This window comes from Puma concolor, chromosome A2 (genome assembly GCF_028749965.1).
Source record: "Puma concolor isolate L17-30 chromosome A2, mPumCon1.1.hap2, whole genome shotgun sequence".
In the NCBI taxonomy this organism is placed as follows: domain Eukaryota; kingdom Metazoa; phylum Chordata; class Mammalia; order Carnivora; family Felidae; genus Puma; species Puma concolor.
The window spans coordinates 29,231,594-30,201,598 of record NC_141668.1 but is presented as its reverse complement, the minus strand read 5'-3'; the positions used below and the strand labels follow the sequence as shown (position 1 = coordinate 30,201,598).

General features: G+C 38.5%; 7 protein-coding genes, 2 non-coding genes and 1 pseudogene across 28 annotated transcripts; 2 read left to right on the top strand and 8 right to left on the bottom strand.

The window, feature by feature from the left end:
• Nucleotides 1-80,964: 80,964 nt before the first annotated feature.
• On the bottom strand, nucleotides 80,965-81,567 carry LOC112866396 (transcription factor BTF3 pseudogene; annotated as a pseudogene).
• A 36,175-nt stretch (nucleotides 81,568-117,742) lies between these two features.
• Nucleotides 117,743-126,241, bottom strand: FEZF1 (FEZ family zinc finger 1). Of its 2 annotated transcripts, XM_086691378.1 has the most exons (6): nucleotides 126,138-126,241; nucleotides 124,967-125,102; nucleotides 119,894-120,767; nucleotides 119,495-119,629; nucleotides 119,159-119,291; nucleotides 117,743-118,731 (listed from the first exon to the last, which is right to left on the bottom strand). In XM_086691378.1, the coding sequence occupies exons 3-6, from the start codon at nucleotides 120,692-120,694 to the stop codon at nucleotides 118,373-118,375; spliced, it is 1,428 nt and encodes a 475-aa protein (XP_086547504.1). In that variant the 5' UTR covers nucleotides 120,695-120,767; nucleotides 124,967-125,102; nucleotides 126,138-126,241; the 3' UTR covers nucleotides 117,743-118,372. The 2 variants fall into 2 exon arrangements, with proteins under 2 accessions (XP_086547504.1, XP_025785686.1); XM_025929901.2 differs by lacking the exons at nucleotides 124,967-125,102; nucleotides 126,138-126,241 and adding an exon at nucleotides 123,305-123,478.
• LOC147583086 (uncharacterized) lies at nucleotides 121,199-125,945 on the top strand. The gene is made up of 3 exons (XM_086691394.1): nucleotides 121,199-121,595; nucleotides 122,285-122,458; nucleotides 125,616-125,945. Exons 1-2 carry the CDS (start codon nucleotides 121,368-121,370, stop codon nucleotides 122,423-122,425), a joined length of 369 nt encoding a protein of 122 aa, XP_086547520.1. The 5' UTR covers nucleotides 121,199-121,367; the 3' UTR covers nucleotides 122,426-122,458; nucleotides 125,616-125,945.
• A 9,574-nt stretch (nucleotides 126,242-135,815) lies between the features above and the next one.
• CADPS2 (calcium dependent secretion activator 2) lies at nucleotides 135,816-689,766 on the bottom strand. Of its 15 annotated transcripts, none has more exons than XM_086691260.1 (30): nucleotides 689,057-689,764; nucleotides 565,169-565,282; nucleotides 497,440-497,772; nucleotides 463,758-463,838; nucleotides 457,251-457,487; nucleotides 451,631-451,752; nucleotides 406,447-406,558; nucleotides 381,549-381,688; nucleotides 330,970-331,036; nucleotides 299,955-300,063; nucleotides 298,746-298,955; nucleotides 291,647-291,783; nucleotides 289,166-289,353; nucleotides 266,328-266,429; nucleotides 259,140-259,203; nucleotides 256,045-256,168; nucleotides 254,005-254,025; nucleotides 232,383-232,486; nucleotides 217,569-217,725; nucleotides 202,751-202,892; nucleotides 202,506-202,625; nucleotides 196,929-197,084; nucleotides 195,399-195,546; nucleotides 194,677-194,691; nucleotides 187,803-187,877; nucleotides 176,326-176,409; nucleotides 176,195-176,227; nucleotides 162,129-162,236; nucleotides 142,364-142,468; nucleotides 135,816-136,723 (listed from the first exon to the last, which is right to left on the bottom strand). In XM_086691260.1, the coding sequence occupies exons 1-30, from the start codon at nucleotides 689,393-689,395 to the stop codon at nucleotides 136,553-136,555; spliced, it is 3,918 nt and encodes a 1,305-aa protein (XP_086547386.1). In that variant the 5' UTR covers nucleotides 689,396-689,764; the 3' UTR covers nucleotides 135,816-136,552. The 15 variants fall into 15 exon arrangements, with proteins under 15 accessions (XP_086547386.1, XP_086547394.1, XP_086547429.1 ...); XM_086691268.1 differs by having other exon boundaries at nucleotides 298,755-298,955; XM_086691303.1 differs by lacking the exon at nucleotides 142,364-142,468 and having other exon boundaries at nucleotides 689,057-689,765.
• Nucleotides 214,566-214,695, bottom strand: LOC112867099 (small Cajal body-specific RNA 20). Its single transcript, XR_003224161.1, has one exon.
• On the top strand, nucleotides 408,590-408,691 carry LOC112867081 (U6 spliceosomal RNA). The gene has a single exon (XR_003224150.1). It is a non-coding gene; the product is annotated as a U6 spliceosomal RNA (small nuclear RNA).
• Nucleotides 520,453-522,054, bottom strand: RNF133 (ring finger protein 133). The gene has a single exon (XM_025929581.2). The coding sequence runs from the start codon at nucleotides 521,633-521,635 to the stop codon at nucleotides 520,499-520,501; it is 1,137 nt and encodes a 378-aa protein (XP_025785366.1). The 5' UTR covers nucleotides 521,636-522,054; the 3' UTR covers nucleotides 520,453-520,498.
• Nucleotides 524,599-526,348, bottom strand: RNF148 (ring finger protein 148). Its single transcript, XM_025929582.2, has one exon. It carries the CDS (start codon nucleotides 525,668-525,670, stop codon nucleotides 524,741-524,743), a length of 930 nt encoding a protein of 309 aa, XP_025785367.1. The 5' UTR covers nucleotides 525,671-526,348; the 3' UTR covers nucleotides 524,599-524,740.
• An 83,344-nt stretch (nucleotides 689,767-773,110) lies between the features above and the next one.
• On the bottom strand, nucleotides 773,111-773,941 carry TAS2R16 (taste 2 receptor member 16). Its single transcript, XM_025929316.2, is given in 3 exon segments — nucleotides 773,111-773,323; nucleotides 773,326-773,593; nucleotides 773,595-773,941. Coding segments are annotated over 3 exon segments (828 nt in total).
• A 50,841-nt stretch (nucleotides 773,942-824,782) lies between these two features.
• SLC13A1 (solute carrier family 13 member 1) lies at nucleotides 824,783-968,002 on the bottom strand. 5 transcript variants are annotated; one of them, XM_086691208.1, is made up of 16 exons: nucleotides 967,853-968,002; nucleotides 944,418-944,546; nucleotides 934,868-935,004; nucleotides 932,114-932,301; nucleotides 931,445-931,502; nucleotides 931,315-931,363; nucleotides 901,623-901,774; nucleotides 888,002-888,121; nucleotides 883,090-883,188; nucleotides 882,571-882,672; nucleotides 879,143-879,249; nucleotides 876,059-876,168; nucleotides 873,050-873,211; nucleotides 871,481-871,618; nucleotides 869,292-869,457; nucleotides 824,783-826,931 (listed from the first exon to the last, which is right to left on the bottom strand). In XM_086691208.1, exons 1-15 carry the CDS (start codon nucleotides 967,949-967,951, stop codon nucleotides 869,320-869,322), a joined length of 1,788 nt encoding a protein of 595 aa, XP_086547334.1. In that variant the 5' UTR covers nucleotides 967,952-968,002; the 3' UTR covers nucleotides 824,783-826,931; nucleotides 869,292-869,319. The 5 variants fall into 5 exon arrangements, with proteins under 5 accessions (XP_086547334.1, XP_086547342.1, XP_086547346.1 ...); XM_086691216.1 differs by lacking the exon at nucleotides 824,783-826,931 and adding an exon at nucleotides 852,637-852,766; XM_086691220.1 differs by lacking the exon at nucleotides 824,783-826,931 and adding an exon at nucleotides 868,258-869,194.
• Between the last annotated feature and the right edge of the window lie 2,003 nt (nucleotides 968,003-970,005).

Below are 970,005 nucleotides of genomic sequence, written 5' to 3'. Positions count from 1 at the left end.
ATGTGTGTAGGTGTACCTCACTGGGTCCTGAGTTTGCTGCCCATCATTTCCCGCTTGGTAACAGTTATTAGAAGTCTACTAGGGCTTACAAATTTTCTGTTACATATCTTGCATTTTATAAATTGGCTGTGAATTGTATGCTATAATAATATAAGCAAATTTGGGGAATGCAAGTTTTGGAGTCTATCTCCCCAACAAATGATGGATCTAATCAAGGAAGAAAACTCAGTGCTCTTCTCTCTGCCTTATTTGAATGAAAGTCTCAAGAAAGAAGGTGTCTTGAAGCACTGAGAAAAGACTGGAGAAAGGAGGGAGGAGGTAATTAAAGCAAAAATAAAACACAGGCCTAGTTTTTCTGGAGTATTTCTAAGTGTAATTGAGCTGGAGAAAACCAGCAGGCCAGGTAGAGGTAGGAGAGTCAGGACCTTTCATACAAGCCCCAGTCTGGGTCAGGTACTGAATAAAACCAATCTTTTACCATTGTCATCACACCATAAAGATAGGAAGGAGAAAATTAAAAAACAAAAACAAAACATAAAATTTGGGTTTGTGCAGAATAAGAAGTAGCATCTAAGAAAAATAATCTCAGCATAGGCAAGGTCATGGCAGAAAGAAAAAAATCAGGTGAAGAAAGTACCCCTGACATTGAACTGACACTCATGATAATTGCCAGTTATATAGTTCCTCACAAAAATGTAATAGAACTTGAAAAGCACAGAAAAAGAACACCAGAGGAGGATGTTCCTGTTGGACGGTGTAATGTTGGCACTGCCCATGATAGTAGGTACAGGCCTTTCTGTCACTAGCACTTTCTGTCACTTATTGAAGGAGCCTAACCCTCTAAAACAAAACAAAGGCAAAAGACAAGAATGTGTGAAATAACCAGAGTGCTGCCTGGGCCAATACACATAGGCTAGCTGCAAATGTTTGTCAGCTGTTTTGTAAATGGGGTTTAAGTAAACACTTCCCCTACCCTAAGAAGCTAAATGCCCACAATGTCAAAGATGTGTCAAGACAAACACCACATCAATGTATAAACTCCTAGGAGTCAGAGACTCTGCGCTCTGTGTCTTTGGAATCGTCCAGTGTCTACTGCTCACCCTACACACACTGAGGCCTGAGGCATCCATGCAGTTATGTGGAAGAAACAGATTTGGACCACAGGTAACACAGGGAAATGACAAGAACAAAATGAGGGAGAGTGGAAAAACCAGGATGAAGGATGAAGTGAGCGGAGGGGGCCAGGCCTACAGCAGGAAAGGCAAAATGTATTCACTGCATGTGAGTCCAGTGCGACAGAAACAAGAAGCTGCCAGCAAGAACAGAAAAGTATTTCAAAAAGGGAAAAGGAGTCAAAGGTTTTGTAAAAAAAAAAAAAAAAAGAAACCCAAATCTTAGAATACATCTGTTGAATTTTAAGAAAGGAATTAGTTCAAGAAACCTTTCACAGCTAGCAACAACGTCAGCTCCTTAATACCTCTCTTCCTTGGGCATGAGGCTGCCCTTGCCCGCTTCCACCCTCAGCCCCTTCTCTCAGCCCCAGCCTCCTCCTGGCTGCTGTGAAAGCACCACGGTTTGGCTTCTGGAGGTCTGGCTGTGCTATCTGCTGAGCGACAACAGTGAGATACCTTCTCGACGGAAAGCAAGGGAACTGTGTCCCTAAGCACCTGAGTTCAGTGGCCTTTGTACTGAGTTGAATGGTGTCTCCCCAAAATTCATGTCTACCTAGAACCTCAGACTGTGACCTTGTTTAGAAATACAGTCTTTGCAGGTAAAATTAAGGTAAGAATCAAGATGACATCATGCTGGATTCAGGTGGGCTCTAAATCCATTGAAAATGTCATTCTAGGGGCGCCTGGGTGGCGCAGTCGGTTAAGCGTCCGACTTCAGCCAGGTCACGATCTCGCGGTCCGTGAGTTTGAGCCCCGCGTCAGGCTCTGAGCTGATGGCTCGGAGCCTGGAGCCTGTTTCCGATTCTGTGTCTCCCTCTCTCTCTGCCCCTCCCCCGTTCATGCTCTGTCTCTCTCTGTCCCAAAAATAAATAAACGTTGGAAAAAAAAAAAAAAAGAAAAAAGAAAATGTCATTCTAAGAGACAGAAAATAAAACACATGACAGCACAGGGAAGAGGGCCGTGCGAAGACAGAAGCAAAGATTGGAGTCATGCTGCCCCAAGCCAGAGAACCCCAAAGCACCAGGTACTGGAAGAAGCAAGAAAGAATTTTCTCTCTCTCCCCTTAGAGCCTACAGAGGGAGCATGACCACGCCAACACCTTGAGATTAGACTTCTGGTCTCCAGGATTGTGAAACAATAAAGTTCCGTGTTTCTAAACCACCCAGTTTGTGGCACTTTGTTATGGCAGCCCTGGGAAACCAATGTGCTCTCAAATCACCAAAGAGCCAGGCTGCCTTCCAATGTCTGGGTGATCGGGCATGTACCGTTATCTGAAGACACAAAACAAAATAAAATCATACAATGAACAAAGAAGGTGAAAGTAACTGCATAAGCAGGAGTTTGAGGTCAAGATCACTTTGTTGGATTGATCTTTGACAGCTTGTTTGCTCTAAAAGTCTAGAAAAACAGAAGCTAAGCTGGGGCCTCATGGTGAGCTCTATAAACAATTTGAAATACAGGTACACTGAGGCTGTTTGATCCTACTTTTAAAAGACTTATGCCTAAGGATTTTGGAGAAGCAGCTTTATACCTACAATTTCTACAGACCCATTTAGCAAGAGCATCTCACTTATAATAAACTGTGAAAAGAAAAGTGGTGGAAACAACTTGCTTTAAATCATTGTCATTCTTGACAAGTTGTCTGTAACTTATGCTCCCTCATTAGGTAGGCTGAAGAAAGCTTATCAGAGAACTGGTGAATACTATCTTGAAGATAGCATCATTGTTATTATACATGGTACACTAGACACAATAACCCCCAGAATGCGAGAAAAAAGTCAGAAAAGGATCACCCTCAGGTGAAACAGGTGAACAGCAACAAAATGGAGGGGAAAGTGGCCAAATTTAGAAATTGTTTCTAAATGAACTGCTGAAGGACTAAGATATTTCCCAGCTCTTCTTCAGGAGACCCTGTTGTCTTCTCACAAGGACCTCTATGAGATACAATAATATAAATGAACCATAATTTAATTTTTTGCTTTCTGCCTGAAGGAATGATATGGTAACAAGAGTAGTGAAATTTATGGAATCTAAGAAAAAGTAAACAGGGTCTTGAAAGAGTGTCCTTTGGCCAAACCAGCAGAGTGTCTATGTCCCTACGCTAGAAACACAGGGACAGATCCAGACACTGAGGAGCCTGGAGGAATTTTTTTTTTTTAAGTAAGATCTACCCCCAACATGGGGCTTGAATTCACAACCCCAAGATCAAGAGTCACATGCTCTTCCAGCTGAGCCAGCCGGGCACCGCTGGGGGAACTTTTTAATAAAAAAGGCAAAATTGTGAATTCAAAATGAGTACAGAAGTATTTATTTATACAAAGAAAAGAGAGGTGCCTGTGTGGCTCACTTCGTTAAGCGTCCGACTCTGACCTCAGCTCAGGTCTTGCTCTCAGGGTCATGGGTTCAAGCCCTGCATTAGGCTCCATGCTGGGCATGGAGCCTATAAAAAAAAAAATTCACAGTGAATTATTAGAGGCTTGCCAATTCAGGTCTCATTCTTCTGAAATCTCTTTAAGCAATTAACCAAAAATGTGTCCATAGGAAGTCTTCCGGTTGCAATTCTGGCTTCGCCTGCTATGTAAAACACTCTGCAGCTCCCAGCCGCTCCCAGCATTCACAGGGCTCTTGTAAGGGAGGAGCCAAAGCTGAAGGGTATTTTTTTACTTTCTATTACATCTACCTCCATAGAGAAGGTTGCATCCAGTTGTAACACAGACTTCCCTGCATAGGAGAGGATGCACTGTCAAGCAGTGACATGTACCTCTAATTGCAAATTAGTAATAAACTGATATTTTGGCTTTCAATCTCTTTTGAGTTCAATCTGCATGAGTCACTTCCTAAGAACAAAAAGTGCTGACGACAATGAGAGAGGTTGAATTTGGGGGCCCTAGCTAATAATATACTGAGACTCACTAGTTGACCAGCCAGCCACACTATATTTTTGACATTTTCAACAAGTGCCACCTGATTCTAAGCCCATATATCCACTTAGCAAGAAACACTCAACTCTTGCCCTTCCCAGACACACACACACCCCTCACAAGATACAGCTCACTCCATTTTTAAAAGACCAATTATGATCTCAGGTTAGGATAAATTCTATATCTAATATGTTCTTGGCCTTGACTGTACATCAGAATCACAAGTAAGAAAAATGTTCTAATAGTGATACATAAAATATTTATTTATTTAGTTAGTTAGTTATTTTGAAAGAGCGCGCAAGAGCATGAGCAGGTAAGGGGCAGAGGAAGGGGGAAAGAAATAATCTTTTTTTAAAAATGTTTATTTATTTAGTTTTGAGAGAGTGAGAGTGCAAGCGGGGGCAGGGGGACAGAGAGAATGGGAGAGAGAGAATCCCAAGAAGTCTCCATGCTGTTAGCTCAGAGCCCGATGTGGGGCTTAATCTCACAACCATGAGATCATGACCTGCACTGAAATCAAGAGTCAGACGCTTAACCCACTGAGCAAACCAAGTGCCCCACAAAATAGGTTTTTAAAAAAGAAGAACAATCAATGCCATTGTATCAAGAGATAAATTAGGGTCTTAGTTAAAAAGAATCACATCTTAAAAAAAAAAAAAAAGAATCACATCTTGTTTCCCTAGGACAAGGCCATAGCAGTGCTATTCATGAAATGGAGTGATGGATGAGGGGATGTACTTTTTAGAAAAAGAGTTAAGTTTCATGCGTAATTTATTTCATATACTGCGGTATATGTCTAGATACAGGTGTCTAATCACTGTGTACTGAAATTACATTCATGCATATCTTTACCTTCTGGTAGATCGTCAGCCCCATGAAATCAGATAATGTACCTTATTCACTTTTATATTCTTGGTGTCCAGCTCAGAGCCTACAATACAGAAGGAGCTCAATAAATATTTTATGAATGAATGAGCAAATAAACATACCTGTGAAGGAAATTAACTAGTGTTTGATAATCTGTTTAGGAACTGAATCATCTACACTGAAGCTTTTTTGTCCATTTTCCAACTCCCAAAGAAAGACAAGAACTCTGGTACCTGAAGCCCTGATGTCTGGGAATTCTGATTCTCTCATTCTATTTGGCCATCAGATTCTCCCAAGGACTATCTTCTCTTGGATTCTTCACTCCCTTACTGCACATGCCCATAAATTCATATCACCACTCCTTGCAATTATTCTGTAGTGCTGATTGCTCATCTAGAATACTAACTGTTATATCCCCATATTCTCTATTTTCTGTGTTCCGTCTTCCAAGCTGCATTTCCCTTACCACTTGTAGCTGCATCCCAATGCCAATGGCTGTCCTCACCTGATCCCTCACAATTTGTCCTTCCTTCTATGATGTATCAGTCCATGTACTAGCAGGAAAGAAATGGTAAGCACAAATGCTGGAACTGAGAGTTTAATGAAAGTATTATTTAAAGAGATATGGAGAAAGCTAAGGGGAGCAAAAAGCTTGGGGAAATACCCAGGGACCAGCAATAGAGGGAAATCATTACTACTCCAGAAGTTAAGAGGCAAGAATAGTGAATGTTGCTTCCAGAGACTGAAAACAGTATGGAGCCATCAAAGAGGAATTGCTGATAGAAGCTGTATCCATAGAATAGAGCCTCTGCCAAATCTGTGATCAAGAAAAGGTGGGAGAGGGGAAATACATACTCTAACCTCTTTCTCCTCCCATCTTCCAATACCCCATGGCTGCCTTCCTTTGACCAAACTGATCTAGAAGCCAAAGGACAAAAGAACCTTGATAATGGAATCCATAGAGGTCAGTGTCCTAGAGCACAAAAGGTGAAGGGCATGGTATGGATCAAGATATGGGTGGAGAGAAGCAAACAGAGAATAACCAACACAGTCTATCTCCCTTTTGCATCCACCCTTGACCTTTTAGTGGATGAAGAACTTCTGGTCCCAGCATGGAGAAACACAAACTGTCATCAGCCGCAGTATTGTTGTTGAGTGATGTCAGCTCTTTCATACTTCCTATTGGAACCTAAATTGTAATGTTAGCCACCATTAGCGCTCTTATTAAAATGGAAGAGGGAAAAGGGGGAAATAATTAATTAAAACTAGCTTCTACTGTGCTCTGAAGCCAGTCACAAGACCTAAATTGACAATAATAGCTTCCCTGTTTTATCACTCATTCCCTTACCCACTACCAGTATCTTGGCAGTACAGAATTCTTTTAATTTCAGTATAGTTGACAAAGAATGTTAAATTGGTTTTAAGTGTACAACATAGTGATTCAACTTCTGTATATGTTGGGGCTCCTGGGTGGCTCAGTCGGTTAAGTGTCTGACTTCGGCTCAGGTCACGATCTCACAGTTCATGAGTTCAAGCCCCACGTCGGGCTCTGTGCTGACAGCTCAGAGCCTGGAGCCTGCTTTGAATTCTGTGTCTTCCTCTCTCTCTGCTCCTCCCCTGCTCATGCTCTGTCTCTCTCTGTCTCAAAAATAAAAACATTTAAAACAAAACCTTCTGTATATGTTATCCCATGTTCACCACAAGTGTAGCTATCATCTGTCACTGTATGATGCTATTACAATATCATTGACTGTATCCTCTATGCTATAACTTTTATTCCCATGACTTATTCATTCCTTAACTGGAAGCCTATGTCTCCCACTCCCCTTCCCCCATTTTGCCCACCTCCCCCTCTTCTCTGGCAACCATCAGTTTGTTCTCTATATTTATAGGTCTAATTCTGCGTTTTTGTTTGGTTGGTCATTTGTTTTTTTGTTTTTTGTTTTTGTTTGTTTTTTGTTTTAGATTCTACACATGAGTGAAATCATAGGGTATTTATCTTTCTCTGTCTGACTTATCTCACTTAGCGTAATACACTCTAAGTCCATCCATGTTGTTGCAAACGGCATGATCTCATTTTTTAAGCTGTATAATATTCCTGTGTGTGTGTGTGTGTGTGTGTGTGCGCTTGTGTGTGTGTGTACATACCTGTCAGAATGGCTGAAATAAAAAACATAAGAAATAACAAGTGTTGGAGAGGATGTGGCAAACAAAAGAACCCTCAAGCACTATTGATGGGAATGAACAGAATTCTTCATCTACCAAGTTGCCCAAACATTCTTTCCTCCAAAATACGAGTCCTTGATATTTTTGACTTTATTAAGCTATTGCGGTTTTCATTAATTAGTGCTTTGAGCTGGGAATTGTAGATTTTACATATATCCCTTGTGTACCCCCTCCAGAGCAGCCAGAAGTGTCCAATCTATTTCACAATTTACCTCATGGTTGCTGCAGCAACAAAGTGCCACACTATTTGATCTCTCGCGATTTAATCCTCTCCCTGTATTCCATCACAAGCTATCTCCTATGATAATTTGAGTAATGTGTTGTTAATGTGTGATACACTATATCCCATTTTGCCCCCACAAAGGAATGTATTCATACACTCAAATATGTGAGCATTGTAATCCTAGAATGCTGTTTTTGGGACCTGCCTCCCGAGGTCACTTCTCAAAAGAATATTAGCCAGAGTCTCAACAGAAACATAATTCACTCAAAGAGTCACTTGGCCTCTTTTTCTTCCCATATCACAGACTTTATCCAACCCAAATCAACAAGAAACCTTAGAGTAAACTCTGGGGGTGCCATCCATAAAAATCACAGAACAAGTGAGCCTCCTGGGGCACAGAGCAAGTCAGAGAAACCTGGAGAATGGGTGTGATGGAGCAGTCAGATAATGACCACATATTTTTTTAAGTAAGTTGTTTTTTTTAAGTTATAATTCCTGAATTATAAAATTTAAGGTTGAGAAGACTTCAATCTTCTTTACTGAGGAAAAAAATCTGTATTTGTCTCTTAAAAGCAATTAATATGAAAGACTATATGAACATGTGTATGGAAGATGCTCTCTGCTCTAGAAGCCTGAGACCCCACTATCTAAATCCACTTTTTTTTTTTAATTTTTTAAGTTTATTTATTTATTTTGAGAGAGAGACAGAGATAGGGAGACAGGGAAGGGCAAGAGAGAGAGGGAGAGAGAATCCTAAGCAGGCTCTGTGCTGTCAGCACAGAGTCCGATGTGGGGCTCAAACCCATGGACCGTGAGTGAGATCATGACTTGAGCTGAAACCAAGAGTCAGATGCTTAACTGACTGAGCCACGCGGGCGCCCCTAAATTCACTTCTTAATGGGGAGATTACTCAACAAATGCCAACATGACTTATAATTATTTCACTTTGATTATATTTTCCTTTTGAGGTTTAATGAATTTGAATATTTTGCTGGTGAAATTTTGTTAAAATGGAATTTATCAGTTTTAGAATATAATTTATTACAAATTATATTTGCTATAATTACAACTAGAAATATTCCTTCAACAATACTATACATGTTTGCCAATGTTATTTAGGGCAAACAAAATTACCACCAGAGCAAATGTGAGCATTTTTAAATTTCTCATCACCTGGTGGGGATGGCTTTATTCTCACCCAGTTATATCCATTTCATGGAGCCAAAAACCGATTTGAGGAAGAAGGAGCAAAACGTTTCATTTCCTGCACCTCCTTATCTCGGCCTCTCACCAGCAACACTCCATAACTTTCCCTTTTGGGTGAAGGAGCGGAAGTAAGAAAGAGGTGGGTTGTGTTCAGGCCGCTTCTATTGTGGTTATTATTAGCTCAGTAAATGAAGAGATGAAACTGGAGAAGCAATTGTCTTTTGCCCTACTTCATTATGATCACCAAATTTGTCCATGGCCTGTTTCACTGAAGCTTGACCATTAATATTTATACCACTTTATGGCTTGTGCCATGAACACATTTTACTGTTATTATTGATGATGTATTAGCTTGCTTGCTAGCATTTCCATAACAAAATATCATAGACTGCGTGACTTAAACAGAAATGTATTTGCTTACAATTCTAGAGGCTACAAGTCCAAGATCACAATGTCAACAGATCTGATTTCTTCTGAGGCCCCACTCCTTGACTTGTAGATGGGCAACTTCTCACCATATTCCCACATGGCCTTTCTTTGGTGCATGTACATCCCTGGTGTCTGTATGTACTAATCTCCTCTTTTTATAAGGCCACCAGTTACACCAGATTAGGTCTCACCTAATGGCCTCATTTTAACATAATCATCTCTTTTTTTTTATGTTTATTTATTTATTTATTTACTTTGAGAGACAAAGAGAGATAGTGGGGGGTGGGGGGCAGAGAGAGAGGAAGAGAGAGAATCCCAAGCAGGTTCTGAATTGTTGGCACAGAGCCCAATGTGGGGCTTGATTCCATAAACCATGAGATCATGACCTGAGCTGAAATCAAGAGTCAGACACTCAACCAATGGAGCCACCCAGGTGCCCCTTAACTTAATCACCTTTTCAAGGGTTCTATCTCTGAAAACATATCTGAGGTACTGGAGGTTAGGGCTTCAACATATGAATTTTGAAGAGACACAATTCAACCCATAATGGATATGTTTATACTGCAACATCAGCCTTGCACTGTGTACAAACCATATTCCTGCTTCTCTGTCAATGCCAGGCTAATGTTCACCTCCTTTTCTTTACTCCTTGGGTTGACTGACATGCAGTTCTTATTATGAAAGCATGTGATGAAGCAGCCTAGTGACAGACAATAACTTTTTTTTTTTAATTTTTTTTCAACGTTTTTTATTTATTTTTGGGACAGAGAGAGACAGAGCATGAACGGGGGAGGGGCAGAGAGAGAGGGAGACACAGAATCGGAAACAGGCTCCAGGCTCTGAGCCATCAGCCCAGAGCCTGACGCGGGGCTCGAACTCACGGACCGCGAGATCGTGACCTGGCTGAAGTCGGAAGCTTAACCGACTGCGCCACCCAGGCGCCCCAGACAATAACTTTTTAAGACTCTCTTGAGATCTATTGATACCTATCAGGAATCACTTAGTCATAAAAACATTGGCTCGGGGCTAGAATATGACTGTATAAATAGGAGAGAATCCTGGGGAGCACATGCTGGAGTAGTGAAGAATGAAAAAGGTACTAAGAGAGTATGATGTGAACCCAAAAGGAGCCAACACAAGGGAAAGTTTGATACAAGAAGAATAAGGGAGTATCTGAAGAAATTTCCAAACCAAAGCACAGGCAGTTGAAGACACTCTTCAATTCTCATGACCGCCAGCATGGCTGTGCCTGGAGCACTTCAAAAGCAGAAGAAGAATGTGTAGTCATGAAAAGGAGCTCATATTGATGAGACAAGTAGTATAGTGGCAGAATCAACAGAACTTTGAAGGTGCCTGGAAACCAAGGGGAGACAGGGAGAGAAACAGCAGAATTGAAAACAATTAAGTCGGAGGACAGTGCCTAATACAGTAAGTAGAGGTTAAGAATTGTATTAGAAAATCCAAATACAATGTTCCAGCAAGATAACCTACCTGACAATATACAGTAGGAACTGGGAAATTCAAGACTAGAGTTAGAACACTTAAGGCTAGAGATAAGGATTTGGCATGTATATGCACAGATAACACAAACCAGGAGCTGGTGAGGATACTGAGAGCAAAGAAAAAGAAGAGAGCTGAGGACATGAACTCTCTGGAACCCTTCTAGACTGGACTATGATTCCATTTATATGTCATTCTTGAAAAGACAACGTTATAGCAACAGAGGAGAAATCATTAGTTGCCAGGGTTAAGGATGGGAGCAAGACGTTATTGGCCTGAGGGAGTCTTATGGACAATAGAACTGTTCTGTATCTTGACTGTATGGGGGTTAGAGTTTAAGAATTTATACATGTGTTAAAATTCATGGAGCCGTTCTCAAAAAAGGGTAAATTTTACTCTATGTTCACTTTAAAAATAAAGTACTGGTTATAAAAAGTTTTCATTTTGATTTTTTTTTTCTTCCCAATCAGATGAAAGACCCATTGGCCTTATTTCACTTGCTGACAAACTTCTCAAAAGACTATTGAACACTAGAACTTCCCAAACTGGTTTACTCAGGGAAAGAGTTCCAGAGAAATTAACAGCTTTGATGGGAAAAAACTTTCTCAACTCAGTCAAACGAGTTTCTTTTTTGTTATGACAAAATATTTCCTAGATTCTTCAATATGTTATTGTTTATTGTGAAGCTCTGAGAGAATAATTTATGACACATTACCCAAGTTTCTTTTTTTAAGTTTTTTAATTTATTATTTTAATGTTTATTTATTTTTGAGAGAGAGAGAGAGAGCAGGGGAGGAGCAGAGAGAGAGGGAGACTGAGAATCCGAAGCAAGTTCCGGGCTGTCAGCGCAGTCTGACATAGGCCCCGAGCCCATGAACCATGAGATCATGACCTGAGCCAAAGTCATTTGCTCAACCGACTGACCAGGCTTCTGTGACTACAAGATCTATGGTTGTTGGTGTATTAACATATCCCTTAAGTATCCGTTGTCTTAGCTAAATCTGCTATAGCAAAATACCATAGGCTAGGTGATCTATACGGCCGAAATTTATTTCTCATAGCTTTGGGGCCTAGGGAATCCAAATTCAAGGTGCCAGCAGATTCAGTGGTAGAATCAATAGAACTTTGTTGTGTTTTCATTTTGCTACTCAGGAGTGGGATTGTGAGATTTATGGGAGGCTTAACTTTATAAGTAACTGCCACTCTGTTTTCCAGAAATGGCTCTGTCATGTTTTAGCACCACCAGGAGGCCAGAAGAGTTACAGTTATTCTGTATCCTCACCTGTACTCAGTACGTTCAGTCATCTTAATTTTAGGCAGTCTAATATACATATATATAATGACATTAAAAATGTGGTTTTGTGTTTTCCAAATGGCTAATGATGTTGAATAGCTTTTCATATGCTTATTTGCTTATTGGTCTTTCATATAACCCCTTTGGTGATCTGTCTTTTCAAGTATTTTGCACATTTTTAATTGGATTGTTTTCTTTCTCTTCAGTTTTGTGAGATTTTATATATTCTGGATGTAAGATCTTTGTAGAGTATCTGGATTGCAAATATTTTCTTTTTGTAACTTTTTATTTTTATTTTTTACTCCCTGTTCAGGGTTTTCCACAGAAAGAAAGGTTTTAATTTTAATGAAACCTGATTTTATTATTTTTTTATGAACTCTGCTTTTGCTCCCTTACCCAAGAACTTTTTGTTTAACCCCATAAAAATTTTCCTAGGATTACTTTAAAAAATTTTATGGTTTTAAGTTTTACGTTTAGATTATGAGCAATTTTAAAATTAATTGTTGCATAAGATGTGAAGTTATGTCAATGTTCTTTTTTTTTTTTCTAGTGCTTGTCTAATTGCTGCAGCATGATTTGTTTAAAAGGCTACCCTTTCTCCCTACACCTGGGTAGCTCAGTCAGTTAAGTGTCCGACTTCGGTGAGAACTGTTATGTTCTCACGGTTCATGGGTTTGGGCCCCACATCAGGCTCTGTGCTGACAGCTCAGAGCCTGGAGCCTGCTTCAGACTCTGTGCCTCCCTCTCTCTCTCTCTCAGAGCCCCTCTCCTGCTCATGCTCTCTTTCACAAAAATCAATATCATTAAAAAAAATTTTTTTAATAAATAAAAGACTACCCTTTCTCTATTGAATTGCCTTTGCATCTTTGTCAAAAGTAAATCAATGTTTAATAGCTCTATTTCTGGACTATCTATTCTATCCCATTGATGTATGTGTCTCTTTGCCAATACCACACAATCTCGATTGTTCTGGCTTTATAGTAAACTTAAAATCAAGTTTAATAGTTCCTCTAACTTTATTCCTCCTTTTAAAAGTGTTTCGGCTATCCTAATTCTCTGCCCTTCACATATAAATGTTTATATAAAAAAAATCCTGTTGTGATTTTCATTTGAATTGCATTAAATCTGTAGATCAATTTGGGAAGAATTAATATCCTCATTATGAAATCCTTTAATTTGTGAGCATTTATTTAGGTCCTCTTTGATCTCTTTCCTCAAAATTTGCACTTTTTAGCATACAAATCTTGTACATTTTTTTGTTTAGCTTCATACCTAAGTACTTAAGGTTCTAGAGTTTTTAAAACGTATTTTTTTTTTTAATTTTTTTTTCAACATTTTTTTATTTATTTTTGGGATAGAGAGAGACAGAGCATGAACGGGGGAAGGGCAGAGAGAGAGGGAGACACAGAATCGGAAACAGGCTCCAGGCTCCGAGCCATCAGCCCAGAGCCTGACGCGGGGCTCGAACTCACGGACCGCGAGATCGTGACCTGGCTGAAGCCGGACGCTTAACCGACTGCGCCACCCAGGCGCCCCCTAAAACGTATTTTTTAATGTTAGTTTCAACTGCTATTCTTAATATATAGAAATAAAAGATATTTTTGTTGTTCTTATATCCAGTTTTCAACCATCAAACATATTTTACAGAACTCAAGAAGAGGTGAACATTCTATTATGTTAACCCAGATATTTACCATTTCTATTGCTGTTCCACCATTCCTGATATGTTTCCTTCTGGTATCATCTTCCTTTTGGCTGAAAAATGTACCTTAGCAATTATTTTAGAGCAAGTTTACTGGCAACAAAGTCTGTTAGTCCTCCCTCACCTGAGAATGTTTGACTACTCTAAGATACCTCATATAAGTAGACTCAATGTATTTGTCCTTCTGTGACTAGCTTATTTCACTTAGCATAATGTCTACAATGTCCATCCTTGTAATTTATGGTAGAATTTGTGATAGAATTTCCTTCTTTTAAGGCTGAATAATATTGCCCTGTGTGTGTGTGTGTGTGTGTGTGTGTGTGTGCGCCTGACATTTTCTTTACCCATTCATTGATGGAGATTTAGGTTGTTTCCATCTCTTGGCTATTACAAATAATGCTATAATATGCATGACAGTCCCAATATCCCTTTGAAATTCTCTTTTCAATTATTTTGGATAAATGCCCAGAAATGGGATTGCTGGATCATTCTGGTAGTACTGCTTATTATTTTTTGAGGAACCTCCACACTGTTTTCCATAGAAGTTCCCTATTTTACATGTATTATTTTTTGAGAAACCTGAACACTGTTTTGCATAGAAGATCCATTATTTTACATTTCCATCAACAGTGTAGAAGAGTTCCTATTTCTTCACATCCTCTCACTTACTTTTTTTACTTGGAGTTTTGTTTTTTATAATGGTCATTCTAACAGGTAGGGTGATATGATATCTCATTATGGCTTTGATTTGTATTTCTCTGATAATTAGTGATGTTGAACATCTTTTCATGTACCTGTTGACCATTGTTATCTCTTCCTTGGAGAAATGTCTCTTCAAGTAGTTTGCCCATTTTTAAACTGTTATTTGCTTATTTGCTTTTGAGTTATATATTCCTTATATTTGGATACTAACCTCTTAACAGATATATGGTTTGCAAATATTTTCTCCCTTTCCATAGTTTTCTTTTCACTCAGTTTCCTTCTTGCGTAGAAGCTTTTTAGTTTGATGTAGTCCCATATATATATTTTTTTCTTTTGTTGTCTGTGATTTTGACATCATATCCAAGAAACATTACCAAGTGCAGTGTTACAACACTTTTTCTCTATTTTCTTTTAGAAGTTTTATAGTTTCAGATCTTACATTTAAGTCTTTAAGTCATTTAGGGTTGACTTTTTTGTTTGGTGTAAGATAAGGGTCCAGTTTCATTTTTTTGCACGTGTGTATCCAGCTTTCCCAACACTATTTGTTGAAGAAACTATTCTTTACCTTTTGTGTAGTCTTTGCATCTTTTTCAAAGAGGATTTGACCACATAAGTGTGGGTTTATTTCTATGCTCTCTATTATGTTCCACTAATGTATATGTCAGTCTTTATGCCAGTACCATACCTTTTTGATTACTGTAGCATTGTAATATGTTTGAAAGTCAGGAAATGTGAGGCCTCTAGTTTTATTCTTCTTTCTCAAGATTATTTGGTTATTTGGAGTCTTTTGTCATTCCATATGAATTTCATTATTTTTTTTCTATTTCTATAAAAATATGATTTTTTTCTATTTCTATAAAAATAATAATAAAAATAGGATTTTGATACAAATTGTATTTAATCTGTAAAGTGCTTACAGTAGTATGGAAATTTTAACAATAGTTAGTCTTGGAACACTTCTGAACCCCTTTTGTGAGGCCAGCATTACCCTGATGTTAAAGCTGGACAAAGACACTACAAGAAAATTACAGGCCAATAGCTCTTATGACTATTGATGCAACAAAATGCTAGCAATCTGAACCTAACAATACATTAAAAGGATCAGACACCATGATCAAATGGGATTTTTATGAGGAGTGCAAACATGGTTCAACACTGGAAACCAAACTGATACATCACATTTACAGAACAGAGGGTAAAAATTACATGGATCATCTCAATAGATGTAAAAAAGGTATTTGAAAAATTGAACACTCTTTCATGATAAAAACACTCAACAAACTAGGAATGGAAGGAAATTACATCAACATAGTAAAGGCCAAATATGAAAAGTCCACAGCTAACATCCTTCTCAATGGTGAGAAATTGAAAGATTTTCCTCTAAGATCAGGAATAAGATAAGGATGTCCACTCTTATTCAAGACTGAATGGAAGTCCTAGCCAGAGTAATTAGGCAAGAAAAAGAAATAAAAGACATCCAAATCAGAAAGGAGGAAATAAAATTATCTCTGTTCACAGATGACATGATCTTATATGTAGAAACCCCTCAAGGTTTCATTTTAAAAATTGTTAGAACTAATATATAAATTTAGCAGTTTCAGGATACAAAATCAACCTGCAAATATGTATACACTAACAGTGAACGATCCAAAAAAGGAAATTTAAAAAGCAATACTATTTACAGTAGTATCAAAAAGACTAAAACATTTAGAAAAAAACTTAAGGAAGTGAAAGATTTGTTCCCTGAAAACTACAAAGCATTGATGAAAGAAACTTTCAAAGACACAAAGAAATGGAAATGACATCTTGTGTTCACTGATCAGTTTCACTCCAAGCACAGTGCCTGTCCTTGTCCCTCTTTTGTCCCAACTTAGTATATCATTAGCATATCATTACAAAATATCATTTTTTTAACCATTTATTGCACCCACGATTTTCTGTCCCTCCCTGTTCTCCAGTTCTGAAAATCACTGACTACTAGAATTGCTATTTAAGAATAAAGGGTTGCATACTGCTGCTGGAAGTGGCTAAGAGGAATAAGAAAAGGAACCTAATACCCTTTTATCTTCATCCTGTGATATGGAGGGCTGAAATGGTCTCCAACTGAGATACTGTAAAATATAAATGTAGTTTCATCAAAGCCAGAATTTCGAGCAGAAAAAATAACATGTCTATTTGGAATATTTCAAAATTTGTTGACAACAGAATTATCGAGAAAGAAGACGGTTGTTAGTATCAAGGAAATGTAAGTCTGGGCAGAACTCACACACAAAAAAATAGGTTGAACTGGATAGCGGTGAAAAAAATGATTAAAGGTAATTGGATGGTTTTCAGTGGTATTTTAGTTCCTATAGCTTAATCTTCCTCCCTTCTGAGGTGGCCTGATGGAGAGAATATATTATAAAAATCAATAGCTAAGCAAAAATTTATTGTCAATTTTATTAACACCTTGGATCTCAATGGTAAATAAGAATAAGAAGATACAGTTTAAGTTCAAACTTAAAGGGAGATCTACTCTCATGAGTACTGGAAGGGAGGGAAGGACAGTTGGAGGGAGGGATGATATGCAAAGCATTCACCTAATTCACTAACCCAACCAGCCACATGAATGAGAAGAGCAGGCCTACGTCATTTACCCAGACTTCTGCTTGTTGTGAAGAAGTTATCCAATTTATCCAATTTGCATTTAAATCCAAGAGCATGTCAGAGGACAAGAGACTGTGTCGCCAAAAGGCACTGATGTAGCACTATCACTCAGACTCCAATGAATCAGGTTTGCAACTCCTCCTCTTATGGAGAGGAGTGAGGATGGGGTGAAAAAAAGAGGAAGGCCAGAGGAACTCCCTTCAAAATTCCTCTGTAGTATGAATTTGGGTTGGTCCACAAGTCTCTTGCATATGAACAGACGCAGAAACTCAGGAAAGAAGGGGAAATGTTTCCCCTCTTCCACAGTAGTTAACGAACCCAAAGATTTCCATAGGAACACTGGTGTAGGAAGAGCACCTAGTACAAGTTGAGTTTTAGGTTCATTTTAAACATTAAGGAAATAGAATTAGTTATAGGGTTGTAGTGTTTTTTAAGTGAAAACAAGGTCAGCTGACATGATTTTCATGGAAACTCGTAAATTATGGAACAATGAAAATGGCAACCAGATGTTCACTGCAATTTATTCTTGAATGTTGGCAATGAAAGTTTCCACACCTTACTTCATGAGTTCATACAAACTTCCCAAATCATGAGATGCTGTTCTTTATTTGTCCCTCAGTTTTATATCCCAAATTTTAAACAACTTCTTCACTTCAAGAGAGAGTGACAGAAATTCCTTGTGGACCAGAACAAATTAATTAATCTCTTTATTCTCATAAAGATCTAGCATAGTGGCTGACACATATTAGATACTCAATAAATGTTTATTCATTTAATTAAAGGAAGAAGTGAACAGCAATGTGCAGGAACCAACTGGAACTGGATGTTACTGATGGTTAAATATTTGGAAATACTGAGAACCAGTCATTGTTAGCTTAAAAGTCACCATGATTGGAGTATATACACCATGGAAATCAGCAAACACTATGAAATCAGGGCTTGCTTGCTTATTTATTTAAGTGTTTGTTTGTTTGTTTGTTTGTTTGTTTGTTTTGAGAGCTGATTTATCAGAACACCACTGCCCACCCCTGTCACCATATCTTTCTTCCTGGTGATTTAAACCCAAGTTTATTAACTTCAGACAGATGGAAATATAGCCACATAATGTCTGCTCTATTTTGCATTATCAGGTATTTTTTGTTTGATCACATCTTAAGAAAGGTTGAAATCTGGATTTGTTAAGAGATCTTAATATGGATTTAGAGATAAATGTATGTATATGCTTTTTTCTCCTCAGTTTTAAGTACATATTCATGTACTTTTTTTTTTTTTATTTTTTTTTTCAACGTTTATTTATTTTTGGGACAGAGAGAGACAGAGCATGAACGGGCGAGGGGCAGAGAGAGAGGGAGACACAGAATCGGAAACAGGCTCCAGGCTCTGAGCCATCAGCCCAGAGCCTGACGCGGGGCTCGAACTCACGGACCGCGAGATCGTGACCTGGTTGAAGTCGGACGCTTAACCGACTGCGCCACCCAGGCGCCCCTTCATGTACTTTTTTAAAATCCTAATATTTAAAAGTTAGCATTGGTCAAGGGAACCCAAGGCAAAAGCTAAACAAACTCTGGCAAACTAAAAGAATTGATAAAATGACAAATACACATAAAGATTCACTGACATGAAGTGGAAAACAGTGAAACAATTCCCTCCCATGCAGTAGCAGCCTGTTTTGTGCCTTGAACAAAAGGAACAAAAATTAATCCTTCACACACTTTTACTAACATTTCAAAGCCAAGGTCCAAATATATTGAATACTGCCACTTACAAGCATTACTGTGGCTCTTACAAAACATCACTCTGACTAAACTCTATCTACAAAAAAAAAAAAAGAAGAGTATTACGTGCTGCACCCTAATGCACAATGTTTCAAAAGCATTATTCAGGCTTCTGGTATTTATCTTAAAAGACTCCTTTTTTCAATTCAATGAGTAAATGCAGTCAAATAGATTGATTTTTGAAAGATCACTAGTTTCAAAACCTTGGAAATTTTTATTGCCTTCCTGATATTGAAAGTCTTTGTTTTTTCAAAAACCTAGCCCAGGCAGAGAATGATGAACATTTAGAATAAAACTTCTCATAACTTAGCTACTCATAGGCATTGACCTTTATTATTCTTAGATACATAGCAGTAGAAGTGAATGACTCTATTTATACTCTTATTATATGATGTGCTACTTCATATAACAATGAATTTCCCATTCCTCAGGGGTAAAACAATGGATCGCTCTGAGCAATCCAATGTAATTCCTTCTATAAATTCAACCTGGAGAAATCACTGAAGACTAATAGAAATATATGAAATAAATAGCCCAAGATAAGTAAATGGGTCTGTAAGACTTATCCGATCCAAAATTGTAAAATTCTGGATAATCTTCTCCACTCCTACCTCCTCCTTCTCTATTCCCTCTCCAGGCACAGATTTATCTAAAGTGAATGAAGCTTTTTTATTTTAGCCATTCTGACAGGTGTAAGGTGATATCTCATTGTGATTTTGATTTATATTTCCCCAATGATGAATGATGTTGAGCATATTTTCATGTGTCAGTTGGCCATCTGGATGTCTTCTTTGGAGAATGGCTAAAATAAAAAAGACAAGAAGAAACAAGTGTTGGTGAAAATGTGGAAGAAAGTAACCCTCATATACTGTTGGTGGGAATGCAAATTGGTATAGTCACTATCGAAAACAGTATAGAGTTTCCCTCAAAAATTAAAAATTGAAATAACAGCCCAGAACTAAACTCACAATTATATGGCCAATTAATCTTCAACAAAGGATGAAAGAATATGCAATGGGAAAAAGACAGTCTCTTCAACAAATAGTGTGGGAAAATTGGCAGCTACGTGCAAAAGAATGAAAATGGACCACTTTTTTACACCATACACAAAAATAAGCTCAAAATGGATTAAGAACTTAAATGTAAGACTTGAAACCATAGAAATCCTAGAAGAGAGCACAGACAGTCATTTCTCTGACATTGGGTATAGCAACAATTGTCTAGATAGGTCCCCCAAGACAAGGGAAACAAAAGCAAAAATAATCTATTGGGACTACATCAAAATAAAAAGCTTCTAAACAAAGCAAAGGAAACAGTCATCAACACTAGAAGGTTACCTACTGAATGGGAGAGGTTATTTGTAAATGACATATCTGATAAAGGGTTATTATCCAAAATATATAAAAAACTGATTTAACTCAGCACCAAAAACACAAATAATTCAATTAAAAAATGGGCAGAAGACATGAACAAACATTTCTCTAAAGAAGATATACTATATTGCACACCTGAAACTAATATGGTACTATAGTTAACTATATTAAAATTTTTTAAAGTTTGGGGCACTTGGGTGGCTCATTTGGTTGAGCGTGACGACTTTGGCTCAGAGCATATGTCACGGTTCATGAGTTCAAGCCCCACATCAGGTTCTCTGCTGTTAGCACAGAGGAAGCTTTGAATCCTCTGTCTCCCCCTCTCTTCCCCTCCCCTACTTGCTCTCTCTCTCAAAAATAAATAATTTTTTTAAGTTTTAAACAAAATTAGTGGAAAAAATAATCAAACAATAAATAAAAATAGAAATAAAAATACTATATTATCTAATAATTCCACCATTCAGTACTTACCCAAAGAAAACAAAACCATTAATTCAGAAAGATACATGCATCCCTATGTTTATTGCAGCACTATTTACAATAGCCAAGATACGGAAGCAATTTAAATGTCTGCTGATAGACAAATGGATATGGAAGATGGGGGGAGATACACATATATAGTGAAATATATATGGAATGGAATAGGAGGGGTATATATATAGATATATATATGAGAGAGATAATTATAGATATATAATGAATATTACACAGCCATAAAAAATGATGAGATCATGCCATTTGCAACAACATGGATGAACTTAGAAGGTATAATATTAAGTGAAATAAGTCATACTGAGAAAAACAAATGCCACATGACTTCACTCATATGGAACTTAAAAAACCAAATGAATAAACAAACGAAAAGCAGAATCAGACCTATAAACACAGAGAACAAACTGCTAATTGCCAGAGGGGTGGGGGAATGGGCCAAAGGACTGAAGGGGAGTGGGAAATACAGGCTTTCAGTTATGGATGAATAAGTCATGGAAATAAGAGGTACAGCCTAGGGAATATAGTGGATGATATTGTAATAGCGATGTATGGGGATAGGATAGTAACTACGCTTGTGGTAAACATAGCCATAATGTATAAACTCATCTAATTACTATATTGTACACCTGAAACTAATGTGACATCGTGTGCCAACTATATTCAAACAAAAAATAAATAAATAAATGAAGTAAATGAAGCTTAAGCCTCAGGGTCCCTCTCTTACATCGACCATCTTCAAAGTCTGGGAACATTCCTGTGATGATCAAGGTTTTTTGACAACTTGGCTAGGCTACAATCCCCAGTAATTCAATGAAACACTAAGCTAGGTGTTGCTGTGAAGATATTCTATAGATGTGATTAAAGTCCATAATCAGTTGACTTTAAGTAGGCTTGATTTTATCAGTTTAAAGGCCTTAAGAGCCAAGCTGAGACATTCCTGAAGCAGAAATTTTAGGGGCGCCTGGGTGGCTCAGTTGGCTAAGCGTCAGACTTTGCTCAGGTCATGCTCTTACCACTCGTGAGTTTGAGCCCTGCATTGGGCTCTCTGTGGTCAGCACAGAGCCCACTTTAGTTCCTGTCTCCCTCTTTCTCTGCCCCTCCCCAGCTCATGCTTTCTCTATATAAATAAAAACATCAAAAAAATTAAAGGAAAATTTACCTCTACAGCAGTTTCTGTCATGCCCAAAAGTTTCAACCTGCCCTGAAGATTTCAGACTACCACAACTGTATAAATTGATTCTTGGCAATCACTCTCTTGCTATATATCCCCTACTAGTTCTGTTTCTATGGCTGAACCCTGATTGCTACAGGCTTTAGTGTGTGTGTATGTTTTTTTTAAACACAAAAGTAAGATATATTAATTACAATGAATCACAACAATGATCTCTTTCCACTCTGACTTGCCCCCTACCACACTGGTGGAGTGGTGTTGCAGTGGCCACAGGCATTTGGGGGATCTTGCTAAGGGGAAACTGAGCTGGAGATATATTTAGTTTGAGTTTAGCCAATATATTTATGATGCAGTCACTTCCATGAATAGTTACACCTAGCTATCTGCAACATGGGAACACCTTCCTAAAGATATTCCTAAAATGTTAATGTGCAAATACATCTGGAGTCCGACAGAAAAAGTGTAGAGCCAGAGGTCAAATCAGGGTATGAACATGTGCCACAGCATCTAGGACCAGATATATGTGGATAGCAGAGAGTTAGAAAGGTTGAAATGTGTGGAGCCAGAAGCCAGTGAGTGGAAAAATCCTTCCAACAGTGAGACATGTAAAATGTAAGCAAAGGAGATGATTCCCAATGACATCTTATGTAAATGGAAGCTCCCTGCCATGAAGAACATATTCAATAATACATTTATGTACCATCATAAACACACTGCATAGTTTTTTCTTTTTTCATGCCAAGTACTTAAAATAAAATTTATTACAATCTATGATTATAGAGTACAAACTTATAGCAGTATTCCAGATGTCACTTGCTTTATGCCTCTCAACAGTCAAGGAAAAACAAATTTCAATTAACCATGTTAGACAAAATACTGAACTGTCTTTCCATTCTCTTTATACCAAATGTCATTTCACATGAAGTGATTAAAAAGTAAGAAATATAGACCAAACAAGTATGAGCAAAGTGTGTCAGATAGCTTTTCTTGATTTTTCTTGATTTTGTGATTTTGTAGCATTTATCACCTTTTCAAAAATGTGTAAGATGTGATTTCTTTTCTCATTCTAAATAAATATTCACTTTGTATCTAATTGTGCATTTATAATTTTGTATTATTTTGCTTAAAGAGGGCCTCTCCAACTGTATAAGCCTCAGACCTTGCAAAACCAGGACCTGCCCAATCCACTTCTGTGTCTGTCATTTGTCTATTTTGGTGTCTTTCAACATTTCAGCCACTTTATTGTGCTACTTAGAGCTTCCCACTGAGAACATGCCTTTGCCTCCTTAATTCCCATTTCCTTTCCTTCCCCAAACAGGAGGGAGTTGCCAATATTCATGCCACTGTCAGAACTCTCTTGGTGACAAAAAGTATAGGACTGGAATTGTAGAAAAGAGGGTTATAAAGGAGAGCCATGCAGTCAGGTGGTCAAGCATTGGATAAAGTGTCTGGACTCAACCACGTGAAAGAAAGGCTTTTCCATACTTGAGATTTCTACAATTATAAGAGCCTGTTCTTTTTTTTTTCTTTAACTAAAAAAAATTTTTTTTTGTTTATTTATTTTTAAGAGAGACAGAGTGTGAGAGGGGGAGGGGCAGAGAGACAGAGGAAGACACAGAATCTGAAGCAGGCTCCAGGCTCTGAGCTGTCAGAACAGAGCCCAAAGCGGGGCTTGAGCTCACAAACTGTGAGATCATGACCTGAGCCAAAGTTGGTCGCTTAACCGACTGAGCCACCCAGGCGCCCGGAACCTGTTATTTATTCAAATATGCATTCGCTTAGGGTTCTCTTCTCTGTTAGAGACTATAAAATAGTTTGAGCTAAAGGCTTAAAAATAAATGTGCTTCAAAGTATGCTATACTAACAAAACATGGAAAACAGCTCACGTTAGATAAAGAGATGTGTTCTTAATGCAGAATTGTGAGATTCTTCTAAGAATAAATTTACTTTGAGTAAATGGCACCTGGGTAGAAGGACACAAAAGCATTAAAATTGATAGTAGTGAGCTTCACTTAAAAAAAAAGGTGGGGGGCACTCCTGGATGGCTCAGTCGGTTGCACATCAGACTCTTGATTTTGGCTCAGGTCATGATCCCAAGGTTGTGGGATAGAGCTCTGCATAGGGCTCTGTGCTGAGCTTGGAGCCTGCTTGAGATTCTCTCTCTCTCTCTCTCTCTCTCTCTCCAAAAATAAAACAAATCTTTTTTTAAAAAGTAACCAAAAAAAGCAGAAAACATTCTATGTAAAACTCTGAAATGATATATTCTCTACCTTTGTTTTTTAAGTATGATCTTAGGGAAAATAGTGTAGTAATTAACATATTATAGTAATGAGAAAAATCTAACCTGTTCCAGTATGATGGGACGGATCCTCACACAACAGTTCACTCCCATTCAGCATAATATTTAGGTGATATTGCCTTGCTGTGATGGTTCATTCAAGGGAATAGTGGATCTGAATGTGACACTATATGTACCACTGAGTGGCTGCTCTGAGGAAAAAACCAGGACTGATAATCTTGAGAATTAGGAAGTGCAAGGCTCACGATGAAGGCCAGAACAGCTCCAGTAGGAGAGAAAGGGAAAAGTCAGGAAAGAAATTGTAAAAGGTTAATAATACGTAAAGGTAGAACTGTCCCATGTGTACCTCCTAACTCTCCATATGTACCTGCTATGATCAGGTCATTGTACCAGACACATGAGGAGTTACAAAGAAAGCAGAACCTGACCTGAGTAAGAGGAACAATATATAACCTTCAAATATCACTAAGCTAAGTATGTGCATAGTTTGGGGAATGGCAGTGTGCCAAGGAATTTCAACACATTTTATGCCCAGCACTCAGGAAGTCAAATCTGGAACGACACCAAAATGTTCAGTTTTTCAGAATGAATCTTATCTCCCTTTTCTGCCCTTCCCTAACTGATTTTTTTAATCATCTGCTATGCATTATTGTTGTGTCTATGGGAAAACTCTGCCTTCTAAAGAAACAGACTGTATCTTTTTCACATTTCCTGATACCATGGCTTGCATAGTAACAATGGCAAAGATGGCTAAGAACTGTATTTCCCAAGTCCCCTTGCACCTGCATGTGGCCATGTGACTAGTTCTCACTCACCAATGAATTGTGAGTGGAACAGTCTTGCTTGATGCCAAGGCTTTTAAGAGGCACATGCACCTTCTCTACCTTCACCAGCTAGATTCCCAAGACTACAAGTCCCTGGGACGGTGATGTCACAAAATGGAAGGAGTCTGGCTTCCTGACTCATTGTATGGGTGAGAGCCAACTAAGAATATCTTCCTCAAATTATTACGGTACCAAGAAATAAATGCCTATCATGTAAAAAGTAGACATGTCTGGGTATTCTTGTTCTGAAGCCAAGCAATCTAATACAGTGCCTTACATAAATGCATCTACTACAAATGTATTGAATTAAAAGTGACAGGCTAAGACAAGTATTTAAGCCTCTGCATGGAATCCCATACACATCCTATTTCGTGCTTTGTAGTTATTTAAGGGGAAGAGGACGATGATGGAATGCGTGACTTGTACATTAAGACCAAGGTGAAAATACCAGGTAGGAAAAGATGCAATGCCTGAGTTAATTAATCACATGAGGTGGACAGTTGTAGTTTCGCCATCTGACATCCATTCCCCATTCTTCCAGGAATAGCACCTGTATTTGTCAAGCCCAGCTTTTCCTGCCCTCAGTCCAGGAGCTTAAGATGAGGTTCTATTTTGGGGCGCCTGGGTGGCTCAGTCAGATAAGCAACAGACTCTTGATCTCAGCTCAGGTCATGATCTCATGGTTTGTGAGTTCCAGTCCCACGTTGGGCTCTGCACTGACAGTGCGGAGCCTCTTTGGAATTCTCTCTCCTTCTCTCTCTGTTCCTACCCCACTGTGGTCTCTCTCTCTCTCTCTCTCTCTCTCTCTCTCAAAATAAATATATCAACTTAAAAAAAAAGATGAGGCTCTATTTCAAGCTCCACAGATTTCAGTGTGACTCATACCAAACCTATTAGAATACCAAGGTCCTTTTGTCATAGTGACTGGTTCAGGAATGTACATGAACCCAATTAGTACAACTTCATCTCAGCAACTATAAAAGTTGGTTCAGGGATAGGTGTGTGACACAAGTTTGCCCATTTTTCATGAATTCATGGAATTACGCAGACGTTATCAGGAAGAGAGGTCCCTGGCCTCTTCTGGGTGACAATATGAAGTTGCAGCTGCTGCAGCCATCTCACTCTGGCAAGATGAGAGCCCATCTGAAAATGACATTGACCTGTAGAACAGAACAATGCCAAGGGACAGAGATAGATCATTTCCAGACTCTAAAGCCATATGGATCTGAAACTAGCACTACCCCTGTACATTTCTCTTATAATAGACAAATGCCTCTTTGCTTAAGATTGGATTGCGTTTTCTGTCCCAATCCAATGGGATAACCAATAAATGGTTATATCCATTTATCAGTCGTTGGACATTTAGGTCCTTTCCATAATTTGGCTATTGTTGAAAGCACTGCTATAAACATTGGGGTACATGTGCCGCTATGAATCAGTGCTCCTGTATCCTTTGGATAAATTCCTAGTAGTGCTACTGCTGGGTCATAGGGTAATTCTGTTTTTAATTTTTTGAGGAACCTCCACACTGTTGTCCTCATGATTATAAAAGCTCTGACGTATCATAGAAGGTTTGGTGGTATAAGCAATATACCCCGCCACATCTGAATGCAGCTAGTAGTTGTGTCAGACCCCTCTGATAGGCATTCAAAGGGCTAGGCTGGAGAACAGGGTACTGGAATATGTGGTGCTTAAAAATGAAGGTCTAGGGCTATGCCAGCGTTTTATTCTTCACTCCCATATGATTTCCATTAATTGTCCATCTCTAAACCATCACATATATTTAGACCAGAATTCCTTGAAGTATCTTTTTAAAACTTTGCATTTTAATTGCTCTTAACAAACAAGCTGAATCAAAACAATGTGTTAGTCACGCACGTAAAACTTCTCCACAACGCTCCAGCCCCTGCTTTCTTACCTTCTTGCCACCAATATGCTTTTCCCATATAGAAATTCTGGAGTTACACCAGCTAAAAGCTAGTTCCAAACTTTTGCTCAGTAGAAAAACCCAATGGCAGAGCCAAAGTGGCTCTTCAGAATCTGGAGGTAAGACCTAAGATTTGTAGTGATATTGGTACTAAGTGCTGAGAACCAAGAGTTGGTAGCATGATAAGGAAGACAGGGTTAGTGAGAGGAAATGAATGGGATGCTGTCTGAATTGCTTTGGAGACAGTCACTAATGAGAATAACCAGGCTTTCATGCGATCTTTGTGACATGTCTCATTTGTTGCCTCGATCCATTTAAAATACCTAGAAAGTGACCAAAACTGGCCAAAACTGGGGCTTGGATCATTCATTTGAAGTTCTAAAGACAGAGTGGCCAACCTCAATTCATATCAACAATGCCAAACCAAACACCCAAACTTTTCACAAGTTTGTTTCTCTGCCTCCCTATGTCCTATACTGAAACCCCATATGAGCATTAACAGGCAGTATAGTCCTGACTTAGGACTGTATTCCAACTACCATCCCATATTCTCATAGATTAGTTTCAGATAATCTATTAAGAAAGGTCAGGAAAGAGACTTGCTCTAGCTACAGTGTAGGGAGTCACAAGTTCATATTCCATTTATGCCTCCAATAATTCTATTTGGTTCCTTTGCATTAGATGTTACAAGATAATGAATACTTCCATAGCAACAAAAGTGTGACAATAAACTGTTACCTTGACTTTCACATTTACAAAGAAAAATCCCTCAATGGCAACCAAACCAGAAGTCTCAGTAATGAATGTGCAATAATGGCTACAAGGTGAACAGTTTTTCTATTCCATTTTCTTTGCAACATCATTGATTGATTCTCTTGGAAAGGAATTTAGATTACATTAGATTTAGATTTTATTAGATTACCTTTTTTTTCAGTTGTATAGCTTATCACTAGCAATTAAAATATGCAGTTGCTTTCTAACAGAATAGGTGACATCTGAGAGGTTTATTACATTCTGATACAAAATGATTTACAAATGCAATTTTATTTTAAAACTTCCATCCTTTCTGTCTTTCTGGTTACAATTGTCAAAGTATTCCAAAAGCAGAAAGTATGTACATAACTGAAAAAGAAGTACAACACATTTCAAGTATAGTAAAGGCTTTACAGGCTAAACTTAAAGGATGCTGTTGCTGTACCTTTTTATTTATTTATTTATTTATTTATTTATTTATTTATTTATTGTTAACCCATCACCTTTCTTCTTTGCACAACATGCTTTATGGACAACCTCCCCTACACTGTGTGAAACCAGAAAACACTTTGTAATGAATTACAATTAAGGAAAGGCTATACCTATCAGCCACAAGGGAACTGAGTTCCAGCACCTAGAACTTACGTTCTGGCAATGTTGAGGATTCAAAGCTTCCAGCATTCAGCAACTGTCTTCGTCAGGGTTAGACTAGACCCCCATATAGAATTATAGGCATGTGCAAGAGAATCCCTGAAAATCCAGAGCTTCAGTGAACTCAGTGTAAGTCCTAAAACTACAGATCCCTAAGCATTTACCCTAAATGTTTCTATACTGGCTTTACTGGGTATAACTTAAAAAGTGGACATTTCATTTTTCAGGACCTTGTGATTATGGTTTTAGAGGGCCAATAAATAGCACTCCTGTCTTTTTTACCCCAGTAGATGCAAAACTCTGACAGAGATGAAAGCATGAACTTTATTAATGATAAAATTATGGGAATGAAGCTTAAATGATCAGCGTCAATAAATTTCCTAATACACTGCCACCATATTGAGCTTATGCTTAAGGGATATTCAGTGAATTCATTGTACTGGGGGTTGAGATTGGCACCTGGCCACGTTGAGCTCCTCATGACACTGACTCAACAGGCAAAAGAGGGGTAACTGTATGGTGGGGGGGCTGCTTGACTTTGAGTGAAAAGGGGGAAATTAAGGTTGCCAGTACACAATGAGAGAAATGAGGAGTTTGGAAAACAGGAGATCCTGTGGGACACTTCTTAATACTATCATGTCATATGAGTAAAGTCCATGGAAAACTACATCAATTTAAGTAGACCTACTAATGGCTCAGACCCTTCAAGGATGAGAATTAGGGTCACATCACCAGGCAAAGAATCACAATCGGTAGAGGTAAATTCTCAGAGCAAAGGAAATATGGAATGGGTAGTAGAAGAAGGTGGTTATAAATATTAGCTACATCCACGGGACCTGTTGCAGAAATCAGGAATTTAATAGTTATCAGTGTTTTTACTTAGCTTTATGTGGCTATTTTTGTTTTCTTACCTCCGTTAACCCTTATTATCTAATGTAAGATATGTTATTAGTAGTTAGCTAACTCTTTAACAGGATATCAAAGGGGGAATGTGAGTCAGCTAGGAGAAGAATGGACACCCAAAAACAAACAAACAAACAAACAAGAGACTTATAACCTCTCCTCGGGAAAGGGTTAGCATATTTTTCAGTTCTATGTGATACAGTTGTAGCAAGTGGAAGTGTGACTTTCTTATTGTCATAATGTGAGATTACATATGGTTTAAGGAAATGTGCATGGATGCCAGTTCAACAGGGAATGGACAATGGTGGTTTGTCAATTCGACTAGGTTGAACTACACTTTTTTAGTTTTTTATTTTCAGGTAAGTTTTTTATTAGGGTGGGTCAGAGTAGATTCTTGTGAAAGAGGTAGAAGCATAATGATATATGTACATAACTAGAGATATCTATAAGGATATCCATAAACATTTATGTAGATATTTCTAAATATTTCTACATATAGACACAGACAGAGACTTTCCCATTCTGACTACCTGAGCTGTGGACTTCAAGATCCAGTATCAGATATGATGACAATAGTTTTATAGAGAGTGCTCAACCAGCTCCCACAATTGCTCTATAAGGTCAATCCCGGTAACAAATATTTTTAGATATAGATACAGATATCATAGTGGTTCTGTTTCTCTAACTGAATGAATCCTAATAAAATATATTTCAAAGATGAAACCAACAGAATTTGCTAAACATGTTGAATTTAGTACAAGAGAAAAGAGGGATCAAGAATGACTTCAAGTATTCTCCCATAATTGTATTTCTGTGGTATTGGTTGTGATCTCTCCTCTTTTCTATGTGATTTTATCTATTTGGGTCCTCTCTCTTTTCTTTTTGAGAGGTCTGGCTACGGGCTTATCAATTTTGTTTATTCCTTCAAAAAACCAGCTCTTAGTTCCATTGATCTGTTCAACTGTTTTTTGGATTCTAAAGCATTTATTTCTGCCCTAAGAAGGAGAGATACTTCCTCAGACAAACAAAAACTAAAGGAGTTTGTGACCACTAAACCAGACCTACAAGAGATCCTAAGGGGGACTCTGTGAGTGGAAAGCAGCAAAGATTACAAAGGACCAAAGAACATCACCACAAACTTGAAATCTATAGATAATACATTGGCACTAAATTCATATCTTTCAATAATCACTCTGAAAGTAAATGGACTAAATGCCCCAATCAAATGGCATAGGGTATCAGAAGGGATAAAAAACAAGATCCATCTATATGCTGCCTACAAGAGACTCATTTTAGACCTGAAGACACCTGCAGATTGAAAGTGAGGGAATGGAGAACCATCTATCACACTGTTCTCCAGACTGGCTGCACTGGTTTGCATTTCCACCAACTGATGAATGGATAAAGAAGATGTGAGATATATATAATGGAATACTACTCAGTGGTAAAAAAAAGAATGAGATCTTGCCATTTGCAACAACATGGATGAGACTACAGTGTATTATGCTAAGTGAAATAAGTCAGCTAGAAAAATGATTTCACTATGAATCACTATGAATTCACTATGAATCACTATATGATTTCACTAATATGTGGAATTTGAGAAACTCAGCAGATGAACATAGGTGAAGGGAAGGAAAAATAAGATAAAAACAGAGGGAGGCAAACCATAAGAGACTCTTAAATACAGAGAACAGACTGAGGGTTGCTGGAGGGGAGGCGGGTGGGGAGGTGGGTTAAATGGGTGATAGGCATTAAGGAGGGCACTTTCAGAATGGGTACTGGGTGTCATATGTAAGAGATGAATCACTGGGTTCTACTCCTGAAGCCATGACTACACTGTATGTTAACTAACTTGAATTTAAATTTTAAAAAATGATTTAAAAAGTTTTTTAAAAAAGACTGACTTCAAGGTTTTTAACCTGAGAGACTGGAAGAATGGAGCTGCCATTCACTGTGAAGGAGAAGGCTGAGACTGAACAGCTCTAAGGGACAGAGTCAATAGCATGTTTATAGCAATGCTGTATTTGAAATGCCTACCAGACATCTAGATGGAGGTGTTAAGTAAGCACTTAGTCTGAAGTCCAGGTGAGAGGGCTTGACTGAAAGATAAAAATTTGAGAGTCATCCCGAATTTAAGTACTTAAAATTTAAGTACATTTTATGGTACTTTAAGTATCTTAAGTTCCATAGTTAGCACTGAAATTGTAGAAATGGATGAAGTCACCTAGGGAGTGAATGTAGAAAGAGGAGAAAAGTGATCTGAGACTGGAAAACAGAAGAGGGAAAAGAGTTGGAAAAATGAAGAGGATCCATCAAAGGAGACTAAGAAGAAGCAACCAATGATGTGGCCCAATTGTCAAATGCTTCTGATAGATCGAGGTAGATGAGGACTTAAATACACCACTGGATTTAGCAATGAAGAGGTCATTTCTCACTTTATTTGGAACAAAGTGATAGGAATGGAAGCCTAACTAGAGCAGATTCATGAGGAACGGGAGGAGAGGAACTGGAGACTGAAAAGGCAGTCTACTTTTCTGCGAAAATTTGCTGTTAAGGGGAGCAGAGAAATGGTGGGAGCCAGTGGGAGGTAGGGGGTCAGGCAAACATTTTTTAAGGTGAGAAATATTACAGTACATGCATATGCTAATGTGAATGGACAAGTAGATCAATACAAATTAACAACTGAAGAGGGAGGGGAGAATTTACTAGAGCAATGCCCTCGGGAAGGTGAGAAGAAACGGAATCCAGGGCACAAGTGGAGAAAGTGGCCACAGACTGGAACTTAAACTGTTCATCTCCTTTAAGTGGAGAGAAGAGAGTGATGTGGATTTTGGTACAAGGTATAGATGCTTTAGTAGATTAGGTAGTTGAATCTTGTGCAAGTTCTTTGCTAATAACTTCTATTTTCTCAGCAAAAAAAGAATAAGGATCATTAGCTGATCCTGTGGTTTGGGCTGGGAAGTGTCAGAAGTGTAATGCGAGAAGAGAAGAATGAAGAATTCATCTCGGAGAGTAGGAGTGGGACAGGACTGGAAAACTGTGGTAGAGTCACTGGGAGACACCTGAGCTTAGTAGACATGAATGTAAGGACAAAGTTTATATCAAGCTTCTGCACTATCCACAGAAGACCAGCATACAGTTCCTTTCTGCACAAGCAGATCTCAAAAGAAGAGAATGTGAAGCGGCACAGCCAAGCATATGCAGCTTCTCCAAAACTCACCAGCCAGAGAAGTCAATCTTCTCAGAGGGAGAAGAAAGTAAAGGGGCAAGGAGAAGCTAGAAGTGTCCTACTTGTAGACTTTGCCTCTTTGGGAGGAGAATGGAAATTCCCTTCCTTCAAAGAAAACATGAGTCAGTGGTAGATGGTCCCCTAACCTGCAGCAGTATTTAACAGTACACCAGTGAGATACACATTCTGCACACTGTGTTAAGGGATTTCCTTCAGACATTTCTTAAAGAATCTGGCCAGTTTTATGCAAATACTCACTAGATCTCCCTGTTGGAATTCATTTTAATTACCATAACAGGAAAAAAAACGAAACAAAACAAAACAAACTTTGGCCCCCAAGGTGGAAATCTGGAGCACAGGGAAATATAGACTCTAGTAGGTATTTGGCCAACAATTTCCTGGCTAAACTGGATTGCATCCAGATTCTGAGGTTCCCAGTACAACTGGATTTGTAGCAGTCCAGGATAGCTGGTACATAAAAGTATAAGGAAGATGTGAATGGTAAAAAGAATTCCTTTAGGAGGCTATAGAACTTCCAGCCCAACCCAGAATAATCTATGTGTTGGCAACAGAAGAGAAAGGTTATGTTTTCTGAACAGTCCTTCCATCTTATTAATAAAAGTGTCTCTCTCTGAAACATTCAAATGACAAAAGAAAATTTTAACCATTTAACTGTAATCAAGTTATTTAAAGCTTCCTAACAATTGCAAAGGTTAGGAAATTGTATGTAAACAAAAGTCCATAAAATGGTAGTCAATTTTATTGCTGACACTACTCAGCATTCTATTTGAAGTTGGGGGAAATCTGAAATTTTAATGAACTGTTCATGTGAGAGGGTTAAATCTACAATATAATTGTAGTTTTCTTATCCCAGGAACTGTTCATTGAATCTACCAGAATAGCTCTATAAATTCAAGTAGAAGGGTCAGTATGTAGACTGGCAAAAAAAAAAAAAAAAAAATCATGAAACTCTTTTCCATCTGTAACAGAGATTTTCAGCCCTGCCTGCAATTAGAATCTCTTCAGAAACTTTTAAAAAACACAGAGGCCTGAGACCCACTCCAGATTAACTGCAGCATAACCAAATGGTGGCGGGGGGCAGAGGAAAAGGCTCAGAAGAGTTTTTAAAGGCCCCTTGGGTGATCCTGATGTACACCAAGGTCTAGAACAATGGTTCTCAATCTTTATGCAGTTAGAATCACCTGGGGAGAGAGGGAAGATGGCGGCGTAGGAGGACGCTGGGCTCACCGCGCGTCCTGCTGATCACTTAGATTCCACCTACACCTGCCTAAATAACCCAGAAAACCGCCAGAGGATTAGCAGAACGGAGTCGCCGGAGCCAAGCGCAGACGAGAGGCCCACGGAAGAGGGTAGGAAGGGCGGCGAGGCGGTGCGCGCTCCACGGACTGGCGGGAGGGAGCCGGGGCGGAGGGGCGGCTCGCCGGCCAAGCAGAGCCCCCGAGTCTGGCTTGCAAAAAGCGGAGGGGCCTGACGGACTGTGTTCCGACAGCAAGCGCGACTTAGCGTCTGGGAGGTCATAAGTTAACAGCTCTGCTCAGAAAGCGGGAAGGCTGGAGGACAAAGGGAAGGAGAGCTGCTGAGCCCCCGGACGACAGAGCTCAGTTTGGTGGGGAACAAAGGCGCTCACCAGCGCCATCTCCCCCGCCCATCCCCCAGCCAAAATCCCAAAGAGAACCAGTTCCTGCCAGGGAACTTGCTCGCTCCTCACAAACACCCAACTCTGCGCTTCTGCGGAGCCAAACCTCCGGCAGCGGATCTGACTCCCTCCTGCTGCCACAGGGCCCCTCCTGAAGTGGATCACCTAAGGAGAAGCAAGCTAAGCCTGCCCCTCCTGCCCCTGTGCACCTTGCCTACCCACCCCAGCTAAGACGCCAGATCCCCAGCATCACAAGCCTGGCAGTGTGCAAGTAGGCCAGACAGGCCACCCCACCCCACAGTGAATCCCGCCCCTAGGAGAGGGGAAGAGAAGGCACGCACCAGTCTGACTGTGGCCCCAGCGGTGGGCTGGGGGCAGACATCAGGTCTGACTGTGGCTCCGCCCAGCAACTCCAGTTATACACCACAGCACAGGGGAAGTGCCCTGCAGGTCCTCACCACGCCAGGGACTATCCAAAATGACCAAGCGGAAGAATTCCCCTCAGAAGAATCTCCAGGAAATAACAACAGCTAATGAGCTGATCAAAAAGGATTTAAATAATATAACAGAAAGTGAATTTAGAATAATAGTCATAAAATTAATCGCTGGGCTTGAAAACAGTATAGCTGACAGCAGAGAATCTCTTGCTACAGAGATCAAGGGACTAAGGAACAGTCACGAGGAGCTGAAAAACGCTTTAAACGAAATGCATAACAAAATGGAAACCACCACGGCTCGGATTGAAGAGGCAGAGGAGAGAATAGGTGAACTAGAAGATAAAGTTATGGAAAAAGAGGAAGCTGAGAAAAAGAGAGATAAAAAAATCCAGGAGTATGAGGGGAAAATTAGAGAACTAAGTGATACACTAAAAAGAAATAATATACGCATAATTGGTATCCCAGAGGAGGAAGAGAGAGGGAAAGGTGTTGAAGGGGTACTTGAAGAAATCATAGCTGAGAACTTCCCTGAAGTGGGGAAGGAAAAAGGCATTGAAATCCAAGAGGCACAGAGAACTCCCTTCAGACGTAACTTGAATCGATCTTCTGCACGACATATCATAGTGAAACTGGCAAAATACAAGGATAAAGAGAAAATTCTGAAAGCAGCAAGGGGTAAACGTGCCCTCACATATAAAGGGAGACCTATAAGACTCGTGACTGATCTCTCTTTTGAAACTTGGCAGGCCAGAAAGAATCGGCACGAGATTTTCAGTGTGCTAGACAGAAAAAATATGCAGCCGAGAATCCTTTATCCAGCAAGTCTGTCATTTAGAATAGAAGGAGAGATAAAGGTCTTCCCAAACAAACAAAAACTGAAGGAATTTGTCACCACTAAACCAGCCCTACAAGAGATCCTAAGGGGGACCCTGTGAGATAAAGTACCAGAGACATCACTACAAGCATAAAACCTACAGACATCACAATGACTCTAAACCCATATCTTTCTATAATAACACTGAATGTAAATGGATTAAATGCGCCAACCAAAAGACATAGGGTATCAGAATGGATAAAAAAACAAGACCCATCTATTTGCTGTCTACAAGAGACTCATTTTAGACCTGAGGACACCTTTAGATTGAGAGTGAGGGGATGGAGATCTATTTATCATGCTACTGGAAGCCAAAAGAAAGCTGGAGTAGCCATCCTTATATCAGACAAACTAGACTTTAAATTAAAGGCTGTAACAAGAGATGAAGAAGGACATTATATAATAGTGACAGGGTCTATCCATCAGGAGGAGCTAACAATTATAAATGTGTATGCGCCGAATACCGGAGCGCCCAAATATATAAAACAATTACTCATAAACATAAGCAACCTTATTGAGAAGAATGTGGTAATTACAGGGGACTTTAACACCCCACTTACAGAAATGGATAGATCATCTAGACACACGGTCAATAAAGAAACAAGGGCCCTGAATGAGACATTGGATCAGATGGACTTGACAGATATATTTAGAACTCTGCATCCCAAAGCAACAGAATATACTTTCTTCTCGAGTGCACATGGAACATTCTCCAAGATAGATCATATACTGGGTCACAAAACAGCCCTTCATAAGTTTACAAGAATTGAAATCATACCATGCATACTTTCAGACCACAATGCTATGAAGCTTGAAATCAACCAGAGAAAAAAGTCTGGAAAACCTCCAAAAGCATGGAGGTTAAAGAACACCCTACTAACGAATGAGTGGGTCACCCAGGCAATTAGAGAAGAAATTAAAAAATATATGGAAACAAACGAAAATGAAAATACAACAATCCAAACGCTTTGGGACGCAGCAAAGGCAGTCCTGAGAGGAAAATACATTGCAATCCAGGCCTATCTCAAGAAACAAGAAAAATCCCAAATACAAAATCTAACAGCACACCTAAAGGAAATAGAAGCAGAACAGCAAAGGCAGCCTAAACCCAGCAGAAGAAGAGAAATAATAAAGATCAGAGCAGAAATAAACAATATAGAATCTAAAAAAACTGTAGAGCAGATCAATGAAACCAAGAGTTGGTTTTTTGAAAAAATAAACAAAATTGACAAACCTCTAGCCAGGCTTCTCAAAAAGAAAAGGGAGATGACCCAAATAGATAAAATCATGAATGAAAATGGAATTATTACAACCAATCCCTCAGAGATACAAACAATTATCAGGGAATACTATGAAAAATTATATGCCAACAAATTGGACAACCTGGAAGAAATGGACAAATTCCTGAACACCCACACTCTTCCAAAACTCAATCAGGAGGAAATAGAAAGCTTGAACAGACCCATAACCAGCGAAGAAATTGAATCGGTTATCAAAAATCTCCCAACAAATAAGAGTCCAGGACCAGATGGCTTCCCAGGGGAGTTCTACCAGACGTTTAAAGCAGAGATAATACCTATCCTTCTCAAGCTATTCCAAGAAATAGAAAGGGAAGGAAAACTTCCAGACTCATTCTATGAAGCCAGTATTACTTTGATTCCCAAACCAGACAGAGACCCAGTAAAAAAAGAGAACTACAGGCCAATATCCCTGATGAATATGGATGCAAAAATTCTCAATAAGATACTAGCAAATCGAATTCAACGGCATATAAAAAGAATTATTCACCATGATCAAGTGGGATTCATTCCTGGGATGCAGGGCTGGTTCAACATTCGCCAATCAATCAACGTGATACATCACATTAACAAAAAAAAAGAGAAAAACCATATGATCCTGTCAATCGATGCAGAAAAGGCCTTTGACAAAATCCAGCACCCTTTCTTAATAAAAACTCTTGAGAAAGTCGGGATAGAAGGAACATACTTAAAGATCATAAAAGCCATTTATGAAAAGCCCACAGCTAACATCATCCTCAACGGGGAAAAACTGAGAGCTTTTTCCCTGAGATCAGGAACACGACAGGGATGCCCACTCTCACCGCTGTTGTTTAACATAGTGCTGGAAGTTCTAGTATCAGCAATCAGACGACAAAAGGAAATCAAAGGCGTCAAAATTGGCAAAGATGAAGTCAAGCTTTCGCTCTTTGCAGATGACATGATATTATACATGGAAAATCCGATAGACTCCACCAAAAGTCTGCTAGAACTGATACATGAATTCAGCAAAGTTGCAGGATACAAAATCAATGTACAGAAATCAGTTGCATTCTTATACACTAACAATGAAGCAACAGAAAGACAAATAAAGAAACTGATCCCATTCACAATTGCACCAAGAAGCATAAAATACCTAGGAATAAATCTAACCAAAGATGTAAAGGATCTGTATGCTGAAAACTATAGAAAGCTTATGAAGGTAATTGAAGAAGATTTAAAGAAATGGAAAGACATTCCCTGCTCATAGATTGGAAGAATAAATATTATCAAAATGTCAATACTACCCAAAGCTATCTACACATTCAATGCAATCCCAATCAAAATTGCACCAGCATTCTTCTCGAAACTAGAACAAGCAATCCTAAAATTCATATGGAACCACAAAAGGCCCCGAATAGCCAAAGTAATTTTGAAGAAGAAGACCAAAGCAGGAGGCATCACAATCCCAGACTTTAGCCTCTACTACAAAGCTGTCATCATCAAGACAGCATGGTATTGGCACAAAAACAGACACATAGACCAATGGAATAGAATAGAAACCCCAGAACTAGACCCACAAACGTATGGCCAACTCATCTTTGACAAAGCAGGAAAGAACATCCAATGGAAAAAAGACAGTCTCTTTAACAAATGGTGCTGGGAGAACTGGACAGCAACATGCAGAAGGTTGAAACTAGACCACTTTCTCACACCATTCACAAAAATAAACTCAAAATGGATAAAGGACCTGAATGTGAGACAGGAAACCATCAAAACCTTAGAGGAGAAAGCAGGAAAAGACCTCTCTGACCTCAGCCGTAGCAATCTCTTACTCGACACATCCCCAAAGGCAAGGGAATTAAAAGCAAAAGTGAATTACTGGGACCTTATGAAGATTAAAAGCTTCTGCACAGCAAAGGAAACAACCAACAAAACTAAAAGGCAACCAACGGAATGGGAAAAGATATTTGCAAATGACATATCGGACAAAGGGCTAGTATCCAAAATCTATAAAGAGCTCACCAAACTCCACACCCAAAAAGCAAATAACCCAGTGAAGAAATGGGCAGAAAACATGAATAGACACTTCTCTAAAGAAGACATCCGGATGGCCAACAGGCACATGAAAAGATGTTCAGCGTCGCTCCTTATCAGGGAAATACAAATCAAAACCACACTCAGATATCACCTCACGCCAGTCAGAGTGGCCAAAATGAACAAAACAGGAGACTATAGATGCTGGAGAGGATGTGGAGAAATGGGAACCCTCTTGCACTGTTGGTGGGAATGCAAATTGGTGCAGCCGCTCTGGAAAGCAGTGTGGAGGTTCCTCAGAAAATTAAAAATAGACCTACCCCATGACCCAGCAATAGCACTGCTAGGAATTTATCCAAGGGACACAGGAGTACTGATGCATAGGGGCACTTGTACCCCAATGTTCATAGCAGCACTCTCAACAATAGCCAAATTATGGAAAGAGCCTAAATGTCCATCAACTGATGAATGAATAAAGAAATTGTGGTTTATATACACAATGGAGTACTACGTGGCAATGAGAAAAAATGAAATATGGCCTTTTGTAGCAACGTGGATGGAACTGGAGAGTGTGATGCTAAGTGAAATAAGCCATAAGATACCATATGGTTTCACTCTTATGTGGATCCTGAGAAACTTAACAGGAACCCATGGGGGAGGGGAAGGAAAAAAAAAAAAAAAAAAGAGGTTAGAGTGGGAGAGAGCCAAAGCATAAGAGACTGTTGAGAACTGAGAGCAAACTGAGGGTTGATGGGGGGTGGGAGGGAGGAGAGGGTGGGTGATGGGTATTGAGGAGGGCACCTTTTGGGATGAGCACTGGGTGTTGTATGGAAACCAATTTGACAATAAATTTCATATATAAAAAAAAAAAAAAAAAAAAAAGAATCACCTGGGGAGGTCTTGAAATTTGTTGATGGCCAAAGCACACCTTGGACCAATTAGATAAGAACCTCAATTGCTTGATTCAGACATCAGTAATTTTAAAGGTCCCCAAGTGATGACAACATGCAACAAAGGTTGAGAACCACTGCTTTTGAACCATCGGTCTAATGGGACCGATTGCATTGGTTTACTTTCCTTCGTAATTTTGGTATAAATAAATTAATGTATATATGTATATTTCATTAATAGAAGAATATATTGATAGTGCTTTTGTACCAGATATTCTACTGGGAGCAGTACTTTCTATAAAAAAGAGACAGGAATTTATGAGACACAGTAAGACTTGAACCATACAACCAGTCCTGAGAACTCTCCTCTGCCCATTTGCCTCCTATGTCTTTAAAGATGGAGAAGTGCAGAGAAAACTATGGATGAGAAGAGGAACAGGGCAGTCATCAGGGACCATTAGATGGAAGCTGCATATTTAAGGTCACAAGTAGAAGAAGCCTGGGTCTTGGATGATAGTAGATTTCTCAGGACAGCTCCACAGTCCTAAATCACCTACTCAGGCTTTAACATGGAAGAGAGCTTACCTCTATCTTATTTAAACACTGTTATTACTGGGCATCTTTCTTTTTTTATTATTATTATTATTATTTTTTATTTATATATGAAATTTATTGTCAAATTGGTTTCCATACAACACCCAGTGCTCATCCCAAAAGGTGCCCTCCTCAATACCCATCACCCACCCTCTCCTCCCTCCCACCCCCCATCAACCCTTAGTTTGTTCTCAGTTCTCAACAGTCTCTTATGCTTTGGCTCTCTCCCACTCTAACCTCTTTTTTTTTTTTTTCCTTCCCCTCCCCCATGGGTTCCTGTTAAGTTTCTCAGGATCCACATAAGAGTGAAACCATATGGTATCTGTCTTTCTCTGTATGGCTTATTTCACTTAGCATCACACTCTCCAGTTCCATCCACGTTGCTACAAAAGGCCATATTTCATTTTTTCTCATTGACTGGGCATCTTTCAACAGCCAAACCTATATCCTAACTAATACAGGTCTTGACCAGGTAGTCTTGCTATAAAGGTATATCTCATATTCAAAAAAAGTGTTCTTAATGCATATGGTTGAATAACAACCAAATGACCAAAAACTTCCTGATACTTCAACAAAATGCATCTTGTGAGCACGCAGACAGTCTCCTACACAATGGAAATTTTCACTTTTAATTTTGGCACCTTGGGTGACATGCCTCATATTTTGCTTGTGAATGAGTTTTAAAAGTTCTGGGGTGCCTGGGTGGCGCAGTCGGTTAAGCGTCCGACTTCAGCCAGGTCACGATCTCGCGGTCCGTGGGTTCGAGCCCCGCGTCGGGCTCTGGGCTGATGGCTCAGAGCCTGGAGCCTGTTTCCGATTCTGTGTCTCCCTCTCTCTCTGCCCCTCCCCCGTTCATGCTCTGTCTCTCTCTGTCCCAAAAATAAATAAACATTGAAAAAAAAAAAAAAAAAAGTTCAGACTTTTGCAGGGCTCTTGTATGTTGAAGAAAACATTAAAAAAAATTTTTTTCAAACATGTAAATGTAAAAATGTTATCTAACAAAGTGTAATATAAAAATCTTCTTTTATAATCTAATTCAGTCAATGCTGAAGTACAATATGTTATATTAATTTGTATCTTAAACATATAAATTTTCCAGCTGTCAGCCATCAAGTAGGTAACATATTCCTATTTCATAAATGAAACAAGTCCAAAACATCTGTCCCCAGTCTCTCAATTCCATGTTTTATTTCTATATTACATTATCTCACATTGAAGTTAAATGTAATTCAAAATTTATACTATTTCTCTTTTGTGATTATGAATATCTCTGTGAATTACAGGGTATAATAATGAACCAGTTACCGTTTCAATTTGCAATTTTCCTCACAAATGAGCTTATGCTGCAATTTTCAATTTTGCCACTGGATGGCACCAAACTTTACCTTTTAAAATCCATTTCCAATTGCAATTGAGACTGGTGCACAGCAGTTAATATTTAAATTATATGAGTTAATCAAGAACTAAACACTTCAATCAGGTAAAATCACATCCTGATCCCCCAATTCAGTGCTGAAAACCAATGGTATCACTGTATGTTCATAACTGAAAAAACAAATTATGTGTATAATAAATGAACATTTCAATTCAAAAGTGCTGATTCAAAGTAAATTCTGTATAACAACACTAATGAATATCTAAACTAGAAATTAGATTAATCCAGAGGAAAACTGTTCAACTACATAAGTCACAATAAACTAATTCACGGTACAAAGGCACAGAAAGCAACGCAAATATGCTCCAGCTTTGTGAATTCAGGTTAGACAATATGTAAAGCTTATGACCACATATTTTCTTTTCTTTTTTTCTTTTTAAAATTTTTTAAGTTTATTTATTTATTTTGAGACAGACAGCGTGAGTGGGGGAGGGGCATAGAGAGAGGGAGACAGAGAATCCCAAGCAGGCTCCACACTGTCAGCACAGAGCCCAATGCGGTGCTTAAACCCATGAAACCATGAGATCATGATTGGAGCTGAAACCAAGAGTGGGATGCTTAACCAACTGAGCCACCCAGGTGCCCCGATAACTACTTATTTTCTCAAACAATCTGCTCTGAGAGTTCACTCCAACGGTTTGTGCCCTTGATAGGTTTTATCTGTCTTGCTGTGCCCTGGGAAGTCATCTTTTGATTTCCCCATCAAAGCAGTCTTCTCTTAAAGGGAATAAACCTTCAACATGTTCTTGCCTCATCCTTCCTCTTTCCTCTGGTGGTAATTTACACATTCAATCCAAAATTGTATTTTAATCATTTCACAATATATACAATATATATTATATATACACAATATATATCAAATTGTCACATTCTGCACCTTAAATTTCCACAATGTTATATGTCTATTATATCTGAATAAAACCAGTAGTAAAAAGTTGTACTTTATACAGAGGTTGGTTATATATGCATTGTAACCAGCCCTCTTATGGACTATGAAGAAAAAATGATGCACAGAAGGAAGAAAACCGGAAAAGGATAGTGCATGGGAGGCAAGAGAAAAGTCCTTTTGGACAGTTCCTTCCTCCCAGTTGTTGAGACTGGAAATACATGAATTATCCTTGACTCCTCTCTTTTTCTCACACTGTAGATCCAATCCACTAGGCTCTATTTCTCTGCCTTCAGGACTACTATGCTCTGAATGTTTGTGTCCCCCTAAAATTCGTATGTTGAAATCCTAATGATCAATGTGATGATATTAGGATGTGGGGCCTTTGGGAGGTGTTTAAGTCATGGGGGTGGAGCTCTCGAATGGGATTAGTGCTTAAAAATAAAAAAAATTAAAAAAATATTATATATATATGCAATCTCTACACCCAACATGGGGCTCGAACTCACAACCCCAAGATCAAGAGTCACCCGCTCCAACAACTGAGCCAGCCAGGTGCCCCGGGATTACTACTTTCATAAAAAGACCCCACAGAGCTCGCTGGCCCTCTCTGCCATGTGAGGATGCAACAAGAAGTCTGCAAGCCAGAAGAGGGCCTCATCAGAACCCAAACGTGTTGGCACTATGATCTTGGACTTCCAGCCTCCAGAACTGCGAAAATTAAATTCTGCTGTTTCTAAGCCACTCAGTGTGTGGTACTTTGTTATAGCAGCCCAAAGGACCATGACAAGGACCCGGTCACGTCACTCTATTCCTTCCCCTATAACCCTGCTCCAAGCCACTACCATTTCTTGCCTCAGTTAATTCAACAGCCTCATAACCAATCTCCCTGCCACCATCTTCCCTCCCTACAGTCCACTGTCAACACAGCTACCAGTGATCCTGCTAAATGTGAAATATCACTCTGCTGCTCAAAATCCTCCATTGGCTTTTTCTTCCTCATTGATTGGGAAGGTTGTGATTTTCAAGATGAATCTTTGTATTTCCTAATAGCAAAAATTTACCTTCCTAAAGCAAACCTGGAAAACGAGTCAAGTGGCTTTCAGCACAGTTCCTTCCTTAAAGCGTCCGTCTTTCCTATTGTAGTAAAACCAACATCAGCGATGGCGACGGTAATGACAACAGCTGACATACATTGAGCAGGTATAAATATGCCCAGGCTCCATGGTCTGTGGCCAATACCTTGCCAAATGTTCTCAGCATCATTTGAGATAGGTGTTATCATTCTCCCCTTTTACAGAAAAGAATACTGAGTGCCTAGTAACTGCCAAGAGCAGTAAGCAATAGGACCATGTCTGAAAATTAGATCAGCCTATTCTTTACGCCCTTAGTCTCACGGTGCCCTCTTGTGTTGTCACAGGGAGGCCAGAGACCACATGGCTGGTCTGTGTCTGTGTTTCAGATTCCCTCATTTCTTCCACTTCACTTGGATCAGAACTTCCCCATTTTGTGCCGCAGCTCTGGGCTGGAAAATTTTTTTAGCTGATCTCAAGGACAAAAACGTACTTGGTTTATGGATTCCAATGTCCATTTTTAAACACATTTATATGTGTTTGATGTAATTGTCTTGATGTAAACATGTAATGTCTTGAAGCAAAAGAGTGGCCCTGGTGCTGGACTCTGTGGCAGAGGGAGATAGGTTGGGCAGGCAGAGGTTCCCAGTACCCAAAAGATATTCCTTTGTAGGAAGCAGTGTTGGGGGAGGCAGCAGAAGAAAGCCCCTTCTGCAGGCGATTCCCACCACAGGACACTTCCTGTTATTACCTAAATGTTGCTCACGTGATCTTAGTCCTTACATCAAAACGAATTCTCGGGGCGCCTGGGTGGCGCAGTCGGTTAAGCGTCCAGCTTCAGCCAGGTCACGATCTCGCGGTCTGTGAGTTCGAGCCGCCCCGCATCGGGCTCTGGGCTGATGGCTCGGAGCCTGGAGCCTGTTTCCGATTCTGTGTCTCCCTCTCTCTCTGCCCCTCCCCCGTTCATGCTCTGTCTCTCTCTGTCCCAAAAATAAAATAAAAACGTTGAAGAAAAAAAAAAAACGAATTCTCTCCATATTTTTTATTAATTCCATTTCACTACTCTCCTCCGACCAAGGAAATATGCTGGAAATAGGAAATATGCTGAAACTGTAGGATACATAATACACACTAGTTATAGGAATAAAAGTTCCCCTATATTAAATCTTTGGTTCCATTATCTTTGAGGATCAATGGAACCCCAATCTTTAAGAGTCTCATGCTCTACTGACTGAGCTAGCTGGGTAAATGGAACCCCAATCTTTAAAGGGTATTTTTTTTAATTGTACCAATGCCTATAATGTACTCTCAAAACCGCTCCCCTGCTTGTATGAACCAGACTTGGAACAGTTATACCTGGGAAGAGAAATGGACCTTCAGATTTCTCAAGGACTGATTATTTATGTTGCTTTGTAAGTTTCCTTGCATGTTTTTTACATATGTATTATATTTCTATATTGGTTAGAACTGTTAGTTGAAAATAACAGAAAGACACCTCAAACTGTTTTCTAACCAAAAAGGTAACTAGGAAGTTCAAGGGATGAACATACAGAGCTGAATTCAGGTGCCCTAACTCTGGCATCAGCTTTGGTCTCTCCTTCTGCTGTTTTTCAACTCAGCAAACTTTTGTACTGGCTTCCTTCTTGGGCGTGTGGTCATTGTTGCTGTTGTTTTGGCTTTTTTGGTGAGGTTTGATTTGGTTTGGTTTGGGTTTGGGTTTTGGTTAATTATGGCCCACGGACAGCTTCAGACTCAAATTTTCCTAGGGTAACAATCTGTAGAAAGAGTTTCTTTTCCCAACAGCCCCAGCAAAAGTCTCAAGAGTTTCAGAGTTTATTGAGCTGATATGGGTCCATGCTCAGACTTGAAGCAATCATGGTAGTTGGGAAGTGGTCATCTCTAAAAGGCCAGGTCTGTGACATAGATGCCTAACTCTGGAGAAACCCCAACCCAATACAGAAATTGAGAGTAAGATGGTCAAATCATGAAACGGTGAGAAAAGGTGCTGGACAGGAAGAAAAGGACAAGAAAAGATGTTCTAAACTCTACAATGTCTGTGTCTTCACCAGGCTACAAACTTATCAAAAGTAAGGACTATATCTGATAATTATTTGTATTCCCCAGAAAGTACCCAAAATAGTACTCTACATAGAAGTTCATGAATAAATGTTTACTTACAAATGTCCTAGCTACCTGGACTTCATGGGTTAAAAGGGGCCTTTATCTAGATCAAAAGATATGTTTCTCTCCCTAAATAAATTACTGCTTAAATTCCACTAATATCTATGTAGCAAAGAACATGCTCAAGGCACTATATGTAGTGCAATATTACTTATTATTTCATGTAATAATTAGTAAGTATTAATGCATAAGTATTATTTCTTTTTCAGAATAAGGAAATTGAGCTTCTGAGAGGTTATTTGCTTAAAGTCTCCCAGTTAATAAATGGAGAAACTTGGAGACGTTTTTGATTCTAATATCAAATTATTTCCACTAGACTAGAAGTAGACATTTAAATGCCAGAGAAGTATATGGACAGGAAGTTGTATTAAAAAGCTGAAATGGAATTCCTTTAGGAGAGACATGTAATCATATATCTATGGTATAGACCAATCTTTAAGTCAGACCAATCTGACTTAGTGCTGACCTCCTTCTCTATTTATGATACCTTCATGGCTTCCAGAAGCATTTGAGTTGGGGCTCTGCATAGGACCATAATGGCCTCCTTTCTCTAAGAAGTCATTCACACTCCATAGCCTTACATCCGTTTCATTGCCTTGTTTAAAAAGTACAATATTTATATACTTTTGAAAATTACATCTAGGGGCGCCTGGGTGGCTCAGTCAGTTGAGCATCTGACTCTTGGTTTCGGCTCAGGACATGATCCGGGAACTGAGCTGATGGCGCAGAGCCTGCTCGGGACTCTCTCTTTCTCTCTGCCTTCTCTCTCCTCTCTCAAAAATAAATAAATAAACATTTAAAAAAAGAAAGCTACATCTAAATTATACAGTACTGGTAGAGTAAAAGAAAAATAGAACACAATGGAGGGTACAAAAACACACAAATCTATATGATAAAATGGCATTCTAACCAATAGGAAAGGATTGGCCATTCAGTAAGTGGTGTTATCACAAGTGGCTATTCATTTGGGGGAAAAATTAGATTCTGTTTACACGACACATAAAAGTAAATTCTAAAAGAAATGAAGTGCCAAAAGAAAATATATTTAATATATTTATATATATATATAAATATATATATAATATATGTAATATATGTAATATATATAATATTTAATATATTTATATTTAATATATTTTAACCAATATAATTTGGTTTTGGGGAAAGTCTTTATAATAAGCAAATCATGAAAGTCAGAGCAATGAAAAAAAAATTGAAATATTTGGCCAAATAAAATTAAGACCTTCCATGTGATGGATGGCATCAAAAGCCTATAATAAACTATGGTGGGCAAAGAGTGCCTGTAAAACTGATGAAATTAGAATCAACTATGTGGAAGGTGCCAATGTCAGTTTCCTGGTTTTGACAGTGTATTATAATTATGCAAGATGTCACCATTGGTAGAAGCTGGGTGAAGAGCTCCTGGTATTCTCCTATGAACTTTGTGTGCGTTTGTGGCAACTTTCTGTGTATCTGTATATAATGGTTAAATTTATGGGTCACCTTGACTGGGACATGGAATGCTCAGGTTAAACATTATTTCTGGGTGTGTCTGTAAGTGTGTTTCTTGATGAGATATGCATTTGAAGTAGTGGGTTCAGTAGACTGTCCTCCTTAATGTGACTGGGCATCATCTAATCCATGGAGGGATTGAATAAGAAGAAAGGTGGCAAAAAGGGGAATCCACTCTCTCGGCCTGACTGGTTGAACTGGAACATCAGTATTCTCCTGTCCTTGGATCAGGACTTACACCATTGCCTGTCCGGTTCTTGGAAGTATTACCACTGGCTTTCCTGGGTTTCTAGCTTACAGACAGCAGTTCATGGGACTTCTCAGCCTCCACTATCATATATATATTTATATCTTCCTCCTGGGTCTCTCTGGAGAACCCTAATATGCTGCAATTATGTTAAAGTAAAAAGTTTAAAAAATATATAAACATGTGTGTGAAGTGAACAATTTTAAAATTGTGTTTAATTGTAGGAAATGATAAATATATGAGTATCTGTAGAGAAGATAAGCAAATAAACTTAATATTTCCATGGAACAGCACTGTCAAGAAAAGCCAGGTTCTGAAGCCAACAAAACTGTGCTGGAGCCCTGGCTCCATAATCTTTGTATGCCTCAGTTTCTTATCTATAAAATGGACCTCATAATACCTACCACACTGAGGCTGTCGTGAGAATTAAATGAACTAATAATGTCTACAGAGCACTAAGCCCAGTTGCTGGCAAATAGTAAGGATACTTACTATTAGTACATAGTAACTACATAGTAGTTACAATTAGTAGTAACTTAGTAACTTACTTAGTAGTACATTAGTAACTACATAGTAGTTACAATTAAAATTATAGTCATTCGTGTTTAAATATATTTTATAAGTACCAATACCTTCATAATATTGGATTTTTGTCATAGTTCTAAATCTGGTACAAGTATAAAACATGTTACAAGAGCTATTTTCAACTCACTTTTTTACTAGAAAATAATTTATGAAATCCTTACAGGAGACCATTGGAGCTTTAATTTTCTTCACCCTCTACTTCTCAGCACGCTGGAAAGTATATTATGCTATTGGCTATTTGGTCTTGAAATTTTGTTCACACTATCCTCGGGAAGTGTTGCCAAGGTGCACAGATGAAAATCAGAATTATGAATCTTTCTTATCCAAATCTCACTGCTAACTCCAGCTCTGATGGCTGGTCATATTAAAGACTAAAGTGAGTCATTATGATGTGACCTTTAAATTGCACAATCTTTTTATTTAAAAAGCATGATTTATTCAAATGGCAGCAGAGAGCCCAGATCCCACAGTTACTTACAGTGTTTTCTAATACAGGCAATTTTCTGTCCTGGAGATAAAACATGAATGGACCAGATATTGAAATGACTAATGAAATGATTGTGACAGACATCTAGATAAAAGATTAAAAGATAAGGACACAATTAAATGTCACTGACCAATCTCATTATCATTAGAACATCAGATTTTCTGGAACATTGTTTTCACAATCAAGTATTGAAAATTGGGTGAAAATGATCACCATTGGATGAAAGCAAACATAAGGAAAATTCAGGCTTAATATTCTTCATATAAGTCAATCAGTTCATTCCAAACTTTTACTATGAAATGTTTTTTAATTCAAATTTGTGTGTATTTACATTTTCATTTACAACTTCAGATGGGTCATGCAAAAAAATGAGTAAAGTTTAAATGTAAGTAGCTGTCAAACAATACATTCTAGTTAATTGGGAGACAGAATTGTATAAGCTATTGTCAGGAACATCAGGGATTCTAACTAAAATGATTAATTCCATGATATATGAATAAAGGTCTCATTTGCCCGGAGACCCTCAGTCTGCAGCAAGTAGTCGGGATTAAGCTTTTTTTTTTTTTTTTAATAAAATGAAGAATTTGAAGGCTCTAACTTCTAATATTGATTATTCTAGCAACCAGGTATTTGAAATTTTCCAAATATAATTTGTGAAAATTCTTAAAACTCCAAAGAAAATCTGGTTTGCCCAAACTGACCAGCATGTTATGGTTTTATTAAGGATCCAACTCTGGCCTCAATTTGATTTGCACAGCACTTATGGTTAAGCTGTCCTGGGGACTGCTCCCAAAGCCCAATTGAGTATCTCTGGACATGGACTACTTCTATTACTTCTTAAGATTGGTCAGGAGTCTTCTTACTGTGAGTGATGGAACTTTACTCAAACCAACTTAAAAAATAAAACAAAAGGAAATCTATGGGCTCATATACTCATTTGTTCCATTAGAAACTGATGTTTACATAACACTCAACCCATTTACCCATTCTTACCCCTTTAACCCATAAGATGTGACAAATTAGCTCATTATTATTTACTATTTATTCACTAGTATTTACATTATTCTTTAAACATATAAAACAGCTGTAGTTGTTGTATTAAGCAACTATCTTGGCCAAGGAAGATTAAAAAGATCTAAAGTAACTGACCTAGCTCAGTCATTTGCTCAACTTAAACTAATTATGATGACCCAGATCTGTAATTTGGGACATTCTGATAGGCTATGTCCAAATTCTGTGCTCAAATCTTATGCTCTCCCAGATGAAGGGCGAAGGGGTACTAAACAGACCTAAAAAAGTGTCCAACTTTAAAAAATTTAGTATTTATTGGCTATTTAAAACATGCCAGGCACTATAATTATAATGAATATAATTACTATAGTTATACCTACTCATACAAATATTTGTATATATAATAGGATAAATACATAATATATTAAATATAATGTAATAAAAATAATGCAATGCTTATTTATTTATATATCAATTATTAGATGTATTTATAAATATATAATTGTATATAACTTTGTATGTAAACATTATAACTTCATATTGTGTAACTTTATATATAATTATATAATAATATAAATAGGAGTATCATGCATATATAATGATGCTTATATACATTTACATAAAAATTATAATTATAATTAATATAATACATAAGCATTGTATCTGTAGGGTTGTTTCTCATCCTTACATCACCCCTAAGAATTAGATGTTACTCTTAATTTACAGACAAGAACACTGAGGATTCAAGGGTTGTTAAGTAACTTCTCCAAAGTCTCCAAGCTAGTGAGTAGAGGCATGGAGACCTGAGCCTAGGCAGTCTGAGTCCCTCCTGACTGTCACACTGTGCTGCTGGCAGGACAGTCACAGCCCTCTTTATCTTCGGGTGTCTCCTTATCTAGTAAATATCTGCAATCCCTTTGGTCTTCAAATATTTGGTCTTCACTTCTTTCCTATGAACTGCAAGGTCATTTTGACAGTCTGATCTATTACTCAGGACAGCATGGCAAAGAGAGAGGGCTCACTTTACACAAGTGAGAAAACCAAAACACAAAGATACCTAGTAAAGATTGGACAGCTCTGTCCTTTAAGCAGAAAGCAACCTGGAACTCAGAGCTCACACAGGGATGAAGAAAAGAAAGGGGATCCCAACAGCAAGTCCTAGTTAAGGCTGAAGCAGTCAAAGGTAAGAGGGCAAACTGGTTTTCACTTTCTGATATAACTATTTGCCTAGCACACACATTCAGGGATAGGATAAGAACACTTACACCCTAGTTCACACTGATATCAGTAATATTGCTCAGAATCTGCAAAGCAAATCAGCTTTACTCTTCTTTTTAAGTTATCCGAGCTCCCCAAATTCATGACTACTGAAAATGGAACCAACATACTGATGACAGCCGGCCTTCTGTGAATCAAAGAGAAGCTCAGGGCAGCATAAACAGCACTAGAAGAGAATAAATACAATCAGAAGTTCCTTGTTCTCAGTCTTTGATCATAACGTGATGAAACAGTCCCTAAAATGACATGCAAAGGGATTACACTAAATTCTTACTGAAACTTTCCTTTCACTGTTTCCTTTATTAACCAATTCTGAATTGGTATTCCAGAGATGGTAGTATATTTTATTAAAAGCTTATATAGAAGCATAAATATTATCCAAGGTATAAGCACAGTAAGGTGATAAATGACTTCTCCAGAAGTGCATGCAAATTAAATTAACATTGGAAGTGAAGTTCTTCTTTTTCAAAAGAATCCCACACAATCTACTGCTTTCCCCCCTGTTGAGAGTGCTAATTTATTTTTTCTTAACTAGAAAACCAGGAGAAGATCTCTCTTAAGACTGGGTTTTCTGTTTATTAATTTCTTTCATTGATTCTAAGACACTGTAACAACAACAGTGCATCAATGGCTACAGTATTTTCAAGCTATTTAATCTAATGTCAGACAATATGTTTCATAGTGGAAAGAGAATCCCTTTGGAGTGGTCTGCAGTTTGCCTCCTTATATAAGGCATCAAAAGACAAACAGTAGCAAGTATTTATCGCTGCTTCAGAAACCCAGGGATTGGATGGAATTCTTCAGTCAACAACAGATACAGAGAGATTAATATTAACTTTCCAAGGATTTTATTTGTAAAGCAATTCATGCAAACATGTTCAGGTAAAATATTTAGTATTAACGGTGGTTGTTTATGACTTTTCCTTCTGTTCACAGGAGCTAGAAAGCGCAGGAAATTAAAAAAAAAAATCCAGCACCTCTCTGCTTGTCAAATGTAATTTATATTATAGCTAGTAAGTGAAGACACTGGGTTAAATAACTTATCTATGTCTCCAGGCCCAAGACTCCAACTTGAAAACTGCTTCTGTTCTAAAAACCTGTAGCTTTAAATATTGTCAGGGTAGGATAGCATAAACTATTAGTTGTATGATATTGGCCAAAAACTTAGTTTCTCTGAGTTAATTATTCATATATAAAATGGACCCAATTTCTAACTTATAGCATTATTGTGAAGATTTAATGAACGCAAAATATTTAGTACACCTCCTGGTGAACAATAGATGCTGGATATAAAATAGCCCACAAAGGCCAGTGTGAACCATTTAAAAAATTGAAAACAAATATTAAATATGTTAGTATCCCAAGTGTTTTCAAGAATATACAGGTTGTTTTCTCAAGTTAACTTCTTACTGAAGTATAAATACATATAGTAAAGTACACAAGCAATAAATGAATTGCTCAATAAACATTTAAAATATAAACAGACCCAAGTAATCAAACTGAAGAAATAGAACATTACCAGAATTTCAAAAGCCCACTCCTTTGTACTTTCTCCCTGTCACTATCCCCTTCTCAAAGGTAATCAGTATTCTGACTTGTGACACCATAGATTAGTTTTGCCCATTCTTAAACTTTCCATAAATGGAATATACAGAATGTACTCTTGTGTCTGACTTCTTACCTTTCAGCATTATTTCTTGAGATTTATCTATGTTGCTGTGATGTCACAGTATCTCATTTTCATTGCTCTATTGTATGACTATACCACAAGTTATCTTTCCAATCTAGCGTTGATGGATTCTCGGAGCTATTACCGGACAGTGCTACTATGAAGATTCTCTGTACATGCTTTTTAGTGCATATATGTATACATGTCATTGGGAGTGGAAGTGCTAGGTCCCTTACGTGTAATTTCAGTAGATATTGCCAAACTGTTTTCCAAAGAGGTTACATCAATTTACACCCCAGCAGCAGCATATAAGAATTCCACATGTTCACAAACACTTGGGATTGCCAGTCTTTTTTATTTTAGCCATTGTGTCAGGGGTGTACCGATACTTATTTAATTTTAATTTTAATTTCCCGGCACTGTAATGAAGTTGAGCACTTCTTTATTGGAAATCCTCTTTTGTGAAATACTTATTCAAGTTCTTTGCCCAATTATCTAGTGGTTTGTCATTTTCTTACTGATTTGTAGGTGCTTTTTTTTTTATTCTAGATATGTCTTTAATCAGATATATAGGTGCAAAATTTTTCTTTCCCTCTAATTTCTTTCTTTCCCTTTACTTTTAATTTCTTAATGGCTTTATTTGATGAATTAAAGTTCTTGTTTTTACTTTGGTCCAATTTATCTATCTTTTCCTTTTCAGTTACAAGACACATGAGTAACAAATTGCATTAAAACAAACAACAGATTCAGAAAACTGAAGTCTTCAGATATTGAAATTGATATACAATATAAAATTACTAGGTGGGAAATACGTTAAAATACAAAATATAATTTTTTTTAATGAGAAAAACAATTCTTTAAAACTTGCAACTGCCAGAGGGGAAGCGGTGGGCAGATGGGCCAAACAGGTGGAGGGGACTCAGATGTACAAACTTCCAGTTACGATACAAATGAATCATGAGGATGAAAAGTACAGCACAGGAATATACTTAATTACACTGTAATAACTTTGTATACTGGTAGATGGTAATTACACTTACCATGATGAGCACTGGATAATGTACAGAATTGTCAAATCACCATGTACTACACCTGAAACTAATATAACACTATATGTCAAGTATAGTAAAAAATAATTAAAATATAACAAAATAGCTTAAAAAATGAGATATCCGAGATGATTTAAAAACTTTTATTATTTTTATTAGAAATTAGGTGCACAGAACTGGCTTAATCATAACCCTTGAATCATGACACACTAGAATCATTTGCCAAGAACTGCCTTTTTAAATTTTATTCTATTTAAAAAATATAATGAACACTTGGAAATTCAACATCTAACCTGAGAACTAACTTACATTTATTGCTACTGCTACGATTACTAATAACACCTTAGTGACTATGTTAACAGCATATGAAACACAGTTGAAAGCACATTGAAGAACCAAAGAAGAGAGCTCAAGAATTAACATAATGCAACACAAAGAGACAGGAATATGACAAATATGAAAGAAATTTAAGAGATAAAATGTTCAAATAAGATGGTCTAATTGGAATCTAAGAAAAGACAAGAGGGAAGATGGAGAAAAGGGAAAATATGAAGAGGTAATGACTAACAATTTTCCAGAACTGATAAAAGATACCAAGTCTCACATTTTAAATATATCAAAACCAAAACAGAATATATAAAAATTCACACCTATAAATACTGTAACAAAATTGGAGAAGAAGGTGGAAGCAAATATTTTCAATTTAAAACTTTACATTTTAAGTATTTTTTAAATTTACGTTTGAGAGAGACAGAGAGAGACAGAGTGTGAGCTAGGGAGGGGCAGACAGAGAGGGAGACAGAATCTGAAGCAGACTCCAGGCTCTGAGCTGTCAGCACAGAGCCCAACATGGGACTTGAACTCATGAACCATGAGATCACGACCTAAGCCGAAGCTGGACACTTAACCAACTGAGCCACCCAGGTGCTCCAAACTTTACATTTTAAAACAGCTGGAAAGCAAGGACTGATGCATAAACCAACAACCACTATGTGAGCATCCATAATTGTTAGAGAACGGTAAAATCATGTATTGAGCTCACTGAGAAAAAACCTAGAATTTTGGAACCATCAAAATTATATTTTAGGAACAAGAATGTTCTTAAATACCTGTCTGGGCTTAGTGTCATCTTTGAGGGAAGATACAGAAAACTGAGCACCTAGTGATAGAGATCTACTAAGGAACTTCCTAAAGATGTGCTTCAGGAAGAAGCAAAACAGGTCCAGAAAAGGTTTGAATACAAAAAGGAACAAAAGTTAAAAAATAAAAAGTAACTGTAGATAAAGCTACAGAAATGTTGATCAGAATTAAGATGTGCTAAGATCATTGTCTGGGATAGGGGTTAGGAATAAATTTTGGACTTTGTTAAATATAAATGGTAAAATTTCAAGAAAAACAGCCAGTAGAATAAAATAGGGTGTATAACTTCCAACTAATAGGGGAAAAAAGTGTGTAATGAGAAAAAACAAAATAAACAGAAAAGGAAGAAAAAAAGAAAGTAAATCAAATATGAAGCACAAAATAGTAGGTATCAGTAAAAGATTTCAGTACTATACCAGGGGAAAAAAAAATTAGCCAAAGACAGTTGGGATAGGTATTTTAATATCAAACAGAATATATGATTTTTTTTTAAAGATCACTGTATAAAGATGAAAAGTTCCATTAGTCAAGGCAGCTTAAAAATTTTAACTTTGTATACATCTAGTAAAATATCTTCAAAATAAGCAAGAAAAAAGATCATTAAAAGCACAATGAGGAATGGATAAATCACCTTCATGGGGGAGATATCAATATAGCTCTCTCTATTATTAAAAGGCTAGCAGACAAAAAAGATTTGAGCAATAAGCTAGATGTATATGGAATACTCCATCTAAAAAGATAAAAAAATACACATTCTTGTCCAGCACATAAGAAACAAAAAACTGACTGCAAGCCATAAAGTAGACTCAAGAAACTTAACTGAATTGGTATTATTCAGACCACAACTCAACAAATATTGGAAATTAATAACAACAACAACAACAACAAAAAGTTATAACCACAAGGGAAATTTAAAACCACAATTCTAAATAACTTCTGGGGTCAAATATTTTATTATGAGCACTGAATCTACTCAAATATACAACTAAAACAAACAACTATGAAAGTACGATTACAGAAAATAAGGCCTTTAAATTTTGGCACTTATAACAAGTAAAAATTTGGACAGGAAATGGGAATAAAAATAAACTTTATACTTTTAGCAGTTTTCTTAGTAAATAAAAAATATTCCTATTTTGATAAATCAAGATTTAACAATATAAAAATGTTTTTAAACACTACCAAACTATTGAAAGTGACTGAAAATAAGAATGTAACTAACAATATTTGGAAGGTGGAGGATAAGGAAAGAGCTAAATAAAAGTGTAAATTGCTAATTTTCTTATTTCCTTCTGCAAGGAATAGTATTGTCTGAAATTGTTAAGTTTATTTATTTATGATTTATTGTATCTTAGAGAGGGTGTGTGAATGGAGGAGAGGGGCAAGGGGAGAGAGAAGGAGAATCTTGAGCAGGACTGAGTCCCACAACCTTGGGATCATCACCTGAGTCAAATCAAGAGTCAATGTTCAATTTATTGAGCCACCTAGGCACCCCAAAGTTGTTATATTTAAAGCTAAAGGATCAGGGGGCCTCGGCGGCTCAGTAGGTTTAGTGTTTGACTCTTGATTGCAGCTCAGGTAATGATTCCTGGGTTGTGCAATTGAGCCCTGTGTCAGGCTCCGTGCTGAGCGTGGAGCCTGCTGAAGATTCTCTCTCTCTGTCTCTCTGTCTCTCTGTCTCTCACTCACTCCCTCTACCCTCCTCCCCAACTTGCACACACTCTCTCTAAAATAAAAAAAGTAAATAAATAAAATGAAATAGATTTCAAAAATAAAGATAGAAGATCAAGTATAATATAAAGTTATAAATGTAAGTAGAATTTTAAAAATAGATAATAATTGTCCAAATTATTCAAAGAAAAACATGAATACATCAGAAAAAAACCCATTCAACAACAGAATGCGTTAACAACTTAACATAAAATAACAAAATATATAAATAAATAAAACCCAATATATTTGTTCTATCAATAAATACAGCATAAATTCATCTGCTAAGAGGAAGAATTCATATTTCATACTTTTTAAAATTATGTATTATTTATTTATTTATTTATTTTTATAAACGTTTATTTATTTTTGGGACAGAGAGAGACAGAGCATGAACGGGGGAGGGGCAGAGAGAGAGGGAGACACAGAATTGGAAACAGGCTCCAGGCTCCGAGCCATCAGCCCAGAGCCTGACGCGGGGCTCGAACTCACGGACCGCGAGATTGTGACCTGGCTGAAGTCGGACGCTTAACCGACTGCGCCACCCAGGCGCCCCAAATTATGTATTATTTATAAGAAATACATTGAAAATAATGTGATTCAGAAGAAGTTTTAAAATGAGAATATATAAAAAATGGTTACACAAAGCTAAATAAAGTAAAGCAGGAATTAAAATATACTGTTTTGACAATGAACTATTCAAAAGAGAAATTAAGAAAACAATTCCATTTATAAAACATCAACAACAATAAAACAGGAATAAATGTAAACAAGGGGGTGAAAAATCTATATATTCAAAACTATGACACAGATGAAAGAAACTAAAGACACAAGTAAATGGAATGATATTCCATGTTCATGGATTGCTATTGTTAAAATGCTCACGCTACCCAAAGCAATCTACAGATTCAATGCAATCTATCAAAATTCCAATGGCATTTTTCACAGAAATAGTAAAAATAATCCTAAAATGTATATGGAACCACAATACTCCAAATGGCCAAAGCAATCTTGCGAAAGAAGAATAAACCTGGAGTCGTCACATTTCCTGATTTCAAACTATATTACAAAGCTATAGGAATCAAAACATTATAGTATTGAGACTTCCAAGGAGACGGCAGAGTAGAACCCTAAGCTCACTTCCTCCCATGGATACAACTAGATAACACTCACATTAGTACAAATAACACAGAAAACAACCTGATGACTGGCAGAACAAACTCTGCAACTAAATGTAGATAAGAAGTTACACTGAAGAGAGGCACCTGGGTGGCTCAGATGGTTAAGCATCCTACTTCCGCTCAGGTCATGATCTCCTGGTTCCTGAATTTGAGCCCTGCATCGGGCTCTGTGCTGACAGCTCAGAGCCTGGAGCCTATTTCAGATTCTGTATCTCCCTCTCCCTGCCCCTCCCCCACTCATTCTCTTCCTCTCTCTCAAAAAAAATAAACATTTTAAAAAAATTAAGAAGTTACACTGAAGAGAGTAGGAGGGCAGAGACACAGGGAGGGAGACAAGTGTGTGGAGAAGGGAGAAGAACAGGCTATCCTATTGGAAAGCCTGCATAAGAGGACAAATCTCCGTAACATTTGGCTTTGAAAACCAGAGAGGCAGAATTTCATGAGCTCTTACAACCAGCAGGATGTAAACCCTGGAACTTTAAAAAATCAGTAGGCACATGTGGGGAATAAGTTTAGTAAATCCCCGAGCTTGCACCAATGGGTTAATAAGGCTTAGAGTGGAAAGTGGCCACAGGACAAAAGGGCCCCAGAGTAGAACAAAAGTGTAGAGCAGGAAGCTGCTTCCACAGGATGAAAGCATCCAAGAATAGTAAACAGGTAAATGGGGCAAAAGACCACCACAAAAGGGTGAAATTGCCTGGGGCTAATTAGCAAAAAAAAAAGTGCCTTGTTGACCCTGAGGTAGCATACTATCTTATCCCCTAGGCAAGTTAAGATAAACAGATATGGCACCTTGTGCCTGCCATAAACTGCCATAAACTGCTTGGTGCCGGGATTTTGTTTTGTATTGACCCAAACCTTGAACACCACATATCTTCAAAACCCCCTTTCTCTCACACACTTGAGTTAATGATCACTGTTTCATTGTCTCTTTCTGCACATCCGTCATGTTTGTAAGCCTTCTGATGCTAAGAAATACAGAGCAAGGACCCTAACTCAGGGCTCTTGTCTCCTCCAGAACATTAGCCTCTCTCATATTCAATTCTGTGTCCACTCTCTTGCTGGAAAAGAGACAACTCCAGACTGCAAAGTCTGCAACAGACACAACTCTGGGAGAGCTGGGAGGGTGATAGAAAACTGACTCCTCACCCTGAAAGAGACAACACAATAAATAGCCCATGGAGATACAGCACTGAAGCAGAAGTTTGAAAATACACCTGGGCATATGGCAGGGAGTTATTTACTACTCTCCGAGTTCCTTGAGGGACTTCTCCAGGAACAAAGGAACTGACAGGTGTCATTTCCCTACCCAGCCCCCCCGCATAAACACACAGCCACCTACTGGAAACCAAGCCTGCACCAGCATTTCCTGCCTAACTTGCTTACACTATGCCCTGCCCCCTCCTGCTGGGCCTGTCTCAATCTCAGTGCTATGTGTCCCCCCCTCCCTCAGAAGACAGGTGAAAACCTTGCCAACACTACGTCTCCCTACTCTGAGTTTTGCAGGGCCTCAGTCCAGCAGCATTGGTGGCCAGTACCTCCCAAGGAGGATGTGTGCACCTTGTTAAAACTGCAAGCCCTACCCACAACCATTTTGCAAGGTGGCCCTGGTGGCTGCACATCCCCTATGGAAGAGGACCAGGACCACCTTGTTAAAAGTGTGCATCCTCCCCACTACTTGCAAGAATAAGACACATAGCTGAATTTCCTAACACACAGAAACAGACACAGATAGTTAAACAAAATGAGGAGACAGAGGAATATATCCCAAATGAAAGAACAGGACAAAATAACAGCAGGAAACCTGTGAAACAGAGATGAGTAATATGCCTGATAGAGAATTTAAAGCAATGATCATAAAGAATTTAAAGTAATGATCATAAAGTATAATCATAAAGTAATGATCATAAAGATCATAATGGTCTCAAGATGTGGACCTGAGAAAAGAGTGGAGGACATTAGTGAAATTCTTAACAAAGAGATTAAAAAGAACAAATCAGAGATGAAGAACACAATAATTGAAATAAAAAATACACTAGATGTAATAAATAGCAGGCTAGAAGATACAGATCTAATTAGCAACCTGGAGGACAGAGTTATGGAAAGTAATCAAGCTGAGCAGGTGAGAAAAAACAAATATGCAAAATGAGAATATATTTAGGAAACACAGTGACTTCATCAAGCGTAATAAAAATCTCATTATAGGGATCCTAGAAGAAGAGAGAAAGCGGGAAGAAAATTTATTGAATAAACAGTAACTGAAAACTTCCCAAATCTGGGGAAGGAAACAGAAATTCAGATCCAGGAGGCACAGAGATCCCTCAACAAAATCAACCCAATGAGGTCCACATCAAGACACATAGTAATCAAGATGCCAAAAAGTAGTGAGTGATAAAGAATTTTTAAAGCAGTGGGAGAAATAAGTTACATACAAGGGAAACCCCATAAGGATATCAGCAGATTTCTCAGCAGAAACTTTGCAGGGTAGAAGAGAGTGACATGATATATTCAAAGTGTTGAAAGGAAAAAAATCTGCAGCTGAGAATACTCTATCCAGCAAGACTGTCATTACGAATATAAGGAGACAGAGGATCTCTTTTGCATTGTTGGTGGGAATGCAAGCTGGTGCAGCCACTCTGGAAAACAGTATGGAGGTTCCTCAAAAAACTAAAAATAGAACTATCCTACGACCCAGCAATTGCACTACTAGGCATTTATCCATGGGATACAGGTGTGCTGTTTCAAAGGGACACATACACCCCCATGTTTATAGCAGCACTATCAACAATAGCCAAAGTATGGAAACAGCCCAAATGTCCACTGATGGATAAATGGATACAGAAGAGATGGTATATATATATACAATAGAGTATTACTTGGCAATCAAATAGAAGGAAATCTTACCATTTGCAATTATGTGAATGGAACTGGAGGGTATTATGCTAAGTGAAATTAGTCAGAGAAAGACAAAAATCATATGACTTCATTCATATGAGGACTTTAAGACACAAAACAGGTGAACATAAGGGAAGGGAAACAAAAATAATATAAAAACAGGGAGGGGGATAAAACAGAAGAGACTCATAAATATGGAGAACAAACTGAGGGTTGCTGGAGGGGTTGTGGGAGGGGGGATGGGCTAAATGAGTAAGGGGCACTAAGGAATCTACTCCTGAAATCATTGTTGCACTATATGCTAACTAATTGGGATGTAAATTTAAAAAAATAAAAAATTAAATTAAAAAAAAGAATATAAGGAGAGATAAAGAGTTTTCAAAACAAAAGTTAAAGACGTTAATGACCACTAAACCAGCCCTATAAGAAATGATAAAGGGGACTCTCTGAGTGGAAAGGGAAGACCATAAGCAAAGGTAAGAAAAGCAGGAAGCACAAAAGCAGTGCTTATTTTTAAATAAGTTAAAAATATATGTTAAAGATCAATCAAAAATTTTAAAAAACTGTAAAGTATGATACCATACACCTAAAACATGGGGAAGAGAGGAATAAATAGGTTCAAACTTAAGTGACCATCAGCTTAACATAGACTGCTATATACAGAAGATGTAGTATATAAACCTAATGGTAACCACAAATAAAAAAACAGTAATAAATATGCAAAAAAATAAAGGAATCCTAGTATATCACTAAAGAAAGCCAACCTATGGTGAGAGAAGAGAGCAATGGAAGAAAGGAAAAGAGAAGATCCACAAAAACAGAAAACAGTGGTACCTGGGTGGCTCAGTTGGTTAAGCATCTGACTCTTGATTTCAGGTCAGGTCATGATCTATGGTTCGTGAGTTTGAGCCCCACATCAGACTCTGCTTTTGATAGTGCGGAGCCTGCTTGGGATTCTCTCTCTCTCTCTCTCTCTCTCTCTCTCTCTCTCTCTGCCACCCACCTTGTGTATTCATTTTCTCTCTCAAAATAAATAAATAAACATTGAAAAACACAAAACAAACAAAATTGCAGTAAATACATACCTATCAGTAATTACTTGGAATGTAAATGGACTAAATGCTCCAACCAAAGACACAAAGTGACAGAATGGACCAAAAAAAACCAAGACCCATCTATATGCTACCTTCAAGAGACTCACCTCAGACCTAAAGACACATGCAGATTAAAAGTGAGAGGATGGTGGGGCGCTTGGGTGGCTCAGTCGGTCGAGTGGCCGACTTCGGCTCAGGTCATGATCTCACAGTCCGTGAGTTCGAGCCCTGCATCGGGCTCTGTGCTGACAGCTCAGAGCCTGGAGCCTGCTTCTGATTCTATGTCTCCCTCTCTCTCTGCCCCTCCCCTGCTCATGCTCTGTCTCTCTCTGTCTCAAAAAAATAAATGAAGACATTAAAAAAATTTTTTTTAAGTGAGAGGATGATGAAATATTTATCACCCAGACAGATGTGAAAAAAGAGCCATGGTAGCAATACTTACAATAGACAAGATAGACTTTAAAAGAGACTGTAACAAGACAAAGAAGGATGCTATGTAATCTGTAAGAGGCAAATCAACAAGAAGACATAAGAATTGTAAATATCCATGCACACAACATGGGAGGACTCAAATACATAAAACAGTTAGTAACAGATGCACCTTTGGTGGCTCAGTCAGCTAAGCATCTGATTCTTAATTTGGCTCAGGTCATGATCTCACAGTTCGTGAGTTCAAGCCCCATGTCAGGCTCTGTGCAGAGACAGTGTGGCTCATGACCCTGAGATCAAGAGTCGCATGCTCTACCAACTAAGTCAGGCAGGCACCCCAGAAACAGTGGCTTTGAATGACACTCTAGATGAGATGGATTTCATGGACATATTTCAAACATTCCATCCTAAAACAGCAGAATACACATTCATTTCAAGTACACATGGAACATTCTCTAGAATAGATTACATATTAGGCCACAAAACAAGTCTCAACATAATAAAATAAAATAAAATAAAATAAAATAAAATAAAATAAAATAAAGTCATACCACACATCTTTTCTGACCATGCTATGAAACTAGAAATCAACCACAAGAGAAAATTTGGAAAGAGCACAAATACATGAAGGTTAAAAAACATGGTATAAACAATGAATCGGCCAACTAAGAAATCAAAAAAAAAAAAACAAAAATTCCAGGAAAACAAATGAAAATGAAAACACAATGGCCCCAAATCTTTGAGATGCAGCAAAAATGGTTCTCAGAAGGAAATTTATAGCAATCCAGGCCTACCTCAAAAGCAACATAAATCTCAAATAAACAGCTTAACCTTATGCCTAAATGAGCTAGAAAAAGAAAAACAAACAATACCAAAACTCAGTAGAAGGAAGGAAATAATAAGATTGAAGCAGAAATAAACAAAACAGAAACTAAAAAAACAACAGGACAGATCAATGAAACCAATAGCTGGTTCTTTGAAAAGATCAACAAAATTGATAAACCTCTAGCCAGACTCATAAAAAGAGAGGCAGGTGAGGGAGGGAGGGAAAGAGGACTCAAATAAACAAAATCAGAAATGAAAGAGGAACAATAAAAACCAATGCCACAGAAATACAAAAAACTTTAAGAGAATATTATGAAAAATTATATGCCAACAAACTGGACAACCTAGATGAAATGGATACGTTCCTAGAAACATAACCTACCAAAACTGAAGCAGGAAGAAATAGAAAACTTGAACAGACTGATTACCAACAGTGAAACTGAATCAGTAACCAAAAATTCCCAACAAACAGAAGTCCAGGACCAGGTGAACAGGTGAATTCTACCAAACATTAAAGAAGAATTAGTATCTATTCCTCTCAAATTTTTCCAAAAAATAGAAAGGGAAGGAACCTTCCAAATTCATTCTATACCCCTATCCCAAAGATAGATACAGGCACAGCACAAAAAAAGGACTACAGACCAATATCTCTGATGAACACAGATGCAAAAATTCTCACCAAAATATTAGCAAACCATTTCCAACAATGCATTAAAAAAATCATTCACCACAATCAAATGGAATTTATTCCTGGGGTGCAAAGGTGGTTCCATATTTGCAAATCAACCAGCATGATATATCACATCAATAAGAGATAGGATAAAAACCATATGACCATTTCAATAGATGCAGAAAAAGCATCTGACAGAGTACAACATCCATTCATGACAAAAACTGTCAACAGAATAGGTTTAGAGGGAACATATCTCAATATAATAAAAATGTGATATGAAAAATCCACGGCTAACATCATACTCAATGGTGAAAAACGGAGAGCTTTTCCCCTAAAGTCAGAAACGAGACAAGGATGTCCACTCTCACTACTTTTATTCAACATAGTACTGAAAGTCCTAGCCATAGCACTCAGACAAAAGAGAGGAATAAAAGGCATCCAAATTGTCAAGTAGGAGATAAAACTTTCACTACTTGCAAATGGCATGATCCTACATATAGAAAACCATATAGATTCCACCAAAAAACTGCTAGAACTGATAAATGAATTCAGTAAGGTTGCAGTTTTCAAAATCAATGTACAGAAATCCACTGCATTTCTATACACTAACAATGAAGCAGCAGAAACATAACTTAAGAAAACAGTCCCATTTACAATTGCACCAAAAATAAGACACTTAAAAATAAACCTAACCAAAAAGGTGAAAGACTTGTACTTGGAAAACTATAAAACACTGATGAAAGAAATTGAAGATGACACAAATACATGGAAAGATAGTCTATGCTCATGGATTGGAAGAACGAATATTGTTAAAATGTCTACACTACACAAAGCAATCTATAGATTTAATGAAATCCCATCAAAATGACGTTTTTCACAGAACGAGAACAATCCAAAAAATTGTGCGGAACCACAAAAGACCCTAAATAGGCAAAGTAACCTTGAAAAAAGAAAATCAAAAGTGGAGGTATCACAATTTCAGACTTCAAGTTCTATTGAAAACTGTAATAATCAATCAATCAAGCAATAAAGAAAGAAAGAAAGAAAGAAAGAAAGAAAGAAAGAAAGAAAGAAAGAAAAGAAAAAAACTGTAATAATCAAAACAGTATGGTACTGGCACAAAAATAGACATACAGATCATAGGAACAGAATAGACAGCCTGTAAATAAACCCACAATTATATGGTCAATTAATCTATGGCATAAGAGGCAAGAATATACGATGAGAAAAAGTCTCTTCAACAAAATGGTGTTGGCAAAATTACACAGCTACATGCAAAGGAATTAAACTGTACCACTTTCTTAAACCACACAGAAAAATAAACTTAAAATAAGTTGGGGACTTAAATATGATACCTGAAACCATAAAAAACCTACACTAAGAGAGTACAGGCAGTAATTCCTTTGACATTGGCCATGGCAACATTTTTCTAGATATGTCTCCTAGGCAAGGGAAACAAAAGCAAAAATAAACTATTGGGACTACATCAAAATAAAAACTTCAGCACAGCAAAGGAAACAACACATAAAACTAAAAGTCAACCTACTTAATGGGAGAAGATATTTGCAATGATATATCCAATAAAGTGTTAGTATCCAAAATATATAAAGAACTAATATAACTCAACACCAAATAACCAAATAATCCAATTTAAAAATGGGCAGAAGACAGGAACAGAAATTTCTCCAAAAAACACATACATATGGCCAAGAGACACATGAAAAGATGTTCACCATCACTCATCACCAGGGAAATGCAAATCAAAACCACATTAGATATCACCTCACACCTGTCAGAATGAATGGTTAAGATCAAAAACACAAGAAACAACAAGTATCAGTAAGGATGTGGAAAAAAAAGGAACTCTCATTCACTGTTGGTGGGAATGCAATCTCTAGATGGATAGATAGATAGATAGATAGATAGATATTCCAATACACATGCATAATGGAATATATACAAAATAATACTGCATTATATATTACAAATATTCCATTATAATACATTAATATATATTAATGTATATATTATATAATATATCATAATTACATTAAAATTAATGTATACACACATTAATATATATTATATATTTTTATAATAATATGTATGTGTACATATGTATACATATATGTGTACATATGTATACATAATACATATATATATATATATATATATATATATATATATATATATAATGGAACATATCTGGCCATGAAAAATAATGAAATCTTGCCATTTTTGGCAACATGGATGGAGCTAGAGAGTATAATGCAAAGTGAAATAAGCCAGTCAGAGAAAGACAAATACTATATGATTCCACTCATGTGTGAAATTAAACAAAACAAATGAAGAACAACAAAAAAAGGTACAAACCAGAGTCTTAACTACAGAGAACAAATGGATGGTTATCTGAGAGGAGGTGAATGGGAGGATGAGTGAAATTTGTGAAGGGGATTCAGAGTGCACTCTCATGATGAGCACTGAGTGATATATGGAAGTGTTGAATCACTATATTGTACACCTGAAACTAATATAACACTGTATGGTAACTACACTGGAATTAAAATTTTTTAATTTGTATATTGGCTATAAACCATTTATTTTTAGTAGACATAGAAATAAGAAAATTCATGCACAAATGTTATCATTAATATTTGAAATAATTTTTCCTTGGAATGTATACTTTTATAAGTAATTTGTCAAAGAAATAAATTTACCCAAGTTCTAATATCTTAAAAAAAAAGGTATGGTATTGGCATAAAGGCATGTAGATCAATGGAGCAGTATAGAGAGCAAAGAAATAAACCCATGCTTGTATGGTCAATTCATTTTCAACAAAGGAGCCAAGAATATACAATGGGGAATGATAGTCTCTTCAGTAAACAGTGTTGGGAAAACTGGATAGCCACCTGCAAAAAAATGAAACTGGACTCCTATCTTACACTATACACAAAAATCAACTCAAAATTTTTCCAAAGAAAACATATAAATGAGTGGCAGGTACATGAAAAAGTGCTCAGCATTACTAAACATCAGAGAAATGCAAATCAAAACCACAATGAGATACTGCCTCATATTTGTTAGGCTGGCTATTATCAAAAAGACAGAGATAACAAATGCTGGTGTGGATGTGGACAAAAGGGAAGCTGTGTGGAGTGTTGGTGGGAACACAAACTGGTATAGCCACTATGGAATATGGTATGGAGGTTCCTCAAGAAATTAAAAATAGAACTACCATGTAATTTAGCAATCCCACTTCTGGGTATATATCCAAAGGACACAAAAACATTTTCTCTAAGACATATCTGTACTTCTACGTTCATTGCATCATTATTCACAATAGCCAAGGTGTGGAAACAACCTAAGTGCCCATTAACGGATGAATGGATCGAACAAACGTGGTATATGGATGCCTGGGTGGCTCAGTCAGTCATGCGTCCAACTCTTGATTTAGGCCCTGGTCATGATCTCACAGTTTGAGCCCTGCTTCAGGCTCTGTGCTGACAGTGGGGAGCCCGCTTGGGATTCTCTGTCTCCCTCTCTGCCCCTCCCTCTCAAAAATAAATAAATAAACATTAAAAAATAATGTGGTATATACATATATAAAGGAATATTATTCAACCTTAAAAAAAAAGAAGCAAATGCTTTCATTTGCAAAAACATGGATGAAACTGGAGGACATAATGCTAAGTGAAATGAGCCCTACAGAGAAAACAAATACTGCATGGCATAACTAATATATGAAATCTAAAAAAAAAGAAGAAAAAAAAAAGTCAAACTCCTAACACACAGAATAGAAAAGTGATTGCCAGGGGCTAGGGCATAAGGGAAATAAGTAGAGGCTGGTAAAGGGGTATAAACTTTAAATTATAAGATAAATGACTGAGGATCTAATGTATACCATGGTAACCATAGGTTGGTAATGCTGTTTTGTATAACTGAAATTTGCTTAGCGGTGTCTGGGTGGCTCAGTTGGTTCATGAGTTTAAGTCCCCTTCAGGCTCTGTGCTGACAGCTGGAGCCTGGAGCCTGCTTCGGATCTGTGTCTCCCTCTCCCTCTGCTCCTCCCCAACTTATGCGTGCATACGCGTTCCCAATCTCTCTCTCTCTCTCTCTCTCTCTCTCTCAAAAATAAACACACATTAAAAATTTTTTTAAAGAAATCTGCTTAAAGACCAGAATTTAAATGCTCTTACCAAAAAAAAAGGCAATTATGTAATGTGATGGATGTGTTAATTAATCTATTCACAATGTACATATGTCAGATCATCATGTTGTACACGTCATGTCTTACAATTTTATTTGTCAATTATATCTCTATAAAATTGAAAAAAAAAACAATCTGTTTGGCATAAACAGTAACTGTAGTTCTCATTTACTGAATGCTATGTGCCAGGAGTGTTTTTAACATAACACATCCAATTCTAAAAGCAACCCTCTGAGGCTTCATAGCTCCATTTTACAGATGAAAGAACTGAGGCACAAAGAGATTAAATAATTTATTTAAAGTCACATAATGTCTTTGGAGGATCCAGGATTCCAGCCCAGGTTTTCTAGCTCTGGAGTCTGAGGTCCTGCCTGTACTATGCTGTCTTTACAGTCCAATAAAAGAAATATTTAAAATATGTATTTTTATATGCATAGAACATTTTCAAGAAAGATACACAAGAAATTGGCAAAATAGTAGTTTCCTTTAGGAAGAGTGTCTCAGAATGAAGAAATGTTTACTTTTTATTTCAATCTCTCTATTTTTGTTGTTGATTTATTTGAGGAAGAGTTAAAGATTGTTCCTCATGTAACATTGGATATATACAAAACTATGTAACGGAACTATGTAATGGAATATTTTGAAGCATAATAAAATGAATTCCTGTGAATTACACATCTTAGAATATTACCAATACTACACATTACCAATACATCAAGAATTCAGTTCTACTGTAACTTTCTAATCATGTGAATCTGGTACTTTATTTTTTTTTATTAAAAAGTTCACCTGGAGGTATTTGGATGGCACAACTACACCACTTTTGTATTCTTTATGAATTTCTAAATATTTTTTAAGAAATTAAAAGATAAAGTGGAGCGGTGGATTAGAATGTTACCTTCTCAAAAAAGTAAGAGCTCTGAGTCCCAGTTACACAGGGGGATATGAGAGCATGATAAACCTTGCAATGCCCAGGTTAAACCCCTATGTTCCTCACTGGAGACAATGTGAGACACCAGTGAAATATCCATTGTAAGTTCATCTAACAGGTTATTTTATAACCTCTCAAAGGGCAAGTGGATTTCAGAGGGAAAATAGCAATTTTAGGCAAGTACTTTGCTTAAAAAAATAAGTGTATGGGGGCGCCTGGGTGGCGCAGTCGGTTAAGCGTCCGACTTCAGCCAGGTCACGATCTCGCGGTCCGTGAGTTCGAGCCCCGCGTCAGGCTCTGGGCTGATGGCTCAGAGCCTGGAGCCTGTTTCTGATTCTGTGTCTCCCTCTCTCTCTGCCTCTCCCCCGTTCATGCTCTGTCTCTCTCTGTCCCAAAAATAAATAAATGTTGAAAAAAAAATTAAAAAAAAAAAAAATAAGTGTATGAAAAAAATTACCCATGTCTAGAGACTCTTATCACTATTAACAATAACATGAGAACTTGTCTCCACAGGTACTATCCGCTTTTGTCAATCTACTCTTTGTCTTTGCCAACATCACTTTTGCTTTAAAAGAAGAAGAAGAAGAAGAAGAAGAAGAAGAAGAAGAAGAAGAAGAAGAAAAGAAAAAAGTGCCTAAAAACCTTGGAACCCAACGATCTTTCCTACACGAGTCTAGGATGAACAAGCCCGTATTGTTCAACAGTTCTATAATAAGGTTAAGGACCTTTAATAATAATGTCAGCACATTGATGATATTGTCAAAAGCTTTATTCTAATTCTGAACACACAGGCAGAATAAGCTGTTTATTGGTGCTTTTAGGTGTTCTTTTAAAAGACTTTAAAAACCTGGTACCATATGAAATCTTTAGCACTTAATGGAGACGTTTCAATTCTTGAGAAAGCTACTTACATGAAATAATGTTTTTCATTAACAAATTGAGCCCCAACAAAATTTTTCAAATAAATTCAAGTTTCTTAGAAATACATTTTATATAATACATTCTTTTCAAGTGATAGTTTACTTCTTTCACTACAAACTATTGAAATGACAATTCAGGAAATTGGATGTGAAGATGCTATTTGAAACACTACAAACATAAAAAACATATCCTTCAGCATAATCTTGGCATTGCTGGCACAGATGTGATTTCAGCAGAAGGATCTTAAAAGTATAAGCCAACAACAAGCCATGTTTCTAGAATAATGTATACATTTTTACATTCATTTTAGAATACATTTTAAATACATATAGGAGCCACTTGAAATAATGTATCATTCTACTTCCAAACAGTTACCACTGTTATTATTTATATTATTGCTACTGTTCTTTGAATACAATTTATTGATGGTCTAGTAGATGTCAAGAATCTACTAGATGCCTTGGGGCGCCTGGGTGGCTCAGTCGGTTTGAGCGCCCGATTTTGGCTCAGGTCATGATCTCACAGCTTGTGAGTTCGAGCCCCGCGTTGGGCTCTGTGCTGATGGCTCAGAGCCTGGAGCCTGCTTCGGATTCTGTGTCTCCCTCTTTCTCTGCCCCTAACCCACTCTCATTCTGTCTCTGTCTCTCTCAAAAATAAATAAACATAAAAAAAAGAAAAAAAGAATCTACTAGATGCCTTATCTAATCTACACAATTCCATAATTCTTTGATGAGGAAATGAAAGGTGACTCAAGGTCCCACTGCAGGAAAATGGCAGCAATAGCCTATAACCTGAGCTCGACCACCTTAAAAGTCTCTCTTTAATGACCAATGCATCCTCCCATGTTTCTGTATATAAACCATAGTTTTCCATCTGGGTTGGAAATCAGCATTCACTGTAATTTTAAATTAAATTTTTAAATTTAAATTAATTTTACATTGGCACTTAAAAAACTGGGGCAGCTAATCAATCTGTAATAAACTGGCATTTTTATTCCTTACCACTGAACTCTCCATCAGTCTTCCTTCCTCTCCTCATACAACATTTTAAATCCACCTATCCACACAACTTTATGATCAAACCAAGTGCTATGAAATACATTAGGGATGACCCAGAAAGCAAGATAAGAGACTGATACCTTCAGCAATTTGAAAGGTGATAGAAAACATTATCTGTGGCATAGGCCAGCTTGAGACATAGGCTCAGATAGTGACTCAAGAGCAAGACTCTTTGACATTTTAGGAGTCTTTGATAAATGCTACCTTGTGTCATAGATTGGAAGCTGACTCTGAAACAGTGATTGGCCTGCAGAAGGTTTCTAGGAAGTGCCCCTGGGGAAGGGAGGGATCAGAAGCAAGATGGGGCAAAGGGAGAAGGTAGGCTGGGATGCAGTCCCAATGAAGGCCCATCTGACCCTACAGGCAGCTCTGCAGCTGGGATGGCCCTTCAGCAATATCCAAGTTGAGGCAAAGGTGCTAGGAAACTATGCCTACTGATTGCTCGGTTTTCGAGGCTGCTCTAGAAGGAAGCCAGATCTTGGGAGAGGTAGTTTTCTTCAGCTGAAGACATGCCAAAAAGGTGTTACAGCTGCACACCATCTTACAACAGTATCTTCAGCAGCTGAAAGGGGTCAGAGCCACACATCACAGGTTCACCACATGTTATGGGTCGAATTGTATCTCCCAAAATCCGTATGTTGAACCCCTATTCTCTAGGACCTCAGAATGTGAACTTATTTGGAAATACAGTCACTGCAAAGTAGTTAGTTTGTGACTTAAGATGAGGTCACACTGGAATAGAGTGGGCCCTTAATCCAATCTGACTCACAAGGGGGAATTCGGAGAGATGCACACTGGGAAAACAAGTTCTCACTCAAGACCCACAAACCCACATATAACTCAGTGGTTCAACCCAGATGCAGACCCATACACAGATGCACAGGGAAGATGTAGAAGTCATAAAGCACCTTTCTCAGAACAGCAGCTTCTTCTGACTTATAGGAATCCGTTAGCTTTCTGAAGAGAACAAAAACTGCTTCTGATGAGAGCTCCTAGGGTCAGACTGCAAGGCTCTGACCTGCCTTTTCACCACATGTTTTAATCATTTAGATGGACACTGATGTCATGTTAAACCTTGAGGAGAACAGACCTTGGAGGAAGTTACTTTTGTGTAACAGAACCAATATCCAAAAAGATTAAACAATAAGATAAACCTAAATGATGAAATACGTCACAGAAATATGTAGTATCATGTCCTCTGTTAAAAATAAGTGCATTTATTTATTTTTTAATGTTTATTTTTGAGAAAGAGAGAGAGAGACAGAGCATGAGCGGGGGAAGGGCAGAGAAAGAGGGAGACAGAATCTGAAGCAGGCTCCAGGCTCTGAGCTGTCAGCACAGAGCCCCGACACAGGGCTTGAACTCACAAACCATGAGATCATGACCTGAGCTGAAGTCGGATGCTTAACCGACTGAGCTGCCCAGGCAACCCAAAAATAAGTTTAAATACAGGACGAGAAATAAATATACATCAAAAATGACTTGTAGGTTTTCATGGACCATAAGCTCATTTCGGTCAACTATAAAGAGACTGGCCAGGGGCTAATGAGATAGCAGTCTTTGTCAATGAAGTCCAAGACGAAAGCAGAGATTGTCCAGCTCTCCTCCAAGCTGGTCAGACCACACCTAGGGTGTTCAATTCAGGTATCACATTCCCCAGGGCTCCTGCCAAACCAAAGTCTACTCAGAAGAAATTAGCAGGATGATCAATGACCCATGTCATTTCACGTTCAGAAGAAAATGGAAGAAACTGGGAAGAATTCACCATAAAACAAACAGGAAACAAAGGTTGAAAACCTACTGTAGACAAGAGATTAAGTTTGCTCTGATGGGTCCTGAGAAGCAGGGCTTTCTGAGACACCAATCACTGTTAGTTGAAGAGGAACTTAGGAACCATTAGAGCTCTGCAGAGAAACAGAGAGAGAGCAATGAGCTCCCCGAAGTTTGTTCCAGGTGTGTCTCACCCCCTTGCCAGGCATAGCAGAGAAAATACGTACATCAGATAGAGAATATGCCTTCTGTGAACCAACGTTCTGTGATTCACCCAACACCTCAGCGCATACTTCCCACCTGTTCACCAGCCCCTTTGCACTTTGTATTTCAATCTTCTACCTTCCAGTGCCTGCCAGGCAGGTGCTTACTAATTGTTAGCAATTATTACCTTATACACACTCTTCCTTCTCTGTCCTAGGTCTCTAACCTCTTCTGTCAACTTCTATGGGCTTTTTACTCCTCTCTTTCCACCCCCCCAACAATATAGGCACTCGTAGCCTTAGCTAAGTTGCTGCTGGGAAGCTGTGAGTATAGGGAGGAAACTCAAAATACGGTGAAGCCTGTCCCCTCTTATTCTTCCATCTGAGCAATTCCCCCACTGCATCTTATAAAAACAGGAAGAGTAAAGACAGTTTCCAAAGGCCCATTTCTTGAACTAAACCATGTGATAATGCTGGTAAGATAACACTGTACAAGGGAAGCAGTGAGGAAAACCATGCACAAGTCTCTCCGTCTGCTGAACATCATCTTTTCACTCATGCTGCTGGTGATAACACTTCTCCAGTGGCTTAGTGTATCAACAACCTTCTAAACCAACCACATAAGTGTGGGCCACCAGCGCCCAAATTAATTAGCATTGTGAAATCATTACTGTGCTAGTCCGTGCAAACCCTTTTATATCCCCACCTTTATCCCACCATCCCTAAAAGATATAAAACATGGGCTCAGAAGAGCTTGCCCTATGATACTGCTATCATTATGAACACAAGTGTATTGGGAACAACAACAACAAAAGGTTTCTTTAAGAGAAAATACAAGTAACAGCATTAACTAAGTTACTGCCATCAGAAACTAAAACTCCCCATGCTGTCAGTATCTCCCTCTCCTGGATGTCCTTCATATCCAGATTTTTCTGGTCCCACCTGGATTTGCTCCCCGCCAACTACAGCACCATTTCTTTCAAGCCCTCAGCTGGGTTCTTGGTTCCTTAGATTGCTTGAAACCCAACATTTATTTTCCAGAGCCTTAATAAGGTTTCTTTCTTTGCGGTGATACCATACGCCCTACCCTATGCTCACCACACGTTCCCATGCTAGGTATTTAGGTGGGGAGGGGGAGATGGAAGAGAAAAGTTGCTAGGCAATCACCAGTCACCTTTGGCAATAATTTTGCAGTTCACAGATCCCACACCACCACCACCACCACCACCACCACCACCACCACCATCACCATAAGAATAGTTTGTCCAACTCATACCACATTATCCACTGGTGACGTGCCACATTTGAACTTCTTGTTTACAATCTATTAATTGCAAAACAGCCCAATTCTACTTCTAACTTGCCCTGGCTTGTAAGCAGGTCATCTTCTGCTACTACCTCAGTAGAGAGAATGACTCAAAGGGAGAGGCCAAAAGAACCTTTTATTCCAATTCACTGTGGTTCATTAAGACAACCTTAGGAGTGATGAACTGACCTTTCAGTTACCTACAAATTCTAAGCCTATAGAAAATTAGAATAAACCAAATCTTTGGATGGTGCCGGACTCCAGGAAGCAGAGGCAAGTCCTTTTCCCAGAGGATTCTGATCTGAATGCAGTTAGAAGCTGCTTTTTCTGTGACCTGTTGAAGATTATCTTGAAACAATTTAAATAAAGTTTCCCCAAAAAATCCAATAATGCTGTACTAATTTTAACTGACAAGTCTAGGTATTTGACTTTTTTTTTTTAATTTTTTTTTCAACGTTTTTATTTATTTTTGGGACAGAGAGAGACAGAGCATGAACAGGGGAGGGGCAGAGAGAGAGGGAGACACAGAATCGGAAACAGGCTCCAGGCTCCGAGCCATCAGCCCAGAGCCTGACGCGGGGCTCGAACTCACGGACCGCAAGATCGTGACCTGGCTGAAGTCGGATGCTCAACCGACTGCGCCACCCAGGCGCCCCTAAGACTTTTAAATGTTAAGTAGTTAACTTATTCAAACTCCAAAAGGTAGGTCCTTAATAACATTTCAATAATAGGAAAACCTAGCAGACCACAAATGTCTCTCGATTAAGAAATGTGTAATATGAGGGAAATTATGCATGTATATGTATGTATGTGTTGTGTATATTAAAAGTAGGACCCATGGGGCCCATTTTATGTTAACTGGAAAAATAAACACAAAATCAGGGATGGAGTTAAGCTTAAAACCCCAAATGTTAATTTCTTATCACCTTCCAAGCAAATGCTTTATGTATCTTAAAATATAGCCATCATTCTTTTTCTTTTGATAATTCCTATCTAACAGATAACAGGATAAAGGGGCAAATGTTTAAATGTGCCATAAAACTTAAACTATTGTAGATATATTTTTTTCTTTAAAACTGAGGAAGGTAAAGTCAAACAAATTAAAAAAAAAAAAAAAACAACTGAGACCGAGTGAGTCCTCTTCAGGATACCAAAGACAAACACCAGGCTGTTTTAATGATATAAGTTTTATCGAAAATATAAGGACAATCACTGGTTTGGCTGATATTTCTTGAATGGAATTTTTTTATCAAATACACACCCTGGTTTGCTGCAAAGTAGATATATCTTAGACTTTCTGAATTTCTCTTCTTTTTACTGGGACTACTTTCTAATACCTTTTGAACTGCATATTTGTTACTTCCGGCACCATGGTACACAGCACGGGGAGGCAATATATGCCTAGTTTCTAGCCACTATTTTCCATGCAGTGTAAAAACCGACATCTAAAACAAGTACTTGCTTTTCTGAATATAACGACAACTTCAATTCTGCAGTCCAATTAGGTAAGTCACAGTGCTTGATATAAATTCTCCCTCTGCTAGATCTAATTGGTAACAATTAAATTTCACCAGTAGGTCTATTCCACATTATTTTAAAATGTACCATCCCAACTTAGCCACAGGTAATAGACACTGTTCTGAAAAGGACTCTCGAAGGTAAAGCTACTTTGCAATTACAGGACAGCGTGAAACTTCCATCTGTCTGCCCTTCTGTATTCAACAACCACAGTCCTTGGGTTTCAGCCAGCTAACAAAAGACAATATACTGCCATCCTTCTTATTAGATTATGCTGTTGACAGTATGATAATCCATGTGTGTGAGCAAGGCTGAAAAGAAGGTGAGTGAACGGAATTGTCTTTCTTCACAGCAAGCCTGTGAAAAACGCCATTTGGATTTTGGCAAAAGACACTGCCCTAAGAACATCCCTGGTTGTAGTTCTGTGTCTGCACTGTTCAGACTGTATCATCAAAACACCTGCTTGATCTGTTTGTTCTTTGCCCCCACTCCTACCCCATGTTGTCAGCTTATTGAAGGCAGGAAATCCAGTGTGTATTTCTCTGAGATCCCTGGGGAACCTGTGATCTTCTCTGAACAGTAGGGAATCAATGAGGACTTGTTTAGCTAATTTGTTTGCCACTCCTGTTTGCCAACAGTTCACAGTTACACCACATCACTTGATATACTGCTTCAGTGAATCCCTTATAGGGTCTTATAACAGTGTCACAGAATGGAAAAGCACAGGAGACAAAGGATACTAATACCTGGATTTGGGCCTCAGTTTGCTGCTAACTTAGGTGAAATGGGAGATGCTTTGAAAAATTCCCTTCGTTGGGCTTTCAGACTCCTTGACATCCTCCCACAGATAATCTTTAATGTCACCTTTTTAGTAAAGTCTTTTCTAACTACCCTAGTTAAAATTATAACCACTACCAGCTCCAATCCAGCAGCTCTCTCCCCTGTTCTTGTTTTATTTTTCTCCATAGCACTTAATACCATCTCACACATTAACTTATTTACTGACTGCCTCCCCTCACTAGAATGTAAGCTCCATAAAAGCTTTTGTCTCTTTTAACCAAAGTACCTCCACCAGGAACAATGCATGGATGATTGCGGATGCTCATTAAATATTTGTTAATAAGCAATATACAACTACCATTCCACCCATGGGAAGGAGATGGAATTAACAGATTGGAACTAGACTAGGGTCCATGGCTTTAAGATTTGTGGGCTTCTTTCCCAGAAGATAGACTACATAATGCAACAAAGAAAAAGAATAAATGACATTTGCAAATTTCCTACTATAAGTCCCTCTTTGTTTAGAAATTATGCAAACCCAGTCTTTGTGTTTCTTCTGGAGAATAGGAAGAAACTTACCCTCTAGTGTCCTGTTTAGTAGCAATTATCAAGAGAAAATGAGTGATGAGTAGATTCCAAGTTACCTAAAGCATTTGCTGGAATTTGGCACCCCAAAGAAAATTTTAAAAAGGGGGTCATAATATCTCCTTTGGGAGATAGTACTTCAATATAGAAGAGATTTACTTGGAAGTTTCAAGAACCTCTCTGTTCATGGTCCATTCCCAATAAGGAGAGGGTAATGAGAACTCATGGCCCAGAATTCTTCAATAACTGAAGAATCCTACCTTCAGGCAAAGGACTGGAAGCAACAATGAAACATCTCAGTATTGATCAGTTTTCTATCTAGCAGGGCATAAATGGATTGAAAAGATCATTAGCATGTTCTGTCTCTTGGTGTCCTTCAATTTTCCATTTTATTGTCACTCGAAAGAGTTACAGAATAATGTAGCCTAGAGAGAAGTGCCGTGAGAAAGAGCCTTTCTGGCAAGTATATATGATATTAATTATTCTAATCCTTCCCCAAAGGCTCAGAACCCCAGATACCTGGGTAACAGTAAACTGGGGAGAGGAAATACACAGTTTTATTTCTTGTTTTTGTTTTATTTTAGGACTCTTGGACAAACAGTCTAAGTTGAAATTGATACCCAGGGACTTGACGTGCCATTAGAGCCTAATTGTTATAGTGAAAGCATATAGGAACGAAATAATAAATGGTTTTCTGGCCTAGATTTGATTCTGGGTAGATCCACTGGATCCAGTTAATTCATAGAGTCATCCAATGGTCATTTTTCTGGGCCATGAATGAATATACTTAGTGGTTGGCAGAATTAACACATTAATTCCTTGACATGTGGGATAAGAGATGTTGCAGTGAAGGAAACCAAATGGAAGCTTCTGAATCTTGCCTTACCTTACCTGAGATAGTGAATAAATGAGAGAATTCCACTTCCAGTTAGAATATATACAGTAATGAGACTATTACTCCAACACTACTGCCAACAAGCTAAAAAAGCTTAAAAAAAAAACAACCAAAAACCTAAATCATGGCTTTATTTAACTGATGAGAGGGCTTAGGACACAAACCAAAGTAAACTAAAAACTAAAAACTAAAACCAAACTAAAAACCAGAAAATGATGAGATGCTTCTACTTCTGGCAGAGCACTGGGAAGAGGAGGGATACAGCCTTGACAATGGAAAGGGGAAACCAACCAGACATTTAATAAGCCTCTGAGAGCAGAACATGTGGATTGGAATCCCAAGGAGTCCCCAGCCAAGAGCAAGTCTGCATCTACCTTAGTCTAACATTTCCCGTAAGTTTTCACCAAGTACACAAGGATTATATACCAAAGATCGGTTACAATGTGGCAGAACCGAACAAAAAAACAAAAAACACTGGCTGAAGCACTCTTCAGGAACACTAAAAGCTGGCAACTAGGCTATGGAGCACAAAGACTCCAGAATCTGGGCAGAGCCCAGATTCCAAGCACTGACGAATGAAAAGTTCTGATACTGCCAAAAAAACAAAAACAAAAACAAAACAACCCCACACAAAATTCAAACCAGAGGTGAACTGAATTTAACTAAAGCTACAACAAAGTCCAGATTCAGTTCAAAGTCCAGATACGATAGTCTTCGTGTCCTATACTGGTGACCTGCCAGAAGAAGGATCGCCATATTATCTACTTCAGTCTCTACTATTCTCTTACACATAATATTGGGCCATATAATCAAACAATATAGGATATAAGAAGAAGCAAGAGAATCTGGTTCATGACCAAGAGAGGAAAACCATGAAGCAGACTCTCTCTTTCTCTATATAGCTATCTCTATATCTCAGACTGTAAAATATCCCATAATTAAAAGATAGTGATTTTAAAGTAATTATGAACATTAAAAGAAATACTGGAGGGGCGCCTGGGTGGCGCAGTCGGTTAAGCGTCCGACTTCAGCCAGGTCACGATCTCGCGGTCCGTGAGTTCGAGCCCCGCGTCGGGCTCTGGGCTGATGGCTCGGAGCCTGGAGCCTGTTTCCGATTCTGTGTCTCCCTCTCTCTCTGCCCCTCCCCCGTTCATGCTCTGTCTCTCTCTGTCCCAAAAATAAATAAAAAACGTTGAAAAAAAATTAAAAAAAAAAAAAGAAAGAAATACTGGAAAAGATAGACAAAATGTGAAAACAGATGGAGAATTTTAGAAGAGAGATGAAAATCATACACAAAGTTAAAAGAAATTACTATAAAAGAAAAATATGGTATCAAAATTAAGAATTCAAGCAATAGGCTTAACAGCACATTGGATACGGCAGAGGAAAAATAAGTAAACTTAAAGAGAAGTAATAAAAATTACTCAAATTGAAATATAAAGGGAAAAAGGAATGAAAAATGAAACAGAACATCTTCAATTTCTGAGACAAATATTCAAGAGTCTGGTACACATATACATGGAATGCCAGAAGTAAGGGAGTAAGAAAATGGAACAAAAGAAATATTCAAAGAGATAATGCAATTTCCCCCAAAGCGATAAAAATACGTCATCCCATGAATACAAAAGTTTCAGTGAACCACAAGTGGAAAAACACACACACACACACACTTATGTGCAACATAGCCAAACTTCTGAAAAACAAAGGTAGGAAAAGATCTCAAAAAGCAGAAAGGAGATAAAACACATTATATACCGAGGAAAACTGGCATCACTTCTCATCAGAAACAATAAGAAAGCTAATGGAAAAGGCCAAAAGAGCATGGAAAAATATTTTAAAGTGCTGTAAGAAAAAGGAAAAGCCAACCTAAAATCCCATATCCAGCAAATTATTCTTCGAAAATGAAGATGAGATAAAGACATTCTCATTAGCAACCTGAAAGATTTTGTCTCCAGGAGAGCTAGCTGTACAAGAAACACTAAAAGAATTTCAGACTGAAGAAAAATGCTATCAAATACTGGCTATGAGGAAAGGAAAAAAAGCACCAAAATATGTATACTTTAAAAATGTAAAAGATTATTTAAAAGATTATTGATTATGAAAAAGAAAAACAAGTAACATTGGTAATAGAGTCTATAGCATATACAGAAGTAAAATATATAAGAATAAGAGAACAGAAGTCAGGAAAAGGAATAAAAATACTTGCATTGTATTTTAAGGTTATTATACTCCTCATGAGGTAATAGACTATTATTTGAAGATGTTTTGTGACAAAATATATATCATAATCTCTAGAGAAAACACTAAAGTCAAATGAGATACAGCTAAAAATACAATAGAGGAGATAAACTAGGGTCCTAAAACATTACTTCATCAAAAATAAGATAACAGTAGGGGATAAAAGAAAACAAAATGCAGATGGTAAAATTAGAAGAGGAAAGTAGACAAATCCACAATTATAGTTGGAGATTTTAACAGGTTTCTCTCAGTAACTGGTAGAAAAATTAAGCTTCTCCCCAATCACTAAGGATATATAATATTTGAATGACACTACCAACCAACTTCACTTAATTAACATTGAGGAAAAAATCACAATTAAAATTTCATAATACACATTCTTTTCAAATGCATAAGGACCATTTGCCAGTATTTAAAGTCCGTATTTAAAGTACTTAAGGGGCACCTGGCTGGCTCAGTCAGAGGATGCAACTCTTGATCTCGGGGTTGAGTTCAAGCCCCTCATTGGGTGTAGAGATTACTTAAAAATAAAATCTTAAAAAAAAAAAAAATTAAAAATTAAGCATTTAAAATGTCAATATTTGAATGTCAGCATTTAAAATCATAAATGTATAACAAAGTATGTTCTCTAACCATGGTGGCTTTAGATCAGAAATCAATAAAAATTAAGGCATCTAGAAAATCCCTAATATTTGTAAATTAAGTAACACACTTCTAAATAAACCATGAGTCAAAAAGAAAAAATTATAATGCTAGAAAATATTTTGTACTGGAAGGTCATTAAAAGGTTGTAGTATATTAGCATATCAAAATTTGCAAGACACAGCAAAAAGTAGTGCTTCAAGAAAAAATTTATTGGTCTAGATATTTACATTAGAACAAAAAAACATAAAGTCAATTATCTAAGCTTCCACCTTAAAACTTATTTTTCTTTTTTTACTAGGCAAAGAACTTTATTAATCTTGTTTCAAACTTTACTCCCAGGCTTCTCCAGCTTAATTTAGCTGCAAAATGAATTGTGTATAAGCAAAAACTGAAAAGAGCTGCAGTGTCCAAGGGCTTGGGCTTAAAAATATTAGAGACCTAGATTTTATCAGATCCATGAACAAAATTTTTAGAAAGCAGTCATAATATAAAATAGCAGCTCCCAGTAACTGCTTCAAGTTTTTTCTTCTTCAGAAGTTGGCTCGATCCAGTCTGCTTCATTCTTAGAAGCTTCATCAAAATTCTCCACAAAATCTGGAACTTCATCATCATCCTCCTCTCCAGTAGCAAGTGGTTCCTTTCCATCCACAGATTGTTTGGGCAGAGCTTCAGCCAGCCTTCTTAAACTCGTCAGACTGTCTGCACCAAGTTGGTTTAAGATACTGGGTAGCATTTCTGTCAGCTGCTTTGTCTCAGCATGGCCTGTTCGCTCCCAGGGATGCCTGAACTTTAGGGTTGTTAAAATGGATCACTGTTCCTTGGTTTGTGAACATACTCACTTCTTCAATACCAGAGATATTGTTTACTCCTCACTTCTTTAAGGAGAACTGAAGTTTTTTATCATCTGCTGTAGCTGTTCTATGAACCACCTTCTTCTTTCGGGGAGCACTTCCTTTCCCACCAATGCGCACTTGTGCTTGCAGTTTGGTGAGTTTCTCCTGGTTCGTGATAGTTTCTTTCATCTTGTTGGGGCGGAAATGGGACCGCGCGCAGGAGACTAGGGTTGGCGCTCAAGCGGTCTCGGGTGGACCAGCTGAGATTACGCGCACACACGTGGGGACGCAAGATGGCCTAAAACCTTATTTTTTAAGTAGAGTAAATTAAGTCCAAAATAAAGAAAGAAAACAATAAAAAGGATGGAAATCAGTACGATAGCAAATAGACAACAGAAAAAAATCAACAAAATGTTTTAAAAGTTTAATTGACTTTATAATCCTCTAGTAAAGACTTATCAAAAAAAAAATAGAAGGCACAAATTACTAATAGCCTTCTGAAGGCTGAAATGGGGACCCTTCTGAAGATGAAATGGGGACATCACTACAGATGCTACAAATATTAAAAAGATAATAAGTGGATATTTTGAACAAGTTCATGCCAATGAATTTGATGGATAAAGGAAATGAACAAATTCCTTGAAAAATACAACTTTTTAAAGTGGACAGGAAAAAAATTAGAAAATCAAATAGCTTTCTATCTATTAAAGAAAGTGTATTTCCAACTAAAATCTTGTAACAAAAATAACTGCGGGCCCAGATAGCACTACCAGTGAATTCTGTTAAACATTTAAGGAAGAAATAATTCTAATCTCACACAAACCATTTTAGAATGAAATCTTGCCATTTGCAACTGCATGGATGGAACTGGAGGGTATTATGCTAAGTGAAATGAGTCAGTCAGAGAAAGACAAAAATCATGACTTCACTCATATGAGGACTTTAAGACACAAAACAGATGAACATAAGGGAAGGGAAACAAAAATAATATAAAACCAGGGAGGGGGACAAAACACAAGAGACTAATAAATATGGAGAACAAACTGAGGGTTACTGGAGGGGTCTTGGGAGGGGGGGATGGGCTAAATGGGTAAGGGGCACTAAGGAATCTACTGCTGAAATCATTGTTGCACTATATGCTAACTAATTTGGATGTAAATTTAAAAAATAAAAAAAAAAATTAAAGAAAAAAAGAAAATGTAAGAGGAGGGAATTCTTCCCAAATCAATTTAAGAAATTAGACCTGAAAAGACACAAACAAGACATGAAAGATTCAGAATAATCTTCTTTAGGAACACAGGAACAAAATAATCTTAACAAAACATGAGCAAATCAAACTCAGCAGAATATATACTATATAAGATAATACAACATGATCAAATGGGGTTTAATCCAAAAATTCAAGGTTGGCTTAACATTTCTACATCAATCTATGTAATTCACCCAATTAATTAACAGCATAAGGAGAGGAATCATTATTATTTTAATAGATGGAGGAAAAGTATTTGACATCTTAATAGAAAAAATGTATTCATCATAAAAACTTAGCAAACTAGGAAGAGAAGAAAACTTCTTTCTGATAAAGTGAATCCTTGGAAAACTATAGCTAACATTATACATAATGGCAAAACACTGAACTCTTTTTCATTAACACTGGAAATAATGCAAACGTGTCTGCTGTCACTTATTCCATTCAACATTATAATGCAAGTCCCAGCTAAAGTAATAAAGCAAGAAAAAAAGAAAGAAAAAAGAAATATTAGGAAGTATAACCCTTGATTGCTACACTCCAACTACATGCAAACATACATAGAAAACCCAAATGAATCTTCAAAAACACTTATAAAATAACTAATAAAATAAAACCTAAATAAATAACATTAGTAATAAAACTACTAATCCTAATGAATTTTTAAGGTGATCGAATACAAGATCAGTATGCAAAAATCAAAGTATGCAAAAACTGTAATCCAAAACACTTTAAAATTACATTTAAAAATGTTTTAAGATAAGTTTATAATTCAATAGCAAACATCATACAATTAAGAATAAATCCAACAAAGGGCGTGTAATACATCTACCTTGAAAACTACAAAGCACTGCTGAAAGAAACTAAAGAAGACATAAACTAATGAAAAGATATATGTCATTCATGAATTAAAAGACTCAATATTGTATTTCCTGTCTCTCCAAATGCCATGCAATCCCAGTCAAAATTCCAGTAAGGATTTTCATAGAAATTTATAAGCTTATTCTAAAACTTATATAAAAATGCAAAGCACTTAGAATATCCAAAGCAATATTGAAAAAGAAGGACAAAGTAAAATATTTGCATTGATTTAATGATTTTACAGCTAAAATAATTAAGACAATGTTGTTGGCCCAAGCATAGAATAGACCAACACACATATGGTCAACTGAGGGGGAAAAGAAAAGTTTTTTTTTTTCCCTAACAAATGATTCTGGAACTGGATAAACATGTGGAAAAAATGGACCTCTGCCTCCATGCAACCATACACAAAATTTAGTTTGAGATGTATCATAGGCTAAATGTAGAAGCTAGATTCATAAAGCTTTTAGCAGAAAATATAAGTACATGTCTTCGTGACTTTGAGGTAAGAAAAGGTTTCTCAAATCACAAAAAACATTAACCACAAAAGAATAAATTCTGCTCATCAAAGACACCTGAAAAAATGAACAGCCAAAACAAACAAACAAAAGAACAAACAGCCTCTTATATATGGAGAACTAGTGGCTGCCAGAGGGGAGGTGGGTGGGGGAATGGGTGAAATAGGAGAAAGGGAATTAAAAGATACAAACTTCCAGTTACAGAATAAATAAATCATGAACATGAAGAGTACAGCATAGGAAACATAGTCAATAATATTATAATAACACTGTATGGTGTCAGATGATGACTATACTAATGGGTGGTAAGCACTGAATAATGTATAGAATTATCAGGTCACTATGTTGTACCTGAAATGAATATAACATTATATGTAAACTATACTTCAATTAAAAAAAATGAAAAGTTGAGGCACCTGGCTGGCTCAGTCAGAAGAGCGTGTGACTCTCGATATTGGGGTTGTAGTTCGAGACCCACGTTGGGTGTAGAGATTACTTAAATAAATAAAATTTAAAAAAAAAAAAGAAAAGAAAAGTCAACCCCTGGGGAAAATATTCACAGTATATCCTTAAGAAAGAACCTATAGCTGGAATATACTTTTAAAAACTACTACAAATCAATTATTAAAAAAAATTTTAACGGGCAAAAGGGTTAAAGAGACAGTAAGAGAAGACCAGGTATAGCCAACATCATGTGAAAAGGTGCTCAAAATCATTAATCAGGAAAATGCAAACTAAAACCACAAGGAAGTGGTTGAAGTGAATGAAACCACCATTTCACACCTCTTAGAGCGACTTAAGCCAAAACTATGCTAGTTCCCCGTGTTGATGAGGATCTCTACCTCATATATTGCCAGTGGGAGTGAAAAATTAGTATAACCTTTTTGGGGAACACTTTACAAAGTTTCTTAAAAAGATAAACATCTCCTCTATAACCCAACAATTCAACTCCTAAAAATTTACTCATGATAATTGAAAATATATGTTCACACACACACACGAAAAAACTTGACATGAGTGTTAATAGCAGTTTTACTCTTAACAGCCATAACTAGAAAATAATTCAAGTATCTATTAATAGGAGAATGTATAAATGAATTATGACATATGTGTTTACTGGAATACTACTCAATCTTAAAAGGAACAAACAAGTGATACCATGAACAATATGAATGAATCTGAAAATAGTATGGTGAGAGAAAGAAGCCAAAAACAAAACAAAACAAAAATCATACTGTATGATTCCATTTATATAAAACCCTAGAAAAGCCAAATATAATATACAAGCAGAAAGTGGATCAATGCCTGCCTGGGGTCAGGGCTGAGAAAGCAGGTAAAATTAACCTGAAAATGGTATATGAAAACATTTTTGGATGTAAAAATGTTTTCTATTTTGACTGTGTTAGGTTACATAGTTGCACACAACTGTCAAATTTCACTGGACGACATACACTTAAGATTTTATTGTAAGGAATTATACTTCAGTGAAAACCAACCAACCACATTAATTAATTAATTAATTAATTGCATATATCTTGCTCTTGAAAAAGGATAGAGATTTACAGCACCCTTAGAAATCTAAAGGTTGCAAGGGTGGAAGTGTTCACCACATTTTCATTTGATTCTCCTGTATGGTCCTTATAATAGTGATGGTTCCTGAAGAACGACAGTAGATATTTTCAAGTTCAATTCAACAGTAGTCCCAATTGCAATTAAGGTGCTAGATATGAAATATTTTCTAGAGCAGATTAACATGATTCCAGATACATGATATGTAGCTATTCATCTGGCAAATGCTTTCTTTTCCATCTCTCTCAAGGAAGACCAGAAACAATTCACATCCATGTAAGATGGACAGCAGTATACATTTAGAGTCTTCTCTGAAGGTTATATTATTCCTGCTCTCTGTCACAATATAGTCCAAAAAGGCCTAGACCATCTGGATGTTGACATTTAGCATGACATAACATTGGCCCACTATACCAATGGCATCATGTAAATTGGATCAGTTGAGCAAACACAGCTAGTATGTTGGAGACTTTCAGTAGATTTCTGTTTTGTTTTATTTTGTTTAGGATTTCAGTGGTCTGAGGTACACCAGGATTATCACACATGAGGCTCTGGAGACAACACATTTTATACTTGCAAATACTACTCCAACCTATTTACTGAGTGACATGGGAGATTGACAGCTTGTAATGAGATCCAGACATGCAAAGGACTCTATGGCTGTAGCACACGTTAGCCCTGGCTGTATAATCTAACAGACCCTAGAGGAATCTGTGATGAGAAGAGATGTTGTAGGGGGTTATGGCAAGTTCTCATAGGAGAGTTATAACATTAGACACCTAAAGTTCTGGAGTAAGGCCATGGCATCTGCAGCAGAGAACTGGCTATAGTAACACAGAAGTGGTACATCGGAGATGAGTCATAAGCAAGACCAGAGGGCACAAATAACTGCATGAGCTGATGATCCAGATTCCTATCACATCCATTATTATTGCAAGTATGCCTCCCCCTCTGCTCACACCTATCGCAAATACTACCTTAGACCCATAGTCCAGAGGTGAGAAAAGGCCATGCTGAGTTCAAGCCAAAAATTGGCTGCAATTGCACTATATCCTGACTTGGGGGGCAGAGAGGTATCATCAGGAAAATCCTCCCCAAAGGCAGTCTTGGATGTGGATTTCCCCTGGAGAAGGGGAGTTCAAAGGCTCAGGCCCCTTGCCTCAGTTGGAGACATTTCTTCAGAACTCTCCCAGCTATTTAGTACACTGTGGGATCAGCTGGGGCTTCTCTTATGACTGCATCACAATTCAACTTCTCCTTCTGCCCAATCCTGCTTCCTTCACATGATTACAGATGTTTTTCCCAAGAGCACATCAGACCAATCTCCAATTCAATCTGCTTCCCAGGAAACCCAACTTGCAACAATTAATACAAAGAATCAGTATAATAAGTTAGGATTAAAAGTTCTGCATTTATAGTTTTGGGGATGCATGGAGGAATATTAGTTCTGCTGGGAAATTCAAGTTATCCATTTTGACACTTAGGTTTTTCAGCTCTGGTGGAGACCTACCTATACCTTGAGCTCCACTACAGATCTGGTGGTGTTCATAGGAGTGTCATACCACTACCTGAAAGCAGAGGGCGCTTTTGCCTGAAACATGTACCAACAAATTATTTTTCTGCAGCAAGGGGAGAGTATCTCCCAAGAGTCTAATACTTGCTGGTGGAATTGAGAAATCTTCACAGGTATGTGTATGTATGTGTATATATATATATACACACACGTGTGTGTATATATATATATATATACACATACACGTGTGTGTATATATATACACGTGTGTGTATATATATACATATACACGTGTGTGTATATATATACATATACACGTGTGTATATATATATACATATACACGTGTGTGTATATATACATACACGTGTGTGTGTGTGTATATATATATATATATATATGAGGATTTTGTGTAAAAAGAGAAGAAATAAAGACAAAAATTTAATGTTTTTAAAGGAGCAGTTGAGAAAAAAAAGGTGACATCCATAGATGAATTTCCAGAAGTGGATTAGGTTTTTTTGTGTTGCTCCGAGTTAACACATTATTTTTTTTTTTTATTTTTTTTTCCAACGTTTATTTATTTTTGGGACAGAGAGAGACAGAGCATGAACGGGGGAGGGGCAGAGAGAGAGGGAGACACAGAATCGGAAACAGGCTCCAGGCTCCGAGCCATCAGGCCAGAGCCCGACGCGGGGCTCGAACTCGCGGACCGCGAGATCGTGACCTGGCTGAAGTCGGACGCTTAACCGACTGCGCCACCCAGGCGCCCCAACACATTATTTTTAAAATGGCAAAGGAAGTCAATAAACAAAATGAATGAACATTGCTACATATGGTAATATGGGTGAATATATGAATTCATATATATATATATGTATATATTAATTATTCTTCTTGTCTTTAAATACATATATGTTTATATATAATATATACATACATATATGTATATACACATATATGTATGTGTATATACATATACATACATATATATGTATATAATAATATGTATACATATATACATATATATGTTATATATGTATATACATACAATAATATGTATACATATATACATATATATGTATGTGTATATACATATACACATACATATATATGTATATAATAATAATAATAATAATATATACATATATAAACATATATGTATTTAAAAGCAAGAAGAATAATTAATAACCAATTCCGGGAGAAAGAAATATACTGTATAGGAACAGCCATGCTTCGAATGCTACTCAAAGGAGAAATATTCCTTTCCCCTTTTCCTTTGTCAGATTTTTAAAACTGGACCTCAGGTGCACAGAATTGCTTTAATCATAATCCTAAATCCATAACAGCCTTCCATTATTTATACATAAAAAGTTCTCCTTTATTTGTTGTTCATTTGTTGGTTTGTTGGTTTTAAAAACAAACAATTATGAAATCATCACCCAACAAAAATTAAAATGATGATGATAACTGAAATCCACATGAGATCCTTGCCCATCCTATCTCCCTGTCTCTCACCTTGAAACCTGAGTTCATTGTTACCTTGCTTTCCTTTGCATACAATTATATTAGGTTTATCTGTATTTATTAATAGCATATACTTTTGGTTTGGTTGTTTTTAAACTTATAAAAAGGGCATCTCTATACACTTTTAGTATGTTATATTTCACAATAAAAAGGGCTATTTAAAGGTATCATGCAGGATGTAATCTCTGGGGACTTTTCACTTAAAATTATATTCTTAACATTCACCCATATTACCATATGTAGCAATGTTAATTCATTTTGTTTACTGACTTCCTTTTCCATTTTAAAGATAATGTGTTAACTCAGAGCAACACACACACAAAAAAAAAACCTAATCCATTCCTGGAAATTCATCTATAGACGTCACCTTTTTTTCTCATCTGCTCCTTTAAAAACATTAAACTTTTGTTTTTTATTTCCTTTCTTTTTCCACAATATCCTCATTTATTTTACTCAGTATCTCGTACATGCCTTGCTTTTTCTTTTTCCAACATAGTTTCAAGGAACCCTGGAATCTGTTCTTTAGTCTCAGAAGGAAGGGTGCTTGTTTTTCTAAAAAACCAGAATAGAGAAATTTAAAATGCCTTTTATATAATGCCACATTTGAATATGCCCTGTGCCTACACATAAACCTTGTTCTTGTGGGTCCCTTAAGCCCACCTGAGGCCTTATACCAGTTGAGCTGTTTGTAAAGATTCATTTGGTTGGGCATAAAGAAATCTCCTGTGGTATTGAAAACACATCCCCAGAGAATAAAGGACCAAGCTGTTGGGCATAATGAAAATCAAGTATTAAACCTAAGCCACACTGGCACTTCACACACCTGGAACAACAGCCTGATGCTTTGGAGACACAATGGCAGAAAACGAATCTCATGTGTATTCCAGATGGTTCTGAAGGATCACAGACAAAAAGCGTTGGTCCCCACCCCCTTCTCAGAGCAACTCCAATTAAAATTTCCTCCTAGTCTCCACTAAACACTCAAAGTTAATAAACCCCGAGGATGTGACAGGTTATCCTTGTCTCCTGACCAGTGGTGTGCATGTGAAGTCATCTTGAAGAAGAAATTACAAACACCCAAACTACAAGGTTACATGAACTTCTTTTTTGTGGATGTAATGACCAACAGAAAACACAGGTTTCCACCCAGAGATGAATGCAGATGGGAATTTAAAATGATCTGAGCTCCACAGCGCTGGAGGCCGGCTGGGAGAAAGAAGTCCCCTGCTCAAACGGGTGGCAGCAGTGGACAGTGCAGCCACATTTCTGCAGATACGGAAAGAATACAGTTCCACCATTCACAGCAGCTTTTAAAAGAGCAAATATTTTCTATTCATTCTAAAGAAAATTATGTTTGTGAGACTAGAAAATTGTGTGGATGCAAATTCTCCAACCTGGTAATTATCTCTGATCCATTTCAATAAGCAAAGGTTTGGAGGAATTATTCACATATGAATCATTTTCACTGCTTTTTATTTGCAGAATAGATTGGAACTGTATGAATAAGAGACCTTCAACTCCTATTAACATTTTTGCATGCAATTGAGGCTCTCCAGAAATTAAAAGACAAACATTGGTAAATCAATAAAAGAAAACATTATTTTACTTCACCTTGGGCTCAGCCACCCACTGCCTATCTTCTCTCCATCCTTGGAAATTTTTCTTTTCAGCTGACCCAGCCAGAATGTAGACAGGTGGTGAGGAGGTGGGAATGGGCACTGCAGCTGAAGGGAGCTGCTTGAGCAAAGGTGAGACTACATGGAGAGGGAAAAAAAAACAAAAACAAAGTGACTCCTTTAGCTGGATTGAAGGGTTCATGTGGGGAAGTGGTTGGCTGTAGAGGAGGAGGCTGTTTGTGGATGGATTTGAATGTCAGGATAATTGGAAGCCACAGAGGCCACTGGGGTGAATAAGTAAGAGGGAATGTGTGTGTGGGGGGAGGGGGGGATGGGTGCCAGCCAAGGACTTAGGCTAACAAGGGAGAGGCTGTAAATGCCAGTAAGTAGATCACTGCAGTAAAAACCAAAGAACTGATGTCAGACCAACCACCAGAGTTACTTCATAACTCCACCACCTTGGGCAAGTTACTTACCTTGTCTAAGTTAAAACCACTTCCTCTCTAAAATGGGGATGATATTAACAAGTCCTAATTCATGGGATGGTTGAGAGAATTAAAAAATCACCTATAGAAAGTATTGGACATCTTGGAAGATTCAGTATACATAGCAGAAACTATCATTGTTATCTTCATTATCATAATTATCATTTCAGGAAAATTAATTCTCTATATGAGATGAGTAGAAATATCCATCCTCTGTTGCACATGGCTATGATAGAAAGAACCCAATTATCAGCAATTATATAAAGTGACAGTTTTTATTTTGAGTAACCTTAAGAATGTGCCTTTCTTGGAATAAGCTATTACAAATTCCTTATTTAAGATGTCCTTAGGGCAAAGTGAATTTTATCTCTTTAAATTACAAAGAATAAACACAGGTGAACTTCAACTTAAGTTTCTCTGTAAATTTTCTGTGGGAAAGAAATTGGCCCAAGTTTAGAAAAAAGAGCTAACTCACACGTTAAAGACAAGTCTGTGCAGAGAATATACAGTAATGGCTGCACCAGCCGGGAATCACCTCCCTCAGGGAGGAGCAAGGTAGCTACAGATTGTAGCAGATGGGGATTATGTTTTCTTTGTTTGGCTTTCTCGGTCTGAGGCACAAGAACACGATGGAACACAATTGCAGAATTAGGCAATTCCATACCCACCTAGTGCCTCCAGTTTTCTTTCTGTTGAAGGAATGAGGAAATTCAAAGGAACAGCCATGCTCATTTTCTAAATAAGCTACTTAAAAGTTGAGATTTATGTGACTTATTTTAGTAGGTGGTTGTGTGAGGCAGAGGAAAGCTTATTGACATAAGGATGGGATGACTCAGATCAGATCCCAGCTCCTTACTTAGGGAGAGATAGACTGTGTTCCACCTCATTTATCAGAAAAGGAGAGGGCTTGAATTATATGATCAAAAGTTTCTTCCAGGTCTCAAATTCTGATACTACATTAGCCACATTTTATACAGCAGTGTCTCCTAACTCCTCCAAGCCAGATATGGTTTTTCCCTCCATTGAAAACCTGTAGGATTTCCCCCTCTTTTAGAACACTTGATATGCTCCACCTTGGATTCTATACTTAAGTATGTGCTCATCTCTTTATTTCCCTCTAATTGACTATAAGATCCTTTAAGGGAGGAGATTTTTTAACTCATATTTACATAATCCAACAATGTATAGAAAGAATTAAACACCACAGCCAAGTGGGATTTATTCCAAATGTCCAAATCTGGTTCAACATTCCAAAATCAATTAGTTTGGGGCACCTGGGTGGCTCAGTTGGTTAACCATCCGACTGCCCCTCAGGTCATGATCTCACGGTTCGTGAGTTCAAGCCCCACGCTGGGCTCTGTGCTGACAGCTTGGAGCCTGGGGCCTGTTTCGGATTCTGTGTCTCCATCTATCTCTCTGACCCTCCCCCGTTCATGCTCTCTCTCTGTCCCCAAAATAAATAAACATCAAAAAAAAATTTTTTTAAAACAAAAATCAATTAGTTTAATCCACCATATCAGTAGCCTAAAGAAGAAAAGTCACATGAACATATCAATTGATGCAGAAAAAGCATCAATTTTCTGCTTTAGGAAGAAAGCAGAAACACCATTAGTGATAAAAACTCTCAGCAAACCAGGAAGACAGGAGAAATGTCTCAACTTGATAAATAACATATACATATACATGATTTAAATAGAATTTTTAAACAAAGTTAAAAAAATAACATTTACAAAAAATCTACAGCTACCATCAAATTGACTGGTGAGAGACTGGACCCTTTCCTCCCAAGATTGGAAACAAGACAAAGATGTTCTCTTTACTCCTATTCAACATTATACCAGAAATCTTAGCTAATGCACTAAGACAAGAAAAATAAATAGAAAGATTTACAGATTTGAAAGGAAGAAATAAAAATATTTTTAGTGATAGATGGCATGATAGTGTATAGAGAAATCCCCAACAAAGAACTTCTGGAACTAATAAGCTTATATAGCATGTTCATAGGATATAATGTCAATGTGAAAAGGAAGACTGTGTTTTTATACACCAGTAATGAACATTTGTAACCTGAAAATGTTTCTTAATACTATTTATAATAACACCAAAATATGATATACTCTGGTATAAATCTAGCATAATATATGCAGAACCCATGTGTGGAAAACTATAAAACATCAATGAAAGAAATCTAAAGAAATGGAGAGGCAGTGTGTACCCATGGATTAGAAACCAGTGAGTTTTTGCCAGAGGTTCAAGGGGAGAGGGGCTGAACAGATGAGGCATAGATTTGGGGGTGGGGGTGAAATAATTCTGTATGGTGCAGCAGTGGTGGATTTATGATATTATATGTTTGCCAAAGCCCTTGGAACTTTACAGCACAAGGAGTAAAGTTTAATGTGTGCAAAATTTTTAAAAAGTTACTTAGAAGTTCTTAGAATCCCAGGAAGGAAGGCAGACTGGGACAAGATCTAACTGTATTACAAATATGTAAAACAACCTCACTGGGAGGGATGAGATAAATGTTGCTTATCTAAGTCACGTTGCAAAATAAATGGACAATGTCAGACAAAATGAATTGTCCACAAGCATGATATTCTAGCTGATGAAGCTTTTCCCCATAGGTGTACAGGTTACCAATTCAGAAACCACTCTATGTGAACAAATAAGTAAATGGATAGTGGACGGTAGGAATGAGATTTCTCACTCTTTGAGTGGGAGATTAAAAATAAGAAAGAGAGGAGAGCTAGAATGATCCATGTATTACTTGAGTGAAGTCTGAGACAGCAATATGAACTCATGTTTAGGTTCATATAGATACATAGACATATTTGTGTGTGTATATGTTTATATATATGTATATATATGTATACATGTATGTATATATGTATGTATGTATATACATAGGGGTGTGTGTGTGTGTGTGTGTGTGTGTGTGTATAGCCAATTTTTTATCCACCTCTGAGAAGCTGCTTATTTCTCAAAAGCATTGGTAGTGTCCTTCATTGACTATGAGTCTGAGTCTTTTTTTCCCCAGCCTTTACTGAAGTATGGTTGACAAAATTGTATACATTCAGGTTGTACAATGTAATGTTTTCATAAACATATACGTGCATATATATATATATATATATACACACACACACACACATATGCCAGTTATTATACACATGTATATATCCCTGCTCTGACAGCTCTGAGGGCCTGGAAGCAATGAATGCCCAGTAGCAAAGAGCATACCTAGTGACCAAATCTTGATTTCTACTATCATTCTCCAATAAAAAGAACCAGGGATTCTTGGAAAAACAGTGAAATCTATGACTCGGACAGTAAATTTATAAGATGAGCCTGGAACATCTTCTAGTGCCAGCATGTAAAGAAGCACTCAAACACACACACACACACACATGCACACGCACACGCACACGCACATGCCCTGACAGTGATGGGGTTATGTCAAAGGGACATAGGAGCCAACTGAAAAAGATCTCAGTTGCCAAAGCTGGAATAATTGGAGCAAAAAAATAAACTAGAATCGTATTATAACTCAAAGTATAAAGTGAACATCTATGAGTCAACACTGATATACATAAATGCTTAAAAAGATAAATAAATAAATAAATGGAGAAAAGGCAAATCTCCCGTGCAGAAGAATTCCAAATAATTTATGTAGAAGCTCTGCCTTCAGGGAGGTAGAACTCCCCACCTGAGGTTGAAACCAGTTATATACAGTTTTGTGATTTTCTCCAGTAGCACATTAGCAACCTGTGTACAGTAAGAAAGCAAGCAGGTACATGAATTGATTCAAGACTGGAGCTTAAGGTGAGGCTTGCAGTAAAATTAGAAGATTAGGATGCTGAAAATACTGGCAAGGAAGTGGCTGACATCACGTGCTGTGAAGTGTAGGCTAACTAGGGAAGGAGGCAAGACCCTGGAGTGGCAGTGATCTAGATGAAAAAGAATAAAGAGGTCTCAGAGAAGTGTATTGAAGAGAGGTTAGCAATGGCATTCATGAATGGCTTGAAAGATGACAATTACTTTGTATAAGAGCAAAATTGACCAGGGAGACCTGCATTTTGAGTGTGGCAGGGGATTCAGGGATGAGAAGGCAGCAGGATCAAATGGTTTTAAGTCTCAGATTTTAAGCAGCTCACTGGAAGCCTTGAAGGGTGTCAGCAACTGTATTCTCCCTAACCGAGCATATTGCCTTGGCTGTTGAATGTCACAAATGAAAGGGTAGTAAGAAACTATCTGGCTGCTTTTGAAAGGCTGAAATTGGAGACTGCCATTTTTTATCCACCTCTGAGAAGCTGCTTATTTCTCAAAAGCATTGGTAGTGTCCTTCATTGACTATGAGTCTGAGTCTTTTTTTTTCTCCGGCCTGTACTGAAGTATGGTTGACAAAATTGTATACATTTAGGTTGTACAATGTAATGTTTTGATAAACATACACATTGTGAAATGGTTACCACAATCAAGCTAATTGACATATCCATCACCTCATATAGTTACTCTTTTTTGTGTGTGGTGAGAAAACTTGAGATCTACTCTCTTACCAAATTTCAAGTATGCAATACATTATGATTAACTATGATCACCATGCTGTACCTTATGTTTCCAGAAGGTACTCATCTTATAATTGAAAGTCTGTACCCTTTGATCAATATCCCTCCTTTTTCCCCATCCCTTTGCCCCTAGTAACCACCATTCTCTTCTCTGCTAATGTGAATTCAACTTTATCCTTCAGATTCCACATATAAATGACACCATTCAATATTTGTGTTTCTGTTTCTGGCTTATTTCACTTAGCATAAGGTCCTCTAGCTTCATCCATGTCGTTACAAATGATAGGATTTCCCTCTTTTGGGGGGGGAGGGCTGAATAATACTCCATTGCATGCATATATATATATATATATATATATATATATATATATATAGCATCTTCTTTATCCATTCATCATCTGCTGATGGACACTAGGTTGTTTCCATATCTTGGCTATTATGAATAATGTTCCAGCGAACATAGGAGTGCAGATATCTCTTTGAGATAGTGATTTCATTTCCTTTGGATATACACCCAGAAGTGAAACTGCTGGGTCATTAGTTCTATTAATTCTATTTCTAACTTTTTGTGGCACCTCCATACTGGCTACACCAATTTAAATTGCCATCAGTAGTGCAGAAGGTTTCCTTTTCTCCACATCCTTCCAGCAATTGTCTTTTTGGAGTCTTTCACTTTCAGGAGTGAGGTGCATCCAGGCCCCAAAGAAGCAAAGGCAGGAAATTGTGTCCCTTGAAAAAATCAGTAGTACCCACCTAAATGCAAATTCAAGATATATCTTCTAAAACATTCTCAGAACATTCTACCATGGGCCTGGTTCTTTTGCCACTTTGGAATTTGAGCTTCTTTGATGGGAGCTTCATACCAGACTCTGTGTTAAATGCATGGATGGATGAATAGATGGATGGATGGATGGATGGATGGATGGATGGATGGATAGATAGATGAATGGGTGGATAAACATGGATAAATGTTACCTGTGCTTTAAGGACCCTCCTGAATACTATCTCTTCATTGAAGTTCTCTTTGATTTCCCCAAATGAAAAACAACCTCTCCCTTACTTATAAGACTTATGGAAAAAGTTTTTGTCTTACCTATTCACAGAAGTATCTCCATTTTGTTATAGGCACTCAATAATATTCAATTAAATAAGCCTTTGATTAAACTTCTTTCACAGAATAGGTCAAGGTATATGTTCAATTTTAGTCTATTCTACAAATATTAAGCTAAAATTTCTATAAAGGCAAAATTCACATTTTCTCTAATTTTTATTTACCACAGTAGTAAATGTTCAACTAGTATATATGAAATAAAGGTATTAAGAATGACACACTTGTCCAACTTTTCCCCAAGAGCTTCAGATCAATGTCCTATAATATTGCTCTAGAATTTCCTGGTATTATTTAGGAGTCTGATCTCAGTCAGGTATAAATTTGGAAGAAGTATTTCTGAGCACTTCAGGCCACAGAAGTGATCGCTGTTAAATGAGAACAAAGCAGATTTGACACTTCCTAAATAAGAGAAGTGTGCACTGAAAGAGGGTTTGAGATCATTGCTAATCATGAGGGAGACTAGTTAAGGAGCACAGTCCAAAGCAGAAGTCAATGCTGACTAGACTCACAGTAGGGGAATTTCAGATCACTAATTTTTCAACCACAACTACCAATTCCAAATGCCAATAATGAGGAACCAAATAAGAATTTTTAAGTGGGGCCTAGCCACAGGACTTAGTGATAGATGGCATGATAGAAGGGCCATCCAAAGCCCTTCTCTATATTTATGCTAGGAATTTATCCTGTACTGTACTATTTTAATTGAATTGACTCTACTGACATTTATTAATTAGATAGAAGACTAATACTACACAAAATATTACCCTTGACTATACCTCTTCAAGGTTTCTTGATTTTGTGACCTGCCCAATGCAGTACCTACCATCATCATATATTGTTGCTTCCTCTGCTCTAGCCCCAAGGTTGAATGCCACCAATGCTATTGTCCAAGTGGGTTCTTGGCAGCAGCCAATCAAGGAAAAGGAAGCAAGAAGCCTAGACAAAGAACTGCAGAGCTCATGAGAGACTGGTGCTTAGTGAAGGCGAGGCAGAAGGCAGAGACTCCAACAGAAACCAAGAGAACAGCAAACCCCAAATCCATGCAAATATGCAGAAACCAGGAGACTGACAGGAATTGGAATGTGCTGGAAACTAGAAACAAGCATGCAGATGGAAAGAGCTAGCCACACAAAAAAGAAACATGACAGGGAAGAACGTGCTGCTCCTGACTTGATTCTTCACTAACTCAGGAGAACATCAGTCCTAGTAAGACTGGCCAAATGGACTATGGCAAAAGATTGCAGATCACTGCTGGTTTGGGAGGAAAGTCAGAGGCAAGAGTCCCACCCTCTGGCAGAGGCTGCCCTCAGGAAACTTCGGCAAGACCAGCAAGCCCCAAAAAGCTGGAAGTTCTACTGAAAATGAGACTTCAAAAAATGGACAAAGGACATAAGGAGACAAGGTACTGATGACACAAATATGTAAGTGGTTAATGAACATGCAGAAACTATTCAAGCTCATTATCAATAAAAGGACATCAAAATGCTTTTTATTCTGTCACTTTAGTTCTAACCTTTATGAGGATGGTACTTGATGCTGGATAGGGTGCTGGTGAGAGCATGAGGGGAAACACCTCTGAAAAGCAGTTCAGTTATCATATATATATAATATATATATATATATTATATATTATATATTATATATATATATTATATATATATATAATACAGAATACATGCATTCGCTCATTAATTCCACAGTTTTTATTGTGTGCCCTGTGATAGGTACTAAAGTCAGCACTATCCATTAACCTTTCCATTAGAAGCTTATAGTGTAGTGGGGAATAGAGAAATTAATCAAATAATCACAGAAATGTATCACTTCACTCTGCAATAAGTGCTATTAGGAAAAATTATAAGAAGCTATGAAACTTATAAGGGAGTTGTTGATGTAGCCTTAGTGAATCAGGAAAAACTTCATTCCTCAAGGAATTGATATTTTAACTTGAGATTCAAAAAGTCGAATGTGAGGAGGTGACTTCCTGCAGAGAAAAGTGACTGTTAAATCAGAACAAATAGCAAACAGCATAAGCAGAAGCCCTGATGTGGGAAGGGCTTTGCTATGTCATCTCATTTCTCTTCACATTGAAGAAGCTAAGAGAAAGTGTGGGAATTATGGAGTAAATGACAGAGGATGTGGCAAAAGATTTAGGCATGATTATTCCGCCTTTGACTTGGTGAAGAAATTTGTTAAGAATAACCCAAAAAAATTGTTTTGGGGACTTCCAGAATATCTACATCTATATATCTATATCTAAATCAGGATAAAAGTGTTCTAAAGTTATATTTTAGTAATGATTGCACAACTCTGTGGGCTTACTTTTAAAAATTAGGTTATACACTTTTTTTTAAGTTGTTGGGTTTTTTGTTTTTTGTTTTTGAGAGACAGAGCACCCAAATGGGGTAGAGGCAGAGAGAGAAGAGAGAATCCCAAGCAAGCTGAACTGTCAGCGTGGAGCCCAACGTGAAGCTCTATCTCATGAATCATGAGATCATGACCTGAGCCAAAATCAAGATGTGGATGCTTAACCCATGTAGCCACCCAGGCACCCTAGGTTGTACACTTTAAATGGGTGTTTTGTCTGATACATAAATTATACTTCAATAAAACTGTTTAAAAATTTTCTGTGGGCTTTTACTGATCTTTTTTTCGTGTTTTAAATTTATGGAAAGGAAATTATTTTAAAACAAGTTACAGGACTCTCAAACCCATTAAGTTCATTTCCAAACTTCAGGGTCATGCTGGGTGGTAGGTATGCAAAATAAAGACTTGTTTTCTCTCCCTTATCCAGTAACAACTTGCTACAAGGTGAGGATGTACAGCCTCCCAAACTAACAGTATGGTCAACTTACTGTCCTACTTGGCTACAGTTTATCCTGGAAAAAGTTCGTCAATGAGCAAAGTTACATCACACAATGTTATATATTATAGAATAACCTGAGGTTTGGGATGTTGTGGTGGTGGTGGTGGTGGTGGTGGTGGTGGTGGTTTCTTATGGTTGAGGTATTTGGTTACAACTGCTTTGAAATTTCTCCAGGATAAACTCATTGCAGCTCTGCCCTACAAAGGAAAAACCAAAACCAAAACCAAAACAAAACAAACGAACAAAAAAGCCCGTAGATTTCAATGATTCATTGTTGGTAAGAGCAAAGTCAGAATTACATCTTCCAGGAATCTTGGCCCTATACTATATAAAGGTATCCCTCAGACCTCCTGTATACGACTGTAGTATAGCAATGTATTCTGGCACATAACCTAACCTGATTCCTCAATTTTCATAATGGGATTTTGATTCAATCTCCCATCTCTGTTGATTTTTAAAACATTGCTTATTGATTACCTAGCAATTTATATCCCAGATTATATTACCTTAACTCACTGGTGATGCCCCAAAAATTTTAAATCTCCATTAGAGGAAACCCAACATTCATGAAAAAGTACCTGAAATACAGTCTGACTATACCCATAGAATCTCTATTGTTAGGGGAAAAAAATGAAGAACTGAATTCCTGACCCAAACTGCTAGGCCCGTCGGTGGTTGTTTTTGTTAAGTTTTACTTTCATAGCTCACCAGTGGCCCAGGCTAAGCAAATCTATATGACACAATTTTTCAAAGTTTACTGTATGGAAATCTTTGAGGATGAAATTCGTTCCATCCTGTCAGTGTCTTCTCTAGGAAGACCCGGTGTAAAGATTTCTGCTGCGTCTCACTCCTAGTACAGTTTTATTTCTTTGCAGCAAATCTTTGTACAGTCAATCACACCACTGATGATTTCTCCCTTTTCATGTTTGCTTTTTGAAAGCGTAAAACACAATTTGTGTCTCAGTGCCAGTAAACTGACAAGATCTGCCAACACAGTTTCATGTCCTAAATCCAGTCCAGGCTTGATTTCATCTTTCCTGCCTTCATTTTCTCACCTGTTAACTTTAGACTTTATTTTCTTATTGTATTTATATGTTCTAGTAATCTATTTTAAATTCCTCCTGAAGCAAAGAAAATCATTTTTAGTGCCCCTACTGAAATTTTTTCAGAAAAAAAAAATCTGAAGGCATTTCAGGTAGCCAAGTAGGAAAAAATATTGTATTTCATTACAGAGGTCCTCCTTTAAATGCTACTCTTCAACCTACACGACCAGCCTGCATAGAATGTCGCCATGGGGGAAGAAAGAAAGGATGTTCTGTAGCTCATTTTTGAAGACTTTGTAATGAGTCTTGAAACTATAATCTGGGGAAGCTCAGGAGGATGACTACAGAGAACACCAAGCACCATTCTCTGAAAGGTCAGTGTAGTATTTCTGGCCAGAATTCTTTGTTCTGAGATATTAGCACCAGGCTCCATGGCTGTGCTGCTGTCTAGTATCCAGTAGCAAGGGAGTCTGTGGCATCATCCTGGGCAGGATCACGGCTATTCCCTCCTTCTGTTTCTGAGTTCCGTTTAAAGCTTTGGGATCCAAACTGTAAGCAACTGTGTCTGTGAAACAATTTCCATTCAATAAATTCCTTTTTTTTTCAGATATACAAATCCAGTTTTTGGATTGTCCTCAGAAATCCTAATTAGTACACAGGGTCACTATTTCTTAAGGGGACAGGCCCCACTTTCTGATTCAAATGTAAATACTATGATGATGATACCTGGCAAGGGATCCCAACCTTGAGATATGCTCTGACGAAGGAGGGAAAAACAAAGAAACAACAGAATTTATTTTCTGTCAGAAGATGCTAAAGGACACAAATGCCATACTACCTCTTTATTTTTTAGGATGCTTTTCGCTCCAAATAACAGAGATCACAACTCAAAATGGCTTCAACAATGGAAGATCTCAGGCAGATTCAAGCATTACGAAACCTGAGGCTTCGACCATTTTTGAGGATCTCTTCAAGCAAAAAAAATGTCCAGTTATAAATTCAATACTGCTAGGCCACTCTCCAGGTCTCAGAAACCCCTGGGCACAAGAAACACCTTGATTTTTAAGCTTTATGTTAAATCTGCCTCCAAAAATGATTTCTACCTCCCCTCACCAAAAGTCCGGAAGTAAATTTGAAATAGGTAATTAATTCAGTAGCTTGATGAAGTCATTAAAGTGCAGGTTCCCTGCAGATTTATGCTCTGCCATCTCCAGCATGTTATTTTCAAGTTATCTTCCTTCATATTACAAGATGGCTGCTAAAGTTCTAGGCAACAAATAAAAACACTAAAATATCCAGAAGACACTGGCCATTCCAATAAGGCAAGTAAAAAGAAATAAAAGGCAAAAGGATAGGAAAGAAAGAACTGTTTTTATTGGCAGATTATGATACTACTCAGATATTACTCAGAAAACTCAATGGAATCTACTAAACAACTACACAAGTTAATAAATTTAGCAAGGTCACAGGATATGAGGTGAATGTACAAAACTCCACTGTGTTTTTATAAACTACAAGGAAACAATTAAAAAAGTAAATTTAGGGGCGCCTGGGTGGCGCAGTCGGTTAAGCGTCCGACTTCAGCCAGGTCACGATCTCGCGGTCCGTGAGTTCGAGCCCCGCGTCGGGCTCTGGGCTGATGGCTCGGAGCCTGGAGCCTGTTTCCGATTCTGTGTCTCCCTCTCTCTCTGCCCCTCCCCCGTTCATGATCTGTCTCTCTCTGTCCCAAAAATAAACAAACATTGAAAAAAAAAATTAAAAAAAAAAAAAAGTAAATTTAGAAATAATTAAATCTATAATAGGACCAAAAAAAGCATGAAATATTTAGGCATAAATTCAACAAAATATGTAAAACCTCTACACTGAAAACTATAAAACATTTCCCAGAGAAACTAGATAATTTATAAATAAAGAGATAAACCATATTCATGGATCGGGGAAAACTTGGCATTTTTAATATGTCAATTCACAGTGCATGAGTTTGATCCCCGTGTGGCCTCCACGCTAATGGCACAGAGCCTGTTTGGGATTCTGGCTCCTTCCCTCTCTGCCCTTCCCCAACTTGCTCTCTAGCTCTTTCTCAAAATAAATAAAAATAAACTTAAAAAATAATAATAAATACTTACTATAAAGCTACAATAATCAAGATAATATACTATTAGAATAAAGATAATTTTTTAAATCAATGGAATAGCATGCTAATTCCAGCTATAGACTGTCAATTATATGGTTATCTTATTCTCAACAAAGGCACCAAAGAAATCCAATGGGAAAAAGAAAGGTTTTGACAAATAGTTCTGGGAAAACTAAATATGCATACGGAAAAGAAATGATCCTCAACCCCTGCTCCATATCTACTCTAAAATTAAATCAAGATGGATTCTAGACCTCAACATAAAAGCTAAAACCATAATACTTTTAAAGAAAAACAGAAGAAAACATTTGTGACTTTGAGGTAAGAATACATTTCTTAGAGAGGATGAATAAAAGAAAATAGACTGATAAATTTCATCAAAATTAAAAACTGCTTATCAAAAGTCATTAAGAAAGTGGATATGGAGGCTATAGACTTGCAGCTGTAGAGAAACATTTGCGAAATGTATTTCTGATAAAAGACTGGTATGTAGGATAAATAAATAACTCCTACAACTTAATGATCTAAAGGTGAGCAACCCAATTAAACAAACAGATAAAACATTTTAATAAGTATTTCATTTAAAAGAATGAATAGCTAATAGGCACATGAAAAAGTGCTCAACATCATTGGTCATCAAGGAAATGAGATACCACTATACAACCACCACAATGCTAAATGTGGAGTACCTGGAACTTGGATATATTTTTTGTTGAGTGTAAAATTTTACAATCACATTGGAAAGCTTTCTTACAAAATTAAAACACTTTCCCTTTGACCCAACAATCCCACTTCTAGGTGGTTACTCAAGAGAAATAAAAATAGGCTTCTGAAAAGACTGTATAAAAGGTTTATAGCAACTTTACTCAGAATAGTCAAAAATTGGAAAAATCCCAGATGTCCACTAGTAGAAGAATGCACAAACGGTGGTATATTCATACAATGCAATATTACTACTTAATTTAAAAAGGAAGAAATCACTGATACATGCAACAATGTGGATAAATCTCAAAAGCCCAATCAATGCTGACTGAAAAGAGTTTTACACAGAAGAGTACATATTGTATGATTCTATTTATATAAAATTGTAGAATAGGCAACATTAATCTATGATAGGAAAAAAAAAAACCAGAATAGGTGCTTCTTGGGGCAAGAGGTAAGGATTGACTTAGAAGGAGAATAAGGATGGGGCGCCTGGGTGGCGCAGTTGGTTAAGCATCCAACTTCAGCCAGGTCACGATCTCGCGGTCCGTGAGTTCGAGCCCCGCGTCGGGCTCTGGGCTGATGGCTCAGAGCCTGGAGCCTGTTTCCGATTCTGTGTCTCCCTCTCTCTCTGCCCCTCGCCCGTTCATGCTCTGTCTCTCTCTGTCCCAAAAATAAATAAACGTTGAAAAAAAAATTTTTTTTTAAAAAAAAGAAGGAGAATAAGGAAACTTTCTAGAGTAAGAACAACGTTCTGTATGTTGGGGGCGATTTGGGTTACACAGTGTATGCATTTATCACTTAAGATTTTTACATTTCATTTGCAAATTTTACTTCAAAAGAAAAAAATTGTAAACATATAGTGAACTCTACTTAATATTATACGTGATGAAGTATCTAGTGAGAAGAGCATTGACATCTGTAATTTGCTCTGAAGTGCATTAAGAAACAAGATGGATCAATGGAATTATAGATGGATAGATATGGGATAAATCAAACATAGTAATATATTAATAGTAGAATCCAGGTGATAAATATATACCTTTACTATAAAAATCTTTCATCTTTGCTAAAGAATTTTTTATAATAAAAAGCTAGGAAAAACCAGCCAGAAGAAAAAGGATTGTTTTGTTCTTCTGAATCTTTTTTTATGAATAATAAAAGTTTTCCCCCAAATAATTTTCAGAATAATTTCCCTCGTTTCTCATTGGCAGAAGCAATCAGATGTTCACTCTCAGGGGCGTGTTGTAACTAGCTCATATTGGCTTGCGAGAGTCAATTGTTAAATTTTCGGGAATTTTATGAGCCCGGTGATTTGAATCAGTCACAGTGGGAGTATTTACACCAGAGATATTGTTGATTGCTACAAATCAGGACTTTTTTTGAGAGCCAGTTGTTAAATATTTACCAATACCCCACTGCTCATTTTCAACAGCCCCCCGACAAGGGTAAAAAACACAACGATAGGCACAAATTAAGCAAAATTTACCTGAGTTACAAGTCAAAATGTGAACACCTGAACCAAATCAGGTCTCTTCCAGCGCGAAGAAAGGAAAGTGATTAGGAGATAGGCTAGCAACAGTGTCTGCCACACATATATACTGATTCACAATTCAAAAGAGTATGTAGTAAAAGGATATACCGTAGTCCCCCCCTCTTATCCTCAGGGGATAGGATTCAAGACCCTCCAGTGGATGCCCAAAACTGCAGATGGTATTAAACACGATATATACTATGTTTTTTCCTATATATACACACCTATGATAACATTTAATTCATAAATTAGGCAAAGTGTTTAACAACTAGTAAAATAAAACAATTTTAACAACAGACTATAATGAAAGTTGTGTGAATGTTGTCTCTCTCTCTCTCTCTCTCTCTCTCTCTCTCTCTCTCTCTCTCTCTCTCTCCCTAAGCATTTTATTGGGCTGTACTCACCCTTCTTGTGATGATGAGACACGGTACGTGATAAGATGAAGGGACGTGAATCACGTAGCATCTTGACGTAAGGTTAGGCTACTATTGACCTTCTGCAGATTCGTCAGGAGGATCATCCGCTTCCGCACTGCCTTGGACAAAACTGCCTATAGCAAAACTGCGGGTGAGGGGGAGGGTTATTATAGGTAGAATCTTCCCTCCCCCGACCACCCCTTGCCTCAGACCCTCAACTTTCCCACCCTTCCAGCTACCAGTTCTCAGACTGGGTAACCAAAGTTACCAGTTTCTTGCATATCCTCCTAGGAATGTTACGTTCTCGTACAAGCAGAAGACATTTTTCTCTCTCTCACACAATGATAGCATACTGCTACACTGCTATAAAACCTTGGTTTGGTTTTATTTAGTTGGTTAAAACTATATTGAAGGGGGGCCTGGCTGGCTCAGTCAAAAGAGCATGTGACTCTTGATCTCTGGGTCATGGGTTTGAGCCCCACATGGGTGTAGAGATTATTTAAATAAATAAAGCTAAAAAAAAAAAAAAAACTATCCTAGTGTGCCTGGGCAGCTCAGTTAAGTGTCAGACTCTTGATTTTGGCTCAGATTATGATCTCACTCGTGGGTTCGAGCCCCATATCAGGCTCCACACTGACAATGCAGAGCTTGCCTAAGATTCTGTCTCTCCCTCTAGCTCTCTGGCTCTCCCCTACTCAAGCCCCCAGGCACACATTCTGTCTCTCAAAAGAAATAAATGTTAGAAAACAAAACAAAACAAACAAACAGAAAAACTATCTTAAAGACAATTCTACCCACATTCGGTATTTAAGGACTTGTATTTTCTTCTGGTTTAGTGGTTTAGTTGTATACTAGAGGTTCCAAAATACAGTATTTTTTCTAAACTTTTTTTTTATTAAGTGTTAATCAGAAAATAATAGCTAGAAAATCTGTTAGGAATCATCATAACAAACATCTGTATACACACAATCTATTTTGAAGTTTTTTTAATTAATTAATTTATTCTTGAAAGGGAGAAGGAGATAGAGAAAGAGAGCGAGACGCAGAGAGGGAGAGAGAGAATCCCAAGCAGGCTCTGTACTGACAGGCCAGAGCTGGAACCCAAAAACCTTGGGATCATGACCTGAGACAAAGTCCAGAGCCCAACTCTCAGCCAACTGAGACACCCAGGCACCCCTACACACAGTTTGTTTTAACAAAAAGACCATAAATATTATCACTGATGCCTCCTGTGTATCCCATCTCATTCGCTTATTTCCTGCTCATGGGTAACCATTATTCTAAATTTTTTATTCTTCGTTTCTGGGTTTTATTGGTAATTTTGCCACAGACGGTTTTAAGATGTTTTTAATGGATTCACATAGAGTACATCCTTAAGTAACCTGCATATTTACTCAAATTATCTTCCTGAGATTTGTCCCATGTTTTTGCATGTAATCGTAATCCATTTATTTTCACTCCTGTATACTACTCCATTGTATAAGCATACCGCTATTTATTTCTTTTCCTGTTAATAGACATTTGGGTGGTTCCCAATTTTTTATAACTATAACGGTGCAAATATGAGGTCTTCTACCTTGTACCTATATGTCCCGTGTACAAGAAGCTCTTTAAGTTATACAGCTAATGGAGGAGTTTCTAGGTGACAGGGAAAGTGTATAGACAAATTTGCTTGATAATGCCCACGTTTTCTAAAACGATTTCTAAAACCATTATGAGTTCCTTTCCTATCGAGGGCAGAGGGCATATAGTTGTTGTGGATGCTCTAGGTGTTCACCACTCTTGGTATTGTAAAAACTTGGTCTAATTGGTTAAGTATGAAAATGGATCTCACTGGGGTGATAATTTGCATTATGATGATCACTAAGAGGATGAGGCATCTTTTCACATGTATATGAACATTTTTGGTTTCCTCCTTTGTAATTCCTTGTCAGTTTTTTGCCTGTTTTTCTATTAGTTTTGTTTTGTCATTTCTTTTTAATGTACAAATTTCTTTATATATGCGGATACTATTAGTCAATTACGTGTGTTGAATGTTTTAGCCATTTTACTCATTGCAAATACTTTCTGTAAACTCACTGCATATTCACAGTGAGTGAATTTTCTTGCTATAATATTTCTTGCTCTGAAAACTTCATGTGGCATGAAGGTAAATGAGGAATTTAGAGAATCCACGGATGGAAGTTCTGGCCAAAAAAAAAAAACCCAAAAAACAAAACCAAAAAAACACCTGTGTACAAAAAAGACAAATATATATACATGATAAATGTCTACTCCAACAAAGACAACATGCTATCCTCCGTGAGGAAGGAGTCCAATGTGATCAGTGTACCACCAGGTAGTCAGCTGGTCCCATAATACCATACCAAAGGCTCTGCATTAGATCTTACTATTAGTAAGGATGTCATTCACCCATGAAAGCCACATCAATCTTAATGACAGGGAAGTCCATTGAGCCCACACATAATTTTCACCCTTGTCACCAAGGCCACCTTGTTTATGAACCCACTGGGCGAGTATGGGATGACTGGGGAAAGAGAACAGGTAATCTTGTCCACCTGATAAAATTACATTTCATCACAGGTGTTGATTGTCGCAACCATGTAAGCTAGAAATATCCTGATGTTGGGCCATACAGAAAGGTCCATTCACATATTTGTTTTTCCAGATCTCGTCTTCATAAATTTTCCAATCATGTTCCTTCTGGGTGAACAATTAGCTACTGATTAAGAACATATGTATATCTATACTTCTTGCCATCTCTCCTTCAAATGGGCAATCAGATATGTTACTCAAAAATTCTTTCCCAAGGGCGTATTTCCCTTACTTGTCTTTGAAATTGTCCTCTATTTGGGATTATAATGTTCCAGGTTTCACTTCTGACTGGTGTCAGCATATCATGTGGAGCAATCTTTAAACTAGGCTCATGTTCTTCTCTCAATTATTATAAAGAACACCACGCAGAAGACCATAAATATGGGTTAAAACAGAAGTGACACAAAAGCCTGAGGCATCTCCTCTTGCAACTTACTTATGCCTTTAGAATGTAATGGGGCCCAACTTCAAGTCTACCACTTTCTCTTGGTAAAGGAATCATGCTTCATAAACTCAACTCTGTGACATGGTGGACCAGAGACACCCAGTTTCACATTAGGAATACTAGGTTTTAAAGCTATTTGACATCCATTGTCAGGCACCAAATCTCCTCCAGGGCTCGGTATAAGTCAAAAGTTTTTTTCTGAAATAGAGCGTTAAGTATTTGAAAAAAGAAGATACTTCTTTGCTTTAAAACCCAAGGATATGCTCAGACATTCTCCTACTGAGTTTTGAAAGAGTATTCATTCAGCATTCTGATCTGCCACTGACATTTACAACACTATTGAATTTGTTGCACAGCTCTTTGAACTGTAGCCGTACCATTTCTGAAGACTTATTTTGCTCTTGACCCCACTCAAAACTTTTAGCCTTTCAGGCCCCTCAGTAAGTCAGTCCCAGGAGCAAGGTCAGCCGTGTTTGTTACAGCATAATCAAAACCACCATGTGTTGTGACACTTATCTTAAAGATAGGCAGTGTGAGATGAGATGCAGCAATATTTTCACTTTGGAGGTGCTATCTCAACACACCCCAGACCTCCAGACCCCTCAAACATCGCTAAAATGACACTCTCCTGAATTTTCATTTGGTTTATCTCTAAACTTCTGACACACTTGTGCCTTACCAAGGCCTCTAATAGACTTGCAATTCCCTGCTAAACAAAGCCAGTCAGCATGATATAATCAGTACAGTGGATCGACATGACTTCCTGAGGGACAGCAAGACTCAAGTTTCTAGCAGTTCAGGTTGTGCAGAAAGCATGAGAAATCACATAACTCAGAGGTAAGACAAAGTGTATTGCTGTCCTTTCCAAGTGAAAACAAGTGGCTTCAGGCAGTCTTTACTCCTCAATACAGAGGAAAGGAGCATTCAGCAGATGGACAACAGTATGCCTGCCCAGGGCGCATGTTCACGCACTCGAGAAGAGAGACCATAGACGGACGGCAGCTGTAATTAGAACCAGCCCCTGATTCAGTTTCATAATTCAAGTGTCATTCTCCAAGATCACCTTACCTTAGGCACAAGCCAAACAGGTGTTATACAAACAATTATATTCTTTATCTTTTATATAAAAGATACTAATTAGTTTGAGGCTAATACTTAAAACTGCCTGGAAGATATCTAGAAGGACTAAGTATGGGTTTTGAAACTAAGAAAAATCATTTGTCTCTTTAAAAAGCCTAGATTTTAAGACTTGTCTCATCATAGATAAGACTTATCTCACCATAAAAGTCAACTCTGACACTCAAAGTAGAACGGTAACCTTTTTTTTTCTAGAATTTGTATTTTCTTTTATTCTCTAATACTAGTCTCTTGCCAAAAAAGACTGCCTTATAGACAAAGAAGGATCCAGATGGTGGTAAAAATGCTCCCATTGAAATCACTTCCTTAGGAAAACCTTTTCAAATATCTACCTCTCTCACTCCAAGACTTCATTAAATCTTCTTTGAGAGGTGCTCAGTTCTTTTCCACTGTACTTTTCATACTTTTAATTTTTTTTAGTTATTTCTAATTATATATATGGTTTCTCATATTTTAAGCTCACTCTATAAAATGTTTGTGCTTAATTGAACAGCAATAAATATGCATGTATACTGTATAAATATGTGCCACAATTGGGGCGCCTGGGTGGCGCAGTCGGTTAAGCGTCCGACTTCAGCCAGGTCACGATCTCGCGGTCCGTGAGTTCGAGCCCCGCGTCGGACTCTGGGCTGATGGCTCAGAGCCTGGAGCCTGTTTCCGATTCTGTGTCTCCCTCTCTCTCTGCCCCTCCCCCGTTCATGCTCTGTCTCTCTCTGTCCCAAAAATAAATAAACGTTGGAAAAAAAAAAATATGTGCCACAATGCACCAAGGATTATGCAATATTTTCTGCCAATTTGTCTGAGATTAAGGATAGTCCTGACTTCTGATCCACTTATATTAATTTTCTAACATTTTTATATAAATGATCATATAAATGAAAGACTACATTTCCTCAAAGCTAAAAATATCCAACCACCCAAATCACGTGGTATTCCATTTTCTACTTTTAGCGATGTAGTCTCTTAAACTTTACAAAGCAAGGTACAAAGAAGTGAGTCCAAACAGAAAGGAACCATCTCGCTGGATGGAGAAATCCAGACTGTGGGATTGCTGAAGTGGCTGCAAATTGTAGGATAGCTTACGGGAGAGGCATGAATTGTATGGGGGGGGGGGTCCAGAAGTATGAATGGGGTCCCCATGAGTCTTTGGTGGAATATTAAACTCTATATGCATAGGGAGAAATTATATGAAGCCTGGCAGAGAATAACTGGGGACTCTGAGCTAAACAGATATTTTAGAGTTTGCCAATGCTGGGAGATATTGGAATTCTGACCAGCAAGGGTGGGAAGACTTGCCGAATACAAATCATTCAGCAGAGACCCCAGAAAAGCTATATCTTAACTATGCCACTACAGACTGTGCTAACACAACCTAAATCCAATCTCCAACAGGATCACACTGATTCTCCAGCAAATTAACTGCCTGCTTTAAAAGATACTTATCACTATTTAAAGGATATGAAAACAATGATACAGTATCTCATATTACATATCTAGCATAGAATAAAAAAATTAATAGACATAGAAAGAAGCAAAAAAAATGTGACATGATCTGGAGAATAAGCAATAGAAACATATCCCAAGATGACAGAGATGTTGGCATTAGCAGGCAAGGACTTTGAAACAACTATTATAAAAGTCTTCAATAATTCAAGGGAAATTATCAGATATAATGAGCAAATAGATGGGGAATCTCAGTCAAAAGGAAAGGATACTTTAAGGGGCACCTGTGTGGTTCAGTCAGTTAAGTGTTCAATTTAGGTTCAGGTCATGATCTCACAGTTCATGAGTTTGAACCCCACCTTGGGTTCTCTGCTGTCAGTGCAGAACCTGCTTTGGATCCTCTGTCTGCCCCCCTCTCTCTCTGCCCCTCCCCCACTCATTGTCTCCTTCTCTCTCAAAATAAGTAAATAAATAAACTTTTAAAAAAGAAAAGGATACTATAAAAGAAGAATAAATGGATATTCTAGAACTGAAAATATAATATCTGAAATAAAATTTTCACTGAATGAGCCCACTAGCATATTGGACACTGTGGGAGAAAAATGGATACCGTGGGCCACAAGGTATTCATGTGGACCATGAATCAGTACCCAAATGAACAGGTCAAATGAAAAAACCGAACTGACCCCATCAGAACCTATCTGAGGAATTAGAGCCTCTAAGTCAGTTTCTCAATTTTGGCACTATCAACATCTTGGGCCAGGTACTTCTTTGTTGTAGGGAACTGTCCTATGCGTTTTTAGGATATTTAGTAGCACCCCTGGCTTCTACTCAGTAGATGCCCATTGTATTCCCTTCACAGTTATGAAAACTGCGATGTCTCCAGACATTGCCAAATGCCCTCAGGGAGAAAACTCCCCCCCCCCCCCCCGCCTTTGAAACCATAGCCCTGGCATGAAGCAAATGAAGAAACATAGCTGGATTTCAGGCTACCCCAAAGATGACTCTTGTGTCTGAATACATAAGCACTCTGTTCACACTTAAAATAACATAAACTCACTGCTGACTTCTATTTCCATTGCTAGAATATAAATTCCAGGAAGATAACATAATAATCGTCTTATATCCTATTGCATAACCAGCAGCTAGGCCGATGCCCCTTGTACTTTGAATGAATCGATGAAATGGTGAATGAACACTGAGTTTGAGTTCTGCTTTTCTTAGGACCCGGAGTGACTATACAATGCTGAGGTGGTTTCCCTTTTATGTATTGCCTTTCTTCCTCACTACCTGAAATCGCCTAACCAATGGAAGTTTCCTATTGTCATCTGTTCTCAACTCTGTCTCCTCAGGAAAGTAACAGATTCACTGGTTCTCTTCCTTTACATCATAAACTGACAATCACTAGAATTTTTATGTGTCTTAAAGTCCATCTCCCCGCTTCAAATCCTTCTACGTATCTTATTTTACCTTAACTTTTAAACATTTCTACAAAACATTTAAAGCTGTGTATTGTAATGGTAGTAGTCCTGGAATCAGACTAAAATGAACAATGTAAAAAATACAATTAATGTTTTTAAGGTGACAGGATTCTGAGTCTTCATTGGGAAACTGTTTTGTGACACGATGCAACTAAATATGAAAGATACTTAAACACTGTTTATGTGAAATTGCAAATTTAATCAAAAGTTTTCAAGATATATATTATAATCTTGTTTACCATCGCCCAGCTTCAACAATTATAAATTCATGGCCGAACTTGTTGATCTGCACCTAAGTCCACTTCCCTTCTTCTGTATTATTTTTAAGCATGTCCTGGACATATTATCACTTCACCCTTAGAGAGTTGAATGCATAGCTCTAAAAACACTGTTTTTTAAACAAAACCAAAATAATTTTTTCCACATCTTAAGGAGTCAACATAATTCCTTAATTTCATTAAACACCCAGTCAGCATTGAAATTTCCAGTAGTTTAAGGTGTCATACTGACTTTTATTTGTAAGGTTCATTTGATGCAGCTGGGATTTAAATGAGAGCCATACATAACAAATGTTTATTTTGTTTTTCCAATCTCTTTTAACTGATAGGTTTTCTTGTTATCCCTGACCTGGCCCCCTCCTTCCTCCTGTTTCTCCTCTTCCTCTTCCTATTATTATTTTTTTTAATTTTTTAATGTCTATTTTTGAGAGAGAGAGAACAGAGCCCGCGTGGGGGAGGGGCAGAGAGAGAAGGAGACACAGAACCTGAAGCAGGCTCCAGGCTCCGAGCTGTCAGCACAGAGCCCCAAGTGGGGCTCAAACCCAGGAACCACCACCACAGGATTATGACTTGAGTTGAAGTCAGCCGCTTAACTGACTGAGCCCCCGAGGAGTCCCTCCCTCACTATTATTTGTTGAAGAAACTAGGTTCTTTGTCCTGTAGAGGTTTGTTCCAAAGTCTGTGGCTGAAATTTTAAAGATACAGCTCTCATCCAGAGATTTGTGTAAAAAAAATGTTGTGGAATGTCGCACCTATCCTCCAGATTTGGTTTACATTTAACTGAAAAATTACATTTCTGTGGTGGGTTATCAAAAGACATCACCATATTTGTTACTGTCATCAGAGGGCTCTGTATCAGAAAGGTATGAACTTTTAGATTTTTTACACACAAAAAGTCTATATTATGGTTATCAAGAAGGACACAGTTAAATCAAACTGGAGATCTGTTCTTCACTTTGTATAGATTTCTAGCTCCAGTTAGGAACTGATACATGATGCTTTCTCTCCCCACTCTCTCCTTTGTACCCTTGAGCAACATTTGTTTGACAGCAAAATATTAGCCCTGGAGACTTGTATTGACAGAATTTTATTTCATCTTCATTTAGTAACTTAATCTCCATAAGACCAATAGCAGTATGATTTCATCTGATACCAACGTCACCTCAAACTTGAACAGAAAAGTACATGGGTTTTTGGAATAACTTTGTGCCCATTCAAGTGCATGATGGATTCTGACTTTTGCTTAAAGTTCATTGTGAGCAACATATCACAATAGAAGCAGAAAAATATAACAGAGGCAGGTTTTCCTACCAAGGTCATTTAAACACCAGGCCTCCTCCTCTTCTCTATTGCCTGGAGTGAGGGACCCTACTCTGGCTTGAACTGGCAATTGCTTCAACACTAAGAGTACACAAATGACCAGTGTGTTAATGTATCTTTACAATATTTGTTTTTAGTTGGTATGCCCTGGAGCTGGAATGAACATATGCTTTGATTTCTAGAAACAATGAAATTCATAACAAAGTATGTTCTCCTTACAAATATGGTTTTTTGGTTTTTAATTAACCTAGTGGAAGTATATAATTTCTTGTGTGAAAGTAATCTGGGGTTTGGCAAACATAGCAAAAAGGCAATGTTTTATCTGGTTCAAATTTTTTTTTTCAGGACCAGTCAACAACTTCATATTCTTACCCATTGAAGTTCAGTCGTCTTTAATTTTCATGCTTTTAAACATGCGCTGTTTAGGGGCGCCTGGGTGGCTCAGTTGCTTGAGCGTCCACTTCAGCTCAGGTCATGATCTCCGGTCTGTGAGTTCGAGCCCCGCGTCGGGCTCTGTGCTGACAGCTCTGAGCATGGAGCTTGCTTCGGATTCTGTGTCTCCCTCTCTCTCTGTCCCTTCCCTGCTCACGCTCTCTCTCTCTCAAAAGTAAATAAACATTAAAAAAAATTTAAATATACAGTTTGGTAACAGAGTAAGTTATGATCTCTTAAAACCATAAACAAAGTATAACAAAAATCTACCCATTACAGGGGTTTACAAGTGATGACGAAAATATTTTTGTTTCTTCACCGATTTTGAATTTGAAGTAATTTATATTTTATATTGTCTATTTTAGGATGAGTATTTTACAAAGACAAAACATACCCATTATAGTTATAATTCAGTCAATGCTTTGAGTTGTATTATGATTTCTGACATTGCTAACTACTACTAATAAAAGAAGCATCTATCAAACAGGGTGCACAGATTCTGGGAATCATGACTCCATTGCATTTTTTGATTCATTTCTTTCACATTTGTAAAGGATCAAAGTTCTACACAAAATTCATAAACCTTCAAACTTCACTAACAAGTAACTTCTTTCATGAGGCCCCTAAATAATGCTTTTGTTTACTAGTGAAAAATGGACACTTTAGTTCTAATCTTGCACAATAACTCGTTCTCCAACTAAAATTTTGAAAGTCTGAACAAATTATATGCTTTGGGAAGATATTTTTGGAAATCAGGATTTGCATTCTGTGTTAAAACTGGTAGGAATTAACTACTTACATTATTCGTTTTGTACTATATTCTGATTTCCAAAACTGACCAAACAACTGAGTTTGCTGGTAAAAAGAAGGTGGACTGGGATAAGCCAATTTGCGATTCATACTTTTATGGTACGCGTTTCATGAATGAACATAAACATTTATGTAAGCACATACAGACATACACAGGTTGAACAGTTAGGGGAAGAACACCTTTTAATATTTGTCAGAGGGGGTAGAATTGTAAAGTCTTCCATCAACTATTAGCTAAGTATCCCTCTTCATCAATTTTTACCTGCCCCTCCCACTTAATCTCTAAACTCATCCTATCTTTAAGGAGATTGTCCTTGATGTTTAGTAAGCTCTACCAGCTGTGTCATAAATCAAAGTTCATCCATAATTCGCCTCCAGACAAGTAGTCCTCTTGAGTGCTTATTTTAGAGAATTTCCTTCTGGCTTCGCCTACTTAATCACCACCGCTTCAGGCTACTCAAACCTGTGAGCAGATAGACAACGTTTCCTTTTGCCTGCCTTCTCTGGAACCATTGTACCTCCCCAAATTAGACCTATACAGTCATTCCAGATTACAGTAACAGACACCCCCCCCACTCCACACACACACACACACACACACACACACATTCTCTCTCTCTCTCTCTCTCTCTCTCTCTCTCTCTCTCTCCCTCTCTCATTCTCCCACCCCCCAACCTAATTTTTCCTTCCAGAGATGTCTATTTTTAATATAAGTCAAAGCACACTGGCATGGGTTAGAGGGTGGGGATACTACCACATAGAAGTACTTTCTCCCTGCAAGTATTTTATGGTTTAGTAATTTTCCTCAACATTGTTCAACTTGTTTTTCACCAGTAAAATCGTGTCACGTTGAAAGAACTACTTCCCGGGGTTTTGAGAGTAAGTTCAAATACTTACTGAGAATAAGTTCACGAAGCAAAGGCCATTTTCTGCCCTTTAAAATGACCCCTGACCTCATTATGTTTACTCAAAGAGAACAAATGCTTTCAAGATGCGCCGAAACCACCTCCAAAAGGTAGTTACTTCTAAACTATGAGACATTTCCTGAAACTCCCTCTATGGCGTGGGCAACTGTGAAAACGATTGCAGCTAGCGCCTGGGACAAGATTTTTCAGTCGGCCTCTACATTATTTAGGGAGCGACCACAATTCCACCTGCCGCGTAGATTCAGAAACCACCCAACTCTACGGGATTCCAAACCTCTCCATCTCTTTCTGAGGCAACCCCAACATGGATCTGGGCGCAGCAAAGGATAAGATGGGGTGTGGGGAGGCCAGGAAAAGAAAAACGTGGGGATTCCATCTAATGATTGCTGGGCCGGGACTTAAAAAACTCCCAGTGCGCGAGGGCGGTGGGATGCCGAAGGGCGTGCGTCTTTGGGTAAGAGCAGAGGGGAGGCTGGACCCCATGTCTGCACTTGGAATCAGTAATTCCCCGTTCTCGGAACCCTCGGGTGCAACTCCGCGCCACGCGTCTGGAGCTCCCCGAACCCGAAAGGGGCCCCGAGGGGACTGGGTGAGGGTGTCCAGCGGGGCCCGCTCACCTGCTCGCCCGCGGTCCTCTCCGGGGCTGTCGTCTCCCTGCCCTTTGGACCGCAGAGGAGCCCCTCGGGTCGAGGGCTCACCGCGCCCGCGTCAATCCTTCCCGGCCTTGAAATGCAGATTCTGGTTGCCAAGGAAATCGCCGCCTTGCCCCCGCGGTGCCCCCGGCCCAGGTTCGTTCTTCGTCCCGCCTCTGGCTGAAGGCGCCACTTTGCCAGGAGCGCCACAAAGACATGCAAAAGTGAGGCGGCACAGCACATTTTTAAACTCGTTCCCCGCGCCTCTCTCATGCAACCATCGGGGCGCTCCAAGAGCTAGTGAGGCAGCGCTGCCCCAGGCGCGGGAAGAGAATCTAGGCTTCTCTGGAGCCTGTGCCCGCGGTGTGGATCTGCGGTGGGTTGTTCGCCACCGCCAGGACTGCAGACAGCGCCAGGCCGAGGGGAGGGGCCGAGACGCACCCTGCGGGCGGGCAGGGGTGCCGGGACCGCGGTGGCGAGGCGGGGACCCCTGCGGCCCGCTGTCCACTGCATCTCTCCCCGGATGTGGTCCCGCTGCGGTGGGGTGGCTGTGCTGCTCTGCGAGTTTGTCTGGCAGCTTCTACTGAGCAGCTAATAGTATAACAACCCGGCTTTGATAAATCTGAACTAATTACCCCTCTTAATTAAAGTCTTTAGCAGTTGTTTCACTGTTTTGGCAAGAAAACAGGAGAGACTTGCAGTTAGAAAACACCAGAGCCCGAGCTCACAGTGGAGCTGCTGATTAACACTTGAAGCATTTCAAGGACCTGGCACCCGACACAGTTTGGTTTTCATCCATGTTCCCTCCTTGATTGGAAGTATATTCGTCTATAAACATATATACACATAAAAACACGGAGGATCTTTTTGCCAGCTGTGTACAAGTGCCTGTGTGCATTCAGGATGCAAACAATAGATACCTTTCTGTATGGTATTGTCCTGATGCTCGTTTGGGATGTATATTACACACATTTCCTAGATACGTTGTTTCCATTTAACCAGCACTTCAAACAGATCAGATGGCCCAGGACAAAGACGTTTGTTAGAAAACTTCACATCTTCTGCCTCTGAACTTTGTCAAATTTCATTGCTTTGGGCCGAAGTTGTAACTGTGTAGAGACTATATTATTTTGTTCTTGGTGAATTTCTCAGAACAAACATTAGGAGGTACTAACCCAGGGTTGAACTTTCAAAGAATGTGGAAGGATGAGGGGGGTCAGAATAGTGATCTCTAGCTGAATAATATGAACGGAGCCCTTACATTTGTTGATTAAATAAGCATGTTCCAAGTATTTATTTCCAACAGTCAATGAATCAATTTTCACGTGCAAGAATCAAAACCAAAATTCAAATTCATCCATAATGAACCACCTTTTTCTAGTGTGTGTGTGTGTGTGTGTGCGCGCGCTCACGACTGTGAAATGTGCCTTTACAGGCACACACATCTATGCGTGTATATATAACATACACACAGTGTTTTGTTACCTCAGGGAAAGAGGAAATGATAAACAATCGGCAGGCATCTTGAGACCGCAGAATAACACAATGGAAATATATACAATAATAAAATTAAAATGGTGCAGCATTCCCGGGTAGGATAATACAGATCTCAATAAATACAGCAGAATTTTGTTTAAAAAAAATCAGAAAACAAAACCCCCAATTTCTCATAATCGTTAGTGCGTATATAGGATATAATACACAGAACCATTTAGCAGGTGCATGCAAGAGGCTAAAGGCGGGGTAAATGCAGAGGCTTCTGGTAGGCGCTAACGTGGGGCCCAACACGCCCTGGGGTCTGCAGACGAGCTTGGGTCTGCAGGACCAGCTCTATTCCCCCGCTGCCTCGGTAGTGGGGCCCGAATGCGGCTGGGAAGGGACTTTGGCCTTGATCACTGGTGGGCCGGGTGGAGCCCGGGCTGCAGGGGACCAGGGGGCGGCAGCGGCGGCGGCAGCGGCGGCAGGGTAGCAGGCGGCATCTGCTGTAGAGGGGGCGACGGGTCCGTGCCGGGCTCCCCAGCGGACGTGCGGGCCAGCCCCAGGCTGCTGTCGTGTAGCTTGCGGACGTGCTTCTTGAGGTCAAAGTTCCTGCAGAAGCCTTTGCCACACGTGGGGCACGTGAACGGCTTCTTGTCGTTGTGAGTGTGCATGTGGAAGGTGAGGTTGTAAACCTGGTGGAAAGCCTTGTTGCAGATACTGCACTTGAACTGCTTCTCCCCGCTGTGGGTCAACTTGTGGTTTTTGTAATTCCCTGAAACAGACAGATGACAGGGACGTGGGTCTAAGTTGAGAGCTTGAAAAGAGAGGAGTGGACTATTGCAAAGCGAGAGGAAGAGCTGCCACAGCTCGGACAGCAGGTGCGGGCTGCGCCGGGCACCGGCACTTCTCTCCCCACGTTTACTTGTAAATATCAGCAATGAGGCCATCCCCTCCACATTTTAAAACATATTTATTAACCCAGTTATATAAAACGAGAACAAGCCGCTCGGAAATACCCCTCAGTGTATAAACCATGTCTTTCTCTATTACTGATCAGATGCAAGGGCAGGAGGTTGGAATGGCAACAGATGCACCAGTAACTAGGTGCACTTTAAAAATCATTTTTCCAAAATACCCGGAAAAGATTGGAACTTTCAGTAAGACTACTGGTGAAAGGCAACGCCTCCTGCGTTCTATACCTTTTTGATGAAATCCTTTGCCACAGAATTCACACACAAACGGTTTGTAGCCTGCGTGTATTCGGGTATGCGTGTTTAAAGTGGAACTTCTATTAAATGCTTTGCCACACTGGTTACATTTGTGAGGTTTTTCCTAAGGGGAAGGGAAGAAAAGCAGAGAAGTTAAGGTATTTTGTGGAGTCCTGCAAACTCAAAAACACAGTAATGCTGTCTCCCGTGTTTTTAGGCAGAACAAATGCAAAAACATGGCATTTCCTCCTGTCCAGCTAGCACATTTTAAACCTTATGCTAAACAGCCAGGGTTTAGCGGCTATTTTTCTACCAACCGTTCCGCACCTGGGTGTGAATGATCTTGTGCCTGCACAGGGTGCTGGCTTGCCGGAAGCCCTTTCCACACACTTTGCAAACGAAGGGTCTGGCTCCTGTGTGCACTGGCATGTGACGGGTTAAGTTATAGTGTGCGTTAAAGACCTTAAAGTTAAACACATGGAGAACAGGTTAGCCCAACAAGTACTTTGAAATTAAGCGCGGCAGAGCAGGGGGAGGGAGGAAATAACCTTATAGAAAATGTATACAAATAATTACAAAAATAAAATGAAATTTGAAAGGAAGGAAGGAGGGAAGGAAAGAAGGAGGAAAGGAGGGAAGGAAAGAAGGAGGAAAGGAGGAAGGAAGGAAGGAAGGAAGGAAGGAAGGAAGGAAGGAAGGAAGACCTCCCTCCTGCATAGTACTTGCCTTTCCACACACTTCGCAAGTGAAAACTTTGGGCTTGGTATTAGGAGAGCCTCGGCTGAAGTCAGAGGTTTTGAACGCGATTTTTTCCGACAGAAGCTGGGCGCTTTCTTTCATATAATGCTGCAGTTGAGCCTGGGACAAGTCTTTGAAAGCTACTCCCGAGGGGTACTTCTCCACCGCCGGGACCACCAGTTTATTTCTTTCAGCTAAATACGTTTTTGGCTGAGGATGCAGAGGGGAACTGAGGAAGTAGGAGGCCACCGGGTGGATGTTAACGCCGGCTGCCGGGTGGCAGGGGCCGTCACCTCGATTCAGGTAGCACAGGGCTCCCATGGCGTGGAAGGAAGAATGGTTGACCACACGGGGCCTTACCAGCTTGTACTGCTGCAGCGGCAGCGCGTCCCGGGCCAGGTCGCCCTTGAGACTCAGCGCGCAGTTGAGCAGATCGCTGCAGCTGAACGCGGGCGCTGCGGGCGCCGCCGCGGGTGCCGCCGGAGCCTCCAGACTCGCCTTCCGCGGCTCCGAGCCCGTCATTCCAGCCTTGGAGCTCGTATCGTACGCCACAGGCACGAAGGGGATCATGCAAGGGATCGACGAGTTAAGATGCAAAGAGTGCTTGGGGTCCCCCTTGGGCACGGCTCCCTGAAGGAAGTGGGGGACGGGCAGGGCCTTGGGCTCTGGGGTGCGCGCCATGATTCGTTCGATGGAGAAAGCCAAGGGTTTGGAGGTGCTCATCATGTTGCCCCGGGCCGGAGCAGTAGCTAACATTTTGGCAGTCGCGTTGTGGCAGCTACTGTCCATCTCTGAGTCGCCAGCGTCCGTCAGCCGGGGCCAGGCTGCGCCGTCGTTGCCTTGTTCCCTGCTTGTCACAGACCTGCGGAGAGGAGGACGGGCACCATCACCACCAGCAGCCTCCTCCTCCTCCTCCCCAGCATCACCAGCCGAACCTGCCTGCCCAGCCCAATGGACTCCTGCCAGCCCATCGCAGAGTTCTTGGCGCACCAATGACTCGAGGACAATCACTACTTATTTCTATCAATAGAAAGTGTTGTGTCAATAACGCAGCCAAGATCTCGCCAATCGTTAACTTCCAAGAGGAGAAGGTAAACTAGATAATTGCTCAATTCGCTTCCAACAGTCAACAGGAAAACTTTTTTTTTCTCCGCAGTCAGTGACTACTTTTCATTGGTGAGTGAAGTTCCCCCGCCCAAAAGAGGCGGGGGCGCTCTTCGCCGCGCGGCACGCCCTCCCCTCTGCGCACAGTCTTTCGGGCGCACACCTCGCCGTCCTCCCCCGCCCCTTTGCTTTTTCCTCTGTCTTTTTAATTCTCAATCTGCTTAACCAGGCTTTAAAGGCCAAGCAAATCTGAGATCAATTTTCTCGTTTAGCTCTAAGTGACATCATCTAAAATCATTGTGCAAAGGCTAAATAAGGAAACGGAGTCTAATTCAGGGGCAAACGCCCGGCTATATTTATGAAACGCCAGGCTCCAGAAAGCCACGGCCGGGAAACCGACAGCAGCGAAATCCGAGCTTTCTCTGCACGGTTCCGCCGGGCCGACACCGGGCCCAGGTCAAAGCCACGCCGCCTCCTCCGCAGCCCTCTTTCTAGGGCTCCTCTGGGGCCCGGGGCTGAGGACTCCTGGCATCCCGGAGTCTCTGCGGCCCGAGCCGAATCTGGACCACTTGGAAGACGCCAGCAGGTAACTGGCCTCACAAAACGTCCCTGAGAATTAAAGGCCTTGGGAGGCTTGTTATGTATTTGTGGTTTTGTAAATGTGGTACCTTGACAGAAGTTTGGGAAAGCCGCACTCCATCCACAAAGTTGAGAAGGAGTTGCAAGGAATAGGCGGGTATCACACGACAAGAAACCTCGGCTACGGCCCGACCCCACCCCCGATATACACGAACACACACGCGCGCGCTTTTATACGTTTCAACTGAGAACCCAGAAAAAATATTTATGTTTAGTACCTGCTCTCAGAGCTCTCTCGGAGCATTTTAGATACTGAAAGTTAAGCAGAGAACGGAAACAACCTATGATTCCACTCCCAGCCCTCCATGTCCCTACTGCTGGAGTCCCCACCACTTGTCAAAGCAGCGCAGGAGGCAGCCTGGGTGCGTGTGCTCACCGCGCGGCGGCGAGCACCGGGACCTGCGGGCACGCGAGCGCGCGCAGACCTAGTCCCTGCAACGCCCCAATATGCCGGCGCCCTCGGGTCTGGCGCCTCTGTCAAAACTCGGCGAGGAGCGGTAGAGCGTAAGGGGTGTTCCTGGAAGGCTCCGGTGGCTGCTCCTCCGTGCTGCGCGGGTTCCCGCCGCCTAGGCAGGCGCGGCCCGGAGCGCGCCGACCACTGCAGCGCTCACGCTCCTGGTTGCTCCCCTTTGCAAGCCTGCGATCCCGCAGAGCTTAGCCGTGGGACTAGCAACTGCGCGGCGAGAGATCGGCGGCCGCGAGCCCGAGCCACGAAGTGGAGGAAGAGCGCAAACGCGCCAGTTCAGAACCCTGCGGCCCGCAAGCCCCTGGGAGTGACCACCCGCTGCAGCCCAGGGTGTCATCTACCTGGTGAGTTACCCTCAGTGAGTGCGTGTAGAACGGGTGGTGACGGGTGGGTGTGGGTGACTTCTTGCAAGAGGCCTGGAAAGGGTCAGCAGTGGGAGCCTGGATGCAGACTATATAACCTGGGATTGTTGAGCCTCTGAGCAGTGTCACCCCAAAATGAGAAGTTGGACCCCAAACGGAGGAAATTTGCCTCAAAATAATCCCGCCTCCCTACCACAATGCTCAGCACAGGCCACTCACTCTGGCTTTTCGTGAGGGTCTGCCCCGCCCCGGCCGTGCGAGCCGAGAGGGGTGGACACTGCAGAGAGCCAGGGCTGGGGACGCGCGCCTTGTGTCCAGCGGCGGAGCAGAGCAGCGGGATGGGTGGTGGGGACACGCAATTGCTAAGGATGGGGGGGAGGAGACGTGAGTCCTATTGGAAGTTGGAGGCAGCCAAAAGGCTAAATGGGGAGAAAGTCTGGATGCGACCGGCCTTAACAACTAGGCCTGGGAAATGCCTCCTTTCGGGTCTCGGGGTGGCTTCGGGCTGGGAGGCTGCAGCCGTACACAGGTGCAGGGTGAGGCGAGCTTAGGGCTCTAGAGCCGAGTCCAGAGAGAGGCGCCTTCGCAGCGGACTTGGGCCCGGGCTCAGTCACCCAGGGTGCACCCAAGCTGGAAATTTCCTTTCCTTTTGCTGTTGGGGCTTCAGACCCTGTCTCCTCTTCTTCCCTGCTCAGACAAAGAGCTCGGGGACGGCTTTGCTAGGGGAAAGGCGGGGTGGGGGTGGGGGCGGTGGCGTCCCACGACAGATGGGTCGCCGTTAAGACTTTAATTGCTGCCTTTTGGGGCAGGTCAGGTTTCCTTTCCTACCTGCCACTTCCCAACATCGAAAAATCCCCCTCACGCTGCACCCCTCCAACATAGGGCCAGGTTTGAAGGAAAAGGCAAAGAAGCACGAAACAGCCTGTCTCTGGAAAGCTTCGGAGCGCCCAGCTGACTGGTACACCTCATCCGCTTCCGGAGCGTTACCTGCCTTCTGGACTGAATGCTACCAGTTTGTTTTACGTTCGTCGCGTGTCCCTGCGCACTCCCCTCTCCCCCTCCCCCACTCCCTCCTCCTTAACGGCCAGAGTCCTGTTTTTGACCTCGGTACGTTTCTCCTTCGGTGGACACCGAACTAACAAGGAGAATTATTGGCTAAGGGGTATACTTATTTGTATAGTTAATATTTCCACTGTTTGCTTTTCACTGGTCTTTTCGGGATTTGCCTTTTTGACAAGTGTTTGAAAGTAAGGTGTCATGCCAGTTAACACAAATATTGCAAAGTAGCAATTATGCCCTCCCTTTAAAACATCAGACCTGAGTTTGCTAATCCTAAAGACTGAAGAGGTGCTTTTATGAAATCAAGGTCTTGATATTCCAACATTGGTTAATGAGTATCTTCTATTCAAAACCTAACTTAAAGCTCTCACTTAAAAAAATATATCTCTATTCAGTTAGAACTGCCGTAAACAAAATGCAAAATGCATTTAGGAGGGGCTTCCATCGTCTTGTCAAATCTGTCCAGTACTTTGGGTTTTCTTCCCCACATTTGAAAGATAACAAAACAAAAAAGAAAAGAAAAGCAGAGCATATTTGGCAAATTCAGAAGCTTCTAAAACTGTTCATCACTTAAAAATTGTTTATTAAAAGAATGCAAGACAGCCTTGTTCGTTTCATTAATGGCAAATAGAAACAGTTATAGTTTCTTTGGACTTTCTTTGAGACTCTTCCAATCCCCTTTTTGGTCAGAGCCAGTGATTTAAGTGTCCCACTCCTTCCCAATCACAGAAAGCCAGTATTTAAATCCTTGTGGAAGGGGAGTATCAAGTGTGTGGTTTATCCCGCCTGAGATGTACTGAGGGAAGCAGAGCAGTCCTTGATGTGAAGAGACCTGATAAACTTTTAAGACCTCCTGAGAAAATACGAAAAATTTCTACTCTTCTAAAATAATTTCAAGTTCTTTTTTTTTTTTTTTTTTTTTTTGCCTCGGGAGCCCAATTTTTATTTCAGTGCTTCCTAAACTTTGTTCTTGATTGTTCAAGAACTTGCATAATTTTCACAGGTTTTTAAATTTACACTCCTATCACAAGCAAATGCAGTTTTTGGTCAAGACTATTGCAATCTGAAATAAAAGGCAATATAATGGAGCCATTGATTATAATCCACAGTCTTTCCCCTCTTCTTCTTTAATAAGCCACAAAGTACTGTTGAGTTTTTAAAAAGGAACACATGGATTAGAAACTATTATAACTTATCCAACCTTCTGCCAAGTGCATGAATTCATCTCTGCTCATGTTTTTAGGATTTTCAGGCCTCTCCAACATCCATGGCCCCTGCCTCATCATCAGAAGTAACAGCCTGCTTTCCCTTTGCTTCTTAGTAGCTACTATGAGCTCAATGGAAGAGACTAGATTATTATTCCGACCACCCTGCCTCCCCAGGCACTAGGACCCATCCACAAGTCTTCCTGTTTAATAAATAGCAACCTACCTGCCTTCTGGAGGAGGAAAAACATTCCTAAATTCTTCTACAGTTTTACTCAGTCTTTATGTCTGACTTGTCTTTTGTTACTTCCTGTAATGTGTGATGGAGGTGGAGCGTTGGAGTAGGCCCCAAAGAGGGGGATCTGCAAGGTTCAAAGGAAGAGTCTTGTTGAGTACCTCAGATTAAGTTAATGAATACACAGTGGGAACTAACTTTCCAGCACATCAACAAACACAAGAGCTACGAGTTCCGATTTGAGGCTACTAGTGTGCTTTTAGTTTGGCAGCAAATAAAGAATTTTTGCTAATTTTGTAAAGCGTGTGAAGGGCAGTGTCCTCGGTTGGTTGTGAAGGAGGGGTCAGTTCACTCACCGAGCTCTCCTTTCTTCTGGGGGAGGGGAGGACGATTGTGGTTTGTTGTTTAGACCTTTGTTGTTACTATTTATTTCTTTTTATTGGGAGTCTGGGTTCAACCTAGTGGAATTATTGTCCTCAAAACAGCATTTACATATTAAATCGGTTTGTAAAAGTAAAGGAAGAGCCCCAAAGGTGAGAGCTATTAATGAGCCGGCAAGCATTACAGACAAGGATCACCTGCCGCGGGTTTGTTTCTGCCCCTCCACTAATGCTCGGGTTTTTCTCTCCCGTTCCCACAGGCCTGTGAGGTGTGTTCCCTACACACTGCGACTCAGAGCTGGACTTGGGGGAAAAAGAAGTTCAGAAACAAGCAACCCAATGTTTCCAACTCATTCGACAAGCTGCCTACAAGTCTAACTACAAAAGTCAGACAAGTTTTGCTTGCAATTTACAAGGTAGTTCTGGAAGCCTGGGAAGTGAACAATTAGAAGAGGACGCCCCAAACACGCTCTTTTGTTCTGCACTGATCGCTGGTTGTGCAACTGGCTGATTATAGCTTTTCAGCAGCAGTCCCCAGATAATTTTTACGAGTCATTTTTGTGGTCAAAATAAAACCTACATTCGACACCGCCCGATTCTTTCCTTGATACTACCCACGAGGTTTAGAGCAGTTGTGATGTTCTTAGCAAACTTTCTGATTTCCCATGAAATAAATGTCTATAATAGAAAATCAAATAATACAGAGCAGAGAAGGAGCTTAGAGAAATGGAGAAGCAACAGAAGTAAATGAAAATCCGAGAGCCTTTTATCAACGTAGTTACCTCCCGGACCCCGGCCGTCGGTGGCTCCCGGCCGGGAGCGCCCCGCGCCGACCCGCTGCCCTCGGCCGCCTGGGCGTCCATAACGGCGGCGACCTCGGCGCCCCCCGGCCTCACTCACGATTCGTTTGCCGGAGCAGAGCCATTTAAAAAGAAGCCCGAAGTGAAACCGAAAAGCTGACACTCCCTGGCTGGGATCTCCACTTATTAGTTCTTGCTCACGAGTCCCGAACGGTTAAAAATGACGTCGGCAAGGCCAGGGGCGACCGGGCTCTGTGACCCTGCCTTGGAGGGGCCGGCTAGGGAGGCTGGAGCAGCTTAGAGGGGACTGGGAGCCGGGGCGCTACTCCCACCGCCCGCCGCCAGCCAGACCTCCCCGCCCGCCCCCCGCGCGCTGCGCGTCCGGCTGGGCTCCCGCGCCCCCCACCCCCCCTGCCCGCGCCGCGCGGTCGTCGCTTGGGTCCCTCTGACCTCCGGCCTCGGGGCCTCCACCACACCTTCGCGCCCCGCGCTCCTTTGGGGGCGCGATCTCGCTCCTCCCTCTCCCCGCCGCACCCCCGCGGATCCAGCGACGGCTCCGTCCCTCCCCTCCCCACCCCCAAGGCTGGTGGGAGATGGGGGCAGTCACCAAAGGGTTTCGGGCGGGGGTGCCGGATCGGGTTTAGAGACCAAGTAACAGATGGCGGAGAACTCCCGTTTGAAAAGTTTCCGAACAGAACAGTCGCTAATAGACTTGCTTTGACGACTCCGGGTGTAACCGAAGGGTCATTTAATCTAGATGTCAAGAGAAAGAAAACAGGCCTGACGCCGTGGCACGCCCAAGAGGGAACCGGAGCATCTTTTTATAAGTTTTGCCTGTCACTTTCAGTTTCCCGGAAAACACTTCCTTCAGCCACTTTTAAACGGGGTGGTGGGGGCACCTGTGAGCTCTCCTCCGAAAACCTTTCGTGTCCATTGCGCTCTGTTTCAGTGCCCCAGCTGCCTTCGGAGCCGTTCGGCTTGGGCTGCCAATTGTTGGGTGTCTCCTGACGGTCTCGGGGAAAGCGAGGGAGTTTTCTAACTCGATTCTTCGGTGGAAGAGTTTGCTTCTGCCTTCCCCTTTGGGCCCCACCTTCCAACCTGAACTTTCATTCCGGTTCCTGAGCTCCCCCTGCCAAGCCCTTCTTCCTTGCTAAAGGAGGAGAGGGCATGACTGTGCACGGAGCACAATACCCCCACAGCCACCTCCAGCTACTTTCACAATCCCTGAAGGACGGAGGGGGGACGCTCAGCCACTGGCCGGGGCCCCCTCTCTTGGTGGAGGTGGCGTTCTTCTGCGACACCCGCCCCCACCACCTTAGGCCTCTCTCAGACCTGATCCTGTAGGCATTGCACATGTTTCAAAAGTTGCACTGTGAATCCCAGGCTTTAAGGAATCTCTCCAACTTTTACGATGTTAAGTAAAATTACTGCCGTCTTAGTTTGAATTAGTTTGGAGGTCTTTTTTTCTTTTTCTCTTCCCTCTGTGTCCTCTTTGAGTTGTTAACTCTTTGACTTTCGCTGACAGTGGGTCCGCCCTCATAGCTTCCAATTAGACTCACAGGGGACGAGGGTACTGGAAAGAGCGCGAAGCGTTCAGCGCCCCGCGTCAGTGCTGACGCTGGCAACAGGGGAACAGCATCCCGCGGCCCCCGGCGACCTCGTGGGGCCGGCCGGCTGCTGTCACGAACGTGTCTGCCGAGGCTCCTGGGGCCTGGGTGTCAGCCCTGAGCCTCTGCCGGCCCGCGGGGTCGACGGTGGGGAGAGAAGCTGGGTCTAGGTAAAAAAAAAAAAAAAAAAAAAACAAAAACAAAAAAACACACACACACACACAACACAAAACAAACAAACAAAAAAAACAACGGAAGGATAAGAAGGCTGTGCATCATTCAAAGACTGAATGGGGTCGGTTCCCGCTGCCTGTGGAGGGGGAAGAAACCCCTCCTCTACCTAACCCTGTGATTCACAGCTTCTCATAAATTTACATAATACAAAGGCGTAGATGTAAACCTAAAGGACAAAAATAATAATTCCACAGCACATATTCCATTTTCGCACCGTGGGCCTGGAAAAGTTCCCGGTGTTGGCACATGAGCTGATTTCCAAAGCTTTATACTCATGACGGAGAATAACTGAACTTTCACACCACTGTTGAAAGAAGAGGCGGAGAGGGAGAAAAAAGGGAAAGAAGGAGAAATTGGCTTTAATGACACTGATTTAGAGTTCTTACGGAAAGCAAAACAATTTTAAAAATTAAGAGCATATGCTGCGTTCAAAAGGCAGCAGGCATGATAATAATTGGGGTTCCTAACTTTCCAAAGGATCTCTTCCCCTTTTATTTAGCAGATATCGACGTTTTATTTGAAGAGGAAAATCAACCTTTAATATTAGCAGAACATTCCAATTTATTATTTCTCTAGATAAGTGAAGGCCCCAACACTTACTGACAGAATGCCTTCTCTGTCGAGAGGGCTCCAACCGGCCGATTCACACGTGAGATGGAAAAGGGAAAAGGCAGCAGCTACGAAGTACACGTGATTGCTGTCTTTGCCTTTCTAGGATTCGTGTTTCTTCTTTCTTTTCTGAATTTGAACTTGGATACCACTAGTAAATTCCAAATCCGGAGCCCTACTTGAAACATTTTCCTAACGATTCATCCTAATGATGTGGAATCAAATGCGGGACAGGGGCAAATCCAGCCGCAAGATCTGTGGGACCCCAGCGTCCTCTTATGTTAGCCACGATGGCCGCACTGGTGTTAGTGGCCTTTGGTCTCGCGCTCCGCCTCTGCCAATGCGCCTTGCGTCCAGCCACGAGTGGGCATTGGAGCCCTTCCCTCATTGTTTAGACGTGGGAGTGGTGGTAACTGGAAATCACAAACGGGAAAGACCGTTTTCCCCCTCCTCCTTCTGCATCTTTCCGTTCTTCCAGCTTCTCTTACCTCTGCAAAACCCGTATGCAAAACTAGCCATTATAATCCCCTTTCCTTCATGTTCCTTACTATCCTTCCATTTTTTTTTTCATGTTTATTTACTTATTTTGAGAAAGAGGCAGAGCACGAGCAGGGGAGGGGCAGACAGAGAGGGAGAGAGAATCCCAACCAGGCTCTGCGCTGTCAGTACAGAGCCTGATGCTGGGCTTGAACCCACCAATATCTAGATCATGACCTGAGCCAAAGTCGGATACTTAAGGGACTGAGCCACTCAGGCACCCCTCCCCCCTTACTATCATTTTAAAGCTGGATTCTTCAATTGTCCATTGAAATGGACAACAACCTTTCCCCCTTTCTAAGACAGTTTTTCGTATGTACTTCTATCACCAATTTGTCCCACACATTTTGAGGGCCGGATTAAATGATGCCAGTTTCCTGCCTTGCTTTGGCCTCCTAAAGCAGAGTGCCTTCATCTGGGGAAGGCCACACAGCTAGTGGACCCCTTGTTAACCACAACAGATGGTGGCAGTTACCCTTTGCCTTGGATTGTTTTTCTGTGAAATGGGACTAAATCAAAGCCTATTTCATTCTTGGGAGGCTTGGAGACTGAAAAGAGATTTTAAAATAAAACCACTTTACATATGAAAAGCTATCTATCACCTTGTTAAAAAGTTAGGCTACAAACTTTTCCAAAATATTTTTCAGAAAATCTGTATTTAAAAAACACCCCTTCGGCTCAACGATCTGATTTCTGGTTAAATACATGGACATGTTAAAATGCACGTAAAGAATCACATGTGCTAAATTATTTTTCACAGCCTTGAGGATTTTCCTTATCCTTGGGGGCCTGCTCTCCCACATTCAGTCCTAAGGTCTCCAGGGGACACTTTCTTCTGTAGAATGATGAATTAACCTTTCACAAAAGCTTTTCAAAAATCCCAGTTTGATTAAAGCAGATTTCATCTGTTTAGAAGCACTTATGCATTTCTAAAATTAATCAACTTTTTGATAGACTATCCTAATTATATGAAAGAATACACCCAGCAATCACACAATATAACAACAACAAAAAAGCCTGGGCAGTTTGAACAAATGACAACAAATGAGATTCTTTAATACAGCAACTTTGAAGTGTGTTTTAAAAAATTATTACCCGACTCTGGGGGGGGGGGGTGGGCTGTCAATGCTCTCTCTTGCCACAATCAGCTGCTACCCCTATCTTTCCACGTTTCACTTTCCAGTTTTTGAAGTACAGTCCTGCTGGGTTCTGACCTTTTACTATATAACCCCTCTTTAATGAAACTTTTTCTACCTCCCTAGCAGTATCTCCTTCCAAAGTTACAATTCGTTGTGCTTCCTTGGCATTTTAGAGAAATGCCCTAAAAAGTTTCAGCATTTAAATGTTTCTTTCCACCAATCACATCCATGAGAGGTGTTACTTGTTGGTTGGCTGTTAGCAAGGAAGCAGTGTTAAGAGGCAAGTCAGAATTGATTTGAAGCAGAAAAGATTTGACACCCCACTTAATTTTTTCAAAGGTACAAATTGTGTGTAGGGGACCCAGAAACAAGTCTGTGTCTGAGCCCAGGAAAGGGTAACTCCTCGGCCTGATGATTCTTGAATTCAAAATAAACTCTTCACTTCCTCTCTGACTTGAGAACCACTGATCCTAGGGATGGCCAAAGATTTTATTTTATTGATTTTTAAAAAATATCTTTTAGTGTTTTATTTATTTTTGAGAGAGAGAGCACACCCAAGCAGGGGAGAGTGGGGGGGGGGAGGGGTAGATACAGGATCCCAAGCTGGCTCTGTGCTGAGAGCAGCAAGTCCAATGTGGGGCTCTGACTCAAGAACCACAAGATCATGACTTGAGCCGGAGTCAGGTGCTCAACCAACTGAGCCACCTAGGCGCCTCGGGATGGAAAAAGATTTAAACGAATATGTCTAGAATATGTTTATTTACTAAATTTTATATAAAAAAATTTTTTAAGTTTATTCTGAGAGAGAGAGAGAAAATGAGAGTGAGCAGGGGAGGAGCAGGAAGAGAGGGAGAGAGAGAATCCCAAACAGGTTCGGTGCTCTCAGCTGGGACCCTGCTTCCGGGGCTGGATCCCACAAACCTTACATTCATGACCTGAGTTGAAATCAACCCTCCCCACTCCTCCCGCCCTTTAACAGACTGAGCCAGCCAGGTGGCCCTATTTGCTAAATTTTAACAATCACCCACAAATAAGCACATAAATACAGTCACTTTTGATGTAAAGTTATGAAGTCCTGGGAGTTAAAGGCATCTGTGGCATTCTGCTTCCTCTATCTGGAGCCCAATAGCTGCAGGCAGGCTACCTTACAGGAATGATGAAGGTGGGGAACATCCCTCCAGTTATAAAAGTAGCTCTAGTCCCAGCCCAAAGCAGGGGGAGTATCTTCCCCTTTGCTAAGTGGTGAGTGTCTTCGTCTCCAAGGCCGCCCGCCGAGTGCCTGGCCCCAGCATCACCAGGGCACGTGTCTCCTTCGCCACGGACACGCTGGGATGAGCCCCTGGGGCTTGCCCTCGGCCCACGCTGGGCCTCCCAGTTATTGGCGTTTTCACGACAGCCTACAAGGGCTGGCAGTTCCGCACTCTGGGCCAGGACTCGGTGCTGACTGTTGCCCTCAGTGTCAGCCCTTTTCGCTCGCTGGGGCGGTTTGCGGCCTCCTCTGCTTCTCTCTCCGTTCCGCTTCGAATTTTCCAAGCGCTTACTGTGCGCGCATCTCTGGTCTGAGACGCAGGACGCCATTCTAGGCCTCCTTAAACTTTGGAAAACATGAATGAACACCAATTTGCCCCTTAAATTCTCTTGCACTTAGAACCTACTGGGCAGAGGCCGAGGTCTGAGATTCCTCACTTGTGGTCTAGCACCCCGGGATCACACCTGTCTAGTTTCTGAGCCTCTGACCAACTCCATCCCCCAAAGGCACGTCTCCAGCTGCCTCCCCTCCCTCCGGCCGCTCCGGGGGCTGCTCGAGGCGAAGCCGGCCCTTTCTGGAGACCCGACAAGGTTTGCCCCTCCCCGTCTTCTCCTCTCCTCCCACTAGGCTGGCCCTATATATAACCCCGGAACCCTCCAGTCCACTGACACGCCGGGGGCGAGGCTGAAGATCCGCTGAGCTGGCTGTGATGCAGAAGGACCCTGAAACCACCGCGGGGACAATGGCTGGAGAATGGTGGTGCGCATTGGCAGAGGCAGGACTGCCACGATTTCTTTTGAATCCATTCCTCACAAAGAACTAGTTAGTATTGGCCACAACTTATTACCTGTCTCTAATTCTTACAACCACCTGCCTTATTAAGTCCTCATTTTACAGTGAGGTTCAGTGACTTGCCCAAGGACACAGAGCTCAGACGCGGGGAAGAGGCGTAGCTGTTAGCACTCAAAAGACTCAAACCCGGGTTTCTCTGGCCCCAAGGCGTTGCTTACTACGATCTCCAAGCGGTGTCCTGTGCACCTGTTTCTTGGTATTAAATCAGGGGTCTTCATTTGGGAACCACATCGAATTCTTCTTCTCTTCTCGGCACTACACTCTCACACTCCACTGCCTATTCCCTTAAAACAATCACATCTTGCACACGGACAAAGGGCGCGACTGACTGTCGGTCGTGACTTCTGGAACGCAGGCTCAGCGCTTTGCGCTCAGTCTCTATCCGCTTCTACTCCTCTAAGTATCTTTCTTCAGTGTCACAGAGAAGAGCAGATTAAGGCATCTCTGCACCCCATCCTTCAGTCAACGCTGGGGGAAAGCCTCACCCTTGGAAGGGGACGGGGGAGCAACTGCCAGCCGCGCGCTTCGGGCACTGCGGGGTCTCAGCTCCTCTTCGCCTCCGCCCGGCTGCCCAGGCCCCTGGGCTCGACTCCGTCTGCAGCAAAGTACTGGAGCCAACTCAGACGTCCGCTTTCCCCGAAGGTTCCTGCCCGTCCAGCGAGCAGAGTTTGAAGGGGGAAAGGAGACCCGCTCTCCACCGCGCTCGCCGCATAGCACTGGGGCAGGGGGATGAGTTAGGAGGACCCCAAGTAAAGATAGGACGAACACCGTCTTCCCGAACTCCCACAGACCAGGCCTCCAATTCCGCGCAAAACTAACGGGGGTGGGATGGGTCGAGGGCAGTCGGTGGGGGCTGGGCCTCGCGGCGAAGGCAGAGGCGCAGAGCGCGCGGGGGCCGATCTGCTTGCTCTTTGGGCGAGTGTTTACCCCGCCACCAGCGGCGCGTGAACATCTCTCAGGAACATCGATCTATCACCTCCCTTTAGGGACCCGGACCGGGAAATTTCCATTTTCTGTTTGGGGAGTAAAAAATAAAAGCGACCAGGCTCATGCTCGAATTTCCACGCTCAGGTCTTTCTACCAGACGCCAGGCGGGAGGGGATGGGAAGGCAGGCTCTGAGCTCCGGCTCGCGGGGATCCTGCCGACCGCCAGCGCGCTCGTCCCGCACGCCGGGCGTCGACCCCGCGTCTCCGCGCGTTTGCAGGGAGCGGGCAGGGAGGGTTGGGGGCTAGCGACTCTCGGACTGCAGGAGGTCGCAGCAGGGAGGGGCTCCATGAGCAGCGATGGCCGAGTGACCTCCTTCCCACCAAGCGCACCTTCCCGGAGCTCAGGGACCCGAAGTCTTCGCGGGCGAAGGAGGGCGGCGCTAGGCCAGGCCGGGCTATGACCGTGGTGGGCGGGGTGGGTGCCCCGAGACACTTTGCACGGGCGCTTACTGCAAAAGTAGCAGGAAGTCCTTTCTGCAGAGCGAGGGACAATGAACAAGAACTAAGGGGAATTCAGGTGGAAAAACCCGTGAATGCAAGAACGACCCACAGCTGGAGCTGAGAGGTTTACGTTAAGCTCTGTGTGGTTCTTTCCCTTTCCGGGAAAAGGCATTATTATTTTTTTCTCCATGCGTTCGGAGAAACTTTCCTTTTAGACGTGTTATTTAACAGATCCATTCCAGCTGGATATTGGACTGCATTAGTTATTTTCTCCTGCAACACTCACCAAACTGCCCCCAAAACGCACTTTTTGGCCCTTGCCCAAAACCATTTAGGAGGATAGGACTATTTCTTTGAGTTAAAAATGATTTTCACTTCAAAAATTTTGTTAAAACTTGTTCGTCTTTCAATTAAATTCCTTTAAATGAAATAATACTTTTTAAAAAAATAGTAACACTTGGCTTCCTTTAATAGACAGATGCTTGGGTATTCACCCTAACAGTTACACACACCGATGAACAATTATTAAGTCGTCTCGAGCAATTTGCAGTTATGTTGGAGAGAATTTCTGGGCAAAAACCCAAAAGTGGTATTTCATTCTCTTTCAGTTACTTTATAGATTTCTCTTCTACGCCTCTTTGTGGCTAAAAGGTTAGTCCACATAGTCATCATAAACTTCTGAGCATCCCCACTACCTGCCTTTGGCTCTGCTGTTCTCCCTGTGGAAGCCACTGAAGGTTGGAGTGGGGAGTAGAGGTTTTAGAAATCTCCTGAGTACAGAAGGGAAGGCGCAGAGAACCTGCAAATCTAGAGAGAAGCTACAAGAGGCTGACCAGCCAAGAGAGCCAGCAGGCAGGTGAACTAGATCAGCAGGAAGATCCGCCTGGCCCTAAGGGCTTTCCCCTGCATTTCTGAATTGGATCAGCTAGATATTTCCTTTCATAGGGCTGGAGGGGGGGGCGAAGGGATCAGTCATCCATCATTCATACTTCAGGGCAATATGGGCCAATTACTTAGAGATGAGCTGAATCAAAGACACAGACATTTAGAAGAAAACAAGGGTGGGTAATTTGCAAGTAGCCAGCCATTTGAGCTGTGCGGCAGCAACCGTGGAGAGGGTACCACCGAGGAGTTTAGGGTGGCACAACTGGACACGTAGGGGCCCAAAGAGAGGCTGATACTGGATGTGAAGGTGAAGAGAGGGAAAGAGAACATTTCAGGAAAAACTGACTTTCCACAACACCGAGTTGGTAGAGTTAGTTTCTAATCCAGGAAAGGGGAAGACATCTACTTTCAAGTTTGTCCTGTATCGTAGGGTGTCTTACCCCCAGGACCCAGATTTGAGCCCAAACCAGTAGTATATGATAACTGAATTAAATGGATTTTTGTGGGCTAGTCCAGCTACTGAGACACCATTAATAACAACACAGGAGAATGAATTTGGAGGTCTAAGAAGTCGGTTTCACTTCCAAAATTCCAGAACTACAGTTTACATAAATTCAGGGATACCTCTGCTTATTCTGCATTAACTTACCTCATTTAAAGATTATTTATGAATGGATGTAGTAGCACAATATGAATTTTAGGAAAAAATACAAAATTAAAACTCACAGAGAAATTACAAAGTTATAACACTATTATTTTTCAAAATTATAGCAAGAAAATATTTTGGAAGAAGATATAATAGTTAACTAACCTGTCAATTGCTAGTTAAATTACCAGCATTCCTAGTATTACTCTTTATTAGTTAACACTGCTAACGTTAACACGTATGAGTATGTAGTCAACATTACCTTTGCTATGGAAATAGACTGTCGGAGTAACTTACTCTTTTAACAAATGTGTGTGCCTTCTAGGTGCAAAAGCACTGTTGATATCTTTTACTCATTTGATTGTAAACAAACAAAAACACAAAAACACAGAGACAAATTGTTGGGGCTTTCATAATACTGCAAATATTTTTTTTTACTGCATTTAATTTACACAAGTCTAATAAATACAGGAGTGGTTTCGACCAAAGAGATTTTTATTGCCTGCAAGCTGTTACACTTAGAAGTAGGAGAATATGGTATGTTGAAGGCAGCACATTTACTACCTTACACTTTGGGATTTTTTCTTACGCTTGAAAGAAGGAATGTTCAGAATAAAACAAGACACAAGCTGATGGATAATCTAGTCTATATTTGGGTTTGGCAGTCCTTGAAGCCTGCAGATGAACTCAGAATACTAAGAACAGAGGTTAAAGTTTTTACACACATCACAACAATGGCAAATTAACTACAAAAAAAAAAAAAAAAAACAAAACCCTCACACATAAATGATAAACTATTAAATACACACCACTTTAACAAGGGCACGATAGAGCTGGCACAGTGATCCAAGTAGCTTCTTCTCACAATGTCACATTATGAGAAATACATATCTCATTTCACACACAGGACACTACTTTGATGTAATTACAGACGGAAAAGTCAAATCTTCCAAAAAAACCAAAAAGTTATGTTCCAATCACAAAGCCAAAGCTCATTTAGGTCAAACTACACAAAAGAGACTCATCTTTAAAAATCCCCCCAAACCAAGAAACTTGCCATTTTCCCCTTTAACTCTGCTTCCAGGTTCACGCTTTACAATGCGGAGTGAAATACAAGCATTTTTTATTTGGTCCAAACAATCAATGTAATTACAAGGACAGGGTACAAAATAATGTCAAGGTCCTCCTTCCTCCCACAGAGCTGGGAGTTATTAGCCTTCTTCTTCATCACTGTCTTTCATGGTGATGCCCTGAAGTCCTCCTCCTTCCGAGACGGAGGCTGTAGCCTCCTCGACTGTTAAACGTCTGTGCAGAGTATCGTAGGTCTTACTGTTCAGTGTGCCTTCTAACACACCCTGAAGTCGGAAGTCCCTATAGGTTTTCTGGAAGAAGAAGAAAGACTTTGCTTAGATAGCTCACGAATTGTATGGATGGACGTCCGTATGTATCCTCAGTTAGCATTTCAACAATAATGTGGGACAATTCACTAATGGACTCAGATTGTAGTTGCCCATGTCAATCAACCTGTTGGTATATTTCTGGGGAGAAAAAGAAATGAGACCTCGGATCCTGCTTTTCAAAGTAGAATCACTCTGAATAGATCAAAATGTTCTGACAGATGACAAGTGAAAAATATTGCTAATGGCACAGACTTTGCTATTTGAATAGCTTGCGACAAGGTAAAATGATAGGCACTTATGTACATTTTTAAATGAAGGAATTCTTAGTTTTTCAGTTGACATGTCTTTCCTTTAATACTGAAAAACACATTTTATGCAATGTATTAGCTTTTGGGGGGAAGTGTGGAGGGAGATAATTAATCCTATTATCAGTAAAAGAAGTTTGCATTTTCAGCATTTGTGAATTACAACATTTATTTATATGTACCACCGGTTAAAAATTTGTGTACACCCAGAAGTCTGGATGAATTCTGCCCTTTCCTTTTGAAATTCCCTTGGAATGTGAAGTGTCAAAATTCTGGTAGAAAGCTTCCACAGGTGATAAATACAACATGTATTTATATTTTCTGTGAAAAGCCTATTATTTGATGTATTATATGTCAAAAATAGAACAAACGTCATGTTAATGTTTATAACATGAATCCTAAGAACAATGACAGGAACAACAGAATTCTGGGTTCTGTGGCACTTAGGATATGTCACCTAGAAAGCATCGCTTATTTCACTGATCCCCTTATGTGCAATTTTCCTCATATAAGATTTTTTTCTGAGACTAAACAGGACTGGAATTTTATTATTATTTTTTTTTAAATTGTGGGAAAAATCTAGAATTAGTTCAGTGTGGAAACAAAACACAAATGAAGATATCCCATTGTGTAGAGTCACTTCTAAGGCTGTTTTTAATGCTAAATATCTTTCCAGATTTTGTTTACTGTCCTGTGTTAGATTTAGAATATTAAACATTCAGATTTTAATGGACTGGACTCAAGTATCAGTATCAACATGCCACCATTGTTCTAAATGTTTCTAGTAGGTACTTTTGTTGTTGTCTGCTTTACACTTAATAGATGAAAAAAGTCAAGTAAGAAGGAATGTTGTACTTTCTGGCCCAATATTACAACTCCAATAGCTGGACATTAACATGAAGGCATGCTTGATTTCGTTCAACAGAATATATGGAAGGAAACTTTTAATATTCACACAGTTTCATTGAAGGTACTTATTCATATCAGGTAGGAAATGCTGATGAATAGCACCTTAATCCCCTTGATATACATACCTGGTTTACTAACAGATTTCGGGGAAGGAGCAAAATCATTACAAGGTTGTGGGGGCCATTGGTATTTTCACATTTTATTTTCCTGTCTTTTTTAATCTGATGTATGCCCCACAGTATCATTACAAGTTTCAGAAGTGATATGCCAAAAGCAAATATGGAGGGTGAATAATTTTTTTCTCATTTGGATCATTACTTGTTATAAATAAAATTCATATTTGAAAAGTCTACCACCTGTCCAAAAATAAACTGAACTGTGAGAAATGCTGTGCAGTATCAGAGGTATCTTAACAGCCCATAAAAATTTGATTCAGAGAGTGGTTTCTTAAATGATCAAAACTATTTTTACTTACATTTTAATATTTTAAGATACTTCCACCCCACTATCCTCATATTCTCTTTCTAAGGTGTTAATCTCATTATTACTAAGGTGGCACTCTCTTACACCAAAACCTCTGGTAATTTGCATCAAAACACATGGGAATGGCTCTGAAGGGTAAGTTTTATCCAGAAAATCTGGTAACTAATATACACAGTAGTATTACCCCAGAGATTTGTGTTCAAGACTGTAACTGTTTAATAGTTTGATTAAAACTATGTCAAGTACACAAATTACTCATGTACCTGACATGAAATATTGCATAATGCATCTGATATGAAATATTGTTCCGTTAACAATTATATGCTGAGTTTATAAGTCCTGCTTTTTTGTTTTATTAGAATTGACTTTTCTTAGACTTAGCTTAATTGTCAGTAAGTTGGCCAGGACAGATTTGTGTTGTAGATCTGCAGTCCTGAAGGCTTTCTAATTTATGTGTAATTAAGACTCTACTGCCTTATTTTATCACCAAGCAACAGGTAGTTAGGGGAGGTGCAGGACAGGTATCCTTGTGATCTCTCTCTCTTTCGAATTCATAAAATATTATTGGCCCTTGGACATCCTCTGTGGCTGGCAATGAAGGTCTGCTTAGTTCTTATTTAAGACAAGGGCCTGCCACGGGGTGCTGTTCACTTGTCTTCCTGTCTCCTAGTAAGAGCAGCTGATCTACGTTAACTGCTTTTAAATGTCATAGGGCCACTCGGGAGAACACAAATCCATCTGCCACTTTGATTGTTTGAGGATTCTGTTTCTCCCCCTCCTTCAATAAATCATTCCGATGTTAAAACTGCAAATAATTTCATAGCCCTAAACTCTCTGTGAATCTGTTAGTGGAATTTGTTTTTTTCTCAGCGAGTGACATGAATGAACTGATTAGTATCTAAGTGTCTTTGTGGGCCAAAGTTGGCTGTAATATACATCTTGGTGGCATCTGGGTCTCCAGTGGGCAGAGAAGAATGACTATGCCTGTAGAGTAAAAAAAAACCAAACAAATAGCAGTTTGGCTCCTTGGTAGAATGCACTACTCTGTAGTAACATGCTGGCTAGCACCGGGAGATGTGGACGGAAGGAAAGCCTACTCAGGGGCCTTCACAATTGTATACATGTGCTTTTATACTTATTATTATGTTTTATTTTAGAGAGAGAGAGCATGCAGGCATGCAAGTGGACAGGGGCGCGGCAGAGGGAGAGGGAGAGGGAGAGGGAGAGGGAGAGGGAGAGGGAGAGGGAGAGAGAATCTTAAGCAGGCTCCATGCTGTGGAGCCTGACATGGGACTCGATCTAATGACCGTAAGATCATGACCTGAGCCAAAAGCCAGAGTTGGACACTTAACCGACTGAGCCACCCAGGCACCCCTGTATACATGTGCTATTTAATAGCTTCTTAAATTCACTGAAAAATGAACATTACAAATATAACCATATAGGTTCTGAAGAATTATGAATCTATGTACGAAACTGGTTAAAGTCTGTTTATACTCAAAGTAGGAAACAATCAAAACATTAAATTATTAATTCATCCTGATTTTCTTTGTGAAAATAATAATTTTTAATTATTACATAAAGCTCTACAATTTGATTAAATGTATCAGCCAAAGAAAGCATTGGCTGAGTCTGGGGACCTGCTTGTGAAAAACAAAGCATGGAAAGTCGAATATATTCATGAAATTTATTTCCATATTTATCAGTCTTGACTGTTGGTAGCCATAATGAAGAATATGTTAAACTAAGATAAATTGATTGGTGTAGAGTACAATGGAAATGCCACCGCATAATTCGTGACATTATCATTTTATTCTGCTAAAATATTCATTGGTGTTTGATCTTTAATTGTAATGACATGTGTGAATATGAGAAGAGGAAGAACTTTGAAAGATGATGGGCTAATAAATAGATATTTTTACTCTAAAAACAAAGTAGAGAGCTTAACAATCCAGCCAAAAATGCCAATCAGGTGAATACGTAATTTCTGACATCTTGAATGCAATAGATGTTAACTTGAAAATATGACTGATTGTAAGGTAAGCAGCTAATCCCAGTATTAGTCACAGTACAGACTGCAACCTCAACATACACATATATGTAGAAGGTATACACAGATTCTGATTCTCTTTTATGAAAAACAAACTTCTTTGAAAGCTCTCCAAGTCACATTAATAGAACAAGAAAGAAACATTGCAGAATCGAAGGCAAATATGAACGTATTATTGTGCACTTTCGGTTTCTTTGTAAAACAAATAACACCTGGTAAGAAGTGTTCTGGACCAAAGTTATTTTTTCCATTGAAATGTCATGTTCAGAGGTATTAAAAATTAGTGGGCGGCTATAATTTTACTTGTTCTTTATGACTAATCATGATTGCTATTACTGTGACATTATAGGTCTGGTTCTATGTTCCGGTAGATTTGCCAATTTCTCACTTTAGAACAGAACTTTCCTATTTATGGGTCTTTCTAATTTGTGATAACCTGTGTGTCTATGGCACAAAATAATTTGTATTCTAATTAGACTACAGGAACCTAGAGAATGATGGAAAATATTTTAATGTGGTTAAAACTTAATGATGTAATGCAATAGTTCCTCTCAAACTTTAACATCGGAATCACCTGGAGGACTTGTTAATATATAAATTGCTGGGCCCCAGAATCAGAGTTTCTGACTCAGCAGGTCTGGGGTAGGGCCCAATAATGTGTATGCCTAATGAGTTCCCAGGTGATGCTGATATAAGTCAGAAATGACACTTTGAGAACTACTGTGTGTCGCATATGCACATACATACACATAAATATAAACATACATATTTGTGCCTATATACACACATACAAATATATATATACACATATATTGCATTTGACAAATGGCACTAAAATGGAAGGTCATCTTTTCAAAAGAACAGCTGATTCTCAATAGCTTAGAGTTATGTTTTTAGTCATTAAGTGGGATTTGTCTCAATTTTAGGAAAAAGTTACACTTGGAGGAAATTTTGTGTTTCCATTAGAATTACAGAGTGTGAAAAATCATGTTAAATAATTATAAATATTAATAAAATCACGTTAAGTAAATAAATATACTCAATAAATATAATACTTGTGTTATTACCTTTTCTTTTGAAGAGCAAAAGACAAAATGGCCTTAAGGGATGTGACACCTGTTGTTGGTTGGGATGTTCCCCAACACTCAAACTGATCATCTCTTACATGTCAGATGGGGCATGCTTCTAAAGAAGTTAGGCAGTGACAATGTTACTTTTGTGTCAGGATATGACAAAATAATGGACACTCTCCTTATGCTGTGGGCCAATACAATTCCAAAGCCCTCATGGAGCACCTGGGTGGCTCAGTTGGTTAAGCACCAACTCCTGATTTCAGTTCAGGTTATGATCTCATGGTTGGTGAGATCAAGCCCGGCTGTGGGCTCTATGCTGACAGTGTGGAGCCTGCTTGGGATTCTCTCTCCCTCTCTCTCTTCCCCTCCCCAGCTTGCACATGAGTACATGCATGTGCGCACGTTCAAAAAAAAAAAAAAGTCCTCATAATGATATGCGATCCTAATAAGCATGAAGCAAATGTATCAGGAGGAGAAAATATTTCTATACCTAAGAAAATGAAGATGAAATTACTGTGGACCTACTACAATCAGGTAAATGTGCCAGAGGCTTTGTGTACATTGTCTTAAAATTTCACCACTGATAAAATATCTTTTACTTATTAGTGCAGAAAAATTTACATTTACTTGATAATCTAACTGAAAATGGAAGTAAACAGTGGCATAGCACTGCTGAGAGTGATGTTTTTAAAGTACTTACATCCACTCAGGTGTGTCACATACAATTTTCTTGTATGTCAATATCTAGCCATTATTCTTTATAGCTTGGTGGGCAATTCACATCTCAACACATTTTGTTTACCTTCACAATCTTGATGAGCGTCTTCAGTTGGTAAATATGAAGCTGAAGGTCTAATCTATCAGCCAACCAGACACAAATGACTTTCATGGAACTGCTGTACCATTGCTGGAAAGAAGGATGGGGGCGGAGGGGAGGAGAACAGAAAAGAAAACAGCCTCTGCAGTATTCATGTAACAGATTCGGTAATGAGGGGGTAATGAAACACTCTGAAATGACCACAGATCAGCACTTGAAGTCAATAATGCTATAATTTCCTGTTAACAGAATTCTATGTTTTGCTAGAAAATCTGCTAAGTTGACCTAGGCTGTTCTCTACATGAATTAACATTAGTCTTTCAGCTGTAACATATTCAAGGGAAACCGTGTTTTTGCACTTGCAGGCCTAGAGGCCTGCTTTGTAATTGGTAGGTAACAACGGGCACTAAATACATGGTATGGGACTGAATGGACTCCCAAACAGCAGGAAAAAGTAGGTAAATTACTTACAAAGGGAAATTTCTAATTAGCCCGTATGTTATGTAAAAATCAAAGAGTAGATTTATGCCATGACGCATGCAGTCAATACCTAGAAATAACATTTTACAGAAGTGATGGTAAGACATCCTCAATCACACCTTTACCTAGTATCGTTAAGTATTTGCCAAGATGTTTTAAAACCACTGAAAATAAAGATGTGACGCCTGAGGAAGGAACGTTATTCAGGATGGAATTGTTGTGTCTATAAGAATAAAAAAGATGTCAGTTGACCAAATTATGAAAGGAAAGAACTGGTTTCATTTTACAAGTGTTTTTGGAGGGTTCACAGTTTTTCCTCTGTTTATTACCACTTTCTTGAGAGGGAAACTGAAATTCTTCTCCAACGTAATTTCCTGCTCCTGTATAATGTCTACGAGTATAGAAGAAGAAATTTGTTCCTGTTTTTTTGTTTTTGTTTTTGTGTTTTAAAGGCAATCTGCCATTAGTGGTGGCATTTTAAGGGATTCAGCACTACACGCTAGAACTAGGTTTAGGTAGTACTGGAAAATTAATAATGCTTCTCATTCAGATAACAGTAAGAAATCAATCTCAAAGCCCATTCAGCACTTAGGAAATAACAAGAGTTTCATGAGAAAAGGGATTTTGTGTCTTGTTTGTAAACACAAACATAGTGACACAATACATCATGTACGTGCGGTACATGTGTCTTAGGTATTCAAACACAGGAAAAAAATCATAAAAATATTTTTCTTCTGTATTAAAATGACAAATTCAATTTCTAAGAGTACCATCACATGTTACAAGTAAGTCTGAAATTCATCTGGACTCGTATTTATTAACCTTGTTCTGACAAAATTTGGTATAAGAAATGGTATTTTAAGCATAAATTAAACATGAATTAGTTTCACATTTCATTAGACTTATTTCTATTAATTTAATACACTGAACACACATGCATAAAATGAGATAAGGTAATTAAAATGAGTAACTGATTTACTAAATATTATATCACATGGATGAACGGAAGTTTCAGGTTTTTAAAATGTGAGATAGGCTAGGATCTAAAAAAAATATTATTCATGTACCCGACTGTGCTCTTTCCTAATGACTGCTTTCTTAATTTTCAGGACATTTTTGTAAAAGTATCAGAAATGAGATTTACAAAATAAGATACACTCCTAAATTCTTAAAAAAATAAACTGCTAATGAATTCAGTACTGCAGCTGACATATTAATTTCTACTGGTATTTAAATCCTATACTTCCTTATTTCAAATTATTTATAGCCTCAACCTCTTGAATTCTATTTTAATACACATAAACACTCCCAGGTATTGGTGATATTGAATATGAGTACACTAAATTAAGACCCTCACCTCCATACCACTCTCCAGATAATTTGAAAGCTAAAATGTAGTCACAATGGTTGTAACTCTTAAATTATAGTCCTTTTGCAAGAGATAATATATTTTTTTTGTTGGGGGAAACAAAAGATGATATATGGTCTAGCATAACATACTAGCTAATCTGTCAGACTATAAAGTTATTATATTTATTGTAAGTTGTATGAATTTGAGGGAAATGAAAATCCTTTCTTAAAATTACTCCCTATGCATCTTTAAGAAATCCTTACACAATTTAAAATTAATTTAACTCATTTTCCCATTACACATCAATGATACTTATGATTAAGTGATAATCAAAAGGGCATTTAATGTAACACAGAAATTTATTATTAATATAACTTCTTTAACACAATGCCAAAATTATAACTTTAGAGAAAAATAAGTTGGGAATCAAATGATCTGAAGTTAACTATAAAAAGAGAGAAAAAGAGAACCACTCTTAAGTAAAAAAAGCTTAAGCTACTTTACCATCATCTTAGCTTTAAAGGTAACCAAATTATAAGGAAAATTCTATACGAAAAATAATTCTATCAGCTACAAATGCCTATTTTTTGGTCTCCAAGTCAAGGCACTTTGAAGATTTTCAGCTAAAACAAACAAATAATAAAGAGAAAGCAGTACTTTTGCTCAGAGTTTATGTTGTTACTAAGAACAAGCTAACAACAAAAAACCCACTAGGACTGCTTCTTTCTTGTATGTGAGGAAATAGACACACGCGCGCGCGCACACATACACACACGCACGCGTACACGCACACACATGCACGCACTCCAAATAAATAAGCAAACAAACAAAACAACCAAACGGAAATCTCCAGCAGTTTCCTATTTCTGGTGCTGGAATTGATATGTTCCTCTCTGGGGTGCTGCAATATGGTAGGTCCCATTTTTATATCTTGACAAAAAAGTCAAAGGTAGCTTGGCTGCATCTTCCCCCACCCCAAACAAAACCAACCCCTTAACATTACGAAGAAAAAAAACATTCAAAAAGGGTGAATGTCCAGTAAAGTGTGAATGTTAGAAAATGTCCTTTCATTTTGGAAAAGTTAATTTTATAAAACAATTGGGTGGACGATTCACTTTTCCCTTCGGGGGACGACAAGGAAGGGGCGCTGCGGTCTGCACTGAAGTCATGGGTATGGCATTACTGCTTCTTTCTTTGCTTTGGTCTACTTAGGAATAAAGCAGTAAGTGTATATTCTACATTTTTCCTACATCAATCCATGACAGCAGCCTACCACTTTAACAAAAAAATACGTCTTTTTTTTTCTTTTTGTGGTTCATTCAACTCCTGTAAGGGCATGCATTACTCACTTCATTTTCTTGAGATATTTCTTTTAAAGCAAAAATAAAAGAAAAGGAAAGGCTAGGGTTGACTCTGTGAGACCCCTGTATTTATTCACACTTATTGTGCATGACTGTAGACTGGTAAATCATATTAGCAGCCCGTCTCCCCATCAAGCTGCTACTTGCTTTCCAGCCCTGGGAAGGTTCAACAAATCAACAGGAGCACGGAAAACAGAACATCAGTCTAATCTAGTGTTTAAGGTGAAGTTTTCAAACCCAATCTAAGAAGATCTTTAGAGCAAGCAACAAGCTGAAGGGCTCAGAAGGTGGTATTGACAATGAAAGATTGTTGAAATATTGAGAAGCGCAGCACTTGTGCATTTTTAATAACAAGAGGGTCAACAAGGACACAGCTCCCTCAGTGCCAGGAGTTGCCACTGACTATGGAAATTGCCACACCAGGGCTATAAATGCTTGCAGTTCATCAGCTTTCTTAAACAGTTCATCAGCTTTCTTAAACACCCTGAACCCCCTCAGTGGACCTTTAGTCTTGAATTAACAAACCAAAGCAATGAAAGAGGGTGCAGTCTGAATGGCTGGCATTGATCCCCAACTGTGTCAGCACTGCTACAGGCCCTGAAAAACTCTCTCCATTGTCAATAGAAATTGACAAACCTCCTCTCCTAAATAGTGCAGCTGAGCCGGGCGGGATCCACGCAGCTGTAAAGGGCTCTGCTCTTGGGGCCGGGGAGCACTAACAATGGAACAAGCATGAGCTCTTTGTCAGTCCCAGACTCGGCAATTTTCTAACAAGGATTAAAGTTGTTTCTCCGCGGTGCTGGTGAAAAGAGATTTAGCAACATACCGTGCTTTCTTCATGCAAGTTAAAGAGAAGTAGTTAAGGAATTTCATTATTCTGTTGACTAGTGGAAATATAAAACAAATATATTAAATATGCAAACTCCCTTTTCTGCCTAATTTATAACATTTTGGAGGATGATTCAATTAAATGTAACACTTATTGCCTGGAAACAAGCACTTCACATTTATTTTGGAAGTTTTATTTTCAAAAAGTCCAGCTGCTGGCCACCTGGAATGAGGTCTCAATACATACTAATGCACAATGCCTTTAGACCCTCTGTGGCTGATATTCCTAAATCTGAACCACAAGACCACATAGGGTGTATATATCACGGCTGCTTCGAGCAAATGATTTCTGTCAGAATGTGGCTTCTGATGATGATGGCAAGGCAAAAATAGCTGCTTTGCTAGGGAACAAATCTGTGATATATTTTCTGCTTAAATGTTTAGCTTTTTATTGATTATGAATTGGTACAACTAGTTGATATATTTTCATTCTTCTCCAGCTAGGCTCAGCTCAATAGGTGAACAACAGAAAAAAAAAAAAAAAAAAAAAAGAAAGAAAGCCAACAGTTTTTAGTGCACTAAGATATGGAACGGCTAAATTTCCAGTGTGTATGTATTTCTTCATTTATTTCAGGGGAAGCTGTCGGTTTTATAAGTGTTGAGTCAACAAGTTCAACCACAATACCATCTAGAAAATACCATTTTAGGAAATAGGTACCTTTTAAATGCCAAGTTGAATTGAATAAAATAACAAATGATATTTTTTAAATGCTGAAGGTTTTGATAAGTTGATAAATATAAGGCATTCTTTAGTATCATTTTGTAGCTTTGGAGAGCAACAAAATATTTAGAAACATTAATGCCCCACTAAATATAAATGCTTCACTGTACATTGAGTGTCTCTTTTGTGAACACTGAATCTATTTAACAGAACTAAATTCATGGCCAGTCACTTCCCATTTCTAAACACTAAAGTACACATTTTATATTTATGGTAAATTTGAAACAGTAACACCAACACTTCCCTCCTCTATATGAGGCATCCCACTGAAACGATGCTATGCGGTTCCACAAAACAGACCCCTGAAACACCAGCATCTATAAAGTTTTAAGTGCAGATTTTTTGTTGGCTTGGAATAGGAGCGAGGGCAACATTTTGGGAAAACTGAAACCAGTCTCTTATGGTTAAAAATACAGAAGTGTTCAACCCACCCCATACCTATCAAGCCTCCCAGCTAGACCCAGAACTATTCGTGGGGGAAAAATAGAGGCTTGGGTCTGAACGTGGAGGCGGAGGGCTGGCTGTCAACACAGCACACAGAAGCTGAGAGGGGACAAGGGCCAGCACCTTCTATGCTCTGTCTGCCTGACTGAGCTGGTCAGGGTTTCCTCTGTCTCAGTCTTCTCATCTGTAATATGAAGGGTAGAGTCTGTGAACCTGGCTTTTAAATAAGAAGATTCTGATGTTCTCCCAAAATACTATGATATTAGACTTGATCGTCAGAATAAAGGGCATGATTAGAACCAATACAGCCTGTGATTCTTGTAAAAAATGAACTGCAGGGAAAAGCCAAATTATCACACTTTTTCTTTCTACATGGTGCTAAAATACAGCTTTATTCTTCAAAAGAAAAAAAAATGCAAGCCTAGAACTCCAGAACTTTCTATCACCTGTTATTTTGTTTGTTATTAACTTACTCATTTTGGCCTTTTAACAAAGTGCAAATACATTATAAACAGGAAAAGTGTAATGAGGAGTGAATGAGATTTCTCAAGAACTGTGAGGTACGGTTACTCATTTCTATTCTTTTATGAATTCGGATTATAAAGCCATCTGATTTTTTAAGTTCTCCCTGGGAAATTTAACGCATCAGTTAAAATTTCATTTACTTCTGAGAACAACCTTAATGAGATGGCTGTTATTTTTCCTATTTTGCGTATGCGGAAACTGAGCTTACATAGGTAGGAAACTGAGTTTAGATTAAGCGTGTTACTTGGATTTATACAACAGGTATGCATGGCAAGGTTAGATTTATATCTTATCTATATGGATACATGATTCAGAGTGTGTACTCATGACTGCTAGGTTATTCCAGTCCCTTCTAGAAAACAGTCTGTTCTGTCAATAAAATCTCTGATTCTTTAAGGGCAGTTTGCTGCTTCCAGCAGACAACAAAGAAAACAACCTCTACCCTTCCTGGGGGTTCCTGATCGTTACTGTAATATAGGACTGTGAAGTAAACAGGAAATGCTTATTAATTGTTTCAAATAAGTCTACCACACTTCCTTGCAAGTGAATGCAAGCTGTGTTTCCAAAGACCAAAGATATGTTTAAACCTAATAATGTAATATGTAATGTAAATCAATTCTTTCAAGAACCACACTCCCTTAGGATAACCGACTAAGTGGTTCTTCTGCTATGCCTTTCCCACATGTCCCATTCTTAAGACTTTAAATAATCTCTGTGTCCAATGTGGTGCTTGAACTCACCACCTAGAGATCAAGAGTTGCAGGAGCTACTGACTGAGCCACGCAGGTGCCCCACACCATGCCACCCTATTCTTAAGATGTTTTAAGGTGCCATACACCTTAATGCTTAGGAATACTGGGAAGGGTTTTTTTCCCCCACTATAACAAAACAAGGCAATGTAGAAAAAAAGATCCTTGGTTTATTCATAAAGGGACTTGATCTATATATGCAGCTTTTTTCACGTGTTTTTTTTTATTATTTATTTATTTATTTATTTATTTAAATTTTTTCAACGTTTTTATTTATTTTTGGGACAGAGAGAGACAGAGCATGAACGGGGGAGGGGCAGAGAGAGAGGGAGACACAGAATCGGAAACAGGCTCCAGGCTCTGAGCCATCAGCCCAGAGCCTGACGCGGGGCTCGAACTCACGGACCGCGAGATCGTGACCTGGCTGAAGTCGGACGCTTAACCGACTGCACCACCCAGGCGCCCCTCATGTGTTTTTTTTTAAACAAAGAGCAGAGAAGCATTTGATTCATGTCATTTTTCTTCCATATTCAATAATAATCTGACATGCAGGGTGGTTTTCATTTTCTAGTCTATCAGGAAGTCTACAAGAGAGTTTATGAGCATTTTGATGCCTGTTAAGAAAATGTAAAAAGTGCTTATAACATGGAAAGATTGGCATAGAGTTGGTACCTAATAAATGTTTGTTGAATGCTGAAAAAACTTTCCTATTCTTGAAGTTCAATACTTTTCCCCCATACTATTTTTTTTTAATTTTGAGAGAGAAAGAGAGACAGAGAGTGCACACACAAGCAAGCAGGGGAAGGGCAGAGAGAGAGAGAGAGAGAGAGAGAGAGAGAGAGAGAGAGAGAGACAGAGGATCCCAAGCAGCCTCCACACTGTCGGCACAGAGCCCAATGCAAGGCTCAATTCCATGAACCATGAGATCATGACCTGAGCAGAAACCAAGAGTTGGACACTTAACCGAATGAGCCACTCAGGTGCCACCATATTTTTTTGTTTGTGTGTTTAAAAAAAAGGTAGGGGTGCCTGGCTAGCTCAGTCAGTAGAGCATCCAACTCTTGATCTCTGGGTCATGAGTTTGAGCCCCACATTGGGTGTAGAGATTACTTTAAAAAAACTGACAAAAAAATGTGTAAATACCAAGATATTTCTAGATGAATTAGATCTTCTTAAGTTACAAAATACAAGTTACATAACAGGATAAGTTCCATAAACTGGGAGTTGTACAAGCACGTTTCATTAATCAAAAATTCCCTTCATTCCAAAATGTCCTGGAAATAGTATTATCAAACTAGCCTATCTTTTCCCACACTACACAAAGAGCATTGACATCAATACTGTTCTTTATTCTTCATTATTATCAAGTAGGCAAGTGCCTCTGTAAGTTTATTCTGGGGCCCTTTTCCTGGTGTTAAAAAGATTCATTACAAAGTGAAAGTTTCAGATAATCAGCCCTTCCCTTCTCTCCTACTTCATGACAAATGATGGGATGCATGCTGGTTTGACTAATTTTTTGACTTAAATGACTAATCATTGGCTTGGCCAAACTCAGTAGTCAGTCCAGTTATATTGCTGTAGGTACCAGTTTGGGGCACATAGTCTCTGAATGGTTCATCTGGGCACTATGACCTTTTCATCTGGTTCAATGAGGCATTTTGGTACACAATTTTGGTCAGGATTGCATTTAAATTCATAATGTAGTATCTGAATAAAAATATGTATCAGACTCCTGGAAGGGCTTGTATTGGATGGCACAAGCTGGAGAGAAAAATCTAGGCCTGAGGATTAACTATTAGTAGGTCTTCCTGGAAACTGAAACTGAAGTTTCCTTACAGAAATGGGAGACCGTCATTTCAAAATGACTTTTGGAGAGTGCTGTAAGGACTGAACTCACTAGCTATCATCCTCCATGGCAGCTCCAGGAGTCTCCAACTCCTGGCTCACTCTCACAGGATCCATCCCTAGCAAATGGAAAGACCCAGTCCCCTGCTGCATGTTGGGGTTCTCTAAGTCTGGGATTTCTGGTCATGTCAGTCCGTCCGTCTGGACTTCTATCCCAAAGTATGCTTCCCCAGCCAGATCCACGTCAGCCTTTGAAACTCATTTCAACCATTACTTCTGCTAGGAAGCCAACACTATCTCCTAGGCAGAATTAGACGCTCTTACAGTTCCTGCTCCTAGAACTCTGTACCGACATCTATATAAATATTGCACCATGTGCTATACGTCTGTCTCAATGGGCTATGTGTAAATGCAAGGCAGCAACCAAATCTTATTTTTACTGCTATCTCCAGCCCTTCACAGACTGGCACACAGCATGCATTGCATACTTGTCGAAGGACTAGAATGCTTTAGAATACTTGGAGATATAAAGTGTTACATACGTAATAGTGAGAGTGAGGTTTTTAACAGAGAAAGGACAGAAGAGTATCAGAGCCAGTTTGTTGATTTGAATGGCATGTCTCATTGATAGAGAAGTAATTTAAGAGATGTGAAAGTTGTAGAAATCACCAAAAAGTAAATGGTGGCATTTAGCTAAAGAAACTTAACATAGGACTAAAACGGAGCTTTAAATGTGACCGTCTAATTTCACGTAAGTGATGAATTAAATAAAGGAGAAAGTACTGTAAACTAACAAACCCCTAGGTCTATGACATACACGAGTATCCACATACATAGTTTACAGACACCAGATCTAATAATACCATGTGTTCAGGTGTTGATGTGCTCGGCTCTGGGAGTCTGTCATGCAAGCAGGAAGCTGCCTCACCAGCATATGCCCTGGGGTACTGGGCCCCATTCCTACAGGTTATTGATGGCTGTGGAGCCTATCTGGAGGACGGCTGGCAGTGCTGCCTGTGCATTTTGACCACCAAGTGACATGTCCTGGGTGACTTCTCTACTTGCTGGTTTTGCACAAGAGCTCTTTTTTTTTTTTTTTTTTTTTTTTTTAAGGCAGAAAAGTATCACTGCTATGGCATTGTTGGTTTCAGTCTAAGGGAACGTGACAACTCTCCTGGGACCTGAAACAAGCCTGGCTTTTGAGCAAAGAACTCACGAAGGGTAAAGAGGAAGAGTGTGCCCTTATCTTGCAGTCATGGCCATGGCGTTTGATACTGCAAACAGTGGAGCTGTGTGGGGATGACCTTGCACCGGCCCTAATTTTTGGCAAGTTTCCAATCTTCCACTTGACACAGATAAATAAATGAATTTCTTGAATCACTATTATCTCTCTTGGAAGGGAATTAAATTTTAGTTTTCCATAATACATCCATATCAAAGAAAATATGTTAATGTTAATTCTGGAGATGAAAATGTCAAACATTTTAATGAGAAATTAACTTTTTCAAAAGGCCCATTTGATCAGAAGAATGTAAGCTTCTTTAAGACAGGGACTTGGTATATCCTGTTTAACGCTGCCACACAGCATGTGGCCTCTACAAAATAAATACTTGGGGGGGGGTGAATAAATGGTTAATAAGGGGAGTTTCAATTTCCTACTTTAATTAGAATCCCATCGTCACTGTGACAGAGATATCCATCTGTGTGGGATAAAACAATGCCAAATGGTTTTTTAATGTTTATTTTTGAGAGAGAGAGAGGCAGAGAGAGAGGGGCACAGATGATCCAAAGCGGGCTCTGTGCTGACAGCTTAGAGCCCAATGTGGGGCTCAAACTCACGTACTGTGAGATCATGACCTGAGCTGAAGTAGGATGCTGAACCGACTGAGCCACCCAGGCGCCCCCAGGCCAAACCTTTCGGTCCCAGTATTCACCACTATCGCATACACTATCCCATACACATGAAGTGAATGGGCGGTTTCCTCATGCATCCAACACATCAACTGAACGGACATTCTACATCAATAAACATACACATTATATGCGTATAGTATGGGCAGTCACTGAGGGGAAAGCCAACAAAAGGAGCTGTGGGGAGTATACAGAACCAAATTTCTGAGGATCTGCAGAGGAAAAGTATGGGGACGCTATATATTAGACTGCGTAAGTAGGAACGTGGCTTGAAAGAATCTTGTTCAACCACATTCAAACACTGCATCCCATTCCTGACTCAAAACCCTAAGCATGACAGAGAACGCTTAGAGAAGTTTCAAAGGACAACCCCGAAGATGATTAGAGGGCTAGGAAAGGGGCCTATGAAGAGAAGTTAAACAAACAGGGATTATTTATCCCGGAGTAGACAAGTATGACAAGTGCCTTAATAACAGTCTTCATATATAGGAAGGATTATTCCCTAGAGGATGCTGGCTACCTGCTTTTTCTCCACCAAGAGGAAAAGGGAAAGTGGGTTTAAAAACTAGCATGAAAGTTTAGGTGAGATGGGGTTAGAATTTTATTTCAAACAAAATATTTTGCTTGTATGAACACAGTAAAATTTAGATGGTCTCTTACTTAGGGCTGGGCCGTAATCAGGAAATTAAGTAAGGGCTCTCTCTAGGTGCTGGTAAGTACCTTTGGATATTATTCTTTTATAGAGTTTCCTTTCAATGCATTCAGTAAACACATCGAATAATGGTTTGCCACAACAACTCCTTCCTTACACAGATTTTTTTTTTTTTTTCCAGTTGGACTTAGTCAACGGTGGCTGGCAGTCTGGCTGGCTGTCACTGCTGTGTCCACTCATGAGAGGCACTGCCAGGGATGCAGGGAAGGCTTGCACAGGAGGGGGCTGACAGAGGAGGAGCTCAAAAAGCCACCACGGGAAGTGGCCTTAGGCCGTGTGACATTTGCTGATGAAGTTAGGTTGGAAGAGAAGGAGAGTAGTAGTTACCAGTTCTACGAAAACATTGCACTGGTCAACTGATAGAGACACTGGTCTCAGGGGAGTCCCGGGTATTTTCAGTAATAAGTCACTGGTGGCCAGTTGCAGTACAAGCATGTTAAATCACTGTGGAAACACCACGCTGTGCGTGGAGAAGCCACAATTTCCAGACTGTCTTCAATGTGGAAGCGGCATGAAATCAATACTAAATAACTTCTAAAATGCTCAATGTGCTGCTTGTGATCATTTCAACCATCTTTTAGAGCATCAGTCCAGGGAATATTCTAACTTCCTTCAGTGACCATTAAGTCGTTGTTATTGGCTTGGGTGAATGAATGCTAATGCACATTTACACATTTGGGGTTTAGAAAAATGTCTCCATGAAAATGAAAGTTTTGTCATCTTCCATTCATCGGAGACAATTTTACCCTCGCTAAGAGAGGTTACGTGATCAACAATTTTTTTTTCTTCCTATTCAAGCACAACCTCAGATCAGTTCACATGTGAGATTTTCTTTCTTTCTTTCTTTCTTTCTTTCTTTCTTTCTTTCTTTCTTTCTTTCTTTCTTTCTTTCTCTTTTTTTTAAATTCTGAGCACAATTAAAGGTGAGTTAAGGCTCTGGTGGAAATCTAAAGAGCATCGGCAAATCTGAGCACTGCTCAGCTTCTGAATTGCTTTTTCCACTTCTCAGTTCTTTTAAATGGTTTTCTATGGCAGGGACATTTTTCTTAATTAGTCACAGCTAATTAGTGTTCTGGCATAGACAAGCAATCAGAAATGTCAGAGCTGCGAGGCTACATCTCCCTAATCCTTTGATAATAATTTAGCCTCCTGGGAGGGCCCCAAGCTGCGGTAAGTAGTGACTGACAATAAGGCAAAATTAGGTGGGCAGCAGACCATTAGGATAGAAAAATAAAAAGCACTACCCAGTCCTGCTGAGCACCATCAGGCAACTAACTGCACTGCCAGATGAGGTGCCTGTTTAAGCCTGTGTTGTTAATTAGCTGATTCTACCAGACCTGCCACATATGTCCAGGTGCCTCATGCAAAGACGTCTATTTCTGGGAATGTGCCAAATGACCATTGTGTTTCACGATCACATTTCAGGAATATAAGGAAGAAGCCCACATATTTCTTGAAGATTCTTTTGAATTATCAAAGAAATAAGATCAACACGCTACAATACACTTTCTCGCGGAGTTTCTTTTAGGCAATTAGGCACGCGTATCTCAAGTTTCCCAGGTTTTAATTCACCCACAGCTTAGATTCAAATCAGGGCCTCTGGCGGCGCTTGGCTGCGTCTGGACTTGCCAGAGCTATTCCGGCACCCACCGTACATCAAAAAGTAGACTCTTCAATAAATTCTTATACTTACAAATAATAGCTTAACATTAAAATAAAGGTTATTAACAAAAACGAACCAGACAGCCGTAATTCGAGAGCAGAGGTTTTAAACAGAAACAAACTCTGAGGAAACAAACTGCTAAGGAGCAAGCTGTGGAGGGCGTTTACTGAGGCAGACAACATGCTCCGCAGAACACGTCTAACTAGGACTATCTTAAAAGAGGTCAAACAACTTCAGCGTGAGACCAAATACTGTAGGTAAAATGAAGCAGAAATATAGACAATTAAACACAAAAACCCAAACACCTGGGGAACGATGTATCAAAGCCACTAACAGTGTCAAAAGTAACACAGATAACAAGTGGAGATCAAACTTTTTATCTACCTTTAGGACGCAATGAGGTACTAAACCATGTTTAGTCTGTAGCACAACCACGTTTAGAAATACATTACCTCAAATAGCCTCGAGTCCATCATTGAACGTATTATCCAGCCTTTCCTATCGATGAAGGAACATAATGGCTTTGATATGACAGTGATACTAACCTTTAATTTTGATTGATGACAGGAAAATCATGGTTGGGCATAATGGTCCAACAGTTAATGTTTTATATTTGAATTCTTTTTATACAGAGGCAAAACCAAAGAGAACATCCTCTGTAATGGGAATCTAGACTGATTTATGTAGTTTATAGAACAACTTCCTAGTCATTTGAAAGTAAAACATTATTGAAAAGAAGAAAACTGCTCTTTTTAAATTAACATTCACATACTAGAGAATATATCTATAATATCTTAGAATTATAAGAAACGCAAGAAGACAAAGAAGTTTTCAGTCTTACTGGGCTGCAGCCTGCATTCCCAATAAAGAGGCTGATTGCACACACAAAGAAATTTATCCAAAGGAGTGAAAAAGTAGAGTCAGCTTTAAATACATATCATGGAGGGCATCACGGTTGGAAAGTTTCATCTAGCAGCCACTATTATCCAAGCTCTCTTGATTTCAACTATTGTGAAAATCAACATGATAATAAACTGAATCTTTAAGGAAGTTAAGAATAGTAGTGCTGATCTTACTGAGGATGAATAAATTCCAGAGTCACAAAGTTTGGGCACTGGTGTGAAACTGCATTCAAAAATTCTGAGCATTTCTGCCCTTTCTTATTTCAGAGTCAGAGACGAGAGCACAGAAATGGAAAATGACTTTTATTTTGAGAAATATAGTCTCTTGTCATAGGTTCAGTTTTTTTTTCCTTTGTATGTTATCGTATCTTAGGATGGCTACCGAATTCACATAGATAGTGTAGGTCAGTTTTACTTACAGTGTTTAATGTAGAGTCGCTTTACTGAAAAGAATTCTTTTCAAGGAAAAGTCCTGAGAAATTAATCCTTTATAAAAAACTATTTGGATGAATATAACTGATTAACTATCATTTAAAGAATTACTTTTAATTTTATAAGACATCACCACAATATTTAAAAAAAATCTCATTGAGATGAAACTCCTCAACAATTAAATATTTAATCAGTTTATAACACATGAGAACATTTAATCTGCATGATTTACCAATTAAATACTGCACCCTGATGTGTCTTCAGCAACATGAGAGCTGAAATGAAATTGTTTCAAAGGGACTCAAGAAGGGCAATGCCCAATAAATATACAAAAGATTTAGAGAGGTAGGTTGGGTTTAGTGTGCATCCTGGACAATAAAATGTATTTCAGTCAACCCCTAACTACCTCCAGGTTGTAATATTCTTGGACATTAGGAAAGGACCACAGCGCGTGCTCTTAGGCAATTACTGCACAGGTCAGTTTTGACTCTGGAAACACCACCACTGTCCAAACCAGAGTCTCGCGAGAACTACCCAGCCTCTCTCCTGACACACGGGAACCTGTGGCTAGCACTGCGTGTCCTGAAGCCTGAGTGTGTGGGAAGAAACATCACGGTAGACATTTAAAAATGGGTCTTAAGAATTAGAAGATCTTTGTCATACTTCTATATCAGGATTAGACAATTGTAGATGGTTTCGATTTGATAAAAACTTTAAAAAGGTTGCTGACAATGGTGTTTAATATGTAAGAAAAAAACACACTAGGGTAAGAGAGATTGCATAGAAAGCTGAAAAACCATTTGGCGCATCCATGACCTCTCTCACTACAGGAGAACTTTAAGATTTTTCTTACCCAGATAAGGCACATTTTTTCTAAATTGAAAATGTAAATTTAACATGGAGATTTTATTTTTTTATTTTTATTTTTTAGACAGAGAGAGACAGAGCATGAACGGGGGAGGGTCAGAGAGAGGGAGACGCAGAATCTGAAACAGGCTCCAGGCTCTGAGCCGTCAGCACAGAGCCCGACACGGGGCTCGAACTCACTGACCGCGAGATCATGACCTGAGCCGAAGTCGGCCACTTAACTGATTGAGCCACCCAGGCGCCCCTAACATGGAGATTTTAAACTCAGCATGTGTAACGATGACGGCTTGAGAGAAAGAGACAGTCTCTGTTTAAAATACTCTGGTCGCGGGACGCCTGGATGGCGCAGTCAGTTAAGCGTCCGACTTCAGCCAGGTCACGATCTCGCGGTCCGTGAGTTCGAGCCCCGCGTCGGGCTCTGGGCCGATGGCTCAGAGCCTGGAGCCTGTTTCCGATTCTGTGTCTCCCTCTCTCTCTGCCCCTCCCCCGTTCATGCTCTGTTTCTCTCTGTCCCACAAATAAATAAACGTTGAAAAAAAAAATTTTTAGAAAAAAAAAATAAATAAAATACTCTGGTCGCTCAGAAAGATTTTGCATGAATATGGAATGGATGAGTTCCAACTATTTTTCTAAAGGGGTTCAGAGCCCTGGTGGTAGATACACGGAATGTCATGGTACAGCTATTCTTTTATACAGAATCTCTTTTTTTCTTTATCTATTGCACTTGCTGTTGATTCTTGGGTGGGATACCTGCTTTCACTTGGCCATGACAAAACAAAACAAAACAAAAACCTTAAGAACTGCTACTCTGGGGTGCAAGGCTTAGCATCCAACCAATCCGGTAATTTTTGTCATCGCTGCTAACATAATTGAAACTAATTTAATTTCGTTGTTTTAAAATCTGGAAGATATTTCAGAAACCGTCTGGAGTTTTGGACCAATTTCTTCAGTTTGTATGTACTAACTATACTGAGTCTTAGGCAGGTGACATAACTTCTTGACACTCACTCTGACAATCAATGGCACAACCGTGGCTGGAACTCAGAGATCTGGATTCCTGGTCCAGGCCTCTCCCATGGTACTGTGTTACCATTTCAGGTTTTGTAAGTCTAAAGTATGGTGGAGATAGCATAGACTTTATGGTGGAGATAGCAGAGACTTTGAAACTGGAGAGACACAATTTCAAAGTCTGATTCAACAATTCACAAGTCACTTATCTTCTATGAGTGGGAGATTCCTTAACCTGAAAATCAGCACAAATGGAGATGATGGCATCTAGCTCAGCAGGTTAGAAATGATATAGGTAAAGCACGTAGCACATTTCCTGGTACATGGAGGTGCCCTGGGAATGCTAGTGATGACAGCTAGGGCCAGTATTATTATTTTGATAATTTGAGAAGATTAGGGATATACCTTAAAACAAACTCGGTTCCTTCTATTAGCAGCATGGATCTGCCATTGTTTATTTATACTTTTGAAAAATTATTTCTGTGTTATGCAGAAAATGTTTCAGAAGTTTACTTATGGACTGAAGTAGAATGTCTTGGTTCTTTGTCCTAATATCATCTCTTTTTGATCTTTCAAGGGTACATTTGGCTTTAATATTTTAAAATTTAATGTAAAAGTCTAACGGTCATCCTATATTTAGGGTCTTGAAGGTAATACAAATTTTAATCATTCCTGTCTTTAAGACTCTGAAGTTAAGGGAACAAAATCCCTTTCCATGGAGGCTAGAACAATAATGATTGCAGTGCAAGATGCTCAGGAAACCGGACCTTGGCTTATGGCTTCACGAGTCGTACATGGATGACCGTAGGAGGTACCGTTTTTGTTTGTAGATGCATGCAAAGCGATGGGCACAAATCTAGGGTAATGGTCATTATTTGGCCTTAGGCACTGGTACAGTTATGCAAATAGAACCCTAAAGTATTTCACCACAAATATCATGAGCCATTAAGATGCTTAATTGATCAAAACATTTCTGAGGCCAGAAATACAGGTAATTACTACTCTCAGGGAAAGTTTCACAGAACTTTCAATAGTCTTTTCTGTGAGCAGAGCATCATGCAGAAAAAGATTACTTAGTAAAACACACGAGTTCTTTTTTAAAGTGTCGGCATCGAAGGCAGGATGAAAGTATGTCTTCGCAATAACTGTTTTATATAAAAATATTGTGATTTGTGGGATTTCCAAAATGAAGCGAATCTCGTTTGGGTCAAAAGAATATCCTTCTTAAGGAGTGAAGTTATCACACTGAATGACCAGAAGCTGGATGCCCTATACCCTTACCCGGGTTGGTTAAACCACAAGTATTGATTCACTGCAGTGCGTGTGCACGTATGTGTATATGCACATTTTCCTCTGTGTCTGAAGTTAGGGGTCTCTGTCTCTTCCCCTCCCCTCTCCCCCCTTCTCCTCCCCCCACTCCTCTCCTCCCCTTTCCTCTCCTCTCCTTTCTTCCCTTCCCTCTCCTGTCCTTTCCTTCTATTTACTTCTTATTTTAATTGAAATAGCAAAAGTTTGTCGTGATGCCTGAATAAAATTGTTCTCTTCAATCTTTTATCTGTAATAGACTAAGGTTGCCAACAGTATTTATAGGGTCATTATTTTCAACTGTTTCTTGACATCTAACAATACTATTTTAAGTTCCAGCCAAGAGGATTTCCAATAATTATATAATGTCTCTCAGTAATGATCTGTTGCTTAAGATACACATTCTGTTTTACCTTTCAACACATACTTGATAACCTCTCATTTACTAACTATAATTGAGGCAAATTCAGTCTTGGCTAATTAGGGGCTCTTAGTACCCCTCATACATGTTATTCTTGATGACATATCAATAGAATTAGGGTCTACTTTTTATTTTTAATTACAGTAATAAAAATGTGCAATTTAAAAATATTAGAATGTTTAAGGACATTATAACTATTTCACAAGTAACAAGTCCACTGTTCTACTGGGGATATGCAAAATGACAAAACCTTCACAACCAAAACAGAACGGTTGCTTGTCAAGAGTTCTTTTCAGAAGCAAACTTACTGCTGTGTCAGACGCTTAGGTATCAAAGGAAAGTGTACATAACGAGGGCAATTAACCTAGACGTACTTTTACATTTTTTAAAGAAAGCTCTATGCCCAATGTGGGGCTTGAACTCATGACCCTAAGATCAAGAGTCATGTGTTCTACCGACGGAGCCAGCCAGGTGCCCCCTAAACTAGACATAATTTTAATGTTGGCCCTTTTAATGTTGACTCTACTTCAGTCAGCTCTGTTGGTTATTGTTGTCACACAACAATAAAGTCTTCAAATAAAGTTTGGTGAATGTGACAGAGACGAAGTAGGGAATATCTTTATAGCGAAAAAATTCTACCTCTGTTATGAACTGATGGCTGGCTTTGTAGTAAATAGGTCACCAAGACAAAAAGTTGAAGATGTTAAGAACACACACACACACACACACACACACACACACACACACACACACACAGACAGACACACCCCTACCTCCCTACCTATAGTGGCCTATTTCCAGATGATTCTATCTTTTCTCATCATAGAAAACATGCTTCAGATATACTAAGAATAAACACAAAGGAAATAACATCAATCCGATTTCCCTATTCTGTTCACCATTTGTGAAAATTACCACATAAGCAAAAAAGGTAAAAGAGAATTTGGAAGTAAAACATATGCTTGTAAATTCAGAGCAATACCAAATGGAAGCAGAAGTTGCTAATACGGTTCCAGTATTTTGTAAAAGAGCCAGCTGGATAGATGATAATTTTTCTACCCCTGCAGGGCATCAAAGCTTTTAGGAAATCATTCTTTTCACACATATTAACACTTAGCTTATTAAAACAGATGATACTTTTATTGTAAAACAGCCTGGGTAGAGGCTAGAAGCATAAAATATGAAAGAGGAGACTCATGTTGACCACCGGATCTGACAAACAGTGAACACTGACACAACAGACCATGAAGGAGATGATGACGTAGCAGGACCTTCTGTAACTGCCACAGCTGAAGTGTCACCGCGAAGCCCGTGAATTGCTGTTATGAAAACATTTGCGGCAACTTGCATAATTAAATGAAACTGCCAGAAAATCATTTCCAAAATGCAGGGGAGATGTACATAAATAAATACAGTTCAAAGCAAATATTCCATTTCAGCATCAGCATTGTGGTGAATTCTGGGAAGTTCCAACACAAGCAAAAGCACCATTTCCTTTGAATTGACTGTTAAATAATTACAAATGAATGACAACATTGTTATTGAAATGGATTGCTCTCTTAGTTTCCTTTACAGATACCAGATAAATGAAACTTAATGATCAAGCTCTCTAAAACCACACCCCCTACTTCTAGGAGTTGCCTTGTGGAAATGAAGACTTTTGTGCTGATAAAACGGCAGGGCGATACCGTTAGCATATGCCAGTGCTGTAAATCAAGGGAAAAGTGTTCAATAACAGTAGATTGGTGGTGGATATTTGGCTTTACTGAAGCTTATGTCTCTGTGCAACTAAGGAGCATGACGTTGACTCGCAAAACTTTACGAGGAGGGGCCAACTCCATGCCAGCATTATCCTGTTGAGGGAATGCACAAAGGCAAGCGGACCCATGCTGTACATAATGGTAAACTGGTTATCATCCTGCTCGTTAAAATTAACCTTAGAAGGTTTTTGAGACCTCCATTCTAACAGTGACACTTCCCACATACAAAAGAAGCCAATTAAGCTTTCTGTCAACAGTCAGAGAAATAAAACTATCAACTGTATTAGCCGCATAGAAGAAAGGGGATCAGAAAAGGAGTCTGCTTTGCAAACATATCATCAAAATGCAATTTTCCCTGCACATATTTCTATGATGCCAGGAAGCCTTGCGAGGGCAGTTACTTACATCAAACAGCTTTTCTATATACATTTCCTCATTGACCTTTTCTCGAAGAATATCCTGGTTTTGCCGAACAAACATGATATAGGTGTCTGCCAGATCCATTCCTGGTTTCTGTGGTAGGGGAAAAGCATGGGGAATAAAATATCAGGTCTCAATTGTGAAAACATTATTAAAACACAACCTTAAAAAGTAATTCACATATCATTTCAAAAATTACATTAGTAAATTATGCTCAAGACCAAAATCAACAATGAGCACCTTCAGTAAATTCTGTAATTAAAATAAATCAAAGTTTATTACTGGTGTCTGTAACTTGAGGTCACGGTTATTCATCATTATGAAAATGAGTAGCGACATGTGGCTGTAAACTACTAGGTATCTTTTTTCTTTAATGGCTATCTTGAACGGTTAATATGCCAAGCAGTATAAATGAATGATTTTTTTTTTAAGAAGTCCCCACTTGCAATAATCCTTTCCTAATTTCCAATACAATTTACTTGTCACTATCTCTGGCCGGTTTATTCATATATATTAAAAACAAAAATGTTAGTTTTCCTTGGATTGCCTGCCTCAACTACGATCAGTGCTCAAGGCATACAAGGTAAATTTTATTAGTTTGAATAAAATATTCTTAGGAAGATATTGGGCAAAAAATTTAATGGATTACAAAGTGAAATGTAAACCAAAATTTTGTGGATTATCCATTGCTTCTACTCACTCGTATTTATCTATCTCAAAGATTTATTTTATTTTAGAAATACAACAAGAATATCAACGAACCAGTCTCCTAAGAAGAGTCTAAAGTGTGATTCAGATAACTTTCTGAAGGTATACAACATCTGGTGTCTTGTGATGTTAGAGGAGATAGGGCAGTTAATATAATTCCTCCTTGTTACAAAGTCTACAAAATCAGTACTAGGAAGGGACAAAAATCTGAATGGCTTCCAGAGAGTTTTCCTTCTAGACTTATCTTTAGTTCTTTTTTGTGTTTCAAATAGCTAGACTAGTTAATAAAAATACTCATTTGAATGATCTATACTTGGGGTTGATTCATAATCTGTACTGAGGTATTCATTTGATTAGAATATGGCATTAAGGGGCACCTGGGAGGCTCAGTCAGTTGAGTGCCTGACTCTTAATTTCAGCTCAAGACACGATCCCAAGGTTGTGGGATCAAGCCCTCCTCCCCTCCTCCCACCCCCATGCTAAGCATGGAACCAACTTAAGATTCTCTCTCTCTCTCTGCCCCTCTCTCCTGCTCGTGCTCTCTTTCTAAAATAATAATAAAGAATATGGCATTAATAATAACAAAATGGTGGAACTGAGGCCCAAGTCCATTGGTCTTGTATCATTTCATATTCATAGAATGTACTTATAACCTCCATCATCAGACTCACTTTGCAAAGTAAATCTTGCAAGGAAACGAAGTGAAAGAGAATATCGTTCATTTAACGATTACTGCTGCAAGAAAAAAGCATAACTGAGTATCGTGGCAGCCCCTCTCCTTAAATGAAGGACAAAAATTTCTTACCACTTTTTTTTGGTGGGGGGAGGGCGCATATTTTATATACAATGATAAAATTGCCCATCTCTGCACCAGTGCACAGTATAGGCAATGAGCATATGTCACTAATAAAACTGAATTTGATTTTTTTGGTAACAAAGTTATTTCTGGGTAATGCGAGTTCCTTCTGGGTAAGGAAGCTCTTACTGCTCTTTTATTTAGCCTGAAGGGAAACATATGCCACATAAATTCAAGGATCCCTTCAAACATAACCCTAATATGACAAAGTTAGTTATTAGTTATAATATATATACTTAAATGTTTTCACTGTTCTTTCCTTCAAGAGCATCCATATACAATGTAGGGAATAGGTTTCAAACCCAAGGGAGGCAACTTATCAAATTCATTCCTTTACTATTTTTCTGCATAATTCTCTTGAGCCATGTTTGAAAGTTTAAATACAATGACATGGATAACCAAGAGAACCCTAGGTTGTTTCTTTTTCTTTCTTTCTTTCTTTTTTTTTTTTTTTTTTTTTGCAGCCAGGGGTGGGGAACTATATATCACTTTTTCCAGTGAAGAGGCAGGGTAATTTGTACAAAGATTACTACTATTAATACTTGAAGAGTGCTAACCCATAAGATAAGTACTTCTCTCCACGCTTCTCAAACTTTGTCAAAACATCAGAAATGACGACATCCAGGAAACATACTGCCACAGAATGAAAACAGCAACAGAACACTGGTCTACGTACAATGGATAGCATATAGAGAGTTAGCTCAGCATCTGAACCTCAGCCAGGTGCTTGGAAACAAAATACTATGACATATATAATACCAAGCAGTCGGGCACAGTTCAGCTAACCTGAGAGTTATAGAATATACAAACGAGAGGTTTGTTTTCTCCATCATTTCTTACCCTGCTCAACCCCATTTTTATTTCTACCTTTTGAAAGAAAAGTAGGCTTACAAGTTTTATCTAGTCAATCACTTGACCCATCAAGCTCACTGGAAACTAACTTGTAGCTAGGAAGACTGGAGAAGAGTGACTTTAAACACTTGCCATAGATTCTAAGGTCATTTTTTCTGTTTTTTTGATCCCTTTCAAGATAACATTGGACAAAATATAACACTGTCCAGGAGGAGTTTATCTTCTAACATCTGAAACTAACAAAACACTTTATAGTTTAAGCCTAAAAGAATTTTAAAAGCTGTTCCCTTTGGCAGACCCAACGGATATGATCCTGAAATCTGTAGGTTGAGACAGTTCTATAACTTTCTAAGGAAATAAAAATCTCTGATTGAAAGTGTGAAGTAAAGCTCATTTAAAAGTTTAATCCCTGGGGCGCCTGGGTGGCGCAGTCGGTTAAGCGTCCGACTTCAGCCAGGTCACGATCTCGCGGTCCGGGAGTTCGAGCCCCGCGTCGGGCTCTGGGCTGATGGCTCAGAGCCTGGAGCCTGTTTCCGATTCTGTGTCTCCCTCTCTCTCTGCCCCTCGCCCGTTCATGCTCTGTCTCTCTCTGTCCCAAAAATAAAAATAAACGTTAAAAAAAAAATAAAAATAAAAAAAAGTTTAATCCAACAAAACTAAGTGTTTTTGTATTTTGTTTTCTTTCTTTTTTTTTTTTTAATTATACTTTCTCCCCTTTTGGCAAATTAAGATCCACTTGCCTGGAAAACAAAACCTAGAATTCTTACATTTCTCATTAGCATTATTTCTTTATCTTTGAGCTGTTTACCTATTCTTGAAACTGTGACATATGGGAATTTCACACCTAGTGGGTATATTTTCATGTAGCGGTGGCATGAGACTATAATCATTAAAAGAATATACACAAGTAAGAGTAACTGCAACAGTTGGTGACATTTACCAATTAGAATTATGGTTCTTTATCCCTCCTTTAGTGTATGAAGGGTAATTATCTCTGATAAATTGCTGAAAAAGATGTAATTTTCCTTTTAAACAGTTTCTACTTACAGTACAAATGTGTTTGGATAGGAGACATTATCACTGGTTCAGTGCTCCTTTGTGCAAAGACTCTGTTTTATGGCAGTAAAATTTACATACTTTGGAAGTCACTACATCTAATTCCATTATTACACGTTATGCATCTAATTTCATCATTAGATGTTATCTTTTATTAGGAAATGAAGTTTTGTTAAAAAGTAAAAAAAAAAAAAAACCAACTGAACACACTCTGTTAAGGCTTCATTTTTTGGGGGGGTGTAAATGAATGGGAATGCATGTGACTGCTTGGCAGAGACAACAAATTGCTACACATATTGGTACAAGTGGGTGTCCACTAACCTTATCAAAGTAGAGGTCTATTAAACCTCAAAAACTGTGGATATGGATGAGGTTTTATCAAGAATATTGTAATCTAGAGATCTAAATTTATTATTTTTTATTTTTTTCATTTTTTTTTTAAATGTTTATTTTTGAGAGAGAGACAGAGCACTGGAGGCAGAGGGGCAGAGAGAGAAGGAGTCACAGAATCCGAAGCGGGCTGCAGGCTCTGAGCTGTCAGCACAGAGTCCGATGTGGGGCTCGAACTCACGGAGTGGAAGATCATGACCTGAGCTGAAGTCGGAGGCTTAACCAACTGAGCCACCCAGGCGCCCCTAGAGAGCTAAACTTAGAAATCTGTTCTATATTGATAATTATAGATTTCTTAACGAACATGAGAAAACAACAATTAAAACTAGGTAGCAAGCACGCTACGCATTATCTACCACTTAAACACTTTTTTGCCTTCCACCATTTACACCTCTGAGATCCTTGGTTCACTAAGCACTAACCTCTCCATCTTGTCTGTTAGGGCAGTAATCTCTAAATCAAAATAGGAATCCTGAATTCTAATTTGTTTCAAAAAAGAACAAAATTTGGCTAACAAAGTTAACACAAACATCACAAAATTCCCCCATGAGCATAAAGAAATCAGTGAGTGTGGAGGGAAATATAGTATGGTGAGGAGCGTGTCTCTGACATTGGCGGCATAAGTAACAGAATACACCAGTGAGTGAGTGAGTTTAAGTAAGGGTGCAGGCTCCAGCAAAATTTTTTTTTAAGCGTTAATCACTAGTTAACCTGGTGGGATGAAAATGCCGTTTAGAAAAGGAGAAAAAAAATTCCTTGTTAATTATACGCTGCAAATGCTCTTACTTCCTGCTGCTCTACCTAATCCCACAGGTGCAAGTCTTCACCCTCCCTATTCATGGGTAGGTGGGTGCAGTGCTGCCCCGGTCACTTTCCACAGCAACGGATTTAGATGCAGAAGAAGCCGCTTAACCTTCCATGGGAGGTTAACAATACACTATGCAAACACTTTCATGGTGTCTGTTTAACAAGGAGACAGATTTTTAAATATACTATTCTAGTCTCAAAGATTAACCAGAAGCTACAGTATAATTGACTTAATGTGAAAGTGCGCTTCTCATAACCTAAAAAAGCTTGCCTTGAAGAAACAATCAAGGGTGGGGCTGTGCTACCCTGATGGGTAAGAATCTGCATGCGTGGATCTTGTGAGGTTTGAAACAACTGAACACCTTCTCAGTGTGAAATTGTAGTAGGAGCAGTTTCTATGTCAGCTCTGGCATTTCAGATACAGAAATGGTCTGTAACTGATCATCAGGGAACACAGGACGTAATTCTACAAACACACAACTTATCCCAGCTATCGTTAACAATATATATCTTTCTTTCACTGTTCAACATATTTTTTCATTATTCTGACATTCATGCAGCCATTTCTACAGTGTTACATTTGAGTGAAAATGTTCTTAAAGTTAAGGTTTTCAAAAAGCATTTGGAGTAGGTTTAGTAAGTTATATGTTCTCAAATATTTTCAAAAATAGGTTTTGAGTATCGCTACGATGATTATGGTGTAAAAAATATATTTTACCAATTTTGTACAAAGTAGAATAATTATATTGTATCCACGTTGAAAAGCAAAAGGAAATAAACAGAACTAACCCTTCAAACTACGTTTATGCCATCTTAAATATCATATCAGCCCAGGAAGAGGAATAATTCATAAAAGGAGTGGGGGGGAAGAAATGTGAACGATGAAAATGTCACAATATGAAGTTTTCAAGATTTCTAATAGTAGTTTACCTAACTTTTTAAAACAATAAAACAATTTTCATTGTTCTTAGAAAACCCTCCAAACTGTTATTTTAAGCAGTGAAGCAGGCAGAGTCACCTTTCTCTCTGTTAAATTTAGCGGTATTCAAAATTCCATTAATTAACACTATTATACATTTTGACTCCAAATTGGGAAGTAGAAAATTCTGAACTAAAGATAATGGCACCCGCATCCATTTGAAAACGTCTTTTAGACATAGAATGTGCATGTTTTACGTATGTATGTTTCCTTTAGTCCCATATTTCTAAGACAGAGATGGTTCCATGTCTCCAGAGTTCTTGCTCTGGAAAAGAGTCTCCTGTCTGCTCCCTGTGAGTATAGTTGGTAAACAGCACGTTCCCAACACAATGCTATGAGAGTATATCAGAATCTGCTATTATTAATATTTGTGTAACTTCTGTAGTCATATTGTTTTCACTCTTCAGTTCATGTGAATGCTTCACACTATTTCTTCTACATTGTGATATATTATTCACAGGTCTAAGCATTTGTATGTACCAACATACAATATTGTTATTTGATATTTTGTTGTATTGTTGGGGGAAAATATCTTTCCAAAGAGGAGGTTATTTTAAGTATTAAAAGGAATACTGAATAATGGTTTAAAACATTAGCCTGAAACCCTCAAGGAAAAGAGGCAGGTTGACTTTAAACTGAGACTTATGGGCTCAATTTTAATCTTACTATGTCTTGCTCATTTGAGCCTATGGGCTTCTAGAATCTCTCCTGTTATTTCCGATCTGTAATAAAGATCACCAACATCTCAGAGTTCAGAGGAAGAGGTGCTGATACAGGACTACCAGACAAGAAAAGTGCCAATATAAGTAGCACCTAATTCCTTTATAATACTCTTATTTTCATGAGTAATGATTATAATGATGATGAAGGTCCTCAATCTCTCAGTTTGTAACAATGTTCACTAACCTTTCCCTTGTCTGCCTACAGTTGTTACGACGTCAACCACAGAAATGACACTAAGGACTCAAAGGCCTGAAATTAAAATGCTGTGGCTATCATTTCATTTAGCTTTTAAAATTTAGATTGACTGGAATTGATTTTCTCAGTCCCAATTTGGAACATTTCAGATTTTGGCTCAAAGGAGACCTGAGGATGTTAGAAGCTCAAAGCCAGAGGCAGTCCATGGATTTCCCTTATATGAGAAAAGCCAGCCAGAAAAAAACAAAACAAAAAACAAAGGAACAAAGATGAGAGAAGCAAAATGCTTATCTAGAAAGGGCAATAGGCACCCTCCTCTTCTCCTGGAATGGTGAGACTTTAATCTGGTTCTAGCGTGCATCTCTCCCTCCAGGTGAACATGCCCAGGGGGCAGGTGCTTCACTCTCTGGGTTCTGCCTGGCTCTCAATCGGACGTAAAACACTGATATTCAAGCTGCCTCATCTAAGAAATAAAAAAAATATCCGAAGCAAAGGAAGGAGGGAAAATGCCATGGTCGTTGAACTGACCAACTATAACTTTATTTTTAATTAACAAAAATCCTTATTCAACTTTTAACCAGCAGCAATGGGCACTAACAAACATTATTTTAAGTCATCTCTATGCCCAGTGTGGGGCTCAAGCTCACGACTCCAAGATCAAGAGTCCCATGCTCTACCTACTGAGTCCGCTAGGCAACTATACCTTTAAAAGTCACCAGTGATATACATGAAGTGTTTAATATTCTAAAATAAAAGGAAAATAAATGAAAAATGATCTTACTTGTTCACTGTGGAAGGGAGAAGATTTTTCTTTTGGAAAACAATCATGCTCTGAAGCAAGCAATGGGAACTGCAGAGTAGTGTATGAGAACAGGAAGCATCACTCCAGGTAGAAGCAATAACAATCCTATTTATTTCAGTAGTGCTTTACCTTTACAAAGAACTTTTATGTTAATATGTTCATCGAACCTCCTAAGAGCCGAATGAGGGAGACAGCACAGGAATTACCCATTATCCTCAGCGCGAAGGTGGGAAAATGGAAGCCCAGGCGTTGGACAGCTAGTAGGATGCAAAGGGTGGGATCTGAACTAAATCTTGGACTCCACAGCAAGTCTGGATATTATAGAGCTGAATTCAAGCCATACTTTGGGGAGGTGGAAGATTAGAAATCTTTGGCAAGTGTCATAAAGAAGAGAGAACATTTGAAAGAATTATTAATGAAGACAAGACAAAAAGAAACCATCTCCATTTCTCAGGACAGAAAACCAGGATCAGGCACCAGCACTGTGAAGCAGATCAATGAGGAGTTTCTCCTTTGCTTCCTCGTTGTTCATGGTCACAGTCATCCTTATCATGTCCCCCAGGTGTCTTTAGCTGTGTCACCTCACTGTGTAGCAGGGAGGTCATATGCAATGTGGGTGCAAATGGAAACAAGACAATTTTCAATAGGCATTGTGGACACACACACACATACAGACACACACCAACATGCTTCATAACTAATACAGCCTATAATTTAGTCATCTATAAAATGAGCGAGGATGTTATAAAAACTGGATGAGTCCTACTACAATGTTCTATCATTCTGTGACTTTTTAAAAAATGTTTATTTTGAGTGAGTGAGAGAGGGAGAGAGAGAGAGAGAGAGAGCATGGGCAGGGGAGGGGCAGAGGGAAAAGGGAGACTCCCAAGCAGACTCCATTGCTCAATGCAGGGTTCTATCTCATGACCATAAGATCCTAACCTGAGCCAAAATCAAGAACTGGATGCTCAAATGACTGAGCCATCCGGGTGCCCCTATCATTCTGTGAACTCTTAAGGTCTGTCCTATTCCAACCTTTCCAACAACAAAGCCCAAAAATGCCACCTAGAAGGTGATGATGAGAAAATGAAGAGCTAGGAAAAAAATATTGTGGAGAAAGGAACAATGCCTGTCATGATTGGCCTGGAGTTAGAGGATTTTTTGCAGGAAGACCACAGAGTATTTATGAAGAGTAAAGACTGTCAACATAATTTATCACAGTTGCTGTTGACCTCAATCAAGGGGCTGAGGTAGTATTTGTCAGGTTTCTCCATGATAAATCTATCCCCCACCCCTTCTCATACTGCATTCTTTAGAAGGAAGTCACTATACATGGCCTCAGGTTGTAGGGACTCATCCTGCCTCCTTGGGAGTCAAGTATCTATGTTAATTACTGGGAAGTCTTCTTAAGGGAGATTTATCTATCTCTGCATTTATTTGCTCAATCATTTAGTTGCATGAGTATGGACTAATGGATATTTATTTTATACTTTGGGTTATAATCTAATACTACCTAACTTATTTAGTTGCTCAAATTATCCTATCTCGGGCCCTTGGGAGCTCTTCAGGCTCCTCGTGTGTCTCTTTAGCACATCCTCTAATTGTGGGTTTTTTCTTTCCAACACTTCTTTTACTTTGTCACTGCAAGATGCTCCAGGCTCATCTGGTAGATTTGCTGCCCCAGTCCTAGCATCTGCCATTTCTCCAAAGAGTCCTGGTTCATTTTACTGCAGACTAGATACTAAGATCTGGGCACTCGGTGTGGTTGTTGCTACTGGGGTATCATTGCTTCTGGGTTCTCCCAGCTAACAAGCCAAGGAAATATATGTGTATATCTATATTTCTGCATGTACCCAGCACCGTATTAAGCTCAAGACAAGTTACACTGATGACTCCAACTCTAATCCATTACCACATGGATCATTCTAGCCTCTTCCTCTTGTCTCCAACCTCTCACTCCCCACAGTCAGAAACTTGGCTTTCACCAAATACCATCTCTTTACTTAACCATTCACTTCTAGTGCATAGGTGTAGGGGAAACAGTCTGTCAACTAGGCTACAATGCTTACGTACAGTTCCCTTTGCCTTTATTTTTACAGACTCTATTTCCAAAGTTACTCAAATCAGCACTTTTTCCTCCATCTTTTTCAATGAGATCACTCCACACATTTGCAATAGAATTAGATTTTTAAAAATACCAGTCTCCTGGGATCCCATGATATCCTAATTGTCCTTTTAAAAATTTACCTATGCTCAGGTTCAATCTTTGTGCCATAAAGTTAGGTTTTGACAAATACCTAGTATTATGTAACCATTATAGTATCACACAGAAGAGTTCCATTGCTCCTAAAAGTTTCCTGGGCTTCACCTACTCACTTCGCTGACCTTGAACTTATGGCAACCATTAATCTGCCTTATAATCTTTATAGTTTTGCTTTTACTATAAGGTGATATAAATAGAATCATATAGTGTGTAGCCTTCTCAGACTGGCTTCTTGCACTTGGCACTATGCCTTTAAGGTTCATCCATGTCTTTATGTGGCCTACCAGCCAATTTTTCTTCTTCTTTCTTTTCCTTCCTTCCTTCCTTCCTTCCTTCCTTCCTTCCTTCCTTCCTTCCTTCCTTCCTTCCTTCCTTTCTCTCTCTCTCTCTCTCTTTCTTTTGCTGGCTAGTATTCTAATTGCTGCCTTTGTCTATTGAAGGATATTTTGGTTGCTTACAATGTTTGGTGATTATGAATAAGGTTGCTATGAACATTCATGTGCAGGTTTTGGTGTGAATACATGTTTTCAAATCTGTTGGATAAATACCTAGAAGTGCAAACGGTGGGTTGCGGGTAAGACTCTTTAGCTTTGTAAGAAACTGTCTTCCAAAGTGGCCGGACCATACTACTTTTACAGCAGCAATGAATGACAGTCCCCGTGGTCTGAAAGCCCTGTCAGTATCTTGCCATTGTCAGCTTTTCTTAAATTTAAATTTTAGCCACACTAACGGGTGTGCAGTGGTATCACATTATTTTAGCGTGCATTTCCCTACCAATAAATGATGCTGAGCATCTTTTCATGTGCTTATTTGGTATCTGTAAGTCTTTGGTATAGTATCCATTCTGATCTTTTGCCATTTAAAAAATTTTTTTTATTGTTGAGAGTTCTTCGTACATTTTAGACACAAGTTATTTACCAAACGTGTGTCTCTGGCTTGTCTTTTCATTCTTTTAACTGTGCAGAACAGTTAATTATTAAGTCCAATGTACACTGTTTTTCTGTCATGGAGGTTTTGGTAGTGTACCTAAAACATCATCACCAAACCCAAGACCACATATATTTTCTCTTATGTTTTCTCAGTTTCATAATTTGCGTTTTACTGGTAGGTTTTTGGACAGTCTTGAGTTAGTTTTTGTGAAAGGTGAACCACTGTTCTTTGTTCTTGTGAGGTTCTTCTAAAAAGAATGCTTCAGGGAGGCATATTTGCTGGTGTTTTAAGCATAAAAAACAGTAACAGTCAACAGCAACTTACAGCTTTTGAAGTTAATATTCACAGGCATCAGTAATAATCTGCCAAGGCCAGACTATGTCTATGGTTTAGTATGCTCTGCTAGGAGGGGACAGTGTGGGGGGACAACTTGATTTAATAATGGTGCTGGTAAGCTGGAATTCATCTACAGTTGTAGCGGTTTTCATGCTCTGTCTGTTTCCCTATCTTTTTCATCCTGGACACTGAACGGCTTGTGGGCAGGCAGTGTATATTTTTATCATGTAAGCCCAGCACCTAGCATTTAGTGTTACATAAATATTTAATTAGTGAGTTCAGTGAAGAAACTGAGCTTGTGTAATATAGAAAGTAAGAATTTCCCAGACAGTATATCCCTTTGAATAGCCACCACACCCTTTGGGAAGAGGAGGCATGATTAATTATCATCAGATATTTGAAGGGCTATCATGCAGAAGAGGGATTAGAACCAAGGTAGAATTCATAGAGGTACAGAATTTCAACTCATTAAACGTGAGAGGAGGCTGCAATCACTGAAAAAATTAAGAGAGACTGAATGAATTTTTGTGAGGGATATTGGGGGAAGGGCTTTCGGCACCTAGAAGGAAAATGAATAAACCTCTTTCTGTATCTTTCAACTCTGAAGTTCTGCAAAGTCTAACAGATCTAGGGCAGGGTCAGGTTAAGAACTTCAGAAGCCCTAAGAACGAAAATAATTATTGTTTCCCGTTCCATTTATGATTCAAAATAAAAACAAAACTGTATTATAAAATATGTGCTAGGAATGCCAATGAATTTCATGTGTTCCTATGATTCCTTGTCTTTTTCTAAGATAGGAAATATAAACTATTGCCCTTAATTTTCCCAGCCTCTCTTTCGTGCTGTCACTTTGCAAGACCCTACATGTGATTATTTCTGCTTATTGCCCAGTGCTGATTTTCTGATTCTATGTACAAGACACGGAGTATGTCAAGACTTCTTTGGGAATCATTTGTAAGATTAAAACAGGCTTGTTACAAAGAAACCCCATGCAAAGGCAGGAAACTCCATGGCCTTTTCATTTAAAGTATCTGTTTATACTCTTTTAAAAATTTTTAAAAATGTTTATTTATATTTGAGAGAAAGAGAGAATGAGAGTGAGAGAGCGAGTATGCAAGCAGGGGAGGGGGAGAGAGAGAGAGGGAGACTTAGAGCCAAAGCAGGCTCCAGGTCTGAGTCACCCAGGGGCCCCACCATTTATACTCTTAACTACAGAGAACAAACTGATGGCTACCAGAGGGGAGGTGGGTGGGAGGATGGGGCACATAGGGGAATGGGGATTAAAGAGTACACTTATCACAATGAAAAAAAAATATAAAATGATACAAAAATCCATTTATAATAATTATAGCAGCAATAAATCTGGGGACTATCTAGTCCACAGTATAAAATGTGGTTCTGCATTTTAAAGATAAGAGCTATCTACTACTGGTATACAAAGCTTGCAAGGATTCAAACCACTAACATTCATAATGACAATCTAGATGTGGTGCTGCCCAAGCACAATCTTTTTTTTAAAAATTTTTATTTTTTTTTCAACGTTTATTTATTTTTGGGACAGAGAGAGACAGAGCATGAACGGGGGAGGGGCAGAGACAGAGGGAGACACAGAATCGGAAACAGGCTCCAGGCTCTGAGCCATCAGCCCAGAGCCTGACGCGGGGCTCGAACTCACGGACCGCGAGATCGTGACCTGGTTGAAGTCAGACGCTTAACCGACTGCGCCACCCAGGCGCCCCTTTTTTTTTTTAATTTTTTTTTCAACGTTTATTTATTTTTGGGACAGAGAGAGACAGAGCATGAACGGGGGAGGGGCAGAGAGAGAGGGAGACACAGAATCGGAAACAACCCCAAGCACAATCTTAAGCAAAGATGACTTCTATTCCGTTTCCATTTAGTTTTAATTTGTAAACTTTATTTCCGTTGTGTTCAAATTCTTTGAAAAGTGATACATATGCCAATATATATATCAAACAGAACATATTAGGCCTTGATCATATACGTGATAGTAGGATGAAGGCAAAAACTAATTTGTCAGGATTATCAACTTAAAAATGCTGCACTAACTTGATTATATTTATCATGTGAATTTTTTTTTTAATGTAGGCATCACACCCAGCATGGAGCCCAAAATGAGGTTTGAACTCACAATCCTGAGATCAAGACCCTGAGATGAGGTCAAGAATCAGACTCTTTACTGACTGAGTCACCAGGCACCCCTATCATGTGAATTTTCTAATTGTAGCTCATGGTATCTTAATCTTTGAACAGATTTATAGGTTACAAATTATTTCCCAAGAATTTTGTGAAAAACCAAATGTTAAAATAAGTGAAAACTGATTTATAATACTTTTGTGTTTAGAAAACTAGTTCTTTAACTGGTCCATCATTATTGTTACTTTGATTCCTATAAGAAACCTATTACAGTTTTTACATAAAGGGAAGAGAGAGTGAGCATTTTTCTACAAAAAGAATGAGGCACTTTCTATCCCATCTTAGAGTATGTAACTACCCTCTGCAACTGACATGTTCTCACAATGACTTGACCTCCAAAAGAGTTCCCAAGTTAAAATGGACAATATACACTGAAATAACCATGTCAAGCCTTGCCATGAAGGCTAGCACTTGCTTAAGGAAAATAAACTGCTCCCTTAGGAATTGGCACTTACTGTTTTGAAGATTTGAAATAAACCTGTGGGAAACCAAAATTATTTAAAAAAATTATATATGTGTGTGTATATATGTATACACACATGTAATACATGTAACACACATATACACAGTTTTCTGAGAGAGACAGAGACAGTGTGAGTTGGGGAGGGGCAGAGAGAGGGAGACAGAATCCCAAGCAGGCTCTCTACTGTCAGCATGGAGCCCGACCTGGGGCCTGAACCCACGAGACCATGAGGTCATAATCTGAGCCATGAAACCATGAGGTCATGACCTGATCCGAAACCAAGAGTCTGATGCTTAACTGACTGAGCCATCCAGGTGCCATATACATATATATATATATATATATATATATGCACACATATATATATACATATGTGTGTATATATACACACACATATATATATATACATATATATACATATATGTATGTATATATATATATATTTATTTTTTTAAAAACAAATGGAAAAATACTTACTGGAACATCAACATATTTTGCAGCTGCTTTCACCTTAAGTGGAAAAGAGATAATTATAAGAATTATTTTCTGAACTGTTAGATAAGTACTGTGACAACAGTCAAAAGACAGAAGAGAACTCAAATACTTACAGTGAATGACAGGATGGATGAAAAGAAAGTGCCTTCATCATATCTTGACAGCTTAGACAACACCCCTTCCAACACTGAAACAAACTGTAATTGTTTACAGTGAGTATCTAGAATATTTCAAAATAATAACAGGGCAAACAATCCCAAGACCAACTTCTCCCACGGCACAAAAATGCACATCGAAGCGGTGGTGTTGACTTGTTACATTTACTCTTTCATTTTGAAGATGGGCTCAAAGGTCCTTTTCCATTGCTGGAAATAATACACAAGGTTTGTTTTTGTTTTTTAACAACAAAGAATAACATGTAATAGCAGTCTGGTCACTATACATGTGAGATAACTTAAACCATTAATAAATAACTTGAAATTCCTTAGACTGTTCCTTAAAACAACTTTCAACTTCAATATAGATGTGTAGAAGCAATGACGGTGAAGTTTAATCAAATTCTTTTCTATTGTAAATCACTTGACCATTCCCCAACTTTTTCTATCTATAGAAGAGGATGAATAAAGACCAGATAACGAAAGACATTTGTAACCTCTGAGGCTCTTGTAACACTGCAATCAAGTCTGATATCAGTTAACAGGCATTAACCAAGCAGTTCTAATTGGGACATACAAGGATCAAACCTGCTTTCAGAAGCTTACAAAGCCGTTGGAGAGCTAGAACAGATAAACACACTGCAGGCAGCAAGGTAAAGAGTACTAGACTGAGCTTATATAGCCTGATTCCTATACTGACTACTCTGTGGGCTCAGGCCAACTACTGCATCAATCAGTTCCCCCATCAGTTAAAGTGTGTGTGTGTGTGTGTGTGTGTGTGTATGTGTGAAATTAAATTTGCCTGACAAGTGTTGTACATTTCTAAAATTTTATATTTCTATGAAGTGAAAAGACGTATATACCATAATATGATTAAAAATGTAGGAAATTACATTTCAGCGAGTGGCAACATTGAACTCTGGCAAGATGATAAAGAAATTAGTTAAGAATATACTGCCCTGCAACTTTCCTCTTTAGAACTAAAATAATATGCACTATTGACAAATTATAAACTCCCAAAGGGAAAATACTGACAAGGTTTTTTAAATACGAAAAGGGAAATTAACGAAGGCTGGTTTTTGTTCACATAGCAGCTTCTTCAACAAAGTGATAATAGTTCTAGGGACACAGCTTATTGGTCTCTGGTGACCAGAGAACTCACTGAGAGTGCACAGGAGATAATCTTTTCTCTATGGCTGGTCAATTACTGCAAAATAGTTTATGCAAAAGAAACAAAAACTTCCCTATAGGTTTCCCCATCACATCATGTGCGACATGATGTAAGAACACAGAAACAAAATCATGCAAACTGCTGACTAAAATTTTATTTTTAAAGAATGAAAATTATGTATGGTTCGTTAGTTATCCTAAGGGATACAGACAGCAAAAAACACAAAATTATAAATTGCTCACAACTACTAAAAGTCAATTTAGCACTTTCTTCCTGCCCATTAGGATTTCTTACCAGTCACAGTTGGCTAACTCAACTTGATGTGGTTTGCAAAGACCCAGAAGACCAATACTCCAGGGTTATGTCAAACCAGGGGAAGGGAATTCCAAACTTAATGGCCCTCTGTGGAAAATGCTTCATCTCTTCTAACTCCAATCTTGAGAGAGCCAGTGTGTGCCAGGTGATCTCATTTGCCATGAGGAGAGCAGAGCGACAATTGCTATGGTTACCGGACAACCTGAGCCAGTGAAGGCTCTAGCATGGCACCTGGTTCTTGGTACCCTCGAGTGGGTATACGTGGACACACATGGGTGGTGCTGAGGGACAAGGCAAGGTAGAGGCAAGACGCCTGTGGATGGATTTAGAAGATCTTAGTTCAAGTTGTAGCCACGCCAATCTCTGGCTACACGACAATAGTCAAGCCATGAGCTTCTCTAGCTTTAGACTCATCAGTCAGAGAGGGAAAGAAAACGGCAGCCATCATGTCCATCTTAGAAGGATCAGTGAAGATCATTTGAGATATTTTATGTGCAGGAACTGTAAAAACAGCAAAATACTAAAGAAATGCAAAGAACAAACTATCCATTATATAGGTCTAGAAATGTATAAGTCACAGGGTAATAGGCGTAGCCTTAGGATTGTTTGGGGATAAGGAGTAATAATGAGTTTGGTTACCAGTGAATGGGTCTAATTCAATTTAAAGATACCTACTGAGGCAGAACAGATTTGAAGCTGTAAATCAGACGACCTGCATTAAAACCCCATCTGCTTTAAGGTCGTTTGGCTGACAGCAGAGGAAGGAGGCTTTGAACATAGGTGGTCTGGCTCCAAAGCCCATGTTCATTACCAGTAGACAGTTGTAAGTATTAAATAAGTAATGTGCTCAGCATATAAGTATTCAATAAATGTCATTCTGTTATTATTGAGTACCTAATGTGCAAAATGCAGACAATAGGAGTCTCAGACCTTTCCTTTCAAGAACACACAAACTAGTGGAAGAGACAGGCAGAAAGTTTTAAGGTCCAGCAAAGATGGGCAAACAGTGTAACTGAAACAGGAGGGGGGAAAGCATGGCTTTTAACTGGAGGACGTTAGGTAAGCTTCATTTACAAGGTGGCACAGGAGCTGATCTCAGGAGGGCAGAAATGGAGGGTCAGATAAAATGACACTCAGGGAAGCCTACTGGTGGATGGTTTTAGGGCAAAAGGTTCCCCACTGCAGCATCTGGCAGCCTGTGTGCCTCACCATCTCTGGTGAGAACCGAGCCTGGGTTGTAACCGTGTAAATTCTACGTAAGGACCAGTTGGCTGTTGCATGCATTTCACAACATTCTTTGCCTCCATTTTAACAATAGCGGACAGTGTCTCCTTGAGTTCCTCTCTACCCCAAATAGTCCTTGGGGAGGCATAATACAGTGGGGACTTTTATGTGCTTACATGGCAGTGAACAGCATCTGCACCACCGGGATCAACCAGCCCAGCCATACAGTTCCTACAGGAAGGCTGTCTTTGTGAGATTTCTACGAGACATATGTGGTAGAAGAGCTGCCTTAGAAATCAAACTCTATTAAAATCAGGATTGACTAATAATGATATATTTTCCGTCTGGCTGTTAATTGCACAAAACAGCAAGATTCCAAAGAAATCCAGTTAAATGCTGGGTTTAGTTGCTGTGTCTTTAACCGCTTCCTGTGAACTTTCTCAGTACAGCTCAGGGAGTATATAAACACTTAGGGGTTTGCCTTGTGCTCTCTGTTCTCCTGAGGGTGTCGGGTTGGAATGAAACACTGTAATCTCTTTGTTTCCCTGCTCTTTATTGTAGATGCCATTTACTGGGTTTGTTTGAATAATATTTAACACCTAAAGTCTGTCTGGGTAATTACCAACTTTGCCTCACTAGCACACTCTCAAGGAAATTAAAGATGAAAAGCACTTTGAAATAACTAGTAGAATGAAACATGAAGTGTGCCACAAGGCATGTTGGTTTCAATTTCCTGTTGAATTTTAACAGGGTATAAGATTCATTTTCCCATGTGCACGGAAAGTAGACCACAAATTCTAAAAAGTTATTGGGAGGATTCCAGCTATAGATTGGTGGGTTCAAAACAAAGTTCTTGTTTTTTCAGCTATATTTCGTGAAATAAATAAGGGATATTCACATCATCTGCCCTGCAAATTGTAACATCTTCCACAGAGAAGAGATTCATCCAAGTAAGACTCATTGTGAAAAACTAAGTTCTTTCCTTTTCTTTTGGTGGTGGGGACGGGGGCGAGGGTTAGTGGTGCTGGAGATATCTATTAGCAGATGTTTTATGTTTATTTGGTAAGATCAGGACTAGCTAGTCTTGTTAAACATCCCCAGGGAACCAGAATACCACGGACTGGTTTCTTCCCCGAATCAGAATGTTAATGTTATGATACAATGCAATGGTCCCTCCCTCAGTCACTTTTCTCCAACTGTGAATCCATTTCTCTGAACATTTGTTCCAGTGGACTTCCAAAGGGTCTTTCCAGATTTTCCACATCTGTGTCAAGGATGGACAGTATTCGAGTGATGGCTTTGGCAGCATGTATACTAAAATCGGGATGACATAGAAAGATACAGCATGATATCCCTGAGCAAGGAGATCTAGTATTTGACGGCAAGTATTTATTTGTAACATACCTCATTCCACAAAATATCTAAGACAATTTCTAAAATGGCGCATTCAGCACACACTTCTCTCCTTTACCCTTGCCCCACAAATGGAGTGACCCATCAAATTTTGTATTTCCTCTCTCCTGATGGCTCCTAAGAAACCTTTCAGGCATATACTTGTTTTTGAACAGGTGTCTTCTGAATATATAGCCTTGATCTGAATGAGTAAATTTAATCAAATTAATCTTAGGTTGAGTTGGTGAGATACTTTAATTACAGAATCTAGGTAGTCAGGTTTGATGTATCCTCTGCTCATCTTATTATTAAGAGAAATTCAGGGAAAACATTCTAGGTTGTCAGAAAGAACAAGGGTGTGTACATATATATTTACACCGACACATTTATAGCTGTATGAACTCAGTGAGGCAGTGTATCTTCTTTCCCAAATCCCGTTTTGCAATAATTGAGGATTTAGGAAGTTGACTAGATTACTCTGCTCTTTTACTTCATACCCAGAATTTACTGAGCTCTGTTACCAGAGTGCATTATGGGAGTGGTCATTTTCTCATTCTTTGCTCTGTTAACCATTTCCCCCAAGCACTTCCTTCTCTCATCTCTCACAGGTTTTCTTCAGCATCCTCATATTACACACAATAAATTCCATTCTCATCTGCCTGCCCATGCCGGTCCCACAGCATGTATGCCTGTCAAAGGAGGGACACAGGCTGGTCAGTACAACCCAGACATAGAGGGCACACCAGAAGCCTGGGAGGTGGAGCACCCATTCTTTTCCTCTCTGCTCTTGCTGAATTCTGTGCAGGGTTGTGGGAAGGTGACGGGCCTAGGGACCATGAGGATCAAGTCCTGGCTCCACAGCTACCTACCATGGGAACCTGGGCCTCTGTTTCCTCACCTGTGAACAAGGGGACTGGACTCTGGGGCAAGCCCTGGTGATCAGGCTTGCCTTGGGAGATGGAGCCCCGTAAGTGGAGCTGTAGGCCTCCTTCCCTCTTCAATCAGAGCACCTTTGCTCTGATCAGTGTTGTACTTTAGGGGGCTACCCAACATACACTCGAGAACATTAAATGTGTCTTATAAACATTATAAAAATGTTTGAAAATCCCAGGCTAGAGGGTCTCAGGGTTCCAACTGTAGCACTGTGTGTCCTACGTGACCCTACCACCTGGGGAGAAAAGATGCGGGCCCCCAGAGACTTCTATAAAGAACTCTATATAAGGATTTTGTTTTAGACTGACAAAAGGCTATAGATAATATATTTTTTTGATCTAATACTCATGCTTTTTTGATGAGGAAATTAAGTTGTGTAGGAAGACCCAGATGGTAACATGAAGACACAGGAGCAGAGTTCAGATCTTCTGACTATCCCACAATTAAGGCAACTTAATTAATATAGGGTGGCAATAAATACAACATTTTTTGTTTCCTTTCCTTGGCAAGATTCAATGTTCCTGTCACTTTTTTTTTTCCCTCCCTAAAAACAATCTAAGTCCCTTTTTGGGTAGAAGCATCTTTCATTTCTCCATAGGGTCTCCAGTTATGCAAAATCTGCCTAAGAATAGTAGCCACTGACATAGAATCATTTCCAATGGTTGAAATCTTATAACCACATTTGGTTCCATACGCCTTCTCTGAATTCCAGACCCAACTATTATGTGAATGTCTCCTTGATCTCTCGTCCTTCAGATCTCTCAGAGGCAGCTCAGTCTCAACATGTCCAATACTGACATCATGGTCTTTCTCTCAAAATCCATTCCTCTTTCAGGCACCCTGCATTAGTCGATGGCCTCAACGTCCATCCTGTGCTTCAAGCCCTAAACCTAGGAACCATCCTTAGGGTTGGTTGGTTTTCCTTTCCCCAATACTAACCCTGGGTCTGCTATAACAGAATGCTCTGGACTGGGTGACTTATAAACAATGAACAATTTTTGCTCAGTTCTGGAGACTGAGATGTCCACAAACAAGGTGGAGGTATACTTGGTGTCTGTTAAAAATCCACTTCCTGGTTCAAAGATGATGTCTTTGGCTGTGTTTTTGTGTGGCAGAAGGGGCTACGGAACTCTGTGGGGTGTTTTGTTTTTTTCTTTTTTCTCTTTTTAAAATAAGGGCACTAATCCTGTTCATGAGACCTCTATCTTCATGACCTAATTACCTCCCAAAGGCCCCACCTCCTAATACCATCATCTTAGAGATTAAGTTTCAACATATGAATTTGGGTGGGGGGACACAAACATTCAGCCTACAGCACTCCTTAAGTGTCTTTGAATTAGTCCACCAGAGATCAAACATAACAGTCTCCATCCTACCCTCTCTGTAACCTATTTGCTACAGGTAATTCAATGAATCTTCCTATAGTGCAAATATGATTAATTCCTTACCCCTACTTGCTGCCTCCCCAACCCTTTGGTGGCTTCCCACTGTTCTTGGATGAAGACATTAGGATCCTCAGGTCTGAAGTTGGGCTTTTCATTACGATTCCACTCTGCCTCTTGGGCACAGAGTTGGGAATCATTAGTATATAAGGTCAGAAGTGTGAAAGTCAAAGAAATTTGTGAAGTGAGTTCAAAAGAAGACTAAAGATGGAAACTCAATAATACCAGCATTTAGGTGCTAGGTGGAGAAAGGACACAGAGAGGGAACACCAAGTTTTTTTTTCTAGGTATGTAAAATGTGCATGCAATTGGGACATGTACTGCTGAGTGCTACACGTGACTGAGAGCCCTAGCTCATTCTCAAGTCATTTGTGAAGATGTGTAGTATAAGAAAAGGATATGGAGGTGACTGAAGAGAGGAGGTAAAAAGAAGGGAGGATTCTAATTTATCCAAATGTAGCAAATAGATTTATCAATATGCACAGAATAATTAAAACTTGGGAAGAAACATTTGGAATACAACACAAGAATAATATTCATTATTCTATTCATCTACTTTATGTTGAATTAATTAACATGCTAGGATAAAGTAAAAATGTTTAGGACATGACTCTTGAAATTTGACAGGGTAAAGTAAAGATAGTTAATTTAGAAGTAACATATTTTAAGTTTTAGGGGGTTTTTGCTTTTCACTGATTTCCTGATCTGGAACCTGTAGGTACAATGGATTAGGAATCTGAAGCTCAGAAGTTTGATTCGGGACTCTCACTTATTATGTGTGTGGTCAATTCACTAAACTACTTTGAGGATTATGTTTCTATCTGTGAAATAGACTACCCATCCCATAGGTGTTTCACAGTAGGTATTTCATAAATGCCTCTTTTTTAAATGTTTACTTGTTTTTGAGAGAGAGAGTAAATGGAGGAGAGGTGGAGAGAGGAGGACAGAGGATCCAAAGTGGGCTCTGTGCTGACAGCAGGGAGCCTGATGTGAGGCTTGAACTCACGAACCATGCTCATGCTGAATAAAGACACTCCTTGGTGATAAAAAAAAAAAGGGGGGGGGGGCGCCTGGGTGGCTCAGTCGGTCAAGCATCCGACTTCGGCCCAGGTCATGATCTCACAGTTCGTGGGTTCAAGCCCCACATTGGGCTCTGTGCTGACAGCATAGAGCCTGGAGCCTGCTTCGGATTCTGTGTCTCCCTCTCTCTCTGCCCCTCCCCAGCTCATTCTCGCACTCTGTTTCTGTCAAAAATAAATGGACTTAAAAAAATTAAAAACAAAAAACCATGGTCACGAACCATGACCTGAGCTGAGGTCAGACACGGTTTTTTAAAAAAATTTTTTACGTTTATTTATTTTTGAGACAGAGACAGAGCATGAACGGGGGACGGTCAGAGAGAGGGAGACACAGAATCCGAAGCAGGCTCCAGGGTCCAAGTTGTCAGCACAGAGCCCGACGCGGGGCTCGAATTCACGGGCTGCGAGATCATAACCTGAGCCAAAGTTGGATGCTTAACCGACTGAGCCACCCAGGTGCCCCTGAAGTCAGATACTTGTTAAGGGACTGAGCCACCCAGGCATCCCCATAAATACCTCCTTTTAAAATATCATTTCTTCAGAGAAAACAAATGTGAACACACCATCTTAGAAGCTGTTTTGTTTTTAAACACTATACGGAAGTTTAAAGATCTTTCACAGGATAGCCTGGATAAGCGATTCATCAGAGCAGTGGTTCTCAAAGTCTGGCTCACTGAACCTCTATATCAAAATTACCACGGTGACTGGTTACACACATACATTCCTGCTCCTCTTCCCAAGTTTCTGACTCAGAATTGTTGGAAAGCAGGGCATGGAATCTACATTTTTTTTTTTATTTTTTTTTCAACGTTTATTTATTTTTGGGACAGAGAGAGACAGAGCATGAACGGGGGAGGGGCAGAGAGAGAGGGAGACACAGAATCGGAAAGAGGCTCCAGGCTCTGAGCCATCAGCCCAGAGCCTGACGCGGGGCTCGAACTCACGGACCGTGAGATGGTGACCTGGCTGAAGTCGGACGCTTAACCGACTGCGCCACCCAGGCGCCCCTGGAATCTACATTTTAACAAGATCTCAGGTAATTTTTTTTGGCACGCTAACATTTAAGAACTGTATTGCAGATTATCTGTGTTTGTTTAATGAAAGAAAAAACCCACCATTTACTGTCATCTCCTGTGGGAGCTTAAGATGGCTGGTTCAATCTGTCGAGCCAGTTTATTTTATAATTCTCAACCAAAGAATTGAAAATTATTAATAAGTACTGTTAGATTATAGGAGAAATGATCCATAGAAATGATCCATAGAAAAAGACTAACCTAGACCTGATATTAAACAATCAGTTTTTTACTTTGTCAGAAAAGCATGCAGAGCCCTGCCTGCCTTCTCTGTCACCCTCCCCCAGCACTGACCCCACCAATAGACTAGTTTCTTTCTCTGCCCTCCCCCTACCGCCCCCCCAAGAGAAAACTAGTCTCTTTTCCTACCCTCCCCCCACCACTTCCCACCAATGGAAAACCCAAACTAGTCTCTTTTCCTTGCTGCCTATTTAACCCTTTACCAACTGCTTGCTATCACACAATTTAAGTTTTTTTTGTAAGTTTTATTTATTTATTTATTTAGTTAGTGTGTGTGTGTGTGTGGGGGGGGGCAGAATCTCAAGGAGGTTCCGCGCTGTCAGCGCAGAGCCCACGTGGGGCTCGAACTCACTAAACCTTGAGATTGTGATCTGAACGGAAATCAAGAGTCAGATCCTCAACCAACTGAGCCACCCAGGCGCCCGACCAATTTAATGACTTCCATTATGACCCCTTCTCACAAAAGACAACTTCCACAGGAGAACTGTGAAGATGAGGCCATACCAGCCGAGTAAAATTTGCCCGGATGAGTCACAGACAACGAAGGTGCAACGTTAAGCACGTTTCACTTCAGTGGGCTGTCCGTGCAGGGCTGCACGTGGCTGAGGGGAGCACGTAGGCTCCTGGGAGAAGGGAAACCTTCCTATCCTTCCCTGGAGCTTTGTTCTCCAGGGGTTCACTTCTCCCACCACCTGCTGGATGGCTTCCCTGTTAACCTTTTCCCTTACTTATTGTTGGGGAGTGTGTGTTGTATGTGGAGGTATAGATAATTCTTGCGGTAGAAGAAGTCAGGAGACCAAGAACAAACTGGAGGGGTGGTGCTATTCTAAAGTCATCTTTGTGGCTACTTTCCATCTTAAGATTTGCTATGAAAGAATTTGGAAAATACAAACAAAACAAAACAAAACAAAACCTGAAGAAGACTCCTCTCCCCAAATCAAGTATAATCTCACCATTCAGAGAAGCTCTGTCAACATTTTGTCAACATCTTTTCTCTATGTGATGAGAATTTGTATCATACTTTATATTTCTAAAATACTAAGCTTTCATTTTCACTTAACAGTATATTATGAAACTTTTCCTTTATCATTAATAGTCTCTGAAAACATAGTTTCTTAATATAGATGTCCCATAATTTACTTCACCTTCCCTTACTGTTAGAGATTAAAGTTGTTTCCAATTTTTCATTAAATGTAATGTGACCATATCAATGTATATACATTTTGTGCATCTCTCTTCACAGAAAAAAGTGCAAAAATGATTATTAGGTGAAAGGGTATTAAAGTACTCCATACAGTTCCAAACTATCTCTACAAAGGTTGTAACAATTTATACTCCCATAGACAGGAAATATGAGTGTCCCAGCTCACCTTTTCTACAACCAAGTGTTAGCTTAAAAACGAGTTAGAAAAAATAGTGTATTTTTCTTCATTCTTTTAGGTTTATTTTCATTCATTCATTCATTCATTCATTCATTCATTCATTCATTCAGAGAGCAAGAGAGGGAGGAACAGAGAGAGAAGGAGAGAGTCCCAAGCAGACTCCACACTGTCAGTGCAGAGCCTGATGCAGGGCTTGAACTCACAAATAGTGAGATAATGACCTGAGCCAAAGTCAAGAGTCAGATGCTTAACTGACTGAGCTACCCAGGCACCCGAGTTTTTCTTCATTCTTTAAGTTATTAATGAGGTTTAACAATTTTAATGCTTATTGGGCATCACTCTATTTTCTAAGTAACATGTTCTTGGTTTATTAAGTTAAGGGTGTTTTTTCCTTTGCTCTTTGTACATTCTTCCAATTGTTCTATGAAGTCTGATTTGAGGTCCTTTGATCGAGCCTTGCAAGAGCAAGGGCTATATCTGCTCATGTGAATGTGCCCCTGGACCATGTCCATTCTGGCTCCTTACCCTCTTGAGTTCCGTTTTCTATGTCTTCCCCTTGCAGACCCAGATCTCAAGTGTCACTCGTGGAAGTCTGTTACACCTCAGTGGGGTTTTAATTCATCTAATCATTTGATGGAATACTCATTTATGCTTCATCTCCACTTACACAATTAAAGGCCAGAGCCTTTGTCAAAGGTGTTTGGAGCCTCACACTGGAAATCGTGGGAGCCTTCCCGGGAGTGGAGAACATCAGAGTCCAGGCGGCCAGCTTTCTCTGTCTGCCTGAGACCAGCCTAGAGCCTCAGCACTGTTGTCACAACAAACAGGCTCCATTCAAGGACTGGTGACGACTCAAATCAGTCAAACAGATAAGATAGATAGTAAGAGAACATGAATGTGAAATAATAGGTCTTACTGGAAGACGCGGTTATTTTTTGAAGGACAACAATTGCAAGAAAAGCCAAAAGGAATTGTAAACAAACAAACAAAAACATTAAAAGTTGTTGACAAAGAGTGTTCCTATTTGGTTCAGAACTTCTTAAAATCTGATCGGTTCTTGCATCTATTTTTAAAACTACTATTTCTCACTTAGGTATTTGAAACAAAACACAGACATTTCTACAACCTCTCAGCCAAATATATCTTTGACTTTGATTTAAAAAGGTGAGTAAATAATACATTACCTTTGAAACTAGCAGTGAAATGATTTCTTTTACACTGTTGTCAATCAACTCATCTATCTTCGAATGGTATTGTTGCTGGATGTTAAAAGACAAAGATGCGTTAGTTGATGTGGACACGAAACTTTTGTCATTAAGTCAGAAATGCTTTAAAGCTACTGGTTAGGACATATCGGATTTACTTAAAATGATCATTTTGAACACCAGAAGAACAAAACCTTGAAAACGATCCACCCAATCAACACTTTTTACACTGTGGTTTGAAAATTTTCCCATGTGCACTGTTGAGTTAAGCAGCTAATGGGGTTATTATATAGATGAATTGAGTTCTTATTCTTATTCAGGCAGAGGAATGTGAAGGGTACTTTTTGTCTTCTTCTCTATAATGAAGGTGGCCGTGTATTTTTCTAAAGGGTTGGCTTAGCTGAAGAAGCAAAAAGACTAGAAAAAGATTTAATTAATACAGCATTTCGTGTCTGACAACTCTCATTCATAAGTTATTTTAAATGTGCTCTAGAAATAAAATGAGCTCCCAATTGTTCCCCCTCAAAGGACCGTTTTTGTCAGTGCAGGGAGTAGCAGTTTATACAATTCTTACAATATGCTCAAGCAAGGGCAAAATTAAAATTTCATCAACAAAGGTGAATAGATGGTAACAAATTAATAGGCCATAAAAGGTATAATGGAACAGCACTCACTCCCCATAGTTTTATCGCTGTTTCCTCATGAGAAAGACGCCTTTAAGTAAATATAAAAAAGATGTATTTAAAATAAACCTGAAAGCCTCTTTTTTTTTTTTTTTTTTGCTTTCTTTAGAGAATACTAGAGAGTTGCATTCTTAAATTAGCAGGAGCTTCGGCTTCTGCAGTGTGTGAAGGCACATTCATTTAAACACTAATTCTTCCTTTAGAAGCATTTATCTGACAGCTGATTGTCCCCAATAGCCACTTCACAGAAAATGTGACTTGTAAAGACTAACCCTATCTTGATGGTTCAAGGCTTCTTGGAACAGCTAACATAATGCATAGAGTAAAAGTACTCAGGTCAGTATAAACATTAGACCAACTTAACAGCTGCTGGTTGAATGGTTTCCTAAGATGTAAGTTTTTGAAAGCTATTTTTTTCTTCTGAAAACATGTCTCAAAGTTTCCACACACAACAAAACATCAACTTAGTTCTGCTTTGGAATACATAGGAATGATTCTCCCCCAGTGGCTCTGCCAGTTACAAGTGGTTATCTACCAGCATAAATAATAAAGGAAGCATAATTTTGGAGCCCGTGAATTTCCTTTTCTGCATGTGTAAGTGGGTGTGTTGACAACTGGTCTAAAATTAACCACACACATATGAATATGGAGCTTTCCAGACATGTATTTCACCTAATGCAGGGAAATATTATGTGTCTGTCTGACTGAAAGCCGTACAGATTCCCCAACTTGTGCTCCCCAGAGACGACTGGAACAGTAACACAGAGGGTAGATTTCTCTTATAGTAGTGTTGATTCTTTTACTTTTAGAACATCTTGAAGAGAAGGAAAAGGAAAGGGGAGAAAATAAAGAAAAACAAAGTAGAAGAGAAAGAGCTTCAAGAATCTGGCTGGTAGTTGAGATGGCTGGGAAGCCCCCTACAGACACAGGTACAAAAAGGGTCCCCCAGCGAAGCTGGACAGCTGACCTGGTGTGAGGAGCTTATGCAAATGAGCCCTGCCCAGGCTCTCCCTCCCTGCTACTCTCTTTTCATATCCTTCTGTCTCCAAATTTGTATCTGTGCAGCAGGAGGAAGTGAAATACCAGACTGAGGTTCCTCTTTGGGGTAGAGTCCGAAAGGGATACAGGAGATGGGCTTTAAGCTTCTCACCTCCCTCTTCCCTGGAAAGAACATGTAGGGATCAAGGTGCCCAGACCTCTGAGCAGTTCCAAATTGTTAAATATATACTTGATATGTTTATGTTTGTTGCACATTTTATTATTCATTTTTAACATTTTAAAAAATTGTTTTTATTTATTTTTGAGACAGAGAGAGACAGAGCATGAGCATGGGAGGGGCAGAAAGAGAGGGAGGCACAGAATCCAAAGCAGGCTCCAGGCTCTGAGCTGTCAGCACAGAGCCTGACATGGGGCTTGAACTCACAGACTGTGAGATCATGACCTGAGCTGAAGTTGGACGCTTAACCAACTGAGCCACCCTGACACCCCCACATTTCACTTTTTAAAAATGATTTCTAAAAATGATTTTTAAGTAATCTCTATACCCAACCGGGGACTCGAACTTACAACACCAAGATTAAGAGCCGCATGTTCTACCAACTGGACCAGCCAGGTGCCTCTGTCATATATTTCACCCAAACAATTTTTTAGGGGCACCTGGGTGGTTCAGTTGGTTAAGCCTTCAACTTAACTCAGGTCATGATCTCAGAGTCCATGGGTTGGGCTGCATGCTGACAGCTCAGAGCCTGGAGCCTGCTTTAGATTCTGTCTCCCTCTCTCTCTGCCCTTCTCCGACTCATGCTCTGTCTCCCTCTGTCTCTGAAAAATGAATAAAACTTAAAAAAAATTTTTTTAAAGTTTAAGTGTTTATTTCTTTTGAGAGAGAGAGAGAAAGTATGAGCAGAGGAGGGGCAGAGAGAGAGGGGGAGAGAGAGAATCCCAAGCAGGCTTTGTGCTGGGCCCAGAGCGCAGAGCCCAATGCAGAGCTCTATCCCACCACTGGGAGATCATGACGAGCTGAAATCAAGAGTTGGATGCTTAAGAGACTGAGCCACTCAGGAGCCCCATATATTACATTTTTTTTTTAACTCAAAAGTAATCAGATGTCATCAGAAGGCTATTGGATATAAAAGTATAGAGTTTCTACATGTTAAACTTTTAGACTGGATCGATTTGGGCACATCTTAAAATCAAGAGATGAGCCACTAAGAAGGTTCCTTACACCCTTTTTATCAAAAGGCAGGGAAAGCCATGGACCCTAGGAGCCATCAAATTCTCCTATTATACACACCTTTAAATTGCTATTTTCTTTGACATCTTATCTAGCCAAGAGCAGTGAGAGAAGGAGGGAGTGAGGGAGGAGGAGAAGGCGAAAGAGAAACAAAAAATTAAAAAGGAAGAAAAGTATATTAAATGTACTACCCAAGGGGCAAACCCAAATAGCATAAGGTTTGTTAGGTTTTTATAACATGAGATTTTGCTATTGTAAATTTATCTGATTAGCTTGAACTTTCACTAATATTAAAACTTCCAGAATCTGCTCTAGTTGCACAATTGGTAGAGGTGGTCTGCATGAACTGGGCAGGTAGCCTCAGAATTCACATTATATATATATATATATATGTTCTGCAAAGAGAATAACCCACGTATGCCACATAGAGATAGAAGGTTAGCTGGAAAGAGTTATTCATCAGGGAATCCAGACAGCTTCCAAAGAGAAACACAAACAAAGCATACCAAGAGATCACAGATAAGAACAGAATTTATTTGCATAGACATTTACATTACCTAACCTAAAACTGGTAGATAGTTCATTTACATTAACAGACTGAATTAAAAAAAAAACATTGTTTTAAGTTTATTTGAGAGAAAGAGATAGAAAGAGAGAGAGAGATGTGTGCATGTGCATGCACCCATGCAAGTGGGGAAGGGCTGTAGAGAGAGGGAGAGAGAGAATCCCAGTGCAGAGCCCTTACACGGGGCTCAATCCCAAGAAGCGTGAGATCATGGCCTGAGCTGAAATCAAGAGTCAAGTGCTTAACCCACTGGGCCACCCAGGCACCCCAACAGACCGAATTTTTGATAAAAATCTGCAAATTTTTGGTCTGCAACAATAAAAACCTATAAAATTTCTATCAGAATATTTCAAGTTGGATCGCTAACCCTAACATACCGGGGTTCTGGCAAATTACAGCTCACTTCTTAGAATAATTCTCCCTACATCTGCCCTGAAAAATGAAGTGTATGTGCCCTGCTTCTCCAGCAGATGACTCTGACTTTAGATTAAAATTAACCTTTAAAGAATTCTTACTTCATGGAGCCCAGGGAATTCAGAGATCAGGCAAGAGTCTGAAATCCTGGTCTCCCTACACTTAGGTAAATATCATCATTTCACCTGACTGTTGTTAAGGTAAGCACACAAGAAATGAAGACTAATCAAATGCCAGTATGATCAGCATTCTTAAAAGATTTTGTCCTTCTCTTGGGAAGAATTTGAAAGGTATTGGATTGTTAGTTCTGGAAATGGAAACATTTTACTGTAGCTGAGAACAAATCCTGCACAAGTAGCCTCCATTAATGTGCTTTCATCCTCAATGGATGGGCCATCCGACACAGCGGCACTGAGGACTAAGACCCAGGCAGTTTATGGAGAGTGAAGATTTCTAAACACTTGGTGGTTTTGTGATCTCAACATCTGTCCCTCAGGAACTGGCCTCAGACTGCTGACTCATTATGCATAGCTGTCACATGAGTGGATCATTCGCTCACTAATGACTCCATTAAACACCATTCTGGGCTGCGGTTGAGCACGTTTGCATCATCGTGTGCCACGTGAGAAAACAGAATCCTCACTTAGGAGCACAGAAGGCACTGCCTTGTGGGAAAGGAGCTGAGAAGGTCTTATCTCAGCAGCGGCATATAACAAATTTACTGGGGACTTTGGCGAGGCAATTCCCTAAAAGTTAGAAAAATCTTTCTACTAGGTTTACCTATGTGTAAGTATATATTTCACAAGGTTCCAGATTGTGCAATAATTGAGTTTTTAATTTGCTGCTTACTACAGAATGGGGTCCACTGGTTCACCTATGCAGGTAATGTATTTGCTAATTTGCAACAATTCCAAAACTTATCTCAGGCACAGAGAGGGAAAGCCTGTGCAGTTATGTGGGTCTGTTTACTGGTGATTAAAAGCAAAGTATAAAATCCTTCTTCTGCACTGAAATTCTTGTTTACCACTTTTCATAGTTGCTAATGGGTTTTACACCTGCACATTTTGAACTATATTAATTGTGTGAAAGTTGTGGGGAACTAATTGTCTCTGGTGAGAAGGTACAGGTGCAAATATAATGAACAGTAGCAGATTACTCTTCAAAACCATCTACTTGTTAACATAAGACATCATTTGACAATGCAACAATGTTTTGTCATCTGCCTGTGTGCCTGTTTTTCCTTTTTTAGTACTGGAACAAGTTGTTTCTTACAGGGGAGGATTTTTAAAGTAGTGACAACATAACAGTCTGCTCATTCAACAAATATTACTAAGTGCCTATTATGTGTCAGGTACTGCTGTGTATGTTAAAATAAAAACAAATGGGTAAATCCAATATTAATGGGAAGAGGCAAGATGATTCTATGAACCTGATAAGAAATGGATGGGCTTATGAAGACTTAAGACAGTATACCATCAAAGGCTTACACCTGAGTACTGAAAAATGTGAAAAGGTAGAGATGAGCTGTTGATATCCAAGCCAGCTGCTTCCTCATTCAGATAATTAGAAATAATAAATTATTATAATAAATTATATAATATTATATAATAATATTAATACAGCTGTAAGGTTGTATGCTATGGTATTAGAAATGTATTTTTTCCTCTTGAATTACTTAAAGAATGAAATATGTGTGCATGCACATAAAGTATGGCCAAATAGTTAATGTCTATGTCTGGGATAAATAAGTATGAAATTCACCAATAGTGGGCCTTCTTATCCTTTTTCAGAGCTACATAAGCCCTTCTGCTTGGATGAGAATCGTTAACCTAGTAGACTCACCCTGAGCTGGACTCCCAGGTGGCAACTTTAAGACTTGTAAGATTTAACATACCCAGAGAGCACAAAAACACTGACTTATCAAAACATACATACATACATACATATATATATATACACATATATATATATATTTTACATATTTTTATTTTGTTTTATTTTTTAATGTTTTATTTATTTTTGACACAGAGACAGAGCATGAGCAGGGGAGGGGCAGAGAGAGAGGGAGACACAGAATCGGAAACGGGCTCCAGGCTCTGAGCTGTCAGCACAGAGCCCGACACGGGGCTCGAACTCACAGACTGCGAGATCATGACCTGAGCCGAAGTCAGACGCTCAACCGACTGAGCCACCCAGGCGCCCCTATTTTACATGTATTTATGTAATATCTAGTCAATTATCCAGGCATATAAGTTTTCAAATCATGTCCCTCTGAGGTTCTGGGTGGTAACTCAAGACAACCTTGTGTAGCGGGGAGGAGCTGAAAGGCTCCTGACACAAGTCTGCCTCTTACCTGCCTCTGATGATGGTTACTTCCCAGGCTATGAGTGGGAGGAAAGACTGTATCACTGGTGGGCATGTACCTTATTGAAATTCACAATCGGGTTCTTCTGCACGAAGCGACCTTAGGAATGGCCTCCCGGTCTTCAAATTTAGAGGTACCCTGACATGTACTTTATGTCATCCAAAGCCCCAAACTCCAAATTTTTCTAGGATTAGTGGAAGTACATACTACAGATACATGCACCTTGAAAATAGTTATAATCACTCTGCTTCTGAATTTTTTTAGAATTTTGTTTAAAGGAGGGTGAATTCATTTCATTTTAAATAATTTTATCCTTAAAAATCTAAAAGCAGTTTGTGTTTCTGCAGCCTAACAGGGAGGAAACATTCCCCGTGACATTATTTAAGGTATAAGTATGTGTACTTTAATGTGTTTCTGGGTATTGCTAAGTTATGGTGAGTCATTAGTGTTATACATGTATATAAAAACCATAAACAAGAAAATGGAATTAATTACGTTATTTTAACTTGAAAAGATGAAAATTTAAAAATGTACATTTACAAAAATAATAATTCAAATGAAAGTGTGTTTTAACAACAACAAAAAATCAGACTTACCCATTGACTACCAAACTGGATCATGCCATGGAGAAAAAAAAAAAAAAAAGATGATGAAGGAGAACATAGGGGAAGAGTAAAAAAATGATGAAAAGTAATTACAATGAGAAAAGAGGCAACAAAATGTCAACTTAAACAGATAATCTAAGAAAAATAGATCCATTTTCATCCAACTGCCACTCTCAACAAAAAGGTAAATAAGCTGTTTCTGAACACAGAACCAAACAAAACATGAATTGAAGTGAAACAATGGGATATTTATTAAAACAAAAAAAAAGCCTAATTTTTAAAGTACGTTTCTACCAGATCTTTAAAAAAATGGAAACTTTTGTATAAATAAAATATTTCATATGCTATTTCTGTGCCTTGTCTTTTGAATGCAAACTCAGGATACTCTAGATTTGTATAAACAAAGCAGGTAGCTTTCTAGCTTTCTTATTTGCTTGTGAAAAGTAAGGTTTATGTAAAAACACAACACCTAAGCTGTTAAAAGGTGTATCTGAAATTCAATGGCCACTTGTAAAATCTTAGGCAGTCTTCATATAAAAAAGAAGAAACTGACATGAAGAAAGGATAAAGGGCCTTCCATTATTATAGTAAAGAAAAGATCAAACACTTCTATTGGAGACCTTGGTCTTTTAATCTAATCAAACCAGAGACTTCTGGAAACAGCATCCAGTATCCCATGCTGCATATCCATATGTGACACTCAGTTCGCTTACCTCTTGTCCTCCATCCAGGGCACAAAGTTTGGCGCTTTGCTTTCTGGCATCGACTAAGACATTGAACATTGTACACACAGAAGCTGGAATGCGCAAGTCAGTTGTTTTGCTTGCCTTTTGCAGCTTGAGTTCAAATGCAGTTCTTGTTCTAGTTATTAAAACATGAATTCATAGTAAGTAATTCTGAACTATGTGTCACCTGTTCAGTAAAAGTGAAATCAACACTACAAGATGCTAATTTAAAACATGCAAATACAGAGTGTTGCATTGCTTGGGAGCTAGGGGATGGGAAGCTCTTCTTTCTCAGGTGTCTCACAGGAGAGATCACAGAGATATTTTATATTACACAGAGCTTTTGCAGTCATGCAGACAGTATCTCTACCCAAATGAAGCTATTTGTTACATCTAGTGTATAACTCTTAACGGAAAGACGTCTTAGTTTTACTTAACTGCCTGGATTAATTTCCAAGTATAAAAACCACTTACTTCTCTGCATTAAAGCAGAACAAATCCTCTGCATCAGAGTTTACCAAATAAAGAAACGTACAAGTCTGGAAAACTCTAAAACATCATAATGAATGTCATCACTTAGGTTTTCTTTCAAATACCCATAATTGTAGATAGCTGTTTGAAAGAAACTGTGGAACAGGCAATTTGGAATTTTATTTTTGCTAAAGTATCCAGAGAACCTCCATAAATTTGAGACATCAGAATCACATATGACAAACATGATTTTTTAAACATTAAATAATCTAATTCATGGCCTTGCCTTAGGAAGCCATTAAACCTTATTCTAAAGGCAGGATTGTTCTTCCTTTGAAGAATTCAGGATTATTCAATTGCTCCAACCAGTGTTTCTTCCAATATGCTGCCCACATTGTCCTTATATGTGTCATGAATAAGGGCAATGGGAAAAACAATGCTTGGCTAATGAGAGATACGATGCTGATTTTGTAGGAAATGTAAAAAAAAAAAAAAGAAAGAAAAAAAGAAAAAAAAGGAAGCACATTTGGAAGAATCCAAAGCCTCATAATTTATTTCTGGTTAAATTCTGGAGAATGTAAATGGATACTTGGAACTTATTTGATACTGATAGAGACTACCAGAAGACGGAAGAACCAATGGCACTGAGCATAATTTGAGTTTGCCAGGCCATTTCACAGCGTACATAGTGCATAATGCATAAAGTACTTAACAGACCTTTTCCGTATGTCTCCAGAAGTACTGCCTTGGGAATTTAAAGCACAGTATTCCCAGAGAGACAATAATAAGCACAACAGAAATGATTAATATAGTACGGATGCCACTGATGAGGGCAATGGTTAGGAGGCCTAAAAAAATGTTTCAGGTCAAGCCTGTCAGTTACAGGAGTCCCCAGAATTTAGGTCTGAGAACCTCATGTCCATTAAATTTTGTAATAGCAGTACATAACGAAACCTTCCCTTGTGACAATTATGTAACAGGTGCTTGGTGAAAAGTGCCACTTTGGCTGCTGGCATACTAAGCAGCGACTTGAAAACACAGGTCTACCTTTTGACACAGGCCTCTATCATATCACTGGCCATTAGTTTAAGTCTTTGCTCTAAGTGGTGGGCAAATTCTTGTTCTGGCCAGTGTAGATCAAAGACAAACATTTGCAGTGCATCAAGTTTCCAAAAAAGGTCTTCTGATGTTGCCGAGCCATTGCTAGAAGAAAAAGGAAACACAAAGAGCATCATCAATGGCCATGGTTAGCTATGAGATCAACAATACATTGTGATTTCCTTTCTGTATCAATAGCCATTAGTAAAAAAACAACAACAACAAAAAAAAAACAAAATAGCAGGTAAATTCCTTAATCATTGGTATTTTCTTTATTCAACCTTCTAAATCTCTTCCTTTTCACTTCTTCTTAATAAGGTAAGGCAAAACACCCAAAACAAAATAGAAATGAATCTAGTAGTAAAGTTTCATAGAAAGGGGTAGAATGGATAAGGGTACTTCACTAAGGAAAATAAATCAGATTGGACAGGGAAGAACATTTCAAATGCTTTTTACCAATCTTTAAGATAAAGATAAAATTCATAAATGTTTCCTCCTAGAAATTCCGAAAAGTATGTTTTACATAAGAAAACCCATATGACAGCAACTGGAATCTTTACTCTTCTGCTCATACCTATGTATGTGTCTTTGCCATCACAACGGCTTCTGTGTGTCTACAGACACGTATGTAGGGTACAAGATCCTTAAATTTCTCAATTATGGGTAAAGGTGAAACAGGAACTGCCGGTGGAATAACAGGCTGGGAAGGGAGGCAAATCTTATGCCCATTTTGAAATGCCTTTTGACTTTTCTCGCTCATAATTCAACCTAACAGTACGAGGTATCTATACAGTCTAACAGAGAAATGACATTCAGGGTGTTCTGTAGTGGAAACCAATTCACGTATTTCAGATTGTTCCATCCATCTAACTGTGGAGCGTAGATCTGCTCTGTGGTCACTGCTGTGGCAAAATTACTTAGAGGACTGAAGCTTCACCCCGTGTAGGAAAGTAATTCGTATCAAAGTACATATAACATTTGGGCAAAGGATAATAGTACTCCTTTCCATTATGCAAGTATATAGCCTAATAAGGAAACAGATGCTTTGAGAGTAAAATGCTCTTATGTTAAAACACACTGAGGGGCGCCTGGGTGGCGCAGTCGGTTAAGCGTCCGACTTCAGCCAGGTCATGATCTCGCGGTCCGTGAGTTCGAGCCCCGCGTCGGGCTCTGGGCTGAGGGCTCAGAGTCTGGAGCCTGTTTCCGATTCTGTGTCTCCCTCTCTCTCTGCCCCTCCCCCGTTCATGCTCTGTCTCTCTCTGTCCCAAAAATAAATAAACGTTGAAAAAAAAAAATTTAAAACACACTGAAACTTAAGAATTAAAGGAGAAAAAAGCCCCTGTGTGATTCATTTCTCCTCAGCTTTCCCATAAATGTTTCACATATACTAACCTAAAAGTTCTGTTTTGGGTGTGCAAAAGAAAATCAGAGAAATAAAATAATTTATCACAAAAGCACAGCAGAAAACTTTTATAAAAGTAAAATTCTTTTATATATATATTTTTTTATTATTATTTAAAAAAAAATTTTTTTTTTCAACGTTTATTTATTTTTGGGACAGAGAGAGACAGAGCATGAACGGGGGAGGGGCAGAGAGAGAGGGAGACACAGAATCAGAAACAGGCTCCAGGCTCTGAGCCATCAGCCCAGAGCCCGACGCGGGGCTCGAACTCACGGACCTCGAGATCGTGACCTGGCTGAAGTCGGACGCTTAACCGACTGCGCCACCCAGGCGCCCCTATATATATATTTTTTTTTTTTCAACGTTTATTTATTTTCGGGACAGAGAGAGACAGAGCATGAACGGGGGAGGGGCAGAGAGAGAGGGAGACACAGAATCGGAAACAGGCTCCAGGCTCCAAGCCACCAGCCCAGAGCCCGATGCGGGGCTCGAACTCACGGACCTCGAGATCGTGACCTGGCTGAAGTCGGACGCTTAACCGACTGCGCCACCCAGGCGCCCCTATATATTTTTAAACGTTTATTTATTTTTGAGAGAGAGACAGAGGGTGAGAGGGGGAAGGGCAGAGAGAGAGAGGGACACAGAATCCGAAGCAGGCTCCAGGCTCTGAGTGGTCAGCCCAGAACCTGATGTGGGGCTTAGACTCGTGAACTGTGAGATCAGGACCTGAGCCAAAGTTGGACACTTAATGGAGGGAGCCATGCAGGTGCCCCTATAAAAATAAAATTCTTTTAAATACCCACTTTGTTTGGATAAATATATCTTAATTAGTTGGCTTAAAAAAATCACCTCCTTCTCTGGCTGATTAAATGCTCATTTGCCTCCACCACCTGCACCTCAGCATCTTTCCTGCATTACCAGCCTACTTTGTGTTTCTTCTCCCAATCTGCCTGTAATTCCTCATGGTCTCCTTGCCTAGCCAACATATGCCCAGAGTTAATTCTCAAAGGGAGAATCGCAGCAAAGCCCTGATGCCACCTCTTTACTCAATATCTCTTCACACCTTAAATATCAGTGCCCCCAAACTACCATCAATCAAAAGAACCAGACAAACCATGTTGATGTCGATGTGAAAAATGTGAGAAAAAACACCATACTTATTTCTCCCTTTTGCCGTATATAGAATAAAAATAAGAGGAAAAAATGACCAGGCAAAATCCTCCTATATATCCATAGTATACAATGCGGTAAATTAGAGGACCTAGATTTTAAAAGTAATTGAATACAATTGGTTAAAGAAGCAAACCTACTACTTATCATTATTTATGTGGAGAAATATAAGTAGCTATTTGCAACATGAATGTATTCTTCACAGCATAACAAAACAACAAAACCACCATCAAGACAAACTCTGAAATAGTGAAGGTGGAATTCTATTGAAAATGGACTTTCTCATAACACATAACAAATCTTTACAGAGAGTATGGATATATGTACTGTTCTTTGATGCTATGGTAAGACTCTAGAATAATAAGTGTGCTTAATTGGGAATGTAATTACGGTAACAAGTGTTTGTTATACTTAGATAAAAAAATGTAAATAGGTTTTCTCTTGAGCTGGAATATATACCTTGCAATTTACTCAGAACTTTTTCATTTTAAAATTATTTCTAATCAGTCACCTATTCCGAAAGTATTATTAACAGATCAAAGAATTCAAATGTGAATAATGGATTCTGAGATAATTTCCTAAAACCACCAGTAGGGAACTTATCTTACTGCATCTACTTTTAGAGCTGAAAAAAACCCAGAAGGAAGATGGGGAGGAGAACCTTGTAAGGTGATACGTACATTAATAGATAAGGATGTACCTTTAAAGCCATAGTTGTGTTGTACTTTTAATTCCTTATATATATGAAATGGAACGATTCGGGCGGTATTTAATGCTTTATAACAAAAATTAAAAAAACTGGCACCTGGCCTGGCTCAGTCAGTGGAGCATGCAACTCTTAATCTTGGGGTCGTGGGTTCAAGTCCAACATTGGGAATAGAGATTACTTTAAAAAATAAAAATAAAATCTTTAACAACTCCCTCTTCCCCTCCCCCTGCAAATAAAAAAAAAAAAAAAACAACTAGTTGTGATTACATCATAACATTAATAAGTAATTCTGAGCACCCTGCTGAAGAGCCTAATGTTGATAATCCTAGCAGGAAAAGATAATAGTGACTAACTTGTATACCATATTTTTTTATTTATCCAGAATGATGAAAATATGAGCACTTTATTTACAAAGCCACAGTCTGTCCTGACTCGTGTCCTGAGGGTCATTTTAAAAAGGGGCTTCCAATAATGAGATTCAGGTTTCAGACATACCTCAAAGCTAATAAAATAATAATGACAAAAAAATCTAAATTTCACAAGGTAATGCCCACAATGGTGTTCTTGGTGAAAATCAAGGGGGAGGGAAACAGATGAGGGATGAGGAAGAAGAGGAGTGAAATTATAAAACAGTATTAAGAAGCACAAAAACACATCAACTTAGATTCATTATACTTCCTAGATAATTGCCAAGCACACACACACACCACTCTATACACCTTAAGTGCCCAAAGCATTTGCCTGATAAAGATTCACATGTAACCCAACATCCTAATAATTAGCACGGGCACAGTGACGATGTTTAACTTAGAGAAGTATTGCTAAGCTGTCTTGCAAGTTATTCTTCTCTTTCTTGGTCTTTCTTTTCTTGAACGTATGCAGCCTTGACTGGGAGCAGGTTTAACAGTGGTGGGAGGACTGTCACACAGGATGCTGGACAAGTTCTTAGCTAGTATATTCTCTGGAAGCCTGATACATAAATGAGAGGAGTGAGAGCTTGGTTGTCAGGCAGACCTCAATTCGAAGCTCACCTCTGTCACTGACTTACTGTGAGACCCCGGGCAGGTTCTGTTTCTTACCTTCTTTAGGACTTGGTTTCCTTAACTGTAAAACGGGGACAATGACATTTACCTCACAGGGTTGTTATAAGGCTTAAATGAGATAAAGGATTTGGCACTGTAACTGGGACATAATAAATGCTCAATAAATGGTAGCTATTTTTCTTCCTCTAGTATTATTCTTTCTAGCTGACTTCATGGGAGATCTTGGGCAAAACATGGACTATTATTGAGTTCATCTGTTGCCTATGAGGCTCATATTTTTGAAAACTATACAATCATGAATAATGATGACTGATGACAGTAATAATGACAATAAAATCATAATGTAGAATAGGAGTAGTTATTATGATTGAGAGCCTAGGGTGTGCCAGGAACTTTTCATAGTTTTCTCTCCCCTTTTTTCTTCTCACAAAAATGTCTTTAAATTACGTATCATAACCATTTCAGAGTTGAGGAAACTGAGGGTAGGAGAGAACTTAATGAATAACGAGCAAGGGTCTAAATTCAGTGCTGCTCAATTTCAAAGCCTGTGTCCTTTTCGTTTTAATGACCCTTAGTTACCAAATCTGCAATAGGTAGGCTTATCACAAGGTGGAGTTAATAAATACAGTTTTTAAAGATACACAGATTATTTAAAAATAACGGGTCACATCAACTGATATGTGAAAGGACAAAAGAAGAATTTGCTCATGTTAGGAAATAAAGGACAATCACTTCTCTGCAACCTACAATATTATTTCTTTAAAAGTGAGACTAAGAAAAAAGGATTATATTCTTGAAACTGTTCTTACAATGGTTTTCTACATGTGCAAGAGAACCTATGTGGGAAGTAACAAAGCTGGAGCCAACTAAGGTTCCTAGACATACTGGTACCACATTGATTGCCTGAACTCTATGATTTAGGCTGGAGTCTACAACCTGGGTTGCAAAATGACCTCGGACCAACAGATTACATACAGGCTACATCAATCCAATGAGTGTTACAAAAAAAAAGCAAAACTGCATCATTTATCATCGCTATGCTAAGCTTAGCTTAATAGCTTAAAAACTCAAACAAAACCAAAACATAGTGTCCCTCAACCAACGATGATAAATGCCATGCAATCTAAACACATGTGCACAGAACACAGCCCAGGCCATGCACTAGCTCACACACCACCAGGAAATAAGTGAGGAATACACACGTGGACTCATATAAAGAAGCCATCCACGAAGGAGTAGAAAAGCTAGGAATCTGTGGAAGATTAAGAGGCAGACTTGGAACTTTTGGAAGAGCTACATTGGGAAGACTGTTGGCGATATTCCTGTAAAGAAACAAACAACGTGGGAAGGGACCACCATAAGCAAGAACTACAGACGGCCACGTGTAAAGTCATAAGGTCAGGATTGAAGAGACAGATGTTCCATGGACACCAGGCAAGATACCCACTTGACAGGCTGCCACGTCTCTTGCTCGAAGCCTCTGTGAATTGACTGGGCAATGGAGGACTCCATGAGATCCACGTAGCGAACAACCAAGGGCACAAAGATCTCTTGCAAGTGTTTGTGAAATTTTCCATTACGTAAAAGTGCTGAAATAGTCAAGCAGAAATATGTTTGTCAGAGGGATCACATCAGGCATTTGGGAAACAGGGGTGAAAAAAACGTTTCCTGGAAGAGTCTGACACAGAAGAACTGACATAGATGATAATGGGTCTTGCTCCTCATATTGAATATATCATGAAAGCTAATCAAGAAGTATAATCAACCTCCTACGCATGGCTGTCAAAACTGCAAATAGATTATATCTCTATAAAATGTTCCTGGCAGGTGGTATGTTTTTACTTTCTAAGAGGTTTAACACATGAGGCATAGGACTACTTGCTAGAGATTCAAGGGAGCTGTTGGATACACTGAAGGTCTTGACACATGTAAATATAGTGATAAAGAGCGTTACAATCCCTGTGCTATACTGTGTATCACAAAGAGCTAAACCCATTTAATTCTAAGAGCTAAGCTTGATTACTTGTAAGAGATACACTTATTTAATTCACCAGGAGGGTGACTGTGGCCTTGGGAATGTCTAATCTGATTCATGAACTTTTCAGTTATTTGTGGATTTTCTTGTTACCCAATTTTCCACATGAGTCTTTGAAAACAGCATATCCCCTGCCTTTTCCAGGTGTCCATTTGTCTTTAATGAATTCTACTGTGGAACACCCTACTTAACAGCAGTTGTAGAGGTCTTAGAATTTGTGCTACTGGGACGGGACTGTTTAGTAAGTAGGTAGTAGGTAAGGTGCACCTCCCTATACCAGAAAGTGGATGCTTTCTATGCACAGGACATAATTTCATTAGAAGACGCTCAGTGCTATCTATACACTCTTTGTGTCCCACCCATCCACTTCCCTGACAAATTCATAGGTTGAAATCCTAACTTCCAATGTAATCGTATTAGGAGGTGGAGCCTTGAAGGGATGATTCGGTCATGAGGGCAGAGTCCTCATGAACAGGATTAGTACCCTCATAAAAGAGATCCCAGAGAAATCCTTCGACTCTTTTGCCATTGAGGACACAGCTCAAAGATGGCCATCTAGGAAGCAAGTTCTCACCGGACACTGAATCTGTGGGCACTCTGATCTTGGACTTTCCAGCCCCCAAAACTGTAAGAAATATATTTCTGTTGTTTATAAGCCACCCAATCTCTGGTACTCTGTTGTAACAGCCTGAATGGACTAAGACAGCCAGTATGTGTCTAAGTTGCACCATGAAAGAACAGAGAATCTATAGGAAAATACTAAGCAATGTTACGTAATATTCAATAAATAATTTGAAATTTTTTAGATGATGGTACATGTTTGTTTCTCAAGTGAACATATCTTAAACCCAGCTGTGATGTTTTTTTGACTCTCCAAGTGAAAACATATTCATTTCAAAATATACATCATGGTTGGCAAAGGTATTTCTGAAGAGATAGTCTTTTAATTGAGCCTAAATGACAGGGTGGCATTCACAGAAGATTTGGAGGGAAGATCTCCAGGTAGAGAGAAGAGCTGGTATGAAAGTTCTAGGCAGGGTATAAGTAGATGCACTTCTAGAAGGACGAGAAAGCCAGTGTGGCAGGAGTAGGGTGAGAGACAGGGAAAGAATAGTGCAAGGTGATGTCTAGATGGTAGGACGTGGGTCCACAGGGAAGCATCGTTATTTTTATTATTATTAAGCAGAGGAGTGACACGACAGAATGTGTCTGGCAGCTGTGTGGAAGATGGGAGTGGATGACCAAGGCGGGGGGGGGGGGGGGAGGGGGGAAGCAAAGAAGGTACCCAGTGCTCAGTGCTTCACTGCAATAGACCAGGTAAAGGGTGATGGTGATGATGAATGGGGACTGGGATTAGAGCAGCAGAGGTGAAAGATGGGGGAAAGTTCTTCAGGACTCCCATTCACTTCTATGGATCTGAATAGCTGTGTGTGCCTGTGTACAAAATCTAATAACTAGTAACTGTAATAGTAATGTCATATAAAATACTCCACTAAATATGCCAATTTCCCACATAAATCTTCCTCAGGGCAAAAATACCCCAAAAGCTCAATAGTGCTTTAAAACTTGGACAAAGTATGTGATGCTTACCATAGTGGCATGAATACTGCTTTAGCGGATTCTGAAATTTGTCAGAGGCTGGAAAACTACAGACATGTGAAAGTGGGGTTGGAAAAAATTCTAAATGCAGAGGAAAATACAACCCTGTTTTTTTTTTTTTTTTTTTCCTATTTCTAGTTAATTTGGTTTAGTATTTTTTGTGGTTAAGTAGGTTTTTTTTTTCTGGGTTATCTATATGCGAAAAGATTTCCTATTAAAGTGGGAATGATAATCATATTTAAAGATAAATGTCTTATTTAGGAGACTAATGTTATCTTAATGATGTTTTCATTAGCACACTGAAAAGAGCTTTATTTATTCCTAGAGATTCAATCAAAGAACTCAAGGTACTATAGATCATGTAATTCAGTTCCTTTTGCCAAATGTCACCTAAATAAGGATGTTGAACATTAAGGATGAAATATTCTTGCTCAAGCCACCTAAGTCACTGTGGTAAGCAAATTAAAAAATACACCCCTATCTGAATTTATTGGATCTCCAGTTAACAACTCTCCTTCTTCCTCCTCCTTGCCAGAATTTTTGGAGTGTCAAGCACAGTGCTAAGTCTTTTATATGCATTCTCTCATTTAATCACTACAAACACTCTATGATAGAAGCACTATCATTATTTTTTTTAGTCTTATCAATAAGGAAACTGAGGCACAGAGGATTTAGGGGGCATGTGGCAAAGCCATCTAGTCATTAAACAATAGAACAAGAGCCCTTAACCTCCATAGAGTATAATACTGCCACCTCTCAATTTACATAACCATAAACTATTATCTGTGTATGCATCCATTCATCATTCATCCAACCTACCAGCAGCCTATCAGCATCTTTTAAGACCTAGAAAAGTAGAGGTTATTTTAGGTAGAAAAATCTTGCAAATGACAAACACATTACTCCACATCTTAGATGAATTATGTTTTTAGAATTAGAATTTTGAAAAACTCAGTTACACTATGAATAAGTCAAGAGATTGAGCAGAACTATTACACTCAATGAAGTGAAAAATGAATGAACACTGAAAATATTCAATGTGCTTATAATACGCATCGGAAGCTGGACAATTTCACATTGCTATGTAGCTAGACTATAGCCTAACCTTTAATTTATGTGGGCTACTAATAAAAAATTGCAGGGACACCTGGGTGGCTCAGTCGGTTAAGTGTCTGACTTCGGCTCAGGTCTTGATCTCACAGTTGATGGGTTCCAGCCCTGCGTCGGGCTCTGTGCTGACCGCTCAGAGCCTGGAGCCTGCTTCAGATTCTGTGTCTCCCTCTCTCTCTCTCTGCCCCCTCCTCTGCTTGCACTCTGTCTCTCAAAAATAAATAAAAATGTAAAAAAAAAAAAAATGCAAAGAGCCACAGGCTCTACATCTCAGGTGCTGTTAAGCACTATCGTTATTTTTAACTAGTCTAAGACCAAAACACACACGCATCTATGAAATCATTACATCTACAAATGAGAATAACTCTACCTCATCAAGCCAAACGCTACTTTATTATGCGTTTAGAGATTAGGTATGTTGGTTATTAAGTCATGCTTAGTTTGTTAAAATGAAGCACATAGGAGAATCAATACTCAATGTTGTTATTAAATGTTATAATGATTCTAAGATTAAGTACCAGTTGACTCAAATGTATTTCTAGCAAGAGCTCTCTTTTTTAATACACTTGCTAAGCCCTGAATTCACCAACTTGTTAAATAAGCCTGTTTCTCTCGTATTCCCACCATGGGAGCGAGAGCAGAGACTGTCCACTAGATCACTATATCTGAAGCTGGTGACTACACTACCTGCTTGGCTTTTACTTTTTACATCCAAAGAGTAATCAAGACCTACGTACTTTGCATCCTTAATATCCATCTCAACACATCCCTCCCTCTCTTTATCGTCACTGCTGTTGCCCTGCTTCCTCCAGCCTTCTTATCTCCTGCCTTGCCTAGTGCAGTAATCTCTTTCCTGGTCTCCAGGATCCATATTTTCTCTTTGTCAATCAAATCTCAAGGAGAGGGGCTTGCAGATATATAAAACTAGTAATGTCCTTCCTAAAGACTGTAAACCTTTAGTGGATCATCAACAACAAACTCTAAAAGTCTTTGCATGACATGAAGGCCATCCATGCCATACCTTAAAACGACTTCTCTGGCTCATCTCTGTTGCCTGACCCTCATATTTGCTGTGGTCGAGCCGTAATGATTTGCATGGTCAGTTCAAGTCTATAATTAACTCCTCCAAACCTTTCTGGAAATGCTTTGCTCTGCTGTCCCCTTGCCCAGTTACTGGTTCCCCCCGTTTACTCACTACTTTGTACAGACTTCCACGGTGGTCCATATCATACTTCTGTACCTACTGCCATTTCTAATCTCCCCCACAAGGGTGCAGGGTACTTGAGGCAGGAACCATGTCTGTATTCTTAGTATCTAGCAAAGTGCATGGCTCCAAGCAATTGTTCAGATGTTTGTTGAGTGAATAATTACTTGGATACAACATTAAGATGACTACACTATTATTCAGGAAACTGTCTAAGAACTTATTGAAGCCTGTATATCTCTTCAAATTTTATATAGAATATATGGTATTAAATACTATTGGTATGAATATCCTATTTTTTTAATGTTTATTTATTTTTGAGAGAGAGTGAAAGCACCGGGGAGGTGCAAAGAGAGAGAGAGGGAAAGAGAGGCTCCAAAGCTGGCTCTGTGCTGCCAGCACAGAGCCTGATGTGGGGCTCAAACTCACAAACCGTGCGATCATGACCTGAGCTGAAATCAGAAGCTAAACCTGAGCTACTCACGTGTCCTTGAATATCTTATTTAAAATAGGGTAGTCCAGATGTCTAAGACCAGACTACTAAAAATTCTATTGGATATGAATGTGGCTATTTTATGTCTCTTATCTTAATGAATGTGGCAAGAGGAGTATTTTTTTCTGTTCAGTCATGACTCTTGGTAGCAAACTAACACATCCTGAGGATTAGGAGAAAAGGGAGGTTTTCTCTATTTCCTAAGACCTGTCACAAATGCTTACTTCTGGCCAAAAGTCTGCTCATGTTGCCTCAGGGTGTTCCTTTTTATTTTTTAAAAATCAAATTATAGACCCATTTTCCAAAGTCTTAGAAAACTGGCAATTGGCAGTATTATTTCTTTGGTAATTAGACTCAGGAAAGGTGGGGGGGGGGGCGCGTGGTGGAGAAGGGAGGGATGGAGAGAAGGAGGAAGAGAGAGAAGAAAAGAAATACAGAAAAAATGCAGAAGGAGCAAGAAAGAAAAGCGAAAGCTTCGGGTCAAAAAGCTTCGGGTAAATGCATGCTCTTTTTCTCACTTGCCCATATGCCAGTTTGCATTCCACTCCTATCAGACACCATCAAACGCCCTCTTACTATGGAGCCCCAGGCATCAGAATGAGTGCTTCTATCTTCTCCATACGGTTTAGTAAGCGTAGGCTGCGATTTGGGGCTGCCACCTGTCCAGATCAAGCCTCTGCAGGGCACCCCTTCCAACAGCTTATTCCAAGAGGCAACTCCTCAATGTGGCCTCCTCCAAGAATGCTTCTGACATTATATCCGAGGTGTGGAAGCAGAAAGGACTGCTTGGAAGGAGTCTAAAATAGTGGTTACGAGAATGTAAGTGGAGGACCCAGCATCTACTTTGTTAAATAATCATTTTCCCCTCAAAGATTCCATGTTTCCAAATACCACCTTGTCAGAAAATAATGAAGCATCAATGACATCTAGCTGAACAGTACAATTAGAAATGGCAAAAAGGAAGCAAAAGGCTTAAATAAAAGGTAAACTAGGGATGCGGATGTGCCCAATTATTTTGAGCATCCCAATAATTAATAAATTTATGTTGATTATTTACATACCAAAAAGAGTCTTACATTTACAAAAGTCCTTGTCATAGGCTTTTAATAGTAAGATTTCATCTAAGAATATAAACTATGATCCAATTAATAACAATTACTGAGATAGTAATCACTGGACAAGTGAAGAATAAGCAGATAAAAGAGTTCCTGTATTCTTTTTAGGGTAAAAATATGCTGGTGACTCCTGAGCCCATTTAATCCAATTTTATATTGTACCACCCCCTTCCAATTAGTCAGCATTAATGGATTACTAGGGTGAATGACTTCTCCTAAAATTCTAAATAGCCATTTGAGAAGGAAACTAGTAATTCATGACCAGCAAAATAAACAGCACTGACCACAATAAAAACAAGACTTTGCCATAAAACAACAATTATTCAAGGGACTACAAACTGTATGGATCCTGCACAGTGAAAACCCAGGAGACTAAGACATAAAATTAGTTGACAAATGTATACAATGAGGATCACTGAAATCTGAACAAGGGCTTCAGGAGAAAAGTCAGGAAGATTTCAGCCTAAAACAGAATGATGTACAAGGAAGAAAATACACACAGCGAAACAACAACAACAAAAAATCCCCTGAGATCTAGGAATAGACCAGCCAAGAATCTGGCACATTAAATAGGCACTACATAAATGTGTGTTTACTGAATAAATACCAATAAATATCCACTGCCTAAAGGAAACTCTGAGAGTGTCCCTTCGAAGTTTAAGTAGAATAGGAAACTCACTGGGTTTTATTTTCCTTTTAATTAAAAGCTTAATAAGTAAATCTATATAGTTTGGTAATATTTAATTTGTACAGTTACAAGCATAACAACCTCCTAAAACCACATCCAATTGTTCCTTTCCCCTTGGTGCACTTGTTAAAAATTATCTATCTACCTACCTACCTACGTATCTGCCTAACCTACCTACGGAGTGATAGCACTGGTGTTATGTTTCCTATATTTTGGACAGCAACCCCAAATCCAACAAATCCAAGTTTAAAACTATAATTAAAGATGCCATAGTACAGTACACATAATTGAGTTCTATTTCTACAATCTATTGCATTATAGTCAGTAAGGCATATATGTCCATATGCTCTACTAGATGACAAGATTTTCAAGGGCCAGGACTGTTTTTTAATCCAGGTTTCTGCAAAGTGACCGGGACTTGTAAATTTTAGGTATTCAGTACATGTTTGTTGCAGAATTAATTCAGGAAAAAACCCGATATAAACATTAACCAAGGCTTAGGGTAAACATAGACAACGAAGTCTCATGGTCCTGCTCTTCTCATGCTGTCTTTTATGAGATTAATAAAAAAATCCAAATGGTGGGGCGCCTGGGTGGCGCAGTCGGTTAAGCGTCCGACTTCAGCCAGGTCACGATCTTGCGGTCCGTGAGTTCGAGCCCCGCGTCAGGCTCTGGGCTGATAGCTCAGAGCCTGGAGCCTGTTTCCGATTCTGTGTCTCCCTCTCTCTCTGCCCCTCCCCCGTTCATGCTCTGTCTCTTTCTGTCCCAAAAATAAATAAACGTTGAAAAAAAAATTAAAAAAAAAAAATCCAAATGGAGAAGTCTGTAATTTTATTCCAGTTACATACAGCTTTCTGGCTGGGATTATGTTCCTCAATGCCTGCCCTAGGTGATGAAAACAATTGAGTTCGGCTGTAACGTGATCAACAACCCTCAAGTGTAGGCTTCTTGATGCTCATGGCCGTAGGGGTTACAGAGCTTTCTGCAAATCTACTGTGAGGGACACGTAGGCATTTTAGAGCAGGTTATTTTTTTTCAGGCATTAAGTTCTCATATATGAAAATATAAAAATCAGACTGAAAATTTTAGATGTCTACATGTGGTAAAGAATCTAGAGCAACACTGTGGAACTCAACTACAAAAAAAAAAGGCTAGTGACTGCTTGCTTTTACATTTATTTTACTCTACACACTGGCAGAACACATTCTGACATGTAATTTTGCATTCAGTCAACTCTGGAAACTGGAGTTAAATACATTTTTGCATTTTTGTGGTCATCTCATCGTTTGTAAAAGTGCCTATCTATAAAACTAGGCTGGCACACAGCCCTGTTGTCATCTAGAAGTCATATCCTTTCTGCATTGTGCCTCGTAGATGTATGTACAGATGTATCTATAAACACCAATTCGTGAATTTCAGATGCACGGCTCATTTAAGTGCTTGAGACAGGATAACACGCAGGTGTCAGCCCTCCATATTTCAAAGCTTGAAGATTAACCTAATATACAATATGGTGACCTAACCATTCTTCATTTGAAAGAAATCTGAAAAATAATCTCTGATACAGCCTAAGTGTGAGAATAACCCAGCGGGATTTCCACTTCTTCATTTCTTAATGAGTTTTTTGATAATGAGAGGTGACTTTGCCAGTCACTCTGGGCTCTATTATGGCTAATTTGACTCCACTTCACTCTCCTTGTTAATTATTAACACTAGCCTTTTTATCCTCATGAGACCACATTCCAATTTTTCCTTTTTCGATTTTTATGAGCCCATCTTTATGAAGGTGAAAGTCTTGGAGAATAGGTTTTCACTTAGTGCAGAGCCCGAACATTTATTATTCGTTTAGGCAGAGACGCTGTGACATTGATTATATAAGCACGGGTGTTCTTCAGGATGGCTTTAATGTGCTAGCAATGTGAAAAGGCTGTTAATTAAAGAAGAAGCACCGTGGTATTTTTCACTTGGGAATCAGTTCCCAAAAGAATGGTCATTTGCCACTTGCTAACATATCCACAGATTAAAAGGTGACTAGCTCTAAGGGTTTGCCTTTCAGTAGCGCTGAAAGAAATGATTTGTGCCATTTGCAGATGGCTTTCATTTGTCAGAAGCGGTCACTTGCCATATCTATTATCGACAGGACAATTGTGGCAGACAGCACGCAAGGGTAGAATCTATTTGTACTAGCGTTAGAGTCGCACAGCATCATTTAACTATCATGCTAATTGCTTCATTATGAAAACATTCATTTTCCCTCAACTTTAATACATCTCTTTCTCAAAATTGTTTCCTTAGATACCATTTAAAGTAATTACCCACCTAATTATCTCTTTAGTTGGGGCAGGGGGAGCGGATCAGGGTGGACGGAGGTAGGATGGAGGGACGAGCGGGAGCTCAGTCTTTTCTGGACAGAAATGAAGGAGCCGGAGTTTGTTTTCATCATCAGTCCTGCTCTGGGAATCAGTGGGTGAGTCTGTGAGGGGCGGGAGATTGGGGACAGTTGCTAAAATTATGGTGCAGCTGATACTCTTCCCTGGAGGAAAACTACATTTCATCTCCAAGGGTTCTTAAGGCTAAGACTTTCCCCAATCATGCCCAACTCTACGGAAAGACGCATGACCCCGACAGAATTTTTCTCCTCCTTACAACAGAAACTGAATCTGCTGTCTTGAATCTTTCCCCCAACTAATTAGTTCAGTCCCTGGCATTCTCATTGTGGACGTTTCATATCATACGTGATAGGACAACATATACCATTTATCTGATTCTGTACCCTTTGACCAACTCTCTTCCTCTGCCCCCACAACTCAAGGGCTTTATGAAAATTTTCTGAGGTGAAAACAAAACTTCATGGAATCTCCTGTCTTCCTTTAAAAAATTATATTATTTTGTAAATGCCCCAGAATCTGCTTTTGTTTGCACAGGCCAAGACGGAACTGGAGACCAAGGGGGCGGGCTCCTGCTCACCTCTGTCTGTGACTCCCATCGGCCAGCTCCTGCCTGGCCACATCACCTCTTAGGGATTTACTTTCCTAGGCTGGAAAATGGAGAGCTTTGTCTAAAATCCTGTCCCCTTTCCAAAAGATAAACACCTATTTTTAAAATATCCAAGCAGGGGCGCCTGGGTGGCTCAGTCGGTTGGGCAGCCGACTTCGGCTCAGGTCATGATCTCGCAGTCCGTGAGTTCGAGCCCCGCGTCGGGCTCTGTGCTGACCGCTCAGAGCCTGGAGCCTGTTTCGGATTCTGTGTCTCCCTCTCTCTCTGACCCTACCCTGTTCATGCTTTGTCTCTATCTGTCTCAAAAATAAATAAACGTTTAAAAAAAATATCCAAGCCTTAAGAAAGATGGGAAACAACCAGTGGGGACATATTGAATTATTCATTAAAAAAACGCAAAACAACTCGGCTACCAAGTTTTCAAGGCACAAATAAATGAAGTAAAATTTTTAACCCGTACCTCCACTACTTTGAGGTGTGTCAGTAATTTTTATTTTGGGAATGCCAACATAAGCATGCAACATTATTATAAGTCACAGCCATTTAAAATCTATAGTATATAATTAGTTGTGTACCACATGTGGGCTAACAGTAAGCACTGTTATTTAGCAAATTCTCTCCCGTTCCAAGACTGGACATTTCAGAGTGATCTGTTTCCTTTACTCCTGGTTAAAGTTGTAATTAATTATAATTTGGACTCTAACGTTAATTGGGTCAATGTGGAAAAAACTGTCATGCCATAGTACTGATGTAAGGCTCTTTGTTTCTAGGGGGGATTAAAAGGATAGAAGTTGTACGTTTTCCTACAGCTTTCCAAAAGGCCAATACAGGGGCAGCGGTAGGTTGATATTTTAACATTTGAACTGAGTTCACTAAATCGCCATCTGAATATTTCAGGAATTTAATAAAACAAACACGTAATTATTAACAATATTCTTCATTACTATCAAGAGTGAATTAATAGCAAAAAGAAAGTACACTTTACCAACTATCAAGATACTCAGTGGTCTTGGCTTTGGATAGTAACTTCTGAGTTTGAGAGGAAAGTGACTGCATTGTATTTCAATTCCCCAGACTCTACTGTGCTCCCAATACCAAAAGGAAATTATGGCACTGGGGAACTTTTCTATTTACCTCACTACATGGAGGAGCTGTTTTTCTCTGAAATAATTGATGTTTTCTCAAATCTGTTAATCACTGCAAAATCAAAGCCAAGATCTAGACTTACCTCAAAACTGATAGTGCTCAAAAGAGATCAGTAATAAATGCTTCCATGTTTTAGTTGAATAATTTACAACACAACATAAAACTATACTTTATGCATTTAATAGTAGCCAATGTTACAGAAACGGTTTAAAACGGGAAATTTTTAATTTAAAATTCAATTATTTTGAATTAAATATATGCAGGTCTGGCTAAAAATTAACTTTCTGCTATTCTCACTTTAGTGTTCCTTTTTATTTTTCTAGTTCTACAGAAAGTGGTTTATTGCTTTTAGAACAAAATAAGATGCTTTCAGAACTTTTGTTAGTGAAGAAAAACCGCTAGCACTTGAAAACTTTTCTAAAACATTATTTTGTCAGCTGATGGAAGTAGGCACTTCAACAGAGAAAACTCTCCCCCGTGCAACTGTGTGGAGCCCAAGCTGTCCAATTCGAGGCAGCTAATGGCTTAGAAGCGGGACTTGTATTTGCAACTGGCCTCCTGAGTGTCAGGTCTGATCTCCTTGCCTTGATGCCCGCGGTACTCTTTCTTCTCCGGCACCCACTCACGGCTCTTTCTCACCACCCTGCACCACGCAATCCCGTACGAGACCCTGTTTAGGTGTGTTTGTTAGGTGCTGCCTATGGATCAGGCAGGGGGCCAAGCTACTTTTGGGACAACACAGGCTAATATCAATCAGCTCATGAGAGTCTGGCAGTATCTAAGGAGAGCCAGAGGCCTCCTGCCCAGTGCTGCCACTTTAGACCCTCGTGTGTCTGTGGCCTGATATAGACCAAGTGGGAGCTCCCAGCAACTACAGATGTCTGAGGCAGGAAAATAAGGTTATTAGGTCATGACAGCCCCGACAATGATCCTTGAGAGCTGATCTTGGCCTCCAACCCTGGTTGAAGAGAAAAGGGACCCACACAGCCCCATGGGAGAGAGGCCCTTCGTTTTAGAGTTCTTTTTGATATAACTCTCATAAATTCACACCTGCAATTTAAGAACTCTTATTAAAAATAAATACTAGGGATGTCTGGGTGGCTCAGTCAGTTGAGGGTCCTACTCTTGACTTCGGCTCAGGTCATGCTCTCATGGTTCATGGGATTGAGCTCCATGGACTCTGTGGTGACAGCTTGGAGCCTGTTTGGGATTCTCTCTCTCCTCTCTCTGCCCCCAACCCCCCGCCCCCGCCCCACTCTCTGTCTCAAAATAAATACATAAGCTTAAAAAATAAATATTAAAAGAGGCCAACTCAGTGGAGTTTGCAGTTTAGGTCCCCTCCCCCAAATTTCTTAGAAACCTATATTTGTTTTCTCCATGCATAAATACTGATATGTTGAATAAGTTAAATGATTCACCACCTTTACTGTTTGACTATGAACATTAATAAATGCCTCATTTTTGAATGAACTTCCAAATAAATTTAAATATGGTCAATTCTTGACTTTTTCATACAAATGGAGAAAGCAATGCTCAAAATAAGCTTACAACTATTTATGTTCAGTTGGGGACTTAATGAATAATACATATATTTATTTTTGACAGCAGGTTTATTATCTTAAGATAATATGAAACCTGACTTATAATTTCTCAGCAGAAAATACATGATGCTAAGAGACTGGGAAAAGAAGAAGGTCATTCAAAGTCTGCTAGCTGGGAGGAGGGAACCAAAGTACAACTTAAAAGCTGGCTGGGATCACTTGCAGAATGAATGATTCACATACAGATAATGTGGGTTTAGCTACTTCTGAGAGTAGACATTGTGGTTAAATATGAATTAGGAAATGTAGCTTAGTTCTTTGGCTTTCTAGTAGGATATTTTGGAAATGAAATTGGATAGGAGAATGAAATTAGTTGAAAGAGTCGAGACTGAAATTTTCAGACTAATACCTATAATATTTATTTTGTGTCTACTATATGTGCACTATTATGGTGTTCAATCCTCACCACCAATGACACTGTATGTACTATTATTTTCCTTCCTTTATAGATGAAGAACCTAAAGTTCACAGGGGTCAAGCTACTGTCAAAGGTCAAGTTGCAAGTGGCAGAGACAGATGTGAATCTCTCTGGCATCACAGTCCATGTTAATAATTACTAAAAATCACACCTCTCTTACTATAACGGAGGTTCTTGACCTGCCATCCTAAATCTGATGTCTATGGGGAGTCTAATATTACACACAATTTCATATTAATGTGGATTTCCCCCTCCAGCAAAACAGTTAACAGTTTTATCAGAGACTGAAAAGGATGAACAACAAAGAAAGGTAAGATGTAACAGAGCAGAGTGAGGAACAAAACCGAAAGAGTAAGTTTTTTAGTTAAAAAAATTAAAAATGTTTGAGAGAGAGAGAGAGAGAAAGAGGGGACAAGGAACAGGGGAGGGGCAGAGAGGGAGGGATAGAGAATCCCAAGCAGGTTCCATGCTGTCAGTGCAGAGCCCGACCCAGGGCTCAAACTCATGAACTGTGAGATCATGACCTGAGCTGAAATCAAGAGTCGGACGCTTAACCGACCAAGCCACCTGGGTGCCCCAAGAGTAATTTTTTTTAAAAACAAAGATAAATGTAAAGACATGGATTTAGGTTTAAGCCTACAAGTACATAATAGTGATGTCCTGGAACGAGGGCAGTAAAAGGATCTGGAGTTTTAAGTTACATTAAGTTTGCAATGTATCACAGGGTGACTGAGTTCCTTGGCAAGTTAGAGCAGCATGAGCTGCACAAAGACAGGGCAGAGGGACAGCACCTCTCCTGGGGGTCTGGGTTACTCAGGCCACGTTGTGAGCACCGTGCTCTTCACAGCACCACACTCCAGAGCAATACTGAAACACGGACTGAGGTCTATGCAGAGGAAGGTGGTAAGAGTGGTAATGGGCACAGAAACACTATCATGCGAGAAAGGACTGAATGACGTAGCAATAATGGCTCAGAGAAGAAAACACACAATAGTACAAGGCTGTTACATCGATCACGTAGAACAAGTCAGAAGCAGAGGGGAGGGGGCGACAGAGATCAACTTGGTCTATAATGGGAAGAACAGGATAGAACAGGTAATTGGTGACCTGTGATCACTGCAAGTGTTGAAGCAAAGGCCGTCAGTAGTAACCAAACTTGGGTTTAAGGGTACTTTAAAAAGAATCATCATAAGAAAGGCCTAGGAATCTGTGTGTTAAGAAATGTCCCCATAAAGTTCTGATGTAAAACTAGGTTTGTTCTGGCTTCTAGAAGACCATGTACCAGAAAAGTTGTAGAAGTTGTTATTGCATTGGAAAGAAATGTCTCAATAGAGGACCTTTACAACCTCCTAAATTTCTAAGTACTGAGAGAGCAACCCATACCACACAGCAATATTACACCATCATTACGGAAGTGAATCCCTCTTAGGCAAACAAAACTGTCAGAATGCATATTAGTAGAAGCCTTAACATAGCATGATTCTTAGAATAATGGCACATTTCTAAGTTGTCTTTCAGAGATGCCAGTATTCTCAAGTGCTTTAGAAATGCTAACCTCTGAAGATTTTTTGATTCACAAGGTACAGCGAAGATGCCTATAATTATCAGTTCTTGATAAAAGCAGAAGGGTAGAAATAAGAGGAACTTCAGAGGCCAGTGGAGAAATCTGGGCATATTACTGGTTTCCCCCAGAACCCAGCTTGAAAAAGTCAGGGAGACTGAGAAAACATTAATGTTATCAATGTCAATCTTGTTCAGTGAATATGAGAGCTCTATAAATACACATTCACTCACACAACATTCTCTTCATCGACCTTCCCCTCCCCATTTCATATATGAAAGAAAACGCACGTGCTTACTGTCATTTCTGAGGAAATTATTAAGTAGTTGGAAAAGAGGAAAACTATCCCAGGAGTCTTGTGGTTGGGCCTCCAGTGCAGTATCCATATCCACTGTGAATAAAGCCCAAAATTTCTCTGCATGCTCTGCCAATAAATCAGGCCACCAGGCAAATGCCTATAAAAGGATAAATAAATAATGTAAAATTAGATTACTTCTTAGAAACACACACAAATACCCTGCCACCTGAAAACATGTCATTAAAAGTGAAATTGTAGAATGCTATAAAATAGGATATGTAACACATTTAAAAATAAGTCTACTCACAGAAAAAAGCGATAGTAGAAATACACAAAAACATTCATAAGTAGTTATACTTAAATTATGAAATAGATTTTTTGTTTTATATTTTCAAATGTTATATATTAAACGTGTATTTTTAAAGTGAAGTGATGTCATTTTGCATTTTAATTCTATTTTAGATTTCCTATTTCATTCAATGCCAAATTTGCTTATTTAAAATTTGTGCATAACATTTTTTCTCACATTTAAAAAATACTACTTTTTTATTTGTAGTACTTTAAAAAATAAATCTAGGGGCGCCTGGGTGGCGCAGTCGGTTAAGCGTCCGACTTCAGCCAGGTCACGATCTCGCGGTCCGTGAGTTCGAGCCCCGCGTCAGGCTCTGGGCTGATGGCTCAGAGCCTGGAGCCTGTTTCCGATTCTGTGTCTCCCTCTCTCTCTGCCCCTCCCCCGTTCATGCTCTGTCTCTCTCTGTCCCTAAAATAAATAAACGTTGAAAAAAAAAATTTAAAAAAAAAAATAAAAAATAAATCTAAGGTGTAAAGCTAAAATATACTTTCAAAGGGAGGGATTTCTTAACTCTGATGTTAATTAGGTGCTCCAATGGTCTTTGTCGTAACTAGTCTTCCATAGTCTCTCTGATGCCCAGCATTTTAATTTTGCAGGTCTTGGCATTGTATATATGACTATATATGTGAATATTTTAATTTCTGCCTCTGAATTAGACAGTAACACTACAAAGACAAGTCTGTATATGTTCTATTTATTATTTTATAGTCAGCTGGGCATTTTCTAGTGCCTTTTAGGTCATGGGAATATTCACTTTAAAAAAATCTGCTGTTTATCTGAGTGAAAATAATATTTACTTTCTAGAAAGTTCTTGAAAACCATGTGGTCTGACCATGGACCACAGCACCAAGACTGCCTGCCCATGGAATCCAGCAGCAGGCCCAATCTCCCATGGTCCCTACCAACCAGCCCACCAAGAATCTCTTAATGGGATGATTAGTGAAGGGTTTTCCCTGAGGAAGCCAGTCTGTAGAGACTACAAGAGATGGCTGCTTCTTCATACGTGCAGACACCAACACAAGTCTTTAAGGACCATGAAGAATCAAAGAAACATGATATCAACAAAAGAACAAAATAAAGATCCAGATCCTAAAGACATGGAGATTTGCAAAGTGCCTGAAAGAATACAAAGATATCATCTTAAAGAAGCTCAATGAGCTACGAGAGAACACAGATGAACAACTAAATAAATTCAGGAAAACATTAAAAAAATGAGAAGTTCAACAAAGAGACAGAAACCATAAGAACTAAACAAATATTTTAGAACTGAACAATGACTGAAAAATTCAACAGAGAGCTTCAACAGAGTTGATCAAGAAGAAAGAATCAAATCAATGAACTTGAAGACAAGTAATCTGAAGTTCTCCAGTCAGAGGAACAATAACAACAAAAGAATCAAACAAAGTGAAGAATGCCTACAGGATTTATGAGGTATCTTTGAATAAACCAGTGATAGATATTATGGGAGTCCCAAAGACAGGAGAGAAAGGGAAAGGGGCAGAAAGCCTTTTTAAAAGAAATGGTGGCTGCAGCACCTGGGTGGCTCAATCGGTTAAGTGTTCGACTTTGGCTCAAGTGATGATCTCAGTTTGTGGGTTCGAGCCCCATGTCAGGCTCTGCACTGACAGCTCAGAGCCCGGAGCCTGCTTCGGATTCTGTGTCTCCCTTTCTCTCTGCCCCTCCCCCACTTGCACTCTGTATCTCAAAAATAAATAAACATTTAAAAAAATTAAAAAAAAAAAGAAAAGAAAAGAAATAGTGGCTGAAAACCTCCCAAACCTGGGTAGGGAAATGGACATCCAGATTCATGAAACCTAAAGGACACCAAATTGCTTGACCTAAAAAAGTCCACACCAGGACACATTATAACTAAACTGTCAAAAGTCAAAGACAGAGAATTTTGAAAGCAGCAAGAGAAAAGTAATTCATCATATACACCCCCCACCACCTCACCAAAGCTATCAGATTTCTCAGCAGAAACCTTGGTGGCTTGGTGAGAGTGGTAAGATACATACAAATGCTAAAAACAAAACAAAACAAAAAAAAAACGCCAACCAAGAATACTCAGCAAACTTGTTCTTTAAAAATGAAGGACAAGACTTACCCAGACAAAAGCTGAAAAAGCTCATTACCACTAGACTTGCCTTTACAGATAAGTGCTAAAGGGCATTCTTCCAAATTGAAACAAAGGATGCTAAACATTAACACAAACATATATGAAAATATAGGGATGCCTGGGTAGTTGAACATCCTACTCTTGATTTCAGCTCAGGCCATGAACTTGTCATTTTGAGCTCAAGCCCTGCATTGGATTCTGCACTGATGGTGCGGAGCCTGCTTTGGATTCTCTCTCTCCCTCTCTTTCTCTACCCCTCCCCGGCTTGTGCTCTGTCTCTCAAGAAATAAATAAATAAATAAATAAATAAATAAATAAATATATATTGGAGCGTCTGAGTGGCTCGGTTGGTTAAGTGTCCCACTTTGGTTCAGGTCCTGATCTCACAGTTTGTGAGTTTGAGCCCCATGCCAGGCTCTGTGCTGACAGCTCAGAGCCTGGAACCTGCTTTAGATTCTGTGTCTCCCTCTCCCTCTGCCCCTCACTCACACACTGTCTCTCTCTGTCTCTTAAAAATGAATAAACATTAAACAACAACAACAACAACAAAAATATATGTGAAAATATAAATCTCACTGGTAAAGGTAAATACATAGACTAATAGTAATATAATACTATAATAGGGGTGAACAAATCACTTTTAATTCTACTATAAAATCTAAAAGAGAAAAGTATTTTTAAAAAAAATTTTTTTAATGTTTATTTTTGAGAGACAGAGAGAGAGAGAGACAGAGAGAGAGAGACAGAGCATGAGTGGGGGAGGTGCAGATAGGGTAACACAGAATCCGAAGCAGGCTCCAGGCTCTGAGCTGTCAGGGCAGAGCCTGACACGGGGCTTGAACCCACAAGCCGTGAGGTCATGATCTGGGCTGAAGTCAGACACTCAACCGACTGAGCCACCCAGGAACCCCAGGAAAGTATTTTTTTTAAAGAAAAAACCTCTGCAATTATTAGTTTATTAGTATCACCCAGGACTCAGATGTTCAGTATTTCTCCTGAAATTACACAAACAAATGCAAATTGAAAGAATCCAAGTCAAAATTATATAACAAAACAGCACTCCACCACAAAAGCCTGTAAAATTGCATACAAGAACACTATTTTAAAACACTGGCACTTTAAGAGAATGATAATCTCAAAAACCACAAAATTGCCAAGTTCTTCCCTAAACTGCTAAGTAGATAAATATGACTCTAATGAGTGAGTGTGGGTTTTATAAAGAAAAATCAAATCCAAATCAGATAACTCATACTGAAATACAAAGATTTAAGTGTCTACTTCCTTTAGGTCTATTTGATTTATATAAAGAAGCAAACTATGGTATAGATTTTAAATGTGCCATACATTTTAGAAGTTGGCCCGATGAATTAAAAATACCTTTAATGGAGCATCAAGCTTCCTAAGAAATCCTTATGTACATAAGTAGAAGGCATTTACAGTCAGCACTTTTTTTTCCCCCTAGAGCCTTTGCTAGATCTAATGTCAACAAAAATTTTAATATGGCAGTCTTGTATTTTAAGCTCACACTTTTGGGGATACATTCTCAGGTCTTCTTTAATGTGGGAACTACAAATTTAATACATAGTAAGGGGAGTTAAAGAACATAGAGTCCTCATGTAAACGATTAGAACATACTTTTCTCCTAGTCCTTCAAGGATAGACTATCAAAATGTTTGAGTCTATACTAATCCCATGCTTTGAAAAGACTGGTTACTCTGCTTTATAAATGTAACTGGGCTATGTGAAGTCTGATGTCAACTGATCAAGATGGTAAGTTTCAGTTACGGATAAAAACTGTCTGAATTCAACTTTTATTACCCTCCTCATGAGTATGAAGGGTGTTAACAAAAGGTTTTTACCATAAAAAAATTTTTAATAGTGACTATTACCAGAAAAATTTGTTAATGGATACACAGTATAGAAGAAGTTAATTCTCCCATCAATGGCATAACGTAGGTGTGTGTGAGTGGGGTAAGTAAAAGTGTAGTGTTTTAAATTTAAGTTGTTACCACTGTTAAAAGGTGTGGAGTCCAATTAAAAGGTAAATCCTTACCTAAGAATACTTACTTTAAGTATAAATGAATTAAACTCCCCAATCAAAAGACACAGACTGAATAAATGAATAAAAAAACGGGGCGCCTGGGTGGCTCAGTCGGTTGAGCGTCTGACTTCGGCTCAGGTCACGACCTCGCGGTATGTGAGTTCGAGCCCCACGTCGGGCTCTGTGCTGACTGCTCAGAGCCTGGAGCCTGTTTCAGATTCTGTGTCTCCCTCTCTCTCTGACCCTCCCCTGTTCATGCTCTGTCTCCCTCTGTCTCAAAAATAAATAAACGTTAAAAAAAAAATTTTTTTTTTTAAAAAGAGATCCAACTCTATGTTTATGAGACTTTAGATTTAAGGACACACATAGGCTGAACGTGAAGGTATTGTAAAAGATATTCCGTGCAAATGGTAACCAAAAGAGCAGGGGTGGTTATACTTACATTGAACAAACAGACTTTAAGTAAAAAACTGCCGTAAGAGAAAAAAAGTGGGTCACTATATAATGATTAAAGAGTCAATTTACTAACAAGAAAGAATAATTATAAATATATATGCACCCAAGCTCAGAGTACCTAAATATATAAAATAAACACTGACACTCTTAAGGGAGAAATAGAAAGCAATACAATTATATTCGGAGACTTTAAAGACTACACTTTCAATAATGAATAGATCTCTTCCACACAGAAAATTAATAAGGAAACAGCAGACTTGAATAACACTTTAGACCAAATGGACCTAAAAGAACATATAAAGAACATTCTACCCACCAGCCAGAGACTGCACATTCTTCTCAAGTACACACAGAACAATACCCAGGAGAGATCCCATACTAAGTCACAAAAAAATTCTTAACTTTTGAAATCACCCCAAGTATCTTTTCTTACAACAGTGGAAGGAGATCAGAAATCAGTAACAAAAGGAAGACAGAAAAATCACAAATATATGGAGATAAACAAGACACTCTTGAACAACCATTGGGTCAAACAAAAAATCATAAGGGAAATAGAAAATATATTGAGACAAACAAAAAATAAAAACACTATATACCAAAATTTATGGGATGCAGTAAAAGCAGTACTAAGAAGGAAGTTTACAGCAATAAACACCTATATTAAAAAAGTAGAAAGATCTCAAATAACAACCTCATGTCACACTTCAAGGAATTAGAAAAATAACTAAGTCTGAAGTTAGGAAAAAAACAAAATAATAAAGATTAGAGCTTAAATGAAATAGAAAATATGAAGTAATAGAAGATATCAATGATACTAAGTTAAATTTTTAAAAAGATAAACAATACCAAGAAAACTTTAGGCTAATAAAAAGACGATGCAAATAAAATCATAAATGAAAGAGAAGGCATTAAAACCAATGCCATGGGAATAAAAAAGATCAAAAGGGACTATTACCCAATGATATCTTGAATATTACACCAAAAGCACAGACAACAAAAGCAAAAATACATAAATAGGACTATATCAAACTAAAAAGCTGCTGCATGGCAAAGGAAACCATCAACAAAATGAAAAGGCAACTTATGGAACGGGAGAACATATTTGCAAAGAGTTTCTCTGATAAAGGGTTAATATCCAAAGTGTATAAAGAACGCTACAGCTCAATAGCATGAGAACCCAAATAATCTGATTAAAGGATGGGCGAAGACCTGAATGGACATTTCTCTGAAGAAGATTGACAAACAGCCAACAGCCATATGAAAAGGTCCTCAGCATCATTAATCATACTTTGATTTTCGAATGCAAATCAAAACTACAATGAGCTATCACCTCACACCTATCAGGATGGCTATTATTAAAAAAAAACACAAAAGATAAATTTTGTTGAAGATGTAGAGAAAGGAGAACTCTTGTATACTGTTGCTGAGAATGTAAATTGCTACTGCTATTATGATAAACAGTATGGAGATATCTCAACAAATTAAAAAAAGAAGTGCCACAGATCCAGTAATCCTATATCTGAGTATATCTAAAGGAATTGAAATCAGAATCTCAAAGAGATATCTGCATTGCCCTGTCCACTGAAGCATTATTCACAATAGCTAAGACATGGAAGCAATCTAAATGTCCACCAGCAGATGAATGGGTAAAGAAAATAGGGCATTGATATACAATGGAAATTCCTTTAAAAAGGAGGGAAATCATGCCATTTGCCACAACCTGGTTAAATCTAGAAGATCTTATGCTGAGTGAGATCTACGCTAGTCAAATCCTTAGAAGCAGAGTGTGGAGTGGTGGATTCAGACGCAGAACAGCTGGGCGGAGTGTGAATCAGGGATGCATTAGTGAAAGGTGCAAAGATTTCATTATACGAGATGAACAAGTCTTAGAGATCTACTGTGCAGTACAGTGCCTAGAGTTAACAGTGCTCTGTTACATACTCAACATTTTGCTTCGGGGCTAAATCTTGTGTTAAGTGCTCTTATCACACTCACACAAAAAAAATAATGTGGATTTGTCTGGCTACGGCATCTCAGTTCTGTTTTAATTTGCATTTCTCTAATAATGAATGGGTTTGAACATTTTTTCATATCCATAAGGGCTCTCTTTATACTGTTTTTAGTGAATTGTTTTTCAGGTCTTCCCCCCCTCCCCAGCCTAGAAAAAAAATTCTTTATTAAATAAAGTCTGTACTCAACGTGGAGCTTGAACTCACCACCCCAAGACCGAGAGCTGCATGCTCTATCTACTGAGCCAGCCAGGAGCCCCCTTTCTCCCCCTTTTAAAATTTACCTTTTGGTAGTGTGTTAACCAAATAGATACAAAATATTTACAACTCTGTGATACAGAAGTTTCCATTAGTTCCCAATTAGAATTAATCACTTAAAAAGGATTCATCATGGGGGTGCCTGGGTGGCTCAGTTGGTTAAGCCTCCAACCTCAGCTTAGGTCATGACCCCATGGTTCATGAGTTCGAGCCCCGTGCCAGGCTCTGTGCTGACAGCTCGGAGCCTGGAGCCTGCTTTGGGTTCTGTATCTCCTTTTCTCTCTACTCCTCCCATCTCTCTTTCTTTCTCAAAAATGAATAAACGTTAAAAAAAAAAAAAAAAAAAAAAGGATTCATCATGCTATAGCCAGAGAAGTCAACGTTTACTTTCAAGAACTTTCTAAGAACATGTGATACATGGTTGTAAAACTTCATTTAATTTCTTCAAATGTAAATTAGATTAAAACCACATTAAGTGTCAAACCACAAAACAAAATGGATTATAAAATATCAACCCATTGGGTATTTTCTTAAAAACTTGTATCACAAGATAATGTCCAATTTATTAATACAAGTATTATTTTAAATGTTTTATTTATTTTTGAGAGACATAGAGACAGAGTATGAGTGGGGGAGGGGCAGAGAGAGGGAGACACAGAATCTGAAGCAGGTTCCAGGCTCTGTCAGCACAGAGCCCAATGCGGGGCTCGAACTCACGAACCATGAGATCATGACCTGAGCCGAAGTCAGATGCTCAACTAACTGAGCCACCCAGGCGCCCCACAATTTATTAATACAAAACATCGCCATGTAATGAATTAATGGATGGCAAGTGTAAGAAAGCATTGCCTACAGGAAGAATACAAACAGATGTGAGAGTTAGGGACATTTAATGCCCAGCTTGGTGTTTAGGACTTGAACTTTGCTGCTACAAATATATAAACGTGAAAAACTGTTGGAAATGGTATGCTTTATGTCATGAGCTATTGCTCTTTCAAAATATTATCTTTGAATACTTCTTAACTATCTACTTAAGTGGGTATGTGACAGGGGCGCTTGCGTGGCTCAGTTAAACGTCCGACTTTGGCTCAGGTCATGATCTCATGGTTCGTGGGTTGGAGCCCCACATCTGGCTCTGTGCTGACAGCTCAGAGCCCGGAGCCTGTTTCAGATTCTGTGTCTCCCTCTCTCTCTGCCCCTCCCCCACTCACTCTCTGTCTCCCTCTGTCTCAGAAATAAACAAACATTAAAAAAAATGGGTATGTGACAAATAATATAAAAGTAAAAAATAAAACAGTGTCATTTCATTACATATGTCTTACTCCTATCTTTTAGAGCTACAGCAATGACTGACATAAGAGGAACTGGAGATTCCTGACTCTAGGTGCAGCAGGATAGAAACTCAAGCAAAAATGCGGTGCTGCAAAGAGGGACTTGTGGTCTTACTTGTAGTTCACAACCAGTACTTTCACAAAAGATTAAAATTTTTAATCTCAAAAGATTAAGAAAGTAACCATCATGTTATGTCAAGGATTGTTTCAAGGCTCAGAAAAATTTACAGAGCTCTTTTTAAAATGAACTTGGAAGACAAAGCCACGGTAGGGAATGAAATAAAATGGAACAGAATTTTATCTAAAAAAAAAAAAAAAGTAACTTCAGGATGGCAAGATTTTGCGATCAACTCACAATTTTCATTATTTTTACAGAAGTGTACTTCTGTGTCTCAAACTGTATTCCTGATGAATGTAAGCCAATCTGTGATGAACGCTTATTGTTCTCCTAAGATGACCAGAGAAAGCTTTAAGCAATCACAGTCTTTGAAAAGAAAAAGTAAGGGTCAAAGGCTGTTACCTTGAGAACAGGGTGGTTTCGACACCTACCCACTTACTTTTTTGCCATCCCCCTAGGTGGCAGTCATCCCACCGTGGACTGTAAGAAGAGAGGCTGTACGATGTCCTCCCTCAAGGACCACTTTACGGAGGATTGTGGAGGTTCCATGGCGTCAAGATCTCCACCAGGGAGGAGGAAACCCCACCCAGAAATGTAGCCATCTGAAGGGCACCAATCAAGTCATGATTACCTGGGTTACAGTTATCTTAGCATTAGAGCTAAGCCACTAATTTTTGTATATGAGATGACAGAGGCAGAAGGTAATGCTGAATTGTTTAAGAGGAAAATACAAAACTTGATTGTAATCCTTCAGCCATACCATTTCTACCAACATTCTAACAACAAAAAGATCTTATACAGTGAAAATGATGTATGTGACAAGGTGACAATACTTTGAAAGCTGTGTTTGTTTTCTAAGCATAGTTGAAAACAGTGCAGGTAAGAATGGACACTGAAACTAGAAGTGAGTACCAATCTTTTGCACTTAGTGGTGAGACTTGAGTGCTCATGGACAAATCAGTTCCCTCGGTGAATTTCCATTTCCTCTTCTGCAAATTGGCAATACTTCTCCTCACCTCCCTTATTTATTTTTTGAGAGAGAGAGAGAGAGAGACAGAGAGAGCGAGCGAGCACAAGCAAGCTTGGGAGGCACAGAGAGAGAGGGAGAGAGAGAATCCCAAGCAGGCTCCACACTCATCATGGAGCCTGATGTGGGGCTCGATCCCACAACCGTGAGATCATGACCTGAGCCAAAATCAAGAGTCAGATGTTTACTTGAGCCACCTAGGCGCCCCTATTATAAAGGCTTTTTATACATTATATTATTTGATCCTCAAAACAACCCTTCCAGAAGTAAATGGCATAATTATCCTTGCTTTCTATGTTAGCAAACACAGAGAGTTTACAGAACTTGCCCAAAGTCATACACTTCGTAGGTGTCAGGACAATAATTTGAATCTCAGTCAGCTGGAGTATAGAGACCAAGCTCTTACACATGTAGATGCTTCTTAATCAACAATACTTGTCCTCCTATCTGTAGGTCTATCATGTTGTGCAGATCAGACCACTGTTAATGTCTTCCGGTTTTTTCTTGCCAGAACATCTATTAATATTCCTTTATGTCTTTTCTAATTTATTTGAGGTCAGAAGCTTTTGATTAACTTTACCCTAAAAAATATAGTTAAAATTTATAATTTACAAAAAAAAAGATAACTACATAAATGAGCAAAAAACAGTGAATCTGATTTTGAAATGCACTATGTGCTCATTTTTTTTTCCTCAGGAAAAGATCAGTTTGCAATCCTGTATTTTATAGACAATCTTGAAAGCTCTGGAGACAAGTCTAGTGTCTGGAAGATCCCCCAGCCCCAACATACACATACACAGAGAACAATGTAACACTAAGGGGCCATATTCCAGAAACATGTACGCTCTTTTGAGGAACCAGTAGAATGGTCTAGAGGACGACACCTAAACCACTGTCAACCTAGCCATAGGTTTTTTATGGCTCTTTGGATTCAACAAAATCTCTCCCTCATTGGATTCATACATGAATATAAATATTGAAATAATCAAGAGAGAAAGCAAACTGAAAATATTTCAAAGCATATCTTAGGGGAAAGTACTTTTCAGAGGCAAGTACTACTCTTATTATTATATAGTATTATATATATTATATACACACAGTATTAAACATTACTAAATAATTAACAGACATTTTTGGTAGGCTATTGATGTTCATGGAATTCCATTTGAGAGTCACTGCAGCAAATGGAACTCTGTCTCTATAACTTTGCCATCTGAAAGCCACTTGCTGGTTATCTTCTTTCAAAATAAGGGACATTTGTTGGACCAGAGGCTAATCTAACCCAATAGTAAAACCACTCTAAAAAATGTTGGTTTATCTCACTGGCTATCGAGATACAAATACTACGTAATTAATACTAACTCAACGGTTGGGATTATTGTAGTTTAGTCAGTAGTCGGTAGGAAGCAGATCTCGTTCATGAACAAATAACCGTACTTTAAGATGCTCCTTGGATGTGCATGTTAGTGAGAAGAGTAGGGTCACACACAAAGCGGCAAAATAAATGGAGAAAAAAATCAAATACCCTCTCTCTTCACGTTAGAATCCATCCAGAAACATCATCTGGTTCAGATACTGATGTTCATATGAGTGAGTGTATGCACAAATACGTGTGTCCACCCTGAACTCCTTTCCTGTCCTGCCTCCGTTGCCGGAGGAAGAGCCTGGGACACAGCCAGCTGAAGCACAAGAAGAATCGCCGATGTGCAGTGAACTGAGAGCTATCTGTGCCACAAATACCAAATTACTGCCAACATCCTTTTTTCTTACAGTGTCCCTGATATGACGGACAATATTACATTTCGATGATTTCAGCGACCTTAAATCTAGATCCTGCTGTAATCATGAGCAACAAAGGAACAACCTGAGCTGTGCTTGCACTGATGATGTTTCTTCTCTCCTCCCATCTACTGATATTTTCAGTACTCCACTCCCTTAGGCAGAGTCCTAGGATCCACCAGACAGCCAGGAAAGGAAGAGAATGAATGGAAAGGGGCATCCCCAGGCTTGCACCATAATCATCCCCTCTGTATTGCCATCCCCGCTATGATGCCCGGTATGAAACTTGGCAGCAGACCAGGGTAAGACAACTATTCTGCCCCTCCAGTCAACGAGAAATAACAATGTGGTTCACTGCAAAGCACCCAGGTCTGCAGTCCCATCACTAACCACCTGTGCATTTCTGGCAAGTCGCTCAACCTTTCTGGGTCAGTTTTCTTATCAGTCAAATGGCACACGTGGAGACGGAGTGCTGGTGGGAGCCCAGGGCTTTCTCCTCAACATCTGGGTCCTCCCGGCATTGTCAAAGTGAGTGGCCTCTGGATGGACAGTTGACAGATCGGTTTGCCTACGTTTCTGGTCAGGCACAGTCTAGGCACTGGAATGTGGAGACAGCCTTAAAGATTTTCTGGAAAGGATCTTAAACTATCTTTTTAAAGAGAAAACAAGGTCAGAAATAAGGCCTCAAAAGAGAAGTGGAGAGGCCATCAGAGAGAAGGGAGGGCTGTTAAAAATGTGAAGAAGTGAAAACTGCTTGACTGGGAAATTGCTGATAGAAACCACCTCTTAGCCCTGAAACTAAATTGCCACTGTGATAGAGGTACAGTAAAGGTAAAAGAAGCCTACACAGGAGCCAATGGGAGGGCTCTGTGAGGCAGACACATTGACCTCCACCAAGGGAGCCAAGCAGGTGCTCGTGCGGAGTAAAGAGACTCCAATGTGAACACCCAGCAGAATAAAGATCAGTGCAGAGTGCAGTCTACTAACTTACTCTGGAAACGACGTTAGCATCAGACCAATTCTCTCCCCAATACTGTTCAAAGAAAAAGTTGCTCTGCTGGTTACAAAAAGAAAAAGGCGGGGTGGTGCCTGGCTGGCTCAGTCAGTAGGTCATGCAACTGCTGATCTCAGGGTTGTACATTTCAGTCCCACAATGGGTGTAGAGATTACTTAAAAGTAAAATAAAAATCTTTAAAAAAAAAAAAAAAGAAAGAAAGAAAAGAAAAAGGCAAAAAAAAAAAAAAGGATAAAACCAAATCATCAAAACCTTTTCAAAAACCTTACTTAGATGGCCAGCAGTAATTATGCACACAATTATTAAGACACATTTATAGAAACGATACAACCAAGATAAGTCCATTCAAAGAAATAATCTTTAATTGTAAGGAGGAGAAGTAACTTGGTGTTAAAGTAACTACGATCAAAGTGGGTTCTATCTAATCTTCACTAAAAGAGCTATTTATTCCATGCTAGAAAAACAGTGGGAACAGTTTTACTCACCTCTCTTCCCTGATGGATTCCAAGAATTTGGAAGCATTGGGTAATGGAAAAGGCCATAGTGTTACAAAGCATTTTAAAAAGAGGTCATTATAATAATTTTATACTTCAGCATATAGTAGAGTGATATTTATGAGCTTTAATTATCCATCTCGTCAACCATATTTTTGTGGATTACAAAATATTATTTACATTTTAATTATATTTGAATACATTACCTTTAACAAGCATTTAGTGACTGCGTGGAGTAGACAACACTTAATCATTGCATTTAAAAGACAGGAGAGTAATTATTTTCCTTATGAGTACAGGAAAATTAAATGTTATTTTTGTGAAATGTAGGGGAATATTAGATGTACCCATTTAGGTGAAATACACTGAAGCTGAATATCCAATCAGAAATATTTTTTAATTCAAAAATGTCTAACACTCTGATGCGAATGCCTTTTAACAAAAGACAAAGACATCACATATATATATCTCAGCATATCATCATTTTCATTGTAGCATAGCAGTAGTACTAGCCTAGAGAAGATCCTCATGGGGATTCATTTCACATTATTGAAGCAGCTGTTTCTTCAGTTTAAAATAAAATATCCATAACAAGTTCACACATGACAGATGTAAGGTAAAAACTAGATTCCATAGTGTGAGCTAAAAGCAGATGTTTTGAATGATCATATTTATAATCAGATACCATAAATCTTAGTTACCTATAGTAAGGTTTCCTGAATATTCTTTTTTAAGAATTTGCTTAAAATGTACTTCCTATAGTTTCTCGTATTTTTAAGAACTTGGCCTCATTACATATAAATGTTCTATAAAATCTTATGTATCTGGGCTTTTAAAAAACTCTTGCCCATTTCATGTGCTTCCTCAAGAATAAAAGCACTGTTAAGGCCCTGAAATTTATTATACTTACTTAAATCCATATATTTTCCAAACTGAATTCAAAGTCATAAAATTCTTTTTTTTTTAATTTTTAATTTTTAATGTTTATTTTTGAGAGACAGAGCAGGAAAGGAGGAGGGGCAGAGAGAGAGGAAGACACAGAATCTGAAGCAGGCTCCAGGCTATGAGCTGTCAGCACAGAGCCCGACGTGGAGCTCAAACTCACAAACTGTGAGATCATGACCTGAGCCGAAGTCAGAGGTTTAACCGACTGAGCCACCAAGGTGCCCCCTTTTGTTTTGTTTTTTTTTTAATACGCTCATGACTATTAAAAAGAGCAGCAGCTTTAAGTCTTAGAATAAGCAGTTGGCCCGGTGAAATACCACTCTACAGGGTGAATGTTAATACACAATTAAAACTTTTAACACTATAAAGAATGCAGGTTTAGTGAAAATTTAGAGAAAAGTTTGATGGTAAGAATAAAAGACTAATTATCAGTCATGTAGTTATCCATGTCTTCTACTTGATTTTGTTATAGTTTATCACTACTTTTCCTTTTGCATCTTGATTAATTTCCATTTCTAAACTAAAGCCATCCCAGCATGGGGGAGACGCAAGGAATCCGGCATCAGGAGATGGGTTTGTGTTCCAGCTCTGCTTCTGATTACCTGTACGTGTTTGGCAGATCCCATAAGTTCTCCCGTGTTCCTCACAGAGTGACTGTTGTCAGGAACAGATAATAAATTATATACATCTACTGTCCCTCTGTAACATACAGGAATTGGATACCCAGGAAATGCACATACATTCTCAGTTTTTCTTACAGGTAGATGGCTAGCTACCTATCAAAGTCTACGGGCAGGCCACTTCTTCAGTGCTATTCCCACTATGGCAAAGCATCACGTGCAGCTTTATAGGAGAGTTAAAGCAAGTCGTCACCTCTGCATGATGCTCTTCATTCTGCTGTAAGACTTCTATGCAGAGCTCTGCTAGGTGAAGGACCTCTTCCAGCTTTCTGGCAGGAGTTGCCTGGTTCATGGTCTCTATGTTAAAAAGAAATCGTGATAATGTTACCTTGAAAAGAAAAAGCCAAACATACTCCAATATGTAATGAGGAGATCAGGGTGTTGAAGTAGAATAGAAAGCATATTTTTGAGAAATAAGAGATGCAAAAAATACAAATAAATACATTCTTAAAAAAAAAACAAAAACAGCTCACCAGATTGTAGAAAATATTTCCCTCACAAAGCAATCACAGAACTGCAAGTGCTTTGCCATTTAATATATAAGAACAGGTGCATCAGCACATTAGATGCTCAACTTCTGCAACAAACAAGTTACTATTCTCCTCAAGGTCAGAAACACAAAGAGAGACGATACTATAGTCTTTTCCTTCTCTCTGTATTGTATTATCAATACAATACCATTCTCACCAGATGAGTTATTCCTGACATTAGCAAAAACCATGGTTTTTTGTTGCCATTTAAATTCTCAGCCTGAAATGTTTATAGTTTACATTGATCTTAAATTCAAGAAATATAAAGCCACCTAAAACAATTTGGACATCCTGCGATTAACTGATTCCTCCCCCTCCCCCGCCCCATCCTTCCATGTCTGCCATTATGCCACCCACTGCCCTCCTCCAACTGGAGAGGGGTGGGGAGGAGTTCTTTGAAGCTGAAGGTTCTCTCAGCATTAGGGAAACTGGTATAAAAAGGCAAGGCCACAATAAGATTCAGTACAGCTACCTGAAATTCAGCAACAGAGAAGGAAAAGCAGTTGATTTTAGAGCTACAACAAACTGGCAGAAATCAGCAGTGCCTCATATAATGAAACTGTTTCAAACTGAATGTGAAGAACAGAGTTTCGAACAAGCACACTGAAGATAAACACTGTCCTACGTTCATGGACTCTTTGTCCCAGTAAGGAGGTTGTAAAGAAGGGAAATAAAATTTTCAGGAAAAGGGCTTTTTCTTTTTAAAATGTTTATTTTGAAAGAGAGAGAGGGTGAGCACACGAGTGCACAAGGAGCAGGGGAGGGGCAGGGAGCAAGGGGAGAGAGAATCCCAAGCAGGCTCTGCACTGTCAGCATAGAGCCTGATGTGGGGGCTCTATCCCACAAACTGGGAGACCAAGACCTGAGCCAAAATCAAGAGTCTTACACTTAACTGCCTGAGCCACCCAGGCGCCCCGAGAAATGGCTTTTTTCTGCGGAACCTAAGGAGTTCTGATTTTTGGCAATGGATATTTTCCTTCAACTTCTTCCTAAAACTTTAGCCTTAAACTTGAAAGACACTCTTCCAATTGCTCTTATTTCCAAGGGCTGTACAATGAGGCAGTGAAACACTGCTTACGGCTGGTGCTTGCTCATTAAACATTTATTATAAGCGTACTACAGGTCACAGTGTGATAGATGTGGGGGTTTCCATCCCCCAACCCTGCACTCATTCTCCTAAACTTCCCTGCAGGATGGAAAGCCACCGCTTGTCTGTGACAGGGGTCAAGAGCAGAAAGCCAGTCTGCCAAACACCACATAATTGAGTGTCCCTACATGTTCTTAAGCTGTGAGGAGGAGGGGGTGTAAGCCATGTCCCTGATCTGTAACAACTCAGACTCCAAAATCACTACTGAAAAGGATCCTTAGACATCAACAATCCAATCTTCCACCTGTTTCACGATCACTTCAAAATCCTCAAAAGAGGGTGAAGTCAAGGAGATCATGGCTTTGCACAATGATCTCCTCCATTTGGGGGCAGCTCTAGCTACTACAGTCTGATGAGAAAGACAAGCTCCTTAAGAAAAGTTTGAAAACAACGCAGAGCAAACACAGCAGTAATGTAGATGTGAGAGCAGCCGAGAACAGGTGGGTTTGGAGGGAGGAATCAGCAGGAAGGTAAGCAGAACCTGAAGCAGGTCCTAAAGGAGTAACAAATGACCTGGTAGGTAGAGGACAGGTTTCTAGAAATGTCTCTATGACAGAGAGGTGCATTTCAGAGGAAGATAATGATTACAAATGTTACCATTTATTGAGAGTCAATTATGTGTCAGGCATATAGCGCCAGGCACTTTCCATGCATCACCACACTAATTTCCCTAACAGCTTTGTTTGGTTATTTCTTCATCTAACTTACAGATAAGGAAACAAGCCTGGAAGGATGAAGTGCAACAGCTAGCAAGTGGAAAAGGGGAGAACTGAACTTAATGTGGGCTCTTACCACTTCTGCTTTGCCCCTGCCTGGCTGGAGTGCAAACATGCAGGAGAATAATAGGTGATGAGTTTGGGCTCGGACTGTGGCAGGCTTTAAGTAAGATCATAAGTACACTGGATAACTATATCCTACGTATAACACAGCAAGCGTTGCTTTGCAAGGCTTCAGATTAAATTGATTTTAGGAAAATGTATTTGTGGTTGTGCAGAAAAAGGAAGGATTGGTGAGGCTGTGTGACCAGGATTCCAAGGGTCAGGTCTAGCAATATGGAGAACTATGGGAAGATGGTAAGAGGAGGGCGCAGGGATGCTTTGAAGAACAAATTTGCAAGCCCTTGAAAGTTACTAGAAATTGCAGGCCAGAGAGGAGAATGACTCTGAGGTTTGGAGACTGTGTGGCTCAGGAAATGAGGAATGCATGGTTGTAAAACCAGGGAATGGGTCTCCAATGGGGCGTCCTATATATTTTAGGACTGCCATATATGTATCAGTTAATGATTCTAAACTAAAAAGACAACTAAGCCATGTAAAATCTGCCCACACAGGGAGTTAAGACATCTGGATTCTCTGCCTAGAAAACCCCTACTCATCATTGAAGATAACAACTTTAATGTTGCCTTAAATGTGGGACCTTCTTAAAGTTCTAGGGCTGAATGAGTTACTCCTCCCTCCGAGTTCCCCTCTTAGGGGCTTATGAGTCTATGCCCAGATCCAAGTCAGAAACTAGATCTCATTATCTTGTACCCTCAATATTTTGAATAGGCTTTGGACCATCACAGATAACTAATGAAAGTTTATTGACGATGCAAGAATATACCTTTTTGGGAAAAACTGTGTTAAAAGTAAATACCCAAATCACTTAACTTTGTGTACGACTGCAAATTGCTCCTGTCACTAACATGACAAGGGTGACAGAATCGGCAAGTCCACCAATGAAATGTGGCTGCAGTTTGAGAATGCTCAAAAATCTGATGAATGCTGTATTCTTAAAGAAAGACATATTTGTAAAAGGGTTATCAAAATAATTTTTAATTCTCAAGAGCATATCACTTATATTCCTTAATTTTTTCATCTTTAGATTGAAGGTATTGAATTAAGTTGAGGATTCTCAACCCAAGGGATTTAGAGATTAGGAACAGGTTTTAGGGCACAGCCTTAAAATTATTTGCTAAGTTTTGGGTATGAAGGCATTGCGGGGAGAGAAGGATCATACCTTTCAGGTTCTCAAAGTGGTTCATAAACTAAACAAATGCTAAGAGTCACCAAATCCTATAATCTCTACAATTCCTTCTAACTAAGAAATTCTATGCTTCCTATAAACATAAATGTTGGGCTTTCTCTACATTGGATTGTGTTAAACATATTTCTATGTTTATATCATGTGTTTTTCATAAGGAAATAGAAAGGCAACAAAATTTATTATCACAAAAGAACTTACTTTCCTACCTTCTTTATTACATTATTTACTGAATCCTTACAACCATTCTGCAAGTTAGAAAATAATGGCCCCCATTTCCATATTAAGAGAGTCCTTGGAGGGGTTAAAGAAGGTGTCCAAGGTCATACAGGATACCGGCTGAGAATGGATTAAAATCTTACCTCTGATGTCAGGTAAGCGGCAATAACACAAGGACTGAATCCTTTTTAATTTTCAATTCTTTGAATAGGAATCACACACACCCTCGACTGACTGTATACGTTCAATAGAAGCTTCTGAAATGGCTGCAGGTTTGAAGAGTTTATTAAGTCACCATATCCTTAGCCACAAGTATGCAACAATGGAAAATAATCACAGAAAGAACCTGAAAACTTGTTTCTGTTTACAGGTGACTATGTCAAAACCAGCTTTTACATTTGACACTATCTTAAGTAAAAACTTGGAGAGTACCCTCCTTCTGAAACTTAAAAACAGTTTAAAACATTTTATTTTTTCCAGACTAAATTTACTGAGAAGAGCAGAACTTTGTACTTGAACATAATGGCCACTCTAATACTTTAAATAAATAGCATTTTTATCAAGTACACTGTATATACCATCTCTGGCTGTCACTCATTTGACTACAGCCAAGAAGTTTAATGCATGTCTATAGTCAGAACTCTATTAGATAACAAGGTTATCAATGGCTCCATTACAAATCTGAACACTGAATATTTGAGAATTCCTCCTCGAAATGTTCACTTTCTGTAACATCTTCACAGCATTACATATGTCTCTATATTCTTCAAGCTTCGCACCAAGCTGATGATTGTTGTAATACATTTCAAATAGTGTCATTTGAAACAAATATGCCCAAAGTAGCAAGGTTGCTTGATGACTTTTCAATGCACTGCTCTTGGGGACAAGCTTTCTTCATTTTGCACCACTTTTAATTTTCTACAGTTAACACTCCCTGACTGGTCAAAGCAATTCCTTTTCATTATAGCTCTGTACATTGAAGAAAATATCTCAGCAGAAAAAAGGTAAGGAGGTAGAGAAGACAGCTTGACTATTTTGCTTTAGCAGGCTTTAGGCTTTAATTCTGTTCCCTATTGCATACTCTTAGCATATTCTCCCCAGCTGCCTCCCTTCTAGCCGTTTCCTGTCAAAATCCTTAGTGGTGGACACACAGTGATGCTCAGAGTGAAGGTTGCAAGGGAACCTGGGGAGAAGACCAGTAAGATCATTTCAGTCCCCCCTTTCCCCCATATAGGATATGGAGAAATTTGTAAGGTATTTGACCTTAAGTCTTAACAGACTTATATCTATACTTGCAACCAAACAATAAAGATGGTGTTGGATAAAGGGACTATGGCAATAATGCTACCATAATACTTCTCTCCCTTGCATCTAGGTCATGATAACCAGCTAGAGTACGTCAAAAAGTAATTCCTATATACGAACTAAGATTTCTTGCCTGGTTCCTCAACATCCCCAGATTTTGTGACCCTGAATTTGAGTCAACATTTATTGCCTGGAAGGTAGTCTACTAACAACTAAGGGGATATGATGATGAACAAGGTAATATTTCAGGCTTCAAAGAAGTTATGTGTCTTTCTCTCTTGGCAGATTATATGGTATAGAGGATAGTTCTATACCATAGGTTTTTGGTCAATATGAGGAAGTTCTGCCATAAAGCTCTGATACAGAGGGAATTAAGTGGACTCAACATGCAAGAAAAGCATTATTATCTTGCAAGAAATATGATCAAAGATACGTCAATAGGAAGGCTTTAAGTTGCTCATAGGTAACATAAGGAGATCTTCAGAAATAAAAGCTTCTTTTAGTGAGTCTGTGAGGTCAGAAACTTTAGATCAGAGAAAGTCAGCAGCAGTCTAACTGCTTTACATATAGTGTAATCACGATTTCAGGAATGGAATTTAGGGATTCATCACTTATACGTAACACTTATATATAACAGTGCTCATCCCAACAAGTGTCCTCCTTAATGCCCATCGGCCATTTAGCCCATCCCCCTCCAGCAACCCTCAGTTTGTTCTCTGTATTTAGGAGTCTCTTATGGTTTGTCTCCTTGTTTTTATATTATTTTTGCTTCCCTCCCTTTATGTTCATCTGTTTTGTATCTTAAATTTCTCATATGAGTGAAATCATATATTTATCTTCCTCTGACTTATTTTGCTTAGAATATACTCAATTCCATCCATGTTGTTGCAAATGGCAAGATCTCATCACTTTTGATCGCTAATATTCCATTGTATATACATACCACATCTTCTTTAGGCATTCATCAGTCTATCAACATTTGGGCTCTTTCCATACTTCGGTTATTGTTGACACTGGGGTGCACGTGCCCTTTTGAAACAGCACTCCTGTATCCTTTGGATAAATACATCATAGTTGCAACTGCTGGGTCGTAGGGTAATCCGATTTTTAATTTTTTGAGGAACTTCCATACTGTTTTCCAGAGTGGCTGCACCAGTTTGCATTCCCACCAAGAGGGCAAGAGGGTTCCTCTTTGCATCCTTGCCAACATCTACTGTTGCCTGAGTTGTTAATTTTAGTCATTCTGACAGGTGTGAGGTAGTACATCATAGTAGTTCTGATTTGTATTTCCCTTGGCTCAAGGAATGTCTACTGACTCTAGTCTGTCCCTAATTGTAACCTTAACTCTTATTGGTGTTTATGTTCTCCCACTTTGCATGATCCAGACTGATGACTCAATTGGAAAGTCTAAAATTTATTGAGGTCTTCTGACCTATCCTCTGGCTCTAGCACAGCAACCTGTGGTGAGTGAGAGTGCCAGAGCCTAACACGACCAGGCTTCTTCGAGTCCTAATCCCAGCCAGATCTCCATGCTCATGGGATTTCTCATCCTGAGAGCGAAAGGTGGGTAAGAGAGCAAATTCTTCCTTATTAGGCAAAACTCCGTCTTGAAACCTGTCTGCCACTTTCAGAACTCGTGACTAGATGACTCTGGGGGGAACTCCTGAGTTAGCCACGTAGAGGAAACAGGGTAGAACATGCTAAGAAGACTGCCTCAGAATCTAGGGGAGAAGCAGTTTCTAAAACTAAACTCTACTTCCCCAACTCTTCAGGGCCAACCTGACTCAACCTTGCCCAGTATCTGACTCCCCAAGACGTGGTACTCTCAGCTAATGCAAGAGAATAGCATTAACATGGATCCCTTCCTGGATTGTCTGATGGCAACCTAAATGTTAGTACAGTTTTGAGAGTGCTGGAATACATCCATCGCTGCAATCGATGACTGGAATAGCTTCCGTATAGATCTGTGGTTCTCAGCTTCGGCATGCACCAGAACCTCCCGGAGAGCTTGTTAAACACGGATTCCCTGGCATCACCCTCTGAATTTCAGATTCCATAGATCTTGTTTGGGACCCAAGAATCTGCATTTCCTACAAGTTCCTAGGAGTTGCCAATGATGCCGCTTTGGGGAATGCACTTTGAGAACTACCAGTGTTTATGAAAAACAAACATATACCACGGTGACCCGTAGGAACTTCAGATTATTTCGTTTACCTGAAATCAAGCTACCTCTTTGTATAAATTTCATTTTAGGGAAAAAAAAAGGTGACTTTTTCTGTAGAATCTGAACACATCTTACTTTTCTGTCATGTTATTCAGTAGGATGGTGTACATATTTGAACAATTCCGTGTGAATGAAAATATCTGGAATGTTATGGCCTCCCTACAGCTGTTTAAAATCCCTGAGAGTACTAATACCATGGATGTTTGAAAACAATAGGTCTGTGGCCTAATTCCAAGAATCCCTTGGGTATTAACTTCCTTAATAACCCTGCCATTTAAAGCAACAGTTGCAGTTAATACCTCTGGAATTAACCATGCTAATGATACAGCACTTTGGAGTAATTGTTCTGTTGTGACAGTCACATTAGCTACTTTACCTGGATTATCTCTCCCCTCAGTAAATTCATTTTTAAGCCAATGGTCAACTCTGGATCAAAGGAGATTGGCCACTGGAGTATAGGCCCATAGCAGCCAGAATGGACCCAAACCGAACAAATGCAGAAGCCAAGAACAAGTGGAGATTCAGGGGTAATGGGCCATAAAAAGATACATATGTGAGGTAGACATCAGTGAGGTTTTGTGAGACTTTCTTCAGGAGGAATACGGCAACATAGTCTCCTCTTAAGATCTTAAAATAAGGGGTGATGGTGATGGAATCAGAGAAACATTAGTAGGCTTAAATTGTCACAGGCTTTTATAGTTATGTGATTTGTAAGAGTGGAGAAACACAGACACCTTGGCTTGATTTTATTAAAGTTGTCCTTTTAGGGGCGCCTGGGTGGCTCAGTCAGTTGAGCATCTGACTTCGGCTCAGGTCATGATCTCATGGTTGGTGAGTTTGAGCCCTGCATAGGTCTCTGTGCTGACAGCTCAGAACCTGGAGCCTACTTCGGATTTAAAAAAATAGAGCTTAAAAGTTTTAAAAAAATAGAGTTGTCTTTTTAACTATTGTGACGCTGGCTTTCAAGTTTGTGAAGAAGGAAGATCCAGGATCTCACAGGAAAAAAAAATATCTTCATAGGATTGCTGGCTGAGAGGACTATGAAGGCTTGACAGAGAAAAAAAACTTTCTGCAATGTTTATTTAACTCTGTTTAGCTCTGGTTAGAAATATGTTGCAGGATTTTAATGACAGCATAAAATTTTTCCATGGAGAATTCTGCCTAACTGTGTAACAGGGGTTTTCCTAAAGACTGGTCTTTGTATCTATCCCGTTATATAGCCTATACATCTATCATACATATATCTCACACACACTGATATATATTCAGCAGCTGAAACTGATAAATGGTCTCCTTGGTTTCAGTGCTCCTTATCCTCTCAACAGAATTCAGATTCAGAAATTGATCTCAGTTATAGTAACTGCCAGGCCAGTACTAAATTATCACATAATTAAGGGCTATAGCATCTTAAATTTCATGCCTAGTTCTTGTCTTCTAATTACATTTACTTAAAGTAGCGTTTTCTTGGTCATTTGTTACATTCACACGTCAAAGAAGTACCATCACACCTCCACTCTCCCATCCTCCTCCTGCCCCTTAAACTCTCTTTCATTCTCAGGGAGAAGGTCTGCCCGTGAACAGTCAGGCAAAGCAGGATCCCAGAGGTAGTGGTGATGACGGGCAATGAGGAGGGTGAAAAGTCAGGACTGCAGAGGCTGGCCAGTGGGAGGCAAGCTGAAGAAGGAAAGAGAACAGTATGAAAGATCTATTTTGAAAAGATTTGTAGCCTTGGGTACTAAGAAATGAGTCAAAGATCTTGATGTCTGTATGTATCTCTGTCTCCTTTGAGATATAAACAAGATGGGGTAGGGCAGCCAACTAATGCGTTAGTGGTGATATCTGATGCTTAGATTTGGAGAATGTCTCCTACTTGGACAAGTGTAAAGACCAGGTGTAGAGAGGTGGGTTGGGCTTGGTGATATCTTGAATGTTTCTACAATTTTAACATCCTGGGTCTGCCAGCCACTGTGAAAATGTGTGTAAACAAAATGCCTCTGGGGTATTTTTACAGGTTTATCCTTTTGAAATAAAAAAGGATCTGGCATTACAGACACTCATTAGGCCTTTTAATTTAGCTCTTGAAGCTATATGGCCACTTATAGGTCATATAGTTACGGCCGATAGGTAATAACCTCTGATTTCTAAAACTATTCACCTGTCCAGGCTCCGAGTACTTACAAACTCTATTGAGCTATCAAGAGGTGAAATCTGTCAGTTTGCATTACTCTGGTTTTGTCCAACTGGAAAAGACTTTTTAATACATCTAAACTACTCAGATTAACAAGGTGCTGCAGGAGCCACAGGGCTATATGTCACTTGGTTTACCTGTTGACACACGTTAGTAAATAAATGAAAAGGTCACCAATCAGTGGGTTTCAAACTATGGATTTAGAGAATGATAAATTCTACCAAATGGCTCATAAGAAAACTTGCTATTCCAAGGCTGCATTTATCTGTGCACCACATTCCATGTGAAAGTAAAAAAAAAAAATAAAACATGACACATTGTCAAGTGAGCTGAGTAAACTGACATCCTTTTTGAGACCTTTTAGGGAACAGGTGTTGAACACTTGTAATGAGATTTCCATGCATCTTTGGAGGAAGGAGAGAAGGCTTTAGCAAGAGCTGTTCAGAGTGTTAGAGATCATGGCTGAGGGAATAATTCCTGGTAAGGGGCACACTGAAGGAGACATTACATAAATGCTTGGTTTTTCTCAGGAGGTGCTTATGTTCTGGTTAAGAATTTCTACAGAAGGCAAATATTCATCAAAGAGAAGGTTTTGGGGGAAGATAATGTTTTTCCAGCTCGTGGGCAATCTGGGATATATTCAATTAAGTACTCTTGATGCATTATTTTGTGTAGCTCCCTTATATTATCTTCTGAATCTTTTCTCTCTTGCAACTGGGAATCAGTAGGATTCATGGAAGCTTTCAGGGCATCATTTCAGAGCGGTCAAGTATTTTTCTCAAGGATAGATGGTTAGCTGACAATTCTATGTAGAAAATGAAGGGGCGCCTGGGTGGCGCAGTCGGTTAAGCGTCCGACTTCGACCAGGTCACGATCTCGCGGTCCGTGAGTTCGAGCCCCGCGTCAGGCTCTGGGCTGATGGCTCAGAGCCTGGAGCCTGTTTCCGATTCTGTGTCTCCCTCTCTCTCTGCCCCTCCCCCGTTCATGCTCTGTCTCTCTCTGTCCCAAAAATAAATAAACGTTGAAAAAAAAAAATTAAAAAAAAAAAAGAGAAATACCAGGGAGCCTGGGTGGCTCAGTCAGTTAAGCGTCTAACTTTTGACTTTGGCTCAGGTTATGATCTCGTGGTTGTGAGATCAAGCCCCACGCTGGGCTTTGAGCTGATAGCTTGGGGCCTGCCTGCGATTCTCTCTTCCTCTCCCGACTCGTTCGCTCTCAAACTTTCAAAAAAATAAAGAGAAACACTAAATCCATAGCAGTAGACATTTTCTTCATTACATTGAGGTTTCTGATCTCTCTGGAGGCCATGCTTCCACCAGAAAGGGATTGTTTATTTTTTGTCCATTTAGTAAGCCCTTCTTTCTAGCATCATCTTCGAAACAGTCCATCCTTTCCCCACTGGTTTATGGTCCGTTTTATTATGGATGAAGCACAGCAGGCTCCCATCGGTACATGAGCCTGTAGACTCTTCTTCACAGGCTTTGGTGATAGTTTTGTAATCTTAGTGTCGGCCAAGGCAAGTCTCCATGCGTTTTATTTTAAGTTGACTTATTCAGTATCCTTTATTCTTCCACTTATATTTTCAATTTATCACGTTCTTAAAAAAAAAACCTCTGGAATTCCAACAGACACTGCAATTAATTTATACATTTGGGGGGAGAGTTTAAATATCATACTGTCAAGTCCTCTCTCTTAAGGGCAAGGACTATCTTACATCTATTTAGATCTCTCTTTATGACCTCTGAGTTTCAAAATTTTCTTTAGAGGTCTAGGAAGTTTTGCATGTTTTTGGCAAAGTTAATTCCTGGATGTTTGGTGGTTACTGTAAAAGATACTTTTGGTTAATATTTTCTAGGCAGTTAACTGATGGTGGTTAGTGGTTTCTAGGCAGTGGTTCTCTGACTGTGGTTTGCAGACCACCGCAGATCCCCAGGACCTTTCAGGGATCTGTGAGTGCAAAAGTATTTTCATAATAATACTGAAATGTTTTTGCCTTTTTGACTTAGTTAATCTTCACAGTGATGGTACAAAAGCAGTGGCAGGTAAAACTCTTGTTACCTTAGCATGAATCAAGGCTGTGGTGCTAAATTATAATCACTGGGTTCTTTACCCCCGTGCATGCAAGAAAAAAGCCAGTTTTACATACAAAAGTCCTTGATAAAACAGTAAAAAAAAAAAACCACCCATTTTATTGAATCTCTCCCCTTGAGTATACATTTTTAAATATCGTCTGTGACAAAATGAGAACTTGGTATTAGGCACATCTGCATACTGAAGCGTAATGATTGTCTAAAGTAAAAGTGTGTGCTTGTTTCAGTCTAGGCTGAACTGTTTTATTTTCAGAGAACCATTTTTTAGTTGAAAAGCCTACCGATGGACAAAAATATGGTTATTCAGACTTGGGGATATTTGGTAGACGTTTTCTGAAAAATTAAGTACCTGTCACTTAAATAGTATTTGTTGCTAATGATAAAATTAAAGCTTTCAAGGAAAATTAGAATTTTAGTAAGCCTGTATCTGTCATGCACTTGACAGCTTCCCAAGGCTTTGAGACTTTTCTGATGATATTAACAAGGGTGACTTTATTATACTTGTTAACACTAAGAGTATCTTAACTCAGTGGACCAAATGATTAGTACATGGTGTTAAAAAATCATGCATGGTGAAAAACGCATTCAAAGTACATGATGAACCAACTGGATTTAATAGCATGAAAAATTCATTGATAGGCTTTCAGATTCGACATTGCAATTAACCCATAAGAAATTATCACTTGCCAAGCTTTAGTATAACACAGAAGAAAACCCACAATTATCTAAAAAGTCTATTAAAATACTTTCCCCTTTTCCCACTGCAGATCAGTATATGTCGATTTTTAAAAAACATGTATCAACCAAAATAACATATTGTCATAGACTCAGTGTGAAGTGCCTATGAGAATCCAGCTGTCTTCTATGAAGACAGCCATTAAAGAGGTGTGCAAAAAATTTTTTATAAAGCTATTTATGTTGACAGGTAATGGGTTTGCTATTGCTATTTGTAAAGAGTAATATTTTATGAATTTCTCTATGTTTTTCTTCTAGTATGGTAAATACTGGTAAACAACCTATCTGAACAAAAGCTTTTTGGGATCTGAATTTTTAGAGTGTACTAAGTTTGTGAGACTAAATTATTCGAGAACTACTGGTGTAGAGAGAGGCTATGGATTTTAGCAGGCTGATTTTATAGCTGGCAACCTGGCTGAACACTTACATATAAAAGGTTCTATGTAGATCCTGTTGGATTTTCTAGGCAGATGGTCATTTCATCTGCAATGATGGTTTTATCTCCTCTTTCCATTCTTTGGATTTACTTTTTTCATTTCTTTCATGCTGTCCAAGACTCCCAGTGTTGTGACGATACTGGAAGTAACTATCACAAACCCTAGTGGGAATGCCTCTAACTTCCTTCATTATGTAAAACATTTGGTGTAGGTTTTTTTTCCATATGGGTTTTATAAAGCTAAGAAATTCCAAGATGCTCACAGTATAATTTTCCACATACTTTTTTTTTTTTTACGTCTCTTGAGGTAGGATTTTTGCTTTTAGTTTGTTTGCTAATGCTGAACTCCTTTTATATTTCTGGGATAAACCCCGTTGATTATTTTCCCAATAAACTGTTGGATTCTGTAGGCTTATACTTAGGGGTTTTGCATATATAGGCTCACAATGAAATGGGCCTGTAATAACGTTCTTTTGTTCTACTGCCTTTACCAGGTATGGAAATTAAGATTGTATTTGCCTCATGAAATGGACTGGACAGGATTCATTCATTTTCCACTTCACTGAACTTATTTTGGATAGGAGTTTTTCCTTAAAAATATGGTAGAACTCACCTCCAAAACCAACCAGGCTTAGGGATCTGGGAAAGGGAGGGTTTTCACAACCATTTCAATTACTTTAAAACTTAATAGCCTGAGTCTCATTTCTTGTCTTGACCACACCAATATAGGTTTTCAAGAAATGTAATCAATTTCATCTAGACTTTCAATTTTTGTCTTTGTTCATAATACTCTTCCATTATTTTCTATACCTCTTGTGTCTCTAGTTATTTTTCATATTATATTTACCTGAATTTTTTTCATAACCAGTCTGATGGAAGTCTATCTTACTCTTTCTATTCTCCACATCACTTTGCTTTCTTTTTACACTGTCTACATCTTCACCTTTCCTGCTGCTCTCACTAATCTCCCAGATGACAAGCTCTCCAGCTGTATTCATCCTGTATCCAATGTTTCTTACCATATTATTTTCATACCTAATGTTTCATATTCAATATTTCCAATTGGTTTCTGACTTCTTGTTCCTGCATATTTCTAGAATCTTCCAATATATCCTTGAGTATATTACGCTTAAGGTAAATTTTTGCTCCTAAGAATAGTAAGTTCTAGATGACACATATCATTTAGTTTACTGTCTTTTATAAGGGGCTGTAACTCCTCAGGAGTCCATTTTGACTTGAAAGCTCATGGTCATTGGAGAAACTCAGGATGGAATGATAGGCAGGTGCTTGCCTGTGTGTCCTTTGAGGACAGAGAAACTTAGGCTTTGGAGTAGAGGATCCCAGAATACAAGACCAATACTACTACTAATTTCCTTTTGCTACTAACCCATTAGGCAACTTCTAAGGACATGGATTCACTGTTAATCTGCTAGATTCAAAGCTGCAGTACTTGACCAAAAGTCTCCTTAGGTTGTAAACCACTAGGCTAGACGTTGGGATACAGAGGACTGAAGGCATGACTGCCTGAGAGTGGCTCAGCTCATTCCAGTTTTCAGCTCATGGCAGCACAGCTGGGCCCAGTTTTGATAAAGCCACAGATAACAGCCATCTGGCCTACTGCTACCAACTCCAAAGGCAAAAGGAACTGATGGTCTCAAGGCAACGACCCTTCACTCCCTCTCTGCTCAGCCATACTCCAGGCTAGAACTCTCCACAAGACAGACTGGGGACTGGCAACCAAACTCGTTGGAGCAGACAAGTGAAGTGAAGGTGACTGAAATGAATGTGAGCATAAGCTGCTCTTTGGATGGCAGATGGCAAGCAATGGAAGATCAGGGTAAAGCTGCTTTATTTATGGAGATACCATGGTTATAGATGGAAATGAAGTATGTAGAAGGAAGATGGGGGAACTAACCACAGGAGAAAGAAGAGAGATATGATGGAGTAAATTCCACCCAAAAAGAAGTAGGTGCAATTGAGATCAATATCACAGGTTGGATGAGTCTACCTTGAAGAGGAAGATACCTCATCCCTTGATGCTGGAGAACAGGAGACCTGGGTGGGTGGGGATGCCAAGAAGTTTATAGGTATAGAGCCTACAGAGCTGAGGATTACTATGCTTCCAAGGTGGAAAAGAAGGGACTGCCCTCGAATACCCTAAACTTAGCTGTCATTTAAACTGAAGATCAAATTCCTGTGATAGCCTGATTTGGAAAGAGAACATCAATCAAGATTGAGTCAAGCTTCACCTTGAATATGGGATTAGCTATGACCATCCCTGACTGAGACTCTCCTTATCCATTATAACTTCTACTACAAAAACAAAGAAGGAAATGGTGGATGACTCACGACAAAGACTGTGAATCAAGGACAGATGCCACTCCATTTGGTCACAGAACACCTCAGTGGAGGTGCGACGAATCATCCAGTGTTGGCAATATTAACTCCAACGTAAAGGGTGAGAAGTCATAACCAGAGGCAGCAGGACGGTACTGTCAGCAGTTGTTTTTTTTTTTTTTTTAATTTTTTTTTTTTCAACGTTTATTTATTTTTGGGACAGGGAGAGACAGAGCATGAACGGGGGAGGGTCAGAGAGAGAGGGAGACACAGAATCGGAAACAGGCTCCAGGCTCTGAGCCATCAGCCCAGAGCCTGATGCGGGGCTCGAACTCACAGACCGCGAGATCGTGACCTGGCTGAAGTCGGACGCTTAACCGACTGCGCCACCCAGGCGCCCCAGCAGTTGTTTTTAACAGAGTGACAGATACTAATGCTTCCTCACAATTAAACACAAACGAATCAAGAAGAATATTAATGAAATGCAGACAGAACCAATATCAGAGGAGAGAGTGCCAAGTGTCCTTAAGTGTCTCCATGGTTTGTCTGGAGTTGACAGAACCCTTGTCCTTTGGTCACTAAAGCTGTGGGTAGTACGTGCAGTGGTCCTGAGAGGGGTTCCAAGCATTACCATCATACTGTCACTGGTATACAGGGTGCTCCTTGTGTCCTCAGTTGACTTTTCTCTTAGTTGGTCACCTGAGTGTGCAGACAGCCACTGTACAACTGCACAGCACACTCTTCCTGTCTTAAGTCTGTCTTGAGCTGACTGAAGGTACATGCACAGCTGGAAAGCCCTGTCGGATGGAAGCCAAAGTCTTCATTTGCCTCTTCTTGTCAATAATCCCTGCAACTCCTGTTTGTCCCCCAAACATCTCTTGATTCATAGGAATTAATTTGTCAACACTGTCATGAGTTAACTAACTGGTGTGAACACAAATTATCCAGTGTGGGGCTGCTATCTTGTGAGGTTAGTGAGGTGGTGGGAAAAAAGCTGAAGCAAATAAACATATTACAAATCCTCATTCATTCCAAATTAGATGTAGAAATGGCCAAAGTAAATTCGTATTACTTACATAGTACTGAAAAGAGAATATGGTCATAATATTTTCTGGTATATATGACCTATAGAATGAGACTACTGGGGTAGCAAGGAAGTGGGTGTTAAAAACATTTAACTCAACATATTGATGGGAACATGTTGAAAAAATAATTTAAAATTAACATCCGATGCATATTAGATAATGGAATAAAAGTCACTTAGAGCTATCAGAAAAATTTATCTTCTCAGATAATTTAAAGAGTCCACTGATCATCTGAAAAATACTTTTTCTCTGTATATAGTACAAAAATAAATTTTAAGTTGGTCCCTATCCAGATGGCGTAGCTCAAGCAGCAAATGTTTACGCTACATACATAGTTTTATAAACTAAAAGCTCTTTATAGATTTAATTTTCTCAAACATTTTGAAGACAACAATAAGATATTCTCTTTTAGAGTCAGAAATTACATTTTTCAATTTGTTTGTAAGTCATCAGGTGACTCAGAAGCACAAATGATCATAAAGGTTTTCGTGCCAAAGTCCTACTATCCAAGCCACGCTAACAAAGGCTACAAAAAAATTCTTTAATTCTTCAACTTTGCTTTATAGTTTTTAAGGTGAGAATTGTTTCTTCTAATACACAAATCACTTCCTGCAGAGTACTGTCAATTCTTATGGGAATGCAAAATTTCAGGACTATTATTTAGAGATATCAGTAACCTGAATTCATCATAACATATAATATTCAAAATTTTTAAAATCAAATTTATAAGAAAATATAGCTTTTATGAGAGAAAATGGTTATGTTATCCTAGAAATATTAGTAAGAAATTATTCACTGACAAAAAAATATTATCATCAAGTATGCTTTTGATCTACTCAACTTCTACACACACATACACTTAAGAACGGATTTTATTTATTATTTATCGCTATACTCTTGACAGTGGAGCGCTAAATTAAAATGCCACCCAGATGGCAAACACATCCTAATGACGTAAGGCCTGCCAAAGTGCAACTTCTCTCAAAGAAAGCAAGCAGTGTGGCCCTCTGGGAAAGCATCTCTACCTGTTCAACCGAGACTTTGAAAATGAGAGCACTTGGGGGTTAGACCTGGGAACCTGGCAACCAAAGGGCCCAGACAGATCCTCAGTGCACAAAGCTCTTGCCTGTTCATTCCATGCTACCTTTTGTTTAGGGCACCTCCATGTTTTGAGATTCACAATAAGCCTAGCTACCAAGTCTATGCAAAAGATCTTAGGTCAAGGCAAGCTCTAATGAGCCGTCTCTCTCTTTTATCATAAGCCCTCATATGATACGTAGTTTTCAGGAGATAGCAGGGACTGTTACTAGACTGCTGTTCTTGTCTATAAGAAACTCCCTGAAGTAAGGAATTGATTCTCCTTTAAAAAGAGCTAGTTTGCATCAAAAAGGTATGTGATTTAAATTTAAAAAAAGACACAATTAGGAAGATGAAGTTGCAGTACCTTTTTGAACCCTAGACTATAAATACTGTAAAAATGATCTTATTGTTAAATGCACAGTAGTGATAAAATTAAATCGAGGAAGAGCACCAGTTGATTTTTGCAACCGTGTAGCTCTCAGATATTTCTTAAGATTAAAAAAAAATGCCTTGTAGAAATATTAAGTTCTCAAAATGAACTCTGTTCTCATGAAACAAATGCAAAGATATCCTAAGAAGGAAAGAAGACATTTAGAGAGAGGTCGTTTATTTCATTTATTACAAAGTTGTAAAATTCCTTTTTTCTGCAAATACGTGCTGCTGATGGAGAATGGGAAGAATTCCCAAGGATGGAAGAGAACTAGAAGTCCAACTGAGCATATGTTGAATTATGGAAACAACTGAAACAGGTTAGAATGCTAACTACTGTTAACGCCACTGTTCTCCATCACCTCTGGCTGCTGTGATCCAGGGTTAGTGTCCCACACCCATGGTAAGAGCATGGAATTCTGGTTTAATTTGTCCAATCTTGTTATTTAAAAAACCTTTTTTAATGTATGTTTATTTTTTAGAGAGAGAGCATAAGCGGGAGAGGGCAGAGAGGGGCAGAGAGAGCGGGAGACAGAGAAACTGAAGCAGGCTCCAGGCTCTGAGCTGTCACAGAGCCCGAGGCGAGGCTCTCACCCACTCATCACTTGCGAGATCATGACCTAAGCCAAATTTGGATGCTAAACTAACTGAGCCACCCAGGTGCCCCTCCAATCTTGTTATTTTTAAGTGGTTAGTTTTTGCTCTCATATTTCTGATTATTTAGTGATTGATCTGAATGACCTTTTGTAAGCCAGCTTGCCAGTTTATACATGTTCTCTCTGCTATAAATAGCTTGATCATTCTGTGCCATAAACTCATTCATTTATTCAACAAATATTTATTGAGTACCAAACATGTGCCAGGCACCTTTTTCAGGCACTGGAGATACAGCAGCTACTAAAATACGAAAGTCCTGCCCTGGTGGAGCTACCACTCTAGGACAAGAGTAGGATGAATGAACCATATCATGTGCTAGAATACAAGTGCTGCAGAGAAAAATAAAATAGGGGAGGGAAAAAGAGGCTACGTATGGGCTGGGCGGGGGGGCAAGGTTGCAAATTTTAATCCCTTTCAACACCTGACGCTGTGAGATATGTGAGCGTAAAAACAAAAAGCTTCGGATTTTGGAGTCAGTTCCTAGCCTTACCATGGGATCTGTGCTGTCAGATTAATTCCGCAGCCATAGTCACATGTGGTAAACAAGTACTTGAAATGGGGCGACAAAATGTGCTAGTAAAAATACACACCAGATTTCAAGGACTACATATGAAAAAATATTGTAAAATATCTCAATTTTCTATATTGAATATACTTTAAAGGAATATTTTAGATATATTGGGTTAAAAAACTATTATTAAAATTAATTTTCCATTTTTTACCTCTTTAATGCGATTACTAGAAAATTTTAAGTTATATCTACAGCTTCCATCATAATTCTATGAACCGCACCGCTCCAGACCTCCTTTCAAATGCCCATGCAGTTTAACTGAGTACAAACTTAACTACACAGGCTCACTAAGAAAAGGGAGGGAGAAAGACCAAGGAAAATAAAATGACAGTTTGAAAGGGAGACACTGTGTTCTAATCTCCTGCTTCCTAGTGGTCTCTGGATGTATGATTAGTGACTTCTCTGCTTCAGTTTCCTAAAAAAGCAGTAATAGAAATATTTATTGTAAAGGACGAATGGACACATGCAAAGTGCTTAAAACAGTTCCTACTAATGAGTGTTTGCTCTTACTATTAAGTAAATATCTATACTTTTGGAAAAAGTGACCCCTTGGCTCTTGCACTGTGCCTCAGAATCGGACAGCCCCAGAGGCAGGGCAACCAGTGGACAGAACACGCTCCATATCTGAGAGGCACGGGTACAAATCTCATGTCTGCTGAATTGAATAACAACAGCACACCTTTGTGAAAGTTACGGACTTTTTCTATAGTCTTGGTTACCTCTTCTATGAAATATCTGTTTTCTACAGTTGTTTTAGGAACTAATGAAGCAGAGTAAATAAAACAAAAACAAAAACAAAAACAAAACCTCTGAGGGAACTGTCAACAGATGACAAAATGAAGACCAATCTTGGGCAGAATTCAACTCTTGTCTACACGGTACAAACTAACTGAGGAAAATTATCATAATGCCCAAGAGAATACTGCTTGGAAGCATTTGAGCTCTTACACATGTAACTGACATTCTCACTTTGAGTCATTTACACCCCCAAGAACATTAGGTAACTCTCTTAAACTTGCTACCAAATGCAACCAAAGAAATAGAACTACATTTTTTTTTTTTAAAAACCTCTCTTTTATTATTTCACAACATTCTTCAACTGAGATTAACTATCCCTTCAATCCACTGAAATCATCTAGACTATACACTGATTTTTCTCTCTCTTCCATCTGGGCCTGCCTTTTTTTTTTTTTTTTTTTTTTTTTTTAAGATTTTTAAGTAATCTCTACACCCAAAGTAGGGCTCAAACTCACAACCCTGAGATCAAGAGTCACATGTTCCACCGACTGAGCCAGCCGGGTGCCCCTCTTAGAATTTAATTTTAAGGAAAGTATTTTTCCTAGCCTCATCAGCCTCTAGAGTTGAACAGTCCTATGGATGCCAGAAATGCGTGAAGGGAAGGCTTCTGTCTGGAAGTGAGGTACATGAGGGACAGCAACTTTCTCGTTCTCTCCTCTTTTTAATGGGAATGTATGCAACTCTACATGGTCCCTCCACTTCAACCTTCATGAAGACGTGCTGTGACTTCCTCATATTTCACAGGGGAAGGAGCATAGCCTTGGTAGGCTGGGGATCAGGACACCTGATGCAAGTCCCAGCTGGCTGATTTATTTACTCTGTGTCAGTGGGAAAGCCCTAACAACCCCAGACTTCCTGTGTGTCAACTATATAAAAACCTATTTTCACTACAGGAACACTGCAGTGGATGAAATGCCCTAAGAGATTTTGAAGAAGTTTGTTAAAGAGAACAGGACTGTTGCTATTACAATGGGCTGTCTTAAGAAGTGATGGTAGTCTCAAAAGTGCACTTTAGTGGTCATCGTGTTCCTTCCCCTTTCCTGGCTCAGAGTGTTTTGTTCCTCACACTTTCTGGGGTCAAATGCTGAAACAGAATGGAAAGAGTTAGGAAAACAGAAAGAGAACCCTTTAGTCGAAGACTTCAGTTAAAACCAGCCCAAACTTGTCTATAACACTGCATGTAGGCTTTAAACATGACAGGGAAACTCGGACTAGAAAGTTCCATGGGGCAAGAGCCCAGGGATGAACCTAACTAGCTAAGCTCTCCTCTCTCTCCAAAGTACCGAGAGCCTACTTGGGGCCAGTGGTGCAGGGCTGGGTGCCAGGATGCAACAGTAAACACAGTCCATAAAGACCCTGCCGGCAAGGGGCTAAAGAAGAGACAGACAAGATAAACAGATAACAGCACATAATTAAATTAATTACAACTGTGATAAGTGGCATAAGAGAAAAGTAAAAAAACCTTTAAAAATTCAGAGATCCGGAGAACACTTTCCTAGCAATTTCCTGAGACTAGGACTTCATAATCCCTGCTCATTCCTCTGATTAGCAACTTTCAAAGTTAAGAGCTTCTTACTTCTTATTTAATAGCATTTATGCTTTTCACTGTGTTATTTTTCAGCAGTGATAAAGGAGAGATGGTCCTCTTCTCTAGCTGTAAGAGCCCTCCAAATATTGGCTACAGCTTCCAAATAAGATTAATGTCCATGCTTAAAACATTAATACAGCCTCCAATTTTTGGCTTTGACTTCGTATAAAAAACGCTGCTGAACTTTAACAGAGATAAACGGCCTGTATTTTACCTACAGAGCATTAACAATAGTTCTCCCAAAATGAAAGTATTTTCAGTATCTTAATCAAAGTCATCTAATAGGAGCCCTGAAAAGCAGACAGCTATTCATCAATATCAAACATCACGCCACAATAGAAACAACAGCACGTGCATGCACAAACATCCATTACCTGCTTCCTTTTCTGCTGGGCCTAAAACATAAGAAAAGACAATTTAGGAAAAAAGCAGACTCTACCCATGTTGCTCACATAATGCAGAAAGTCAATTAAGCAAAGAAAAGTGGCCCACTTCCTATATCTAACTTAAATTTGATTTTGTTCTTGGTCTGATCCTGAGCATAAAGCAAAAAGCGCTTTATTTTTTGACATACACAAAAGGGGGTGGGAAGGAAGGGAGAAAATGAAATGCACAGACGTTTTCTCATATAATAAGCATGCATTTTGTTTTTCTGAAAATGGAGACTGCTCAGTAGTCCCACCTAGATTCCTAGGATCCATTTTCTAGAATATTCTCACAGTAGACTAGAAGTAAGAGACAGATGACTCCAGAAAGGAAAGAGCTATGAGAGCTCCCTGCTCACTGTTTATTTGGTCCCAGAATAGGATTTTCTCTAACACAGACTTGTTTTCATGTGTGATCCAGAGGAACAGCTATGTCTTTTGACCACCAGTGTTAACACGTTTGTCTAACTAATTAACAAAAGTTATCCATGGCTGGGACAATTTTATTTGTCCATGTTAAAATGGACTCTAGGACTAGAAAATAGAAATAACCTATGTTTTCGGTATTCTTGCACAATGGTCAAAAATACTAACTGGAATGGCCAGTTAAGAACAAAAGGATTCTCATAGGGTTTTTTTTTTTTTTTTTTTTGATTGAGTTTAAACACTTGAATAAAACAATACTGTGTTTATTCAAGTTGTGCACAAACTTTTTTCCCTTTACTAGATTTGAAAGGTTTTAATAGGTCTATTTTTATAATGATTCTTTCAACCCATGTTCACAACAATGTTCAAAACACGAAGATTGTTTGAATGAGTATTCATGATGTGAAAACCAATCTGTTTATCTTCTACTTTCCCCAAATGAGCTAATATTCATTGCTTTTGCTTTAACACAACATGATATCATAATTAATGATGTTAAACTGGTAACTAAGGAGGTTTCATGTTGTTACTCTCGTGATATAATATTGGTTGCTATAGTGATGGGATGGCTTTTTTGTTAATCACTCAGGAGGTTGGTTATTGCATGCTTGTTAGCTTGATCGGATTCGGAGAGAAAAAAAGGATATAACACAGCCAATTATAATCAATCTTTTTCATTGTACCACTTTTGATAAAACTATCTTCACATCAATAATTAACAAATTTATAATTCAGTACAATTTTATATTAAAAGTTACTAAAATTTTTCTAACAGAGGATTTGCCTTTATTTTTAGATATACGCATTTAACTTTGCAAACTTTTCCTAAGTGAATGCTACATGGATGACACAAGCCAGTTTTATGAATAACTGGAGCAAAAACTTTGAGGCCCTTTCTATCATTTTTAATCATATCAAAGGATTGTCCAATAAAGCCCATTTTTGTGTCTTTGCCACAAATTTCAATTTAGTTATTTCTAAGCATCTTAAACCTCAGTAATCTTAATGAGTGAAATCTGAAGGAAGAGGAAAAAAAAAGTGCAGTCCTCTCAAGAGATGTAATCATTCAAATGTGTTAATATATTGCAAGCAATGAGAAGTTGCAGGGAATTCTGTCAGTTCATTTTGGCCCTCATCATAATCAACAAGTTTCCTCCTTCTCTGAGCAACACTGTTGAACAGAAAATAAAATTATGTAATACTACACTATTACTGATCAGGAAAGAAGACACTACCTACAGTTGAAATGTTAGACATACTTACGGTAATGTCAAAAAATACAACCCATGAAAACACCTTTTGGTTCCCTGAAAACTCAAAATAAGAACAAAGGACAACTTAAGCACGAATCCTGGGTCTTTCATTCAAGCAGAGTCCCAGGAGGCATATTAAAGCAATGAATAGGAAAAAGCTCTTCAGTTCACCAGCTGAGATTTTAATGAGACATTTCCCTTTGCCACGGTACAGGTTTGTTCAGGAAAGGAAAGAACTTCTCACAGAAAATTCAGTTAATAGGCATTGTTGGCTCTCACTGCCACTTCGGCAATTGCTCACTGCACTGACCTTCTATTTTGGCATATTCTGTGAGTCTGGTGTAATTGATCAAGGCAGCTTTCTCGAGACATTTTCTGACCACTTTTTTCACCTCTTCTGCTGGTATGGGAGTGGCAATATCTTTCATTAAGACCTAAAGAGAGGAAGACAGGGAGAGATTGCATAAAACAGATACTAAAATCAAATTATACAAATTGTCCTATATCTATTACCAGGAAGGGGTCCTAGGTAACATTGAGGGAAAGTAATGAGTCGGCACATCACAACTGGGAACATAATCCTCCAATCTTGGCTCCTCCTGTCTAAGCCTCATTTATGCACATCAAAACCTCCCCTAGGCCAAACCACCATTCAGTGTGAGGACTGTCACTTTTCCTCCAGGGGCCCAGGACACCGTTAGAGCAGCTGTTTCAGATCAGGATTATAGTCCTTGGGACAAGCAATAAAGTTTCTCTTGCACATCCCTAATTTAAATGCTTTAAATCTTTTGAGCGATATATATGAAAACAGTAACAAAGTTCCATTAATAACAAGCACTGTTTTTGAGCTCTATAAAAATCAAGATCTCTAATTCTCACAAACTAATTCCTGTGATCTGCTGAGAGGGAAAAAAATCTTTTGTTTTAGTGAAATGAATGGCATTTCTGTGTTAAAACACACAGAAACTTTCTGAAATTAAAAAGAACAGATTATTTTCTGTTGAGTTCTTAACTGTATTTTTAGATTTTTTTTCCTTTATAAGTATTATTATTGGCAAGGCAAAAATGCAATCATATCCAGAATTCAAGATATTATGTATTTAAGCACTTTTATAATGACTCATTGATAATTTTCCTTAAAACTTTTTCAGTGATAAAATTGCTTACAGTCAGTTTTGATTATACCATTAGTCCAGATCTATTTTTCCATATATTTAATGCAGCTTTTCTGGTTTTGCTTATATTCAAATTATAAAATATATGGCAAAACGTGAGTATAAAGAAGACAAGAACAGTAAGTATTCTTACTATTCTATTAGTCTTTCACCTTAAAGAATCATCAAAAGAGCATGAAAACATCCATGCTTTATTACTTCATTCTCTTTTGATCAGCCTCGGCACGAAGGATTTTATAATCTCAAATTTATTCAACCACTTAAGCACTGGTGGTCTTTCACAACATATTTTAATTTTGTCAGGCAAGGTTTCCTTTTCAAAACAGCAAACTTTATCACTGAAAAACGTCCTTCCCATCAAATTCAATTATTCTTCATAGTTTCATATTAAAAATTTTTAACATATTTTACACGTATCTGGAACTTTAATTAGAACTACACATCAGAGTCTTTATAGGCAGAAAAACCCTTCAGCTCATAGTAAAAAAAAAAAAAAAAAAGCTTTAACGTGTACTATTATTTTTAATGTGATTATTAGTAAGATTTAAATTTAATATTAATTTTGTCCCACACGCAGAATGATGAACTTTACTATCAGGCCTTCCCCTGGTGGTACACTTTTAAATAATAGAGCTGCTGAAATTAGAATGTATATGGTCTGTTACAGAGACGAGTCCAGGAATGAAATTGGGTTATAGTTCATAGTATCCAGGAGCTGGGTATTTAATTTGGAATGGAAGGAACTGTATCCTCTTTCCTGGCAAAGGGCAATGTTAGGGCGCAAGTGCGAAAGAGAGACCCAGCTTGTCTCCTGTATCTTCTCCATTTCTTCCAAGGCATAATAAGTATGAAGAATTCACATGGAGATTTATTTTTTCTAAGATGTCAATAAATACAGAGACGTGAAAATGAAGAAGGGGCCCTCCCATTTCTGTCTCAGTTCAGCAAGAGACATGATTAGCGACTATAACTGGGAAAAAGGTCACTGTTCATCCCGCCGCCTGTCAGGGCGTGAGAGCATCTCTGCTATTACTAACTCTTCCATGATGGGGGGAGGATGGAGGCTCCACCGTGGAAACCGGAACACAGACAGGTTGTATTAGGTCCCCAGGATGGGATGCCATTCCAAAAGTAAAGCTCTCTGTAAAGATTTTATCTTTTCTATGATACCTTAATGAACTGGATGAAATGAATACTTTGAAAAGCCTAGGTTACATGCAGCTTTATTATAAAAGTTCAAATAAAACAGGTCACTACTATAATAATATTTCTATCACATGATGCACAGGGAACAATAAGACAGGGATATACAGCGGAAACCAATGTATAATCCAAAGATCTCATTACATTCATCAGTTCTAGCCCTCATCTTCCAAGTGCTCAAATCCGTGAAATCCCTTTTTGCTTTTAATAGAAGTGCTAATAAACAACCTAGAATTCATTTGGCAGGAAAGTGGGCAAGACCAAGTGTTTGAAGTCAATAAATCAGGACCAGAACATTCAAATCATGAGCTATAAATGATCCTTAGAAATTGTTTCTAATACCGATAAGGAAAAGGAATTGCCCACATTGCTTAACTGTTAGGATCCACCCAGCATATAGTTTTATAAATATATCAAAATGATTCTTCCCTTTCAAATTTAGTCTGCCACAAAAACAGGAGTGAAGAATGTATTTTCACTAGTAAGTTATTTTAGCGTGGATATGAAAGCCTTGTTTGCTATTTAGCTGAGGGAAAATGAATTTCTTCCATTTGTGTATTCATTTAAAGTAACATAAGTTGAAGTGAATTCTGAGATTTAGAATGAAAGGCATGATATGTTTGTAAATACTAAGTGATAAACTCTTATAGGTGTGACAAACATGACAGAAGTTCAAATAAGTCGGGGTGGAGGGTGGTAATAAAAGACAACAATCAAGTCTGAAAAACATAATTATACTTGACTAGAAAATCTCATGAGGGAAAGAAAGAGGTGGGGAAAATGGATACTACCAAGATGCCATCCACTCGGCACAGGATGGCCGGGGTGGGCTTCAGAAAGGTTTCGGACAGGAAGAAATAGTCAATAGAAGGAGTTGTAGTAAGAGCAGATGACAAAGTGATGAAATGTGACCAACAGCCTCAGGGAACACACTTGCGAGGAATGGGCTTATCTGCCTGGGTTAGTAACTAAAATACACAGCCACTAAGAGTGCAAATAGTGTTTACAAAGTAGTGTTCAAACATACCCTTTCGAGTAACGAAAGCGTAGCTTTTAGAGCACCCTCAGGTCGTCCAAAGGGAAAACAGTATCTTTAAAAACAAAAGGAGGAACAAAAAAAGTCACACATTTAATATCCAAGACTGCTAAATAATTCCCTCTTCTATTATTTGGCATTATTAAAGAACAGTGAAAGGTTGGTTAAAATAGCATCAGCCCATTTGGGAAAAACTTTAACAGCAGAAGTTTACCTAGTTCATGCTGTAAATTTCTTTAAACAGTAAGGCTGTCAACTGTGATGAAAAGGTTCTACACTTTTGACGATACGTGTTCAGAAAGGTCCTATTAAAGAGATAATTAAAACATATTCCCTAAACATTTCTTAAGGTTTGTTGTTATCAAGCCCTATCATCAACAAAATGACTTCGCCCATCTCCTCCTGTACCTGTGTGGCTTGAGATGGAAATACCACCCCCCTTCCCCACCAGTCATAACTTCTAGTACAAAAAATGGCTTTCAGCTCTCCCTTTTTGTCTTCTGTGCCGGTGGCACCTCCCCACATAAAACACATAAACCTTGGGGGGCTCTGCAGTTTGCCAGCAGAGTGGGTCATCCTCAGTCTTTCCAGTCCTGTGTATTCCTAATTCACCCCCACAACTGGAGGACAGGTTACATTAGCATTCTGAAATCAGGGTCAGAAGCTGGGGGAGTGAGTGGGCTCCTTGGAAGTTCGTTGACACATGGTGGTAACAGATTTATGGCTCTTTACACGGGAGTCCCTCTTCAGGTCACTTTCCACTTAAAGAGCAGAAAATGTCAGGGCCACTTCATCCTGCTGGAGCTCCTCGCTTTGTTGAATCAGTTCAGTAAAGCACCTCGCCCCCCCCCAACCACTGCCCCCCCCCCCCAAGATCAAGTGCTCCAGGCAGCTGAGCTGTCCACAGGCTGCCACTTGGATCTGTATTAGAAATCTTGACACTAGTAACTTGAAGTTTGTATATTTCCATGTCCTTTGCCATTATTCAGGGACTTGGTTAACACATCTTCTAAGATGTAACTCACTAAGAAATTACTGTTTTCACAAGGCAATTTGAACAGGTTTCCTTAAAAGCACGTATATTTTAAATTCAAATTATTTTACAGGAGTGAATTTTGAAGAGTGATTAAAGAGTGATTAAAGACTGATTTCTCACAAAGCAGTTGTTAAATTTATATTAGGGCTGGGTTTTAGTTTTATGAAACTTTTATTAGTTTCAGATAAATGCAAAAAAATGTCATAAATCCAGTCACTCAAATTTTTCTTCACAACAGTGTTTATCATTTCATTTACTGTCAAAAATTTCCTTCACTTACGCTTGCCTCGATGCATTCTCTCACTCCTCCCTCTGCTCCCGTGCACAAAAACCACCACCAATTTATTTTTGATAGTTTTGTTTCCTGGGCAGTGTTGCCTTTTAGAGCATTAGCAAATTAGCAAAGTAGCTTTCATCATTTTGTGTACCATAAACCTTAATCCATGTTTAAATAAAACACAAATTGGGTTCTTATAGTCCCCTCCCCCTGCTTAAATCTTTTCAGTGTATTTGCATAATCCACCCATTGTCTTTCCTATTGTTTATTTCCATTAACCTGTGGGTGACACATTTTATGAATGGAATGTTACTGATCCCCAGATTACATTTAGCATTTCAGGGCTCTGAGGTCCCACTGGGTATGTTCTGAATTAGCATTAGCTGCCCATGATGTGTAAATAATTCAGCACATTTACAGAGTACAAGTAATCCTGAATCAATAAAGTACAGAAAATAACTACACAGAAGCTTAATTAATCTTTACAAAATGAGTTTTAAAAGAAAGGAATAGTTTTGTTCTGCCTTTCAGGATAAATATTTTGGGTTTTTACCACTTTGATAGCTCTCTAATAGCAAAGCAAAGGGGAAAATACTCAATTATCAAATAAAATTCAACAAAGTTTAATATCTAATCTGAATAAATTAAAATCACCCTGATTCCTAACATAGTAAATTAATTACACAGATAAATGAATCTGCATAGACATGTCCCACAAATTGTTTCCTTTCCTTATCCATTTTAAAATACAGGATTTCTTTTTGTTAGAGTTATATACGCACATAGTCTGAAAGGAAACTTCTTTTAAAGACTTTTTATGAAAAAAAATTTCTTTATGTCATTTCCACCCCACTCCCCAAGTAAATTTCTTCAGAAACAAAAAGTTTTTAACTTTTAGCTACTTCTTTCAGTATTTAAAAGTTATATTCCTAACCTACATGCTAATATTTCTAATTCTTGATTTTTCAGTTTTAAATATGATTCTACTAACTTTCCACTATGGAAGTACTTAGTTTTTAATAGATTTAGAGGCATAAAGGATATATAATGAACTGCACATATTTAAAATATATAATTTGATAAGTTTTGACATATGTAAACACCTGTGAAACCATCACTACATTCAACTTAATATATATATTCATGACCCTCAAATGTTCCTTCCCCACCCACTGGGCCCAGGCAACCACTGATTTACTTTGTCATGTGGAATAATTTGTATTTTCTATAATTTTATGTAAGAGAAATCATAGCATGTACTTCTTTGCATGTAATTTCTCTCAATATATTTTTATGCTATCAACAGTTCATTCCTTTTTACTGCTCAGAAGTATTGCAATACATTGTTCATTCCTCGCTGATGGCCATCTGGCTTATTTTCATATTGTGTTTATTAGGAATAATGCTGGTATGTTAAGGTTTGAACACTCACATAAAAGTCTCTGTGTGGACATATGCTTTCATTTCTCTCGGGGGAGTATCTACAAGTGGAATGGCCTAGGACATAGGCTAGGTCCAGTTTCACAACCATGCCAACACCTTGGGGAGTAATTTTTAAATTTTAGCTATGCTAATGACAGTAGTACCTCATTGTATTTTAGTTTGTATTTCCCTGAAGAGTAATGATGTTGAGCATCTTTTCATATGCCTTTTCACCATATGTCTTTGGTGAAATATCATCATTTTTTATTGAGTTGTTTCATTTCCTACTAAGTTTTAAGAGTTATTTATATATTCTGGATAAAAAGTCTTTTGTGGGATACATAGTGTGCAAACAGTTTTTCCCATTCTGGAATGTATCTCTTATTCTCTCAATGTCTTTGGAAGATCAAAAGTTTTTAATGTTGTTGAAGTTTAAGGTAAAATTTTTCCATTTATGAATCGTGATTTTGGTGTTTAAGAATCTATGCTTAGTCTAAGGACAGACATTTTCTGTTTTCTAGATCTATCCATTTTAGGTTAACTTTTCAATCATGTATGAGGTATGGGTCCAGGTTAATATTTGTTGAAAAAAAGCATACTTTGTAAATTATCTTTATATATTTTTTGAAAATCCATTGACCATATGTGTATGAGTCTATTTCTGAACTGTCCATACCACACTACCTTGAATACTGATTTCTGAGCAAACATCCTTGCCTTTTGATCTTAGGTGAAAAACTTTCAATCTTTCACATTCAGTCTTCATATTAAGTATGAAGCTGTAGGTTTTCCATTAAAGCCCTTAACAGGTTGAACATAAGACATTTGGTAATAATTCTCTTAATAGTATGGTTTACTAATTCTATCTTGTGTTATTTCTACTTTTGGCTGTTTTTGCTCTCTTCATTGGTTATATTTTACTATTTTTTTTCATATGCCTAGAAATTTTTGACTGGACGCTAGACAGTGTTGTTTTACATTATTGGTGGCTCAATATTTTTGTATTCCTCTATTCTTGACCTTTGTTCTGGAATTCAATGAAATTACTTAAAAACAGTTTGATTTATTTGAATTTTGATTTTAATTCTCATCAGGAGAGATAAAAACAGGGCTAATTTTTTTTTCCATTACTGAGGCAAAGCCGTCTCAGTATTCTGATACTCATGACTTAGAAGATTTCCAATCTGGGTGGTAGAAACTGGTACTCCTCTTAGCTGTGTTAGCTTTAGGGATTATCCTCTGTAATTCTACCACAGAGAGAAAGGATTATTTGCCTGACTTTAAATAGTTTCCTTACATACTTGCTCAGATCAATAGTTAGTTGAAGACTCTAAGGGGACCCTCAGCAAATACCTGTAGGTCTCTTCTCTCTTTCTTTAGAACTCTGATCTGAGAATTCTGGCTGTCTTGTCCTTCCTGGACTCCCACCTCTGTCTCAAGTCAGGGTCCACTGAGATTCTCCTCCCTGGGCCATGGCCTGGAAACACTGTCCTCACGCTAAGCAGAGGCAATGAAAGGGCTTATTCATTTGTTTCTCATCTCTCAAGAATCACTTTTATTCACGGTCTTATATTTAATGTGTTGAAAAGCATTATTGCACATATTTTAGTCTTTAAATTTTTTTTTGTTTCGGATGACAGGATAAATATCATCCCACCTTAGACATATGTTATTATTTTTTTTTTTACTACTTTACCCAACTGTAAATGTAATTCCTGTCCTTCCTATCTTTCTAACACAGTTATACCATTTGGGGGTTAAATAGAGTATTTATATTATGTAATATCCTAGATAACTGAGACACAGTACTATGATTTCTTATGTGCCATCATTTTGTTTATATTTAATACCTGTCTTTATTTTTATTAATATTTTTTTGTTTATTTTGAAAGAGAGCATATGCACAAGAGTGCATGTGTGCACAGGGGAGGGTCAGAAGGAAAGGGAGAGGAAGAATCACAAGAATCTCTGCGCTGACAGCAGAGTCCAATGTGGGGCTCATCTCACAACTGTGAGATCATGACATGAACAGAGATCAAGAGTCAGATGCTCACCTGATTGAGTTACACAGGCGCCCCTAATTTCCTCTTTTTATAGACCTTATCTAATGTAATTCCAAATTCCAATATAACTAATATAATCTAATTAATATAACTCCAAACTCACTTCCAAATGGGTAAATTCTCTCTCAACATATTAAAACATCTTAGTATTTTGTCAATTTAATTTACTTGAAGAATTTTTCTGACCTGCTCATATCAGAACTGGCTGCTTTCAAAGCTCAGCCATCACTTGGGGTTTCTATTAACAATCACCATGAAGATTCCCTCCTCTGTAATGCCGATTTTCAGTTTCAGGGATCTTAATTATCCCTCCTTGTTTTTTCCTTTGTCTGGAATTTGTACTCTCCAGAAAGGGATTATGGGAAGCATATCTTTTTTTTTTTTTTTTTTTTTTTTTAAGTGGGCTCCATGCCCAACATGGAGCTTGAACTCATAACCCCTGAGATCAAGAGATACATGCTCTACTGGCTTTAGCAGTCAGTCACCTCAAGAAGCATATCTTTTAAGGTCCTAATGTCTGAAAATATTTTTCTACTACTACCCTTAAGACTGTTACTGGTATAGAATTCTAGGTTGAAAATAATCTTTCCTCAGAAATTTGAAGACAGTGATGCATTGTTTTCTGAATATCTGTATTGCTCCTCCCATCAGAATGAAAGTTGAAGAAAAGGAACTTTAACTTTGTTCTCTGCCTGACACACAATATGTACTCAATGTATGTTTATAGAACGAATCAATGTTGAGAAGTAATTCTGATTCTGGATTCTTTGTATTTCAGGATCTTCTCTTTTATCCCCAAGATGCTGGAAGTTCATGAAAATGTCCCTGATGAGTATCTATTCTAATCCATTGTGCTGGGTACTCAATGAGCTCTTTCACTGTGAACACTTATGTCTTTTACTTCTGTAAAATGTTTTTGAATAAATGTATTGACAATTTCCTACTTTCAGCCTTATGTTTCCAGAATTCCTCTTACTTATGGTGATGAAACTCCTGAGCAAATCCTTAATTTTTCTTATCTTTGTATTTCCATTTTCCTACCTGTCTCCTATTACTTTCTAGAAGGTTTCATTAACTTAATTTTTAATAGCGTGTATGTGTTTGTATTTGTTCCTTGAGGTTTATTCATTTTTTTTTCTTTTTAACAACATCCTGCTTTTGTTTTATAGTTGCCCTATCTTCTTAAACCTCTCCAACGACATCAATAACAGATTTTCATTGCCTTAGTCCCCACATTAATTTTACTTTCCCCATGTTTTCCCAATTGCTCTTTTCGTATTTACTTATTTTAGACTCTATTTTCCATATTAAATACTTTCCTCAAATGTCTGATGACCTTGGTTGTCTGATCATTTTCAAAAGTGTGGCAGTAAAAACCTGAATGGAAGCTATATGCACTTAAGGTGGGTATGTGTAGGCTATGGTCTTTGCTAAAGAAGAATCTGGCTGGGCTGTTCCAGTGGGAGTCTTTATTGTCCATGGCTTTAGGTCTTTTCTCTTGAGCTAGTCAGACTCACAGGGGAAGACTTATAATATGCCTAGAAGGTAATGGTTAAGTAACAGCTTTCTTGAACTATTACAGAAGTATATTAACCCAAGTTTTCAGTAATGATGAAATAATTTCAAGTCTGATCTCTGCAACAAGACAAGTATGTTGTAAGACACAACATACAATAGCACCTGGTAAAAATGATTGAAAAAAAAAGGGAACATATTGGCAAATTTCTGTTTTTAACCATGAGGTTCTGTTCAGCTAACTATAATCGGGGGGAAAAATATTAAGATTTTTGACCTTTCACTATGCAAATGTTTCTTAGTTTAAATGGTTAATTTTTTTGAGCAAGAAACTGTGCCAGGCAGTGGGACCCTTGTTCTCAGAAAATATAAATAAAAGGATAACTAATGGCTTAAAAAATGGGTGTTATAACTATGTGATAAACGACTAGTGAAAAGTACAGATGATATATGCTGAAAGACTTCAGTTTTTCAGTCTTTGCTGGAATGACTGAGAAAGGCTGCACTGTGAAGACAGGACATAAGAGGTTCCTTGCTTGGTGATTCTGAGAGAAGGGAAGGGACTAGTCACCAGAGCTGGGGAAAGAGGCTACTCAAGAATGAGAAATGCACACGTGAGAAATACGTTCCACACTGGACACTGAAGGGCGAAGGGGTCTACCTTAGTGAATGGTGGAAACTGAATGGTGGTGGGCTTAGAAACAGACCACAGACTGAGGAACGTGGATCTCACCTTGCAGGCATTGGAAAAGAAGCTACTGGTAGTTCTTGAGTAGCAGCAGAAAGACATGATAAACAGCTGTGGGGGATTGGAGTGTTGAATGAAGAAAGCAAATACTTAATATTAATGAATGGAATATATATACCTGAAATGGCTTATCTGATTTTCTAAAAGGGAAGAGAGTCTTTCTTTTATCTCCTCAAATCTCTCTTTTTCTTCCATTGAAACCGTTCCAATTCCATCAGGCCTGGAAAAAATCAAAATCAGTCATTTATATTGATAGAATGGTTATTATCATGTATTTTATATCTTTATATATATATACATACATACACACACACACACACACACATATATATATATATATATCTTTATTTATACACATATATTTTGAGAGAAAAGAAAGTGCAAGTGTGGGAGGGGCACAGAGAGAGGGAGAGAGAATACAACGTAGGCTCCATGCCATCAGTGCAGAGCTCAACACAGGGCTCAGTCTCATGAACCCTGAGATCATGAGCTGAGGTGAAACCAAGAGTTGGATGCTTATCCACCTGAGCCACCCATTGCCCTTGTGTGTGTGTGTGTGTGTGTGTATGTGTGTGTGTGTGTAATCTTTATATTTCTCTGAAGAATAGTTAAGAAAAATGTATACTGGTTCACAGTATACATATTACTTGCATCTATAATGGAAATTTATTTAAAGGAGGTATTTGTAGTTATTTGTTTCAGATTTTAACCTGGAATGAATGCAATCGAACTATTCTGTTTTAGACAGCCTTCAAGGTAAAGGAGTACAATAAATATTTTCCAGGTCTACAGAAAACAATGATTAGTCCTTGAGATGACAGTGAAAAGTGTTTTATAGTGGCATCAGATATTTGACAAATTGAATAAATATCCCCTGGATAGAAATATTATAAAAGCATACTGAACACAAACTAAAATAACTGCTCTTCTTCCAAATAAAAATTAAGCTAATGTGAAACTGGAGATTTAATTTTAATTGAAAAAACACAGAAATTCTGAATAGATGTAGTGGTTTATCGTACCATATTTTTGTTTATTTAAGTGTGTCAGCACACAAATTTTAACTTATTTAAAAATAAAAATAAATACTTGAATAAAAACATATAGAGAAGACAGACCATCTGTGTTTCAGGATTTTTGTGCTTAGCCAAATATCCCTATGGAATCAAGGCAAGATCTCATTAAAATTTTTAGAAGTAATTATGAAGACTAAACAGACATCTTCTTTTACTAAGATCAGGATTAAAAGTATAAGATATTTCTAATGAATAATGGATTTAGAATTTATACTATATAAGTTTAAGTCTGCTTGTGCAACAATCATCAAAAATTTTGAACATACGAATTTTAACTTAGTTAATGCAAAGAGAAAGATGTATTGATCTCATTCAAAAAGTGTATATTTCAACAAAATGAATCTTTTGGATTTGATAATTAACACTAATCATTTCTTCCTCAATTAGCTTATTTTTCTAAAGATTATATTTTAGTTACCAAAGACATATATTTATAATTTTAACTAATTTTTAATGTTTATGTATAAAATGGGTAGAAATGATTATGGAAATGCTTCATATAACTTTCCCATAAGGTTTTTATTTGGTTCCCCCACTCTTGTTTTACATATATGTATATGTATATGTATATGTATGTATGTGTGTGTGTGTGTGTGTATCTTTGATGCCTGCAACTAGTCAATTAGGATAAAAGCAATTAATTTTAAAGTTATACCTGAATCATTATGACAAAGACCTTTTATTGATATCAAGGCATCTCTTAAGTCTAAAAATTTCTTTTCCACTATAGAGTAAATAATTTGTTATTTCAGAAACTCACTGCTGCTAGAATTTATGCTGTGAAATTCTTATAATTATACTTCATCCTTAAATAGGGAAACATCAATTATTTAATTTCATAGAATAATACATTGCATCAGAATGTGAACTCCAGAAAAATATTCAAATATTTTTTCAAATATTTTTAGGAAGGAGAAAAGAAAGTCTGAGCTAGAAATTACAAAACAATGAACTTTGAGCTAACCCAATGTTTTATAATAATTTGTAATATTATAGGGGCACCTGGGTGGCTCTGTTGGTTAAGCATCCAACTTCAGCTCAGGTCATGATCTCACAGCTTGTGAGTTTGAGCCCCGCGTCGGGCTCTGTGCTGACAGCTCAGAGCCTGGAGCCTGCTTCAGATTCTGTGTCTCCCTCTTTCTCTCTCCCCTCCCCCGCTCATGCTCTGTCTCTCTCTTCTCAAAAACAAATAAAAACATTAAAAAAATTAAAAACAAATTTGTAATATTATAATCATTGGTAATAAAATGGATTTTTCACATAGCACTTCAGAATAAATGCCCACTGAGAAAACGATAACACAACCCAGACTTAAAAATAAGTACACTTAAAAATAAGTACAATAATGATCACAAAAGTTCAAGTGGAGAGTTCTATATCAATCATTAACCTGGGAATTTGAGCATTCAGATGAAAACTATAGCCACATTATGTTATTACACAGCACAAAAACTCATACCACGTTGTGGGTGGGTATTTCACCTATGCAAACTTTGATGAAAAAGGGCAAGGAACTTATCTTTAGTTTTCTGATGACTGATATGGTTCTTTGGCTTTGTTCTCTGGCAGACTCCACACAGTTATGTTAGAGTCAACCTTGCTTCAACTGTCAAAGGAGATTGTGATTCACAAGGATACAGCAACTCGTCCTGCCATATCAAACTTCACTTGGGCACCTCACCTACCTGACACAACGGAGCCAGGGGTTTAGGTGATGACAAGCAAGAAAGGTAAGTCAGGGGAACATCACTTGTGTGAACTTTCACTAAAATAAAGACTGTTATACACAGCGAAGGGCTGCCATTTTAGTGAGATTATCTCATTAGGTATAAATCTGACCAGTTAAACACAGGAGTTAGTATTTTGGACTTGTCCTTATTTACATGCCTTTAGTGCATATACGAGACTACGTACTGAATATTAGGTATATGGAATGGGCATCTATACCTAAGTGATGGTAACAAATAACTTAGCTGCAGTCATGCCTACAGGTAACAGCTCCTTCTAAAATTATTCTTCGTAATAAACACAAATATCTCTGTGTCATCAGATCTTCCTTGTCATGGTTGTTATCAAAACAAATATAGCAATTACCAGAAACAAAATTCTTAACGTGCCCCTGGTACTATGCTAGCTGTTTTATATGCATAACATAAGAGGCTCACAGCAATCCATTCTGCAGCCTCCAAGAGAGGAGGCTGCTGAGGGTCATGGGGGTGAGGTGACTTTCCCAAAGTCATACCGATTATAAGTGCAGAGGCCTGGACTTGAACCTAGGTCTCTTGCATTCCAAATCCAGGGCTCTTAGTGCCCACGTCTTATTCTCTTTCCCCGATATTTTCACAGAAAATAATAAAGAGGAAAAAAATCTGTGTTAAAAAATGGAAACTGTATCTGAGAAGCAATGTGGAATATTTCAAACATACTTACTTACATCAGACATTTTCTATATTACTCACATATGGCAGCAAGCTTAAAAATTGATAAAATTTAAAATACCTATAGGGCACCTGGGTCGCTCAGTCAGTTAAGCATCTGACTGCATTTTGGCTCAGGGCATGATCTCACAGTTCATCAGTTTGTGAAATCAAGGCCCAGGTGGGGCCCCCTGCACTTGGGATTCTCTCTCTCTCTCTGCCCCTCCCCTGCTCATGTGTGCTCTCTCTCAAAATAAATTATATTAAAAAAACAAAACAAAAACAAAAACAAAATACCTGCCACTGAATCAGTAATTCTATTAAAAAAATCTCAACAAAGTCAGTTCTGAAATTTGTACTTGTAGAAAGCAGCTTTAAGAGAAACTTAAAACAGTTATATATTATGAACATTCATCTAGTAGACCCAAGGTAATAGAAATTTAAAATAATAGCTTTACAAACTTAGCTTATAAATTAGTTTCTGTCAGTTATACCTTCAAAACATATCCTGGTATGGCTGCAGCCTCGTTGGTCTCCCTTTTCTAGTCTTTTCTATGTCAGAGTCTTGGCAACACACTAGGGTGAGCCTTTTGCAAGTATGAGTCATACTTTGTCATGCGAACAACTCGTTGCAAAAGCCCAAACCTTTATAATGCTCCGCAAGACCTGTTAGGACCCCCTCTCCCCACACTTAACACTCTGATCTTCTCTACCGCTCACAGCAGACCCCCCACCCCATGATCTCCTAGCTAGCCCTCAAACACAGAACACATGCCTCAGGGCCTTTGCATATGCTGCTCCCACTTTCCTAGTCACACATGGCTTGCTCACTCCCTTCTCATCTCAACCTAAAGGACCAGAATCAGTGAGGTTATCTCTAAACACCTGAGGTAAAGATGTAATCTCCCCTTCCCACAGGTCTCTTCTCCTTTAATATGCTTTACTGCTGCTCACTGTGCATACCGCCATCACCCCACACATGACAGACTTGTTTTTATTAACTGCCTCCTTTGTGCTGCAACCCTGGTACCCAGAACTGGCAGACTGATGTTCAATACAGAAGTGCTAAAGACATGAATAAGTGATACATAGAATATAAAAATACCAAGTACAGATTATAAAAATTCATGAATTAGTAATATCAAAAATATGATTGCTTATTAGTATTAGATTATTTGCAATGTTTTAAATCCTATCACAGTGGGTAAAACAGGAAATTTTTTGATGAACAAACAGAACAGGAATTAACTCTAATATTCTGGGTAAAAGAGTTCTAAAAAAAGTTAGCTATATTTACACTTAGCAGAACATTTTTAGTATTTACCTGTTATTTAATTATTAGTGAAATCATTTGCTTTAAATCTCAAAAACAGAATTTTTCCCCCCGAGATAATAAAAGTAAAATAAATAATGCCTCTTTGACACTGACATCTTTTCAGATGACGTTAAAATATGGTTATTGACAATTCTACAATAAAAAGCCAATTTTCTGATTCAAATGTTACTTGGAGCTTAATTCTATGACTGATAATTAAATATTAAAGCTGTTCCAATGACACAAAAAGACCTTCTCAGGTACCAAGATTTAAATCTTTCCTTTTTTTCTTGGGGCCTGCAGCTACTGAAGTCACATGATTTTAAGAAAACTGCTCCATGAAAGTTTAAGATATTAACAAATTATAAAACACAGTGTAATAGTAGGTGCATTTCTTTTAATTATAGACCCAAACAAGATATGACATAGAACTTCTTTCTGGCATTACATAATAAACAAATGAACACCAAATGTAGTTGGGTCTATGTTAATTGTACTTGATAGACTCTTTAAAAAAAAAAAAAGAATTCATGCAATGGAATCCTCTGACTGATGCTAAAGAGCCTCATCTTACATTTGCCTCGGGGTCACAGTCTGTTCTCTGAGAAAGAATCACACGCAGGCATATTCACACGTATAGACACACACACTACCTTTTCTGAAAAGCAGATTCCTCCAAAAATAGTTCCTATACATATTAAGGCCTTATACAAATTAATTTTATTAAATTCCTACATGAACTAAGAGATCTTACAATGGATTTTGTAACTTGTGCCATTCGTCAATCTGGATGATTAGGCATTTTAAAACAAATAGAATCCATTATATGTGCTGGACATCCTGTCATTACTAGCAACTCTTGGTGACAAGTACAAAATAAGCTCTAAATTGAGAAAGATTAAAAAAAGTTAATGTTTATTTATATTTCAGAGAGAGAGAGGGGGAGAGAGGGAGCCAGTGTGTGAGTGGGGGAGGGGCCGAGAGACGAGGAGACAGAATTCCAAGCAGGCTCCAGGCTCTGAGCTCTCAGCACAGAATCTAATGCAGGGCTCCAACTCACAAACTCTGAGATCACGACCTGAGCCAAAGTTGGATGCTTAACCGACTGAGCCACCCAGGCGCCCCTGAGAGGGATGTTTTTGAAAGACCACTCAGAACAAGAGAGAGAAACAGTATCATAACCCACCTTCTATCATCTCTGATGGCTTTTGGGGTAGTTCAGATAAGAAATTAGTTTCTGTGAAGGTAAGAATTATATTTCAAGAAAGATCTAAAAGGGAAAGTGTGAAAAAATGGGTTGCAGAGTCCGTCATCGGAGAAGAGCAAACATTAATGAGGCAATCTGCTTAAATATTTTAGTATAGTCTAACCTCATAGCTTCATTTCCCTTGAACAGTTAACAGTTCACACATTTTATGGTCCTTTTTTCCCAGTATAATACAGACTTTCAGAGGCCCATAAAGACTGATGAAAACTAATTTAAATATCTATTTCATCTGGCTCCTAACAGGTTTTAAAAAACGATGGTCCTAACACTCAAGGGTTTTTTGAACAATATAATTTATGAGACCTTGCCGGAGGCCCATGATGTAACCAAGGCATGTCAAGGCGTTTGCGAAGTCTCATAGTAAAGAAATCTGTTTAACTTTCACATCACTTTTCAACGTTTATTTATTTTTGGGACAGAGAGAGACAGAGCATGAATGGGGGAGGGGCAGAGAGAGAGGGAGACACAGAATCGGAAACAGGCTCCAGGCTCCGAGCCATTAGCCCAGAGCCCGACGCGGGGCTCGAACTCACGGACCGCGAGATCGTGACCTGGCTGAAGTCGGACGCTTAACCGACTGCGCCACCCAGGCGCCCCTCACATCACTTTTCAAAATTATTTGATCATGGGATCTCTCCACAATTCCCACTTCAAAAGACTCATTTAGTGCTGAGGAGTATTTGGTTATTTAATGAAAATTGTTAACATATTCATTCTATGGTTATTTTCTTAATCATTTTATCAGCCGGACAGACTCTAGATAGTTAAGGGATAAAAGTGTCCTTGGTTTTATAATCTCTAGAAGCCTGCATATTGCTTGGAAGAGAGTGCTCAGGAAGCTTGTGGGTTGAAGAAAGATATCAGGAGTGGGGCGCCTGGGTGGCGCAGTCGGTTAAGCGTCGACTTCAGCCAGGTCACGATCTCGCGGTCGGTGAGTTCGAGCCCTGCGTCGGGCTCTGGGCTGATGGCTCAGAGCCTGGAGCCTGTTTCCGATTCTGTGTCTCCCTCTCTCTCTGCCCCTCCCCCGTTCATGCTCTGTCTCTCTCTGTCCCCAAAATAAATAAACGTTGAAAAAAAAAAAAAAAAAAGAAAGATATCAGGAGTTACCATTGTAAAGAAAAGTCTGGTAAATACAGATTTCCTTCACCAACGCCTCCCCACCCCCACCCCCACCCCGCCCCCGCCCCAGTTCATCAAATAAGTTTGTCCTGGAAGTTTGGTGGCTTGCAGCAAAAGAGATTTTGTAAGCAATGACAGGGCAGATAGCAAAGCTCATGGTGTGTCTGAGTTTCTTAGAGGCTTCTTTTCACGTGCTGTCTCTTATGAGGAACGTAGGACCTCTTAGCTTCCTCTGGACAAAGTGAGAAGGGGAGAGACACCTGGAGAGTGGCCTTTCGGAATTGTCAACTGGGCCTGCAGCACAGCAGGTCAAAGTCACTTTGCACTTCGTGTAGTTCCCACCAATATCCATTTGTGAACAGAATAAAAAGGAGAGGAAGACCAGCACAAGAATGAGAAGTGACGGGAGAGGAGGCAGAAAACAACAATCTCTCAATTTTGTTCCCTAACCTAGAACACTTCTTAATTGTTTGAAACAAAATGATATCTCATTTGGATGATCATATATTGGTCACATAAATCAGTGTCATTTCCCCTGATTATTTTAAACATCCAGAAGAAATTAATTCAACCCCTACGTTCATTGTGACAGAAGCAGCACTTTCCATGAATTGCAAAAAAAATACTTTGCAAATGAAATTTACAACTCCTATTATCTTTTTAAACACTCCTCCCTCCTAATCCATTCCTTATTTGAATTTCCTACTGTGGTCTGTTTTCTTTGGGAGTTATTAAAAAAAAAAGATACTTATTCACAAAAAAGCAGTTATCCAACTCTATGAAGATATGTGATCTTGTGACTCAGTTTTTTGTGTTTAGTGATGAACAGGTCATAGACCATTATCAAGGTGTTTGATAACTGGGCTCTCCTGGAACCAAACTAAAATCATTACTGCATAGAACTCTAGAATTTAATAGAAATAAAATATCAAGGTGATTTTTAAATAAAAATAAAGAGTATTAACATTGGTAGTATTGATGGGTCATCTTTGACCCATACCTAATATTATTTAAAAAAAAAATTTTTTTTTTCAACGTTTATTTATTTTTGGGACAGAGAGAGACAGAGCATGAATGGGGGAGGGGCAGAGAGAGAGAGGGAGACACAGAATCGGAAACAGGCTCCAGGCTCTGAGCCATCAGCCCAGAGCCCAACGCGGGGCTCGAACCCACGGACCGCGAGATCGTGACCTGGCCGAGGTCGGACGCTCAACCGACTGCGCCACCCAGGCGCCCCTTTAATATTATTTAAAAAAAACCACAACATTTTAACTAAAGGTCTATATGTACATAACTTAGGAGAAGAATTCAGAAAACCAAAAAGACAAAATTTAAAATTTCTTTAAATGTCCCAATCATTTTGTAAATGTAATTCCAGTTTTTGTTCTATAAATCTATACATGCACTGCAAGTCTGATTTATAATTTGAATTTATTTATAATGAACTATAAACCTCTTCTCCTAATGTATGCTTAAAAATTTTGTTAGTTTTATTTATTTATTTTGAGAGAGACAGAGACAGCATGAGTGAGGAAGGGGCAGAGAGAGAAAGAGAGAATCCCAAGAAGGCTCCTCGCTGCCTGTGCAGAGCCCAGTGTGGACCTGAACTCACACAACTGTGAGATCACGACCTGAGCCTAAATCAGGAGTCGGACGCTTAACTGCCTGAGCCACCTGGGTGCCCCGCCATTTATGCTTTTTAATGTAAGTATGATATTTCATGTTATGGAAGTACCATAACTTACCCAGTATTCCATTAGAATTTAGACTTTTTCCTCTATTTCTTCCTACCATGTATACTACCATATATAGAGTAAACTTTTTTTTTAAGTTTATTTTGACAGCAAGAGAGAAAAAGCACGTGTGCATGCGCAGGGGAGGGGCAGATAGAGAATCCCAAGCAGGCTCCATATACTGTCAGTGTGAAGCCTGAGGCAGGGTTTGAACCCATGAACTGTGAGATCATGACCTGAGCCTACATCAAGACTCAAACGCTTAACAAACTGAGCCATCCTGGTGCCCCACACTTATATTCTTACATATACACAATCTTACACTATAATATTTTTAATCCATCTCTTATTACTTCTTTAGGGTAAATTCTTGAAAGTACATTGTTGGATAAGTGGTACTATGGATTGTACTGAATCCACCATGAATGAAAATCCATATGCTGAAGTCCCAGCCCCCAATGTTACTGTATTTATAGATGGCACTTTTAGGTGGTAATCAGGTTAAAAGAGGTCAGTCATAGGGGTGGGACACTAAACTGATAGGATGGGTGGCCTTCTAAGAAGAGAAAGAGTGGGATTTCTTATTCTCTGTTATATGAGGACATGGGGGGAAGGAAGTCATTTGCAAGTCAGGAAGAGAGCCTTCCCTAGAACCTGACCATGCTGGGCACCTTGATCTCTGACTTCCAATTTCCAAAATTGTGAGAAAATAAATTCCTAATGTTTAAGCCACCCAACTGATGGAGTTTTTTTTATGGCGGCCCAAGCTAAGACAATGTAATGATGTTTTCAGAAATTTGATACATACTACCAAATTGCTTTTTAAGAAAGTACTTATTTATGTTTGCTCCGTGACCCATGTGCATGAAATGATTCATTTCCCTGCAATCTCATCAACTGTTGTCTTTATCATTTGTTATAATCATTTTCTATTTTATACATAAAAAGAGTATTTTATTGTTTTAATCTATTAATTTCTGGGTGGCAAAATGATACAATCTTTCTGCTTTACACAGAATCTCTCCACAGGTCATAAAAATCACTGCATTTGGTTCATTCAGAATATTTAACTGTGAACTCTACTTACCAAGTGCCCCAACATTTCACTTATAAAATTTGTAAACAGATGGCCACTATCATTCATTTCCTGACTCAACAAATATTCATTGAGTACCTGCCTAGGTGCTGGGGAAAATATAACCAGAACAGAAATGTCTCCTGCCCCAACAGAGTTTATAGCAGGGAAAGGCATTAAAAGAAAAACCAGACAGTAATGTACAATTGCAATAAAGAAGGGCAAAGGTACAAAGCTTTGAGGTAGCATGGATTTTCAGGGAAGGAGTCAGGTTTGGAATGATTTTTCAGCTGAGATGTAACAGATAAGCAGCATTTAATCAGGTGGAACTAGAAGCAGAGGTTGTGGAGAGCGTTCCAACAGGTTCTCCATAGTCAAGATGTTCAAATTTTTTTTTCCAAAATGCAAATTTTATATGACTCTTCTGCTTCTAGTATAGTGGGTTGACTTGATACTCCAAAAGCCCCTTTTCCCTAAAAAACACCTAAACACTGCCAAAGTCATAACAAGCATACAGTAGTTAAATGTGCTGTACTTAGAAGAAAGTTAAAAAAAATTCTCCAAAGCCAGGAAAATGAAAAGGAACCAGAAACTGAAACCAAAGTGGGGGTGCATGTGAACAACAGGGCTGCCTTGGGGGGTAAATGCTGATACTAAGGAGGCTTCACAGCTATGTTCAAGAGAATGCACCATGGGGTCTGCAACCCCAGGGGCCACTGAACCGGAGATTCCTGCAAAAACTGGGCCCAGTACAAACAACTGGGCTGTACTATCAGTTAAAGGATGGGCCAGAAAGAATCCACATTCTTGTAAGGGGGAGGCAACAAGGAAACCTGTTTCCACAACATCTAAAGATTGAGTGAAAGAGTCTTTGCTGACAATATGAACCATATGCCCAACCTCATTAAACTGGGTACTACCTGCGCAATCAAGAAATCCCCAAGATGAGAAACTAAAGTAGCTCCAGTAGCACCTCAATCACCAAGTAAAAAGCAAGAGCACATCCTCTTTAAAAGAGAGTATTCTCAGGGGCGCCTGGGTGGCGCAGTCGGTTAAGCGTCCGACTTCAGCCAGGTCACGATCTCGTGGTCTGTGAGTTCGAGCCCCGCGTCAGGCTCTGGGCTGATGGCTCAGAGCCTGGAGCTTGTTTCCGATTCTGTGTCTCCCTCTCTCTGCCCCTCCCCCGTTCATGCTCTGTCTCTCTCTGTCCCAAAAATAAATAAACGTTGAAAAAAAATATTTTATGGTGCTGGGAGAACTGGACAGCAACATGCAGAAGGTTGAAACTAGACCACTTTCTCACACCATTCACAAAAATAAACTCAAAATGGATAAAGGACCTGAATGTGAGACAGGAAACCATCAAAACCTTAGAGGAGAAAGCAGGAAAAGACCTCTCTGACCTCAGCCGTAGCAATCTCTTACTCGACACATCCCCAAAGGCAAGGGAATTAAAAGCAAAAGTGAATCACTGGGACCTTATGAAGATAAAAAGCTTCTGCACAGCAAAGGAAACAACCAACAAAACTAAAAGGCAACCAACGGAATGGGAAAAGATATTTGCAAATGACATATCGGACAAAGGGCTAGTATCCAAAATCTATAAAGAGCTCACCAAACTCCACACCCGAAAAGCAAATAACCCAGTGAAGAAATGGGCAGAAAACATGAATAGACACTTCTCTAAAGAAGACATCCGGATGGCCAACAGGCACATGAAAAGATGTTCAGCGTCGCTCCTTATCAGGGAAATACAAATCAAAACCACACTCAGGTATCACCTCACGCCAGTCAGAGTGGCCAAAATGAACAAATCAGGAGACTATAGATGCTGGAGAGGATGTGGAGAAACGGGAACCCTCTTGCACTGTTGGTGGGAATGCAAATTGGTGCAGCCGCTCTGGAAAGCAGTGTGGAGGTTCCTCAGAAAATTAAAAATAGACCTACCCTATGACCCAGCAGTAGCACTGCTAGGAATTTATCCAAGGGACACAGGAGTACTGATGCATAGGGGCACTTGTACCCCAATGTTCATAGCAGCACTCTCAACAATAGCCAAATTATGGAAAGAGCCTAAATGTCCATCAACTGATGAATGGATAAAGAAATTGTGGTTTATATACACAATGGAATACTACGTGGCAATGAGAAAAAATGAAATATGGCCTTTTGTAGCAACGTGGATGGAACTGGAGAGTGTGATGCTAAGTGAAATAAGCCATACAGAGAAAGACAGATACCATATGGTTTCACTCTTATGTGGATCCTGAGAAACTTAACAGGAACCCATGGGGGAGGGGAAGGGAAAAAAAAAAAAAAAAGAGGTTAGAGTGGGAGAGAGCCAAAGCATAAGAGACTGTTGAGAACTGAGAACAAACTAAGGGTTGATGGGGGGTGGGAGGGAGGAGAGGGTGGGTGATGGGTATTGAGGAGGGCACCTTTTGGGATGAGCACTGGGTGTTGTATGGAAACCAATTTGACAATAAATTTCATATATAAATAAAAAAAAAAATTAAAAAAAAAAATAAATAAATAAATAAATAAAATAAAAGAGAGTATTCTCATTCTCAACCAGGCCTTGTAGAATTCTCACAAATTAATTTCAAATACATGTGCTTACTAAAAAAAAAAAAAAAAAAAAAAAGCTAGCTGAATAAGAAAACAGTGACCATGGCAAAAATGTCAGCAGAAACAAGATATAAACGCCTAGAAAATTTTAGTTATTAAAATTGATCAGAATATAAAATAATTATAAAGGTCTAAGGGGAAAAGGAGGGAGAGATAAAAACCAAGAATCAAATGAGAGAGGTTCAGAAATGATGAAATGGGGGTGCCAGAGTGGCTTAGTCAGCTGAGCGTCTGACTCTCGATTGCAGTTCAGGTCTTGATTTCACAGTAGTGCAATCAAGCCCCACATGGGCAGAGTGGAGCCTGATTAAGATTCTCTCCCTCCCTGGATCATGCATGCACGCACTCTCTCTCTCTCAAAACACAACAACAAAAAAACAAACAAAACAAAAATCAAATGGATTTTATTTATTTATTTATTATTATTTTTTTTTAATTTTTTTTTTCAACGTTTATTTATTTTTGGGACAGAGAGAGACAGAGCATGAACGGGCGAGGGGCAGAGAGAGAGGGAGACACAGAATCGGAAACAGGCTCCAGGCTCTGAGCCATCAGCCCAGAGCCCGACGCGGGGCTCGAACTCACGGACCGCGAGATCGTGACCTGGTTGAAGTCGGACGCTTAACCGACTGCGCCACCCAGGCGCCCCTCAAATGGATTTTAAAAAGAACCAAATAGAAATTTCCAGAACTAAAAAAAAAAATTGAAATTAACAATTCAATGAGTGGGTTAAAAAGTAGATATCCTCACTAAAGAGAGAATGAGATAGAGTAAGGGTTGGCAAAGTATAGTCTACCACTTGTTTTTATGAATAAAATTTTATTAGAACACAAACCACACCCATTCATTTACATATGACTCTTGGCTGTTTTTGCACTAAAACATACGCTTGAGCAATTGTGGCAGAGATCATATGGCCCACAAAGTCCAAAATATTTATTATGTTTACTATCTGGCCCTTTATAGAAAAACTTCGCCAAGTTCTTTGAAGATAGAACTGAAAGTATTACCCAGAATGCAACTGGATAAATAAGTAGAATATGTATTACAGACATTAAAACATACATAAGATAAATGCCTCATATATGGATATTTGAAATTTCAGAAAAGAGATTAGGGGAGAACCAACATTTAAAGAGATAACAATATTCCAGAACGATGGCAAACATGGATCTTCACACGCAAATCAAGGTAAATTCAAAGAAATCTGCACTTACTCAATATCAGGGTACATGGATCAGAAATCCACAGGAACCCCCACCAGTATACATGAAAAGAAATCTACATGTAGATATGCTATAGTGAACCCACAAAACACTAATGAACAAAATAATCTTGAAGGTATCCAGAGAGGAGAGACAAATCCACATCAAAAGAATGGCAATTAGATTGCCAACAGCTTTCTTTCTCATAACAAAGGAAGCCAGAAGAGAACCAAGTATTATCTTTCAAGTTTTGAGAGAAAGTAACGGTCAATGTAGAACTGTACACCTAGCAAAATTTTCTTTGAAAAAATGTAGAACACACACAGTTCCAAATAAAAATTCACTATCCATAAGTGCTCCATAATAGGAAATTCCAAAAAATATACTTCAGGAAAAAAGGAAAAAATTCTAAATCTAAGCAAGTGTTGAGTATAAAATAGAAAACAAATAAACAAGGATACAACTGAAATACCAGAGAATAAAAGCATAGAGAGTAAGGTCTCTCTACTCTTTAGAAGGAGAAGAAATGTGTTGATTAGCATAAAACTTAAAAAATTTTTAGCAACATGCTTGGTAAAATCTCAAATGTTGGAAAATGTAAGCTATTGAGGGGTAAAAGAAACAGAAGAAAAGAACCTGGATAAAACAATAGGGCAAGAAAGAAACAAAAAGCCTACAAACATGAACCAAAAAAAACAAAGGCCAAAATAAAATGGTAGAAATAAATTCATTTATATCAATACACATAATTGTAAATGGACTAAACTGATTAAAAAACAAATTGTCATACTGGAGAATTGAATCAGAATCTAGTTTGCTACTTATAAAATACACTAAAACACAAGAATACAGAAAGGCTAAAAGTATGAATAAACATATCAGACAAATACCAAAAGAAGGCTACATTAATAACCATTTAATAAACTTGAATGCAAAATACATTAGTTGTAAAAAGGGTCATTATTAAACAATGATAATAATTCCCATTCTCTAGGAGGATTTAACAATTTTAAACTTGAATGTACCTAATAAACAGCCTCAAAATATACAAAGCAAAAATTGGCATAAGCAGGAGAAAGAATCCACTATGGCAGCTACAGCTTTCCACTTACCAGATGGGGTTTCGAAAATGCAAGATGAGCTTGGAGCATGTTTTAGTACCTATCATAGGGAGTCAGTCTGAAAGAGCTCTCAATGGCTCAAGCTGGAACCATTTGAGGAACAAAATAAAGCAGTATCAGATTATAACCCAAAGTACAAAATAACTACATATGAATCCAGATTAATATAGATAAATGTTTGACTGAGTAAATAGAGAGAAGACAAATTTCCTTGCAGAAGAATTCCAAATAATATATCTAGTTGGTCCTCCCTCCAGGAAAGTGGCACTCTCCCACTGAGTGTGAGTTAGACTTAGTGACTTGCTTTCAAAAACTAGTGTTTAGAGAAAGCAAAATAATATCTTTGCAGTGGAGAATCCGGGCATGCACTACCTTTCCCAAGTGACCCTAGAGTGAAGATGACCAGTGATGTCTTGGGGTTATCAAGGACTTCCTGAGATGAGACAGTTTTTTATCTCTTTAAAATCCCATAACCTCAATCTAATCATGAAAATGTCCCACAAACCCAAACTGAGAGATATCTCACAAAACACTTGACCAGAACTCTCCCAAACGGTCAAGGTTGTGAAAAACCACAAAAAGATGGAGGAACTCCACAGATCAGAGGGGACATGACAACTAAATGCAACAGGGGTGGGTGGCATCCTGAGTTGGACCTTGGAACAGGAAAGAAAAAATAGGACACAAAAAAATGGGCTAGTAAAACCCAAGTAAGAACTACTGGTTAGGTAACTAACATGCCAATGTTGGTTTCTTAGTTTTGACAAATATACCACGTTATTATATGACGGTAACAGGGGAAACAAATATAGAAATTCCCTGCAACATCCTTGCAATTTTTCTGTAAATCTAAAATTATGTTTCTAAAAAGTTGGTTTTTTAAAAAAAATTAATGAAAAGGGAAAAGAGTAGTATAGTTCAACAAAGCCAAAATCTACTTCTTTGGAAGGACTAATAAAGTTTACAGAACTTCTGGCAAGATGGATTGAGGGGGAAAAGAGAAGATACAAATAAACAACATTATAATGTACAAAAAGTAGGCAGAGCAAAAAGTACAAAGAATGACTTGAACTTAGTATCAATGCATTTGAAAACTTCGATAAAATGCACTATTTCCTAGAAAACCATAACCTGACAAAACTCACTCAAAAAGATAGAAGGAAAGCCTGTATAGCTAACTACAAAATTAACTAATGTGATAGGTAAAAATCTTTCCATCTAGAAGTCTCAAAGCCATCTCAAAGATGGTTTTAAAGAGGAGTCACTGATAATTTTTAAACAGTAAGTCATTTGACGTCTATACAAAACAAGCTACAAAGTTCCCAAACTCACTGTATATGGCTATCTATGGTAACGTGAATATCACATCCCAATAAAAGCCGTATGAGAGAGGGAAAAAATAGGCCAATTTTGTGCATCAACATAGATCTAAAAACCCTAAACTGGCAAGAGTACTAGTAAATGGTATAGATGTGCACAGATAGTTGTGTTTGTTTTTATGTAACAGCATTACATATTATGTTCTTAAAAAAAAAAACTTTAGTATATTAGAAAGTTACATGAAAATCCAACTCAAGACCTCAAACTTTTCCACACCTAAGTCTAGATGCTAAAAAGGCGCTAAAGGCCCTGAGTTTTAAAAAAGCTGGTGTAGTTCTTGCTTACAAGAGCTAATTTACAAGGTAAATTAACCTGATTTACATTCTAACACGTATTAAAAAACCCTTTGCCTTGTCTCTTCCTTAATGATTTACCTTCAGTGGGCTCTTTTATGCATTATTTCAGAAAAATCTAGGAGCTGTGTGCTGCGAATGAATGGTGTGGAAGGAAAACAGGAAACTGATTAGGTGATTTTAATAACTATATTCTTCAGGTTGCATTCTGGGAGCTTACTTATTACCCTTGATGACTGGGTTCTTGACTCCTGCTTTTGGCGAGGTCTTTGCCACTGTCCCATTAGACCCACAATGTTTTCCAGAAACATGAGGTGGCAGCATTGATGTAATTATTCACAATGAACAGATGGGAAACTGAGGCTCAGACAGGACCAACTGATCAAAAGGAAATAGCTCATAAGTAGGAGAGCTGAAGACAGATGTTCTGTTTCAACATACTATGTCTTTCCACTCAACTGCTCACTTTCTGTTTTTGTCTGTGTTGTTTTGAAAGGCATACTTACCTTGCTCTAGTATTGAACTCAAGGCTGGGTGGGGATAGATGTTATTGCTAGGCAAGCCTGACTGAGACAGATCTGAGGTTATTCTATAGTTTCTGAGAGAATCAACAAAGAACCCTCAGAGTATATTTTAAAAGGCACTCATTGATCACTATCCCTTCCCCTTCTGTGCACATAGGATGAAATCTGTCCACCTGGACGCATTACATGAAGATGAACCTTGCTTATGGCATTTGATCTGGTTGCCCACCTGTCCCAGAAGTGAGTCTCCAGATTCACAACTGATGTGACATTTACACTTATTTTCTCTAAGTCACATATAAAAGACTAGAATTAAGAAATGGTAAGGAGGGGCGCCAGGGTGGCTCAGTCAGTTGGGCGACCGACTTTGGCTCAGGTCATGATCTTGCAGTCTGTGAGTTCGAGCCCCGCATCAGGCTCTGTGCTGACAGCTCGGAGCCTGGAGCCTGTTTCAGATTCTGTGTCTCTGTCTCTCTCTGACCCTCCCCCGTTCATGCTCTCTCTCTGTCTTAAAAATAAATAAACATTAAAAAAAAAAATTAAAAAAAAAAAAGAAATGGTAAGGAAAAAAAAGTGGCAAGGAAAAGTTTTGATGAGCCTATTTGATGCAATTATCTATGATTTTACTCAAACATGCACCACTGTCCCTAAAATTAAGAGACAGGAAGTTAAGGCACCATTTCTGAAGTGGTACATCAGAGGAAATGTTACCTGTGAAGATGGAGACATCATCATATAATAATATGGTTGATCCCATGAAGGCTGCCTACTACTCTGTGACGTAGTCTGGAGTCCACAAAAAATCGAGATTATTTTCAATATAAACTCTAGTCATGTTACAAACCCATCCCTACACTTGAAAGCGCATCTGAGCTGGCTTTTGTCAGACGTGCAGCAGCTCTAAGGCAGGCCCACTAAACTGTGGCCAAGCCAGTGAATACCCTGTATACATACCATATATTAAACTGACACATAAAAGCCATTTTGTGTTGCTGCTTTAGCTTCTCCACCCTCAGCGTAACAAGCAAAACCAAGATGCATAACCACACATATCAACCTAGAACTTTGCCCTATAATGCATAGTCTCTGAAAGTCTCTTTTCTCGTTCCTGTCAGTCCTTAGTGTCACGATCACTGAGTGGCTCTGTTATTCACAGACGTGCGGCTATCATCCTGCAGGAGGAATGTGTCTGTTTCTGTCCTTGACTCACTTTTTTCTTTCTTCCTTTCTTTTTCTCTCTCTTCCTCCATCTTAGTACCAGCCAGACCTTTTCTGTTTAACTCTATTCTTTTATTCCTGAAACACTCCGAGTGCTATTCAGAGAAGATGGGTCGGCACAGAGCACCTTGAGAGCTCAATGCTGTGTAATAGGATGTGCTCCCGGAAAAATTTCAGATCCAGACGGCACTGTTGTCCTTCACTTCAGTCAATGACAAAAGGCAATCTTTTTTCCTTTTGAATTTTTGACAGAGGTAGCTCAGGTAATGAGCAAAATGGAGCTCTGAATGTGTCTTGACAGATAAAAACGATCATAAAGAGAGACTATGGCAAATACTGTAGAAAAGTCCGACTTGACATTGATGGTATTTTTAACAAAAGTCTGTATAAATATCAGATACTGCAGACTCGGATAAGAGAAGCTTATTTTCATAAGGCGAGGTTGCTAAAACCTGAATATTCTATCAGCAAAGAAATGAAGATTATAATTACATATGCACTGAAATATTTCCACTTAGCATGAGATACCACAGCTCTACCTATTTATCACGTTTTTTTCTCCATACAGTTTACGTCCCTGTGGCTGGGTGGCAAAGGGAAAAAGCACTGTTAGAATAACAACTAATAAGTACTGATAATTACCCAGTATCTTCATATTAGCATTTCCCCTTTTACACATGAGAACTTGGGAGTTTCAGAAAGATTAAGTCATTTGCCCAAAATGGGTCAGTTTGCAGATTTCAGAGTTAGATTCAAGTAGTGATCTTTTGCCTCTTTTTATTCGTTCACTGTGATGGCATGGCATTTCTGAATGACATCATACCCGTCAGCTTATCTTAGATAATTTCTACCTCAAACTGAGGTTCAAATTTCCCTAAAACTGCATTTCTTCCTTTCTTTTTTAAGCTGCACGTGACCTAAATGTTGAATCCCAGACTGACCCGTATTTGTTTTATACCATGCAGAGATATCTGAAAATGTACACATTTTAACCCAGAAAATGGATTTATGTTAAGCATAACACAAGCATGAACATATAAGCACACCTTATATTATACTTTGCAGTGTACCATTATAAAGAAAACAATAGCTTTACAGAATAAAAGTAACTATGGCAACCTATAGATTCAAATCAGCCTGCCTCCAAGGTGGCAGTTCCCAGCTGCCTCAGTAACTTTCCATTAAAATGTGTCTCAAACATACACGTTTTGGGGAAGCATTAGCTGAATGTCCTACTTAAGGTTCTCAACTTAATTATCCCTTTCAGTGTTAATGATGAAAATAATCTGATTGTACCAAATTCTTTGGGTAGGTCTGTTTCAGTACAACCTTCTCAGCCGCTTGCATTTCGGAATCCTGCCTAACTAACATTGGGAGACGTATCTTTTGACATCCATTGGTCAGGAGGAGGTAAGACAGAGCCAGGAGCTAAGAAACAGTTTTAGTTTAAAAAAAACAAAACTGCTCATGTTGGCTATTGATTAGTGATCCTGACTGTCCCCTGTTGTTGCCACCCCGTTACCCTCCACCTCACCCCCACCAAAGTTTATGGAGTGTAGATGATTTAGTTTAGGGTAATGGGAAATGACTACAATCTGCAGTTTCCCCTTAATTCTCAAGTTAAGGTTGTGTTCCATAATTAGGTCCCAGATCCTGAGACCAGGATTGGTTTTCATTTACTGTGGAATGAGAATGGCAACAATGACAACTTCAACTCAGCAAATACTTACTGTGTGCCCACAATGTACAAGGCAGTGTGGTCTCCTCCTGCAGAGCACAACAGGTGAACGAGAGCTGGGTTTTGCCTTTAAAATATGACCTACTAGGATAGAAGCAGGTGAGTGTGGGCATGGATGCAGCATGTAGGTATGCAGGATAAAGTTCATAAGAAAACTACAGGCATAAGGTTTTTAGTGTTTAAGTTAACTGAAGCTTTCTTTGAGGAGCTTTATGATACAGGACGATTACAAATTTGGGAAACGACAAATAGGACATGATGAATAAATGAGTTGTCTGGGGTAAAGATTATATATGGAGGCATACTGGGAGAGAAGTCTGGGTAGATCAGACAAGAAATATGTAGAGAAAACCCTAACAATATAGATTGGAACTTATCTTTAATTTCCTAATCAAACAAGAATCACTGAAATTTTTTGTAAAGGAGTAGAATAAAAGTTAATCTGTAATTTTGAAGGTGATTGCTAGACTTTTGTAGGGAGGGCAAAAAGCAGCAGAGAGGGGTGCCTGGGTAGCTCTGTTGGTTAAGCGTCAGACTCTTGATTTCAACTCAGGTTGTGATCTCATGGTTTCTGAGATCAAGCCCCACATTGTGATCTGCATTGAGGGTGGAACCTAAGATTCTCCCTCCCTCTGCCCTTCTCCCTGGCTTGTGCTCTCTCTTAAAATAATTTTTTTAAAAAAAGCAGTAGAGATGGATGGGGCGCCTGGGTGGCTCAGTCGGTTGAGCCTCTGACCTCAGCTCAGGTCATGATCTCATGCTCTGTGAGTTAGGGTCCTGCGTCAGGCTCTGTGCTGACAGCTTGGAGCCTGGAGCCTGCTTTGGATTCTGTGTCTACCTCTCTCTCTCTCTGCCCCTCCCTTGCTCATGCTCTCTCTCTCAAAAATGAATAAACTTAAAAAAAAATTAAAAAAAAAGCAGTAGAGACATGTATAAAGATAAATAAGCAAGAAAAAAATGAAGGCTTGAATTAGGATAGTGCAATGAAAATGATAAAAAAGCGAACCTGAGGAGTGCTCAGTGTTGACACTGGCAACAGACTGGGTCTAGAAGGTACAAGCAAAAGATGAATGGAAAATGAATACGTCATTAATGGAAGTGATATTAACATAACTAGTGAAGTCATTCATTCACTCATCAAATGTTTACTGAGCACTTATTTCGTTACTCTTTGCCAGGTACCCTGCTAAGAGCTACAAGAGGTACAGAAGCTGGTCTAGTGAGATGACAGACTTATTTTATACACAGAGTTGAAAGTACCAGAACATTCAAGCCATCCATGGTCAATAGAGACCTATAGTTTAGAAGAGTCATTGGGATGGAGTTGTCTGTAAAAAGAGAGGTCGCTGTGGAAAGGGGCAAGATCACTGAAGTACAATTTTTCTGTGAAGTAGAAAAATTCTCAGAAAGAAGAGCAAGTTCAAGAACAGATGTGAGAAAAGAGCTATCCTGTACCTGGGAGTCTGGAGGAACAAAAATTATTAGCAAAGAGATGGTCAAAAATAAATAAGGGGAGAGCCGACATGAGGCGGTACGGCACCAGGGAGATAAGCAGCAGTTCAAGCAGCACAGACCCTGGGAAATTCAAGAGCATCATCTTTTCAGTGGGAGTAGCGAAGGTGAAGCCGGAGAAGAGGTTCCTGGATTAGGTCATTATGCAATCTATTTCAAGAAGCCTTGTTGGTAAGTGAGGAGCTAGAAGCCAGAAGCAGATGGGGGAATGGAGACAGAAGATTGGTTGGGGAGATAAAGAGAACAATGGAAAGGTAGCTTGACATAATAACAACACTTACGACAACATAAACTACCAGTTAACATTTTTTTTTTGACAAATCATGTGTCAGGAAGTGTTCTAAGTACCTGACACATACTAATGCACTTAATCCCTAGCCAATTCATGACTTCTGAGAAAGATGCTATGTTCTATCCTTCTCAAGGACAGGGAAACCCAGACACTTCACTAGATGATGAAGCTTACCCTACCTCACACTGTTAATTTGTATTCCTTTGAACTCAGCACTCTGACTTCAGAGTCCCTTGACCATCCTGTAATGCTGTGAGGCTAGCAAAAGCTTACACAGGTTTGTGGGAAGAAAGGAAATAGGAAGATGGAGAGATGGAATGATGGTTGAAACAAGCCAAAAGGGGGATGGGATAAGGGGTAACCCCTTTGTGGGAGGAACCCTAATAAGGTTCCCTGGAACAGGATGAAGAAAAGGTAGGGAATGAGACATGGAGAGATTTTAAGCTCAAAAGCACATAGCTGTGGGGTGCCTGTATTAGGTGATTTTTTTTTTTTTTTGTCCTTTTGGTAAAGCAAAAGGTGAGATCACTGGCTCAGGGTGCTAAAATGGGACACTTGCTCCTAAGGTACAGAACAGGAGCTAAGAGGAGACTCCCCATAAACCTCCTTATTTATCTTGCTTTATCAATGAAAACTTATTCCACAGCGGAAAGGCAAGGATGGACCATTAGGTATACACGGACCTATCAACAAGTTCTACCCAGACATACATATGCATCATGATGAACATACAGAAGACACTTCAGCTGTGCAGACCTGAGTGTGAGGTGGTACCTAAGAACTAAAAGGCAACTTCTAATCTCCTAGATATTCTCTTCCTTTCTCTTTCAAGTGGCTTCAATGGCAAAAAGAAACATAAAGTGCAGCCAACCTAAATCAACAGCATATTGATGTACATTTTTCCTTTGTGGGTTTTTTTCCCGTCTCTTGCAAGAAGTGCTTGCTATTTAAAATCTGTTACTAGGTGATAGTGGCAAAGCACATTTTTCTCTCTTCCCAAGTCAACCCTACATATATCACTGCGTGTTTGCAAGTAAAAATACCTGTTGCCATGCACGTGAGAGGCGCAGAATGCAAAGCTGTAATGGAGCAGGGTTGGGTCAATGACAGCACCGTTTTCTGAATGTTCCATCAGTTCTGTAAGGTAGCAGAGATGTCTGTGACAGCCTCTCACACCGTAACGGGCACAGTACTCATCTAACACAAAGACTTGGCCAGGGCTAAACCAACCCTGCAAAAGAAAAAAAAATTTTTTTTCTTTCTGTACTAGGATTTGCTTTTCTGTAGGCACTCTTAGACATTATAAGAAGAAGCTGCATCAAAGTGTCTTTTGATATATTTTTTTTATTAGTAGCATGTTGCATGTTATTTTCAGAAAGCTAATGTCAACAGTTTTGGACCTGATCTGGGACGCTGGTCACCTAACACCATTCTCTCTTTATTGCCACGGCAAGGCACGGGAAACCGGTTTTTCTCCACCGTCATTCAAAATTAACTAAATTTATTCACAGTATCTAAAATTGTCAGTCACGAAGAAAAACATTCTGACAAACTTCGATCCATGAATGAGTCAATTAAAAAGAGAACGGTAAATCAGACACCATAATCGAAACTGCCGAGTTGCCAGAAGCACTTTTATAAGAAAATCCTAGTTAAGTCTAGCAGCGGTAAACATATGCTATTTGGAAATTTACATTTTTGGGACATTGTACTCGTTCTGTTTGTCCTTCTGTGACCAATATAACAGAGTTAATGTTTTATAATAGTTTTTGGTGTTCTTGAAACGAGATGTGAAAGGTGTGTGTGTCTGTGCGCTTGTGTGTGTGTGTGTGTGTGTGTGTGTGTGTGAGCCAACTGAACCAGCAGGTAGTGTCTGCTTGGCCAATACTGGAGGGCAGGGTTAGGCAGAGTTGGTTCATAAAATGTTTTGATGGATTATATGAACTAAGAAATAAATGGTTTTAAAAGGGGGCAGGATAATGGCGCAAGAGAAGGAAAAGATTGGTGAGAAATGCAGAAAGCTAAGACAGCAAGAACACTAAGACGGAGAAAAACAAGCTCTCAAAAACTTACTGTGGTGATGGTACAGGCACCGAACTGGACATACAATATTATGCGCTCTCTGTAATATTAGAGCCATCGTGCCTGGTAGTTACTATGCTCTCCCTGTCACAGCCACATAAACTACAATGCAGCAACATTTAGTGAATTAATCGAGACACTGAAAGTCGATTGTCGGGCCATGATTTACATCCAGGGCCATCCATCCTGCCTCCAAACACCCTTTTCTCATCACACCATGCTCACTACCCTCTAGATGCAGTTGAAGACACACTGTAGTGCTCTCCTCAGACTCCTTATGACACGTGGGGTCATCCACTTAACCAAAACAACTTTTGTAATTCAGTACCTAACTCCACTGAGTGGAAATCCACAAGGGAAGCCCGTCACTGATGTCCACTGTGTGTGTGCTTGTCCCCGGAAAGGCACCATCAGGTCTTGTGATGATTTCACTCTCCATATAATTGTAAAGTTTGGGCTGGATCAGGTTTAAACCATGCACGTAGTGTACTTAATAATGAATGTACAAATGAATTATCAGGACAGTAAATTGTGATCACAGCAGTAAGTGGTTTTAATTCTTCCTGCCTATTCAAACATGTCCAATGAGCTTGGAGCACATCCTGTCTAAAATCTTACTTTAAAGAGACCGTAGCTTTATTGTAGGTAGCTGCCATACCATGTTCAACAGTCAAAAGACCATGTGGTGATGGAAACAGGCATATTCAGGCCGGACACATTTCAGAGCAATGGCCACTGATATAAATCCTTGGAAAGGTACGTGCAATTCCTAGGCTACAGTTTAATGCCCACATTCTGAGGGGTCAAGCATTCCTTCTATATGTAAACGGTACTTTATATGCCAAATTCTGCCTGGTTTCAACACATTGAGTAGCAGTTTAGCTACTTGATTTAGTTTTTTTTTAAGGAATTCAAATTATCTTTGGAAGGTTAAAGGAAACCAAAGCTTTCTTGTTACATGTTGCCCTGTCATATCATTTATCCCACTGTTTCTTTCCCCTGCCACTTAGGTTGTCTTTCTAGAAACAAGAGAGAAACGAAAGATATCAACATTTGGTGAGAATTTAAACCTTAAAATGTCTCTACAGGTGTTAGTAAATCCTATCCCAGAGGTGTGTGTGTGTGTGTTTTTTTTTTTTTTTTTTTTTTGGCCTTCATTAAAGCCTTTATTTTCATTCAGCCTTCTCCAGAGGGACTGATAAACCACAAGTCAGTGTCTGTTTGAGTCTATTCTCCTGTCTATTGAGTGGCACAGCAGTGGTCTTCAAGTGTATAATTTTCAAATTGGGAAGCAATCGATTGGAATCCTTTATCCCTAACTCCCAACTACAGTTATTAAAGGGGTCAGGAATAAAATGCCGCTTCATAACAAGTGTTTCTCACTTAAAAAAAAATCTTTCATTCTAACCCACAGGGAACTGGATGGACAGACTTGTACTCACCAAGCAAGAATAGGAATCATTCAGTCTGTGATCCAAAGTCTGCCTCTGGAGTAGTCTAAAAAGGAAGGCGTGGTCAAGCTTGCAAGGATTAGCAGAAATAAACTCATCCATACCATGTTTCTGAAAACGGTCTGCATCTGTAAATCCAGAAAAGCATGTATAATACATTTACTTCCCTGGCTTACTCATGGGCAAATACAGTTTTTGAACACCAAATGCATGCCTCATGATAACACATTATTTTCACTGCAAAAAATAGGATGCCAGGAATCCAGCATATTAACATAAATTGCAATTTTTCTGCAGCCTAGTGAAAAATGATCTGGAAAAATCTGCAGATCATTTGAAATGAGGAAATCCTACTTTCAATCAGAGCCTCTTCTAACATTCATCACAGAAATAATCTTATTTTCCAATTTTAAGAAAGTAGATACATTTTAAGTATGTGTTTAAAGAAGGAATTGACTGGAAAAGAACCCAGGTCTAGTCATAAAAAAATAGCAATGATGGCTAGAAGCTTGCTTTCCAAATGGCAAACTAGGATAGAAATGAACACACAGGCTTCTGCTGGATCACTTCCAGTCTTTTTTTTCTTTTTCTTTTCTTCTTTTTTTTTTTTTTTTTGAGCCTTTAATGGGACCAACCTTCATGTAGAAATGGCACTGAATGCTCTCAAGCTTCAAGTTTAAGAGATAGGAAAAAGGGAGCATCATGTTTGTGCAAATACGCAGACAAAGCATAACGTCCCAAATGGCACTTCAATCAAAGACCCAAATTTCTTGTTCTTTGCAGATTGCATCTTTCAACGCCTGCAGACCCTGCGGGTTTATCAAAAGGCAAGCTTTTAGGACTGCTTTCATTAATGGTATGTTTTGTCAAAGTCTTCAATGTGAATTATTTACTAAGTAGAGAGAAAAAAAAGACACACACCACCCAAAAGGAGTGCTGGGGTGTTACTACATTAGCTCGGTTAGAAATGTAGCACGCATCAGGCAAGCAATCAGTTATCAGGGTAAAAGTGGACTCTCCTGACAATGGTGGGGCCGAGGCTCCATTGTTCCTTAAAATTCATAGACAGATCTCATTCTGGTCATCACAAGAAGTAGAGTCCTAAATGTAAGCCAAATGTAATTTTTAAAACCTATATGGTACAATCCTAAAATTGTAAAGGAAGGAAGACAAAAGTTTATTGATTAAACGCAATTATAGAGTCAGGCTCATAATAAAACTCAATATTGATCTGTGGACATGATGCTAACATAATCAGTCACATTTAGATATTTAGCCCAGATCATATTGATCCTATGTCAAGTTCAACTTTCAGCCATATTTGTGGATGGAAGAACTATGTAATTCAAGCTGAAGGGTCTTCAGAATCACATTAAAAAAAAATCTCACATCAGTGCAGATGTGAATGCAGCAAGTTAGCAATGAATGGGTGTTCATCGATGATGTAACGTATTGGGTTGTGATGCATGGAGAAACTGCCATATGTATTCCCTTGCATTCACTAATTACTTAACTGAATGATTAAATGCATTACATGTGGTAAATTAGTATTAACTGGATGAACACCAAATGTTATTAAACTGCTCTTCCTGAATTGAGAAATGAGACAATCCAACTTCTCTTGTGCTTTATTTGTATGTATAATAGTCTTTCAAAATAAAGTTACATATATAATAATGCAAAAATAATATCAAATTAGTAGACAGCATATTGAAAAATGCAAGGTACATATATAATAAAACTGTTTTTGTGTTCTAAATAATCTCAGAATCTTCATTTCTCCGTTTGTTTGAGTGAAAAAAATCTTTTAGTAACATCTTTATGAAATTACTAGTTTTATAAAACATCTGAATTTTATTCATTATTTCTTTCAACGGAGAAGGTCATAACAAGAAGTTAAAAATAACACTCACTTAAGGCTTATCTGTTGAGAATAGGATATACAATAAATTTCACAGAAAATCCACAATTCTTTTACACTTCTACAAAATACATACATTACATACATAAATACATACAATACATTGTACATAATTCTCTTTTTGCTTCCACCCTTTATAGAGGTTTATAGAAGCAATTTTTTTTTCATTTTAAAGCAAAGTGTTTACAGTCTTTAAATAAAATCTACAAGGTCCTGAAAAATATGACTTATGGTTCATTTCTGCAATCAAATCGTATTTTTAAAAATGAATTTACTTTAAGAAGTATTTTCCTCATGAAATGTAACTCTAAACCACACATTTACCTATGTGTTAAGCCCTTCTGAATCACACACATGAATGAAAAATTACTTTGCCAACAATTGGCTTTCATGATAAAAATATTCCTAATGGCAGTTTAAGTCACAAAAATGGACTCCATATCGACAGTGATAAAATATTCAGGCCAACAAAATTCTATTAAAGAAAGAAACCCCACAATCTCGCTGGGGCTATATTTCCATGAAAGTGAAATGTATTCTTAGGGATTGCCCCATCTTCAAAATACAGGCTGCAAAGACCAAGCTGTTCTACTTTCTTTTTATACCTTATAAGCACAATTTGAAATACTTCATGCAAATATATTTCACGATGCACCACTGATTCATTAGTTTCTATAAATTCATGAAGAAATAAATTTTGAAAAAGCAACAGTTTTGATCTCTGTGAGAAATATTTCACTTTAAAACACCCACTCATGAACCAAAGTACAATAGGAAAACTATTGTTGAAATACTATCTAGTTTATTTCTGTACAAGAATATTTTCATGTAGTTTTCTCTTGGTGTAACATATCTACATTTACTCTTAGAAAATGCAGAGATATCATCTGGATATCAATTACATACCAAATGCAAAGCTTGGAGACCGGCTTTAAAACTGGGTTATACTCGATTATCTTCAATTAATGTTTATTATAACACAAAATTATGGTGACTAGTTTTAAATGAAAAATTATTCATGGCACTAATCAAATGTTCACCGATAAGGACAAATTTCAGTTCAGTTTGTCTTCTGAAATGGTGTAAGAAAATTATCAAAAGAAACCGACAAGATTTGAGCTTGAACAACGCACTGCAAAACTGTCACAAATTGTGATGATTAACCTATGGACTAACTACAGATGTGGGACATGGTAATTGAGGATACTGGTGGAGAGTTTCTATGGTAACAGTTGGCTATATGCGCCAGCGTCTTTAGGTGGTACTGTCCCCAGGTGTGGTAAAAGTGGATGGAATAAAACCCAAATTGAGAAAGATTATTATTTGCTATAGATGTATGGAATTATAGAGGCTTATTCAAACGGAACCTGAAAATTTAAATTTGTCATTAGGGTAACATCTGTTGGAAGTCCAGGGAAAAGAATGAGTAGGCTGACAGTACCAATTTAAACAGTTAACACTGACTTGAAAACAGCTAGCCTAGGAAACAACGCGAGGACTATTAGCAGGCTGGTAGGCCCCCCTGTGGTGTGTGGGAGGGGGCTCTTCGGTAGACACTGACCACAGCCGGCCCCTGTGTGCTCAAGAACGCAAACACGAGGATAGGCATTTGAAGTCAGAGTTCAGGATGTGAGGGGGAAAAAAGTTAACTGAAGGGGCACCTGGGTGGCTCAGTTGGTTAAGCGTCTGACTCCACCTCACGTCATGATCTCACAGTTTGTGAGTTCAAGCCCCGCGTCAGGCTCTGTGCCTGGAGCCCACTTCGAGTTCTGTGTCTCTCCTTCTCTCTCTGCCCCTCCCCTGCCCCTGCTCACACTGTGTCTTTCTCAAAAATAAACATTAAAAAATTTTTTTTAAAAAATCAACTGAAATGTTTCTTCTTTTGCAACTAATTCTAAGGATGGTGTGTGTGTGTGTGTGCGTGTGCGCGCACGCACGCATGTACACTCACTGCTCTTGGTGTTGAGAGAAATTAGAATATAAAACGGGAGAATAGGATGTGAGGGAGGGCAAATGTGACACTGCAGGGGAAGAGGCGGGCATCCCTTAGCATTCTGAGAACACTCTGGTGTTCAGACCTGGGACTCAGGTACCAAAAGGACTATGAAAAAGGTGTTGCTACCTAAGAGTGCATCACCTCCTCTGCAAAATCCTGAACTGAACTAAGCAGCATATGAATCTTTTCAAATACAATAACTTGATTTAAGACTGTCCTATGGTTAAGAGCTTGCTGGTACCTGCATTTGCTGATATCCACATCTGATTATACTTTCCTTTTAGGTCAAATTCTCAATGAGCTTGAAAATTCACATGAAGTTAAACATGGGACAGATAAGGACCACTTGTCTTTTTATAGCACCCACGGTAGCCACTAATAGGAAGTTCCAGGTTACAAAATTTTATGTAGATCTTGGTTAATATTTTTTGTTTTATGTACACATGTATTATGCTGAACACCAAAGAGAAATGTTGATACGTATATTAATTAGGAGTTTGTTCACACTTCTATTATCGATCCAAATAATTTCTTAGCTTGTTTTTGTTAAATTGATTAAAACCGGATGTATGAATTTACACATCTTGCTTTCTGCAACGAATAACAAATAAGGAGTATTTTCACAAGACAATTTTAATCAACACTTACAGACTAGAATCACAGGCAAGGTATTATTTGAAATAGTATGTTATAATATATATAATATATTCAATGTAAGATAAAACATACCTATGAAGTGTGAAATTCAACTTACTAGATTAATCAAGAAAATAAGCTCATAAAATTAAATGTAAGCTTATATTCCAATTTAAGATTTTTTTTAATCTGGCTTAAAATAAAAAGGTAAATTTTCTGGTTCTTTTTTGACATTATTGGAAATGAACTGTGTTGTACTGTATTGTGTTACATACATATTGTATTGCATTATATACATGAGAGAAAAATGAAAAACAGTTGCTTTGCATAGAAAAGGACAGTTTAATCAAAGACTGCCTGTCAGTCTGGCAGAAGGCAATGTACTACTATCTGAAGCAGAGAAACTGGATATCAAGCCGACTCTCTATCTGTTCAGTTTACTCTATTTTCTTAAAATTTCTAAATATCCTGAAAGCTAAAGAAACAGGGAAGTTGAATAGATTCACTTACTAGAAAAATCTATAAATACATACCTTTATTTATATCCTAAAATAAGGTTATCTTCAAATAAGTTAGACTATAAATTTATTATTTTTTTCTATCTCTAAACATTAAAAAATGTTTAGTTCTAAAAAAGGTTTAAGTTATAACATAAATACTTCAAAGATAATTCAGGAAATAGAGGAAATGGACTAGCAACTAGTCCCTTTAATTAAACTCATATACTGTGAATAATTTATTCTATTTATAAAACTGTGTTTAACATAGTGAAATACCATACACACAATTTAGTATTTTTCCACGTAACATTACTGAGTAGTGTTTTGCAGGCTGTTGTAATACCTTCGCAGCCATGACCTTTACGCCCATATGAATGGTAGATATTAGGTTGTTTCTACTTCTCTGTTGTGGCAAAAATATACGTTTTTGTTTCATAAATGGCAAAGTTAACCTAAATATTCTGGGTTTGCCTAGAAAGTAGGAGCCTGGCATTGTAAATAAGACCATGATATTCCTTCAACAATCACATTATTACAAAAATTTTAATACAATGAAGCAAAAAGAAAATCATGAAAACACTCACCTTTACCAGCTATAGGTCAGCAAAGGAGTGAAAAAGCATAATAAATAGATTAGGAGAATATTTATTTCTATAACTAGTCACTTTATTTTCATGTTATCTTCTTAGTTTCTATTAATGACTCTAAAAGTTGTTCTTCCAAGAGATGACCAAAAAAGAAGAAAAAGTAATGCTATGGAAGTCATGGAATGAAGAAAATACTAAGGGCTAACTACTCTCTGGAAAGTTAAATGGTTTCTCTGATAGAGGTAAAGATCAGTATTCTTTTTTATTTTAGTTTTTTAAAAAATAATTCATTGTCCTGTTAGCTAACATAAAGTGTATGTTATACATACGGTGTATATACATATGTATATTTACATAGATATATATTTGTTATATATATGTTATATATACAGTGTGTGTATATATATATATATACACACACACACACACAGACACACAGTGGTGTGTGTGTATATATGTGCCTGTGTATATATACTATATGTATACATATATGTATATATATTTATGTGTGTATATATACTATACATATGGTATAACACAAAGGTAATTGGAGTTGAGCTCATATTCCATCTTTAATTATTTGGTCTTATGTACTGTTAAGATGCCTAGATGTGATACTGAAGGGGGCTCAAAAAGAAAAGAGAGTAGTTATTTGATGTGGAGAACAAAATAACGCAAGTCAAGATGTTATTCTCCTGGAGAAGAACCTTAACAGTAAAGGGTGTTGAATGAAAAGTCAAAATTTGAATTTAAAGTCATACCAAAAAAAGTCTTATTACAGAAGAGACCAGAGAAGTTTTGCAAGTGTAACAAATTAGAATATCTGGGTTTAATGATTATTAAAGGTGTGTTTGAAAACGTTTCTGTAATTATTACATCATTCGTTATCACTTGTAGATTCAAATGAAGAATAAAATTCTTGATTTAAATTAGCATAAAAAGGATGACATGAATACTAAGGTATTTAGATAAAGAAAGTTGGCTTGATGACTCATTCTTTTTTGTCAATCTACAACAGAAAATAGCCCTCTTATTCTTCTGAGTTAAGAACAACCCTAGAAAGACGGTTCATGATTTTGGTATTCTGGAGTCCTATCAATGCCCATTTAATTTTGCAATACTTTTTCCATTTTTGTAAAACACATAAAAAAACGTTACAATTATAAGTATTAAAATAAATTTTCTTTTAGAAGTTTTGGAGAATTTTCTTATATGCCCTTGAGATGCCCAAATGTACCCCACTGCTTGGCAAATTTGTAACTGAAAACCCAGGCACCATTTATTCCAGATCCATATGAAAAATTAGAGAGCTGATTCTATGACTAATACAAACTATTTTTATTCAATTAGGAATTCGTTAATGATGTAAACTATGATACTGAACAAATTTGCCTCAGGCAATTTTATATATTATTAAGGTTATTAATTGATAATGAAATTATGTTTTAACAAAACTTACAAAGCTGAGCATCTGCATGGAGAGTCCCTCCTTTAGGATTCAGTTTCTGGGTTTGAATCGCAGGAATGGGTTTATATGATTGACCTGTGGCCCTATACATGGCCTGAACCCATAATATTCTATCCTGTTCATCATCACTGGCAAATATCACCGTGTCTCCTTCTTTAACCGCATTAAAGAACATCTGTCCACCCTGAAGGCCTGTGGAGAAAGAAAGACATCATTAAAAAAACTTACGTAGTTGGCAGAGTTTTAAGCTCATTCCCTAAATGGTCTCATAGAAAAGAATGAATTTGATATCAATAGCTCGATACTACTAAGAAAAGTTTAAATTTCCGTACTACTTTAAAAATTAAAAATAGCCTAGGGAAACAAATAGTTCATGGCACAGTAACATTATGTAAGCCATATAAACCTACTCCATAGAAATATATAGTGTATCCTGAAAGCTCAGGCCAGAGAAGAAAGTCTTCTTTTGGCACATTTCTAATGCTAGATGCAGGAGAAATATACGGTAATTTTAGCAGAAAAGGCAAAAATGATGCTTTTATCTGTATGGCATCTTATCCTCCGCAAAATTCTTTCACAGAGATGACATTTTTCATTTTTCACTGACCAATTAGTGAACATGATCACAGATTCCTACTTTTCATCTATGTGAAATTTTTAATCTCTGCATTTATTAAATCTATGTATTCCTTAATATTGCTTTATTAATTTCATTCATGGCCACATATTCATTAATTCATTCTCTTACCAATTTTAGACACCAAATGTCTACTACATACCTAGTATTAATATGGAGGTAAGGAGAGAAGTATAAGAATGTGCTATTGGGGAAAAAATTGATAGACTACATAAAAGTTCATTGGTCATTTCTTTCCCTATTTGTCTCTTGTAACTTTTTGCCTTCCACTAAAGTTTATGTAAGCAGTGTTGATATTGCTCACAGAATTTTTCCAATTATTGTAACTTTCACTATTGCATCCTTGTCCTAAAGACGACAGAAATGATGAGTTTAGCCTAAAGCTAAGTAGTCCGCAGAAAGGTAGAAGTCGAATCTCATGAAGTCTTGTCCAGGTACCTCAGTGAAATATGCACCCTATTCATTCAATGGAGCTTGAAACGTAGAACAGAGACAGGAGAGTTATGAGAATTTCATGAATACATAGCAGAGAAAGAGATTCGGCTTAGAATTACCTGGGTGGGGATCTGTATAATCCACAGTGTATCCTTCAAGCTGCATTAGTTCTTGTGGTTCAGACTTTTTTTCTCTATAACTGCACATAGCGAAGGTATACTGGCTAACCTGCACAAGAGAAGGTTTGCAGATTGCTAGCATTAAATCTCTTTTATTTTTTTTTTTCAATGTTTATTTATTTTTGGGACAGAGAGAGACAGAGCATGAACGGGGGAGGGGCAGAGAGAGAGGGAGACACAGAATCGGAAACAGGCTCCAGGCTCTGAGCCATCAGCCCAGAGCCTGACGCGGGGCTCGAACTCACGGACCGCGAGATCGTGACCTGGCTGAAGTCGGACGCTTAACCGACTGCGCCACCCAGGCGCCCCTCTCTTTTATTTTTTAATCAGAGGATTCTTTGCCAAATTTTAAAAATTCAATAGGTGTTAGCATTTTTCAAAACCTAACTCAGAAATGAAAGCACCTTTCCTCTGCCAGCTTGCAGTTAGGCCCTTCCATGCCTACGATAACATTTCCCAAGCCGATGATCTGCTGGCCAAGATTCTATGAGACATTAATAGAAGCATCATAAAAAAGTATTCATGTTAAAAATAAGTTTGAGAATCACTGGGTTAAATAAAGATAAACAGGCTTCTTCTACTGCATGTTTTGTGATGGCCTTTAGTAGGCTAACATACTTTGCGAATCTCTAAGAGTAAGATATAACAGAAGCATTCTCAAACGTGTATGATCATGTAACTACACTTTAAAATGTACTTATTTCCAGACTTCAAAAAAAAAAAAAAAAAAAAAGATTTCAGGGGCGCCTGGGTGGCTCAGTTGGTTACGCATCTGAATTCGGCTCAGGTCGTGATCATCTCACGGTTTGTGAGCTGGAGCCCTGCGTCATGCTCTCAGCTGTCAGCAGAGCCTGCTTCCAATCTTCTCTCCCCTTTTTTCTCTGCCCCTCACCTGCTTGTATGTGCACACAGACGTGTGCTCTCAAAATAAACAAACAAATAAATAAATAAATAAAAAGATTTCAATAAAAATTGGGAATCTACTGGCCCACCTAAGCAAACCCACAGGAAGGTCCAGGGTGGAATGAGTTTTTTGGCAGCCAGAGACTCAACACTGCCAAGATCACTCTGTGTCTCCATTCTACTTCTCTTTTGAAACTGGCTTCATTTTCTTGTGCTGTGGTCTCAGTGACCTAGAACCACAGTGGCCAACAGCTCTTCAGTCACCTCCCTGACTGTCCCACCTGGAGTCTTAAGGCCATATTTGGACCAATCACTACGGCTAAGGGGTAAAACTGACATTAGTCCAGTATGGGTCAAGAGCTTACATCTGTGGCAAAGAATGTCAAATGCTCCAATAGGTGGGCTCTGAGATGTTCCCCCCAAAAAGAGAGGGGAAGTGCTGTTCCCAGCAGGAGAAAAGAATGTTTGGTGGATTAACACTTAAACTGCAAAATATCGTAGAACACAGGATTCCATGGAAAACAGTTTGGGTAATGTGAATTATGCCCCCTTTCCACTTATAAACATAAATGAAAGTAAGAAAACACAAAAAATACCTCTCAATACACAAAAACTAAAGAGGGCTCGAGAGCTAATTATGGAAAAAAGTTACACAGACTATGCTAAAGTTAAGAAATTCTCCTCATTAAAGGACACCACAAAGAAAGTAAAAAGGAGGGGCACTTGGGTGGCTCAGTCGGTTAAGCGTCTGCCTTCAGCTCAGGTCATGATCTCGCGATTTGTGAGTTGGAGCCCTGCATCAGGCTCTGTGCTGACAGCTCAGAGCCTGGAGCCTGCTTTGGATTCTGTGTCTCTGGCTCTCTCTGCCCCTCCCCCACTTGTGCTCTGTCTCTATCAAAAATAAATAAAATGTTAAAAAAAAAAAAAGAAATAAAAAGGCAAAGCCATAAACTAAGATGTATGCAAAACATATATTCAGCAAAGAACTGCTACCTATCAATACGGGCTGACAGAGAAGAGCAACAACTGAGCATCACTAGGGAAGAGGCAATTCTGCTTCAAGACTGTAGCATCACCTCCTGAGTTTCCAGCCTGCTGGAAACTTCCTAGTAGGTAAGCCTCACTGTTTATTATGCAATCCCTTTGATCCAGCAAATCTTAGAACTTATTCTGAGTAAACAAATGGAAAATATTCAAAGATGCATGCGTGGTATGTTCACTGCAGTATTGAATGTAAGCAAAAACTGGAAAAACCAATAGCGGTTTGGTTAAATACACTACAACATGATCACACAGTACAATGCTATTCAGCCTTCAAAGCACTTACGACAGATTTTTTTTTTCCAAGACATATCTTTATTTCTAAGATATAGCATAAAAAGCAGGTGGAAAAACAAAAATGTAGAGTGTACTTTTTTGGATAAACGCTATACATACATATGAACAGGATACAGATGAAAATATTTATACTAATTACTGAAAAGTGCTATTATGGAGGTGCCTGGGTTACTCAGTCAGTTAAGCCTGATCTTAGCTCAGGTCCTGAAGCTCCACATTGGGCTCTGAGCTGGGTGTGAAGCCTACTTAAAAAAACAAAAAAACGTGTGTGTGTGTGTGTATACACATACACACATATGTACATATAAATGTACATATACACCCACACATATATATTTAAAGGTTTTTGTCTGGATACAGTCAACGTATATATATATGCGTGTGTGTGTGTGTATATATATATTCAAACCCATTTTTCTTTTCTCTTTCCACAAAGGTAATTATCATGCTGGATTTTGTGTTTATTATTCCCAGGCATGTTTTTACAACTTTTATTACATAAATTTTTAGGTTCCTAGACCCAGTTCCAACCTGGCTTATACATAGGCAGGGTGGTTTCCACACCAATAACAAGCAATGCTCTGGATACCAGTTGGGTATCCTACAATATGCTCAATTGTAACACTATACCAACACAGCACATAGAACTCAAATTCCATAGGTTAAGGGTTCAGTCCTACAAGACTGCTCCACCCCCACTCCCCCTCAGATGCCAGTCATAAACCCAGACTGTAACCTACAGATGGGAGGTTCTTACCACTCTCTTCCTTGTACTCCATTTTTTAAGTTTATTTATTTGCACGCGGGGGGGGGGGGGGTGGGGAAAGGAAGGGGGGTGCAGAGATAGAGGAAGAGAGAGAATCCCGAGCAGGTCCCATGCTGTCAGCACAGAGCCCAACTGCAGGGGCTCCAACTCACAAACCATGAGATCATGCCCGGAGTTTAAATCAAGAGTCAGAAGCTTAACTGACTGAGCCACCCAGATGCCCCTCTCTCCTTGTACTTCAGACACTAGTCCAAATTATTACCTGTATTTCTGACTGGCTACAGATCAGGGTTTCCCACAACCTCCTAAGTCTTCCATCTGTTCACCAACCTGAAAAGCTCTCTCAACCCCCTTATTTTGGTTTTTTACAGAGGCTTCATTATAGAGGCTTACTTGATTGGTTAAATCACTGGTCATTGGCAATTTATCCAGCCTCTAGCCTGCCTCCTCCCTGAGGTCTGGAAGGATGTGGGGGGTAGGTGGAAGTGAAAGTTCCAGTTCTAATCACACTGTTGATTCTCTAGGCAAACAGCCCCCATGCTTAGGTGGGCTCTAAAATCATCTCATAAACATAAGACAGCTTTACCACTCAGTAGAAAAGTACAAGGATTCTATGCTAGAATGGGGATAAAGACCAAGTATGTATTTATCACAAATCACAACTGCCACATAAGTAAATTGAGAAAATCAAGTACTTCTTCACACATTTTAACACTTTGTATGAATAAATCATTTACCTTTCTTCTGCAACTTTTCCCCCCAAAAGTTCAACATGATGTTTAGCCATCTTGATACCTACTCTGTTATCTGAACTGCCACACTCTACCCAATGTCTTAATGATGGCCTTCAGTACCTTCCACTTGTTGCCATTAAAAATAGTGCCACAACGGTCATTCTCGCACACGTGTTAGAGCTGCCTAAAGGGCTACATCAGGGAAGGGAATTGCTAGGCTGTAGGGCATGTGTATCTACATCCTCACTAGACATTGCAAAACTACTTTCCAGTGCATACATACACCAAGGGTCCAGGGGAGCTCCTGGTACTACATATCTTTGCTTAACTTGGTTTTTGAGTCTTTAATATTCTACCAACTTTGACGAATGGTACGTGGCGTGTCTCTATTCTCTGAATTTCTCTGAATTCTCATTACTAATACGGCTGCACATTTCCTATTTTTATTAGCCACTTGGGATTTCTTTTCTGTGGGTTACTTTATTAAACAAGTTTGCTCATTTCCTAATGTTATCAGTCATTCAAATCCTTTTCCCATAATCAGTTTTGCAAGAGATTTATTTACCTTTTTGAGCACCTTCAAGGAGTATCTTTGCATTTAGTTACTCCTCCCTCTTCTTTGTTTTCTATTTCTTAATTTCTGCTATCTTTATTATTTCTCCCTTCTTTTTTGGGAGGGCTTAATTTATTCTTTTATGAATGTTTTAATTCATCTACTTAGCTTACTCATTTTCAGTTGTTATTATATAGGTTCAATAAGCCTAAATGCATATATATCTAGGTTTATTCTAAGTTTACCTTAGCTTAATCTCACAAGTTATCATACAGCATTTTCCTTAGTTCAGTTCTAAATATTTCTCATTTCATTAGGTCTTTTTTACACATGAAATATTTACAAGTGTGCTCTCATATTTGGATGTGTGGTTACATTTTTCTTACTGAGTTTTAAAGTAATTCCATTGTGACCAGAATGATTCAGAATTTTAGTATTTTTTGAAACCTGCTCTGTTGCCTAGGGCATGACCAGTTTTTAAAAGAAGGCTTAAAAAGAAGGCACGCACCATCACTGAATTCAATTTCCTACTTTAGTAAAAACTTTTTGAGTCAGTTTTTATTTTAAAAATGTCTTTAATTCTACCCTATATATTTTTTAAAATTTTTTTAACGTTTATTTGTGAGACAGAGAGAGACAGAGCATGAACGGGGGAGGGTCAGAGAGAGGGAGACACAGAACCCAAAACAGGCTCCAGGCTCCGAGCTGTCAGCACAGGGCCCTACGCGGGGCTCGAACTCACGGACCGTGAGATCATGACCTGAGCCGGAGTCGGACGCTTTACTGACTGAGCCACCCAGGAGCCCCTACCCTATGAATGTTTAGTTGGTTATATAATATTCTAGGCTAATAATCTTTCAGCACTTTGAAGATATTCCATCATCAGAAACCTTACATAATCCACATTGAAAAGTTTGATGAGAGTCTGACTGTGGTCCCCTTGCAGTGAATTTGCCTTTTCTAATTTCTCCTAAATGTACTCTTTATCTTTGTTATCCTGTGTTTTAATTAAAAATTTTCTTTTAAAAGCAAACTCTACCCTCGATGGGCTCCAACTCACAACCCGGAGATCAAGGGGCCTCAAACTCATGACCCTGCATGCTCTACCAATGGAGCCAGCCAGTCCTGTTATCCTATAGTTTTACTGTGAAATTTTAGGGAGTTTTAATGTTTATCTTGGTTAATATTTGTAGTATTTCTTGTATCCGATAATTTGTGACTTTTATCAAATTTTAATCTCATTCATTATCTTTTCAAATGTTGACTCTATCTCATTTGCCCTTTACTCTTTCTTCAAATTCTATCACAAGTATCTTGGAACTGTAGATTCTTTCCTACCTTTTAACCTCTGCATACTTTATGCTTCTTCATTTCTCTATGCTGAGTAATTTCTTAAGATTATAATATTCTATCATTAATTACATCACTAATTTTCTCTTTAGATGTGTCTAACCTACTGTTTAACCTGTCCAATAAAGATATAATTTCAATGACTTTAAAATTTTTACTAGCTCCACATAGTCCTATTCCAAAACTGCTTGTTCATTTTTCATAGTGTGTTTTTTCTTATAGTTTTGAATCAGTTTATAAATTTCATCACCCTAAGTTTAATTATTTTGTAGTTTATACATATGATAGTTATTACTAAAATTCTTGGGTGTATAAATAAGTGGTTTATTGTTCTGTGATTTTAAATTATGAGCTCATATCCAACACCATTTTATCTGTGGATATTTTATAAAACCTACTTTAAAGGTTCATCTCTCCAAAAAGTTTTTTAAAAATGTCAGATGCCTCAGATATATCACCAATCCATAAGTACTTTTTATGTTTATTTCTTAACTTGAGCATTTCTCCCTTAAATTTGTATAAAATAAATTAGAACTTCAACATTCTCTGAGTACAGGCTAATAGTTATAAATTCTCAGGAGTCATTTTTACTCCATATTTAGAGCCAAATATAAATTTACTAGCCTGGGGGCAGTTTTTTTTTTTTTCTAGTCCACATTTCACAGTGATCTAGATCTTTTAAGTTCTTTATGAGAAGATCTCTTATCCAAATTCCCACTCTGAGTATGCCTCAGGGTATGTTTTCTTTGCGTGAACAGTAAAATCCCTACAAACCAACATCAACACCCTTGTGTGTCCAGCCCCAATACCGCTACAAAGTCAACTCACAAGCTTCACTCTTTGGTCCCTGGGGTTTTCCTTTCTTCTTGCAGTTCAGATATGCATGTAAAAAAGATGTGTATTATACCTTACCCAGCATTTCTAGGTGTTTTCCATAAAAGAATTCTTAGCATTACATTGAAGACTAGCCAAGACCCCAATTCAAATGCTTTTGCTAATCCTTCAATTCTAATTTTTTTAAAGAGATTCTGAATAATAGGTCTAGTTTTCATATATATGAGAAAAACTATTATATTCACCACATTCCAGGAAAAGAAGTTTGTTGATGGGGTTTGCATGTAAAATCAAAATATGTTCAAATTTATAAGGGAGACTGATAAGACCAGTGACAGACCTATCTACTAAAACTTGGCAGGCCAGAAAGGAATGGCAGGAAATCTTCAATGTGATGAACAGAAAAAACATGCAGCCGAGAATCCTTTATCCAACAAGTCTGTCATTCAGAATAGGAGAGATAAAGGTCTTCCCAAACAAAAACTGAAGGAATTCATCACCACTAAACCAGCCCTACAAGAGATCCTAAGGCGGATTCTGTGAGTGAAATGTTGCAGGGACCACAAAGTACCAGAGACATCACTACAGGCATGAAACCTACAGACATCACAATGAATCTAAACCCATATCTTTCTACAACACTGAATGTAAATGGACTAAATGCTCCAACCAAAAGACATAGGGTATCAGAAGGGATAAAAAAACAAGACCCATCTATTTGCTGTCTACAAGTGACTCATTTTAGACCTGAGGACACCTTCAGAATGAAAGTGAGGGGATGGAGAACTATCTACCATGCTACTGGAAGTCAAAAGAAAGCTGGAGTAGCCATACCTATATCAGACAAACTGGACTTTAAATTAAAGGTTGTAACAAGAGATGAAGAAGGGCATTATATAATAATTACAGGGTCTATCCATCAGGAAGAACTAACAATTATAAATGTCTACGCGCCAAATACAGGAGCTCTGAAATATATAAAACAATCACAAACATAAGCAACCTTACTGATAAGAATGTGGTAATTGCAGGGGACTTTAATACCCCACTTACAACAATGGATAGATCATCTAGACACATGGTCAATAAAGAAACAAGGGCCCTGAATGACACATTGGATCAGATGGACTTGACAGATATATTTAGAACTCTGCATCCCAAAGCAACAGAATATACTTTCTTCTTGAGTGCACATGGAACATTATCCAATATAGATCACATACTGGGTCACAAAACAGCCCTTCATAAGTATACAAGAATTGAGATCATACCATGCATACTTTCAGACCCATAATGCTATGAAGCTTGAAATCAACCACAGGAAAAAGTCTGGAAAACCTCCAAAGCATGGAGGTTAAAGAACACCCTACTAAAGAATGAATGGGTCAACCAGGCAATTAGAGAAGAAATTTAAAAATATATGGAAACAAACGAAAATGAAAATACAACAATCCCAATGCTTTGGGATGCAGTGAAGGCAGTCCTGAGAGGAAAATACATTGCAATCCAGGCCTATCTCAAGAAACAAGAAAAATCCCAGATACAAAATCTTAACAGCACACCTAAAGGAAACAGAAGCAGAACAGCAAAGACACCCCAAGCCCAGCAGAAGAAGAGAAATAATGAAGATCAGAGCAGAAATAAACAAAATAGAATCTAAAAAAACTGTAGAGCAGATCAATGAAACCAAGAGTTGGGTTTTTGAAAAAATAAACAAAGTTGATAAACCTCTAGCCAGGCTTCTCAAAAAGAAAAGGGAGATGACCCAAATAAAATTATGAATGAAAATGCAATTATTACAATCAATCCCTAAGAAATACAAGCAATTATCAGGGAATACTATGAAAAATTATATGCCAACAAACTGGGCAACCTGGAAGAAATGGACAAATTCCTAAGCACCCACACACTTCCAAACTCAATCAGGAGGAAATAGAAAGCTTGAACAGACCCATAACCAGTGAAGAAATTGAATCAGTTATCAAATATCCCAACAAATAAGAGTCCAGGACCAGATGGCTTCCCTGGGGAATTCTACCAGACATTTAAAGCAGAGTAATACCTATCCTTCTCAAGCTGTCCCAAAAAATAGAAAGGGAAGGAAAACTTCCAGATTCATTCTATGAAGCCAGCATTACTTTGATTCCTAAACCAGACAGAGACCCAGTAAAAAAAGAGAACTACAGGCCGATATCCCTGATGAATATGGATGCAAAAATTCTCAATAAGATACTAGCAAATCGAATTCAACAGCATATAATAAGAAATATTCACCATGATCAAGTGGGATTCATTCCTGGGATGCAGGGCTGATTCAACATTCGCAAATCAATGTGATACATCACATTAATAAAAGAAATGAAAAGAACCATATGATCCTGTCAATCGATGCAGAAAAAGCATTTGACAAAATTCAGCATCCTTTCTTAATAAAAACCTCGAGAAAGTCGGGATAGAAGGAACATGCTTAAACCTCATAAAAGCCATTTATAAAAAGCCCACGGCTAATATCATCATCAATGGGGAAAAACTGAGAGCTTTCCCCCCTGAGATCAGGAACATGACAGGGATGTCCACTCTCACCGTTGTTGTTTAACATAGTGTTGGAAGTTCTAGCATCAGCAGACAACAAAAGGAAATCAAAAGCATCCAAAATGGCAAAGATGAAGTCAAGCTTTCATGTTTTGCAGATGACATGATACTGTACGTGGAGAACCCAATAGACTCCACCAAAAGTCTACTAGAACTGATACATGAATTCAGCAAAGTTGCAGGATACAAAATCAATGTACAGAAATCGGTTGCATTCTTATACACTAATAATGAAGCAACAGAAAGACAAATAAAGAAACCGATCCCCTTCACAATTGCACCAAGAAGCATAAAATACCTAGGAATAAATCTAACCAAAGATGTACAAGATCTGTATGCTGAAAACTATAGAAAGCTTATGAAGGAAATTGAAGAAGATATAAAAAAATGGAAAAACATTCAGTGCTCATGGGTTAGAAGAATAAATATTGTTAAAATGTCAATACAATCCAAAGCTATCTACACATTCAATGCAATCCCAATCAAAATTGCACCAGCATTCTTCTCGAAGCTAGAACAAGCAATCCTAAAATTTGTACGGAACCACAAAAGACCCCCAATAGCCAAAATAATTTTGAAGAAGAAGACCAAAGCAGGAGGCATCACAATCCCAGACTTTAGCCTCTACTACAAAGCTGTCATCATCAAGGCAGCATGGTATTGGCACAAAAACAGACACATAGACCAATGGAAGAGAATAGAAACCCCAGAACTAGACCCACAAAAGTATGGCCAACTCATCTTGACAAAGCAGGAAAGAACATCCAATGGAAAAAAGACAGTCTCTTTAACAAATGGTGCTGGGAGAACTGGACAGCAACATGCAGAAGGATGAAACTAGACCACTTCTTACACCATTCACAAAAATAAACTCAAAATGGATAAAGGACCTGAATGTGAGACAGGAAACCATCAAAACCCTAGAGGAGAAAGCAGGAAAAGACCTCTCTGACCTCAGCCGCAGCAATTTCTTACTTGACACACCCCTAAAGGCAAGGGAATTAAAAGCAAAAATGAACTATTGGGACCTCATGAAGATAAAAAGCTTCTGCACTGCAAAGGAAACAATCAACAAAACTAAAAGGCAACCAACGGAATGGGAAAAGATATTTGCAAATGACATATCAAAGGGCTAGTACCCAAAATCTAAAAGAGCTCACCAAGCTCCACACCCAAAAAACAAATAATCCAGTGAAGAAATGGGCAGAAAACATGAATAGACACTTCTCTAAAGAAGACATCCAGATGGCCAACAGGCACATGAAAAGATGCTCAACATTGCTCCTCATCAGGGAACTACAAATCAAAACCACACTCAGATATCACCTCACGCCAGTCAGAGTGGCCAAAATGAACAAATCAGGAGACTGTAGATGCGGGCAAGAATGTGCAGAAACGGGAACCCTCTTGCACTGTTGGTGGGAATGCAGACTGGTGCAGCCACTCTGGAAAACAGTGTGGAGGTTCCTCAAAAAATTAAAAATAGACCTACCCTATGACCCAGCAATAGCATTGCTAGGAATTTACCCAAGGGATCGAGGAGTGCTGATGCATAGGGGCACTTGTACCCCAATGTTTATAGAAGCACTTTCAACAATAGCCAAATTATGGAAAAAGCCTAAATGTCCATCAACTGATGAATGGATAAAGAAATTGTGGTTTATGTACACAATGGAATACTACATGGCAATGAGAAGGAATGAAATATGGCCCTTTGTAGCAATGTGGATGGAACTGGAGAGTGTTATGCTAAGTGAAATAAGTCATACAGAGAAAGACAGATACCATATGTTTTCACTTTTATGTGGATCCTGAGAAAGTTACCAGAAGACAGTGGGGTGGGGAAGGAAGAAAAAAAGAGGTTAGAGAGGGAGGGAGCCAAAACATAAGGGACTCTTATAAACTGAGAACTGAGGGTTGATGGGGGGGGGGGGGTTGTTGGAGGGTGGGAGGAAGGAGAGGGTGGGTGATGGGTATTGAGAAGGGCACCTATTGGGATAAGCACTGGGTGTTGTATGGAAACCAGTTTGACAATAAATTTCGTATTAAAAAAAAAAAACTCAGATGTTCTTAACAGGAAGCATAAATAAAGCTGAAATACAAACTGTAAAAAAATGTTCAAGTTTGTCTTATAATTAAAATATAATTATTAGATTTCAGGGGACTACTACACAAAGTAATACTTCTGTGACCAATTGTTAACAAAACAGGAAATATATCGAGCCAATTATCCAAAAAGTTCCCCTTTTTATTCTTTCATTTGGAAGAATCATATAAACCTGGCTGAAAGAAAGTCTCCTGACACATCACCACACGAACAATCTGGAATCTGCTGGGAGAAAGATGACTAGCACAGAAAGGTCTGCCTTCTCTGCACGGCTTGCAAAAATATCTCCCACAAATATTAGTCGGAATTTATAGCTACCACTGCGTTTGGTACTCCAGACAGGCTCCCCAGCAAGACTTGTCCACTTTTATTCATTTCTCTACCTGAACTCCCAAGCAGGAATAGATCACCTCCACCTTTGAAATTGCATGATTTATATAGATTTCCTAATCTAGTAAGCCCTCCTCCTCCCTCTAGCACCCTTACAAACTTGTCCCCTTCACACCTAACTGCATTTACTTAGCTGTTGTCTCTTTGTGACTCACTGGCTCCCACAGTGCCTGGCATATCGTCCCTGCCTTTTAATTTCTCTGGAAAATTAAACTTATTTCAATTTAATAAAATTATTCAGCCAACGTTTGAAAATCTATTATCTTTGTTAGGACAGATCACATAGTTACCTTGTTTAAAAAAAATACTAATAGTCTAGCAGTCCAAATTACCCTACTTGTACTCTTTTTTAAAAAAATTTTTTTAACATCTATTAATTTTTGAGACAGAGAGAGAGCATGAATGGGGGAAGGTCAGAGAGAGAGAGGGAGACACAGAATCTGAAACAGGCTCCAGGCTCCAAGCTGTCAGCACAGAGCCCGACGCGGGCCCGAACCCACGGACCGCGAGATCATGACCCGAGCTGAAGTCGGACGCCCAACCAACTGAGCCACCCAGGCGCCCCCCCTACTTGTACTCTTAAATGAATCCTCCTCCACTTACCATTCAAGTAATATTAGATTTTTAAAAATGTCAAACACTGTACTTAAAATGTTCAGGAAACAATAAACATGAGGCTAAGTTCATTCTTTTATCCAACTAGGCTGTCTGAAGCACCCAGAGTGTGATGGACCCACTTTTAAGAGCCACGGAGGAACCAGGTCTTAGTCTTCCAGGTATACCAATAGCTATGATGTGATCACAGTCCTAAGAAACCCATTAAAATCACAAGATCACTAGGAAAAAAACAAAATGAAATATCAAAGAATAATTGAAAAACGGCAATTAGGGAGTGATTATATTAAAAAGAAATTCTTAACTTCCTCAAAAACATCTGATTCATGTGAGACCTTGCTATATTTTATGTTTTTACTATAAGAAAAAGGTAAAGCCGAAATATTATAAGCACTGCAAACTGAAAACTCATCAGGAAAAATGGTAAGATATGTATTATGTAATAGTATAGATGGGATTGGATTTCTCAGCATTGTAGGTTTACTTTCTGATAGTATTGTCCTAATATTCTACAAGATATTTAATCAGTAAATATTAATGAATAAAATACTGTTACATTTGATAGAATTATAGATTTCAGTTGGGTGGGGAGGATCTTAAGAACATTTGGAAACTAGAGACTATGATATCTAGAGGACTCAGGTCTCACTAAATCACTAATAATTAAAACCCAGAGTTAAGCTTCAATGAAAAGAAAAAATAAGATTATTCCATAGGACATACTAGTATTGGGGGATCAGGGTTCAGGGCCCTGGAGATAATGATCTCTACTCCAGAGTTCACAGAAGAGCAAACTGACTTTCCCAAGGTCACTCAGAAGGAAAATGTCATCTTGAGTCTAGAAACATAACTCTCCTCAGATACAGTTAGTACTCCTTGTAATATACCACCTTATTTTATAATTGGCATTCTAAAGCTTATCCTGTTTTCCCACATAAGCCAATTACCTCATATATTCTATGGTAACATTATCATTTAAGATAGCTATAAAATATACAGTTATATGTAAGAATCTATAATCAAAGACTACTAAGACTACTAAGGTTATGAGAGAGAAAGAAATTGAATAGCAAGTAATTTGAGGCATTATGCATTATTCTTTTATTATCTTCTTCAGGTACATATTCAATACCTCATTTGTTTCATTTGTTTTGCCTTTTATTTTACTTTTAATTGATTGTCAAGTTAGCTAACATACAGTGCAGTCTTGGCTTCAGGAGTAAATTCCCAAGATTCATCACTTACATACAACATCCAGTGCTCATCCCACCCCCCCCAACCTTTCACCCCCATTAACCCTAGTTTGTTCTCTGTATTTAAGAGTCTCCTATAGTTTGCTTCCTTCTCTGTTTATAACTTATTTTTCTTTCCCTTCCCCTATGGTCTTCTGTTAAATTTCTCAAGTGCCACATATGAGTGAAATCATATGAGATCTGTCTTTCTCTGACTGACTTACTTCACTTAGCATAACACCCTTTAGTTTCATCCACCTTATTACAAATGGAAAGATTTCTTTTTCATTGCCAAGTACTATTCCATTATATATATACATATACATATGTATAGTATAACATAATATAAATAAATATATGCGACATCTTCTTTATCCATTTATCAGTTGATGGACATTTGGGCTCTTTCCATAATTTGGCTATTGTTGATAGCGCTGCTATAAACATTGGGGTGCATATGCCCCTATGAATCAGCACTCCTGTATCCTCTGGATAAATTCCCAGAAGTGCTACTGCTGGGTTGTAGGGTAGTTCTATTTTTAATTTTTTGAGGAACCTCCACAGTTTTCCAGAGCAGCTGCACCAGTTTGCATTCCCACTAATAGTGCAAGAGGGTTCTCCTTTCTCCACATCCTTGCCAATATCTGTTGTTTCCTGAGTTGTTAATTTTAGCCACTCTGACAGGTGTGAGGTAGTATCTCAATATGGTTTTGATTTGTATTGCACTGATGATGAGCGATACTGAGCATCTCTTTATGCCTCTGTTTGTCATATGGATTTCTTTGGAAAAGTGTCAATTCATGTCTTTTGCCCATCTCTTCACTGGATTGTTTTTCAGGTATTGAGTTTGGTAAGTTCTTGATAGATTTTTGATACTAATCCTTTACCTGATATGTTATTTGCAAATATCTTTTCCCATTCTGTAGGTTGCCTTTTAGTTTTGTTGACTGTTTCCTTTGCTGTGCAGAAGCTTTTTATCTTGATGAGGTCATAATAGTTCATTTTTGCTTTTCTTTCCCTTGCCTCTTACGACATGTCAAGAAGTTGCTGCGGCTGAGGTCAAAGAGGTTGCTGCCTGTTTTCTCCTGTAGGATTTTGATGGTTTCTTGTCTCACATTTAGGTCTTTCATCCATTTTGGATTTATTTTTGTGTATGGTGTAAGAAAGTGGTCCAGTTTCATTCTTCTGCATGTCGCTGTCCATTTCTCCCCGCACCATTTGCTTAAGAGACTGTCTTTTTTCCTTTGGATACGCTTTCCTGCTTTGTCAAAGATTGGTTGGCCATACATCTGTCGGTTTATTTCTGGGTTCTCTATTCTATCCCATTGGTCTATGTGTCTGTTTTTGTGCCAATACCATGCTGTCTTGATGATTACAGCTTTGTAATATAGGCTAAAGTCTGGGATTGGAATGCCTTCAGCGTTAGTTTTCTTTTTCAACATTTCTTGGGCTATATATGGGGTCTTTTGCAGTTCCATACAAATTTTGGGTTTATTCTAGCTCTGTGAAGAATGCCGGTGCTATTTTGATTAGGATTGTATTTAATGTGTAAATTGCTTTGGGTAGTATTGACATTTTAACAACCATTATTTGTTTTATACTAATTGTTGATGATATCTTTAATGAATATAAAATTATAACCCTTTGATGTGTTTAATACTGCTCTTAAAGTTTCCTTGGTCTAAATATTGTCACGCTTTCTCTCTCTGTTCTTACTGTTTTTTTTTGTGGTGTATCCTGGAAAGCCACCATACATATGGATTTTGTTTTTTAATCCCATTCTGAGAATCTGACTCCTAAAACTTCTATTTACCACATGCCTATTGCTGTCTTCTGTTTTTTTTTTTTTTAATTTTTTTTTTTCAACGTTTATTTATTTTTGGGACAGAGAGAGACAGAGCATGAACGGGGGAGGGGCCGAGAGAGAGGGAGACACAGAATCGGAAACAGGCTCCAGGCTCCGAGCCATCAGCCCAGAGCCTGACGCGGGGCTCGAACTCATGGACCGTGAGATCGTGACCTGGCTGAAGTCGGACGCTTAACCGTCTGCGCCACCCAGGCGCCCCTGCTGTCTTCTGTTTTATGTTTACTAAAGTTTTCTAGGCATCCTAATTTGTAGACTTTAAAACTTTTCAAGGACAGAGTTGACCCCATATTTTCTCTATTGAAAATATAAACTAATTTCTGATTGTTTCTTACATAACTTGAGGAGTACAGCCTGTTTTTATTACTGCATTCATTAACTTTGAGTTTATGTTTCACATCTTGTTATAATTACTTCATACATCCACAACTTGTTCAGGAACAATCCTCATGTTTACAAGTGTTGGGCTCAAAGTATTTTATAACATTAATAGAGATTCAGCTATATTTTCTATCATTACTCTTTAATTCTTTTCTATTTTAAGTTTCCTATTCCCGAGAAACTATACTCCTTCATCTCAAATACCAGGAGCTCCTCTTTATATATTTTCAGGAAGGTGACTTACAGATCTTGGATGTATACCAAATTCTCAAGTCAATTTTCCATTAATTCTCTGTAGATCTAACTCTACTAATTTCTGTATTTGAGTGTAACACTCAACACACATTTTTAATTGAAAAAATGTTTTAGAAGAAATTGAAAATACCTTCTTCTCACTAAATTTCCTGAAATGTGGGAAGTCTGTACTTCTGCAGACTAATTTCTTTGAAATATCAGAAAATGTTCCTTTTATTTTTATTTTCACCATTGCTCTTATCACTACTTCTGTTTTATCTGTGCTCTCTTCCCATTTAGATAAGCAGATTTTGGTCATACTGAGTATTTGCTTTCTTTCCTTAGTATAGGTAGGTAGGGTTTTGACTTCACACTTTTGAAGCTTCTCTGGTCTTCCATATTACTGATTTCATCTATGTCGTGTTCATTCTGTACATTACCTAAAATGTGGACATCAACTTGTTTTTTGCCTTATTTTTTAGAGCTCTTTTATTAATCTCAGCCAACTCTCATTTTCACTTTTGAATAGTGTCCATGTTTCTTATAAATTAAACAAAATCAGTATATTTGATTTTAATATTACAGAATCCTTTGATAGGTCTCCATAGGTCTCCACACTACCCTGCCCCTTTCTCCATCCTGAAACAAACAGTGATCTTGCAAGGTCTGATTTCGGCAAATGACAGGAAATCCTCATTGATTCCCCTTCATCTCCTACTAGAGAACTGACAGGAGGATTTACCTCTTCAAACTCAAGCTGGAGAGAAGTAGAAATGAACAGCTCTCTCTAACCCAATTTTCATTTTCCAGCAGGCATTTATGTAGTGAGATGTGCATAGGAATTTTTCCAGCTGCAGTGCTGTGGTGCTCTACATTCAGAGGCAAAACAAAGTATTTGAAAATTAGATGGCTTTTGCATTTTTTGCTTTTGGCAAAGTTATGAAAGGAACTAATTTAGTTATAAGATGACAGAATATTAAAAATATTTTTTATGATATATCACTATGTGTTGGGGGAATCTAATTTAGGAACTTACACACACACACACACACACACCGGTTGAGAAACTGAGTGATGTGACAAAATCATTTCCATAAACCTAGCCGAGTTCATTCATGCTTATATCTCAAACACTATAAACAAGGAGTCAGTCTGAAACCTTTTCTCATTTTAGAAAAATACTCATTTACAGATAAATTGGGAAGGGAAGCCATATCCAGCTCATTAAGATGGGCATTTCCAATAAACTTTATGTTTAATAATTGTCCTTTAAATTTTGTCATATATTTATATGCTTTTATCAGTTTTCTGCTACTTATCATTGCAAATATACATCAACATAAAATAATTTTTAATACTGAAAGCCTTTTGTTTATAACAGTTTGCTTTCTCCTTTTCAAAGTCTTAATTTTATTCAGGTGAGGTAGTTTAACTAACTTGGTTTGTTCAAACAGAGGGAGAAGGGGAAATAAATCTGGGTGTTTAGTATATAAAGATGTAATGATGGGGGCACCTGGGTGGCTCAGTCAGTTGAGCATCTGACTCTTGATTTCAGCTCAGGTCATGATCTCATGGTCGTGGGATCAAGCCCAGCATCTGGCTCTGCACTGGGCATGGAGCCTGCCTGGGAGTCTCTCCTTCTGTACCTCCCCTGCTCATGCAATGTGCTTTCTTTCTCTCTCAAAACAAAATATTTAAAAAAGATGTAATGATGGAGCTATTTTTAGTGAAAGCCGCTTTTTGTCTTTCCCATGTTATTTTTTTGCATGTGTTGGCAATCTGTTCTCTGCTAAAGTTTGTTTATGTGGCATAAACAGAAATTTATTGTCTCCCTGTTCTGGAGGCGAGAAGTTTAAAATCAAGGTTGGTTCTTTCTGAGGGCTGTGAGGGACCATCTATCCTGGGTCTCTCCCATCACTTCTAGTGGTTTACTAGCAATTTTTGGCATATCTTAGTTTGTAGAACTATCATCTCCACCTCTGCTTTCACCTACCTGTGACGCTCTCCCTGTGTGCAGGACTACTCCCAAACACCTTCTTCTTTACGAGGACACCAGTCATCCTGGCTTAGAGCCCCCCCTCTTTTACACTATGACCTCATCCTAATTACAACACTATTTCCAACTAAGTCACATTCTAAGACACCAGTGGTTAGGACTTCACAGGAATTTTTTTTTAATTCCAATTTTGTAGGCTTTTTAATTGCAGAGAAGCATGATAGAGTGATCAGATAGGATTCTAAAACATAATATTTATTTCCCAAGAGTAAATTTCTGTTGGGAAAGAGCCACGGAAATAAGAACTCGAGGGAAAAAAGCTACTGATATTCAATTTTCCATGGTTACAGGTAGATATAGATTCACAACAGCATTTAGATTCTACTAGGCATGCTTACAATTGATAAACGGTTTTATGTTAGAAACTATATCCACTGCAACTAATTTATGGTGAAAAGTTATAATGATCTAGAAGTTGCACAAAATTATTTTAAGGGACAATATATTAACGCAACAGTTTGAAGACTAATGTGAATGTAATCTGGTCTTTTAGAAAGCTGTATTTTGTCCTTCTTTGGTATTTTTTACAGATCTGGGAGTTAGTGTTTCCTTGCCTACTAATCAGAATGGTAAATAACTGACTTTCGCTTCATGTGCATTTATAATTTTCATATCTTCTTCCATTCTTATGGGTATTTCACACTCTCTTATTCATTCAACAAATATTTACTGAGCATCTAGAGTGAATATTTCTAGTTCTTGAGGATTACAACAAATCCCCCAGCATCAGAATCAGAGAAAAAATTAGAAAAATGAAATCAATCTCACACAGAGAGAACGGAGAAGACTCAATCACAAATAAACAAAGAGATATCTAGAACAATTTTGAGTCGTGAATTGTCTCCAAAAAAAAAAAAAGCAGAGTAAAGAGAATGATAGTTAAAGGGGTATATATTTTTTTTTAATTTTTTTTTTTCAACGTTTATTTATTTTTGGGACAGAGAGAGACAGAGCATGAACGGGGGAGGGGCAGAGAGAGAGGGAGACACAGAATCGGAAACAGGCTCCAGGCTCTGAGCCATCAGCCCAGAGCCCGACGCGGGGCTCGAACTCACGGACCGCGAGATCGTGACCTGGCTGAAGTCGGACGCCAACCGACTGCGCCACCCAGGCGCCCCATTAAAGGGGTATATTTTTGATAATTTGGCCAGAAAAGAGCTCTCTAAAGATAATCATATTAAGGTACATTAAATTTGGATTGCCAACAGATTGTTCTACAAGTGTTCTGCAGGACGAGCAAACATTTCTAGTAAATTTTAACTTGTTAAAGGGTTGTTCTCTCTCTCTCTGTGCAGGACTGTGGGTGATCGTCTCCCATGCTCAGATGCTTGGGCTCAGGCCACAGTGTTTGGCAGAAATCAGTGATTTTTCAGAACACTGGAAGGTGCCCACAACTGGCACTGGTGTATTTTTGTCACTTCAAAGCATTTATGGATAGTCCTTTGCTTTTCCATACAAGAGTAAGCTTAGGAATGCTTTGCTTCATTCTAGGTCAGGCTGCCTGTAAATAAAGACTCTTTCTTCTGTTACCTTATTGCCAGTTATGTTAAGTACAGTATATTACAAGAGTTTATTAATACTGTACTGTAGTCAACATCGTGTGAGCTTATACAATGGCCCCCATGCAGAAAAAGTTGAAAAGAAAGGCAGTAAGATGATGATTATGGTGGATGTTAAGAAGGAAATCATCGAGAAGTGTGAGTGAGGTATGCAAGTGGCTGAAATTGCAAGATTTTATAAGAAGTCTAACATCTGCATATCATCTGCAGAGGAGAAGGAGATAAAGGCAGAGGGACCCCTCGCTTCAAAGAGATTAAGGAGGTGTGTAAAATGTGGCAAACTTTGTAGAAAAGTACAACCCCCAGAAGGCAGTAGCAGTGCGAGAATGATAAATCTGTTTAACAATGCAATGTCCCATATCTGCGAAATCCTTAAAAGGAGGCAAAAGCAAGTATCATTGGATAAGTTCCTTGTTAAATCTGCACTTAAAGAACAAGATTCCGTTGAGCCAATAGATAGAAGTGATTCCCTTAGTGATAGTGAAAGTTGTCCTACACAATAACCCTCCTCTCTCCTTTCCTTCACACCAGCCACAAGGGTGTTCAAAGGTAAGTGCAGGTTAATTTGTTTTTCTTTATATTGTGCATTTTATTGTTTTGTATTATATTACAGCATCATAATCATTTTTATGTGAATATTTGGGTTTGTGGAATGAATCATCTGAGTTTCCATTGTTTCTTAGGAGGAAATGCGCTTTGATATACAAGTGCTTTGGGTTACAAGCATGTTTCCGGAATGAATTGTGCTCTCAATCCAAGGTTTTACTGTATTTCAAATGGAAGTGAAGTCCCCTTCACAGGCCAGTTTAACACGAGTCTGTTATTGCAAAATGAAAGTCACACTTTCATTCCTCCTCAGTTACTTATTCTTTCCAACTCATCTTTGACATGACCTTGGGAAAATCATTTTAACTCTTCTATACCTCAGTCTGATTTTCTGTAAAAGCGACCACGATAATGCGTGCCACAGGGTTTCTCAGACAATCAGAGGTAACTGATGTGGAGCACTGGCACTGGCTTGCCTGTGGAGCAGCAGTCTCCCAACCAACCAAACCCAGCTGTCAGGAAACCATCTTCCTTCTCTCAACTCTCTTCCTTTGTGTATTCCAAGGATCATTTCACTGGGGGTTGGAGATGTGCTTCGTTGTTCTAACACAGGGGAGGCACCTGGCTGATTTGGGGACTGCACTGATTGTGAGGCCATATGCTTCTCTGCTGTGAATGATGGGAGGGCTGTTGGCTTTGCTGTCTCGGCTTGTTTCCCAGCCTCGCTTGGCTCCCTCCCTGTCTCCCTCCCTCTCTCCCCTAGGTTGTTTCTTTCCCATTAAGAACACAGTGGACAATGTTTAAAGTACTTGCTGAATGGATATGTAAATGAACAACAACCTGAGAAAGAGAAGATAGAGATGCCTATAAATGTAGTTTTAGCTAGTATCCCTTTTATTTCTAATGGATAGTATCGTGGCTATAGATTTTAATGTAGGTTTTTAAAATTATTCATCTTTTTAAAAAGGTTTCATCTCTAAAGATCTCTGAGACATATATCAAGTTCATGTGGTCATGCCTTAAAGAAACCAGACTTGGGGCGCCTGGGTGGCGCAGTCGGTTAAGCGTCCGACTTCAGCCAGGTCACGATCTCGCGGTCCGTGAGTTCGAGCCCCGCGTCAGGCTCTGGGCTGATGGCTCGGAGCCTGGAGCCTGTTTCCGATTCTGTGTCTCCCTCTCTCTCTGCCCCTCCCCCGTTCATGCTCTGTCTCTCTCTGTCCCAAAAATAAATAAACGTTGAAAAAAAAAATTAAAAAAAAAAAAAAAAAAAAAAAAAAAAAAAAAAAGAAACCAGACTAGGGGCACATGGGTTGCTCAGTCAGGTAAGCGTCCAACTTCAGATCATGATCTCACGGCTGGTAAGTTCAAGCCCCACGTCGGGCTCTGTGCTGACAACTCAGAGCCTGGAGACTGCTTTGGATTCTGTATCTCCCCCTGTCTCTGTCCCTCCCCTGCTCACACTTTGTCTTTCTCAATAATAAACCAACATTAAAAATAAAAATAAAGAACGTAGACTTGATATGTGTAACCCACCTAAAATGCTAAAAGTTTGCTTGCCATTTAAGATCTAGTCTTCAAAATTACCCAAAGGGCTTGTTTTATTACACGCAGTGTGAAAAGCTTAGATCAGTGCTCTTTCTTTATATAACTTGAAATACAGTTTCAGTTGCTATTCTAGGCTTTATTTCTAGTGTTGTACTTCTAGCTAGCTCTAAATAATTATTTAACATGATAGATATATAAAATTGGGAGAAGCACATTCAAGATCTTTAGAAATTCTAAAGCCTAAAAAACAAACCCCTCCACAACCTCAGGGGAATCACCTAATTTCTAAAGCCATGGGGATTTAAATGATAAGGTATTAAACATTTGTTTAATTTTACTTCGTACCTTTAATATTTTCACATCTCAAAAGTCACTCAAAAGACCCAGACTCTGTCACAGGTAACTGGGCCGAGGGTTTTAACGGAGAGTACAGATGGAACAGGAACACAACACCACAGACTGACAAAGCTACTGCTAAGAATGAGGAAACCTGACCCAGGAGACAACTGAACAAAGTACAGTTTGAATTTTGAATACATGGGCTCCAGAAGCAACTAACTATGAACACCATCCTTTTAAGTCACTGGCTCCTGGTTCTAGGTCCATAAAATCATGCGGCATTTTGAGCTTCTTTGGATTCCTTGACTAACCCCAAGAGCTTTTACTTTACCCATCTCTTTTGCAAAGTCATGTGAAATCGCATTCCTGAGGCAAACAAACCCTACAATGAGGCCGCAACGTATATGTTAGTGAATCCTTCTGAATGGTGGTAACACCTTGTAGCTACTGGCTTGCCAGCCAAGATCCAAATTAAGGGTCAAGGGGAGAAGCTGCCCTCTGAAAGAAGTGGCACTAATAGTCAAAACATGTGGCTAAAAGGAGCGATGGGACCAAGGGGGTCACCCTGCTCCCTGCACTCCCAAGCTAGAGATTTTGCAGCCTGCACTCTGCCCCATCACCACATGCCAGGGAATTAGATAAAAACAGGTGGTCTGACCTAGTATTTATTTTCACTGAAAAGCTTACTTGTACATTACTGAACAAAGCTCGTATAATATACTACACTGCAACTGAAAATCCTTTTGGTGGAAAGACACAGCAATGATAAACATTCATATACTTAACCCAATCCACTCTTAACTCCATAAAGAATGGATTTATTGAGAATTGGGGGATATAAGCAGACTTTAATCTGAGGACAGCATTAAATCAGGTTTTGGCATCATTACCTTTGACAGGGCACCTTAACTTAGGTGGCTGAGGTCCCACAAGGTAAAATCTGCATCTGCTCTGGGAATCCTCCCATTTCATTTTCAATTGCCAACCTGTTCAACACCTGTGTCCACATGTGCAAGGGCTAACTATGAGTTTTTAGAGACCACAGCATTCAGGTTCGCATGTTGTATTCCTACTGCAGAGATCATGTTAACAGCTGGCAGCTTAGCAACTGCCACCATCTAATTTCAGTAAAGATTAAGGCTTAAAAAATCCTTAGCTGGAAACGTTCTTGGCAGAGGCCAAAGGTGCTGCTAGAGTTATTTAAAAAAAAAAAAAAAAATCCTACAGCTTAATTTAATCAAGGAAAAGGAATATATCTTCTTCAAGACCATGATGGATTTGAGGGGAATATATATTTATTGCCTTGACCAAATGGCATAAAAGAGATTTAGCAATCAGTGTATAAACTAAAGAGGGGAAAGGCGGTCTTTTTACACTGCTGAGAGTGACACACATATATTAATTTAACATATAGTTTCTACTCACAGTAGACTATAAGAAATACAAGACCCTTATTTTCATGGAGCATATATTCTAGAAGGGGTAAAGAAATAATACAAAGACAATTTAAATAAAAAGATCATTCTGATTAGGAATATGCTCTGAAAAAATATAAAATAAGGTACTGGGACAGGGAGTGAGTTGAGAGGTACTTTTAGATTGGGTGAGCAGAAGAGGCCCATTTGAGATGACATCTGACCCGACCCTTGAAAGGATAGAATGAGCCAGACACGGAGAAATGAAAGCAATAGAATGTTCAGAATTTCTACAGAGATATTCATGAGTCGCCGAACAACCATAGATGGAAGAAAGGCAGGGGACTTAATTCAAGGCATATCTTCATAATCACACACTAAAAACTAAACCCATGTTACGTATTTATTTGAGATATGTTTGGAGAGGGAGGCTAGTGACAGTGAGGTGCAATACTACAATTCTTGGCACTGTAATTTATCTGGGGGCAGAACCTTGCAAGTTGAAGTGCTGCTCAGTGTGACCGGGAAAGACTCCCCGAAGACGAAGTTAGCGACAGATTCTGTAGCATCTTCCCCAGGTCGTGGTCGGGGTAATTCTAAGTGTAATGGGAAGCCACAGAACCATTTAAGCAGCGAGAAGCAGCAGAATCAGAGTTAAGCCTCAAATAGATTATTTGGCCAATGCAAGCAATAGGTTGTGAGGAGAATGGCGGTGAAGCAGCTGGGATAATGCTGTGGGAGTCTGTAGGAAGGGGACAGTGGTTTCGGCTAGTACAGCAACAGAGAAAACGGGGAGGACTGGAAGTAAGTGGGGCACTGTGTGGGCTGCAGATCAAACATGACACCTAGGTTTTGTCACGTATGCCCAAATGTAAGTCAATTTTACGGTCCACATAAAGGTCTGAGAAGAAGCCTAAGTTAAAGGACAGGCTATATTCACTTCAATCTTCACTGAGTCTTTACTACGTGGCAAGCACGCTGTACACGTATACGTAAAGATATACTGTACAGGCATATAAATATACACATAAGCTATACGTACACACAACATTTAAAAGTGGACACTTGTAAAGCCATTTTCAAAAAAAAAATAGCCCACCAATATTTAATGCTGACTTTACAACATCAGACAATCCTCATTCCTAGGTCCTTTGCGCTTTTTTGCAGGTATGAGCTATACAATAAGAGGAATCCGACATTTCCTTGGAATCTAAATAACAACAAACATTTTAAGGGAACACAGGGGCTATATAAAAGAGGCAGTTTTGCATTGAGATCACCACCTAACCCATATGAGGTTCTCCTTACTAAATCCAGCCTAATGTTCACTCCACCTTGTCTTTTATAATTTTAGCTCTTGAGATACAGGTAAACGATCACATAATAGTTCGTATTTTAGAACTATTTTGAAGAGTAAATGCATTGTTAGTTAATATCCAAGGGTAAATCATATAAAATGACTATTCTTTTTGCTACGGAAAACTCAATTGATCACAAAGCAAAAGTTATCTTAAAAAATAAAACCTAAGAAAAAATTTCTTATCCTCTAACATTTTGTTCCAAATAAGCCCCCAGGTCAATAGAATTTTCCATTTTCTTTCATATTACAGGTGTGCAATTTGAAAGACAAAATAACATATGCTACTTGACATATAAGGACTATTTATTAACTATAAAAAATAATAAATGAAAAAACAAGCTGAAGTTCTGGTGACTAAGTACTCATGAGTCATCTAAAGGTTTATAATCTTACTTTTTCTTATAGGTATCCAAGCCCTTTGGCCCAGTAATTTCATTTCTACAAGAATATGCCCACATACACACAAAACTTAATATATAAAAACTGTACATATGCTGCTTGTACCACTGCTCATTAAAAAAAGAGGAACTTAAATGTCCAGAAAAGGGGAACTGTTACCCTAACCCTAACCCTAAACCCTAACCCTGCCCACATACACACAAAACTTAATATATAAAAACTGTACATATGCTGCTTGTACCACTGCTCATTAAAAAAAGAGGAACTTAAATGTCCAGAAAAGGGGAACTGTTACATAGATTATGTTATCCGTACTATGGGATCCAATCATCTGGTCAAAAGAATAAAGTGGATTTTTATATACCAATATGGCAATTTGTAATATTTTGTAAAGGGGATCAAAACAATGCACACACAGTATATGGAATAATTCCATTAAGATAGGTGTGTGTGCGCACACACACACACACACACACACTGGTAGAAGTTTAGGAGGCCACTCTACTGGGGTCCCTGGGTGGCTCAGTCAGTGAAGCATCTGACTTCAGCTTAGGTCATGATTTCGGGCTTCATCGGTTCAAGCCCCGTGTCGGGCTCTGTGTCTACAGCTCAGAGCCTGGAGCCTGCTTCAGATTCTATGTCTCTCTCTCTCTCTCTCTCTGCCCCTCCCCCACTCACGCTCTGTCTGTCTCTCAAAAGTAAACATTAAAAAAAATTAAAGAAAAAAAAGGTCACTCTACTGGCAATGGTTACTTGGCAATGGTCCTCTAAAAAGGAGAATGGAATAATGTGGCAATGGTGGTAGGGGTGTTGTTGATAAAGGCACTTCATTTTCTCCATAAGTACTTTTGTATGATTTGATTTCATCCTACACTGTACGTGCCCTGGGTTTGTAAATTTTAATTTAAAACATAAAGCTAGAGAGCTACTATCCCATGATTTTCTGCATCTGTCAACAGTGTATTTGTCCACTTCATATTACTACAAGCCAACATAGCTGATGACCTCAGACTAAATCTAGACCATAGCGTTTCATCCAGTAGTGGCCTTCTCTGATATGTGACAGCAGCCTGCTGCAGTGGATTTCCATGTGTGCTGAAGATTTCAGATAGCCAGACACTAGGGCAGTCACTTCTTTAAAGTCTAAAGCAGATTTTGATGGCATCTCACTAAACAGAGTGCTTCTCGCATGTTTGTAGCATGTACAGATCACTCAGTGACATGGATGACTGTTTACATCCTGTGCCAACTCAGCTGATGTGCATGTAATTAACATTATGTCTTGATAGCCTGCTGTTGTTTGCAGAACTTCAAGTCATGATTCTGGCACACTGACAACAAGCAGTGAACACTTTGATACAGAGTCAACACAACACTGATGTCAGTTTCCAGTGATGTCACACAATAAGTGCCCTTCATGAGCACGACACTATGCTATCACTAGCCGTTTCTAGTAAAAGTGCTCTGTACCTCATGAAATGAATGATCCACAGAGATTATTCCTATATCTATTTGTCTTCACATCAACTGTACTTGTGTGCATCCATTTAATCATAGCACGATGACAGAGAAAATAAAAGTCTACTCTCTAGACTATATGTGGATTTGAATGCTTGACTCTATCACATACTAACTTTCCAATTCCAGGTAAATAACATAACCCCTTTGTGTATCAGTTGTATCTGTACAACAGGGATCATAACACCTATCCCTCAAACATACCTCATTCTGTGTTAAAAAGTGCATTGCATAAATGCCTGTTACTATTGCTTAATAAGTATTAGAATAAATACAGCAATACCTACAGTAGTAGGTGAGAGTGCTTCAGAAATATCTGGATTACAGAATATGCACTACATGGGGACAGTTATTTGAATAGGCATTAGCAGAACACAGAATTATGAAATAATTCCTTTTGATTAAACCTTAGAGAATTTTAAGACTATTAAATGGTTGGACTATAATGAACAAAAATGTATTAGTGTCATAAGTACTTCACAATAATGATATACTCCAAATCAAATAGTAAAACACTGAAGAAGTATAAGAAAAATGAGTAAGAAACATAAGTTTAATTTTGATAAGATTTCAAACATATTCTTCAAAATCAACTGTTCTTTCAGTTTGGCTTGAATCAACATTTACTTTCATTCATTCATTGAAAAAAAAAAGCAGCCTCTTAAGAAACATGAAAATCTATTTAACACAGTTATTATACTGACTTCAGAATCTAAATGGAGACCAAATCTTACTTACTTAGAATCTTACTTAGAAGCTAGAAAAGCACCCCATATTAACAAATAATTTATTTTCCCATTTTGGACTCTGCTTTAAATGTTGATGTGAAAGTCTTTTCACCTCAGCAGCCCCTCGAGTGTTCACTTTGAACAATGACTTTGCAGCTGGCCAAACCAGGCTAGTGATCAATTTTTATGAGTACAAATTCTTGAGCTGATGGCTGTATCTCCAGCTATATCACTCATATAATACACACTCACAAGTGGTGATGAGATTCACATTATCGCCAAAGCACCATCCTGCCGATGGCAGCAGCGGACACAGCAGGGGCACAGTGTCCTCCCTAGAAAAATGACTCCTTCACCTTTCAATAATGCAACCTGCAGGTATGAACCTACAGGCTGCATGCCAACAGAATGAGAGCTATCTTTAAAAATACTAATAAAAACTACCCAGTTCCTCCCAATGGGCCACTCTCACTGAATCTCCATACACATCCATCTTGATTTGGAAATGTGCGCATTCAATTTGTCTTCCCATTACGTTTGGAATTGAAAGGAAGATTCAATTGTATTTAAAACTCGAACAAGTTGCCAGTGTACTGGCATGTTTATTTCAATGCATGTGGGCATGGAATTCTCTGTATGAATGCATGTGTATACATATATTTGTGCAAAATTATAAGGCTTAAATAGGACTTCAGATTTTAAGAAGGTACCTCAGGTAGAATAAATCTGAATTCATTATTGTCTGGTGATGTTTTTTTTCTAAATTCCAATTATGGAGTATATGGCTTTAAATTAAATTTTAATTATGGGCTTAAATTTTGCCTTTGAAAATGTCAAACTTATTTTTGTTACTGAGCCAACTCTCTAGCTTCCCAAAGACACGGTTAATGTTCCTCAAATGATCTCAAAGTATTCTAATTCTTTCTTTCATTTCTAAACTCTTTTATAGGGTGATCAAAGTATACGTTTGTTCTGTAACTTTTGATTCTTGCGATCATATGCTAGAAAATACAGTATGCAGAAAAGGATTACCTAAAACTTTACCTGGCCAAAAGCATGAGGCAATCATCTGATCTCTCAAGACTGATCTAATAAATAATAAAGCCAATTTTCATATGATCAATATAACAGAAACTCTCTTAGCTTGTCACTTAACCAGATCTCCAAACTAATGAACATTCTCTGATTCATTCTTTAAAACATCCAGCAATTGCATTCTTTGGTATTTACCCAAAGGAATTGAAAAACTTATGTCTACACTGCCCAGGACTGTTTACAGCAACTTTAAACATAGTTGACAAAACTTACAAGCAACCAAGATGGCCTTCAATAGGTGAATGAATGAATAAACTATGATTCATCCAGACAATGTGTGTGTGTTTTTTTTAAGTCAGTTCCACACCCAGCATGGAACTCAATGTGGGGCTTGAAATTATAACCCAGAGATCACAAGTCGGATGCTAACCGACTGAGCCACCCAGTCACCCCCAGCCAATGGAATACGTAATGCTAAAAAGAAATGAGTTATCAAGCTATGTAAAGACATGGAGGAAATTGAAATTATTAAGTGAAATAAACCAATCTGAAAAGGCTACATGGGGTATGATTCCAATTATATGACATTCTAGAAAACGCAAAACTATGGAGACCATAAAGAGATCAGTGGTTGCCATGGGGGAGAGAAGGGATTCATGGGCAGAGAACATAGGATTATTAGCGCAGTGAAAATACTCTGTACGACATTTAATGGTGGATATATGTTATTATACATTTGTCCAAACACGTATAATATATAACACTAAGAGTGAACCATACTGTAAATAATGGACATTGGATGATTATGATGTGTCAATGTTGATTCATCCTTGGTAACAAATGTATCACATGATGTTGATAACGGGAGGCCACGGCATATGTGAAGACAGGGGATATATGGAAAATCTTTGTATCTTCTCTCAGTTTTGTTGTGAGCCTAAAACTGTTCTAAAAAATAAAGTTTTTTTTTAAAAAGGTAAAAATAAAAAACATAATAATAAGTAAAAGTTCATGGTAATTAAGAGTCAGCTAGGTTTGTGCCAGTCACATCAGCTATTAAAAATATGGAATTAAGATTCTACCTAAATGCACTGAGTATGACTATGAAAAAGCAGCTACTATGAAAAATCACTTGAGTGATTTAGAAAGATTTGATAAAGACAAGTCGCTAATGTAAACTTGTCACATTAGATGTGAGACATCTGTAAATAGCAATAAAATCAAATGTCCAGAAAGATCTGCATTAAAACTTCTTGGTAAATGCATTTAAATGCTTGTGCCAATTGAAAGAAATTAAACCTGGAAACCAAAGAAGACATCTTATGGGTATGGTTTTTGGAGGGCAGATCACTCAACTCCAAACAGGAGCCCCTTACTCAATCTATTTATATCAGGACTGCCAACGTATGCTGTGCACACATATGTGCATCTTTTGTTAAAGTAGCTGGCCAAATATTGGTTCTAATCACATGAGAAAACGCTACATTTTAACCAAATAGGCTGGCTATCTTCCACATAGATAAAACTAGTTTTGACTGAATTTTTACACTTTTCATGAAGTTACCATGCCATTGTGGCACATCCAAAAGCGGATAGATAACCTTACTTATGGAAGACAGAAAAATGACAGTTTTCCTTCCTTGGCATTTCACCATGTTATTCTGATCTAGTCCATTTAAATTTGCTTAATGTGTGGGTAAGAATCGACAAGAGTTTAGAGACTGTTTTACGTTAATACCACCAAGAACAATTTTTTCTATAGAACCACTGGGAACAAAATAGCTTGGATTCATCACAGAATGGAATGACTACTATTTAGAAAGTTATTCTTTAATGTAAATTTAATTTAATGAGTATATTCTAGGAGTAAAGGTTATCCATGATTAAAAACTAACAAAACAAGGAAGAGTCAGCCAGAACATATATTCCAATAATCCAATAATATTCAGAATCCTATTACAAACATATCTACCAGTCCTGGAAATTTAAAGCTACAGTTATGTGAATAAGTGATAAAAAAATGTCATATTTATGTAAAAATGGAAGCTTCTAAGTATTATGGTTTATCTATAAAATATCAGAATGATGCAGTGGTTCCCAAGGTGTGGTTTTGCAATCCTGGAGAACTTTAAGATCTTTTCAGGGAATCTGTGAGGTCAAAACTGTAATATTCAGACATCATCTGCATTTTCCACAGCTATTCTCTGTGTGTACAGTGGAATTTTCCAGAGGCTAAATTTCATCTGATATTACAACAGATTGAATGTAGAACCTGATATGAAAATATAGCTGCATTCTATTAAGCTAGACATTAAAGAGATGTGTGAAAACCTGGAATAATATTACTCATTTCCCTAAATTGTTTGGTTCAAAAGTTATTTTACATAAAAATGTTACTTGTGTGGGCATGTAAAGAAATTCACTACTTTTATTTTAAAATGAAATACTTAAAAGTTTCAGTTTTAATTTCTAACAGTGAATACCTATAGATATAACCCACCAAACGAAAGTTTGAGCACTGCTCTTAGACCGGTTGTGTAACAGGAAAAAAAACTTACTAACCTGAACAAGAACAAAGTAACGTTTTTTCCATCTTTTCCAGACCTTCTGTCCAAGGGCATACAAATACCTGGTAAGAAAAACAAGCAAAAGATATTTTAGATGAATGATGCTGTGGCTCTGTGCAATCATATTTCTTCCACAGGTATTCGTTCTGGAGACCAGCCTGCTAAAGGCAAAGTCTAGTTCATTTGAAAATGGAGAAAACATGTAGCTTCTGTGTTATAAAACGACTTGAGCTTATTCTAGGTTCTTGAAAGGGAATTGATTTATGGGGCTTATCAATTTGTCAGTTCTTACTACAAATTGAGCCGCGTTGGAGCCAGAAAGAATAATCAAAGAACCAGTGGGAATTTTATGCTTACGACACACTTCTTAGGATAGACAAAGACTACAAACTGGGGATTAGAAGACTCAGTGTTTCAGCTCTCAGATGACCATGGCTGAGAAGTGGGGCCCCAGAAGAAGTGGCTGTACAGTCAAGAACCTGAGTGAAGGGTCACTGTCCAGCTGGGTGACCCCAAGTTGTGCCAGCACCAATCTCAGTTTCTGCTTCTTCAACTATAAATGGCAAGACTGGCTTTGCTGATTTCTAAGGTCTCTGCCGGCCTCATAATTTGGAGGTTTAGCTGATTTACAGAAAGTATCTTGCTGCAAATTTTCCTAACTATGAAGTTCAGGTGAAGAGAACATGGTGTAATTAAACAAAAGCCCTGGCTGAAACTATGTTGAACTGTGCATTGCTATTAACAATGTGAATTGAAATGAATAAAGGAGTCAATCATTTGAGAATATTCTTACTGAATATATATAGATGTAAGCTTATCAAGTTTATCAAGGAGGAAAAAGAAGAAATTAAAAATTGCTCTAGTATAAGCATGTCATGGAGAGCTATTTAAAAATTATACCATGGGAAAAAAAAATTACACCTTGGAACGATATACACACTTACTACAAAAGTGGAAAATATCATTAGAGTTTGAAATATGATAAATACAGGCCTAGTTGTTAAATTAAAATAAGATTTTTCAATAGTTTATCATAATCCTTTTTTTTTCTGAAGTGAAGGTTCACCACTGTAAAGGCTATTCAAACTAAATTTATATACAATTCTGAGTGATAAAAAAGCACTACAGTTAATCACTTATTTGGGGGCTTAAAGTCTTGAGAGTTTCACAATTTTTAAAACTAAAATCTTAGCTTGAAATTTTAGTTTCTGTCGTATTAAAATAATTCTCTTTTGCACAGCAAAGCGTTTTTGCCCCCCTTTTAAATTTTTTTTCAACGTTTTTTAATTTATTTTTGGGACAGAGAGAGACAGAGCATGAACGGGGGAGGGGCAGAGAGAGAGGGAGACACAGAATCGGAAGCAGGCTCCAGGCTCTGAGCCATCAGCCCAGAGCCCGATGCAGGGCTTGAACTCACGGACCGCGAGATCGTGACCTGGCTGAAGTCGGACGCTTAACCGACTGTGCCACCCAGGCGCCCCTTGCCCCCCTTTTAAAAAGTGATGCAAGAAATGAATAGGCACTCTTTACTTTTTTTTCCCCTTCCCCCATCTGTCCCCACCCCAAGCCCAACAGCCTCTAGCAAACCACCAATGTGTTCTCTGTATCTATGAGCTTGATTTATTGGGTTCTAAATGTTCAGAATCAAAAACAAAAACAAGAAAAAAGATGCAGTTACTAAAAGTCAAACTAGAAACTAGACGTTTGCATTGGAAATCATCATCCATAACTGCCCAAATCAATTACGTATTTTGTGTCAAACCTATCCGCTATCTAGGTGAACTTCTACTCGGCTCTGACAATACCCCTGACACCATGCTGCCTGCACTTCTGGATATTCATTTAGTGACTGCCTGACAGAGACATCCACTGCTACCGTGCTCACCTGTTCACTATCACCACCTGAGGTCCCGTTAAAACCCTTTGCCCCACCTTTGCTCCAGGCTCTAATTTCTCTTCTGTGGTTCTGGTGATAGGTGCTTAGCTGCTCTCTTTCTGTCTTTTGTACGTAATTTCCTTCTCCTTGAAATGCACACACCCCAACTCCTATTACAGGGTTAACAGCAATGACCTCAGGAGCCAGACACTGTGGACACGACAGACGCCCTCTATAAAAGTGCACTGGCAAGATGTGCACCGAATAGCTGCTGAGGAGCCACAGAAGACATTGGGAATCACCTTTGCCTGTGACCACTGCCTGCTTCTCAGCTCCTTCAGCGTCTCACTCAGCATCTCAGTTAGTGAGAAGCAAACCATCAACACCACAAGCGAGTGTAAGTCTTGCTAAGGTGATACACAAGTAATACTACTACCAGCGGCAACATCACTCAAAATCCGGGCTCAACATACTGGGAATGACACTGTAGGATTTCTCTGAAGACAGCAGAGCAGTGGGTGGATACATACATGCGTATACTAGAAATTGGGAGATGTAAGGAACTGAATAAGAGATGATTTAAGAATGGAACCAAGGTAAGCATTTGGCCTCTGGGGTGTTTTGGGGGTGTTGCCCTGTACGAAGGAAATCAGTCAACTACCAACAGAAGTCACAAGTGATCACACATATCTAGAAAGTAGCTAAGCATGAGAGTTTTGCTCTCTGCATAAGAAAACAGATTACGTTCAACACAAGATAGACTGCATAAAGGCAACGTTATAAACGCTATGTAGCAAAATGACAGTTTCTGTCCTTCAGTTTTCACATTAGCCAGATAAAAATTTTATGAAATAAAGTGGACATGAATACATCAGAAAAGATAACTATACTGAATAAGAATGCATTAAACTTAACTTCAACCAACTTGAGGTTTTTTTTTTTTTACTCTAAGAATGATTTCTGGAGTTAGATGTCTAGTACTAGCTAGCTGCTTTCTCACTAGTAATAAAAGTAGATTCTGGACATAAGAGATATTTAACATTAAGGAAAGAATGAAGAACAAGACGTTCATCAATACTGTTTAAAAGAAAAAACTCAAAATCATCTAAGAATCAATGGTAAGGAATAAGTTGCCATGAAAAATAATGCCAAAAAATAATATGCAAAAATTATTACAATGCTAAGTTAAAAAAAAAAAAAAGCTGTCACATGAGCTTATAGTATATGCATGGGAAGAAAACCCAGAAAGATGAATCAAAATGTTAAGCCTGCAGTTAATATTGGGCTGGTGAGATTAAAGATGAAGTTCATTTTTTAAAGTAATCTCCACATCCAATGTGGGGCTCAAACTCACAACCTCAAAGTTAAGAGCTGCATGCTCTACCTCATGAGCCAGCCATGTGCTCCTTCATATTGTTTTCTAGGCCTTCACATTTCCACAATTTCTACACTGAGCATATCTTCCATATTTTTAAAGTAAGATTTATTGGTATAGTTTACATACAGTAAGGTTCATCCACTTTAGGTATATAATTTGGTGAGTGTCGACATAGCAATGTAACCACCGCCACCATGAACTAACAGAACATCTGCATCCCTCCAAACCTTCCTTGAGGCCTTTGTATAATCAGTCTCCTCCTCACATCCCCTAGCTCTGCAACCACAGATCAGATTTCTTTTTTTTTTTTTCAACGTTTATTTATTTTTGGGACAGAGAGAGACAGAGCATGAACAGGGGAGGGGCAGAGACAGAGGGAGACACAGAATCGGAAACAGGCTCCAGGCTCTGAGCCATCAGCCCAGAGCCTGACGCGGGGCCCGAACTCACGGACCGCGAGATCGTGACCTGGCTGAAGTCGGACGCTTAACCGACTGCGCCACCCAGGTGCCCCACAGATCAGATTTCTAACGTTACAGTTAGTGTTTTCCAGAATGTCATGTAAGTGGAAAAATACAGTACGCACCCTTTTGCGTCTGGTTTCTTTCAGTTGGTAAAAAGCTTTTGAGATTCACCCCTGTTGTCTATATCAGGAGTTCATTCTTTTCAGTGCTGAATTTATTACATTGTATGAATTTACTTCAACGTGTTTATCCATTTACCAGTTGGTGGACGTTTGGATTGCTCTCATTTTTCTAGCTATCATAAACAAAATTGCTATAAACACACATGTCCAGGTCTTTTGTGGGTCCATATTTTCATTCCTCTCAGGTAAATATCTAGGAGTGGGATTACGGGATTATATTTAAAGCGTGTGCTTAACTTTATATGAAACTGCCAAACTGGTTATCCAAAGTAGCTGCACAATTTTGTATTACCACCAGCAATATATGAGAGTACCTCTTATTTTATAATCAGAAAAAATTACTGTTCTGAGGGATTTGGGGCATATATTCATTATGGATCCATAAATTGTAATTCTGGTATGACAAAGTCAAATACAGTGACAAAGATCCTTCTCTTTGGTCTATAGCTATCTTGAGTACATTGGAGAACTCCTTCTATAAGCTTTATTTATTTATTTTTGAGACAGAGACAGAGCATGAACAGGGGAGGGTCAGAGAGAGAGGGAGACACATAATCTGAAGCAGGCCCCAGGCTCTGAGCTGTCAGCACAAAGCCCGGCGCAGGGCTTGAACTCACGGACTGTGAGATCATGACCTGAGCCGAAGTTAGACGCTTAACCAACTGAGCCACCCAGGCACCCCTATAAGCTTTAATAGTTCAATGGTTTTTCAGGTGTCAAGGCTATTCTCAAGTCTGTAGTTTGGTGGTCTTAGCTGCGCAAGAGTTGAATTGTGGAGAGAGTAAGGAAAAAATTAGCCCAAATCATTTGAATATTTGGTTATAATCAGATAATCCATTTTTAGAAACAGCTGTAAAAATTAATATGCATTCTCTCCTCACCTGTTTTGTTTTGTTTTTAATGTCGAGTGTTAGGCTACAAATTATCTCATTTATAGATTAAAAACCCAGGAAGCTTTATTTCAGATAAATATACTAAAGTTACATTTAACATGTTGTGCTCTAGTAGGCAGTTAAGATTCAGTTCATTACATTTACATAGTGATGTTTGAGTATTCTTAATTACTGAAAAATGAGTTACTCTATGTAGAAACTATACCCATAACGAATTTTTAAGGATTTTGTATACAACAGGTTGACTTGATTTAGAAAAGATGCTAGGGCACCTCAGGGTCATTATTAGGAATGTCAATTATAACTGCATAATTCTGTAAAGGAGAAGGGATCGTTGACAGGTCTAAATCTAGCAATAGTATTAAACACATCTTTGAAAGCTATTTACCTGTCATCCATTTCCGTTTCATAAAAATAGCTCAGAATGTAAAAAAAAAAGTCTATTATTAATATCTTTCTTTCTGAATTTTGAACGAATTGGTTTTTTACTGCCTTATAAAATCTACTTCTACCCCATAAACGTGTAGAGAGTCTCTTCCAGGAAGTATATTTGTCATTCTGGAGACAGACTACTTTGGCTAGCGTACTACAGGTCTGTTGGCGGGTGTGCTCAGCACTCGTATTCTCCCTGATTATTTTGTAACCTGCTGACTCATTAGCTTCCTCTCAATTGACTACGTAATTAACTCAAAAAGAAAGTTTTTTAAAGGGTATGTAAATCAGACCTGCCAAATACCACTCAAACTGGGAACACACATTTAACTGGGCTTTATTTGACAACTTATAAGGTTATCCAATAAAATATCATATATATGACAGCAGTAGTCTCTCATGCAGACTGTGAATTTTTTTCACCTTATTTTGAAGAGGTTTTAAAGAGAAAAGCTAGTTTTCTCTTTTGTCCTCCCATGGGGCTTTCAACATTATTCATTTTCATTAGCCTACAAAATTTGGTTTTAAACATTTTTACTCATCCTTGTTAAATTATTTCAGCTAAGTAACAAATGGACAGAAAATGAAGGAATACCTGTATCAGCCATTTTCATGGTCATGCCACATTCTCCAAGCCTGTATTAGAGTATGGCCTTCAGAAAAAAAAAAATTATCTAATCAAAATTCAATTTGATCCAAGAATGATCTGAATGGGAAAAAAGATTCTATTGTACATAACACATTTGAAAAGTACAGATTTCTATCCCTAATTTGTACTAAATGTAACATTTTTCCATTAAAATATTTCCAATGCAGCATAATACTCATGTAACTAGAGTATTTTGGATTACTTAGAGTAACTGCTCAGATACTATTTAATAGTGTTTGCTTTCATCAATACACCCAACTTAACGTATTAGGAAGTTGTTCCCTTTGAACAAAAAATTGCCTGATTAACTTTAAAATCTTCTCTTCTTACATGGGGATTAGGTAACAAAGAAATTAACAGCACTGGCACTAAGCTTGGATTTAACACACAAGAGTTAAAGCCTTGAAGCATTTGGTTTTATAAATCAGTATCAACACAGCAATAATCTTAAAGAATTAATCCCTCTTCTAGGGCTGCTTCTAATGGAGAGTACTATTTGTTCCAAAGAGACATAGCAATCATTGCTAGAAAATAAGGCACAGACCCACCTAAATGTGTATCAATGTTTCATTCGCCTAGGACTATTTTTTTTTTTTTTTTGGTGGTACTATTCTTGGTCATGCTCTATCCTCAAATATAAAAGAAATGTGACACTTTCAAGAGTTTTGACTGCATATTTAAAATACGATGTGGATACTGTCAGGGAAAACGTCACATGAAGAAAGAAAAGAAAATTAAAGAACTTTGGCAACAGCAAACCTCAAGTTAGTATCAACGAGGAAAACAGGGCATTATTTCTCATCTTCTCTGTCAATAACTATGTAGGGACCAAAAAAACCAACAGGGACCAAATCCCTGTCATGACTATGAGAGAATCTCAACACTAAAAACTGTACTATCTTTATGGAATCGCTACCATCCTTAAAAGAGTTATGTGATAACTTGATAAGACAAGGTGCTTTTAAAAGTTTTCATCTGTGGAGAAACAAAAGCAGAGCCTTTATGAAATCCATTAGAACGTTCTATGACAATAGGGATAAACACTTTTCTTCAGACATGTGCTGCCTATTAACAATATATATTATTACCAAGAAAATGACCTCAACCACAGACTGGAAAAAATGGAGTTTCCTAAAAACAAGCATCAAGCAAACAAAAATTGGCAACATGTTCATTTTTGCTGCATTTTCAAGGAGATATTTAGATTTCATTACATGTTTACATTGCAATGCTTGTAAAATAAAATTATTTTAAATGCTTGTTCTTACACAGTGCTCCTGTGAATGGTTTTTAATAGTAGATTCACATATATCATTCTGTGATGTGTCTTCCTTTAAGCCCAAAACCCCCCAAATTAGTTTTAATAATAACTTAAACCATTTTTCTGTAAATGGTATATATTCTCTGCTAATATATAATCACAAAAGTTAATGAAATTTCAGGAACTCATTTTTCGGTTAGTTTTTAAAATTGAGAGTTAACTCAACTTTGTAACACAGTGTGTCTGAGCTCCAATATATCCTATCCTATTCTAGTAAATAAACAGCTAAAATTCTCTATGTCATATCTGAAATGGAAAATGGGAGAACATAACCAATAACAATTATCCAAACACTCTAAAAACACTTTATAAGACCTAACTTAAAGACTGCTCAAAGCATCTTCAACACACAAAAATTCTCCAAACATATTACTAAATATTGTAGTTAAGTTTCAATTAGAGTGGTGGCATACAGTTCTAATAGAAAGGAGAATATGACAATTTATTTGCTCTGAGTCCATGCTGTGGGAGTTCATGGTTTCACTTTGTGATGAAAAATCATCACTAATGAATATTTGAAAAACATAATTGTGTACAGAATATGGGAATTATTCGGTGCTTGAAAAAAAGGACTATTTCTTTTGTCGGATCACTTGAGTCCAGCTTTTTATTCAAAGAAATGGAACAATCAATCTACATGTTGAATGATAAAGCCTTTCCTTCTACAAGGCTTCATTTTTCAAGGAAAAATACAGAAAGGGAAAAAAAATCAATATATAGAGTCGTTTAGTCCTGGAAAGGGCTTTCTTAAAGAGAAACCTCAGTCAAGGTTGAAAGAGCAATTAATGCAGGCTCAAAAATCTGGGCCATTCTGATAGAGTTCGGTTAACATGTGGCAGAAGTAATCATCCACTTGTGAAAATGATTTTCGGTTCATTCTCAAACACCTTTCAGACACTCATGATCCCATTTAACTGACAACAATACAGGCTATCTGTGGGCACCACTGCATCTGATGTGAAAACCAATGGGGACCAAATGCCCTCAGGCACTTTCAGTCATCCTGCGCGTTCCCTGTTCTCTGCTGCCTGGATAAAAAGAATCTTCCTTTCACTGCATTCTTTCTTTTATTTAACCCTGAAAGAGAAGCCTTTTTTGGGGGTGGGGGGTACTTTTGGCTAAGGATGAGAGAAAGAAACTGATTCAAGACAACAGTGTGACCTGGGCATTAAGAAACCGAGAAATAAATACCTTCCAACTGGCTTTTTACCTCCTGAATTCCTAAGGGAAAGAGTACATGAGGTTGGGGAGGCAAGGGAAGGTTCCCCACCAAACAAAACTACTTAACATTTTGAGAGAAATTATGAACAAAGAAAAATATGAAACCCCTACAGCTAAACAAGAAGTTGATATGTGTGTGCTGTATAAACAGACTTACAAAAAAGCAAACTTGAGTAAAATGTAGAGTTCTCCACTCCTTTTCTGGACCACGCTTTATAGAATTAGTAACATAAAACCAATCACCCCTCCTTTTCTTCCTAAGTCCCATCTTCTGGTAGTTTACTCTAAGCCTGAGTTAACTCTCAGCTTGTATCAGCATTATCAGAGTGTAACAGTCTAATGTATGAAAGCTGTCTTCTAAACACCGGTTTGCCATTGCCTACTACAGAACACGAACAGAGGCAGTCTGCCAACATGGGAAGACTGATACCCCAACCTCGGGTAAGACAGTAGGAACTCCAAACGACCATTTGTAAAAGAGGTCCAAAATAAAAAGCAATGCACAGTCACCCAGAAACAAACCAAACTGGGGAAATTATAACAGTAGCTCTTCGAAAAGTATGTTTAAATAACTACGCACAAGGCAAACCACCTAAATGAAACCGCACAGAGAAATCTATTTGAAAGGCAGTTTTTTTCTAGATTTATCTTTGATGACTGATCAGCAGTATTCTTTTATATCTCAACAGGAAAAGTAGTCTTAAAAACTTTTTTAATGGATCATGGTCTCACATATTTTACAAAGTTACACCAATATGTTAGAGTCTCATTCTAATATACTGTAACACAGAGGGCAGATTTTGTAAGCATGGTTTCTTCAGGTTTGTCCTCAGTTCAAACGTCCTTCAAAATAAGTAATACTTTTCTGCCTGTGCAGAAGCCTTACTGCTTTGTTAGGAGTTAAAGAAAATTAGCTTTCCAAGTTAATTATAAAATATCTCAGAAGGGGATAAGTGAAATTATGTCCAAATAATGTACTAAGCAACCTATTCCAACCAGGCTAACTTGCAGAGTCAAGACCATACCTCCATCTTCTGTGGAGGAGGGTACAGGCTGGGAAGATGTGAATCTGGGGGGTGGGGGTGGGTGGAGGGTCATCTACCACACGTTCCAAAAGGAAGGACACTCTGCACTTGGCAATAAAGCTCTAGGGCACCTACCAATTAAGATGAAATAATTCACTTAGACAATCCCAGATACTTTTGGGAGATCCATTAAACTCTCCTCTTCCTGAAAATGCAAACGATTTGGTAATAATGAAACAAAAGTTTTAGCAAGGGGTTTTTATGTAACAAACTGTATCTTATTGACTATTCCAAATATGTTCTCTTTTTCGACACAGTATTCCCAAAACAAAGCAAAAATAATCACTTTTAAACATTATATCCAATATAGGTAATGCTGAGTTAGCAGAAATTTTTAGGTCTCGGTTTTCTGTAAGTGGAGATATCTGTCCTACCTTCTTCATATTTATGATAAATTTGAGATGAAATATGCACAAAAAATGCCCATTTGTAAACTGTATACACTCTAAAAAGAAAATCATGGGGTGCCTAGGTACCTCAGTTGGTTAAGCGTCGGACTCTTGATTTCTGCTCAGGTCATGATCTCACAATTCGGGAGATGGAGACCCCCCCCCCCACCTCTCCCATGTCAGCAAGGAGTCTGCTTGGGATTCTCTCTCCCCCTCTCTGCCCCTCCCCTGCTTCAGTGTGTGTGCGCTCTCAAAATACATAAACTTAAAAAAAAAAACAAAAAAAAACAAAAGAAGTCAAGACTATCCTGTATGTCTATTTAAACTTGAACTTAAATTAAAAAAAAAGAAAATGAAAATCATTGAGAAGGTAATGTGAGATTCAGTGTTTTCCACTGTGTGTCTTGGGAACTGGATACAAAGAAGGATGATGCGAAAAAAAGAACAAACGTGGTGGGCAAATACATGTGAGAAATACTCAGTTAAAGAAAGCTGAAAGCATCCTGAATGAGAGGATGAGTAAGAGCTTATAGTAGACCTGGAAGAGACACTAAAAAGCAGGAGGGGAAGGGAGAAGAGCGGGTGTAGCGTCTCCAAAATTATAGAATCTTCTTCAGAAAGTATCTTGTAGGTGTAATGTTTTCCAGCATACACTTTGGGAAATCAGGCAGACTAGAATACTGATAATTAGTCTTTAAGTGATAAAATTATACAATTGAGTTTTCACATTCTGTTCGGAATTAACAAAAATCCTAATCATAATTAAAATATCTTCTTCACTTCTAACATCGTTTTCGTAGGAATCTGTCAACACTTACGTTTGGGGGATAAAAGGTTTTGTGTAAAATTTGGATCATAATCTCCATGGATTATATTTGATTTCTGAAAGATCACTTGCTCTGTAATGTTTCTCTCTGGTCTTAGTGAATAAGGACATTTTCGGAAGACTCTGAAATTTAGAAAGCTATATCCATCTTTAAAGTAACTTACCCTCATGTGAGTCATTTATTAATGCATTTGAATTCCTCCTGACACCCGGCGTGTTTCACAGATTCCCTGCCCTAATAGCGTTGTTCTACCCACACTGTCTCACCTGAATTTCAATTTTATGCCTTGTGACCAATCTTCTTTGTAGTCCAGCACAACTGTGTGGAGTTCTGGTTCAAGACTTCAGGGACTATCTCTCCCGTTCTGACGTTGTACCTTGGCCTCAGTGTCTTATCCCCTGCCCTCATTGTTTGGATAAGCAACCCAATACTCCAGGCCAAGGACCCAGCTTTGCTCTTGTGCATCCTTCTCTGATACCCTGCTTTGGCATCGGTGATGCCATCGGTGATGGCTCACATCTGCAAATACCCACTGCCTGTGCTGAGATCTGCACATACTTCCCTTGGTTTTGACACCATGTACTCGTCGGCACAGATACTCTGTTCTCGCTGTTCCTCTAATCAGTTCCACACACATCTAACATTTTTCATTAATTTCCCGCAATTTAAATTAATTTACTTCTTGAGTCTCACCTTTCTACTTTCTTCCCATCTCTCAGTTCAGCCACCACCCTTCCACACAAGCCCTCCCTGATATCCCTAATAAGGTCATATTCCTTTATTTCATGTGTTAGGCAAGACACGGACACTTCTACCGTAGCTCTGCCATGGCCTATGGAGAGACATATTGGATCAGTCTATTTCCAGCACAAGACCGTAAATCTGTGTAAGTCAAGGGCCACATCGGTCATGACTCACCACCCCATCCCAGCACTGGGCCTTTATATAGCAGATATTCCATAAGCATTTTTGGAATGACTAAATGGCTGTTTCTAGGTCTGTCATAAGGAATAATTATAATAAGAACATAAAGAAAATCAACCTTCAGCAAAAATTTATATAACATGTATCAAAGTAAAATAAAAAGCATTGGATAGACTTTGGATATTTCATAAAGTTCTTATTTTTAGACTTATTTAATCACAAGTAAGCAAATAGTTTTAGCAGAATGTTATCCTAATGTTTAACTTAACATGGAAAATCAAAACATAAAAGAAGCATAAATCAACTGCTATGAAAGCAGGCACAGAACTTTAGGAGTCCAGACCACCCACCACCCCATTATCCAAAAAAGGCACTCCTGAACTTTTGAAATGAGGCCTACACTCCACATCGGGCTTGAACTCACAAGCCTGAGATCAAGAGTCGCGTGCTATATTGACTGAGCCAGTCAGGGTCCCCTGAGACTCCTGAACTTTAGGCAAAACAGTTTGAACCACTGCTGGAAACAGCCTCAAGGTCATAGCATTACAGGGGCCTTTTAGTCAAAATGGAATAGAATACATTCTAGGTCTAAAGATCTCAAAGTTCCCCCAGATTCCTAACTCCACTAATACTCTTTTATTTTTTTTTTAATTTGCTGATATATGGACATTGTTGGAGTCTCTGAGAAGCCCCGATACTTTATACAGTATTTTTTCTCTTTTCTTTGCCTAAGTTCTCAACAAATTGGCTTCTGAGAATATAGTTAAGAGGCAAAAACATCACCTCATTCACCATTATTGTCTCCAGTCACAGACAGTGCTGAACAGGAGAGGCCTGTCCATGTCCAGAGGCATGAAGATGCTGCTTCTGACAGACTTATTCAGGGAGAAGCAGAGAACAGGCACTCCCCATGGACAACTCACCTTCAAAGGACAGAGTGGAAAGGGCTGATCTATGCATGCCCAGCTCCTGCTTTAAAGCTAACCACTCAGCTAAGACCAAAAACAGATAGGAGAGAAGCCAGGGGTATTACTGTCGTGGAGGTCCCGCCACATGGAAGCAAGCAAGTATCAGGGGTGTGCAATAAGTGTTTTGTCGAAACAGAGATGCAAAAGTGAAAATATTCAGAGAGAGAGGGAGGGAGGGAGGGGGAACAAAAATACAGAAACACATGCAACTTTTAAGTTCCTTTAACTTCTATGTGCCCAGCATGACTTTCTCTTTTTTCATGTATAAAATAGGAGCAGCAGTGTCTGCCTTGAGTATAAGAGACAGGGTCAGTGCAAAAACAGGGTGAAATGATGTATGTAAAAGGCCCTTTGAAACTATAAAGTGTAAACCTATAAAGCACAAGGTAAATCAAGGCATCATCGTCATCATTATAGTAGTTGTAGTAGAATATACTGAAAAATACTTCAGTCTAACTTTTTCGAAGGACTCTTCGGCAAGTGCGGGGGAGTGACCGTGAATTTTCCAACTTGTCCATTAAAAAAAACTTTCCAAGAGTGGGGCAAAAACCTGTTTTTCTAAAATCAAGAATAACAGTATATCGCACAGGTTACGACAAAACTAGTTTTTCTCATTCATCAGATACAAGTAATATTTCTGTAGCATACATGCATGTTTCCCAGTCACTAAATCCCTTAGGTTCTTAGGAAACTGTTACTTATCAACAAACAAACAAAATTCTAGAATACTATGAAAAAATGCACATTCACATCCAGTTTCTCTCTTACCTCCATCTATTTGGAGAATAACAAAATAAAGGCAATAGTATTAAGGGGGCCATGTACAATCAAGCTGGGATTCACTGGGTTAGGCTTGTAAAATGCTTCCTGTTCTCCTTTAATTTTAAAGCTTAAGAATTCCACTTATTTATTTGCCTATAAACTGTATTTATGAGACTTCTGCCTATGAATGCAAGATACAAAGAAAAATGAAATCAATACAGTTAAGAGAAGAAAACCTTTGACATTTACAAAACGTAGTCAGAATTTCAAGTTTCACATATTTTTGGTTAAAACTGACCTTAGTGATATCTTTGATCATTCATCTACTGCTAAGCATTAAAGTTTTTCTACATTAATTTGATAAAATGTCTTGAGAAGTTTGATATGTCCAAAATGAGCTACCACTTCACCTTCTTCTAACCTTTCTTCTTACACTTTTTTTTTTTTAAAAGAAAATGTCTTGAAGGTTACTTAATACTCCTTAAATAGTGCCACCTTTATTACCAAGTTCTCTACTCAAAGGAGAAAATAGGATTCTGTTTTCAGGGAATGCTTGCGCCACCTACTGGATAAATATATGACTACTTCCATCAAACAAAAACTAACTCTTCCAAAGATACTTTCCTTTAATATCCAACTTTGGAAGAAAATCCGGTCCTTCTCTTTCTTGTGTTTGAAGGCATGTGTCAGTAGGGGAAATTGGCACCTTTCCCCCCAAGGTTAATGTACATTGTTTGAAATGTACTCAAATACATGTCAGTTCATAACTCAGTAGTCCCTTCTTAATGGAATCATTCGAGAGTTATATATTCACAGGCAAAAGTGTACATGAAATAGAAAAATATAAATGCAGGAAATGAGATAACTATTTAACTAATTTATTTAAAAAACACCAGCACGTAATTTTAAAACAAATATAAGCAGAGGCTCTCCTCCACTTAGCCATCCAGCTAGAGCTAAAGATTAGAATTTTGTTCCATAAATTTGTAATATCAAGATTACTTCATAGAAAAGAATTACATCAATTCCAAAGATATATTTGAATTTTTCTTAATAGTTAAAACCACAATAATAAAACAGAATGCAAAAAAAAAACAGTACATGGAATACACTGACCTCTAAATATTTTTTCTATTCTTTTTACGTGGGAATCCTGTTCAAAGGTCTGTGTCATAATTACATCCTGGGGTTTGATTCAGTTGCTGGCACGTATGTATCTGCCTTTCAGTGGGGTGCATAAATTACTAGAAAGTTATTATAAATTACAGTGTAACTGTAATGGACAAGAATTCAAATAGCTTTCAACTTATCAGAGGGTTTTTTTCTGCCTTCCTTTGCTATACAAGTAGAGGAAAATAAGAAAACAAACTTACTTCAGAAATTAGGAGACATATCTTGGAGTCAAAGTTCTTTAGAGATATTTAATATTTACTTTGTATAGTTTAAGACATAAGACATAGGACATTAGCCAAAGTAGAAAGTATTACGAAAAGTGAAGATGAACAATCATGAGAATTTGTACAAGTCCGAGATTTTCAGACAGACAAGCATAGGTAAAATAAATGATCCTCAATCCTCAAATAAAAATATATTTATTAACTCTAAAAAGCACACAGAATTCTAATAAATACTAAAAGAATGTTCAGCAATAAAGTTTGAAAATTAAATATGGTTTCTTGTGAGACTTATTCTGCTAGCTCCTTTTGATGCTATCTGAAAGTAAAAAAACAAAGTCAAAAAAAAGTAAAATGGCAGACTATATTAGGATACGTTCTGTTATAGAATAATTTTATAATGATATGCTTCAAATAACTATTCCCAATGCATTTCATTCTTCTCTTTTCTCCTTTCCCTTCCCCCTCCCTCCTCCTTCCTTTTTAATGTTTATTTTTGTGAGGGAGAGAGGCAGAGAATAAGGGAGACAGAGAATCTGAAGCAGGTTCCAGGCTTTCCACGCAGAGCCCCACATGGGGCTCGAAGTCACGAACTGAACTGTGAGATCACCACCTGAGCTGAAGTCAAACACTTAGCTGACTGAGCTACCCAGATGCCCCTCATTGTTTTCATTATAACAGGTTACATTTTATCTTTAGAGATTTATTGAATTCCTGGCATTGTGCTTTTGTACTTTACATATATAATCTCAGTTAATACAACAATCCTATAAGGTAGGTATAGTTACTGCTATAAACTACAACAAATGTAGTTTATAACCAACTTCTGATAATACTACAAAAACTATGTAAAGAACTACCTTCAGTATTACTTACAAATTTTTACTGGATATTTTCAGTTGATTTTTGGCTTTGCTATAAGATTCATTTCGTAAGTAAATTATAAAGGAACAACCTCCAGTTGTTATACACATAAAACAATTGTGTTCATTGAAGAGGTTACCTTGTATATATGGAGAATGTGGTCTTTGAGATCAAGACCACTCATTGTATATTGGGTGAGAGGCATTGTGTCCCAGTTCCTGGCTTGGTTGTGAATGAGAAAGTGCTTACTTAGCCAGAAGACCATTCCCTGGGTTGCAGGTGTTAAATAGGAGTCTTCATTTGGAGCAAAGACTAAAAGCAAAACAGTAGGGTATCCTCAAAGGGTACCACCTAAGTCAGGTCAGCCTCTCGAGGAAGGAACACAGCTAGTGGAGGACAGTAGGTGAACTGTCAGAGGCCCTGAGAATGATGGCAAGCTTTCCAGGAAGCTTCTCATATTCCCTATGACTCCATCATTTGTTCTCCCTCAGCATAAAGACTTTTAGAAGTTCTACACCACTTTAATTGAACAAAGAGAAACAAAGAAGCAGTGCCTACAATGGAAGAGAAAGGAAAAGAGGTGGAGTTAGGGCATGTCTGAGGTCTAGCATAGTATGAAGGATGTGAGGGAATCCCTCCAGGAAGGGCAAACTCACAGTCCCAATGTTACCATCCAGTCACCCCTATCTCTGGAAGATCTTCCTACTGACTGTAGCAGAAGAAGTTTGGAGGTCTTCTCTTCGGTGCAGCAGTATTCCCTTCCAGTAGTTTCCACAAAATCTCAGGAAAATCTCTGCCAAAATACAGACTGCTGGGCCCTGAGGTAGAGTCACTAGATCAAGCCTGACCATCTGCATTTCTAGCAAGTGCTCAGGAGATGCTGGTGCTCCTGGTCCAGAGACCAGATCTGTTTTGAAACTTCAACAGAAACAAAAACCTCAGCCATACCTATATATTTTAAAATGTATTTTTACCTAAAAGTATATAATCAGTTAAGATTTCTTTACCCAAGCAATTTTTCTAAGTGAAATAAACCAAATAACTTTTTCTTTTAAATTTGATCATAGTGCCCCCAAGTGGATAAAAAAATACTAACAAGAAAGGAAAATGGACCGATTTTCACTGGGATGGGGGTTTATGCAAAACCTACCTTCGTATTTGCCAGAATGCCCAAACTGGCGCTTTGCCCAGCATACCTTCAGTACAGGTTAGCTGAATAAACACCCGCACGTATTTCAGAAAGACTTACCACTCTTGCCCTCAGTGTTTTACTTATACAACATTAATATTGGGCCAGATGATCCCCAAATCTTTTTTAGTTCTTTAATTTTATGTTGGCAGGAAGTAACCACAAATCTCATTTAGAAAAAAGTGTAATATAAAGAAACGACTAACAGGAAAACTATTATTGTTCTGTGCTCTCCATTCTTGCCATCACACAGTTCCTCGAAGTTGTGATAATTTAGGGCTTAGGAAAAAAAACAACAACAACGATTTGTACCTGGGGGATTGAATATAATGCAAGGTGGTTAAATGGGCTCCGGCTACATACCTGTCTCTCCAACGCAGGAGACTGGTCTGTGCCATATCCTAGAGGAAGTCTTGGGAAGAAAATGAACTTTCTTCCTAGATATGATATCTTTACATACACTCCATAGATGTTTACATATTATATTCTGTAATTCCTCTTAAAAACATATCAGCTTACACTTTCATTTTTTACTTCAAAGGGTATATATGGAATCACTAAACTGGGGGGCGTTAGCTACAAAAGGAAAACTGTTGATATGTCAAATTATTTAAAATAGAAAACAATGGCGAAAAAGACCAGATACTGACTAAATCGTTTTCTTAGTAACTTTCTTACATGCATGTATGTAATGCCTCCCTCCCTCCCATCTACCAGTATGCATGTATATGTGTATATGTATGGAAAAAATATATATATATATAAATTCATACACACACACCTCTTCTTTTTATCATTATCTTAATTTCAGAAAAGATTCTTCTATTTTAAACGTATGCCCAGGCTCTCCAATTTTTTTCATCACTCAAACCAACAAACTCATTCGACATGATACAAGGACTGAAGGGCAGAAACCCAGGTTCTGGTGGCAGCACATAATGACCCCGGTAAAAGCTGGAAGGGGGCTAATGAGTACATTTCTCTCTCTGCACTTCCCTTAAATTTCTTCCGCACACATGAAATATGGATCTCATACAAAATACCCAGAAAAGTCTCATGTTATTTCATGCCAATTAACAAACTGCTAACACGTCATGCTAATAAAAAAAGCAATTGACCTAAGTAGAAGGGCTAATTAAATGGAGTAAGATAATTAAACGATTCTCAATATGTAATCAAAAATTATGGCTGGAAGTGTTTCACAATGTTGTCTTTTTGTTTTCAAGTATCTGCCTATCGGCAAAATTCTAATCAGTGTATCCATATGCATAAAAGACAGATTCAGTGCAGATGTTAATTTGTTGCATGATAGAAATCAGGTGTTCAATTACAAATAATGGGGTGTATGAGAGAACGTCCAAGATTTCCATTTAGCTGAACACATGCATCTCAACCGACAAATGATTGCAAAGCATTCTTACTGGAATTAGCTACTAACGTACACCCAAGGCACATCACATTCAACTCCTTTATTATCCTCATTATAGAATATTCACATCTCCAGCCCTGTGTAGTCCCTAATTTGCCACTGATTTAGGAGTCTGAATATGTGATGCTCTAAATTCTATTTATTGAACTCTTTTAAAAGGATGATTGTGATTTTTATCTAAGCTCTAGAGCATTTTAACGCGAGGACTTTTGTTACCTAATCTTACACTTAAATCATCAAAACCATTTGCTTTTGTACTGAGATAAATTCCTTGAACTAGGATAATTCTAAGCTTTTAACATGTAAAAGCCTATTCCACCAAGCCCTCCCAACAGAGTACTTAAATGTTATTTTAGCAAAATACCTACACGGAGGGGATCAACTTACTTACTTGGCTAAAAGATGTTATACAGATTGGCTTCTTATATCATTTATGGCCAAGACACAGACTTAAAACATACTTATGAATTAAGGTATTCATCATGGCACGTCTAGAGACGGATGCAATTCAGAGGGTAAATATTAGACCAATGCTGGGTTATGTCCTAAATGAAGACCCTAATGTTTAGGATTTTCCAATTGGTTATTCAGTAGCCAATAGGGCCAGGCCTCTAAAACCTTAATATCAAATAACCAAAATGAGACAACTGAAAAGATCATTTAATTAGATGGTAGAGTAACAGCAGTGTCCATTAATGAGGACCTCATTATTTTAAAAGAACATATGAAGGTTTAAAAAAATATTTTAAAAATTCCTTTCATTCTTTTATCTCAATGAACTCAATTTAAAAATATGTAATTCCTTAAGGTCCCTTACTCATTAAAAAATAAGTGCTATTTCTGAGTATGTGGCAGCCAGCAAAGCCTTAAACATTATTCAAAGGTAAGAACAGAAAGAGATGATTTCTATAAACCAAGAGAGGCAAAATGGTGACCTTATGGGCCAAATCTGGCCTGCAGATGTGCTTTGAAAGCACCGCATTAAAAATATATAGTTTGAATTGCTTTTCATGTTCTCTTCATTCCCGTGATCCTGACTATTCCACTTTTCCTGACCTTATACTTAATTGACTTCATGCATTTATTTGATTTGCCTGGCCTTCCGCAGCATTTGACTCTTGTGAACTTGCAATGTAATCACTTCTGAGAAGTATTGTGTTATTAGGCAGTGCTGTCTAGTGGTTTAGGCACAAGCTCTAGAATCAGACAAACAGGTTTAAACCACAGTCACTTAACGAGTTATAGGACTCTGATCAAATTCCTTAACTTCCTTTGCCTCAGTAATCTCTCTGCAAATTGATGTAATAGTGACATCAGTATCAAATGATATATATAAATGCATCATATAAATCACATAAAACATCACATCAAATTGTAACATTATTTTGATGTCACATATTTTATAAGAAATAATATGCTTCATCTTGCTAATTAATAGTATAATAAATGTGAAGTCTAAAAGGGTAAAATTCTGGGGTGCCTTGGGTGGCTTAGCCAGTTAAGCATCCAGTACAATTTCACATCAGGTCATGATCTCGCGGTCATGAGATTGAGCCCTGTGTCGGGCTCAGCGCTGGGCATGGAGCCTGCTTAAGATCCTCCTCCTTCCTCTCCTTCTTCCCATGTGCATGCATGCATGCTCTCTCAAAATGAATAAATAAATAACGGATAAAGAACACTCTACGAGATAATGGATACATGTCCTATTTAAATAACTGCTTGCTGGGGCGCCTGGGTGGCGCAGTCGGTTGGGCATCCGACTTCGGCCAGGTCGCGATCTCGCGGTCCGTGGGTTCGAGCCCCGCGTCGGGCTCTGGGCTGGTGGCTCGGAGCCTGGAGCCTGTTTCTGATTCTGTGTCTCCCTCTCTCTCTGCCCCTCCCCTGTTCATGCTCTGTCTCTCTCTGTCCCAAAAATAAATGGACGTTGAAAAAAAAAAAATTAAAAAAAAAAATAAATAAATAAATAACTGCTTGCTGCTGTCAAGGACTCTTCCCAGTATGTTCACGAGACTTGTACAGAAAGGGCACAAGTTATTATTCACATTGACCACACATTCCTTTAAGAACTAATGAAGAATATAACTGCACCACTGATGAAGACACATATATTTAAAACTTTGACAAGAATCCCAAGGCAATTAGATCTTGTTTTAAAGAATACCGGTAAAATTGCAGGTTGATGGGATGCAATATTGAACCTAACATCACCAAAAGTGACTCACATGTTTTTTGGAGCCTTTATGGACCTTTTCAAAACTTTCACTATAAGTCTTACTCTTACTTTTCCAACCATACTTGAGGATGAGGGGATAATAAGACCTTAGAAGAAATTCCAGGTAGGAGGACGCTGGGCTCACCGCGTCCTGCAGATCACTTAGATTCCACCCCACCTGCCTAAATAACCCAGGAAACCACCAGAAGACTAGCAGAATGGATTCTCCAGAGCCAAGCGCAGATGAGAGGCCCAAGGAAGAGGGTAGGAAGGGCAGAGAGGCGGTGTGCGCTCCACAGATTGGCGGGAGAGAGCCGGGCGGAAGGGCAGCCGGCAGGCCAAGCAGAGCCCCTGAGTCTGGCTGGCAAAAGCAGAGGGGCTGGACGGAGAGTGCTCGGACAGCGAGCGGGACTTAACATCTGGAAGGTTATAAGCTAACAGCTCTGCACGGAGAACGGGAGGGCTGGAGGACAACGGGAGGGAGAGTTGTTGAGCCCTGGACAACAGAGCGCAGCTTGCAGCTTGGCGGGGAACAAAGGCGCTCACCAGCACCATCTCCCTCGCCCATCCCCCAGCCGAAACCACAAAGGGAACCAGCTCCTGGAACTTGCTTGTACCGCGCAAACACCCAACGCTGTGCTTCTGCGGATCCATCCCTCTGGCGGGTCTGACTCCCTCCCGGTGCCGCAGGGCCCCTCCCAAAGTGGATCTCTGAAGAAAAAGCGAGCTGAGCCTGCCCCTCCTGCCCCTGTGCACCTTGCCGATCCACCCCAGCTAATACACCATGATCCCCAGCACCACAAGCCTGTCAGTGTGCAAGTAGCCCAGATGGGCCACGCCACCCCACAGTGAATCCCGCCCCTAGGAGAGGGGAAGAGAAGGCACACACCAGTCTGACTGTGGCCCCAGCGGTGGGCTGGGGGCAGACATCAGGTCTGACTGCGGCCCCGCCCACCAACTCCAGTTATACACCACAGCACAGGGGAAGTGCCCTGCAGGTCTGCACCACTCAAGGGACTATCCAAAATGATGAAATCGAAGAATTCCCCTCAAAAGAATCTCCAGGAAATAGCGACAGCTAATGAACTTATCAAAAAGGATTTAAACAATATAACAAAGTGAATTTAGAATAGTAGTCATAAAATTAATCACTGGGCTTGAAAACAGTATAGAGGACAGCAGAGAATCTCTTGCTACAGAGATCAAGGGACTAAGGAACAGCCAGGAGGAGCTGAAAAATGCTATTAATGAGCTGCAAAATAAAATGGAGACGACCACAGCTCAGATTGAAGAGGCAGAGGAGAGAATAGGTGAACCAGAAGATAAAATTATGGAAAAAAAAGAAGCTGAGAAAAAGAGAGATAAAAAAATCCAGTAGTATGAGGGGAAAATTAGAGAACTAAGTGATGCACTAAAGAGAAATAATCTACTCATAATTGGTATTCCAGAAGAGGAAGAGAGAGGGAAAGGTGCTGAAGGGGTACTGAAGAAATCATAGCTGAGAACTTCCCTGATCTGGGGAAGGAAAAAGGCATTGAAATCCAAGAGGCACAGAGAACTCCCTTCAGACGTAACTTGAATCAATCTTCTGCATGACATATCATAGTGAAACTGGCAAAATACAAGGATAAAGAGAAAATTCTGCAAGCAGCTAGGGATAAATGTGCTCTAACATATAAAGGGAGACTGATAAGACTAGTGACGGATCTCTCTACTGAAATTTGGCAGGCCAGAACGGAATGGCAGGAAATCTTCAATGTGATCAACAGAAAAAATATGCAGCCGAGAATCCTTTATCCAGCAAGTCTGTCATTTAGAATAGAAGGAGAGATAAAGGTCTTCCCAAACAAACAAAAACTGAAGGAATTCGTCACCACTAAACAAGCCCTACAAGAGATCCTAAGGGGGATCCTGTGAGACAAAGTACCAGAGACATCACTACAAGCATGAAACCTACAGACATCACAATGACTCTAAACCCATATCTTTCTATAATAACACTGAATGTAAATGGACTAAATGCTCCAACCAAAAGACATAGGGTATCAGAATGGATAAAAAAACGAGACCCATCTATTTGCTGTCTACAAGAGACTCATTTTAGACCTGAGGACACTTTCAGATTGAAAGTGAGGGGATGGAGAACTATTTATCATGCCACAGGAAGTCAAAAGAAAGCTGGAGTAGCCATACTTATATCAGACAAACTAGACTTTAAATTGAAGGCTGTAACAAGAGATAAAGAAGGTCATTATATAATAATTACAGGGTCTATCCATCAGGAAGAACTAACAATTATAAATGTCTATGCGCCGAATACGGGAGCTCCGAAATACATAAAACAATTACTCACAAACATAAGCAACCTTATTGACAAGAATGTGGTAATTGCAGGGGACTTTAATACCCACTAACAACAATGGATAGATCATCTAGACACATGGTCAATAAAGAAACAAGGGCCCTGAATGACACATTGGATCAGATGGACTTGACAGATATATTTAGAACTCTGCATCCCAAAGCAACAGAATATACTTTCTTCTCGAGTGCACATGGAACATTCTCCAAGATAGATCACATGCTGGATCACAAAGCAGCCCTTCATAAGTACACAAGAATTGAGATCATACCATGCATACTTTCAGACCACAATGCTATGAAGCTTGAAATCAACCATAGGAAAAAGTCTGGAAAACCTCCAAAAGCATGGAGGTTAAAGAACACCCTACTGAAGAATGAATGGGTCAACCAGGCAATTAGAGAAGAAATTTAAAAATATATGGAAACAAACGAAAATGAAAATACAACAATCCCAATGCTTTGGGATGCAGCGAAGGCAGTCCTGAGAGGAAAATACATTGCAATCCAGGCTTTTCTCAAGAAACAAGAAAAATCCCCAATACAAAATCTAACAGCACACCTAAAGGAAATAGAAGCAGAACAGCAAAGACACCCCAAACCCAGCAGAAGAAGAGAAATAATAAAGATCAGAGCAGAAATAAACAATATAGAATCTAAAAAAACTGTAGAGTAGATCAATGAAACCAAGAGTTGGTTTTTTGAAAAAATAAACAAAGTTGATAAACCTCTAGCCAGGCTTCTCAAAAAGAAAAGGGAGATGACCCAAACAGATAAAATCATGAATGAAAATGGAATTATTACAACCAATCCATCAGAAATACAAGCAATTATCAGGGAATACTATGACAAATTATATGCCAACAAACTGGGCAACCTGGAAGAAATGGACAAATTTCTAAACACCCACACAGTTCCAAAACTCAATCAGGAGGAAATAGAAAGCTTGAACAGACCCATAACCAGTGAAGAAATTGAATCAGTTATCAAATATCCCAACAAATAAGAGTCCAGGACCAGATGGCTTCCCTGGGGAATTCTACCAGACATTTAAAGTGGAGATAATACCTATCCTTCTCAAGCTATTCCAAAAAATAGAAAGGGAAGGAAACCTTCCAGACTCATTCTATGAAGCTAGTATTACTTTGATTCCTAAACCAGACAGAGACCCAGTAAAAAAAGAGAACTACAGGCCAATATCCCTGATGAATATGGATGCAAAAATTCTCAATAAGACACTATCAAATCGAATTCAACAGCATATAAAAAGAATTATTCACCATGATCAAGTGGGATTCATTCCTGGGATGCAGGGCTGGTTCAACATTCGCAAATCAATCAATGTGATACATCACATTAATAAAAGAAAAGATAAGAAACATATGATCCTGTCAATCGATGCAGAAAAGGCATTTGACAAAATTCAGCATCCTTTCTTAATAAAAACCCTCGAGAAAGTCAGGATAGAAGGAACATACTTAAACCTCATAAAAGTCATTTATGAAAAGCCCACAGCTAATATCATCCTAAATGGGGAAAAACTGAGAGCTTACCCCCTGAGATCAGGAACACGACAGGGATGTCCACTCTCACTGCTGTTGTTTAATACAGTGTTGGAAGTGCTAGCATCAGCAATCAGACAACAAAAGGAAATCAAAGGCATCCAAACTGGCAAAGATGAAGTCAAGCTTTCACTTTTTGCAGATGACATATTATACATGGAAAATCCGATAGACTCCACCAAAAGGCTGCTAGAACTGATACATGAATTCAGCAAAGTTGCAGGATACAAAATCAATGGACAGAAATCAGTTGCATTCTTATACACTAATAATGAAGCAACAGAAAGACAAATAAAGAAACTGATCCCCTTCACAATTGCACCAAGAAGCATAAAATACCTAGGAATAAATCTAACCAAAGATGTACAAGATCTGTATGCTGAAAACTATAGAAAGCTTATGAAGGTAACTGAAGAAGATTTAAAGAAATGGAAAGACATTCCCTGCTCATGGATTGGAAGAATATTGTCAAAATGTCAATACTACCCAAAGCTATCTACACATTCAATGCAATCCCAATCAAAATTGCACCAGCATTCTTCTCGAAACTAGAACAAGCAATCCTAAAATTCATATGGAACCACAAAAGGCCCCGAATAGCCAAAGTAATTTTGAAGAAGAAGCCCAAAGCAGGAGGCATCACAATCCCAGACTTTAGCCTCTACTACAAAGCTGTCATCATCAAGACTGCATGGTATTGGCACAAAAACAGACACATAGACCAATGGAATAGAATAGAAACCCCAGAACTAGACCCACAAACGTATGGCCAACTAATCTTTGACAAAGCAGGAAAGAACATCCAATGGAAAAAAGACAGTCTCTTTAACAAATGGTGCTGGGAGAACTGGACAGCAACATGCAGAAGATTGAAACTAGACCACTTTCTCACACCATCCACAAAAATAAACTCAAAATGGATAAAGGACCTGAATGTGAGACAGGAAACCATCAAAACCCTAGAGGAGAAAGCAGGAAAAGACCTCTCTGACCTCAGCTGCAGCAATTTCTTACTTGACACATCCCCAAAGGCAAGGGAATTAAAAGCAAAAATGAACTACTGGGACCTCATGAAGATAAAAAGCTTCTGCACTGCAAAGGAAACAATCAACAAAACTAAAAGGCAACCAAAGGAATGGGAAAAGATATTTGCAAATGACATATCGGACAAAGGGCTAGTATCCAAAATCTAAAAGAGCTCACCAAGCTCCACACCCAAAAAACAAATAATCCAGTGAAGAAATGGGCAGAAAGCATGAAGAGACACTTCTCTAAAGAAGACATCCAGATGGCCAACAGGCACATGAAAAGATGCTCAACGTCGCTCCTCCTCAGGGAAATACAAATCAAAACCACACTCAGATATCACCTCACTCCAGTCAGAGTGGCCAAAATGAACACATCAGGAGACTATAGATGCTGGAGAGGATGTGGAGAAATGGGAACCCTCTTGCACTGTTGGTGGGAATGCAAACTGGTGCAGCTGCTCTGGAAAACAGTGTGGAGGTTCCTCAAAAAATTAAAAATAGACCTACCCTATGACCCAGCAGTAGCACTGCTAGGAATTTACCCAAGGGATACAGGAGTACTGATGCATAGGGGTACTTGTACCCCAATGTTATGGCAGCACTCTCAACAATAGCCAAATTGTGGAAAAAGCCTAAATGTCCGTCAACTGATGAATGGATAAAGAAATTGTGATTTATACACACAATGGAGTACTACGTGGCAACGAGAAAGAATGAAATATGGCCCTTTGTAGCAACGTGGATGGAATTGGAGAGTGTGATGCTAAGTGAAATAAGCCATACAGAGAGAGACAGATACCATATGTATTCACTCTTATGTGGATCCTGAGAAACTTAACAGAAACCCATGGGGAAGGAAAAAAAAAAAAAAAAGAGGTTAGAGTGGGAGAGAGCCAAAGCATAAGAGACTCTTAAAAACTGAGAACAAACTGAGGGTTGATGGGGGGTGGGAGGGAGGGGAGGGTAGGTGATGGGCATTGAAGAGGGCATCTTTTGGGATGAGCACTGGGTGTTATATGGAAACCAATTTGACAATAAATTTCATATATTAAAAAAATTAAAAAAATAAAATGTGTAATCAGCAGTTAACATCACTTCAAATATATAATCATAGAATTAAAAGGAGAAATTAACAAATAAAAAAAAAAAGAAGAAGAAATTCCAGACTACCTCTCACTATTGTGGAAAGGGAGAAAACCTGTAATAGGGCAACGTGCTCTCATAGAAATCATGTTTGTGATTGGGTTTCTCCAGACACAAATTTTGTCATAATATAATCTCTACAGAGTAAGACGTAAGACATAAGACAATGTTAAACATTTAAATATTTTCAAGAACCAAAGACAATGTCGTTTAGAGAGAAAATTATGAAACACTGTCTCATCAAAAAGAGAACATCAATAAGGGAATAGAAATTATTTTTAAAAATTCTGGAGTTTCAAAGTAAAAGCAATTAGAAACTCACTACAAGGACTCAATAGTGGGTTGAGCTGGCAGAAGAATCCATAGGCATTAAAATAGGTAACTGAGGTTACCCAATCTGAGGAACATAAGAAGATGGAGAGGGGAGGAAAAACAGAGCACCAAATGGCTGAGAGATCTGTGGAGTCCCATGCAGCAACTAACATACACATAACAGAAGTCTCAGAAGGAAAGCCAGAAATAGTATTTGAAGAAATAATGGCCAAAAACTTCCCAAATTTGATGAGAAATATTAGTTTACACACCAAGGAATTCAATAAACTCTGAGGAGAATAAACAAAGAGATCCGACAGATTCACTGTTCCCCCCAAAATCTGTGGCCTACAAATTAAAACCCATGGCACAAATGTTGAATATTTTACATCTGTGAAAAATTTTTTTGGCTAGATAAGAAAGAATTTGCTTGTAACATGATACGTGCTCTAGCCGTGTCACATAAAATATCTGTATCTATTCCAACTTTAAAACAAGAAAACATTTTCTTTCTTCCTTCATCCCACTGTTAGGTAGACATCATTTTCGAGGCCGACTACAGTTGTTAAACTTGTTCAGTATCTGTGTATGAATGCTATCAACTGTCTTCAACTTACAGATCATGAATTTGGTAATCCGTGTTCTTTGCCAATGCTGCAAATATTTAAATTTAAAATAACTTTAATAAAACATTGTATCTATGAATGTAAGGATGGTTTACCGTCAGAAAACCCACCAATGTAAATCACCATACAGATGGTTAAAGAAGAAAAATAGTACTACTAACGTGATAGGAGAAAGGGTTTGCACTTGATAAAGTTCAACCATGTTTGGTTTAAGAAATTTAGTAAAGCTGCATACCAAGAACATAAAGCAAATACGCCTAATGAAAGAAATTTCAGATATGGTGATGGTTAATATTATGGATCAACTTGCCTGAGCCCCGGGGGGTGCCCAGATATTTGCTGAAACATTATTTTGGGTGTTTCTTTGAGGATGTTTTTTGGATGAAATTAACATTTAAATTGGTAGCCCATCGACTGCTCTCTTGAAAGTGGGTGGACCTCATCTTAGTTGAAGGCCTGAATAGAACAAAAAGCTGACCCTCCCTCCAGTAAGACCCACTTCTCCTGATCCTCTTTCAAATAAAACATCAAGTCCTGCCTGATGGCCTTTAAACTGGGACATCGGTTCTACCTGGTTCTAAAGTAACTTGGGGCTTTCAGATCTTAGCTCTCTAGATTTTGGAACTGCCAGACTCCATAATCACATGAGCCAATCCCTTATGATATATGTAATACAAACACACATGTGTGTGTATCCTGCTGGTTCTGTTTTTCTGGACAATCCTGACTAATAGATTTAGCTCTAAGACTGGGAAAAAGCCAGTTTGCCCACTGCCACTTCTAACTAACACAACACTAGAGGCACTGGCCCATAGAATAAAAAAAAGAGAAAGGACACTAAATTAAGAAGAAAAAAATGGCTCCTTGCAGAGGACAGAAAAAGACAAGTGGTCAGATTAGCTTACTACAATCAATACTGTGCTTATACCACAAAAGCAAAGGTCGAAGGACGGATTGCCTTCCACATGCAATGTAGGAAAACTGGCTTTTTGAGAAAATTTGGAGGCCTTTCTCATACCATATTCCAAAGCAAGCTCTATATGGGTTAAAGACTTAAAAATTAAAGATAAATCTGTAAAACCAAACGAAGAAAATGAAAGATTATTTCCGGGATTTAGAGATGAAGGATACTTTTAAAACAACTCCAAAAGCACAAACACGTGGGAAAAAAAATTGATGGATTTGACTATTAAGCATTTCTGTTCAAGAAGGTTATCCAGAAGATTAAAGGTAAGAGGCTATCTGTCATAGCTGAAGCCAACAAAAGATTATCTAAAATCTCTCTGTCTAGCAGAATGAACAAGTGTGGCTATTTACATTTAAATTAACAAAAATTAATTAATAAAATAAAAATATTGGCTCCTAGCTACATTTCAAGTGTTCAAAAATCACATCATCCCCACACTGTGATAAGCCTGAAACACAATAATGAAAAAATACCAATACTCCAGAAAGAAATTTAGGAATTCAACTTAGCTTCATAGTGGTTTAACCTACTGGATAGTCCAGGTCCATATTTCCATCACTGAAGTTGTACTGGACAATGTTGATGGAGAGAAAGAACATTTTACAACAATGACAAATATTTTCAAGTGAACTGGCAGAGGAGAGGAACATATGAATCAGAAAAGAAGACTAACTAGTGGAAACACATAGGAAAAGATATTCAAGCTTATTAAATATAATCAAACACTATTTCACACTCATCAGAAAAAGCAAAAATTAGAAAGGTCTATATATGAATTTTGGGTATGGATACAGGGATGTAGGACTGTAAAGAAGAACAGATAATCTGGAAAGTAAACCTGGAATACTTGACGAAATTAAGTATGTGTATGTCTGATTCTTGGTTACATGTGGTGGACAAATTCTTACTAGGCCTACAAGTGGACAGAAACAAAGATCTATTTAATATCTATTAAGATGATGGACTGGAGACAATTCAGGTGTTCATCGTTAGAGGATTGCATAGGTAAAATGTAACAGATATTAGGGAATATAAGAAGGAATGACCTAGAAGAATATATAACAACGTACACAGGTCTTAACAACTTAATCTCGAACTTAAATACTTTATTCCTGAATTTTAAAAGTCCACTGAATCATGGCTACATTTGTAAGTTGCCACGTAGTGATAACAGAACAATTCATACATTATAATGTAACTATATGTTGACATCATTATTCATTAAAGGTTTTTCCCAAATTGTGATAAACACCAAAACAAAATATCAACATCTCATAAATCTCAAAAGGAATTCAGGAATTTAACTCGGTGTTATAGCAATTTAAAAACCATACTAAGTTTTATGATACTATGAACTCCATTCTTTCAAGTTCAATAATCTAATAAAAGTTAAATTGTACCAAATTAAAGAAACATTAAAAATTTTATGATTGTTAACCTTTCTTAACCACAGATCATTTTAACAAAGTCTGTTGTGGGTATGTTCTTGAATTTGGAACTAAATTTATATCTCAGCTCTTACAAATATTCAAACTAATTATTTCAGAATGAATGTAGAATGACACTTTAATTAGTAATGCGTCCCCTGGCAATTAAGATTCTCTTACTTGTCTCAGCAATTAAAATGGCAAGGCATATTATTAAGGTCTCATGATTCTTCATACCTCTTCCTGTCAATTACTATGAGAAACATTAGAGGGATGATCACAGCTATACTCTATTCACCGAGAATTTGGTAGCAGGATAAACACTTTTTCCTCCCTGCCTAGTAATTTTTCATTTCACGCATATTACCTATCAATCACTAATGCAATTTGTACTCTGTATCACAAAGTTCAATTTTTCATTTTTTATAACTTATTACAACCAATTGATCAAGTTGTGGGAATAATTTTAATTAAGAAATATTTTTTAACCCATTTATTCATGCTAGGACTTTAATGGTAGAACATTAAAGTGGTTGATGATAGCAGAAATATCAGTGCTGAAAAGGAGACATCTAAAACTACTCTAAATTGAATATGTTAATATGAAAATATATGCAAAAGTCATTAATGCTGCTGATAGGATCAGAGAGACAGACTTTTAATTTTTAAATGCCTAAATTTTTAAAGGATTATGAAGTAAACTTTTATCTCCTTTTTGATGTTTTTCTTACAGTTCATTTTTTTGTAATATATATTACTACTGTAATATGAAAATATCTTAAACTTACACGGTATAACATGTAACTTAACACTTTGATTCTCTCAGATATACTCAGTAAGTCGAAAGGTTAAACCTCTGAGTGAACAATGCATAGTTATCTGTAACCAAGTGCAAGTTTTGGAACTATAAACAAAGTGTCCACAGTTGCATGCTATTTAAGGTCAAGGAAAAGATTAAACATATGGGAAACTTGTTTTTCCTTTGCATAAAAAGATGTATTTGTGGGGTGCCTGGGTGGCTCAGTCAGTTAAATGACCAACTCGTGATTCCAGCTGAGGTCATGATCTCAGTCAGTGAGACTGAGCTGTGGGTTGAGCTCTGCACTGATAGCACAGAGCCTGCTTAGGATTCTTTTCCCCTCTGCCCCTTCCCCACTTGTACTCACTCTCTCTCAGAAATAAATAACTAAAAAAAAAAAAAAAAAAAAAAAAAAAAAAAAAAAAAACAAAAAAAAACAATTTGTGTCCAAAGCAAACAGTGGTATGGCAAAGCATGACAACCTTATCCATATTCTCTGCAGTATTTACAACTGAAACAGTATTGGTTTTGGTTTTGTTTTTTGTAGCCATCTTATTCATTTTATACTACTTTACTCATTTCAGGTCCAATCCTTACTTTTTAAATTGAGGTACAAATGACATAAAACTTTAGTTTTAGGTGTACAACATAATGATTCGATACTTGTGCATATTACGAAATAGTCATGGCAAGTCTGGTTAACAGCCATCACTACATAGAAATTGTTTTTTTCTTGTGATGAGAATTTTTAAGATCTACTCCCTTAGGTGTCGTTTAAATTTGCAACACAGTATTATTAACTACAGTTACCATGCTGTACATTCTACATTCCCATGACTTACTTTATAACTTGAAGTTTGTACCTTTGGATTCCCTTCACCTAGTCATTTTTTCTGCCTTGGTTATTATAGTCTCCATCAGCCTAGAAATCTGGATGACTCAGGTTTGATCAGCTTTCCTCCTCTATCACTTTTCACATTTCATGCAAAGAGCTGAGCCCTTTCATCCTTTTAAAATTTGTTTCGTTTAATAAACATTCATAAGCACAATTCTTACTACCATTACCTACTGGGACAATATTTTTCAGTCAACAGATATTATTCCCAAATACTCATATTCTTGTGCTTTCAGAGCAGAGTGACCAATGAAAATTATACTCAACCAAGCTAAACACTTGTGTGTGCATACTAATACCCACAAAGAATAAAAAGTTAATTTTTTTTTGTTTTTGAGAGAGAGAGAGAATATGCATGTGTGTGAGCAGAGAAGAGGGGCTGAGGGAGAGGCAGAAAATTTTAAACAGGCTCTCTATTTAGCGTGGAGCCCGACGTGGGGCTCCATCCCATGATGCCGGGATCATGACCTGAGCTAAAGAGTTCGAAGCTCAATTGACTGAGCCACCCAGGCACCACCGTCCCCGCCCCTCAAACTGCATATCTTTTAGAAGTGTTTTTGAATTCTGATATAAGGGCTTTTGGAAACAGCTTCAAACCACCAATTAAAATAGATTCTGTGAATCACTTATTTATATCTTGTCAACTGGAATGTCAAAGTCACAGAAGAAGCAATCATCTGTAAGACCATTACATTCTCTATATATTTTGCCAGCTTGTTTTCCATTTTACGGTTCTCTTCATCTTCTAAGTCTATACTGTTAGGTTAACAACTGTTCTAATTCAGTGGGAGAATTAGCTCCACTGTATCTAATGTATTTCTCCTGCTGATTAATGTTTCTTAAGTATCACTCTTTTTCTTAAAGTAAACTCTACTCCCAACATGGAGCGTTTGAACTCATGACCCTGAGCACAAGAGATGCATGCTCTGAGCCAGCCAAGCACCCAAAGAATTACTACTCTTATAACAAACTGCACCCATCCATTCTTTGGCTCAGAATCTGGCACATGGTTATCAATAAATCACTTGATGAAACCATGCCTGTATTAAGCATCGGGTCAAACAATGGTGACTAAGAAGCGCCAGTCTACAAGGTGTTAATCCCAACTGGAGAGAGTGTGAATGGTTATAATTCTATAACAGAACACTCTCAGGCTATCTATGAGCACAGATTCGGGATGCCCACATCAGTCTGAAGTGGAAACATGAGGTCAAGGAATTTTTATATTGCCTCTTAATTTGAAAGTACATAAAAATGAACCAGTTGTCAATACTTAATTTGTATCCACTATGTTCTGAAGTGTGTGGGCAAAGTAACAAAGGAAAAAGTATACCTTCCCTACCTTCAGGAGATAATACAGCTATACACATAAAATATATGAAAATCTAACTATCAAAAGAAGGTACTATGTGGTAAGAGCCAAAGATGGCAAAACAATCTCACATTCAACTGGAGGAAATTGCTACAACTGTTGTTAAAACTTGAAAAAGTTTAGCATTATCTTGTAAAGAGAACTTTTACATTCTCATCAATTCACTCTTAGGTACACACTAAAGAGAAAGAAAATATATGTACCAAGAGATAAACACAAGATGTTTATAGTAGCACTTCCTGAAGCAGCCAAAATCTGGAAACTACTTAAATGCCCATTATGATAAAGTGCATAAATCATAGTATATTTATAGAAAGGCATATTATACAGGAAAGATTACATACACTATTACATGTATAGATCAATATGGGATATTGCACGGGCCAAGGATTATGACTAATCCAACTCTGTGCATCTGATCTATAGAAGGAAAAAGTGAACAGGATTTAGTAGCAAGACAACAGTGCACAGTATCAGCCTTTGCAGTGTAACATATCATCCTCAACTTGGCACCTTAACACATCAAGCATTTATTATTTCTCATAAACCTATCATTCACTGAGCATTACTACTGATCTGATCACGGCTCTACATGACCCACTCCTTGACCTATGGTCAGCTACAAATTGGCTAGCCAGCTTTGTTTATTCTGTCTGGGCTCACTCATGTCTGAGACCTTGGCCAGAAAAACTGGGCTCATTCATTTCTGTTCCTCTGACAGTCAAACCCATAGGTCATCTCATGATGAAGGCAGAGAGCAAGAGAAGAAGTGAAAATGCACAGGTGCTTTTTCAAGCCTCTGCTTATGCCCAGTTTCTACTGTTCCAGGGGCCAAAGCAAGTCACATGGCTGAGCCCAACGTTGGAAGGAACAACATAGATACAGGACAAAGGATATAGTTTAGGAGGCACCTGGGTGGCTCAGTCAGTTAAGCATCAGACTCTTGATTACAGCTCAGGTTATGATCTCACAGTTCATGAGACCGAGCCACGCATCAGGCTCTGCACTGACAGCTCAAAGACTGTTTAGGATTCTCTCTCTCAAAATAATTAAACAAACTTTAAAAAAAAAAGATATAGAGAGTCCATATATTGGGTCCACTTTCACAATCAACCTACCATATGTACAAAGAATGAATTTTCTCAATAAGCATAGCTCTTCCAATAGAACAAAAGGCAGATTTGGCTGACTAAAGAGTTTTAAATAAGGAAGGTCGTAGGCAGACAGAATGAAAGCCCACTCTTCTGGTGCAAGTAAACCAGTGAAACGATGACCAGTTCCCTCAAAATCAGGGTGCGGGGAGGGACAAAGTTAGTTGGCAGTCAGCAGACCATCTGCTCATGAGAAAGACTATAGAGAAAACCAATTTTCTTGGCACATCTGTACTAATGTGAGAAAACAGATAACCTAGTACTGGACCAGTACCAGGTTAAGTCAAAGTGGAAGAAACAGGACTGAGTTAGTTAAAGCGTGTTTGGGTATATGAACAGACTGATTTGGCTGAAGCTGGGGGTTTGCCTGGAGCACTAAAAGGAGAAACAGAAACATCAGATAGGGCCAGATTTTTGAAGAATTTGAAGGCAAGGATATAGAATGTGAATCTCATCCCATTAGCAACAGAAAGCACTAGAACTTTTTTAGTAAAAATATAAATAGTACTCCTAAATTTCCTGATTGGTTTTGGAAAACAGGTGAATGCAGGAAGATCACTACAAAAATTATTAGAACAGGTGTTTTTGTCAGGGTAGAGATGGAATTGAGAGAAGGAATGGAAAGGGATTTTCTGTGGCAAATACTAAAGACAGCTAGGGATTAATTAATATCAGTGAACAGAAAGTAGTTAAAGATGAACCTAAAAATCCAACCGGCAAAAAGAAGCTTGCCAATTTCACAAAGGTGGAAATAGCTGATACTCAAATTTTCTGTTACCTTTCTGACTCGTCTACTGTTGTACCCTCTAGCCCACTGTCAAATTGAAAAAAAAATTTTCAAAAGTACTGATATATGAAATAAGCAAAGACAATAAAAGATACATTCATAAAGACAACACAGATTTTTTTAAATCATGAAAATAAGTTATTTTCTTCTGATTTGAATATTAATTTACTCCTAAGGATATACAAGATTCCAGGATGAGTGATTAGACATTTTAATACTCCTGAACTCTATGCTCTGTTCATGTAATTAACATGGGTATCAATTAAAGTTGTGATGATTCTTTTTTTTTTTTTTTTAAAGTAGGCTTCATAGCCAGCATGGAACCCAATGTAGGGCTTGAACTGATGATCCTGAGATCAAGACCTGAGCTGATATCAAGAATTGGATGCTTAACCAACTGAGCCACCCAGGTGGCTGGTGATGATTCTCTTTATAATCAAAACATCCATCCATCCACCCATGCAGCTGAAACAGATTCATTAGCTATCTTCCCCATCATCAACATAATGATTTTCGGGCATCTCAAATATGGTGTTGATAGAGAACTGTGGTTGTGAAGTTATATCCTGTCACCACTACCCATTTTGCTAAACTCTATGATCATAAAGAGAGGATTAGGAAGTATTCCTTATAACCAGATGGGATTTGTGAAAAAAATGCCAGGATTAAAATACACTGGCAGATGAGTTGGGACTACTTTTGAAGAGATTTGTTTCTGTATTTTCAGGTGCTGTTCTACCCATCCCTACTTTCCACTAACACCCATTTTCTTCCCTTTGGACCTCGTCATTACCCCCAACTCCCAATCTATTTTGCTCTCCTCGTCATGGGCTTCCAACAAGGCCAGCTTTACAGCAATAAATGTCGACCAGGTTCTTTTTAGGTATGGTCCTTCACTACTGCCAGGCTTCATCCTGTTTTCTAATTCATGTAATGTTCAGGCTCCTAAGTTCCTTCCTGTTTTGGACCCAAACCACACTCCAGCCCCTGCACAATCTTCACTCAGGTTGACAACAGGCAGAGTTCTTTTGCTCACTCCCTCCTCCCTTCTGCTCCCCTCCCCGGATATATCCATGACTCTTTCTGTCTCAGATGATCAAGGCACTGGCTTCTTTTTAATTTCTCTTTGTTCTTTGTCAGTTGTTGGGGAGAATATTTTCATGAAATGTTTTTTTTTGAGCCAATGTAAATGGAGAAGTGTTCATGAAATAGAAAAACAATAAACCCTGAAATAAATAGGACTTCAATCTGGAATTCCCATAGGATAAAGAAAGCAAAAGTTTTACTGATTCCACAAAGACAGCATAAACAATGCTCAAATCTAGTTTTCTTTTGGCCTTTAGTATCGGTTATACAGCATTCTTGTATACAAACACTGGGATATACTCCTACCCACAGGAAGTGTTGCTGAAACTCCTCCTACAGTTCCACCATGTATCAAAGAAATGGTCAAACCAGAAAATGTTGACAGATAATATCACAAATCTACTTCCTCCATCATAGGCAAAAAAATGATTAAAAAAGGAAGTCTCACTCTAGAGAATAATGACTTTGAACTTGAAGTTTTTTTAATTTTTTTTTTTTTTAACTTATTTTGAGAGAAAGAGAGAGAAGAGAGAATCCCAAGCAGGGATTCTCAAACTCATGAACGGTGCTCAAACTCATGAACGGTGAGCTCCCGACCTGAGCCAAGATCAACAGTCAGAAACTTAACCAACTGAGACACCCAGGCACCCCTTGAAGTGTTTTTGAACAATACATTTTCTTTTTATAATAGTCTTCAGACTTCTAGTCCTATAGAAATTGTAAATTTCTATAATTTCTATATTTCTAATTATTTTTTAATTTTTTTTTAACGTTTATTTATTTTTGAGACAGAGAGAGACTGAGCATGAATGGGGGAGGGTCAGAGAGAGGGAGACACAGAATCCGAAGCAGGCTCCAGGCTCCGAGCAGTCAGCACAGAGCCCGACGTGGGGCTTGAACTCATGGACCGCGAGATCATGACCTGAGCCGAAGTCGGCCGCTTAACCGACTGAGCCACCCAGGGGCCCCTATATTTCTAATTTTCTTTTGATAATAGTCTTATGTAAAAACCTATTGTAAATCCTCTGGGGAAATAATATTTTGAAGCATATTCCAACAAACTTACAGTGGTACCAATTAGATAATACTATAATTTGAAGTTTCTATCCCATCAATCCAACACTTATTTTGAATATAAAAGAACTGTGAACGTAAGTTCTGCATTCTGTTCTTTCTTTGGAAAAGAAAACATCCACTCAAGTATTTATTTAGCTTCTACTAAGCAATAGACAGTTTTCTTAAAAAACTAGGTTTAAAAATAGCAGTAAGGCCACGGAAATTTCCCTACTGAAATTAGATTTGGTTGGGAGGGCTACGTTAATAGCAAATCATCCAAACGGAAGTAACATTGTAGTAATGAGATAGTCAAACAACAGGCAGTAAATAGTATCAGGTAATGATAAGAGCTTAAGAAAGAATGAACCAGAGTGCCTGGGTGGCTATGTAGGTTGAGTGACCCACTCTTGATTTTGGTTCCGATCATATCACCTCATGGTTGGTGAGCTCAAGCCCTGTATAGGGCTCTGCACTGACAGCCAGGAGACTGCTTGGGATTCTCTCCCTCTCTCTGCACCTCTCCTGCTCGCATGATCTCTCAAAATAAACAAGAAAATAATGAAGCTAGTTAGAAGAGAAAGTTGGCAGTGAGGAAAGAAAGGCACTAGGCACTATTCTGTGTGGGGTGGGGAGGATGGGCCCCTGTGCAGAGATCACACCTGACCAAAGAACTGACAGGTGTGGGGGCAGAGGTCAGGGTAAAAGCATTCTTTAAGTGTCCACCACACTGCCAAAGGCATGTACCAGGAACCACTTGAGAACATTCATGAAGAATCCTTGGAACCCCAACCTCAATGATGCCAATCTTTCCCAGCAACTGTTTTCATAAAACATTAGCATATTTAATTATTCAACGACACGAAGGTCTTGGATGCTATTGTAACTACAAAACACAAGTCTTTGAATCGTTAAGTATTGAGTAAGCTTTTCTCAATCCCTCTTTAAATGAAGCATGTATACAACCAACTTAAAACACCCAACAAAATGAAAACTTTCATAGTATGTAAAAATTACTGTGAACAATAACTTACTGAAAAGTGGACAAATTTTAATACTTCCAAACCTAACAGGCTGCTTAAAGCTATAAAGGATCAACACTCACCTAAAGATTTAAGAAAATTAAAATCAGCAACTGCCCTAAACTTACAAAAGACATGACTAGTTGTTTAAAATATCATGCTTTGAAAGCATCTGCCATTTTAAAAATAAGTTAGACTGTAGTGGGCTAAAATAAAGGGAAAAGTTTTATCTTCTTCTCACTTGCTATGAAATAATCTCCAGATGTTTTTTTTTTTTTTTTTTTTTTGAGAACTTGAGCTTATCTGAGTGCTCTTACATAATATTTTCTATTTTTCTCCATGGACATACAGAAGACAAAACAAAGTTAACAGCAAAACGTACACATATGAACTACCACCACCACCTACGTCCATAATAACTGTCAAAAAAATTAAAGCAGAGGGCCCTAATGGGGGGACATAATTTTTATATTCTGAAGGAATTAAGATTTGCTATTTTCCCATATGTCTTTGGGCATCTTCTTCCAAATACAACCAAACTATGATGTTAAACTTAGGTTTTATTATACCTCATGGGACTACAATTTTTTAAAAATAATGTTTATTCTAGTAACAACTGTTACTAGGTGATCAAGCACTTACTGTGTAGCAGGCACTGTGCTACATGCTTTCTGAGTAGATCTCATTTCCTGCTGAGGACAATCCAACTTTATAGTTGAGAAAAGTGAGGCCATGAGAAGCTAGATATGACCAAGTTTGCATAAAAATGACAGGGCTCAAGTATGAACCCAGGTCTAACTCCAAAGCCTGTGTTCTTAACCCCCTGTACCCTGTGCCTCTTGTTTATGGAAATGTCCTTAAAGAGAATGATATGCCTTGAAAATCATTTACCTGTTTCTATTCTATCCCAGGAATACGAACTATTTCTATTTTACTTTCCTTAAGACACCTACTTTTAGGTTTAAAATAAAAAATTGAAAGAAATTTCAGAGCTCGAAGGAAACTAAAAGTTTTTTTTTTTTTTTTTTTTTTTTTTTTTTAACGAGCTCAATATGCTGCTTTAAAGATGAAGCTAAGGAGGCACATGACTAAAGACCCAGAGCAACCCGTAGGCAGAGCAGGCTAGAGCCTAGGTCACCCACAGGCCAGTCCCCTCTACTACTCAGTAGCAGCCCTAATGGATGCTTGAGAAGGAGCAAGAGAAAGTTGCCAGAGGTGCAGGTGAGATGGAAATGGTGCCCTTTTAATTAGTTCACTTAGTTGTGAATGGGATTTCTAAATGAAATTCCTTCAAAGACTTTATTAGGATCATATGGAGGAAAGACTGCTGCTCAAAAAGTTTCATCTTCCCTTTTAAGACCACCTTTCATCTTTAGAGCATCCTTTTGGGACAAGGCAGTAAAAAAAAAAAGGGGGGGGATGACAGCCTAGAGCTGATAAAGATGTGGTGTATATATACCATCCCCCCCACACAACAATGGAATATTACTTGGTGATCAAAAAGAATGAACTCTTGCCATTGCAACAACGTGGATGGAACTAGAATGTATTATGCTAAGCAAAATAAGTCAAAGAAAGACAAATACGTTTTTTAACTCATATGTGAAATTTAAGAAACAAAACAGATGAACATAGGGGAAGGGAAGGAAAAATAAGATAAAAACAAATGGAGACAAACCATAGGAGACTCTTAAATACAAAGAACAATCCAAGGGTTGCTGGTGGGGTATTGATTGGGTGGGGGGATGGGCTAAATGGGTGATGGGCATTAAGAAGGGCACTTTTTGGGATGAGCACTGGGTGTTATCTGTAAATGATGAATCACTAAATTTTATTCCTGAAATCATTATTAGACTATATATTAACTAACTTGGATTTAAATTTTTAAAAATTGGAAAGAAGTGAAGGATCCAGAATAAATAGGAAATAAAGAATGTTAACTGGAAAAAAAAAAAAAAAGAAAGAAAGAAAAAGGTGTTCTATGTATTCATCACCACTGAGACCCAAGGCCCAGATCATTCTATAGCAACATTCTAATAAAATGAGGGCTTAAAGTATTTAGCTGGTTGGTAATAAGATTTAATCCAAATGTTTCTCTACCATCCATTTCCTGACATGCAGTTCTGAGTAATATTCGTCCATGCATGACGATTGCAGGATGGGCAAGAAATACTTTAGTGAGTAGAACAATCTATTATACCCCACCGAAACTAACTTCAAGGATTGACCCTCCCCACCCTTATCAAGATCAAGTGATAGTCCATCTTCAACCGTAGATTGGAACAAATCCTAGCTAACATGTACTTCTCCAAAAGACTTGTTTTAATTATTATTATTTTAATGTTCGCTTTTTTATTGACAGACAGAGAGAGCATGAGCAGGGAGGGGCAGAGAGAGGAGACGATAGAATCTGAAGTAGGCTCCAGGCTCTGAGCTGTCAGCACAGAGCCCGACACGGGGCTCAAACTCACAAACCACGAGATCACAACCTGAGCTGAAGTCGGATGCTTAACGGATTGAGCCACCCAGGTGCCCCAGATTTTTTTTTTTTTAAAGGAATGGATTTTGAGAAGAAAAAATATGGGGCAGACAGGTAGGAAACAGAAAATACAAATGTAAGCTGTTTTGTTAATTGTTTTATTACCGCAATAAGTTCATACAGAGAATAACCCGTACAAAACATGATAAAGGTTCAAAGATGCAGGTGTTCCTATAGGCAAGGCTGAGGTTTCAGTCTCTGGTATTTGGAATTTAGGCTGCAGTCCTTGTTCTTGGATGGATCACTGGGTGTGTGACACAGACTGTGCTTTAAACCAAATTTGGCCCAGGAAGTAGACATTTCATGTGTCACCTAACTACCAAAGTTCCTCCCCACAACGCAGGGCCAGGTGGGATTGTACTTAGTATGGTCCACAAGGGTCTTCGCTATGTCCTATTTCTCCAGTGCTGAGTAACACTCCACCCAGTCCTATTCTGTCTTCTCTGATGTACCAGCATTTTTTATCATGGTGCTTTGGTTTTTGTTTTGTTTCATATTGTAAATATTTAAGATTTATTTTTCCTTCTTTTAATAAGTGTCTCAACCCAAACACATACCTTCTTTAGGGTTTTATCAATAGCTAAAACATTATGGGTATTACTGTGAGCTAGATAGCTACTTTTAAGTTTATTTATTTTGAGAGAGACAGAGAACACGGAGGTGGTGCAGAGAGAAATCTGAAGCAGGCTCTGTGCCAACAGCAGGGTGTCTGATGTGGGGCTTGAACTCACAAACTGTGAGATGATGACCTGAGCTAAAGTTGGACACTTAACCAACTAAGCCACCCAGGCACCCAAGCCAGCTACTCTTGAAAGCACATTATACACACTAAGATACTACTTCTCCATATATGAAAAACCCACAGCAATTATCATATGCAATGGTAAAAAATTGAAATCTTTTCCTCTCAGATCAGGAACAAGACAAGGATGTCCACTCTCACCACTTTTATTCAGCATAATACTGGAAGTCCTAGTCACGCCAAACAGACAAGAAATAAAAGGTATCCAAACTGGGAAGAAGTAAAAGTGTCACTATGTGCAGATGACGTGATACTATATGCAGTAAACCCTAGAGATTCAACCAAAAAACTACTAGAACTGGTAAATGAATTCAATAACATTGCAGGATACAAAACTATTATATAGAAATCTGTTGCATTTCTATACACAAATAATCAAGTAGCAGAAAGAGAAATTAAGAAAACAATCCCATTTACAACTGCATCAAAAAAAAAAAAAAGGCTAAAATGAACTTCACCAAGGAGACGAAACACTGGGACTCTGAAAACTATAAAGCACTGATGAAAGAAATGGAAGAGGACACCAACAAATGGAAAGCTATTCCATGCTCATGAATCAGAATATTGTGGAGACATCCATCCTACCCAATCTACAGATTCAACACGATCCCTGTCAAAATATCAACATCTTTCATAGAACTAGAACACTGGTATTTGTATGAAACCACAATAATCTGATTTAAAAATAGACCTGAATAAAAATTTTTCTAAAGAAGACATATGGAACATTTTCTAAAGATGACTTGAAAAGGTCCTGATGATCACTAATTATCAAGGAAACACAAATCAAAACCACAATGAGGTATCCTCTCACATCAGGATGGCTAGTATCAAAAAGAAATATCAAGTATTGGTGAGGATGGGGAGAAAAAGGAACCATCATAAACTGGTGATAGGAATATAAGTTGGTGCAGCCACTGTGGAAAAACGTATGGGGGTTCCTCAAAAAATTAAAAATAAAAACTCCATACAATTCAGTAATTCCACTACTGGGTATTTACCTAAAGAAAACAAAAACATTAATTTGAAAAGACATATGCACACTTTCTTTACCGCAGTTTTATAATAGCCAAGATATAAAAGCAACCCAAGTGTTGAGTAAAGATGTGGTATCTATATCCGATGGAGTATTATTCAGCCATAAAGAATGAGATCTTGCCATTTGCAACAACAAAGATGGGCCCAAGGGTATTAAGCTAACTGAATGAAGTCAGAGGAAGTCAAACACCATATCATTTCACTTACATGTGTTATCTAAAAAAATAAATGAAGAAAAAGAAAAAAAAACCCAGACTCTAAAAATACAAACTCTGGGAACTGATGGTTCCCAGAGGGGAAATGGATGAGAGGATCAGTGAAATAAACAGGATTAAGAGGTACAAACTTCTGGTTATTAAATAAATTCATGGCGATAAAAAGCACAGCATCACACAATATTGTAATAACGTTGTATGGGGACAGGTGATGAATACAGTTACCGTGATGAGCACTGAGTAACGTATAGAATTGTTAAAGCTATGTTGTACACCTGAAACCAATATAAGATTGTATGCTAATTACATTGCAATAAAAAAATAAAATGCTCCTCCTCTAAATAATTCTATGAGTTACGTTCTACCAACAATTTCATTTTGCAGATGAAGAAACTGAGGCAGAGAGAGGTTTTACAACTTTCCCAAGATGCCATAGCTATTGGTGGAGCCAGGATATGAAGAGAGGCAGTCTCCAGAGCACACGTTCCTAAGCCACACCAAGTCTTTAAATATTGGATGGTTGGTTAAGTGTCCAATTCCTGATTTTGGCTCAGGTCATGATCTCATGGTTCATGAGAACGAGCCCTGCATTGGGCTCTGGCCTGACAGCGTGGAGCCTGCTTGGATTTTTGCTCTCTCTCTCTGCCCCTCCCCCACTCATACATCCTCTCTCAAAATAAACTTAAAAAAAAGTAATAGGACAAACACTGGATGGACAGGAGTCTTTCAAGGCCATCTTAAGGAAATCTCTCAAATAAATTTCCCTAATAAATTAGTTTTACCAAATATCTGATTACCTACCTTGTGTGTGTGTGTGTGTGTGTGTGTGTGCGTGTGTTTATTTTTGAGAGACAGGGAGGGAGGAGAGGGGGAGAGAGAGGGAGACACAGAATCTAAAGCAGGCTCCAGGCTCCCAGCTGTCAGCATAGAGCCTGACCTGGGGCTTGAACTCATTGACCTTGAGATCATGATCTGAGCTGAAGTCAGACACTCAACCGACTGGGCCACCCAGGCACCCTAGTGATTATCTACTGTCAATTAAAAGAAAACCTGTTTGATCTTTAGTTTGATAATTGCATTCTTTCATCATAATAGTATAACTATATCACAAAAAAATCTATAAAATCAAGAAAATTTTACCCATAGTTGCATTATTCTATTTAGTATATTTAGTGTATTTCATTTCTAAATTTTTATATGCATCTGTTTTTTAACATTACTATCAGAGTATAAACAATTCTACGATGTGTATTTTCAAATTACTTTTCTACAAAAGCAGCCTGATGCTTCAGTCAGTCTCCATACTTCCTTATCATGAGAAGATTGACATGAATCCCCAAATGTCTTATCTTCTCAGGCTGTCCTCTGGGGAGCTGAAGGGACCATTCAAATGTTCTAGTCTGATGTCCCCTTTAGCAATTGATGAAACCAGGCCAGGACAGGTGCAGTGACTTATCCAAGTTAGTGACAGAACTGAGACCCAAACCCAGTGCCCTGGGCTCGACACCTGTACTTGTCGTATACAACTACTACCGCACTGCCCTCCACCTGCACTACCGTGCAGTCACGTATCTGAGGAATCAACCTAATGTCTGTAACTAATGTTCAAATTTTTCCTGACCTCCCACAATGCTCATTAACAAGCCCAAGAGCTTTAATTTATAAACTCGGTGATAATATTTTAAAATTTTTGAATGTGTGCAAATAGAAAAACTGTATAATAAAAGGCACCAATAAAGGAGATGGAACTGGTCTATTATAATTCTGTATGTTAACTGTTTATAAAATATTTTAAATTATTCCTAGTTTTCACTGTAATTTTTTAAGAAGTGCCCTAAATTCATTAGGATAACCTATGAGTATGGTCTGGCCTCACATGCTTTTAAGATGCTCAGATAGGACACTGAAGGATGCCTAAAAGCAAGAGAGCATAGTTATTTGATGCATGAAAAATAACTTAAAATGTCACTCCCTGGAGAAAAATCTCGAGAAAGCCACATTTAAGCTTAAAGTTAAAGGCAAACTAATTTATTTTTTTTCAATATATGAAATTTATTGTCAAATTGGTTTCCATACAACACCCAGTGCTCATCCCAAAAGGTGCCCATCACCCACCCTCCCCTCAATACCCATCACCCACCCTCCCCTCCCTCCCACCCCCATCAACCCTCAGTGGCAAACTAATTTATTACAGAAGAAATCCGAGAAGGTTTTGCAAAGGAGAAGTTAAAACATGTAGTTTAAGGATCATTAAAGCCATGCCTGAATATGTTTCTATGATTATTACATAACTAGTCATCAGTAAATTAAAATGAAAAATACAGTTAATGATTTAAATTAGCATGCAGAAAGGGACATGAATATAAGGTATCTGGAAAAACGAAGTTGCCTTGAGGGCTTATTCCTTTTATCATTCTACAACAGTTACATTCATGTTTATAAAGTACCACAGACAGTCTTCTCTTCTGAGAGCTGTATTTGGAAAAGGAATCAATCATTTATTAAGAACCTAGCAAATACTTTGTCAGAGGTTTTCGCAAGGCACTAAGAAGTAGGATTTCTATGAAATAAGAATAAGTCAGAATGAGGTAAATTCAAATTGGGAAGGCAAACAGACCTATATATAGGTTCAAATGTCAAAACATGGCTATTTTAGACAAGGACATGTAGGAAAATCATTCTAAAAGGTCAACTTAAAGTGAGAATCAATTTTCTTCCAGGGAAAAAACAGACGTGTCCTTTCTGTAAGGCCTGGACCCTGAGAGCAAATGCCATCTTGACAAAAGTTAAGATTTTTCCTCCCTTTGATCATCAGACTACCCCCTAAACTAATTGAAGATCATAAACCTTAAAATCATCAACAATCCAATTTTATTACAGCGCAGTCCGTTCACGTTAAGAGCAAATGCCACGTCTGACAGCCTAACACCGCAGTCCCTGAATGCAGGGCTGGCTGGCTCTGTGGGAAAGCAGGGGATAATAATCCTGCAGCCAGCTTGGTGTCGACACCGTTCTTGCCACTACAATCTCCACTCCTGTCTCTCCCTGGCAGCAAGAAACAGGCCCCAGGGCCTTTGAAACCTTTAAGATATTAATTAAACAGAGACTTATAAACGACAGTTACAAAATGTTTCAATACATCTATCTGATCAAGAAATGTTTAAAGAGCCAAGCATGACTCTGAACAGAGAGAAACAGATGTATAGGAGGACAGTGATCTGGCTAATATTTTGTCTTACAAGTCGTACCAGTTCTTAACTGTGACAAAACTCTCCTATGGTTAGACACTCATGAGGTTTTCATTCATTTTCACTATAAAAAAAAAACCAAAAACCAAAAAACATGTGCACGGAGACCTCGGATGGATAGAACCTGGTCTTATGCTTCTGCATATTTGTGGCAATTTAATTTTCTTCTTTTTCCTTTTCCATTGTAGGCTTAATTGTCATAATAAATCATTTGCTTTATCTCATTCCACTTTATTGTCTGACTGAAAAAAATAACCTTTGAATTAGGAAAATGTAATTCAGTAAAAAGAGGAATAGTATTTTCTGAGATTTAAGTTAATGCTGCGACTTAGCCACTAGGCTATGCTAAAGGATAGTCCATTTGTCCTAGAACACTTCTGTCTTCCAGCTACCCAGAAAAAGCAGGAAAACAACCGCAAAAAAAATGGATATGAATTATTTAACCATTCAAAACCTACCTGGTAATTCACTTAACAGATTTATATGAGTTTATATAATTAGTTTATAGGATATATTCCAAAAGAATAAATGAGCCCTTTTTAAACAATCAAATATATGTCATGTGGTTTGGTTTTAAAAGAATGAAATCATCTTTATTTTATCCAAATTAAATGTAATTTCATTTGCATACAGTTATTCCTACTTAAAAAAAAAACTATAATGTATAGTCACGGACTCATTAGTTATCAGAAAAATGAGCTTTAGAACAGATATATTTTTCTACTTAAAAAAAAGATTATTTAAAAATGCAACAGTTGAGAACCAAACACATTTATTTTAGGTCTTTTTCTTTTAAGTTTGTTTATTTTTGAGACAGAGAGCATGAGCAAGTTAAGGGCAGGGAGAGAGACAGAGACAGAGGATCTGAAACAGGTTCTGCACTGAGAGTGGAGAGTCAGATGTGGGGCTCGAATTCACGAATGGGGAGATCATGACCTGAGCTGAAGTTGGGTGCTTAACCAACTGAGCTGCCCAGGTGCCCGTTAGGTATTTTTCATTTTAAATTATACTCTGTTCTATGTAACGTGAGTTTAGAACTCTTTACTTTTCTTTTTTTTAAAAATTTTTTTTTTTCAACGTTTATTTTTTTTGGGACAGAGAGAGACAGAGCATGAACGGGGGAGGGGCAGAGAGAGAGGGAGACACAGAATCGGAAACAGGCTCCAGGCTCTGAGCCATCAGCCCAGAGCCCGACGCGGGGCTCGAACTCACGGACCGCGAGATCGTGACCTGGCTGAAGTCGGACGCTTAACCGACTGCGCCACCCAGGCGCCCCTAGAACTCTTTACTTTTCAACTTAGGAATGCAACCTACTGTAAATTTTTTCCTTAAAACTCTAAGGAGCACAATATTATTTTCATCATCATCATTATATTAATATCTGTCCTTGACTGCACATTGTGGGAGGCAGTGGATTCAAATGGGTCTAAGAAACTCACAGTGCAGTTGGGGCCACAAAAAATATAAAAAACATTGATAAAATATTTAGGGACCATACAGGTGCTCTACACATGTGATGAATATTCATCTATTTATATGTTCCAATAGTTCATATAAGAGATACCCGTATTATTTTTAAAAGCCAATAGGTTTTTATAACCAACAACCCAGAGTATTTCAAAGTCTAGTTCTCAAAAGTGCTCTGAAGATAAAAACCCATAACCCTCCCAATTTATTGTTTAATCCACTTGACAACTCTCTGTAAGAGAGGTTTGCTATATTTTAAAGATAAATTAATCTTTTTTTAACTTGACTTGTTTCTTTTTCAATTATTCATTATTCATGTGTTAATTATTCATTATGGGATGAACTATTGACAGAACACACTCCAGCCTCAAAGCAAAATGCTATTAATCTACTACTCATATCCTATTATTGCTTTGGCATATGATAGAGTACTTGGAAGAAAAAGGTTAGTGGACTTTCTCTTCTTAAATGTAATTAAGTTCAGTAAAATCCATTTATGAAACACTGCAGAAAAAGATGAATACAATTATAATATAGGTCAAATCATGTTTGCCCACATACACAGGGGTGATAGTCAAAATATTTGTGTGTCTCCACAGGCACTGAGGAACCCAATCAGGCACTTGTAATAAACACCTGTGCCTGCCCATGGGGATCACCTATTATAGCAGTGTTGAAAACTTTTAATTCTGATTGATCATTATTATGTCCAATACTGGTATTAGTTTTTAAGGAATTATTATGAAATATGTTGTCTTTAATTATGCTGAATAACATACCAACTAGGAGAACAGCATCACAGATATTTTCAGTTCTAGATTTCCTTCCTTTTACATACTATCAACTGCAGAGACCCCCGAATATCTAGTAATGTCTGTCACGATCATTTTAGATAATAATTGATGTGGATGGATCTAAAGCATTCCTCATCTGAATCCAAGGCGAGTTCTTGGGCTTTATGTATTAAATTGACAGACTAAGATATATTCTCTTTAGTGATGCCTTTCACCAGCAGTCTTGAACACAAGTCAACTCCAGACACATCCTGGGCGGCGGGGGGTCCTGATTTAGTCAAGGGCTCAGAGATAGGATATAAACCAGTTCTTCTCAAGGGCAAAGGAGTGATTAAAAAAAAAAAAAAGGAAAAAAAAAAACAACAAAATCAAGTCTTGGAAGGGGGCTGGATTGTCTCACCTGCCCTGGAGCATTCTAAGGGAAGAAATTGCCAAAGAAGAGAGCAGGGCTTTCTTTCCACACAAGTGAAAGGCTGCAGAATTTGCCATGTGCCTAACCTCATGTTTAATCTTGGTTCTTTGGACAATTTTAAGGCTCCAGGGGTATTCACCATGGTGCTGTACATTTGCAAATTAAGGACTCTGTTGGAATTATAATACATAGGTTCCAATTTCTTATGGTGCCATTCATCAAAAGAGACTGATGTAAAAACAGAAGAAATATTATGTCCAAATCTAGGCTCTACTAATCTCTAAGCACTTTATGGCAGCAGTATTCTAACTCTCTTGTCTCAACGCGCTCTATGCTAACTGTGCCCAACTTGTCTTCATTGGCTAACAGCCCTTCCAGAACTCTTGGCCATGAATATGCTAGGTCATGTGACTGGGATGCTCTTCCTCCTCATTGCCCACCTGAATTCACACTTCCAAGTTTTATCTTGAAAGTCAGGTGTCTTGTGGGATTTTCATGACTAACATCACTATTACAGCTACTTGTATATAAGTCTGAATCCCTGACTAGCCACTTTCCTTAGGCCTGAGATGGTACCTCACTGAGGTTTGCTCTGGGTGGAACAGAGCAAGTGCTCAATACATGCCTGCTAAATAAATCAATGGTGACCAGGGAGATGAATGAATGAGAAGAACTCTAAATATTAAATCCCAAGAATTCCATCTGCATTATGAGCTGAGTCATAGTTAGACTTTGGTTTGCAACACTACACTGAGATGCCACAATGTGAGCTACCCAACTTACGGTTTCCTTTCAAAGAGCCCACCCTCTGAGCTGTTTCTCCCATCAGGGAGACTCATTCTGACACTGCATACACTACCCATCCAAACTAAGGAGGCAATGTAGTCCTTAGCCCCGTGTTAGTCATCCAAAGAATCCTTATTTTGTTGACTCATCAGTGAACTCCACTACAGTGTTGGTGATTTGGCTCTAAAGCCAGACGATGACACCTCTCTGTATAGGAATGTACTTTCTTAGACTCATGTTGGCTGCTAATCTCAAAGGGAGCCACTTTAGCGACTGTTTCTCTCCTTTGTGAAGAAAAAGATCACATGCTTTCCTAATAGCTAACAACTCTGTGCTGTGATTTGACTGTAGCGAGCCCTACAGTGTTAATCTGAGAAAGACCGAGGTTTTTAAAAAACTCATTGTGTTCAAGAGTTCAGACTTATTACCTCACCAACTACAAGGGAAAAGGAACCCTGGAAGAGAGGACGACGGACTGTGACCCATGGTGGTCCGCAGGAGACAGGTCCTGCCCTCTGGCTTACTCTCCAGCATTGATTTAGTTTTTCACTCACATATTGGATGAACACTCATATCCCTCCCTGACAAACCTTTCACAGTGTCCTGGGTTATATGTGAACAACAGCTTTAATATATTTTAGGGGCGCCTGGGTGGCGCAGTCGGTTAAGCGTCCGACTTCAGCCAGGTCACGATCTCGCGGTCCGTGAGTTCGAGCCCCGCATCAGGCTCTGGGCTGATGGCTCAGAGCCTGGAGCCTGTTTCCGATTCTGTGTCTCCCTCTCTCTCTGCCCCTCCCCCGTTCATGCTCTGTCTCTCTCTGTCCCAAAAATAAATAAACGTTGAAAAAAAAATTTAATATATTTTATGTAAGTTTAGCTGTTGGAGAGCTGAATACTATGCTTGTTTTGACTATTATATTTTGAAGAGTAGTTCTTGGAAGTTATCTCCATCCATCACTGCTCCTCATTGACATGAGTGATACAGAATACCAGTGCAATCAATTATTAATATTATGTTAGCATGCACACAGTTATAATAACTAAATACACATACATTTAGCTGTAAACGTGTCTAGGAGTGTAAAAAATTAAGTTAACCTGTAAATGTCATTTTGGGGGGGAATTTTCATGATATACCTGTTCTGTCAGTAAACTGGCAAAAGTGATACATTGAAACGAGATCCAATAATTCAGGAGAAAAGCATCTTCAAGTACACACTCACCCACTATGTTTCATATGTGGTGGTTTATCCATTCGCACTGCTAATTTGATCTTTAAGTCAGAGTCCTGGCTATTTTTTGGAACTACCATTCGGTGCAACTCAGCTGACTTGGAGCTATTAGAAGTTGGGTATAATATCACCTATAAAAGACAAAAAAGAACACATTTAAGTGCATAATACAAGCTCCAAGGATTGAAACAGAAATCTTGTTTTCCTGTTTAAAAAGAAGGTATCATGCCCAAATGTGTCTAAACCACTTGACTCCCACCACAACAGATGGGTTTTCAATACAGCCTCATTTATCTTTTTGACAAATATGTGTTTTCATATTATCACATAACGAGTTTTCTTCCTGTGTCATTTCCTAATGAGGTAATAGCACAAAGGCTGCAGTTGAATTGACAGCTGAGAAATACTTATTAGACACCTATAATTTCAAGACTATTCTAAACTCAGGGCATGGAAGTTCAGAAGGAAATATTTTTTGAAATTACAGATAGCATGTTTAAAAAGTAAAACCAATTATTCTAGGCAGCAAAAATATACCTAATGTTTTAATATTTGCATTGTAAGACAGCATGAAAGGAAGTCAACACAATTAGAGATGGAAAAGACCGATTTCATAGCACATTTTCTGTCCTAGATCAACACCAGAGGACTTTTTCCTGATGTTTTCGTATCTATAAATACTATAAGGACTGACACAAAATAATTAAATTTTTAAATTTTTATTTATTTATTTTGAGAGAGAGAGAGAGAGAGAGACAGAGAGAGAGAGAGGGAAGGAGGGGAAGGAGGGGAAGGAGACCCTGGCACGTGCAAGCTGGGAAGGGAGAGAGAGGAGAGGAGAGGAGAGGGGAGGGGAGGATTCCAAGCAGGGTCTGTGCTGTCATTGCAGAGCCTGATGTGGCGCTCGATGCCACGAACCATGAGATCATGACAAGAGCTGAAATTAAGAGCCACATGCTTAACTGACGGAACCACCCAGGCGCCCTCACAAAGTAATTATTTTTAATAAAATTTCCAAGTGATTATTTTCTAATACCACAGCTTCACAGAGCTGACACAGGAGAGACAAGCTTACTCTTCATATCTTACATGCCGTATACAACCACACTTCATTTTATTGCATTTCATTTTATTGTGCTTCGCAGATACTGCGTTTTACAAATGGAAGGTCTATGGCAATCCTGTGCCGAGTTGGTCTGCTGGTGCCCTTTTTCCAATAGCATTCACTCACGTCACGTCTCTGTCAAGTTTCAGTAATTCTCATAATATTTTAAACTTTTACGTTGTATTTGTCAGTGACCTGTGATCAGCGAAGAACTGTGACGTTACTAATTTGATTGTTTGGGGCATCACAAACCACATCCACATAAGACAATGAACTTAACTGATAAATTTGTGTTTTTCTGAATGCTTTACCAACTGGTTATTCCACTGTATCTCACCCTCCCCTTGGGCCTTCCTATTCCTGGAGACACAACAATACTGAAATCAAGATAATAACCCTACAGTAGTTTCTAAATATGAAAGAAGGAGTCACACATCTCTCACTTTATTTACCTCTTTAAATTTTTATTTATTTTGAAAGTGAGAGAGAGAGAGAGAGAGAGAACGCGAGTGTGCACACCTGTGCAAGTGGCAGAGGGACAGAGAGGGAAAGGAGGAGAGAGAATCCTAGTCTGCACTGATAGCACAGAGCCCAATGTGGGGCTCGACCTCAAAAACCATGAGATCATGACCTGAACCATGAGATCATATCAAGAGTTGGATGCTCAACCGACTGAGCCACCCAGGTGCTCCACATGTCTCTCACTTTACATCAAAAGCTAGAAATCATTCAGTTTAGTGAGGACGGCATGACATAAGCCAAGAGAGGCTGAGGGCTCAGTCTCTTGGGCCCAACAGCCAAGCTGTCAGCAGAAAAGTTTTTGAGGGAAATTAAAACTGTACTCCAGTGAATACACAAATGATGATAAAGCAAAACACCCTTATTGCTGATATGGAGAAAGTTTTCACGATCTGGATAGAAGATCCAAGTTGCCACAACATTTCCTTAAGCCAAAGCTTAATCCAGGGCAAGGCCCTCTCTTCAATTCTAAGCAGGCTGAGAAAGGTGAGGAAGTTGCAGAAATGTAAAGCTAGCAGAGGTTGGTTCACGAGCTTTAAGGGAAGAAGCCATTTCTATAACATAAAGGTGCAAAGTAAAGCAGCTCGTGCTGATGTAGAAGCTGCAAGTTATCCAGAAGATCTAGCTAATAAAAGTGGCTACACTACACAACAGATTTTCAACGTCCAGGAAGGTGTCGTCTTAGACTTTCATAGAGAGGAGAAGCCAATTGCTGGGTTCAAAGCACCAAAGGGACAGGCTGGCTCTCTAGTTAGGGGCTAATGCAGCTGGTAACTTTAAATTGAAGCCAAAGCTCATGTACCATTCCAAAAATCCCAGGGCTGTTAAGAATTACACTAAATCTACTCTGCTTGAGCTCTGTAAATGGAATAACAAAGCCTTGATAACAGCACATCTGTGTACACCATGGTTTTGTGGCTATTTTAAGAGGACTGCTGAGAACTACTGCTCAGGAAAAAACATTCTTTCAAACTATTACTTCTTAATGACAATGCACCTGGTCACCCAAGAGCTCTTCTGGAGATAGACAATGAGATTAATGCTATTTCCACACTGGCTAACACAACATTCATTCTGTAGCCCAAGAGTCTAGGAGTGATTTTCACTCTGAAGTCTGATTTAAGAAATATTTTTTAAGGCTAAAGCTGCTCTAAATAACGATTACTTTGACAAATCTAGGCAAGGTAAATGGACAACCTTCTGAAAAGAAGTCACCATTTTTTTAAAGTTATTTATTTTGGGGGGGGGGGGGAGAACATGCACAAACAGGGGAAGGGCATAGAGAGAATCCCAAGCATGTTCCTCACTGTCAGTACAGAGTCCAACACGGGCCTCAATCCCACAACCCTGAAGACCTGAGCTGAAATCAAGAGTCAGATGCTTAACTGACTGAGCCACCCAGATGCCCCGGAGTCACCATTTTAGATGCCATTAAGGACATCTACGATTCACATGAAGAGGTCAAGGTAACAGTAGGAGTTTGGAAGAAGTTGATTGCAATTCTCCTGGATGATTCTGGAGAGTTTTAAGAGTTCAGTGGAGGAAGTGACTGCAGATGTGGTGTAAACAGCAAGAGAGCCAGAAGTGGAACCTGAAAATGTGACTAATTATTCCTTGAGACACAACAATATTGAAATTATGCCAATTACCCAGCAATGGCCTGTAAGTTTTTAAGCGAAATAAATCACAGTACAAATGGCTATCATCTCATCACACTTTAATAGGTAAGGAGGTACCTTTTATAGACGACTAAAGAAAGTGATTTCCTGACATGGAATCTATTCCTAATGAAGATGCTGTGAAGATTGTTGAATTGAAAATAAAGGATTTAGCATATTATCTAGACTTCATTGATAAAGCAATGGCAGAGTTCAAGAAGATTGACTAATTCTGAAAGAAATTCTGTGTGTAAAATGCTATCAAACAGCATCGCATGCTAGAGAAATTGTTCATGAAAGGAAAAGTCAACTGACATGGCAAACTTCATGTATCTTAAGAAATTACCAGGGTCACCCCACCCTGATCATTCAGAAATCATCAACATCAAGGCAGGATCCTTCACCAGAAAAAAGATTACAATTTGCTGAAAGCTCAGATGATGGTTAGCATTTTCAGTAGTAAGTGTTTTTTAATTAAGGTATATACTCTTTAAGTTTATGAGAGAGAGAGAGAGAGAGAGAGAGAGAGAGAGAGAGAGAGACACCTAGTGGAGGAGGGGCAGAGAGAGGGGGAGAGAGAATCCTAAGCAGGCTCCGTACTGTCAGCACAGAGCCCAACGCAGAGCTTGAACTCACAAACCGTGAGGATATGACCTGAGCTGAAGTTAAGAATCAGATGCTTAACAGACTGAGCCACCCAGGCACCCAAAGATATGTACTTTTTAAAGACACTGTTATTGCACTTATAATATATTACAGTATATTATAAATGTAACTTTCACATGCACTGAGAAAACAAAAAATTCAATTGACTCACTTTATGATATTCATTTTATTGCAGAACTCTGGAACCAAGTTCACAGTATCTCTGAGGCATGTCTGTATGTAAAATGATGTATTTCCCCCTTGTTAGTCAGAATATTATTTAGACACAGCTTATATCAAGGCCTTGATATTTTTAAATGGGAAGCCTATATCCTGAAGGATAAAGATATGAAATGTAGTGTAGGTGAGCCTGGGTGGCTAAGTCGGCTGGAGCGTCTGACTCTTGATTTTGGGTCATGGGATCGAGCCCCACACGTCAGGCTCCTGGCTGAGTGTGGAGCCTGCTTAAAAATCTCTGTCTCCCTTTATCCCTCTCCCCTGCTTGCACACGTGCTTTAAAACTTAAAAAAATGAAATGCAGTATATTATACTTTAAGCCATTCTTATTTTATACCAATGTGAGAAGTAAACAAACCTGAAGTTTCTATGTAAATGAAAGAATTATAAACATGCTCATGTGTTTAAAAGCAAAACATGGCAACTAAATTTGGCATGCTCTGGCAAAAAAAAGAAAAAAAAAGTCTTCATTTCTGTGGATAAGTGGAACTATTCACACAGAAATTTTCAAGCAAAGCTCTTTTTCTAAGAAAGACAACAGTCATAAAAGCTTCTTAAACTATTCTCAACTCCCAAGTTGTTAAATGTATCTACTATTTTGAGACTTTGCTCAAAGCCTATCCTAAAAGCCACAGTTGAGTTGAATCCAGCATATCTATACACTTGAGCATATAAAGGCACATCCAGGAACAGAGAAAATGGCATTTGTGATATCTTCAAAAACTGTATTATAGAATTAGTCCTCTGTGACTGCTAAAGTATCCAATGGAATATTTTACAGATTCTTTCTTAAATGAGTTTTAAAAAAAGTGATGAGGGGCGCCTGGGTGGCGCAGTCGGTTAAGCGTCCGACTTCAGCCAGGTCACGATCTCGCGGTCCGTGAGTTCGAGCCCCGCGTCAGGCTCTGGGCTGATGGCTCAGAGCCTGGAGCCTGTTTCGGATTCTGTGTCTCCCTCTCTCTCTGCCCCTCCCCCGTTCATGCTCTGTCTCTCTCTATCCCAAAAATAAATAAACGTTGAAAAAAAAAATTAAAAAAAAAAAAAAGTGATGATTTTTGGCTCAAACCAGTAGACAAAATAATGTTATTACTAACTTAGAGGATGATTCCAAAAATGAAACAAAGACTAAGAGTTGTAGATCTAACCTCTGAAGCTATAGCTTCCATTTCCCTAGCAATTCTGGAAAGCTTTTTCTCTTTCTCCCCACATCCCCCCCCCCCAATTTATTTTGGCATGAGCCACCTACATATACATACTTTATTCCTTTTTAATTCTTCCTTCTATGTTTACACAAAAACTGATGTTGTTCCAAACTCCAAAAGCCTTAAACAGGAAGAGATTATTTAAATGAAAACTTTTGACAGTTTCTCATTCTCTAAATGCTGATGACAGTTATCAAATAAGGTCCCAAAACAACTAACTGCATCTGATCCACAAATTAAGGATCATCTCACTGTTGAATACCATCATTTTTGCCACATTTTAGATTCCTAGTGAGTATTTCTAAGTGATATCAGTGGAAGGATTTACTACTTAAGTAAACATTTGAGGGCTCATTATATGGGGACACGAAAAGGTAAAAGAATATGGATGACTCAGATCCCTCACGGGGTTTACAGTTTCTTGTTATTGGAGCTAAGATCTGATGATAGAATACCGGATAATATCTGATCATATCACTTTCTCCTATTGCCCTTCTAACCCTAAGATGTGCAAAGGTTTCTCATTTTGTCAGTCTCTAGGTTTACTGTCATTTCTTTGGTGGCTCTGTTCTATCACATTTGAAGCCAATTCCTTGTGTTACATTTCCTCCTTTTGAAATACCTGAAATTGTTTGTCAGGAAGAGACACTGACATGTGTAACCAATGGAGATCCATACCTATGCTATCTGTTGTTTCTAAAGGGACTGTACTGGTGAATAAACCCTGAACTTAGTCTTAACAATGGCTGTAAAATCGTTTCCAGGTTCCCAAACTGCACAAGCATGAAGTGGTCACACTCCTCTACGTGATGTTGCCAAGGATGTTGACAGACAAGAGGCAGCTCCCAATGTGTAGAGCTCCAAGGGCCAAGGAGAGTAAGGGACAAAGGAGTTCTTTTTCAGATGCATAACGAGGGTCTAGTCAAGAGATCCTAAACACTGCCAGGACAGGGTATCTTCACAGTGCCTGCCAGGACAGGATCTCAGTACTGTCGACGGACAGATATTACTATGCATTTTCTACTTTACCTTTTTTCAGATGGGACACGTGTAGTTCTGTTCCTGTTCCACCGCTGTAGACTGGATTTGTGCTAGGGCAAGGTGGGGAGGGGAGGTGGAGGTAGTTAAACATGAACTTGAATTCATAGGTCACCAGGCTGCAAAGAGCCACAGCTGGGACTGATGGAGAAGCTGGACCGGAAGAGACTTTGGGGTGATGCCCTTGAGTTGAAGTGAATGTGTTCTGTATGTAGGAGGCAGGGTAACACAATCGTTCTCTTTGGCTATAGGGGCGAACTACAGCTGATCATCTGTTTACCAGGATTTGTGCTTTTACTAGCGTAGAGCTGCTGCCGGATGCAGCTAGTCAGCCAGAGGCTATGTTTTTGAGCTCCTCTTACATCGAAGTAGGGACATATGAAAGTTCTAGCTAATGGAATATGAAGAGAAGTGGTCAGTATCACTTTGGGGAAAAATTAAGATACATCCCTCTTTACTCATCTGCTAGCCAAATCCAGAGATGCCACTGCTCTAGGAAATGAGAGCCATAAAATGAGAGAAACTGGAGCCCTGAATCACCAGGTGGAGGACATCTACCCCATCTATCGGTAACGCCCACAGTAAAGTGCTCTGCAGGTGTTACTGTTTGGAACAAGTGAAATGTTTGTCACAGCATTTCATAGAATCCTAAGTAAAACATTAACAAAGTTTTGCTTCATGTATCTTCTTTCACAGGTAAGCACTTACAATTCTTAAGATAAGCAGTTCTACTTGAAAATGACCCGGTACAGGAGCACCTGGGTGCCTCACGGTTAAGCATCTGACTTTGGCTCAGGTCATGTTCTCATGGTCTCCTGGGTTTGAGCCTCAGGTCAGGCTCTGTGCTGACACCTTGGAGCCTGCTTTGAATTCTCTCCCTCCCTTCTTCCCTCCCTGCCCCTCCCCATCTCAGACCTCTCTCAAAAAAACAAACTTGGGGTGCCTAGGTGGCTCAGTCGGTTAAGCACCTGACTTCAGCTCAGATCATGATCTCACAGTTCACAACTTCGAGCCCCACATCAGGCTCTGTGCTGACAGCTCAGAGCCTGGAGCCTGCTTTGGATTCTGTGTCTCCCTCTTTCTCTGCTCTTCCACCTCCCTCCCTCTCTCTCAAAAATAAACATTAAAAAAATTAAAAAATAAAGTTAAATTATTAAAAAAAAGGATTTGGTACAATTAAAATATTTAACAGATATAAAGATTTATTAAGGATTCTGCTATATTCCAGGTTCACATCTAAATTAAACTATAGCTATGTACAAAATAGTTAGCTTCTTCTATTAAGCAAACTAGTCTATTCTTTGCCATCCATTTCTCTGAACCTTTCTATACACATTCCTGCTTCTTCTAGTTTATTTTTGTCACCAACACTTGAAATGTCTTGTCACTTAGCATGGCACACACATTTTATGATTCCTTACCTTAAATATAAAGCCAATGTATCTTCTTTATAATAAAATGTCAAAGTTACTTGCCATGTTTGCTGAGGTGTAAATGAAAAACACAATTTGTTTTACACTTTGTTTAAAATTCTGTCAAATTTAATACACAGGAAGAAAAAACTTAAGAATGAAGTGTAAATATACACATACACATAATGTTTAGAGTAATAGGAGTTCATAGGATCTCTGTTCTAACATATTTGTACAAGCTGACATCTCTACATTGCTTTCCTAATTAAAATACCTTAGTTAAAGCAAAGTCACGTACATTTATGCACATACCACATTAGTTGAACTCTGTGACCTATCCACTTAAAGCCTTCTAAACAATGTCAACAAGGTCTTAAAAATGTAAAAGCTAAGGGAAAAAATCTAGAAGAACTAGAGAGGGATAGATAGGCCCTGGGGCCAGATAAACAATTCACTGTTTTCCTATAAATATCTGTTAGCAGAGAGGAAGAAAAAAGAGCATATGACCACAATAATTGCATTTTAGTTTTAAAGTAAAATAGAGATACATACTTGGTACAATTCTAGCTCAAAGATGGGTGCAACCAGCAATTCTGGAAGGGATCAGGACAGACTGCATAGAGGAATTACTTCCATTTGGGAGTCTAAAAGAACACATTAAGAATTACAAGGCAAGACATGGGGAAGAAACTAAGACAAAGACATGAGGCTGTTGGAACTAAGCCAAAACAAAAACACGAATTCAAGAAGATACACATACCCGTATATCTCTTGCTGCATTATTTACAGTAACAAGCAACTCAAGTGTCCACTGATAGATGAAGATGGAATACAAGCATGGAATATTATGCAGCCATAAAAAAGGATGTTCCCATTTGAAAGATGGACGGACTTAAAAGGTATTAAGTGAAATAAGTTAGAACAAATGCCATATCATTTCACTTATATGTGGAAACTAAAAAATGGAGAAACAAAAAAAAAGCAGACTCTAAAATACAGAAAATTGGTGGTTGCTGAGGGGAGGTAGATGGGGGTATGAGCAAAATAACTGAAGGAGATTAAGAGGTACAAACTTCAAGTTATAAAATAAGTCACAGAGATAAAAAGTACAGCTTGGGGAATATAGTCAATAATACTGTTAAAAAAAAACAAAAACAAAAGGTAAGGGAGAATTCTGTGAAGACCTTTTGAGAATTAGGAAGACAACTACAGAATTGAGACCAGGGGCCAAGTACGCAGAAAAACCAGAAGGTGATACACTGCATTTAAGCTGGACAGTGTTTTAGGGAGTAGGAAATAGCCGTCAGTGTCAAATGACAATTGAGAGGTTAAGCACAGGAAAAACAGAAAGGGTATTGCTTGGTTTAACAGACAAATTACTCAAGATCTCAGCAAGTTATGTGAGGCCAGACTGCAATAGTTTCAAGAACAAAAATCTATTTGAGGAATAGGAAAAGACCTCACCTGACTCCTAAGTGATGTCAGGGCAAGTCAGGCAAGATCACTTCGGCTAGAAAAGCACCGCTGGCCAAGGCGGGGGGAATAAAGCCGGAAAGCATGAAGACGGTAAGGAAATGGGAAGCTTGTGCTGACAGATGAGACCAGAAAGGAAGACTAGGGATAGTCTGTGAAGGAGATGTTTTGCTAAGGAGTTTATAAGGTTATCCCATAACATGCATTTAGAAGATACTTTTAAGCCAGGGAAATTGTATATCCTGGAGTAAAGAATTAATACCCCTCTATCCATCTGTATGCATCCCAGATGCAGTCATGTAACTCAATGTGTGGTGAGGTATCCTAACATTCAACTAAGAGATGATTTGGCCTTGGAAATACACCTTTAAAAGACAGGAAGGTGGCAGTGAAAATGCTATTAGCTGGAATCATGTTTCAATTGTGATTAAACATCCTTTTTCTGAGGGGAGCTTCGGTGGCTCAGTCGGTTGAACATCTGACTCTTGATTTTGGCTCAGGTCATGATCTCACCATTGTAGGATTAGCCCTGTGTCCACCTCATGCTGGGCATGGCGACTGCTTGGGATTCTTTCTCTTCTCTTTCCCTTTGCATGCTCCCCCCTAAAAAATCCTTTATGTGGACAATCAGATGTCCTTGAGACACAGCTGTTTTAAGGACATGCGCAAGGGAACATCTCCTCAGATATGTAGAGTTGTCTTGATAAGAAACCTTGATTTTTGGGTTCAGTTGACATTTTTCTATCTTTCTCCTTCAAATGACAGAGATTTTATACATTAGCTAAGATTCACAATGACTATTCCTTGTGAACCTCTCAAGTACCTTCCTGAGAGTTATAACCTTGAGAGAAAGAATAACTGAATTTAGTTCATTTCAATCAATTTTTATTTAGCACATGTTAATAACTAGTATATATTTTCTCCAGTATCGGGGGCCTCTGTATTTTCAGTGCACGGAGAAGATAAATCGAAAGATTTTTCTGAGAGAAATCTACATCCTTCTTAGTAACACTTTCCTGTGTTTAATACACATGAGGTTGCTTTGTCTAAATTATTTTTCCTTCCATTTAATATCCCTGCTTCCTGTCCTACTTAGCTGAAACAAAGAACACCTGCTCATTCTCACTAACACAATGCTCTTTTGTATACTGAAAGATTACCATTAAGTCTTCTGTCAACCTTATTGTCCGTGGGCTAAATCCAGTTCCCTTTATTTTTAAAGTTGGAAAGAATCCTGGAATTTACAATATGGAACTGATCCAACTCCCGACCCCTTACCAAATGTGCACCTGACCTGACGGAACCACACAATTGCTTCCTTTTATATAGTGCTTTTCAAATAAGGCCTTTTTCGAAAAATCAATCAATAAATAAAACAGTACAAGAAATATTATCATCTTGATTAAACACTTTTCCCTGACATTAATTGTTAAAAGACAGAGATGAAAAACTTTATTATTTGCATGATGGGAGCTGGGAAAAGGGTACGGAAAAGATAAACCAAGGTGTCAAAATTCTTCAATCTTTTCTGAAATCCCGACTTAATAATGAACCATTACGTGAAGAATTTCTTCGAAGGCATTCAGCAGACTCTGCTCCCTGAAGGCAGAAGCTATGGTGTGGTAAAGTAGCTCATCAGCGCCTTACAGGTTAATTTCAGTCAGTATCTTCAATTAAACTCTTCCTCACCATGGTCCCCTAGCTTCAAATCTGGGGTAGATACTTACACCAAGCATTTTGGGTGGCTGACTGGATGGATGCATGCAGAGAGAAACCCAAAACAAAAATACAAGCCTAAAATGGATACTTCACTGAGGTGAAAAGAGAAAAAGGCTTGCCAACTAAAGTACTGCCAACCGTGGTAACAGAAAATGACCATAGTCAATGTCAGAATCTGTATGCCGTTTACTTGCCAGTCTGCAAAAAGTTAAGTAACTCTCCTTTTCCATTCCTGGACTGTGGTAGGTAGAGTAAGTTTCCCAAAGACGCCTACAACCTAATCCCCAGAATCTGTGAATATGCTCTCTTCTAAGGCAAAAGGGAACTGAAGTAGCAGATGGAATTGCAGATTGCCAACTGGCCAACCTTAAAATCAGAATATAACCCAGGTTATCCAGGTGGGCCTCACACAACTACAAGAGTTCCGAGGGGTGTTTCAGTGGCTCAGCTGGTTAAGCGTCCAACTCTTGGTCTTGGCTCAGGTCAAGATCTCACGGTTTGTGGGTTGGAGCCCTGGGTCTGGCTTTGTGCTGACAGCACAGAGCCTGCTTGGGATTCTCTGTCTCCCTCTCTCTGCCCCTCCCCCACTAGCTCACTTGCTCGCTCTCAAAATAAACAAACTTCAAAAAAAGAGTTCTTAGATATGGAAGAGGAAAGCAGAAAAGTGGGTGTTGGAGCCATGTGATGTGAGAAACATTCAAATTCAAATTAGCCAGTGATGGCTTTGGTATGGAAGGGGCCATGAGCCAAGAATACAGGCAGTCTCTAGAAACTGAAAAAGTAAAAATAAATTGCATTCTCCCTTAGATCCTCTGGAAAGAAACACAACTCTTCCAACATCTTGATTTTAGCTAACTGAGACTCATTTTGGACTTCTGACCTCCACAATAAATCTGTGTCTTTAATAATTTGTTAAAGTCCCAATTGAAACTAATACAGACAATAAAGGCTGAGATTTGATCATAAAAACACTAAATGCTGAGATTAAAAGAACACTAAATTTACCTTTTAAATTTCGTCTGCCAAGTGTGATTCAAAGATATTTTTACACACAGACTTCAATCAGTAGCTTCGTCTGATTACTTTAACGAGAGGTTTTTGTGTGTGATTATCTCTCACATACCTGAAGCATCCTGCTTGTATGAAATCTTTGGAAAAGTTTTTGTGTGTTAAAATTTTGACTTATCATATACATTTTTAAGTGCTTAACAATGAGGCTGATTATTTTGGTTACTACAATGAAGACCACCTGCATGTATTTCTAGCAAATTTCAAATTCTACACACCCACATGATCAAGAATCATTTCTTCCATTGCAAAGTCTTTCTTGAAGATTTTGAAGGAGGGACAGTCAAGGCTGTCACTGTATTTTTATGACGTGATTAAAGATACTGGCCTTTATTCATCTTCCTATATCATTTTTATTGCTTGTAAGGTATCGATTTCATACTTCTCCTTGGAAGAGCAATATATTCCATCACTGTTATATCTGTGTTTTTTAAGATTTAACTGGACAGAAAAGCGTCATTACTATTCTCGATCTATTCCCCTCAACCATAAATTATGAATAGCGGTAACCTTTATACTTCCCTAACCAATACAGTTCCTGTCAGAGGACACGGCATGAGTAGCTTTATCCCGTTTCTTTTTACTAGGCTGGTTGTAACAATGCCTGGCATTTATAAAGAACCTTTCAACTGAATGCCTCAAAGTGCTTTGTGAAATTTAAATTAATTCTCACATCACCCTTAAAGGATAGGCGTTACTCTGGTTATGTAAATAATTTGACACTGAAGTTAAATGGATACCTAAGAAAATTTCTTCAGGATAACAATGGACACTTACAGTGTTACCTCCCCCTCCTTAATCCAACAAATTATTCCCTTAATTATTTCACAAACGTTATAATAACTAATGTAGCTTTGTTCTCGCTGTGGTTATTAAATACTGTAAGGATTTTTAGAGCCAAGTCAATTTTATTTCTTAATCCAGAATATACGATAGTAGGATGGGAAGGAGGAAATTACAGACTGTCTAAACCTGGATTCAGCTGCATCCTTAAAATATATTTGATTCCCATTCAGTATATGGTAAGATGGAGGTATGTGGAAGATAAAGATTAGGGCAGAGAATGAGAAGTTGAGTGATCTGTCCACTTGTCCCCATGGCTACGATGACAAAGCCAATACCAGAATCCATGTCTTCTGGAAGCAGGTTTTAAATTTTCAGTTTCTGGTGCTCAAGAACCAATTTGAATCATGCACCTTTTACCTAAAGAATTTATTTTTGATTCAAACACTGCAGATAATAACTAGTAGGGAACAAAAGTACTTAGCTTTTTGGCATCAGTGCTAAAGACCATGATGATGAATATTCCTAAGTGGTTATGGATAGCAGCAAGATGCATAGGAACTTCTTTTCTTAATGCAGCAACTACAAGAAGAGGTTAGCAATGGATCTGAGGCTCTTCCAACTTGCTTATTCCATGTATTATAAGGAGAGAGCCTGACTACTAGAACACCTCACTCTTCTTATAGGATCCAAACCTTACATTATTCTGCAATTGTTGTTTATAACTTGAAGCTCAGGCATTCAAAGGGAGTCATCCTACTGTCTGCTATAATTTTGCATATGAGAAATAAAATGGAACCAGGCCAAGTTCAAGAGATTCATTTGTTCATTCATCTTCCCAACATTAGCTGCACATGTATTATAGATTAAATACTGTTAGATGTTGTTGAAATGACAGTATGTCCTTGGCCTCACCTTCAACAGGAAATGGAGATACACTATTGTAAGGTTCTTACACTACACTCAGTGCTATAATATCACTTGAAGTTAGGCTGTGATGATTTAAAGCAACACCTAGAATAACAGTTATTGATAAAAAATGGAACCACTGAATATACAATTAGTTGGGGTGCATGGGTGGCTCAGTCAGTTGAGCATCTGACTTTGGTTCAGGTCATGATCTCATGGTTCAGGAGTTCGAGCCCTACATTGGGCTTGCTGCTGTCAGCTCAGAGCCTGCCTTCAGATCCTCTGTCCCCCCCTCTGCCCCACTCATGCTCTCTCAAAAGTGAATAAATATGTTAAAAAATTGGTTAGTCTAAAGAGAAAAAAGGGAATAAAGGACATGAGACACAAAGAATACCTAAATGACAGATTTAAACTTAACCATATAAAAAATTGTAATAAAATATAGTTTAAATACTCTGATTAAAAGACTACCAGATTGACTAAAAAAAAGACCCAGTTATACATTGTTTAAATATATTTTATTTTTTTAAGTAATCTCTACACCTGATGTGGGGCTCGAGCTCACAATCCCAAGATCAAGAGTCACATGCTCCACTGAGCCTTAAATAAACATATTTTAAATGTAAAGAAGTAGATTAAAGGATGGAAAAATACATGATATGCTAACACTAGTTTTAAAAAACCTGGGATGGCTAAGATAAAGTAGATTTTATTTATTATTATTATTAGTAATAGTAATAGTAGGCTTCATGCCTAGTATGGAGACCAATGTAGGGCTTGAATTCATAACCCTGAGCTGAGATCAAGAATCAGATACTTAACTGACTTAGCCACCCAGGCACCCCTAAGATAAAGGAAATTTTAAAGCGAAGTATATTATGAGGGCTAAGGAAGGTCATTTCATAATGCCAAAGCAGTCAGTTAATTTAAAAATATATACAGATCCTTAATATTTTTGAACAGATCTTCAAGATAGAACAAAAAATGACAGATCCAGAATAATAGAGATTAGTATCAATCTGTCAGAAATTGTTTAAAAAAAAGTAAACAGAAAATCAGTAAGTACATGAAAGATCTGAGTAACCTGAACTATCTGACTTCTATGAAACACCCTATTAGACAATGGAAGAATACAGTCTTTACAAATGCACATGGAAATCCAACAGGTTGTGGGTGATAAACTAAGACTTAGTAAATTTTAAAAGGATCAAAGTTCTAGAAGTATATTCTCTAATTAATAGACTTCAATTAGAAATCAACAACAAAACTCTGAAAAACTCTAATATATATGGAAACTAAATAGCACATGCTTAATAACCTATGGTCAAAGGAAGAAATCAAAATAAAACCTAGTATTTTCAAAAGAACGAAAATGAAAAAAAGTAAGAATTTGTGGGATGCTATGAACGCAATAATTAGGGAATGTGTATTTATAGCACTAAATGTCTATTTTATTTTATTTTATTTATTTATTTTTTTTAAATTTTTTTTTTTCAACGTTTATTTATTTTTGGGACAGAGAGAGACAGAGCATGAACGGGGGAGGGGCAGAGAGAGAGGGAGACACAGAATCGGAAACAGGCTCCAGGCTCTGAGCCATCAGCCCAGAGCCCGACGCGGGGCTCGAACTCACGGACCGCAAGATCGTGACCTGGCTGAAGTCGGACGCTTAACCGACTGCGCCACCCAGGCACCCCTAAATGTCTATTTTAGAAAAAAGATTTTTCTCATATCAATGCCTTCAGCTTTTAATAAATAGAAAAAGTATAAATTAAACCCAAGGTAAATAAAAGAAATAATAAAGATCAGAGCCCAAATAAATATTAGAAGGAACTTTATCAATCTGATGAAGGGGATCTACCAAAAAAAAAAAAAAGTACAGCTAATATTATACTTAATGTTTAAAGACTAGATGCTTACCCCCTAAAACTGAGAAGAAGACAAGGAAGTCCGTTTTCACCATTTGTATTTAACACTGTAATTTAGGTTCTAGTAAGTACCATAAGGCAACAAAAATAAAAACTAGATTGGAAAGGAAAAACTGTATTTTTAGACAATACTGTCTATGGAGAAACAATCTACGAAATGTTACTGCAACTAGTGAGTTGAGTAACACTGCAGGATAGAAGATCAGTATAGAAAAGTCATCTGTATTTCAATATACTAGTAATACCTAGTTTAAAAAATTAAACAATGCCATTTAGAATAGCATCAAAAATATGAAATAGTCAAGTGACAGATCAGACAAAAGAAATGCAAGACCTGTACACTGAAAACTCTAAGACCTTGCTATGAGGAATGATGCAAGACCTAAAGAAAGAGATATATCACTGTATCCATGGGTCGAAAGACCCAATACTATCGATCAATTCCAAAATTGACCTACAGATTCAATGAAATTGTAGTCAAAATAACACTGAGTGTCTTCTTATAGAAAGCTACAACTTGATTTTAAAATCCATACGGCAAAGAACTATATTACAACAGACAAAACTGGGGAAATCAAAAACAAAAAGAACAAAGTTGAAGAACTATCAGTACTTGCTATGACACACTTATGAGAAAGCTAAAGTAATCAGAGCAGTACACTAGTGGCATTAAGACAGGAAAACAGACCAATGGAACAGACTAGAGAGTCTACAAATAGACCCACAGATACATATACAATTGATTTTCAACAAAAGTGCTAAGAAAAACCAGTGAAGAAAGTCTTTTCAATAAATGGTGCTAAAGGGGCACCTGGGTGACTCGGTCAGTTGAGCGTTTGACTCCTGATTTCAGCTTAGGTCATGATCCCAGTCATGGAATCAAGCCTCGTATCGAACTCCACACTGAGCGTGGAGCCTGCGTGAGATGCTCTCTCTCTCTCTGCCCCTCTCCCCCCTTGCACACGCACTCTCTAATAAACAAATGGTACTAGAACCAGATATTCATATAACAAAAAAGTGAACTTTGACCTATACATCGCTGTAGATATAAAAATTAACTTGGAATGGATCAAAGATCTAAACATAAAAATCTAAAACTAAAAAACTTTCAGAGGAGAATTCTGACCTTGCGCTAGGCAAAAATTTCTTAGACATAGTACCAAAAGCACAAGCCATAAAAACAAATTCACAAACTGAATTTCATTCATCAAAATTAAAAACTCCTGCTCTTTTAAATACACCATGAGCAGAATACAAAGACAAACAAAAGACTGGGAGAATATTTACAAATATATCTGATAAAGGAGGTATAAACAACTTATTATAGTCTTTCCAAACTCAAGAACAATAAACAGCCCAATTAAAAATTGGGGAAGCTATTTGAACAGATTCATCAAAGAAGATGTATGGGTCAAGAAGATGAATGTATATACCAAGAAGATGTGTGGAAGACAAGCATGAAAAAAAAATGTTCAACATGATCAGTATTAGTTGGTAGAGAAAAGAAAATTAAAACCATGAGGAAATAACACCATACTTCTTAGAAATAAGAGATAAGTACAGTGTGTATGGTTTCTAATATTCTGTCTGGGGGAGAGGCAGACCTTTATTACTATGGGAAAACTGAAACACCAACTTCTGCTAACATAATCACCCACATGGACCCACCATGGAGGATGCCTATTTAAACCTGTTCACCCGCTTGAATGTGAGTAGGTAAGAATATGCTTTCCTTTACCTCTACAGAGAAGATTTCAGCCAACTCCCTAGAGAAGGTCTGAGGCAGAGTCACTAACTGATGCATGTTATCAAAGGCGCTTTTCCTTCAAAGTCAGACTCTGAATGGTAAGTCTTCTCTTCACGCATGTGATTAATGAGCAGACATAATTAACTGCAGTTAGAAAAAACAGTTAGAAAAAATTTGCACCATCTATGAATCATCCATGGCCTTCCACCTGTCCGTGGTCCAGCTTGTCACTGGCACGGATCCTGAGACAGGACAGCAGAGTCCTGGGAGGGATGGCTATATGAAATGACTAAAGGAGGATGAGACCTTTTCTGCGAATTTTAGTTTCAGAGAAGCTACAGTGCTTGCTAAAACTACAAAAATTAAAGTCCACAGTATAGGGTGAGTTCAATTAGGCATATGAAATGCAAATGAGTCTCCGTTCCATTTTGCAGTATATGATATTAATTCGCCGGCCACAGCAGCAGGCATCCAGTGCTGGCAATTTCAATAAAACTGGATATTAAATTTCGCTTTCAAAGTGAAGAAAAATACGTATTATGATTTTGCTAGCAGCTTCTCTAATGCTTGATTCATATGTAGATGAATCAAATTCACATAATGCTGGAAACTTTTTTTTGGTCCAAATATAAATTTTGACGGTTTGAGTGAAGGAAAGGCCTAAAACGTTTTTTATGAATTTAACTGTATATTTATTTTTGAAAAATTAGGATAGTTATTTAAAACATCTGTAGTCTACTCCTAACTTATTACTGTGTATGTTGAAATCAAAGTTCTATGATGACTGGGTATAAAGCAGGCAATTAGACAAATGTTTAAAGTCTATGAGCTCTAAGGGCACCTGGGTGGCTCAGTTGGTTAAGTGGCTGACTTCAGCTCAGGTCACGATCTCATGGTCTGTGGGTTCGAGCCCCTGTCAGGCTCTGTGCTGACAGCTCAGAGCCTGGAGCTGCTAAGGATTCTGTCTCCCTCTTGCTTTCTGCCCCTTCCCTGCTCACACTCTTTCTTTCTCTGTCTCAAAAATGAATAAACATTGGGGCGCCTGGGTGGCGCAGTCGGTTGAGCGTCCGACTTCAGCCAGGTCACGATCTCGCGGTCCGTGAGTTCGAGCCCCGCGTCAGGCTCTGGGCTGATGGCTCAGAGCCTGGAGCCTGTTTCCGATTCTGTGTCTCCCTCTCTCTCTGCCCCTCCCCCGTTCATGCTCTGTCTCTCTCTGTCCCAAAAATAAATAAACGTTGAAAAAAAAAAAAATTTTTTTAAAAAAAAATGAATAAACATTAAAAAAATTGTTAAGTCTATGAGTTCTAACCAGTTATATATGGGATATCCAATTAAATATGCTAAGTTTGGCATTAATAATTAATGTGGCTGCTGAAACTTTTAGCATTAACGAAAAACTTACAGAATTCAATCAAAGCCACACAAATGAGAAAAAGTGAAGAGGATATACGCCAGAAAAACAAGAGAGGCAAGAAAAAGAATATTAGACTGATCAGTTAATTAGAGCTCCTAAGACAACTATTTCTTTACCTCCCAAGACGACAGACGGGTTAACATACCACTCAATTGCTTATTTCTCTTGTCAAGTTTCAAAAACAAATAAAAATTGTGCATATTCTGATCACTCTTGAGACAGATCTCCTTTGATGCTTCATAAAGCAAACAGAAGAAACGACGAAAAAGGCAAATATATAAGCTAATGTTTACTTGCTACATTAAGACATTACAAGCTGCTTGAAAGATAATAGTTCAATGTAATGGAGTAATCATTTCAGCAATTCTAATTTATCTTAATATTTAAAATGTATATGAAATTAACCACCAGCTGCTATTTCCTTATAGTATTTGTATTTGTAAAACAAACGTGACTGTCACTTTGAATTTATTGGGTATGAACATCTCCATGTTGAGAAATGTTAAATACAAGCAGATAGTCAAATAGAAAAAGTGAGAGAAATACATAAAATGAAACCTTAATTTCAAAAATATAACTACTCTAAAAATGTATATCTAAGAGATAATCAGACTGTTAGTCTTTTGCTATCTTAAAATATTTAATCAAATTAGAAGACGTTCTGGCTCCCCTGGAAAGGAAAATAGCTTCTCTGATTTGTGGGAGTCTCTATCCTCATGGGGGAAAAACGAGAATCCTTCTGTGGATACCGATGATGTGCTATCAAGACCATGAACTCAGCGCTTGAACAGACACTAACGAGGCTCTTTTTCTAACGGTTAGAATGCTTTGACAGAAACACTCCTAAAACTAAAAAGTTACTTGCGTGGAAACTTCAAATATTCATTTTGTACTAAAGAACACCATTCAGCAAGTTAAAAAGTTACCAAGGAGTACAAAAATTAATTCTGAACGGCTCAATGGAAACTCCGTTGTCCACAAATAGATGTCCTGGAAGCAATTTGGATTTTTATACGGCTATGTTAAGTAAGCCTTGCCTTTAAAGTTTTGGGGACAAAATCATCTTAATTTTTTTTTAATTTAGGCAGAGCTGACACATAATGTGACATTAGTTTTAGGGGTACAAACACAGTGATTCGTATACTTTTGGGTGCTTGATTGGTCAACTGTTTCCTTGCTAGAACAAGCCCATAATATGAAAAATTCCCTGTTCTGTCTCCAGGTATTCCCTAAGGCACCTGGTAGAGGGTTGGCCACCAATTCAGATGAAAAATCTCCATATGCCACCTCCATTTCTATAAATAAGTATTTGCACCTGCCATTTCCAAACGAAGTCTGCATGCCAAGTACTTTCCAAAGAACATAACCTTCAACTGGCCAATGCCTACTTAAATTTGAACTATCATTTTACAAAACTATATGCTAGAGAAGATTTTCTCTTATCCCTGGGCGTTACCAGTTCTCAACTCCGGCTGCTTAGTGACACTATTTGTACCAGTGCTTCTCAACCCTATGTACACACTGTTAGTTCCTGAGAGGTGCTTAAAATGCTCCTTCCTGGACTTACCCCCAACCAACCAAAAGATGAGTGTGGGCCTATAGCCTGAGTCTTTTCATGCACTTCCTAGGGGTTCTTTATGTGCACAGACAGTTGAGTGGCACTATGACATAGAAGAGTGCAGCCAGAGAGGAACATCTGGGTGGCTCAGTTAAGCTTCTGACTCTTGATTTTGACTCAGGTCACAATCTCATGATTTGTGACATCGAGCCCCACAGAGGGTTCCATGCTGACAGCATGCAGCAAGTTTGGGATTCTCTCTCCCTTCCTCCCTATCAAAACAAATAAACGTAAAAAGAAAGTGCCTCCAGAGATTACTGTAGGAAGATGCAAATTATGGCATAAAATATTATGAAATGCATAAAATAGCATTAGCTTAAATAACATTTGGTTCCTGCCTTAAGCCATGAAATTAAATGGGCCCATATTCATACCAAGATTTGTAAAATACTGCCAAATTTCCTCATCTTATCAGGTGTACTGTTTAATGATTTAGAATATAGGCTTTGGGATCAGAAAACCCAAGTTCAAATACTGACTCTTGCACTTGCTGAGAGGTCTTAATCAGATTCTCACTTTCTGTCTCAACATGGGACGAGACTACCATCCTCAAAGAGGATTAAATGGGGCAAAGAGTCTGATTTCGTTCTCTTGCATTCAAGTTTCATCTATGTTGTTGCATGAATTAATAGTTTATTTCTTTTTATCACTGAATAGCATTTCATTTTATGGATGTCCCACAGTTTATGTATCAGTTCCTCCATTGAAAGACATGTTAATGCTTCCAGTTTTTAGTGACTAGGAATAAAGCTGTTATCAACATTCACATACAGATACTAAGTAATAAACCTCAGGTAAATACCTAAGAGGGCAACCTCTGGGTAATATGGCATGTCTAGATTTCACTTAAAAACAAAAACAAAAACACTGGCAAATTGCATTCCCAAAGTAGCTGTACAATTTTGCATTTCTACCCAGCAGAGATCAAGTTTGTTGTTTTATATCCTTGTCAGCACTTGTTATTGTCAGCTTTCGTGTACGTTAGCCATTTTACCAACTGTACAGTGGTGGGGTCTCCTTGTGGTATCTATCTATTTTAGGGACTGTGCTGCTCATCTTTAAATTCAACCCAATTTTGCTACACAAAATTTTAATTAGAAAACTTCACTTTAAAACTAGGATCTCCAGGTATCGATTTGTAAAAATTTACACTGTAAATGTCAGATCATGTAAGGCTTTTTCCTTCAAATTAAAAAAAAAATAAAAAACCCAACTGTTTCTGCTTCCCAATATAAAAGTAGATAGCTATACCAGCAAACATTACTAGTAGCTCTACCAGCCAGAGATGATCACCAGTTTTTTTTATTATTATTATTTTAGAGAGTAAGAGAGAGTGTGATGGGGAGATGGGGCAAGGGCGAGGAAGAATCTTATGCAGGCTCCACACTCAGCACACAATCCCAACATGGGGCTTGATCCATCAACCCTGGGATCGTGACCTGAGCCGAAATCGAGTCGGACACTCAACCGACTGAGCCACCCAGGTGCCCTGATCACCGCCAGTTTCTTCTAATCGTGCATGCGTATGTACATGGACTCAGACTACAATACATCTGAAGACCCCAAGTTTAAAGCAGAAATGAATCGGATATGTTTGAGGAAAGGAAGAAAGCCAAGTCTGAAGGAAAGAGGACAGTAAGCAAGATGGCTCTAACAGGAGACTTAAAGGTCAGTTCATGTAGATCAGGGTTCTTCAACGTTGGGGTGTCTTGAAATTACCAGGAGGCCCGGTTAAAACACTGCGGCACACCACCTTCAGAGTTTTTGGTCCAGCAGATCTAGTGCAAGTCCTGAGAATCTGCATTTCTAACTCTTCCAGGTGCTGATATCGCTGATCCGGGGTCCCATCTTGAGAACCATCCTTGGACATGCTACACCATGATGAGGACTCTGATTTTTAATAAAAATTTTTTATGCTTATTTTTGAGAGAGAGTGAGAGCAGGGGAGGGGCAGAGAGAGAGGGAGACACAGAATCTGGAGCAAGCTCCAGGCTCTGCACTGTCAGCACAGAGCCCTATGTGGGGCTCGAACCCATGAGCTGTGAGATCATGACCTGATTCAAAGTCAGACACTTAACTGACCGAGACACCCAGGCTCCCCGAGGAGTCTGATTTTTGTTCCAAATAAATGAGAAGATACTCGAAGATTTTTAGGGCAGAATGATGTGATTTGTTTAGAATTTTAAATAGATCATAGTGGCTGAGGTGTGAAAGCTAGATCAGAGGGGACAACATGATAAATGGGAAAGTAGTAAGGAGACTATTAGCAGCAAGGAAGGATGGTGTCCTGAATTAGGGTAGAGGAGAAATTAAGATGTGGACGTATTCAGAATAAATTTAGGGAAAGCTGACAGAACTTGCAAATAGATGGAGCATTAAGGTGATGGAAGGAGAAACAAAGTATATGTCATGTCACGGACTTAAAAACTACCTCTATGGAAAACTTTATGGGGGTTGCTAATCATAAGTTCTATTTCAGAAATATTTAGTTCGAGATAACTGTTAAATGCAACTTAGAAATACTAAGTATGTGGATTGGATATACAAATCTGAAGCTCCGAGAAAGAAAAATTTTAACTTGGAAGTTATTGCCACATAAATGATATTTATAATCATGGAACCTACTCAGATCATTAGGGTAGTTCAATGGATCCTTAATGGATCCTTAAGGGTGATTTTGCACACCTCCCAGGGTGCAATGTCTGGACACATTTTTGACCATCTTGACTTAAGGCTGGGTGCAGTACTGGCATCTGACCAGAGGCCAGGGATGCTGCTAAATATAAAGTGTACAGAAAGGATTCTAACAACAAAGCACTTTCCTGCTCAAAATATCAATAGTGCTGAGGTTGAGAAACCCTTGTATGGAAAGAAAACCTGTCTTGTATGAAGAGGGCAAAGGAGCATGAGGCCTTTCTCAGATATACTAATAACTGGGAAGCATATCACTTCCATACCCAATTTAAAACCTGCTTAGGAGGGCACCTGCTGGGATGAGCACTGGGTGTTGTATGGAAACCAATTTGACAATAAATTTCATATATTGAAAAAAAATAACTCCAATAATACTTTTTTATTATTAAATAAATAAATAAATAAATAAATAATATCTAAAGAATTACCTTATAGCATTAGACTTAAAATGGCTGCTATTTGAGTGTGGAAAATAGTCATAAGGAAATAGGGTAAAATTAATAATAGTTTAAATGAAAAACCTGATTTATAAATCCATCGGATCATACGGAGTCTCCAAAGGTCTTCTATAAGATTATGCTACCTGTACATGTACCTTTGCTGAATGAGTTAAGCGCACAAATATGTAAGCACATGAATGAATGAATGGTACGGCCTAGCTCTTAGGTCTTAACAAATACACCTAACAAGGAAACAGAAGAGGAAACCTGGAATATGAATATAGATTCTCAATTTCTGGAGTGTGGGTACAGATTCACAAAATCCCTAGAAATGGGAAACTCTAATCAGGTAAAGGAGACACAAGAAGATACAGATTTGAAATGAATCAAAAGCCCAACTTTGGGGAAAAAAATTTTCAATATACCCAATGATCCTAGTATCCTTCAACATCCACCATCACATAAGCTGTCTGTCCATCATTACCAGAAATTTTCAGGTAAGATTTCTGAAGGCTTTAATCTCTGAAAAATACCTATGAGTTCAGTCTTCAGGTCTGGGTAAGAGAGATCCACATTAGAGAAGGTAACTTTATAGCCTACTCATTGTAGCACATGTACTTTATAAATGGGACTGCAGATAATCTTTCACACAGAGAGGTGTTAAGATCACAAATCCACCCTCATCTTAATGCACTGCCAGCAAGAGCTGAGTATAGTGGAAAGACCCTGGAATTGCGGATAAATATATTCTAGGTATGAAGTGAGTACAGGAAAAAAAAAAAATCTAGAGTTAAAAGATACGTGAAAAAGACCTACTCACAGGGAAAACACGAGAGATTGAGACAGAAATACCTTTAGATATTCTATAATTAGTCTAATCATAATGGACCTGAACAGATGGACTTTAAATATCAAGATGCTTCTTTCAACCCATAGACGGAAATGTTTAAATGACAATTACCTTTCACCCAAAAGAACAAGTTGCCCTGTGCCATAAACACCCAATGACCAATGCATGTGTAAGCAAAACGGGTCCCTGACTATGATCTTACATACAACCTTTATATACCCAAAGCCTATCACAGTATTTTCTATGCTATTGACAGTTGCCTTTAATAGATTAGAGCTATTAATCTGGGACAATGGAAAATTACAAGTAAGTTATTTTATTTAGGTTTTCAACAGTAAGTTCACACACTACATATTGGTCCACCTTAACTGTAAAGCACACAAAGCAACAATTGTGTGACCTCAAGCACACAGGACTGACCACAACTCACCCTTCCCAGTTCTTTATCTTCAAGGGCCAGGACCCCAGTGCTTTCCGTGAAGAGTTTTACTTTGACCACAGGCCGAGGATGGGTGGTGGTGAAATCACCTTGAGTTCCCCATCTGCAATTAAGGAACAAAGATTTTCTTTAAAATGCAGCATTAATTTTTTTTCCCCGACAGATGTATCTCCTTAGAAGGCCCATTAAGCAATGCAGAATCTTTTGTGCTCAATGAGATTTTTAGCTTTGCTTTTGTTTCTGACAGATGGCAGAGTCAAGGAGGAAAAATAACAGTAAGTTTTATAGCTTATCAGCTTATAATAATTCCAAAGCTGTTCCAAAAGTTAGCACATTAGAGTATATAACAGAGTGTGCAATAAGAATTTAGGTTAAGGTAAAGCATTATATACGGAGCTACTAAACTCTACTATTTTATTAATTCAAATACAAATTATAACCCAATTTTTACAGATGCCTGGAGGATATTGCTAAAAGTTTCTTTATATTAGAGGTAGTTTCACAGAAAACTATTTTTGGCATGCTAAAAACATTATCCCATAACTTCTTGGGAAGTCTTTACTAGATATTTTGTACTTTAAAAAGTGGAGGTAGGGGTGCCTGGGTGGCGCAGTCGGTTAAGCGTCTGACTTCAGCCAGGTCACGATCTCGCGGTCTGTGAGTTCGAGCCCTGCGTCGGGCTCTGGGCTGATGGCTCAGAGCCTGGAGCCTGTTTCCGATTCTGTGTCTCCCTCTCTCTCTGCCCCTCCCCCGTTCATGCTCTGTCTCTCTCTGTCCCAAAAAAATAAATAAACGTTAAAAAAAAAAAAGTGGAGGTAATTATCTCACATCTATTACTTTATGATTTTTAAAAGCTCCTGTCAAAAGGAAATAAATAAGCACTATAAAAATAGGAGTATTTTACAGTTAATTTCCCAATACACTCTCCTAGGAATGCAGTAAGTCTGTCGACATCTGGCTTTTCAAATCATCATAACAAAATAACATTTTTCTTGGCTTATCTTTTAATTAATAGCATCTCAGCTTTACCACACACCAGTTCATCCTAGTGTGCTTACAAACTCAACTGGCATACACCTGATATTAAAAAATCTTATCACTGTTTCTCATAACGCTAGGATCACAGGCACGAAATGCAGCACAGCATCAAGAAAATGCCATTGAGAAAAACACACTAAAGTGAGATTTAACACAATAAGGATTCCTGCTACAAAGAAATCACCATGTTAAAAATATTAATTTTCTCCTCTTATTTTAAAAAAATGAATTTACCATTTTCAAGGCATTATCTAAACTTTATTTTATAAACCATATTCAGAAAGTTTGGGAAATAAAAAAATGGAGGAAGTCTGATAAAAACTGAATAACTGATGTCTTCCTTCCCTACCACAACAGTGATAACACTGTAATATGTGTACAGTAAAGCAGAGGCCATTTCAGTGGCCGAAGAAACTAGTATGTAGCTATAATTTGTCCTCCTGAAATTAAAGTCGTATGTCAGAGGGAAAAGAGACATTCAGTTAGAATGGAAAAGCAGCTTAATTTTTATTTTAGACTTCTAGAAAGGGGTTAGCAAAGAATCTTTTTTGCCGTTTCATAGAATTAAGATGGTCTGAGATAAAGTAGAGCTAAATAAATAAAACTAAAAGTAAAAACAGATTCAGAACCAAAATAAGGGAGTAGAGAAGAATTCTCAATTTAGTGCGTAGGATCTTAAGACTTGAATAGTCAAGGCTATCCAGATGACAACTCTAGAGTAAATTCCCACGACATACTAGCCTTTACTTCGTGTCATGTGGTTCAATTTGGGAAACTAAACCCTTTGAGACATTTCCTTACAAGTGAAATCAAAGATCTGTAGTAACCATGTAGACACAGCCTAACAGTTTTACATAGAATCTGCTCATCTTTTAAACTAATTCTCTTCATAAAAATGCCTTTGTTATTTTCTTCCCTCTAATGTCAAAAGCCTTTGCAAGTGCTTACACTGTTTTCTATGATGGTATGTAACCCCCCATCTACTGCAATTCTCCAAAGCGAAAAGTACTGATGACCACATTAACCATCACTGGGAGACTGTGAATTTCATCTCTGACTCCCATCTCTCTGCCACTTTACATGAAGGAAAATGCACGCTCTCTTGGGCAGCACACATACCAAAACTGGAATGATACAGAGAAGAACAGCATGGCCCCTTTGCAAGGATGATACACCACAGGAAATGCACTGCCATTTCCACTGCTAGAGTAAGACAAACCACAATGCATATGTAAAGAACTGTGCTCACTCATGATCCCATGAACCTCCACAAAATTGCCTTGTACCTCAGATCCTTCATAAACAGAGATCTTCAACAACTCTTCATTGATGGGGTTCAGGACAGGCCACTCCAATATACGCCATGTTGGCATATTACCTTGAATTAAAGTTACTGAAGAAACAGGAGGTGCAACAAGGAAACTAAGACTCTTCCTTTGTCCCCCTGAAAGCAGGAAATAAATCTCCTACATGAAAGGTACCCTCCCCTACCCCCCAAACCGGAAGGCAGAAGACATCCTTATTACCAGAGACAGGAAATTTAGGGCCAAGGAAATTACATGAACAAACCTCATTACTTCTTTACTAACTTACTATCCCCAAAGCCCAAACTTCTTTTGACTTCAGTTCTTCACAAATTTATTGTTTGTCTAAGAGATCTAAAAGCTGCCTGCTTTGGTCACTTTGAGTTTCCTATTTCATATATGTACAAATTAAATTTGTTTTTCTATTTTTTTAATGTTACTTTATTTGACAGTGGGGGAGGGGCAAAGGAAGAGAGAGAGAGAAAGAGAGAGAGGAGGAGAGAGGGAGGGAAGGAAAGAGAGAGAGAGACAGACAGACAATAAATATCCCAAGCAGACTCCATGCCCAGCACAGAGTCTGACTTGGGGCTTGATCCCATGACCGTAAGATCAAAACCTGAGCCAAAACCACGAGTCAGACACTTAATTGGCCGAGTCACCCAGGCACCCCAGTTTTTGTTTTTCTTATGTCAATTATTAGACCAAAGAACCTACCAGAAAGGAAAAGTATCCCACCCCTATATCTTCAGTCTTTATTCAGTACACCTCTCTCATCTAATAAAAACAGTTTATTGTGTAAATTAGACATTAAGTATCTAAAGAGGAGATGCAGTTTAAAGAATAAAAAATCAGCATTCCCACTACCCCAGGTTACAATGGAGAATATACTGGTACATCAGGAAAGTCCTCTTTGTGCCCTGCCCTGATCACATCTTCCTCTCATCCCAACCCCACACCATAAGATTAGCTAGGATTCTGGGTTCTGTATTAGTAATTGTCTCGGCTTTCTTTTTAAAGGGAGGATCTTTAGCATTTTACCTCTAGAGGTGATCATTGCTCCAGGTGTCCTGTAATTGGTCTTTAATGGGTAAAGAAAATAATCTTCTTTTCCTAGTTCATTATATACCCACAAATAAATCGGAATATAGGTCTTTCATACACATATATCAGATATGGGATATACATCATGGTATATTACCTATGTCCTAGATTTTATATATATCCTCCTATGGATTTTTTTGAAGTTTATTTATTTTGGGAATGAGCAAGGGAGGGGCAGAGAGAGAGAGGAGGACAGAGGATCTGAAGCAGGTTCTATGCTGACAGCAGAGAGCGCAATGTGGGGCTCAAATTCACGAACTGTGAAATCATGACCTGAGCCAAAGTCAGAGGCTTAACTGACTGAGCCATCCGGGTAAAGAAATATATATATATATGTATGAAAGACCTATATTCCGATTTATTTGTGGGTATATAATGAACTAGGAAAAGAAGATTATTTTCTTTACCCATTAAATATCCGGGTAAAGATATATATATATATCATCTATATATATACACACACACTATATATCTATCATAAATCTAGACCACAGATCTTACCTATCTGTAATCCAGAAATGAATGTTCTATTAAACTTTTTCCTGTACCTCCTGAGATGGTAATTACAGTGGTTTATATGGATTTTTTTTTTTTTTTTTTGCTTTTCAGAGATAAACCTAATTTCCTATCTTAAAAAAAAACAACAACACAGATTTAGGATGCTGTAGTTTATGCTGTATAATTTTCATCAATGAAACCAGCCTGTAGATTTACATTCTTGTATTTTCCTGTTTTTCTTACACTAGTGTTACTGAAGCAGTTGAACACTGCCACATTTTTATTATCTGGAAGAGTTTGCAATAAATGAGAATTATCTGTTCTTGGAATTTATCCATTAAGATGTTTGGGTGCAGTGTTTCTTTTTGGTAATGAAGCATTTGATGCTGATTCTGTTTCTTCACAGGTTATAGTTATAAAACTATTCCAGTTTTCTATTTAAGCCACTTTGATATATTACTAGAAAAAGTTATTTCATCCACATGAAAGTATTTGCATGAGGGCACCTAAGTGGCTCAGTTACTTAAGCAGCCAACTTGATTTCGGCTCAGATCATGATCTCACAGTTGTGGGATCAAGCCCCAAGTCAGGGTCTGTGCTGGGCAGGGAATCTACTTGGGATTCTCTCTCTCTCTCTCTCTCTCTCTCTCTCACTGACCCTCCACCATGCATGCTCTAACCCCCCTTCTCAAAATAAATTTAAAATTCCTCTTATCTTTTGCATCTATGGCATCTGTAGTTAAGTATCTTTCCTCATTCCTCATCTTCTTTTTTTCCCCACTTTTAACTTTGACATAAGTTTGTCTTATTATTCTCTTCAAATTACTATTGCTGGACTTTGATGATCTCCTCCACTGCACGCTTGTTTTCTATTTCATTAAATTCCTCTTTTTTATTTTATCTTAACTTATCGGTGTTAAAAATGTAGAACTGTAGAATTAACTTGAATGCATGGCTCATTAATTTCAAGCCTTTATTTTGTTCTAAGCATTCAAGCTTAGCATTGTAAGCATTTCAGGCTATACATTTCCCTTAACCACCTTAAGTACAGCATCCCCCAAACTGACGTTATTTTTGTTATTATTTGGCTCTTTTCAGGTGTGTTCTAGAATTTGTAAATGCAGTTTTCCTTTTCCTAGATAAGCCCTATGCTTATTGCATTAGGTTAGCAAGGGATAATATAACTTACAGGATACTAATCTTCTGAAATAATTGAAACTAGCTTTTATATATTCCAAAATATGTAGGTAGGGGTGTGTGTGTTTAACTCTTCCATGAGTACTTGGAAATGCAAAGTATTTTCCACTGTGGGTACAATGTTGTATATGTGGACATTAGATCATGCTTGTTAACTGTGAAAATCTATTTTATCATTACTGATTTTTTGGTGTTCTTTATATAGCAAGGTAGAAGTATTATCCTCTCCCATCAACCTAGGGATTTTGACAATTTCCCTTTATCTTTTTGTCAACTTTTTGGTATCCTATTCGGTGATGTAAAAGATTTAATAGTAACCCTGGCCTTTTAATATGAAGTGTTTATCTTTTATAATTTGAAGGCCATGAATACTTTTCTACCATTATACTTGTGTAAAATTAGTGAACACTATGCCAGGAATGGTAATAAGTACAACACATGCTTAGAGAAGTCACATGAGGAACCTAATCAACACATGGCAAGTATAGATAGTAATTTATTAGAAAACAAAGAGCTAAGTTTTATAGGAAGCCACTAGTAATCCAGAACTTGGAACAATGCAGGATCTCCATTCTCAAAACCTATGCCAATGAGGGCAGGAAACAGGAATATCACAAGCCCTGGTAAAGCAATCTGCAAGAATGTTATCTACCTAACAAGGTCTGGGACCACCTGAGTCAAGGGCATGGAACATTATTGGTCAGCTCCTGTGAAATGAGAGAGCATTAAATAACATGCTTTCAGGGGGCGCCTGGGTGCGCAGTCGGTTAAGCGTCCGACTTCAGCCAGGTCACGATCTCGCGGTCCGGGAGTTCAAGCCCCGCGTCGGGCTCTGGGCTGATGACTCAGAGCCTGGAGCCTGTTTCCGATTCTGTGTCTCCCTCTCTCTCTGCCCCTCCCCCGTTCATGCTCTGTCTCTCTCTGTCCCAAAAATAAATAAACGTTGAAAAAAAAAAATTAAAAAAATAAATAAATAAATAAATAACATGCTTTCAGGCAGAGATAAGCAAAGGCACAAGGGGACTGGCGGATCCTAACTTCAACAGCCAGAGGACTAAGCTTTTATGATATTCAACAAAAATGTGCAAATATAAAGGGGTGCCTAAGTATACAGTAGCACTTAATAGCCCTCATAAATCCCAAATTCCAGAATACAAACAAACTAGCACCCCTTTGATAATTTTTTTAATGTTTATTTTTGAGAGAGAGACATAGCACGAGCGGGGTATGGGTAGAGGGAGCCAACCCAAAGCAGGCTCCAGGCTCCCAGCTGCCAGCAGAGAGGCTGACACGGGATTCAAACTCACCAACAGCGAGATCGTGACCTGAGCCAAAGTCAAATGCTCAACCGACTGAACCACCCAGGTGACCTGAGAATTTCTAAGAACTAACGTTAAAAGATATATACAGTTAGAAAATGCTTATGAATTCTACAATAAATGAATTAAAAACCAAAGTCCTCCTTCCTATACCCAACCCCCCAAAAGGGCAGGGGAAGGAAGGAAGATAATAGGTGAATATTTTCAACATTCACCAAGATGTTTCCTTGTTTTTTACTTAACTGGCATGTTTAAATACTTCCAGGAATTAATACCAGTTATTATCTTCCTACTATTTTCTCTGTATTCTGTGATAAAATAATACGTTTCCCTTGCTGTCAATTTGCTTTGACTCAAAATACACTGCCTTTTTCCACTTCTATGCATGTATTATTTATGAGGATTCAGACTTCCAGTGTAAATCTTCAAAAGAATAAAATATCTACAAAGCACCTGTACGGGGACAGCAGGACTTCCTGGCTAAGCAAACACAGGGCAGCTAACATACCAACTGAAGGAACTGATATTAATTATGTATTTGCTACTAAATTAAGTATCCTGGAAATTCACATGATGAGCCAAAATATATGTACATGTCTATTCATCTAGTAAAACTATTTCTAGGAATCTTCCCTAACAAAATAATCATGAGTACTGAAAAGACTAGCAGCAGAAACATATTCACTACAGCACCATGTATAACAGCAAAAGTAAGCATCTCAAATATCTAATATTTAAGGAAAATTATGTAAGTTAGTGGCACACAATGGAATATTTTGCGGCTACTTAAAATGATGGCTATGAAGGTGATATGGGGTGATATGAAGGTGATATGGTAATGTGGAAACGAAAACAATCTGGACCTCTTATTCTCTCAAAAACCATACCGAGTACTTCATATGTGCCAGACAATACTCTAGTGTCAACCAAAGTCTCCACTCTCTTGGAACTGATACTCTAATAGATCATAGATAACAAATAATTTGATTGTATACTGTAATATATACATAACATAGAACACCTCGCCCTGTGTTCTTAACAGCTGGATACTTCTCACGCGTCTTACAGCATCGAGAGAACTAGGTTTAAAATGGGACCTAAAAGGATTCTCAAAAAGTATTAGCGTATTTGTTTCAAAGTACGTTGAAAGTCATCAACACTGCAACAGTTATCAAAAATCATTCAAATCCCTTAATTCAAAATTCTTCTTGTGAACATATAATGCATACATGACGATAAAACTAAAAAGAAGACTCAATCCATGTTCCTTATCTATGACCAGCACTGATGAATAGGGTGTATGTAATTTGAAAAATTATTTCATCTATCCATGCCTCCATCCTTTTATCCATCCAGCTGTGGAGCTGGCATTGGGAAACGGTAGGCATTTAAAAAAAAAAAAATTAAGAAAACAGATCCTGTCCCTAGATGAGCTCAGACTGGTAGGGGAAAAAGACCTATAAACTCATAAATATAAATAATAAACCCAATCACACAGAATTGAACAAGCTTTCTAAACAGCACTTTTAAAAATTTCTTCTCAGATCAGGCACTTTCTCTTTATAGTCATCTAAATTTCTTTTATGACTTTCTTTTTTATTATCATTGTCCATTTATCTATTACATTAGGCTTTCTATCTAGGAGGCTTTCTTTTGATTTTAAAAAACTAACATAAAGAAAGGCATTTACTGTTTCTGATATATATGGCAAATTTGCCACAGCTGGTGATTTTCTATTTAACTCTTTCCAGGGTTTTTTTTTAAATGTATCCTTTTAAAATATTAGACAGTCAAGTTCTAGCAATGTGATTTATAGTACTGGATTTTGACATCCTAAAGAGTCTTTACTTAACCAAGGATGATATAAATATTAACCTTTATTTCTTCCACGTTTCCACTATTTAAACCTTCAAGTTGTCTAAAATTTAACAGTGATATTAAATGGTATTTTCCCTTAATTTCTCATCTATCCAATCTCACTTAGTTTAGAAATCAAATATACTTGTGGTATTATTATATCAACTGGGGTTTGATTTTGAACTTTGTCTTCAAGATAGACCTCCTGAGCTGGGCTATACTGTTTGAACTGTTGTGGCTTTATGAGATATTAGAATACCAGTTAGTACAAGAAGGAACTAGATATTTCCAACTTACTACATTTCTATTCAATAAAAAGAGTTCTCTCCATTTATTAAGATCTATTCTAATTTTTTTTGTAAAGTCTTAAATTTTTTCCTTCTTCCATGCAGGTAAGTCCTACACATTCTGTGTTAAAATTATTGCATAGTTTTTTAATTTTTCTTTTATGTTTATTTACTTTGTGAGAGGGAATGGGGGAGGAGCAAACAGAGAGGGAGTGAGAGAGAATCCCAGGCAGGCTCTGCAACTGCTGGCACAGAGCCTGATGTGGGGCTCGAGCCAACGAACCGTGAGCTCATGACATGAGCTGAAACCAAGCATCGGATACCTAACTGACTGAGCCACCCAGGGACCCCACTTTCATAGTATTTTATATTTTGGAATTCTAAGGAAACTGTGTCCTTTATGTTATCTGACAATTGCTGGTATACAAGAACGTTATGAACTCTTTTTATAAGTAACAGTTTTGCCTCACTTCCAATCCAGTGAAACCTTAAATGTTTTCATGACCAAATTACCATTAATCCTATTACAAAAACTGAGTTACTAAAATAATCGATTAACAATGACCTATAATTACAAAAACATCACTAATTTTCTAGCAGAAAACATGAAATCAGTATCTAACTAAAGGGGAAGAAGTTAAAGTCTTTTTTTTTTTTAAGTTTATTTATTTTTTATTTATTTTGAGAGACAGCACATGTGCATGCACAAGGTACAGGTAGAGAGAAGAGATAGAGAATCCTGAGCAGGCTCTGCTCGGTCACTGCAGAGCCTAATGCAGGGTTTGAAGCCATGATCTGTGAGATCATGACCTAGGCCGAAATCAACAGTCAGATTCTTAACTGACTGAACCACCCAGGCGCCCTGAAGTGAAAGTCTTTTAAAAATTATGCATAATCCTGGGGTGCCTGGGTGGCTCAGTTGGTTAAGCATCCAACTTCAGCTCAGGTTATGATCTCACACTCCATGAGTTCGAGCCCTGCGTCAGGCTCTGTGCTGACAGCTCAGAGCCTGGAGCCTGCTTCGGATTCTGTGTCTGCCTCTCTCTCTGCCCCTCCCCCGCTCATGCTGTCTCAGAAATAAAAACATTAAATTTTTTTTTAATTATGCATAATCCTTAAAATAACTGCAGCATGAAAAATATTAACAATCCAACTATAGATTTTAATTTTCATAACTTAGGCATTGTAAGATTAAAATGTCATGTTTATCCAAGATTACTTGTCTCAATCAAATTTAGGTTCATAACTTAAATATCCAAACATCAGATATTTGGTAGATATTGATTTAAACATTCACTTATGAAACAGAAAATCTTCCCAAGTTTTCTGCAATCAATTTCATATGGGTTTGAGGTCACTTTCTGTTGTCATGTAGGACATTTGCCCCCACAACTCCTACAGGATTGGATTCACCTAATAATAAACAGGATCACTTGGAGTTATTTTTAATATTCTTATTTGGTGACAACATAGATGAACACTCTTCACAAGTCTAAGAGCCACCAAGAGGGAATAGTGATGCTTGGGAATGGGATACAGGGAGTTGGTCAGAAAGCCCTAAACGTGTGTATCCTCAGGGCTGTCAGACGAAACCATCCGCAGCTGTTTGCCGTCCTGGGGTCAGGAGGCCAGGGAAACTTGCCTGGTTGACTCAGGGCACAGAGCTGTGTCCCTACTCATGCAGGGACATGCGGGTGAGCTTTAGTTTGCTTTACTTACATAAAAAAAGCTATATCTGCACCTCTGTGGGTATCTTTCTGTCAGTCAGTGTCCTGCTCACAATGACCACAGCAATACAGTCAAACTCTTCTGAAACAGATGTATATGTAAAACAGGTACATTAATAGGGCTTGTACAATATACAAAGTAAAGGCAGGACCTCACTATGATGAATATACCTGTTTTTAAGTGAAGAATTTAAAACTGAGGAGTTTAAAAAGAATCACTAAGAGCCTACTATATAAAGATTAAATAGAACACTGAAGGCATTTTAATAGTATTAAGCACTGAACAAATTCTTTTTTTTTTTAATTTTTTTAATGTTTATTTTTGAGACAGAGAGAGACAGAGCATGAGCAGGGGAGGGGCAGAGAGAGAGGGAGACACAGAATCTGAAACAGGCTCCAGGCTCTGAGCTATCAGCACAGAGCCTGACACGGGGCTGGAGTTCACGAACTGTGAGATCATGACCTGAGCCAAAGTCGGACGCTTAACCGACTGAGCCACCCAGGCGCCCCCTGAACAAATTCTTTTAAATACAGCATTTCTGATTATTAAGAGCAATTAAGACAGTTTCATGGAAAGCTCTAAGCAGAAGACACTTTTGGAAGGGCAGCTTTTGATATTTAAAAAGTTCAGCATTTCTACGTCATTTCCCAGGGCCCAAATGTATCAGTGTTATTACTGATGGACATAAGCCCAAGAAAAAGGGAAGAAGTGAAGGTAACTACATTTTCACAGAAATGTGGATGGCTGGTGTCATCCTTTTCCATTATCAAAGTATATGTAAGAGATGAAGGGACTTATCTGAAAACCCCAAGAGTGATTCCAAATGAGTTGCTGAAAATTCATGTCTGGACTTTAGCAAAAAGGCTGCAAATAAAGACACAGATTTGAGAATTCTTAACACAGAGGTGGATAGTAGAAACTCTAAGAATGAACAAAACCTATGAAGGGGTGTTCATTAAAAACTCCATGATGGTAGGAGTTGGTATCTTACAAATCCAGGCCTACATATGTTTCTATATCCGTGTATGTGTGTGCCTAAACACGTTTATTATCTTTCAATAAGTGGGATATTCAAATTGCTCTATAACTTGTGCTTTTATGTAACACTACATATTGAACATCTTCACCTATGAGTACATGGATTTTACACAATATTTTAAGACTCTAACACATTCCTCTTGTATAGTTGTACCATATTCACTCTTCTGACAGACTGTAGCATTCTTTCCAATTTCAACTATTCTAGAAATGTTGCAAAGACATCCTCATATATATTTAATTATTTTTACAGAAATACTGAAAAGAAGACCAAGGACAGACTTCTAAGACAGCCCAAGATTTTAAACTAATCTTAAATACAAAAGATTATACTAATTTAAAAAGTCGATTCATAAGAGATGTACCTATGTAAATAAAATTGAGCACAAAAGCCACATTATCCCAAAAGCCAAAATTTCAAAATAATTCAATGTAAAACAAAATCCAAGTTTGCTAGGATTTCAAAATTTCATTGTAAACATCCTTTCCCTTCAATTTTAATAATCTGTAGTAGAGATTAAATTTCTTACTTTAAAAATATATCGGGTATATTATTAAAAACATTTCCTATGCATTTAATTAAGTTGGGTGATCAATAGTGTTTATAAAAACTGTTTTACTTATTATCATTACTGTGGTTGACATACTTTAAATTTCAATTTCATATCAAATTTGAACCACACACAGGTTAGCAATACCTCCAAGGCAATATAGCTACGCCAACTAATGAAATCATGGCATGACCTTCTGGGTCAAGAAGATAACATTTACCATTACACTGGCATTTAAGACAAAATATTCTATCCTTTCAATAAAACCAAAGGAATTGTTCTGTACAGCTATACAAAGATAACCACCTCGATGAAATTAGCAACACAAATATAACATTGTTCTAAATAGTTTCATATAAAGATGTGTGAGGGGAGGGAAAAGATTAAAAAATATAAAATGGGGCACCTGGGTGGCTCTGTCAGTTAAGCATCTGACTTCAGCCCACCCAGGTCATGATCTCATCGCTGTGAGTTTGAGCCCCACATCATGCTCTGTGCTGACAGCTCAGAGCCTGGAGCCTGCTTCACATTCTGTGTATCTCTCTCTCTCTGCCCCTCCCTGGCTCGCGCTCTGTCTCTCTCTCTCCTTCAAAAATAAATAAACATTAAAAAAAAGGGAGGGGAGGGGAGGGGAGGGAAGAAAAAAACTTCAGAACCAGTACCAGGGCCCTTGCCCACAGCAGAGTACGGTCATGGAGAGACAGGGCTCCACAGTGCAGACCCCAGAGAACATTTCTGGGCTCAAAGACAAATTCCCACACACAAAGGGAGTCCGAGCAATCAACTTGCCTCTAATCTTATACTATGTCCCTCCTCAAACTGTGGAGGTGCAAATGAAGGCAATTCACATTAACACCCATAATGCCACAGCACGTAGGACCCAAATGTCATACGGACAGTGCACATCAAATGCTGTTGTTATTAGCAGCCATAGTAGACTATTCTAGTTTAACCGCACAAGCAAAATGATACCTACTTGAAGACCATGGATGGCCTGGAACATTAAAGTTTTAATCAACTTTATAAAACAGCAACACTAAAACCCAGGCACTAGAAGAAACTACAAAGAGAGAGACCTCCAGTGACAGCAAAACAGGACAAAAAAGAGAGAGAGGGGAAGAGAGAGAGGGTGGTAAGAAGGGCAGAGGGAGAAAAGAAGGGACGATTAACACAGGACCAACCTGGGATAAAGAGTTATAAACTGAGTTACTTTCAATCTTGATGTATTTTGCACATGATCTTTAATCTTTCTTTAAAAAAATATTTAGTCTAAAATGCTAACATGATGCAAATTTTAAGAGAAGGGCTAGAAAATACCCTTTAAAGTGACTAAGCTTTATCACTCAAAGCTTCTGGGATGATCTTTCAAAAACACTACATTAAAACTTTTCATTATGATGAAAAGACAATACAAAGTTCTCTTTTCAACACGGCAAAGAAGAAATCCTGCGATGAAGGCAGAAAAATATTTGGGGATAGCTTGGGTGGGTAATGATCACTGTTATAATGAGAAAAATCCCAGGGACTTCACCCTTCATTCTCTCTTAATGTGTCTGGAAATTTCCATTTCCCCTCAGAGAGACAGCTCCCATTTTGCTGCTCTAAAGATTGCTAAAGCCTCAAGAATAACAGAGTAAAATTATCCTCTAAAGTCCGTATTTCATTTATGAAGTATTCATGCCATTAAACCTCCATATCCAGAGTAATCATATTATACTTATACCATTTTCTTCTGGGAAAGTCTAGCAAGCATGTTAGCACAAAACCAGGTTTCAGAAAAAATAGAAGATATAATCCCTCACAAGCATTTTCCTTTCTCTTCCTCATAGCAGGGTAGTTCAAAGACATTAGCTTGAAGCATCTAATTTTAAATAGAACCATTTGTTATATCTTGCATTACAATTTTACTTGGTCAAGGCAGTACAAAAAAGTGTAACTTTTTATCAGAAACCAAGATTTTCAAGAACCTATGTATAGGAATACAAGCAAAATAACTGATCAGGTACATTAATTTAACTTTAATGCATAATGTGTTATACAACAAACCTCTAGAAAGATTTCAAAATAATAAAATGCAATGGTGTAGAAATGAGCACAACTCTACTGCACAAGCCAATAATTAATCACTACACATACTTATTAACGTATGTTCGCACTTGGGTTATACCCTTAACTTTGAAGTAACGTGAGAACATCAGCCTGGTTTGCTCCTGTGTTTTTTGTTTGTTTTTGACACAAAAATGTGAATGTGTTACATGAACTAGAAAAAAAGAAAACCTTTCAACTGTGAATCAGTGCATTATCCCTCAAAGATAAAATGCTATGGAAATGTAAAATACAAACTATTGTAATCATCATTAATCAATAGAGCAAATTGTTACTAGTAAACTGGAGTATCTGTTACTAGTCCTTGTTTTACCAGATCCATTCCAGTAATTCATCTCTAATTTGACAGAGCCTCAAAGGGGGCGGTGGGATGCTCTTGGAGGCCAGACATACGGGTGTGAAAATGCTCTGCTCTCTATTTTCTTAATTTGAACACCTTGGAATTGCCCAAGTCCTACAATGTCAGTGCTTCTATTCTTAAGGTTTCCATTTAAAAGCAAATGCTCCTGCAATGTTTCCAGCTTCTCCAAAGATAAAAGACTTCTTGGTCCTTAGAGCAGTAACATGGGGGCTTTAAAGAGAGAATACCAGACTGAAGTATCTACCCAGGTTTACTTCATTTCTCCTAGGAATGGTCCTCCTGGGGAGCTCCGTGCAGATAAAACTTTGTTTCTCTTTCCTAAATGACAGTTTCTTTGGGTGAAATAAAGACTTTTCAACTGCACAGGAGGAATCTGGGAGGAAAGAAGTTTCTGAATTATACAAATATCTGGAGATTTCCAGAGGGTAGAATTACTGAGGGGGTTGAGAAGATTGTAAAAGATTGTAAAAAGCATGAGGTGCTCAAAAAAGGCACTGTGCGGGGAGGAGACACAACCAGACAGTCCAGCCAGCAAAACAAGGGGACAGCTGAAACCAGCCCCTGGAGCATCAGGGGAGCACACAGTACAGAGGTGACCATGTTACGAGCAGCCTCAGGAGAAATCTGCTCAAGTAATCCCCACAAACTAAGTAATCACTGGGGCATTTGCTGCTCCTGGTTCCTAGGAGACCTATCCCCATATTATTCAGAAAACGAAATCCCCACTTGCAGATTTCTGATGGCCAGTGACTAATTTTGAGATAACCTTGGGACATAAATACAACACAGACATGCTTTTAAAGCTTAAAGACATTTACAGTGATATTTTGAGGAAAAAAATCTTGGTACTCATGAGGTAACAGAAGCCCTGTTAGGGTTAAGGAAACTTGAAATAACAGCATTTACTGTAATTCTTGTCCTCACTTCCTCACTCGTGTAATCTCTGAAATGATATGTAATAAGTACTCTGTATGTGCCCGTCATGCGGATGAATGTGAAAAATACAAAGATGAAGGAAAACAGATTCCAGCCCCTAAGGACTTGTACTTGGAGGAAACTGAGAAGCAGGAAATGTAATAAATATGAAAGCGCTGCGGAAAGCTGAAGAGTGACCTTCATTTTAATACTGGCGACTACCTGCATTACTTTTCTACCTTCATGATTTGTCTTAGCAACTACAGCTACATCTCTCACTGCAGCCACCATTACGGCCCAGGAAATAACCGGCATACATCACATGCTCAGGAGAGGAGACTGTGTACAGAGAGCATGGACTTTGGAATCTAAGAGGACTGGATTTGAATACTGGTTGCTCTGCCTGATATCAGAGTTAATTTAGGTATGCTATGGAATATTTTTTAAGGATCCATTCTCTTATCTAGAAAATAGGAATAGTAATAAGTCCCACCTGACGTAAGTATTCAGAAGAGTGAAATTAATAAGAAAATATCAGAATGCTTGGAAAATTAGAAGGCATAAAAAAATAAATGCTTCTTGTCTTTTCACTTGTGCACCCCATTTTCCTGATGTCAGGGCAGGGGTCCAGTGAGCAATTCCTGATTGCTTTCCCATTCCATCTTCTCTAAAGGGGAAGAAGCCCTCTGAGTGATCCTACAGTCTCTTTTCTGTGGAAAGCAGCAGCAAATATCAAGTACGGTAGAAGACATGTCCTGAAACACACCAGGTTTTAGTTGTATTACTGGGAATACAGCTTGTGTTGATAGCGGACTTTTAGGAATTCCCTCACTCTTAAACTAGCTCCAGCAAACATGGCAAGTACATGTTTTGGCTTTAATGTAGTCTTTAATCAGCTCATGTAAGGCACTGCTATTTTCACATTGTCATGGTACTCCAATCTTAAGGTAGGAAGAAGCATTTTGGAAAATGACGTGTCAAATATATTTGGAATTCCTAAAATATTTAATAACATCTTCACAGGTCTTTTTTGGAAGAAATTCTGAAACCCAAGAATTAAAAATTCCACTCCTTAATAGTATTTTGTAGTGGTACAAAGCTGGTGCTGATCTTGGTCAGTCTAAGAACTTCGTAGCTCAGGTGGGGCTTTAGTCGGTCTGTGGGTGGAAAGTCTAGAGGTGAATTTAAGCTCTTTTAAGACTTAAATTCATCAGGACACCTGGATGACTCAGTCCACTAAGCGTCTGAGTCTTGATTTCGGCTCAGGTCATGACCTCAAAGGTTCATAGGTTTCAGCCCTGCATCGGATTCCACACTGGCAATGTGAAGCCTGCTTGGGATTCCCTCCCACTACCGTCTGCCCCTTCCCACACATGTCCAAAATAAATAAATTAAGAAAAAAAAAAAGATTCAAGACTACCTGGCAGGTCTCTTCTCCCCCTTTTGGTTTGGTACTCACAGAGGGAGACGCTTGAGTTTTCTTATTTTTGTTTTTTTGTTTTTTCCTTTCCTAACTATGTCCTTGAGCTACCATGGTTACCAACAGTCTTATTTTTAGAAGGTGGAGATAATAAAAAAAAAATGCAAAGAATGGCTACATAGATGAGCTAAAATGATCAGAGTCGAGAAACAGGCCTAATCAAATAGGAGGGATGTGGTGTTACACACAGAGCACTACACAGCATGGAAAGAACAGATAATAACACAGACTGAGCATAATCCCAAAACATCAGCTAAGAATGGATAAATCAGAAAATGATAATCCAGGATAAAGAACACAGGTGAAGATGGTAAAGGTTACCAGAGAAGCAAGCTTTGATCTAGCCACAGCACTGGAGTAACTGATCATGAACCATTAACTAGCCTTCTGCTATGATGACAGGAAAAAACAAAACACAAAAACAACAACAAAAAACTGTTGTTTTACACATGAGCTATTTTTACAAATGGTTCTTTCCCACCAAAGTCCAGAGTATGAAACTAATTCCCTTTTCTCTAGAAAGATTCAGCAGTTCTGAGAAGCACTAAGAAGGTCAATGTTTAGAAATGAAAACAAAACCTCTTAAGTATACTCAGGTTTCTACCATAGAAGATGGGAGAAGACAAGGTAAAATTAACATTCTTAACCATAGCTCCCAACGCTGAGCATACCTGGTTATTCCTCAGCCTCATCTGAACCATTCTAACCCGCATTTGTGCCCATCCAGAAGGCTCTTGCCATAGGGCAGGACACTTGCCTGTTCCTTCAGGAGTAGTGCTGCTTCCTCATTGCTCCATTCCATTGTCTGGTAACTACTATGTGTCTTTCTGTTGAAAGACCAAGGGTTGCTTGCTCAGAAAGACTCCTTAACCATCGCCACCTGCTCCACTGTGCAGTCCTCCAAATAAGTTCCATTGTGTCATATTTGCATAGGGTTATATTCCTTTCCTTCAAAGCACTTACTCAGTTTGTAATTATATGATCCTAGGTGCTGAGCTGTTAATGCCTAGCTCCCCTGCTTTAGACAACAAATGCCATTTGCTACAGCCACGTCTGATTTTAGTCATCATTTCAACCCCAGTACCTGTGCAGCACTTAGCACAGAGCAGAGCTCAAAATTATTTGTTGATTTAATAAAGGACACTATATACTTTATTCTGGACAATCCTCAAAGGACTATGAGGAGAGCCACAGTATTTGGATGACCAAGTTTTCTTTCTTTTTTTTTATGTTGCGCGCGCGCACGAGAGAGAGAGAGAGAGAGAGAAAGTGGGAGAGAGACAGAGAGAGACAGAGAGACAGAGAGAGAGAGAGAGAGGGAGGGAGGGAGGGAGGGAGAGAGAGAATCCCAAGTATGCTCTGCACTGTCAGCTTGGAGCCCGATGTGTGGTTCGAACTCACAAACCTTAAGATCATGACTTGAACCAAAGTTGGCCATTTAACCAAATGAGCCACCCAGGTGCCCCTGGATTCAGGAATGGGGTTTCCTGAATCACTGCCACACTGGACAACTAAACAACACGCATGTACAACAGCTCTAGATCAGACTGTCAATGATACAAAAATATGAAAAATTTTCATATTTACGCAGGAACAGTTTTTCTGGACAATGCAACCGACTCAAGATGGCGGAGTGGGATAATCACCTGAATCTGAAAGCCACTTCGGTATTTTAAAATACGACGTGTGTAAAATAATATGGTCATTTTAGCCTATTTATAGTGGTGAAGATTCTAAAACAAGTGAGTATCTACATATTAGAACTGTCAGAGGTAATAAACACATGGACACACGTTAAGTGTGTTTACCTGAGACTACTACTGTTCATCTCTTACCCAATCTCTGAATCAGCAAATGGTGAAAAGGAGGAACTTTCTTTAGGCAAAAGTTGTTAATGAGTAACAGGTGTGTCTTAAGCTTTGCAGTGACTGAATTAAATCATTTTGTTGTATTTTTTCACTTGTCTGTTGGGATATACTTTCATTTATCCTACCATCATTGCACCTGTGTCCTGCTTAAGTAGAGAATTACAACAGAATACTTTGCAAGAAGTAACTGTTACATGACTACTTGAGTAGTAACCATAATTTTCTCTAGGAGGTAAATCTCCAATAGATCTTTTTATTCACCAAAGTCTTCCCTGACATAAAAAACTGAAAAACTGAGGCAAAGACTATTTGTACACATTGTTAAACTAAATACTTCAGTTGAGAAAGGTAGTTTACTTCCAATTTCCATTCTAATACCTCACAAACATTAAGTTCACCAAATATGTCTGATATGTTTGAACTTAAGAAGAATCACAGCATTTAACTGTGAACTTGTATTCCAATTTAATTAGGGAAGATACATTTGTCACGTTTTTCAATGGAAGCATACAGAACTTGTGGCAAAGCCAGACTTCACATCTTAACATTTGTTTTTAGAAGAGAATAATATAGTTTAGAAGACAAATTATCTGGGCCCTTGACCTCCAAAATCATGTGCTTACAAAATAGAGTTTAGATATTTAATTATTTTGCGATTACAACTTTCTTAATTACCTATAATGCATACATTTTTAGCTGTCACTTGTTAATCCTTACTTCCATATGCCAAAGAAGTAAGCAATGTGGGTGGAAAGTTTCTAAGTGAAAACAAGCACCGTTGTGTATTTGGCTAAATAAAATTTTTCTACCTTTGTTACAAAGATGTGTTTTTGAAAAATACCTTCATACGTAAAAAATTAGAGTATCATGATAACTTTAAGAAATGTTAAAATTCCAGCTCAAATTGAAGGGGTGTTTCCCCTAGATAATGCATGTGATTTATAGAGATTTTAATATATAGTGTTTTTGTCACCGTACCAATGTTCCAGATATGTGAGATGAGATGTTGATGTTACATTATTTGCAATTTGTGAAGGGATATGTGGGACACAGAGAGTGATCTGTACGATGTCACTTAGCAGGCTGTGTTTAACTGTGCAGTGGGTGGACATTAGGGTAACAATTGCTCTCAGCTGCTATTAAGTCCAGACTCACTTTTAACTTTTTTCTGCATGAACACTAGAAGACAAGTCAGTGTGTACCTAGTTTTATATGCATATCTAATTTTTGTTAATCAGTATTTCCCCTATATATGAATGTCATCAACGCTTAATAGATTCAAGAGAATACTATTGCCAGTTATTAAAGGTCAAATACTCCATCAAATAGAGGTCAGTCGCAGAGCCAGATGCTGAGGGTGCAATGCTGAATACGACCTGGGCTCTGCCTTCGGGAGGCGGACAGCTTTTGAGCAGCAGCAAATAGAGGCAACTATATTTGGGGGACAGAGCATACACACTGTTCAGGAAGCCTGTTGAGGAAAGTGAGGGCAGGGGGTTCAGGACGTCTACACAGAGGAGAGCCCCCCAAACCTACCTGAGGGTAGGCAGCTAGGTACAAATGAAAGGCAGGCAGTCCACATACAAGGAGAGATAGTGGTTCTCCCCAGAAATGGTTCCTCCTCCTGCTCAGGACATTTAAATACGTGTATGGGCAGAGGCTATGAAAGCTAAATTACCTATAATGCAGTTCCACTGATGAAAACCGCTCCCACAAAATGCAACCAAATGCCTGGAAACACTGTGACCAGCAAAAAGAGGTAGGGTGGAGAAGTAAGTGGAAGTCAGGTAAACGTAGAGTCTTTCATGCCAGACTTCTTCACGAAGGCAAAGGGAAGTCACTAAAAAATGTCAAGGGGAATGACATAATCTCACCTGTGTTTTAGCAACTGGACTGCAGTGGGGGCAACAAGGAAGGCCGGGAGACCAAATACAGGCTCCTGAAATCAAGTTAGCAAAGGCTGAACCCATGTGCTGACAATGAAGACGTGGAAAGGGAAACAGTTTCGTTGGGCATGGAGGAGGCATACCAGACAGGACTTTAGATGTGGGGACTGGAAAGAGGAAGAAGCGTGGAACACCCAAGCTTCTGGCTTAGGCGCCTCTGTAGATGGAGTGACCACACACTGAGACGGTAAACAGAAAGAAGGAGTGTTAAAAGTAAAAATAAGTGTTTCTGTTTTGAATGTGAATTTCAGGGTCTGTAAGATACCCAAATGAAGATCTCCAGACAGAAGGATACGCCATCCAGAACCAATCGGGTGAACTAAAAAGTGGATTCTGTGCTTTGCAGAATTGCTTTCAGCAACAGCCTTCTGAATCCGAAAGCAATTTTTCTTTGTATTCTATCACAAGGGTGGGCCCGCCGTGAAAGTTTCTTTCAGAAGAAACAACACCACACACAATATGAATTACTCACATATTAACGTAATGCAGAATAAATTGTTATCTGTCTCCTATCTAATAAAAGAGAGTGATTATATTCCACTGGGAAGCTCTTGCTCATCCACACCATATGGATAAATATTTCTACATCAGATGAATTATCCTCCTTGTAATATATCTTAATTTACATAAGTGGTGCTATAAAACTGAAAAATTTTGATCAATTTATAAGAATAGGACATTTGAGTAGTACATCTTTGGATTGGTTTTAAGAAAAAATGATTGTAAAATGGATGTACACTTTGCGTCCAGGCCATCACAGCTACATGATGGCAAGAAAGCAAACAACAGAAAATAGCTAAGTAAAGGAATTAGCCTCTTTGTGAACAGAAAGAGCAGCCCCATGGAGTCAAAGCAACAAAGCCAAGCTCAGCTTGGTGTAAACAAGCTTTGTCTTTTTAAAGATCCCACCAACTGAGGGAAAACAGCCAAAGGTCACTGGCGAGGTTGGGGACCTTCTCTGAAAAACTAAGCCATGAAACATTCAGATAGGCCCAAGAAAATATTAATGATGAAATTTTCATGTAATCAACCAATCTGTCTGATTATGGGAGAAACAGGGTCCATCTGTCAGTAAGTCTCATCACAAAAGTGACTAATCGCATTAAGTCCACAAACCTGTTCTGAGCCTTCCAGAAATAGTTGTGCAATTTTAATGAGTTTGCCACAGAATTCAAGTCCCTGAGTCTAAGCCATTTATAACTCTAGTCCCATTATAAGTAGGATGTGTGCTTAAGGGAGGAGCTCCGCATAAATATGTAAATCCACCAAAATCTAGCTATGGCATGAATTTGTTTGGAGCTGAATTAAAAAAAAAAAAAATGTATATCTGTTTTGGTCCTACATACCCCGGGTCCCGTTTACTAAAAGAACAGGCCTCCTTCTTAGCAGATAGTTCCACAGCCTTCTCTGGGAACCCAGCATTGTAGAGCAAACAGGAGAATGGGGTGACCTGAAACACTGGCCCCTATGTAAAATAAGTAATCAGATGCAAACATTTCCAATTTTTAAAGGGAAGCTACAGGAAAAGTTGTCTAGTGTTGACATGAATGTTGACCTTCAGCTACTGATTTTATTTTAAGAAAAACACAAGATGCTACTTTAGGAACACAGTTTTTAAATGTGGAACATGATAGGTTAAGTTTTTATATCCCGAAGATTATATTTGTTATACATTAATTCATGTTTTTCCTAGACATTTACCCTATTTAAATGTGAAGCAATACAGGGTATGAAAATAAGAAAAATGCAGAAGACTTTGTCTCTACCTCTTGGCAGAGCTATGTAAAATTTGTGTTTTTTTCACATGCAAATATTAAAATTTTTAAAGATTCTTATGAGAATTTGCCAAATTCAATATGATCCAAATGTTGCCATCTGCCAGCAAAGCTATATTATGGCAAAAAGAGGAAAATTAAACATGAGAACACAGCGAAAAGCTCAAAAACTTTGCTCCAGGTAAAATTTTGCTATTTTATAAAAGCCAAAAGATATCAAATCTTTGCCAACCAAATCCATCTTGCATTTTATATAATAAGGAAATCTGAGCCAAGGTAACAAAAGCATTACTTGTCTAAAAATTGACTAATGATTCACTTTTATTTCTTTTGCCAAATTTACCATCACTATGGCTTCTTTGGTGGTCTCTTAAGTCAATGAAATCTTTTCTGAGAAAAAAGAAATTTAAAAATAGGCTTGTCTCCCAAACTTTCAAAACTCTCTTTAAATAATGTGATGTCATTACCTGTCCAGCAGTATTTCTAGAGCCTACAGGTTTAATGGAAGCTATGGAAGATGTAGAAGTGTAAAAAATTAAAACTCACCAATATGCCCCCCCCCACCATTAAGTTTACAGAAGACATATTCTTTTCTTAAAACAAAACTTAAGAAAAAACAAAGTCATATATTCCAGTAATAGGGTTCCTATATTTAAAAAGTTCTTCAAATTTCATAGAGTAGGAACAACTACCATGAATAATGAGTCTTACTCTGCCAAAGTTCCCTGATAATTGTCAGTATGTTAGACGATGTATTTAATGTGTCCCCCCCTTCCTTCTAAACAAGCTTCAAAATTGTGATTTTTAAAAAAAATTATATAAATTTAAAAATAACTTATTATTCTTCATAAATTAGTAATGAAAAAAAATCTTAAAATAGGAAAGTCACCGTCTTGATACATTAATAAAAGTGCTTTGGTAGGGGAAGAAAAGGTCACTTCCATGGTTGGAGCAGAAATTTCCTCAACTAAATTGTGCAACCTATGGATAGACTATGTGGGATACAGAGAAGACTCAAAATCAGAAGCAAAAGAGGAGACATTACAACTGATGACACATAAATAAAATCATGTAAAAGACTACTACAAACAATTAATGCCAACAAACTGAACAGCCTAGAGGAAATGTGTAAGTTCTTAGAAACATACAATACTGATTCATGAAGAAATAAAATATCTGTTCACACCTATAATAAGGAGATTGAATGAGTAATAAAAAACCTGCCAACAAAGAAAAGCCCAGATCAGATGGCTTCACCGGTAAATTACACCACAATTTAAAAAAAGAATTACCAATCACTTCTCAAACTCTTCCAAAAAACTGAAGAGAACATTGTCAAATTCATTTTAAAAAGCTAGCATTATCCAGATACCAAAGCCAGACAAAGACCATTAAGAAAAACTGCAGGCCAGTATCTTTGACATATATAGATACAAAAGTCCTCCACAAAATACTGGCAAAATATAACCAACAAGGCCATTAAAAGGATCATACACCATGACCTAGTGAGTTTATTCCTGGGATGCAAAAAAAAAATGGTTCAGCATCTACAAATTAATGGGACACACCATAGTGAGAGAAGAATAAAAACCATATAATCATAACCACTGATGCAGAAAAAAGCATTTGACAAAATTCAACACCCTTCATGATAAAAATATCTGAAAAAATTAGGTATAAAAGGAATTTAACTCAGTATAATATAGGCCATATACAATAAGTCCACAGCTAACATCATACGCCATGGTGAAAACCAGAAAACCCTTCTTCTAAGATCAGAAACAAGGCAAGGGTACTCCACTCTTAGCATTTTATTCAATATAGTACTGGAAGTCCTAGGCAGAGCAATTAATAAAAAAAAAAATACAGAATTTCAAAAGCATACAAATTGGAACAGAAGAAATAAAATCATCTGTTTGCAGCTATTACTTTGTATGTAGAAAACACTAAAGATTCTACAACACAACTGTTAAAACTGCAAAACAAATTTAATAAATTTTCAGGATACGGGACACCTGGGTGGCTCAGTTGGTTAAGCATCCAACTTAGGCTCAGGTCATGATCTCATGGTTTGTGGGTTCAACCCCACCCCCCCATCAGGCTCTGGGCTGGAGCCTGCTTCGGATTCCGTGTCTCTCTCTTTCTCTGCCCCTTCCCCATTTGTACTCTGTCTCTCTCTCAAAAATAAATAACATTTAAAAAAATTTTTTAAATAAAAATAAATTTGCAGGATACAAAATCAATGTACAAAAATCAATTGCACTCCTATACACTAACAATGAGTAATCCACAGAAGAAATTAGGAAAACAATCCCATTTACAGTGGCATCAAAAAGAATATTTAGGAATAAACTAAGATGGTAACCTCTAGAATGAAAATTATATGAAATTGATGAAAGAACTTAATAAGTAAATAAATGGAAAGATACCCCATGTTCAATGGATTGGAAGATTTAATATTATTCAACTGTTCATACTACCCAAAGTGATGTATAAACTGAATATAATCCCTATCAAAATTCCACAGCATTTATAAAAAATAAAAAAAATCCTAAAAATCAAATGGAATCACTACATACCTTGAATATTCAAAGCAATTTTTTAATGAAATTTATTGTCAGATTGGTTTCCATATAACACCCAGTGCTCATCCCAAAAGATGCCCTCTTCAATGCCCATCACCTACCCTCCCCTCCCTCCCACACCCCATCAACCCTCAGTTTGTTCTCAGTTTGTTGTTTTTTTTTTAATTTTTTTTTTTTAACGTTTATTCATTTTAGACACAGAGAGAGACAGAGCATGAATGGGGGAAGGTCAGAGAGAGAGGGAGACACAGAAACTGAAACAGGCTCCAGGCTCTGAGCTTTCAGCACAGAGCCCGATGCGGGGCTCGAACTCATGGACTGCGAGATCATGACCTGAGCCGAAGTCGGTCGCCCAACCCACTGAGCCACCCAGGCGTCCCTGTTCTCAGTTTTTAAGAGTCTCTTATGTCAAAGCAATCTTAAGAAAGAAAAAGTTTAGGTATCACATTTCTTGATTTCAAATTACAAAGCTAAAGTAATTACATCAATAGGATACTGGCCTAAAAACATAGAGATCAATGAAACAGAACAGGGAGCCTGGACATACCGACACATCTACAATCAAATAATCTTTCACAAGAGTCCCAAGAACACACAATGGGAAAAAAAAGGTAATCTCTTTAACAAATAGGGCTGGGAAAACAGAACAGCTGCATGTAAAACAATCAAATTAGATCCTTACCTTACACCATATACAAAAATCAACTCAAAATAAATTAATGATTTAAATGTAAGATCTGAATCCTTAAAACTTCTAGAAGAAAACAGTAACATTTCGGGACATTGGTCTAAGTAATGATTTCTTGGATATGATGCTAAAAAAGCACAAGCCACAAAGCAAAAATAGCAAAGTGAAAGTATATCAGACAAAGCTCTGTACAGCCAAGGAAACAATCAACACAGTGAAAAAGCAACCTATGAAATGGGAGAAAATATTTGCCAGCCTTATATCCGATATTAATAATTTTGGTTAATATCCAAAGCATACAGAGAGAACAACTCAATAGCAAACACAAAAAAAAGCCAATTAGAAAATGGGAAAAGGACTTAAACAGACATATCTCTAAGCAAGATCCACAAATGACCAAAGGTACATGAAAAGTAATAATCAGGGAAATTAGTAATAATCAGGGAAACGCGAGGCAAAACTGCAGTGAGAGATCACGCACAGCTGTTAGGATGGCTATTAATCTAAAAAACGGGGAAGTGCTGGTGAGGATATGGAGAAACGGAAACCCTCAAAGCGCCATTGGTGGAAATACAAAATGGTACATTCAGTATGGACAACAGTATGGAGGTTCATCAAAAACTTAAAAAAAAAAATAGAATACCATACCATCCTACTTCTGGGTATATACCTAACAGAATTTTAAATCAGGATCTCAAAGAGACACCAGTACTCCCATGCTTGTTGCATCATTATTCCCCATAGTTAAGCTATGGAACAACCTCAATGCGTTATCAATGGATGAATGGATAAAGAAGATGTGGAAAATTATTCCACCTGGAAAAAAGAATGAAATCGTGCCATATGTGACAACAGGGATGAACCTCAAGGGCATTATACTAGGTAAAACTAGACAGTCACAAAAGGACAAAAAAAAAAAAAAAAAAAGCATGATTCCACTTACAGGAGCTATCGAAAATAGTCAAACTCCTGGAATCAGCAGTAAGGTGGTTGCCAGGGACTGCGGGGGAAGGGGACTTGAGGAGGTGCTGTTCAAGAAGTAAAAGGTTTCAGTTCTAGGAGATGAACAAAGTCTAGAGATCTAGTGAAAAACATTTTGCCCACAGTAAACAATACTATATTTTACACTTAAAAATTTAAGAAAGGAGATCCTATGTTGTGTCCTTACGACAATAACAAATTTCACCTGCAAATAATGTCCATTGTCATCCTATTACAACTACCGCAATTGTATTTCATAGTCACTTAACTGAAAAATTATTTATATAGTAATGCATATATACATAAATGTACACAATATAGATACTACTCCAAAATGAGTATTTTTGTCTAGGAAGGCATATATATAAGGATTCATCAGAATGAATATAAAAGTTTAAATACATTATAATATGTTGTATTAACATTTCACTGTATTTAAAAGTAAAAAAAAAAAAGTGCTTTAATAAAGAAAAGACCACGCTGAGATCAATCCAGGTGCAAACCTTCCCCCAGTTCAAGTGGTCTTGGAGCAGTCCTCAGATTTCCTGGACAGAGGAAAGCCAAAGGAAGCACCGTGCTCTCACGTGCAGAGGCCTCGCGGAGCATGGCACTCCTGACTCCTACTTACCTTGCATCTCAGTCACCGAGGCCCTTTAAACACTCTAACTTACAGAAACAACCTCCTGTATTCCCTTCTTACCCTGAGGGCCCACAAAGGATTCCAAGATATTTTTACAAACTGTTTCAGATTTCCCTATAGCTGATACAATCCCAGTTAATAAAGGGTTGCATTGAATTTAGGATTATGCTTTCTTTGGCTGATCCACACATCAATTGTAGTGGGAGCCTCCAGCTGCATTTCAATTCCACAGCTGCAATACAAGTCACAGTTGAGTGCCCCGCACATAATGTATTAACACGGTGCCAACATGGAAGACATGGCTACAAAGTTACTGTCAACAGTTGCAGAATGCTCTGATGCACAGTGCTAGCAATCCTTTGACAGCTGCATTTTACCAGAGAAGATATAAATCTTCAATGACATCAACTGAGAAACAAAACCAGTGCTGATAGTAAATATCTGACAACCAAAGAATGCGGTCCCTTCGTAACTGACACCAGACCATTATTCATATTGAAAACTGCCTACATTTGATTGAAAGTAACTCTCAAATCTTGAAAAGATGGTTATGGGGTTCTTACCAAATAAATATTACATGACAATAAAAAACACCAACCGAAAATCTCAGGCAGGACGGACTCCGGAGACACAAGCAAATTTCACTTCATCAAATAAATTTCTTTCATATTGTCAGAAGCACTCAATCCTTCATCAAGTGTGAGCCCCCTCCTGCTAATTCTCTGGACTTTCAAACAGGATGCTAAGAGAGCACATACACATGTTTTAAAGAAAGAAACATCAACAACTCCAGTGACAAGCACATGAAACAAAGGGTCAAAGAAAAAAATAGTACATGGGGAGAGGTAAAAGCAGAAGAACATGACTGAGTGTTCCCACCTGCATTATCTCAATTCACAATCCTTGATACAAGCATATTACCCCCATTTCACCAATCAGGACACACACTGAAAGAGATTTAACTAGCCATGATAACATGGCTCATCTGTGACAAATCTGGAGATTTATATTCTGGTCTCATTCTTTTCCTTAAAGCCATGTTGCCCTGATAAACGTCCACTATAATCACTGTGAAATTAACATTTTAAAAGTCTCGAAATCTGATTTAAAAACTCTACTTCCTGTTTAAAATATTTATTTTTGAGAGAGGGAGACAGCGTGTGAGAGGGGGAGAGGTAGAGAGAGAAGGGAACAAGATGCAAAGTAGGTTCTGCACTGACAGCAGTAAGCCTGACACGGGGCCCGAATCGACGAACCGTGAAATCATGACCTGAACTAAAGTCGGACGCTCAACTGACCGAGCCACCCAGGCACCCCTAAAATGTCTATCTCCTTAACTCTTACTTCCAATATAGGCCTTTCTATTTTTAATTATTATAATTCCCAGTCATTTCTGAAAATATGAACTTATTTACCACTTCACATTAAATATTCAATTAGGTTTCCTAAAATGTCTTCTCTACTTACTGATATCACCATTCTTTTTTTTTTTTTAAGTTTATTTTCAGACAGAGAAAAAGAGAGAGAGTGACTATGAGTGGGGGAGCGGCAGAGAGAGAGGGACAGAGAGAATCCCAAACAGGCTCTGCACAGTCAGTGCAAAGCCAGATGTGGGGCTCGATCATCATTCTTCTTCATCCACTGATTGTTCTAAGGGTCCTGGCAAATCGTTTGCAGGTGCTCCTCCTCCCCCCAGCTCCTCACAGCAGTCTTCGAAGTAGTGTCCCAAGGGAAGAGTAGTCCTATGTTGTACCACTAGACAGCGCTCTGGTCTGGGTGAAGATCTGTACCAGCAGCAGTGCGGGTGGGCCCCAGGGGTATCTCCTAGACCACCAAGCAGAATTCTCGATATAAGGACAGCAGAGACTAAGAACAAAGACATTCTTTTGACTGTATAAGTTTGCATCTAAAACACAACAACGTCTTCTGACCTAGGACTTAGTCTGGCTCTAATACAGGGCACACTGTAAAGAAGCAGCCTTCACATTTTCTCTCCCGTAATTCCTAAAAGAATTTTAAAAAAGTATACACCCATTTTCAATTTCATATCTAGAAATTTGAAATATACATTTAAAGGGCTGCAAAGGGTCTAATTCCTGGCACTGTAAACGTTGCCATTTAACAAAAATGTGATGTCATTCTTAAGTGGATTCAATGGAATCTATCATAGCAAGATAAGCCTACCACCACCCATTTTAAAAACATCTGCACACCTCTTTAATAGAATTGCAACATTTCATTTTACTTCAAGATCCCACTTTGATTCCCTTTATCCCCTCACAAATTTAGAATTTTATTCTACTGTAATATATTTTAACACTTGAACATGCTTTACTGAGGATCCTAATTATCTGTGCTAAATTATATATAATTTTTATTTTCTTTGATAAGGTCCTCTGTAAAGGCAGTATATATATTAATATGTATAATGGTGTGTCTATAAAGATACCTATTTATATAAAAATATATAGATTTATCTTCTTCAGAAACATACCTCAATATAAAAGCCATAGATGACATGCCCATGGCTAACTTCACACTCAACAGTGAAAAAACACAAAGCTTTTCCTCTAAGATCACAAACAAGGCAAGGGTACCCACTCTTTCCACTTACATTCAACAGAATATAGGAAGTCTAAGAGAGAGACCTAAGCCAGAAAGGAAGAAGTAAAATGGTCTCTGTAGAAAACATGATCTTACATATAGAAAGCCCTAAAGACTCCACCCCCTCCCCAAAACCTGTTAAAAGTAATGAATAAATTCAGGATATAGAAATCACCATACAAAAATCACTTGCATTTCCACATGCTAACAACAAACTCTGCATAAAGGGCATTAAAAAAAAAAAACAATCCCGGGGCACCTGGGTGGCGCAGTCGGTTAAGCGTCCGACTTCAGCCAGGTCACGATCTCACGGTCCGTGAGTTCGAGCCCTGCGTCGGGCTCTGGGCTGATGGCTCAGAGCCTGGAGCCTGTTTCCGATTCTGTGTCTCCCTCTCTCTCTGCCCCTCCCCCGTTCATGCTCTGTCTCTCTCTGTCCCAAAAATAAATAAAAAGCGTTGAAAAAAAAAATTAAAAAAAAAAAATCCCACTTACAACAGCGAGTACAATACATGAGAATAAATTTAACTGAAAAGGTGAACGATCTGAACACTGAAAACTCTAAGATGCTAATGAAAAGAACTGCAAAAAACACAAAGCTATCCCATGTTTGTTAATTGGAATAGTATTGTTAAAATGTCTATTCTACCCAAAGTGATCTACAGAGTTCAATGCAATCCCCATCAAATTTCCCATGGCATTTTTCAAAGAAGTGGAAATAAATCCTAAAATTAGTTTGGAATCACAAAAACCCTTGAATAGCTAACACAATCTTGAGAAAGAAGAACTAAACTGGAGGCATCGCACTTCCTGATTTCAAATAATATTACAAAGCTATAGGGGCGCCTGGGTGGCTCAGTCGGTTAAGCGTCCGACTTCAGCTCAGGTCACGATCTCGCGGTCCGTGAGCTCGAGCCCCGCGTCGGGCTCTGGGCTGATGGCTCAGAGCCTGGAGCCTGCTTCCGATTCTGTGTCTCCCTCTCTCTCTCTGCCGCTCCCCCATTCATGCTCTGTCTCTCTCTGTCCCAAAAATAAATAAACGTTAAAAAAAAATTAAAAAAAAATATTACAAAGCTATAGTCATCAAAACAATATAGTATGGTCATGAAAGAAGACACAGATCAAGGGAGCAGAATAGAGAGCCCAGAAATAAATCCATGCACATGCGTTCAACTGATTTTTATCAAAGGTACCAAGAACATACAATGGGAGAGAATGGTCTCTTCAATAAATGGTGCTGGGAAAACTGGATATCCGTGTTCATATAAAAAAAATAAACTCAAAATGGATTAAAGACTTAAACATAATCTCTGAGACCACAGAACTCCTGAAAGAAAATGAAGAAGAAAAGCATCCTGTTTTAGCAAGGAATTTTTGGACTACACCAAAAACACAGTCAACAAAAGCAAAAATCAAACTAAAAACTTTCTGCACAGCAAATAACAAACAAAAAGAAAAAGAAACTTTTGGAATATTTGCAAAGTATACATCTAATAAAGGATTAATCTAGAATATATAAGGAATTCCTACAACTCAGTAACAAAACTCAGATACCTATTAATGGGTAAAGGACCTGAACATTTTTTCAATGAAAACCTATAAACGGCCAATAGGTATATGAAAAGATGCTAAATATCACTCATCATTAGGGAAATGCGAATCAAAACCACAATGAGATATTACCTCACATCTACTAGGATGGCTATTATCAGAAAGTCAAAGATAACAAGTATTGATGAAGATGTGAAGAACATTTGCATTTTGGTGAGAACATAAACTGGTACAACTGTTTTATGGAAAACAGTGTGGAGATGCCTCAAAAAATTAAAAATAGAACTATCACATGATCCATCAATTGCACTTCTGAGTATATACCCAAAGGAAATAAAATCATTTTTTTAAAAGTTTATTTCTTTTTTTTTGGGGGGGGGGGGTGGTGGTGCAGGTAGAAACAGAATCCCAAGCAGGCTCTGCACAGTCAGCGTGGAGCCCTATGCAGGGCTCACACTCATGAACCAAGAGATCACGACTTGAGCCAAAATCAAGAGTCAGATGCCTAACCAACTGAGCCACCCAGGCACCCCCAAATCACTTTAAGTTTGTTTATTTTGAGAGAGAGTGGGCACGCACAAGCAGAGGAGAGGATCTCAACCAGGCTCCACACTGTCAGTTCAGAGCCCAACACGGGACTCAAACCCACCAATTGTGAGATCCTGACCTGAGCCAAAATCAAGAACTGGATGCTTAACAGACTGAGCCACCCAGATGCCCCTAAAAACCACTATTTTGAAGAGAGATCTGCACGCCTATGTTCACTCCAGTGTTCTTCAGAGTAACCAAGATATGGAAACAACCTAAGTGCTCATCAATAGCTGAATGGCTGAAGAAAACACGGTATATGCATACAATGGGGTATCATACAGCCTTAAAAAAGAGAGAAGTCCTGTCACTTGCAACAACATGTATGAACCTAGAGTGTAGTTTGCTAACTGAAATAAGCCATACACAGAAAAACAAATATTGCATGATCTCTTATACACAGAATCTAAAAAAAAAAAAAAAAAAAAAAAAGTCAAACTCCTAGTAATAGCACAAGAATGGTGGTTATCAGAAACTGTAGGGTGGAAGAAATGGGGAGATATTAATCAAAGGGTACAATGTGTCATATATAAGTTCTCAAGAACTAATCACAATATGGTGACTACAGTTTATAATGTACCGTATACTCGATATCTGCTAAAAGTAGATCTCAACTGATCTCATCACACATATAAAAGGTAACTATGGGATGTGAAATATGTTAATTAGTTTGATTATGATAATCATTTCATAACACATACCAAAACATCATGTTGTACACCTTAAATAGTTATTTGTCAAAAACCAAGTCAAGAATTAAACCAGGAAATAAAATTCCTTCTGAATTTAATTTTTATTACAATTACTAAATAATATTCAAATGATCCAATATATGACAAGTGATTAATACAAAAAATATTTTTTTTTTTAATTTTTTTTTTTCAACGTTTATTTATTTTTGGGACAGAGAGAGACAGAGCATGAACGGGGGAGGGGCAGAGAGAGAGGAAGACACAGAATCGGAAACAGGCTCCAGGCTCTGAGCCATCAGCCCAGAGCCTGACGTGGGGCTCGAACTCACGGACCACGAGATCGTGACCTGGCTGAAGTCGGACGCTTAACCGACTGCGCCACCCAGGCGCCCCGAAAAATATATTTTTTGATATATATCTCTTAATGAAATTGACAGTGTTTTTCCCCAATTAGTTGATGAATCTATCTAACCTATCTAAAGCAGTGGCCATTACTTAATTTAGATTGAGTTCAGTATCAATTTCAATTGATCCGCTCCCAGGTTTTTGTTTTCCTATTGTAGGCACTAAAAATAATTAGATAGACTTTATTATGGCAATTTCCATCAATTTGCTTATTTTTTATTTAAATGTCACCAACTACAGTGATTGATAAGCAAAAACTATTTTTCAATCATTTAGTAGTTCAAAATAAACCCTTCATCTTTGTTGAAAACAAAGAAATACAAGCCTCATAATCTACAGAAGGACTTATGACATCATTTGTCAATCACTTTCTCAAAACTAATCATAAATTTCCCTTTCGAATGGTGACCTAGAGGTTTTTCCACTCTAGGACAAAAATGACAGTAAGACTCAAGTTGGTCGAGAGATGTGCCTTTCCTTTGTAAAAGTCAAAGAAGAGAGCCAAGTTCCAGAAAGAACTTGCATAAAGCAGGCTATTTTCTAGAAAGAAGAGCTTTAGGAGTGAGTACGTGTGAACTAAGGAATCATATATTGATTCCATTAAAATCATACTTGTGCCTCCACATTCCTGTAGAAGTAGTCTTGTTTGCCCAGAGGGTCCCCCATCTCAGGATAGCAAGGGTAGCAAGAGTCGGAAGTGTCCTTAATTCCAGTCACCAGTAAGTACAAGCAAAAGCGCTGCTCTTTAAAATATGTTTTCCAAGGAATTTCTAGAAAAATGGGAGCTTGGGATGGGAGAACAAGGGCTGGATATGCTGATCACAAGCAGGTACTAGCTCAGATGTCATACCGGGAAACCTACCAGGAGACTCTATTTTTCATATTCTGAAGGGTAAACATTCAGATTACTGAGCACTATTTGGCCATATTACTGTGACTGGTGCTAAACAGAAACCAGGAGGTTTATGATATAGCCCCTTTCAAGAAGCTTCTACATCATGGGAGTCATCTGCAAAGGAAATTAAATGTAAGCAGGAAGAAGCTATGTGGGGGACATTATTAAGCTCAGGGGGAAGAGAAAGATGGCAGCTACATGATGCATCATTCTAGGGTTGCTGGCAGCATGGGCGTCTCCAATGAACTACCCTAGAGAAAAGTTAGGTGTGGACGTAGGCCATGACAGAAGCCATTTGCTAGAAGAGAGGACTACAAGAGCACCATACACAAAAACGATGTGCCCTTTTCACCTCTTCCCCTCCTCCCAACCTCAATCCTATTCAAAAGTGGCAGAAAAAGTATATGGGCAGGCAAAACAAGAATAGTGAAAAGAACTACAGTGTATTCCTCCCTCCTGCAGCTTTCTGGAGGAGCTGGAAGAAAAGGAACAAGTTTTGAAATGGCATAAGTTTTGACTGAAACCTGAAAATTCTAAGACCCGAACATGGTATTTAATACCTAACAACAACAAGAGCTATGCTTTCTGCCAAGATTTCTTCAAAGGATATGAAGGGAGATTCTAGTGTGTGTCTGAGAGTAATACTGGGATAAAAATTAAGTTGTTTGCTACTCACTCTCTGCCAAATTTAGCCCATCTGATACAGTGGTTACATAAGTTGAATGGAATAATAATGAAAACAACTACAAAAGGTTGCTCTGAAAAAAAAAAAAGTCACGGATTGTAAAAGGAAGTAATTTACAAGTTGTAAATCCATCACAGAGATGTTGGTAATCATAATTATATAAACTTTCTCCCAAGCTCTCTCATGGCCATTTTCCACTTTAACTCACAGGGCCTCTTGAGCCAGCATCTGGAACCTGAATCCATCGTGTTTTCCCTTTAATGCAGATGTCACTCATTACAAGGATTGCCAAATCAGCTTCCTTTACTTCCAAATAAATTCTCAATGAATGTAATTCCTGTATTTGGCCAAGGTTGGTCTCTTTAGGCTTCATTTTGTTCTGTACCAGTCGCATCAGCTCAGAGAAATGTTACTTCTGGTGAATTTATTTATGTAAGCTGAAGAAAGCTCATGTTTTTCAAGATGGAAATGAGAAAAGATGGGACTCACGCCATTCTAGTGTTTACCTTTAGGTTCATTAAAAACAGGCAAACTTTTTGACAGATCACATATCAATTTAGTATATTTGATCTCTGCTCTGCAAGAGTAGCAGGCTAATGAATTATATTTCAAAACCCTGACATTCCTAAATTAAGATGTAAACTACTGTTTTTAAAAAGCCTGGTTAGCTTCTTTTAGTTTCTATGCAGTCTGTACTTAATCTCTCACACACTTTTCCCAACCCCTTGATACAGATAAGTCTTCCATTTGTGGCTCTACTATTCCTTCCATAGTTTGACAGATTGTTACAATTCTGGTTCAGAATGTAGAGTTTCCAGAAATGGGTACTGGAGCCTAGATTTCTCATCATTTTCATGAGGTAGAAGAAAGTTTTGTCCTCATATCCATAAATATATTTCTCTAATAATGCACCTCATTAGTTTTTTTTTTTAATTGCTCCTTACCTTTGTATTACTTTCAGAGGGTTGGGAGCAGAGACCAATTAACTTTCAAATACCTTTAATAAAAGATATAGAGGTACCTTTAAAAACACTACGGCATAAAAGAGATACAGAAAGTATGGCAAAAACAAAACCACCCCTCCTCCCCCCGCCCCACAAAACCAGTGCTGCTTCCCTCTATGTCTTTTTTATTGTGGTAAAAACATGAAGCATGAGATCTGTCTTTTAAGTGCTTAAGTGTACAGTCCAGTATTGTTAACCGTAAGTCCAATATTAGACAGTAGGTCTCATACAATTATTCATGTTGCATAACTGAAACTTTGTATGTCTTAAAGAACAACTCCCCATTTCCCCCTCCTCCCAGTTCCTGGTTTATGTTTTTAACATATTTTTAAAGTTTATTTACTTTGAGGGGCATGGGGAGAGAATCACAAGCAGGCTCCATGCTGGCAGTGCAGAGCCCTATGCGGGGCTTGATCTCACAAATTGACATCATGAGCCAAAATCAAGCTGGAAGCTTAACTGGTGGAACCACCCAGGTACTTCTGGTTTGTTCCTAACAACTAATTTCCTTGCTTTTATTTTTCTGGTACTAAGATTTATCTTCACCCTCCACGGAAAATTATCAGCTTTTGTGTCTTAGGCAAAGATGGTCATTATTTATAGGCACAGTGTTACTGAGAGACTGGTGAGGACAACACAACCGACCCCTTCCCCTTTCAGTCTGTCATTCTTACCCTCTCTTTCCTTTGTTGGGGGGGGGGGTCATGAAGGGTATGGGCTAAAACTCAAATCACCAAGTGTCTGGAAATGGTAAAAAGCTACACAAGGGTAGCAACAGTGTTTATGGACCTCTATTCATAGAGAACAAAACCTTTCCTGGCTGAGAGACTATGAAAATCCATAAACAGTTTCTTTCATAACTGAAATACAGTTCACATACATTCTCTTCCCTCCATTATAAAATAAAAACTTTAACTCACTACTACTCTTTGTAAATCAAACTTGTCTCTAAACACACTTTTATCAGATCTCAGATTCTATTTTCTAAGTTATGCACCAATCTCACACACTGTTTCCGCCTAATTGCTGGCAGGAAATGTGAACTACAGGAATGAAATAGGCAATGACTAGAAATCTTGATTAAGTTTATTGGAAATATGGACTAAATAAGGCACTTTAATTAGTATCAGACAAAAGAATGAATTGATATCCAATACAGCAGAAACTGTTAAAGCAATAAAACAGAGAAAACGTGTCTGAGGCATGATTCGCTATAATGATGGAGGAGATGAATCTCTTTCCTGTTGTGCAAGGTGGGTTCAAGACAGAAGTTACCACACTGCTGAAAAGCCGCAGTTGGCCAGCTTCAGAAGACACATCTTTAAGGTAATCTGCCCCTGGGATACATGATAAATATAAATCATTTAATTCAATTTATAAGTTAACTACATGTTCATGAGGAAAGAGAAAAGCAGTATTTTAGCCAAATTTCCTTGCGGTCAGAGTAATAAAAAAGAGTACTGGAGGATTATTATAATATTTTCTAACTTCTAAGCATCTTAATTCACTTGAATTGTCCACTTACATGTTTCCTATTATCAGAATCTCGTTATGAATACATCATAAATTAAATGAGAAACACCTGGGGTGCCTGGTGTTGGCTCAGGCACCAGGCTGGCTCAGGCTCTTGGTTGGCTCAGACTTGGCTCAGGTCATCATCTTGCGGTTTGTGAGTTCGAGCCTCATGTTGGGTTCTGTGCTGACAGCTCAGAGCCTGGAGCCTGCTTTGGATTCTGTGTCTCTCTCTCTCTCTCTCTCTCTCTCTCTCTCTGCCCCTCCCCTGTTCACATGCACTCACTCGCGCATGTGCTCTCTCTCAAAAATAAACATTAAAAAAGTTTTTTTTTAATGAGAAACACCTCATGAAAACCTATTTGTGAAATAAGTTGTTAAAATAACTTTACTGATGATATAAAAGATAATTTATTTGATTGAATATTTGAGTATCAAATAAATTTTATAGAAATTATGCTACATGAAAAGGCCAGATATAAAAGACTACATACTGCATGATTTCATTTATATGCAATGTCTAGAGAAAAGAAAATTATAGCGCTGGAGGTAGATGAGTGGCTTCCTGGAACTGGCATTTGGAAAACTAAATATGGGCATGAGGGACTTTTCGAAGTGATGGATTTTAAAACTGAACTGAGAGTGGCACCAGCTGGTAGTGGTACAAGCACATAAATTTACTAAAAATCATCTACATGACAATGGAACAATTTTATGCTATGTGAAGTTTAGCTCAACAAAACTTTTTAAAAAGATTCTGTAAAAAGAAATAACATGGTATTCAGATTCTTAGGGCATCTGCGCTCCCTCAAGATTACATGGATTACTACTGTCATAGGGCTTATGTCCCCACCCCCACTTCTCATGTTGAGGCACTAATCCTCAGTATGATGGTGTTTGGAGTTTGGGCCTCTGGGAGGTAACCGAGTTTGAATAAGGTCATGGAGGTGATGATCGTTCTCTCCACTATGTGAGGGTACAGGCAGAACTCAGCCATTTGTAAACCAGGAAGAGAGCCCTCAGCAAGAACCCCGCCTTGCTGGTGCCCTGATCTCGGACTTGTAGTTCCACAATTGTGAGAAATAAAGGTTTGCTGTTTAAACCACGGATTCTACAGTATTTTCATTCTAGCAGCCCAACTGGAGAAGTGTGGTGCTGCTGTAACAAACAAATACTTAAATATGTGGAAGCAGCTTTGGAACTGGATCAAGGCTGGAAGAATTCTGAGGTGCATGCTGGAAGAAGCCAGTATTACAATGAAGGGACTCTAAAGGAAGTTCTGGTGAAGACTCAAAGCAACGAGAACTACAGAGGAAGCTTCTGTCTTCTTGGAGAATATATAACAAACAGAATGTTGGCAGAAAATATGGATGGTAAAAGCAATTTTGATGAGGTCTCAGTGGAAATGAGGAACAGGTTATTGGAAACCACAAGAAAGACGATCTTCATTACCAGAGGCAAAAACCTGGCTGAAGTGTGTTCATGTTCTAGTCTTTTGTGAAATGTAGAACCTTCCAGTCAGTGAACCTGGAGGTTTACCTGGGGAAATGTCTAAGCCGAGCGCTGATGAGCAGCTTGGTTCCTCCTGACCGCTTGTAGTAAAAAGCAACAGTGATCAATGGATTAAAGACAGAATTATTCTGCAAAAAGGTACCAGATCATAAAGAGTTTAAAGATTCTCAACCTGTTCATAAATAAAAATTAAAAGCAGGTATAGAAGAGAACACTAAAGGTGTGGTAGACTAACCATTTGATAAGGAGGTAAGTATAGGTATGAACCCTGAACCTCGTCAACCATCCCAGCAGGAACACCACTAAACTAAAGAAGATGGAAAGAAATGAAGGAAGGCTGTTGAACTCCTCAGCCCCTACACAGATGGACCATAGATTCATCTATGAACACATTCTAGTCTTCAAAGCAAGGGAGGAATGACTCCAGAAGTACTCAGAGATTATTAGGGCTGCCAATCCCAGCACAGGCCTTGAGTGCAACAAGCCTGTGGGGCAGGGCAGGTTGGGGGGGGGGGGGGGCACACAAAGGGCTATCCCCACCCTTGGTTTCAAAGGGTAAGACTTCTTCCCAGCAGGACCTTGTGGATGGGGCCGTCACTTTGGTTTCAATAGGCCAGATGGCAGGCACCAGAAGCTGCAGGGGCAAAACACCCATCACACAGGCGTGAGCACTGCCTAAGTGGTTCTACAAGGCAAAGCATAGAACGAAAGAAGAGTATTCTTGAGCCTTAAGGTCTAACGGAGTTTGTTTTGCTAGCTTTTAGATTTACTTGGGGCTTGTACTCACCCCTCTATTCCTGATTTCCCCATTTTTGAACGGGAAGATAGATTCTGTGCCTCTCCCACCACTGTTCTTGGGAAGCATATGACTTACTTGAATGTTTCACAGGTTCACAGCTGGAGGAATTTTGTCTCAGAATGAATCATAATTTGAGTTTCACTCAGATCTGATTTAGATGATATTTAGATGAGACTTTGGACTTTATGCTTCAGGACTGATGCTGGAATTAGTTAAATCCTTTGGGGCTGTCAGGATGGAATTAATGTATTTTGCAGGTGAAGATATGAATTTTGAGAGGCCGTAGGTGAAATGTGAAGGATTGAATGTGCACACCCAAAGTTCATACGTTTAAGCTCTAATCCCTAATGTGACAGTGTCTTAAGGTGGGGCCCTTGGGAGATAACTGGATTTGGAGGAGGTCATGAGGGACCCCCATGACGGAAATGGTACAGCTGTAAGAGGATAAAGAGATCAAAGAGCTCACTGTCTACTCTGTGATGATCTGGCAGGAAAGTGGCCTTCCGTTACCCAGAAAGAGGGCCCTCACTAAGAACCATGACCATGCCAGCACCTTGATCTTACACTTCCAGCATCCAAAACTGTGACAAATAATGTCTGGTGTTTAAGCCACCCAGTATACGGCATTTCTGCTACAGTAGCCTGAACTAAGACACACAGATTAAATAAACTAAAATAGCTGACATGAAAGAGCTTCCAACCAGTGAGTGGTGATATACTGTTGTGTTTCCAATGGGTTGAGAGTGACTTCAATTCCCTCAGTCGCTGGTGGGTGGAGGGGCAGGACAGCATCTGAGGCTTGTATCTTCTTGCAGCTAAGAAACTACTTCCACAATTTATCATACAAATAACACATGTCCCTGGCTCAAGGCTCCTTGATGAATGAAAATGAAGAAAACATATGGACATTTACGGCATGCTGATAAAGCAGTGCGCAGAAGGAAATTTATAGCTCTAAATGCCTAAATCAAGAAAGAAGACCTCAAAAACCTAACTTTCCACTTTAAGACACTATAAAAAGAGCCAACTAAACCTAAAAGAAAAAGGAGAAGGGAATAATGAAGATTATAATAGAAATTAATGCAAAAAAAAAAAGTATCAGTAAAGCAAAAGGTGGGTTTTTAAACATCAGAAAACATAAATTTTTAGCTAGATGGAGTAAGAAAAAGATAGGAGATTCCAATTACTAGAATCAGAAATGAAAGAGGGAATACTTTATGGAAATAAAAAAACATTATATAACATTATAAACATTATACTTTATGGAAAAATATAAATTAACTGTATGCCAGTAAATTAGATAACTTGAATGAAATGGCCAAATTACTGGAAAGATCCCAAATACCAAAAGTGACAAGGAACAGAGGATCTGAATGGATCTATAACAAATAAAAAGACTGAATTAGTAGAGAATTATCCATAAAGAACAGCCCAGCCCCAGACAGCTTCACTTGTAAATCCTACCAAACACTTAAAGAATACCAATTCTTCATACCTTTCCAAAAAAATTCAACAAAAATAAAAACAAAGAAATGAAACCAGAGACCACCTCCAAACTCATTCTATGAGGACAATATAAAATCAGATAAAGAATTCACAAAAAAGGATATTAGTAGACCACTCTTTCTTACATAGATGCAAAAATCCTTGACAAAACACCGGAGAAGTGAATCCAGTAACAAATAAAAAGAATTATACATCATGAGCAAGTGCAAATTATGCCAGGAATGCAAGGCTGGTTTGACACCTGAAAATTAAAGAATGTAATACACCATAACAACAGGATAAAAAGCAAAAATCCCTTATGATCATCTCAACAGATGCAGAGAAATTGTTTGACAAAACCCAACACCTTTTAACGATGAAAACACTTAACAAGCTATAAATAAAAAGGAACTTCCACAAGTTGGTTAATAGGCATCTACAAAAACCCCAGAGCTAGCATTGTACTTGGTGAAAGATAGAGGCTTTCCTACTAAAATCAGGAAGAATGCAAGGAGTTATACTCCTGCCAATTCTATCCAACACTGCACTGAAGGAGAGAGGGTAATTAGGTAAATAAATAGCATCCAGATCAGGTAGAAATACAATTATCACTATTTGCAAATGACATGATTTAAAAAAAAATTTTTTTTAACGTTTATTTTTGAGACAGAGAGAGACACAGCATGAATGGGGGAGGGTCAGAGAGAGAGGGAGACACAGGATCTGAAACAGGCTCCAGGCTCTAAGCCATCAGCACAGAGCCTGATGCAGGGCTTGAACTCATGAACCGCGAGATCATGACCTGAGCCGAAGTCGGATGCTTAACTGACTGAGCCACCCAGGCACCCCATGACATGATTTTATATAAAAGAAAATCTAATAAACCCAACAAAAAACCATTAGAATAAAGTACAGCAAGGGTGCAGCATAGAAGATTAACATCTAAAAAAAAATCAATTGTCTTTATATACTTAAATAATCCAAAAACAATTTCCTTTATAATAGGGTCAAAAATAATAAATTAAACCAAAGCAGTTTAAAATTTAAACTTTGGAAACTATAAACTATTGTTAAAAGAAACAAAAGATCTAAATAACTAGAAAGACATTCTACGTTCATGAACAGGAAGACTCAACACTGTTAAGATTGCAACACTCTCCAAATGGACCAGATTCTACACAATCTCTGTCAGAATCTCAGCTAGAGATACCTGCAAAATCTTTGCAGAAAATGACAAATTCATCCTAAAGGTCATATGGAAATACAGAATAGACAAAATAATCTCAAAAAAGAACATTACTGGATGCTTAAAACATCATACAAGGCAAAACCAAACAAAAACCCACTTCATACAAGGCAATGGTAATCAAAATAATGTGGTACTAGCATTAAGTACATCAACGAAATACAACTGAGATTCCCAAAATAAACCCATGTATCTATCTACGGTAAAGTGATTTTCAAAAAGGTACCAAGAACACTTAATAAGAATAGTTTCTTCAGCTGAAGAATTGGACAACTGAATTGTCAAATGAAACAAGTTGAACCCTTATATCATATTGTGAACAAAACTCAACTGAAAATACATCAATGACCTAAATGTCAAAGGAAAAACTATGGAAGTCTCAGGAGAAAACGTGGGGATAAGTCTCTGACTTTGGACACCAGATTCTTGGGTATGACACCAAAAGCACAAACAAGCATCAACAACAAAATAAACTGAATGATAGCAAAAGACAGTATCAAGGAAATAAAAATACAAATCCACATAATGGGAGAAAACATTTGCAATCATATATATAAGGATTTAACATTTAGAATATACCGGTAGCTCTTACAACTGAAAAGATAAACAGCCCAGTTAAAAAAGGAGCAAAAGACTTGAATAGACTTTCCTCTAAAGAAAATCAACAAACAGCTAATCAACAAATGAAAATATGCTCACAACTCATTAGGAGGGAAGGGTAAATGAAAGCAACATGAGATACCACTTTACCCCCACTAGAAGGACTGTGTGTGTATGTGACAAATAATAAATACTAGTGAGAATGTGAAGCAACTGAAACACATATACATTGCTGGTGGGAAAATAAAATGGTGCAATCACCGTGGGAAGCAGTTTAGTGGACCCTCAAAAATCTAAACACACAATTACTCTATAATCCAGCAATTCCACTCCTATGAATATACCTAAAACATTTGAAAACAGGAACTCAAACAGATATTTGTACAACTTTAGTTATAGCATTATTCATAGTTGCCAAAAGGTGGAAACAACCCTAGCGTCAAAAATCTAGGTGAAACAAAATGTGTTTACTTTAGACTATTATTTAGCCATAAAAAGGAATGAAGTTCTGACACACGCTGCAAGATGAAAGAACCTTGAAAACATTATGTTAAGGGAAAGAAGCCAGTCACAAAAAAGCACCTATTATATGATCCTATTTATATAAAATGCCTGGAATTGGCAAATCTAAAGAGAAAGAAAGTCACTTAGTTGCTCAGGACAGGGTAATCTAAGTTTGTTAGGAAAAGGGTATAGGGTTTCTTTTTGACGTGATGAGTATGTTCTAAAATTGCTGATGGTTGCATAATTCTGTGAATATACTAACATATACTAACATAGCTGTCCTTGAAAACAGAAAACAAACTTCTCCCTTGACTCCATATGCCTGGCCAAAACTGGCCCCAATCGACTTCCTTCTATCTCCACAGCCTTCTTTTAGGTTTAGAAAATCTCTTAAAAGAGTTGTTTACCCTCATTATTTTCACCTCATTGTCACAACTCAATGTAACTCAACTCTACTTGCCTGCAAGAGTAAATGCTACGACCTTAAATATTTGCTGTGACTAAGTCATAAAAATAAGTGCAACCAACTGAACTAGTAAGTTCTGACAATCTACCAGGTACTAGAAGATCAAATAGGACAAGATATCTTCCCCTTTCTCAAGGGAAAACAATACCAAATGAACAGATGAGAAACACATTGGTCTAAAAATTAAAATGAGCCAGAAGATATCTGCTTCATATTGGGTTATCTAAAAGATCTTCCCAGCAAGTGAAGTTTGTGTTAAGATTCTTAGTATCAAGGACCCAGCCGTACAAAGGTAAGAAAGCAGGCAGGCAGAGGGAAAAAGCAAGTGCAATGGTAACAGGCTGAGATGTTGAAGGAACTGCATGAAGTCCAGTAATTGACCAGGGAAACCGAGGGTCAAGGTGAGGTCCCAGAGGTAATGAGGGGCGGGCTAGGGGCAGACCTGTATGGCTTTTTGTAAGGCAGGGTGAGAAGCTGCAACTTGCTTCTTCCTCCATCTCATAATACTCTGTGCACATCTGTCCTGTTACATGTCAACTTGTGTCTCTACCTTAAACTGTGCCTGCCCTACAGAGAACGAAAGGTTTTATTTACCACTATCTAACCAGTGCCTAGCCAGGATCTGAACTGATGTCTCCTGTATGATTAGTCCCATCATCATGCTGTGATAAGACAAAAATCCTAAATCCTGAGGAAGGAAAAAACAATTCTTTTCTATAGTCAGCGTACAAATGAAAGCCAGGCAATTTTCACTCAAATTCCTCAGACTAGCCTGGTTATTTCTACCAGAGACTGTGATGTTTCCCAAGTTTCAGTCAGTTAAAAAGAACATCTTCCAAACTTAATTAAACTCATTTCCACAATCTGAAACGTAAAACTGCCAGCAGAAAACAGCTTTAGCTTCTCTGATTACTGTATGGTTGTCATTAACTGCCGAGTCTCTACCTCAAGCCTATTCCCTAAGTATTCTAAGACATTGTGCCAAATTGTAGCTACCTCAACATAAGTGTTATAATATATGGAAATGGAAAAGCTATTAAGTTACAATTCTAGAAACTGAAATAGGATCAAGCACTACCTTCTAAATAACATATAATGCATGTTTTCCTTTTAAATGACTTACCAACATTTAATTGCCTAATAATTAGCTTCTCATTTGCATGTTAGATTTTCTGTTCGTACTACACAGGGATTCTGCTACAGTTCTATTTACGGCATCCTTATCTAGAAAGGCATACAATAATTCTAGCACAGTTCAGACAAGCCTGGCCAAATAACAGTTTCAGAGTATAAAACCACACAATGCTGCAAATAAACAAACCGGGTTTCTTTGAAAGGGGAGAATTTTTTTTTTTTAAGTGCCTTACTGTGGCCTTGAGGCTTCAGCCTGGTCTGTCTGCAGTTTTTCTCCTCCTTCCACTTCCATTGTACAATAAACAATTCGATTGGGAGCAACAGACTTCAAACCTTGAACTTCCATGATGACAATCTAAAGATAAAAAAAATGTAAATGATACATCAAGTTGGCAGCCTTTAGCAATATACAGAGATAGCAGCATTGACTACAATTAGAATGACCAATTGAATAAATTATCTGGTAACACCAATGGTATTTTTTCTTCCTTAGAATCCACCTGTATTCGTGAAAGGTAAAGTAAATAACATTCTGAAGAATGTTCAATATTTCTGAATGTTCAATATTCTGAAGAATGTTCAAGATTTCTTCAATATTGGAGTTGAAGAATATTGAAGAAATTGAATAAATTTTGAAGAAATTGAAGAAATATTGGCTATTGAAGAAATCTCTCCTGCCAGCTATTACAGTAAGGTTAAATTCTCTAAATATAAGCCCTACTGAATTAATAAGTGAGGTATACACTCAGATCCTTAAAAAACGATGGCAAGTCTGCATCAGGTAAAGCAGAATGACCAATGAAATCTCAGTGAATGTGCTAAAACATGTACAGGTTGAGTTCCACATAAAGTGGAATACGATTTATGAGTGGTACACATCATCATAATACCAATTCACTGTTATGAATATATGACATCAGAATTTTCTATATTCACTTATTTTAGATGACTACTACTATTTATAGAAGAATATGCATTATAGCAGATGTATGTATTATGAAATATGGAAAATTTAACTTGCCAATGAACATCTTTCTACTAACTTCACAAGGAAAAAAAGGACTTCTTCATCCACTAAAAGTATGTGCTAATTTAAGGCAGTTTACTGGAAAAGGGTAGAAGGTGATATTATTTTATGCATCTATAAGTCCTGGAAAAAAGGGAAACAATTTTTTTTCAAGTGAGCCTTTTATACTCATATAAAAGGCTACTGATTTTAAAACACTGTAACCTAATGTTTTCACTGGGTATACACATAAAATATGATTATTGAATATTACATGCTATAGCTTTTTCAACCAAAACTTGCAACCCAAAAGTTTCCTCAGTTCTCAAATTGCATAAAATATATTCAATGGCATTTTCATAATATACATTCATGTCTTTACTGATCTCGTGTTGTATTTGTACAAACAAGATAAACAGCATTCATGCCAAGTAGCTACCAAAATATCCACTAAAAAATCATATATTGATCACTTAATGCATTATTAAATCATTACCCCTTTCATGAATTGTGATATGAATCTGGAGGCAAAAGGTCTCAAGCCATCTTAAAAAAACTATTTTTCCTTTCACTCTCCAGCACAACAGAAGGATTATGTTCATAAATACAAATGCCAAATTTGTTTTTCACAAAAAAATAGGAAACTAATCACTAAAAAAGGTCAAACTCTGAACCATTTTCCTCCTCAATCAAGACTTTTGTCATTTTATTGCAATGAAATGCATACCAAGTCACGAATAAAAATAAGGACTTAACTGAAAACAGACTAAGAACTAATAGATAACAGAATTATCTTTCACAGCTTCCCTAATACATTCAAGGAAGTTGAAGTAAAGCACTTCATCTTATTGATGTAAAGTAAGCAAAAGAAGGTATATATTCTTAATAAATCAGCTTCATTGTTAATCATTTTGAAACTCGTTAGAACTAAGCAGAAACTAAAACAAATGAGATCTGTAACCCTATCGATCAACAGCCAACTCCACATGGACTTACTACCATGACCCTAATGACTTCTTTTTTTGGTCATTTGTAAACTTTTTTTTTTCTTTTTTTAAGTTTATTTGAGAGGGAGCTCGAGCAGGAGAGAGCAGAGACAGAGGGAAAGAGAGAATTCCAAGCAGGCTCCTCACTGTCAGAATAGAGCCTGATGGAGGGGCTCATACTCACTAACTGTGAGATCATGATCTGAGCTAAAACACTTAAACGACTGAGCCACCCAGGTGCCCTGACCCCAATGACTTCTAAATAAAATTTTTGGAAGATGACTTAAAATATAGGAAGCAACAGAATCAGGTACACATGATAAATCTAGAAATGTTTTAGTTCCTATTTGGGAATAGGTTTATTTGCACTGCATCTCTTTCTACAGTGTGTTTAATAGTCAAAGTTCAAAAAAGAAGAAAGGGAGCATATGCTTAACACTATTTCTGTCACCTCTACTACAAGCTACTGTAAACAGGACCTCCTGAAGCATACGACTCAGGAAACTGTTTTCCGCTCTGCCAAACAATACTCCCATCTGTGCCGGGAAGGTTTTATTCTGCAGAACTGCCACTCTCAAAAGAAGGAACTTCTGTTTGGAATCCATACATATACACAAAACAACACAATTCTGCAGCTCTGGTTTCCAAAAGGAGAAAAAAAAAAAATACAGCTAGTCTCAATCATTAATGATAAAGACAGCCCAGAATCCCAAAAACCATCAACTAACCTAATTTTAGGTAACGGTTTCTACCAATTCCCTGCAAGACTTGACAATGCAACTAGAGAAAATAAAACTAGTCTAAATTTCATCTTCTCTTCCCCAATCTCTCCGTGACTGATATGATAAAGATAAAATATACAGAGTTATTCTAGAAGCAAAAAGAAGGGAGGCACGTACAAAATATAAAGCTTGGTAACATGCTTCTGAATTGTCCAGAGTTCTGTGGCATCAGGGTGTGGGCAGGTTTGAGAAAACAAAGCTGAGCAGTATATGGGGACCACATATACCAGAGAAAGAAGTCACAGGGTCTGCAAGCCGAAAACCAGTGAAAACCAAGTGTTCTCATGCCAGCGAAAACCATTCCTCTTCTCTTATGACATGCAGATGCCACTTCATAGATGAACATCTGTTGTCCTCCCCTGATTTGAATATTTAATTTCAGAATCCCATTGTATGGCTTACAGTTTTGTGGCTTAGCTGGTCTCTTGCTTTACTATTCTCTCTGAACTGAAGGCTTCACGAATGGAGAGACCTGAAAGTAATCATGTGTGGCCAACTGCTGCTTTTTGAACCACCAAAGTCCCCAACTCAATCAGTACTTATCAAGCCAGTTGTGTAGCAGGCAGTGTTTTAGGCTCGTGTGATGCCTCAGTAAACAAAAGACCTCAACTTCCCATAGCTTACACTGTAGTAGAATAAATCAGATAATGAATAATAAACATAATAACTGAATTATACAGTAGGTGGTTAAGAGCTGTGGCAAAAATTCAGCTTGAAAACAGAATAGGGTGGGGTGAGAGAAGAGAGCAGTCAGCAGCAATTTTCAGGAGGGTGATAAAATATGAGTTTTTCAAATCTGCACTTACCCTTTAGACCCAGACTTCAGTTCCTAGAAAAAACCTTTCTCACTAGACCAATTCTAAGCTTGACTGATGAAATGTGAGACCCTTAAAGTGGATTAACTACTTGCCTTTCAGAATTTTCTTAGGCTGAGAAGCAAGGCTTGGATAATGGGCCAGGGATAATTATGGAGTTTAGCTAGGCTGAGGTCAGAGGCCCTGGGGACGGAGGGGGACGTGTCTATTCTCTAAGGGGTCTACAGATACATACTGTGTATGTAGTTTGCACTGAATGTGATTTCATTTTGTTGTTGAACACACATCTCCTATTTATAATACTGGGGGCATCATGGAAAAGATCTGTATTATGCTAAGGAAGGAAAATATCTGCCTTTATACACATAGCAATAAAGAACATCAAAATAATTTTATAAATATACAAGCTTCTCAGACCACACAAAATGAAGTTTTAACTCCTATTCTCCCCCAATGCCATTTTACTGCTACATGCTCAGCCCTGTTTAAGACACTGGCGATGAAGCATAGAACAACGCATGGTTTCACACAGACACTAACTCACGAACATGATTTTGTTTTTAAGTAGGGAAAAAGTCCGTAAGAGCCAATTATTTACTATTGTTTACAGTTTTTTAAAGAATAGAGAAAAGAGATGACGTTCTGAACTGTTTCCAGTTCTGCGTGTTTATATAATGGCAGATTTATACATGACAAAAATAAGCTGCTTTACAAATTATAATAAACTCATTTTGTTTCATACAAAGCCTTAAAAAAAACTGGGCACTTTATATCTTGGTCAATAGGAAAACTGAGACAGGTATGCTAAGAAAATTCGACATGTAAGATACTGTGTATTTTCCCTTTAAATATCTCTTTAAGATATTGGAGAGATTGAGAAGAAACCCAGTAATGACAAGAGACTGAGAAGAAAGGCAACAATGGCACAATCATTAGGGAACCCCAGAACTGAGGCTTGAGTCAGAAGAAAACCTATCTCTACTCTGATAGTACATTTAATCTGTTAACCTACACAGAAATCATTAGCCTGGAAGTCAAGAAAGAGAGAGGCAGTTGGCTTATCCTGAAGCCTGAATTTACCTTAGAGTTGAACAGGTGGAGGAAAGAACAAAAAGCACACATTTTTCTGCCACAACCTAAGCGAGCCAAGAGTAAGAAGTATCAACAGGGAAATTTAAAACGGTACCTCCTAAGACTCCATGTACTTTTCTCTGTCAATCCACAAACTCAAATAGCAGTACTGGGTACCAGCAAAGTGACAATTTAACAATGCAAGGAAGGAGTTACAAGTTTTAATTTTTGAGAGAGCTATAAATTTAACCTTGATATTGTGTGTCTGTTTTACGTATAAATACATCAAAATATTACGTGGATTAGCTCAAATACACAGATTAGCAATGAAAAAATGTAATCATGAAAAACATCAAGTGGTTGTGGCAATAAGAGTCCGTATCAATAACTGGTTTCCAGTGAATTATATAAAAATGATGAAACTCTGAAGTCTCAGGAAACACATATTATTTATCTTTTTACAATGTATTTATTTTTGAGAAGGGGGGAGGGGGGAGAGAGGACACGCATGAGCAGGGAAGGGGCAGAGAGCGAAGGAGAGAATCCCAAGCAGGTTCAGCACTATCAGCACAGAGCCCATCACAGGGCTCAAGTGAGATCATGACCCGAGCCAAAATCAAGAGTCAGACACTGAAACTGAGCCACTCAGATGCGCCTCCAGGAGGACAATTTTAAATGTGTCACATCTGTTCCTGGTCCTTAAAATATTATCTATAACAAAAATGGACATCCTGGAAAGGAATAACTACTTATCATCTATATTCACCCAATATTGTGTTTCAAAGCTAGATGGTGTGAGTTGAGGCTAGAAAAACACAAGTGAGGTAGATTAAAAACAAAGCTAAACCAAAGCCTGAAAGCAATTCCCAAATCAGAGATTTAAATCATGTGTTTAAAGAGTGCTTTGGTGTTTAACTTTATCAATAAACGTACACCAGCCTAGTACACCAGCACAAGATGACTTCCCTCAAAACTCATTTTATTATTTAATCCTAAAACTGCTGTTAGGTTTAAAGAGCAATTTGCATTAATTTGCATTCACAACCTGATTGTCTAGCAAATGAAGAATAATGTAACTTCTTCAAAATATATTACACTGCTTTAAATTCAAAGAGTTACCACGAAGGTCAGCAGAAATTATTTTGCAGCCTCATTCAGGCTGTCAGAGGTGAGTATGGGATAAAGACACTTACCTCCAAGGTGAATGACAGCACTACGTCAGATTTTGACAGCTGAATCTCATTCTCATCTCCAATGTCCAAAAAGGCAGAATTCTGTGAACGTTTTAGTTTTTGTAGTTTAAATTCCGGACCACCTTTTGAAACTGGAAGACTCTCCAAATTGGCCATTAGCAAATTCACTGAAGATCGCAACTCTTCTATATACATATTCTCCATTTCTTTTGCTATGAATTTGGGGAAGTTTCTTTCCTTGAAAATAATTTTAAAATAACGTTACAAAAGACATATTTCAATTTTATCATAAAAGATCACATGATGTATATATTTGACTCTCAGAAATTATGATACTCAGTATAAATGCAGCTACCCAATACTTGAGTCTTCAGGCTTTAAAATCATGAGGCTTTGGCAATTTTGATTATGTATAAGAGTACCCTACTCATATCCCTTACTCAGAATCATTATGGTACAAGATGAATTACATTTTCAACATTAACTTTATTTTTGATAAGGTTTTGCTTAAGTAAAAACTGGAAACCTACATGAAAGAAACTTTAGTGTGTGTATCAATCTTAATTAGCCACTGGTAACTTTGAAATGCTTGGGGTAATTGGTCGGTAAGAAAAATGTTCAGTACAGGATGCCTTGCCTGTTGGGAAACAAACATTTTAAATCTCTCCCTTACCACAGATGTGTATTATTGAGAAGATATCCTTTTTATAAAATAAGCATTCAAATTAAAAAATCATGTGAAATAGCAATATGATATTTCTAGAATTTTCACATCTACATATAAAAGAATAATATCAACTTAGAAGAGTCATTTTCTTTTTGGTCACATGAGCACTGACATTTGATCCTTCTATCTCTGCCATCAGATTTTGGTTTCTTTCACTCGATGAAAAGGACATTCCAAGTATCAGTATTCCAAAAAATATTGACAGACATTGCCAAATTGCCCTTAGAGAAGATTATAGCCATTCATATTACTACAAACAGCAAAATGAGACTTCCTCCCGCTACTGGCTCTTCCTTAACCCTTGACAATTGGCATTAGCTCTTTCCTTAGAGGTAGAGAGTTTATAATGGTATCAAGTATGACATACCATATCCACCTACTGCACAAAACTGGCTGGGAATGAAAGCCTAAAGCAGCTACCTTTCAAACAGCTGCCTAATGCCCTAGAAAAGCAGTGCCTTCCTTACAGTTTCCCTTGGCATCATTCAAAGCCTAACCCAAGGAACCCTCATCTCTGAGATAACTGGAACACATCCAGAATGCTCCCATCAACCAGCACCTGACCTGTGACTCACGTGCCCTCGTTTGTTCATGGGATGGAAAGCGACACCTGGCACCACTTCACAAATCAGTCCCAGAGTCCCAGGCCACCTGTTTTTCTTTTCCCCCAGTACAACCTTCACGTATTTCTTTTAACATAATTTACATATAATCAATATTAAAATTGAATATTTATTATCACACAGTAATTAAATACCCACATTCAGAAGGAACGTTTGTAAGATTCTTAAATACCCTTTCAACATTCCTTTATAGTTTGAAGTGACACCCCAAAAACAGTCAGTTTGCAATCCCAGGAAAAACACAAAGCTAGTCAGGTACAGAATACCTTGGCTTCCTTTGGTGAAAAAGAAAAGTTTTGGAATGGTTTCTCAATGTATGTAAAGGAAAAACAAAATTACAAGCAAAATAAGCCATAAAAATAGATTTATAGATTGGTGCACTGACTTTAAAAGTTGTTATGAAAAGTCTCCAAAACTTAGAAATAAGGCAAAAGGGTGAGGGGGGGAAGGTCCTTTCAATGTCCTGTATGGATAAAGGACATCCAAGGGTCATCTGAGGAAATATACTAAGTTCAATTTACTGTTTATTGATGAAAAGTCTCAGGGGCGCCTGGGTGGCTCAGTCAGTTAAGCATCCAACTTTGGCTCAGGTCATGATCTCTCAATTTGTGGGTTCAAGCCCCACAGGAGGCTCTGTGCTGACAGCTCAGAGCCTGGAGCCTGCTCTGGATTCTGTTATCCTCGCTCTCTGCCCCTCCCCCACTAACATTCTGTCTCTCAAAAATGAACGTTAAAAAAAAAAAATTTAAAAAGTGAAATTACATGTTAACCTTACAGAATTTTGTCTGAAAAAGATACAAATAGTGTGTGTCTGGTGAATAAGAGAATCCAATGGTTATACTTTACAACTTTGTTGGAAATTAACCACGTTCAGATTTAATCCATGAATCTTATTTTAACCTTGGCTAAAACCACCTAGTTCTAGTATGTTCTTGAGGTTACTTCATCTATAACTAGTTGGCTTGTTCATTATGCTCTCAATGAAACCTTTATTGTGTGTTCATTGTATATGTGTAGGAGTCATGATTTTTGCCTTTTTAAAATTTTTGTTTTAGCAAAGCAAAAAGAAATACCTTCTTTGAAAGCCTGGATACACCAATTTTCTCTTGTCAAATTTTTAAGGTGTTATTTGATGGAAAACTTACCATCACCATATAAAAGATCCTACTCCTATTTAGCATTAAAAACAACACTTCACTCACTATCATTTTTTAAGGAGGAGACTGGCAGGAATCACCAAAAGTGACTGTTTTATCAGCATTTTCCAACTTTTCAAGAAATAGACTATACTCATTTTTTTTTTCCTCTCTGGGGGAAAAGATAGACAATCCTGCTTTAAAGCTCAGAGGCTTATTAATAGTATTTCATCAACTTTATTTAGCCCGCTTATGTTGCCTCTTTCTTGGAAACAAAATCAAGGGTACTTCAGGCAACTCTATATGTTAAATTTGATCTGTTAAATTAGAAAAGAATCAGAAATGGGTTATTCTCTAGTTTAACTGTGAGTTGCTCTTATAAACCATGGTTTAAAAGTCCTAATTTACTCGCTCATTAGCAGCCCTAACACATGAATATATGTGAAAATGTTTGCTCCATAAAAAAATTCTCAGTATTCAAATTTAGTCACTTTTTAAGTGCTCCTAACCTTCACTAGATGAAGCCTGGACCAGAGTAGTAGGTGGAAGATGGAGACATCTGTCAGATTCTAGAAATACTTTGAAGACAGATGCAAATGGGTTTTCTAATAAATTTGCCATGAAGCACGAGAAAAAGAAGGGAGTCAGAGATGATTCCAAGTTTTTTGGTGTAATCGAAAAGACACCACTGCCAAGAACTGGCCTAACCTGACCACTTAACAGGAGATTTTAAGCACCCTCCCTCCCTTCCAAACTCCTGACTCTACCTTGTCTTTATTTTCTAAACAGTAAATGATCACCCTCCATAATTCAGTTATATAGAACATATATTGCTTATTGTGGGGCTCTCTCAAATGCAAGCTCTGTTAGGGCATAGCAGATATATTTTTGTCTGGTTTTATCCCAAGACAACCACACATTTGTCTGGATGTATCCTAAGCACCTACAACATTGCATAGCTATTTTAGCAGGTGTTCAATAAACACTGAATTTACGGATGGAAAAATTCAGGCTCCAAAAAGTTAAACAAACTTGCCTAATGTTCTATATCTAGGAAATGACAATCATGGATTTGCCTACAGGTTTTTCTGGCTCAGTCCACACCTTTCCGACTACTTCCAAATTAGACCTTGGCTAAAGTATTAAGGTCAGTATTTCTATCCTTTCAAACAGATTTCTGCCCTAGGGCTTCCTTGTTATCGTATTGTGAAGTGTGGTAGGAGGGGTTACTGATTACCAATGATTAGCTAATGGACAACACTTCTGGATTTATCAGATTGAACAGGCAGTTGCACCCAAGAGAGCAAACTAGGTTCTGGAATCAAAGGACCAGGGTTTGAGCCCAGCCTCCAGCACATTATTTGTTATGTAACCTTGAGATCAATAATCTTCCCTAGATCTCAATCTCCTGGTCTATAAAACAGATTCATTGTATCATCTGCCATTGTGGGTTCATAGATTATAGATATACAATGCAACAAGGTCAGTAATTATAATTAGCGCCATGAATATTTTATGAAGATGGCTTATAATTGGTGCAATTAAAGTAGAAAGCAATTAAACATGTTCTATCTGCTATGTCAATATATTCACCAAAAGGCATTTTATTTTTGGTGGCATTTTTCCCCCTTCCAATCCCACTGGCTTCACATCCTTCTCCACACTTTATTTTTTAATGTTTATTTATTTTGAGAGAGAGAGAGAGAGAGAGATTATTTATTTATATATGTATTATTATTATTTGTTTATTTATTTTGAGAGAGAGAGATTATTATTAAAGAGAGAGAGAGATGAGGCACAGTGGGAGTGTGGGATGGGGGGGAGGGGGGAGAGAGTAAGAAAGAATCCCAAGCAGACATGGGGCTGATCTCAGAAACCATGAGATCTTGACCTGAGCTGTAATCAAGAATTGGACACTTGCTTAACCAACTGAGCCATCCAAGTGCCTGGCCCTTCTCCACACTTTTTAAAATGTATCAATGTTTGTGATGGCATCAGCAGGGTATCATCAAAGAGAACCCTCTGTAGGTGCATCACTGACCCTTCTCAAGTCCAGAGGTTATAAACCCACATCCTCCTCCCCAGACCTGGCCTTGAGAAAACACCAAGGCTCTTCTGTTTCATTACTCTCCAGAAATTCATTTAAACTTTATTCTAAAGCATCACATCTTTGGCCAGGCCCTTACAGAAGCAAATCCAACTCATGACAATGTGCGCAGTCTCAGGTACAATCTACATACACCTAGGCAATCTACAAATGCAGCTCTCAGCTCCAGGGTCCTTCCCCACAGGGTCTGGAAGATCTCTCTGGATTCTCTCCCAGCCTTGGGTCTTCTAGAAAAGCAAAGGTCTTTCCAGCCGGTTTCCAATTCAGCTGAGGGTTTTGGGGAAAGTATTTTCTTCTCTAAAGCTTCTAATCGTCTTAATCTAACTTGACTTCCAGGCTATGAATCTGACATTTTTATCTCTGCGATGATGCAGTGCCTCTCCAGATATCCAGACCATAGTAACAAGGCATGCTGCCCTATAGCCACTGCCCTTTGGATGAATATAACTCTCTAGCTCCCAACTCACACCATCCTATGTTTTCATTCATCTGCAGATACTTCCTCGTCTATCTCCGACTTGGTTCTCACAACTTACTCTCCTCTCTGCTACCCAAATTTCTCTCAATTTTCTCTACTTTTCTATTTATCTCCGATTTCTCAACAACTTCCCTACTTTTTAGTTTAACAGACTTTTAAATAAACACAGTATAAGTGTTCTTAAAACTTATACATTATTCACAAATATATTTGTCTTTGCAAAAACAAACGCATTTAAATTGTTAAAATCAGCACAGGATGTGTCTTCTCTAGTGCTGGAAAAGTTCACTATCTTAATTTGGGAGGTGGTCGCACAGTGTATATATATACATATATATATATATATGTGTGTATATATACACACACATTCACTGAGCTGTCAACTATCTGTATACTGTACACATTATACTTAAATTTTAAAGAAATGAGTAATATTCCCTCAATAGGGAGGAGTCATCCAAAAGATGGAGGGAGGGAAAGGAAGAGTCTACCACCAAATATTCAAAGTTTTGCTTAGCAGAAAAAAGGGAAAAAAATCATAGTCTCAGATCAAGAGCACTATAGCCTCAAGTCTATTGGTAAAGACTAAATTTTCCCTTACCACTAATAAATTAATGCATCAATTATACTAAAGAATGAGGCAGATAATGAAGTTCCATGATCTTTAAAGTCTTAAGAAGAAATTCAAGGTTTTTGTTTGAAATTTATTTCCATTACAGGGGTGCCTGGGTGGCTCAGGCAGTTGAGCAGCCGACTTCGGCTCAGGTCATGATCTTGTGGCTCACGAGTTCGAGCCCTGCGTCAGGCTCTGTGCTGACAGCTTAGAGCCTGGAGCCTGTTTTGGTTTCTGTGTCTCCCTCTCTCTCTGTCCCTAACCCACTCGCATTCTGTCTCTGTCTCTCTCAAAAATAAATAAACATCAAAAAAAAATTTTTTTTTAAGAAATTTATTCCTATTACAGAGAAACACAGTGATTGCACAAAATAAAACATTAAATACAGAGACTTTTTACAAGAAACTTCAAGCTGTATCTTTCATCCATTCAAATATTAGTTGACTCCACTATGTGCCAATCACCGTGAATACTTTAGAATATGTGATTTCACATATTTCACAGGGACAATATTTTACTCCCTGATTATATTTAGTGCAATATTAAAATTCTTTTAAATCTGTCAGTTTGAGAAAATCAGGCATGGCTTTAATCTACAAAAGTTACTGAACTTAAATATGTCCTATGTATAAGGAAGGATCTGTAAAATAGATAATATGCCCCATTCAGACAATATGCATTCAGATATTTAGGCTTAAGAAACATGCACACAGAGAAGAAAATGATAAAAATTATGCTGCATTTATCTATACAAAACTTTTTCAGCTCACAGAAATCTACACACAAAGAAGTGTGGCACAGTGTGTCAAAGTTAACCATTTACCTTTGCCATCTTCTCTGCCAGCTGCAAACGACCATCAAGTTCCCTTCTGATCTGAGCAGCTTGCTCATCTGCATTGTCCAGCTTTAAGACAGAAATTACACATATGTGATTACTTAACGGCAGTGACCTACAGTTTAAAGTGAAGATTTAAAGACTCGATTTTTGTTTTTAATAAATTCTCTCAGCTACCTATTGAGAACACAGAACAATGTTTAATTAGGTCAGCAGTCCAATTAAATTTCTTGGGCACCTTTCATTTTAGTTTTGTTCACAAAAAAATTATCCGATTGCTAAAAAAGTTATTCAGTTGCTATAAAAGTTATTCAATTGCTAAGAATCATAGCTCAGTTTACCAAATTCTAATCATAATCATTCTTTGCCCAACGTGTCCAGTAAGCTGTTTCCTTGAAGTTATATTAAATTGGTTAAATCGTTGTTAGGCTTATTCAGTCCATCCTTCTATCTTCTTGAAGGTCAGTTCCTAAGTAGTTCCAGATAGACGAGTCTCTTGTCTTGTTCTTTCAAATTTCCACAGTGTATTTCTGGATGGTGAGATACTGAGTAATGTTTTACTTCTTCGTCAGTTTTATAACAAGTTTGTGCATTAGTGCTAAACTATAAAAGTAGCATTTGATTGACTGATAGAACTTCCTACCCTTTAAGTTTTCATATTCTCCTCATTCTAGTTTTCAACGGACTTAGACTGCCAGGAAACCCTTCTACTCTTCACAGACTGGCACCACATTAGAATTCCATTCTCTTGTACTAAATTTGATTGAAAGCAAGAAAAGCACGTGGTCATTGTTTTTTAAAGATATTTACACAGAAAATTACTTTCACTTATCCAGTGAAATAATCCTTTTCTTATAGATTTTCTTTTAACTTTTCCTCATGATTCCCTTCTCCTGAATTATTCATAATCAATTTCTTTTATTAGTTCATTATAAAAACTGCTAAACTGCGAAGGTCCTATGAGCCATGCGCAGTGGGGGATGCACTGGGTGGGCTACAGATGTTTCTCCCAACTTTAATTCCTTCCCCTTTCTTACTTCCCTCATTAAGAAAACAGGACCACACAATACAACTGTATTATAGTAAAGGCCCACCTAAAGACTGCATTAGTATTGAGTACCACATTAAATGCCTAGGAAAATAGAGATGTATTCCATTTGCTGAAGAACTACAAATGGACCAGATTACATGCTTTAACACGGCCTTAAAAAAGAAAAAAATAATGCCTGAAAAAGAGGAGTGGGGGCAATGCAGCTCAACAGGATGGTGGTGTCGGGGCAAATATAAAGAGTCAAGAAAAGGGGAAGATGTTTCACTAAGAGGGCATCAAAAGTTTGGAGGTGAGATTAATAATCTTGGTAATGGGATGGGGGGGCAGGCAGGGGAAGATACATGGAAAATGGGGCTGGAGAGAGACCAGCTACTTCATAAACTACTATTCACAGCCACATTAGGGAGTCTGGAGTTGGTTCCTACAGCAATGAGAATTCACTGAGAGGTTTTAAACAGGATTTTGGAAAGATCACTCTGTTTCCGGCACTAACAACAGGTTAGAGGGACATAGGAAGTCTATTATTTATTCATTAGAAAGAGAGATCTGGGGTTACTTTCCAAAAAATATGTTTCCAAGTTCATTTAAAAAATCAAATTCTTTTAAAAGACAAGTTTAAAAATAGCCAAGATTTTCTTAAACTAAATTGTTGGTAGACAATTTTCCATGTCATCTCAAAACAAATACAGTTAATAGGAGGCAAAGTCAAACAGTTTCTCTTCACTGTGTCCAAAGTCAAAATAATCTACATTAAAAACTAACAAAACTGTTAAAGAATACGTGGTATGTCTGTTCTAGGTAATGGAAATCAAGGTCCTAAAAACAAAAATTATGTGTAAGAACTTGTAACTATAATACTTCAAATACGTTAAACTTCACACGGAAAATGTTCCGATTTTTGCTTAAATGCTAATCAGTATGTTTCCACAGAAAACTGAAATGAAATGATTACCTGCATGTAAAGAGTTCTAGTTCCACTAAGACACAGTATTTAACATCTTAAAATAAAAGGTCATAGTTCTCCTTCAAACTCAATCACAAAACACTATTTAACATCTTCAAATATTCTTATCTTCGTATTAACAGCCCCTAATTTTAAGTGGGATTATTTGACTTACTTCTGGGTTTTGCAAGAATGATCACTGCAAGAGCCAGTTTTCTGCTACTTCTAAAAAATATTAATACCTTAAGTGCTTTTTCTGAAACAACATAGGCAGACAAAAGCAGAGCGCTGCTGTACCAAACGACCTTTGAATAGCTTTCTCTTCCTTAATAAATTTTCAGAGACCGAACACTAATTTTTGTGACTACTGGTGTCATTTGGTGAAAATAGAACAGCATAATTCCAAACACATTAACAAGAGAGGAAAAGCTAATAAAAACAACCAATAAATTCTTATCTTTGTGTCATGTAATACTAAATACAATTGAAGGAAGTAGATCAGTTGGTTAGCTTTTTTTATTTTTACACATAAGAATGTTAATGTCCCATGCGTTTTGTTTTCTTCTGAGTATTGCCTTTGTTTTCAAATTCATTGAAAGCTTATGTAATTTTTTTTTTCAACATTTATTTTTGGGACAGAGAGAGACAGCATGAACGGGCGAGGGGCAGAGAGAGAGGGAGACACAGAATTGGAAACAGGCTCCAGGCTCTGAGCCATCAGCCCAGAGCCCGACGCGGGGCTCGAACTCACGGACCGCGAGATCGTGACCTGGCTGAAGTCGGATGCTTAACTGACTGCGCCACCCAGGCGCCCCGAAAGCTTATGTAATTTTTATAAATATTTTCTTAAAAGTTGACTTAATTGAAATTAGTTTCACATGTAGTTATAAGAAATAGATACACCCACTGCCCAGTTTCCCCCAATGGCACCATCATACAAAACTATTCTAGCACAACCAGGATATTGACTTTGATATAATCATCCATCTTATCCAGAGTTTCTCAGTTTTATGCTTATTCGTCTTAACCAATTATTTATCTAGATTCACAAGTTCACCACCGCCAGTCAAACACTAAGGAGTTTTAACATCATAAGTTGCCCTTTTATAACCAGACCCATTTCCCTCCAGGAAACCTGCAGTTGGTTTTAATAATAATGCACCTCGGGGCGCCTGGGTGGCGCAGTCGGTTAAGCATCCGACTTCAGCCAGGTCACGATCTCGCGGTCCGTGAGTTCGAGCCCCGCGTCAGGCTCTGGGCTGATGGCTCGGAGCCTGGAGCCTGTTTCCGATTCTGTGTCTCCCTCTCTCTCTGCCCCTTCCCCGTTCATGCTCTGTCTCTCTCTGTCCCAAAAATAAAATAAAAATGTTGGAAAAAAAAAAAAATTTAAAAAAAAAAATAAAAAAATAATAATGCACCTCTTTTCACAATGTCTAAAAATAAATTCTAAAAAGGCAAATGGGTTTTCTTTTACTTTCCATTATGAAATTGGACATGGCCTCTTATGAGGTTAACATTTGTCAACAGTAGATGGGGGGGGGGGGGTCTCAGACCTCTTAAATCTTCAAGTTCACCACCTGAGTTCTTTCCTCAAAGCATATGGCCCTACATAGCATCTACTCATTGACAACTCCCAAGCATGTATTTCTAGCTCCAATCCTTCATTAGAGTTTGACTTACATTTCCAGCTGCCTATTTACCATTTCTGTTTGCATGAAGAGAAGGCTCATTGCACTAGTAAGCCCAAAATGCAATCTTGATTTCTAGTAGCCTGTCCCAATCACTCCTTTGATGAATAATGCCGTGTCATACAAATGCTCAAGCCCAAAGCCTACGTGTCATCTTTAACCTTCCCCTTTGTCTCACGGCCCACATCCAATCCAACCTTGAGCCATGCAGGGTGAAACCTAGATCACATTGTTGAGGCAGACCAGAATTGAGGTACTCAAGAGTTCTTGGCCAGGACCACTTTTCTGGGGAGTGGAGTGTTTCCTTAGCCACTTCAAGTACATCTCCTCTCATCAGAACACTTGTACCTATGGTTATGGTGAACATAATTCTTTTCCTTTTCTGAACCCTCAAGAGAACATGGGTTTTTATACCACTCCCTCCACCCCCTTCTCAAAAAATAAAAATAGAAAAAAAGGAGAAGTCTGGTTAGGTGGTTTACAGATGTGGGACATCAGATTTTAAAATGCTGGGTAACAGGGGCACCTGGGTGGCTCAGTAGGTTAAGCGTCCAACTTCAGCTCAGGTCATGATCTCACGGTTCATGGGTTCGAGCCCTGTGCTAGGCTCTTTGCTGACAGCTCACAGTCTGGAGCCTGCTTCAGATTCCACGTCTCCCTCTCTCTTTGCCCCTTCCCCGCTGTGTGCGTGTGCATGCGCTCTCTCAAAAATAAACATTAAGAAAAATTAAAATAAAATAAAATGCTTGGTAACACCAGAGTACCTGGGTGGCTCAGTCGGTTGAGCATCCAACTCTTGATTATGGCTCAGGTCATGAGCTCACGGTTCTTAAGATTGAGCCCCACATTGGGCTGTGTCCTGAAAGCACAGAGCTTGCTTGGGATTCTTGCTCTCTCTCAAAACAAAGAAATGTTAAAATAATAAAAGAAAAAAATTAAATGCTGGGAAACACAGCTGTCTCTAATGCCTGATTTGGGGTATGAGATAAAATGGGGATATGCAGACTCTGGAATTCATGGTAGGGACTAGACATAAGTTTCATTCCACAAGGGCAACTTCATTTTTAAACTTCATTTTCTTTTAAATTCTTGATTTCAACACTTTTTGACAATAGATGACTTAACTCACAGGTGTCCTTTCCTGGCACAGAATATTTTCCCAGTCTTTTAAAGGGAGTTATTCAACCCTGACCATAACAGATGCCCAAATGTATCTTTATTCTCTGTAATGCCCCTAGTATCCACTACACAGAGCATTTTCAATTATTAATTGAAAATTATCAATTTCAATTATCAAGAGATGTTTCTGGAATGGCAAATATTTAGTACAGGAAATGTACTTTTATTTCCCTCCTATTCATTACACAGAAATTACTGTTTCCACATTCAGAATCCTCTGGCACAGAAGATTTTTCAGGTCTTTTAAAAAGGGTCAATCAACCCTGACCATAACAGGTGCCCAAATGTAGCCTTATTCCCTGCAATGCCTCTACTATCCACTATACAAAGCATTTTCCATGATTAATTGAAAATTAGCAATTTCGATACCATTTCAAAATCAATTACCATATTCAAAAATCAGTGACCACCCCAACGATGAAAATATTTCACTAGCTTAATATTTAATACAGAAAGTGAATTTTTATTTTCCTCTTGTTTTTACACAGGGATTATAATTTCCTTAATTAAAATTCTCTAGGCTAGGGAATTCTTAACCTGGACCTTTGGGGGTTCTGAATTACTCAAGTTGTGAGCAAAATTTTGTAGAGTTATGCATTTTTTTCCCCCTCAGGGAATGGCTTGACTTTCATACCTTACTCAAAGGGGTGGAAACTCCCTAACTCAAACAAAGTAAAGAACAATGCTGTAAGGACATCATCTTTCTAGAAGCTTCTATATCCTAGAAGAGGCTATATGGCTTTTAAAAAATAAACCATGGGAAATGGTCACCTCAGACCTACACATCATCAACCTTACTCTTACAGAGATTTGTTAAATCTTTGTAAAGGGATGCTAAGACACAGACTCTCAATAGTGTTGGCAATGGTCCACAGTTACTTTATCAACTCTATTTACCCTTTCCTACACCTACCATATAGCAACCACTACGAAAGCTCATCAGTACCTACAAAAGTAAGGGCCTTCCAGAAGTTCACACTTTATGTCGAAAACAGTAAAAACAGTACACGGAACAGAATATAATTGCCACAAGAAAGTTACTGATCAGGTGCTGTAAGAATTCAGTAATGAGAGAGTTGTGTTTCCTGGTTGATTAGTAACAGGATGGATTCGTGAAGATGGAAATAGTAAAAGGTGGAGGAGAAAATGCTGACCTGATGCAGCAGTCTATTTTGGTCTTGACTTACCAATCTCTAACCCTAGGCTGTCTTTGCCACATTCCCCTCATGTCCTTGGAAACAGTTCTGAAAAGAGATCTCAGGGATCAGCACATCTCCCTTTGCAGAAAGGCCTCAGGAGGACCCAAAGCCTATGTGGTGTCCAAGTCTAAAATTTTCACAAACTGTAATAAACAGCAATAAAATAACATTACCAAGTTCCATCTAACACCTTCATTTTACAACTTGTGATATTCTTTCAATGCTTTAAAAACTATAAATATCAAATATTTGAGTTCATTAAATTTGCTCATCTTTAAAAAAACGATCATTTATAAAAAGCACTTTTCACAGCGCTGTTTAGCATCATTACCCTCTCCTATCAATCTATTTTCTAGAACCAGGATAACTGTATTAACACTGTCAATCACTAAAAAGGGGAATAGCTGTTTTCCCATAATGATGCCTTTGTGTGTGCCAACCTTACTCAATTATGTCCTTTCTCCCACTGAAGAAATTAGTATTCTCTCCAACTCCATACTCCAATTATGGCATACCTCTTTTCAAATTATATTGTTATTTTCTTGCAATACTCATCTTTATCCTTTAGTATGAAAAATGCAAGGAGACTAGGATTTGTTATATAAACTTCATGTTTTCCCTAAGATTAATCCATATGCTGGTCCGCTGTATTTATATTATCTATAAATCCAGTGATTTATAGATAATACATCATGAGAAGTAAGCAGTACAAACCTAACACGGATTCCAAAAGAACACTTCAACACTTTATCACGTAATTTTCTAGTAGCCCAGTGTTTATTTGACACTATCAAATATACATGGATTTTGCAACAGGACCTAAAACCACTCATCAAAAAGCTTTAAGTGTTAATTTACTTCATCTATAAATTGTGTTAATTTTTGTTATTACTTGAACCACAGATTTATCATAAAGATAGCACCTAACTCTACCTACTACTTCTGTTTTCTGTGCTGCCTCCCCACCTCCTCATGCCTACACACACACACACACACACACACACACACACACACACAGGTTCTTGGCTATTCTAGATATCAGAGTATCTCCAGTTACTTCTCAAAACAGTATCATTAGTCAGTACATACCACTGGCCTTTCCCCTGAGTTTCAGCTCTCCAGGTGAAGGCAAGGCCTTTCCTTTTAGGCACCCACAAAGTCCTCAAACTAAAACTGAACCTGTTCTTGTGCTGTTTCGAAGGGGCACATGCCACCCCAATGTTTACAGCAGTGCTATCAACAATAGCCAAAGTATGGAAAGAGCCCAAAAGTTCATCAACAGATGAATAAAGAACATGACGTATATGTATACAATGCAGAATTACTCGTCAATCAAAAAGAATGAAATCTTGCCATTTCCAACAAATGGATGGAACTAGAGTGTATTATGCTAAACAAAATTAGAGAAAGACAAATATCATATGACTTCACTCATTATGTGGATTTTAAGATACAAAACAGATGAACATAAGGGAATGGAAGCAAAACTAATATAAAAACAAGGAAGGAGACAAAACATAAGAGACTCTTAAATACAGAGAACTGAGGGTTGCTGGAGGGGTTGTGGATGGAGAGATGGGCTAAATGGGTAAGGGGCATTAAGGAAGACACTTGTTGGGATGAACACTGGGTGTTATACATATGGGATGAATCAATGGAACTTATTCCTAAAATCATTACTGCATTGTATGCTAACTCGGATGTAAATTAAAAAAATAAGTAAAATTTCAAAAAAACAATCTGTTCTTTATCATCCACTCTTCAACATAGCTTTCTATTTCTACATAGAATTCCCACTACCCTTGATCACGCTACAGTCACAGAGGGAGGAAGAGAGATGAGGAAAGGAGAGAAAGGACTAAATAAATCAATATGAATAGAGAGAATGATACCCAAACACCTCAGCTTAGTATTAAGGTCCTCCCAAATTTTGTACCAATCTATATTTTTAAGCTCTTGGATAATTCCATTATCTATACAAGTCAGTTTGTTTAGTGTTTACTGAACATGTTACATTTTCCCAGTCATGCATTTTGCTTGTGTTTCTTTCTTCTGCCAGTGACACTTCTCTTACCTACCTTCACTGTCCTGATCAATCTTAAAATCTGAGATTACCTTACCAATCATTTAATAATAAAGCAGGTACTATCTCATGACATATCTTTCATAGTTTCCTATTATTGTTGAACTTCAGATATTTATGACCACTACCTCAGCCTGCAATGTATGCCTCTTGTCAGCCCAGCCTACCCAGAGGGGTAAAACAACTCCATCTCGAATAGGGGAACTCAAAGAACTAGTGTAAATTTTAATTCAAATACAAAGAATGTCCAAGACATTCCCTCCAAGCTGACCCATCTTCTGTGAATCAATCCCCCTGAAAAAACCAAAACCTCTTTCCTCCCTTTTTCTTGGTCACTGGGAATCAGCCAACAACATGGTAAACTCTCTTTGTAATGTCATACAACAAAAAGAATATAATCAGAAAATGAAGTTATTCCCATACTCTCAAAAGAGACACTTGCATATATGATGTTATGTATGATTCAGGTAACATCACATGTGCTAGAGGCAAAGCATTGAAAGAATTCCATTGTATCTATCGTATAGATTATGTATAAAAAACCTGACTCAGAAATAGCAGTTCTGCCATGGGTCCTTGTAGAACAGTTCTAAGAGTCTTAAAAATGCATTTCCCAGAAGGAAGAAAGAACATACTTATTTCAACATAATAAGCCCATAGCTAACAACATACTCAATGGTGAAATATTAAAAGCTTTTCCTCTAAGATGAGGAGTAACACAGGGGCACCTACCCTCAGTACTACTATTGAAGATAATACTAGAAGACCTAGCTAGAGCAACCTGGCAACAAAAAAGAAATAAAAGGTATCAGAACTGCAAAGAAGTAAAATGGTCTTTACTTGTAGAGAATAAGGTTTGATGTACAGAAAATCCTAGACTCAACCAAAAACCTATTAGATCTAATCAATGACTTTAGTAGTAATAGGATACAAAATTAACATAGAAAAACCAGTAGTGTTTCTATACAGTAACAATGAATTTTCTCAAAAAGAAATTTTAAAATGCCATTTACAATAGCATCAAAAACAAAATATTTAAGCATAAATTTTACTAAGGAGGTCAAAGATCTCTACTCTGAAAACTACAAGACATTGGTAAATAAAATTGAGGAAATCAAAGAAAACACATATAAATGGAAAGGTTTCCCATGTTCATAGCCTGGAAGACCCTATAAAGATTCCAATGGCATTTCTTTTTTATAGAAGTAGAAAAAATATGCCTAAAATTTACATGGAACCACAAAAAATCCTGAAAAGCCAAAGAAATCCTGAGAAAGAACAAAAGCAGGAGGCATCATACTTCCTAATTTCGACCTATACTATAAAGTTACAGTCGTCAAAAACAGTACGGCATGGACATGAAAACACACAAAGATGAATAGAACAGGTCCAGAGCCCAGAAATAAACCCAACAATGTATAATCAACTAATATTTGACAAAGGAGCCAAGAATGCTCAATGGAGAAAAGACAATCTCTTTAATCAATAATGCTGGGATAATTAGGTATTCATATGTAAGAGAATGAAACTGGACCCATATCTTCCACCCCTCACAATATTTAACAAATGGATTAAAGGCTTAAATATAAAACCTGAAACTGTGAAAATCCTAGAACAAAGGAATAAAGCTCCTTGACTGGGGTCTTGGTAATGATTTATTTGCTTTTATATACACTGAAAGCAAATGCAACAAAATCAAATATAAACAAGTATTAACTATAGGACGCTAAAAAGTTTCTGCTCAGCAAAAGAAACCAACAGTGAAAAGAAAACCCACGGAATAAAAAAATATTTTCAAACCATACATCTTAAAAGAAGTTAGTATCCAAAACACATAAAGAATTCATACAAATCAAAACAAAAACAAAACACCACAATTTAAAAAATGAGCAAAGGACCTGAATAGATATTTCTCCAAAGAAGATATATGAAAGACCAACAGGTACATGAAAATACACCTAACTTGATAAGTCACTAGGGAAATGCAAATGAAAACCACAAAAATGTCACCTTATGCCTGTTAGAACAGCCATCATCAAAATGACAAGAGATAACAAATGCTGGCGTGGATGTGGAGAAGAGGGAACCTGTGTGCACTGTTGGTGGGACTATAATTTGGTGCCGTCACTATGGAAAACAGTATGGAGGATTCTCACAAAATTAAAAATACAACAACCATATGGTCCAGCAATTCCACTTCTGGGAATATATCCAAAGGAAATGAAAACACAAGCTTGAAAAGATATCTGCACCATGTTCGTAGCAGCATTATTTACAATAGCCAAGACATGGAAACAACCTAAATGCCCATCGATGGATGAATGGATCAAGAAGTTGTAGTATATATATACAATGGAATATTATTCACCCATAAAGGAGAAGAAATCCTACCATTTGCAATAACATGTATCGAACCTGAAGGCATTATGCTGAGTAAGTCATAGAAAAGTAAATACTGTAGGATTGCTTGTGTGCAATCTAAAAAAATTTTTTTTCTAATTGAAAAAACAAAACTCAGAGATCAGAATTGTGGTCACCAAAGGCAGAGGGGGTTGGGAGGGAAGGAAACTGGAGGAAGGTGGTCAAAAAGCCCAAACTTCCAGTTATAACATAAATAAGCACTAAGGATATACTGTACAGCATGAGGAATATAGCTAGGACTGCTGCAGGATATATAGGAAAAGCTAAGAGTTATCATCACAAGGGAAAACAAAGTTCTGTTTTCTTTTTATTGTATCTATAGGAGAAGACAGAACTTGGTTAAACCTGTGTGGTAATCATTTCACAATATACGTGAACCAAACAATCATGCTGTACATTTTAAACTTATACAAAGACATAGGTCAATTATTTTTCAATAAAACTAAGAAAGATCACTTCCCAAACCACACTTTCATTTGAATGCTAAAGAAGTAGGGGAAAGATGAATGAGTTAATTACATATAAGATTACCCTATGTGAACTGAACTGTATTAAATAATGGATCAAAGTGTCCAAAAGCAAGAACATAAGAATTTAACCTCAAATCTAAAAACCATGAGACTTCAATAGCCTGAAGACAATGCATGCATATTCTCTAAAATGGTAGGTGGCAAAATTTGAAATATCATAGAATCTTCAGTATTTCATTTATACTAACATTTTATCTTCCAGACAAAAGTAACATGCTAATACTTTCAAGCAACTACTAACTATATTCACTTCAATAGTTGAGTGTACATTCACATTAATAATTAAATAATGCTGAAATTGAGAGAGTTTAAGTAACAGACACTAATCAAGGATATTAGAAAACTTTGTCCCAGTACATTAGAACTCCAGCTTCATCAAGATTAATAAGAACTAAATTTATACAGCACTTATGACATATAAGAAACTCTTCTATGTTTTTATAAACATGATGGCATTTAAGCCTCAAAGCAACCCTATGGGATAGGTGATAACTTTATCCCATTTTAGTGATGAAAAATCTGAAGCACAGACTGCTTTAAGCAATTATCCAGGGTCAAGGTCACAGAGTTAATAAGGGGCAGGGCAGTTTGAGTGCAGGGTTCAACTTAACTACCTCACACTCAATTTCCATTCTTTCTGTCATTCGCTCTATCCAGGAGTACCCACAATAGGAAGCACATTAAATATTGTCAAATTAATGATACAAAGATTCAATATCCCATGTTCAATGAAGTAGAAGAGGCATATATAAATATAATGCAAAGTAGAATATGGTAGGCTTTTGGGTAATGATAAGGAATTGTAAATTTCTCTTTTTTTTTGGGTCCTCTCCCAGTATTTAAGAAAAATGGGGACAGGAGCAGGGAAATCTTCATGCAAGTGGACCTTCTCTTGCGTCTTGAAGAATTAATATGGAATTTGAAGTGAAGAGAATATTAAGAGACAAAATTAAAATATAAGAAAATACAGGGAGCGATTCAATTTACATGGAACACAGGGTATGTAAAGATTTGTTACATGGGAAATAACATAAGCAAGGCACGTGGAGCCAGATTGAACACTGAGGTGGTGTTAGCTTCATTCTGTTGACAGAGAGGAGCCATTTTCTTTTTCTTTCCTATTCATAGTTGGGTTATGATGAGAAGGGGATGGTGCTCCAATAATACTAATCTGGCAACAAAAATACATTAAGGTTGGGAAGGGGAAGCAGTTAAATTACTGCCATGCTCCATATGCTGTGCTCATAAGTGAAGTCTGGAGCGAGGGCAATGACCATGGAAATAAGAGAGAGGACTCTTTAACAAACGGTGCTGGGAGAACTGGACAGCAACATGCAGAAGGATGAAACTAGACCACTTTCTTACACCATTCACAAAAACAAACTCAAAATGGATAAAGGACCTGAATGTGAGACAGGAAACCATCAAAACCCTAGAGGAGAAAGCAGGGAAAAACCTCTCTGACCTCAGCCACAGCAATTTCTTACTTGACACATCCCCAAAGCCAAGGGAATTAAAAGCAAAAATGAACTACTGGGACCTCATGAAGATAAAAAGCTTCTGCACTGCAAAGGAAACAATCAATAAAACTAAAAGGCAACCAACGGAATGGGAAAAGATATTTGCAAATGACATATCAAAGGGCTAGTATCCAAAATCTATAAAGAGCTCACCAAACTCCACACCCGAAAAATAATCCAGTGAAGAAATGGGCAGCAAACATGAATAGACACTTCTCTAAAGAAGGCATCCAGATGGCCAACAGGCACATGAAAAGATGCTCAACATCACTCCTCAACAGGGAAATACAAATCAAAACCACACTCAGATATCACCTCACGCCAGTCAGAGTGGCCAAAATGAACAAATCAGGAGACTATAGATGCTGGCGAGGATGTGGAGAAACAGGAACCCTCTTGCACTGTTGGTGGGAATGCAAACTGGTGCAGCTCCTCTGGAAAAGTGTGGAGGTTCCTCAAAAAATTAAAAATAGACCTACCCTATGACCCAGCAGTAGCACTGCTAGGAATTTACCCAAGGGATACAGGAGTACTGATGCACAGGGGCACTTGTACCCCAATGTTTATGGCAGCACTCTCTACAATAGCTAAATTATGGAAAGAGCCTAAATAAATGTCCATCCACTGACGAATGGGTAAAGAAATTGTGCTTTATATACACAATGGAATACTACTTGGCAATGAGAAAGAATAAAATATGGCCTTTTGTAGCAACGTGGATGGAACTGGAGAGTGTTATGCTAAGTGAAATAAGTCCTATAGAGAAGGACAGATTCCATGTGTTCACTTTTATGTGGATCCTGAGAAACTTAACAGAATACCATGGGGGAGGGGAAGGGAAAAAAATATGGTTAGAGAGGGAGGGAGCCAAAACATAAGAGACTCCTAAAAACTGAGAACTGAGGGTTTATGGGGGGTGGGAGGGTGGGGTGTGTGGGTGATGGGTATTGAGGAGGGCACCTGTTGGGATGAGCACTGGGTGTTGTATGGAAACCAATTTGATAATAAATTTCATAATAAAAAACAAATAAGAGAGATGATACAGCATTATGGAGAAAGCAGCAGTGCAGGTAATTGGGCTGGGAAGACATAGAAGGACCGATGGTTATGAGTCAGAAGGCTAACACAAATAAAAGAAGAATCGTGTTTGGGATGCGAACAAATGGCATTTTGAACCTGTTGTGTCTCAGGAGTCTCAGATTCATCAGTTTGCCCTGGGCTATAGTGAGACAGAATGGAGAGGGAGGAGCTGACCTACGTAAAAAGGGTAAAAAGGCACTAATACTCAAAATAAGCAAAACACAGTGAGTGGTGGTGGTGTTTTTATCACTGCAGTATTTTTCAGTGGATCTAACTCAATGCAACAAAAACAGTAGCATCTCATTTCTCAAAAATAGGGTAGTGAGCCTGTTTCTAATTTTCAAACACTATTGCTCTTAGTATCATACCATGTACAAAATGAGTTCACAAACCTCTGATGAGGATTCACAGACTGAGATGTAAGCCTTGTTAATCTGGAGACCTTCGCATCAGAATCAAGAAAACACTCATAAACAGAAAAGAACATCATTTTCAACATTTAACAATAACAGAGGCCTTTCTAGAAGTTTGTAATAAATAGCCAGAATCAATCACTGCCACCCATTACACAAGCAAAATCTTACTAAGATAATGATCAGTTGGCCCTGCTCTAATGTGATTAGGGTAAATGGAAATTTTTTATAGTCTAAAGCAAAGAGGATTTAGGATATTATGACCTTGATAATCAGCTAAAAAGCATTGAATATCAGCAGGTACTCTTTTGTGAGTATGTATCAATCCCTTTCCCTCAGCCTTTCAAATTTTTTTTAAGTGCATTATAAAAACCAAAAAGTTGCTCTAACCATCTACCAAAAGGAACAGGTGTTAAATTCTCTGGGCCACACATTTCTATAAATCCAAAAATAATAAACAAGAAGAAAGTCTGGTGCTATAAGCTTGGCACACAGTAAATTGCCAACAAATTTAATAAAACGATTCAATGCACTATATAGAAGGGATTTCTTGAATATGTAAATGTTTTATGTTACTGCCTAATCCCCTAAACAATTTACCGTTAATTCCATTTTCTTGCCTTCTTGGTTCCTCTCTTAATCCACTCCAAGACAGTCAAGAGTGACTTCTACCATGACAAATACAAGGGTCACTTCATTTTCCTCTTACCTGACCTCTGAGAAGCTTGTGGCATAAACATTCTCCTTCTCTGACGGGTATACTCTTGGCTTCCCTGATACCACATGCTATGGTTTCCCTCCTACTTCCCTGGCTATTCGCCTTTTGTGCAGCCTCTGAATCCTGATGTCCACAGGATTCTTTTCTGGGCCCTTTTACTTCTTGAGCTCCAGACTGTCCTAAAATGATCTCATAGTGGCCTCTGGCTTCAAATACTAACTTTATCTAAATGATTCCCAAATCTGTATCTCCAACCAGACCACTCACTGGCATTTCAGATTTGCACATCCATCTACCACCTGCCTTTTCCATGTGGACATTTAGTATTTTGTTTTCAGCATGTATAAAACAGAACTCCTCTGATTTCTCCCCCACACTTTCCCCTCCCCAAGATGTTGCTCCTTGAGAAGAGGGAACAGCATATATTGAAAGCCTAGAACAGTGCTGGACTAGAGTAGGTACTATGATGAAAGAAAACCCTAATCAAAGATGCCTCATCAGAGCATGGTTAACATAAACATTGAATCAGGTAAACATTAACAAATGGGAAGATAGCCATTAAAGCATAGGATCTTTCCTACAAAAAGAAAGGGAGAGGAATAGGCAGTCTTAATCAAAGTTCTAGAAAATGGTATGTCTTAAGTTATAGACCCAAGTTGACTCCTAGCTTCTGCCTGCATTCCCAGACTTCTTTGTCCCTTTCCTTGCAAACAGGTGTTCCAGTGTTCTGATTCAAGGCCAAATTCCCAAGTATGTGAGGAACCCAGCAGGACTGTGAAGCACAATACAGGGAATGGATCTAAGAGGATGTGACAACAGACTCCTAGGTCAAAGCCAGTAGTCTAGGAACTTCACAAGCAACAGAGAGATAAAACAGGACCACAGCAGGGCAAGGAGCAGAGCATGGAGATTACTTGAAGGATTAACACGTAGGTCCCTGACCCACTTCTGTTTTTTTGTTTTTTGAAATTTTTTTTAATCTTTATTTATTTTTGAGAGAGAGACAGCATGTGAGCAGGGGAGGAGCAGACAGAGAGACAGAGAGAGAGAGAGTCCGAAGCAGGCTCCAGGCTGTCAGCACAGAGCCTGACACGGGGCTCGAACTCACCAACTGTGAGATCATGACCCGAGCTGAAGTTGGACACTCAACAGACTGAGCCACCCAGGAGCCCCTACCCACTTCTGTTTTAATAATGCTGCAATATGCCCACAGGTTGGGTGAGGCACGATATTGACCACTGGCAATCTATTTTTTAGGCCACGGAGAAAAAGCTTTGCAGAATCCCACCTTGCTCCTGTCATTTCTTTTCTTCCAGCCTAGCTCTGGAAGAGCTAATAAATTCTAAGGTCTTCCAGCTAGCAGTTAAAGACCCTTAATATCCAAGTCCTTTTTAGCCTCATGTCCTCTACTCCAGCAATACACACAACATACCTTCCTAACAAATTCCAAGCCTTTTCACTCTCCTTGTGCCTTTGTAAATGTTATTTTCCACCTACCTGTCGGTCAAATTTCTATCCATCTTCTAAAATTCAGGAATTTGTGCCTTCTTAGAACCTTCATTAAAGCTACAAAGGAAAATAGGCTTTCCACACTGCCCAAACACTCCTCTTCCTGAGCACAATGGTAGACTGTTCTCAGACAGTTCTCAAGCTGTTTCTATGGTTTGAGCTCACCATGGCATTAAGTCCTCGATGGGCAGTCAGGCCAGGGGTCCCCAACCGTACTGCGCATCTTCATCAGCGTAATGTAGAAGGCTTTTTAAAACCAGACAGCGGGCCCCATTTCTGTGGTTTGTTTCACTTAGTCTGAGGTGGGGCCGAGGCATTGAGTGGTTTTTAAAGCTCCTTAGATCATTCTAATGCGCAGCCAGGATGGAGAACTAGAGAAAGCTGTGCCAATTAACCCATGTCAAATTAAAATACAGTCACACACATGCCCACGTTGTGCAGTATACATAGCCTCAGGATCACACTTTTTAACTATACCATTACGTTTTCTTTATAGATCTGTCCCCTGACCATATGCAGATACCTTGAAAAAATCAAATTCTGTCATTTTTGTATTCTCCCTGACATTTGTAGATACCTCATTTTAATTTCCATAGAATATTTTCATGAACAATCATGAAAAAGATACAATTGCTTATTATACTTGAAACAGCATATGCATATGATCCTTTTTTATGAAGAGTTAAGAACAGGTCTTGAAATATATTAGCAAAAATACACCTCCACCCTGGCTCAGCTATTACTACTACAAAGATGCCTGATCTCTGAAGATTTGTACTCTCTTATTTAAAAAATGGAAAAGTTAATATCTTAATTTGTAAAGGCTAGATCTGGGTAAAGAAAACCCTAAAATAAATGCAAGGAATATCTGAAGGTAGCCTATATTTGTTATCTAGTGAGATTTGGGAAAAAGCAAAGTAAAACATTTTTGGGAGAAATCTTATTTAGGCATATTCTTCTGTAGTTCTCTTACAGATGGGCCAAAGGTAAAAAAACAAAATAATGCACAGTTGAATGAAGCAAAACTTATTGATAAAACCTAAAATTTGGTTTAATATATTAGATATGTATTCACAATTAAAATTTTTAATTTTTAGAGAGAAAACTGATTTAATGTTAATCAGATATTCAATTTCATTGAAATGAAATCAGAGTCCTCTAATTTATATCATGACACCTTCATTTTATTTTATTTTTTTTCAACGTTTATTTATTTTTGGGACAGAGAGAGACAGAGCATGAACAGGGGAGGGGCAGAGAGAAAGAGGGAGACACAGAATCTGAAGCAGGCTCCAGGCTCTGAGCCATCAGCCCAGAGCCTGACGCGGGGCTCGAACTCACGGACTGCGAGATCGTGACCTGGCTGAAGTCGGACGCTTAACCGACTGCGCCACCCAGGCGCCCCATACACCTTCATTTTAAAAAGTGAACATGTACATAAATATTATGGCCATTCCAATTATAATTACAGAATTTGAAAAATCAGAGACTATAAAATCAACTCATTTTTAAAGTCTTAAGCTTCTTGAGGCATCCTAGAACATAACTGCCATTTAATGACATTTATTTCAACATTTTCCTCAAGCATTTTGAGGATTTGAAAGATACACCCTGCAAATGGTCATTTCTACAGCTTTATTTTCTAATTTTGAAAATGATTTTTGTTATCAAATGTAACTGCCTCTGTAGGGTGTGCTTTTATTTTTGCCAAAGCAGACAAATTATATTAAACAAGAAGTATTATCAAATCACACAGCACTAGTGGAGAAGAAAAGAGGGTAGTGGTGCAAGGCAGATACCAATTTCCTCGGAGTATTCACACTCCTCGCTCTTCCATTTGCCGTTGACATTCTGAATGCAGGTCTTCCAAGGCAAGACTCTCACAATGAGAGGAGCAAAGAACCTCGCAACTGCCTAGATTTGCCCATTTCCTTAAAACTCTTAAACCCAAGTGCTTCAACTCCAAAGCTAAAATCCCAGAGAAAAGGTATCATAGACCTGAATGCTACTTTCTAACCATTTGTGAATCATTCCCACTTATCCCTTAAAATTTACAACAGTTCTGTAGTATCACTTAGAGTTCTTGCAGTCTTCAGAATATAAGAGATCTGGGGCAGAGGAATATTTAGAGAGGAAGATTTCACTCAACTTTGCTTTGACCCTTGGATAATATGGATGAATCACTTTCTTCAGTTAATGTAATGGGATTATGCAAGATAATGAAGGTTGCCTTAGGCAGAAAAGATAGGATTTGGATAGCTGTAAAACTCCCTTACTAATTCTCTTAAAATACAAATAAAGAAGTAAAAGAACTAGTGTTGATTTAGTACTATGACCCCACCACACCGACTCTGGTCATCTAGGGTTGGATTGTTCTCCACAGTGTGCAACACCCCTACCTACATCGGCTAATGTCCTCTCAAACCACAGCCCCTCTCTTCCTTATACTCCAGCAGCAACAAAGACTTGCAGTTCCCCTTAATGCCATGCCTTTTTGGATACTCTACACTTACTCATCCTTCCTTGCATAATTCTTTTTTAGCAATTTATTCTGGTATCTTCATGACACTCCTCCAATACTGTATTTTTTTCAATCTCAAGAACACAGAGCCAGGAACTCACCACATCACTGCGGCATTTACAACAGGGCTTTGTCTTTTTTTTTTTTTTTTTTTTTTTTTATCTAGCTATAACTAGGTCTGGTCTCTGTGTTCCTATCATTCAATACAGTGCTTGACACATACCTTTTCACTACATATATTTCTAACATTGAATAGGGAAAGGGCTAACATTAGGCAGGGAAAGATCAGGGAACTTCAGGGAGGCAGAATGCGGCTGCAAGCGGGAGGCTGAAGAAGCAGTAGTGGCAGCAGAGTTTGGGGAAGAAGAGGAGAAGATAAACGTGTTCTGGACCCGCCTGGGCTAGTGCCACACATCAAGTCTCACAAACTTTCTGTAAAGGTCCCAATAAAAAGGGACAAAAATCCTTGGTGGCTATGCGGTCAGAACCCCTCTCACTCTTGAGAGCTTTATACTTGCCCTCGCTAAACTCTATCACTTTGCTCACTCTCTAGTGTCCGTGAGATTCATTCTTCGACTCCGCGAGACAAGAGCCAGCACCTCTCCTCCCCCGCATCACCCCCTAAACATGATAATGCAGACTATCGATTTGAACGTAATATATTATCCTGTCATATTTTAAAATAAACTTTAATAAGCCTACTTCTGTTCAAAGGAAGCTGATTACTAGTACCATTTCAATAACCACATTTTCGTTAAAAATACATGAAATGGGGTGTGTGGCTTCAGCTCAGGTCACACGATCTCACAGCGACTGGGGAGTTCAAGCCTCACGTTGGGCTCTGTGCTGACAGATCACAGCCTGGATGGAGCTTGCTTCAGATTCTGTGTCTCCCTCCTCTGCCCCTTCCCTGCTCACACTGTCTCTTAAAAATAAACATTAAAAGATTTTTTAATAAAATAGGTGACAAAATTCTTACTTGAGATTATAAAATATATACTTGTAATAACTGTTTTCTCTAAAAGTATAACTATATTTACCTGAAATTCACTATATTTCCTTAAAACTATTCTGAAATTAAACTTTCCACCAGCAGATGGTCCTTCAGACCTGTTACTTTACTGCACCTCTAATACTCTGATTCAAATAAATCATGGCTAACAAATTCAGATTCTCATACTGTTATGTTGCTCATTTTAGAATGAGCTCTTTTTTTTTTTCAACGTTTATTTATTTTGGGGACAGAGAGAGACCGAGCATGAACGGGGGAGGGGCAGAGAGAGAGGGAGACACAGAATCGGAAACAGGCTCCAGGCTCTGAGCCATCAGCCCAGAGCCTGACGCAGGGCTCGAACTCACGGACCGCGATATCGTGACCTGGCTGAAGTCGGACGCTTAACCGACTGCGCCACCCAGGCGCCCCAGAATGAGCTCTTTTTAATATCTGGTTCTGTAAATGTGCAATACACATGACTCTCAAGCCAAAGAATCCAAAGTGTGACATTTTTTAACATTTATTCATTTTTGAGGGAGAGCAAGTGAGGGAGGGGCAGAGAGAGAGGGTGACACAGAATCCGAAGCAGGCTCCAGGCTCTGAGCTGTCAGCACAGAGCCCAACGCAGGGCTCAAACTCACGAACCACGAGATCGTGACCTGAGCTGAAGGTGGATGTTTAACTGAACCATCCAGGAGCCCCTGACAGATAGCTTTAACAGCACAATAGCTAATCTATGAAATACATGGATTGTTCTTATTCTTTTCTATCTTTTGTTAACATGTAATAATTTTTCTTTCAATTATCCTTAGCTTTATCATTTAAATGCAGTGTCTCTCAGGTAGGCTCCCGTTGGCACCAGGCTGCAGTTCTGGCACCGTTCCCTTCACATTCCTGTTCTTTCTCAAGTCCCAGGGACAGACTGACTGTCACCATCATGCGCATCTTAACAGAACAGATCTCTATCCTGAGCTTCTGACCCTGAAGCAAGCACACATCTTTGAGATTTCCTAGGGAACCACTACCAGCAAAAACAAGGGACCAGCTAAGGGTAAACAAATACAGAAGAGTTACAGTTAGTAAGTTTTAAAGCCTTTTCTGAGATGCCAGAAAAAGTGGAATACATTTCCCTGACCTATACCTGGAGCCAGGTTCCCAGAGCTCAGCTGGCTTCAGGTCCTCTCTCCGCTCCCCCGAGCCCTGCTCCACTATTCCTCTTCTCAGACTACTCCTTTCCTTAGTAAAGGATGGACTATCATCTGTGTTTTCTATCACCTTTTCTTTTTTTTTTTTTTTTAATTTTTTTTTCAACGTTTATTTATTTTTGGGACAGAGAGAGACAGAGCATGAACGGGGGAGGGGCAGAGAGAGAGGGAGACACAGAATCGGAAACAGGCTCCAGGCTCTGAGCCATCAGCCCAGAGCCTGATGCGGGGCTCGAACTCACGGACCGCGAGATCGTGACCTGGCTGAAGTCGGACGCTTAACCGACTGCGCCACCCAGGCGCCCCTCACCTTTTCTTTTTAAACTTCTGTTGAAAGACAATGGAAGAACACAGAAGATCCATATGCCCTAGAGAAAGAAAAAAAAAAAAAATCTCACCTGTTTTCTTAACCCTCTATTTTCATAACTGTGTTGATTTCATAAAATGATTGTTACTCCAAAGTAAAGCTCTTCCTTTATGTAGGAGTATTAATTTGTTTTCAAGTCAATCAAAAAATAATCCAAAAGTATTTCAAACCCCAGAGCCAAAAAAAGGAATTGTAGTTTCACCTCGGATATGTGTAGAGAATGGAAGTCATCACTCCCATTCTTAAAATTACGAGCTGGATAAACTGAAAATCAAGGACTTTTTTTGGACTTCTCAGAGAACTATGGTTGCAGGGCAAACCACTATCCCAAAACCTAGAGACACAATCAAAACCAGAGAGGCACAACACAGAAAGCAGAAGTCTATGGAGGCCATAAAGCGTATGACTACTTACTTGGCTAGTAATCTGGACAAATCACTAAAAGCTGAGTGAAGAGAGTGAGAAAATCCCGGGGCTGCAGTCAGAGGGGACTGCCACAATCTACTGGCCTTTACTTCCAGTAACCCCACCAAGTTTTCATGGTAGGGATCTAAGAAAGATCCCCATGTGGACCTGGCAGGAAGAGGGGAAGAAAAGCCACTGTTAAACCTCCCAGATTCTTCTACCTAACAAAGAGGGATGGACTGTGCCAAAAGGAAACAGGGAAAAATTATCACAACTGGAGACAAAGGATACCCTCTGCAGCCTTCTGATGTCTTCTACAGGGTGGGGGCGCGGGGGGGGGGGGGGGAACACCTGAGGGAACAGGAGACACGGCTTCAAGGAAACAGACTGGGGATGCTTTAGGCAAGAAAAGGAATAGGCACATGTTGGGGAGGGAAGTGATACTCTTAGACAAGGGACAGAAGCATTTGTGAAGGCTACAGCCCTGAGACCTAGGCCCACCAAAAATCCAAGATTCAGTCAGACTGTAGAACAGTCCCTACTCCCCAACATCACTCCAGTGTCACAGCAGAGTACCACAGCTAACAGAGATGCAAGACAGACTGTTTCTGAACAGAAATACTTAGGGAAGTCTAAAGTCAAATCTTGTACCTATGGTTACAATGAACATTAAACACAGCCTAACTTCCAGTCAGATTACTGTAAACCCCCACGCTAAAGGAAAATATATCTCAGTTCTTATTATCTGATACAACAGGTCTGGCTTTCAACAAAAAAATACAAAGCATGCCAAAAAAGAAAAAGAAACACAGTCTGGAAAGACAAAGGAAGCATTCCAACTGGATTTAGGGGTGACAGAGATGTTACACTTTAAGAAAGTTTAACTATTGTTAATATGTTAAGGGCTCTAATGGAAAAAGTTAGAAACATTCAGGAATAGATGGGTAATGTAAACAAGGAGATGAGAACCCTCAAGAAAGACTCGAAAGGAAATGCTAGCAATCAAGAACATTAGCAGAAATGAACAGTGCCTTTGATGGGCTCATCAGTAGACCTGATGATTTTGAGAGAATCCCTGAACTTGAAGATAAGTCAACATAAATTTCCAAATCTCAAATGCAAAGAGAAAAAAACTCAAAAATTTTAAACACCCAACCAAACAAAACGAGTATCCAAAAACTGTGGAGAACAATATCAAAGAGGAGTGACAAACAGAACTAGAGTTCCAGAAGAAGGGGAGAATGGGACAGAAGGAAAATCTGAAGTAATCATGGCCGAGAATTTTCCAAATTTAATGACAAACACCAACCCACAGATCCAGAAAGCTCAGAGAATGCCAAGCAAGAGAAATATCATAAAGCCTATACTTAGGCATATCATATTCAAACTGTAGGAAACTAAGAAAAAAACACTCAAATCAGGAGAGCTTCAGACTTCTCATCAGAAAGCATGCAAGCAAGAAACTTGTGAAGTGAAACCTTTAGAATGTTGAAATAGAAAAAAGAACTAGCTGATAATCCTATATCCAATGAAATTATCCTTTAAACATGAAGGGAAAAAAAGACGTTCTCACACACAAAAACTGAAGGAACTCATCACCAATAGTCCTCCCTTACAAGAAATGTGAGAAGAAAGATAAGGAAAAAGACACCAGTCAGAAACTTGCGTCTGCATAAAGAAAGAGGGCCAGGAGAAGGAATGAATGAAGGTAAAAACGGATAATTTTTTTTAACTTTTTCTTATTTTCTTATTCTCAATACCCAAACGTTAGCTATTTAAAGCAATAATAGTAACAATGTGCTGGGTGATAATAACATCAAGGAAATGAAGGACAGAAAGGTCAGCGAAATAAATGACAGACATCCTAAGGGATAGTAAGCAGGAATTGGGAATTCTTTATCATGGGACAACTGTACTACACTTGAGGCCCTTATAATGCTATTTGAATGTAGACCTCCGAGTGTTTTGAAATGTAGGTTGTAAACTCTAGAGCAACCACTAACCAAGCCCTAAACAAGTTTTAAAAAAAAAGTACATCAAAAGAAAATCCCATAAAACGGAATCCCATGAAGCATTCAATTCAAATGAGAGAAGCAAAATGGGTGGGGAAGGGGACAAAGGACAAATTCAAGGAAGTGACACTTACAAATTGAGACTGTAGAATTTCAACAAACCAGATCATATTTTTTGCATCTATAATAGTTCCTTATTTTTTTTTTTAACGTTTATTCATTTTTGAGACAGAGAGAGAGCATAAATGGGGGAAGGTCAGAGAGAGAGGGAGACACAGAATCTGAAACAGGCTCCAGGCTCTGAGCTGTCAGCACAGAGCGCGACGCAGGGCTCGAACTCATGGATCGCCAGATCATGTCCTGAGCCGAAGTCGGACGCCGAGCCGAAGTCGGACGCCCAACCGACTGAGCCACCCAGGCGCCCCTATAATAGCTCCTTATTATTGAAATTTTAGTTAGCTAACATACAGTTCAATATTGATTTCAGGAGTAGAATCCAGTGATTCTTCACTTACATGTAACCCAGCGCTCATCACAAGTGCCCTACTTAGTATCCATCACCCATCTAGCCCATCCCCCACCCACCTCCCTCCATCAACCCTCAGTTTGTTCTCTATCCTTAAAGAGTCTCTTGTGGTTTCCCTCTCTTCTCTTTCCCCCTCCCATACATTCATCTGTTTCAAGTTCAACCTAAGTGAAATCATATGGTATTTGTCTTTCTCTGACCTATTTCGCTTAGCATAATACATTCTAGCTCCATCCACGTCACTGAAAATTGGCAAGATTTTGTTAATTTTTGAGAGGGAGAGGGAGGCATGTAAGGAGAGGGAGGGAGAGGGGAAGAGAGAAAGAGAGAGCACATAAGTGAACGCACACAAGCTGGGGAGGGGCAGAGAGAGGGAGACACAGAATCTGAAGCAGGCTCCAGGCTCTGAGCTGTCAGTGCAGAGCCAAAGGCAGGGCTAGAACTCATGAACTGAGTTCATGACCTAAGCTGAAGTTGGACACTCAAATAACTGAGCCAGCCAGGTGCCCCAAGATTTCATTCTTTTTGATGGCTGAATAATATTTCATTGCATGTGTTCATGCGTGCGTATGTCTACATCTTCTTTATCCATTCATCAGTCAATGGACATTTGGGCTCTCTCCATAGTTTAGCTCAGCTATTGCGGATAATGCTACTATAAACATTGGGGTGCATGTACCCCTTCGAATCTGTATTTTTGTGTCCTTTGGGTAAATACCTATCAGTGCTGGATCGTAGGGTAGATCTGTTTTTAACTTTTTAAGAAACCTCATATCGTTCTCCAGAGTGGCTGTACCACTTTGCATTCCCACAAACAATGCAAAATGCCCCCCCCCCCCCCTTTCTCCACATTCTTGCCAACACCTGATGTTTCCTGTGCTGTTAATTTTAGCCATTCTGACAGGGGTGAGGTGGTACTCCATCATGGGTTTGATTTCTATTTCCCTGATGAGTGATGATGAGCATCTTTTCATCTGTCTTTAGGCAATCTGGATGTCTTCTTTGTAAAAGTGTCTGTTCATGTCTTCTGTCCATTTCTTCTTAACTGGGTTGTTTTTTGGGTCCTCAGTTTAACAAGTTCTTTATAGATTTTGGACACTAACCCTCTATCAGATGTGTCATTTGCAAGTATCTTCACCCATTCTGTAGACTGCCTTTTAGTGGTGTATTGTTTCCTTCGCTGTACAGAAGCTTTTTATCTTGATGAAGTCCCAATAATTCACGTTTGCCTTTGTTTCCCTCGCCTTCGGTGACAGGTCTAGTAAGAAGCTGCTGCAGCTGAGATCAAAGAGGATGCTGCCTATGTTCTCCTTTAGGATTTTATGGTTTCCTGTCTCATATTTAGGTCTTTCATCCATTTTGAATTTATTTTTGTGCATAATGTAAGCAAGTGGTCCAGTTTCACTCTTCTGAATGTCGTTGTCCCCTTGCAATTGTACTAACAACAGGATACCTAGGAATAAACTAACCAAAGAGGTCAAAGACCTGTACCCTGAAAACTAAAACACCTATGAAAGAAACTGAAGAGGATACAAAGAAATGGAAGGGCATTCCATGCTCATGAACTATCTATACTACCCAAAGCAACCTACACATTTAATGCAATTCCTATCAAAATACCAACAGCATTTTTCACAGAGCTAGAACAAGCCTAAAATTTGTACGAGACCACAGAAGACCTCGAATGACCAAAGCAATCCTGAAAAAGAAAAAAAGTGGATTTCATGCTATATTACAAAATTGTAGTCATCAAGACAGTACGGTACTGGCACAAAAATAGACCTATAGATCAAAGGAACAGAATGGAAAACAAACTATATCACTTGAAACATGAACAGTCTAAACACATCCATTGAAAGACAATGTCTGACTGGATTAAAAGAGAAAAAGCCAAGAGGCAATTTTATGCTGTCTACAAAAAAACCCCACTTTAAGCATAAGGAATCAGATTGGCTAGCAGTAAACAGAGAAAGACACCAGGCTAACTCTAATCAAAAGAAAGCTGGAGTAGTCATATTAGTTTAAGACAAAGCAGACTTCAAAATAAGAAAATTATCAGAAATAGAGGGATTTTTATATAATTATAAAGGAATTACTTACATAAAAAGATACAACACTGTTATCATTTAAAAAAATAAACTGATAGGTTCACAGAAATTTTATGACTCTCTAACACCAGTATAAATTCCAATGCATTTGTAATAATTCATTTTAGAGGTCTATCTGCTCTATGAGATATTAGACTTCAACATATGGAGATACGGAGAATACTTTCTTTTGCTCAGCTTGGTTTCTCCCACACCTAACTCAATAAATATCTACCAAATATGTGATTATGGATTTCATTAAGTCACGCTCATCAATTTAACTGTACAAGTGGGCTACTGTTTCATTAAAAATACAAAGATCTTTTAAAACAGATTTTGGTCTTACGGTCATCCTCCACTATTATCAAATAACCATCCGGTTTGATAACAGTGAAAAACAATTATGAATGCATAAATTGTTCATAGTTAAGATGCTACATTGCTTTACTATTAACTGTCAATTTATTCATTTGAACTGATCCACAAGTTCGTAATGCAAATGATACACACAGAACACAGAAACTGAGATTTGTGAAAAGATGAAAAACGTGAATGTATGATTATAGCAGTACAACTCTTCATGAATGCATGAATTATAAAATGCTGAATTTTGTCAATGTGAATTGTATTTTAAAGCATAGTTAAATAATTTATACCACTAAAACAAGCAAACAAAATGCACATATGGGACTGAGAGGGAAGATGGCGGCGTAGGAGGACGCTGGGCTCACCGCGCGTCCTGCTGATCACTTAGATTCCACCTACACCTGCCTAAATAACCCAGAAAACCGCCAGAGGATTAGCAGAACGGAGTCGCCGGAGCCAAGCGCAGACGAGAGGCCCACGGAAGAGGGTAGGAAGGGTGGCGATGCGGTGCGCGCTCCACGGACTGGCGGGAGGGAGCCGGGGCGCAGGGGCGGCTCGCCGGCCAAGCAGAGCCCCCGAGTCTGGCTTGCAAAAAGCGGAGGGGCCTGACGGACTGTGTTCCGACAGCAAGCGCGACTTAGCGTCTGGGAGGTCATAAGCTAACAGCTCTGCTCAGAAAGCGGGAAGGCTGGAGGACAAAGGGAAGGAGAGCTGCTGAGCCCCCTGACGACAGAGCTCAGTTTGGTGGGGAACAAAGGCGCTCGCCAGCGCCATCTCCCCCGCCCATCCCCCAGCCAAAATCCCAAAGAGAACCAGTTCCTGCCAGGGAACTTGCTCGCTCCTCACAAACACCCAACTCTGCGCTTCTGCGGAGCCAAACCTCCGGCAGCGGATCTGACTCCCTCCTGCTGCCACAGGGCCCCTCCTGAAGTGGATCACCTAAGGAGAAGCAAGCTAAGCCTGCCCCTCCTGCCCCTGTGCACCTTGCCTACCCACCCCAGCTAAGACGCCAGATCCCCAGCATCACAAGCCTGGCAGTGTGCAAGCAGCCCAGACGGGCCACCCCACCCCACAGTGAATCCCGCCCCTAGGAGAGGGGAAGAGAAGGCACACATGAGTCTGACTGTGGACACAGCGGTGGGCTGGGGGCAGACATCAGGTCTGACTGTGGCTCCGCCCACCAACTCCAGTTATACACCACAGCACAGGGGAAGTGCCCTGCAGGTCCTCACCACGCCAGGGACTATCCAAAATGACCAAGCGGAAGAATTCCCCTCAGAAGAATCTCCAGGAAATAACAACAGCTAATGAGCTGATCAAAAAGGATTTAAATAATATAACAGAAAGTGAATTTAGAATAATAGTCATAAAATTAATCGCTGGGCTTGAAAACAGTAGAGCTGACAGCAGAGAATCTCTTGCTACAGAGATCAAGGGACTAAGGAACAGTCACGAGGAGCTGAAAAACGCTTTAAACGAAATGCATAACAAAATGCAAACCACCACAGCTCGGATTGAAGAGGCAGAGGAGAGAATAGGTGAACTAGAAGATAAAGTTATGGAAAAAGAGGAAGCTGAAAAAAAGAGATAAAAAAATCCAGGAGTATGAGGGGAAAATTAGAGAACTGAGTGATACACTAAAAAGAAATAATATACGCATAATTGGTATCCCAGAGGAGGAAGAGAGAGGGAAAGGTGCTGAAGGGGTACTTGAAGAAATAATACCTGGAACTTCCCTGAACTGGGGAAGGAAAAAGGCATTGAAATCCAAGAGGCACAGAGAACTCCCTTCAGACGTAACTTGAATCGATCTTCTGCACGACATATCATAGTGAAACTGGCAAAATACAAGGATAAAGAGAAAATTCTGAAAGCAGCAAGGGGTAAACGTGCCCTCACATATAAAGGGAGACCTATAAGACTCGTGACTGATCTCTCTTTTGAAACTTGGCAGGCCAGAAAGAATTGGCACGAGATTTTCAGTGTGCTAGACAGAAAAATTATGCAGCCGAAAATCCTTTATCCAGCAAGTCTGTCATTTAGAATAGAAGGAGAGATAAAGGTCTTCCCAAACAAACGAAAACTGAAGGAATTTGTCACCACTAAACCAGCCCTACAAGAGATCCTAAGGGGGACCCTGTGAGACAAAGTACCAGAGACATCACTACAAGCATAAAACATACAGACATCACAATGACTCTAAACCCACATCTTTCTATAATAACACTGAATGTAAATGGATTAAATGCGCCAACCAAAAGACATAGGGTATCAGAATGGATAAAAAAACAAGACCCATCTATTTGCTGTCTACAAGAGACTCATTTTAGACCTGAGGACACCTGTAGATTGAGAGTGAGGGGATGGACAACTATTTATCATGCTACTGGAAGCCAAAAGAAAGCTGGAGTAGCCATACTTATATCAGACAAACTAGACTTTAAATTAAAGGCTGTAACAAGAGATGAAGAAGGACATTATATAATAGTGACAGGGTCTATCCATCAGGAAGAGCTAACAATTATAAATGTCTATGCGCCGAATACCGGAGCGCCCAAATATATAAAACAATTACTCATAAACATAAGCAACCTTATTGATAAGAATGTGGTAATTGCAGGGGACTTTAACACCCCACTTACAGAAATGGATAGATCATCTAGACACACGGTCAATAAAGAAACAAGGGCCCTGAATGACACATTGGATCAGATGGACTTGACAGATATATTTAGAACTCTGCATCCCAAAGCAACAGAATATACTTTCTTCTCGAGTGCACATGGAACATTCTCCAAGATAGATCATATACTGGGTCACAAAACAGCCCTTCATAAGTTTACAACAATTGAAATCATACCATGCATACTTTCAGACCACAATGCTATGAAGCTTGAAATCAACCACAGAAAAAAGTCTGGAAAACCTCCAAAAACATGGAGGTTAAAGAACACCCTACTAACGAATGAGTGGGTCAACCAGGCAATTAGAGAAGAAATTAAAAAATATATGGAAACAAACGAAAATGAAAATACAACAATCCAAACGCTTTGGGACGCAGCGAAGGCAGTCCTGAGAGGAAAATACATTGCAATCCAGGCCTATCTCAAGAAACAAGAAAAATCCCAAATACAAAATCTAACAGCACACCTAAAGGAAATAGAAGCAGAACAGCAAAGGCAGCCTAAACCCAGCAGAAGAAGAGAAATAATAAAGATCAGAGCAGAAATAAACAATATAGAATCTAAAAAAACTGTAGAGCAGATCAACGAAACCAAGAGTTGGTTTTTTGAAAAAATAAACAAAATTGACAAACCTCTAGCCAGGCTTCTCAAAAAGAAAAGGGAGATGACCCAAATAGATAAAATCATGAATGAAAATGGAATTATTACAACCAATCCCTCAGAGATACAAACAATTATCAGGGAATACTATGAAAAATTATATGCCAACAAATTGGACAACCTGGAAGAAATGGACAAATTCCTGAACACCCACACTCTTCCAAAACTCAATCAGGAGGAAATAGAAAGCTTGAACAGACCCATAACCAGCGAAGAAATTGAATCGGTTATCAAAAATCTCCCAACAAATAAGAGTCCAGGACCAGATGGCTTCCCAGGGGAGTTCTACCAGACGTTTAAAGCAGAGATAATACCTATCCTTCTCAAGCTATTCCAAGAAATAGAAAGGGAAGGAAAACTTCCAGACTCATTCTATGAAGCTAGTATTACTTTGATTCCTAAACCAGACAGAGACCCAGTAAAAAAAGAGAACTACAGGCCAATATCCCTGATGAATATGGATGCAAAAATTCTCAATAAGATACTAGCAAATCGAATTCAACGGCATATAAAAAGAATTATTCACCATGATCAAGTGGGATTCATTCCTGGGATGCAGGGCTGGTTCAACATTCGCCAATCAATCAACGTGATACATCACATTAACAAAAAAAAAGAGAAGAACCATATGATCCTGTCAATCGATGCAGAAAAGGCCTTTGACAAAATCCAGCACCCTTTCTTAATAAAAACCCTTGAGAAAGTCGGGATAGAAGGAACATACTTAAAGATGATAAAAGCCATTTATGAAAAGCCCACAGCTAACATCATCCTCAACGGGGAAAAACTGAGAGCTTTTTCCCTGAGATCAGGAACACGACAGGGATGCCCACTCTCACCGCTGTTGTTTAACATAGTGCTGGAAGTTCTAGCATCAGCAATCAGACAACAACAGGAAATCAAAGGCATCAAAATTGGCAAAGATGAAGTCAAGCTTTCGCTTTTTGCAGATGACATGATATTATACATGGAAAATCCGATAGACTCCACCAAAAGTCTGCTAGAACTGATACATGAATTCAGCAAAGTTGCAGGATACAAAATCAATGTACAGAAATCAGTTGCATTCTTATACACTAACAATGAAGCAACAGAAAGACAAATAAAGAAACTGATCCCATTCACAATTGCACCAAGAAGCATAAAATACCTAGGAATAAATCTAACCAAAGATGTAAAGGATCTGTATGCTGAAAACTATAGAAAGCTTATGAAGGTAATTGAAGAAGATTTAAAGAAATGGAAAGACATTCCCTGCTCATGGATTGGAAGAATAAATATTGTCAAAATGTCAATACAATCCAAAGCTATCTACACATTCAACGCAATCCCAATCAAAATTGCACCAGCATTCTTCTCGAAACTAGAACAAGCAATCCTAAAATTCATATGGAACCACAAAAGGCCCCGAATAGCCAAAGTAATTTTGAAGAAGAAGACCAAAGCAGGAGGCATCACAATCCCAGACTTTAGCCTCTACTACAAAGCTGTCATCATCAAGACAGCATGGTATTGGCACCAAAACAGACACATAGACCAATGGAATAGAATAGAAACCCCAGAACTAGACCCACAAACGTATGGCCAACTCATCTTTGACAAAGCAGGAAAGAATATCCAATGGAAAAAAGACAGTCTCTTTAACAAATGGTGCTGGGAGAACTGGACAGCAACATGCAGAAGGTTGAAACTAGACCACTTGCTCACACCATTCACAAAAATAAACTCAAAATGGATAAAGGACCTGAATGTGAGACAGGAAACCATCAAAACCTTAGAGGAGAAAGCAGGAAAAGACCTCTCTGACCTCAGCCGTAGCAATCTCTTACTCGACACATCCCCAAAGGCAAGGGAATTAAAAGCAAAAGTGAATTACTGGGACCTTATGAAGATAAAAAGCTTCTGCACAGCAAAGGAAACAACCAACAAAACTAAAAGGCAACCAACGGAATGGGAAAAGATATTTGCAAATGACATATCGGACAAAGGGCTAGTATCCAAAATCTATAAAGAGCTCACCAAACTCCACACCCGAAAAGCAAATAACCCAGTGAAGAAATGAGCAGAAAACATGAATAGACACTTCTCTAAAGAAGACATCCGGATGGCCAACAGGCACATGAAAAGGTGTTCAGCATCGCTCCTTATCAGGGAAATACAAATCAAAACCACACTCAGATATCACCTCACGCCAGTCAGAGTGGCCAAAATGAACAAATCAGGAGACTATAGATGCTGGAGAGGATGTGGAGAAACGGGAACCCTCTTGCACTCTTGGTGGGAATGCAAATTGGTGCAGTCGCTCTGGAAAGCAGTGTGGAGGTTCCTCAGAAAATTAAAAATAGACCTACCCTATGACCCAGCAATAGCACTGCTGGGAATTTATCCAAGGGACACAGGAGTACTGATGCATAGGGGCACTTGTACCCCAATGTTCATAGCAGCACTCTCAACAATACCCAAATTATGGAAAGAGCCTAAATGTCCATCAACTGATGAATGGATAAAGAAATTGTGGTTTATATACACAATGGAGTACTACGTGGCAATGAGAAAAAATGAAATATGGCCTTTTGTAGCAACGTGGATGGAACTGGAGAGTGTGATGCTAAGTGAAATAAGCCATACAGAGAAAGACAGATACCATATGGTTTCACTCTTATGTGGATCCTGAGAAACTTAACAGGAACCCATGGGGGAGGGGAAGGAAAAAAAAAAAAAAGAGGTTAGAGTGGGAGAGAGCCAAAGCATAAGAGACTGTTGAGAACTGAGAGCAAACTGAGGGTTGATGGGGGGTGGGAGGGAGGAGAGGGTGGGTGATGGGTATTGAGGAGGGCACCTTTTGGGATGAGCATTGGGTGTTGTATGGAAACCAATTTGACAATAAATTTCATATATAAATAAAAAAAAAAAGCACATATGAAATGACTACATTATTAGACAAATCACAGGGTCCAAAGATGAAAGGTGCGGTATATATTTTATTCCATTTTTCCTATGTATGGTTACAAATAACATCTGAAGAGAAAAAATACTTTTAATTTGGTCATCTCTTAATTACATAGTTCAGCAATATCTTCATTTCTATCTGGATGGGTTAAAGAAAAAAGTTTGAAATTTCAATTACTTCCATAAAACTCAAAAGACCAGCATATCTTTATGAAAAAATTATTTTGCACTCAGGAATACCTGTTTATTTTAAATCGCCCAACTTATTCAGATAACAGATTATTTTCACTTTTGTACTTGGGGCATGCCCTATATATACCCAATAGGTGAAAATCTGATGTCCTCAAATAGGATGCATGGGAACAACTACTCACGGGATAAAAGGTTCTCCATCAAATGCATCTTTCAAAGTTTCTTTCAAATACCAACTACTCAATTTACTAAAATTCATTTCCACTCAACTCTTCAGCCAACTGATTATAAAACATACATTTTCACAGGTTTTTAAACATTTGATGTGCCTTCTGAGACAGGGGCAATAGGAAATATGGACCACTTACCTGACATGCATTATAAAGGAGTTGGTGTTCTAGTTTTTTAATACCCAGAATCTGCTGGAACATCTCATAGAGTTGTTCCTTGCTCAGAATCAGTTCAGACACAGCACTTAGGGCCATTCTGTTGGACTGTTTGCACAAGTCCTCTTCACCTCTGTAAATGGCATCATATTTGGCTATCCATGAACTGAGCACTGTCTCTTTGCTCAAGCCATCAATTTCTGGCAGACTCCGCACACGTTTTTCTATGTTTTTCTTAAACACCTCTCTGAAGTCATTAGCAGAACATCCTCCACTCTGAACCATTCTTGCCACTCGGTCACTCTTCAGAAAAACCTAGAAGACACAAAAAAGCAAACCAAAAAACCATTTATAACTGGGCAAGAACACTTGCTTTTAGCCATCTATTCAGAATGAGGACAAATATTCTACAATGATTAAAAATGTTTTGTAGCACATGGTAACTAATAACATAATGGAGGACCCAAATCTTCTAAAATGACGAAACGTTTATAAGAGGCAGTAATGAATGGTGAGAAATCTATAACATGAGCCAACCCGAACTACATGCACCTCTACTGGAAGGTCCTAGGCATCTCTGCAACTGAATTTTTTCAGAGTTAAGTAGGTAACTGGAGACATCAACTCAGCGTTTTTATCTGTACTTAAGGGTTTAGGCTAGGTTTTTAGCGGGGAGAGGAGTTCCAATTATTTGAGTCAGGATCTTAAGTCCAATAGTGTGGTAAGTCTAGTATCCAAATCAATACTTAGCATGTATAACTGTTAAACAAAACTGCCCCACAGCTGGGGGTTAGGGTATAACCTTCTACAACCCTGACTTGACTAGTCCACCAACTTCTCCCACATGTCTCATAGCTGGTAAAAATGCATGACAGAAAAGCAAATTCTCTAAGAAGCATCTAGCAGTCTGCTAATACCAGGTTAAGAAATAAAATACAAAGACAATGAGGGGGAGGGGGAGAGTGGGAGAGAGAGAGAGGGAGAGAGAGAAAAGGAGAGGAATGTTCATGAAACAGGAAGAAATGGATAATCAGGTCTTACTGTGCAACAACTCACACTTGGCCTTAAGCATCTCCTTTCTTCTAAGTTACAGACCCCAAAATGAGCAAATATCAGTCAAGATTCAAATACCGATTTTCTCATCAATAGTCCTAAGAATCCACTATGAATCAGGTAAGACTGATTTTATTCCTTCTTTTCCTATAATGACAAATTCTTCCCAAAGAGCATGTAGGATTATTCAGTGCAGTCCCAGGAGTTTCATCTGTGAAGCTTATGAAACAAAAATCCGTTAACTTTTACCCAAAGAACTGGCACCCCAAGTTATGAGCCCACTACTTAGACTAGGTAGGCTCTTGTCTGTCTGCATGTCAGTAAGCAGGACACACATTCCATATAAACTGACCTCACTAGTTCCATTCACTGTCACCTAACTCCAAACCTTTCTCCAACATTTTATTTTTCTCCTTTTAAAGTCATTCACACAAAATATGTATTCCTATCTTTGCTCACTGGCCAGAAGATTCCTGATTCTTCAAACATTTTGGTCGACTAATGTACTGAAATAGGGGTTGTAAACTCTGTATTGAGCAAACATTTAAGACCTACACACAACACTTCCTCTTTACCAGCTGTGGCTCAGTTATTACATAAAATACTCTTATTTTCTAGGTTTCTAAGCTGCAACTAATTCTTAAGTGACAGATGTAACAATAATGCATTTTACGCAGATCAATGAAAATGAAGACATTTAATGATGTACCTTGCCCAAGAATACCATTAACAACTTCGATACACATAGGAGTGCCTTCATCTCCTTTCTAATCTTCATCTAACTGCACAACTCTCACTAGGCACTAGAATTCAAGATAAATTACATTTATGTATTTTTTCTAACTCCTGTGATACAGGTATATTGTTAAATGGGGACATAGATAAGCTCAGTGGTCAAAGTAGTCAATTTATTGCTTTTCTGTGCTACCCTTCCAGTACCCTGCCTGTGTCAGCTAGCACCACTTTACAGGGTGTTGGAGGGACACTGGAGGAAGAGGGCTCTTCCTTCTGGTTCTCTTCTCATACCTGGAGGCATGTGGTACCAACCCCTGGACAGCTTCTCCCCAGGCCTGAGTGTGACTTCCCAGTGCACCACCCCCACTGGCAGATTTCCAGTGAGTTCTGCAGTGCAGCACCTCAGAAGGCAGACCCCCTCCCACCCCTGAGTCCCACTAGTGTGGTGCTTCAGTGAAATGTCTCTGCCATGCAGGACATGCCCCATCATCTCCAACGAGGACCGGGTCCCAGCCTTTGAGAGGCAGGGAGTAGAACCCTTCCCAGATTTGTTCCTTCCCCAGGTGCTGTGCCCCCATATTTTTCAGCTTTCCTTACCCATGGTAACCAATCTCTCATTGATTTAATTGTCCCTGCTCAATTGTGCGCTTTCTGTCTCCAGACTGCACCCTGATCTAGAAATACTGAAATGCTGTAAGTAACATTATTTCTATGGGAGATTATTTGGAGTTGAGACAAACAACTTTTAAAAATTTGGTAGCTGTGTGTATAGCTGGAAACAGCAAGATATTTTTAATGTGCAAAATAAATACCTTAGGACTGGCTTCAGAAGAGCTTTTAATTACTTGGTATTTGATACTTTAAGTTGGCAGGCATTTTATGTTTTCTCAACTTCTCCTGCCTAACACAGTGCTAAATTCTACCAAGGAACACGACAATGTTTTTGAAGCAAGGATAAGAAGGAGTCTCTGGAGTCTTAACTACCCTATAAAACCATAGGTGAAGCCATACTAACTCAGTCAAAATACGTGTTATTTATACATATTTACTAGATAACCACCTGTGAGGCATTTTGCTAAGTACTGAGGGGCCACAAGAGTGAATGGGCCAGAGACCCTGCCCTCAAAGCTCACACAACCAGAGAGAGACAGGATAAATAATCAAATAAAAGCAAGAACTGCAGCCTATGCAAGGGGGCAGGAGGTAGGGGGGAGAAAAGGAAAGGAACTCCATTGTCTGGGGACAAGGTTGAGGACAAAGAAGGCACAAAACAAAGACAGGAACCTGTAATTTGAATGACCTGTGGGTTAAAGGAGAAAAGGGAGAATAAAATACATTTCAGGAAAACAAAAGAAATAAAAGCATAAAGGCATAAGACAGCATGGTCTTCTGAGGGTAACGTCAGAATTTTCATACTGCAGAAGCATTAAATGTAAGGGTAAGGGGAGCCAAAGTTGTGCCAAGCAGACCAACGGAGCCCAGATGGCAAAATGCACTGTGCGCCAAGCAAGGGATCTGGGCTCTGAGGACAGAGAGCCAATGACGGCAGGGTGACCCAGGTATTGAAATGTTGACAAGCAGGAGTTATGCTAACCACTGGTAGCAGCATCAAAGACATGACGATAGAACAAAACAGAGATCAGGTAATCAGTTACCATACAAGTACAGTAGACCAGGTGAAAACAGGAAGGGCTTGATCTAGGGCAAAGGTCATTAACTAGAGAACTAGGGAGAGGCAAGAGGGAGTTAAAAGACAGAATTAACATGTGTTATGAATTATAGAATTTGGAAAGGCAGGAAAAGTTCTAGAGGGTGCCTGGATTCCATTAACCAAAAATAAAGAGTGAAAGAATACAGATGGAACAACGTGTGTGTGTGTGTGTGTGTGTGTGTGTGTGTGTAGTGTTTGTATATGGCGGTGGTGTCAGGAGGGGTCATGGATTATTTTAGTTTTGGCAGAAGTCAGCTTTGAAGACAAAGTAAACTAAAAACAAAAAGTGAAGAAAAAACTCTTAAATACCTACATTTAAACAGTTGGGAAAAGAACTGGATCCAAGAAAGGGGGCAGCATCAGAGAAGGAAAAGGCAAGATATGATCTATTTGCTATCATGGGGGGAGATCATCTCAAGAGAAAAAGAATTAAGTGCCACAAGAGAAGGCAACTAAATTTAGACTAGATTTTTTAATTAAGAAGAGTCTTTATCACCAGAGGTCACCTTTGACAGAGAAGAGTTCATGGCGAGAGAGGGAGCCAATGTGTAGGAGAGAAAGGGGGGACAAGTTGTAAAACTTAAGACAGCAAATATAAACTCTCCTTTTAGGAAGCACAAATAAAAAGGGAAACGAGAAAAGAGGGAGAAGCTGGACTGGGAAATTGCAGTTAGGCAATGAGGGAAACAAGTCAGTAAAGAGGCAGTTTAAGGTATGGATGACAGAAAATAATGATGGTCTGTCACTTCTGAGATCTGTTGACAGAAGACCATGGCATACTGTCCCTCTCTCCCAACATTTGCGCTGGGGAAGCAAGCTGCTAGGAGGCAAAGAAAGGAGGCCCTCAGTGAACTAGGTCACCAAGAACCACACCAATGTTCTGGACAGCAAATTCTTTAGTCCCAATTGAGCCATGAGATAATGGCCGTCTCAGCCGACAGCTGGATTGCAACTTCACGAGAGACCCCAGACAGAAACATCAGCTAAGCTACACCCTGATTCCTTACACTGGGGTATTGTGAAATGAAATGTACACATTTGTCACTTTAAGCTGCTAAATTTTAAGATGATTTGTTAGACAGTAAATATACCCACATGGGTTACTATATTAACTTCATTTGGGTCTTGGTTATATCACTTTCTGAGAAGAAGTGCCCCCTCAGCCCCCTTTTAATTTGCCATTCTCACCCTCATATCTTGCTCTAGTTTTCTTCTTAGTACAGAGCACCTTGTATGTATTTGTCTCCCCAAAAAGAAAGCAAACACCACTGGAGCAGATAGACACTTGGTTTTGTTTGCTGGTGAATCCAGGGCCTGATACAGAGCCTGTCCTTTAAGAGGAGCTCAATAAAGATTTGTTGAAAAAAGTACTATCTACGGACATTGAACACTCTAAAGCTAAAGAAGAGGATTACATAGGTATCCAGCTCACAGATTTCCTGAGATATGGATGTCTGTGTGAGAGGAGCCATGAAATGGATAAACACTAAAAAGCTGAAAGATGTGTGGTACAGTGGAAAGGAATGCATTCCAGAAGGCAAGAGAGATTTTGCATGAGGAAGGAAAAGCTGTGATCTGAAAGCAGAGGGAAGGGACAGCCCTCCCCTGATCCCAGGCATATGGAAAGGAAGACCTACCATGATACCATGGCTGCTTTTCCCTTCTGTGTCCTCCTCTGGGATCCCATGCTGACCAGTATCAGTTAGGTCTGGGGTAGTCCACTTTGCACATGCTCCCAATTCTGACACCATCACAAAGCGGGATCCACCAAACTCTTCAAATATCACTCAAGCTTCAGACATAGCTAATACCAACCAAAAGCTCTCCTTACACATGAAGTCTAGGGTGCCAGTGGGACAAGTCTCAAACAGAATGCATAACTTTCCCTATTGTTTGCTCCATCTGCTTCAGTGAACATCAGATACCTACTTCCTGCCTTGAGACCTGGAAACCATTCTCAAAACCTCCATCTCTTCCATGTTTATTTCCCTACAACTTGTCATTAAACCCTGCTGATCCCACCCCCTAAATTCCTCTCAAATCCTTCTTTTCCTCTTCCTGTGCCCACAAAAGTTGTTTATGCACCTCACTCTGTCTCAACTAGCTAAAAGCAAGTTCTTTTTGTTTGTTTTGAAAGCACACAAGTGAGCCCAAGTGGGGGAGGAGCAGAAGGAGGAGAATCCCAAGCAGACCCCACATTCAGTCCAGAGTCCAACACAAGGCTTGATCTTACAACCGTGAGATCATGACCTGACCTGAAATCAAGAGTCAGACGCTTCCCTGAGCCACCCAGGCACCCCAGAGTGCCTGGAACTGGCTTTACTACTTCCGTTTTCCTGAAAGCCACCCAAATGATTCTCATTTTCCCAACTTGTTCCCTTCACTGGCATCAAACTAGTATTTTTTTTTTACTCTGTTATTTCAATCCTCCTCCAGCTTACAAATTCTTCACTGCTCCAAACTACCACTCTGGCTTCATTACAAGGCATATTCTCTGTCTCTCTCGCTCGCTCAGTCTCCATGCTCCAGTCCCACTGGTCTCTCCAAAACTTCACACTGTCCATCTGACCATCATCTAATTATCTCTTAGTAATGCTTCAGATCCCCACACCATTAACCCTTTTTTTAATATGAAATTTATTGTCAAATTGGTTTCCATACAACACCCAGTGCTCATCCCAACAGATGCCCTCCTCAATGCCCATCACCCACCCTCCCCTCCCTCCCATTCCCCATCAACCCTCAGTATATTCTCAGATTTTAAGAGTCTCTTATGGTTTGGCTCCCTCCCTCTTTTTTCCCCCTTCCCCTCCCCCATGGTCTTCTGTTCAGTTTCTCAGGATCCACATAAGAGTGAAAACATATGGTATCTGTCCTTCTCTGTATGACTTATTTCACTTAGCATAACACTCTCCAGTTCCATCCGTGTTGCTGCAAATGGCAAGATTTCATTCTTTCTCATTGCCACGTAGTATTCCATTGTGTGTATAAACCACAATTTCTTTATCCATTCATCAGTTGATGGACATTTAGGCTCTTTCCATAATTTGGGTATTGTTGAGAGTGCTGCTATGAACATTGGGGTACAAGTGCCCCTATGCATCAGTACTCCTCAATCCCTTGGGTAAATTCCTAGCACTGCTATTGCTGGGTCATAGGGTAGGTCTATTTTTAATTTTTTGAGGAACCTCCACACTGTTTTCCAGAGTGGCTGCACCAGTCTGCATTCCCACCAAGAGTGCAAGAGGGTTCCCGTTTCTGCACATCCTCGCCAGCATCTATAGTCTCCTGATTTGTTCATTTTAGCCACTCTGACTGGCATGAGGTGGTATCTGAGTGTGGTTTTGATTTGTATTTCCCTGATGAGGAGTGACGTTGAGCATCTTTTCATGTGCCTGTTGGCCATCTGGATGCCTTCTTTAGAGAAGTGTCTATTCATGTTTTCTGCCCATTTCTTCACTGGATTATTTGTTTTTCGGGTGTGGAGTTTGGTGAGTTCTTTATAGATTTTGGATACTAGCCCTTTGATATGTCATTTGCAAATATCTTTTCCCATTACATTGGTTGCCTTTTAGTTCTGTTGATTGTTTCCTCTGCAGTGCAGAAGCTTTTTAACTTCATGAGGTCCCAATAGTTCACTTTTGCTTTTAATTCCCTTGCTTTTGGAGAGGTGTCAAGTAAGAAGTTGCTGTGGCTGAGGTCAGAGAGGTCTTTTCCTGCTTTCTCCTCTAGGGTCTTGATGGGTTTCCTGTCCATGAAAGACCCCGAATAGCCAAAGTAATATTGAAGACGACGACCAAAGCGTGAGGCACCACAATCCCAGACTTTAGCCTCTACTACAAAGCTGTAATCATCAAGACAGCAGGATATTGGCACAATTAACCCTTCCTTACTGATTCCTTCCCCAATCGCCTTGAATCAGCCCGATCTGGCAGTGTTTGCATGTAATCCTAGCACCTTTTTCCTTTACAGTACTTAGCACTTTGTCACTGTGATAATTCAGGGAAGGTTATATTGTCATCTTATTCTTTAACTCAGTAAAAAGTAAGTTCCAAAGCCAAAGATGGTGTCGTTCAGTACTGTATCTGTAGCACCTACCACCAGGCCAAGTACAGAGCATGCACTTAGAAAATATCCATGAAATGAATAAATGATGACGGTTTGGATGATTATTTCCCCATCCATGCACTTGCATAACTTAAATAACCACTAAGGTTTAGTAATTTTCAATTATATGCTTAACTTAAAATATGGAGCTTGTCCACATGAATGGGACAGAAAACCATCTCAGAATAAAGTATGAATAATGCCATAAAGGAGAGTAAAATTAGTTTTGTGAGAAAAATAAAACATTGTTTAAAATGTTTAAAACACTGTTTAGGGGCACCTGTTAAGCATCCGACTTCAGCTCAGGTCATGATCGCACAGCTTGTGAGTTCGAGCCCCGTGTCGGGCTCTGTGCTGACAGCTTGGAGCCTGGAGCTTGCTTTGGATTCTGTGCCTCCCTCTCTCTCTCTTTGCCCCAACTCACTTGCATTCTGTCTCTGTCTCTCTCAAAAATAAACATTAAAAAAAAAAAAAAAACTTTAAAAACACTGTTTAAAAACAATGTCTAGGGGCACCTGGGTGGCTCAGTCAGCTGAGCATCTGACTCTTGACTCTGGCTCAGGTCATGATCTCACAGTTCATGAGTTTGAGCCCTATGTTGGGCTCTAGGCTGACAGTAGAGCCTGCCTGGGATTCTCACTCTCCACCCCCTGCCCAGTTGGCGTGCACATGCATTCTCTCAAAATAAACTTTAGGGGCACATGGGTGGCTGAGTCAGTTAAGTGTCTGACTTTGGCTCAGGTCATGATCTCACAGTTCACGAGTTTGAGCCCTGTGCTGACAGCTCTCCGAGCCTGGAGCCCACTTCAAATTCTGTGTCTCCCTTTCTCTCTGCCCCACCCCTGCTCACACAGGCACTTGTGCGCACGCACGGTCTCAAAAAAAAAAAAAAAAAAAATAAGGAAATAAATAAAAAAAATAAAAAAGTGAATGACAAGCTACTGTAATCACAGATAGTTTTTAAAGATTTTTCAGATGTTATAAATTATGGAACAATGATGGATTTAGTCCCATTAGATATAAACTATCTTAATCTTCTAACCTTTCACAGTAACAATTGTCAAGTTAAAGGCAGGTAAAGGGTGGCCACATGAAGAGGCTGGTTCTAGGAACTGGCCTCTGAGCCTTGGGTGCACACACGCCAGCTTTCTGGTCAGAGCCCCAGGATCCTCCATAAAATTATGCCTGGGGTACATTGAATAGTGTGTCATTATTGGTGCTAAAGCAGTGATGGGAACTTGGTATATCAGCAAACCCACTGATGAGCAGAGATTCTGTCTCCCTAGAGCTCTTTACATATTATCTTCTTTTGTCCCCACAATCACCCTCCCTGGACCTTTATTATCTTTCTCTTTTACAGATTAAGTGTTCTAGACTGTGAAGTTAAGTGACTGGCCTAAGGCCACATATTGAGAGAAGAGACCAATGGAATCCAAAAGCAACATTCCTTTACTTACTCTTCTCACTTCCCCACTCCTATCAAGGGTTCACCCCTGATAGGCATATGTATTCTGATGGGTGCTGGTCAACACTATGGGAATTACCTATCAGTGACCTTTATGTGAAAATACCACTGAACACACCCTACCAATTCAGTGTGGGAGTCAGGTACCTCATATCAAACCAGAGCATACCGTGTAGTCACGTCTTCTCCACATTTTAACAAGTTACACCACGTATGGGGGCCCGCTGAGCACCACCAACGGCCACCCTTTCCATTCAGCTGCTCAGTTTATATACCAAAGAAGTCACTGAATACCTTCATGTCATGGAGAATAACAACTGAAATGTGATGACTACAATAGTAAGCTCTATCTGCAAAAGGTAAGTCTGCTCAGCTGTCCAAATAAAACTTCAAATACACTTTTCCACAGAAGCACTTATTGTTCAGCCATTGCTTTTGATCTGATCCATGCATCGCTTCTCTGATTCAGAAGGATCGTATAATGACAAGAAAAACATTATGTGCGTGCCAAATCATTGTGGCTATCTATGAGATGGTTCCTGGGAAAGCTGCCAGCAGGTGTCCAGCCAGGAAAAACATGGAGAAAGTACAAGAGCCCCACTTATAAGAGACGCCCTTTTCTCCTTAATGGCAACTACTTCTAATTCCCATAATGGAGGCTGTGCACAGAGAAACGGTGACTGTTTTTAAAACCTATTTTTCAGGTGTTATCAATTCATGTAGCTTAACAGTGATGAATTTCGTCCCACTATATATCAATTTCTAGTTTTCCAGTATCAACGCCAGCATCTATCAGGTCCCTTCACATGCCCAGAGCCAGTCAATAGGTTCCCTACTGGCTGTACTGTGCCAGTCTCTTCATCCATCTGGGTATCCCACAAGCCTCCTTTACAGTCTTCTCTTCTACCTGTCGGAAGAATGTATTTTCTTTTCTAATAAAGGGAACGCTTGTTTAGCACAGTCCTCTACAAGTTCCCTCCCACATACCTCACCCATTTCTCCCATAAGTATTTTATCAAAACATACTATCTACTGGGCAATGTGCTCAATGTTGGGAATGTACTACTGAGAAAAAGGCAAGAGTCTGCTGCCTTCACAGAGCTTACACTAGAGAAAACCAAACAAAATGATGGCAGCTAGGTGAAAATACTGGGAATTTCTGGAGCCACAAGAGTTTATAACAAGGTTCTGAACCTATTTGAGGTCACAGAAGATTCCCTGAGGTGGTGATTGGAGATATGAAAATGGAGAGGAATTTGATTGGAAAGAGGGGAGACCAAGGGATAGTAGATGGGGGAACACAACTGATCTAAGTGGGTTTGAAAAGGCTCCTTAGAATCAGTGAAGGGACAGGGCATCTAGTGAATGAGAAGAGGCTAGAGAGGAGGGACAGGCTTCCTAAGCCCTGGAAGGTACCTGGTCTTTATCCCAAGAGAACACAGAACGCCTTCCAAACATTTAAGTCCGGGAGTCACATGATTAAAAAAGCATTTTGAAAATAGCTAGAACACATTCTAGGGTTTTAGATATACTAACCTTCACATTACAAAGTACATGCTAGCCTCTACTTTAAAGGTGTAAAAAAGAAAAAGAAAAAAAAAATAAAGCAGAGGGGTAAAGAAACATGCCCCAGGTCACACATCCAGACTGCCGAAGGGTCAAAGTTGAAGCTCTGAGGGTCTCACTTGAGATCCCTCCTCATCCCCCACCCTATAATAAAATTTGGGGATCTATAAACTTATGGTTAATGAAACTGAGCTACAGAATTGGGTGGATGAAGAGAATTGGGAGGTATGGAATTTTCTCCTGTTACTGTCCACCTCCTCTGTGAAGCTTCCCACGGCCTTGATGCCGCCTCTTCATTGTGAGCCTTCTTAGGGCTTCCCCATCCTCTCTTAAGGAACGGAACCTAACCTGTTCTCACGCTGCAGCAAATTCTATACAGCAATCCCTGTATCTTTCCCCTGCTTAGACTATGAACTTCATTAGAGCTGTACCTTTAAAGCCTCTGTAGGATCTGGTATCATTCAACACTCAAATTTTAAAGGAAATCATGAGTCCTCATAGTAGCAAGGAATTTGGGAAAGTTACTGAATCCAAAAGATGGTTTTATGACCACCCTGGAATATAGTTTTCCCTAATTCATTGTAAAGAAATGTAGATTGCAAAGTAATTTTAGTAAAGCTACATTCACTCCAATATTTTGATAGAAATCACAGGTACAACAAGTCACTTACTTGTAATACAATGTTATTAACAGTAAATTGTGAATCAATTTTTTGTTGTGGTTAATGATCCTTCTTGACAAAAATAATAAAAAAGCTGTAGTTGACTTCGGGGGGTTTTCTTTTGTTTGTTTTTACTGATCCATGAATTCCAACAGTTTGGAAACTACTAATTTAACCAATCCCATTCCCTTATCAAATGTGAAAATATAACTTAACAATGATAGCAAACCATCTCTTATTTGAAAAATTGGGTGATACCTTTAAACCTCTATCCTTAAACTAGAAAGCAGGTATTCTCAAATGACCCTTTTGTTATAACTCACCTAAAGCCCTTAGAGCAAATCTGAACCCCTAAACTACTAAAGTCTTCTTGCACTGTCCTATAGTTCGATTGAGGGGAACTTATATCCAGATGAACATAAAGGTGATTGGAAAAATAACGAAGCTTTTTGGAAAAACATATACATGCTATTTCTATTGTCAACATTACAAATTTTTTATAAAGTTTTTCTTGTAATATCAACCAATAGCAGATCCTTCAGTTTTCTTTACAAGTATTTTTCAGCTTAAGAATGTCCTTTAAACTTCCTTAAACCAATGGCAAACTTTCCTTAACCCTGTAACTAGAGAGGCTGAAGCTGAAAAAAGTCACCAACCCACTCACTTTAAGTTCCATACACACGGAACCAAAATCATTGGGTACTAGCTGGGATTCCAATCTCCAGACTGGGATGGTTTAGGGTTCAAAGAAAAAAAAAACTCATGTTCGCAGTGGAAAAGCAAGCCATGACATAGAAAATGTGAATTTCTACAGTATTTTTCTTTTTTTTTTTTTTTTTTTAATTTTTTTTTTTTCAACGTTTATTTATTTTTTTGGGACAGAGAGAGAGACAGAGCATGAACGGGGGAGGGGCAGAGAGAGAGGGAGACACAGAATCGGAAACAGGCTCCAGGCTCCGAGCCATCAGCCCAGAGCCCGACGCGGGGCTCGAACCCACGGACCGCGAGATCGTGACCTGGCTGAAGTCGGACGCTTAACCGACTGCGCCACCCAGGCGCCCCTCTACAGTATTTTTCTACACAAACACAGAGTGAAAGAAGATGCCACCCTCTCTGCACCCATCTCCTCGCTCTTGTTTCAATGTTTCATGGTACCATAGAAACTGTTAAGTTTCTGGGTTGAGCTACTTTGTTCTGTTTTACAAAGATATCCCCCCCTCATGATTATGGTACAGAAAAAAAAAATACTAAACAGTGGATTACTTTTGGAGTCTCATAGTATCTAACGTTCAATAAATCCTTTATTGTATGGAACAAAGAACGTGCTCAGTCCTCTTCTTCTACAATAGTCCAGCATCAATTCTCTAATTCTGTTCACCTCATCCTCCATTTCTGTGTCACTCTCCTTTTGTCGGCTGGAAAATAATGTAACAAAAAGGGAATCAGCCCTGGGTGTTCCAGGTGTGACACAAGCTGAGAACATGCAACGTTCTGGGTCAGTTTCCTCACTGGTGGAATAGGGGTAACGGCCTTCTTCAATATGCTTTCTTTTATTATAGAATATAGTAATGTGTGAGTTTCATCAGTGTTCTGGGAAGTGTGATCCATGGACCAACGCCAACTCTCAAATTATCATCATCTGTCCATGAAACTTGCAGTGATGTGACAATGCCATGACATCCAAAAGCAGAGTTTTTTTTTTTTTTTTTTTAATTTTTTTTTCAACGTTTATTTATTTTTGGGACAGAGAGAGACAGAGCATGAACGGGGGAGGGGCAGAGAGAGAGGGAGACACAGAATCGGAAACAGGCTCCAGGCTCTGAGCCATCAGCCCAGAGCCTGATGCGGGGCTCGAACTCACAGACCGCGAGATCGTGACCTGGCTGAAGTCGGACGCTTAACCGACTGCGCCACCCAGGCCAAAAGCAGAGTTTTAAACAACATTTTGCTATGGAAGTGTCCAAACGTAAAAAAAAAAAAAGCTTTTGGTGGTCTGAAAAAATCACTCATTTAACCAATCTTCATTCCTTTATCAAATGTGAAGAGATCAGAAGCTAAAACTCCTAACAACAGCCTTTGTTCTGACATATACCCCCCAGCCTAGATTCTACAAATGACATTTTACTCTAGTGTTTCTTTCACATATCCATCCATCCCTTCATCAATCCAAATTACTTCTGTTATACATTTTCAGAGGAAATAAAACACATGGGTTTTATTTTACAAAATAATCCATGATGGATTGGAAAACAAATACTCGTTCCTCTGCTACAGATACAATATCTCAGGAAACTTTTGAGAAGACAGGTGATATACTAATGTTGACACCGAAATTGAGAAAGACCATTTCTAAAAACCAAAACATTTTTTTTTCTACAATACTATCAGGATACTAGAGAATGAGCTACTACCCTTTCATATTCTAGGTTTCTAAAACATGAATCTAAAGGATACCAAGTTATTTACTCTTGGTAAGCCAGGAGCCTACAGCAGAGAAATGAAGTTTCAAAATGAAAATGAAAAATATTTCTGGAAAGGAAGTCAATCTTCAAAGCAAACATTCTGCTATGGTAAAGAAAATGAACCCAAAACTCGTTGAACTACCATCTCTCTGGCATACAATTGTGCTCAGTAAATACTTGAATTTTTGTGGTTTATACCTTGCAGTTATTTGTTTTTCCACAAGATGGCTACTATGCATGAAATAACATTGTTGGTTTTTAATCCCAGAATTTGGCTTTCAGGATAGTAAGGGACTTCAAGGGTACAAATCCCAGAGTTCTTTCAAAACATGGATTCCCTCACCACCACCATTAAAATGATATCTAAACAACAACCATTTCCTTTAGGGAAGAGAAACTCTCCGCTGCCATAATCTGTCTAGGACAGGACCAAGGACAGGAAGGTTGTTTCCCGGTGGCAACACTTTCCTTACAGCTGTCATTCTCTCACAGACTTTTACCTCATGTCATCGCAGAGACAACCTCCGTTCTTCCAAAGGCCATTCCTCAAGCTTTTTAATGGCAGTTAACCCGGTCTTCAAGCTGTGAGGTTAAACGTTCTTCAGATGACAGGCCCCCTTACTAACCTGGTGGCTCTCCTCTGCACGTGCTGCCCTTTCCGTGCATGTGTTCTAGTGCATGGCACACATTCCTTCCGGGTCTTTGGTTCAGTTTTTGGTCTTCTTTGTGAAGTCTCCTCCAGTTTTATTTTTTATTACTATTATTTTTTTAATTTTGAGAGAGCACAAGTGTGAGCAGGGGAGAGTGGCAGAGGGTGAGAGAGACCATCTTAAGCAGACTCCACACTCAGCTCAATCTGACGTGGGGCTCAATCCCATGATCCTGGGATCATGAGCTGAGCCAGTATCAAGGATTGGACGCTCAATGGACTGAGCCACCCAGGCGCCTCAAAGCCTACTCCATTTAAAACTGCAACTCTGCTTCTGACAGTTCCCATCCTGTTTTCTGTCTGTTCTCCACAGCAATTAAAACTATTTAACATATTACATTTATCCTGCTATTACATGCTAGAAAGCAAGTTCCATCAGGGCAATGGGTTTTATATGGTTTATTCCTAGACTTCCAAGGCAATCAATATTTGTTGAATGAAATTATCAATGAATCTGCCATATGGGTAAGATGCTCACCCTTAACACAAAAAGGAGTAACTCCTGCTACAGAAGCAGTGGTTCTATTCACACAGAAGACGCCAAGCATTTTCAGGTAGCTGCATAGATGTATTTTCAGCTATGTATTTATGGACTCTAAACGGAGTCTCCCTCCAGTATTTGTGAGGCTGGTTCTCTGAACCCAAACCCAGGAATTTACCTAATTCCCTTCTGCATTTCATCGATGGTCCCGTTTTAGTGGGTTATTTTCAGACCTACTAAATAGATGATATTAGAAACAATCCTTACCCAGTGCATTGACTGCTTTAAGCTCTTTCTGTTGTTTTTTTTTTTTTTCCCCCTAACCTTCTACTTTGGAATTCCTAAATTGTCTATAATCTATTTTTTCACAAATCCCTTGGCAGTGTGATAGTGGCGGTAGAGAAACAAGAACTAGGAGAGGAAAGGAGTAAGCATTTATATGCACAAGTCCTACATAAATCTGTTAAGTTGGACCTGTGAAAAATGCCTACTAGGTCTCTTAATACAACAGTAACAACTATGATTTGTGTACTGCTTTAAGATTCACCATTATTTTCATGTATACTATTTCTATCTGATGACAACTATGTGATGCATCCTCTTCTGAAAATAAACTTCCTGAGACAGTAGAGATCCCTAAACTTCAATGTCCATCATAATCAGCTGGAAGACTCGTTGAAACAGGTATTGGCCCCCCTCCCCTCCTCCCCAACTTTTCTGGCTCCATAAAGGTCTAGTGGGGGCTGAGAACCTGCACTTCCAACAGGCTCAAGTGATGCTAACGGTACTGGCCTGAGGACTACTGTTCTGAGATGCTCTGCCTTGGGGGAAAGGATATGAATACAGGTCACCTGATGTATAAAAAAGCATGGTATTCTTTTCAATAGGCAACTGTGCTTATCCCTGAACATGCAAAATGGAGTGTTATCAATTATTAGGGCAATTGTAAAAATTATTTTTAACCCTTTCCAACTTCAAAGGAATAAAAGACTACATAAAACCCCCCAACTAATTGATTTTTTGTATGAGATCAACTCCAGAATCCATACTTTCTAAATGTAAGCAGACATTCCCCTTGAGCTCAACTTTCCCTTCTCAATTAGATACATTTTGCCCACAACCCTCAGCCACCCATGCTCTTGTATCCCTAAATCGTCCGGAGATTTCTCCAGTTATCACTTGCACCACCCTCTCACCAGCACTCCCAGTATCTTTTAGCTGGGAATTTTCTTCTAAGGCCCAATTCTTGAAGTCCTCAAAACAAGACTCCTCTTAAAAACTGGTTTTTCAAGCTAATTGTAGTGCTGTGGTAAAGGCCAAGAGCTGTGGAACCAGACCAAAGTCAAACACAGATGCTGCCACATAACAGCTGTTTAACTTTAGGCAAACTGCTTAGCCTCTGTGGGTCTAAGTTTTATCATCTAAAGAATGAGCATACCTCAGTTATTGTTAGGGTTAAATGAGTGTCTGCCTGATAAACGCATGGAATAGCATCCTGTCATGCAGAAACGGTTATTACCATCCTAACCACCACTTTTTGAGAGAAAAAGCCATATAGCACTTCCATGGGAATACCATAAAATCAAGGAATCCAAAACAGCAGTATTAAATTTTACATTAGTAAATTACCACTAATATACAAGTCAATGGTGGGTCGTTTTGTTAGTAAATCACAATTGACTACTCTGTACAGATCCTTTCTTTTGCTATGTTCTCATTTAAGTCCTACAGACCTATTATTTTCAGCTGTGTAGTGAACATTATTGTAAGTTATGTGGGCTCCTCAAATCCAGCACATTCAAAATGTGAACTCTTCTTCTACCCCAAAAGCTTGATTCACCTATTTTCTACTCTAATGAATAGGACCATTATCACCTAGTGCCCCAGACGGAAATCTAGGAGTCATCCTTGACCCTTCCTCTACTCCTGCTGACCCTAACCCTTCTATTCTTTATTCACGGTGTTGCTAAACTGAAGATGAAAGTTATGGGTATAAAGGCAAGTTCTGAAATCAGTACCAACTTGGTCATTAAAAAATCAGATCAAAAATACAAATCAGCAAATGAAATCAAAGCACATGTTATCTTGAAGGTGAATTCTCTTACTCAATTTCACCTATTATTGCTTTTGTTTACACTTTCTTTTTATCACTCCTAGATTCTTACAACAACCTTCAGAATTCCTGGTCTTCAAGTTCCTTAATCAAAATTCTACATGATACTAACTTCTTTAGAAAACACTGTTGTTAGGGGCGCCTGGGTGGCGCAGTCGGTTAAGCGTCCGACTTCAGCCAGGTCACGATCTCGTGGTCCGTGAGTTCAAGCCCCGCGTCGGGCTCTGGGCTGATGGCTCAGAGCCTGGAGCCTGCTTCCGATTCTGTGTCTCCCTCTCTCTCTGCCCCTCCCCTGTTCATGCTCTGTCTCTCTCTGTCCCAAAAATAAATAAACATTGAAAAAAATAAAGAAAAAAAAAAGAAAAAAAAAGAAAACACTGTTGTTAAAACATACTCTTAACTATAGAGAACTGAGGGTTGCTAGAGGTTTGGAGTCTGGGATGGGTTAAATGGATGATGGAGATTAAGGAAGGTACTTGTGATGAGTACTGGGTATTTTGAGTGATAAATCACTAAATTTTACACCTGAAATATTATACCATGTTAGCTGGAATTTAAATACTTGAAAAAGAAAAAAACAGATTAACAATCCATGATCTGAGGAGCCTAGGTGGCCCAGCTGATCACGGGGTTGTGGGAGGGAGCCCTGAGTAGGGCTCATGGCTGAGTGCAGAGCCTGCTTGGGATTCTCTCTACCCCTCTCGTGCACTCACTCTCTTAAAAAATAATAATAATCCATGATATATCAACATTCTTCAATTCTTACATGATTATTTTACTGCCTGAATTACCAACAATATATTTCTTTGGTGGGGGGAACCACACTGCTGCTCACATCCTTCCCTCCATTAAAATGTGCTTCTTCCCAAATGATAGAGAAGGAAATAACATTTGAAATGGAGCTAAGTGTTCTTGCTTCTCTAGCTGAAATCCATTCCTTCATATTCCCAGAAGCCTTTATCAATTGCTCTTCATGAAATATCACCCTTCATGACTTGCTAGATTTCCACCTCAATATTTTGAGTAAAGTGAAAACAAGTCAATAAGAAGTAAGCAGAAGGTGAAACAAGGAACTTGATTAACGTAAAGGCTCTCTGAAAGAGAGATGGTAGTGGTTCTATGGTAGTGGTTCTCGATCTTGTCTGTTTATTGCAATCAACTGGGTAACTAAAAAAAACTCTGAAGCCAGAGTCCAAAGCACAGGTGCTGGGTGCAGTCTGGACATGGAGAATTTTAAGAGCCTTCAACAGGATTCTGATGTGTAGCCAAGGTCAAGAAGCACTGCTCCATGAGAAACAAAAGAGGGACTTAAGAGAATAATTTTAAAATTTTTTTATATTTATTTTTGAGACAAAGTGAGCAAGCATGCACATGCACGAGCCAATAGGGGAGGGAGACACAGAATCTGAAGCAGGGCCCAGGCTCTGAGTGGTCAGCACAGAGCCCAATGCAGGGTTCGAACTCACAAACTCAGATCATGATGTGAGCCAAAGTAGGATGCTTAACCAACTGAGCCACCTAGGCACCCTGAGAATAAAGAATTTTTAAATTTTTTTCTACTGTTTATTTTTGAGACAGAGGGAGACAGCACGTGAGCGGGGAGGGGCAGAGAGAGAGGGAGACACAGAATCTGAAACAGGCTCCAGGCTCTGAGCTGTCAGCACAGAGCCTGATGCAGGGCTCAAACCCACAAACTGTGAGATCATGACCTAAGTTGAAGTTGGACGCTCAACCGAATGAGCCACCCAGGCGCCCTGAGAATAAAGAATTTTTAAACAGAACTAAGTATCTGGTAAAAATCAGTAGAGATGACTCAGACAACCAATGGTCCTGGAAAAAAGTTTAGAAGGCAAGGAATTCAGTGGCATGTGGCAGAACAAAACAAATGGCTGATAGTTGGTTCTAGGCTGCAGCTGGAAAAGAGATGGGCTGAAAAAGAATGGGTACAGGAAACCATAGAATGAGAACAAAACAAGCAAGGGGTGGAAAGGAAAAGTCAAGTGAATTCAAAGAGGTAATTCTGAAAAAGATGCTCTTAGTTGAGTCATTTTCAAAGATGACAGAAGCTGATGGCGGCGACAATGGTGTGTTGTAGAATTGGGAGATGAACACTACAGGTGTAGAGAAGTTTTGAAATCAGGATTACGCTGGTCGTCAACAATGAGGAAAGTTCATGTCAGCAGCTGAAGTCCTCAAGGAACTCTATCTCAGAGGTCTAAAATGACAGCACAACTATGAAGACTTATAGGCAGAATATCTACAAATAAGGCAGGTTTCTGTGGAGGGACTGTGATGAGGAGCTTTAACACCTGTGCACAGGGAGCAGCTAATCTCAAGTGCATTATTCCCTTCTTTTCTAAAAAAAAAAAGTACTTGCAGTTTATAAAAACAGGTATTTTTAAGATATTTCTTTTGGTAACTGCAGTAACTCATAATCCGTATTCTTCATCAGTAAGCACTAAACACTTAAAAATGCACCAAACACAAAGCCAAATAAATTCTAAAAGACGGAAACTGGTGCCCATAGTAAATGATGGAGTAAGAACATGGAGTCGCCATTACTCTTCACACAATAGCCAGGAGTGAATGTTTTTTTTCTTTTGTTTTTTTACATCAGTGCTTCTCCAAATTCTGATCCTTTCCTTGATTCTGTGTGCTACTTCAAAACCTGAAAGTCTGTAGAAGGAGAAAACATTAACTGTACACAAAACTTAAATACCATTGGAAACACCAGCTCTCAAGCTAAGCCTTTTAAAGTACACATACTATTGTAAATAGTATGGTTGGCCAACATTTCTCTACAGCACAACTACATTACAGTATTTCTATAGCAAGAGACAGGGATATGGTTTAGTGTGCCTTGTCATACAAGGAAATGTATAGATAAAATCACCTATTGCATCACCCAATCAGTGGTCAAGTTCAACCAAGTGGTTAAGGCCACTTTCGGTTTAGTAAATAATTAAACCTAATATATCCCAGTAATGAAGCAAAGAAGTTGCATTTTTATAAGGAACATCAAACCCCCCTATTAGAGGTGGGTGTGGGGAATCAACCACCAGGGAATGCAAAAGTATGTACGAAGAAACACAAGGGAAATGTATCATGACGCTGGCATTAGGAGCAAGACAGTTCCTATCATGGCCCCATGCCATTATGACAAAATACGTTTACCTCGCTAAGAGAAAAATAGGTAAAAATTTACTACAAACGAATAATACCTTAAATTTGACACAGCAGCCTCATTTCCAGGTTCTAGTTATTAAACTCAGCAAAAGTGGTTTAACTGATCTGTTTACAACATTCTAAAGACAAAAATTAAAACTGTTTTGTTCGGACATAAGAAAGAGAAAGCACTTAGTCCTCTACTTACTACATGGTAGACAACTCAGCAATGACAGCTTCCAAGCTCACTGACCTTTCCTTCCCCAACACAAATACAGGTTCTAACACCTTTTAAAGGGTATCCACTGAAAATTCTCAGATCAAGACAATAAGCCCACAGTGCATTAAATGTCCATCATTAATGAGACACTGAATTATGAAAGTAAATATATGTTAATTTTGTACACATGATAAGTCATGTTTACGCTTGACAGTGATGAACCAAAAGGAAAAACCAAGGAGGCACAGGAAGGACTGAAAGAGAACACAATGGCAGTTAGTGTGAAAAGCAAATTTAAATGCTAGGTCTATCGTGGAACATGTAACCCATATTTAATTTGCCAGGAGGACACACAGCTGTAATGATTCTAGAACCTAGGTTCGGGGGCTGCCAAGATGCATTCACTTCCATAGTTCCAATGATTCTCTTGGGCAACCAGTGGAAGTCACCCTTGCCACTCCATGAGCTGCTAGCCCTAGAGACTGAGATGCCAACAGTGGCCAGTCTGAGAAAGACAACTTATCCTGGATTTAGCAACAGATTCTAGTAGGAGTGGCTTTTAAATGATCTTCAGTCTCCTGTCTCTTTAAAGTGATCCTTGGTACCTCAAACAAATTTACTCTCCCAGGTAAAAGCAAAAAGATCTGCCAAACAGTGTTTCTGTGAAATCCTCCACAGTATCGGTGCTCCACAGTTCTTTCAAAGACCAGTTCCTTTGATTAACTGAATCAAACCTCTCCCCGGTTAGGTATAAGAGCCTGTGTAAAGGTGCCTGGGTGACTCAGTCGGTTAAGCATCCAGCTCTTGATTTCGGCTCAGATCATGATCTCAGACTCCTGAGATCAAGTCCTTCATCTGGCTCCATGCCCGGAATGGAGCCTGCCTAAGATTCTCCCTGCCCCTCCACCCCTCCCCCGATAGCACACTCACTCTCAAAAAGAAGCATGTGTGTACCAAGTTTCACCCCTCTACCTGGTCATCTTGGACACATTTTGCTGTGTTCCGATTCTCCCTGGCCTTCAATGATTGTTTCTCCCTCCTTTAAATAGTCTGACGTGGTGTTGCAGTTAGAATCAACTGTTGCCCTTCCACCGGCTTCTGAATTCCAGGGTTGTCAGCACTGAACTCAAGAAAGTTCCTAACAGGGGCGCCTGGGTGGCGCAGTCGGTTAAGCGTCCGACTTCAGCCAGGTCACGATCTCGCGGTCCGTGAGTTCGAGCCCCGCGTCAGGCTCTGGGCTGATGGCTCAGAGCCTGGAGCCTGTTTCCGATTCTGTGTCTCCCTCTCTCTCTGCCCCTCCCCCGTTCATGCTCTGTCTCTCTCTGTCCCCAAAATAAATACAAACGTTGAAAAAAAAAAAAAAAAAAATTAAAAAAAAAAAAAAAAGAAAGTTCCTAACAGATCTCTCTCCAGTGTTGCCAAGAACAAAAAACCCCACTCTCTTAGTGTTGCACAAGAACCAAAAACCCACTGTCAGGCCGGGAAGAGTTCAAAGCTCCTTGTTAGAACTATATATGTTAAGTTGAAATAATGGATTCTGAGCTGAGAATCAGTTTTCTATTTTGTCAAGGTGATTTAGGATGAAAACTGTCAGGACTAAGTTCCCCTTATTTTGTATGATTGGGATAAACTACCCAGGTTTTCATATTAATATATATTTATGTTACAGAAAAAAAATACTTATTACTCATCCTTTCACTCGAAACTATGAGTGTCCAGCATCCTGCTAGATCCTGAAAATACAGTGAACAAAATAAACACAAACGCTGTCGTAAGAACATCTACATTGTGATACTTACCTGAAAATAATCTAGCACGTTTTAAATCTTTAATGACAAAACATACTTAGTAAGCTGAAATACATAGGAAATGAATACACCCTAATAAACACCATAGGAATTCTTGACCATTTAAATCTTTCCACAAATCATGAACATGTAATACTTTTCAGCAATATTGGGCACTGAATTATTTGCTGTTCACTGAAAAGTGCTAGTGTTTTACTTTTAAAATTACTATCACCATGCATATGCAGAGCCCATCAAAATGTACTAACAGCTTGAAAAGAACTTCTTGCCAAGGGTGAGAGTAATAAAATTCTGGCCAGCAAAATTTTCATGCTAAGAATGAAAAACCACAGCACACATTGACTTCAAAAGTAGTATATTGTACTATAAATATATCAAAAATATTACTCTTTCTAGCACGTAAGATAATTTATCGTTCCCAAACAATTGATGGCTTCTGTATAAGGAACATGCGAATACATGAACAATTTTCTTATCAAAATGGAGCCCAGAATATGTACAAACATTTAGGGGGGAAAGTTCATTCTTGATTTTAACATGCATGTGTACAAAGAAATAGACATATCTACTCAATAGACATGGACAAAAAGTTACATTTAGCAAAGGCAAAAAGGTAAACAAAAAAAAATCCCGCTAGGCCCTTTTTCTGCTTGACAAACAATGCAGAAAGTTACCAAAGTAACAAGAGGACACAAAAACCACACTTCAAACAGACAAACTGCTTGTCAGTATTAGGACTTGAGTTGACAAACAGGTTTAATCCACTTGCTCAAAGGTCATGCTGTCAAGGTAAAGGATGAACATCTTCAACTACTGAAGTAGGCTGGCTGTCATTCTGAGGGGGCAGTGGCACCTCCCCCGCTTCCAAAGGGGTCACTTCGTCAGATCCTCTCACAGGAGGAAGTTCACTGTCTGTCTCTTCTTCATCAGGGGACAGGGCATCGGACAATTCATTTGACATGAGAACCTGCAAAGATTCTGTCCCATCTTCAACATCCACCTGAATACCCAAAGCTTTAAGAATGTCACGTTTGCACATGGGGCACGTCCCATGGGCCAGAATCCAGGGGTCAATGCAACTCTTGTGGAAAAAGTGTTTACAAGTGAGAATACGAACTGTATCGTTAGGCTTATAGAGTTCAAAGCAAACTACGCAGCTATCTCCATTTGGACTGATTTCCTCATCCCCCTCTTTCAGAACCCGAAGCTGCAGCTGGCCAAAGGCTTTCTTGAGATCAGTTGTTAACCGCTGCCATCTCCGGTTCTGAATCCTTGCTATCCAAAGTCTCCGAATACGATAAAAGATGAAATATGCTAAAGTAGCAGTTGTGACAATCACAAAAGAGACAAAATAGTGATTCACCCAGATGATGTGTTTCCTCCCCACCTCAACTATGACTGTAACGTGAACTCCCTTCTGAATTAAATGCAAAATCTCCACGCCCTTGAGGTTACCAATCATCACCACAACGATGTCTTCAAATGCCTGATGAGACATGGGAAAAACCTGATTGCCAGTTCCTGGAAAGTTGTAGATGATCACTCCGCCGGCTCCCTTCTCAATGGCCACCTTAATTTTCTGTGTGAAGGTACAACCACCTCGTTCAACAAGTGCAAGCCAGGTCTCTGAGTTCTTCAATCTGCTGAAACTGGTACTGGGATTACATGCATTTTGAGTTTTTCCATCAGGTGGCACGATAACTCCTGCCACTCTCTTCAAAGTGGAGCTTCTTCCAAACACTCCCGTTTCCCCCAACTCTGACAACATCCGATTCCCAACATGAAACGAGATGTTCATGTAAGCAGTCCAGACAGCACTGGCTCTGCAACAATTCTGACTAAGAAGCCAAAGAAAACTGAATTTCATAAGCCAGGAAGAGGCAGTTTTGTTTCTGTAAGCGCTAATCTTGAGTGGAGTCATCTTTCTCCCCACCTAGCGACTGAAGAACCAACCCAACAAAAAGATGTGGCTTCCACATCTGTGGGCAATCAGTCGAAAATAATAAAATGAGAAAAATCTTCAGGGTGAAAACAAGTTCCACGGTCTTCCGGCATGTTTTTGTAAGAAATTCTTAAAGAGGTCTTAGGAGGTTCAGATGTTTTATTAGAGAGAGGAAGAGAAACCCTTTAGATTGAAAAAGAAAAAAATCCCAGTCCCACTAATGTAACTCCAGATACTGTTTACAATTGGGTGATGTGATTATGACATAAAAGATAACACAGCCAATTAGATAAGAGCTTTGAATCTGCTGTCAACTTACTGACTTGAGAGTTTCAAATACTGTTATGGGTGATACCTAGGTTGTAAGATCAAGTCAATCCCTGAGCAACATATTAACAGGTATCACATTAAATCAGAAATATAAAATTCATACCACACACACACACACACACACACACACACACACACACACACACACACACACACCTGAAAGCATATGCAAGAAAGCCACAGCATTATCACTCTTCTTCACAAATCGAGAAAACATGCAACAAAATGGCAAGTTTAAAATAATTAGGAATTAGCATGAAGAACAATTATGTGGTAAAAGCAATGAGCGTTACTACCATTTCTCACTCACGTGATCACAATAGATTTTTTATTTATCACATAAAGCACTGTACTAAGTTTATTTAACAACTGCTTGCTCAGATTCGTTGGTTTGATTTGGTTTTGATTTTTAAAAGGAGGGTATCCTGTTAGATTACTTTAGCCTCGCTTGTCTCACTCTTACGTTGCCTATCCATAGGGATGACAGCAGTAAAGAACTTTAATCTCTTTTCTCTGCAGACACTGACATCTGTTACTGATCTAACAATATTTTGAGGGAAGAGAGGAAGAGTATAAGGGGAAACAATTCTGTTTAGCAGTCTTCTCATCATTCATTTTAAAAAGGCAACTATTGATTTTAATAAAACATCAAGGTCCCTCATTTAGATTAACACCAACAGCAGTGTTAAAGGTCACAGATGCTTTGAACAAAACATTTGCTAAAATCAAACATCCCTGATAGAAACTGCCCTTCCCCATCCCCACATACGCTATCAGTTCTGCCTATATTTTTGCTCCACTTCTATCACTGGCACAAAAGGACTTCATACCAAAGTGACTTGTGGACTAACAAACATGGACAGCCCCTGGTGTAGGGGCATACACTTTCATGAGGGTATCTCTCAGTGGTTCTTATCCACTGGCTAGGAAAGCAAGAATTTTTACCTTGAACACAAATGTCTGTCCTTACAACAAAGGATGCTGAGAGAAAGTTTTGGCTGGGTCTCACCAGGGCTAAGGGAGCTAGTTGTTCTTATGAAATGTGAGTCAACAAAACTTGAGGCAGGGAAGAAGAACAGGGTCCTACAGGCCCAACCCAAGCGGCATAAAAACAAATACTATTGAGTAAACTTCAGCTCCCAAGAGTGAATTTTCTTTTCCAAAGGCCACTAACCTGATTGTATTTCCATACAACCCACTCTTCAAAATGTGTAGTACATAGTGTGTACATCCATAAAGTGCCATCTAAGTTGATACCAATGGTGTAGCATTTCATCCAGAGAGATTTTAGTCAAACACAAAACCCAAATCTTTCAGCCTCTCCATTGTTACACAGAAGTATTTGTGTTTATCTACTCAGAATTTTTTTTTAATTTTTTTTTCAACGTTTATTTATTTTGGGACAGAGAGAGACAGAGCATGAACGGGGGAGGGGCAGAGAGAGAGGGAGACACAGAATCGGAAACAGGCTCCAGGCTCTGAGCCATCAGCCCAGAGCCTGACGCGGGGCTCGAACTCACGGACCGCGAGATGGTGACCTGGCTGAAGTCGGACGCTTAACCGACTGTGCCACCCAGGCGCCCCTCTACTCAGAATTTTTAAAGGCAGCCGAACAAAATTTCAGCTCCACTCTAGAACTGTGTCAAAATGCCCAAGCAGAAACACACTCACCACCATTTTAAGAAAACAAAAGCACTTACTAAGGTTAATTCTAGAAGAGAAATCTGCTACCAGAGCTAATTCACTAGGCTAGGCTAACTAGGCTCTGACAAACAAAAGAGATATTTTTTTTGTGATGCTTTCCTTAAATGAGGTCTATAATAATTTAAAATATTTTAGTTACCTAACCAGAGGTGTTGTCATCCAAAGCAATTACTTAGAACTCATGATCTACCCAGTGCCTTTGGAAACCAGAGTTCCTATTGATTAACCATGGAGAATTAAATCAAGGTCTAATTATATAATGATTTTATCTTTTTAAGTAAGCTCTATGCCCAACTTGGGGCCTGAACTCACAACCCTGAGATTAAGAGTTGCATGCTCTATTGGCTGAGCCATCCAGGCGTCCCTATAATGAAATTTATTTAATAGAGATTTTAGGTATCAAAAACAGAGTGTTATGCTAAGTGAAATAAGTCATACAGAGAAAGACAGATACCATATGTTTTCACTCTTATGTGGATCCTGAGAAATTGAACAGAAGACCAAGACCATGGGGTAGGGGAAGGAAAAAAAAAAAGAGAGAGAGAGAGGGAGGGAGCCAAACCATAAGAGACTCTTAAAAACTGAAAATAAACTGAGGGTTGATGGAGGGTGGGAGGGAGGGGAAAGTGGGTGATGGGCATTGAGGAGGGCACCTGTTGGGGATGAGCACTGGGTGTTGTATGGAAACCAATTTGACAATTTCATAATTTAAAAACCCATAGAAATAATAAAATGAATCTAAAAAAGAAACTTTAAAATATCATGCCTAATTCTCTATAGCCTCAACACCAAAATCATTTTAATTTGAAGATAAAACTAATTTGCTTTTAAACATATACTGATGTTCTTATTTGGATAAAGACAAAAAAGTCTAACAACTTAATAGAAAAACAACAAGTTCAAATAGCTGGCATGATATGGAGTTTTATTTTAAAAATGCAACTTTCATCCTCTTCAGTGCTTAGGTAGAGAAGATGGAGTTTCTCTCTACATAAAGTACTACATGAAAATTCATTTAATTTTAACCTTTGGAAAGACTCAGTTACATCTTCAGAAGACTGTCTGGGTTGAAGTTTTCAGAATGTCACACTTGCACATGGGGCATGTCCTGTGTGCTAAAAGCCAGGGGTCAATGCACGTCTTATGGAAAAAATGTTTGCAAGTTAAAATACGTACTACATCTTGGGGTTTGTAGATGTCAAAGCAAACAACACAACTGTCTTCGTTTGGATCTAGTTCCTTATCCCCCTCCTTGAGCACTCGCAGTTGAAGCTGACCGATAGCTTTCTTCACATCTGCTTTCATCTGTCTTCGCCTCCTGGTGGAAGAATTGGGCACCCTAGGTCTCCAAGCACAGTACAAGAAAAGGTAGGCAACTGTGGCAGCCAGGAAGGTAAAGAGAGACATGACATAATGGCTCAGCCATGGCATGTGCATTCTTCCCACCTCAATGATGATCGTCACGTAGACTCCTTTCTGAATCAAATGCAAAAGTTCCATGCCTTTCAAGTTGCCTATCATTACTGCAACTATATTTTCCGTTCCCTGGTGAGACATGGGAAATACTTTGTTACCCGTACCTGGATAATTATAGATGATCACCCCATTTGCTCCCTTCTCTGCTGCCACGTTGATTTTATGTGTAAAAGTACAGCCTCCCCGTTCAATGAGGGCCAACCAAGAGTCTGCTTGTTCAGGTCTGCTGAAGTTGGTCATAGGATTACAAGCATTCTGATTCCATCCTTCAGGAAGTACCGCCACACCAGACACCCTTTCCAAAGGAGAATGATTTCCAAACACTCCACTCTCTCCTAATTCAGATATAATCCGATTTCCCACCTGAAATGTTATATTCAGGTGGGCTGTCCAAATGGCTTTTCCTTTTGAGCCAGAAAGGCTAAGTAGTAGAAAGATGCTAAGCCTCAATAGTTGAGATGAAACAGAACTATGAGTTGAAGGAGTAATTCTAAGTAGGCTCATTCCTCCATTTGCCTCTTAACTGACAAACCAAAAACAAAACATCAGTTGTAAAAAAAAAAAAAAAAAAAAAAAAAAATAGCAAAGAAGCTAACTTCAATTGTTGGCAGCAGATAATTAAAGCACATAAATGGAAAAAAGTCTGTGTTGATCAGAGGTATGTTCCTCCCTCCAGCATTTTTATTTTTGGTAGATTATCTTTCTTGTAATGAAACAGAACAAGAGTTGTTATTAGTACAATGTGATTTCAAGCAAATTATGACTTCCTCAGGGGGATATTGTGACATCAGAGGTAGTTAAGCCAATCCAGGAGTTGATATTAGTGCACTGCATGCTGAAATTCTATTGGCCAAAAAACCACCAAGCAAGGACTCAATATAACAATTTGGATAAACTGTAAAGCAATAAACAGGCAAGTTTTTGTTTTTAAGCCCGGAGTTTCTTTCCTAGTTCTGGATAGAGTGAAAACTGCCTAATACCACTCTATATTCATTGTTTTTCTGTCTGTTAAGCAAAGTAGAAATCATTCATGTATTCGTGCATGTGGCTGGCCAGTCCCCAGTTCTCATGCATGGTTCCATGCTACCCAATATGCTAATCTACGGGCAGCAGGAACAAATCATTTCTACTCTCTTTCAAAATTAAATGCTTATCTCAGATTCAACATGAGGACAATAAACATGTTGTAAGCCTGATACATTGCCAACTCACAAGGCAAATTCAACTTTTCACTAAAATTGCTACTAAGAATCTATGTGCTAGGCAAACACTAAGCACGGATCATACATTGGAGGCAAAAACAGACAGGCACCTACTGTGTGGAGCTTACTATCTAGCGAGGACAGATTTATATATATGTATATACATATATATTTATATTTATATATAAATATATATATAAATCTATATTATATAAATATATATGTTATATATTTGTTTTTGAGAAGAGAGAGAGTGCAAGCAGGGAAGGAGCAGAGAGAGAGGGAGACAGAATCTGAAGCAGGCTCTAGGCTGAGCTGATGCACAGAGCCTGAGGCAGGGCTCAAACTCGTGAATGGTGAGATCATGACCTGAACCGAAGTCGGATGCTTAATCAACTGAGCCATTCAGGCACCCCTAGTGAGGACACATTTTAAACAAACACACACAAACATGTAGCTGCAAGTTGATAGGGTCGCTGAAAGGAAAACACTCTATCCGAAGAATATAAAAGGACACAAATTTGATTAGAGGTCCAAGGCATTGCTCCCCAAGGAAGTGGTACTTAGTGCCACTAAGACTTGAAAGATAAATCAGAATTACCTGAGCTGAGAATAGTATTTCAGGCAGAGGAAATGGCAGTTTCAAGACCCTAACACAGGAAAGAACACAGCAAATGAAAGGATCTGAAGCAATGTGTGTTTGGCAAAACAGGAGAAGAGAGGGCAAAAGGTAATGAGGGAGGAAGGCAAACAGCAATCAGCGTGCAGGGTTGTAAATGTTACACCAGGATTTTGGATTGGGTCCCAAGGACAAAAGAAACACACCAAAGGGGTTGCAAGGTGGGGAGGTGGACTTATAAACATTTCAAGATATAGACACGTGATCAAGCACACTCTGGCTGTCTCATGCGGGGAGCGGGTTGGAGGAGAAGAGTGGTGAGGGGAGCTTAGGTAGACAGTGGCTTGGACTCCTGAAATAGTAGTAAACATGCAGAGGCACAGACAAGTCAGTCACTTCAAAGGTTGAATTAACAGATCTGGTAACTGGAAGGGTAGTAGCGGGTGGAGGAAAGGAGGACCACAATGGCCACAAATCACTGTTAGTTTATTGCTGCAAACCATGGCATCCTTAGTGCTTTAAAGATCCTTTAATGCTTATTTGCTTTAATTTTAAGTCTCACCTGAAGTCTGTTTCAAAGATTCAATAAACAGGCAACACTCAAACATTTATCATTTTCATTATATAGAATGTAGCCTAAGCCCCAGGCATACCGTAACGCCCTCGGGATACAAAAGGGACAAAAAAAAAAATTTGAGGCATGTTGACAATTTTGCCGTTTTGACAAAAGCATTTAGTTGTACTCCTTGTAATATTTAATATTCACTTATAAAAATAAAATTGGAAACCATGAAACTTGTCTCATCATTCAGTTCACATCTGGACTATTATGAAGACACACAGAACATGGACTCTTCCTAGCTTCAAATCATGTCAAGTGCTGGCCCATTAACGTTGACCAGGTGAAGCCTTACTAGGAAGACCATTTACATCATCACATTAGGTGCTGTAGGATTATTTAACATTTGGATTTTAAGAAGTAATTCTCTAAGTCATGGGACTAAAAGGCACAGAGTAAGCAACATAGTCAATCGTATTGTGACAGCATTGTAGGGTGACAGATAGCAGCTACCACACTTGTGGGCCGAACATCACGTATAAACTTGTCCAATCACTATGCATATACCTGAAAATACGTAACACTTTGTGTCAACTACACCTGGAAAACACACAACTTCAAACATGAATTCCTTCTTTCTATTAAAAAAAAAAAATCACTAAGTTGTGGAGACCTAATGCACAGCCTGGTGACTACAGGAAAGAATGCTGTATACTCAACATTTGCCAAAAAAGTAGATCTCAAGTGTCCTCATCACACACACAAATGGAAACTATGTGAGGGGATGGATAGGTTAACTAGTTTGTGATCGATTTCAAAACGTACACGTACCAAAGCATCACATTGTACACCTTACACATGTGTAATTTTTGTCCATTTGTCAATACCTCAGTAAATCTGGTTAAAAAATTCTAACTTTGTTTTGGTTTGCTAATTCTTAAGGGTAAACAGTTTAAACAGGAACTATATTCTGACTCAGTAACACATCTCAAATTCAAGGTCCTGTGGTTGAAAAATGATTTGAGAATTTTACCAATTCATTGTATTTTTCTCACTACAAGGTAAGGGGATTAAGGCAATGACAGAACTTGCTGGAGTCCCAGAATACACGCAACTATCAGAAACAACTGTTTATCTCCAACACAGTGGTTTCCAAATAGGGGACAATTTTCCCTTCCAGGGGATATTTGTCTGCTCCTGAAGACATTTTCGACTGCCACGATGACAGAATACTATTGGCATGTACTGGTAGAGGCCAGGGATGCTTTTAAAAATTCCAAAGTGTACATGGATAGCCCAGTTAAATAATTATCTGGTCCAAAATGTCAATGCTGAGGCTAATAAACTAATAGAACAGGCTTGTGAGGAAGGAACCAACACAAAACTTACTTCTCCATGGGATATCTGAGCTCTTATCATAAATTAAGCTTTTATAATTGCCAATATATCAATAACGATCCCCTTTACTGGTGCTCTCCCACCAAAGGAAAAAGGTACAAACTGCCACGTGAGTAGGTAAACAACACAGCAGCTACAGGCTCTAAATTCCTTTTACCCAAAGGAATGATATTTAAATAATCATTAACCACAACAAACATGTAATACACACTATACACTGACAAGGGCTAGAGCCTGTATCACAAGGAACACAACACGGCCCCTCTATTAAGGAGGTCATCATCTAGGTAGTAGAAAAGTGTTATGCACAAATCAGAAATAGGCATCTCTGTATCTTAACTTTCAGGTTCCACCTAAAATGTTAAGAAGGTTATAATTTTCATTACTCAAATTTCCAGAAATCTCCACCCCGAGGACAGAAATAGCCAAATGCATTCACTCAGCATTGCCCACATAGTATCTGTAAGATACAGGCAATACTGAAGAAACTTTAATAAATGATTCCACAAGTCACAGTATCCAGGGCTATGATATTCGAGATCTCTAAGAATCCACAAAACACACTGGATTCACTTAAAGTTTGAAAACTATGTAAGTTTTCTGCCAGTAACTAAATGCATACTAGGATTTGGCAAGAACAGAATATTAAAAGGCAGAATTACATCAACTTAAAATTATATATTTTATTGTAAATTAAGTTCTCATAATGTATTTTCTCATTTTCTCTCATAAGTTAATCACTACTCACATATTCTCAGACATATGCAATAAAAAAAATTTTTAATATACAAATGCTTTCTCCTCTTAATATTCTTGAACACAGAAAGGAGTTCTGAATATGCTTAAATGAAAGACAATAAATTTTTTAAATAACATGAAGTTGGGAATTACCTGGATAGTCAAGTACTATGTACTAGAACAGGTACAGATACATGAAAACCCCAAAATTTACTCAGGCTCTTCATTATTCCTTATATTAACCAATTTAATGACTTTCAAAGTCATTAAAGGCTCTGGTAATTAAGTATATTAGTAGACACTTGTTTTTCTCTGTACATGTGAGGTTTTTGTTTTTTTCGGGGGAAGGTCAGACAGCATGTGCATAAGCAGGGGGAGGGTCACAGAAAGGGGTACAGTGCTCATAGGAGCAAGTTCGATGTGGGGGCTCGGACTCACAAACCATGAGATCATGACCTGAGCTGAAGACCAACAGTACCACACAGGTGCCCCCAAAGCAGACACATTTTAAATCACCACATGACCAACCACCATTTCTTCACTAACGTAAGCCAGGATTACTATTTCTATTTACTGGCATGCCTAACAGATGCAGGAGGAAAGTTTAGTTAGTGTAGGAGCACCAAAGCTCCAAGAAGCCACCATGACATGGAGGACGGGGAATGCTAACCTTACTCAAACACTTAACAGTGTTGGCTCAAAAGAGCTTGTGTGAATGAGCAGTTAGCATGGTCAGGTTTTATCACACTTGAGTGAATACTTTCCACTGCTTTAGTCTGGCCTTCAAAATCATTCCCACAGTGTAGAACTTTGCAATAGCATCGTTATCTAATCTCCCATCACCTTGGATTCATTCTGTTGCCAGAGCAACCTATAGACAAAAAGTAATGAAGTTTACAATGGCATTCTTTTTTTGCTTAAAACTTTAGATGGCTTGCTCTATTCAAAGGATAACACCCAAGCGGCCAAGAATGAAATACAAGCCTCTCCAGCTTGGTCCTCTTTGCTTTCATCTGGTCTCATTTTCTACAATTATCAATCCTGAAATTTATCTTCTTCAATTCAAACAGCTTATAGTTTCCTGCACTCCTATTGCGGCAGTCACTATAGAAGACCTTACACAGGCTTTATGCCTTCTAATAAGCGGGTTTGTTCCTATGGTAGGTACACTGATTGCAAACGACACCAATTACTTCCCTCCCTCTAATGACAGCCCTAACAATGTGGCTTAGAGCAGTTCCTTCCATCAGGAGGTGGATCTATTTCTACACCCTTTGAACTTAAGTAGTAAAGAGACTAGAACAGAAGTACAGACATGTCAGGTCTGAGTCTAAGCCTCAGGAAGCCTTACCGTCTTGCCCTGTTCCCCAGCTCTCAGAACCCCACCACCCTCAAAGTAAAGAAAACTAGCCTGACTAACAAGATGCTAAGTGGAGGAGAGGCCAGGCAGCCTAACTGAGCCCACCCTACATCAGTCTACAGATGGACCAACATGTGTGAAAGGCCTTGATAAGCAGAGAGGTCTACATGATCGTGAGGTGACCACACAGAACTGAAGACTCACCTGGTCAACCCTAGACTTCTGAGCAATAACACATACTGACTCTTATTTTACAGTTTATAAAAAGAAGAAACTGCCCGGATATACAGGAGTTTGGGATGGTTTATAATGCAGCAGCTGACAGAGCTCCCTCTACAGAATTATCTACTCCATTAACTTCCTTCACAGCTAGGACTCAATGGCTCATTTTCAGTACTCATCCTCTAGCACAGTATCTAGCACATATAGTTATCTATTGTAAGTTCTTAGTGAAGGCTGGATAAACTCAGTGTCATTATCCTCTATATCCTAATATATACTATTCCTCATTCAATAATGTATGTATTTTGTTTTTCCGTTACTAGGGTGATAATTTCAGTTTGGGTATAATTAGAATGTGCATGAGTTCAATATTGAATTCTGTATATTTAATACTCCAAACTGGATTTCCTATAGCCATACTTGAATACAAAGATAAATGAGCAGGTAGAGTATGACCAAATGTCTTTAAATTCTAATGGGTATAAAACAAACTACCTAAATTATATTCTCTTCTGCATTCAGAATTTAAGTCAAGGTTCATATAACTAACACTAAATTGAATACCTTTTTTTCTTCTCCATCTACCTAGTTCGAATATAGAATGGTAATCAATAGAGTAGGAATATATTAGTAACCAGTCTGAGAAGTAATTGGGGCAAAAAAACCCCTTTATTTACACTGTAACCTTTGCATCAAGAAGGATAGAGGAAGGAGCTGAACATCCTTAAGTAAACACAAGATTAAGAACTGTATTTGATTGTATGATCATCTTTCTTTGAGTTGGGACAAAACACATCTTAAGATTAACTCGATCATTTAGTCTGTAGTTTTGTTTGAAAGGGTGAATAGGTAATGCACTAAAAAAAAAAAAAAAAAAAAAAAAGGAATCTTTTGAATAACTGCCAAGAACTTGTTCTGTTCTATCAATAGACTTTTTCTGCTTCTGTAGTAAGAGCCAACACTGAGGACCAAATGGGTATGAAGGCCGATTTTGAGGCTCTGCCATTTTAAAATTGTTCTAAAACCCTCAAGTAGATTCCAGACCTTCCTAAGCCAAAGTCATTCATTGAAGGTTTCTGTTTTGCCTTCCGAAGACCAGTCCTGCAGAGCACACTTAACTCTGAGTAAGCTCTTAGCCACCTGAAATAGCAGGGTAGAGGCAATTAAGGAGATTTTCCCATTTAAATCAGTTATATTTTTCCAATTCACCGGTCACAAAACCTTTACCCATTTGTGAGGTAACTTAATCCCTCCTGGGAGGCAGCAGAGGAGAAAAAAACAGGAGGATGACGTCATCATGCTAGCAGCAACTTGCTGAAGCACCCAGCTATGTGACAGACCCACCGGGAAACCCAGTCTTCACCACATGCTGAGTGAGGGGTGCCACAGTGAGCCTGTTTTTTCACTTGTACGATGGGGAAGTAATGTCAGCCTCTCAGCGCGATGGATGGTGGACTATCAGATGACCGCCTCCACGTTTATTCGGAAATCACCAAGCACACAACTGGCATGGCAGAGGCTTGATCAACAGGTCTGGCCCTTCCGCCCCTTCCCAATTCTAGATAGCCTATTTCCTCCATTTTCCACCTAATAACATTCTTCTCATCCTTCACGACTCATCCCAATCCTCCCTCTGCAATCTCCCCAGAGAAAAGCACCTGTTCCTATGACACATTGTTTTTACATCTATTTGACAGTCAATCCTGCCGTATATTACATGTAGTTAGATGTTTATGTCTGTTCCCAGTTCAGTTTGACTTAAAATGTCTGGTGAGTAATGTTAACTTATTTGTATAAAACTGGTTTCCTCCCTTTTGCCCCTATACTAGCACAGGGACTAGCGCTCAGGGTCCCTGTCAAATATGTGTCTTTTCAAGTACTTATTCTTCAAAATACTAAGATCCATCAGCAGCTCTGGCAACCTCTGCTTTGTACAGCCACCCATTTAAAAAATATATAAAACAGGCAATGATGTGACAAGTCTTCCCTCAGCTAAGAATTACTTTGACAACAGTTGTCCAGCAAAGGCTTATTTAGTATCACAAGATCAGAGGCCATCCGTCTGACATTTTTTTCTGTGAAATAAATTCCATCCATAGCTCTATACTTGAAAAATGGAATAATATACAGCCATAAAGTAATAACTATTTCTAATGTTTAAGTAGACTCTACTGAATCAAAAACCCTTTAGTTTAGGAGTGCCTGGGTGGCTCAGTCGTTTAAGCATCTGACTCTTGATTTCGGCTCAGGTCATGATCTCCTGGGTTCATAGGTTCGAGCCCCACATCAGGCTCTACGCTGAGCGTGTAGAGTCTGTTTGGGATTCTTTCCCCCGCTCCCTCTGTCCCTCCCCTGCTCTCTACCTCTCTCTTTCAAAACAAACATTAAAAAAATTATTTTAGTTTATAGATCAACATATCTGTATCTCAAGTCATATGTCAAATGGTCAATATAAGAAAACTGTATCAGATTAATATTGCGCATTGCAGCACCTCAAAGCCCTAGATTAGATCAACAGTAATATTTAAAGCACAAAGTTCTAAATGACACCAACTTTCTCAGCAACCCAGAAGGCCTTCTATATTCCCCAGCCAAAAATGTGGTCAAATCCTACAATCCCCAGAAACCTGCTGATTAAAATCCTATAATTCTAAGAAGTTCTCTATATTGACAGACTATTTGCTATCACTTTTCCACATGTAACATTCACTCTTAAAGACTAGAGACCTAGTCTCTACATAAATGCCTCTTACCATCTCCAACTAAACAGTTAACATGGCTGCCCTTTAGAGAAAGGGTTTTGGGACTCAGAGGGAGCAAGAAAATAGTCACAGAGCTTAGTTATTATTTTTGTGCACTATACATGACCAACTTCAAACAAAAGGTGTTTTTTGTTCCCTCACACCCACAGACCTCCTATAAAATCAAAACAAAGAAGTAAAGCTTTTGATTAGCTTTTCTGACATGATATTGTTCATTATGTTGAAAAGGAGCCTTGTTTCACCAATTGTTATATTACTAATCCACATTAAACTCGAAGAAGAACATTCAGGTCACCAATGACTCAAACTATCCATGAGTTTTTAGGAAAAGATGTTTGAGTTTTAAGGGACAGATGTTATCATGTGAGAAAGCAAAGTGTGTGTGAACTACACGTAAAGAATTTCATTCTGTGCAACATAGTTGAATTACTGATGTTCCACTGTCTATTTTATTGAGGACACTAAAATTACTCAGGTGGAAAAACTAAATGATCGACATCCCATATAAATGAAAGTAGACTGTAAAAAGATGGTGGCAGAGTAGGAAGACCTTAGGCTCCCTTTATCCTAGGAATACAACAATGAGATCATACTAAATATCCCAGAAATCAACATGAAGTCTGGCGGAACAAACTCCACAACTAAAGATAGAGCGGAAGCCACATCAAAGAAGGTGGGAGAGCACTGGATCATAAACGTGGTTGCAGAGAAGGGGGAGAGGCAGATTAGCACATAGGGGAGTACATGGGGAAAATGAACCCCTACAGCAAGTGGCTTGGAAAGTGAGAGGACCTAGATTTCATGAGTTCTTGAAACAAGCACAGCTTAAAGCCTGGAGTTTTAAAGCCTGGGTCAGCATGCTTGGCCCTGGGAGAGGCTGGAGGATACTGGTGCTGAAGGGCAAACTGCCTGTGGACCAACAGTATGGAAACAGTTATCTGAAGAGCACCTGGGGCACACAGTTGGAAGGTTAGTTGCTCGTCTCAGAGCATGTCCCAAAGAGGGAGTATCGAGGGTGAGATCCTACCAGTAACAAAAGAACTGGCAGGTGCCATTTTCTTCCCCACCCTTCAGCATTGAGCACAGGGCTACCTGCAGGAACCAGCCGGTGCCCGTACTCATCACCTAACTTGCTCCTACCAAGTCCCAACCCCTGCACTATGATGGAACCATCCTTCCCAGTCACACCTGCCTCAGTCTTGGCCTGCAGGAACCCCTCTCTCAGAAGACCAGCCCAAACCCCTGCCCACACCACAACCCCCAACCCTGGGGTTTTTCCAAGTCCTCTGTCCTAGTGGCAACACAGACAGGTCTCATTTCAGAAGTAGATCAAAGCATACCTAGTTAAACTTAGCACATTCAGACCAGGGACCAAACACTGCCCACAACACACAAAGAAAGCCTCTGCAGAAGGCTGGTCTAAAGGGAAAAACAAAACAAACAAAAAAACAGCCAGGACACAACAGCAGAGTGCACGGAGCACACACTGACGACAATCCCAGAAGCACCAGGCCCTGAGAAACAGGGGATGCTAAAATCCAGGGCACTATGGGATTTCTTCTTCATAAGGCCATTAAAGAAGAAGTAACTGACTTTCCTAATACACAAAATAGGCACAGATACTTAGACAAAATAAGACAGAGGAATGTCCCAAATAAAAGACCAGGACAAGGCCAGAGATCTAAGTGAAACAGGTGTAAGTAACATGTCTGATAGAGGATTTAAAGCAATCATCAGAAGGATACTCACTTGATTCGAAAAGAGTGTAGGTCGTGAGTGATACCCTTAACACAGAGATAAAGAATAAATAGAGATAAAGGCCTCGATAAACAAAATGAGAAACATGCTGGATGGAAGGGACAGGAGGCTGAGAGGAACAAATTTATGACTTAAAAGAGTAATGGAAAGAAATCAAGGTTAACAAAAGAGAAAAAGAGTTACACAAAAGAACTTAGGGAACCCAGCAATTCCATCAAACATAGTAACATTCGTATTATAGCAGTCCCAGAAGAAAAGGAGAAAGGGGGACAGAATATATTTGAAAACATAATAGCTGAAAGCTTCCCTAACCTGGGGAAGGAAACAGATATCCAGATCCAGGAGGCACAGAGAAACCCTAACAAAATTAACAAAAGCAGATCGACACCAAGGCATGTTGTAATCAAAATGGCAAAATGTAGTGATACAGGAAAAAAAACACTGTAAAAGAATCAAGACAAAAGATGGTTATATACAAAGGAAACCCCACCATAAGGCTATCAGTGGGTTTTTCAGCAGAAACATTCCAAGCCAGAAAGGAGTGGGATGATATATACAAAGTGCTGAATGGGAAAAACCTGCAACCAAGAATATTCTACACCACAAGGTTATCACACAGAATAAGAGGAGAGATAAAGAGCTTCCCAGACAAAAACTATAAGAGTTATGACCACTAAGCCAGCCCTGTAAGAAATAATAAAGGGGACTCTGAGTGGAAAAGGAAACCAAAAGTTACAGTATAAAGGCAGGAAACACAATAGTAGTAAAAATGAGCATTTTTGTAAAATATCAGTCAAGGAACTCACAAAATAAAAGAAATGATTCCTTTAGGTATATGTTTTAACTATGGTATGTTTTAGATATATGACCTATATACATGTACCTACAACGTGGGGAGGAGTAAAGAATGGGTTCCATCATTAAAGGAACCACCTTTAATGGTTCCATTAAAGGACCATCAACTTGATATAGACTGTATACACAGATGTTATATACAAACCTAATGATAATCACAGATCAATAATAAATGTGCAAAGAATAACAAGAAAGAAATCCAAATAGATTAAAGAAAATCAGCAAACCATGAAAAAAACAAAAAAGGGTGAGGGAAAATCTTCAACAACCACAAAATAATTAATAAAATGGCAATAAATACATATCAATAATTACTTGGAACGTAAATTGACTAAACACTCCAATAAAAAGATATTGCATGATGGAATGGATAAAAAAACAAAAACAAAAAAAACAAGACCCATGTATATGCTGCCCCTAAGAGACTCATTTCAGACCCAAAGACACCTATAGATTGGAAGTGAGAGGACAGAAAAACATTTATCACGCAAATGGTTGTCAAAAGAAAGCTAAAGTAGCAAGCTATGTTGGACAAAATAGATTTTGAAACAAAGACTGTAATAAGAGACAAAGGAGAGCATTTATAATAAAAGACAATCCAACAAGATTTAACAACTGTAACTATTTATGCACCCAGCATGGTAGCAACAAGATAATTAAAACAGTTAATAACTAGGTCAAAGGAACCAACCAATGATAACACAATGGCAGCAAGGCACTTTAACACCCCACTTACATCAATGGACAGATCGTCTAACCAGAAAATCAACACGGAAAAACTGGCTTTGAATGACACACTGGACCAGATGGATTTACCAGGTATATTCAAAAACATTCGCTCCTAAAACAGAACACACATTCTTTTCAAATGCACATGGAACATTCTCCAGCACAGATCAAGTATCAGGCCACAAACCAGCCTCAAAAAATTCAAATACATCCAAGTCATACGATGCATCTTTTCTGACCATACACTGAGAAACAAAGTCATTCACCAAGAAAACCACAAAAATAGGATTAAATAACATACTACTGAATAATGAATGGATCAACCAGGAAATAAAGTACACAGAAATAAATGAAGATGAAAACACAATGGTTCAAAATGTTTTGGATGCAGCAAAAGCAGGTCTAAAAGGAAAGTTTATTACAATATAGGCCTATACAGAAGAAAAATCTCAACCTAACCTTCCACCTAAATGAACTAGAAGAACAAAACCTAAAACCAGGATAGGGAAAGAAATAAAGGTTGGAGCAGAAATAAAGGATATAAAAACTAAAAAACAAAACACACAAAAATAAACCATAATAGAACAGATCAATGAAACCAGGAACTGGTTCTTTGGAGGGGGGAAAAAAATCAGTAAAACTAACAAACCTCTAGGGCACCGGGCTGGCTCAGTCGGTTAAGTGTCTGGCTTTTGGTTTCTGTTCAGGTCATGATCTAACGCTTCGTGGGAGTGAGCCATGCTGTTGGCGTGGAGCCTGCTTCGGATTCGGTCTCTCTACCCCTCCCCACAGCTCTTGCTCTCTCCAAATAAGCTTTAAAAAAAATGATAAACTTCTCTCCAGATCAAGAAAAGAAATGACCCAAATAAATAAAATCATAAATGATAGAGGACCAATTGCACCACAGAAATACAACTATGAGAATATTTATGAAAAACTATATGCCAACAAATTGGACAACCTAGAAGAAATGGGTAAGTTTCTAGAAACATATAACCTGCCCAAACTGAAACAAGATGATACAGAAAATTTGAATAGACCAATTACCAGCAAAGAAATTGAATCAGTAATCAAAAAACACCTAACAAAAGTCCAGGACCTGACAGCTTCACAGGCAAATTCTACTAAACATTTAAAGAAGAGTTAATACCTATTCTTCTCAAACGATTCCAAGAAGTAGAAGAGGAAGGGGAACTTCCAAATTCATTCTGTGAGGCCAGCATTATCATGATACCAAAAACAGATAAAGACACCACACACACAAAAAAAAAAGAGAACTAAAGGCTAGTATGTCTGATGAACACAGACCCGGAAATCCTCAACAAAATACTAGCAAACAGAATCCAATAATACAGAAATCATTCACCACAATCAAGTGGGATTTATTCCTGATTACAAGGGTGGTTCAATATTCACAAATCAATATAACATATCACATCAATAAGAGAAAGGATAAATAATTCTATTATTTCAATAGACACAGAAAAAGCATTTGACAAAGTACAACATCCATTTATGATAAAAACCCACAATGAAGTAGGTTTAGAGGAAACATACCACAACATAATAAAGGTCATCTATGAAAAACCCAGAGCTAATATCCTTAGTAGGAATATACTGAGAGCCTTTCCCTAAGGTGAGGAACAAGACAAGGATGTCTACTTTTACCACCTTTTTAAATTTTTTAGATTTTTTTAAAAGTAATCTTTACACCCAACATAGGGCTCAAACTTACAACCCCAAGATCAAGAGTTGCATGCTGTACAGACTGAGCCAGCCAGGTGCCCCTCACTCTGATCACTTTTATTCAACATAGTACTGGGAGTCCTAGCCACAATATTCAGACAAAAAAATAAAATGCATCCAAATTGGCAAGAAAAAGGTAAAACTTTCACTATTTGCAGATGACATGATACCTTACATAGATACCTGAAAGACTCCACAAAAACAGAAACAAAAATCCATCAAAAAACGAAACAAAAAAACCCTGCTTTAACTGATAAACTAATTCAAGTAAAGTCACAGAATATAAAATCAATCTACAGAAATCTGTTGCATTTCTATACACAAATAACGAAACAGCAGAAAGAGAACTTATGAAAACAATACCATTTATTACTATACCTAATATAATGATACCTAGGAAGAAGCCTAACCAAGGAGGTGAAAGACCTGTAACTGTGAAAGCTACGAAACACTGACGAAAGAAATTGAAGACCGAAATGGAAAGACATTTCACATTCCAGTATTTTTGAAAAATACTGTTAAAATGGCTATACTACCCAAAGCAATCTACACATTTAATGCAATCCCTATCAGTATACCAACAGCATTTTTCACAGAACTAGAACCAGTCTAAAATTTGTATTGAACTGCAAAAGACCCCAAATAGCCAAAGCAATCTTGAAGAAGAAAAGCAAAGCTGGAGGCATCACACTTCTGGACTTCAAGTTATACTACAAAGCTATAGTAATCAAAAAAGTATGGCACTAACACAAAAATAGACACATAGAGCAACAGGACAGAATAAAAAATCCAAAAATAAACCCATAATTATATGGTCAATTAATCTTTGACAAAGCAGGAGAGAATATCTAACGGGAAAAAGTCTCCAACAAATAGTGTTGGGAAAACTAGACAGCTACAGGTAAAAGAATGAAATTGGACCACTTTCTCACACTATACACAAAAATAAACTCACAATGGATGAAAGACCTAAATGTGTGACCTGAAACCATAAAAATCCTAGAAAAGAGCACAGGCAATAATTTTTCTGACATCAGCCATAGCAACCTTTTTTTTCCAGATAAGTCCCCTGAGGCAAGGAAAACAAGATCAAAAATAAACTACTGGGACTACATCAAAATAAAAAGCCTCTTCACAGTGAAGGAAACAATCAATACAACTGAAAGGCAAACTATGGAATAGGAAAAGATATTTCCAAAGGATACATCAAATTAAGGGCTATTACCTAAAATATATAAAGAACTGATACAACTTCAACACCCAAAAGACAAATAATCCAATTAAAAAACTGGCAGAAGACAGGGGCGCTTGGGTGGCTCAGTCGGTTGAGTGTCCAACTTCAGCTCAGGTCATGATCTCACAGCTCGTGGTGACAGCTCGGAGCCTGGAGCCTGCTTTAGATTCGATGTCTCCCTCTATCTCTGCCCCTCCCCTGCTCGTGCTATGTCTCTCTCTCTCTCCCTCAAAAATAAAGATTAAAAAAAAAAGTTGGCAGAAGACACAGACTGACATTTCTCCCAAGACAACATACACATGGCCAACGAATACATGGGAAGACGTTCATAGTCACTTGACATCAAGAACATGCAAATTAAAACCACAATGAATGATCACCTCATACTCACCAGAATGGCTAAAGTCTACAACACAAGAAACAACAGGTGTTGGCAGGGATGGGGAGGGGGGATCTTTTTTTGCACTGTTGGTAGGAATGCAAACTGGCATAGCCATCTAGAAAACAATATGGAGGTTCCTCAAAAACTTAAAATTAGAACTATCCTGTTACCCAGCAATTACAATACTGCTTATTTACCTGAAGAACACAAGAACAGTAATTCAAAGGGGGTACATGCATCCCTATGTTTAAAGCAACATTGTTTACAATAGCCAAGATACAGAAACAGGGTAAGTATCCATCAACTGATAGATATAGAATCTATGATATACACACACATTAAAATATTATTCCACCATAAAAAAAGAATGAAATCTTGTCATTTGAAATGGCATGGATGTAGCTAAGTGAAGTCAGTCAAAGAATTACCATCTGATTTCACTCAAAAGTGGCATTTAAGAAACAAATGAGCAAAAGGCAGGGGGGAAAGAGACAAGAAACAGTCTCTTAACTATAGAAAATAAACAGATGGTTACCAGAGGGGAGAGGAGTGGGGGGAATGGATGAAACGAGGGAAGGGTAAAATAAGTGAGGGGATTGAGAGTGCATTTGCGGGGCACCTGGGTGGCTCAGTCTGTTGAGCGTCCAACTTCAGCTCAGGTCATGATTTCGTGGTTTGTGGGTTTGAGCCCCACATCGGGTTCTGTGCTGACAGCTCAGAGCCTGCAGCCTGTTTCGGATTCTGTGTCTCCTCTCTCTCTGCCCCTCCCTTGCTCACACTCTGTCTTGGTCTCAAAAATAAAAACATTAAAAAAAAAAAAAAGTACATTTGTGATGAGATTGGGTGACGAGACTGAGTGATCGAAATAAACACTGTAAAAAAGACGGTAAGTGATACAGTTAACCCGAAAACACAGGTGAGTGACAGCCTTTTTATCTCCAAGTATATGAAGTTAACACCTTCTCTCCTCTCTACAACTTTTTGAATTGTTTCTAGTGGTCTTATTTTTTAACTTCATCTTCCAAATGTCATTTTTTCTTTTACAACCTTTAGTAAATTTAATACTTTTCTTGCATCAATCATGGAACAAAAAACATTAAGTAGGGCCACAGGTGAAAATTACAGAAAAAATCCACAAAAAACTGAAGAAACAAAATTCATGGGTTTACATTTATGTCTCAAAAAATACACAAGATGGGCTACTGAGTGTGAGACACAGATGGAGAGTAAATCAGACAAAACCCAATGCCATGCACAGGAATACAAAGTACTCTCAAGGTTATTAGTGTAGTATTTTTACAAACTGTTCTAGCTCATATTTCAACTATAGTACTTTCATAATCTGTTGAAGTACAGTAATTTATAATGCTATTGCTATGAACCATAACAGAGCTTCAATTTGAGTCTTTACTAAATGGCGGGGTTTAGCACTTTCTAGATTATCGCTTTTACTATTCACCTGGCAATGAAGTAGTACTATTTAGAATCTCTAAGCTATAAATGAGAAAACTGAAGCCAAGCAAGTAATCATTTAACACCACAGAGGGAGTTAAATAGGAATCAGGATTTGACCCTGATGTCTATCGTAATGTCTCATAGCCCAAATACTTTTATAAGCAGGTCCCGATGCATAATCATTTACCATACTGGACAGTGGCCAAGAACAACTTTTTCAGATGGTGAATTAGCCCCCCACTTCAATATTTAAAACCTTAAAAGATGACAGAAAACATACTGCTGGGATTTTACTGCAACTATCAGCCATGAGTCCATCTGCAACATTTGCAGCACTGCTCATTTAGACAATTGCATACACATTTATTTTCTTCAACTTCAACAAAAAGGTTAATCATAGCAAATTCAATCAGATTAGTGGGGATTATTCACTTTTAAGTATTTTTAAGGTGCAATATTTAAAAAGAAAAAGAAAATGTTACACACTCACATACTCATCACCCAACTTTTAATCTTAACATCTTAGACACACATTCAGTTCCTAGGGCCATGTAACAAAATACCACAGACTAGATGACTTGAAATAGGGCTTTTTCCCCCCTTATAGTTCTTCGTGCTAGAAATAGAAAATTGAAGTGTTGGCAGGACTTATTCCTACTGCAAGCTCAAGAGAATCTGGTCCATGTTTTCCAGCACATTCTGGTGGTTCCCAGCAATTCTTAGTCTCTTGACTTACAGACATATCACTGCAACGTCTGCCCCGATCCTCATATCTTCTCAGGGCATCCTCCCCTGTATCTTCCTTCTCCTAAGGACACTAGTCATAGAACTTAAGAGCACACTCTACTCTGGTATGCCCCCCACCGTAATTACATCTACAACAACCCTACTTCCAAATGAAGTCACATTTTGAGGTTCTGAAGAACCTGAATTTGGGGGGAACACTACACAACCTAGTAAAGGATGTTTAATGAAAATAAATTAGACACACTTGAAGTCCTTTATATACCACCCTCAAACCAATAATCCAGACGTCCAGAGATAAACCCTATCCTGAAAGTGCTACTAATTTATGTATTCATGTATTCAGCATGTATTCATATAGAAAAACTCTGCTATGTGTTACAAAAACCATATAAATACAACTATGCCATACAAACCATTTTGCAACTTTTTTGATCATTGTCTTTGAGATTCACCAGTTTTATAGCATTCTATTGTATGAACATATCGTACTTTATATTCACTCACCTATTGATAAGTACTTGAGTTGTTTTTACTCCTTCAGTATTTCAGCGTTGCGACAGACATTTCTATATGGGTTTCCTTGTGCTTGAGTTTCCCTAGACTATACTCCTGGCAGGTCAATTTCCAGTTCACAAGGTATAGGCACTACAGTGCTACAAGTTGAACAGATTGTTTGAAAAGATCTACAACTTCAGCCAGAACCACGTAACTACTCATTCTCCTATATCCTCATTAAAGTTTCATTTTTCCAAATTCACCAAACTGGAAGAAACGGTATCTCCTTTTAATCAAAACATCCTTGATTACTAGGAATGTTAATCATCCCAATTTTGTAACAGGTTGAATGACTCCAACATGTATTTGACATCCATGTCAGACCCCTGGAGCTTATGAAAGCTACTTTTGTTGAAAAAGTCTTTGTGGATAAAATTAAAGATCTTGCGATGAAGAAATCATCTTAGGTTATCAACTGGGGTCCAAATCTAACGACCAGTGTCCTTCTGAGAGAGACACAGGGAATATCTGGCAGGCAGAAGGGAAGGCAGCAACGTAAAGATGAAGGCAGAGTCTAGGGTGACACGATCACAAGCTAAGACGACAATGTCAAGAGACTCCAAAAGCTGGAAGAAGCTTTGAAGGAGTCTTCCCCCAGAGCTGAGAGAATGCAGCCCTGCTTTACATCTTGACTTCAGGTATCTGACCTTCCAAACTAGGAAAATGAAGGTTTTAAGCCAATCAGTTTGTGGCAACTATCACAACAGCTACATGAAACTATTACAGTTTATTAACCATTTAGATTTCCTATTCTTGGAATTTACCCATTCTGTCCAGGGACCATTTGCCTTGTCATACAGACAGAGAAGAGTTCTGTATGTATTTTAGGTATTAAGCCTATGTATTATAGGCTTGTTGATGGTAATACCAACTATTTTCTCCCTACTTTGTTTTGTCATGTGAAGTATTTCAGCTTTTAGCATTTTTTTCAATCACTTATGGTTTGTGCTTTCTTTGGCTTAAAAATCCTGTCATCCTATTTTCACTTACATTTTCCTCAAAGTTCTTGCTTTTTGCATTTCTGTATTTAATATGTTTAGAACGTATTTGTGCAGAGTGTGAGGACAGAATCCAGTAGTATCTTAACTCCCTACGGGTAGCCAGTTATCCTAGCAATGTTTATTCATCAGTCCATCATTTCTTCAAAAGTTTGTAATGCCACTTGTGAAACATATCAAGTTTATACCTATGCATGGATTTATTTATATTATGACAATAATAGAGAAGTAAATAAGCCACCTTAATTGTAATCATGGGTTCCTGGTACAGCAAATCTCCCCATGCCATTTCTCCTTTTCCACACGATCATGCCTGTTTCTTGATCCTTTGCTTTTCCACAGAAGTTTCAGTATCAGCTTATCAAGTAACGTAAGAAAAAGCAAGATTCTGTTGGAGGTTTTAATTTCAATGATTTCCTGACTATGCTCAGGTTAAATTATAACTAATGCCATCAAATATTCCCATTCAGAAACATGTTCTCTACCTTCAATAATATTTCATGATATTTCTCCCTGGGACCTTGCAGTATTTGGTTGGATTCGTACCTAACAGGTACTTTGAGTTTTGATGCTTTTGAGAATGAATTGTTTTTTTCCCTTTTCTTTTTTTTTTTTTTTTACTAGTTCTTTAATAAAAGTGGTACAGATTTCTGTAGGTTGGCCTAGTTTTTATCCAGCAATCCTGCCGAAGTCATTAGTTTTAGTAGTTTCTCTATAGGTTTTCTTGAAATGGTCTACATAGAAAACGTAGCACCTGCAAATGTGGATAGTTTACTTTTACAAGTTTAAAGTCACTTTTTCTTATTTGCAGTGACTAGGACTTCTGTTACATCATGGAATACTTGAATAGTAAGGGGTGACAGCCTTGTCTTTTCTTTTGAAAACTTCAAAGTCTTCATTAACTAGATGCTTTGTGTAAATTTTTGATATTCAAGAACCTTTCTAGTGCCCATTTTTATCTTGCACATTTTTATCCTAAACACATGTTGAATTGTATTAAATGCCATTTGTTACATTAACATAATGATTTCTCTCTTAGCTCAATGTATACAATATTAATAGTTTTTCTAATACTGACCCATTCACCCACTCAGGATAGAACACACTTTTTGATACACAACACTGATATTTAACATTTTATTAAGGATTTTTGTATCATGTAAAAAGGCTGATCTTTAGGTTTCTATTCATATATTTTCCAATTTCGTTTGTACCAAGATTTACCAGCCTCATCAAACAAGCATTTCTTCTCATTTCCAGAACAGGTCTTAGAAATTATTTGTCTCTTAAGGTTTGGTAAAACTATTTGAGTGCAACTTATCATTTCACTGTCTTAAAGGATTATAGATCATTCAGGGTTTTTGTTTTCCAACAAAAATATCAATTCATAAAAGTTTCCAAACGTATTGGCCTAGCATTGTTCAAAGTAGCTAAAATTCAAATGTAATTCTGCTATTTGGGCTTATGTAACTGTGCTTATTTATGCATTTTTTCATTAATCTGGGTAGCATCAGTCTCACAGGTCTACCACAACTAGACTTTAGCCTCAGTTTCCTTACTTTTTATGTTTACTACTTTCAAGTTCATTCTTTGGGGTTATAATTATCTACAGAATTAAGTATCCGGACTCAGCAGTAAGTCAGTTATCTGAGGGAACAGTGTATGTAGCCAAAATTATAGCCAAGATAGAAAAGTCAAAGGTTTTTAAAAAAAATAAAAATAAAAAAAAAAAGCCTTTTAATGTTGCCAAGATGCTAATCAGTCCATGGCAGCTGTTCTGACTGACCTGTAAACCTAAGTACTCCCATTAAGATGCTGACTTTAATTAACACTATGAATTTACCAAGTGGGTGGTGTAAGAACCCGCCTCTATAAACAATCTTCACTCTCAGAATGACATTTGAGACACTTTTCCTTCTTTGCAATGATGAACGCCTGATACCAGGTTTTGAGGCTCAATCTCTTCCATCATATATAAAACCTTTTAACTTGTATATACCCTTTACCCACCCACCCCCCACCCCCCCGCCCTCATGCATGGGTAGTCTCTCAAGTGGCATGACATTATTCTTTAGTAAGTGACTATTATTGGAGTGTCCACTGTCACTAGTTAGGTTTGGTTAGGCCTTATATAACCCTGCTTCCTGGTGAAGGTTTCTCTCCTCACAGCCAAACTGGTGGAATGGGCCTGGGTCAGGGGTATGGAATCTGAGCCTACGGACAAACAGCATGAATTCAAACGTGGCTCCTCTGTAAGTCACACAACAGGATTTCTACGCCTTGCAATTAAAGATGGGCAGATACTGTGTTGCTTATGCCTAAAAGACGTGAAAAAGATGGTCTTTCACACACTTATGCCTAGGAAAACACCAGTGTTATTCTAAGCCTGTGTACCAGGGCCACCTGTAGTTTAAACTGAGTGCATGCTCCTTTGAGTAAGGTCTAAGTGTAAATACAGTAACTGCCTCTAAATCAAGAGCAGCTTTCCCATGGACAAAGCCAGCTATACTCCTCCCGCCAAGGCCAAAAACTTCTCCATAGCATAAGGCTTAAAACTTTCACACACAAGCTATGACAAAAAGAAATCCAGTGGTACAACTGTAAAAACCAACCAATACACAACTCCAGACTAAAAATCCCGATAGTCTATTCTTAGTAAGGTGCCAATAATAAAGTCATCCATCCACTGTGACCAACATTAAGAACAACATGATTGTGCTCCTCTAGATTTTACTAAGGGCCGTATGTTTTATACACATTTCAACATAAACTTTTTTTTCCCTGAAGTTTGCAATAAACTCATTTGGGGGCAAATCTGATCTAAAGTACTGTGAGTCTATTTATAGTCACTCCACATCCGAAGAAAAGGAGTTCAGTTTCTACATAGAATGTAAACACGCCTTTCATTCTACTAGGACAGAGCGGACAATCTAACACACGTTATACCTGATTTTTCAATATACCAACAAAATTTGCCACTTAAGGGAAATTTATAATGAACTAAATGACAAAACACGGTTTTTTACTGCTAGTAATCTTTCTTAACATTAACTATTCTGTACATTTAATATGTTTGAATTCAAGATGCCACAGATCCCCAGCTTATTTTCATATTTGGCATTATCTACCATTTTTTACTACTTTGCACTAAATTTCCCAAATAGCATGTCAAGAACCCAATTAAGAGGTTTTCTCCTCTTTTTGTTTGGTCCCACCAAATAAGAAAAGAGGACAGATAGTTAGTAGCAATGCCTTAACAGTCTGGCAACTTCAAAAATGTGTAAATTGAAGGTACAAAGACATTTAAAAACACAGACCATAAATAGTTCTTGTAGGCAGTGCTTAATTTTTGAATGAAAACATTACATGGGTAAGAACATGTAGAATTTTCTATAAAAATTATAAAGAACATTAAAAAGTAGCAGAAACTTTTTCTCCCAATAAATATTGACTAAAAATTGGTTTATAGATAGTACTGTTTAGGTTTTCCATATGGAAGTTATCTTGAAAATAAAAAACCGATTTTCATACCCCCAAGCTAAGAGTAATAATGAAGCAGCTTTAAGATAATAGGGAGTAAACAACATTATACTGTAGAAAAGCCAATGTTATACAACATTGAGCAACTGAAATCTTTCCATCCCTTCCATCTTTTAGCTCAAAGGCCTTAAATTTAAGAATGTACCCTAGAGAAGATAAACATTTTCCTGAGATAATAAAATTACTGGGCAGAAAATACCGAAATACTATTTACCTCAGACCAGCAGTATATCCCCCCCTTTTTCTTTTTCAAAATTCACATTTAGAGTTTACTAAGGGTAGAAACTTTGTGTAGTTTATGTGATCGTCATTATGCAATTCAACCATTACATCTTAATCTACTCCAAGAAGGTCATATCCACATCATCCATTATGTTCCTATAGATCTGTAAATCTTTTGACATGGAAAAATCATGTGGGAGGACAAGGGGAAAAGGAGGGAAGGGAGAAGTGGAAGGAGGATGGGGAGAGAAGGGAGGGTTACACAGAGGACGTAATAAGGAAGCTCAGTCTTCCAGGACAGAGAAGTGTTCTCTGGATAGAGCAGGATGGGAAAACCATGGATAATGAAAAGATGTGTATGTCATTCTCAGGTAACTACAGTTCTGCACCACCACCCTCCCCTCCCCCATCACTGAACAGTCATGTATGATGTAGTGAAACGAGGTCTATGATTTAAGGCTTGTGTCCTCCCCCCCCCTCCCCCCCCAATTCTGAACACTGAAATCCTAACACTCAATGTGATGGTTTTAGGAGGTGAGGTCTCTGGAAGATACTTAAGTCCGGAGGGTAGAGCCCTCAATGAATGAACTAGGGCTCTTATAAAAAGGGACTCAATGGAGCTCCCTAGCTTGTTCCACTGAATGAGGAGGACACAGCAAGAAAGCACCATGCATTAACTAGGAATTAGTTCCTTGCCTGCTACCCCATTCACTATTCCAGAACCATGATCTTAGACTTCCCAGTCTCCAGAACTTATAGAAAAATTTTTCTATTGTTTATAAGTCATCCAGTGTATGGTGTTTTATTATAGCAGCCTGAATAGACTAAAACGAAGACATAAATTGGCAAGGAACTGATCAAATGGCTCCATGTATAATCCAAGTATTACAACATAACATTTAAAAGAATGAGAACACACTGTAGAGCACAGAAGCTAAACAAGAACCATGGACTACTTCTCAGACAATGTGGGGAGCCAAGGACCCTGTCAGCTGGTTTGATATAGCAGTGAATAGAAGCAAATAAACTCATTTTCTCAAACAGAATTTGGCAAAGAATATAGTTTAGGGTGGACCTCTTTACACCTCCAACTTGCTACATTTACAACAATCATTAGCCACTGATTGTGTTTCAATAATAAAATGTTCAGGGATGGGGCGCCCAGGTGGCTCAGTCAGTTAAGCATCCAACTTCGGCTCAGGTCATCATCTCACTGTTTGTGGGTTCAAGCCCCACGTCGGGCTCTGTGCTGACAGCTCAGAGGCTGGAGCCTGCTTCAGATTCTGTGTCTCCCTCCCCCTCTCTACCCCCTCCTTCCTCCTGCTCACTTTGTCTTTCAAAAATGAATGTTAAAACTTTTTTTTTTTTAAACTTTCAAGGACTGCTATCTGATGCCACCTTCAGTGTATCAATTTTGAAGGGGTGAAGTTAAAAAAAAAAAAAAAAAAGCCGAGATGCAAATCCCTCCATGTTCTATGGACTCAACCCCCTTAGCATACTTGCTGATAGCCATGGGCAACCCAGGATCTTCAAGTGTGGGAGGAGAAGGGGCCAGCAGTCACTAGGTTTGAGATGAGAGGTGCTGACCATACCGAGAGCTCTTTAAACGGGGTCGGGGAAAGAGGGAAAACAAAGGAAGGACAAGGGAGTGAAACAGAAAAAGGCCAGCCTAACTGAAGTGTGGAATTCTGTTTACAGGGGAATCAGCAGAAGTCCCCCAAAACCGCCCTTCCTCTCTGCTCCCTAGGTTGTTCAAATCATCTACTTTCTCCATGCTGTAAAGGAAACAAGAGGGCCAAGTTCACACCACACCTATCCCTCGGAGTGACTAACGAGAGTACACATGAAGTCAATTTTAAAAACCAAGGCTACTAGGCACAGAAACAGGGAAGCTGGCATCCATTTTTCTTTCCAGTATGCATGGAACTGAGATGAAGTGTATTTACAGCCTTACCTCTTGAAGGACCCTTCATAATCCATCTATAATGATCACTGGTTTAACGCCTATCCGTGCTATACTATAACATGCATATAATTTTATAAGAAAAGGAGAAGCCAAGCCAGGATGGGAATTAAATTCCCCTATGTGAGATAGAAATTTTCAGAACTCTAGTCAAGCTAAAATCTCAGCAGTATATAAAGGATTAAATATATTCCAAGGTGACTGAAAAAAAAAAAAATCACAGAAGTAGAAAATCATCACTTACCGCTTCTTCAAAATCGGAGATTAAAAGGCCATTGGGGAAGGAAGGATTTCCCCTGCAACTGTCTGTTGCAATTTAAAAAATGAAAACACGTACATACCATCTCAGAATGGAAAAAGCTTATTCAAAAAGGAGAGTTCTTGCAATCAAGAACTACATTTACTAAAATGTTTCCTAAACATTATGTTTGAATTCAACAGCTCACAATTTTCCCCTAATTTTGGAGCACAGGCAGGGCTACTCCAAATCTACATGATCAATGGATATCCAAATGTTGGCTGATCTGAAATAAAATCATTTTGCCATGCTGATTAGGTGTCAGGCCTCATGAGACAGCAGAGACTGTTTCTGAGATAATAAACACCATTTTATTAAATAATTTAAATATTAATTTCTAAATGTGATTTGAGAGGACACGTCAAATATTTGGAAACAAAATTAAGAACACATAAAAACAGTATTAATGCTGTTAAAACTGTATATGCTTAAATATACCTTGACAGTAAATAAGCATAAGGTATTACAAAAGTATATATGATGAAGGATTTTCATGAAGAACCTTTGGAATCTTCTAGTCTGCCCCTAATAAGTCATCTGCCTCCAGTCACGTTCTTAAAAGTCAATCACATACGATTCTGACCGATATCTAGATGTTCACAAGATTTCTGACACACAAGGGCACTTGGGTGGCTCAGTTGGTTAAGTGTCTGACTTCGGCTCAGGTCATGATCTCAGGGTTTGTGGGTTCAAGCCCTGCAACAGGCTCTGTGCTGACAGCTCAGAGACTGGAGCCTGCCTCAAATTCTGTCTCCCTCTCTTTATGCCCCTCCCCTACTCACCCAGTCTCTCAAAAATAAAGAATTTTTTAAAAACACTGACACACAAAACCACCTATGAGAGACAGCAAGTAGAATTAATTATTGCAGCTTTAAATACTATTTAGATGTATCCATAGGAAGCTTTTTTATTAAAAACATATTGGCAGTTTCGTATCATTCAACTGAAAAGCTACCATCTCAAATGTAATATGTGCCACACACTGTGGTACATTAACGTAGGTGACAGCACATTCAAGTCTTCTTAGGTTTACTCTGTACAGAAGGGAGAACTTAGACGGGTGATGTGGTTTCAGTCCTCCCTACTCCAAGCCAGTAAAGTTGGCCCAGGGTGATTTTAATCATCAACTGCTCATGTATCTATCCGTCCAAACACACTGGAGTCTTTGAGGTCCAGGGACCTTGCTTATCCATCTTTGTATTTCCAGAGCATAAGACAGTACCTTATTAGCATTTCAATGTTTATTAGATGAGCTATTTCACTCAAAATTGATTACTTTATGTCTCTATGTTCTGTAGCATATATAAGCCATGGTTTCCTGTTCTGAAAGAGCATTTAATTAGGAAGGAATACACATAATATGAATTAAGTGCTGAACTAGGCAAAAAAAAAAAAAAAAAAAAAAAAAAGGAGGTACTTTTGGGAAAGCAATGCTCCAGGTAATAAATAGCTCACATCTAACACTGGGCTTGGCAATTTAATCATCAACAATCCTGGGAGGGAGATGCACTAGCACCGTTTTACAGATGAAGAAAATGAAGCAGCAAGGTTCAGTTCTAGGAGTCACACAGATAGGTGTTAAATCTGCAACCCCAGCACAGAAACAAAACACACTTTTGTCTGCCCGCTTTCACCCCTTATGCTTACACTCTATTCCCTCTGTATTGAAGTCTTCAAAAGTCCTCTACGATTTCTAACCATTTTGGTAATAGGATCTTTTTTGGCAGTCTAGTAAAGCCTATGAATCCCTTCTGAGGATAGTGCTTTTAAACAAATTCACAGGATTACAAAGAAAAGCAGTTTTACTGAAATACAGTTATAAAAAATATTTTAAAAGCCAATGTGTGGCAGGAAGTTTATATGTATCGTTAATAACTCATTAAGAAGATGCAATACAGAGGGCACCTGGGTGGCTCAGTCAGTTAAGTGTCTGACTTCAGCTCAGGTCATCATCTTGCAGTTCATGGGTTCAAGCCTCGTGTCAGGCTCTGTGCTGACAGCTCAGAGCCGGAGCCTGCTTCAGATTCTGTGTCTCCCTCTCTCTGCCCTTCCCCTGCTCACGTTCTCTCTTCTCTTGTGCTCAAAAATAAACATTAAAAAAAATTTTTTTTAAAGATGCAATAAGGTATTAAAAGTACTGTAGTTTCAGTGTAGCTCATGAATGTAAACAGTATTTCAAGATAGCTGCAATGAAATATGTGATAGGAAGAAACATGTATTTTGATTGGAGGTAAAGCCACAGATAATAGCCAGTACTACTGTAGCTTGTTTTCTACATTCATAAGTAAATGCTAAGTTTCAGTTACAGATTAGCGAAAATAAAGGTGTAATGTTTTTCCATCTGAGCTCAGATTCCCTGAATTCTATCCAGATTAAGAACCTCAGCTGTAGGGTGCCTGGGTGGCTCAGTCGGTGAAGCATCCAACTGTGGCTCAGATAGGTTCATGGGTTCCAGACCCACGTAGGGCTCTTTGCTGACAGCTCAGAGCCTGGAGCCTGCTTCAGATTCTGCGTCTCCCTATCTCTCTCTGCCCCTCTCCCGCTTGCATGGTCTGTCTTAAACAAATGGATATTAAAAAATATTTTTAAAAAAGATCCTCAGCTGTAAATTATAATTAATCAGCTTCTCTCTGACATCTTTCTCTTTTAGCATTCTTCATGATCCTTCCTCTCATTACAGCTAGGAATGCTGATACTCTGTCTTTACCCTTAATGGAACAGCTAGTACTTTAGGAGCAAAGTAGCAGTCAAACACCTGGAGGGTACCTGCATAGCACCTCACACACAGTGAGTGGAAGGCTGAAGGACTATGGGATAAATGCATACAACTTTTATATTATCCCTTTGGCTAAAAATAGTAGGCACTTCCAAAGCAGCTTGACAATTTTTTTCAAATAGTTATCCTTCATCAAGACACCAAATCTTCTTTCACCAGCTCAACTACTTTTAAATAAAACTCCCATCACAGATTTGTATGCAAAAGAATGTTCCTCTCTGTGATTTTTCAATATGTGAAATTTATTGTCAAATTGGTTTCCATGCAACACCCAGTGCTCATCCCAAAAGGTGGCCTCCTCAATACCCATTACCCACCCTCCCCTCCCTCCCACCCCCCATCAAAACCCTCAGTTTGTTCTCAGTTTTTAAGAGCCTCTTATGCTTTGGCTCTCTCCCACTCTAACCTCTTTTTTTTTTCCTTCCCCTCCCCCATGGGTTTCTGTTAAGTTTCTCAGGATCCACGTAAGAGTGAATCCATATGGTATCTGTCTTTCTCTGTATGGCTTATTTCACTTAGCATCACACTCTCCAGTTCCATCCACGTTGCTACAAAGGGCCATATTTCATTCTTTCTCATTGCCACGTAGTACTCCATTGTGTATGGAGAATTAATTTCTTTATCCATTCATCAGTTGATGGACATTTAGTCTCTTTCCATAATTCTCTGTGATCTTCTGAAAAGATCAGAAGAACCAGTACCTTCATGGACACTGAGGTTTTTTTGTTTTAACTGTTAAGTGTTAAAGGATAAGGACTAGGTCTTCAGTGTGTTTTGTGGAGGTTATCAAACAGGCCTTTCAATAAGTACTTTGACAACAGTTAACAGAGGTATTAAAGTTATATGAGCTAAGAAACAGATGATCAATGGCAATCTTAGCTAGTCATTGTCTTGCATATTTTACCTGCTTAATACCTTATGCTTTTCAAGAGCATATTCTATTCATTTTTTAGGATAGAGAAAAACTTAGACATACCAAGGTGAGACCAGCCCCCACTGGGACTATGCTAACAAGGGTACATGGGATTCCTCTCAAGATCTCACCCCTGAAACCAGTGAAAAACAAAGCTTTAAAAACAATTTCAGGGGCATCTGGGTGGTTCAGTCAGTTAAGTGTCTGACTTCGGCTCAGGTCATGATCTCGAGGTTGATGAGTTCAAGCTCCACATCGGGCTCCATGCTGACAGCTCAGAGCCTGGATCCTGCTTCAGATTCTGTGTCTCCCTCTCTCTCTGTCCCTCCCTTAAAAATAAATAGAAGTTCAACGCTAAAAAGTTCTAATGAGTAAACCTGACAGAAGATAAGCAGAGGAAAGGCATTCGACTTAAGAGTGACATTTAAGTAACCACAAAGCGTCTTGATGCTTTCAGGGTCATAAAGCATCAGGGAAAGGGATTATTTAACTCCTGAAACTTTTTGAAAATTGAAAAATGCTCCAGGTAATCAAAGAAATTAACTGTAGAATTAGAAACAACTTTCTGATACCAAAAAACAATCCACGTAAGATATAACTTGCCTAATTAGGTAAATCAAAGCACAATAGTTTTTCAAAGACATGTTAACCTTAGGGTGACATAATTTAACAAATGACACTAAACAGCTTCTCAAAGACACTTGAAGAGCATTTCCCTTAAAAAATGTAATCTGTGACCCAACAGCTCATCCATCACAAAGCACCAGCAGTGAGACCAGTCAGATTCTCTAAGCACTAATGTGGAATTTCCCCGGGAGGAGGATATGGCTTTGCTGACTTGCATTTTATTGAAAGAACCGAGTGCCTGATAGAAAGCATGACAGTTGGACCCACATAGGTCTAAATTCTTCCTGGATCATGATGTTAGGCCAAAGTAGAACATGCCTGTGGTGGGACTCAAAAATAAGCACCTGATATGCTGTTTTGAAGGGACACAAGCACCCCAATGTTTATAGCAGCACTATCAACAATAGCCAAAGTATGGAAAGAGCCCAAATGTCCACTGATGGATGAATGGATAAAGATGTGGTGTATATATATATATATATACACACACACACACACACACACACACACACACACACACAAATGGAGTATTACTCAGCAATCAAAAAGAATGAAATCTTGCCATTTGCAGCTATGTGGATGGAACAAGAGGGTATTATGCTAAGCAAAATTAGAGAAAGACAAGTATCATATGATGTCACTCATATGAGGACTTTAAGACACAGAACAGATGAACACAAGGGAAAGGAAGCAAAAATAATGTAGAAACAGGGAGGGGGACAAAACATAAGAGACTCTCAAACATGAAGAACAAACAGAAGGTTACTGGAGGGGTTGTGGGAGAGGGGATGGGCTAAATGGGTAAGGAGCATTAAGGAATCTAGCCCTGAAACCACTGTTGCACTATATGCTAACTTGGATGTAAATTTTTAAAATTTAATATAAAGAAAAAAAAAAAAGCACCTGAGATAGGGCAAAGTTCAAAAGTCTACCTTTGTCGTGTGGTAACCCTAAATGGAGAACTCTCACACTGGGTTTGGGGGGATTAGAGAATGCTAGCCTGAAGTAAGCCATAGGTACTTCTGTTCTTTGTGGCTACCTGGCTTGGATTAAATTTCCAAATCACCAGCCAAACTGGAAAGCTGCACTAGTTCTACTAACCCATAGCCCATGGTAAAGATACAATATCGTTGTCTTAAAATGTAAACAACATTAAGAGTTAAGAGATAAAGGTCTAACCATGCCCTCTACCACAAATACATTATATGAGCTTGAAAAACAAAGACAATTTCTTCTAAAAACATGTGAAGAGGAGGAAAATGGTCAAACCAGATTTGCTTCAAACATCACCTACCTTCAAACAAAATCATACAATCTATAGACTAACCCTTCTTCACCATGAAATGGATGCCATCAAGAAGGTAGGCAGGTCTACAAAACTCACTGACAGAGAGCATCAAGGAAGCTCCCCTGAACAGAAATAGGAATCTCAGACATGAAAACATTTTCCAGATTCTTACAGAATACTTAATTGAATATGCCATCCTTAGAATTTAAGAAAATGTGATGTGAAATAAAATGGCTAATATCAAAAATAGCAAACGCAATGTGATCCGCAGAGCTCAATGCAAATTTAAAACCTCACTTCTCATTACCGGTTACTGGATTTCATCTGTGAATGTGCTGACCTTTTTTTACACCCTCCTGCCACAGGCTGCCAATCTTGGTTTACTCAGCAATCGTCAATTCCCTATGAAAAAATAGGCCTTTTCCATGGCATTATTTCACATTGTAAAAGATTTTGACAGGTCAAACATCCCTTGGAATATGAAAAGTAAATCTTTCTATCCCAAAGTAAAATGATAAAGAAACTTTCATCAAAATATTTAAATGCAGGCCTGCTCAGCCTCTCTCTCCTTTTAGTTGGCACACGCTAGACAAAGGAACACTCAGGCTGTACAGGTTAACTCTAAAATAACGACAGTAATTACATAAAACAAGACAAAAATGCACTAAAACGCTCTCAGTTTTCACAAACCATTAAATATCTATACTTGTAATATGTGACAATGTTATCATTGAGGTGAAGATGGGGGGGGGTCAAGTATCAAGGTCAGAGATTAATAATCTCTATCCTCCAAACAGATCCCAGTCTTTCCATTGATCTTCATCTCCAGGGTTCTCATTCTAGTTCATAGGTCACTGTCACCTCTACCTGGACCACAACAGGCAATCCTTGAGGTCAACCTTTTAAAAAGCTCTACACACAGTTTGGGGCTTAAACTCATAACCCTGAGATTAAATGTCCTATGCTCTACTGCCTGATCCATCCAGGCACTCCTGCACTTAATTTTTACGTAACAGGAACACATACCCCAATTTCCATGGAAGAAGCAGGCCGAAGTTCCTTGGTGTTCTGGATGAGAAAGATCGTTTTGTCTTAATGTGTTTATCTAAGAATTCAAAACTATGGCTCAGGTATTTGTCTGAGGACAATAGTATCAAGCCATGCTCCTCTATTTGTTCTTTTCATTTTGGAGATGTAAGAGCACACAGGACAAAGAAAGGAAAAGTAGCAAGACACAAATTACCCTTCAGGGACTTGTGCAATTAGAGGCAGTCTGAGATCATCTTCCCCCTTCAGGCACAGCAGTGACAGGAGTTACACCAATATTAGCTACTGACAGAGCAAAGAAAGGCAGTAGCTGGAAGTATGATGGAAAGCACAGTCACAAGTGATTTTTGAAGAAGAAAATCCAAAGCTAACAAAATAGGGTATAGGTTCTACTCTGTATGTGAACAGGTCTTTCATTCCACCAGAACAGGAAATGAATCACTACTGGAGGTAAGGAAACGTGCAAAAAAAAAAAAAAAAGATAAATGACCACAGCATAACAAAGGATTAATAGTTTTCTTGCTGTATAAAAAACACCCATAGTCCGACTTCAGCCAGGTCACGATCTCGCGGTCCGTGAGTTCGAGCCCCGCGTCGGGCTCTGGGCTGAAGGCTCAGAGCCTGGAGCCTGTTTCCGATTCTGTGTCTCCCTCTCTCTCTCTGCCCCTCGCCCGTTCATGCTCTCTCTCTCTCTCTGTCCCAAAAATAAATAAACGTTGAAAAAAAAATTTTTATAAAAAAAATAAAAAACACCCATAAACTCAGTATTTGACAGAATATCCAAATGGAAAAATGGACAAAGGATATGAACAGGTAATTCAAGAAATATGAATGACCAATAGAGACTGTCAAAACCACACTAGTAAAACAGAAATAAGTGAACCAAATAGCTGGCATTTATTTTATGGTAATACCAAGTGTGAAGGAAAAAACTGGCACTCTCTGGGTGCCTGGATGGCTCCGTCTGTGAAGCGTCCGACTTTGGCTCAAGTCCATGATCTCAGAGTTCATCTGTTCGAGCCCCGTGTTGGGCTCTGTGCTGACAGCTCAGAGTCTAGAACCTGCTTCAGATTCTGTGTCTCCCTCTTTCTGCACCTTGCCTGCTTGTATGCACTCTCAAAAACAAACATTTTTAGGGGCGCCTGGGTGGCTCAGTCGGTTGGGCATCCGACTTCAGCTCAGGTCATGATCTCACAGTCTGTGAGTTCGAGCCCCGTGTTGGGCTGTGCTGACAGCTCAGAGCCTGGAGCCTGCTTCAGATTCTGTGTTTTCCTCTCTCTCTGCCCCTCCCCTACTCATGCTGTCTTTCTCTGTCTCAGAAATAAACACATTAAAAATAAACATTTTTTAAAAATGAGGCTCTCATTGTTTTTACCACAAGTTATTACTACTTTTGAGGGCAATTTAGTAACTGGTATGAAGAGTAAACAATGCTCATTTCAGATCATCCCATAATACCACCTGCAGAAATTTATCAAAAATAAATGAGTATGAATGACCATTTCAGTACTTTAATAGCTAAAAATGGAAAAATCTGGAACATCTATTAAGAAAATTAAAAGATACATGGGTTTTATTTTTATCAATGGTGTATGTATTATGCACCTATTTAAAACCATGTTTATGGTGAACATTTGCTGTTAAAGAATGCTCATGACAGGGGTGCCTGGGTGGCTCAGTCAGTTAAGCATTCGACGACCGATGACTCTCAGTTTCAGCTCAGTTTATGATCTCACAGTTCATGAGTTTGAGCCCCGCACTGTGCTCCATGCTGTCAGCATGGAGCCTGCTTGGTATCCTCTCTCCCCTTCATTGCCTCCCCACTCCCTCTCAAAATAAACTTAAAAAAAATACTCTTGACATAGTAGTACATAAGGAAATTCAAATGATTCCAGTTTCTTATGTATAAAAGAGAAACGCTAAACTGTTGAAAGGAGTTATTTACAGGTTTTGCAATTACAGGTGATAATTTGTTTTCTTTTTTTTTTTTAATAGTACTGTATTTTTTTACAACAGTTTTAGGATAGCAAATTTTCCTGTTTAGTTTTTAATTCTCTAACATAAACATGTATTACTTCTACTCACAAGTGTTCTTCAATAAAGTAGACATTTTCTGAATCTAAGAATTTAAAAATGCATTTTAAATAAAAGTATGCAATAAAAGGGCGAAAATTAGAGCTCACTATATTTTGAGATGAAAGTAATTTTTCATTTTATATGAAATTTGAACAACACTGAAGAGAAATTTAAGTTAGTGAAAGAATTTTCATTTTTTCTTACTAGCAAGTAGAAATTTTGGAGAGCACATGGTGGTGGTCGTGATGGTGGGGGCAAGACTAACGTCAATATATTTTTGGCAATTTTTAAACACTAAATGCCCCTGTAACCCTCGTCCATTCTTCAGAACCAGAAGAGAACATAAACAAGTGGAAGTAATAGAAAAAATCACACCCTTTCTGAAAAGTTGTGAAGAAAACCAACCCACAAAGAAAAGAAAAGCTCCAACATCTTGGTTTTTTTTTTTTTTTTTTTTTACCTTCTCCCACACTAACAGAACTTGAAAGCTTGTTGGGCTGAAAGCAAGTAGTAAGCAATTGTATACTCTTGGAAATTTCTGAGAAAAGCCATTTACTTTCCCACATATCTGTTATAAATCACACTGCCATTGGTTGTATTTGGATAAAGTCCACTTGAGTCTTGTGAAACAAGCATGTATCTGATGGGAAGAATAAGTTGGAAAGTTTTATGTTGTAATAAAACTTATGTTTCCCCATTCCCAGAATCAGCTGAAGTTTCCTAAATTGAAAAGCAAAACACAAAAAAAAGGCAAGAAAAAACAAATACATAGACTTAATATCCATTTATGCTCTCCTCCAGACAATAAGTTACCTGCAGCAGTTAAAAAAAATTAAAAAAATAAGAAAAAACAAAACAAAAAACTTGAAGAAAACTTCAATTAAAAAAAGCACGGTAGAATCTAACAACCATTAGCAGTAACGAAATTATCAAGAGAATAACTGCTAACTTTTATTAAGTAGCTATATACACTACCTGCCATTTTCCTCTTATCCCGTTCTGGTCCCTCTGTACCATATGGCTGCCTCATTAGGTGGTTTAGATGCCTGGATACAGTTTTCTAATTATGCTTAGCTTTATGGTGAGAAAGACTGGTGCGATTTCAAAAACAGACTTACTCTTAGTACTTTATAGGCCAGTATTTAAGCCAAACTTAAGACATCTTATTAAAATCGATGTGATAAAAATTATGTTGTCCAATAGGAATCATTACCTTCATAATATATAATTCTGTGTAAGTGACACACTGAATAGTATTCATGGTATTTGTTAAAACAAAGACCTGAAGAAGCACACCCAAGAGGGCACCACATGAAATACCAAATCCCAATCCTGTCATGATCTAGTTGAAAGAAATTATCTTTTAAAGTAATGAATGTACCTTGAAGAAATGTGTATTTTGAGTCATATTAAGATCCAGTTGCTAAAAAGTAATGCAAACCAAATATCTGAAGTTACAAACAAAACAAAAACCAGGCAGGTAACTCTGGTCTTTAAAAAAAATTAAAAATTAAAAATTACAAAAAAGATATACAACCAAGCTGGAAAAGATGCCATAAAAATCACTAAATAGCATTTATGAAACTAAAAAAATAAAAATAAAGTCAGTAGCATACAGACTTTGGGAGAACTTTGGTTCACAAAGTATGAAGATGTACTATCAGTTTTATTGGTAATACACATTTATTAGGGTTTTTCATGCCTATCATACTTAGAAATGGCCATTGCAGCTAAAGGCTACAGAACCTAATAAATGAGAAAATTACTACTGATAAGATTAGTTGAAAACAATTATATATAGCAAACAACAAAGTATCTCTGAAAACAGACCTCAAAGGATGTGAGAAGCCAAAACATAGATCATAGAATCATAGAATACTAAGTTAGAACATGAAAATTCAACCAGACTTCTAAACTATCTGAAATCTGTTTTTGGGGGTTTTTTTTAAATTGGTTTTTGAGAGAGAGAGCATGAGCAGAAGAGGGGCAGAGAGAGGGAGACACAGAATCCAAAGCAGGCTCCAGGCTCTGAGCTGTAAACAAAGAGCTGGATGAGGGGCTCCAACTCAGGGACCATGAGATAATGACTTACAGTCAGAAGCTTAACCAACTGAGCCACCCAGGTGCCCAAGTAATTGCAACTTCTGAAGAACAAATCATGAATGAGAACATTTATAACCAAAGCAAATTCCATCGCAATACTGAAACAATACTCTTAGAAAAATACTGTTGTGCGGGAAAATAAGCAATTTCTACATAGAGAAACAGGTGCTACGACGATACTCCTTCACTTAGCCAACAAATAGCTGCTGAATGCATTTGTGTTCTACACACTGGGGATACAATGATGACCAGGACAAAAACAGATCCTTCAGGAAACACCTATTCTAGTAGTTGTAAGATCTAGTTCAACATGTTTCTCAAAATACAGTGAATTAAAATCTACTTCTAAAAAGCTTTAGGGGAGGGGTGCCTGGGGGGCTCAGTCTGTTGAGTGTCCATTTTCAGCTCAAGTCACAATCTCAAGGGTTGGTGGGTTCGAGCCCCACTTGGGGCTCTGTACTGACAGCTCGGAGCCTGCTTCGGATTCTGTGTCTCCCTCTCTCTGCCCATCCCCCACTCATGATGTATGTGTCTCCATCTCTCAAAAATGAATAAATGTTTAAAAAAAAAAAAACTTAAAAAAAAAAACCAAAAAACTTTAGGGGAGGAGCAACTGGGCAGCTCAGTTGGTTAAGCATCTGGCTTTGGATTTTGGCTCAGGTCATGATCTCATGGTTCGTGAGAGAGCCCTGCCTAGGGCTCAACACTGACAGCTCAGAACCTGCTTGGGATTCTCTCTCTCCACCCCGCTCATTCTCTGCCCCTCCCCCACTTACACTGTCTCATGCTCAAAAAAAGAAAAAAGCTTTAATGGAAAGAGAGGTTTTAGTTGTGCTACTAATTAGCAATACAGATTTTGACACTTGTCAGTTTCATCTCTAAAATGAGATGAAGTCTGTTTAAAAGGTTTATTCAAGAATAAAAATAATTTTGGGGAGCGCCTGGGTAGCTCAGTCAGTGAGATGTCTGACTTCAGCTCAGGTCATGATCTCACAGTTCTGAGTTCGAGCCCCGCGTTTGGCTCTGTGCTGACAGCTCAGAGCCTGGTGCCTGCTTCGGCTTCTGTGTCTCCCTCTCTCTCTGCCCCTCCCCTGCTCATGCTCTGTCTCTGTCTCAAAAATAAAGAAAAACATTTAAAAAAAATAAAGTATTTTTTGAAGTGCTTCACACATACTACCTGACACAGGTGTATTCAAAATGGCAACCGTGAAACAGCTCTATCAGAATGTTTCTGAACATCTAGGTTCAGGTTTAACCCAGATGCTTACAAGTCCTATAACATCTGTGAGATTTAGTTTCTAACCTCTCATTTGTGGGTAATATGTGTACTCTTTACTAGAGACACTGGAAGAAAAAATTAGGGATTTTTATTGAGCCATAAACGATACCTCATAAGGGTACCAGAGGCTACCAGCACTGTTAGTCACAGCATATGTACAAAAATAGGACTTCTGAGGAAAAAAACTGCAAAGTTTTTTTTGCCGTATTTACCCCACAAAATACCCCTGTTGAAGAGTTTAAATACCAACTGTGTGCCACCTTGAGAATAACTCCCAAATGTAAATCAGGAATGCAGCCTCCATAAACACGATTAATATCACCAATCTTAACACGGCTTTGAGAGTTGCACAAAGGCAAGGTGGATACAGTCTCACGCTGGCTAGAAATAGTATCCAGAAGACTAGAAAATGCTTGGTCACCCAGTCCAACCACCTCTTCAGTTCTTGCGACTCTTTTTGCAACAATCCCAGCAAATCATCATCTAATTCCATTGTTTAGAAACCTACCAACTGCAGGAGAACAACCTGAGGAGCTTTGGTAAGGGCAGATTCTGAAATTCTGACTCACAAAGTCCAGGGCAAAGTTCCAGGACCGGTTTGTGCAATATGCCTCCCAAGTTATGTGAAAGTGTAGCCAGAATCTAGCCTCTGGTGATGCTGCTCTCACCAGCCATTCTGCATTTGGGGCGTGCAACAAAACTCTGATGTTAGGTTGGCATCTCCCCACTTTAGTTTCCACCTTAGGCTAGTTTTGCTGTTGGCTCCACAGACACCTAATCCATCTCCTGACTAAACATTTCTCACTTCTTGAAACAACCTACATGTGATATGTTCCAAACATGATAACCCTAAATTTGTCCACATCTTTATACAGGATACCAAGAGAACAAAATCCCCATGTAGGATACAATGAGGACACACTTTCATTACAATTCAATCTCTCCAGTGTCACAGCTTAAGTGTGCCTCTTGTCAAAGAGTGACCATATCACATTATGCTTTTTAATGTGCTTAATAACTTATTTTGGAATATACTTTACTTTGGAATGATTTCAGATTTACACGCAAATTGCAGATATAGTACTGCACGCTCTCACACACTCCCCTCACCCAGACTCAGTTTTTCCTAATGTTAACATAGCCAGTGGCCACAGTACATTTCCCCAAACCAAAAATGAGCCGGTTGATTTTTTAAATTGCATTAAAAAAAAATTTTAATGTTTGTTTATTCTTGAGACAGAGCACAAATGGGAGAGTGGCAGTGAGAAAGGGAGACACGGAATCCAAAGCAGGCTCCAGGGTCCAAGCCATCAGCACAAGAGCCTGACGTGGGGCTCGACCCAACAAACCATGAGATCATGACATGAGCCGAAGTCAGACACTCAACCGACTGAGCCACCCAGGCACCCCGTTTTTGTTTTTGTTTCTTTTTTAACACAAATTACTTTCCAGGACCTCCATTTCCTTCATCCTGAACACAGACCTTTGGCTATTCTTTCATTACACAAGGCTACTACTACAGGTCCTTATATTTCATATATATTTTATTTATATATATATATATATATTTCATATATCCTATACTTTAAGATATTTTGAGTCGAGATCCAGTTGGACACGTGATTGCTGTCATAAGAGCCATGCCATACACACATTTGGTAAGCAAGACTTCCACACGTTCATACAACAGGCCAACTCTTGGGCTAATACAAACCTCCCTCAGGTGGCATGAGGGACCTCCGAACGCCTACCATCAGTAAATGACAAATGCAACCAATTATCTGTACATCCAGTGATTTTTCATGCAAAGATATTCCCTGCATCAGGCAAGTTCTGACCTACCGCATCTCCACATTTTCCTCTTACTAGTTCGCATGTTCTGCTTCTACAGCTAAAGATTTCGACTGTCTACACAGCAAAAGGAATGCATCCCCACCCCCCACCAATGACTCTGAAATGCTTAGGATAAAAAGGGATTTCTCTAAATTTAATATCTACTGGCAACTCACTGAAGCAGTTAATGACCATGTGTGAAAACCGGTGCTCATAGGAAATCCACAGAGAATTCCTGATGAATCACAAACTAAAATCAGAATAAGCAAGGTGATATTGGTAGTATTATTCCTCCAGGAAGAAAAAAGAATTCAGTTTATCCTATTGAAATTAGTACCAGCCTTAATTATAAAGCTTAGGGCACACAATGGTACAAGATAGTAATTTACTATTAAAATTCTGATTAAAAAGGATAAGTTAGACATGTGGACCCAAAGATAGCTATACTCAACCTGTATCAATCACTGCCAGAAAATTTTTCTAAACAGTTTACTTCTCCTGAAAAGATGTGAATAATTTCCAATTCTGTTTATCTCTCCAAGCCAGGTTGTGGAATTAGAGTTTTTAAATTGTAAAATAAATTTGACAATGCTTTCAGGAAGGTTGCAAACTCACAGCCTTCCTGTCATACCAGTGAGTTCCTTAAAATAGGAAAGCCATTTTTAAAAATCTTTCTAAGAAGCATCAAAATATCAAAAACAAAGCTCTTTAAACTTACCTCATAGTAACTCCGAACTGCATTGCAAAATGCTTCATCAGCCACAATTTGAGTTTCTCCGTTGAGGAAGGCCTGGAACCTTTCTTTCAGTAACTGCAACTGTTGCTTGTTAAGCTAGAAGAAAAAGAGGGAATTAGCTGAAAAATCAGCCAATCTGAGAAATGTGACAATTCATAAAAATTTTAATAGCCAGAAGTTAGATCTGACACCTAGAATTAGCTCTTTGTTAAAAAAAAAAAAAAAAAAAAAAAAAAAAAAAAAAAAAAAAAAAAAAAAAAGCTAACAACTCCTACTACTTATACTATGGCTCAATTTTAAAACATTTCCAATTCACTTCCCCATACTCTGGAATCCTAACATTGCAATGTGATACAAGTTTCTATGCCAGATGGAGCTCCTAGGTTTACTACCCTGGTCTCTTTGTAGAAACAGGTAAAATCTAAAGTTCGGATGAGAAATGAACTGTTGTGCACAATTGCCAGCTGTCCTGAGCACAGAGAGCAGAGAGAACGAGGGTCCTTGGAAGTGAGTGAATAACAGCCACCTTAGATGAAGACTAACTGGAAGACTGCAAAGGACAGAGGACCCTGAGAAAATATCCTCTGGAAAGAACATTTTTTGGATGGCACAAATTTGAATTCCATGAACATATCTCAATGCTTGAGGGGAGATAAAGAATTGATTGGAAGACAAATCCAGAGAACAGAGAGGCAACAGGCAGACAGAGCATGCCTTATATAAGCATACCAAGCAAGAGCTATACGCCACGGAGGGGAGTTCAAGTTCACAACCAGATTTCCTCACCCTGGGTCTGGCTGCCATAATGATTACTAAAGGTGTGTGGGACATGAACCATGACTTACCAACTATATCCTATAGTCATCAGTGACAAGCAGAGTCAGCTGTTTGTAGGGCTCAAGGCAATAGGAGACTCAGGAGCCCGTTATCAAAAATTGAAGGATTTCAAGACAGTAGTAACAGCACTTTCCACCAAGCATGGGCCCTTTGAAGCATGGAGCCCTGTGCAACTGCCCCTGAAGCCAGCCCAGAATACAGGGCACAGACTTCACTAGAGGTGGGGCACAGTAGGTCCCACAGCAGTTGAAAGTGCTTATCTGCTGAGAGAACAGTCTTGCAGGGGGAAAAAAAAAAAAAAAAAAACCCACAATGCCAACATACATAAGGAACAGGAAAAAGTGATCTTTCCATTTCATTCATTCCTCATCAGACTATTAAAGAACTCATTCCAGTTCTGGATTCTACAGAGAGATACGAAACATTTGGAAATATGCTAAAGATAAAATGATTAAAAAAGGATTAGGAAGGAAGGCTAAATAAACTGCAACGATTTGGCTTCCAAAAGAAGGCTGATGTGCCCTAAGTTTAAATCTGTTCAAAAGGCTTATTAAGATGCCATTCCAATAGGAAAGACAAGCGCTTTCAAAAGAAAGGGGGTTTTATTCAGGAATCTAACAAATAAGACAGTTTCTAGAGAAAATGCTGCTGGTAGTGACAGACTTACACAGAAACGTCCTATTGTACCCCAGCGTAAGAAACCTCTTGCCCTGAGCAGCAGAGAAGAAATACCACTCCATTTTTTTTTTAACCTTATCTCCTTCATTTTAGGGAAAGCTAAACCAAGCTCAAATGCAGAACTATCACCATTATATTACACTTTCCGCTTTATAACATAAGGAAAATCAAAGCAGGGACCTTTTGTGTGTAAGTACTGGCAAGGCAAATGGAGTCCACGACTTCAGCTCTTGAAGCATGGCTCACACAAAAGGACCAGATGGAAACAGGACAGCAGTTGTTGAGAGCACATTAGCTGCCAAGCCCACGAACTGCCAGCAAAGGCTTCAACTTGCAAACCAAGTGTCCAGGTAACACAATGAACATGGAAAAATGTGCAAATGACAACGAACTGGAAGAGATCTTACTGAGCTTTCTCCCCATCTCCCTCATTTGAGATATATATATTTTATGTATTTTATACATTTACACACACCCATTTTATACACACATTTTATATATATATATATATATATATATATATATATATATATATATATAAAGTAAATAGCTTTCAAAAACTGGAGACTTCTTCATTCAATTGTCTTATCAGATGCATTTTGTTCTTTACAGTGTTTATTGTGCCATTGTACCAATGAGTTACTTCTTTTGGGGGATTACGGCATGGAAAATTCATGAATACCAATTAGGTACATGATATCTGAGAAAACAGTCTTCTTAGAAACTCCAACACCGTTGGTATAGTTCATAAACAGGCCAGAGGCATCTAGCTAAATATCCAACTTCAACTTTTTTTTTTTTTTTAACAATTACTGCAGTTACATTTAAGACCTAAAATGACAGCCACCATTACAGTAATATATATAAAAAAAAAAAAAAGTCAATAAAGTACTTTTTTAGTATAGAAGTCTATATTTCCACAAAAGATACAGAGGGGAAAAAAGGAAATTAAATTTAAAATCTAGCAGCAGGGATAGCTGTTTAGAAAGTAGAGTTCCCTAAAATCTATTTGCATTATCAAAATAAATATTACACATCAACAGATAAAGACTAATGGAATAAACCAAAGAATTAGGTCTAAGTACACTCAAAAGATGGTCTATTTAATGAATGGGGTTACAATAAGTGGGTAGCCAAACAGAAAAAAATTAAATCGTATCATCACATACACTGTTACAGTCCAAAGTAAAACTTTTAACATAAAAACATGAAAACGTAGAAGTGCATGAAGAAGAAAATTCTTTTAAACACTAGCATGTGAAAAGATCTTTCTAACCATGAATGCAAATCTGCAAGTCATAAATTTAATTACAAATACACTAAACATAAATTCTCCCTGGCAAAAAAATCATAGGCAAAAAAGTTAGAAAAAGACCAATGAGGGGTGAGGAAAATACATGTAACTCCTATCTTAAAGAGCTAATTTCCAAAAACAGATCCCAGACACTGTAAGAATCTGACAACAGAGAAACAGACCAAATGGATATATCCAGAGAAATGACTCTTAAGCTATGAAAAAGCATGCCTAACTTCATTCATAATAAGTAAAATGCAAATTAGATCTACATGACAGAGGAAGGATTCTGGGAAGATGGTGGAGTGGGAAGCACCAGAAATCTCTCCCACCTAGCCTACAATTGCATTGGCAGTTTCTGTCTGATATAAATATTTTGGAATTCTGGAGTCTACTGAGGGCTTGCAACTTACAGAGGAAGACTTGAATGTAAATTGTGTTTAATTCGGGCCAATTTTAGCTTCTAGCACAGTAGCAGCTGGTCATCCCCCACCCCTCCACTCAGTGGCAGCAAAAAGCAGAAAAAAGCTAACAGCCTAAATTTTCATAAATAGAGGGCTAATAAATGCTATATCCAAACAGTGGCAATACTATTTGCTCTATAAAAAGAAAAAAGTTCTCTTCTGTATGGATATGAAAAGATCTGCAAAATATCTTGGGGGAAGGAAGCTAGTTATAGAACAGGGTATAAAAATAAGCCACCACTCCCATTGAAAAGGGGCAAAATTAGAACACGCATGTGAATATGTTTCCACACGCAGATGGAAACTAGAGAAGGATGGCTATGGGCACTGGACAGATGGAAAAAAAGTAAAAAAGACTTTTCAACCTATACTGCTATATTTATTTTAGATTTTAACTCATAGGACTCTTCACTCAAATTTTAATTTAGATTTAAAATAAGCTATGAGAGCAACTTTCCACATGTTTTAACACAGAACAATTAACGATCCATTGCATATAGTTTAGATCTCATCATCCTGCAGGGAGACTGGCCAACAGATGACCTGATTTTTCAGTTCTCCTTTCAAGTGAAAGATTTGAACTTGACAGTCCCACTTTTTTTTGTTGTTGTTGATTTTTGGGTTTTTGGGTTTTGGGTCTAACATCTCTAGACCAGGAAAAAAAAAAAAAAAACAACAAACTCAGAATAAAACTGTAGCAGTCATCTTATTTAATATTCTGATCAATGCGTTAAACTTTACAAAATCCCTATGAAGTCATCTCTCAGCCTCCCTTGGAGTCTATTAAAGCTAACACACACCTTCATTGCCTCACAATGAAGCCTATACAAATTTTCAAGAATTGAAATTTGCTTCCCTTCCCTTAGGACTTTCACACAATCCTAGTTCTAGCACCAGGACAAAACAGACTAAACATTACTTTCTTCAACATAGCTGTTCAGAAACTGGAAAACAGGTACTGGCTTATTTGTGAGTCTTTGCCTTTCCAGGATAAAGTCTGCCAGTTCCCCAACACCCTAAAGGTTTCTTCATAAATTAAACATTCAACCATTAAATAGAAGTTCGTTACAGGTAAGTATAAAAAAAGCACATTGGAAGATGTAACATACAAACAGAGCTCATAACAATAGTAATGTCCGTCTTAAAAATACTGAGCCAACTGATCATAATTCTAAGACAGTGTGGGCAACACAGAAGGGGGGGACCACTTCCCACATTCTAATCACTCTTAATTCAAACCAAAAACAAATGAACTCTTCTTGGCAGTCACATCAACTGACTCACATCATGCTTATAAACAAAAATTTCTATAACATTCTTACCTGCGTTTCATTAAGCCATGTTTCATCTTGCTAGATTTGGTCTACTATTCCAGTTGATTAATGTTTTATTAGAATTCTAATTCCTTCACCCAATGACCAAATAACACTCCTAGCTTTATGTCCACTAACATAAGGTGGTATCTGTAGTCTTCAACTGGGGGAGTCATTTTAAGAAACCTTCAGCTGAGGATTAAGAAACAGGAAACCTGTCATTACATGGATTCACCCAAGTTTGACACAATCGATTAACATTCTTCAGGGTAGCTGACTTTATTAGGATTCATCCTATATTTCAGTTTTGTCCATATACTGCCTTCACAAGAGTATACTTACCAATGAATGCATAACGTTTTTCAAATACAGAAAACTCTGATGCAAAAATTATCCAACGGGAATTTTTAGAGAGCTTTTTATATGAAATTAAATTGCAGAAACTAGAACATAAATATCCTTGCAAATATCTAAATACAGCCAAGAGATTAGGCTTATAAACAGAACATTCTGAATACTGACAGCAAAAGCTAAGTTTTACGACTTCTGGCTGGCAGTGATAATTTATCCATAACAACTGCCACAGAAAAAACAATTTTCAAAGTTCAGATATGTTTTATGTTTCTTAGGTGTTTTTTTCCTTCATTTTCAAATTAGATTCTAGCATTTTCATTCTAAGTCATGACCAACTGAAGACTTACATCAGCATCTTGACTACAGCAGGAAACCAGCCATTTATGTTAGTCAGGAATTTGGGAATCCAGCAAGCACTGCTGTGCAAAGCCTGTCCTGACCTGTGCTCCCCATCAAGAGCCTTCACACTCATGGTGGGGCTGTGTGACATCCACGTAAAAGTGACCACAGATTCCAAAGCAAAGTGGCAGGTGACTAGTGGGTATGGTACCTCCCTCTAGGATTGGAGAATGGGTCACAGTGTATGCATACCTCGAAGAGATACTAACAAATATTTTTCAAGAAAATGAAAGGATTTACTCCAGGCACAGATGGTCTCTGAAATACACAAGCATAGCTTTAATGCCTATTAGTGAGATATACTAAAAGATATTAACAGAAGACGACTAAAGTAGAGATGCTATTTTCATTTTTCCCTCCCTACCAACATTCTGGCAGTCAAAAAGATCTACACAAAACCATTGGGGCGAGGCGCCTATGGTGACTCAGTCAGATAAGCATCCCACTCTTGGTTTTCGCTCAGGTCGTGGTCTCGGGTCCTGAGATCCACCGCAGTGACAGGGTCTGTGCTGGACATGGAGTCTGCATGAGATTTGATCTCCCTGTTCCTCTGCCCCTCCCCCACTCGTATGCACACTCTCTCTCCAAAAAAAAAAAAAAAAAAAAAAAAAAGACACTATTAGGGCAAAATAATCCACACCTTCCATGTTTCCAAAACCACAAACCTCTCCAACTGCCTATCAGTAGAAAAACAGAGGGACCGTGGCCAGGTCTCATAAGTTATAAAGCCCGTGGAAGGCATTGCTATTAGTTTCCTAGCCAAATAACTTTTCTTGCCCCCTTCTGTAAGCACAGATATTTGGAACAGTGAATACTCCTAGCTAAGACTACAAACAACAGCTTCATCTAGTATTTCCAAGTTAAGGCTTAAGAGATGTAAGCAAGTGTGTGCAACTTGCAGGAGACCCTAAAAGGTAGCTGAAAAGCCAATTTTTATCTCTTTCCTCTTTTCCTATTGACTGGAATTTGAGGTGTTTGCAGTAACTCTCAGGTTGGCCCATAAAAATGGTGGAAGATAAAAAGAGCCTGATGCCCTTTTTGATGTGGAAGAGCCACTGTAACCCTGGACCATCTACACCCCAATTTCCTTTATGTAAAAGGGAAATAAGCCTCTATATACCGATCACTCTTATTTGGAGTTCATTATCAATATAGCAATGAAACAAATCCTAACTGATACAAATCCCCGTGAGATACCAAACCAGGGTGAAAATGCCATCCCTTGCTGGTAAGGTTATCTTAGTTCTGAAATAGAATATTCATTCCATGTGTTATTTTATGTAAAAACAAACAAACAAACAAACAACAAAAAACCATCTAGTAAACTTCACCCAATGAACAGTGAAGCCTAGGGTTTAAGTGCCTGATGGAGGCTAAAAATAAAGCTATCTGCCAGACTGAATTCTATTGTCCCACAGTATTGAAAGTGGGTATTAAAAAGCCCCAAATCTGCTTTAAAACATTTTATAATGAAATGTATACAGTCATGAGTAGAAAGAGCAAAATCCCTCTGAATAGACAGGCTGCAGGCTAGTCTTAGCCACTAAGTGACTACTTCTATCCCCATTCTCACTGGCCTCCTAAGTCAAATTCAAGCCTCAGCAAAATTACATGCCATGATCGGATTGGAGGGTGTAGGGGGATGCTAGTAAATACTGGACCTAGACAAGTTAAATCCATGAATTCCATCAATTTCCTTGTTGCACTAAACACATTCCACACGTGTTTCATTCAATCTTCCTTAGTCTCCTATAAAGTGTTCATCTTCATTTTATACATGAGGAAATTAAGCCCAAAGAAGTTAAGCACTTTGCCTAACTTCACATCTGATAAAGGGGCAGGGGAAGAATGTAAACCAGTATCCTGGTCTAACCAGTTAAGAGGTGTTTATCACTGTCCATTGTGTCACAGATAGCTTGTATGTTTTCTTTTGCTTATTAAAGTCTCCCCACTAGAATAAAATCCACATTGGGATAAGAACATGATTTTAACACACAGAACATGTTTTTTGTTTTTTTGTTTTTTTTTTTTTTTAAGAATGAACAAATGAACAAACATATACCAGCCACTATGACACTATTCCTTACCAGGACAGCTACATCCTCCACTCTCACGCTCACCTACCCCCACAAAAATGTTGGCTTATCATGCAATCATAACACCTCAAGACTACCTCAATCCATCACAACAGATCAGACAACAGCTTATCAGACAGGTTCACCTACTCATTAACAAGGTTCTACATGACAAACGACAGTAATAAAGATAACAGGCTGCAGTGCCCGACTGCCTTTGTTTCCAGGATCCCCCACAATTTGTAGGCTCTTCAGGTCACTTACCCTCAAGGTCTCCAGTTCCTTATCTACACAATGAGGATGGTAGCAATCTACAATAAGGCTGTTCCCAGTTATGGGGAAAAACTGCTTAACACACATTAAACGCTTTGAACTGTTACCTATTATTTTAGAAATACATGGGGATTTTGTTTCCACAGTGGCAGAGACCAGAGACAAAAACCAATCTTAAGATGGATGCAGATGGACCATTAAAAATAGACTGCCCAGAGCTATGCTGTCCAGTACATAACCACACCTGGCCACCAAGCAACTGAAACGTGGCTGGTCCAAGTTGACATGTGGTCCAAGTCTAAAACACATACAAGATTTCAAACAGTACAATAAAAAATATGAAGCATCTCACTAATACTTGCATATCGGTTATATATTGAAATACATTTTGTATATATAGAATGACTTATTAAAATGACCTTCATCTGTTTTTAAAGCACCACTGGAAAATTTTAAGTTACTTACACAGCTCCCATTTTAGTCAATCAGACACACTGGTAGAAAGAAATGTGTGTGATGGTCAGGTGTCCATTGATGACAGATGAACAAGTCCATGCTACATCCTGCCAAATAGCAGACCCCCAGTATGTGGCTTGTGGCAGTCTTAGGGTATGACTGATTCAGAAGAACACAAGAGCCTAAAAGGCAAAAAACTTAAGTATTTGTCTAGTGTTTTTTCACTGTCAAAGAGCAAAGTAGGTATTATTAGTCATATTTTAGATGAGAAAATAGTCTTAAAGGTTAAGGTACATAACCCGTTAGGTCACAGAAGCAAGATCATAACCTAGGTATCCTGAATCCAAGTCTATGAGTTGTATTTTATCCCTACATGCTGCCTATCCCACTGACATGTTGTTTGACTCTAAGTCTCCATTCAGTTTATCTTACCAAAGACAATCAAGTGCGCAGTTATTCAATAAGACTTTCATATTCCTGAACATGAATATAGGTTAAGAGAGCCAACTGCCAAATTTTGTTGGTCATTATCTTTCAACAATCTGATTTAGGACCTTCTTACTCATTAGAGCATCAGTTTCACCCACGATTCAGAAGGAGATGGACCTATGAACACCTTTAATGGTCCCAAATAATAGCAGCTCATCACAAGCAAATGCAAACTAATAGTGAGGATATTTTTTTTTTTATCTGCCCACTTGACAGATAGCTGGTAAAATACGGTTTCTCGGTAGGTCTATGGAAGTGTTTTTGGAAGAGATGAAGATTTGATTCAGTACACTGAATAAAGAGATCCACCCTCACCAGTATGAGCAGGTATCATCTGATTCACTGAGAGCCTGAATAGAAACAAGCTGATAAAAGGTGAATTCTCTCTCTTCTTGAGCTGTGACATCCATCTTTTCCTGCTCTTAAACATCACGGCTCCTGGTTCTTGGGCCTTTGGACTCACTGAACATACCAACTTTCCTGGCCCTGCAGCTTACGGAGGGAAGATTATGGGACTTCTCAGCCTTCATAATTGTGTGAGCCAATTCCTGTAATAAATCCCATAGATATATATAGATATACTATGGGCTCTACTTCTCTAGAGAACCCTGACTAATATGCCAATGATAATAACAGCCTTAACGATCTGTTGGAATCAAGCAAGTCAGAGATGACTATGAGTATACAAGACTTCCCAAAAGACATCTTGGAGATGAACTAGGTTAGAAAGGCAGAAAATAGGAAGTAGTCCAGCACATGTTCAGTCACCTCACCACCTGCAAAGTCAGAAGCAGTCCTGTCTTCCTACAAATAAGTCTAGTAGACCATGTCAAGGGAGATAAGGGGATTGCCCTTTTTAAACAATAGGACTTCCCCTTGAACACCCCTGATAAACATGTAATTAATACCTAGGAATAGCTAATACTAATTGACCACTTACCACATAGTAAGCACATTTCTAACCTCTTTACAAGGGTTATTCCAAGCACCCATGAGGTAGGTTCCTTGTGTCAAATATGAAGCTAAGACCCAGATAAGAAAGACCCAACTCACATAATTTGGAGGCAGAGTCAGGTGCATCTGACTAGCACACTCTTAGCCACTGGCTACCCTTTGAGTTTCTTCTTGAGCAAATCATTCTTCATACCAGTGTCAAGATACAAGACCATCAGAGCCTGGCAAAGCCATCACAAGATTTGATCAGCCTGGCAAGTTGAGTAAAAGCTCTTTTTTTTTTTTTTTTGGAGAGAGAGCACAAGCAGGGGAGGAGCAGAGAGAGAGGGAGACACAGAATTTGAAGCAGGCTCCAGGCTCTGAGCTGTCAGCACAGAGCCTGACATGGGGCTCGAACTCACAGACTGAGATCATGACCTGAGCCGAAGTCAGACATTCAACCAACTGAGCTACCCAGGCACCCCTTAAAAGCTCTTCTCTTTCCCTCCGTATCATTATCCCACCATGCTTGTTCAACACAGGTTAGTCCACTCTACCTAGATTTCCTTTCTCCCTTTAGAAAGGAACCCAAACAAAACCTCCAAGAAACCTTCTGTGTACCCTATCATTTGCATAGCATGGTTTTCTCCTCACTAGAGTACACATTCCTTACACAGGGATGTCAGTCATCTATGTATCCCCATTCCCGCTAAGTACAGTGTTTGCTGATACAAAGTCATCAACACTGGAAGAAAATCTAGAGTGGAAGAGGAGATCATTATGCACTACACTGCTTTTCTGGGCATGTATCCTGTCACAACCATTGGCAAAGGACACTAGCAGGGCGCCTGGGTGGCTCAGTCGGCTGAGCGTCCGACTTCAGCTCAGGTCATGATCTCACCATGCATCGGGCTCTGCGCTGACAGCTCAGAGCCTGGGGCCTGCTTCAGATTCTGTCTCCCCCTCCCTCTCTCTGCCCCTCCCCACTCGTGCCACATCTGTCTCTCAAAAATAAGCATTAAAAAAAAAAAAAAAAGACACTAGCAGTGACATAACTGAATGAAGAGTAGGGGACAGTCTTAAAATTCCAGGACTGTGTGTTGTCTAAGTAAGCATGGTCAGACTCAGTGAGGACCTAAGAAATACCAAAGGCTTTCTTTGCTGAGCTGCAGTGTGAGTAGTTCTGTTTTGCAGAGAATATTGTTCTCCGGCAGGAAGAACTCTGTGCCTTGGTACCATCTGGTATTTCATGGCAAAGTTCCGTATGCTGAAGAAACAGAGATTTTATATTCGTCACAAAGAATTTGGACAGACTCTGCTGCAGACAACTGTGTACTTGTCTAAAAGCTTAAACAAGCTGACCAGCTCCAAGCCACACAATGGCCTTTTCCAGGAGCTAATAAGTGCTCTGGGATAGCTGCTTTTAAAAGAAAATAGGATATACATTTGCTTTCCCCAGAAATGTTTGAAGTTTTTGCCTTCTTTCAAAAGCAGATACATCATGGATGAGCAAAGGCTATCTGTTAAAAAAAAAAAGGGGGGGAGGAAACTTTCAGCTTGTCATCTTGGTTGACCCATCCCTGACACACCCAGTGGGGCCAACCCCAGTGAGAGAATATCCTCTTTAACTCCTTTAATTTGGTAAGAGTGCATTAGACTGAAAGTTACACAAGCTCCAACTCAAAAGGGCCTATTAGACAAAATAGGGGTTTATCATCGCACATCTCAAGACAAGAGGGTTCCAGATCAGTTAACTGAGTCACTCAATGAAGTTATCAAGGGTTTAGAAGGCCTCTTACATCTAGGTATATCCCTCCATGTGCTGGTTTGTCCTCCAGCTTCCCTGCCTCCAAAGAAACCCATGTTCACTCTATCAAGGCATCCTCCACATCACAAAAACTAAACATTAAAGAAAGTGTTTTTACTCTGAGCAGGGGGTGGGGGGGGGGGGGGGTAGAGACAACTTTCCCAGAATCAGCACACCCTTACATGTAGTATTTCTCCCTACATGTTACTATCCAGTAAGGATTCATGGATCTATTCCTGAAGAAATCCCTGAAGTAAGGGAGGGGTAGTATCACGATGGACGGATCCAGAGTCAGTCACCCTGAGGATTCAAGAGGAATCCAGTCATTCCCGCACAATGGGGGTCTGATATCTGAATAAATCCAAGGGTCTGGTTAGGGAAGAACTGTAGCTACAGAAGGACTATGATGTAGGCCAACTAGAACGGTCATTCTTCCTGACCTTTCCAAAAAGGAGGCTTGGAATGGAAAGATGCAGAGAAGAGATAAAGCCTTCTATGTTCAAATGCCTGGCTAATTTCCCTAACACATAAAGTCCTAGTGTGTACCTCAAACAGAAATCTTAGCAGCAACTTTAAGAATTTAACCCCTGTTGATAACTGCAAAGATCACATTACTACTCCTTTAAAGAGAACAATCTACCAGAATTTTAGCCAGCAAAGCATGCTATGCTACCTCAACTTCAGGGCTTAACATTTGTTATCAGCAAATTCAAGGATTGGTGAAAATTAAACAGAGTTTAAAAAAAAACACACACACACTCAAAATCCCCCCAAAAACCTCTTCAAGATTAGCATTAAAAGAACTGAACACATAGACTGGGATGACATGTGCTTTAGATTTTTAGATTTTAAAAGCAATTTTCAATTCATGTGCAGAATGCTGCTGGTAGATAAAAGTAGACAGTACACTTGTACACAGTGAGGTCAAACCAAACAAAAAACTATGTAAGCATTTCCCCACTAAGAAAAAGCAAATGGGGGCACCTGGAGAACTCAGTCGGTTAAGCATCGGACTGTTGGTATTGGCTCAGGTCGTCTGGAGGTTCATGAGATCAAGCTCAACGTGGAGCTCTGCCCTGACAGCACAGTCCTCTCCTTCAGTCTCTGCCCCTCCCCAGCTCACACACACACACACACGGCACACTCTCTCTCCCTCTCTCAAACTAAAGCATTAAAAAAAAAAAAAAAAGCAAATAGTTTATTCTGTCAACTACAAAGCTAGTTTTCAAGTAACTAAAAACAAGAAAATAAGGGATCTTAAAATAAAAACTGCTTCTAGAGCTAATTTAGTTGAACGGCCACTTTTGGCTATGCTGTTGAGTCTAAGCATATAGCATGTCCTCCTTTCATACCAGTGTGCTTCTAGGTAAGGCTGCCAAATATAGGATGTCCCAATAAATTTGAATTTCAGATAAGCAATGGGTAATGATAAAATACTTATGTTAAACACGTATTTAGGGTAGTTTTTAGAAGTATGTCCTATGAAATACCTGGGATACTTATGTCAAATGTTATTCACAGTTTACCTAAAATCCCAGTGTCCCTGGGTATCCTATAGTTGTATTTGTATTCTACCTTCTAACTCACTGAGGCTTTGATAACATCTTCCCTTTGTTCTTTGGATTGCCTTGTATTCCTCTGCCTCTTAGGACCTGACAATGTGTCACTGTAACTGTCACCTCCAACTTCTTTACCTTTTCAGTGCTATCTGAAAAGAAAGCTCACAAGGAAATCTTTACAACACAACTCAATATGCTGTGCAAGATGAAAACTGGACAAATAGAGGAGACACCACTAAGAGGCATGTGTGATTGTTTTTAAACCATGAAAAACTGGGGAGTTTCTGAAACCTGGCTCCTCACAATCTTTGAAAGCTTTTTCAGAAATACAGATACTGAAGACCTACTATTTCAACTTCTGAATACAGGGACCTGGAAAGCTACTCTAAATTCCTGAGGGTCTGATGTTCAGCTAGGTTAGAGGATTATTGGATCTGGTACCCATGAGTTAAGACATCTACCTAACTAAAACAAATGTACAGAGGCATCAGTGGATTAAGGTTTATTTACACAACATACTGCTTAGATTTAACTCGTAAAATTGTATGTTCAACTAATAAAATGGAAAAACAGACATGCAAGATACACAGGGTAGGACTACAAGCAACTTTTAGATTTTTATTCATGACCAAAAAAAAAAAAAATACATTTATCTCCTGGTTAGTGTAATTATGAGTCCTAGTTTAAGATACAGGAACTTAAGTTGTACATCTTGTCTGCTTGGAAAGCATCTAACACACAAATGCTTATAAATAAAGCAAATTTCTCATGAGAAATAATACAGAATATAATTTTCCAGAGCATGGGGAATTAACATACAGAACCTAAGGTTTAGCCATGCATTCTACTGAGGTAGAAGGCTGAGCATACATAGTGTGGTAGAAATTAGGGTCACCTGGGTGGCTCAGTTAAGCATCCTACTCTTAGTTTTGGCTCAGGTCATGATCTCCTGGTTTGTGAGTTTGAGTCCTGCTTTGGGTTCCACACTGAGAGTGCAGAGCCTGCTTGGGATTCGATCTCACCCTCTCTCTCTGTCCATCACCCACTTGTATTCTCTCTCAAAATATACCTTAAAAAAATCTAAAGCATGCTCTCCTTCACACCATGCCCAGGAAAGTTAGCCTTCACATACAATCTAACCTTAACCTGCCTGAATCTTAAAGAAGGTGGCTTTATACACCAAGTCTACAAGTTTAAAAAAGCAAAAAAAGCAAAAAAAAAAAAAAAAAAAGAAATAGAATGCCATATTGTAAAAAAATTAAAGCAATTCAAATCAACATGGAAAGACCTTGGCCACACAAACCGAACCTCCAAATACAACCAAACCACAGGAATGGAGAAGGGTCACTGCATAGTATCACTCACTGGTGACCAGATGTCAAGTATCCCCAACAGAATACATTGGTCTCAAGAGAAAACCTATCCTATACCAAATGCATATACATAAAGATTCCTCAAGAGTGAAGTAACCATGCAATTCAGGCCACAGAATTTGCATTTTGGTCCTAGAACTGTCTATTGGGGTGCCTTTGGCTCTACTCCATCTCCTGCCGACACAAAGACCTAGAGCCAAGCCAACTAGAAGAGTCCTTATTTACTCTTTGTTAATGTTTAAGACTATTATCAGTTCCATTTTGCAGGAGAAAATTTAGATTCACAAAACAGATGTCCAAGAAAACTCAAGACAACTCAAAAGGGATTCAAGATGCTAAAAACCAAAAGATAATCTAGGATGTGAATATATAGAACAGAAAAGTTAAATATTTTGTGCTAAAGCACATCTGAATTTTTTTTTCATATTGGAAGACATTCCAGTGTTTCTGTTTAATGTTTCTCACAAAAAATTCTATGAACAAACCCTACTTATCCCATAAAATATCTATTGACATTGCTAAATTACAATACCACCTAAATTACTTTTGTAGCAAAGAATACCACATTCTCATGCTTTCTGAAGTCCCGAGTATTATAAATAATTGAAGTGTTCCTGGGTATCACTGCAAAACTTGGCTACAATGACAGAATTATAAATATCAATAATTAATATACATTAACAGTTAAGCATGAAATTTAGTGCCACTGTAATTAGGATACTGCAAAGAATTACATAAAGCACCTAAATTGAAAAAACACTGGGTAAATTTTACACAACTCAAAAGGCTTCCATGTGACAGATTTGTGATTTGTCACATCTTCCGAAACATTACTCACATATCCCATCTCTGCCCACCAAAATGTCTGGCATTCTATAATGACTAACTCTCTGGGTTATAGTATTGTTTCCAGAACCTCTGCCTTGTTAAAAATTCCTATAGTAGGTGAGTATCTAAACCTATTAGTTCTTTAAAGTGCATGGCAGCTTAGCATTAGCTCACTAAGCCAGCAGCCTTCTCCTAAAAGACAGGGCACCAATGATTTTCCCTCCTGATTAGGAAATGAGTCAGCAGAGGAAAAAGAAAGCAAGCAGATAGAAGGCTGTGGGAAGGAAGCAGATCATCAGAGAATAAGATACTGAGATTGGAACTTCTACTCCCCAAAAGGGAGTCATCCCAAGAAAGTGCTCAGTGGACATTCTGGTAGATTACTTCGTCACCAGTCGTCAGGTAAAAGATTACTTGTGACTGCAAACCTAGAAAGTAGTCTCTTATTAATACACATCTTTAATATACATCTTAAAAGCACATTTTTTAAAAATAAAATCTGATAGGGTATAACTAAATCAAAGAGAAATTTCCCAGGAAGGAGATGCACTTTATGCTACATACACATAAAGCAGAGAAACTCATTCTCATGTTATTCTCTGTTTAAGCCAAAAGCCATACACATCACTTCTCAATTACTACACTGCCCTACAATTTTCTAAATGCAAATAGGAAACTTTAAAGCAATAAGTGCCTCAACTTCTATTTAGAAAGGTTGTTAGTATTTAAGGTTTCCTCAAATATTCATTTCAACAAATATACGAGACCCTGTCCCATACCAAGTACTGCAGTGACAATGGGGGACAAAAAAGTCTACCTTCAGTGAGTTTAGTTAGTATTTGGGTGAAAATACATCCTCATTTTCCAATATTTTGTAAAATAAACTATGATACTGTGAAATCGAGTTGTGACTGAAGAAAGGAAGTTTCTTCCTTCCTGTGATCTTGGTTTGTAAAAGAGTACACTTTAACAGCTATGGCTGCCAAACATAGGACTGACTCCACTGTGTATGCGTTAACACGCCAATGCATAAGCGTACTTGCAGAGCATACACATATACTCCCCCTACCCACCCACTGGCAGTAGCGGGGGGGGGGGGGCTGTTAACAAGCTCTACAGAACAGAGCTTCCTGAGGGCTGCAGAGGTCACCAAAAAGAATTAACCTCTTCAAAGTACTATTCAAAAAGCTTTAATCGGTTGAATCCTATTTGAACATAATTTGCATGGCTCCTTCCATAAACCTTCTTGGTTAGGTCATGGTCACTTTGACAAATAAGGCTTGATGCAGAGCTCTCCACACTAAAAAGCAGCAGCATAAGGTCCCTACAAACTGCACCCCCCGACCTCCAGCTGAATCACAGGATAATTGTCCTCGCAGTCCGTTTATAACCAAGGAGTTCTGTTTAGCACCCACATGTAAAACGTTTAGCGTTCCCTCCATTTAATTTGCTTCTCTGTGTTTCATAATTTTTCCTACTAACACAAAGTGGCACTGCTTATCACTACTACCACAACTACTATTGTTTTTCTGTGAACTGGATCAACTATTCCTAAGTTTATCTACTGTCGTTTTTAATACTTAACCAAAGTCTGTCCCTTGAAAGAATTCTATGATTTGGAAAGAAGTTTGCTTCTCAATTCATGCAATTTAATTAAAAGGATTAAGGGCCTTTAGAGCTTCTGAACAGATGTTTTTTTTTTTTAATTTTTTATTTTATGAACATCTATGTGAATTTCTAAGTTTTAACTGTTGAATATTACAGGATATCTGTATCTCAGTATTTCCTAAAACTATTTTTAAATTTTTGAGTAGTCTAACAATCTTAAAACAGGCAACCTTAGAGTTTTTTTGGATCAAGTTTCCAAATTCGTAATAGCTCATAGTCTCCTTTAAAACTTTCATCTGAATAGAGTTTTTACAGATCTCTTTCCACTAAAATACATTTTTTTTCCTTTTTAATTTAGAACACCTTCAGATAATAGTGATAAGAAGGTCTGACACTAGGCAGTATGAAGATTATACCAGATCAGGATTTGTATATTCCAGTAATTCTTTTCTGCAGTCTAAATGTCTTATTTCATCACAAACATTTATCAAGTTCAGCAAAGGTATTATACAAAAACCATGCTCATACCTTCCCATAATATATTCATAAATAAGTGATGAATTTTAAGAAATTTTATTAGCTCTGTTACAAATGTATCATACTGAACTCAAGAACTCAAGGTCATGCAATTAAACGCTAACGCCAAAACATCTCACCTAAACCAGGACATGGCTTATTTCAACAGTTACATATTATCAACATTAGATTGTATAAGGGACCAAAAGGTGTCAGCTGTCCAAATTCTTACAGATAAAGAGGTCAGATGACGGACAATACTAATTCCAAACATTACTAAATCAAAAATTTAATTTTCATTACATATTAATGAATCTGCAGCTATTAAAATGGTCTTTAAAAAAAAAAAAAAAAAAAAAACAACTAAAATTCCAGAGAAGTCATGCTTAGAACAACACTGTTTTGCAGAGAAATACCCAAACTACTAGGAATGAAATATCCTCTGTGGCAGAAGAAAAATCAAGAAACAAATAAGACATTATATAAACAAGGCCTATGTGTATGCTCTGCACTGACAGGAATATGTAAAGGCTTGGACATCAAGAGTTGATTCTGAAAATATTGCAATGTAATTACCACGTCATTTTTCTTCCAAAGACCCTTCCTATAGAAGCCTGCCTGGATTCTATACTAAATTATGTTAAGCAAATGGCGAATATAATCCAAGTGGCTACCGTCCCATCTGCTTCCAGCTTTTATGTGAGGCAACAGAAGATCAGACCATCATTTGTTATTTGTTTCCTATCACAGCGTCCTGATGGCACAGGAAAGTGTATCTAAAGAGGAAATTAAAAAGTGATTTTTTTTTTTTAAAGAAAACTGTAATGCTTTACACTCACCTTGCAGATTTGTTGGGTACTTACTGGCCAGCTTCAAAAAGTGGCTGACACTGGAGCCCCAGAATGAAATAATCGAAAATTACAAGGACTGGATCAATATACGTGAACATGTACTGACAAAGCTTATAGACTGAAAACAATTCAACTTCAAAAGTGAGGCTAAGACAAGTCACTAGCACAGCTTAGTTGGTGTTATTTGTATCCTCATACTGTAGGACATCATGTAAACAATGCGTGAAGAATAAAATCATTCTGAAAGTCCTGATAGGAGAAAGTTCAATTTGAAAAGCACTTATATTTACAAAAGTATACCTACCACACTTGTTAAGGAAGAGATGCTACATTTGAAGAATATCTATACCCTCAGTAATCAAATTTCCAGATACTCAGAGGTTTTCCCAGGGCAAAATCATTCTTCGTAACAAAAAAACGTCCTGAACTGTTTCATCGAACCAATACAGATATCCTAATACCCTCGAGTTTGCATCCCACATTGCAGTATGCAGTACTGCTAATCCTGTACCACTCCAGAGGGGCATCTTTTATGTTGAATGAACATGAATGGTACTTCCTAAAATTCTGCTAAAAAGGCAGCCCTTGGCCAATACATATGACCACTGTAGTGTATTCCAACACATAAGTGAGAAAGCTGTGAAATATGGCCAAAAGGCAATGTTTTAAAACACTGCTGACCAAGCTTCTGTTACCACAAGTTGGGCGTATTTTTCAAAGTGCTCCGTACTACAATAGACTTGGCATCCTGAGACCTTTACGTGGTGACAGAGAGAATGGTAAGGTCTTTGGTTGAGGCACACTCAACCAAACTCAAAATCCTAGTTCCTGCTCTAGATGCTTTGTAGTCACTTAGGGTATGGAAGCAGTCCAGACATTCATGTCCTGAACACTTGGCTGGAATCTGAAAACCTGAACAATCCTCTTTTATAAGACTCCTGCTTAGATTCAATCTTGAGCTGAATTATAAAACAAAAATTACATACTTGAAGATTAAAGAAAAATTATAAATTTATTTATTTTAGGCCAAAAAAAGGAAGTGGTCATTACCCATTTGATACTATTATATAGAGTTAATTTTAAGATAAAATTATAAAAACCTTGTCTAGATCAAACTCCTGGCTGTCTTCCTAAATATAGCCACATAGTTCAAAGAAAAAATTAACATCGGTAAAAGCATAAGATAACCATACACGTATAGCTAGGATTTCCAAAATTATTATGTTCTTCCTACATAAAATGCTATTTAAAAAACTAACAACACTTGGACAGGAACATTCACAACCTAATACTTTCTTAGTAGACAGACATCAAGTCTATTGGAAGCAAATGCAACAAACAAGCTTGCTTCCCTTTACGCTTTGTAAAAAACTTCCTTGCAGTTTTTAGATCTTGGATTAAATTATAATTACTTACATATATGCACTACCACCCATGCCTATGAAACTGAGTTCCTTTCAGTTGCAAATTGCCAACAAATTAAGACAACCATCAGAAACAAGGAGGCCCACTCATCACTTTTATTCAACACAATACTGGAAATCCTAGCCACATAAATTAGGCAAGAAAAAAAAGGGGAGGGGCATCCTAATTGGGTAGAAAACTGTCACAAGTTGAGGATGACATGATACTATGTATAGAAAACTCTAAAAGAATCCACCAAAATAGTATTCGAATTCAGTGAAGTTGCAGGATACAAATATGAATTTGTCGTATTTCTATATGCTAAAAGCAATAAGATTTTTTTTTAATCCCATTTACAATTGCCTCAATAAGAATACCCAGAAATAAATTTAACCAAGGAGGTGAAAAGTCCTGTATTCTGAAAATTCTAAGACAACAATGAAACAAACTGAAGACGACACAAATAAATAGATGTACTGTGCTAAGGAATTGGAACATTGTTAAAACGTTCCAACTACTCAAAGCCATCTACAGATTCAAAATAATCACCATCAAAAAAACAAAAACAAAAACAAAAACAAAAAAAACCCAAGGGTATTTTATACTGAACTAGAGTAATTCAAAAATTCGCATGGAACCACAAAAGACTGCAAATAGCCAAAGCAATCTTAAGAAGAAGGAAGCTGGAGTATCATACTCCTTGATTTCAAACTATGTTACAAAGCTATAGTTATCAATACAGTCAGGCACGTTCACCAAAACAGACACAGCCCAGAAATAAACCCACATTTATATGGTTAATTTAGCTATGATAAAGGCAGCAACAACACAATGGGAAAAAGACAATCTTCGATAAATGATGTTGGGAAAACTGTTGGCAAAACTACATGCAATAGAATGAAACCAGACCGTTTTATTATACCACATAGAAAAATAAAAAGTGGATTAAAAAATTTAAGACCTAAAACCATAACATTTCCAAAAAAAAAAAAAAAAAAAAAAGGCAATAGCTTTTTGACATTGGTCTTAGTAATTTTTTTTTAATAGATCTCAGGTAAGGGCAACAGAAAACCAAGATAGTATCAAATTGAAAAGCTTTTTTACACAGCAAAGGGAACCATCAATAAAATGAAAGGGCAACCTACTTAATGGGAAAAGATACCTGCAAATAATACAGCAGATAAGGGATTGAATTTCAAAATGTATAAAGAACTCAATAACTCAATAACAAAAAAATAATCGGGTTAAAAATGAGCAGAGGAACATTTTTCCAAAGACATACGGGTGGCCAATAGACACATGAAAAGATATTCAACATCACTAATCATCAGGGAAATGTAAATCCAGACCACAAGAAGATACCCCCTTCACACCAGTCAGAATGACTAGGATAAAAAATATGAGAAATAACAAGCATAGAGGAGAATATGGAGGAAAAGGGAGCCCTTAGGCACTGGGGGTGAAAATGTAAACTGGTACAGCCACTGTGAAGAACAGTAGAGAGGTTCCTCAAAACAATAAAAAACAGAATGACCATATGATCCAGCAATTCCACTTCCAGGTATTTATCTGACGAAAATGAAAACACTAATTCAAAAAGATACATATACCCCTACGTTCACTGTAGCACTGTTTACGATAGCCAAGAAGATATGGACGCAACCTGTCCAATGATTGATGGAGAGTTATGTGGTATATACACACAATATTAGTCATAAAAAAATAAAATCTTGATGTTTGTGACGACATGAATGGACTTAGAGGGTACGATGCTAAGTGGAGTTAAGTCAGAAACAAACGCCACTTTCACTTGTAGGTGGAATCTAAAACCACCACCACCAACAGAAACAGACTCATAGATTCGGAGATCCAGTAGGTCCCCCAGGGAAGCGGGGGGCCGGGGGGAAAGGGGTGAAGATTAAGAGGTACAAACTTCTAGTTATAAAATAAGTTGCAGGGATGAAATGTACAGCAGAGGGACTACAGTCCACAACACTGTAACAACTTTGGATGGGAACAGACAGTAACTGGACCAATCATGGTGATCCATCTCAAAATGTGTAAAAATATTGAACCACTCTCTTGTACACCCGAAACTAGTAATGTTGTATGTCAATTATAATTCAACAGCAGGAAAGAAAATTGTCAGACCTTATTGTTATATTCCTTATAGGTTCTCAACATCATTTCTTGTTTTGGTATTGTACACTCAACCCCAGCACAGCAAGAAAATGGTCAGGCCACAAATAAACCAAACTTTTCACTGTATTTTACTTAAGCCTCTAAAATCTTTGATCATTCCCATTAAGACTCTTATGAACATTTTCATACACATTATAATGACCACAGAGATGAAGCGAAGCAAATGCAATCTTGCTCCTTGTTTTGAAAGTCTCTACTGGATTTAAAGCACAAGGAATGTATAAAGTAACTATTTTGAGACTGATACCAAGTGCCTGATTTTGGTATAAACAACATAAATTTTAGTACCTATGCTTCTTGAAAGATTTCCTATTCAACAAATACTAAGTTGTTGCCACTTTTTAAACGGGCACACATCAAATCATCTGTATCACTCAAAATTATATGAAATCAGTCAGACTCGCAGGGATGCGGGGGCAGAAGCTACTCAAATCCGAAGGAAGATGGGATTTGCATATGTTTACTGACCTTTCCCTAAGCAGTCTTCAGAGCTAATGCTAAACCACCTTTCAGAATTAGAACTAAGTTCATTCAATTATTTCTTCTCTTGCTATGAAAGCCTTTGGCATTAAAAAAACAGTGATAGCTGTAAACCATCAGTGTTTCTTAATCTTTATCAGCAAAGTTCAAGGGGAAAATGACTAGGATAAGAAAGCACTGAGCTTAACACATTCAAAGAGTGCATTTGTTTAGAAAGGAAAATTTTACTTAGCATAAGCTAAAAATAGTGATGAAGGGCTTTCTTATTTCAGGGAAAAGAAAAAAATTAAAGCCCTTAAAGGAAAAAGAAGAGGCCAAGGAATCCATGTAGTTTCAGAGCAGTAAACTGTATTTTTATGAAGCTACTGAATAGGACAAAAAATTTACTATTTCCACACTAAATAGACAGTCTCAGGAATTATTGCCAAAATGAGTAAGATTATTATGCCTTTCTCTGAGTTTTTTTTAATTGAAAAAAGCATATACTCTGAAGAGGAATGAAGCAGATGTGAGTGGACAAAAAGGATTAAAGACACAAGACAAAGGATGAATTGAAATGCAAGGTTAAAGAAGGAATAAACTCCATTTTCATAAAGTTACATTTCTGATTTTTCAAAAGTACAAAGAAAAAAAATACTACCTTGGTACATTTCACCATGCGTATCACCTTGTAATAAAACACGGTAGGGGTAGTGTTTCTGAATTCGGATTACGAATGAAAGCACATCACTGTAATAAATAGATGAGGAATCAGAAGGGCTTCAGACTCACCAAAAACTAAGACAATGGAACAAAGGCTTTAAAAATTGAGGAAAATGGACTGAAAATTCTTTACCTAGTCCAACTATTAATTGAACACGTGAATAAAAAGTGTTTTACAAAATTCAATAAATATTCCTCCCGCGCACGACCATCTCTCAGGAAGTTACTGGAGGATGTGCTTCATCAAAATGAGATGTCCTCCCAAGAAAGAGAACATCCTCCTAGGAAACTGAAGCTTCAACTAAGGAGCCAAGCAAACTGAACTCTCAAGATGGCTGAGATTTTAGGATGAGAAGTATGTATCAACCAAGGGCAACCCTGTCCAAATTGGAACACTGTGACTCAAAAGGCAAATTTGTGAGGTTTTGTTTTTTTTAATGTTTATTTACTGAGCGAGAACTTGCACAAAGGCAGGGGTGGGGCAGAGAAAGAGGGAAAGAGACTCCCCAACAGGCTCTGGGCTGTCAGGAGAGGGGCCTCAACGTCATGAACCAGGAGATCATACCCTGAGCCAAAATGAAGAGTCAGAGGCTTAACCCACTGAGCCACCCAAGAGACCCTTAAAAGGCAGATTTGTTAAGGGCTGTCACCACAGTGTGCATTGCTATTGTGTATATATATATATTTTTTTTAACTTGATGACACTATTAGAGAACATGTTTGCCCCAAGCAAGTGAAAGACCAAGAAAGTGATCTTGGTAAGAGAGAAAAGGATTCAAAAGAAGAAGGGAATAGGAGAACCCCTGCAGTACACAAAAATCCTTCATGGATGCCCAGCCCTTCAGAAGAGTAGCTAAAGAACCTGGAGTGCCAGAGCCATCTGCCAAAGAAGGAACCAAGAGGCCCTGGAAAGCAACACCCCTGAATTAACTCCACCCAGGAAGCCAGAAGCAGCACATGTATGCTCTCTCAAGACTGAGAAAGCCAAACTTAGCTGGTGGTTACTGATCCAAATTCTGAACCAACTCAAAGGGCAAAAGTCCTCTTCAAAGTGAGATTACACACAAAAACTGAATTTCTGGGTAACAGTAAGGAAGGAGGAAAAGGGAAGGAGGGAAGATTTACTAAACTGGGCAATGACAGCTACAGCTGAGAAGTGATGAACTCCTGAGTTGTCCACAATTTTCACCATGCCCTGTTGTGTATTAATTGGTTTGTTCCCCATTTTAATTTCCTGATTACATGTGTAAGTCATTGAACAAACCAGTTCATGAAAATGTATAGGACAAGAGCAAGAAAGGAAGAACAGTCAAAATAGGACTTCCCTACTGTCTTTTAGAAGAGTAACACTCATATGCACACATGGGCAAAGCAAGCAATAAAAGGCGTCCACCAAGCTGTGCTTAAATAGGGGATCATCTGTATCCTGACAATCACTGGTGATTTAATCAAAGCATACCTTTACTACCTGTGCCTTAACTAGCCAGAGAAGTTTCAACATAGAACATACAACATGTGGAAAAAAATCAGCTACCAACTGATTTAACAAGCTCACTACACGTGAATTCTAGAAGGTTACCAAAGCTGTTTGGTTAAGTGTGTATTTAATGATTAGATGTCAATTTTAATTTTGATATGTGTATTTTTTTTTAAATACAGATTTAAAACTCCTATCCTTTTAAACATCTTATTCCCTTTTTTGCAAAAATAATTGCTCTTCTCCTTTTGGTCCTAACTTTCTAACTGTATTTAGTTCCTAAGACAGGCATATGATGACTACATCAAGGTATGTGATTTCTTCTTCAACCCAACTAATAGACTTCAGGTTTTTTTTTTTTTTTTTAATCTAGTACACCAAAGCTCTGTGGGCTTCTACACTGTCATATGAATATCCATAATACGGTCTTTAAAAGGAATATCCAGGATAACAGCTAAGGAAATTCACGCAAAACCTAAAAGGCAGCCCACCTCGCAACCCGTCTACATGGTCAATAGAGATCACTACAGAGATGGGACCACCAAAAATCAGAGAAGAGATTTTCTTTCCTTAACATGACCAACTTATGGAGGGCTGCATAGAAAGTCTTTTGGATAGAGTGGGGAAAAGTATAATTGGTAGTTATAACTAAGCAAGTAAGTCATCATTAGTTTCAAGAAAAACAAAATGAAGAAAATATCATCACACTGCATAATTCCCAGTTGTGAATAATACTGCATATGCAAAATATTAAATAGTGATAGAAGAAAAAAGATTAATACAACCCTATAGGAGTAAGGAGAGGGAAGGGAAGGAAAGGGGATAGAGGGTTAACAGCACTAAATCCTAAGCCATAATGATAGGAATTCGGCAGACAATGGCTAAAATGGATCAATTACATGAATATATAAACATTCTTTAGAGATACAGGCATGTGGGGGCACCTGGCAGCTCAGTCAGTTAAGCATCCATCTCTTGGTTTCAGCTCAGGTCATGATCTCATGGTTCATGAGTTTGAGCCCCATATCATGTTCCATGCTTACAGTGCGGAGCCTACATGGGATTCTCTGACTCCTTCTCTTTCTGCCCCTCCCCCACTCCGGCTCTCTCAAAATAAACTTCAAAAAAATTATTTAAGAAGAAAATATGGGCATGTATAATTGTCAGAAGAAACAGAAAAGAGCAAAAATGGCTTTAAGGTTATACAAGTATCTGTAGAGATAACATTGTCAAGAATACCAAATCTACATTCAAAAAGCACATCACAAACATTCAAAATGTTAACTCTATTCTCAAGAGTTAAGGGTTCTGTCCATTTTCCATCACTGTGCCTGGCACGAAGGAGTTGCTCTGCAATGCTTATTACTGAATGAATGCATGACTTTAGCAAAGTAAAAAATAAGCAGCTCTGGAAGACTTTGTTAGGTAACCCCAAAGCGGTTCTATTTATGATAACAATAACACAGAAGATACACATCAAAAGTCTGAGACATTTCAAATGATTAAAATAGAAGCAGGACTTTTGGTATGTTTTTATAGGGTACAGGATTTAATGTACCAATATTATGAGTACACATATTTATTTCATCAGTATATCTAGAGGTTTATAAATTCAGCTGGGCCAAAAGATTTTTAAGATCTCCTCATCCAGGCAACCTAACTCCTAAAATTCTCTCAGCTCCCGTTCCTGTAGGCATTTCCATTTGGAGATCCCTTTGCCTGATGTCCATCACTTCCCTGCCCAACACTTCCACACTTCAGCTTCACTCAAGCTGCTTCTATGACTCAGCCTAAATTATCATCACATTTTCAGGGTAACTTCTCTATCTCTAAGCCTAGAGACCCTCCTGTGCGTTCCTATCAACAGAACACACACTAAATGAATTTGGTCTCTCTTCCACTAGAAAACGCAATCTTGATAGAGCAAATAGCCTATTTATAACTGTATCCTCAGCAACTAGTATAATACTTGGTCACTGTAGACAGATGTCTGATTAACGAGTTTGTTCCTTGATTTAAGTGATATTTAGCATCTACTGTGTAGCCAGGCATTTCCTGGGCTTTGAGTATAAAACTGTAAAGAGTACAAATAACTGGCCTTTGTGGAACTTACATTCTAGATGGAGAGACAAAGATGCAAGTATATTTAACAGTGTGAGACAGTGCGGAGTGGGTCACAAAGCAAAATAAAGCAGAGTGAAGTGGTAGAAAGGAAAAAGAAGGAGTGCTATTTTAGACAAGATGGTGAGGGAGGGAAAAACTAGGCATTTAGGGTAAGTCTGCTCCAGCTAGAGGTAAGAGCCAAATACCAAGGCCCAGAAAAGGGAAAGTATGTGTTCGAGGCAGTTATGCCACCAACCAGTTACATAAGTTTGCAAGAAATCATTTTACCTCTCTAAGCCTCATTTCCCCTCAACTACAAAATGTCAAGTTTGTTACACTAACAGCAAAATCTGGAGCCCAGGCATCTTACTACCTTGCCTTCCCTGCCCCTGTGCCCCCTACCACCACCCAGCTGAGGGCAGATGGAGGGTGCCAGGTAAGCTGGCTCTCAGACATACGTGGGGTCACACTCCCCGACTCGCACTCTCATGAATTAAATCCAATTGCAGGGGCTCATCTGATACGGTGATGGATTATACCAATTGAACTGTACATGTTCTGGCATGTAATAGCTCAGGCACTCCAACAGTTCAGAGCTTCAAAGGCTCACAGCTCGATTTTACTCCTGTAGAAAGTCAGGGCTCAAGGGTCTCAATATGTCCCAGTCAAGAATTTTCAAGTTGAAGTCCAATAGTATATTTAATTCTCCCTCCTGGAAGACAACTGATTAAAATGACCATGGAGAATCCTAGTCAGTTTATACTGCTTACTGTTGACCTGTGTGTGTGTGTGGGGGGGGGGGGGGGGGGGGGAATTGATAAACTCAAACAAACCCTGGAAGCTAAAGATATAGAACCATCACCCTGAATATGTTAAGAAACACTTTAGAAGCACATGGACCAACGACTGACCAGTCAGTCACCAGGAGAGGACAGATGCAGTCAGGAACTCAACCACTAGTCTGCAGACCTTCTACACCTCAAGGACCATCGCCATCAACTTCTTCCCAGTTCCAGAACTTCCCACAGCACCTACTCCACTAATACTGTCACAATGTATATTCAAAATAAGGTGGTTTACGATATTTCTAAAACTCAAGTGCACTCTTTGTTAGGAACATCATGTCCTCTTTGTAAAAACGTATTAACAAAAATCAGCTGAAGTAGCAGCCATCAATAATTGAAACCCTCATATGTACTATGCTAGCTAAAATGTAAACCCATTTAATCATCTAAACAAATCTGTAATTTTTATTATCTCTAATTTACAGTTGAGAAGCAGTACTCCAGGACAGGTAAGGTTCCCGAGGTCACCCAAGAGCTAGCTGTTTGTGAGGCCATTATGCAAATCCTCAGACGTGTTTGATTTCCGGGACCAATTTCTCTCTCATGAAGGTAAACAACAGTTTTTCATTCATTTGAGCCATGGTCGTATAGATATAATACAGACTGATTGCTAGCCAACTAGATTTTCAGAAAAAATTCTTTTAATATTTATTTTCAGACAGAGTATGAGCAGGGGAGGGGCAGTGAGAGGAGAACACAGAATCCGAAGCAGGTTCCAGGCTCTGAGCTGTCAGCACAGAGCCCGACACGGGGCTGAAACTCATGAACTGTGAAGTCGGACACTTAGCCAACTAAGCTACCCGGGCACCCCTAGAAATGTTTTATATGGATTTAGGAATATTTTTACATCTCTGGTCATTTTACGCATTTAGTGATCTGTCCTCAAACTCAAAAGTTACTGTTACATGTCCTAAAGACTATGTTTTTTGAACCATGGGGCAGGGAAATGAAAACGGTTCTTTCCCTTCTCTTTCAATATACAGCCAGCTTTGGCTCAGAAAAACCCTTCAAAACCAAGATGACTTTGAAAAGCTGTCTTGCTAACACCTAAGACAAGGTGTTAGCAAGGGTGTATGCCAGTGCAAGAGACAGTAAATCTCAAATATGTAAGGGCTAGTTCAAAAGCTTTTAAAAAGACTTTGTGGAACACAGAAGTGTAGGAGAATGTATGTCAGCAGATGACGACATCCTAGCTGACAGGTACCCAACCAACTCTGGCCCTGCTGATGGAGTTCAAGCTAAATGCCAGTGCTATCATTTGCTCGTTACTGGGGAAGTAACTCACTCTTCACACCTCCGTTTCTTATCTATAAAGAGGGGATAATAATAGTACCTATTTCACAGAACTGGCGTAAGATGAGATGACTAATACACATAAAATATGAAAGCCAAATATGAAAGACAAGCATCTAACACTTATCAGCTACTTAATAAAAAGTCATTACTCCCGGGGTGCCTGGGTGGCTCAGTTGGTTAAGCGTCCAACTTGGGCTCAGGTCATGAGCTCGCGGTTCATAGGTTCAAGCCCACAACAGGCTCTGTGCTGACAGCCTGGAGCCTGCTTCGGATTCTGTGTCTCCTCCTCTCTCTGCTCCTCCCCTGCTCATGCTCTCTCAAAACTAAACAAACATTAAAAAGAAAAAAGTCATTATTCCCTAGATAATGTAAGGAGATTCTGGAGAAGGCTGACTGCCAAATTGTGTTTTCAATGCTATCAAAATGTAGAATGCTTCCGGGGCACCTGGGTGGCTTGGTTGGCTAAGTGTCCGGCTCTTGGTTTCAGCTCAAATCATGTTCTCACGGTTTGCGAGTTCAAGTCCCACACTGGGCTTTGCACTGACAGTGTGGAGCCTGCTAGACACTCTCTCTGGCCCACCCCCGCTCTCTGTTTCTCTCAAAAATGAATGAATAAATAATAAAAACTGTAGAACGCTTCCAAGCAAACACTTTTAGAAACTTTAAGGTTTTTTGTAATGTTCCTTTATCCTTGAGACAGACACACACACACACACACACACACACACACACACACACACACACAGTGGGAGAGGGGGAGGGGGAGAGAGAGAGGGAGATACAGAAACCACAGCAGGCTCCAGGCTGAGCTGTCAGAAGTCTGACGCTTAACCAAGTGAGCCACCCAAGCGTCCCTTAATGAGTTTTTAAATGTGCACATAATGTCATTTTAATTTTTTCCTAGATCATTACAAGACCGTCCTTTATTGAAAGCTTCCTAGGTTTTAGACAGTAAACTAATTCACTCTGAAGCAGAGGTTAGTATCCCCATTTCACAGACAAGAAAATGTGGGCTCAGCAGTTAAGCAAAGTGCCAATGCCTGGAAGTGAGAGATGGGATTCTGAACCTGGGTATGTTAATTCCAAAGTCTACCTTTTTGAACACTGTGCCACCCTAACCCCGTCGCTCCTCACAACCCACAGGTGCCACCTACTATGCTTTTCAAGAACCTGAACTTCTCAGTTGGAGACAAATTACCTACTTTTTCTGCAAGGAAAAGTCAACAGATGAGAAGACATCTAAAGCATCCAGTGAGATCCACAAAGCCTTTACTTCTACACAGCTGGCACACCCATCGTGCCCATTTCTTCCTGCCTTCGCCTCACCCTTCCAGTGTGGTGGTGTGCCAATCATTTTAGCAACTGTAAATTAGTCACTTACTGACATTCCAAAAATTTACCTCCAAGCACTTTTAGTAAACTATGATGAAGGGTACTATCTGATTGGAACAACTCCCAGATTTTCAGTCATTTCATGAGATTGTAGTTAAAAAGGGTGAAGAAACTGTTTCATAATAGAACTTAGATAATCTATGTTGAAAAATTAGTCTTCTAGAATTCTGGTTTTCTTACTGTGACTGATCTACTTCCTCTCATGTGTTATTTCACATGAGAAACAAGTTTGCATTCCTTTTTGTGTTTACAATTTTAGAAAAATATATCAGGTGACAGTCATGGCTGAAATGAGTTTGTGGTCTTATATACAGTTTTTGAAGGATGCAGCCAGGTGTCAGTCACAAATTAACAAAGGGAAATGTGATAATTACAGCCAAACTGTCCCTTAATAAAGGACGGCTTACAGCAGGCACCTTCAAATGTCTAATCATCAGTTTGGCTGAGTGAGACAAGCACCTGACAGAAAAACGCGATACTGGCAAGCCCAAATGCAGGGTTATGACCTTCATTTCCTAGCTCCTACTAGAGTGGTCGGGTGCTAAGTGTGAAGGCAACATAAAGCTTTAGTCAGTCTTATAAGAAATATACCAAGTCACATATGAATAGCAGACAGACCATCCTGTTAGAAAAACAGGAATTTCGAAAAAAAAAAAAATCCTACTTTGTTCTAAAAATTTAAGATTCTTTTAAATAGGAGGAAAGGGGGACCAGTAAATCTTAGAGTCAAATAGAAGCTGAAAGATTTTTACGAAGGTCACCTTACTTTACCTTACCCGCTGGTCATCCGATAGAGATCTTTAAAACGCTATCTGATAAGGATTTGTTTTTCAAGACTGAAAACAAAATGACTAAGAAGGACACAAAATAATGTCTTCAGTTTTGCAGAAGGAGACATATGCTATTTTTAAAGTGTCTGCTTAGACATGAGGAAAATCATATTGTGGATAATTATATAAGTAATAGCAGTTCCTTTGGAAGCCATATGTTTAGACTTAAGTATTCCCCCTTTCAGGTTTTGTCTTCAAGTACCGAGTAGCCCAAAGATCCCATGTATACCAAGTCCTGAGAGAACACAGTAAATACATTTTGTTCTAAAAAGAAAACCTAAATGAGGAATGACAGCCACAATTCAAAGCAGAGCCTATGACAGAAAATACAGATAACCTGGAAAGACAGCATATGCTAAGTGCCATTCTAAGGGAAAAAAAAAAAAAAGCCACAGCTGCCTTAAGTATTTCTAGATCACAGCAAGGCTGCCACTCTAACTGCAGTCAAATTCGGTGTATGTTTAATGTAAGATCCATACCCCGAGTTTGAGACTCCAGTCACTGAGACAACTATAATCTGACTTTCTGCTTTTTTTGTTCGCCCTGCCCTCAAGACAACTCCGCTTAGTTTTACGATTACTAGATAAGACACTTAGCTCTTACACCTCTGCCAACACATGGTTTTAAAATCCACAGCTAAAAATTAGAGTCCAAATCTCATGCTCTCCCTTTGGAAAGGCCTTGACAGCATTTCTCCTCCCTCCAAATTCCCAACATGGCGAAGCGATCTATTCTTCAGGAAAGCAGCACTTGGGTCCACGGCTTGCAGTAGCCGGACGCCAAGGACTTGGAGATCTCCAGGTCACAATATTCCTACTCTTCCCTGACTCCACCTCTGTTCAAGCTCTGTCACCTGACGTTGCCAGGTCTTTATCCTCGCACCCCCCCGGAACCCCCCACCAATCACTCCACACGTGCAGTACAATTTTCTGGGAACGACATTAATCACTCTGCCAAAGGTCAATCTTCTTAGTGGTTTTCAGATCAAGTAACAACTGAAAACTTTCTAATCAAAGACTTCAACAATACTTAGGAGCAGTTTAAACGTCATCTTTCTACGGTTATAGTAAAACTAAGAGTAGAGGCTTCAGACTGAGACAGACATGGGTTTGAATCTGTCAGCTGTTAAATCACATGTCCTGGGTCATTCAGTTAACATCTCCAAAGCTGGTTTTTCCTCCTTTAAAATGGAGATAGTAAGAGAAATCTCAAATAGCTGCTGTGAGGGTTAAAATTATAGTTTTCACAGTTCTAACGATAGCTAACATTTACTGAGCGCTTCTATGTGTCAGGTATTCTTGTAAGCACTTTATATAGTTAATTCACTGAATCCACACAACCACCCATGAGATGAGAACTCATGGGTGTTTTACAGAAGCTGAGGCATGAGGTTAAGTGGCTACCCAAGGACACCAGCTATACCTGATGGGATAAAAACTGAAACCCAGCTGTGGGTGTACAGAACCCTTCACCTCCAGGACAGCTTGCCTCACTGAGTGAGCACACGGTATTCAGTCTGTTCCAACAGCACCAGCCACACACTCCTTTCTTTTTCCTACCTCATCTGCACTCCACCCTCTATCATGTGGATTATAAAATCAGTACCTTAATTGAGAAGACCACTTTTATCAAAAGAAATTTAAGGATACAAGGAATTAACAGCGTCCCTCAGATTTAAAAAAAAAACAAAAACAAAAAAAGTTCCCCTTAAAGAGTATAACAGACCATTCTGGCAAGTGACAAAGTAACCTTCTCAAAGGTAAATCTATACACACAGTATCTGTAACACAGGTACCACTGGTCCTTTGTTAGAGAAAGTTTGAGACCCTCCCCTCAAAATTCACATTTTGAAATCCATACTAACCCATAGTATGATGGTATCTGGAGGTCAAACATTGGGGAGGTAACTAGGGTTAGATCAGGTGATGAGAGCAGGTCCTTCAAGATGGGATTAGTGTCCTGATTTAAAAAAAAAAAAAAAAAAGGACAAGACAAAAGCTCCGTCCCTGGGCCATGTGAAGACAGATGACAGCTGTCTATACACCAGGGAACATGCTCACAATACAATGATTCTGTCTGCATTTTGATCTTGGACGTCCCAGGCCTCCAGAACTGAGAAACGTTTGTTGTAGAAGTCACCCAGTTTACAGTATATTGTTACCGCAATCTCAGCTAAGACATCACACTAACTTAGAACATACCGGGCATAAGGTAGCTTCACTTCTTATGACACCCATTAAATAAGGGAGAATGACAAAGAAAAGCACTCTTTCTTCAACCTAGTGCCCAATACAGGTTAGGCAGAGGAAACCCATAAATGTAAACCCCGGAGAGCTGTGAAGAACAGCGCACGGAGGATGTAAAGTATCTGCAGTGTGTATGGTGGCACCCAAATGGCAGTCCCGATGGCAACCATGCCACATGGGCACTCACGGGCCTCTGCAGACAACCAGGGTATCAAGGCCTTGAGGAGCCAGTCTCCAAACAGTGAAGCAGGTCTCAGCAGAGAGAAAACAACCAGGAAGAATTCTCAGTGCTCCATCAAGCCTGGACTCTCAGACTTCCAGATAAACGGAGGGACTTGACCGGTGGCTGCTGGAAATGCCCAGATTGTGAGCTGGGCAAATTTCATCTTGCTACATATTAGGATCCAGGGAGTTTTGGGAAAACACCCATGCTGAGGCCTAACCCCAGAGATTACTGTAACTGGTCTGGGATAGGGTATAGGCATCCCCATGGTTTTTCAAAGCTCCCCAGATGATTCTAACCTGTAGGCATTCAGAATCAAGTCTAGAGAAACACTGCTTCAAGTACTTTATCATGTGGGTGTTGAGACTCATTAAAGGATTTACAATGCTGTTCTAAAAGTATTAGATTTATCTTCTAGAAAACACCGGTAGCAGTGAGGCAGAAGAGGAAAAGACCAGGGTCTACTATAATGCAGGCTCCAGGTAGTCTATTTCTCTATCCTTTCACTCAAATATTTATTGAGCCTCTATTGTTTAGGAGACACAGTAAGACGAATAAGGCCAAACATACTTGCTCTCAAATGCGTAGTGATGAAAAGGCAAGAAAATTAAAATACTGTGTGATACGTAGAACACAAACATGAAGGCTATAATGGGAGGAGACAGGAAAGACAGATAAATTTAGGGTGCATAGCCAAGCTATCACATAAAACACTTCCAAGATGAAGTAGAGTCTGAGCTTAAGAGGGAAGCTGCAGGAGTCACCAGGCAAATAAGGCAGTAGATCATTCTAGGCTGTGAGAACCTATCATACTTCTATAACATAAGGTGATGCACTGAGACTGGAATAAGGGCAAATGTAAAGACTTCAAGGTAGTCAAAGATCAAAATAACTCTGCTAAAGAGCTTCAGTTTCATTGCAAAGGCAACGCAACACCACCAACTGATTTTGAAAACTGAACTGGCATGATCAAATTTGTGTTTGGGGGCAGGGAAGAGGGATCATAGCAAGGCAACTGCTGCTGGGGAAGGAGGATTGCATACATTTAGGGGTAGAACTGTTAACTAAATTCATCCATTCCCTATGGAAGAGTGAAAAAACTTAGAAGTCAGGGTAATCTGAAGTCACTAAGGAAGGAGAACAGAATAGAGACAGATGGGTAGTATGCAGGAATTTTTCATGTGCTCCTCAAAATGTGATATTAAGTATTTGGGAAAATAAAAGTGGATTGATTCCAATCTTCTGTTAAAATAATCCAAGACTAGGTCAGATTTCTTCAAGAACGGTTTAATATACAAATCTGACTAGTAGAGCACTTCAACAGGTCAAACTCTGACACCATGTAATGATCTTAATATACGCTAGGTATCTGTAGATTTGATCTTTATATAGGCCAAGAAGGTATTTGTATATTTGTCAAATTCTATATGGATTCCTATTTTTAAAAATTAAGTAAATTTTGGGAATAACATTATAACCTACATTTCACAACAACGGAGAGCATTCTTAATGGTTGAAAAACTGAGGACAATCCCAAGCCAGAATATCACTTTACTCTTAAATATACTTTCTATCTAGAAAACCTGAACTGGGTAGCTTCTGGTAAATAAGGGAGTTCAATAAATTCAACAGATATAGGTCAATCTGTGGGGGAAAAAAAAGTTTTTCATGAGTAAAATGTTATATAATAGGAAAATCCAGAGGCAAAAATCATCCCAAACTAAAACAGGAAAAATTATGGAAGATTCGGAGTCTACATATAAAAAAAAAAAAAAAAAAAAATCTTCGCTGAGAGATTTCAAGTAAATAATTGGAGAAACTGGTTTGGTTTCTGGACCAGAAGTTAGATGTCCGTTCTTCACAAATCCACATGCTCAATTAATGCAAATCCAGTAAATACAATGCATTCTTTGCACCTAGATAAGGCACTTAAACCATATAACACCGCAAGAAAATAAAGGTGAAAACGTATGCTCTTCATACAAAAGGACTTTCCAGGCAAACAAAATGACAAAGAATCCATGATATTAAATACACAAAACTTTTGTATGGCACACAGATCCCAAAGAAAACTAAAAAAGCAACAAACTGGAAGAACATTCCCTCATATGAAATGGGCAAACGTTAAGTTTATTAGAATTAGATCTCAAGCAGAAGGGAGAAGACATGAGTAATTCACAGGACTTCAATACTTTTAAAATGTCCAATCGCTCTAGTAATGAAAAGAGAGCACATTAAGATTTTATTGATTACATTGGCTAACACCTTAAAGTTGGAATGCCCAGTGCTGGAAAGGACACAGTGATACGGGGATTTTTAAACCTAAATCGAGTGCAAAAATTGGCAGTTAGCATTTCTGAAATGCTAGTTGACCTAAGGCCTAAGCACAGTTTATTCTGCTTAAAGAAGCATCTCCTCTTCTAGAATAAATCAATCCTAATAATTGACCCAAAAATCAGTGTTTACTGAGTGCTATTAATGACATCACTAAATTGCCGATATTTAAAAAAAAAAAAAAAAAGTAACATTGTTTAAACTTCAATGCTACCTACCATAATGGAGAAGATAATCACAGCTTTACTACTGTGCATGAAATACCAAGAATGAAAAGGGTACACCTTGGACACAAAAAGGAGGAACAGAATCCAGCCCAGAGAGGGGTGCCTGGGTGGCTCAGTCAGTTAAGGGTCTGACTTCAGCTCAGGTCATGATCTCACAGTTTGTGGGTTCGAGCCCCGTATCAAGCTCCATGCTCACAGCTCAGAACCCGGAGCCTGCTTCAGATTCTGTCTCCCTCTCTCTCTGCCCCTCCCCTTCTCATGCTCTCTCTCAAAACTAAACATTAAAAAAATTAAAAAGAATGCAGCCCAAAGACATGGAAAAGACTTCACAAAAGAAACGTAGGATTCATCCTCTTTGTATGTTTACGCATCCTAAATGTTCTAAAATGAACAAGTATTTTTCTGGCACCGCTTTAATATCAGAAAAAGGTTGGCATACAAAATACTTTTTTAATCTTTACTACTGTAGCAAACTACTTTTCCGTGACAGCACTTCAAATTTTCAGTCCACTTCCCTTGTGGAGCTTTCCTTAAATCACCTTTTACATTTTAAAGGAATAAAGACAGATCTCCACAGTTTTGCTCTCTGATGTCTGGCATTCACATTTTCCTTCACCTTGTTTGTTCTGCATGCTGTACGGATTATAAACTTATGTTTGCTTAGTTCTCTCTTGTGCAAACTCTGCACATTATAGGTCAAATTCTTTTTTATTAAAAGGCTGTAAAAAAAAAAAAAAAACAAAACAAACAAAAAAACCCAAATATCCAGAAAAAATAAATAAATGTAGTTCAGATACTAAATCAGTCTTGTAAGCAGTTCGGTTTAAAAAAAATAACTCTTCAATTTCATTTAAATTTCAAGCACTACATGTTGTCCTATGTATTAATCTCTAAAGGTAGATGATGTAAATTATTATAAGTTGTTTTTGAATATGAGAAATCTGCTAAGATTTATTCAAGTTTTTCTATAAAAATAAAAATACACACTCTGGAAACATACTAACTGACAAAAAAGCCTTCTCAAGCCAATTTCTTTAGAAGCTAAAAAGCTATTTTCTTTTCTAAAAATGGAACAATGTGTTAGCACAAGCTTATATTTAGCAGTGAGAACCAGAACCATTTCCAAGGAAAAGTTAGTGAAGACTCCCTAGTTTCTAGGTCTGAATTTCTCATTTATTTTCATATCCTTTTGTTTAATCAAAGCATAAGGTTATGAATTTTCTACCAACTATGGTTTAACCACTTAAGATAACCTTTGCTATAGAGTATGTCTCTTATTCCAGCAGCATAGTTTTACATTTGATATCCTCCTTGATCCTAAAATTATTTAGAAGCTTTCAATTCTGTTTGGAACCAAAAATTCCAACCTAATTTCTAGTTTAAAGGGATTTAGGAAAGCAAATATAGACTGAATTGTTTCTACTTTTTAATATTGAACTTTCATTTGAAGCCTACACTGTATTTAATGGTTTCATGGGCACTCAATTTACATTACTTTCTAATATAATATGGTATATGTAGATCCATAAATATTTTATGTACTCAAGCTTTTGAGGGTAATAGTCAAATCTCCCTAGATTTTTGTTAAATTTTTTGATAATACCATGTTAAAGCTTTTGAAATAAGGGTTTCAAAATGGGGTGCCTGGATGGCTCAGTTGGTTGAGCGACAGACTTCGGCTCAGGTCATAATCTCACAGTTTGTGAGTTCAAGCCCCACGCCAGGCTCTGTGCTGACAGCTCAGAGCATGGAGCCTACTTAGGATTCTGTAGCTCCCTCTCTCTCTGCCACTCTCCTGTCAAGCTCGGTCTCTCAAAGATAAACGTTAAATTTTTTTTCAAAAAAATTTTTTTTCAAAATATAAACTACTTCCAGAAGTTTTATCATGTTGTTTTGCATTATAAAAGTTTGATGACAATTATACTCATTCTCAGTATGCTGTACCTTTTATCCAAGGGTGATACAAAAAACATTTAACAGTATAACAGAATATCTGAAAAGTCTGAGATTTTACTGTTTTCAAGGTAACAAACTGGCCTGTCGTTTTATAGACACTGGTACAGGAGATGAAACTCCTGCGTCAAAGATTAAAGGAGATTATTTTTCATAACACACAAGGGAGCATTAGCTTCATGGTCAAGGGGTTCTGCTTGTGAAGTCCCATAGAAGGGATGCAAGGTGGCTTGATGCAAGATGCTGCACACACAGTGTGTTCGTGTCACAGCTACAAAACCCTGTGGTTTAGGAAATGTCAATGTATGTATGTATGTATGTATGTATGTATGTATGTAAGTATGTACGTATTTAATTTTTTAAAGGAGCTGCTAGGCATAGCTTTCTAAACTTCCTCCCAGAGGGAGGAAAGGAAGTATTTATTACCCTGGTTAGGAAACAAAGTCTCCCTCTGGCACAGAGGGCAGTTTTTTTTTTAATATTGCATTTTTTACTTACCTTTAATTTAGCATATTTGCACCTATACTTGCTTATCACCATTAACAATCAACACTATATATGATCTTCCCCCTAGTAAAATAGGACTTAGGACTATAAACAAGGTTTTAATTCCCCTTCCCTGCCAGCCTCCTGAAATTTACTGAGCTTAGACTCCCGATACTTTTTCCAACAGAACAGATCTTGAATTCTGAAAATCCTTTCCTAACAACTGTATTAAGATTCACAGCCTTCTTACAAGCTGTTACTTAAGCTTAATCATAAATTTTACTAATTTCAGTTTCCACTGCTGATTCCTCCATTCCCCTTCCATGTTATTAGGATTCCTCTTCCATTTGGGTAAAGTACTTTTTCTCAAGTTCAAAGTAAAATTTCTAGTAAAGTCAGAGGAATTTCTAGTTCTTGTACCTGTAAAACAACAGGTTTTTCTCCTCTACAATAGCTGTGTCATTCAGCTATTGTTTACAGCGTGTCAGCCAAAGACAAGTAGCCTTTCCTCTCCTCTCTCAAGAGTCATCAGCTAGGGTAGCTCTGCTGCTTCTGGTCAACGAGGTGACCATTCCACTGGTCTCATTCTGGGGCCAGGCTCAGGAACAGAAGACACGTCTTCTCATATTGAAGTCAGTAGCTCTCAAGGGGGCCAACCTCAAATAGGTTTAACATTTCAAAACTCTGTTCAAGTAACACCCACAAACATTACACTGGCTGAAATCAAAAGGCCAGGCTCAAAGCCAAGGGGCAAGGAAAGTAAACTCTGCCCGGAAGGAGAAAAAAAGAGCAAGCATTTGCTAGACAATAATCTCAGTTACTGTGAACGCCTTAGTTCACAGCCCCCACTCTCCAACACACAATAAACAAACCTTCTAGGTATTCAAGAACTGAGTGTTGGGCACCTGGGTGGCTCAGTTGGTTAAGCATCTGTCTTCCGCTCAGGTCATGACCTCACGGGTCTGTGAGTTCAAGCCCTACATCAGACACTCTGCTGTCAGCACAGAGTCAGCTTCTGCTTCCTCACTCTCCCCCATCCCCTGCTCGCATTCTCTCTCTCCCTCTCTCAAAAAAAAAAAAAAAAAAAAAACAAAAAAAACAAAAAACAGAACTGAGTGTTCAGGGGGCCCTTGGGTGGCTCAGCTGGTTAAGCATCTGGACTCCTTTGATTTCAGCTCAGGTCATGATCTCACAGTTCAGGTGATCTTAGCCCTGTATTGGGCTCTGCAGTGACAGCACGGAGCCTGCTTGAAATTCTCCCCCCTCTCTGCCCATCCCCTACTCACTTGTTCTCTTTCAAAGTAAACATTAAAAGAAAAAACAAACAAAGAATTGAGTGCCCACACAAAACCCACTGCAGCAGAGGTCCCATTTATTTTGGGAACAGACCTCAGTGACAAAGCCAGGAGTCACACACAGAATTAACACCTGTTCAAAAGGGCCTTCATTTTGTCACCCTGTGTACCACTCCATCATGAACCTAGCACATCACTACCTTGCTACCCTCAAACTACAGATTTACTAAAGCCTTCTGAGTAAAACCACCTCCACTGACGAGTCACTTCCTGGGCACGTCCTCTGTTCCATGTAATGAATCACAGGCCAGTCACCATTATTGGACTTTTCTCCTCATCTGATGTTGTCTGCTGCAGAACTGCTAAAAATTCCTCAGTGCCTCAGGTTACTCAGTGGCACCCTTCCATGTTTTCTAGCACTTTCACTAAGTTTAGTTTTTGTTGTTTGTTGGTCCTTTCCAGATTTGAAGAGATAAGTAGGTTGGCTCAACTTGTCTCGAAGTCAAATACCCAAGAGCCAGATTTTAAAAATCTGTGTCTACATGTACAGCGTTCTACAAATCCCTACATATTAGCAATCTTTTTTTTTAAAGTAGTTTTTTCTTTCCAGCTTGAGTCCATGCTCTTCCTCACCAACCTTCACTTTTTATAGTCTTACAAAGAAACTCAGAGTGACACCTCTACCAGGAGTACTAGAAATAATACAACTTTGACTTTTTCTCCATATTCAATTCTATAGATACAAACATGCACACAACTACATAAGCTACAGAGGTATTTTAAACCATAGTTTTATTTTACAAAAATGGGAAACTAGTTTTTGGTAGACTGCATTTCTCACTCAACCAGTACCTCCAGAGAAACCTCCCCTGCAAGTAATCCGGTTTAGCTCTGAGTCCTTCTCTTAGGACCTGCATAATACTAAATGACACGTAGCTGTACCGACCACAATTTACACGGCCATTCCTCTTCTGACAGCACCTACATGGTTTTTGGTTTCACGTCACTGCAAACAATGCACCAATAACCATTCTTCCATATATAGCCTTACTTAAGGTGCTTTTATTCTCTAGAGTAGTCCCACATGTGAAAATACTGAAGTAAAGGATGTATCCCTTTTAATAGATTTGTAGCTTCTTACGGAAGTGGTCTACCAGAATACCTTTCCTGCCATACCCATGATGTAGCATCATTTTACAATTACCAGTCTGATAAATAAAAATCAATCTTTGATATTTCAATTTGCATCGTCTCATAAACTTGATCATTTGGGTTTGCTCTTCTCTGAATTGTCTATTTCCTTACCCATTACCCTTTTGTCTTGTCTATTACCAGGTCTTTCCATGTAATTGCTATAAATACATCATTAGTATGATATTTGAGGTGGGGGGCTCTTTGACTCTTTAAAAGATAACTCTTCTGAGTAGAAGAGACTATAAAGTCTGTTTTTTCTTTTTTTAGTTTGTGTTTCCAGTCTTTGTTAGCTGTTATTCTCCTACCTGTAGGCTTTTACATTTATCTCTTACCTCATTTGTTCTTTTATCTGAACATAAAAGAATTCACTTTTCCTTCAATTGTACCAGTACCACTCAGTAAATATCCTTTCCTAGTCTCTACTTTTAATAAAGCACTATCAGTGTTAAATTTTCTACAGAGTACTTAGATTTTTAATTTTGTTCTACTCACCTATTTTTCTGTTCTTAGCACAATGCTATATTGATTAAATATCGTACTATTAACTCAGTATAGAGAATACTCCAACTGAGTAGCCAAAATCCCCCTAAGTTTTCTATCCAAGCACTTATTCTCCATAAACTATTTCTTTCCATTTAACAACCATGTTGACATCTGAAATGGAAACCTCTATATACTGAATGACTTCATATTTACTGCCATTGAATCTTCCAGTTTTTTATTTATTTATTTTTTTTTTTTGAGAGCATGCGCACACAAGTAGGGGAGGGAGAGAGAGAGGGAGACAGAACCCGAAGCAGGTTCCAGGCTCCGAGCTCTCAGGACAGAGCCCAATGCAGGGCTCAAACTCCCCAACCATGAGATTATCACCTGAGTCGAAGATGGACATTTAACTGACTGAGCCACCCAGGTGCCCCTTGAATCTTCCATTTTAAGTTCATTTGTTCAGATTTCATTTTATGTCAGGAAAACTTTGGTTTATTCACATAGGTCTTATGCTTACCTTGAATTTATCACTATATGGTTTTGTCACTATTCTAAATTATTTGCATTTTTATTTTGGCTGCTTAGCATATAGACTTAATGTTGCTAGATATAAGGTAAATACACAAAAATTATCAAATTCTTTTACTAGACTAAGTTTTCTAGGTATAAAATTTTATCTCTCCATAACAGTAACAATAACCTTCCAAGGTCTTTGCTACTTTACTATTCCATTTACTAAAATCTTCAAGAAATGTTAAAAATAGCACAACTAGATAACTTGGTTGTTATTTAATCTGTTATACTAGTAATCATTTATTCTAAAATTTTAAAGATTGATTTAAATTTCTTCCTATTTGTTTCAGTTTTCATTGGAAATGACATCAGCACACGCTAAGAAGTATTTGGTCATCGGCGCACCCAAGTGTTTCAGTCAGTTAAGCATCCAACTTCGGCTCAGGTCATGATCTCGCAGTTCATGAGTTCAGGGCCCCACGTTGGGCTCTGTGCTGACAGCTTGGAGTCTGGAGCCTGCTTCAGATTCTGTGTCTCCTTTCCTCTCCGCCCCTCCCCAACTCACGCCCTCTCTCCTCCTCTCTCAAAAAAAAAACAAACATTAAAAAATAAAAAGTATTTGGTCATCTATACCAAATGTGAGGACATAATGGATTATGTGTAGGGATAGTCTGTTTGATTCACTTTTTTTTTTTTTTTTTTTTTTGCTTTACAGTTTAACTGATGTTGTTTGGTGCATTTATGTTTTTAACCTGTCATTTCCTAGTATGATTTTAATGCATCTCTTTCAAATATTCTTATAAACACTAACAATAAATGGCAATAAGCAATAAATAGACTAACTTGGTTTACTCTAATCTTATATCTGGCTTTTAATTTTCTAATTATTCTGTTTATATTTAACACAAGGACTAATATTTTATTCCTATTATTCCTTCTTGCAGTCGTTTTATTTCACAATTTTTAATTGAAGGACTGATTTGTTATTTACCAACCCCCTTGTTAATTTGGACATTCTTTCTTTCATTAGTCACCTTCTTTCTCCCTATTCTCACCAGATAAGGCTCCATTTTTTGAAAACAAGATTACAACTACTTCCATTAATGGAGTTTTCCCAATATGACCTTCTCTTTACCCTTTTATACCGCCCTAGTAAGCTCAGTGTGTTTTTTAATTTCTCCTCCCTCAACCCTCTTATGATCTTTCTAGAATGCTTCCACTTCTCTGCCCACCGCTCTCAGTTTGTCTGATACAGTATACCTTTGGGTTTTCTAGGAAGACTTAAGGTGTCATTTTGCATTTAAGTTACAAATCCCCAGTGATCTCCATCCACTTAGGTTTAATTTCTAATTGTCTATGCACAAATGTGTTAAGGTTTATGATCAGTATTTACTCTATCTTTTCCCATCTTGAAGTCATTGTTCAGGTTCATTTAGTATTTGGTTAGCACCTATCCTTACAATAGGTTATGTACTGGTGATTCTCTGAATTCATGCATATCCTCAAACATCTTTCATGTAGGCAGGTAAGTTACATAAATTGGAAATAGCATTCTTGGATTATGGTCCACTTCTCTCAGTAACTTGTGGATATCCCCATCTCCTCTCTGACTTGCAGATGAGAAAACCAATGCCAGGCTGGTTCCCACCTCCCACTGTTTTCTAAAGTTGGGTTTTTTTTTTTTCTTCTTCTCCCTAGAACCATCTATAGCCTTACAGAACATAATGTTACCAGAATAGGTCTAGACTGTAGGTCTTTCTCGTCAGGTGAGCCTAAACCTTAGTGAGCAATTTCAGTTTACTGGCCCAGATCTTTCCTATGTTCAGGTGAGGGAGACTCTCTACTATAGAGAATGCATACCTTTCCTATTTTTTTTAACCTCACTAAATTTGTTACTTTTATTTCAGACCTCTAGAATCTACTCTCCCATTCTTCTATTTTCCCCTCATGATTTTTATCTTTTTATCATCTTTATACTTCTGTAATCTGAGATATTTGTGTACTTGATCTTCCAAGGACACCAACTCAGGTGTCAGCAGTGACCAACCTCGCTCTTATTCCCTTCTTATTCATGAACTCAGTTGATTAGGAATCATGCTTAAGATTTTTAGGTTTTTTTTTTTTTTTTTTTGAGTGTTTAACATGTCTCATCCAATGAAACACTTCATTTCAAATTTGTTTTGATTTTCCTTTTTCTGACTGCAGGTTGTCTTATGTAGATTACTGTCTTTGTTGGTTCCAGTCTGGTGGTTCTCTAATCTGGCTACACATTAGATTCACTTGGGTGGTCGGGGAGTTTAAAACTTCTAAAGCCTAGGGCCTATTAAATAAGAATCCCTAGAGTAGATACCTCAGGCATTAGTTATGTAAATTCCCCATGTAAGTTGGAGAACCTGGGCTCTAACCTGGTTTTAAATTGCACCCATGTGAGCTCTGAAGAGGCTGTCAGTCCCTGGCAAAGAGCAGGGGGAAGTCTCATTGCTCTCAGGCTCAAGAGCATGAATGACCCAGTCTAGCCAGTCAGCTTCCTCTTGGGCTTTTAGGGTGTCCGGCACACTTTCACACGCCTACTCCAAGGAACATGCAGATCTCCAAAGACCAGCCTTTTTCCAGGATCTCTTTGAGATTCTTCATCCTGTGGTTCTAACACTGTTCTCCCAGCAAGGCTCAGACCATTTAGAGAAAGCCCCCACCATTTCCCTGAAGCCCCACCCCCCTTAAACCTGCTGCCTATAGGTCCCTGTGGCTCAGAAGAGCCAGGTAACAAGGTCCTAAGAGAAATAAAACATACCCACATCTTCAAACTGCCCTCCTAGGCAGGAATCACATAGACTTTCATTTTTGACATTTCCCAGGATATAGTCAACATCTAAATACAGTTTTTGTTCATTTAAGTGGCAAATTAGCAACACTGGGGAAATGGGTGAGAGGCCAGAGAGAATGGTGTAGGTCAGCTAATAATGAGCATTAGAATGCCAAGAGCAAATTGCAAAAGGGAAGGAGGAGGATCAGACAAGAAACTGGGAGAAAAAGGAGTAACCAGATAATGCCTGAAGCAAAGTCAAAATGATTTACAAAATAGATAAGCAGCACATTTATAGATTAGATTTGCACAAGGATGTTTAGCTGAAAGTTGGGGAATAGGGAGTGACATTCTTGTATCTTTTCTATTATGTCAACATTGTTGAATTCTCACAAAATTTCCCTATTTTGATACATGGCACAAGTTCTGTGAACAGTTTTCCCTTCCAATCTTCAATTGTAAATGCTTTTACTAATGGTGTAGGAGTCCCAGGTTGCAGACAGGCCTACAACCAGTATTTTTAGAACTATAACGTGAGAAGTAAAGGGCAATAAACCATCACCACATTCGACTTTTTTCTATAAAGGTGGTTTTCAAATTGATTTTGGCTACCCTTTATTCAAAAGAAAACTGAAATAAACCAGACAACAGATAAAAGGAGAATCAAGACTGCTTAAGACTCCATCCTCCCAGCCCAATGCATTCTCCCCTGCTGGAAACGAGGTTCCAGGAGAATGAAGCATGGGTGTTTCTCACAGCCGCATCCCTAGTGCTAGCAAATGCCAGGCATATAGGCAGGCCTCACCTAGCATTTAAGACGTGAATCCCCTAGGAATACACAGGACTGTTTGGAAACAATTCCCAACTCCTTCATCTAAATACTCTCTGGATAACTCATTCCAAAAACAAAACTAAGCACCAGGAACATCTCATGCTCTCACTGGCTGAGTGACTAGAGACCAGATATTTAACCTCCCTGCCTCTCAGGAGGGTGTCTCAAAGTGTCTCCCTACTCAGAAGGAAAACCTGAAAGTTTATTCACTTAGGTTTCATGCCATTTGACAGCCGTGTCCAGTACCATGAATTTATGCATATGCTGTCTCAGGCCATCGCAGAAGGGTCTATGAAAATCACAGGCCTACAAGTTATTATAAAACTTCTGGATGATGCACTCTCATCTGTAAACGGACTCTGAGCCCAGATATATTCCAGTGCAGGGCCCAAATCCCAGGTAACTGAAGAGTTATTAAAGTTCAAATGGAAATGGACACTTCATCAACACCAACTCCGTGTCTCCAACATTCACTACAACAACCTGCTTCCATACCCATCTCTCCCAACAGAGCTCCCGAAAGACAAAACCACCTTGTATTAACATTGACATAAGTGCCTAGTGCATTACAGGGTCCATTGCAAGTTCCCAATTACATGTCTGGGGCAGGGAAAAGGGAGTAAATTCTAACTGAGTAAAAACTAACTGCATTCCAGGATCCTTCAGCAGTATCTTTTACCATGCACAAAACTTCATGTTAGGGGATGAGGCAAAGCAGTACTAAGTGATCTCTAACCCTCACTCAACACCTCTCAAGGTCCAACCACCAGCCTAAAACAACTGGAAAGGCACTGTGCAGTTACGGTCCTAGGAGAGAACAAAGAGTCCCTGACAACCCATACTCAGACTACATAACAAATGTCCTTTGAGACTGAGTGCGTACTACTGGAGAAGGAAAAAGTACAAATAAAAGTAAAAATCTGCCCAGCCATTCATCAGGCTGGAACAACAGATATGGATAGAGCCACTTTCCAGGTTAGTAGAAAGCAGTATTTTTCTCAAGGACTCCTGCTACTGTAATGTTCCATAATAACCCCCTTTGTGTGTCCATTTTCTTACTCCTGAAGAAACTTTAGTTCACTAAAATCACAGACTATCAGAAACTTTGTTTAAAATCCTAATGATGAGAATGAATCATTTCACTTTAACCTGGAGGATCTAAGTCACTTGGACAAAGAAGTAAACTTGATTTACAAACCCAGGCACAGAGCTTCAGAAAGGCTGATGGATAGGACATTTCTCATCACTCAGCTTTGCAGTTTCCAAGGAAACAGGACCAAGGTCCACTTTGCAGTGATGTTAACCTATTTAGACGAAGTCCAGCTCTAAACCTATCAAAAAGTTTACTTAAATGTCACCCAAACCTCATCCTTCTCCAAAACCCTGTAATAACTCTGTATTTTCTTTTTATTGATGAGAGGTTGAGTGGATCCTCTGCTGTGTGGTCTCCCTCATTGCAAAGAATCAACATGACTTTGTAAAACTACAACATTGTCCCTGATGGTCTTAGGCGGATTTGGCTACAGCAAGACCCTCGGCAAGCCTTCAGGGAACCACCCATTCCATGACTGAGTGTAGATTCCAGCAAAGCCTGAGGCACTAAGTCTGATCTGAGGTCACAGGGCTTCACTTTTGTCACCTGTGTTCAGTCAGGCTTAGGTGGACTTGTGCTCCCCAGGGTTTAAGCCCTCAGTCACCACAATTAAGGAACTGCCTGCTTCAGCAGGACAAACAGTTCCACACTTCACTAGCCCTTACTCTAAAGGCTGCAAGCACCCTGGCTGCCAGCAGATGTGGACCACAAAGAAGTACTTGCCTACCTATCTCCAACACTTGGTCCCAGGCTTTAAGATACTCCCCAGCCCACATGTCCTCAGAGATGGCAAGTGTCAGATGGGGAGGCAAGGATAACCCTATTTCTCATTCTTCAGCTTAGCTGCCCTGGACCCATGTGGGACATACATAAAAGAATGAGGGGACGAAGGGAATGTCCTCAGAGGAAAAGACTTCAGTAGTAGGGTGTCATTTGGGCTGGAAGGATTCAGAATGCCAGCTGCAGCATCCAGAGTCTACTCAGAACTTCACATTTTTATAACCACTTTTCTGTCAGAAAGGCTGGTTACTGCTTTACTAGCCCACACGTCCCTTAAGGCCAATACATTTCAAGGAAGGGTTAGCCTCTAATTGGTTCATTTACTCCAAAGGCCCAGTAATTAGTAGTGAGATCTCTTATTTAATTGCCTCAGCCACTTTATCTTGCTTTGGAAAACACTCAGAAGCCAAAGGTCTTACAGGGGAGAACTGCTCAGGAATACAAAAAGCTCTGCCACTTACTACATAAGCATTACAACCTAACCCCCAAAACCTATTAGTTCCCAAACCCAGAGGACATCCATATCAATTCCCTCCCTTCCAGGGGCGCCTGAGTGGCTCGCCTGGTTAAGTGTCTGACTCTTGATTTGGGCTCAGATCATGATCTCACAGCCGTGGGATCAAGCCCCATGTTGGGCTCCATGCTGGCCATGGGGCCTACTTGAGATTCTCTCTCTGTCCCACCCCTGCTCATGTTCTCTTTCTCTCCCTCTCTCTCAAAATAAAATTTAAAGTTCTCCCACTTCCAGATCAGAAAAAGTGCTCTAACTCCTAAAGATGTCCCTCGGTAAGGGTATAGCCAGTAAACACTTTTCAAAAGTCATTTGTACATAAAACCCAGAGGCCAAAGGGAAAACCTAGATAATTTGACTACATAAAACTTTAAAACTTGTGCATGAAAACAGAGCAAAAAATGAAACACCATTTATAAAGGCAAAACTATGTGTGGAAAAATATCTGCAATGCTGAGAGATATAGAGCTAGTTTCCTTAAAAGAACACGGACTTGCATATACAGTTTGAAGAAAATAAAAATGGCACTTAACCCATTTTCTTAGAAAAATAAATTGAAGGTAGGGTGCTAAAGGAAATAAATACTTTATGTTGACATAAGAACAAAGAATCCCATCAGGCAGGTTTGGGTTTTTGTTTGTTTTAAGACAAGAAACACAGGTCCCTGGATCGAAGTTTGCAGTAAGGTTGTGGATCAAAAACAGAATGGTCAGAGTGGATGAGTTTTTCCTTAAATGCAACTTTATTAAAGTTCTTAAACTCAACAAAAGGCTCCTAATCTTCCCCCTTTCAATTTAGCTTTTTAAAATAAACACTACAGAAATGAATTCAAAACTCAGGAAAATACAGGATTTTAAACTATCGAGGCATATAAAGATCAAACTAGTGCTTATGAAACATCAACTTAATCCATATGAAACTGATTTTTAAAGAAGCATCTAAATCTAGTACTCTATCCTTCATTCTTGAAATTACAATTCATGAACACCAGCTAGGTTTGAAATTGGTTTCAAGATAGCTCTTCAAGATACTCCAATGCATGACTAGTTCTGACTAATTGAGCTGCTATTCGAAAATTCTCAGGCATAAGATCCTGACCTTCTGTAGAACTAAAGTCTCCCAAGAGCCCATCTTCGTAACTTTTCCTGGCTATTAAGACTTAACACTGAAGCATTTAAGGAATCTCAACTATGAGCAAGTACAAAAGGAAACGGTAGCACCTAAAATATAGCAAAGGGAAAAAGGTACAAATCATTTTAAATTTAGAGCTCCATATGCAGTGTGCCCACAGGAAATGAAAAGGTCCCTCAATTCTACCAGTTGTCTTTATTACTGTGCTTCAATGCTGTAGACCACACTGACCAGGGCAAAATTAAATATGCTGTATGAGACTGTGCTGGTGGTTACGAGTACAAACGACTCATTTGTAATGCATGAGGTTCAGATGCTGAAGTTCTTCCTTTAACACCACAGTTTTCCAGAAGAAATTATTTTTCCACTATGGCATACAATATTGTCTAACTTTCAGAGCACCTGGGTGGCTCAGTTAAGCATCCCACTCTTGATTTCAGCTCAGGTCATGATCTTTCTGTTGGCGGGATAGAGCCCTGTGTTGGGCTCTGTGCTGACAGCATGGAGCCTGCTTGGGATTCTCTCTCTCCAGCCCTCCACCCCCACCCCCCACTCTAACTAAAATAAATTTAAAAAAAAGATTGCCTAACTTTTCAATTTTACACTATACAACACACTGGGGAAGCCATAGATGGGATGAGATAGTATTCTTTTCAGAGATAAAAACACAAAAGTTTCTAAACCTTGCTATTCTTAGTTCTTCTTTTGAACATTCCCACCATCCTTGGGTTGATAGTCAATGTCAACTAAATCTTGAGTTCATTCTGAATTGGGCCAAAGGTTAGGAGTGAAACTCATAGGCAGATATACCAGCACAGCAACTAACAGCCAACTGCCAGAGTAACAGCTATTCAAACACAATCTGGAGAAAGATTACACAGGATGCCATTACCAAGTACATCGTGATTTAGCAACTTTCTCAGCATTTTATTGCTATTTAATTATCCTATTAAGAATAGCAAGACAGGACAAAAGAATTTTCGTACAAACAGCCTATCTTGGAAGTTTTTCAATTTCAGAGTAAATTTTAAAATTAAAAAAAAATGAACTCAATCTAATTATAAACCACAGTCTCAAATGTTTGCTCGGAATTGAAGGCACTTAAATTTTATAAATTACTAAATGGGTTGAGTAAATCACAAATGCATCTTCATCTCCATGTTAATAATTAAATGATTTATAATCATCTAATTATTTCTCAAAATCTCTGGTGAAGAAAATACATTTTATACTAGTGGTTGATGTCTTAAGGGAACTAAATCAAGTGGCTAAGTCAGTCTCTAAACAACAGACCAAATCCCACATATTTGCTTTGTGTTGAATATTAAAAAGAAATGAACCTAAAAACAAAAGGCAGACTCAGTGTCTGTCAATCAAATCACAATCTTGTATACCAAGCAAAATGTATTCCCAAGTATATGCTGTGGCGAATAGAGATCACCATTACTCTGGTAACAAACTACTGTTAGTAAAATTTCAACAGGCTTTAAAGAAGCACCCATAAGATTCTCAAAGGTATTTAGTAGCATGAAATTATGGATTTCAAGTAAATTAGATCTGATGTCTTTCAAATAGCTTATTTTGTTAAAGCAAAAAAATTGAATTAGAACATGTTCCATTTAAACATAAACGGAGCAAATGAAAGGTAGATCGCTCATCCAAAGCCAAGAAACAGGAAAGCATCTAGTCTCTCAAGATAAACTGATCATTCTAACAGCACTATGTTTACCTCAACTTCTAGTCAACACACCATGGATAAGATTTGTACAATTCTAATGTGATTCCTGACTGCATGTCTGAGCATTCCAGTAGGAATCCTTGAGTTCATGCAAAGACCACTGAGTGCAAACGAGGAAACATAAAAGTTGTACCTTTCAGCCATTCCATATATAAATACACATACACACAAACCTAAAACACCACAGATTTATGGTGTCCAGTGTCTAAAAATATTACTCAAGGCCCCTTATGATTTCACAGATTTTCGCATTTCTTCCCACTTTCACGGTTTAAAATTCCTTGGTAGATCTCTCCAACCCCTAACCTTTGAACATTATTCTTTGACTAACGTTCAGACATGGAATCCTCCTCTTCACATTGTCCTCAAGAACTCTAACTCCATGGTAAAGCTCTAACAACTTCTTTTCTTCCCTAACTCATTTTAAATATCAAGAGCAAAAACCAGGAAGGAAGGCTCTATGAGCCTCCCTGAACACACCATCCTCGACTCAGCCATCATTGCTTGCTCAAGGCCACAGCTCACTCAGCCCCTGGAGCAAGGTAATAGGCTACTCTCCTTGATGAAAAGCCAAAGTAAGCACATAAACTTCCGCACAGACTAAGACATTAACTACCAGCTGAAATGAAATTCTTTAGAGGGGAACCACCACTACCTGGATGATATTTACAGCCTCTGTCTCTATATCAACCTATATATAGGTCCTTTATTATCCCAAATGCTGCAAAAGCAAATGGAAGATTAGTCTTCACAAAGCCTTAGCCAATGCAAAACATTATAAGGTAACCTTTTGAACAAAAGAAATTCTACCATGGACTCCATCACAAGTTTTGTAGACCCAATTGTATTGGAACTCTGGAGACTTCCATTTTATTTTATGTATTTTTAAGTTTATCTATTTTGAGAGAGAGAGAGACACACACACACAGCTGGGGGGAAGGCAGGGGCAGAAAGAGAGAGCGAGTGAGAGCAAGAGCTAGAGAAAGAAAAAGAGCGAGAGAAAGCGAGAGAGCGAGAGAAAGCGAGAGAGCGAGAAAGAGTGAGAGAGCGAGAAAGAGAAAACGAAAGAGAAAGCGAGAGAAAGCACGAAAGCACGAGTGCGAAAGCAAGAGAAACAGAGCGAAAAAGAGCGGGAGCGAAAAAGAGCGGGAGCGAAAAAGAGCGGGAGCGAAAAAGAGCGGGAGCGAAAAAGAGCGGGAGCGAAAAAGAGCGGGAGCGAAAAAGAGCGGGAGCGAAAAAGAGCGGGAGCGAAAAAGAGCGAGAGCGCGCGTGAGCGCGAGAAAGAAAAAGAGAGAAAAACAGAAAGGAAGGGGGAGAGAAAGAGAGCAAAAGCGAGAGAGAGAACAAGAAAGCAAAGAATCCCAAGCATGCTCCAAGCTGCCAGCACAGAGCTCAATACGGAGCTTAAACTCACAAACTGCAAGTTCATGACCTGAGCCGAAACCAAGAGTCAGATGCTTAATCAACTGAGCCACCCAGGTGCCCCACTTCCATTTTATTTTAAACTCTACTTCATGGAAGACTTGTTCCAGGAAGAAAATAAAAGCTCCATTATGGGAGGAGTTTTCCTGAGCGCATAAAAGATTTATGCAAACCTTCTTTACCTGCTGCTTGTTTTTTCCAAGACAGGAGGGTGAAGAGAAGTCTCCCTTTGCAGAAAGCACTTAACAGTTACTTTGGACAGCTAGGTGGGGACCCACAAAAAGCCCTCTATGCAAGGAGTACTAGTGAAATCATCTGTTCAGGTATAACCCACATTTAGAAAAATGATCTTCCATTGTTAAAATATTGGTCACATTTTCAGTCACATGATAAACCTAATGGCTTTATAAACAAAATCAGATTCAGGTTTATAATCTTCCTACCTTTCAATAATACAGCACTTTTCTTTAAATACCAACCCTGAGATATTGCCAATCTATCTGAAAATATTAATTATAAAACATAGTTCCCAAATAATGCAAGAAACACAAAACACAGTATTTTTTATGAGAAGATGAAAGTATATTTTTAAGGAGTATAGCTCATTAAGCAAATATAGAACATTAACCTAAAGAATTAAAATGGAACCAAATTCAACAAAAATCTTTTCATCAAAAGGCCTGAACAAGGAGATAAAAACATTAGCCATGGCACTCCAATCAGTCAACATATAACCTAACAATTAAAACTCTTTAAAATATTCAATTGTTCACTTTCTAAGTGGTGAGGTTCAATGCCTTATATTTACACTTTTTCCCCAGGTAATACCTTTATCCATGTGGGGAAAAAAGTCACCAAACCTCAGGCTGGGGAGATAAATCTACAGCGCCCGGCCCCAACACCTACCAGCTAAGGAACTTTAGAAAGGCTGCTTGTGGCTTCTCAGAAGGAAACACCTAACACTCCCTTGTCCTGGAAAGTTAATATATGCAGGGGCGCCTGGGTGGCTCAGGCAGTTAAGTGTCCGACTTTGGCTCAGGTCATGATCTCGCAGTTCGTGAGTTCGAGCCCCGCGGCTCTGTGCTGACAGCTCGGAGCCTGCTTTGCATTGTGTCTCCCTCTCTCTGTCCCTCCCCACTTCACATACTCTCTCTCTCAAAAATAAATAAAAATATTTAAAATAGATATATATGCAAACAGTGCTCCATAAATACCATTTACACATAAGCCATTTTCACTGTCTACAATCTAGTTCAATACTTGGAATATATTACTCAATAAACGGATACATCCAGAGTCACAATACTAGTTTCTATTCCTGTTTCATATTTGATTCACATGAGAAATATTTTGATAAATGTAGTCATGTTGGAAAATTTAACATCTCCGATTTCTTTAAGCACAGTACACAATCTAACTTGTCAAAATAAAGGAGAAATTTTTACCTCACAGATTAATACTCTGTTAAAACACGTACGTAACCTTTAACAAACACTGATCAAGTTCCAGGACAGAGATTCTTAAACTTTAACATTCACGTGAGTCACCTGGGAGTCTTTTTAAAATTCAGATTCTGGTTCAGTAGATACCTGAGAATCTGCATTTCTCACAAGCTCCTAGATAATAATGTGCCTAAACCCACTAATGTTTATGCCACGAATGTACAGACAGTCCAGTATGTTAGAAATATCCTAATGAGGGGCGCCTGGGTGGCACAGTCGGTTAAGCGTCCGACTTCAGCCAGGTCACGATCTCGCGGTCCATGAGTTCGAGCCCCGCGTCAGGCTCTGGGCTGATGGCTCAGAGCCTGGAGCCTGTTTCCGATTCTGTGTCTCCCTCTCTCTCTGCCCCTCCCCCGTTCATGCTCTGTGTCTGTCTCAAAAATAAAAACAAACGTTGGAAAAAAAAAAAAAAGAAATATCCTAATGAAATCTGTTACATTAACAGATTAAAGAATAAATGTCATGTGATCACATCAATGCTTAAAAGGATCTAAGTAATTCATCACCCTTTGCTAACAAAATGTATTTAGCAAGGACCAGTATTCAAGGGTCTTCATGTAGTAAAGGGTATCAAAGTGTACCTAGCACAAATCTCCCACACAATTAGCCAGAAGATATTAGGTATGCTCTCATTTAAATTAGGAAAAAAAACAGGATCCCTAGTACCATTGCTACTACTCACTATATTTTTAGTCAATGCAGTAAGAAAATGCATTAGTCAAAAATATACATTTTAAAAAAGGAAAACTTAAATTGGTATTTACTGGAAATCAGATCCATATGGAAAGTCAAGAGAATTTTTAAACCCTAAGGCTTCAGTAAGGGCTTCAAGACCTACAACTGACAGTATTCAAAAATCTTATAGAAAAAACTTAAAATGTCTCAAAGGTGTCAATATGGGTAAAATCTTAAAAATTCAAAGATGTAAAAATAACCTGAATAGAGTGTTTATGTTTCTACTATGTGGATAGTACTGTGAATAACACTATACTGTGGGTGCCAAATATCCCCCTGAAATTACCCTATGTGGGCAAAAAAAATTAAAGTTAAAAAAATAAAATAAAAAAGTCCAGCTTTCTAAACTGACACTGAACCCATGATTCATTTTCAAAGCAGAAGGAGAAATAGATACTCAAAGATCTCTTCCTTTTAACAACAAGCTGAGGCCACGGCTGCCTCAGGAACTTTGCACTTCCTATTCTTTCTGCCTCAAATGCTCTACCTCAGTCTTCTGTAACAGCTGGCCCAGTCTCACTACTGGGACCTCAGTTCAAAAAATTTTTCTGAATTCCCTAATGTAGATATGCACCTTTACACACCCTAGGTATAGGTCTATCCCATTATAAATGTCCAACCATAAGTATCTTCTCCCATCAGAAGCTCCATCACTGAAGAAATCACATCTCCCCTGTCATCTCTGAGACTTGGCATAAAGCCTGACACAGGTTTGTTTAAAAAGGTTCTTCAAGGGGAGCCTGGGTGGCTCAGTCAGTTAAGCGTCCGACTTCGGCTCAGGTCATGATCTCGCGGTTCGTGAGTTCAAGCCCCGTGTCGGGATCTGTGCTGACAGCTCAGAGCCTGAAGCCTGTTTCAGATTCTGTGTCTCCCTCTCTCTCTCTGACCCTCCCCTGTTAATGCTCTGTCTCTGTCTCAAAAATAAATAAATGTTAAAAAAAATTTTTTTAAATAAAAAAAATAAAAAGGTTCTTCAAAACACTTTTTTAAATATTAGCCACCATCCAAATATAAGTAGTTGGTTGGTTAAATAGTTACACATGCATACAATGGCATCGACCATTAAAATGATAGCCCTGAAAAGTAGTTAAGGAAAGCTGGTAAAGTACAGAACACAGACCACTATCCCTTTTTATAATCAAATTCGTGTATACAAAAGGATACAGTTCTTACAATGACTACCTTTATTAACATGTTGTGATTTCTCATATTTTTATTTTACTGTTCTAAAAAATGTTTTTTAATAAGAAACCAATATGGATGCATTATTATATGCATGTATTTTTAAGGATCTAGGCCTCTTCACTTCCCCGATCTCCCCCCTTATTGCCTTATCATACTGTAGATGAACTCAAAAATTAACTTTTAAAAATTAAACCGGTGAATACAAGTCATACAGCTCAGTGCTGTTTGTAGAAATTCACTTAATCCCTTACCTTGCTGCTTAAAAAAAAAATGTACATCTTAAGGGAAAAAGTACATATTGCCAGTATTCTGTAAAGAGTAATCACAATCTGGCAAGACTCATTTCTTCCCTCGCAAGGTAGAAACAGTAACCACCTGCCTAAATCCTTGTCCTGGTAATCTAAGATAAAGAGTAGGGAAGAAAACATTCTATTATGGAACTCACTTCGGGATCTGAAAGAATGTCAGGTTGCTACCACTGTGAAATAGAGCTGGTCATTCTCCATGGTGTTTTCTCTTGATCATGTATGATAACGTGACATACCGTTAGTCACAGTAACCTTTAACCACTAGATGGTGAGCTCAGGCCTCTGACATCACTGGTCTCTTCAACGGAAAGAGGTTTGAGAAAGAAGACCCTCAATTTAAAATTAAATTGCTTCAATTAAGAAAACAAGGCAATGGGGCGCCTGGGTGGCGCAGTCGGTTAAGTGTCCGACTTCAGCCAGGTCACGATCTCGCGGTCCGGGAGTTCGAGCCCCGCGTCGGGCTCTGGGCTGATGGCTCAGAGCCTGGAGCCTGTTTCCGATTCTGTGTCTCCCTCTCTCTCTGCCCCTCCCCCGTTCATGCTCTGTCTCTCTCTGTCCCAAAAATAAAAATAAAAAAAAAAGTTAAAAAAAAAAAAGAAAACAAGGCATTGTCAACTGAGTATTATACACACTTCAGAGCTGTCAACATTCTTTTAAATAACCAAGATGAATGCCTGGCTCTTCCAGTGTATTTATGCTCCATTTTAACTGTGTTGGGGGGATGATTCCTGAATGGAAAGAATCACAAACATGTTTGCACTAAGGCTTTTTGCTTTGTGACTAACAGCTATACTCCCTCTGGCCAAATGGTGGGAAAGGGCCATCAATCCACTGTGGTCAGTGTCCCCAGCCATCACAATGCTCTTGGTCTGTCCCTGACTGAGGATAGGACTGAACCTGAACTCTAAGTTCAGAAAAGTCTTAGACAAAGCTTTAATTCTGACCCCTGCACTTCCTTTCCCCACATCAGCGCAAGGCAATGGCATAACCAGTATTTCTCTAGAAGAAAAAAACAAGTTAATTTACTCTAAGCTTTTAAACATCCTTTAAAATGACTTTTTGTAAAATAACTTCTTGTAAGCCAAAACAAGGCAAATCTATAAATATCTACCAGAAGTTTGAATATCAACATTCACAACCACTAAATGCTACATTTTTACAACCACAGATATAGACTGAGTTTTCTTTCAGGAAAGTATTTTTAATGTAATAGATTATCTGCTCTCTGAACTCCTGTGCAATTGAATGGCTGACAGTTCTAGTTGGAGCCAAGAGATCAACTTACCATTATTTTTAAAATTTTTTTTTAATATTTTTGAGAGCAAGCAAGCACGAGTGAGGGAGGGGCAGAGAGAGAGAGGGAGACACAGAATTGGAAGCAGGCTCCAGGTTCTGAGCTGTCAGCACAGAGCCCCATGCGGGGCTCAAACTCACAGACTGCGAGATCATGACCTGAGCTGAAGTCGGACGCTTGACGACTGAGCCACCCAGGCACCCCTAGAATATTTCTTCAATAGCATTTTAAGGAAATGACAAGGATTTTTGGCTACATACTGGAGTATGCAGTATTAAGTCAATGAAGCAGAAAATATTTCAGCCTTTCTTAAACCTCTAAATTACCGTGATTGGAGATTACTACTCTAGATTATAACAGATGTCCTAAGGATACTATGTACCATGGAGGGTCAGTTTCCCTATGTTAATGACTAGACTGACATGCCTCAAATTCTTATACCTGATCGGATTTTCTGGTCTTGCCTCGAGATCAACTATCCTTTTTCCCTGTAATCTCTTTGCTACCTCTAGAAGTTCTTCTCACCTGCTTGCCATTTCTAATACCATACACTTAAACTAGATTGGTTAGAATCATAAGGGAAACCGTAAGTAAACTCTAGGGATTGGTAGGGAGCATTTAAAAAAAAATTTTTTTTTAGATGTTTACTCATTTTTGAGAGACAGAGCATGAGCGAGGGAGGGGCAAGGGAGAGACAGAATCCGAAGCAGGCTCCAGGCTCCAAGCTGTCAGCACAGAGCCCGACGTGGGGCTCAACTCGAACTCACGAACTGTGAGATCATGACCTGAGCCGAAGTCAGCCGCCTAACCGACTGAGCCACCCAGGCGCTCCTGGAAGGGAGCATTCTTAATCAGAAGAATATATTATCTCAGAAGGACCTTTATTGTATTTATCAATATTGTCCACTTAATATTAGTTCTACTTAATAACAGAAGACACATGCACAAGTTTGAGAGCAAAACTCACAGGCTTTCTTTTATTTCTACAGCCTACACCCAACATGGGTGATAAGCATGGGAGAGTTCCTTCAGGGTTGTTTTATTCTTCTGTATATTCAATAGCAAAACATAATTTATCCGGACCTAAGCTAATTTTAACGGTAGAACCAAAGATCAAAACCCTCCATATTTATTCATTTACAAATTAAGTGTAGTCCTCCCAAATCATTTACCCTGACAGGTCATAACCATCTTTCCTGGTTAGAATTCAAGTAATTAGATGACCACAACAGGTATCAGAAGTCACAAAAACAGGGTCTCAGAACTATCAAGGGCTGGTGAACAACTGCCAAGTGCCAACATTACACATTGACCAGTTACTAGGAAATAAGCACCTTTCATCTCACAGAAGAACCCCTCTGCAAACAAAAAGGAAAATAAAATGTGCATGGATACTACCAATTTGCCACAGTCTATCCCATGCTTAAACTTGAATGGCAGGATAAAAGGACACAGGCACAATGACCTTTAACACTAGCTCTTTATAGAGGTTTTATAGGGTACTTAACCATGAACTCTCCAACAAAGCAATACTTTCTCGTTTAAGTAGGAATCATGCCTTTTATGTGTATTAGTATGTATATCAGAGCACTGGATATGCAACCCTTTGTCACAGGATCCTTCTCAAAGTAAAATTAAGAGGTACTAACTCATTACTTCAGGTTTTTGGCATTCTTATTGTGGCAGAACCACCAGATAGGATGAGACTTGCATGGTCAGAAGCTCTTTATGATGTAGTTTAAAAAACTAAGTTATAATAATTTATTCTATATAAAGGTTTCTGAGGAGTTAGATATGTTTTCCGTTTTGAGTGAATAAACCACTTTTGTGACTATCTCCATTCTACATTGAAATTTACTTCGAACTGGCAATAAAAATTTCGCCTGTCATTTCTTTTCCTGCCACCGCACCCAAACTAAAAGAAAACACATCTAACAAAGTGTTCTGGTTGAAAAATAAAGGCCTGATTCTAGAATTTATTGCCTAAATAATTCCCTCTAGTAACTTCACTATACCGGCAAGGACAGTTAATGGATTTATAACATAAATGCTGTTTTAACACTGACTTAAATAACTTGATGTGTCTAAATAAACAAGTTGTTCATCCAGAATCCTGTCATCTATTAAAAGCAATCCTAATGATTTTGTCTTTCTCTCGCAGTTTTCTGTAGTTGGTGATACACTCACATAGCAATCTCAGTGAACAGAATACAGATAAGGAACTCATGGTTTTAGGTTAGCAGTAAGAATTTTTGCCAAAAACTACCACTTCCATAAGCTTTTCCTCTACAGTTATGACTATCCTCAAGTCTAGAAATTTGTTTAACCTATACTCCAAAGATGGGTATTTTTATTAAATGTTTAATTCCCGTGTAGTTAACCTACAGTGTTCTGTTTCAGGTGTAGAGTATAGGGACTCAACAAACTTATACATTACTCCATGCTCACCAGGATAAGCGGACTCTTAAAACCCCTTCACCTATTTCACCCATTGCCCCCTACTCACCTCTCCCTCTGGTAACCCTTGCTTTCTTCTCTCTGGAGAAGAGTGTTTTTTGGCTTAAGCATGGGCAATATTAAAAGCAAGATAAGTCCATTGGAATTTTGTTTTTTAATTCCCAAACAACGTTAAAGACTGTTCATTTACAGGAAAGAGGGAGAGCACATAGGACAAGAAACATTCTACTGCCTCTTGGCTCCAGACCCACCATTTTTTGCCTACACTAAAAGAGCTGACCACGGAGAAGTATTCCTCCCTTTGCAGTGAATGTGCTATTGAACTGTCAGCAGAGGATGCTGGTGGGACATTGCAGGAGGAAGGGGCACTACCTTCCCGGTTCCAAAGTGCCTGTGTTCACTCTTTTTTGGTCCTATTACCGGCTGTAAGCAGTGCAAAGACAGGGTCACAGTGCTGTACCAGCTACACGCCCCCAGACCACAGACTCTCAGTGAGCTCCTAGCCCCAAATCTCAGCCCAGGCAACACTTCATTAGAGCCTCCTGCCCTAGACAGTGCACACCTCAGGCCTTGCTCCACTCGGCCAGGGAAACAAGCACATTTCCATTGCCAGAATCTTTCTGCCTCCTTCCACCATCGGGGCCCACCTGAACCCCTGAGAGGCATTCCCCGCCGACCAGACTCAAGCTGCCTCTTAGCTGGAGTAGTATCTGGCTTGCCTGGCAATTGTGGACCAGCCGTAGCCTGGAAAACTCATTTAACTTCTGCTATACCATGTGCTGCAACCATTCCTTCTATAAGGAAATCTGAATCCCAGCCCCGGAGAGGCAGCCCCCTTCAAGTTTGTTCTTTCCTTGGTTTATTAGTTCATTAGGGCTGCCATAACAATACCATAGGCTAGGTGCCTTGAACAGAAATTTGTTTTCTCCTACTTCAAGAGGTTGAGGTCCAAGGTCAAGGTGTCAGCAGGTTCAGTTTCTTCTAAGGCCTCTTTTCCTTGCCTTACAGATGGTTGCCCTCTTGCTGGGTCCTCAGTCTTTCTCCCATGCACATGAATCTTTGTGTCTTCTTTGGAAGTTCTCATTTCTTCTACTTGTAAGGACACTCGTCAGACTGGATTAGGGCCCACTACAGCAGCCTCATTTTAACTTGGTGACATCTTTAAAGGCCTTATCTCCAAATATGGGTATTTTCTGATGTACTGGAGCATTAGGATTTCAACATGAGAATTGTGACAGGGCACATTTCAGCCCAGAACTTGGACGCTCTGATCCATCCAATCTATCACTGAAGGTTCTGTTTATTCTTTTTATGGTAAACTGTTAAGTTTTTCTTATTCAAATTACTTTCAGTTTGTGCCTCCAGACTGAATTCTGACACACTGATGGTGTAGTTGTGTTTTAATTAGAATCCCCACCTTCTATGTTCATGCTTTATGGTACTTCACCATTCAGTTATACATACCTTTCTGATTCAGCATTAAGAAAGTACAGTTTTACAGAATTATAGCCCAGTTCGGTTGAATTCTCTGCCACACATTTTTTTCCCCAATATATGAAGCTTATTGTCAAATTGGTTTCCATACAACACACAGTGCTCATCCCAAAAGGTGCCCTCCTCCATACCCATCACCCACCCTCCCCTCCCTCCCACCCTCCATCACCCCTCAGTTTGTTCTCAGTTTTTAAGAGTCTCTTATGCTTTGGCTCTCTCCCACTCTAACCTCTTTTTTTTTTCCTTCCCCTCCCCCATGGGTTTCTGTTAAGTTTCTCAGGATCCACATAAGAGTGAAAACACAGGGTATCTCTCTTTCTCTGTATGGCTTATTTCACTTAGCATAACACTCTCCCGTTCCATCCACATTGCTACAAAGGGCCATATTTCATTCTTTCTCATTGCCACGTAGTACTCCATTGTGTATATAAACCACAATTTCTTTATCCATTCATCAGTTGATGGACATTTAGGCTCTTTCCACAATTGGGCTATTGTTGAGAGTGCTGCTATAGACATTGGGGTACAAGTGCCCCTATGCATCAGCACTCCTGTATCCCTTGGGTAAATTCCTAGCAGTGCTACTGCTGGGTCATAGGGTAGGTCTATTTTTAATTTTTTGAGGAACCTCCACACTGTTTTCCAGAGTTCTGCCACACATTCTTAACCACCTTGACAACTTTACTGATCAAGAGCAGGAGGGCCTGGAGTACAACATTAAGAAACTGGGTAACAGCTTTACTGCTAAAGTAACAAAACCAAACCCCTTCTTTGACAATACCAACGCAGATACTGAAGTGTTGTCTGGAGGCATATTGTGTTCAAGGTCCAACTATTTCTTAGCTATAAAGTTCTCATTATAAATGTAGAACATACCAAATTCACATAGCTCTGAACACAGGCATACTCCCCACCTGACATCTTCTAAAGCCCCAGCATTTGCCACAATTTCTACACTTCAGTAAAACTAAAGATATGGAGGGGCGCCTGGGTGGCTCGGTTGGTTAAGCGTCTGACTTTGGTTCAGGTCATGATCTCATAGTTCGTGAGTTCGAGCCCTATGTCAGGCTCTATGCCGACAGCTCAGAGCCTGGAGCCTGCTTCAGATTCTGTGTCTCCCTCTCTGCCCCTCTCCCCCCCACTTACACTCTGTCTCTGCCTCTCAAAAACAAAGAAATGTAATTTTAAAAAATGTTTTTAAACTACAGATATTGGACAAATTTATGGAAAGCGGGATTTCAAGGGCTCAGTCTTGGCACTAGGAATGCTCATTATTACTAGACTGTTTCTATGTATTTTCCATAGAAAGAGTAAAAGAGCTAGGAAATATGGATTTTAAATATTTTATAGGGAGAGATAGGATTTTGATGTACAGGTAGTGTTCATACATATGGAGATTCATACTGATAATTCTAATTTAAATTTAGGACCACCAAGGGCTTGTCTTCTTAGGACACTGGCAGACTTCTGGAGTACTTGCCAAGCTCTAACTACCTGGTCACCAAAAGGAGGCTATGCCGAGTTAATAACTCATTATGCTCTAGATCTGTTTCATGTGGTTTTCTGCATGTGTGCCATATATCATTTCAGATCACAAAAATAAAAATTTACTAAAAATTTAGAAGATGGCAAGGGTCTATGGAAAAAATACTGCCTCACATCTTAGTATGAAACAGCTTTGTATGTGGCACCTGGATGGCTCAGTTGATTAAGCGTCCAACTTCAGCTCAGGTCATGATCTCATGGTTCATGGGTTCAAGCCCTGCGTCATGCTCTATGCTGACAGCTCAGAGCCTGGAGCCTGCTTCGATTCTCTGTCTCCCTTCTCTGCCCCTCTCCTGTTCACACTCTCTCAAAAACACAAAACAAAATAAAAAGAACATTAAAAAAGAAACCACTTTGTAATGTATTTAAAAATACCCACAAATATCAACTGTCAAGCCACAAAAAGAGGAATCTTAAATGCCTATTACTAAGTGGTTTTTTAATATACGGAGATGAAATATCTTGGAAAATATTGTTTTATTACATTACCCACTGCTAAAACTAATTAGGGCAATAATTTGCTAAACTGAGCAAACTCCTATTACTTATTCAATCATTTAGATCATTTACTGTTGCTTTTTCCCCTTTTAAAGATTCTAGTATTCTGGGTCCTCAGCTGATTGGGATTTTCAACTTATTTCTTCCCCTCCTGGTATGTTTCCTTTCATACAATTTGGTAGACTGAGGTTCCAATGGACTAAATACCCTACTTGTCCCAACACATGTTCAGTGATTTCTGCTATCAATTCCCTATCTGCATGATGGTATACACATCCATCAAGGTTATATAGGTTCATCAGTTATTCTAAAGGATTTTCATGATATACTGACAGAAAATAGAACTTCAAAGAACAGAAATAGTCTTTCCTTCTAGTTAGCTATAGATCTAAAACTATGAATAAATGCTAAAGGCTGGTAAATGCTATAGAAAACAAAAATAGCATAAAAGAACTTTTTAACATGGGAATTGCAATTAAAAACTTCCTATGAAAATGGGTGGGGAGGGGGTCATCTTTATGATAGATACAACACTTTGTTTTTCAAAATCTTTATATAGTACCCAACACATATTATTTATTCATCCTATGTTTCAGCCATACTATCTTCCAGTTATTACAGATTAGATGCTAAAAAGATCTCGTTTCATTACTAATACTATGGTTTCTTAAAATTAGGGTCATTTTAAATTAAATATAGTGTCCTCCTATGAACTTTCTCTATATAACCAACACTACCATTTGTTAACACACCCTGAAAACCTAGTAGTTATTTTTGGTTGGCTCTCAATGTGCTATTTGTCAACTGCTCCTTGGACCTCCTAAAGCTAGGAATCCAATCTTCTGGTATTCTACCCAATATGGAACACTGCGGGAAAAGCTATGAACAAAGACCAAGGCCCTACCACTTTCCATTCTTCTTCCACTCAGATTTTAAAGCAGCATAGGTAGAAAGATTTTTCAAAGACAACATTATCTTAGAGAAAAGTACAAGCTAATTATGTCTTTATCTACAGCCAAGTCCCTTTTGACCCTTCCCTGCAAGATGTAAATCAATACCTGCATTTATAGGGTTTTTCTTCTCCTCCTACTCCCTGTTCAGAAATGAAAGTGAGTAAGGACACTTTCATTTTCCACACAGCTCCAAATTATATCAACAGACTATACTTATATTGCTTAATTATGCTAATTTGTGATACTTACTCTTAAGTCTTTTTACTAAAATGTATTTCTAGCTGTTTGCTAACCATAAATGGAGTGTTCATTGTTCTCTAGTCAAAAAAACACTCAAAACCACTATCACTTGTAAATTACCTTGCTTATTTACATTAAGAATCTTTTAAGTATAGATATTGTCTTAAAAACTGAACTGTAACATCAAGACACTGGACTTCAGTAAATGCCTGGAAATGCATGCAGGCTATAAAGGGGGTATTCTGACAATACCACTGCATTAAAAAAACTGTACCGTCTGTGTTCACAGCTTGGTCTCAATTGCCCTTCAGGACTTTATTTGATAATACCATTCTTAGTATTACCCCCAAAAAACTGGGTACTGGGAAATACTTTAATAAAGAATTTTTTAAGTTACAGATGTACTAACTTTTCCTCCCCCCCCCCCCCCCCTTCAAAAACCCTTCCTCTTTAAACACGGGAAAATGAGTATGTCCCATAAAAATGTTAACTAGGGAGAAATGAGGTCTGACCTAAAGTTTTGGGGGTTTTTTTGTTTGGTTTGGTTTTGAAGGGTTTATTTTTGAGGGAGAGAGAGCAAGCAAGCAAGCAAGCGGGGAGGGGCAGAGACAGAGAGAGAGACACACACAATCCAAAGCAGGCACCAGGCTATGAGCAGTCAGCACAGAGCCCAGCGCAGGACTTAAACTCTGAAACCACAAAGATCATGACTTGAGCCACCCAGGTGGCCCTGACTTAAAGTTTTAAAATAATGTTATCCATGCTGGCTTTTAATCAGAAGTATTTTGGGGGTAGTTTTAGGTTGACAAAATGAAGGGAAAAGTACAGAGATTTCCCATAGAAACCCTCCTACCCCAACACACACAGCTGCCCCATTACCAAAATCCTCCAGAATAGTGTATTTGTTACAGTTGATAACCCTACATTGACATCGTAACCCCCCAAAGGACTCAGTTTACCTGAGGCTTCACTCTTGGTGGCATTCATTCCATGGTTTTGGACAAACGTATACTAATGACACATACCCATCATTATGGTATCAGTGTTTTCACTGCCTCAAACCTTCTGTGCTATGCCTATTCATCCCTCCCCTTCCCTAGCCCTCAACCACCATTTATCTATTTTCCCTATAATTCTGCCTTTTCTAGAACATTGCAATTGGAATCCTACAGAAGCCTTTTCAAATCAGTTCCTTCACTTCGTAATATGCATTTAAGGTTCCTGCACATCTTATGGCTTCATATTTCCTTTAAACAGTGAATAACATTTCACTGTCTGGATATACCAACTTATTTATCCACTCACCTACTGAATAATATCTTGCTTGCTTCTAAGTTTTGAAAATTATGAATAAAGCTGCCATAAACATGTATGTGCTGATTTCTGTGTGAGCTTAAGTTTTCAAGTACTTTGGGCAAATACTAAGGAGTACAATGGCTGGGTTGTATGGTCAGAGTATGTTCTTTTTGTAAGAAGCCATCATACCATCTTCCAAAGTAGCTGTACCATTTATAGTCTCACCAGCAATATAAGTTCTTGTTGCTCTACATCAGCATTCGGTGTTGAGGTTTCAAGTTTGGGCCATTCTATGGTATGCAGTGGGAGCTCACTGTTTTAATTTGCTTTTCCCCTAGGTTTTAAAGTTTATTTACGCACAGCATGCATGAAGAGGGGAGGGGTAGAGAGAGAATCCCAAACAGGCCCCACACTGCAAGCACAGAGCTCAACATGGGGCTCTGAACTCACGAACCATGAGATCATGACCTAAGCAGAAATCAAGAGTCAGACGCATAACTGATGGAGCCACCCCAGGCACCCTTCCCCCAGTTTTTAAAAAAAATTACTTCATTCATGTGTGTATAGTGATGTGGGGGGCAAAACTAGTCCTCTATTTCCATTTTAAAGCTGAGTAAAAGGAGGCTTAGAAGTGGGCCCAAATCATAAAGCCAGCATGCGGAACCTGATTACAAAGCCTAACTACATCAAGCTATTCTGCCTTCCAACTAATATCTCGCTAAGTATTCTGAACAACAAAAGTCAAGCAGACAATATTCTCGGAAGTAGTATTAGCAAAATCCTACAAAGAGAGGAGATATACTTAAAGCAGATCACATAAGCAAAATAAGAAGTCTTCTCAATTTAGTGAAGCCTGAAACAAATGTAGAATTTTCAAGTATCAACTGAAATAGTCTAAGAAGCATCTTAACTGCACCACAACCATAATGGTGTCAACAGACTATAAAATCTACATTACAGGGGCCTAGCATACTTTCTAGGAGACATGGTATTCTCATGTTTAAAAAAAATTTTTTTAATCTATTATTCACAACACACCAAAATTCTATGAAGTTAAAACTTGCATCCACATTTTGCTATGACACAGCCATGCCATGTATCTGTATACTAGGACTACTTCTGCACTACCACAGTGGATTCAGAGACACTATGGCCTACCAAGCCTAAAATGTTTGAATTTGTGTATATTGGTATATATACACATACTAATCTATTTTGTTGTGCAATTTTAAAGACAGCCAGCATTTCACTATTTTTATTACAAGTTCCTGTGAATCAAGAAACTATGATATTCACATACAGTTGTCATGTTATTAAATTGATTGTATTTTGGTTCATGGAAACCTCCTTTAGACACTTTTGATTCAGGGTCCCTGTACTCGCAACAGGATGAGTGGGAATTTTTCCTAGATCAGTCCAACAGAGCTTTAGCACAAAGCGTGAAGGAAAATACAACTGAAGCAGGCAGCTTTACAGGCAAAAACCAAGATGTATTTAAGAGGTAAAGTGGGGGGTGGGGGGGAAGGCTTCTGCATGCTTAGACTTTACAACATAGCTACAATAAAGTGGTTTGAATACATTGCTCCTGTAACTCACTAAATTATCATTCTACATGTAATGTATGCTTTCCTTAGTCACAAATGTTCAGAGAATCTCCAAAGTGCACCTAACTAGAGACGTACTGCTCAACTCACCCAGAATGCTAATTTGCTTCCAGAAGAAGGGTGTTCAAGGCCCCACGTAATGCTCAAGAATACACTTCAGATGATTATGCTTTGACCTCACATCTGGAAAAACTGATTTCACAAAGCTGTGCAGGAGACAAGTTTATCTACAATTTTTAAACAAAAGATCAAAACATGACGCCTAATTTAGAAGTCAGTTAAAATATGTAATTCTTGAAGTTATTCCCCGGCTGTGGTAGAAGCAAGAAATGCTGTAAGCAGGTGAAACCATACAGATATACAACAGAACTAGACCTGAAAGGGAGGGAAACAAATGAGCCATGGCTAATAATGAAAAAACAAAAATTTATCATACATTCCAGAGAACTGTTAAACCTTGACAAGTACGGAATAAACCCACCAGGTCCTTCATGGTTAGAAGACTTGACCAATTACCCCACCTCTAACCTGGCAGTCACTGATAGCAAAGTTTCAACTCTCAGCAGCTCTAATTGCAATCATTCTGCTTAAGAATTAACCTATTGTTAGAAGAAAAGATGAACTCTACTCTCTCAAAAATTAAATGCTATTTCCTAAATTTTTTAATTCTTAGCTTTTAAAGAAATCATTTCGTGTCAAGGCATGTGCTCCAAAATATTCAATCCTTATCAGTAGAGAAATACCTGATGCTCACCTCACATGTTCTTAATTGCACAATGCGTTTCCATTTGGGAGGGAGGTGGCAGGGAAAATTCCCTTGCCTCAGTTTCCTCCACTGTAAAAATGGGGAGACCAGAACTTAACTCTTAACCTTGAGGTATTAGATGATAATGGTATACCTTGTTTAACCACTGTCTTAGCATATAAGTGATTAATAAATTGCAATGTGTCTGTAAAGTCTCAATACTGGGAATGAAAAAGCAAGCTAATCAGGTAATAAAAAGTTATGAATATAGCCTGTCCCTCTCTCCTAGATAGTTTGCCTAGAAGAGTCTCAAGTAAACAATGCTTCTAATTTTGAAATATGCATACAAATCCCCAGTTGATCCTGCTGAATGAAGAGTCTAATTCAATAGGCTTGGGGTGGGGCTAGAGATTCTGAATTTCTGAAGGTAACTGCCCTACCTGTCCACAGTCCCAGTAGCAGGGCTCTGTAACTATGGAGGAAGATCAGCTCCAATTCACAAGGTTATTTTTGTTTCAAGATACAGACTCCATTGGGTGTGTTCACTCAGAAATGTTAACAAAATGTAACCTGCAATGGACCTAACTTTGGAGCTGGGTCTCTGAGTTTCTGGGTCCCTCACCATTTACTCTAGTAGTTGAGTATCATATCATAAGAAGGGTAAAAGCAGTGCTGAGTTTTCAACAACCACAACAGCAGCAGCAGCTGCAGCTCCAACAGCAGCTGCAGCTCCAACAGCAGCTGCAGCTCCAACAGCAGCTGCAGCTCCAACAGCAGCTGCAGCTCCAACAGCAGCTGCAGCTCCAACAGCAGCTGCAGCTCCAACAGCAGCTGCAGCTCCAACAGCAGCAACTGCTACAGCAGCAACTGCTACAGCAGCAACTGCTACAGCAACAACTGCTACAGCAACAACTGCTACAGCAACAACAACGCCTCACACTGTGGGGTTATGCTGTCCCTCCCACTCAGAGCTCCAGTTCCATGCCTGACCTTCCCAAACCTTGTGACTTGCACAGGCACAAGGCATGGACTTGCAATTGCTCAAGCTCAACCTCCAAGTACCCTCCAGTACCCCTTCATCTTCAGCTTAAGAATTAGTCTGGCAATCATTTAACAATTAGGAAACAGTGAGGACAGAAATGATGAGGAAAAAAATATCATGGTGTTTTCATTTAATGTATTATTTCTCACAAAAGTCACCCAAGATAAATATTTTTACATCCCTCTTTCATTGACAAGATAACTAACTTAGGGAAGCCAAGAAATTTGTGCAAGGTCATGTAGCTAACAAGAGTAATTACAACATCAGGAGCATAGGGTCCATGCTCTTAACTGCACCCTGAAAAAACTTCCGCACGAGCACTGAATCTGAACTTACAATGTCAGTATGCTTTTTCTCAATGCTTTGCCAGCAAAAAAATAAACTTGTAGCATTCTGCCACTGATCGCTCACTCATTGTTTTAACTGCTTTTATACTTTCCCATGTTTTTGTTTTTTTGAGAGCATGTACACACAAGGCAGGGGAGCTACTAAGGGAGCCAGAGCACAAGAATCCCAAGCAGGCTCCACAACCAGCCCAGAGCCCAACTAGGAGCTTGATCTCAACCCTGAGATCATGACCAGAGCCCACAAGTCAGACCCTTAACCAACTAAGCCACCCAGACGCCCTATACTTTCCTGTTCAAGAGCCATTTACATTTATTCCGTTACCCTTTTTTATTACTCTTCCAGTTTTTAATAGCTCCTTGCAAAATCAAGGTTAGTCCTTATTCTAGGTCTATGATGTGTAGCAATGATTTCCAGTTTGATTATTTCAACCTTGCTTATATCTTTGGCAAATGTATTAATGTCTTAATTGATCTTGGGTTTTGAATTTTGTATAGGAATGCCTTCTCTATTCCTAAGGGCTTGTACTATTTCATTTTTTGTATTTGGAATTTATTCTGGATTTGGAATTAATTCTTATGCATTAACGAAGAACAAATCTAATTTTATTTTTCCATATGGCTATTCAGTGGTTTCAAAAATGGCTATTAAGTCCATTTTTTCCTCACTGATTTGATAAGCCTTTTCATACACAGTACTAGGTTTTGTGACCAATGAAACAATGTAGACATAATCTAATAGAGAAAAAAAAATCCAGACGCCCTTCAATTGTTCATTGAAAAGTTCAAGGTGGAAAAATACCAAGAACAGCCAGAAAAAGCACAGTAATTGGGTGAATGGGATTATCCCACCCTGGTATTAACTACATTACAAACTCTAGAATTAAAAATTCTTGCAAAATTTCCAATGTTTCTACTTAATCTAGAAATCCCACCTCTACTGTATTCCAAAATATACTCACAAGAATACAAAATAACCACAGCATAAAGATAGTATTATTATAAGAGCCAACGAACTATGGTTCACCTATGCAATAATGGGTGAAAACAGTCTATATAGAGTGACCAAGGCAAACCTTATTATCAAGTGAAAAAGCACGATATACAATGTTTCAATAGGATTCTTCATAAGTGGGCACATCAAGGTTCCCAAAGGAAAAAACAAAAGCAAACAAAAAAAACAAGAAGAAAAAACACAGATATGGTTACTTAGCCAAAAAAGGAGGGGACATCTCTGAAAACAAGATTTCTGTGAATATACCTTACTCTATAGTTTTAGTTTTGTATTTTGGAATTCATTAATTTAAGATTTTTACGGAGATCACTCCATAATCACACATAGTTCAAATAGAGAGGTCCCATGTCCACTTTGATCCATGGTAAAAATTTGCAAAACCAGAGTACAATACTGAAACCAGTATATTGACATTGACACAATCCATCTAACTTAAATTTCCCCAGATTATGCATATTCCTTGTGTATGCACATTAGGTTGTAAATAATGTGGTCACCAGTGAAGGTTCCTCTAATCCAACACCGTGGGTACAAAAACCACAAAAATTATTTAGAACATCACACATACCTTTCCTGCCACAGCCCCACCCCATCCCTAACCCCTGTTCAAAACTCATCTGTCTTTGATTTCTACAATTTTTTCATTCAAGAAGTATTGTATGGTACTTTTGCTGCTTCTGGAACAACTGAGTAGATGTCCTTTTCCCTATTCCTCCCATTAAGTACAACAGAAAATCTTGGATTTATAAAACAAGGATAAGAATATTAAAGAGAAGGCAGAAAGCTGGGAACCAAGAAATAACACTGTTTGGTTCTGCCTCTTATATTCCAGATTTGGAGCTAAAGATTTAGGACACCTAAAAACAAATGGCTCAACCCAAAAAAAGCCTTGACAAAAGGCTTCTCCAGAAAACCAAAATACTAGCAAACCGGCAACTTGATTAGACAGAAAACATTTGGAATACAGTTGTTATGGCCTAAACACACACACACACACACACACACACACACACACACACACACACACACACACACACACACACAAATACACAAACACAAGAAATAACCAAACCTACCTCATCTCCACCACCCAAGCCAACAAAGGTCAGGAATTCTACTTTCTCTAGAGACTTGAACACCTGAAACACCCCTGCCTAGGTTGTGCCAGAGACCACGGAGTAAGTGAGGGAAGTTGTGATTAAAGCCTACTGGGCAATGATGAGCACCCTTCTTCCTCAATCACTAGAAGCAACACGGTAAGCCTGGACTTCAGCCCCCCCACAAGGTGACATCCCTCCCACTCAGGTAGGGACAGAGGTGGCCTAGTGCAGACTAAAGACTTTCAGCATCAACCAGCAGAAACACCACGGGGTCCATGGAGAGAAAAGGCAAAAATTCCACCCCACCCAGCAATTAAGAACCCCCACTCACAGGTCAACTGAGGCTCACTGAAGAACCTAGACTTCTAGCTCCCCCTGCTAGCAATGAGGCAGCATCCCCTGCTCTCTGCCAGCAGCAAACACAAGCACTTAAAGTTTAACCACCACCATAGTCTTTCATGACACAAAAAGATCCAGGTTTCAATAGAAAAATAGTCATAACCAAGAACCAGGAATACTGGAAACTGAAGGGACAATCAACAGATGCCAACACTGAAATGACAGACATCAGATTTAACTGACAAAGATTTTTTTTTTTTAATGTTTATTCATTTTTGAGACAGAAAACAGAGCATGAACGGGGGAGGGGCAGAGAGAGAGGGAGACACAGAACCGGAAAAAGGCTCCAGGCTCCAGGCTCCGAGCCATCAGCCCAGAGCCTGACGCGGGGCTGGAACCCATAGTCCGTGAGATCGTGACCTGAGCTGAAGTCGGACGCTTAACCGACTGAGCCACCCAGGCGCCCGACAAAGATTTTAAAGCAGCCATCATAAAAATACTTCAAAGAACAATTATAAGTATGTTTATTAAAACCCATCCAAAAAAAAAAAAAAAAAAGAGCCTCAAAGAAATTAAGCCTCAGCAAGAGAAAACACAAATGGGAATGTTAAAGGAAATATACAACCAAAATTTAAAATTCCGTGAATGAATTCAATGACAGAGTGGAGGCAACAGAGGAAAGAATATGAACTAGAAAGCAGAATAGGAAATACCCAGTATGAACAAGAGAAAAAAAAAAAATCAACAGAGTCTCAGCAACCTATGGGTTAATAATCATCTAGCTTTTCTGTCAATGGAATCCCAGGAAAGGAGAAACAAGGGGGAGTCTGAAAAAGTACTGAATCATGGCTGAAAGCTCTCCAAATTTGCCATGGAGACACAAACCTATGGATTCAAGAAACCAAGAAAACCCCAAACACTGGATAACCCCGAAGAAATCCATGCCAAGACCCATAATAATTAAACTTCTGAAACAAAATCTGTAAAGCAGCTAAGAAAAATGACATACTTTATTGAAAATATATGTCTTATTAGCAACCATGGAAGCCAGAGTTGAGTGTTATGCAAAAGTAGAAATAAATGGCAAACCTACAATCCTATATCCAACATGTCCTCAGGAAATAGAAGGGATATCCAGACTTTCTCAGATAAATGAAACCCAGGACTTTTCACAAGCAAACCTACTTTAAAAGCAACTGAAGTGTTTTCTAGAAAACATTTGGTAGAAAAACCGAATAAACCAAAACACAGGTAAACATAATAAGCTTTCTTCCTTTTCAGATTTCTAAATTATGTTTTTTGATGGTTAAAGCAAAACACTGTTTCATATCATTCCAATGTTATGTATAAAAATATTTTTAATTGCTTCATCCATTTTGTTTTGTTTTTCAGTATATTTGACAGTGTTACATTAGTTTCAGGTGTATAGTGATTCAACTTCTCTATATATGCTACATTCACAAGTAGCTACCATCTGTCACCACAGGATACTACTCCAATATCACTGACTGTATTCCCTATTCTGTGCACATTTCCATGACTTACTCATTCCATAACTGTAAAACCACCTCCCACTCCACCATATTAGCCTATAAACCCCACCCTCTTCCTTCAGGCAACCTTGAGTTTGCTCTCTGTATTTAGAAGTCTGATTCTTTTGTTTTAGATTCCACAGGAGTGAAATCACATGGTATTTGTCTTTCTCAGTCTGACTTATTTAGCATAATACCCTCTGGGTCCATCAGTGTTGTCACAATTAACAAGAGCTCATCCTTTTCATGGCTGTGTAACATACTCTATATAGAAAACGCTATCGACGCCATGAAAAACAAATAGATTCAGTAAAACTGCAGGATACAAAATTAATACCCAGGAATTAGTAGCATTTCTGTACACAAATAACAAAGCAAAATAAATCCAGGAAATAATTCCATTTAGAATAGTACCAAGAAGAATTAGACACCTAGGAATAAATGTAACCGAGGAGATGAAAGATCTGTACCCTGAGAACTCTAGCACTCATGAAAGTGAAGAGGACACAAATGGAAAGATATTCCATGCCCATGGATTGGAAGAATACTGGTCAAATGTCTATGCTACCCAAAGCAATCTATAGGATTTAATGCAATCCTCTCAAAGTATCAACAGCATTTTTCACAGAATACTAGAATTTGTATGGAACCATAGAAGACCACAAATAGCCAAAGCAATCCTGAGAAAGAACAGAGCCGAAAATCTCCGTTCCAGATTTCCTAATCTACCATAAAGCTGTAATAATCAAAACAGTCTGGATCTGTTACAGAACAGAAACACTGATCAACAGAACAGAATATAGAGCCCAAAAATACACCCATGCTTATATGGTCAATTAATCTATGGCAAAGGAAGCAGGATTATACAACTGGGAAAAGTCTCTTCAATAAATGGTGCTAGGAAAACAGGATAGCTACATGGAAAAAAAAAATTCCAACTGGACTACTTTCTAAAACCCTATTCAAAGATAAACTCCAAATGGATTAAAGACTTAAATGTCAGACATGAAACCACAAAACTGGACAATACAAGCAGTAATTTCTCTGACATCAGTCATAGCAACGTTTTTCTAGATAGGTCTCCTAAGGCAAGAGAAACAAAAGCAAAAATAAACTACTGGGACTATATCCAAATAAAAAGCTTTCACACAATGAAGGAAAACCATCAACAACAACACAAAATGGCAACCTACTGAACAGGAAAATATATTTGCACAGTATGTATGATAAGGAGTTAATATCCAAAATACATAAAGATCTTACGTAACACCAAAAACAAAACACATCAATCCAACAGGCAGAGAACTTGAAGAGACATTTTTCCAAAGACAACATTCAGATGGCTAGACACAGGAAAAGCTACTCCACAGAGAATTGCAAGTCCAAACCAAAATGAGATCTCTTACACCTGTAAGGATGGCTAAAATTAAAAAAGAATAGCACATGTTCACAAAAATGTGAAAGGAAAGAAAGAAGCCCTCGTGTACGGTTGGTGGGAATGCAAGCCAACTGGGGTAGCCACTGTGGAAAACAGTATGTAAATTCCTCAAAAAGTTGAAAATAGAAATGCCCTATGATCCAATAATCCCATTATTGGGTATCTATCCAAAGAACACAAAAACACTAATTCAAAAAGTACATGCACCCCTGTGTTTATTGCAGCATTATTTGCAATAGCCAACATACAGAAGCAACATAAGTGCCCACTGACAGATGAATGGATCCAGACGTGGTGTATGTGTGTGAATACACACACTGGAATAGAAGTGTTTTGAAACATAAAAAGAGTCTATATTTCAAAAGGACTAGTAAAAAGGTGATACTAGTGGACTGTAATAATTTATGGGTATTTAGGTAACACCTAGAGCAACCTCTTAGAAGGCCATAAAGATACACTCATTGTAAATATTATCATAATTTTAACCTATATTAAAATAACCCATAGGAAGTCAAGACTAAGAAGTGAAAATGAGAAAACAAAATGAAATGGCAGACTTATGCCCTAACAGATAAATGGTTATATTAAATATAAATGGTTTAAATATACTAAAGACAGACTGACAGATTAAAAACCCTAACCCAACTATATACTGCATACAATAAACTCACTTCAAATATGACACAGGCAATTGAAAGGAAATGGAAGGAAAAAGATATCATGCAAACATTGGTGAAAGGTAATTAGGACTATCAGATACAACAGACTTCAGAGCAAAATTAGTAGACAAAGGGATATTACATAATGGGAAAAAGTCAATCCACCAAGATGGCCTAGGTGACCTAAATGTGCATGCACCAAAAAACAAGGCTGCAAAATATGTAAAGCAGAACTAAAACTCAAAATATACACATCTACCATTACAGTTGGAGATGAACTAAGTTACTAGAAAACATACAGGATTCAATACCTTCAACTAGGAGAATCTAATGTTAACACTCTGCCCAACAGCAGAATACATTCAAGTGACATCAGAGCACATATCGAGATACACCGTATCCTGTGCCACAAACTTCAAAAACTTTAAAAGAACTAATGATATCATACAGACTATTTTATCTGACCAAAATAGGACCGAACTAGGAATCAATAGCAAAGACAACAAGCTGAAAACCAAGCAATACACTTCTAAACAAGTGGATCGAAGAGGGTCTCAATTTTTTTTTTTTTTTTTTTTAAACAAGAGGGGCACCTGGGCAGCTCGGTAGATTGAGTGTCTGACCCTTAATTTCAGCTCAGGTCATGATCCCAGGGTAGTGAGATCAAGCTCTGTGATGAGTGTGGGGCCTGCTTAGGATTCTCTCCCCCTCTGCCACCTCCCCAGCTTGCGTACCCTCCCTAATGAATTTTTAAAAATAAACCAATGTTAAACCAAATGAGTATACAATATATCTAGATTAGACACAAGCATTGCTGAGAGCTAAATTTATAGCACTAGACGTATAGATTTTACAAGTCTTAATTTAAGCTCTCAGCTCAAGAACTGAGAAAGAACAAAATAAATCCAATCTAAGTAGAAGGAAATGAAAAGCAAAAGCTAATGAAATTGAAAATAGGAAATCAACAGAGGGAAAAGATCAATGGAATAAAAAGCTGGTTCCTGCAGCGGGGGGGGGAATAAGTTTGTTAAACTTCTAGCAACAACCATAAAAACAGAAAAAGACACACATCACCGATACCCAGAATGAAATACAACACTGTAAATCCCCCAGCCATTAAAAATATTAGGAAATACTATGAACTTTATGGGAGCATTCAGACTGAGGTCTGCCATCAGAACACCTAGGTGTTCTTTTTGGTCAAACAGCACTATTCTCCACTGTCCAACCCACCGATTCCACCCATCACGTCTTCAGGTGATTATAATGTATATACTACTTGCATTAGGCTAACGTGTTGTTTTCCTTCAGCAAAAGAGTGAAGCCGAGAATCCAAAAGCCAAACTTAGAAATTTTCTTCCCTTTGCACTCTGAAGGAATACTGGATCAGTTTTGTTAAATGTTTTGCAAGAAGAAACCTCGTGAATGGCATTACAAGGTCAACCTCCCACATTCCTACCTTGCATGCAAAAGCCACTTTCTATATTTTCAATTACCCTATGAAGAGTCATGTGCGACTGGTAGATGGATTCAACTATCTTTTGTCTCATGTGAAGAAAGCATGACAGAAGTTTTACAGGAAAACCTTACTATAGAGGTCAACTGGTACATAAATTATATATTTCACTCCTAAGTAACCTTAGGCCTTTACCTTATTTCATGTATTAAATATTTTTTTAAGAATTTCTAAAACACAGCTTGAAGTCTTTACCCTATGGAGAAGATGCACCTCTTTTTACAAAACTGTTTAAAAGGGGCCTCTAATATCTCTAAATTTGACAATAAGATTATAATTCATTTAGGCCAAGCTCATTCAAAACAGCACAAGAGCAGATACCTTTTCAAGTATTGTGACACACAGAAAAAAAAAAAAACAAGTACTTATGAATACACAGAATGAGACATACAACTATCCGTTGGACTTCACTACAGTGATCACTGTATATAAAAGTACAGGAAAGAACTATTATCCCCGTTTCAAGGTAAGAATAATTTAGACACAGAAAGGTTACTAGCCCAGCCCAAGTCCACACAGCCGGTAAGAGGCAGAATCATCATTCAAAATTGAGACAGTCTTGTCTCCATAGTCCCTGCTGCTAACTCATCACTACACTGCAGACTCAGAAAAATCACAGGAGAGTAATGTCTACTGCAAGATTAAAAGGCAAAGTGTAAAATCTATAGAATAAGGATTCTATTTTAAGTGAGGATTAAAAAAGTGGCATTCCATTTATTGACAGTGCTATAGAAATAGCAGGAAGTTAAACCTTATTAGCATTAGGATACCAAAAAAGAAAAAAGAAAAAAAAAAGGATGCCAATCCCACCAATTTCAAAAGGTCTGCAGAGACAGACTATTCTGAATGTGCAGTAATTTAAAAATAAGAAGTACCAAAATAAGAAATTTAACTGCTCCCATATATAGTGCATAAGAGGAAAAAGAGATGAGCCAGGCTCAGTAGATATTTTTTTCCAGTAATTTGTAGTCTTCAATTTGTAATAACTGCAAAAAAAGAACGGTCTCTGGACACTGGAAGATCTTCAATTCCTATTTAGGAGGTTCTTCAGAAAACACTGAAGCAAAAAGATTAATCATAAAGCAAGCAATTCATACTGTAAAAGAAGGCTAAAGATAGTTCCAAGTCCAATAATTACATATCCCCTTCAGCTATAAAATAACTCCATTCTATTTAAGAAAAAAATAGTTTCATGTTTTCCATTTATAAATTCCAACTATAACACCATGAAATTCAAAAGAAAGCACTCATAATAGGTCATTAAAAGAATGCAATCAGGACTTCCAGTGAACAGAGCTTATGATAAAAAACAAAGAACCACCACGGGATTAAAGCGGAAATTTAAAAAAAAAAAAAATCTGATGTTGGGTTTTTTTCTAAGTAGGTGCCACACCCAAAGTGAGGCTTGAACTCCCGACCCTGAGGTCGAGTCACATGCTCTAAGCCAGTCAGGTGCCCCATAATCTTTTAAATGTAAAACATCTGAGGGCCATATTATTAGGCTTTTCTAGGAGAAATTTAGAACCTAGGCTGGAGGAAGTAGGAATACCACACAAAATTCAGTGACCTACTAGGAAACAGGCCTCCTCCTCTTCCTTCTTCCCGCTGAAAGTGATCAATGGGGCTATTATTCAGATCTTATTACAAAAAGAAAACCAAGTCCAACACTGCATGATCAAGTAACATAAGGGACTCATACCTATATTACATCATCACTTCATGCAACAAAACATCATGCCCTAACTGGTGTTATTTGTGCGGTAAAATAGCAAAGCAACCCTTTATGATTTCTACAAGAAAAATTGATACATTCCAGTCTTCAAAAACCATCAGTATATTCAATTATGGATTTTCATTAGAACCTGTGATGTTTATATTTTATTGTGAATTCTACAGGCTTTTACCTAAAAAAAAAAAAAAAAGAGGACTGAAGATATAGGAGTTACTTCCCAAATGGGGATGTACTTCAATTCCTGTATTCCTGTTGGGATGTTGTCTGGCAGTGGGGGGCAGTTTAAAGGAGGTCCCTGGAATTATTGCCAGTAAAATTTCAATCACATAAACTTAACTCTCCACCTTCAGTAGGGGCCAAAAGCCTGAACTCAAACTCCTCACCCTCAAGCAATTCTGCCAAAGATTAAAGAACTCTTTCCAATATTAGCAATTTAAAAAGTTGATCAGAGACACCCCCCCCCACATACACACACAAAGCATACATAGGGATTGTCACTGTAGCTCTACTCTCACATAAAATAGACTGAAGCTTGTAGTAAGTTATCTTTCCCCTTTGAAAAATGAAAATCTTTCCAGAAAAAGGGATGCCAATATAGTATGTAAGGAAAGCTCTAGGTCAGCATTCCATAAAGGAATGGTCCCATTCTGGTTAGAGACCATAAATGCCAACATCAATCATGCTATAAAATACTGTCCCTCTTTGGTAATAGATGGATTTATATAGAAGTATGTGTTTCACTCTAAAATCATTCAAAAATATTTATGTGCCAAGCATTGTTAGGATGCATACACGAAATAACAGTCCTGGGGTGCCTAGGTGGCTTAAGTTGGTTAAGTGTCCGACTTCAGTTCAGGTCATGATCTCATGGCTGAGTTCGAGTCCCGCACTGGGCTCTGTGCTGACAGTTCAGAGCCTGGAGCCTGCTTCAGATTCTGTCTGTCTGTCTGTCTCTCTCTCTCTCTGCCCCTCTCCTGCTCATGGTCTCAAAAATAAAAAAATAAAAATAAAGGAACAAATACCAGAGTGGTCATTAAGGGAACTCTATTCCGGTGGTAAGTGGCATGTAAACACATAATGTTAATTCCCTCAAAACACCAGATTCCCTTAAGTCCACAGTTTCCAAGATCATGGACTTTAAAAAGCTTAAGTATAAAAAGCATGTTGTGAACCACACATGTGTGCACACATGTATACTAAATGAGAAGTGTGAACTTGAATCCTGAAACAGCGTATAGAGACCTGGTTTCATACGTGGCCCTTTGCTTATACTTGCTCAAGAGAAATGTAGCGTACAGATTTTCAAAGTCTATTTATGCTTGATCAGAAATCATCTGGAAATAGAAAAAGGGCTTATTTTCCTGGGTCTGATCTTCCATCTGAATTAAGAAATGGAACATAAACAGACCTCCTCTGCCTGTGTTACCAGAAACCTACCAGTATAACCGTGGGAACAGATGGCAATATTGTGGTCTGGTTCTACCTACCACTGCAAGGCAACTGAAGTAAACCTCACAGATGTAAACTGAATAGATGTTCAAATGCTGCTATACAAATTAGTAATTCAAAACCATAGCTGGCTATCCCCAGAGAAGCCAAGAAATCACAGTATAATATGGAAATTGCCATAACATAGTGAGATCTACACAAACATTACCCAAATCTTCGTCGGTCATGAAAGCAAGCCATTCCAATACAGAGAATGGGAGACTGCCGGATCATAAAAAGACAATTTTAGCAGTGAAACGACTAAGTAGGATACCAAAATGGTGGATACATAATACACCTGTATTCAAACCCATAGAATGGACAACACCAAGAGTGAACCCTAAAATTAACCATGGGCTTTGGGTGATTATGATGTGCCAACGTAGGTTTATCAGTGGTAACAAATGTACCATCTGGTGGGGGATGTGGACAATGGGGAAGTCATACAGTGTACAGGCAACCTCTGTACGTCCCCTCAGTTTCGTACACTTAACACTGCTATAAAAAATGAAAGTCTTAATTTTTTATTAGTTTCATGATGAAATAAAGGCATTTCTCTTCACTTTTGTTTTCCTTAGCTCACGTGAATACACTCCTCCTCTTTAACTACAAAAAGGAAATAGATGTCCAAATACCATATTGCTGATCAAAAAGTGGGGGAAATAACCCAGGGAGGAAAGATAGTTGTGCCTGGACAGTGAGACCAGTAACATTTTCGTAATGCCTTCTAGCCTCTGTTCTGTTCATATCATTTCTATTTCCATTTTCCCTAATTGTGATGATATAATTTAAGTTTATTTTGAGAAAGAGAATGTGAGTGGGGCAGAGAGAGGGGGAGAGAGAGAATCCCAAGCAGGCTCCACATTCTCAGTGCAGAGCCTGACACAGGGCTCAGTCCCACAAACCGTGGGATCATGACCCGAGCCGAAATCAAGAGTCAGATGCTCAGAGATGGACTGAGCCAACCTAGGCGCCCCTTTATGAGATAACGTTTTAACATAACGTACCATTATAGTATTCAAAATCTTTGCTAACAGATGAAAGAGGTATCTAGTGGTTTGTAATGTTTTAATTCCTACTGAAATGGACCATTTTTTCACCTTATTAAAATGTTGTGAATCAGTTCAAGAAACAGGAAAATGTTTATGTATCATGCTTTATGTTTAAATACTAAACTTGGTTTTAAGAATTACAATGTTAAACATTAAGCTGAAATACACTTAATGTGGGCCCAAGAGGGTATTTCCTCTAACTTTCACTTCAACAGCAATAGGGTTTTTAAAAAATTTCAAGTTAACAATAAAAGTCCTTAATTTATGGACTTTCTAAGAACACAAATTCAAGAAATATCAGACAGTGTTTGGGAAGGTTTCAGATGGGAAATAGATTTGAGCTTGTTCTTAAATAAGGTTTGAATGGATATGGAGGGAAAAAGAGCCAGGAACCAGAGACTATCTTAAACACATTTGGCTAAAAGAAACTTATAAACTGTTCAGAAAGGAGTGCCATCAAAGATAATAACCAAGATAGGCCTGCAAGGGCAGAGTTGATAACATTGAGAGAATAGGTGAAAAGGTTAAGGTAGAAAAATTAAATGGGTAGTAACTGAAAATCAAGGTCTAACCCTTGGGGAAATTACCCTGAAAGAATTGAAAAAATCCCAGGTGAAAGAAAACTGAAGAACCATCAAAGCATTACAAACCTAGGGAAGGGCAGAATTACCAAAGTTCAAGGAGAAGATGGTTTTAACAAGCAGGGCAATTATCCCATGCTACAGAAGGGCAGGAAAACATCAGCTGAAGAGGCCAATAGATTTAGTGGTAAAGACCTTCAAGAATTCAGTTTCGACAGGAACAACAAGCAGAGAACCTTGTAGATTTTGCAGTTGACTTTTCCCAGAAATACCAGCATAAACCCAAGTTCCACTATCAGCGAAGTTGATAATGCACAGGGAACCCAAAAGTCAAATCCATTTTTCAAAGAGTGGTCAGTTGGCCTCTGGGAAGGTCATACTGATCTCTGGGGAAGAACATTTCAAGTAGAGGAAACAGCACGGAGAACATGCCTAGCATGTAGAAGGCAGTACAAAGAAGGCTAGTGGGGAGTTAAAAACACAGAGAAACAAGGATAGGTAAAGCTATGAAGTCAAAGGATGACAGATCCTGCAGGTGATTTAAGACCTGTGGTTTGAGTGTATTAGGGAGCCACTGGGGTTTTGAGCAGAAGAGTAAAAAACCTAGGTCAGAATCGTGGGAGAACAACAAAACCGAATGAGTGGAGCTGTTCCTACAGTGCTTTCTGTCTTTCGCAGTAACCGTATTGAGGAATGTATTCACTGTGCTGCCGAACTTTATAATGAGCTCTACCCGGAGCCTCCATGGCACACGTGCCATGGCCCAGGAACAAGGCTGGGCCCAGGACAACCAGAATCACCTGGGCCCATCAACTTCAAACGAAGGAGGCCTTTTCCAGTTACCAGGAAGTACTATACAAATTATCATTTAAGTATGCCAGGACTTGGAGACGATTAGGGAGTACTTTTCTGGAGGGAGGCAAGCATTAGTTACGTAAACAAGTCAGTTACAATTTTAAAAGGAACCCAAAATATAATCAAATTCATTTTTATAAATCTTCTATAGGAAAACAAATCCCTTCAGTGTTGGAATTCAAGTCACCTTTGGTTTTACATTTTGGCAAAACAAGAAATGAAGATGAAGAAAACCAACTGACGACTTAGATCCTTTACTCAGATCTACTTATAAGCATAAGTGGAAATTTCTTGGTGCCTCCATTCCATATCTGTTCAATGAACCTTCCAGTAATCATTTTAGTAAATATTGTATGTGAAAGTAATTTTACGTTAGATTCTTAGATAGCATTACCTTACATCTAAAATTATTAAAATTTACTTTCTACAGAATACAGAGGATTCTCTTTTCCAAGCTTACTGAAACAACTCAGTTGTAGATAAAGATTCAAGGCATCCAAGCCCATAAAAGAATTTTAGTTAAAATTTGGTTTTATTAATTGGTTTGCAAGATTACAACAGCCAAAAAATGTATCATATGTATATACAAGTATACGTGTATCACGCATGTCTCATTTGTGTAGTACATTTACTTTATAACTTTAGATCCCTTACCAATTATAATGTTGACCATTACCCCACACAACCTCCACCCTAAATGGTTTAAACTTCAGTACAAGCATTACAAGGAATTTTTTATCATGCAAAAAGACTGCTAAATGATGCCCATAGATCACTGCATATAACATCTAGCATGGCATTCTACAAAACAGCACTGAAAAGAAAATAAGCAGTATACCATCACCAAATTCTAGACTCCTTCTGGCTTTCTTGCTCTTCTCTGTACCACTCTGTACCAGAGCAGAGAGCAGGCTCAAGAGTGTCAGTCACATCAAACTTCCTTAAGGGAGATACTGGTACACAGCATAGATGCTCAACACAGCCCGAGAGTCTACTACCACCATACCTAAAACCAATGGAAGAATTACCCAAAAATAGCCAGGTACCATAAACTGAGAAAGACACACAGTGGCACCCTCCACCTTATGAGGGGCTTTGCTACTATAACAAGTATCTGGGGGGGAGGGTAGTCATAAAAACAATTTTTCCATTTTTCTGAGTTAAAACCTTTTAGAAGTTGATAAACAGAATAAAATGTATCACACTAAACAAAAAGCCACAGAATACTTCAGAGTGGAGAACTTCTCTTCAAATAGATTTTTAAAAAAGGCCTACTACCATTAATGCCCCCTTTGGAAATTCTTAATACAATGATAGGAAACAGCAAAGTATATGAATTGATATATTGGCAGATCTACAGAAAAGATTATCTTTACTAAAGAAGTCACGTATATAATAAAATTTTCATGCCCATATATCAACAAGGTATAAAATTTATGTACCTAAAAGTTATGTAACATTACTGTAATATTCCTTTATGAAAACAACTGCAAAAACATCAATTCTTTGTGATTAACGTTCCAGAAAATACAGAACCAGTCTATCGGTATCAACCTTATCAATGCTGTTTTGTAGAATGCCATGCTAGAGGTTATATGCAGTAATCTGCGGGCATCATTTAGCAATAAAAAATTCCTTTCAATGCTTATACTGGAGTTTAAACTTGTTTTGGGTTTTGTTTCTTTTTTTAAATAGCTTTCATGCCCAGCACAGAGCTTAAACACTCAACCCTGAGATGAGGACCTGAGCAGAGATCAAGAGTGAAAATGCTTAGGCCATGGGGTGCCTGGGTGGGCTCCGTGGGTTGAGAGTCCGACTTTGGCTCAGGTCACCATCTCGCGGTCCGTGAGTTCGAGCCCCACGTCAGGCTCTGTGCTGACAGCTCAGGGCCTGGAGCCTGTTTCAGATTCTGTGTCTCCCTCTCTCTCTGACCCTCCCCTGTTCATGCTCTGTCTCAAGATAAATAAACATTAAAAAAAAATTTTTTTTAATTAAAAGAAAATGCTTAGGCAATAGAGCCACCCAGGCACCCAAATTTAAACTGTATAAAACTCTTTAAACCATTTGTTTAGGGTGAAGATTCTCGGGGGAAATGGTCAACATTACAATTGCAAAGTGGATCTAGAGTTCTTAAAGTAAATTATACAAATGACACCTGGACAGTACATGTACACTTGTAGACACACGTGATAACAAATTTATTCACTAAATAAATCAAAACTTATTTTGAAAGAATATGTTGTCAAGTACTCCAACATGAAAGGGACAGGACAGTTAGCCCCACCTTTACATTACAAACTACCATTAAAACAATCATAAAATTAAAGCAGATTGAGGCAAAAGAATTAGAAGTCTCAGGAAAGACATAATTACATGTAATTTAATGTACGAAATTTGGTATCAAGCTCAAGGATTTAGGAAAAGTTAATAACTTAGATAACATAGCACCACAGAAAACTTTTCAAATCTACCTTGTAGGGGCACCCAGGTGGCTCAGTCGGTTGAGCATCCGAATTCAGCTCAGGTCACGATCTCACGGTTCATGGGTTCAAGCCCCGTGTCAGGCTCTGTGCTGACAGCTCAGAGCCTAGAGCCTGCTTCAGATTCTGTGTCCCCCCTCTCTCTGCCCCTTCCCCACTCACACTGTCTCTTAAAAATAAACATGAGAATATAATAATATATATACTATAAATATTAAAAAAAAAAATAAACCTACCTTGTAGCATAAAGCAAGTTACAGCAACCATAAATTTTAAGCCAATTTATGAAATTTTAAGCCAAATTATGCAAGTTGAGTATGTTAAGAGTAGGAAGAATCAAAAAATATATCTGATTACAGGGAAAAACAAAAACAACCTAGAACCTCTCCACCCATCATAAAATAGCAAAGAAAAGCAGACTTTTTTCCCCAGGCTGACTTGGATTCTCAACTATTCTTCCCAAAACCAATGTAAACAGGAAGAACTGAAGATCTTCAAGGCTGAGTCCACTAATTCCAAATTTCCAAAGCCTAGTTCCTACTAAGAACTTTGTACTCCAAGCCAACTATCCAGTATGACCAGTCCTTCAGTCAGGGTCCCAAGAAGAAAGAGATGGGACACTCAGAACGTGGTAACAGAATTTAAGAAGGGTGATTTACAAGGTGGGGGTGTAACAGAACCCTGCCCTAGGCTGACAGTGGCTGGGCCGTGACCTCTCCTAGCTTAGAAGTAGGTGAAGGAGCAGTTGTCGTCCGTCTGAGAAATAGCCATAGAAATGGTTGCTTTGTGGGGGGTGCCTGGGTGGCTCAGTTGGTTAAGCGACCGACTTCGGCTCAGGTCATGATCTCACAGTTTGTGGGTTCGAGCCCCACATCAGGCTCTGTGCTGACAGCTCAGAGCCTGGAACCTGCTTCGGAGTCTGTGTCTCCTTCTCTCTCTGACCTTCCCCCACTTGTGCTCTGTCTCTCAGAGATAAATAAATGTAAAAGAAAAGAAATGGTTGCTTCGTGGAGAGCTGTGAGCTCTAAGGAGCACAGCCCACTCCAGAGGACCTTGGGGGTCAGGGAGGGAGCAGGAATACTTGGGACTTCTTTCCTCCCCCGACCCTCCCAGCTTCAGCCAGGTTCCAGAGAGCCAAACCTAATCAGAAGCCTGAGAGCAAGAGTCCAAGCAGGTCCACCCTCTGGGGCAGAAAGCAGGGTGAGAAAGGGTGGAAGGGGAGTCTAAAGGAGCAACAATCTGGTAGGACAGGGTGAGCCCAGCCTCAGGACTTCTCTTCTGCTTCGAATTCCAGTTTGCAGCATTGTTCGTGCCAGTTTCACACAATGCCCTGAAACCTGGTGGAAGGCTCCTGACCATCTGAAACGTTTCCTATTCTTTACCCATGTCGAAAATGGACACTCATTTAACAAGAGTCACAATCCTACATACCAAAAAGTGACAATGGGGGGGGGGAGACACTAAGATTATAAAGTCAACTAGATAATGCTTACAGAACGGCATCAGAAAAATAAAGCACATATCCTTTGTATGTTAAAGTTATAAGCATGTGAATATATATGTTAAAAATGGTATGTGTTAACATAGGATACAGTGGTCTTTAAATTTCTAGACTAAGATACAAACAGGTAGGAAAGGGAAAAAACACATGTTCTACATTATCCAGTAAGGGCCCAGTCAATTCTCAGTTTGAGAACAATCATTTTTGCTCTCAAGATAACTAAAGGAAATAAGCTAGCTAACTTAAGCCTTTCAGTAGCCACCACTGAGGCGAAGTTTTGTGGGGGTTGTTTTTAAACACTTCTAATGGGGCAAAAATAAAAATCAATTGTAACTATATGTGGAAGAAGGCACAAAGGAAAACAATGCTTTACAATCCTATGAGTAAATTACTTAAGAGATTATGTTACCCCCCCAACCTTTTGTTTTTCTGGGTTTTTTTTTCTTTTTACAGCTAGCTAAGGATACCAAGCTGGAAAAACAAAAGGCTTAAGAACAGTGCTTTCTAATACCAGATACCGGATTCCCATTTCTGAACACACACTAGCAAGAGCCTGTACTCAATGTACTAGATGGGTTATTTTTTCTTTCCTACCAAAAGCAGGACGAAATTCGCCTTCAACAATATAGAAGGATGGAGAAAGCAGGCCACAGACTTACCCACGTATCTGCCTACCATAACGGAAAAAGCCAGGAAAACATCAAAATGGGAAGTTGAGAAGGAAGGTAACTAATCTGTTCACACCACTACCTTGACCTCTGAAGTGTCACGGTCTACTGTCAAAGTTACAACGAAACTTTGAGATGAAGGGATATTTGATAGAAACAGGTGACAAATTTGAGATGTACTATCAGTGACAGTGTCTGGTAGCCCCACAGGACAGCCTCCAAAGATACCTGGCCACTGGGCAAGCTAACTCCGATGTAGTGAATGGCCTCCTCTAACCAGACAGAAGCCTATTTCAAAGGAAATTCATCAGCTGCCTTTGCAATGCTTATCAAAATCTCTATTTACATGCTATTAGCTTCTCACCTTCCTAAGGGCTTAGTTTGAGTCAGCCCACACCTCAAGAGCCAGGGAGTCCCATCAAGATGCCTGGATCATCGACCTCAAAGGGAACATTTTAGAAGGAAATCCATCACTGCCCACCCAGTCGCTCAAATGTAAAAGGGAGGAGTCACCATAAATCCCTACGACCCCACTCTCCTACTGACTGGATCTCTGATCAAACCCCAACATCCCAACACAGTTGGGATGTGTTGATCATCCCAACACAGTATCTCTACCTACCTACACAGCTACTACCTTACTTCAGGTTGTCCGATTTCTGCCGGGACCTTCCCACTCACTCACCTCTGCCTTCCTCTAACCTATTCTCCTTAGGTTTTCCAGAATACTCTTTTTACAGAGAACTCACCTCATATTTTTCCTCCGTGCAAGCCTTCACTAGGTCTCGTTTTACAGAATAAAGCCCAAACTCCTGCAAAAGGCTCTGCATACCCAGTTCCCACCCACCTAACCAAGTTTCATCTCTTGCTATGTGCCTTTCCCCAAAGCTGCCCCCCCACACACTATGTGCCACTTCATGTCCTGGTACCCTTACAGCTAATCCCATCTGAATCCCTCTCACTCACATATTGATCTATTCAGCTTTCAACCTGCTGCTCTAATTTCACTTCCTCCAAGAAGTCAACTCTGATGGTGCCTTGGAGAACTGACTGCTCCTTTGTGTTCCTCCCTCAAGACAGGTTACTTTCTCAGTCAGTGTGAATCCTCAAGTCCTAGATCTGTGGTATTTGCTTACCAAATGAATAAAACTTTTTATCGATAAAACCAGCACATTTTTGATATATCGATTAGCCAAAGATCTTGCCAGAACATCAAAGTGCTAGACTGGACAAGGCACCAGCCTAGTTAATTGGAATAAGAACTGATGGAGAAGTCCCCTCTAACCATGACTGACCAAATTGTCTGGAGAGCTTAAATATCCAGGGTAAGCCCCAGAATTCTGATTCACTTGGTGTAGACCCGGCTTTGCTTCAAGGCTTACCAAGTGATTCTAATATGCAGCCATATTCGTGAACCACAGGGCTAGAGAAAAAAAAAAAAAATCTGTCTTTTCCACTCCTGCCCTGGAGTGGGAGACAGATGATGCCAACACCCATTTGTCACACCGACTGCGTCCGGCATTTGAACTACAACTACTAAAGGGCTGAGGACTACCCCCCTTCCTTGCCAGAAGTATTTCAGAAACCATTCTTCCTGGTTCCATGACCAGAATGGACCCTTGACTAGAATGGGTTTAGTCCAACTTTATTTTCTGAGTATAATATCAGCAGTACCAAGAATATAAATGGCCAGAAACCTAGCAGAAGTCAGAAAAGACCCGAACGAACCTATTATTTGAGGTTGGAAGCTCATCTACAGGGATGCATCACCACCCCAATGACTGGCGCACAGGATCTCTAAGAAGGCCACAGACCACCCTCATTGAGGAACATTTTAAAATGGTTACTGACAGTTGTCCCAATGACATGGGAGTGAAGGGGCATAGCTGGTATTAGAAAGCAGGGGGTAGAAATGCTAAATGATCTACATGAAGGATGGTCCTGGGGCTGCAGACATCCTCCAGGACATCCACAGAAGAGAAAAAAACTTACTAGAACCTAATACTAAGTTTATATACAAGCATTTTTGCAGGGGTTTAAATATATCCACAGTTTTTCGAAAATACAACTACTATGCAAATTCAGGAAAGACCATATTTTTAGAAACATTAACAGCTATTTGCTAGTTAGGAAAATCCTGCTGTGGGCTATGTTTAAATCAACAGAATACATTTATGTCAGTCTGCACCGGAGATTGGTACATTCCATGATTTTATATAAATATGAATACACACATCAAATTGGATCTCCCAGGATAGCTGTGTTCAAGTATTTACACATTGATTTACGTGTTAGTTTACTGAAATTATTTTTACTTCATATTATAGATAAGGCATTATAACAATGCATTATGACTGGGTTATGCATTTGTTATAAATATTTAAATATAAAATTTATAGAGCATATAGCTATTTTAGGACACAACAAATGGTATTACACACCATTTGTTATTTAAAAAAAAGCACTGGACCTAATAAAGAACATGCGATTTAATGTCCTCACTACCTGATTTTAAATGCATAGATTTTAAAAAGTTTACACCCTAGTTCTCCAAAGTTAGTTTTTGGATACCTTTCCTAAAAATCTAGGTTGTAATCATTCACATATTTGAACATTCTCTCCTACTCTCACAGCCCAAGAAGAATTCTCATCTCCCTACAACCCAGGTTCCCTAAGCTCCCAACAGCAACTACATCAGCCCTGTGGCAGATAAAGTTACTTCTCAGCTATAGGAAAAAGAGATCATGAAAATTAGGTCATAGCTTACAGAGCCTACAGAGACAATCTTCCTGAGGCAAAAGACAGGGAATCAAGATCAGCTTAAGCACCACCCCACATAGTGGATTTTGTGTTAATGTTCTTCCATCAAGAGGGCTACAGGAACCAAAGATTAGCAAGAGTAGAGTCCTATCCTTAGTTTCATCTCTAGCTTCCCAATGTGTCCCTGGCTAAACTGCATAATATGTAAAAGCTTTTAATTCTTCAGCCATAGACCAGGCATACGTGTATATATACTTGGATCTGAAACCATGAGACGAGTGGTTATCAGGAAAACAAAAAGTGATGCCCTGGAGAGGGAAACAATGAAGTTGGTGCTTTGATACAAAGAATATATTTTAAAATGCACAGCCAGCAATGCATGTGTGAGCTCCTAATGAAAACCCCAGTTCCTTGGGGAATGATGCTATCATACCAAATTATGACATTTGACAAAGAAAAAATATCTTAACCATAAAATTAAGCAGTCTGACAAGACAGACTTTGGAAGGCTGGACTTGAAATTCCACACTGATCAGAATACAGAAGAAAAAAAGACTCAGTTAATGATGAGATGGTAAAAGAGGGCCTGAGTCTAGAAGATCTGAAATGAGAAGAGCCTACAGGATGAAGTTGGGGTGGGGGGAGGATACCATTATAAGCCAAAAGTTGAAAGCGAAAATAGGATCTGGGTGGAGGGCAAGTTGGAAGGCATTATGGGCACAAGTGGTCTGATAAAAAGGAGAACAAGGAATTCAAAGGGAGTACGTTGTATCTGAAAGGAAACTGGGATACCCAGCAGAGAAGTGATCACAGATGAGCAAGGCAGGAATACAGTTTCCAGGCAACTAGGGTACCAAGAGGAGAACCAGACTGAACACAAGCCAAGCCTAAAGTTGAGTCTAATGGCTTTCTGCTTCCAAACTCTTCATACAGGCCCTACTAGAGACAAAAAAAATCAGCCCTGCCTGGGGGATGAGGCTGAACCTACAAGATGGAGTGAAGTGTTGGGGCATAACTAAGTTGTACTTTTCATATTAAAATTCATCTTCTAAGATTAGAGGTAAACTCTTTGAGAGCTTTAAAGCCAAGAAATACCCTACCTGACCTTTCCTCTAAAAGGGATACTTGAGAATCCTGTTTGTCCCTGATATCTAGGTCATAGATACAGGTCTTTTTGGGGACCAAACATTTCTAGGAGTTCCCTTCTCAAAGCGTATGCCTTAACAATACAGTATCGCTATACATCCTGTATCCTATTTACACATAGGAAACATTTTAGAACACTGGCACTCATACTAGGATGGAAAATACAGCTTACCGAAATTAAGTAGAAAATAGCTCTTTTAAAATACCTCAATATAGTGATGCATCCTAAATTACAGTTTGTGGACAAGGATTTAGGTATAATGTATGCAATCATGGTAGTGACTACACTATCCAAAGTCACAGCAAGGTGCCCCTTGGTGGTTCAGTCGGTTAAGTGTCGGATTTCGGTTTAGGTCATGATCTCACAGTCCGTGAGTTTGAGCCCCATGTCGGGCTATGTGCTAACAGTTCAGAGCCTGGAGCCTTCTTCAGATTCTGTGTCCCTCTCTCTATGCCCTTCCCCCACTCATGTTCTGGATCTCTGTCAAAAGTAAACAAATATTAAAATTTTTAAGAAGTAAAAAGTCACATCAAATAAAAGACTGGAGGTCAGAGGTCTGATGCGGTTAGAAAAGTCAGCTATTCGAGCTTAGGAGACAAAAGATTTACAGAAGGCAATTTTAAGAGTTTGAGTCAAATTCTGATGTAAAGATAGACCTGTGGCCTAAAGCAGTATGTAAATGAGAAGATGTAACAATATTTTATTCTAAGGCTTTTTGGTTACTGTGTGTGTGTGTGTGTGTGTGTGTGTGTGTGTGTGTGTGTGTGCAAGTTATGGGGCTCCCCCCCCCCCAGATTTTATCATTCCATAGTTCACAGAGGGACAAAATCAAGGTGCTTCTGAGAGATTTAAAACTTTGAATTAGGCATTTTAATCACCATTTCCCCACTGACAGACATCCTCAGTTCTCTACCACAAATTCTATTTGGCTCAGATCCTAGGAATGAGGGAGAATAGGGGTTATCACCATCCATCAGAAGATAATGGCCACAGAAGACTTGAGGTGATAAAGATCTTTCTCACACGTCCCCAGATTGGTGGCTGTGTAATGTCACTGTAAACCCTTTATGGCATCTTTGAAGATCACGCTCCAGTTCCCAGCTCTGACCTCTAGCTGGGCTTCACACGCAATGCTTTACAACTAAGGAATATTCCCTTCATTAAATCCCAGTTTCTTTGCATGGCACTCAAACTTCCAGAATTTGACCTTTCCAACTTTATCACCCCTGCCCCACCATGTCCATTATACTGCAATCTCCCCAGATTATACCAAGTCCTCTCAACATACCTGCCACTCTCCTACTCCTCGAATAAGACTTAAAGGAGATGATTTCCAAGACTGCATTCCAATGCCAACTCCTTGGTGTTTGTTTTTGAGAGTGTGCAAGTGAAAGGAGCACGGAAGTGGGGGAGAGGAGAGAGAATCTTAAGCAGGCTCCACACCCAGAGCAGAGCACTATGCAGGGTTCGATCCCACCACCACAGAATCATGACCTGAACGGAAATCAAGAAGTCAGGCGCTTAACCAACTAAGCCACCCAGGCACCTCTCCTTGGTACCTTTTCTAATCACTCCAATTAAAATTAATCCTCTCGTATAAATGCCCCATTTTTTTGTCTTCACAAGAAGCTTCATTTATAAATTTCTCTCCAACTGCACTTATCCCACTACGGGGCTCAGCCCAAGGCAGGCCCTCGCATACAGGACGGACCATCTTCAAACCTCAAAGTCTAGAGTTTTGATTATGACTCAAAACTGAAAGCTACCAAAATGGGATTTGTAGGACTACAGGAAATAAGAGAATTTGACATATCACTCATGTTATCGTCCAAGAAAGGTTACAGCACCTAGTGAAGACTCCATCCAAGGGGGGTGGGGGGGGGGTGGGGAGAGTGTTTGAGGGAACACAAAGTCGTGATGTTTTTGCAAATCAACACAATGGTTAAAATACCCAAGAAGAAAACTGGAGTATGTACCTCTAAAAATTCAGAGGTAAGCAAATATGTTGAATTCTAGCTGTTTCTCTGTAGGGATTCACGATTAAGCTGGAGACATTTATTTTAATGCAAGGTACTAAATGGTAAGCATTGCATCTTACACATTCCACTTAGTCATATTAAGTGATAAAGGTACTATAAAACCTAGTCAGCAAGGTTTATTCATTTCTACTCTAAGAAACAAGATGTAAAAGCTGGAATAAGATGTAAATAAAAACGGACTTAAACCTGTGTGAGAAAAACTGCTTCATACACTAAAAAGATAGTCTACTAAGTTGTAGCCTAAAGCAAATGGTAAAAATCTCTCAAATATCAAGGAAATTATGGGAAATTTTTTCACCAGTGTTGAGAAGGTTTATGGTTGTACTTTTTACGGCTCAAAAGTAAACTTTGGGGGGCGCCTGGGTGGCGCAGTCGGTTAAGCGTCCGACTTCAGCCAGGTCACGATCTCACGGTCCGGGAGTTCAAGCCCCGCATCAGGCTCTGGGCTGATGGCTCGGAGCCTGGAGCCTGTTTCCGATTCTGTGTCTCCCTCTCTCTCTGCCCCTCCCCCGTTCATGCTCTGTCTCTGTCTGTCCCATAAATAAATAAAAATGTTGAAAAAAAATTTAAAAAAAAAAGTAAACTTTGGGTTGAGTTTAGTTAGATGCAAAAGTCACCTAATATAGGAAATTTAAAGCCAAGGATGAGGTATTTGAAGTGCTGCTTCAATTTTTAGGTGAAATATATGTATTCACAGATTCAACAGGAGAATTGCAGAAATAAAAGTTGATATGAGCTATGAAATAGAGGTTTGTGTTGCTAACTCTCCAAACAACCGAAAATGTGAAGAAAGACACAGACCAGTTATTTGTATCTTGGTAAGGAACAACCACAAACAAGCCAAAACCGTCAAAACTGAGGTTCTAGAAAATACGCAGAGCAGAGGGGAATGACTGGGTCAATGTCCCTGAACTACAAGATACCCCGAGAACTGATCTAACACTTCTGGGTGTATATGAGATCTCCCCAGAGATTAGCCCTGAATCACAAGACGGTATACAGATGGTCTTCCCCAATGCTAGTGGACATCCGATCCCTTGAAGATCTAAATAAAACAGACCTTCTCCTGCCTTTAGGCATCCGTGCTCCCGAGTCTTGGACCTTCAGACTTACATTAGGACTTCAACCACTGGTCCTTCAATTCTCGGGCCTTTGGACTCAGAATGAATTATAGCAACAGCTTTCCTGGTTCTCCAGCTTGCAGACAGCAGACTGTGGAATTTCTTGGCCTCCGTCATCATATGAGCCACTTCCCTCATTAAACCTCTACTCTCCTGAGCACCATCCCCCACCACACGCCAACTGGTTCTAGTTGTCTGGAGAATCCGCATATAGCAAATTATGCGACTGTGCCAACTCCAACTTTCACATCCTTAGAGGACCCTCAAGTTGGCCTCCATTCCCGTCAGCAACATGCCAGGCTCCGTGGGACCCTGCGGCATCTCCCTGCCACAGACTGGTAGTGTTGTCGGTAGCCACAACTCTGGTGCTTGTTAAAATGTAAATTCTCATGCCCCGTCCCATACCTGTTGACCCACAACACCTGGCAGTAGGCTCAGGAATGTGTTTTTAATGTTTTTGACAGAGAGCACAAGCTGGGGAAGGGCAGAGAGACGAAGACAGAGGATCTTTAGTGTGCTCTCTGCTGAGAGTGGAGAGCCCTACATGGTGGGGCTTGAACTCACAAACCACAAGATCATGACCCTGAGCTGAAGTCTGACGCTTAACCAACTGAGCCACCCAGGCGCCCCAGGAATGTGCATTTTGAAGGTCTGCTCAGGAGTCCTCCTCAGCAGGCTAACACATGCTGCAGTTTGAGAACCATGGCTTTAAAATGTTGAGTAAGGGGGGCCTGGGTGGCTCAGTCAGTTAAGTTTCTGACTCTTGATTTCAGCTCGGGTCACGATTTTATGGTTTCCTAAGCTTGAGCCCCACATTTGGATTCCATTCTGACACTGCCGAGCCTGCTTGGGATTCTCTCTCTCCCCCCTCCCTCTTGCTCATGCTCACTCTCAAAAATATACTTTTAAAAACAATTTTTAAATAAAAAAGAAACAAAAGTTTGAATAAGAAGTAATAAGTACCTGAATGGAAGTCTCTCTAGTCCATTATTCCTCATTCATCTCTTCTAATCTAGTTCAATACTTACCTAATAGAAGTCTTCAGTGATCAACTAAAGGGCCTTCTGCTTTCTTCAATTGTGTGCAGCTCTGTATGTTTCCCATTTTTTATATCAATTCACTTGTTTGAACAAGAACAGCCACCATATATCTATTTCTAACTCGACTTTTCTTCATTAACAGTCCCCATGAGAAAAATACCAGTCTTATGCCCTCTTAATACATGGGAAAACAGGTTTTCAAAAGCAACTTTGCTTCAGCCCACACTGGTAGGCATTAGTCAAGTTACCATTCAAACCCAACAGCCTTATCAGTTATTTACTTAACCTCCCTCAAGTTTTTCTTTTCTAGACTTACTGAAATAAAGTGTTCCTGGCTTCCAATTCCAACAGTAGTGGTAAGAATGGTAAAGGTATTAGGATAGTATTGGTTAATACTTAGGACTGAAAGAAATTAGCAAAACCAATAAAACATCCTGCCAAGATAAACTATTTGGTGGGAGCAAGATAACTTGTTACAGAGCAACCACATGGCAAAATTTGCCAGAATAGACAATTTGAACCTTCTAACAAGGTGATCCCACTAGAACACTCAGTATCTGCTTATAGTTAAGCTCTTGCCAATTTATAAATGCCCCTGATAAAAGCAATGCCCTTACTCTCTCAAGGCCTGTAACCAGCATAACTAAGAGAAAAGTCCCTGTTGAGGCAGTGTTCCAAGACAAACAAGCCCTTCCTCAGAAACAGAGCCCTCAGGGGCGCCTGGGTGGCGCAGTCGGTCAAGCGTCCGACTTCAGCCAGGTCACGATCTCGCGGTCCGGGAGTTCGAGCCCCGCGTCAGGCTCTGAGCCATGTCAGGCTCTGGGCTGATGGCTCAGAGCCTGGAGCCTGTTTCCCATTCTGTGTCTCCCTCTCTCTCTGCCCCTCCCCCGTTCATGCTCTGTCTCTCTCTGTCCCAAAAAATAAATAAACGTTGAAAAAAAAATTAAAAAAAAATAAATAAATAAATAAATAAAAAAAAAAAAAAAAAAGAAACAGAGCCCTCAGATACTAGAGTCACTGCTGGAATAATAAGAACAAGGGAACCTGAATCTCTCCATTTGCATGGGAAGGGTCAAAAGGAAAAGTCTCCCCTCAAACTGGCAAATGCCTACACCACCTTCTAGAGTAAAGACCATTTATCTACAGTCTACGATGCCCTAGGTCTGTGCTGAGTGTTTTCCTCATGGATGAAGAGTCAGGGCTCACAAAGGCTCAAATGCCAAGATCAGATGCTACAAAGTGGCACAGCTGTGATTCAAACAGACCCCACAGCCTCCAATGCCACCCCACTGAACGGTTATTCTCAGAGGTCACTGCAAATTAAAATATTTCCATGTTAGTGGACTACACCCAGACTCTGCATCTGTGTGTAAAATGCAATGCTGACTTTTACCTTAAGAATTTGACACCTAGGCAACCAAAAGCTTCAGGCAACTCCTTCTAAACTCCAAGGCAGTGGATGTCAGGAAGGGGAGAGAGAATGCATCTAAGAAATCTCAAGATTTACACACACAAGCTACTGAAAGGGAAAATCTGCCACCCCAAAATACACCTCTTTGGCATAAGGATTATCTTGAGCTCATGATTTTTAATAGCAGACACATCTCCATTTGTAAGTGTACCCCCTTCTCCCTACCAGGTAGAGGGGGAAGATTAAATCTCTAGAAACTTATCAATGGAGAAGGCAAGGAACCACCACAAGCCTTTGCTTACTGCGGTTTGCCTAAGAAACCTCCCATAACTTGCTTTCCTCCATCCTCCCCCCACCCCACTACCATCTTCTTTGTCATTAGCTGCAGATGGTATTTAACGTGCTGGCTTGGGCCATTTAGGGAGTTATTGAGTCTTCCGCTGTCTCTCCCATACGTGTGGGGTAAGTGGAGTATTAAACTTCTGTTTTTCTCCTCAATCTCGTATTATAGGGAGGTGGTGTCAGCCAAGAACCTAGATGGGTTGAAGCAAAGTCATTTTTCTCTCCCCTACATTGTTGTTCTTAAGACTTCACAAGGAAGAAAAGGTTTCGGAAGCATCTCAGCACAGCTTTTCGTGTTCTATTAAGAAAATAGATGCCAGAACATGGAACCTGCTTTCTAAAGTCCCAGGCAGGTTAACGAATAATTGCTAAACCTCTCAACCCTCTGCATCTAACAGTTTTCATCTGAAGGCTAAGAAATGGAGTCTAAACTTAGTCTCCTTACCAAGCTATCTAGAGACCACTCAAATTCACATTTCCATCAGTGATTAATAAGTGAGTTACCCACTATTTGATAAACACAAATGTAATTTATTCATGTTTACCAAAATTTTGAACAGCTCTATTGAAGAATGTTGGCACATTCTGAATTTCTCAATTTGTAAGACTCCTGGGTAAAACTTACTTTTTCATTATATTTAATCTGCTTAGTCAAAAGTCTTCTGAAAGAAAAATCATATAAGCCTCCTAGAAGAAAACAGACAATAAGCATTTTGACGTTGGTCTTAGCAATTTTTTTGGACCAGTCTCCTCAAGCAAGGTCAACAAAAACCAAAATAAACAAATGTGATAACAACAAACTATGAAGCTTTTGCACAGCAAACAAAATAGGCAACCCACCGGATGAAAGACATTTACAAATCCTACCCAAATAAGGGGTTAACATCCCAAATACACAGAGTTTACACATTCAAAAAAAAAAAAAAAAACAGTAATTAAAAGATGGGCAGAGGACATAGACATTTTCCCAAAGACCTACAGATGGCCAACAGGCACATGTAAAGATGCTCAACATGGCCAGTCAGGGAAATGCAATCAAAGCCACAATGAGCTACCCCCTTACACCTGTGACACTGGCTATTCTCAAAAGGACAAGATAACAAGAGTCAGCAAGGTTATGGAGAATGACCAAACACTTGTGCACTATCTGTGGGCATATAAACTGGCGTGGCCACAACGCCAACAGGATGGAGATTCCTCAAAAAATTAAAAATGGAATTACCATACTACCAATTTCTAGTTATCCAAAGAAAATGAAAATATCAGTTCAGAAATATATGTACCCCTGTGTTCACCACAGTATTTATAATAATCTAGATAAGGAAGCAACCTAAGTGTCCATCACTAGATGAACATGTGGCACATACGAGCAATGGAGATACTCAGCCATTGAGATACTCGATGGATATACTCAGCCATGAAGAATGAAATCCTGCCATATGTGACAACGTGGATGAACCTAGATGATATTATGCTAAGTGAAAAAAGTCAGAGAAAGAAATACCATGATTTCACTTCTGTGAAATTGGGGGTGGGGTGGTGCAGGCAGAGGGAAACAGCTTGCAAGCTAATACTATTAGCAGAAACTCCAACGGCCAGCAAGACACAAGTTTATTATATGCTCTCCATTTACCTTGGCACCATTCTTACTCTGCAAAGGGCATACCGTAGCTAGTAGGCTCCTCACTGGCCACACATTTCTGCTCTCAGTAGGACAAGTCCTAAGCCCACAATGAGATGGTTGTGTTTTTCAACTAAACTACCTCCTTGGTGTTCTAGAACATCCTGGCCTGTTCATCTGCCCCCATGGTCTTACAGTTTTCTGAACCTTGAATACTTTCCCTCCAGACAGCCATCACTCCTCTCCAACTTTGGTCAACCTTCAGTGAGGCTTTTATTATTTTGAGTGTCATTTGCATTAGTTCGGATCCATCAAGAAGCCACTAGTAAGATTAAACATGTACAAGCCCAGGACGTCTGGGTGGCTCAGTCAGTTAACCATCCAACTTCGGCCTGGGTCATGATCTCACAGTTCATGAGTTCGAGCCCCGCATTGGGCTCTGTGCTGACAGCTTGCAGCCTGGAACCTCCAATAAAAGACCTACTGGAGTAGGGTCCCAGTCCATCCAGGCTACTATAAACAAAATAATTGGTTGGGTGACCAGCATTTATTTCTCATAGTTCTGGAGGCTGGAAGTACAAGATTAAGGCACAGGCAGATGTGGTGCCTGGCCCACTTCCTGGTTCATAGATGCCTTTTGCAAGGGCAGTAATCCTATTCATGAGGGCTCTACCCTCATGACTTAATCATGTCCTAAAGGTCCCACCCCCAATACCATCACCTTGATGGGTAGGATTTCAACTTCTAAATTTTGGGGACACACCAACACACATCCCATAACAAGTAGGGAGCAAAGACAGGGAGCATCCTCATACAAGATTCAAGGAGAAGAGAGAAGGACTGGACTTCTGGCAAAGGTCCAAGAAAAGGTTCAGCCAAGTGGATAGCAAGTCCTTGAGCTCAAGTCATCCATTAGCACAGTCCCACAATTTGAAGGATTGCCTACCTTACAATCCCTTCTGTCCCCGGTCACCTGGCTAGGCCCAGCCCACAGCAGACAGGACCTCAGAGTGCCAGAAGAAGCAAAGGAGCACCCAACTCCCAGCAAGTGGGCGATAAGCCAAGGAGCCCCCGGGGACCCACTTTACAAATCACCCCAGCATGTAATCCCATTGTAACAGCTAAGAGCAAGTGAACACTTACTGTGTAGGCTCAACCTTTTTTATGCCTTGATACCCACAACCATGAAGCAAGGCACTATTACCTGAATATCACCAAGGAAGTGGAGGCAAAGTTAATGGACCACAATCAATTAGTGTCAACTCTAATTTGAATCCAGAAGTCCTTACTACCCCGTGAGTTTACGTGAAGAAGTTTTTCTACTACGAAGAATTAAGTTAAATGAGATACGCATTAAAAGTTGGTAAAAATATGGGGCACCTGGGTGGCTCAGTTGGTCTATCTCCTGACTCTTGATTTTAGCTCAGGTCAAGATCTCACAATTGGTGGGATGGAGCCCCGCATCGGGCTCTGCGTGGTCCATAACCTCTGCTTGATATTTTCTCCCTCCCTCTCACTCTCTTCCCCTTCCCCAACTCACACACGTGCACTCTCTCAAATGTCTTTTAAAAAGTTGGTAGAATACTGTCCCATTCAATGTAATTGAAAAAGATAAGTAATCTTGACACTCCAAATGGCTAGAAAATCTTCCTAAAGGCATACATATGCCAGACCTCCTATGAACAAACTGACAAAATTCTCTGCCCTCCTTGAGCTTATGGGAGGAGATAGAAGGTAGGGGTGAACAATGAAGGTTACATAGTATATTAGGTGATAAGTACAACAGGGAAAATTAAAGCAGGAAGAGAAAGTAGTTAGTATGTAAATGAGTAGAAGGACAGACCAAGGTCAGGGAAAGCCTTACCAAACTGAAAGTACAGGTGAAGGGGGGCAGGAGGGTTATCTAGAAGAAAAGCATCTGAGGTTCAGGGAATGGTAAGAACAAAAGGGCAGATGTAAGAACATGCCAGCATGTTCCAGAACAGCAAAAAGGTCGTTTAGAGAAGAAGAAAGAGCAAGAGAGGAGCAGGAGGTAAGAGATAAAGGGGGCAGATCATGCAGAGCCTTGCAGGCCACGTGAAGACTTTCTAGGAGTGCAGTGGAACCCACTGGAGGTCTTGAACAAAAGCAGTTTGACTTTTGTTACAAAGTAATCACTGACTGAAGAGATCAGACTGGGTTGTCTGAAGGACAGAAGAAAACAAGTTTAGAAGGCTACTGCAGAGTCCTGTGTGCAGACTGCTTTGTAATCACCATTCTAAAAAATCACATGAAATTAAATCCCACCAATTAAAAGAATCTGAAGTGGAAATACAGAAGGTACATCAGGGATGCGCCTTAGGCTAGAAAAGCAGCAGGACTATCCTTAAGGTCTGGCGTCAGGGTGTCTGAGTCCATTAAGTGTCCAACCTTAGTTGTCATGATCTCAAGGTTAGTGAGTTCAAGCCCTGCATGGAGCTCTGTGCTAACAGCTTGGAGCCTGGAGCCTGCTTCAGATTCAGGGTCTCCCTCCTTCTCTGCCCTTCCCCCGCTTCCCCTCATGCTCTCAAAAATTAAAAAAAATTTTTTTTTAATAAAGAACCATGCTTGGGGCACCTGGGTGGCGCAGTCGGTTGGGCGTCCGACTTCAGCCAGGTCACGATCTCATGGTCCGTGAGTTCGAGCCCCGCGTCGGGCTCTGGGCTGATGGCTCGGAGCCTGGAGCCTGTTTCCGATTCTGTGTCTCCCTCTCTCTCTGCCCCTCCCCCGTTCATGCTCTGTCTCTCTCTGTCCCAAAAATAAATAAAAAACGTTGAAAAAAAATTTTTTTTTAAAAATAAAAAAAAAAATAAAGAACCATACTTAAGGAAAAGGCCCTGTCCTTTGCCTTCCCATCTATTCCCATCTTCCCCTTCACAGGACTGAAGGCCAGAGACTTCAGTGCCCAGGATTCCTGGACAGCTGGCTTAAGAGACTAGCTGGAAACTGGACGTCGTGAGTAGAAAGATCAACGTTTCTCCCCCAACGTCTTCTACTTCAGGTGGCATCTCCAACAGTAGCTAGATCTCCACTGTTCAGTTCCCCATGGGGAGCCTCTTCCATGGTTCCAGTTGGAATCAGGTGGCCCTAGATCCTGGGTTCTGCTCACAGGTGGCTCCTCTACTACAGCTGGGCTCCCACCACGCCCCCTCTCCTTGGCTCTAACAACAGGAACTCTTCTTACCCCCCACTGAGGCCCAAGGAATGGCGGCTTCCTGCAGCTGGTAACCTCTGCATTGAAGAACAGATTCATATCTGCTCTTTTGGCTTTCCTAACACCTTTGTAATTAGTTCCCTATATTATATTCCCTCTATGAAACCACTTGGTGGTCGTTTTTCTGATTAGATCCTTTGGTACTCCTATGTTAAAAGATATACATGCATGTTGTGTTAAATTACAATCTGGAAGGTATGCACATACTCTATAGTAACCTACACTCTTATTTCCCAGGGAAATCTGGCTGAAGGGAGATCAGGGGAGATGAAAGGGGCAAGGGGTGCGAGAGGAAGAGGCAAAGAGGGATGTCCTGCAGATCACGGATTAAGTACTTTACAAATACTCTCTTGATCTGGAGCCCAAGGCAAAAGTCCTGGAGGCTCCTCAGGGCTTACAGCTCAGCCAGGAAACCTCACCCCCGTCCTCCTAGAGAACCTGCTGCTATCAGTCACCACCTCAAGGCTCCGGGCACCCCTGAGGCCAGTCCTAGAAGCTGCCAGAAATGAGCCTTGCTTTCACCAACCCTGTACTCACAGCACAGAATGATTAAGAAGTCAAAGGAGGTGAGGTCGATGTACAGAAACGTCAACAGAAAAACCTGAGCCGCTAAGGTGTCAAGACAAAGATACCACCCACACTTGCTACAAAACGTGGGCAAACCAGACCCCCTCCATCACGCAGCTGGGCTTGAACAATGTGTGCTGTGCACACAAGGGCTGGGGAGACTCTACCCGCAACCTCCAGGCTAACACTCATTAGCCCTGCAGATAAACAGGATGCATATACAAGGACAGAAAATTCAGCCTCGAGTGCCTGTGAGAGTAACAAGTTCTACAGAAAACATGCTTCAGGTTATATTGTGTTGCATAAGCACTTTGGTATAAAAGGGAATGTTGGACTGACCCCAGGGAAGACAGGTAGCCGCACAGATCAGAAAACCGCTTCAGCACTCCAACGGTTAGTCACCACTAATTCAACAATGAATCATGTCCTTGACAGTCATAGTATAAAGGGACATCAACTAGACTGCGTCACACCTAAAACATTAGATGTTTACAGACTCGTTATATGTGAAAATACAACCCATACGAAATAGAACCTATAAAGGCTTCAAATTACTTAAAAGCTTTGTCCCTGGAGAGGAAGTAGTTCGTGGTAGTCTGAAAGCTTTTCAAGGGTCACTTTGATCCCCATCTGCTGTCCTCAGGATAGCAAAGGACACAAAAGGGGGGAAACAAGCACCATCCTATGGAAAGGAAGTGTTCATTTCCTAGAGGGATCACTTCTTTAGCAGGAGTATCCCTCACAGCAGTCTTCTTCCTGGAAGCTACATCTCCCTGCATTAGCACAGTGAACGGATACCAAACAGATACCAGGAGGGAATAGGCCTTTCAAGTTAAGAGTTACTACACATTTAGTCCAGGAGCAATCCCAATCCCCCATTTACGTAAAGGTATATACGGATGATCCTTAGACAATGCTGGTGTTAGGGGCACCACCTGCTATGTAGTCCAAAAGCCAAGTATAATCCAACTTCCCAAAAACTTAGTAGCTCACAGTGGACTACAAGCTTTACCAAGAACAGTCATTATGGGGGCACCTGGGTGGCTCAGTCGGTTAAGCGTCTGACTTCGGCTCAGGTCATGATCTCGCAGTCCGTGAGTTCGAGCCCCGCATCGGGCTCTGTGCTGACAGCTCAGAGCCTGGAGCCTGTTTCCGATTCTGTGTCTCCCTCTCTCTCTCTCTGACCCTCCCCCGTTCATGCTCTGTCTCTGTCTCAAAAATAAACGTTAAAAAAAAATTAAAAAAAAAAAAGAACAGTCATTATGTATGTTTCATAATATACCATATTATCATAAAGCTCAAAATAATTATGAAGTCATAAGAAAACGCATTTACAGTACTTTAAAAAAAAAAATCCAAACGTGGATTCAAGTGGACCTGTGATGTTTAAACCCGTGTTATTCAAAGGTCAACTGCATGGGGAGGAACTGGAAATTGTGGTTGCCATCTATATGCTATAGACTGGAATGCAAGTTCCAAATATGGATAAGGACCCTCCCATTCACACTAGAAGCATACCCAGGAGAACTGAGACAGTTAAGGAAAATAACAGCACACCGGACCAGAATAAGAAGTCACAGGGAATCCGGCCCTGTGGCTGGAAGGTGGAGGACATGGTCTTGAAACCACCAACTGGCAGAAAACCTACAAAATGGAATTTAGGAGAAGCCACAGAAACAAAGAAAAAACACGAAGTTCTTTAGTTATAAGGCTAAATATGAAGTACAGACTGCCCCTATGTATTTCAAACACTGACAACTTCCGAAGGAGGCATTGTTTTCTATTGCACAGAAGTCTCCTCCACAAACATGCCAAAATTTAGTTTGTTTCCTGCCTTCCTTGTTGGCATACTCTCAGTAACTTTACTCCAATTCCAAATCCCTCCTCTTCTGTGTTCCTCTGATACAGAAGCTGGTAAGGGGAAAAAAAAAAAAAAAATCAAATGACTGAGCCTTCCAGGCACCTCCACCCAGCCTTCTTTACAACTATGGTTTGCCAGTAAGCTATAGAAAGAAGACGAAGTGGGGAGGGGACCTCCTTTCCAGAATGAGGTCTTCTCCATGATGGAGCCCATGGCTTCCCTGTTCCTTCCACTTGGAAGTTAAGTGCCTCACCTGCAGGTAGTTGCAGCCATAATGGCCAAAGTGTCATGGGAGGGATAAAGCACAAGGGAGCCACTGCCACAGCACTCTGTTCTTGTAAAGGGAAATAAAGCCCAGTGATTTAAGCTATTAGACTGCCTTTCTGTTCAGAGCCAACAAAATCCTCACTGGAAGATCCCCAAATCCTGTTCTTCCATTTCACATCCCCCCAACTGGCACCAGCAAGATCCTAAGAATCATCCTTAAATCCTCCTCATTCACATCAGCCCATTTGTACCTCATTGTTTCTTAAACACCATACAACCCTTCCGTTACCTTCACTACCTTCACTCATGCTCTCCTCTAGACCACTGAAATGCCAAACTCCTCCCCGCCACCAATACACTTTTTAGACACACAAACCTCTCCTGACAAGTTTTCCAGACACACCAACATGAATTCTTGGATTCTACTTTGTCTCTCAAGAGACTTCACAATAATGGGGTCCAACAATGGCTACAAAAACATGTGAAAAGCCAGCATTTTAACATTTTTAAGTAGTAAAGAGATCATTTATATCCAATATACAAAGATGTCTAACTCCTCATAGAGCACAGGAAGATGGTCTTTGTTAAAATGAAAGAAACCTTTACCAAAACATCTCTACTACATTCAAAGTTGGCGAGGATGCAGGGAGATAGATATTCTTAAAGACTATTCACAGGTGTGTATGTATATATCAGCATAATTACTCAATATACTTTGAACAGAAGTTTGAACTGTGTGGGTCCACTTGCATGTGGATTTTTTTTCTCTTATAGTAAATTTCCTCTTCCTTAGGATTTTAACATTTTCTCTAGCTTACTTTAAGCACACAGTATATAATACACATGCGATATATTGATGGACTATTTAGGATATCAGTAAGTCTTGCAGTCAACAGCAAGCTATAAGCAAATTAAGTTTTTTGGGAGTCAAAATGTACACAGATTTGACTGCATGGGAGAATGGCGGGGGGGCGGGGCTTGGTGCCCCTAACCCTACGCTGTTCAGGGGTCAACTGTGTGTTAAAAGTGTCAACATGTGCACACTTATTGTACACCTACAATAGAAGTGTCGTAAAATCCATCCCTCATCCCCATAAGGTACACCAAGAAGGTCATCAGGACATAAATGTTCATGAAATTAGTATGTATGAGGAAAGAGTACAAGACCATTAACAAGTTTTTTTGAACAGGGGTATATTCAGGATAGAATGCTAAGTGGGGGAAAAAGCCAAGATACAAAGTTGCTTACAGCATGATCAATGGGAGTCGCATGGGAACAGTAAGGATGAACTGCTCAACACTCACCACTGTTACCTCTAGCCAGATCCTGAGTAACTTCCCCCTTAACTTCTGTTTTTGAAGTTTTCTACAAGCACATTATTTCTATATTCAAAAAATATATACAGCTCTGGAGATAAGAAAAAACAAAAGATAGTAAAAAAAAAAAAAAAATGCAACAGTACAAAGAACCCAGGTTGAGCTACTATTAAATGAGGACAGCTTTCCATAACCCGATTCATGTGGCTTTGGTGAAGGGAGCTGGGAGCCCTCAGTCGAAGCACCCAAAGGGAATCAAGATCAATAACCTTAGCAGTGTGACAGCCTCCATTACAATTCAGGAGACTTCAGAATTCCAATCATGAGGTCCTGACATTTGAACATCTCCTATTCAAACAATTTCCCATACAATCCTAACTCCCTGTAGAAAGCCACTGTGGAAGATCACAAAAACATTCAAGTCACTTGGGCTGTAACTGTAGGTAGTAACGCACTGGAGGCACATGACTTGTTCTGTGACACACCCACGTACTCCTGACTTCCATGTAATTCAACAAACCAGTTTTATCTTTTTAATTTTTTTTTTCAACGTTTATTTATTTTTGGGACAGAGAGAGACAGAGCATGAACGGGGGAGGGGCAGAGAGAGAGGGAGACACAGAATCGGAAACAGGCTCCAGGCTCTGAGCCATCAGCCCAGAGCCTGACGTGGGGCTCGAACTCACGGACCGCGAGATCGTGACCTGGCTGAAGTCGGACGCTTAACCGACTGCGCCACCCAGGCGCCCCTCAACAAACCAGTTTTAAATAAGAGCTCTTATTCAAGAAACAAATATAGTTCTTACTGTGAGAGAAAAAAACCAAGAACACACCTTGGCAAGCCCATGAAGATCCAAGGGTGTGGAGGCACAGAGACGGGGTAATTCCAATGCCATCATTTAACTGACCTAAGGCAGATCACTTACATTCCCTGAGCACATGCAGAAACAGAAATAAGATGAGCTCAAACGCCCAACACTTGAAAGTGCCATTTAATCCTACTCATTTCTTTTAGAAAGCAATTTTATCTATTTCATCCCTTTTTAACCCTCATGATCTGAAGAACATCTCAGAACCTGGTCAACAATATTTTGGGCACAATGTATGTAGCTGACAGTTTAGAGTCTATGTTTTTATGAAGAGAGAGACGATTCTGCTGTGAGACCTCTGAACAGCAATACCGAACTCAAACTGATGAACACACCGGTCTCGTGAGGTTCTTGATGAGAAAAAACACACGCGAAAAGGGCTGTATTTAAGCAAATATGCTGAAAAGAGCATTTTTTAATGAAAATAGAAGTTGCTTCATAAAATTCAAATGTTCTTGTGGTCACACTCTTGGCTCTTGGGGGTAAATACAGTCATTATTACCTACTGAAACCAACACATATTGATATCATCAGGGAACAGGGCCCTAAGGGTTATGCACGATGAAAAGTTAAGTATCTACCCAAAAAATAATAAAAATTCCCAGCTCTTCCTGGACCCTAGCACATAACTTCCAAGTTCTTTTTCAGAATATACTCCCGATTCCCCTCACTACTCCCTTATTAGTGTGTTCCCAAGCCTGCTTAAAATACTCAATTTAACTGGGTTTTAGCTAAGTTTGCAATATTTTACAATAAAATCCCCAAAGACTCCATTTTATAAATGACTGACTGAACATGGGAGTCATACATACAGATTGAAAAAAAGTTGGTTAAATCAGATTTTTTAACATTTGCATTAACTGCTTAATGCCCCTAGGTAAAAACCATGCATCATAACCAATACATTTCTTTTGAAATTCGCTTTTTCAGCCAGATGTTTATATTTTATCATCACGGCCTTACTCCAGTTAAACAGCTCCATTAGTACACATGGAAGTCACACAGAAAGTTAAAAGAATAGGGAACATTTTAATTATATACAGAACATGAATACACTGTTCTGTTCTTGGATTCTTCTAAGCTAACTTTATATTACTCTGATACCTAAAGCAAAACCAAGAGACAAGCAAAAAACACTTTAAACAATCTCAAGAGCAGGATTAGAAAATTCATCCAAATAGCACCCTGTGAAATATCTAAGTGTGCTTATAAAGCCAGTGATTCTAAGGAGCTTTCTCACCTTTAAGAAAAGCAATCACCACCTTTTATAACCCAGCCTTTGTCCACCCCAAATCCACAAATAATTTCCTTTGGATTAAGATGACATGTGCCTGTAGCCAGATTGACTAGAACAGCAAAATTTAGCATCTAGCACAACAAACTTTCAAACTAAGACTTTAACATTTTAGAGCCCTCTAAAGCCAAGTACATTAAAAGCACCAGAAAGGAAAAAATGGGTCTTCTAAAAATGAGTGAAAGCCAACTTCAAACTTTATATTAGCAACACTGGAAACTGGAAGAGTATACTATTAATGCCTTAAAAGTTCCGAGGGAAGAGGGTTTCAATCCAGACTACTCTGCCCAGTTGATTTCTCTATGAAAAAAATTTCAAACCCATGTAGATTCAGAAAATTTGTCACACTCCTTCAAAGGGGAGTATGAAAACTTTCAAACAAAATTAGGAAATAGGAACAGGGGCTCTATAGCTCACAAGAACTATGAAAAGAGAATCACAACTCTCAGCCTGTTGTCCCAACACTGAGTTCAGAGTAAACCAAAGGGGAAAGATATGCAAAAGAAAAGAGATGAAGCGATCAAGGCCAGCTATCCACTGTAATAGTGATTTCCAAACCCAATCAGATATCCCATGCGCTGGATTCCCCCTTTGGTCTCAAGCTCCATTTCCCATCACCTATCTCTCAGAATCAATAAATCCTAACAGCTAAGCAGGCTTGTTCTTCAGCTTCTCTTTGGGTTCTCCTTGTTGGGGAGGTGCCTGCACAAAATCAGAGGGAAAGAAGTGTAAGATAACAGGAGATTTAATCCCTGGGCCACCTCCCTACTATGCACCATCTGGCCATAATTCTATTCTATACCTTAAGACCACACCCTCTGTCAGATAGCTTTCTCCCACACCTTTGCTTCCTGGTCAGTTCAGGTCAGAGTTTCCTCCTTTCACCCATGGAGGCCTACAGGTAAGTAAGGTCTTCCCCCTGTAGTAACCCTTGAATCCTTCAACATCCCTCATTGGTTCCCTTAAACTACCTGACCCTCTCATTTGTGAGTTGCCCCTTGGCATAACAGTTATTTCCTACTGGGCCCTATTTCATAATCCTCCTCCTTTAAAAAAAAAATAAATAATAACCTTTTGGCTACACAGAAGTGATTTTACTGCTAGGTTACAGTATTTCCACATACTTTCAAAAATATAACCTCCTAACTAGAATAATAAAATGAAGGGAAATAACATGGATTTCAGATATAAGTGCTTAGGCATGGCTGGTCTACAGGAAAGTAAACTCGACATATATACCCACATATATGATATGGAAGTCTGAATTTAAGATAAGGGAGATAAGATTTAACTGAATGTTATCAACACTCTTTTGATATTTCCAAGGGCTAAACAGTTTGCCTATCCATAAAATCCAGGAGAATGGGACAACTGAAAATGAAAGCTGACACAGGCATCCTATATCGTTAACAAACATCACAAGCATCATTGCTACTGGTGACTTTTTTTTCCAACATGATGAGCAATTCTCAGGTAAGTTCCTAACAAAATAAAGTTCAATCTTTCCCCAATTTACCCAAAAGTTGTCTGGATTTTTTGGAAGATCATACATATTAAACCCATGCAGATTTTTTTTTAATTTTAGAGTAAGCTTCAGCATGAGCAGGGGAGAGGGGGGGAAGGAGAGAATCTTAAGCAGGCTCCATGCTCTGTGCACAGAGCACAATGGTAGTGGGGGGGGTGGGGGTGGGGGCTCAATTCCCAGACCCTGGGATGACAACCTGAGCCAAAATTAAGAGTCAGCCACCCAACCAGCTGAGCCACCCAGGTGCCCCAATACCTTCTTTATAAAGAGCTTTACTCTAGGCTCAAATAACCATAGACAGGATTTACCTACACCAATGTCCAACAAGACATTCAAATGCCATGTAGGATGAAAGACAATTTATCCTGCATTTTAGTTTTTTCTAGAATCCCTGGACCCTACCCACTAAATACTAGTAGCAACCCCCCAATCACCGAGAAAAAACATTTTATGGGGTATGTTGGTTAAGTGTCTGCTGGGGGTATTACCAGCCCCATTGGGAACCAAGGTTTTTTTGTTTTTTAAGTAATAAAACATTTTTTTCTGTTTACCACTTTTTATATTTTTTTAACTTACATCCCAGTTAACATATAGCACAACAACAATTTCAAGAGTAGATTCCAGTGATTAAGCCCCTATGTATAACACCCAGTGCTCATCCCAAGTGTCTTTAATGCCCCTTACCCATTTGACCCATCCCCCCCCCTCCCAAAACCCCTCCAGCAACCCTCTGTTCCCTACATTTAAGAGTCTGTCATGTCCCCCTCCCTGTTTTTAGGTTTTTGCTTCCCTTCCAAGTACCAATGGTTCGTAATTAGCAACTTGAGACAAAATAGGTAAAGAAAAACAAGAACTCCAAGAAAAGTTTCAACTTTTAGAAGATATGCAACCAATGCATACTATGTGGTTTGTAGTGACAGAACTCCACTAAGTAGCTTCCAGTTTTTAGAATCAGCTACTCAAAATACAAAAGTCTTTAGGATTTTTAATTTTCATGTTTATTTGAGCGAGTGAGAGAAGGAATAAAGTGGGGGAGAGGCGGAGAGAGAGGGAGACGGAATCTGAAGCAGGCTCCAGGCTCTGAGCTGTCAGCACAGAGACAGACACAGGGTTCAAAACCCACCAACTGTGAAATCATGACCTGAGCCAAAGTCAGACACTTACCTGAGCCACCTAGGAGCCCCAGAAGTCTTAAGGATTTTAAAAGATAAGGTTAACCTTGGGAAGATATTTTCTTCATTGAAGAATCTAGATGCAGGTGCTGTTGGCAATGGATTTCAATTCCAGTGTCTGAAATTCCTGCAGTCTTTTCCTTGTAGTCACAAGGAGTGTTTCCTGCCTCATATAGGAAGGCAAAAAACAAAACAGCTGATTGTTTAGACTTCAAACTAACTGTAGTTACAATATGGATAGAGCAGACCCACTTTAACAAGTAAAAATCAAGTCACTTGAAAATTAACCATGAGAGGTTCACTTCTCTCTCCTGTAGAGATCTGAGAGGTGGGGTAGCTCTCCGTCTGCAAGCCACGCCGCTCAGCGACTCAATAAGTAGTAACCGGCTCCTCATCCAAAGGCTGCTTTAACTGCCAGACAGACAGACATTCAGCCAGTGGGTGGGAAAGGGCAGAGGGACAGGGACACGCTCTTGTTTCCGGTGTAGGAGCCAAAGGCAGGCTGCCCCAAGATGGACCACACTCTGGAATATTTAACTTTTGAAAGAACGAGCAACAAGCAGGGGAGGGACAGAGATGGGGGCAGAGGATCTGAAGCTGGCTCTGTGCGGACACTAGAGAGACCGAGGCAGGGCTCCAACCCCTGAACTCTGAGATCACGACCTGAGCTGAAGTCGGATGCTTAACTGACAGAGCCACCCAGGCGCCCCTAACATATTTCTTTAAATAAAAGTTACTGGGGCAGCCTGTACAAGGACACCTAGACCCTCCTCTGTCCCCCTTAAAAGCAGGGCATCATGCCCCACACAAAAGGTACCCTCCCTGTACCAGGAGGTTAAAAGACATTCTCATGATGAGAGAGACAGGAAATTTAGAGCCTGAAGCCTGTACAAACAACCCTTTTTACTAATTTAGTACCTGGGCCCAAATTCTGTTTAGAATTCCTTACTGAAGCTCCCCAAATTCAGTTGTCAATTCCTCAGATTTACTGTCTTTACCTAAAAAGTGAAAAAGCTGCCTTAGTCATGTCTTTAGGTCTCTGTTATTGGGCCTCTGTGTGCATGCAACAAACTTTTTCTCTGGTCTGTCTCATGTAAATTTAATTCTTACTCCAGCTAGAAAACCTTAAAAGACGAATTTTTCCTTCCCTTCACAAGGAACGGCCCATACATTCGCACACATCACTTCCATTCATAGCCCGCTAGCCTGAAATTAGTCTTTTGGCTAAGCTAACTGCCAAGAGAAGGCAGAACAAATATCAGATTCCAATTGTTCCCAGCCATCAACGACAATTTGAGCCAACAATTTGTATGCCACATACTTGTTCCTCCTATTCTGGCAAGACTTCCTTCCTGCCCTCCTCAGCAAAATCTCCAAAGTCTGTAGCTGGTCTTCCAGAATTGTGTAAAAACAAAGACATTACCTGTGCAATTCCTTGTGAAGACTGACAGGGCCTTGGGACCTGGCCCTATTCTCGTGTGGGAGAAATAAAGTTGGCACCCTCCAAGCTAGGTTCTTGACATGCATTCTCTGGACAGTCATGCTCTGTTCCACGGATCACAAAAGGAAGGGGAGGGCAAGATAAGAAATGTAGTCTTCAGCCAGACAGCCACATGCCCAGCTAAAAATTCTATTTCTTGTAAGAAGGGAGAACATAGAGGAGGCAACTAGCAGAAACCAATAATGGTAAAAGACCATATACCAGAAGAAAGGGAACCAGATGCTTGTAGGAAATGAGCTGACTCTCCCCATCGTATATTCTACAGGAAGCAATGGCTAAAGTCACTAAGAATCCAGGTGAAAAGTGGTATACAGATTTCAATTTATGAACTATTTCCAAAAGAACTAAAAAAACATGAAAAGTTATAAAGGTTCCCTCTGGAAAGCTGATTGGCAATGGGGAAGGGTGAACAGACTGTTTAATTCTAAGTTCTGCAAGGTTTATGCTGTGTAAATATATTGTAATAGCTTAGATTCAGATTACAATCTCAAACTAGCACTCCTAGTGCTACTTCTCTTGCTGGATTCACTTTCCTTCTACATCATTCAAGCCCATGCTTTCAAATGAAATCCACAGGACAATTCTCAAATTTACTTCTTATACCCAAATCTCTCCCAAGCTCCAAACAATTGTCCTTTTGATCTCTACTTATTTCAAGGACCACAAATTCAACATCTCACCTATTAGGTTTTAAGTTCCTCATGGCATGATCTGTATTGGATTAAATTGTATATCCCCACATAGCTTCTCAAATATTTTTAAGAATAAGAAAGGCAACAAAGCCTAGGATTCTAGGATGTAGCAATCAAATTATAGACATTCTTACAGGATCGCACACTTGAACCACAATTATGAAACATTAAAGCTATTTGGACACTGTCCTCCCCCAGTAATTTAAGATATACTGTTCTATCATGTAAAACAGAGTGGCCTTCTAGTTGAAGCAGGGAATAGAGAACAAGAATGTGCTTTCTGGAGCGCCTGAGTGGCTCAGTCAGTTAAGCAGCCAACTCTTGATTTCAGTGCAGGTCATAATCTCACAGTTTGGGATCAAACCCTATATTATCAGGCTCTGCGATCAAAGCACAGAGTCTGCTTGGGATTCTCTCCCCCGCCCCGTCTGCCCTCCCCCACTCTCTCTCAAAAAAAAAAAAAAAAAAAAAAAGTGCTTTCTATCTCCCTACTTCCCACTACTCACGAATACATGAAGCCCTTCTGGTAAAGAAAACCAGAGCTTCACAAATGTAGGCAATAGATGTCTTGTTATAGTTCAGAATGATTCCTGAGGATACTTAGCATTTTGTAAGCCTTTCTGGCTAAAGAAGTATTTTGAGTTTTAGAGATTTTTCTACAGAACCAAATTAAGACTCTCATCTCTTTAAATAAAATATGGAATAGATTTCCCTAAATTTGTGAAATAAAAATACACGTTTCGTAGCAGAATTTAATTTTCCCATCTTCCAGTATTCATACAGATACATAACAGTATTTTTAAAGGAAATACTGCAGATGAAATATAAAACTAAAACCCACCAAGATGAATGTCCATTAACTTCATAATCCATGAAACTAGAGACCCAGCTTCTTAAAGCACACGTGCTTTGCTTTGTGAATCAAAACAAGAAGCACAACTATGAAGACCTAGCAAGATTTATATCCTGTCCCTCTACCTGTCCCTGGCTCCAGGATGGAAGAGCTGAAATGCCATATACTCAAAACAAAAATAAAGGAAACAAAAAACAAAATGGAAAATAAGATTAATGGTACATTGGCAATGATGGTTTCAAACTCAAAAGCAAAGACCAGGCAAAAACTGTTGTATTAAATAATCTTCAATACAAAATAACCTCAAAATGTACATATGCACACATGCAGATGTGTTTATAGATGTGAAAAGCAGGTGTATGCATTATGATTAACATCCAAAACTCCAACAGAAAGTAGTTTTAACCTTTAAAGTTGGACAAAGAATCCTTGTCCAACACCCACACTAAATGAATCAAAGGGAGTTCCTTTCCACTGACTACAGTATATACTTCTCTTTATATTAGTAGGAATCTGGCATCAATATCAAGGAGTTAAATGCTTCTAGAAATACAAAGTCAGTTAAAGATACATACAATTGTAGGATAATATAAAGATGATACTATAAAGACAACAAAGAAGATAGGAATGATTACTATAATGCTAATTATTAGATATATAAAAAAAAAATCCTAAAGTCAAAATTTGCCACATGATTTTTGACCTAAAACTTAATATTCATTGCATACTACAGTGAACCATAGTGTCAACATAAGATTAGAAATTACCACAGAGAAAACAAAAACTTCACCTCTAGAAATTTTTAAGTATTCTGGTTAACTATGTTAATACCGATTGAAGAGAAAAATAACATTTAGCAAAAACTTCATAGTACTACAGACAGATGCCAAAATGTACCTAGAGGTAAATTCATAGCTTCATATACTTTCATTTTATTACAAAGCAGAAAAAAAATCCTGTTAAGCTGCCAGATCAAAGAACCACCTTGTATCTCCCCTTACCCAGCTCCACCCCCACCCCCCGAAAAAAAAAAAAAAAAAAAACCACCTTAGGAAAATAGAAACTATAAAACAAAGTTTATAAAGTTAACGTGTACATTTGTAAGAACAAGAGTATCTGGGCTATCTAATGAATTTTTAAAAAGGAGAAACCCTGGAGACCAAAAGCTGAAGATAGAGAAAATGAAAGATATATCCAACTATGTTAATATACCTGAAAACCTAGAAATGGCCAATTTTCGGTGACAGTTGACAGCCAGCACAGAAAAAGACCTTTCTGAATACAGACCAAAAGAAATATAAAAAATTAAAAGCCTAGGGAACTCAAGTTTTTTAAAAACCACCACAATCAGGGAGCAATTACCCTAGGAATGTAAATACAGTTTAACATTAGGAAGCCTAGTAAATCCATCACATCAATAAAATTAAGTCAGGCAATCACCTCAATTGATGGGACAAGAAATTTGATAAAAGTCCATTCCTGATATTTTTCAACTCACTTAATGTAAGAAAAATAGAGTAGCAAAGAATACCCTAAAATGCTAACAATATGTTCCTTGGTACAATTCCAAAAGCATTCCTAGTAAAGCCTGCATCAAGAGAAGGATATGGCAGGGCACCTGGGTGGCTCAGTTGGTTAAGCATCCAAATTCAGCTCAGGTTATGATCTCACTGTCTGTGGGTTCAAGCCCTGAGTCAGGCTCTGTGCTGACAGCTCAGAGCCTGGAACCTGCTTCTGATTCTGTGTCTCCCTCTCTCTCTCGGCCCTTCCCCTGCTCACTCTGTCACTCTCTCAAAAATAAACATTTAAAATTTTTTTTAAAAAATTAAGAAAAAAAAACAAACACACTGTTTTGAATGTTCTTAACCAGAGATGTCAAACAGAACAGGTACAGCTACCGGAGAAGACAAATCATTACTATCAGAGGATTCAACCGCCTACCATAGACAACCCAGAAGGCTCAGATAGGACTTACTAAAACAATAGTGCACAGCGATATGATCAGTTAAAACAAAGCTAGAGTTTAACATTTACCAATTACTGGTAACAGAAAAACACAAGCCACAGCGAAAAAATTGTAAAAGGTTTAAAAATAACTTGGTTATAAACCCAACGGGTCAATACAATGAAAGGGACGAAACATCACGACGACAGAAGCCTAACTGAAGAGGATGTACATCAACAAGACTGACTTTAGTAAAAATTAGTTTCTCAAACAGGCTTAACAAGAAATGACAGCATCTAATCAGGAGCATAAGGGAGCATATGTGTTAGCAGGCACTAAGCTAAACACTTTCTATGCATCTCGTTTAATTGTAACAAAAATTCTATGCAGCCATTAGCCCCTTTTTACAAATGAAAAAGCCAGGACCTAGAGAGCAGAAATACTTTACTCATACAATGCATGGATACTACAAAAGAATGAAGCCAGGCTCCCTGAAGACAAAGCAATTTCCTAACTGCTCCTTTTTTTTTTTTTTTTTTTTTTTTTTTTTTAAGAAAGGGCAAGTGAGGGGCACCTGGGTGGCTCATTTGGTTGAGTGGTTGAGCTGACCTCAGCTCAGGTCATGATCTCAGGGTCCTTGAGTTTGAGCCCTGCATGGGGCTCTGTGCCTAAAGCTCAGAGCCTGGAGCCTGCTTAGGATTCTGTGTCTCCCTCTCTCCCTGCCCTTCCCCTGCTTGCACTCTTGTGGCTCTCTCTCAAAAATAAACATTAAAAAAAAAAAAATTAAGGGTGAAGGGGTGGGGATAGGGGGAGGAATAGAATGGTAAAAAAAATTTGATAAATGGGAATTCCAATCAAGTATTAAAATATGTAATTATCCTAAGTCAAAATTATAGGATATGAGCAATAGGAAAAGAGCTAGATCAATTAGAATAGGTAACCTAGAAAAAGATGTAAAAGACACATACGCATAATCTATAAGTTACTGAACACTACTGAGGGAATTTATGCTTGTTTTATTCTTGACTGTGTTTCCAGAACATCTGATCTTGTTAAGTAGAGGCTCAATAGATACTTGGTCAATGAATTAATGAGGGAAACCATATGAACTTGGCCCTCCAGCTTAGGAATGGAAGGAAGCAGAGCATAATCAAGAATCAGTCTGCAAGAACTGCTTAACTTTTGGGGGGGGGGGGGCGGGGAGATGTCAACTCCTTGCTTCAAACATTCATTCTAGATGGGAAATTGTCCAAGAGAAGAAATGTTAAGGAAAAGATCAAAGTATATCTAAAAAAAAAGGCAGACTATAGAAAACCCTTCACAAAGGAATGTTATTTTCAACATACTGATAAAGAGTTCACATTACCAAAATTGCAACCAAAAAAAATGAAAAAAAGGACATTAGACCATACACATATATTCATCTTCACTATCAGGGAGGAGAGAGTTAACTATCCTGCTAGCCTGGCAAAGACTGCCTTTAAACTGTTCATACCTTTTGCCCCAGTAAGATTTTCGTTGTAAAAATTCATCACAAACCTGAAGGTTAGAAAATGAAAATATTCAAACCACAAGGTTTACAAAGTGATGTGAAGAAGTTTCAAAAAGTAGACCAATGATGCTCTACAAACAGAAGACTCTCAAGTGCAAACTACAACCTATTAATGTTTTTTTTTTAATTTCCTGAAGTACAGTCAATACACAACGTTAGTCTCAGGTGTACAACAGTTATGTGACACTAATGCAATTTGAACAGGTTTTCCATACTCTCCACCTAACGCTAAAATTTTGCGGACTGCAAACAAAAATTTAACACTTAAAACCGTTTAAACAAGAACTTAGCTAAGTACTTCACTTAATGCCTTCTGAAGTTACTTTCTGAAAGACCTATATGCACGACTACTGCATATACCAAGGAAATATTCCACTGACTAAAGATCTTGAAAGACCTTGGTGCAATTTACTCTTCAGTTAGGCATTACTCAGTGTCAACCTCTGAGATTTCACTATACTCTCCCAGTTCATTTTGGAATAGGAAGCAACACTCAGGCTTACCCTCAGCATCCTATATTTTCTATTGCTAACGTTGTGATCTGTGGTTTTATAATTACACACTTGCAAATGCAACTTAATTGCCTCTAGCATATTACCTAATTAAAGACCTTTCGGAAGTCTAATGTGTACTGGCCTCCCACTGTATTGATTCAATAAAGTCTAGAATATTTAGATGTTTGTTCCTCCCTTAGAGCATCCCTGTTGCTTTTACCTTAATATGGAATATTGGTTTAATTACTCAGTAATCTTACTCGTTAATGCAAATACTTTCACCTTACCCATGTGAAAATAAGACAGTTTCCGGCAGCTTTCCAGAAAACACACACACACAGTTCTCAACCTTGGCCCTACACTGGAATCACCTAGGAAGCTTTAAGACTACAACCCCCAGAGATTGATTTCATTAATGTGGGGTGCAACTTGGATGATGGGATTCTTAAGGGCTCTCCAGGGAATTCTAATGTGCAGCTAAGGATAGAAATCAGATGTTTTTAAAAAAATGAAAGCCCATCAAAATCCTCAGCTGATCTTGAAACACAGGGACCAAAAACAGTGGTCCTAACAGGAAGTGTTACCAACTCAGGACAATTTTATAATTTGATTCCTAAATATTAATTTTGGGCAGGTGTCCTTTGTTCCAGTATACGTCCACCTTTACATTTACAGCTATTAGGTCTTTAACCCAAAAATTAAAACGGCAACACATGACTATGTGACCCACCACTTCCTTCCCAAAGATCTAAGTCAATCTGAAATGCATAGAAAATAGCACAATCATGCAAAAGAGGCCTCCTCACTACCAAACTGGTGGGATGTTCTATTTGGAATTCTCATATTTCATAACCTGGCAATTGGCTTTAATTTTATCTTAAAGTTCTTTAATGACCTTACAGTGTTATTTATCTTTTGAGTGTATAAAGGGAACAGTTTCCATTAAGAAAAAACCAAAGAGGGAAACAATTAGCTATTTTATTTCACTTTATAAGTAGTCATTGTATATCAGAATTACAGCTGATTTTTGAAAGACGCAAACGTCAATATCACTTAATCCGTCTGAGTTCTTCTCATCAACACAACTCATTCCACTAAATTAAGTGCCACCATCTCAAGACACCCTGTGGAGGGTTAGATGAATCAAAGCAACACGCATCTTCCGGAGATACTGTATTAAGTCCGGTCTGAGGTTACTTTAATGTGGTTTCAACTCACTCCCTAGAGGACAATGTATTCGCTCTTCTTAAAAACCAACATAACCTATCCCTTCTGCATTTGCTCCACAATTTACCAAAGTCAGAAAGAGCACAAAGGCTGAATTAAGCCTAACTCCCAAAGAGGGTGGCTTTTTAAGATTTTCACATCATTTGCTGGAAACCTGCAAACAAGAAAACAAGGTAGAATACTGGGCTTCTACACTGCTGGTCTCTTGGGCTTGGTAGTGGCAGTGGCCAAGTTTCACTTTGCAGTCATCAGTTCTACCAGCTTTACATTTTTATGGCTTTCGGGGGTAAAAATCCTGGAGGTCTCAAAAACACATTTAGGAACACTAGTTTCCCCGAGATCAGAAGACTCTTACTTTCCTTTCTCCCCGCCTCCCCCCCCCACCCCTTTCCTCCAAATTGCACCTAATTCTTTGCAACATGTACTAAATCTGACACTTGTTTGTATCCAAACAAGTTTTGGGGGGTTTGAGCACATACACCAATGAGCACGGGAGGGGCAGAGAATCTTAAGCAGGCCTCGAGATTATGACCTGAATGGAAATTAAGAGTCTGATGTTTAGCTAACTGAGCCACCAAGGCGTGCCCCGCCCCAAGACACGTTTTTGCTGGATGCCCTACGCTAAGGCACCAAAGAGGGGGCAACACAGCACTAAAGGCATAAGATTTCCTAGCCTTAGGTAAGGGATTCTCAACCCTTGTAAAGCTGTGGGGGCTTTGTTTTGGAAAACTGGTTTTTCCAGGATGCCAGGGTGGCTCATTCAGTTAAGTGTCTGACCCAGGCTCAGGTCAACATCTCCAGGTTTGAGTCCTATGTTGGGCTCTGTGTAGACAGCTCAGAGACTGGAGCCTGCTTGGGATTCTGTGTCTCCCCTCTCTGCCCCTCCCCCACTCAGTCTCAGAAATAAACATTTAAAGAAAATTTTAAAAATCTGGCTCTTTTCCCTGAACTTAGGGATCACCTGAGCAGTCAATGTTAACAAAAGAGACCATCATGTCCAAAGATCTAAAAGTAGCCACTTTTTGTAATGAAACATTCAGATGGCAGTTATAGGCAGGCACCTATGCATTCCCCCCCACCCCCATCCACAATTTCACATTTGTGTACGTTTCTCAAACTTAGACAAAAATTATGTGAAGTGGTGGGAATGCTAATTCTAGGTGAAGGTTAAGTCACAATTTAGAGTGATTACTGGTCATACATGTAGAAATGGCAAGAACATCGATCTAGGATTCACAGAAAGTTATCAAATACCATTTTACTCTAATTCCTGATTGCTAGTTTAAAAGAGCGGGTTCCTTCAACATCGGACTTTACTAACATTAACGAAAACAAAAACAGTGCAACCACCCATTAGAAGCGTACAGACCTGCAGTCTAAACCTTTAACTACAGGAATGAACATACTGACCCCCCTGCTGTGGTAGTCGTTATGATGGGTCAGAGTCCCCCTACCTTCTAGTCACCATGAACACCTATTACTTTTCCAAAGGTTCAACAAATTGCCTTTATGATTTGCTTTATGATGAAGCGGATTTGCTTATTTGGTAAACTGCTTTGCCATTAATACTGATCCCACCCTTAACCAATGAGAGAGAGAGTCACACAAAGTTCATTATTGCTGTAGCATTCTGATGGTACCAAAGTCATCAAGGTAAAGAGGCATCAGGCTTAGATGCTATTCGGAACTAAAGTCCTTTTGCCATTAGCAGTTACTTCATATTGGTATCACGTGTGAACCCCTGGATACGTTAAGTGATGTGACCACCTGGTTGCAAAGCTGTTAGGGTGGACCCAGATACTCACTTCCAGAATTTTCTGTAGAGCCATCAATAGTCCCAGGGCTCCAATGGCATACACTGGCCACTGTTCCTCGAAGTTTTCCAGCCAAGAGCAAAGAAAGCAATGTTTGAGTCAACCGAGTTTAATGCTACTAAGCTTTCGAGTAACTCCTGGATAAAACCCCTAACTAGCTTTGTGGGCCTTTCTAGCTAAGTAAGGAGAAAACAAAACACTGCAGCTGAGGTCTAGTTCACAAAAACTCACCAGCCCTTTAAGGGAGGGCTAGGACAGCCAGAGGGAAGGCTCTTGTGTCACTTATAAAATGAGGACCCCTGGGGCTCCTGGGTGGTTCAGTCAGATAAGTGTCGGACTTCGGCCCAGGTCATATCACGGTTCATGGGTCCGAGCCCAGTGTCAGGCTCTGTGCTAACAGCTCAGAGCCTGGAGCCTGCTTTGGATTGGGTCTCCATCCCTGCCCCTCCCCTGCTTGTGCTAGGTCCCTCACTCTCAAAAAGTGAATAAACATTAACTTTTTTCTTTTTTTTAAGTGAGGACCCTTTCAGATCTCAGTCTGAGAGTTTCTAAATTCTCAAAGTTGTGAGGAGTAAGCAGTAACATGCAGGTCAATAACAATTTAAGCTATCAGATCCTTTTATTAGATGTTGGACTACTTGAAGATACAGGAAAAAACATACAATGGATTAATGCTTTTGCGATTATGCTGTGATTTTTTACATAACCCACGTGTATAATTTGAGACTTAAAGTTTCTGGCATTAATTGACTTATGTATCAAATTCACAGGAATGTAAGTTCCCACTTCACTCCATCCTAGAAGAAAACCTACTGCCAAGAATTGTTCCACTTCCCTCTAGGAAGCAGCACGTTAAAAAAAAGTGTGGGGACTTTGGAATAAGGCAAAGATTTAGGTTATGTGGCCTCCCCCTTAATAAAAATTCACTGAAGTTAATCTGACAGCACTCAATGCTCCCAAGATTTAGAGAGCTGAAGTTTCCAAGTATTTTTGCAGAGATCAGATGCAGGGTTTTGTTGTTTGGGTTTTGGTAACCTCTGGGTAAGGTCATAGTTTTCTTAGGGTTGTGAACGTATTTGACAGTTCAAATAACTTCTGTAGGAACATTCTATTTAAATGGGAGAAGTCAGATCTGTAACCATGAACAAGCAAAGGGGAGTTTCAGTACCAAAATGCGACAAGCACAGTGTAAGTCAGCTACCAGTAACTTTTTACAAAAGCAGAATAGTCTGGACAGGACTAGCTTTAGTTTCACCATACGCTTTTACAGTTTAATACACTAAAAATAAGCTTCAATGCAATATGAATGACCGAAGTGATAACAGGCTGACATTCAGAAGCTTTACACGGCTAGACAGGTCAAGAATTACTTACACTTAGCATAAGGAGGACTACTGAAGTTGAAATCTGCTTGACCTATGGAGTGGACAAGCAACAGATGACTGCAGCACAACGATGAGGAAGCAGGGTACTTACCTACGGGAAGAATAGAAGGTGCACAAGAACATCACGGGGCATGCACAACTGACTGGAGGAATGGGGACGTCAATCATGCCCCCTGAGGAAAGGATGCTCAGACTGCTCACCTCCAAAATGAGGGGTCTGCCTGAAGGACACCAAGGTCTTTTCCAGCTCTAGCATTCTGTGACTGAATTACCTACAGGGTTAGGTTCTTGAAGGTTCCGTGTAATTAGACACCAGCTGTAAAGAATCACCCCTTAAGTATTCCCAGAGAGTGAAGGGTTTCAAAACAGCTACTTAGTTTAGGTGTGTTTTTAAAGGCTGGATAGAGGAGGATGGTGGGAGGACTGCATGTACTCAAAGCTGCAGTGGTGTTTCAGAAGACCATTCAAATGCTCCCTGGATTTCTGAGAAATGCTTTATGAGCTTGATATTTCAGAAAGTAAACACGTGTGCATCTGGATACACCTCGGGCAAATTATAAGCTCTCTGGGTCTCCACATTTTGTCGGACATAGTTAGATTTCTACTGGACCTTTTAGGTTCAGCATTCTATCAGAAAGATTTCTTAGGTTCCCATTTACCCAATTAGAGCAATTGGAGTCATGACTTTCCACGGTTACAAAAACATCGGACCCCTGCAATGTTGTTTTAAAACTAAAGTTGGCAGACGTTACACCTGAAACAATCTCCTTACCTCTTTGGGATGCAAAAACAAAGCAAAAAAAAAAAAACAAAAAACAAAAAAAACAAAAAACAAAAAAAAACCACGCATTCCTTACCAAGTGGTTATGCACCAATCCTTTGTTTTTCATTAATAGTGCCTGCCCAGACCAGGAATTATCAACCTACAGCAATTCTAAGAACTACGTACCTTCTCCAGGGTTTGGAATTGAAGTGTTCATTACATAGCAGTAAAGCAAGCTCGTTAACTTTTTTATTCCCTGCGGAAAATTTCTACCCCTTCGCCCTAGTGAAGGCTACTCTAGCTAACAGGGGTGGCCAGATTCCACCTGTTTCGCCTAATTACACAATCATTAAGACCCACAGAAAAGCCCAGCTCCAGCTGAACTCAGGTGGGCAGGAATGCACCACTGCTCTTAGAAACTTAAGTTGATGGAAGTTGCGTTGTAACCTGGCCGGAGCGGAGTCCAGCGGGTGCAACCACCGCACGGCGGGCGCTGCGGGTCTCCCGATGCCAAGCTGACAGCTTCTGCCAACAGGAAGGGGGCTGGGGGAGGGCGCATCCGCTGCAACCCGATACCCAGCCGGCTAAAGCACGAAGGGATTCCCCCTGAAAGATTCCCTTGAACCGTAAAGACCGACAAAAACAGTGCACGCATTAAACAAGGGCAGAGGGCAAGCGCCCCAGCGCTCTCCCGGGAGAAAACTCCGGGGAGGAAGAAGTGGCGGCCGGAGGCGCCGAGTCCTGCGTGCAACTCACCTTCTGCTGCCTCCGGGCCATGTCGGTGGGCTGCTTGGCGTTGAAGGGGTACGCGATGCACCTCACGACGAAGACGTAGAGCTGCAGGCGGATCCTCCGCTCCTGCTCCTCATCCAGCTGCCTCTCGGGCTCATCTCGCCCCTCGCTGAGCACAGAGGGGCTCGGGCTCACGGGTCTGGCCGCGCTGCCGCCGCCCGCGCGCCCCGGCGCGTCCCGCCGCCCTTCGCGAGCCGGGGCCGGTGGCGCTCGCTGCGGGCCGCCGGCCGCCACCAGCACATCGCGGCTCTCCTCTTCCAGCCCTTCGTCCGACTCCTCTTCGCTGGAAGACGGGTCCAGCATGGTGCTCGGGGCGCCCCGCCGCTCGGCCCGCGGCCCCCAGGCGCCTCACCCGCGGCAGCTGCGTCCGCCGGTCTGAGGGAGCCGCGCGGCTGGCAGCAGCTGCCGCAGAACGAAAGGAAAACTGGCCAGAGCTTTCCGGACACGTCGAGTTAAAGACCGGAATGTTTCCTACCACCAGTGCGAAAGGGGCGGGCAAGAGCCGGGAGGAGGCGAGGGGGAGCCGCCGGGATTAAATAGGCGGAGTTAGCGTTGGAGGTGAACGTGAGCGCCTAGTGAATTCCTCTGCCCCCCCGCCCCGGACCCGCCAACCCCGTGATCCCGCCACGCCGGCGGGCAGAGGCGGGGCGGCCCGAGCGCCCGGACGCAGGTGGGGAACCTGTGGCTCCTACAACAAGCAACACGTGGAATAAAATGTTGAGCGGGCGCGGGGTCGCGGAGTACGCGTGCGCGCGCCGCGCCTGCTGCCGGGGCCCAGGATCCCGGGTGCAGAGGCTGGTAGTTTGCAAAAGCGAGGAGGGGCTAGACGTGTCGCTCCGTATGCACACCCGGGGTTGCTTGGACTACTTTGACTCCCTACCCTCCATGCTTTTTCTCCCGACAGATTCCTAAAGGGCAGGTGGATGGGGGCGGTGGAGTTGCTGCTACTCTCAGAAGGTGAGGAAAGCGGCCAGAACATCCCTGAGACCCGAATCCGATGCCCAGATTGAACCCAAGTGCGGAAAAGTGGGAGCCACTCACCTCAAAATAATGTTGGGGAGAGACTTTGAAAAGTCTCTCGCTCTGCTCTGCTGCTGTTTGACGCTCATGCTGAAGTCCAAATTATAAAAGTCAGAGGAACGTTTTTGACAAAACAAAAAAAGAAAGAAACACGCGAGGCTTTCTTTTTAAACTGTTTTTATTCCCACATGAGCAAGATAGATTTTGTATTTTTGGAATGGCACTTTGGTTCAGCTCACACATAGCTGGATTATTTTCTGGGTTGGAATGAGATTGACTCAAATAGTTTGTGTAGTGCACACATATCTTCAGCTAACGTTTGAGCACACGCCCGTTGTCCGGCACTGTCAGCATTTGGCGGAGCCTGCGGAGCTCAGGGACACACAACACTTGGTCATTGTTGGTTCTGGCCTCAAGTGGGCGTCTCGAGGCTGCACCTGAAGCCTGTCTTATCTGCACAGATTTCTCAGTCCCAATGCTGGAGCCACCTGGAAGTTTCTTCCTGTGATTTCTGTTTCCGATGTTCTTAATCCGGTCAAGAGGGGGAAACAGGGAAAACAGTGCATTCAACCCAAGATACAATGTACTATGGCCAAACTGGCGGAGAGATTATGAAGCGCCGGGGAGATACGGGGGAGGTACACCGTCGACTCTGAGCTTGTCTACTCTGTGGCCAAAAAGCAGTTCTAGCTTTTTTAAAGCCACTTCCACAGTTAGGTACACAATAGAGAGGCTTTCCTTCTGCATTTACTGACGTTCTCCCTAGATGGGGTAAAAAGATAAGGAGGCATTTACTCCTAAGGAGCCTTGCTTATTTATCAATCCTTAATGGGTGCCCATAGCGATAAAATGTTCATTGAGGGCATTACTGCTGGCAGATCGCCAACTTTCCAAGGAATAGGAAATCTCAGAAACTGATGTATTTCAAGAATGTTTTATTCTTGGCAAGGTAAACCATAAATGATAAGCCTATTCATTTCAGTCATAGTATCTAATGCTTACATACATAGCAATTTACATTTTGCAAAGTTTTGTAAATGTGCTTAACTAATGCCATCAAAGTAACCTTTGGATAACAGGTAATGATGATGGTGATGAATACAATTAATCTTTTAGGTGCTTTGTATGGACTATTGCACCAAGCCCTTTACATACATTATTTCATTTTTTATTTTTATTAGTAGTTCCTTTGTACAGATAAGGATCCTGAGATTTAGAGAATCCTCTTTCCCACAGAATTATGGGAACAAACACTCAACATTATGAGTCCTTTCTAATTCCAAATAGTGCTTTTTTTCTATTATAATCTGATTATAAATCAGTTTACTAAATGTATGATGTTTATTAAACTGATAACTCAAATATGTTGTACTTAGCAACATAAAAGTACAATTTAAATATAACAGTTTTATTGCCCTTTCTTTTCTTGCCAAAGAAAGCTATACTTTTGTTTCCTTTATTAATTAGTTAATACTACTTGATGTAATAGCTTATTCTCTTCCTATTAAAAATAGTTACCAAATTAAAGATTCTTCAAGCCTTGGGAACATGACTGGAAAACATCTAATAATTTTTAGAATAAGATAGACAGTGGGGGCACTTGGGTGACTCAATCAGTTGAGTGTCTGACTCTGGCTCAGGTCATGATCTCTCAGTTTGTGAGTTTGAGCCCCACATCAGGCTCTCTGCTGTCAGCACAGAGCCTGCTTTGTATCATCTGTCCCCCTCTCTCTCTGCACCTCCCCCGCTCATTCTCTCTCTCTCTCTCTCTCTCTCTGTCTGTCTTTCTCTCTCAAAAGTAAATAAACATTTTTAAAAAAAGATGTAGTGTTTTCTCCATGAAGATGAAAATGGTTTAAGGGGCATAAATTAAAGAAGTATCCAAAAGACAACAAAGACAATGTTTAAGAATTTCATTAATTAAACATACATCGCTTAAGAAGCTAACATATGTCAAAACTATGCTGGGTATACTTAGAAAAACAAGATCTAGTCTTGAACCTTTAAAAGTGTATAGATTAAACAATGACAAATGAGAAAATGATTTATTTTAAAAAAGCAGAAAATATTGATATTGCAATCTGATTATTATTCTAGTATCCCCAAAGATAATGTAAGCTAGAGAAGAATTACCTCATGCAGGACAGAGAAAAGGAAGGATGCTTGACATATGTCTTGAAGAATGATTTAGAGCTATTAGGGTGAGGGCACTTGGAGGCAGGAGGAACTGTGTTTGCAAAGGTATGCAATTATTTGCCATGCTCAGAGAATTGCAAATAAACTGGCATGCCTGAAGAGGAGGATACATATGAAGATGAAGGGAGTGAGACTAGAGAACTGGCAGAGGCAAATTTAGCATCAAGCAAGACAGTGAGCAGGCATCCGAATGCGGTTATACGTGAAGGCTTAAGTAAGGTACAACATAAGATGATCCTTAACTCTTAAGAGTCATCCAGAGCAGCGTAAGGGCAGTGAAGCCAGAAGCAAAATACCAATTAAATTACTCAAAAAAAAAAAAAAATCGGGGAGAGAAACAGTGAGGGCTTGACTTTAAACAGAGGACAAGAAGAAGAGGGACGCTTAAGAGAAGGACAAAGGAATTAATAGAATATGGATGAGGAGCTGAGGAAGAGGTTAAGAATAGAATACGATTCTCGGGATAGGGTAACTTCGCTGATGATAGATGAAATATGGGCTGCTAGAAGACACATAGGTTTGGAGAGACATGAAGTTTTGAGGAACCCATCATAGAGATCCTAAACTCTATCCTAGATCAGTTGGAGATGCAAAGCTGTTACTCAATTCTGTCAGCAGATAAGGGAATCGTCGGCATATTGGTGCTAGTTGAAGCTACAGATATAGATGAGAAGGTCCAGAAATCATGTTCAGAGAGAGAAGGCCAACAATGGGTCTCTGGGGAACCCTCCCTGCCTCTTCTCCAGTTAAAGGATGGTTCAAAGAAAACAAGCCTGAAAAGACAACCTGATCATTAGAATTCAGTTGTTCTTAATTAACATTTTTTATTTTGTGCTTGCATGGATGTTCTTGCCAAATTTTACCTTAAATATTAGCTTTCCAGGCAATTATAACATCAGCTGATGCTCCAGAATAATTGAATAATGATGCCTAACGTAAGACTATGATTGGCTTGTACCATTTCATAAATACACAAAATACACTTGAACTTATTCAATGATACATTTTTACTTTTGTCAAGGTGAATATAAAAACAAATTGAGCTTATACTGCTTTTTAATGAAACACCTTTAATCCTGGGGAAAGATGGATGCACAGTAATGAAATAGAATATAAAATGTGTTTTGGCAATGATATTTAAGGAAACAGGTGTGTGACCTGAATAGCTATAGGTGGTCTGTTTTCTGGTTAAGAATTGATTTGTGCATTTGACCTGAAAGGAAGGTATTAACTCTTTTAAGTCACAAATGAAATCATTCTTTCATTGAACAGATTTTTTTTTGGGCATCCACTCTAGGCTCTGCACTATTCTGAATAGATAAAAACAATAAAAGTTAGTCCCTGAGGCAATGCATATGAAACAGACATGAGCAAAATAAGAAATTATGGTAATATATGCTCTTGTGGCAATACAGAAAAAATTCACAAAATATCCCTTAAGTGTTTTGGAATTGGACAGTCTATTATTTTTTGTAGTCTAGTTATCACTAAAATAATATTACAACAGAGAGAGGAATCTTTTTCAGGTCAAATAGAAGGACCAGTTTTGCAAATATGTACAGGAAAACTGTCAACTCACAAGCCCAGGTAAGAAAAAAGACTATGCATTTACAGAAGTAGGATAAAAACAACAAATTTGAAGATGAATATTTATATCTTATGAGGCAATAATCTTCCTGGCAACTTTATTTAAATCCCTTTCCTCTCGTTGCCTAGCTTTCCCTTTTTCCTCCTCTCTAGTTAGAATTTGAGTCCTAGTGGAGAACTGTTCCAGGACTCCACTTTTTATAGATAATGAGTAAAATATATGCAAACGATTAGCACAAATTGACCAGTAAACGAGTAGTCAACATTGATACACAGACTCATGCACATAAACACAAGATATAGTCAAAGGATTGTTGTGAAGATAAAACAAGATAATGGACGTAAAGTACTAAAAAAGTATTTGATACAGAGTAAATTCTCAGTGAATGCCAAGTATTTTGCTGTTGTTATTATAACTGCTTTATTATTTGGCTCACTGTTAACCATAGAACTATAAAAACAAACTGTAGAGAGGTGCCTGGGTGGCTCAGTCAGTTAAGTGTCCGACTTCGGCTCAGGTCATGATCTCATAGTTTGTGAGCTCAAGTCTCACGTTAGGCTCTGTGCTGATAGCTCAGAGCCTGGAGCCTGCTTCAGATTCTGTGTCCCTCTCACTCTGCCCCTCTCCCACTTGCAGTCTGTTTCTCTTTCTCTATTCATAATAAATATACATTAAAAAAAATTTTAAGAAACAAACTGTAGATAATATAGTAAATGATTCTATGCATTTTTATTGGGTTTTACATAGCTTAGAATTTGTATTTCTAAATTATTTGTCCTGAAACAACCAGACTAAAGAAACCCCCAAATATGTGTTATTTTATTAAGATCTCAAAGATTTCATAAATTTTTTAAATGTTTATTTATTTTGAGAAAGAGAGAGAGAGAGAGAGCAGGAGCAGGAGAGAGGCAGAGAGATGGAGAGAGAAAGAATCCCAAGCAGGCTCCACACAGTCAGTGCAGAGCCCAGTGCGAGGCTCGAACCCGTGAACCAACCATGAGATCACGACTGGAGGCAAAATCAAGGGTGGAACGTCAAGACTTCTGAGCCACCCAGGCACCCCAAAGATTTCATAATTTTTATAAGAAGGTCTGACCCACAAGAAGAAGCTACTTTTCTTCTGTTCCTATTCAATCTGCGGACATTCATTAATGATTGATTATAGTTTTGTTCTTAATTTTCCATTTGGTGGAAATTTGGAGGAGGTAACAGAAATGAGCTGGTTGTAAAGTACAAGGAGAAAAAAAGGTAGAAACATATTGTGACCTATGTGCTCAAAATGTCATGAGAAAAGTCTTACATTAATTCAAGTTATATAATGCATGTGGTGATTATGCTCTTCTAGAGAAGCAGATATCTAGCCTAGAAAAGATGTTTGTATTTTAAATGTTAAAACGTAGGAATTATGTTCATAAATGGATAAAGCAATAACAGGTTTTTCCCCCATCTACCTTTTATAGTTTTCTTGAAGTTACATTGACTTCGTTGCTGAACACATTTTTTTGCCAATCAATAATATTTATTGAGTGTCTATTCTACATTAAGCACCGTACTAGGGCACTGTAAAGAGAGCATTGCATCGATGGACTAGAAATTCAACCAATGTCTTAAGAGATGAGAATTCTACTACTGTAAAAAAAAAAACTTACACCATTTCAACAATAATGCTCAAAAAAATTAAACTAAATTGAAGTAGAGTTTTTATTGAAGACAATTATAAGTGATAGTTAAATTACATTACATAGGAAAAATAAAGATATATTTTTATTAACTACTATTACTCTGGTCTGTAGCAGTGCTGAACAAACTTGTTCTCAGGACCCACTTACACTCTTAAAAGTTGTTAAGGACCACAAGGTCTTGGTTAGGCAGGTTACATTTATTGGTATTTTTTTTTTAATTTTTTTTTTTTAACGTTTATTTATTTTTTTGGGACAGAGAGAGACAGAGCATGAACGGGGGAGGGGCAGAGAGAGAGGGAGACACAGAATCAGAAACAGGCTCCAGGCTCTGAGCCATCAGCCCAGAGCCCGACGCGGGGCTCGAACTCACGGACCGCAAGATCGTGACCTGGCTGAAGTCGGACGCTTAACCGACTGCGCCACCCAGGCGCCCCTTATTGGTATTTTTAATATTAGAAAAATAAAACTAAGAAAATTTAGGAATAGTTCTTTATTAATTCATTTAAACGTAAACGTAACAAACCTATTATGTAACATAAATTACATATTTTTATGAAAAAAAGAACTGTATTTCCAAAATAAAAAGGTGGGTGGAAAAGTGGCATTATTTTCCAACTACACAAATCTTTTTAATGTCTGACTTTAATAGAAATCAGGTAGATTTAGTTATCTGTTTCTACATTCAACCTGTTGAAATATGTTTTGTTTGAAAGAGATGAAGACAATCCAATCCCACATAAATATGCAGTTGACAAAGGAAGGAGCATTTTAATAGCCTGTTTCTGTAACTGTGGTTATGCTACTTTGATATTATACCCAAACTCAATAAGTGGGGGTTTCCTTAAGATTAGTTGCAATATGGAATCTAAAACCACATCCGTAAAACTTTCTTACACCGGTTCATTGGATAATCTAGACTGTCCAAAAGTTGGCACATTTTATTTAATTACATAGCACCCAAAAAAGGACATTTGTCAATAACCAGCAATAACATCAAAAAAGTCGTTGAGTACCGGAAAACTATTAAGCTCACAGTTGCAGACAGAGCTTTTCCGAATTCTAATTTTCATTCGAAAGCTTGAATTTTATAACTGGTAACAATACTGTCAGTGGAGACAAGCTCACCTCACTCATGTTTGAGGAAATGCCTCCCAAGTTATCGAAGTCTGAATAGTTATAATTTGTTTGTCAAGTTGCTCTCTCCAGTAAAAATGGCGTTCAATGAAAAAGCAGCTAGTTCAGCTTGCAACTCAAACAGTTCCTTCTCCTCCAGACAAACATTGTAGTTCAATATACAGTGGAAGTGTTTTATGTGAACATCTCATTTCACCTCACAGAATATATTGTTAAGTGTATGCCCAAGGGTTGAGACTTAACAAACTCATTACCTTTTTACTGCTTAATCAGGAATATTTGTAAGTGACATTGGCTTTTTTTTTTCTTTCTGTGAGTATCTGCAGGTGAAGGACACAGTGATATTAGTGGCTTTTTAAGCCACTGCTTTGATTCCCGCTAAAGTTCCAGCATGAATCCACCATTGTCTCTACAGCAGCTATGTAATGTCAACACAGTGAACAAGACCAATAACATCTTGTATTCACATGAAAAAATTTTCAACCTCTCTGTTAGGGTCTTAGGGATGCCCAGGGGTTTAAGGATCGTATTTTGAGTATGCTTCGTCTTCAGGGTTAGGTTGCTATTTTTGCTATTGTAAAACTAAAACATTGTTGTTACCCATCAAATATTCACTCTCAAATATTCTTCTCTCTGTCTAGAATAAAGTAGGTATTATACTATGTTGAACAAATATATCCCGTGGATCTTATTACAGTTAAAGATATAGATTGTGAAAATGTCTTCATTCATATTTTAAATTATCATATATATAAATTTTTCATACATTTTATGCAGTCTCTCTCAAAAATTAAAGCATTGTATTAAATTAGCAAGATATTTCTGGAATATTAATAAAGTAATTTTTATATAGGGATAATTCTTCATTTGATAACATAAAAAAGGTAATTTAATATCTAATATTATGCCTTGAATCTGAACTTAAACATATTATTATTATAAGCCTATTAAATTTCCCTGGGTTTCTTTTAAGTCATAAAATACCTATCTATATCTAAGAACTGAACAAAAAAGATATATATGGTATGCTTAGAATTTTTCAACTATGTCATATTTTTTCTACTACTGTGGACATCTAGGGATAACTTAATTTTATTAATTGGTGACAAGTTTACATTTAAAACAAAATTTAGAAATTTAGATTCAAGAGTCTACATTATATAAAAAAATGATTCCTAACAGGACATTGTTAGAAACTATACTATTCTGTGCAGATAAAACTAAAAATTCTATATTACTTGTAGTCAGCATCATATTTTCACATCTCACTCTGAAGTAAACAATATGAAAATAAAATATATATAAAAACAAACCAATAAGAACCTCTTTATTTACAATGATCTTTTTATGTAATTTAGTTGTGGGGGGAAATGACTTAAAACCAAATAGGAGTGTGTTTGTGTGTGTGTTTGTAAAAATTATAGATCCTCTCTATCACAAGACTTCATATTTTTGCAATTAAGTTCCCGGCTTTTACTCATCAAAATAGGACCTAAATAAATAAATGTTAAAATAAGGAGAATAGGGGCACCTGGGTGGCCCAGTTGGTTGAGCGGCGCACTCTTGATTTTGGCTCAGGTCATGATCTCACGGTTCGTGGGTTTGAACCTCACATGGGGCTCTGTGCTGACAGCGCGCAGAACCTGCTTGGGGTCTTCTCTCACTCCCTCTCTCTCTGCCCCTGCTCTGCTCATGCTCTACCTCTCAAAAATAAATAAATAAATATTAAAAACTACTTTAAAAATAAAATAAAATAAGGAGAATATTATTTAAAATCATAGAGTATGGATGAACGCCAGGGGGTCTAGAGCCCCCTAAAATTGTATGCAAGGTGTATCAAACACATGGACTGTTTTTCTAAGAAGAGGTTCCAAAGCTTATACCATAGAGTTCAAGGCAGTAAAAATCTAAGAATCACTGAATCTGTGTTTTAGTTAGAGCGGAATCATTCTATAAAATATGAACTCGGTAAATCATGTAATGCCTCAGGCCCATACTTGATAACTAAAGTGAACGAACGTTGGTGGACCATATGTATCTGACTACACCTTAACCGTTAACTGGGGAGTTTTGTTCATCAATTTTTCTGTAATCTCCTTAAACCGGCTTTGTGTTCTACATTACAATAATAAGAGTTCTATTAAGAAGCGATTATTCAAAAATATCTGCATCTAAAATCTAAACAAAATAATGGGCATAAATCACTTGTGAAAACATTTAAATACTAGATAAACATAAGGAGACTTTATTACCAGTTGTGTAGTATCAGCAGATAGTTAAATAGGTTTATTATCACCTAAGCTTCTCAGAATTCTTTAGGAAGTGTGACTCATAGCTAGTAAGCACGCTTCTACTTCTCAATAGTTCTGTAGTTTGAAAGCATCTTTGCAAGGTTGATACTCAGTGATATTTCAGTGTCATTTAGAGACTGATAGGATTCTGGGCTACATGTCTTATTTCACAAAGTTATGAATTTGGATTGAAAGAACAGGTGTTCATTTTTCTTTTTATCAGAATTCACAATTTTGAAAAGAAAAAGAATTACAGATCTCGGTTTGTGCCTTCATTTAATATGCCATCACAAACACACACATTCATACATGCACACACACATATTCAGATTATTCAATACCATATCATTTTCCCTTGTTATGTTAAAATATTCTCCTTCTACCATTTTTTTCTGGTAAAGATTTCCTTTCCCAAACTTGAATGATTTTTGCATTTCCAGATTTTACAAATACAGAAATATCCATAAGATGGTGCTGTATCTTTAACTTGGTCAGATACTTGAATGCTAAAACACATGTATTACAAATGTGGTTAAAAGACTAGGTTGGAGTTTAACTTTTAATAAGTCTTATGCTCTAGAGATGTCAGTATAAGTGTAACTGGAATCTTTACATACTTATTTTTCATATATCACACAACTGCTAAAATGTCCTGCCCCAGATTCAGTCACCTGGTATAGATGAAAAAAATAATTGAACTTCTTATTTCAACTGATATTTTCTAAATAGCCACTTTGCACATACCATATTAGACAAATGAAGCAGTTGGATGATATACAGTATCACTTTCTACCAAGGTTAGCAGTTGTCTTTAGAAGTCCTCTGAAACATCCAATGGAAATTAGAAATGACATCACATGCAAGCACGTCCTTTCAATTGTTGAGGAACTATAGAGGAGCTAACTCAATAATTTTCTCTCTCTAGATTATTTACCCAGTGAGGGAAAGATAATTTAAGATGTGCTAATTGTATAATGTATTTCTGATTGCAGGTGATGTGGTCAGGAGAAGTAATATTGTATATCCTATCTAATTATCACTCATAAGCAGGTTTAATAAACAGAATACTCAAAAATTGGTTATAAGATCCTTTACTTTTAAGATAAACAATCTTATGCCAAATGAAGAGAAACCATTTTAGGGGAGGTAATAAGGGAAAATGTGTTCCTAAAAGGAAATACTTGAAGTCCTTAAGGGCAGTAATATCTATATAAGTATATCCAAGGCAGGAACCAAGTTCCCATAACATAACCACATGAAAATCTCAAAGAAAATATTTACTGCTATAATTTGGGGATATTTTTAATTTTATTGATTGGCTTTTCCATCAATTGCTCAGATTATTTTTCTCCCTTTGAAGAGTGCCATCTTCTGATTGACACCATCATTACACCTTTTAATCCGATACAATGCTATAGTTTTTCCGAAAACTTTGAGTAAGCTAGTAGTCATTATGAAGTGCTGTATTAGTGAACATAAGACAACATGAGACAGGCAGATATGGCCCACTCTGGCAGAGAGATGAGGGAAGCAGGTGGTGCTTGGGCAGAGATCGTGAGGATAGGCATGAGTTAGAAAGGGCCTTTCATAATATGCCTGGGATTTGCTTCAAAATTGTCTGGGCTGGAGGAGAGGCGGGTGGTGTCATAAATGAAATAAGATTAAAAATGTATTGTTAGTATACATATGTGTGATAATTTCAATAATAAGTATGTGGATATATATATATATATATATACACACACACACACAGAGAGAGAGAGAGAGAGAGAGAGAGAGAGACATACTAGAATTTCAGGCAGAAGGGGGCATATTTGAGGGGGCATCCTGAAACAAGAAGGAGTTTGGTTTGTTCTCAGTCCCTGAAAGAAGGCCAGGGTGACTGGAATGCCCAGAACTGAAGCCAGACAGCCCAGGCCCTGTGGACCATCCCAAAGGTTTTGGCCTGTATCCTAAGAGCAATGATGGTGTTGGGCATCAGCATTATATTCACGTTTTATTTTTTATAATAAAAATCACTCAAGTTGCACTGTAGCAATTACAAGAGGGCAAGAATAGGTGAAAGCAGTGGAAATAGAAGAAAGGAAATAATTGGAAAGAAATACAGGAGCTATAACTGAAGTATCTTGATGAAGAAATGGATATTAGACAAAAATGAGAGTGAAGATGCTAAGGCCTCCCAAACTTTTGAGTTTGTACAATATTGGACTTGTGAAATTCTTTTAATTAAGAAAATTGTTCAGGAGCCTGGGTGGCTCAGTCAGTTAAGCATCTGACTTCTGCTCAGGTCATGATCTCTGGTCTGTGAATTCAAGCCTCCCATTGGTCTCTGTGCTGACAGCTCAGAGCCTGGAGCCTTCTTTGGATTCTGTATTTCCTTCTCTGTCTGTCCCTCCCTGGTTCATGCTCTCTCTGTCTCTCTCTCTCTCTCTGTCTTAAAAATAAGTAATCATTAAAAAAATTTTTTTTATCAGATTAAAAAAATTTTTTTTCAAACATGTGGTCTTGGAATAGATACAACGGATTTTCAAGAAATAAAACAAAGGATTCATTATAATGAAAATCTACAGCGAGAATAATGAGATTGATCTTTTCTTTTTTGTCTTTCAATACTAGGTTTAGTCTATAACTGTTAACATAGTACTGATACTGATAGGTTAATTACATTCCTAACACATATTAACTGAGGCCAAAAATGGTTCAGGATTAGGAGTAGCTATTAAAAGATTTTTAGCTGAGATAGGAGTTTCACTCGAAACCCTCACTGGAGAATATCTGTCACAGGGTGAAGCACTCAGTACAATGGAGGACACTTAAGCAAAATTTATTGCTTCCAGATTGTTAGTCAGTTTCATGGCGATGATACTATACTGTTCAAATGTTCCTGTTTAATATTTTAACAGGAAAGTTTGGAGCTGAAGTAATCCTTTATCCACACGACCAAAAGTTTTCTTGGGAAATCTTTGGAAAAGTTTTGGGATAAAAAGGCAGTCTGTGTTATAATAGAAAATAGAGCAAGTTAAATAACATCTCTAGTCCTTGAATGTTCTGTGAGTTGATATGGGGAACAATTTGCTCATCTAACCCAAACCGAACCAACCATTTCTCTGACCTGAATCCTAAAGTGATTTAAATGCAAATGTCGTAAAGTGAGATGTCTCATTTGGCTAGATCTTGCTTTGTGGTAAACAAAGAAGGATAAAGGGTAAATGAACATTTTTATCATGGTGACCCAACTTTCAAACCCAGACGCTCATTTGGCTGTTTTCTGAATTATCTGTATTTTATAAATCAAGTTCCCTTTCTTTAACGGCAGAACAAATATTAAATTCAAGTATTTTCCCATTAATAAAACAATCTTTGAGGCAGAAAGCATCGTAGTATAAGACTGCAATAACATTCTCCCTTAATATGAGGATTTACAGAGCATTAGTTTGGGTGCCTTTAGTTGAGTGATAGAGACAGGAAACGAACATCCCCTGTAGAGTATACCCCACACAAATCTGCTCTAAGAGGAAGGGACTTCCTAGACTTCCCCCACTCTTGTCAAAAACAGAAATTACTCCCCTAATGATAGACGTACAGTGTGTTCCTGTCATTTACATTTACAAACTGAGAATACTATTTGAAAAAAATTTAATTTCTCTTAACAAATATTTACTGAGTGCCCATTGCACACCAGGTGCTGTTCTAGGCACTGAGAAACAGCAGGAAAGAAAATAGACTTAAAAGAAAAACTAGCATTTCCATAACACTTTTACCACACTTGAAGAGATCTGATAGCTATTACTGCATTTTCTTTTTCACCATAGCCTTATAAGGAAGGCACAGAGAGATTAAATAATTTGCCAAGGTTTAGTTCTTTAATCGACGAAATATTCTTTTAATTCCGGACCCATAACTTCCTCCTGATTATCTTTCAGCCTCCAACCAATTATCTTTACCTAGATATCTGAAAATAACTGAATGAGTGGCAATGTGGTTTAGACTCTGCAGTCATGTTGTCAGAGTTCAAATTCTTTCTGATACTTAGGTGGCTGAATAATAAAATCACCCTAAAACTCAGTGGAATAAACAATAATCAACTATTCTTTCTCACTTGTCTGTGGGTTACCTGCCTCAGGCTTGCCTGTACTCTAAATTACATGTTGGTCCCAGGACTGCTCCACCTGTCTTTCATCCTCCTTGTACCAGTAGGCCAAGTAGGGCATGTTTCATTGTGATGGCAGAGCCATTAGAGGAGAAGCCATCCCTGCATGCATATTTTAAGCCTCTGCTTGTGTTATACCTGTTAGCATCCCATTGACCAAAGCAAATCACATGGCCAAAACTAAAGTCTTTCTGCCTTCTGTCCACCATGAGCCCAAAGCCAGTCAAATGACCAAACCAAGCATCAAAGCAGTGGGGAAGTAAGGGTGGGGGAGAGTCAATTTTTTTAAACAATCTTTGAATCTATCATGGTAGTCTTAATATCTCTTACTTCAGCTTCTCTCTATTTAAAACCCTCTTAAGGTTGCTGTGAGAATTCAACAAAACACTTAGGATGTGTGTCCCATAGTGAATGGCAGGTAAAGAGTAGGCACTGCAATTTCTGTGTGTCTCTGCTCATTTAATGAAATCTCCACCTCCTGGCTTCTCCTACCCATCTTGTTTCCTCTCAAGCCCATTCCCTTTTTCCAACGAAGCACACTTGTTTGGCACAAGACAATAGGTTTACATTTAAGGGAAGTTAACTCTAGTGGCCATATCAGTATAAATGACTCATCTGTAGGGAAGGCCTGTCAGGCAAGACAACCAGGTTTCTTTTTCTTACTTAAGGCACATCTCCTCATTGAACTTTTTGGTCCGTATGAGATTGCTAGCACCCAAAATACAGATTAATGAGGTAAATCTCATTTGTTTTTTCTAAATTTTCTGTTATGAATGTATTTCCTTTTCAAAAGAAGGTAAAAGGAATTATAATGAAGATAATTCAAGTGACACCACCTCTTTTGAAGTCCTCTCCAACTTTTCTTCCTTCCTCTATGACTATCTATCTATCTATATTAATTTTTTATGTTTATTTTTGAGAGAGAGAGAGAGAGAGAGAGAGAGAGTGAGCATCAGTGGGGGAGGGGCAGAGCGAAAGGGAGACACAGAATCCGAAGCAGGCTCCAGGCTCTGAGCTATCAGCACAAAGCCCAATTCGGGGCTTGAACTCACAAACCATGAGATTATGACCTGAGTCAAAATCAGACACTCAACCGACTGAGCCACCCAGATGCTCTTGTCAATATATGTATTTTTTAGTCTTTATTTATTTTTGAGAGAGAGACAGAGGATCTGAAGCAGACTTTGTGATGACCGCAGAGAGCCTGCTGTGGGGCTTGAACTCACAAACTGTGAGATGATGACCTGAGTGAAAGTTGGACACTCAACCTACTGAGCCATCCAGGCGCCCCTGTCAATGTATTTTCCTAAACCTTTACTATAGCAGCAACTGGACTGTATGTGACATTTTTTTTTTTACTCCTGTCTCATGAAGTGAAGTCTTCAGAAAACAGTTTCTTATTCTTTTCTCTTTCCTAACACAGTACATGACACAAGGTAGATGATTAATTATACTTATTGAATAGAGTTAGGGATAGGACAGAAATGGAACCTTGCAAAAGATTATTGAATTTCATTTCTACCCCACTTTTAAAAGCAATGTTCATTAACGTGGTTAAAACCACAACGACACAGTACTACATAGCCATCTGAATTAAAAGTAAAAACATCACCAATACCAATTGTTGGTGAGGATGCGGAGGACTGGAGCTTACACTCTGCTAAGTGGGAAGGTAAAATGGCACAGCACTTTGGAAAATTGTTTGGCAGTTTCTCATCCATTTAGACGTATAATTAGCATATGAACCAGCAATTCCATTCCTAAGTATGTATTTACCTAAGAGAAATGAAAACCCAAGTCCAAATAAAGATATGCATGAATGCTCAAATCAGCATTATTCACAATAATGCTAGCCAAAAGCTAGACACTCTCCAAATCAACAGGTGAATGGGAAAAATTATGGTAAATGCATGAATTTATTATTACTCAGCAATAAAAAGGAATGAACTACTGATACGTGCAATATGGATGAATCTCAAAAATACTGTGATGAGTGAAAGAAGCCAGACACAAGAAGGACATATGTATAATTCTATTTATATAAAAGTATGACAATTGCAAACTAACCTATCATAACAGAAGGCAAAAGTGGTCGCCTGGGATCAGGAGCAGAGGAAGAGATGGATTGCAAAATGCCATGGGGAATAGTTTGGGGGCTATCAAAACATTTTGTGTCTTGATTCATAGTAGTAGTTTCACAGACGCATACCTCTGTCAATACTCAACAAATCATATAGAGTAAAACCTTGGATTGCGAGTAACTTGTTCTGTGAGTGTTTCATAAGACAAGCAAACATTTATAATAAATGTTACCTTAATAAATGAGTGATGTCTTGCAATATGAGTAGTACATGACGCTGAATGTCACATAATTACAACTGAGCCAAGACAGAGAAGACACTGAGTTCTTCTCTCTCTCAGTGTCTCTTGTGTGGGATTGTGGGTGATCATCTTCCATGCTTGGATGCTCGATCTCAGGCCATGGTGTTTGGCAGAAATCAGTGATTTTTCAGAACATTGGAAGGTGCCCACAACTGGCACTAGTGTATTTTTTGTCACTTCAAAGTATTTATGGACAGTCCTTTACTTTTTCCATACAAGAGTAAGAATAGAAATGTTTTGCTTCATTCTAGGTCAGGCTACCTATAGATAGAGACCTTTTCCTCTGCTACCTTACTGCCAGTTACATTAAATACAGTATATGACACAAGTTTATTAATACTGAACTGTAGTCAATATCCATGCAAGTGTATACAATGACCCCCATGCAGAAAAAGTTGAAAAGAAAGGTGGTAAGAAGGAGATGATTATGGTGGAAATTAGGAAGGAAATCATCAAGAAGTATGAATGAGGTATGCGAGTGGCCAAAATTGCAAGATTTTATAAGAAGTTTAACATCTGTATCTCATCTGCAGAGGAGGAGAAAAAGGTGGAGGAACCCTTCACTTCAAATGAGATTAGGGAGATGTGTAAAATGCAGGAGACTGTGCAAACTTTGTAGAAAAGCACCACGCAAATAAAGCAGTAACAGTGCGAGCAACGAATCTGTTTAACGACAATGCAATGTCACATTTCCGCAAAATCCTCAAAAGGAGGCAAAAGCAAGTGTCTTTGGATAGGTTCCTTGTTAAACCTGCACGAAATGAAAAGTATTCCATTGAGCCAATAGATAGCAGTGATTCTATTAGTGATAGTGACACTTGTCCTACATAATAATCCTCATTTCTCTTGTCTCCCTCACTCCAGCCATGAAGGTTTTCAAAGGAAAGTGCAGGTTAATTTGTTTATTTTTCTTTATATCTTGTAGTTTCTTTATTATTTTGTATTATATTACAGTACTGTAATGATTTTATATGAATATTTTTGGGTTGTGGAAAGAATCATTTGAGTTTCCTTCATTTCTTGTGTGGACATTCACTTTGATATATGAGTGCTTTGGATTACAAGCATGTTTCTGGAATGAACTATGCTCACAAACCAGGGTTTTACTGTAGTTTATATGAATGTAGTTCATTATCTGTAAATTAGAATTCAATAAAGTTGATTAAAAAAATAACAAGGGGAGTACCTGGATGGCTCAGTCAGTTAAGCATCTGACTCTTGATTTCAGCTTAGGTCATGATCCCAGGGTTCATGAGATCCAGCCCCACGCGAGGTTCTGGAACCTGCTTGGGATTCTCTGTCTTCCTCTCTCTTTGCCCCTCCCCTTGTTCACACTCTTTCTCTCCCTCTCAAAATAAATAAACATTTAACTATTTCTTAAGTTTACTTATTTAATTTTAAAGAACGAGTGAGCAGGGGAGGGGCAGAGAGAGAAGGAGAGAGAGAGAATCCCAAGCAGGCTCAGCCCTGTCAATGCAGAGCTCAACGCGAGGCCAGAACCCATGAACAACGAGATCATGACCTGAGCTGATGTCAAGAGGCAGATGCTTAACCAATTGAGCCATCCAGGCGCCCCTAAATAAATAAACATTTAATAAATAAAAAATAGAAAGGTTTCCAAAAGTCGGAATGAAATGACCTATAGAAAATTAATATTTCATTGGTGATGATGCTTATCGCAAACTAGAAAGCAAGTAATGCTGCTGAATTTCTATAAATACAGTAGTCTCACTTCATCTGCCGTTTCATTTCTGTGGTTTCCGTTACCCTCTGTCAATGGGAATCTGGAAGCAGATCATCCTCCCGATGAATTAGCAGAAGGTCAATGGTAGCCTAGTTTTGACATGATGCCTGTGTCATTCACCTCACTTCTCCTCACGTAAGCATTTTACCATCTCACATCATCACCAGAAGGGTAAGTACAGTACAATAAAATATTTTGAAAGAGAAACCACAATCACATAACTTTTTATTACAGTAGATTATTACTATTATTCTATTTTATTATTAGTTATCATTGTTCATCTCTTACTGTGCTTAATTTATAAATTAACCTTTATCATAGCTTTGTGTATATAGTGAAAAAAAACCCAGTATACATAAGGTTTGACTTTATCCACAGGCGTCCACTTGGTGTCTTGGCACATAACCCCGGCAGATAAGTGAGGGGACTTTTTAAATAGACTTCAGCTAGTGCTATTACTTTAGGCACTGCTGATATATAAGGTTGATTTTTTTGTAATTTGGGAAATAATTTTCAGGTATAAAATTAAAATACTAGAGGTAGTACATGTAATCCCATTAAAGCAATTGGAAGTACTGACAAAAATAAAATGAATTATTTTTTTTAAAGAAATTTTTATGTTTTTATTTTATTTACGAGAGAGAGAGAGACAGAGCATGAGTGGGGAAGGGGCAGAGAGAGAGGGAGACCCAGAATCCGAAGCAGGCTCCAGGCTCTGAGCTGTCAGCACAGAGCCTGACGTGGGGCTCGAACTCATGGACCATGAGATCATGACCTGAGCTGAAGTTAGACGCCTAACCGACTGAGCCACCCAGGCACCCCAAAAATAAAATGAATTAAACATTGCATATGCAGTCTCCAGAATTCGGAGAAGTTACTCCCAAGGTCACGGTAACGTATACGTGCTTACAGAATCTAACAAAATTCAGACCTAATGTAGTGAATCTCTGAGGAGACTGTTACTGGTTTCTAATGCTTTCTCTTACATTTGGCACACTGGAATCTACAAGTTGATCTCACATTTGTTTTTTTTCTTTCCTACATATGAAGTTTACAAATAACAGAGTCTTAGGAGTCAGTTTCCAAAATAAACGCAATTTTTCTATCGTCCAGCCAAAAGTCATGGTTAAGCTTTTAACGGGGCAGTCTTTATTAGTCTCAACTAATTTAACTTTTTCAACTTGAATATTTCAAGCACTAACATTAAAGAACCACAGTGAATAATCATGTGAGATTCTTTGGAATTCGAATAGACTGCATATTGGGGATTTTTCACCTAGAAGCAGTACCATATACATCAATTTTCCTCTGGCAGACATATACCTACACATATTTCCATCACACCCACAAATTTTCAATATCTGGAATTGTGAACAAAAAAATGAAGTTAATAGGAAAATACTAAATAATCAGCATTTTAGTTAGTTGTCCATTTTCTAAATCTCTCACAATCCATACTTGTCCATGGTGATATATCATGTAGAGAAATATGAGCAAATTTGGAGCATTTTGAAGATATAGCCAAGTACATCCCTCCCCCCAACTATCAACTGTTTATTTGAATTCTAGAGTTTGTGTACTAAGATATCCACATGCTAATAACCCAAAGATAGCAACCATTGAATTCAAATGGTGGGTCAAGACTGACTGGAAATATAAAACTTGTTTTCCTGTAAAAAGATAGCCTGTGAGAGGCGCCTGGGTGGCGCAGTCGGTTGAGCGTCCGACTTCAGCCAGGTCACGATCTCGCGGTCCGTGAGTTCGAGCCCCGCGTCGGGATCTGGGCTGATGGCTCAGAGCCTGGAGCCTGTTTCCGATTCTGTGTCTCCTTCTCTCTCTGCCCCTCCCCCGTTCATGCTCTGTCTCTCTCTGTCCCAAAAATAAATAAACGTTGAAAAAAAAAATTAAAAAAAAAAAAAAGATAGCCTGTGAACAATAAAAGCAGAATTCTGGTGTGAATGCTTCTTGTTGATACTGTTAATTCTTAGCTGTAATATTACCTGGAATTTTTCTAAAGCTACCTTAAATCAACAGCCTTCCTTCTATAACAACATTTCATTACTATCTGAAACGTAGTATCTAATCACACTGAAAATAAAATATTTAAATAGCTAATAATAACAACAGTAATAATAATAGCTAACGTTAAACCCAGAAGCACTGCCTGCCATATACTTGAGGGTGAGAATGTGTAGTACAACCCAGGCATTGTATTAAGAGTTTTATAATTTTTTCCCCCGCTGGATCTTCACAAAATCCCTATTAACATATTATTATTATGCCAAGTTGCTATGCTATTATTATGCCAACTTTACAGCTAAAGAAATTGAGACTTGGAGATATTAAGTAACTTCTTCAAGTTTACTCAGCTAGAAACGAACAAAGCTGGAATTTGAATGCAGATAATCTAACTCTAGAATGCAGTCTCAATCTCTATGAATTGCAAATACTGCAATATAGAGATGAGGTGAAAGCGAACTGTCTCCAACTTTTAGGTTAAGAATGGCAGAAACTAGGCACATTCCTTAGAAGACCTTAAACTGAGCAGGGACACAAGAAACTTTTATTGGTTGTACCTGTGTCAGGTTTTGTGGTAGGTACCGAGGCCTGAAGTTCTAATAAGGCTGGGAGTCTACTAATGCAGACATCATAGACTAGTAAAGGAGACCATTACTTAAAAAGTTAAATGAAAGAAAACGAGGTAAATAACATGCTATAGAGGTATGAATGGTAACTATATGTTCTAGGGAGAACAGACGAGGCAGATTGAGTTGCTTTAGGAGATTCCAGACAGCCTTCCCAAAGGAGGTAATATCTGAACTCAGCAATGAATAATTTTCTTGTCAAATAAATTTTAAAACACGACCAAATACTTGTGAAGCAAGAGATATAATAGATGTGAAAGATTACTTGCAGCAGGACTAAGGTACAAGCCCATGAGAGTAAATTAACTAAGTATTGGTGAACAAATAATAAGAAAAAACCCACGAAAGTAAAAGAAATGAAATGCTACTTATTTGGAATTGAAATGAAATGCATCTTGAAAGGATAGTTATTTGAAGATGAAAGCCACAAAAAAACCCTGTTAGTTTGACTTGAAAATAGACATACTGGGGCGCCTGGCTGGCTCAGTCAGTGGAGTGTATGAGACTCTTGATCTTGGGGTTGTGGGTTTGAGTCCCATGTTGGGAGTAGAGATTACTTAAAAATAAAATATTAAAAAAAAGGAAAATAGACACATTGAATTTGAATTATTTTCCTCCAGTTTACATTTTTTCTAATACTATTCTGTATTATTAAAATGGCAATAATTTCAGATATTTAACATAACATGCAAATTGCCATCTATTCATCAAAAAATACAGTATTAAATTCATAATGAATTTATTTAAATTTAATTTTTATTTGTCTTCTTTTTTTCATTTAGGCAAAACTGTCTTGGTGAGAATGATCTCATTTTTCTTTCTTAGCAGCCTACTTCCTATGAAGGACAGTTCTGAATAGAAGAAGCCTCATGGCAGCCATATACTAATCTAAAGGAAGAGAGGACTCAGAAATCACGCTCTACTTATATTAGCAAAAGAATTTATGAGAAATAAATCCATTGTTTTATTTGTTAATCTGGAACAAAAAGAAAAACTAGTGCAAACAAGCGGAAGAATTTCCTGAGAGTGGTATCTAAGAAATTTTTAATTCTTTGATACAGTCTGGAATTGATCAGGAGATCCTCCAACATTTTATGACCAAAAGTCCTTCTGGCTAAAATACAGTAACTCATAAGGCCACATAAACTGGATACAGGGCACTCTGGTCAGAGAATGAACCAACACTCTTTTGACATGGAAGCCAATTCACACACAAGTACCTCAAAATCCTATTCAAATTGGCTTAAACAGTAAGAAAATTTATTGACTTATGTGACTGAGACTCCAGAGGCCAGACAGACTTTAGGTCTGTTTCATTTAGTAATTCTGGTTCTGGTTCTTCATAGTTTCCTGTGCCTTCCTCTGAGTATTGGGTTTTTCCTTAGGCTGCTGTCTGCATAGTAGCGAAAATGCTATATTGCCCATCGCCTATTACTAAACCAGAAAAAGATAGGAAAGATTCAGGGAGCCATCTTACAATAACAAAGATGCTTCCCGTCCCGCCCCCCCCCCCCCAGAAGTCTTCAGCAAATCTCTCCCAATTAGCCAGAATTTGGTCACATACCCATTTGTGACTGAATCTTGTAGCCCAAGATGTGTCATGTGCTGATTGGCTTAGGTCTAGATCCCTGAACCAGTCGCTAGAATTCACTTTTGGTCTTAGACCAATCAGGCCAACCCCTGGAAAAGCGTTTTGCTATGATCGAAGAAGAGGTTTTTCTAGGAAGGAAGAAAGGAGACCAGATTGGCAGGGCAGACAAACATCATCAACCACAAAATTGTCAGTATAGTAAACTAGATATTCAGTGGCATTTTGAAGAAATTAGTGGAAAAACTAACTCGCAAGAAGGCAAACTGTAGGTATAGTCAACAGAAAAATCTGAGTGGCTCCCTCTCTAACCTGCATAGGGATGGAAAGGAATTATAATTAATAATATTTTTAACTGTATGGTGAGAAGGCTATATCATCCTTTCTATCTCCTCTACATCTTGGAATTTCCAGATTCAAACTAAAACTCTTTTGAATACTATTCCTGGTTGCAACATTTCTCTTTCCCTCATTTGTTTTTGCCATAATAATATATGAGATATATAATACATATATTCATGATTGGATGGCTGGATATACATACTGCATGCAATTATGACAAATACCATACATACACAATACATATTTAGTCCTTAGAGGGGTAACTACCTTGCCCAAGTTCACACAGCCAGTTGAATAACAGAGGTAGGATGTGAACTCAAGCCATCAAGACTGTGTGTTTTCATTCTAGGATATACCTTACTGCCTAATGGAATGCTTGCTTCTTCTCTGTGGGGGCTACTTTTCCTTTCAGCCTACTCTTTTTTCTCCTCTTACTTCTGGGGTTTATTCTGATGTTTCCAATATTCTCCTTCTCTTGCAATGAGCTCCCCAAAGATCTCCTGACCACAGGACAGTTTTCTACTGGTTTTCTTTGCTGTTATTCAAGATCTCTTTCCCCCACCTATCTGATACTGTTACAAGCATCTATAACTGTTCTTCAATGTTAAGTTTTTGCTCTTTTATTTTGGGGAGTTTATTCCAATTGTTCTTTCCCTGTATCTTCTAAGTCAGAGCATAGGTGTTGATGCATGGACTTACCTTACCTCTTAGCTTTATATTAATATACTGTTTTCAAGTTCATGCTATTTGGTATATAATTCTTTTTAATAGCATTTCATGGGCAACTACTTCTTTCTCTGTCATATTCTTCAGTAATTTAATGCACCATTATTTTTCTGGTTGTACTTTTGTTTTCATTGTATTTCTTATATTACTCTTTGACTATATTGTTCATTAAAATTTTTTCCTATATTTTATCTAATTGTATTCCATTTGATGTGCAAAATTTTAGCTATTTTTTGACTGAAACAAACCAGAACTATTGACTGCAACAGGGAAGAACTAATAATAAAATCAGCAGATTCCTATTTATATTTATACTATAAAAGCTAATCATTTTTTATTATTTTATTTCAGAATATGATATCCTTGTTAAAGTCACTAAATTTCTGAGGAAATATTACATTTGAATTTCCACATGTTTTCACAAAGGATGCAAGTTTGGTTGACGCTGTAATCTAATCATGCAAAGATTCTGGCTTATTGTGTTACTGCTTGGCAGTGCGTATCTAGAGTCCGAGTCTAGCCTTGCTGCAGCCTGAATGGTGCTTTTGTTCATAGTAGGAGAAAATTTCTTTCTCAAAGCATGTACATCCATCTGACAAACAGCCATGGTAATCAACACACAAGTCCAGGGCAACCATGAATATGAGAAGTACTCCCTAGAGTTGTGCATAACTAACCGTATGCCCTTCCCCGGAGAAAGACCACATCAATGTTCCTATTTATTTCAGTGAGCTTTCTCTGACATTGCTCAGCCAGCACAGAAAAGTACTAAAGTAATCGGACATGATTATTTGAATTCTTGGCAACTGACAAGCAGGTATGCTAAGATAAAATAAGAAAATAATTTGATCTTTTGGTTTTCTTGGCATCTCAGGTTTTACTGAGTGCCAGTGAATCTTACCATTTATCAAATTCTTGCCATTTACTAGGTTTTATCAGATTTAGTGGAATCTTCCTATTTACCAATTTAAGCCCAATTTCTCCTTCTGTCTTCATGTTTTTGAATGTAGCATTTCAACACTCTCTAGAGCAATATTAAATAACACAACATTTTACCTGCTAAATATAACTGTTAGATTGCAAATTTTTATCATACCTTTTTAAAGAAATCACATTCCTTATGATATAATAATGTTAATATACTTTAATTAGAAGAGTCACGTTCTCCATTTATAATATTTTTGATTAACACTGAAAAGAGTAAGACAAAGTAGGTGTTTAAGACTATCATTAAAAGCTCTTGAGGAGCCTAACTGGTTCAGTCAGTAGAGCATGAGACTTTCGATATTGGGGTCAGGAGATCAAGCCTCATGTTGGGCCTAGAGCTTACTTAAAAAAAAAAAAAAAAAACTTCTTGAAGAGCGACTAAAACTCTGTTGGGTTTGATTGGAAGTGGACAGGGGGATTTGCATGTGCTTTATTTTATTTGTTTATTTATTTATTTTTTATTTTAGAGAGACAGAGAGAGCGTGAGCCAGGAAGAGAGACAGAGGGAGAGAGAGAGAATCTTCAAGCAGGCCCTACACTAAGCATGGGCTCAATGTCATGACCCTAGGATCATGACCCCAGCTGAAATCAAGAGTTGGGCACTCAATTAACTAAGCCACTAAAGTGCCCCATCGCGTGCTTTATTTTAAATGAGACTGATGATCTTTTACAGTGAAGCACCTAAGTGACCAAAACCATTTGTAACTTACAGTGAGACAGAATATTTTTTAACAAGTGAAAAACAATTATTAGTAAGGATTTAGAAAAAATTATTAAAAAAATAATTTAGAAAAAATTATGCCTGGGTGGCTCAGTCGGTTGAGCGTCTGACTTCGGCTCAGGTCAAGATCTCGCAGTCTGTGAGTTCAAGCCCCGTGTTAGGCTCTGCGCTGACAGCCCAGAGCCTGGAGCCTGCTTCAGATTCTGTGTCTCCCTCTCTCTCTGTTCCTCCCTCACTCACGTTCTGTCTCTCTCTCTCTTTCAAAAATAAAAATAAAACACTAAAAAAATTTAAATAAAATTATTTCAGGGCACACCACCAATATGTACATAACCAAAATTCAAGCTAATCACAAAACCATGGAACTCACAAACTAAAAAGCTTCTTAGTAAACAAATGAAAACTAATATTCTGGAGAGCAAGATAATCTAGAATCAAAATTAAGTACTCCAAACTTCAAATGTACATAAATCTCAGTAATTTTATATCTTAAGCAATTTATATGTGTGCAGCCTGAATGTAGCTAGGTTACACGAAACCATAGTTTTCAGTTCTATATAGTATAGAGAAAAACTGATATACTAAAAATGAGCTGCTCTGGATAAAAGTGTGCCAGCATATTAAGAGGCTGAACAACAAAATGAACATAGAAAGGGTAAATAGAAATGAAGGCTTGTTACTAGAAGTTCAAGTGATGGAACAGGGTCCCAAGTATGTTATTGAATTAAAAGGCCAGCTCCAGATATTCAATGGTATATTGAAATTTCCCAGAAAACTGATGTGTCTTTATATTTTAATGCTACCTGGAAGCATCTAAAACAAATGTAGAATAAAATGGGCATTTGATAACAGAAAGAATAAATAATGTGTAGACTTTCTTTAGTCTTTCATATTTTTTAAAATGAAATTAGGCAGAGAGAATGGTGTTCTCCATCTGCTGGCTACCAAGCCCTATATCTGAGAGATGTTAGGATAGAAACACTGAAACATAATGTCTTGTTTTCTTTCCTTCATTCCTCAGTAGAATAGCTGTTTCTTTCCACATTGATGAATTCCCTTGTATATCCCAGAAAGAAATTTAAGGCATCACAACACTTAACCACTTTTTAGTGCAAAGCCAAGAGCAAGATCTGAACAGACAACGTTTGTTTTAACATTTAGCAATTTTTGTTAGGTAGGCAAGTTTTTCTAATCTATTATCTTTTTGCTTCTGAAGAAATTTTGCATGAAAAGTTTCATGTCTAAAGTAATTCACTAGGGAAAGCCTGTTGGCTATTTGCTAAGAATCCTCACAGAGTAGCATTCATCTTGGCAATTCATCAGGGATAGGAAGATGGTTCTCAGATTTACACGCTTAAAAACTTGACAGCATAATTAAGATTGGAGTCTTCTTTGAACGTGTACTAACAATAATCAAACTCCTAGAGACTGATGTGTATAAACAAATGCGTATTATTTTACAAGAAGAATAAGAATGTAAGCCAAAAATTCTTACACCTATTTAAGGCATTGGATCCAGACTTTTAAGGGAAAACTATTAAGAACTTAGAATGAGCATGGGATCAGAGCAAAGGGAATTGTGTTGTAGAAATATAATTAGAAATAAAATCTCCTAGCTCAGAAAACCTCACCACAAAGATAGAAGAGAAGGTAAACAATTTTATTATTGAATAAGCAGTAAACCACAATGTGGAACACATCACAGGCAATCCACCAAATAGTATGCAAAAACAAAAAATCTCACTCTTATATAGCCAAGCAGATATAATTCATTATATCCATGTTCTCAAGATGAACAATAACTAGTTCTTAAGAGAACAGCACCATTTGTCACACATAGTTCACCCTTAATTAACTTGGTAATTGGGATAACCATCTTTGTTAGCTAATTGGCTTTACCCAAAAGAAAAAAAATCTTATAACTTTAGGACTGGAAGTAGTTTTATAACTTGAAATGAGACTCCCACTGAGGTTAGGCTACTAATCTTCCACAGAAACCAGGAAATAGGGGTGTTATCCGTCTTGATTATTACATTTTCAAAGAGATGGTTCCTAGGTCATTGAGAAAGACATTCCTGGCTCTTGAAGTTACCAACAGGCTTACCTAACTTTTAAAAAGGCTTATATACCATATGACCTCACTTATATGTAGAATCTAAAAAATAACAACAAAAGCAACAACAACAACAAAAACAACTAAAAAACAATAAAACCCCACAAACCCCTGAGCTTATGGATACAGAGACGAGATCGGTTGTTGCCCAAGATAAGGGATGGGGTTGGAGGGCAAAATGGGTAAAGGAGGTTAAGATGTACAAACTTCCAGCTATAAAATAAATAACTTATGGGAATATAATGTACAGCATGGGGATTATAGTGAATAACACTGTATTCTGTATTTGCAAGTTGCTAAGAGAGTAGATCTTGAAGATTTTCGTCACAAGAAAGAACAATTTCTATCTATGTATGGTGATGGATGTTAATTAGACTGAGTGTGGTGATCATTTCACAGTATGTACAAATATCAAATCATTATGTTGTACACCTGATACTAATATGATGTTATATGTCAATTATATGTAAATAAAAAATAAAAGACATATACATTTCCAAGAGGAGCAAAAGAACTGAAAAGGTTTCTAAGTAAATTCTCTAAGGAAGGGGAAGTGGGAGAGAAGTTCTCTTATTTTCAGTAGGGAGAATTAAGCTTCTTATTTTTAATTTGTTTTTACCCTTAAAGGTACAATATTCCAATGTTTAATTTACACCAGACTTGTGTTGCCCTGATCCCATTTTATTTCTAGATACTTAGATTTTCACATTCTCTCTCTCTTTCTCATATTCTGTGTGTGTGTGTGTGTGACTAATTTATTTCTCCATTCATTAACACATTCTTCCATTAAATATGTTGCTATTTCATTCAATCAAGTTACCATTGACCAGTGGAGCCTTTCACTCTCTTTGAGGCAGATTTGCTTACTGTTGTTTTATACATTGATTTCAATGTTTGTCTCTTAAAACAAACTTATTTCCCCTTCTTCCAAATTTTGGAGAGGCACTTGTGGCTATACATAGAAAATCTAACAAAGAGTTTGCCTGGAAAAGTGCACCCCTAGAGCAGGCACTCAGCACCTATAGCCAGTTGATTGAGAAACCTCATTAACTGAAAGCCTGGCATAGCTTCCATTCCAGTTCAGTGGGTATCCGTGTAAAGCTGCATATTGGCAATTACAGCAATGGTTTCCATTTCCCTTTTCTGCTGTAGGGGAGGAAACCTTTTCTGCTCTTCTCTTTGAGGTTCTTTAGCAGGTCTAATTATTAAATTGACATTAAGACAAATTGACAGGAAAAAAATTAAATTTAATTTCATATGTACAGGAGCCCACCAAAATGTAGTACTCAAAGAAGTTACCAAAGCAAGCATCTTTATAACTTCTAGACAAACAATACATTTGTGAAGAATTGACAAGATAAAGAAGTTTGGGCTTGGGGTAGTAAATTAGCGAAGAAGTAACAAGGTTTGTTTATATAGCTTTCTCAGCCCTAAATTCCCTGTCTCTGGTGATAATGATGTTTCTTTTCCTCCTGATATAGGGAGGGTATCTTTTACATGGAGATTTATTTTTTGCTTTCAAGAGGACAAAGGAGAGTCAGTGTGTCCTTCTTAACTGTCTTAAGGAACTTTTATTCAAAACAATCAATATGTCAAAATGGCATATGGAGGGTGGTATATTCTGCTACCTCTCACTGTTAAAAAACTAGCAGAATTAAGCAATCAATGACATTACCAAAATAATGACTACATTTGTTTTTATTTCTTTATTTTAAGAACTACATTTAAAATGGAAACATTCCAATTGGCTCGTGAACCATTTTTCAACCTCTTGAGATTTACCTGAGCTTGCCTAAACACTTTGTTGTGAAAATTTAGAATAGAAAGAAGTCTTGCTGTTGAACTAGACCAGAGACCTATTCGGCTTCCTCTTGCTCCGTAAGTACATCCAGCCACTTTATTAGCATGCTCATTGCCTTGGGTTCTGCTATTGCCTTTGGCAGTGTGAGACATACTCAAATTAACATGTGGATAGCAAAGCTTTGCCTTGATTACCTAGGGCTTGATTCATCTGAAATTACCTTTGGAGGCAGCTTTGCTGATCTATGACCACTGATTTAATAAGGAACAATCACTATTCTTAAGAGTAAGAAACTTTGAGCTGCTTTCTTGTGCTTCTTGCTTCAGAAGCATCTTCCTCCAAATAAGGTAGTTCATTCTGGATAACATGGAAAACAAAGGGAAATTAATACTGCTATCTTTAAACAGATCCTAAATTAGTAACCTAATTTCATATCTCTGTAGGACATTCTAGTAAGAGTTTCTACAAGACCACTATCAACTGCATTTATGGATTTAGAAATAAGAGCCAATTTGCTCTTTCTTATGTCAACATTTTGTATTCTCTACCAAATAATAAATAACAATTTATAAAAAAATCACAACTCCTGCATTTCTGTAGACTTTTCTTCATTTGATATAGATTTGCCTCGGATTCAAATGTCGCAGAGATGTTTCATAGGGAACAACTTTCCTGATATGAAACAAGAAGGCGAGGCATTCTCTTCTTGCAAATTATCAAAAGTCATAATCTCAAAGTAGGAAAGACAATGGTCTCAAAATATCCAAGAGACCTGAGAACGGATTCGTTGTTGTCAATGACCAGATCTGTGAGTTTAGGTAAATTATCAATCTTTGAGCCTTAATCCCTTTGCCATTTCCTTATACATGTATTCTATTTCATGATCTCTATACACAACACTGTAATATGGTTTATAAGAGAATGTTACAGAGAACACACAAAAAGCTGACACCTAGCAGCTGTTCAATAAAGGGTGGTTATTATTATCTTCCTATCCAAGGTTCTATAGCATCTTATTTAAAGATCACTGCAAAATGACCATTATATTTGCTTGGTACTATTCTCCTGCACTCTAATGCATTATTTCTATACCTGATATTAGTGCAACACGTTTCCATAATGAACTCTACTATATGCCCAATACATTATCCTTGTCCTGCAAAAACATCCAATCTGATCTGTTAGATAAGAAAAAAACAATTCCATGAAAATATGTATCCATGCTTCCACAAAAAAAAAAATCTTCCTTATATATTTGTCATCAAATACTGCAATTTTGTTTTTATTCAAAACCCAATACCAGATAGTAAGATTATTACCGCAGCACATATGTGGATAATAACCAAGAAGCATGAGATATTAAAAAAATCAAATTCTTAAACATAAAAAAGGAAAATGAGATTCTGTCTAATCAGGAATATTAAAATAAAAGATAAAGAAGCATAGAATTTTGGTACTTCGGAGCTCATCTTATTCAATTTTCTCTTTCCCTCCTCCTCCTCTTCCATTTTGTTTTTGAACAAGGAAGCTGATATTCACATGTATTAAATAATTTTGTTGTGAAATTACTAACACAAAGTTCAGATTCTTGCCACTCTATTATATCATGGTTGTCCTTTTCTTCATCTTTGGCTTATACACAGAGCTTCAAGGGAAGAGGTAAGAACGGGCAAAGTTTCAAAACTTCATCCCGACTCTCATCTTTCCATGCCTATATAGATTTTGAAAATAAGTGACAGGTGACTATTTGTTGTCTTTGCCTGCTCAAAATCTATCACTTTTCTTCTGGTAACAGAACTAATTTTTCCCGTGGGCATCCACTCCATCCCTACTTTTGGCACATGTGATGAGATAGACTGACTCCCCTTAATAGATACTTGTTAAGTGAGAGAAAGAATGAAGTAAACTGTATTTCATTAGTCGGAAGTGCCATCTACACATTTAAAAATGCATAGATGGGGAAGGCATTTGATGCTTTCTGTAGACAATTTTGGATGTATATGTATATTTGGCCTTGAGTTTCCAAAGATTCTCAGCTGCAGTACTATATAAGTGGTAATTATTCTCAAGATAATAAAAAGCAGCATAAGGTATTTTGCAGAGCATTTTGTACAAAGTAAACAATAAGGGTTGGAGGAGTACAGATGGAACTGTGGGGGTAACCTAGTGTCCTGTTGTACTATCACGTTCACTAGAATTGACCGCATTCTAGAGTATATCCACCCAGACAGGACCATCAAAGGTTTATTGCTCTAAGGAATGAACTTTGGTTCTCTAGTGACCATTTGTAGAAATGAAGGTGGTATTTAAGGTATTAACTGAGTCTGAAGCACCTCCAATTCATCTACTATTTTAATTAGGATTTGTGGCTGGTGGTCATTTTTGTAATTTCGTTCATAACTTATAGAATATCAAAACCTCACTGTAGCTATGTATGGTGATAGATATTAACTAGACTTCTTGTGTTGATCATTTTGCAATATATACAAATATCTAATTATTATGTCATATACCTGAAACTAATATAATGTTATAAGTCAATTATATCTCAATTAAAAAATGTAAAAAGAAAAGCAAAAAAACATCATGAGTAATCCACAGGAGGAAAACACATCTCTTTGGAATATTGAAATTGGAGTTTAGATGCAGTCCCTGATGATATTTACAAATTGTTCCTTTTTAGGGAACAAACGAATGAGTTTCATTTTGCTTTGCTTTTGTGGAAACAGCATTCTTCTGTTGGGGTGAGGGAATTCATTTTTGGATATTCAGGTATATAATAAAGTAGCATGTGGTTGGCAGGCAGTCAAGGAATGGGATGGAGGGGATATTCATCAGAAGTGGCTGTCCAACATCTTTGAACAGCCTTATGTTTTGTAATTTCCTACATTGTAAAGTCAGCCCTCCCAAGAAACAAGAGAACTTGCATACCCAGGTTTACTTTCATCTAGGATGCAGGCATGTTGTGTACAAGTCTAGAGTGAAGAATACTTTCTCTTAGTATTCTGAAGATATTTTCCCACAATTTTCTGGCTTCCAGGATAATTGTCATTCCTTTTTTTAAGATAATTTTCTTTTCTCTTGTGGCTTTTAAGTTTGTGTGTGTGCGTGTGTGTGTGTGTGTGTGTGTGTGTGTGTTGGCATTTTGTATCTCATGACACTGTATCTCAGTGTGTATCAATTTGTATTTATCCTCATTTGGATTCTACTTTCTGCATCTTTTAATCTTTCAAATTTTCTCCCTGTGCTGTATTTTTCCAAGTTTTTTCAGATCTATTTTCTAGTCATCACATTATTTCTCATCTGTGTCTAATTAGCTGCTTAATCCTTCCATTCAGGCTTGCTAATGTAAATTTTATTGGATTATAACATACATTTTAAAAGTACACAAATCATAAGAGTAGCTTAATGTGTTTTCACAAAATGAACATGTTCACTTAACCTGCACATTATGAATACCTCAGAAGGCCCCTTTATGCCCCACCCTGTCCTTCCCATTTCAAGGGTAGCCAATATCCTGACTTAATGAAATTGGTTAGTGTTTTTTAAATTTTTTAAAAATATTTGTTTAGTTTTGAGAGACAGACAGACAGAACGTGAGCGGGGGAGGGGCAGAGAGAGGGAAACAGAATGCGAAGCAGGCTTCAGGCTCTGAGCTGTCAGCACAGAGACCGACTCCGGGCTCCAACCCACAAACTGTGCGATCATGACTTGAGCCGAGTTCGGATGCTCAACTGACTGAGCCACCCAGGCGCCCCTGAAATTGGCTAGTTTGCCTGTGTTTTTTTAAGACTTTCTATGAATGGAATCTTACAATATTTTCTTTTTTGGTTATGGCTTCTTTCTTCCAACAGTATATTTGTGCTGTTGCATGAAATTGTAATTTGATCGTTGTCACTAATCGATAACATTCCACTTTTTAACGTTTATTTATTTTGAGAGAGAGAGCGTGCACAAAAGCACAGGAGAGACAGAGGGAGAGAATCCCAAGCAGTCTCCCCACTCTCAGCACAGAGTGCCACATGGGGCTCGATCCCACAAATCACAAGATCATGACCCGAACTGAAATCAAGAGTCAGAAGCTTCACCAATTGAGCCACTCAGGCGCCCTGATAGCATTCCGTTTTTTAAAATGTACCATAATTTTTCATCAGTTTTACCGTAAGTAGACATTTACATTTTTCCAGTTTTGAGTTATTCAAACAATACTGCCACGAATAGTCTTATATATGTCTTTCTTGTTAATATTTGTATGCATCTCTCACGTATAGATCTAGGAATAGAAACCTGATAAGGTGTGTGTATGTTCCACAGTAGTAGATACTGCCAAACAATTTTTCCAAGTGATAATATCAATGTAAATGTCTACTGCAGTGTATGACATTTCCAATTGTCCTGCATCATTGTCGTCCTTGTCTGTTCTTCTCATTCTGGTATTTTTGTGGAGCTGGGACTGTAGTAAAATTGAACATGTTTTCATGTATTTCCCGGCCATTTCACTTTCTTCCTTTTTGTAATGTCGGTTTCCTTTTTTGGCTCAATTTTCTCTTGTATTGCCTGTCTTTTTTTTAATGGATCTGTGTGAGTTCTTAAATATCCCGGACAATTGTATAAACTGTTATATGAGCCCTTGACAGTTATAGAAACCGAAAATATGAATTCCCGGTTACCTTTTCTGACCCAATACTGATGTCTTTTAATGAAAAGAAATTATTAATTTAAAGCGGTCCAACATCACCACTTTTTATTGCTAATGCTTTTTGTGTCCCGTGTAAGAAATATTTTGCCTGTCCCAAAATAATATAGATATTGTCCTCTGGGATTTTTCCCCGTCTTTTTGCTTTATGTATTTATTGTTCACATTTACCCTTGATATACCTCAACCTAGTGTTTTTATTTGTATAGTGTATGAAGTAGGGAGTCAAGCTCCTTTGGATTCTTATAGGTATTCAGTTCCCACAGAACCAGTTATTGAAAAGTAATTCATTTTTCCATGAATTGCTGTGGGGCTTTTGCCACTTGGTTCCATTGTTCTACTTACTGATCCTTGCACCAATTTTGACATTATACTAAGTCTTGAAATATGATAGTCTAAGTCCTCCAAGATTTTTTTTATTCAGATTGTCTTGGCTTTTCAAGTTTTTTTTTTTTTTTTAATTTTCGTGTAACTCTTAGAAATATTTTGACAGTTGACATACTCATAAACACACACATTTCTGAACTCTTGGTTGGGATTACATTGAAACCAGTGGTTAATCTGGGGAGAACTGACATCTCAAAAATATTGAGGTTTCTGGGGCACCTGGGCGGCTCAGTCAGTTAAACGTCTGACTCTTGGTTTTGGCTCAGGTCATGGTCTCATGCTTCGTAAGTTCGAGCCCTACTAAGTCAGCCTCTACACTGAGTGTGTGGAACCTGCTTAGGATCCTCTCTGTCCTTCTCTTTCCTTGTTCCTCCCCCACTTACAGTCCCTCTCTCTCTCTTTCTCAAAATTAATACATAAACTTAAAAAAATATTGAGGTTTCCAAGCCATAAATATGGTGAAATGCTACTTTATTTACTCAATTCTTGTTAATAAGCTTTCGAAATTTTTATTGTAGAGGCACTGCACATCTTTTATTAGATTTAGCTTGAAGTATTTGGTGATCTTGACGCTATTGCAAATGACATTGATTTAAAATTTTACTTCCCACTTATTCATTGCCAGTATACAGAAAAAAATCAATTTTGTATAGTAACCTTGTTAATAGCCTTGTTATTAATCTTATTAATACTGCAACTTTGCCAGACTCATTTATTACTTCCAATAGTTTTCCTGGCTTTTAAAAAATATTCACACACACGTGATATGCAATTTTTTTCTGGATTTTAAAAAATATATACACACATGTCACATGAAAATACAGAGTTTTGCTTCCTTCTCTTTGATATTTATATCTTTTATTTCTTTTACTTGCCTTATTACACAGACTAGGACCTCTGATACAATGTTGAATAGGAATAGTGAGTGTTGACATATGAGTCTTCTTTCTACCTTCAGGGTGAGAGTATTGGCTCTTTCATCACTAAGTATAATGTTAGCTATGGATTGCTCATAGACAACCATTATAATAATATGAATATTCCTTTCTAGTCCCAGTATGTGAATAGGGTTTTTTTTTATTGTTATTATGAGTAAGTATTGAATTTTATCAAATATATTTCTGTACTTATTGAGATAATCATTTTTTCCCTTCATTCTGTTAATGTAAAAAATTACACTGAATAATTTTTGAGTATTTACCTAACCTTACATTCCTGGGATAAAACCCAGTTAGTTTTGTTGCATTATCCTTTTTATATATAGCTATATTTGACTTGACAACTTTTTAAAAGGATTTTTGCATTTGTATTTGCAATAAAGGGTGGTCTGTAATTTCTCTTTCCTGTAACATCTATGTTGGCAAAAAAGGAAATAGAAAGTATCCACTCTTTCTCTATTCTTTGAAAGAGTTATCTAGGGTGGGTCTTATTTTTTATTTCAATGTTTAGAAATTTTCACTAGTGAAGTTTTTGAGATGTGATTTTATTTGTTTGATAAAAATAATTGACTTAATTTCCTTAATTTAAGATTATTTAATTTTTCTATTCTTTTTTGACGAATAAATGCATATATTTAGGGTGTACAATGTGATGTTTTGATATAAGCATACATTGTAAAGTGATTACCACAATCAAGCTAATTAACAAATTCATCACCTCATATGGTTCCCATTTAAATTTTTGTCTTCCAATTATTTCCTGTATTAGGTTTTGGTACTGTCGGAATTCAACATTTTTCAACAAAAAAGATGCTAACAATTTCTCATTTTTGTTCAACTGACACATATAAGATTGCTTCTAAATTCACAAACTTAATTATATGTAGGACTAAACAAAGCTAATTAAAAGACTTTTTTTTAGCAGAACACAGACTGCCAAAATAGCAAATTTCCCCTGAATTTGCTAATTTATCTACTGAATGGTTTCTATGGTTTCTCTACAGTGTTTTTCATTCATTTTGAAAGTATTTTTAGATTGTATTTGGCATAAACATAGAATTAAGAAGTAACATAAAATTTACTTCTGCCATATTTACTTGTTATTAAGCCATTTTCTTGTTGTTTCAAACCTACTCTTTTCCGTTCTGCTTTGTATTACTAGGGCTGGGACTATGCAAACCATACACATTTCCACTTTGCCAGGTGCCTCTGTCTTAGACTTTGACAATAGAGAATTCTAAAGGAATACTGGAGGCCGAAGAAGGAAAAAGGGATGTGTTCTTTCCCGTTTTGTTTCCTGTCACTGTCAACATCACCCCAGAAATGTTTTGTTTTTTGCCCTGTGACAATAAATAACAGTAGCAGTTGGTTCTAGTTTCTACTTCTTTCCCTCAAACTTCCACAGCCACTCTCATTTTGCCTTCTCAGAAAGACCAGCACCAGCTGGCTGGCATCCTCTTCTTGGATACCTGAGTCCCAGGTTCTTGGGGCCTCTTCTCCACGATCATTGAGTTACAAGCACCAGCTAGGCAGCCTGCTTTCAAACTCCTAGGTTTTACAGTATTCCTACTTTCTTCTCTTTATTATGCCAGCCCTACAGGTGGTAGCTTCCTACTGTGGTTGCTACCTCAACGATACTTCAGTGTTTCCTTTTTTCTCTCTTTGATCCTCTAGTAACTGTTAAATCAATTCCTTCTATTAATTTTTCTAGTTAAAATAGTTGGTATGACTTCTGCTTTCTTAACTGATAGACTATTTCTTAACCTGTGCTTTTTCTTTGAAAATAACAGAAACTTACTTGAACTCGTTTAAGAAGAAATAGACTTTATCATAGAATATATGTTGCTCCTGGAATCCTGAGACAGGAAGTGCAATCAGGCCTGGTAAGCTTCAGAAAAGAACCTTAGAACTAGGATTACTCCATGTTGTCTTCCTGGTAACTCCACAGTCTGTCTCTTCTCTATTCTTTCCTCACATTCTTTCTGCCTCTAGGAGGCTAATTTTTTCTACCTTTCTCTTACAACATCCCATACCTCTGGGTTTATTTGTTTTCAGTTCAGGTATTGCTTACTAGCCAATCTGAATTCCAGTTCCAGATAAAGGGAGAGACCTTGAGTGGTCTCGTTTGTACAAATGTCCATATCTGGTTCCAGCGGCATTAGCCATTAAAACACAGCTATGTGGGGGGGTGGCAGCTGGGTGGCCCAATAGTTTGAGCCTCGGACTCTTGATTTTGGCTCAAGTTATGATCTCATGGTTTGTGGGATCAAGCCCCACATCAAGCTCTGCACTGACAGCAAGGAGCCTGCTTGGGATTCTCTCTCTCTCTCTCTCTCTCTCTCTTCAAAGTAAATAAATAAACAAAAAAATAAGAGCTGTTGGGCTCTCTCACTGGGGTGAAGAAGGGCAGTTGTCAGAGATGGGGATGGTGCTGAGTATATGGCTCAACAGGTTTTTATACATTTCCCAATTTTCTTTCATTAAAAAGGATTACAGCTTAAGGAGATTTTGGGGGGTTATATACTTGAGGGGTATGTAAAACAATTATTAGATTATTTTTAAAAACTTTGTTAAATACATGATCATTGGACAAAAATTATAAATATAGATGCACAAAATAGAATAGTAAAATAGAAATAATAAAATAGTAAAAAATAAAAAGTTGGTATCACACAAGTTCCCTGGTATATATCTCAGAAATTATGACTATTTATATTTATATATGCATGTATATCTTTTTTTACAAAAATGGGCTTTCTGATTAATGATAATTTTGAATAACTTTACACATCAATTTGTGAAACAGAATTACTTAACCCTGATTATTGGACCTTTACAGCCCTTAATAATGCAGCTGTATTTTTGCAGATACCAATAAATATTTTCTCCAAACAACTTTTTAGAAGAGGCTTTTCTAAGTTGACAAACATATATTTCAAGATGTTTGGTATATATTTTTTAATTGCCAGAAAATTTGCATATATGTCGCCCAATTGCTGGAAAGGTTATATCAATTAACATTGCTTCTATGAATATGAGGGATTGCCTGTTTTTTTTTTTTTTCTTTTTGTACTCCTAACACAGTTGTTGTTATCAATTTTTAAAATAGGACAATTTGGGAGGTAAAAAACAAAACAAAATAAAATCCTGTTATCATATTGTTGTTTTAATGTACATTTTATTTTTAAATATTTAGTCAAAGATTTTAAACATTTGTTGCTCATGTTTTTTCCTTTGTGAGTTGCTTTCTTTCTACAAATTCATTCTTTACTTGAGTAATTTGTAACTGCTGACAAGAGTTTATTATTAAATTTCCATTTTAGGTTATAGTGTTGGATCCTTGAACCCATCAACTTTTTTAGTTCATATAACATTTATTTTGTAAGTAGCATTGAAGTCTATGCTAATTCTCTGCCTCCTCATCGCAATCTCTTATTTTATTTAAAAAATTTCTATCACTGAAATAAGTATTCATTAACCTATAAGGAATTGTATATTAACCTACTCTAACCTGGTCAAAAGCTAAAATACAGTTCTCTTAATAAATAGCACTCAAAAATAATAAATCTACGAACAGGGGAATTGAATTAGTTATAAAGAGTATCTACTTGAAATTCAATGAACTATGTATATCAACTAATTTGATTACAAAACGTGTTAGTGATAATGACTTAAAATATTACTTATTCCAAGTATCACATTTGAATTTTAATGGCAGGTTTATGGAGTCTAAATATTTTAATTTAAAAGAATGAAAAGTTCATGCAAGTGAGGAATATTTTGGATGTTTATGAATTCACAGTTTAAATGTCTTCAGCAGTCACTCACCAACCTCACCTGGAAATGACAATTTAGTAAGAAATTGCCTAGACTTTAAATATAGAAGATGAAAAAAAAAAGGTGAAAATGAACATGAGTAAAAGCCAAGTAAAATCCTACAGAACATGAAATATAAAATAAGCTGATATTTGAAAGAATTCAAAATGCAATCTTAAGCTCTTGTGATTACTGGAAGATTATTGCAAAGCTGTATTTCAAATAGCTTATAGTCAAAGGATTCTAATTTTTAGCTTCTCATCGCATGATCTTGAGTACTCTAAAGCTCTTTGCCCATTTCCCAAGTACATATGGAAGATATGATAGGAGCGATAAAAAAGCATTGAAAAACATTTTAGACTTTTTAGGAAAAAAAATCAGCCTGAATATATTATATCATTCAATTCTGTCTTGTGGGAAACAACAGAAGGATTACACGTATTAATGTTTAATGTATAGAACATACCCTGATACTACTTGAAAGGAAGAGCCCTGGGCCTGCGGTGTCAAAAGCTCTGATTTATTTCTTATTGGGACTAAAGTAACCTAATGAAACAACCTCAAAACTTAATGAAAATGAAAAGAAGTCTGGGAAGGCCTGAGTGTAGTATTGGGTTGATGGTGACAGGTGACAGACAATGTAATACAGGATCAAAGTACATTTCTCAGTTAGGGAAGAATCTGTATGAGTTAAGTATATGTTCATATGTGACATCAGCAACATGGCTGAATAAGATGTCCCTTGTTGTATCCTGCATTCACAACAGTTTGGCATCAATCCATAGACCAAATGCATTTGTGGGAACTGTGGGATACAGCACAATATACCAAAAAACCTGAGGAGTCTTGCCCACCCATGTGTTAAGTAATAGGTACATAGACCTTGGTCCTGTCTGTGGACTCTGCGGTGGCCTGTGAGCTGGCTCCAGCCCTTCTTGGCTGTGGACTGTCTTAGACAATCACCCATGGATGCAAGAACCTATGTGGAAGTCCAGGTTTTCAGTGAAGAAGCTCTAGCCCACCACTAAAGGAAAAAGAAAGTACGAGTTTGGATGCACTGGAGTCAGAGGAACAGTTTGACTTCATCTGCATTACCCTTCCCCTACAAGGGGCATGGCTCAGTGCCAAGTGAGACCTTACTGGCCTGTGATCTCTCCCATGGGGGAGAGTGATTACATGTGGCTGACAACCAAGCTTCCCAGCCCTGTGGGATGTTGCTCCAGAGACCCATTTCCTTCTCACCATATATGAAACACGGAATCATGAGTTGCATGTGGAGATAGAGGGAGAAGGCTGAGAGAGTGGAAGATAGGACTCTCAGAGGACATTAAAGGAACGTGGATCCCACTAAGTGAATCAGAGATTCCCATCAAGAACTCCACCCATGAGACATTGGGCTCACCTCACCCATGAATCCCCTAACTGGCCTATGAGCACCCTCAGCACTCATTAAAGAAAGTGAGCTTGACATTTCATTTAATGTTTGTCTGCACTGCTTGAAGCAACATATATTTATTGAGCATTTACCTCATGGTGTGATGTTCCCCGGTTGCTATTAATTTTAATAAACAGAACTCAGAAATGATTGTTAGCTCCTAAATTTCTAATTTGACTACTATGGACTCATTGAGCACTAATGCTTAATGAATACTTGTAATAGGTAAACCATTTGCTAGGTTTTGTGAGAATCTGAATATGTGCCTTCCAGTTGTTACTTCAAATAGGAGACTAAAACCAAGATTAGGATAAACCAAAATCATGTTATAAACCTCAAGATTCAAAATAAATATTCTGATATTGTAACGTGGAAACAGACTCCACATTATTCTGATTTAATCGATTAAATCTTTCCCTAACCTTTAATTTTAGCCTCAAAATGTACTAGGAAGTATAGATATAAGGAACTCTTTTGGACATCAGTGATTCTCTATCCATGCTTTACTGGCCTAAAGATGGATTAAAAGACTTTCTCTAAAGGGCTTTGATTTAGACTAACCTCATTGATCGTTTCCTTCCAGACATTACTTTGTGAAATTAGATTGGGACACGCTTTTCCCTGAAGAGCTCTACATCCACAAATGTTTCCGAATACATGAAATCATTCAGAGTATGAAGGGTCATCATGCAGAGGAGAGTGTCCAACTATTCCCTGCTGCCATGAATGACACAGTAAGAGAATATGAGTTTAAATTGAAAGAGAGGAAGGGATTTGGCTTACCTATGGGGAAGGTGTTATTATTTTAACCCTTCTGTCTTAGAGTGGTGTGAATCTCCTCTAATCTCCTCTAGTTAAGAGCCAAGAGTTAGGGCTACTTGGAACTTGCTATGTACAGGCACTGTCCTAAATCCTTTACCTATGGTAACTCATTGACTCTGCAACAGTCTTGTGAAACAGATATTGTTATTATCCTGTCTTTATAGATAGAGAAGGTTAGGATTCCTAATGTAGGCAACAACAACAACAAAGACAGAGAGAGAGACAGAGAGAGAGGGAGAGAAGGTCCATGCTCTCAACCACTCTATTATGTGGCCCTTTCTCCTGTCTTAGTTCTTAACCTACCTCAGCTTCTGTCGTGCTAAGGCTTTGTGATTTTTCCTTCAGAGCCCGTATTTCCTTTCTTGCTAGTTAACAGTGCTTCTCTAATCCTATATGCTGGATTATGTAGTCTTAATTAAATCTCTCATAATATTTTAGAAGTATTACCCATTTAATCTTTTTGAGGGAGGTACATGTAGAGGAAACTTGGCCTCTACTGCTTCTGAATAAAATAGTTTATAAACTTCACATTGCAAACCCAGCAACAGAACTTCCCAATGGTGTTTTATGTATCTTTCTAAACTTATTCATAAATACCTGTTACATAGAAGTAATCAATTAAAAAGTATTTCAAGGAAAGCTTGGTAATGAAATTATCTAGCTGCCAATATAAGAAGATAAATGATTAAGTTGTCTATAAAAGAATGGTTTGTTCATGTTTAGCAGAGATGTTTTTCTAAAATCTCACACTACACGGTACTGAAGGCTTGGACGAGCTTAGTTAACTGAACTTAATTTGTCATTAGTTAAAGATTATGGTGTGTTCCCTCTCAATGTGGATCCTCATTTTCGTGCTATCATTTAGTTGTGCTTTGCATTATTTTTCCAGCTACCATCTGCCACCGAACCATGATCTAATCAAGTTTCCAAACCCAGCTGGGTGGAGTCTTCTAATAGCCTCCGTTCTAACAGTGTCTAACTGTGGAAGTGATAATGGTGGTGAATTACAGGCATTTTGCACAGAATAATTCCTGATACAGTATTTTTTTCTTATTTTCATGTCATATGTAACTTCTAAAACTACCTTTGTCCCTAATGAGTTCTCTTCTTGCTCTATGGGTATCTTGGTCTGATTCTCAAACATTTAATCTTTAAAGAAACTGAGTGCAAGATTATGTGACCTGGTAAAACCCTGAATAGCCTCAAGTGACTCAGTCTGGAAAAAGCAAAGCAGGCTGAGAAGACATTCTCTATACAGAATTTCTCAAAGTGCGATCCTCTACCACTTTCATCAGAAACACAAAAGGTGCTTTTTAAAATGGAAGCATGTATGGCACCTGGGTGGCTCATTCAGTGGAGTGTCTGACTCTTGATTTCAGCTCAGGTCATGATACCAAGGTCATGGGATTGAGCCCCACATCTGGCTGTGTGCTGAGTATGCAGCCTGCTTGGGATTCTCTCTCTCTCTCTCTCTCTCTCTCTCTCTGTCTCTGTCTCCTAGTTCCCCTTTCCCTTGCAGGCACTCCCTCTCTCTCTCTAAAAAAAAATGAGAGCACCAACTCCCTCTAAATTTATTTAATCACCTACATTTTAAATAAGCATTACAGGTTAATCTTACATACACTTGAGATCCAATGTTTTACTATTTAGACAGTACTTACCTACAGAAGCAATGATACCAGAGATGAATTGCGGACAAGGATGCCCTTCAGACCTGTTATAAGGAAATGAACTTCTGTTTTAAGCTACTATGGTTTATAGTAGGTACACAATATGAAATAGCTGTAGGGATCCAGCTATAGGTACCCTGCATGAAATAAACTTGGACATAAAGTATAGACATAAGATATGCCATCTCATGGATGTAACGTGTGCTATCTCCTACTGAGATGGCTTGGTGCAATACTCAGCCCAACTGGGATGTTCCATACTGGATTGTCTCATTAATGTGAAGATACCCCAATAGGAGGTGGGTTCTTGGGCCTTAGTCTGAAAAATCCTGATGAAAATGGGCCCTTGCTTGTTTTTCATGGAATGAAATGCAATCCCATCCCTAGAGGTGATGCACTTCTGAACTGGAGTATAGCTGGTGAGATGGCTTCCCATGCTTCTTTATTTCTAGAGCCATCCTTATAATAACACAATATCATCTAACCTGGCATGTCTTTTCCTTGCAACCTCAGGGAACTCAGCAAAGAATTAGTATTATGAACCCATTTAGTAGTTGCTATTCAATACAAGCAAAGGAAGAGATAGATCATCAATAATAGAAACAAGGCAATTTTCATTTTATTAAAACCACCCAAGCTCCTAATGACTAGCTATGTTTATGACTGCTCTCTCCTGATGGTAAACGAAGAGAACCACAAAACTAGTAGGCTAATAGGTATAGAAAAACTGGTCTTGAAAATCAGCACTTGAACATCTATCACTGAACATGCTTATTGAACATTTTTTAACTACATTTTTTTCAGGAGGATGCTCCTAGGTCTGGGGTCAGGTGCCAATTAATTGAATGTGATTCCATGGAAGCAGCATTACTGTGGGTATCTGAAGGGTACTTCTCCTCTCCTATTCCCTCAGAATTCTTAAACAAGATGGGGAAAATAAAGTAATGCACAGATAAACTCAAAATATGTTAAGAGTATATTGAGTTTTTAGAATGAAAATAGGAGTAGTGGAGTAGGAGGAAAATATTCAAGGTAATAAGCTTCATTTCAATGGGAAGCCTCCACAACTTTGTTTAATCTCATAGCCCTCAGTGGGCAAGAGAAAAAGGACTTCTTAAATCTTTCTATATCTTTCAAACCTAAGATTGTATAATATATATGATTTTCATATTTGCATTGGAATTTATATATATAGGCTTTTAAAGATTCCATTAATGTGCATGTTCCCTGCTACTGAACTAGAATCTGGAACATTACATTTCATAATTGATGTTATTGAATACAGAGCAAAATTTAGCACCTAAGTCATGATAAAATTTATTGTTAAATATTCACTAATCCAAAATGCATGACTATAATCAAGTGTAGTTCTGTGTACTTGGGATACAATTAAAACGAAAGCTTATAAGACTGACAAGTCAAATCAAGGTGAAACAATGCATATTTTTCTATGATCTTCAGCTTTTTATTGCTCCTTTATTTATCACTAATGAGCATTCACAGTTTTAAAAATCTATTATTCCCCATTGATCATTTCTTCCCAGGCCCTGTGAGGTGGACTTTTGGGAAAACATCACTGATTTTGGCACCTAATCTTTTTTCGCTTTCCCCCATCTTCCAATATCATAATCATAAATCAGCTGTTCTCCACAGACATACCTATTCTTCAGCCATCCACCTGCCTCAGCCTTGAGCCCATGCTTTCTCTTTCATTGTTCACCTCCTTCCCATTGCTTCCAGCCCTGCCATATTCAAACATGGGGAGGTATGTCCTCTGCCCAGTGTATACTCACCCTGAATGCTTCCCCTTCCTCTCTTTGCTTCAACTTGATCAAATAGAATATCCCTGCAGCCTTTCTCTATTTATTTTTCAAATTTTGTGGCTCTCTATTGTGGTTTACACTGTTTCCATGTTACTGAAATCATTCCAATTAAAAAGTGACTAAAGACAAAGACACCTAAAGCAAGAGCCTATTCTTATCCCTCTTTATTGCATATTTGACAGTATTGTTAGACCTACCCACTTTGACACAACTACATTATTCTTGTTTCTCCATTTCTCCCCCTTATTTGCTCTTGAATTTTCTTCTTTACTTGCTTCTTCTCCATGACCCCCTTTAATATGATTACGATCCTTTCTGGAGGACCTACTATTTCATCGGGATACTAATTGCCTTGAAGAGCTCCTTATATCTTATATTCACAGACACTATACTTCATTGCATCATTCTGAAACTTCTTTTTCTGAAATTTCTGTTTATATCCACCAATAAAATGTCATTTTCTACCCCAGGTTTCGTTAAAAAAAATCAGAATTCTCACTGTCATTGTCCATGTTTCCCATGCTGCCTGATTGTTCCCCAACTGTTCTCTCAGCTTTTTGCCCCCAGTACAACTTTCTTGCTAATTTAATTTAACCCACCAATTCCTTTGTGCTGTGTTCCCACATTCCTTAACTAGGCCCTAATTATTTCATGCTTGGACACATTCAATAAAAATATGTTGAAATTTGCTGGGAATTTTTCAAGCATTACAGATAAAGAGATGAACACTCCATATTCTCTGCTTCAAGGAGTTCTGAACATAGTGGGGTAAGTAGTAGACTTTTAATTAATTGCTTTTTAAGGAATCTGAGCCATTTGATGTTGTTACTTGTGCCTCATGACCTTCCCAACTCTGATTTCCTTTCTACTACGTTTTCCTGACGAGGTGTTGTTACTGTTACTATGACTTGGGCATCAGACAATTCCCAGTTTGTCATGGGCAGCTCAGAAAATATACTAACTCAAGGGCCAATGGCCAAGCAGTCAGTGTCTGTTTACCCTCATTGGTAAGCCATAAACTATTTTTCAAAAGGGAAATAGTTATCTGCAGATGACAGCATAGCTATGCTGTAAAATGTATTTCTGTGATGCATTTTCCCTATAGGGTCTGGCCAAGACTCCATACAGCATCCCTATCTGTCCAGACATTTCAAACATTACTGGATCTGCGGGGTCATAGGACTCAAATGGTAGAACAACTGTACAGCCTCCTTTACCTGTTGCAGAGCTATTTTTTGCTTTGGGTCCATTTAAAAATTTTAGCCTTTCAGGTTTTTCAGTAAATGGTTTGTAATAGAATACCCAAATAAAGTATGATGTCCCTGAAGTGAAAAGATGCCATTAAGCCTCTTTCTTAGTAACTGGAGAGGATTTTTAAACCATGGAAGGGCTATTTCGATATGCCCCAAACTATGTGACTCCTAGAAATTTCACTGGGGTGTCAGACCCTTGAATTTTCACGGAGGTTTCTTCCTACCCCTGACCCACATGTGACTTACCAGTGTTTCTGTTTCTGCTTACCAGTAAGGTTCAATTAGTGTGATGCCATTGTATTTGAGCAGTATCATATCCTATAGGATGGATAGGTTATCAAAGTGCCTGAAGACTGAATTGGACAGAGAGATAGTGAGTTGAAAGCAAACTACGCTTGATTGTTTCTAGCAAGTACAGAGGAAAAGACTTCACCAGTTTAACAGCTGCACACCAGGAACCAGAGACTATGTTGATTTATTGTAGTCAAGAAACACATGTAGAATAGCCACTGTGACAAGAGTCACCATCAGATTAATTTTTGATAATTCAGTGCTATTCTAGAAGTTTCCATTTGGCCTTTCCTACTATAATTCTTGCCTCACTGTGTGTCAGCGAACTACTATGGGGATTCTGGCAATTGTTAGGTGTGTCTATTTCAATTCTGTTTTCTGGAATTGGAAAAAATTACTAGAGTGGATAGAGGTTCTACTGGAGCCACTACAAGGCAGACATGAACCAAAACCTTATTAGTCTCCTGACTTCCATAAGCTTCTAACTTGACTGTTAAGGTTTTGTTCCCCAAGTTAGTTTTTATTTAGTGCCCAGGGTCCAATAATTCCCTCAGATCTGGGTGTTACCCTTTTGTCAGTGCATTCACATTGGTAAGTGTCCACAATTCCTTTGGGAAAGGCTAAGAAGTTTTATGGGATATTCTTTGGGAATGTCTAAGGGTCCCAAATGTCTCAAGGAAACCCAGCCCTACCCTCATTCAAGGAGATTTTACCTATAAATTGGCTCAAATCTGGGAATTGATTGAGGGTCCAGGACTCTCTATTGAGATGATTTAAGTTAGATTTCTGTCCACCATTATTCAGTTATCAGAGCCATTCTGATTATTCAAATAAACTACAATGATATATTTCAGACCTAAAATCATCACAATCAATTATCCAGGACCAAAGATCACTGATGGTCAAATAGTCTGCTTCCTGTTATAGTAACTGTACCTTCTTTGACTCTTGACAAGTAAGACCTGGAACTTGGCTTGTGGTACAGTGGGATTGCATCTTCCCACACAGGATTCAGACAACCTATTTTAATAGCAGCATTGCCCACTGTTACCCCTGCCCTCCAGAAAACAGCTATTACAGAAGCCTTCAAGGATACTGGTGATCCCTTCACCAGTCTACTTCTCAAAGCCTTTATAAAGGAAATGCCCTCCAGACTTTCCTTGAGGACATAATTTGATGGGAGAGGAAGTCACACGTTATAAAGTCACTGCAGTATCCAATAGTCCTTAAATATTTGATACATTTCTCTGCAAAATACCAGGGCAATTTTGGTTTCTCAACTTCAGTCAGCATAACCATACTTAACTCCAAATTTCAATCAAGCAATTGAACCCATAGAGCCAATCCAAACTACCTTAGATAACACATTAAATTCAAAATTTGTCATTAATCCCCCTATATCAGTAAGTTTGGCCTTGGCCAATAGTGCATTCCTTCTACCTGATTCCAAGCACTCCGTTATGATAGAATCCATTATGATACACATTCCTCAGGTTTTAGTTTGTGTATATTGCCAGAATTTTGCAATATTGTGTATGCCACTTCCTCCCAGGTCATACTTTATTCTCAGTGCCCTGGATTTTAACATAGTTATAGGTAAGGGGTAATAGTAAGAAGAAGATTAAGATTTCCTGCAAGGTAACTCTCTTGGAAAGGTCATTACACGTTTTTTAGGCAAGAAGAGTCTAACCTCTTTCCACAGTGAAAATAGGCTTTTTCTCCTGGCAAAAGAGACACAGCAGAATTTGGAGGTTCAAGGTGCCCAGCTTCTCTAGGACTTCTCCAGATAGTCTCATTCCACTTTTCATAGTTCCCACTCTTTTCTAATCAATTCTATAACATAAGAGAATCTGGGGCTGTGAACTCTATGTGCATTATAATTTAGCCACCTGCAGGATTGGACTTTGGGTTTGTTTTCAGAAATCTCAACCGTTTAGCTACAAGGTGTAAGGAAGCTTTCTGTTTATTCCCTAGACCTTGTGCTATGAATTTAAAGCTCTAAACTCATCATTTTCTTTTCCCACATTTTTTAGAAGTAACCAACCAAGTCCACAGCCCTTAAACTCTTTATTTCCACTGAAAACTTGGCCTTCTATAGGTACTTGATCCAGATGACAAAAGGCGATCATACGGCTCACCCCTAAAGTTGCGAATGGTTTATCCAACCCAAATGACATGACCAAGAATGAGTGGGGCACGACTTCTTTCATAATACTGTTGATGGAAGAGGATGGAAATATCTAGCCACCCTGTCCATAGTCATTCTTTTCCCCTCGAAGTTGAGTATACAATGTAATGTACTATTGCCATGTGTAGAAGATCCTTCTCTGGGAGCAAGAATAGCATGGATGAAATCAGAAGCTAGGATGTGGGATAGGATAGAGAAGAATGCAAGGAGACCAGGTGCTTGAAAGATTAGGGGTAGAGACCAGCAGGAAATTGTAAAAGAGCTAGGCTGGAAGTGAAGACAGAAGCTCTGCCTACTCTACGATTTTATTTAGAGCTATCCTAATAACAGTTAAGCTACTTTCCTCATGTGCAGCATAGCTTTACTTTTTAAGGATGGATGGACACAATTCTTTACAAATTAAAAATATTCTAAGATTTGAAAGAGAAGTAGCGTTAGGTCATATATGCTTGAATGAGTACATATTCTGATCTGATATATAAGTGAATTCTTATACTCTGGTACCATTTGAGTAGTAAGTGATAATACTACTCTATTATGTTGATGATTGTTTTCACTTTATTTTCACTGTTACAGTGGAATGGAATCTCTGTTACTCTTGGGGGTGTATAGGGGAGTGTCCTACACAGAACTACAGGGGGAGTGTAGTTCTGTGTCCCACAGAAAGTGTCCCACTTTCTGCTTACCATGTGTCACAATTATTTCCAAGATATGGAAAGTTGAAAAGTTATTTTCCCAATGGTGCTATCATGGTAGTGAATATGACTTAAGACCCTTATATCTAGGACAGGTTCCAGGGGCTTCCCACAACTCAAGTTATACGATTTTGGGGGCCTCATACAAAATGTCCCAGAAGTGGCAAGTGCTAACCACTTCTCCTGCCACTCCCAAAACCTTGGGCATTTGTGATGAAGTCTTAGAAGAGAGATTTTTGATACTTGTGTGGACTTAAATTGGATGAGCTGTGTAACAGAAGCATCTGGCTTTAACTTCTGTTTTTCTAAAGTTTTACCAGAGGGATTTTTATAATGATTCTGTTTAACCTCGTTTTCATTTATCAGTGTCAGCCTCTTCTGTGGGAGTCTTAAGTTTACCTTCTGTCACCTACTGGTCATTAGCAGAGCTAAAAATGTATAAATACCTTTCTAGGCTTTAGTGTCAGTTGATGTCTTCAAGAAATAAGCCCCATATACATGCTCTTACATGCTCAAATTCACCTCTTGCTTAATTATCATATTCACCCAGATACATTCAGTAACATTGTACATTTTTTTTAAAGAAGCAGCTCTAATGTGTTGCCATTTCAAACTGTCTGTAACTTAAAGTCATATTTTTATATTGTAGATAACTGTGGAGATACTTGAACTTTAGGCCAAGGGGTTTGTATTTAATTTAGCATGGAATAGAACCATAAGATGCAATAATGCAGTAATGATAAAATAATACTGAATATAATTTCATCTCTTCTGTATTGAGAAATCCCCTGGATCTTTAAACAGACCCCTATGTGCCCACGAATACCCATTCTCTTCTATACTAATGGAATTTCCAGTGGACCATACGACCAACCAACCTCCTTTATATTTAAATGTGGCAAGATGCTTTTGCCCTTACCAGGGTACAGCACTAAGGGAAGAAGCTTTCCTTCATTTGGCTTCTGTTTTCATCCTGCTACATGAGATGTAGAACGTGTGCTTGGCATCTTTGATCCTGTAGCAGCTTCAGCAGTGCAAGAGGAGCAAAAGCGAAATGGAAACCTCCTGGGCTACTTGCAATATGCCTATTACAGGAGAGAGAAATCAACTTCTATGTTATCTGAGCCATTTTTCACTTGGTTACCAGTAATAGCAGCTGAACCTGCATCATAACTGATTGAATCTGGTTTTATATGTATACATAACTATTCTTTAGTAGGGAATATCCCTTGTGAAGAACAATTCTAAGTATAAATACAATAGCTTTAGTACAAAGAAAATAACCCGTGATGATGTCACCTCTTTCTTTGTGTTATTTATGGCAGTGACAACCAGTTATGGTGAAGGTATGTTGCGTGATTTCCCCATGCACTGTTTCTCTAAGTTCATCCATTTTTGTACTACCTTCATAATATTTGCTATATCCACATCCACTTGTAACATTATTTACTTACCATATTCCTTAAATTGACTTTCTATAACTAATATAGTCAGTGATATTACTTGGAGAAAGTAGACTTTTATAAAACTAAATGCATTGAAAACACTAAATAAGTTATAGCAAGTCCTCTTGCCTTCCCTAAGCCCTAGGCCTGAGACCTGATCTCTATTTACTTCAAGAGAACAGTCATATTTAGAGGTATGTTTAAGATACTAGCAAGAAGTTGAGACTTTCTCTTTGGTATAATCAATGGAAAGATAATTGGGAAGGGCAGATCTTTATCTCTATGTGATTAAATTTTGTATAATGCTGCATGAAACGTATAGTCATTCACGAATGCCCATCTTGCACATCAGAAAATGCCGCTCTTACATTTTGTTCCTTTATAAATAAATGAGAGATAGTACTGATCAGAAAAAAATACTGGGGAATGAAGTACCAGATGTATTCCAAATGTAGTATAGTTTTACTCTGTTTCCATATAATCCTTCACTCTGAAAGTAGATAGGAAGATAGTCAACTACCTAAACACTAGCAGTGTTGGTTACTTGTCATATCTTCTCAAATTTTTTGTCTTGAATTAGATATTAAATAATTTTCAGAAGTAACTTCATTTTACCAATATATGATTGCAAGAGTAAAATCATGACCTCATTGTGGTATAAACCTGAAATGAACATCAGGAGGAAATTGGTTAAGCTTGAATGGACATTTAATCTTGGACACGAAAACAATAAGCATCATTAGAGAACAAGATAAACAGAGAGCAGGTCATTTTACAAGCAAATACAGATTTGTTTTGTTTGAATGGTTTCTGATTACAGACCAATTGTTCCAAACCTCTGGGCTCCTTGTTTGGAAACCTCAGGCTACTCATGTTGGCTTACCAACCAAATCAATCATTTAGTTAAGTGTGAACTACTTTTCCTAGACCCCCCTTTCCTGTATGGTAGTAGGTCAGAGCTGGGCAGAAGAGGAACTTTTGCAGGGTCTGGAAGGCAAAAATGAAGCAGTCATCTCTCTCTAGTTCCCTAGAGCTGCTGTAACAGAGCTCCACAAAGTCAGTGGCTTAAAACACCAGAAATGTATTCTCTCAGAGTTCCAGAGTCCAGAAGTCTGACATTAGCTTCCCTGAGCTGAAATGAAGGTGTCAGCAGGGCTAGGCTCTCTGAACATTCTAGGAAGATTTGCTCCCCTTCTTCCAGCTTCTGGTCGCTGCTGGCAACCTTTCCTATGGCAGTGTCACTCCAGCCTCTGCCTCCTTGGTCACATTGCTTCCTCCTCTTCCACGGAGTCAGATCTCCCTTTGCCTCTCTTTTACATGGACATTTATGATTAGATTTATGGCCCACCTGGGTAATCTAGGATCATCTCCTCATGTCAAGATCCTTCACTTACTCCCATCTGAAAAGACCCCTTTTCCTTATCAGGTAATATTTGCAGGTTTCAGGGACTGACACCTGATATTCTTAGGTGGTTATTATCTAACCTACTGTACACAGTTACCGTGATATTCAGTTCTATTGTCTATGTAGCTAATAGATTCTTAGCCATGTCAATTCTGTTCCTTGCTGATTCTAAATTATTGTTTAGTTCTGGAATAATGCATTTTTTCTCAATTTGTTTCTTCAGCCATTTATATAGATGCTTTATCATCCTCTCCTAGAGTTTATGTTTTATTGAATTCCTATCCATATTCTATTTTTTCTGTGGCTCAAAGCATTTTTGGAAGATTTTCTTTACCTTGGGTAATGCCTTCTGTAGTGGGTTCTTCATCTTTGCATGCTTCATTCTCATCCTTCTCTTCCTCTCCTTCTCTGTTTTCTTATTTTTTTCATTTGTTGTTGTTTTTGGCTTTTTTCTCTCAGCTTGCTCATGTTTGATGTGGGCAGTTCTATCCGGACATTCTCAATGTTTTGATTTAAAGTGACTGAATTCTGGGGCGCCTGGGTGGCGCAGTCGGTTAAGCGTCCGACTTCAGCCAGGTCACGATCTGGCGGTCCGTGAGTTCGAGCCCGCGTCGGGCTCTGGGCTGATGGCTCAGAGCCTGGAGCCTGTTTCCGATTCTGTGTCTCCCTCTCTCTCTGCCCCTCCCCCGTTCATGCTCTGTCTCTCTCTGTCCCAAAAATAAATTAAAAAAATAAAAATAAAAAAAAAATAAAGTGATTGAATTCTTTCTTGCAGCGTTAACACTTTACCTAAGATAGGCTTCTCTTCTGCTTAAAGATTGGAACTACATGTTATCCACCTTTCTGAAATATGAAGTATGTATAAGAGCTGGAACTGGAGCAGCCTTCTTCATAAGACTCAGATGCTGAGTTTTTGTTTCATATTTTTTTGATGGCCTTCTCCAGTTCACATGGAGTCCACATTATCTAGTCCAAGGTATGCTGTATTTTCAAAAAACAATGGTTTAAGGCTTGACATTAGTTCTTTATTTTGGAAATCCCTGGACAATGGCAATCCTTAACCACATATTCTGCCTCTGCTGAGCTTCTAAAAACATGAAAAATCATACTGCTTTCTACTCTCAAGACTTTCTTTCCCCTGCTTCCTACTCACCTTGTAGTACATTTCTTTCCACATAGATAGCATTTGTGAGATTTTTAAGATTTCAATCCACTTTTTCCCTTGATAATATTTCTTGGGAGTTCAGAGCCATATAAAAAAGCCCAGAATTTTCTACTTTTTTCTTTGATTGCAGTACATTTGTCATTTTTGGTAATTGTTTATTCATCTGTGTTTGGGAGCAGGAGATCTTGTAATTCAGTTTTGCTTTGTCACCACTGAAAGGCATTTGACAACACACTTGAAATAATATATCAATCTGAAACTGATTTAGAAGAACACAATGAAGATAATAAAGTGATTCAAAATTTTGACAGTTAAGAAACACTTAACAATTGTCATTTAAGAAGGAACAGAAGATCTTTACTTACAGAAGACTCAGACACAATCAGCAGTAATTAAAAGCCTTCTTTTAAAGGAATGAATAGGTCTAGTGTGCGTAACTCCAGAGACAGGAATTAAAGAGACAGGGGATTAAAATCACAGAGGATTTGATTTCAGATTGCTACAAGGGAAGAAACTTCGGAAATAAGAGATGCCTACCTCTGGGCCTTAGCTCTTGCTTTTCACCATCTTTTCAAACTTTCCTTCCCTGTGATGTCGGTGGAAGGCACTGCATTATTCTTACCAATCCATGGGGATTTCCAGGTCTTTCCATTATTATTTTTATCTCTCCTACTTCAGATACTGTACTACTATAGTACTCCTTCCACTGTACTATTGAACTATTAAATATTAAAGTATACATAAGAGCAAGTGTGGTTTTATAATCACTTGTATTTTTGTTTCTCACCTAAAATTATTTGACCCATTTTAATGCCTAATATAAATAAGGTCTTGAGCAAAGAGAAGACCAGCAATTCTGACTGAATTAAATGTATTTAATTAAATGTATTTTTAAAGTATGTCCACTCTTCACAAATGATTAGTTTGCTCTAATGCAGTTGTCCTACTAATAGAAATTAAATTTATTGATAATCCTCTTTGTCTATCATAGTATATTTTATTTACTAGATATGCTAGAAACTTAAAAAATTTCTTACCTGGCTATAATTCTACTTATGTAAAAATTTATTATTTAGAATTTTGACAAGATAATTAGAGATAAATCAGGCAATTTGTTGGGTATGATCATCAAATTAAAAAGAAAAGGAGGAAAGCCTTACAGAATGCATAATATTGAGTACAAATAAGTATTTAGCAATATTATAGCCCTTTTTGGTGTTCTAATAGATTGCAAATCTCACCTTTTCATTTCAACACTCCATATAAGAGCATATCCTAGAAAAAGAACAATTTGAATGCCTTGAATAACTTTTTATCCCACTACCAGCCTTCATAATTAGTGAAATCTTTCATTATTTAAGTAAATATGCTAAAACCATTTGTCTGGACTAGGAGCTACATATTAAGTTGAATTATTAATTGTTTTGAGTGGGCAGTACTTAACAATTTATGTGTGCTATAACTTTTTAAGCGTTATTAATGAATTTTTTCAACAATGTCCTTGGTTATGATTTTGCTTTCTAATTCATTATGACATTTGATACTATTGAAACAAAAGCCTTTCTAGTGGATTTTCATACCTTTGATTTACACAACTGAAAGCACTGAATATAATTTTAACAATCCAATTTACACATTTTCTTTTTTGCTTTATATATTTACCACTAATCCTATTCCTTTCCCACCTCATTAGTACACTCTATTACTCTTCATCTTACTCTTCTGCGTTGATCTCCCTTCTTTGGCTCCGTCACTCCTTAGTACTTCAAACTTGGGTCCCTTTGCCCCCAAAGATCACTGGAGATTATTTGTGGAAATCCTCCTCTTCTCCCCTTTTTCCTCTCCTTCTCTCCATCTCCTCTTCTTCCAGCTTCTCCCTCTTGTCTCCCCCTTCTCTCTCCTTCTCTCTCCCTTCTTCTTCTCCTCTTCCTCTTTTTTCATCTTGTCTTTGCAGAGAGGAAGCATAATCGAACTGACCTCCCAAATATTCTGCTGTTTCTTGACATTTTTCCCCATTTCATTTGAAAATAATACTCCCATTTTGTTCTACACTTTGCATGTCTCTTGCTATCAGGGAAAGAAAAATAGGAAATAGAGGAGGAAAGACAAGGAAGAAAAGTGGAGGGAATAAGAGAGAAGAGGGGTATATATGAAAATATGAAGGGAAGAGAAGGGGAATTTGTTATGGGGTTATAAGGAAAAGACAAAGTTGTGTTTAAAGTGATATCCAACCCCAATGTTCATAGCAGCACTCTCAACAATAGCCAAATTATGGAAAGAGCCTAAATGTCCATCAACTGATGAATGGATAAAGAAATTGTGGTTTATATACACAATGGAGTACTACGTGGCAATGAGAAAAAATGAAATATGGCCTTTTGTAGCAACATGGATGGAACTGGAGAGTGTGATGCTAAGTGAAATAAGCCATACAGAGAAAGACAGATACCATATGGTTTCACTCTTATGTGGATCCTGAGAAACTTAACAGGAACCCATGGGGGAGGGGAAGGAAAAAAAAAAAAAAAAAAAAGAGGTTAGAGTGGGAGAGAGCCAAAGCATAAGAGACTGTTGAGAACTGAGAGCAAACTGAGGGTTGATGGGGGGTGGGAGGGAGGAGAGGGTGGGTGATGTGTATTGAGGAGGGCACCTTTTGGGATGAGCACTGGGTGTTGTATGGAAACCAGTTTGACAATAAATTTCATATATAAATTAAAAAAAAAATAAAGTGATATCCAAGAGCTATGATAAAATACAAGGTGGAAGAATCAGAATAGAAATTGGTAATTAACTTCCCCATCCCAACTCCACTCTCTGTAGATTTTCTTTTATTATTTTAATCTCTATCACATTTAGTTTTCTATCTCTCCATCTTTTTTATTTCATAAAATTAAAACATTTTAGTACCACTTGACAAACAAAGAAAAAAAAAAACCCAGATTCCAAAAGTTCTCCAAATCCAAGTATGTGGCTCAAATCTCCTGTGCTGGCCTCTGTGCCCATCTATTGCAGTACCCACTATTACATCATGCACAGCTGGCTATGCCCACAGACTCTGGGAGATACAATAAAGTTAATTTTCTTTTTTGTCTTCTTATTTTCTTTGGTACTTTTAAGCAAAAAGTCTTAACTATAGATTATTATTGCTAGCAGTTTTAAAAGAGAGAATTTAATATTCCCTTTTTGATATGACCAGACCATCCCCTTCCCTATTTCTGAATGTAAGATGAAAATGTTTTCCTGAAGCTCCTGGGTGGCTTAGTCGGTTAAGCGTCTGACTCCTGATTTTGGCTGAGGTCATGATCTCCCAGTTCCTGGGATCGAGCACCATGTCAGTCTCTGCACAACATGGAGCCTGCTTGGGATCCTCTCTCCTCCTCTCTCTGCCCCTGCCCTATTTGTGCTTGTGCACGCCCATGTACTCTCTCTCTCTCTCTCTCTCTCTCAAAATTAATAAATAACCTTAAAAAATGTTTTTCTTGACATAAATCAGTATTTCTAAAATTTCTTGGTGGATTACAGTTGGTAAATACAGTTTAAATCAGTAGGGTTCCTTCCTTCTTTTCTCCTTACTCCTTCCTGCCTCCCTCCCTCCCTTCCTTCCTTCTTTCTTTTTCTCTTCCTTCCTTCTTTCCCATGGATGATTTTTCTCCAACACAGTTGAGAGCTTCCTAGTCCCTCAGCACAAAGGAAGTAGGTGTTATTACCTATTGCAGCGACTTCTTGTGTTTATACTTTAATACTTTACACTGTATATAAATACAAGCTGTGCTCCATGTAAAAACAAGGATATTTTCATGCTCTTAGAATTGTTTATTCAAACAATTGACTGTAGTATGTTTTTTTTAGATAGGAGTGAACATTTTAGTCATGAAGACTCATACTTTACTCAATACTTTAGCCCTGCCCTTAGCTTATAATAGTTTTTTCCTTTTGACTCCCTCCTCTCCTCTATACAGGGAGACTTTTTTCACCAAAAATGCAAATATTGAAAATAATTTATCAAGTACATAAATATGTACAGTATTAATAATCACTTATCTATGTAATCTGAAGCACAGTTTAAAGGAGTGAACCACAACAGTTGAGTGCGACACAGTGGCAGGGTTAGAAAGTACTGCTGTATTGTAATATTCCTGCTGTAATTTGGAAAAGCACATTTTAGCTAAAGAATAAAAAAACATTCAAAGACCAGAGTAGAAACTAATCCTAGCTTTCACATATAAAATATTTATGTCTCAGTGAAAGGCAAGTCTTTATCCTTTCCTCTCAGCCCTCCCTGTCTCCACTATGTTTTATTTGTGAAATTAGCCTTTCTTCTAAGAAGGAAAGAACTAATACCTTGAAAAATCTTTCTCCTATGTGTGGCTTCCTTAAACGATCCTTTCTGCAAGACTCTCAGGTTTGTGGATAGTGCATGTATTTCATGCAGATCAACCTGTAACATGAGCAACAGTATCGACAGCCTACAAGATGGTGTTATAGGGTGAACAGTGACATTCAACATCACAGCTCCCCTTAAAAAGAGCTTACAAGGGGTGGAACCAGAGACGAATGGGACTTCTGTCATTCCTCTGGCCAACATCAGCCCTGTGAGGAAAAACAGCTTGGGAAAGTGGATTATGATTTAACACAGATGTGTCAAATCACTATCCTGCGGTCAAATCATGAACATGGAGGATCTGAGTTTGGTACTTCTAGATGAGGGAGAGTAGGATAGGATGGCAGAGCCAGTAGTCTTATGGGTTAGGATAGGGGAGAGACAAAAAGTTATACAGAAACACAGAGAATGTCTAGAAATCAAAGAAAGCTGCCATATACAGACCAGTTTGTTTTTCTGAGAAGGTTTGTTTTCAGGAAGAACCAAAAACCTAAAAAGAATTGACAATTGTTGAGGAGCTGATTGTGTGTTCTCATTATGTGTGAGAGTGAGAAAGAAATGAAAACATTCAGAAGCCTGAAGAGAATGGGAAGGGACATGGGAGTGCAGGAGAGCCTAGCAGTTAAACATGGTCAAGAAGACTTTCTCGCTTATTTTTTTCTCTAACTCATCAAGTTTTTTTTTTTTTCTGATTATGTAAGCCATATATACTCACTATTGAAAATTTGGAAAATAGAGAAAAGTTAGAGAACATGTAATCAGTACATATTCAAAACAATAGAAAATAAAAATCACTTGCAACCGACCATTCAGGCAATAAATAGCATCAGGAACATTTTGGTACATTTCTTTCTCTATCTTTTTTCTTGGGCCTTTACATTTTAGGATGTAGTTTTAACTTTTATCCAAGTTACACATGCACAAGACTTTGATAAAACGAGTTTTTTTGTAAAGATTATTAGGAAAAATGACAATTTCAAGCTTTCATGGTTTCTTTTGACATTAATGTCCATTATTCTAAGTAACGTGCTTATTTTGCCTCCCAGCCCCCACCCCCCACCCAGTTTTAGGCATTCTCTCAACCTGAGAAAAATGAACACCTGGCTGTTGCTAAAGCATAGTTTTAAAAAGGTAAGACCATGATTCTTATGCAATCTTAAAATGAACACATGTCAAACTTGGTGGTTTAGAACAATTTCATTTACTATTTCTCATGATTCCGGGCAATTCCCAGGTTCTAAGAGAGCACTAGCAGAGGCTTATAGGCCCCCTTGACAAACTCTCCAAGTCTGTCACCAGCCAGCCCATACTCAAATGGACTCTCTTGATGGGAGGAAAAGCAATAACACCCTTGCAAAGAGCTGTGATTTTTTTTTTTTTAGGGGAGTATTCACCACTAGGTCCTTTCAAATTTTTATTTCCTCCAAGCTACTTTTCCCTGTGTTCTTGTTTCTCTGCCTTTCCTACTAGAAGCTTTCACCAAATATCTGGACATGCTATTCAATCCTATTGAAGAATCCGGTGCTAAAAGGCTGAGGGGAAGCTCTCTGCACAGGACTGTCATGTGTTGAATGTGGTGGGATCCACTGCTGGGTGATCTGGCTTGGCATTTGGCTAGGGAACCCCTAGTAGTCGAATTCTTCAGGAAAGTGTTTCTAATCTCCTGCCTGAAAGGTATAAACTCAGCTGCTGGGATTCTGGAACCTGACTCCTGGCAGAAGGCACTTTTCCAGGATGGTACCCTATCTTAGCTGTGCCAGTGCCATCCACTTGACCTACCCTCTGTTTCATCCTCCCTGGAGAATAAGCCCCAGGCTTTGCCATGGCAGGCAGAGGAACTACGGAGGCCACTACTCTCTTTAACAGACTTTAGCAACATCTCTTGTTCTCTCTCCACTTCCACCCCCACTTCCAGAGGTGCCCGGAGCCTTCATCTCTTTCATGAGTCATGTGGTATAAATTGCCTTGCTTTTTGATTTTCTAATATTGTCAGTTTAGGATTCAACTTTCTCAGTAGTGCTGAGTCAGTTACCAGACGTCTGTGCTCTTGCCCACAAAATACTGTTTTTCTTGTCCCCTCTTCCTTTCTCTTCATCTGTAAAGGTTGATGCCTCCACCCCACCCCTCCTTTGTCATCATTTACTGTGGTCTCAGGTGTGACTACTGTGTACATTCAATTGTAATCCAAAATCTCTCTGCTTTATGTGTACTACACATATATATTCTGTATTCATTCATTGTGTATGTTTTTTTTTTTTTTTTTTTGGTGGGGGTTGTTTGTTTTTAAAGCTTGTTTCTTCATAGGGCAGGCCATGCGAAGTGCTCAACATGTGAAGTGGTTACAATGACCTTTTGGGAAACCATAGGGCTGCTATACCCATGGCCTCCACTGAGGCGTATTTTATTTCATATGATGCCATGATTTTTGCCACCACCCTCGCCATAACTGATTGACACAAGATGGGCATCTGACCTAAAAGAACCAGATCTGGGGGTTAACTCATGGCCTTTGAAGTGGGCACACACAAGTGCTCTGTCATGTTTGGGTCGTTCCACGTTAAAAGGTGATTGCCATTTTTCTAAGGGAGTGGTATTAGTCATACACACAGAGAAAGGGGAAAAAGTCTATTACTAGTAAAAATAAGAACATTACATTTAGAGATTAGCTGAGTCAACATCATATTAGAACACTGGAATAGGGAGCAAGGATGTCTGCTGTTGAATAGGAACAAGAATTTTGGATCCTTAGACTTGCTTTGCAACTAACATTCCAGTGCTCCGTGAGACCTGGTTATGGGACAATTTATACTGTTTACTGTTTAATTTACTCTTGGTGTATTTATGCAATAAACCCAAATTAATTAGCGTAAACTAATCATAGTTCTTTGTGCAATCTGAGTATAGTCAGTTCCCTCAAACCCTGAGTCCTGATGAATACACCACCACTATCACTGTGCTGATAATGCGGGGGTCTGAAAATACCAGTCTTATCTCATATGGGTTAGGAGGAGTACATGCTACTAAGGATGTATGAATAGGAAAAACGAAAACAAAAACAAAAACAAAACTCAAACATCTTAATGGAAGAACTGACATATAGTTTCTAATTCTAGTTTCCTCAACACCTATTTAAAATTTTTTTTTTTCTTTTTTTTTTTTTCCAACGTTTATTTATTTTTGGGACAGAGAGAGACAGAGCATGAACGGGGGAGGGGCAGAGAGAGAGGGAGACACAGAATCGGAAACAGGCTCCAGGCTCTGAGCCATCAGGCCAGAGCCCGACGCGGGGCTCGAACTCGCGGACCGCGAGATCGTGACCTGGCTGAAGTCGGACGCTTAACCGACTGCGCCACCCAGGCGCCCCTCCTCAACACCTATTTAAATTCCTGAATTAAGTCACCCACTCTCTACTCCTTTTTTTTTTTTTTCTTTATTTGCTAACAGAGGGCTTTGTACTGGAAGACTCACAGGTCTATCCTAGCCCTCAAATTCTGCATCAACACATCTGTCATCAGATGAAGGCAGAGATTTATACACAGCTCCTTCTCTATGCTGTTATTTCATTTCATGGCTACCTCACGACAATACTTTCTCCACTCCTTTCAATTCTCTTCCTTTTTCTCTGTTGTAATCACTTACACTTTCTCCTATGCAAACATTGGATTAGGAAATAGGCAAAACCCAGGCAACAACGATTAGGGGTCTGTGGAAGAAGAGAGGATGTGCAGCATGTGCACATGCGAGCACGTGTGTGCATGTGTGGCAGATGTGGGAATTAGGAGGCCATGAGAGCGGCGAAGGCAGAAAGAGAAGGCATGGTGGTTGGGGGCCTGTGGTATCTAGGAGTGCCTTTGATCATAAAAAGTTTACCCTTGAAGAGAACTTTATGCCTCTTGGATGTAGGAGTATTTTGGTATAAAATAAAAATAAAGCTGATGTTGAAGTTCTGATATTGGTTCTAGAAAATTATAGAAATTTGGTATGAAATAAGTTTTGCAAACATAAGAGTACATTCTTTCTCTCACTTAACAATGTTAGCAGAGTCAGATCAAAAGACATTAAGACAAAAGGCAACTGGTAGAGATTTCAATGGGGAATATTATAATTTGTCCCAGAGCTCCAAAAGTAAGAGTTAGTTTCTAAATAGGCTACAAATAAAAGAGGCACTTAATTATGAATGGAGTTTCTGAGTTTTCTTATTAAAATTATTAGAATTAATAAGTGTCTTTTAAAGGTAGACAACACAAAAACATTCTGGATACAAGTAGTATAGTTTTGTTTATCATTCTAGCTAAATGCATTCTAAAATTACATTATCTCCTCAAAAAATGAAAAATAGAACTACCATATGATCCAGCAATTCCACTTACGGATCTTTATCAAAAGGAATTAAAGTCAGGATCTTGAGAGATACCTGCACTCACATGTTCACTGCAGCATTATTCACAATAGCCAAGACAGGGAAACAACCTGGGTCCACTGACAGATGAATGGATAAAGAAAAAGTGCTTTATACATTCAGTGGGATGTTATTCAGCCTTAAAAACGATGGAAATCCTGTCATGTGTGACAACATGGATAGACCTGAAGGACGTTATGCTAAGTGAAATAACCAGGCACAGAAAGATAAATACTATGTGATATCATTAAACTTTTTTTAATGTTTATTTATTTTTGAGAGAGAGACAGAGCATGATCAGGGGAGAGGCAGAGAGAGAGGGAGGCACAGAATCCAAAGCAGGTTCCAGGCTCTGAGCTGTCAGCACAGAGCCCGACGTGGGGCTTGAACTCACAAACTGTGAGATCATGACCTGAGCCAAAGTGGGACACTTAACCGACTGAGCCACCCAGGCGCCCCTATGTGATATAATTTACATGTATAATCGAAAATAATCAAACTCGCAGAAGCAGAGAAAAGAAAAGTGGCTGCCAGGAGCAGCAGGGAGAGCGAAATGGGGGAGATGATGGTCAAAGGGTACACAGCTTCAGTTTTGCAAGATAAATAAGTTCGAGCAATCCCTATATAGCACAGTACCTATAGCTATCAATACTGTATTGTATACTTAAAATTTGCTAAAAGAACAGATCTTACATTAAATATTTTTATCACACCAAAATAGTAATAGTAATAATAATAGAGGGGGCTGGGGGAAACCATGGGAGGTTATGAATATGTCCATGACCTTAATGGTGATGATGGTTTCAGGGGTGTATACTTATCCTCAAACTCATACAACTATCTACATTAAATATGTACAACCTTTTATATGTCACCCATACTTCAAAAAAAGTGGTTTAAGAATAAAGTAAAAATACTTAGTATTTGGCCTTTTCCAGAAAAGATTTGCTGGTCCATACTTCAGGGCACTGATTTTTCCAATTTCTACGTTCATCTATATAATTTGGAATGCTTTTAAAAATGTATCTTCTGGCTTACACACTTAAAATGTGACTTCTTTAAGTCTAAGGAGGCCTAGGAATTAGCATTTTAAACACTTAATTTCAAGTACTTCTGACTCCAATAATCTCGAGCCAGACATTAAGAAACACTGCCTAAGGGTCAGTGATTAAGAGCTCAGGAGGTAGTTTGTAGGAGAATTCAAAGAAGTCTCTGGTAAATAAAAACTTAAAAAACAAAACAAGTCTCTGCAGTATTTTCATCCTTTTCCCCCAAATTAAAACCAAGCCTCAATGCCTTTCATCTTTACTACAAAAGACAAAGTTCTCTTCATTAGGTATAAAACAAACATATTTCCACTGAAGTATGTGGCCGTGGATAGTTCACAAAGAGGCTCTCAATCTAGGTTCAGTCTGAGACACATTCTCAAGAGGTTTAGAGCAATGATTCTACTGTCAGTCATATGTTTATGAATAAATTTTGATTTGTTCCTGCTCATATAATTTTACACTCATTGGAATAATTTATTTAAAAAGGTTATATCTTGTCCTTGAATAATTTCCTAAAGGAAATCATTCAGGCAAAAATAAAACACTTCGGTTTGCTTGCTACCAGCTTCTCACTAAAATTTACTGTAAGGTGAATTCAACACTGAGTTTCTTCCATTTGTATCTCCAGAAAAGAAATTATAGTTTAACAAGCACACAGGCAACTCCTCATATTTAATATTTTAGTGTTAAGCATCAGGGTTATTTGGCCTTGATTATCAGAAATAATTGGCTAATAATACAAAAATGGTGTTTAGGGCAAGGAATGGTTGAAGAGGCTGTGTTCCGACTGTGTTTCCCAAATAATTCTGAGCCAAGGAATCCCATGGGTCTCAGTTCTGGGGCACCTGGGTGGCTCAGTCAGTGAAGCATCCAACTGTTGATCTCAGCTCAGGTCATGAGCTCACGGTTTGTGAACCTAAGCCCTGTGTCCAGCCTCGTGTCCAGCCCAGCACCGGCAGCCTGGAGCCTGCTTGGGATCCTCTCTCCCTCTCTGTTTCTGCCCGTTCCCTGCTTGTGCATGTGTGTGTGCTCTCTCTCTCCCAAAATAAATAAATAAACTTAAAAAAATAGTTTTTTGGGGGTGAGGAGACAAGATGGCAGAACAGCATGGAAGCTTTTTGTGTGTCTTGTGTCCATGAAATACAGCCAGACCAACACTAAACCATTCTACACACCTAGAAAACTGATTGGAGGATTAACACAACAATCTGCACAATCTGAACCACAGAATTCAGCAGGTAAGTGGCACAGAGAGCTGAACTTGGGGAGCAAGAAGCCACGAAGGTAGGGAAACGCTTTTGTGGGCGGAGAGCAGAGACTGGGGAGAGGGGGAGAATAAGGGAAAATCACCCCTCCCCAAAAGCAGCTGGAGAGAAAGGGGAAAATTGGAAACAGCTGCAGGGACTAAACTAAAAAGGGAGAAAGGAGAAAGGAGAGGGTTTAAATTCCATTAAGACTGTAAACAAGGGGAGCACAAAGGCTGCAACTCTGCAGCTCCATACCTGGCGGTGCTCTGGTGGGAAGGGTGAATCCCCAGGAACAGAGTGGGGTCCAAGAGGTTCTTGGGCCACACAGGGAAAAGTGGTTTCACTGCTGGAAGGACATTTGGTAGAGACTGTTGAAGCCACCTGGTCCCAGCAGAGCCTGGAAGGCGGCCACGTTCGCTGGTGCTGGGGCAAGGTCGTTAAGGGTGAAGCCTGGTGTCACATGTGTGCTGTGATTTTCCATAATCCCTGAAACGCTGCTACTACACTGTATCCCAAACATTTTCTGGGATGGGCTGGCACCTGGCTGAGTCTTGGGGCACCGGCAACAACAGGGTCCAGTGGGCATTCCTGGGTGCAGCCGACATTCGGCCATTGCTTGGTGAGACCCTCCCGCAGAGGGGTGGAATGGGTCAAAATCACAGTCCTTTGGCAGTAAGGCACGGGGAAAACAGCCACATCTGAGACAAAACTCGGGAGAGAAGCACTTCCTGGGGCCTGGTCACGGAGAGTGGAAAAGCGGGGAGTGGACGAGAGTTGAAGACAGAGGATGGGTGCGCGATTGCTGATCCAGGAGAACAGACTGGGTAGCCTGGTGGCGCCATTTTCACGGCTCCCGCACCTGCGCAAACACACCTACAAGCACAGCAACAATCCACCCCAGTAGGCTAGCAGTGCCATCTAGTGGAGAGCGGAGCTGTTACACTGAGCCCCGCCCAACTGGGCCAACTTCACTCTTAAAGAACACAAGCCTCACCACTGGCTTGATTTATGGACTGTATAGAGCTACACAGACTGACTTCTAGGGGAAAACAAAGTAATTTCAGTCCTACTTCAATCTGTTAGCAGGTTCATCTATTCAATTTTCTTTCTTTTTTTCCCTTTTTTCTTTTTCTTTTTTACAATTATTTTCTTTTTCTTTAATACAGAAAGAGAAAAATTCATTTTTATTTTCAATTTTTATTAAAAATACCTTTCTTTAATTTTTATTACTATATTTTTTACTTTTGTGTAAATTTTTTCAAATTCTATTTTACTTCCATTATTTTATTTTAGTCTACTACAGTGTATTCACTTTTTCAAATAATCAAACGATTTCCTTTTTTTTCTTTTTTCCCCTTTCTTTTCTTTTTCTTGAATGCAGAAAGAGAAAAACTTTATTTTTTACGTTCAATTTCTATTAAAAATATTCTTATTTAATTTTCATTACTATATTTTTTGCTTTTATGTAAATTTTTTCAAATTCTATTTTACTTCCATTATTTTATTTTAGTATACTACAGTATTTTCACTTTTTCAAATTTTCAAACGATTTCTTTTTTTCTTTTTTCTTTCATTTTTATATTTTTTCTCTTTTTCATTTCTTTTTCCTTAAATACAGAAAACAAAAAATTCACATTTGTTTTTAATTTTTATTAAAAATATTTTTCTTTAATTTTTCCTACTATATTCTTTACTTTTGTGTATTTTTTTTCAAATTCTACTTTACCCCCATCATCTCATTTTAGTCTACCTCAGTGTATTCATTTTTTGAAATTCTCAAATGATTTCCTTTTCTTTTCTCCTGCCCCCCCTTTTTTCCTTTAATTTGTCAAACCACTTTCAACACCCAGACCAAAACACACCTAGAATCTAGCATCATCTATTCGATTTGTGTGTGTGTTTCTAATTTTTAATTTTAATTTTTTTATTTCAATTTTTCTACCTCATTAATTCCTTTTCTCCCTTCAAAATGACAAAACGAAGGAATTCACTCCAAAAGAAAGAGCACAAAAAACGACAGCCAGGGATTTAACCAACACAGATACAAGCAAGATGTCTGAACCAGAATTTAGAATCACGATAATAAGAATACTAGCTGGAGTTTAAAATAGATTAGAATCCCTTTCTGCAGACATAAAAGAAATAAAAAATAGCCAGAATGAAATTAAAAGTGCTATAACTGAGCTGCAATCACGGATGGATGCAGCGGCAGCAAGGATGGATGAGGCAGAACAGAGAATCAGCGATATAGAGGACACACTTATAGAGAATAATGAAGCAGGAAAAAAGAGGGAGATTAAGGCAAAAGAGCATGATTTAAGAATTAGAGAAATCAGTGACTCATTAAAAAGGAACAACATCAGAATCATAGGGGTCCCAGAAGAGGAAGAGAGAGAAATAGGGGTAGAAGGGGTATGTGAGCAAATCATAGTGGAAAACTTTCCTACCCTGGGGAAAGACACAGACATCAAAATCCAGGAAGCACAGAGTACCGTCATTAGATTCAACAAAAGCCAACCATCAACAAGGCATATCATAGTCAAATTCACAAACTACTCAGGCAAGGAAAGAATCATGAAAGCAGCAAGGGAAACAAAGTTGCTAACCTACAAGGGAAGACAGATCAGGTTTGTAGCAGACCTATCCACAGAAACTTGGCAGGCCAGAAGGAATGGTGGGATATATTCAGTGTGCTGAATCGGAAAAATATGTAGCCGGGAATTCTTTATCCAGTAAGGCCATCACTCAAAATAGGAGAGATAAAAAGTTTCCCAGACAAACAAAAAATAAAGGAGTTTGTGACCACTAAACCAGCCCTGCAAGAAATGTTAAAGGGCACTCTCTGAGGAGAGAAAAGATGAAAAAATATATATATATATATATATACACACACACATATATATATATGTATATATATATATATACACACACATATATATATATATGTATATATATACATATATATATGTATATATATATATATACCAAAAGCAATAAAAGATTAGAAAGGACTAGAGAACACCACCAGACACTCCACTCCAACTCTACAAGCATAATGGCAATAAATTCATATCTTTCAATACTCACTCTAAACGTCAATGGACTCAATGCTTCAATCAAAAGACATAGGGTAACAGAATCGATAAGAAAACAAGATCAATCTATATGCTGTTTACAAGAGACCCACTTTAGACCTAAAGACACCTTCAGATTGAATAAAGGGGATGGAGAACCATATATCATGCTAATGGCCAATAAAAGAAAGCTGGAGTAGCCATACTTATATCAGACAATCTAGACTTTAAAACAAAGACTGTATCAAGAGATGCAGAAGGGCATTATGTCATAATCAAGGGGTCTGTCCACCAAGAAGACTTAACAATTATAAACATTTATGCGCCAAATGTGGGAGAACCCAAATACATAAATCAGTTAATCAAAAGCATAAAGAAACTCATCCTCAATGGGGAAAAACTGAGAGCTTTCCCCCTAAGGTCAGGAACAAGACAGGGATGTCCACTCTCACCACTGTTATTCAACATAGTATTGGAAGTCTTAACCTCTGCAATCAGACAATACAAAGAAATAAAAGGAATCCAAATCGGCTAGGAGGAGGTCAAACTTTCACTCTTTGCAGATGACATGATAACTCTATATGGAAAACCCAAAACATTCCACCAAAAAACTGCTAGAATTGATTCATGAATTCAGCAAATTTGCAGGATATAAAATCAATGCACAGAAATCAGTTACATTCCTATACACCAACAATGAAGTGACAGAGAAATCAAAGAATCAATCCCATTTACAGTTGCACACAAAACCATAAAATACCTAGGAATAAATCTGACTAAAGAGGTGAAAAATCGATACATTGAAAACCATAGAAAGCTTATGAAAGAAATTGAAGATACAAAAATGGAAAGAGTCCATGTTCCTGAATATGAAGAACAAATATTGTTAAAATGTCAATACTACCCAAAGCAATCTACATATTCAATGCAATCTATATCAAAGTAACACCAGAATTCTTCACAGAGCTAGAACAAATAATCCTAAAATTTGTATGGAACCAGAAGAGACCCAAATAGCCAAAGCAATCTTGAAAAAGAAAACCAAAGGAGGATGCATCACAATCCCAGACTTCAAGCTATACTCTAAAACTGTAATCATCAAGACAGTATGGTACTGGCACAAGAACAGACACTCAGATCAATGGAACAGAATAGAGAACCTAGAAATGGACCCACAAATATATGGCCAACTAATCTTTGACAAAGCAGGAAAGAATATCCAATGGAATAAAGACAGTCTCTTCAGCAAGTGGTGTTGGCAAAACTGGACAGCTACATGCAAAAAAACTGAACCTGGACCACATTCTTACACCATACACAAAAATAAACTCAAAATGGATGAAAGACCTCAATGTAAGACAGGAAGCCATCAAAATCCTTGGAGAGAAAGCAGGCAAAAACCTCTTTGATGTTGCCCGCAGCAACTTCTTACTCAACACGTCTCTGGAGGCAAGGGAAATAAAAGCAAAAATGAACTACTGGGACCTCATCAAAATAAAAAGCTTCTGCACAGTGAAGGAAACAATCAGCAAAACTAAAAGGCAACCGACAGATTGGGAGAAGATATTTGCAAATGACATATCAGATAAATGGTTAGTATCCAAAGTCTATAAAGAACTTATCAGGGGGCGCCTGGGTGGCTCAGTCGGTTAAGCGTCCGACTTCAGCTCAGGTCATGATCTCACAGTCCGTGAGTTCGACCCCGCGTCGGGCTCTGTGCTGACAGCTCAGAGCCTGGAGCCTGTTTCAGATTCTGTGTCTCCCTCTCTCTGACCCTCCCCTGTTCATGCTCTGTCTCTCCCTGTCTCAAAAATAAATAAAACGTTAAAAAAAATAAAAAAAAAAAAAAGAATTTATCAAACTCAACACCCAAGAAAAAAATAATCCAGTGAAGAAATGGGCGAAAGACATGAATAGACACTTCTCCAAGGAAGACATCCAGATGGCCAACCGACACATGAAGAAATGTTCAACATCATTCATTATCAGGGAAATACAAATCAAAACCACAATGAGATACCACCTTACACCTGTCAGAATGGCTAACATGAACAACTCAGGCAACAACAGATGTTGGCGAGGATGCGGAGAAAGAGGATCTCTTTTGCATTGTTGGTGGCAATGCAGGCTGGTGCATCCACTCTGTAAAACAGTATGGAGGTTCCTCAAAAAAATAAAAATAGAACTACCCTATGACCCAGCAATTGCACTACTAGGCATTTGCCCACGGGATACAGGTGTGCTGTTTCAAAGGGGCAATTGCACCCCAGTGTTTATAGCAGTACTATCAACAATAGCCAAAGTATGGAAAGAGCCCAAATGTTCATCAATGGATGAATGGATAAAGAAGAAGTGGTATATATATACAATGGAGTATTACTCAGCAATCAAAAAAAAGGAAATCTTGCCATTTGCAACTATATGGATGGAACTGGAGGGTATTGTGCTAAGTGAAATTAGTCAGAGAAAGACAAAAATCATATGACTTCACTCATATGAGATCTTTAAGAGACAGAACAGATGAACATAAGGGAAGGGAAACAAAAATAATATAAAAACAGGGAGGGAGACAAAACAGAAGAGACTCATAAATATGGAGAACAAACTGAGGGTTGCTGGAGGGGTTGTGGGAGGGGGGATGGGCTAAATGGGTAAGGGGCTTAAGGAATCTACTCCTGAAATCATTGTTGCACTATATGCTAACTAATTTGGATGTAAATTTAAAAAAATAAAAAATAAAATTAAAAAATAAATAAAATTTGTTTTGTTTTGTTTTGTTTTGTTTTGTTTTAAACAAGGTGCACCTTGGTGGTTCTCTTGGTTGAGTGTCCAACTTTGGCTGAAGTCATGATCTTGCAGTTCATGAGTTCAAGCCCTACACAGGGCTCATTGCTGTCATGTCAGCACAGAGCCTGCTTCAGATCCTCTGTCTCACTCTCTGTCCCTCCCCCACTTGCACTGTCTCAAAAATAAATGCACATTTAAAAAGAAAAAAAGAAAGTTTACCTTTTGTGGAATCTTTCCTGGAGATTCTGGTTTTTTGATCTGGAATGGTTCCCAGGAATCTGTATTTTTGATAGGAAGCCTGATGATTCTTATGACAAGGGAACACTTCTACAAGGTTATGTTTTACTAGTCAATGGTAATCATTACAGGATTATTTTCCCAGCATTTGAGAATTACAAACAACGAAGATGGGCTGTGTCCCTCAGGTCTCACATTGCAGATGTTTCTGATTTCTTCACGGGGGTTTCTGTTTCTGGTCAGAGACTAGAGACACTTGATATGAATCTGTTCCGTCACCTCAGTTCTTTGGCTGTTTGGTGCTTTACCACATTTGCCTTAGAAGTATTGAGTCCTTAGATGACACAGTTCTTTTTTATTATAACCCACCTTTCAACCTTCTTGCAAAAAGGTTGCCCTCTCTTGCCCGTGTTATCTATCCCCATCTTTGTTACTACCACGTTGGTTTGTTGTGTCAGTGTAAAGAATTCACTGTCAAAAGTACTTCTCTGAGAAGCACATATACAGAAGAAAAATATTTATTTGGGGAGTGTTTGGAATAGTGAATTATTTTCTGACTAAGGAGGGGGAAGATTCCATATACTGTACCGATTTAAGCAGAGTCAGGATAGGGGTGTAGAGTTTGAAAACATTCTCAATATTGTAAGTTTTATGTCCTATGCTTTTCATTTCAGTTGAAAGAAAAGTGTGAGAGATATTTTTTGATTGGTAGGGATGTGCAGGAAGTATAGTGATCTTTACTTAGAAGCAGCCTCCTCCTGGAAGGAATATGAGTGAAATGTTAATTTTAATAAAACAGGACATGGCTTAAAGAATTTATCTAAGCTAGATTGCCTCTAATATATTCCTTGCACTGTTAGGATTCTATGATTCTTTTGAAATCTTCAGAATCTCTCTCTTTTTTTAAAAAAAAAGTTTATTTATTTTCAGAGAGAGAAAGAAAAAATGAGCAGGTGAGGGGCAGAGAGAGAGGAGAGAGAGGATCCAAAGCCGGCTCTGTGCTATCAGTGGATGCAGGGTTCAATCTCACCAACTGTGAGATCATGACCTGAGGCAAAATCAGGACTTGGACATTTAACTGACTAAGCCACGCAGGCACCCCAGAATCTCTGTTTTAAAAGTATATTATTCTAATCACCATTAGAATATAATTCTAATACTAATGGTGATTTTTTTTTTTAATTTTTTTTCAACGTTTTTTTATTTATTTTTGGGACAGAGAGAGACAGAGCATGAACAGGGGAGGGGCAGAGAGAGAGGGAGACACAGAATTGGAAACAGGCTCCAGGCTCCGAGCCATCAGCCCAGAGCCTGACGCGGGGCTCGAACTCAGGGGCCGCGAGATCGTGACCTGGCTGAAGCCAGACGCTTAACCGACTGCGCCACCCAGGCGCCCCGAATGGTGATTAATATAATCACCACCCCTCCCAAATGCATACTTGACTGTAGTATTCAGAGTTAGGGAGAAATCTCTGGAGTTTGTCTTACACCTAGGATGGGCAAAGCTGAAAAGAACATGCTCCCATCTATCAATGAGAAAGAGCTGGATAAATGACAAAATCGTAACTTTTTTTGAACCCACCATGGAGCTAAAGACATAAGGTGATTGAGCAATCTGACACCCATGCAGGGACAGCGTCCTCCAAGGAGAGAAAGGATGTATGGAAAGGATCACCTAGGGTAGAGCAAGGGTCGTGTGGATCACCTAGGGTAGACTGATCTTCTGTCCTGTTCTCTGTCCCTCCCCCACTTGCACTCTCCCCCAAATAAATAAATATTAAAAAAAAAAAACAACTTTGATTTTAAATAGTTTAGATTTACAAAAGAATTTCAAAGACAGAGCAAAGAGTGCTAATACTTGTTTTCCCCAATTGTTACTTAGGATACATACAGAACATTTATCACAGCTAAGGATCTAACATTGATATGTTACTATTAACTGATTTATGAAGTTTATTCAGATTTCACTAGTTTTTCCTTAATGTCCTTTTTGTGTTCTGGACTCTTACCCAAGATAATCACACTGTATTTAATCATCGTTGCTGCCTTAGCCTCTTCTGGTCTGGGACAATTTCTCCGATTTTTTGAGGGGTCTTGAGAAGAATTGCTCAGGTATTTTGTAGAATGTCTCTCAGTTTGGGTTTGTCTGATGTTGTTTTCATGGTTACACTGGGTTTCTAGGAGGAAGACCACAGAGCTGAAGTGTCATTCTTATTACTTCCTACCAGGGGCCCATAGCAGGGGTATGACATACCACTAATGAGGTTAACCTTGATCATCTGGCTTAGGTAATCTTTGCCAGGGTTCAGTCTGTTCAGCTCTTTACATGGGCTGGGCTGGAATGGCAACTTCCAAGCTCCTTACATGTGGAACAGAAACCTGGAAGTCCCTCTGTTCCATTGTTGTAGAAAATGATTTGTTTCATCTATATTTAAAAAAAATTTTTTAATGTTTTCTTTATTTTTGAGAGAGAGAGAGAGTGCAGGTGGAGGGGAGGCAGAGAGTGAGGGAGACACAGAATCTGAAACAGGCTCCAGGTTCTAAGCTGTCAGCACAGAGCATGATGTTGGGCTCAACCCCATAAACCATGAGATCATGACTTGAGCCCAAGTTGGCTGCTTGACCGACTGAGCCTCCCAGGTGCCCATTTCATCTATATTAAACAAATTTTTTTAACGTTTATTAATTTTTGAGAGACTGAGAGAGCCAGAGCACGAGTGGGAGAGGAGCAGAGAAAGAGGGAGACACAGGATCTGAAGCAGGGTCCAGGCTTTGAGCTGTCAGCGCAGAGCCTGATATGGGGCTTGGACCCACGAACCGTGAGATCATGACCTGAACCACAGTCGGACACTTAACCAACTGAGCCACCCATGTGTCCCTCATCTATATTTTAAAATGGATTTTCTCAGAGTTTTGCAAAGTAGTTTCACAATTTTCTTTAAAAGTTCTATTTTGGGGCGTCTGTGGGCTCCCAGCATCGGGCTCTATGCTGACAGCTCAGAGCCTGGAGCCTGCTTTGAATTCTGGGTCTCCCTCTCTCTGACCCCACCTCCCAACCCCTCCCCCCCCCCCCCCCCCCCGCTCTTGCCTCTGTCTCTGTCTCTTTCTCTTAAAAGTAAATAAACATTAAAAAAAAATCTTAATGTTCTGTTTTAATGGTTATTTCTCTTTTGTCACTTATAATTTTGGATAATTTTGTTTTTTCCCATCACTTCTAGATTAAATTAGCTAGTAATTTGTCTATTGTATTAAAATTTTCAACTAACACTTTTCGATTTTATTAGTTTAACTCTTTTTCAGTTTTCAAATCCATCAATTTTTGCTTTTATCTTTATTAATTTCTTCTTGCTTTCTTTTGTTTTCCTTTCAAAGTTTTTTGAGTAGGGTGTTTAATTAATGGATTTTTATTTTGTATTTGTATTTTTATGGGAATTCAACACTAAAACTGCTTTAGTTGTATCTCACAGACTTGATATGTTTTGTTTGCAGCTATTGTCAATAAATTTTGAAGTCTTGTCTTCTGCCTTGAACCAAGAGTTGTTTTCAGCATGTTTTTCAAGGTTTATGTAAAAAGGTCTTTTTAATCGTTTTTATTATTATTTTCTAGGTTAATTGTATTGTGTCAAATAATGTTGGCTGTATTATTTCATTTTGAAACTTTTGGGTTTTTTTTCTTTTTCATCTAATCTGTGGTCAATTTTTATAACATGTTGCATGTACAATTAAAAATAAGATATATTATCTACTGCTAGATTTTAGCATTTTAACATGCATGTGTTTTTATACTGTTTAGCTCTGATATATTTCTCTTTACTAAGTATTAGTGCCTTCTTTTTTTCTCTTTGCTCCTTACTATTTTTCTACTACAACAATATCGAAAATAGCTAGTTTCTTAGTTCATTTTAATTCCCTGGAGACAAAACTTGGGCAGCTTCTTGTTCAGATGGTATAGTGAAGGAGAGTTCTCAGGAGAAAATGAGTGAGGCATGCTGGGTAGGGCAGGTAGGGGAAAGCTAGGTAAGGATGTGGGATCCCAGAGGGAGTTCTGAGTATGAATTGTACCACAGAGTTAGTCTGGCCCAAGGGGGTTGGAATTTACACTCCATATCATTCAGTCATTAGCTGTAGGCTACAATATGTAGGCTGAAAATAGTTTCCTGAGTAAGGCTGTTTCTGTTGTTTGTTAGCAATTTTCTCAAGAAGTGAGCTCTTGTGAGCTGTTAGCAGCTGATCGTGACAACAGCTAGGAGCTAAGTGCACGGATTTGATAAAGAGGATCAGGGAGGGAAATGAAGCCCATCTAATACTACAGCTAATAATTTCTTCCCCCTCTCTGCCATTACATTTAAGGTATTTTCCCCCTCTGCAACAAAAAGCAAGTGACATGGGGAGCGCAGCGTGTTCTGCCACGTTTACCATCGTCTTATATGAACTTCACATATTTATGTGACTAGCCTGAAATTATTAGAGTTTGGGATCCTTGATTTTAATAAATGTCAAGGCAGCCATATTTAATTATCCTTGATGTTATATAGAGATTTTTTTTTTCCGGTATCAATTGCTTGAGAACTTTCATGATTTATTTTCATATCCATTTCATATCCATTTTAGGTATAAGCACATTTTTGGCAATACTTCACTAGTTTTTTATTAGTGAAAAATGGTAATCAATGTGTAAGGTCTATAAATTACAGGTGGCAGGTATTTGCGTAAGAAAGTTGTGGAGAGACTGCTTTGTCTCACTCTATACCCCCTCTGGCTCCCTTCCTGTGAGCCTTCAGTGAAGGCTGGGATATTAACATGGCATTTTTCAGACTCTGCAGCTAGAACTCTATGTGTGATCCATGTTAATAAGCAGAGGCACCCACCAGAGTCACCCAAGGAGGAAATAAGTGATGTGGGGTAGTGGCTGTGTAGGTGAGAGCTGATCTTGGGTCACAGGCATCGGAGGCTCTCAGGACAGCTGTGATGCGTGTCCTCTTGCCTGTCCCCTAACGTCATGGATGCCAGTGGCAGATGGTGTGGGTATGGTTGGGTATTTCTGCTGGGTGCATTGATTCTGCCTAGTTCCCTAGCCCTCCTTGAAACTATATACTGACTAAAAACTTATGCTCTAGCCACCCATTTTCTGGTTACTACATTTAGAGAAGAGGTAGGGACGCGAGTTGATTTCTTGATTGACTCTTCAGAAGATGATCTTATTTCCAAGTTCTTGGAGTGGGCCTCATTCAAACCATCAAGTACTGACAACACCAAGCTGCCAATATTCTTAAGAAATATCGACCTACACAGTCTATCTTTAGACTTTAAGAATGAAGGCTTGTGAGACTTATCTTTCTTCTAATTTTAAACTTAAGTTTTAAGATCTATTTTCCCTGCAATGCAAGGGATTATTCGCAATCATTTTGACTGTATCTTGGCTGTGTTTCAGTTACTTACATCTAGCATATTTTAATAAAAATATCTTTGAAAAAATCTATCATTTAGGTTAAAATTTAAAGAAAACTTAGCTCATGATAAGGGATTTATCTTTCATCCAACCAACTTAACCTGTCATTTTTGGTATATTTTATTAAAAAATATGTTTTGAAGAAACTTGGCACCGCAATACAGTTTATATAACTATATCCTTGCCAGCAAAACGAGCAAAAAAGTCAATTCACACTTAGGATCAATTTTGTAAGTGTTATTAAAAATAGAACAAATAGTCTTTCAAAAAGTGTTTCTTTGGGAGTTTAAGACATGGCTAATAGATGGTGAATGTGTCTCAAGGATTCTATTTAAAGGCTGAAGAAGATGGTTTCCCTTCCTGTTGGGAAGAATTTTGACATTAAGAATAGTCACAGGAATAACTTATTTCCCACTGATTGTAAGGAGATACCTCCTCCAGGCTTTACAAGAACAAGTTCCCTAAACTCTCTCCTTTAATATGTGTTTCTGGGATAAAAATAAATCTGCACAGTTTTAAAAAATTGGTTTGCAATTGCAGGTATGTCATGATTGTTTCATTGCTACAATGTTACTCCTCCATTGTCTCTGGTAATCTTTCTTTGTCTTCTCTTGTTCTATCTTTCACAAGACCAATGTTGGAAAGAACTTGCCACAATCTATAGTAGAAATACGAGACGATAAGAACCATTCATAGGAGACCAATAACACCAGTAACGAAATATATAAACACAAGCACCAGAATGAGCAGGAGAGCAGAGCTCTGTGTCAGGAGTACCTTAGAAAAGTATTTCGACAGAGACAATTTAAGGCTGCTGTATCTGGATTCAGGTAGAGGAAGTTGTGACCGCCACAGTGGCAAGAAAATGAAGGATTATAAGAGATAGGCCTTTACCTTGACCTTTGGTTTAGTTCTTTCTGAGCAAGGAACTTATCTCAAGGTCTTTTTATAAGGGGAATGAAATACACAACACAGGATAAGCGATCTCAAAGAAAATACAGAGGTATTTCACATCATACTGATTTTTACGTCTCATGGAACAACACATTTATTGAATAGACTGAACTCCAAAGAAACAAGCTTTTCTCCAACCTCTGCCTTCAAACACATTCCAGAGATCACCTCTTGATGGCATTATAGATTCCACAGGTTTTGAAGACTAGTCTCATTTTCAGGTTTTAAAGAGTCTAAATCAACATTAATGTCATATCTAATTAAAGTCTTCATCTCCTCCACTATCTTAGGTCTAGTACAGAGGTTGAAGACCAGCAGGGAAGAAAGTGGAGATTCAATTCTTTCACTTCCTCCTCTCTCTCTTCTTCCTGCTCTTACAGGACCATTGAGTTGAGGGGAAAATAAAATTAAAGCCTAACTGCCTGGTGCTATTGTAATCTGGCCATTGGTGCCCTCTGTTGGGGAAGGGGTGCAAATGCAGGCAGGCTGTTTCCTGTGCTTCAAGATGGGATTTCCACACTTGATGGATCATTTCCTGCTATAGGAAAGGCTCTTACTGCTTGGCTCCTTTGAGCTTTTACCCCTTCGTGGAACACCCACAGCCTCTTTCTACCCACGTTCTCTTGAAACAAGAAGGGTAAAAGCTGATCTAAGCACTCCACTGGGATAACAAAGCTGACATGTGAACTCTCAGGGAAGAGCCCTCATTTCCCAGGAGGAACACAGGTTGATACAGCTGCCAGCCCATCTTTATATTCCCAACAGTGTCCAGTAGGTTGACGGTGAATATTTATGGAATAAATCTGAGCCAATCCTGTGCTGTCTCATCAGAATTCAGTGTTGTTACTTATCATCCCATGGTCATCATCACCATTTAATATTAGTTGAATTTCTTGTGTGTAGAAAGCTTCCACTGCATAGGAGCAGACACAATGACATCAACATCAAGGAGGCATAAGATGCCTTCCTTTTTGTCCCTCCTTTAGCAACTAAAATTCAGCATACTTTCATAAACAAAAGTGCCTCTGTGGTGGTCGTAGGGTCCAACACCATATGCCAAGGGACCTGGGAGGAGTCTTGCCCACCTGTAGATCAGGTACTAGGCAAACAGATATCGGTTTTGGCTATGGAACCAGCAGGAGACTGTGAACTGGCTTAAGCCCCTTTTGGCTGTAGTCTAAGAGCATTTGGAGATCACCAGCTTGGGTAGACACTTACCAGCAAGAGAGCCTTTGTAGAAGTCCAGATTCTCCAGAGGAGAAGTTCCAGCACTCCACTTGAGAAAGAAAAACAGAAGAGTTTGGACACATCGATGTAGGTAAGAGAAACAGGTTGGTCACCTTGCCCATAGGAGAAAGAGAAGGGGTGGAGTGAGTGCCCGGCTTCCCCAGCTGTGGGGGACACTACTAGGGAGGAGATTGGAAAAGACGTGCATACAAATATCAGAGGACATTAACGGGATATGGTTACTGCTGACTGTGTTTTGGGCTCCAGCAGGAATTCTGCCCATGAGCTTCCAGGAAAACCTCACCTGAGGATCCCTGCAACTGACCCCCAGGCACCCCCAATGCCCTGAGTGTCAAACCGTACCTCCCCTGACTCTGTGGCTGTCTGTGTATGCCCGGCCCCAAGACAGGTGATGCGCGTACACAGGGAGAGCACATAGAGACCAGTCTTAACCAAAAAACACTTGGAAGTAACCAACAAATTCAGTAAAGTTTCAGGATTTAAAATCAGCATACAGAAATTAGTTGCATTCCTATACATCAACAATGAAATGTCTAAAAAGGAAATTAAAAAAAATCCCATTCACAATAGCATCAAAAACAATAAAACAGGGATAAGTTGAATGAAGAATCAAAGGATCCATACACTAAAAACTACATGACTTTAATGAAAGAGATTGAAGGCATAAATAACTGGGAAGCTGTCCTTTGTTCATAGATCGGAAGAATTAATATTATAAAAAGTCCATACTACCCAAAGCCACCTGATAGATTTAGTGGAATCCCTGTCAAAGCCAAGTATTATTTCACTTATATATGGAATCTATAAAAGCCAAACCTGTAGAGTAGAATGGTGGTTACAAAGGGCTCGGGTGTGGAGGAATTGGGATATGCTTGTCAAAGGGTTAAAAGCTTGCAATCTGAAGATGAATGTGTTCTGGGGATCTAGTGCGTAGCATTGTGATTATATTTCATAATACTGTATTATGTACTTGAGAGTCATTAAGTAACTAGATTTTTTTTTTTAATTTTTTTTCAACATTTATTTATTTTTGGGACAGAGAGAGACAGAGCATGAACGGGGGAGGGGCAGAGAGAGAGGGAGACACAGAATCGGAAACAGGCTCCAGGCTCTGAGCTATCAGCCCAGAGCCTGACGCGGGGCTCGAACTCATGGACCGCGAGATCGTGACCTGGCTGAAGTCGGACGCTTAACCGACTGCGCCACCCAGGCGCCCCAAGTAACTAGATCTTAAATGTCTACCACAAAAAAGAAATGGTGATTATGTGACATGATTGAGGTTTTTAGATAACACTGTGGTGGTAATCATATTACAATATCTAAGTGTATAAAATAAACATGTTGTGGGGTGTCTGAGTGGCTCAGTCTGTTAATTGTTCGACTCTTGATTTTGGCTCAGATCATGATCTTACGGTTCGTGAGTATTGATCCCCAAGTCCAACTCTGTCCCTCGATTGGCCCTGCCCCACATCAGGCTCTGCGCTGACAGTGAGGAGCCTGCTTGGGATTCTCGCTCTCTCCCTCTTTCTCTGTCCCTCCCCACTCACACGTGCTCTCTCTCTCTCTCAAAATAAATGACAACAAGGCATTAAAAAAAAACATGTTGTACACTTTAAACTTAAATAATATATGTCAATTATATCTCAATTTTTCAAAAAGAGGTGAAATAAAGAGATATGTGATAATGGGACAGAGCTTACACTCAGTGCCAAGTAAGAGATAAAGACAGTAGGTATAACAGAAAGGGGAACAAGTGTGAAGAGGCAAGAGTTAGTGATCGGGTTTGGCACTTGTGTATGCAGCTTGGCTGGCACTAGGGCTCGATGGGGAATAAAACTTAGGCCATGGTCATAAAGAGGAGCACAGGAAAAGGTGAATGGCACCAGTGAATGTGAGGATGTAGAGCTATGCATGGATATTCAGGAAACAGATGCTTCTGGTGCAAACACTTGGGTTTAGGCTGGAGATTACTGGGAGTTCAGGCTGGGCCAGCGGTTCAGAGGCAGATCTTGTTGAGGCTTACATCAGCTCAGAAACAGGCAAAATGGTGCAACTCAAGTTTTTGAACAGTAGGAGTGGGAGTTGGGACTTAGAAAATATCATTCAATGAATAAATTCTGTGGTGTGTCTAATTAGGAACAGACTCCATGCCAGGCATTACCAGAAATTCACCACAGTTGCCACTCTTCTCTGTATCATAAGACATTCATTAAACTCATGGGGCATTGTGTGAAGGGTGGAGAATCTACTTTCTAGTTGCTAAAGATTTGGTGTGTATACAGGTGCTGGGATGCCACATTCACATAGCTCCTCCTAAATTCACTGTCACCACCCATGGGCTTCTAAACATTTGCTCCTAAAATCCAGGGCCTCTTTATCTTCTTTTTTTTTTTTTTTTAATCTTCTGCTCCCTGATTGTTGTGAGTTATCAGGCAACACACTCTATGCATGCATGTAAATTAATGTTAATAACGAGTATTATAGGATAAACTACTTACAAACTGGACAACACGGGTACATAGCCCTTTGGCAGATAGAATTTCATATCTAGCTAACTTCAACTCTCAAAAGAATTTTCTTTGTCCTTGGTCCAAACACTGCTGCTGTTCTCTATAAAGTATTTCCCTTGTGGGGCGCCTGGTGGCTCAGTTGATTGAATGTCTGACTCTGGCTCAAGCCATGATCTCACAGCTCATGAGTTCGAGCCTCACATCAGGCTCTGTGCTGACAGCTCAGATCCTGGAACCTGCCTAAGACTCTGTCTCCATCTCTCTCTGCCCCTCCCCCACTCCTGATCTGTCTCTCTCTCTCAAAAATAAACATTAAAAAAATGAAGTATTTCCTTTTTAAATGTTAATCATCTTTTTCCAAATTTAAACTCTTTGCTTCTTTAAAATTTATCCCTTGGGGATACAGGAGTACTGATGCATAGGGGCACTTGTACCCCAATGTTCATAGCAGCACTCTCAACAATAGCCAAATTATGGAAAGAACCTAAATGTCTATCAACTGATGAATGGATAAAGAAATTGTGGTTTATATACACAATGGAGTACTACGTGGCAATGAGAAAGAATGAAATATGGCCCTTTGTAGCAACATGGATGGAACTGGAGAGTGTTATGCTAAGTGAAATAAGCCATACAGAGAAAGACAGATACCATATGGTTTCACTCTTATGTGGATCCTGAGAAACTTAACAGAAATCCATGGGGGAAGGGAAGGAAAAAAAAAAGAGGTTAGAGTGGAAGAGAGCCAAAGCATAAGAGACTCTTAAAAACTGAGAACAAACTGAGGGTTGATGGGGGGTGGGAGGGAGGGGAGGGTGGGTGATGGGTATTGAGGAGGGCACCTTTTGGGATGAGCACTGGGTGTTGTATGGAAACCAATTTGACAATAAACTTCATATATTGGGAAAAAATATAAAATAAAATCTATCCCTTGGTTTCCTTTTCTTTTCCCTCGATTCTTAGGTCTGGTATTAACCAACAATGCGAATTTAGGTAATTCACTTGACCTTCTCAGATCTGTTTTCCATCTGGGTTGTATTGGATGATCTTGACCTGTCTTTTTAGTTGAAAATGAGAAAATGTATGTGAAAACTCTTTGTGAATTGTTAGGTGCCATGAATGTAAGGGATAGTTATTATTTCAGTTTCCACTGTATTTTTTTTATTTCTGTACCCCTTCAACTACCTCTAACACCCCACCTTTTGTATATCCAGAATAAGTTTTCCATTGCACTTTATACAAAAGAAGACTGAGTATGACAAATATTTAACAGATTCTGGAAGAGCATCTATGTATGTGATAGTTAAGGGGAGGGTTCCCCCCCCCGTTCTTTTTAAAAAAAATTTTTTTTTAACGTTTATTTATTTTTGAGACAGAGAGAGAGACAGAGCATGAACGGGGGAGGGGCAGAGAGAGAGGGAGACACAGAATGGGAAGCAGGCTCCAGGCTCTGAGCCATCAGCCCAGAGCCCGACGCAGGGCTGGAACTCACGGACCGCGAGATCGTGACCTGAGCCAAAGTCGGACGCCCAGCCGACTGAGCCACCCAGGCGCCCCTCCGTTCTTTATTTATACATATATGGAGGTTACAGTTTTGTTATTTTCAGCTTTCTGAGATTTTACAACATGTAAGATGTGGATACTATAATTGACCCATAGCAGTAACTCAAATTTTACTGTCTCTTGTCCTACCTATTCCGTTCAGATCCCAAACCCTTGCAACCTATCTCCCCACCAGCTTCCTAAGCATTCCTGGGGGTCTCTGATTAGGTAACACAACGTTGATATCTACTTCTTATTTTCCTTTCTTCTTCTCAGTCCCACTTCATCGGGTTATGACTGTGTTCCCCAGATATTACCGCATCCACCATGTTCCATCCACCTTCTACTTCTACTATAGTTGAAGCATTGGAGCTTGGGAAATGCCAAGGCTGCATGGGTGGTGCCATGAAGTGGGAAAATATAGTTCATTGACCATTCTATGCAACAGCAACAGTGGTGCTGAGGTCTGACGCATGGCACAGAGTCTTTGGTGAGAGTGGTCTCTCAGACTATGCTTCTGTTTCACATCCTCAGTTTCAAATGTGAATTTAAGGATGGCTTTACTTGGAGACAAATTGGAATGACAGACCCAAGACCAGATGGGAATTTCCATTCCCTTCCAGGGACTAAGTCTTTCTTTCACAGTCTAGCTTGAGATAACTGTGTCCTTTTCCCCATAGGTTGGCTTTTTCTCAGCAGGTGCTTCAGTCTTCTAGTGAGAGAGCCAGAATTTCAGTTCATCACACAGGCTTGATTCATATAAAAGGTGAAACCTCAGTCACCAGGATGCCTTAAGAGATAAAGCTGTCTTTAGGAAAAATACCTTGATAAGTGCCTGGAGCAGACGGAAGCTGAGACCCAAAGGCCTGAGAGTTGGGTGTTGCCAAGACACTTTGTTGCAGGTGGGCCAGGGTGAATAGGGGAGAAATGATGAACAAGACGTCATGGGAAGAGAGTGGGGCTAGTTTTTGCAAAGGAAAGAGTATGAGAGAGTTCTGTGGGATTGAGAAGGTTGAAAAGGAAAGTCCCACAGGAAAGTCCTACAGGTGATTTTTAATTGAGTACTATGCAACTCTTATATTCTTACCCATTTGAGGAGGACTTTGGACTATGACCGAGCACATATAGAAGAGAATAGAAAATTTAAGCCAATGTAATTCAGATTTTACAAAGTAAGAGGAGTTTCCCAGCTAACCCCTGGGTTATATATCGAAAACCAGCTAAGCCTCAATCTAGGAATCTTCCTAGAAAGTTCTGTCCAATTTGTAGTACAATAGAGAGGCAAGAATCCAACCAATGGAAACTATCTACAATTGACCCAGTTAGGTTGCCAATATTTGGAGAGGTTCTAGGATGAACCCAGACTGGGTCAGTAGTCTGCTATTCTGGGAAGAGTATAGTTTCTTGGTGAATGAAAATAAAAGAGGGGTTCATTTTTGACTTGAGTTTTAGAGGAATTAAGGGACAGTATTTGGTAGAGAACCAAATAAGAAAATTTATGTCATTGGATAAAGTTTTAGAAGCAGTAGCAGCAGCAGAGAGAGAGAGAGAGATGGCAAGACCTTTTCTTGACTAAATTTAGGAAAGTGGATTGAGGGGTTAGCATGGGGAATATTCAGGGTGTGGGCAATAAATTCTTGAGGGGAAGGGATTCATATTAATGCATAAAGTAATTGGCAGTCATGAAAAGGATAAAATAAAAATGCATGAGAAAGTTGGGACCAACATGGTGATTGTGGAAAGCAAATGAAGGAGTGCCATGGAATAGAGAAAGAATTGATTAGAGATAGATGGCTGTGGCATGAAGGAGAATAAGGCTTGCACATATGGTGTATTACTATTACGTGGGGGATTGTCAAGAATAATGCTGGTTATTGGTATTAGTTGTGTCAATGCATACTCCCATTTACCCAGGGGTCTTGTTGTACCCTGTGCCTCAGTCAGTCTCTAGGCTCCAGCACCTTATCTTGAAAACTTTCAATTTAGGGATGCTCAGCATTAGTTAAGCGGCGTGAATAGAGACTATAGCACAGATGACAGCTCCCCAAGCCCCGAACCAAGACCTTTTATCCAATGAGATACTCATAATAGAGATGAGTAGGGTCAGCAAGTAAGAGGTGAAGAGGACGAGGAAGATGGTGAGAGACCTCAGGGCAGTGGTGTGAGCTTTCATGCTGGAGCTGCAGTGACCAGTGCTATGGTGTTGCATTGCTCCATGTGTTGGAACAGTGAGGCCATGAGCAGGATTGTGGAGGCCAGGAACAGGAGGAAAGGAATAACCAATGCAACCATTAGATGAGATATGGTAAACAAATGGAATGTCTTAAGTCCCTTAACCATAGTGCTGTTTGTAGAGAAACGCCCCACGGTGATTAAGCGAACATTGACACAATTCCTAATAGTTGAAAAGATGATTGACACACAAAAAACCAACAAAGAACCCAGCAACAGCCAAGGAACAAATCTCAACATTCTCCACCTCAGCTAGAAGAGGTGGACTGGTAAAGGAAGAGACTTTGACACAGTAGAAGACAGCAAGCAAGCTGGTTAACCAGAAAGTAAGAGTATTAGTAAATTCTCAGGTGATTGATAAGTACCAAAATACATAGTTAGGGTTAAAATAGGAGCAAAAATTGTATAGGACAGATGCCCACTGTAGACAGAAGCAGCAAATACCCAGGCAGATGAGACTCAAGTCCACCGATGACAGCCTTTTGGCCTGCACCCACTCTCTGCCCAGCACTGCAAACATTAAGCTCCTCTGCATAATTACTCTCGAGGATTTGAGCACATAGATGGTTATGAAGAAGATAGTGAGCCGGAGGGGCATCATTTTTCCACTCCAAAGTATCTTCTTGGACACGGACTTAAAATCTCTGCAATAATTTCCAGGTAGGGAATAGGCTCCAAGTCCCACTATTGTCTCATGCAAGAAAATACCGCCCTCTGGATGTAAATTTTTCCCAGCTCATCTTTCACTTTGCTATTTTCCTATCTGCAAGATCTGCTTATGCTTTGCTTGCTGGTTTTTTAGCAGGCCCGGATGCAAAGAAATCTGTTTGAATGTTGTTTCCTGCTCTTGAGGTGCCTTGATTATTTCCATAAAAGACATACTTATTTCATAGTCATGCTGTTTATATCTTTATCTGTCTAAGGCATCTTTAACTTATTTTCCCATCTTCTTTAAATGATATCCTCACTTCTTGGGGCGCCTGAGTGACTCAGTCAGTTAAGCGTCCAGCTTCAGCTCAGGTCATGATCTTACGGTTCATGGGTTTGAGCCCCATCTCGGGCTCTGTGCTGACAGTTTGGAGCCTGGAACCTGCTTCGGATTCCGTGTCTCCTTCTCTCTCTGCCCCTTCCCCACTCTCTCTCAAAAATAAACAAACAGTAAAAAAAATTTTTTTAAATGATATCCTCACTTCTTTAACCTAAAATTTGAACCACAGGGAAGATAAAGCCTTCACTGTCCATTCATGTCCTGGATAATATTTCTATTCTGCTGAAGGCCATAATAAGGAAACTTTCAGAAATCCTCTCTCCTTGGCTTCCACAGTAGGCTGGAGTGGATGCTATAACCAAAGTGTTAGTGCAAATTAAAAATAACAAAGAAAAGTCCTTACTCTCAGTTTCTACCTGGAATATTGCTAGAATTCCAGACCTTCAAGTACCCTCATCCAATGCATGCCACTTTCATAACTGCCCATTGAGTTCCTGCACTGCACTCCCTACAGTGGAAGGGTGGCATCCTTAGCTGTTGTTCTGCCAATTTCAATGCCTTGAGCCAATGCTTTATATATCTTTGAGAATTGTTCATGTTCCATTGACATCATTGTTTTTTGCCTTCCTACACGGCCAGCTCTTTTTGTCACTGCTGACATTGCTCAAGATGAATAAAGAAGGCCCTCTCACCACTAGTAAAACAATTTTTAAAAATTAGGCCTGTTGAGCAGAGAAGCCAAGAAGCTTTGCTTTCTCTGTTTGGGAGGCTGGAACAATGGAATCACTGATGGTCGTGACTTCAAATGTCTCTGACTGGTATAATCTGGTCCTGTAAACTATCAGCCCTCCGTACGGTACCCATGAATTATTTCTGGAAGTGTCCCCTGTGGGCTCACAAGCAAGACTGACTGCAGCAGATGCTGGATGGTCTGATTTGTCAAGCACCTGCTGAGGATACTGCACCTGCCAGCTGCTTCCCTTTCTAGCAGTGTACCATGGTGTTTGCTGTACTCTTCCCCATCACATGCTATGATGCTCAAAGCTCCAATTGCTACAGGTTCTGAGCCCAAGCTGAGCAGCAGTGGTCTGTGGTGAAGCATACCTGTGTTCACATTCACCTGTTACAGGGGACGTGGAAGCTTAACCCCTTGCCCTTCCACGCTTTGCATTCTCACTAGAGGCAAACTTGATTCGCAGTTTCTCAGACAGCTCTCATGGCACCTCCATGAAGCAATCTTTTTATAACTTGATTCTAGAACCACAGTTCAGTGTACCCAATGCTGCTAGGTGGAAGTGAACCCATGGTGTGTGTGGCACCTTGGAACATGAAGATGGAATTGAAAGACTCCGAGACAAAAAGATCCCTATAAGCAGGAACCTGTGAACTGGTAGACTTTAAGCACTGTTTTGGACAAGGGACAAGCTACTCATTACTTCCAAGTATCTAGGAACTGATTCATAGCTACATAGGCCGACTAGAGGATGAATTCAGGAAATGAGTTCAGGAAAACTGCACCAGATAGATACCAAACATTTAATTACTGGCTTCAAAAATGAGAAGCAAATTCTAATAATTGCTAGTTGGCGATAAAGACAAAGTGAAAGTCATGGACCTTATGTGTGATAAGCACCAAGTCTTATGGACTTTTAATCATTCACAGAGGAGAAAACAGAAGCAATCCAACATGAAGCTTAGAATTCTTTTTTTTTTTTTTTAATTTTTTTTTCAATGTTTATTTATTTTTGGGACAGAGAGAGACAGAGCATGAACGGGGGAGGGGCAGAGAGAGAGGGAGACACAGAATCGGAAACAGGCTCCAGGCTCTGAGTCATCAGCCCAGAGCCTGACGCGGGGCTCGAACTCACAGACCGCGAGATCGTGACCTGGCTGAAGTCGGACGCTTAACCGACTGCGCCACCCAGGCGCCCCCTTTTTTTTTTTTTTTTTAAATTTTTTTTTCAATGTTTATTTATTTTTGGGACAGAGAGAGATAGAATTCTTAAACATAACAATAAACCACTGAACTCATGATACAAAGGTAAAAACAATAGTTAAAAAATTATACTAGAAAAAAGAATATTAGAAAGCATGTGCTTTGCATTCTCAATAAAATGCAAGAATCAGCAAATTTAAAAAGTGAGATGACAAAACAGTAGCTTGTGATTACCAGGTGAATGGGTTAAGATGTGTCCATACAGAAGTAGGGAGAAAGAAGAGAATGAGAAGTGATGGTAAGTGAAATATGCAATAATAACATTAAGATCTGCCTTTTGTCCAGGATGCACTAAACATGTTGCCTCCAATAGGCACTGCCTCATTCAGAGAACCTCAGAATGCTCGTGATGCTCCAGACCTCCTTCTGAGGGGTTCTTAAACGCAATACTCACCACTATAGCCCTCGTGACAATACCAGCCGCTGTAGTTGGACCAGGAATGAGCACCTGTCCAAACCAGCCACTGATAGGCTGGCCCACAGCCCCAGGGATGATCTGGCACAACTCTACTCCACAGAGGCACTCTCTTTGTGATAACAACCAATCAAACAACCCAGATTCTCTGAAAGTGACACGTAAAGAGTCCCTATAAACTGGTGGTTAATGTTCTGTGGGGTTAGGAGTTCAAAGGTTGTCTTTTATTACGTCTGTGTGTATGACTCCTGTAGAGCAATCTCTGAGGTCCCTTGATTTAGCAACTAGAACACTACAGCCTCTAGTTGGTGCTTAGAAAATATCTATTGAATGAATGAAGAACACAAGAAGAGCAGACTAGAGAACCACATATTCTACTGTAAGTGTAAGGACCAGTGGCCTAACATTGTAGAGAATATACACTATGGTTATATTCCTATGCCATTCAAATAACTGAAATTGGAAAGGTTAATAAAATATAAGTGTGCCTAAATTGGCAACTATTTTTCAGGGAAAAATTGTGGCTTGAACAAATGCACTGAAACTGAATGAGACAAATGGTGACTTATAATCACATGTGACATTGTGGAGAGAGATTTCCATGATCCACATGACTGTGGATATGTACTGTCAATCACTGTTTGAACCAATGGGACTGGCAAAATGAACCCAAGTTAATACAATGTAATTTCAGCAATACTATGGTCACGTGCCCATCACATGGTAGTTTATTTACAATTTCGTAGATAAAATAAGGGTCCACAAATTGTCATATTTGAATCCCTGAAACCTTTGACTATGTTACCTTATACGGCAAAAGGACATTGCAGTAATCTCAATCTTGAGATGATAAGATGATCCTGGAAAACTGGAATAGACCCAGTGTAATGACAAAGGTCCTTGTGAGAGGAAGGCAGGAGAGTGAGAGTCAGAGGAGGTGATGTGATGATGGAAGCAGAGATCAGAGTCACAATCTAAGGAATCCAGGCAGCTTCTAGAAGCAGGAAAAGACAAGAAACAGATTCTCCCCTAGAGTTCCCAGAAGGAGCACAGCTTTGTGGACACCTTGATTTAGACCCACAAGACTCACTTCAGACTCTGACCTCTGGAACTTTAAGATAATAAATTTGTGCTGTTCTAAACTACTACATTTATAGTAATTTGTTACAGCAGCAATAGGAAGCTAATACAGAGGCAACTCTAAGAAACAGATAGCCAAACTCTATGTTAGTTGAATTATATTTATAGGTACCTATATTTAGTAAGTAATAAAATAATGGGTTTATATACAGGCAAAATCTCAATAGAATAGACTAAGATTTCTGTGACATATCAGGATAAATATAGGTAGACCACTTACTACATACTTGAGTTTCACCCCAGAGAACTAGAGTCTCCACAGGTACACATGGACTCATTTATACAGCTTTAGAGACCATAACTGACATTTTTGGGAAAATGTCTTCAAGTTCTTTGTGCATTTTTGAACCAGGTTATTTGATTATTTGCTATTGAATTTTAGGAGTTCCTTATACCTCCTGGGAATAAACCCTTTATTATATATCTGATTTACAAATATTTTATCCCATTCCATAGGTTGCCTTTTTATTTTTGTTGGTTGTTTCCTTTTCTGTACAGAAACTTTCTAGTTTGATATAGTTGCACTTGTCTATTTTTGCTTATGTTCCCTGTGTTTTTGGTGTCACATTGAAGAAATCACTGCAAAGTGCAATGTCAAGGAACGTTTCCCCTATGTTTTCTTCTAGGAGTTTTACTGTTTATAGTCTCACATTTAAGTCTTTAATGCATTTTGTGTTGATTTTGTGTATAGTATAAGGGTCCAGTTTCTTTCTTTTGCATTTGTGTATCCAGGCTTCCTAGCACCTTTTGTTGAAGAGATTTTCTTTTCCCCATTCCTTGTCAATGATCAGTTGGTTGTGTACACGATAGGTTTTTTTTCTGTTCTATCCCATTCTGCTAGTGTATATATTTGTCTGTATGCCAGTACCATACTGTTTTAATTACTGCAACTTTGTAATATATTTGGAAATCTAATATATTTGGAAATCCGAACATGTGATGTCTCTAGCTTGTTTGTCCATTTTCAATCTTCCTTTAGCTACTATGATTCTTCTGTGGTCCCCCAAGAACTTTAGAATTGTTTTTCTGTTTCTACAGAAAAAACAAGTTCATTCCTAAGTATATTATCCTTTTTGATGCTATTGTAGGTGGGGTTGTTTTCTTAATTCCCCTTTTAGATGGTTAATTATTAGTGTATGTAAATGCAACCAATTTTATATATCAATTTTGTGTCCTGCAAAATGGCCAACACATATGTGGAAAGATAGTCAATGTCATTAGTTATCAGGAAAATGCAAATCAGAAGTGCAATAAAGAAAATGTGGAAGATAAATTACTTACTCTTTGTGCTGAGGTTAAAAGCATCACAATAAAGCAGAAAAAAAACTGCAATAAATGTCACCTCATATCTGCTAGGATGACTATTATTTAAAACTTTTTTTAATGTTTACTAATTTTGAGAGAAAGAGAGAGAGCACAGGGAAGAGGCAGAGAGAGAGGGAGAGAGATAATCCTAAGCAGGCTCTGCACTGTCAGCACAGAGCCCGACATGGAGCTCGACCTCACAAACCGTGAGGTCATGACCTGAGTCGTAATCAAGAGTTGGATGCGTAACCAACTAAGCCACTCAGTTGCCCCTAGGATGACTACTATTAAAAAACAAAAAGATAAGCATTGGAGCAGCCACAGAGAAATTGGAATACTGTTGGTGGGAATGTAACTGTTGGTGGGCATAACAACTATGAAAAAATAGATGGAGATTCCTCAAAAACTTAACAATAGAACTACCATATAATTCAGCAATCTCACTTCTGGGTATATATATCCAAAAAGTTGAAGTCAGGATCTCAAAGAGATGTCGCACTCCCATGTTCATTGTAACACTATTCATAATAGCCCAGAAGTGGAAACAACCAAAATGTTCATCAACAGATGAATGGGTAAAGAAAATATGGTATATATGTACAATGGAATATTATTCAGCCTTAAAAATGTAGGAAATCTTACTATTTGTGACAACATGGATGAACCTGACAGATATCCAACATGAAATAAGCTAGTCATAATGAGATCAATAATGCATGATTCCACTTATATGACATATGTAAAATAGTCAAATTCATAGAATCAGAGAATATAATAGTGCTTCCCAGAGGTTGGGTAGTGAGGAAATGGGTTATTGTTATTCAATAGGAATAATGTTTAAGTCATGCTCAATGAATAAGTGCTAGAGATCTGCTATACAACATGGATTTTATAGTTAACAATATGATATTATGCATTCGAAATTTGTCAAGAGAGTAAATCTCATGTTAAGTGTTCTTACCACAAAATAAAGCAAAAAAAAAAAAAAAAAAGCAAAGGGACACAAGGAAACTCTGGGAAGTGTTGCATATGGTACTACCTTGACTGTAGCGATGGTTATCATGAGTGTTTGTACACGTCAAAACTCATCAAATTGTACGCACTAAATATATGTAGTTTTTGTACAGTTTTCAACCCCCCATGTAATTGAAGGTCTGCATATAACTGGGGCACCTGGGTGGCTCAGTCAATTGAGCATCTGACTCTTGATTTGGGCTCAGGTCAGGATCCCAGGGTTGTGGGATTGAGTCCTGTGTCAGACTCCGGGCTGAGCATGCAGCCTGCTTGAGATTCTCTCTCTTTCTCTTTCGCTTTCACTCTCTCTCCCTCTGCCCACCCCCCTCACACACACACACACACACACACACACACACACACACTCTCTCTCTCTCTCTCTCTCTCTCTCTCTCTCCCCCTAATAAAAAAAAAAAAATCTGCATATAACTTTTGAATCCCAGAAACTTAACTACTAATAACCTGCTATTGACCAGATGCTTCACGGATAAAATAAACAGTCATTTAACACATATTCTGTATGTTATCTGTATCATAAACTATATTCTTATAATAATGTAAGCTAGAGAAAAAAGGTTATTAAGAAAACCATAAGGAAGAGAAAATACATTTATCATACTGTACTATAAGAAATCTGCATGTACGTGGACCCATGTAGTTTAAACCTGTGTTCTAGGGTCAACTGTGTGTCAATTATACCTCAGTAAAGCTGTAAAAAAAAATTCAATAACTGAGACCTAAGTTCCATCCCTAATACTCTAATTTAATTTTCTGGGGTATAGGCTGGGTATCAGGATTTTACAAAATCACCCCACCAAATTCTAAATGGCAGCTCAGTTTTAGACCCACGGCTTTAAAGCCACCTCTGTGGGGAAGATACTTGCATGTGTAGTGACAATAACAAAACTTCCATGTGTAGTTTTACTTTGAACATCTGTAAGGCGAAGTGACCTCTTCATTTCATAAGCTTTTAGTAGCTGAAAAATGATGGGAGTGTCCAATTCTTCAGGAAATAATTCTCATTCATCCACAGTATGAAGATAGTCTTCTTTACATATTTTTATCCCTCAGTGCTTTCACCCAATATAAATTTTGCTGGATCTTTCTTAGTTTCCAAATTTGTGAATATGCTTATGGTTCTACTATCATCCCAAATTCTGGTATATTGATTATTCTAGTAAAAGCCACAATTTTTCTGCAGCTACAAATGAAATGTTTAATGCTATATATAGCATCATATTTTCAAAGCATTCATGAACTCCAGGTGCATTTTAATTATCTAATAACATTAGAGCCTGTATATTGCACAACATGTAGGGCTGTGACTTCTAAACAAAGCCTTCTCTAAAGATCCTGTGAAGATTTATACTCTATATACCTCTTTCTTTAAAGTTTCCTTGTGTTATAGAAGTTCAGAGATAATCCATCTTTGGAGGTGACTTAAGCCTATACTTGTTCCTATATATAGTAGGGGAAGCTTCTTTTCCGTCTGTGACAATCTTACTTTTCTTAGTATTTATTTTTTCTGTGGAGGAAGATTGTATCCATCCTTAAAGGCTGTGGGAAAAATGATTTCATCTTCACCCCAAAATGAACAGCATGCTTTGTTTACCTGCCTTCTCCTTTATAACTCCCTTCCCTGAAAAACAGAACTCCTTCCCCAACAGGCTAGTCATAGAGTTTGGTGCCTTCTTTTTTCTTTTCTTTTCTAAGTTTAATTATTTATTTTAAGAGAGGCAGAGAGAGTATGAGCCAGGTAGGGGCAGAAAGAGAGGGAGAATATCCAGCAGGTTTCATGCAGTCAGTGCAGAGCCCAATGCTGGGCTCGAACTCCAGAAACTATGATATCATGACCTGAACCAAATCAAGAGTCGGACACTTAACCGACTAAGCCACCCAGGTGCTCTGGAGTTTTTTTGCTTTTGACCCTTGTTAAAGCAATCCCAGATTTGTCAAAAAACAGTGGTCTTAGATGTTTCCCAGTTAGCCATACACATTCTTTCTTGTGTCACCAGCATTCAATAACAATCAGAATTGATCTTTTTCATTTGAAAATGGTCAGCAGTTTAAATGAATATTTAATAGTAACTAACGTGGTCCATGAAGAAGGTTAGGGAGCTTTCTCTATCCTATTTCTAATTCTGCCACCAACCTTTGTGGCCTGAAGCAAGTAATGTTTTTCTTTGCTTTTTATCTCATTCTTTAGATAAGAATCATAGCATTAATTTGTTTAGTCTCTAATTTATTGAATGTACACATTACTGAAACCCTGGGAGCATGTACCCAGTCAGTTGGCAAATTGCAAATTATAGACAGTACAAGAACTGTAATTTAATACTAAAATGATGCCACTCAAAGGCCTTAGGCAAAATTCTGACCAAAAGGAGTTAAAGCCCACCACCATCATCATCAACAACTGTGTTTCAGGTGACATATGTACCTCCATTAGGCACTCTCTCCATTTCATCATTCCAATCAGGCACTATCCATGATGCCTTAGAACCTTTGAACACTCAAGGTATAGGGCTCTGATGACCTGTGGTACAGTGGATGAGAATAATTTCCCCCTTCTCCTGTTATATTCAATTAGAAAGCTACCAAAGCCAAATATTCCAGAGCCTCAGTGATGTTTAATTTATTTGTCTCTCTCTCTCTCTCTCTCTCTCTCTCTCTCCCTAGGACATAGTACAAATCCATGACGCTGGAAGGGGTTAGGACAGAATGATAAACACTACCCTCAGAGACAGTCCTCTCTTGCAATAATGTCTAAAGCCATGGATCCCATAAATTAACAGCATCATTATCACCTGAAAAATACTTAGAAATGTAAATTCTTGGGCCCTATTCTGACCTATTGAGTCAGAAATACTGGGAGTGGGACCTAACAATCCAATTTTAACAAGGCTTTTAGGTGATTTGGATGCCTGATAAAGTTTGACAATTATTGATATGAATACATCATACCTGGTTCCTTCTAGCCTTGGGATGTCTCGGGACCTCATATACATAGGCTTCCCTGTGGCCACTCCACAGGGTGTTCTAGTTATAAATAAATTTATCTTGACTCCAAGAGAAGACACACTTTGGCCCAAGCTGAGATTCTGTCCACATATAAAATAAGTGAGGTTTTTCTCCTGTTTTTAATAAATGAGATCCCACTACAAAAGTATCCTTGTTCTAATTTGGGGCAATATAATATTTTCAGAGGTCAAATACCTTAGAGAGAGGTTTGGGAATAAATCTTACTTAATGACACATGGTAAAAAAGAATAAGAGACAGACGAGCTACTGAAGAACGTTGAGAAGCCTTCTCTTGGTTTCCTTCTGTATCTTTCACAACTACAAGGTCAATAACTCATCAGCCAGCCCTGGATGCAAACAATGGTGGCAACCTTCATGGAAGACTAGGATATCTCTGTGCTACCCAAAGGATTTGCATAGGAACAAAAGGAACAAGAAGGATGAAAATGCAAGAAGATGAAGGAAAAGAAAGGATTGAGAAATAAAGAGAAAGAGGACAAGAGTTCTCAAGCCTCCTGGTCTTTGTCTTAGCCCAGAATTTAGAGTTGTTCACAGGCTGCCTAAACCCTCTTTAAAGATTAATAATGGCATGTTTTTATATGATAAGAGTAATCTAGTAGAGAAGGTAGATTGATGAGAGAGGACGGGGGAGAAGAAGAGAGAGAGGACTGAGAACTTCTGGAATTTTGTTCAGAGGTAATGGGACCTAGCCAAGTGGAGGAATTGACCTTTGTTTTATGCAAGAATGTTTTTCCCCCGTAGCAGGAATAAAAGAAGTATATACATGGTGATAACATGTTGAAGTTCCTTTCTTATTGTGCCTATTTTTTTCAGTGAAGTAGGAAACAAAATATTGTAAGCTGAGAAGGAGGAAGGGATGGAATTGTCTGAATTTGAAGACAGAGGTGAGTTTGTGCAGTAGATATTTAGGAATCAGACACGTAGGGGTTGTGCCTTCAGAACTCTAGAGGGCAGCATTTACATAGACTAGTTAGCAAGGAGCTGTGGAGACAGTAGGCATGAAAATGTGCTGCTCAGATTTCTAGCTGCTGGTAACAACATGCTTGACTGATGGCCCCAGAGTCTGTCCTTCTAGTTCCACAACCGCATTTGCCATGAAAGCCATGTTTCCCATGGGCTGTTCTCACTTAGTAACTGAGCATGGCAGGAGGAAAGGGAGACTGAGCATGGCTGGAGGAAAGGGAGGAATAATGCAGATCCATTTCTGTGAGATGGGGACTCCTTCACTGTGTGACTTTGGTTCAAGGACACTTTTCAGTCTGGCCAGAACTTCCTTTAAACTGCACTGCAGTCTAAGAATCTTCCTACCTCATCATCTTTCCTCACTCCCCTTCTCTCTAGAGGTCAAATTTCATCTCAGTCTGGATTCTACCTCTGTCATGTTCAGAGTCATCCTCTTTGTTTCACAGAAATTTATCCAGTTAGTCTTTTGCACATAAGATGCTATTGTGGTGTCTGCTTTTTGGAAGTCTGAACTTGCATAAGTGGTCCCAGGAGTGGTCTGAGGAGCAGGTGATAAGATGGGATTTGGAGACTCACTCATTCTTATCCCAGCAGGCAGAGAGGACCTCAATATGAATATTATTTGGGGACACACATAGCCCCTGGCACAATATGGTGCCCTGATTGCTAAAGGTTCACCAGTGGTGACCTGGGAAAACATCTCAGTGGAATGAACTGACCTTAAAGTTGTGATAATTTAGTCATTTGAAAGATAGGGAGGGAACAATACCTACAAGTAGTTCACTGGTTTCTGCTAAGTTGTACTGACTCCCTGGAAAGGGATAAGAAGAAATTGAGATTCATGGACAAGCAGTTAAAGGTTAAGTATGAAAGCCAGAGGCACCTTTGGTAACTTATCATGAGGCTCTTACCTCTCATAGTGGAAGAGCTAACAGCAGACAAAACTGAACAGTGAAATGAAGATTTGACAATGTTGCAGAGATCCAGAACTATTTAAATGTTCAGCCAAGACAGGTCTTCCAGGGTAAAGTCAAGGCCCTGGTTGGGAAAACCTGGGATACTTAGATACAGGATGAAGGATATCTGAATATCTGCCCCTTAGGATTTTGGCTAGACAGATATCACTAAACACTCAACACTTTCAGAAGTACCCCTCCATTCCCTGTAAGAGCGAGTATATCTCCCATGCTAGAAGGTGCTGTAGAGGCCCCTTTCTACCAGGCAACAAATGCAGCCCTCAGGAACTACTCTATCTCCTCTCCTGGGTGGCAGACTGCTAACAAAGGTTGTCTCAGAAGGACCTTGATGGGGATGTGGTGAGCCTGATAAAAGAGGAAAGAAATCAAACATGAAAGAACTGTAAGAAATTGGCTAGATGGATTAATAGCAGATGAGAGGCACATCAGGAAAAGGCAAATCAAAACCACAATGAGGTATCACCCCACACCTGTTAGAATGGCTATTATAAAAAGGATAAAGAGGGGTGCCCGGGTGGCTCAGTTGGTTAAGCATCCAACTTCGGCTCAGATCATGATCTCGCAGTCTGTGGGTTCAAGCCCTGAACTGGGCTCTGTGCTGATGGCTGAGAGCCTGAAGCTTGCTTCAGATTTTGTGTCATCCTCTCTCTCTGCCCCTCCCCCTCTTGCACTCTGTCTCTCTCTGTCTCTCTCTCAAGAATAAATAAACATAAAAAAAAAAGATAAGAGAGAACAAGTGTTGGTGAGGATGTAGGGAAAAGGGAATCCTCGTGCCCTGTTGGTGGGAATGTAAACTGGTACAGCCACTATGGAAAACAGTATGGAGGTTCCTCAAGAAATTAAAAATAGAACTACCATAGAATCTAGCAATCCCACTTCTAGGTATATTTCCAAAGGAAATGAAACCACTATCTTAAAGAGGTATCTGCACCCCTGTGTTTATTGCAGCATTATTCACTTATTCACATTAGCCAGGACATAGAAACAATCTGAGTGTCTCCTGATGGGTAAATGGATAAAGAAGATGTGATGTATATACGGATGAAGACCTTGAGGACATTATGAAAAGTAAAATAAGTAAAATAAGTCACACAGAAAAGGACAAATACTATGTTTTCACTTACATAAGGAATTTTAAAAAGCTAAATCCATAGAAATAGAGAATAGAATGGTGGTTGCCAGGGGCTGGGGAATGGGGGAAATGGGGAGATTTGCTCAAAGGTACAAACTTCCAGCTGTAAGTTGTGTGGATCTAATGTACATCATAGTGATTATAATTAACAAACTGGATCATATATCCAAAAGCTGTTAAAAGAATAGGTTTTAAATGCTATTGTCACACACACACAAAGGTAGTTATGTGAGGAGATGGAGTGTTAACTAATCTTACTGTGGTAATCATTTCACAATATATATGTGTATCAAATAATTACACTGTACACATTAAATTTACATGTTATATGTCAATAGTATGTCAATAAAGCTGGAAAAAAGAGCACATTAAACTCTGCGGATGAAAAGATTAGTGAACTTGAGAAAATAACAACAGATAAATACTATAATATTTCTATTAACAATGAGAAAAAGAGGCAAGTAGAAAAGTCTGTGGAGACATCCAGTTAATAACGTATTTTGACTATCAGTGTGCCTTGTATACATTTTCACTTATTTCTATTCTCTCTCATTTTCATATATATGTATATTTGCAACTTCGTTTCCTATATCTTCCTTTTATCACCTTCTGGAGAAAGATATGGGATACAAAACGACTCAATTCATTCAAATATTAACATATACATGTAATATAGCCACATTAGATTAAAACATACAGCATGCCAGTTTCAATACCCCTTCCCAGTTTTTCACAATGTAATCTGTTTTGGATAAGATTCATCAGCTTATTTCTTTCCTTTGCAGCCCGGTAAACACGAAAAGTGCTCTCCTGGATAATAAGGGCTAAAAATGCATGGCTTAGTTTAACTAGCTGGTTGTTCAGTAGTTTATGAAAAAACTTTTATTCTGATGTTAGCATACACAGAGCTCCTAAGGAACAAAAATCCAGATCAGGGCCTTCAGGCTCTTTCTTGACCAATAGCATGCTCCTTTGTAATATTCCACAACTGCAGTAAAGATGAGAAGAAAGGAAACAGAACAGGGAACGTCAACATGAAGGCTAAACATTTCTAAATTGGGAAGTTGTTTTTTGTTTTTTCTTGTTTTTAGAATATTTTAAAGATTATCTTGCCTCATAAAGGGGAGCAATAGGAAACAAGAAAAAGTTAATGATGTTTAGGTTAGTCAATATAGTATTTGGGATAAAGAAAAGTGGATACAACTTTTATATAGCAGCAAATGTTTTATTTATAAGAATCACTTAACTTTGCTTCATTAAGTAAGAGAATTCAGTTGATCAAATAAGGAGAGTTATTCACAAGCACTAGATTTTTCTTGGAAATCAATAAGCAAATTAGAAGTGAGCCCCTGCTATTGATGAAACAACCCTGAATGGGGGGTGATGGTGGATGGGACTTATAAGCTACTACTGATCCTTACTTGTGATGCTGATGCAAGAGGGGAAAAAAACAGATTTAAAAAAATCCCTGAATCCTACTCAAAGACCTGCTGCACATCATTTCTGCTTTGATAAAATTTGAGAGCCAACTCCAATTTTTGGTTATTACCCACTCTCTATTGCTATGAAAATGTTACGAGATCTCACCATTAATTGAACCCCACTGCAAGAGGAGCAATTAGCCTTATATATATTGCCTCTGTCCCCTGAGCTTGAAGGAGGACACCTGGCTGAGAGAAGAACCTCTCATCAGACCACAAGTGACAGATAAGAGGAGATGAGGGCCGGGGCCTCTCCTCCCTCCTTTGGTCTTTGAAGCAAAATGTTTGACCTTTGCTTCATGAGTCTGGGTTTGATGAGTATTCAATTTAAGTAGACCTGGATTAACTGTCCTCAATCCCTTATTCCTTTAGCTAACTTGAGCCATCTGGAAGAATTACATGGTGTTTCTTACATTTAAGTTGATCCTCTTTGAGCCTTCCAGATTTAACAGCATCAACAGAAAAGCAACATATCTGCTCTTCCTGTAGTCATCCCTCCTGCCCCAATGGCACCTCCAACTTTTCATTTGCTCATGACAAAAATAATGGGGTCACTGCTGTCTCTGTCTTTCAAATCCCACATCCCATCCATTAGCAAATATGGATATCCAAAACTTACCCAGGAACCTATCACTTCTTACTACTGCTGCTAATGCTCTTCAGGAGCAAGGTCCCATCGCCTCTCAGTTCAATATCGCAATTGCTTTTCTACCATCTGTCTGGCTCCACTGTTGCCATCTACTGCTTATTCTCAACATAATGTCCAGAGTGATCCTTTAAAAACATGAGCCCAATCAGCTATTGCTCTGCACAAAATCCTCCAATGTCTTCCCATATTGTAATGATCTACAACCCCATCATTTCTCTGACTATGCAGGCTCCAACTTCAGGGTCTCTTAGGTCTTTTGATTTGTTGTTCCCAGTCTTACTTAACTATTTCTCACAGATATCTAGTTTACTGTCTCAATTCCTTCTGATCTTTACTCAAATATTACCTTCACAAGCAAGGTTTCTATTGACTCTTATTTAAGATTGCATTTTTCTCCCTCACTATCCTACTCACTCCCTAGTCCTACCTCATCTATCCTAGCCTGTCCTTTTTTTTTTTTTCCTCACAGCACCTATTCCCAGCTGATACACCATAAACTAAATTATTCGTTTAGTGTCTACTTGCTTCATCAAAATGTAAATGAGGGATGGTAGGAACTTTGTTTTGTGACAACTAGATCCCCAGTGCCCACACAGTGTTGGGATCATAATGAGGCCAGTAAATATTTTCTTGAATGATTCGTTGAAATTTGCTAATGATGTTGTTGGCTTTTCTAAGGCTATTCCTATTCTGAAAAATATTTGCTCATTACCAGAAAGGGAACCGGATGAAGAAAGGTGGATAAATGATTGCAAGTCTATGCCAAGTTGGGTAAATAATTTAACATTAATGCTGTAATGGTATTGAAATCATAGGAATCTCTTCATGGAGAAATCTCACATTTGCATTACCACCGCTGATGGTGGCCTTGTGTCTGGAGTACATACTGATTTATTCATTATTTCATTGAGCAATAGCTCAAGATCTCATTTAACCAAAGAGATAAATTTGTAAAGAGTATCATGGAAGCAAAATGTAGTGGCGGTGAGGAAAATAAAAGGAGTACTTGAGAAAAATGTCAGTTTGGTATAATGACTCTGTGATTATGAAATATGATAATAAACAATATGCTGTTGCTTTGAATACCCCCAAAGATTAGATCTGCACAGAATGTTCTTCTTTTTTTCTCCTTTTGTCATATGCTAATGTAGGACATTTTTTCAAATTACCTTCTAATGCAATGGCTGACTAGAGAACATTTATCAGAGGAAAAGTCTACTCACCTCTCACTTCCCCCACATACCTCAGTCTTCTCTAAATACCCTGATCCTGTTTTCAGTCCCCTTTGTCTTCATCCATTTCACTGGCTGCTTTTCATGTCAGTAGTTTCCCTTTCTCCTTGTGACTTCTCCACTAGATCCTTGAGAATCGCTCTTGCTACCATACTGATTTGCCCATCTGTAGCGATGTTCTTCGATGATTTTTCTGTGCCTAACTTTCCACATCTAGTTCATGGGTCACTTCTTGGCTGGACTCCAACATTTTTCCTCTTTTATTCCTTTTCATTTATATCTCCTGTCCTATCCTCATTTCAACTAGCAATAGTGCCTAATTTCAGGTTGCAGTAAAGGAGATTAATTATTGTTCCTGTACCTCCATTTTTCCATACAGTTCAGGAAAATGGACTTCTCTGTCTTTGCTGAGGTTCTGCTTTTCATTTATGCCCTCATCTCATACTGTCTCACTTCCTTTGGGGCTATTTTTACATTTTATCCCTTACATTATCTTTCTCCTTATTTCCTCAGACTTAATTTTTTTTTTTTAAATCTTTATTTATCTTTGAGAGAGAGACAGAGTGCAAGCAGGGGAGGACCAGAGAGAGAGGGAGACACAGAATCTGAAGCAGGCCCCAGGCTGCAAGCTGTCAGCACAGAGCCCGACACGGGGCTTGAACCCACAAAGGGGTTCTAGAAGGCTAGAAGAAGGTAATGGTAATGTATGGATGAGTGGTTTCAGGTAAATGGTGGAGGAAGAAATAGACTATAAAATGTGAGCACACAAACCCACAAAGTGCAAGATCATGACCTGAGCCAAAGTCAGCTGCCCAACTGACTGAGCCACCCAGGCGCCCCTCCTCAGACTTTTTATACCTCAAACATTCTCAACATTCCCAGATGTTAAAATCAAAACAAACAAAAACCAAACCATCAGAACCCAAATTGCACAAAATCCTGCTAAGCCCTGTAATCTTTATTTAACCTCTAACCTTTTAATGCAAAACTCAAGAGTACAGACTCACCCGACATTCCTGCTTTCTTTTTCTGCTTACGTTTTATAGTCTATTTCTTCCTCCACCATTTACCTGAAACCACTCATCCATACATTACCCATTACCTTCTTCTAGCCTTCTTGTATGCTGCCCCTAAGTATTTAGTGAGCACCTACTTTATGGAAGGGACTATATTAGGCAATATACGATGACAGTGAACACATTAACTAACCCTAAATTGCTTCTTAGTGTACGTTTTAGGTTTTTACTGAGTTCTAGCTTAGAAAATGAGTAGAAAAAGGTAATTGGATGTAAGACGCAGAAGGTAAGGGAGATAAGAATTGTATATAGAAGTATATAAAAGCATAGGAGCAAATTATAATTACAATAAGTGAATAGTGCTGTAGTATAGTGAGAACAGAATTCCCTGGTCAACTTGACTGAGTTAGAGTCTTGACTTCACCACTTAGCTTTATGACTTTGGTCAAATTACTTATCTCCTTAAATTTGTTTTTTATAAAATGGCAATAAATTATAACCACCTCAAAAGTTTGGCCTGAGGGTTTTAAAATTAAGCTCATTGCCTAGCACTTAGTCTGCTCAATAAATGTCAAGTATCTTTATTATCAAATTGTCTAGGGAAGGTAAAGACAATACTGTGAGATGAAAAAGGGGAAGAGATTAAAATTTAATTTGTCAAATATTCCTTAAAACAAAGAAATATTTGAAAGTTGTTTTTCAAATGCTACAACAGTTATTTAAATATGATTTTGTCAGTAGTGCCTATTCATGGCATTCTTTATAATCTTTATGTTATATTTTTGGGATTTCTGATAGAGACTGCTAGTTGTTCACAATATCCATTTTCCTCTTCTTCTATAGTAACAGAATCTCGATTTTTAGCTGGCCACCTTGTAGCCCATTTAAGAGACTATATTTCCAGACTTCTTTGCAACCACATGTGACCATATAACTAATTTTTGGCCAAAGAGATGTAAGTACATATGATGTGTGGAGTTTGAAGGAGTCCTCCCCTTTCTCTATCTTGTTTCCTGGAATGTAGCTATGAGAGCTGGAGCTCTAGCAATGCTAATGGATTGTGAATCAGCCTGCTAAAGATCCTGAGGCAGAAACTACAAGAAGCCTGGGTCCTTGATGACTATGGAGCTGCCATTCCTTCCAGGGACTGCCTACTTTTAGAATCCTTTTATTAGGGAACAAAACTTCTATTTTACTTACGACACTATTTTTCTTATTATTTTTATTACTATTGTTACAGGCAGCAGTGTCTAATTCTGATACAGACTGTTTTTCAATTACCTTCCTTTGGTAATTCAATTTTCTCTATTTTACAAATATTCTCATCTAGGATTTTCTAAAATTTACTTACAAAGGCAGGAGGCATTCTGATTGAATTGAATTACATTTTCATTTTCAAAATATCTTCTATTAATTAGTGTTGTAATGTTCTATTAATTTGGTAGCACTGCTTCATTGTTTTCTAGATTATATTAATCCATGCATTACCTTGGTAGTGAAACAAGCAACGAATAGTTTTTCTAGATGGGAAGGTAGAAAAGTAGGTGATTAATCATACACTGGAGAGAATTCTGAAGGAATAACATTGTTAAAAGAGGTTAAAAAGATGTTACTTTCCTCAAAGCATAACTTTAAAAGGGGCCAGTTATTTTAGTGTGGACTTTGTCATGAGAAGTGAGAAATACTGACAAAGTGATGTTTGTGTTCAGATGCTTCAATCACAATGTAGGAAGACTGCCTCCTTTAGAAGCTATTGTGGTGTATAAGTAAGAGGCCAATGCAGATGGAACATAGTAATCAAGATTTAATAAGCACAGGTCACAAAGGCAGCGTAAGTCATTGAGGCTGAATTCGGAAGATGAACAACACAGACCTGTAACCATGGAAACACAATGGGCCAAGGATAATTCCCAACCTCTGATCAGCTTTTGTTTAGTATTAAATGCCACTTGGAAAAGAAGGAAAATGAAGTGCTGAGAATACCCAGATGTACACTTCACAAACCTTTTTAAAACCAAATAAGCAGAGGGATATTGAATGTTTGCCATGCCTAAAGGTAGGCTCATATACCAACACTTGTCTAATCAGACACAGGAATGGATCCTCAGAGAGGATTGCAACAGGATTAGCAAAGTTTTCATTTTTTCATTGGTATAAAAGAAAATCAAAGTTCCTAAGGACACATGACCAGACATGCGATGTGGTTGGTAGAAATAAAATAATGTGAACATTTATAGACCGTTTAGTCTATAACACTTTTATACTGAAAGAAGACTGGTCGTAATGTTGCTAAGGTTCAACTTATTTCAACTTATTTCCGTTTCATTCAATTAACAACCATTATTGGCATTTTTTTTTTTTATGGGCACAGGACTATAGTCAGCAACTGCAACCCACTGGAGACTCAGTGGTTTTTTTAAATTTAATTTATTTTATTTTTTTATTCTCAAGTTAGCATACAGTGTAGTCTTGACTTCAGGAATAGAGTTGGGTGATTTATCTCTTAACCCAGTACTCATCCCAAAAAGTGCCCTCCTTAATGCCCATCACCCATTTAAGCCCCCCCACCATTAACCCTCAGTTTGTCCTCTATATTTAAGAGTCTCTTATGATTTGTCTCCCTCTCTGTTTTTATCTTATTTTTCCTTCCCTTCCCCTATGTTCATCTGTTAAGTTTCTCAAATTCCACAAATGAGTGAAATCATATGATATCTGAGACTCAGTTTTTATAGGGAAATATTGCAGAGTTAGGAAGGATGTGAGAATGGCCTTTGGAGAGCAAAATGTATTTCACTGAAGCCTTGGTACTCAAGCTCAGCACTCTGGACAAGGAAAATCTCTTAGCCTCTCATTCATAATATATTTATTCTTATTTTGCATACAACTGAGTGAAATTTGCATCTCTGGCTACCAAGCACCTAAGCAGCTTAGAAACAAAATCTAGGAAGAAAGAAACAAAGCCGCTGTAACAGGCACATTGAGGGCACAACCTCTAAAATGGGCACATACTCTGGTGAAGATGACAAGTGTGACCACCGAATACATGAACCATGAAGGACAACATGAAAAGAGATTTTAAAACATTTTTAAAAGGATGATGAAAACCTTGAAGAGAATAATTTGTAATTATTAGTTTCAGGAATTGGTGACTCTACTTAACTCATCAGCCATGAAATTATCATGCTATATAATAGAGAACAATAGTGGATTATAACTAAAATGTATTGTGCTCTTACTATCGTGCTAGGCACTGCGTAGGGGTTTTGAATACATTTATTATCTCATTTAATCCCTGAAACAGGGGCGCCTGGGTGGCGCAGTCGGTTAAGCGTCCGACTTCAGCCAGGTCACGATCTCGCGGTCCGTGAGTTCGAGCCCCATGTCAGGCTCTGGGCTGATGGCTCGGAGCCTGGAGCCTGGAGCCTGTTTCCGATTCTGTGTCTCCCTCTCTCTCTGCCCCTCCCCCGTTCACGCTCTGTCTCTCTCTGTCCCAAAAATAAATAAACGTTGAAAAAAAAAATTTAATCCCTGAAACAACTATATCTATATACTATAGATATTATTATTACCCTTATTTTACAAATGAGGAAAGTCTCAGCTATTTTAATTAATTTGCAATGTCTCAGTAAGTTTTAGAGGGCTGAAATACAATTTGAACTCTGGTCTGTAGGGTTGCATAGCCCATGCTTTTTAATTCTCTTTATAGCACTCACTATCCTTTGCTGCATCTTAAAAGAGAAATGTTGTTTTTAATCTATTTTCTTTTTATCTAGAAGAGAGGTGAACTAATCAAGTTATATTTACAATAGCCAGATTTATTAAAAGTTTAATGCCAATCACTGAGCTTAAATTATATACACTTTCATTTACTAGCCCAGCTGTAGCAGGGGAATACTATTAGTAACCCCATTCAATTGACAAAGAAACTAAGTCTTGGAGAAGTTTTACTTGTCCATATTTGCACAACTTTTGTTTTTATTTTTATTTAAACAATTTTTTTTTAGTGTTTATTTTTGAGAGAGAGAGAGAGAGAGAGAGAAAGAGCGAGCTGGCAGGGGAGGGGCAGAGAGGGAGACAGACACAGAATCCGAAACAGGCTCCAGGCTCTGAGCTGTCAGCACAGAGCCTGATGCAGGGCTTGAACTCAGGAATGGTGAGATCATGACCTGAGCTGAAGTTGGATGGTTAATTGACTGAGCCACCCAGGCACCTCTGCACAACTTTTGAGTAGTGGAGAGGAGTTGAGAGTTAGAAAGATATTCCTTTCTCCAGAGCATAGTGTCTGTGTCTGACTAGAGAAACATGGGCTTTCTCCTTCACTTGAAGTCAGACTTTCATCTTAGTCTTTCCCAGGCTTCTCCAAGCTTCTTTACTTCACTCACACGGGCATTTCCCATATTATAATCCTTGCACATTTAATCCTTTCTTGATATCTGCTTCTCAGAAAATTTGGACTAAACAGTTTTTGGTGTCTGCTCAAAAATTTGAGAACAAAAGACTCACTGGTCCAGGGTGTAATGTTATTTCAAACAACAGTAGGTATTGAAAGGTAGAGGTTGACAATCTCTTTAACAGAATTCCATTCTTTGGTGTCCAGAAGCTTCCATCTCATTGTTTACTTAAAAAGTCAATTAAATTGGGCCTATTCAAAGTAGGGTGTCACTCCCATTTTGACAAGGTCCTAAAAGAAGTCAGTGCACAGTGTTGCAGGGTACTGATTGGTTCCCACATCTGCTCTGCAGAGACATTGGTCCAGGTGTCTGGGTGCTACACATAGTGACTACAAAATAGGGGCTGGACACTATAGGAGGTACAAACTTGATGTCCTTTCTATTTCCTGAGGAAAGCCTAGAAAGTACTGGTTGTTACCTTCCCCAATCAGTTATTTGGTGTGACTTTTTTCCTGGATTCTGACTGGTTTTCCTACTCATCCCATTGTTGGGATTCTTTGATGATCTTTTTCTGTTTTCATACCTATGTAGCAGGCTATTGTGATTCTCACTATGAATTTGAATTAACATTAAGTGAAATGAAACTGTCACCTAAATGTGAACCAGTTATTCATAAACTTGAAGTGTTCTTCATGAATAAGAAGATTTAATTTTTGTGGGACTTTATAGTCTCTAAACTCCCTTGGAGAGCTAATGGTCTCTGAGTATCCATGTCTTCGAGTATGTAATGAAATCTTCTTCTTTTGATGTAAGACCCATAATTCTATTAACTAGCATAGTAACAACAGGTGGTTGCTGAGAACTGTCAAACATTTTTTATGTTCATGAAAGTAGAAAAAAGACAATGTATTTATAGTCTAAAAGATGACCTGTGATAACAGAATCCACAATCGATGAAAAGAGCTGTGTTAGTTTCTATTGCTGTTGTAACAATTACCACTAATTTAGTGGTTTAAAACAACACACATATATTGTCTTACAGCTCTGGAGGTCAAAAGGGTTGTATTCCTGTATTTCTTCTAAGAGTTCTAGGGAAGAATCTATTTCCTTGCCTTTAAAAATTTTTTTTTCAACGTTTTTAATTTTATTTTTGGGACAGAGAGAGACAGAGCATGAACGGGGGAGGGGCAGAGAGAGAGGGAGACACAGAATCGGAAACAGGGTCCGAGCTATCAGCCCAGAGCCTGACACGGGGCTCGAACTCACGGACTGCAAGATCGTGACCTGGCTGAAGTCGGACGCTTAACCGACTGCGCCACACAGGCGCCCCTTCCTTGCCTTTAGAACTTTTCAAAGTCTACCTGCATTTTTTGGCTTGTGGCTCCTCCCTCCATCTTCAAGGCCAACAGTGTGGCATCTTTATTTCTCTCTCTCTCTGCCTCCTGCTTCAGTCAGCATATCTTCTCTGCTTCTGCTATCACACTGCCTTCTCTGACTCTTCCTACCTGCTTCTTATAAGGATTCTTGTGATTACATTGGGCCTGCTAGGATAATCCAGGATGATCTTCCAATCTCAAGAGCTTCGTTTAATCACATCTACAGAGTCCTTTGGGCCATGTGAGGGTACATATTCACAGCTTTGGGAGATTAGAACATCTTTGGGGGACCATTATCCTCCTTATCATAACAGTCTTAATACAAATAATGATAGGCACAAGTTAAAACAAGGAGTTAAAAATATACAGGCATTCTATATTTGTCTGATGGGAGTATAAATCATGAAATTCTGTAAGGCATTTTATTTATTTTTTTTTTTTTCAACGTTTATTTATTTTTGGGACAGGGAGAGACAGAGCATGAACGGGGGAGGGGCAGAGAGAGAGGGAGACACAGAATTGGAAACAGGCTCCAGGCTCTGAGCCATCAGCCCAGAGCCTGACGCGGGGCTCGAACTCACGGACCGCGAGATCGTGACCTGGCTGAAGTCGGACGCTTAACCGACTGCGCCACCCAGGCGCCCCAAGGCATTTTAGTAATATGCACCAAAGAACTTCAAGACAGCTATATCCTTATGCCCCCATATGTATGTGTATATGTGTATATAGGACATATTATATATATTTGTATTAATACATACACAACATTGTTTACTAGAGAGAAATTTAATTACAATAAATGGAAATAATCCATCATAGGGGAACTAAACACATTTTGATATATCCATAACAATGTCTCAACATTTTTATGTTGAGTAAAATCATTTTTGAAGGGTATTCAAACATACGGAATAGGCTTTATGGTATTTTCATAAGTGAAAAAAAAGTTATATTCCATTATGTATCATATGACCCCAATATTTCAAATTTACATATTTTTATTAAAAATTTTTAATGTTTAGTTTTGAAAGTGAGATAGAGTGAGAGTGGAGGAGGGGCAGAGAGAGAGGGAGACAGAATCTGAAGCAGGCTCCAGGCTCTAAGCTGTCAGCACAGAGCCTGAGGCGGGGCTTGAACCCATGAATTGCAAGATCACGACCTGAGCTAAAGTCAGACGCCACCCAGGCGCCCCTCAAACTTACATATTATAATATTTACATCAGGGCATATATAAAGGTTAAATGGATAAATGGCAAAATTTTCACTGATCGCATTTGAGTAATGGAGTTAGTAATATTAATTTTTGTGGATATATTTCCACATATTCCCTATATTTCCCACTTCTCTAAGTTGAATATGTATTATGGTTATAATAAAAAAAAGAATAAAAGTTTTTTAGAAATTTCAGTGATCTTAATCCATTGGGAATAAAGATTTTTTAGAAATAAGCTTTAATTGTGTAAGCATAGTATTCATAGCTTCTAAGAGGATAAAGCAGGGATGAATGGACAGACTGTAGCATTTTATTTTATTTATATATTTATTTTTTTATTTTTTTAATATATGAAATTTATTGTCAAACTGGTTTCCATACAACACCCAGTGCTCATCCCAAAAGATGCCGTCTTCAATGCCCATTACCCACCCTACCCTCCCTCCCACCCCCCATCAACCCTCAGTTTGTTCTCAGTTTTTAAGAGTCTCTTATGCTTTGGCTCTCTCCCACTCTAACCTCTTTTTTTTTTTTTTCCTTCCCCTCCCCCATGGGTTTCTGTTAAGTTTCTCAGGATCCACATAAGAGTGAAAACATATGGTATCTTTCTCTGTATGGCTTATTTCACTTAGCATCACACTTTGCTACAAAGGGCCATATTTCATTCTTTCTCATTGCCACGCAGTACTCCATTGTGTATATAAACCACAATTTCTTTATCCATTCATCAGTTGATGGACATTTAGGCTCTTTCCATAATTTGGCTATTGTTGAGAGTGCTGCTATGAACATTGGGGTACAAGTGCCCCTATGCATCAGTACTCCTGTATCCCTTGGGTAAATTCCTACCAGTGCTACTGCTGGGTCATAGGGTAGGTCTATTTTTAATTTTCTGAGGAACCTCCACACTGTTTTCCAGAGTGGCTGCACCAGTCTGCATTCCCACCCACAGTGCAAGAGGGTTCCCCAGACTGTAGCATTTTAATTGTGACCCTCACAAATACTTTTTAAGCCTCTGGTATTTCTCAGAAACACTTTAGACTTCTTGTTTTTCTGATTTTTAAAATATTATTATTATTATTAGTAGTAGTAGTAGTATTCATTCCTTAAGCTTTCTACTTATGTAAAATTTAGAGGATTTATTTTTCCTGTGTGCCTACTTAAATTCCTACTTTTTAAATTTAAACCAATTCCTGTTATTGGTTATCTTGCTGTCACATTTTAGTCTGTAGAATTACCATTTTTATTTTTTTTTTAACTTTACTTCCAGTGTAGTTAACATACAATGTTATATTTGTTTCAGGTGTACAATCTGGTGATTCAACAATGCCATGCATACATTACTCAGTGCTCATCATGATAAGTGTACTCTTAATTCCCTTCACCTATTTCACCCGTCTCCCCACCCACCTCCCCTCTGGTAACCACCTGTTTTAAAATACATAGTTTAAAAATAAAACCATGCAGGGGTGCTAGGTTGGCTCATGTGTGGGCCTCCTGGTTTCTGCTCAGGTCATGACCTCACAGTTTGTGAGTCTGGGCCCCATGTCAGGCTCTGCAGTGTCAGCACGGAGCCTGCTTGGGATTCTCTCTCTCCCTTTCTCTCTGCCCCTCCCCTGCCTGCACGCACGCTTGCAAGTGCTCGCTCTCTCTCTCTCTTTCAAAATAAATAAATAAATAAATAAGCCTTAAAAAAAAAAAAACATGCAATTATACACACATCAAAGAGGATTTCCATGGCAACTCTTTGCATTGCCCCAGCAATTTTACTATGTAAGGAGAGGAAATGCTCAGTTAGCCAGAAAGCTTATGGAGTAATCAAAACAAACTATTCCTCAATTATACCAGTTAATAAATATTTGTATATTTAATATTTCCTTGTACCAAGACCTTAGAGATGCAGTGTAAGTATATAATACTTTTTTTTAATAGTAGAGGTGGGCTAATTTTAGTAGCTGAGAGACATCTAAGTCATTCAGGAGCTCAGCAACGGAGATTAAACTACACTCTTGCAAGTAATTTTCCCTGGAAGTAGAATGCATGATATCATTTGACCTATAACATAGACCCGTAGGGTATTAGGGCTATAATGGTCTTGGAGGTGATTCTCCATGAGGGTGCAAGGATTGCTTCTGCTGGTGCCCTGACATTTTTCAGGGGTTAGCCCCAAAAAATAAGTATATCAAATGACCAATTTAGTGAAAAATCAACTGAGAACATTCTTTCAGTGACTGTTTTAACATTCCAGTGACTTTTAAGATTTTCATATTTGCAAGTCTAAGAAGGGAGAATCATTGGTATCGTGATATTAAGAGAATAATATTACTGTATAATATCAAGGAGTCCTGTGCCATGACTTTTGTGTCCTCAGACGAGTCATTTAGCGCTCTATGCTTTGGTTTTCTCATTCCTTGATGGAGGGCAGGAAAGGGTGGTTGAGGTTTTTTTTAAATGTCCAAATGATTCCCTCAATGTCTTATGGAGAAGAGTGCTGGGATTTCAACTGGATGCTCTTTTGGCAATTAGGAAACGTTCAAAAAACAGATACCGAGGCTAGAGAGGAAGGAGGTAAATGTCTCATATAAGGATTTGGGGAAGTTTACTTAAGAGAAAACAGAACAGAAGAGAAACCTATTTTAAAACATATGTAGAACCATCATACAGTACTTATCTGGTGGGCTAGGATAAAAGATGCATCTGAAGAACATAACCAACACAGAGAGGGCAAATGGTATAGGTGCTTTGAAGCTGAGGGGAAGAAAATATTGGTTACACACACACACACACACACACACACACACACACACACACACACAAATAGGATAACTCAAACTAACAGTGGAACAGGCTGCCATATACAAGGCAGGATGCTCCCTGACACTGGTATTTAAGAAGAATCCAGAGAATCTGCTATATTGTGAAAAAGATTTATGGATGGAGTGATAATCTGGGATATAAGACTTTTCTAATTTTTAGAGTCTATTTTTCAGTGATCAGAACAATAGTGTTTTATGAAGGAAGATAAATAGACTTAGTTAAATTTGTTTTATTTTATTTTATGTTTTAAGCATAGAAAGTTTGGGGATAGGAATCAGATGTCCTTGTTTAGTCAAGGTTTTGATTCCTCCTAAGTGTGTGACTTTGATCAAGTCACTTTAATTCTCTAAATTTCCACATCTGTGATATCTACTAGCTATCTAATTCTTGAGATTGCCATGAGGGCAAATTTAGAAATATACAGTATGAAACCTGCATGTGAAAGCCCTTTGCATTGTGGAAAGTGCTAGGTAATCATTTGCTTTCTGTTATTATTATCCTTATTACAACCTCTTTTATTGATCATATAATAGGACCTTTCTCCAATCTCATGACTACTCTAAAAGGATTATTTATCCCTATTTTATAATTTAAAAATGAGACTAAGTGCAGATTAAATTATTAGGGATATCTAAACCCATAATAGGACACCTATTTTCTTAGCACGAAATAAAGATGCTCTTTTCAGGTAAAGGAGACATTGCTATGAGCTTCTTCATTTCAAATTTCTGTGCATGAAATTGGTGTTCAAGATTCCTGGTGTCTGATGTGTAATTTAGTCTGCAAAGCTGGAAAATGACAAGGAGAAGTAATGGGGCCAAAACTAAGGGGTAATACGCAGGGAAAAGGCAGAGAGTATTTGTAAATTGCTCAAGCTAGTCTGGGTCCCGAGTAATCCTGATGGAAATCAACCACCTGAAGAGCAATTATGGGCTGGGGGAATCACTTAATTTGACATAGATTTTTATCAGACTTTAAGCTGTCTCTCTATATGTCTTTTTGAAAGGTCATATTTTCAATTTCTCCAGTGGGTGAAGGAAAAATTGCCTTTCATTAACTTCAGACATTTTTCTCTACTTTTTGTGAAGGCCTGAAAGTTTGAGAATGAAAGTAAAAGACACATTATATATTTCCTGGATGTCGGAGGTAGGAGAAGAAAATAGAAAGTAGGAAGAACAGATAAACCCAAAAAATATGATATAAGGCCTGCAAAAGTAGGAAAAAAAATCCGAAACGTTACCTGGGCTGTCAAGAGTATTTATCACTTGAAAAATGTAATAGTCATTATTACCTAAAGAAAGCCATAGGGTGTGAAGCACCCAGTGATCCACTAGATATGGACAGCTCAGGGAAATCTGTGGCTGAGCAGAGAGAATGCACACAAATATTCCTTCACTTCCTAAACTGTGAGTCTTGGTCTATTAAATTTGCCTTTCACAAGAAATGAAAACAACTTTTACAATGGAAGTTAATGGGAAATAAAATTCTTAAAGATTTCGTGTGGGATTATTTTCATAACATTGTCGTAGCACTTACATTTTCCACTAAGTATGAATTTAAAAAGAAAATAGGATGGTAATTGAAAAGGAAACATAGGAGTCACCAAAGGAACACTGCTGAAGGGAGTAGGGTGATTGGTGGGAATGATGTTTTTTTTTTTTTTTTAATTTTTTTTTTTTTCAACGTTTATTTATTTTTTTGGGACAGAGAGAGACAGAGCATGAATGGGGGAGGGGCAGGGAGAGAGGGAGACACAGAATCGGAAACAGGCTCCAGGCTCTGAGCCATCAGCCCAGAGCCCGACGCGGGGCTCGAACTCACGGACCGTGAGATCACGACCTGGCTGAAGTCGGACGCTTAACCGACTGCGCCACCCAGGCGCCCCGGGAATGATGTTTTTAAAAGCAGAAATGTCAAAAGTTGATCTGTTTATATAATCACAATGACAATAAATGATTTTTATTTAATGGGCAATTGCTTAGACAAGGAATATCAAATGGTTTTTTGGAAAGAAATGCAATAGTTAGCCAATGGTGTTGTTCCCATATTTGGCAGTGAGAATGCCAGAGTACAAACCAAGAAAACTGACTTACAAGGCAAGTTTACCAACCAACAAACACCATAAATGAATGAAAATAAGGAAAGGATCAAAGGAAAAAAGACTGTATCTTTTGCTAGAATTAAAAATCCCCTACCCAACACCAAGACAGTGTAGGATGTTCTAGTTTTGTTTCTCATCTCATTACACTCCTTATGTTGTCATGTGTTCAAGTCTTACTGTGTTTAAAGATCTCTCCCAGCTTATACCAAGACACTTAAATTAGTTGTCAGCTGGAAAGGACTTCTAACCTTGGAGGTAGAACATTTTGGCTATGACCATAACCGTGGAGATTAACATGCTGACATGTAGTGATCCAAAAAGAGCCCAGGCCCTGGGTGTTTTCTCTTCTTTCTTTCAACTGAAATGTGTACCCGTAAACACTCAATACACATAGTGGTTACATAATGTTTCTACTTTCTTATGATATGCTGAGCTATGTAAGAAGGCATTAATAAATAAGGATAACGACTAACACAAACTTTATGACTCAAATATATTTGAAACTATTTTCAGTACTTATTATTTTGATCAATTCACTTATTCATGCTCACAGCATCTAGAAATGAGTTTGGGCACAGTCCATTTTGAGAAAGAAAACAAGTTCATGACTAGCTGGTCAGATGCAAATGAAGGCCCATGGTGGGTGTGTGTGGAACTTTACTTTTTGCACGTGGCCTTTCTGTACATACAAAGGCTGCTTCCTGTAGGGATACCTTCTTTCTTCAGACTTTCCAGCCTTCTGTTACTCCCACAAGGTCCAGCTTCATTCTGGAGGCAAGTTTTAATGTTTCTGGGAAATCTTAACAGAATGACTAAACTCAATGGGCACATGCCCTCTATCTTCTCCTTTGTCTCCTTCTTCCTTCATGGAATGTGGATATTTTGGCTAGAACTACAGTTGCCATTTTATGACCTTATGGTGACTTCAAGGCTGGAAATCACCAGAAAGCATAGTGCAGTGAAAACTCCTAGGCTGTCTGGGTCATTGATCACACCCTGGAACTAAAGCATCAAGTCCTGGAATATCCAACTCCAGACTGGACAAGCTATGTGGAATAAAAAAAAATCTAGATCTTGTTTAATCCACTTTCCACATATTTGTTATACAAAGTTAGGGCAGTTTCTAGGGCACAAGGTAATTGCAAGTCAAGTTTCTATTACTTGACTTTAAGTACACATAGCATTTTAAGCCAATGTTAAAATTTGATTTTTCTTTTCTTTTCTTCTTTTTTCTTTTCTTTCTTTTCTTCTTTCTTTCTTTCTTTCTTTCTTTCTTTTCTTCTTCTCCTTCTCCTTCTCCTTCTTCTTCGAGAGCGAGAGAGTGCAAGTGGGGTAGAGTGGCAGAGGAAGAGAGAGGGGGAATCGCGGGCTTGATCCCACGACCCTGGGATCATGACTTCAGCCAATATGAATTGGGGGCTCAACCACTGAGCCACCCAGGTGCCCCAATGTTCGATATTTCTACTGGCATCTCATATGTATCTTATATGTCCCTCTGGCTTTTGACATGCGAGGACTATTCTAACATTCAACTCATCTTTCTTGCAAAAGCTCTTACATATCTTTTATTCTTAAACTCAACAAGAGACATTACTATTCTCTTGGTCAATGAAGGCAAAATGTGGGTGCCATCCTTTTATCTCCTGGGAGATATTAATTGTACCTTCTCGTTATCAATTGTCAACTCAGTACTTGGCCTTTAAGCCTTCTTTATCTTTCATGCAATTCTTAGTGATCTTTCTAAACTGCATGTGATTTAGGAGCTTAAATAGCTCCTTATTACCTACAGGAGTTTGTCTCTACTTTTCTCTTTATCATGGCACACATAAAAAATGATGTATATTTTGGTGTAAATGGATGAGATTACTTGTTCAGAGGGACATGCCTGGGAGCTTTTCTTGTATCCTCAGCCATCCTAGAGCTGAATTGTTCATGGAATGTGAAACTGTAACAGATTTAGTGTTGTCAGTTCCAAGTGGTGCACTGCTTAGTCGTAGGAGATTCAAAGTCAAAATATCTTAATGTATCATACAAGGTTCTTTCAGGATCTAGTCTTTGACTTCTCTTCCAACCTTATCTCAAGTTGCATCCCTTTTCTGCTCCTTCCTTTACCCTCCCTAATCCATAGTTTTATATACATATAAATATATATTATATATATTAAAGTATTACATATATCCTATATGTAATGTAATATATATATGTGTGTACCTACGCATATATGTGTTTAGTGTGTATATTTATGTCTATCTACATCTATCTTTTTGACTATTCTGAATTTTTTTCATGGACTATACCAAAGTTTTTCATCCTCCTGGCCTCTGCTTCCTCATGTCATCTCCATCTTCAATGTACGTGTTGAATATTAACTCACTTGTTAAACTCAATTCACGTGCTATCTCCTCTATGAAGTCTCTTCTTCTCCCTTAGCTATAATTGATATTTTCCTTTGTATATCCATTGGTCCTTGTTAACACTTCTGTAACACTTCACTGCCTTTTTAATTAAAATGTTATTCTTCCTGTATGTGGCTTTTCTAATTGAAGTCAGAGGCCATGTAATATTCATTGTTGTACTCAGTATATATTTACAATGGTGCCTGACTCAAAATACATACTTAAAGTATTTGTCAAATATTGCCTGTTGACTTAAAAGAATAAAACACTTTGGGGAAATGTTCAGAAAAATTATTAGACCATATTTATTGATACCACTGACAGAAAATTTCCAAATATACCCTGCTTATGACCTAATGCTAGTTAAAAATAAACGCCCCAAAATTTGTCCCTAAAATTTGTCCCCTGACAACAATTGTACTCAATGGACTGTAGCTAATTTTAAAGACAAATGCTTCATTTGAAATAGTTCTTGAATAATTTTGGCCTTACCACTCTGGTTATAGATATAGCCTTAAAATGTAAGGCTTAAAAACCACTTGGTTCTTGCATAAGAAAACAGATGTTCAGCTTGCTCCATGGGTTTGCTATTTTCATAAGTGATTTGCCACTGAAGAAATTTATTGCTGGAAGGAAATTGACTATATCTGTCAAACTTTTAAATGTACCTGCCATTAATCCAGCAATTCTATTTCATGTGTGAAATGATCTATGTACAAAGATATTCACTAAAACAGTGCTTGTACTCATAAAAGTTGGACAATAACTAAATGTTCTTTAATAAGGTACAGTATTTAATTATTTAATAAGGTACATTATGCATTATGGTATATACACTTTTACATGGACTAATATGGGAATATCATAACTCTAAATTATGTTACTTAGTGAATAAAACAAAAGATTATACATAGTAAGCTGCCATTTATATCAAAAAAGCAAAGCACGTATGTACAATTTATAAAGGCATAATTTTTCTCTAGAAAGATATACAAGAAACTGGTAAAAGTATTGGCTGGGGTGGGGGGACTGATAACTAGAGAAGAAGAAAGAGATTGAGATTTACCTTTCACTGTTTATTTGATTTTACCTTTATAGATATGCATACCTTTTGGTATGCATATCATACCAAATGCATTTATCACCTATCAAACAAATAAATGAGAATCTATTTCAAAGAAACCACATGATTATTTCAAAAAGATGAATTTATATATCAATAACCAGGTCTCAACTAGTCAGCTTTGTTAAGCTACATAGAGATTTTATGGAAAAAGATTAAGAACACAAAATTTATCTCTGCATAGTTACTAAACAGGAGCTTATGCTCTTGTATAAATATGATGTACATATTTAATAAAAACTTTAAATTTACATAGCTTTACAAATCTACAAACTTGGAATATAGTGTAAGGCCTTATATTGATTTGTACGTACATGGTTTCCTTCCCAAACTAGATGGTAAGTTATCTTCAGGCCAGTGACTTTATTTTTATTTGTTTAATGCATCAAAATACCTAACATAGTTTCTTACATATGGCAGGAGTTCAAAAACATATTTACTGACAGTACAAGAAAAAGATTAGTAATGGGACTTAGCATCTTTATCAATCTCTACCTCTAGCTGTATGAGAAAAAAATGTAGTAATTTATTTCAGTGTCTGCAAATAAAAACTTAGCATGTGCCCCTTTCTTTAGCAATTGAGTGATCTTAGAGAGTTATCAGCTATTAACTGGATTTATCAAGTATACTACTCAAGTAGGCCTCTAGGTATATTCATAAAACAATGAAATAAAGATGGAATTGTTGCTGTGAAGGTTTATAATGAAAGTGATCTAGAGGCACTTCATAAAAGTGAATATAATCACACATGTACACCTACTGCTACTCATCTAGCTTAGGAAGAGGAATGATCTTAATGCTCCCCTTCTTTAGTGTGCTTCTCTTTCATAACATCCTGTCATTACCCTTCATCCTGTATAGCTTTCTTAAATCATGTGTTGGAAATTTGGAAAGGTCTCAATAAAAGCCATTTGAAAGAAGGAATGTGTAGTGGCTACCCTTCCTTGTGACTTAAGGTTCAAACAAGCCTAAAGGCATTGATCTTCATGAGGGATTGGTTTGCATGAGGCCTTTGTTTATGATGATAGAAGAAGGAGGTTCCAGGGCCAGAATGGCTCCTGTAGAATGGAAGCAATGAGGAGGAAATGGAGGGGACAGTGTGCTGTCAGTCTCCTGCTGAAACTTCTATGGGAGAAGGGATGTGCACAAGAGAAGGATGACCCATTTTCAAGAAGGAACACACGAAATGGCAGAGACACAGCATTTTGAGACGTACTGTCCTTTCTGGGGAAGACTTGGAGGGGAAAAGTTGTAGTGGGGTGACAGTGATGTCTTATAGAAAGAGAGCACATGTCATTCATGGGAATCCCAGAACTAATGGATGGGATGTATGTGGCGGAAGCCATAGTTAATGGGAGGGCAAGATAGAAATGAACGATTAGCATTACACTGTTTCTACCAAAATCATAGTCTGGGCACTTATAAACAAATGTAGATAAGGTGTGCTCAAACTTACACGAGTGAATTTGGAAAATAAGTATCTCCATGGGCATATATAGTTGACCCTTGAACAACACGAGTTTGAACTGTGCAGATTCACTTATAAGCAGATTTTTTTCCCATAAATGTAGTACAGTACTGTAAATGTATTTTCTCTTCCTTATAGCTTGCTTAATAATATCTTCTTTCTCCACATTGTTGTAAGATTATAGTATATAACAAGGTAACATACAAAATATGGGGGTGCCTGGGTGGCTCAGTTGGTTAAGCATCTGACTCTTGATTTTGGCTCGGGTCATGATCTCATAGTTGTGAGACTGAGCCACGTGTAGGGCTCCATGTGTAGGGCTCTCTCTCTCAAAATAAACTATACAAAATAAGTGTTAATTGACTTTTTATATTGTTGGAAGGCTTCTGGTCAGCAGTGGGCTATTAGTGGTTAAGTTTTTGAGAAGTCAAAAGTTATATGCAGATTTTCAACTGCACAGGAGGTTGGAACCCCTAATCCCTGCTGTCATCAGGACACTATGAAGGTGCACACGTAAGTTGTGGATGCATGTGTCTTCTTTTTTTCTTTTTTGAAGTAGGCTTCATGCCCAGGGTGGAGCCCGTAACCCTGAGAGCAAAACTTGAGCTGAGATCAAGAGTAAGATGTTTAACCGACTGAGCCACCTAGGCGTCCCATGAGTTGCGTCTTTCCATAATGTCAGCTTTATTCAATTATAAAGCAAGGTTAACATAACTGTAAAGCACGTCCAGGATTCCAAACTCAATGATATTTCATTGTGCATTTAACTTGGCTTCATACACATCACACAAAGCAAAGCACAATACAAAGTCACACAACAAATCAGATACAACAAGGGGTAAGAAGTTAACAAACCAAACGTGACATCAATCTGAGAGCGTGCAGTTGAGATGAGGCCTCCATCCGGTCACAGTCAGCCCTCTGCACGTGTTGCTTATCATGTTCAAGCAATGGAGGATCTCTGTTCTGTTCAGAGATCAGTCAGGCAGAGCCTTTAAGCAGCTGTTGCCTTTTTGATGTTGTCAGACGCGAAAGGATCAGCATCTGGAGAGTCTGGCAGCTTGCTGTAAAAGTCCTCTCTTTTTCAAGGAGTAAAATCAGTCTTGGGGTTTTGCAGGCCTCCTCTGGTTCTGCTGGTTATCAATTCTGGTGTCATCAGCTTGTGCTGATTTCAGTGGTCTTAGCTGCAACACACTTGGCTGCTTACATCACTGCTTGACATGGGTCACTGCTTGACATGAGTGACTTCATCTTACTCTTTCCACCTGCATTGTTTAAGGGTCAACTGTATTCATAATATGGCAACTAGTTTTTTTTGAATTAAAAAATATTACACTGTTATTTTGGTATGAAATTGGGATAGTCATAATGTTGTTCAATCAAGTGTTAAAGTTCATGATGAATAAATATCATCTTTGCTACTAAACTTCATGGTGTTTCCTACTATAGATGTTTTTATGTTCATAGGAACAGATGTAGTGATAAGAGATCTTGAGGTTTTTATAGGTTCTTCTTATTAAAAAACACTAACCCTAGAACACACACACACACACACATTTACAAAAGGGGAATATATAACATTTATTTATGATCCATGATGAGTTCTTGGGTAAAATCCTTTTCACAATGTAAAAGGAGTTGCTTTCAAAGCAATGGTGTATTTTTTGTATTTCTTTTATTTAACCATTAGGTATTCAATGTTTGCTTGAATCATCAAAAACTTTATTTCAGACGGCAACTGACATTTTCTCATATTAAAAAAATAAATCCTTGAGTTGACAGACATTCACCAGTAGGAGGGAAGGCTTGAGCTGACAGTTGCTTCCTGGCACAGGCTTTTAATTACAGAGTCAGCATGTAAGCCTCAGAAGCCCCCAGGAGTCGGTAGTGAACATTGACTGGCATTCAATCCATTGGGAGAACGGTAACAGGAAGTGTGGCAATTACGGGCTTTCAGAGAGAACATGATGACTATATAGCTGCTCTCAGACCAGGAGTCTTTATTTCATATAGAAAACAAAAAGACTATTGTTTTATCTATGTAGCTCTATCAGAAAATAAATTGTTTCCCATAATTGAAATTTTATAATAAGGCTTAGAATTTATTCACTATTATATTTAAGCCATGTAGTTAAGTCACAACTTTTTAATGTAAGTTAGTATTTTTTTTTTCATCCTGTTAAGTACAGTGTCCTGAACAAAATATGAAGTTCTCTGATGGAACCAGAGTGATAAATTTCAATTGTTTCAGTTTTACTGTGAACCCAATGAGACCCTACTTTTCTAGGTCTGGATTTTATATCAGCTGTTCTTTCTCAGCATCAGCTTCTAGCTTATCAGCCCAATTAGTCTTTCTAAAAGGCTGTTTTATGTAATCTAGGGACACAGATGACCAAATTTGTTAAGTTAAAAAAATTATTTCCTCATCAATGGGTTTTATATGAGGCTTAAAAGACTTCTTTTCCTGTGGATCCAAGCATTTTATTATGGCCATTTTTTCCTAATCAATTCCCAAAAGATTTACAGAGCATCTGTTATGTGCCAAGAGTGGGGGAGGTTGCCATAAATGTGTCCTTTGGGTGAACAAAAGGCTACTAACTCAGATACTTTGGGAAGCAGGAGTGTGGGTTTCAATATTTCTGTCCAGGTCTCTTGCATCTCCAGGAACTGTTAGGAACATCTGCTTGTTTGGATCTTCTGTCTTCTTCTGAATCAGCAAGAAGATGAGACATGACCTCTTTTGACTTTCAACTTTACAATCGGAAGCATGGTGTTTTCTGTGGCATTTTATCCTTTACAGCCCTGAGACCCCCACCAACCCCAGTGCCGGCTGAGATAACAAAAGAAAGGGCTCTGGTCCAGATTGCCACATTAAGGAAGCTCATCTGTGAGTTCTGCATTTAAAGTGAGATGGTTCATTCTTAGTTTCTCTGTGAAGTTTGTCTCCGCCATATGCTTACTTGAAAATAAAGGCCCACATGAATTGGGGTGAACCACATTTAAGAATATATAAGGGGGTTGCCTGTGTGGCTCAGTCAGTTGAGTGTCTGACTTTGGCTCAGATTATGATCTCAAGGTTAGTGAGTTTGAGCCCCACATCTGGCTCTGTGCTGACAGCTCAGAGCCTAGAGCCTACTTTAGATTCTGTGTCTCCCTCTCTCTGACCCACTCCTGCTCACACACACTCTCTCACACACACACACACACACACACACACACACACACACACACACAGAGTCAAGAATAAATAAACATTAAAAAATATTTTTAAAAAAGAATACATGGGGCGCCTGGGTGGCGCAGTCGGTTAAGCGTCCGACTTCAGCCAGGTCACGATCTCGCGGTCCGTGAGTTCGAGCCCCGCATCGGGCTCTGGGCTGATGGCTCAGAGCCTGGAGCCTGGTTCCGATTCTGTGTCTCCCTCTCTCTCTGCCCCTCCCCCGTTCATGCTCTGTCTCTCTCTGTCCCAAAAATAAATAAACACTGAAAAAAAAAAATTAAAAAAAAAAAAAAAAGAATACATATAAAGGATAGCAAACATGAAAGTAGACAAGGGATTTTTGCACCATTGGTTACTCTTAAATCCTTCATGGTTAAAAAGATACCAACTAATGTACAGACTCCTGGTCTCACGCTTTGTCCTGACTCTTCAATTTTCACTGTTAGGGAAAATCAGTGATTCAGATCTTGACTCTTTTTAGAAGCCTCACTCTAGTGCAATTAAGTTAAAATATTTAAGCTCTTCCACTATTAATATGAAAAATATTAAACCTTCTCAGGCAACTTTAATATATGGCACTGAGTTCAACTGATTTAAAAGGGACAGCAAATAGACACTGCTTTTGCAAAGTCCCATTCTAAACAGGCATTTGATATTTTAGCCAATCTAATGTCTGAGACAATTTCACCTAAACAGAAATTTGAAACAAATATGATTGAAAACAGTCTTGACTTAACACATTTGTTAAGTCAAGATGGTGGAACAGCACGGAAGTTTTTTTGCGCCTCTCATCCCTGAAATACAGCCAGATCAACACTAAACCATCCTGCACACCTAGTAAGCTGATCTGAGGATTAACACAACAATCTGCACAACCTGAACCACAGAACTCAGCAGGTACATGGCGCGGAGAGGTGAACTGGGGGAGAGAGAAGCTGCAGAGGGCAGGCAGCTGTTTTTGTTTGCAGAGAGAGGATGGAGACGGGGGGGGGGGGGGGTCAGAGTATGAAAAGCATCCCCACTCCCGCCCAAAGCAGCTGGAGAGAAAAAAGAGTACTCAAGGAACTGAACAAAAAAGGGATAAAGGAGAGACAGTTTAAATTCCATTAAGACTCTATAAACAGGGGGAGCACAGAGCCTGAAACTCTGCAGTTCAATACCTGGAGGTGCGCTGGTGGGAAGGGTGAATCTCCAAGAGCAGAGTGAAGTCTGTGGGTCTGCAGGCCACAGGGGAGAGGCGGCTCCCCTGCTGGGAGGACATCTGGTAGAGGCTGTGTGGACCCCCCCAGACAAGGGTGTCAGCAGACGCCAGAGAACAACCACATTCGCTGCACTGGAACAAGGTCGTTAAGGGTGAAGCCTGGTGCCAGATGTGTTGTGATTTTCCATAACCCCTGAAATGATCGCGTGAACTTTTTCTGGGGCGGGCTGGCACCCAGCCGCAGTCGCTGGGCGCGTTGGCAGCAGCATGGTCCCGCAAACGTTCCTGGGAGCAGCCGGCACCCGACCATTGCTCGGTCAGACCCTCCCCCAGAGGGTATAAGCGGGTCAAAGCCACAGTCCCTCAGAAGCGAGGGGCCAGGAAACACAGCCGCACCTGAGATAAAACTCAGGAGGGAGGTGCCGCCTGGCAACCTGGCGGCTTGGTCACAGACTGTAAAAGCAAGGAGCGGACTGAAGCCAGAGACAAAGGAAAGCTGTGCAATTGCCTGGTCAGGGAGAACAGAGTTCCAAGACTGGGTAGTCAGGCGATGCCATTTTCACCCCTCTGGCGCATGTGCATACACACCTACAAGCGCCACGGCAATCGACCCAGTGAGCTAAGCAGCGCCATCTAGTGGAGAATGGAGTCCTTACACTAAGTCCCCGCCCAACTGAGTAGGCCTCCCTCTTCAGGAACAATACAAGTCTCTCTGCCTGCTTAGTATACAGACTATGAAGTGCTTCATAGTTCGACTTCTAGGGGAAACCAATGTAATTTCAATCGTACTTCAGTCTGTTTGCTGGCCTATCTATTCAATTTCTTTTCTTTTCTGTTATTCTTGAATACAGAAAGAGAAAAAAATTATTTTTATTTTCCATTTCTATTAAAAATATTTTTCTTTAATTTTTTTCTACTGAATTTTTTACTTTTTTTCTAAATTTTTCAAATTCTATTTTTTTACTTCCATCATTTAATTTTATTCTATTTCATTGTATTTTTTTCTCAAATTTTCAAACATTTTCCTTTTTATTTTTCTTTTCTTAGTTTTCCCTTTTTTCTCTAATCCATCAAGGTTCTTTCAATAACCACACCAGAACACACCTAGGATCTAGAATCCTTTATTTGATTTTTTGTGTTGTTTTTAATTTTTTAATTTTAATTTTTTCTTTACCTTATTAATTCCTTTTCTTCCTTCAAAAATCACAAAATGAAGGAATTCATCCCAAAAGAAATAACAGTAAGAAATGACAGCCAGGGACTTAATCAACATAGATACAAGCAAGATGTCTGAACCAGAATTTAGAATCAGGATGACAAGAATACTAGCTGGGGTTGAAAACAGATTAGAATCCCTTTCTGCAGAGATAAAAGTTAATCAGGATGAAATAAAAAATGCTATAACTGAGCTGCAATCTTGAATAGATGCCACAGTGATAAGGATGGATGAGGCAGAGCTGCAAATCAGCCATAGAGAGGACAAACTTATGGAGAACAATGAAGCAGGAACAAAGAGGGAGACTAAGGCAAAGGAACACAATTTAAAAATTAAAGAAATCAGTGACTATTAAAAAGGAACAATGCCAGAATCATAGGGGTCCCAGAAAATGAAGAGAGAGAAAAAGGGGTAGAAGGGTTATGTGAGCAAATCATAGTAGAAAACTTTCCTAACCTGGGGAAAGACACAGACATCAAAATCCAGGAAGCACGGAGGACTCCCATTAGATTCAACAAAAACCGACCATCAACAAGGCATATCATAGTCAAGTTCACAAAGTACTCAGGCAAGGAAAGAATCATGAAAGCAGCAAGGGAAAAAAGTCCTTAACCTACAAGAGAAGACAGATCAGGTTTGCAGCAGACCTATCCACAGAAACTTGGCAGGCCAGAAAGGAGTGGTAGCATATATTCAGTGTGCTGAATCGGAAAAATGTGCAGCCAAGAATTCTTTATCCAGCAGGCTGTCATTCAAAATAGAGGGAGAGATAGAAAGTTTCCCAAACAAAAATTAAAGGAGTTCATGACCACTAAACCAGCCTTGCAAGAAATGTTAAGGGGTACTCTCTGAGGGGAGAAAAGAAAAAAAAAAAAAAAAAGACCAAAAGCAACAAAGACTAGAAAGGACCAGAGAACGCCACCAGAAACTCCAACTCTACAGGCAACATAATGGCAAGAAATTCTTATCTTTTCAGGACTCACTCTAAACATCAATAGACTAAATGCTCCAATCAAAAGACAAAGAGTAACAGAATGGATAAGAAAACAAGATCCATCTATATGCTGCTTACAAGAGACCAACTTTAGACCTAAAGACACCTTCAGATTGAAAGTAAGGGGATGGAGAACCATCTATCATGCTAATGGTCAACAAAAGAAAACCAGAGTAGCCATACTTATATCAGACAATCTAGACTTTAAAATAAAGACTAACAACAGATGAAGAAGGGCATTATATCATAATCAAGGAGTCTATTCACCAAGAAGATCTAACAATTGTAAACATTTATGCTCCAAATGTGAGAGCATCCAAATATATAAATAAATTAATCACAAACATAAAGAAACTCATTGATAATAATACCATAATAGTAGGGGACTTCAACATCCCACTTACAACAATGGAGAGATCACCTAACCAGAAAATCAACACGGAAACAATGGCTTTGAATGACACACTGGACCGGATGGACTTAACAGATATATTCAGAGCATTTCATCCAAAAGCAGCAGAATACACATTCTTCTCCAGTGCACATGGAACATTCTCCAGAATACATCACATACTGGAACACAAATCAGCCCTCAATAAGTACAAAAAAATTGATCATAACATGCATATTTTCAGACCACAATGCTATGAAACTTGAAATCAACCACAAGAAAAAATATGGAAAGATAACAAATACTTGGAGACAAAAGACCATCTTACTAAAGAATGAATGGGCTAAACAAGAAGTTAAAAAGGAAATTTAAAAGTACTTATAAGCCAATGAAAATGATAATACCACAGCCCCAAACCTCTGGGACACAGCAAAGGCAGTAATAAGAGGGAAGTATATAGCAATCCAGGCCTTCTTAAAGAAGGAAGAAAGGTCACAAATACCCAACCTAACCTTACTTCTTTAAAAGCTGGAAAAAGAACATGAAATAAAACACAAAACTAGCAAAAGACAGGAAATAATAAAGATTAGAGCAGAAATCAATGCTATCGAAACCAAAAAAACATTAGAACAGATCAATGAAACCAGAAGCTGGTTCTTTGAAAGAATTAACAAAATTGATAAACTACTAGCCAGTTTGATCAAAAAGAAAATGGAAAGGACCCAAATAAATAAAATCAAGAATGAAAGAGGAGAGATCAAAACCAATAGAGCAGAAATACAAACAATAATAAGAGAATATTATGAGCAATTATATGCCAATAAAATGGGCAATCTGGAAGAAATGGACAAATTCCTAGAAACATATAAACTATCAAAACTGAAACAGGAAAATAGAAAATTTGAACAGACCCATAACCAGTAAAGAAATTGAATTAGTAACCAAAAATATCCCAAAAAACAAACAGTCCAGGGCCAGATGGCTTTCCAGGAGAACTCTACCACACATCTAAGGAAGAGTTAGCACCTATTCTCTTGAAGCTGTTCCAAAAAACAGAAATGGAAAGAAAACTTCCAAACTCTTTCTATGAAGCCAGCATTACCTTGATTCCAAAACCAGACAGAGATGTCACTAAAAAGGAGAACTATAGACCAAATTCCCTGATGAACATGGATGCAAAAATCCTCAACAAGATACTAGCCAACTGGTTCCAACAATACATTAAAAAAATTATTCACCATGACCAAGTGGGATTTATACCTGAGATGCAGGGCTGGTTCAATATCCACAAAACAATCAATATGATTCATCACATCAGTAAAATAAAGGACAAGAACCACATGATCCTATCAATAGATGCAGAGAAAGCATTTGACAAAATACAGCATCCTTTCTTGATAAAAACCCTCAAGAAAGTAGGGACAGAAGGAGCATACCTCAAGATCCTAAAAGCCATATATGAAACACCCAATGCTAATATCATCCTCAATGGGGAAAAACTGACAGCTTTCCTTCTAATGTCAGGAACATGACAGGGATGTCCACTCTCACCACTGTTACTCAACATAGTATTGGAAGTCTTAGCCTTTGCGATCAGACAACACAAAGAAATAAAAGGCATCCAAATCGGCCAGGAGGAGGTCAAACATTCACTCTTTGCAGATGACATGATACTCTATATGGAAAACCTAAAAGATTCCACCAAGAAACTGCTAGAACTGATCCATGAATTCAGCAAAGTCGCAGGATATAAAATCAATGCATAGAAATTGGTTGCATTCCTATACACCAATAATGTAGCAACAGAAAGAAAAATCAAGGAATCAATCCTATTTACAATTGCACCAAAAATCATAAAATACCTAGGAATAAACCTAACCAAAGAGGTGAAAAATCTATACACTGAAAACTATAGAAAGCTTATGAAAGAAATTGAAGAAGACACACACAAAAAAAGGAAAAAGATTCCATGCTCCTGGATAGGAAGAACAAATATTCTTAAAATGTCAACGCTAGGGGCGCCTGGGTGGCGCAGTCGGTTAAGCATCCGACTTCAGCCAGGTCACGATCTCGCGGTCCGTGAGTTCGAGCCCCGCGTCGGGCTCTGGGCTGATGGCTCAGAGCCTGGAGCCTGGTTCCGATTCTGTGTCTCCCTCTCTCTCTGCCCCTCCCCCGTTCATGCTCTGTCTCTGTCTGTCCCAAAAATAAATAAACGTTGAAAAAAAAAAAAAGAAAAAAAAAAAAGAAAAAAAAAAGAAAATGTCAACGCTAGCCAAAGCAATCTACATATTCAGTGAAATCCCTATCAAAATACCACCAGCATTCTTCACAGAGCTAGAACAAACAATCATAAAATTTGTATGGAACCAGAAAAGACCCCACAAATCCAAAGCAATCTTGAAACAGAAAACCAAAGCAGGAGGCATCACAATCCTGGACTTTAAGATGTATTACAAAGCTGTAATCATCAAGACAATATGGTACTGGTACAAGAACAGACATTTAGATCAATGGAACAGAATAGAAAACCCGGAAATGGACCCACAAATGTATGGCCAACTAATCTTTGACAAAGCAGGAAAGAATATCCAATGGAATAAAGACAGTCTCTTCAGCAAGTGGTGCTGGGAAAACTGGACATGCAGAAGAATGAACCTGGACCACTTTCTTACACCATACACAAAAACAAACTCAAAATGGATGAAAGACCTCAATGTAAGACAGGAAGCCATCAAAATCCTTGGGGAGAAAGCAGGCAAAAACTTCTTTGACCTCACCTGCAGCAACTTCTTTTTTTTTTTTTTTTGAGATAATATATGTTTTTTAATATTTATTTATTTATTTATTTATTTATTTATTTATTTTTTTTAATGTATGAAATTTATTGTCAAACTGGTTTCCATACAACACCCTGTGCTCATCCCAAAAGATGCCCTCTTCAATGCATCTATTGGGACCTCATGAAGATATAAAGCTTCTGCACGGTTGCCCCATTCCCACCCTCCATAAACCCTCAGTTTGTTCCCAGTTTTTAAGAGTCTCTTATGCTTTGGCTCTCTCCCACTCTAGCCTCTTTTTTTTTTTCCTTCCCCTCCCCCATGGGTTTCTGTTAAGTTTCTCAGGATCCACATAAAAGTGAAAACATGGTATCTGTCTTTCTCTGTATGGCTTATTTCATTTAGCATAACACTCTCCAGTTCCACCCATGTTGCTACAAAGGGCCATATTTCATTCTTTCTCATTGCCACGTAGTACTCCATTGTGTGTATAAACCACAGTTTCTTTATCCATTCATCAGTTGATAGACATTTAGGCTCTTTCCACAATTTGGCTATTGTTGAGAATGCTGCTATAAACATTGGTGTACAAGTGCCCCTATGCATCAGTACTCCTGTTTCCCTTGGGTAAATTCCTAGCAGTGCTACTGCTGGGTCATAGGGTAGATCTATTTTTAATTTTTTGAGGAACCTCCACACTGTTTTCCAGAGTGGCTGCGCCAGTTTGCATTCCCACCAACAGTGCAAAAGGGTTCCCGTTTCTCCACATCCTTGCCAGCATCTGTAGTCTCCTGATTTGTTCATTTTGGCCACTCTGACTGGCGTGAGGTGATACCTGAGTGTGGTTTTGATTTGTATTTCCCTGATGAGGAGCGATGTTGAGCATCTTTTCATGTGCCTGTTGGCCATCTGGATGTCTTCTTTAGAGAAGTGTCTATTCATGTTTTCTGCCCATTTCTTCACTGGATTATTTGTTTTTTGGATGTGGAGTTTGGTGAGCTCTTTATAGATTTTGGATACTAGCCCTTTGTCTGATATATCATTTGCAAATATCTTTTCCCATTCCGTTGGTTGCCTTTTAGTTTTGTTGATTGTTTCCTTTGCTGTGCAGAAGCTTTTTATCTTCATGAGGTCCCAATAGTTCATTTTCAGCAACTTCTTATTCAACACGTCTCCCGAGGCAAGGGAAACCAAAGCAAAAGTGAACTATTGGGACTTCACTGTAATAAAAAGCTTCTGAACAGCAAAGGAAACAACCAGCAAAACTAAAAGGCAACTGATGGAATGGTAGGATATATTTGCAAATGACATCTCAGATAAAAGGTTAGTATCCAAAATCCATAAGAACTTATCAAACTCAACACCCAAAAAACAAATAATCCAGTGAGGAAGTGGGCAAAAGACATGAATAGACACTTCTCCAAAGAATACATCCAGATGGCCAACTGACACATGAAAAAATGCTCAACATCACTCATCATCCAGGAAATACAAATCAAAGCCACTTTGAAATACCACCTCACACCTGTCAGAATGGCTAAAATGAACAACCCAGGCAACAACAGATGTTGCTGGGATGTGGAGAAAGAGGATCTCTTTTGCACTGCTGGTGGGAATCCAAACTGGTGCAGCCACTTGGGAAAACAGTATGGAGGTTCCTCAAAAAATTAAAATAGAAATACCCTAGGACCCAGCAATTGCACTACTAGCTATTTATCCAAGGGATACAGGTATGCTGTTTCAAAGGGGCAATTGCACCCCAGTGTTTATAGCAGTACTATCAACAATAGCCAAAGTATGGAAAGAGCCCAAATGTCCATCAATGGATGAATGGATAAAGAAGAAGTGGTATATATATATAATGGAATATTACTCGGCCATCAAAAAGCATGAAATCTTGCCATTTGCAATTACATGGATGGAACTAGAGGGTATTATGCTAAGTGAAATTAGTCAGTCATAGAAAGACAAATATCATATGACTTCACTCATATGAGGACTTAAGATACAAAACAGATGAACATAAGGGAAAGGAAGCAAAAATAAAATAAAAAGAGGGAGGGGGACAAAACTTAAATATAGACTCTTAAATATAGAGACTCTTAAATATAGAGAGCAAACAGAGGGTTGCTGGAGGGGTTGTGGGAGGGGGGATGGGCTAAATGGGTAAGGGGCTTAAGGAATCTACTCCTGAAATCATTGTTGCACATGTGCTAACTTGTATATAAATTATAAAAAATATATAAATTATAGAAAATTTAAAAATGCATGTAAAAAAACAAAGAAACAGAAACAAAAAGAAAATTTGTAAGTCTAATGCAACATGTCAGGGACATACTATTTCTCAAATTGCCTAATCCCAGACTACAATCACAGATGTGAACTGAGTATGTAATTTTTTGACATGTCAATAATGGCTATTAATTATAGCTTTATATTTTATTATTAAAAATTGCCATTTATCCTTTTTTTTAAGTTTATTTATCTTGAGAGAGAGAGAGAGAGAGAGAGAGAGATCATGAGAGCACGAGCAGGAGAGGGAGAGGACAAAGAGAGGGAGAGAGAGGATCGCAAGGAGACTCCATGCTGTCAGCCCAGAGCCCAATGAGGGGCTTGAACTCTAAGTCAGCATCTATGAGATCATGACCTGAGCTAAAACCAAGAGTGGGATGCTTAACTGACTTAGCCACCCAGGTGCCCCACCCCCCCAAATTGCCATTTAAATGCCACTTGCTAGTGATACATTTTTGGCAGTCTATGCATACATAATTGAAGGGAAAAAATAGTTCATAGCCTATCTTGATTTATACATCAAACTGAAAAAGAAACTTTTGCAAAAAAATAATAAGGAATAGAAAAGACATTGTGCTAGGCACTAAAAATGTAAGCTCTTGAAAGAAAAATAGGTGAGCTAGTTTCCACTTATTTTGATTTTTTTCTTTACCAAGTCTTTATATAATAAAAAGGGCAGCTTTTAAAAAATAATTCAGGAAATGAGAAAGTTGCATAGTTCCTTTTGATTAATATGGCAATGAAAGGGATACAACTTCTTCCTCAAATTTGCTAGAGTTCCTTAAAGAATAAAATTTCAAAACTACTGGAACTGAGACCAAATCACTTTCTAGCATCTTTAGAGAAATCCATACTGTATCCTTAAATTAAAAAAAAAAAATCACACTATGAAGCATCAGCATTACTTTCAGGATAGTTCATTTATTTTCTGATCAATTTTTTGGCAAACTTTTCTGGGTAAATCAAGTGTCTTCATACACTAAAAAAAAAGAAAAAGAAAAACAGCTAGAGACTGAGTGCATCTCATTTTTTGAGTGTGAACAATAGTGTCTTAGAATCTTGAAGATTTCAAGGAAGCGATGTGTTCAGGTTAACTCAGCAGAGGCCTTATCTACAGACAAATGAGGAAGTGCAGGATTTTGGGATAACAGCACAGTCATCTGAGCAACTATCTTGATGTCATGTCTCTAATTGATCATCATCAGTCACACAGAAAAATGGGGCACAGAATGGTCTTTAAATAACCCTCCAGTGACTATAGATGCTGGCGAGGATGTGGAGAAACGGCAACCCTCTTGCACTGTTGGTGGGAATGCAAACTGGTGCAGCCACTCTGGAAAATAGTGTGGAGGTTCCTCAAAAAATTAAAAATAGACCTACCCTATGACCCAGCAATAGCACTGCTAGGAATTTACCCAAGGGATACAGGAGTGCTGATGCATAGGGGCACTTGTACCCCAATGTTTATAGCAGCACTCTCAACAATAGCCAAATTATGGAAAGAGCCTAAATGTCCATCAACTGATGAATGGATAAAGAAACTGTGGTTTATATACACAATGGAGTACTATGCGGCAATGAGAAAGAATGAAATATGGCCCTTTGTAGTAACGTGGATGGAACTAGAGGGTGTTATGCTAAGTGAAATGAGACATACAGAGAAAGACAGATACCATATGTCTTCACTCTTATGTGGATCCTGAGAAACTTAATAGAAGACCATGGGGGAGGGGGAGGGGGAAAAAAAGGGAGGGAGACAGCCAAACCATAAGAGACTCTTAAAATCTGAGAATAAACTGAGGGTTGATGGGGAGTGGGAGGGAGGGGGCAGTGGGTGATGGGCATCGAGGAAGGCACCTGTCGGGATGAGCACTGGGTGTTGTATGGAAACCAATTTGACAATAAATTTCATATTAAAAAATAAATTAAAAAACCGTTAAAAGAAAAAAAAAAATAACCCTCCAGTGAGCATGGAACTGTGAGTTTCATAGCCTGTCCTCATAACCATTGAACTATACAGCCTCTCTGCCAAGACCCAGAGAATCAGAATCAGGTAACAGGGAGCCTAGAGAGCCCAGAGAGTCAGGAATTGAACTTTCTAATCCACTGAGGAGCTGGGGACATCAACTGTAAAACTTTAATTTTGTATCTTTGGGCTTATTTTGTTTATTTACACTATTCAGTTTCTCGAAATTATTAACTGCAAAAAAGAAAAAAAAAGTTACATTACAAATATGCTGTTCTAAAACATAGTTGAGGGAGGAGAAAATAGTCCCAGGTAGGACCATAGGGGCAGCCTTGAGGCGGAGGAGTGATTGGGCTTCTCTGTGTTGTCCAGAGTGATGTTAGAAGAGCCTTTACCCTTGACTCAAGATGGCCAAAATCTAAACTCTGGTTCATACATTCAAGCTGGGGGATTCTAAGGAGGGTGATTTTTTTTTTTCTTTCTTTTTAAAGAATAACCAGTCTAAGCTGAAGGCTTTCTCCTCTTAAGGCAAGAACTTCTTGCAGGAGGGAGGGTGGCTTATGGATTTGGCTGAAGCTGAAATGGGGAGCCTGGAAAGGAAGGAAGGAAATGGGAGAGACAAACAGATCTTAAAAGGTTTGTGCGGAAAGAGAAAAAAGGATTAACTTTTGACCAGCTGAGTCCAAGAGTAGAAATTTAAGAAGGGAAATATCTGAACAGATCTCTGGGGTGTATATGGATATTTTTCTGATGGATCACACCCTGTTGAGTTCCCAGGTGATTCAGTTTAATTGTAGTCATATTAAGATTTAAGATCTATTATTTGATTTGCCCCGACACTCTGATTAAATCGGCACCCTGTAACACCACGTTTTCCAAGATGCTTGATTTATGGTTTTAAAGAATGGAAAGCAATTGCCTAAGAGTAAGAGGGAGATCATGAAAATGAGTCTGAAATAGGAATTACAAGTGTTGTGAGAATAAAGTGCCTGGAATATGATGCCTTGAAGAATTGAAGAGGAAAACAGCAGCCCCTTGTAATCCCCAGAACATTGTCACACTTTCTAAAAGTTAAAAGATTCAATTTAAAAATGGTTTATTCTCTTGAATAATCGTCCAAACCCTTTCATAGACTTTCACTGTCAACCTCATCTTTGTTCCGATTGATTATCCTAATACCCCTTCTTTTCAAATGCATGCTTGAGTCTCTTCTGAAATGGAATGGCTTTGTGAAGTTTGTTTTCTTTTGGTTAAAAGCTCACCTACCACTGTGGATCCTAAAGCAGTTCTTGAGGGTATATGTGGGGGAATCTTGGGTTGAACTGTCTGCTGATATGTCAAGAAATGAGATGCGGTAGTTCCTGGGCTCTGGCTGACGATCTCCTCATTTCTTCCTGAGTACACACAAAAGCCATATTTCAAATTTTCTTCTATCCACCCCCTACCTTCCCCCACCCCCTGTACAGCTGAATTAGACAGAGGCAGTGTTATGTGAGATACCCAGAATGAAAGGGTGTGAAAAACGACTTCAAACTTGCAGGCTGGAAATGAGGTGTTATCTTTCTTCCTCAGACACACAATTTATATAGGATTTAGAGTCTTTCCTGAAAAGAGAGCAGAGGTCTCTGACACTCATAATGAGACTGGAACCTCGTCAGTAGCCAAGAGCAAGTCCCATGGAGACCGAGCTGCCAAGATCAAGTAGGTTTGGGTAACACTGCTATAAGCTGTTTGTCACCAGGAATGTCACAGGTATTGTGTCAGGTATGAGGCAAGAGGACATTGTTTCATGGTTAGAAAATGCATTGAATTGAAAGAGGGCTTTCAGACCTTGGGGCTAAGTGGAGACTTAGGTTAATGGGATAGTCAGCCAGGATCCAGCATTAGGAAATATTTATGTCCATGCGGATCTTTGTAGCAGAAAACTCATCAATCATAGAAGATGAAACAAGGAGTGCAGTTACTACTGGGTTCACATGTTTAAATCACACCTGCATGTAGATAGAAAGGTCAGTATGTGCTCTAATTATGTGTTTAGGCTTAGGGGGAAATGACAGGGTCCAATCAGCTAGATGCTGTGAAATGCAGCTTACTGAAACTGAAATATCTGTGTGAGGCCAATGTAGGTCTCAGAGATAGATGGGCAGGAGTTTCTACCAAACCCAGACAGTTCTCAGAGTTTCGAAATCCTTGCTACTAGTGAAGCTACTGATGAAGTATAAAAATAAAACAGCCATGGGGGCGCCTGGGTGGTGCAGTCGGTTAAGCGTCCGACTTCAGCCAGGTCACGATCTCGAAGTCCGTGAGTTTGAGCCCCGCCTCAGGCTCTGGGCTGATGGCTCAGAGCCTGGAGCCTGTTTCCGATTCTGTGTCTCCCTCTCTCTCTGCACCTCCCCCGTTCATGCTCTGTCTCTCTCTGTCCCAAAAATAAATAAACGTTGAAAAAAAAAAAAAAAAAAACAGCCATGCCTCAGACCAAACAGTGACATTATGACCAGAGCTTTGTGTGACCTTGTGGGCTCAGAGGTGAGGGAGGCAGGAGCCAGACCGCTGAAGCCAGATCCCTAGCCAGCAAGTTGTAGGTGAGCAGGGCAATAGATTCTTACTGTGTCAGGAGCCCCTACCTAGCCAGATAGCAGGGTTGTGCCATGCACCCCCAGATTTGCTTTCTTTATTCCAGGACGTTTCCCAAATGAGATTGTTGCCCACACTTCAGCAACAGTCCCTGGCACTGGGCAGACCTCAGTGTGACAGAGACATCGTGAAGTCAATCCAGAAACACATAGGCTCCAGAGAGGGTAACACCCCTTGACCTCACCCCCAATTTGTCTGAGCTGCAGTGAGGAAGGACAGCTAATGGCAGAGTGCAATTACGAGGTCAAAAAAGGTAAATACCCTGTCATTTTCTCATGGAAGGAAGCAAGACCCCATGATGCAGTGGGAAGAGAGAATTCAATTCTGATGTTGCCTTTTAGACAGTTACCAGTTTTCCAGTCTCAAAGTAAGCTCATTCTTACACCAGTTCTAAATACACACATGTACACACACACTCACATATACACTATATATACATATATTCACACCTATGTGTGTTGTGTATCTACATTGTAACAAATGTTTATATTACATAGTATATATCTAACGTATGAGTTATTTTCCAGGGAATAGAATTTATTTATTCATTCCCCTTTTTATTTCAACAAATAGTCAGTTTTCACAATGATGCAGATACTATTTTGAGTGCCAGGAATGTAAGTCAGGCAGGATTTCTCCTTTCACGGAATTCATCTTCAAGTTTGGGGAGACACAAAATCAAGAAGTAATAAAGTAAAATAATTCAAGGCAACAATAATTGCTATGAAGAAATTAAAACAGAGAACTATAATTGAAAATGCCTGAAGTGAGTTGGTCAGGTTAGGCATGACCTTGGCTAAAGATTTAAAAATTTTACCCTTCCATCATTTTTTCCAAATTCTGTCCTCTATTTGGGTTCTTCCCTTTATGTTCCATCAACCAGGAATACAAAGAGGGTAGACTAAGACAGGAGGCCAGAGTTTTGCCATATGCTGGAACCACAGAGCTTAGACTAAGGGAAGGGAAAGCCTTGGGGTCCTTTAAACCCCCCAGGGCTTCTCTCTGGCCCTGCTTTATCCTTTCGCACTGAGTCTAGATGTGATGAGCAGAAGCAGCCTCTGTACCTGCTCCTGATTGCTCCTGTCCTGGCCAGTTTTCTCCAATAAATGCTGTGCTGGGTCACGTATGTGTACCAACAGGTCATAATACGTGTTTGCTGTTTAGATGCATGTTAAGGTGTATTTATAATTTTTTTTTGCAGATGGGTTTACAATAAGGAAGAATTATACATATTATAAATGTCTAACAATTGAATATTGATTAAATAACTTATATATGTAAACATGACATAATGAGGAAGAATCATGTTGTTCTGAGAAAAAAAAAAACTGTATTTTACCGAATCTATAACCCATATATATTCCTTTTCATCCTTCCTTCCTTCCTTCCTTCCTTCCTTCCTTCCTTCCTTCCTTCCTTCCAATTAACTTTATTATTAACGTTGAATAAGCCATTTTTTCCCATGAAGTATGTATCACATTATTTCAAGGACTTGATAACCATATCTAATCCTGTTAAAGTAACTCCATTCCATGACTTTGCACTGTATCTAAAACCTTCACTGGTCTCGCTCATTTAAGTTTTTGATCACTTAAGACTGCAAATGATTTGATGCTAATCAAAGAAGCCCCAAACATATGCCCTGCAGTGGTGACACTGAAGTATTTTCTTCTGATTAGATGGTCATTAGCCTAATTATTATAGAAATGTTAAGACTTAAGGGTGAACATAGCCAATCAGAATTTTAAACAAGTTGTGATCTGTGTCCATTTAACTCAACTGAATAGCCCAACATGCACTAAATAAATAGAATTTCCTTGTAAGAAAATACTTGGGGTGTGGGGGGAAATGGGAAGATGTTGGTCAAAGGGAACAAACTTTCACTTATAAAATAAGTAAGTTCTGGTGACCCAAGGCGCAGCATGATGACTATAGTTAACTATACTGTATTGTATACTTGAAAGTTGCTAAGAGAGGAGATCTTAAATGTTCTCTCTCTCTCTCTCTCTCTCTCTCACACACACACACACACACACACACACACACACACACGTAACCATGTAAGGGGATGGAGGTGTTAACTAATCTTATTGTGGTAATCATTTCACAATATATACATATATCAAATCATCACGTTGTACACCTTTTATACCATACGTCAACTCTATCTCAACAAAGCTAGGAAAACAAACAAAGAAAACCCAGAGGAATACTAAGAAACCACATCCTTAGAAAAAAAACAATCTGTGAGTGGGTGGCTCTAAGCGACTTAGAGAAGTAGCCCAGAGGCTGGGTAATTTCTGATGGCTGCTGGTAGAAGCAAAAGTATGAGGGGAACAACGTGCGCAGGTGTGAGTAATTAATTCCAGCAGCGACTGTGGATGAATATTAAATGAAGATCCAACTATTGGGAAGTGAGCTTCTTTCTAACTTACACTTTGTTCATATGACAATAAGCATGATTAGAAATACACAGAGATTTATAAACAGAAAATTATTCTTCACGTAACAGTTCTTTTGTTTGTTGGGATAGGTGCTCCAATTCTAGGGATGAGTGTTGATTTCCATTCAGAAACAATTCATCTTGGTTTCCATTAACCAGTTTAGAGCCTGGTTCAAAATGAAGTTAATTTTATTTATATGATGCCTTCTGGCTTCTGGGTACCTAAAGAAACATAAATTATATTCTAAGAGCAAGGTGTTAAAAAAGCTTCTCAACTTCCAAACAAACAAACAAAAAACCAAAAAGGACTAGAGGTGGGAGTCGGGGAGTGTTTGAGTCGGGAATGAAAATCAAAGTCCTTGATTTTTGGTAACAAAGCTCATTCTGTGATATATGGAAGTGGGGAACAAACCAGCAGCTCTCTCAGTGCATATCATTAAAAAGAAGAAAAGCTTTTAAGGATTTCACCTTCATGTCTAAGCAAAAAGCAAGACATGATTCACAAGACCTATGGTTCTTCAGGTCACTTGAGCCATATGGTGACTTGATTTCATGTGAAAATCAGTTTTGTGTTTTGATCACAATAGTCAGTAGGAATATACTGGAAAACAAATTGACATCTTATATTTTTTAATGTGTACTTCTGTGGAGATCTGCCTTAGAGGAGGCCTCCCAGGGAGGCCATTCTGTGACTAAACCTTCTTGTATATAGTTAAAATAAGTTCATTTTCTACCAAATTTTATTTTGTAGAAGGTCATACTGTGGAGACACTCTAGTTCAGCAGTAATTAAAATGGGCCCATGACCAAGACAACCTGAACATTCCTCTCAGCTTCCTGACTTTAGACAGACTTCTTCCTGACTCCAGGATCCTGACCTCCCTTTTCTCAGAGCATTTGCTTTAGAAAACATGTAAATTCTTTCTCTGCTCCTTTGAGACATAAACCTTTTAGAAACCTCTCGCCAGTTTTAAACCCAGGAATGTCTTTCTCCAGGGTCTGGGAGTTGTTTCTTTGAAATGTAATCATCAGGGAAATAGGGCCATACTTCCTGTTGGAGAACAGGAGGCTAACTTGTAAGTTCTATGGGTGAACACAGATGTCCTAATCACAGAAAAACATTTGCAGACTCAGGAATAACTCAGTGGCTCCACACATTTCATTAACCAACCTTTCCTCCTAATGTCCTCCAATACTCTTTCAAAAGCTCACCCCAGTGCTTCAAAACTCTCCTGCCTTTTATTTCAACAGAGATGAATTCAAACTCAGCTCTGGCCTGGCTCCCTGTTGCAACAGCTCAGCACAAAATCTTCCTTACTTGTTTGACTTTGGTGGAATTTTTGCTTTGACACCCAAATGTGAATTCTGTGGTAGGCATGAGAGCCTCTACTATCCCTACAAGCTGTCTCATATAATTAGTGTGACCAGAAGGTGGAGGATGGGGATAGGCCTTGATGAGAAAATAATTTGTTTGCATGTAGTGATGGGTCTCTACCACTTTGTCTACTCAGTCTTGATGAAAATAATAGAACAGAACTACATTTCATAATATGTATAACTATTTTATCACAAATAGTTTGACAATCTCTGGTGTTAATAATTCATTCTTTCAGGAATGTTATTGGCTGGAATAGGGAAGAGTATTTATATCCCCTATATCCTACAGGCTGTTGGAGAGAAAAAGAGAGAGAAAAAGCAAGTGAGTAAGCTATGTTGGCACACCCTCATTCTTGTATACTTATAAGAAATCAGTCTAGGCTTATCAAGGTACCTGAGAGCCAATATCAGGGACCATAGCAAAGAAAGCCACAAACCAGGGGGAGCTTTCTGCCCTCATGTTAATTGTTTCAGACTTAAGGGTGTGGGAAATAGGTTCAAGAATTCCTTATACTTACCCAAATATGTTAAAAAAAAAAAAAAAGCTTAGGGTGGAAAGCTGCCACCACAGGGAGAAACTGCCCAAGATGAGTTAGCGAGATATTATAATGGGATCACGAGTAACTTGTTCTATCATCTGCAGGAAACTACTTTCCATCTGGCACCAATATACTTTGATCACAACTTCAAATTCCACTTGCCCCCCAGGCCCTTTGCTTCTTACACACACAAGTTAACGATTACTATCTGTTTTCTTCTGCACGTTCACCACATGTGTAAGATCTTGATATCTCAATAAAATACCCCTGTTCGGGGCTCTTGTCTCCTCCCAGACATTAGCCTCTCTCATATTCAATTCTGCATCTGTCCTCTTGCTGGACAAGAGAGAACTCCAGACTCCTAGTCTGCGACATAAGGTAGTGATCGTAAGGAGTGTTATTTTTGGAAAACATCATTTGTAGGTAGGTATCTGGTGCCTGTCCATTATGAACCAAGGTCCTTGAAATTCTTCAAAAACTAAGGAGTTGTGAAACTGTTAAATATATCACTATTTAAACTTCCCTTTTCTTGAGACTTCTTATTACTGTTTGTCTCACAAAGCAGCCCCAGTAGAATATGATTAAACCAGTAGAAAAGGAGTTTGGCTGCGGTGGTGATAATGGCACTGGTGTGGAGAGAGGAGTGAAGTTTAGAATCATACAAAGAAAAATAAAGGTGCAATTGTCATCATCAGCCATTACCTAATTAGGCTGTCCTACTCTTTTCTGTATCTCTCTCTCTTAAAATTTAATAAGCATTAAAAAAAAGATAGCAAGTTTAATTGCTTTATTTATAAGTCAAAGATGAATTTCACAGATAACTAGCAAATTGCCTAATGCTCGAAAGTTCTAAGTAAATTTCTTGAGTTAAAGTCAGTCGTTATTGTTGATTAAATACTCTGAGAGTTCTGCTATGAGCTGGGTCTGGGGGCAGTGAGATAGGAGAGGCTTTTGTTTATGACAAAAACAAACTTTGATGCCCAAAGAAAATAAAGAGTTTCTCTAAATCAACAGCAAATCAGAACCAGACATGGGCTGATCTTTGGAAGAACTCAGAGATGTCAGAGTCTGCACCTGTTTGAAGTTACTTCAGCTGAAGTTCAGTCAGAGGCTTTCTTTGAAGATCTGGTCTGAAGAGTTACTTCACCTTTGTAGGTTCCTAGGATTTAAAGACCCTAAACTACACCGAAAGGTAAACCTAATTCCTGCACCACTTCAAGGTCAAAAGTCTTTCACATATATTCATTGTTTTGGAGAAAGTGCTTCCCCAGGTGGTCCCATGAATATTTTCCTCATCTTCTATGAGAGGTGAGTATAGAGGGTGAGGTATAAAGGCATCCCTTCTGTGGTCCCTCTCAAACTATTTCTGAGGCATTGCTTTTAGAGGGGCCAACCTTCCTGGTGCAGAAACTCCAACTGCATTATGAAGTTCAAGTATGCTGTGAACATGCATTTCCAGGGACAGGTGGGGGGGGGGTGGAGCACTGAAGTCCCCTTTTGCTCAGGTTGCTATGAAAGGAACTCCCCAACTTCTGAGGCGTCTACTAAGTGCATACAGAATCTAAAAGAATTATATGTTGTTAAGCCAGAAAGTTTTAGACTCATATCTAATAAATATTAGAGATAATATTTTCAAAACACTTTTCTATTGATAATACCTTATATCTTTATAGCTCTTAATCATTTAGAAAATATTTTTGGGGTGCCTGGGTGGCTCAGTCGGTTGGGCGGCCCACTACAGCTCAGGTCATGAGCTCGAGCCCCACATCGGGCTCTGTGCTGACAGCCCGGAGACTGGAGCCTGCTTCTGATTCTGTGTCTCCCTCTCTCTCTGCCTCTTTCCTGCTTGCTCTGTCTCTGTCTCTCTCTCAAAAATAATAAACATTAAGAAAATTTTTTTAAAAAGAGAAAATATTTTCACAAACATTATTTTGATCTACAAATTTCATAGTTACCAGCCACCCATCCATGATTGTATTTATTTAATAATTAATTTTCAGTAATTACTAAGCGTCAGATAATTTTGAGTGATTATTAAGCATCACCAAGGGGCCACCTGGGGAAGAACTACAGGAGTTACATATTTATAAATTTATTTTTTTGAATTGAGGAAATTGAGGATAAGGGAGAGTAAATGACTAATTCAGCATCACAAGAGAGTAACTTTTAGATACAGGGTTTATACCCAGAAAGTAAGACAAATTCAGGACACTCCTCATTACTTTTAGATTTGAAAAGCACTTTGCTCTGGCAGGGCAAAAGACTAAGGCCCCGTGCCTGTTGCTGCTAAGGTAAATTTGAGATTTAAGTATTTTTCTTCTTTTTTTCCTTCCATGGTGGGATGGTTCCACCTTTTCCTTCCATGGGGGTGGGAAGGCTAGCTCGGGAACCAGAAAAACCTTGTGATATCTTTGTTTCATCATATCTAGAAGGAGAGGAAGTGGAAGAAAGAACTGAGTCAGGTACATAATGTCAACTTATATCTCCTTATATTAATGGGGCTAAAATTATGTAATCACTATTCTTTGATTTGTATGTGCCCTGGAATATTAGCTCCAAATAAAACTTGTGCTCTTATTTCTTAAAAGCATTTCTCATAAGAAGCTCACAAGGTTAAAAAAACTAGTTCTCTTCCTAATTTTCATAACGATGTAGTAAGGAAACAGTTGTACAGGAAATTGAAATGATTTGGACAATGCCAGAAAAGTGTGAGACAAGATTTTATCTATATCCATAAACTTATTTAAATACATTTGAATTTTGCCAAAGTATCAGATAACATGATAGTGTTAATTTTAGAACATTATTAATTAATTTTAGGTTATATTGTATTAATTCTGGATTCACCTTCTTCTTCTAGATAATATGACCATATTTCATAAGAGTATAGTTGCAGTCCCCTTTTCCAGCATTTATGTAGTGCCAGCAAGGAAGCGTTGCCATATATATTGGTCAGGATAAACCAGGTTTATCCTGTGGTAAAACATTAGCCATGAATTCCAATAGTTAAAGACAATAAAGACTTGTTTCTGTATCAAAGCTGGGCAGAGGCAGGCTTTGCTCCACAGATGGTCACTCAAGGATTCTGGTTAAGGGAGGCATTGACATTTCAACATCAGGTTTCAGGGTTTGCTGAGGCGGGGAAAGAGGGAGACTGGAGAATTGCACAGGAAGATTTACTGCCTCAACCTGGAAGTAACACAAGTCATTTCCATTCACACTTCTTTAGCCAAGACTAGTCCCACTGGCCTGGCTACCCAACTCCTAGGAAGTTTAGTTTCCCATATATTCAAGAAAGACAGGAGAACAGGATACGTAGAATTTATCTTAGTGTGTTTGTGATAATCACAGCACATTGATGGGATTTGAGAGTGGAGAAGATGAAAAAGTGTGTAAACCAATTGTCTACATAAAAGAAAACACACTGGGGCGCCTGGGTGGCGCAGTCGGTTAAGCGTCCGACTTCAGCCAGGTCACGATCTCGCGGTCCGGGAGTTCGAGCCCCGCGTCGGGCTCTGGGCTGATGGCTCAGAGCCTGGAGCCTGTTTCCAATTCTGTGTCTCCCTCTCTCTCTGCCCCTCCCCTGTTCATGCTCTGTCTCTCTCTGTCCCAAAAATAAATAAATGTTAAAAAAAAAAAAATTTTAAAAAAAGAAAACACAGCTGGCTACTAGACACTATGTATAATTCTTTTTAGTTCAAAGTCTATGTGTATCAATCCATATTGTTGATACATGATAAAGAAGTTCTTTACATATTTTATTACTCGGAGTTCTCTAGAGAAACAGAACCAATAGGGTGTGAGTATATCTATGGAAAGATATCTACTTTAAGAAATTGACTCATTTGATTATTGAGGCTGGCAAATTCAAAATCTGCAGGGTGGGCTGGCAGACTGGAGATCCAGAAAGAACCAATGCTGTACTTCAAGTGCACGGGCCACTTGCTGCAGAATTCCCTCTTGCTAGGAGGAGGTCAGTCTATTGTTTTCAGGAATTCACCTGATTGGAAGAGGCCCATCCACACTAAGGAGAGTGACGGGCTTTATTGTATGTTACTATTTTAAATGCTACTATCATCCAAAACAATGATTATCAAAGAATTATCCAGAACAATGTTTGATCGCATATCCGGACACCATGGCCTGGCCAAGTTGACATATAAAATTAATCATCACACATACTCAAGTATAATTCCACTGGCTATGAGAGCAAGGAAGATGTATTTGCCCTTATGACCAGTGCCCTCAGCATGAAATATTCTTTTATATCCATGTCCAGATTTATGATTCCTTAAGAATCAATATGATCAGTAATAATCCCTTCAGAATTACCGAAGATCAGTTTGCTGTTAAACATTAAGCTTACAAATGAAGTCTAAAACCTAATGACACTGCTATCCTGATTAAATTAAATAAAGTTCAGTAAATTCCTTTACAGCATTAGTTCTTTTCAGATTCTTAATCACTAAACCATTCCAAACTTTTATAAAGGTTTTCCCTAGATTTTTTCCTTCAAGTATGAAAATATTTCTACCTACTTAAATAAAATTTGTAAGTGTGTATTAAAATTAGACTCCTTTCTATGTTAAGAACTAGGTACTTAGAATTGAATTGTGTGTTGAAAAGTAGGAAGGGTATTGTTGCCTGAAGAAAAATCATCCAACTTCTTAAAGCAGAAGAAAAGGAGAAACTATCATCTATCACATAATGGCTGAAACAGAGGGCTTCATGGAATATGGTTTTCAATAGTTTTACTTTTGTAAAGAACACTGGGAAAGCACTTAATCTGTGTCTCTGAATTAATAAAACAAGGGTAATCATGCTGTCACCTATTTCGAGAGCTCTGGATGAGGACTAACAGGATAATGTCGGTAAATTGCTTTGAGACTCTCAGATGCAGGGCAGGGGGTAAGAAAGCAGTTAGCTCAGTACCGATGACAATATACTCACAGACGTGCAAACGGGTCCACACGCTTGTAACATGCACTTATGTGTATATATGTGTCATAATGGTTCTGCATGCTCCTGTGTCGTCTGGAACGGGGTTCTCAGCCCCAGCACCTTTGACATTTTGGGTCACACGGTTTGCTGTGAGGGCTGTTGTATGCACTTCAGGATGTTTAGCAGCATCCTGGTCTCTACCCACTAGATGCCAGTGGCACCCCTCACTTCATTTGTGACAACCAGAAACGTCTCCAGACATCGTCAAATGTCCCCTGGGGGGCCAAAGTCCCTCTGGTCTAGAACCACTGATTTAGAGGCAAAGACAGAACCAATGGCAGGCAGTTAAAATATGAGAAAATTCATACATTAGCCTAAAAGGGAGCTTTTAAATTAAAAAGAGAATGAACCAGTAAAAATGATAGTTTAAAGGAGATTTTTTTTTTTGAACTTGATAAGCTGATCCCCCCCTCCCAGATTTACATTGGAGGAAAAAAGGACAAAAATAACTAAAATAATTTAGAACAAAATTGGTAGGGGACTTTCCCTTTTGATTAATTACTACATTAATTAAGGCAGGGTGCTACTGAAACAGAAACAGACAAATAGCCCAATGGAACATGATAAAGAACCTAGAAACAAACACGAACACAAGACACCCTTACCATTTGTAGGAGCTAGGGCAAGAGTGCAAATGGAAACCCATATACCATTTAAGTAAGCTAGCAAAGAAATAAGTGAAATACGTTTTATCTTTTTAATTTGACACATACACATTCATATGTATATATATTTGGAAGGCAAGGTCTGAATTTATAATTCTCGGATTGTTTGAGTTCTGTCTCAGAATGTGGTGGTACAGGACGCATAGGCCTCTGACTCCTGCTTCTGAGTCTTGGCCTGACCCTATTCTCTTCCCATTCCTTTTTTTTTTTTTAAATTTTTTTTTTTTCAACGTTTATTTATTTTAGGGATAGAGAGAGACAGAGCATGAACGGGGGAGGGGCAGAGAGAGAGGGAGACACAGAATCGGAAACAGGCTCCAGGCTCTGAGCCATCAGCCCAGAGCCTGACGCGGGGCTCGAACTAACGGACCGCAAGATCGTGACCTGGCTGAAGTCGGACGCTTAACCGACTGCGCCACCCAGGCGCCCCTCTCTTCCCATTCCTAAAGGTTTCATGCACGCCTAGTGTGGACACTAGCCTGAACCTCCAAGCCCTTCCCATGGATCCACCAACACAGCCTCCACTTGGTCAGCCCTCCTGCTTATTGGTGGTATGGTCTCCTCTTAAGGAAAGCAAATTGTGCAGGCCCTATACCTGCAAGAGGGTTCAGAGTTGTTTGGACATGAAATTCCGGGATCCAGGGTATCCAACACTAGGTAGGTTGAAAACTGGGACAGGGCTCTGGGTGGGTATGTCTCTTGCCTTGCTGCCTGCTCTCATCATAGGAAGGGATGTGGCTGGAGAGGGACCATTGCAGACATTCTGAAGCATGGGTCCTCAGCTAGAGGCTCCCCTACTTGGAGTCCGTGGTGATATTGCACAAACATAGATGGAAATACTTTTATATGACAGAGTCTTTCAAACCAGTGAGGAAAGATAAGGGCATTTAACAAACAGTACTGGAAGAATTGGTCATTTATATAGAAAAAAATTTTATACCTTTTATAAATTTATATCAATTATATCTTTTCCTTACAGCAGCCCAACATAAATTCATAGGAAATATTAGAAGCAAAGCTTTAAAGCTTCATTTTTTTTTAAATATAAGAGAATGACTATGATGTCAGGGAGAGTATCGTGTTGAGCCACAGGGGAAAGTCAGACAGATGTGACATAAAATCTATCACCACAGGTTCATAATTGATATCCTGAGATATCAGGAGAAATTAAAAGACAAATTTACAAGAAATTTAAAAGAATATTTAGTTGTCTGTAAATGTTCACTAAGAACATAGTATCGGGTCTCAATTCAAAGAAGTCCTAATCTATTTTAATGAACAATGAAACTCTTATAGCCACCCTACTGAGGCAGGCCTGACTGTCTCCCCTCCTCCTCAAATTCAGTCACCATGTCAGGCTGATATGCCACACTAGCACCGATAGGGAACGGAAAGTTGTATTACTCACATAATGAAGCTTTCTGGGGAGAGCAGGGCAGGCACCCAAGCAGATCAAAAAACCTAGAGGCCCAGTCTAATAATGAGAAAAAAAACATTAGACAAATCCCAGTAGAGTGACATTCTACAAACTACCTGACCAGTACCTCTCAAAACTGTCAAGATCATCAAAACAAAGAAAGTCTGAGAAACTGTTAGGAGAGCCTAAGGAGATATGACAACTTAATGCGGGCTTATCCTGGAACAGAAAAAGGATGTCAGGTAAAACTAAGGAAATAGGATTAAATAATGCACTTTAATTAATAATAATGAACCAATATTGGCTCGCTAATCATAATATACTATACTAATTAAGGTTCTAATAATAGGGGAAATTGGGTGCAAAACATAAATGTTACACTGTCTTTGCAATTTTCTATAAATCTAAAATTATTCTAAAAATAAAATTTATTTAAAAACCTTATTAAAACTTTATTAAAAAAAACTGGAACCAATGGGTCAATGAAAGAGAATAGAGTCCCCAAACAGGGATTATTCTTGTACTGGGAGTTTGGCATGTAAAAAATCGATGGGGAAAATATTAGACTTCTCAAGTTATTGAGACAGTTGCCCTATTACTGGGGCAATAGATGTATTCATACTGAAAAATTAAAAATAGATGCTTATTCTCAGTATTTACAAAAACAAATTAAATTCATTTAAAAACAAAGGTGAAAAGCAAAACAAATATTTTAAAAGAATTTATAGAGAATAACTTCATAAGTGGAGTAGAGAAAGCTTTTTTAAAATAAAAGATACATATAGAATATAACACAAAGGAAACATTAATTTGATAAAAATTAATGAGGATTAAAAGCTAATTCAATGAGGACTTAAATCTAAAAACTTTAACTCAATTCAAAAAACAAAGCAGACAAAAGCAAAATATGGTCATTCACCAGGACAAGATAAACACAAGTACAAGTGTCGAAGGATTACAAGCAAGAAAATATAAATACAAGCAAGAAAATAAATATAAAAAAAATAGAAATTCTTCCATTAATAAATAGAAGCCAGACAACTCAATAGAAAGATAAATAGAAAAATATATGAACAGGAAATTCATAGAAGAAGAAACGTAAAATATTTATTCTCATTATCAGTCAGGGAAATGCAAACTTCAATCATCAAATACCAATTATCCATTCATCAAATTGGCTAAGATTGTAAGAGAATTGCAAATATCAACTGTTGGAAAGAATGAGGGTTTAAGTGGAAATTATCAATAATTTCAGTGGCAGCAGAAGTTAGTGTAGCACTTTCGAGGATCACTTGGTAACACAGAGTGAAGGTGCAGATGCGTCATAGCACAAGGTACCTACTGTTCAGAAATTCTCACCTAAGTGCAGAAGAAGGTATGAAGAAGGCTTTTCACTGCAGTATCATTTCTAATAATGAAACCTTGCAAATGACCTCAGTGTATATCAGTGGAGGGAAGGCAAATACTTCATGGTATATTCTCACAAAGAAATTTTCTACATTCATTATAAATGGAGGAAATACGTGTATTATCATGTTATATTTAATATATATTGTTAAGGGAAATATACAAACTAAAGAAGCATGTATGAACACAAGCCAATTTAAATTCATGTTTGCCTGGTGCAGGCTCTCTGGAAAACAGTGTGGAGGTTCCTCAAAAAATTAAAAATAGACCTACCCTATGACCCAGCAATAGCACTGCCAGGAATTTACGCAAGAGACACAGGAATGCTGATGCATAGGGGCACTTGTACCCCAATGTTTATAGCAGCACTTTCAACAATAGCCAAACTATGGAAAGAGCCCAAATGTCCCCCAACTGATGAATGGATGAAGAAGATGTGGTTTATATATACAACGGAATACTATTTGGCAATGAGAAAGAATGAAATCTGGCCATTGAAGTAACGTGGGTAGAACTGGAGGGTATTATGCTAAGTGAAATAAGTCAGGCAGAGAAAGACAGATACCATATGTTTTCACTCATATGTGGATCTTGAGAAACTTAACAGAAGACCATGGGGGAGGGGAAGGGGACAAAAAAAGTTACAAACAGAGAGGGAGGGAGGCAAACCATAAGAGACTTTTAAATACAGAGAACAAACTGAGGGTTTATGGGGGTGGGGGGAGAGGGGAAGGTGGGTGATGGGCATTGAGGAGGGCACTTATTGGGATGAGCACTGGGTGTTGTATGGAAGCCTATTTGACAATAAATTATATTAAAAAATAAAAAAATAATAAAATTATTATGCTGAGTGAGAGAAAAAAGTAGTCATGTTTGCCTAGTCATGAAAACAGATCCCTAAAATTATCATGGCGATGTTTTAGTTAACTTCAATAACAATAGAAAATGAAAAAAAAAAGGTTTATTAAATTGTTGTTGATAACTTACGATAGTTTTTCTTTCGCCGACAAAAATTCGTGAAATTTTAGTTTTTATTGACACTGGCAAAAGTAGTTTGGCAAAAATTGAGAAAACGACCAAGTTTAGAATTAAACTTTTATTCAACACTGACTTCAGACTTTGTACATTCCTTAAATTTATTAAGATTATATCTTCAGAAAAACTATACTTGTCAAACAATGTTTAAAGACAAGGATTGTTCTGTTTCATTTTCATTTCTGTAACCCCTGTCCTCCGCACGGTTCCTAGAGCAAAGTAATTATACCAATATTGCTGAAGGAAAGAATGAGGGGAGCAGTCACTATAATACAAATGCCTGACAGCGAGCAGTTACGTCCTTGTGGGCTACAATGCAATGCTCTTGGTCGTTCCCATCTATTGAATTATTTACTATTTTTGTCAATTTGGTCCATTTAAAAAATACTCTACTTCCTTTTTTAAATACGAACATTTTAAAGGTATTTTGTTACAATAGCACTTTTGTTTTCTGTCATAAATTAGATTAATAGTATCTATAATTACAATTAAATGATGTATATTAGTGGCCTTAACTGGTAATTCTGACCCCCGGGGGACATTTGACATAGTCCAGAGATATTTCTGGTTGTCCCAAGTGGAGGACGTCTGCTGCTGGCATCTAGCAGGTAGGGGCCAGGAAAGCTGCTAGCCACCCTACAGGACACAGCACGGTTCTTCACATAAAAGACTTACCAGGACTACAATGTCAAGAGTGCTGTTGTTGAGAAACCCTGATACATACTGAGGGAGAAGGAAAGACATTCAAAGACCAACTGGTAAGCTAGTTGTCCCCACTGAGCCAATGGGTGACAGAAATCAGAATCTCCAAGAACAAGAGATGAGAATGCACATTAAAGGGCTACATATTTATCTTGTTCGTTTGTTTTACTTGTTTCCCCAGTAAGTTTGGCAGAAGCACCCAGTCCTCTTCCCTACACTCTGAGGGAGGGGAAGTGGGGCAGAGCTCGACTGAGGGCAAATATTAACCTCCGTGGTGATCAGAAAGGAGGAGTTTTTGCCCAGAACAGAGGAGACTAAGGGTAAGCCTAAAGAATCTGACTCAAAAGGGAATGAAAACCCTGAATCTCTTGACTCTGCAACCTACAAATAGATACATCACACAGCTAACAAAGGAAGCGTAAGCAGGCGGGCACCAACGTCAGGAAGCAGCTGTCTATCCAGGGACACAAGGCAGGATCCTCCCTGCATGGAGGGTCTGGGGACTGTATATGTACTTTCCTCATCTGTTTGAATGTGAACAAAAACCATTAGATCAGTATGCGAAAGCAGTGAGCGAGTACAGCTTTAGTAAACAGCACCAAAGGAAGGGAGAAGGAAAAAAAAAATAATAAAAAAAACCTACGAGGAACATTTATAATCTTCTACAGTCACCGGCAAGACTTTAAGTGTATTAAAGGCCAAATAATAAATTATGTTTGGCTGCCTTTGCATATTTTTCCATAGGCTATGCAAATAATGACTGAAATTACGCTAATCTAATATGTCGTGGCAATGTTAACTTAATCTTAAACCTAAGGGCCAGAGGAAAATGCTGAAAACTTGTTTATCACTAATCCTGCTGCCGTTGAGTCTGAACTAAACTAATTTTGCCACCTTTAACAAACTGGTGAGGCAAGCATCAAATATATCTCACTGTAGGAAGGTTAAAAATGTTTTTGTGATGACTGTGGAATAAAATATCTGCGTCCAAAATATGTGAGAAGGTACGTGTAAATCCCCCCAAACCATGCCTGCAGCACAGTCCAAACTCACTAAGTGTGAGCTACTATTTTTATTTAATTCTGGATCCCAAGACTGCTTTGGATCTAATAAGAATCTTGTGACTAGCTGAGTGAAGGAGGTGCTAAGTGTGGTGTTCTGGTCCAGAAGTCTTCATGTGGCTGATGGTAAACATGAGGGGGAAATATCTGAGGGAGAACCTGGTGATACCAGGACGAGTAATGGCAAATGCACAATTGTCATTCTTTGTGTCTGGCAAATGTTCTTCAAGCAACCCCTTTTCAGAGTCAGGAAAAGGGTAAGTAATCTGAATAGAAAAAGAAATCTGAGGAAGAAAAAGCAGTGACACATGCCATCTCCAACAAGAACAGATGAGATGACAGCTTTTAGCCACGTTGAAACTAATGAAGGGAAGAATGTACTAATTATGGTGAATCAGTTGAACATTGTATGAAACTCCACAGAAAAAAGTAGCTCAGGGAAAAAGTACTTGTTCTGATGATAACATCAATAACATAAAATCAGCATGGGACCTATAAGAATAAAACTAGAATCTTACTAAAGCACATGAAACGAGATCTGAACAAATGTAGTACAAAAAAAAATTCATATTGGATATAACCACAAATCAGTTGGTAGCAATAAATGCTGACAGCAGAGAGATGTTACTGGCAAATAACATATAGAACATATGTAACAAACACAACATAACATATAATTCACATTTATTAGAAATTTATTAGAAATGTTTTGGTTGATGGGGGGTGGGAGGGAGGGGAGGGTGGGTGATGGGTATTGAGGAGGGCACCTTTTGGGATGAGCACTGGGTGTTGTAATGGAAACCAATTTGACAATAAATTTCATATATTAAAAAAAAAAGAAATGTTTTTAAACCTTCTAAACATTTTGAACTATCTTTGTTATTAGCTGATTTTATTACATTGTGGTTATAAAACATTGTCAAAAACTGATTTATTGTAATTTATTGAGACATGTTTTGTGAACTAGGTCATGATCACTTAATTTGTAAAAAAAAAATAACAATGGAGATATAGGGCACAGTTACAAATATAGTAGACAAAATAACAGGCTCATGTTGAAAATTTTATTCTACTAATATTGAAAACTAAGGTGAGTCATTTGTAACAGAGTTTTGAAAAATCTAGATTTACAACATCAAAGAAGAATCAAAACTACTTACTAACCAACAATCTAGTTGGGCAGAGGGATGGAGAGATGGACAAATATGTGATAAAGCAAGCAGAGTAAAATGTTAATGGTGGAATCTAGGTAGTAGGTAGAAGGGCCTTCACTAAAATTCCTTCTACTTTGCTATATGAGAACGTTCATAGCAAAATTTTGTGGGAAGATTCTAGATATTTATGTAGTCAATTTCTTTCAAGTCTTAGAAGAAAGATAATCTATATCTAATATAAATGATCCCAGAGAATAGAAAAAGTGGGAAAGATACTTAACTCACAGGATAAAAGTATTATAACTTTGATAATAAAGTCGGACGGAAATAAAAAAAAAAAGAAAAAAATTATAAAATAATTTTATATATGAGCATTGCTGTAAAACATAAGAAAATAGCTTTATGATATTGGGGGGCAGGGACGTGTTTTTTTATATGAGCGCACAGAGTATATCCATAAAGGGCAAAAAGGCAAAACCCACAAAATGTTAAAGGAAACAACACACAAGTTTTACTGTGCTAAAATTAACAACTTGGTTCAAAGATAATCCATCATGAAAAACAACAACAACAACAGCCTGCCAAACAGCATGAGGATTGCTATCTAAGGTACAGAATTACTATAAATCAATAAAAATAAATAGCAGAAGGTTAGGGAAAACCTATTTATATACAATTCAAAGAACATGAAATTCCAAGGGCTAGCTAATAAATGTATGGAAAAATGTTCAACTTCAGAACATATTATAAAAATGTTACAGCAATATCAAGATAAAATTCCTATGAGTATGGCAAGAGTTGAAATGTCTAACAACAAATGTGGAAAAGGATGTGGGCAAATGAGAACTCCTACACATTGCTGTCAGGAGTATAAATGAATACAGCCTCTACTGAAAGCCATGTAGGCAATACCTGGTAAAACTGGAGCTGTCCATGCTCTGGAAATAAGCAATTTCAATTGCATTGATCTTCTCTAGAGAAATTCATACATGTGCACAACGAGCCATGTACGAGAATATTACTGGGGAAAAAATATTTGCCCGTCATTGGGGGAGTTGATAAAATTGTCCTTTAAAATAAAATCTAATGCTATACAGAAATTAAAATAATAAACTAGATCTACACATATGAATACAGTTATTAAGAAAAATGTACTGTAAAATATACGCACAGAATGATAAAATTTATATAAAACTTAAAAAACATTCTAAACACAGTACTAGAAATTACTTATACATACATACAACTGGAGAAAATGTATGCTAACATGGATAGTCATTACTGTCATGGATAGTCATCACGTGACTCTGGTGGCAGTAATGAGTTTTAGGGGCCTTTAGATGTTATTTGGAATATTCCTGTCTTTTGGAAAAATATGTGGGACAAATATCATAAATCGTTATTAATTTTAAAAATTTGCATGGTGGGTTCATGGGACAGTGGGTACGCTGGTGTGGTTACTAATACGTTCTGTGCTTTTCTGTATGTTTGAAGCATTTTATAATTAAAAACTAAAAATAGATATAAAAAATCAATATACATGGAATATATTTCAAAGACTGTAATGGTCATTCTTTAGATAAAATACTCAGAGTCCAGTCAGTCAGATACAAAACACCTGAACTAAAATTGTGGCATTTCTCCTCCATCCCTCACCTGCCTCAACAAACCCGCACTTCCCACCCAGGTCATAACAAGACTTGCTCTCCCTGAGCGATGTCTTGTGACTATTCTGTGGGATTTTATTTTATATTTTAAATAGTTATGTATTTTTGGGAGAGCGCAAGTGGGGGAGGGACAGAGAGGAGGGACAGAGGATCTAAGGCGGGCTCTGCGCTGACAGGCTGACAGCAGCGAGTCCTATGTGGGGCTCGAACTCAAGAACGGTGAGATCATGACCTGAACGGAAGTCGGATGCTCAACCAACTGAGCCACCTCGGTGCCCCACTATGGGATTTTATTATAGAGCATTCTAAGAAACAGCTCAGGAGTTTCACTAATAGTGAATAATGAATAGTGAATAATGTCATTAAGGATGGAATCTTCTTTATCAGCAAGGTAAAAAGACACCTGACTATATGAAACATATCTTAAATGTACTGCAGTGCATTTAGCTTCAACTGATTTTCCTGGTTTTATTTTCCCTATACTCTCTTTATTTTTAAAAAAATTCTCTTTGATTGTAATATCTATAACCTAATTGCAATCCTTTCTGGAAGGAAGCCCAGGGCAAAGTTTAAAAATAAACAGATTAAAAGAAATTATCAAGAGAATTCAAAAAAAGGAGTTCATTTCCTAATCCTACTCTTGTATAAAAGTAACGATCCAAATAGGTAAAAACACATTTTATAAGCAATAACAAAATAGTAAGGACAATTTTAAAGGGCTTCCTAAAAAGTAAATACATGCATTATATGTTGTAATCTCAATAGTTAACTACCATTACTACATTTTATAGTCAGGGAAGCTGGGAGTTAAAGAGTTACATAAGCAGGCCAAAGTAATGCACATGGGAAATGGTAATATTGGAGCCCTGGTATTTCTTACTCCCAAACCAGGCTCTTTTTCTTTTTTTAATGTTTATTTATTTATTTCAGAGAGAGAGGAAGAGAGAGAACGCGTGCGGGAGTGCATGTGAGCCTGAGCAGGGGAGGGGCAGAGAGCAAGAATCCCAAGCAGGTTCCTTGCTGTCGGTTGTACAGCGGTACACGGGGCTCCAAGGCGCAGCCCAAACCAGGCTCTTAACTCATATTTTTTTTTTAATTTTTTTTTTTTTAACGTTTATTTATTTTTGAGACAGAGAGAGACAGAGCATGAATGGGGGAGGGGCAGAGAGAGAGGGAGACACAGAATCCGAAGCAGGCTCCAGGCTCTGAGCCATCAGCCCAGAGCCTGACGCGGGGCTCGAACTCACGGGCTGTGAGATCGTGACCTGAGCCGAAGTCAGACGCCTAGCCTACTGAGCCACCCAGGCGCCCCTTAACTCATATTTTTAAATTTTCTAATCTTAAATTAGACAATAGTACTCTGGCAAATAACCTAAATCCAAAGGCATCTTGGTAATATTTAGATAATATTGTATACAAACATGTTCCTACTATATTCTTTTACCTCCCCATCCCAGGCTTTCATACTCCACTCATTCAAAAAAACGTGGTCATACCTCCTTTAAAATCAACTGATCAATGAGCTTTTCATATCAAAGCTCTTTGGGCACCCACATTTATCCAAAAAAGTAAAAATGTGGACTAAATGATCTTTTCCAGAAGACTATTTTTTATTCTGATATTTTTCCCTAAGAGTGACAGAAATATTTATAACGATGTTGTATTTTCACAAAGAACTCCTAGAACCCATCACAAGGTCTTGCTTTAAAACAATGCTATGTGGGGTGCCTGGGTGGCTCTGTCGGTTAAGCATCCGCCTTCAGTTCAGGCCATGATCTCACACTCTGTGAATTCGAGTCCCGTGTCAGGCTCTGTGCTGACAGCTCAGAGCCTGGATCCTGCTTTGGATTCTGTATCTCCCTCTCTCTCTGCCCCTCCCCTGCTCATGCTCTCTCTCTGCCTCAAAAGTAAATAAAAACATTTAAAAAATAAAAAAAAAAATTAAACAATGCTATGTACAACGGGCCGAATCAGCCCCCAACTAATTCTAACCTCTGAAATCAGCAGTGGTGGACATAGCTGATTTTCCAACTCTTCCTAGAAAATTTTAAAAATATTTATCTTTGGGAGAGAGAGTGTGAGTGGGGAAGAGGCAGAGAGAGAGGTGGACAGAGAATCTGAAGTGGGCTCCGTGCTGACAGTAGATAGTCTGATGCGGGGCTGGAACCCACGAACCATGAGATCACGACCTAAGCCAAATCATGACCTGAGCTGAAGTCTGACACTCAACTGACTGAGCTACCCAGGTGCCCCTTTCCTCAAAATTTTGTACATAGGCTGATAGGAATTAAGAACAATACATGGGAGACAGCAGGCACTATTAAATCAGCATTTGTTATATGTTTTTTCTAAGGGAATTAAAAAAAAAAAGGATTAGAAAATGTCAACAAGAAAATTTTAGGAAATCTAATTCACAAGCTGACATTATTTTATGGAGAAGAATTAAAAGATAGGCTGCTGATTGCTTTGATAGTTCAGATTGTTGCTTCGGCTCTTAGGAGGCACTTAATCAGACTCTACTGAAAATGAACAATGTGAAAATTCTTTGAGAACACGCAATTGTGTGTGCTGCATCTTTCAATTCACACAGACATTCTGAGTGCTTTATAAAAAGGTACTCTATCAGCCATTCAGACAGTAAGAGTGAAAACCAGATGGATTGTGAAGAATAAAAACAAGAGGAAGGAGAAAAACTGGCTCAGTACTGCTCCTGAACGTGCAGAGTATTGCATCCATCTCAGTTCAGCAAAGTTCAGGTGTAGCTGAAAAGTGATGTCTGCACTTCTAAAAGCACCTTCCATCCCAACCTCCGTCTCCACATTTGTTTTGTTTTTCACCATAATTTACTGTTTGTGGTGAGAGAACTTAGGACAATGTCAGTAATAAATATTTACAATTATTTACAACTTAGGACAATGTCAGTAATAAATATATACAGCTACTCTCTCACAAAAGGCTTACCACCTCACTAGGCAAAATGTCACCAACACTGAAGAAGTGCTAAAGGCATGCCTTGCCAACTTGTGTGGCCAAAGACACTTTAGCAATTTCACTGGACCCGAGACCTCACAAGGACCTAACTCAGTGCAAAGTTTGTTCTTTTTTCATACTGAGTCATGTTCCAGGGCACGAATGTGTCTCAGTTTGCCTGTCCATTCACACTTTGAGGGACATCGAGGTTGTTTCCAGTTTTTGACTTTTCCTACTAAGCTGCTATAAACATTTGCACGTAGGTTTTTGTATGAACATACACTTTCATTTCTCTGGATTGCAGAGAAATGTCCAGGATTGCAATTGCTGGGACATGGAAGTTTCATGTCCAATTTTTTGTTAAGAAGCTGCCAATTTGTCTTCCAGACTGGCGGTACCACCTGTATTGCCCCCAGCACTGAGTGATTGAGTTTCTCCACATCCTTGACAGCATTTGGTGCTGTCGTTCTTTATTTTAGCCATCCTGACATGGGTGTAGTAATATCTCGTTGTGTTTTTAATTTGCATTTACATGATGGATAATGATTTGGACATCTTTTCATGTATTTATTTAACATCTATATATGCTCCTCTGTGAAGTGTATCTTCATATCTTTTGCCCACTTTCTTTTTAAGTTTTTAATGTTTATTTTTGAGAGTTAGAGAAGGAGACACACACACACAACATGAGTGGGGGAGGGGCAGAGAGGGAGGCACCTAATCCGAAGCAAGCTCCAGGCTCTGAGCTGTCAGCCCAGAACCCGACACGGGGCTCGAACTCACGGACTGTGAGATCATGACCTGAGCTGAAGTCGGACGCTTAACTGACTGAGCCACCCAGGTGCCCATCTTTTGCCCACTGTCTAGTTGGATTGTTTGTTTACTGAGTTTTAAGAGTTCTTCATACATTGTCGGTATTAGTCCCTGTGGTTTGCAAATATTTTCTCTCATTTCGTGTTTTTTTTTTTTCAATCTCTTAATGGGGGATTTGCTGAGCAACAGTTTTAAATTTTGATATCCAGTTTATTAATTCTTGCTTTTATGGATTATACTTTTGGTGTTAAGTCTAAGAACTCTTTGCCAAGCCCTAGATCCATGAAGATTTTCTTTCTAAACATTTTAGAGTTTTATGTTTTTACATTTATGCATTTAAACTCATTATCAATCAAGCTAATTTTCATACAATATAAAGCGCAGGTCAAAGTTTTGTTTTGTTTTCTGGTTTTGTCTGTGGATGTCTATTTCTACAGCACCATTTGTGGTAAAGGCTATCCTTCCTCCATTAAATTGCTTTTGTACCTTTGTCCAAAATAGGCATATTTACATGGGACTACTTATGGTTCTTCATTCTGTGTTAACTATATATGTCCATGCCTTTACCAATACCACATAGTCTTGATTACTCTATCTATATAATAAGTCTTGAAGTCGGGTAAACTAGTCTGTCTCCGTTATGATACTCAAAAGTCTAAATTTGAAGTCGACTTTAAACTCCCTTGAATGTTATTGGATTCATTGAGCCACTTCATTACTATTCAATATCCATAATGTTTGGAGAATAGATTCAGAGGAGATCGCATAAGATGCGATTAGTAATATTACAACAAACAGTACTTGCGTGTTTAGTTATCACCTCTGCTCTCCATGTAGGTTTTCCCAGGAGGCACAGCAAAGACTGCTAGTTAAAAATTCTCTTTCTTGCAAACATGCTTTATATTTTGTGAAGTACTTGGCTAACGACAGACTTTAAAAAGCAATCTACTAGAAATGTTCAATAGTGCTTTAGGGAATTGTATGTAGTTTTCTTTCCTTGTTTACATTCTTTAGTCAAGTAAATAAATGAAGATAAAGAAAATAGATGGAGAAGAGGAATGTAAATAGTGGCCAGTGAGATTTCTGTCTTCATGGGATGATTGATGTTCTTTTTTATTTTAGAGATTTTACTTTGTAGTAATCTCTCCAACCAACATGGGGCTCAAACTTAACAATATCAAGAGTCACATGCTCTACTGACTGAGCCAGCCAGGCACCCCTTATGTTCTTTATAATCTTCAGAATTCTGGCTTTACAAAAATATGGGGAGGTAAATACAAGTAACTTTAGCCTTCAGTAATACATTAACTATAAAGCTGGCTTTAAGTCAAAGTATAAAATATCTAGCACATTAAATCACACATACAGTCCTGACTAGAGGCGTAATGCGAGAATTCAAATTCCAGTTCTGATGATGGATTCTGGCCCTGTTCAAATTCTAAGGAGGACCCATGAGTAGGTTCTGTACGGAGAGGAAGATAAGAGCGTATCTTAGGGATACTTAGGGATACTAACCCACTGGGTTCCCTGAGGAGAGGACTGCTCGCTCCCAGTGGACCCCCAGCTCTGACCAGAAGCAATTACTTTCCCAGCTGAGATGGAGATTAAAAGTTTATGGAGAGCAATATCAAGGACTGTAGTAAAAAATTGCTTCCCAGACCCTGCGGAATAACCTGTCATTATTTATTATTCATTTAACATCTGTTAGATGATCTACCCAAAAAGCCCCATGGCTGTGAAGATAAAATATTCCTGTCATACCACACATATCACAGCTTCTGTCAGAGACCTGCCTCCTCATGTTGAACTTACTTTGCGGTTGAATTGTTCTCTGAACAATTTTCCCAAGATTTTAAAACTGCATATATATATCCCTGTATATGCCTTTATTATTTTTACATATAAGCAAAATACATGTGTGTGTATATATATATATATATATATATATATATATATATATACACACACACACATACACATATGGGTTACATTTGTCATAGCATACTCTCAAATAGGGCCATAAAACTTCAGTTCTGAATTAAAATAATAATTAAAAATATATCAAACAATATAGGACATTAATATCAGGTAGCTATCATAGTACTGACGATGAAGAAACAACAGAAAGGATGTTCTTATACATTTTTTGTATGTTCCAGACTCACTTCATCTTTAATTTTAAACTAGAAATGCAGGTCTGACTACTATTTGCCATTTCACATTCAGATTATTTAAGTGCTCATTAGTTATTTCTTCTTAAGTCTCTCATAAGTGGTGAATAAATCTCAAACTCAACAAATTCAAATTGCATTCATGAAGCAACCCTTTCTACTTTACAATACTACCATAGAGGCTCTTCATACAGTATTTACTCTCTTATTTAAGAGCTGAATTATACACCAGTGATTAAAATTGGAGACTTCAGAACCATCTAATTAACTCCACTTGTCCTGATTCCAACCTTACTAGGAGAAAAAGATTATAATTACATCTGACTCTTCTAGATACTTCCACTTTTGGCAAGATACAGCATGAGGAACAGGATTCACCCTCTGCCTCAAATAACTAAAAATAGGAAAAATGATATGAAGCAACAATTTTCAGACATTGGACATCAGGAAATACAGGACACTGATCTCTGAGAGAGAAGAAATCGTTGAGAACTATGATTATTCCAACTTACAACAAGGGGAGAGTTTCCAGGCAGCAGGTTCAAAAAAGGGAATCCAGGCCGATACTGGTGATCACCTGAGTTGAATAGATGGCACTGGGAGTGTGAAGAGGACAGGTGGCTGTAGTTTTCAGGCAGAGTATCAAAAAGGAGAAACACGCACTGACAAGTGCAGAGAGATCTCCAGGAATCCTGTCCACTAATCTGCTGAATACTGATTAATGCCTGGCTCTCAGGAAACTAGCTAAGGGTGAAGAAAAAACTAATCAAATTATTAGATGGGACAATTCCAAAAACTAGCACAGGGCTGGGAATAATTCATGTTCCCATGAGCTAGAGTGGTAAATTAATGGAGCATCCAGTACAATACTCAAAAAGGTATTGATTGCCTCAGTATGAGGCAAATGTCACGCTACTAAAGGTTTTCCTGGTCTCACCCAGTAAATCTTAAGAGCAAGACTAAGAAGGATCAAAATATTTCTGAATAATGCAACTATGCCCCAGAATAACACTCAAGTATGTTAGGAATAAAAATATACCTGGTATTAGGGCACTTGGGTGGCTCAGTCGGTTAAGCATCTGACTCTGTTCTGGCTCAAGCCAAAATGTCATGATTCATGAGTTCAAGCCCTCCATGATAGCATGGAGGCTGCTTGAGATTCTCTCTCTCTCTCTCTCTCTCTCTCCCTCTCTCTCTCCCTCTCTCAGAAATTAAGAAATTAATAAACTTAAATAAATAAATATATATAGGCATATATATGTATATGTATAGTATTAAACAAAGTAAAATAGGCAATATATGGCTCTCAATTGAAAAAAAAAAATACCAGACAGCAAAAGAAGGAAAATAGGACTCTTAAAAGAGAGAAAAGTCAAGCAACAGGAATAGAAACAGAAATGACATAGGTGATAGAATTAGTAGATAAGAACATCAAAGTTATTAAAACTATATTACATATGCTCAAGAAGGTAGAGAAAAATATGAGTATGCTCAATAATTACAGGAAAAATAGAAAAGACCCAAATCAAATTTCTAAAGTTGAAAATTACAATGTTTGAGACGGAAAATGTACTTGATGGAGTTAACAGATTAGACAATGAAGAAGAAAGAACTGGTAAAACTAAAGATGTAACAACAGAGACTATTCAAAATGATAAACACACATAAAAAATGATGGAAAAAACAGAAAACAAAAACAGAGATTCAGTGTACTTTGGGACAATATCAAGTGACCAAATATGTGTGTAATTGTAGTCCCTGAAATAAAAGGAGGCATAGAGAGAATATTTTAAGGAAAAATGGATGAAGGTTTTCCAGATTTGATTAAAAAAAAAACTTTTATAAATACACTGAAGCCTGATGAAACCTGAACACATAGAAACAAAGAAAATTACACCAAAATTTGATAAAAGCAAACATCTGATTATAAATACTTTGAAGGCTAATGAAACCTGAACACATAGAAATAAAGAAAATTACACCAAGGTACCTTATAATAAAATTGTATAAAATCAGTAATAAAGAAAAATCTTAAAAGTAGCCAGAAGAAAAAACATACACATTACATATGGAAGAACAAAGTTAGGAATTAAAAGTTAGGAATTCTTATCAAAAAGAATATAAACCAGAAGACTATGGAACATCATTAATTTTCTAAGAGAAAAATACTATCAACTTAAAATTCTATTCCCAGTGAAAATATCTTTCCAAAATAAAGGTAAATTAGATTTTTTTCCAGATTTAAAAAAGCTTAAAGAATAAAAATTATACCAGGTAGAAATCAAAATAGCAAGCTTATATAAAAGAAATGAAAAATGTGGAAAAAAATCAAATATTTTTTGTTATTTTCAAAAGTTAACTGTTTAGATAAAAAATAGCAATTCATTTTTTAGTTCATGATCTATATAGAAATAAAATGTATGACAACAATAACACAAAGTGGTAAGGGGAGGCTATAGGTATAAATTCTGTTAAGAATATTACACATAAAGGGAGGAGCCAAGATGGCAGAACAGCATGGAAGCTTTTTGTGTGTCTTGTGTCCATGAAATACAGCCAGACCAACACTAAACCATCCTACACACCTAGAAAACTGATGGGAGGATTAACACAACAATCTGCACAACCTGAACCACAGAATTCAGCAGGTATGTGGTGCAGAGAGCTGAACATGGGGAGCGAGAAGCTGCGAAAGGTAGAGAACCGCTTTTGTGGGCAGAGAGAGGATGGAGACTGTGTGGGGGTAGAATACGGGAAAATCACCCCTCCCCAAAAGCAGCTGGAGAGAAAGGGGAAAAACTGGAAACAGCCGCAGGGTCTAAACCAAAAAGGGAGAAAGGAGAAAGGAGAGGGTTTAAATTCCATTAAGACTGTAAACAAGGGGAGCACAAAGGCTGCAACTCTGCAGCTCGATACCTGGGAAGGGCGAATCCCCAGGAACAGAGTGGGGTCCAGGAGGTTCTTGGGCCACATGGGGAAAAGTGATTCCACTGCTGGAAGGACAGTTGGTAGAGACTGTTGAAGCCACCCAGTCCCGGCAGAGCCGGAAGGCGGCCATATTCGCTGGTGCTGGGGAAGGTCATTAAGGGTGAAGCCTGGTGCCACATGTGTGGTGGGATTTTCCATAATCCCTGAAATGCTGCTGCTATGTTGTCTCGCGAACTTTTTCTGGGGCGGTCTAGCATCTGGCCGCAGTCTCAGGGCACCAGCAACAACAGGGTCCAGCGGGCGTTCCTGGGTGCAGCCGACATTTGGCCATTGCTCATTCAGCCATTGCTCGGTAAGACCCAACTGCAGAGGGTTGGAATGGGTCAAAGCCGCAGTTCTTTGGAAGTAAGGGGCCAGGGAAAACAGCCACATCTGAGACAAAACTTGGGAGAGAGGTACTGCCTGGGGCCCAGTCACGGAGAGAGAAAAAGCAGAAAGTGGACGAGAGCTAAAGACAGAGGATGGGTGTGCAATTGCTGATCTGGGAGAACAGACTGGGTAGCTGGATGGCACCATTTTCACCGCTCCTGCACATGCACATATGCACCTACACACGTGGCAACAATCCACCCCAGTAGGCTAGCAGTGCCATCTAGTGGAGAGTGGAGCTGTTACACTGAGCCCCGCCCAACTGGGCCAACTTCGTTCTTCAAGAACACAAGCCTCACCACCAGCTTATGGACTATAAAGAGCTACATAGACTGACTTCTAGGGGAAAACAAAGCAATTTCAGTCCTACTTCAGTCTGTTCACAGGTTCATCTATTCAATTTTTTTTCTTTCTTTTTTTTTTCTTTTTCCTTTTTCTCTTTTACCATTCTTTTTTTTGAATACAGAAAGAGAAAAACTTCATTTTTATTTTCAATTTTTATTAAATATATCTTTAATTTTTATTACTATATTCTTTACTTTTGTGTAATTTTTTTTCAAATTCTACTTTACTTCCATCATTTTATTTTAGTCTACTTCAGTGTACTCACCTTTTCAAATTTTCAATTTCCTTTTTTTCTTTATTTTTCTTTTTTTCTCTTTTTCATTTATTTTCTTTTTCTTGAATGCAGAGAGAGAAAACTTCATTTTTACTTTCAATTTCTGTTAAAAATATTTTTATTTAATTTTTATTACCATATGTTTTTGCTTTTATGTAAATTTTTTCAAATTCTATTTTACTTCCATTATTTTATTTTAGTCTACTACAGTGTATTCACTTTTACAAATTTTCAAACGATTTCTTTTTTCTTTTTTAATCTTTTTTCTTTTTCCTTTATTTTCTTTTTTCTTAAATATAGAAAATGAAAAAATTCATATTTATTTTTAATTTTTATTAAAAATACTCTTATTTAACTTTTTTCTACCACATTCTTTACCTTTGTGTATATTTTTTCAAATTCTATTTTACCCCCATCATCTCATTTTAGTCTACTTCAGTGTATTCATTTTTTCAAATTCTCAAACGATTTCCCTTTTTTTTCCTTCCCCCCCCTTTTGTTTTTTTCTTTCTCTAATCTGTCAAACCACTTTCAACACACAGACCAAAACTCACCTAGGATCTAGCATTATCTATTTGATTTTTGTGCATGTTTTTAATTTTTAATTTTAATTTTTTTAATTTTAATTTTTTTATTTCAATTTTTCTACCTCATTAATTCCTTTTCTCCCTTCAAAATGACAAAACGAAGGAATTCACTCCAAAAGAAAGAGCACAAAAAACGACAGCCAGGGATTTAACCAACACAGATACAAGCAAGATGTCTGAACCAGAATTTAGAATCACGATAATAAGAATACTAGCTGGAGTCGAAAATAGATTAGAATCCCTTTCAGCAGAGATAAAAGAAGTAAAGAATAGCCAGAATGAGATTAAAAATGCTATAACTGAGCTGCAATCACGGATGGATGCAGCGGCAGCAAGGATGGATGAGGCAGAACAGAGAATCAGCGATATAGAGGACACACTTATAGAGAATAATGAACAGGAAAAAAGAGGGAGATTAAGGCAAAAGAGCATGATTTAAGAATTAGAGAAATCAGTGACTCATTAAAAAGGAACAACATCAGAATCATAGGGGTCCCAGAAGAGGAAGAGAGAGAAATAGGGGTAGAAGGGGTATGTGAGCAAATCATAGCGGAAAACTTTCCTACCCTGGGGAAAGACAGAGACATCAAAATCCAGGAAGCACAGAGGACCCTCATTAGATTCAACAAAAACGAACCATCAACAAGGCATATCATAGTCAAATTCACAAACTACTCAGGCAAGGAAAGAATCATGAAAGCAGTAAGGGAAAAAAAGTTGCTAACCTACAAGGCAAGACAGATCAGGCTTGCAGCAGACCTATCCACAGAAAATTGGCAGGTCAGAAAGGAGTGGCAGGACATATTCAGTGTGCTGAATCAGAAAAATATGTAGCCAAGAATTCTTTATCCGGCAAGGCTGTCATTCAAAATACAAGGAGAGAAAAAAGTTTCCCAGACAAACAAAAAATAAAGGAGTTTGCGACCACTAAACCAGTCCTGCAAGAAATGTTAAGGGGGATTTTCAGAGGGGAGAAAAGATGAAAAAAAAAAAAAAAAAAAATATATATATATATATATATATAAATAAATACAAACCAAAAGCAACAAAAGATTAGAAAGGACCAGAGAACACCACCAGAAACTCCAACTCTACAAGCATCATCTTTCAGTACTTTCAGTACTCACTCTAAACGTCAATGGACTCAATGCTCCAATCAAAAGACATAGGGTAACAGAATGGATAAGAAAACAAGATCCATCTATATGCTGTTTACAAGAGACCCACTTTAGACCTAAAGACACCTTCAGATTGAAAATAAGGGGATGGAGAACCATCTATCATGCTAATGGTCAACAAAAGGAAGCCAGAGTAGCCATACTTATATCAGACAATCTAGACTTTAAAACAAAGACTGTATCAAGAGATGCAGAAGGGCATTATATCATAATCAAGGAGTCTATAGACCAAGAAGACCTAAAAATTGTAAACATTTATGCGCCAAATGTGGAAACACCCAAATATATAAATCAATTAATCACAAATGTAAAGAAACTCATCGAGGGGCGCCTGGGTGGCTCAGTCGGTTAAGCGGCTGACTTTGGCTCAGGTCATGATCTCGCAGTCCGTGAGTTCGAGCCCCGCATCGGGCTCTGTGCTGACGGCTCAGAGCCTGGAGCCTGTTTCAGATTCTGTGTCTCCCTCTCTCTCTGACCCTCCCCCGTTCATGCTGTCTCTGTCTCAAAAATAAATAAACGTTAAAAATTAAAAAAAAAAAAAAAAGAAACTCATCGATAGTAATACCATAATAGTAGGAGACTTCAACACCACACTCACAGCAATGGACAGATCATCTAATCAAAAAACCAACAAGGAAACAATGGCTTTGAATGACACACTGGACCAGATGGACTTAACAGATATATTCAGAACATTTCATCCTAAAGCAGCAGAATATACATTCTTCTCCAGTGCACATGGAACATTCTCCAGAACAGACCACAAATCAGCCCTAAGTAAGTATAAAAAGATCGAGATCATACCATGCATATTTTCAGACCACAATGCTATGAAACTCAAAATCAACCACAAGAAAAAATTTGGAAAAGTAACAAATACCTGGTGACTGAATAACATCCTACTAAAGAATGAATGGGCTAACTGAGCAGTTAAAGAGGAAATTAAAAAGTATATGGAAGTCAATGAAAGTGATAACACCACAACTGAAAACCTCTAGGATGCAGCAAAGCAGTCATAAGAGGGAACTATATAGCCATCCAGGCCTTCTTAAAGAAGGAAGAAAGATCTCAGATACACAACCTAACCTTCTGCCTTAAGGAGCTGGAAAAAGAACAACAAATAAAACCCAAAACCAGCAGAAGACAGGAAATAATAAAGATTAGAGCAGAAATTAATGCTATCAAAACCAAAAAAACAGTAGAACAGGTCAATGAAACCAGAAGCTGGTTCTTTGAAAGAATTAACAAAATTGATAAACCACTAGCCAGTCTGACCAAGAAGAAAAAGGAAAGGACCCAAATAAATAAAATCAAGAATCAAAGAGGAGAGATTCTGTTGTGTTCAGAATGAAATGAAAACAATAATAAGAGAATATTATGAGCAATTATATACCAATAAAATGGGTAATCTGGAAGAAATGGACAAACTCCTAGAAACATATACACTACCAAAACTGAAACAGGAAGAAATAGAAAATTTGAACAGACCCATAACCAGTAAGGAAATCGAATTAGTAATCAAAAATCTCCCAAAAAACAAGAGTCCAGGGACAGATGGCTTTCCAGGGGAATTCTACCAAACCTTTAAGGAAGAGTTAGCACCTATTCTCTTGAAATTGTTCCAAAAAATAGAAATGGAAGGAAAACTTCCAAACTCTTTCTATGAAGCCAGCATTACCTTGATTCCAAAACCAGTCAGAGATCCCACTAAAAAGGAGAATTATAGACTAAATTCCCTGATGAACATGGATGCAAAAATCCTCAACAAGATATTAGCCAACCAGATCCAACAATACATTAAAAAAAAAATTATTCACCATGACCAAGTGGGATTTATACCTGGGATGCAGGGCTGGTTCAATATCCACAAAACAATTAATGTGATTCATCACATCAATAAAAGGAAGGACAAGAACCATATGATCCTCTCAACAGATGCAGAGAAAGCATTGGACAAAATACAGCATTCTTTCTTGATAAAAACCCTCAAGAAAGTAGGAAGAGAAGGAGCATATGTCGATATCCTAAAAGCCATATATGAAAGACCTAATGCTAATATCATCCTCAATGGGGAAAAACTGAGAGCTTTCCCCCTAAGGTCAGGAACAAGACAGGGATGTCCACTCTCACCACTGTTATTCAACATAGTATTGGAAGTCTTAGCCTCTGCGATCAGACAACACAAAGAAATAAAAGGCATCCAAATCGGCCAGGAGGAGGTCAAACATTCACTCTTTGCAGATGACATGATACATTATATGGAAAACCCAAAACATTCCAGCAAAAAACTGCTAGAATTGATTCATGAATTCAGCAAAGTTGCAGGATATAAAATCAATGCATAGAAATCGGTTGCATTCCTATACACCAACAATGAAGCAACAGAGGGAGAAATTAAGGAATCGATCCCATTACAGTTGCACCAAAAACCATAAAATACCTAGGAATAAATCTAACCAAAGATGTGAAAAATCTATACACTGAAAACTATAGAAAGCTTATGAAAGAAATTGAAGAAGACACAAAAAAATGGAAAAAGATTCCATGCTCCTGGATAGGAAGAACAAATATTGTTAAAATGTCAATACTACCCTAAGCAATCTACATATTCAATGCAATCCCTATCAAAGTAACATCAGCATTCTTCACAGAGCTAGAACAAATAATCCTAAAATTTGTATGGAACCAGAAGAGACCCAAATAGCCAAAGCAATCTTGAAAAAGAAAACCAAAGGAGGATGCATCACAATCCCAGACTTCAAGCTATACTACAAAACTGTAATCATCAAGACAGTATGGTACTGGCACAAGAACAGACACTCAGATCAATGGAACAGAATAGAGAACCTAGAAATGGACCCACAAACGTATGGCCAACTAATCTTTGACAAAGCAGGAAAGCATATCCAATGGAATAAAGACAGTCTCTTCAGCAAGTGGTGCTGGCAAAACTGGACAGCGATATACAGAAGAATGAACCTGGACCACATTCTTACACCATACACAAAAATAAACTCAAAATGGATGAAAGACCTCAATGTAAGACAGGAAGCCATCAAAATCCTCGGGGAGAAAGCAGGCAAAAACCTCTTTGATGTTGCCTGCAGCAACTTCTTACTCAACACGTCTCCGGAGGCAAGGGAAATAAAAGCAAAAATGAATTACTGGGACCTCATCAAAATAAAAAGCTTCTGCACAGTGAAGAAACAATCAGCAAAACTAAAAGGCAACCGACAGATTGGGAGAAGATATTTGCAAATGGCATATCAGATAAAGGGTTAGTATCCAAAGTCTATAAAGAACTTATCAAACTCAACACCCAAAAAACAAATAATCCAGTGAAGAAATGGGCGAAAGACATGAATAGACACTTCTCCAAGGAAGACATCCAGATGGCCAACCGACACATGAAGAAATGCTCAACATCACTCATTATCAGGGAAATACAAATCAAAACCACAATGAGATACCACCTTACACCTGTCAGAATGGCTAACATTAACAACTCAGGCAACAACTGATGTCGGCGAGGATGTGGAGAGAGAGGATCTCTTTTGCACTGTTGGTGGCAATGCAAGCTGGTGCAGCAACTCTGTAAAACAGTATGGAGGTTCCTCAAAAATCTAAAAATAGAACTACCCTACGACCCAGCAATGGCACTACTAGGCATTTACCCACGGGATACAGGTGTGCTGTTTTGAAGGGACACATGCATCCCCATGTTTATATCAGCACTGTCAACAATAGCCAAAGTATGGAAAGAGCCCAAATTTCCATCAATGGATGAATGGATAAAGAAGAAGTGGTATATAGATACGAAGGAGTATTACTCGGCAATCAAAAAGAATGAAATCTTGCCATTTGCAACTACGTGGATGGAACTGGAGGGTATTATGCTAAGTGAAATTAGTCAGTCAGAGAAAGACAAAAATCATATCAATTCACTCATATGAGGACTTTAAGATACAGAACAGATGAACATAAGGGAAGGGAAACAAAAAATAATATAAAAACAGAGAAGGGGACAAAACAGAAGAGACTCATAAATATGGAGAACAAACTGAGGGTTGCTGGGAGGGTTGCTGGAGGGGTTGTGGGAGGGGGGATGGGCTAAATGGGTAAGGGGCACTAAGGAATCTACTCCTGAAATCATTGTTGCACTATATGCTAACTAATTTGGATGTAAATTTTAAAAAGTAAAAATAAAATTAAAAAAAAGAATATTACACATAAAGCAGTAATATATTATGTAAATTGTGATAGTTAAAGATGTATACTGTGAATCTTCAAGAAACTAGAAATATTACAATAAATAAGTCAAGGAATGAAATAAAATTAAGTCATAAAAAAGTCAATAATCCAAAGGAGGGCAGTACAAGAGGGAAACAAAGCACGGAACAAATAAAATAGGAAAAAATAGCAAAATGGTGGATTTAAGTGCAATTATACAAAATGTAACATAAATACAAAAGACCTAAATACTTAAATAGCAGAGTCAGTCATATTTGATTAATACATAAGAAAACAAGATTCAATCATATTTCCTATAAGAAACTCACCTTAAATATAAAGACACAAGCTAGTTACAAATAAAGGACTGGAAAAAGATAACCTATGCTAAAACTAATTTATAAAGTATACTTACATTAATACCCATATATTTCAGAGTGAAGAATATCAACATTGGTAAAAAGAGCATTATACAGTGATAAAGGCATAGAGTACATAGCAACCTTATGTTTACACACCAACCAAAAAGTAGAATTTAAAAAACATAGAGCAAAAGCAGGTCAAAATGCAAGTAATTGACAACTTTACAATTATAGGCAAAGATTTCAAAATTCCTCTCTTGATATATATTGGCAGAACAAGAAGGAAAAAAAATCGGTAAGAATATAGAATAATTGAAAAAAGTATCAACAAAGTTGGCCCAATTGACACTTTACAAGTCTCTGCTCAACAACAACAGAATACATACCCTTTTCAAGGCAGAATATTTCTCAAGATAAACAATATTCTTTCATAAAGAATCTCAGTAAATTTAAAATAATTTAAATTCTACAACTCTTCCAGACAATTGAAGAGAAGAAAATGCTTCCTAACTCATCCTCTTAGGCAAGCATTATCCTAATACAACAACAAAAACAACAAAGTAAGGAAGCTACAGACCAATGTCCATCCTGAACACTGGTGCAAAAATTCTTAACAAAATTTTGGTAAACAAAATCTAACAATATATAAAATACAAAATATCATGTTCAAAGTTTGTCTAATTCAGTGTAATTTAGCATATTAAAAGACTGCAAAATAAAACTAGAATATAAGCTCCAAAGGTGCAGCAAAAGCATTTGACAAATTCCAACATCCATTCCTAATTAAAAAAAAACAAAAAACAAAAAAAACCTCTCAGCAAACTAGCAGGAGAAGAGTTCCCTCAATCTGATTAAAAAGGCTCTGAAAATTCAACAGCACACATTCATAATTAATGGTAAAAAAAAATGATACTAGGAGAAGAAAAAACAAAGATATTTTAAGATAAAATGGGAAATAAAAGTAATCAGATTGGAAAGGGTGAAATACTGCTGATTTTATTCACAGAAGATATCATGTAGACAATTTTATGAAATTTACCAAAATAACAACAATAAGAAAACCCCCCCAACCCACTCCAAAACCGAACTAGAAATACTAAGTAAGCTTAGCAACGGTGCAGGTACAAAATCAATTTATAAAAATGTATGGCATTTCTAAATCATGGCAACTATCAACCAGAAATTGAAGCTAAAATATAAGACCACTTACAATAGCAACACTTAGGGTTAAATGTGTTTAAAGATGAACAAACTGTACATTGAAAACTATATAACATTGCTCAGAGAAATTAAAGAATACCTAAATAAATAGAGAAATGCAGTGTGTTCATGGGTCAGGAGACTCAAAATTTTTAAAATGTCAATTCTTCCTCAGTTCATTTATCCATTATGACTAGAGTTCATTGGGTTCTTGTTCTAGTCTCAAAAATGTTTGTTTCTGGTACACAGCATATTTTAATTGTCTAAGGTGGTAAAAGTCCCTCAACTCCGTCAAGAAGTGCTAGGAAAGGAAGGACTCTGGAAGCTAGTCTGGAAGTCCAGCATCTAACACATACAAAATTGTTTGAGGAATTGAAGTCTTTCTTCAAAGTAGAAGCCGATTTCACGGCAGTCATGTTAAAATAAATCAAATTTCCTGTTTTCAGAACATCTTTCTTTCCTAAACTGTGCCACCAAAACTTCCCCTACTTTCTATCAGGATGACATGGAATTTGAAAGCCGTTGTATGAAATATAAGGTATGTAATTTTCAAGCTCTATTTGCAAATTGATCCATAGGCCATAATTGAATCTGGAGTAGATGTGCAAAGTGATCTATTTGTAATTTTTTTGTGTAGAAGCACTGTTAAGAGATCGCTATTCTGAGATTCTAACAAACATAGTATCTGACTTTTCTGAGGAATCTAAACCACGTTTGCTTAAAAAAAAAAAATGCATCAAGAAACAAAAAACAAAAAAGAAACAAAAAAGGGCAGAATGAAGCAATTAGAATAAATAAGGAAAAATAATGGAAATGCTGGCTATTTCACATGGATTCAAGAGCACACAAATCTTCTTGGAATGAAGGAGGAGGCTGCGTGACATTTCTGATATTTTGGTAATCTTCAGGGCGTACTTTATACAGAACAATAACCACAAAGGCATAGCATCTGACTCAGTGGCCCAGCGGTAGACGTGCTGCTGTGGGGAGGTCAGAGGGTAGGCTCAGCTCAGCAGGTGCACAGAACTACAGCTGTCAGGATTCATCAACAACCCTGCAGACAATGCTCCAGGGAGCATTGGCAACATGGGGAGTTTTGAACTATTTGAAAATCCCTGAAGTGAAAACTAATGATGAGAATCATTTAATGGAGTGAGAGGCTCATTCGATATGAACATAATGCCACATTATTTCAGTAAGTTATTCAACTTGGCTTACAGTACTGTCTATGGTGTCTAAATTTCCTTATAGAGTCTTTGTGCACTGAATTCTATAAATTGAGGTCCATTAAAAAAAAATACATACTTTGGTCACTGTTTCACCTCCAGTGTTCTCTCTCAACTTATTGGGTAAATATTAGAAGATTCTCTGGAAATCTCTGCTTAGGTGTTATGAACTAGGAGTAACCTTTCTAACTTAAATCCTAAGGTTTCAATGAGATCTTGGCTAAGAGCCTCCTGAAGAAGGAGTCTGACCAAGTCTAGTGATTTTATGAGTGCAATTACTTCTGTGTGCTGTGGTGAGGAATAAAAATGATACAACACTGAGAAGAATACTATCTCATACTGAGCTTTTACTATGGCCAGTTACTGTTGTAAGTGTTCTCTGTGTAATTAACTCATTTAATCCTTGTAACTCCATGAAAATATCCTTCTGCCTTCCCATTTTCAGATGAGGAAATTGCAGCATACAGAGGTTACCTAACACATCTGAAGACGGAATCGTGAGTGGAGAGCAGGGATTCAGTGCTGGCAATCAGCCTCCAGATCCTATGCTCATAAACACTTCTTAAGACAAACAATGGTTTTGGTCTCCATTTGAGCTAGGCTGATGTGCTCTGTTCTGTGGCTATAAGGTTGCATCCATTATTTTTAATGAATAATTAATTAATGACTTATTTAATGAATGAATGAATGAATGAATATACTGACTCTTCTGGGTATAAGATGTGAGCTTCAGGCTCTCTCTCCCTTGCACTTAACATGCAGTCCAGCAGGAAAGCAGACTAATGGGAAGGAGTGTGGTACAGGTGGGGCTTAGACACACTTTCCTCCTCAGACTGCCAGGACCCCAGAGAGATGCAGAGAGCATCCAAAGTCCTGAAAGCCCTTCAAGCGGTGGATCAATAGAGCCTGTGGTTACAATGAGGAGATGTTGACTTCAGGGATGATGTGAGTCGCGTGAGTACATCTTTCAATCAGAAGTGAATGATAAAACCAATGAGAACTGTACACTTCCGAGGACTGTGCATCTTGGTGGAAGCCAGTCTAATCACAAAGACTAGATACATTACAGTCACTCAGTGAGAGTTTCACATGTACGGTCCACAAAACTTGGATAAAAACTGTAAGCTGAAGGAAATAAGAGAGAGGATCGAAAACACAAAAACTAAGTTTGACTAAATTAAACTCTGAAATCCATTAAAACACTGAAATGGTGAATTTGGCTTTGATTTAGTTAGATTAAGTGTCCTACTGCCAAGAAAATGGGGCTTGAGAGCAAAATAGACTATTCTGTCTCCTTGGAACTGTACATTTTGCGCTTCTAGTATTTTAATTCTACTTGGTTTTTCAAACCCATATATTTATCAGTTTGATTATTCACCATTTTTTATTGTGCCACATTATCTTCTTCCTTGAATTCTTTTTCTTTTGATATGACCAATAGAAGTAATTTTGGAGCTTTGGTTAGTGGCAAACTGTCTTAGTTTTTGTTAGTTTGAAAATTCTTTAGTTTTCTTTTTTGAAATTTTATTTTAATTTATATTTTGGAGACAGAGAGAGAGCATGAATGGGGGAGAGGGGCTGAGGGAGGGAGGGAGAGAGAGGGAGGGAGAGAGAGAGAGAGAGAGAGAGAGAGACAGAGAGAGAGAGAGAGAGAATCTTAAGTAAGCTCCACTCAGCGCAGAGCCCAATGCAGATCCCACAACCCTGGAATCATGACCTGAGCCGAAATCAAGAGTTGGGTGCTCAACTGGCTGAGCCACCCAGGTGTCCCTTCTTTTATTCTTAAAACATAGATTTTCTAGATATCCAATTCTTTGTTTTAGCACTTGAAGATACTTCACTGTTTCTAATTGCTTTTGAGAAAGTAGCCTTAGTCTAAGCCTTAGTCTTCTATTAAGATCTTGTCTTTCTCTTGGTTGTTCAACTATTCACAATCAGGTAGGTGAGTGTAGATTTACTGTTTCTCCCCCCTAAGTCCTGCTTTGGATTCATTATGCTTCTTGAAAATCTGGATTCATTTATTTTATAGTATTGGAAAACTGTCACTCATTGTATTCAGTGATTGTGTCTCCTTCATTTTTTAAATCTACTCTTGGAATTCTAATTAAACATATGTTATAATTTGGCATTCTAGCTTGTATTTTTCTCTACTTCCATTTCAGGGCTCCTTTTGTCTATCTCTGTGTTGCATTCTAATTAATTTTTTTGGGAATGTGTTGTCAAGTTCACACACTTTACTGGTTTGTAAAATGTGCTATTTAACCCATTCATTAAGTTTTTAACTTAATTTACAGTTTTCATGTCTAAAATTTATATTTGATACTTTTTCAGATCTATCTGGTCACTTTTTACAGTCTCTCATTCCTTATTTTATTTGATTTCTATTGTTGTCATAAAAACTACCACAAATTTACTGGCTTAAAACAATAGTCATTATTATCCTAAAATTCTGTAGATTAACAGACTTGTCCAAAACAAGTCTCATAGGATTAAGATCAAGGCATCTTCCAGGCTGTGTTCCTTATTGGAGTTTCCTGAGGAGAATCAACTTCTAGGCTTAGGATTGGCAGAATTCAGTTCCATGAATCTGTAGGACTGAGGCCTCTGTTTTCTTGTTGGGTTTCAACCAGGGGTCATTCTCGGCTTCTAGAGTCTTCTGCATTCCTGGCTTATAACCCCTTTCATCTTCAAAAACCACCAATAATGAGTTAGGCCTTATAATGCTTCCAATCTCTCTGACTTCCCATTGTCTCATCTCACCCCCTTGACTCTTCTGTATTCCTCTTTTGGTTTTAAAATCTCATATGATCACATTAGACCCATCTGGATAATCCAGGATAATCTCCATATTTTAAGGCTAGCTGATGAATAAACTTATTTATATCTGCAAACCCCCTTCATCGCAATACCTAGATTAGTGTTTGATTGAATAACCAGAAGACAGAAAACTTAGGAGGACATTTTTAGAATTCTGCCTACCACAATTATTATATTTCTCATACCCTCTTTTATATTGTCAAACATTATACTTCCTCATTTTATATTCTGTATTTGAGAAGTAGAGTATCTATTGTCTTTGTCCTTTGGATTATTCAGGCTCTTGCACAGTATGTTTTGCGTCTTGGCAGAATTTACAAGTTTTGATTATAATCTCTCACAGAGATTTCACCTTAGTAATTCTCTGAGCCCCAGGCTGAAGAGGGTGCTCCTTCCTTTTGCCAGATACTTGGGCATACTACCAACCCGGGATTGTTTTAAGATAAAGTTTCAGATTAAGGTTTTTTTCCAATACACACTGGTATTGAGAGTTTAGGCCCCTAACCTGCACAGTTACGAATTCTCAAGGGAGATTTTACTCTTCTACCTAGTGCATAGGCCAAAACATGAAGGTTCCTTTGATGTTTTCCTCTATAGGATGGGCTTTTTTCCCCCAGTTCACATTTGCTCTGAGAATACAGCCCTTTGAGATCCTCACTCAATGTAGTTTTCCATTCAACTTACACTTGCTTGGGTCCTGGCTTAGTCACCCATCCCTTGCTTCCTGTGTATCTACCCATTAAAAGAAAATTTTGAGATGTCTAGGGATTAACAGTTGCCACTGTCAGTCCTTGGTTAAGTCTCTGGGTGCTTGCTGGTGCTCAATCATCTTTCTCTTGAGGACTTCCATTATTTTCTTGCTGGCATAGGAATATATGTTATACAATATTTTTTATTATTTGGCTTAAAATCTACTCCCCCTAAAAACACCCCCAGTATCTACACCACTATACTATAAGTAAGAAAACCTCCTTTATTTCTTTTTTAAACCCTGAGTCTTTTTCTTCTTAGGCAAATGATGATCCCCATATTTGGAAAAACCCATTGATTGCTGCTTTAGTTCTACACTGTTTTACTGTTTACTCTTGGTCTAGTCTGGTCTTGCTTTTACAAACAGTCTGGGGACCTGTGTTTTTGATATCTGCATCCTGAAAACTTACCTAATAACTTTTTACCCCCCCCTTTTTTTTTTGAGAGAGAGAGAGAGAGAGAGAGAGAGAGAGAGAGAGAGAGAATGCATGTGAGCAGGGGAAGAGCAGAGGAAGAGGGAGAGAGAGAATCTTTTTTTTTTTTTTTTAAATTTTTTTTTTCAACGTTTTTTATTTATTTTTGGGACAGAGAGAAACAGAGCATGAACAGGGGAGGGGCAGAGAGAGAGGGAGACACAGCATCGGAAACAGGCTCCAGGCTCCGAGCCATTAGCCCAGAGCCTGACGCGGGGCTCGAACTCACGGACCGCGAGATCGTGACCTGGCTGAAGTCGGACGCTTAACCGACTGCGCCACCCAAGCGCCCCTGGAGAGAGAGAATCTTAAGCAGGGTCCATGCCCAACACGGAGCCCAACATGGGGCTCGATCCCACGACAGTGACATTATGACCTGAGCTGAAATCAAGAGTTGGAGGCTTAACCAACTGAGTCACCCAGGTGCCCCATAATTTTTACTTTGATTAAAGTGCTTCTGGGGCGCCTGGATGGCTCAGTCGGTTGAGCATCAGACTTTGGCTCAGGTCATGATCCTACTATTCTTGGGTTTGAGTCCCACATCAGGTTCTGTGCTGACAGTTTAGAGCCTGTAACCTGCTTCAGATTCTGTGTCTCCCTCTTTCTCTGCCCCTCCCCAACTCATGCTCTGTGTGTGTCTCTCTCTCAAAATAAATAAACATTAAAAAAATAAAGTGCTTCATTTCTTCTTTTGCTTAAAAAACTTTTCTTTAATACTTATCTATTTTTGAGAAAGAGTGAGACAGCACAAGCAGGGGAGGGGCAGAGAGAGAGAGGAAGACAGAGAATCTGAAGCAGACTTCAGGCTCTGAGCTGTCAGCACACAGCCCGATGCAGGGCTTGAACCCATCAACTGTGAGATCGTGACCTGAATCGAAGTTGGACGCCTAAATGACTGAATCACCCAGGCGCCCCAATCTTTATCAAATATTTAGCCATGGCAGAGATATAATAATGTATCAAATAATAAATCTTTTATGTATTATACTATGTAGTATACATGTCAAGAAACTTCCAAGGTACCAGGATATTATATTATCAATTTTTGATAACAGGGTTGATGACTCTCATTGGTTAAAAGCATACTTCCCTACCTCCCAGGCTGAAAGGAGAGAACAAAGCCGTGTTGACCAAGTGAGGTGGAAAGAGTGCAGACATTTGAAGGGAAGGAAGTCTGAATTCTAGAGATGCTGACATGTACAGAGGCAGCTGAAGTGAGTGAAAGACACACACATACGCCAGTGGGGCCTCCAAACACTTGCATGAACAGACAGTAAATAGGCACTTAGTGAAATTGCTACTATTATCTAGACAAGAGCCAATCCTGAGGAAGATACTGGGACTTAAAGTGACAAAGATTTCTAGTTAACCTTTAAGAAAGGATCAGGATAATAACAAAAACACTCTCTACCATGGAGTGGGAGGACACAGATTTGTTTGATCATCTGTTTAGATTGCCTTTTGGAAACTTCCAAAGACAGTATACAACTTTCAAACTAAAATAGCTTGAGAACTTTGATGTAAATGGGACAAATGTGAAATGGATGAGTTAAGTCATTTTTGATATGTCAACTAAACATAAAGGTGGAGCAAGAGAACAGTATGGCTCACTTAAACAAATTTTGACTAAGTATTATTTTTCTTGTACTCAGCTGGCAGCTGTGGAAGCAATTCATTAAAATGAATCAAGCTGAAATGTTTGTATTATTTTTTTGAAGGGAAAACTTCTTCATTCTAATTTGAAAAGTCATTTCATTTTTTCATAATTAAAATGTATTCATCACATAATATAATTCAGCAGTGATAAATTGAATGACTAGAAAAAAAGCCAAAAAGTAATAGATTCTATTGATCATAAGTAAAAGTATAACATATGATAGGGAAAAAAATAAGTGAATAGGGGGAACTTAGAAGACATACATAAAGCAGCAATATATTGTAAGGCTTAAGTGGACAAATTTTTTAAAAAATGATAAATTTTGCATTGACTAATAGACAATGAACATAGACAATCTATAATATATAATTTTTAAAGGAATGTCTTCCTTTTTAAAAACTACTTTTTGCTATATTTAATTTTCAAGAACAACCTTATAAGTACCATCATTTGCATAAAAACCAAATGAGGGCTGATGACTTCTATCAAGATTAAAAATACCAAAAGTATTTTCTTAACCTGTCTTCCACTTTATTTTTAGCATGAGAATTGTTATGTTTTAACTTCTCCATCCTTTCCTAACTGTGCACATTATTTTGTTTTTCATTGTCGTTTTTTCCCCTGTAGTCGAATTTAGGAAATGTCAATAGACCTTATTCTTTTTCACATCCTGAGTGCTAGGAGACTATTCTCTTTCTATTTTTGTTTGGATGTTCAGATTTCTTTTTTCTTCTCTTCTCTTTCTTTTTTTCTTTCCTTTCCTTTCCTTTTCTGCTTTAAAGTTTATTTTTGAGAGAGAGAGAGAGAGAGAGAGAGAGAGAGAGCAAGCATGAGTGAGGGCAGAGAGAGAGAGAGAGAGAGAGAGAGAGAGAGAGAGAGAGAGAATCCCAAGCAGGCTTCACCACCAGCATAGCACCTGACATGGGGCTCTCAAACCCACAAACTTAGATCCTGCCCTGAGCTGAAATCAAGAGTCAGATGCTTAACCAACTGAGCCACTCAGACACCCCTTCTTTTTTTTCTTTTTTTTTGCCCATGAATAACTTAATAACTATTAATTTAATAATTATTAAATTATTAACTATTTAGTAATAATAAAATTATTGTTCAATAGTTAATTTAATAATTTTTATTTCATAAATATGTCAACAGTTTTACTTTTTTATTCTTATTTTTCATCTGATATTTTGCCTCAATGTTGAAAATAATGGAGTTATGTTACTTTTTTCTATCTCTATACATAGTGATAATTCATTTAGATTTCTGAATCTTCTCTTTTTACATATGACATTATGTATTTCTGATTTATATTTATATTTTGTATTTATGTATTTATAAGATAAACATATAAACAAAACTGTTATACATATACATAAATGTGTTAATAGTTTTATAGTGTTTAGCTTTCTTTTATACCTACACTGTGCTAACAGTGCAAATCATAGCAAGCATCATTCACAGCTCTACAAAATGCATTTCTTAGTGCACTGAGATATAAAGGTATGAATTATATTAATCCAACCATAAGGTCAAGTAGACATTAATCCTTATCTATGAGATTTCTGTTGTTTAGTGGATTCAACTATAATTTTGAAACTACCAGTTCAATTTCAGTTTTCATATCATATGTATACGTCAAAAATAATCTGGTATTTTTTAAAATGATAGAGTGCAGATTTCATTTAAATTAAACCTTTCTTCTGCACCAGCAGATGACCACTGCTTTGGTTTTTCAACAAATTCCCTTCAGCAACACTACAGAAATGATTTATCCAAGTACCTAACTAACTGGTATGTTTTATTTCCTATTTCTAGCTTTATGGGAAGTTTCTGAAATACTAAATTGATGTTTGAAATGTTACACCAAACCAAAACTATAAAATGAAATAAATCACCTAATCTCTTTGAAGGTCATGTTATAAATTACTCTTACGTTGAAGCAGGATTCATAGGGTCTATGAGCAAAATCTCAGCTGTGAGCTTCTTGATAAAGGCACGGAGATGCTCTTTGGTGTGAACTCTGGGTTATGCCAGCAGGTTTTGAGCATTTACTGGAACCACAAAAGCTACATCAGGACTAATTTAAATGTGTCATCAATTTCCCAAAGCCAAATCTGCAGTGAATTCTCAATGGTTCTCAAAACTCACCACAGGATAGTTATAATGTTCATGCTTGTCATGGCATGGTCGCATTACTAATTGGAGGAGCCCAAGAAGGGTAAGTAGACAGGTCAAACAGAGTCACAATCCAGGTGGACATGCCAAGCATCACCACAGCGACACCCACGATATTAACACCAAGTCCAGCTTTAACCTTGAACAGGAAAGAGCATAAATGTCAGTCTCCCCAAAAGAAAACCTACAGGAGAGTTAGAACACGGTAGCAGAAAGTATATGCCAGATTTACATGCGCCCTAAATGATGTGTGTAAATTGTTGTCATTTCATAAAACAATGAATTCTTCCATTCATGTCAAAGGAGAATCCGTCCCCAGCTAAATGACATTTAGTTGGAGATGCTGAGAGGTTCCTCTTAGGAATATACTGGAATCAACTAACTCAAGAAAAAATCCCTTTAAAAAATTGCCATTTCATGTTAAATCAGAATTTGAGTTTTGAGGTCGTCTTTCAGTGGGTAAGGTTCGGGTCATGATATGATAACTGGATCCTTCATGTCCACTCAATACTATTATTAGTTTAGCCTTTAGTATTCTCCTATTGAGATTTAATAAAATGCCACTTCTATCCGTCTTTCTTAGAGTGCCCATTTTTCTGGCTTTTATGTCATCATCCTAGTAGCTACTAAAAATTTCAAAGTTGTTTTCTATCCATTAAAACAGAGACAAATGGCAAAATACTGCCCATGACCTGTTTTGGTAAATACAGTTTTATGGTACTAGAACTATGACTATTTGTTCACATATTGTTGTTGGCTGCAGTCGTGATACAATGGCAGAATTGAGTAGTTGTGACAGAGAGCATACGGCCCACAGTGTCAAATATTTACTGTCTGACTTTTTACAGGGAAAGACTGCTTACCTCTCATTCTCTGTTTTAAAGCATGGAGCCCCAAAGCAAAAGGAGATATCTAGTGATGATTATTATAGGAAGTCTCCTTTTCTTTCTATGCAAGCCACTCACTTATTCCAGAATCCTGTTTTTATTGTTTAAATTCATGTGCACAGGACACTGGTTACATGGTGTCCTACACATTTTCTTTTCCAAAAGAATATTATGTGACTTCTGCAGAGGCATTTCCAAAATGTTTGCATTGCAGGAATGTAGGGACAGCAATGTGTGTGGCAGGAGGGAGCTGGGACTTACCTGGGGAGTGCACCTGCAGAGTAAACTAATGGAAGTTACTTTCATTACATTTCTGTTTGGTTTGGTTTGGAAGATGGTGATCAAGATTTGGGGGAGACTAGAGTGTTCTCAAGCTAGTCCTTGCCTACCATGGCAAACAGCCATGAGCAAGGGAATGTAGAAAGGGCCACAGTGACCACCTGGCTGAATTCCGACAGGCCCATCAGGCGACCCACCCCCAAATATCCAAAGGCCCTAAATGACCAATGGGCTACTTACAACCAGGCTCAGTTACCAAAAAAGGGAAAATTCCATATATTGCCAAACCTCTTCAACTTCCTCCTTTAAAAACGCCCCCCACCCACTGCCTCCTTGCAGACAGCCTTTCTTCTGCCGTCCTGCCCGTTGTTCTCTTGTGGTGTCTTCAGCCAACTTCTATCTCCTCTGTTCTGCTTCAGGTGGCTTCCACCTGATCGTTGCCCCACATTTTGGGGCCCCCATCGGATCGGAAGAAACACCACATGTAGACACCACACTAAATGTTCCGTTATGACTTGCTTGCACTTTCATGTCAGATGCCACTATTAGAATCACAACAAGAAAGACGACTTTTCATCAGCAGGCACCGAGCCCAGTATGTTATTCAAAGTGAATGTTGGTTGGTTGCAAAGATGTTTGTGATAGAAAACCACAGGGCGTGACTGCTGAGTTTCATTAATCCTATTTCTTCCTTTTGCCTAGGTCAAGTTGGATTCTGATTTTGACATGTAAGTTGAAGCCCTTGTGTGGAACACAGTCTATGCTCTTTTCCCTCTTCCAGAGTGTTACTGATGCATTCAGTATCTGTATTTGTGACTGCAAATTCTAATGGCATGTTTGCTTCTGGTATCACTCTTGAAAACAATTCTATGACCAATCATGTACTCACCTTCAGAAACAGAACTCAAGCCATGCTTTCCCTGGAAGTTGATTAGTGTGTAAAAGGAGCGATAACGCAAGACATTGGACCTGATTGTTTTCTTACAGCTCACTCACCATGTCAATTACTTTTAGATGGCCGTATGAAAAAACAATAGCATTGGGTGGATTTGCTACTGGTAGGAGGAATGCAAATGAAGTACACAGAGTAGAAGGTATCAAAATATAAAGAGGGTTCACTTGAATGGCTTCAGCCTGTTGGGAAAGACAAAGGAGTCTAAGCGAAATTTTGAGGTAGGCACCAAGCATCAAAATGAGCAAAATTATTATAATAAACTTTCGCAGAAGCAGGTTAAAACTTAAAGACATAAAATTGTACACATAAATGCAACTCTAGCTTGAAGAATATTTTTCAGAAATGTCTCTTCCTCTTGTTGTTGTCTATATGGTTATTGATGCCCACATAAGTATTAAAGCTCAGTTCATTTAGAAAATAAAGTATCATTTATTCCAGGAACTAAATAAAAACAGAAGCAATTTATCATTTATCCAGTGTGCTAGGTGCTGTGTGTGTGTGTGTGTGTGTGTGTATTTATATAAAATAACTTAATTTTCCCAATGACCTATGAGATGGCTACTATAGCCCCAAATAACAGATGAAGAAACTAAGGCCCAGAAAGGTTAAAGTCCAGACACAAAGATGGCAAGCAGTAGAGCTTATGTAGGGGCTTATGTCTCTCTGGCTCCAAAGCTTCTCATTATCCCATTAACTTTTCTGCCTCTGCGCCATATATAATTTAAAATTTGCTTAGGGATCTTCACAGAAGAAGAGTCACTCCTATTCTTAATTCATCATCTAACTTTTCTAACTGTGCCATTTCATCTGTGCCCTGTTGAGAAATAAAAAACAGAAAAACCAAAATGGTATTTTGCCAGTATAAACTGCCTACATTTCTTCTCTAATTTGAAGCAGCAGCTTAAGAATGCTATCATAGGCGCCTTGAGCTGGAGGAGAACAATTTCAGAAGGGCAATCCTTCTTAATTTAAAGTGCTACCTCTCACCAAACTTAGCCGTCCCAATAAGGAAAACATTTTACTTAACGCTATTTCTTGTAATTGCTAGCTAGGTGGGGAGAAAAAAGGTAGATTGTCGTTTCCTCTCTCTCCTTGCAAATCTGGTTTTTACTTATCTTTTAAAACTATTCCCTGGGCTATAGAGAGAAACAACCATGTCTAAGATATTTAAGCTTAAAGCCGGAAGCATAAGCCTAGCTTCTTATTCACTTGCAAATCACCTATATGAACCACTTCTCGGAAACTGGGGAATAATCTGGAGGGAGAAGTGTCAGTGTTAGACATCTAAATACTGAAGTTGCCAGGAAACACTGAATCCCAAAATCTCACAGCTGGAAAGGATCCAGGCTGACCCTTGTACTTATCTGCAAATGAAAAATCTGGGCAGAAAGAAGGTAAGTACTTCTCTTAAGATCTTGCTGCTTGAATGTAGAACAGAGTTCTGCATTGAGGTCTCCCAAAAAAGTATCAACCCAAATAAAGACCACTCTATAAGCTACTTATAGGAAGATCATTTGCACCAAAAATGATCCCATACCACAATATGAGAACAAGCAAAGTAGAACACTACACTTTTGATGAGTATAAAAGCAGATCAATGAGATACCCACCAATGAAGATAATATCGGGAGAAGAAGGGTAATGGTAGCTGGATTGCTGGCTACCTCTGTTAAAGATGTGACAAGCAAAGAAGATATCAGAATTATTAGCCATACTGGTAATGAACCTAGAGGAGATAATTTATTTCCTATCCACTTAGATAGTCCTGATTCCTAAAAAAAAAAAAAGAAAATAATAATAATTTGTAATGTTATTTGTAAACAATTCATTTTAATCAGACACAATTTAAATATATAAAATGTAACCTTTGCCCTAAGAACACAGTTTCTAAAATATAACTTTAATCTTTCATATTTTCCCATAGTTTGGTAGATCTAGGAGGCTCTGACATGGAGAAGTTCTCAATTATTCTTATTTTAACACTACCAACATGCTTTAGGAAATTTGAATTGCCTTCTCACGTTTTTTAAATTAAAATTTAATTTTACCTAATTTATATGGACAAATCATGTGGTACTACAGGACTTTAAGAAAATGGAAGCCCTCTGGTCTGCCTCTCTCTATTCCTACGTTGTGTTCCCCAGAGACAATTTTCAACCCATATTAGCTATTTACAGCTATTTTTTAAACTATGTGTTTTCCTAATTTGCTAATTTAGATTTTCTTTACTGACTTTCCAATACGTTACATAAGGATTCAGCTTTCTTACACCATCCACCATACATGTATTTCCTGGCCCTCCATTTCCTTTACTCATATATCAACACTTTTTATTAAATCAATATTTAAATTTTGCCATTAGGATTATATGAATATTGTTCATACCTGCGACACTTAGTGTACTGTGATTATATTAAAACAAAGTTAACAGGCTTTTAAGAGAGAGCGAATTACAAAGAGGTGAATGCTTTAGTAGCTAGCTGCTCTCTCATCACTCCCACCCAGGAGAGTTATTGAGTTCTGGACATTTGCCAAACTAATTACAGTTTGGAACAAAATTTTAAAAAATGAACTGTCTCCAAATCTTTGTAAAATCAGTTTCTAGGGGCATATTTTTCCACAGCCATATTTTTGAAATTCATGGCTTCAACATACCCACTCAGGGATAGGGTCATTCTGGATATCCCACAGAAATTTAATTCTATGTACCAGGATTTTCACAGCAAACTAGACCTCCTTCTATGGTTTCCCTAATTCTTCCAGTGGGAGGGGCTAGTGTATCAGAGGAAGTCCACACCTTTTAATTTTCTTGGATTTGGCAATTCTAGGGTCTGGCCAATGCTTTTAAAATCACTTTGAGTATCTAGAGTCCAATCCGGACAGATATTCTGGGAAGGAGACATGAACAAAGTTAACATCAGTGTCAGAATTACCGATTCTGATTCCCTCACAGTTCAAATTAGCAATAAAAATAACGGAAGTTACTGATTCTGAGAAACCAGATCTCATTATTTCTGAAATAGTAGGGGAAAAAAGTGAATTTGCCTTATATTTCTATCATTTAAATTTGAGTGGTCTATGAGGCAAGCCAAATCTGGATGTAAAAAGGCATTATAAGTGGCACTCAGAATTGAGACAATTTCTGAGATTTTTCACCTATTAAGTCGAAAGTTTTGTGTCCAAATGCCATACAGAAAAATTGACAATAAAGTAAGAAGCAAAAGACAATCTCCCTAGAGGCTATTTAGAAGATAGCAGATAGTTATTCGCCTTGAGAAAAATAAAAATTTAACTTTCCAGAAACGAAAAGGCTGGACACAACACATCTCTCTCATCATCCTTTTTACTCTGATGGCTGAATAAGGAAATGGAGCAGCTGTGAGCTTTAAGTTTTTCACATATGACTATAAGACCTAGAAATGAGAGTTTTTAATCAGTCAAAGAGTAAAAACTTTCTCATGGACTTTTTAAGAAGATGCTTTTTTCCAGCAGCCCTACAATGACTTTCAAGTGACAAAGGCCTCCCCAGACTTCTACTTTATATAAACTAGATAGTAGATGACAGGCCAAAGAATTATTCCTAATGGTGGTTTTATTTCTCCCTAAAATTAGACATAATGTAGTATTAGCAATGGTTATGTAAAATTCTCTCTGGACTTCATTCAATAAACATTCACTAAATACTTTTTTTTTTAATGTTTATTTATTTTTGAGATAGAGACAGAGAAAGACAGAGCATGACCAGGGGGAGGGCAGAGGGAGGGAGACACAGAATGTGAAGCAGGCTCCAGGCTCTAAGCTGTCAGCACAGAACTCCATGCAGGGCTCGAACCCCTGAACTGTGGGATCCTAACCTGAGCCGAAGGCAGATGCTTAACCAACAGACCCACCCAGGTGCCCCAGCATGTACTAAGTACTTTTAATGTACTTAATATGTAATAAATAAATGATGTAATGAAGTACTGTTACTTCTTATTCTTCTTTGACAGCCTTAGGACTATGATATATTGTAAATTTTTTAAAAATGTTTATTTTTGAGAGACAGCCAGCACATGCAGGGGAGAGGCAGAGAGAGAGAGAGAGAGAGAGAGAGAGAGAGCGAGCGCAGAGCCCTTCAGGGCAGAGCCCAAAGCCGGGCTTGATCCCATGAACTGTGAGATCGTGACCTGAGCCAACGTGACGTTTAACTGACTGAGCCACCCAGGCCCACCTGGACTATGATACACTGAAGAGAAGTCTGTGAGGTACTCAAATTCATCATGAAATAAGGTAAAGGTATAAAACAAAATGTTTTGCTAGGAGTCATTGAACATATGATTTTTGCATTTCTTTCTTACTTAGCTAGTCTTCTAGTACCATTTCATGGTTTAAGAATTCTAATCTTCTTTGCTTTATTCCTTTTGACATGTTGGGACATCATAAAAAATGATGTTTTATGCTCGCAGCCTGTAAAAATTATTGAACTCACTTTGTTTGTGTGGTATACTCACTGCATGACTATTGAATTCTGTATTGTTAAAATGATAGGGTAAAGTTGAATATGTCAAAGCTTAAATGTCTCTTGTTCTTCTTTGGAAAAGTCTAGTTAATTGTTAAATATCTTAGACACAGAGTATTACCTCACAGCCATCTGCCAAGGCAAACCCTCCACCAACAAGGATGGCTATATCCCAGGGCATGAATGACTGGAATTCTTTCCAAGTAATCAGCGGAGAATAATCAAAAGCAACTGCAAAACACAATTCCCACAGTTATACATTGCTTAAAAGATGACAATATGACATGTATTTGTTTTCATTACCTGAAACCGCCATCTCATAAGAAGTTTTTAATATTCCTCTATTGTTTTTAGGTAAGTAACTTGATCTGAACTTTGAGTGATTTCTACCTGGCTGAGGTGGAACACTGCATTCCAAAACAAACAAACAAACATAAACATGACTTGGAAAAATCTTTTGGATCATATTACAAATTTAGATAGATTATAACATTATCATTTATAGTGCCATTCATTCATTCATTCATTCCACTAACATTCTGCCTACTATGAGTAACACAATGCATTGACTATACTATTCTTTGCTATTCAAAGTGTCTAATACGACATTGGTTCTAATATCATCACTGTAGCATTATAATTTTATTCACTATTTTCTTGAACCTTTTTTATTTTTTCAAATCATGAGGAGGGTCATAATAGATTCATCATGATTTCAGTTTAAAATCAAAGTTCAGATTAAATAATTTAAGTATCATTCATAAGACTCTTAAAATTCTTATAAAGCAATTATCATAAAGACTTCTTTTGATATTTAGGTCATAATGGCTCATTTGATTTGTTGAGAAAAAAGGTCATCCATGAATATATTATTCGCATTTAACATTTGTGTGTAACAAGTGGCCTTCTACATGGTGAGATTTTAGGGTTACTACTAAGACTCCTTCCTATCTCCTTCTGTTAAACCTAAACCAAACTTAGCTTCACTATTGATGGAGATTTTGCTCTTCCTTGCTTGAATTAGGATATATATACCTATCAAGGCCTGCCTTGGTGGCTCAGTCAGTTAAGCGTCTGACTCTTGATTTCAGCTCAGGTTAGGATCTCATGATCTTGAGATCAAGTCCTGCACTATGCTCCGTACTAGGCATGGAGCCTCCTTAAGATTCTCTCTCTTCCTCTGCCCCTCCCCACCTGTGTGCACGCTCTCTCTCTCTCTCTGTCGCTCAAAAAAAAGCGATATATTTTCTGTTAAAACACAAACATTTCTGAAATATACCTCTCATGTAAAATTTAACACATAATGTCTTGCCATTTTTAAACCTACTGTGAATGAGTTTATCAGGGAGAACAGGAGTTGAAGAATGAGAAGAGAGAGACTGGTAGACATTGGTATAGGGGCCAACGGCAGGCTGCCCCAAGATGGGCGACTTTGTCATGAATGTTATTTTGAGTTAAAAGCAATCACAACCCAGCAGACTTGGGCACCTGGATGGCTCAGGCGGTTGAGTGTCCAACTTTGGCTCAGGTCATGATCTCATGGTTCGTGAGTTTGAGCTCCACTTGGAGCTCGCTGATATAACTGCAGAGCCTGCTTTGGATACTTTGTCCCCCCCTCTCTCTGCCCCTCTGCTAGTGCTCTCTCTCTTAAAAATAAAACAAAACAAACCCCCCCAAAACATTAAAAATACAAACAAAAAAACCCCAGCAGATTCAGAAAAAGTTCTTTGCCTCCCCACTCAACTATCTGCTTGTACCAGGAAGAGAGAGATTAACAAAGATTTCTCTTTACCTAAGAAACTTATCTGCATAATTGGGTAACCTTTGTTTTCCAAACATCTCCTTTCACCTTCCTGCTATTGGTCTTTCTCCTCTGTATCCTCAGACCCCTATCCCTCTTCTTAGCTCATATAAGGGTCATGTTGCCTCACTGTCTTTGGAACTTCCATGTCTGTGTGGATTCCCTGTATGTACACCATTAAATTTGATTTTCTACCATTAATCTGCTCCTATCAACTTGAGTCTTAGTCCAGCTGGAAGGATCTTGAAGGGAAGATAAAATTCTTTCTCCCCAACAGAAGCAAGGCTTTTTCTGAGAGGAGGATTCAAATGTGGGAACCAGGGAAGTTAAGCCAAGCATTGGTTCCTCAACACTGGCCACTAACAGGCCATAGGGATTTGACTTCAACGGTCAGTGTCCTCAGGGTCTCACAGAAATTATTACTCTGTATTACAATATCTCCTTATAACACACTTTGAGATGTTCTAGACTCAAGTAAAGAACAAAAGGCATTTATTTCTACATTATGCTATTTATATATATCATGTCCTAGAAATCTGACTCATTAGTCGCTTATCAATTTGGACACAGGGAGTCAGGTGGGCCAACTCAACTCCATGAATCCAGGTTCCACCCATGCAAAAAAAAAAAGGCGGCACAAATAAAAGAAAAACCAACAATAAAACCCCCCACCCTCTACTAGACTATTTCCAAACAATTTTAAACCATTTGTCCTACAATAACAACATAGGAATCTGACTACCAAAAACACCTGCTATATTAGTATAAAGCATAAATGGGGGGGCAGCAGAATCCTGTGTTTAAAAAATATGTGTGTGTCAGGGGAAGGGGGGTATGCTCACATAAACAAGGATACTTCTTTGTCCATGTATTACAAATACAATGAATGCTCCCACTGAATACTATGTCTTTCATTTGTGACACTAGGGTTCTGGCTATATGTGGGCTTGATTTGCATTCTCTCCAGGATTACTATGATGATGTAAATACTCTTTCCCTTGAAACTCTTCACCTTTTTAGATCCTCAGCATTTATTATCAAGGGCTCATCATGAAGTATGACTTTAGAGTTCTTGTTCCTATGTTTGCCAATAGTAAGATTAATTCTGATTATGGCAGGGGAAGTGGGCCTATTGTGAACCAAACAGTATCACTCATAGTGGAGTTCTAACCATGTTGCATAAGGAAATCTACTTCTCACTTCTGCCAAGTAAGATGGTTCTCCTTGCAGGGGGAGAACACGTGCTGGCTGAATAAGGGTTGCGGTGTGCAAACAGGGTGTGCTAAGCCAGGCGCTGTGGAAGCATGTCCATTCCTTCTGTTCTAAGTGCTAACTGAAACCAATGGAATTTTGTAATTTTTGCTCTTCTGTCAAATTCATTCAGAATTATAAATAATACTCAACCAATTTCTCCTGTAGGTGTAGTTTTAGTCAATCTCTTAGCTGGGATAAGAAAGAATAGAAGTCCTATAAGTAAGGCAACAGTTGAATCTGCAGCAAAACCAGGATACCTGAAAAAGGACAGATGTGTACATTAAAAATAGCAGGAAGAACTTGAATGAACTAAACAACAATCGACTATGCTAATAAGCATACAAGTAGTAGTGGAGGTATAGATTATTTATTCTGGATAATCAGGTCTAAAATCTATGGATTTCCAACTAAATGATGTAACTCAGTGAAGCCGAAAATCTCACACCATGTTCTCATTGTTTCCATATATGTCTCCTACTTTCAAAACCATGAATACACATGCTAACATAATGGCCCACACTTTTTAGGCAAGGCTCAAGGATTTGGTAAGTGATTTTTTCTTTGAATTTTTTCATTTAATATACTGGCAGAGAACTGAAACCAAAACAATTGCTAGACTAGGCAAAGCCCTGTATAATTGTTGTATAACATCACAGTATTGACTTGTGGCAACGAAAGGGTGTTTCTAGAGTCCTCTAAAATTCTTCTGTAAATTATGAAAAGAAATTGATCTGTTTTTCTAAGATATAACATCTGCTACTGTGATTATAGGCCCTAGCCATATCATACAAATGAAATCAACCCATTTAATGCTTTGCACCCTGTGAAACTCAATCAAGAATATTAATTATTAGAATGGTTTATGAGATGCTCATAAATGATCACTGTACAAATTAAGAGTGATTCAGGAACAGATGGGGTCTTAGAATCACTAGGTCATTCCAGCAAGTAAGACAGGTTCCCAGAAGCCTCAACTGTTAATAAGCACCTGGAAACCAGACATGAATGAAACAGACATACATAATTAAAATTCAGTTTTAAGATTCAGCAGTATTAACTAGTGAATCTTTGTAACCTGAGAAGAAATACGTACACCCTAGAGATTATTTTGCTGCCTTGTGACTCGGCAATGTGTACATACTATAGAAGCTCTCCACTCCTGTGATTCACTTGAACAGTATAAATAATCAAGGAAACACATTATTTTTATTCAATCTGGCAACTTTAGAAAGGAGTCTGTTTTCCTTAAATATAGATTTTATTTATTTCTTTGCTGAGTACAAAGCTATTTGGTGTAATTTATTCAACAAACTTCACCAATATTTATTATTTTATTGCTCCTTATTTCTTTTACTTGAGTTATAATTTTTTATTGTAATTTTACCAAATTAGGTCAGGCATCATGTAATCTGATTTTGGTTTATATGAAAAGACACATTGAATTCAGTCCAGGTTCAAACAGATGGAATGAAAACATTAGGTGGTAGCTATAAATCTTGATATATCATCCTAGCTTTGGAAATTCTAAATGCTTAAAATCTCTATATTACAAATATATTCTACAGAATATACTTTACATAAAATCAAGCCATAAATATTGAGGTTATTGTGCTCCCAAAGACTTTTAAAACTATTATTATTTCAGTACTTGTTTATTTTCATTTTATTTTTACATGATTATGAACTAAGGTTGTCTCAGTATTACAAAATATTAAGCTTACACAAATTTTATTTGCTTTGGCGATTTATGAATCAAAGTCAGTTAGACTTATATCTTCAAATTCCTTCTCCTCTCAAACCTTTGTTCCTTTTCCTATTGTTTTCTCTCAGAATTCTACATAACACGAACACCTGACCATAATAAATATATTCCGTTTTCCTGCTGCAAACAAAATATCTTCTGAATTACACTTTCTGCCTATAAAGAACAGAAATTAGAAACTTATTACGTTGAATTCATACTGGGATTTCTTCCTGGTTTTTATTAGCTACTATCTGATTTCATTTAGTGTTTACACACTAGTGTTTAGAGAAGACTCTCCCTACTTAGGTTAATAGGAGTGGAATTTTGAAAAGGAAACTCACTTTTTATGTTGGTTTACAACCTATTACAAAACTAAAAAATAATAATCAAAATGTTAAATGATAGCTTGCTATGAATAACAGGATGCTGCCTTTTGTTTAGACTTCTCAAAGTGAAAAGTTTTAGTCCTAAACAAAAAGTTTATCAAGCTGAAGCCGATCCTTTGAAACATGCTACCGCATCACACTGCTGCACTTGTATGTTCACTAGGAATTTGCACACAGACCTCGCACCTTTAAAAAATGTTACGAATGCCTATATTGCCAGAAGTCTCTATTCAAGAAGAGAAGGACCTCTTTATTCCATGTCAGCAGAATACCTTTAACTAAAACAATTTTGGTTTCTGTCCCCAGAGACATGGATTCTTGCTGTGGGATGTGAGACAGGAAGTCATCATCGGAGATCTGCTCAATTTAGGAAGCAGAATACTTCAGTGAAAGACAGATTGGGAACATACATCTCAAAACCAAAGTATTTATATTGACACATAGGATGGCCCTTAATTTAGGAAATTACGCTATCATCCTCCCCATGATTTCATATGACTCAGCAGGACTGCTGGTCTATAAGACACTGCAAGATGAAATTAACTCGACCCAGCTGCTAACATTAGTTTCTAAAATCAGTCTTATTACTTATTCAGGAATTCTTTATCTAATAAATAGGGGCAGGGATGGATTTATAGTGAACTAGTATAAAAAAGGAACATAATTAGAAAAAAAAAGACAAGATACTGACCTGAGTAAAAAAAAAATAAGTTGGCAAAAATCACAGAATATGAATCCATCTCAGGTTATTACACTTGATCTTAGCCAAAAGGCTGAGAAGCGATCCATCTCAGGTTATTAACAAGGATGGAGTGACATTTATCTCACTTAATAATAAATATTGCATTTCTGTAGGGAGTAAGGGCAGCACTACTCTTTTTTTTTTTTAAGTTTATGTTATTTATTTTGAGAGAGAGAAAGAGAGAGAGAGAGAGAGAGAGCAGGGGAGGGCAGAGAAAGGGAGAGAGAGAATCCCAAGCAGGCTCTGCACTGTCAGTATAGAGTAGGGCAGCGCTATTCTAAGTGCTGTTATTAACCTTATTTCACAGATGAAGGAACTGTGATATAAGTGACTTGCCCAAAGTGGAAGATCCAGAATACACCTCAAGCAGTGAGGCTCCACAGTCTGCACTCCAAACCACCACAGATCATGGCTTTCCTACAGATTATATTTCTAATTTTGTAAGGCTGGGAATAGCTTTGCCTAAAGGAGCCTGACTTTTAGTTACAGAATATATGATTATCTTATCTGCAGTCTTACCTTAAATTTCATTTCTTATTTTTTTTCCTGAAAAGATTAGAATTAAATCTTTTCAGTGGAAAGGAAGGGGGAAAAAGTCTCATATAATCTTATAGAGTTATAGGAACCACTTAGGAGAAAACCAGAAAACAAAACAAAACAAAACAAAAAACAGTAAGGTTTGACAAACATAATATGTAATGCTTACTTGGAAAAAAGTGCAGACCAACCGGGAACAAACCCAGGATCTCGGCTAAACCATAGCAGAGCCATCACAATGAAGAGGACCAAGGTCACAATTTCCTGATACCTGTGCAAAAATTCCCATCATTTCATTTATTTTCTCAGTCAGGACATTCGTAGAAACTCCCTGAGCTATTGCCAGAGTAATCTTAGCAGAACACTAAACGCTGTAAAAACCAGATGATTACGTGTCAACAATTTGAGAGAACCAGCACAGTTAGAAAAGGACTCGACTCCTCTGTGGAGTCTTCGGCTTCCTTTGATTCTACCTGGTAAATTTCAGTGAGCTAAAAGTATGTATTTTGTCATGTTGAGATCTATTTACAAGGGCTAGCATATTCAAGGCCCTTATTAGGTGTCCTAAACATATTATAGACTATTATGTGCCTGTTTCCCTTTGCACGAATACTTGCAGTATAAACAGTATGCACCTGTGTGAGCATGAGTGTGTTTGCTTGTGCGTCTGCGTGCAGGTGCATCTTACCTTATTGGCCCAAGTTTTTGGTATTCTTGTTTAATCACCTCAGCACAGGCTTTTTGCTTGACTGTTTTGGTCTTGCCACATTTGAACATCTCCTTAAAACTGAAAAGAATAAACTTGTTAAGCAAAGAATTCTCCCTTCATAGAAGAGATTTGTGTGAAAGCTTTATAAAATACGGATCTCCCGGCCAATAACAGAAATCTGTGCTTGGTGTCTATACCTCCATCACCTTCTTTGAATGTCCTCTCCCCTTTTTCCTCTTTTGCCTGGTTTTCTCAATTTGCGAGACTTAATTTTTGTTTCTCATTTTCACACATCTTCCCTGTTTCTACCTCTGTACCCTTGGAATTTTGCCATGAGACGCTCATCTCTAATTTAACGCTTTATTATATACCTGATTGTTATAGATTTTAATCTATGTCTTGTCTATCTTGACTGTTAATTGTTGCACATGTGTAGGTTTTATCTCACTAGTGAGATAACCAATTGTTTGAAGGCAGGGGCAGTGTCATAGATGTTCCCTTTGGTACAGCGACTCTCAACACTGTACATATAACTGGCATGTAAAACAAACACTCGACTCATCAACTCAACAGTACCTTGGTCAAATTGAGACAGCTCGTTGTCAGATCCATCAGTTTTCACAAAATATACTAAACTCGGGTCATACACTAGGGCAGCGAAGTCATGTACCATGATCATGAGCAGAGTCTGAACTAGATCTATTCTCAGAACGAAAACAACTTGGTTCCATTTTTTTTTTCCTATAAGATTCTTGACCTCTTATGTCTTAACAGAATCTACTAGATAGTTTTTCAACTATTGCCAATAGTAACTGCCGATGCCTATTTCTTTCAGCTGTTGACTTTAGTGATACCTTCCCCTGTGACTAATTTTTCTTTCTCGAAGTCCAGGGTCTTCAAAACTTTTTTTTTTGTGAAGTACTGCTCTAGCGCCTAGATTAAAAACAAAAAATCCCTCCAGAGGAATGAACAAATGAGCAAATGGCTAGATTCTTCTGGACTACCTTTTGGAAGGTCTTTGAGTAGGTGAGTTAGATTACATTATGTGCAGTAGGGAAGGCATTTCTGAGTGTATATCCAAAGGAATTGAAATCTGGATCTTGACCAGATACCTGCACTCACATGTTCACTGAACCATTATTCACAATGGTCAAGACATGGAAACAACTCAGATGTCCACTGACAAACAAGTAGGTAAAGTAAAAGTGGTATTAAAAAAAAGAAACAGGGGCGCCTGGGTGGCGCAGTCGGTTAAGCGTCCGACTTCAGCCAGGTCACGATCTCGCGATCCGTGAGTTCGAGCCCCGCATCAGGCTCTGGGCTGATGGCTCAGAGCCTGGAGCCTGTTTCCGATTCTGTGTCTCCCTCTCTCTCTGCCCCTCCCCCGTTCATGCTCTGTCTCTCTCTGTCCCAAAAATAAATAAACGTTGAAAAAAAAAAAAAAAGAAACAGTGGCTTATACATACAATGGAATATTATTCAGCCTCAAAGAAGGAAATCCTGCCATTTGTAGTAAGACAGATGGACTCGGGGACATTCTGCTAAGTGAAATAAGCCAGATGCAGAAAAACACATACTGTATGATCTTACAGAAATGCAGAATCCAAAACAGTCAAACACATAAAAGCAGAGAGTAAAATGGTGTTTGCCAGGGAATGGAAGGAGAGGGCAATGGGGAGGTATTAGTCAAAGGGTACAAAGTTTCCCTTATGAAAAATAAATAAGCTCTAGATATTTACTGCACAAAATAAGGCCTATGATTCACAATACTGTATTGTATACTTAAAAATTCACTGAGAGGGCAGATCTTATGTTAAGTGCTTTTACCACAAAAAGGAGAAAAAAAGAAAAAGCGCAGGGACAAAAGGAAACTTGGAGGTGATGGAAAAGTTTTTGGCCTTCACATTGATGATGGTTCATGGGTGTACACTGATCTCCAAACACGTTGTACATATCAAATATCTATGGTTTTTTGTAGGTCAATCAGACGTCAGTGAAAGCAATTTTAGGAGAAGAACGAGCACAGAAGCATATTCTTCTGTAAAATTGCTGGGCTGAACATGGACGTATATGGGGGAGGAAGCTGGAAGACTGAGGCGGTGTGAAGACAGCTATCACACAGAGACATTTTATTTATTTATCTATTTATTTCTGTAGCTCTGCCACTCAGACTTGTTTGGACTATTATTCCCTTTGAAGGAGCCGAGTTTCCTCAATTCGTTTTTTTAATTAAAAAATTTTGTTTAATGCTTATTTGTTTTTGAGAGAGAGAGACAGAAAGAGAGAGAGAGAACAAGTGGGGGAGGGGTAGAGACAGAGGGAGACACAGAATCTGAAACAGGCTCCAGGCTCTGAGCTGTAAGCACAGAGCTAGATGCAGGGCTCAAACCCACAGACCCTGAGATCATGACCTGAGCCAAAGTCGGACGCTTAACTGACTGAGCCACCCAGGCACCCCGAGTTTCCTCAATTCTTAAATCATCCATTCTACATTTTCATAATCATTCTCCTGCACACATTCCAACCCCTGAACATAATGAGATGGATGTTGTTATACTTAAGATCAATGAGATAATATTTAATGTTTATAATCTCAACTAAATTACTGACTAGTGCTGGTCTTGAAATTTTACCCCTTGTCACAATATAAATACTACTATTATAAGAAATTGATCCTGAACCACCTTGATATCCATCTGTAGAACAGAAAAGTAGAATTAAAAAAAGAGGCAAGTCTCCCTAAAAAATGTTTTCCAGCCAGTAGACTGTATATGTATTTGGTCTCTTTGGTTGGGGACTATAAATAATAAGTCCAACGCCATATTGGCTTTGCTACAAAGAAGGTTAATGCCTTCACAAAGGAACTGATGAAGCATATGACAATGCATCAACCTCTTCACTTAAATAAGTTCAGCAGCACTGATAGATGAGCCTCTCTTCCCAAGTATGCTGGGATCATTTATAATGGGTGAGTTAACTGTGTTAACAGCCAACACGCTAACCAGAATGTAGGGTGGCCTGCCAGGGGAGTGGCTGATAATTTCCGTTTGTTGATCTAAAACCTTTGGAGGTGAAGACCCAGACTGACTGAAATGGACACTGAAAAATTGGCCGGAGTGTGAAGTTGTGTAATGTCTAACCGATAGCGGACAGCAACGGGACTGCTTAAATATGTCACCGATCATGATTTATGGACTTTTGCCTAATGTATGCACTTCACAGGATTTTTGTCCTCACTGAGAACACCTTTCAATACATCTGCCCTTTATTTTCTTAATTTCTCCTTTATACAGGGTAGGCCATTCCATAATAATGACAATGGTTGCATACATTTTTTTATAAAGTCATTATATGTAGCAACAAAGAAGGAAACAACTATGGGTCTGTGACGGGGTGCTTTCTCCCTTAGTTGGGATTCCTGTCCTTTGTATCTTGAATTGCTACCTGTGCAACTGAATAGACCCCCAGAGGCTTGGATTTCCAGGAAGGGGCATTTAGTATGCAGCTGGCTTCTCCCCACTGATGCCCACCTGCTGAAGTCAGTGACATTCCACACATTTGCTTCAGCAGGAGAACTGCCACACGCTGCTCCCACAATCTGGACAAACAGTTTTTTTATTTTTTATTTTTTTTGTTTTTTAAATCATCAGTATCATCTTCCCACTGCTAACAAAACTGTGGCAGTTCTGGAGAAAAATCAGGAAGAGGAAATGGAGAGGGAAGAATATGAGTCCTTAGGTGACTAGGCTTGGAAAATTTGGGCATGGGCACAGACCACCACATGGACACAGTGCTTTGCTTTTCAAAGGAAGCACAGATAGCTGACTTCAGTCTCACCCGCTTAGTAGATAACACGTTGTTTTGTTCATAGGTCCTTGAGATTATTTAAATAGCCGATAAAGATGAATTTCAATTGTTTTGTTTTTTCAGGAAAAAAATTCTCAGGGTTTGATTTATAGCCATTTCCCCTTTCTTTGTGGAGTACTGTTATATATAAATATATATAAATATAAATATATATATAAATATATATATATATATTTATTTAGATTTTGCTGTGGAGTCCTTCATAATTTTAAATGCTGGCTGTCATTTAAGTATTGTAACTCATTGGTACTTATGAACTACCAGCTTCAGTCCAGCCAAGGCATTATTGGCAAATTTTCCTTGAATACATGTATTTGACATTTTAGTGGCTCTTTCTTGATCAGTGTTTCTCACCTTGACTTCTAGGTGTTCACCTTGGACCCATATGTGTTAGAATGGCAGTGTTGGAAGTGATCTTACTGATAATCCAATGAAGCTCCATCATTTTACAGTTGAAAACATGGAGACTGAGAAAGATCACTCATCTGGACTGTGAGAAGCCACAGTCTTTATCCCTGGTCTCCTGATTCCTAATCTAACATTCTTTCCACAGGGCACACTCTCACGTCTTTATGTGATTTTTTCAAGGATGTACTAATTTTGGTGCCAAGATGAAGCAGGAATATTGCATGCTATAGTTTAAGGTGACTAGGTAACCAGAGGAAATCCCCACATTAAACAAAAAGGAGGGACAAAACTTCTTGAAATTCCACTTTAACAAGCTGGACTGGGTCCTTACCACAAGTTCCTTATGCCCTTCCAGCTGATTAATAAATTATTAGCTTAGGATTCAAAGAAGACCAAGATAGATTTGCTTTTTACAAACTCTCCTCCACAGCCAACACTGTTTAGATAATGTTTTAGCTTATCCTTAAAATATGTGCTCATGTGCATCAGTTTTGTAAGGAAGAGAAATGCAGAGACTCCGTGTGCACGAAACGGGTGAAAGGGCACTGGGTGAGCAGCTGAGAACTGGGAACCGAGACACCTTTAGTTATCCGATCAACATGGAATTTTTACTTACTTGAATCCTAGGAAAAGCCACTGAAGCCAGATCCAGGACAAGAATAGAATAATAATAGCTGCCGGGAAGGAAAGCATAAACCAGGATCCAAAGTTAATGCAACGACATTCAGGGTAACGCCTGTGTGAAAAGACAGAAAAGTGTTCACGGGAGTGTAAAGGGAATCCTTTCTGATGGTCCTCTGGGAAGCAACACCTCAAGTCTTTGCCATGCTCCCAGTCAAGAGGGAAGGTGTGGAACCTTCTCATCATTAAGTACGGCAGTTTGTTTTACCTCTTACCTCTTGTCCTGAATCTGTAACTCTGTGATTATTGCTGCTTCCCTCACAAGCAAGGGTGGGTATGTTATGATTTTTGTTCCCTTTGTTCAATGTGTAAGGAAGTGCTTGGGAAAGCTGGCACAGTGTACACTCACTAAATGCACAAGAAATGGGTATGCATGGGTGTATGTGCCTGGTTCTTAGCACTTGAATCATCGGTATGTGAGCGAGGAAAGACAAACAGACTTGGGAACAGATGAAAATTAACTTCATGGAACCTAAATTGGTAGCTGGCATCCCAGGCACTTAGGAAGGGACTCTGATCCATCCATATTGTCTTCTATAGCCGTTTCCCCTCTCTTCTGTCTGCCCTGAAGAAACTACAACCATCTTGCCAGGCCCTTCTTAGAATTAGACAGTGCTTTAGGGCTCAGCCAAACAGAATAAATCTGGACCAGATAAAAATGACTAAAAGTTCTGTGGAAAACATGAGCTCTTCCTTTATTTCTCCTAGTTATTTTCAGCTTTTCAATCCACATAAACACAAAACAATAATAAAAAAAGTTGGGGGAGGGGAGGAGTCAGAGACAAGCACAGTTTCTTTGGTAACCTCACATTTATTCTTCAAAAATGTAGTAAAAATTCCAAGTTAATTCTCACATAGTTATCTATTTTATGACAGAGGAGGGAAAAACAGGAAATTTGAGAAATAGTTTCTTTGCTTTTTTTCTTGACACAGTGACTTTGGAACTTTGGAAAGTACAGAAAACACACAGAAGCAATAAAGACACTGTTAACCTATTTTTATTATTTTTGAAATGATAAAATATAGAGAACTTTATAGAAATGATAGACTTTTATATCCTTGTTCTATTTAAATCACGCTTTGTATTTTTCCATTTAAAAAAGGTCATGTAAATAAATGAAATGTTTCACACTATAGCCATCAACATAAGCCACATTTTTCTATTTTATAAAGTGTCTCCTCTATTTTAAGATGGTTGCTAAGTAATGCAAAGACTTAAAAAAAAAAAAAGAATGGGTTTTTAAAACTCTAGATTTCCAGTGTTTTCTACCATTACTTTGAGGTTATAAAAAAATTGCTCTAGATCCTAGATTTATCAGGAGCAAGTTGGGATGATCATTATCTACCATGAAGAGATCCAAAGCTTAGCTTACACATTTATGCAATTAGAAATGACCAAGGGTAAGTAAGAAATGCTACAGAATACAGAGAATTGATGAATGGAAAAATGCTGTATCATGTCCATGAGCTTCTACTAAGAATTGCTAAAAATGTTTGCTGTCTTCAGTTGGAAAATTCAATAAGGAGGAAAAGGCTTATTCTTATTTCTCATCAGTTTATTAGACTTGGATTACAGGTTGATGGCTTATGCTATTCTGTTCAGCCTACAGGCATTTAGAAATACTGCTAGAATTAGGTTCAAACCAGCACCCCAAACCCCATTTCATCTCTCACCGCCTGTAGCTCATACTTTGAAATCAGGCTATATTGTTCTCCTTACTCAGTCCTCTAAAATTTAACTGGGGATGCCTGGGTGGCTCAGTCGGTTAAGCATCCGACTTCGGCTCAGGTCATGATCTCATGGTTTGTGAGTTTGAGCCCGCGTCGGGCTCTGTGCTGACAGCTCAGAGCCTGGAGCCTGCTTTGGATTCTGTGTCTCCCTCTCTCTCTGTCCCTCCTCCACTTGTGCTTTGTCTCTATCAAAAGCAAAAATGAACTATTGGGACCTCATGAAGATAAAAAGCTTCTGCACAGCAAAGGAAACAATCAACAAAACTAAAAGGCAACCAGGGAAAAGATATTTGCAAATGACATATCGGACAAAGAGCTAGTATCCAAAATCTATAAAGAGCTCATCAAACTCCACACCCGAAAAACAAATAATCCAGGGAAGAAATGGGCAGAAAACATGAATAGACACTTCTCTAAAGAAGACATCCAGATGGCCAACAGGCACATTAAAAGATGCTCAACATCACTCCTCATCAGGGAACTACCAATCAAAACCACACTCAGATATCACCTCACGCCAGTCAGAGTGGCCAAAATGAACAAATCAGGAGACTATAGATGCTGGAGAGGATGTGGAGAAATGGGAACCCTCTTGCACTGTTGGTGGGAATGCAAACTGGTGCAGCTGCTCTGGAAAACTGTGTGGAGGTTCCTCAAAAAATTAAAAATAGACCTACCCTATGACCCAGCAGTAGCACTGCTAGGAATTTACCCAAGGGAAACAGGAGTACTGATGCATAGGGGCACTTGTACCCCAATGTTCATAGCAGCACTCTCAACAATAGCCAAATTATGGAAAGAGCCTAAATGTCCATCCACTGATGAATGGATAAAGAAACTGTGGTTTATATACACAATGGAGTACTACGTGGCAATGAGAAAGAATGAAATATGGCCCTTTGTAGCAACGTGGATGGAACTGGAGAGTGTTATGCTAAGTGAAATAAGCCATACAGAGAAAGACAGACACCATATGTTTTCAATCTTAGGTGGATCCTGAGAAACTTAACAGGAACCCACGGGGGAGGGGAAGGAAAAAAAAAAGAGGTTAGAGTGGGAGAGAGCCAAAGCATAAGAGACTTTTAAAAACTGAGAACAAACTGAGGGTTGATGGGGGGTGAGAGGGAGAGGAGGGTGGGTGATGGGTATTGAGGAGGGCACCTGTTGGGATGAGCACTGGGTGTTGTATGGAAACCAATTTGACAATAAATTTCATATATTAAAAAAAAAGTAAATAAATGTATAAAATTAAAAAAAAAAAAAATTTGTTTAGGGGCACCTGGGTGGCTCAGTCGGTTAGGCGGCTGACTTCGGCTCAGGTCATGATCTCACAGTCTGTGAGTTCCAGCCCCGCGTCGGGCTCTGTGCTGACAGCTCGGAGCCTGGAGCCTGTTTCGGATTCTGTGTCTCCCTCTCTCTGACCCTCCCCCGTTTATGCTCTGTCTCTCTCTGTCTCAAAAATAAATAAACGTTAAAAAAATTTTTTTTTAAAATAATAAAAATAAATAAAATTTGTTTAATTGAAGAGGGCCTTTTTAGAATTTTTGCCTGGAGGGAGGTAATTCATTTAGTAAATGAAAGCCTGAAAAAGCAAAATTCTGTTTTCTTTTTGATTTTTTTCTTTAGTATTAAGGAAGTGAACACCACACAGGACAGTGGCCTCCATGATCATAACCTTTATACTTATATTTCCAGTGAATACTTTAAGTGATAATGGAATGAATGGCATACTGTGAAGGATTAGTTTTTCACTTTTTCTTTTCCCACTTCCTCATGCCCTGTAAAGTGAAGTGACTGCAAGTATCTGCCTAAAATAAATATCATGAACTATGTTAAGTACAATTCATTCTAATAGAATGAATTACTTTTACCTTTACTTTTACCCAACACTTTGAGTATCTACCATGTACCAGGCACTCTTCTAAATATTGGGGATATAGTGGTGAATTAGATGGATGTAAGATAGCCTTTCATAAAGTTTACATTTTTTAAACATTTTTTAAGTTTATGTATTCATTTTGAGAAAGAGAGAGAGAGAGAGAGAGAGAGAGAGAAAGTGGGGGAGGAGCAGTGAGAGAGGGAGAGAGGGGAAATCCCAAGCAGGCTTTGCACTGTCAGCACCGTCTGACTCGGGGCTAGATCTCACCAACTGTGAGATCCTGACCTGAGATGAAATCGAGTTGGAGGCTTAACAGACTGAGCCACCCAAGTGCCCCCATAAAGCTTACATTGAAATGAGGAGCACAGACAGTAAATAGGTAATCATGAAAACAATCAAACAAAATAATGTAATAGAAAATTACTAGGGAGAGGAAAAAGTTTTACATAGTGTGGTTAAAGAGTGTGATATTTGAAATGAGATCTAAATGGCAAGAAGGAGCCAGTCCTGTAAATAGCTGGGAAATAGTTACCTGCCCCCCACCCCCAGACAGAGGAAATAGCAAGTACAAAGGCCCTGAGGTAGGAATGAGTGCAGAATGTTTGAGGATCAGAAGGCTAGTGTGGCTGTGGGTAGTGAGCTAAAGTTAGTGGCATGAAATTAGGCCCAAGAAGTAGCCAACAGCAATCAGATCATGTAACACCTTGTAGGCCATCAGAAGGAATTTGAATTTTAGCACAAACGTAATCAGGAGTAATTGGAACATAATAAATAAGTGACATGATCTAACTTAAAGTCTATGTAAATTTGTTATTTACGTAAAGCATGTTGGTTAGATGGATCCTCAAGATTGAAGGCAACAAGAGTGGAAGCCAAGTTGTAGGAGGCAGAACTCCAAAATGACCCACAAGATTTCTGTGCCTGGTATACATGTTTTGTATAATCTTCTCTCTTCTGTGTGGAAAGAACTTGCATATAAGGTGGGATTTCATTCCTGTGATTAGGTTCTTTTATGGAAAAAGTGAAGGGATTTTGCAGTGGTAATCAAGGTCCCCATTAATTTTTGAGTTAATCAAAAGGGAGATTATCTTGGGTGGATCTGACTTAATCAGGTGAACCCTTAAAAGAGAACCTTTCCTGCTGGCCTAAAGAAGTAAGCTTTCCTATTGCCAGAGGAAGGGGCCATGTGTCAAGGACCTAGAGGTAGCTTCTAGAAGTTGAGAGTGACCCCACGCCAAAAGTTAGCAATAAAATGGGCACGTCAGTAATTCAACCACAGGGAACTCAGTTCAGGCCAGTAACCTGAATGATCTTGGAATAGGGCTCTACCCTTCTGTGGAGATTAGAGGTCCAGCTGTCACCTTGATTTTTAGCCTGGTGAGATCCTAAGCAAGGTTCTCAGCTAACCTATGCCTAGACTCCTGACCCACAGAAATTATGAGGTCACAAATTCATGCAGTTTTAGGCCGGTTAAGTTAATGGTAATGTGTAAAGTAGCAATATAAACCAAATACACAGGGAAATTTATTAGAAGACAAAAGAAGTTTGGCAGAGGAGTAGGGTAGAATGGGAAATAGAATAGATTTTAGCTGAAGTCAGACTGGTAGCAGTGAAGATGAGAAGACAATTGATTTTAAACATATTTGGGACAAAATGTGGAGGAATGAGGAAAAGGTGCCATTTATTGAAATGAAGTCTGAGGAGAGAACAGGTTGGCAGATGGGTAAGGGAATGGAGGGTCAAAAATGCTGCTGTGGGCATGTTAATCGAAGACGTCCCTTAGTTTTCCAAGTGGTCATGTTGGATGGGCAGTTAGATAGATGAGTCTGAAAATGAGAGCAGCGGGCAGTTAGAGATAGAAAAGAGGTCGTTGCCAACATACAGGTGATATTGTAAACCACAGAAATGGGTGTGATAATTTCAGGAGTAAATGGAGGTAAAAGGAAGAGGGAACACACCCTGGGGCATCTAGAGGTCAGGCAGAGGTTTAGGAATGAGCAGATGAGCTAAGCACATTTCATTCTAACACAAATCCTGTGAGGAAAGCATTATATATCCATTTTACACAGGAAGACACTACGTCTCATAAGGTTAAATGGATTGTTCAAGGTCACAGATTGTACACTCAAGCAGAATTTTCAACCCAGAAGGGGGGTTTAAAATACAATGTCTTTTCATTAAGGCATAGTGTCCTCAACTCCAGTCCCCAGGTGAAAATAGAAAGCTCCACATATACTGCAAGATATCCATAAGCCAGGGCACAAACTTTAAGTCTAAGGACATTTTAGAACACCATAGAAATGATTTCACCATAGCAGAGATGTGCTTTGACCTGAAGCCTGTGTGCCCATCATTGTTGAAACTCAGGAAGATAGTGTTGTTGTTGCAGTTCTCATGCCCAACTACAGAATGATGAATAGCATTAATTCTAATGAAATACACAGAAATTGTCTCAAAAGAATGGATGTACTTGTGGAAATTTACAGCCTTGAAACAAATTCTGGCCTTTAGAGCACTATACGCCGTGTCCATGCTGATTATAGTCCTTTTGATTAATGACTGCTTTGATTATTTGAGTCAAAGCCACTTTTCAGTTCTGTATTGGTATATTTGCAGACATTTCTTTTCAAATATTAACTACTTGTTATTCATGAACCAAGCTTATATTTCTAATAGGAATAGCAAAAATAAAATAAACAGCATCAACTGCTAGCATTATTGGCAATTTCCTATGTGCCAGGCCCCCTTGCTAAGAGCCAAGCATGCATTATCCCACTTAATCCTCACAGTAATAAGTTCTAGTATCACCCCCATTATACAGAGGAAGAAACTGAGATGATGTTCACAGAAGTTAAGCTAATATATGGCAAGACTGAAATCTGAGCCAAGGTCTGAGTGCAAACTCTGCAATACCCAAATTTCTTCTATGGTACTTGCCAGAGAACTTATTTCTGAGAAATATAATTGCTCAATTCTCCAGGAAGAAATCATGGTAACTTTTGAAGGTAGCTATTGTTAGGTAACTGGTTTACCTTCTCCCTCTATCATTAGCCAACAAGAAAGGTTAGGAAGGTGGGTACCAATAAACACATTTGAATTTAGGGCACCTATAAACACATTTATTTTACAATTTCTTAGTTTGTGAACCCACAGTAGTTATAATTTAATATGTGATTAGTAACAACGAGTGTGCTAATTGTTCACAATAAAAGTTCCTTCCATGCTCTTTGTACATCCACATATTACACAGCTGACGCCCACAAGCTGAAAATATTCTTTGATAATCAACAAGTGATGAAATTTTACTTCCATTTTAATCTGGTAGATTTGCGTTTTGGGTTTAACTAACAGCTGTTCTATTTGTTAAATAATATTGATGCATCAAAACTAGTTTGCTATGACAGCAGTAATTGCCTCTAATAATATTTCCCTCAGTAGCACAATTTTAATATCAAAAAATTATTTAGTTACTGAGATGATTCCCAAGAACAATAAGCACTTCATTTATGTCTTGGTAGAGTTCATCTCAGCTGATGATTATCGATCATCTACCTGGCGCCCCTTGTGTGCTAAAAGAATAAGACGATGATTCATTCAGACTCTATAAGTCTGAAAATCATCAGGGGTGATGGTTATGCATAAATGTAGATGAGACACGTTTACAGAGATGTGAATACAGTTTATGATCAGAGGAGATGGGAATGGTGGTATAGGAGTAACTGAACGGAGTTTCAGATGAAAGAGCATCCACACAAGTAGAGAAAGAAATTGACACAGTTGGCAGGCCTTTCAAGAACCGGAGTAGGAGGAAATGGGTTAATTACAAAGTGGTAGTTATTAACAATAATTGTCAGGGAAGGAGGAGATTGGGTGATGACTGGAAGTATTGTCAGTGGAGCAGAATGGAATGAGGGTCAGGCACAGAATGCTGATCAACCAGGATTTACCTAACAGAGGAGCTAATAAAAATCTCACAAACCTGTAAGGTAGTAACAGGAAGTAGGAAGACCAAAGAATATTTCCAGAATGCTCTATTCCAAGGATTAGTTAAGGATAATGGTGAATTAATCACAGAGGAGCCAGAATTTAGGTACCACTGGTGCTAGATTCAGATTAAGAATGCCAAAAAATGGCACACTTTATAGTTGAGTTAGGGAATTAGCTTCATCTGGTTAGTATTATTCTGAAAATCACCTCCCAAGCTATACATCAGCTCATGACAACAAGGGAATGGTTCAGTCTAACTAGCCACACACTTAGCTTTGCAACTATTTCAAATGCCACTTGCTATGTTTGCATGCTTACGTTAAAAAAAAAGAAAACGCCACCCATGAATGTGAAGACTGATGTAGTTTTTCTTGCTACTGGCAGCAAACTTGTGTTTTTAGAACTTTGCCATCTTGGCACCCTCACATAATAGGGTCTGTGAGGCAGTGAGACTGCAGAGTAGATAGAGCACTGGGCCTTGGGCCATCTGTCTTCATCTGGCTGTTCCTCCACTGACTAGTGATCATCAATTGCTTAAAGTCTCTGAGCCTCAGTTTCCTCATCTGTGAAAGGAGGGAACTGTACACATGCTCTGAAATCCCTCTGTCTTCACTTTTTCTCTTCTTAGCCCTCATTATTACTCAAGAGGATGTGTACTTCTTTTCCAAGACTAACATTTCGACTCTTGTTTCTAATTCCATTCTGCTTCTACCTGACTCTTGGCCAATCAATCTCCTCCTCTCTCTTTTTCAAAATGTCACACATCTCTTTTACAGTTTCCTTCTCCTGAGTGTAAAACAAAACTGACATCCCCCTTGTTCCAAGAGAACTCTCTGCCTCTGGTCACACCATGCTTGTTCTTTTTTTCTTTGCTTTGTCAAACTTGAAAGAACCATTTAAGTTAGCTGCTTTCCCCTCCCCACTATTTACTCACATCTTAACTCTCTGCAGTCTAAATTTGGTTCTCCCTCCCATGTGTCTTCTCCCATGTGGGGGACACTGATAAGAACCAAGCCTTTTCTTAGCCATCCTCCTCCTTGACCCTTCTACCACACTGCTAGTTCCTGAGTCATCCTCCACTTTGAAAATGGTCTTATTTGGCTTTCAAAACACCACATGCTCCTGGTTCTCCACCTACTCTGATAAACTTTTCTCATCTTTTTTTTCAACACTACCCAAGAGTCTATCCATGTCTTGATTCTTTTAACTTTTTTCTCCCTTTGTAACCATTTCGACATCCAAGATTTTAATTTCTGTGTGTGTGTGTGTATGTATGTGTGTGTGTGTGTATATGTGTGTGTGTGTGTATGTATATATATCCCTCAAATTAAAATTTTTTTTAATGTTTATTTATTTTTGAGTAAGAGAGAGAGACAGAGTGCAAGCAGGGGAGAGGAAGAGAGACAGGGAGACAGAGAATCTGAAGCAGGCCCAAAGTGAGGCTCGAACCCACGAACCAGGAGATCCTGACCTGAGCCAAAATCGGACACTCAACCGACTGAACCACCCAGATGCGCCAGCCCTCAGATTTTAAACTAACTTCAACGATGCGTTTGCAAATGACTACTGAAAATCTTGTGGATAGGGTCTTAGCAGGCCATGTTAATACATCCAAAATCAAATTTATTAATTTCTCCAATGAACCGAGAAATTCATAGCATCACTACCTATCTATCCATATTGGCAAAAATTCCCAGAGTTGCCCTAATCCCTCCTTGCCCTTAAATCCTCACACCTAATTACTCACTCTTCCTGTCTGTACATACAGTGTCCTGAGTCTAAATCCTATCACTTCACAACTAGCTTAGTTTTGCACTTATCATCTGTTAGCACTTTGGTAATAGACTCCTAATTGGTCTTCTATCCTCAGACTCTTAGAATGCCAATCAATCTGCACATTGCTGTTCTAAACAGTGCCAAAAAATACACAGATTATTTCACTGCCTCCCTAAAAACATGATTACAAACTTTTTGTGTTTTGGTTTTATGAATTATTTGCATTCATTTTCTTCATAAACATGCTATTTACCTCTTTTAAGATTGGGCCATGCTGTATATACAAGTTTTCTCTAGTGATCCTGGCCGTGCACACAGCTACACTCCTCTGTTAGAGTGAACGTTCAATTATGTTTCTAGGGAGGTAATTGTTTAGGGAGACAGAAGGGGGTTTGAATGATCCTGGTTTGGACCTCAGTCTGCTATACAAACATCCACTTTCTTGACTCTAGTAATAATAACAAACATTTACAGAGCATATGCTCTGTGCTAAGCACTTTTTAAAGTGTTATTTATTTATTTATTGTAAAACTCTAAACAACTCTCTAAGAGAGAGACCTTATTATCATCCCCATTTCTCTGGGAAGGTAACAAGCTTAAAGAGAGGAGTAATCTGTCCAAGATCACCTCGTTTGTAAATGGAAGAACTGGGATTTCAATACAGACATTTTAAGTCTAGAGCCTATGCTTTACTCCCCAGTATATGCCACCTTCACAGCAAGGATATATAGAGTATGTGTGCACTAAAATGTATGTAAAATTTCTGACACGAATTCAATACATGTCACCTAACTTCTCTCCTACATGTCAAAACCAAATGTTATTATGTTTTAAAATTTTTAAAGGTTTTCACATATGCATGTTTTGTCTAGAAAACCAGATGGAATTTCGAAGTTTCCTGACAAGTTTTATTTTTTGCATTCTCCAGAAGAATTCAAAACAGTGCCTTGCACATTGTCAGTCCTCAACTAATGTTTGTTGACTGAAGAGTGAAGGAATAAAGGTTTGTTTTATTTGCACTGAATGAAATTTAGCTTTCTCAGAATTCATTGTTCTTCCATTCTTTGTGCAAAGAAGAGAATAAAAGACACTTATATATGTATATATAAATATACTTATAAATATATTTATATGAATATATAAAATACATATAAATATATTTTGTATCTATAAGTGATAGATGGAGAGATGGATAAAGGCTTTGAAATGTGTTATCCATTCTCCTCTTCCCATTGTTTGTAAGATGGCACCTTTCTCTAGAAGTAAATGGTAGGAAATCATGGATTCTTAGGATTCATGCACCTTTGGAGCTGGGCGATCCAAAATTAAATTGCACAAAATCACTGTTGGTATTGCTTTAAAAAAGATGGCAAGCGGTGTCAAGAGGATAAAGGTGGCATTATTGTAGTGGATTTGAAAATAAAGGGCAATTTCTGTCTGTTTCCAAACATCTGGGCAAAGAATATAAATCCTTTTTTTTTTCCCTGTAGTTTTAAGTTTCTGGAACTTTTCCTAAAGAAAGTGAATGCATTTCATTCCATTGTTGCTTTGAGATGCTGTTGTCTTTTAGGGCCAATATTTAAGAAAAAGTTAAATATCTAGTTTGTTTAATAATATCAATTATATTTTTTCACATAAGGTTGTTTTTCCCCTCTATTCTACTATTTTCTATCAAGAAGGGGTACTCTGAGTTTCTTTCTTTTTGTGTATAATTCCTAATGTTAAAGTAAACTTTTGAAGACAAAACGTCGCCAAATTTCAAAGTACATGTTAAGCATTTTCTAAATTTAAAGAATCTTTGGCCAAATTCCCATGACTAGGAGAATTAGAAGATTAGATAATTAGGGAAAATAGTTACTGAAACATTTTGCTCAAAGTGCTACAATGCTCTCAATCTGTCATTGCAAATGACAAGGGAACAGTTAAGTAAAAGAAAATTTGGTTGATACATTGTGCAAGACTACAGACCAATGGAAAATTCAGCATAGATTACTTTACTTTACTTTAACACCATCAATTTCATGGGAATGGTGGAGGCTAGCAGTTCTCTAACACCAAGACTAAAATATAAAATTCTGGTCTAAATTTTTAGAAAAAGAGATTTACAGAGAAGACTGTAATGTGGAACCTTCTTGGGGAATTAATGAGAAAGGACAGTAGTCTAATTTTCAGAAAGAGATCAAGTACATTTCCTGTCTTAAATTAGGGGATACACTGGGTAAGTCCTTTCTGAGATGGCGAATTTCAGAAGTCTCCCACTTATAAACCAAATGCCTTTTAGAAGTTTGTTTCTAAGTTGGCCTTTGGGAGTATACATGATGCATGTGTAATCAGAGAAACAGTAAATACACATGGAGGTCTGTGGTAGCCTGTCCTAAACCACCCTGCCACTGTTTTTTGCACACAAGTTCTTGTTCTTTTTAGAATGGAGTGTGACATTTTCTTGAATCTTGGATGTCTTGGAAAAGCTATGCATGTACAACATTTTGCAAATAATTTCAGAAAGTTTATAAAATCTGTGAATCTGCTTTGAAGTATGTAATTTTCCTGAATTCTGAACCTGAATTTTTCTGTGAAAAGAGCTAAATCCTTTTCCAGAGCATCCTTAATGCTGCCCAACTTGCTGGAACTCTGACAATTATCTGTCCTATTAGTACTTGAAAATATACCTTGGGTGTAGAATCAGTTTGAGGCCTCACATAAAAGCATGGACTTTCAAACTATTTTTCAGTAGTTCTTACAATAGCTCTTACAAATATTGTCAAGTATTTTTACATAGTTTAATTCATTTAATTCTCACAATAATCATCTGAACTGTGACTATTTTCGATAGGTAAAATTAAGTCTTGGGGAGAGTAATGCACTTTTTATTCTTCAAATTCATAAAGTAAGTGACTGAAAATTGTGGAATTAAAATTTTTTTTATCGCTTATTTATTTTTGAGAGAGAGAGAGAGTGTGAGTGGAGGAGGAGCAGAGAGAGAGGGAGACAGAGAATCTGAAGCAGGCTCCATACTCTGAGCTGTCAGCACAGAGCCCGATGCAGGGCTCAAACTCACAAGCCGCTAGATCACGACCTGAGCTGAAGTTGGATGCTTAACCGATTGAGCCACCCAAGTGCCCCAGATTGTGGAATTAAAAAAAAAGTTTATTTATTGATTTATTTTGAGAAAGAGAGACAAGAGAGCATGCACCAGCATGGGTAGAGGCAGAGAGAGAGAATACCAAGCACATCCCATGCTGTCAGCGCAGAGCCCAACGTGGAGCTTGATCTCACATGAGATCATGACCTGAGCCGAAATCAAGAGTCTGACACGTAACTGACTGAGCCACCTCAGCACCCCTGAAAATTGTGGAATTTTGCATCCAAGTTATCTGACTCTACTCACATATTCCCCATGTTCTGCAATGGATTAACATCACAGTTGCAGACTAATATTTAGAGTCATGTATCTGTCCTTAGAATACTTTATTACTGCCATTTCTTGCAATTGCCCAATTCTTCAACTATTTTTGAATTCTAGGTAAGACTTCTGTAATTAGCACCTTTGCTCACCACTCATCTTTCAAGTTCAAATGCTAGTTCCCAAGCCCTACAAAAATTTTCCTCTGCAAATAATCCCTATTCGCTTTTGTTAACTATCATTTGCAGTATTATTTGTAATGATAAATGTTTTCCCCATTTGGCTAGAATGGTTAGCCAGGAGTTATCTCTTCTGAGCTTGCTTGGGGAATCTGTGGGCACCTACTGATTCACTATGCCCTACATATTTAACTCTTAGTAGAAGGGCAGATGTCCTGATGTCCTGATAAAAAACAAAGGAGAGTAGGGGCACCTGGGTGGCTCAGTCAGTTAAGTGTCTGACTCTTGATTTTGGCTCAGGGAATGATCTCACAGTTCGTGGGGCCAAGCTCCACATCGGGCTCAGTGCTAACAGCACAGAGTCCACTTGGGATTCTCTTTTTTCCTTTCTCTCTCTGGTTCTCCCCTGCTGTGTGCGTGCTCTCTCTTTGTCAAACAAATAAATAAACATTAAAAAAAAACAAAAACAAAAACAAAAACGAAGGAGAGTTAACTCAGGATAGCAATCACTGTTCCCGAATTCTCTGAATCAGTTAAGACTCACCTTCATAAGTTGCGTGCTGTCTCTTTATCAAATCGACAGTTCAAAACTTTTACTTACATATTGAAATGCTCAGCGAAGATCAGGTTGGTGGAAGTACCAGTGATCGTTGTCAGTCCACCGATGGTGGAAGAGTAAGCAATACACAAGCACATAAGTTTAAACATCATGTGGTCCTTCTTTGTTCGATACTTGGCTCCTGTGCCTGAATTCTGTTCAACAGAAAATAGTTTACACATCACGTGGTCCTCTACTATTTGTCTTCTGCGCCACCAACATTTAATCATTTTCAAGTCATCTTTACAAAAGAAAAAAAGGCGGCCTTCTTAACCTTCTTCTTGATCAAACCACTGCCCTACCTCACTTTCATTTTCACAGCCGAACTACTCAAAAGAGCTGTCTACATCCACTGACTGCATTCTTACTCACGCCAATCTCGCTTCCATCTCTTCAGTCCACCCCATGTGTGCTTGCTGTGATTATCAATAGCCTCCACATTACTAAACTCAACAGATACTTTTCAGTCTCAGTTTTGTAGACCTCTCAACAGGACCTGAAAGAGTTAATCGCTTCTTCCCGCTTGAAAACTCTTCTTAGGGCTTCTATGGTATCTCACTCTTCTGGGTTTTCTCCTACATCTCTGCTTGTTTCTCTGTCTCCCTTGTCAGTTCATTTTCCCTCATATTTCCTTAAAACTGGAATTTCTTGAAAACTATGTCATGGGCACCTGTCTCTTTTCACTGCAATGTTTATCCTTAGGAAATCTCATATATTTTCACTGGTTTAATGAATATAGATACACCAGACCATCAATTCTGTTCTTCAGCCCAGACTTCTCCTTTTAGACCTACATACCCAATTAACTGTTTAACATAATTTGAATGTCTTAAATAAAACCTCAATCCCAAAATGTTCAAAACCAAACTCACCATTTCCTTCCTCAAATGTAGTTCTTTTTCAGGATCACCTAATTAATCTGGTAGTATCATCATCATTATAATTACAAATACTTATAGTGTGCTTAGTGTACAATAAACACCGTTCTAAGTTAAAATTAAATAAACAACTTAATCCACTTTATTCTTACAACACAATGAGGTTAGCGCTGTTATCCCATTTTACACATGAAGACATGAGATGGCTTGCCCAAGGTCACATAGTCTGAAAATGGCACACTTGGATTTTAAAGCCGTGTAGTCTTGTTTTACAATTCATAACCTCAGCCACTACACTATATTGCTTGTCCTCCTTGAAAACATTCTCTTCCTCACCCTCCCAAATCATGTCAATTTTATCTACTTAAATATGTCTGGACTCTTTCGTGTTCATCTCCACTACTATCACTTTGGTATAAATCAAATCTGATTTGGGCTACTGTAATAGCCTCCTTATGGGTATTTATCTATCAAGTCTTGCCTATTTGAGACCTGTCCCACACATTTCAGCCTTAAAAAAATATAGATGTATTTTTAAAATATACAAATAGAGCAATCTCCCTATTCCATACAGATAGGTATGCTATCTGTGATATACGCACTGAAAGATCTTTGGGAGAAATCACAGAAAGGAAATATTTTCTATTCACTGAGAACCATCATGGATGTGGGAATGACTTAGCATTGTAGGGTCTGGTGCATTGATTGTAATTTGCCTCTTACCTTCTAATTAACTTAAAAGTTAGCCCTCTGGGTATCTACTCTTCACCTAAAATAATTTGTAAGTGTCTCCTTTTGTCTAATATTTCCTACATTTCCTACATGGAAATGATGTGTATTTTCCACGATAAAAGCTGCCATTGAAAATTTGAAAAATAAATGGTATGTAAATTAAATAGCAAAATATCTTTAAAAATTATTATAGTGGTACAAATGAAATTTAGGGCTTAAAAATGATCTATTTTGCTACAGAAAAGACCAAAGAGAAACCAGAAAGTGATATATAATTTGGATACAATTAAACTGATAATAAGAATGGGAACTTAAAGATGTAATGTGTATAATAATTCTCACTGACACATTAAAACTTCCAAAATTACAAAAAACACTTTCAAAACTACAAAGAAAAAACTGTATTTCATATAAAAGCTGAACTGCAAATATATGCATATATAGGTGTTTATATATGTATATAAAGCACAATGACTAAAATGCATTGGCTGATATAAAATTTTAAAAATCAAAATAAGAAAATACTAATATATTCACCATGTTTTATCCTTTATGGACTTCCCATACTTTTCCCTCTGTATAGACCTTTAAAACATACATTAATGCTACTGCACATAAGGTGATATTTATGCAAATATCATGGACAATTTAGAAACATTAAAAATTCAAGTTAAATTTAAATTCTGCAATAAATTGTAACACTAATATATCATAATACATGTTAAGGGTTAAGTGCAGGTGTTGGGAGGTGGGATGGGGTGCAACAATTCTGTTATCATCCAGTAAATGTGAACCCCATGCAGTCAGCTCTATTGTTTGAGTTTGTTTTTGTTTTTTGTTTGTTTTTTTTGTTGTTGTTTTTGGCTTAGGTCATGTGATTACTGGGTCTAATTTATTGAGGAGATGATGTTATAGTAAGAGGTAAAGACTGAGGTCCAGAGAGACAGTAGTGGAGGTCAGTGGGCAGAAAACTAGAGCTGTTCTTAAAAAAATTCTTTTAGGGGCGCCTGGGTGGCGCAGTCGGTTAAGCGTCCGACTTCAGCCAGGTCACGATCTCGCGGTCCGTGAGTTCGAGCCCCGCGTCGGGCTCTGGGCTGATGGCTCAGAGCCTGGAGCCTGTTTCCGATTCTGTGTCTCCCTCTCTCTCTGCCCCTCCCCCGTTCATGCTCTGTCTCTCTCTGTCTCAAAAATAAATAAACGTTGAAAAAAAAAATTTAAAAAAAAAATTCTTTTAAATTTAAATTCAAGGTAGTTAACATACAGTATAGTCTTGGCTTCAGAAGTAGAACCCAGTGATTCATCTCTTCCATATGACACCTAGTGCTCATCGTGAAAAGTGCCCTCCTAATCCCCATCACCCATTAACCCATCCTCCATCCCACGTCCCCTCCAGCAACCCTCAGTTTGTTCTCCATATTTAAGAGTCTCTTACGGATACATCCCTTAAGAAAGCCTGAGACAAGCCATTAATTGATCCAACTACTGGTACAGAAACTACAAAAACAATGGAAAGGAGAGTCCTCAGCGGGTTAGTCTTTTGCTGAAGACAGTGGTTTCAACCTGAGACCAAGGGTTGACCAAAGGGCCCAAAAGAGATTTGTAATAAGTCATTTGGACTAGAAAGTCAAGAGCATGTGTTCGCAGATATGAGGGCAATAAAATAAGCACTACATTCTTCCATAAGTAGATGAGGAATTTGGTGTGTGTGTGTGTGTGTGTGTGTGTGTGCGCGTGCATGTGTGTGTTTGGTGTACTTTCTCCTAAGAGTTTGGGAGGGAAAAATGATTCTTATGCAAAGAAAAGAAAAGATGCAAAACATCTAGAGGGCTGAAGCTGGAGACAGTCAGGGATAACATGGCCAGAGAAGACTTCCTGTGCTAAGAAGACCAAAGGACATTGCCATGGACATACTGTGAATGGGAAAGTGCTTGCTTTATAATGTTTCATGAGGGGGGACTTACGTGAATTTAAATATTCAGAATAAAGTAATTTTTATAATAAAAATATATCCACACACACATAATGCCTAGGAATAGCTCAAAATGAAAAATGTCAAAATATTAACAATAGAATTGGGGGTATCTTCTGTCTTCTTGATACTTTTTGTATCTTCTACAATCATAAAAGAGTTTTCCCAATATATAAAAGACTTGTAGACTATTAGTGCAGACAAGTATTTAGAGATTACGTGGTACATTTTTCAGAAGACCAAAATTCATCTTAAATGTGACATAGCTGGTCACTGTAGGACTGAAACCAGAATCCACGTATCTGAGTTTCCAGTCAATTATTTCTTTGGTACCATTTGACCTTCCAGAACACTTTTTATTTATGTGTTTTTAAATCTACACCTAAGACTTTATACTTAATTACATTTCATATTGCTTTTATCATAGCAATTGTAATCTGTTTTTATTCAATCCCAATTGTTTGTTATTTCACACAAATATGACATCTAAGACCTTGTGAATGTACCTTCTACAAATTCTTCCAAGCAACAGACAAATTTTGTCTAAGACATGACCAAATGTCAATCCCATGACATCATCACATGGGAGGTGCTCAAGGGACATTTCAGAACAGAAATCTTGCAGGTCCAGATATAACTCACTATTGCCACCTGGTGGCTATGACTGGAGATTCCAGGGGCATGTTAAACATTTCCTTCCAATCTTCCTTACTAAAAATGCATACATGAACCAGCATAGGCTAAACCAGTGGTCTTCAATCATGTGCATAATAATTCACTGGGGTGAGAGTGGTAAGAAAACGTTAGGGGTGTCCATTTACATTTAAATAATTATTGATGGCTAATTGTACAAAATCTTAGTTCTAGCTAATCATTTTCTGCTTGCTGAAGACAGCCAGTTTAAAATCTTCTAGCTCTTTTTGGGTATTTATTCGCACTTATCTTAAAAATAGCCATAGGATATAATATATTTATTTCACAGTTGTTGGCATTACAATTAAATTTCTACTATGTTAGACGATGGGAATTTCGCTTTCTTTCATAGACTTGACCACTGAACACACTCACACTTTCCACGTCCCCATTATCCTCCCATTATGACTACATGATAATTTAGAGCAGAATTCAATGTTCAGAATGCTGCCTAGAGTAGAGATGTATGAACATCTGAGCAATACGACCTATATTACTTTTCCTGTTTTGTACTTTTTCTACCCCTCCTTGTTTGCTTAATTTTCTAAGTTTTGCTTAGTTTTCTAAATAACCACCACTAAATGGCCCCAACCATTCTGCGGTTGTTTAAATCGTCTCTCAGAACAATCAAACAACATACTTAGCCTACCCCAAGTATTCTACCAATTTCACTGTCTTAGAGCACTTCTTTCAGAGGCCTTCCTAACCTTTTCTAAGTCCAGTCATTTTCTTCTCTACATCTGCAAAGATCTACCTAGACTTTAGTCTATCCTCTTGCTTCTATCCATAATTTGACTGGATATTGATTTCAAGATTGAAAATAAATGTTATGCAGAATGTTGAAGGCATTTTTCCCTACTGTTTGAATTTCCAATGTTGCTATAGAGAAGTTTTTAGCCATTCATGTTTTTCATCCTTTTAAATGAATCAGTTTTTCCCTTTTCCTGATAACTTTTAGGATCTTCCCTTTTTTTCATAATATCCTGAAATATCAATAACCTTCTCAATGTGAGTGTGTTTCATCTCTTATGTTGGCACCCAGTGGGACTATTAATCATAAAAATTATATTCTTCCACTATGGAAATTTTCTTCAATTTTTGATTAGTCTTCACTCAGTCTTCTCTATTCTTTTCCTGAAATTTCCTATTATTCTCTTCTCTTGTTTCATTCTATTTTTTTCTACTAAATTTTCTATTTATGATGTAATTTCATATTTTTAAATTACATTTTATATATTTTATATTTTATTTATGTTCACATTTTATTTTTTGTCTTCTTGTTCCTCTTTTAAAGAATTCCATTCATGGATAAATTCCTAGAAACATACATTGTACCAATACTGAATCATGATGAAATAGAAAATGTCAACACACTGATTACTAGCAAGGTGATTGAGTCAGTAATCCAAAATCTCTCAACAAAAAAAGTCCAGGACTAGATGGCTTCATTGGTGAAGTCTACCAAACATTCAAAGAATAATTAATACCAATCTTACTCAAACTTCCAAAAAATAGAAGAGGAGGGACTCTTCCAAACTCATTTTATGAGGCCAGCATTAATTACCATGATACCAAGACCATTCAAGGACACTACAAAAAAAGATAATTACATGCCACTATCCCTGATGAACATATATGCAAAAATCCTCAACAAAATCATAGCAAGCCAAATTCAATACATTGAATACATTAAAAGGATCATATACCATTATTAAATGAAATTTATTCTAGCGATACAAGGCTGATTCAACATCTGCAGCTTGTCAATGTGATACACCTCATTAACAAAATGAAGGATAAAAATACCACATTGATAGATGCAGTAAAAGTGTTTAACAAAATTCAGCCATCATTTATGATAAAAACTCTCAATAAAGTGAGTACAGAGGAAATGTACCTCAACATAAGAAAGGCCATATATGACAAGCCCACCGCTAATAACATACTCAATGGTGAAAAGCTGAAAGTCTTTCTTTTATGATCAGAACAAAACAAGGATGCCCACTCACCACATCTATTCTACAGAGTATTGGAAGTCCTAGCTAGAACAAAAAACAAAAAACAAAATAAAACAACAACAGCAACAAAACAGAAAAGAAAGAAAGAAATAAAGAAAGAAAGAGAATCCAAATTGGAAAGAAAGAAGTAAAACTGTCACTATTTGTAATGAAATGATATTATATATAGAAAACTCTAAACACTTCATGAAAAAAACTGTTAGAACTAATAAAAAAATTCAGTAACATTGCAGCAAACAAAATCCATATGCAAAATCTGTTGCATTTCTATACACTAAAATGAACTGTCAGGAGAAGCAGAAAACTATTCCATTTATAATTACACAAAATAATAAAATATCTAGAAATAAATTTAACCAAGGATGAAAAAGACCTGTATATTGAAAACTAGAAGACATTAATGAAGAAATTGAAAAAGACACAAATGGAAAGACATTCCATGCTTACAGATTAGAAGAATCAATATTGTTAAAATTGATACTACTCAAAAGCAATCTGTAGTATCCAAACTACCCAAAGCAATCTACAGATTTGATGCAAATTTGATATCAAAATTCTGATGACATTTTTCACAAAAACAGAGCAAACAATCCTAAAATTTGTATGGAACCACAAAACACCCTGAGTAGCCAAAGCAATCTTCAGAAAAAAGAACAAAGCTGGAGGCATCATGCTACCTGATTTCAAACTATATTAAAAATCTATAGTAATTAAAATAGTGTGCTAATTGGCATAAAAACAGACTCATAGATCAATGGAACAGAATAGAAAGCCCCCAAATAAAACCCACATAGATACAGTTAATTAATTTTTGACAAAGGAGCTAATGGGGTAAAGGAGGGCCTCTTCAATAAATGGTATTAGAAAAAGTGGACAGCCACATGTAAAACAATGAAATTTTGCCACAATCTTAAAGTATACACAAAAATTAGCTCAAAATGGGTTAAAGACTTGAACATAGTCTGAAACCATAAAACTCCTAAAAGAAAACTTAGATGGCAACCTCTTCGACATAGGTCCTGGTGAGGGCTTTTTGAATCTGACACCAAAAGCAAAAGCAACAAAAGCAAAAATAAATAAGTGGGACTCATACTAAAAAGCTGCTGCACAGCAAAGGAAACCATCAACAAAAATGAAAAGACCACCTACTAAATGAGAGAAAATATTTTCAAATCATATTCCTGATAAGGGGCTACTATACAAAATATATAAAGAACTCATACAGCTCAATAGCAAAAACCCCAAACAATTTAATCAAAAAATGCGCAGAAGGTCTGAATAGACATTTTCCCAAAGATGACATACAAATGGTCAACAGGCACATGAAAAGATGCTCAACATCCTTAATGATCAGGGAAATATAAATCAAAACCACAATGAGTGATCGCCTCATACCTTTCAGCATGACTATTACCAAAAAGACAAGAAATAATAAGTGTTGGTGAGGATGTGGAGAAAAGGGAACCCTTATGCACTGTTGGTTGGAATGTAAACTGGTGCAGCCACAATGGACAACAGTATGGAAGTTCGTCAAAAAACTAAAAAAGAACTACAATATGATATAGCAATTCTACTTTGGGGTATTTATGAAAAGAAAATGGAAAACCTAACTCGAAAAGAAATACGCATACCCATGTTCATTGCTACATTATCTGCAATAGCAATGATATGGAAACAACCTAAGTGTCCATTGATGGATGAATGAATAAAGAAATTGTGGTATATGTACACAGTGCAATATCATTCAGCCATAAAAAAATGAATGAAATCTTGCCGTTTGTGACAACACAGATGGAAATCAAAGGAATTATGCTAAATGAAAGAAGTCAGACAGTGAAAGACAAATATTATACAATCTCTACTATATGTGGAATCTTTTAAAAAAGTAAAAGCACAAAGCCACAAAAAAACCACACTCATAGATGCAGAGAACAGATTGGTGGTTGCAAGAGGCAAGGGGTGAGGGGGTTAGAAATAGGTGAAAGTGTAGATTTATTTAAAAATAAAAACTAAAAAAAGGATGGTGCAAGACAGCACATATTGTATTAAACATACCTATGCTGAAAAAAAAGAACACCCTTCATATATTCCATGAATGCAATTCCTTTGTTTACCTCTCTGTTACTATATTAATGATAGTCTCTTTTCTTGTGTTTTCATCTTCTTACACGGTTTCCGTTTCCTGCAGCTTTCTGCTTTCTTTTTGTTTCTTTGGAACTCTCTCTTTCATGCCCAAGATATTCTTCAGATATGTTGGCTCATATTTAAGACAGTGGAAAACTGTTTGGAAGCTCTATACATGTGCTTTGGGATTTGTTATTGATTGTGGGTTTCACTGCAGTATCATCTGACTGGGCCTTTTTTTTTTTTTTTTTCCTGAGAAAACCCAATTCTATATATTTTTACCTTTTCTTTGTGTTGATTACATTCCCCAGGGATGGACCCCTGGTCTCCTGTCCGTTGACACCTGGAGGGTATATGTCTGGCTCCCAGGAACAGTTGAGTAGAAGGCAAGTTTCTCACCATTTGACATATAAAATGCCTCCTCCTGCCCCAGTTATCACTGTGAAACCCTCCTGTGACCCGAACAGGTTCCAGCTCTCTTTACCCTCTGCTTTACCAGATCTAAATATTCCACTTCTGTCTGGTGGAGGAGAAGCAGTTGCATTTATGTAGAGTTGAGGAAGGAATTTGGGAATTTAATGTTTCATAAGCCATTTTTTACTTATCCTTGATTTTCAACATTTTAAAAACTTTGAAGGCTGTTGCTATGTAAATTGGATTGTTTATTGTCTTTCCTCACCATTGATTTAAGATTCCACTTTCGTGACATAACTGAGTCATCCTTTTATTTCCAGCTTCCAAAATGATTTTGCTGTCATCTCTTCTCTTGACATTTATAGAATTGTAACTTATGACTTAAAAGGTCTATTTGTTCTTGTTGTCATGGAGACTTAGGATAGGGTGAAGGTAAATGGGCTTATTCAATCTGGCATCTTATTGGAAGATGCAATGTTTTCTGTTTCACATTAAAAATAAATGAATGAATCTTAACTAATAATTATTGCACAGATTGACCTTGGTGCCTTGATGGTCTATGCATCGGTGGATAATATAGGTAAAAGGTGGGGGGAGAGTAAAAGCTCCATAGTGTGAAGAGGGATTGACAGTGGGGTCCTGTCCCCTTTGTTAGCTCTCAGCATATTGAGTTTACATGTACTTGGTTAAGTGGATAACAGATTATGCTTTGTAGTTTTAATTAAAACAGCCCTCTCATAATACACATATGGATTTAAATGATTTCTATAGGAAATTATGTACGTAAAGAAAGCCCAGAATAAAGATAATACATAAGTGACCAGAAAGAAAATATGAGAGGAGATCCTTCTACTCCTAATACGAACTCTTCATGAAGATCTGGTAAGGATCAAATCTGTAATAACTTAAACAATTCAGAGAAGTTGGTAACAAAATTGAAGTTATCAATAAGACTCCTGGAAATGTGATTTATATCCACTGTAGTTAATAAAGAAGTATTTGCATATTGTGAATTGGAATATTAGATTTTATAGTAATAGTATGATGAATAGAAAGATATTTAAAATTAAGCACTTAAGACATGAAGACTCTTTATAAAAATTCTACTTTTCTAGCAATGTCAAAAATCATACTTAAATCCAAGGTTTATTTAATAAAATGCTATTATCCTAAATGTTAAATATTTAGAAATTTCCTTTGTAATGCATTCATGAATAGCTGAAAATGAAAATATATGTGTACTGGGAAAAATCTTTTTCTTTCTATAGGAGTAAAAATGACTGACATAATATATAAATAACAGTGGATTTCTCTTCAGCTATATGACAAGTCAGATCTCCTGTTAAATAAAATGTGGTTTAAATATTTAAAAAGCACCTTAAGACATATTACAAAACTATACAAAAGTAAGGGATTTGCCTTGACCCTAAATAAAGTGAAAATGGGAATCTTAAGTGAGTGACTAGGCAGCTTTTTGATCTGAGGATATCAGTTTATTCTTTTGCAGAGAGAGCTGGGACGGCAGATAACACCTAAGGCCCACTCTCCATGGGGAATCATGGAGGAGAACACTCATAAAACGGGTATTCTTTGTAAAAATAGACAGCAAGGAAATCTCATCCTGACTTAAGGGGAAAACATAATGTAGCCTAAAAACTCCTAACGATGACCACTTTTAGTCTGAATTGGTGTTAAAAGAAAAACAATAATATAGAAGTTCTATGCAGCTGCAACCCAGGACTTAAGGAATTCCCACAGAAGTTTCAAGAAAAACTAGTATTTCAATATTTATTTATTTATTTTTATTTTTATTTTTTTAATTTGAGAGAGAGAGAGTATGCAAGTGGAGGAGAGGGGCAGAGAGAGAAAGAAAGAGAATCTTAAGCAGGCTCCATGCTCAGCGTGGAGCCTGATGCGGGGCTCGGTCCCATGACCCTAGGACCCTAGCTGAAATCAAGAGTTGGATGCTCAACTGAATAAGCAACCCAGGTGCCCCTATCATTTCAATATTTAAAAACACAAAACATACACACACACACACACACACACACACACACACACACACACAAAAGGCAAGAAAAGTGAGGAAACAGCAGAAAACAAAAACAGGCCAAGGAGCGATCTACAGGACCTCAGACACTAGAGCCATTAGACATATAAGTAAATTAATTTATGATTAACAAAATTAGAGAAGAAATGGAAAATATGAGCAAAGATAAAGAGACTATAAAAAAATCACCCAGCAAATCTTAAAAGGAGACAAATAGAATTTATAGAAATTAAAATTTAAGTAACTGAATTTAGGAACACCTGGATGGCTCAGTTGGCTGAGTATCTAATTCTTGATTTCAGCTCAGGTCATGATCCCAGGGTTGTGGGACCAAGCCTCATGTTGGGCTCCACACTAAGCATGGAACCTGCTTAAGATTCTCTCTCTCTCCCTCTACTCTTCTCCCTTGCTCATGCATACTCTTTCCCTTTCTCTCTCTCCATAAAATAAATAAAATTAAATAAATAACTGGATTTAAATACTCAGTAAATAGTTAAACAAAAAAGATAGACATAGCTGAAGGGAGAATTAATGAACTGGGAGATAGATCTGAAGTTACTCATAATGTAGTCTAGCAAGACACAGAAGGAAAATAAAGGTGTTAAAAAGCATGGAAGACAGAATAATAAAGTTTAATATATGTTTAACTGGAGACTCAGAGAAAATAATGGCTGAGAATTCTCAAGAATTATTGGAAAAGGGGCGCCTGGGTGGTTCAGTCAGTTAAGCGTCGGACTTTGGCTCAGGTAATGATCTCTCAGTTTGTGAGTTCGAGACCCTCATTGGGCTCTGTGTTGACAGCTCAGAGTCTGGAGCCTGCTTTGGATTCTGTGTCTCCCCCTCGCTGTGCCCCTCCCATGCTCATGCTCTGTCTCTCAATAATAAATAAACATTAAAAAAAAGAATTATTAGAAAAGATTCAACTTACACACATGCACATAGACATGCACATCTTTAAAGTAACCAAAGAGACAGGATTGTCTGTTAAAGGAATGGCAATTTGAATGACAGCTAGCTTATTTCTAACAGCAAAACAGTCAAAAGACAGTAGGAATACGTGTCAATATGCAATGAAAAAAAATAGTCAATCTAGAAATCTATAATCACAAAAATATATTCCATGAATTGTAAAGACCTTTATATAAAACAAAACTGAGAGTTTACCCTCAAAAGGTACTCTCTGAAGTACATTCAAAAGATATATTCAGGCAGAAAGAGTATGAACCCAGAAAGAATGTTCAAGAAGCAAGAAACAACGGTGAACAAAGATATTAGTAAATATGCATATAATTGTACAAAGCATTGATTTAAAAAATAAAATTATATAGTTTATAGGAGAATGACAGAGTAGAACTAGCAAATATTAGAAAATGGCCACACATAAACAGGAAGAGATGGTATAGTTGAAATGTCCTAAGATCTTTGTCCTGTTCAAGAGGAAGGGAATAATGGATTCTTTTTACATTTTTATAAATCAAGCATACATGACATTATAGTTTGAACTGTGTCCACCTCACATTCATATATTGAAGCCTTAACACCCAATGTGACTCTTTTGGAGATAGGGAATTTAACGTAGTAATGAGAGTTAAATGAGACCACAAAGGTAGGGCCCTAATGTGATAAAATTGTTGTCCTTATAATAAGAGGAAGAAAGACCAGACATCTCTCTTTTTCTCTCTGCTTCTGCAAAGAGAGAAGGCTGTGTGAAGACACAGTGAGCAGGCAAGCTGTCTACAAGCCAGGAAGACAGGCCTTACCAGAACTAACCCTGGTGGCTCCTTGATCTTGGACTTTTATCCTACAGAAATGTAAGAAAATAAATTTCTGTTGTTTAAACCACCAAGTCTGTCATGTTTTGTTAGACTTAGTTGACCAATACACATGGTAAAAATTTTCAGTAAATCTATAATAATAACAGACACAGAGCATAGTGGATAAGTGTGTGTATGTGTGTGTGAGTGTATATGTGCATATGTGTATATATGCATGCAGGTGTGTGTGTGTATGTGTGTGTGTATGTGTGTGTATGTGTGTGTGATGAACTAAATAAAGAACAAAAAGAAAATAACTGCAAAAGAATGCAGGGAAGAGATATAAAAAATATTTGGAAAAAAATAGAAATCTGATATTCAAAATTATTCTAAATTTATAAAGTCACAAAAAATTCAAATGGATAAAACTTGTCAGGCAAAAATCTTCAACCTGGATAAAAATGTAAAAGCCAGCAATATGTTTTTTTTATAAGAAATACATCTAAAGCATAAGGACATAGAAATATTGAACGTGAAAGGAGAGAAGAAATGCTAGGTAAAGTCTAACCGAAAGAAAGCTGGCACTTAAGGAGACTTCTGGGGAAGACGGTAGATTCAGAGGATTCTAAGCTCACCTCCTCCCACAGATACAACTAGATAACACTCACATCAGTGTAAATAACCCAGAAAAAGACCTGAAGACTGGCAGAACAGACTCTCCACAGCTAAATGTACAGAAGAGGCCACATCAAAGAGAGTAGGAAATGCAAAGATGAGGTCTGGAACCAAACATACCCACAGGACTCTGTGCAAAGAAGGGATATTGTGGGTCTCAAAAAAGGAAAGGACCAGACCCTCACACCAAACACCCTAGGCATGGGGGACTTGTACAGGGAAGATGAATCCCCATAACATTTGGCTTTGAAAACCAAGAGACTCAACAGTCAGTGGGGCTTAATACCTGCAACTTTAAAAATCAGCAGGGTCAGCTCTGGGAGAGCCAGGAGGGTGGAGTCCCCAATCCCAAAGAGACAGCACAATATTGAGATATAGCATAGAAGCAGCAGTATGAAACACCTGGGGTATACAGGAAGGAGATTTATTTACTAATCTCAGACCAAATGCTTGAGGTGCAGGGATCTTTGGGAGACTTTAAGAACAAAAGATCTGGCAGGTGCCATTTCCTTCCCTCACCCTCCAGCCTAGATACCCATGGATACCTGTAGGAACCAGCACAGCACCAACACTTTCTACCTAGCTCCCTCTCCCCAGCCCTTGTGCTTCTGTGGATCCGTCCCCTCCAACCTGGTTGGCCTGGGCAGGAGTTTTCCTAGGAGGTTGCAGGTCCTCTCCCACATCTGACCAGCTGGACTTTGCTGGTACCATGCACCCCACCCCCACCTTCTCCTATGTACCTTATGCCTCCAATATGCCCTTGACTAGAGCCTTTCCAAAATGGTGCCACAAACCTGGCAGTGTAGAAGCAGTACTAATAGGGGCCAGCACCACTCCAAAATGACTCCTACCCAAGGGAAGGGGGAAGATAACCACATACACCAGTCCAACTGTGGCCCCAGCAGTGGGCTACAGCAGACATCAGGGTCTGATTACAGGCCCTGCCCATCAACAAAAGTCTTTGAGGGGACAACACAGAGAAAGTACCCTGCAGTTCAGTGGTGTTGCATCTCTGGCAAATGCCCTAGACTGGCCCGGTAGCAATGCAAAGACTAAAACCTGCTCACAACACAGAAGCCATTGCAGATGACTGGACCGAAGACAAACATGCTTTAGCCACAACAGTAGGGTGCACACAACACACACTGGAGACACTCCTGAAGTGCCAGGTTCTGGTGGACCAGGGACATTGCACTACAGGGCACTAGAGGACCTCTTTTTCATAAGGCCACTACTTTCAAGAGCAGAAAACAGGGATGAATTTCTTAGCACATAAAAACAAACACAGAGAATTAGACAAAATGATGAGGCAGATGGAAATGTGCCAAATGAAAGAAGAGGAGAAAATCACAGCAACAGAACTAAATGAAATGGAGACAAGCAATATGTCTGATAGAGAATTTAAAGTAAGGATCATAAAGATACTCACTGGACTTGAGAAAAGAGTGGAGAACCTCAGGGAGACCCTCAACAAAGAGATAGACCACACAAAAACGAACCAATCAGACATGAATAACTCAATAACTGAAATTACAAATACACTTGATGGGATAAATAATAGACTAGAGAAAGCAGAAGAATGGGTCAGTGATATGGAGCACAGATTAATGGAAAACCATCAAGCTGAACAGGAGAGAAAGAAAAAGAATAATAAATGAAATTATGTAAGGGGAACTCAGTGACACCATCAAGTGTAATAACATTTGCATTATAGGGATCCCAGAAAGAGAAGAGAAGAAGTGGCAAAAAAAATTCTTTGAAGAAATAATAGCTGAAAACTTCCCAAATCTGGGGAAAGAAACAGAAATCCAGATCCAGGAAGCACGTGAGTCCCCAACAAAATCAACCCAAGGTGGTCCACAAGACACACAGTAAGGGGTACCTGGGTGGCTCAGACCGTTAAGCATCTGACTTCAGCTCAGGTCATGATCTCATGAGTTGTGAGTTTGAGCCCCCAGGCTCTGTGCTGACAGCTCAGAGCCTGGAGCCTGCTTCAGATTCTGTGTCTCCCTCTCTCTCTGCACTCTGTCTCTCTCTCAAAAAGAAATAAAAATAAGCATTAAAAATTTTTTTAAAAAGTATCTTAAAAGAAGCAAGAGAAAAGAAAACTGTAACCTACAAGGGAATCCCCATAAGGCTATCAGCTGATTTTTTAGCACAAACTTTGCAGGCCAGAAGGGAGTGGCATGATATATTCAAAGAGCTGAAAGGAAAAAACCCTGCAACCAAGAATACTCATCAAACAAGGCTGTCATTCAGAATAGAGAGATAAAGGAGTTTCCCAGACAAACAAGTTAAAGGAATTCATCACCACTAAACCAGCCGTGTGAGAAATGTTAAAGGGCCCTTTGAATGGAAAGGAGAGACCATAAACAGAAGCAAGAAAAGTAGAAAGCACAAAAGCAGTAAAATAATGTATACCTGTAAAAATAAGTCAAGGAATTCACAAAATAAAAGGATGTAAAGTATGACACTCTATACCTAAAACATGGTGAGGGGGGCAGAGGAATAAAGAATGAGCTCAAATGTAAGAGACTATCAACTTAATATAGATTGCTATATGCATAAATTTTGTATATAAGACTAATGGGAACCACAAATAAAAAACTGTTAATGAATATGCAAAAAATAAAGAGAACCCAATCCAAGTACACCACTAAAGAAAGCCAGCAAACTATGCGAGAAAAGAGCAAGAGAAAAAAGAAACAAAGAACTACAAAAAAAATCATAAAACAAACAACAAAATGAAATAAGTACATATCTATTAATAATTACATAAGTACATAATTAATAATTATTAATTAATAGTAATTAATAAGTACATACCTACTTTAAATGTAAACGGACTAATGCCCAAATCAAAAAAAAGCATGACGGAAGCGATAAAAAAGCAAGTCCATCTATATCTTGCCTGCAAGATACTCACTTCAGACCTAAAGCAACATGCAGATTGAAGGTGAAGGGATAAAAAAGCATTTATCTTGCAAATGGAAGTGAAAAGAAAGCCACAGTAGCAATATTTATATTAGGAAAAATGGACTTTAAAACAAAGACTGTAACAAGAGTCAAAGAAGGACACTATATAATCATAAAGAGAACAATCAAACAAGAAAGTATAACAATTATAAATATGCATTCAAATACATAAAGCAGCTAATAACAAATATAAACTAACTGATGGTAATACAATAATAGTATGGGTCTTTAACACCCCACTTACATCAATGGATAGATCTTTCATGCAGAAAACCAACAATGAAACAGTGGCTTTGAATGATATATTGGACCAGATGGATCTAACAGATATATTCAGAACATTCCATCCTAAAACAGCAAATACATATTCTTTTCAAGTGCACATGAGAACATTCTCCAGAATAGATCATATATTAGACCACAAAACAAGTATCAACAAATTCAAAAAGATTAAAGTCATAACATGCATCTTTTTTGACCATAACACTATTTTGACCATAACACTTACTATGAAACTGGAAATCAACTACATATACACAAATCTGGAAAAAGCACAAATATATGGAGGTTAAATAACATGCTACGAAATAATGAATGGGCCAACCAAGAAATCAAATCAAAGATAAAAAATACATAGAGACAAATTAAAATGAAAACAATAGTCCAAAACCTTTGGGATGTAGCAAAAGGTGTACTAACAATAAAGTTTATAGCAATACAGGTCTACCTCAAGAAGCAAGAAAATTCTCAAATAAACAACCTAATCTTATACCTAAAAGAGCTAGAAATAGAACAACAAATAAAACCCAGAACCAGTGAAAGGAAGGAAATAACTAAGATTAGAGCAGAAATAAAATAGAAACTAAAAAACCAATAGAACAGATTAATGAAACCAGGAGCTGTTTCTTTGCAAAGATTAACAAAATTCATATAGCTTTAGTCAAACTCATCATCATCATCTTCATCAACAACAAACAACAAAGGAGAGGACACAAACAAATTCAGAAATGAAACAGGAGAAATAACTGACATCACAGAAACACAATTATAAGAGAATATTATGAAAAATTATATGCCAACAAATTGGACAACCTAGAAGAAATGAATAAATTCCTAGAAACATGTAACCTCCCAAAATTGAATCAGAAGGAAATAGAAAATTTGAACAGACCAATTATCACTGATGAAATTGAAGTAGTTATCAAAAAAACTCCCAACAAAGTTCAGGACCCGATGGCTTCACAGGTGAATTCTACCAAACATCTAAATTAGAGTTAATACTCATCCTTCATAAACTAATCCAAAAAAAATAGAAAAGGAAGAAAAGCTTCCAAATTCATTTTATAAGGCCACCATTACCCTGAAATCGAAACCAGATTAAGACACTGCAAAAAAAGAGAATTACAGGCCAATATGTCCAATGAACATAGATGCAAAAATCCTCAATGAGAAACACCAGCAAACTGAATTCAACAATGCATTAAAAAAATCATTCACCATGATCATGTGGGATTCATCCTGAGATGCAAGTGTGGTTCAACATTTGCAAATACATCAATGTGATACATCACATCAATAAGAGAAAGAATAAGAACCACATGATCATTTCAATAGATGCAAAAAAAAAAAAAAAGCATTTAACAAAGTAGAACATTCATGACAAAAACTCTCAACAAAGTAGGTTTAGAGGGAACATACCTCAACATAATAAAGGCCACATATGAAAAACCCACAGCTAACATCATACTCAATGGTGAAAAACTGAGAACTTTTCCTTAAGGTCAGGAACAATGCCAGGATGTCCACTCTTACCACTTTTATTCAACATAGTACTGGAAGTCCTAGCTGCAGCAATCTGACAACAAAAAGAAATAAAAGGCATCCAAAAGGTAAGACAAAAGTAAAGCTTTCACTGTTTGCAAATGACATGATATTATATATAGAAGACCCCAAAGACTTGACCAAAAATCTTTGGTAAATAGAATCGGTAAATGAATTAAGTTTCAGGATACAAAATCAATATACAAAAATCCATTGTATTTCTGTACACTAATAATAAAACAGTAGAAGGAGAAATTAAGAAGGCAGTTCCATTTACAACTGCACCAAAAATAATAAAATACTTAGGAATAAACTTAGCCAAAGAGGTGAAAGACCTGTGCTCTGAAACTATAAAACATTGATGAAAGAATTAAAGACAACAGAAACAAATAGAAAGATATTCTCCGCTCATGGATAGAACAAATACTGTTAAAATGTCCTTAATATAGAGGTTCCTCAAAAAGTTAAAAATAGATTTACCAAGGGTTCCTGGGTGGCTCAGTCAGTTAAGCGTACAACTTCAGTTCAGGTCATGATCTCACAGTTCATGGGTTCAAGCCCCGCATCAGGCTCTGTGCTGACAGCTTAGAGCCTGGAGCCTGCTTTGGAATCTGTGTCTCCCTCTATCTCTGCCCCTCCCCTGCTCATGTTCTGCCTCTCTCTATCTCTTAAAAAGGAACGTTAAATTTTTTAATTTAAAAAATAAAAAATAAAAAATAGAATTACGAAATGATCCAATAATTCCACTAGTGGTATTTACCCTCAAAATACAAAAGCAGTAATTTGAAAAAAGATATGAACACCTATGTTTATTGCAGCATTATTTATAATAGCCAAATTATGGAAGCAACCAGAGTGTCCATCAATAGATGAATGGATAAATAAAATATGCAGTATAAATAGAATATTACTCAGCCATAAAAAAGAATGAAATCTTGCCATTTGCAACAATGTGGATGGATCTAAAGGGTATAATGCTAAGTGAAATAAGTCAGTCAGAGGAAGACAAATATACAATTTCACTAACATGTGGAACTTAAACAAAACAAGCAAAGAAAAAAGAGACAAACCAAAAATCAGAGTCTTGACTATAGAGAACAAATTAACAGTCATCATAGGGTAGGTGGGTGGGGGTTGGGTAGAATAGGGGAAGGGGATTAAGAGTACACTTCTCATGATGAGCACCGAGTAATATATAGAGTTGTTGAATCACTATATGTACACTCGACACTAATATAACACTGTATGTTAATTATACTGGAATTAAAATAAATATGAAAAATAAACATTAAGGTTAAAAAAAAAGAAAGCTGGCATTGCTACATTAGCATACAAATAAACTCTAAGACCCCAAAACATTACTATACACTGAGAGGGGCACTGCAAAGTGGTAAAAGCATTAATTAACCAGGAATATACAAACATTCTAAACTGGTAGGGACACAATAACATAATCTAAATAATCTAAAAATATATATAAACTAAAATTGACAACACTATCAGAAGAAATAGACATATCCATATCCTAGAGGGGGATTTTAATACAACTGTTCCATTAATTGCTGGGTTAAATAGACAAAAAATTGGTTAGGTCACAGAAAATTTGAAAAACAACTAGCAAACTTGATCTAACAGACTTTTGGAAAATATTGCACGCAGTAAGTTGAGAATATACAATTCTTTTAAGTGCAATGAAATATTTATCACAATTGACCATGTGCTAGTTCACAAATCTGCCTCAACAAGTTTAGAAGAACTGATGTCAGACTACAGTAAAATTAAGTTAGAAATTTTTAAAAAGTAGTTACAAAAGCCTCATTTATTTCAAATTTTAAAATACACGTCTAAGCAACTCATGAATGAAAGAATCTAGCATAATAGAAATCAGAAAACTCAAAGAACTGAAAAATATGTGGTATAGATAAATTAATAGAAGAAAATTCATCTCCTTAAATTGTTACTTTGAAAGAAAATAATAGCTCGAATTTCATAATGTAAATATCTACTTTAAAAAGTAAAAGAACAGAATGAATGCAAAAATTAAGCAGACAGAACAAAATAATAGAGGAAACTAATAAATAAATTAGAACATACATAAATACGATTAAAGAGCCAAAGGTCAGTGCTTTGACAAGACTTGTAAGACAAATAAAATAGACATAGGCTTTTAAAAGATTATTTTAGCAAGTTTAAAAGCATAAGTAAAAATATTAGGAATGACAAAAGCTGTAACTAAAAGTACTTTAGAAATTAAATAGGTCTGGGGCGCCTGGGTGGCTCAGTCGGTTGGGCGGCCGACTACAGCTCAGGTCATGATCTCGCTGTCTGTGAGTTCGAGCCCCGCATTGGGCTCTGTGCTGACAGCTCAGAGCCTGGAGCCTGCTTCTGATTCTGTGTCTCCCTCTCTCTCTGCCCCTCCCCTGCTTGCTCTCTCTCTCTCTCTCTCTCTCAAAAACAACAAACATTAAAAAGAAATTAAAAAAAAAGAAATTAAATAGGTCTTAGTGGATATTGTAAACAACTATATGCCAGTATATTTGAGATGGAATGCATAAATTCCTAGAAAAATGCAACTAACTCAGGTAGAAATAGAAAATATAAACAATCCTAAAGCCAGGAAAGTAATAGAGCAATTTCTAAGTACATACACCTTCTGTTTTCTTTTTTTGCTGCTAGCTAGAGTAGAGAATGGATAGAGGGAGATGAGGCAGCTAATCTTACACCATGAGGTAGCAGTCAAGTGCTGAGAGGATGGCACAACTGGGACAGAAAGAATCAGGGCCATCATGATTGTGGAGCCACCATTTCAGCTTATTCCTGTCTTGTTAAAACTATTGCTATTTTGGGTCTTTGTCGTGATGAAGAAGTAAGAAGTAGAAATACTGAAAAGAAAACAAGAGAATGATTAACACAACATTCTTGACTGTGACTGTCTCAATAAGGGGTAGGATGTGATTGTGTGAGGAAAGGAGATGGAATCAGAGAAGGGCTCACAGAGATTTCTCAAAATTAATTAAGCTGAGGTGTGAAAGATACCATTTTATGCATTTTCTTTAAATTTTTTCTGTTACATTTTATAAATACATGTGTGTGTAAAGTATTTCGTGATCAAATACATAAAAACGATTTGAGGACAAAATAAAATAAATGCACTCTTTTGTTAGGAAATACTATGGGAAGATGCATAGAAAAACATTTCTGAGGATTTTAAAAAAACAAACTACAGTATTAGAATAAATTATATAGCGTGGGAGGCTTACTGTACAGTTAGAGGAAAGTACAGATGCTTCCAACATGGCTGAACTTATGTTATTTGCCAGATGATATTTCAATAACTTCAAATGTGAAGAACTGCATTTTGGTGATTCAAAAATGAAAGACATATGGGAGAAAAGATATTATCAACAATCATTCCTTTAACAACAAAGTGTTTTATGGAAACACAGCTAAGTCTAGATATCAGTGGAGCTAGGACTTTGGCGGCAATAAAAATTGAAATATGGAGTGAGGTCATGTTCACAGATTGCTTCTGTGATTCCTTTATCTTTTTTTTTTTTTTTTTTTTTAAGGTAAGTGAATTTACCTCACTAACTGTCGCCACCTACTACCTTCTTTTATCAGAAAATATACCTGGTAGCACCTGGGTGGCTCAGTCACTTAAACATCCCTCTTGGTTTTGGCTCAGTCATGATCTCAGGGCTTTGTGGGTTTGAGCCCCGCATTAGGCTCTGCGCTGGCAGTGTTGAGACTGCTTGGGATTCTCTCTCTCTCCCTCTCTCTGCCCCTCCCCCCACTTGTGCTGTCTCTCTCTCAAAATACATAAATAAACTTAAAAAAAAATACACCTGGTATAATTTCAGATGAATTAGGTTTTACCTGCTTGTCCGTATGCAGGCATTTACCTTCACTCTAGTCTAGACTGTTTGTGGAGGATATTGGATCTCTATTACACACCAGAAATTTAATCTTTTGTTCTGATATAAGAACACTGACAGTGAGGCATCCGAATTCTTGAATGTGTTGTCATAAAATGGATTAATAAATAGAATAGTTATGATTTCTTTTAAAAGCTCAATTTGTATTCCCAGAGGCGTAGGAACTGCCACATTAAAAAAGACTAACTAGGGGTGGCTGGGTGGCTCAGTCGGTTGGGCGTTAGACTTGGCTCAGGTCATGATCTCACAGTTCGTGAGTTTGAGCCTCATATTGGGCTGTGTGCTGACAGCTCAGAGCCTGGAGCCTGCTTCAGATTCTGTGTCTCCCTTTCCCTCTGCCCCTCTCCCGCTCACACTCCATCTCTCTCTGTCTACAAAAATGAATAAATGTTTAAGAAAAAAAAAAAGACAAAGTAGGGGCGCCTGGGTGGTTCAGTTGGTTATCTGTCCAACTTTGGCTCAGGTCATGATCTCACAGTTCATGAGCTTGAGCCTCGCGTTGGGCTTTGTGCTGACAGTGCACAGCCTGCTAGGGTTTCTCTGTCTCCCTCTCTCTATGCCGCTGCCCCCACCTCAAAAATAAATAAATGAAACTTTAAAAAGAATTTTAAAAAAACATGTGAAGTGCCTAAACTAGATAAATATCTAGATGCCAATCAACTGGATGGGAGGAATCCTTTCACTGTTAGTGTGTACATCAAGGTCACTTGATCCCACAACTGGGGCACCTGGGTGGCTCAGTTGGTTGACTGTCTCTTCGTGGGACCAAGCCCACGCTGGGCTTTGTGCTGACGGTACCCAGCCTCCTTGGGATTCTCTCTCCTCTCTCTGCCCCAACCCCCACCCCCATCAGCTCATACTCTCTCTCTCACATAATAAATAAACTTTAAAAAAAAATCCCACATTTTTTTTCAACTTTATTGAGATATAATTGACAAAATTATAAAATAGTTAAAGTGTATAGTTGTGGTAATCTGACACATATATACATTATGAAAAGTAACCCCAACCCAGCCAATCAATATTTCCACCACCTCACACATCTATTTTTCTGTTGTTGTTGTTGTTGTTTGAGACATTCAAACACTACTACCCTAACCAATCTCAATCATACAATAGTGTTAACCATAGTCACCATGTTTTACATTACATCCTTGGACCTAACTCATCTTATAGCCAAAAGTTTGCACCCCACCACTCAGCCCTTGACAACCACTTTTCTACTCTGTTTGTATGAAATTTACTTTGTTTTTTAGATTCCACATATAAATGATACCATGCAGTATTTGTATTTTTCTGTCTGCCTTATTTCACTTAGCACAATGTCCTCAAATTTCATCCATATTGTTGCAAATGGCAGGATTTCCTTCTCTCTCGTGGCTGAATAATATTCCATTGTATATACATACCACTTCTTTATCCATTCATCCATTGGTGGACACTTAGGTTGTTTCCATATTGTGGCTATTGTGAATAATGCTACAATGAACATAGGAGTGCAGATATCTCTCTGAGATCTTGTTTTCATTTCCTTTGGATATATATCCAGAATTGGGATTTCTAGATCATATGGTAACTCCCTTTTTAATTTTTTGATGAACCTTTATATACTGTTTTCTACAGTGACTGAACCAATTTACATTCCCACCAATAGTGCACAAGGGTTCCCTTTTGTCCACATCCTTGCAGACACTTGCTGTCTCCTGTCATTTTGATGGGGCTGTTATTCCTAAAGGGTATGTGGTGGTTTCTCTCCTTCTCTATCATCATCTCTCTGTAAACTACAGGATTTGTCTGGATGAGTGAAAGAAGACACCTACATTGTCAGGTGTCAGGTGAGGACTGAAGAGCTCTCATGAGTGGCTTTGCCACTCAGTTACACCTAGGCTTGCATGGAAGAGTAATCAAGGAGAACACAGTTTTGTTTCTATTTGATGTAGACACCAGATATTCTAGAATTGTTATCTACCAACTTGGCAGAACTAATGCCCCTAGACCATGATATTACGAACCATGCTTATTACAGTTAATATGGTTCTTTGAGTTCTTGGAGAACATTAAACAGTGTTTTCTTTTAGAATTTGGTTTTCAATAATAAGGATTTTCACCCCCAAACTAAACACCTAATTAAAAAACAAGATTTAATTTGTTCAAGGAAATTTTCCCTTTGAACTCTTCCCTGTAGAGGATGACGAATTATATAAAATGAAAGGAAAACAATTATCTTAGACCTTTCATTAAAAGCAAACCGATTTTCCAATTCCTTTCATTCAAAGATGGCTGGACGTTTAGAAATTGAGCTAGTATAAAAATGTGGGTATCTCTTTGAATAATACTAGTGCTTGTGAAGAAGGGAAAAATCTAGCAACTTGATTCTTCTTTTGGTATGTAAAAATTGGTTTTCAGATACCTAGAACTCTTTTCTCATAGAAATAATATGAGTGATGATGATTGGTTTCTCAGTTGCTCCCCTGGAACCTGACAAATAGATTTGACCATGTACTGTCAGTGTCCCTTTAGGATATTCCATTGTTTTTTGTTCCTTTTTGCCTCAAAAAAAATATTGTAACTACTTTTAGAGTCATGCAGGATTTATAGGCTAATCACTTACCCACCACTTTTATTTGGGCACAAGTAGGGAGCTCTGCTAATGTCTGGGTCATGGTCTATAATAAGAAGAGAACTTGGCAAGTCATGGAAAACATCTCCCTTTTAGGTATGCAGCATTGGTATATGTCTATTCTTTAATCAGTTCCTGGAATCAGAGGGGCTACTGAATATCTATCACCTTCAAAACTAACATGTAATCATTACTAGCAGTAGCAGCAGCAATGGCAAAATTATCATTATTATCATCTATGTCAGAAGTTTGCAGTTCCATCAACAAGAATTTTAGGGTTGATAAGTTTTAGTTCCAAATCCTTATATTCTTTCCACCAAAAAATGAAATTAATCCCCATGAAGAGCCAAAGCAATTTTCTCTTTCCTGAGAAAGAACAAAACTGAAGGTATCACACTTGCTGGTTTCAAACTATATTACTAAGCTATAGTAATCAAAACAGTCTGGAATTGGTATAAAAAGAGACACACACACCAACAGAACAGAATTGAAAGCCCAGAAATAAACCTTAATATGTACAAGGAGCCAGCATTTGACAAGGAGCCAAGATACTTAGTGAGGAAAGGATAGCCTCTTCAATAAATGGTGTTGGGAAAACTGGATTACCACAGGCATATAAAATTGGACCCCTTTCTTGTACTACTCATAAAAATTAACTCAACAGCAACAAATCCCAGATAATCCAATTTAAAAATGAGAGGAACTGAATGGACATTTTTTCAAAGAAGACATACAAGTGGTCCAACAGGTGGATGAGAAGATACTCAATATCACTACCATCAGGGAAATGCAAATCAAAATCACAGTGAGTTATGACCTCATACCCAACAGAATGGCTGTTATTATAATAACATTATGCTAAGTGAAATAAGTCAGACAAAGACAATTATTGCATGTTATCATTTACATGTGGAATTGAAAAAAGTCTAATTCATAGAAACAGAGTGTAGAGTGTGGTCCTGGGGGCTGGGGTTGGGGAAATGAGATTTTGGTCAAAGGGTACAAACTTACAGTTATAAGATGAATAATTTCTCAGGACCTAATGTCCAGCATGATGGTTAAAATTAATAATACTTGCTATATATTGGAAGTTGTTAAGAGAGTAGATCTTAAATGTTCTTACCACAAAAAAGAAATGGTAATTATGTAATGTGATGGAGGTATTAACTATTGCAATGGTGATAATCATTCTGCAATATATAAATATATCAAATCAACAGGTGCGCCTTAAATTTACCCAATGTGTTGGCTGAGTGAAGTATACTTATGAGTCAATTATATCACAATTAAGCTGGAAAAAATGAAATTAATCTGACTCACGGTTTTATCTTTCAACCTTTATCAGTTTGCTTTTTTCTTGTTATAGTTTCTATACAGAATGAGTTCCTTTAATCTAAGTATTATTGAGAAAAATATTACTGAATTTATTCCTTCACTCAGCAAATATTTACTACATGCTTACTCTATGGCAGTCACCTGTTCTAGATATTTGAAATACAAATAAGCACATGGAAAAAAATTAAATAAATAATTTCATTGGTATGAAGGTAATGCATGCTTTGGGAAAAGTAGGGCAGGTTCAAGGGTATTAGGAGGGATGTATTGGCCATAATGAAAATGGGTGATCAGGGTAGGCCTCATTAAGAAGATAATACTTGGGCAAATGTTAAATGCATATTTTTAATCAATATTATTATAATTATTAATGTAGAACTTATTTGGTGGTAGTTCTTAATTTTCTTCTACTTACTGGGAACTTTCTGCTTACTACACACTAAACTTTATATGGATTGGTGTGTGTTATTGCCTTTAAAGAGAAACATAATTCTAAAAAATGAAGTAAATATATAATTCTAAAATAAAGTAAGGTTATTGATCATCTTGGATTGATTTAATTATACTAGTAAACAGATTTTAATTAAATTTAAGAAAAATACTTAATTTTTTTACTGAACAAATGATTCAAATGTACAAAATTGTAGTAATTTTCAGTAGAAATTCAATATTTTTTTTAAAGTACGAACATGGCAAAATAGTGCAAATTTAAAAAAACCTAAGCCCTTCATTTTTCCCTCTTCTCTGAAATTTATTTTAAACCACTCCTTCTTTAAAGGAGTAATATTTGGATCTTTGATGACTTATAGTTCAAATTCAAAGCCAAACCATACAGCTATTTTAATTCAGTAGAATGCCCTACCTGCTTCAAGAAGAAAATAGAAGAAAAAAACATTATAAATATAAATATTCTTTCCTTTTCATAACTAGATGAAGTAGATACAGATTCTTCCACATAATCAATTAATGTTAAAGTAGCTAGTTTAAACCTGGCAAAGAACAGGTGCAATTTAGTACAAATTGAACACAAAATATACAATACGTCTATCTGTAATTGTTAAAAATCAAAACATATCTTAAGTGTGTATATAAAATAACACTTTCGTGTTATCTCTAACAAAGAATACTTTTGTAAAGTAAAAAGTTATCCTTTAATTTTTCTTTTGCACAAAGTTGAATTTTATACGTTGAGTTCTACAAAGACCACAGAAGCATTGTTCAAAGGCCTTGCTTGCTCTCTTCTCCCAAACTCAGAACTCAGTCTTTATTGCCCTAAATGTACCCACATTATCTTTACTTTTCTCCATTGAACACTTGTTCCTCCTGTGTCTGCATCTCAATTGGTGACATCAAGGCCTACATTTACCTAGTTTACTCTAGCAGAGACATCTTCTATGCTTTTCTCTCTCTTGTCCTCAAAGTCTGATTAATCAAAAAAGTCCAGTTAGGTTTGCACTCTCCACTCTTCAAATTGTTGCCATAGTAAGTTTCTCAATGGGCAGAATTTACCATGCTGCTCTCCAGTTTCAAAGATTCCCATTTCCCCTAAGATAAACTCTAAACTCTTCTGCATTTAAAAAAAATTTTTAATTATTATTTTTTTAATGTTTATTTACTTTTGAGAGAGAGAGAGACAGAGACAGAGCATGAGCAGGGGAGGCTCAGAAAGAGAGGGAGACACATAATCTGAAGCAAGATCTGGGCTCTGAGCTGTCAGCACAGATCCCAACACGGAGGCTCCAACTCACAAACAATGAGATCATGACCTGAGCCGAAGTCTGACGCTTAAGGGACTGGGCCACCCACACGCCCCAAGAACAGCTATTTTTTTAAAATATTTTTTTAAAAGTTTATTTATTTATTTTGAGAGAGGCAGAGAGAGCATGGGCAGGGAGGGGCAGAGACAGAGAGAGAGAGAGACAATCCCAAGCAGGCTCTGCAGGTTCAGCGCAGAGCCTGACGTGTGGCTCAAACTCACGAAACTGTGAGATCATGACCTGAGCAGGAATCAAGAGTCGGATGCTTAACCAGACTAGTCACCCAGGCGTCCCACAAACAGCTATTCTGAACATGGCTTGATCTATCTTCACATTTCACTTACCACAACTCATCCCTAGAACCTGCAGTGGAGAGGTTTCCTGAAAAAAGCCCGGTTCTCCACATATTTGGGTCTTTGAATTCACTGCATTCTCTAATTAGAATACCTCTTCTCTTTTCACTCATTCATTAATTGATGAAGATAAATATCTACTGAAAATGAGGCAATGAAGCGTGTCATGGAATTAAATGGTGAACAAAGGAGACATAGTCCCTGCATGCATGGAGTCTGCATTCTGCTGATTGAACATGATGTCTCCTTCCTGACTCAAATCTCGTTCCCTTGCACTCCACTCCTGCAACATGCCCTGACTGAGCTGGTTGCTCTCCACTTCTGAACACTTAGCCCCTCTGTGCATGCTTCTGTTGTAGGAGTTATGTCACATGTCTTTTTTACATCCACCTTCCCCACTAGACTCTGAGCTGCACACAGTGGGGAGCAGGTCTTTTCATCGTTGGACCTTTCTATAATGCCTAGGACTGTGTTGGATGTCAAATCGATTCGAAGGGGCTTGACACTAAATTTCAGCATCATGCCAGAAAACTGGGTTTCTAAAGATGACCACGAGAAAGTTACTGAGTGCGAGCATATTTTTCTGTTTAGGATTGCCGGTTTTCATAATTTTTAAAGCTCATTTTTAATGTATTCTTCTGTGACATACTTTGCCTGCTATTGATTTTCTATGTTTTACAAGAATTACTCTATCACTAAAAATGATAATGTTTTCATAAATGTATATTCAGTTCTCATCTTTAAAACCCTTACTGTACACTGTAGCTAAAGGCTTAAAACTTAGCTTTGTTATTTGTCTCCGCTTTACACAGAAATCACTCCTTCCTTAAAGATTTCTGTAAATAACAAGAGAGTTTTCTTTTTCCTACTGAGCTGCATGTGAATGCATTACAGCCTGAGGAAGGAACATATGCCCCACTCTCCTATTCCTAATACCATGGTTACTATAAAACTATTGCTATGCAGGATTACTTTTCAGTAGACTCAAGATCTATTGCTCCCAATACGACTCGGTATAGAATTTTTATATTGATTTATTCTGGGAAATGAATTCTGTGGGATAATTTACAAAAGTCTCCTTCCTTCCTTGAATAGCTAGAATGACTCCGACTCCTCCATCTGTGTTTGACAGTAGCAATTCATAAATTCTGCATTGAATTTTTTAGTGGGAATACTAAAGATAACTGGATTGCAATTACACGAATAGTTGCTCTAAATTTATAACCTGAAAGAAATGGGGAGAGTCCTAATGAAAATCAGGCTACCAAGCCAGTAAGATTTTAATAAGAAAATGAAACAATATTCTGAGACTGGAATTATATTTCCTTGAACTACATATGCTACCTCCTATCACCACAAACTTAGTAAAAGGAGAAAATAATGATGCTAATTTTCAAAGCCTAAAATACTTTCTATGAGAATATTGATTTTAGTCTCTCCATGAGGGCTTATCAAACCATTTTGACTTAAGCAAGAAAAGTAATTTATAAACAAGGAAGCAAGTAGCAGATTTTAAAATGCATACGTCTCTAACTGCACATCTAATATAATTTCACATATAATTATTTAGAAAGAATCACATTTAATGTACCTTTTCCAGCTCCATATTGCTTGAATTTTTCCCTGCATCATTACTGTATCTGCAAAATAAATCGACCCCTTTTATAATTTTATTAAAATGTAATTTAGAAAATCCTAATCAAAATGTCAATATTCTTTACCCTGGAACCGGTATTGTCTTCTCTTTCCTCTCATTTGTTTCGTGTTCATTAACACTTTCTGCAAAACATTAAATAGAAGAAAAATACTTTAAAGGGTTTTCTGTGTGTGCAGGTGTGTGTATGTGTGTGTGTGTGTGTGTGTGTGTGTGTGTGTAAAGAAGGAAGCATTACTAGAAACTGAAAATAAATTCACCTACTGACATAACATTCATCTTAATAAAGTATTTTATAAATACAAATATCGCCCCAACAGTTTTCACTCTATCAGGGAAATTTATCAGAGCCAGAAATAACCACAGCCAAATGCAATGCTCTTTCCAAATAGAATGTAGGAATGACAGATTCCCAGTTTTATGCAGGAATGTCAATTCAGTATGAAAGTAGACCTGGGGTCTCCTGAGAGAGAGAGGCAGAGAAAGATTTCCATCAGACTGGCTGGAGGAGAGAAAGGGCATTCTTCCTCTTTTTTTCCAGAGAATGTAGATTTGACCATTAACTGAAGGTAAAATATTCGGGTAATGTCATTCCTTTGTATAAATACAGAAAGGGGAAGGCTAAATTCACATCATGCATGTATGGACAGTCAATAAAATATAAGCCAGAATTCTTGAGTTTATGCCTATTGCCCAAATGATTAGACCCCACTGCAGCTGTAACAACATGTGATACCATCAATTTCCAGTCCATGGTTGGTTGATCCACTGAAATAAGTCATCTGAGTGGCCTCGACCTCTGCTTCAGCACTGATGATTTGCTGTGCCACAGCCTCCACGATGGGCATCACCATGGCAGCAGTTGAGGTGTTGCTAAGCCACATAGATAAAAAGGCGGTACTGCTCATGAACCCCAATGTCAGCCTGAAATGAGAGGGCTTTTAGTATGAACTGTGCTCTTCAGCTTAACTAGCTCTGTATTATTTAACTGTCAAGGTTGCTGTTTTTGACTTGGGAATTTTTTTCAAAACACACTTAAGTTAAGGTTCCCCTCGGATGACGACCCCTGAGGATGACCATAGCCAGACAGGAACCAAAGTGGCACATAGAAGAGTGGAGTTTTTATGAGATTTGTCTCCCTGGAAACCATAAGAATCTTCTCTTGAAACAGAAAAAAATGATTAAATGTATAACCGAACTGCAAGTCAGTAGATGGTATAACAGCTTATAATATTATACCAATATTTGAATGCCCTTTGCAGATGACGCTTACCTTCAAATACTAGTAAGAGGAAATGTAATCAATTTTTGAGTTTAGGATCCCTTATTCCTTCTCTTACCTTTTGATTTCATCTCTGTTTATTAGTCTGTGTGCCAGGGAAGCACAAGGGCAAGGAGAAAAATTACTATTTTTAAATCTGCTTTTTGTTATTGACTACTTGGTTCAATATATGGTAGATAAAGGAAATGGTTAAAATTACTAGCTAAAATGAGGTTTCAGAATTTTCTATAGATTCTATTATTTACGCTTTCTTGAATTTAACATTCCTACCTGTGGTCAAGAACTGGATATATTATTTTGTCTTCTCTTATATTTAGAGCAGTTCTTCTCCCTTAAAAATAACACACCTAAGACTTCTAGGATTTGAAACTGTATAAGCTTTCAAAGTCACACCTGGGGGAAAAATATGATCTCCTTTGAGTAGGAGATCCCAGAAAATCATTGAGCAGCACATCTTTCCATATAAAGCCATTCATAAAATTCTGTGACTCCCCTTAAAAGTAGATCCACAAGTGGGGCGCCTGGGTGGCCCAGTGGGTTGAGCATCCCACTTCAGCTCAGGTCATGATCTCACAGTTCATGAGTTTGAGCCCCACGTTGGGCTCTGTGCTGACAGCTCGGAGCCTGGAGCCTGCTTCGCATTCTGTGTCTCTCTCTGTCTCTGCTCCTTCCCTGCTCACATGCTGTCTCTCTCTCAAAAATAAATAAAGATTAAAAAAAAAAAAAAAAGTAGATTCACAAGAAAAATTCCACACTGTAAGTTTCCACTTCAGATCAGGTGAACAATTTTTACATGTAAAACAAAATAGAACTCTTCAGATATCTGTTTAAATAAGACATGATTCTTAATAAAAGTAAACTAGAAATACCTTTAACTTAAGGCTCTGACAAGACATGAAATATTCCTATAAAAGAAGATGGTGATCAGATAAATCTTTAGTGTGGTGAAAATGCCTTAAATTGCAAAGCTACTTAATGATATAATGGACAGGACTCTTGCTTCACTGTGCGGTTCACTCCCCTATTCCCTGTGGTCAGTGAGAAGGTGATCAAGGAAAAGAGACAGTATCTGTAGCGTCCCAAGAGCTGTGGAACACCATTTCATTTTAAGAGTGAAATTACCTTAATACATACATGTTATAAAAATTTTAAGTAACAAACATTTAAAAAATTTGACTCATCTGAGTTATTTTCTGTATTCAACAACACTATTTTACTCATAAATGGTAAACACAGATATGGATACACTCTAGAATGAATTATGCAACATAATTCAATAAAATTTTCTTATTTTCAAAGAAAAATGAGAAGGGAAGAACCACCTAAGGCTTTAAAGCTTAATGCTTAGGCAAATGTTAAATGTGTATTTTAAAATCAGTATTATTATAATTTCTAATTTAGAACTTTTTGGTGGTAATTTTACTGGGAACTTTCTGCTTACTACACACTAAACTTTATAAGGACTGGTATATATGTATTGCCTTTAGAGAGAAACATGTAATTTCTCATATGCAAGTGATCATGACACTGAAAGTATATTTTTTAGCTCACATCTATGTTCTTAACAAGAGCTAGAATTAAAACTACAATAGCCAATTAATTTAATGGAAAAAAGCATTCATTTCAGTGGGGAAAGCATTCAGTGGGGGAAAATCAGTCAACTGAGCGATTTCACATTCTGTAGATGAAACTTAATTGATTGTTTCACTTTGCAACAGTTCATTTAAAAAGAAAAATGTTCACCTTGGAATTTTTCTGCACACATTTGTATTTTGTCAGTAATGTCTTTGTCTTTGGTTCTTAACATCTTCCCTGATGATCAAGGATGCTCTTGAACAAGTCTTGAATGGGTAATTAGCCAAAAAACGAGATAGGACTGAAATCTACTCTGAAGCCTATCAATCTTGTCTGTTGAGGTTCAAGGCTCCTCTCAGCTTTGCCTCTTAATGTGCATGAAAGGTGAGAGAGTTGTGTGCACTTACTCCAATCTCCCTGTAGTTAGACCTGCTGTGAAGGGAAAGTTGTTGTTTCCTCCTCCAACTCAAGTACACTTTACATCCCTTTCATATTTGCAGAGGAGAAAAAAAGGCATGAATTATACTGTGATATGAATGACTGCCTGGACGCGTATTACTTATTTAGTTATTTGCTCTGCACAAAAATGATCTGTTTGGAATGTAAACCTGGAACAGTAAATGCGGTACTTACCATGCTGGGTTCACACCCACTGTCATCACCATTCTCAGAGCGATCCTTTTGTGCAAATTCCATTTTTCTATTGATGTTGCTAAGCAGATGACTCCAATTAGCAGTAGATGAAAATCTTTGAAATAAGCAGATGCCACCTGAAATTATAGTTAAGCCCATGATCATTTATTTATGTTGGTGGGGGGAAAATGAGATTGCCCGAGAAAGCAGTTTTGCTTTCTCTTAACTTTGCTGCTCTTAGCTGTGACCTTCAAACTACTTAATCTTTCTATTTGGTTAAGAAAAATGTAGATGCATTAGAATACAAATTTGAAGTAAGTTCTATATTCTTACCCAGAAATAGTAGTGTTAAGGAAGAATATATACAAAAAAAAAAAAAAAAAAAGAAAGAAAGAAAGAAAGGGAACCCAAGATACTGGGTTTTTATTTACTTTTATTTTTTAATTTTTAATGTTTATTTATTTATTTTTAGGGGGGGAGGGAGAACGAGTAGGGGAAGGGTAGAGAGAGGGGGAGGGAGAGAATCCCAATCAGGCTCCACACTTAGCGTGGAGCCCGATGAGGAGCTCCAGGCATGGCTCTATCTCACGACCACAAGATCATGACCTGAACCAATATCAAGAGTTGGATGCTTAGCTGCCTGAGCCACACAGGTGCTCCATACTGGGTTTTTAAATAACTGTGTAACATCAGGAAACTGCCTTCAATGTCTTAATTTTTCCTCCTCTCAGCTGGGGTTAATCGAGTTATGCTGCTATGGTAGAATGACAATGACTGTGATTTGGGAAAGTCCAAGTTAAGTCTCCAACTTGCCAGTGTCATCGATACTATCCATTATGCCATAACTTCAGTGTCACTTCTTAATACTTTGAATGGTTTTACCTTCAAAATCATTTGCTAGAAAATAAATACTCTTCAATAGGAGCCAACATTTTAAACCATTTTTAGCTAACACCATTGAGAGATTAGTAGAGTGTACAGACACTTTGGGTCCACCTATTTACCAAAGAATGCTCTGAGGTATGTTAGGTACATAATCTTTTTCTCAAACAGCAGCAACAACACAAAGATGTTGTGGTCAAATAAGTTTAGAAACCAGAGAGTTTTGAAATACTAGCATTTTCTTTCCCGTAGATCTCCTCAAAACCTTTAAATACTACACTTATAATATTTAAACATTAAATTTTATATATAATATAAACATTATATTATATATTTATATTAAGTATACCTTTAATATATGTTGCCACTCCCAGAGTTCCATATACAACATATTTCTCAACTTATCTAACCACAGAAAACTTACTTTTAAATTCTTAGGTGCTGTACCTCATGAGACTGATATTCAACAGACCTGACTTTAGGACCCGCTTGGTTAAACTGAATCACAAGGCTGTGCAGAAAAGAGACGATTATAAGAGGAAATATCCCTAAGGCACCTGAGCGGCTCAGTCAGTTAAGTGTCTGACTCTTGATTTCAGTTCAGGTCATGATCTCACCATACGTGAGATCAATCCCCACAGCAGGCTCTGCGTAGACAGCGTAGAGCTTGTTTGGGATTTCTCTCTCTCCCTCTCTCTGCCCCTCTTCCACTTGCACACTCTCTCTCAAAATAAATAAATAAACATTTAAAAAGAAAGAAGAAATATCCCTTAAAAATATCTGTTAGAAGGAATGGAAGAGTTGGAAAATAACTATTCTAATATGAAACCACAAAGGAACAGAAAAATCAGTCTTCATGATGATTTTGCTATTAAAATTTTTTTAATGTTTATTTATTCTTGACACAGAGAGAGAGAGAGAGAGAGACAGAACATTAGTGGGGCAGAGAGAGAGGGAGACACAGAATCCAAAGCAGGGTCCAGGCTTTGAGCTGTCAGCACAGAGCCCGATGTGGGGCTCGAACCCACGAACCAGGAGATCATGACCTGAGCTGAAGTTGGACACTCAACGGACTGAGCCACACAGGCGCCCTTATTTTGATATTTTGAGTTGTACCTGCACTTTTAGTATAACCCACCAAGTCTGGCTTGGTTTCAAAACAAAATAAAAATTAGCCTTGGAATTAAAAGTGGACAAGTGGATCTCTTCTTTATGTTTTGTGAAAAGTTAGTTTATTATGTTTTCAAAGTTTATATGTACCTCTTTGCGTTTTGTAGTAATTGCATAATAGAAAATAATTATATCAATTTCCTTATTTCATTTATTAATTACTCTAACATTGGACAAGAGTTTACTATGCACCAAAACTGTTATATGAACAGGGAAGGCAAGAATAAATGTCTGACATGTTTTTCCCTCTTCACACCTCTTCAATTCTCAAATATCCAGCTTTTCTAAACAGATTTTACTATTTTTCTGTATTGTGGAGCCCTGTTTATTTCCTTTATAGCACATCACATTATGTAGTTTGTTATTACACTATACATTCTAAGAGGACCAGGAATCTGTTTTGCTAGTCATTGCATATTTGGCACCTAGTACACTTCTGGTACAGAGTAGGAGCTCAGTAAATAATACTGGATGAGTGAGAGAGGGAGGAAGGGAATCCACGTACAAGCTACACTCTCTGAGCTCCTAAATCCAAATTGTCTACCCTCTCTTCCCAAACTTCTAACCTCTTAACTCTCTCAGTCCTTACATTCAGTATAAGTATTCTTTCAATTTATTAATTTACTCGTGTTTACAACCTGACAAACCATTTTTTTCCCTCCCTGGGTCTATCTCTGCCTCTCTGAATTTTTCTTCTTGGCCTACTTTCAAAATTACTTTTCCTCTACCTTTTTTTAAATGTTGGTACTCTATAAGGTTTGTCTCCAGTCTTCTTGTTTTGTACCCCTGATTATTGAATCTTACAGATTCAATTTCTAACTCTATGTGACTAAAATCATGTTTGGCACATAGTAGGCATTCAATACATATTTGATGAATTAATGCTGATGACACTAAGGTGTTTGTGCCCAAACAGATAAGTCTTCTGTGTTCCAGACTGGTGTATCCAGCTGGACATTTCCATTTGAATTTCCTATAAATATCTAAAAACTCAGCATATGCCTTTTTTTGTGGCAAATGAAACTTCCATCTACTTAGTTGTCCAAGTTAGAAACCTAAGGGTCAGCTCTGATTCCTTTTTCATTTCCAATAAGTGCGTCTTAGTCACTAAGTCCTATTATTTCCAGTTCCCCTGTCTACTTTAAATTGTCCACTTTGTTCTATTCAAACCTTATTACCACTCAAACCTTTAATTGAGCTCCTTACCGCTTCTCACATGGTTACCGTTTGATCTGTCTTTTTCTAATCCATCCCTCACCATTGTCACAATTACTTTTCTAAAGTATAAATCTAATCACATCATTGTGCCTCCTATACTCCTTCAGTGGACCCCATGTGTTTTAAGACCAAAATCCAACCTTCTCAACACGTCTTGTAAGACTCTTCATCATTTAGTCCCATTTCACCTTTCCAGCTTAGTCTTTCAGTGCTCTCTGCCAACTTCTCCTTATGTGTGAAACTCTCCAATCACAGAAATGCTTTAACACTCGGCTGTCATTTAACCTGGAATGACTCTATTCTCTTATTTTGGTTACCCATAATTTTCCTTCATGGATGAAATCAGAAGTCAATTCTAAGATGCCTTTCCTGACTACCCTAAACATGGTTGGATGCTGCTTCCTTTTGTGAGAGCACATCTTAATGCACGTGGTGATAATTTTGTTTTTTACCTTATTATCCCCTTTATTAGACTAGATATATTTTGAAGGCAGAGATGTGTCTTATTGATCATTGCATTTATGGATTTAGGACATTCATGGCACGTATTGGCACTCAATAGATACTGAATTAATAAGTCCCTAGACTCAAGAAGCTTACAGGTTACTAGGTGAGAAAAACAAGGTAACAAAGACAGCAGTAAAGTATCACAGGTGCATGGAAAATATTTCTTCAAGCTATAGCTGAGGCTCAAAGAGTAAATAACCACCTTTTTCTAGGGGAATTGGGAAACTCTTCTTACAGTACCTGATATTCAAATTGATTATTGGAAGATAAATAGACATTTGAGTTTTCCTCTGCTCTTATCTCTTTTGCAGTTTTGCTCATGAAAATAAACCCTACTTACACTATTCCATCAGTCTGAGAATTCTATGAAAAAATAAATGCAGAATTATTTAAAAAATTACCATGTATTTAAAGAAATACATAGAAGTGAGCCATTATTAGTAAATTATTGAACACAGAAGGAAGTCCAAGACCATAAGATACTCTTGTATTTCTCTTTAGATTATGTCAGCAGTTGGCAGATTTTGTCTGTAAAAGGTCAGATAATAAATGTGAATTTGTGAGCCTCATTGTTTGTACTGCAACTACTCAACTTGTCTGTAGCACAAAAGTAGCCAGAGACTGTAAATGAATAACCATGGCTTTGCGTGTTTCCAATAAAACTTAAAAAACATTTTTTTTAGTGTTTATTTATTTTTTGAGAGAGAGATTGACAGAGTGTGAGCAGGGGAGGGGCAGAGAGAGAGAGGAAGACACAGAATCTGAGGCAGGCTCCAGGCTCTGAGCTGTCAGCACAGATGTGGGGCCCGAACTCACGAACCACAAGATCCTGACCTGAGCTGAAGTCGAAGGCTCAACCGACTGAGCCACCCAGGTGCTCCTCCAGTAAAACTTTAATTTAAAAATTGGGTAGCAGGCTGAATTTGGCCCTCAGACTATAGTTTTCCAGTCTCTTAATAGACTCTATAAACAAAAAAATGGCCTGCAGCCCAATTGTCTAAATGTAAATAATTATAAACCTAAGGAGGAATTCTCACATTCTTTTGTTTTCCATTGTATTACCCATTCTTTGGGTTTCATCACAGTATATTTGTAGCACATTAGTCACGAGTATATGTGTTTGTTTATAGCCCATGTGTATAGGAGGTAATAGGAGAAAATGCTACTGGTCTGTAAATGACACTGGTAAATATAACTATTTTTGAGGCAAAATAAGCATGTCAAATAAAATTCTAATGAAATTTGAAATCTGTTTTTAAGATCAAGGTAGTCATATTTCTGTCTCAAAGTGGGATTTCACCAAAACACATGCACTTTTGCTATCAGAGCATGTGGGTTCTCTCTTAGCTATAAAATTTACCAGTTCACAAGCTTCCTACAAGTCAGTATACTTACCCATAAAAGTTCAAGTTTATTTATGCTTTGTTGCTAAATCCAATGGTCAATTTCCAATTTTCACATTAATTGACCTATTAGATTTGACACATCTGGTCACTGCCTCATCCTTAAAACATTTCCAGGATCCCACACTCTCCTGGTCTTCCTCCTACCTCAATAACCTATCCTCATTCTTCTTTGCAAATTCCTTTTCTTCTTATCAATCCCTTAATGTTGTAGTTCTCCAATTAGTCAGTTCTTTGTTATCTTTGTTTTTTATCTTCACTCATTCTCTAAACGATCTCATCAACTTTTAGAGCTTTCAGTATCATGTATATGCTGATAATTCTCAAACGTGTATCTCCAGCTCAGCTCTCTCTCATGAACTCTGGGCCCATTTGTATTTAACTGCCTATTTAACACCCTCACTTGTATATCAAACAGTTATTTCATACTTAGTGTCCAACTTTGTATTCCTGGTGTCAGCCTCTCTTGTGCAACAAGCCTACTCTGCCCATGGTTTTCCCCGTTTCAGTTGATGGCAACTCCAATTTTCCAGCTGCCAGGTCAAAAAGTTCTGAGGCATCCTTGAATTCTTTCTTTCTATCATATGCTCTATCAAATCATACAGGAATTTTGTTAGTTTTATCTTAAAAATACATTAACAGTATATTCAATATCCTTATTACTATCCCTTGTCTGAATTAACCATGGCCTCTCAACTGCATTATTGAAATAACCTGCTACCTGTTTCCTTCTTTCTGCCTTGTTTCTCAGCATAGCAGGTCTAAATTATCCTTTTAAATAAAAGTCAAATTGATCATGCCACTCCTCTACTCAAAATTCTCTAGAGAGTCTCATTCTCATTTCATTAAAATGTTACTTATGTTGGCCTACTTTGGCCCTAGATGGTCTAGTCCCTCTACACATTATCTCCCTGACATCATCTTCTATCATTTTCTCCTTCACTCACTTTGCTCTAATCACCCTTCGGACCTATTCCTGCCTTGAGGTGTTTGTGGGGGCCGTATGGCCTTCAGTGATGGCTGTTCCCCAGATATCCACATGACTAACTCCCTCATCTCCTGTAAGTCTTTGTTCAGGTATTGACACCTCATTGAGTCTTCTCTGATGATCCTGTTTAAAACTGCAACCCTCTCTAGATCTTTATTATCCTGTTGCTTTTTTCCATAGCACCAATTACCTTCTAACTCCCTGTAATTTACCTATGCATTAAGGTATATTGTTTATTGTCTCTTTTCTCCTATGAAGACGGGGACTTTTGTCTGTATTTACTCATTAATGTATTCCCAAGATCCTGGCAGAGTCCTAGCACATAAATACTTGTTGCACGACTGACCTAAATATATAACATCTGCATATACATATGAGTACCTTCATATTTATATCTATAAAACTTATATATAAACACTTTTTCCTTGACGATAATAATAATAATAATGATATTTGTTTTGGAATATCTAATTCGGCACACTAAACATTTAGCATTTCAGATTTTATTCAATAGATATGAGAGAAATTCAAAATTTGCTGACATTATTTAATACAATAAGGTGCTCAGTAAGATACAGATATTTAGCATTGACTTAATAAATGCATAACATAAGATTAAAACTATTGTGGCCAAAGAGAAGGATGTGTAAGGCTCTGAACTTAGACAAGGGTATTAAAGACACATTAGTCTCCATGGCAAAGTTGAGATTCCATATCCTTCAGAAGGGCTGGTATGATATTTAACACCTTTAACTGTGGATATTAAAACTCATAAGAATAACTGATGCCTAGTATCTATCACTGTTTCACATTTTTATTTGATTTGATTATTATAACAACCTCTGGATTATGAGAAAAAAAGAGTTGCTAAGGGACATGATCAGGACCATACAAGTAATTAGTGGTGAATATCAGGTTTTAAGCTCAGGTCCTCTGAATAAATCTCTAGCCCTTTCCCCATAACTTTGGTCAGATATTTCCTAGTAAAATTCCAGTTGCCCTTTCTGGAAAGAGGATCATAAGACTGAAGAGCAGTTTGCTACACTGAAAGTCCTAAGGACTTTGGTTTGTTTCAAGTTCCTACTAAGCTTAGGGTAAAAAAAAGTCACATAAAATTTGCAACGAATTTAGGCTGAAATGAAATAGATTCACTTAGCTTTACAACAGTCAGAATGTTTCTAGTGAGGTATTCACTCTTGTCAATGTACAAATAATGATAATATTAACTAATATATAATGAGTGCTTACCACGTGATAGACATTACATTCACTAACTATCTAATTCATAAGTACCACTGACAAACTGGAGGTAGTTCTGGGAACAGGAGTGAAGATGGTGGTGATGGCACAGGTGGAGGTGGTGGGGTTAAGGAAGGGAGTTGAGATGCAGAAACCATAAAGACTGGAGCGGGGGAGACTGAAAGAGGAAATGGTATTTATTTTCACATCAAAAACAGCAATGTCGTGTGGAAGAAAGATGAAGTTTTTATTGTTGCTATTGTTGCTGTCCGTGTGTGTGTGTGTGTGTGTGTGTGTGTGTGTGTGTGTGTGTGTATGCGTAATCTTAGACATTTAGAGGAAAGTCTAGGGACAAAGTGACTGAGTTTGACACTGGGCTCAGTAAAGCTGAGTGAATCAAGTATTCAAAGTGTTAAAAAACATATGTATTTTCTTTGAAGGGTATTCTAAACCCACACACAGGAAGACCCAAACACTTCCTGAGTGATCTCATCTGTAAGAGCTATTGAGAGGGGAAATCCCTGCCCAAGATGAAATGATCCAGAAGTACGAGCTTCCAAGGCTAAGGTTCTATGACTGTTAAATTAGTCTGAGGTTGACACTTCTGGAGACAAAGGACTCTTGGACAGGTATTGGCAGCCTGACTAACGCAACTGCTGACAGTACCTAGAATTTTGCTGCCTCTAGCCAGGCCTCCACATTCTGTAAAGAGGCAAAGATATTTCTTTGGCAGTTCCCACAAAACCAGGCTTTCCTAGGCATCCTTCTTCTCCTGTCTTCCTTTAGCCTCTTTGCTACAGAAATGCCCCAGTTGCAGTTAATCTTGCTTTGATCTCAGCTTCTTTTAAAAAGTCAATTTAGTCAGTTTCATTCTTATTAAACCGTAAAAGACAAATACGTCACTGTTGAACTAGTTACCTTTAGAGGTACAACCACCTAGGCCAGCAGGACAGGGGTTAATAACTTAACACACTACGTTTAAGAACTTGCCTGCCCCTTCTTTTAAATTTTCCTTTACTGGGAGCCATGTAGCATGTTGGAGCATTTGAGAAACTTCTTAAATTATAGATCCCAGATTCTGTGGGCAGCAGAAGGGGACGAGAAGCTACACTCTCTTCCCAAGCAATTGTGCTTAGAAAGAAAAGAGTCAAGATTCTGAGGGAAGGGAAAATGCAGTAAGAAAAGAGGAGTAAAATGGATCTGCAACGCAAAAAGAAGAAAAGAAGATCTTGAACCACGAAATGAGGAAGAATGACATGAAGAGAAGGAAAGGAATTGCTTCTCCCATAGGACAAAAAACAAAACAAAATAACAACAACAAAAAACCCCATCTCTATATAACATGGGTTATTTAAAAAGAAAAATCTCTACCCACGTTACAAGACAGATGAACCTCAAGTTAGCAATATTGAACTCTGGCAGAAGATAGAAGTCCAAAGGTGACAAATTGCAGGGGCTGGCATCTTGAACTTGACATCTTTCCTGCGATTCTTTCAGCTGTGGTTTGGGCAGTTGTGTGCTGGGTGGCTGGAGACTGCATGAAGACAGATTTTCTGATTTCAATGCATTTCATGCTTTTAATGGGAAACTGAATCCATTTTCTTCAGACGGGTACCCTCAGATTGTATAAAGGTAAGAAACACCTCTCAGCATGAATAAACTCCTCTCAGCAAGAACAAAATAGAAATACACATGAAAGTTAATTTGGCTTTATCTTTTGAAATGGCAGGTTTCTGGAAAAGAAAACAGGGTAGCTTTTTCTTCATTAAAAACAAAAATTGCTTTTCTAACACTGTGTGAGACCAAATTCTGTTGAAAAGAAAAAGCTTATGCAGGATGTGAAAAGGTTGGCCCTTTTGTTGGGAGAGAGACACCAGCCATAGATGTCAGCCCAGGAAGGCTGGACACGCATTTCTCCTACTGACACACATGACTCAAGAGGCTACAGCCTGTGTTTTGTTTCTGTCCACCTGAATGCAGACATACATGCAGAATTCTAGGGAGAAACAACTGGAAACTTGCAGGACTAATGTGGAAGCTTTATCAATAGGATTATTGCTCCCTTTCAATACAACTTTCTCAATGGGAGTATCAACACAAAATAAGGAATCTAATTATCACATACATTTGCAAGAGGACTTACGTTCTTAGAAGGCATGATCCCAAACAATGGAAACATTAAACCAGGCAGCAAAGCTGTTACTGACAGAGGCAAAGCTTCTGTAAGCCAAAATGTGGCAATGACAAAGAGTGTGTAGGCACATTCTGCTTCCTGGAAAGAACAAAAGAAAAATGCAAGGTGAAATAATGAGGCTGGGAAATCATTAATCAAATCATATCCACATTTGCTGAATGGAGCTGTCACCGAGAAAGTAAGAGGAAACTCTGGAGGTTTCTGAACCTTTAAGTTGGGCAGCAAATAATTATTTCTCAGGGATTCTAAGAGCCAAAATTTAATAAAATGAAAAAACGAAGACAAAAAAGTCTTCAGTTTTTAATTTTCATTCACCTTCCTTCGAAACAACAGCATATAGTCAATTTTCTGTGCTCATATCGGTGTGTATGAATGCTTGTGTTCACTTTTATTTGCCTATTAAATGCCCTCCCGGTTCTTCTGGAGTGTGTAAATAGCCAAGTCACTGCCTTTCCCCTGGGGCAAGACATATATGACTTTTAAATGTGTTCCCTGGTGCCTGTTGGTGGCACATGTACACCTGCCTTCCTCTCCTACTAAAGGGCGTAAATCAACCTAGAAAAAACTTTTTGCTGTATTTTGCTTCAGATAAAGAAGGGCAGTGCCAAGCTACATGAGATGGATGGGACTAAATGAGCTCCTAAGTAACATGGACCTGGAGTTTAAGAGCCTCCTGCTTTGCTTTTTAGAAAGAGAGCTGAGCTCCTGGGGAAACACAGAGAGACTCAACAGAAATGAGATTCTTAACAGAATCTGTTGCTTTGCTAGGTATAAAATTGTCTGTTTATGTTTTAGGATGTTGTTAAAAAATGGTTGAGATTTGGGGCTCAAGATGGCAGAACTGAACTTGCCTACTCCCATAGACACAACAAATCTATAGCTACACATGAGATAATTTGTTCAGAAAAATAAACTTAGGAACTACCTTAATAGTTTCCTTCACAACAAAGGATAAAAAAGCCACATCTGGACAGGTAAGAGAGGCAGAGATGTGGTCTCACCAAAAACCCTGTGTATGGTATGGTGACCCACCATTAGGAGATATCTCACAAATATGAAGTTACTCCCTGAGGAGTGAGGGGTTTGTGCCCCAGATTGGACACCTCAACTCTTGGGATCTGTACCAGAGAGAGGAGGCCCCCAAATCTCTGGCTTTGAAAACCAGTGGGGCTTAGGTTCAGGTGAACCATGAGGCTGTAGGGAATGGAGATTCTACTCTTCAAGGGTTCATGTACAAATTCACCCACCCTGGAACTCAGCACAAAATCAGCAGTTTGAAAAGTGCTGAGACCATACACGAAGGAGAGTCGTTTGCTAATCTTAAAAGTGTCTCCCAGAGGGGCAGAGTCTGTTAGGATTCTGTCCAGGGAAAGAGGTGCTGGTTGGTGCTATTTTTGCATTCTTCCCTTGCCTTGTGGTGTCCACCCCTACGGCCCCCTCCGCCCTGCCAGAGCTGGGAGGCTGAGTGTCCTACACTCACAGCCCTGCCAAAGCTAGCAGGAAAGTGTACCCACCACGGAATATGCCCCTCGAGTGCCTGGCTCTGCTGGCCAGGGAGGACAGCATTTCTGGGCACTACGAGTCTACAACAATCAGAGAGATAGTCGTTGGCATGCTACCACCTAAAGAAACAAGAAAAAATACAAATAGTCTAACTTTGTACCTAAAGGAACCAGGAAAATAACAATAAAGCCCAACATTTGTAGAAGGAAAAAAATAATTATTTTTCAAATTAATTCCAAATTAATTTTATGGAAATTATTTCCATTTCAGAGTGGAAATAAATAAAATAGACACTAAAAAGACAAGAGAAAAGATCAATGGAACTAAGATCTGGTTCTTTGAAAAGATAAACAAAACTCAAAAACTTTTAGCTAGACCTATGAAAGAAAAAAAGAGAGAGGGCTCAAATAAATAAAGTTAGAATATCAGATAAGTTATACCTAACATCAAAGAATTACAAATAATCATAAAAGACTACTATGAAAAATTATATACCAATAAACTGGACAAACTAGAAGAAATGGATAAATTCCTAGAACTATACAATCTTCTAAGACGGAATCATGAAGAAATAGAAAATCTGAAAAGACCAATTACTAGTAAGGAGATTGAGTCAGTAATCAAAAACTCCCAACAAAGAAAAGTCCAAGACTGAAGAGCTTCACCAGTGAATTCTACCAAACGTTAAAAGATCTAACACTTCTCATTCTAGAGCTTGTCCAAAAACTGGAGAGGAGGAAATGCTCCCAAACTCATTTTATGAGACCAATATCACCTTGATACCAAAACCAGAAAAGGACACATAAGAAAAAAATTACAGGTCAATCTCCCTAATGAACATAGATGCCAAATCCTCAACAAAATATTAGCTAACTGAATTCAGTGGTACATTAAAAGGATCATGCATCAAAATCAAGTGAGAATTATTCCAGGGATTCAAGGATGGTTCAATATCCACAAATCTATCAAGGTGATATACCACATTGATATAATGAATGATAAAATTTATATGATCATCTCAATAGATACAGAAAAAGCACCTGACAAAATTCAACATCCTTTTATGATAAAAACTCGACAAGGTGGGTATAGATGGAATAAAACTCAGTATAATAAAAGCCATATATGACAAGCCCACAGCTATCATATACTCAATGGTAAAAAGCTGAAAGCCTTTCCTCTAAGATCAGGAACAAGACACAGATGTCCACTCTCACTACTTCTACGCAGCATAGTACTGGAAGTCCCAGCCACAACAATTAGGCAAGAAAAGCAAATAAAAGGAATCCAAATTGGAAGGAAGAAGCAAAACTGGCACTATTTGCACATGACATAATATTATATAGAGAAAATCTTAAAGACTCCACCAAAAACACTACTGAGGCTAATAAATTAATTAAAATTGCAGGACACAAAACAACTATAATTTTTTGTGTTTTTATATAGTAACAATGCACTATAAGAAAATAAATTAAGAAAACCATCCCATTTACAACTATATCAAAAAGAATAAAATACCTGGGAATAAATTTAACCAGGAGGTGAAAGATCTGTATGTTAAAAACTATGACACTGATGAAAGAAATTGAAGACACAAATAAATGGAAAAATATTCTGTGCTCACGAGTTTAAAGAATTAATGCTGTTAAAATGTCCATATTACCCAAAGCACTCAAAAGATTCAATGAAATTCCTGTCAAAATTTCAATGAAATTTTTCACAGAATTTGAACAAACAATCCTAAAATTTGTATGGAACACAAAAATATGAACAGCCAAGCAATCTTGAGAAAAAAGGACAAAGCTAGAGGCATCATGCTCCCTGATTTCAAATGATATTACAAAGCTATAATAATCAAAACAGTATGGTATTGGCATAAAAACAGACTCATAGATCAATAGGACAGTATAGAGAGTTCATAAATAAACCCACATATATATGACCAATTAATTTATGACAAAGAAACCAAGAGTATACAATGGAGAAAGGACAGTGTCTTCAAATAATAGTATTTGGAAAACTATTGGAAAACTATTTGGAAAACAGCCACATGCAAAAGAATGAAACTAGACCACACAAAAATAACTCAAAATGGATTAAAGACTTGAATGTAAGAACAGAAATCACAAAATTACCAGAAGAAAACATAGGCAGTAAGCTCCCTGACAATGGTCTTGGTGATACCTTTTTTTTTTTTTTTTGATCTGACTCAAAAGGCAACAGCAACAAAAGCAAAAATAAACAAATGTGACTACAACAAACTATAAAGCTTCTGCATAGAGAAGGAGACTATCAACAGAATAAAAGTTAACCTAATGAATGAAAGAAGATATTTGTAATTTATACACCTGGTAAGGAGCCAATATCCAAAATATATAAAGAATTCATAAACTCAGTAACAACAACAAAAAACAATTAAAAATAGGCAGAGGATCTGAATAGACGTTTTTCTAAAGACACACAGATGGCCAACAGGCATATGAAAGGTGCTCAGCATCACTAATCTTCAGGGATATGCAAATCAAAACCATACTGAGATCACCTCACACCTGTCAGAATGGCTATTAGGAAAAGGAGAAGAGATAGTAAGTGCTGGCAAGGATGTGGAGGAAAGAGGAACACTTGTGCACTGTTAGTAGCAATGTAAATTGGTGCAGTCAATTTCCAGCCCCACTGGAAAACAGTGTGGGGGTCCTTCAAAAAATTAAAAATAGAACTACCATATGATGATCCAGTAATTCCATTACTGGGTATTTACCTGAAGAGTACGAAAACACTAATTCAAAAAGAGATATGTACTCTTATGTTCACTGCAGCATTATTTACAATAGCCAAGGTATGGAAAGTACCTATGTGCCCATTGATGGATGAATGGATAAAAATATGGTGTATGTATGAATACCTCTGAGCCATAAAAAAGAATGGAATCTTGCCATTTGTGGCAACACAGAAGGCCCTCCAGGGTATTGTGCTAAGTGAAATAAGTCACACAAAGAAAGACAAATACCGCATGATCTCACTTATATGTGGCATCTAATAAAGAAATGATCACACAAAATCAAACCAAGCCAAACTTACAGATACAGAGAACAGATAGGTGGTTGCTAGAGGGGAGGGGTTGGGAAGGCAGACAAAATGGGTTGAAGCGGATCAAAAGGTACAAAATTCCAGTTATAAAATAAAAAGTCATGAGGACATAATGCATAGAGCATGGTGACTACAGTCAATGACATTGTATCTCCAATTTGCAAGATGCAAAGAAAGTAAATCTTAAAAGTTCCTATCATAAGAAAGAAAAAAGAAAAAAATGTAAATTTGTATGGTGACAGATGGTAACTAGATTTACCGTGGTGATCATTTCACAGTGTATACAAATGTGGAATCACTGTGTTCTATACCTGAAACGAATCTAATGTTGGATATCAAGTACATGTCAATAAAAAAATGGTTAAAGTATATTATTATATTTGGCTTATATAAATAATTTTGAAGTGAAATCACCTGGAGAGTACTAAGTGGTCAACAAAAGTTAGCATCTATCATATGGCTTTGTTTGGCTCCCACAGTGCTTAATCTCTGCAAATCCTGAGTTGCATTTGAGAAGTTTACAAAAACTGTCTGAGTTTAATGAGGTGTTTTACTTATGATTTTCCCAGGGCAACAAAATTCCCAGCTCTGCTGCCCTCTGATTCACCCATGTCAGGCTGAATCCTCTGAGCCTGGTGTTTAGTCATCTGGCATCCCTGCACTTTCAGCCGGGGGTCTAAGAAATCCATAATAAACTAGATTATGTTATGTCTTCATTGTGTTATCTTTTTAAAGGAGAAAGAATAAAGGTGTTTGGATGTTGACAGGTTTATAGAAAGTCTGCCTCTATAATCTTGACAACAAAACAACGAGACAAACCTGAGCCTTGACTGAAACTTCTGATTTGCTCTGAAGAGACTTTGTGAATACTAGCTTAATTTAAAATGCCAGTGAGTGCGAACGACCAGGCCTGTGTTTTCTCTTGTTGAGAACACATGATGTTCCTCCAAAGTTTCTCCTTACGACTTTGTTTTCTACCATATTTGCAAGAACCCAGATTTCAAAGAAAAACGAACCCTTTTATTGTCTTGCTCTTCAGCCACAGCCAGATCACCTATCCATCCCCTGTCATTTTTCTCTCAGATCTGCCCATCAACCTCCACCCCACTTCCTCCACTGCAGGCAAGACTGTTCTTCCTGACCAGATCATCTTCCACTTTGATTTTGTCATCCCCTTGTATAAAGCCAGATTAAGGGACTAGCCACCCTGAAATCTATTTGTAGTACCAATCTATAATGGACTGCTAAAACAAAAATAAACGGAAAAGATGGCGCTAGCTAACATAACCCCCGTTTCATCTCCATATGGGTCTACTTCAGCTAAACTTCATACTCTGCTCAGTGGCCGACTTTTTAAAACACGATAAAAAGCAAAATTTCAAGTATCAAATTATTAGCTTCCCTAATAACTTTCATATTTTAACTGGCCCAGCCCGGACTTAAAATCAAGTCAGTGATTTTCAGTTGTTTATTGAAAATAATCCAAAATCCTCATCTTGCATTCGAGGCCACTTGAACTCTAATTATAATAAGACTTACCCCAAATACTTTCTGACATCAGCTATTTCTTTAAATGTATTTTTTTTAAGTTTATTCATTTATTATTTCTGAGAGAGAGAGAGAGAGAGACAGAGACAGAGACAGAGAGGAGAGGGCACACAAGTAGCGGAGTGGCAGAGAAAGAGAAGGAGATACAGTATCCAAAGCAGGCTCCAGACTCTGAGCTGTCAGCACAGAGCCCGAAGCCGGGCTCCAACTCACAAACACAAGATCATGACCTGAGCCAAAGTCAGATGCTTAGCTTAACCAAATGAGCTACCCAGGTGCCCCTCAGCTCTCTGTTTCTAAGGAGTTTATTTATGCACCTTCCTGATACTTGGGTTCTTATCCCTGCTCCTCATTATGCAGCCTTTTTCTGAACTTTAATACATAATGTTCAGCCACGCAGTCATACCAGTAAGCCCCCAGATGCCCTTAAGTGGAAGCTTCTACCTGCCTGTAACCATACTCTAGACCCTTGGACCATTTGATACAGTTTGACTGGATGAAGTTCATCCAGTTCAATTTGGATGAAGCAGTTGGAAGCTGATGACCCTAACAAAATATGATTTATTTGACTCACTATGGTGTGTGTATGTGTGTGTGTGCGTGTGTGTGTGTGTGTGTGTATGCGCGCACATGTGAGTGTTTAATTTGAATCATGATTTACAAACCAAATTTCATATTAAAAATAAAATCTGAATTCCTGGCTTTCCTTGAAAAAAAAAAAAAACTAATGAATTTGGTAATATTAGGATAATATTCTTCCATGTCAACAATTCTCCAGACTCAAGCAGAGCTTATCCTTCAAGACAGACTTGTGCTTTTCAGTTCTGCACAGCACCTCTGCACCATTTCACTTTATTCTCTTATCTGCTTGGCCTTTGTTGGCATTTGAATAAAATCTCTGGTAGTAAAAAAGCTACCTACATACTCTGCCTTGCAAGTACATCTTTCTTTACCATTTCAGAACCAACATTTGAACTGTTTGTTTGAATTTCTGTGTGGCCCATGGACCAGTAGCATCAGCATGAGCCTAGAGCTTGTGAGAAATGCAGAAATCAGGCCCTTCCCCAGACACACTGAATCAGAATCAGTATTTTCAGGTTCCCTGGGTGATTCGTATACAAGTTAAAGTTTGAGAGGCAGTGGGTTACTTCCTTTTTCCCTTTTCTCTTTAACTCTGGCCTCCAATTTGGAAACCAGATACAGGTTTCTAGATACTGCTCCCAGGTAAAAATAAACTGCTCAAATTTAATCCCTAGATTTAGAACATATTTTGAAAAGTTGTCCATCCTTCAGTGTAAGGTTCAAATTTATGTCTTGTCTATGGAGCTTCCCCCAAACACTCAAACACATTTCATACTTTTGCATTTGAGTCCCAGGAGATTTTAATTGCAGCTGGCTAAGGCACCATATCTGCATTGTCCCTAAGAGCTGCCTTCCCAGAATTTGTGGCAAGTGCCCCATTTTTCATATCTTGAGGAAAACTTAAAGTCTAGAAAAGGAGGAATAGAGAATTTTCTCTCTGGGTGGGCAAGATGGCAATCTCAGTTTTCTTGGGATAGTGCTGGGTTACACCTGACATACAGGTATTTTCCTGATTAGCAACCCTTTTCATTCTCAAAAGTGTCCCTCTTTTGGCTGATAAATTATAGTCACATCCTATTGATATCTCCCTCCAGTTCCTGTTTTCTATTATGTGATCTTCCTTGGTCAGGCTTGGAGTCATGGGAAGGAAAGTGTTCTTTCCCATCAACACTCTTCAGGCATTTAACAACAGAAGGTTAATCCAGACACAATGTTAAGCATTTTTTTAAAGAACCTAATATTAAAATATGTCGAATTATTTTTTTTTTTAATTTTTTTTTTCAACGTTTATTTATTTTTGGGACAGAGAGAGACAGAGCATGAAGGGGGGAGGGGCAGAGAGAGAGGGAGACACAGAATCGGAAGCAGGCTCCAGGCTCTGAGCCATCAGCCCAGAGCCCGACGCGGGGCTCGAACTCACGGACCGCGAGATCGTGACCTGGCTGAAGTCGGACGCTTAACCGACTGCGCCACCCAGGCGCCCCTGTCGAATTATTTTTAAAAGTCAAATATCTGTGAATATTCTTGTTAAGAAGTAACAAAAGAGGGACAAAAACATTTCATTGTTTTCTGTTATTTGTATCTATTTAAAAAACACTAATATTAGGGTAAGGAATTTTTGGTGACTAGGTTCTTCTAATGAAGGAAAAAAAACAGACAACGCGTAAGTTGTCTGTGCTGCCACTGAAGGGGTATCCTGGATATCTGGTTCACAGAACCAGTTCTGAGGTAGAGGAAAAACTCCTTCATTTTGTCGGTAGAAAGCTCTAGACTGGCCCATCGTGTCTAGCTCTCCCATATTTATCTCCTGGTGATCGCTTTAGTTTTTCTCTTCCATCTCTTTTTCCACCTTCTTGGCAAGCCCCCCATCCCTAAAATAGAGCTGCCCCACCATTACCACCACCACACATCACAACCACCGCTACGGCCACCACAGGCAAATAATGATAAAGCCACAGTGAAAGGAGACCGATGTCCGCTCAGTTAGATTGTGGGCGAATTGTTTTCCCCTCTCTTCCAATGCCTCTCAAGTCTAGTAGAAATCACTGATATCTTATTCAAATGAACTCTGCAATTATAATTTAAATAATTTAATTTAAAAAAAGTAATAATTTAAATAAAATTTTGTTCTAGAAATAGGAAAGCACTTTAGTATGAGTTCTTGAACTGAGTCAGAGCAACACAATCATGTCCACTTCTTCTGTGTTTACTGTGAAGGAAAATAGAGTAAGAAAAAAAAAAAGATTCCAAATTCTAAGACTGATCTTACAAAAAGGATACTTAAAATCATGATTCATTCTCAAGATGCTACATGAAACGAGGGTGGGGGAGTTGAGACAGCATTTCCAAATAAAAATACCTCAAAATAAAAGAAAAAAAATTCTGTTCAAAAATTTATCTGCTCTCTACGATTTCCAAAAACTGGATGGGCAAATTCAGCAAACAAACCACATCCAGCCAGACAAAAGGCAGTTGTGCAGAATACAGGTGTTGTAAATTCTGTTATGCAGTATGAGGTTTAATGTCACTTAACCACGGTCTCCCACTCTGTGTGTGTCCGCTGTACCTCCATGGCTCATTTAGGGCCATCGCCACTTTTTCTGTTGCATGAAGATTCTCTCAAATACCAGAGAGAGATGAAGCTATTAAGTGCAGACTAATTACCAATATGAACAGGAGATTCCTGTTTTCTGACATTAAAAAAAGTATTAGAATCTTTCTAGCAATATATCTTTAATTTTTTTTTCTATTTTTTTAATTTAAATTCAAGTTAATAAAGATACAGTGTAGTCTTGGCTTCAGGAGGAGAACCCAGTGATTCATCTCTTACATATGACACCCAGCGCTCATCCCAGCAAGTGCCCTCCTTAATGCCCATCACCCATTTAGCCCATCCCCCCACCCACCTCCCCTCTAGCAGCCCTCAGCTTGTTCTCTGTATTTAATTTTTTTCATGCTTATTTATATTTGAGAGAGAAAGAGAGACAGGGAGACAGAGACAGCGTGAGCAGGGCAGGGGCGGAGAGAGCGAGGGAGACAGAATGTGAAGGAGGCTCCAGGATCTGAGCTGTCAGCACAGAGCCCGATGTGGGGCTTGAACTCATGAACTGTTAGATCATGACCTGAGCTGAAGTCAGAGCTTAACCGACTAAGCCACCCAGATGCTCCTGTTCTCTGTATTTAACCGTCTCTTATGGTTTGTCTCCCTCTCTGTTTTGTTTTGTTTTTTTTTTTTTTTTTTTTTTTTTTTTTTAGTTTATTTGTTTATGTTGAGAGACAGAGGCAGCACAAGTGGGTGAGGGGCAGAGACAGAAGGAAAGAGAGAATTCCAAGCAGGCTCCACACTGCCAGCACAGAATCCGATGTAGGGCTCGAACCCACGAAGCTGTGAGATCATGATCTGATCTGAAACCAAGAGTCGGACACTTAATCAACTGAGTCACCCAGGCACCCCAACTTCCCTCTCTGTTTTTATCTTATTTATCCTTCCTTTCCCCTATGTTCATCTATTGAGTTTCTCAAATTCCACCTGAGTGAAATCATATGATATCTGTCTTTCTCTGACTGACTTATTTCACTTAGCATAATACCCTCTAGATCCATCACGTTGTTGCAAATGGCAAGATTTCATTCTTTTTCATTGTCGAGTAGTATTCCAATTATTAAATAAAATATTGAGAACATATGAAAAAATAATATAACACTTGTACACTTCATCATATTTTAAAAATGTTGACAACTTGCTACATTTGCTTGTATTTTTTAAGTAAATAAAACATTCCACGTATAGTTCGGGACATATAAACTACTCCATTTCTTTCTTCTTGGTCAATCCTTAAAGTCAACCACTGTCTAAAATGTGGTTTGTACCCTTTCTACCCATGTTTTTGTGATTTTACTACATGTAGACATTAATACATTATAGACAATAAACACCACATGGTTTTAAAATTAAACAAGGCTTACTGTCTATATCATTTTTTAACTTGTTTTTTTACTCATGCAAAAAATGCCTTTTTACCCTAATTTCCCATCTTACTCATGTATTTCAAATGTGTTCATATTGATACATGTAGACCTATTATTAATTCATTTTAAATGGATATGGCATTTCTTTTTATGCATTTATTACAATTCATCTGTCCATATTTCTACTGAAGGTTTAGGGTTCTTTCCCCAACATCTTTGTACCCTGCCTCCATGTGGATAACAGGAAAGAGATTTTCAAAGCTCAAGTATATATCTAAAACTAGTAGTGACATTTCTAGATGGAAGGCGTGGATTCTAACTGTAGTGAGTATTGCTCAAGTGATATCTAAGATAGTTGTATCTGTTTATATCAGTACCAACAATGTGAGAGAGTTCCATTTCACCAACCATCGGTATATTGGGCTAATTGATTTATTTGACAATCTGATGGTATGAAAAGCTCCTCTTAATTTAATTTGCATTTGCTTGAATACCATTGAAGTATTTTTTTCATGGTAATTGAACATAATTGTTTCTCTCCTGCAAATTGCCTTATTTATAACCTCTTATTCTTCTGTTGCTTCTTTGCTTCTTTTTTTCATGAATCTGTGGAGTTACCTTTTAGATTCTTAGTATTTATTTAGAAGTTAAATATTTTCAAATATTTTTCTTAATGTCTGGCTCACCTATGCAATTTGCTCTACTGTATTTTTGGTTGACAAGTTTTTAATTTTAATGCAGTTATTTTAAAATGTTCTTATTTTTAGAAATTTTTACTACCTTGTATGAGAAATTCTTCCTGTATTATATACTCCCACGGTTTTTTCTGAAGTTAAAACTTTTCTTTTTTTTTTTTGTTTTTTTGTTTTTTTTTTTGTTTTATTTTATTTTATTTTATTTTATTTTTTTATTTTATTTTATTTTTTATTTATATATGAAACTTATTGTCAAATTGGTTTCCATACAACAGCCAGTGCTCATCCCAAAAGGTGCCCTCCTCAATACCCATCACCCACCCTCTCCTCCCTCCCACCCCCCATCAACCCTCAGTTTGCTCTCAGTTCTCAACAGTCTCTTATGCTTTGGCTCTCTCCCACTCTAACCTCTTTTTTTTTTTTCCTTCCCCTCCCCCATGAGTTACTGTTAAGTTTCTCAGGATCCACATAAGAGTGAAACCATATGGTATCTGTCTTTCTCTGTATGGCTTATTTCACTTAGCATCACACTCTCCAGTTCCATCCACGTTGCTACAAAAGGCCATATTTCATTTTTTCTCATTGCCACGTAGTATTCCATAGTGTATATAAACCACAATTTCTTTATCCATTCATCAGTTGATGGACATTTAGGCTCTTTCCATAATTTGGCTATTGTTGAGAGTGCTGCTATGAACATTGGGGTACAAGTGCCCCTATGCATCAGCACTCTTGTATCCCTTGGGTAAATTCCTAGCAGTGCTATTGCTGGGTCATAGGGTAGGTCTATTTTTAATTTTCTGAGGAACCTCCACACTGCTTTCCAGAGCGGCTGCACCAATTTGCATTCCCACCAACAGTGCAAGAGGGTTCCCGTTTCTCCACATCCTCTCCAGCATCTATAGTCTCCTGATTTGTTCATTTTGGCCACTCTGACTGGCGTGAGGTGATACCTGAGTGTGGTTTTGATTTGTATTTCCCTGATAAGGAGCGACGCTGAACATCTTTTCATGTGCCTGTTGGCCATCCGGATGTCTTCTTTAGAGAAGTGTCTATTCATGTTTTCTGCCCATTTCTTCACTGGGTTATTTGCTTTTCGGGTGTGGAGTTTGGTGAGCTCTTTATAGATTTTGGATACTAGCCCTTTGTCCGATATGTCATTTGCAAATATCTTTTCCCATTCCGTTGGTTGCCTTTTAGTTTTGTTGGTTGTTTCCTTTGCTGTGCAGAAGCTTTTTATCTTCATGAGGTCCCAGTAATTCACTTTTGCTTTGAATTCCCTTGCCTTTGGGGATGTGTCGAGTAAGAGATTGCTACGGCTGAGGTCAGAGAGGTCTTTTCCTGCTTTCTCCTCTAAGGTTTTGATGGTTTCCTGTCTCACATTCAGGTCCTTTATCCATTTTGAGTTTGTTTTGGTGAATGGTGTGAGAAAGTGGTCTAGTTTCAACCTTCTGCATGTTGCTGTCCAGTTCTGCCAGCACCATTTGTTAAAGAGACTGTCTTTTTTCCATTGCATGTTCTTTCCTGCTTTGTCAAAGATTAGTTGGCCATACGTTTGTGGGTCTAGTTCTGGGGTTTCTATTCTATTCCATTGGTCTATGTGTCTGTTTTTGTGCCAAGAAGTTAAAACTTTTCAAGAGTAGGGCCTTGATTTACTTATATAGGAAACTGATACCTTATTTTTCCTAAATGGGTAGCCAAAATGTCCTGGCTTTTTAAATTGGATGGTCTGTCTTTTTCCCACCAACTCCTGTTGTTACCCATTTCTTATGCCAAATTTGTATAAGTGCAGGCACATTCGTTTCTGGCCTCAATCACAGCCACCTTTTAAAAATCACTTTCTGCAAAACTGTTAAACTCTTTTAATTATTACAGCTTTTTAACAAGTTTTACAATCTGCATCTCGAGTCCTTCATCTTATATTTTTCTCAAACTTGTCTTCATTCCCCTATTGTTTTCCTTAGATTTGGAGTGTTTCATTGCTGTGTTGATTTCATTTTCAGTCTTTCTTCATTATCTTTTTGCATGCTGAAATTTATTTTCATATTTATCCTGAGGGGTAGTTCTTTTATCTTTGTGTTTATTTTTTCTATATTCATTGTTGCTCATCCAGAAGCTTACAGTTGCCTCCAGCAAGTCCTTAGCTTCCAATCTAGAATGTCTTATCTTGGCAGCCTGGGGTCCTGCCCTACCAGGACAATGCAAATCCAATCATCTAGCTGGATCCAGTAGCTTGAGTCAGGTGCTGGGTGGGAGGCTGCGTGTCTGCCTCCTATGAATGCTGCCACAGACAGTCGTCTGTCTTTTTCCCCCTCTCCCCACAGCTGCGAGAAAACTACTCTCTGGCACTTAGTTTGGCTCTTTGAACCTGACCTCAGGATGATGCGGGAGTATTCTGAACCATTAAGTTCTCACCTTTACTCCCCCCGTTTGTTTGTCTTACCCATTCTGGTCAATGGAAGCATGTGTTTGCTTTGGGTGTAGCGTGGAGAAGGGGTTGATGTAGAGGGATCCTAACTGTACAAACTTCATCTACAATGCGGATCATGAACTTTATAGACAGGAGAACTTATTTAAAAGGTGAAGACAGGGGCGCCTGGGTGGCTCAGTCGGTTAAGCGTCCGACTTCAGCTCAGGTCACGATCTCACGGTTGGTGAGTTCGAGCCCCGCGTCGGGCTCTGGGCTGACAGCTCAGAGCCTGGAGCCTGCTTCAGATTCTGTGTCTCCCTCTCTCTCTGCCCCTCCCCCATTCATGTTCTGTCTCTGTCTCAAAAATAAATAAACGTTAAAAAAAAATTAAAAAAAAAGGTGAAGACATCTGCCAGGTAAATGGACAAATGTGTTTTTCTGACCTATGAATAAGTAAAAGGATGGGAAAATAACACTTATGAATGTCCACTACGTGCCAGATACAATATTTGGTGTTCCACTGACTTAATGTGCACCCAAATTCTTTGAGGTACATATTGTAATTCCAAGTTCAACTAGAGATTAGTGATCACATTGCTAGTACGTGGTAGAGCTGGGATTCAATCCAAGCAAAAATGCTACGAGAGCATATATTTTTTATTTATTGCTCTATTCCTGCACTGAAAGCAGTGCCTGGAACATACGAAGCACTCAGGAATATTCCTTGAATAGATGTTTTCTTCTCACAGTTTTTCTGTGTTCTCCCTACAGTTGTTTCTATTTATAGGGCTTCATCCTTCTAGAAAACTCTCAATCGCTATCTAAACGTAGAATTCTTCTGCATTAGGAACTTCTTTACTTTGCCTTGCTTTCTTTTTTGTTTTCTCTCCCACTTGTCTGGCACCAGCTATCTTAACCCTCACCCCAGTGGGGGAATGTCTCTACATTTTTCCCGGAGCTCTCATCTCTCTTGCCAGTAAACGAGCATTGGAGCTAAAACTTTTCCTGCATAGGTTACTTCCTCACAGCCGACACTTTCATGCTTCCCCAGGCCCCATTTAACAATAACACAGTCGTATCTTGTCTTAACCACCTCAACCAAGTGCAGCCAGGGTACCTGCTGCAGAGGTAGGAAGGCAAATGAAGCTATGACTAGGCAATTTGGATAACGGTTTTCCTCCACAAATTCCGACTGTCAAATTGTCTTGGGAAATGTGGCTGATTATACTTAAAAATCACCTCGGTTCTCCTTTAAATTATATCTCCAGATGGAATTGGAATAAAAATTAGGCTTTAAAATATCGTTTCTTTTGCCCCTGCCCTCCTTTTTTAATGACACTCTGACTGGTATTAGGGAGCAATTCGGCTGATGAATTAGTACGTATGTGGGTATGATCTCTCAGCACAGCTGGAGAAAAGCAGGACCAATCACAGGCCTCACTCACTGCAATTGATTTTCTAAAGAGGACACAAAGCAATTAAGAAAGGAGAAAAATCATGCATTTTAAATCTGTCTGCTACAAGAAAAACACTATTATTATTTCACAGAGCCTGTAAAGGGCTTTGCGTGGTTTGTGATACACCTACCTTTTCTGACGCAGTGATTTCTCAAGACTCAATCCATACTAATTGCAAGGCTTACCATGACTAGAAATATTCTCATGTTGGAAGATAAAGAGTAAGGAGGAGCTCAACTACACAGTCAAGGGGAAAAACTAGCATTTCTTGTTTTTAGCCCAAATGGACAGCGGGGAAAGGCAACTGGTGGTGCCACTATGCCAATTACTGGGGAATGATTAACTCCTACTTTTCATTTCACCTCTGCAACTAATTAGCAATGGAGATATACAGTCCTCACACGCCACCCACACGGGGGAACTGGAAATGACCACAGGGTCCACCTCGTTTTCCGACCTGAGAATGCATTAGAGGGCGATCAGAATGCAGTCTGTGAATTGACAGCTTCAGAATCATGAGGAGTCTGTTAAGCGTGCAGTGTCTTGTACTTCACGTACAGAGGCTGTGATTTGAAAAAGTAGCTCAGGTGAATCTGAGGCGGCTGATCTACAGATCACATTTAAAACTCTTTTAAGAGTCTTGTTCATTTTACAGATGAGGAAATGGGCCAGGGGCAGCACGACAGAGTCACTTGGGAAGTTTTTCAGAATGTGCAAGATAAGTCAGGGCAGCTGAGGCTATGCTGTGGCAAAGTCCTTAAATCTCAGCAGTGTAAAACAATCAGAGTCTAAGGCTTGCTCACACTATTTGTCCATCATGGGTCATGATTACCCTGCAATCCGGGCAGAGGGAGGCCTCATATCAACTTATGCTTTTATACTCGAAAACCCAGAAAACGATGGAGTAAGGCCAACTGTGCACAAGTTTTTAAAGATCTGATATAAATACTATTAAAGAAGCAATATCCTTGATGGACTTGGGAGTCAGAGAGACTTGTATTTACATCCTCTTACTCCCTTTATAGCCTGTGTGACTTTGGACAAATTGCTTCACCTCTTTTAGTCTCTGTTTGTTCGTCTATAAACTGGGTGTAATACTGAGTATTTCTAATGGCTGCCATGAGGTTTATAGCGGACGTTGATACTGATTATCATTACCAAACTAGGTATAAAAATGTACCACGGAAGGAAAAAAACTTACTCCAGCGTTCTTGCTCTGTCCCTTTGCCATACTTGTCACTCTATTTGAAGTCCCTTCCTTTGATCATCTTCTTTCTCCTGCATCCTATCTTTCCTCCAAGATCTGGATTAAGTCTCCACATCCTTCTACTACTAGACATCGCCACTCTCATTCAGCATAGTTATCAACTATCTACTGTGTGACTGGCACTATGTTTGATGCCAGAGAAAACAGAAATTAAACAGTATGCTCCATGTTTTTGAGGTATTTAGAGTGTACAGGAGGAGGCAATGATAAAAGCAAAGTGGAACACGTACTATAACACAGGCTGAAGTATCCAAGATGCATCGAGAGCACTGAGGATGATTCCCAGTTTGTATCACTGCCTGATCTGCTTCCTCAAAAACGACAGAGCAAGAGGACAGAGCATTTCAGGACAAGGGTACAGCATGTGCAAAGACAGAGAGGCAAGAATAGCCACGAATAGTCAATAGTAATCTAGGGACTGCAAATAGTGAAATACTGCTAACATGTAAAACATGAATGTGGGAGACAGGTACTTGGGTTCTGGGAGAGGGTTGTTAGGACAAATCAATGGCAAAATCTTAAACATCCATCAGTGTATACATGCTTTGTTTAGATATTTGTTTCCCCCGTAAGCAAAAGAGAATCACTGAACAACTTTGACCAGGGATACAACAGGACCTGGTTGGCATTTAAAAAATAGTGCTCTTGTAGGAGACATTGGGAAAAAGACTAAAAATGGTCCATGGGAAAGAGATATGGGACAGCCTAAAGAAAGCAGTGCCAGCAGGGAGATGAAGAAGCAGACGGGAGGGGGGATTTAGGAAGTGAGGCAACAGGGGGGCCTGGGTGGCTCAGTCGGTTAAGCGTCCAACTTCGGCTCAGGTCATGATCTCGCGGTCCGTGAGTTCGAGCCCCGCATCGGGCTCTGTGCTGACAGCTCAGAGCCTGGAGCCTGCTTCAGATTCTGTGTCTCCCTCTCTCTCTGCCCCTCCTCTGCTCGTTCTCTGTCTTTCTCTGTCTCTCAAAAATAAATAAACATTTAAAAAATTATTAAAAAAAAAAAAAAGGAAGTGACACAACATAGACTGATGATTTGAAGCACCTGAGATGACACACAGGTTTCAGACCTGGGAATGGGGTGAAGGCTAGCAGGTTCTGGGAGATAAAGAAAACAGAAGGAGCAGCAGGTGGTGGACAAGCGGGACTGTGTGTGATTGAGGACATGGGGGTGGGGGTGGGGGTGGGGCTGGAGGAGGATGAATCCCCAGAGATCCATCTGCCTTTTAATTACATGTCTAGACACAAATTATTTGTTTAAATCATTTGGTGTGTATTTATATACAACCTTAAATTTGTGATTAATGTTTGCCACAGTGTATACTGACTTTTCAAAAACTGTGCAGGCTTCTTGAAAGCAGAAACATTAATTTAAACTTATGTTTACATACCACAGTTCACTTAGCACAACACATTGGGCTTAGCAAGGTCTCATAAAATATTCATGAAAAAATATGTATCAAATTTGGATTTCCTCGTTTTGTTCATCTACCACATTACAATTAGCATGACTTCTGCCTTTTTTTTTTTTCTTGCCCTACATCATGTTGATGCTCTTTTGTGACTGAAGTGCTTACTTTCTTGGAGTTTACAGCATTTCCCCCCATATCTTAAGCCCCTACTATGCTTTAAACCAACATTTAGAACAATATCAATTATTTCTATTGAAATGCCTGTTTGACTTGTCCCTTTCAAAGTTCAGTATGTTTTCTTGGAGTTTTTCCCCTTTGCTCTTCTTTCACTTGTAATCATTTTAAATTCTCTCCCCTTCATTTTCGTTTTCTCTGTCAGAATTTCCTCCTTCTGGTACATCCTTTATCACTTACAAGGTTACATTTCTCTACAAGCATGATATTTTCCTGTTTTGTTTTTGTTTTAGATTTGGCACCATAAGTCTGTCATTTGTATCATTTCTTCTATTTATTATAATTTCTATTATAACTTTGAAACTCATGACATATCAGATGAATATATTGTGAGGGAAATGCAGGTAGCACATGACAGTGCAGATATAGAGCTGCCCTTAATGCCATAGTCCCTCCCTCCCTAACCCATGTCGTGACTGCGCACTAATGCTCTGCTGTGTTGACTTTGCCATTCTCCTTTCTCTCCAAGTCTCTCTTGGTGTAAAATATTTTGCAGAGAGATCCTGGAGTAAATGAGAGATAATTAAAATCTGGTTTCAGTTTTATAACCAATTAACTAGGACATGCTGCTCAGTTTCTGTGTGGCTGTTTCCCCTCTCTTTATCTCAAAAAGGGGTTCTAATTAGGGATAAACCAGGGATAAGCCAGACCGAGTGAGATACGACTGGAAGAAATGCACTCTATACACAGAAAACATTATTGCTCAATTTTCTCCTCTTACTGCTCCTCAAAAAACCCTGGCCTTCTTCTTATCTTTTTGTATTATTAATAGAAAATCAAAGAAAAATCAAGAACTGGAAAAATGAGTAAGGGAATAGTAGAGGGTACTGAGAAAAGTAAAAATTAACAAGATGCTAAAAACAGTAATAAAAGAACACAACTGCACAGAGGATATCACTGAAACTATGGCATATGGCCTACGCCAATTTTAACTTTTTATCAGGCAATATTTAAGAAAGTTCCTTTCCAAATTGAGAAAAATTCAGTGCAATTATTAATTTCATTCAAATATTTACATAAATATGAATTATATTCCAGGCTTGTTTTATTGATCACTAGCTACTCACTGGAGAAGGACTAAGACTACCTTTATGTTTATATCATAATTAAAAACTGATGTTTCATTGTAAAGCAATAAGGAAGTGTGATTCCTTTAGTAAAGTGACATTTATCCCAATGTATTAGGAGTATAATTATTACCATTGTGGAAGCTGTAAGAATACAGATATTCAGTTGTGGTTGGATCACAGCTCTGGAGTCAGACAGATGTTGACTGGAAACATCTATATAGCCACATTTTGGTAATCTGTTTACTTGTTTCTGTCTCTGTTTCTAATCTGCAGAACTGGACTAATAATAATACCTAATTCATAAGGATTAAATTTGAGCTTCTGTTTGACTTATGCCCATGAGCATAGTCTCCTTTGCTATGAAATATTTCCATGAAAACATTGAAAAACACAGTTTTAAAATTTCTTCCAACTAGAAGATCTTAAGATGCCAATCTAATGCCATGACTCATAATGAACATTTGGGTATAGGTGTGAAGGGAAGGTACAGCATATGCTGACAAGCTGACATGACCAGCTTGTACAGCTGAAACTCTGGGACATTCAGCAAATGACACACATGTAAGGCTGCTACTTTGGTTCTCATATGCCCATCTGCAGTAGTTAGAATCACTGCAATTTTCTAACTTGAAGACGTTGAATAGCAAGAGGTCAAGTGAGGAAATGGCTAAGATACACTCCTTCTGTATTTTGACCTTCTAAAGTATTATCACAAGGAGAAATGCTTGAGTTGTTGATAATGATCATCAAGCCACACTTTATATAACTATTCGAAATAGAGGGTAAATCTTCAAAAAATACAAAATACAGGGGCACCTGGGTGGCGCAGTCGGTTAAGCGACCGACTTCAGCCAGGTCACGATCTCGCGGTCCGTGAGTTCGAGCCCCGCGTCGGGCTCTGGGCTGATGGCTCAGAGCCTGGAGCCTGTTTCCGATTCTGTGTCTCCCTCTCTCTCTGCCCCTCCCCTGTTCATGCTCTGTCTCTCTCTGTCCCAAAAATAAATAAACGTTGAAAAAAAAAATTTAAAAATAAAAAAAAAATACAAAATACAGAAAAGACTAAAACATAATCACTGGGAAAGCATGAAGTCTGAGTTCCGACAGAATCTGTGTTTAAATCCAGTTTCCATAGCATCTATGTGACCTTTGTTGGGTCACATACTTTGTGCATCAGCTTCCCCAAGTGGAAAATGAGAATGATAGAACATATGTGACTGTCTTATAGGTTTGTAATGAAGGTTAAATGAGATAATTCAGATAAAGCAGCTGGCAGAATGCCTATAACAGAGGCATGTTCTGCAAAGGGAATTCCTTCTCCTTCCCTCTGAATATTGTATTGCAAAACTACTAAGGGTCTCTAATTGTTAATGCCACATTTCTTTTTTTTTAATGTTTATTTATTTTTGAGAGAAAGAGAGCGCGCGCGCGCATATAAGAGCGTGGGAGGGGCAGAGAGGGAGACAGAGGATTCGAAGTGGGCTCTGAGCTCTCAGTGGGGCTTGAACCCATGAATCATGAGATCATGACCTGAGCTGAAGTTTGCTGCTTAACCTACTGAGCCACCCCTGTACATTTCTAAACTGCGATGGAATTAAGGTGAGGGTTAAGGCCAATCTATAGAAACAACTCAATAAGCAGTAGGAAAATGAAAAAAAAATCAGTCAATAATTCATTGTTCTGACATTCATGCAGAATTATTGTGTTTTTATAAAGCAAAATTGATTTTTTGTTTTGCTTGAATTCTTTAGCTGTTCTGTTACTGGCTGTTTAGAAGCATAGGGTTCTTCAGTTTGGTCATCCGAAAGTTACAATAAAGTGATTTGCATCCATGTCAAAATAGCCTCTACTTTAAGTTCATACCCTCCAATGCCCCATATTGTTTGAAAAAAAAGTTCTGCTTTCATTGTAAGCAACAGTTAAAATACTATTGAGTTTATTTAGCAGTTGATTGAATGATTAAATATGCATTTGAAGTAGCCAAAAATGAAATCATGCTATTGTACTAGGAAAAAAACCTCACATTAACACTGATTGAATTTTAACAAATGAGTTGATTAGTGGAAAAGGAAAGAGGAACACAGTTCATCAAATGCAACATGATGCCAGGTCCCTGGTTTCTCCACAGACCTAATGTACTCCTGTCATAGTGCCTTGAAAAAAAAAATTAATGACTGCATTTCTTAACAAGAATATGCTTTCTGATTAATGAATCATGCACTGAAACCTCTGCTTTTTATTTAGTTAGTTGTTCTCCCTTTCAACGAATTTATATTCACTTCCTCTGAAAATTATGGAAGATAATCAAAGTGTCATGCACATGTATGTCAAAGGAGCAGCACAGATGATATATAGTCATAGCGGAAGTTTGTACTGACTAGCTTGATTTCTTATTTTCTCTGCCATAAGTAAGGATTTAGGCTGAAACTAATCCAGAAATATTAAAATATAGCAGGGGTCCAGGTATGAACCAGGATGTATTCATGATAGAATGGTAGAATTCAGCCAGGTCTGGGGGGCCCACAGGACCAGGGGAGTTTGAAAGAGGAGGCCATCATGCACACTAGACAGAGTAACAAGTCTTTGAAGGGGGTTCAAATAGAGCAGCATTCACATTAGAGTCCCATGTCTGTAACTGCCAGAGACTCGTATAGGAGTCCTCAGAAGTAGCTGATACAGGAAGCAGAAGGGGGGTGAGAGAAAGATTAATCACACAAAATTTGAAAAACAAAACCAACTAAACCAAAGCAATGGACAGGGCCTATTGTTTTCACTAGAAATTCTTTAAGGCTTTGAGGGTTCAATGTTTGACCAAAAAGGGTGGGAGTCCTTCCCTTCCTCAACAGGAAATTGTGAGTCATCATTGTGAGAGAGAGGCCCAGCCTGGGAGGCTGCTACAGCTGGATGGCTGTCCCCTGCACGAGGCAACAAGTAGCCAGGGGCAGTAGAGGCCAGTCCCTTCCCCAGCTTTACAGGCAGAGGAGACCTTGGTAGAATCAAAAAGGATTTTTCATTAGCTCACATGAATTTCCTTCAGAGATTCCTAGATCAGTGGTAGGCTTTTGAGGGAGACTGAAAGATCCACCATATTATAATTACCGTGATTCTACTTCAACGTAGACTGGTAAAACCTTGATTAATATTTGTTAGAGAACATCAGAAAGCCATCATGGGGTGGTGGGAACTGCACCGGCTGTGGGTGAACACATTTAGGGAGACTCTTGCTGCCCTACTTACTGTGTGCCAGCCACTACTGATGAATGCTTATGCATTTAATCTTCACAACAAGCCTGTTACTCTCCCAGGCTTACATACAAGAAAACAGAAGCTCAGAGAAGTTAACTGATTTGCCCAAGTCACACAGCTTGTAAGTGGTATATCTGTGACCTAAAGCAGAGAGTTTAGCTCCAGTGATTGTCCTCTTACCAAGTAACACTCATTACGCTCACTAAATGCTTGCTGATTCAAATCATTTTACCACGGGATTAAAAATGTCTTGGGTTTATTGTTCTGGACTTTGACTACACTTAAAAGCAAACAGAAAAATGCTTGTAAGTACACCGAACTGAAATAAGATCTCAAATGATTGGAACATGGTACAATCATTTATTAAGTTTTCTAATTAACTGAGGAAAATTACATCATGCTTTCAACGTTTTCTCATTCCATAAGGAAACTAAATTTCCAGGAGGTTTAGTGGCCCACACTGAGCCATGGAGCTGACAAGTAAATTAGTCTGTGCTAGACCCTGGGGCTCCCGGTTATTCTTCTAGCTCTTTCCCCAGTATCCCAAAGCTGCCTGGCCTTGGGAGATGGGATCGTGCTAACCCAGGATCGTCCCTGAAGATTGATAACTAGAATGACAAGATCTCAAGGGTTGTGCTTCTTTTGTTCTTTGTCTCATCTGGTTAACCAGAAAGAAAACAATTCTGATTGAATATGTTATTTAATTATTCTAGTTAGTCATACTGAGGATCAACCAACTTTAACCATTAAAAAGGGGAAAAGTGGACAAAACACAATGTACGACCATCCTGACTTCAAACTCAGAGTGGCACCACCCATCCAGTTCTGAACCAGGCAGTTACACAGAAACTATTAAAGGACAGCTAAATAAATCAGGAAATCCACCAGCCTATTCTCCAGGTTCACTTACCTTGGTGCGAAGGATGATTGGCAATGGCAGTAAAACCAACAGAGTGAAAACTACCAGGAAAAACTTACGATAAACTAGAACATAGCTGAGGACGTTCATTGTCCTGAGCAGACACGTTTGATAGTGCTCTTCTCAAAATAAGGCAGGTGTTAAATAACCAACACGGATTAATATTTCTCCAGCCCATCATCATCATTTACTGCACTAGATGGTTCAACATGAGTTAAAATTAAATCTTGATTTTTTATTGTTTTACTGTCACAATTAACATGGAGAGAGAAGCCCGAGTGTTCGTAAGAAATCACATGCCACTTGCTGGTATGGATTTTGAAAGATACAACTGATTTTTCCCTATTTAATTTGTTCACATTAACTAGAACATTTATTGGCCATATCTAGGGGAAGGCAAAATAGTGAGGTTTGTTGATGTTGCCCACAGTGAGGCCCCTCTGCCCCTTTCAATGTCCCCTGACTTCCGGGCTCCATATTTGGGTGGTGCCTTGAGCAATCTCTAACGGATGCCCCCAGTGCCCTAAGAAAGTGCATTTTCTTTTTTTTTTTTTTTTTTAATTTTTTTTTTCAACGTTTATTTATTTTTGGGACAGAGAGAGACAGAGCATGAACGGGGGAGGGGCAGAGAGAGAGGGAGACACAGAATCGGAAACAGGCTCCAGGCTCTGAGCCATCAGCCCAGAGCCTGACGCGGGGCTCGAACTCATGGACGTCGAGATCGTGACCTGGCTGAAGTCGGACGCTTAACCGACTGCGCCACCCAGGCGCCCCAAGAAAGTGCATTTTCAGTGTGTGAATTGAAATAGCGATTTCCAGCAGTAGGAATTTCAGTGTATGGCAGTGTGAAAGGTAAAGGTTTTGGTACAGATTTTTCTAGGGCTTCTCAGGTAATGTGTTGAGGCAGCCCTCTGCACTGCCTATGTGAAGTATGGCTCAGAGAAGAGCTCCTGACCTCTCTCATTTAGGAATTCTCTGCTCTCATTCAAAAAATAAATAACACTGCTTCTGATGTTGAGCAGCATTTTTCTCCCAACATCACACTCAGTTGCACAATGATTTACTCACTATTTGAAAGCAAAATTCTGTGTATTTCTTGTACCCCATTGTCTCTTTTGATAGAAAACTAAAAGTTATCATAAAGCCTTATATAAGCCCTCCCCTGTTCCACTTTTTCATGACTAAGTTGACACTACTGGGCTGATTCTGACTAGATAATTAACAGGAAATCTTCCCAGAGATAAGTCATTGGGGCCATTCAAGGGGTGAGTATGTGTGTGTGTGTGTGTGTGTGTGTGTGTGTGTGTGTGTGTGTGTGTAAGCACATGTGTGAAGATGGTGACTATTCTCACAGTGATGTGGATGATGTATTTCAAAACCGCTCAGGGCTAGGGACTCTGGTTTGTTTCTAATTGTGTTGTAAATTAATAATGTGATACACTTCAACTAAATAACTACTATGCACCCTAGCCCTAGGTATAAACAGAACACATTTTTTTTTTTATAATTTATAGTCAATTTCTCTTGGTATAAATAACCTTACTTTTATGTAGTCTATGGTTAGCATTTAGACCTTATTTCTAATTCCACACTAATGTAACTGCTTTCTTTTCCTATCAAAGAAGATAATTCTTTCACCAACGTTCGCCTTATTATTAACGTAGATGAAAAAGCACTTTTCCCTCTAAATGTCTAAATTTCTAAAGATATATCACAGATAGTGATTCAGGAAAATCAGCAGAGTATACAGAAAAAAAGTCTCCAAACCAGAAAGGTACATTACTTCTTAAATTTCTCAGGTGAAAAAAAGAGAGGGTAATTACAAATAATAATAATAAATAACGAGGAATAATAATAAGTGTTTTAAAGAAACACATTAAAGGAACACAATTACCCAAAACAGTTTCAATACTTCTTTTTTTTCCTCTATGTAACACTCTGTACAGTTCATTGAATGTTTTTTAGGAAACCATTTCTGTTCTTAAATTTCCTTAGGCCACCTGGTGAGACCATTTGAGCCTCACTTTCTTATCTCAGAGAATTTTACTTTATGAAATGATACCAAAAATGAAAAGGCATTTGTGTGACATTTAACAGAAATGGGGGAACAGTGGCTCTCAAACCAGATGGAGACTGAAGGAAAA

Bases quoted from the DNA above. Each gene is read 5' to 3' on its own strand.
- LOC147583086 (XM_086691394.1), top strand. From the start codon at position 121,368: ATGAAACGCCAGGCTCCAGAAAGCCACGGCCGGGAAACCGACAGCAGC. The intron at 121,596-122,284 runs GTAACTGGCCTC...CCCCTTTGCAAG, and splicing joins CACTTGGAAGACGCCAGCAG to CCTGCGATCCCGCAGAGCTT.
- FEZF1 (XM_025929901.2), bottom strand. The intron at 119,292-119,494 runs GTGCGGAACGGT...CCTTCCCCTTAG, and splicing joins ACAAGATCATTCACACCCAG to GAAAAACCTCACAAATGTAA. The intron at 118,732-119,158 runs GTATAGAACGCA...TGTCTGTTTCAG, and splicing joins CAAAGGATTTCATCAAAAAG to GGAATTACAAAAACCACAAG.
- RNF133 (XM_025929581.2), bottom strand. From the start codon at position 521,635: ATGACTCCACTCAAGATTAGCGCTTACAGAAACAAAACTGCCTCTTCC.
- RNF148 (XM_025929582.2), bottom strand. From the start codon at position 525,670: ATGAGCCTACTTAGAATTACTCCTTCAACTCATAGTTCTGTTTCATCT.
- CADPS2 (XM_086691260.1), bottom strand. From the start codon at position 689,395: ATGCTGGACCCGTCTTCCAGCGAAGAGGAGTCGGACGAAGGGCTGGAA. The intron at 298,956-299,954 runs GTAATTCTAAGC...CTTTCTCCACAG, and splicing joins TTATACAGATCCCCACCCAG to GCCTTCAGGGTGGACAGATG. The intron at 142,469-162,128 runs GTAAGTAACTGC...CCTTCTTTCCAG, and splicing joins ATATAGAAAAGCTGTTTGAT to CAATGGTACAGCAGTTCCAT.
- SLC13A1 (XM_086691208.1), bottom strand. From the start codon at position 967,951: ATGAACGTCCTCAGCTATGTTCTAGTTTATCGTAAGTTTTTCCTGGTA. The intron at 944,547-967,852 runs GTAAGTGAACCT...TGTTCTTTCCAG, and splicing joins CAATCATCCTTCGCACCAAG to GAAGCAGAATGTGCCTACAC. The intron at 935,005-944,417 runs GTAAGTCCTCTT...CTATAATTTCAG, and splicing joins GGATCATGCCTTCTAAGAAC to GTGGCATCTGCTTATTTCAA.